Source organism: Fonsecaea multimorphosa (genome assembly GCF_000836435.1).
Source record: "Fonsecaea multimorphosa CBS 102226 unplaced genomic scaffold supercont1.9, whole genome shotgun sequence".
In the NCBI taxonomy this organism is placed as follows: Eukaryota; Fungi; Ascomycota; class Eurotiomycetes; order Chaetothyriales; family Herpotrichiellaceae; genus Fonsecaea; species Fonsecaea multimorphosa.
In genome coordinates, this window is record NW_015971643.1 from 1 (window position 1) to 1018392 (window position 1018392).

Genomic DNA, 1018392 nt, shown 5'->3' on the forward strand with positions numbered 1-1018392 from the left:
GAAGAAGAAGAAGAAGAAGAAGAAGAAGAAGAAGAAGAAGAAGAAATAATGAGGAGCTGGTCGGGTCTGGTCTTCCCAATGGGTTACTACTGACTACGCCATGCATATACCAAACGCGGAGAGAGATATCCAAGTATGATAAGGCGAAAATCATCTTACTATCTAGAAGAAGAAAACATTTGCTCTGTGCGACCTGGTATCTCTGTGCTTCGTTCAACATTTTTCATACAGTTCGTCTCTTCTCGTCACGTCTTGCTTGTTCACTCCACATCCCATATCATGAGGCATATAAGGGCACATGAAGAGTGGGATGACTCAAACCCATACATGAAATCCAATCTCAAACTCGAAACAAAAAAAACACAATAATAACGCCGTGCCAACAACAATGACCCCTGCGCAACGGAGCCGAGCACAACAGATTGACTGATGACAAATGTAGCCAATGCACATGCCACCATGAGTACGCCGCTCGGTCAACAAAACTGGATTCGCTGCAAGTTTCATTTCCCTTCCGTGATCCGCTCAAGTAAAAGGTGGAAAAGAATCAAAAAGACAAACGCGACACTTCAGTCCAGCAATCCCTGTCATGTAAACAGCAACTCTCCGGCATGACGCTCACACAGCTCATAGATAACAAACATTAGCACAAACAGGGGTATGATAAACAGTAACATGAGGAAATGCTGACATGGTCTAATTGTCGTAATCACCAGGAAAGGAGATAAAGTCTGTGTCGGGAGCGGCTAAGATACAGTTGTCGCAGAACTGGTGCTGACAAGCCAGATCCATACAGCGTTTGCTTAGGCTATAGGACTGGGTAACGCCGCACTGGCAGCAGCTGAAGAATTCGGCATGGCGTTGTTGGCGACGGCGATGTGAGTCCGAGTTCCGATCCTGACCCTGGCTCTGGCTTTGGATCGGCGTGCGCATCTCGGTTGTCTGAAACATCACCCTCGTGCCACGCATGTGGTCCGTGCTTGATAATTCCTGCTGAGTGCTGGAGGGGTTGACCGCTTGCGTCGAGAAGGGTTGGTGAGCTTCCGAGAAGCCGCTTTGCTGAGAGGGCGACGACTGAGTAGCCTCGCATGCTGTTTGCGAGGCATCAAAGACATCATCCTCTTCTTCTTGGATGCCTTCGGCCTGCTTCTTCTCCTCCTTCAATGCTCCCTTTGTCTTTCCATTGCCCGTGAGCTCAATCCAGTCGTTGCTTGATCTGTGCTCCTTCATGAAGTGATCAGCAATATGACTGAAGCGGTATGTGATGGCGTCCACGTCAGTCTTAACGTGTTTGATGATGTCTTGGCAGAAACCACACCAAAACCGGCCCTGATAATTGCGCGCGATGCGGCGGTGCTTAGCGTGTTCTTCTGGTCGCGAAACCGAATGAGCTTCCTGCATATGCTTAATGTAGTTTGACGAATCGTGGAAAAACACCATGGAGCATTTGTCACAAAGCCAACACTCTTGTTGCTCGTGTTGATTCTGTTCGTGCCTTTTCCAGTCGTCCTTACTGCCGAAAGCCTTGGTGCATCCATCGAAGACACAACCATACGGCTTCCAATGGCGTTTCATGTGCTTGTTCAGATCACTTTGCCTCTGCATCACCTTTGTACATCCCTGATACTGACATGGAAACTGCGTCGCTTTTGTCAGGGGCAATCGGAAACCGGCGGAAAGTTCGGCATCGGTAGTCCTCGAAACCGGCCCAACAGATGAGGCAGCACAACTCGTCATGCCATCGCTGCTGTGTAGAGTCAATCGGAACTGATTCAGGATTTCCTCGTCATTCCCTCCGTTGGGGCAATGGAGTTCTAAAAAAGAGCGGATCTCGTCTTCAATCGCTTTCTGGAGCCCAGACTTGGGCGTATTGTCGGGTTGGATGATGTTGACCTGGTAGCCTTGGTGAGGCGAAGGTCCCGGGCCGTTGTCGGCGATGGCCGGGTTGGTACTACTTCCAACGAAGCCAAGGTATTCTTCCTGTGAGCCTCCGAGGTCCTGGCGGTCATGGGGCAGTTCCTGCGGTGAGATGAAGTCGGCCATGCGATCCAGGTCCAGGTCTAGGACGGCAATTGTATTTGGCCTTTTTGATCTCCCGGTCGGTCCGTAGCCGAATGAAGAGTTCATCCTTGTTGCAGCGGTTGCAGCGTCAAAGGAATTCCGAGACGGACGGGACGAAATTTGGTAGTTAACTCTTTGATTGCTAAAGTCGGAAGCGAGCTGCGAGAAATCCTGAAATCTAGAGATATCGGCCTGTGACCGTGCCCTTTGCATGTGGGCTGGGGGAGATGAAAGGTTGTTGGTGTCGAGATTTGTAAGGCCTCCTCGTTGTTGCTGCAGGCTCCAGCTGTGGGTTGTCGTAGATATGAATCGACTCTGATTCTGTTGCGACATGGGGTGCGCTGGACCCAACGGCCGGCTAAGAGCTTGATCAATGACAGGATCACTGTGACTGAGCGAGCGAGACATCTGGAGGGTCTCGGGCACGTTTGGATTGAATACTGAGCTTGGATCCGGATATTTTCTGTCAGAAGCGGGAAATTGCTCTTGCGCAGGAAGCAATGAGTGGGACGATCGCGAGGGCATTGACGCCGAAACGGATGCCGTCTCATCGGCTTGTTCTTGTTGACGACGCTGTTCATACCATTCGTTGGACCGCTGAAGCAGAGTTTTCATGTTTTGATCTTCGTGCATCTTTCTGAGATGCTGCTTGAAGTTGTCCAACCGAGGCCATTCCTTTTCGCGCTTGGGGCAGCCATCGGCAAAGCATTTGAAGGATCTGCTGTTGCGGTTGTTGATCTTGTGTACGGTTTTCAGATGTCTGTCAAGGTCATTGATAGTTGCAAACCCTTTGGTGGACCGAACGCATTCCACAAATTGACATTTGTGTTCGCGTTTGTGACGAGCTGAGTGTTTCTTCAGATCGGACCTTGTCTTGCCCACATATTTACATTCGGAGCATCCTAGGTCTTTGTTTCTCTGGTGTGGTGGGTGAGCGGCCGATTGCCCGGATTCTGAAGGGACCGGCTCCAAGCTACGAGGAGCGACGGTTGTGTAGTTGGAAGGGGGATAGGAGTGAGACAGGGTCAAAGGCACGGGGGTGTTGCTCATGTCCTGTTCGTCCATTTCTGTCTGCTCTTCTGTCACTGAGTCGACTTCATGCTGCTGAGATTTCCTTGATCGGGTTTCGTAGCCCGAGTCTCCTAGAGATTTTTGTGCGCTGGCAGAAGAGTAGGCACGATTATGAACGGGGGTTCTAAGATGTTGGGGAGGCAGTCCAGGCTCGTCGGAGGCTGATATTCCAGGCAATGGTGGAGGAGTTCCCTCAGTGGCAGCGAGATGTGTCCAGGGTCCCGTAGCGGTCTGGTGACTGGGCACACCGTTGATATCAACAGAAGACGAATCCACAAAGCGAGGAGGAAGCGATGAGCCAGGGGAAGAAAAGGAATACTGGGAACCGCCTTGGATATGTTGGAATGCATAGGAGTCAAAAGAGCCAGTATAGTCCCGGAAGTGGGCATCGGAGGGCGGAAAGAACCTTCTAGGGATGTGGTCACAGGAAGAGGACATGGCAGACAGAGGGGTCTGCAGGCCTGTCAAGACAGAATCCGTCGAGTAGGCTGAGTGTAGGGCAGACGCCGACGCAGATGCACCGCCCTCGTCAGGTATCGAGACAAATGCCTGGAACAATGAGTCAGAGCCCGCGCGAGCGACAGGGCTGTGAGGCAGTGCTGGATATACATTTGATCTTGCCGGCCACATTGGTTTGGAGACCGATTGACGCGGTCGAGATTGATTTTCCGACATGGTGGGTGAGGGAGGTGGAAGGATGTAATATAACTGAATCCCCGGTGGTTAGCCCCGACATCGGCAGAAAAGATCCAATGAATGTCTTGCTACAATAACGAGAGAGAAGAAGTGAGGCAAACATTTCATTCCCTTTGGCGATCAGGGCGAGAGGGGAGAGAAATGCTTACGCTTTCGTTCGACTTGACTCGCTGAGAGTCCAGGGTATGGAAGAGGTCAAGTCCAGAAGGGGAGCAAGCGAGGCCACACGGGGAAGAGGTTAAAGGGCCAGTAATGGTCAAGGGAAGCTCAATGACGGTTTCGTCAACACCGCCTGCAATGGTTTGAGTCGAGGACTGCAAAAACGCCTATGGCAATGCTGATGAATGACTGAGGTAGGTGTAGCCAATCAAAACGAGGTAGGCGGTGGTGGGTTGGGGTTGTAGCCTAGCCTAGTCGCAGTTTCTTTTGGCCCGACTCGACAATAAATGAGGCGGAAGAAGGAGGCCAAATCTCCATGCTGGAAGGGGGGGGTGCCTTTGTCAATATATGAAGGAGCAGACAGGTGCAGCGCAGAAAAAGATGGGAGACATGAGCGATGAAGAGAGTTTGCACCGAGTTGAGACTTGGGGCTTGGGACTTGGGAGACTCGGAAAGAGAATTGGGGGCGGTGCAGCGATGAAAGAGGGACTGAGGGACTCACAGGCTGGTTGACGAGCCTGATCAACCCCAAAGGGCGGGATTAACGGAATGGCGGAAGCAGTTGAGGAGTCATTTCCAGATGAGAATGAAACAAAACCATCAAGAAGACGGGCACTTTGTAGTTGAGAACAAGGAACGAAGCAACCGGTGTAGCAGGCAGAAGGGACGCAGGTTGAATAGGTGTGTGTGAGAGCGCGAAAGTGAGTTGTATCAGTGAACGTTACTAGTAGTGTACAGACGCAGCATGTGGTGGGGGAAGAGTTGCGGGAGTTTTGGGCGCGCGCGGGTGGACGGTTCTGAGGGTCACAATCGTAAATGACGCTGGATGACGGAGGCCACTGATCAGAACTTGAAGCCCGGCCACCCAGGCGATGCCCATGACTGGCTTGGGACTTGCTCGTGACCGCGAGTAGCAGAACTACTTACTCCGAGCCTCTGACCGGTCAGACAATGCATTCATCGCCAGGGTCAGCAACTGCCAACAGCACCAATAAGCCGCCCGCAAAGTGGCCCGCGAACTGCGAGTATGCCTTGGGCTTGTGTGTTCCAGGCTAGTGGCTGCCTCTTGCTGCCAGGCACTTTGGCCACATCCAATGTATTGCCCGTGTATTGACAGTACTTGTATCCTTCCAAGGTTGGGAAGAGGAACCCGGAACACCACCAACACCGTACGTTTGTACCGTGCAGAGGGGCAGAAGTACGACAAAACTACCAGGTACCTACTAACATACCTACCTAGGTAGGTACTTACTAGACACGCCCTATCAACTACGTCTCGGTGTATACCTCCCACGTCCCTAAGTAGGTATGTACCCAGGGGGCATACCTAGTAGGTCATACCTCTCAGGCGCCATCGCTACATCTACATTTCCCACGTCCGTAACTCGCCTCGTTACCACCTCCCCCACTAACGTTTACAACGCCCTTTACAACGCCCACCAACGGCCCGCCAAGTCGGTCGCTGGTCGTCTACGCTCCCCATTGACTGGCCACACCATCTCCAACTTTCCGAAAAGTCCACGACTTTCCAAGCTCCAAAAGTTCCAGAAACCAATCCAAAGTTGCAAAACTCGAAAGTGACCCAGTTTGGGGCCATCGTCGCATTCATCACTGTCCGCTTGTCATGCCAATCATAACCCAGATTCCAATCCCTGGGACTCAGAACACCATATGGGTATCTAGAATACAACCGTAACCATTCGGGACAGAGGATTGAACTACATCCAAAGCGGTCCCGAATCCCCCAACTCCAAGGTAATCAATGTCAAATGGCAAGTCCCCTCCCGCCCTCCTGCAGCGGGACCCCTGTCCACACCCTCGCCGCCTCACTATGGGAAAAGTCTATCCGATAGCAATTTCCAACTTCTTCATGCAAAATGCATGTCCGCACTTGTCTCCCCTGCTCCTGGAGCCCCATACACATACGAGGGAGCCGTGTGTGCGTTCAACCCCGTCTGTAGGCCCAGCCCTGCTCGACCATCAAATTCCATTGGACTCGCATGTCCTCCTCGTGTTTGACTTGGTAGCATCGATGAGGCATATTGCCCCATGCTATACCCCGATATCGGTTGCGGATGCGAGTGCGCGCTCACATACATGTTTTGCATCGATGCTTGCGTGTACATCGCCCCTGTTGAGTCGTAGAACGAGTTATCATACCCTGGACCCATGGGTTGAGACCGGGGTGCCGCCATCGCATTCTGCGGCGACAGGCTGTGTTGATGCGATGCTTGCATCTGACCTGGTCCCATGAAGACGGGTGACTGATGAACATAGTTCGCCGTAGCTCCATAGCCACCCGTCATCACCTGCCCTTGGGTTGTCGGTGTCAACGCATGCGGGCTATAGTATCCCTGGTCGAGCGGAAACCCTCCATTTTGGGGATGTACATGCAGGGAAGCCGGTGACTGTCCCGCCGACGAGGTCTGGTAGGCCGATGTTGCACTGACAGGATACGGTGAGAGATTGCTCCCATCCACATTGTTCATCGTTCCGGGAATGGTGCCAAAGGACGACCCCATCATGGGCGGTTGATCAATCGGGCTCACGATGGTGTCAGGCGAGACTTCTGTCATGCTCACCAGCTGCAGGACCGGCAGCGCGATCTGCTCCATGTGCCTGCCCATATGCACCGACAACTTCTTGAATGTCGAACAATGGTTGCCACAGAAGCGACAAGCTTCGTCGCGGGCGTTTTTGTCTGTCTGGAAGCGACACTCGTCCACCATCCGCCACACGTCACTATCCTCTTGAAAGCCGTTATTGATCGCCTTGTTCTTGCTGCTCCCGGAACCCCGCTTGACCTTGGGTTCGGTCATTTTATGCTCTCGCACTAGATGCTGGACAAAATTGTCTTTGCGGTAGCAAACGTGATTGCATTCCTGAATCGAACACTGCCACCACTCCAAGTGCCGGTGCCGCTCATTCTCGTGACGTACCCAGTCTGCCTTGCGCTTGAATGACTTCGATTCGGTGCAATTGGGAAAGGTGCAGGAGAACGGCTGGATGTCCTCATGCACGTGCTTGGTCCAGTCGGACGGTTTATGAAACTTCTTGACCTTGAAGCAGAGATTACACTCAAACTCGGCCGGGAGTCGTGGAACTGGCGGCAATGGAATCCCTAGAGGAAAAAGTGCCGGTGTGACAACCCCATCGGTGAACCCAGACTCGTCCACCTCATCATCCGCAGGGTTACTGATCTGAAATTGCGTCAGTGTCGTGTCTGGATCCTTGGAGCTGACCCGTGGCGCGAGAGGTGTCGCCTGACCACCCAGATCAAAGCAAAACTTGCCCGATGCACACCTTTGCGCAACTTGGACATATCGAGTGTGTTTGATCTTGTTCTCGACAAGTTTCTTGTAGCGTCGAATCTGTTCTTGCCCAATGCGTTCAAGCAGATATGGCTCCAGCCTAGGATTGAGTTTTCGTGCATGATCTCTGAATCCTTCGATGGTCGGCCTGATGTCCTCGACGCGGATCTCAAGATCCATCTTGATAGCCACCTCATCTGTCTCGTCCTCTTCGTCGTCCGCAGGAGCGTCTTCATTGTCGATAACCTGCGCGGCCAGGATGGGTTCGCGCTCATGCATCGGGGACGCGAGAGTCGGAATGGGCGGTCCTCCGTGCTTTGTCAGTAAATCAGCCAGTCCTGGTTGGGACGACTTTGCATTCTTGGTCACGTCACTCTTGCTGCGCTGCTTCTTGAGTGTCTGCAAGGGTCGTGTCGACTTGGAGGTCTCGAGATCCTGTGCCACCGAGTTCCCACGCCCAACGGCTGCAAGCTGGCCAGTCATCGCAAGCAAGGCACTGCCCGTATTCAAAGGAGGAGACTTGGGCTTGCCAAAACTCGGCATCCTCTGCGGTTTGATGCTTCCAACAGAGCTTCGATGAGAATGTCCTCGGGGTACTGCCTCATTGTCTTCTGCCGTGGGCTCTTCTTTTATGTTACTACTACTACGCCGGGGGAATATGCCCCGAGCCTTGTTGAAGAGGCTGCTTGTTCGTTCCCGACCTCTTTTCGAAAGCGACAGATGCCGGATCTGGCTGCCTTCGACGATTGAATTGATTTCGCTCTCGCTGAGGCGGCGTCGGGTTCCCCAGGTCGCAGCCCTAGAGGCAGTCTCCCACTTTGCTGCTTCTTCGTTATACTTGTAGGCGGCTGCGTTTGATGTATCGGGTTGACCTCTTGTGCTGACAACAGGACCTCGAACAGCATCTTGCCATGGGCCTCGCCTTATGAACTGGGTAGGCAGCGGCTCCAGTTCCCCTGGCGTTTGATCTTCAAGAGGAGGGAATGCGGAGTCATCAGTCGATGTGCGGTGGGCGAGAGTATGTGGTGAAAGTGGTGGACCATCTACTCGATAGTGCTCGATGGTCTGCTCCGTGAGCTCTTGAATCACTGACGAGTGTACCGACACTTCGTCAAAATACTCGTCGTCTGATTCCTCATCGACGAGAGCGCCGGGACCGGGGATATGCTGGTCTGAGTATACGGGGCCAAGGGCGTCTAGTCGGCCCTCGGTGGTGTGAGCTCGCCGTCTTGCCCCTTGAGATGTCGGGTGCGAGGCCTTCGCTCCAGATCCGTCTTCGGGTGCATTGCTGGCTTCGCTCGTGGCAAGCCATTCCTGAACATCGGCGTTTCTTTCCTCGAGCTTGCGCTGTTCTTCAAGTTCCTTCGCCGAAGTCACCGTTTCATTGTTCCTCGACTGCGGTTCAAACCCACGGCGCTGCGATGGCGTTGCACGTAGATTATCTGTATTATTGGCGTCTGGAGGCATCAGACGAGATGGAGACACGTCAATACCCCTTGATCCTGCTCCGTCAGAACCAGCTTCGTCATCGTCATCGTCATCGTCATCGTCAGAAGATTCGCTCTCACGACCACGCTTGGCAGATGTAGGTATGAGGTTCTGTTGAGTCTCAGACTTCACGCCAGAAGTTTCATAGTCGGATATCATGACTACGGGACTTGGTGCCCGTATGCCTGAGGTGCGTTGCCAGGAGTCCACTTTGTTGTTGGGAGAAGGGGTGTGGTTTGAGGTCGTATCCACTTTGAGGGTTTGAGAGATTCCTCTTCTATGGGGAGTGCTCGAGCAGTCCATTGATTGATTTTGTTGCTGGTCCACAATTTGAGTGCGCGGAGGACGAGGAAGAGGTGATCCACTTGAGGAATTTTTGGAACTTCTTAGCTCTTCCCCAGAGACGAATCTCGGCAGCGGCTCTTCGGTGTGTTGGAAATAACTCTGCAGATCTGAGCTCCGAGAAACTCCTTGTACAGCCTCGAAATTGTTCGCTCCGTAAGAGTCAACTTTATGTGGTTGTACGGCGTCCTGAGACAAGAATTGCTGCTCCCAAATCTGTTCTTGCGGTGTAGTATGGTTGCTCAGATGGTTTTCAGAAGATCCTTCCGTCGTCAAGAAATCGTCAAAGGAGGACTCGCGGTAGGAAGTGTCTTCGTCAAGGTTGTAAATGTCAGAGGAAGGTTGCAAGGACCCGGGGCTCGACACCGCTGGGAGATCGAAATGGGCATTCACTGGCCACAAATCCGGTTCGCTTCCCACGTCCTGCGTTCCTTGCGAGGGGTTTGACGTTATACTTGCATTATGGTGATGAGTTCTGGACATAGAGGAATTCGCTCTGTGTTGCTGAGGTCGCGGTCGGTAAAATGATGGAGTTCCCAGTAACGGAGATTGCTGTCCGGGTCTTGGGACACTGTAAGGATTCGGGTAAGAGTGCGACATTTTGTCGTGAATTCACACCGTGGAAGAAGGAAAGCGAGGTGTGTCCCTCCTATTCTGCTCAGTCCCCAAGTGGGGACGATCTGATAGGGCCGAAATGATCAAGGCGTCGGAGTCATGGTACGGGGATGGTCCGCCGATTTCGAGGCTGTGAAGGATATCTTTTTGGACCGCAAGTATCTCAGTGTGCGGAAAAGGTTGGTCCAGGAAGGTGGTCCCAGACTCTTCGAATGAAGGTGCTCCGGTTAGAGAGGAGAAGATGAGCCGCAGTAAGACTGCGCCTGCTGTCGACCTTTGTGACGCTGTGGATATGGCTGCTCTGTTGGATCGCACCAGGATATGTCTCGACAAGGCAAATAGAGGAGAGTGAGTCGAGATGAAGGATACACTAGGAGGAAGAGGGAAATGCTCCAGAAGGAGTCGGGGATCTGTGGCACCCACTTGCTGTGTCTCCTGACGTGGTCGGACAAAATCTAGGGAGATGTGACTGGTCGCGCAGAGGGACAAGTAGCCAGGGCTGTGGAAGGGGCTCGAGGAGCAGCCACCGGCAAGAAGTAATGAGGGATACTGCCGTGAGGAGGCAGATCGAGGGGCAGACTTCGAACTTTTGTGGGAAGAATGGTTCGCGACCCGAGCATTGACCTGCTCCAGGACGGAAACAGCCTGATGAATACTCGTACAATCGGAGGTCGGCCGGTGCCAAAGGCGCGCTGGCGCGCAGGGGAAATGAGGGACTCGGGGTCAAAGGTGAGGTTCGAGGCAGAGTAGTCCGCAGGAGGGTTTGACCAAGGTCAAGCAGAGGAATTCTACCAAGGAAAGGTCATGGTGACGGTCGGTTGTATCGAGTAGTCGTAGAGCGGTGGTGGTGGAGGTGTTTTCCCTTGTCTCGCGCAGAGGGAGGACACAAGCCTCCTTCTTGGGCCTTGGGACTTGGGAGGGGGAACTGAGGTGGAGATGGAGATGGCAAGCCCACCAGGCCGTATCCTGGATGGCGAGCACAGGCTGCACAGCCATGCTTGTCGGCTGTTGGAGGTTTGAATGACACTACTTTTTCAGCTGGTGCATTAGAGGTGTCGAGGCGCCCAGGGTTGATTCGACCGAAGGCACCACTGGGCCACTGGCTGCTGCAAGGACCCACGATATCGTTCCACACAAGGCACGACAAGCCACAAGCTCGTTCCCCAAACCGGTGAGCTCAAAAATGGTGGGAGCCGTTGAACAATTTACTCCGACCCGATCACGAGTGATTGTTCATGCTGTCGCCGTGCGATAAGGGCAAACCATGGCCGCTATCGTCTCCTGTGCTGGCTCATACTAGCCCTATAATGACACAATTGAAGAACAACCGGAAGACAGACAGGAACATACAGAGGTACCTAGGTACCTACTGTAGGTAGGTATGACGATATTGACGATACAGTTATGATGCAAGGGACGACCCCCGAGACGCAGCAAAGCTTCAGGGAGCATGGAGCCTCGAGGCCGCAGCACAGCCCCCAATCAGCCTTACGAGCCCACAAACCAGTGAGCAGCCAGCACCAACGGCACTGCCCTTGGTATCCCACTCGCCCACTGCACTGTACAGGGATCATTACCTAGGTAGAGTCGATCCGACTAGCCCGGGGCAGACTCATGGGCAGATTCTTCTCCCTCTTCCCCCTGCAACTTGTCCAATCGCCAGCAACCACTCTCCAAGCTTCCACGAGCTCCGCCTTTCACATCGAGTATTTTGGTGGACCTCACGCAGGGGTATCCGCAAAACAACCACAATCCGCTTCGGCCCATGTGCACCACTTCATGGCACATCATGCAGCTACTTTTGTACAATGTTTCTATTGTACGATGCCTTCTGTTTTATTCTCGCCCGTCAACGCCTGCCATCAGCTCCTGACGCCTTGCAATGACCAGGGGCGAGTCATGACACAATGCAGTCCCCTGAAGGTAGATGCAACCTGTCGTCGGCGGACTCTTCAGTGGACCAGTGTTCGACCCATCATCGTCGACAGTCCTGACTCCTTCCCTGAAGATATGCGGTCGGATCCCAAGCGTGACATCAGTTAGACTCGATGTTCCCTCCATCTTGAGAACTCGTGGAGGCATGCTGCATCTCACAGCCGCCCATTCGACCCGCACTTGCCGCCACAGCTGAACTGCTGCCTTGGCAATCGACCGGACTGCCTCAATTAACGCTGGAACATGCTCGACCAGTGTCATAGATTGTAACTTGTCGACGATCTCCTTGCTGGCGGATGTGGCGACTGTGCTGGCCGCCCTGCGACCAAAGGGACTGGTATAGAGAGCCCGCATTGTGATTGCCCTCCATATTGCTTCTCGGTGGACGCTCTTTGCACTGATCATCTTCGATACCCTAGCCAAGCACATATCCAAGCCGGACCCATCGCACTCGTCATACGATGATGTGAACAAGAATGGTTGGAAGATCCTCTGATGTAGCACGCTGAATATCTGACTCTGGATGAGAAGGGAACGAAGTCCCCGAGCCGTCGTTGTGGTGCCTGTCATATCAGGAAGATTGCTCAATTGGACCGTTCGTGCCAGTGCATAAGTCAAACAAGGTTGGTCCTGAAAGAATTGCTCTGAAACTTTTTCCACCAACAGTGCTAGCGATTTGAAAGCACTTTTACTACATTCACCTGTCAGCGGCGTGCGCCCGAAGTCGACCTGGAGAATAATGAGAACGGCACGTGTCAGAAGCGCAGCAGACCACACTCACAAGAATTCGTCACTCTTTTCTTTACCGGCACTTATAACCCCCAAACTTTGAAGAATACGCTCCATTCGCTCACTTTCTCGTTGCCATTGAGCCTGCTTGTCTCTCAAACAGATTATAGATTCCGCCAATTCTGCGTGGTGCTGGTTGGTCATGTTATGCGAGGTTTGAAGCGTCTGATGAGCTTTCTGTGCCGTTGAAAGCTCACTCCTCAAGCTGTCATTGGCGATGCGCTGCTGTTCGAGATCTTCCTTAAGCTCTTCGACCGTAGATCGGAAGGTATTCAACTCAGCCTGGAGCTGCGCTTCACGTTGCTTGTGCGTGGTGATCATCTCTGATAATCGTCCTTCGGCCGCCTTTCGTATTTGTCCAAACTCTCTTTGATGACCTTCCCGCAGGGCAGTAACCTCGTCTTTGTGCTTTCCCACCGTCTGAGCTAGCTTTTGTGACAAAGCTGCAATCTCTTGCTTGTGTTGCTCTGCAATCTCCTCCACCGCCTTTCTCTTCGCGTCCAGTTCGTTTTTGTGAGCTTGTGCAGAATCAATTAGCTCCTTGGATTTCGCAGCCAAGGAATGTTCGTGCTCGGAGATGACTGCTCGCGCGGATTCCAGATCTCTCCTCTGTTGTGTATGCTTCGTTATCATTCCTGCTAGATCAAGCTGAAGTTTGGAAAGCCCAGTCTTGTGTTCATTTAGTAACTTGGTATGAGCATCCTCTCTTTCCGCCATTTGCTGCTCATGAGCTTGGATCAAGTCTGCCTGAGCGCGTTCATGCTCCGTCCGTTCGTCAGTAAGCTGCTCTTTCACGGCTTCGACCCGGTCCTCCAGGTCGATCTTTTGTGCATTCAGCTGCTCATTCGTGGCCCGACTGTTCTCGGCCTCATTCTGCAAGGACTCGCATTTTAGCGTCAGTCTAGCAATCTCCTCGTTCGCTCTAGCGAGCTCCCGAGAAGAAGCCTCAAGACTCTCAGCCTGCTCAGTCATCTCGTTCTTCAGCTTTAGATTTTCCCGAGCCTGCTCCCCAATGATGCGCTCATATTCTTCTTTGGACACGCTCAGTTCAATTCTCAGCTTCGCAACCTCTTCGTTATGTTGTGATTCGGCTTGTTTAACGAGAAGATCTTTCTCAGATAGAAGCCCTTGACTTTCTTGATAGTAGTGCAGCAAGCGATTGATATCCGGCAGGACGCTTGAGACTTTTTCAAGCAGTTTTGTCCGCTCATCATCTGGACCTGCAGAGCCAGATCGAGATACAGTATCTGGATGGGGAAATGGCGGAGCAGGGGAAGTGAAATGCGGCGGATAGAATGCGAGTTGCAGATTAGGGTTAGCTACGAACGGATGAGGATAGTGATATGGAAAGGGCGGCGGGAATGGAACACCCTGTGGAGGCGGACTAGCGGCAGGTTGCTGGAGAAATGGTGATAGAGGAGGCGATGCTAGGGGCGAGCGACCATGAGGCGGGTACCCATGAAGATAGGCTCCCTCAGTTGCCAACGTAGGGCTCGGCATGAAAGGCATGTCTCCCTCTCCCGATTCCACGAGATGTTGGCCATACGTAGGTTGAATGAAAACTACCGGGCCCTGCGGAGTTGGGGCAACCAGTGGGTCATGAGCACAGGGTACTGCTGACGTTGTACCCATGGGTCTAACTGTGGTTTCGTGCAAAGAAGACTTTGACGTTCTTGGGGATGCGAGGGCCATTTCTTCGCGCAGTGACGACTTCGACCCTTTCTTCGATGGCTCTGAAACGTCAGTAGGGTAGGGAGATGACATGGAAATTTTGGGGGACGACGATGTCTTCTGGATGGGAGTGATGTCCTGAGGCCCTTCCGAAACTGTTGGCTGCATCGCAGCAAGCGATCTCGACGACTGGCTTTTGGGACCGAGACCTTGCGAAGTTTGCAGAAGCTCCGCATTTCTTGTGAAGGATCCGATAAGCTCTCCTGCCTCCGGGACGGCGGTCATCGAGGGTTTCGTAGATGATAGAGGATGGGCGTCTGCTATAGAAGTATTCGGTATGTCATGGGGCCTTTGGATGATATGTGGTTTCACCTTAGTCGGCGAACTCGGGGCATGAACCGGGTCATCCTCCATCCTCGACGAGATACTCTTGTCGGATCTCAATGAGACGGCCGAATATCTAGATGAAGCCACGCCAGGATCCGGCCACTTTGAGTCGAGCGTCCTTGGCCGGTGGAAATATATAGCCGGTGAATTCGAACGGCTGTGTCTTGGGATCGAGACCTCTTCAAGAGTCCTCGACAACGTCTTGGATAGTTTTGCAGAAGCTGAACTCGAGGCTCGACTCCGAGTCTGCTTCTCTGAAGTATCGCTGAAGCTCCCCGGCCTACCTCGGGGCCGAGCACTGGTCTGATACGCAGACGTCGACATTTTGCTGAAATGAGAGAATAAATAGGAGAAGCAAAAAACAGAGGCTTTTACGGTCACCCTATCTTAGGAAGCGAAACCAAAGTACCCATGGCCTAAAATCCTTTTTTCTCTCTTTGCCAAATGTTCAGGGCATCCAGTAATGTACAGACAACAAATACTGGTACACTTTTATACAGAAAGGACCGGCCAAAAAAGTCTAGAATATAAAACTCAGAAGGTTACAGTAAAAGAAAGGGTCATTTGAGTCATAAACACTTAACTCTGAGGAGGAAGGTCAGCATTGGGAGCTGCGCTCGTCTCAAGACTGGCCGCCAACTTCTGCAGAATAGGAGCTTGCTGCCCGACCCAGGTGACGACAGTCGGTCTGGCGCACTCCACATAATCAATAGGACTGCATGAACCAAAGTGCCTTCGCCTCCTGGACGCGGCGTGTTGATAGGACGCTGGCCACTGAAGACAACATCGTGTCAAAGTACGATTGGTGAAGAAAGTGGGAGGATGTTGAGATTGGATGCGTGAGGGCCGGATAAATGCACGGGCCGAATGTTCTTGGCGCCATATAGCTTGGTCGTATAACCGCAGTTTGATGGCCGGTTGAACATGAAGTAAAGTACATTGCAGAACAGTTCCTCGTGACCCCTTTCCTTCGCTGCAGCATACACAATCATGTCTTTTGTCTCTCGAGGGGCGAGAGCTGCAGCTCGTCCCTTGAGGCGTGCAATCCAACAACACCCGCAACGCAGATTTGCTGGCCACGAAGCTGGCCACGGTCACGGAGATGCACATCATCACTCTGGGGAGAGCGCTCTCCACGTCGCAGCTGGATCGGGACATGAAGGATTCGGCGTGAGCAGGAAATCCCCTACAGGAGCTTGAAGGGTGGGCGATGCAAGGACTGACACTTTGATGGAGCACAGAGGGGTTTCTACATTGCCATTGGCTCCGTACCTTTCGCAATACTCGTCTACTCGATCGCCAGCTCCCCCGGAGACAATGCCCTCAGCCGTCTTGTGCGGCGATATGATGCCGGCAGAGAGGTGGAGTTGAGAAAAGATGCGATACATACGACCATGATGGAGAAGGCGGCAGCTGACAGGCAATTGTTTGCTGCGACACCGACTGATCCTGCGGGTCCTCCTCTTCGACTTCCAGAGTATGTAGACGTTGTGCCTGGACCACATCTTTGTATCAGTGTCACTGACCCGGGTTTCTAGGTCTTTCAACTTCGGCTCGCCCTGGAACGTGTCTGCTGGACAAGGCACCGCAGATCTCTCTGCGTTGGCTAAGTACTATGAGGGGAGGCATAAAGAAGTGGAGGAACAGAGGGTAGAGAGGCTCATGAAACAAAAGGGATCCGTTTACGACACGTAGACGTCCGAGACTACTGGGGAGCTTTTGGCCGTGTCACTGTACATAGGGTAAAGGCCTACTCGAGCCTGACGTGGCTGTTCTAAGGTCCATGGGTATGTAAGAGTGGCTGCAGACAATAAGCATCATCTGCTGATTGTTCCCTTTGATCTTTACATTTACTGCGGATTTCTGGCTGCTTTTCTACAGGAGCGTTTTTCATTCGAGTTTTCCATGAGGGCTTGCTCAAGAGTGAGCAACCATCAGAAGCTATTCACAGATTCTGTTTTGGCGGTTGTGTCGGGCCAGGCTCCCCAATCAGAGTCAGGAACGATTCATGGACCTGTTCCGTAAGGTCACTGGCCTGCAGACTTCTCTGGTTTTTTGCGAAAGCTCTCCGTGAACACTCTCTCGTGATAGCGCTGCCCCCAAACGCCACCAACAAGAGCGTCTCCTCTCGGCTCATCTCTTCGCCAATGTCCCAGAGTTTCTCATGATAAGCTTCCCGCCACGCAAGCAACGTGCCTAACGAACCCGTCAAGGTGTCACCCTGTCCGCCGGACCGCTTCAGCCCACCTTGGAACTCGGAGACGGTGGTGTCAATACCTTGTGATATGTAGTCGACTGGGCCCTTCTGAATAATGCAGACTCCACCGAGGATCTTGGAAAGTTCCTGGCATGCCTTCTCCGGGTCCCCAGTGTTCTGGTCCATCCCCACCGACTTGGCCAGACGGCCAAACTCAATCACGTTGGGGGTAAGAATGCATTCCTTGTGTCCTCTGATCAAGTCCGGGTCTGTCTGGACCAACAGGAGTGCATCCGCGTCTAGCACCATGGGGATAGGGGGGCTATGCTTCTTGGCTGCGGCAATGACCGCCTTGACCTGCTTTTGCGTAACAGTATCTCTTCCCAGGCCAGGCCCAATGACCAGCACATGCAACCTAGCCAACATATCGAGTATTGGTTTGGCCAGCTCTTCTCCTGAGGGATCCTGCTCTTTCTGTGCCTGAGATATGGACGCTGTTGATCTGAGGATCGGTGAGACCATCAAATTCGGCGAGTATGACTTAATCGTCGGGGCTGCCGAAGGCTCGCAGAAGACGTAGGACATATCACAGCCCAACCGTGCAGAAGCCATGGCGGAGAAGTATGGAGCACCCGTGTAGTCTGCACTGCCGCCGATGACAGCAACTCGGCCAAGCTGACCTTTGTGAAATCGCTCCAGCATCGGAGGCACCAGCTTGTGGACTTTGCCCAGCATTGCACGCGCCGCGGAGGACATATTAATCGCAGAGCTGGGATCTTCCGAGTTCGAACTCATTTGGCGGAGAGGGAGGTTAATATGAGGACAGGAACAGGAGAGCGCTTGAACTGGCTTCGAAGGTATACGAAGCACATGAATGGACTCGTTACCAGCGTGGCAGGGGGAGGCGTGTAATGCAATCAAGTAAATTTCAACTGGGATGAATTCATTGCATGTTTTCCCAATTGCTAGATGGAGTGATGTCACGGAATGGGGGCGGATGCAGTCTCCGAAGCGAGCAATGGACCAGTCCAGTTGGCCAATTCTTGTTTCTATCCACAAAGTCATTGGTAGATGGAGCAGGGACTATTCCTGATGATACTTGTTGACATCCTCACAGCGGGGGTATCCCTAGCAGTAGACGAGAAACCGCCAAACTGCATAGCATGTCCAGAACTAATCGGTGGCCTTCGGAGTAAACACCCACCGAGGACTTAAGCTATATCGCTAGCCTTGTCCCCTGGATTCAGAGGACTCTCCAAGAAGCTGTGCACACCTGGGCATCGATATGATTTCTGTCCTAGAGAAGTTGCTTTATGAAAAGATGCTCCTTTCCTGTTAACTACGGACCCTCCCTTTCACTCCTGTTCACCTAGACCCCCCCCTGCTGGTATCAAGCTGCTGTGGCTACCTCGATGTAATGACTAGCAAGGTTCACAATCTGCTCCTCAAAGGACTTGAACTTGATGCCGAAGACTTCCTCCGTCTTACTTGCATCAAATGGCATGGGCAATGGTTTCAAGCTGCCCCCGAGAGGAAACACGCCTTTCTTCAAGGCCTCAGGGAAATGTTTCTTGACAATGTCGATGGCATCGTCCCACTTAATGCCGTTCACGTCGTAGTTGATTCCAAAGTTCTGGTTGCCTTGGATCTTCGGATCCAACGAGGCAATATGAACGAAGGCAACATCATCAACGTGGCATGTGGCTCCCGGCAATCCATTGGGGTTCTGCATCCCTAGAAGCGGAATAAATGCAAGGGCATTGGAACCGGCGGTGACGGCTGCTGGAGTAGTCGCAAGCTCGTTCTTGCCAATGACGAAGGTAGGCATGATGTTGATCACGGTGAAATGAGGCTTTTCTCGGCTGATGAAATCTCGGGTGCGGTTGTAGGCGAGCTTCTTACTGGCCGCATACGCTGCGAAATCGTGAGGATATGGACCTTGGGGATCTGGTTCGACGTTGTCAGCCGTGTAGACTCGCGAATCGCTGGGATTTACAGCCACCACGGACGAAGTGATGACGACCCGTTTGATCGAGGGCTCTTTAAGAGCCGACCGGAGAATGCTCAGTGTGCCCCGAATGGCAGGCTGGATGATGTTGGCCTCAGCATCGTCGGAAGGTTTTGCTAAAGGCGATGCAACGTGGACAATGTAATCCACGCCCTTGACGGCGTCGTCAAAGGCACCGTCCTTCTCGATATCGGGCACGATAACAAAGGAAAGTTGATCAAGATATGGCTGGGTGGACTTGGCAGCCTTGATCTCGGCAATTTTGCTTTCAGAGCGAACCGCAGCCCGGACTTTGTAGCCTTTGGAAAGAGCCTCAACCAGTGTCCGATAACCAACGTGGCCGGAGCCTCCGGTCAGAAGTATGAGCTCGGCAGCCATTTGGGAGATTTTGTCTCTGCGAACGATGCGGTAACAAAAAGAATTGATGGGTGTACGGAGTGCGTTAGATCTGTCTTTGGGAGCGACTTGAGGATCAATGAAAGGATTTCAGAGCATACATATCCGGGTCTTTTATAGTCTTGCCAACATCCATCATAGAGCCCCAACTTTTCGATTGTTACTCTCCCCGATGAGTGAAAAGCCCGCACACACAAGGCATTTCCCCTTGAGCGAAGCTGCCCTGAGTAATCATAGTATTTGTCGAGATTCTAGGCAATGTGCCGCGTGTTTTACAAAGCCCGCGGCCAGGAGAAAGAGCTGTATCAGGATACGTCGCCCGATGCTCCGACAGCGAATCTTCAATTGAACCCGGTCCTTGCCCCAGCTGGTCTGGTCTGGATGATGCATATTGATGATTCCCCTTACCCTTTTGCGACGAGAGAAGGTTCGACGTAGACTTTGAATGTTTACTCATCAGCAACGAGGAGGAAGCTACTTTTAGCCAGCGAGGGAGTGCGAGGGAGTGACCAATCACATTGTCTAAAATCCCCGAGATCATGAAGCTCACCCCAAGCTCATTGCCCGCCGCGCTTTGTCAGCGGCGAGAGAAATTTCATCTTCTCAGGTACCACGCGAGCGAGGTACCTACCTACCTAGGTACTGTACCTAGGTAGTAGGTAGATACTCCGTACCAAGAACGAGGTACACGCCGCAGGCTCGTTACAAGCTGCGCTCGCTGACCCTTTTGCATCGTGCCATCTCACCCACCACCGCCAACCCGTTGCTCCTGCAACTCGCTGACCGTCGCCGCCTTTTCCTTTGCAATCTTCTCTCACTGATTGGTTTACCTCATCTTTTTTTGCAATACTCAACAAACCAAATTTCGAGAGACTCCTGCGTGCCTGTCGTTTGTGTAGCCGCTGAAAGTGGCGACACCTCCGTGCCCCTCGACGCCACGCTTGCAGTACGAGTAGGATCTGTTGTTACCCCATGTCGACCACCATTATTCAGCAGGGGGAGATAGCACGGCTGAGGGCTTTCCATGCTGCCCATTTCTCCGGTCAGCCAATCCCAGACCTGGTTAGCTGTCCACGCAACCCTGTCACCCAGACCGAGTCCAGCCATGACGTTGATATTGGCGGCGACAACAACAGTGACGACAGTGTTCTGGGTTACTACCAGGACGGCGTCAAAAGGACATTGACGGATGGGCAGATCAAGATGTTCCGCCACTCCGAAATCCAGCGGTTGCTGAATGAGAGAAGAGCAGCTAGAGCAAAGGAAGAGGCGAGAGCAAAGACGAAAGAAAGCAGCAAGTGCGACCGTGAACCGAGAAAACGGCGATTCGAAGACGAGCCAGCAACAACCCATCCCAATGTCGACACTTTGACCTACGACGAGGGGCCAGATACACCGGTAGTATCAGCATCAGTTGGAAAGACATTTCTCTGGCCAATCCTTGGACAGGACCCAAGGTGATCCACGTGCAATGTCAGGCTCTCCTCCTTCCTCCCGTCTTTGGATCACAAATTCTCGTTGAAACGTCCCTAGAACGCCAAGAAGCGCGACAAGATACTCCAGGATGTCAGTTCTGGAACACAACTGGGTATGTAAACAATACTTTTTATCTATCCTTCTCCAAGGTGATGAGCTTTGTATCATCCTTAGTCTGAATGGGAGCGCCGAAAGCAGTCTCGGCCTGGCTTGATGATCGCTTTCGACAATGACTCCCCTTTGCTGAATCAATCTTCTCTCTGATCGTGGTTTCTCTGTGCACTAATGACCATGAATATCTTCCAGTCCACCACTGACTTTCCGACTACAGGCTGCCTTCGTATCCTTCACGACGACGGACCCTCTCGGGTGACTCCGAAGACCTCGGGGCTTTGCGCTTGAGGTTCCTCCTGTTATTGCCAGTATCCCTTGGTTCCGTTTCCTCCTCGGACTCGTTTGGCTCTTCTGGCTCAGTCAACGTTGGCCCATTGCTTGTTTGGGTTCCAAAGGACAAGGATGCCTGTGTGCTTATTGACGGTGTGTCCATGCCGCCAGGAAAACATAGGCCAAGGTGGGAGTCTTGGTCCCTTGAATCAGCATGGCGACGCGGCGTGTTGCTATCTGATTTCTCGCTGCTGCCACTGCCACTGCTGCCGCTGTGGTCGCCATCGCTGTTGGGGTGCACAGGCTGCACGGTTTCGCCGGCGTCAGGGCTGCTTGGCTGGACTGAAGTGCATCTCGAGCACTCTGCAAGCAATTATCAGCCATGACGTCCGAAAGAATGGACAAAGTTTTACTCACTGCGGGACCATTCCTGAGGGCAACCCCCGTCAATGTCTGCGATAGACTGGAGTGGATCTTCTTGATCATGAGCTCTCATATTCGCTGGGTGATGGTCGGTCATGGTAGGCGTTGCAGAAAAAGGTGTATGCTGAAAGGACATCTGCTTGCTGTGAATCTGAATATTTGAAGGAGAGCCCGCTGTGGCCGGACTACTCATCTTTATGTTCACGAAAGAGCGCTTAGTTTTTCGGGCGTTCAAATCTTTCTCCACTGACAAGAAGCCCACTGGAAGGATTTCAAGAATGCAGCAACATTTTCATTTCATTTGATCACAAACCTCACCGCTACATTGCAACAAGATAAGAGGTGGCCAGTTGTGCCATCGGGCAAGGAGAAAATGGAAACAAGGCGTGGTCCCTCAGGGGCTGGAGGCACGCTACTGCATCTTCCGCAGCCTCTGGTGCCTTACACGGTGGCTCCATAACATCCCAGTCGCATCGAGGCGCCTTTAACCTCTAGGAATTTTCTGGGGTGCTTGCACCACGGGCTCCGTGAAATGAAGCCTTTTGGGCCACAAAAGAGATCCCCAGGCATTCTAGGATCCATCTTGCCGGCACGCTACCAACGGAATACGATGGGGCTGGAATCACTGCCCACCTCTTGTGGCGGCCAGAGCGGAGTGCTCCATTACAGCAGGTTTGTAGTCTCTCATCTCGGCCCTTTCAATTGTTTGGCCAGGGGCTTTGGCGTAAGGTTGTCGTTTGGGCTTATCCAGCCCACCAGGAATAACAGCGCTCCGACAGAGAGTCTCCATGTCCTCCCCGGCTGGCCAGCAACGGGACGCGTTCCGGAAGAATTTAATCCTTGCAGCAGCAGGCGTAGTGCATACGGGAAGAAGGGACGTACCACTTGGTCTGCTTTTTCTGACTAGGACATGGTGCGCTGTCTTTACTGTTCTGACACGCCTCAGGCGATCTAGCGTACGTGATCTGCAAGAGACCAGCCAGGGCCTGTTTCTAAAGGTTTGTATCATTGCAACGAGCTTGGTGGGTGTGAAGCTTCCTCTGTGGTGCCGGCGTTTTCGGCAAGGGCGCCATGGCTTTTCTCTCCTCGACAAACCTCGCCCGGCTGGCTCGAGAACTTTCTACGCTGCGTTCACTGTAATAAGCCTCCTCCGAGGCCCAATTCTTGCGAAGTTGCTCTGGCTGCGAAATAGGTCGCTGTGTGGCTGAGCGCGGGTGCTGCCTTTGACCATGGCCTTATTGGGTCATACGCCACGACCGCGTTTTCATGGTTCTTCAGTCAGCCGACTTAAGATGCAATATCATTGCCATGGAACTTGGAAGTCGGACGGTTAATGTTGCCATCACGTACCCCTGGGTCCTCGCTATCGAAGGAAACGGAAGCGGTGAATGGAAGAGTGGAACAATAAACGACCACGGCCAGCGACCAACAAGGGTCAAACCAGACTGCTGTGATGAAAAAGACATCCCTTTTCAGAACCGGTGTGACAATATCACACCCTTGCCTTCCATCCCGTATCATACCATCAAGCGACTCGACTCAGTCGGGACGACCCGTGAAGGCTCCATCCCCGAATGCGTATCTCTCTTGACGAAGAAGGGATGGACGCGCGCGGAGGAACGGCACAAGTTAGCCTCACGGCTGGGGCTGGGATGGTTGTATCCGACACTGATTGGTATTATTGTTTAGCCCTAAATGGGTCCATTGACTCCTATCTTACTTGGTACCTGCTTCGCTGTCGGCTGCTGCATGGTGTGTTAGTAATGGTGGAATGGGCGGGTGCTCCTGACATTTCATGCCTTGCAAGAAAGACCTGTGCATATTGCGCAGCGCCGGACCCAACAGGCTACATGACGAGGAATTGTTGGGACAAGGTTGTTCTTCCTTCAGCACACACTTCCCGCCACCTCAGCTCCTTGCATGGCTGGGGGAGCAGCCAGCCTGGTCTGCATATCAAGATGAACTTGCTGGCGGAAATTTGATAGCCCTCTCTGCCTCAAGGACGGATGTTCCCTCTTCGGACCGTTACCCGGAGAACCACGCATTGGATGGTTTTTCTCCGTGTCTGTCAATACTCGTGGAGTGTTGGGGCGCCACACCCTTCCAGATATTTCGCGCACAAAGATTGATGTGACCTCCTGCGACCCCTGGTGGCAGCCTAATGCAGCTCCGCAGCGTGATCGAGCCTGCATTGGCCCCTGTCGCGCCATGGAGCAGAGAGGGTGTCTTTTTCGACTCTCCTCTGTACCGGGGCTGAGGCAGACTACGCCGTAGCCCAACCCATTGTCGACCCGTTGCATTCTCCAAAGCGAACACTTTTCCTTGCGCGACCCAAGATGGTGTCTCCTTCCCAAGTATAGCGGCACCAGAGGACAACAACACGCGTTTTGGGCGGACAAACATCTCCTGGAAACCCACCAGAGTGTTTAGTTGATCTCATGCCATTGCACCGAGTACACGACTTGAGGAAGTCGGGAGCTAGAGCCCCCAAGCTGAGTCTTTTGTCATTGAGACAACTCCCCTGTGCTTGACGCGTGATTTTGAGTCCCAAATTCTTATGACGCTTGTAAACACAGTATCGAGATTGGCTTGCTCTTCGCTACAAGCATCACCATATGCTATGAGCTCTGGAGGCATGCAATCTATCCACTCTCGAACTATTCCGTCCTTTCTCCTACCGTGGATATTGCATCTTGATGCAGGTTCCACTGCCCTGGCATACACTATACTCTCAGCCTCACCACACCCTCACCACTATCCTCCCACAACTGAATCAAAGTTCCATACGACGCTATAAAAAGATCAAAAACCATGACGAGATTTGGAATCCAGGATAACGCAGCAAAAAAGAGAAGGAAAAAAAGGAGAAAAGGAGGATTGACAACACCGAGTCCCGGATTCGAACCAGGGGCGACTGTGCTTCTCACATCAGAGCTGATAAACTCTGACCATGAGAGACAGTAATGTTAACCGCTACACCAACCCGGTGTGTTGTTTTATTGAGATCTTGTGTTTCTGAATTGTGGTTAGAGAAAGTGAGATTGCTGGTGATATTTTGGAACGGGGTTGTTGTTGCTGAACGGGAGGCTTCCTGAGTTTCACTGCACCAGGAAATCTTTGTCCATGTCCTTTGTCACTGGTGGCCTTCGGTGCTTCACTGTATCTTCACATGTGGTTCGGGCTGCATTGGCAATGGTTGAGTGCAAGCATCCCTGAACAGTTTACACAGCCATGCATTCTGCTCAGATAACATATTCAGCTCATTACCGCAACTGCACTACTCTGTCGACGGAGACTGCGGTCCCCTTACAGCTGGGAGAGACAGCTCCTCTTGTTGGATGAATGGTGCCCTCTGCCTTGCTCATCTGTGCCATCTCACAACAGTCCGGTCGCCATCATTCTCCCCCTCAAATCCCCCCTGTCGAATATGACCCCTGATCTGACACACCGAGGAAGAGAAGCGACAGAAAGAGCAGGAAATGGTGACTGAGAGGCTCATTCAGAGCAGACCCTCACCACTCAACCGCGGTACAAATGGAACAGCCAAAACATCAGTGATTTCAATAGGATGCGATTTTTGCGGCCCAGAGCAACCTCCACAGATTCGTCAATCTTCCCTTCGCTGGAGACGACAAGGCTGCGATGGCAATCCGGCCGCTCCTCATTGATACAAGGTTCAAGCTAGTCACTTGAAGGCCGAACTCCACCGCCCCATACGCGCTAAATTCATATTCTCAAGGATAAGATGCATGTTAGCTAGCTGCGACAGCTGCATGCTTGATTACCAAGGTGTTTTGCTGGCCAATGGAGCGACTTCGACAGTGCAATCTCTGTGGCTAGGGTTAGTCCATAGCCTGGACTAGAAGCTCCTCAACTACGGGATATACATCATTCTCTGTACCATGTGGGGGAGGACTACGCATACCTTCAAATATGCTCTCGTCTCATATTTGAGCCAGCACGTCAATTATACGTCCAGAGTCGAGACCAGGGCCCAAGCTTCGCGCTCAAAATGCCGCGGCGGCATCCCTTTCTCGAGACAGGATCTCCAAGTCAACCCCAGGAATGGCAATTTCGGTCGGACGTTGGGCATTCACACGTCAATATCAGCCAATGAGTCAACCGGGGTCTTCCTCTAATGTGACACCTGTCGCCTGTTACTTCTGTGGAACCCAACGACCCGACAAAGCGCATGCTGAGAAGCGCGGCAAGATTCTAAGCCCTTCCTCATTGACAACGTTGAAAATCCAGGTGATGCGGCCCCCTTCATTACTGTCAAGCTTGATCCATTTCATTGGTGTGTTTGTTCATTTGTTTTCGTGCTTGGGTTTGTTTGGTCCTCACTCAATATCTCAATGTCGTGTCATTTGACGTTGGCCGATACGAGTAGTGCAAGGTTTGCTGCTCGATACGAGGCTGGATCTTCGCCCGAAAACAAGGGGTAAGGGCGGCTGGCCCTGTGCCACTTCAGGAAAGCCAGGCGAATGACTTGCAGACAATGGCTCGATACGGTAAAGCACGAAAGAGGATCAGGGACCCTTTGGTACCGAAAAGGTTCTCTCTCTGCCTCTCTGAGCTCTCAGTGGCTATTCAGCGATCTGACAGAGAGAAAGGGCCGGCTGTCAGCGGCTTGCCCTACGAACCCTCGCCTCGCTTTTCCGCTCTCCGCTCCGCTTGCCCACAGTCTTGGACCACCAGGCTCGCAGGATCTCTCGCAAGCTCCTGGGCATTTTCGCCACAAGCGTCAGATCCGTCGCGCTCCAGTCCCTTGCAGGAGGCCATAGGACCCTCAGGTGGCGAGATGTTCCTGGTTCCTGGTTCCTGGTTCCTGGGCAGAGGACGAGGAAGAGCGGAGCCTCGCACGGGATTCATTGTTCAGACTTCTCTCCATCATGATGCCCTCTTCCCCTCCTGAATGATGCCTCACCGGTGGCGCGAGACTGTATTCCTCCTGCCCTACCTCGTACTCAGTCACCCACCTTCCCGTCGCTCACTCGCGGGAGGGGCTCTCTGGGTGAAGGAATGTCCAGGGAACACTGACGGGCTTTTCGTCTTGACGAGGGCCTGCATTCGGAGATGTCGTGCTCTCACAGCTGCTCCGATGATACGTACATGCACGTCACAGTGAGTAGGAGGAGGAGAAGCGGGATCTGCGAGATCCGGTGACCAGTCCATTCCTCTCCTTCTTCCTCCCGTGTGTTGCCGGGCATGTACGTGCTTTACATACCTAGGTATGAATGGCACGGGAATCATGCTCTGACAATGCTGTCCGCTTTGCTCCTCCCGGTGTATGAAGAGGTGGTGAGTGGTGGGTTCTATAGTTCGTACTTTTCTATCCACTGCATTCGTTGCACTCGTAGCGTTTCATTCGCTCTATCACTCACTGTCCATTCACGGTCGATCACAAACGAATAGTTCTACGAGTACTTCGTACCTACAACGGATCTACTCCCACGCAGTCATCACATGGCCATGTTTACCACCCAAGTAGTCCAGCAGCGAGGACCTTTCGTCAATCGACATCGACATCGACATCGACATCGACACCGGCAGTGAAAATTAGAATATGAGAAAGGAACAAAAGAAAACGCAGGAACCGCAGAAATAAAAAAGTATGTCTAGTAATTTCAGGTTCCTGAGCCAAAAAAAGGCCATTTTCTAACAGGCAAAGGCTACAAACAAGAGGATAGAAGTCGAGAGAAAAGAGGGGACTTGCTGGGGGCGGTGAACGAGGCTGAGGCTGGCTCACTTGGCTCTCTGCTTTTTCCCAGTGTTTTTTTGAGTCTCTTTTTTCTTCTTCTTCAATGCGTGTGTGCTGTGGGAGGCATACATAGGTATGTCATGCTTTGTTCCGGTATGGATGGAGAATTTCCCTTTGTGTCCCTTTTGTTCATTCCACACAACACAATTCTCATTTATAGCTTGCACGAACCCATTAGCTCAGATTATGAAATAAACAGAGAAGATTGATTTCTTCTGTGCAGTTGCAACACCATCCTCCACCCCATTTTCAGTGCCAGACGCGAATTATCTTCATATCCCCTAAACGTCAACACTCTACATCTATTCCTCTGCGAAACAGTTAGTCATGAATCCATTGACGGCAAAAGGGGATCGGATTAGAACTCACCTTCTTCCTCTCCAGTGGCCTTGCTGCCCAACACCCATTTCGACTTGCCATGAACATCAGTTTCGTGCTCGAGAGCGACACGGCTAAGGTGGGAGATGATGTTCTCCATGGTGGTATCGGCGTGGCTGCGGGTAGCGCGGCCAAGGTTGTCAATCCATGTCAAGCTGGTCAAGACAAAGTAGACGATAGCAACCACAATGGTGACCCCGATCGAGTAACCCCAGATGACCACCGCGGTGACAACCGAAGTATCGCGGCTGTAGTGGTCCTCGGTAAAGTGGTCGTGCGGAATCGTGTTGAGCTCGCCCTTGCCACCGGCGAGCCAGCCGAAGATACAGAACAGGGTCGAGAGCACGTCGACACCAAAGATGGCGCCAACCAGCTTCCAAGATGGCCAGGTCTGTCCTCCGCGAGTGACGAAGATGAGCCAGTTCTCGACCAATGAGATCTGAAGGAAGAGCATAAGTTGGACATTGCCGAAGTTCTGCACCATACCACCAGAGGGCAGGTAGAAAGAACCTCGGATAACCCAGGTGGACACAGCCAGAAGGAAGCCAAGGAAGACCGAAATCACCCAGATCTTGGGCAACTGCCATTCGACAGGTCGCTGTTCGTAGTGGGCATTATCGTAGGCGACAGCAATGGTGGCCAAATCGGCGAACAGGGCCAAGAAGACGACCAAGTCGGTTCTGATGGTTTCGTTGATGATGATCATGGAGGTGGTCAAGTACAGCTCCAAGTGCAGGCAGAGGGCGATACGGTATTGGACGTAGGCCTTCATTCTCTGGAAAATTTGACGAGCGACCTTGATGGCATCGACAATGGTGCTGAGACCGGGAGCCAGGAAAACGATATCGGCAGCAGCTTGGGCAGCTTCCGTGGCACCTTCGACAGCGATACCGCAGTCAGACTTCTTCAGAGACGGAGCATCGTTGACACCATCGCCAGTCATGGCAGTCAAATGGCCACGTTGCTGCAGCATTTCGACGACCTGGTACTTGTGCTCAGGGAACACCTCGGCGAAACCGTCGGCTTTCTCCACAAGGTCATATTGAGTAGAACCAGCGACACCGCCAGCAATGAGACGTTGAGAGTTGTAGACCTTGGTACCGAGAGCGAGAAGCTTGCAAGTTTCCTTGGCGATGGCGATGGCGTCACCAGTCAACATCTTGACGCTGAGACCGAGGTTCTGGGCTTCCAAGATGGTGTGGGCGGTATCCTCACGGGGGGGATCGAACATGGGCAACATGCCAATGACTTTCCAGGGCTCATCTCCCCGCTTGGAGGCAACACCAAGAGATCGGAAACCACGACGGGCAAAGTCGGCCGCAGTGTCACGGTAGTGTTTGGCAGTGGCTTCATCGCATTCCGCAATGGACAGGACAGCTTTTGGAGCACCCTTGCAGAAGGACCATTTCTCACCCTTGAGCGTGCAGACGGTGGTAATACGCTTGGAGACGGGGTCGAAAGGTGTGAATTTCTCGGTCTTCCAGCCTTGTTGCAGAATCTCACGCGCCTTGGGATATCTCTTGAGGGTCAGGATGGTGATCTTGTCAATAGGATCAAGAGCCTTCAAGTTGTGCGAGGACGCAAGTGCGGCAGAGGCCATCAACCAGTTGACATCTTCACCCTCGGCGACGTAGGGTTCACGGATGGTCAGTTGGTTAGCGGTCAAAGTACCAGTCTTGTCAGAGCAGAGCACGTCGACACCCTGGAATTTGTTAGCTGCACGGAATCTGCACCATATACGGAGAGCGAACTTACAGCTAGGGACTCGATGGCAGTCAGCTTCTGCACAATAGCCTTTTGTTTGGCAAGATAAGCAGCTCCGACAGCCAGGGTGGTGGTTGTAACGACGGGCAAACCGACGGGGACACCGATGATAAGAAGGATAAGAGCGTAGTGGAGCAAGTTGACGGAGCTGTCCTCGGGGGTCGCAATGGGGATGTTGTGGAAGAAACCACCGATCCATGCAGCCAGGATGAAGAAAACGACCAAGACGAGCAGAGCAGTACCGATGGAGTCCATGACGGCCTTGAAGTGACCTTGGTCGGTAGCACCCTGAACAAGAGACGCAGTCTTGCCGACAAAAGAGCCACGAGCAGATTCAGTGACAACGGCATAGGCCTTGCCTCGCTTGCAACCAGTCGTGTAGTAGCAGATATCACCCATGTATTTGTCGACGGCCAGAGACTCTCCGGTGATGGCAGACTGGTCAGTGGCAACGATAGAATGACCAATGTGGTGCTCCTCGTCATCATCCGAGTCGGTGTGATTCTTCGAATGGTATTGTTCTGGATCGCTGACCATTTCCTTGTATTCCTCGAAACCAGCCGGGTTGTCAAAGTCGCAGATCAGTCGGCATTCACCGGCAACGACGGCACCTTCCTCCAGAATGAGCTGGACGAAAAATGTCAGTTATGATCAGTCAGAAACGAGTCACGAGAAACTCACAATGTCACCAGGAACAAGTTCGCGAGCCTTGATTTCTTGGATTTGGCCGTCACGGACGACCTCAGCCTTCATAGCGATGTCACCTTTCAAGCTGGCGACGACATCGGCAGCTTGCTTTTCTTGGTACCAACCGACGGTGGCGTTCAACATCAAGATACCGATGATGACACCGAAATCGATCCAGTCACGCAGACCAGCAGCGAGAAGGACAGCAAGCTCCATGACTAGAAATGGCGTTAGAAATCTGACGAGTTTTCACAAGGGGAAAAAAGGCTAGACTGTACCGTAGAGAATGGGGCCTCTGAAATAGCCGATGAACTTGAGAAACATGTTCTCCTTCTCTGTTGTCAACTCGTTGAAGCCAGTTTTTCTTCGTCGAGCCTCAACCTCAGCAGAGGTCAGGCCTGACTTGATGTCGGTATTCAGCCAATCCTCAGGGACCTCGTAAAGTTCGCCTGGACCACCAGTGATGCCAAACATTCTCTTGTAGAAGGGGACCTTCGTCTTTTTCGTGGCATCGGCGACATCGTCACCAGAAACTTGGGAGGGAGCTTTGGAGAAACGACGATCTCGGTAGGTAGAAATGTATCGGATGAGGTTGGCATACTCGCCCTCATCCTTGTCGGGATCCCATCCGTCGGCGAAGGAGATTCTCTCGCGCTTCGGGTCACCGTTCTCGAGGTCCTTTGCTTCCTGTTCCGCCATGGTTGACTGTATGGAGTGGAGAGGTTAGTATGCAGGAAAAGAAAACAAAGAAGGAGGAAGAAAAAGGACGACGACAACGAGGTCAGGCGTGAAGACCAAGCTGGAGGAAGGAGAGGGACAGAAACTGGAGCTTGCAGCGTGCAACCCCTCTTTAAAGGTAAAAGCAGTTCACAAGATGCGAGCGAAAAAGAAGAGCAGCTTTCGATGGACCGTAACTAACCTTCGACAGGTCCGCACGGATGTGGGTGTTGACTGGAGGTTTGCAGGGAACCAGGGCTCCACCAGCGATCCGTCAAGCCGTAAAGCTGCGATAGCTCGGACAAGGTCCTAGGCGTGGAACTTGGTTGGCTGCTTAAGCTTTCCCTGAGCTTGAGGTCAGCGAGCATGCCGTGTGAGCCATTTGATAAGGGAAAGAGGAAAAGGCGAAGAGGAGACGCGGTCGGGCGGCGGTAATGGGACCTGTATGGCTGTACCGGAAAATACGCACGGTGAAAATCTTTTTCGGCAGACGGACAATTTTGGGGCCAGCTAGCCCACCACAGGCTAAGAGACAGAGTTTGGGACGGGTTAGATCCTCACTGGTGAGTGGGTGACGCCGACCTAAGCCAACCGGGGGGTCCAGGATGGAGTTACTCAAAGGTTGCAAGGGTGTGTGGAATCAACGAAGAGGAGAGTTGAGATTGGTCCGGATGGTTGAGGACCTGAGAGAATGAACACAGAACGAATCGAGAACAGGAACCAAGGCAGAAGAATCTCCGCACTTCGAGGTCCTTATCGAAGTGAAGACAAACAGCAACAAAAACACACGAGAAAGGAATGCATACGAGTACAATTCCTGGGTGACTGGGAGCAATTCGAATGTGAAGACCTAAGTCATTTGAGCTACAATTAGGCGGGCCCTCGCCTGTATCTAGGTACCTAGGGACGAGTTACGATTAGCCTGAGGCTCGGCTTCTGCCCTTCCCCCCAAAAATGTGGTTTTGTTTTGTTGTTGCCATTATCTCAAAATTCTTAACTGTCCGAGCGCCCCTACAAGGCCCGGAAGCTTGCCTACAAGGGCATTCTTTCAACTGCGCTGGGCTGCATCCGCTTGCTGGTTAGCAAAAACCCCCCATGACGTGGGCTATGCAAGGAAGATGCAGCAGCCGCAGTCTCGTTTCTCTTGCTCATTGTTGCGTCTTCTTCCCACCACTCAGAATTGGAAGATTGGTTTCGCACACACTATTACTGCACTTCTCTCGTCAACGGCATGCAATAGCTGGGCTGCTAGTTCTCTCAACTAGGTAATAGGCGAATAGCTGCCCCAGAATCACACATCCTCCATCAGTCGGACAAAGCCATGTATGAGCATGAGTCAGGATTCAGGGCAGCTCGTCTCCAATTGACCAGCACGATTACCTGAGCTGATTGCAATCTCGCTCCTGCTGCTATTCTATCTTCTGGCGGAGACAGTGGGTTATTTGATCCCACACAGACCCCCGGGGTAGAGGCTGCAGCTTTGTTCCCGCCGAACTTGGAGGATGTAGACGCGTTCACCACCGCCGTTCCGCAGTTCGCAGTCCTCGTGCTCCGTCCTCTTTCAAAGCATCAAAACACCACATGAGTTCGAAGAAGACTTTGCGGGTTTCGTACATCCCGCAGAGGGTGACTTTCGCGGGGGAACGGCGGTGGTGCAGCCCAGTTACTCGTATTCCTCCTCGGGGCTAAACGACTCGTCCTGGGCAGTGAGGACAATACCCTACAACTACTACAAATCATTGTCTATTTGGAGCATCTTCAGGCACACATCACCCAGATTTGTAGGAGAGTGCGCGGCTGTCTCACTTTTCATAGCCACCAGTGTTTAGGCATCACGGCCCTCGCCGCCTACTACTTGGGATCCTCAGTCCTGGGAGTTTTATTTTTTGTTCTTTGCTCTTGACTGTGGTCCATGCGTCTCGACTTCACGCAGCTGCGTTGATCTTCGAATTTGCCGGACGCTTCGGCAGCGCCAGCGAGGGTAGTCGGGGATGATGGCATCTTGCAGTCAAGGTTCGCCATCTAGCATATCGCAAGCCATCGACGATGCTGCAACTGCATGGGCAAGAATCCTTCCGGCCTTCCTGAGGGGTGACTTAGTGACTGGAAAGGGCCGTGATTGTGGCTTGCCCCCAAACTTGGTCCGGTGTCACCATTGTCGCTTACCATCTCAAACAGCCCGTCTCTCCCAGGTGCCGGTCTCTCCCCCTCGCCGGGCGCAAGCTCGAAGAAGCATGCCTCAGTCCGGAAATATGGCCTGGCCCAATGGGCCCCGGTGGCCCACGCTGACCTCATTATGTCGCATCCTCTCTGTTGGTCGTCACAACTCACCGGCCCAGTAGGAAGCTGCGGCATTGGCCGGCAGCAGCATGGAGGGTCCGCCTCCCAATCTAGCTCGCAACGGCTAAGAGTGCATCGATCTCACTGTCGTGGTCATTTGAAGGCTTTGTCGCCGTTCCCACGGTACCGCCGTGTAACGCCAATTTGCCATTACGGTCAAACGACGATGCAAAACCCATTGAACGTTTTTTGGAGGGCAAACAAACATCGGCCCCAGCTCGATGGCTTTCTCCGACATGGGCACCCCCAGCTGGCGGCAGAACTTATTGACCCATGACGACTCGATCACACTCTCTTGCCTCACAAGGGCCGTTCGGCGCTTTGTGTGGCATGCCACGCAGGCCTTTGCATTGGGGGTTTCCGCTTTCCGTCATCGAAAATCTGCTCCTCGTGCTTCCTGCCGTCCCAAAGCAGCAGCCATGCCATCCATTCCACAGATATCCGGCCGTGCCTAACTCGGCGATTATTCATCGCTCTCGCAGCAGTATTGGTCTCCTGTATTGGTCTTCATGTCGCGCCTTATTTGTGCAAGCGTGGAGACTTCGCTCAACAAGATCCAGATCCAGAATAAGCCTGTTCGTTCTGCCCTGGGATGCCCTGACTCCCGCGAGATGCGCTTCCTTCTTTTGCGAGATTCAAAACAAAGTGCAGGCCCACAGTTTGATTGACAGCTTGAGGTAATGAATTTCCACTGCTGGCGCCAGGCGAGGGACAAGCGCTGGCTGCAGAGCGAGTTTTGGCCTAGTCTGTCCCCTAGATTGGATGCCGAGCTCCTCCTATCACGGGCCATCAGGCTCTTCCCATGCGAATGGGCATCACTGCTGGCCAATCCACTGGGGCCCAAAAAATTATCATCAAAATGTTTGGGGAGAATTGTAAACAACAGCAAATGACCGCAGAAATTGCGCCGACTAGGATCCTGCGAGTCGTAACCCTCAAATCCCCAAATACTGGATGCTTCCACATGCTCAGCCCGACCCTCTTCCGGCCCTGTTGCAATAAACCGCCTTGACTTTCGCGATGGTTAGTGGCTGATCACAGTAATTGATAAATACAACCTCTGGCTTCGTTTCCTCTCTGCAGGACGCGCCTGTTGGGTTGTCCCTGTCGGAGCCTCGGGGCGCGTGTTTCACTGGCACAGTGGATACAAAGACTACCAAGATTGTCTGCATCGAAATTTCCCTCACGCTTCTGCGGAATATTACCTTCACCTGGAGCCCACTAAAGCTACCCATCAATAGCGCCATGAGAGACAGAGGCTGATCGCACTCGTACAGAAGAGCTCGGTGACCATTTTTCCCCGACGCGAGCGACAACATGGAGTTCCATTTGAGGCATTTTCAGTCTCTTCCACGCTGGCAAAAAGTCGGCAGTCCCATGCAATACAACAACGAACGATTAATTGTGGCTCTCAAACCCACTGGGAAAAATTGGGTGTTGTGGAAGCTGCGTTTCAGAATTTGTTTATGGGTGCGACGTTCGGCAAACGCTTCCGACCGCCACACGCCGGGTCCCCCGGTGTCCCAAGCTACCATGCCAGCACCGACATTTTGAGGCATTTTCACAATCCGATGCAAGGCTTGGATTGAATGAAAGGGTAGGATTCGCAACACGCTGCAACTTTGTCAAGTGCCTCAAATCCGGGCGCAATGCTAGGTATTTGTCTGCGCGTCGGTTTCGTCGGTTCAGTCGTGAGACCTGAGACGGGCGCAGGCTTCGACAGGTCTCGAGGGCTCCTCAACTTGCGCTGGGCGCGAGCACTTTTCAGCACTTTAGCAGCAAATATCACGATGGCCGACCTCCGGTATGCCAAATGCTGGCGGCTACTCAACCCCGTCCCTGCAATGCGCAACTTCGTCTCCAAACCCCCTTTCGTCGCAGTTCTCAAGGCTTTTGCCATTGGGTGTCCCCGGACATGCCCGCACCCCCAAAGAAAAAAAGGAATTTTATTCTTGCATCCTCTCCGTGGGTTTGGATCGCATTACAGCGCCAATTTACAAACATAATGGTACTTTGGGCACCGGTACTACGAGAAATGCGCAGGAAAGGTAGCGTTATCGGGCGAGTCAAAACCGACATCTCCATCCAGCAAATGCACCGCGCACCGCAGTGATTGCCGCACACGACGCAATCCCAGGACACAACATGCATCTGCCTCTGGCTATCGATTAATGGTGTCACTGGCGCCAGAACTGATGCGCAATTGTCTTTCAGCTACGGGACACTTGAAATATTGAAAATCCCTTCTCGCATGACAGGATCAGCGCAGTTGATGATGCTGACGTTGTCGCCCACAGTTGTTAGCTCGAATGACGTTGTAAACGTCGGCAAGGGAGCAGGGGTAGCTTCCGCGGAAGGTTTGACTCTCTACACCATCCCTGTGAGTTAGTAGCATCAATGCTCGCCACCCTGTTGCTGGGAAGCATTGAATGTGGTAAGATTTTCCACCCCGCACCTCAATAGGCTGTGCTAGACAGCTCTAGCGGAGAAGGCCCGAAAGGATGATGATGATGCCGCCACCATTGACAGCACAGGGAAGCAAGTTGAACGGCGAGGACTGCCATTGATCTTTGTGATTAGCACTTACGGTTGCATTCGCGTGATGCATGGATGCAGGATAAGAGAGGCACGGTGGGAAAGCTCCAACGGACTGCAGGAAGCAGCTGGTGACCGAGAGTTTGGGATTTGCATCACCATGTGTCCACAGGGTACCAACGAAGAGCTGTGTCAGGGAGCGACGAGCGCGGGGCTGGTCCATCGAATCGAATGATAGTCGGGTAGAATTGCCGACAGAATCTCAACGTCGACTGATGCATTTTTGGTCAAATGCGACTATCGTTGGTGTCGGCTAAGTTGGACGATAAACGGTCCCAGTCCCAGTCCCAGTCCCTGTCGCCGAGTCCAAAGAGGAAGGCCGTCACGTGCTAGCCCGTGATTTCCGGGGGCGTCCACTTGGTATCTTGGGGCGGGCGTCCAGAGGGAAGGGAAAGGGGAATCTGACCGTAGAGACCAGCATTCATTTAATGGACTCTACTGACAGAGCCTGGGCTCTGGCTACAATATTGGCGCGGACTGCTGAAGAGGAACAAATGAGCACTGAGTGCCGCTGTCGCTGCGTGGCACAGTGTTGAATTGAGATGGTCTTGGACTGGGCACGATCAGATGCATACTGGCTGAAGACGGCTTGAGTCGCCACAGGCCATATGAGCGGGCATGAGCTACAAGGAGCGGCTGCAAATGCAGCGAACGGGAATGAGGATTTGATTATGTGGCTCTGGCCATGGTTCCATGGGGATATATCTCTTGGGCTTAACATGGCGAATGACCACCTGCTCTTCTCCTGCGAGCCAGAAGTGAGAAGACGAATGGAGCAATGGATCAGGCTGAGGCAGGGGCCGCACACAACCAAGTCCAACTCGAAGCACTGCACGTTGAGAACAGATGCCCAGATGGTATCAGACCCAATCTCCAGATCCAGTGCGTGCCTTCCTCAGATGCATTTGTTGAGCCTCGACAACGCGGTCCTTCTCCCTCAACAACTGGCGAGCGTGACGTGTCTGCCTGCTCGCTCCTTCTTCGCAACCAGACTGCTGCTCAACCTCTTCAACACCTCTTTTCTCTCACTTTTCACCTCGTTTCTTTCTTCTAACACGAGCTTCGCCTTCACTCCTCCGCTTCTTCATTTCTCCTCTCCAGACTCGCCAGCAGCAAACATCTCGCTTCTTGCTTCATCTATTCCAATCCCCAGTCCTTTCACCTCCGTGCTCTGTCTATCCAATCCTGCGTCTCACGATGTTGCTGTACGCCGTCGTCCTCCTGCTCATGGCTCTTCCCGGTCTCTCGAACCTGATTGCTCTGTCATCTTCACCCTCAATGAGCCAGTCTTCCAATTGCACTCTCACTTACATTGCTTCCCAACCTCCCCAAATGGGTCCCACCAGCACAGTCTACCAAGCAATCATGACGACCTTCCTATATGTGAGTCAGCTCTCTGTCCCTGAAGCCACGAAAGGAAAACTGACAAGAGCAGGCTGTGGATTGCAATCAGTGCACTGTCACCAATATCCCAAACGTTGATGTTCAAGTGAGACTCGGCTCATTACCCATGTTGATCTATGCTAATTTTTCCAGGGTCCCTTCACTACCAGATCAACCAGCTCAATGCTTACGGTCACTGAGATCCAATGCATCCCTGAAGGCACAGCCAGCACCAGAATGCACCATGCTGCCTCTCCTCAAACCACTAGCTGGAAACAAATGGAAGACCTCAAGAAGGCACATCTCCACCGTCGTTCTGATCAAGCCACGGAAGCGGCCATTGCGGACCTGGCAAGTACTTTCGCCAACGCTCTTCCTCCTGATGTCTCCCTGCTCTCCGGTGGTCTTCAAACCGAGTTTACCGACATTGCATCCGCCATGTTTGCATTGAACATTTGTGACTCTGGCATCGACCTTAACTCAGCGTGTGAACAATTGAACACTGATGCAGTCGCATTGCAACTGTACCAGTCATGGTATGCTCCCAACAATGTCAAGTCGATCGTCTGCTTCTGCGCTTCGTACGGCTACGACTTTGACACCACCCGTCAACAGTTGTATGCTAGTCTTTACGCTGCTCTCATTGGCATTCTGGCTGCTGCTGATATCAGCACTGATCGGGGTCAAATTTGTGACAACCTCAGTCTCTTCAATCGGACTGGTCCTTCTTTGGGTATCGACATTCAACAGTATCATGACCTGGTCTGCAGCAGCATCCCGTCACCCACGCCAACTGCACCCCCGTATTACGGACCAACTTCCATCCCTCCCTATGTGACCAACGACGTGACCACCTGGGGCACTCCAACTTCCTGGGCTCCAAATACGACTATCTCAGGAACCGGCGGCCCCAGCTGGACCGGCATCAACAACCGCACTACTTGGGGACCGCCCGTCTCCTATACCGGTACCATTGGTAGTGATTGGTCTATCACCATCAACACTCAGACCAACTGGACTGAAACGCAACCCACAGGAACTGGTGCAGCATCTGACACCGCTACAGCAGGAACCAATGACACCTTGCTTGCTGTGCGTGTGCCGCGAGGGCCTAACGCCGTGCCATTCTATCCCGCTGTCACTACCTCCACATCACATGCTGGACTTTTCAAGCGATACTAGCTACAAGGTTCTGGGCGTTGTGTTCGTATCCAAAGAGGCGTTGGCGGAACGTATTCCACAAGCGCACTAGTCAAAGAGATGAAGAAACAAATGATGGATTGAAGATGGAGTACTAGCCAAGATGGGGTTGTCACTGAGAACAACGGACACACTGAAACATTGTATGATAGAGCTTTCCCAGGGAAAATGCGCTGCACAGATCATAGCACTCAGTATGCTAGTGTTGATAATGTAACAATACAGATCTTGTTGTCAATGTCTCCTTTCCTGAAGTTTTACGTGGTCGTTGTCATCAAACTTGAAGTGGGAACGGCTATCATTTGACGACACTCTGCGTGAGATGGACGTTATTGACTGCCGAGTAATGAGAGATTCTTGCAGGGCCTCGGCTTCAACTGAGAAGCGGACTGCTTAGTGATGGTGTTGGATTACATGGCCGCAAGAAACAAGCATCTGCACGGACGCAGCGGTACAGCAATGTAGCGGCGATGGGAGTTGCTGGGCCCGTAGCAGAATGCAAAAAGAACAACAAGCCGAGAGCCAAGCAGATGGGTTTGGGGTGGTTGTTGGGTCATGAAATGGATTCTTTTCAACCTTTTCCGTAGGGTCCTGTATCTAGCTAGTTTTGACCCAGAATTCTGCCTTTGATATCTTTCGAATTGATACATATTCCATTTCCATTTCCATTCCAGTCATGTGTCTTGCGTGCAGATCTCATTCCTTCATAACCATAACCCATGTGCCTTATGCACAGGCACCGTCTCGCAAACGGAAGAAATAACAAGGGAGGTTGGAGCTGGCTATCATCAACCGCGCCGACCCTGAAGAAAAATGAAAGATGATTCATGAACAATGACTCCAGCGAAGCGACACCCAAGACACCGACGCTAGAACGCTGACAGCAACAACGATATGCTGGAGTATTGATTGGTACGTGTGACACGGAGGTGAGCTGAGGTGACCATATAGATACCAGGACTGTGATATCGATCGACGTAGAGCCTCGTGGCGACCAGGATTTGCACATGTGCTGATAAGGTGGCTCACGAATTCCAAGTCGGTCAACAGGGTTTCATGAACGGGCGAGTGGTATCCGGGTCCACGAGTACTTGTAGGTATAGATGACCCCGTGTCGCTGCCCAGATCGATGAGATGCCATGCACGACATCTTTTCGGGACTGGGCACTGCCATGCGTATCCGAGCATCCGAAAGAAAAGGCTGACCACCCAAACTGGCCACGAGGCTCGGAAAACGCAAAAGAGGGGCCACCTGCCCATTTTTTTTTCTCTCTCATCTCACCTCGGCTCTTAGAATAGAGCGAGAAGCCGCTGTCAATCGCCACAATGGGCTGATTCGTATATAGATCCTTCCTGCAGGATCGGTCCCAAGTCAGATTACATCGGCAGAACGACACTCCTCCTAGGCTGTCTCTGGATGATTGGATCGTCGGGATGAAGCGAGCTCATCGAACTGAAAGGACCGACTCCATCTCTGTCTTGGAAGACTCGGTTCAAATTCACTGCAGCCTTCGTGTACAGGACATCAATGGCCCGCTGGTCGCGGAACGGGTTTGGTGACTTGTCCCACGCATGGGGCACGCGAGGAATCGTCTTGTGGTCGATCCGCTTGCCCAGATGGTCAAGCCGTTCGGCGAACAATTGACCTTCACGCAGGAGCATGTCCCACTCACACAGCCACATCTGAATATCGCGTGGCAGGCCGTCACGGATCATTTCGTCGGGCGCCAGAGCGGGAGAGGCGTAGGGGCTACAGTGGTCACCGTGCATATCCGGCGCAGGCAGGTATGAAAAGTCGAACAAGTCGGTGAAGGTCTTGGAGAGGCATTTCTTGGGATTGAGAGACTCCCTGATCTTGCGTGACCGGGACATGGTCCAATCCAACAGCGGATACCAAGCGACGATAGAGCGGATCTGGAGCGGGGTTCCTGTCTTTGGCCGCACTAGGTTCGAAGTAGACAGGACAGAGCCTGAGGGTACAGGTGTGAGGAAATTGTGGAATTCGTGGTGATGATCGTCGTGGTCGGTCATATATGAGCCATATGTGTCGGTAGTGTCGGCGCTGTGTCCGGTCATGGGTCTGGAACGGAACTTCTCCAGCCCGTTCATCTTTCGATGATATGCCAGGCGCAAAGGAGCCGAGAAGGCCAGGTTCGCGCCCGCAGAAAACCCGGAGAGCGCAATGTTGGTTTGGTCGATATGCAGTTCCTCCGCGTTTTCGGCAATGAAGACAAGTGCTTCAACACAGTCGTCGACCGGCGTGGGGAAAGGATGCTCGGGAGCTCGTCGATAGTTGACACTGACGAAAATACAGTTTGTATGTTGAAGAACAACTCGAGCCCAGTACTGGTCATCTTGTGCATCACCCAAGCAGAAACCACCGCCGTGGAAGTTGACGACAACGGGAAAACGGTGCGAGGGATCCCTTTGCAAGATCTCGTCGTATATTGGAGGGAGATAGAAATAGAGCTCGATCGGCTCGGTATCGGTCTCAATGCCCCATTTGAAGGCAGGTTTTGCAGGACGAGGCCAGGCCCAGCTATGAAAGTACATGCCTAGCATTTCCAGGCCTCTCCACCACTTTGCCTTGATTGTCAACCATTTCCTAGATGGGATATCCTTCGCAGACAGATGGTGGGACATGGACCGAGGTCTCATAGAGAACTGACGCTCCTCCTCTTCATTGGAAAAAGTATTAGAGAACACTTCACTGAGCATGTGCCCGGGAGGCTCGAGGGTATGGCCATTCTGGGCCTCGCTGGCGTCGGTGAAAGTGATTGTGTGACTCTTTGGCGAAGCAAAGTCCTGGGCCTCAATGTCGGCTGCTGGACGTTCGGTTTCTGGTTCTGGCTCGGCTTGAGGTTTGGTTTCGGTCATTGGGATCTCTTCGCCTTGTGGCGTCATATTGGAGTGGGAAGGCGAGGGAGTTCGAGGCATGATGGCGAGGTGGGCGCGAAACAGGCTTATCGTAGAATACGAGCATCGAAGAGCGAGAGGGGACGCGGGTATGATGTAGAGGACAGACGTGTCGAGTTTGAAGTTCCAGATCCTGCACTTATCAAATATCGAGCCGGAAATTTCAAAAAGGGCTCATCAATAATGGAAGCGTAATATGGAAGGACAGGGTCTCGCAGGTACAAGAAACTCGATGGCGACGCAGTAACGTTAGCCCGGTAGATGCAATGGCATGTGATTCACGACTAAGTTGCGAGGTGTGCTTGTAAATGGCTGATTGTGGAAGTCTTTGCGATATGGTGGCAGGGCGGGTGCAAGGGAGGCTTGCAGCGTAATAGGTAGACGAATGATGAAATAATGCACCAGGTCAAGCGTAAGGCGAGTTGTTTGCGAAATCTAGAAGGTTTCATTGCTGGTCCCTGGTGGACGGTGGTGGTGCTGGGCCAATCTGCTTATCGGGGTCTATCATGCCAGCAGTGACGCGTGGTGACAGTGTGGCTGTGGGCTCAGCTTGTTGCGGAAGTCTGGCATCCTAAAACGTCTGGGGCTGGTTAGGGCCCGTGAGAGAGCCCTTGGGCATTGGGTGATCCCAGACAGGAGACAGTGGGCACCCAGTGGGCATCAGGTGTCGAATCATGGGCCGGAAGCAACCACTTAGAGGGTATCCCCCGGGACAATTCCAGGCGAATGATAGGGAGACCCTGAGCCCCAGAGCAGCCGTTTAGGCGATCTGAGGGAGTAACCTTCCCTCAACTAAAAAATTGCCTCACAACAACTCCTTGAATTCCCCGGAGACCATACACCTAGCCAGATACCGAGTAGTATAAGTACGTATTTGAGGTACGCAGCGTACCCTTACTACAGGATCGTACTCGCGACTAGACGAGGTATACAACAAGGTTTCACTCAGTCTCACATGGCTATCTGTCTCGATACTCAATACTCGATACTCACACCACTCGGGAGTCACTGGTCCCGCAAAGCTGTAGTTACAGATCCCCCTGCCACTCCGTCAGCCTCGGACTCCAGATGTTATGGATGCGTCGTATCATGTTACTTGTTTTCGTCCTGTGTGTATGGACATAATGGGCTGCCCCTTTTCCTCAAATGGGTCCTCAACAGCGGTTCCTGGCGATTGACTGACCCAGCCGCCCGTCTGCACCCCTTCGTGGTTCGGGCCACCTCACTCGGGGGCTTGTGCCTCTTGGGACCGAGTAAGCAGGGTCCTCTTATTCAATGTGATGACTCGCGAGAAGATCAGTCAACAAACGCCACATATGGGTTGCAAGGCCAACAGACCAGAGGGGACAGGGTTTGCGTACTCGCAACAGCTTTCTTGTCCCGTCTGGTAAAGTCTCGTCCCGTATGTGGTGCGATTTGCGAGGTGGCAGATTTCTGGGTAAGACACATATATCGAACGTCTCCTGCAGGCTTCGGTCCTCTTCCTCTCCCTCTCTCGCTGCTGCACCTTTTCCTAAAGCTAGGCCATCTCAGGCTCAGATGAGGACCCAACCTCCACAAGCAAGGTTTTAGGCGCCTCAGTAATCACAAAGGGGAGAGATGAGAAGGCTCGCACAATACGGTCACGTGATTGTGGCCTGGAGAGGAAGTGTCTTCGCTGTGAGGCTCGCCGTGTCTCCCACAGTCACCCAAGAGTTGTTGCTTGAGATCTCACTCGGCCCCTGTTTGCGCCGTCCAAAACAGCAGCGCCCAGAAAGCAGCGGCTCAGAGGACGCCTCTCAGTCATTGGGACTCGGGAGGCCAAGAAGGGTTGACAGTCTGGAGGGGAACTTACCTCAGCAACATCCAAATGGAGAAAATAGCTGGCCGACAGGGAAACGATGTCGCTGCAACAATTGGGTGTTTGACAACCCCGCCTTACTCATCATTGCTACAGCTGATACACGTTAAACCCGCAGGTCTCACGGTGCGAGAGAAGCAGCGAAAGGGCGACCCAATGTGACCCAGAGGTAAGAAAGAAGAAACCCCTCCGCTGGCCTCTGCTGGCCTCTGACGGCCTCTGACGCATTATTGGCACCCATGGGCCCCTCTCTTCCGGCCAACGCTTGGATTCCCGTCCAACAAGGTTCCGGTACTGCCGCTCATATTCTTGCCTACCTCTTCCTGGTGCCAGTGTTCCTGCCTCTCTCGATCTCTTGCCCGTCCCTGCTCCTGCAAGCTGCTGGCCGCTGCTAAAGGTTGAGTGCTTGCAAGATTTCCTATTCTGTGCTTATCACTGCGGCATAGCAAGCTGCTTCCAAGCAACTCCAGCAATTGGCGACGGAACTCCTGCCAATCTTATCGGCGTCCATACCCTTCACTTTTCCCCTCCTCCCTTCCTCTCTCCCGCTGCCCCTCCCGCTGCACGCCAACCTCTCCCTCTGGCGGGAAACGACAAATCGGTGAACCCCCATCAGACTGAGCATTGACATTGAAATACACATCTCGGCACACGAATCATATATCGCCGCACTCCTTCCGTCACTCAGTTGATTGTGCTGTGCCCGCAGCGTCGAGTGGTCTGCGCTGAGCGGCAAAGCCATTCGCCGGGCGCAGTTGCAGGACTGCTCACTCAAGGTCAACGTAATCAGGGCTCCATATCAAGAGCCTTGTCTCCAAACCCCGCCTGGGCCAGTCCGTCCGAATATCTCAAGACCAAATTCAGCTCGACTTTTACAGACGTCTGGACTTCATCTGCCGGGCACTCGTGTTGTAGGCAGAAAGACGTCTCCTACCCCTCGCCGCCATCATGTCGGTCCTTCGCAAAATCTCCAAACACGTCCACCCAAATGGAAGCGAGACTCCCAAAGACAAGACTGAGGGGCACATCTCCCCCATTTCCTCCCAGAGCCCTGGGCCTCACCGTCGCTCCCTTGCGCAGTTCCTTCATCTGGGCGAGAGGTCGGACTACACCTCCAGCGACAATGAATCCGAGATGAGCGATTTTGACAGCGATGGCTTGAGCAAGAACGCGCAAAAGAGAGCCCTTGCAAAACAAAGAAAACATGAACACCGTTCGAAACTGAGTCTGGACCATCGTGACGACTCTGAGGAGCGCATCAAGAAAAGACTGGAGGAGGCCGCCAAAACCGAGACGGAAGAGATGAAAGCTCGGTATGGCGAACTTCCATTGATGCAATCCACGACTAGTCACACTCAGAACCGCCTCGACCTAAGTACAATCACGGAGGAGATGGCTGGCCAAGAAGTCATCTTCCGCTGCAGATTGCACCATGTCCGGAACATGGGTGCTAAGCTCGTTTTCCTGATCTTTCGACAACAAATCTCCACCATTCAAGGCGTCCTTGTCGAGGAACCTGGTAAGGTCTCGGCTATCATGATTCACTGGGCCGAGCATCTGCGCACTGGCAACATCATGCTCGTGAAAGGAGTACTCCAAAAGCCACAGATTCCTGTCAAGTCTGCTTCTATTCACAACGTAGAGGTCAAGGTGACCGACTTGCACATCATCGTAAAACGGGCAGAGCCTGGTATGTTGCTATGTGAACCAGGTCAAATGATACTCTACTAATTGTGCTCCTAGTCCCTTTCTCTGTTCAGGAGGCAGAGTTGACCATTCTCGACGACGACCAAAAAGTCGACGGCCGTCAGAGTCAAATCCCTGACCGTGTAAGATTGGCGAACCGGATCATGGATTTGCGAACTGCCACTTCCCAGTCCATCTTCCGTATCCAGGCCGCGGTGGGAAACCTTTTCAGGTCTGCTCTGGACGAGCAACGCTTTGTGGAAATCCACACGCCCAAACTCCAGGGTGCGGCAACGGAATCCGGTGCCTCGGTGTTCAAGGTCAATTATTTCGGCCGTCCCGCCTTCCTTGCCCAGTCTCCTCAATTGGCTAAACAGATGGCTATCGCATCTGATTTTGAGCGAGTCTACGAAATTGGCGCTGTCTTCAGGGCAGAAAACTCCAACACCCACCGTCATTTGACCGAGTATACGGGGCTCGATCTGGAGATGTCCATCGAGGAAAACTATCATGAGATGATGGACATCATCGATCACACCCTCAAGGGGATTTTCAAGGGTATCTACACAAAGTACCGCACAGAAGTCGAACTCATCAAAGAACAATTCCCCAGCGAGGATCTTGTCTGGTTGGATGAAACGCCTAGAATCCCGTTTAAAGATGCCGTCCAGCTTCTCACCGACTCGGGTTGGTTGAATGAAGACGGTGAACCAGTCTCGCCTCTTGAAGATCTCGCCACTAGGGACGAGATCCGTCTTGGCGAGCTTATGAAGGAGAAGTTCAAGACCGACTATTATATCTTGGACAAGTTCCCTCGATCTGCTCGTCCTTTCTATACCATGCCTGATCCAAATGACGACCGCTATACCAACTCTTTTGATGTGTTCGTCCGCGGGCAAGAGATCATTTCTGGTGGTCAACGCATCCACGAGTCTAAGATGCTCGAAGACAATATGCGTATGGTCGGCATCGATCCTGACGATATGGCAGAGTACATGGAAGGCTTCAAATGGGGTGCTCCTCCTCACGCTGGTTGTGGTGTCGGTCTCGAGCGTATTGTCATGCTTATTCTCAAGCTTGGCAACATTCGCCTGGCCTCATTATTCCACAGAGATCCCAAGTCATTCCCTGCCAAGCCGGCTGTCGAGAAACTTCGACATCCCGAAGCAGACACTTTGAACCCTGTCTGGAAACAAGAACGTGGCCGGGAAGTGGCAGTTCAAGACCGGAAGATGCCCGACCTTTACGACCTTATTGCAAATTACGGCGATGCAACTTCTACTTCTTGGGGCGACGAGCGTTACCAGATCTGGCGTCATGCGGATACTGGTGCTGCAGTGTGCTATGTGCCCGAGGGCCATTACGCCATTCTCCCCGGTGATCCTCTGTGCCATCCAAGCCAATACTACCGCGTTGTCGTCTCTTTCCTCCAGTGGCTGAAGCGGGAGACACGTTTGAAACCCTTGTGGTTGTTGCTCAGCCCGGAGTTGGAGGAAGTCCTGGGTGAGAGGCTAGGCTGGAAAACTCTATCCTGTGTCGCTGAAGAGCGTGTTGATCCACACAAGAAAACCGCAGAATCTGATCCGGAGGTTGCAAGGAAGATTCGCAGGGCTCAGAACGACGGAGTCAAAATCATTGACCTTGATCCCAAAGAGCCAGTTCCTGAGAGCATTAAAGAACGTGCCAATGCCCGGGTCAAGGACTGGTTGTCCAACCGGAAGGGTACCCAGATTCATCTGTCGAACATCGATCTGTTCCGAGACGAAAAGCACAGGCGCTACTTCATCGCCGAAGACAAAGAGGGCGTCCTTTGCGGTATCGCCGTCATGTGTGAGATTGCCCCACGGAAAGGCTGGCAGGCCAAGTATACCTTGGACTTCCCAGGAGCACCTTCCGGAACAATTGAATACCTTACAACACATGCGCTCAGCGCTGCTGCCAACGCTGGTGTGCACAGCGTCACATTTGGTGGCGGTGCTGCGAGTCACTTGACGCCGGGCCATCATATGAGTGGTGCTAAGGTGAAGATGTTGCAGGCCACGTACGATGCCATTGTCAAACAGTTCAATCTCGCTAGAAAGTCCGAATTCCGAGAGAAGATGGGGGCTGTGGCGGATCCCCTTTGGATTGCCTATCCTCCACATGGTCTTGGTTCTAGAGGCATCAAAGCCATTATGCGGTAAGTACTCCAACCAGAAAGAAGCTACATGGTCATACAAACAAAGCTAATCAATCATGACAAACAGATTCTTCCAGGATGATCCTTAGAAAGGTGCAGGTCGTCCACGTCTAAAGTCATATCGCACGGTCCGGTTAGCTCGAGCAAAGAAATCAATAATGACACGAGTCAAATATGTTCTCTTAGGCATTCCATGCAGCTGGTACATTGGTTGACGCAGGACAGACGCAAGGACCTTTGCTACGTTTCCTTGGGACTTTGGACTTGGATACGCAGCACAAAGATGGTCGGGTGACTACAGCAAAAGAGAGGCAGGCCAGTCTTAGGAGCTGATCTGTGGACGAAATTTCGGCAGCAGTTGGGAACTAGTGATGGGTTTCAAGTGTGATGGCTGTCAGCTTTTGTTTCCCCCTTAATGTTCGTTGGATGATGCTTTCAGATACCACATAGCACAGCAAAGCAAGAACCTGGCATACAACTCCCCAACACGACCCCTTTTGGCGAAGTGGAATAGATCGACACATCTCTGGCCTTCTGAAGACTTATGCTGGCGTTGACTCGCCTATGGTTTATATTCGAATTTCCCTCCTCAGTCCACCTTGCTGTTGTTCATGTACATCAGCCATAGCCATGCACGCCATGCTCGAAAGGAAAATCCCACTCAGCGTAACTTTGCGCTCAAACAAGAAGATCGTCATCGTCATCGTAAGCTCTATGCATCTCAGCTGTACATAAGTTCATTTGTGTCGTGTCTTATCCAATCCTGTCGCGCCTCCCTTCCGTTCATCCCTGCAATGCTCCACGGATCAAGTCACACAAGTGTATATCCCCCCTTTACTCTCGCGTTGGAGATCTTTTCGGACCTCGGTGTGGGTCATGAAGTGTCCTTCATCCGGCCGCACACACTACAGGTCCACCACTGATCTTCCATCCACGTCCCGCACTGTCCACAGGTCCATCCCAGGGGTTTTGTCTGGGCTTTTTCCTTGGCGGCGGCTTCGAAGCGCGCGATGTTATCGGCCGCGCCAAGGCGGGGACCGCCAAGCGCGGAGGTGGAAGGATGGGTAGGATGAGCAGCATTGTATGCGCGGGAGCGAGGCAGGGATGTGTTGGCTTGAGAAGGTTTGGGTCGGGAGTTTGACCTCGAGGAGCTGCTGTTGGAGGGAAAGGTGGGATTGGCAGGCTGCGAGTAGATTGCCGGTCGCTCGGTTTCGCAGGCTCCGCAGAGCAGGTAGTTGATCGGGTTGATGAGGGTGCAGACTTCGCAGGTCCAGGTTTCTTCGTCTTGTGGCAACAGTGGTGGTGGGTGGTTGAGGGGTGGTGTGTTCGGTTTTGTCGCTTTCGGTTTTGTCGCTTTCGGTTTTGTCTCGGGTTCATACTCTTTACCGCCCGTCTGTGCCTGCTGTTGCTGTAGTTGCCGCTCGATCTGGAGTTGTTGTTCACGTAGAGATCTCGTGTCCACGGGTGGGAAGATGCTGTTGCCCTTCTGGATACCACCGGTGGGATTTTGTTGACTGGGAGGGACGTATCCTGGCCCAACCATCTGCGCCTCTTCTTCTTGAATCATGTCGATGTATGCCTGCATCAACGCCGCCTCGTCTTCATCCGCTTGCTCGGCCTTGGTGGTGGTGACTTTCTCCTTTTTGACAGCCTCTTCCTGCATGATCTTCCTGCCCATGTCGGGCGTGGCACTGGCACAACCGCGGCTGATGCGGTTGCGTTTCTCGGCGGCAGCGGCGATGATCTCCCGAACATTCTGACCTCGCAAGATCCCCTGCCCGCCGACTTTCCCTCCGCTGCCTTGCGAGAGGACGGATACCTGCCGACGTCTCTCCGCCGCCGCACGAGCTTGTCGTTGGAGCTCAGGCCTGGGTATGCCCCGACCACCAAGCCGGTTTCCCTTGCCGAGAAACCCTTCGCCAGTATAGCCCTTGCGGAGAAGCGTTTCGTGCTCGTCGCGAAGTTTGTCCCACAGGGCATTGAAGGCCTGATCATGCGGTCCGTGGACAATGTGACATAACTCATGCAACATGGTATCGACAACGTTCTCGAACGGCAGAAATTGCGTCTCATCTCCCGGGTAGCGCAAGCGGAGGTAGATCTTTTCGCCGCGGTTCTCGTTCAGACCCAGCAGATAGGGGTCGTCGGGGATGAATTCGCATAGCATCCCGACACGCCAGTTGCGGATCCGCATGATGGGTTTTACTATAGAGGCGGTCTTCTGAAGGATGTGTAGGGCTTCATTTGCGCGAGATTTCGTAGACAAATGTCGAAAGTGGTCGACCAGGGGGTCGAGTTCTGTTCCGCGTGTGTAGGCCATCTCTTGGGTTGGATATTGATGACTGCAAAATGAACGAGGAAACGGAACAAAAACCGGGAATTTGAAGATCGGGGTAGATTCAAAACGAGTCACTCTTCAACCCCGGCTAGGGTAATGCTTGCAACTCCGCAGTGAGAGTGTTACCCAACTTGAAGACCGCCTCTGCGCAAATTGTTCGTGACAGTGGTCTAGTGATCGCGGAAGTGGAACAGTGAAAAAAAAAGGAGACAAACAAGATAAAACTACCTGAATGTAGCACGCTGCCAGATGCTGCTCAAGACGCCGCCGGAATATGCTAGAAGGAAACCGTTTGCTGCTCAATTTTGTGAGGGAGACAAAGAAGGGATTCGTGAGGGACTCGTAATGTATCTCAGCCTGATGGCGAGAGCCCTGTCCACGTGATCTTTCATTGCATGTGTCGTCCCTCGTCTGCGATTGGGCGTCGCCAGTCTCCCATTCTTCCCCGCGCCGCCAGCGTGTCCCTCATACTCGGTACTTGTACCTGAAGGCCAACACCTACACTCGACCGTCAAGCTGTTCCCTAGCCAAAGCACCAGAAATTTCATTGACAGCTTGACGACAGAGTACCATCATCAGCTCATCATACAATGACGAGTGACGACCAGCAATTCCTGGACCTGGTAAGGCTTCCCCATCACCCAGCATCACTTTTGCGACAAGATCCCGGACTGACCACCCCTCTCCTCAGCTTGCATCCATCCCACAGGACGTGGCCCACTACGGCAGTCGCATAGCAGACTACGTCGACAAGCACGCAAATGCCATTGCCAGGGATATCCGCGACGCCATCGACCGAGCAAGCTGGATTCCCGACTCCCTCCGCCCTCCGCGCCAGCCGGGCGGCGGAGGCCACGGTCCATTTTTCGCTCGTCCACCTCCCCCACCTCAGGGTCTCCTCCAGAAGACCACCGCCTGGGTTTCCAGGAACCGGACTGTGATCGCAATAGTCGTGGCGTTCACCGGCACAACCCTGTACCTGATCCACCGCAGGAAGAAGGCACACGCGAGAAAGAGACGAGCGAAGAAACTACCCAATGGTGCCAAAAAGGAGATTGTCATCCTGGCGGGCTCGACCTTCCACGACGCATTGACCCGTTCGTTGGCTCTTGACCTTGAACGCAGAGGCTATGTCGTCTACATCACCGTCTCCTCGACCGAAGAAGATTCCCTTGTCCAACAAGAAGCAAAAGCCGATCTGCGCCCGCTCTGGATTGATTTGACTTCTACGGTCCCTAACCCAGCAGTCGACGTGCATCCGAACCTGGAATCCATCCGTGACCTCCTTACGAAGTCGTCTCGATCCTCATCGCCCAGCAGGAGCTCGCACCGCTCAGGTTCCTCCATGGGGAATATGACGTTGGCCGGCCTCATTGTCTTCCCCGGCTGCTCAGGATACAGTGAAGGACCACTGGCTTTGCTTCCACCTTCCGACATCGTAGATACAATCAACACTCGCCTTGTCTCCCCTCTTTTGACAGTTCAACAATTCCTGCCGCTCCTGGCAAACCACAGTCCCGATCCGAAATCCCCTTCATCAATTATTATTGCATACCCGTCGATTCCGCACAGTCTTTCTCCACCACGTCAAATTCCAGAATGTCTGGTCACATCATCCCTCTCAGCACTTGCAGCCTCACTGAGACGAGAGATCACGGCAGCAAACGCCCATATCACTGTCTCGGAACTGAAGTTGGGGAACTTCGACATGGGCTCCGTCTCTTCCTGGTCACGAACGACGCCGACTCAATCGACGCTCCAACCCGGTCCGTCGTCAGCGCTTACGCACAGTACCTCTCACTGGCACTCGTCGCAACGTGCCGCTCACCAACGCAAGTCACTCGGCCAAAGGAGTTTCATCCGTGGCTCCTCGGCGAGGGAGTTTCACAACGCCGTCTTCGATGCACTTGCGCCGCCGCAGACATATAGACCATTTGGATTCACTTCTCTGGAGTTCACTTCGAACACAAGACCAAACGTCATCTTTGTCGGCAGTGGTGCCAGGCTTTATGACTGTGTGGGAAAGTTGATGCCCGGTGGACTGGTGGGGTTGATGATGGGATGGAACCGAAAGAAGACAGCTTCAGCTTCACGGTCTTCTGAGGACGAAATGTACAAGTCCACGAGGGACGATGCAAGCGGCAGCAGTCCGAGCGCAAGTGGAGTGGGCACTCCTCCCCCCGGCGCTGGCAGCTCGTCGTCCACGGCAGGACATCATCCACTTTCAGCTTCTGCTTCGGCGTCTGGATGGGGCTTCCAGTCGCTAGGCAGTGAGAGCGGTATTTGGGAAAAGGTATGAACCATGCATTATGATGATGATGGTTGCTGTTTCAGTTGTGCTAGAGAGTCTAGCTGGCTGTTTGGTTGACGTTGTTTTCATATCTTCGGATTTTGGGCATTCGGTACTTACCTACCTATACTCTTGTCTATCGCCTGGGCGCGTACGAGCCACCCTCACGATGAGTCTATCTATCTATCTATCTGCCATACCCCTTGGGAAGTGCTATCGAGAATCAAGGTGGAAGAAGGAAGAAATGGCGAGACTTGACGTCTTCACTCATTCATTAGCTCGTTTCCATACCTACCTGCCTACTTATGTAGGTACTTAGGTGCTCTGGCTCTAGCACTGGCAGTCATCAAATTCCCTTCTCAGTTTTAGAATGTTAGAATTCAACTCGCTTCAAATTTTAGTCTTATTGGATGATTAGACTGAATGACTAGGAAGGATGAAGGAGAGAAAATGTCATAATCGAGAAATCACAACAGGCTATCCAAAAGGCAATACAATGACTCCCACGACCGTGACTCCTGGCCCTTTCCTTTCATAAACCCTTCAACTCCCCATTCAAGTTCCTGGCTCAACAATCTGCCACGGCACGTCATTGTCTGCTTTTAGTTGTCAATGGCACAGCCAATATCAGTATACCGTAGACTTTGTGCATCGTTATCATCGTCATCAGCGTCCGCGCCAATTGCAAAGCATTCGTAGTTATCGTCCCGTGTCCGAACCCTCTCTCTTCCCTCAAATTTCCCCCCTTTTCCTCATTCCGTCGTTGAGAAGCTCTTCGAAAAAAAATCGACCTATTGTACGCGCTCTCCTTTGCGGTAGATGGGAGACGACGACGTTCAATGGATACCCTCTTGAGGGGAGGCTCGCTGCGAGAGGATCCCCCATTCCATGTCTCTGTCCGTCGGTTTCACGGATTCCCAACCTGCGCTCCGCTTTCCTGGCACATGTGCCGCCTCGCTTGTATCAGAGTGATTTGGACGTGAAAACCCCGTCTCCCAAGAGGTATTCCACAAGAAGCTGCATGAATGGACAATCATCCAAGACCGCTGAGTTAATTTGTCCCCGCTGGAAGATCACGATCGAGTCTCCACTCGTCCAATTCCGCCCAGATGTGTTGGTGCTCAATTCGAAGCTGAGCGCGCTCTTCTGTTTTCCCGAATTGCTCAAGAACAAACTCGACTTCAAATAAAATTCCATGAACGACTGACTTGGTGAAGTAGCCCTCGTTTTGCAGAGTAGCCTCGAGTGCCAGCCGAAGGAACTTCTCGCTTTCTGCTGGCTTCTTCATACAATAATACACCCAACCCAGTAGCCTCCATTCATGGATTCTGTAGATGTCGTCAATCCGCTTGCCAGTAGGGACAGAACTTTCGCTGATTCTCTGCATGAGGAATTGCTCGGCTGCCAAGTAATCTCTCCTTTGTATTGACAAATTGACCCATGTATTCATGACTGTAGTCCACACTGGGGGTGGAACAGAAGAATCGCGTTGAACAGCTTCCCACAGAGGCCAACACAAGTTAGATGCCTTATCAAGTTGCCCGGCCTCTTCGAAAAGCGCAATTATGGATAGTTGAATTCTGGCGGAGTCCGTGGCGTCGTGGATTGTTTTCGTTTGGTCAGACAGGAGTTCTGCATACGATGTCAAGCATGAAGCAAGGTGCTCTTGGTTCATCTTAAGAAGAAGCGTTGCAATATTGGGTATAGGATGCGACATCTCCCAGCTTGTTCTCGCTAACGAAGCAAAGAATTTCAGGACTAAGTTCCGCATCTCCCAATACTCTTGGGGAATATATCGGCGGGTTGCGAAGACTTGAATCAGTAGTGTCATCAACTGGAATGGTTGGGTCTGCAGGACAGCACGAAAGTGAGAACAGCTTTGATTTATGAGGCAATACCCCGTGGAATCGCCTTTGCGAAGAAGATGAAAAGCATCTGTCAGCCCACCGAAAACTCGCCCAAGCCCCCGAGTGTACCCATATTGAACCTTGGTCCGGTCCTGTCCTAGATACCACGAATGATATCGGTCGGCGTATTTTAGTAAGGCCTCGATAGTCTGGGTTTCTTGACCTAGTTTGAGCTGAAGTCGCTGCGGAGCGGGTGTGCGGCTGAGTTGCTGGCGCCCATTTCGCCCATTTTTTCTCGAGTCTGGAGAAGGCCGAGGAGCAAGAATGACACGGTTCCTGTTTTGCATGACAGGGCGCCATAATCGACGTTCCTTGATGGGCAGGCCGTTCAGCTGCAACAGCAAGGTGTCACGGGTCTCTGTTGGCGCTTCACGCAATTGTCTGATGGCATCGAGTTTCTGCGGTTGTGTGTAGTATTTCCGTACTCCCCACTCCCGTAGACGTTTCTTGTACATTTGCTCACTATGGTTGTCAGCTATGTTCCCAACTCAGCGGGCGTTCTCTGACGTACGTGGCATCAAAATCATGCTGCTCCTTCATCCTCTTTTGCACTTCATCTAGGTGGAGCTGCTGACGAATATAGAGATCTAGGATGACTTGTTTCCTTTCCTCCCAGATGATAGATGATACAGGCTTCCTCCTCAAGCGCAGAGGGGGTGGAGATCGCCACTGCGGTTGGTTTGGCCCTGGAGCGACATTTTCCAGGCGAGTTTGCTCGTCGACGCCGGAGTCCAGTGGTTCGATGGACGAAAATGTGGGATACGCATCGGTAGCACCAAGGTCATGTTCAAAGGCTCCAAAGTCGTCGCACATGTAGACGTCGGGCTGAGAGATCAAAGCCATGTTCTCAGCCTGATGGGCCCACCCAGTCTCCGCGGAGGGTTGTAGCAGTGGGGAGATGTCCATTGTCAGGAAGATTGACAGGGAAGCGGGAAACCACAAACACCCGGAGAGTGATCGACATTAAATACATCGAATGGGCACCTGAAACGGTGTCCATTGTGTCGCTAGAGTAGAACTTTTGCTAGGGTCGTGAACGAGGTCGCCTGAGCAATGATTGAGCAATGAGCTGGAAGCTGGCAGCTGGCAGCTGCATGCACGCCACAAGAACTTTTGAAACCCGCCGAACTTGAAGCTTGCAACCAATCACGATGTTACATATGCATGCTTTGCTCCAACCTCTCCTATCTACACCGCGGGGACGGACACTGCCAGGCTCCTGCACAAGAAACATTCAGAACAAGTGCTGCCGGCGCCCATGATCCTTTCTCCTTGCTATCCTGTGTGGTTCTGGATGCAGGAACCGCCCTCCACCTCGCCACCTCTAGCAGAGGATCAACTGCCGCAGCTTCGTCCAGCCTCACCATGAAGCACAAGGCACACCATATCTTCCAGCCCGTATCAAAGAAGTCAGAATCTCCTTAATGGAAGCCATCCATGATCGCTTATCCACCGCTCAAAGCCCTCCTGCCATGACCTCTTCCTCTGTTTCCGCCGCTGTTCTTCCGATGTTCTTCCTCGTCCAGGGACACTCGGCCCGCGGCTCCTTAACTGTGGCCCATGCTGATAGTCATTGACCAAGATTCCCGTGGCTGTCATGCGTTGAAGCAAAGAGTCCACTAGGCCATGCAGTACATTGCAACAGCGATGACTGGCGTCCTTCACTGCAAGCCACTTGCAGTTCAATTGCGCTGTCTCAGGCCTCTCGATTCGGGTTAGGGATGGAGCTGCTCTTGAAGTTGCTGAGTTCTGCCGGCGCCAGTCTGTCCTCTTTTGGGAGACTTTCCGGACCAGTGATGCATGCTCGAACGAGGTTGTGACTGGTTATCTCGGCGAAGCCCAAGAAGTCGTTTGCAAGCATACACTGTGGTGAAAACCACGGCAATTACAAGCCTACAGCCCTTCATATCCTGCGCTTTCCGACCGCTCTGTGTGACTATGCGCCAGTGCAATTCTTTTCAGCATCCGGACTTTTATTCTCTTTTGTAATATGTCACCATGTTGGAGGGAGAGGGGACGGTATAAATACTGCTCTACAACTCATGCATCATCAGCCATTTGTTTGCTCCTTTTTAGCAGAGACATTCCATCAGCCATCAGCTCCCAACGCGGCTCAAGCATCTGCTAACACTTGGTGTTGTGTGGCCCTAGGCAGCGAATCATGGCGTCGAGCCATATGATGTCGCTTGTGCCCTGTGGCCCAGGTTTGTCTGTAGGAGACAAACAATGGAAAACTCCGGCCATGCAGGAGCAGCAGCCACAAACGGCCGCTTTCTTCATTCGCAGTTTAGACCACCCCCAAGGCCAGCTATTTTACATGGCCAAACCAGAGGATGTCTCGTCCGCGCCTCCCGTGGTGATTAGACGGCCTCCCTTGCCCGAAGTGCGGCAGATCTCTCTGCAGATGCTGGTTCCGTGTGTCTTCTTTGTCCAATACCCCTGCCGACAGAAATGCCGCAGTCTTGGGATCTGCGTGCACTACCAGTTCGTGATCGGGTGTCGAAAGTGTCCCGATGGCCTGAGGTGTCCGGATTGTGTACAGAGCAAAGTCGAAGAGGTATGAGATTCTCCCATGTTTGTCACTTGAACTCGGACCGGGCTGACCACCTGGGAATCTGGCACAGGCGATCCAAGCAAACCGCAAGTGCCCAATCCATCAAGACCCCGCGCAGGCGAATCCCATCAACAACCGACCCGAAGACTTTCTGGCCAACGACAGCCAGAAAGAAGTGTGCGACCAAGTATTGCAGCGATCTTTGGCCTGCCAGTGGGACGACATCCCAACGATCCCGACCACGAGGACTACCGAGGAAGATCAGTGGGAGATCCACCGTGGTGACTTTGATCGCGAAAGCACGCCCAAGGATATGCAGGATGTCAGGATGTTGGAGACACTGGATGGAGATGATGCGACGGCCGAGCAGAATCCATTCCAGATGGCCATGACCACCGACCTGTCTACATTCTTTGGTGGTCCGAACGGAGTGCAAGTCGATATGTCGCAGGTATTTCAATAGCGCCAACGTGGTGTGTACTGGAGGTCGCGGCCACGCGCTGCTATCAGTGACAAGTCCTTTCCATCATATTATCTAGGGTCCAGGTGGTTGGGTGGATGAATGGATGGATGAGACCATTTCAGGCAGAGGCATCGGTCACAAGGAAATTATGCTACTATGCAGCAGTGGTCTCTGCACTTGAATCTCCTGTACATGTAACAATCTAAGGGAATCTGCACTCTGAGCTGTGCCCCATGTTCATCGCGAAGGGCCAAAGAATAGACCATTCGCTTCTTAAACCACCACAACGTCCTCGTCCCGGAGACTGACTGCTCTTGACCACCTGCACTCTTGTGACTGATCCAAGTTCAACCGATCAACGGAACCACCGACTAACTCACCTGAGATATCAAGGCATTGACTGAAATGACGGATTGGGACTGCCAGAAGCGGGTATCCAGAAGTTGTCCAGGTCTATCACCCGTGTGCAGGACATGTCATAATCCCCATCCCCATCCGCATCCCAGTCATCTCACCTACATAGAAACGCGGTCAGGGGTGTTCTGTGAGACGAAACCACCCACCAAGGGTACGCATGTATGTCCTTGCCGCCGAACGTGACTGCGCTCGCCGCTCGTCGCTGGATCCTCCATCCTCCAAGGCCCCGATCGATACCTTTTGCATGCCCTGTTACATCCACTCGAGTCTTGTCGCAGAGACATGTCGCTTTCACCCTCGGACCCGAGAGTCCCTCAGGCGCGCTTGCCCGGCCGCCCAAATGGGTTGTGATACGGTGATTTAAAGATGGTTCGCTACGCTACGCGGGGTATTCATTCAGGACGGGGGAGGGAAGACCCCGAAGGAGAAAGAGAGGAGAGGAGAGAGAGCGGACTCAAGAGAAAGAGGAGAAGGAGGAAGAAGAGGAGATGTGTCTCTGTGTTATCCATGACAAATGTATGGATGTGTAAACAGTGAACGATCCCGGCGAGTGAACAATGCCTGATCTAGCGGGGGTGACTTGATGTTCCTGAGTCGACGGCTACCGAGGAAAGGGAGATTTCGGGGATGCTGTGTGGTCCTTTACTCTAGACCAGCAGGAATATACCTAGAAAGAGAGGGCAGTCCGTCGAAGGGATGAGTTGATCTGTATTCGGTACGAGGTACACAGGCAACAGAGATGGCTCCCCCCTGAGAAAATCCACTGTCCACCACCGACAGCAAAAGGCTTCTTGATAGACAAAACCATCCCCAGGTATCGCGCACTGTGGCATCCATCGACGACGACACTTCTCCTGACTCCCATTACCCGTGAGCCTACTCCCAGCAAAATGCCTACTGCGTCCTGGGTACTACGGCGCAATCAACACGGAGCTCACGAACGGATTATCCTCAACTCCTAGATCAGGAGCCGAGGCAATCAATTCCCTATTTTGTGTCGGATCGTCCTCTACGAATCAGTATTGCAGACAACGGCGCGTCTCGAGTGCAAAGGTTAAATGGTCGTCATGGAGTCTCTCTCGTTTCACTACTATGGCTCTATCAAGACGTGTCTGTCATACTCGTCACTCGTACCTGATGAGACTGCCACGTTCGCTGCAAGTCGTCAGGGGAATGATGTCGTCGGTGTCGGCGTACTCGCGAGCAGCTCCACGTCAATAATGCGATCTTCAAATTCGCACGTTGTGCTTTGCCCCATTCTGGGGGCGCTTCGGGTTCGGCCTGTAATACATCGGAAAGGCTATGTCATTGCACTGTTGAATTGGAGGGGATGTTGTGGAGCTTTCGCTTTGCTCGCTCCCCAATCCTCGGGACTGAACAACAAGCTGGATTCACACTCTTTGTGGTGCGGCCAGGAGCCTGTAGGACGGGGCACTGGTAGCTTTGGGGGGGGGACAGATGGACCCTGGGAGCGGTAGACTGCGATTTTTAGAGGTTCTGCTCAGATTTAGTGCATGCTGTAGGCGTAGGCCCGTTCAGCATCATGATGGCATGGTGCATCATCGGTCCACGGGTCGCAGGTGAGATTACATCGTTGCCAAGGGGGGAAGGAGTACGTAGTATGGGCTGATGCCCAATTGTGTGCGATGCAATGCCCTCTGGCGGCGTTGGACGCCAACAGGGTCAGCCTAGTCGAAAAGCCGAATGCCATCAAGGAGGACATTGTCAAGCACCAGATGCGGGAGTGGGATTGCAGCACCGAGGTGGGCAGCGGTGGGCAGCGGTGGGCAGCGGCGGACAGCTCGTCACTGGTCAGTGGTTGCCAGCGAGGTGTACCCGGTGGTCTGTGCTTTCGGAAAAGGATGAGATGGAGGGTGAGTGGAGGCGGCTGGGAGGTCAGATGTCAGGCAATCAGAGATGCCCGAGAGCGCCACTGACGCCAATGGCTGGAGCTAAATAATCCACTTGGAGGTTTGCGACCGATGCCAGTGATACCGCGGGGTTCGGGCGGTTTTCGTTGAGCCAGCAGGCGTTGTGGAATGGCACCAGCACGAGACATGATCGCGTCACAAGTCAGAGGTGAGACTGCCCAGTGTTGCGAAAACGATGGTGTGGGCTTCCTGGCGTGAGGACAGCAAACTCTGAAGAAAGATGATGTCGAGAACGAACATGACGGTCAATTGACGTCGAAACAGACTTGGGCTGCAATGATGTCATAGGCTTCCCTTGGGCGGTTCAACAGGCCCTGAAGCCCACGGCAGGCGACACGTGACACAGGGGTGCATGCCGCACAATCCAAGGATTCAGCTCCAGCATCTGGTGAGATTGTCAAAACTGTCAAAACGGCAAGAATCCGGCAAGATAATTCACGGTCAGGGGGTTGCATTCACTCAGAAGCACCTTACGTGAAAAGAAAGAGGCCGGCTTGTAATTGATAGCGTCGTCTGTATTGAATACCTAACTTCCTAATGCTCTTGCCTTGCTTCTGTCTCACTAGCCCCAACTCTTTCTGAATAGTCTGCATGCCCGCATATGCACAGAGATACGCCGACAGCCTAAGGTCCGCAATGCACACCGCTGGCGCACCCCTCCAGCAGCTCACACCACCGCGCCCCTCCAGGTAGAAGTATTCGAGCTCGTCCTTCATTCCAGAAGAGCAATCTCAAGGACGTCGCACAGACAATCTTAGTCGATTCTGACCGAGAAGAGATCCTGTTTCTCCATCAAGACCAACAACCCCCACAGATTGGTCCTTGAGCATCGAGGCGCGCTTGTAGACAACAAAAACATGAACCTTTCATGGAAAAAGCCATCATCTCTGGGTATCAGGTCATCATAATAAAAGGTGTAAGTCTCCAGTAAACGAAAGTCGTGAATCGAAAAGTCATGGCATGGTCTAGATGCCAGTTGCCACGTAGTCGCCTGCACCGGGCTTTTGAAATCCTGTCCCCTCTATCATCCGTTCCTTTTGATTGTTGTACACTGGCGTCGCACGGCTCCAACGCGTAACGCTCGATAGTAATGTACATGGAGCAAGGGAAAAAGCAATCAATGAGCATGGCCAGGCGTGCCAAGGTCATCATCGGCAAGGGGTTGCCGAATATGGCGCTTTTTGGATTTTGCTTTAGGGTCTCACATGCCGGACCTTCACCATTCACTCCTCAATGTCCGAATGGCTAGCACTCGAGAGGGAGTCACCCTTGTGCACTTTCTTGTGTCGGCGCAGATTGGAGACAACAGAGAAGTGACGCCCACATCCCTCCACGTCGCAAGCGAAGGGCTTTTCACCTGTGTGGCTGTACATGTGTGTCTGCAAGGAGCTGGGACGGGTGAACCGCTTGTCGCAAACCTTGCACTTGTGCTTCTTCTGAGTGTTGGCGGCCATCTTGGATGAAAACTGACCCATCATTGACTGCGGGGCAGGAGGTCCCATGGGAGGGCCTAACAGCTGATTCGGTCGAGGGAGTGTCCGGGAAGCCGCCATGGATTCATAGCCCCCGTCGGACGCTGCAGAGCTGTAGTCTGTGGCAGAATCGGTCACAGAGCCTACTGAACTAGGCGCGTAGTAGGCATAGCCTCGTCCTGATTCGTTCGAAATAGACGAATGCGCCGAAGATGCTTGCGGAAAGCCATAGGAATCTGTCGACGCCCTCTGGGCTCGAGCCTCATAGATGTTCCGGGGCGTCAGATCTTGTAGATTCTGGTGGCTTAGCGCCAACATGCCCCGGGAGGCGTCAAGTTCACCAAAACTGGCATTTGCAGCACGAGAACTCTCGACCCTGCTTCATACACTTAGCATCATGACGAGAAACAGAAGTATCCAGGGTAAACTTACGTATCGGAGAGTTTCCTGTGTTGCTGCTGCTGCTGTTGCTGCTGCTGCTGGTGCAGGGACTGGGCGTAGCTGAGAGAGGAATATGACGGGGCGTACGACGCCGAGGTTGCCGCTGGCGAAGAATAGGCTTGTTCTCCGTAGTTGGGGCGCGGCATGTCTTGAGCGTAACTTAGTAAATCCGTGCCAGAAAATCCAGTGCTGGAGTAGGCGCTACCTTGTGCCATTGAGCCAGTAACTGGTGGCATGTGGGAGTAGGGCATTGAGATTCCCGATCTCGCACCGTCGGTCTTGGACAGCGCCGGAAAGGAAGAACTGGAGGTGCTTGTTTGATGAGACCAAGGATCGCTAAATTGCGGCGTTGTGTGCATGTTGGGATACATATGATCGTATGTTATGCCGCCGCCGTAGTGTCGACCTTGGTTGTCAATGACCATCGTCATGGAGTCGGTATTCGCAAGAGCGAGTTGCACAAATGCAAAGCCTGTTGATTTAAGACCCAAGAGTGTCTCTGCTGTCGGTTGCTGTCGCAACAATAAATGCCTAAGTCACCAAGACAGGCCCAGTTTTGAATCTGGTTCCTGAGAGAGAAGAGGTAGAAGACGACCCAACTTTCTCAGAGGGGATCGGCGACTGTTATGTAGCTCCTTGTGTGGAGAACCTGGAGGTGGCCCGACTACCAATGGTAAGGCCCCAGTCGATCGATGTTGATCTTTTGCTGCAGTGGTCGATAGTGGCAGGGAGCAGTGCCTCCTTGATAGCGATAGCAGTCCTTACAATCGAGCAGTTCTCCAACTAATTCGGCGAGCGGCAGATCGACAGGATTGGCTGAGGTAAAAATGGTTGTGATGTCGAAAGGTAGCGACTGAGGGCCTTTCAACCACACAATTAGGTCCCGGGTTGGAAAACTGGGTATTGATAAATCTTCCTTTTCGGCGAAACAAAAGTATCGCGGTTGGTAGATTGGATATCTCCTTTTCCTTTGATGCCGACGCGGTTGTTAAGTATTTGGGAGTGCGGATGTCGTCTTGTCTCAGGTTGCGGAATGTTAAGAGTAGATGAGATCTTTTGAAGTTTCAGAGAACAAGGTTGTCTCGCGCAAAGGGTGGGGAAAAGTCAGGGTAGATAAGTTGTTTTGGAAGCACCGAAGTTGACCGTGGGTTGTGTTGAGGAAAGAGGTTACGTCGGTGGAGGTGAACCCTTCTCTTTTCCCACCGCTGGCTAGCAGTTCTAGGGCAACTGGCATCATCACAATTGTCGGTTTTGCCCTTGACCCTGTGGCCCTTCGCCCTCGCTCTCACCCTTGTGTGCTTGGGCTCGTTTCTTGAGTAATGCAGGGTTTCTTAGCTCGAAGGCTTGCTGGATGGCGTTTCCTGTGGAGAATCCGAAAGCCAGTTCGACTGGCGGAGGGAACCCTGGCAAACCAGCCCGGAGGTTGGATGAAATCAGTGGGGTGGATTGAAGGGATGGGGATGGGGGGGCACCTTGCTTGGCTACAAGGAAAGTTGAAGATGAGAAGCAAGACACTTGGAGCGGACAGGGATCCAGGGTACCGGACCAGGGTGTGGCCTAAAAGGGTGGGAATGAGGGCAATCGGCCTTTGGCTTGATCAATTGCGTGTGTCGGTCATGTTTGATTGGATCAAGTCGGCTGTCTCGAATAGGATGGATTGTGCAGGCTAGCAACCCTGGTGCTAGTGGAGGCAAAGACCCTGCCCTTGCCCTAGAGATGAGGCTTAGGACGACAACAGAGACCGGGATAATGACGATCGATGCAGGTGTGTGGGTAGCTAAGCCCAAGAAGACGAGTGGATCTCTGCTTTCATGCCAGATTGGAAGATGGTGGCTTGCTTTTTGCCAGCCCAAAATTCCTGTCGTGGAGGAAGAGACAGGGATGGGGAGTTGATGATAGGAATGCCCGTGGTGTCATCGAAGCAAGACAAAAACAAAAAAAAGCTTACAGCATGTCAGAGTTGAAAAGGAGAGGAGTCGGGCAAGACGAAGAAATTACCTGCAAAGGCTAATGGTTACCATGGTTGACGGAGATCTTTACCTCTTACCAGTATATACTCCGTACAAAGAAAACAAAACAAAACTGCAGCGTGTTGAATGCGACTGCAGTTCCTCTTTGTCTCCTGCAACGAAATGGCAGCAGTTGCTGTGGGCAGGATCCCCCTCCTCCTCCACCGGTGCATCCTCCTCCTACTCCAACCACCAGTGGAAGTCACACTCGTCAAGCCCTTACTCCAAGTGTGCGAATCGGTAGAGTGCCTGTGGTGCCAATGGTGGATATCCGGTAGGCGGCGCTACCTACCTAGAGAGGGCCTTGGAGCTTGGGAGTCAAGAGCCGGGTGGCGTCTGTGCTGCAGCCATCCCGTTGCTCTTAGTGCTCCTAGGCGGGCCCTCCCCCCTTTAGTGCTTGGGTTCTAGGGCTTGATGCCCGGAGGCAAGCCTGGGAGGCGAAAAAGATGCTGTCAATGCCAACACCCTTGTTGATTGACGGAAAGTGACCGGACTGGAGATGGCACAAAAACAGTCTAGCCGGCTGCCACTACTGCACTCCGTTGGCTCCGGAGTATTCCTTGATGCGTCGGTAGACTACTAGGGCGTGAGCAGCTGGCTGTAGCTACCGATGGTGAGGAGAGGAGAAAGGCGAGGGTAGCTCTGGGCCTGATGCTACTTGTAAGCCGAGCAGGAGCAAAAGACATGGCTGCATAGAGGTCGAGGGACGCAGCACAGGCACGAGGAGGCCGAGGACCGAGGAGTAGGACAAGAGAGAACTTCACACGGAGTAATGCGCACCGCCGATGTACTTGCAGATACTTTGCTTTTTTGCTCGTCTAGTAGTAGTTTCATGGAAATGCGGTGTGCCCAGTTCTGCCAGTCCAAAGGTGAAAAATGGATAAAAGCATCTTTCGTCAAGCCAAACCAACACAAGCTAGTACTCTAGAGGTTGTTCAGTTGTTCGAGCCTACCGTATGCGCCCTCCACTCCCCTTTCCCCCTCCTTCTCTTGCTCTTAGGCTGTCCTGCTAGGTGCCCCCCGTTCATGCAAGATGCAGCAACCCTCGCAGGGCAGCGGGAGGGCGGAACCTCATCACAGTTCTTCATCTCTAGCCGGGTGGCTTGCTCTTTGAACCAATGCCTATTCATGAAGCCAGTACTCAGAACAGATTGATAACGATAGGGAACCTCTGGGTCACCGTCAGAACTGAGAACCGCAATGGCCCCTCGAGCCCATTCCCTTCAAGCGTTAGTTAGTTCCAGGTCGCATTGGTTTTTTTGGCCAACCCCCAACAAACAGATCCCCGTTGCCAACCGTTGGTCATTCCTTTGGCCCCGTTGACAAGAGTCTAATTGACTTGACAAGTTGAGAGTGATGCGACTTCTTTGTGATGGCATTTTTCAGTCGAGTTGCCCAGCTCCATCGCCCCTCTTCCCCCCTCCTCCCCTCCCCAAAACCTTGAGTCCACCAACCCCTTTAACCGTCCAATGGACACGGTGCCCTCCAATCTTGACGCCTGCAGGGATCTGATCGCGCTGTGTCCCCTGTGCCCGTGCTCCCTCCTTTACGAGCGCCACTGACGCCATCTGTGATGCAGTTCCCTCTCTAGAGTTGACCCCCATTCCCTCGTACACCCCCTCTGTCTACTCCGTATGCTGCTAAGTGTTCGTGCAGGAGCTTGTCTAGGCACACTAAGAACCAATGAAATTGCCTGCTCACTCTTGCAGTGCGTCCCTGTAGTTCACCCAAATCCAGTTTGACGCCTGCGTTCCCCCATATTCAACACTGATATCATGTCCATTGGCAAGAAGCGCCCGTTTATCCACACCTGTCGACACCTCGAGCAAACCTGTGTGCCGATTTCCGGGTACTATTTGGAGTAATTATGTACCTCCATACTCCAAGGACACTTCGTTTGTACCGATACAATCCCAGAGGTAAGGCAGTACTCACAAGGACTGTGCATATTCAAAAATGAGGGGGGCAATTCCATATCACTAGCCTCAACTCGCCGCGGATGGATAGCCAATGCATTGCAATTCTCGGAGAATAGTCTGAACTCCAGCGTGCTGATCTGTCTCTCTGCCGAAGGGTTTCGGCGTCAAATGGACTTCACGTGAAGGGAAGTTGGGTACCTGTCCACGCTCATGCTGATCCCGGCCGCCAGCTTCACTCCTGGGTACCTAGCGAGCAGGTAGTTTTCTATAAGCAACCCTGGAACGCGTCAGTGACCCTAGCAGGCATTCTGTGTGACACTCCCGGGCGTGACTTCGTTGTCACCTCTCCAAAATTCCGCTGCGGAGTCAGAATACCCAGTTAGTGTCGCCCCAAGTGTCGCCTCAAGGCCCAAATGCTTCATTTCAAGGTATTGCGAGGGGACGCATCCCTGTATCCGAAAGGATCAAAATATTGATACGTTGCTATTTTGTAGCCAACTGGCGCGTCCAGTCGGATTTGTCGCCACCTGCTGGACCCCAGATCTGAGGTGTTGCTCAGCCTCCTCATTCTGGAATAACTGCCAAATCGCTGGCCAAGTTTCATAGATGCTGGTCCTCGTCGTAGCAGTCCCTGCAGACACGTCGACACCCTACCACCTGTCCATACGTACGACATTGGGTGAGTGCCGGCGCAGGGTCCACGCAACTGGCCTCGCGGTGGACATTCGCGAACCAAAGATGACGTCTTCCAGGGCGGTTTTCGAGTATTGCGTCCCAGTCCCTTGATTTAGCTCTTTGTTTTGGCCCAATTTCTTATGGCTCTTGCTTCGGCCAGATGCAGGTAAGGCCTCTGTAAACCCAGGCCTAGTGCTCGCTCCCTTTGCCAAAGATTGCGCTTATCCTTCGGTCTTTCCAGTGTTCACGCTCCGCAATAATGGTAGGCGCTAGAGTCTGCCCTCTCCGCTGCCGTCGCCGGAAATTTCCTGGATTCTTTTGATGAGGCGTCGGCAAGGACCAGTGGGACCAGAACCTGAAACGAAGCCATTGCATCCTAGATGGCTAGGCTGTCAGGACGCTCAGTCCACTTGCGGCAATCACGACAGCCGGACAGCGGGTGGCGCTCGTCTCTGGCCGAGTCAGTAGCCCTGCGTCCTCGACCTAGCAACTTCTTTCTCTCAACGTCATGCCGCCTATTCTGATGGTGGGCAGGAGGAGACGTGTCATTGGCTCAGGGCGGGACGAATGCCCTAGGTATCGTAAGGCATTCAGGCTTTAGTCAAGTCCCTGTAGCAGGCGAGGAAGGGTCTTTGAGATCAGTGTCATGATCAGACAGCACCAATAGCCACACTGATCTCAGGGACCATGATGCAATAAATAATACGGTCCTGCTCAGAACCTGTTTTTGACGGTCTCCCATCACGAGTACCTAGAGTACTCGTAGAAGTTATTCGGCGACAACAAACTCGACAAGCGCATGAGCCCAAGCGAGTGGTGGGGTCAAAAGTCCTCAGCAGTAGTCGGTTTAGTGGCTTGCAGTCCGACCTCCGGATGCTGAGGATTCCCGGGTTGGAAGCGGTTCAAAATGTGACTGGAATTGACATGCGGTGATGGAACCCGCAGTTGTCAGCGCCAAAAAGCCACAGTTGTTCATTTTCGGTCATAGGTTCAGAGGACGCCCCGTGTTCTGATGGCGATGTCGGGCTGCTGGCGTGATTTACAGAGTTCATCCTCGGTTTTCCTTTAGGGCTCGGATTTCTCAATTTGCACGGAATGGGGACTGCCAGAGGTCACCAACAGTAAGCCCCCCAAAGAGTCTAGAGACTTTCCAAAGGTGCAGGAACGACGCCCCTAGAGCAAGAGAGAACCCCGCCCAGTCCTTCTCCGCCCAGGAACTCGTCAAGTGGCCCCAGTTTTGATGGCCTTCCTCTCAGCACTCTGTTCCAAGCCCTCAAACTTTGAGGCTCGGGGAGGCTAGCAGACGCACCAGCTCCCCAAGGAGGCATAGCATGAGCCCGAAAGCGACTTGTTTTGAAGAGGTGCAGATGCAGCGGTCAGATGTCACCCCCTTGCGTCCTTTGCTATCTCTTCTAGGATCCGAGCTCCAAAAGCATAGCGAGATTATTTGTTGACCTCGCTGCCGCCAGTGCTCCTTTCCGCTTCCGAGTCGAGTCCTTTTGCGCCTCCAACTGGCCGGCAAGCCTTGATCTCTTCTGGATGGGCCTGGCATTTTAGAGTTGAACAATCGAGCAACCATTGCAGATCCAGCAGGCGCCACATCTAGTCTGAATTGCGCGTCCGTCAAAACCGAGCGAGTTTCAACTACAACTCGGTGCTCGTACCATCACGGGTGTTTCCTGCAGCATCAAATTTCAGTAGCACATCCTCCTTCAAATTTTACGTACTCTGCAGAGTTCATCTCGCCAACTAGCTCGATGCATTGAGCAATTGGCTTCGCATTGGCACCCTTGCTTGCAGGCTGGGGAGTTCGAGGAGGAAACAACCGAGCGTCGATGCGCTATGCTCTCGCTTTCTCTAGTGTCCCAAGCGCTTACCAGATTTATTTTCCGTGCTGTATTAGTTCTTCTGGACGTCGGAATGAATCAGAGAATCCCATTTGACCGGGGTGCCAAATTGAGCCACCCTTTTCGATCGCGTCGTGTATGGGGCATGGCTAGAGCCTTGCGGCATGTCTCATGAAGCGAGCCTGACTCGGGCATCGGCAATTGAGCGAAGAACGTCCGATGGGAGGAGATCAAGAGTAGCCCAAAGAATTCAGGTAGACGAGTTCGCCGAACACCTTCGGTCCCCTACGCAGAACTGGGTTCGGCAGAGGACCAACTTGACGGTGTGCGTCGGAAAAAGGCTTGCCACAAAGCAGGTACATACAAGGGCTGCCAGCCAGTCTGAACTTCTGCGAACACCGGCTATTCTATCCGTCAGTAGTCCACTATGACTGAACCGGCTCCTGCGTTTCCAGGCTTTCCAGTGTACCTAGGTAGGTTTGGGAGTGGCACGAGAAGTGGAAGCTGCACACGACCAAATACTCAGCAAAGAGATATCCAATCCTCCCTTTTTGGTGAGACGTCGATAGAAACAACTGATCTTCAAAGATAGGCAATCGCAACACGTGCCGTATCCTCCCATCTCTACGGGAGATAGACACTGAGCATCAATTGCAAGACTTTTGCGGACCGAGGCTGATCTGACGATCGCGATCGACGAGGCTCTAACCCATCGGCCCACAAGTATGACAAGGCTGAACGCATCAAAAGACGTCCACAAGGAGGGTACATTCGACAACGCTGGAAGAAAATCTCTACTCAATGTGATAATAAGAAAATTCCAAAAAACTCCGCATTCTAACGTATCCTCTTGAGCTTTTCGGTCTGGAAATGAAGTCGATCGTCGAAACGGTCGCTCTGCGGCAAGGTCAGCTAAGTCGCTCCAACACGTGGAATAATGGGACAAACGCACCTTCTCTGCAATGTTTGTGATTAGTGTATTCTGGGCCTCAACTTCTTCTCCTGTGGCACGAGCGAGGAGATTAAGACGTTTGGCTGCCCCAGTGAGCTCGTCGAGGTTGCGGTCAATTTCATTCTCCATGGCCTCATCCTCACTGTCGGCCTCGAACTGGTACTTGGCCCTTTCGGCCAGACTTGTTTTTGTCGCGCCACCACCTGAAGCATCGTCCAAACCCTTGAAATTTTGATTCATCCGTTGGGTGCTCTTGAAAGCTGCCTCTCGCGTAGCCTCACGCGCCTCTCTTTCGGCATGATGGCGGTCCATGATTTGTTCATCTCGGCGCGCACGTCTGTCCTTGGCAGTGAAAGGATTGTTGACGTGGACTGCGAACATGCTCCGGTTCAACGTCTTGAGCTCTTTCGTCTTGTCCTCAGCGATGTTGATGTAATTGTTTCCAAGGTCAAGATTCCGATCCGTGTTGTGCATTCTCTCTCCTTGTGCACCGAGTCTGGCTAGGGTATTCCGGCCCATCTCTTCAGCTTGAGCAGCGATTCGAAGGGCGTTTCTAGTTGATGCCACATCTTGCTGCTTCATGAACCTGATGTCTTGTTTCAGAGCGTTGATATCTTCTTCCTCCTCTTCCTCTGCAGTCAATTGACGATCGCCATATGCTCCGTAGCTCTGGTCACCAGCGTCGCCACCGGGGTTGTATTCATAATCGGGGGGCCCGCTTGTTTGATTTTGTTGATTTTGTTCAAGCCGTTCTCGTGCTCCGCCAAACAACTCGTCGCGATTGCTGTCATTCTCGTAGAGATTAGACGAACCTAATCCTCCATACCCTCCCTGCCGTGAAGTACCACTGGGCTGTTGAACGCTTGCATATGGGTTGCCGCCAGGTGCACCGCCTCCATAGCCATTCTGATTCCCGAATTTGTCTGAGCCATAACCACTACCTCCTCCAAAATTGGCTGATGATGCACTGCCGTATGCGTTGTCCCTTCCGTACGGCGGCCGCTGTTGACCCGGACCAGGCAAGCCATTAAAACTGCCGGGGCCTGGAGGGCCGCCTTGACCTTGAGGGGTTACAATTCCAGCGCTCATCTTAGCTTTTGTGTACGGGTCCGGCGGAATCGCTGGCTGTGCATAAGGGTTTGTGGATGCATAAGGATTCTGTGAAGGAGGAGCAGGAGATTTGCTTTTGTTCCTAGAGCCAAACAGAGCCAGTCTGCTGGAATCGTCGTCGTCGTCCCCTCTTCGAAGGCTGAATTTACCCATCTTTGTGGGTGAGTAGAGAGTACTCTTGCAGTGACGGCAAATGGGTGGTAAGGATATGTAGAGCTGAAATAGGGGATGAAGAAGTTTTGGTCAAAGATAAATGCGTTCAGCCTGTTTGAAGCTGATATAGGCACCCAGGTAGGATCTCGAGCTGAAACAGGTGGACGTGGCAGGATGGGCAGTGCGCCCTCACTTTGACCGCAGTCTCGACTCCCGAATCACCAGCCTGCGGTCTAGTTAGGGACTGGAATCTCACTCCGCCTCAAGAGCGTCTCGACCAATGGGATTGCGGTTTTGGGCTCCCAGTCTTGGCGTGTTTGTCCGCAGCTCAAACACCGTGACATTTGCGAGCAAAGCGAGTTTCGTGGAACTCGTTCGGTTTGATTTGAGTCTAAGGGAGCAGATTGCAACAGCTCGTAATCAACCATGAGATAAAGCCGAAATCTGAACCGAGGCCTAATGGCCCCCAACATAGACAAAGAAGCGGAGCATCTCCGAAACAAAGCGAGAAAAGAGCTCCTCGGATTGCTTGAAGGCGTGAGTAAGGAGGGGGCCGCCCAACGTTGCCTTGTCCATACTAACTCAACCTCAGGTTCGCGGCAAAAAGAACTTGGTTATTGGGAAGGATCTGACTGGACTACTCAGCCTTTTTGTCCAATTCCCGACGCTGAAGGAATATGGCGTGGACAAAGTCTTCGAACTTGAAAACAACAACACCGACTCATCACAAAGAAATGTGGTGTACCTTGTCCATGGAGAAAAGGCTAGCTTGGTCCAGGCCGTAGCAGGTGCGTCTTCAAGATGTTTTCAATTCTTCATACGGGACTTACAAGGAGACTGCGCGGATCATTTCCTCTGTGCCTTGCTGTCAGTCTAGCTCCCAATATCGACAGGATTCACACCATAATAGCGGCGTCTCCATTGAAAGACTCTCTGCATTTGATTAAGTGACGGAGGAGGAGAGCACCTGCTGACATAACATAATACAGAGCAGATCAAGAAACTGCAGAGAAATGGCTCGGTCGAGCACGAAATCTCTGTATGTTGGGTGCCCAGGAGAACTCTAGTGTCCAACAGAGTCCTGGAGGATGAGGGTATTCTGGGAGATGTCAATGTCTCCGAGCTCCCAATATATTTCCTACCTTTGGAAGACGACGTGCTCTCACTGGAGCTGGAGGAGTCATTTAATGACTTGTATCTAGTATGTTTGCCTGATCCGAGAAGAGAAGCGTTCGTTTTCCTGACAACGTCGCAGCGACGCGATCCTTCTCCGCTATTCCTTGCTTCGAAAGCCCTGATGCAGATTCAACAGCGACATGGTCTGTTTCCGCGGATATTGGGCAAGGGGGACAACGCCAGACAACTTGCAAACCTTCTACTCCGGGGAAGAAAGGAGCTCGACGCCGACGAGGCTGCGACGCAATATACCAGCATGCCGAGTACCTCGATTGAGCAAGTGATCATAATCGATCGGGACGTCGATTTTGCCACCGTCTTGTTGACCCAGTTGACATACGAGGGCCTGATTGATGAAATGGTCGGTATCAAGCACAACCGTGCCGAAGTTGATTCGGCCATCGTCGGCGCGGCTCCCCAGCAGCGATCGCAGACCAGTTCTTCCTCGACATCTCCGCCTCCAGCCGTTCGCCAAGGTCTCAAGCGCAGGATCCAGCTAGACTCATCCGACTCGCTGTATGAACAGTTGCGTTCCTCCAACTTTGCCTTGATCGGGCCACATCTGAACAAAATAGCGAGACGTCTGGAATCAGAGTACGAAGGTCGCCACACTGCTCGCGGCATCAACGAGCTACGAGATTTTGTCAATAAACTGCCAGGCTTTCAACAGGAGCACCAGTCCCTGGCCATTCACACTAATCTTGCAGACGACATGAGCAAGCACACTCGCTCTGAGACTTTTAACCGCGAACTGGAGGTACAGCAGAATATTGCAGCTGGAACAGATCCGATATACCAACACGACACTATTGAAGAGCTGATCGCCCGAGATACTCCCCTGTCTACCATCCTCCGACTCCTCTGTCTCGAATCGACAATAGCTGGGGGTCTGCGCCCCAAGGACTTGGAGTCGTTCCGGCGCCAAATCCTACACGCCTACGGCTTCCAACATCTCCTGACCCTTGATAAGTTACAGGTCATGGAATTACTCCAGCCCCGCTCATCCAGTTCAGCTTTACTCCTCCCAGTCGGCGGCGCCGGGGCTTCGCCAGAAAAGGGCACGAAAACCAACTACGGCTATCTTCGCAAAGAACTGAGGTTGATTGTAGATGAGTATAATGAACAGGACCCCGAGGACATCGCATACGTGTATTCGGGCTACGCGCCCCTAAGCATACGCATTGTGCAGTGCATTCTGCAGAAACAATATCTTCAAACCCTGCACAAGTCACCTTTGCCCCTTACGCCCTCTAGTACAGGATGGACGGGCTTCGAAGACATCCTGAAGTCTGCCAGGGGGCCAACCTTTAATATCGCACAGAAACCAGCGGATGAGAAGGCAGCCAGGGCGAAAGCCGCACTTGCGGGCAAGGGAAATTGGAAGACTCTCTTTGTCATGTTCGTGGGCGGTATTACCTTCACGGAAATTGCAGCATTGAGATTTATCGGACGGAGGTTGATTGAATCAGGACAGAGAAAGAAGATTGTCATTTGCACCACTGGCATCATTAGCGGGAGGAGCATTATGGAAGGTGTTATTGAGAAATCCAATCTGGGGTCAGGAATTGTTGCAGCCTGAATCACGCTCTTGGGCAGCGTCAAATTTTCGGAGTTGCGGCTTGGTCGACACTGAATTCGGCTTTCACGCCCAAATGGTCCGTGACCCAGCCTGCCTCCAGTCCTTCTTCCTTGATCAAGGTCTGCCTGACGTTTTCTTCTTCGGCTTCGATCCCCATGCCGAAACGCTCGAATTTCTCGCATTTCAGCTGTCCACAAAAGAACAATTTGTCCATTCGACTGCACCCGAACATGTTTCTGAGCCTGGTTGGAGCCATTTGACCCCAGGTGTATCCTTGGTCAGTGTCTTCCTTCCCGCCAAGCGACAGATAGGCGTCTTGGAGATTGTTGTCCGAATGGAGTGTCTTATCGAAGTCTTGGATGGCATTCAGATCTCCACCGAGAACACTGCCGCTTGCCTCTGGGTCATGCATCCATTTGGCGGCCGTTGCTAGTTGATGGGGCCGCTTTGGAGGATCCGCGACCAACGACTCCAGGTGCGTATTGCAGATACGGATGATCTGGCCGTTGCCAAAATGTACGTCGACGAACAGCCCGTCTCTCTCCATGACCGTCTGCTCGTAGTGGACACGGAAGACGGAAGTGATGGGCAAGGCCTTCGGGACAAGCGTACAGGTACCATAGTGCCCAGACTCCCAGTACTTGTTGTCTATGTCGGTCATGTTGTAGTTGGCTCGAATCCACGGTTGGGTTTGCAATAGTGCCAGGTCGGTTTCAAGCATTTCCTGCAGCATAATAACGCTAGGGAGTGAAGTGCCGTCCACATGAGATTGCAGGTGCTTGATGGCAGCTCGCATGCGTTCATCCGTGAAAGGCAGCATGAAGTCGATGTTCCATGACAGGAGCATAAATTTAGCCGTCCCAGGCACATCTGGAGCGCTCTTGGATGGAACAACCTGCTGCCATGGGGAGGTCTCGGGCGAGAAGGAGAAGTAGGGCTGATCGAATCTCTCCTGTCGATTCCAAGGATGCGATGATTTCTTCTTTGACTCGATGAGTTCGATGATCTTCTTCAATTTAGGGTCCATGCTTGCAGTTCGCGTGGTAGCCCGACGTCTGATATCGCGGAGCCTGGTGTAGATGCACGGTCTAGGTTGAACGATGATGACCGGGATGGTGTGCCCAGCCGCCTGTATACTCCTGTAGAAGTTTCGAAACTCGGGGAAGATGATCATCAACCCAAGGTAGAACTTACTCACCGGCAATATATAATCTTAGCAGAGCTCAGGCAATCAACACAGGATAAACTGACCAGTGTCGAGGTCAGCCATGGTCGAACCGAGGTTTGGCACGAACATGTCAGATGAATTGCTGCTCATTGGACGAATCTCCTCTGGCAGCCAGTTCAACATCTCCATCATCCATCTCCCTCCAAGGTCCAGTCCATCACCAGTTTCGCGCAGACGGAGGGAATTGACGAAGGTCGCGTCAATGACTCATCGTCAACATCAGCTCAGACCTCGTGGGACATATCCATCGTCGAGCATGACTGCCAGCAGCTTCATTCCACCTCTCGGCCATCTTAGAAAATGTCAGAGCCCAGTCCTGCTAATCCAGCCTCAGCAAAGCGACCAAGACCGGTGATCTCCTGCCTGGAGTGCCGACGGAAAAAGCTGCGTTGTTCTCGTTCGCATCCCTGCCAGCAATGTGTCAAGATCGGACGGCCCGGCAGATGCGTATACCAGGCCGGTCAAGAACCCGAGCCAAATACTGAGTACTCAGCGATTTTAAGAGTACCGAGCAAGCGGCAGCGCTTGAATCCGCCTGCTGTCATTGATGGAGGTGAAAACGCCCTGGCGCCAAACGGTGCGTCCTACCAAGGGCCACCTCTGGCGCGCCATGGTATCATTGAGGATCTCCAGGACAGGGTGTCCAGGCTAGAGCAGGCATTGCTGGCTCAAAACGCCGGTCGCAATGGCGAGCCCCTTGTTACTCGAAGTCCGCCAATCCATCCTTCTACAGACGATGTTGTTTACTCTGAAACGTTCTCGAACACGCCCGCACAGATGAGTTCGCAGGTGAGCCCTTGTACAAGACTCCGGCAAATGTCCCTCTCACTTTCCTCTGTACTGACCTGGATAGTTCAGCGATGCGTGTGCATTCATGGTCAAGCTGCGGGATGATTTAAATACTCCTGAGATGATTGCACTGCGAAGAAGGTTGAAAGACTTGCACTATTCTGTCGAGAAGAATCATATTGCACAAGATACCCAGCTGCCGTCGGCTTCCTCGATCAGTCAGACTCCTCTACAGCTGCCGCCATTGGATGTGTGCGAAAAGCTAGCGATCCTCTATTTCGACAACATGGAACACTGTTTTCGAATCTTGCATTTCCCCGAGTTCAGACATCAACTGCGCATCTACTTTTCAGAGGGCGAGCACGCTTGCAGGTTCGGTTTTGTTCAGCAGCTGGTCGGTGTCCTGGCCGTCGCCGTCATGCTCGGTACCCATGGAGAATGCGAAGCAGCTCGGTCATGCTTGGCCATCAAGCCGGACGACGCCATGCACTTCATGAAGAACTTCCTCCGAGACCTGCGGCACACCGAGAGATACCGCTTACCAGCTCTGCAAGTCAAGATGCTTCTGCTCATTTGCAGCTGGCTGAACTTGGATCCGATGGACGATCTGTTCCGACTGAATGGCGAGCTCCTTCGCGATGCCTTGTTCATGAAGATGGACCAAGACCCTGCGACCCTGCCGGGGATCAGCGTGTTCGAAGGAGAACTGCGGCGGCGCAACTGGATGACTATTGTTGAATGCGACCTCATGCTGTCAATTCTGTGCAAGATGCCATGCCTGGTTCCCGGGTACACTTCCAAGCCGCCCCGAAACGTCAATGACGACGAAATATTCGATGGCATAGAGACCCTGCCTCAATCGCGACCCACGAGTGATTGGACTGACGGCCTGTGCCAATACCTCCTCGCCCAGTCCTTTCCCCGCCGGGTCGCAGCCTGCAAGCAAATCGACGATGCGGCGGCCCATATCAAGACCGACGACGTCCTCCAGCACACGCGGTACCTGGAAAAAGTGCTCCAAGACCTCCCTCCGCCACTCCGCTTCAACTATACCGGTGACGCCGCGAGCAAGACTCCGCCCCGATTGATGGCCCGGATGGAGCTCGACATCAGCATCCGACGACCCCTGGTCCATCTGTATTCGCGTTGCATTCTTTCACCGCCCGACACGCGGGAGGGGGAGGAGCTCGAACGGGAAGTGAGGGCGGGTTACCTACAGAGCTGTCTCATGCTCGCCAACTACCAAGATCTCTTCGACCCGCAATACTCGGAGCTCAATGTGCCCCGACCGCAAGGGTACTGGGACTTCTTCTACACTTGCTACCGACAGGAACTGGGCCACGCCATCTTGGGGCTCTGTCTCGAGATCAAGAAGCTCAGCCCCGCCGCGGCCGCCGCTCGGGCCAGTACTGACGCGTCCTGCTCCCAGCCAACAATGTCGCCGCCGGGTGGGCCTAACGACGGCATCGTCAGAACACCCACATATACCCAAAGCAGTCTGATATATGCAGCCAAGGATACGTTGGAGCCAATGACCCGTCGTCTGCCATACCGCGGGTCCAAGGTCAAGGACATAATCTACTACAACATCATCCTAACATCTCTGCTCCCACCACAACGTCCGGAACAGAGCAAGGAAGGGCTGATCTTGCAAAGACTCCACGAGCTAGTGCGTGAATGCGAAGCAGCGCTGGAGCGAGCGAACGTCGAGTTGATTGCCGCTCCTCCGGCAGACGAGCGGTCGACCGCTGAGCAGCCTCTGGCCGACTACTCCACGTCCTACCAGATTGGTACCAGTTTCGATCCCGTGTGGGAGAGTTTCCCAAGGATCGATGTTTTTGAATACTTTGATTTGCATCAGTGGTTTGACAGTGCAAGTACCTGAATATAATTCCCCGTCGCCAGAGGGCGCTTGCTCTACACGCACACTCGGCCAAATGCACAATTTATGAACAGACGCCTTCAACAAGGTTATAGACAAGCAGAGGAACTTTTTTTGGATTTCGCAATCCCGAGGTATCAATGAAGGTCATGTATTGAACACCCTGCAATGCATAGAAACGCCGAGAGAGATGCAGTCATGGAACATTTATCAAATCTCAAGTGTACAGTGTACTGGACTTCGGTCACTTCTAAAACGTTGGTCTCATTTCCCAATTTCATCCAACGCCTTGAGTAATCTCTTTGCCTTCTTCTTCAAGACATCGACGCTTTTCAAGAACAGCACATCACTGGGAAACTGGCCCGTGCTCTCAATGTTGAAGATGAAATGGTCCTGTACTCTTCCCAGCTTGACTTTGCCCTTGAACTCTTCGTGCCGTAGGCATTCTCTCGACACGGTGTCGCGCATGGGGTCCTTGACGACCGCCTTCTCGTCGCCCTCGCGGTTGTGGTAGGCCGGTTCGTCCGATGCCGCATCTGAGGGAGTCACTCGTTCGAGGTCGATCACACCTGGCGGGAAGCACTTTTGGAACTTCCGGGCGTCCGCGCCGAGGATCGGCTTTGTGATGGTTATGGTCGGCAGGAGGCGGTATGTGGCTGTGGCGACGGGGGAGAATTTGGCGTGATCACCACCCGTCGACATGTGTGCGTGCATGACCAGGTCAATTTCTTGACCCGGACGTAGTTTGGCGATCAATATATCTGGACTGACTGCTTGGATCGGCTCTTTTGCATAAAGCACCGCCTGTTCGCCCGTGGGCGTGAATTCGATATGGCGCGAATATACGCTGCTATTGATGTATTTTTCTTCTGGCTCGGTGGCATTTCTATCGGCATTTGGGTTTCGCTCGCATTTGACCTTCAGGCTGAGCACGGCCGTGTTCCTGTCCGACAGACCCGTGCCTTTGGTGCCACTGTCAGGATGCTCCCCGACAAAGATTCTAAATCTTTCAAGGCCTTGCAGGCTTCCCTTCAACGGGACCAGTCCTAGCCGATGGGCGAGGACTTCATCTGCTATCACTGAAGTGTTATTCTGAATATAGACTTTCTCGATGGCTAGGGTGGGCACTTCGGCGAGGAGGATGCGGCGGAAAGCGTTGGCCACGGAGGCGTCAACCCCGACAAGAGAGAAGGTGGCTTCATGTTTTTGGTTCTGGTGGAAGAGGATTTTCAAGTTGTTCTCGAATCTGTCGAGGGACCAAGAGTTGTCTTCGCCCGCATGGTGACCGGGGAAGTCGGTTGATGTGATATTGGTGACAGTCTCGGCATTGACCCCGACGGTCTGCACGAGGAGACAGTCAGTATTGCGGTTTCATCTGTAAGGGAAAAACACAACCTACCTTTCGCCTATCAAGGCTGTCCTGTGAGGGTTGTATGGGAGCCATGAAGAGTTGGATGGTCGACTGCGCAGGGTGGCATGGTCTTCAAAGTGACAAAAAGAGAAACAAAAAGTTTCTCCAAAAATCGGCATTACATAAGCCGGTGGAGATAGCCACCCTCCACCAATCATAGACCCCGGAAAGCTCGACGTATTGTCCAAGCAGCGAAGCTACCAAGTCGCTGTCATTGACTTCTGACTTCTGTGGCCAAGGGCGCACTGCAAAGCCGACTCTACTTCGATTGATGCCGCCAACCTCAAAGCATCGTCTCGACGACAATTGCGCCTTCTTTTCTCTTGGCGTCGTGCCATAAAGGACAAGCATGACGATGGCGGCCTCGTTTGTGCGAGCTGCGAGCCGGCACGCACACACTTCCAAACGGCTTCGTCTCACACCCAGTCTTCAACTCCCCTCGAGGCAGAGACAGTCGCTCTTTTTCTCCCGTTCGATCTCGTCGACGGCTCCTCGAAATGCAGAGCCTGGTACCACCGGGCCTGTCTCCCCTGCCAACCCCGAACTTCCTGGCGGTCCCTTAGCCACCACGATCTCTCCCACCGATTCTACCTTTACCAAGCACGTCCAGCAGGACTCCAACTTGGTCAATAAAACCCCCGACATGAATTTGGGTGATGAATATGAGACGAGGAAGATCCGTCATTATACCGTCAACTTTGGCCCACAGCATCCCGCCGCACACGGTGTGCTACGTCTGATTCTCGAGCTCAATGGCGAAGAAATTGTCCGGGCAGATCCTCACGTCGGACTGCTGCACCGAGGCACGGAGAAGTTGATCGAGTACAAGACATATCTCCAGGCTCTGCCGTATTTCGACCGGTTCGACTATGTTTCAATGATGACGAACGAGCAATGCTTCTCCCTTGCCGTTGAGAAGTTGCTCAATATCGATATCCCGGAACGAGCCAAATACATTCGGACCTTGTTTGGGGAGATTACCAGGATCCTGAACCACCTGATGTCGATTCTGTCACACGCTATGGATGTTGGTGCTCTGACTCCTTTCCTGTGGGGTTTCGAGGAGCGAGAGAAGCTCATGGTATGCTAGGACGCCGCCTGTCTTGCCAGCCGCTAATTGATGATAGGAATTCTACGAGCGTGTCTCCGGTGCACGATTGCATGCTGCATATGTTCGTCCTGGTGGTGTCAAGGCTGATCTTCCGCTCGGATTACTGGACGATATCTATGCCTGGGCTACCCAGTTTGGCGATCGCATTGATGAGACTGAGGAACTCCTGACAGACAACCGTATCTGGATCGGCAGAACAAAGGGCATTGGGGTCGTTTCCGCCGCTGATGCTCTCAACTACTCGTTCTCTGGTGTCATGTTGCGAGGCTCCGGCGTCCCCTGGGACATTCGGAAAAGCCAGCCGTATGATGCCTACGATAAAGTCGAATTCGATGTGCCAGTGGGTCAGAACGGTGACTGCTATGATCGATACCTGTGCCGAATGGAAGAGTTCCGACAGTCTTTGCGCATCATTCATCAATGCTTGAATCAAATGCCTCCTGGTCCTGTTAAAGTGGAAGATTACAAGATCGCGCCACCTCCGCGAGCGGCCATGAAGGAGAACATGGAAGCTCTTATTCACCACTTTTTGCTCTTCACCAAGGGCTACACTGTTCCTCCAGGAGATACCTACAGCGCAATTGAAGCTCCCAAGGGCGAAATGGGTGTCTACCTCGTCAGCGACGGAAGTGAACGACCATACCGATGCAAAGTTCGAGCTCCTGGGTTCGCCCACCTGAGCTGTTTCGATCAGATCAGCCGTGGCCATCTACTTGCGGACGCAGTGGCTATCATTGGAACAATGGACCTTGTATTCGGTGAGGTGGACAGATAGGAGGGTCTGGAATTGAAGGATTTGAAGGATTTGGGAGGCGGAGGAAGGATTTTGAAAGCACTGGTGCGGCCAGGGGTTTGATGGTGAGACCCGAGGCTGAAAGTCCTGTCCTGAAGAGCAAAACAGGCCTTTCCACGGGGTCTGAGCAATGCATTCTGTGTATATACTGTGCTAGCCCTCACCATTCCATTTGTGTCAAGATTCTGCCATCATTGAGTGTGGCCATCGCAACAAGTATACCTGTGATATACAGTGGGCGCACAGGCTCGTATAGACCGAAAAGGGACTTTTCAGCCCTGGTTACCGGATTGGGTTAGTAGCTTGGGCCACAACCCTGCAGCGGCCGCCATAGCTTGCCTCGTAAGTGCCTAGTGAACCTCAGCTGGGAGCCTGGGAGCTTGAATCCTCCCTTCCTGCGCTTGTGTTGTGGGCTTGTGGCCCCTCGTGCAGCTCCTCCCTCTGGTGCTCCGCCACGAAATCGCCCCCAAAAGGTCCCAGCAAAGAGGAAAGAGGTGACTCCTGCCAGCGAACCTACAACTTCCACTCCTTTCCGCTACCTATTTCCTTCTGATTCTGATCAAGTGTCTGCACGAATCTTCCGTTCAGCCCTGATCATTCCTATACTTCTGTCCTACCTCTCTCGTGGTGCTGTGTTCGACCAGCCTCAATCGCTGTCAGCCCCGACAGCCCTACCCCGCAGCACTCGAAGACTTCTACGTGCGGCTGTATTCGCGTTGTGAGATAGGATTAAAGGCTGGAGGAACACCATTTTCTCTGTCCTTCAGCGCCCACTGCAATACCATACCCTCTTTCCCCGTCGCTCAAATCTTGGAGAATTTTAAGAGTGTCTGCGCAGGCCTTGGCCTGAACTATTGCAGCCATGAGTGCATGTGAGTCCCTCCAATGCCGCTGAGTTGCACTTCAACACCTTTGTTTCCAACAATTGTTGGTGATTTTGCATGGTCTGTTCTCTGTACTGTTCGCGGACTCTTGGGGCCGTCCACCTCTCCTAAAGCGCTTTCCATCACTCAAAGTGCGTCGAGGCTGATCCCGCACTGAATAGTCTCCGGTATGATGAACAAGCTGCAAGGCCAGCCCGACAGCTACGATAAGAAAGCCAAGTACCGTTTTGGAAAGACGCTGGGAGCGGGCACATATGGGATCGTTCGGGAGGCTGAAGTCGGTGGAGACAAGGTCGCAATCAAGATTATCCTCAAAAAGAGTGTCAAGGGCAACGAGCAGATGGTATACGACGAGTTGCAGATGCTGCAGACCCTCAGCCACCCTCACATCGTTCGGTTCGTGGATTGGTTTGAATCAAGAGTGAGACTTGCTTTGTCGTGGAAAAATGTGTCCAGAGACTAACAAGAGATAGGACAAATTCTACATTGTGACCCAACTAGCTACTGGCGGAGAGCTGTTTGATCGCATTTGTGACAAGGGCAAGTTTACGGAGAAGGACGCCTCGCAGACCATTAGGCAGGTCCTTGAGGCGGTCGACTATCTTCACGAACGAAACATTGTCCACCGAGGTAGGGAGAAACCACTCTTGCTTGGAATGCCGTCTGTTCTGACTTCTGCAGATCTCAAGCCAGAAAACCTTCTGTACCTCACCAAAGATCCAAACTCTCAGCTTGTTCTTGCCGACTTTGGCATCGCCAAAACATTGGAAGGCCCAGGCGCTGTCCTGACCTCAATGGCGGGATCTTTCGGCTACGCGGCCCCTGAAGTTATGCTCAAGCAAGGTCATGGCAAGGCTGTTGACATGTGGTCACTGGGAGTGATCACTTATACTTTGCTTTGCGGCTATTCACCTTTCCGTTCCGAGAACCTGGCAGATCTCGTGGATGAATGCAAGAGCGGTCGAATCATCTTCCACGAGCGCTACTGGAAGGATGTCAGCAAGGATGCCAAAGAATTCATCTTATCGCTATTGCAGCCAGAACCCAAGCGACGGGCGACGAGTAAAGAAGCACTCAAACATATCTGGTTGACTGGTGAAACGGCTTCAGATCATGATCTCTTGCCAGAAATCAGATCCTACTTGGCAAAGATGAAGTTGAAGCGCGGTATCGAGCTTGTCAAACTGGCCAACCGAATCGACGCCCTCAAGATGCAGGACGAAGAAGAACCCGGCTCGCCCGACGCAAACGATATACCTGCCAACGCACAAAATGCTGCTGGGTTGGCGGTCAAGAATCAAGCCAGGGGAGTTTCTCCTGGACGGGGTCTTGCCACGAATGAAACAGGAGAGAGGAGACCACTGAGCAATGCTGCAAAGAGTGCAATCTTCCGAGAAGTGGTTCTGGCGAAAGTCAGAGAGATGAAGGACAAGGAAAAGACGGATAAGCTGGTTGCAGATATCACCAAGGAGCATGAGAGGAGAAAGAGTTTCTCCGGTACAAGGTAGGTCTTCATGAAGACAGAGATATTGCCAGGAGATTCATGAGCCGGATGATCAGACACTTTGGCCGCAACCAGATTGGTGCTGTATCGACCGATTGGAACGACATTGTTATTCAGGGTGGCGCCACAATACCCTATTGTTTAAGGGCATGATGATGATCGCTGTCGGGATGTTATTCATGTGCAACGAGAAGTCAGCTATGTTTTCCGGTGGCCTAAGGCCGCGTTTCGAGCTGCGTGCTGAACAATCCAGAATGACTGCAGGCGCGTATGGTCAAAAATTCATAATGTGTTCACAAGGCCTAACGTCGACATCTCGTATTCGGACCGCTGGCTGTAAAAAGTATCATATCCCTCCACCTATTGAAACTAGCGACGATCTTCATCGGCCTGAGATGAACCGAAGTCTGGACAAGACATTTATTGCAACATTCTCCTCACCGCAACTCACATATGTACCTAACCTTGTACCCGTACCGGAGGTTAGAGACACAGGCTCTCTGCAGGAAACTTCCATTCTAACACTACACTTGGTGTTTCATATCAACTTCTCCGGATTTTCCGTCGTTGATACGTCCCTTGACGATCAGCAGTCCCGTTGCTGGCGTGATTGTCACTTCGCCAAATCATATTGGGCTTCGAATATTCACGGCGAGGGGCAGTTCTCGCTCTGAGATCCGTTCCTCTCATGACCCCATAATCCCCCTTTTCTCATCTGTGGCGGCTCTAATGGCAATGGAGTCATTCTTCAAAGACCGGGTTTATGCCATTTCGGGCGGTGCCAGTGGAATAGGTTTGGCGACTTCGAAACTTTTACTGAAGTACGGCGCCAAAGTCTCTGTGGGGGACATCAACATTCCTGGCAATCTCCTTGCAGACCTGACGAGAGAAATCCCTTACGCGGGGCCTAACGACCACCAGGCAGCAGAAATAGTCGCGAAGGAAACTATCCTTCTGAGAAAGGTCGACGTACGGTCTCGGAGTGACGTCGAGTCGTGGATCAACGAGACTGTCGAGAAGTTTGGGAAGCTGGACGGGGCGGCGAACCTCGCGGGAACGATTCCCAAGGATCACAACATTGGCGGCATCGAAGATGTCGACGACGAGCAGTGGCATTTTGTCTTTGATGTCAACGTGCATGGCATGATGAACTGTATGCGGGCGCAATTGAAATTTATCGGGAAAGACGCGTCAGACGGGCGAAGAGAAGGGGGAGCTGTCGTCAACGCCGGAAGTGGACTCAGTCTTCAGGGTAGGGAGTATACGACCGCATACACGGCGAGTAAACACGCTGTGTTGGGCATGACGAGGTGTGTGGCCAAGGAGGTTGGTAAAAGGGGTGTACGGGTTAATTGTGTTGCGCCGTGAGTTATGCATTCCCCCATTCCTTTGCCCCTTCTTTCACTCGATGCTACACACACACACACACACACACACACACACACGGAGGCATTACAATTACCGTTGCGTATGACCGAGGGAAGAAAGAAAGCGAGACTATGCTGACTCCGTTCACGATTTTGAACATGTGCCACAGGGGCTTCACAGATACCCCGCTAATGAAACAATCCATGGCGATATCCGAGGGTTCAGAGTCGGCGGAGGATTTCTCGTCTACCGCCCTAGGGAGAATGGCACAGCCGGTGGAGGTCGCAGACACGATCATTTATCTGTTGAGTGACAAGGCGAGTTTCGTGACGGGAGCCTGTGTTTCAGTCGACGGAGGTTGGTTTTGTTGATCCGACGAGAGTATTGAGTCGTCGAAGATATTTTTCCGTTTCCCGCCTCTGTACTTCTGCGTCGGAGGAAGTGTCGTGATTGCCATTGTAATTACAGCAGCCCCAGAGCTATCAGAGCTCTTGGATGTTCAAGGCTGTACGGAATGATAATGACAAGTGGAAGCTCTTCCAGTGGAAAAATAGGAGATCGGAATGAATCTCAGCCTTGTCCATTGTCATTGGCGGACGGTCAAGTCGCCGAGGTTGTTCGGAGGGCACAATGTCGTTCTCAGCATGAACCTCACAATAAGCTTGCTTCCCCTTCCACTCCTGTCCGGGCTACATTGTCGAATGATGCGCTGCTAACATGTCGGCACAGCGCGCGATCTGGCGTGCCTCTCGTGCCCTTGTCTCCTCCAGTCCCCCTACCTTCGCGGCCCCTAGATACTACTCCTCCTCTGCTGCGCCTCGAGCCGCGACCGCAACCGAGGAATCCAAGAATGCGATCCCTCCGCGCTGGCTCTCGGACACCAAATCCCGCATCGGACGATGCATCACCTTCGGCCTCTCTCCAAGCTTGGTCGACGAAGCCGCGCAAGTCCTGCGGATCCTGGCGCAAGACTGGCGGGAGCTCATCGCGGGGAGCGAGGGCTATCTGACGTCGAAAGCAAGAGCGGGTCTACACCGGCAGAACATCGTCTGGGGCGAGCAGGATTCCATGGGCCACGTGAATAATGTGATGTACGTCCGGTACGCGGAGAGCGGGAGGTGCAATTGGATCCGCAACTACAGCGGGCACATTGACCCGGCGCACAAGAGACAGTGGGAAGAACTATTGACCTCGAGGGGTATCGGGTTGATCCTGAAGAGCATCACGGTCGATTTCAAGTTCCCCATGACCTGGCCGGACCGGATCTCTGTCTACCACAAGCTGCGGTCCCGGCCGGACGAGTCGACAGAGTCCCTGATCCTGGACGTCTTGATCATGTCCGAAGTCCGCCAGCGTCCCGCGGCCAGATGTCTGGAAGATGTCGTCGTGTATGACTACCGCGCGGCAAAGAAGAGTACCCTCGAGCCATTCATGCTCGAACAACTAAAAAAGACGTTTGACTTGCAAGAGGCCGCAAAGAGAGAGAATCACGCAAAGATCCAATGGATTGAGGAACGTGTAAGGACCCTCGAGACCGGGTCCTGGGATAGACATGATGCGAAGGAGGACTTTGGCAGCAGCGCGGAGACCTCCAGACAATGATTATCGTGGACGACCCTCGTCCGCAAGAAGAAATAAACCACAAGCCTAAAGAGTGTACTACACAACAATGCTGAGTGCGAGCCGGTCGCCGTTCCATCGAACTCGACATTAGCACGACTTCTGTGAAAGTGGGCGGTGCAGTCAGACCCATCTCCTCCGGCGACATCACTGACACTAGATTTTGCCCCCCATCTCTCGAAGTTGATTTCTGAGCGGACTCGTTTGGGCTGATGTCGAGGGCACTCTGGGTTTCCGTTTCCTACCAGCTCAGGCCTGGGGTACGCGCCCGCTGGGTCATTTACTCCTTCCGACAACTCGCCCCCCCCCAGCCTGATACAGAGATTCAATCTGAGCCGTGTCGCTTTAATCACCCCAGACATGAAACCCACGCCCTCAGTCGTGACGCAAGGTCCCAAGGTCTCCAAGGCACCAAACCTGAAAGCGACACCGCGCTTATATGACAGAACAAAAAGAAAGACTCGTCGTGGGGAGACAAGTCCCGAAAGGGACGATCGATGCCTGCGAACTTTCGTCTTCTCTATCTAGGCGTGGATGCACCCGACTTCAACCTAGCATGGGAAGGCAGGGGCAAAGCTTTCGCTGGTTGCCATCTTGTATGGTCGCCCAACGGCCCGTGGAGGCTGTGGGTGGCCAACATTATCAGAAGGCAGATCTTATTTCCCGTGGATGAAGCTGACAGCCTTTGGGACACACGGGACATGATGTGGACATTCATTACAATCAAAGTCAGCCCTGAAATAGAATAGGTATGGGTGGAGGTAATATATGCGGTAGATATGTGACATTTCCAGCGTTATAGATGGCCAAAAGGAAGCTACGCAGTCATGACATATTGCTATTTATTTTCTGTCCAGCAATCCGCGGCCTGAGTCGTGTCCGTAATCCAACTTGATGGCTTCTGTCTACTCATTCCAAGACCGTGTGCGCCCCAAAGCAATTCGTTACCGAAACCCAGACGGTGAACATAGCAAACCCTCACCAGCATTAATCGTCGCGGTGGTGACTTCTCTTTATACTTCCGAATCTTTTCTTCAATCCTCCACTAAGCCTCTTGCCGATACTTCCACTTCTTCCGAGCCCCTCGCCGTCCCACCCCGATCGATCTACAGTGGGCGGAACGGGACCACTAGAGCTCCGGTTGCGATTCTTCATTTCGATGCCATTGCCGCCGTTGGCCTTCTGCTCCTCTTCAGAGATCTTGTGCTCTTTCAGAGCCTTCTCCAAACTGTAACTTGGTTCGCCCTTGCCTTTGACATCACGGGGGTCATATTGAACACCCGGCCATCGTTTATAGGCTCCACCTTCCGGCCCGCCTTCAATCATCATATTGTCGCCCTCTTCGTAGTTGTAGACGTTTCCGTTGCGATCCATGTTTCCTGGAGCGTACGCGGCGACGCCGTCGAGTGGTCTGTGGCCCCTGACGGAGTCAATGATTTTCTCCTTGGGCGTTGCTTTCAAAGCTTCCTGGTTGGAATCGGCTACGGCGGCCAACGGACTGTTCACTGAATTGTTACGTGCGAATAAAGTAGCGTCGTATGGGCCGCCGTGGTGATAGGCCCCGCCGCCGGTCATGTCAAGGTTGTCAATGATGTCCGGTTGAATGTGGTGTTTTCTGGTCGCGTGACGCGCCTTATCTGCCACGGCTTTCTCCTTTGTCAGAGTATCGAGAGGGCGGTGCGACATGTCTCCTGGATAGCGCTCAGACAGGGAGCTCCCTCGTCGGCGACGACCACTACCACCGTGGGGGCTGGAAGGGTTTTCACTCCCGAAGGCCTCTTGTCTATGGTTGGGGGACCGAGGCGTCTGGGGAGACCGTGGAGATTGAGGAGACTGTGAATGCTGCTTTGCGGCGGGTGGCGAGGTCGCTGAGGGCGGGGGTGAAGGATACGACTGCGGCGGGTATGGGCCCTTGTTGCTCGAAATCGGAGAATAGCCATTGCTGTTCAGTGAGGCAGACCGCTTGATCTCGGTTGTGGAAGTGTTGGAAATGGAGTTCTTGCGGTATGGGTTTGTCTTTGAGAGGCGCCTTCCAACCAGTTGCTTCGATTGAGGGGAAGGCTTGACTGGAGCGACCGTCGCACCAGGTCGGAAGGTGTTTCCTGGACCATCTTCTTGAGAAGGATCTGGGGCGTTCAATGGGTCAAGCAAGTACTTGGTAGCCTGAAGCGGAATGAGGGTCAGCCTTACGCTCTATTGATGCATTGAGGCGTATACCTGGATAGGTACCTACCCAGTTTTTGTCGCCGGTATCCATGGTCTAAGCTCATACGTGCGCAGATTCGCGGGCTGGAAAGAAGTTTCGTCGGGTAGTCGTGAGGTGAGGTAGGAAAGAATAAAGAAGTCAAGAAACAGCGATCTCAGCTTACACAAAGGTAAAAGGATAAGAGGGTTTCTTTCCACGTATGCACATGAATTAACAGCAGGTATAATTGGAGCTTTGAAGGATGCAGAACGGAGCGGGCGGGCGACCAACCCTGTTGCCGATGTCATGGTGGAGAGCACGCCTGAACAAGCCTGAGCAAGCCTGAGCAAGCCCGAAAGGAGGGCCACCCAAGGGCCACCTCCCAGCAGGGCAAGCGGGGCGAGCAGCCAACAGTTCTCGACTCCAGGCATCAAAAGCCACCCGGTCATTGGGCTTGTGCTTCAACGTCATCCACTAAATTGAGACTCCACGGGTGGTTGGTGCCTGGCATGATGTGGCATCCACCTGGGGATTGACGACTTCACTAGGTACCTACCTAAAGGCTAGTTCGGGACAGAGCAGTACTCGGCGCTCGTCGGTAGAGAACGCGGAACCAGCAAACACCATTCCACCATCACTGTATCACTACAACGTCAAATCATTGTCTGTATAGTCATATGCAGGTCCTCTGTACGAAAGCTCTGGAATAGACATCTTTATGCATGAAAGCCCGTTCCTCCGGTCATCCCGTTCCCGCCGCCCCTCGGATTCACCATTCTGAATTTGCACCTGCGATGCACTCCCCTACGGAAACGACTAGCGGACAATACGTATGCACAGCTGAGACATTGTCTTCGTCACCACCTTATCATTTCCACCTGCTTTTCAGTTACCACGCGTCAACACTGTTCGTTGGGCTGGCGCTCCTCGGCGGACCCTTTATCGTTGATCATCACTGTTTCCAAGGATCTCAACCTGCTCGAGCCCCTGCTGGACGCCAACTCTATCCACACCTGGCACCCAGGGTACATCTCATCCTCCTATCATCAAGCTTTGATGCCCGGCTTGGCAGGCACATTTACGCTCCAGCCATGTGTCTTTCTCACGGCGAGCTCTGTTGCTGAAACTTGATCATGGTCCTTGTCGACTACCCAGATTCCAGCTCTGAGAGCGAAGATCAAGACACGACGAAAAAGTCTATCAAGCAAGGAGGTGTGAAACGGAAGGCTGAGCACGTGGAAGCAGAAGGATGGGAGTCCAGCAGGCCCAAACCGCCTCCTCCACCCTTACCAACCTCGTTTCATTCGCTTTATGCAACGAACGCAAGAAGTTCGACTACCGATGACCCTTCCTTACACGCCGGTCGAACGCGTCAAGTACCCCATGCGGTAGGTAACTGGCCCACCCATATCTACCTCGAGTGGTATCCATCAAGGTGCTACCTCGCCATACTCGATACAGTGATACAGAGAGCAGGTTTGGCATTGGAACCAGCACCAAAAGACTCGAAACCCAATGTACACAGCTTTCTCCACTCTGAGTTGGGCGTCCAATTACCGCTTCACATCAGCCTATCTGCTCCTCTCGTGTTGAAGACGGAGCAAAGAGAACAGTTCCAGTCCTGCCTCGAATCAAAATTGAAGCAGGGCCGCATCAAGCCATTCACGGTCCAGGTGTCAGGCCTCGACTGGGTAGCGAACCACGATAAAACAAGGTTTTTCTTGGTTTTGAAGCTCATGAAGCCCGGCGACGATGAATTAAACAGGTTGCTATCGATATGTAATGCAGCTGCTCGGCAATTTGACCTGCCTCGACTCTACGAAGAGCGGTGCGACACTCCCACACGCAATCGGTCCCAGTCGTCGAGAAAGATAATGCGCGAAATGACTGATAAGTCGGATGCCTTTCATATCAGTATAGCATGGACTCTTGATGAGCCTGACAATCAAACCAGGCAAGAGCTCATTCGCCTTGTAGATGACAAGCTGCGAGCTTCGAAGGTGGGCTTCCCACTTCTAAAGCTCAAAATTGGGAATTCTGTGATGGATCATCCTTTCGCAACCGGCTGTGATGGAGACAAGTGATGACAACCATGTTGGTTTGACATGGGGAACGGGAGACTTCTAGCGTTTCTTTTGTCTTAACGCAAGACTTGTCCAGAACTGTCCCGCTCCATGCTCGACTTCGAACACATGCTTCCCACTCTTTCGGCTCCGAGACTTGCGGTGAGTTTGTCACTGGGTCTCTCGAGTCTGCAATTCCCTCAAACCAGCAAATCGACTGGTACGGGTGCTCGACGACACAGCATCTTGCTGGAAATCGAGCGGTCCGCTGCACGACGCCAACAAGCCGTAAGGGCGGTCCTGACTATGATGGGGATGTTTCGCCGCCCTTCCATCCACGACTTGGGAGGAGCTAGATGATAAGTAACCCCATTAACCTGGATAGATATCCATGACTGAATTGTCGATTGTAACTCCAGCTCGGAAAGAGTCCCTCAACTTTTCAGCAGCTTATTCCTCTTTTCTCTTCGCTTCCTCCTCTCGACCGATTTCTTGTGCATTTTCTCCGCCATCTTCTCATAGCGCTCCTTCTCCTCTTTGGCTTTCCGCCTGTCCTTGATTGCCTGGACACGTCGGTTTCGCTCGGCCTCTTTTTCTTCTTTCATTTCTTGTTCGCGAGCCTTGGTGGCTTGTTTGAGGATCTCTCGTTCTTTTCGTTTGGCATAGCTCGTCTGGCCGGCCGTCGGGCGGAAAGGCTTTTTGGGAGCGTGCCAGTTCTTGCCTGTTCATCTAGTGAGTTTCAGAAAATAGATTCAAACAGATGCCCCATACCATTGACTCTCATTCCAAGCTTTTGGACAGGTTCAGTCGCGGCTTTCGCTGTATGGGGTTCCGCCGCGGGCATTGTAGCCGCAGCTGGTGATAACTTGATGACTGACATATTTCCAGTCTTGTTTCTTCTGACAGCGACCACGAGCTAGTATAACTGGACTCTTTGAAGGTTGAGACTCAGAGGGTATCCCTCCCAAGGAAGGCAACACCAGAGGGGACTTAGTATGGAGTACTCCGTACAGTTGCGGCGGTGGCTGCGAAAATTGTTAATCTTATCTTATCGGGATAGGTCGGCCTTGAATCATATGTGTCTGACACAATCGATTTCCCTCATAAATCCCAGGGCTCGCGGCAATAACCTGCCTCGAATCTTGTTTTGATTCTGTCAGACATTCCTGCTTAGCATGAGGCTTTTCCCGCAAAATCTTTTTTTTCCCGGCCTTTCTCCACCTCTCAAGACAGAACTGTTGGACCCCTCGATGGTGAGGTTACAAAGATGAATGCAACACTTCATGGACCCTTTTGAACTGTTGCGGCTTCCTCCTGCTATAAATTGGCAGTGTTATGCTTGGCCCTCATGATAAAATTTCCTCGAGTCATTTCCACAGCCAGTTCATTTGTTGGTGTGTCACTTGGCTCTACACTCCGCTCCGGTTTTCGCACACGACGACACCGCTCTTCCCTCGCTTCAGCGAGCCCCTCTCTCTCACACAGCGCAATATGTTACTACGATAGCCTTTCTTGACTCCTTTCCTCACACTCACCCTCTGCATGGCAGCCTTTAAAGATGAGCTGCAGTCAGTCTCTGGCCTCGACCAGAGCAACGGTCAAACTCCTCGCACCTCCACCCCCCAACAGTCGGAGCTCCTGCTCACCCCTCCAAGCCAGAGCCTGGAAGCCCTGAAGGATATAGTCTATGGATCAACAGCTGGAATACTGGGGAAGTTCGTTGAATACCCGTTCGACACAGTGAAAGTCCGACTTCAATCCCAATCCCACGAGCCTGGCACAGTACCCCGGTTGCAAGGGCCCCTCGACGCCTTCTCCGCCGCATTTCGGTCGCCCGAGGGGCCTCTCGTGTCTCTGTATAGAGGTATCAGTGCCCCTTTACTCGGTGCCGCAATCGAAACATCCTCCTTGTTCTTCAGCTATCGAGTCGCGCAAGACATTGTTGTGGGAGCAACCCCTTCCCTGCGTGCCCAGCGAGACCGAAATCCTCAGGACAAGATTGAACTCCCCTTCTCCTACCTCATTGGCTGCGGTGCGGCCTCGGGAGCGTTCACGTCCCTCCTCCTCACACCTATCGAACTCATCAAATGCAAGATGCAAGTCCCCCTGCCCCCGTCCAACCTCGGCTCCAAGTTGGGTTACACAACGACTCGCCCGCCCGGGCCTATGCAACTCATCACCACAGTCTTCCGCACCCAAGGGCTTCTCGGTTTCTGGCATGGCCAGCTGGGCACACTCATTCGCGAAACAGGTGGTTCAGCCGCATGGTTCGGCTCTTACGAAGGTGTTAAAATGTTGTTCCTCCGCTCGGATCCCAGTCTGAACCACGTATCAGACGTCAAGGTGTGGCAGCAGATGGTTGCAGGAGCAGCGGCGGGCATGTCGTACAACTTTGTTTTTTATCCGGCTGATACGATCAAATCACGCATGCAGACGTCCAGTCCCGATGTCACCTCTGGACAAAAAAGACTGACGTTCCTTTCGACGAGCCGAGATTTGTGGCGAGAACAAGGACTCAAGGGATTCTATCGAGGCTGTGGGATCACAGTTTTCCGTGCGGCGCCAAGTTCAGCGATCATTTTCAGCATCTATGAGGCGTTGCGGAGGTACTTTGGCTGATGAAGTGGAAGTGAGCGACAGAGACCTCTGGTATCACTTCCTCTTCCACAGCGGCACATCAGCAAGGCTTAAGGAGGCGGGCAGTGAACAGGCGGCAGAAGCCTCCAGCAACGTGGGGATAGACCACCCCTTTCCATCCCGGGGCTAGGCGAAAAACTTTATGCGACCCGATATGTAATGGGTTCGTTGTCGACCTGATTCAGGTCAGTGGGGCGGTCAACACGAAGGCGTGAAATTAAACGGCCCAACAGTCATTTCTGTGTGCTGAAGCCGAGGGAGACGATTTTACATTGAAGAGACACATTGGGACTCGCCAAAGGGCGAGCTTTGGGGCCAAGGAAGCTCGACAGCACGATCAAACCCTTGCAGCATACATATTCAAAAGGTCTAAGCATGCATGAAAATGGTGGTGGCGTCGGATATCTCAATAGACATAGAACGAGCTTTGGGTTTTTGTCTCCAGAGCATATTTCCAGCATTGCATGAAGGCGGCCTTGGGGCATCTTCTGAACTAGATCCATTATCAAAGGCCTTGAATGTCCGAAGCCGTTGTCCGCTTCTAACTTGCTCCTTCAAGTATTCCGCAATCAGCCTTGGAACTCCGGGGGTTTCGTTCTGGCACTCATTGTTTCACTTCTTGAACACCAGCCGAAACTTGAAACTGATCATAAACGCCGCATCGCTGACGCCGACTTCCTCGCCGTCAGTCACCAACTCCCTCATCCGCTTGGAGAGATTGGGCCTCGTCTGCTCCTCCAAGCTCTTGGGCGCCTGGACGTACAGCGTCTTGGCCTCGGTCCGGATGCTCGGTTTCTTCAGCTGCGCTTCGGCCCTCTCGGCCAGACTGGCGAGGAAGTCTTCCAGCGTCCACTCGGGATCAATGGTCAGCGTCTGGGCCAGGTTCCCGCAAACGGGGCAATCGTCCTTCTTTTCTGCCGCGAATGTGTAGGTGTAGAGGCCCCCTTCGTTGGAGTCGCCCGTGTACATCATGTAGTTCTCCAGAAAGGGCGCACAGGACGTCGCGATCTTTAGTGCTTCGTTGCAACAACTCGCAGCGATGATGGCGTTCGTAGACGCGATTGCGGGGATGATGTTTTTCACCACGCCCTGAGTCATCGAGTACGTCACACCGGAGATATTGAACTCGTTGGCACGTTTCAGCGCGGTCGTATACAGCCAGGAGATGTGTTCCGGGTCGTCCGTGTCGAGGGTCTCGCCCTTGCGCTGTTCTTCCCACGCGATGATGTGCGCCCACTCTATGCAATGTTGAGGTTGGCGCGGGATGGTTGCCAGCGTGCACAGGGGCACCGCGGCACGGGGTGCATGCATGGATAGTTGGCACTCGATGCACGAAGTGAGGCTGGGCAGGATGACTCGCGCTTGGCCCTTGAAGCCTTCGGTGCCGCCGTCGATCAGTGGCTTGAGGGACTCCGGGTTTTCCATGTCGACCATGTCGACGAGCGTGGCGTTGATCCAGCGACGGGCTTCAATGCTGTCAAGCCCACAGATGACCAGCTTGAACTGCATGTAGTATTCTTCGTCCTTGTCCTGAATCTTACCGTTGTAAGGGGTGATTTTGACGCCCGGGACACGTTTCTCCACGAACCTTGCGGCGACTTCGGCTTTGGATTTGCCCACGTCGGAGTGGCGGAAGAGAAATTGACGGTTCAGGTTGGAGACGTCGATGGTGTCCATGTCGATGACGTGGATGTCCTTGAAGCCGGACAAGGCCAGATTCTTGAGAATCTCGCATCCTAGGCCGCCGGCGCCGATGACGAGGACTCGTGACGATTCAAGAGCGTTGATTGTCTCTTCTCCAGGCACGAATTCCTCTCCTGCGTACGGTGACGTGGTTGATAAGATGCGGTCAAGGTAGGTCCTTGGTTATTGCTGTTAGACGGGGGCACTGTGCACGGCGCACTGGCTTTGAGGAGACTTACCATCGATCGCGTGGAGGCGTGGGGGTGCCATTTGTGAGCAGGGAAGAGATGGGTATCGACATGGTGAAACTATACAAGCGTCTCTTGACAGGGATACCTCGGTGTCGAAGAAATCCTTGATCCCGTTGAAGTAGGATTTCAACGAATGACGGAGTTGCAATCTGATATGCAGTCGTCCAAATGGAGAAGCCTTCACTGCAGTCGCTCGCGTGGCTTGTTACAACGAAGAGATCGGCTGGCTACACAGAGATTGGCTGGCAGGCAACCGCATCTCAAGCCTCAACCGCCAGCCTTTATTTTCATGTATCGCATCAAGCCTTGTGGAATGGCGTCTAGGAATTTATACCTTGGGGTCTAGAGATGAGTTTCCAACTGGAGAAACTTACGAAGCTTCAACTTTTCGTGCCTTGCATCTTGGCGGTCAGATGCTGCTTTGCCTGGCTGCCCTTACAGTAATATGTAACCAAAAACCGACATCCTTTCTCACAGCGCTCTCTATCCCAACTGTTCTTGTTCCTACTGCTATGCCAACATAAAGCGAACCATCGTGTCACCCAGGGATGACCTGCTTATAAATCGCCGCTTCCTCAGACTGATCGCCTGCCAAGGGCCAATGCAGAGCTTCTTTCAGAACAAATGATCAACTGCGAGAATTCCGGTACAGCGTAACAAATCGTCTCGCGGACACTGTCAACGTCGCCCTTTTGATACCGGAGCTTTTTGACCTGTCGCACCGTCCTACCGGAGAAACAACCCTTTCCACCAAGGCATTGGTCGTGATATTTGAGTCTGGATTTCACGATGCCGCTCTAGAGACACGTGGGGGACAACTTGGGGAAGATACAAGCTTTTACGGACTTTTTCGCCACCACAGAGGAGCAAGCTGTAGCTCCACTTCTTGAGCCTGGCCTCAGTTGGACGCCGCTCGCGCGAATGTGTGCAGCTTGGGACTCTGTTTGGGGAACTAGACAATTGATGGCAAAGGTTAGTAACCCTGTGCATCCCTAGTGCAAGAAGAACTGGCCGAGGCTGGCGAGCATGCTTCGGTTGCATTTTCGCTCCTGCCATACTTGGTCCGGCAGAGACGGAACATGCTGAAATAATGAGCAAGATAGTATTCTTGAGATGGACTTTTGGGAAGAGTCAAACCAGGATGTTGAGGGTCCAGAACCACAATGGATGGCCGCGGGCTGCGCTCTACCGGTTGTGGACAAAGCTACAAAGGTACCTAGGTACGGGCATCGCTTAACGCAGGGCAGCTGGCAGGCTCGATCTTGGGATTCTTTTCGACCTCCAAGATTCAGCTGGCGCCACGAACGCCTCTGCATCCACATTCACGACACGGATGATCGAGACACGCGGTCTCTTTTTGGAGCTAGTTTGCTTTGGCCAGCGCAATGTCTTCCGGCCCAATCTTCATGTACCTGCATACCGCCCTGAATGACAGGTAGGTTTAGCACCGGCCGATCTCAGGCCTTTCGCAACCTCTCAAACACCCTCATTCTTCCCCATTCTGTCTCAAACACGCAGATCCGGTCGTCCAGATGGACGGCAAACGCATACGCGAGCAAAGACTTGCCCCAAACACGGCAGGTCGTCATTTAGACTCTGCCCTGGCGTGCAGCCAGCTCGAGGCGACCCCACGGTTCCTTCAGCTCAGCACTGTTCCTCTTGACACCGCAAGGTACTCGGTACTTCAATCATCTGTCAGGGTCTCTTGTGCAGGCCAGAACATGAAGGCGTCAAAAGGTCGAGCTGAAAGTAATGGCCTCGTCGCCTAGACTCTGTCTGGATGCAAAGGGCTTCCTTCTGAGCAGTCATGACGATCTCTCCCCTGCAATTGCCTTGTCGTCTCCAGATCTTCCGTCTCCTACAATCCAGAAGCTGGATGGTCTAGATTGTCATAGAACGGTGTTCAACATGAGGTTTGAATATAAAGCACCAGACTTTCACGACTGATTTCAGATCACAACATTCCTGTTCGACCACCACTCCAAACCACATATCCTTTGTGACCACCATCACCATGAAGTTCATCATCCTTCTTTGTGTGGCTATAGCCTCTATCTGCGGCGCCACCAGCAATGTCTGCAATTCAGGGATTTACGAGCTGTTATCACCTCTCAGCGCGTACCCTCCAGCGCAAAGCTATTGCTCAGCGCACTATCCACCAACGACAGGTAATGCTCTTTGAAGACTTCTCCGGCTGGTGAGGGAACTCATGGTAGTCTAGTGACTGTCTCAACCACCATCCTTAGCAAGAAGAGATTCAGGTTTGCGCGAGCCACGCCCGCTGCCGAATACAAAGGAGTGGTTCCCAAGAAACGCCATGCGACCACGACCACTCCTTCTCACACAACCACAACGACCGTGGACGCAAAGGCGGCCCAGTGGTCGAGCTTCCTGAAGACAGCTGGAGCCATCGTCTCCACCTTCTGCCAGTGCATTGAGAGTCATCCTACGGTATGCAGCTTTCTCTCTCGCTTCCACTGATTCCTCCTTCTTTCTGGCGCTCCATCTGCATCTCGCTCATTAGTTCGCAGGTTGGTGCCCCTCCTTCTACAACTACATCAACAATCATTCAAAGCACCTCCTCGGCTTCTTAGTCCGGGGGAATAATCTCGGTTCGGATGTCCTCAACAGCCTGAAGAACCTATGCCACCACCACGGACTAAGCATCTCGCTAATCGGCTCCCAGGTTGGTCCTCCTCCTTCTACGACAACTTCATCATCGACGACGACCACCACAGTGGGCTAAGCATCTCGCTAACCACACGCTGGTGATCCTAGGTTGGTCCTCCTCCTTCGACGACTTTCAACAACCACCACCTCGGCGGCTATCTCCACCACAACTCCTCCTTAAGACCGTGTCTCGGCTCAGATGTCCTCAACAGTCTGAAGGACCTACGTGAATAATGGGGCCCCCAGTATCCCTCTGACACTTAGTCCGCAACACATAACGATATGGATCTCGGCGGGAGGGCCTGTGCTGACCCTCGGCGGCGGAATGCTTTTGCAATGCAGGAAAATCAGGTCGCTTCTGATTTAGAAATCCCCAAGCCTAGCAAAATAGTGAATCAATTCTGTAATACTGAATGGCATCCCACTGCGATCATGTTGACAGACCTCCTCAAGGTCTGCTCATACTAATCGTTCCTTCCAAAATGCCGTAATGGAGCCGTGGTCAACGACATGGTGTTGTAGGACATCGCCTTTGAACTTCGTCCACACACTTGACAAAACACATTGTGATCGTCGTTGAGCTTGGGATTGAATGTCGGGCTCCACTACTAGGAAAATGGAAGTCAGATGGGTGGGCCAGTGTACCTGGATTCCCCAGCACTCGTGATGTTACACAAAATATCTTGGCGTATGCAAGCCTCCAGCGGACTCAGATAACTTGACTTACTCCTTCAACCCTGAGGGGTACTGCACCATTTCACCAAAATCACCACATCACTATGCGACCGCGGACATGGACGGCCTATTGGAGCCCATCAAGACCACCCGCAAAGTGCAGAGGAATATTGACAAGTTCGAGACCCTGTCATTGAAAGATCCTGCGCCAGTATCACGCCAAGTCAGTACCCAACCTAAGATATCTGTTCTCGACATCACAACAGAGGCCAGTGACAGCGCAGACGACACACTTAGTCTTCGTCCCTCGGTTGGCACGTCTACAAGTCGGATATCTACAGAGGTGCAACAGACGAAGCATAAGCGTCAAGACTCTACGGCGTTCCTCCAGAAGACTTATCTAGACAAATCGCCACCTGCATCGCTACTCGATGATGCGCTTGAGATTTTGAAGAATCAACCAAACAGCGAGGACCTGGCAGCCGTCTTACAGTATCTTCAATACGGCATTGAAGGAAGACACGACTTCAACATTCACGTGCCGGCGCCCAAGGCCTCCCAGATCATTAACATACTCGTCACTGTCACCATTCCCGACCAATGGCTTCATTTGCGACAACCCACGCTTTCGAGAGCAGATATGCAGCTCAGAACAGCCCTGCTATCCTCTCTCACTAGTGTCGCCGGACTCGGTGCACTATTGATGCAAATCAGACGCCTTTCTTCTATGAACGCCGGCCAAGATAGTTCGCTGTTGGAAGATACCGTCTTTGTTCTATCGACGATCCTTGCCGGCAACACGATCATTTCCAAATTCTTATCCCATGCTGTGAAGACTATTCCCGCAGATACGCAGCGACGTGTCTTCTGGCAAGAAGCGACTGCTCTGCTTGCAGGCAGCAAGATCCTCACAACCATGTCGCAAGTCTTTGCCACGTTTCGGGACGTGAAAGGAGCAGGAGAGAATGGCAAATGGCTTGGGGACGGAAATGAGTACTCGAGATGGCTTGCACGCAATATTTCGTCCGCCGCAGCAAGCTTCAACACGATGCCGCACTCCAATTCCCAGCAGATGAGCCTTCTCTGCCAGGTGCTGAAACGCGGGCTTAATCTTGGGTATCGCGGTATGACTCGTTCAAACATTTTGGCGTACACACCTACTAACAAAATCATAGATACGTTAGTCAGCGAGCTCTACAACTCGCTTCTTCTCGGGAAGCGAGCGTTGTGGACCATAATGCATATTTTAATCCAGGGTCTTCCAACGTATGATCAAAAAGTCCTCTTTGATACCATCCTACGAGACCTTGCACGGAGATATTTCGCCAACGGAGCAGATATCGTGGGACCGAAGGAGCTGCTGGAGATGAATACCTCCACGGTCGGTGGAGTGGCAGCCATGATCAACGGGGTCGTCCAGAACAGCCCCCTCTTGGAAGCACATGTTATTCATTGGTTGACGAGCACAAACGGAGAATACGCTGGTCTAGGTCTGAATACTCGTAGGGCTGTTATTGCAACCCTGGCGACGAATCAAGGTTCAACAACTGTCTCACATTCCTTTTGCAACCGGCTAACTTCTGCCAGACAAGCTTGAGCAAATCCTCGAGAGAAGTCTGGAGAACTTCGGGAACAAACTACAAATTCAGCGTGATGCTATTCTCCAGCAGGAGTGTAAGTGAACTCTGCAGAACGCGTCCACCCTCTCTATTCGACACTCCTACCAGATGGTAGAACCTGTGCTTACATGTGCCTGGGCTCTTATAGCGACCGCTCAAACTATCCTGCTTGCCTTCGGCTACCTAAACCGTTTGGATCACAGCTTAGTCAAAAAGTTTTCGGGTTCGAGTGCTTTCGTTCGGGCGGTCTCCAATCGACTTTCTGCATCGGTTCCTCGCGCCCGGCTTTTGGGGATGATAGTCGCGGTCGCAGTCTCGAGGCTAGTAGATCAGCCGGACAAGGTCATGAACTTCGGCGTCGAGGAGATGGAAGGTGAGGAGGCGGAGCGACTGATGGAGCTAGTCAACATACAAGACGCAGTTGGAGGTTTGGAACAGCTGCAGAAGAAAACAGTCGAGCCCTTGAAGAAGCGTCCTTTCCACAAGACCCCAAAACCTGCGAGCCGCAAACGGCGATCAACAGAGCCACGACCTCAGGGTTCTAAGATTGTGGCCATTGAGGAAGTTTTCGACTCGGACGGAGCACCCTCGGTTGAGGAGGAAGAGGAGGATCTCCATCCTTATCCACTACCAGATAGCGATCCTTCCGACTCAGACGAAGACCCTACACTGGTCAACCGAAGCAAACCAGCTCCTCCAGTCTACATCACATCCCTCATAAAGCAGCTCAACGCAAACGACGACCCCTCCGTGGTCGGGCTGGCAATCAAGACGGCACCATCTTTGATACGTCGGAAGGCAAACTTTGGCGATGAATTATCCACCAATATCTTCCAGTTGGCTTCATCTCTTGTGAATGTGCAGGAAGGCATGTCAACGGAAGACATGCAGCGATCAAGACTGGAGGCCATGATCGCATGTCTGGTTTCAATACCTAGGGTAATGGGACCCTGGATCATAAGCACGTATTTCGAAGGGGATTTCTCTCTGTCAACACGTGCGGCCCTGTTGACAGCAGTTTCTCTGGGAGCTAGAGAGCTGGCAGGAATCGACGATGGTATCGACAAACCGTCTAGGACCGAACGCCCGAACGAGCCAGCATTTCCCTCAAATCGACTACCACCGCGTCTTGAGCCATTCTATTCCTCCTCGACACCGGTTGACACCATTTCAACAACACTGTCCTATCGCACGCTTCAGCCAATGGCGCTGCAAGCGGCCGATAAGCTCACAGGGCCGGACATCCTCAAGGTCCGTACATTTTCTTCGCGGATGGAAGTCGCCGCCAAAACAGCCGCGAAGCTCGAAGCCCGCTCAAAACGCATCCCGAAGGACCTGCACAAGCTGCTTGCAGAAGCAATTTACCTACCACTTTGTTCGCGACTGACTCTTCTCCTCACTTCGCTAGCCACGTCGCCTTACCTGGCACATTCCACCCTCCTACACCCCTCCTTGGTGAAACTGAGCCTGCAGACACTCATAATCCTCCTCTCCACCATAGGTCCGAACGCTTTACAGCTCTCCACACTAACCCACGAATCCCTTTTAATGCTGACGACGCTCCATACTCTGCCTAACCTAGCACACGATGCAATCGTTCTCCCTCCCATTCTTCACTTGATCCTGACACTTCTGGACCTGAACATCGAAGCCGGGAAAACAGCCGAAGAACGCCTGGTCACAGACTTTGGGCCCATGTTTGCAGAGCTAGTCTCCTGGGCCAGCAGCCTGGGAGATGGCGTTTCAATACCCGAGGTGGATGGCGATCCCGAGTTGGGAATGGCAATGCCATGGCCTGTTCTTGTTGCAGGAATACAGGTCAAGTGGCAGGATGTTGGACGGAAGTTCCAGGGCAGGATGTTGGGTTTGATGGCAGGCACCGATTTCGACTCTTTTTGAGTGCCATGTCAGATATTAGCTCCTCGTTGGATTCTGATGGGACTGGAATTTTGGCAAAAAGGGCAACCCGCGAGGCTGCAGTGGCTCTCGACACGGAGGTGCGGAGGATGCCAAGAGACTAAACCAAATTCAACTTTTTCTCGCCAATGGTCGTAATAGCAGATGCTGCAGAAGACTTTGTATCTCTCTGCTCCCTTAGATACCATTCCCGCATAGCTGGTTTTAATTCTTTGCGTCTTTGTTATCTTGCTGGCCTTCTTCTGTCAATATGTAAGTATTTGCTACCAGTCAATGTGAAAATGGTGTGCTGATGATTGCCCAGGTATGCACTACGCCGATGCGCATCGCGCTTTCTCACCTCTCGACCTTCCATTGTCTCCTCATCGCGGACATACACTTCCATCAGCGCTCCCACGTCGCGGTTAATCGGGAGAACCACCGCATGCTATCCTCAGCAACGGCGATGGGCCACAAATGGAGCCCAAGAAAAGGAGAGCAAGCCTCCCGTCACTGAAGTAGAGCCCACGAAATCAGAAGCAGCCGAGAATGCAGCTCAAACCCAGGCTGCCAGCACAAGAGCTGCTCCCCAAGCTTCAGAGTCTGCGAACATCACCGAGGCTGCAGAAGAATCTCTTCCGGCTGCAGTGATCAATGAAAAGCTCACTGCCGAGACTGGGCCTGCGCCGACCGGCCCTGCGCCAGCAGTTGCAGAAACCGCCAATGCGACCGAAGCAACAGAGGAGGCATTACCTGCTGCTGAGACGGGCGAAAGATTGACAGCCGATTCACAAACTGCACGTTCGCAGTATCCAACCCAGGGTAATGCTGGCATGTTTGACAAAAAGCCTACACTTTACATTGGCAATTTGTTCTTCGATGTCACTGAAACCGACCTTGTCAAAGAATTCGCCCGCTTCGGCACCGTGACCACGTGCAGGATCGTTCGGGACCCCCGTGGCTTAAGCAAAGGGTCAGTATCTTCTGACCTCCAGCCCATCAAGCCCTGCTAAAATTGCTTTAGATTTGGATATGTCCACTTCTCCACGCAGGAGGCCGCAGATGCGGCTATGGAGAATCTTAACATGTCCCTCTTTGAAGGTCGTCGCATCACAGTTCAGTACGCTGCACGCCACTCCGGCATCCTCGACAAGCAGGATGCCGAGCGCAAGCCCATCAATCCTCCCTCCAAGACTCTTTTCATTGGCAACATGTCCTTCGAGATGACCGATCGCGATCTTACGAATTTGTTCCGTGGCATAAGAAATGTCATCGATGTCCGTGTCGCCATTGATCGACGCACCGGGCAACCGAGAGGGTTCGCGCATGCAGACTTCATTGACGTCAAGAGTGCCATGGAAGCGATGAAGCTGCTGCAACAGAAGGAGATCTACGGTCGAAAACTGAGAGTTGATTTCTCGTACTCCTCCGCAAATAGGGCTCCCAGGAACGACCCGCCCGTTGAAAATAACTAGGCTGGCTTCTGGAGGAAGCCTTCGGCGCTCCGTAATCCAGGTCAGCCCTTCCTCGTCGTCCTTGCCGCAGTGCATCCGCTTGTGGCAGGTAACAACAACGCTTCCTACAGGTGATCTTATGCTCCTGAAGCTCGAAACTGGAGCGAAGCTAAACCGAGACTCGATGAGTCGATGACTTCCCGGTGGAGCTGCGCTCGGCGAGTCTGGCCCCGGGGATAACATCACCGTGGCTGCGCAGGGAAGTCACTAGGCAGGCTGACTACTAAGGAGAGATGGTCAACGGTGCACATGGAACGTCCACTGGCAAGCGAGTGTACGGTTTGTGCTGGGCAGCAAATCTGAAAACGCTGTGCCTCAGTTCAACTTGCCATTGTAACAATCTAGCAAGAGCGCGGAGGGTCATGACTATTGGGCTTGGGTGTATATGTTTGAGTACGACCTGCTAAATTTTCTAGTTCTCATGACGCTGGTAGCCGGCTTTGCGGGCAAAGGCTGACAGCGTTCTGGCCACAGGCGGGAGACAGCTACAGAGGAAACGGAGATCGAGGGTGCAAACTAGGGAGTCTATCGGTCAGTGTGAGGCACTTTAATTTCTCGAAGCCTGACGCCGTGTCTCAAGATAGTCTCAATGCGCCGTGTACTACGATTGTAACATACCTAGGTAGAAAGATGAATCTCTATTCCTGAGGAACTGTCCCACCCTGAAAAGACTATGTATACAAAATACCCGGCATATATATGATGTTTGAAATAATCGAGAGGGAGCAGATGGCACGCGGGACTGTATGACATATCATTCAAGCTATTGAATTGTACAGCTGATTGCCCGTACCGCACCGATTAAGACGTAGGCGCGTACAACGCTGGTAGAAGGTGTGGGATGGGTACCTAGCTCGCTAGGTACCGAGTACTGTAGGTAGTGTTAGGCATTGAGAGTGGGTCATGCTATCGCTCCCGCTCGGCCACAACTTCTTTTGACCTGCCAATGTATGTTATTTCAACCTGATTCTCAAAACATTCGTCAAACATAACGCTGTCTTTGTGTGTCTGTGCCGGATCGCTGAAGTTATCAAAGGATGGGCTCTATCCGTATTTCCCACATTACAATGTCCAAGACAGGGCGACTCAAGCCAAGGCTGCCACGCCGTTGTAGCACACAATGCAATCCTCTGCTCTCATTTTGCATTGGCTTCTGTTACCCGCCGTCCTCTTTCGCCCACATGTGCTACCACGGCCACGTTGCGGGCTCGACTTCACATTGTCAGCACGGGATGCAAGATTGTTGATTTACGTCTGACAGCCGCTCAAACTCCTGGAGAGAGTCCAGTCAAGACATTGTCATGCTCGAAACCCCTTGCGGCCCGACTCGTGGGTTCATGCTTCCGCAGCGGAAATGAGTCTGGCGCCATGTTCGGTGCTGGGAGAAATGTCCAAGTAGTCCTTTCCGCGCGAAATCAAATCCTGGAGAAGATTGTACTCCATAACCCACTTCATCCGATCGCGAATGACTGTCGGATTGAATGTAGGAGTGACCTTGGCAACATCGTCGGCGCTTCCCAGCTTACCTGCATCATAGCTCGTCGTAGTGATTTTGTCAGTCCTAGGCTTTCGCAGCGTCTGATAGAATTTTAGGGCGCTTTGTAGGTCGTTGTCTTTCCAGGTCCTGAGAATCGTCGCCAGCGCGGCACCGGATTCAATGGCCATACAAGTCCCCTGGGCTGAGCAATGACCAGTGTCAGCATATCCAGGATCAATTCACCTCCCCCAAGAAAAGGTAGCAGGGAAAAAGTCGTACCTTGATGAGGAAGAGTAGAATGCACGGAATCGCCGACTAAAACGATCCCAGAATCCGGTCGGGTCGGCGACACCTTGAACCATGTGTCGACGGGCTTTCGCACGTACAAGGCTTGCTTCAACATTTTGCCGTCGGGAGACGCGGCCTTAAGAGCGGAAATGATGTCTTGGGCCTCGCTTGTCCAGTCTGTTATATGGGCAGCGAAGTGGTCAATTTCGTCCCGGATAACCCATTGCTGGGCTGTCCACTGCGCGAGTGGCTCCGGCATAAATGCAACCACGCAGATCCGCGCCGAACCGGACGCTTCGTTCCCGTTTGGGAGAGTGAGGATATGCTTGTGCTTGCCCCGGAAAATAACTACCCGCCTTAGCATTTCTGCGGTGGCTGGTGGGAGGTCCTTGTAGTCGATATAGGTGCGATAAACAACTTGCCCAGAGTAGACCAGCTCATCGTCCAGTCCCAGGTGTTTGCGCACCTGAGACCGAATCCCATCACATCCGACGATGATATCGGCTACGGCGACGGTTCCATCTTCGAAGATCACTCGGTATGCCGGCCCGTGTTCCTGGGGCTCGATGGCAGAGAGCTTCTTGGAAAGGTGCAGCCGGTCCGCCGGAATCCGATCCTTCAGCACGTCCAGAAGATCGGCACGGTGGAGTTGACGCGAGGCCGGCTCACCCCATTCATCGATCTGGCCCAAGTATTCGGCCGTCTTCCAATCGCGGTACTCCTGTTGTCTCAATCAGCAGTGGTTCCACGAGTGAACGCCCCCGGTCCAAGTGGGCGGGCAGACCATAAAATGAGGAGGATCACTATTGGATTTCCAGAGCATCTTCTCTTTCAACCCATACGAATCGAGGATGCGACAAGCGTTTCGCGTGATGTCGACTCCCGCACCGACTTCAGTGAACTCCGGTGCTTGCTCGTATAGATGCACGTCGGTCAATCCGGCGAACAAGGCTGCATTCATGAACGCCATGCCTCCCAGGCCCCCGCCGATTACCACGATCTTTGTGTCTGCAAAACCCATTGTGGACCCGAATTTATTCTGCGCCGGTGGGTTTACAAGTTGTTTCAATTGTCGATGGATGTCAAGTTTTTGTTATGAGGAGGCTGGCTAGCTTGACGCCCCTTACTTCGAGTATGATTTAACTTACCCCCATCCTTTCACCCAAGTGCCCCCGTGCCCCCCGCCCCTTGGACCTCCACTTGTGGCAGCAATTGGGACAGACAAGATCTGTCGTTTCACACCTTTGGCATTCGCCAACGTCCTGATAATTAACCACTGCTCTTACCGCACCTGATGAGCAGACTCCTGGACGCTACGGCTGGCTGTATGCAGGTTTGTTATCGTTCGAGATCGTTATCAGTGGTCCCAAATTTTCCTGCTACTATTCACTTATGGCAATGGGACATGACACGTACCGAGAGGAGTTCCGTATCGGTTATCGACTTTCCTCGGATCTGACCTTGTCCTCGTCAGCTAGCACTACGACTCGGCTCCGCCAAACCTGCGCTGTGACAGATTGACCGACCAGGGATATTAAGAAATGCCACCACAGGATTCTTTGGCATTGCATCAACGCACGTGATGTAGGCTTTGGGCAAGTCCTGCGTACTCTATTCTCTATAGTGGGCACAGATCTATGAGAGACTAGAGTCACGGGCATGTGTTTGTGCTAGGTCTTGCTTCGCCCTCATTGGCCTTGGTAAGTTCATTAGAAGAGATCGGCACGCGTTTCTGTCATCTCCCTACACAGTCTAGCTAACCTACACTCTTACGCTTTGGTCAAAAGTCGGCTGGAGGGATGCGTAGAGAAGGATGATGGTGGAAAACCAAGATTGAGTATCGAGATTTGGAGCAAGTACTTACCACAGGCAGTTCTACAATGAAGCCAGGGTGTCGGGTCTGTCAAGGTCCGGGATGGCGTTTCTTATCGCGCCTCTCTCGTGATAGTTCACCCCCACTCCTGGGTGAGAAACCATTCATTAACTGTCTGCTTGGCCATCACAATCCAGAGCGTAGAGCGCTATTCAAAGAGTTCCGAAGTTCCCTCGCGGAGTACAACCTCTCTCTGTGAGAGCCCACTGTTCATCCTGCATTGTTTTACAATTGTGGCACATAGTGAAACTTCGGCATTGAGAAGAAGCCAGATGGAGGACCAACCCGAGAAAGCTTGTCAGTCTGTTCCTGCCAAGGACGCAAGATTGTCTACGACCGAGCAAGGAGTCTGTATCGACTACAATGTCACGTCTGTCCTGGCGACCAATCGTCTACAACGGTTTGCTAATCGACTGGACGCCGCCGTCGGTGTGGAGGCCAGGGGTATCGAGCGTGTCGACCCGGAGGCTCGCAACCAGAAATGCACCCTCTCCGACTACCTTGCGGTCGGAGTCATGTGGTTCAGTATCAAGTACGAATGACAGAAAATTGGGCATATCTTTTGCCAGACTTGAATCGGATCGCACTGACATCTGGGGTGTCCACAGCTGCACGGCGAATCAGTTGACCTTGGGAGTCCTTGGTCCAGTTGCATTCGGTTTGGGTTTCGTGGACAGCGTACTGTAAGTGGGCTCGATTCCCTTTTCCAGGCCGGCTAGAAATGGTCTGCTTATCACCTCAGACTATGTATGTTTGGCACTATTTTCGGCTCATTGTGTCCGGGATATATCGCAGGGTTTGGACCGCTCTCAGGCAACCGGACGTTGGTTATTGCTGTAAGTTCTCTACACATGGTTCGATGCTGACAGCTTTTGGAGAATGCGCTGGCTTATGATCACAGCGCTACTCGATGGGCTGGTGGCCCTCTAGGATATGTGTCCTCTTGAATTTGGTCATCGAGGTCGGTTACGGTTTGGTCAACTGCGTGGTGGCCGGCCTGATTCTCTCTGCTGTCCATGGAGGAGGCATGTCCGTCATTGTCGGTATTGTCATCTCGGCCTTGATAACCGTGAGAAACTCTTCCTGCGGGCTTCCCCAAACCAGAGCTGACGTGCCCGGCATAGTGGGTCATCACTATCTTTGGTATCCGGTGGTTTCACATCGTTGAGAGGTAAGTAGATAACCCCTCGTTCATGGCTCCTTTACACTGACCCGATGCCATCTGAAGGTGGATTGCGATCCCAGCTGTCCTTGTACTGTTTGTCTTGATCGGATGCGCATCTCCCCATTTCAATACTGGCTCCACCTCCAAAGGGTCAGGTGCAACGTTGGCGGGCAACCGGCTCAGCTACTTTTTCTTGACCGCGAGCGGTCCTTTGGGCTGGACTCCAGCGGCGGCCGACTTCTTTGTTTACTACCCTGTCTCGACGTCGCGGCCCATGATGTGCCTGATGACTACATCGGGCATGACTTTGGGGAAGCTTCTGATCGAGTTTCTGGGCATCGGGCTCGGTACAGGGATGACGACAAATCCTCAATGGGCTGCGGCCTTTTCCAACTCCGGATTGGGTGCTCTTGTTGTGTCGGCGTACTCTCCGTTACAAGGGTTTGGTAAATTCTGTGCGGTGATCCTTGCACTCGGGATCGCAGCCAACACCATTCCAGCGACTTATGCTGCGGTAAGGCGGTTTACTTGCAGTTCGCCATTTTTCTAAACTTTACTGATTGAATCTCTCAGGGTTTAAATTTCCAGCAGTTCGGTGGCCCATTCGTGAAGGTCCCTCGGTCAATCTGGGTGACCGTTGCTTCAGCGATCTATACCGTGTGCGCAATTGCTGGTCGTCAGCACCTGCTGTCGATCTTCTTGGATTTTCTCAGCCTGATCGGATACTGGGTGATTATCTGGATCGCGATTGTCCTAGAAGATGAGTTTATATTCCGGCGCAAGACAGGGTTCAACTGGGAACACTGGGAGGACAAGAGCAAGTTACCTGTGGGTGTCGCCGCTTTCATCAGCTTCTTGATTGGCTGGGCTGGTGCTGTCCTCTGTATGAATCAGACCTACTTCCAAGGGCCGATCGCCGGTCTGGTAGGAGAGTACGGTGCAGATGTGAGTTCGTTGTGTTGGGGGTTTTAAACCCATTTGACTTGGCTAACACTTCGCTACAGCTTGGTCTTCCGGTAGCTTTTGCGTGGACGGCGATTTGCTATCCGCCTCTGAGATTACTTGAGGATAGGATCCTCGGTCAGAGAAATGAATAGGATGGAGACTTGAGTCGCATGGTAAACGAGAAAGACAGTGTGCGGCTTAGCTAGCTCCTCAGAGCAAAGTGAACTACAGAAACCCATTAAACCAGAAGACTGCAAACGTGATATTTGCAGCCTTCGGTTTGGGGTCCCTGCTAAGATTGCGTTCAAATGACGCCGCATCGTACCGCCGAGTGAGGACATACAGTATTATGCCTACATAGGCTCGCGGTCCCTAGGTATTCTTCACAGGACAGCGTCCCACCGCGATACAGCCCATTGGGGCAGCCCTAATCGGCCCAATAGGCTAGACTTCCGGCCAGTGGAGCGTTCCAAAGAGGGATCCGCAGCTACGCCCGAAAATGGGGTTAGTACAGTACATGTAAAGTGGGTCGGTCAGCCCTTCGGCATCGAGGTCCCATCCTTTCCCCCACTCTTGGTCGGCCCGGGGTCTTTCGATGCTTTGTCACAGCGTCGTCCAATTTCCGCGACGACCGGACTGACCTGTCAAACCCTGCTTGATATTCAGTACGCTCTCACACATCCTTGCCAAGGACCAACCTGGCGACTGGGGATGGGGTGTTGAACGAGACATAGAGATTAGAGTCCACAATGTCTTCCATGCCGTGGCAAGAAGTGGTCCGACAAAAGTGTGAAACGAGAAAAGATCTGGTCGAGGCCCATCTCAAGACCATCAACGGCGAACACGATAGTTCTGTTGGCATCTGTGATATTGACAACATCGAGACCTTGACTAGACTTCTGGCCAGTGGAGAGATCACGGCCCGTGATGTTGTGCAAGGTTATGTCCGAATGTGGGAGAAAATCAGTCTCGCCAAGTTTTCTCTGCTGACAGTGCGAAAAGGGCCGCAGAGACACATCAAAAGGTTGGGGTTTCTGATCTCGTATCTGGCAATAACTGATGTCTTAGACAAACTGTCTGACTGAGGTGTTTTTCGACGATGCTCTGGTCGAGGCTGATCGATTGGACGACTACTTTCGACAACACAAGAAGTTGATTGGACCCCTACACGGCGTGCCGATCACTCTCAAAGATCAATTTGACGTCCAAGGCGCCGACTCGACCATCGGGTACGTGTCGAGGGCGTACAAGCCGGCGAAAAAGGATGCCGTTGTCGTACAGGTTCTCAAACAAATGGGTGCCGTCATCCTGGCCAAGACCAATCTTCCCCAGAGTATAATGGTAGGACTGAGAACAAACACCGGTTGGTCAACTTACTTACTAATTGCCCAGTGGTGTGAAACGGAAAATCCTCTTTGGGGATTGACGACGAATCCCAAAAATCGCGACTTCACCCCCGGCGGTTCGACGGGTGGTGAAGGTGTGCTTCTCTCAACCAAGGCGTCCATGGTCGGATGGGGTACCGACATCGGCGGGTCGATACGCATTCCCAGTCACATCAACGGACTTTGGGGGTTGAAACCCACGAGTCCAAGGTTACCATATCGCCGAGTTGCGGTGTCGACAGAGGGTCAAGAACACGTTCCTTCTTCGGTCGGGCCGATGACGAGGAGCTTGTCATCGTTGTGCACGGTGATGAAGTGTGTACTCGAATCAAAACCGTGGACATTGGACCCAAAGGTCGTCCCCATTCCTTGGAGACAAGACGTTTGCGACGAGGTTCAATCTCGACCGCTGACCATAGGTGTCTTGGTCGACGATGGAGTGGTTAAGGTGCACCCACCGATAGAGAGACTACTAGGTGAACTTGTGGACAAGATTCGAGGTGCAGGACATGAAATTGTCAAATGGGATCCAACTGGCCATCGAGAATGTATTGAAATTATGGTGAGCAGCCCTGTCTCTTTGTCCACACAATTCTGACCTCGCTTAGGACCAATTCTATACGGCCGACGGTGGTGAAGATGTGCGACGTGAGGTGGAAGCCGGAGGAGAGCCTTTCATTCCACATGTCCAAGCACTCGTCAATCGCGGCAAAGCTATTTCTGTGTACGCGTATTGGCAACTGAACAAACAAAAACTGGCCGCCCAAAACGCATACAACGACAAATGGAGTTCCGTCAGAGGACCGTCGGGTCGCTCGGTCGACGTGGTGTTGATGCCGACCATGCCTCACACGGCCGTACCCCATCGAACTTGTCGATGGGTGGGATATACCAAAGTTTGGAATTTTCTGGATTATCCGGCGTTGTCATTTCCCGTGGGAAGCGTTGATGCGGCGATCGATGTCTCTCGGGAGCATCAACCCAGAAACCCGTATGACGAGTGGAATTGGAAACTGTACAACCCCAAAACGATGCACGGTCATCCGGTTGGGTTGCAAATTGTCGGACGTAGATTCGAAGAGGAAAAGGTGCTGGGGGTTGCCTCGGTGATCGAACGACTTTTGTTAGACCGTGTCACTTCTCCCATTCATGATTCCAGCTTTCCAAAAGGTGGGGGAAACTGACGATCAGCACTCTAAGACAATGTGTAAAGGATTTCCCATTTTCACTGGTGCAGTCAACCGCAGAAAGGGCGGGACAAATTTCCCGGACAGTCCCACGATGTGCACTCCTCGTCTCATATTACTTCGTATGGCCATGTAATTGGCGATACTACCTAGCCACCAAGACAAATACTTCCACACCCGGCCCCTTTTCATTTGTTAATTTGGCCGTCGATTGAGCCTCATTCACAATCTGTATTTCTGATGCATTTGGAAAGAAGATTCGAAGAATCCCCAACAATGCTTCGAAAGGTCTACTTGCGCGTCTCGTGCCTTCCAAGAATTATGTAGCGGTCAAGATCTGCCAACCGTATGTTGCCAGGTAAAGAAACTTCCTAGGCACCCCCATTTCTGAGAAGGTACTATACTTCATCCGCGTGCGCAGCCGCTCGGAAACGATCCAACTTTCGAAGAATTCATAAGGGCGAGAGGTTTGACCGTATGCCGGCTGTTGCCTGCTGAGATCCGACGGCCATTGGGATCAACGTGATTATTTTGACTCAAGCAAGGTTTGATAACCGTCACTTTTATTATCGGGGGTTTTGGAGTTGCCAAACTTTGGCCACTTCTGTACTTATGCTATTATCGTTGTGGTGTTTGTAGATTCAATAACTCGAGGTACAATCGAGGCGGTGATCACTTCAAACCACAACCACCATGGGAAAGAAACGAGTTCTCGTCAGTTATGGCGTGGACATTGATGCCGTGGCAGGATGGTTAGGGAGTTATGGGGGAGAAGATTCCACCAGCGACATCAGCCGAGGTGAGACGTCGAACTGCTCAAGGGCAGAGGTACTTACACAATCAGGTCTCTTTGCCGGTACCCATGGAACTCGAAGACTGTTGAAACTGTTTGACAAGTACAACATCAAGGCGACCTGGTTCATTCCGGGCCATTCGCTGGAGACGTTTCCTGAAGAATGTGCTATGGTCCGGGACTCCGGGCATGAAATCGGTCTTCACGGGTATTCTCATGAGAATCCATCCGAAATGACGTTTGAACAACAAAAGCACGTTCTCGATCACACGTTTCGCTTACTTACCAAATTCTGTGGTAAACCTCCACGAGGAAGTGTAGCTCCTTGGTGGGAAGTGAGTGAAGCCGGCACCGAGCTCCTACTTAGTTACGGCATCGAATACGACCATAGTATGGGACACGAAGATTGTCAACTTTACTGGTTACGAACCGGCGATCAGTGGACCAAGATCGATTACAAGAAAAAGGCCGCCGAATGGATGAAACCGTTAGTTCCTGGGAAAATGACCGGCCTGGTCGAAATTCCTGGCTCGTGGTACATCGACGACCTGCCCCCAATGATGTTTATGAAGAATTCCGCCAACAGTCATGGCTGGGTCAATCCTAGAGATATCGAAGACATATGGAAGGTGAGTCCTTTTGATTTACAATATTCCTGGTCTGACTGTCCAGGACCATTTCGATTACTACTACCGAGAGTACGACGAATTCGTTTTCCCAATGACCATTCATCCCGACGTTTCTGGAAGGCCTCATGTTCTTCTCATGCATGAAAGGTGAGTCATTATTCCTGTAAGTAACCGGAACTGATGTTGGCAGAATCATCGAATATATCAACAAACATGAAGGTGTCGAATGGGTCACCATGGAACAAATGTGTGATGATTTCAAGAGCAAATCCATCCCAGCAGAAGGTGCAATTATGCCGGCCCCGCCAGGAGAAATCCTCAAGAAACCGGCCTTGATGGACTGAGTTCTAGAGGAAAGTAACCTTTACAAGAGGTCAAGACTATGAATACACACACATGTCAATCAACCGCTGATATGTCGCCACTTGCATCTGCTTGTCTAACTTGACCAATTGTATTATCCCCTACAAACTTAACAACGTTTTGTCACAAGGCACTATTCTCATACGTAGCCCCTAAAGAGCTTTTCGACGAGGCTTCTCTTGGGCGGCCCCATCCGTCTCTTCCCATCCCATTTTTGGTATTTGGCAACGACGTCCTGGACAACCGCTGTGCCAGCTATGAAACACTAGTCAGTCGGTTCAATGTGAGAATCTGCCAGGCACAAAATCCAACGCCTGAACATCCTCAACGTCAGTATCCAGGCTATCCGCGAATGCCATATGCACCGGGTCGCTTTCTAGATAGTAGTGTTTGTCTCCCTCGTTCTCGAACTCCATGACGAACGCATGTGTATACTTTCCCTATCAAACGACCGTCAGCTTGTGACGAGATGCAAAGATGTGCTGGCCAATTTACGATGTGGGGCCCCCCAGCTGTGATGTCTCGTCCTCCGACAACTTTTTTGATATATGTCCGCTTCGTGACAGGATGAATGCACTTTCCTTTCAGCGCAAGCATGCGGCCACATATATCAAGGACTGTCTCTTCACTCGAGGTGGCTCTGAAGGCGAATAGAACCTATATCACCCCCCGTCAACTTTAGCCGGACTTTCCGTTTTGCTTGAGCTCACCAAGTGAATGACCGCCATCACGGAATGATCTTCTTCGATAACCTGGACGACTGAATTATTCACGCCTTGTCAACTACCCACGAAGGAGCATGATGTTTGTTAGAAGACGCACGCCACGCTATGACCCGTCACCAGGGCTCCCAATGAATGATTTTAACCAGTACCAACCGCTGAAACCCAGATTCAAGCGCTACGGATCTAATTACGTTATATAATCTGAGTAGCCAATGTTGGGGGCTAGGCCGCTCAATCCAAATCTAGTAAAGGTTGCTTCCACCCCTATTGTATATTCTGTCAAGGGCGACGCCAAGCTCAAGCATCTGCCTCGACGCCAGAATCTACTGCAATGACCTTTTCTGGTATCAATCTGTGATGATTGACCCGCTCGCTTTCACTGCTAAGTTATGAACATTATGTTGGTTCCTTGGAAAGGCAGCAGGAGTGATATCTTCCATATCCTGGCACTTGAGTTCCGGTTGGCACGTTGAGTCCACTCGGCGTCGGACTGGGTTTCTTTGACCAGACACCTCAATGTGGCAATATGGATCTGGCTTCACTGCGCGAGACCGCGAACGTAAGCATTTGACAGAGCCGAATCTTCGTATTGTATTAGATAAGACCGTCCGCAGATGAATTCAGATTGCAATGAACTTGAGTGATTGCCACCCTTGAATCCTTGAGACCGAACACCTCCCAGCCCACGATTGTGATGTAATTGGGTTACATCCAATTACATGGAAACAGAGGCTGTTTGATGTCTAAAGGAGTGGTCATGGTCCTACAGACTCAGAATCTGGTTCTGGGCAAACAACAGGAGTGGGGGTGACGCCGTAGAGGTCGACCAATGCAGCTGTGGGTCTGCCCAAGTAAATCCATCCGAGGTATTTCGACTGTTGCATCTCACCCCTGGAAGGAGGCTTTATGTATTATCATAAATGTATTTTCTTCCGTTGGGATGACGCCGTATTGAAAGCCGACTCTCATTTGTCCACAACACCCAAGGGAGTTCTCAAGTCTACGGCTTTCACGCCAGCGGTGCAACCATGACAATTTTCATTACTGGAGCCACAGGTCAGCTCATGGACTTCGGCAGACTATGGCATGCTTGAGAAAACCAACTGACGTCTATGACAGGCTATATCGGTGGCGATGCTCTCAAGGCGATAGCTGATAACTTCCCGGAGGTAGTCTCAACAATTACGGCCCTTGTGCGAAACGAAACGCGAGGAGCCGCTTTGCAATCCGCCTACCCAAACATTGGCATTATCTACGGCTCATTAGACAACACCTCGTTGATTGAGATGGAAGCGGCTAAAGCTGACATCGTCGTCAACCTAGCAGATGCGGATCACGTTCCCGCCACCAATGCCATTGTGGCTGGCCTCAAACGACGTGCAGCTCAGGGCAAGCAGTCATACTTGATCCACAACAGCGGGACCGGTATCTTGATGTTCAAGGACGTGGAAACAGACAGGTATGGCGAACACTCGGACAAGATTTTCGACGACTGGGAGGGCATCCAGGAGGTTACTTCTTTGCCGGATGCAGCTTTCCACCGCGAGGTCGACAAGATCGTGCTAGCTGCTGGAGAGAACACGCTTATCAAAACAGCCATTGTATGTCCACCAACCATCTACGGCATCGGAAGGGGCACCGGAAACCAGCGCAGCGCTCAGATTCCTATGCTCGCTGAGGCGATCCTGAAGAGAGGCGCAGGGTTCCAAGTAGGCGAGGGCAAAGCCAATTGGACCAATGTGCATGTTTTCGACCTGAGCAACCTATTTGCGAAGCTGGTCGGGGAAGCCTTGTCAGGCCAGAACAAGGCTACCTGGGGCGCTGAGGGTTACTATTTCGCACAAGGCGGAGAACATGCAAGTGCAAAATCCTGGCTTATTTCCATGTACACAGGGACTAATTTGAATGAGACAGGTCTGGGGTGATATTTGCCGGAGAATCACAAAGATTGCGGCGGACAAGGGCTTGATTCAGAACAATCATGTCGCCAAGCTATCTCCGGAAGAAGTCGAGAAGATCACGGCATTTGGGTCGAGGATTTGGGGCCAAAACAGCCGATGCAAGGCAATCCGGGCTCGGCACCTCCTTGGGTGGTCAAACTCACAGCACAGCCTGGTCGACGAGCTCCCGACGGCCGTTGACTACGAGGCAAAAAGACTTGTCTCGACCAAGGCCTGAATCACCAGAACGCGCTGCAGCACTACTATGGTGATAGCACGAAATCACCCCAGTCGTCAGGCGATGTAGTGTTTCCCCATAGGGGAAAGGGTTCTGATCCCAGATGAAAAAGAAAAAGAGCATTTTATGTAGCTATCCCAATCCAAGAGATATGGACCCTGTAAACTTTGGTCCTGCTCCAGGCGTTCCAGGCTTTATGCGGTATCTCGACGTGTAAAATGTGATGACTGGCTTATCTCGTTAAATTTGGTTTAGAGGTCCATAAAGCATCGACAATGGCGATATTCCTAGCTTGGTGGTCATGTTTGGATTCAAGGAAACTCGGTTCGGGCGCGCAGAGTGGTACAAAATGACCTCGCGTGGCCAAAAGTGGGTGATGTGGGTCGTAGATTTCTTTTCGAGCTCCACCCTTGCACAATCGATAAGCTTGCAGTGAGATTGGGCGCAGGTAAGGTCTGGCGTCGTATGTTATCGCTGCCGCGTCAATCAGATTATTCCTCTTCAGTAAGCGTTCTGCACATCGCCGTCGGTTTTTAATGGCCCCAAATTTGGATATTCTCTTCTTCCACCATCCTCGATTTCCAGGAACCCAATTCAAATATGCCGATGGAATCTGTCAAGCTCAGAGACGAGAACAAAATCCCAGTTGTGAGAGGGTCTTTAGTTAGTGCAAGTTTATGAAATGTAATACTTACCAATTCTTCCAGTTAGCTTTCGGAGTCGGAACAGCCCATCAAAAGAACGAAAGCGGCGAGGTCGATCGACAGCTTGTCGAGAAGATAAAAACAGCCATTTCACTAGGGTATTATCATCTCGATGGAGCCGAATGTAAGAGTTCGTGGTGTCGTGAAAGGTTTGAGTGTTAACAATCTTGCCAATCCCCAGTTTACGAAAATGAAAGAGAACTAGGCCTCGCGATCAAAGAGTGCGGAGTCTCTCGTGAGAATCTCTACATCACCACCAAAGCCTCGGTCAAAGATAACGTCGGCCCGGACGTGGTAAAGGCGATCGAAGGGTCTCTTGAGAGACTTGGTCTGACCTACGTAGACCAGTATCTGATCCATGCTCCTTTCTGGGCGAAATCGGATGAAGAATTGCAAACAAAGTGGAAGGACATGGAGACCGTGTACCGGAGCGGAAAGGCGAAGTCGATAGGTATTTCCAATTATTTGCTCAAGCATTTGAAGGCTGTTTTGGAGACGGCGACAGTTATTCCAGCGGTGCATCAGATCGAGTTCCATCCGTACTTGCAACACCAGGAGTTGGTTCAATACTGCAGGCAGAAGCAGATTGTCCTCTCAGCCTATGCGCCCTTATCAGCTGTGGTTAAGGCCAAACCAGGACCGCTGGATGATCTCTACTCGCAACTGGCTCAAAAATATAACGTGACGGAGGTCGAGATTGCGTTGCGATGGGTGATGGATCTCGGCATGGTCGCCATAACGACTAGTTCTCGGGAAACGCGCTTGAAGCAGGCTCTGAAGAGCCTTGGTTTCCGCTTGACTCCAGGCGAGGTGGAAGAGATCTCACGGCGAGGTCTTCAAAAACACTACCGCGGATTTTGGCTCGAGGAGCTTGGTCCAGACGACCCGTCATGAGTGAATAATGGTTATGTGTTGGCAGGTAGCCCCGAAGCATATGGAATGAGTCAATGGGTTGTCCAACAATAAAAAGCACATATGTGGCACAAAAGTGACTAGTGAATACTGAACAGAGTAGCCACCACATTTTGCCTTCCTATCATAGCTGTAAAGCAGCACAATTTGGGGGTTCATGCGCGACTTTCCACATGCCTCTTAACATTTTCTCACATTCTTCATTTCTTTGAAGCGGACTCGAGAACATTTTCTTCCGGCAAGTTCAGGAGCCACTCCGGATCCCTTGCAATCATGAGACAATCGTAGCTGCGAGGTACATTGACCAAGCCATAATAGTCTGAGAAATCCCGCATGTCCAGAGGTGGTTTTCTACCTCCGGGACCGGCATCTTGAATCCTAAATGCAAGGACAGTCCGAATCAACAGTCCATACATCATCCGGTTTGAGATGTTCATCTAAATGGTTTCAATCAGTATGCTTACTTTCCCATTCAACAGCAAGAATACTCACGGCAGGACATTGTCGAGCTCCAGCACCAAAGGCCAAATGTGGCAAGGCGGAGTTGTCTCCCAGGAATCTTTCCGGTTTGAACACACCAGCGTCCGGGCCAAAGGCAGCAGGGTCCAAATTGGCTTGTTGTCCGTTCATGATAATGGTGATCCCCTTGGGGATGACAAAGTCTCTGTATGGAATGTCTTTGGACACTGCACGTCCCTGGGCAAATGGAGTGGGAGCGTAGCATCTCAAAGTCTCCTTGTACATCGAAGTAACCAAGGGCACAGCTTCCTCTCGAAAAGCATTATTCCAAGCTGCTTCCTTGTCGCCACCGTAGACTTTGAGAATAGCATCGAGCAATTTGGGCTGAAACTTTTGACCTTCAGGCGTGCTGAGCCATGCGCACGCCATATACATGCCCGAGGCGACTGTTTCGGGAGCTGCCTGGAGTAATGAAACACATGTGCCCCGAATTTCCTCGAGACTCAGCTTATCTTTACCCAGCTGGGAGACAATGCAGTGGATCTCCTCACCTTTGGCCACCTTATCGAGATATTGTTGATAAAGAAAGTCCAACTGGACCCGACGACGCTTCTCGGTCTTGACCACCTTCGTCTCACCCCGTGGAATGGCTCGGAGGAGTGGCACGTAGTGAGAGAAGTCGGCGGTGGAGGACCGAATTTCGGTCAAGGCCTGAACGGATTCCAGCAACTCGGTGGCAAAGGAGTCGTCAATGTCTCCCATACGGGCGCCATAGGTCAAATGCAGAATGAGGTCGTACACCACTTGCTGGAAATACAAATAGAGATCGATCGTTTTCTGGCCATTTTCGCCTCGCTCATAGACCCGTCTCATCATCGCAACAGACGAGGGTTCCAGAAGAGAATAGTAGTCGGGCCACAAAGGTTTGCCCAAAGCTTTCATAGCTGAAATGCGGCAGCGTTTGATTTGGGGAGTCAAGGGAGAGCTGGAGATGTCGACGCCTAGTTTGTCAATGAACCCTGGGGCAATGTCAACCAATGTCATGAGTGCGCTCTTGTTGGATAAGGCCTTACCGGGCTGCCATGGTCGGTCACTCAACGACGTTGATTGACCAAGCCAAAGATCCTTGATCGGTTCCCAGCCATGCACGATAATAGCTCTTTGACTGCCCAGCCGAATCTGATAGATGTCGGTCTTGAGCTGCTCAGCCCAGCGAGAGAAGATCACTGTGTCGTTGCGTTTCTCCCTCCCTCCCAATGGGCCCAGGTGACCAATGAAGGGTTTAGCACCGGGCACTTCTGGAATTCCTTTGACTTTGGGGATATCGGTTCGATAGGCTTCCCTCTGCGGCCAAAGTCAGGTTTCCTCATTGTTTCATGAATCCAATGCCGTTCTTACCAGAAGTGCGAAGAACCCGAGGAGCAGACAGCAGGCGATGCTTAGCACAAAGGTGTCTTGTACTTGAAGTCTCTCCTGGATGGCATCGGTCTTCAAAAAATCCATGGTCAACTGTAGGGTTGGACAGTGGCTCGGGAGACGTTCTGATGGTTTCACAATCGAAATATAGGATCCATGACTGTTTCATTCCCTCGCCCTCGTGTCTGAGCCTCCGATAACAGCTCTAGCATGCGCCAGACGGATGACGGCTGATCCGCTCCAAAAGTGGGGGCAGGAGAGGGCGTGAAAGTCGTACAACACTTATGGCCCCGTCCCGCCCGCCACCGAGACAATACCGTACGTCGTCGATGGTGCAGAGACACCAGAAACCGTGGCCAACAGCCGTCTGCACCAGAAGGGATACCATGTCTAACATCTATGGTGCTTGAACAGCCTGACCGCTTGTAGAGTGATTCAGAATATGTCTGTTATCGGGGATTTCGGATACAGAACAGTCTTATTAACGCCACTCTCCTCCCATATCATAGTTATAGCTCGATATCCTGACGTCCAAATCGCCCAATTCTTGTTACCACACTCCCGCCAACCAGATCAATGTCTACGAACAACCCTCGTCGACACAGCTAGGGCGAGCCGCTTTGAATTCGCGATGGATATCGTTCTTCAAGTTGCAGATACTCTCTTGCTTGATCGTATCTACGCGGCTCTGCTTCCGATCAGCCCATCCTCATTTCCCGAGCCGAAAGTTAACGAGTCGAATTCCCTGCCTTTTGGCTCTCAAGAGGCTGCTTCGCTGTTGCCGCAGTTCAAATACACTTACGAGCCGGCGTCCAAATACCTTCATTTGGACCCAACCGAGTGGGCCTACAAAAGCTCATGGCCTCGGGATACCGTATACAGACAGTTCGTTAGCCTGTTCATGATAACGTGGTGAGTTCCTACGTTCGTGTCTCTCGTAATACTTTCACTGAACGATTCTCGAGGCTATTTGGGTCTGTCCTCTATTTCGGTTTCGCCACGCTCTCCTATTTCTTTGTCTTCGACAAGGAGACGATGAAGCATCCGAAATTCCTCAACAATCAAGTGCGCAAGGAGATTGCCCAAGCGTGCCAGGCTATGCCTGGTATGGCTTTCCTAACTGCGCTATGCATGCTGGCGGAAGTGCGTGGCTATTCTAAACTCTTCGACCAGCCTTCCGAAGCCCCATTTCCTTGGTACAACTTTCTCCAATTCCCTCTCTTTATCCTCTTTACCGATTGTGGTATATACTGGATACATCGGGGCTTGCACCACCCTCTAGTGTACAAGACCTTACACAAACCACACCACAGATGGATTATGCCAACTCCATTTGCGTCATATGCATTTCACCCCGTCGACGGCTTCTGTCAGTCTATACCATACCACCTCTTTACCTTTGTTTTACCCCTCCAAAAGGTTGCCTTTATTGCACTCTTCACCTTCATTAACTTTTGGACGATTCTGATTCACGATGGTGAATTTTACGCCAACAACCCTGTAATCAACGGCGCAGCGTGCCACAGTGCTCACCATGCATACTTCAACTACAATTACGGTCAGTTCACCACACTGTGGGATCGACTTGGCGGTAGCTATAGGAGGCCCAACATGGACTTGTTCCACAAGGAGACGAAGATGGGGAAGCGAGAGTTAGATCGCCAGACCGAGGAGACGGAGGAAATTCTCAAAGAGGTCGAGGGTCAAGATGACCGTGACTATCTCGTTGAAGAGACAGAAGAGAGCAAACCACGATGGAGGCGAACTGGACGAAGCGGGCGTTAGGCTCAAGGAGAACTGACTCAGGTGAAGAAGGGTCTCGATGTGGACGAAAAGGTACTTTTGTGTCGTGGTAATATCTGCAAGGAACGGATCGTCTTGTGGACTCACAGTCGCTCTGACGGGTCTTCACGAGGCTTTTAGAGCAATGTCGCTGCATTCTCTCCATAGCCAGCCTGATAGATTCAGGTACGATTACTCGTACAACAAGGGTTTTAGGTTAGTCCCCCATCTTCGGCCTTGACTTGCAAGGATTGGCGCAAAGTTTCCTACCCGAGCTCCAGCTCTGGCAAGTGGCAAAACGCCAGGGAATCTGTCTGAGACTCGCACCTTTTAAGCACTTCTATGTACTGCGCTGTTGTCCTTGAGCTTCCTTGGCCACGAATCTTTCCCCACATAAGTTGTATCGCGCAGGCAGTGGTGCACCTTTTAGTTCTCCAATGCATTGACCACGCCCGAGACGTTTCGAAAATCCAAAACACCAACTCTTCTGTCACTGTTGCACAATGCCTGGACTATTTCCAGGTGTAGCTCTTGTAGTCGGTGCTGCTTCTGGTAAGTCGATCAGTCTGCTCGATTTCTGCTTATTGATTGTTGTTCTAGGCATCGGCAGGGAGATTGCACTGTCCTTCGCACGGGAAGGCTGTCCGTCCATCACGTTGGCAGACCGAGATTCGCACGGCCTAGCTGAGTCGGTCAGATTGATTGAAGAGCTCGGACTTGACCATAACCCTTCGATTCTGAGTGTGATGGTTGATGTCTTAAAAGAGGAGGACATTGACCGACTGATAGCTCTCACCGTCGAGAAATCGCATAGAATTGACTATGCAGTGAATGCGGCAGGTAGGTATTGCATGCATCTCCCTGAAGACACCATCTTCTGGGTGAAAAATATTCTCATTTGCAATATCTTTAGCTCTGAACTATATTGACTTGCGTGATCCGACAGGAATTCTCGGCAATTCCAGGACCTCGACTCTGACTTCGGTTCATGATTTTGATCTCATCAGCAACGTCAATTTTCGGGGTTGCTGGCTGTGCTCGAGAGCCGAGATCTCACAAATGATGAAACAGGAAGAGCTCGAAACGCATGACGGTCGACCTGGGAATAGAGGTTCGATTGTTAACATTTCCAGTCAGCTTGGGCTGGTTGGCAGGGAGAACTCTGGTCAGCGACACGCCCTGATCCAACTCCGTCGTAGACTGTACTGACAATAAAGCTTCGCAGCGGTATATTGTGCGACCAAATCCGCTGTTATTAGTATGACGCGGGCAGATGCCGTCGATTGTTCTAAATTCAACATTCGGATCAACACCGTCTGCCCTGGGCTTGTAGCTACGCCCATGTTGAACGGTTTCGACGATAAAACTTTGCAGAGAGATATATCCGTTGCACCTCTGAAGCGAGCAGGAACTCCGCAGGAGATCGCAGATGTCGTGCTCTTCTTGGTAAGTACCAAGGCTACGTTTGTCCAAGGGGCAGCCTTTGTGGTAGACGGTGGCTATACTATTACCTGAATCAAATGTGCTTCCTGATGCAACCTCCGTCGAATGGACTATCGCACAAGATATGTGACTGTTCCGCACAATTAGAGACATGGCCTGGACGAGTAGGAACAAGTTTCCGAAGAGAGTTGTGTGATTTCTGTGCTTTCCGATTCCATACATTGTTCACAATTGGCCAGATGGTATGCTGAGAATCCCATGAGGTTATGAGATCGCCGAAAAGTGCGAGAAAATAGTGGAAGTCATACGCCGCTACGTGTCTTGACTTCTTGCTCCGTTGTGACGAGTGATCATGCAAATAGGTATTCACTTACCTAGTTTGATGTCCGACGATGGCCTAACCGTTAATAAGCCGCGACGATCCAGCCCTGCAAGGGCTCAGTCGCTGGATAATGCAAGGCATGAGCCCTAGAGATGATAGATTTGGCTTTATCGTCACCACGGTTATCAAGGGGTCGGTTTATCGGTTCTAGCTCTTCTATAAAGGTGTAGACTGCCAACGGGTTACCAGGTTTGGGCAGGATAAACACTGGGTCGTACATTCCATAATCATGTGGGTAAATCCCAATTGGTTGTCAACAGGACCGAGCCTAGATAAAGCCAAACTCGGTTTGGCCGGCTTGGTTAGACTAGCTGGGGCAGGGTTCCTTATCAGTGAATCTGGCCATGGTCAAATAGATCCGTCGCCCCCATTCTTGGTTCTTCCCCATCGATTTTTCAATCTACCAGAGGGCCAACCACTGTGACAGACAATCTAGCCAGGAACGTCCTCAACTGGACGTTGGACTCTCGCTACCATGGTTGGTGTCGGCTCTACTGCACCGTCATCGTCCGCGACACCTCAGGGGAAAAGGTTCACCTGCAGTTTTTCAGGTTGTGGAAGAAGGTGAGATCATGTCCAGCATATCGTCCACTACATTGCAGCTGCAGTTTAACTCTGCCCTTCAGCTTCACCCGAGGCGAGCATCTTCGAAGACACGCTCTCAACCACGAAAAGGACCGAGATACGTGTCCAAGGTGTGCGGTAATCTTCACCAGGCCCGACCTTCTCGCCAGACACATGTCACGTCACGCTCAGAAAGATGAAGAAGCTGGCGGGCCTGGGTTGGGGGTTCTAGAGACACGAAAGAGATCTTTTCGTGACGCAGGTGGTATCATTGTGACCCGACCACGAAAGAAGTCGCAGAAACGCGAAAGCGCGCCGGAATACCCCAGTAAGACGCGAACCCTCCAACTGGGCCAGGATGCATTTTCAGTCAGCGAGAGCGAGCCACAGCAGACTATGTCTCCGCCACCATCAGAGATTCTTGAAATCTCGCCCCAAGCTGCCTCGGTTTCGGAGGCGCATTCTGGGAACAAGCATTCAGACCAGCTCCCGGATTATGACGGATCATGGCTTCTTGACAAAGAGCATACTGAGCTGGTATTCTCTCAAGATACTGCCCAGTCGTCGCAACAAGAAAAGGTCCAGGATCCAATTTCTTTGGATGGCCTCTTTTACGAGGGCACAGGCAAGAGCTACTTTTGACCTCCTTGACGCGGACGAGTGCTGATGTCTTTAATAGCAAATTCGTTCAATCTGATGCCTTTCAGCACTAGCGTAGACTGGCTCTTGGATGAGACGATACCCGGTGCATTCGATGAGTGGATGCAGAACTCTATGCCTATGCCTGATGGCGAAGGGCACACGATTCCAGTCCAAGCCCCAAGCATGACTGACGACAGTTCTTCCACAACATATCCTCAGTTCAACAATGATCCCATCATCTCGTATGCGAGCACGTTGTCGAAGCCCGGCGCTTCGTCTCTGCAGTCTGTGAATGCAGAGATCGCAAGACCGCTCCTCAACGATTATGATCCCGCCTTGCTCAAAGACTATTTCTTTCCAGGTCAATGCACCAATGGCACTCTTCCCCTCTCATTCCATGGTGATGATAGGGACAGCATACTCAGACAGGGTGAAGTGCCGGTCGGCGCCAGGCCCAAGTCTGTTCCACCGCGCAAAAAGCTTCCCGAACTGGACGAAGGTTCAAGATCGCGTATCTTGAAGCTGATTGACGAAACTCAACCGACGACGGTTGACAACATGGTGATCACCACTTCGTCTAACCTACTCTCGGCAGCTTCTCTACAACGTTATAGCAATCTTTTCTTTACTAAATTCAACGTGTCGTACCCTCTGATCCATCTACCAACATTTGATCCCTCGCTGACCGATGCTCTACTACTCATCGCTATCCTCTCAATTGGCGCCACCTACGATGGAAAAGACTCGCACCAAATGGCAATCGATATTCATAACGTACTGCGCCCGCGAATTATCCAGCACCCCTCATTCAACGAACAACCTGAGCTCTGGCTCTTACAGACAATCTTGCTGGTAGATTGTCTCGGAACCTCGAGGGCGGATCATAAACAACATGCGATGTCCAATATGTTCCACGGCCTCCTGATCAACCTCCTCCGAAGGGCTGATTGCCAAAATATCCGTACCCCACCAATTAGCTCGAGCTGCAGCGGTAATCAGCTTGAGCATCAATGGAAACAAGCCATGCATTTGGAACAAAGAAAGCGGTTGGCACTATTGTGCTTTTGTTGGGATACTCAACACGCCGTTCTCTTTTCACAGGCTTCTTGTCTGTCTGCGATCGAACTGCGACTTTCATTACCCTGCGACTTGGAAACATGGGAGGCAGAGACTGCCGAGACGTGGCTCAACAGTGCTCGGAAGAGTTCAACGAACTTGCTATTCTTGCCTGTTTTGAGAGCATATCTTCATCCAGACACCCATGCGCGGCCCCGACAGTTGGACACATTTGCGAGATACGTGCTGCTACATGGGCTAATGTCAATATCTTCCGATTTGAAGAGACGAGCTCAGACGTCACTTGGTAGGTCCTCCATGACTCTTTTCACTGGCTGGGAGCTCACGTCATTGTGTTCAGGTATCGACAATCAAGATGGCTCACCTCAAGGCCGCATTAGACGAGCATACGACAAATGGAAGGCTGATTTCGAAATGTATTGCCTCGATCTCAAACTCTCCAATCGGTACGATGCCAAGGCCTTCACGCCACTCAAAACTGCCATCCTGGCGCTATATCGAGCCGCCCACATCGCATTGAATGTCGAAGTTCTTGACCTACAGATCTTGGCCGGAGCAGAGAATATTCTGGGTAAACCGGTCAAGCCACATGATTATGAATCGAGTCGCAAAATCATCCACGGCTGGCTGGCATCCCCGCGGACTCGGATCACGGTCAGTCGCACGGCGGAGAATGCTTGTCGTATCGTTCGAGATGCGATCAGCGACCTTGAAGAGAACGATCTCACAGACCTATTCCACTATCCATGGTGCCTCTACTTGGCCTGTTTGTCCATCTGGGTACTCCACTCGGGTGGGGGAGTCGATGCTCGGCCTCAAGTCAAGGAACCCGCTGGGCAACCCAAAGATATCGACCACAAGAACGAAATGATCGCTCTGATCGGTGGCATGTTGTCGTGTGAGAGTATGGAGGATTGGAACCACACAGCGGGAGCTTACAGGACGCAAGGGCTGATGTGTTTTATGGCCAAAAAATTAGGTACTGTCAGGTGGGCTGCCATGCGGGAAGGAACCAAGGTCCTGGAGCGACTAGGGCGTCACCCGTCCTAGAATATTCCGAATCTGCTGTACGGTCCGGTGCAGTATGAAAGAAAGTCGACGGAAGATCCGTTGACTTTCCGATCCTTTTTTTGACGTGCAAAAGTGGCTCTGGTGCATCTCGCATATGCCTTGGTTGATGAACGAAGCCAAAACAGCGCGCACAAATAGCTTACCCTAGTCATAACATGTGCTGTGCTTTGGGCCTGGATCCGAGACAAGCGCTCCCACGTACTCAGTGGTCAGCCAGGCTTCCTCGATGCTCCGTCGTGTGCCAGGTCAAAGCAGCCTCACTCCCTTTCCTGAACGAAAATGGTAAAGAATATTAAAGTATAGTTCGGGGTATTGTATAGTACATATATACCTCGTATATATATACTGATTCGCTGGCAATCTATGCAAGTCTCTCCTTTGTTGAGAATCCTCCCTGGGTAGCGCGTCTCATATGAAGCGAATGAATGACAATGTTTTTTTCCCCTCCTTTTGGTACTGTTTCCCTAAGCTGTGTCTCGGCGCAGAGAGCCATTGGTGACGATGACGAGGATGATTGGTGACGCGATTATCCTCGCGGTGTCAGCCTGACCATGAGCTCGTCCATGAAGAAAACCATCGACCGAACCACCTCGGGTTCTTTCTCGGGGTTGACCAGCTCGATGTCAAACCTATTCAACAGCTCGGGAAGGAACTTCTTCATCTCGATCCACGCAATGTGCTGCCCGATGCAGACCCTCCTGCCGGCGGAGAAGAACAGATTGGCGCGCTCCATTTTGGAGAGTTGTGCCTCGTCAGCCTCGATCCAACGCTCGGGTCTGAACTCGTCGACTCGGTCACCCCAGATGGACGGGTCGCGATTCAATGCGTGTATGTTGACAGCCACCACGGTCCCAGGGGGGACGTAGGTGCCGGAAATCTCAATGCCGGGTCCATTGGGGGGAACCTCGCGCTCGATCGGGTCGAGGATCAGCGGACGCATGCGCCCGGCTTCCTTGATGCAGGCTTCCAGATACCGGAGTTTCGAGACCGATTGCCACGAGGGCGGAGAGGAGAGCTTTGCGTCCTCGATCTCGGCTCGTAACCGCGCCATCGTGTGTGGGTTGGTCAGAAGGTGGTAGAGGGTCAGGTTGACGGCCCCCGCGGTGGTCTCGGCGCCCGCGTGGATCGTCGAGATGAGCAGGCCGATAATGGTGGATCTATCGAATGTGGCGGGATCCCGCTCGCTCGCCTGTAGGTACCGGTCGAGAAGGTCGGAATGCGTGCCCAATCCGCCCTTTTCAAGCCGAGTTTGGAGGCGTTCTACGGCGAGTCTACCAAGAAGGGACGTTCCGCTCGTGCCTCTAGCCGCAAAGCGGTTCTTGTATATGAGCTTCTCCAATTTGGGCAGGGCTTGCCAATTGTGCCAATGCTCAAAACGCTGACGGGTGCCCTCCAAGGTGTTTCCTAGATCAGACTGTTTCTCCATGAAGCCTTGGTCGTCGCTGAAGGCGATGTTGCAGATGGTGTCGAAGGCGAAGAAGATGTTCCACCTAGCAATGTTCAATTCCGAATCCGTGTTGGCGAGTAGTCGGCTGATCAGATTCTTGATATTGCGGTCGACGTGGCATTCGTAGTCGAGGATGGCCGTGGTCGTGAAGGCCCCAACAATCTGCCTTTTCATCGCCGTGACGCGGGCTTCGTTTCGCTCAGTGGCGAAGGAGCTTATCAGCTTCCCATTGACCGGCTGGAAGGCCACCTCGTATGATTCTGCCTGTGGGGATAGAAAAATGTCCTTCAGCCCAGCTCCGAACTTGTGGAATCATCGAGCCGAGACATACCTTGAGAAGTACGTTCTTGGTATTGAAGACAACGCCCACAGCCGAGAGGTCGCTGAACAAGACTTTGTTCGGCCCGTAGCTCACGACTGGGCCGTACTGCCTGTCTAGCGCCAGAGCGATGTCATCAAAGTACTCTTTGTTCCAGAACTTCCTGGCCAACCAAAACCCGGAGAATTTGGCCGCAAGGGGACCGGGGATATGTCTCAACCTCCAGTATTGTAGGATGGATTTGAGGAAGAGGGACGCAACAGCGAGTCCCACCAGGACCAGAGGAATTGTGAAGGGAAATACGACAGAATACATCATGGTGACGACGAGGGCGGTGGATGGAGATTCTTTTTGGCTGTGCCGCGATTAACAGATCGAAGTTCTGACCAGCGCACGACAACATAAGTCTCTTTTATATAGCGGACCGTGGCAACTCGTTTATCTGACCATTCCAGCTTACCTTAGTACATTTGGTTGTTGGGCTGCCTTACCTTGAGCGACCGATTAGGTTCGCACCCTTGGGAGGCCTAACACATCGTCGAGTTGGGGAGTGAGTAATAGGATAGCCATTGGGTTTTCGTTCCACACTCTCTCGCCCCGGTACGGACGTATGCGACCCATGAACTGGTGGGCGGCATAGGACCAATCATACAAAAAGCCAGATTGTTACAACCGGTTGCCCTTCCCTCATGTAGAAAATGCGTTCTGCCCTCTTGGGTAAAGCCATCGTAGTCAGCGAATGGCGCACAGCCAGCAAATAGCAGCTCCTGTTCAGCTTAAGAGGGTAGTCTCATGGAATCTGAGGCAGCACATTTTGATAGGCCTTGAGAAGTTTCTTGGAAGATGAGCTGAGATGGAGTGAGTTGATATCTGAGGGGCAAGATGTCTGGCCTTGAACATTGAACACGCTGCGTATAGGGGATATTCATGTCAGCCCAGCAAGCACAACACGGGGATGGTCACATTATTTTGTATGTATCACGGCCATTCTCTGACTGTCATTGTTGGCAAACGCATATTGGATTCAGAATATAGGAGGTCTCAACGGCGTTGGGTGAGCAGGCGTGGGAAGAGCAGGGCCACCACAGGTTCAAGTATTACTACGAGTTAGTTCCGTGCTTCGTCCGGATCTCGGCGAGTCGGCTAAGCCGTCACGTGACTGGGTGGCGGCTCGGCGTGTTCTGCCCCGGAAAATCTCTTTTATCCGCTGTGGTTCCAGACTTGCTGGCGGTGCAATGCCACGAATGCCTCGGTTGCCGCCCGCAGCAAACAAGGGACCATCCAGTGCCTCCGCCTCCGCCAAACCACCTGCATGTACATACTCGGTATTCCGTCCAGTATTATTAAACCTGTTCGTCACCATCACTGCCGTCCTTACAAAAACGTGACCTGACCTGCCTCCCAAGAAAGCAACACGCTTCCTCATTCTGTCTTTCTTTCTCAGCCTCTTTCCCTCTCATCTAGCGTCGACCATGTCTTTTCTTGGGGGTGCCGAGTGTTCGACAGCGGGCAACCCGCTTACCCAATTCAAAAACCATGTTCAGAGCGACAACACCCTCCAACGGGACCGGCTTGTCGGCCGGGCCCAACCTGGGCTGGAAGAGAGCATGCGTTCTCGAATGACGCCGAATGGCTCTGATCAGGTATTCATCTCCAGACCACGCCGGAGAAAGACGCTGCTAACTGCGGAACAGATGATGAACGACTTCATGCAACAATCCGGCATGCCCCAGCCCTTCGCCATGGAGCAACTAAGACACGACCTTCCCAATCTTCAAGGCATAACGCGGCGGTCACCTTCCCCCGGCTGGGCCGCAGAGTTTGACCCCGGTGAACAAGCAAGAATGGAGGCTGCTTTTGCAAACCCAAGACTCAATGGTCAGAGCCAACCAACCTTTTCGCCACAGGAATTTGCTCGCTTCCAACAAGCCCAAGCACAACGAACCGCAAGCCCCATCATGCAAACGCCCTCTATGATGAATAGCTATCAGAGCCCGATGGGCATGGGATATATGGGTGGCATGAACCTCGGGATGAATTTTGGATCCCTACATATGCAACAACAACCTGAACAAACCACGGACAAAGGGAAAGGTCGGATGGTGGAACTTGATGATGCAAACTGGGAGGCCCAGTTTAAAGAACTCGAGTCGCAGCACGATAACATTTCAGAACAGGCCAATGAGGCAATACAGAGAGAACTCGAGGAAATTGACAGGTCAGTGGAATCTCCCGCCGACGGATTTGAAGATTTCGAGAAAGTATGGCAATGGCATGGAGCGAAAACTGAACACGAGTGCAGAGACATGTACGAAGAAGTTGCCAAAGACGACCCTTTTACTGCAGAGGACCTTGCTGCTTGGGAAAACTTCGACTCCACAATGGGACTGAATACGCATCATCCTTTCGAACGAGAGCCAATGCTCGGAGATTACATGTTTGAATCACAAAATCCCTACCTAGAAAACAACGCGACGTCCAGGTCAGCATTCGAACAAGGGAAAGAGATCCTTGAGTCACACGGCAACCTGTCACTTGCAGCATTGGCATTTGAGGCTGCCGTGCAACAAGAACCCAACCATGTAGAAGCATGGGTCTTACTTGGCGCTGCTCAGGCCCAAAACGAAAAAGAGTCACCGGCCATCCGGGCTCTGGAGAAGGCGTTAGAGCTTGACCCCAACAATCTCGACGCTCTGATGGCCTTGGCTGTTTCATACACTAACGAGGGCTATGACAGCACGGCCTACCGGACACTTGAACGCTGGCTCAGCGTCAAATACCCTCAAATCCACCCTCCTGAGAATTTGTCGAGTCCTGCTGAGCACGGCTTCACCGACAGAGCGATTTTGCATGAGAGAGTTGTCGACCTTTTTATCAAGGCTGCTCAGTTGTCGCCTTCTGGAGAGCAAATGGATCCCGACGTGCAGGTTGGACTCGGTGTTCTCTTCTACGGCAATGAAGATTTTGAAAAGGCTGTGGACTGCTTCAAGGCTGCTCTTGCATCTACAGAGAGCGGGATGGTCAACCAAGAACGCGAAGTGCATTTGCTGTGGAATCGACTAGGCGCGACGCTGGCCAATTCTGGTCGGTCCGAGGATGCGATCACTGCATACTGCAAAGCGTTGGAGGTCAACCCCAATTTTGTTCGAGCACGATATAATCTGGGCGTTTCATGCATTAATATTGGCTGTTACCCTGAGGCAGCTGGGCATTTATTGGGGGCTTTGAATCTACATCGAGCTGTGAGTGAACAGGGTCTAGACAAAGCCAGAGAAATAGTCGGAGACGGCAGTGGCGGAATCTCAGATGCCGAGCTGGAGAGGATGATACATCAAAACGAGAGCACAAATCTCTATGACACTTTGAGAAGAGCATTTACGGGCATGGGAAGACGGGATTTGACAGAGAGGGTTGGGGTTGGCATGAACCTGGACCAGTTCAGAGGCGAGTTTGAATTCTGAGGCTGGAAAAAAGGGCTCCTATAGAATGAAGAAATGAATCCTTTCAGGCCTCTTTTCCTCCACCATGCATCGGCTTTGACGCCTTGTCCCGCTCGTCTCGGCAGCTTTGTCCGCCCTGTCAGCCTTGTCAGCCTCAGGGGCCTAGGCCTGTTCACAACACTCCGACATTCACTCGAGAAGGGCTTTGGTGCTTCCAATTTCGCATCCCGGGATGGAAACTGTCCTTCCTGTCACATTAAATATTCCAAGCTCAATGGTCGTCGTTATCCAGCCTCGTTCCCGGTTAGATGGGTGGTCCGTGAGTCGCCGCATGTATGTACTATGCCGAAACCAGCACTGTGCAGGCAGCGACGACTTCTTTCGACAGCCTCAGCCGGTCGACGCCTGATGGCCAATCCTCAAAAGCTCAGTTGCCATATGCACACGAATGAAATCATGTTTGCAGCACAGCGCCAGTCGCTCCTCCCCCTTCTCAAGTGGAAACCCGAGCATCGTGGGGGCCTCTACTTCATCGAAACAAGTGATGAACAATCAGGCCGGCTCCGACATGGAGTTCTGGAGGACGACGAAGTCCATAACTGGGTCCTAGCAAATGTGAGTCCCTCGACGGTCCCATCAAGCAGTCCGGTTGAAATCTGACTGCAGCGACAAGTCGTGTCTACCAGAGTCTCCTCCACCAAAGTCGATGTTGGGCGGCTTTCGGCTCCTACTGTGCGAGAGGTCGAGTCTGCGAGACGAAGGTTTACAGTGGCGAGAGCTGCACATGAGCAGAGACTCGTTTACCCTCGTGGAAGAAGCGTTCCTCCTTCCCAGCGCGACGGTCCCGGCATTTTTTGACATGGTCGGTGTATATTCCCGGTTCACAGAGTGCGACGCTGCCACGAGCAAGATCAAGTATCTCAAGATTCTCGTCCAGGGACGCCGGAAACTTGGGGTGGCGGATTGCGTGCTGTCTCTTTGCTACTGTCGTGACACCGGCTGGACCTACGGATTCCTCTGCGGCGAGGGGCTCATGGAGGCAGCCGAGATCATGAACACTGAACCTCTCATGCCTGTTCTACTGGGTTTGCTGAACCCATGCCTTCATCTCAAATCCGATCCCATACTTATTCCTGCCATGCTACTCAAGATCTACACTGAACGTATCCACCTCTTCTTGAGGAAGCAGATCGTTAGATTGGACGAGCTGGAGGAGGAGATTGGGGTGAGTCGTCCTGGCCGAGTCACGAAGGCGCGATCGCTTGAGAACTGGCCTAGCGACATCGATATTAAGAAGGTGACAATTGGCCTACACTCAATAGCCACGGAACTATACTATCTGAACCGAACCTGTCTCTGGACCCACGAGTGCCTTGAATTCCTCCATACGTTGGCAGTAGAGTGCCTGGACTACACCAACAGATGTCCTACCAGACATGTCGAAATGCGGCAGGGAATTGAATATGAGACCACGAGGATGAAATGGATAGCTGGCACTCTCGACACGAGCAAAGAGAGAGTGGAGACGCAGCTGAGCGTGTTGTACTCTGCAACAAGCCAGAGGGAGAACGCCATTGCCCTCAACTACAGTCGAATGGCGCAAGAGCAGAACGAAATCTCCCTTCGCGACGTTCAGATGAACACGCGCATTGCCACGTCGACCAAACAGGACAGCATCGCCATGACAACCTTCACCTTCATCGCAGCCCTCTTCCTGCCGGGGACATACGTCGCATCACTGTTCAGTATGAGCATGTTCGATTGGCTACCCTCAGACGGGAATGGTAGCGGTGGCGCACCGAGGGTATCAGCCAACTTCTACATCTACTGGTGCATCACGGTCCCGTTGACGCTGCTGGTCATGGCAGGATGGTACGTGTGGTACAGGAGGGCCGATCAAGCATGGCAGAAAGACACAGGGTACAGCCTGAATGATAACACTGGTGCAAACAGGACTGTAGAAGTAGGGGTAAAATCTGATGGGTAAATGCTGCGTCGAGACAGCCACCTAGGTAGTTGGAAGATCCGTCACAGGCGTTAAAGCTGTATACAACCACCGAAGAGGCTCTCCTGTCTCGAAGAGCAACTGATTTACGATCAACGAACGCCTTTGCCAGCATTAGTCCTAAGTACTCTTGACTTCCCTCGGGCATTGAAGTCTGAAGCATAAGAAGGTGACAAAGAGATCCTTTGAAATGAACGTATCTCTGTCTTTAAGACCAAGATGAGCGTGAGACGAAGATGAAGGTGAAGATGAAGGTGGGAGTGTGAGCAGGAGAGAGAGTCGAGAGGAGGGTTAAAAGCGGCGAGGGGTTAAGCATCCGCCTCACCTCGCCGCGTCTGCTGATCCGCCAGTGGTCGGGGATTGAACTTGGAAACAACAGCAACCCACCTCTGCATGGCCAACTGACGAAACAATCTACTAGATCAGAACCCAGTTTTATCGACGTCTACTCCGACCGCTTGTCGCGCGCGAGGCTCGAATTGTCCTCCAGATCGCTGATCGGGCGCAGTCCAAGGAACCTCAGGTGCCTGCGCTGCGGGGGATCGAACTGAGCTCAACATGGACGATCATGGCGAGTTCGACAGCGTCTCATGGCAACGAGAAGATACACCAGAGGGGGAATCATCAGCTCCGTTTCACGGCAGCCTGCCAGATAGATCCGCCACCGGGCCGCGGAGCGACAGCATATCCAGTGAACCTCAGGCAGGTGAACATGCGGACAACGTCGACTTGGGTGGCATAGGCCGCGACGGTATCTTGGAAGTGACTGTTGATACTCCACTCAAAGAGAACGACGGTACCAAAGATGCTTATGTTTCGTACTTGGTCACCACTCATGTAGGGTCGTCACTTGCTTGTCAACACGACCTTCGAGCTGACATTGTTTCCACAGACAGACTTCAAGTCCTTTCAAAAGACCGACTTTGCTGTCCGGCGACGTTTCACAGACTTTGTCTTCCTCCGACAGACATTGCACCGAGATTATCAAGCCTGCGCGATCCCTCCTTTACCTGAGAAGAACAACATGGCCTATGTTCGAGGAGACCGGTTTAGCACAGAATTCACCCAGCGCCGGGCGTGGTCGTTACATCGCTTCCTCAAAAGGTGCACTCTGCACCCGGTATTACGGAGAGCTCCCATACTTCTGTTGTTCCTAGAGACCGGAGATTGGAATGCACAGATGCGAATGAGACCATCACGCAGCAATACGCTGGGCGAAAGCGGGGCGAGCAACACATCGGCTCCGTCAGGATTCTTCGATAACGTCGCGGATACCATGTTGAACGCCTTCTCCAAAGTCCACAAACCCGACAAACGGTTTATTGAAGTGACAGAACGCGCCAACAAACTCGACGAAGACTTGTCGCATGTTGAGAAAATCATTGCCCGCGTCGCTCGAAGAGAAGGGGATCTTGAAACTGACTACGCCGACCTTGCCAACAACATGCGCAGACTGACTCCCTTAGAACCAGCAATCGAAGCTCAGCTGCAAACTTTCGCCGGGTGCGTGGAAGAGACGTCGAGAGGGTGGAAACAACTGAAGGACCACACGGATCAAAACTACCTGGGGAGTCTCCGAGATATGGAGGCATACATCAATTCCGTCAAATCGCTCCTGAAGACACGCGAGCAAAAGCAGCTCGATTTCGAAGGACTCACGGACTACCTGCAAAAGGCCACCTCAGAACGCGACCTGTTAGCTTCGAATAACCCTTACTCACATGGCAGCAATCTGAATCCGGCGACCTTCATCCGCAACAAAGTCGAAGACATGCGCGGGGTTGACCATGAGACCTCCCGCCGCGAACGCGCGCGCAAACTAGAACTCAAAATTGCAGAGCTCAACCGAGAGGTTGACAGCGCCAAATCCACCAGCGAAATGTTCGATGAGCAGGTGGTCCGCGAGGTTGCCGACTTTGAACGGATCAAGGGAGTGGAGTTTCGCGATAGCCTGGGCGCTTTGGCAACCCAACATATGGAGTTTTACCAGAATGTCATCTCGACGTGGGAAAGGTTCCTGGTTGATATGGATGCTGACAAGCACATACACAAAGATAAGGGGAGGGCAGCTGCATAGTGCCGGGAAGTGAACTGTAGGCGGGAAAGGCCTGGATCAGGTATTTTGACATGCTGAGGCGTCAATGCGCTCGCGAGCAGGTGGTAATTCTTCGATCATGAATGATAACGAAAGCGTCCCCGGTAGTGCCACCGCTCACCTCCACAAGGAACACAGTTGAGCCAGGTTCTGAGGAAGTGGTGCTTTTCCAAACAAGTCTGTCCTGTTTTCCCGTGTTCGACCTGTCTCTATAACAGCATTGGAACCCGCGTTTTTCTTTTGTCACTTGATACATTCTATGTGCGAGGTAAAAGCAGGTCATCCAACTTCCCAGAAGAGCGTTTCATCAAACACTTGGAATAAGGCGAGTCCAACGCATTGATAGATGTGCTCGACGTGCTCCCTTCGCGACGGCTCGCGGATAAACCCCGGATAAACTTCGCGTCTTCTGTACACCCAAAAGTTGCATCTCTACGAATGTAACTATTTGTTCAATGCGAAGCTCAAGGACTCCTCCAAGAACGAGTACAATGGCTGTCAGCAAGAAGTATGCTGGTTTGCCAGATCTGGTAAGATCTCTTCGATCCCCTCCCACCGACTGCCCTCTGACACCTGCTGACCGTCAAACGCTTGCAGGACGCTGCGCCCGAGGTATATGAAACGCCAGAACTAGCAGACGACGTCTCCACGGTACCGACAGGAACAGTGCGCACAATTTCCCCCTCTCCTTCCGATGATGACGAAGCCCGCCCTGGTCTCGATCGTCAACCACTCGACCGTGACGGTGCACGGCGGAGGTTTGAACCCTCCGTAGTCGACGCCCGGGATGTCGACTTTTCAGACTCGGTCGGCGGCACCAGACGCGCATATCGGACGTGCAGTTCTCGACGGAGAAGACGATGGCTTCAAGGGAGCGGGATCGATGAAGGAGGTGGCGATCCGAGTGACAGCGAGGAGGAGACGCTGGCCACAAAATTGGCGCGATTGAGGAGAGAGGCCGAGGAAGTCAGGTTGGAGCTGGAGAGGAGGGAGAGAGAAAAAGAGCAAGAGAAGGACGAGGATGGGGAGTTCAAGGACAGTCTGGAGGAACAGCAGCAACACAACCAAGGAGCTGGTGGAGCGGGTGGCGAGGACGAAGACATGGACGTGGATGGTGTGCGGGAACTCAGTCGAGTATTGGATGGTTTGAGCATGAAGGCCAAATTGAAGGCCGGCACCTCCGCGGAGGACGAATTCATGTCGAGATTAAACTCGAGTTCACTCCGACAAGGCCGGCGGCATCAGCAGCGAGAAATCGGGGCGGTCTCGTCGAAAGAAGAAGCAGCACAAGCCGCGCCGGCCACTCTCTCTGCCGTGGCAGCCTTCTCCGATCGTCTCACCGCCCTGGAATCCGCCCTGGGCGTCTCCTCTACAAGTGCAGCTTCTCAGACGGGAGCCATCCTGCCTACTCTGGCAAGCTTATCCACACAGGTCACCACGTTATCCGCCACCCTCGCACCACAATCAATCGGTGCATCAGGAGAGACTCTCCCATCCACGTCTGCGTCACAGACCAACACCGCGCTCCTGGAGACGATTTCTGCCAAACTCAAGACTCTGATCGCCGAGTCCGACCGACTGGCCGCATCCCGCAAACAAGCTCTCGCCTCGCTCGCCGACCTGCACGACAAGCGGATGCAACAACTCGTCTCCGCGACGGTGCATTCAAACACCACCCGCCCGCGCCTTCGAGGACTGTCGACCACAAGCAGTTCCGCTGCCGCCATCAATGCGCACGCCAACGACAACAAGCAGGGAGAGCTCACTGACGTCGGTCCGGGCGAGGAATCTCTCCAGATCCAGAGCCGGCTGTTCTTGGACGAGCAATCGGCCAAGATCACGGCCCTGTACAACGTCCTCCCCACGATCCAAAACCTGCAACCCTTATTACCTGTCGTGCTGGAGCGGCTCAGGACATTGAGCGTGATCCACGACGGCGCGGCACAGGCGAAAGGACTCGTTGACGAGTTGGAAAGCAGGCAGGGGGAGACGAGGGAGGAGATTGCACGGTGGAGGGAGGCGGTCGAGACGGTGGAGAAGGGCATGGAAGAGCTGGAGGGGGTGATGAAGGAGAATGTCGAGGTGATAGGTGGTAGAGTTGGCGAGATGGAGGGCCGGATTGGAAGGTTGGAGGGTGCCAGGTGAACGAGGGATGCGTGGAATGGATTTAAAAAGCCCTCAATTGAGAAGTGACCAGACTCTCGCTGTCTTTCATGGCATAATCATACCACCCTGCGCCCTCTTCAGAACATATAACCTAGTCTCCAACCCCCAATGCACCCACCACCCCCTCGTCCAACTCCCTCGCTGCCGTCCCAGCAGCCACTGCACTCCATACCCTTCCCTGAGCAAATCATGCACGACTCCGTACAAGAATTTCATCTTGTCCCCATACAAGGCCCCCACGAGCCTGGAAAGTCCATCGTCTTCCCTCCTCTCGTCCTTGGGTCCCAGCACCAACATGCCCCGACCGACTTCGGGGTTCAGGATCTGCACCCGCCCCAAAGAGGGAACCTTGTCGACGACGTCCCACAGCCCAATGACGCGGCCGGGGTCCTCGACGACGGCGTAGTCAAACTTTGCCCAGAACATGGGCGAGAGGAAGGCGGTCGCGTTGTCGGATTTGTCGTAGATCCATTTTGTGCGCGTGGTGGATACGAGCGGGGGGATGTCGCCCGAGGGTGAGCCGGGGAGGTAGAACACCGGCCTGCCGTGGCCGGAGGCGTTGGTGAATGAGGGTGTCGAGAGGAAATGCGTCACTCCGGTCTGGAGTGCGAGGTTGGTGAGGTGCACGTTCACGCTGGGTTGGGCTGGGTAGTTAAGCGAGATGGAGTGCAGGGACATCAGTGCGTGGGCGCCTGGGTACGTCTGCGCGGATAGCGGCAGGAGGACCAGGTGAGAGACAAGCGCGGCAAAGACTGTAGTCAGAGCTATGCCGCTTGTGACCATGTAGTAGATGGCAGAGCGCTCGCCCAGAACGGAGAAGTGAGCGGTGACTCTGGCAAACGCTGCCGTCAGGGGCGGGATGACCGGGAACAGAAAGCGTGTTTCTTTATGCGCGAGGAAGGAATATAAACAGACATAGCCCATAGAGGGGACTGTCAGGTCCCAATTCGAGGCTGAGGTGCTGTAAAAGAGGAAGCCGGCGGGGATCAGGCCCGCCGCCGCGAAGGGATTCATCAGAAGCCGTGGCAAGGCGCTGGTGAAGTACCAATGCCAGGGGCTCACTCCCCAGGCAGAGGCACCCAGGCTGTCCTTGTCAGGGAACACGTTAGACAAGAAGGCCGCGAGTTCGGGCCAGAGCGGTTTTGGGGTTTGCCAGAAGAAGGTGTCGAGAGAGACGGTCAATAAAAGACCCGCGAGGCTCGCGGTCAGGATGGAAGGGATCAAGACTCTGCGGGTCAGAGAGACAGCCTTGGCCACAGAGATGTCGGGCCCCGCGGCCTGGACAAGCATGTAAAGGCACTGACAGCCTAAGAGAAGGGCGATCTCGGAGCGGAAGACGACGGTCGCCAGAGTGAGAAGGTAGAGTGCCATCTTGCTGCGTGTGATAAGGGATTTGGTCGTTGACGGCGTGACGGGCAGGAGGAGGGAGAGCGCAAACGTGCCTGTAGATGTCAGCAACTTATATTTTCAGCCCAGTGTTTCCAGCTGCTGGTAACCGAGCAGAGCAGCTAGGTGCGGGCAACACGTACTCATCCCAAACGCGAACATGTTGGGTAGAGTCCGCGACGAGTAATACCAGACATGGAACTGGCTCGCTTGGTGGAAGGTGTACCTCGCCGCGGCAACTTTGCCATATGCTCGTCTCACGCCTGACGCGTAGTAGATGAGGGCAGCAGCATTGAAGAGGCCGAGGATAGAGCGGACTATCACAGTGTTACATGTCCAGAAATCAGCCCATGAAAAGGTAGCGCTTCTAAAATCCAGGAATGGATCCGTGTGTCTGTCTCACCAAGGAACTGTTGCTGAACTCCGTCAAGATTTCCAACCCACGCAATGGGCTTCGCAACGGCGGCCAGGACCACGGCGCCCACGAATGTCCGAGGCACGGCGCCGGGGAAGGTCATGTGGTCATAGAAGGTCTTGAACTTGTGATTCGCGTCGTGGGTAGGCACGCCATATTCCAAGATGTCGTGGACTGCTTGGATGTTGAAGGATTCCTCGACTTTGGTATATGGGGAGATGTACAGGTGGTACAGGACCAGAAGGGGGAATAACAGGTAGCATGAATGCCAGAGCTCGAGGCGAGTCATTTCTCTGTTCAGCACTCAGTGTGTTCAATAGTAGCAGCTACGGTGCTTGAAGGACAAAGGGGAATTTGCGTTGGGACGAAGGATATGGCTAATATTAGTTTCAGCCTTGTCCCCACAGCCTTGTGATATACAAGTATCTCAACCACACCCTTTCACAGCGTCGCACACACACAATAATACTCTGAGCAAGGTCCAAAAAAAGAGAAGAGATCCTGAACAACATTGGGAATCGAACATCATCTCAAATGGCAAAAAGTTTAGTGGACCCGATCAAGTCTGATATTACCTTTCCCAATCGAACCCGAAGTGGGTGCTGCAGCTCCTGTCCTCACCCCGGTGGTGAGCGTTTTCGAGCAATTACATCAACCAGTTCATCAGTTCTATGACCTGCTATGCAGGATTTTGACGTGGCGAGACCATACTGCTTAGCAGCGGCCACGTCTGGAAAGGCCCCTCCCACCAAACCCACTAAACTTTGGCCATTGAAGGCTCAAACTATATCCCGTGACGTTCGAAGTTCGCAGTTCTTCATAGGTCTCTTTACCGCGCTGTTGAACTTCTTTCGATTTGGGATATGTTGCACAAATTTCTGGACTTTTAATTGATATGCGAATGATTTTCTGATTGGTTTGTGGTCGCCTGGAGAGCAGTGAATCTGTGGCAGTGAGTGGAGACAGGTGAGGCAGAAACATTGATCGAGAGTGAAATGTGAAGGTTCATTTGATTGATGGGGTCATTCCCTGTTCCTCGTCACCCTGCAGGAACTCACAACTTCTCTTGTGGCTCCCGCGGAAGATGGACCTCCTCCAGCTGTTTGCCGGCAATGTCGAATGGCAGACAAGAGACAGTCGTGGCTATAAATCTCGCTGGCTCAGTCTTGGAGGCGTTGTGCCATCGATGCATGGTGCCTCGTTGGACGATATGATCTCCCGGCTTCAACAAGACCTTCTCTCCACCATCCAGCTCATGCTCAATTTCCCCGATGATACAGACCGAAAAGTCAATGGACACGGTCCGGTGCATGACGCTCGTTCCTCCAGGCGCCAGATCCACGATGAGGAGATTCACACCGCTTGGTGTGACAATGCTTGGATTCGTCCAGCTGGTTGGTCCTTCTTTGCCGAGATATGCTTTCACGTCCTCGTCGTTCTCCAGTTTGGCCGGAACCGACGACACGGAAAAGGAACGGGCAAGTCCACCCACGCCGGGAACAGGGAAGTATTGCTGTGGAGGTGAGTCAAGATAGACGCTCTTGCCGTTGGCATCGTGGGTCGCGATGTATCGCTTGACAGGGGGCAAAGTGGTGACAGATTGTTCCATTTTTGGCTAACGTTGGCTTGATATGCCGGGTGTTGTGAGGAGATCGGTTCAATGGCGCTCTGGCAAGTTTGATACCTTGGAAGATTGGAAGAGTGCGAATTGTGACATGCACACCTACGACGCCTTTTATAGACGAACCGACCACGTTGTGGTCCTTCCTGTCTGAGTCAGTTGGTAGATGTGGCAGTTCCAACCCCGCCTCTGCCCGCTATCTAGTATCGACTGGTTAATAATGGTCCGGCAATCTACCTCCCTACATGAAGATACCCTCGGTATCCCAAATAGGATATCGACCCGGAATACTGGTAGGAATATTAGTATGGAACCCATCATGCAAGAAGTTGATCACATAGGTTTTCCTATAGCAAAATCATGGACTTGAGATCACGACGGCCCCCGAGGCTGAGGTGGACCACTGCACACAGCGACATTATGAGAAGCGGGTTACCGAAAACGGTTTCCTGACAAGGCTGGGCAAAACGCTGATATGTCCTGATCAAGTCATCCCACCTCTTGAAACGCTGGCAGAAGGGCGGGCCCAGCTCCGGCGGGTCGCCTCTTGTCTCTGCTTGATCTCGTCGAGGCTTCTGGTTTGTTCTGAATACCCAGTAGATAGGCGCAAATGTACCTAGTAATGCTCGGTATGGATTTTTCTCCGTCCTCGGAACCAGACACGGGACAGCGAGTCCTGTGTTCCGAGCCTCTGGATTGGATGCCCGGCGGGATGTTATTCCGCGCCGATCTGGGCTTGGTGGCTTCAACACCAAAACACCCAGGCTTGCCAGATATCGACTTCGTCCTCGACCTTTGGTTGACGCAGGGCCCATGTTCAACCTGTGACTTTGAAGAACTTCACCTGGAGTCACTTTCTTCTTCTTCTACCTAGGGCGTCCACGCGTACCCTTTTGCGACAAAATGCTTAGTCTATTCGGCTTCGGCCCGTTCATCTATGGTGAGTGCTCCAGCAGAACCCGTGGGATATGCACTACCGATATCACACCCGTTCCTTTACAATGATGGCTGCGAGACTAACAACCCCATTTTTACATCCAGCGAGTTGCCTTCTCCTCAACGCCATTGCCATCCTCTCTGAAGACCGTTTCCTCGCTCGAAGTATGTCCTACCCAGGTCCCACCACACGTCCTGCATTCTTGTTACGTTCCACCGTTGGTTTTTGTCCCGTGCCACAAATCCTTTCCGGGATATCAAGATGAAAGGAAATCAAGTTGGGCTAACACATGACGCGGGCGGCGCGAACAGTTGGCTGGGGCAAAACCTCTCTAAATGACCCTTCTACTGGCGCTGCGTTCGGTGCTCCCACTCAGGACCCGGAAAGCTTTCGCAGCAAAGGCATCAACCTGATTTCGAGTGTCCGCACGCTATGTCGAGGTCAGTACTCCCCTCCAAATACGGCCTGTCTGGCAACGCCGTATAAGTTTGACAAGCAAAACACTTCGTGCTGGTTGTAAACAAGAAGTATGTGCTGACGGATTTTTCGACGTTGGGGGAGAAAACAGTGCCGTTGATCCTTGTGAATTCCTTGATCATTATTTATGAACTTATGCTCGGATGATATATCAACTTGCCACCACGGAATCGACGAGCACGGGTTATGATCGGATATATCCACCGCCATCAACGAACCGCAAATACGCCAGAACAGCGATGCCTTGACACTTACAAGCCGGTCGGCAATACTTGGTGATTTAAGACTCCCTTTTCCAGCGCCATGTCTGCAAACCGCTCTCCAATGACCCACGTCAAGATATCTGCACAGCCATGCACGTATCAGTCGCCAGTGAAACCGGAACTCCGGATTTCAAGAGATGGGAAGCGTTCGCATATTGTCCACTCACAGCCGATTGATGCCGGGCCCTCTTATGGCGACTTGTGGCGGCAGAGCAATTGGTGCACCATGAGCTGTTGGTGGGTTTTCTTGAATCCCCAGGACATCAATCCAATCCCTCGCGGGGTACCACGGATCAGACTCGACCCGGGCGGACTTGGTTGGTTGCAGATCGAATACGTCGTGGGACGCCCCAAAGCTCGGCGCTATACTACCGTTGTCCTCACAAGTCTCAACAGCTCTGGACAACGCCATATTGGGTCATTCTCACTCAATCCGTCTGGGCAGCAGAACGCGAACATGCCAATCAGTGGCGCAACAGGGAGGATCCTTGTCTGGAGAGGAAAGGGGAGGCGAGGCGCGTCTCCAGGACGGAGGGCAATATCAGCTTGACAGTCTCTGTAATCTCCTTGTGGGAGTTCAGGGGAATGCCACCTGCAATCGAATGTCATCCCGACCATGGCTGCCCAGCAGACATACCCTCCAGGCCAGGAAAGATGGACATGAGAGATATTCCATTGAAGCAGCCAGCCCGCAGTGCTCGAATGATCCAGAGAGCCATTAATTAGTTCTTGCAACAATGTTATATTCATGGATTGTCTTTTGTTCTCTCCTTTCACCTATGTGCGACTTTTGATATAGCTCCTCCTTCCTCTACAGGCTTGCTTGTAAATGTGTGTCATCTTCCATTACACCAGACCACTGTGCACTGTCGCTTCGCCACCAGCCGGCGAAAAATGGCAAAGAGAAATATCGCCATGGGAGGTCGGGAGGATTCCCACCTCCCAACTCGAGGCCGACCGTGCCCTTGGTCCCTCCAACATGAGTGAGGGCGGACCGTAGCATAGTCTACACAAGCCACACAAAAGCCACGCGCCCATGAGTAGTCCAGCCCAACTCGCTCTCGAATTCGAATTAGGCCCTCAGCGACCGCCGCCTCTCGATCTCTTCCATTGCACCCAATTTGCTTGGGCATCATTGAGGCCAGGACCGGCGGTTTCCAACGCGCTCATTGCGCCGTCAATGACTGTATCTGTGTCGCAGGCGACATAGACCGATGCCTCGCACGTGTCGAGGCCAACCTCCGCTCCTCTGTCGTAAGTATGTTCATGACCTGACCGTCTTGTTTGACAACTCGGCTTCCCCAGAGAGGAATGGTGAAACATGGGTGGAAGGAAGTCATGCAGGCAATAAAAGCGCCATGTAAATGCCGTCATCATCTTGTGAAGTTTCATAACACATTCGTAAAATTCGAGAGCGTGCGAATAACACGCGAAGATCGTCCGGCTGACAACGGACACATATATCGACGATTTTGTGCTGCCTCGAGTATTACTCCCATTAGACCAACCATGACAAGACTCCCAAATATCCATTTCGCTTCGTCGGCTTCCAATGATCCGTTGAACGATATATGTGCAATGCAAACTCAGGTCGAAGATAGTTCACTCGCAGATGTGCTAACGCTCGCGTCTTTGTCAAGATAACACACCGAACGACTTCTTTCGAATGCTGAAACGATTTTTCTTCTCTTTCTCCTTATCCTTTTCTGGAGGTTCCGCAGTCTCTGCTGTCACTGTTGGAACCATATTCTCCTCGGATGGATTCGACGGCGGCTTGTCCCTTTTGGTTAGAGATCCAAATCGTAGACTCTTCGATCGTTTGAATCGATCTAGTCCGGAATGGCTACTGCCGTTTGCCTGCACGGTGTGCGCTCTTTCGAGGGCGTTTCGCTTATCCTCCTCGGCCTTCGTAGCCTTACTTGCTTCCATTGCCGCCTTAAGCTCCGCTTCTTGCCTCTTGTGCGCTTCCGTGATTTTGTTGGCCAAATCTTTGCGGCGTTGTCGCTCGGATTCTTGTCTCTCTTTCTCCGCCTGTTTCTCTGCCGCTTTCCTTGCCTTCTCTTCTTTGGCCTTTTCTTTCTTGCTTTGCACGACTGGACTTGTCGGTCTGGCGGCACCGAGTGTGGGAGATTGAGGCGCTTCAACATGGCCATTGGCCTTGAATTGAGCTGGCGCAGTTACAGCATGATCGAGCACAGTGTATTGTGCGGATTCTGCGGGCGACATCGGAGAACCCATTGGACTGAAGGTTTCAACACGATGCAACTCTGCTGAGCGTTTGGCATCAGCGCCCAAAGGATTGGTCAGGTCCTGCGAAGCTCGTCTTTTTCCTTCCATCCTTTGTTCCTTTTGGACGGCCTCCAGTGTTGTCTCTTGATAAAACAGCACGTAGGCACACGCAAGCCCCGGCTTATCTCCGAAGAAGTTGCGGACGAAGTTCTTGTCGACAGGTTCAACCATCTCGTCGTCGAAAAGTAGCCAGCCCCGGTCCTGGGTCTTGATGACGGCGACGTAGTGACCATGGTAGGGGCCTCCTCCAATATGAACAACCACTGCATATAGCTCGTAAAGTCGGTCAGGATCCTCTGCATCGTCTGTGGTGTTGAAGAGTCTTAAATGGTAAGGGTACACAACCTTGTGGAACAATTTCTGCAGTCGTCCGAAATCTTCAGTATACTTGAAACGCTTTAGGTGTAAAGCCAATATTCGTGGAAGTCGCTTAATCTTCATTCGCTTCTCTGCTTCCTGAAGGCCGCCGCAATTGTCGCAATGGAACTTGTTTCGCTCGCACAACATCTCCTCCTCGGAAAACCTTCGTAAACATGCAGTGACCGAGGAATGCTGCTCCAAATCGACCGAAAGATCTAGAAAGGGTTCGTCACGCTGAGAAACGTTTTCGCAAGTCAAACATCTGGTTTCAGAAGTGAGGGTGCCTTCGAAGAGGCCATGAAGCCATTTTGTCGGTGAGTTCGCTGTCGGCATTGGTAGTATGGAAGGGAATGATACAGTCGCTGATTCTGTTCGTGACATGTCGGCTGGTTCTTCTATCGCCGGAAGCTCCTGCACTTTTTTCTGTGCAGTCAGTTTTCTGTCGTGATCTTCGATATTCTCCACCACGGTGTTGAGGAGAAGGTTGAGAAACTCGTGTGCATCCTGATGCATGGCAGACCTGAACATCTCATTCTCCTTGCGAAGAACCTCCAGGAATCTGTGCCCACTCACGACTCCCATCCTTGACTGATGCAAGACAATACCCTCAAAAATGTCCTTTAGCGATGTGAAAAGGCTCTCTGGCATGTCGTAGTCCTGCGAGTTTTCGTAAGTCACGTTCAGAATGGGCCCGTTGATTATCGCCTGTTTCTTTTTGTACTCCGGCGAGTCTTTATCCTCTGGCTTCTGTTGTTGAGGGGGGGTACCGGCGTTTCGCGCCGATGCAGGTCCAGGCGGCGGCTTCTTCGCTGCCCCATTCTGTTGATTCGGCGGTACCCGAGGAGGAGCGTGCAATTGAGCGTGGGCGACAGCGTCAGGGTTTGACCGGCGCGGATACGAAAGGACGTGTTCTCGGAAAGGGACAGAATAATAGAGACACTGCAGGATCGAGTTGCAATAGCTGCGAAAATCAGACCAAGAACCCTCGATATTGATGGTGTTTCAGCACTGACCAGCTGTTTCCGAACTGCAAGAGATCTTTTGTTAATAACGGAGTCCAAGGGGTTTCCAGGCAAGACCAAAACCTACGTTTTCCATGCCAAAGAACTTATCACTGCCATCGGTGCGAAGCGGGCCAGCATTCGCAAGCATGCGCTCGAGAGGGGTAGGTAGAGGCGCATTTGCGTCCTTTCTGGCGGGGGATGCGCCTACTGCCGGGGCAGACGCATTCTGAGGAGAGACCAGGCCGTTAGTTACCATTCCAAAGCAGTCGGACAAATAAAGACGACCAGAGATCTTGCGCGAGCCTTCACCAGGGGTCCTGGGAGATGATGGAGACTCAATCCGTCTGGTTTCTTGACTCACCTGGCTCTTGAGCTTTCCAAAGAAGGAAGTCATGGTCGACGCGCCTCATCTGCAGACACCCGAATACATGGGCAGGTTAAACTAGAGTGCAATCAGGCTGGAGAGGATGGCATCGGGAGGAGAGCAACAACAAAGCAGGCAGGAGGAGGCGAGGATGGTAGGGAGGAGACAGGACGGTGCAGGAGATAGCAGAGCGGTATTTCTCAACATCAGCTTTGAAATCGGTAGGCTTCGAGATGGTAGCAGTGGAAGTAATATGGTAGCAGTACGAGGAGTACTCCTGCTTGGTAGGCAGTAGGCAGCGAGCTAGCAACGATCAACCAGGAGTAACAGATGGGTGGGATCCTATCCCGTCTTCTGGTGACTAGGCGCAGACAGGGTCCCGACTCGTGGTTTGTGGCGGGGTGGGCATGGGTGGCATGGGCAAGCGCAGCAGCCAAAAGCGACGAAGTTCTGGCTCCTTGGGCGGTCGGCCATAGCGAGCGCGTTGGATCCTGGCTGCATGCATGGCTTCACGCCGAGGCGCCTTCAATGGTCGCCGCCTGGAATAGTGGCAATTGGTGACAACTCGGCTGCGCACCAGCAGCTAAGAACTTAGAAGAACCCGCCCCTCCACCACCGTAGCCCGTCAAAATCACCCCTCCTGGGGGCCAGTGGGTGCCAGTCACCCACAGACTCGACCCAAAGTGGTCACTCAACGAAGATCGCCATTATGAACAATGATCGCCTGCTGTGTTTCAAAGAGCCCTGCGATCCTTATTGTCGCAGCCAGGACCCTCTCTTCCCCAGCATTACTGTAAACAATGTGAACAGGATATACGCCCAGGTCAAGAGATCACGGGTCAGAGCGTACACCCTGGTCTCCACGAAGTGCTTGACTTGAGCCTTTCCTGCAACCGTGGGAAGTCTCCGTATCGCCCAAACGGAGTGCGTCTCGCTAGGCCACTTCTAGGGTCTCCAATTCAACTGCCGCATGTGCCTGGTGTCTGCAGGAGCAAACGTTCTAGCGCCCACCGTTGTCCACCTGCAGCTATTCTCCATTCTCCATTCTCCATCGACGATAGCTAACGGGGTTACAGATCGCTTGGGAGCGGAGGAGTTATGGAAAAGGTCGAACACGCGATGCCATCCACGGAAGCACCAAATGCGGTGACTTTGACCTGCCAATGTCACCTTCGTCGCCCCTCACAGCCGGGAATTTGGTATCGAGCTTTCCTCCCTCATTGACCTGTTGCGTCACTTGGGATCGCCGGCGGTTAATGTGGAAATCGGCAAAGTCGGACCACCCCATTAGCTATGTATGCTTTCAAACTTCCCACTTCCTTCTTAGAGGCTGAGCACGGGAGCCCTTGCTAGAATTTGCCTGATATCCAAAAGCGCCGATTCCTATGCGGCCCAGTCCCCTTGTCATGTTACCCCTACAATATTGTCGATAAATGCTGATCCACAAGAAGGGAGAAATGAGAAGCCTGAGTAGGTAGGTGAATTGAAAGCCTCCGCAGTGAATATTCGAAGGCTTCGCTACAGAACTCCACGTGGCGGGGCAGAGTTTATTAGGTTCAAGCCCAGGTGGACTCTGCCCCCTCGTGCCCCTTTGACCGCCGGATCTCAGATTTATTTCACCAGCACCAGCCAGGCACTCCGACGTCCAAGTCCGCCATTCTCGTAAGCTGGGATCGGCACCTTTGGCGACACTGCCCGCACGGACGCCCTCTCTGATTGGGGTCAATGTCAACTCGGCACTGCCATTCGCAGTGAGACCTCGAGGGCTGGGTCTCCTGACGGTGCTTGGGGTCGGGAACCCTTGTCGACCATTTTGCCGGCCAAACGAACTTGCATACCTAGCGAGCTAGGTAGACATCTCCGCTCAATACGAGGAGAAGCTCGTTCCCTTCCTTTGTACCTCATTCCTAGCCTTATTGGGCAATCCTCTGGGGTAATGTATATTCGCTACATGATTGATGTTCTGAAATGAGTCTGGGTCATTGCAATTGTGGCGTCGGGAAGGGAAGAAATCTGCGGCGACTTGCATACGGAAAGGCAGACTCCGGTACAAAGTACGGAGTTGTGATCGTGAACAGATCCCAATGCTTTCAAAATGACTCTTTATCCAAGGCGAATTTCCACCCCGGAAGGACAAGATGAATCAAATGCATCGCAAGACTTGATTCACTCGCAGATTAGTCCCGCAATCGCAGAATCTCGGTTAGGAACTCCTCGAAGCTCATCGTCACATAACCGTCTCGGTCATCGTCATATTTCTTGAAGACGTCGGTCATCCTTTTCAGACTGATGCACGACTGTACGAACAGATCAAAGCTCATGCCTTGATTCTGGATGGGACTCCGATCGTTGAAGGTGTTGTAGAGGATGTTTATGAAAGGCGCGGACAACCGATATCCAAACGCCGTCAGGGCCTTGGAGAACTCTGCCAGTGATATTCGGCCACTCCTATCCTCATCAAATTTCTCGAAAAGTGTGCGCCAGGCGGCAAGGAAGCGCCAGAGATTTTCAAACTCTTGGTAGGTGATGGTTGGGCCTTGCGGCTGGTTGGGAGGAGAGTTTGTGAACATGCGCATCAACGAAGAGATGGTTCGGCTGTCAAATGGGGTGAAGTCAGCATTCACCAAGGCTGATCCCAGCTCAGTGGTCGTGAGTGATCCAGTCCCCGATGCATTTGCAGCACGGAAAAGAGGCTGCAAGTCAACTGTGTCTGGGTCTTGAGGTGCCGGCGTCCTGGCTGGATATTGGTTTGTCTCCTGCGAAGTCCGTCGCGCACTGGCAGGATCAACTGGGGGCCGAGGCGCGTAGCCGTAGCTCGTTGGAGGGGGTGATTGTAAGCGGGAATAGTGGTTGTCACCGTAAGGTTGATTGTGTATAGGACGTTGCTGTGGGTTTATTTGCACAGGAGGTGGTCGATAGGAATTTTGAGGGATACCCGCAGAGGGAGGACGACGGCCAGCAGCTGACGGAGGCTGCTGAGAGATTGGATTCAAAGGAGCTTGATTTGGGCTTTGACGGAGTGGTTTACGATTTGCTTCAAGTTGACTGAGGGCTTGCGCAGCCTGCTCGGGCTCTGCGTGACTGTCATGAACAAGTGGTCAGTGAGTAGGTCCCCGTCTTCCATTTGTAAGTGAAGCGGGGGAGGGGTGTGAGGCCATACGCAGGCAAGGCATCGGGATTGAACGCTTTGTTGTATGCCATGAGAGACGTTTACGAGAAGAAGAACAGTTTCATCTCAATTTAGAAGAGGGCGAGGTTCACAATCTTTAGATAAAGGCAACAATCCATGTCTGATCATTGTGAGGCTGACCGTCGAAGAGTCGATGCCGGTAAATTGATTGTTTGTATGATGACGATTCCCGAGGGCTTAGGTGGAAAGCTGAAACAGGCGCAGGCAAACAAGGGCTTTTTCGGGGGCTGGCTTCTGGGCGCAGTTCCCTCCCCGCGAGTCTGTGTGCGAGCGCCTAGTATGTAGCCTCACCTCGGCAGCCAAAAGTAAAAACTCGGCCGGGCGGCTTATCGCAAGGCTACGGGTTTGGGCTCAGCCCGACAACATGTCTGACTTCCGAACGAACCCATTGACAAAAGTTTAGGGAATTTCACTTGTCATATCAATATGAAACGATAGACCGCCGTAGACAATTACGAGAGCTCCTTCGCTTGCCCTGCCATTAAGCCCATGACTAACTCATGACTAACATCTTCAATTGAGATAGGCGTTGTCCCGTCCTCCCGCTATCTTGCCTGGTCTTTCCGCGTCCACTCGGAATTATGACGCCTCTTCGTAGGTAGCGAGGTAGTTGGTCGGCAGCTTTCCCGTCTACTTTGTCCGAGTACAGTCACCGTTCTGATGGCACAAAGCAGGACGTAGTACGAGTAACTTAAGCTCGGGCTTTTCCATCTGCCAGGTCATTCTGCTGAGTCGAGTCTCAGCAAGCCTGAATTAGTGTGCATGAGATCTGCCTGCCGGCTTCAGGCGGCGGGAGAGATCCGTAGCCCTCTTTGCTCCTCCCAACAAATGGCCTGAAGTTTAGCCTTCTCAGGCTGTTCTTTTGTAGGCACCCAGTAGGGGGGGCTTAAGGTGCTTAACTAATTAGTGGCCGCGCTGGTGACCCGGAGCCACCTCGGGGGCGCGTGGCTCTGCGTCTTCCTCCTCGCCTGTCCCACTAAGACGGCCTCGTTAAGCAGCGGAAGCCGCCTGTGATCCTCCCGAAAGCGACCAATGCTGCAAATGAAATTCATCATCCATGGCTCTCTTTTCCATCTGCAGACGGCCTTCTCCTTAGTCGAGTTAGTCGATATATCTGCGCACCTCCTTTCTGCTGTGCTTACATATACTCCTGTTGACTACTTTATACCAACTGTCACTGTTCTTGGATCACTCTTGATCTCAAGTTTTCCGATCTTCTTTCGACCGACGCCGCGGTCATATCTCCTCCGACGCCCAATTCCAAGACGTTTCACGAGCCGCATAAGCTAGCCTTCCAGCATGAGTCCAGTTAACACGCAAGACTTCTGGCTCTTTGGCTATGGGTGAGCTAGACTGTCTTTCACCAGGTGCATCATCATGACCTTGACCACTGACTCAATGCTCTAAAACGGCAGGAGTCTGATATGGAAGCCTCCCCCACACTTTGGTAGGAGTCGAGTGCCCTCTCATCGTCAGGGAAGATCAGAACTCATGGTGAAATAGACCAGCGGATTCCAGGGTATATCAAAGGTTACGTTCGGCGCTTCTGGCAGGTAGGGGGCATGGCGGCGGCTAGGACAAGTCAACCACCAGCTAACAAACTTTGTCACCTAGGCAAGGTAGGTGTCTCTGGCAGACGCGTCAACTCACTTTGTTGAGCAAACATACCAGCGAGGACCATCGTGGGACCTCTGACGCCCCGGGAAGAGTGGTCACGTTGATTGAGAGATCCTTTTGGGAAACGCTTGACGATCCTGTACGACATTCGCCCCAAATCTCGTGTTGACGCCTGCTTTGTGTGTGACTGACACCCATCAGCAACGCCATACAGAAGGAGACGTGGTGTGGGGTGTTGCCTATCATATCATACCCTCGAAAGTGAAAGAAGTCCAAGAATACCTGGATATTCGCGAAATGTATGCAGTCTTGACCGCTTCAGAATTGCTTTGTTGACCTCGAGCAGAAATGGGTACAGCATCCAATACACTCCTTTCCACCCAGCAGACACTTCGCTTGCAGATCTTCATTGCCTGGTCTACATTGGTATGCCTGACAATCCTCAATTCTTGGGTGCTCTATCGCCGGATGAAGTTGCAGAAACGATCAACACCAGCATCGGTCCCAGTGGGGAGAACAGAGAATACCTTCTCCATCTCGAGCAGGCCCTGGAAGAATTGAGTCCAAACAGCCACGATGAACATGTCACAGACCTTGCCCGACGAGTCCGAGCTCTCACTCCACCTCTTAGAGTTTCGCGCCGCCCGTTTGCACCTGACAACGCCTTGCGAAAAGTCAACAGTACTGAGGAGCAGGAGGAGATAGAGAAGGAAGTATGATTGCTTGTGGTATGGACATTCTTGGATATCTCTGATGGTGCGGTCTCAATGCGCTCGCGTGGAAGTCAACGATGCGGTCCCAACCGACAGCTTCGTTGAATCAATGGTCGGGCTTGGTGGATATCTTTGCGCAATCAGGTCAATCTCCCCGGCCTTCTCGGTCTATTGTCGATGTGGCCCCTGCTGGCCATAGGGATTGTTGGCCCCTTGTTGTTGGCCTCCACCATACGGGCCTCCTGGTTGTTGGTATTGCGGATTGTACTGCCCATATTGAGCAGGATACGCTGCACCACGGCCGAAGCCTTGCGGGTTGGGGTTTCGCGGCTGGGTCCCGGGCTGCGGATAACCACCTGGCGCCATGGGCATTGTGTATCCACCTCTTCCAGCGAAGCCACCACCGCGACTCGGGCCCCCTGACCTGTTGTCCTGGGCATGATCTACTCGAATCAGACGACCGTCGAATCTGCTCAAGAGGTCAGCTTCTGAAGGTTTATGGATGCTGCCCTGTCGCCTCACTCGGTGTTGTTCATTCTCTGAAGGGCTTCGTCGGCTTCCTCTTTCGTCGCAAACCGCACAAACCCAAACCCTCTGCTGCGATTCGTGTCGCGGTCTTTGACGACAACCTGGACGACATCAGCCAGCCATTCACAAGTCGTCGACGCATCGATTACCGCCTCCTCCACCTTGCCGAATTTCTGGAAGCCTTCGTGTAATGTTTCGTCGGTAGTGTGCCAGGCAAGACCTCTGTTGGAAAGATCATGTCAATTTTCACCTGGAGAGCTGCATTTGTAAGACTTCAGGCACATACCCAATGAAGAGCTTCGCCATAGTGCAGTCGATTGGCCACAGCCAGAACTGATACTGTCGCAAAAGACTTCTTTCGGCCCCCTTCAGAGTAAGCCCCGGGAGCGGTCTGAGATACTCAGAACTCACCGCACAATGTCACGGATATTGAAGAAGAAACAATAGTCAGGTTTGGGTTGTCATGAAGATTTCATTGGTCGAGAATATGCAGCGGTTCATGCAATCTATCAATTAGAGCGTCTGCAGTGCGGCCCCAATCAACAACAGACTAGCATCGATATCACGATTTCCTGTGCCTTTGGACGCCGAGTGAAACGGTGACAAAAGGAAGATGAGTGGGTTCCGCAGAGTGGGCAAGATGCCCTCACTTAAGATCGGCGGGCTTCTGAGGTTCCACGTGGGAAAGGAAAGCGCTTCTCACATATGTGGTCAACAGCTGAGGAGTATAGCGGAACCCAATCTCACAAGAAGTCAGAACTTGATTCCGCGCAGACGGGATGTTGGTACCGATTCTCTGTGACGAATACAAACCGCGTACGGGCGCCTTTGACGCGGAAGTGACTTCTTGAAAGTTCGATGTACAGACCACTTCCGGATCCAAAGCAAAGACTAGAGTGGAGTGCACAAACATTCCCTCTGGTGCCCTGCAAACTCATCGTGATAGGGTGATGTCAAAAGGCGCTTGAAAGATCGTTCAATACTGTGGTGGTGTCGAGGCACCGCTGATACGATGGGCTCGACAGGTAGTGGAAGGACGGCTAAGAGTGGGCCTATCCAACAGGAGATCTCCCAGAGCCAGGGCAGCAGAAGCCCTTCGGTAAGAAAAGTCGTTGGCGCAGGATACTTTTTATTCCCTGGGACTACGATATAGCAGGTCTCTATCACTCGTCAGAGTTGCATATCAGCCCTATAGGCAGAAAGCCTATTTGCTCGGACGCTACAGTGAGAACTTCTCCAGGCCCTCCATCGACAAAGAGATCGGTGCTGGAGGTCGAAATACAATACGACAAGATCGTCCTGGGAGCCTTCATTTTCGGCTCTGGCAGAATGCAGCAGGTCCTGAAGCATGACTCGCTAGGCGGCGTTGGACTTTGGGCAACAGTCAGCAGCGATGGTGTAATGTGGGCAGCCATCTCAGAGAGGGCCAGGTGATGTTTGGGCGCCCCGAGCTTGACCGCTGATTGAACCCGGGCAAGGTAGGGCTGCAACAGGATTGATCGAGCTCGATCGATGGGAAAGCCAAGGGGGCCATGGCCCTCGTTGCACTATTGGACGCATTTTACTGGGGGACTTGGACCTCATGTCCTTATCAGAGACTCCTACTGGCAAATGCGAGCAACGAAATACCCCGCCTCCGGAATAGGTCTTCGGGCGAGGTGGCCGAGGAGAGGAAACTCGAGAACAATTTGGGTTCCGTTGTGCGACGAGCATTTGCTGGATGGGGTCGGTATGGGTCGACTCTGAGCATTTGGCGGAAGAGGTAATGGTCTAAATGTAAGTGGATGCGCCAGAGATCACAGATTGGACCGACTCAGGATGAAGAGATGAAGGTTGGTGCAAGCCTGCGAAGCTAAGGACCCAAAGTTTATAGAGGCCATCCCTCTGGGTCTGGTTGGGGAGCCAGGAGCCATGAAAAGAGATGGAGAGGCGGGCGTGCCGATTGAGGGCGGATGGATGGTTGTGTGTGGATGGGGAGTTGAATCCTCATCAGTGCCACCAGCGCCTTCATCCCGGGCGGGGTGAGAGGTTGTGTGGTGGGAGCTCGACTCGACGAAAGGCCGCCGCATGAGACTAACAGCCAACATGCTCTAGCGACCCTCGCAACGCTCCAGCAGCCTGCAGCCAAAGTCAAAAATGAGCACATCGCCGACACTAGATTACCTGAATTCAGCAAGACGAAACTCTCAAAAAGGGGAGCAGCACCTTGGCTGCCTTCTTGACACTCTGCCACCGCTGCCAGACTCCAAGTCTTCTCCGAGGCCTCGACGTGGGACAGCTCCACCATGGCGACAGGGTCACTAAGCCTAGCAAAAAGCACGAAATCCTCCGATACTGTATGGACTAACCCGCTCCCTGGAACAAACCTCTATCAACCCTCCCTAGGTACAAAGGCTCCACTAGACTCGACGCCCAGGTTTGGAGCATGAACAAACGCCCTCCAAATGCGACCGCAGACAGGAGCAGGCATGAAATCCTTCCTCACCGACTTCTCTCCTACCGTGCCGCTGTCCGATGACCTAGAATTGATTACCTGACCAAATTACTATTTTGGAGCGCATCACATTTACGCTGACCATGGCAGAGGCAGAGGCTTGGATAACAGTGCTTGCAGAAATACCAAGGAGCGATCTACCCGAGAACAAGGTGCCCGCAACCGCCCGGCTGTTCTCGGCGTCATTGCGCTGGAAACTCCATTCTTCATGACTGGCAGCGGTACCTTGGTACATTTCTTTGCGCATCAAGAACTGCAAGATGAGAAGGTTATCGCATGTAAGCTCGACTGGGGTCTTGCAGAAATGATCTGCAGTCAGCCCTATGAGTGCCTGTGATCCACATTTGGCCTCCTTTTCGCCCCAGCCTTAACTGTCGGTATGTCGCCGATCAGGTGAAAGGAACAGAATATCGACTGGGCCGTGGAGGTCTCGAAGTGAATCGCGAGCCTTTCACACCCTCAAAAGCATCCGGTGCCTTCCTCACAATTTCATTCAGAATGTAGTGGCCGTGCTTTCCTCGGACGGCCAACGTCCGCAGCGGCAACACCCTTTGCGCATTTCCATCCCTGAAGTCCAGGTTCGCATTTTCTTCTTGGGTAAATGGCGTCTATGGATGCCTCTGTTAACGGGCAAAGATGAAGGAGATTCGTCATTCTAAAAACAGATGGCTTCATTTCGACACCCAGCACTTTCAATCTCCGAACAGGTGCATCGATGGCTCTCAACTGTGGAGCGAAGCTCGGATACCTGCGACCAGGAAGAGACATATCCCAATGCAACATGTCACAGAGTGAAGCGCAAAGGCAAGGTTGAATGGAGTGAGCTGAGGTGCAACGTCGCTGACGTGGAGTGCAACAGAAACCCGATGGACTCGAGAACCAGTTTCGGAATTGTTGAATTTGAAGCAATCTGGAGCCAGTCACCAAGGTCAGCACAGAAGTCCAGGAAAGGAGGCCCAATTTAAGAGTAGGGCGAGTATTCAGGCCCAGCTCGGCCCGGCATCTGACACCCCAAGCGTCGCATGGCCGAAAGACGGGACGAACAGGCTTGAAGATACCAATGTCCTGGATGCGAGCCAAAAGTATGCCAGGAAGCAGAGGCACAAAACCAAACCAGACAGATACGAGTACAAGGATGCAAACGAAAAGACTTCGAAGAAGCGGGAGTCTAAGACAAGGGCAAAGAAAAAGTCAGCAGCTCCACTAAATCACGATTTTCAGGCCCCAAACGTGGCCAGCGAAAGACTAATCCTCCATCCCAACTCTGGACCAGGGTTTCTTGCCAAAGCAAAATCTTCGGCCAACGCAGGGAAGAGGGAATTACCAGATCTGACTTTTTCGGAAATGGCATTTCTCAAAAGAAAGAGACAGGAGGACGATACGCACCTTCTAAAATCAAAAGAACATAGTCTCAGAAGGAAATGTGACAAGTCACTAAGCCATGAGATAGCACAGTTCTTTTCTCGACCAGCAGGGATGAGACGTGAAGGACAATGTTTGCGCAAGCCGCCTTCGTCCGAATCCCGCGTCTCATGGTCAGTCTCCCCATTACAGGATCGAGCACCAACACTGCACCAACGATTGAGTTCACTTGCACAGCCATCCAAATCAGGGCGCATACATCTTCATGAAGCCCACGGTCCAGCTACTCCTTCAATGGTTCGTCCAACGAGCTCCAATGGGGATGAATTTCTGGAGAAGTTCACGACTGACGCACTCTTGCATGGAGTCGAAGAATTTTCCAAGGGAGAAAAGAGACGGTTCTCATTGAATGATTTGAAGCGGCTAGCTGCACATGCAGCCTCGGACCTGACTGGCGACGAGGGGCCTCGGCATGATGATGCTACGGCGAGCGATGTCAACGCCCTGAACAATCAATTGCACTTGTCTATGCCGCCTTTGTCGATCAAAATCCCAGACTCGCCTCAACCAATCAAGGACCAGCTACAGCAGATTCTGTATCAGACTGCAGAGGATTGCAACGATCTGAAAACTGAGTGTCCAAGCGTGCAGCCTTCGAACCAAAACCGAGGGCAACCGCACGCGGACAGTGAAAAGCAGGATGTGAATCGAACCCTTCTCCCAGCGTCTGCGGCCTCGAGACAGCTTGTTAGCCCTACCTGCCGCCCTGGCTTGTTTTGGAATGGCTTTTCGGAAATGCGAGGGCGATCCCCTCATGTCTGCCACTCAGAAAATCGACTTGGGGACGGCGAGCTCTCCCTGTGTGCAGACAGTAACCTCGAGTTCCAAGGCTGTGCCGCTGATTCTGTGCATCCCACTCGTCCGCTACCCGCAAACCCAGTTGTTGTCGGAATTTTGATGAATAGAACCGAGGCACTTGATGCTGTTGTTGGGTCACCAAGCGAGTTGGATGAGTTTGACAGAAAACTATTGGGACTAGAGACTGAGCTGGCGCTGTCGGCATCGGGAGCCATGGTCGACCGAGAGTCTCCTCTGTACGGAACCGACGTCGAAAGGTCTTTGCGAGACTCGGGTGGCTACTGGTGCGGATCGCTGCAGGACGGTGTTGCAGATGGACACCAGGCTCATGATCCCTTCGGAGGCCGCGGTTTACGCAACGTATCAATGGACAATTCCCTGTCCCATGGTCGCCAGGAATTGTCTCAACCGCACCGTCATGTGTCTCAGGGTCCCTCAGAGGGATTCTCGGGATTCTCTCGGCGACATGTTCTATATTGACCGGGGATATACAGCACGAGACTGCAGTAGGGCCAGATGAGGATGATGTAGCTGATGCTACCCCAGACGCTGCGCCCTTCCCCGGCTGACCTCGGCCTAAGTCTTCAGCGATTCGCCTTCGTGTCAGATGCTTGCCCCGTGGGTAGAGCAGGCTTGCCTCGTCGGCCTGAAGGAGTGCGGATCTTCAAGGCATAGTACCTTTGGACGTCATGGGATCGTTTTGTCGATTGCGTATTTGATAAGCCGGGGTAATTCCTGCTCGCAGATTTCTAATTGAACGTCGTACATGAGAATGCCCGCGGAACTAGGATATCCTATTCGAGAGCCATGGGTAATGGCAATGGTGGCTCGGAGTCGATGTGAGTAATCACGTCGTGGTCAGCTTGCCTCCCGCTTCGTCTGTATGTAAATGTGGGGTTTGTGGTGCACTGTGAGAGTCAAGCCTCTCGTGCCTCTCCACGTTCCCGACACATTACCGCACGATCAGATCTTCTCCCTTCCTTGTCTTTACCCCCAAGTCCTTGAAACTCCCGTGCCTTCAAATCAAACGGCCGATCTACACTTATCGTGTCCGAGCTCCGCGAGAAGATATCATTTAGCTTGAGCAGAACGACAGGCACCTGGCTGGATATTTCCGGTGAAAGCGAAGCAGCACAAAAGGACCACCCTTGGGAGAGATCCTTTGATACGACAACTTGGACAGAGACGGTTTCTGGTGGGGAGTGTATCTGTCTCATACAAATTATAACAGTGGCTGGCAGATAGCCGTGTACAGGCTCCTCTACCTGGCATCAGGAAGCGGCAGGGATAACAAAATGAAGAAAGTCATCCGCTATCTCCAAGACCAAGGTATGTCACATCGACGTGTGTATGCTTTTCTTCCGTCAAAACATCCAATGGTCCACCGTCTGGGGTCACCTTTCTGAAGACGAGTTATTAGCCCTCGAAGCTTCACAGCAGAAGTACTCTGGGGCAGCCTATCTCTCCCCCGCCACCAAAGAACCTCAACAGCGGGTCAGACACCACAGCCCGTCGTACTACAAGGAGCAGCACAATTCGCACCATCAATCGCGCTCGGCACACCCCAGCTTAGCGGCGCACAGCTTTCCGGCTCACACGACAGCCGGGACTGAAATTCCTAGATCCAGCGGACAGGAGGGACGGGCATCACCACATATTTCGGAGAGGATCCACCGCGATATCACACGGCACCAATATGCCCCGGACAACATCCTTCAATCCTACGAATTGTATGTTCCCGAACTGAATCACTCGCACCTTGCCGACCCCAGCGGGAATAAGTACTGGATTGTTTTCATCCATGGTGGTTACTTTCGTGATCCGACAGTCACATCTTCGTCCTTCTACCCAGCTCTCGACCAATTGGTCTCTGGAAAGGGGAATGACCACCACCACCACCATAATCCCTTCAAACATGACGAGAATGTACCAGCGGTTGCACCTTACATTGCAGGATACGCGTCCTTGAACTACCGTCTCTCGCCTCATCCAGAAAAAGCGCCTCAAGATCCATCCAAAACACCGACGTACGAGCTCCGGAATGCCAAATGGCCGGATCATATCCATGACATACTCACCGCCATAGCACATCTACAAAACAGATACGGCTTTGGGGAGCGGTACTTGCTCGCGGGCCACAGTGTGGGCGCCACAATGGCGGTGCTGAGCACCATTGCGGCACACCGATCGTTCTCGAAAGGAAATCCATCTGAGTTGCCAAAGATCCAGCCGCCCATGGCTGTGCTCGGTGTCTCGGGTATCTATGATTTCCCACTCCTCCATGAATCGTTCGCCGACTATATCGGGATGACGAGAAATGCCATCCCAGACGCGGCCGACGATGTGCTCGCCAGCCCTGCGAGGTATGATGTAAGGGACTATGTGGAGGCCCGGGCAGCTACTGGGGAAAAGAAGAGGGCTTTGGTTATTGCTCACTCAAAGGACGACGGGTGGGTGGATTGGAAACAGGTGGAGGCGATGGAGAAGGTCTTTGCTGCGAGTGGATCGGTCATTAAGTGCAAAGTCTGTGAATTGAAAGGCCAACATAATGATATTTGGGAGAAGGGGACAGAGTTGGCAAGGGCCATTGCTCAGACGGTGGATATAATGAGGGGCCTAGATGGAGATGGGCAGTGAAGGGCCCGAGAACGCCCCCAATTGAAACGGAAGCCATGTGTAGTGTGATACCCCTTTTGCGACGACTACGGGATTCCAGATTGAACATGCCGGAATGGACCATATGTAGTATCATAGGTAGTTAGGTAGTGAAAAGCAGCTCCTGTTAATACCAGTTGCAGATGAAAGAGAATGCCTCGTAATTACAGGGGCGGAGGTGGTGGAGGGCGTTGAGGGCGTGGCCCCCAAGGCAGCGAGGGCGTCCGGGTGGAATGACGTCTTGGTCTTGGCATGTTTACATCCAACCCGATCTGCTTGAAGTCGGCACGAAAATCAATTGGCCTTCCCTTTGACCAGGGACCTAGGCCTGGTGTTGGTTCTCCGTGTTGAGATACAATGCTGCTGAACAGTCCTCACTAGGGTCACATATCGCCGAAAGTCAACGATAAGCAAGCAAAAGCCCTCACATCTACCAGCATGGCTCTACGAGCGTCGGCCTCACCCTCGCCCGCGCCAGAAGCGCCCGTTGCAGGTGCACCAGGACCTCGCGCAGCAGCCCTCCAGAAGGTCTTTGCTGGCGCCCTGGCATCGTCTCTCAAAGCAAACTCGTACGCGAACTTCAGTTCGTGTTTCCCGACACCCGCGAAATACTGTCCGACTGCGCTCGAAGGAGTCTGGAGACAACTGAACACGCGGTTAGAGGAAGAGTGCATGCGCGATTTCGAGAAGATACTGGAAGAAAGACAGGTCATCGCGGGTCTGAACCAGTGGGATAGCATGATCGACGAGGCCAAAAGGAGGAAGCATCGCGCCGTGGAAGGCGAAATGCCACCGAGACCGTAAGCGGCCCTTTGCGCATTGGCAGTTGTCTGCAGGATACGGACTGACCAGGTTTAGATTGCACACTTTATCCGCAGACGAATTGTACACGGCTCACTTCACGCCCTACCTGCAACAAGCGACGGAGGAGCTGAATACGAGGTTACAAGCGTCGCAGCAAGAGAATGCGGCCATGAGGCAATCAATCTGTGAGCAACGTGGTGAAATTGAACAGCTGCTGACCAGCCTCGAACACGCCGTAAGTGACATTGAGGGAAGTGTCGAGGCAATGTGCACAGACGAACAGAGTGGCATCAATGACTTGAGAGAGGATTCGTGGCAAATGGAACAGGAAGTCGCTGCAACAAGATAGTATTGTATCTCGATCATGATTGGGAAGTCGGGATGGGTTTGGGACGGGGCTGATTTCTGGTCCTGGCATTTGTTGGCGTTGGAGGAGTGATCACACGCGAGCCAAGAGTACCCGGACAAACATGAAAGTCCCCCTTTGAGACTCGAGGGTTTCATGATGCGACGATTTGGGGCCTTGATAGGAGTACGGGGAATGCTGGTCATTTGGGCAGGGGAATCTCAGATTGAAGCCAGGAGTATGGAGTCCGAGTATTGAGATCTGCTTTGAAATCCCGAAACGGCTTCAATAGCCTGAGACATTGCTCAACCACCATGATCCGGACAGAGATTTGAGAGCCGATGAGTGGCCAACGTTCCAACGGGTTGTAATAGTGTCAATATCGGACAATCCCTTTTGGGCCCTTCGCCAATCGAGAGGCGCCGACCAATCACAGGCCGTGGTGGCGCCAAGACCGGCTGTGTGGTGCGGAAATCAACTTGAACTCTTCCACTGTCCTTCGATTTCACATCTGATTTGAACTCCCAAACCAAGATTCCTCTGTCCAGATTCAAAAAGCGTCGATGAGCAGGTAGGTACTCGTGGGCCAATTGGTGGAGCAGACAGCCTTTCTTGCCCCAATTTCGAAGCAAACAGGCCAGGTCAGCCCAGCTGGGCCGGCATCCCGCACCAGGTCTTCCCCTGTCGCCACGTTCGTCTCTTGCGTACGGCGAGCTCCGGTAGGCAGAGATCTGCGACTGCCCCAGGATGATTTGCAGGGCCATTCCCGTTCGCGTCTGTTTGTTTGTGGTCAGAAATTGATGCGTGGGAGGGGCCGGGCAAATTGGCCCTTCTGCCCGACCTCCAAATAAGGTTTGATACCGAGATTGCATGGCCGCCACCAACAAACCACAACAACATCGCCTACAGGCCCATCCTGGCGTCCTGCTATACTCTCGCTTCTGCGCGTCCGGAACCAATCCTTTGGTGCCCTCGCTCGCACTTGCCGCAGCTTCCGCTACGCTCTCAGGCGAGCATTTCCTGCGGATTCATTCTCCGCCCGAACCCTGGTTGCCGCATAGCCAGATACCCCCGGACTTTCCACGAACATGACGCGCCAAACGCCTTCCCGGCACAAGGCTTGGGTGCTAGTTGACACTGTGCTTTGGCGAATCGCTAGGACGCGTGCACAGAAAAATATACCGGCACACGGAACACGGTGTATCGCTGGTTTGCTGCTGCGCTGTGTCCGTTATGGCTGTTGCAGAATCGTTCTCCGTTTTTTTGTGTTTTGCCTCAGCTTACCTCCATGTTCTGTTGACGCCTTTCTCGCTCAAACCCGCATGTCTCTGCATATGATAATTTCGGATACTCCACCAAGTCTGCCATCTGCCCCGCCTTCATTGGCCTTTTCGAGAGCGTGTGTGTCGCCTCGAACCCCTCTTCTGGCTTGTTCAGCCATTTGCTCTTGTCTCACCAGCCCGGAAAAAGCTGAATGTGAACAAGGAAGATCCCAATCGCAGCTGGCTCCCCCCCGGATTGGTGTGCTGAACGAAAGGACAACAACCTCAGCTCGTCATTGTTCGCTCTCCATGTTCCTCTCAGACAACTGAAACGCGTGTCCAACCCATCTTTCTTGTCAATCACGTCTATCTGTACATTTGTTTACTCTGGCGATCTGGATGTCAGCCTCAGATTCTGCATTTGAAGAGTCTCGGGCTACAGTATTTCACTGCCAACGCCCACATCACAGTTGACACGTCAAGGTTGCTTCACTCGCAGCGTCGCGTTACACCGTCCTATGGAGAGACGGGGCAGGTTATCGGTGGTCGCGGGCCTGGCCGGGATCGTGGGCATTGCGAGCAGCGTGCTGAATATCATTTTTGCAACAAATATCACCAATGTTACGGTGGTGTCAGGCCTTCGAGATCTACTTTACATCTCCTTCGCCCTGAGCCTGGTCGACCTCGCGGCTCTGGCTTATTTTGGCACGCTGTTTCTAAGGAAACTCTGGAGTAAAGTGCAGCACTCGAAACCAAGTTCATGGGGACTCCTTTACGGCGGAGTGGTTTTGGCGGCAGTCAGTGTCATCGTTTCCGGAGTCGCCTTGGTGTGGGTGGCTGTTAAACGAAATGACCTCCCAACAGAGATATTGAACACCTCACTCGCCACATTGCTGGGGATATGGTTCGCTGTGTGGGCGATTTTTGCTCTTTTGCAACTCGCCCTATATATTCTTCTCGCTTCCTGGACCAAGACTGCCTCAATGACAACAAGAGTCAGCGAACTCGACCTGGACTTTGGCGTCAGAGGTCGGTCCATGAGCGCTGTCACGAGGCCGGGCACTCAACAGACTAACCAATCCTTCGGCTCGCAAGACTTGACTCTTCACTCACCGCCACGCACTCCTGTCTCAAGGGGAGAGCCTTCGACACGCAGATCGTCGTCGACAAAGGTGGGAACCGGATCATCGAAAACGAAACGGATGCGGCGTTCCAGTCGATCTTCGCTTGAAAGCTCGCCGTTCCCAGCGGGCGAGGCTATGTCTATAGACAGTGCCTTCGACAGCTGGGACACGTCGTCCGTCCATCATGAGATGCGGGTTGTCATCCATTCATCTCCCCCAGTCGCCCACGGAGCTCTGGCGACAATACCGGGCAGTCGACCTGACTCACCTGCCCATGCGCTAGATGGTCCATTCCTGCCTGAGCCACACTCTCCTACCTCAAGTTCGCCACCGCATGCCGCAACCTCGGACACTGCGACTGCCTACGGCTGGAGCTCGTCGCCACGGCAGCCCAAATCATCACCACCGTCCAGTCCAATCAATTTCTCCCGGCCAACATCACGACCGTCGTCGTCACATATCAGCAAGCCACTACCACAGCCACCTAAAATTGGCAAGTTAGAGTCCCCTCTGCAGGAAGAACTAATACACCCATTGTTCCGAGCGAGCAGCCCTCGACCACCTCCGATTGCTATCGCTGGCACCATGGTCACAGCGTCGCCCATGGCCAACACTACCATCACGCCTCGGACGCTCGCCAGTCTACGGAGCAATTCTCACCTCGCGCTTGAAAATGTGAAGCCTACGGCCAAAAGCGCGGACGGATCCGAGACAGAGGACGAGGAACAGTTTCTGCCGGATAGCCCTACGCTGGGCAGTCCATCGCTTGGTAGCCCCGGCCCGTCGATTGTGGATGAAGCGGACCTCCCCCCGATCCTCCCGGGATTCGTGCTGTCTGCGGGATCGCGGACCAGCTTGGTGGGGTATGGAAAGCGCAAGAGCGTCAAGAAGGATCGACCCAACTCCCAAGTGTCGACGCGCAGTCGGATGAGTCAGGTCATGGTCTGAAGCATGGCTGGGCAGTTCGATTTTGGTTCTCTTTGTGATTTTTGTCGCGGCTACTGGCACCGCGCTCTGATTGTTTTGAATGTGATGAAAGCACAGGATCTTTAGCGCGGAGTTGGCGGGATTTTGAATTGTTGATTTGGAGGACTAATGGCAAGTAGGGTTTACAGATACCATTTGCTTGACAGGGAGACATGCTCAAGGGATTGACTGATATGGGACTCACGCTCAAAATGGATGCTATTTGATGTCATTGGATGGACGGCGGGCAGAAGCAACATAATTACCTAGGTACTTAGTATTGTGTCCCCAGGTGCCCAGGTGCTTAGGTGCCCAGGTAGCCATTTGAGGCGGAATTTGGCGGCACGAACCGGCGAGCCACGGGCGGCGAATCGGGGTGCTTGGTGGGCAGAGTTTTAAGCCCCGGGTCTGACACAGCGTCCCTTCTTGCTTGTAGGCCGCGAGACAGCGCTTGAGCAGAATATATTATTGTGTCAGACATTCCGTGTCTCTTTTCGGCCAGTGGCTCGCCGGGAAAGGGAGACCAGTGCGGCTAACTATAAGAAGCTTAGTGTCAGATGCTAGTCCCACTGCGGCTAGCGCGCTGGCTGCACCTTTGAACACAGCAAAATGCTTCTCACTTCCATCTGCCAAACTCTGGTCGCTGTGTCAGGCTCACAGAACAGCAACAATACCCAGCCCTTCACTTTTCCCTCATTCACTCTCCCTATTCACCACCACCATTCACTCTCTGGCCCGACCGAGACTATGGATGTTGAATCCGGCCCTTCTATTCATTCCCTGGGCCGCAATGCCATTGTCGCCCTTTCACCTTTGTCGTGTTTTACTTCATCCCTGTCGGTGGCCACTAATACCTCACCTCCCGAATGCTTCCAGCTCCTCTCCTCTTCCATCGCGACCACCGCTTCTCAATCTCAGATCTCTGCAAAGACTACCAAACTCTACTTGCATCGCCTCTTCCAGATCCTGTCTCATCCCCCAAAGCGAGTGCCGTCCTCCCAGCAGCAGCAGCGCTCCAGTCGGAAAACTCGCCGCTCTTCTCATCCCCCTGCGATAGCAGCTGAAAAGCGCCTCTACTCTTCGACTGTCAGATCCTCTCTGCAAGCAGCTGCGTCAAGGCGATTATCTCTTCGGAACCATAGCAAGTGAGTCTCAATTCGTCAGATTCTTTTCCAGTCGCGGTGTGCTTTCCCTGTCATCCGACCAAACTTCGTCCGCTTGTGGCATACTGATAATCCACCTTTTTCTCCGTCTTCTTCATTCGTGGTGCTTCCCTCATTCTCTCGTTCCCATTAGCTTGTTCTCCAAAAGCCATTTGACAATGTAAATTGACTTCATCCTACAGCGAAATGGTTACCAAATCGCCCGCGCGTCGGCCGTCAGTCGACTTCCATATGGAGACCAGGAGTCGCAGAGCAAAAATCACCCCGGAACCAACCAAAGCTTCTACAGAACAATCATCACCATCATCTTCGTCATCTCTGTCAACCCCACCGTCCAGTCCGCCAAAGAAGACAAATTCTCGAAAGCGAAAGTTGTCCGGTTCGGGCTCAGATGACACCGAGAGTTCACCAAAGACTAAGCGCCGTGCACGGCAGGTCTCCACAGCATCATCGCTGTCGAATCCTGCCACTCCACGGAAGCGAACGTCTCGAACGCCAGCTTTGGACAGTGTTCCAGCTGTTACGAACGCCGAGAGTGCTCCTCCGGAAACCTCATCGTCAGCCACTCCGCCGGAATGCACCAAGGGCTTGAGGCGAAGCTCGCGTATAACACGATCGGACACACTCGAGGTCGTCGATGATGCTGGCCACGATGCAACGCAAACTTTGTCGCCACCTAATCAAGCAGGTTCAGGGAACGACTCATCTGGGAAATCTTCAGAAATATGTCCAAAAGACCCTGCGACGCCGCCTAAGCCTGTTCGTGCCTCCCAATTGGCCAAGGAAAGAACAACAACCAAGGCCAACATCAGCTTCTATGAGTACAAAGACAAGGAGCTCTGGCCAGAGTACGATGCGCAGAATCCGACATACTACGGCAATGATGCAACCACTCGCTACCGTCCTGCAGAGAATGGCGATACGCCAGAGTCCCGCTCTCCCAAGAAGCCGGCACGAGGAGGCGGCCGGGGTGGTCGTGGAGGTGCTCATGCAAACGGTGGCGGACGTGGTAAGGGCAAATCCAGAGGTAGAGGAGGTCGCGGCGGTGGAGAAAGCCCCGAACCACCAAACCGACGACGACCACTCACACAAGAGGAAAAACTCGAAATTTCCATCATCAAGGCGAGGCAGCTGGAACTGAAACGATTCTTCAATACTGTGGGCGCCCAACAAGTTGACATCCTTGAGCAACTCTCGGGGCGAGACATGGCCAGAATCGCCAGAAAGCCAAAGGCACACAGGCATGTTCCCGAGTACGACGGCGTTGTGGAAGAACTTGAGGCTACCATGAGGGATCTGCAGGACCTCGTCCAAACACGATTCAATCTCCAGGTCGAACATGAAAAGCAGCGCCTGCAACAAGAGAAGGAAGTAATCGAGGCGCAATTCCAGGTAATGACATGTGGAGAGTCTGTTTATCGCACCATATCTGACACGAAACAGAACCGCGTAACCGAAGCCCGCAAAGAACATCTCGCCGGCGCAGAAGGAGACATTATCCTTTTCGAACGGGCTTACCGCGCCGCTCACGACGACACCCACACCGAATCTGGCTCCGATGTGGATTATTTCCCGCATTATCACGAGCTGCCGGAGCCAGATACTCAACCCCGTGGCTACTCGTCGCGCAGAATCATGGACGAAAAGCCCTTCAAGCAACAGCTGGAGTCCTACGACGAACAAGCCCGCCAACAGGTGCTCAACGAGGACGTTATTGGCCCCTTGTTGAAGCAGATGGAACAACGAAACAATGAATGGCGCATCGAGAAGCTCCGAAAGAAATCGCAGACTCTGGATGCTCTCTCTGCGGAAGCAAGCAAGGAACTCGAGAATATCAATGGCTATCTTATCCCGCGACCGTTCAATATGGCAGAGGGCAATTCGTACGCGTTGTCAGCGCTGGCAGATGTTTCTGACTGGGTTGCCCAACAGCATCCTGAACGTCAGTACATCTACATGCCTCTTGCCCAAGGCGATGTCTACCCAAGGCAAGCTTTGGACTTCTCTCCATTGCCTGGCCAGGCGTCGTCTTCCCTGCCACCACCGCCGCCTCCGCCACCACCACCACCGGGACCATCATATCAAGTCATTCGACCAGACTCAAGGAGCCGTGGCCGACGATCAAAATTCCCGCCCCCAACCAACGCGTCGGCAGCCACCCCACCACCTGCACCATCGCAACCATTACCACCGGCTCCTCCGGGTCCTTTAGCCCCTCCCATCGGACCTTCTTCTTTCCTCCCGCCACGCTTGATTTCCAGCGGACCGGGTCAAGTGATTGCTCCTGCGCCGCCAAAACCCGCCCCTCCGCATCGCTCGTCCACCAGCGTCAATGTCTTCCGGCACAGTCCTCGACCACCTGCCGGGGTTCATCAACAACATTCCATGCCGCCTCGCCACAACTCTCTGCCCTCTCCACACCTGAATGGTCCGCAGCAATATATCTTCCAACCGCCCCAACAGCCCTACCAGCATCAATCCGCGCCTGCACCAGCACCGACTCCGCATTATGGTCCTCATCCAGCCAGTCCGCGCCCACTCGGTTCCGGAACCGGTGCTAACAGTGCCGTTACCAGTGCCGCCGCTGGTGCAGCCGCGAGTGTCACCGCAGGCGCCGGAGCCGGTGTCGGTAGTGTCGCTGCTCCCGGCAGTGCTCCTAGTGATGGTAGGGGTGGTCCAACTATGCAAGTCATCGGCCAACAGACAAAGATTCCCATGACGTTTGTGAACCAGACGATTGCGAGCCGCAACGCCGCGGCCGCGGCGGCAGCAGGAGCAGGAGGTGCAGGCGGGAGCGGGAATGGGACACCGACCGGTAACAACGGCCAGAGCCAGGGGAACGGGAAGAGGGTGTTGTTGCCAAAAGTGTAGGCAAAGATCGAGATTTTGCCGGGGGTTGTGGTGCGTGTGCGTGTGTGTTTTTGGGAACGCGTGACTGGCAAGAACGAAAAGATGCAAAACTTCCCCCATTTTTGTTTAGAAAAGGACCCCAGATCTTGGGAATGACCCAAGGTCCTTGGATGCGCAATGCAGGAGGAATGCACGACTTGATGCGAACAGAGCGGCTTTTGAGGAGGGTATGGGAGGATTGCCCGTGACTTTGCCAGAAACAGACTCTCCAGCGCTGCCCTGGCAGGGGCTATAACACACGCACACGCACACTGTATGAGAACGATACTAGAAAGGACACCATTTTTCTTTCTTCTTCATCCCTCCCTGTCTTGCGCCTACCATACCATACCATACCATTGCGACCGATCGATCGATCGCCATCCAAGCGGGAAGGGGGAAAACATGAAACACGCAAGAAAAAGAAAAACCAGAGACGAACCGGAAACGAAAATCAAAACAAAGGAATAGACAAGGGTACCTAGGTACGCAGAGATACGAATTTATTTTTTCCTTTTAAAAAAAGGTAACAAAAGAATACAAATACAAATACAAATACAAAAAGGGTTTCCCGGAAGTCTTCTCGGGTGTGAAAAGTGTGTCCCCCTTCCTCTTTGCGTTGAAAAAAACTGCCCTTTTCTCCTTTCCACTCGTTTCCTCTTCGTTAATTCGTTATCTTATAAGATTCTTGGTGTCTTTATTCCCCCCCCTCCCCCCCCTCTCTCCTCTTCTCTTCGTCAATTTCTTCCGCCCTCCTTCTGCGCGGGCTGGTTTAAAATCGAAAATAATGTGTCCCGCTCGTTCCAGTCGTTTCAGTCGTTGATTCGTTCCATTCAATTACTGATGGATAGATAGATCGAGAGATCTTTCAGGAGATAGGATGGGAAATACATAGAGATAGATGGTCGACGGAGAATAACAGCAGCAACATCAGACTTGTTCGACGTGCCTTGCCCTCTCGCCTCGCGCGCCGCCCTTCAAGTTGGGCATGGTACTCCGACGCCTCTCAACAGCGCCCTGCCGGCCGAGATTGAGCTCCTTGGCGAACTTGCTGCGGTCGCGGAACCACTCGCCCTTCCAGTAGAAGAGGTAGATCGGGGCGATGACCACCACTGACAAACAGGCCAGGATGGTCGAGGGGTATTCGAGGGCGTATTTCTTGCCGATGTTTTCGTAGACTGTTTTTTTTTAAGTTAGGGTCAAAGCATTGGAGAATCAGACGGGGAAGAAGCCGATGAATGAATGGGTGGAGTGAGGGTGCAAGGAAGGGGGAAATAAAATGCGACTTACATGGTGTACTATACAAGGCTGCTATGCCCGCAAGGAAGTCTCTGGCGAGGTCGTTGCCGCCAGTGGCAGAAGCGGCATAAGGTCCGTAGGCAGCAATCATGTAGTCGATTGAGCTCTGCAAGTGTATGCAATTAGCATTGACATTCACACCCGTGCATGTCCGCAAGTTGAACCAATAGATCAGGGGCCTAGAATTTGTGGACAGGAGCCATACCTTGTATATTGCGTAATTCGCCATGGCAATTAGGACCGTGAAGATCATGGGCGCGATCCACGGGATGCCATAGTCGGGTCCGAGAGACGTCCACGCGAAGCCAAAAAGCCCAATTGTCTCGAGAGGTGCCACTGCAAAGAAAAGAAGAGAATCGTGTCAGTGAAAGCACCAATTTGCAGTGAATAGAACTGGACATGGCAGGAAAAGAGTAGGCTGAGGAACGCAGTGAGACTTACGGAAAAGTAACCACCATAGACGAGATTCCGGAGACAACTTGTTCGGGTCGTCGGCGCGGATCTTGTTATGATGTCGAATGACGGGGAGATATGTGAGGTATGCAAGTACATATCCAACCAGTGACCTGAAATCATTTTATGGTCAGTCACTTCCTCTCCGAATTGAAACTTTAAAAGCCATTTTTCGGCCAGATAAGAAGGGAGATACTCACGAAATAAAAGCCAACCCAACCTGATATGGTTTAAATCCCCATTGCTTAAGCACGGGCGTGAACGCCTCCAAAAAGGTAAACAACAATGCATCACTAAACCCGCTGAGCAGGCTGAGGGCGAGCACGATCGGTTCCGTGACAAACATCTGGAAAGGTCTCATCCAAATGCGTGCGAATTCCTTCATCGGGAACCGTGGCTTCTTCAATTCGTCCGGTCCATAGATATTTGTTTCGCCATTCTTGCGCCGCTTCTTGGCCTCGCGGTCCAGAAGGATGGTTGCGCGTGTCTCGGGGACAAGGAAAAAGTGGATGAGTTGCACGGCGCCGCCAATGCAGAGTTGCATCCAAAAGATCCAGGGCAGAGAAAGGTATTGCCCCACGAAGCCGCCGATGACTGCGCCTACTGGGGCACCGCCCACGGACGACAGCACGACGAAGGCAACCGCATACTGGAATCCGGAATCTTCAGGTTGGTACATGTCGGCGATGACTCCCAACGTGACAGAGCCTCCTGCTGTCGAGAGGCCAGCGAGTGCTCGAGCGACAACGATAGACCCGAAGTTGGGGGCGAGCGCCGCGGGTAACTGCCAGATATTGACGAGAAACAAGGACAGCTGCTGTGTCGGCCAGCGACCTAATTCCTCAGACCATGGCGCCCACAGTTCGCAGCCCAAGGAATAGCAGACAAGGAAGATCATCTGGCCGACTCGGGCCTTTTGCTTTGAGATGTCGTATTTTTTTGCAAGGCCATCGACGCCATTAGAGTAGATACTGGCGTTGAGGTTCATCGAGGTCTGAATCAAAAGAATAATGACCAAGATCATCCATTTCTTCCATGCTGGAAAGGAGTACCCCAGTTTGTCGTAGCAGTCTTCTTCGGTCAGTTCAATCTTGCCGTCTGCACGCTTGGGACGGCCTCCTTCGAGGTTCTCTCCCGCTAACTCTGGGCCGGAGACACCCAATTGCTTTTCTGTTGGTCCTGGGGGTTGAATTTGATTGTTCTCCTTCTCGTTTTGCCCCTCCATGGCTATTGTGGATTGGTCAGACACGGACATCTTCGTCGGGCGGCAGCCTCACACGAGGAGGACAATAGGCGAGAGGTAGATGTTGCAATTCCGCAGAGGACGCTCAGAGGACAGAATTCACGAAGTTTCTTGATCACCTGCAGAATGAAGACGAAAGGATGAAGAAGGGCGAAAGTGCGTAAACAAACCTGAATGTCGTATGCCACGCCCCAAACCGTACTGTCAGTTATTATCCCTTTTGCATTTTGGGCATGGCATTCAAGGATCGACATCGGAAAGCAGGTCGCTAAACATACTCCTGGCTATGATTTCATCTTGCGTCAACCCTGGGCGCGCGGGCACCACTCAGGAAAGCTAGCAACCTAATACGACAGTCGCCTAAACCTGGGGGCGGGTCGATGTTAGGGATGTCCAGGGCCTCTGGCCGGGTGCCAGTGCGCCTCTGGACGCCTTGCAACGCGCTTGGGGCCAGAATCACTGGCAAGGAGCCGGCTCGACTGTTTGGCTGCTCTGATGTTCAGCACCAAGTCACCAGATCTGCGGTCGGCGACATCTATGAGGAATGGCGTGCTTTGATAATGATGTGCTGGATGGATGGTTCAACTCTCCGCAGCCTCTGGAGGGAGGGGACTTTGTGTGCGAAAGGGTTGCATGCCCTTGATCAGGCTTCTTGGATTCAGATCTCGATGATGTCTGTGGCTGCAACAAACCTCTTGGCCTAAGCGAATGGTATGCATGGGGGACAGCTCTTTGGCGCTTTGAGGGCCTTCCCGCTTTCTTGGCTAGAGGACGATCGTACGAAGGGCAGGACAAGGAGAGACTCATATCGCAAGACCAGGTATCTAAGCTTTTGTGCTGTTCTCGATAAGATTCTCCGGTGTCCGAGCTTCCATCGAGATCACTCGCTGGTTAGGCCAAGTGATTGACGTGAAGCTACCCAAGCAAGCGAGGGAGATGTATTTTTTCGGTTGATGGCAGATGCCAAACCTCGTAAGTGGTAGGCTGTGGAGGAGATTGAGCTTCTTCCTGCGGATAAAGGCCTAGTGAGGCCTCGCTGCCGGGGGTGTGGGTGGTACTGTACGGAGTAGGACTGCTTGACTGGCTGACTGGCTAATATGTACCTCGTACATATGTAATCAGCCTTGTGCCTGCGGTGTCTCTGAGCGGAACATATTCGGTGCCGGAGAATTTCAGATTTTGGAGACATACTCGTAATACATTTTCTATTCCATCTTCTCATGTTCTTTCCCTAGCCATGACCCTCGCATGTCCAGACCGCTTATGCGAATCCCGTACACGGGGCCTCTGCCACCACCCCTGATCATTCCCCCCTCGGCGGCCAGCAAACAAGGTGCCGTCGCCGCCCTCGCGCATTTCCTGACCTCCCCTGCGCCGTCCGCGATCCCCATCACTTCCCCAGGTCAAGATGAGCAACGTGAGCGAAACAAGACAGTCCTTCTTACAGGCGCAGGCATAAGCGTCGCCTCAGGCCTGGCCGACTATCGTGGCGTCAACGGCACCTACACCCAGAATAAGAACTACCGTCCCATCTACTACCATGAATTCATCTCGAGCCACGAATCCCGCAAGCGATACTGGGCCCGCTCCTTCTTGGGCTGGAGAGGTCTTCACCGCTCCAAACCCAACGCCGGGCACTATGCCATTCGTGATCTGGGAAAATTGGGACTGGTCGACCGTGTGGTTACGCAAAATGTCGATTCGTTCCATGGTCTTGCGCATCCGCAACTGAAGACGGTGGAACTACATGGGTTTCTCAGGGCCCTCGTCTGTCTGAGCTGTCGGAGGCTCATCGATCGCGATGTCTTCCAGAAGCAATTGGCCGAGTTGAATCCCGCCTGGGCAGAATTTTTGCAACAGCTACTTGCATCGGGGGCGTTGGATACCGAGAATCCCGTCGAAAGGAGGAGGCTCGGGTTTAGGACAAATCCCGACGGTGATGCCGATGTTCCTGGTGCCCCGTACTACACCTTTAGATACCCGGCTTGTCCGCATTGCCTGAAGCGACCACCCATCCTCAAAGATGGGAGTAAGGGCCACGTGGATGTCGATGCGGACGGTGCCTGGATACCATCAACCTCAACCACGGAGTCGTCCGTGGCGCCCAACGGCGTCGGTGTGCTCAAACCCAATGTGATCATGTTCGGTGAATCCATCTCAGCCGATGTGAAAACCGCAGCGGAGGAAGCTATTGATTCCGCGGCCAAGATCTTGGTCGTCGGCAGCTCTCTCGCGACATACTCGGCCTGGAGGCTGGTGAAGAGAGCGCATGAGCGGGGCATGGGCATCGGAATCTTGAATATGGGTGGTGTCAGGAAGGAGGAGGTATTCTTTGGGGATCTCCTCCCGCACCATCTTCCTCGTCATCAAGGGCAGGAAGATCGACATGCTGGGTGGACGGCCTTGAGGCGGGAACTCGTGCGTGCCAGTTTGCCTGCCGAAGAGATTTTGCCTGCAGTGGTCGATGCCATTCGCGCCAATGTGTCTGAACAAGAACAGTCCCCTGTGACCAGCCTTCAGACTCACGCCTGAAGCGGCCATGTACAAATAACGATCAATGATGAAAGCTGTAATGGATATTCGACGGTCTTGGGCCGACATGCGTACACGTGGATCTAGTTTCCAGGTTGACCCTATAGTACATCTATCCAACTGATGATTATGCTGGCCACCAATACCATAATGTATAAACTCACAGCAGAGAACATGGACAAACCCCCAATACAGATCTGCCCCTGAACGAGTGCTTTTTGCTGGCGAAAGAAGCGATAGGCACCGACGACCACACAGAGGATGGCGAGAATAAAACTGATGCACGCCATTGCTTTTCCCAAACGCGTGGCGTGCGGCGAGTCAATAAGTCGCCCGTTCAGAATGCCAAACTGCAGCACGACCAAGCCGAAGCTTGCCATTCCAAGTCCCAAGTCGAACCAACCGATGAATGTCTCCTCATTCGTGACATGGTCCCGAACATTGTACCCGAACTCCATTTCCACTGCCACATATTCGTCCCAAAACTTTCGGAGAGACCAGCTCTCTCCCAATTGGCCCATTTTGCCAGTTTCACTCGAGGTTTGCTCGAGGCCGTCCCAGAATTGCCTGGCCATCTCGACGTAATCGGAAGTTGTGCCAAGCGTGGAAGGGGCGGAGGAAGTCAGTCCCGGAGACACAGGATAGGACTGATGGATGCTCGTAGTGTATCTCTCGCCGTTCATTTCCAGAACTGTAGAGGAGGAGCGAAAGCGGCGTCTAATAGCCATTGCCATGCTTTTGAAATAAAGGACCTTCAAAGTTTCGTGATAAATCGAGCCGAAGGAGAAGGTAGGGTTCCTAAGAGACGCGTAAAGTATGTCGACCAGTGCTGAACCCCTCTCAAATCCCTATGCAAGTGCTGAAAGAGTATTGATCAAGTTTACGACTGAGAGAATTTGTGAACCATTGAAAACCCGCTCTTTCGGTTTGTGAGGTGCTCTGAGCAAAGACTCTCCTTCCCCAGGTGTACAACGTATATAGCAGGTCCATCCTCAATCAGGGTAACTGCCATTCCAAGAGTTGTTACTGCGTCGTTCCAGAGTATCGCAAAATGCAGTTTTCCAGATGCTTTCCGCAGAGCTCTTTCAGCTACTGGCCGCCTTAGAGATATGGGCTTCGCATTGTAGCGTGCTGGCACTGAAAAAGTTGCCAATCTTTAGTAGTGACAACTCGAAGCATGGGCATGCGAACTGGAAAGGTCAGATACTTCAAGAGGCACTGGGGGACTGAGGAGGCGACGTCCTGGTGAATTGCACACCCTTGATGATCAAATGTAGCAAGTATTGGTTCTGGGAAAATCACACCAGAGGAGATAGGAGGACCTCGAGCTTGGAATAGGCTTGTCTTCCCTAGCTGAATGGTGTCAATCTTTGCAATGACCCTGTATCGGGTTGGATCTAGCAATCTTTAACACAGAGGCAGCAGTCCCATTCGGAAATTAGTGGCAGTGGTTCACGACAAACGCACCGGCTTTGAACACCCAAATCCACTGACGCTATCCATGGGATGCTCTCGCTTGCGTACGTCGAATGGATAGACGGAAACAACTTTGCCAAAATCTCACCGACAGAGCTCAGGCATAACAGAGGAGCAAAATCATTACCTGTGTGTTCTGTCCCCCACTCCATCCGGTTGTCTCTTGCTCGCTCACAGCTCGGTTGACAAATGGAACCGCGGAGGAGTGACCCGAGATCAATAGCTTGCTACCCAATGTTCTGTGCAAGGTCACATTATGGCCAGAGCAAACTGTGTCGCATCGTCCTTTGATGCAACGAGCCTCCGCGGTCGGGAGGGAGCAGGATTTGGGAGGGCATGACCATTGATGAAGTGTGACCTGAGTGTTGCGGGTATGCAGAGAGTTGGCAATTCAAATAAGAAGACAAAGCGAGCCGATGACTTGAATCTTTACAGACACATCATTTCGAGATGGCAGAAGACAAAGAACCTGGAGAGACCAGCAGTATGGAGCTGAAACGGATTGAGCAGTCACATGACATGGCCATTATTCAGCAGCAAGAGCCACAGCCGGCGCCACAGCCGCAGCCACTGTCGCTCACCCTCTCGCTCTCGCCCTCGCCCCCGCCCTCGCCATCAGAGGTTAACTTACGGCCTCTTCCAGGTCATCCTCCGCCCGTACCGAGTCCTGCCACCCCTGCATCGTCTTGCCATTTCCTTTTTCATGACGCCTGCGGTTGCCACAAGGAGAAATCCGCGCCTGTGTCGTGGCCCCTGCCCTCGCCTAGGGCTCTTATTATCTCATCCCCTCCCCCCTCTGGTGTCTCCTCATTTTCAGCACCCACGGTCCATTCCTATCTCAATCATCCCACCGATCCTGTCCAGAAGCCTCAACAGGCATACTTTAGCCCGCATCGAGTCCCTTCGTCGTCCCGGTCCTGGGCCTCTGACCGATTCTCTCCTGCCACCGCTTCGACTGAGACAGTCAACGAGTGCTGCGTGCCACCTTGCGCGCAGCCTCCCGATACGCAAAAGAAGATGGGGTTCTCAAAGACGCAGAGGATCTGTATTCTTCTGGGCATAGATTCTGTCTTTTTCGTTGTTGAATTGGTCGTTGGTTAGTATGATCCTACATTAACTCGGTGTCGAACTGAGCAACTCACGCACCCTCCAGGTTATGCGGTGCATTCTTTGGCCCTGGTGGCCGATTCATTTCATATGTTAAACGATGTCATCTCTCTTTGCGTCGGACTGTGGGCAGTCCGTGTCGCCAATACTGGAAGCTCCAAGATGTACACTTATGGCTGGCAACGCGCCGAAACATTGGGTGCCCTTGTCAATGGAGTCTTTCTGGTCGCCCTTTGCATGTCCATCTTCCTCGAAGCAATCCAGCGATTTGTCGAACCACAGCCCGTCTCCAACCCGAAACTCGTCCTCATTGTCGGTTGTCTGGGACTTGCCTCCAACGTCCTCGGGCTTCTCCTTTTCCACGAACACAGCCATGGTCCTGGCGGCGAGGAACATTCACACGAGGAGGATCCCGTGAAGTCTGCCGAAGAAGGCCATAGCCATGCCTATGAGGACGAATCGGAGACACAGAAAGTCGTGGACGAGCATGGGAACATCGAAGATGTACTTCCCCAATTCCGAGTGGGCACTTTCAGAAGCGCCGACCGCCGTGCTTTCACAAGGTCTGATGAAGAGAACACAACCATCTCAGCTAGATCTTCGAACACGCCGACTCGTAAGTCGATCGTTAATGGCGAGATCCATCCTCGGCACCGCCGTCGCACATCCGGTTCTTTTGGTCGAGGTTTCGGCTCGGTCGACAACATCCACATCCATCCAGCCTCATTCCGCCAGGATATTATCCAAGCCGCACGGTTGGAAGAGCACTCTGAATCTGAAGCGTCAGAAGAAGACGCCCTGTTGATAGAACCGGATTCCCCAGAGCAACGTCAGGCAACCTCCGCTAACGGTGTGCAATCGTCTTCAAAGGATGACAAGCGATTTGCTGGCTATGGCAGTATAAGCAAACGAAAGAGTGTTGACTACAACCATGCAGCACACAACCACAATCATCAACATGATGGCGCCAAATCCGGCCATGGGCACGGTGGACATGGCCACTCTCATGGCGATCTGAACATGCGCGGAGTTTTCCTCCACGTCATGGGCGACGCCCTCGGGAACATTGGTGTAATAGTGACTGCCTTGATCATCTGGCTGACTACATTCCCCGGACGCTACTACTTCGATCCAGCAATATCCCTTGTCATTACCATCATCATTCTGGCCAGTGCCATCCCACTCTGTAGAGCAGCAGGGCGAATTCTTCTACAGGCAGTTCCTATGGGCATGTCCATCGACGAGATCACAGCAGACATTGAGTCACTTCCACGAGTTATTGAGGCTCACCACCTCCACGTTTGGCAGCTCAGTGATACCAAGCTCGTGGCAAGCTTGCATGTAAAGGTCGACTGCGATATCAACGGGACGGGATCTGCCAGCTACATGCATCTAGCGCGGGAAATTCGAGGCTGTCTACACGGCTACGGCATCCACAGCTCGACCATCCAGCCTGAGTTCGTGAATGAAGGGGATCCACATTCTTTCGAACCTGGATCTGATCCGAATGAGGGCGCTGGTAGTGGCCATCTGACTCCAAAGAACAACGCGAACGCCAGTAAGACTGCAAGTCTTAGGAGTGAAGGCAACCAAGCATGTTTACTCGATTGCGGTGACATGTGCGCTGGGAGCAAGATGTGCTGTCCAAACGATGGCAAGAACGCAAAGAAATGAAGGGTTTCCGCAATTGTAGCATCTGTTTGGGTCTTATTGTTGGGTGTATTATGGGTGGGCTTGCACGGACCGCAAGTGCCGGTCTGTCGTAACGAGGACGAATTGACTGAATTGATTCAGTGCAAGTCCGGAAAGGTGAATGGAAGACTTTAAGTCTAAAAGCATTGCAGGTAGAACCAGCCTTGAACTTTTTTGTCACGTTACATGAAGGCGTCATTGCCCTTGTTGGTACATCCCGTGGCTTTCTCACCGTGGTCTCTGTATCGGCCCAAGAGAGCTGGAAAGGAAATCCAATCCAACAAGCTCAACTGTTGAAGGGTCGCACCAAACGTGCGAGTAATACACACGCATCTTTTCTCCCATGGACTTTAATTTTCATCCCTATCTCGATATGGGGCCGTCAGCCGTTCCAAATCAGCCACCCGTAAATCAACAAGACGGGCCACGCGGTTCGCCACAACGAGCGACCAAAGAAGGCGAATCTCGATCGCGGCGGATGGTTCTGGCTCTTTCCCCATTGGCGCTGACGCGCTCTGGTTTTGGTCTTGGTAGATTTCGGCATGCCCCAGTCGTCACTACCGTCAAGCTCGCCTGTGTGTGGGCCACCAGGAGAAGGAGAACTGTTTCGGGCGTAGTCGATGTAGGGGTAAGGAGGTTTTGAGGGAGAAGAGTTTCGGAGCTGTCCGTACCCGTACCCGCCCATTTTGCGCGTAGACAGTTGATGATGCCCCTCCGCTTGACCGTGACCGTTTTGAATGCAGGAGCTCTTTGAGGTGTCGGGGCTGTGTGTTTCGGTGGTGGGCAGTAATGGTTCGGATTTGTCGCGGTCGCGCGATGCTTCCCCAATTGCGGCTGAAGGGTTGTACCGAATAGCACCTACCAGGAGGATGCAGATCGTCAAGCCCAGCACCTGGCCGTAGCGAATGAAGATGTTCAACTGGTCCGGGAGCAGACAAAGATGGTTTTGTACCGTGTCCCGCGGCGTGGTCAGCGGTGAATCTTGGTTGCCAGAAGTCATTGCCTTGTTGACGTCGACCGGATTCCAGAGACTGACGAGCTGCACTCCCGGTTTACGGATGCCCATGGCCCAACTCATGCTCTTCACCGTGATTTCTCGGATGCGGCCCGTGAACTCGTTGTGCTCGATCTCGCAGTAGTCATGGTCGTCGCCGGAGTAGATCATCGTGATCTCCTCTGCGGTCAGATGTTTGACTATGTCTTGTGAGATCAGCGGGGTGAGGACATTTTGGTACTGATAGCCTGCCTGCAGGGGTATCACAGTGCCTCGTTCCCGCATCGGTCCGCAACTCGTCTCGCTGGATCGGTAGAGGGGGACGTGAGAGAGGACGATTGTCGGGAATTGGGACGAGCTCACGGGATAGTGGGTTTTCTGTGTTGAATCCGAGTCTCCCACGTCGGCAGCTCGCTGTATCGAGGGAGACTGCAACTGCGGGAGCGGGCGTTTCCAGTCGAACCTGGTCTCGCATGTATGCTGTATGGCTTTGGCTCTGATGGATTTGGCTTCCACGAGGAAGTCCTCGACGGGTTTCCAGATTCTGCTGGACGAAGTCGCGGCGGCACTCCCGTCCCCTGCTCCCGAACTCCCTGTTTTGGGGTCAACCTGATCCATGGCACTCAACGAGACCGTGTCCAAATGAACAAATGAGTGATTGCCAATGATATCGATTCGGTTGAGCGGGCCGAAGTATGCGTCGAACCTCTCCTTCACGGGCAATTGGATACCTGCGGCAAACCCCAAATCATGGTTCCCCGGTAGAGATGCCAGAAGACGCCGGCCTGTCGGCTCAGCGGCACTCGCATAAGGGCCTTTGGCCCACGACCGCAAGAAGAGGTTGGAGAAGCGAATGTATTCTTTCAGCCAGAAACGCGACCCGTACTTTCTGTACCGCTTCTCGGGGGATGTCGACTCGGTAGTGCCCCATTCCCGGCCACCGTCAAACAAGTCACCGAGGAACAAGGTCGCGTCTGGTCGGAGGTACTCTTGCAGGTATTGATAGGAGCGGCGGAGGTAGCGATCGGTGTAGAGGATGGTTAAGCTGGACAGAGGCCAGGGTCTGTCAGGGTAGGTATGTGGATCGACGAGCTGGGGGTCGGCGACAAGGAGGACATGATGAGGCTGAGCATGACCTGGCTATGACAGAGTCAGCATTGTATGTCTCAGTGTAGTTAAGTGTTGGATGTGCTCAGATACCCATGATTCCCACTGTCGCCACAGACAATGAGCGACACTCTGTTGAAAGGTGTAGCGCTCACCCCAGAAGAGAAGACATATCCAAAGAAGCACCAAGGCCGATGGAAGGCTGAGGAGACGGTGTCTTATCCTGGACAAGGCATTGACTTGCATCTCTCTCAGGTTGACGGTGGTACGTTGGCGGTCACTGTCGCCAACGACCCTCCTTGGAGGTGCCTCGGTGGGAAACTACTTAGGCAGGTATGGCGTGGGCCGCAAGTCAGTGAGACTGCACCCACAAGTCACCCACAAGTCAGGGGTATACAAGGTAATAGAGAGGGTGTCAGATATGCCAGGGGTAAGGATGTTGACTAATAATATGTCAAAGCTTTTTTCTTGCGGGCAATGATGAGCAGTCCATACCTGGTACCTCACACTTCTGATGCTACCTATTATCCAGATTTCGGTGTAACTGCGCTCACTGGGCACTTCCACCATGGCCTTCCTCGACCTGGTTCAGTCGCTCATCCCGCCACCACTCTCGCCATTATGCCCTCCTTATAAATCGCCTACAGCTGCCCGCATATCACAAGTAATGCTCCTGGCTCGAGTCATGCCCTCGTCCACAATCAACCCGTCTTCATCTCCCCATGGACGGCGTCTCCGCTGCCAGCAGTATTGCTGGTCTTGTCACCCTGGCACTGCAGATCAGCGCCACAATATCAATCTACGTCAATTCTATCAAGGAACGCTCCACTACGATCAGGGAATTCCATGATGAACTACTTCTGTTGGGTGAAGTTCTTAGTGGACTGCGAGATTTTCTGGAGAGCGAAAAGGTCAAGGGTCGGGCTCTCGACACTCAGTCGGTTCTGTCAAACGCTATCAGAGACTGCCGGCAACGGATGGAGCGCATTGGCGACAGACTGAAACCCTCGGATGGTGGAAAAATCGCCCGTGCTATTGACCATTTGAGGTGGCCTTTTGAGCAGAGGGAGGTCATGCAGATGGTGGAAAACCTCCGACGATATACCCAGACCTTTCAGTTCGCTTTCACCATCGAAGGATTCAACTTGTTGTCCAAGACGTCCGAGGATGCTACAAAAGGACTGCAAGAAATGCTCCTAATATCGAAGAAGATGAGCGAACTGTCGGCTCAGATGGGTCGGTCTGCGGATGAGTCTTCCAAACTTGCAGTTCAACTCGAAGGAATCATTGCCCTTGTTCCACTCCTCGCGAGAACAGCCACCGATGTCAATGAAATATCTCAAGCCACGCGACTGGCTGAATTGAGGGAGCAAGAGAGGCGAACCACCGATATCTTGGACTGGCTGGCTCCTCTTTCCTCGCTTCACAAACATCGGGATCTGCAAGTGCGACGAGCCGCAGGCACGGGCCGATGGTTTCTTGAACATCCAGACTTCTCTCACTGGGTTGACCACAATTCCAACCACGACCTCCTCTGCGTTGGCGGCCCTGGTGCTGGCAAGTCTGTCCTATGCTCTCATGTTGTCGACTATCTGCGTGCCAAATTCAAAGATCACGACGTCGCCATAGCTTTCTACTACTACGACTACTCAGACCAACAGTCACAGAGTCCTTCCAGCTTTGCACGGTCGCTTTTGCGCCAGCTCAGTTCCCACAGCGAAATTGTCCCTTCCGCTGTTGCCGAATTTTATCAACGCACTAGGAATGCTGTCAAAGACCAAACCTGGTTCCATGACTTACTGACCATTCTCCGTCGCGTGGTGGCAACGTTTCGCCATTGTTTTATCATAGTCGATGCTCTTGACGAGGCCGATGTCCAAACCCAGCGTACAGGCTTTTTCGAGGTCATTGATGCCATAAGAAATTCTCCTGGCGGCACAGTCAAAGTGCTAGCCACTTTGAGGCCCCATGTTCTTGATCTCGTGTCCAAATTTCACGAGCCTTCAATGATCGATATCCTAGCAAACCCTGGGGACATTCGGCAGTTTCTTGTGCAGACGATAAAGGAGCAGCCAGAGTCGGAATATTTGATGGATGACAAACTCAAGGAACATGTCCTGAATACCTTATGCACCAACGCAAATGGCATGTTCTTGCTGCCCGCTCTCCAGATAAAGACAATTCTAGATCAGATCACCAGGGCAGATGTCAAGCGAGCATTACTCCATCTCTCCACTGACTTGACTCATGCCTTCCAATCAACCATCCAGCGAATCGCCACCCTGCCCGATGCAAGACGCGACCTAGCCTTCAGAACGCTAATGTGGGTATCTCACGCCAGGAGGCCGATGACTGTACAGGAGTTGCAGCATGCCATGGCACTGCGACCTGAGGATTGTGATCTCGACAGTGACAATTTCCCCTCTGTGAAGACGCTTATAGATTGCTGTTGCGGGCTGGTCGAAGTGGACTATGAAAGTTCGATTATACGTTTGGTCCATCACTCGCTCGAGGAGTATCTCCGTGACCACAACCACGGTCTTTTCACCGATGCCAACCTCGTCATCACCAAGACGTGCCTTCAATACATGATGCTGGATTCGATGAGAAACTTACCATACAAGAACCGAGAAGATTTCGGGACGGCACTGGAGGATTTCGCGTTTCTGCGGTACGCGGTGCTCGAATGGGGCCACCATGCACACAGTGTGCCCGCCGAAGAGATTAAAGACTTGGCCCTTCCACTGCTTTCCGACAGTGACTGCTTGATTACCATCGCTCGAGTCCGGGATTTTCAGTCTCCGGAGATTCGGAAGTGGGACAACAAGGCCTGGACGTGGGCTTCTTCTGGTGGTGCTGGGATCTCATTAGCAGCAGGATTCGGACTCGCCGAGCTTCTGAGAATCCTGATTGCAGAAAATCAATACAACCTGCGTCTTGACGCGCGTAACCTGTACGGAAGCACAGCACTGCACGAGGCAGCTTTGCACGGCCATCAGGAGGTAGCGGAGATTCTGATTGAGAACGGCGCCAATCTGCTGGACACGCTCTACGGTCAGAGCACTCCATTATACCTTGCGGTTTCCTACGGTCAGCTTGAGATGGTCAAACTACTGCTCCGGTACGGACGTGACCAGCTCGACTGCGCCGGCCCGAAGGGTTTTACAGCTTTGCACAAGGCTGTGGAGCAAGGAGACGAAGGAATGGTCACCACACTTCTCCAAGCAGGCGCATTGGTGGGCACCACTGACAACCAAGGGGCAACTGCTCTACACGTTGCTGCTCTTCGTGGCTTGCTCTCTATCGCCGAGTTGCTGGTGCGTTCCGGCGCAGTCGTCCATATTCGGGACAAGGAACGCCTCTGTCCTCTGGACTATGCCGCCACAGGGGGCTTCACTGACATGGTTGCTTTTCTCCTCGAGAACGGGGGAAGCATGTTCCACAAGGGCCGGGAACTATGGACTCCTCTCCACCGCGCCGCTCGAGGCGGGCACACCGAGACTGTTGCATTCTTTCTGCAGCGAGATGCGGACGTATTGGCTACCGATTTCAAGGGCAACATCCCTTTACATCTTGCAGTCCGGTCGGGCAACATCGAAACCGTAACGACGCTCCTGGAGGGGCAAAATACCACCAATAATTCAGACCTCAAACGGGCACAACTCTTCGCCCAAGACCGCAAAGGCTCAACCCCTCGAGTCGTCGCCTTCTTTACCGCCCACTTCGATATCCACAAGTTCCTCCGAGCAGCAGAGTGGCAAGTTCAGGGGGTTACTTCGCCCAGTGGCAGTGCCGCAAATCAACTCACCACTGCGATCGAGAAGGGCGATCTAGCCACAGTCCGCGCCCATTTGGACAAGAACCCGGACTCTTTGACAAGCCTCGACGAGGAGGGCCAACCACCCTTTCACGTCGCTTTGCAAGAGAATCAGAAAGAGATCGTCGAGTTCCTCCTTTCGCGCGGGGCGTCCGTGGAGGCGGAGGGCTACCACGGCTGGCGCGCGCTACACATTGCCGCCTCGCTGGGCAACCTGGAGCTGGTCAATCTGTGCCTCACACACGGCGCACTGGTCAACACTGTCACAAACACGAGACAAACACCACTGCACAAAGCCGCCAGTTCGGGATCTGTGGCCGTGGTCCGCCGCTTGTTATCCGCGGGAGCGGACCCAGTGGCCACAAATGAAAGGGGCATGACGGCTTTGCATATTGCCGCGCATCAGAACGACATAAGCATCGTGCGCTTGCTCGTTGGCTACCACAACGTGGATGTCCTGGCCCGCGATCGCCAGGGCATGACGGCGGCAATGTGGGCTGAGAGGTCGGCGCACCTCGATGTCTGGGCCTTTTTAAGGGCTGAAGAGCGTAAGTTCAAGAACCTGAAGAGCTCGGCCTCAAGGAAACGGACCTCGAGCAGCGCCGTGGCCATCGAGAACTTTGAGGATAGCGAGGCCGCGCCGCTGCCGACAACAAGACCATCGAATGAGAATGCAGAGAGTCTCGGACTCGACCTCAAGGAGGTCCGGGGCGGTCCGGCCGATGCTGATGGACTTACTCCCTACGGCGACTTAGGAGATGAAACCCATCTCGACGAAGACGGGCGCATTCCAGCAGGATCTCGAAGGAAATCTATCAGCAGGTCTCCTGCGATGTAAATAAAACGAACAAAGTGAGCACTGAAAAAGGATGAACCTTTAGGATAGTCACGGAATGAAAGCAGCTAATGCTACTCGGTACAGTTTTCTCATCCAATCTATGCGGTGGACCTGCATCTAACTTAGACCTTGTCCCCCAGTGTCCCTCTATCTCTACCTCTGACGCTCTTTCTCCGCTGTCCCACTGTTGTACAAACGTAGATCCATACAGTCGTGAAGAGAAACGTGCCTCCCAGTGTTTTGATGTTGTCGTTGATATCGAGTATCACTGTCATTTTTCATGCTCATCCAGCCCCATTGTCCCAATTCAGCCCGCCTCTCGGATGCTGCGCTCCAGTTCAACGCCTTCGCATGTGTTTTCTGGCAACCTTCCATCTGCCGGCCGCGCGAACCCATGCGGTGATTGCTCAAACACCAGTCGTAATCAAATTGCAGTGACTGTTCTGCTTTCAGGTCGAACATTTTTGTCTCGTCCAAGCCAAGAAACGAGCAAGTCTCCCCCTTCAAATGATACTCGTACAAAAAGAAAGGAAAACAAGATCATACAACACCGTACCCAGCATGTCGCTCACCATTGGGTATCTTTGGAAGTCTCTCACATTCCGCACCGAGATTCTTTTCACCAAAACCCCGCTTGTCGGTCGGTTTGCTTATACCCTATCGGCGCAGACCGCAGATGTGCCCTCGCTCCACCGGCTTGACTTGCGCTGTCATCCGGTATGACCGACTCCCCGGAGCCGGACCGTTGCGTTTCGTCGTCTTCAACAAGAGGGATCCTCGCTCCACCCAGGCCCAGCCGGTAACGATGACCTGACTCGTCAATCACCACCTGCGCCTCTGTGTTCATGCGTACCCCAGGAACGTACTGTTGCACGACCGATGCTCCGCCGGCAGCCGTGCTGTTGTTCTTAGCTACCGGAGATCGACTTGCCGCTTGAGAAGGTCCTCGAGCCACACTGGGAAGCTGCAGGATAGTTTGTGCTTTCCCGCCAAGCATTGCTTGGAGTTGCTCGACCTTTTTTTGTTTCTGATCTGCTAGACGTTGCTGTGTGCCGTAATTTCGCATACCGACGAAATCCATCTTTGAGACTATTTGGACAGCAATGTCGAGCATGGAACGGATGATGGTGGGATCAAGGAGGGATTTTCCGGTAGTTTCTGTGTCTGTAAGCTCCCCGATCTCTAGAGCCTCATTCTTTGCAAGCACATCATTGATCCCATTATGAACAAGCGACATTTCATAGTGGATGTGACCGCCGTCTGCAAAGTCTTTGTAAGCTTTTTCAGGGGCTTCGTAACCCTGCCAGAGCCTCTTATCCTCTGGGTGAACCCGGAATTGAAGATTCTTTGCCTCTGTCATCTTGAGCAGGATCTCCTGACCATCCGGACGATTGCTGCTGTGGTAACTGTCCCGTTTTACGACGAGGTTGCGAACTTCGATTTCAAGGTCATTGGGCTGTCGAAACACCAGTAAGAGCTTGTTACGTCCGGGCAAGACATATAGGGACCCGACAAAAGCGCTGACACTTTGAGCGACAGTCTCCGGGGGATCCCGCCACTTCAAAGGTCCTGTCAGCGTGGCAGAGAGGTCCCAGACCTGAGCTGGCACATGTATGTTGATATCACCGACGGTGACCAGACCTTTTCGCAGCTCGTATCTTCCATGTTGGTCTACCACAATCTGAAAGTCCTCATTGAATCGACTTTGGCAATGGAACTCGTAGCTGACAGACTGCGGACCTGGAGTAGGATTCCAAAGCTTGCCAGCGCCTTTTCCAGTGTCTCCCTTCATTTCCAGAATACGGTCGATGTCTGCACCGTTGGATGTCAAGATTCTGGTGAAATTCGAAAGCGTGTCGGTTGATGCAGGACGACAATCAAAGTATGATTTCCAGTCATCAACGCTATGATAAGTCCGGTCGCGCAGTTGCTGCCCTGGTGTGATGAGCACTTGGCCGAATCGCAGCTCAAACGTCAACTTGCCGCTGAAAGCTCTGCCATTTTCAAACACTGGCTCCAGGAGAGAGATGAGCTTTTTCGTCTGCATAGCTCGATAATCGCTTGCGACAAGGTCTGGATGTGCTTCAGCCAAGGCCGACTTTTTCTTAATCTGCTGTCTCTTCCATTTGCTCATCTCTTCTGGCTTGGGGGAGGCTGCCCGTGATCTTGGTGGGGTATTTGTCGGAGTTGGATATGCTTCTGCCAATGCCGCGGCTCTGCGCGCTTTCTTCGCCGCTTCTGTTTCCTGCTTTCCAGATGTCTTTCCAGGATTTTTGCCTTGTTGGCGCATTGTAGAATGGAGTTTGGGCGACGGATCCTCCGCTTTTTTGTTCATTGCGGCTATCGCCTCTTGAACCTGTTGTATAGCCTTTTCTCTTATAGCAGATTGATCGACTCTCGGAACGAACGTTGTAACGTAGTCAGATCCCTCTTCGCTGAACCTTAGCCGTGTCAGTCCCGAAGCCGAAGATCCAGATGCTATGCTGGAGCGAGTTTCTAGCTCAGAGGGTGCAGCACTCCGGGGAAGCGGCTCTCCGAGATCGCTTGATTGATTGAGATTGCCACGACTCGGTTTTGCAGCCAGGAGCGGTACGTTGCATTCCAAGCCTGGTGGCACAGTTGATGGATGGGCACTATTCGCAGGAGTTCCCAGGTCGACGAGAGTGTGGTGAGTGGATCCTGGTCGTTGACCTCGAAAGCCACGGGCCCTCGTTGCTCTCTCCCCGGAGTAGCCAGGACGTAGCCTCCCATTTCCTCTCTGGTGAAACTCTCCTGCAGGCCCTCGTGGGCGAAATCCGTCCGGCTGCGTCGGACGTGGGCTTTCACTGTGGTCGTAGGATTGACCAGTCCCAAGTCGACCGTCCCCACGATAACGGGCGTTTGTCCGTCCACGGTAGCCACGCTGACCTCTCTGCCCTCGGAACGGCCGGGTGTTCGAGACAATCCCGTACTCACGTTGGTGGAAAGAAGGTCTTTCAAAAGGGGGAACACTCGCGGCCTCTGGAGTTATAGACGCGATGTCTGTCGCCGAGGACGAAAGTTCGTGGACCTCTGCTGATTTTTCTGCTTGAGAATAGGACGTGGCTCCGCTACTGGGACAAGCATCGGATTGAGATGGAGATTTGTTGGCCGTTTCATTCGATCTGCCTCCATTGTCGTGATCTTCTTGGTGTCCAGACGTAGCTTCTTGATACGATGCTGTAATTATGTCAACTTCATGTCCTTCGTGCAGAAGAGCTGAATGAGATGCGGATTGTGCTTGCAGTCCTCCCTCAGCTTGGTCCAAGCTAACTTCTTCTGAAAGATCGATCAAGGCGCTCTCGTTGCCGGCCAGGAGGGGTGACACTGGAGATTCAGAGTTCTGAGTGGCTGGGCCCTCGGCTTCCATCAAATCTTCGTCCTCTGGCAGCAAAACTAACCGGGTTTCTGTACTATCTTCGGTAGTTGAGGGGACGGGTTTCGGCACCGGGGTAGATGGCTCTTCATCCTCGCTATCCGATTCTATTGCGACTCTGCGACGCGTCGGTGCTACAGGTTCTCTCGGTGTTTCTGGGGCGATTTCCGGGTTTGCTGAATGCACAACATTGTTCGTCCATGCGGCAATTCTAGCATCAGGGCGTTCTTGGGTAGGAACGGAGCCACCATTATTTGCTGAGGTGGAATTGGATGTGATGATTGGATCCATATTTCTTGGATCTCCAAAGCTTTCATAGAGCTCTGTGTCCCAGATTTTCGAGGCTTGCAACGTGACTGTGGGCTGATTCCCTACCTTTTGGAGATTTCGAGGTATGAAGAACTCCCGTGTCTTCGAGTCCCACGGACGAAGCTCCGCAATAACTTTTCTGCAGAGGGTTTGTTCCATGCTGTTGACGATGACGCGTTGGAAGCCCGGGTGATCATCGTTCATTTTCACAAACTGCATCCTGGAATCTTTTTGATTTGGAGGCCAGATGAGGAGATTGCCAGTGGCTGGGAACGATTTATTGCCGGATTGTTTCTCAAAGATTTCCTGGGAACAATGTTAGTGACCAATATAACAATTAATGAAGCGGCATACGAGTAATGGTTCGAGCTTCAAGAGCTTTTCACGGGCCAGGTTGAAGTTTCCTTGGAAGATTCGGTAGCGCTTTTCAGCTTCTTCGGCGAAGAGAGAAGAGCCTGTCAATCGTGTGATGTCTTTTGCGTACATAGGTGGAAGAATGCCGATGTTCCCGTTTGCCGGTTGCCAATACGTCGTCAGATGAAGCAGTCCGTCCGGTGCGTCCTGGTCGTCAGAATCTTCATCTGACTGGTACTGTAGTAGAACGTTTTTCTCGGCGCTCTCTTCGTCGTATTCCTCTGGGATGATGTCCGCCATCACCGTACCTTCCACGGGACGAATCCGTGGCTCATCGTCAAAACCGGGTGGGTTCAATTCGTGGTACTCGATGTACCCCCCCATACGAGTAAGAAATTGTGGCATGGTGTGCTGATCACCTTGGTCGACGTCTGCACAAAAAACCTGTGTAAGTTTCGCTGTCAGCTGCGTTTCAGTCCTACTGCAACCCCGAAAGCCAATTACCTGGTTGGCAGCATCGAAGTAGAAGAATGCGGGCGCCTCCGGGCCATCATGAGCGTCGCTATTCAGACACTCAGTTTGTTTACGACTTGAATTGTGGTCAGTTTTGGGGGCTAGGAAGGCGTACTTGTCATTCTGGATCAGCTCCGTGGACTGGAGGAAAATGTCAGTAGATCAACGAGTGTAAGTTTCCATAGAGCCAGACTCACTGCAAGCTCGCTAAAATCGTAGAGCGACCTCAGAATGACCGTCTTCTTCGTCGCCATTTCCGCAAGAGCGCCCTTGCACCGCTCCACGCACAGGGTGCTTCCGCAGCCCTGCGGGCAGGAAAGGGCGCCTCAGAAGAACAGGACGAGGGGACAAGTGACCGATAGTAAGGTAGTACTGGCCCGGAGAGGTGCAATAAGTAATTATGCTGGCAAGGGTAATGAGACCCTCTTCAGAAATGGAGATGATTTGACAATGGGTTGAAGAAGGGATCGGTAAGAGGGGAGGAGTCTCTGCGGAAAAAGCTTTCGCCGAGTTCTCCGCGAGGGGTATCTCAGCCTCGCGGTGAAGTCGTTCGTAGTGAGAATTTGTTGTCACTGGCTATTCAAGAGAAGGGCGATGAAGAGAAATATTTGGCTGGATGTGTGAAGCAGGACACTTATGACGGACGGACGCCAGCCGCCTTTGACATAGCGGGTAGCTAATATTCTTTGGTTGTTGCTGTGTGATGCATGCAGTGTCCCTTCGGACCAAGTCTCCCCTCTGTGTTTGCCTCTCAGAGGCGGTGGTTTGATAGTCCCCAAGGCAAATAAAACTGGGTTCCGTTGTCAGAAAAGGGTCCTCTAAGCACATCGCTACGATCACAGCTAAAGTTCAGAGCACGTCCTTGACTAAGGTGAGCAAACTCCTCACGGTTTTGACCGCTGGGTGGTGGGAGCATAGGCTTTCTATTAACGACCTGCTTGTATGTATGTTGCAGTCATCACTTCGTATAGTCATGTCAAATTCTGTGCAACACTTTAATCGCAGAAGAATCTTCATCTAGAGGCCTTTGCTGAATCTTTCCGCCTGTGTTTTGTGAGCACATTCTTCGTGGGGCTGCGGCTTCTCTTTGAAAGTTCTTCGTGAGCCGAAGGCGGTCTCGAGACGTGATCTCGTCGAGAGTGCTGCGGCTGTCCTTGCACAGGATCGTGATGGTTGTGATTCACAATATCATCAACTTTGATGACCCATCGCATTCTTCCAGTCACTTCAGTCATCTCGTCCAGCTTCTGAGTCAATGCTTGGTCGTTGTGGCTCGCGGCCTGGCGAAGATCGGAGATGGCGGCGTCGACTTCATATCTGTAGGCCTTGAAATTCGTCGTCAATCTCTTTGTCAACTCTTCGAGCTGGGCAATGGTCTGGCGTTGCTGCTCGGCAATGATCTCCAGTTTCTTTTGCTTTTCCAAATCATCTTGTTGGCGCCGTAACAGACCGTCAAGGCTGCCCTTGATCTTGTCCAATCCACTTTGATGTCGATCGTAATCGACCTTCCGGCAGGCCACCACGGTTTCGTATTCTACTTCTTTCTGAACGGCGAGGGCCTTGGCCTGACTGGCTTGGTCCCTCCAAATCTCCTCATTTGAAGCTGCGGCTGCGGCCTGGGCTTCCGCAGCTGCAGTCTTCAATTTCTCTTTCCTCAGCTCTTCTCGGAGCTCTTCGACTTGTCTCTCCCTCCGTGTCAGTTGCCGAATATTTGCTTCATGTGACTGTTCGTAGTTGCTCGTCCGGTCCTGCAGCGACTGGTTTCGTGTCTTCAGGGTCTCATTCTCTTTCTCTGCTTCTTCAAGCCGCGTCTTGAGTAGTTGTTTCTCGCGTCGCAGGCGGTCAATATCTCCCTGAAGTCGCTCAATTACTCTGCCTGATTTCCCAGTGCCGGCGTGACCAATGGCTGAGGACCAGGGCACGGATTCAGAGGAGGGCGAGGACTCGGAAGACGATAAAACTATTTCTTGGTCAGTGGAAAGGGCGGTAGAAATCACAGTGACTGAGTGTACCTGAACGCATCATGGAAGCACTGGATACTCGACCGGAGGCAGGGCGTACCCCATCTGGCTGACTCTGCTCCTTGAGCACTCCATTCACTTCAGGCATAGTCAATGTTGCATTCACATCAGAATATGTGGGTGACGACGCCCCTAATGGAAAAGTTGAGTCAGCTTAATTGAGGAACTGTCGAGTAGGTGTAGCTGAGACCGAGTTTGGCCAGGGTGATTCTGATGCAGGTAGCCACGTACCCAGAGCACTATCCAGCCCTGTGCTGATCGGAGTCGCGGAACTTCTCGAAAGACGTGACTTCCTCCTCATGACACGCCCTGATCGGTCAACTGCGATCTCACGACTGGCAGAAGGGCGTCCCTCGAAGATCCAAAGCGATTGCGGTGGCTGCTTCCGGACGCGGTGGACAGATGCAAGTGACTGTGGCGTTGAACTGACGCGACCACGAAACGGCAGAAGTTCTCTCAAAAATCAGCGAAAAGGTACAGATCAAGAGAGACTCCTTTCCCAGATTTGAGATGATGGCATTATTTGTTTGAGATCAGCCGTTTGGGTCGGTGGAGATGGCCGGGTAAGCAATGCCCGGGAAGTTCGGGCAGCCTAGCACTTAGCAGCCGGGGGACGTGTCGACAGGCAAACCCGGCCCGCCCACGCGTTGGAGATCGCGTCGGAGTGGCGCCTAACAAATTAGAGATGGCGCCCAGCAACTGTCCTTTCGGGGCCTGTCTCCCGACTAATTAAGCCCCTTCAGGGACTAGCATCCTTTGGAGATCCACGCTAATGCCAGGGGTAAGATGGACAGGTCCAAAAACCAAGTGACATACTATCAAAAATTTCGGAGAGCGATAGATGAAGACAGGTATCATGTACTCGATACTCTGTATTTCCTGCCAGGACGCCTTGGCCTAGTGGCTTTGCAAATTCCTTCAGCCCAAGAAGCTACACGAGGGTCTTTCTGATCAACTCAAGAACATGATAGCCGCAAACACGCCCTGCACCAATGCAGCCGAGCTGCCAGTTGTCCAGCTGCTCCCGTGGGCGCCGCCGTGGGCGCCGCCGTAGGCGCAGCCGACATCGAGCTCGGTTGGCTCTCACCGCTAAAGGAAGCGGAAGAGGAGGACATGTGTTGGTTCACGGAGGGAGTCAGATTCGTAATGGTGGTGGACGACAGAGCTGCAGAGCTAATTGTGAGGTATAACTCAGTCTCCCTTGGTAGCGGATTCACATGAAAGTCAAGTTACTTGAGAGTATAGTGCTTCTTCCCAACGATGCGATTGCAGTGCTCGTGGGGGCTGATCATACAGGCGGTGACATTGGTCGCCCTCCTTGTTGTGCTTGAACCCGAATATGAGATCGTGGACGTGCCACTTCCGCCCGCGCTCGAGAACAAGCCGCTGTGGTCGATCAAGTCTTGACCCTATGTGATCTGGAGTGTGTATTCCCTGCAAATGGGACCCCTCAGAAGATTGAACTTGTGCGACACGGCTGACCTTGTGGAGAAACCACATACGACGCAGTCGCCAGACGCTGCGAGACATCCCAGAAAAAGAAACCCTTGGTCACGCCATCTGCGAGCGTTCCACTCGTCTTGAGATCATTCGGGTCTCTTTCTCGGAGCGTTATTGTGACAGATTCAACTATCTCCGCCCTCCCAAGAAATACTAATAAGCAGCTCGGATTTCAGCAACGCTACGCGTCCCATCCTCTCTTTGCGGAACTGTATTGTACGTACTTATGGGATTGCCCAGCAAATACCAAGGCAGGAACAGAAGTGGATGTGGTCCTCGCTTGTGCAAGGGCGCAGGTAAAGAGCGACGCCCTCAGCAAGAGGAGCTTTCCTGACAGCCTCATTCTCGCAGAGATCGACGACGGGATGAAGAGCTGAGCTTGTACGGTAAAGAGCTGCACTCGCAGCTTTGATCAGCAGGATAAATGGCGGAAGAATAGTCAAAGACAAATGTCAAGCAATCGAACCGAAAGAATCCAAAAGAGCGGATGGCAGTCTCAAACACGGCTTTCGCAAAGGAGTATCTCCAAAGAACAACAGTGGAGCAAAGAATCATGAGAAGAATGCGCAATAAGCAGCAAATCAGCCCCGTTGATCCGCTAGAAATATCTTTGCTTCTGCGGAGAAAAAGTCGAGATCACAAAAGATAGCCCAGATCCTCGTCTATTTGAAAAGTGACGCGTAGAGCCAATAGCCGACAGTGCCACCAGACCGTGCTAGCACGTTTTAAATCGGGGTCAATTATGATGGTCCAACATGCCATTTCAAGCGACTCCGCTTCCCCACACGAAAGACTGAAACACAATGCCAATAATGAGACCAAAGTCGAGAGAACTGCAACAGAGCACATAAGCCGACCGTCCACCCTGTCAACGCGCGAAGAAATGGTTTGTGCAGTAGGTGAGTGGTAGACATGAATCGAAACAGTCATCGACATGTAGGCTGCAGCAAGTGGGATGAACACGGCTGTAGCATGGCAACCTACAGCCGATTTCAGAACATGTCCTGTACATGTGGCCTCGGTACGCCGCATGGTTTCCCTTCTGTAACGCCAGGAAGCCATTGCACTGCTCCGTACACCGGAAAAGCATCTTCCGTGTTACGAGGAACCACAGGCCGCGTGGAGACTGATATGGAAAGTCCAGAAAGCGCAGAAATCGGTACTTCCTCACCAGCCGGAGTTCGAGCTCTCCAACTCAAAGCTTGTCGAAGCAAGGGCGCAACCGACCGTGGTGAAAGGTCTCGAAGAACACCTCTCGACACGCCTGCGGCCAAGGTGTGGGTCACTGAGATCTCGCCACGCACTTGTCCTTCAGGGAATCCATTGGGATGGAGCATCGTGACGTTGGCGGGATTGAACTGGGCATAGGTGCCGACGAGATTTGGTGCTGCAGGCCAAGCAGACACCTCATCCGGCGGATCGCCCATGAAGAAGTCAATGCAGAAGCTCGTATTAAGCGGGAACCGATCAATAAGTACAGTGATTGACCACTGCCTGTTGAGGTTATTAACACGGAGCTGCCTGGCCAAATCAAGCGAAACATGGCCAAAACTCTCGGCTATGCTCGGTGATCTTCGCCTGGTCCTTCTTGTCGCGGTGCTGATTGTGCTGTTTGATGACGGGTTGTAGAGCGAATTGACTGCAGTCCGTACGTTGTTAGCTAGCTCATCTGGACTCATCTCCCAGTCTGGGAGTTCCGGATAACTGTAGCCAAACGTCTTGGTACTGCGGACGTCATCAGAGGTAAACAACGCGCTGCCAGCATCAGAATGAAAGGGCGCCAAAGCTATTATGCGTTAGTTTACACATCTGCTGCCATTGGGGTGACACCAACCGGTTGTTCCCGAATCGACAAACCCAACAGTCTCGTAGTACGATCCATATGCATTCACGGTCGGCTCGATGTAGCTGTCCGGATACAGCGCTTGCCACATGGCAAACAGACGATCAACGTTGGCGTGATGCAACCAGAAGACAGGATCGAAGCCTGCAACTTCTGGAAATTGCATGTGACCAAATCCTCCTATGCTGTTGTGGATGCTGTTGTGAATCGACTCAATATTGTTCGCGGTAAGCCATTGGCCCCCAGGCCAGGTGCATGAGAACGTTGTGTAATTTGCGACAGACGTGAACATCTGATACGTCAACGATTGAATGCTGGAACACCGTGCGTCAGCGATTGCTAGCTTGGGGGAGGGAATAGACTCACGCAGGAGCGTTGGCCAGCAACGCCGCCGTAGCTGCGCTTTGATTGCTAGATTGTGTGTCTGGACTCCACCACCGAACAGTTTCGGAAAAGTTGGCCATCTACACGTACGTTACGGTCAGTGGATCGTCAGAAGTCCAGAGAGGTTGTGTAAATCTTACCGGGTCGGAAAGAGGAAATCCATTGCCTGCAGCATTAGACTGAAAGACATAGGTGTAGAGAGGATTGTTCACTGTTTGTCGCCCGTTCGGAGTGTTGATGGAGATTTGAGGCTCCGCAACCACGTCAGGCAATGCTGGATAAACAGCCCAGTCCCAATAAGGAGCCCGCAAAGTGAGAGCGGCACTCGAATATTCATCACGTTGGTCATCGGGATAGTCGCTAGCAATGTCTTGGGCATGCTGCCAGATCAGTTGCTGTAGAGGGTGGGTCAGCAAAGTCGCAAAGAAGCTGACATGGAGGGTGAGAGTTACCTCGAACAATGCCACATACGGTCGATGCCAGGTGGGAAATGGAGTTGCAGCGTGCGTGCAAAATCCTGGATAGCTACCATTGCCTGAGACACCGTCCCACGGGATTCGAGGGAAGCCATGAATTCCTATGACTGGTAAGCATTGGTGCAAACACTAGCTGGCAAACAATGACCTGCGACTTGAAAGTAAGACAGCTCTTCTGACTGGTCAACTTCTTGGAGCTCGATCAAAGCGAGTATGAACAAATCGAAAGCAGGGCCTGAGTTTGCAAAATCATGGATCTCGTATCTCAGAGGTCGTGCTCCCGTGGTCGAATTGACGCCTCCCAGGGCGCCAGTGATCTGGAAAGCAATCAAGCAGTCGCTGAGGGACAGGAAGAACAGTAGAAAGGGGGCGAAGTGATGTTTGCAGAGGAAGAAGAGGGAAACCATGGTCAGGAGTAGTCGAGACGAGGGCATCTGACGAAGACAAAAGTCCCGGGTCACTTTGCTGGGCGAGCATTCTCTCATAAAGCCACTCATGTACTGGCGTCTGACCCAACAACACAGTGGGAGAGGGACTCGTTCGCAAGGATTGTTTGTTGGAAATGTTAGACATGCAGATTACCATTCTCTGGGACTGCACACCGATGCGCCGGGACCAGTGGCTCGGGCAGATGCATCCGCTTCCAGTCGGATTGTAACAGTGATGCGGACACTGTGGGCAGAGTCCATGCTCGAATGGGTCCTATCCACGATGCGCAACATACCTAGGCAGTCAGTGCAATTCCATCTGAGACCGCCTGCGTAATGGGTTCTACACGCCATTTGGATCTTTGCTGACAACAAGGAAGACACGCAGACAGAAGGCACGGTTTTCATAGCAAACGTCCACTCTTCTTGGTCCAAACCCCCCTTCCTCAACAGCGTTCCACAGTGCTCTTCCGACATAGTGAACCCCCAGCGGAGTCGGTGCAACGGGTGTCCTGCTGGTGATACCGACCACGGCAGCTGCTGGAGGCAAACATGGGGCCCTTCTCTTAAAAAGGGTGCGTTGCAAACCACCTCCTGCAGGATCTACCTGTCTACCTGTCTGATTCTGGGATTCTGCACACATTTCAGGTATGACAGAGCATTTCCATCTAGACGTGAGACGGTGCAAGGGGGTGCCACATAACACAGCGAGAGAAGAAAAATCGAAGCGTGGATGCAGAGGAAGCGAGGAAGAAGGGAAGCTGAAGCCTGCGGTGACAAGCGGCTTGGCCCGAGCCCGAGTCTGCGCCTGAGCTTGAGCCTGAGCCCCTGCAGTGGGTGTGCAGTGAGAGCCACAGCGTCATTGCCGTTCCGCAGGTTCCTAGGCTCCTGTTCTTCGGCTGGCGCGGAGCCACCAAAGTCCTCACAAAGTATCTCGTACCCAAGAAAATACCGCGTGTTGTCGATAAAGAATTGCTTTCCACATTTTTCGTCTCCTGCCTACCTTTGCTCTTCTCTGTTTGACACGTCTCCTCCAACTGTGCAGAGCCCGCACCTCACTATCGCAGAAACATTCGACGCTGCGTTTGTCTGACCCCTTCGCCATGGTCAAATACACTCCTCCCCCAGAGGACCTGTCGCGTCTCAACCCTATTCAGCGGTACATGCAGAAAGGTCAACTCGACAAGCAGGATTATGTGTACCTATGTCTCTTCGTCCTCGTTTATTTCATCTTCAGACCTAAAATCGAAGAATTCTTCAAGTGGTGGATGAGCCCCAAGGGGCTGCAAGAAGGCGAAGAGGCCCTGGCCGCGTACAAGCAGAAGGCAAAAGTTGGACCCAATGTGATACGCGGAACCGAGTCCAGGAGTCTGGAGACCATTCCTGAAATCTCTGCCGACACTGCCACGGGCACCAATATGGACAAGAAGGGCAAGGTGGTAAACCGGAAGACAAAGGAGAAGTCGGGTGAAGAAAAGCTGTTAGACTGGGAAGACGAGCCGGAGAGAAAGCCTACGGAGGGAGACAAGTCAGACATTGTTGCATGGCTCGACAAATGGTCCAACGAAGAATGATCACGACTCTGAAGCTATCGTCCTTGCATCTACTCAACGTCGAGGCTTTCCATTTCGCAGCAAGACGTCGACAGACTTGAGATTTCAGATACACAGCATATGTCAGGACATGTCAATAGAGACATCCACCTGAAGGCAGGCACCAACCAGTGTCACTCGCTCTGAGCGCAGGTGTCGGGGTGTCAGGCTGAACGACAGATGGATGATGGTTGACAGTTGGAAGCCAGAGATTGGAGGTCATCTTTGCGTTACTTGAGTACCTGCCAGGAGGACTGGATGCTACTTGATCCTCAAGAGCTCAGAACATCTAGTGCCTTCTTGATCGGCCAATCTGCCTCGTTATCATTTGTGGAGGTGCTTTGGACATAGAAGGATATATCGCTGCGGAATTTTCACGGTCAAACCCGTTGTTCCGTCCCAGCCTCATTATCGTTCAAACCCTTCCCAGTCCCTATGGACATCGAACCTCTTGCCGCCAGAGCGACTTGGCTTTTCTCGGCCACGACATATGTTCATGTATAGGGTCCATGCACGCCTATTGATGATGGCGATTTGGACGACAACTCCAGTCCCCGAGCGTGAAGCGTGAACCTCCTTGACACCAAATTCCAACCCGAGATACACCAGACAAGTCATCCCAAAAAGGATTGAACACTGGGGACTGGTTATTATGTGCGTAGTCCTCGAGTTACTCACCATTCCATGGGGTCTGCACGAAAGACGATATCTGTGACTTGGCATAGGCTTGATTGATGGGCACTCAGGCGGTACACATGTCGCAGACATTGACCCTGCACGCGAGACTGACCTGGATGTCAGGCCAAGTAATGTTTATACCTACCTAGGTATTGATTTAGCGGCACCCTGCTTCCTCTTCGTCAGCGAAGATCCAAATGGCATGTAGGACCAAGGACGCAAGCGGTCTCAGATGGGATTACGTTGACTATCTTGATAAGATAATCGTTGAAGCATGATAAGATGATCAATCCCCTCGACCGCTTTTGAATTTGAACATCTCCCCAACTGACCGTAACAGCACAGTACGGGCGGAGAGTTGGGGGAAGTGGATACTGTGCCATGCTTTGGACAACGAACAGTCCAAGGAATCTTCTCTCAACAGAGACATCTGGAGAAGAGAAATACCAGAAACAAGGGAATGTGGGAGCGAGGCGCAAATACTATCGAGTACCTCGTAATCGGTGCTCGTCCGCCAGGTTGTCGCCAAGGCGAGGCTGTTGCCCCTGAAGCCGTGGGTGGAAAACTCCATCGTCAACTCGGTTTCCTCGTTCTTTTTTTACTGCATATTGCCTGATCTCGTCTGACCCGTCTTCTCTTATATTGTAGATGCACCCCAGAACGCAATGTCCCGTGCCGCTAAGTCTGCGTGAAGCTGAAGAAAAAGGGCAACCTCGAATACACGGGCGTTTCATGATAAGATGACCCGTTGAATCATGATAAGATGATCGATGTTTGGCATGATAAGATAAATTGAAGAGACACGAGGAAAGGATAAGCAATGAGAATGGACCAGGAAACCCGGCGTTCCCTTCATTCTGCACATTTCTCTTTTCGAGGTTGCATTTTTCTTGCAGCTTTTCATGCAGGCTTTGATGGGACGACTAGATGGGACGGGGTGGGAAAAAAATACCCCGTTGGTGCTTATGACCGTGATACCCCGACCGTGGAGTGTCGAGAGCCTACAGGGAGACTCGCTCCACTCTGTCACTCTGTCCCGGTTTTCTTCCAGCGTCATAGAAGAAGGAGTCTCCTCTGACATTCGCTCTTTTCGAGGTGACATGGTTCTGCATATGTCGGGTTCAAGCCCGATTGTCCAAGAACACCGGCCGGGGCATTATCGACAACATCAGCGTAGAGTCGATGGATAACCAAAAGGGGTAATGTACAAAAGAGCCAAGTAGGACCGCTCAAGGCTCCCTCTCGTCCAATAGCAGAGGCTCCGTTTCCGGATCATGCTCCTGACTGCCTCCCGCCACGGCGGCACCCAAGCGAGCTCGGAGGCCAGACAGCTTGGGAGGCCGCGGTAGCTCCGGGAATTTCCCGTATAAGAATATCAAGCCCGCTAAGCCCGATCACAAGACGGTGCAGCCGAAGACGAGGAAGAATATTGACCAGTGCGCGAGCTACAGGGTGGAGTTACCAATATGAGAGGCAGGTATTGGGATGGAAGGGAGGCCCGGGTTTGCTTACAGAAGGCGATGGCGTCTTGACCACTGCCGAGTATGCCATGACTTCATTCGCGTGCGTCCAGCGCTGCAATCCTCACATACTTCTCGTTCTTGTAAAGCGCAAAGCTCGTCTCGAACCCGTCACGCTTCAATGCTTGAGTCGTCGCGAACTCGTGGTCCTTGGCCTCCAGCGCCCTAGTCGTCTCTAATCTCCACCCTGTGACCTCGGTCGCTCCATTCCAACTCACGTACACTTTCCTTCCCTTCACCTTCACATCCGGTATTGTCTTTGGCCTGCCCACCCACGGCTTCTTGAACACGCGGTACGATTTGACGAATCCAAATTCGATGATCTCATATAAGAGGTGGGGCGCAAAGTGTGCTTTGCAGAGAACCTTGCCATCCGCTGAATACTCGACGAAGGTGGGTGAGTTGCCGAATCCAACCAGCACGTTGCCGCTTTCTGGAATCATTTGCACAGAGCCTTGGGACACGTTGAGGATCTTGTCTGGATGGACAAAGGCCTGGAAGAGTGGCAGTCATCTTCTCCATGTCGAGTCGGATAATCATACCCTTGCTGTGTTTGGACGGGCTGTGAAAGACGTTGTTGGCGTGGTTGTCAAAGAGGGATATCGTGTTGTTGCCCTGCCACGTCACATGGTGTTGCCAGGCGAAATCGGTTGCTCCGTTGACATCTTCAAAGTTGTTGTTCTTGCCGCCGAGTTGCCACAGGATGTCGCCCGTCTTCGAACTGATGCACACTATGGCGTGCATGTAACGCGCCGAGATGATGTAGTCGCCGGTGTCAGTCTTGTCGACACTATTGACGTGGAAGAAGTCAAAGGCGTCTTTTTTGGATTTGCCGTGTCCATCCTTGCGCGAAGGACTGCTGAATACATCGCTCATCCGGATACGGTCAGTGGCGCGCCATTCGAACATCAGATTCATCGCCTGCTCGAATTTATCGTTTTCCATCCAAACCAAGTTGCCTTTCGCATCTAGGATGACTGGACCGCGTGCTGGGCCGCTTACCAAGGGCCCCTTTGAGTGAGGAAGAGATTTCCAGAGTCGAACCGAGAGTTCCATTGTGTAATCCTGGGCGCAGGCGGCTCAAAGTCGACGGAGTGGAAATGCTGGGGGGGATAGGTGCCATGGAATCCCAAATCATAGGCATTAAAGGAGAATGCAGTGACCCAAGGCAGGGGGAGAGCTGCGAACAATACAAACGAGCGCATGATAAGATTATCGCTGAAGCATGATAAGATGATGGATCAGGCATGATAAGATAATGTAGACGTTCGAGGTACCGAGTATAAGAATGAGAACGAACAGCAAACCAGCCAACAGATCGTCAGCGACAGACAAATTGGTTTCTGAGTTGTCCGGAACACTCGGAACCACATAAGCTTCGCTTGTGTGCATGCCGTCGGCCATCGTGGCATAGCTTCAGGCGAGATAGAGCCTTGTCTTGTCCACGATGTAGATCCACAGGACGTCCATCTAGCTGGATTGACCGTACCTCAGACTTACCATGATATTGCGAGTCTTCGTCAACATCGCAGCTCCCAGAAAACAGTTAAAGGCTCGCCGTGGCTCGAAAATTCTTGGTGCTTTTTCCGGGGATCGATCCCAGCACCCACTCAGATTGGATGATGGGGTGGGCCTCATTCTCGTCGCACAGTAAGGCAAGTGGCTTACTCGAAATTGTATCTCGCGGAAATACCACGTACCGACATCCGTGAAACCTTATGATATGCCAAATGCCACAGAGGGGCACGTGCCCAGGGTTCGCCTGCGCCGCTCAGTGCAAAGCTCAGCTAAGCAAGACAAGCAAAACGAAGCAAAGTCTAGAGACCCAGAGCCATGCCCTTCATAAACAAGGAACTTTAAAGCGCCTTAGTTCCGCTTCGATGGAGTAGGGATTGTAAAGCTCAAACTCGCAGCCGTACAGGACGAGCGCAATGACAGTGAGCGGCGCCGTTGTCGACCGCTAGGGAGCCACAGGGTCAGCCTGGGTGACTGAAACGAGGTCTTTTGGGGCCCGAAACCCGAGAGGCCCAGGTGATTGGTACCTGGGTAAGTTTCGATGCCTTGACACTGGGCTCAGCTGGGCAATAGAGCCACTAGAGCAGGAATTATGCAACAGTACGCAGCGTATTTGCGCGAGGTTGATCGGCCTGCGCAGATCTGTGCTAGAAGGGCGGTATGGTTTGAGGCAAATACTGACGCGCTAAAGACTTACTTGTACCACTTGTAGCAACGCCTGGGACCTTCATTCTTGGCACGCTCGTTTGTCGGGGTGTTCGGGTTCATTTGGTGCCTGGAGACTCGAGAGAGCAAAGGATTAGAGGAGAGATTTGAGAACTCCACCATATGCGGTCGATAACGGCAGCCGGACCAAGCCTGCGATCCTGCTTGAAGTCGGACGGGCGCCCACAAAAGCACATAAGCATATCCCGACCACTTTGCTGGCACGAGAGGAGTAACAGACTGATGGTCCGTAGTTCTTGTACGAGGTGCCTGATAGAGACTGGGAAGTGCTTCAGCATGAAGTCCTCTTCCCGGAAAATTGAAACTCCATTTCCGAACCCTCGGTCTACAACAGCCCGACAACGTTCGCCAGCGCCCTAGGGCGGCAACACAATGATCCGAAAAGGGCTTTTGGAGACGTATGCGCAATTGACAATCCGCAACCTCGAAGGACACTTCGTTCTGCAGCGAGAACACCTTCACAAGCACGCCTCTTTCTGTATTCATCTTGCTTTCCTTTCACCGTGGCCGTCATGGCCTCCTCCACGCCTCTCGACCCTTTTCTCCGTGGAAGCACCAGCAAAAACACCCGTGGACTCCTTCGAGTTATAATTCTACTGACCATTGCGGCCGCCGCAGTGTCCGCCCGTTTGTTCAGTGTAATTCGTACGTGCGATGCTTAGACTCTGAAGGTCACACTCCTTCGGAAGACAGCTGACTGACTACGTTGATTAGGGTTTGAAAGCATTATCCATGAGTGTCAGTAGGCCCCTGTCCGCTTCCTCAAGCATCTGCATATCCTTCCCGCCGAAGAATACAGAACGGTTTCCCCTGAGCTTGCTCCTGACACTCTTCAACAGTCGATCCCTGGTTCAATTTTCGCGCTACGAAGTACCTTGTGAAGAATGGCTTCTACAGCTTTTGGGACTGGTTCGATGACCGTGCGGCTACCACCATCTAAGAGAAGAGATTGGAGACACTAACATGTTGTAAGGAACATGGCACCCCCTCGGTCGAGTTACTGGTGGAACGCTCTATCCAGGCCTGATGGTCACATCTGGCGTCATATACCACATCCTTCGGCTTTTGTCCCTTCCTGTCGACATACGGAACATCTGCGTTCTCCTCGCCCCGGGCTTCTCTGGCCTCACAGCCCTCGCGATGTACCTCTTGACGTCCGAAATGTCTTCCTCGCCGTCTGCAGGTCTTTTGGCTGCCGCTTTCATGGGAATCAGCCCAGGCTACATTTCGAGATCAGTTGCAGGGAGTTATGACAATGAGGCAATTGCCATTTTCCTCCTTGTCTTCACATTCTTCCTCTGGATCAAGGCTGTCAAAAATGGCTCTATTATGTGGGGAGCTTTGGCTGCCTTGTTCTACGGATACATGGTGTCTGCATGGGGTGGATATGTCTTCATCACTAACCTGATCCCTCTTCATGCTTTCGTCCTCATCTTGATGGGTCGATACAGCTCCAGACTTTACATCAGCTACACCACCTGGTATGCTCTCGGAACATTGGCAAGCATGCAGGTTCCGTTTGTGGGATTCCTCCCAGTCAGGAGCAGTGATCACATGGCTGCATTGGGTATCTTTGGTTTGTTGCAATTGGTCGGGTTCTTCAATTTCCTCCGGGAGCAACTCCCTGGCAAGCAGTTTCAGACTCTGCTGGTTGCCCTGGGCGGAACAATCTTTGCTGTCATGTTCTCCGCTCTTGTCATTCTCACAGTCTCGGGGGTCATTGCCCCGTGGAGTGGCCGATTCTATTCTCTCTGGGACACGGGCTATGCGAAGATACATATTCCCATTATCGCGTCCGTCTCGGAGCATCAGCCCACCGCCTGGCCTGCATTCTTTTTCGACCTCAACATGCTCATCTGGCTATTCCCAGCGGGCGTCTACATGTGCTTCCGCAATCTCAAAGACGAGCATGTCTTTGTCGTCATCTACGCCGTTCTTGCCAGCTATTTCGCAGGAGTTATGGTTCGACTCATGCTTACACTGACACCGGTGGTGTGCTGCGCTGCTGCACTCGCCCTGTCACATATATTCGATACCTACCTCTACCTCCCAACACCCACTGAAGAGTCAACCGACGGGAGCAACGGGTCTGTCAAGGCCAGCAAAATCGCGGCAAACCCGTCGCTACGGTCAATCAGAAATCCCCTAATTGGCATCTACTCCATCGTGTCGAAGTCAATGATTACCTCAATGGCAACTGGTTTCTTGCTTCTCTTTGTCGCTCACTGTACGTGGGTTACCTCGAACGCGTATTCGTCCCCTTCAGTCGTTTTGGCTTCAAGGCTACCGGACGGATCTCAGCACATCATCGATGATTACCGAGAAGCCTACTACTGGTTAAGGCAGAACACGCCTCAAGACGCAAAGATCATGTCATGGTGGGATTATGGCTATCAGATTGGAGGTATGGCTGATCGGCCAACGTTGGTGGACAATAATACTTGGAACAACACGCATATTGCAACCGTTGGAAAGGCCATGAGCTCGCGAGAGGAAGTCAGCTACCCGATCCTTCGTCAGCATGATGTCGATTATGTCCTGATTGTATTTGGAGGCTTGTTGGGATATAGCGGTGACGATATCAACAAGTTCTTGTGGATGGTGAGGATCGCCGAGGGTATCTGGCCAGAAGAGGTGAAAGAGCGAGACTATTTCACCGCTCGCGGCGAATACAGGGTCGACGAGGAAGCTACACCGACGATGAAGAATTCTCTGATGTACGTGTCCTTCTTTGTCCTGTCAAAAATGAAACTAACTGACCCGCGTCACAGGTACAAAATGTCGTACTACAACTACAACAACCTGTTCCCAGCCGGCCAGGCACAGGACCGCGTCCGTGGCTCTTCTCTTCCCGCTCAGGGTCCGGAATTGAGCACGCTTGAGGAAGCTTTCACCAGCGAGAACTGGATCATCCGAATTTACAAGGTCAAGCCTCTTGATAATGTGGGACGAGATCACCAAAGTGCGATGGCCTTTGACAAGGGCCACAAGAAGAAGCGCAAGACTGGAGCCAGAAAGGGGGCGAGAGTCCTAAGGGTGGACTAAACTTGCAAATCTACGACCTTCCGTGGCACCCGGGGCAATGGCATTTGAGTGACAACAGGCGAATCATGTTGTGATGAATAGACACAAAATTTTCAGGAGGGAATAAAAGCGCTTGCCATGGTACTGGTTTTGTATAAACAGAGAACTAAGATCATCATTTTGTGTCTTTCCGATCGTGTACAGCCCCGAACGGCGTGGGGCACGGTTTCAAGATTGAAGTAGCGAGAACAGCTCTGGTAGAACTAGGAATTCCAGTGACAACAGAACGAATTCGCGTTCCATGTGCCATGCGCCATGCTCCCTGTGCCCGTCCTTGGGATGGATTTAAAGCGGCGCAATTTGCAACCTCTTCCCGTCAAACCTTTCGCCCTTAAAGCAGCTGCATTCTTCATTCTTTCACAATTCTTTTATTTTGCTGCCTCTCAGTTTTACCTTTAACAAGCGTGAGTGTCGTATTTGTGTGTTGCGCTCAAAAGTGAAATGACGGATGGTGGCAAACGAAAGGCCGCAGGGGCTGGCTTTTCACACGCCGATTCTGAGACCCCCAAAGCATCAAATACGCCTCATGCCTACAGCGCAGCATCTGACAATATGAACGGCGAAGGCTCAAAACCCTTGGTCTCGCAAAACTGGAACGTGGCTGAATCCAAATCGTCTCGGAAGAAAAGACGCAAAATTGAGCGAGATCCAGATGGCGATCCCAGCATCAGCTTCTACAAGTCAAGACCCGAACGTGTTGAGCTCACGGCGTTACAAGGCCTTGTCCTCTATATTCTGGCGGATGGCGTCGCACCAACTTGGCTGGCTGTGAAGAACGTTAAGCAGATCAAGAAGGTGGTAGTCTTGATGGTTCCCGCCCTCGATCAGACGATGCTGGAGGACTCTGGCCTATGGAACGACATATCAGAAGACGGCGAGACAACTGATAGAACCAAACCCGACAAGTCATCCTCGGGTCACGATTCTGCTTCTCAAGATCAAAACTCACGCTCAACCGACACTTCATCCATCCAATCACTACCAGAAGCTGCCCCCAAGCTTTCATCAGACCATCAGTCTCCAGGAGGCATGAGAGATAGTCTCCTACAACACATTGTCGAAGTGCGTGCCCCTGGAGATTCACGCATGAGCAGAGTCCACTCGCCGCTTCAGGGCATGCTCATCGCGCCCTTCTCGGAAGCTTCGAAGCAGAAAGCTCAGAACAGCAAGGACGACAAGTCTTTCTATGGGGGCCGCACTCCCATTGTGGACTTCATCCATACACTCAATCAACTTCAAGAAGCAGAATATCCGATTCACCCTGCGGTATTTACGGATCCGAAAGATGCGCAACTGGAGAAGGAGCGAAGAGAGAGGACGGGCCAATCTGCCTCGTCAGGCTGGGTCGACACCGATGTCTCTGTCTTTCGGCCCCGCGTCCTGCCTTCTTCTAATCCCCCCTTGGACTTCGACTTCTTGACGTCAAATCTGAAAATCTACGCACTGGATTGCGAGATGGTTCTTACAAGCGATGGGAAACATTCCCTTGCGCGCGTCTCTCTCCTTGATTGGACCGGCAAAACTGTGATGGACAGCTACGTCAAGCCAACGCTTGCTATCAAGGACTACTTCACAGAATTCTCTGGCATAACCGAGAAAATCCTTGAAAATGTCACGACGACGTTGGAAGACATTCAGAAAAAGTTGCTCGACATCTTAAAACGGGATACGATCCTCCTTGGCCACAGTCTCGAATCTGATCTCAACGCGCTAAAAATGACGCATCCTTTTGTGATTGACACATCGATCATCTACCCACACCCGCGTGGTCTCCCCTTACGCTCATCCTTGAAATTCCTAGCAAAACGCTATCTCAAACGGGAGATTCAAAAGGGTGGAATGAACGGGCATGACAGCGTGGAAGACGCCAGAGCCGTATTGGATCTGGTAAGGCTGAAGTGTGAGAAGGGGGCTCTGTGGGGGACTTTAGATGCCAACGGCGAGAGCATCTTCCGCAAGATTGGAGGGACGCTGAAGATGGATGCCGACGAAGAGATTGTGTTGAAGACAACAGCCATGGTGGAGTATGGGACACCGGAGAGGGGACTGGGACGAGATGCAACGTACAAGATTGGTTGTTCGAATGATGAGGAGATTGTGCAGGGCGTTTTCAGGGCTGCTTATGGAGATTCGCTTGAGGAGGCGACAGTTGCAGAAGGTGGTAGTGAAAATGGTGCTGAACTGAAGCACGCAGGCCATGATGGAGAATCAGCGCCTCAAGGACCCGATCAGGCCATTCCGGTGGGCGGCGCTGATTTCATTTGGGCTCGACTTCGCGACCTCGAAGCCGCACGAGGCTGGAATACCCTCCCCAGCGACAACCCCAGCGCACCTACGTCTTCGTCTGCTCTCGGCCCGCCCTTACCGAGCGACCAAGCAGACCATATCCGAAGCGCTATGCGGCAAACCCTCCAACGCATCCATCAAATCTATGCCAACCTCCCAAGTCGGACACTGCTCATGGTCTACAGTGGTACTGGTGACATGCGTCCCCTTTTACGGCTGCAAAATCTTCAGGCTCAATACAAACGGGAGTTCAAGGTCAAGAACTGGGATGATCTCTCGGTGAAATGGACGGATGTCGAGGAGCAGCAGATGAAGAAGGCTTGTGAGAAAGCGAGACGGGGGGTCGGGATCCTGGCACTTCGAAAATGATGCGGAGAAAAGACAGAAGGGCTGGATTTTCGACCTGGTCCTCAATGAGGATGTGCCGGCATAAGACTATCTGCTTGACTTGCTTCATTGGACTGCGCTGATCGCGTCACACGAGAAGGGGATTGAGTCTGTGGCTGGTGAATGTTCAGCTCCGCGCACCGCCGGTCGTGCTTGTACGGTTCCAGGTGCCATCGTTGTGGCCCTTCTTGACAGTTCTTGTGCACCGCCATCGCAGCAAGAATTTCCTTGGGAGAACGCATGCAAGGGTTCTCGGATCCGGCATCTCTCGCTGCACAGAAACGCCTCAGCTCGGTCTACCAATACTACGGTAACTTTTTTCAGTTCTCAAGGATGGGATGGGATTCCAAATCCATCCGCTTCAGTGGCACCCGGTTAGCTACATCACACATCGCACGCTCTCTGATCAGAGGATCTACACCCCTCGTCAATGTGCACAGATGGGGGTCAATGTCTCTTGTGCGAGAATGCTCGCGAGATGGTGGCGGTTTTGGGGGCTTGTACAATTGCGACGGGAGGCGAAGGGCTGAACTATTGCATGGGTGTGCATATTGCGGACCGGCAGAGAGCTTGCGAGCAGGCAGAGAACAAATTGTTTTGGCCGACGAGGGGCAAACGAAGCAGGCAAAAGATCTGGGAGGAAATGGATTCAACTTGACATAGTGCTCCTCCTGCTGCTGTTGCTGCCGCCGCCGCCTACCAGGTCTATGGATAGGTGGCACAATGCTCGAAAGACCCTTAGCTACCTAGGTAGTTAGAACACTGTGTAGCTGGAAGCAGAGATTGTCGAGGTCCATGCTCGTTCTTTATCGTTGGCGGATCCCTTCTTGCCCACAGGAATCTGGTAGAAGAGCCAGCCCTAGCATAATTCTCTAGCATGAAGATGGGGGAGAGGTATTGAGCACGGGTTCCAATCAAGTCTTGAATTGGGCCCCGTTTAGGGTAGTCCATAGTATCTTCATGACCGAAATATTCACTTTCCCCCCATTCATCACGAAAAAGCTGGTCCGTAACATACGTAGGTATTATGGCAGTCTCCATTCTAATTTTTGTTTCCTCGCCTTCGCCGCCCTATATTGGGCACTTCTCTGCGCAGCCTTTGAGTTTGGTGCTTTCCTCTTCCGATCGCGGTTCTTCTTTGAACTGCCGCCGCCCAACTCGCCCCCTGTAGCACGGTGGCCTTCGAAAATCAATGGCTGTTGCTGCCTCTGATCCCTCCTATCGCCAGCAGGTTTCCCTCTTGCGGAGATGGTATGAGGCTTGATCTTCATCTTCCTGGCGCGCATGACACGAAGTTTTCTGGGAAGCATGGGCGGGAACTTCTTGTCGTTCATGAGCAGGGCGGCCTCGACGCTGTTCTCGTCCTTGAATTGGACGTAGGCGAATCCCTTGCCCACGCGCGTCTCTTGGTCTCGCACCACACGCACGCTTTCGACCTCCCCGACTTTGCTGAACGTCCGCCACAGGCCTTCCTCTGCGTCTGCGGGCTCCTTGGCTCTCGGCCGCCGGTTACCTTCCTCGCCATCTGCGCCATCACCGGAAGGTGGCGCCTCTTCGTTGACGAAACTCAAGTTCCCGATGAAGACGCAACGTTTGTGGTCAATCGGCGAGGGTTTGGCGAGGTAATCGACTCTCATGTGGCGATCAAGGACAACAGTGCCATTGAGTTTCTCTGCCACGAGCTCTGCGGCAACAGCGGTAGAGAAGACTGCGTAGGCGTTTGTGCTGACCGTGGTTGCGTCCATGAGTTCCTTTTTGGCGTATGTGGCTTTCTTCGGGCCCTGGCCTGACGCATAGGCCGTAGAGCGGAAACGCACTGACAGGAGCTTCCCTGGTCTCTTTCCACTAAGGGGGTCCCTCTTCAGTACGGAGCGTAGGTATTTGAACAATGCTCTCTTTGCGGCCTTGGTCTTGATAGCTTGGGTGGATACATTCCCCAGGAATACGGTTCTGTTCAATTTGTCTTGATCCTTCAGCTTGTTGTCAAAGGTCTCGTGTTTGTGGAGAATCTCGACCGAGGAGGGTTCGCTGAGTGAACTGCCATCGTCAGAGTCGGAAGCGTATGCATCGTCTTCGCTCGAGGTTCCTTCGCCGTTGTCGTCAACCTTCTCCTTCGGTTCTCTCTTGCGGTTTTCCCTGTCCTCTTCTAACTCCAGCCGCTTGAAATATGCTTGCTCCAGATCGTCCCCATCGGCGGCACGTTTGCGCTTGCGAGGCTTCTCGGCCGCAGTCTTGGCTTCCTGCTCAGGTGTCGAAGTCTCTTCTTCAGTGGGCTCGTCTGGAACTTCCAGGTCATTCTCATCGTCATTTTCTTCGGAGGAATCAGAGCCAGAAGAGGATGTTTCGTCGTCGTCGAGTTTAGGCTGTACCTGTGAAGGAGCAGTTTTCGCTGATTTCAAAGCCCTTGGCTGTACCTTAACTGGCCCGGACTAGAATGAATGTGTTAGCCTCGATTCAAGGCACATGATCAGGCATCTTACGCTTGAAGCAAATAGAGACGCCAGCGCAGGATCGACGGCTTCATCTTTGGCTGCCAATTTGCTGGTAGCTGTAGTTGATGGCGTGGGTTGCGCTGCAACCTTGTGTTCCTTTGATTTTGGCATGTCTGTAGATTTCGTCATGCAACTCAGTTGTTCGCTCTGTGCGTTTCACTCCAGGACGCCAACTGTCGCATTTCCTGGCCGTCAGATCGAGGCCACAAAAATTTGGGCGAGGCAAGCACAATCGAGAAAAAATGGGGATAAGGAGAGGTGCAGGCTAGTTTAACTCCGACGCTAGCCTGCAGCCCTGGGCCCCAGGTTGGCCCTGATTCGTGCCTATGACATCGCGCACCCAAAGTTGAAAGCCCCATGATTCAAGGGCTGGAGAGGCACGAGCAAAGCCCAAGCCGCCCGCAGCCAGTCTTTGCTCCCTGGTGTCCCTTGCACCCACTTGCAACCCTGCCCTGCTTGTATGTAACTTTTGGGGGCTTCGCTGCGTTTCTCCACCGACGCCAACACGCCTGCTGCTCCTGCATTTTGTAACCTGCGACTTTGAGAACTTGCTCTCACAACTGTCTTCAGCAAACCAACCCTTTTGGATTTTATGACGATAGTTGCCCTCTGGATTCTCCTCCAATTGTGTTTCTACTCTGCAGGTTCACCCTACAGTCTACAGAAAAAACCCCTGCCCCGCGGGCAATCTCCTCTGACAGTTACTCACACCATCCCACCTTCACCCGCCTCGAGTGTTCGATTGTCCCTCGAAGTCATACAAGCTAGACAATCCTCTCGCAATCTTGATCTCCTGCAAAAGAGTGAGATTTGCCAAAGTCATTGCCGGACGACGAAGCCCTCAGGCCCTGCTGCTGTTGCGCCCATGATACTACCAGAACCAAGCGCAAGAGAGAAGATAAACACCATGCTATAGTGACTGCGATTCATTCACCGTTTTATCGTATGTGAACTCATCTGTCAACATGTGCTATTTTCGCATTCTTTGTACTCGCGGAAATTTACGTTTCGTGCTGACCATCGATGCTCGTTGCAGGCGACACGAGTCTACGAGTTCTCCAGCTCTAGAAAACCTCATCTACCTTTATCAAGTGCCTCTCAGTCCCTTTGTACGATCTATATCCTGCCGAAGACTTGGTTGCAACAGACATGGACTCAGCGGCAGACTCCCTCCTGGCTCTTTCCAATACCGCCGTAGCTTACGCTGCCAAAGACGGACCCCTCTCAGACGACGATCGTTCCAGCAGTCTTAGCGAGTTGGAGGATGACCTTGAAGATGGTGAAGAAGAAGACATCGAAGCTGCCCTTCCAGCTGAGGTGGATTCTGAGGCCGAGACTGAACGCCTACAGGTCACCCCAGATAACCTGGCCAGGAAAAAACCCCTTGAAATCAGCCCAAGCAAACTATCCCAGAGACAAGACATTGACATGCGACCGGAGATAGAGAGTTTCACAGAAAGTCCTGTTTCGTCCCCAATTTCCTCCCACCACGAGTCAGATCATGAAGAAGGCATAAGTGACGGGCAAGACGCAGATGAAGAGGCTCAGGATGCCGCGATCGTGAATCCTGCAGCCTCCCCGAACAAGCGCAAAAGGGAAGAAAGCGAATCTGATGTCGAAGAGGCCCCCAGATCACAGAGACGACGGACAGGCTCTGTTGAGACCGAGGATGAAAAGTCTGAACCAGAGACCGACGGCGAGGAAAACGAGAGCCACCATTCACGGGAAAATACTATCGAACCCGAAATCGAGGCGCCGGAGCATGATGAAGAGGAAGTAGCGGAGCCTCAAGAAGAGCAGAAAGAGGCCGAAAAGGTCGACAGCAGTGAGGACTCCAAAGGCAAAAGCAAAAGCAGACCCCGCAGGAGAGCAAAAGACCCGGTCATCCAGGAACTACAACATGAAGATGAGGAGGACGCTGCGCACGCGGAAGATTCCGAGGTCGTCGATGACAACGATCTCGAGGCCGCACTCAAGAGTGAAGAAGAGCAAGCAAAACGACTGGCAGCCATGGAAGCCCTGACTGCACTCGAGAGGCACTTTGCGACATTGAGAGACCGGCTCTATGATGAGCGAATCGCAGCCATAAACCATGAACTGCAGCTATTGTCAGAACCAAAGCCAGCTCACCCTGAACTTATTCGCCAGGTCGAAGTGGTGCAGAAATACAGGGATGAAAAGTATGAGATCGAGCAAAAGCTGCTAGTCTACAAGATCGGGGCTCTAAAGAACAAGGCTGTCGCTGAACGGAGTCAGATCCACAGTCAATATTTTCAAACGGTCCGAGACATTCGAGAGAGACATCTTGAACGCCTTAGCGAGCACTTTTACAGGATTCAACGAGACAGATTCAAAGCCGACTCGTCCATACCAAGTTTCAGCATACCTTTCCCAGAACGCAGGTCGCAGCAGATCTTGCAGCAAACAGCCTACAATAAAGAGGTTTCGATCCTAGCGGGTGTCGCCAAATACGTCGGCTTCCCCGCTGCACCAGAGTTGGCTGCATCAAAGCAGAAGGACATAGAGGATGACATCCAGAAGATGGGAGTACGTATACTTGGCGCCATCTCCCAGCTCGAGCAGACTAACATTGCATAGATTTCGCAGAGTCAGATTCGGGCTGGCAGACCTAGTCAACGCCCAGCAGCTCAGGCACAGATATCAGGACCCCAAGCAGAAGAGCAGTTCCTTGAACAAACACCGTGGGCTAATCCTCAACATCCCATCCATCGCCTAAGTCGGCAAAATTCCAATCGCTCTCCGATGAACGAATTCCTAACACCAGCGAATCAACAACGTAATATGACCGATGGACTTCAACCTCCAGGAGGTTCAGCATCTACCATCGTTGACCCTTCTGCTTCGGCACCGGTGTCTTCCGCAGTCAACACACCTCATGACGGACAAAGCAGCGCGACAAAAGCCGAGGCGCAAGCTGGTGGAGGGTCCTCAGGCCTGCAGAATTATCGCATGCACTCAGCAAGTCCCCTTGACATGCGGCGTCAACCCGATGTGCAGCGTCAGCAAGGGAGGGAGAAGGATATAATTGGTAATGGGCGAGATATGGCTTCCTCGCCCCTAAATTCCCGGGCCTATCTCAACACGTCGGGGCCCCGAGCTCCTGCCATTACGGCGGGAAGTGGGAGGTTCAATCATTCCAGGCTCTGATCGCTATATACTCTTGCACAGCTTAGCTTGAGAAACCATCGCGAATTTCCAAGAACCTCTGGTATCGGTTCCTTGTCCAGCGGCGAGACGTCTTGCCCCAGATCATCATTGGCAGAGTTGTCATAATGAAGACAAATGCCAAAACTCCAATTGCAATAAAGGTGTTTCGAACGCCACTCGCATCGATCCAGTCGGAAGCTGTGAAGGTGAAGATGAGGGCGATCGAGTTATTGATCGTTGCCACGCCCACCATGCCTTCTAAGACCATGTCTGGGTAGGCGTCCATCAGATAGGCCATGCTCAAGTCGCCACAGCAGCCCCATCCAAAGCCGATGAAACCCAGACCAACATACGGTGCTGGCCAACGCCATCCGTAGCTGGTTCCAATTCCAAACAGCCAGAGACCAGTAGGAAAAATGGCAGCACAGGGATACATCAGCCACAGTCGATGTTCGGCTTCGCTCACGCCCCCGTTTCTCCTGGCCATCCATAACATGAACTTGTCGCTGAGATAACCACCATAGGTGGCTCCAATGACAGCACCGATCAGACAGGGTATGTTCATCAGCTGTGCGAAGTTAGCAAAACGTGATATGTTCCTCTGAACACAAGAAGACTCACCCCATCGGCGGCATCGCTGTAATTCCAGGGCGGGCCATACCAGTTATCCTCCTCGACCGTCAGATAAAAAGTAAGCCAAGCGTCTTGGGCTCCCCACTGCAATCCAGAGTATAGGACGGCAGGGAAAGTAAAGATCCGCAGAGTGTGGAAGAGGCGCTGAAAATATTGCTTGAAGCCAAGTCCACGCAGATTCGGCGCGGGAGTGATGAGGGCAATGCGTCGCCAATATGACTTGGGCCGGTCCTCGGCCGCAAGTCGCTCTTCTGCAACAGACGGTTGACGAGGGTGCACAGCTTGTGGCTCAGTTTGGCCAGCAACCTTCTCCTTTTCCTGTTGCGCGGCATCCAGGCCTGCAGAATTGTCGCTACCAGCTCTGTTCACACCGTCGATCAGATATCTATCTCCGTCGTTGACCAAGTACCGATCGCGGTGGAATGCCGTCTCCTCCAGACCGAAAAGGAGCACCAAAAAGGTCCCGCCTGAGATGATGGCCCCAAAATATCCAATCCATCTCCAATCCAGGCTACTGTCGGCGATGTAGCTCGCAATCAGAGGTCCCAGATATGTACCAATACTGGTGGCCAGCACGTAAACACCGAGCACTGACCCGCGCTGGTGTTGAAACCACAGATCCATCAGCGACAACTGAACCGTCGCTTCAGCCACGGACTCGGACGCGCCGACAAAGAGCTGATTCCAGACAGCGTCACCGGTTGTCTGGCCCCTGGCGAACCAGATACCTCCAATGAGACCCAATATCATGCCAACCAAGTACAAAATGCGGCGACCATAAAGGTAGACGGCTGGAGAAGAAAGTAATGTCCAGTAACCGATTCCGCAGAACAGGACACCGGCGCCAGTGTTGAACGATCCATAGCTGATACCCAATTCCAGATTCTCATTGTATTCAGCGGCGCCAGCATCGTTGGAAGTGGCTGCCGTCAAAGCCGTGACAAAGCAAACGAGAAAGCTGTGCCATATTTTCCGGGTCAATGACCAGTGGAGAGGATCATTGACAGAGTCAGTTGGCTGAGGAACCAGGACAATGTCCCCGTGTCTCTTCAGACTTGCGTCGCCAGGATAGAGTGGTTTTCCTTCAGCGTCAAAAATGCGGCGCGTGCCCGGAAGTTCCTCAGTGTAATCCATACGGCCGCACTCTTGGAACGAAGCCAATGAAACTGGGGTCGCAAAATATTCTACGAAGGGGAAAAGCACTGCAGAATTGGCTGGGGAAGTAGATGTTTATGAGCTAGGCGAGAGGCGTCGCCATATCGTTACAGCGACGAGCAAAGATCAGATCCCTTATCGTGATGGTGTGTGCCCTAAGAGTCGCCATCCCTGTTCTCCATCAAGGCTCGCCTGGTCCACATAAGAACGAGGCCACAACCCCCGCAAAGAGGCGGGAGGGCCAGTCGCCGGCTTGTCGAAAGCTTATCAGTGGCAAGAGGGCCAGTAAGCGAATTGCGTGGGATCTCATCAGCATGGAGGGCAAATGACATATGCTCTGCCGGCCTCTGGGGACGAACATGGATCTATCAGGGAGCTTCTCATCTCACCTTGCTGTAGCAAATTGCCGGAGTGAAAGGAAGAGGTGGATGGCTGGGGACGGTGCCGGATAGAGCCTGAACAAATCTTGATGTTTACCAGGTAGTGACGCTGTGGGTGACGCTCCTACCCAAGGCCCATGAGAGGTCCACTACTAGGCACCTAGGTATGTGCCAGTAGTTAAAGGCTCCGGGGCCCACCAGCCCTAACCATAGGCGAGAGCCATGAGCTCGTGCGCTTCTCCGATAAGCAGGTTCTCACCATCGTCACCTAGTGACACCTACAGGGGCGATCCCACGGGTGACCCCCTAAGCCTGCAGTATCATTGGCGGGCTCCTCCCATGCCACGGCTGCACTTCCCTAAACGTGTCTAGCTCTCTGGGCCAATTTCTCATCTCCACCATCCTTCGTCCCTCTTGTTCCATCCCTTGCTTGCTCTCTCCCCAACTCCGTACATCATCATATCGCCTTTCGACCTCTCTTCCTTTCGTTCCTTCTTCCTCTCGCTTCACCATCACCTGCTCACTTCTCCGTATCGGCCCCAACGCAGCCTCGTTGCCCAGAGCACCACCCACCCCGTCGGTATCGCTAAGCTTATCAGGTAGCTGAATGTCAACTTGCCAACTCAGAATGGCTCAACATTTCCACATCGCTCAGATTACTACTACCGCCCATAAACCCAAGGAGTCCAGTAGTCCTTCGACCATCCTGCAACTCGCTCAGCGGCTTCTCCCTTCACCGGCCGCTATCAAAGAGTTGGAGGATGGTCTAAACCCGAAAGGACCTGAACGTGCAGTTCAGGATGTTGTGAGTCAAGAGAAACAAGGAACATGTGCACCAGATGGAGCACCTGTCCCAAAGAAAGTGATCGTAGTCGGTGCCGGCATCGCCGGTCTTCGTGCTGCCTCTGTCTTGCGAACCCATGGTGTCCAAGTCGTGGTCCTCGAAGCCCGTCCTGATCGGATCGGCGGACGCATTTACACGAGTAGGAAGGCTGGGCACGCTCCGAGAGACATTGGTAAATATTACCAAAAGGCAATACTGACAATCGCCGTAGGCGTTTGACATGATGTCGTTAAAAGCGCTCATTGTTCGGCCACGACCATTGTGGGGTTGTTTCCCCTGTCATCCACTTTATACTCACATTTGTTTCTAGGTGCCGCGTGGATGCACGAAACTGCCAACAACAAACTCGTCCGTCTCATCGGCCAGCTCAATATCGAGCACTATTACGATGACGGCACCCCCCTCTACTACACCAGGGATGGTCGTCTCGGCTCCCAATTCAAAGCGAAAAAGGTCGCCGATGAATTCGCCGACTTCTGTGCCTGGTACTACGAGGAAAATCCCGACGCCGAGGACAAACCTGCCTTGACCTTCATCAGGGAATGGCTTAGCAACCATCCCTTGGTCAGCGAGGATGAACGCCTCTGGGCTCCTCAAGCCGCTCGTGAGGTTGAAGCTTGGATCGGTACCAGCCTCGAACAAGCCTCTTCCAAACATCTTGCCTACTTCGCAACCGAACGCAATCTGTACATGAAAGGGGGATACGATACGATTATCGATTGGGCAGCCTCGAACCTTCGTGATCCTGGAACCATCCGACTTGGACACAAGGTCACGAAGATTGACTGGAATGATGACGACACACGCAACCCATGCGTGGTTCATACCATCACTCCTGATGGCAACCTCACTCCTTTCGTCGCCGATGCAGTCGTTTGCACCCTTCCCCTCGGTGTCTTGAAACACAAACTTGTAGACTTCAGCCCAGCTCTACCAAGGGAACTGTCACTGGGCGTCGAAAAACTCGGCTATGGAGCGCTCGGCAAGATTTTTGTCGAGTTCGAATCAGTGTTTTGGCCCAAAGACAATGACCAGTTCATCTACTATCCTGAGCCAACTACCGATGCTTTCGACGAGGACTCCATATTCTCCTACATGACCGTTACGAGCAACAACTGGATCATGAGCGGCACCAAAGAGCTGTCCGTCCAGATTGTTGAGCCACTCACTCAGCGAATCGAGGCCATGACTTCAGACGCAGAAATTTTTGCCTTTTTCGAACCACTCTTCAAGCTTTTCCGAACCGAGCCTTACAAAAAGCTTCCTCCAGTTGTGAATCTGGAAACGACACACTGGACTCAGGATCCCCTTGCTGGCTTCGGTACATATACTGCCGACAAAACCGGAGATGACCCGGACATTTGGTTCAGTGCAGTCGAGAACAACAAGGAAAGCAAGCTGCAGTTTGCCGGAGAGCACTGCACGCGGACTGGAAATGGATGTGTGCATGGTGCTTTTGCCACCGGCGAAACTGCCGCCGTCAACATTCTGACGTCGCTGGGAATTCCATACAATGGTGGGGATCTGTACAGCAGACGTCCATCGAGGAGGAAGTCACCACCCAGATACTGATCGGGCGGATATCTGCATCCACCGTGAAGGGGATCTGGGGCGGTCGTTGTTCTCCTAGTTGGTTGACGGACGGGATGGAGCGCCGAACTGAGACATGTCGGCATTAGTTGTGGTTTTCTTTTTCGTTACACAGATTGTTTTTCTTTGATTTTCTGTTACCTGGTGAATGGTTGATCTAGTCACTCTTTGCTGCGCTTCTTTCGATCTTTACTGAATTGACGGGTTGTCTTGGGAGGCTGTTGAAGAGAAGAGATGCAAGGCTAGTTGGCGTGTCCAGAATTGAGAATGTCCAAGAATGAAGAAGGCTGGGTTTTCATAATAGTCAACAGTGGTAAATTTCCATCAAAGATATCAATTACTCCACTCTTTTATATCCAGATTCCCCTTGTTGTCCGCGCTAAAGTCCCTGACGTCCGCCAACGGCATCAGCTGAAAGACACTACCACCCCGACATCTCTGCGCGACGATGCTTTCGGCCAGAGCGATGTTTTGGGGCGGAAACCCTTCGTCCCTTAGAGATTGGTAGTATGCGGCGACGAGGGCCTTTCCGAGCCTTGTCAAGTCGTAGTCCTGGCCCGGCGTGGAGGTTGGGGACGGACGGATGATCCACACGAGTGTCAGGGGCGGGTCGGAGGGCTCTAGGCCCGGCTGGACGTGGGCGCTGAGGATTTCATCATCATCATCTTCAGAATCGGGAACGTTCTGTTGGGGTCGTCGCGGGCGTCGCAGCACGAGCGCCATGCCGCCCGTCGAGGTGTGGATCTTGGACCGTTCCAAGGCGTACGCCCGGCTGGCGTGGTCGTCGCCGTGGTCGGGCGGTTCGGTCTCGAAGAGCGTAAAGGGCACGGTCCTTGCTCTTCGTCGCATGGCTGGATCCGAATCAGCGGCGGAAGAGGAAGAAGAAGAAGCAGTAGTAGGGTCAGGGTCGGGTTCGGGGCCTCGGTCGAGGTCTTCTGCTCGATCCTCGGCGTCCATCAGCGCGGCATCCGCCGCGGCAACGGCGAGCACCATCGTGTGCAGCACTTCGGACATGTCTTGCCGGCGGTTCTGCGCGCGGACGTAGATGTATTGCAGATACGGGACGGCGTATTTCGCCCCTAGCCGGGTGCCGTCGTCGCTGTCGCCATCGCCATCGCCATCGCCATCGCCATCGCCTCCATTGTCGTCGGCGGCGGCACTGCCAGTAATATCAGTCGTGCTCATCCGCGGAGGGACCGGCAGGACGCTGAACTGAGCCGCCCCAATCGCCTGCCCCTGGTGGTCCCGGATCCCCACGATCCGATAGGGCGCCAGACCTTTCCTCTGGCCCCGTGCCTGGGCCGCAAGACGCTCGACGATCAAATCGGACCGTTCCCTCTCGGCGGCGCGCGGGAAACTGTGCACGTACAGCGGGTCGTACAGCGCTTGGAAGTCGTCCGCGGAGACGAGTTCGATGAGCCCGATGTTGGGCAGCGCGGTGCGCTCGAGGCGGGCGGGCGGTGTCCGGCTCAAAGTGTCCACGGGGATGGAGGCCGGTAGGTACTCGGCTAGCAAGGCCGATAGGGAGGGGGAGAGGTAGGGTTGGAAAATGGACGTCGCGGTGGACGACATCTTTGGCAGCTGTTTTTTCCCCCCAAAAACGGTAGAGACTGGCCTGCCTGTCTATATTAATTACTTGCGAAAGGAGCCAACTCCAAAGCTGAGGGAGACTGTCTAGCCTCTGAAACTTTGGGGGTTAGTTCTTTCAAGATTGCTGTCCCTGCTTATCCTCGCAACTCCCCCCGCGACTTTGTTGGAAAAGATTGAAAAGGGGGGGAGAAAAGAGATGATATATAAAATAAGTTAGACTGGCCTTTGCAATCGGCTTTTCGTCTTCATTCTGTCCCTTTTTTATTTCCCCCTTGGACCAGATTGGTGTATAAGTCTGCATGCAGAGCCCCCAACTCCTGGGGATTTGGACACGAGGCAAGTGCACAAGCGGGAGTCCAGGAAACGCACCGTTGGGTGAAGAGGAAAGGCAGGTTAGGAATCGTCTAATGTATGTAGCAGCAGAAGCAATACAAAGTCGATGGCAATCGAGGTCAGCTTCGCAACCGTGCAATCTGTGCCGCCGTACTGAATTGCTACGGGGAGGTACATAACACAGGGATGCAGATAGAATGGAAATCACCAGGCACGATGTACACATATCTCTCCGTGCGCGACTTTGTACGATGCGGAAAAGAACTGTCCAGGAGAAATGCTCGCGGAAGGCTACATACCTGAGATCTCCCCTTGCCAGACCATGAGGCTGCAATTCTCAAGGCCAAGAAACGCCTTTGGGGAGTGTTATGACCGGTATCGGCGCGGGCGAAGTTGAGTTCTTGGAGACGGACAATGGCAAAGCTTCACTTTGACGCCTATTCTCTGCCAGGAGTATTCTCCTTACGAGAACAAATGGCTTGAGGTTGACTGACTTGTCCTCAAGAGCCTTTAGAGTTGCGTCAATACCGAGGCCCGTGTTTGCGTCAATCAACAGAACTTCTCCGCACAATGTCCTCGAAACCCCCGCCTCACCTGCAATCCAGCTCGCCAGTTGGACAGAGCCGACCCCTTGTTGCCATTGTGGCCTGGCGCAGCTCGATACGACACCTCCTGGATGAAGGCTGGACAAACGGCTCACCCCCTCACTGGGGCCTAGCGGATCCGAGGTTGCTCTATGACAGCTCTGCTTTCTTGGAAGGTTGGCTGTTGGAGCGTCGAGCATAAAGAGACGTGGATCGAAACCATCTCAACCAGCACGGCGAGCTTTTACATCCAGCTAATAAACTAAACATCCCACAAAGACTGTCTTTACACCAGGAAAATGGCTGAAGGCTTTGCATTCGGTAAGTCGTCACCTCTGTCTCCAAACATCAGTCTGTCAAATGTGTAGAGACGCTGTTGGAATTCGTACACTCTCCATACAGGCTGACACATATGGCTCGGGGGAAAACAGTGACGGGCGGAGCGAGTGGAATTGGTAAAGGGGTGGCGCAGATGCTGGTGAAGCACAAGTATGTCGGTTCCTTGTGCAGGGTCGGACACCATGGGAGAAATCTCTGACAATGTTACCCAGCATCAAAGTGTTCATTGTGGACAGAGACCTCGAAGGCGCCCAGAAAGTTGTGAATGAGCTGGGCCCCCAGATGGCAAAATGTGCCCAGGTCGACGTCGCCAGCTGGAATTCGCAAGCGAAGGCTTTTAGTCAAGCCGTGGCGGACTTTGGTCGGATCGATTACGTCTATCCCATCGCAGGCGTCGGCGAACGCCCTTGGATTCCGAATGACCCGTCCATGACTGGCTTCGAGCAGCCTGACCTGACCGTCCTCGACATTGACCTGACAGGTGTCTTTTACACCGTGGCGTTAGCAGTGCAGCAATTCAGGAAGCAGCAACCCGGCAAGGACGGGTTCCGGGGCAAGAGTGAGTAATGATGTGACCACTGTTGAGCAGGGACGTCTGTGAAGCTGATTTCTGCATCAAGTTGGATGTGTGGCAAGCGTCTGTGGGTTCTACTGCAGTCCCACCCTCCCCGTGTATACCGCGGCGAAGCACGGTGTCGTGGGCCTGGTCAGGAGCTACGGAAAGTACTTGCCCGAGGAGAAGATCACAATGAACGCCGTCTGCCCGAACGTGATCCGGACCAACATCTCCTCGAGCACCTTTTACGACCAGGTGGAGAAGGCAGGATTGTTGGTGCCCATCGAGGGGGTCATTGACACGTTTGAGAAGCTACTTGGGAGTGACGCGACGTCCGGGGAGATATTCGAGATTGGGCCCAACTACAAGGACCAAGGCGCGGTGCAGCGGAAGGGCACCGAGTTTCTGGACAAGGAGAGCGAGAAGACCTTTGAGTTGCTGTACCACAGGTCGAAACCGCTGCATCAGCCTCGTTGAGCGCGGCACATGGGCTCATTCATAGCTGATGCGGGCTTGCTGGCTTTCAGCCGGACGAACACTAGTTCATGCAATATGGCATTCTTACCACTGAGTATGATAATGAGTCGCTCTGACATAATAGCATAAATATGGGCTCGCCTTAGTCGAAGCCCGCAAGCCACGAAACCCACTGCTTCCCCGCAAAAGGCTTGCACGGGGCTATCAAGCAAGGCTGCATACCTAGGTAATACCAAAGGTGTACAGTACAAACCTGGTTAGCGTCTGCTGGAGACTGCGGCGAGCAATCCGTTCGCTGACGTCGCCGTCTTCCGTCTTCCGTCTCCTCCGCCAAACATGCCAGCGACTACCGCCATCGAGGATTTGCATTCTCGAGACTTGCGTGCCGGAAGCTCGTGTCATTCGATGTCTCCCCAGGTGGACTTTTAAGGGAAGTAAGCCTCGGCCGCTGTGACCCCCAACTACTTGTTGAGCAAAGCTGAGATCTGAACATCCCAGCAGCCTCACTTCCTCCTTGTGCTTTGAGAATCCCGTTTCCCCTCGAACTGACGTAGGTCCGTCTCTACTCGGTACTACCACTCACAACAATCCTCTCTACCTTTGTGGGTGGCCCTTTTCATCCCAGCTTCCTGCGTCCTCGCTCTCTGGTATTACATCAGAATTGCACCAAAAACCCCCCTCCTCTCTCTTCCACGGTCGAAAACGCCCTTTTACCTATTGCCCCCCACCTAATCACCTACTCTGGTTCCCTTCCTCAAATACGGTAGCCGGTAGCAATGGCCGCAATCCACCGCCCGGCGCACCTCACGCACCACGCCGCCAAACTCGCCTCGGCCGCGTGCATCCAAAAGGCCCAAGACATCGGCGTGCCCATGAACATCGCCATCGTCGACGCCTCGCTGTACCTGCTGCACTTTGAGCGCATGCCCGGCGCCAAACTCACCAGCGTCGACATCTCCATGAACAAGGCCTTCACGGCCGCGGGCCATCGCGCCCCGACCTCCGTCTACAAGGAGGCCGTGTGGCCCGGCGGTGCGGCCTTCGGGTTGAATTCCAGCAACAATGGCCGCTTCATGTACGTCGCCGGTGGCATACCCATTGTCGTCGAGGGAGAGACCGTCGGTGCGATCGGGTGCAGTACGGGGACGCCGAGCCAGGATACCAAAGTCGCGCAGGCGGGCGTGGATGCCGTCATGGAGTATGTGAGGAAAAATGAGAAGCCAAAGGCAAAGTTATGAACATACCTATCTACCTACCTATTGAAATTAATGTTGGGATGGGGAAGACGTTGGTGGGAAAGCCATATGGCACAAACTTGAAGGAGAAGGGGGGCTTTCTTTTTTGGATTGGCGTCTGCTGTTCTTGTCCCAGCAGCAGCCATGCTCAATTGTTGTAAAGATATGAATGAGACGAACCTACAACGCATGGCGATACCGACTTAGAAATGAACGTATTGAGTACGGCAACAGCCTACATACGATATTGCGAGCACGACACAGTTCAGCTCCAGGGACTCGTTTCAACTGTCCCGCACGTTGGTAGACTCTGGCCGCAATGCACAGCTTCGAACCCAGGCTATTCACTCCTAAGTAACTCTCTCCAGCTGATGGAACGCGAGTGTATCTCTCGGGCACTGAGAGTCTGAGCCATAAAGTCTAAAGTCTCTCGAACCATGGGCGTGTCCAACGCGTCCAGGTCTCTCCCCGACGGTCACTCCACAGCGGGTTCGACAGTTTTTGGCTTACACGGCAAGTGGATGAGGCGCAGGAGGATATGAAATGCTGAACCGTGGTGCCGGTGATTTCGAGGTCAGTGGTGGCCTGTGTGATTGGTTGGCCGCTCACAGCCTTGCGTGACCCAGAACATGGTGAATTCTCTTTTGTTCCCTTCCTCTCTGACTCTGAAACGCATATAGGATGAGCCAGTGGGTGAATGAAGATCAGTCGGCGTAATTGGCTGCCTGTCCTGGCTGATTCCCTATACCATCAAGGTCCGTGTTGATTCTCGCCAGTGAAAAGAGTGTCTTATTGCCCGCCAAACCCAGGCCCAGGACCAGGTGCTCAGACAGGGTCTGATTCGTAGAAAGGAGTCCTGTCCGCCATCTGAAAAACCTTGTAAGGATTAGTATAAAAGGGCAAATGTGCCTGCGTTAGTCTCTTCAAAGTGACAACTCACCACAAGTCAAGAAATTGACCCGGCTGAATAACGACAATAGCGACAACAACAAAGGAAAACAGTCACACACGAACGGAAATTCACTATCAGAGCGACAGAAACCACACCATATTCACAAATTTCACGAAGGAAAACAGTCACACACATACCAGAATTCTCCATCGATAGACAACCACACCAGGTCCACAAACATCACCATTCCTTTCGTCGACTCACCGCCACAGTTTTGGTCATCACATATCACAACATCACACAAGTCACAAATTTGCAGACCAACACACCACCATGACAGTCATAGTGGACGAATATTACAAAGGGTATTCGCGGAAAATGTCGTCTTCTGGGAAGTCGGCAGGCAAGAAGCAGGCATCTCACGAGTACGCTGACGGCACGATCCATACCCTCGTGGACCAATCTGGGCAGCCATTCGAGATCAGACTGAAGAGAAGCCTTGGAGGCGACAATGGCGAGGGCTTCTCATCAGCTTGCGTCTTTCTCGCCGAGTGCGTGTCGAGAGGGCAAGATTCGCCGCCACCTCGCTATGACGGGGCCTTTGTTGTCAAGATCTTCGATCCGCGTTATTCAACCGGGCTGCGTCAAGAGTTTGGCGTCTCCGACTTCGACCCAGACATCCTCGAGTACATCGCAGAATCCGCCCGCAGAGGCGACCAGGCTGCATTCGAACGCGACTTGACTGATCCCTATTCCCCTCCCCGCGGCCTGTCTGAGACAACCCAGGAGATCCTCAGCGAGCTCTTGCCCTCTTTGCGATTCGGCGACATTTACGGCCAGGCCCTTGCGGACGACTACGTGTTGCAGGCCCTTCTTGCAGATGGGATCCTCGCCACACCTCCCGATGATGTCGAGCGGGAGTTGTTCGTCTGGCTCATGTCACAGCATATGTTTCGACATGAGGAAAACATGTACCGTTATCTGAGTCAATTCCCTAGCGCGCCCGTTGTGCGCGCGAAGGAGATTGTCAAGATCCAGCCTAAGCTGCCAACCCACTCCCTGAATGACGACAAGTTAGCCGCTCTCTCGAATGCCATGGGCTTCGGAGCCATCCTCATGGAGTTCGTGAGTGGCCATACGATGTCGGAGCTCAGAAAACTTTGCCTCTTGTCCCCGGAGGAATTCAAAGAGAAGCCAGCCGAAGTCCGGGCATTGGTTCCGACTTGCAGGGAGTCGGCGAGGCAGTTCTTCGAAGACGTCAACAACCTGCTTCGATTCCCCCTGAGCGTTGGCATCCAAAGTCGAGACGCCAATCTGGGTAACATTATGTGCAGCGCACGGCCTGATGGCAAAGGCACGCAGCTTATCTGGATTGATGCTGGCCAATTTCAGCCTGTGCTCGACGTAGACGTCCGTGCACCGGTTACGAGATATGAGTCTCTTGCCACGTTCCAAACCAAGATCGACGAGCAACAAGAACAGGAAATCTACGGCAACTTGTCCTTCATTTTCCGCAAGGTCGGATATTCCAACAGCTTGGTGCACGACCTCAAACTCGAGCGATTTCGCCAGTGGGGACGCAAGGTTTCGATGACGTTCGCATGGCGAGCTATTATGGAGGATATTTGCTTCGAGGACTGGGAGGGTGGAAGGCCAATTGATACCCAATTGTCGATCTGCATCATTCGCATGGCCAAATCGATAATGGATCAGGAGAAGGCTTTGGCAGGAGTCGTGACAGGAATCCCACCAAGAGCAGCCCCAGAGCGACAAGACTTTTTCCACCGTGCTGTGCTCAAACTGCACTATCTGCTTTGTGCCGAGTCGGCCGACGAGCCCTATGTTACTCCGCTCAGAAGAGAAGCTGCCGCCAGATTCGACACTCTCATGGCGTCAGCTGGGTACCCCGATGGTCAAGTGGTGGTTTTCGGCGGCTCCCATGCCGAACTGATGTCAAGGGATGGAAAATGCACATATCCTTCTGTGGAGGAAGTCGCCCAGCACCTGGAAGCGACACGAATCTTCCCCACCCGGTTCTGGTCCGCGGATCAGCCCGTCGACTCAGTCATTTCTGAGCTCAAGGAACGTTATGAGAAGGTACTGAAGAGGAGGGTGATTGATCCATGCGGATTGTATCAGTGAGGTGCTCGGAATGCAGGCAAAAGGTACAAGCCAGGTTGAGAGCCTCTATTGTTATAGCGGGATGCAAGGTTGTTGCGGACAATTGGTGTTGCCGCTGGGTTGAAAGGATATGGTATCCCAAGCTTGGATTGATTTGGAGGAGATTCACAGTTATGAGAGGATATGGAGCTACCTGTGGGAATTGCGGGCAGGTATCAGGCCAGTATGCCTCGCAAGAGCCATCGGCGCAGGTATTGGAGGAGTTAACAGCTTGGTCATGGAGTGCGGGTTAATCTGAATCACGGAGTGGACAGTGTCAACTTGGACAGGGATGGAGGTGAAGCGCAATAGAGGGAGAACAAGAGAGCGACTGCGGAGGTCATGAGAGCTTGGCGCCAAGCATCCCAATCTAGCCTCGCCAGCCTGCCAGCCTCCTCGAGAGCGAGTATTAACGGACATATGAAGTACAATACTCGGTACATAGTTTTGATGGACAAATATATGGACATCTACAAACCAGTAAAATCTACCAACACCACGACAGGTCATATCGGCAAGCGCAACAGGCTTGCTAGGGATCTCGAACGTCATCAGTCGCACAGTGTTGCTGGCGAGGCCTGGCAGATGGTGCGCTTGTAGTACAAAGTCACATATAGATGGGGGAGAGTGGCGGCGGCTTTATGGCTGGCTGCGTTGTAGAGGCCCCAAGGTGCGGGAGGACTTTGGAGATGTCCATAATCTGCGCCGATGAGGTAGTGAGAATCAAAATGACCATCCACGCGCGTTGCCATCTGAGGGGGAAGTTTGGTTGATGGGATATTGTCGTTGTTATAGTGTAGGCTCGCAAAATGGGTCCCAAAACTGGGCATTTGTTGTATTCCTGGTTCCTGCCGCATATCTAATTGTATCGATGGTCGAGTCGTTCACGACAACAGCAAAGGTCGCTCCGAGATAGAGAGGCGATACAGGATTGCGTCTGCCTCGTTACCGTGAACACCCATGCCAAAGCGCAACTAGTCCACTGAGCCAGTGGCATTTGCCACGCCTCGTGAATCGAGAAATTGATCGAGTAGAGCCGAACTCGAAACGCTTGCAGTTTCTCGCAGATAAGCCTCGTCAAGGGCAGTAAGATAGTAGCCATAGAGACCAATCAGAAGCACAAACAAGGTGAACATCATGTGGCAATCTGTTTTATACAGAGGGAGATCCGCGACACGTCGTACTTCCAACATTCTCTGAGACATTGCCGGAACGATGCAAAAATTGTCGTACGCCTGAATATAAATCGGTGAACGTGGAAGCCGAACAAGTGTGTTCATGCCTCACCAAAACCAAGTACCTTGCCTTTCTCCTCAGATGTGGGAGGGCGAATTCTTGGATTCGAGTGGAAAGTTTGTGAACTTGATCAGAAAGCTCTAGACGTCCACAGGGACTTTGGAGGTTGCCGTCGGAAGTGGAGAGACCGGAACGCACTCGATGCCAGTGTTGGCAAATCAACGTAACTGGGAATTGGAGCAGCCGTAGGTCATTCGAGCTGAATTTTCTCGCACTAGTAGTTCAACTCTGGAAATCACCGATCGGCATCGGCGCCATGAAGTGGGACTTCGCCACGGCTGAATGAAGGAGGTCCACAATCGCATGCTGCAAAGATTCGAGAGAATTGTCATGACTAGCCTCCGTCTTGTGGCCCTGGTTCTGGTTGCGTCGCACGTTCCTTGCTGCTCAAAAGACTCGAGATCAAACACGCCAGCATCAGTGTTGCATTGAAAATCGCCATGATATAGAACGGGCCGGCCAAAGAGACTTTGTCAAACAGCAGACCCCCGACCTTGGTTAGAATCAGGATTGCAGCCCCTCCGTAAAGCGAATATACACCGGCAACGGAGCCTTTCAAGGCCGACAAAGGCGTTTCTGCATTCCCTTGTTGGATGGCTGTCAGAAGAGGGCTCTCCTCATCGAGACGGGCGTCAGTTCCTTGACCGTTGTGCTCGGAGGTGTTGGGCGGACGTCTTGCTTCTCTGCGAAGTACTCCTTTACTCAGTGTACCGAGGCTACAGACGATTGCGCCGATCTGGCTGATTCCGATGAGGCAAACAGCGAAGAATGCTGCGGCCCGTTGCGATGTGTTTCGATCATCAGGATCAAATTCGTTTGCGAACAAAGGGTAACCGATAATTCCTGCCATCGAAGCCACAAGGAGTGGAATTTCTTTTCTCGTCGCTCTCGCAGCCCAGTAGCCGAACACAGGGGCAAAGACAAGAGCCACCAATTCCGTAACGCCAGTGAGTTCTGCGGCAACCACATAAGCTCGAGGGCACCTTCTCTTAATATCCGGGAGACCAGTTGGATCATCGCTGGAGGATGGATCCACACAGAGACCCGATGAGAGAAATGTTGCGTTGACAAGCAGGGGAATGAAAAGAGAAATGCCGACGGAAGAAGCTCGGGCCACGAAACCTCCAAGATACCCAATGGCTATTTCGGAGCGTTGAAATCCTGCCATGATAGCGGTTTGAAAGTTGTTCAACATTTGAGTGAGTGCGTCGGTGAGGCGTGAGATTGCTCCGTTGCGGCGAGGGACGGCAGATCTTGAGGGATAGTCTTCGGCATCACTGTGTAGACGTCGAAGACCAAAGAAGCACCAGATGGCCAGCAAAAAAGCCACCGCAGCAACGATGTAAAAACTGTCTTTCAGCGCAGCCTTCTCTCCAATACCTGCATACTGAAATTTAGCCGGAAGGGGCAGGAAAAGAGTCAAGGCGATCAGGGCACCAAAACCGGTGAACATGCCCACGAATCCGGCAACTCGACTTGTCGAGCCAGCGATCTCTGAGTCGGCTGCTGTCAGATCAACTTTGCTTTTGCGTTGCGAGGATCTCGACACGAATCTTGCTGGTGTGATCGTCACCTCTGACTCAATTGACGGACTGGTAGCATGGCCATTCCCGGCAGCAGCGACGCCGGCACGTTGATTCTCGGCTGGATAATTGGTTGACGGTGTCGCGACAGCAGGTAGAATTGCCGTAACCATGGTGGAAGCCGCAGCACCTCCAAGGCTGAAGAATAACCTTGCCAGCAGCAGCTGGGGATAGACATTTTTGGCTTGGACGAACAAGACCAGGGCCAGGCAAATGATCAGGTAGCCTGCAACACAGACCTGTAATGAATCAGTTTTGCAGCTCGTGACAGTACCAAAGAGGGTCTTACCGGACGTAGGCCCATTCGATCAGAGAGTAAGCCCCATAGCGGACACGCTACCAATGCCACCAGCTCATCAGCAAACCCCAGAGTCCCAACGGCATCACCCACGGCATCCTCCTTGCCAATAAGGTCCGTAATAACAAACGAGACTGAGGAATTGAGAAAGACAAGAAACGCGATGGAAAAGGGGCAGACCCCAAGCAGGTACGTGGCAACTTGGAGCTTGGTGGCCGTGAACATTGTTGCAGCAGGTGGCAAAAGCACAAGTGATGACTTCCGAAACAACGACTGAATCAAAGACAGATCTCCAAACCCTCACGCATATTTAGCAGCCTGTATAGCAGCTGGAAATGATGTATATGAGCGACTCTGTAGAAGGGAGCAGGGAGATGTTGTGGTCATCGATCAGCGGGCCGGGTGTCCCTCTACCGGGCTTGGCACCACCTCGGCGAAGCCGGAATCTGCGATAGGCACTAGTGCAAAGTATGTTGCTTCCACGCGCAGATCTTCCTCCGCATTTTGCTGGGCGAATTTGTTTGCTTTCACCGCGTGTCAAACAGAACAAACATCTTGCAGCGGCCTGCCCACTACAATTGGACTCGCCGCATGATACCCTTTGTTCAATCTCGAACTCATACGTACCGACCTGCAGCAGGCCGGCAGGCCCCGGCTGAGCAGCCAGGAGCTGCTTTGGAACTCCAGCTCATGGCAGACGCATCAGACTATCCCGACGACATTCAATTCGCCGGTCTCGTACAAGCGGCAACTGCAGCGGCCGACGAACAGACGCGCGACCCGTCGTCGCTCGGGAAGCGCAAACGAGATGACCATGTCATCGAACACATTCCTACACTAGACGAAGACGGCGTTGGTGATGCTTCTGATCCCGCAACCGCGTCGAGTCCTCCGCACCTCCAGAGTTCTGCATCTGTCTTGTTCCGAGAACCTTCGTCGAAGAGTAGGAAACACAGCAGGCCGCCGCTTGGAAAGGTCTTTGCATCTTTGGAGCTGGCTCCAGAGAACTTCTTGCGGCTCCAAACCGCTGCCAAGGCATTCATGCTGGACGAGGCGCACCCTGAGCGGAAAGAGGTTGTGGGACCCAAGAAAAATGCAGGTGGCTCAGATTTGGCCAAGTTAAACTTGTGGAATTGCGTTGAAGAGTTCCTCTCCGTCCACGGCTATGGGGAGAGGTATTTCGCGCCAGGAGCAGGAGAGGGTATCCCTGGGGCACCTCAAAGAACCATATTCTGGCCTCAGGACAGCCAGACCATCATCAAGCTAATGATGCCGCTGATGAGGAAAATGGTCACCAATGAGCGCCAGCGGATGTACGCCGCTGCGACCAGGAAACAAGGTTCGGCTAAAGAATCGGGCGAGGAGCAGTCGCCAGCACCTGTGGACCAGTCTATCATGCCTGACCGCAAGGCTCCTGAGACAAGTTTTCCGGACCAAGAGATTGAGGTTCATCCACCTATACCGGTGCAACAAGACATCCCAAGCTTGTCGCCACATGTGTCACAGCCGAGCACAACTTTCAAGCAATCAGTCGTCCTTCATGTCAACGTGGTGTCAAATACTGGCGGAGCCCTGAGACGAGTGATACCAAGGTTTAGCTTGACACCAGAAGCAGCGCCTAGTCTGTCAGCTTTGCTTGCCGAGGTGGAGAAAAGGTACACATTGTCGGCGAGGTCGGGAGGTGCTCCTGGCGTGCAAAGCCGTCCCATCGTCAAGGTGTGGCTCACCGATGGCCTGGTCACAGTGGTTGAAGACGGAGAGTGGATGGTTGCGCTGTTGAGCGCTGGGGTCGTTGACTGGATGGACGGTGAGGTTCGAGTGCTCGTCGAAATCTGATACCGCACTGCAATCATAAGTCCCCTGGGGCTCTCGGCCGTCCGTTTCGAGAGCATCGGGTTGCCGACTTTGGCAGCCTCACAGCCTCCCTTTTAGGCGAGCTTCCCGAATCTAGACAAAAGATTCTAGGGCTGAATTCATTCCTCGGGGTTTAAAGACGGCGCCACTTGAATCCCGAAGACAGGGACAGCGAACAAGTGTCGCAGCCTAATGCAAGCCTCGTTCCTGGCGCTCATGCTTCTAGCAACTCGGCATCTTCCATGGGCTCCCAAAACGTAAAACTGCAGGTGGCCCATCACTCGACTTGTCTACAGACCATGGCCGATCGACATTCTTCTTCCCTCTTTCTGCTGTACCTCAGAGCACGAGCTGCAGCTTGTTTTGACAGAAAACGCTCCGGCAGAGGTGGCGAACACTGACCGCCGTGTCGACGGCAGGGGTCAAGCATGCCCTCCCGAGTCCCCAGCGTGAGCTCCCCCTTTCGACGACAGGGGACTCCCGTTTATCTGAGCCCGTTTACAAAGCATGTCGTGCTAAGACGGCATTTAAGCGCAATCGTCCTTGATATTAAACATGCTAATCTTTCCTTTCACTCCCAGCCAGTCAAGGCGACCAGGCACGGTCCCAGAGTCGAAGATCCAGCCATAGTCGTATCTCAGTATCCTCCTTGTCTTACGTACTGTGTCGCTCCGACAACAACTAAACCCGACAGCTCATCCACTTCAATCCTGCCGAGCACGTTTGACATAACATGATGGACACTACTCGTGTCGCTCGTACGAGTGCTCGTGGGACGTGGCACGCAACGTGTATTCCAAAACTATGTGGCTAGCACTGCAAGCAATTCCGTGGTCCGAAGCAGTGGGACCCAATTGATAAGTTCCGGGACATGGGGATAGGCTTTGGCGCTTCTGGCGGCCCTGAAATTGTAGGACTTCTCTGGGAGAGGCCCAGCAACTTCGCCTACTCGTCCGAGTATGTCGCACCACACCCCCGTCCTGGTCACCCGCAAGGATCATGTAGCGAGCAGCCATCGGAGAAAGCACGAACTGGTGGCAGACCAGAAGCAGCCATAGGGGGGAAACCCGATTTCCTGCTTCTTTACGAGGGACCGAGTACTCGTAATGCATTATTCCGGTGTCATGCTGTTCTGCAACATCCCCAAGTAGTATCAAATGCTCCTTGGCCTACCGCACGCGGATTTGGGTTACCGTTTGATTGGGGGGCAATGATTAATTACTATAATTATGCTTTTTGTGACGTTTGGCTCGCCTTTGTAATTCCTACCCAGCCGTCCGATCGGGCCCCAACACGCGAGAGACGGTGCGCGTGTCCTCTGAGTGCCGGGTTTCGGAACTTTAGGACGAGCACGAGGAAAGAGGGGAGTCAGAAGGAGTAGGACAAGAAGGGTGAGCGCTGATCGTTGTCGGAGGCGGGAGGGATGACCAGTGGCCAGGTGAGGTGGCAATTGTCGTGCTCGTCGAGGTTGAGGAGGGCTTAAAAAGGAAGTGATGCGCTGGTTGCTTGAGACCAAGCGAGAGAGCTAATCTGGATTTTGTCAAAGGTCGGCGCACCGGCCTCTCTGCAAAGAAATTGAGGCCTTTTCGAGCGTCTTGTCGTCTCGCTGGGCATCCAAGATAGGAAGCAAGGAGACTAAAAAGACAAGATAATGATGGCGGTAAAAGGACTGTCAGCAAGGGCCATGCAGTTTGCTGCAGAAGTGTTGGTAAAAGGATACCTGGGTACCTGGGGACCCTTGCTGCAAGTTGCAGTGGCAGTGGAACACCAACCTTGGGCTTCAGGGTGCATTAGGGAGGGGCACCCAAGGGGGATGGCACCCAGATGGCGCCGGGGGCGTCATGGAACCCAGTCCTTGAATTTGAGCTTGGGAAGCTGCCTGTTGGTCGGACTCTGTTAGCGAGACGCACGACGCCAACGTCAGGCAGGTGTCGCTGTGGTTGGCCAGCTGGGGGCGTTAGCAGGGAGATAGCCTAGCACACCCCCGGGCCTTCAACTAAAACCACAGGCACCCACAGGTCGGATCTACACTGAACGGACTTTGAGCTCGGGACGATCGCGACCCCCGATCCAACAGTGGAGGCTTCTTCACGTCAGAACAGCCCCCACCAAGACGCCCCCAGCGTTCCCAGTTCCCACCTGGGCATAGCACCTCCCTGAGCTCCGACAGGCACTGGCCCCTCAGTGGCTGGCCCAAGCGACAAGCCGGACAAGGCCCAAAACTCCACCTTTCACATCATGGCTGCCAGCTGCGAGTGCCTCGTAGGTAAGGGTTCAACGCCCAAAAATCAACCACCACTACGTCCTCGACTTTCCTCCCCTCCAGAAACAGGCTGGGGAGCTTGAGCATGGTCTTGTTGAAGCTCTCCAACGTCTACGGCAAGCTTATTGGGAGCTTGTGGCCCAAACAAAAAGACTTTTGGAGCTTGCTCAATGCTCATCCCGTCTCCTCCTTGCTCATCGTTGGCCGCCCTGTCGCTGTCCCACCCCACCCCGTCGCTCATTGCCCTTTACTGTCAAACTCCCAGCTCCTGCAACTCAAGCCTCATGCGCAATTGAACATCACATCCCCTCTCCATGCCAGAGGCGGGCATTGAGTCGAGACTCGTCCTCACCGCCAAGCAGCATTTTACGTGTTACTCTGGAGCAACACTATCAACTCTGCACTGCCCTCACAGCGTTGAAACATATCTCTCATCCCTACCTACCCTTTTCTCCTCGCTCCCCTTGTACATACTGCCCCTTTCATCCCTATGCTGTCGGCAGGGATGAGACATACATACGATTGCACAGTGGCCTTATAGCTCTATTCTCTTTTCATTTGTATCTGTCCACTTCCCAACCATGAGACGCATTCAGGGTCGCGTGACGCGCGACGACATTCGCTCAGCAGGGCTGAGGCGGTGGGATGGCCGAGCTCGAGTCACGACGGACTGGGTCAATCTTTTTCATGTATGTGCTCACTCACTCCAAAGCCCGCCCCTGTCGCGTTCCCTCGCGAGACACTCATGGGTCAACCTCTTTTAGGAGCCAGAGCTGTGCTGGCCGACAGGCGATTGTCTTGTCTACTTGCGTGAACCGGGCCAGTCCAGTCGTGGACCTGCCTTTCGAGTTCATACCGCCTTCCTCAAGGTCAGAGGCTTCGAGTCTTTGGTGGACCGCTGCGTGGTGCGAAACTCGATTCATGCGGCAGTGCAGTGTGTCCTCCCCAATTGCTCGGGATGTGACCCTCAGGAGTCAGTACAAGAACTGTACGTCCCAGCTCCTCATGGGGCAAGCCTTGAGGATATCTTCAACCATCACATTACCACACGGAACTTCTTTGCATGGCTCTACAACCGACCACTGGCTGGCCGGACATTGGGGTCGGCGTTGGCGGCGCTGAAGAAAAGGGTCGACGTCTATCGGCCTGATGACAGCTCCCAGAACAAGGTGGAAGTACTGTCGTTTGCGGAGAACCAGAGATATCTGGACTTTAGAGAGTGTGTTGATCATGCTTTAGCAGCTCTCTCCTTGGCCGAGGCTCTTCAGGTCGAAGATCTTTGGGTGGACGCATTTGCCCATTGCGTGGGAATGAGTCACCGTGGCCTTCGATCAAGCATCGAATATGCAGTGAGTCCATATTCCTCCTTACCGCGACTCCTTTCCACCGGCGGCCAGGACTAACCAACGATTAGGGTTTGAGCGCGAAGTCCAAGTCGCTCATCAATCGCGCCAGGTTGGAGATGGATATTCGACTGGACAGGGTCAACAAGTCCGTTGTGACCTTCTTTGAAAATGACGTGTCAGGAAGCTTTCTCGGCTTGCCTCAGCCAGCGAGAGACCATCTCAACAAATTCCGCTCCTTCCTCAAATCGTTTTACCATGATCGTTATGGTACCTGGCCCCCTAATGATTTCGAAGAAGAGGTCGTTCAACAAACCATATACACGACAATGTTCTCGGATTTCCGGAACCTCTATCAGCACCTGGTCGATCCTGAGTCCACGGTGGATATGGTGGAAAACGACATCACCAAAACTGGCGGCGTGTGTACTCTTCAGAACATCCAAGCTTTTGACAAGAAGCACTCTTATGAGCCTCTCGCTCAACCGCTACCTCTATTACCGGAGCCGGTGGAAGCTAACTCAGGCCCACGGCCCAAGCTTCAACGAAGGATGTCTTGGAATCCAATCCAAAAACGCAAGGCGCTTAGAGAATCACGCAAGGCGCATGACAAACGCGCTCTTATTGGTGCCTCCAATCGAGATTTATTGGTCATGGACTGTCCCTTGGTTCGGAAGTACTCTGAGTTCGAGGAGATGACCGTTGACGACGACCTCGAGGGACTCTCCGCCATAGAAGGTCGCAAAGTGAGATGGATCCTGGTTTATGCCGTCCTCCAAACCTTCCATTCAATTGCCCAGCCCCCAAAGGAAGTCCGAAACACTTCCAACTTGACATATTCCCTTTGTTGTCAGCCTCCGAAACAAAAGCCGTGGCAAGAAACGCCTCTACCTCAGGTCCGCACCCTGTCTAAAAAGCCGTCTCAGCTGGCTCCCGACAATCGCTATTCACATACCAATGTGTCGTCTTCCTCGCTGGGGGAGACACTGACGAGAGGGAGATCGGCGAAGATGCGTCGGCGTACCCTTCCCGCGAATCTACCCGGGACTGTGATGGCCTCTTTGTCTACCAAAACACCGCCAGCCTCCCGCTCTACCTCGCTCCGAAGATTGATCTCTCGTGGAGGCCAGACCAGCAGGGATGAGATGCCTTCCAAACGCCCTTCATTCTGTGAGATCTACGTTGAAGGCTATGGGAATGGGTTGAATGAAGTTGCCCGCGGTGTGTCTGACTCTCCTCCGGCGGAGCTTACTGCCGAACCTGAGGCAGTAATCAAAGAGGACCAGCAAGAACCCCAAGAGCTTCAGGGTGACATTGTCCATGAAATGGCCGCCAACGACAGCGAGGAGTTACCTCCACTCCCGGTATCGGAGACCTCAGCTACAACAACACCACCTAGCATGTCTCGCGAATCTTCCAATTCTTCAGTCAGCAGTGCCTCCTCCAATGGCAACGAGGACAGTGACGACGTTTCTCCAATAACACCGGCGGGCAACGTGGCATGCACACTAGAAGAGATTCTGAAGTCTACCAGCACCATCAAACGACGGAGGGATATCACATCCGCCACACTCAAGCAGCGGCCTCGGTCGCTCGTTCTCCGAGGCGCAGTTCCTCACATCAAAATCATCAACAGTGACCGGTACAATGATCCTGACCTGGAAATGCCGTACGTGCACTTCAATACACAAACCTGGGACATGATTTTGGAGCAAAGACCAATGACTGCGCCCAGCCCGGCCGCGATCACTGCCTAAGACTTGCAGAAGAGCAAGATCACCCGATCACCCATAGGGGGGAAGCTGACGATTTTCCTTACATCCTCCATCTTACAATACGTATAGACAACCTCCACACCTCCACACCACCACACTCACCAACTCTTACCTGTGGTGGTGTCACCTTAATGATACCACAAGCAAGCAAGAGCAAGGGGAAGCATTGCATGCGGGATTAATTTGCTTTTGGGAAGAGAAGGGGGTTAATCAATAATGACACGAATCTCATTCGCATACAAAGACCATGACCGTACTGGCGCCTGCAGGCGATGGGGGTGGGAATCCAACTAAATCATACCGGCGTTCTTTTTTTGCGTGTTCGATATACCCTTGGGCGAGAGCGGTTAATCGTGAGGTAGAGCGGCCATTCTGGAGAGCTTTAGTTAGCAGGGCAGATGCGTGAGCGCGGCACCATAGCGGAATGTCTTTGCCTCATGAAGTCGAGTGTGTCAATAAAGAAAAAGTTCAATGGCCCCATCTTCTCACATGTTTATTTGCCCTGGGGCGAATAGACAGGTATGCTTTGCAGGGTGGTTTTGTGCAGCCTTTTCCACTGATTTGGGTCCTAGACAGGTGTAGTTCAACTGGATACTACTGATTCATCCAGCTCCTCTCCTCTCTCGCCACGCATCGTCCAAGTCCTCCTGCGTGACCTGATACCCCCACTGCAGACAAGTCTGGTGCATGACCGGGCTGACTTTCCTGTCACCATCACCGTCGTCATCATCGTTATCGTTATCATCGTCCTCGTCATCAAAGACACTCCTAACCCCCATATCGACATATTTCTTCAACAACATCCTCTTCCACCTCCCCTTGGGCCCCACGCACCTCACCCACCTCCCGACTTGTCTCTCGTCCTCGCCATCGTCCAACCGCCTGCCCAGCCAGAAGCGGATGTACCACTCGAACCAGCCGCGGGCATCGTGCCGGAAATCGATCCAGCCCGCGTCTTCCCACTGCGCGAGCGTCTGGCCCGCAGCCACGCCGTGTCGGTTCAGCGAGGCGTCGTAGCGTGCGGATGTGATGTACTTCTCCGGCGGGGAGAGCTGCGCGAGCCACGTTGCGGGGAGTGTTGAGAGGTGGTCGTCGACAAGGGTGAGAGGCGACAGCGTGCGGCTCCGCCAGGGGGAGAAGAAACTGGCCCCAAAAGCGCCCTCCTGCAGGATTGAGAGCGGGGATTTGTTGGGCACGAAGAGAGGGTGTGATGCGAAGTGGTACCGCTGGGTTAGAGCGTCCTGGGTCGGTAGGGGCGCTGACGCGGTCCAGGAGTTGTAGTGCTGGAGGAGGGAGGGGAGGGAGGTCGGGAGTGATGATAACATGGGTTTCGAGACACGGGAGTTGGATTGGGTACCTTCTCTCCGAGGACGGTCATCATCAGAGGTTCGGGCCTTGCGGTTGCTGTTGTTGTTGCTTCTGTTCCTTGACTTTCGCGACGAGCCGCCGTCCATGGCCGATTCCACGTCGCCAACAGGCCCCTTTGTGTCCTCGGTGTACGTGTAGATTCCATGGCCTCCTCCCCTGGCAGCGATTCGGGCAGATGTCCTCGTGGACGGCGTCTTCAGGTCTGCTGGGCTGGGACTACTACTACTTGTAATTCCTCTCCGGCGCCTCTTCGCGGACGGCTTCCTTGGCTCCCCTGGCCCTGCACGACGCTTGTCTCCCGTCCTTGCATTCGAGGTGCCAAGCAGGTTGAGGGACTCGAGCAGTTTTTGTTTCTCTCGCATGTTCGCGAGGCGCGCGGCCTCTAAGTCAATGCCGGGAGCCATTCCATCCAGCTGGCGGAGCGTGGAATTTCTGTCTGACTGGTAAAAGTTATATCTGCGAGGGCAGTACTGTATGGAGGAAATACTGGTGTATTGTCGCGTCTCATCGCAAGACGCGTTGACATTGACCATGACGTCACCCGCTAGAATTCATTGCTTACATCCTTACATCCATTATTCTATTGCCATGCCGCTGGTTGTGTTGTATTGCATGGTATATAAGCCCCCTGGTATGTCTTGTCTCAAGCTCTAGGTATTTGCATACCACCCTCGTTTGAAAGCCATCTATCGAAACATCTGATTCCAAGCTTCCCAGTGGGTTTTGGCAGCCGGTTGCCGAGCAAGCCCCCATCTCTGCAGTTCTTTTGTATCGTCACTCACCGACGTATCCGTTTCACGCCAGAGTTCAAAGTCGATAATGCTGCATTTCTTCGTCTCTCGCTCCCATAGAATGTTTCGTAGCCCGCAATCCACGGGTTCTATGCCTTGAGCGTAGATCCACCTGGTCGACTGTCAGCAAGGCAGGGACAAATCTGGACGGAAGGCTCGTTGACTTGCTTGAGTGTGGCGAGGAACTTCTGTGAGATGTCGGTTCTCTCCTCGGCCGGCATCCCCCAATAGTACATGTTAAACAGTGAATCGCCTGGCATCTTTGTCATAACGAGGAATGTGAGGTAACCCCCCGGCAACGGTCCCTCGGCAGGCTGGACTGCTTTTTTGAAATTTACCAGAACCGGCGTGCATGGGCTATTAGCGTCTCTGAACTTTCCAAGAGCTTTGAGTTCATGTGCTGTCGTGGTGCTAGGGCCGATCTCCGGGCTGTTACTAGGTCGTCGCTCTCCTCCCGGTATTCTCGGTGCCTGAAGTCAGCCTGAATCCAGCCTGAATTCGTCGGCAGGACTTCAGACATACTGGATCTTGATCTTGATCACATACTCGTCCTCTGACGAAGAATTTCCGTGGCGGCGCCGGCAAGTCAGGACGATCCGTGCTTCGGCGGGAGTTCCATCGTGACATGACCGATAAGTAGCCAAAGGTTTCAATAGCTCATAGGCATTTCCATCGGCAAATTCAACAACTTTGTCGAGGTATGATGGTAATATTGGAGCAGCTTCTTCCATATTTAGCAGTATAAAATGCACCCAAGACCGGCTTCGCTGACGGACCAAAGAATAAGCAGCGGGAAAGATTTATTACTGATGAGATCGTGTTGGAACATAGATCTAGTCGGACAGACGTCCAGAGAAACGGAGGTAACGGAGGTGACTGAATTACCCTGTAGACCCTCACACAGCTCCTTCTCGTGGTGAAAGAGAAGTTCCTGGAGTTGTTTGAAGTCGAGGATGGTGGTGGAGGATCGTGGATACTCGTATCTCGATTGTGGCCCGATCAACCGACCACTTCTCCTTGGCAGAGCTTATTGATCCCGTCATCCGGGTAATTGGGGATTCACAGTAACGCTCATACGATGAACTCGGGGACCTTTACGGTGGTAAAATCCAAGTTGGACAGAGGATACGAGATCTGTGGAGATGAACGATATGAACATTGCCTGCGCAGAATGGGAGAAGGGCGTGGACTCAGTACCTAATTACTACCAGGTAGCTGGCTCGCTGTTGCATACCAGGTTACTCAAGAACCCTAGCTACCGAGTACCCTCGTACTCTCGTACTTGGCAGGCATTCATAGCGGGTTTGAGACGGGGAAGGAACTGAAGGCGTGAAACACCAGAAAACCATGTTCCCCATAAATTGGACAGTTTCTGAGTTTTGCTCGTTTCTGGAGCTCCGGGCGAGGCGGGCAGCTGCTCGATTCATGTTTCAGGCCCGCCCTCGCCGCTTGGGGGATTTCAGTGGTGCCAGTACTAGCTACCTACCTAGGTACCTAGGTAAGTACCTAGTAGTAGTGGGTGAGTGGGTGAGTGGTGCCAATGCTGCCAGTGGCTCAGTGGCCCAGTGGCCCGGTGGAAGATCATCGCGCCGGTACCTGCATGAAATATCCCAATTGAGCCCAACTGAGCCAAAAGGCCATCCACTCCATCCTCGATCCGTTCTTCCTCCACTACCGACTAATACATCTTGACGTCTGTGGTTTCGCTCTCTGGTGTCTCCTCTTCGCACAGTGGCTTGGCCGGTGAAGGCGCTACCCCAGAGAACAGAGACCAGACGAGCATGATCTCCCCTCTCGATCTTTGTCACATCTAATTCACCGCAATCTGTCTCCCTTCTACCAAGCGTTTGTACCCTTTCCAGCCGATGCCATTCAAATACAGGCCAAACCCGCGGTCGCCCCCTGCTCCATCGATCAAACCCTCCTGCCATCTCAGAAAGGCCCAGTGAAGTCGACCTAGCTGATCTCATTGGCACCGATTGGATATGATTGCCACCTCCTCCCTCAGCGCAGAAGGACCCGCTTCTGCTTCTCTCCCTCTCGTCGCTCACGATGCCACCGATCGTCCAGCCTCGAGGGCGCAGACAGCCGTTTCCGAGGCCAAAGAACTGCCCGTAACCTACTCCACCGATGCCCTTTTACGCGAACCCCTTGAAGAAAAAGAACTACGTCAAGTCAATGGTGGTCGCCGCGCCGAACAAGAGCTGCCTCGCCTACAAGCAAATGCGCAGATAACGCACGGCGACAGCTTGGAGCCCATCCTTGAAGATGATCCCGCGTCCTTCAACCTCATCGCTCCTCCTCCCCCGAACCAAGGCGATATCTTCTCATTAGAGACCCAGACACAAGCGCTCTTCTCGAGGGGACATCTACAGGTCATCTTCGCCGATCCCAGCTACCTCTTCAAGTTCACCTCTTTCCTTGGAATGTACAGACCCCAGTCGGTGCCCATGCTCGTGCACTATCTCGATTCCCTCAAATCACTGCGGGCCATCAATTATGCCGACGCCATCTGCGAGGGCCTAGACCCCATAGAAGGATATGAGTTTACACAAAGGCCAGTCAAGCCGACCATCAACACGGCATTGGAAGAGAGGGCGCACAAGGCTTTCGAGATCTTGGCCATGGAGGAACTGCCTGCTTTCATCACACATCAGTACATACAAGTCGTGAGCAATAGTATCACCGCCAGAATCACCGGCTCGCTCTCACCCCAACTCCGGGAAGCCTCGGACGGGTTGGCAGAGGTGTTTTGTTTGACGGACCCCTCCAGGCACGACAACCCAGTCGTCTTCGCCTCCGAAGGTACGCCCCCCCAAGGACGTGGAGTGACGCGTCGTGCGTTGCTAACGGGATGCAGAATTCAACCGGACCACCCAGTACGGCATGTCATATGTTCTGGGTCGGAATTGCAGGTTCTTGCAAGGGCCTATGACGAACCCGCACAGCCTGCGGAGGATCCGAGAAGCTCTCAAAGCAGGCAGGCAACATCAAGAAGTCCTTCTAAACTAGTAAGTGCAAGCGTCGCGCAATTTTGACATGTCTGACAAGAGCCAGTCGACGAGACGGCTCTCCCTTTGTGAATTTGTTTATGATGGCTCCTCTTTCCGACAGTAGAGGCGTTGTCCGATATCACATTGGGGCGCAAGTTGATGTGAGTGGCCTTGTCAAAGACTGTTCAGAAATGGAGTCCCTGCGAAAGTTGTTGGACCTGCGTGCTCGAGGCGAAGATCCACCACAGCCTGAGAAGCCTAACCCGGAGAAAAACGACGAGCTGCGGGAATTGAGCGAGATGCTCAACCAGGGCGAGTTGAATACCATCAAGCGCCATGGCGGTAAGATGCACCGCGAAATCGTCGAGGATGACATCGAGAGTGTCTCGTCCCACCATCAGCCTCGACTGTTGCTCAAGGACCCGGACACCATGGTGCCATCGATTGCCAGCATCAATGGTAGATTGAGTGGCATATATCAACATGTAGGTTGGCTGTGGAGCCTGCAGATGTGCTCGTATGACTGACCGGTTGTGCAGTATCTCCTCGTACGACCATATCCTTCTCTGCGCATTCTCTTTGCAAGCCCGTCACAACGATTGCCTGGAATCTTACAATCACCCTTCTTGAACAAAATCGGCGGCTCCAATCGAGTACGTGAGGAATTGACGACGGCGTTTGCCGAAGGACGAGGCGTGACTGCCAAAGTCCGCTGGGTGACTAAAGGCGACGATCAAGGCAAGAACAAGTGGATTCATTGCACGCCGCTACTGGGCCAGTCAGGCCAGATTGGCGTATGGATGGTGGTGGTTGTTGATGACGAAAAGAACAACGAAAGGTGGCCTCCTGCGTCGGGACGACTCCCACCCCAAGTGGCCGGCCCAGAGAGAAGCTGGACTCCGGCTCCCAGCAGCGGATACCAGATGGTCGGATCGAACCACAACGCTGTTGGCGACATCAACGGTGGATTCTCGGATCGGAATGGCGGTGGCAGCCTCGGCAGTGCCAGCGGCAGCGCAACCAGCCTGAGGATTGGATGATTGGAAGCATTTGGCCTTCTTGGATGTTGTTAATCTTGCCTTTCTTGAAGCATCTGCCGGTATATGAACTATGTAAGATGGCGAAGAGGAGAGATTTGCATTTGGGGATCTGGTGGCCCAACGGGCGGTGTTCCGGGGGCCTTTACTGACAGCTCGTAGTAATATTTGGTGAGCATCTCACACCGCCGACCCCAGATAACATTAATGACGTCAATGTCTGTCCTGTATTCATGCTTGACTACTAAGATGCTGAGCTTCTGGGAGTCTGCTTGTAGGCGCTGAAGTCGCTGGGGGTTGTCAATGGTGCTGATGAACATGGGGGCCGGCTGCGCCAGGCTGCGTTGGGGGCATAACGAGTCCTTAATTGTAGAAAGGGGGGACCGTGGCCGCCTTAATTGTGGAGTTGAACTGCAAAGGTGCCACGATTACCTCGTACTACGGTATACCGAGTAGTTACCTAGGTATGTCCATCTGATGGGTCGCAAGGAGCGGGCGGGACCTGGGGCCGCTGTCTGACCGCTGCTTCAGTGGAGGAGAAATGGTCTTCCCTTCTCCCTTCTATCCAGCCTGTCCGTTAGCATGCCTCTTCTCTAACTGCCCCACGCTTGCGTCGAGAATGTCCCCTTGTACTCGGTACACAGGCCCCCAAGTTTGTTGCAGGGGCAGTCCTGGTCGAGATCAGAATGCGCCGTCCCCAGGCAGCGGCGCATCTCGAAGCACGCTGTAATTCACCTCTGGTGCCTAGCAGGTAAGTACCTACAACCCGAAAAGTGGGCGGAATTGGGCCCTTGCAAGCATTCACAACATCACCAGCTGCAAGACTGTCCAGTGCGATTGCACTCAAAACCTACCTCCTAGGGCGGAAAGTAGGCAGTCTTGACTGAGTGCTCGTAGGTTGCGGCGCCATTCTCTGGCTTCAATCGTGGCTGTGGGCATGCTCAAGGCCGTCGTTTCAAAATGCTCGCGTCTCTGAGAAGCCATCTGCTACCTAAAAGAACTCAAATTCCTCGAAGTCGCAGTGCTCGTAAGTCAATGCTTTGGCTTTCTGTTGGGATCTAACAAGATGCATTGTGCTAGCGACATACCGTGTACCTGTCGTTCCCTCCATGAGGATTGCAATCCCGAAACCTGCCCTCAAAGGCAGCACTCAGACAAGCTCGGCAGCAATTTCAAACTGTCCGAGTTTTTCAAAAATGCGGAACGGGGATGTTCCATCTGCTCTGCCATCTGCAGCGCACTCTCCGTGGAGCCAGTGAAGAGAGTGTGGCTGGACACCATATCTCGCGAGAATGGTGTGCGGATGGCGGAGCAGGACATCCCCATCGAGTTGATGCGCACGGGGGAAAGACCTGGCCGGGTGGTCATCAGAACAGGAGCTTCTCACGGCTCCAGCTCCCAGGTGTGGAGACATTTCAACTTGTTCGTCCGGCCAGGAGGACCTGAGCCAAAGCAATGTATCGCCCTGCGGAAGCTGAAATGTGCACCCCTCGACAAGACGGATTCTGCTGAGAGCCATCGTTTTCTGAAGCAATGGTTGGACGACTGCAACAATCTTCATCAATGCGCCGCGCCTGAGCCCCCAGACTTGCCGAAACGCGTTCTCAGGCTTCACCAAGACCGAGTCCACCTGTATCTGAGCCAAGAGAACGAAAGGGCTCGTTATGCGACCTTGTCCCACCGCTGGGGAAACTCTGATGAGAGCTTCATCTTGGAGTTGACAAACCTTGAATCCCTCACGAAAGACATTGCTTGGTCTCAACTGCCCAAAACTGCCCAGGATGCTATCGAAATCTGTCGGAAACTCGACATCGAATACCTGTGGATCGACTCATTGTGCATCATTCAGCACTACCAGCCGGATTGGGCCGACCAGTCGGAGAAAATGTCCACCATCTACGGCCAGTCCTATCTCAACATTGCAGCAATGGACTCGAACGACTCCCGTGGTGGCTGTTTCCGGTCAACAGGGTCGGACAAGCGGTACCCTCCTCATACTGTGCCTGGCCACCCAACCCTCCAAATCCAGCAGCAGCCTCACTTCACTCACCTTGACTTCGGCGCAAACTACTTCACTTCTGGTGCCTCGCCCCCACTTCTCCGTCGCGGATGGGTCCTCCAAGAACGGCTCCTGTCCCCGCGCTGCGTCTACTATGGCAGGGACGAACTCCTCTGGGAATGCAAGGCGTGTGCGGACTGCTTCTGCGGCGGTACCAATGTCATTGCCCGCTTTAAGGATGTCCATCATCGCTCGCTGACCCCGAACGGCGATCCTCTGCCATTCGCTTGGATGAGAGTCACCGAGCGCTATTCTTGCTTGGATCTGACGCACGATTCCGACCGAGCAATTGCACTGTCCGGCATCGCCCAGGAGGCGGTGCAGTCCGGCCGAGGAGGGAAATACCTCGCCGGACTGTGGTGGGACAAGCTGGCATATCAGCTTGTCTGGAAGCTGTCCAGCACGTATCGCAGACCCGAGGAGTACATTGCACCCAGCTGGTCGTGGTTATCGGTGTTCGGCAGGGTCGATTACGGTACAAATCGCATGGACTACAGAGCTGCTTGGTCGACCATTGATGTCGTGATCACCGATGCTGCAGTGGTGGCATCAAGACCGGACGGTACAGGCAAGATAAGATCGGGCTATCTCTTACTTAACGGCAAGGCTTTGGGCATGGAAGTCGAGGTGACCGAGGTGCGGAAAGGAGACAGGCCAAAGATGAAGCTGACGCATTCCGAACCTCAGTTCGAGTATCCGGATTTCCTACCGGACTATGTGATGACGCCAAAGCAAGCTGTGGCGATTGAGAAGGTTGTTGTGCTCTATTGGGGCAAAGTCGTTCACCAAGAGACCTTTATGGTTCTGCGCGAAGTTCCCTACGACGGCGGTCTGGCGTTCGAACGGTTGGGACTGCTCGAGGCGGATGGCCGCTGGACTCGACATTTTCACGGTGTAGCGGAACCCAGAACGGACTTACGGATAGTTTAGAGGGGTGGTCCTACTTGAAGACTATGGCACTGTTGAACATGGCTGACTGGGTCGCGGGAACTTCCAGCAGGAATTCCTGCAGGATCCCTGGCGAAGATGAGTCCTCCGGCCTCTCTGCTCAAATGGTTCGTTTATATCACACGCCAGCAGCTTTCCAGGTCACATTAGCGTTGGCCATCTGCCAACAACCGCCACGAGACATCTTCATATCCTTTGCGTCTCTTAATGCTCACTTTCACGTCGCCCTTGGGCTTGATGACGCTCAAGGGGATCTTCTCGTTGTCCCGTGGAGGCAGCTTGATGGGTGTTGTTCCGTCTGGAGCAGAGATATCGAACGCCATCAATAGGTACGCGACGAAAGCGAGGATTTCACTCTGCGCGAAGTGGCGTCCGGGGCAGACCACGCTGCCACCGCCAAAGAGACGGAATGCAGCTGATGGGACACCTGGTGGCAGTTGTGTTGCCGCCGGCTCCCTGAGATCCAGGCCCGACGACGGCTCTGAATCAGCATCGTCGGCTACAGATGCTTGTTGACCCTTGATAAACCGTCGAGGATTGAACTGGTCGCTGTCTTGACCCCAGGTCTGGGGATCGTGATGTATGATGATTCCGGCCACTTGTATGATGGAGTCTTTTCTTAAGTAGTGTTGCCCGATCACCGTATCCCGTAACACATATCGAAGTGAGGCAAGGTTGCCGATCATGCGCAGCGACTCCCTATACGTCGACACAAATAATGGGCAGGACGACTCTATGGTCGAGAGGTTGATGTTTTTGCTTCCGTCTTCGTTGTCATCGACGGCCGACTGGATCTCTTTCCGTATCTGGGCCAGCAAATCCGGGCGGCTGATAATATTCGCGAGAATCCAGAATGTCGATGGCACAGCATTTCCGAGGATTGCAAAGTGCAAGATGATTTCCGATCGCCCGGCCTCGGCTTCGGTAAAGCCGTGACTGAGGTTTATGCTGATGCGGTTCTGGATGAGAAGAGACGCCTTGTGCCACCGCTTCTCTTTTACATAGTCAACGAGGGCTTTGGCAACCGCCTCTCGGCCCAGATATGCTTTCCTTGCCGTGACGGAAGGGAAGATGTCGATGATGAGGGCCAGCATACCAGCCTCGAAATCCCAAAAGGCGTCAACCAAACTGGGATCAAGGGCGAAGATGTTTTCGGGCCCGTAGATGGACTTTGCGTTTGCAAAGGCAAATATGGACTTGATCCACTGGAACAGATTGATGTCCAGGCATTCACCCCCGACGGCGACGTCGTTCAGCATCTCCGAGAAGATCGACATCTGCGAACGAGTGAGGTCTTTCAGGGACTCTCCTCGACCGAGCACGGTGTTGAACATGTCGTGCATGGTCGGCATCAGGCCCCAGTCGCCTTGCTCGGCGTTGACGTTGTTCATGACGATCTTCATGGTGCTTGGCTTGAGGCTGGTCAACCTGCGAGTCACTTCCAGGATGACATTGTAGAACGCAAGGTCCTTGTGCTGTCGCTGGAGCTGGGCGGCAATCTGTGGAGACGTGACGATGTACTGTCTCGTAGATAGTGTGGGTAACGTGTAGATCGGGTAGCGGGTGTTGCGGCTGAAGCGACATTAGATTGTGAGTGAGTATAATCGGAGGCAATTATAATATAGCACTCACTTGACTATCTCGAAGTATTTGGTGCCGTGTCTGATGATCCCGATTATGTGGCCGATATATGGGATCCGCGGCTTGATGATCGGAGGCTCTCCAGGACTGTGGTCAATGGCGAGCCCACGGTGGATGGTGACTGCTAACAGAGTTATGACTGTTAGGAGAAGGACAATGACGCTGGCGGGCAGTCCTGTTGGAGCAGCCATGGTTGAATCCATGCTTTGATAGCTTGCGCCCGCCATCTCAGGTACAGCCGCGTGCTCATCCATACAACATGTCGGACTGTATATGCAGGAACAGCGGTGGTGTTGGGAGCTGGAGGGCTGCTGTCCAAATCTGCCTGTGCTGCCACTCGGGCGCAATCTAATCTAATCTCACCTTGCCTCGATTATAAGGAGTATGAAGCGGTGAATGAAAGCGGATCCTTGTATGCACCATCTCTCCCGCATCCTGCATCCTGCATCCAGCATCCCTCATCGCCTCCTTCCCCATATCTTCCCAAAGCAGAGGGACACGGAACGAAAGATGGACTGGACTCTCGACGGCAGCCTGTCGCCACACAAGTCCACCACACAGCTCGTCGCCAGTCCCTTTCCTACAAACCAACCTTCCCGTCCATTGACGCACACCCTAGCTCAGCTCTCCACATCCTCTCCAACCTCAAAGGGCAAATGGCGCTCCATCTGCCGTGATACACCCACAATTTGCTGCTCGGCTCCAGGATGGACCACACGACGCCCCTCCACATTCAGCCAGCCTGCCCGCAAGGTCTTTTGGATCGTGCAGGACCAACTTGTGTCTATATAATGGAGGAGACACTGGGACTGCCCCCAGCCACGCATGTATACCTCCAAGTGGTTGCCTCACCCAGACTTACAGGATGCATTTCCCTCTGTTTCGCATCCTCGCCGCCCTCGCAGCTGTGCGTGCTGCCTCCCTGAATGACGTCTGTTCCGTCTCCTACGTCAAAGCACATCTCCCACCGCCTGGTTTCTACCAGGGTGTCACGATCAGTCCCTCCTCGGTGACGGCAAACCCGGTGACCAATGTGCAGGTGGTAGACTACGATTTCTATCCCGATGCCATCTTCGACTATTGCAACGTCAGCTTCACCTATTCCCACGATGGCCTGGACGACCAAGTCCTCTTGACCTACTGGCTTCCCGCGCCAGCCAAGTTCCAGAATCGCTTTCTGGCCACGGGCGGCGGTGGCTATGCCATCAACTCAGGCAATCAGTCCCTGCCGGGTGGGATCATCTACGGGGCTGTCGCTGGCATGACCGACGCAGGCTTTGGCGCTGCTCAGAGCAACACCATCACTCAGTGGCTCTCGGCGAACGGGACCCTGAACTGGCACAACATCTACATGTTTGGCTACCAGGGGATTCGCGAGATGACCCAGCTAGGCAAGGAGTTCACCAGGAGCTTCTTCAACCTGACCCAGTCCAACGCCACCTTGTACACATACTGGCAGGGCTGTTCCGAAGGCGGTCGCGAAGGGTGGAGTCAGGTCCAACGCTACGCAGACTCCTTCGACGGAGCTGTAATTGGCGCCCCGGCCTTTCGCTGGTCCTTCCAGCAGACCCAGCTCCTGTACCCGGATGTGGTCGAGCAGACGATGGGCTACTACCCGTCTCCATGCGAGCTGCAGAAGATCGTCAACGAGACCATAATCGCCTGCGACCCGCTCGATGGAAAAACCGATGGCGTCGTTGCACGGACCGATTTGTGCTATATGAACTACAACATATCCGCCATCGAAGGGATGCCTTACCACTGTCCGGCAACACCAGCAGTTCCCGGCGTCCCCGCGACACCTGCCCAACAAGGCAACGTCACGAAACAGGCCATCGCCGTGGTCCAGAAAATGCTCGAAGGCATCCACGACACCCAGGGGCGGCGGGTATATTTCGCGCCGACGCCGAGCGCGCAGTTCACCGAGGCGCAGACGGGCTGGAACGCGACGTCCAACCAGTGGGGACTGTCTGTCATCGCGCTGGGCGGCGTCTTCGTCGAGGTGGAAATCGACATGCTCAACGGCACCAACATCCCAAACCTGAACGGCGTCACGTATGACACGCTCAAGGACTGGATCGTCGAGGGCATGCAGCGCTTCCAGGGCGTGCTCGAGACCACGTGGCCGGATCTGACCCCTTACAAGAACGCGGGAGGGAAAGTGCTCATGTTCCACGGCGAGTCGGACTGGGGCATCCCGACGGCGTCGTCGGTCCGGTACTGGGAGTCTGTACGACGAATCATGAGCCCATCCGGCCAGGGGTACAACGCCTCGGTGGCGGCGCAGAATGACTTCTTCCGACTCTTCCTGGTCCCCGGCGCCACGCACTGCGCCGCCAACCCGGCCGAGCCCAACGGTCCCTTCCCGCAGACCAACCTCGCCGTCATGATCGACTGGGTCGAGAAGGGCGTCGTCCCCACCACCCTGAACGCCACCGTCCTCCAAGGCCCCAATAAGGGTCAGAACCAGCAGATCTGCGCCTGGCCCTTGAGGCCCGTGTGGTCTTCCTCCGCCAACGCGACTAGCCCGCAATGCCGCTATGACCAGAAGAGCGTGGATTACTGGAACTATGATCTTGATGCCTTCAACGTGCCTATATACTGAGCTCCCGGGAAGAGAGCGAGGGGGGAAAGTACTGAATGAGTCGAAAAAGGAGGGAAAGGGCGAGGGAATAGTGGAAATGGCCGGCCCCGTATATACTGGTTGAGGGTTTAAGTCCCTCGTGTGGAAGGATGTGTCGAGCTCTGGGGTTTGTCAGGAATGAAAAGGAGACACAAATGACAAAGAACACCTATACGAGTCAAATGTGCATATCCTTGGAAAGCACTTTCTGATCCCGAGCACTAATATAGGATAAGCCCCATGTGAGGATCTGAGGTTAGAGCTACAGGACTACTACTGTAGCTATCTGGAATCTCAAGCACGGTGTGAACTCTCAGGAACCCCTCTTGAGTGCTTGTATATTCGTGGCAGAGGCTAGTTTATGTTACCCTAGTGTCTTCCAACCTCCTCCCTCCGTACGTCTAGAATATAGCAACAGCATTGGGATGGCTTCCGACACCGCCTAGACGCACGCACCAGTCAGCAAGGATCCCGTTCTCTATCCATAGAAGAAGCGGATCATGGACCTCCCACAAGAGGGAAACAGGGGGAGGGAGTGGGGAGGAGTTATGATCGGGATATCAGGATATTATCCAAAAGGAACTCACCAGGCACATTCGCGGGAACACTCGAGAGGAAGAAAGCGTACTGGCCCTTCTTCTTGCACACGTCGGCGAGCCGGTCGAGATCCCACATCTCGCCGATGGGCACGCCCCAGCGCGGGAGGAGGTACTGGTGCAGCGAGAAGGTCGGGGGCATGGGCCAGGCCTCGAAGGCCGGGGCGTCGCCGACGACGGCGGCGAAATAGTTGTCGTGCAGGAAATCCAGCATCCCCTCGGTGGCCTCGACGCCCGCGAACGCGTGCTCGGCGAAACTCTGCGTGCCGAGCTTGGCCCGTTCGGAGTCGGAGAGGCTGTTGTACTTGGTCACGAAGCCCGAGCGCACGAGCAGGATGTCGCCCGGTTGGAAGGTGACGTTTTGAGACGCCGCGCAGGCTTGCAGCTCCGTGAGCGGGATTCGGTGAGTGGAGAGGGGGTCGTAGGTCGCGCCGCAGTAGCCGTAGTAGTCGAGCAGGACGCCGCGGCCGGCTGGTTTTGGGACGGAACGAGCAAGTCAGATGGGGTGGGACAAAAGAGATAGAAAAGCATAGGTGTATAGTAATGGATTCCGGGGCTTGGTGTGTATCGTTGTCAAACATTACCTATTCCGTGTTGTGCCCACGCCTGTATCCCGCACCGGGCGGTCTTGTATATTTCGTCCTTGGTGAGCTGTCGGGCGACACCTACTGTTTTAGCCCAGGCCGAAAACCTTCAAAGTGAGCTCATGAGACACACACAAACGTACCCCGTTATAAAAGACCACACCGTCATTGTGCTTGAGTCCGACCTTAAAAACCAAACGAGAGGTCAGAGTGGCGTGCGCTTCAAACATATCCCGGCTATAATCGAGCCAGGGGCAAGCCTTACATGTCGGAACCCGTCCCACTGCGGAAAAAAAAAAAGGTCAATCAGAAAAACGAACACGGATGTGACATCCCATCGGGGGATTGGGTTTCAAAACTGACTTGCGATCCACTCTGCGTGTTCATGTCGTACAGGTCGTCGAACCCGGTGTCGCCCAAGGGCGAAATGGTGTGCTTGAACTTCTGTCTTCCAAAGGCAGGAGGGCTGGGATAGTCGACTCGCCAACTTTTTGCACGGCGCGACATTGTTAGCATTTCGTCCCTCAACTCACTCACTCCCTCCAGGGGCATTATGTATTTACTTGAGATTGACAACCTCGCCACTTTTGATCAGCCCTGCAGCTTTGGAGACGCGCTCGGGCGTCAGGAGATTGAGTCGTCCGAGCTAATTTTCGTGTGAGAAATCGGCTTTCCATTCTGGAAAACAGGGAGGATCGCTTGTGTAGAGTTTGTCTTCGTACCTCGTCATCTTTTCCCCAGAACCAGGCTGCTCCGTCAGGGGCGCCGGGGATCGAGGGCAGTTCCGAGCGCTTGGGCAGCGCCGTCGAGGAAGGGTCGAAATGCATGATATGATATTTGTTTCTTACACAACCGCTATTCTTTGTGAATTGCGAGGGAGTACTGGCTTTTGTTGCGAGTGATAACTGGAATAGATGATCCCGGTATACTGGACAGTGTATTCTAGGGCACTGAAGATACCTTTTTGGGGGAGGAGGTGACCGTCCCGCTTCGGACCTCGGGTCTATCATCGGTTGTACTGTCACATCTGCCGGGCTGATATTGGACGTCTCCAAACGAACGCGGTCACTCAGCAAATCCCAAATGGCTAGCGATATTGGGAAACGTCGCCCTCGGTTCTGCTGCGTGAAGAATACGTCTAAGCCCGATTGGGTTCCCAAACCACGACACTACTGATATACCCGGCAATGGCCCCCTCCCAGTATAGGACAGATCGGGGGGGATCAGAAGAGCTGTGGGTTGGCTCTGTCGAGATCTGGCAAGCTCATCACGGTCACTCGACAAGCCCACGCACAACCACTGCCAAATCTTGTCTTATGCATTGTACCTCGACACGCCTCAGCCTGGAGTATCGTCTTGGATGGAATTTCCGCAAGAGATCAGGGCATTGCCGTGTCGTGGCTGGTTTGAAATCAAGACCCAAAGTGTTAACAAGAGACTGAGAGGCGGCCGCCGTAGTCAAGAGATATGTCTCGATTGCATATTTTTCGGGATGAGACACTAAGGAGTTGTGGTGAAAGCCAGTTGCCAGAGAAGCGAAATCGAGGTTGCCAAAGCAGTTCATTGACTTGAGACGAGACGGACAAAACAATATCAAAAGCAACCTCCCCAAGTCTCTTGGATATCCGGACCCGCACTCTTTCACTGTCTGAAGGTCCACAGAAGAGCCTTTTACCATGGCAGTTTGAGGCACATCAACCAGCAGTCTCGTAATCAAGCTCTTTGTTGGGCTAAGTGCGCCGGGCCAGCGGCTGGCCATAAAGGATGGTCGAAGAGCCTCATCACTAGCTTTCCGAGTTCCGTGTTGGAGCAAGTGTGTCATCCGTGCGCAGAGCAAATCCCGGAACATGCCCCTTTGTCGACGTCCCCATGAGACAAGTGGGAAAGTTCAGGTGCATAACACAAGTCATCACTTGTAGCAGTCCTGCACAACGCCTTTTATTTATACACACTCGAAGCATGTCCCAAGCTTTCTCTTCAATGAGTCGTTGTACGGCCGTTCCACGCCTCCTTCGACCTTATCGTACGGTCACAAGTGGCATGCTCCACGATGGAGGGAGTGTGGCGTAGTTACGAGCGGATCCCGTTCGCCTGCGCAGTGGGTGTCTTCGGCGGCTGAGTTGAAATCTGCTGTAATTGTGCAGTTTCTGCGGAGGAGGAGTTGGGCGCAGCGACTTGCGGGTCCGACGGAACAATCACGTCGTCAAAGGTCTCTTGGCCTACAGCTTTGAGAGTAAAAGCAACTGTTCATAGCAAGAAAAGCAAACAGTGTCAGTCAAGGAGTTCTTTGGAAGTGACTGGAGGCTTCGTCCTACTCGTCCGAGTCAAGAGATCGCTGAGCCAGGAAGGGCTGGGCTTGAAGAGACAGCTCAAGAGAGTAGGGAAGTGCACATACAAACGCCAATGGCAAAACCGAAGATCGCTAGGCCTGTGATGGTATTCTTGACCAGGTACGGTCGGCGGGCCCGAAGCAGGGCAGCCCCGCTGCGGTAGTCGGAGTCGTAGTAGGAGGAGCGCTTGAGACTAATCCCATAAGCATCTTCACAGAGTAGAAATCGACGAAGGGCAACGGGAGAAGGGGTAGGAGGAGGGCCGTGGGATGGTTGATTCAGAGTGTGAGGACCAGCGCACTTGGGGAGCAGGAGACGATGCTGAGGATGCGATGCTGCAAGAATGAGGCCAGGACTTACATGCCAGCTCGCAAGGGTAACGAAGAGCGCATCTTCGCTATCCGAGTCTGAGATGTCGCTGAGATAATAGACGAGGATAATGTACAGCAGTGCAAGGTTCGTCTTGGGGGGAGGCAAGCTGCACATTGGAAGTGCGAAAGCATTCTCGAGTGGAATGACTATCTGCGCTTGGAGGAATTATGATTCGCCATAAAAGATTCGGCGGGTCATATCGTAGTGTGATGAATTCACAGCCTTGCACAGCCTCGCCAACAGGCATCACGAGCACCACGGAGGTCTTCGGAAAAAGGTCTCTGTCCTCACGGTCGCCTCTCTCAGAGTTAGGAAGTGTCCTACTGCCTTCAGCGCGAGAAGCAAAGTATCGTCCCGGGACCGTGATGATACCCAAGCAAGCCTACATCAACTTCCTTCGTCCCTCCCCATACTATTGAACCCGTCCTTCGACTCCATGTGGCTTGTGAACACTGCCAACAGCTGTGGATCATGGAGATAGAGCTGACCGAATGCCGAATACCGATTACACCAGAGCACTACATAGTACATGTCTTCCAGCCTTGTGATAGCCGGACTGCAAGGCTGCAGTGGTTCCGGGCATTTCCCTCGGAAGAATATTTCTCCATCCGACAACAAGTGGAGCAGCGACACGTTGCTTCCCCCTTTCGTTCCGTCAACACCTACAAAATCTCAGCGGCATACGACTCCTGCCCGATCTTGTGAGTCTGTCCAAGGGCCATGGCGATTCTGGGCAAGTTTTCAGGCAAATGCAGAGCCTGCCCGTGAGTGATAAAGGAGTTATTCGCAAAGAGTCGGTCGAACAGAAAATCTGGGGATGAACGCGCTACATCCACACCCTGACTGAGAGCTGCTTGTTTTTCTATTTCCAATCGTTTGGCCTTCTCTAGTCCGCTTCTTCAATGATCACACGGGTCCACGTTGTCCTTACCAGCATTAAAAAGGGGAATCGGCGTTTAAACAATCGACTTTCTGCATAGCGAACGGCGGCTGCCATAATACCACATATTCTTCACAACCGAGACACGCGCGTTCTCTTCTTAGACAAGTTGTCGATCAAGTCCTCCTCCCTGTGGCTGACGCGATATGCTCCGGAGAAGACATGCCGTGATCTGTCTGGTTTTCGCAACGGTTTTGAGTTTGGTCCTCTACTATCGATCGGCGAGTGGCTCCATCACCATCAGAGCTTTACAGTCCAAGGTGCCGCAGATTGTTGGACTTGGAGACTATTTCGACCCGGAGGACCAGGATGCTCAGAACCAAATCCGACCGCTTTCTCCCCCCGAAGGAGACTCTCGTGCCTCGAATTCTGCAATAGAATCGGTGGCGACAGGGACTCCAATAGGTGGTCCGCCAGGATCGAGATATACGCGAGGTCTAGTCATGCCTCGGCTGAAGGAGGAAAATGTTACGTGGCTTGACAGGGTCGACCTTGGCCCCGAGATTAAAAAGTTCATCTATGTCGCTGACGACCCTAATGCGCCTTTACACCCACCCAAAAACAAGGGTCATGAAGCCATGACCTATCTCACATACGTTGTTGATTTCTATGACGACCTACCCGACGTCAGCATCTTTATGCATTACCATCAAGACGCATGGCACAATGATGAACTTCTGAATTGGGACGCCGCCGAAATGATCAAACGACTGAGCAGTGAGAGAGTCCTGCGTAAAGGCTACATGAATATGAGATGTCATTGGAACCCTGGATGCCCAGATTGGATCCACCCAGGTCAGATAGAGAGAGACAAGGACAAACTCGAACAGTCATACATGGCGTCGACCTGGGCAGAGTTGTTCGTGGACAAACCCATCCCAGCCGTTCTAGCTCAGCCATGTTGCTCCCAGTTCGCGGTGAGCCGCGACCAGATAAGGTTGACCCCAAGGGAGACATACAGGCACTACCGGGACTGGCTCCTACGGTCGGGCATATCGGATGTCACCAGCGGTAGGATTTTTGAGTATCTCTGGCAAGTCATCTTCGCAGACGAGAGCGTATTCTGCCCGAGTCAACGGGCTTGCTACTGTGATGGATTCGGTGTCTGCTTCGAGACCGACAAAACGTTTGACAAGTGGTTCGAACTGAGATACCAACGGCAGATGGCCGAGAAGGAGTTGCGAGAGTGGAATGAGAAGGCTGAGGCAATCGAACAATTCCGGGACGAAGACGGAAGATTGCCCGATATTGAAGCAGGAGAGCTTCAGGTGCCAGAGATTGGGAGGAAAGAACAGCTCGAAGCCTCGATTGAGGAAAAGAAGGCGGAGCTAGAACGGAGGAGACTGGAAGCTCTGGAGAGAGGCAGAGACCCGCGGAACAGAGCAGAGAGCGACGGGCGACCCTGGAAAGAAGGAGACGGATTCTGAACGACTAAACGACCTACTGTATACCTAGGTATCTCGTGGCTGGTTGGTGGGAGGGTACATATTTTCTGGCTAGATAATAGAACAACATGCGCATAGCGGAGTCGGTTATTTTCATGCTTGATGCAGAAGGAGCCTTGGAGGCCTTTTCTAACGAACAATCCCTTGTCATCCTCAATTATTGAGTAGGAGGGTGTTGACAAGTTGCAACTTGGATGATCCGCCACTTTTGGGCTTGACAGGCACGCCAGGGCATGGGCTTGCGCAATCGGGGCGCGGAGGAACTTCAGACACAGCAATCAGGAAACTGAACACCTTTCGTCTTCTTCAACCAAACCCTCGCGCCACGGCCTCTCTTCCTACCTTCCTTCCCATGTGCTGTTTCCTATCGATGACTGTCTCCTCACCGCATCGCTTGTGAGGTTTGCTTCTGTAAACCTCCGCGTTTCCCACGGTGGCTCGGATCGGCGATCGAACGAATGATGGCATCAACGAGACTGCGACCAAGTCACACTTGAAGAAGACAGTGTCTACTGGATAGCTTATCAAAGATGCCGGTGAGAATGAGAATGAGATGGACGGCGTATGCTGGGGTATGCACTACCACCCTCTACCTACCTAGGTACTCGTCTCGCAGTCGCTGACCCTTCGTCTCTCTCGCGCAGGTGTCTACCGCCCTCGCTACGGGTGTCATCCTCAAAGCCCTGGCGCAGCGACCCAACTTCTACTCCGCCGCCGTCTATCTCTCTCAGTCCTCCGCAAACTTGATGATCCTGACAAACCTCCTATTCGTCATCGCCTGCACCTTTCTGCTGGGACTCCAGAAACTCCTCTACGGGAACCTGCGACCGATCGAGATCGAACAGCTCTACGAAAAGGCATGGTTTGCCGTTACCGAGACGTGCTTGGCCATGACGGTCTTCCGCGGAGAGATCGGACTCTCCTTCCTCGCCATGTTCTTCTCTCTGCTCACGGGAAAAGTCTGGGGATGGATTGGTGAAGGCCGCGTGGAGGTGCTGGAGCAACAACCACCCCGAAACCCAAGATTGTTCCACACACGCCTGGCACTGAGCCTCGGGTTGAGTGTTGCTTTCGACTTGACCATGCTGGAGTACGTTGTCAAACAAGTCATGAGGATGGCACGGCCGGACATGATGGTCATGTTTGGCTTCGAATTCGCCGTGCTGTCCGTCATGAGCATCAGTACCGCGATGAGATATGCCATTGATCTGGTCGAGATCGGTATCGTCCGCGGGCAGAAGAGACTTCGAATAGAAGAGATCAAAAGGGAAAGAATGCAAGCAGCAGTGGCAGAATTCCAGGAGTCTCAGGGCGGACAAGCTGCTGGTGCGCCTACATCGGAAGCTTCGAGGGACACACCGACACCGACCCAGCGCACCCTCGACCAAGTATCCCAAGAAGCCTTTAACCAACCAGTCGATGAGAATGAGGTTGAAGTTGAGGGCTGGGAGGACAAAGGCCGCTACATGTTCTACCTCAACCTGGCCACGGATTTCTTCAAACTTGTGATTTACCTTGCTTTCTTCTTTATCCTTCTTGTATTCTACGGACTACCCATCCACATCTTGCGGGATGTGTTCTTGACGATGCGATCATTTTTGAAACGAATTTCGGACTTTATCAAATACCGAACGGCGACGAGGGATATGAATGCCCGCTACCCGGACGCCACGGCGGAGGATATTGGACGTGAGGATGTCTGCATAATCTGCAGAGAGGAGATGCACCCATATCAGCCAGCCGTTGTGCAGCCAGGTCAACCACAGCCCAGACCGAATCCTGTGGCGGAGAGGATGCGGCCCAAGAAGCTCCCTTGTGGACATGTCCTACACTTTTCTTGCCTGAGAAGTTGGCTGGAGAGACAGCAGATATGTCCGACATGCAGAGCAAATGTCGTCCGGACAGGTGGGACAGGGGGTGCAAACGATGGTGGCCAAGGCGAAGGTGGGCAGGGAAATGGCGGACAGCATCCACCGGGTGCGAGGCCAGGTCCACGCGTATATCACTTCGGCCCATTGAGAATCGGTGTTGGGGCAGCCCGCGGCAATAACATGTTCGAGGAACTTCAACAGCAGCTTGGAGATGGGGCAGCTCCAGCGCCAGAAGGGCAACCTGCGAACCCCGACCCCAACGCACCACGACAGATTGGAGTGGGATTGCGGTGGTCTGGGAGGAGACGTCGCCGAGCAGATCAGAACCTGACGACTCAACAACAGATTGATGCCTTGGCAGCACGTATTCGACAAGACACCGATGAGTTGGCCCGGTCGTCTGTCGAGTTGGGCGTGTTGCGGTCAATGCAAGCTGAACTCGAAAGATTGAGAACCCTTAGGCCCGGGGAAAGGCAGGCACAGACAGATGCTACGACTCAAAATCCAGCAGAAGCGGCAAGGCCCGCGCTTCCTACTTATCACCCCGTGTCCACGCTGGTTCCAGACCAGCAGCAAAACATGCTACAAGCAGGTAGTGACAGACTTCCTGCTGGCTTGACGTTGCCAGAAGGCTGGACGATGATGCCTTTACGACCGGTGCACCTTTTCCAGCAAAATCAGCATCGCGACCACAATCCAGATCCTCTGACAAATATAGGTCATCCGTGGCCACAACCGCAGGGAATGCCGGCTCCTTTCGGTATGCTTTCTCCTCTGCAGCAATTCGCTCAGCTCCAGAGGCGGCCCACACCCACTGCAACAAGCAGTGGTCAAACAGGCTCTACTGAGGCGAATGGGGTGCTGTCTCCAGCGCCTGCTCCAGGCCAACAACCATCAGCTCCGTCCGGAAGTGAGCCGATAGATGACCTGCGAACTCCGGCACCATCTCGAGGACCTTTTCAACCTCCGGAAAACTTCCACCAGCATCGGAACCCGTGGAACTTGGCGAGTATGAGGAACCAAGTCAACCAGCCACGCGCTTCAAACAGTTCGGATCCAATGGCCGGTGGTGCAAATGGCACTATGTCCCATGCCGCGCCGACCGATGCGTCCGGAGCAAGTACAGCAGCGGCGGCCAACACGAATCAAGATGTGGGGCAAGCTGCTAATTCTTTACCTTCTTGGGGATCCATGTCTTCCGAACCTACAAACAATGTTGTGAGTGACAACAACGGCAGTGCTGGAGCCTCCGCGCCGCGAGTCAACGGCAGTCATGATCACGCGGCAGAGAATGGCGAAGCAAATGGATCACCTCCAGCCACATCGCAACCAAAGGACAGGCACGCGACAGTGGAAGATGCCGTAGGAGATCTAGACCGGGATTGAAGCTTTGGATATTGTGTCTCTGACGGAAATGGAGAAAAAGCACTTGTATCTTAGTTGAATAGTTCACTGAGCCCTGCGTACCGAGAAAGGGGTTTTCAGCATAGCGATGGAGTACTTGCCTGGAAGCCTGAACTTTCAGTGAATCCTTCTCACCACAATGAACCATGTTGCAAGCTGGGACTGTTTTCTTCTTGAAACAAGATGAGGGATACTGCTCGGATGCTAGTGGAGCGTGAGAAAAGCCGCGTTTACGTGAGGCTGCAAGGGGAAAAGGGGATCCTTCGCTTCGGAGGCTTCGATTGGCTGTCAAAGTTCAATTAACAGCCGCATCTGTGGCTTTTTTTTGTACTTGTTTCATGTGCTGAGACAACAACTACGGAGCAGGGCCAACAGGGCGTCCCTGATGAAGATCGTCGACTTCAAACGCGCGATTGTCGCCAGTGTGGCCAGTTGACCCGCTCGTGCCTATCGATAGTGGACTGCTGCGCCTCCCGTTGTGGACATGGACCCCCTGGGTGCCTGGTGTCCAGTATTTGTTGGCATGCAATGTTTCGGGCACTCGAACATGCCTTGATGCGTTGTAACGCTTCGACATCAAGGCACCGAACGTCCAATCGTTCAAGTTCTTGGACTTCACACTCTCTTTAATCCGCTATTTCTTTGGAGAAGCTACGACATCTCCAGTCCTCTCCTTCCTGAATACTTTTGGTTCGAGGTGACCGTCTGCGCCAAGTGACATTTTGGCCGTGACACCCACTCTCATTCAACACCTCACATCGATTGACCGTGGTGGCACGAACCCCTTTGCCTGCTCTGAATCCAGCTCCTTCCAGAGCCCTTTAAAACACACACTCCTTTGCCACTGTCTCGGTCTCTTGATCTTCTCTCTTTCCTTACTCTTTCCCTGCCAGTCACGACCCATATCCACCTCCCTTACGACGAAGTATCGACTACTAGAATACATGGTCCAAGAACTGCGGTGCAAAAAGGAACAAGAGCAGGTTGAGGAGCAGCTGCAAGAGTAGTGACTGGGGGAAACCAACTTGGTTCAAAGGACACTGCCAGCACGATGGCGGTATCAAGGATACTTGGTCGACAAATCAGTGACAATCCCGGCAGCGACGACACCGACAGCACCGACAACGGATACTGGTGGTACTCTCCTGTAGGTTCAACTTGCTGAGGAACCCTACTTGGATTGCTTTGGGATGGGAACTCATCTCTCCTTGGGCAAGCTTGAATGTCTTGAATTCAGAACTGACATTGTTTGCCAACAGACTGCCGATGCCATCAAGTGGGCTGTGATCGCAGCTATCCTCCTCGCCTTCTCCTTGTACTTCCTCGCAGGACACTTGCATGCCAGGCGGAGGATGCAGAAGGGCTTGCCGCCTCTGGCCTATCATCGGGTACGTTTAAAGACCCTCACGTGGCAATCTCGCGCCTCCAACAACTCGGCAGACATGTTCCAAGCCCTGTTCAATGGACTAATAGATTACAGTGGCTCATCTCACGCCGTCAAAAGGCTGCCTTCCTGCAACAACACCCACAGTATGCGAGTCAATTCGCGTTCTACCGGGCACAGCAAGAACGTGTAGGCCCATATGGCTATTCGTACACTGCCGGGTCTGGACAGGCTTATCAGATGGGTGGAATGTACGGACCGCCTCCACCTGCGTATCACGAACCAGAGTACGTCCCAGCATACACTCCTCCGCAGGAAAATGCTCCGAACAAAGTCAACCAGGACCAACGCTACGACCCTCCCAGCGGACCACCTCCAGCAACTGCCAACGCAGCCGCGGAACCAACGCAGCCTGAGCCGGCAAGGGTGGCACCTTGAAGGAGAGCAACCCGACTTGCTACAAGCCGGATGGCTTCGCACCACTCGCAATCACATTCTCCGTGTTGGCAATCGATCTAAATGGGGGTATCCTTTTGCGCGTTATCTCCATTTGCTTCCGGCATGACAGGGACTTAATGGCGCATTGCGAATAACATTGTGCATGATGATTGCAACACAGCTTGCAGAATACCGCACATCCATCATGACGCCGAGGGAAATCAGACACAAATGGGGTCAGCCAGGGTGCAGAGCTCACAATTAGTTCGCACTCTCAGAAAGTACCTGGTGAGGACTAATTTGTATCACACCGTTGTGCACAGCGCCAGGGTCACCTTCAGATTGCCCGTTGCTTTTCAGACTCTGTGTTGGGGAGGGGTCGCACAATACATTGTACTGCGACAGGAGGCCAGAATGCAATACAGATAGCGTTCCAGAGACAATATGCCGGAACAATCAGCATAGGGAGTTGTTTTCTTCCCTCGCCAACTCTATTCTATTTCCATTGCATCTACATCGTCATCCACCATTCCCCCTCCATGGAAGGAATTGTCTGTCATTGCATCGTCCCATTCCACGCTCTTTTGGTCAAGTTGTAGAGCCCTGGCTTGCGCTTCCCTCCTTTCCTTTTCTCTCTGTTCCTCGGCCGTCTTCTCTCTCGCCCTCCGTCTCGCCTCAATGATGGTCTTCCTGACCACGTCATCCTCCTCCGGCACGGATATGCTACTTGGATCTCGGTATAGTACCAACGCTGTATTTAGATTCTCGGGTGGCAGCCCCGCAGGTTGAGGAAGTCGATCGTGGTTCCGGGTTTCGAGCAGCTTCTGTGGCACACGCGACACCTGTTTGTCTATATCCGAGAGGAAGATTGTGGCGTTGTGGGCGGCTTCCTCGGCTTCGATTTGGGCAATTTCTGATTCTAGGTCGTGGATGATTATCCTGTGAGGGGTGTCGTCGACGGTCATGAAGTCCGCATCCGGGAGCGTTGGTGGCTTTATAGACATCTGAGGTACGGGTGTAGGATGCGGCGGAGGAGGCGGTCCATAATCGAGTTGAATGGACGTGGGAAGAGGGAGAGCGGGTCGAGCATCGGTGTTGGCGATGTGCGGGCGGAATGAGACTGTCGAAGGGCTGGTCGGCGGACTCAGTCGGATCTGTTGGACCTGAGAAGGCGACGAAGGCGCAACTGAAGGAGTGAACGCGGAGGGTTGTGAATATTGGTGTGAGAGTGCATTACTATGGCTGTTGTTGGCTTGGTTCAGCCGGAGTTTCTTGAAATGCGACGAGATGTTGGATTGAGACTCGAGTTCGTCTTCGGCCCTTCGCTTGCCATGACTGAGCAGATTGCTGCGATGTTGGTTCGCAAGCGAAGGATGCCATTCTGCTGTGACGGGAGCATAGTGAGCCATTGGTCGTGTGAGGTTTCGCTGGTGGTCGGTGGAAGGTGAGGCGGCGTAATACGAGTAGTTCGATGGTGAGGCTGTCTTAGTGTATCATCGACGAGCACCGCAGGCAGGAGGAGGGAGGGCCCTTTTTTCTCCGAAGATTGGCCTTTTCACTTTTGAATTATTTCCCTTTTCCCTTTCACTTGTTGCTCATTTCTCTCTGGCGCGGCGGACACGGCTCGCTTCGCGGTCTGGGTCGTAATTTGACATTGTTCGAAGGGTGAGGAACTCGACTTTGCGGGAGATCTATTTGGAGCAATAAAGAATCTTACCGCGTAGGGGACGAGAAGAGGGATAGTTCGGCGGCTGGAAGGTACGAGAACCAAGGAGCCTGGAGGTGATCAGTGCCCAGGTGCCCAGTGAGTTGTGAATGCGGAGCCCTACCGCGACTTGGAGAGCTGCCGCTGGAGCTGCCGCTGGAGCTGCCGCTGCGGGCTGCACGGGCTGCCACCGAGGAGCCCCCATCACCATCTCCATCACCGCCGGCACCACTGCGAATTGCGCTACGAACTGCGCTACGAACTGCACTGCGAACTGCACCCCTCGATCCTCCAAAATTGCCCGCTTGACTCACGACTCCAATACCCGGCTCACCAAGAATTTTTTCACGTTTCCCTCGCTACACGTTGTCAGCCGGCAGCGACGTGGTTCTACAGTCGGCATTCTATTAGCAAGTCGGTCATTGAATCAGACTTCTCCCTCCTGGTGCGCTTCGTCTGCCTTGCGGCCGTCCATTGTGCGGCGGCACACGACCTCGAGAATGGCGTCCACAACCACTCACGAGTGGTCCGCTCCCAAGGTTCGAGAGACCTTTCTGAAGTACTTTGAGGACCGGGGACATACATTCGGTGAGTCAAGCCTATTCTTCTGTCTTTATGATTGTCCATTACTGACTTTACAATCCAGTCAAATCCTCTCCCGTGGTTCCACTTTCCGATCCTACCCTTCTCTTCACAAATGCAGGCATGAACCAGTTCAAACCTATCTTCCTGGGTACGGTCGATCCCACGAGCAAAGAAGGCCAGTATAAGCGCGTGGTCAACTCGCAAAAGTGCATACGTGCTGGCGGAAAACACAATGACCTCGACGATGTCGGCAAGGACAGCTATCACCATACCTTTTTTGAGATGCTGGGCAACTGGTCGTTTGGCGACTACTTCAAGAAGGAGGCCATCTTATTCTCTTGGGAGCTGTTAACAGACGTGTTCGGGCTGGAACCGGATAGATTGTATGTCACCTACTTCGAAGGAAACGAAGCCGGCGGTCTGGAGCCGGATCTGGAGGCAAAGGAGATCTGGAAGAGCGTTGGGGTGCCTGAGGACCATATACTGCCTGGTAACATGAAGGACAACTTTTGGGAAATGGGCGATCAGGGACCTTGCGGCCCATGTTCCGAAATTCACTACGATCGCATCGGCGGTCGCAATGCGGCCAGTCTCGTCAACCAGGATGACCCCAACGTGTTGGAAATATGGAACAACGTCTTCATTCAATACAACCGAGAACCGGATAGGAGCTTACGACCGCTACCGAACAAGCACGTCGATACAGGTCTGGGATTTGAGCGACTGGTCAGTGTCCTCCAGGACAAGATGTCCAACTACGATACCGATGTCTTCACTCCACTATTCTCGCGCATTCAGGAAGTCACAGGCGCCAGACCCTACTCGGGAAAGTTCGGCGAAGAGGATGTCGATGGTATCGATACTGCATACAGGGTAGTGGCAGATCACGTGCGGACGCTCACTTTCGCCATCAGTGACGGTGGCATTCCCAACAATGAGGGAAGAGGCTATGTTGTTCGACGAGTGCTGAGACGTGGTGCGCGATATGCTCGGAAATACTTTAATGTCGAAATCGGCGATTTCTTCTCCAAGATTGTACCGACCCTGGTAGAACAGATGGGCGGAATGTTCAAAGAGATTGTTGCGAAAGCAGACGAGGTCAAGGAGATCCTCAACGAGGAAGAGCTCTCTTTCGCAAAGACCTTGGATCGCGGAGAGCGGCAATTCGAGGTGTACGCCCAGAAGAGCCAGGTCCAGGGGCTAAAGAAGCTGCATGGCGCTGATGTCTGGCGATTATACGACACTTTCGGGTTCCCTGTTGATTTGACCCGGCTCATGGCTGAAGAACGAAACCTTTCCATCGACGACAACGAGTTTGAGGCTGCGAGGTTGGCTGCCAAAGAAGCCAGCAAGGGTCAGAAGAAAGCCGCCAGCGATGTCCTCAAGCTGGATGTGCATGATCTGGGCCAACTGGAGAAAATGCCCGGTGTGACGAAAACAGATGACAGCGCCAAGTACGGCAGGGAAAATATCACCAGCACAATCCAGGCAATATATCATGCGAAGAAGTTCCATTCTGACACCAAAAATATTCCAGAGGATGATCAGGTTGGTATTATTCTCGATCGAACCTGTTTCTACGCGGAACAGGGTGGTCAGGAGTACGACACCGGCCGGATCGTCATTGATGGACAAGCTGAACTTGAAGTGGAGAATGTTCAACTTTACGCCGGCTATGTATTACATACAGGTTACATGAAGTACGGTCACTTCTCGGTAGGGGACAAGGCAATCTCCGAGTACGACGAACTAAGAAGATGGCCCATACGGAACAACCATACTGGCACACACATTCTCAATTTCGCGCTGAGGGAGGTTCTGGGTGATGGTGTTGAGCAGAAAGGCTCGTTGGTGGCCCAGGAAAAGTTGAGATTCGATTTCAGTCATAAATCAGGTGTGTCGGACGATGATCTGCAGAGGATCGAGGACATATCGACAGAGTATATTAGGCAGAATTGCCCAGTATATGCCAAGAATGTGCCTTTGTCCATTGCCCGTGAGATTGCAGGTGTCAGAGCCGTGTTTGGCGAGACCTACCCTGATCCAGTCCGGGTCGTCTCGGTGGGGGTTGAGGTTGATGATATCCTAAAGAATGTCAATGATGAGAGATGGAAAACGGTCAGCATCGAATTCTGTGGTGGCACCCACGTCAGAAGCACGGGCGATATCAAGGATCTTATCATACTCGAAGAAAGCGGCATTGCTAAAGGCATCCGGAGAATCATCGCGGTCACCGGCGAGGACGCCCATGGAGTCCAACGCGTGGCGGAAGAATTCTCTGTGAAACTCGACAAGCTTGAGAAGATGCCATTCGGGCTGCCGAAGGAACATGAGGCAAAGGCCATCCAACTTGAACTTAACAACCTGTCAATATCGGCGGTGAGAAAGTCGCAATTCCGAGACCGATTCGCCAAAATCAGCAAAGAAATTCTCGATCAGCAGAAAAAGCTGCAGAAGGAGGAGACGAAGAAGGCCATCGACACAATAACGGAGTATTTTGAGAAGAACCCCAAAGCTCAAGGGGCGGTCCTGAGGCTACCAATCGGAGGAAATCCCAAAATTGTGCCAGATGTGGTCAAGCATGTCCAGACCAAGATGAAGGACAAGAGTGTGTATATCGTCGTGGCTGACGAGAAGGATCCTGAGGGCAAGGTGTACCACGGATGTTTTGTCGGTCAAGTAAGTTTTGCTTCCAGAAAGAACACAGGGGCAGATCAGCTAACAACAACCTCCACAGAGCGGCACAAAGGCCGGTATGAAATCTCCCGAGTGGTCGTCAACGGTGTCGAAGCTAGTTGGCGGCAAGGCTGGCGGAAAGGAGCCAGTCGCCATCGGTACTGGGACGGAACAATCCAAGATCGACGAGGCGTTGAAGGCTGCAACGGATTATTTGGAGAAATTCAAGCTATGATTGCATACAGCAAAACTGCAACAAAACTGCAACCCACTGAAGCTGCCTGGCTAGAGGAATACCGCTCCGGGCCTACATGGGCGCGCTTTGTGGACACTGGCTGAGCGAGTATTGATTGAGACATGTCACTTGATGGAGCACATGTAGGCATCAGATAGATACCCCTGGATGCACTGGTGATGAATGCAAAATACCGGGATACCTCGTTGGAGCGGCGTTGTGTAGTTCTGGCCAATGAGGCTACAGGACGGGCAGTGCTGCCGTGTCCAATGAGCAGCCAGGACTATGGTCCCAATCGGGAAATATGACGAACGAGGGACGAAATGACGTTGGCGTGATGTCGACGTCGAATGTCGATAGAAATGAAGGTCATAGACGCTCTCACTACCTAATTCGTTTCCTTGGAAATTGACGAACTTGTCGCTTGTATCGTGCCATTGCTTCTTGCAGTGTACTAATACAAAGGTCGAGATCCGCCGCAGGGAAATGCAAAGTCTGCCACTACGCCTCATCCCGCGTCCTAGATTGACCATCGTTGACATCACGAACGTCCGCTTCACACTGGCAATTCCGTCTCCAACCCCAACTCCATCGTCTACTCTACGACGAGCACAAGCTTTCTCGACACAACTCCAGCACCGTAGTACCTCTTCTTCTTCCCCGCAAACACCCAGGACCAGGACCTTTTCAACCTCCGCCTCCCGCCCGCTCGAGAACCTCGACATACATCCGGACACCATTCGAAAACAATCGCCCACAAGGATATCCGCCGACAAAATGCCCCACACGCTCCCCGGCGGCTGCTACTGCGGCGCGATCCGCTACGAGGTCACGCTGGACGACCCGGAAAAGGACGCCCGTACGTCCATCTGCCACTGCGGCAACTGCAAAAAGTTCACGGGCGGTAACTTTGGGATTACCAGCAAGATCCCCCGCTCGAGCTTTAAAGTGACTCAAGGCCAGGACAAGGTCACGGTCCATGAGGCGGATAATGGTACGGGGACGATTTTGCATAGGGAGTTCTGTAGGGAGTGTGGGAGTGGGTTGTTGGAGTATGGCGTGAGTATTCACCTAAATACTAACCGTCTCATGACGGAGGAGTTTTGGTCCCTTTCTATTCCAGTGTACCATTCGTGCATGGCACCTTTTCCCTTGCAAGGACATATATTTCCCCCTATCCGCCACACAGCAGCCGGCAGCTGTCCCGCTTCCCATTTCTGAGCCTGTTCGTTGTAAGTGAGTAGCGCTGTTGAACTAATACTAACGAAATCAATGCCAGGCAAACGCGGGCGACTTCGTCTACATCTTCTACGGCACGCTCGACCACCCGACAGACCTGCCGCCCAAGGGCGAGTTCTTCACCAGCAGGCGGGATTCGTGGATGCCAGAGGTTCCGGGTACGTTTTCGTCTATCTTTTCTCTGCCAAATCCCAGACCCTCATGGTCATGTAACGTGTTTTGAGACTACAAATTGAGAGGGCTAGGGAAACAAATGCTAACATGCCATCCGCGCGTGCAGGGTTGTTCCAGAAGAAGAAAATCAAGGAGTAAAGAAGAGGGATCAGAGGTGTTGATGAGAGGGTGCGCAGGCGGTCGGGAGATGGGCATGAGAGGTGGTCTTAATGGGAGACGCCAATACTGGTGTGCGAGGCAGACAAAGTTGCCTGTGCAATCAGTAAGCGAAAAGCCCAGACCACGAAATGGAGACATTTTGCGTCAAAGAGGTCTCAATCGGCATGGTATGAGACGGTACATATCTAGCTAGATATTCGAAACAAACAGTACCGCTCCGCAACTTTCATGTCGACAATACACGTAAAGAACTAATATCCCTCGTCGCTATACATGTCACACCGTCTGTGCTCAACGCTTTTCAAGATGCCTTCCAAAAATGCCAGCCTATGTCGATACCCGACTTCTAGCCAGTCAGCGCAGGCGCGGTCATAAAGTCTTGTTGATTACTACTTGCTAGTACTACGTGGTCAGGCTGCAAATTGAGATGATCGTGTCCAGTGCATGTGATTTGAGTCTGCTGCTTCTGTCCATCCCAACAAGCATACTTGATATTCACCAAACGGCTCGAATCCCTTGCTTGCTGATGTGTGATCGTGTTGCATGCAACATCTTATCACCATGTCGTCGGCTGTGTCATTTCTTCCAAATGGATGTCTCCTTATATTTGTGTTATGTAGCTAGTAAGAACACTCATATTAGGATGCTAACTGTTTAGTACGGGTAGTAAAGCACCGTGGTGGTAGTATTAGGAGTAGTGTTCTTACCCATATACGCCGGGTCAGCTCCCTAGTACATACTAGTATTTGAATATCCATAGTAGTACAAAGTAGTACATCTGTTACAACCCCTGCGATCGACCCACAGTGGCGATCAACCCGGGCACTTTTAGTCCTCTGCTAGTCATTCCAGAGGAACCTCATCATCACTCCCCTCGTCCAGAGGCCGCAAGATCCCACGGTCCCATTGGTGCACTGGCGACCTCAACCTCAACCTCGGCCATCCGCGAGCAAATCGACGACCCATACAAGGCATGTCGTCGACACGGTCGTGGTGGAGACACGATACCCCATGCATGTGACCCGGCACTTGCCACAATTGACGGATCTGGTACTGTGGCTCCCATTCAACATGGTCCCAGTGCATATGGATGACAATAGAAGCGTGCGGCAGTCGGATGTGGTGTCTGGTGAAGGGTCTGTCCTGCTTGACTTCGAGGGACATGACGTACTGCTTTCGAGGCGCGGCTGGGTTGCTCCGGGGCTCGGGCTTCATGTCGGTAACGACGATGAGGCAGAGATATCGCGCGGCGGCTGTGTAGCTGCTTAGTGCGCGGGTGCTCTCGGTTTCGGTACTACCAGTAGACCCTTCGTCGGAGGGGTTCGAGTCAACGGACCCATCATCCGTCTCAGAGTGTTCCCCTTCTTCCCAGGAAATGGTACTGCCGTCTGATACATTGGATTGACATTCTATTTCGTCGCTGCCGACGAATCTCCAGGTGGGTGCTGGTGGGGCAGCAGCATGTTCTTGAACAGAATTTGACCCGTCGGAGAAATCGACTCCTCTGAGATGGGCATCCACCGTGATATCGCCATCTTCAGTATACGATATGCCCGAGGCGGCCAGGTACGCACCTGCGTTGGCCGGGGATATGACGTCGGCCACGGTGGAGTTTGACGAAGTCTGGGACGTGCTTTCAAATTCGTCAACGTCAGGAAATGAGTAGACGCTGCTGGCGGTAAGGTTGGTCGACATTGTTCTGGAGCTTTTTTCAACAGACTGAAACTGATTGCGGTGTTGATCGAGATGTGATAGAAGATGGGAAGTTGGGCTCGAAAGTGCATGCAGTCACATTTGGAGAGTCTTGCCTTGATATTTCTATAGTATCCCCTGGTATTGAAGAAGGTTCGGGTCCCAGTGGTTCGCGTTGAGGACCTACCTCGTGAGGACCTGTTGGGAAACCTGCTCGAACAACCATTCCAGGCCGTTCTTGGGACCTCCTGGGTACGGATTCGCAGTCTGCATCAGGAAGCAAGTAGTAATTTGCTACCTTAGTACGCTCTAAGTTTTACGTGTTTTGGCTGCAGAAATTCTGTCGACGATGTGAGCGCATCTCCAGGCAGATGTGGCGACGATCCACCTTGACAAAGAGTACTCCTGTGGACACAGTGATGTGGGCGTAAGGTTTAGGAAGGGAGTCCGCCATGTGCGCCCAGGTGCGACCACGTAGGATCAGCATACCTATGCAGCGGGCGCCATATAGACGCAGAGCGTTTAGTGACGAGCGAAGGAGATACGCTGATATCAAGCGATCAAGATGTGGATAAAGCTCTGCCCCTGCCAAGACTTCCATCCGTCTTGGCACTGTGAGGTAATCGAGACGCCCGGCCGAGGCTCATCAGGCTGCGCTCCTTGCCCGACAAAATGTCTGGGGAAAGGAGGTCGAATTAGTGATCTAGATGTTCCAACTCCCCGCTGCTGCCATGGCGTGCTCGTCTTCTGCTCTTCACATACGGCCATAAGTAATGATTTATATATATGTGCTTCTCTCAACTTGCTGAGGCTCAGAAGACTCACTTGTTTTGCTTGAACGAACAGAGGGTGGTGACAAAACCAGAGCTTTCGAGATGAATCCCGACAACAAGGAGGTCTGCCTTATTATCGGCGCGTCCAGGGGCATAGGTCGGCAGGTCGCCGTTGACCTCGCGAAACACGGCTACTTCAGTAAGTCATATGATATACCCATCTCTCCTTGATAACACCGAACAAAGCAACATCATCAATCACTTATCCCCCCCTCCACTCTCCTAACCCTGAGCACCACAGTTGTCGTCGCCGCCAAAACCACGTCCGACGCCAGCGCCATCCCGGCCTCTTCGTTCCCGCCCGACCCGAACTCGTCCGCGTCGACCATCAACACCGTCGCCCGCGAGATCATCGAAGCCGGCGGCTCCGCGCTCGCCCTGCCCGTCGACGTGCGGGACGTGGACAACGTCAAGGACCTGGTCGACGAAGTCGCCCGCCGCCTGGGCCGGCTGGACGTGCTGATCTACAACTCCGGCGCGATCTGGTGGTCCGCGGTGGAGACCACCCCCGTAAAGCGCTTCATGCTGCTCCAGCAGGTCAACCCGCAGGGGCTGTACGCGGCCGTGTTGGCGGCGCTGCCTCATTTCGGGAAACGGGGCTGGAAGGGCCGCATCATCGTGGTGTCGCCGCCCATCTACTCGCGGTTCTTCCGGGGCAAGACCGCGTACGCGATCGGCAAGGTGGGCATGAGCGTCTTGACCAAGGGCCTCGCCATGGATTTTGTGAGGCAGGGACGGAAGGAAATGGCCATCACGAGTATTTGGCCTGCCGCGGTATGTCACGCCCTTTGGTTTTGCTCTTGCACATCCGAGACTAAAAGACGCGCTTGACTAACTCGTGGGCCATGATTTTTCCAGTCTATCGAATCAGCAGCGACTCAAGACTCCGTGAAACGAGACCCAGAACTCGTCAAGGATCTCAGAAAGCCTGTAAGTTTTGTTTCCTCTTCCCGACTCGTCAGTGCATATCTTGTCAAAACAAACCATAATATTAACCGAACACCCTTCCCCGTGCAATAACAGACAATCTACTCCGACGCCATCTTGGCAATGCTGCGATCCCCCGCCGAAGAAGTCAACGGCTTGCTCGACTTGGACGAAGACTTCCTGCGCAAGAAAGGCGTGACCGATTTCTCGCAGTACAGCGTCGTCCCCGGCGCGACGCCGCGCCGCATCATGCCCGCTCAGTTTCCCATCTTGGAGGTTGCCGAGCAGGACGATGAGGGGAGGAGGGTCGACAGTGTGGTTCTCCGGCAGGGCAGGGAGGAGAAGGCGAGTAGTAAATTGTAATACTAGAGTCTCTCCAGCTAGTGAACGAATGCATGTGATGTTCCGCACGACGTCCTGACTGTCGTGCAATTACATGCGATTTGATTCCTGAAGCCGAGCCGGGACCGCATCAACTTGGGCTCCGATTGAGCCGTCAGTTGAACATCATTGAGCGCTGCCCAGCCGGTCGACCTCTTAGGACCAGGAAACTCCTTCTTGAGGACTAGCTAGTAACTAGTAATGGTTTCAACACAACACCACGCCTTCTCAGCAGTGGTTTTCACACCACTCTCAACCAGGACTTGGGGCGCCTTGTCACTCTCCTACCTCATCAGGTGATCCACCTTAAGCAATCTCCGACTAAGAGACACTGGCCTTGGGGGGATTGGGAGGGCCTCCGGTTGCACAGATGCGTCGCACTGGGGAAGAAGGAGACAGGGTACCATTTGCTCATTCTCGCCGGCCCGATCCCGACGTCGGTGGCTCCTTGCTCGAGCAGGAACCCATCAGCCCTGGACTGTGTCGATTTCATGAAGTGGCTGGTCCTTTGTATTGCAGGCTCGTGGCCGAGGGTTGGGCCGTCTCCAGGATACGTTTCGCGACGTCCCCCTTAGCGGGCACCTAACTCGACCAGTAACGAGATCATCGTTGGGTTGCCGACTTGAGCCGCCAGCGTCAAAGGCGTCTTGCCGTACCGGTTCTTTACCTCGCCTTTAGTTCTCTCCAATTTTAAAACTCAACCTTCACCTTCTTGGCATGATTGACTCAGGTCTAGGAACGGAACCTTTGGTGAGGTTAAAGTCTTCTCGTGAGTACCTTTGGCATTCTAGCACAGCAGACAGCCTTGTCACTGGCCACGAAGCTATCTGTCCAACGCACTGCTTTCGCAAATCGGGAAATCTGGGCTTCTGCCAGAGAGGGGACGAGATGGTCGGTGGTTTTAGACACTACGAGGTGCAATGACAACGATGTCCCCAACCTGTGCGTGAAAGATCAAGAAAGAGTTCCTGCAAGAAAGATTGCATGTTTCCAGGAAACGGAGGATTGGTTGCTGACCTTCTGAGCGGGTATTGGAAAGAGGACTGTTTGGTATCATGTTGAAGGAACTCAGACCTCAAAAAGTCACTTGAATATCCACGTTTTCTCCAGATACGTGTGCTCATATACCCTGGAGTACTTGACGACACTCACGAGAAGAGGACCGGCCACGTCGGGTGCACCGAGACTTGGTACGCTAAGATCAACCACCTATCTGCCCCTGCTAGCCATGCAGCTTGCCCCGGACAAACCCTAGATCCCCAAGTCTGTTTTCTACTTGGCGTCCACCAGCCTGCTTAAGTCGGTGTGATACATACTCAGCATCATATTCCTTGCCTTCTCGAGACTGAGTCCATCGATCCGGCCCTGGATCTCCCTCTGACTGCGCCTGACCTGTTCCGCTATCTCGCTCCACTCCATCATCCCCACTCCAGGCCTCGTCTCGCCGCCGTGGGGGCCGCCAACATGTGTAGCTACCAACTTCCCTGCTCTCTTCCGTACCACGCCGTCCACGATGACGTACTCGATATCCGCGGCCTCGCTGAACCTCACGATCGCCACGACGGGATCATACTCCGCCGCGCTCAACATGCCCACACTGCCTCGCGCATCGAAGACGAGCAGATCGGCCCTCTTGCCTCGCTCAATGCTTCCGATGTCCTTGTCAAGACCGAGACATCGCGCGCCTCGGATCGTTGACAGGTTGAACACGTCCTCCGACGTGCCGGTGACGTCTCGGGACGGGAACTTCCCTTCAGCGAGGATGCGGGCGTTCTTCTCGACCCGCGCAAGCTGAAGCAGCATGCGGGCTTGCAGCGGGATTGAAGACGGGTCGTTCGAGTGGCAGTCTACGCCAAGCGAGACGTTTGCACTGCCCGACTGCCTCAGCGCCGAGTCCAGTGCTACAGGGTAGGACATGCCCATTTGGGCCTCGGTGCCTGGCGTGCTTGAGATTGGTGTACCCGTTGAAGCGAGGAGGGAGAGGTGCTCTTGAGGGAGACCGTTGCAGTGCGAGAGAAGCAAGAAAGGCATGCTTGATGTCGTGTCCGACGGTGGATATGGCGCGCCGAGGAGTTTGTAGGATTCGAATTTGGGTATAGGTGATTGGAGACCTGGGGGTGTCACACGTTAGCTTAGAACAGTGTCGAACAGTTGTTCACGTCGAAAGTCTACAGCAGGACTCACCCATGAACGCACTGCTACCGACGTGGGTAGTAAGGACTCTTAGTCCACTTTTCCTCAATTTCCCGAACATGCTCAGCACCATCTCCTGGGGGAGGAACCAGAAATCAAAGCCCATGCCAATTTCGACCGTTGTAGCAGGTCGGTTATACTTCTGTGCCAGTTCCGCAATTTGCGTGAGTGCCCATTCTGGGAGGAGGTCTTGGTCTGGGATGCACTGAGACTGATCCCATTTGGACATGCGCGAGGGGATGCTGTATCCGAAGATACTGCGTATACCTGAGTCGAGAGTTGCGTCGAGGGCCGAAGTGGCTGTATTAGTCAGTTTACTCGCTATCCTTGCTTTCTGGATCGATGATCAGCGTGGATACAAGACTCACCGTGGGCAGGCGTGTAAGCGCAGTGGGCATGGTCCAAGACCGTCGTGGTACCGGCGTGGATTGCCTCGAGACAGCCTGACAACTGGCCCCAGTACATGTCCTCGGGGGTATATGCATAAGACATCATGTTGCCTGTAGTTTGTCGGGTCAACAGAACTCAAATGCCCGAGGAATAGTCCCTACCACTATACATGTATGCGACCAACCCTTGTTCCGCATGTCTTCCCTTCAATTGCGTCTGCCAGAGATGATGATGCGTATCCACGAAGCCAGGGGAGACGATTTTCCCCTCGCAGTCTATCACTTCGGTGTCGTTGGTGGGCGGGGAGATGTTCTTCCCGATGTCCGCGATGACACCGTCGCGAACCAGAATGTCGGTGTCCTGGAGGGGAACAACGTGGTCATTGTCGTCATGTGTGAGCACGGTGCCACCTCGTAGGAGGATCGACGATGAAGGGCGTGTCGCAGCCATTTCCGGCCTTGGGGTTCAGGTGTCAGATTGATGAAACGCTGTGAATCCAGAGTGAGCCCGCCGTCGAAGTCGAGGCAAAAATCCTTCCAGGAAGTCATGTCATCGTGTCGGATGTATCACGTCTGTTTATATACTATATATCAGTTCTCTCTGTGCTCGAAGTCCCTCGACTGTGACGGTTGGCAAGATGAATGGATTACAAGATGGAGGGTCGCCATGGTGTGGTCAAGAAGAAGTCTCCGCATCGTCGGATGAATTCTCCATGCCGAGATCAACTACGGCGACATGCTGTCTATGCTACGGATGAACTCTTACTCTCCGCCGCGGCGACTTTTGAGGACGTCGTCGTCTCCCTGGTTGAGATGCTCCGTCTTGGGTCTTTCAAACGACGGACCCTGGGCGCCTAGTGGGAAAGGATAGCTAAGATCATTGCTACAGCGAAATTGGGGTAACGACGTCCTGCCGGCTGTCCATGCTGGCTCCCTCGTCTCCAAGGCCATTCATCTTACCAGAGGAAGAGGTGGCCAGCGGAGGGACACAGAACAGATGGCGCCCGGCCGTGAATCTTGGGCAATAAGAAAAGATGAACATCCCTCCACGGACTTCTAGGGAGGAGATCGACCGAGATGCCCTCCCAGCTTGTTCTCCTTCCTCTACCTGGGTGCTAACAGCAGGCAATGTCGCAGCATTCATGGGACGACGACTCCACCCTCTCAGATATCGGCTCTCACCACGGCCTACAAAGGTATCCTTCCTATTACTCCCTATCTCTCATACCACGTCCCTCCGCGTACCCAAGTACACAGTATCCTGTCGAACGCTTTGTCCCCTTCGAGCCAGCGCATCTAGAATCCGAACGGGCTTTCCCACACGAGAGGATTCCTGTAGTGCTTACCCTTCCTCCTGCACCAGGTACATACTCCTGTCCTGTCCCATATGTGATATGTACCCTTGGAGGTATGGAGCTACAGTGTATTCCTGACTCCTCCCCTCATCCACCCCACATCTCATCCTCTCTCGAAGGCCCCCCTCTTCCCATTTTTCGAGGTGACCGTCCCGCAGTGAATCCCGCGTGCAAACTGCGGTGTGGATATCCTCGTACGTTGTGGTACGAATTTATGCCCTACAAATCCCACAGTGCCCCGTAGCATCTCCACCCACCGCCGGGATCTTCTCTTTCGACCTAAGCCCTATATCATATACCTACCTAAGTAAGTACCCACTGCATGTCCACACGTATTGTATTCATCGTTTATTACTTCAATACCTCGCCTGGTACCCAGGTAGATGGTGCTGCAACAACGTGAACGGGTTATCCCCTGTCCCTTGTGCCGCTGTTTAACCTAAGGATCGCATATTCCCCATGTGGCATGTGCGTTCGCCTTCACCGAACCATGACAGGGGGACCCCCTGGGTACCTAGCCCGCTAGGTAGGTGACCAAACAACAGCATATACCTCGTCCTCCGACCACTAGGGGTGTGCGAACGTCCCGCCCTGCTGGTAAGGGGACGACCATCCATCCCGCTCGATCAGGTCAACCACTCCGTCAACGCCCATTGGCAGGTTTCCTTCCCAAAGCCACATGCCGGTGCCGGCACTGCTGCAGCTACATGCGCAGCCTCGCGTAGCAGCATACAACATCCAAAACGAGCCATAGTCTCCGTGTGTTTGCAGGTTTATGTCCCGCTCTAACATCCAATCTCTACACAGTATCTACCTTCCTGCACAGTAATAGTGGAAGCGTGGTGACCAGTACCAGCACAAGGGATACTTTGCTGCATCCCGCCTTACCTAGCCGGACAAGGAAAGTGATTTCTCTCAACGCACGTTCTTCCCTTTCCCCCTCCCCCTGGTCCTGCTGTGCGTGCCATCCACCCCTCTTTCGGCTATACAACTCCGAGCCCGTGTCTGCACTTAGTCAACCACTTGTCTGTATGAATACTTGACGAGTCAAGGTGCACAGTTGAGGGATGATGAGTACGTGAGAGTTAGTGAGTGGGGGCCAGCTTTCTTGTGCCGGGCGGTGGATGCCTTGTCGATCACCTCGTGCGTCAACAGCTCTTTCTACTTTACATGATCCCTGCCTGTCCTGGGCCTGAAAGCCACGGGCAGATACGAGTACTGCGGTGTACCTTAGGTACCCTTGCCGATGGGAAGTAGGAATGCCGAGTCACGCCTCTCCGAGTTTTGCACTCCTTGGCCTGCTCGACCTTGTGCCCAAGATGGGATAAATGTCACATAAAACAAGCGTGAGAGGAGTAATGATCTGAGTGCTGACTACAACCTATCTCCGGGTATCCTCTAGGGCCTTGGGCTGCCCAGACCACAATCTCCCAGGTTCTTCGGTCTATGAATGTCCGCTCCGTCGCCCTATCACACCATGCAAGTCATCTCGTTCACTGGACCCAATCCATGGTACGTGATGACTGAGTCTTCTGATTTACTAAGCATGCCTGTGGAGTTATACGGCAGTCTGGATGAGGGCCAAAGAGGGCAGCTCCTCAGGTGCACACCTGACACTTTGGCTGTAGCATTCCATACACGCCCTTGGGAAGAACCTGGGTTGGTCGGCCACAACTTATGGGTGAACAGGTTATTCACTGGATGCCGGAGGCTCATCAAGATTGCGTGCGGACATGGGCACTGAGTGGCCATGGGAGAAAACCGAAGAACAGGCGAATCCCACGTCCGGTTTGTATTGCCTAGCTTTCGGGCTTCGCAAAATCTAAATCCCCAGTCGTGATATCGTCGTCGGCAAATAGATAATCTTGGATCCTGGACCTGGTATTGTTGACACTGGTGTCATTTCGTCACCCGTTCATGCATCTCCATCGTGCGGCTCCCATGTACCGTCTCAGGCCCTCCACCAGGACCACAAACAAAAGGTCCCTCGCGAAAGGCCCCCACTTTGAGCAACCCGCCGACCTGACGCGGGCCATCTCCGTAAAAGGAATCTGCGCCTTGCCGGTTGTTCTATGTTGCGCGATCCCGTGTGGTGATTTTGTCCTCGCCGAGGTCGTCTGGTGGTGTGTTGGAATGGGGGAAGCACGCCTCAAGATTGGTGCATTTCATTTCATTGCTCTCCCTCTTCCGCTTACGTGACTGATCCTATCCGCCTTTGCGTTGAGAGGAAGTCGCTCCTTCGAAGTCGTTTCCCATAATGTCTCTTCCTCCCGGCCCTAAGAAAGATGCATCGCCTTCGTCCCAGGCGCCGTCCCCTTGTTCCATACTCCATCCTTTCTTCTTGGGGGGTGGCTTGACCTCGAGCCCGGCATTGATGACTTGCAACCGGATCAGTTTCAGGCGGGCTTCACGAACAAAGGCGTCCACCATGTCTAGCGCAGCCTGCTGGGCCTCAGCGCGTGGATTGTGCTCGACAGTTTCCAGGACTCCATGCTCCATATCTATTCGGGCACCGAGCCGGCCGTCCTGGATCAAGGAAACAATCTCACTGAGGAAGTCTCCCCCTGATGCGGCTCCGTTCGACATCGAGGGCCTCCCAAACATCCGCTCCATACTTGCCAAGGTGACCTTGCTGAAAGGCTGCAAGTATTGAACGATGCTCTTGGTTCGGATCTTGGTGTATATGTCCGCAACGAGAGGCTGTAGATAGATGTCCAGGAGATAATCCGCCCGGTGGGATTCAAGGATTTCCAAACATTGGCTGTATTTGCTTGCACAGAAGAAACTGATGGCCCGACGGATGTGAGGCTCGAGTTCAAGAAAATTGCGAAAGCTGCTGTTTTCTAAAACCTTGGTCTGCAGGTCCGAACGAGACATGGACGCCAACGCACACAGACCTCCATAAACGGCAACGTCGTTGCTCGTCAGTACATCGCTGTAAATATCTCCCAAGCTAGGGTCAGTACTGAGGAAGCTGTTGGCAGCCTCCCGATACTCAAAACTCGACATTTGCTGAAGACCCGAGGCCGCTTGGATCTTCGGTTGGTTCCTTGACATGTCCTCTGGCTTGAGTTGAATATTCTTAACCTTCTGCACCTGAGACTGAACGGCCAACCAATTGCGCTGTTCGATCGCAACAGCAATGATTCGAAACGCAGTGGATGTGATATGAGCTGTCGTGGTACAGTAGTCTCGCATGCGGGAATAGGCTTTGACTGCGTTGTTCAGGTCCCCAATGGTATAGTAGTGAGTCCCCAAGTCTTCGTTTCCCATCTGGGTGAAAAGTCAGTCGATCTCTCCCGCTGCGCAACCACCGGTGCACCCAACTCACTCGTATGCTCTCCTTGATCAGATTGTTTTTGTATCCCTTCAATTCGCTTTCCAACCGGGCGGTTTCGGCAACATTCTTCTTTTCTTGCTGAGACGCCCATGCTGGGTCCAGCAAGTGGTCTAGGTTCTTGCCCTTTGATACCTTCTCCAGCAGTGCGACAGCCTCTAGATAGTTCCGCACATCGCTGCTTCTCTTCGCCTCGAGCACGGCCATTCGAGCGGCCTCCTCTGCCAGGACCGTAGAACATGATGCAATCAGGTGAAGTCGCCGGAACACTGTGCGACCTAGGGGACGGGAAGTTAGTACAAATCAAGGCCCCTCGCCAGAGTTTCATATGACAAACCTCTGTAGTTGGAGATGTATGCGGCAAGATCGAATTTTGGCGCTTCTATGAGGGAATCCGTTAGCTTGGGCTCAGGCACATGAAGAAAAGACGTTGGTGTACCATGTACCACGACACCATAATCGAGCGGATGCGGTTGAGGATCATTCGCCATGTTGTGGATGAGCGCCGCACCTGCGGCTGAGGACAAAGGGTTCGCTCAACTATCGCTTGGGCTCTTCCCTCGGTAAGTGTTCTGCTAACGAGAAGCAAGGGAACTGATCGATGTGCAGATTGGCATATGAGGATGCTTTGGTAGATATGGACCCGTTGAGTTTGGTTCATCTGAAGCCGACATGAGGTTGGGTGCGCCTTGCCTGCTCGTATGCCAACGGCACCTCAATGACGGAAAGCTTGGCGCGGCACGGCTCTTAACTGGCTCGCCAGTGTCTAGGCGAAGTTACCGCCTGAGGCAGCCTCATAGTCCCCCTACCTAGGTAAGCACCCAACCAAAACGTTGTGGAGGGCACCCCAGGAACGCCTCCAGCAAATGTTTCACCCCTTTGCAGCCCGGACAGTTCTTTAGACACGCCGCCGAAGAAAAGAGGAATCGGACAATAGTTGAAGGTCAATGAAATCTCCTTCATTGTAATACTGTAGCGCTCAGCGCTTCCTGGTTTGCCCTTCCAAGGTATCTATGGTACACAAGCTTTTCGTCAACCTCGGGGAGCCTCAAGCGACGGGTATCTCTTGTTGACGTCCAAGACTGTCTCCTCCACATAATATCCAAACCCATTCCCATATCCACAAGGTGGTTCCCAAATCCCATGGTGTTCATCAGAAGTATTGCCAACGTTTTTTCAGGGCTGCTTCAACCTGGCCAGAAATTTCATGTCCACATTTGCATCGCTGCGTGCTCCTTGGGAGCGTCCATGATCTCCAAAAGACATTAAAAGAGTAAACAACCAGAATAAGGATCTCTCCCTAGCAAAGGATTCTCGAGATCAAATTATCCATATCAAAATCGCTCAAAACAAGCCATTAATACAGGAAAAACGTCAGCCGTGGATGACTTTAGGCCATGAGAGCATTGAGGTCGAAACCTTGACTCTCATCCTCCGTGGTCGGAATCCAGGGGCCTTTCTCTTCAGCTGTGGCGTTGTGGAAGGCCTCGGCTCGCTTCAGGGTCTCGACGTCGAGGTCGGTGACATAGCTCTTGCCGTCCGGCAGAGTCATCCGAACCTCGAATTCGTTGTGAAGCATCATGTCATCTTTCCACAGACGTCGCTGACCATCATATACACAAAGCACGCGCTTCTTCATGCGCATCTTCTCGGCGGACATGCCCCAGGACGGCGGATAGTGCCTTCTCTTCTTGCGCCCTTTCCCGACAAGAGCCACTCCGCCTTTGGACCATGTCATGCCTTTCTTCGAAAACTTGCCAGGTTTGGAGATACCGCCACCGATGATTGCTCGCGATGATCCAGAGGACTTGTTGGACTTCAGTGCGCCTTTGCCGGATCGGCTGTTGAACGACGGATCATCATCCTCGTCATCTTCGTCGTCCTCATCATCGTCCTCATCATCTTCGTCATCGAAGCTGGTTGGGGCCTCCTCCGTCTTGATCATGTGACGGTCTAGGGTTTCTTGGACCTCCTTATCGGCGCTGATTTGTGAGAGATGCTGAACATTCACCGCCTCGGAAGGCTCCTCTTGTTGCACAACGCGCAGCACGCAATCGTCAAGATGCTCATAAAAGTCTTGGGCATTGTTGAAGGTCGCTGAGCAGGTGGAGCATTTGCCAGTAGCGTCTTGACAGTAGCTGGAGAGCTTTCGGTTGTTGGCCGATGGACTGCGCTTTCGGCTATTGGGTGGTGTCTGCTCGACGCCGTGAACAGAAGTCAGGTGACGCTTAAAGACATCGGCTCGGTTGAAGCTCTTTTCGGCTGGGGAGCCTGATCCCGGGCAGAATCCGCATACCATGGTACCTTTATAATGAGTCAAAGTGTGCCGATTCTTGTCGTATTTGCGGGCGAATCCTTTCTGATTATATTCGCAAGTCAGGATCGGGCACTTCTCTGGCCGTTCGGCTTGGTGGGTCAACATATGAGCCTTCAAATCCTTGAAAACCTTGCCGCACTCTGGATGTGGGCATCGGCCCTTGTCCCGACCGTCATCATCGATTTCTGAGGTTGGGCTTGGGTGTGAAACCCCCGATACATAGGAAGCTAGCGAAGGTCGTCGGCTCATGTAATGCGGCTGGTGATAGTAGTTGGTATTGGTAAGAGGTTCGGAAAATTGGGCTGGGGGATAAACGCTGTATGGCTGCGGTGATGGAGCTGGTGAGCCAGAAGGAGATGTGGCGGTGAAAGAGTGCAAGCTGGGTGCGAAAACCCCATGTTCAGCGAACATCGTGTCGCCATACGATCTAGAAGCATGGATCAAGGACGGATCTGTGGACGAGCCTCGTTAGTTTGATTTCTCGGACATCGAAGAAGGACGATATATGCAATCATGGTCTGAAAACCACCAAGAAATAGCAAAACCAGATGAAACAAGGACATGAGCTAAAAGGCAAGGAAAGACAGGCGGAAGAGACGAACAGGATGATTCCAGTGGGGGCATGAAGTTACCACTGCTTTGGGCAAAGAAATGAGATTGAAAACGGCTCGTGTGATGTTGCTGTTGCTGTGGTGCGGTTTGCGCGTCACGGGAGAGCATGTGAGGGTGGAAAACAGGAGCTGTTTGTGAGCGCGAGGTTGAAGGAAAGTTTCTCGCCTTGACAGGAGAAATAGCGGAAAATTGCCTGGAGCATGCTGAAGCAGGTGTGGTGGGAGATTTGAAAGTCGGTGTTGCCCGAGTCTGTTCGGATGAAGGGGACGGGGTAGCAGTGGAAACCCCGGATTGGGAAGCAACTGAAGGCACAGTGGACACGCCTTGATCAAAGAAAGTATGGATAGACAGCGACTCAGGCGAAGCAATAATAGATGATGAAAGTGGCTGCACGGATTGGGCTTTGAAAATGGCACCGGTCTCTGGTCGAGGATAAGAAGAGGAAAGATCTGCGCACTCACCCACAAAACTGTCGGGAAGCTTCTCATGGCTCCCCATCGACAGCTCGGCTTCCATGGAAGTTCCCAGGACATCTTGCGAAAAGGCCTCGTGATTGACGATAGCTGGCATGACACCCAGACCAAAGGAAGAAACCGTGCGATCAAAGCCATCTTGACTTGAGACGGTGTGTGAGGGACCTGAGTATGGAGAACCGACCGTGGAGGACGTAGCGCTGGGGATCGATGGTGCGGAGCCCGACGAAATCAGAGCTGGTGGCAGATCCTGGAATGGCGGCATCTCTTGCTTGAGGGATTGCATGGGAGCCGTCGCGAACATGGACGGGTTGTCAAAGAAGGAGTATGGGAGAGGGTGGAAGTTGATCATGGGGTCGGCCGAGTCGTAGGTATCCATGGTTAGGCTGGGGAAGGGTGCTTGAATGCTTTGCTCAAAATCGTACGCTGGGTCAAACTGTTGACGACGCGAATGCTCGAGAGCGAGCATTGTATATGATTGGGGGGAAGCACTCAAGTTCACTGCATGAGCTGGGAAAGATGAGAGTATATGGTGTTGGGTGACAACTGGAAGGCTTATGCAGTGGGCCGAAGATAGGACTTTTTGTTAGGATTGCGCGACCAAGGGCCGAGGAAGGCGCGTTCTAGGTCTTGAGGCTCCGGAAGCGATATCGATAAAGCGCCGACGAATACGGGTTCCCAAGGCCTAGATGCTCTTGGGGCCGGGCGGGCGTTTTTCCACTCTTTCTGACAAACAAAGAGCGAGCTGGTGAGGCTTGCTGAGGGAGTGCCGATCAATACTGGAAGGAGTAAAGACGGTGGTGGGCGCGGCAAGGGGAGGATGGACGATGCCGAGCGGGCGCGTTCGAGGTTGTCTCGGGATGGATGCTTTGTGTCGGATGTTGGGTGTTGCCTCAGGCAGGCTGGAGACTGGAGGCCGACGACGAGGTCAGACGGTCCAAGGCAGCGAAGAGTAGAAAAGGTGTCGAGAGGATTTCTGTCAGAGTTGATATTCAGGCTGGCAGATGGGGGGCGAAATCGTGAGATATAGTCGTTTGGAATATCTGGTAACAATCATGATGAACTAGCAAAGGGAACAAGAAGGGTCTTACCGAAAGCAGGGGCCCTGTCGCTTTCAGATGTGCCAAAGTCTCTCTCAGATCAGAGATGGACCCAGTGAACTACGCATTTGAACGGTTAGCCCTATGGCTTGGGCATGGACCGGGGCCTGAGCAGGGGTGCGTATTGTGGACCAGGGCCCTCACCGTGAGTCCGTGACCCCTCGGAGGCTAAAGAAGCAGGGGTGTCGCGGTGTGGCTGTAACAGCGCAATACACCAAGGAGAGAGATGTCACTGTGACAGACTAATGCACTCTAGTAAGCTAGCTTCGGGGAGGCCTAAGCAAGAAGAAGAAACAGGAAGCAGACCCAGCAGAAAGGTCCCCACGCATCCGTCACATCTTGCTCACGGGTTTGGGTTTTGGTACGGTAAGAGATATATCGGCCAAGACAGCAAGACCAGTCCTTTGGTGATTGGCAAGGGATCTGCGGAGTCGAAGTCAATGCATTCCCACTGGGCGTGTTCAGACAACGACAGGACGCTGGGAAGAGGGGGAAAATAATGTGCGACTTGTTTTTAGCAGCAAAGATGCAACCGAAGGCGGGTAGTGACGCTCAATCAAGGGCGGAACTTTGTGTTTTTCCGGTTCCCTGCTGTTCTTCTGCGTTGCTTCGTCACTTCGTACCACCATTTTGGGGGCTCAAGAGCAAAAGTACCCATGATGCCATTGGCCGGTTCTCTCTTCTTGGGGGGTGGGAAAAAGGGTGACAGCTTGGAGTAGCAATAGATTCCTCAGATTTGACCAGGAGGATTTGACCCTCTCGGACACTTGGTAGCAATCATTAGCACCAAAAAGTAGAGTTTCCCATGCGGGCAGGGACCAAATTCCCTGCCCTCGTGTGTTGCTTCGTAGAAGGCGGGAGTGAGTTCCCGTTGATCCCGTCAAATTGTCAGTTCGTGGTGACGGCACATCCCAGGACTGCGGCACCAGGATGGACAATTGACAAGTCTAAGGGGAGGCACCAATCGAGGCCGAGGATAGCCCAAGCGTGGCCGAGTGGGTGCCAAAGTGTAGGGATTAGGCTGGAGATGCTGGATTGGGAAGGAGTGGGTTTGGGACGAAACCCCGTGGCTCGTGTCTGGGGCAGGCACCTGATTGAGTGGATGGTGCTTGGCTCTGCCGCATTGAGTGAGGGGTCGGCCAAAAGAGAGGAAGACAGAGGGAAAGTGCAGACGCTGAGTGGGGAGGGCCTTTGGGCCATGGCATTTTAGGGCGCAGGCTCTGGGGGGTTCTCCATGGAAGTTGGAACGCTTTCTTTCCAAGTCATAGCGCCCTTGGCTGCTTGTGCTGTAGGCGAGGCCGATGCGATTGGCGCCATCGTGCAGATGCGGTCTGCTGGGCCCTTGCAAAAACGTGGCCTACAAGGGCTCCCCACCGGGTCCGCGCATTTGATTGGATCCAGGGGCTCGGAGTGCCCAGTCCGTGCTCTTTGGTAATGGCGCAGGGCCCTTCTAGTGGCGGTGATGTGCGGTATGATTGGCTGTCTGGTGCCTGAGCCACACCTGCTGCTATTTTTTCACCGCCCAAAGCCTCTTGTTGTGGTCCTGGGGGGCTGTGAGACTGTGGCGGGTTGATGCACAACATCCGCATCATCCATTTCATCCATTTGGTCACCGACTTCTGATGAGGCGTTGCTGTAACTCTCCTGAATCAACTTCCATCATTGGACGAAATGATGAAGTCATTGGTCAAACGGTGCTGTTGCAACTACTGCCTACTGCGTCCTCATGCTTGCTGCAGAGGGCACACCGTGGTCGGTCAACTCCCCTTCTGTGCGTTCGGGTAGTGGTTCAGGATGACGGAAGGATTGTACCTGAACTCTGCAAAACACCTGGTACACGAGGAAGACACCACCTGTCTCTCCGTTATTGCACGTGCGATTCGACATGGCCCTCATCCCTTGTCCTGCCACGTGAAGGAATCAGACAGAGAAACACACAAGTTACTACTCGGGACAAGATACTCCATCATCAAAGACTTGACTGACTCAAGGGGCCATCTGGGTCCCTTAGCCAGACATGTGAATATCACTCCAAGGGCCAGCCAGACTCGTACAAAGTACATGGCTCCGCAGTCTCTATCATGAATCCAACTATTATTTTCCTCAGACGGAGAAGCAAATCTCGGGTTTCCATATTCACGAGTGAAATTAATCAACTATGACCTGGCTGTCACTAAACTCTTGCATTGCTGGGGGGTTTGTGGGCTGGAGACCCGTGGGCTTGGGATTGGGGAATTGCAATGGGTTGGAATTGGTGTTTGGAGCCGCCTTGAAACCAAACCACCCCCCTAGTTCCCTTGTCCCCCTTCCACTCCCCGGGATCCCGAGCAGAATTGCTCTCGTAAACACCATCGGCGACTCGTCAAAAGGACAGTCCTCCCTTTGGGGCCTCGCTTGCAGTGTTCTGGCTCTCTTTCTGCTCTGTCCTTCCTGTTCTCCTTGTATTATTACCGCCCATTAGATATGGTCTGAATCAATGACTCGAGTACATGTGGTAATTGGCCAGCATCCACATGATCCTGCACAGATGGATGACTGAGCTATCGTTCTCCTTTTTCCTTTCCCTTGCTGACTGTTCGGTGATGCATGATTTGTTTACCACCCACAACTGCCTCGTTGCCATGACCGGGTCATCGCGTGGCAGTCACTGGCCCCCAAATCTCTGCCTCCTGAGTCTGAAGCCTCTACAATGAACCCCCCCCTGATAGGGCTGAAGGCTTTGTCGGCCCCCAACCTGCTTCATTTGGGTGACGAGGGTTTATGATTATCCGTAGTACAGTATCCCTAGTAGTAGTACAGAGGTTACGGAGCACTTGGATACTTTGATACCTGCCTACAAGTCCCCGTACGAATGATGATTCGGAGCTCCCTTGGTTCTCGTGATTTCTGGAAAGCGTGATTGATAGTTCCCAAGTCTCCGTTATTGGCACATGGCAGCCGCCCCAAAGAATCGCTATGGGCGCATCGTATTTCCCTTCCCAGCGGTACCGATGGCGAACCAAAACTTGACCATCTCCTCGTGCTTTCTGCTCTAACCACCCCTCCTGCTCCGATGCTGTTCTGTAACTTTCCTGGAGGCCTCAGCTTGCAGTCCATGGCGCTGCCCAATCCTCCCATAAGGGTTGACTCACTACTTGCGTGATCTGAAGGTTCTAGCCACGCAGCTCCCGTCCGCGAGCCAACAGCGCACCCGCCTGCTTGCCTACCTACAAACCGGCCGACCTGGCTAAGGACTCGCGGTCTGTCATGGCCCTCTTCCACCAACCAAGCAACTCGCCCCACTCTTATGCGACAATCTCTGCCTCTTCATTGCTCCCTGCCTGCCTATATCTCCCAGGCAGACCGCTTCCTGGCCCCCCCCGAAAGAGTCCAGAAAACTTTTCTAGTTTTCTGGCAGATAGCGCAAGCATGCCACGCGAAAAGCACCAGCTCGTTTGCGTGTTCACCTCTCGACCTGTTTCACCCACTCCCCAGCCTTGGAACGGGGGGTGTATGCAAGGATCCGCCGCAGTCCGAAAATCTTCAAACCCTCCAGAGCTATTATTGTTTTCATTTTTTTAGTTGTGGTGATGCCCTACCAAACAAAGGCCCCAAATGACAACCAGACCAGGTTGTCAAAAACCTTGGGAATTCCCTGCCTATCATACAGCCTAACCGCGCTTTATCGAAACCTTTTGCCCCGCCAAGAATTACTTTGTTGGGAAGCCCGTAGTTCTCGCACCTTTCTCAATCTGTGTCGCTGGACACCCTCGGGGCCACGAAAATCGTCCTTACCTCTTTTTCGTCGTTGCTCACTCTGCATTCCCCTCCTCCAATGCCCCTATCGGACCTGCCAACATACTGCGGCGTCCTTCGCTCCTATCAAATTCAGAATCGCCGGCAGGGTCTAGATCCTGAGAATGTCCTGCTATTCCACATCGGGTCGTCGGGAGATGAGTGAAAAGAGAACGGGAAAATCCTACACACATACACTAGAAGCACATTGTCTTGCTTCACTGCTTGCTTGCTTGCTTGCTTGGATAGCCGAACAGAAGTCAATCTCGAGGCTGGCTGGCGTCTGCAGATCCTCCCACACCAACTGCAGCAACGTGCAGCAGCGCCGCAGCCAAACAGAGCAGACACCACCAAGGTTATAATACCGAAAGCAGACGAGGCCCGAGCTTCAACGGCGCTACGTACATGCATATTATTGAGACGAAAACGAGATGCCACAGCGGGGTTGGCGCCGAGCTGGTGGTCTGGCTCGCCTTCCGCATGTTAACACCTCGTATTCACTCAAGAGAAATTGAGCCAGACCATCAGACCCTTTGGCAGCAAGAGAAATCAACCAGAAACCCCGCCTGGTGCCGGCGCGATCGAAAAGCCGTTTGGGCTCTTCTAAAATCTGCAGCCCTATGGACAAACCCCCAAGTCGCCCAAGTCCCAACCCCCTCTTGCCTTTTTCTTGCCTTTTGTCTTGTTCGTGTACTGGTTCTGGTCCCCTTCCCCTCCTCCCTCCATTCATCACTGTCACTATACCGAGTACGGCCGGATGGTCTGCTGCCCCACGCCTGACTACTGAATACCCTTGTCTCGGCTATTCGACAAACAACACGGACAGCTAGCTACTCTCAACCGGACAACCCAGGGCTTGGAAATCCGCTCAAGTAAAGTATCAAGCATGTTTGTGGCTTGCGCAACAAGCGAGAACTTCGGGGTCTGGACTGCCCATTACACCTTCACCTCGACCCTATCGCTTTGTAGATGCGGTCAGAAAAACTCTGAAAGTTTTTCATCGCTACACAGGCCCGTGCACTTGTTCGTGTCTGGTCAGTGCTCCGCCGTGTGCGGCTGCTCGACAGCACGTTATCGTCGCAGTGAAGGTGCAGGATGACTTTGCGGCTGTAGATCCCTCACGAATAGACGTGCGCGTTTTGGGACCCAGCCCAATGCTCACTTGATGGCCAGCCTCTGCCCTTCCCGTATCGCTCCCTTGTCATGGACAATGGCTCAGCATGAACGCAGTGGGCCAATGAATTTTGTAGTCACCAACTGTCCTGGTTGCGCAGCACTCTGACAAATTTGGCACTTTCTAGCGACACGAGGCTGGACAGATTAGTGTTTGAGTCCTCATATGCTGCTTCGTAAATCTCGCTGAGCTTGGCGCCATTCTAAACCCCTCAGCTTTCAGTTCTGAGATAGCATGGTTGTCCTGAAAAGGACCCCAACTTCACCTGAACTGTTCCGGCTTGGGATGGAAGAGCATGTCTCAATCTCTAACGTAGGGTGCTTCCTCACGGCAACAGGTAGCTTTGCTTATCGTAACCTCTCTGGGCCGGGGCAAAAGTGTCTTGATTTCGCATGTGCAGTTTGCTCCCCTTTCCGCGAAACATCGCCTTGGTGCTCTGGAGTCTGTGTTTGGGCTCAGCAAGTCCCTTTTTGGGCAGTGAATGTAAGATTATTATCGTTCAGCTGATGCTTTTCTGGAGTGGTGCCGTTCGGCCAATAAGAGAGATTGTTCTCGGTCCTTGTGCCATCGACTAAAGAAGAATCGCTCTGTCGCAGCTGCTGTGTTGTCGGTCGTTCTCGAAGAATGATACTGTATGGAAAGAGAATTGCCAGTGAGACAGAGCAACGAAGACTGAAACCTCTCAGGGTGACCCGTGCCCTTTCAAGCGCCAATGCTGTGCTAGACATCAGGGGGCAATTTGGCCTCGTGCGGCAAGTACGTCTGTGCGGCTTTCCTTATGCTTTTGCTGCGCGCATATGTTGTTTCCATGATGTCAAAGAAAAGCCAATAGAAGCCAGGATTTCGTCTATGAGCGAATGAGTTTGTCGAAGGACATCCCACTCTGTTTCGTCCTTGACCATGAGAGTACCCGCGAGTATTGTGCCATTGATGGCTACAGAACTCTCTGCGCCAGCTCCGGGAATGCAAGCAGCTTCTTGACTCCTGGGGCAGATTGCCATTCGATCCGTGGTCATGGCCAGGTTGTAAGAGATGAGAGTTTTGCCGTCTTGTTCGATTGCCAAGTTTTGGTCCAGCGGCTGGCCAGGGGACTGAGTGGCACCGAGTGCGGCTCTCATGAGTAGTATATATTTGCCGTGCAAGTCGGCTGCTGAAGCGCCAGGTTCAAGGGGAGTGGAGAAATGCAAGATTGGCAACGACGGGTCTTGGAACAGTGGTAGATCTGGATGAGCTGGCACATTCATGCGGTCGATCAGAAGCCTCCATTCTCGATTGTTCGAGCCTGCCATATCCTCCACGGGCAGGAACTGTAAGTGACGATGCACCTGGCTTGCTCCACTGTGCTCACCAGAATTAAAGAAGGCAAATAGACGTGGAGAGCTTCCATCATGCCGCTGGTCTTGCCAAGCGCGCAGACAAGCATGGGTTAGGCCAATATCATCTTCCTCCAGAAGGTCCGTTTGCGGTTTGTTGGCCTCGGTGGCAATAATGAAATGGTTGTGGATAACCGGGTATTTGTTCAACACCAAGGCGTGCGATGTGTTTTGGGCCGGGATTCGAGCCACTAGCAACTCTGCAGGCGGGTTCTCGAAAGGATCGAATTTAGACCCCGTCGTCTCCTTTTTGGGGCCAGAGGTATCCCCTTGGGGTTTCTTCTTCAATGCAGGGCAGTATCGCAGTTGAAACTTGATAGAAATGAGCACCCAAGCCTCCCCACTGATGATGGCAACGCACTCACCGAAGCTCCTCCCCTAGCTTGGAGATAGGCGAGGCTAGTCTCAGAGAACAGAATATCCTTGGCCTTGAAGGCTGTCATGAACTTCTGAGATACTCTCTGGTGAAGTGGTTCTGCGAGACCAAGCATCCTCACAGACTCTGTCATGATTCGTGTGCTTCGTGATTACTTCTGGCCGCAAATACTGCCAATTGCCCCTAAATTTTCTGTCCTCTTCGCCCTCTACCACGTTTCTTCGTAAGCCAGTCCAACAATGTCGCCAAGTCGAATGTAAAATGACCTTGGGAAGAAGTATCATCTGATCAGCCTGCAAGCTACTGCGGAGTCTGATGCGAGGACAGCCATCATCACGATACTGCCCGGCAAAACCTCGGAAGCTGCTGTCTTGGCTGTGCTTATTAATGGGGTTGACGTCGTCTCTACTTCGCCAACCTGAAGTCAACCACAAATCACCCTTCTTTCTTTATTTCATCCCTCGCTACAACGACCTGACTATTGCGACCTGACTATTCACTATCTCCAGGGCTGCTATCAACTCACAATCAATACATCTCTGCCGAATCTCCTCTTGCATTTGCGACAGTGTGCAATGCCGCGCTACGAGATTGGTTCATTGACACCAAAAATAGCCGAAGAAAATCACTGCGACACATCCGTGTTCCTGGAGAAGCCTACAGACCCAAAAGCAAGGCGCAGACTGTGTGGCAAACACGTTGTTGAAGGGTGACAGCGGAGAAAAATATTCCAGACACAGTGAATTGCGAAACACTGCCTCTTGCAACCAGCTTTCTCCTCTTCTCCTATGAACATATCCCAAGAACAAGATCAGGGGGAGCCAGTCGATGTTCCGGAAATCGGCCAACCAATATCAAATGACAGGCGGTCTGCTTCCCGCTGCAATGTCCCGATATGACAGCTCCACAATCCTGGTACATTCAATCGAGCGAACAGGTACGATTCAGGGGCTGCCATGCCCAACCATAACTTCCCCTTCATTCACCCGAGAGCAGCTCGCAAGCATCACGATTTCCCTCTGCGCCCAACTTGCGCAATCTATGCCGTCCCCAAAAGGAAGCGGACCCGCAAGCTAACGCCAGAGCTGCTGCCTGAAATTGACAAGCGGCCAAACAATGTAACACAGTGCCCCTGATGTTTGCTTGCCCTTTGCCATATCTCCCGCCTGGTGAACCCCTCGGCACATCGCCTGCCTTCGCTGATCATGAATGGGCGGAGTCTGATCATATCATCGAACTCAATCTGGAATGTGGCCATTGTCGGGCCCCAAGAAATCACCAAAGAAGCACCAGAACTAATGGCCCGAACTAGTCTATTACCTAAGGCTTACCATCCACAGAAAACACGCGTTGAAATAGAGCCTTTCTGTTTGCCGTTTTCACACCCCGTGGCAACTGGCATAGACTGGCCACCGGAACACTGCCACATCGCGACCTTCTTGTATTGAACGCATTCCGTTGCCCCAAATAGGAGATGTTTTCTTTTGTGCTTACTCCCTTCGAGCCATGGCAAGGTTCTGGTGGACAGCAGCGCAGAACATGACAAGGGAGATATGGTGACAAAATGCTGCTTTCTAGGCCAGTTTGTGCTCTGGGTGGGAGCAGAGTTGTTGAGCTCAATAAAATGATGGGCAACCAAGACAGTACGCAACCAGCAGAACAGCTATCAGTGAACTATTGTGCAACAATTCTATCCATTTGATGTTCCGCAGGCTAGCAGCACCTTCTACCAATGTATCAAAGGCTGGTCCCAGAGCTTGATACGCAGCATGCACGTGTGGATGAGCTCGGGAGGTAAGTCCGTCCCTCGATAGGCGTGCTCTCGTCTTCACATTTTCGAGATTTCCAATTTGGTCCCGATGCCGCGGATGGGGTTCTGTTTGCAGTACGAACAGACTCGATCCCGTTTCCATGGATGGCCGCGCAGGTGCTGATTGTACCGTGGCCAATGATTCAGCATGAAAACGCAATCGCTTGCTCAAACTATCACAGCACGGTGTCTCTGGCCCGTTCACCAGTTGTCGGCGCCAAATTTATCACTTGGCTCTGCATTGCGCAGCCTTGCAGCTCGCAGAAATGTCTCCGAGAACAGCTGATCCAAGATACTTTGGTACCTGCACCGATGGAAAGACAATCTGTCATGGACAGACTCATCTTCCCTGTCACGTACCAAGATGGACTTCGCCGAGCATCTTCACTCCGACTGCGACTCACCATTCCCAAGCGATGTCTTCTGACACACTCCATATCTGTCACCCAGCTGGAGCCCCGTGCCCTGCTTCTCATATGAGTTCCATCGGAATGACCTGCTTTGAAGAATCTCAAAATCTCACCTACGCACGATCATCCGCGACGCAACGTCCAGTACACCAAACGATGAACCCCACAGCGCCTTACGGCGCCAACGTGCACTTCTGTCCGTCCTCGCGAAATAACAATAGCACCACGTCAAGTGGTAATCATATCGCATACACGGATCGGAGTAGAGTCGGGAACAATTTGCGTTTTGAAGGGGCGGGAATTTCTAGGGCCATACACATCCCGCGACGGCCAGCAAATCCTCAGAACCAGCCCTTCGAGACTGACATTTTCAGTGCATCCTGGAATGATGGCAGCGCAGACCAAGCCGAGGCTTTTGCCCATTACCTCCCAGCGACTGAGATGGATATCGGCACGACCATGGACCCTTCGACGGCGTGCACAAGCTATTTTCTTCCGCAGGAGCCCTCACTCGAAGAGGACGATTTTAGTTCGCTCTTCCAAAATATTCCTCCGGACGGGTTTGACATTTTCATGCCAGACAGCAGTATGTTCGATGGTCAGCCCGTCAGTGGTGACGATCTGACCACGCCAAAGACTCTGTTGGAAGCCAAGACACCTGGTTCAAGTGAGCTTTGGCCTTCTGTTGTGACGAACTACGAGTCACACGTGCTTGATGGAACTACATCGCCGCAACATTGCGCTGCTCAGGGGCATCCGGATCCTGGACTCGGTTATTCTCAAATCCACCATACCTTTACGCCACCACAATTGCCTGGATTTGATTTGAGTTCCTTGAACTATCCGCCTTTACCCGAGCTTCCCTCGTCGGGTGACGATCAGTTTGACTTTCAGAGTGGCCCTTCAGCCTTCACCACGGATCAATATCTTCCGATCGTACATTATCAGGAACTGGAATCGGCATCAGCACCTGATCAGAGCGCCCAGTATCCAGATCTCTGGGCTTCCGAAACGGCCATTCAATCACCGACGGGCCCCACGAATATTTCAACACCCCAGGGCAGACATTTAGGGGTGAAGGGCGGGCAGCGTGACACCTCGAAAGACATGCTTCTAGTACAAATGAAAGACCAAGGACTGTCATATAAGGTGATCAAGGAGCGGTTAAAGTTTGAGGAGGCAGAATCAACATTGAGAGGAAGATATCGTGCTCTGACGAAACCAAGGGAGGCAAGATTGAGGAAACCAGAATGGGGCGATCAAGACGTGAGTCACCCTTTAAGAAAAGGAAACTCCAGATGCTGACGAGCCACGTGACAGATTCGGCTCCTCTTCGAAGCAGTTTCCCATTGTTCGAAGTCGACCTCTGTCAACCTGAACACTGCGAGAGACCTCGATGCTGTTTCCATTGGTCAATTCGTCAATAAAGTACCCTGGAAGCAAGTTGCTGAATATATGGCAAGCAAAGGTGCATATCGATACGGCAACGCGACAGTGAAGAAGAAATATCTTGAGGTCCTGAAGACTCGAGGTGCTCCGGTTTGAATGGCAAAAGGCGAACATTTGTGTGTTGTGACCAGGCTTTTTGTTGTAAATCGATGGCTCTTTTGTTGTCCCTCGAATGCGTTTGTCTGCCAATTGCTACTGCTGGCTTACACTTTCCAGCAAACAGATACCTGATCAGTCTTGACTATAGATTCAGGTTAATACTGGTTACAGAAGCAAGGCCATGAACGCCAGCCAGGTTTTACGTTCCATGAAGTGCATCGCACAAATTTCAACACTCTGGCGAGCCTCCTTGTCTTTGTCCATGCTACAGGAAAGATGCCCAAGACGCGATCTATCTCCGAATATCGATGATTCTGGTTCCACCAAGATCAACCCCGCTGGACTTCTGTTTCGCCGGTATTGCCCCCAGGCAGTTCTGGAGGACGAACTTCTACTCCACTCTGCAAACCTGGATCCTTCGCAACATCTTTGGTGCATTTTATGCACGAGCCCCTCAGTGTTCCATATGCTGAGCAAAGTAGTGCTCCGGCTCTCGAGTCAACAAGATCCGGCTTCGGTCTTCCTTCAGTTGGTCTCGAGCTTTCCAAACTCGAGATGAAACTTGTCGAGTCGTCTGTGGAGACTCATTCAGCATGGTTTTGGCCGACAACTCCTTGTTCCCGTGGGCTTTTCCCGGCGCCGCAGGCTAAACATTCACTCGCATACTTTCCTGACGTCGACTCGCCACATTTGGACTTTCATTCTGACTCTAAAATTCCTGAGTCAGGTCAGATCTGCCGAGGCCCGCGAATCTAGGACGACCACCACCTTCGCCAATCAACAGTTCTACCTTGGACTGACCAAAGCCTTACTCCTTGTTCATGACCTGCCGAATGTGGGGACTTGAGGGAGACTGGGGAAGGTGAGCTGTGGAGGAACAATCACGGGTCAGGGGGCCCTTTGGTCACTGGGCCACGAGCTCGCGGCTCTTGTATCGAGTCTCGGCCCTTATGAAACTCTATTGGAAAACCAATCTGAACAGTTCATATGCCTATAATATCCTCTTCTCTTGACCTTCTGTTCTGTTGTCCTCACATTGGAAATCTGTTAGTTGTTGTCCTTGAGACTCATCTTGCGAAATGCGTCGCAACTCGGCATCGGAAGGTCTCCTTCGCAGACAAAGGCTCAATGCCCATACCTGCGCCGTGCTTGCTGTGTTGGGCTTTGGCTCTTTGACATATGGCTACACGGCCAGTATTATTGGAACTACGTTGGGTACGTAGCTTGGGGGCCACTTGGGAGTATTCAAGCTCACGTCGTCTGCAGGTCAACCATCCTTCATTGAGTACTTCGATCTCGCAACCCGATCCAATGGGACCGATTTGATATCCACCATGAATGGACTTTTTCAGACTGGGGGCGTGATTGGAACATTATTGCTACCGACTGTTGCAGACAAATGGGGCCGTAAAATGGCCTGCGCGGTGGTAAGGCCTCCTCAAAGTCCTACTGGTTCTTTGGCGGTTCTGATTTGGTTTACAGTCTGCCATTCTTGCTATTGTGTCCGGTGCTATCATGGCAGGTAGCGTGAACGTGGGCATGTTCATCGCCTTTCGCTTTGTGGCTGGTGCTTCTGCCTTCATGATCCTGGCGGCCGTGCCCATTCTGATGAACGAGATTGTGCCGGTTCACATGCGCGGCGCCCTCGTGGATGTGCATGCGGTCATGCTTGTACTTGGTTATACTATTCAAGGCTGGGTTGGCTTTGGCTTCTACTTCTGGCAGAATGGCAGCTCAAACACTTGGAGGCCGCCCATCGCCATCCAGTGCTTCTGGCCATTGTGTCTGCTGGTCGGGCTATACTTCGTCCCGGTCAGTCCTTTGCCTCTTTGATGCAATGTAGCTCCCTGTGTTTCTACCTTTCGACCATTATAGCATGATGGTGAAATGACATTTCGAAACAAGGCACTGACATTGTTGGCCTGGCAGGAGTCGCCCCGATGGTTGGTGATGCAAGGACGCGACGCTGAAGCCGAGGCAGTCCTGTTCAAGTTCCACGCCGATCCTAGCGATCCCGAGAACAGCGCCGCAAAGGCCGAGTTCTACCAGATCCAAAAGCAGCTCGCGATCGACAGGACTCTAGGCAACTCGTGGTGGCACATCATCAAGAAGCCGTCATACCGAAAACGGGCGCTTCTAGCCATCGGCATCACTGGAATTATCCAGTGCTCTGGCGTGCTGGTCATCAACAACTACGGTCCTTCACTCTATAAATCCCTCGACTTCTCGCAGGTCAAACAGCTCCTCTACCCAGCGGCGTGGCTGACGTTCGCTCTGGGCATGAACGTCATGGGCATGCTGGTGGTCGACCGCTTCCCGCGAAACAAGTTCATCTCCTTTGGCGTTCTGGGCTGCATGGCTAGTTTGATCGTGGAAGCAGCCCTGGTCGCCAACTTTGTGCCCTCCAACAACAAGTCGGCGCTGTCGGCGGCGGTGGCCATGTTCTTCATCTTCCAGGTCTTTTACGGATTGGCCCTCGATGGCACGCAGTTTTCGTACCTCGGAGAAATCTTCCCGACGCACCTGCGCGCCAAGGGCGTCTGTCTTGGTGTTGCCATGATCTCGTTGATGAACATCATTTGGCTGCAAAGGTATGTATCCTCAGGGTATCCTGAGCAAGTGGTTTCCCATCCTTCATCTCGATCGCTCCTTTTTTTTTCTTCTCTTTAACATCCATACTAATCTCCATCATTGCGGCAGCGCCCCAACCGCCTTCGAGACCATCGGCTGGAAATTCTACCTCTGCTTCATCATCCCCGGCACGCTGGGCGCCATCGCCATGTGGATCTGGTTCCCGGACACCAACGGCCTTCCCCTGGAGGAGGTCGCCGCCATCTTTGGCGACGCCGACGAGGTCGCAATTTACCAGCGCGACCTCGAGGTCGACTTTGCAACTCACACGGTCGTGGATCACCACCACCACCACCACCATGACCATGATCCTGAAAAGGAAGGGGTTGTCAAAGGGACTGACGCGACGCACTATGAAGCGGATTCACTTCCTAGCAGTGAGAAAGTGTCAGGTTGAGCTGGGGGGGAGGGGGGGAAAGGAAAGGGTTCACCCAGAAGAATAGCAAGAGCGCTCTGAGCCGCGCCAGGGCGGGGTCAGCAGTGCAGGGAGTGCAGCTTGGTGCTAGATAAATAGATAGGTAAATAGATAGGTCTATGCTTGTGTCTTGGGTGTAGACTGGATAGATATACAGCCCTGTGTCACTCGCTTGAGCAAAGCTCTGGGGGGTGGAAGGTATAGCAAAAGGGGCCCTGACATCCGTCCGAAGCTAGTGCAATAGATTGTCGCATTGCCCAGGCCTCGGAACTACCTGAATCGTTACTATCGTCCGCGCCGCACTGTGTCCTTGGACACTCGGATGCTCTGATGCTCGGACATTGGCAATCCAAATAAAACCGACGGCGACAAAGGGGGTTGAATGCTCCACCTACAGACATTCAGACAAACAAACAGACATAATCAGCCAACTACTGAAAAACTGCAACTCTTTGAGTTCCCGAACCCGCATAAAACTCCCATTCTCATCAACTTCCTCTCCGCCAATCTCCGAGATACTGATAACACCGCTCGTTCTGTGTACTCCTGTGCTGTTTCAAAAGAACATGCACTCACTCTTCCGTTGGGTTGTTCAAACCGGGGCAGCGGTGCCATCTCAACCCTGGTCGATGCAACTCCAAGTCGTATCAGATGTATTGCTGATCGTCGGGGGAGCTTTGAGATTGAACATGTTATTTTGCCACTTTCTTCCCTTAGGGATGACAAGCTGGGGAGAGACAGTGAATTCTTGCGAGACATGGTCGCATTCAAGCGCACTGCCACTCCGGATTGAGGTGTTGGTCTTTTTCGCCTTGAGCAGTAATAGGGATGGATCAAGGTCGCCGACGTGGCTTTCCACTCCCTAGATTTGTACTTTCGGGGCCTTTACCAGCAGCACAAGGGCTTAGGGTGGTCGGTTCTGCCTTCTTTGGGTCTGCCTTCTTTGGGTCTGCCTTCGTTGGGTCTGCCTTCTTTGGGTCTGCCTTCTTTGAGTCTGCCTTCTTTGGGTCTACCTTCTTTGAGTCTGCCTTCTTTGGGTCTACCTTCTTTGGGTCTGCCTTCTTTGGGCCTGCGTTGTTTGGGTCTGCCACCAAGGATGACAGATCTTCCATTCGAGAACGATCCGAGTGCGGTCTCCGGCTCATCAAGCGTGTGACCATTGCAAGTTGGTGTCGCCAAACTTCCTTCGATATCCATCTCCAGGGGCGATTCGGGAATTGAATGCGACCGAGGTTCTGCAGATCCAACGGGTCCGCATGTTTGCTCCGGGTTGGACATATTGAGCGCAAGTCCCAGGCAAGAGAGTTCCCTCTCGGCCAAATGATCAGCCCCCGATTTGAGGATATTGTATTCATGGTTCCATTTGTCTGCATCGCCATGCCTACCCAGCCTGCGTGCTAGACGCGCGAGTTGATAGTACCTCCCGACGAGAGAGTCGTCGGGGAGATCGCTTCGGTAAGCCAGCACCGCAAAGTCATTCTCGACTCTCATGACCATGTTGTGATAAGCCTTCTCGTAGTTCTCTTTTGAAAGGTAAAGGTGTATGAGGGAGCTGTATGTAAATGAAATCGCACCTCCGACAACTCCGTCGTAGCGCATTTGGTGCAATTTTGTGAGGCTGTTCAAGGCAACGGATTCTGCCTCTGTGTATTTCTGAGCGGCCATCAAAAGCGCCAATAGGGCCCTTGTAGAGCGTATATCTGTGTATGCGACAATACCGTAAGCAGGAATGGGGTCGTTGCGCCAGTTCGCGCCGTATGCAATCTGTGGTGAGCCCGTGCTAGAGTCCGCGAGGAAGATTTCGGATTCCAGTAGAAAGAATGAATTGCCGGAAAAGTGGTTGCGGAAGGCGTTGAGACAACAGTCGTTGGATGCTCCCACAAGCGCAATCAAGTTTCCTGTTTCGAGCCGACTTAAGCTTTGGATCATTGCCAGGCGCGTGTCAGAGAAGCCCTGCTCCTTCTCGACGAGGTGGCGCAAGTAGCGCAGCAACAAGGCCGCAACATCACCCTCGTATTTAGCCAAGCGAGCAAGGAGCCCGAGGAGACAAACCAGTTGTGAAGGGTTCCTGGTGCGTACAATGCTGGGTAGGCTGGAACCTGCTAGCCGCCACTGACGATAGGCTTGTGTCGTTTGTTCCCAGCTATACCTTTGGATGCCTCTTTCAATGAATGAGAAGAAGCCATCCCGCGCGCTTGCAGGATAAGCAGGGCCTCGCAAGCATGCGAATCCTCCTATGTCGCTTTCTAAATTCCATGCACCTGATTGTAAAGACTCTTGCATAAAGGCATCCAAGGATTGCAGGAAGCGTTCCATGTTTTGCAGCGGGGCGGGAGCATCCAAGGGCGAAGGTGTTGGCGGCGGAGTCAAACACACAAGGTCCCGTATCTTGATAGATTCCACTGGTGCAGGCTCTCCCAAACTCACATCGAGTCCTTTCCGTTTTGCATATCGTTCAATATCAGCCATATCGACACGGCGACCCCGAAGAACAAAGATTGACTTCTTTCCAAGAGCCCTCCGCCTTTCCCGCCGTCGAAGAATCTCCTGCGCGTTGTTCAACTTATTATACTTGGAGAGACCCCAAGCACTAAGCCTGGACTTGTACATTTTCGTACTGCAGCCATTAGCTAAGTCTAAACATATTCGATTCCATAGAGAGTACGTTGCTTTGAAGCCATATTGAGTTTCCATGATCTGCATCACTTCTCGCAAGGGCCGCTTGTCGTCCATCCAAAGACGAGTGATGAGAGGCTGATAAGGCAGCCATCCTGAGCCGGGATCGGGGTATCTGGGCGCGCCTGCCATCTCAAGTCTAGGTACACATTCCAGGTATCTGGAGGCAAGTGAGAAAGAGGGCGGTCGTAGCGCCCAGAGCGATGTTTTCGAAGGAAGAACCAAGGTGGGCGCATGACCTCTCCTATATAGATCGTAAGCAGCACGCGTAAAGAATTGCAGTCGTCCTGAAGGCCTGGCCGTTCAGGTTTCTCACCGAAGATCCGTGCATTGCATTAGCCTGCTGAGGGCCTCTATTGCCCGCCATGCCTTAGTTCCCCGAGCGCATTCATATACGAGTCAGACCCGGCACTGGCATATTACCCCAAAGAATTGTAAGCTGTCATTGGTTCGCCTTGCAGCCCGACAAGGGGCTTGACTGGTCTGCAGCTGCGAGGAACCTTGGTAGCGTCCCTCCCAGGAGAACTGCTAGGCGTCGCCTTCAATCAGGCCAATGGTTGCAGCGGGTGTTGGCTAAAATCGTCCTTCTGTGCACCAACCATTCGGTGCTGCCTTTAGTCATTCGAGTATCTAGGGCACACCGAGCGATCTGAAGTCTTTAAACATCGACCCAGCGCATCGGAGAATCGGATATTGCTGACGTCTTTATTTGTCCGGTTCAATCCAAAAAGCGGTTGTGTTCGAAAACGTCGTTGTCGGCTTTGCTGAACCCGTGGTGCACATTTGCAATCCCCGTAAATTGCTCCGCCGTGCGCAGCAGCACAAAGTTGATATTGGAAATTCTGCTGTCCACCGGTGTTGTGCTGTGACTGCATATAGGAGGAAGTACACAAGACAATGTAGCCCAAGGAAAGATCCGGATATTTGGTCAAAAGAGGCCAAACAGACTAACTTGGGGAGAAGGAAGAACGGATGTGAGGGAAACGGGGTTTAGATAGATGGGACAAGACACAGCCACGACAGATGTGTAACTCAGCGTCATTGAATAGGCCTACTGCAGTTGCAGTGTTGGTTCTTGTAATTGTGTAAAGGGCTGTATTCGTGAACTGACCGGGGAATCATCAGGGGTTTTGTGCACCTCCAGTTCTCACAACTGACCGCTCTTCTTCCCGCTCCAACAAGGTTTTCCAAAAATGCAGACCGTGAACAAGCTCTCCGAAAGATGATGCCATCAGTGAAAGCCTTCAAGTTATCCAACAGGCCCATTTCTGACAGTATCTTATCCAGCTCAATCTTCGAATGTCTTTTCATCATTGCGGAGTCGTGAACGATCTGGCAATTCAACGCTCCCCTTTCGTCCAGGGCGGGCTGTCTGGTCGTCGTCAACATGGACAAGCACTTGTTCTGGGGCTGCGGAGTGCCGCTCCGACATTTGCTTGACGGGGCTAGCAACCTCAGCCTTGAGCTGCTCGAGAGGCTCGACATCGACCTTTTTAAAGAACATCTCCTCGACAATCATCCGGCCCTCGACCTCCTTTTCTGTTTCTTCATTATCCTTCCGTGCTGGCTGTTCTTCTCCGTCACCAGCAACTTGTTCATCAAGCTTCAACTTCGTAAGACCCATGGCATAGATCTGTTCGTCCACGGTGCCTCGAGAAATCAATCTAATGACTTCAACGTCTTTCTCTTGCCCAATGCGGTGTGCTCGGTTCTCGGCCTGGATATCATCTTGCGGGTTAAAGCCACTATCGAAGATGATGACTTTATTCGCTTTTGCGAGATTGATACCAGCTCCGCCTGCTTTGGTGCTGAGCATGAAGACAGGCGTATCATTGTCATCGGCAGAGAACTCATCGATCAGGTCTTGCCGTTCTGATACTTTGGTAGCACCATCAAGTCGGAAAGAGCTGATACCCTCACGTTCCAGAGCCAACTCGAGGATATCGAGGACCATGACAAACTGGCTGAATATTAACGTCCTGTGGCCTTGGGAAATGAACATGTGCAAAAGTTCCACCATTTTCTGGATTTTACCACTTGCGCGCCACTCGTCACCGTTGAGTGCAAACCGCCGAAGCTGCGTATGCTTATCGCACAATGTATGAATTTCCATATCGCTATACTCAAGAAGTTCGGTGACAATGAGGTCCGGATTTGACTCGCGCCATTGGTCCACCTTTAAGCATTGCTTTGCAATGACAGGCAGCTGCTTGTCAGGATAGAGGCGTCGGAAGAGAAAGGGGTGAATGGCGGCGTGCCTCAGTTTCATCAGGATGTTTGTAGATTCCTGGCTCACGTTCTCACCTCTTTCTCGCCTCGCACGGATCTCGTAGGCCTTATCAAGCCACATCTGATAGAGCTCGGATTGTTCAGGGCTCAAGTCGCAGAATTCCACTCTTCGTTCTTTCTTCGGCAAATCCTTAAGGACCTGATATTTCTTCCGTCTCAAAATGAACGGGGTGAGCATGCTCTTGGCACGTTGAATTCTTTGCGCAGATAGAAGCATTTCGTGGTTGTTGTCCAGCGCCTTGAAATTGTGCGTGAAGATGTTCTTCAGCGCTTCCGCCTTCTCTCGAAAGAGAGCTGGCATGAGAAACCCAAGCAGCGAGATGAGCTCCTTCAAGTTATTCTGTAACGGGGTTCCGGTGAGCAAAAGGCGGAAATTACACTGGATTTTCACAAGTTTGCTAGCAACTTGAGAGTCGGCATTTTTGAGCACGTGTCCTTCATCATAGATTGTACAGTCAAACCCGAAGCTTTTCAACCAAGGCGCATCGTCTTTGCCCTTGGCTATGGTATAGGTGGTGACAATGACGTTGACGTTTTCGCGGTTGTCCTCAAGGGATTCTCTTAGCTGCAGACGTTCGGTGGGATTTGTCGCGTAGTACGGTTCGACGTTCAGTGCTGGGCAAAACCGTCGGAATTCCTTGAGCCAGTTTTCCAAAGTCGCTGCAGGCACCACGACAAGGTGAGGTCCCATGTTTCCTTGCTCAAAAAGATGGGCCAAGAAAGCAATGACTTGACAAGTCTTTCCCAGCCCCATGTCATCAGCTAGAATGCCACTAAGCCGCTTCTTGTAGAGCAGACTCAGCCAGTTCAGGCCAACCACTTGATAGTCCTTCATTTGTATGTCGCTGGCCATGATGGAAGGTTGGCCAATGAAGTTCTTCTGCCCGGCACGCTTTATGTCCTCCTCGTCACTTACAGGTGTTCCAATACCAGAATCATGGCTTGGACGTGGGGCTTGCAGAGAGGCTATATCCAATTCTCCCTCTTGAGAGCCGGTAAGTTTGACTCCCCAACTCTTCATCTCGTCAGATAGTGGTTTGGCAAGATTTTGACACTTCTTGACAAGGTAGTCAACAGCCTCGTAGCTCTCAAGCATACCCTCAACCTTGTCGACGATTCTGTCACCAATTGGAGCGGTCTTTCGCTTCGTCTTGGTAGGCTTTAACTTCGGGTCTTCAATTTGCCCGACGTCATCGAGATCCTTGAAAGGTCGTTTGGACAAAATATGTTCGGCGAGGTCGCGGTTGATGGAAGAAATATCAGCCAAATCCGCTGCGGAGCAAGTATTGAACAGATCCAGGACACGACCTTGGAAGGTTGTTCTATTCTCGTCGTCCGATGTGACCGCTGAACCCCCTGCATCGGACTCATCGGACTGTATGGCGACTACACGTTTTGGTTTCTGTATAACCTCTTCCGGCACCGGCTGAGGTGAAGAAGAATGTTTCCTGCCCCGAACCAAGGTTCGTTTCTTCCGCGGAGGTGGGGTTTCGAAGACATCTATTGTCTTGGACGGCTTTCTGATATTCTGAGTAGAGCTCCACTTCTCTGTGATGCTCTTCTGAGGTACCTTGGCCTGCTGCCTTCCCATACTTGCACGTTGAGGTATGGGTCTGCTAGCTGCCGGAGTCGGCGCCAGCTCGTCGTCCGAGCCAGTCAAATCCACAGTACTATTCTTGTTTTGAGATTGTCGTTTCTCGCTCCTCAGAAGCAGTACATCAACGGCATGGTCGTAGTCCCCATTTTTCGAGAGCAGGACTTCGTAACATTCTCTGACTGTCACCGCACTGAGCATCGACATTAATCGGTTCACCTTTCGCCTCGTGCTATAGTCACTGATATCATCGAGCTCCATCTCTTCTTGCTGCGTGGCCGGTGGGGAGGACGCCACGGGTAGTGCACGTGCAGGTGCATTCTGTCGAGGTCTTTTTGAAACGCTGCCGTAAGCGTTCGCATTCACATCGGCGGAGCGTTTCACTCCGTTGGAACCAGCAGATGACGTTGAGTTCGGAGAACCTCTAAACATGGACCGTGCAGTTATTTCCTTGAAGCGACTCAACCCATTGTTCTGGGTCTGCGGAGACTCAGGAATCTTTCCTGGGGACTTATTCCTCCGCACAAATGTAGATGTTTTGATATCATTTGATCGCGTGCCCCGACCATCGCTATCTGAGGACCCTCCTCGATAAGTGGGCCCGTCGTCGTCGCTGTCAATGGTTATGGGAACAGGACGAGGCTGAGGGGCAACATATGGTTTCCGGAACATCGTGCCTGCTGGTGCCATAGCGCTTGCTAGTATCCCGGTGGGTTTTCGCTGCATATTAGGGGTAGTCATTGGAGAGGAAGCAGCGACCTGGACGACGCCGGGCTTAGGAGGAGAGGAGGACATGGCTGCAGCCGTTCGATCGATGATCTGAGTGGGTTGCGTCTGTCGGCTCGAGTTCATTTGTTGAGATTTTACACTCGGGCGATGGACAGGCAGGGTCGCCAAAGTCTCAATGTCAGAGTCGGCGTCACTCATGTTGGCTCTATAGAGTGGGAGTGTCTCGACCGTCTCGTGGGCAGGCTTGTATCTTGGATTGAACAATTCATCGTCCGACTGTGACAGACAGTCGTCGGAAGACATTGTGCAGTAAAGGGAGAGGGAGGATGCGGTATTTAGATTCACCGCAGGCGAGGCCAGTGGAACTAGAGATCGGAGCACACATTAAGCAGATACATAACTCATGTCTTCTGCCACCAAGAGTGTGTTTCGTCGTGAGCAACTTCTCGTCCCTCGAACGCAGGGAGGGATTCCACCGCCAAAGGACCAGGCGTGCAGAGGGTCTGTGGAGCAAAATACCTGTGAGCCTCGTCTTTCCATTCGATGCCCAAGTCGACGCGTGAGCGCGTCATGCCAAGCCCCTTTAATTATCAGATTCCAGATTTCACTCATCGAGCCGAGTGCAAAAATGAAATGCACTGTCTGACACAGAACAGCTGCCTGATGAAGCTGCACAGCGCCGAGCAACAGCAAGGTGACCTTCATATAAGACGCAAGCGATGATAGTCTAGATGCATGACTGACTAGGCATCGCTACTTCCACAGATTTCTGGATTGCCTGTCTACACGAGCATCCCCTTGTAGCGAGCATCACATTTTTTCTTTTTTGTCAGACGATACTCCGCTAGGTACTTTTGCATTTGGCTTGTGGCTCGCCATGTCCATGCCCGCTTTCATGTTGGATCTCTCACCTGTACTTCCATCCTGCGCCAGGGCGACGAAAGGAGGCCATTCAAGACAAGCCACACGTTGGCACTTCTCTTCCGACCACAGGTGACAATGACGACTCGACGCAATGTCAGCGAGAAGACCATCTCAGAGGTCCAAGGTGGCCCGCCACCCTCTGACCAAGTCTCTGATACGACGCCAGCAGTTCCAGCGTAAGTGATATGAGTTGGGGATCATTTGGAAAGGCTTGTTTCACGTTATCAATCTAATGCAAGTCTAGCTCTGTCATCTACAAGCTTCTTGGATTTACAGTGGCCATGATCTGTGCGCCGATCGGCTCCTATTTTCTTCTACTCAATACTCTCTTTGCAGGTAGGCTATGACTGTCGTGACGACGCTGATCTGTTTGCATGGTTCGAACTAAAGCGCCTCAGGAAATGCCACATATTCTGGCGCCTTTGCTGCTATAGTGGCCAATGTCGTCTTGATAGGCTACATTATCGTCGCATGGCGAGAAGATGACAGCGAGAAGGTCGAAGTAGAAGAGAAACGCAAAAAGGCTCAATAGTAGGCCCACGGCCAGGCAGAGATGCCTTCTAAGCCCTTTCTCATTCTTGAAAAGGAGCGGGATTGTGTATTGTTCAAATCTTCTTTCGGTACCGTGGAAAGTGTATGTGACCTGCACAATTTGATTTGGAAGATCATGCGCTTCCACAGCCGGCTCTGATTCTCCCTCAAGAGGCTTCAGGACCCCTTCACACGTTTGATACATATGCTCAAGCCACCCTTGCTCACGTTACGGCCACGTTGGCTCATTTCCAACCCATCATTCAAGAATTACATCAAACATTAGTCGTGAAAATGCGCTCTTAGAGAGCTGGCCCAGCTACACAAAGGCCCCCTTCTTATGCAATTAGAACGCCAGTGATGTCAGTGGAGGTGTTTCCCAAACGCCGAAATGGAAAGACACCAGGTCTAATTTTCTGCCGTCGGGTGTGCTATCAATTATCTCGTCTGCTGAACCTCCGTTTGATCCAGCTTTGCTTTTTCGGGGAGGTAGTGTTGGTCGGGGACGTCATCTCTGTCGGAGAGGAGTTAAGCGGGATTGGTCGTTGGGGATTGTTTGCAGCCGGAGGAGTAAATCCATTGGTTGGGCCTGCCGGAGAAGAGGCATCTTGACCGTAAGGGCCATCACTCATAACATACGATGTGAGTGGCTTTGGAGGAGGAGCCTGGTTGAATTTGATCTCGGTTGCGTATGGGTTCTCTGGAGAGAAGTCTTCGGGCTTGATGCGGAGTTGATGAAGCTGATCAAAGGAGCTGTTCTGGGAGCTGGGGTTGGTGGATTTGCCATACTCTTCTGAGCCGGAGGTCATGGTCTCGTAGGACTGGTGGTACGAGTGGAAAGACATGGGACTCTCTCCGTTCTGGTATCCATTTTGATGACCATTCGGGTACCCATTCGGAGCGCCAGGGTACGGGTAGGTTTGTTGACGCATAGGTGGTCTGGCAAACATTTGAGACGATCCTGGAGATTCTTCCACGGCACTCTGTGGACCAAACCCGTATGACGAATTGCGATAGTAACCACCACCGGGTGACATTCGTGGACGTTGTGGAGAATAGCCATTGTTTGAGTAGTAGCTTGTTCTGCGGCTCATGTCGCCATTCCAGCCAACCTGGGAACCTATAGAGGTCAGATTGTGATGTCATCTTCTATGTGAAGTCCAAGCATACCTGGCCTGCTATTCATGGACGCACGACGCGAGGTGGTTCCCTCCGCAGCAGCATTGAATGCACGAATGGTGTCAAGAGGGCGCTCCAGGCGGTGACGGGTAGGGTTGGAACGGTCAGGGTCAGCTGGAGAGCCGGATTAGCACGGACGTACGCCCAGGGACCAAAATCCAGGGTACCACTCACTGATGACATTGCCCTCGCTGTCCTTGTGCAACATCGTCCGCAAATCGTCGACTGTCGATGCTTCCTGTGCTTGTTCCACTGCGGTGCAAAGTCAATATTTGTTTGTCAACCACCACCAACGACAAACGCGCGCTCACCTGGAGTAGCCTCAGTTATGGCTCTTGAGGGATCAGCCTTCGTATTCAACCTCTTCTTGTCCCGCGAAGTCTCGGTCAAGTCAATCTTGCCGGTTGAAGAGTTACTGCGACGGGAACGCTGGGAAGAAAAGCTCATGGCTGTCCCAGCCCTCGGGCGGGTCTCGGAGGGTTGCGGGGAGATTGGAGGAGACATGGTTGTCATGGTGGCGGGCGGTAAACAAGTCGAGATAAGACGAGATTGATGATTCTAGGATAGATGGGGGAAGGATAAGTTATCCGGCGCGAACGAGGGTGGATAACGACGGCAGGACTGGCAAGTCTGGTGAGATTGTGGAAGCGGGTGGTTGGTATTTCGACCCAGGTTGAAAAACCGCGATTGAAGGAGTTGTCAAAGCGACAAAAGGTACGAGGTAAACGGATGACACTGGGAGCCAGCGACTGGGCGTGAAGGAGGTGATATTATTGCTTTGTGCAACACCCGGAGGAATCCAGGAATCCGAAAATGCCTCGACGGTCAGTAGCCAGCACGACGTGACTGTTTCGTTTCTTGTTGCTCGAGGTGGTAATGGGCTGCTGAGGTGGCTGGCGGAGGAATTACTGGTGACAGGGATGATGTCGCCGGCGCGGATTTGTTTCAGGACAGAGGGTCCCCCAAGAAACCACCACAGGGCAGAGACCAAGTGGTGAGACGTGCCCAGGGTCTTCCGATAGCGTAGCGATTGACGTCCAGGGTTGGAATTATTACTCCGTACCTCCTGGCCACTTGATTGTGTATAGGGCCCAGTAGTTCCTGTGTGCAGAAAGAGGGCTGGGGATGAGGGTGTGAATCCAAGTGAGAGAAAGAAAGAGAAAAACAGAGTTTGTAGTAGAACGAGGGGATGGTTTCTAGATCGGAGAGACGAACTCAGAACTCATGGGGGAACAGTAGCACAACGACAGGCTCCAGAGCAAAGACTCGGAAACATCAAGCTCAACAGGAAAGAAGAAAGCGTTTCGGAAGCAACAGCTCAGCATGTTTCTATATCAAATGTTATGCGGATATGCATCCCACAAAGCCCATGCCTAGAGCGGGAGTGAGAAGGTTCACTCATGGGCCACGGCTCGCACTGGTGGCACTGGGCCACTGACACGCATCACCGGTGCCACTGGTGCCACCGGGCCCAACACGACCCCAAGCGCCGATTGCGCGATACTGGGCAGGGTAAGGTGTCACTAGCCTCCTGTCACCTGTGCCTGGGTTTGTGGGCTGGTGCCCCTGCCGGGCTGGTACGTGGGCCAGTGCAGTGTGGCCTGTGGACTGTGGCCGGTACCCATGGGTAGCCCCCCTGGCTGCCATCCCCTTTATCGATAGGCCATGATGTGCCTGGAAGTCGCCCGCTGTGCCCACCAAAGCACCGGCCGTTGGCTGCCACACCACCCTCCCACTTTAGGTACTCCGTACGTCGTTCCCCTCCCTCCCTCAGCATTGAGAATTTCTGCTATCTCTTCTCGACAACTTCTCTTATGTACGAGATACTCCGCACCTACTCATTCGTTCTTTGGTACCTGACTGCTCCGTGGTGGGTGGACGAGCTTGTCTACTGACAAGTTCTTACAGTGTCTCTAGCACATAGGGACGGAGAAGGGACTCCGTGCCTGTGAGATACAATCACTGCAGAGCTTTATCATCATGATGCTCGCCTGGTTCTCAATCCCCCGACCAAGCCAGGCATCCAGCCAGCATATCTGTCCACTGCATCCGACACCTGGTCTGAAAATCATCGCCAATCATGCCCACGGCCATGGCCAGTCTCACGATCTTGCCGGGTTAGGGTTCCCAACTGGCGCAGAACATGCACCACGAACCGTTGACTCTGGTTCCACCACTGGCACAAATCCCCAATTTCTCTGACAAGATGCGCCTGGATGTGACGCCAGCACGTCTTTTGCTCACAAAGAAGACAAAAAAGCCCCGAGCCCCCGATCTCCGTCTAACTAGTACTGTGTCTAGTCCCTTCGTCAACGCCTGTATCTGTGCAGAAATCAAGAACTGGCACCGCTGGCGTCTGGTTGTGACTGACTGGCATCTTGTTACCTCAACCTCCGTCTCACTCTCTGTTTCGCATTCGGCCAAACTCTTTCCTGTCCCTGGATGGACGCGCGGCCCACTACTACTCTAGAAGCAGAAACAGAAGCTCCAGAGTCTCCAGCAGAAAAAGAAGATTCAACGCGCGATGGAGCCCCGTGTCCGTCAAGCCTCTTTCCACGACGGTCTTCGGTCTCCAAGTCCTACCCCATCAGAACTCTCTGCTCCTATCGTATACGTACATTACATTCCGTACTGACTTTTGCAGCTTATCATGGAGCCGACCCGCAGCTCCAAAGCAGCTTTGCATCATGACTTCTGAGACATGCTGCATCTCCCGTGGCTGATCCGTTCAACCTTAACCTTGTTTGACCGCAAGACAAAAAATCCATCATTCTTAACTATCGCCAAAAATCCTTCGTTCGGACTCAAGAACCGAAGGCCCAGCTGCTGCTGGTTCGGGCATAAAATCGTGGCTTCTGCCACCCGGGGCTTCCGAGTGAGTGCTTTGTCCTCACGAATGGCTTTCATTAATTTTTTCTGTGCTCGGTGCGTGGAGCTCCATATCAGCCCACCCGCGGAGCCAATGACTTATGCACCCACCCACCAAGGTACGATGCTTACCCTTCCGGCCAGTACTGTAGATACAAAATGTCCAGAGCTCTTCGAACAGAGGCAGAGAGGGGCTTGATGCCTGCTAGCTAGACCGAGGAACGTCGTATAACACCCATACGTCTCCCCAAGCCACCACGCCCCTCTTCCACTACCGCAGTATTTTAGCCATGTGGCTTGTGCTCGTTACTCGGTACCGATATCGATATCGATATCACATTATGAGCAGCCACTCTGACATCATCTCCCTAACCAAACGGCATGTGACGATAGTCGGTAAGCCCCTCTAGCATAAGACGCGTCTAGCAGACGATCGTGAGCGAGTATCAAAGGCTCGTTTGAGAATTGATCTTCTGAAACAACCTTCAGACCTCCTGAAGATCTACCTGTGTACGGGGCTGCCTGTGGGCGTGGCCTCATCCCACCCATTCACCCACAAACCATGGCCACTTATGCCGTACTCGTTTTCTTCGAAAAAGGCAGCACTTTAGTATGCACAGGACTTAAAAGTACGAGAGCCCGGAAATAGCTTCCCATGGCCGAACTTGGCATTGCACGACATCTCACAAGCTCATGTTCCCAACAGTCCCTTACTGTGTATATCATATCATGGCCCAGCGCTGCTTGAGCACTTCCTCACCGGGAACAACAACTGCCTCGGACAAAACAATTATCAGACAAGAGTTTTCCTTGGCAGCAGGATAACGTGGTGTGTTGTATGTTTCATGGTCGGTCTCCAAAGTCTGACAATTCTCCACTTCGGTCTACCTGTTTCTGGGAGACGACCACTATTCACTGAGTTCGGTTGATCTCTCTCTCTCTCTTGGAGGGCGACAATGCGCCACTCAAGCCGCCCCTTCCCCTTCGTGAGAGAGGAGAGCAACGGGCGCAGACGTTGATCAAGCTCTCCCGTGAACGATATCTGCGAGCCTATTCAAGGTATGAGGGCGTCGACGTTTCATTTCCAGAGGGATCTTCGACGGAGAAAGAGACGGGCCTCGACAAATACACGAGTCCATGACACCCAGGTAGGTCCTTGGATCAAGGTCAAAGTTATAGGGAAAGTTCCCGGAAGTTGAAGTCTGTTGGGACTCCGCCAGCGCCCACGCCGGTGCTATCTTCATCTCGACAGAGGTGGATTTCTGGTGCCCCCAGGCGTGGTGTGGCGTGGAAGGGGCACATAGGGATGCGTTGGGTCGCATCAGAATCTCGAGCAAGTCCGCTGTGCATGCCGTCTTTGCCTTTCATCTCATCTGAATGGGTGACACGAAGACATATGGTGGTCGTGATTCTATATTGCCAACACCGGCGTAGAGAGGTTAGAAACGACTACCACTTGGAAGTCCAGTTTTGCTCTTCAGAGTTCCTTACGATGCACGTCCTGGGTTCCTTCATCGAGGAGGCAAAAGAAGGGAACTCCCCGACTCCACAGGATTGTCCCCTGCTGGTCCATGCAGGAAAACGACTGTATGTGTAGCTTGTGTCTATCTATCGGGTACTGACCACGTGCATCACGGTGGTGCTAGATATTGATTGGGATTCTTCCTCGTGTCAATGCCAGCCTTGCCTTGCCCATGCCACTCGCAGACGCCAATACCGAATCATACACTGTGGCGCTCGGGCATCTCTTGCATTCTGCATCATTCTCCAGCGCATTGATCTTTGAGATCTCTCGCCAATATCACGAGCTGGGCCTGAACTCAAGCTTTCACGTGCTACCCAGAAGATCGCTCTCGAATTACGCAAGCTCGCCCGCTCATTCAACAGTCACACCGGGAGGAGTGTAGATAAGGACAAATGAGACTGCAGCTCCTTATGCGAGTCTACAACTTGTTTGGGGTGCTCTGAGTGTTCCACTGGTATCCAGCGGCGTCACTGAACTTGTAGCCATAGGCGGCGATGAACTCATCTAGAACAGCCGGGCCGCGAGAGCCTGTGTTACGAGATCATGTTAGTTGCAATTCAACGGTCTTGTCTTGGAGGCTTACCATAGGGATATTCCATGGGCACAATGTCCTTCTTCGAGTCCAGGTAGTGCAACAACGGGGTGAAGATCCGCCAACTGGCATCCAACTCATCGTCACGCACGAAGTTGGAATGGTCTCCTTTCATCGCATCGAGAATCAAGCTTTCGTACGCCTCAGGAATCTTCAAGTCCGAGAAGCGGCGACGGTAGGTGAGATCCAGCTCGGTGACAACCGTCTGCATTGACAAGCCGGGGAGCTTCGAGTTCATCTTCAGGTAGACTGATTCGTTGGGTTGGATACGGATGACGAGTTCGTTGCGAGGGATATCCTTGAAAATGCCCGAAGTGACATCCTTGAATTGCACCCGAATCTCAGTCTTCTGCTCGTTGAGGGCCTTTCCAGCCTTCAGGATGAAAGGCACACCGTCCCAGCGCTCATTCTTGATGAAAGTCACCAGCGCGCAAAACGTAGGACACCGCGAGTCCTTGGGGACTGTGTCATCTTCCTTGTATGCTGGTTTGGTGCCATCCAAAGACTTGGCATACTGGCCAATGATGGTGTTCTTGGGTTCGATCGCAGGAATAGCTCTCAAGACTCTGACTTTCTCGTCACGGATGTCTTCAGCGGAGAAAGAAATGGGTCTTTCCATTGCGAGGAGAGTCAAGACTTGGAGTAAATGGTTTTGCATGACATCACGAATGATGCCAAACTCGTCGAAATAACCACCCCGTCCTTCTGTACCAAAAGGTTCCTTGAACGTGATCTGGACGTTGTCGATGTGGTTGCGATTCCAGGTAGCTCCGAGGAACTCGTTGCCGAATCTGAGGATGAGCAAGTTCTTGACCATTTCCTTTCCGAGGTAATGGTCAATACGGAAGATCTCCTCTTCTTTCCAATCGGGCTCGAGGCTGTGCAAGGCCAATGTTAGTCTGGGTGCGGTTGCTGACTAGACAAGCTTGTCACTTACGCCTTCTGCAACTGCCGTGAACTCCCCAGGTCCTTGCCGAACGGCTTCTCAATGATGATTCTGGCAATGCCCTTCTGGGGATAGCAATTCCGCTTGAGATGTTCAGAGACTGTGATGAAGACACTGGGAGGTAGGGCCATGTAGAAGACTCTGTTGCCCTCCTTGCGATCCTTCTCAATCTCTTCGATGTGCTTGTTCAAGTTCTGGAAAGGCTCATCTTGGTCGTATTGACCGGCAATGTATGTGCAGACGGAGCAAAATTGGTCGAGTTGTTCCTCAATGTCTTTTGTAGGAGTCTTTATGTAGGATCGAACTCTTCGCAGGTATTCAGTATGGTCCATCTTGGTTCGGGCATATCCGATGATCTTGATGTCTTTGGGGAGGAATTTGTTGCGAAACTGTAGTGATCATTGGGTTAATCTCACTTTGCTCAACATAATAGGATTCGATGGGAGGACTAGGTGAAACTGACCAGCCCGAAAAGTGCAGGGAATGTCTTCTTCTTCGCCAGATCACCTGAAGCTCCGAGTACAACTATGATTGTGTTCTCCTTGAGTTCGATGGTGCTGTCAAGATGTCGCCCGCGTTAGTGAGATCCCATTCAACAATTTTTGAAGGGCATCGAGGGGGTGGGGGGAGCGCGGGATCCGATGCCGCTGCGGTGCGCACAGATTGCACTCACCCTGCATTTTCAGGCTCTTCGGCATGAATGATTGTGTCGGCCATGGTGACTGAAGCTGTTGGAAGAGCTGAGGAAGGATTGGGATAGAGAGAAGAGTGAGATCAACAGAAGAGGTCGACCCAAAAATTTATTTGAGATGGGGTTCTGTCAATATGCGGTGGGATGGGCGATTAGCGGCGCAATAATGACAAAGCTGTGCTGGTAGCCGGAAATAACGATACAGAATTGGGAGATGAAAGCGGGAGCCGGACTCTGATGCTGTCAGTAGTTCCGCCGCGGTTGATTGAAAAGTGCCACTTGAGCTGCTGGCCAGAAGTTGAGTAATGTTGATTGATGGCGGATGGTGGGGCAGAAAACAGCGCAGTAGCAGGACCCTCCGTGCCTGAGCAGTTGAAGGTTGAAGCAGCTCCTTTCCCTCTTCACACCTTAACTCGGTAATCTTTTTTGCCCTTTGGTGCCCCGCGAAGGCTTCCAGACCACGTTCCGGAGTTTGACTCGGTAATAACCCGATGCTGAGGCCTAGGTGAGTTTCGTCGACGTTTCGAGTTGTACTGAACCTACGAGGTACAGAAATTGATGCAACAGAAGACACCTCACACGCAGCCTACCTGTGCGAATGTTGTCGATGTCAATATATCTCCTTGTGCAGGACCCTATTCGTGCCATGTGCTCAACCCTTTCGTCACTAATCGGTCAGCGTGCCCCAACCGCGGTGCACATTGAAATCCATTACTGAAGCACCCTCCGCTTGGTGTCCTTTCCTAGCCTATCGAGAGCGCATCTGCCATCCTGACCGGACGGAATCATCGGCTACGCCTTGAGAGCCCATCTGGGCCCTTCCTCGCGTTTGCCTGTCTGAGCAGCTTGAGTTGCTTCGTCACTGTTGCACTCTTATGTAATCACTCTCGCGTTTCCTGCTTCCGATTGCTAAGTCTGGACAATTTCTGGAAGGCCTTTGAGCTCTCTGGATTGGTTTGCGTCCATGAGTGCCTGTCCCAAGTAGCTTACCATAATCTTTGCTCACCTCTCCCAATGGAGATGTGGCAGGTGTGCAGCTAAAAAATGGATTCCTGGAAGAGAAAGCGCGCCGCTGGGTTGCCGAGGAATGCCAGTATTAGCCTGTTATTGGAGGGCTCCGACCCCGGACGGTTTTTCCCTAGAAAGGGAAATGTCGCCGGCGCAATTATTCCGACCTTTGTCACGTGAAAGAAAATCTTGGCAGGCTAAACTTGGAATAGATTAGTGGCACACACATCCAATTTTCGCAGGTAGCGACCGCAGTTACATCCACCAACTTTTCGAAGTCGACGAGACATCTGAACACTCGATTACTTCCAACCGCTCTCACCTTTCTCGTCAATCAGCTCTCACGCCGTCAAGATGGTCTCCGCCGGCGGTCACAGATGTACGTGCAACCCCCGGCCCTCACTCTTCCTCAAATCCCCTGGTTTAAAGACAACTGGGATTGGGATTGGAATCTGAAATCGTCGCACCCGGGATGGCAGCAGCAAGAATGTATAAGAACAAAAGCTGACGATTCTGGGGCTATGTAGTATACGTGAAGGGCAAACACCTCTCCTACCAGCGCGGCAAGCGCAACACGAACCCCAACACATCGCTGCTCAAGATCGAAGGCGTTGACGACACCAATGCTGCAAAGTATGTTTCCACTGCCCTCTGTTCAACCGTGCTATCTCTATCATTTCTGCTTCACGAATTCATGGACAAGGTGAAGGAACAGGGTGAGAGTGAAAGGAGAGGGATGGGCTTTCAAGAGCTTGGGAATTCCCCTTGCGCACACGCCTCGAACACGCACATGTCTCATTCTAGAGCTACAGCCACGGGGCACCACCCTGTCGTCTTCATAGCTTTGTTTTCCCATCACACTGTTCATGGAGGACCTCCAGTTTGCGGAACACCGAATACCACCCGCAAGGCTTGGAAGTGATTTTTGTATACTGATTTACGATATTGCAGATTCTACCTCGGCAAACGTGTCGCATATGTCTATCGTGCTTCCACGGAACGGCAAGGCAGCAAGATCCGCGTGATCTGGGGAAAGGTCACCCGTCCTCACGGCAACAGCGGCATCGTGCGTGCTAAATTCCGACATAACCTCCCACCCAAGAGCTTCGGCGCGAGTGTACGGATCATGCTTTACCCCAGTTCGATATGAGTTGTTTCATCTTTCGTCGACGGTGGGAGAGTGGTGGTGGATTTCGGACGCAGACGATGTCCTCGCGGGCAAAACGCATGAGTGGTGACGGGCGTTCAGGGGTGGATTTTCTGGTGAGAGAGACCGAGTAAGAGCATGATTCGATGGTCATGAAAGAGAGGCAAGCATGGAAATGTCAGTCTCGGTGGCTGCGAGGTGTGAGAAGGAGAGGCGTTGCATTCCACCTCACGCTTGTATGTGGAAGTGGTGGAATTAGACAACGATGCCTGCCCCTGGAGGTCTCTCGGGACCTCTTCGAACACAGTGCCCCCCGGCACCAGAAAATCGAGGGGAAGGCGGAGATATCCAGAAGGAAGCAATTGCTGCTGCTTTTATGGCATACATCAAAAAAAAAACGCACAGTGAGGCGCAAAATGAATACTTTCGCTGCGAGCTTCCTAAGCGCAGCCAGTGTTTTCATTCCTGCTGGCGCACGAATCACGCAAAATAAGAGAATTTTCTGAACACCATGCTCTCCGGAGAAGAGTCGACTCGCTAAATTTCTTTCTACCCTGTCTTGATCGTCCTTTTTGTAAGACACGTCCGTGCAATTTTCAGCCCTGATGCCAGGTTTTTGAGAACTCGTTAGAGAAGATGCCTTGGTTTTTCTATGCGTCTTATACATTATGTTACGTATCTTTCCATCCACCCATCCATTAAAGAATCAAATCGATTATGTATGTATAGCAAAGATCCTTGCTTGCCCAGTCCCATACAGGATTGCCGTACCCGATTAAAATTGTTCATGACACTGACGGGGGGCCTCGACGGAATCATAGATCCTGCAGGCACTGCGTGTGGAAAAGGGAGGTAATGCACGCCGTGTGTTATAAGAAAAGAAAATGTAAAAAATGCTCGTTCATCACGAAGAATCAGGTCCGCCGATGATGGGTCGGACGAGCGCGTTGACCTAGAGGGCGACGCCCCAAGCGACGCCTTCGCCGATGACGCTGCCGGGACAGAAGTCGGTCTGTGCGTTGATGACGAACGCTGTCACGAACAAAAGAGTCAGTATATGCACGCTTGAACAGGGCCCTTCCATTCCAGAGTAGGGCATGGGTGAAGGGATGAAGAAGGGGCAAGGGAAAGAACTTACTGCTCCAAATGACCCAACTGGTCGCAAACGCGCCGACCATGTTGAGCCCGGCGACAGAAAAGACGAACCTCCAGAATTTTGACAGCGATGGTTCGAGTTTGTTGGATCCGACCGCGTTATACAAGACGTCTTCGTGGCCCCTCTTCATCTTATCTCTTGAACAGGCGTGGCCCAGCATCACCACCAGGAGGAAAGCGCTGATGGCGCCGCAACCAGCGATTGCATAGAAGGAATTCCAGGAGCGCAGGTAGAAGGTGTTACTTTGTTGCGGTTAATAAGGTTTTCTACCCTTTTCACCTTGCCTACAAGTTTAATAAGGAGTAGGCACATTAGCTCGCTTAGGGACAGCATTCGTCCAGCTCGTGACCCCTGCACTGAACGGGACCTACGACGATGTCGACATGATGTTCTTCAATCTCCATCACAACAGAGAGCCTACGCGGCTGAACCAAGGCTCTAGCAGTCTTCCGCAAACACCAGTGAGGCAGGTCTCTGAAGAGATGGGCAATACGATGCTATGACCCTTTCACCCAAAAATAGTTGCGCTCTGATTTGCGGTATCGGCAAACACCTTCCCGGCGGTACTTCAGCTTGGCCGTATAGCTCGTGTATCGCATTCCTTCGCCCGCTTATGGCGGGACAGGGGCGAGTGTTTGAGGTCTCGAAGCGGCGTAACGGAGCGGAAAATTGATGGAAAATAGTCCATGAACGTCACTTGGCATGGTGAGAGTGGAAACGACCCACCCTCCCTAGTTCCCAAAGGTGTCGGTGGATCCGATTATAGTACTCGACCGGGCCTCCAGATCATATGTGGCCAATGGACGGCAGCATTCTATCTATTTGTGTGTGCAACAGCCCTCAGCAATAGATGTGGCTACCTGTCGACTTTTTAGAAGAAAACCAGACCGATCGCAGTACCTTCTCCTGTCCAATTAGACACTACTTCTCTGCATCCGTTATTACTCCAGGGTGAAACACTTTCGCGTTGTATATTGGAAGCAATTGCCTTTGCAGTGTTCGTAACGTGCATAGCTCTTGCCAAGGAGAGGCTGAGAAGGACAGACAGGGGCAACGGAAGCCACAAAAGCCAGCAGTGAGCCAAACCCATGCCTCCTTCGGATCTGCAGCCGGCTCAGGTCTAACAATTTACTCTGAAGCCTCGAGGCGATACCAGCTACCTTCCCCCCCCGCTTGACCCGTTGGTGTGCAAGACGGCCGCCAGCATTTAGCATGTCACCCGCAAGAATGACCAAGGCTCGCGGGTCTAAACATACAGCCTCTTCTACGCCTGCCGACAGGCACGTCAAGCGAGTTCACACCTTGCTGGCTCCCAAGAGCAATGTCCAATGGAGTTCCGAAGCTGAAAGAGCTGCTCTTCAAAAATCACATTCGATGTCTCGGTCGCAAAACCTTGTCACTCCCTCTTCTATATCCTCTATATCCTCCCGTTCTATGTGGAGGAAAAGAGCAAAGGCCGTCAAACGTGGCGTCATCAGCGTGCCCTCGTCGATTTTCATGATCTTCCCCATGGACGCTCTCCTGGATCGACTCCTCACGACGGAGAACGAAAAAAGCCTTCTGCTGAATTTACTGGCCGGAAGCTCGGCAAGACCGAAAGAAAAGGTGTCTCGCCCGACTGCGAGGCATACTAGTCAATGGAGGATGTGTGATCTTGATGGGATGATTTACTTGGACATGAAAAGTTCTTTGACATAGAAAGAATGCTGCAAGCTTCGAAACATGTCACATCCCCCACCCGGCTGGATCGGCGTTGAGCTACTCTTCCGGACGAAGGGAATCACAGCAGGTGCTCCAGAGAGGCAATTCTGACCATGTATACAAAATCCCAACGAGACTTTGCCTGGCCTTATGCACACCACGACATAGTCACTGGGACCGACGGCCTCATATCCAAGTGTCAAACCCCAGCAGGTCGGGACCGTCGATCAGGGACCCAAACGTGCCATCATCTAAGGTCATATCAAAGAGATCCTGATACATCACACCTGCGTCGACCGGATGGTCGAACCCCGAGGTTTGAGGCTCGTCAGGGATGTAGGCTTCCAAGGCGTTGCCCCGCATCCTCTCGATGACCTGCTCCACGGCGGAAATGATCCTGTTCAGCCTGCGTAGCGCATTCCGGGCCATGGAGAGAGACAAGGCAATGTCTCGAAGGACAACGATGCCCTTCTCAAACACCTCCACCGTCTTCTGGCCAATCTCCGGTCGCCCTTTGCTTCTCAGTATGATACACGCAACTGGAATGACGGCGCCGAGTGTGTAGGTAACAGACGAATACCGTTCTAGCTCCTGGCGGGAATGTGAAAAGTGAGCTTGGCTGATCACCTCAACCGTGTCGTTGGCGATCGCTGTACATGTCTTGGCCGCGCTCTCGGAGAAGTTGAAGCTCATCATTGATTGTCGTCTCAGCAACAGTCTCAGATGATTTATTCGCTAAGATTTTCGGTCAGAGCGGAATGGGGGGGGATGTAGCAGAAGGGGGTGGCTCGCATTGCATACCAAATGTATATTTGAGGCTTGTCGACTTATATGTCGCGGTACCAGATCTGCGTCTGGAGTTCCCACTTTCTCCGGATCCCACTTCAAGTAATCCGGCAGGCTGTCCTGGAGCAGAAATAATTTGGCGTCGGTGATGGCGGTGAATTCCTCGGTGTTCAAGTCGTTCGAGCCCTTGCCGTACATTTCGTCCCAGACCTCCGCACTCAATTGGCACCACTTCACAATGCAGCGTATATATCTCATGTCGATCGCGTCGCTGCTCCACAATGGCCAGCTCCCGTCGGCATCTAGTGGCTGTCCATCCACGACGTCGGGAAGTTCGACGCCGACTTCTGAATCTCGCACCAGGTAGGGCATTCCACAGATTTGTGCGACTGACCGGTCGATGCAGAAGATGGTCCAGAATATGCGTTGCCGCATGTGCGTCTCGAAGGGGCCGCACTGGGTCCAGGTTGATTGGCGGTTCAGTTTGATTTGAAAGCATAAACAGACGGTCTCGGACAAGGCGCTGTACGCAAGATCATGCTCCTCGATGTACAACAAGGCGAGGACCTTCACGATGCAGCACTGGAGGGTCATGAGATCGCCTTTCCCCGACCACATGACACGGGACAGGAGCCGCGTTGCCATTGTCAACTCCTGCCACCCAGGCACGTTTGCAGGGTCGTATGATTGTTCCTCGAGAGCTTTCATCAGTGCAACGATCAAGGTGACCATGATGGTGATCTGCAGAGCCTTGAGCTTGTCAGCCTCTCTGACATCGCCGCTGGAAAATTCTCGAAGTCCACGAAAGAAACCGCTTTTGTCGAGGCAGGGGTCTTTGACGTTAGCTTTCCTCCCGAAAAAAAAGGGGGCTCGTGGGTAACTTTACAATGTGGGTTGACGGAGGTGAAATATCTTTCCAGCATACTTTGAAGCTGTGGGGTATCCGCTAAGATCCATCGGCTTTTGCTCAGCAGGACCTTCAGCTCGCTCGAAGCCAGAGCGCGTTTGCTAGTGAGGATGGGGTAGCAGAAGGATTCGGGAGAGCTGGAGCTGAATTCGCCCGTCACCACAAATTTGTCGAGTATCGCTATGGTGTCGAGAGAGCTCGTCCCGCTCTGACACGCCTCCGCGCTCGGACCGTTGGACTTTCTGGATCGCCCAGCACGTAGATTAGTCTGTGGAGAGCCAGAAGTCTCGTTCTCGACCAGGAAGGCTCCTGACTTGTAGACCACGTCTTCATCTTGGCCGAGTATCAAGTTCTCATGTGGTGGCTTTTCTGAAGCCCTCAGACGAGGCTGCTCCACGGCTTGATGATCACCGAGACCGTCCGAGGATAGCGGTTCACGGAAACCATTGCTCCTCCTAGGTGAACATCGAGTTAGCGAGTCTGGGAAGTGAGCGTCTTGTGGAACACGTGTTGTGCCCCTATCCATCAAGGTTGGAGGAACATGACTTGGGGAGCGAGCCACGGGTGGACGAACGCGTAATTCCCGACAACTCCGGGTTTTCGACCTCTTCTCCGAGGCTGGGGATGGAAGTCGCAGGTCAGATTCAGCGAGATGCATCTTTGACATGAAGCCCAAGGCTCGGCGGTGCACTGGTGACTCAAATGAGCGGCTTGCCAACGACACTCCGAGGTTTCTGATCTTGCCTTGACCTTGCGCCTTCGACATTCTAAGCTGCCGGGGGTGTGCGTGTCAGCAAAAACCACGGTCAAAGACGTGGGAATTGTACCAGGCTCTCGAAGTATACGTGCCACGTTTTGGAATCTGATTTTTGGGCCGCGCTGGACCACCCGCGGACAACGCCGGAGCGTCGTGGGAAGAAAAGTTCAGACTGTCGCCAATGCGACCGCCGGGAGCTACGGTTGCGGAACTCATGTTCAAGTTCGATGTCTTCTCGACGAGAGGCATAGATCTCGTTGCTCCCTTAACAAGGGTGTGAAGTTGACACTCTCAAACCCTGGGCACTGCTGTAGAAATCGCCAGACTTACCGAGGTCAGGACGAGCAGGGCGAGGTGCACGCCACTCCGCGGGGGTTTGCTGGGCCTTGCGGGGCTATAGATTAAACTCGGACTATATGTGGACGTCCAGACCGACACCAGCCTTCACCGGGACGAAGAAATCAAAGGGGGTGCCATTTCATGGAATGGTGGGCCCTTGGGCTCGGACTGCAAGTTAAAAACACAGATACCTGCAGGAATGGTACTCTTGATTTTTCTCCGGTATCTGCGTGGGCTCGCGTATCAGCCAGTTGGATCTTCACCCTTCTTCCAATCTGTATTTGTCGAATAGTCCCAATTAAGAATGTTCCTGTCACGAGGCCCAGAGATCAGCTAGTCCCAAGTCCTTTCCAGTGCGCACGGCTGCTCATGCATAAGAGCAAAATGTGCTACTTGTACATTCTAGGCCGAAGCTTCCTACTCCCTGAGTTGATACAGGCGTCGTTGCCACCTTAAGTTTACACTCTAGCTCTATCTGTGAAAACAAAGAGATTTCTTCCTGCCTGCTGCGGATCAGGCCGGACTGTACCCCTCCGTCCGATCTGCTCTTCGGTGGCGTATGCAAGCTTGTTCAGAGTTTGGGCATTGCCGTGATTAGCAATGAATCGATGCCCGCTCGGGCTGGTAAGGCCCACGATGTAGGCTGCGGATGGAGTACCGTCTCGTTTGTAGTCCACGGTGTATGTCTGCAGCATCATTTTGTCAGTATTCTGCAATTGGCCAGCAAGCTTGAACGTACCTCGATGGCTGCTTCACCGACGGGGGCAGGCTCAATTTGAGGAACGTCAACGCGATCCAGAACTGGAGGAAGAGGGTTTTCTCGAGGATACGCCGTCTTCCTCGGGCGCTTTGACAAACACACGGCGTGGTGATATGTCATACTGACGCCGCCATTGGCCAATACCAGTGCGTGTGTCCCCTTGCCTTTCCTTAGACATCGCACAACTTCCGTGACAGCATGGATGCACTTTAGTTTTCATTGCGGTAATCCCAGGGTTATCACATACATGCAGTGAGTAGTTATTTCCAGCTCCACCGAAGGATGTCAAGCCGCCCAAAACGGTGACAGGCTTTGAACCTCCCACGATTGGTAACCCTAGATGGTGGCAGGCCAGCTTGGGAACGATAGGAAAGCAACTGCATGGCCGTCAGTGAGTAATGGCGGAGAACCGGCTACACTTACGAGTAGACGTCAAATATGTCGATTTGCTCCCTTGACAGTCCGCAAACTTCGAGAGCAGCATCCAAGGTCCTTGACAGAGATGGGCACGAGTAGAAGTTCGATCGCTGCCAGACTGCGCAGTTGAGAAGTTTTTGTGAGTATACACCTTTCAAAATGATCGACATGGCACATCTTACAGTCATCCTCATCTCGTGTGCCTGCTCCGCCCAGTGGATAAATCCACTTCTCTTCTGATATTCCAAGCGCTTTTGCTACATCGCTGGACATGAGGATGGTTGCCCCTGCGAGGTTGACGGTGTTGAAAGCGTTCATCAAGAGAGGATCTCTCACGTCAGTAATGTGGCCGTGGCTTCGAGTAAGATTTCTTCTTACAGGGTTGGCACACCATCCGATTCTTCGGGGAGACGGTAGCTATCTCCTTGCTGGACAATGCTTTCTTTCCGTAGCTCCATGCAAACGGATTCTCCGCCGCCACTTTTGCAAACTCGGCGTACAAGTCTGCCGACTCTTGCATGTTGTCGGATATGGATTGGTGTCGGTGAGCACGAAACCCGTTCTCGAAGAGGGGATAGGTCTGAATGGGTCTGCCTATGTCATGGATGGCACCAAGACTGGGTTCGAGCTCTCGTGTCGTGGGCGAAAACACGCCTTCAACTTTTCTGGTCGGCTCTGTCCACCCTGGCGGTGGTAGTTTCTTCGCCTTGGTGCACGCAATCACTACTCAGGTCTCCTGATCAGCTTTTGGCATGAGAATCTGCAGATAACAGTGATGCTTACATGACGCCAGAGCTTCTCCGCCAGTCACTACAGCAATTCGGACTTTCCCCTGTGCGATTCGACGGGCAGCTTCGTCCAGCTGAACCGCCGGTTGATTACCCCCGGGATCGCTTACCACCTTGTGCGAGGGCCTCGCCCCGAGATGTTCAGCGATAAGTCCAGGAAGATCATTATACGGCCATGTCCACGATTGAACCACTGAGATACTTCCAATATTGGACAGAAGCCATTTCTCTTTGTATGTCGGTAAGTGAGCGTCCCTTGCTGCGGCTCTGATGGCCTCAAGCATCAAGCCCAATGGCTCAACTGCATCTTCAACTTTCAAAGAGCGGTTGACCACGTCACCGACGCCGACAATAACTGGTGTACATACGGTATCGTCCATTCTGGGTGAGGCAGACCATGTCCTGCGACGAAGTAGATGGATGGTCTTCGCGTGAACACTACTTGAGATCGGGGCCCCAGGCCCGGCTGGGGACCCACTTCTCTACCCACTTTTTTGACTTGTTCTAATTTTCCGCGACGGAATAAAGGAGATCTTTCAAGCTCGGGCAACCCCAGGCCGAAATTCGAAGCGGGCCGAGATGTGTGACTGCAGTAAAAGACCTCTCTGCCTCGGACTCTTCGTTTCCAAAAGAGGCTCGCCATCAGCAGCCACAGCCTGGCCTTCCCAGACTCAGACCTGGGCCTTAGCACGACGAGGGACATCTACCAGCTATGCGCGACTAAATGATCTCGTCCACAAGACCGCGCACGAATTCTCTTACAATTTAGGCTCAAGTATGTACATCATGATCTTGGAGGGCAAGCATGTCGGCTGTGTGACTGCCTCTGAAGATCCGAAAGCCATCAGATCTTGGACGGCAGCCATTGTGGTTGTCGTTTCTCCGCAAACGCCGCCAGCCCTTCCTTTGCATTCGGCCCCGACATAAGTGCCTCCTTGAATCTTTGATCGGTGAGTTGAAAAGCCCTCTCGACGCTTCCAGTTTCCCAGCTTTCTCTGAGGGCTGCCTTCGTGACGATGGTTGCGTCCGGAGATATTTTGGCGATGGATTCTGCCAACTGCACAGCTTCGTCGACCAAGGACTCGGATGTCTGCGAGATTTTGTTGATGAGATTCCATCTCACCGCCTCTTGTGCCGTGATCCGCCGTCCGGTCATGGCGATCTCGCTACTAATTTTCAAACCGCATTCTCGTATCAGTCGGGGCAGCCCTCCCGCTCCAGCGTAGATTCCGCGCAGTGTTTCGGGCAGACCGAACGTTGCGCCGGGCGAAGCCACCGCCAGATCGCTACGAGATCAAGAGTCAATAAATGCATGGTTGCACTATTTGGGCAAACGCCCGACCATGTACGATGAACTTACCAGTTCAGAACAATTTCGAATCCCCCTCCCAGAGCATACCCGTTGACTGCGGCAATGACAGGCTTCTTTCCCAGTCGTCGACTTAGACCGGCAAACCCAGATGGGGGAGGTATGTTCAGCCAGGGTGCATCCTTGGAGCGCTCGGCACGGTCCTTTGTTTCCAGGAGATCTTGACCGGCGCAGAAAGCTTTGCATGCAGTGGAACCTGTAATCACTGCGACATACAAGTCAGGTTCAGCATCGAACCATTGGAAGAGCTGATGCAGTTGCCAGTGCATTATGTAGTTGACTGAATTCATCTGTTTCGGTCGATTTATGGTTACCAAAAGGACTTTGGGAGCAGGAAATGAGATCAGACATCCCGGGACTGTTGGTGGCGTTGATTTGGGCGCTGCAGGCGACATGTTGGGCTGGACTCAATGACCTGTTAGACAGAATGGAAGGGATTCAAGGCGATGCTGTGAAAGCTGGTTGGATCCTATACTGGCTCGATATTATCTAAATAACACTGGAATAAGACGCGCAGACCTCTGCGGGAGTGAGGACATCAAAAAAAAGAACATGGCTGGCTTTCGCGCTCTGACCAATGCACACCAGCCTAAACACAAGGGGGAGGAGTTCGGTGGATAGATCAGATCTAATTTGTCACTCCAAAACCCGGCCGGAGACACCGAATGGGGCGGCCTGCAATAAAGGAATATAGATTGCGGAGTTCTCTGCGCATCATGTGCCGATAAATACAGCCTGTATCTAGTATAATTTGTAGGACTCCACCACCCCCGGTGAAGCCAACCACTTCTGCACGTCTCCTGACCATTTTCATCTCTAGCTCAACACCATATTCAGTCATGGCAGGGAGATTGCAGGGCAAAGTCGCCATTGTCACTGGCGCAGGCCAAGGCTTTGGTAAAGGGATTGCGGCCAAGTTTGTCGAAGAGGGTGCTCGAGTGGTCATTGCAGACTTGTCACAGAAGCTCGGAGCGGCAGCCGCGCAGGAATTGAAATGCGAGTTCGCTTTGATCGATGTCACGGACAAATCTCAGTGGGAAACGTTGCTGAAGAAGACCATCGACAGCTATGGACAGTTGGACATTGTCGTCAATAACGCTGGCACCACGTACAGGAACAAGGTGTGTATCGTCCATCTGAAATCTTGTCCTACCGTACTTCTGACACTCCGACTGCAGCCTACAAGCGAGGTGACGGACGCCGACTTCGACCTCTGCGTGAATGTCAACATGCGGTCTATATACTACTCGACCAATGTCATCGTGCCCTACTTTCAGCAGCGAGGTAGAGGAGGCTGCTTCGTCAACATCGCCTCGACAGCCGCCATTCGACCTCGTCCAGGACTCACTTGGTACAACGCGTCCAAAGCCGCCGTCATAACAGCCACCAAGACCCTGGCGGTAGAGTATGCGCGGGACCAGATCCGTTTCACTTGTGTTTGTCCCGTGGTGGGCCTAGGCACCGGCTTGTAAGTGATCCTTCCATCTCACGAGCAGATTCGTTGGCTGACAGAGAAGGCAGAACGGACTTGTTTCTCGGGAAGCCAGAGAATGAGGAGGCGTTCGTCTCAACGGTTCCTCTGGGTCGTGCCGCTACACCAAAAGACATCGGGAATACTTGTGCCTACCTTGTATCAGATGAGGCGGCGTTTATCACCGGGAATGCCATAGAGGTTGACGGCGGCCGTTGCGTGTAGAAACTTCAGTGGTTCGACCGAATTCATACAGTTGACTGCTCAAACCACTCACTGCTCAGTCCAAAAGCGTTCACGACTACGTCTATAGTTGTGCACTTGTTCCGGCAAAACTTACCAGGCAGTCACTGCTCCGCAATCCGAGGATAGTCATTATTTTCTAAAAGCATTTGTCCAACCGTCAAACGCCGAGATTAGAAACCCGCTTCCTCAGTAGATGTTGTGGGTACTCGTCACGAGCGGCATTTAGGAACAAAGTAAACCAAACACCACTTGGAGATATTGCTTGAGAACATAGTTTTAGTCATTCCGAGGCTCGTCACGCCAGGTACAGGGTGTGGCGTGTTTCATAGTCTTTGCAGCGCGGAATATTATGCCGTTGGACTTGTGTACTCGGGCGTCAATTCCGTGTCGAGCTTTCAAAGTCACGAGCCCTTGTGAGCGGAAAGAACTCACGAAACAAATAGGAGTGTATCGTTTCTGTCCTCTTTGATCGTCCCCGACAAGTTCCAAGATGGACAGCGGTGCAGTGCCTGCTGAGCCAACAAGTGGCACTACCCACGGCGATTCTAGCATCCCCTTGTTACAGAATTGCGGCAGCTCGGTCAAATCAGATCAGCCGTGGACGCCCCTCCTCAACAATCCCAGTGTCAACGACGTTCCGATCCCAGAACGCCCATTGGGAACAAGAAAGAAGATGCGAATCGGCATTCTCGGGGCAGGCGTCTCAGGACTATGTCTGATGAAAGTTGCCGAAGAGAGATTAAGCAATGTCGATGTCGTCTGTTACGAAAAGAACGCCGACATCGGGGGTACCTGGCTGGAGAATCGCTATCCGGGCTGTGCGTGCGACATCCCCAGTGTCGCATACCAATTTCCCTGGAGGCCGTGGCCTTGGAAAAACTACTACTCCTCCTCCAAGGACATCTGGGCGTATCTTAAGGCCGTGGAACAAGAAAATGATTTTATCAAAAAATATATCAAGCTGAGACACCACGTTAAAGGCCTCTCGTGGAAAGACGAGGACGCCAAATGGGTAGTTGAAGTGGAGAACCTACAGAACGGCGAGCTCCTCGTCGACCAGGTCGACGTGATCGTGAACGGCACCGGGATCTTGAACCGATGGAAGTGGCCTGAGATTGCCGGCATCCACGACTTCAAAGGCAAGTTGATCCACTCTGCTAACTGGGATCCGGAGGTCGACCTGAAAGACAAAAAGGTCGCCCTGATCGGGGCAGGCAGCAGCGCAGTGCAGATCCTCCCAAGCATCTATGACCAGGTTTCCCGTGTGTACCACTGGGTCCGCAGCAAGATTTGGGTCACGGCAGGCTTTGCCCAGGAATTCGCGGGCGAAAATGGGGGGAATTTTGCTTACAGCGACACACAAACGCAGCTGTTCAACCGAAAAGACGCCTATTTGACCTACTGCAAGATGATCGAGGGCGACTTGAATCGTCGGTTCAAGTTCGTCATCAATGGCTCCGAGGCACAGCGAGAAGCACGAAGATTTGCTGAGAAGGAGATGCGGATAAATTTGGCTAATCGACCTGATCTGATCGATCAGGTTATCCCTACGGACTTCTTTGTTGGCTGCCGACGACCAACGCCTGGTCTGAAATACCTCCAGGCGCTGGCAAGTGCCAAAACCACAGTGTACAACCAGCAGCTCAATCGAATCACCGCAAACGGCTGCATCGACCCAAGTGGAAAAGAGCAGGAGGTGGACGTTATCATATGTGCTACAGGCTTCGACACATCGTACAGGCCGCGCTTTCGACTTATGGTCAACGGCCAGAATGTTCCCGACTCGTGGATCGAGGAAGTGCCCTCTTACCTCAGTCTTGCTGTGGCAGGCGTACCAAACTACTTTACATCGGGAGGCGCCTATTTTCCCTCCGCTCACGGTTCCTTCTTCCCCCTCATTCAAGGCTCATGTGAATACATCGCTGAGGTCATCGACAAGATGCAGCTTGAGAACATTACATCTCTACGACCGAAGCCCGAGGTGACTCGGCAGTTCTCAAAGTTTGCCGATTCCTTCTTGAAACGTACCGCCTGGACGGGGCCATGTTCGAGCTGGTTCAAGGGCGGCAAGGTCGACGCAAAGCCTACCATCTGGCCAGGCAGTCGTCTCCATTTCTTGCGACTTATTGAGAAGCCTCGGTATGAGGACTTTGCGATCACGTATGAAAAGGAGAACATGTTTTCGTTTCTCGGCAACGGCTTCCACGTTTGTGAGAGCGATGGGTCCGACATAACCTGGTACTTGGGAGCTACTGAAACTCACATCGACGAGCAGGAGGTCAGAGAGGTTATGGACGGGCTGAAAGGCAAACGGATGGCTGGCTTCGAGCCATGATTTGTGTCAAGTGTCCTCCTCACGACAAATCATAAACTGCAAGATAGTTGAGGTAAATAAACTTGCTGGTATAGTCAAGTCAGATCTAATAACGCATGAAACCGTCCACTGACGAACTTTGGATGCACCGTTCCTAGCGCCAGGGAAGAATATTCAGTGTGGCAGAGCGAAATTCTTTGACTCATTCTGATCTGCCACAATGTCTGGTGCCCATTCAAAGACGGATCAACATGCCAATCGAGATGCATCCCAGGCCAAAGATATCGGCTCAAACAAACGAACTTGCCGGAATGTTTAGAAATCATCGCTTCGAAGCGTACAGCTTATGGCCTTTGCGGTCTAGTTCTCAGCGGAATAATGGAATTTTTTGGGAAAAACCCTAAAACGTGGCAGTACGGCCCACATCAATTTCTCACCCCGGATGTATGAGAGGCGCGGAGCCTGGTCCAGTTTGATCTTCTCCATGGGGTACTCCAGTCGGGACCCTGGCCTATACATAGGTAGGTGGCGAGCATCTCTGGATGTGTGCTCGACATCTCCCATCTTCATCTCTCGCGCCTCCCTCTCTCAATCCAATCATCTCTCCCAAGCCACGACGCAGCCCAGCCTTTGCGAAAACAATGGCCAAAGACTACAAGCCTGGTAAGCAATGGAACTGGTATAACTTTTGGATATGCCTTGCTGTTGGGTTCTTCGGCCAAATGGCCTTTGGCACCCCTTCAGCCATCATCGGAACCACGCTGGCGCAGCCCGCCTTCCTGATCTACATGGGCCTGCTCGATCCAGAAACGGAAGAACTCACAGCAAACGCAAACTCCCTGATCGGCGCCACGAGTGGAGTTTTCCAGGTAGTTCACCATCTCCAATAGATTCGAGAATGTGACTCATGGTTACATAGGCCGGCGCTTTCTTCGGCGTCCTGGTTGGTAGCTGGGTCATGGACAAGTATGGTCGCAAGGCCGGAGTCATGTACTGTGTCATCCTCTCCATCATAGGGAGCACCCTCCTGGCCGCTGCGCAGAACATCGCTATGTTTATTACATTCCGATTCTTCTCCGGGGCTGGGAGCTGGTCGATGAATGCGTTGAGTAAGACGGCACTTTTCCCCCCATCACCCGTGCACAGAAGAAAGCCTGGAAACACTGACAGAACATCTGAATTATAGTCCCTGTCTACTCTGCCGAACTTGCGCCACCGAAGCTCCGGGGGCTCTTTGTCGGCATGAACGGTATGGGCATCACGGTGGGCTACGCCATGGCCTCCTACATGGGTCTTGCATTCTATTATTCTCCGCACCCAGCGGTGCAATGGCGCGGCCCGTTGGGTCTGGCTCTGGTCTGGCCCATCTTCATGCTCGTGACACTCCTGTTCGTTCCCGAGTCTCCCCGCTGGTTGCTGATGGTCGGCCGTGTCGAAGAGGCGCGGAAGATCACTATGAAACTTCACCATATTAAGGGCGACCCCGATCAGGAATACGCCCGTGGTGAATTTTACCAGATGCAAAAGCAGACCGAGTTTGACATGAAGCTCGATTCCAGCTGGAAAGCTGTGTTCACAAAGCCCAACTATCGCAAACGAGCGGTTCTGGCGATCGGATTCGCCTTTATCGGCCAGAGCACGGCGGTGTTGATTATCAATAACTACGGCCCCACGGTGTATAAAGCCCTCGGCTACGACACGCTCAACCAGCTGATTTTGCAATGTGGATGGATCACCATGGGTATTCCGGCCAACCTGATCGGTGAGTGCCGACGGCCATTTCAATCGTTCCAGCCACACAGGCTCCCAGTAACTAATGATTTCATCAGGCGCAATCCTCATGGACCGTGTCGGTCGGAAGCCGCTCATGCTTACCGGTGTCATTGGATGCTGCGCATGCCTGATCGTCGAAGCAGCCATGATCGCCCAGTTCGCTTCTCCCGTCCCAGCCGTGGACCCGAACCGTGCAGGCCTTAGGGCCGGCGTGGCAGCGTTCTACGTGTTTTTGCTCTTCTACGGCTGCGGCATCGACGTGGCCGGCTTCGTCTACTACGGCGAAATCTGGCCGAATCATCTGAGAGCCAAAGGAGTCGCGCTCGCTGTTGGAACCATCGCAATTTCGGATTTGGTCTACCTGCAGGCTGCTAGCACCGCCTTTGCGAACATCGGATGGAAGTTTTTCTTGGTAAAACCACCCAAACTCCCCAGCGGCCAAAAGCGTTTTTGAGATCTGCTAACGCTGACAAACACAGCTCTTTATCATCCTCTCTGGGTTGGGGGCGGTCTGGGTCTGGGTTTTCCTGCCCGAGACCAAGGGCGTGCCCCTCGAAGAGATGGCGGTGCTGTTCGGCGATTCTGAGGAGGTTGTGGTCTTTTCCGAGAATATCCATGTCGATCACACAACCCATGAACTGGTCGTCGACCCGCGCGGTGAGAGTTCGATCTCCCAGGCTGGTGAACACGAGGGCACGAAGCACCGAGTCCCGCACGTCCCAGACAATGAGAAAGCGCAGGAGTCGGTTGTTGATCATGTATCAGCTTGACAGGCCTAGTGATGATGCCCGGGGGTGCGGAAATGGGTGGCTGCAGATCAGAAACCACGTCTTGCTATTCCTGTACGTGCTGCAAGCGACTCATTTAAGAGTGGCAGTCCTAGTAGATGATCATTTTGTCCTCTGCTATGGACCAAATCCCAAAAAAAAGAAGTCTCGATGGGATTTGCTATGATAGAATACCCGAAGATGACAAAGCCAGGACAGGCGTCTTACAGGCAAAGAGCAATCTTTGGCTCTGAATTCATTGTTGGTGCTCGGAGGATCTATTCAGACCAACGTCGGGCGCGGAAACCTCGACAGTCTTTAACACCTGTTGCTCGATGCTCCTCCCAGCGTCCATTGCCAAATGCCACGTGCAAGCAGCGTTGTCATCTAGTCAGTCAGTCACTAGTCAAATTTTACTATAGTCAAATTTTACTATAGTCAAAGTGGAGTCGACAACCCATACCTATTACAGACAACGCTAAGCCATCTCAGTACAGAGTTTATACCTATCTACGAGGTACGAATGTGGTTATTAATTACTACGTTACCGGATCGGATAAGTATATCTGCGGGCCAATGAGGGTGTATCGTAGGTTGCCAAGCCCTTGGTTAGTCAGACTATAGTGAATGACTAGTGACTAGATATAGTCACGCCCTCCAGATTGACTGATTAGTGACTAGTGACAGACTAGTTGGCAACGCTGCGTGCAAGATGTAAAGAAAATTACACTCTATACATTCCTCGCTATGCGACACAAGTCACGAACAAGACTCTGCATACATGTTTCCACTAGAGCTTTGCGCTGACAAAGTATTTGTTCGTACCTCGCAGCAAGCCGCTAGCGACCTCCATCATCTCCGTCACAATCTCAGCAGCTGTCTGGTCTGCCTTGTTCACAAGCCCACTGACATATCCCATAGGTCTGTTGGAGAAAACCCACTGTCAATGGCTGCACTGGTCAAGGGAGCAAAGAGAGCCATACCTTAGAGCGGCTTGATCCTCAATATCTTCCGACAGCTCACCGCGGTTGTGCAGCTTTTCCATTTCATGGGGCATGACGACAATACCTTTTCCCTCCAATGCCTTCATCTCTTCCTTGCGCCTCGTCTCCCAGTCAAGCACATAGGGGCTAGCGAGCGCACGCAACGGACGACCGGTCCAGAATGTACTCCGGATTGTTGAGTCGAAGCCGGCTTCGATGATACTGATGCACGGGAGTGAACTTTTGTCAGCCAAAACTTCCCCGCCGTCGAATCACAAGGGTATCTCACGCTCGTTTTGAAATCTGGGGAGAGCCGGATTCGCGGGCAGTCACGAAGCGAGTGCCAACCCAAACAGCATCCGCACCCAGCATGAGCGCCGAGGCGAGACCTCGACCGTCGCCTATGCCTCCTGCCGCGACAAGGAGCACTTGTCTTCCCGTGAACTGAGACCTTTGTTTCGTGCAGATATCGGAGCACGCAGGAATCAGAACACTGGCACAGTCAGCCATTGGGCTCCTTGTTTTGAGACATAAACAAGGCGGCCTGCTCTAACCTTGTCGGGATCTCGCCCGTGTGTCCGCCTGCTTCAGCTCCTTGTGCGCAAATCATGTCTGCACCAACGCTGCATGCCCTCGGAACGTGCTGGAAAAATATCAGAGGATTGCTCCAGCAAATGAAAAAGTCTACGTACCTTCGGATGGCCGACCATGTTCTTCACGTTTTGTTAGCGATAGGTTAATGATGGGTCGGTCGCTCAGGGGTTGCTAATTACCATGTACAAAACTCCTGCTGCGTGCAGCTTGTCGACCACCCTCTTTGGGGGAATTCCGACTGCGCACACAAATAATTTGGCCCCTCCCTCGATGATGACTTGGACGAGTTCATCGAGGTTCCCTTTTGTATAGTCGACCTATTGTGACGTCTCTTAGCTGAATACTCTCATCGTGTGTTACCATTGGGAGTCGTTACATTTGTCTTGCGTGCTGAGCCGCCGACCTTTGGAATCAGGAGATCCACGCCAAATGGCAGGGAGGGATCTCGCAGTAGACTCTAGGCCCGGTTATTCTCAAGATCGTGAACGGAGCACATTTGGTCTATTACCTTGAGCTCGTCTATCGCCTCCCGAAGCTGCGCCACTGTGAAGTGAATCCCTCCTATGACACCGAGTCCGCCTAAGGCATTGTTAATGATCTCTGATGGTATGTGGATAGAACCCATGTCTTGCCTGCATTGGACACAGCTGCTGCGAGAGCAGGGCCCGAAGCTCTCCCCATCCCGGCGAGCAGGATAGGGTGCTGAATGCCCAGCAGCTGTGTGACTGGAGTTGTCAGAGACATTTTTCCTTCCTGAGTTTACCGTTTACGGCCTCTAGAGATTGCTGGGTTTCAATGAGACAAGAGAATGGACTTCAGATCGAAAAGTCCGTTCACGTTCCAGAAGCGACAGAGGAGCCCTTGACATCGAACACTATCTAAGAACCCCGACATACACGTCGTATGCATTCGTGTACCTCGGTTCAGAGTGACTCTACTCTGCCGAACTCTGGTTTTAGATTACTGCGGACACCAGATACCTGCCGTGGAATATTGATCCCGCGACTTTCTCCATCGAGGCTCCATGGCGTAGTAGCGGGACGGCGGAATTTTGGTCCACACCTGAAATTCCGCTCAATTTTCCGGATTTGGACGGCCAATGAGCTTGATTGGTGGCTGAAGCCTGGCTGGAGAGTCCGACGCACGAAGCTTGTACCGTATCGTCTTTGTCGAGACCTCGGTGTTTTGTCTGATCTGGCACAAACTACCGATTGCAGGTACAACATAGCCGAAAAAATGTTTCTGTCCAGACTGTGTCTGGGGCTGTTGGTCCAGAGCTCAGGCACGCCATCAGAAGTCATTAGTGAACGGAGACGGCAGAAGAGCAGAAGAGCTTTCAGAATTGAGTACAAGATCAGCAGATTCGATCGATGCGGGAGTATTCGCTGAGGCTTTACCACGACCCGTTGCTGCACCGTACATAGAGCATGGCATGTAAGTCTCAAGGTCTCTTTTGAACTTTCCTACAAAGTCCTTTTCATCAGCATCCGCCAAGCACGATCGACGTTGACAAAGCTAATCAAATATGTGGTCGAGCAGTACCGGTTGCTGCGACAGTCGCTTTTGTCCTCGGAGGTGCTGCGTACCTCGACGCCAAGTATCAGGTCCGCCATGACTATGCAACCGGATCCCTTGTCGGAAACGCCCGACGTGCGAGGAACTTTGTAGAGCAGCGTGCGGCTGAGAACAAGTTGCTGATCTCGCAGATTCTTCAGTCACGGGCCGAGAATCCAAAAGAAGCGGATGAGGTCTTTCTTCTCTTCGAAGACCGGAGCTTCACATGGCGTACTTTCTGGGGGGCTACCAAAAGAATAGCCAACTGGCTGATAGAGGACTCGGCGACAGGTGGAGTCGGGGTTCAGAAAGGCGACATTGTTGCCATGGATGGTGGCAACAGCCCAGAGTATGTGATGCTGTGGTTTGCCATTGAAGCTGTTGGGGCGAGCCCTGCCTTCATCAACTGCAACTTGACAGGCACTCCATTAACCCACTGTGTCAAATTGTGCGACAGCAAGGTCTTGATCGCAGACGTTGCTATTCGAGGCCTAGTGGATCCTGTCCGACAGGGGCTCGAAGGAGACGGCGTGAGAGTTCTGTGGTATCATACAGACTTCTTTGACGAACTGAAGGTTGACAAACCGCTACCCAAAGACAGACAGTGCGGCCACAAGCCGGGCGGAATCGCGGGTCTGATCTACACCAGCGGGACCACTGGCTTGCCGAAAGCGACGGTGATGACCAAAGGTCGAGAAATAAACACGGCGAGAACCATTGCACTATATTTGCGTCTCAAACCGGGCGTTCGCATGTACACCGCCTTGCCACTATACCACGGGTCGGCGCATTCTCTATGCGTCATCCCGGCCATATATGCAGGCTCGACTGTAGTGTTGGGGAGGAAATTCAGCCACAAAACCTTCTGGCCCGAGGTGAGGAGCTCCGGCGCACACATCATCCAGTATGTGGGAGAAATGTGTCGATACCTGGTCAACGCGCCGCCACATCCCGACGACCGCAACCACAATGTCCGCCGGGCGCTGGGCAATGGAATGAGGCCTGGTGCGTACTTCTGGTCTCTGGATGGCACAGGACGAACTAACTCGCAATTCAGACGTATGGGAGGCATTCCGGCAACGCTTTGGCGTCGAGACAATCAATGAGTTCTACGGAGCCACAGAAGGGGTCGGAACTTGCTTCAATGAGAACCGAGGACCCTTTGGAAGGAACGCCGTGACACGGCGAGGGCTTCTCTGGCACTTGATGAATGGGCACCGGGAAGTACGAGTTCAGATCAACATAGAGACCGAGGAAGTTGTTAGAGGCCCGGATGGTTTTGCTGTCAGGTCCAAGATTGGCGAGGCTGGTGAGCTCTTAAGCAAGCTGGATCCGGCTGCCCCGAACACGACTTTCGCCGGGTACTACAAAAACAAGCCTGCAGGAGACAAAAGAATGATTTCAGACGTCTTCCAGAAAGGAGATCTCTGGTTTCGATCGGGGGATCTGACGAGAGAGGACGCCGATGGCTGTGTTTACTTTGTTGACAGATTGGGAGACACCTTTCGCTGGAAAAGTGAAAACGTGTCAACCAACGAAGTTGCAGAGTGTCTCGTACATTTTGAACAGGTGGCCGAGGTCAATGTTTACGGTGTCGAAGTACCGAATGCAGATGGCCGAGCTGGGTGTGCTGCGATCGTGCTGGCCGAGGGACTAAGTGAAGACACATTTGACTTCGGGGGATTTGCACGACACGCTCTGGAGACGCTTCCTCGATATGCTGTCCCAATCTTCATCAGAGTGGTGAAGGAAATACAGTATACAGGTACGATGAAGATGGAAAAGGCGAAGATGAGGAAGGAAGGCATCGATCCGGATAAGATCCATGCAGCGGCCCAAGCTGGCGGGACCCCGGATTCAGTGTATTGGTTGCCACCTGGCAAACAGGCGTATGTGCCGTTTACAGTGGCGGATTGGGTATCGGTCAAGAAGGGGGGTGTCAAGCTTTGATGTGTAGTCTGCGTAGATTTGAAGAACCGTGCGGAGATTCGGAGATTGTAAGGTTACCCTGTAGAGAGCTTCTGTCGTGCCGAAAGAATGCGTCCATGTCATCCTCGTCGACAGGTGAAGTGCGGCGGACCATAGTTCTCGAAACCTCTCTTCGGCGTCTCTCCCATCATGTAAGAGCTTTTCATGCCCTGTTAACGATCGCATTCAACACCTCTTGTAAACACCGCTTGTACATACGCCCAACCCGGCGGATCCTGCAACATGTTGAGTTCCCTTGCCATGCGGCTGACTTGCTTCAGCCGGCCCCTTCCTCACATTCGCCTCTGAGCCTCTGAGCATTTACTACGTAATTTGTTCTATTCTAAGCTCTATAGAGCTATACCGCTATGTACGTATAAAGCGGTGTATATATTATTATATCCTCGGTAAACTTACTGATTTTTTGGATTTTCGCTCGCGACTGTAAATCCATATTGGCACGAGAGATAGACCTTCCAAAGAATCAAAGATCAAGGCAGAGAATGTAGCCGATGTAGCCACAGTGAGTTTAGAACCAATGACAACGACTTTGGTCCAGAATTGGAGTGGAAATGCTGAACGGAACTGGAAACCATCTTCAGGGTCTGCTTGATGCATTGGGCTGACACCGGCTGAGCAATAGGGATCGTGTACCGAGTACTCGTCGTCCAATGGTCGAGCAGATGCAAAGTCAGCCACACCCGTAGCCTCGCGTAGGCAACGCCCATTTGGGGCGAAGCGTGTTGAGGCTCTACTCCAGAGAAGCCACCTGTTGCGAGCGAGACTTGTGAGGGTCTTATCCAAGGAGGATGTTGTCCCATGTAGACTGAGAGAATGAGGGAAATAGTCCTGACAGTCTTTTCACGCAACGAAAGGCTAGTGAAAAGGAATGGCTGCAATAAACTGGTATTCCCGTAGCACCAAAGAGGCTTGTATTCATCATCAAGCCAAGTGCTTCAGCCGTCTGGCAGCTTCTGCCGAGATCAAGGAGCACAACGCCCCGATAAACATACACACGGCGATTGCATTAGGCGCATTCTTCTTTAGATTGAGCCACCGATGATGGTCGGGATCTTCGTCAGCGACATCATCATGCTGGCTCGGCTCTAGGATCGAGAAGACAATCCAACTAACAAAAGTTCCGACGAATTGCGGTAGGGTCGTGTAGACATTCAACACGCCTAGGTAGACGCCTGCAAGCTCTCCTGTGGAAGAATGAGCGTCGCCTTCATCGGGATGATTGAGTCGCAGCACACCCTCAGAAAAGGCCCTGCGATGTTGTCGTAGATCTTCTATTTCGACACCGTAGTTCTCATCGAAGCTGCCACGGACTGCCGTGTAACCAGGTACAGTCGATCCGTTGACGTTGGCACGTGATCCAGAGGACATCCTGTTGATCTCGATACCTAGCAGCCCAAACGGTGCCCAGCACGATATGGCCCAGGGTACGCCACAAGCAGCCACCAGAGTGGTTGCAGAAGACAGCGTGCGGACCCAAGGGGCAAATATCGTGATGAGCGCGAACAGAAGATTCGATAAGCTCCACGCCGAGATGAGATCAGGCTGAATGTTGTAGGCCTTGCTCAAGATCACCTTCAAAGGTTTGGGTATCGAAGCAGGAGGTCTTGGGGTAAATTTCACCTTAGGTGCATCGGGTGATTTGATGAGGGATGGGAAAACGACCGACGCACAGAAGGTGGTCAAGGAGAAAAACACCAACGCAAGGCTTCCTAGTCGCCCTACATTTCCCAGAGCATCGTGCTCATCCTTCACACCTGGTTCTGGAGCAGGATGTTCGTAGCGATAGTAGATTTCTCCCACGAATGTGCTTGAGTAGAATAGGAAGGGAAACCTAGGATTGATACCTCTCAGTGTCTCTCCCTTTGCTGCCAATCCTTGAGGGGAATTTGACTCACCATCCAACCCAGTTCCAAAATTGCACCCAACAAATGGCTCGTATGCGTGAAGGGAGGTTGGTTGTCTTCCGCCAAAGACCAAAGAGCACCTCTTTCACCGAGGTATTGTCGTCCTCGCTAGGCAACCTCACTCTCTCTGTCACAGCCCAACACGTTATGCCCACCGTGAACCACAAAGCTAACGTTGCAATGACCGTCATTTTCTTGAACTGGGAGTCACCTCCTATCCAAGGTGGCAACATCGAGACCAGATCAAAGGTGCCAATAAAGTAGCTGGCCAGATGCCCCGCTGCAACAAGCCTCGATGCCCAAGCGGATCCAGCTTGTTGCTGCGAGATGGGTAATGTGTCGACAATCAAGCTGCGACAACACGCCTGGACTGCATTGATTGAAAAGTCCAAGGCATATATGCACATGACAGCAGCCAGGATTGTCGTGCTCTTCTTCGTATCGCCCTCGGGCAAGAAGTAGCCCACTACTTCAGATGTCCAGCCCAGCAACAGCAATCCGGCACCTGTGATAATCGCTCCATAGACCATATAAGGTCTTCGCCTGCCATATCTTGACGTTGATTTGTCCGCATAAGCCCCGACTATTGGTTGCATGATCAAGCCTGACAGCGGCCCTGCGATCCATACCAGAGATGTTTTCGACTTTGTGAGACCGAGTTGGAGAAGGTAGGGAGTGCCGTATGTCACTGCCAATCGCCGTCAGCGTGTTCCAATTGACCAAGCCCAGCGAGATTGTGAAGGTCGATGAGCTTACTCTCCAAGCCCCAGCAGAATCTATTTTCAAGCAGTTGTCAGTTTCACATATTCCCCATCGAAGCCGAAATGGAAGTGGCGCCACATACTGAATGCCGACCAGAGAGGCGGCGAGCAAGCACATACGGATAGCTTCAGTTGAGCCTCTGATGGAGGGTGTGCCACTCCATGCTGTGGCTTTCTCCATCTCATAGGGGAAACGCGGAAAAGAGAGGTTCGAGATCGTGTCGCGCTGGCCGCTGCGGGACCAGGGACACCAGCGTAATGAAGCGTACAGAGAGCAGGCTCTCTGCGGTCACTATCAGCGACCACAGGAATATATTAAATTCCATCACTTAGAAAAGGGGGATTTCCTTATCGCAGCGTGGATGCCATTATCTTGGGAGGTCGCGTGCCACAGACTCCTTGAAAATTAACGACCTCGGGAGACGCGTTTCTAGTTCCAGGTGATGACGCACTTCATCCCCTTCGCAATGAGGACACTAGGTACCTACCTAGGTAGGTACTTAGTAGTACGAGGTACCTAGGTATGAATAAGGAGACAGCCACCTTACGGGTCAGCAATACTAATGTTTACCTAGGTATGTCGAGGCTCGTAGACCCTCTTCACATCCGTAACTGCGCCTGATGAGGCTTGTGGAAGGCTTATCCTGGCGCAGTCAAGCATTGATCACGAAGCCATTTTCTTTTGCAACTCTTCTCCATTCTGGCTGGATCAGCTACATGCTTGACATTTGTAAAGTTTTAGTCTATGTGAATGGGTCTTGGACACGACTACGAGTTCCACTCTCTTTTCAGGCCCGAACCTCATTTCTTCACGTAATCTTCCGAAGTTGCACCAGCTCCTGGAGGAAATCAGCCAACAACCTAGGGCGGTGCAGATCAGACGGCCGCACCAGAGATGAAGAACCACTTGTCAACGCTTCCGTCGATTGGCGCAGGAGGAAGGTTCTGTCCCGGCGGGATCTTGGAGAGTTGCGATGGGTCGACACGATCAGGAGAGCTGGTATTTGTGACATTGGCCAGGTTGATATCGCCACGTTGTTGCTTGCCGGTGATCAGGCGTTCCCAAGCGTCACTGCATTCGCGGATGATCTCCTCGGCGTACTTCTTGTTCTTGCATTCACCACTGAAGGCGAACTGGTTCTCAGGCTTGCCATCTGGGATCTTGTAGATGCGGAACCATTCGTTCGTCGCGCGGAGCAGGCCAGGAAGATGACGCTCGACGTCTTCAATATCGTTCAGCTTGGGAGCAAGAGGATCGTTGACCTACAGCGATGTTAGGGATAGATGAGCCGGTATATAGCGATGACAACTCACATCGATGACGATAATCTTCCAGTCGGTCTCTTCTTCGTCGAGGAGGGCCATGACACCGAGGACCTTGACCTGCTTGATCTGACCAGTGTAGCCGACCAGCTCGCCAATTTCGCAGACGTCCAATGGATCGTTATCACCCTTTGCCTTGGTTTCGGGGTGAACGACATTGGGATCTTCCCAGGTCTGTCAACTGTTAATCAAGTGCCATCTCTTCGCCTTTCACCGCCACTCACTCTTGGGAAAGCACCATAGTTCCAGAGGTAGCCCTTGTGAGGAAAGCAGTTGCGAACAAATCGGAGCTTCCCTTTCTTGACGTCTTGCTTGATAGGATTCAGGAATTCGTCCTTGGAAATCTAGTTGGCGGTCAGCAACTGCGGTGGTTTTTACGTCTTTGCGTTTGAGATGTCCTACCTCGAGCTTTGCGTTGGACCATCTGGGAATCTCGACGACCATGTTCAGAATTGTTTGCTGCTCATTGGCGTATAGAGGAATGTCATGGAAGGGCGAGACTGGGGTGCCATCTTTCTCAATGTAGCATCGGAACTCATTCGTGTGAAGAGCACCGATTTTTCTGGGCTGGTATTCGGAAGGTTGCTTGCTGTACGACATTGTGGAATACGCTGGACGTGATGATGAGGCAGAAGCAGAAGCAGAGAGATGTCGAGCAATAGCTTCTGAGCGTTGGGAAGCTATGGTGGTAGAGGTGGAGTGACGGAGGGGAGGAGAGATAGAATTTTCTGTCGGCTTGGTGGAAGCCAGGGCGAAAGTGCCAGTGAGAGAACGATGAGCAAACTTGTTGGAGGCAGTGGCGGGCAGGGCGCGGGGCGGGAGGCACAGTGGGAGGCACCGTGTTGACAATTGGCGGTGAAATGACGATGGACTCTGAATGGACGAGAGATCGGAGCACGAGGAGAGGCTGCTGCAGGTTCGCAAAGGGTGAATTCTGAAAAATGTGCTAGACGCCCGAGACATGTGCATGTGAAGGATGAAATAGACCAGACTAGACTACTGTTCAAGACCTTTACTTTTCTAGTCTTGCAATCTGACTGTGCAACGGCTTTCCAGATTTCCACCTCGGTATGCGAGAATGACTTGAGCTTCCCATACCCCGAAATACCATGGAATTTTGGATATGATATCAATGGGGGGACAGCACCTCAATCAATTCCGAGTTTTTAGCTATCTTCACGTGATACGGGCATCTACCTCTATCTGCACGTGATGCTAATTCTCCAAATTTGCCCGATCGCAGACTGCGCAACTGCGCTCTCCATGAACAACGTGCGGACAAATCATTTGGCTCTTCCACAATCTTGATTCACCACTGCGCTCCATATGACTGTTGGCCATGCTGCTCGGCCGCAGTCTCTGTTACGACGCTCTCTATCCCTCCTAGACTTCCTTTTGCCCTCTCATGCTCCGAGGATGGCAACTCCTCTTCCTTTTCAGGATGTTCCCCATGTCGCAATTCCCGCGAGAGGCGTTGACTACAGGGGCAAGATAGTTCTCGCTCCCATGGTGCGGTCGGGAGAACTCCCATCACGCCTTCTGGCTCTCAAGTACGGCGCAGACCTGGTATGGGGTCCTGAGACGGTCGACCGATCCATGATTGGAACCACACAAAACACAAACCCTCGAACTGGCTGCATAGAGTGGACGCGCACCTCCAACAATAACTCAACCAGTGTGATATACCGCATCGACCCACAGAGAGAGTCGGACAAACTAATCTATCAAATCGGTACCGCTTCACCCGACTACGCCGTTCAAGCTGCAACACTTGTTGCTCCTTATGTTCGTGGAATCGATGTGAATGCCGGGTGCCCAAAGCCTTTCTCCACTTCAGGAGGCATGGGCGCAGCGCTGCTTCGAACTCCGGATCATCTTTGTAACATCCTGACCGCTTTGGTCACGAAAGTGGGAACACCTTATGAAATCGGTATCAGCGTCAAGATTCGGTTGCTCGAGACCCCTGACTTGACCTCGGAGCTTGTCAATAAACTGTGTAAAACTGGTATTACTGGCTTGACTATTCATTGCAGGACGACGCCAATGAGGCCGAGAGAACGCGCTATCAGGGAGCAACTCCGGATGATCGGCGATATATGCAGAAGCCATGGGGTTGCTTGCCTAATGAATGGAGATGTGAGATCTCGTGAAGAAGGTCTGGCTCTGGCGAAGGAGTATGGTGTCGACGGAGCAATGATTGCCACGGCCGCTGAAGCTAATTCGTCGGTGTTTCGCAGCAAGGAGCAGGGTGGGTTGGCAGCTTGGCCGGAGGTTGTCAAAGAGTACTTGCAGCTTGCAATGAGCGTCGAGAACAAATGGGGTAACACAAAATTCCTGCTATCTCAGCTCATGCCAGGGAAGAATCCCGCCTATCAACCCGTTCAAAAGTCACGAAGCTACACAGAAGTACTCTCGCTTTTGGAGATTTCTGATTCAGATCTTGTGGCGAAGGCAAAAGAGATTGATCACATCCTCCGTTTGGACATGCCACAAATAACCAAAGCAGATATTAAGCGACAGCACAAACAGGAGAACCGAGAGAACCACAACAAGAAACAAGAAAAGAAGAGGGTCCTGGAACAAAGAGGTGACCAGAACGAACATATCCACCAGGAGCGGAACAAGAAGCAAAAAGCCGAGATCGCAGCAGAGAACTCCGGATTTGATGGAGTGGGCCAAGGCGCGATGGCGGTAGCAGCGTGAATCCGCAGGACATTGCTTCTTGATCCGGTACCAGTTTTCAGTCGGCTCTGGTCCTCAAAAGTCTGATTGGCTTTTAACCGAAATCAGACGACTCTGCCTAACACACCACAGCTGAACCGGCGAGCGTGCGTCGATGTGCCTGGAGGATATTCTGACGTCTCTTGGACGTGCCGGAAGGCATCGAGCGCCGTTCTGTCGGGGTTAGGAGAGATCTGAGGTCGCTTGACGGCTCCCAAGGCAGAGATTTGGAGACCGGTTGTGATCCTCTGAAGTTGCTCGGTTTGACAGACTGAGCAGAGTTTGTTCCGGAGGCGGCACTTCTAGAACGTTTGATGGCAGAAAAAGGACCAGAAGGCATTCAGAGCCTTAGCCCGTTCTCAAACAACATTACCAGAGCTGCATTCACTCGGAATCAATGGGCAGAGACAGCCGCGAAGCCTGCCATCATAGTCTTCAGAAAACATGTTGACTGTTTCGAGGCTATCACGTTCTCTATCTTCCATCGTCGCAAATATAGAAGACACAATCCGTGTCTTGCTTTCCTGCTTTTGTACACAATTTACAGATATATCTTGTGGCCGACAATAGTATCTACAACAGCAAAGGCAGGGGCACGACTGTGATTGCCCAGCTCGCTATTAATACATGCTGATTCAGTCTCCGAATTAATATCGCCAGACCTGATCCATCGAGGCTGAGGGATTTCTCTGCTGTCGTTTCCATGCAAAAAGACCATGTCCCTACACCTCCAACCCTGCATAGACCCCAGAATCAAGTGTCCCTCCGGAGTCTTTGAACGCCTAGAGCTAGGCTTGTTGTATCGACGTTCGTCTTCGTAAGAAGCAGAGTTTGTAAGCACCTGCGAGCTTTAATGCGGCCCGCAGATCCCCATCGGCTTCGCCTGGTCTGACTCTCAGACATTTGTGGTGCTTGATCCATTTCCCTCGCAGTACGCTTAACAGAGCTTGTATATTCATCGAGATTCAGGAGCCTCCTCAACCAGCCAGCTCTTCCTTTCTTGCCAATACCCTTGCGTGCCTGTCCACTTCTTCCACAATGTCGTGTAATGTCACTCTCTCCCCAGATCCTTTCTTTCCCTTGTTCACGCTTGTCGTCGGATTTCCCTCGAGGTTCTTCTGTCGCGAAGCCTCAGCTCCCCATGAGTATTTTACCACTTTGCCATCTTTGAATCCGAGTTCCAAAGTGCTGGGTTCGGTGGAGGTTCGCGGGAGAGCAATGGAGGATATCTTGAGGTTCTTGTGGGCGTCTGCAGGGAGGAGGGTGAGGAACAGGCGCGGAATTTTGGATGATGCGCTGAAGGGGTTGAATCTCGCTGTTAGCGAGGTCAAGTATGTCGTTATCATGTTTCTGTTTCGACTGACGGTCTGTCGTGTATTACTTAGAAGAAATCCATGGTCGCATTGGTTTTGTTCTCGAAAAGGCCGCCGGGTCGAGGGCTTCGGCAGACCTGCCGAGCTGCCTACGCTCCATGTCGCGTTTGCACTGTTTGCACTGTTTGCACCTACGACTGTGAATACTCTGGACATATCAACTTCCAAACAGGCACGACCTCCTAGTCCACGTCGCGTGCAAAGATGTCTCTATCCCTGTCGCAACGCCTCCAAGCACTTGCAGACTCATACAAAGAGATACTCTCCCAAATTCAAGAACTCCGCAGGTTTTCGGCCAGCTCTTATCCCTCCGGCAATCCAGATGAACGACGTCTCGAGCTCGCTACTGAAATCCATGACAATCTCAAGGAACAAGAGGATAGACTAGAAATTCTACGACAGGAATTCGAAGACGATGCTATCCCGAATCACCGACGAGACCTCTCGAGTCGAGAAAGCGAGCGGGAGAGAAACGCGGACTTGCTAGCGCGACTCTCGGAGGACCTGAAGAGCGCGCGAGCCAATTTTCGAAAAGCACAACTTCAAGCGAAGAGGACCGCAGATGCAGAAAAGCGCAAGGAGAGAGAACAGTTGTTTGCAGATCGGAAACAAGATGGCGGCAAACAGCAAGCCCGAGGACGGGCTACACATGAGAAATTGACGCAGGATGAACTAGCCCTGCGCGCTGCGGAAGACGTTACGATCGCGCTACGGAGGGTCCATAATCAACTCGAAGGAGAGCTCTCGGTCTCACAGTTCGCTCAACAGACTTTGGAAGAGAGTCAACAGGCGCTGGACAGCTTGTCGTACAGTTACGCGGGGACCACGGATTTATTGAAAGCGAGCAGGGGATTCGTGGGTCAGTTGGTCCGCAGCAACAAGTCGGATACTTGGTTCTTGAAGTCGTCCTTCTACATACTTGCTGCGACGATATGCTGGCTCTTCTACAGAAGGATCCTCTACGGGCCGATGATGTTGTTTATTTGGTGGCCCCTGCGGATCATGTGGTGGGTCACTCTGAAAAGCTTTGGAGTCGTGGGACTGGGTGGCAGGTCCGAGGTTGTGACATCGCCTGCTCCTTCAGTGCCTTCTCTCACAGTCTCAATGCCTGGCATGAATGCAAGAGGCATGCCTACGCACAAATCCAACGTTTATTTCAAAAGCATGGAGCTGCCGGCGAAAGGTGGAGGTGCGAGAGGACCGCCGCCAGAGATTCCGCAACAGCAAACTTCGCCCGAAGAGGCTGCTGACAGCATGATTGAGAGAATCGGAAGGATGATGGAAGATCAGGGGACGAACGTGGATGATATTACGGATGAAGAACGAAGGGCGCAACAAGACCAGCCCAGAAATACGAAGAAGAGGATGATGGAGGTAGACGTCGAGCAAGCGAGGGATGAGTTATGACCTGACAAAATGACGAAATTGACGTTTGCTCCGACTCCTTTGGCTTTCCTTGTATGAGTGTACCCTTGCGTGGGCTTGACGATTGGCCTCCTGACTTTGTTCAGCCTTGTGTCATTATACACAACCTTTTCTCTTGTCACGCCGCTTCAACACGTCCTCAGGAGTACATCCTATGTATTCCTTCTAAATACCTCCTGGGAAGACTCCAGGAGCATCTTCTAGGAAATCTTCTAAGACGGTTCAACACCCTATTGACTTGGGCCTGTTTGTTGGACGAAGAGTCCATCACGTGCAACGATTTTCTTGCCAAGACTGGGAGCCACTTAACGCGTCCCAGGGATTAATCCCGGGGATCAATCCCAGGGACGCGTCCCCGCGACAACTTTTGGTGCTCTGGTGGCCGTCTTTGAGCAACCAGCCTACAGACAAATTCACCATTACAGCAAAACCCGAAGATGGCCAACTTTTTCGACCGCAACCGCGCAGCAGCTTCAAGCTCGAAAAACCCTACCAACAAGTCGATTATAGAAACAGCGCCTGCGGCGCAGCCCTGGACGGAGAAGTATCGGCCGCGGAGCCTCGAAGAAGTCAAGAGCCAGGAACATGCCACCGAGACACTTCGTCGAATGGTCAACGCCTCAAACTTGCCTCATTTGCTCTGCTACGGCCCACCGGGGAATGGCAAGACATCTACGATCCTGGCGCTGTGTCGAGAACTGTTTGGTCCGGAATTGATGAAGACGAGGGTGCTTGAACTCAACGCCTCGGACGAACGAGGTCTCTCGGTAATTAGAGAGAGAGTGAAGCAGTTCGCAAGCCTGCACCTGACGCACCCTTCCTCAGAGGAATACCGCAAAAAGTATCCCTGCCCAAATTTCAAGGTGGTCCTGTTGGACGAGGCGGACCAGCTCACGCAGGATGCGCAGGGTGCGTTGAGGCGAGTCATGGAGATCCACAGCGCGACCACCAGGTTTGCACTGTGCTGCAACTACATCTCGAGGATCATCGACCCCATAGCCTCGCGGTGTTCCAAATTCCGATTCAAGGCCCTGGAAGGATCCGAGGCAGTCGCGCGTATCGAGGCCATTCTCAAGGCGGAGAATGTGAAATACGAAGAGGGCGTCATTGAAAGGACTCTGAAAGTGTCGGACGGCGATCTTCGACGTGCCATCAATCTTCTCCAGAGCGCTGCTCGACTCGTTGGCGCTTCGTCTTCGTCCTCCACTTCCACATCGAACTCTACGAACGGCCACAAAAAGAGAGTGATCGCAGACGAATCGGATGAGGAAATGGAGGATGTCGACACCGCCGCCGCCGCATCAAAACCTGCTGCACAGTCAAACAATAACAATATGATCAAGATATCAGACATAAATGAAATCGCGGGGACGTTCCCGCCGAATCTCACAGACAACCTCATCTCCGTCCTCCAAAAGGGCAACACGCGAAACTACAACAACATCGCCTCGGAAATCACCAACATCGTAGCGAGCGGGTACGCCGCCAACGAGGTCCTCTCTGCGCTGTATTCAGCCGTGGTGCTTGGCGAGGAAGACGTAACCGTCGCCGTCAACGGCAAACAAGATGCAGCCATGAGGAAAAAGTACAAGTTGACGGCCATCTTCTCCGAGTTTGACAAGAAATTGGTCGACGGGGTTGATGAGCATCTCGCATTGCTGGATATGAGTTGTCAGGTTGCGGGGGTTCTGGCTGCTTGAATTGAACGTATTGAGGGCTGGGGTTGTGGTGGTCGTCACCTTATGTGGCCACCTGACTGTATGGTGTGCATTGAAATCATGTTATGGCCTGCATCAGCGATGGGCGTTTGGCGGTTCCCCTCAACAAGAGTGAGTGGGCATGTGTTCGCGGCAGGAATGGAAAATTCACACATCTGGGCGCGCACGGGAAAAGGGATTGGTGGGACATGTGAACTATGAAGTCTCACGACGACATTGATCATCCCACCTCGAGGGATCTACAGTAGGAGGCTTCCTCGCATAGTAAGGGGACAAAAAGAGAAATCCAGCTAGTCAGTAATAGCGCGCACCTCAGGTCTCAAAAATCCGAGGTCAATTCTCTCTCTGCTGTTTCGAGATTGTTCCTGCTCCGGCCAATGCAGTATCAAGCACGATGCTGGGAAATGCCCAAAAGCCTCTTCCAGATCTCAATGGTCCTCCAGACTCGTGCGCTGTCCACCATTGCCCTCTTCAGAGCGACATTGACACTGTATGCAAAGAAAATCTCGCAAGCAAGCAAAAGCAAAGCAAAATAGACGAACGAGGCCCTTTCATCCCATCCGCGCTGGGTCGAGGGAAGCACGAGGACAAGTCGCACCACAAATCATGTCATGTCATTTCATGTCCACCTCTCATCGCCCCCTCAGTGTCCTTTAGCATGCCATCGCCAGAACCCAAGACCATAATGCCCCGTTCGCATCACATTCACCAGCCGTCGGTATTGGACATGGCTTCCATCCCTCCCTACCACTTTCCTCTGCTGCACGGGAGAACTCATCGGGTTATTTGAACTCTCATGGAAAAAACAATGACGACGCAAAGTCCGAACTTGGTGACCGAATCCGAGTGTCTGAGCGGGCACGGAGGATGGGTGGCGGATTTCGTTCCTGAAGAAAGTGTAGGGGTATGCAAGCCAATTGTTAATTTCCAGTTTTGAGGAGTACTCGGCGTAAAATTAGTTGCGATGTGTAGGCTCATGGTGGTTTCGGGCATTTGATATTGCTGATGAAAGTGCTGTTAGATACCTTGGCCAGGCGTCTATCTGAAAATCCTGGTATGTCGCCGCCGTTCGGTCGTTTCTTGGTTGCGATGGAGGCCTTGAGGAGGAAGATGGCGATCAGAAATTACTCATCTAGTATTTTGGGGGTTTGTCAAGTGACTTCAAGGCTTCCATCAGGGTTGAGCCAGTTGGGTGCGCCTTCTTGCGAGCTCTGGCCTTGTTCATCGACTGGGCTGGATGCGTCTCCTGGGGCTTTCCGATGACCGTCTGGTTCTGTGGAGGTGGTTCCTGGCCCGTCCGCCGCACTGTTGATGGAGATATGGTCCGGGCAGCTTGATCCTGCTTCGGGGATGTTGCTTTCATAATGGTTCTCTTGAAGTCTTGGGATTGGTCTTTCCTCTTCCGCGGCCTGTTCGCCGCCTCGTTCTTCCGCTGCTGGGTGGGTTGCATCGCGTGGTTCGGCCTCTGCCAACGACGACGATTCGCTCTCCGTCGCTATTGTTTTCTACGTTTTTGTCAGCTTTCTGCGCAGTCCTTTAAGACCTAGATAAACCGATGTGCCCGGGGATGGGCAGACCATCAGTGATACTTGCCTGTCTTTTTGGGGGTTGATCATCATCGACATTTTCCACCTCTTCCGTCTTATCATCAACTTTGCTGGTGGAGAATTGTCGCTTCCTAGAGCCTTGGTCTTGATCTCTTTGCTCCGATCGTGCCCCTGACGTTGGCTCTGATGCAGAAGCCGTTACCGGTGGCGAGCTAGGCGGCAACGTAGGTTGAGACGCAATTGTTTGGCTGTTCTGGGCATCGTTGATACCTTCAGAGCCAGCTTCTGCAATTCCAGGTTGACCTTCAGTTGCTCTCTCTCCCCCGTCACAGAGATTGTTTTTCTTTTGCTTGCGCTTTCGTTTACAAGGCGGTGTTTCGAACCCTTGGTCAGGATGTGTCGTGGCCGGTGGTGAAGACTGGGCTCTGTCCTTATAATCAGAGCTTGCTTCTGACTCGGAACATTCTTTCTTGGTAGTTTGCTGCGGCTGATCGACTCTCTCCTCACTCTTAGATGGGCTTCTGCTATTGGCTGAACCGAGACACACGATTTCGGGGCCCAACGGTCCCTGCAGCTGTTCGGAAACCGCTGAATTCCCTGTTGGAGGTTCCCACTTTCTTGGACTCTTGACAAGCCGTTGACCACGCTCAGAGCACTTTTGCCGTTCAGCCGTTTCTGCTTTCGCCTCAGCCGCCTTCTTCGTAGGTTGTCTGTTAGTGCGGAGACCACGACCCTTGTTTGAACCCTCTGCTGGTGATCCAGTTTCCAGGCTCTGTTGCTCGTCTTCTCTGGTCTGGAGCATGGTGTGTTCCGGCGTCTGTCGGCTCAGGTCAATCGACACTCTGCTTCCAGAGGCGTGTTCAACTCTCTCGCGGGTATCCTTCTCTGCCGAATGAAGATTGAGGGTATCCTGTGAGGCTGTACCGTCATCCCTCACTATCCACACCGATCCCCGGAACACGATATTCTCCATGTTGTAGTTTTCGCCGTCTTTATCACCGTATCGTGCGACCGCTGGGGCGACAACCATGTCAATGGGTTGGCCCACGAAATCTTGCGCTTTGGAGAGGCCATTTTCATCACTTTCGTCGATGCCGAGACCGTGGTACGGCTGAAACCAAGTGTCCTTCAGCGTGAATATCGGCTCGGTCAGGTCGTTTAGAAAAAAGAACTGAACTTTCGGATGCTGCATGCTGAGAACGCACGACAGCCGCATAGCTTTCTCCACGACAAGAAGCATTTGTGTGTGTCTCGCGTTTCGTTGCACATCTGGGACCTCTCTAAGGAGCACGCCAACTTTCTGGAAGATGCTCGAGGTGATGTCCCTGCAACGTTTCGCTTGCGCAGGGGGAATAGGTTGCTGTGCGCAAGACTCGACCAACTGACTCTTCTCCACGGGACGGTCATCGATGGCGCGGAGAATAGTAGCTCTCAGCTTATGTTGCGAATTTGGGGACTCTATTCCGCGTTAGCTGGTCGGATAAAGTATACCGGACTGTATAAACTCACTCTTTTCGGCACTTGCTATAATCCTGTTCAATGTCACTTCAGTCTTTTCATCATCTTGAGCATCGAGACTAAGTCTCAAGTGTGCGAATGGCCTTGCAAATGTTTCAGCACAGATCTCCTTGTTGATGAGTGCACTCAAGACTACCCTAGGCGGGATCTGATTGTGCTCGGCGGCCAGTAGGAGTCGTTTGGTGGCAAAGGGCATTGATTCTCCGCTTGAGAGGTTCGACAACGCCTTCTTTACCGCGATTTGGTCGACGTTCCACCAATCCGTAAAGCCCCAAGCTTTGGAAATATCATTGATCTCGTTGAAGATATCATTGAACTTGACATCCAGATCAACGTCCAATTCAGCCTGGAACTTGTCTTTGGACACAAGCTTCAGATGGTCATCTTGAAACCTGTTTACCTCCCTTTTCAGCTCGGCAATTGCGTCACGCGCTGATGACAATTTCTTCTTAGACTCTCTCATTTCCGCTCTCGCCTTGCGAAGCTCCTTTTCTCCCTGCCTTATCTTGCGGTTCAGTAGCTTTATTGTAGCATTTTCATCTCTCTCCGCGGGTATCGAAGATGGATCGTCTTTCATTCGTTGGCAATATTCAGTGTGGTTCTCTGGAGCAGCCTGTTTCATTCCTGTTTTCGTCTTTTTCGTACCGTGTATAGCTTGTTTTCCAGAATTTGTAGCCTTGTTAGCGGCTCGTGTGTTCTTGGGTCCAGAGGCCGTCTGATTTCCAGAAGAGCGGCCTCTTTGGAATTCATGATCTGGCCCATGATCATCCTGGGAATCGTCTCCATCGCAACTGATGGCGGTGTCCGTTGGTGAGGTTGATTTCTGACGAGAGGTGGGCTTGATTCGTGTGCTCCTCCGGGTGCTGGATGGTTCCGAAGGGCCTGTGCTTGTGCTGGATTTTGGTCGTCCTTCTTGTCCAGATGTTGATATCACTACCTGTATTGCATCCTGGGAGTTCACAGACGCCATGACTGATTGAAGACCGAGCTTTGCTGAACTCGTTGGTTGCAACGAGATGAGGGGATGAATGAAAACGACCTAAAAAAAACCCCATCCACAAGATAGCGTCGCAATCAGAGATGTGTCAGAGTGACTTGTAGTACTCTGCGAGAATCCAGATATACATACTGAGACATGTGCAAATTCAATTGAGGTAATCACCCAAATGTGAGGGTGCTCTGAAGCGGGGAGAGGCCTTACACAAGCAGTACCTCAACTGAGTGTGAGAGTGCTCTGAAGGGGGAAGAGCCCTTACACAAGCAATACCTCAACTGAGTGTGAGGCAAAGCTCTCGAAGCATGTGAAAGCCGCTGGTCAATACCATATAAATCACCCCAACCCCCTCCTGATCTCCTTCCTTCCTTCCTTCGCACGTCGTTCTCTTTTGCTTAACCGTGGCATCATTCCCTGACATCTTACCTCTTTAAGAGCTTCATAGTTCGATTCGCGTTGTGCCTTCTCATCAAACCTCGTCCTGGTGTCTGGCGTCAGCAAAATGGCGCCAGGACATGCAGAACACAAACCCTTGGGGCTCAGAGACCTCAAGTCAAAGGGTAGAGGGATGCTCCGGCTGTCTTCAGGCTCTTGGCAACTGACAGCGACAGGTAAAATTCAGAATTCGAACAAACCTGCTGCGCCGAAGAGGAAACGTGAAGGTGAGTCCAATACTGATGGGATCTCGAACGGTTCTCATTAGTTGTGGAGACCAAGGTGACTCCAAGGAGAAAGCAGCAAAAGTCCAGCGCAAGTCTCGAAAACCAGAACAGCCTAAAGAAGCAAAGAAGTTCTTATGCGTAGGACTGGACATTGGAACCACGGGATCAGGTATGTATCCCTTGCGCTACCCGAGTCTTCTTTTTGGTGCTGAATACCCAAGCCATTGGCTATGCGGCTAGCAACGCTGCTCCAGACGAAATCACCGTTCTTGACCATTGGGAGGGCCATGTCGAGGTGAAAGTGCCAACAAGAATAGCTTATGCTTCAGAAAACGACTTCAAGACAGACAAATGGGGGTTTCAGGTAGAGGGCGGAATGACAATTTGCAATTGGATAAAGCTTCTACTTGACGAAAACACGGTCAAAGCAGACTTTGATGATCCTCTGCTCCAGCAAGCCATAGGCCAAGGTCTCATGCACTTACCTGAGGGAAAAGACGCCTCCGAGGTCATCAAGAACTTTGTGTCCAGAGTCCGAGAGCATTTCCTCAGACACTTGAACAATACGATCCTCGAAACGGCTGTGAATAATACTCAGAAGCGAATCTGCGTACCAGTTCCGACCACCTGGTCGCTGGCGGCTCGAGAAGCCACCCGGCAAGCCGTGAGCAAGGCCGGGTTTGGAGAGGATGAGCGCGACGAGATAATCGTCATTGATGAGAGTGAGGCGGCTGCTCTGGATGTGATCAAATCGTTGGAGAAATCTTCTGATGCAGAGAGGTTAAAGGTATGTGCGGTCTCAGAGATATCGGCTTGAGTATTGACTAACAACAGCGTAGGAGGGCTCGTGTGTCATGGTGTTGGACTGTGGAGGCGGAACGATCGACAGTGTTTCGTATAAAATAACCTCTCGCGAGCCTTTACAGCTAGAGGAGGCATGTGCCGGCGAAGGTAGTGCTAGCAGCTCCCGGTTAAGGTTTTGTTGCTGACCTTGAATTCAGGCGCAAAGATAGGCGGGACAAGTATCGATCGGGCTCTTCACGCTCTGATGCAACAGCATTTCGGGGTTGCATTCAGCCAACTCCCAGTGAGCAAGATCGGAGCGGCGAGTCATTTCATGCAGGATTTCGAAAGTCATAAAAGAAAGTATGGCAGCCAGAGCGAGAGCAAGGACCACTGGCTCCGCCTCAATATGAGGAAGCTGGATGATCAGGACGAGAATATTCGGGACCGTTATGATTTCGTGGACCTGGCTGCGAAGATCACGAGGTAATTCCCCCCTATCCTCTCCAAACTCAGTTGTCATTTGGATCAAGAAGCTTGCTGACACGAGATAGTGCCGATATGCAAAACATGTTCGAGCCCGTTATCCAGAAGATGTTCCAGATCATCCGTGCACAGGTCGCTCGAATGGCAAAGACCAACCAGTCAGCCACTCTCTCGGTAAGGTATGGAATAGTTAGACAATCACGTTGGCTAATATCAGACCAGATAATTGCAATGTGTGGAGGACTTAGTTGCAACCCGCACATCTTTAACCGGGTCAAAGACTTTGTCAGCGGCTTCTTCGAGGAGGACTCCGTCAAAGTTTTGGCCCTTCGCCAACCAATGACGGCTGTGGTTCGAGGAGCAGTTCTGGCTGCCCAAGGATGCTCACCTATTGTGTGCAGACGATCTCGGGAGTTTATCGGCACGCAGGTTCACTGCCCATGGGACGAAGCCAAACACAGACGGGAAGACAGATTCGAGTGTCCCGTGGGCGGTTCTAGGGCAAAGAACCAGATGAAGTGGATAGTCAAAAAGGTGGGCAGCGATTTTTAGCCTCGGATCATGCTAACCGCAGAGCAGGGCCAGAAGCTGAAGCCTGATATGAAGGCCAAGGTGCAATGCTATTATGTCGTGGAAAACGCGCGCGCAGAGATCAAGAAGGCTGTGATCGACCAGGTTTTGTACAGGTGTGCAGAAGATACTGCCCCATCTCGGGTGGATGATCCTGGTAAGTTCCTCCCATACGATCGCGAAATAGACACCGACAGAATACAGGAGTCGAGGAGATAGGCGTGATACGAGTGGATATCACCCACATTGCACGCAAACGGCGCGCAGACGCCAGAACAGGTTGTCGAACCTATCCAGCCCATATTGCTATCGACGTTGATATCGAATTGACGGTATCAAGCAACAAAGGCGTTCTGGAAGCTGTTGCCAAGATCAAACGGACCAAGGTTGGAAGCACCACCATCACGTATACACCAGCTCCAGCGTGGGAGCATGGTCTCGTTCGAAAAGACGAGGAAGAATGAGTCGGACGCTGAGTTATGACTATTATGACGGCTAAGGTCCCAGTTGGAGCAGAAGATCTTTGATTTGACTGGGCGGTTTCAACGATGATGAGCAGGTGCTTTTGTTCTTGCAGGGAGACATTGATGGTTGCTTCAAGAGACTGGAAGGGCGTTGATTTTGGAAATAGGGTCGAAATGGAGGCGGCATGCTGGCTTCGGGTGATTGGCAGCAAATTCTTCTCAACAGTTTGAGCGACGCGTCGTGGAGCGCAAGGAGCATGGAGCTGGCATTTTTGTGATGAAGAAGGAGCTTTGCATACTGAAATTTGGGGCTGTGGTTGACCTTTGAGAGGCGATGGAACAACAATCTTCCGGCATTCCACAGATGCTTGGCAACATGCGAGGCTACCACTACTACATACCTAGGTACCTAGGTAGATATCTACACAGCAAGGACAGGTACAAAGCTAGCCTGATATGGCTCTTTCATTTCGATATTATGGCGCAATCCATCTAGACCTTTTCATGGGCTGATTGATAGAGCCTTCAACTTCATGCCTTCCCCCGGAGAACAGCCTCCACCGAATTGTGGCGGTTGGTATGTACGTTAGGTTGCGAGACCGGAAGGTCATTTTCGCACTTCCACCACAAACCAGTACATATTGTTCCACGGGCCATCATGTCTAACTCAGCAACGTCCAAACTGCTCACACCAGCATTCTCGCAAGCTGGGACAGTATACGGCATCTCGGCCGAAGATTACATGCCAGAGATACTCGAATACTCGACCACTTGTGGCATCATCGAATTTGGTGTCGAAGAGCCATTGACGATAGCGTTTGTACTCTTCTTTGTTGCGCTTCAACACTTGAGTCTTTGAAACGGCGAATTGTGAGCAACATGGTTGGGCAATTGTCTCGGGAATGTTTGACTTGTTGCCTCCGAACATGTAAGGCCAGGCCTCCCGCATTGCATGCTCAGCGGTGCGATCTTCCTCGTTTCGCAGGACCTGGATTTCATCAGGGCAGCCTGGATTGTGAAGGCATCGCATGTTCACATATCCCTGTTCTTGGAGATAATCGAGCCTCAAGGACTGAATGGATTTGAGGTTGTTGTACCCATCAGCGTCCGTATGCCAGGCTGCAGGCCAACTCTCGAGATGTGGATGTACAAAGACCATGGATGAAGGAAGGTTGTCATAGTGATCGATCAGAAAGGTGAGATACGCCATAGCCTCGCGACCTTTGTTTTTAGGTGGATGCAGGGTTCCGTTAGCTGGATCGTCCATGTAGTAGATGGCTTTTTGCCAACTGGAAGGCAGATACAGTCAGCAGGGGGAAGAAGTTCTGGAGGAGGGACCATGGAAATCGTACTCTGGCAGTTCGTTCAACACCCAGCTGACATCTTCTGTCTGGATCTTTGCCAGAATAACAGCTTTGTCTTCGGCCTCAGGACCTCTATCGATCCATGCGCTGTTGCTGCCCGATAACCTGGTCCGAAAGTCCAAGAAATTTGAATGACTGCTCCAGAAGAATAAAGTGATAGAGACCAAGGACACAGTGGCAGCCAACCAGCTATATCGGTGCCTGAGCCTTGATCCTAACATAGAGAAGCAATGAGCCCGTCATCAATATCCGTCGCTCTGCGCACTAGGCCAAGGAGATGGCGCATGGTTTAAAACAGAGAACAAATAAGCGTTCATCTTCACACAACAAGGGAGGGATCACGACGCACAAAATTCTTCTGGCCCTTCCTTGCCTTATAGGTATGTGAGACCCGTAGTACTCTCTTTCGATCCTTCTGGAACCTTTGTCATTCCCAGTCACTCGTAACAAGATTCCAGCTACTAGTTGGGCGATAGAGCACTGCCAAGGCGTATTACGACTACTGATACCACGCCTTGACGTCTTCGCATGGCTAGCCTTATTCAGCGGATACATAGAGAGTAGTGCTAATGCTGTTCAATTGTGACTAGAGATGCGAACTCGACGATAGTAGTGAGGGTGAAATTAAATCACCCAGCAAGATAATGTTAGTGGTTTCATTCTTAAGGCACGAGTAAGAAGCTGACCAAACAGTAAATTCTGATCTGATTATCTTCTCCAAATCCATCACCATGTTGACAGGAAAAGGGAAGGAGGGAAAGGTCAAGCGAGCTCTCCACTTCCTTTATGGGGTTGCGCGTTCCGCTGCGTGGCTCCTCTTGACCTCTACCGAGATTATAACCCCCTTCTGAGCGCGCATTTGTGATGACGAATGCCTTCCATCTCCAACAGAAGTCCTAGCAGCGGAAACCCGGCGCTTCGAGAGCGAAGGTATCTTCTGCGTCTGGCAGCAGCCGAATATGCCCCTTTCGCGGAAGCGTCGCCGTCATTCTTGCCTCGAATACAACTCGTCGGAGCTATCCAATGTTTCACCGACGCCACCTCATCGCCTTTGACATTTAAAGGGATGAGTCTCCGTATCAAATATCCCGATCCAAGTCGACAGCATCTGCGTTGAGGAGAGCAAGTTTCTGCAGGCTAACAGCTCTGAAGCTTCCCCATTAGTTCAAGGAGATACTCTCGATTGCCCCTTTGCGAATGTTATGGATGCACGCTGACAGCGGACAAGAATCCATTCGGCATTCTGCTATATACTGACTTTCCCCTTCCAGCATTCTTGTATCCCTGATGGGACGTACTCCGAGTTCATGTCGTATTGATAGTGTTTATGCTCCGAGGACAGGTTGGTTTCATATCAAGTGCCAAACAGGGGGGATAGCAGCAGTTAAAAGCAGCTCGCAAGTGATTCCAGATTAGGCAGAGAATCATACGCGAAATTCATTCGCCGCGGAATAAGCTCGGATAGTAATAGGGCAGCAGCACTTACGTCCAGATATGGAATTAGCGTCGACCAAAGTCGCTCTAGTAGTAGTAGGGAAGATGCGCAGTTGAACATCGACAACTAGCCAGCATCGATCATCTCGTCTCTAAGATATCAGAGCTTCTTCGTCGCAGAGAGCCCTCAAAGAAACGCAACAATGATACCTTTGCGTCCCCACAATTCTCTTCCTTAGGTTTGGGAATGAATAATACGGCCGATAATGACGGTGCCTTTGTCCCTTCGCTCACCCTGGACCGCAGGCTCGAGATTCCAGATCAAAAGAAACACTACCTTGATTCTCTCCTCCGCTTGCTGGACGCTCTGATTTTTCTCCATCTGGGTATCCTCTATATCTGCGACAATCTTACATTCCTCCTCGTCCTGCGCGCTCTGAACCAAGTGGTTCATGTCCAGCATCGGCCCGCGACTATTACACCTGTCATCGTTGTAAACCTCATCTGTGTCGTGACACATCTCCTACAGAGCAGGTCGGGGACTAAGCGACTCCATGGAGGCATTATCGTCGATTTCGTTGGGGAAATTCCAAGATCGAGGACATATGTGCTGATATTGGACCTGATACTCTTTTCACTGCAATTGGTTATGCTCGTGGCTGGTCATGAGAGGCAAATTGCTTCAGGAGAGGTCCCCGCGCTCCAAGAGTCACAGCCACAGGACCTGGAGTCCGAAGAAGCCGGGCAGTTGAGGTCACGTGCCCAAGAGCAAGTGGACGTGCCTGAGGAAGGGATCGAGCTGCAAAGTCTTTTGCCCGAAGGGTCGGGGGAAGACGGTGCAACGCATCAGAAACAAGACGAAGTGACACAAGATGACGACATGATATTGTTGGATTTGAAGAAGGGCGTCAAGGCCTTATTCAGCAGACCGATGCCAGTGGCTTCGCCTACCGCGATTGAAAATGCTCAAGCTCGTGCAAGCGTTGCTGCGTTTTTGAGACTCGCAGCCGCAAGAGCAAGGGCGGGCTGAAGGACTTTGTGCCGAATGGGCAAGATATCAACTTTGTCCGGTTCGTCCAACGCTGTTGTTGTACTCGTTAATGAACGGAAGTCATTCATTATCGAGGACATTTCGGTGCACGGTGCAGAAAAATCATCTGCACGCCCATCGCTAATCTCCTGCTCACCATTTCCTGGGACAAAGTGCGGAATGATCGCTTTGGCTGACAGAAATGACGGCTTGGTCGGGCTATGTGGAAGAGTAGGACTGTGTCAAAGCCACATCCGACCGACCATTTCCCATCCCCTAGGAGCGCCCCTCTGCTCCAAAGCGAAAAAAGGCAAAGGGGTACAGATTTGGTGATATCATTTCACCTTGAGCGGCTTCGATCGTACCGATGAAGGACTGTTGTTTGGGTTCCGTCGCTTTCGAGTCATGCAGCCGCAACCTGGGTTTTGCAGATCAGGAAGATCAGGCGCAAAATGGAGGTTATACATTCACAGTCTGACCACGAATTCGACATCAAGATAAACAGGATTGCAACAGCAAGATTCTTACTCTTCGTCTACCAGCCTCCCCTTTCGGGTACCATGTGCTCACTTACCAGGAATGAATCAGGAGCAGCAGAGAAGGTCAAAAAGGGTAGATATGACCTGTAGAACATAATGAGACCTAATAAAAGTTGGATGTATTATACTCCCTAGCACAGCACAAATGCGGAATATCAATGTACAAAAAGTATCCCTCTTCTACCTCAGCCTTGTGTGTTACTTTGTCCAGTTGCTCCGCCGTGCTCAGCCTTGCGAACTGCACCCTCTTCGAAAAATCGCTTGCTCAGAGCGCAAACTTTTCGATTCTCCCTTCCTCGACAGCGGAACGCTTTTCTCTGCGCTGTCCACATAGGTATTGAGCAAGGATGCGCCATCTCCTCCGCGCAGTACCGCAGCTGCCCGCGCGCTTACCTGTGCGGGCAGCATGCAGTGGCGCCGCGCTACAAAGCCCGCCCGCGCAGAGACGACAGTATTCGAGATCTGCGCCTCCGACATCGTCCTGGCTACCGGTTCCTTTTGTGTGAGTTCTTTCTCTCTGCCTCCCTCTGCGACGGCTTGGCCGTTCTCTCTGTTCCCGATCTCCAATGGTCTGAAAGAGAATGTGAACTGACCCGTGAGCTCTTGCTAATGATGTTTGTCCCAGCACCGAGACGATCGCGGGCCTGACGCACACGACGGACCTCTTCTCGCGACTGCTCAAGGAGCGCATCGTGGCCGTGTACGGCGAAGTCGACGACCGCATGGCCGCCACGGTGACGGCGTCCCTGCTGTACCTCGAGGCCGAATCCGACCGCCCCATCTCCATGTACATCAACTCTCCCGGCGGGAGCGTGACGGCCGGGTTGTCGATCTACGACTGCATGAACTACATCGTCCCCGAGGTTTCGACGCTGGTGCTCGGCCAGGCCGCCTCCATGGGCAGTCTGTTGCTCGCGGGCGGCGCCGCAGGGAAGCGCTACTGCCTGCCGCACTCGAGCATCATGCTGCACCAGCCCAGCGGCGGCCACTACGGCACTGCGGCCGACATCGCCATCCACGCAAAGGAGATCCTGCGCGTCCGCGAGCAGCTGAACAAGATCTACGAGCGCCACCTTACGGGCAAGAAAAAGATGACGGTCGATGAGATCGAGAAGATGATGGAGCGCGACTACTTCCTCAGCGCAGAGGAGGCGCTCGAGTTGGGCGTCGTCGATGAGATTCTGGCAAGCAGGAAGAAGAAGCCCGAGTCCACGAGTGAAGAGACGTGAAAACATTGATTGATCCATGTTCCGGGGAACCGTGGAAATCATGCTGAAGATGTCACCATCACCCCCTCTCCTTCGGTTCGTCCTCGCAGAGCGGGCAAGTCGAACCTCTGTACAACACCGTGACACTGTACTTCAAAGCAGAGGGTCTACGCTGGGTGGTCTTTTTATGTCCAAGCATCGCCTCTCAAACCTCAGCAGCGCTGTCAGGGATCGGACCACAAAGAATCACCGCTCAGAATCAGGGTACGAAAAGAGAGTCGTGGACAGCAGAATCACTCTCCTCATCTCGAAAGTGAACGGCAAGGTCTTGCTGTCCAGCAAGTCGGTGAGCAGAAGACTCAGCGAACCAACCCTCGATAGGACTTGTCAGGGGATGATGGAAGCCGAGAAAGAGTAATACCCGTTGATGAAAGAACGAAAGCGAGGTGACTACAAGGCTATATATACGGCTCCTTTCCAAATTCATAAAACCTGGAGTCCTCTCACTCAGCATGTATGTATAATTACATCAGATCCGCATCTCGGGCTTCGAAACACTGATGTCGATACTGTGGCCTGCTCGTTTCCCACTGTGCAAACATATTCACCAAATAATTTCCAGCCTTGCGTCCCCAAAGGCTCTTTCCTCCTCGTGGACAAGATAAAAACACCAAGCACAAGCCTGATAGAGAAACTGCCCAATTGAACATCTGCGAATGAAGCTCACATAATTTTCGATCCCAAACTCCTCTGCCAAATCGCTCAACTTCGGAACGGGGTAGAAATCGTCACTTCATAAATCATGGTATCGTAAACGTCTTGAGTCGCGTAAGGACGCTTTGCTTTTGCCAGTCTTTCAGCCTCAAGCTCACCAGGTACCCCGTCGAGCGGGCGTGGAACTTCGGCTAGGAGGAGATATTCGCCTCTTTTTCCCTGGAAGCCTTTCGCCTTCGGTCCCAATTCCATCTCCGCCCTTGTGTACGTCGTCAATTTCCTCGATTACATGTGCTTTGGTGTCCTGCTCCAACGACTGGAGCATCTGGGTCCAGAAGAAGACATCCTCGGTGTCTTGCATCATGTTTGCCATGCTTTGCTGTCGCTGGCATATCTCAATCAGAACGGACTTTGATAGCTCATTGTTGTTCTGCACATATTTTAGTGCCGTATTGAAACTCCGACGCGCTTCTGCAAAGCGCCCTTTGGAATACTGTGCTCGCCCCAGTCTGCGATAAGCAAGTCCTACGCGCCAGAGATCAATGCTTCCTGGAGTCTCTTTCAAGATTGATAGCCTGCGCTGGACTTGGGAACAGATGTCTTCAGCTTGTTCGTATTGGTCCTGACTGACAAGTCTGTAGGCTTGTAGAAGCAGGAAGTAGACGGACAATCCTGGAGACACAGCGTCGACTTCCGAGATCTGTGGAAGCCATTCCGTCAAATCTGTTTCCGAATCATACCATAGCAGGTCCAGAGCCCGATTGAGCCGGACTTCATATAAGAGCTTGTTGCGCTTGTCAATTCGTGTCTCAAGACCATCGTACATCGAGCGTGCTGCGCGCTTGTATAGGTCTTGTAGTTGGTCGACTTGAAGATCTCCAAAGATGCTGAAGAGGGCGTGGCGCGAATCCTTTGGATCCAGAAATGTATGCGCCCATCGCTTGACGCTTCCGAGGAGCAGCGCAGCGAGCTTCGGGTGGCCACTGACGGCCACCCGACTCACTTCGAAAAGTAAGGCCATTGGTATCTCGTAATACCAGGACTTAAATAGTTCGGGGTTCTGGAAACCTGCAAAGGCCTTTCCCCATTGTGCCCAGGCAAGGTCCTGCTTTCCATTTTCGAAAAGGTTGATCCCTGCGGTTAGACTCGAGGAGAGCATACGTGACGCCTGGCGGCCGCGGTTGTGTCGAGTAGTAGACATGGCATCCCAATCACCGTGGATAAACGCGTCGTGGGTCCATCCGCGCAGGTTGAAGAGGAATTGCTCGGCGACACTAGCAATACGAAATCCATCAGGCGACGGAACGACGAAGGCCTGGCGCATTTCTGCTGGCTGATTGTATGGTACCAGCGCTTGGGAATCTGGGAAAGCTGCAGGAGATAAGGCTGTCGGTGCTGACTCTGAAGCTAGCGGAGAAGCTTGCGGCGAAGCTTGCGGCTGGGATGACTTGCGACTTCGCTTCCGCTTCAAAGCGCGTTCGGCTTTCCTCTTCAGAACGTCCAGATCTAGATCTCTCCTGGTTGTCGGAACCTCGCCTTCTATGATCTGCTTAGCCTCGCCCTCCTTGAGGTATTTCCTCAAACCCCAGGCTTTGATTTTGTTTTTATACATCTTCTCACTGGTGAACTACAATTAGCATCAAGAATGACATCGCCTAGAGCCAGATCTCACCTTGCCCACAGTCCGTGCTGCTCCCTCATGATTTTCATAACTTCGGGCAGGGGACGGTTTTCTGTTTTGTACAGACGAGTGAAGTCAGGCCGAAGTCTCTCCCACTCGGCTCCAGAGGGAGCGCGCTTCTGATCTCTGGTGGGAGATTCCATAGCTTCAGTGAATGCTTGTCGTGCACGATTGCGGAGTCATAGAGTTGATGGGGGAGGCAAACAGTCGAGGAGGGCGGAACGAGCACTAAATCAAAAAGAATGGACCATAGGAGGCTCGGCAGGCTTAGTTTCACACAAGACTATATCCCAGACAGGAAGACGATAAACACCAAAGTGCCCTCAGCGCTCCTCTCAACGGGTAAGTAGCACGAGGCACAGTGTCACAGTTGTATGTCGACGAGGGGTTGGACGCGGGAAGAAATGAGGTTCGAGATGCGGCTGACCAAAGTTCCCTTACAAGTTCGCCAAGCCCGACTTAGCCGAGACGGCGCTAGCCGCTTGCCGCTAGGATGGCCGCGCACATGACAGAGCGGAGCCCAAAAGCAGCGGCAAGTGGCATTGTCTGACAGGGCATCATTTTTCACCCTCCACGAGAGAGTCAATCGACGAGGTCGAGTGACAGGCCACAGTTTGCTTATCCCTAGGCGTTGTGTCGATTGTGTCACGTCCTCACGCTGTCACAGTTCTCTCAATCCCTCAGACACACTCACTCAACCCTCTAAAGAGGAAAACAACCTCGTCGATCGGGCACATCGACCTCTTTTTGTACGACGGCCAATTCGCCGATGGGGAGGGGATTTTGAATGACTCCAAGGCGTCAGACAGGCAGCCGCTCGAGCTTGTCAGAATATTGACCAAAAGACCTGCAACCACCTGCAAGGAACTTCGGCGCGTCCAAAGTCAGCCGGCCAGTCACGAGCCACCGCTTCCTGAGCCTGGCCTGTCCCCTTTCAACTTTCACACCATGGGAAAGTGATGGCCCTCATGGCCCCCTTGACCCCCGTCAATCGCGTGGAGTAGTCATCCCTCCCGTTTCGTGGCTTAGCACGGCAGACTTCACTTCACCTTCACAGTTGCCGCTGTTGGACTCATCGTCCCTCTCCTCCTCGTCGCATACTAAAAGCACTTCGCATTACACTGTGGAAGCCAGCTGCATCCGAATCCTCATCTAAACTCACCGGTTTTGCATCACTTATTCTTAAATTGGTCCAATGAACGGCCATGGTACAAGCTTCCGACGATGTCGACGATGCCCTTATATCCAACCTTGCAGCTCGTCTCCAGCACCTGGTGGACGATGTAGAGCGAGTCTACACCACCGGATCTCGAAATGTGCGCACAGTTCTGCGGCGGCAACATATCAACTCCCTTCATCCAACTTCTGCTCGACCGCTATGCCGACTTCTTGGAGAAGACCAACTGATGAAAGCCCTCCGCCTTTTGTCATTGAAATTAGCTCTGTTCACGCTAGCCCGGATTTATGATGAATGTCATGTTGCTTTATGTCGAGCGATGGCGGCGGCCCGGAAAGGTGATGTTCTTTACGAGGGCTTCAGTCGAAATCCATGCGTTGATCTCCGACGCCTTGCCGATCAAATTGGTCTGCATGAGGGGATTGTGCAAGACCAAATAGTACTCGAAACAACTTTTGAGGATGCGGCGCCATTACGGGCCGTATGGACGCCTGTCCTGCCCATGTCCTTTGACAACCTGTCGCAACTGCATTCTCTTTCTGATCTTCTACCGGGTGAGCGGCGGCCTTGCCATGAGTACGCGGGTATTGGCGGGGGTGGAGGTTCCGACATCATTAGTGCAAGTCTGCTGGGTCACTTATTACGTCCACATAAGAAGCAAATGGATCTCTTAATCTCGACTCGAACATGGGCAACAGGATCCCAGGGCAAAAAGGGCTCCAAATTGGGGATCAAGCGCGAGGTGTACAATCACGGGGGTGCAGTTGAAGCGCATGGACGACCTGTTGCTGGAACATTTCGCGTGCAAAATGGCACTACCGCCGAGGGTCGCGATCTCGAAGCAATCCCGCTCCAATATCATTCCCAGATATTCATGGTGCTGGACCAGGGCGAATCTAGCTCGCAGATCTCCGAGGCCGACAAAGCCGATCTTACAGAACAATTTCATGCCGTGCTGGCTCAGGCCAAGCCACCAATAGAGACTGTTCTCATAGTAGACACAGGAGGGGATGTTTTCGGCGCTGACTCGAACGGCGCTGCGACGCCAGACCAAGATTACCGGGTGCAGAAAGCAATCACTCCCCTGTCAGACGAGTACAATCTCGTGACGGTGGTGGTGGCTCCCGGTGTCGACGCTCCAAATGATGCGCCACAAAAAGCCTCGAAAGCCGGCGGCGTGGTTTATAAACCCACGAAAGAGGAGAACCTGATGCTGCTTGATCTGCTCGCGACTAAATATAAGATGGACGGTTCAGACCCCAGCAGATTCGGGAAGACAACACTGGCTCTGCAGGCACGATTACGGGGAGTGGTTGGGTGGACTTCGGTGGATCTGCCGCCTTATGTTATTGACACATGGGAGAATCCCTGGAATAGCTTCGTGTACATCCGGGAGTGTATGAGCGATATCATTCTGATGCCAACACCGGAGTTGCTGCCGCTGATTGAGCCGGCGAAGAAAAAACGGGGCCTATAACGGTGACTGAGGAAGGTCCTGGACCTTGAAATATGCAGGAACAGCAGTTGACTGTCCCTAATGGACCCGAACGGTCAGGATCGAGATGTCGTAGCAGCTGATAGAGCGACAGACTCCCTCTGGACTCCTGCTACGCAAGGCTGCGAGATCCTCAAAACTCTTGGCAAGGCTACCATATCTAAACCTTGCACCACATTCCATCCTCCGCGTTCTGTAAAATAATAAACTGATACATTCTTGCCCCTGCGTCATTCTGTAAGTCGAACACTATACCGCATCAGCAAGTTCACCAGTGTCACCATCATGGCGAACAGAGCGCTAGAGCCCTTATCGGACGTTGAATTGACCAAGCTGGCCACTTTGGCAATTGAGGCAAAGACCAAAGCATACTGTGAGTGAACCACAGACCCGAAGCCGAGGGGAGGAGCCCGTCTTTTTTGCAAGCTGCATAGGGAGTAATTGATCTTGCCCAAAAGAAAAAGAAGAAACAGGTACCTGCTTTGGGCCGGGCAAGAGAATCCTTGTCGCCACTATCGGCTCAAAAGACCGTTGTCCAGATCATCATGCATTGACTCGGTCACCCAATCTCTCTCTAGGCCCGTACTCCAACTTCCGCGTGGGCGCCTCGGTCCTCCTCTCAGACGGGACATTCCACACGGGCGCCAACGTCGAAGTCGCTTCGACACCCGTGGGCATCTGCGCGGAGCGGTGTGCCATCGCGCCCATCGTGGCCTCGATGCCGCGCCCCGGTATGCCCGTCATCCGCGCCATCGGCGTGGCCACGGATATCTTCCCGCCGGCCTCGCCCTGTGGGATGTGTCGACAGTTTATCAACGAGTTTGCCACGTCGAGAGAGTTGCCAATCTACATGTACGGCAAGGACGGGCTTAAGGGGGAGGTCTTTCGGATGACGATTGGGGAGTTGTTGCCGATGAGTTTTGGGCCGAATGATCTAGAGAGGAACCCCGGGAAAGGGGACGGGGTGGGATTAGGGAAGATGAAGGAAGGGTAGGTGGATTAGGTAGTACCAAGGGAAGGACTTCTGAAATTAAAAGGCTTTGTCAAGCTACGGATTCCATTTTCTCATTCGCCAAGTACACAAGAGTCAGGGAGCGCACAAAGGGTCCTGATCTTGTCTCTATACACAAAGCAAAAATAAAAAGCCACGGCCTTTTGGCCAGGCGACAAAAAGATTCAAATTCCCCAGGTCATGGCGTCTATCTTACCTTCCCCCCTACAACCGGTTCCCCGTGGGTGCTGCGGCTCCTACCCTCCCCCCGTTGGGGAGTGTTTTTCGAGCAATCTTACAGCAGCCAGTGAGGGAACCGGTTGTTTTCTGATGGATGATATGGGAAGAGACCTTCTGCTACCCTTTGGCAACAGCGAAGTCCCATATCATCATGCATCAGGAGGGGGAAGGCCCCGCCCGCCAAACCCGATAGGAATGTGAACCCTTTGTGGGAACACACAACCCTGGACTCGAAGTGGTAGCAGTTATGAAGGTCTCTTTTTATCTTCGCTGTTTCGCACTCCTTTCGAATTGGGTTATGTTGAACAGATTTTTGAGATTATAAAATATATCCCCTGAATTTGTGTCAGTGGGTCTTGATGTCTGTGTGTAGAGACCTTGGCGGGAGAGAGTGAATCAGTGATACTGACCTGGGACTTGCAGGTGGGGAGATGGTGTGGCAGTACGAGAAGCATCGAATACAGGAAGCGTGATAATGGTCGTTTCGACTCATGGCTGGGAATTCAACATTCATCTCTTGTTGTCTTTGTCATTCATCATCATCATGGCAGCCCTTCAAAAGACATCCTCCGGGTCGACCAGAAAACTCTCCCCATTCTCCCTGACATGGATGCGGTCCTTGTCTCGATCAAGAGGCTTCCTCATGTCCAGCGCGTCTTCGCCCTCCTTCGAGACCCCAGTTGGATCATCCGAGTAGTACTTAACCACTGTGCGGTAGGTCGAGTAGCCCATGCTTTGATACATTTTGATGGCGTTCTTGTTGCTCGCCCGCACAAAGAGATCCACGAACCAGGCGTCCTGTTGATTACAAGCCTTCTCGAGAGACTCGCTCAAAAGTTTCCCATATCCCAGCCGCCGATATTGTGGTGCTATTGACAGAGCCGTGATGTGACCATGCCATGGTAAGTAATGTTGTGTTCCTCTGCAAAAAAATGGCTTCTTTAGGACTCTTCTTCGGATTTCAACAGAGAAGCTGGACGAACTTACTGTAAGGAAGCAGGCGACGTCTCAACTTTGCCAATGATATAGCCGACGATCTGGCCGTGCTCTTCAATGCATTGGAACAACGAGGGCCATCTCATCAAATATGTCAGATAAAAGTTCAGGTCATAGTTTTCCGTGTACGGGTCGAGGTTGCACAGATTGAGATGGAACAGGTCCGATGGCTGGACTCTGCGGATGGTGGGCATGGCAACTTCATGCCTCTCTTACAAGGAGCATTGACTATCAATGTGGCCCGCGTTGAGGTTCACAAAGGCAAGAATCAATTTCTCCAGGACCTTTGCTGATGATTGTGGGGAGGCACCTGCGACCCCGACGAAACGCGCCGTCCCGCGAGTCACTGTCGAGTCTCCAACAAGCGTCAAGCCCTGCCGGTTCGCGGGCCAAAATAATAAACGGTCGGATTTCACTTGCGTGCTCGGGCACTCTGCTGTTCGACCAGCAAACCCTTTTCACAGACGAACAGAGCATTCGAAGACATGCCTCCACTTGCATGATAAGAGGCTTCTTTGCTTAGACGAGCATAAATTACCATCAGTCACCTATTTCCCGTCACCAACCCCCTGCATACGGAAAACGCAGGATGACCGCCCCATCTCCACCAACCTCCCCGACAACGCCCTCGCGAAAGCGCAGGTCGCTGCGACTTTCTCACGTCGAACTACACTCTCAAGACGCAACGTCCCCGAGTCCTTATACCAGCGGCACCACCAATGGCACGACGTACTCGAGGAGATCATCGCGCACATCGCAGACCTCTTACCAGCCTCGGTCCCCGGTGACACCTCGCCCCATGTCCTCCAAATCGTCCAGACCTCCCTCCTTCTCCCAACAGCGCAGACCAAGTCGGACAAGCATACACAGCAACAGAAGTATAGAACAGTACGGCGACAGTAACGGGTTGGGGAACTTGGCCGACGAGCTGGGGCAAGCCTGGGACGAGGACGAGGACGAGGACGAGGGAGAAGGTCAGTCCAATTTCTTAGAGGGTTTGAGAGAAGGCGAGGTCGATCAAGACTCTTCGATGATGCGCGACTTGCGGAGTCCCTACGAGATGAACGACATGCACGATTTTGGGTTTGGGATGGTAGTGCAGAGCCCGCACGGTCAGCATGATGCGCAGTCTCCCACTTTGCATGTCCCTCAGCCTCGACGGGATTCGCGACTTCAGGAGAACAAAAAGCCAGGGCATCAGAGACAGGAATCTGCCTATGACGGCTCAGACTATGGGCGAGATTCAGAGGCAGACCAAGACGAAGATGCGTTCCCGCCGATAATGCGCAAACGAATCCGCGACCTCGAAAACCTCACACGCATGTGCGTCAACCCCGAGGACGCCGTTAGCGAGGGTGGTGGCACTGTCCGGCGAGTCATTCATGGTTTAAAGGATCTCGGACCGCAGGCAAACATTGAGTACGGGGTCACTCGGCTGATCACAGCATATACATCGATGGCGTCTCACCGGACACACAAGACCCGAGATCTGTTTACTCAGTCGCACTCCCTGATGTATGGAGGGACTCTATGGCAGCTACCTGAGGAGATGGTTGACTTACTCCTCGACGATATCACGAGCTTATCCTCGACCATACCTTTCCTCCGGCCACAGAACCCGCTGCTCTCCCTCCAAATCCTGGCGTCACAGACCGAGGAACTCACCCATACTCTCCGCTCCCTGACAGACCTTCTTCAAGAGTCACGTCTGGCCGCCAGTGCCGCAACAAGAAAGCTCAAGTCAGTCCGTGACATGGTGGAGGACATGTCGCTTGAGGAAGAGCTGGTGGAGAACAGCATTTTGTTGATACAGGCAGGGGATTGGGATCGGAGGTGTCGGGAGAGACAGGCTGCCCGAACGTGTCAGGAGGTCTGCGAGGGATTTGCGGATCGTTGGGGTCTGCAATGTGATGTGGATCTGATATCGCTGGCCGAGGGTAGGAAGCAGCCTGCCCCGGTATTGGTATCCGGATAATGCAAGACGGATTGGGAGACATGGTTCTTGAAGCGTGGAGTCCTGGTAGGTTTTGGCAAGGGAATTGCATGGGTATATTGGCACTACAGGTCTAAAGAAGGTTGATGAGAACCTTGGTTAGAACGATACATTGGGACGGATATTGATCCGTATGCTTTAATGAGTCACAAGCGGGTGTCGGAACAATGCGAGACGGTAGATGGCCATGAAAACAATATACAGAGTCGACAATCGTGCCGCATATCCCAACAAGTGGCACAGGCTGAACGATTGAGGACTTGTATGTGCTCGAAGGTGGCATCCATTTGTGAATGGTTTCCTATCCGTCATCTACAAAACCGCTCATGTCATTGTTAATGAGCAGCCTCTGGCTACAGGAGATACAGAACCTCTTGTGTATCAGACTGTGTAGTTGTTTTACTAAACTTTATTACCTTACCTTCTACTATCTCGGATAGAGAAGTTCTCGACCTGGCTTTCGCATTGATGTTGTGATGATCTTTTCCTGTTCCTGTTCCTGTTCATGTTCCTGTTCCTACTCCTCTTCCTCCTCCGCATCCTCAGAGCTGAGTTAGTCTTTTCTCCTCGCATTGTTTTTCTCCGTTCACAAACACTGAGGCTATTATTAGCTGATTCATTCAGCTCCAGGTCTCAACTGCTTTTGCCGTGGTTCCCGAGATTTATCGTTTTCACAGCTCGAGGTAGATGCCCAATCCGGGACCTCGTTGGTGGCGTGCTCTAGTCCAGCCCACCGCAGCCCACCGCAGCCCACCGCAGCCCACCGCAGCCCACCGCAGCCCACCGCAGCCCGCTCGACGCCCATCCAGATCGTTTGCTTTGTGGAGCTTTGGCTCTCGCTAACCAGAATAGAAAACCTGAATCGCAAACTGAAGGTGGAAGCTTGGCTGTGACGCCGTTTTGACCCCTTGGACCTGCAATTTGCACATCGCTAACAAGCTGCTCCTCGTGGACACAATGACTCTCCCGTCTATGGAGGTCACGGCTTTGGCCAGGGATCAAAGCTACATCCATGGGCTGAAGAGCTCTGCAATGGTGAGTCAAGAGAGCATTGATTTCCTTGAGCTTCCAGGTACGAGCACGGGCCGCAAGCACTGGGCAGCCTGGTCACTGGTGCTTGGTCCAAGTAGCGGGAAACATTCTCGCTAACCAAATTAACCGCGCGACGATCAGCTATCCACCTCTACGAATGAGACACCGTCATGAGATTCACATGGGAAAGCTAGAATATTGCTTCGCATCCACATCCGCCCTGGATTCGTCTTGTCCTGCTGCCGGATATCCAGACAACTGGGGGCTTGTTCCAGACTCAGCCACTCACGCCGCAACCTCGTTGTCGACTGACACCCACCCCGTGCCGCAGTAGGTCACATCGTGGTTGCTGAACAAGCGACGAACGGGCTAGCTTCCGTCTTCCGTGTCTCACCTAAAGAGCTTGCTGTGGGTGTTTGCTCAAAAATTGCTCAGGAATATGCTTCGATGCGAAAAGTTTGTTTGCGGTGTCACAGCTTGCAAGCTGTTTGCGACAGGCAGCAGGAGCCCACCTAGCCTCGTGTTGTCCACCCCATGGTGTCTGGGGGTTGTGACGACAGGACATGTTTGTTGTGCCTAGCGAGCCTCAATCCCCCAGGGCCTAATGGCTAGCAGCAAAAGCCAGTGGTACCAAAGGCAATTTCCCATACTGTTATATGCTCTAAAGCCCGCTTCGACCTCCCTTTCTGCTTTTCTGTTGGTTTGCTATCCTTGAATACTTACTCTTTGTTTGACATACATACCGTCGCTCGCTACAGTCATTCGCTTGATCTACCTCTCGCTCTCACAAGTTCCCGCCCCTTTTTTGAGCCTCTTGACGTCTCTTGTGTGGACGTCTTATCAACAACCCCGCAAAGAAACATAGTCGCAATTCTCTCAAGATGAAGACCGGTGCTGCTCTCGTCTTGCTGGCTGGCCTGGCCGCCGCCTACCCAGGCGAAGTCCTGCGCAAACGTGCCCTTGCGCCGCGTGAAGGCTGTCCCGCCGAACTCACGGCCGGCCAGTTCGAGTTCCCCCACTACATCACGCAGATCTCCAAGTCTCAGCCCGACAAGGCTTTCGGGCCCCAACTCAACGGCGTCTTCACCCCCAATGACATCGCCTCCATCTTCAGCTTCGACGTGCCCGCCTCTCGCGCCGACGCCAACTGCACGCTCGAGTTCATCTTCCCGCTCAAGTCCCAGCTCAAGACGTCCAACTTCGACTACGAGGGTGGTGGCTCGTTCTTCTTCACGGGCTACAACCCAGGCAGCTGCCCGGGCCCAGAGACGACGTACAACAACCAGCCTGCTCCAGGTCCATTCCCTCCGTTCCCGCCCATTCACATGGAACCGGGAAATGCCTACACCATCGACGTGGGCCCTTGCTTCGTGGGCGCGGGAACCTGCGTCGCCGGGATGACCTCGACAAACGACACCAACTTCTGGTTCTTCCAGGACCAAGATGAGTGCCCCATCGGCATCTACACTGCCTACTCATACGGTCTGCCGCCGTTGGCCAACCCGCCCGACGCATAAACGGGCACTCTGCCTCGGCATCGACAAAGTGGAGCAGAGTGAGCTTTGGAAGGGGGAAGAGACGAGTTCTTTTTTTTTTGAAGCTACCCCAATCAGTTGCCGGAGAAAATCAGAACAAAACACCATGAAAAGAATTCTCCGCTGTAGTGTGGTACAGGTACCACCACTTGAAACGGCCGCATCGAGGTGGGACAAACTATATTACCAACGGGAACCAGGACTTTTTGGGGGGAAACGCAGTACAAGGAAAAGAAGGAAAGCAGTTCGCAGGCGACTTTGTTATGACGACTAACCCCAACCTACCCACGTCGCATGTGGCGCTGGCTCGTGGCACACACACAAGGCAACAAGAAGGACCATCACCATCATACACACACGCAATAGCATCACCGTAATAAATTCCTTGTGAAAGCAAGGACATGGACCAAAAAGCATATACCCAATCGTAACATTCCGCTGTGGCTGTTTGCGATCTTTTTGTATATACATACACACAGCCTTGCTCTACCACCTTCCGCTTTTCCCCCTTTCGAGCTTTCTCGCCCTTTGAGCTTCTTTGCGTTGCGCTGCTTTATTGCGTACCTTTTAGTCATTGGAAGGAGATATATACCCACCTGTAGGGGTTTGACTAAAGCGGGTCCATGGTACCTATTTGTATCTTTTCTTCCCTTACTGTGCTGTTAGAACTTTGAAACTACCAGCTTGATAGAACGTGGGTGTTGAGGTTGAGGTTGAGGTTGAGGTTATGCGGTTGCTTTGGGTACGAAATTCCCTGTCTATCCTGGATGTCAACACGAGAGACTTCTCTACCTAGGTACGGTTGCGCTGGCTTGTACTCGACATGATTGACCACTCGTGAGTGTTTGCTACGTTTGGCTGTGAACGCTATCTGCTGAGCGAGTGGGCTAGACTGTTGATACATGGAACTCAGAAATCAAATCAGCTCGAGACCGCATGTTTTCACACTGCTCCCAGGTCCACTGACCTAAACGGCAGTGGCCGGGTGCAGGTCTGGGTTTATCATTGTTTGAGCACCCAATTCATCATAGTCCCTTCAAAAGAACAAGACGTTGCCTGACATCTATACTACAACTTTTGCTTGGAGAGAGGAATGAGTTGAGGAGGTATGGAAACCTTTGCATAAATAGTTGCAGGCGGGTACCGCTGAGCAGGGTTGACAAATCGGTAAATCTTCGGCATGTCCAGGTAAGCTTGACTGATTACTCCCATGTGGGTGCCATGGTGTTCGCGATACCTCGATAGTGGGCGCGATTGCCGCTGTAAATGATGGTCCAGTATCCAGGCATATGAAACACCTGTCGTGGTGAAAGTGTCCCGCTTCGACTTCCGCCAGGGCATGGAATCTGCACGGTACCTGACACCCGTCTGAAACAGATACCGATATCTTGCGCAGAGGCAGCTTTAGCCCCTGATTACCAGGTAGGCTCCCGCTGTGTTTGCTCAGGGAGCACTCGCTGCTCGGCCAGAGGCTCAGTTAAGGCTCAGGTCAAAGCGGCCTTCGGTCACCATCTAGGATTAAACAATACGTGGCAATTAGGTTTTTCGTTCTCGAGTAATCTAGGTAGTTGTATCGATTACATCGGTGATGCTCCGTGCTCTGTCATTGTTGATTACACCTCGTGGCCGAATGTGACCCCCAGGTGGTAGGTAGGATCATGCATTGGCAATACTCGGCGCTCGTGACTGGGTTTGTGGTTTGGCAAAGCATGAGGGATTTCATGGGGGGAAGGTTTGCAGGCCACCACAGAACTGCCTTCGGTAGTTAGAGTACAGTTACTGCGTACATTAACGTCTACAGCGAAAGAGGAAGTATGTTGTGACTTGTCATCATACTCTGGAGACGGTAAAGAGCGGGAATATTATTGCTGGAGTGCCCCAGAGGTGGTGTGAGCAGCTGCTGAGTGAGCTTCTCTTGTCCAGGCCAAGATGGAGGTACCCGTGTGACGGAGCAAATAGGGGAGCATGGCGCCTGAGCAGCAACGAGGCATTAGGGACGGCAGAGCCCGTAGCAACCCTTGGGAGGCCTTTCCAGGTCTTCCAACCCGGCCTATTCTCGCTTCGGAACTACTCGCTACTGTCGCAGCTGCTCGGAGGATTCCTGGGCGCCGGCCTCTGGGCACCGGGTACCGCAGTGGCTCAGGCTGCTGAGGGTCAGGCTGGTGGATACAAGGCCCAGGCACGGTCACTAGGGTCAGGCACAGGCACAGACCACCGCCGCTACTACTTTCCCCCTCGTGGTGTGACTGTCACCTTCTCTCCTTGTCCCTCTCTCTACGGAGTAAGCAGTAGTGCATTCTCCGTACCTCGCCCGATATCTCTCGCTAAGCCCTCATCCTGTATCATACGTACGTTGAAGCAAACGCTGGCCAAACCGCGCGTCCACGTTTGGATTCCAATCGGCCCATTGCAGACCCTCAATGGGATGGATCTACAACGTGTCATCTGCAATCATGGCTACTGGCGATGGATCTCTGTCTGGTCATGCATGGACATGCTTCGCTCGGGTCTCGCCGTTGCCGCCCTGGACGAGGCTTTACAAACGGAGGCATACATCATGTAACTCGTCAAGGTTTGTGGAATCACTTTCAGCCAGAAGTCATATAAGATAGCCCATCCACCCTTCCCCCTCCCTGTTAGGCATTTAACAATACCACAGACCAAAGCAATTCAGAACACATCACAATAACACTACCTGTCAAAGGCATCTAAGAGACCTTGACCTAGCGAAAGCTCAACATACACAACCACATCTATTCATGTCATCAACATCATCGTCATCTTCATCATCACCCAGCAGCTCAACTACCAGCAAATCTTCAACAATGACCACACAGACCATGCACGGATACGGCGACGCGTGGTTCGAGAACCTCAACAGCCAGAGGTCGCAGTACGAATTGGCGCATCAAACCCACAACTACGGCGACGCTTGGTTTGAGAACCTCAACAACCAGAGGACGCAGTACGAATTGGCACATCAACCCCACAACTACGGCGACGCGTGGTTCGAAAACCTCAACAACCAGAGGACGCAGTATGAATTGGCACATCAACCCCACAACTACGGCGACGCTTGGTTTGAGAATCTCAACACACAGAGAGTTCAGTTCGAGCAATCACACCAAAAACCCCACAACTACGGGGCCGTCTGGTTTGATGGCTTCCAGCAGATGTGGGAGCAATGGCAAAACCAAAACTCCAAGAGAGGCGGCGATGCCTGAGAGACGGGGCCAGAAGACCGACGACCGACGAACGACAAAGACCGGGATCGGAGCTCAGATGAGATGAGACGAGATCTGGTCTGATCTGATCTGGTCTAGTCGAGTTGTGTCATGTCATGTCATGTCAAACCGGATTGGGTATTCAGAGACACCGACATTAATGCTCTTCACCTGATGCGTTACCAGCGAACGAAACTGCAGATCGGGCGGATTGGGTGTTATCATTCTCATTAGGGGAGTTCGGGAAGGGAAAGGGGGTTAAGGGATTATTGGCACATTGGGGCATACATTGCCTGTATGTACGGAGCACTTACTACTTGACTACCTTGTCGGTATGAGGGCGCTGAAGATTTACCTTTTGAAGAAATAGAGCGCGGAACTCAAGACCTAATGCACGATACACAAGGCTCGAGACAGAAGATCTAATACACAATACACAAGACAGATGATGTAGGACATACACCGAGTCATATACCGAGATACAATACCAAGATCCGAGATCCAAGACACAAGATCCTGACCAACCCAACCGCGCAAACTCGAGTATGTACCAACAACCACGATGAGTATCTAGGTTCTTTTACCACATGTATATAGGTATCATATAAAACCATCCCGACTCTTAAAAACACAATATGAAGAAGCTACGTTATTTATGACTTTTATCCGCTCCCCAATGAAACACCAAATAGGTTGATGATTCGTATCCTTCGTGTGTACTGTCCTGAATACCTGTGTAGAGCACTTAACCCAACCCAATCCAACCCGAGTGTATGCTTGACCTCACCAGACACCGTAGACAATGCAATGACATGACATGAATGATCTCCCCGTCGTACCTGCCAATTAGCCCCCGGTCATGTTATCTATCCGTCCCACCTTGCTTGCCCAAGTCCTAAATTATCCCGTCTCACTTCGGGCTCCCTCACGTTCAACTGTCAAAGAACAAGGCGGCGGTGAGCATTTCCTCCAACGCCGTTTTGCGTGGCTTGCGATGCCTCTCCCAGTCATCGCTGTCCTTGCCCAAGTGGAGATCCTGGGTGCGAACTCTCTTCCTCCCGAGTTCCCCAGACGACGACCGCGTGTGGTTGGCCGTCGTCGGTGCTGCTAAGAGGGGGCTTTTCGGCCTGTCCTCCTGGCTGCCGCCAGATATCACACTGCCGGACTCAGACGTCTGCGCGGAGCTTGCCGCACTGCTCGACGTGTACCCGTGGTCCGAAGGCAGTTCTGACGACGCGTGGAGCTTGGGCGGCATCGTGCGATGATGCGAAGGCGTGATCGGAGTCATGAGCGTTTCACCGTGCACTTCGGGGAAATGCGTCGACTTTTGGTCCGACAGGTGATGCTTGTTCTCCTTCTGGAGGCGGAGCTGTTCTCGAATGCGACGCATGGCATTCATGTGCTTGCGGAACCCGGTTTCGATGCCGTCCAGGTTCAACGTCTCGGCGGAGTGCCCGAGACCATGGTGATGCTGCTCGGGCTTCTGATGTGTCGGCCAGAGGGTGGGGTATTCTTCCTGCGTTCTGGGCCACGCTGAATCCCCACGTAGTGAAGGTGTGCTGTTTTCCTTCACGGTGTCGTGGACAAAGGCGACCGTCCCGATCGATGTTGTCGCTCGGTCGGAACCGTGGGCCACAGCGATCGACGACCTGTCTTGATCCCACTTCTGAAGGACGTTCCTTGTGACTTCAGACAGGACTCTATATTCTTCGGTTTCGCTGGCAGCTCTGGCCCGAGCGAGCTCGGCATGCGTCAGACTGGACAGAAAAACATTGAGGCTCTCGACCAGCATGGACAATTTTCGCCGGAAATCCTGAACGGTGAGGCCTTCGTAGTTCATGTCTGTGTTAGTGAGCCATTGCTTCACAGCGGCGCGATCCCGGGTCGACGTGGACAAGTATAACTTGACCAGGTTGTACAAGGGCCGCAAGGCACCGTTCAACGAGGTCAATATCTTGGAGAAGGTCAATGCCCAACGCTTGTGGTCTGGTTGACGATCTATGAGCAGTGACGTGCTCCCGACGCTGTGTAATGAGTCGAGGCTGATTGCAATTGTCCACACTTCGAATCGGAGGTTCTCAAAGTCTTCGGACGCCTTCTGCATGCCGTAAAAGGTATGCCAGGCTAATTTGCACGCTTCTGCCAAGGAGGTAGGAGAGGGACTCCCGCTGAAACCAAGCGAGCGCGACATAGTGGTTAGTCGTGGAATGGGGGGAAGAATCAAATCTGATGGATCTTGCTTCGCTTTTGAGCGGGTATTCAAGAAACCGATAAACAATAAGGCCAAGGGCGATGCCAAAGGGCCGGCATTCTTGCCTCACATAATAAGCCTTGCGGTTGCGGTGGTCTTAGCCACTGCGTGACTGGACAACTTGCTGGGCCTCCCCGCAATGGGATGGGCGTTGCTGGTGAGCGAAATCAGGAAGCCCATTTGGCTGGCAAGCTGGTAAGGGAAAAGTAGTGTGAAAATGTCTCGCAGCGTTGCGCCACATGTGGCCTGACAGTGCGCCGAATTTACGCTCACCACCAAGCCAACCCGCCCCTGGGGCGACTCAGATGGCTGCGGATCGGATTTCCGTCGATCAATCAGTAACGGAGGTTCGTCTGGTACATGGAAAAGCGGATAGGGTCGATCCTAGTGTTGACTGTCAAAATGCCCGCTACTAGATGCGGTGGCAGTCCTGTTGTTAGATTTGGGGTGTCTGTCACAGAGCAGTAGGGGAATGAGGTTCCAAAGCCTAGGCTTCAGCCATCAGAGATACTGTGGAGCCACATTGCATAATCATATTGTCCTCGGAAACCTTCGACCTCACCTGGTGTCAAACTTCCTGTGGCCTGTGATCCCAGTTAGGGAAACCTATGAGGCACCTGAAGAATCTGCAAAAAGAAGCAGTACGGAGGGATAGGGGCTAAGGCATGCTGACAAGGGAACGGGCAGCAACCTAAGGCTAGTAAGGCTAGTGACTTGAAAAGGGCTTGAAATGGTCGAGCTTGCCTGGACAATTGGATCGCAGCCTGGCCTGCCTTGAGAATCCCTAGAAGAAGTTTATCGTGGATAATCTCGATCAACTTCGGTGCACAGATCAGCCTTGCCGAACGGACGAGTGTCTGACAGACATCGACCGACAGGTGCGAGAGCCTCGCCCGTCACCACCATCATCATCATCGCGGCTATCACGCAGCTGCCGTCAGTAACGCTCCTTTCTTGCACGGCGTAAAGGAATACGACTGGGTGGCCACTGCCCAGCAATATCCCCAGCCGATATGCGGGTGTGCTCAAGCGGCGAGCCAAAGGGTCTCCAAGTACTCGTAAGGCGCCTCAAAGATAGCGACAGTCGCTCTCCCAAGGAGGACCGAGCAATTGGCTTCGTCATCATGGCAATTTGCCTCGATCCCATGGGCTGGGCTGGGCTCGATCAGCAGTCAAAGGACGGAAACTCGGTAGGTACGAGGTACAGTAGTAGACACGAAGTTGGCTGCAATCCCCATGGAGACGATCTGCGCGGGCCCCAAATCCTTCAAAGGTCCAGACTCGACGCCTGATGCTGCTGCGAGGTGGCCTGCCACGCCTGCCCAGCTGACAAAGTTTTCTGCGCCGACTCCGTACTGGCCGAGCGAGGCTAGTACATACAAATACACCCTGGCACTCCACGAAGAGCTTGTCACACCACCGCTCCGTCACGCCACGACCTCCTCTCCTAGGCAATCGCTATTACCTCACAGGCCAGCATCCGAAATACATAGTAGGCTGACAAGCCTGTCCCCGAGCTAGTATCTCCGAGCTTGCCTTACTGTACTTCTAACATATATTAGCATAACCACCGACTCCGCGCTCGGTGCGTGATTGTGCAGATCCATTATGTGCAGTACGGACATGGCTGGAATCATCCGATTGGTATTGGTTTCCCTCCCCCACCTTGACCGTGGGATGACTGTGGTATATGGAAATATCATATCATACGAATACAATTGTTAGCAGCTTCAGAGAGAACAAGAAAAAAAGACTTAATATGTGAACCTGGGCCGTCCTCCTGGGGGTTGTTTTTGCTCTTGCAACATCCGTCAGTGAGCGATTTCGAGCGGGCTGTCTTTACTGCACTCTACGAGCGTTGTCTTATTGCTTTATAGCTATAGCCACAATGGACTATTCCAAGAGCCGCTATGCCTTCCAAACCACACCTTCGGCCCGGCCGTCATCTGCCTCATTGTCATCGAGATGCTCCGTCTCTGAAGCGCGCCAACTAGCATATCAAATAGGGACCATGTCGCGGTCCAAGATCCAGAAAGAAGCGGCCAAGACGGTCCCGCACCTCCATAGACTCGTCTGCCACGCCGCCGTATTTGACAATGCCGCCAAGTTCATCGTCGAGCACATGCGCGACTACAGCGAACCCTCTTCTCCGCTGGCGAGCATTGAAGAGGTAGAAGATGTGGACGACGAAGACGACTTTAGCCTGGACGACATTGTCGACATTGTGCCCGAGGATGATGACGATCTCGGGTCAGCAGCATACGATCCTTCTTTGCATACGGCCCAAGTGGCTTCTTTCAATGGCTACGCGCAGCTCAAATCCCCGAGACTGTGTGGCGTCGTGGTGACGACGACAGTGGTGGGCAGCACGCGAGACATCAGCCACTGGGATGAGGCGGAGAGCGATTCCAGCAGCAGCACCGAGTCTGAGGAGGAGGAAGAAGAAGAAGAAGACGACTCCGACTTCGACTTCCACTACGACTATGCGGATCCAGGCTGTTCTTACTTCTACCGCCAGTCCGAGAGACATGCGGACTGGGAGTATGCGCACACCACCTGCTCGAAACCAAACAATCACACCGACGACGATCAACTGCTGTGGTCCCAGCAACCGCGTGTCTGGTCGCCTCAACAAGCGGCCAATATATTCGTCGAAGCCTTTGGCTGAATCAGTCCCACTTACGACGCTCTTTCTCTCGGTGTTTTCTTCGTTTTATGAATGACCGCAAAGCTCCCGGTCTGAGTAGGGGACGACCCCACGATCGGTTGAGCCATCATGAGGCATTTTGATGGTTTTTGTCGTTTTGTAAATGCATGAATCAGGCAAGGTTCTTGTCCGCCTCGCTTATTGCAAGAGACATCGACGTGCGATGGGGTGGAGAAATGGCTCCCATCCACTACGTATAGGAGGATAGCATCGTTGTTGTATATACCTATGTATGTTTGTACGATACCCCCTTGAGTTGCAGCGTTGAAGTCAAAGCAAGAAATAAAAATGTTGAAAACTGTTCATACATCGCATACAAAAGTCATAGTATTACAGGATTACCAGCCTGGGCAGCCACAATGTGAGGGAAATGGAAATCTCTCTCCTCGCCGTCCTTGAGTTTTGTTGTCCATCAACGGCCAATACATCCTCTGCCACCCATGTGAGCGGATCACCATTCCACCACTCCGCAAAGCCGAGCCAAAAACGAGTAATGTCAAAGACCCCAAACCCTCCTTATTCATTACACGAACGGTGCGGTACTCTCAGCCGTCGAGGTCCGCTGCGGTGAGGGATTGTTCGCGTTGTGCTTGCAACAGGTGCAGTGTGTTTGTCTTCCCCGCTTGGTGAACTTGTTTACCGCTGGGGAGGCTCTCCAGTTCATAGAATATTCGAGTTCGATGAGGCGCAGGAAGAATGCGATCACTGCCGACCCCAAAAAGGATACCCTGGCATTCTGGAGTTAGTACAAAGGAGGGCGGTGGATACCGGCTGTTGTGCTCACAGATTGACAATCATGAATGCAAACATGGCCTTAACAAGCTCGCAGTCGGTTTGGAAGTGCGACTTTGAAGGCTGGCCGCCAAAGTACTTTGTTTTGAAGGCGCGGCACGAATCCGTGGCGTCGCCATCCCACAAACCGATCAAAGAGGCCCAGGCAGCCACAAAGAGGATATCAAAGGCAAACGAAACCGAGAAGAACATGGCCCCTCCGAAGAACATGGGCAGGATTGTGATGCCCGAATAGACGGTGCAGATGCAGGCTATGATCACCGTCGCAGTCGCTTTGCGCGGCACGTCTGAATCTGCATCTGAAAGGCCGCTCATAACGGCCGCGACGAAGCCGATTATGACGATGGACCAGGCGCCTTCCAGGACACGCAGGCCGATTTCGGCAATCCGGAGGAACGTCTCATCGAGAGCCCTGACCAGGTCAAGTTCCCTTGTCCTGAACTTCATTGTCGGTGTTTGTGGAGGATTTCGCTGACAAAATTGTTGTGTATCGAATTGGTATGGAGTTTGTTGTCCATAGTCTCACCCTCCCGTACCCTTGCAGCCGACGACTTTATATCGGACATGAAAAGCCCATAGTTGGCACCCATCAAGACACGTGGTTGAGGTGTAAAAGCACCGGCAATATCCGTACATTTTGTTCTCGTGGTGTTGGTGGTATCGACTATGGTGTGAGGCGCAAATCAGGTGACTGGCTGCATCTCGACATACTGTATCAACCGAGAACCAAGTCAACTCACTTGGGAAAGCCGATCTAACAATGTTAGCACGATTGAGCCATAGCGAGTGCATTTGCTGCATTGGACATCGAGCATCAACCACTGGCCCCATTGTCATCGAGGCGACTCTGTGAGATCTCGTCTTGCGGGTCGAGATGTCCGAGTTTACAGCGCCTCCGAGGTCAAATGGGGAAGGAGCCTCGTGCAGAAAGAGTTTTCCCTGCACCTGAGTCCAAGTCGGATTGGAAATATATTTCCTGCTCTGAAGACAAGTATTGCTCTGCAGGTGAGCTTCATACAGATCGTCCATTACGTACACCAGTCGTCAGCAGCCTTGCCCTGCTCATTCTGCATCAGGCTGGCCAGAGCTTGATACGAGCTGTGTCCTGTGTCCGCTGGACCGATTCGCGGTGTCTTACAACGGGATTCGAGGTGGTGCTCAAGAGAGGTATGGTACTGTCTTCTCCATCTCAGAAGCAGAAAGGACAGAAGATTGGCAAAATTCCCCGTTGAGGAGATCCCATGCTTCTCTACAGGTACGTGGTATATGGTTGTGTTTCTCGTACTTTGGACGAGTAGCTAATGTGCCTCAAGTCGTGTACATGTCTTGGCCAAGATCCACCAAGCAATCTAGGCCTCAAGGGGATTTGTAGGGGCGCCCATTATGCCCAGCGAGCCCTGGTACCTGAGACCCTGAGCCCCGAGAAAGCCCGTCACAGGGCAAAAAGGGGCCACATTTTCGCGGCTCGAGGTCCCAAGGAGGAAACCCGGAGCAAAACCCTGACCAACACCAAGCAAAGGCTGCCTGTGTCTCGCAGATAATCCGCAATGGAACTTTTTCTCCTCCTCCTCGCCAATGACAACCACCCTGCATGCTTCGGAGACTACCGTTTTCTGCTTCCCGTTGGCGTCCAGGGCGTCTCGGGCGTGTCGATGGTGGTCTGACAGCTGTTCCCGAACGCCGGGTCCTTGATTTCTATGGAAAAGTCAGCTGGCTTAGAAGGGAGCCATGCTGATTGCGACAGACCGCGTGGCTGTTGCCGACTGCCTCTTGTCCCAACCGACGCCGTAATTGAACGTTCTAATAAGCAGGTCCTTTCCATCATGAACAGACAATTGTGCCACTATGTGTGCAAATCAACCCACTATTCAACAACATCTTTCTCATCACAAAGTCAATCCACTGGTACTCGAGGCTTGAGCCTACCATGTCCTACACACAAACCTTTCCCCAATATCAAAGACCCTCATACACGGATCAAGTACGTTGGATCCTTTTCTGGCGTCTCTTGTTTGCCACATGGACTAACAGGTACAGCAACCAAGCTGGAATGGTGTCGAGTTCGCCACCTCCAACCCTTTTGGGAGCTATCCTCAATATCCCAAAGACCAATCTTATTATGATCTCAACGCTGTGCCCTCGAACGAGCAGAATGCTCCGTCGCCTGTCTACTCACAGTACCTGAACTTTGACGCTGCTGGGCAAGACTCGGGCCTGGCAGCAACCAACGATGCCATCTCCTCTCAACCCTTCTTCAACACCTCGCCTATTTCGACAGACAACTCTCAGCAGTTTGCCGAGTTCCCGATCAAGACTGAGCCCGGCTTCGACCAGAACGACTCGTCATTCTCTTGTGGCCTGAACCTGATCCAGGATGAAAACCTGTCTCCACGGACTTGTGGAACAGTGCCTGCGTGCCTGCAACTTCTCGAAAACCCGGAGATGGAGGACTTCAACCTGTTAGAGCCTACCATCTCCCCGAAGCTTTCCAACTCAGACGAAGGCCTCAGGAGGATACCATCGCGTGTCAGTTCGGGCAACGGCAGACAGCTGAGAAGGGCAAGTGACGACAGTACCGCCAAACCCCGAGGCAGACGGGCACGCAAAGGGTCTGTAAGTGACGAGGAAGCGGCACAGGCCCGAGCCAAACAAGCCCACTCGATCGTCGAACGAAGATACCGAGACAACCTCAACGGCAAAATCATGCAGTTGCACCGAACATTAAGCGCCATCGGGTCGCCCACGCGCATGGCAGGCCTGTCGACGGCCGACGAATCCCCCAGTGCAGCACACGACCCGCGCACGAGGGTGCGCAAGTCCGACGTCATGACAGACGCAGTCAACTACGTACACCAGAGTGAGGTGTCGATGCGGCACATGACGGACGAGATCAAGCGACTGAACGACCGCGTGCGGACGCTCGAGAAACTCGTCAAGTGTGAAGATTGCGCCCTGCTCAAGCAGATGGTCCGACTACAGCTCCAGGCGCAACAGAACCAGCAGGGACAACAGGCACAGATGTCGATGCAGCAACAATAACCGCAGCCGTCAGATCAACTCTGGCAACCGCCTATTATCTCAGAATGTACATTCCACATTTTGTTGTACCATTCAACAACCAACCACGGGAATCACAGGACCACACAGCCGCTCCAGTGACGGAAATTGCATCACGACTCGATCCATTATTAGTCGCAACCGCAAGCCCTGTCCCTCTTGGCTTTCTCAGTGATACGCACCACCACCGGTGAATCGATCCGGATCATGCAGATCTTCCCCATACAGGTGCTTGCGGCGACTACTCATCTCAAAAGAGAGAGAGAATTGGGAATACAAAAAAAGCAAAAATTCGCTGTGACAGCGGGGCGTAATGTGCTATACTTGTGCCAGGGCTTAGGGAAGAGGAAGACCCAAAAAAGCTACATCGCTGCAAAGGAAGAGCAAAGACGAAAAATCCAAGAGGGGTTTCTACATCATGGTTGTTTATCACCTTATTTATCAGTTTTGTCCTTTTCTGTGGTTCCGTGAAGGAAATTGTTATGATACCCAAACTACACACAGGAAAGTGTATGTATGCGTGTATGAAACGTTTTTACGGCGACTGTCGGTACTGGTGCTGCTGTTGCTGCTGCTTGCTTCTTTCTTTTTGCTTTTCAAGAACGTTTTCTTTTGTTTTTTTTGAAGATTTTCGGAGCGAGGCTGGTTGCTAGATAGACAGGGGGGTCATGATTCGCCCTTACGGGGCTTGAGTCGGCCGGCTGCTCGGACTGGCTTTTATATATATGTACAGAGTCTCTCGTATGCTAGTGGGATACGGGGGTTTGAGGCTGTGTTGGAAGCAAACGAAAGCCGCATCTCTTTGAAAATATGCACTCACGTGGAGTTCCCTCTTCTAGACTCTTCCACATCTGCTTTCTTATAGCCTTTTGCTGGGTGGAGTGCCAAATACGGAGACACCGGTCTGATGGTTCATCAAGAAACCTTCCGACTCGCCTATCTCGGGCTGGATGACAGGCAGGGTCGGGCCTGTTCCTCCGTTGTGATACTTTTCGGGGCTCTAAAAATGGGGATCTCTGCGCGGAATAGTCGCGTAGGATGAGAACGGGATGCTGAAGAGGCAAAAAACATCAGCCACTGAGCAGGAAGGCTGCTTTCTGGTCCAAATAGACTGGCGCGAGTGACACGCATTAACTGCGGATGCTCTCTTGCAAGCTCCTGCAGCTTGCCCCTTCTGCGTACCTCCGTTCAAGTCACCTTGTAGGTATGAACCCGCTGTGCCAGACAGAAACTGTCCTAATCACTGCCGAAGGCGTATCCAGCTTGACTTACAGTCCAGGTAGAGGAATCAGCGAGTCCAATAGCCAAGTGTGGCTGCCACGCTTTGACCTTATCATAGCAATTGTTTGACCCAGACGATAGAAAGCCGATCGTCACCTCGCAAGATTCCCGGATTCCTCATGTGCTTCACTTTGGGATAGGAGGCTCACCGGAGTCATAGACCAGTGACAACATACTTGTACACCGAATACGTGAAACGGCTTGTTCAAGGAGACAATCCCAATCTCGCGCTCTGTCCCCAGTACAGCTTCTCGACCGCCGTAGACACACTCGGCCTCATATGGGTCAGGAGCCCGGCTAGACTGGGTGGACACATTACCGGCTAGGGTCCCGAAAGACCATGCGTGTATCACGCACACGACGGTAGAGAAATGCCGATGAACAGGTGTGAAGATCTAGTCTGTATTGAACGTTGAATAGAAATGGCAGAGGGAGAACCAAGCCCGAACGAAGGGCTATGAATCCGAAGTCTTGGGGATACATCGCAGCCTCTGCGCTCCCAGTTTCCTTGGATGGTGCCACGGATGATCTGATGGCAAGGAGGCACGTCCTGGGTTAGTGTTTGATGCCTAGGACGAGTGTCCTTGGCTTGGAGACTCTGTATCACCAAATGCTCTACCGAGACACAGGTCCAGAGGCCAAGAGGCTGACCATTGAGCATGCGAGACGAAGACAAAGGCAATGCCGTCATCTCCGCGACCATGCTTGGGTGAGTGAGTAGCTTTGGCTTACGAAGAAAAGAGGGAAAGCTCAGCTAGGGTGAGGTAAGGTGATGGTACGCAGGGTCGGTACTCGTATTGTAAGGTGGAGTCCAACGCCCCCCTGGATCCCTCGAGCCTTATTGTTATCGTCGTCGGCGGTTTCCGCTGCCTAGCAGCCCTGGTTTGTCCCCCCTACGAGGTGCCTGGAATGATTGCCGAGTATTGTGAGTTAGGGGCAACAACGGAGCACCCACGGAGCATGCCACACTGTGCCTCGTACATTCATCCATCCAGCCAGCCATCCACTCCATAGGTATCTCCTGCGAGAAGAAAAAGTCAGCTGATGGTAGGGCAGACCACCTCCCTCGTCCCCCGATAGCGTGACAGCACACCCATACCCAGGGCACTGTGAGCATGCTCGCACGCAACTGGACCTTCATTTGCGATGATCGTTAGTGCAATGTCTCTCCGCGTTCTGGAGCCCAGCTGCATGCATGGGCCAGACACTGTTGACCAACTGCCTGGCCATACACAAATGTCTCTCTCAGGATATAAGCTGTCTGGTTCCGCGATGGGGTGGTATATTCACACAGAAGAGAGACAACACAACACAACACAACACAACAAGCCACCGCCATACACAAAAGAACCACTCAATCATCTGCTCCATACCAGATTGACCGTATACGCAGTGCTCAAGTGACCGACCGTCTTCCCCAAGGATACAAAACGAACCATCAAACCCCCGCTTGAAGGTTTACCCATCGACATATACAACACCACATCCAACCGCCCACCTATCCTCTCTACAACTTTCAAACACAGACAAAACCCATCTTCACCACACTTCAAGAAAGCTGCCATCACAAGAAAACATGCCTCCCATGCGCATCCCCCTCAACCGCCTGGCCCAGACCATCCGCACATTCTCATCCGCCAGCCCTGGCTCGATGAGAACGGCGGTGGCGCACCACCCGGCATCCTTACACTTCCACCATCAGCACATCGTCCCACACCAGGCGTCGCAGAGGATCCTCTCCAAAGCTCAGACGCACTGGTCGACCATCCCCGAGGCCGTCCGCGACGTGACCAGTTACCTCGCCCTGGGGGCGCTGACCTCCGAGGCCGCCTTCCTGGTGTATTGCTGGGTAAGCAATATCTCGTCCTACCGAACAGAGCCACTCCCCTTTCGACCCGTGCCTTGGATTGAGAGGTGCGACTTTTGATGCATGATGCATGGTGATGATTGTGAGAACGAACAAAAGCGGGTATTGGAATGAGTGAGTGGAAATCAGATTGTCACATTCATTCAATACCTTTTTTGTTGTTCTTCCTCCATCACTGCCGTCCAGGCCACCGGCGTCAAAAGGGAAGAGCTCACTCGTCCTCACCAGCGCGACTCGATGCCGAGGATGTCATCACTGCCACCACCACCATGCGACTTTGAAGACATAGCGGATGCTGACATTTCTGTGTGTCGGCAGGACCAAGAAGCAGACCTGACCGATTTCCTGGCTGTATAACAACATTTACGGTACAATCTTGAACGCCATTTTGTTTCTGGGGATCACACACCGATGTTGAAGGGGCCAGGCTTCTGCACGCTCTAACGAGTCCGGTGTCTTGGAGTTTATGGAGTTTCATCTGATGTGGTCTCAAATCCAGCAAGGTCATTCAGGGTGACCGGTCAGCTGGACCGACGCGCCCTATCATGGACTTGACCTGCAAGAAGTCTGGAGCCAGTCCGTCCAGAAACGCGGCATTGCTGTGAGGCCGCCCTTGTAATGGTTACCAGGCCTCAGGGTCAAGTCGAGTAGCGAGGGGAATCTGCCCGTTGTCTCGCTTCCTCGCCGGGGAAAAGAGGTCACGTGTATATAGATATACTCGTACGTCCAAAGAGGATATCGTGTACCTAGCTACTACCCCAAAGTAGTACAAAACCCCATTATCTCTATTAGCTCTGACAAGAAAAGGGGATCCCGAAATGGGTTTCCCGTGAAGGAGTCTCGAAACCCAGAGATAATAGTCTCACCTCCAGAACGAAAAAGAACACGAGGATCACAGGTGGCACGCACTTAGAATGAGAAAAATGAGGCAAATCCGAAAGGGAAAGAGAGGGAAGGGACAATCAGTCCAGTGCAGTCCACAGGTCCACTTTGTGGGCTTTGCGACTTCATTGGATATTCTTAACAACTAAAGAGGATGTTTGGGCACAAAGACTTACTTATGTTTCTGCGGAGGACAAGGACTTTGTGCATGTGCGAGTGTAAGTACAAATGTAAGTACAAGCACAAGTATGCTGCTCCACCAGGTTCTGGACCTTCTTGTCCAAGTCCTTGTCGTTGATTCGCGTGAAAGTGTTTATGTGGAGGGATACATACAAAACGAGTGCCTCGTAGATTTCCGAAATCGCGCTGTCTATCTGTCTATCCATCGGTCTTGTTGGGTGTCGAGAGCCGAAAATACCGAAAGGGAAGCCCGAGCCTGTCACTTATTATTCTGCATGGATACTTGCCTGCTCTTGAGCAGGACCACAAGTGAGAAACTAAAACCAGATTAGGTTACTAGACGGGATTCGGGCTCAACTTGTGTCCAGCCCGCAATTGTGTGTTTGGGAACTTTGGGCTGGATTATTTATGACTTGGCTGCGACTCTTTGCCGAGCTAGGCGAATGACTGATGCATGCCTCACTCACCAGCCTGGGTGATGACAGTGATGAACTTTAGATAAGTGGCCGAGTGCTCAATGTACTCAGACTGCCCGGGTGTAGAAAGGTGGAAGGATTAACAGGTGCCGTTGTGAGTGTGGTGTCGGTGGCGGACGAAAATTAAAAACCGCGCAGCGCGGGCACATGCTGAGTGGACTTTTTCGTTCGTCGAGGCGAGGGCAAGAGCTCGGGGCATACACCCCTATCGAACAAAAGCCTCGTAAAGAGAACTCCATTCGGAGTGAGAAGACTCCGGGTGTCATAAGAGGGGCTCGTTGCGATTGTGTAGCAGGCTCAAGCTTGAGAGGTTGCATGGACGGCTCGGAAACTCCTCCCTCTGTCCCCAGACATGTTGTCTACCCCAGACATTCTCTAGCTTGCCGTCTGTTCGCAGCAGTGACGGCACGGTGCTCCAGAGTTGAGCACAATACATCATTCCGGATGCAGCCGGCATCAGGCGCGCAGGCCAGAGGCGGGATTTGCCTGGGGTTTGAATTTCTCGGCCACTTGGAGAGCGAGCACGGGCCAGCCTTGCCACCAAATCATCAAGTCGCTACAATCGTTGGACGATCAGAGTCTGGACGACGTCAAACGAGTTTGCCCAAGGTCCATCAAACCCCTCCCAAGTCGGGGCCTAAGACCTCAGGGTCATTATTGGATTCGCTCTCTCGCTTTTTCGGGGCCCGGCGACTTTGATACGTGACTTTCTTCCCCAAAAATGCATAATGCAATGCCCTAGGCCAGCAAAGCAGAGTTGCAGCTCAGGGCCACTTCGGATTCCACGGAAAGGACCCTAGGCGGGAAGGAACAATGAGCTACCTATGAGCCTCGTGCTGAAAAATCAAGTAGTCGAATGCCCGAAGTCTGAACGAGCCCAGGCAGGATCAAGGGAAGGAGAGGAACCAAGGGAATTCTGCGCGGATACGATAACTCGCAAGCGGGTGCGGTAACGGGTGACTGTTGCGGCCTTATACTTGTCTCGTCAGATTCTTTTCCTTCTCGGCCTCCGCTCTTTTTTGCCAATCCAGCTCTCCATTGGCTATTCTGCCGTGTCAAAGCACGGGCTGGTCAGGGCATGGCAAACCCTCGATCAGGCCGGCCGGCTAGCCTTAAGTGCGTAGTACTTGCGTACGGAGGAAGTGTTGCGGTGATCACAGGTGGACGTCCGAAGTCATAGTCAGAACTGAGTGAGATGATGGGGAGCCAATCGCACCGTGGTCCCACGTTACTCGTACGTTGTCTGCGCGCTTGAGTGGTGTGGATGTATATTTGTGAGTCTGTGGAGACCACGAGTTCAAATATCATCATCGTAATCTCATCATAACGGCATCTCAACGACTTTTCGCTTGCGTGCTGTTTCCGTGGCCGAGGCCTAGTCTCCACGTCCGGAGTGGAATAGTCGAGAGAAGGAAAAGGAACGAGAACGACAGCTGCTATTGTGATCACATTACTCCCATCTTCGATCCCGCCTTCCCTTCTCCATCATTTGAATACCCGTCCATCCACCCGACATTGTCCAGGTCAGCAAGCAATCTCTCCGAAAGCTCTCAGCCTTACCCCGAGATAATATCTCGCCCACTCACGCCCGACCTACTGCACCTTTAGCTCGCATATATACACCCACATCTCGCCACCTCTCTACAACAATATAACATCTTCTCCCCAGAAGGAAAACGTGGACACAGCCTTCAAGTCCACCCAACAAACCTCTATTTCCGAAGTCTACAATCATATCTCGACTCGAAGCCGATCACAAAACCGATACCATCTACACCCGGCCTCTCTCTCCAATCCTCTAACAATGCCTATCTTAATCGCCTACGCCACCTGTCATGGTTCGACGCGAGAAGTGGCCGAGCGGATCGCTTCACGCCTTCACGCCGATGGCTTTGCTGTCGACTGTCGATCCGTGGACCACGTGTACAGCGTGGAGAACTACAGCGCCGTCATCCTGGGAAGCGCCGTGCACGGTGGAAAGTGGCTAGTGGACGCACGGAAGTTCCTCGACATCGAGGCCATGGGTCTTCAGATGAAGCCCACCTGGACTTTCAGCGTTGGGATGGCCCCGGCCGTCAGCTCGAAATGGGTCCGAGACCGAGCCGTGCGTCGCGAGTCACACCAACTCGAAGAGATCGTCCTGAGGAAGTTGCCCAAAGTCCGGGATCACCGTTTGTTCGCGGGAAAGGACGACGGCTCAGAGACCCCCGCCCCCGTTCGATGTCTCTGGAGCTGCGTCGGTGGACGATGGGGGGATTACCGCAACTGGGGTGAGATTGACGAATGGGCTGACATCATTGCAAAGGAGTTGAAACTGGAGGGAATATGAAGCCAGTAGCAAAAGTTGCTGGAATTCTGACATTATGTTTTCGATTGGCGGCCTTTGACAGTCTGCTTTTGCATTACGTTTGCCGGAGTTGCTTGGGATAACGCTGCAGCGTTCACTATGGCACGACCCTGTTATGAGGATGATTGAATACCCCAGATCCACCGGACAATTAGTCCGCATGTTGCATCTTGTGCGACCTTGGATAGCTTTGAAATACCGACTGCTTCAACTTTGAGATCAGGAATCTCTGTCCTGCCTCTTGTCGTGATAACTCACAGGAGCTCGTGAGTCTCCCCACAGTGCTCGGGAAAAACAGACAGACTGTCGGGCCTGTCTCCGCTTATTCCCGTGCTGGATTGTAAAGATGCAGCGAGTGGCGACAACCACTGCTTGGATTCTTTGGAAGCGCCTGAGGCGACAAGGCTGACCGCAGTAAAGCCTACAACCCGCAACCTTGGCCCACCGAGACTGATCACTGTGATATCTTATTACTCACCTTGGTCAGAGGAACATCAAGTTGTTGCCGAAAGATTGATGTATTGGTCTGCGTATAGTTACCGGAAGCCCAGGGGAGTGGCGTGGCTGATTGTATCCGATCTCCTTCCACCAGGCATTCTTTGTTCCAGGTGAACAACCAGAGCACGGACGACAGTTGTGGAGTGGAATATTACCAAGTCTGCAGGTCACCCGAACCAGCCAAGGTCTCTATCTTTGGTCCTCGTGAGTTTTGAGGAGCCTTCAGGCCGTCGTGTCGGGAGCGTATGGGAGGGGCGTGGACTCTTCGAAGGCATCGTATCAGTCATGCGGCAATTTGCCTGAAGGGATCTAGCATGATCGGTTCCGAGCGGATGAGCTCTGCACTGAATCGAACCTGCTAGGGTTGCACCTAGGTATGCAAGTACCTCGTGCATCGATCACTTGAGGAAGTGCCACTGCTCCAAACCACAAGGGTGTAGTTTGTCAGCTGGCATCTTAGTTAGATAAGCCAGAGACTGGCCCTTTCTGTTACAGTGCACAGATGGGCTTTTCGGAAGCAAGACGTCATCAGCACCGTCAATACAGGTGAACATGATGTGTAGGAAGCAAAAGCTGATAAACAGCAAGAAATCGCTTAACTGAAGAGCTTCGATTTCAACTGCGCTCCTTCCGCTCAGGCTTGGCTCGACCTGAACGTTCCGCGAAATGCAGGTTGAAGAAACCCTGAACACACCTTCCAACATTGCGCTTCTTGCCTGATCTACTTGTCTCCGAGCAAGTGCGACGGTGTCGTCATGAACGGTACCGCTGGTTACATTGAAGATGCTAGGCAAGAAGATGAAGTGCAATTTTGAATTCTCAGCCTTTGGTTCGGGTGGCTGTGAAATCCTCTTGTCTGACACGTAATTTTAGAGAGCGAGCACGGGTGAGTAAATATCAACTTTTCGTCAGACAAAAATACCCTCCTCCTTCACACCCTTCTCCCGTCCATCATCCCTTTCATCGCATAGTCCTCTCTCCTTGTTTCTCCGTGCTGACCTCTCCTCGTACAGCTTCATGTTCTGGGCACTTGCACATTGAGCTATACTCTTTGAATCAGTAGTTGCATCGGGTTTCTCGTGGCTACGGCGTCTCTTCAGCAGAAACCGTGGACCCTGTTCGGCCACCGTCCAGATCATGGATCGCCGAAGGAATCCCTTCTACAGCTAGCGCCTCCAGCAGATTGATTTGCAGACAACGAGAGGGATCGCTATTATTTGAGTAGCCGGCTAAGTCTACGACACCGGAGCTGCTGGTGTTGCTAGTGATTAGGGCGGATTGCAAAGCATCGAAGGAGGCGCACCGCTGTGAGTACTTTCAAGTTTGGGTTCTCCCTCCTGACGATATGGGCTGCACATCTCTGGCATCACCATATGCTCGTACCTCGTATGTGGTTGCTGATCACCAGGGCACCATTGTGTGATGATCACTCCACTCTTGCATACAACCTTGGCTCTAAAGCTTCCTTGCCAGGAACTTCCCCCACAGAGAAAGCCACGATTGTCCAGTCGCACTATGTTACTTTCCCTGGATATGCCATTAAAGTATTCTTTGTTCTTCAGAAAGCAAGCTTTCATCGGGCGATCATCTGATACTCTAGAGACTTTGAGTTCACTGCCTCTATGCTTTGCTTCGAACCCCAGATTCTGATTGCTATACAGGTAAGGGACTATAAACTATCAGAGTAGCTAATCTCTGTTACGAGTGCACATCGGTTTTATGCAAAGACTTTCAACTATGCCAATCAGGGGAGATCCATGGTGGAGAGTTTGGGGGTAGATAGTCCGCAAACCCGACCCATACTCAATGTTGATTTGCAACTCGGGTCCCACAGCACCACCATTACAATGCAGCGATTTGTTATCTCACGAGTTCCCGAGTTCACTATGCTACATTCTCAACTTGGTCAGTCCTGGAAGTGTCGCTCCATTTTCACATGATTCACAATGCTTATGACAGCAGACCTGGCGCTCTCGGCGGTACGTGACCGTCACAAAACCGGTCGGCAATGCTGGGGCTCGGTTGGAATTTCTACCGACTTGCCTACAGGTCTGAGGAGAAATGATGCAAATACCCAAAGCGTCCCTGGTTCCAATAGCGCTTCCAAGTACTTCGCGCATAATTCCGCCAGAAGCGGTTGAATGCTCGGATCAGGCGCTGCCATCATACAAAAACCTAGCCATCATTCTCCTTTCTCACAGTGAGTCTTCTTTGCAAGCAGCAAAATGAATCCGGATCAACAGACTGTACGGACGCGTCCGCGTGTTTCGCGGGCTTGTGAAAGATGCCGTGTCAAGAAGGCAAAAGTAAGTCGCATTCTTGTCATGAATGCCATTTTGTATGCTTGAAAGAGAGAAGCCCAGCAGAAGTTTGACAGAACTGACCATCTTCCCTGGACAGTGTGACGGCGAGAAGCCTTGCAAGAGGTGTAACTTGGACCAAGCACCTTGTTCGTATAAGGTACGAAGGAAGACTGAATCTGCAAGCACGAACCAAAGGTAAGCCACTAGATTATAAAATACAACTCTGAAGATCTCAAGAGTCCCATGATCAATGTTCTCCCGCTGACGGCGCCAAAGATACACCAATCTCCTCCTTCAACACCAGGAGGCTCTTACAGCGGGTGTCGTGGAACTGTACCGGCGGCTCGTCAAAGGCCAGAAATGGGATGGCGTCCTCATCGAGGAAGTCAATGGCCACCCCAGCGTGCACGGTATCCTTGAACGACTGGGAGTGCTTGACCAGGATGACGATGCCGAACACAGCAACATCGACTCCTGCTCGACCAACAATAGATCGGAGCCTGTCTCACCCATCAGCCTGGGGAGATCTGTCCCGCCGATCATTGCGCCGAAGATAAAGAAACCGGTTCGGGCAGCGATGCGAAGAGAATCGGTCCGCGACGCACCTGGCACGGCCCACGCTGAACAACGGGGCTTCGTTGTGCAATCGCCACAATCTGCCACGGCGACGACCATGAGCCGGACGTCGACCACCTGTGGACCGCCGCCTTCGACACTCGATGTGGATGAAGTCCCAATGCATTCGACGTATTTCGCCCAGCTTCACTCACCCCTGACGCCACTATCAGACACACGAAGCACCCCTCTGTCCCAGGTTTCTGGCCCACGCTTCAACAGGACCAGCACATCGACGACATCTTGGGTCGACTCACCGCCGGTGGATGAGTTTTGCGACGAGCTATTCGGCACGCCGATACCCACGCCCAGAACGGAAGGCCATCCTGGACATCAACCGCCGTCGGACCACCAAATCGACCCTCTTCCCCAACCCCAGCCGCAAGGTCATACCCCGCCATTCCATCAGAATCCGTACGCAGTAGCCCCGACGTTCGCGTCCCCGAACTCGAGCGCCACGGAAGCCTATAACGCTGGATACTTCTTCGACGCGACCCTGGGCGGCGGAGTGTCCATGTACGCCTGGGATGGTGGACCGGGCGGGCCGGGCGGGATCGAGTGTGCCGCCTGGGACACGGGGGTGTATGTCTGAAGCTGCTTTGGGAAAGGGGAGGGATCGCAGGCATTGGACCAGATTGAACTGGACGATTGGATGATTGAATGACTCAAACACTTGTGCTTTGCGCTTCCATGTGTGCCTATCTGAAACCATGGAGTATATGCATGTGATACGAATGGCAACGAGAAGTGGGATAAGAGAGCGCAATAATGTCAAGCTTATATATATATATAAGTCGCTTTCAGCGCCATCTGGCACAAGCATCTCTCAACTCGCAGAAGCGGGTCGGCAATGGTCTTGAGGCCCAAGAGTGACTACCTCGTTGGGTATCATTCCCAAACACCGATATGATCATGATGGACCCCATTACGAATATATCTATATGTACAAACACACATGCGATGATGCATACCGCATGCATGGGCTGCGCCAATCCGCGTCGTGCAATGGTCCATCATGAAAGAAAAAACCCCCTCCACCTCGAAGTCTAGAAAGCAGTGACTCACACTATGAAACGTCCCACTACTTGAGAAAGTGGCCTATATACACTCCCAGGCAGCGGGCGGTATATTTCGCCTCGCAACCATCACAGCACCGGCAAATCAATTACCCGTGCGGCAATAGTGATGGCGCACGCAATGGATGGATTTGCAGCCACACCCCGGCCAGTCCAGACGGGAACGTTTTTGTGTAATATTAATGAGACGGAGACTCTTGAGTTTGCTCTTGTTCAGGTTTTGGGAGGACTCGGTACGCTGGGTGGGATGGAGCGTTTATTTCTACTTTAGAAAGCGTGGAGGAGGTGGTGGTGGTGGTGGTGGTGGAGAAGAAGAGAGAGGATACTGCTGGCGATACGGTAGACAAAGCAGGCAAAATGAAAAGAGAGTAGCAAGTCGTGAGGTAAGTCTGTAGTTGCGAGAGCACTAGTCTGTCGTACAGCTCACTTATAACAACAGCCCATTGATGAGATATTCCGCTCAAGAGCTCGAAACTTCAATGGTGTCTCTGAGAATTGCTCACTCCATGCAAAAACCTACCTCCAAGCATAGGTATTCAACTTGCCAGCTCTGCCTCTTCCAGCCCAGAGCCGGCCTTTTCCAAGCAGGACACTGAAACATCCTCTAATATCACACTTTGGACTTCGTATATTGCGTAGACCATGAGTTGCCCAAATCTCAAAACGCCGTCTTCAAATGCAGCAACATCCAGTTCGTTCCCCTTTTCTAACTGTTGTGAATTAGGAAGTTTCGGAAACTGTCCCAATAGTCCGAATTGACATATCTGAACAAGCAGGGTCAGCATCTGGGCCAGAAGCAAATAGTGTCCAAACGTACATGTACTTCATGCTGCTTCTCAAGCTTGGCTGAATACTCTCGGGCTGCCATCGGAAGATGTACATGACAAAAGCCCAACTCAAGCTGGCAAAAACGGGCCAGGCGTTGTTTTGAATCTTTGCCTTGACCTCGGGTGATAATCTCTGGGTCCATAATGTTGGGGTGGGCGTGGTGCTCGTGGCGCTTGGTGGCTCAATGCTGAGCCTGGCGAGGGCGAGAATCACTCGTGCAAAGACATAGATGACGATTTGTTGGTTGACGCTATGGGGAAAGACAATGGTTTAGCCTGGCAAAGCCCTGCTTACGGCTATGCGATTGATTCCTTACCTGCCCTGCTTCCCTCGCCCAAAGACAACATACCCGCCCAACAGACCAGCGACAAAGGTGTCATACGGCCCTTCTTTTCCTGGGGTTGCCGGGTTCAGTAGTCTCAATAATAACATTGAGGACTTGTATACGGTCGCGAAGAATGCGAGGTTTCGCGCGTGTTGTCTGGTCGCTTTTAGAACAAGTCGGACTTTTTCTCGAATCGTCCCTGATCGGAACAAGAAAACCATGACCAAGGCATGGGGAAATCGGACTTTTGCCCCGTAGACGGCGCCATTGCGGGCGGCTTTGACGATGGCTAGGAGAGGGGCGAGGTCGGGGTTGAGGATGATGGACTCTACTGTGTCCTGGCGGGTGTCAGTTGGGAGGTTCACTGCGCAGCATCGCAAGACTGACCTTTAACACATCCATTTCGCCCTATCCGATGACAAGCGATTGTTGGAGGAACGCGAGAGTTCTTCTTCTCGAAAGCGCAAGGACGAAGGGAAGAGCAAGGTCAGCGGAGGGTTACAAGGCAGTGGGCGCGGTGATGGCAGCCAACGTCATGGGTATTGAGCAGCGTGCGGGTGGCTGGAATGAGCAATTGGCATGTGTAAACCCCAGAGCAATTGGGTGCCAGGTTCAAGATCAGAGGGAGCAATAAGAGTGTGAGAAAGAGTCCTAAGAGTCCTCGGCGAACGAGGAATACAACGACATCATCTTGACGGCTCGACGGGGACTTTGAGTCTCGGTGCATGTGAACCGCGGGCGGCTTCTCACTATTTGATTGCTGCGCTTCCCCACAGTCGAGTGAGTGCGACTTTTGTTCAACCGCCGTGCTGTGCCTCGGCAAACCAAGACTTCCCGCTGTCATTTCCCGATACTAACAAAGTCGCAAAGTCCTCTACGGGAAAACCTCGCCCATCGTAACAACAGGTACACTATGCCCTGACACATGTACTCCTCCAGCTCCGTGTCCATAGGTATTCTCTCATCAGAGACACAACCACTATGGCCCCGCCTGCGCACCGAAGACTTATCGGAGGCCTGCGTCTTCCGCCTCATGGACGGGTTCATGCCTCAAGTCTCTCCAGTTGTTGAAGAACAAACGCCGCCCAAAGATTCCGCACCAGATGCATGTAGCATGAGGAGACGCCCTTTTGGGAATTGAGGCCCACAGACCTGACCATCACAGACACCAGCTGGAATACGCGACGCTGTCCCTCAGTGGCGCGTTCTCGCTAGAACGAGGCGGATGTCGTTTTGGTGTCAGTCCTAAATTCATGGCCATCAACTGCACTCTCTACGCTCAGTCGTTCTGGAATGCGATGTCTTGCCAGCGTAGATTTGGGCGGTTGAAGATCCTCGAGTCCCGGTCCACCTCAAGAGGTTCGCTGGCGTTTCGGCTTGTCATTGTCGTCGTCTCTTATGCCGTTCATCTCCTCATCGTCATCTTCGCCGATACTAATTTCATCTCCGCTTCCTAGACCACTGCTTCCTTCCGACAAGTCGTCAATGTCCATACCGCCGTTTTCCATGTCTTCGTCTTGACTAATGATGTCTTCCTCGCCATCCACGTCTGCCATCTCTTCTTCATCCTCAAGGTCGTCACGGTTTCTTTTAAGCCCTTTCATTTTCCGTGTCTGTAGGTTCGAAAGATCCTGCTTTCCAAGGTGCACGCGGCCAATCTTGTCACCCACCAGATCCGTTTCGATGTTCTTTTTCGTCCGTGCTTCGTTTGGCCGACGGCCATGTTTTAAAGCATCCTTCATCACGGCCGCATCCGCTTCGTGGAATCGACCAACTCGAAAGTCGAAGCTGGGTCCGATAGGCTCGAGCTCGACGCGAGGAATCTTGGGGCTGTTGGATCTCATAGTTCGAATTCGATACCACCTGAGATGAAGAACAGGCTTGCTCGTGGGATCGTTCGGATCTCCCGAAGAATTAGGGCTCTCGCCCGCGGCGATCATTAGGAGATACTGTAGACCTGCCACGTCAATCGAGGACACCTCTTCACCTTGGAAAAGATCCAACATTATAGATCTGAGGGACTGATAGAGCGTAGCTTGCGCCGACGAAGAAGTGTCATCCCACTGCGACCCGGCGAATAATATTAAAGGCTTCATTTCGACTCCGATCTGCAATTTAACCTCCGACTGTGGCTCGTCCTTGGGCACAAGAAGGAGCAGCTCGACCATGTCAAGAAGCTTGCCATCGTATATCCGCAAGACTGTGATATTGTTCGGTCTTTTCTTGGAATGGGTGCCAAAGACCACCACCCCACATTCGTTCTTCCCTGCCAGAAACTCCAAGGACTCGGCGTTCTCGAAGGGGTGGATGTTCTCGTTCTTCTTGGTGAGCATCACCGAGTCCGGTTTGGTGAGAGTGTGTACGGTTTTGAGCACACTGTTGACAGGCTGTGGGCATTTTGTTCCATGTAGGAGCAAGACCCGTTTCCTCGCTTCCTGCTGTTGAGGCTCGCGTGCTTTGACAATGCGGGCGGTCCGAGCATTTCGAGGTTTTCTGCAAATGTCAGTCTGCTTCGTGTAGGGGCAGTCGAGCAACTCACATCTCACGCAACATCCTGAATCTCGCGACGGAATTAGAAAACACATACACCGCGTGCTTGAGTATGAGACGAAAGGCCCAAACCCTTGGTTAACCGCTTTCGCATCGTTGTGGCACAAAAATTTCCAGAGCGCAAGCGAGAAAAGGCTTATCGATAAGGAACGGTGGAGCATAGGCCCGTCGTGGCATTTCCCGCAATTTGTTTGCTCGCGCCTAGGCCAACCACGAGTGCCACGCCAACTACCTAGGTAAGAACCACAAGACACGGTTCGTACGTTGTGTCTGGTCAACATGTCCCATTCCCTTCTGTGATCTCGGAGATATCAAGCGGAGATAGAACCGCCTGTTGCACCTTGCAAGCAACCGGCCCTCCGGCGCTCGGCTCGCTGAGTCCTCAGAATCGAAACATGTGTCTTGAAAAGAAGAGGGAACACGCGACAGATTGCTCGCCAACAAACACCAGCTCCAATCAGGGTGGCCGGTACCTAGGTAAGCAAAGCTCGGCTCCCAAGTTCTCGTCGACGAAGTGAAGATGAAGTGTGAGGAGGGATCTTGGAAATGATCTTTGCACAGTCGTGTTAAGCAGAAAGGGGTTGGTAGCCTCATGTTAGAGAAAGCTTGTCTGAGATGCTCCATACTTGTCCTCTTTCTGCTCAGCTTCTGAAATCACCGACCTCTCCAGCGATATCCCACGCGGTGAAGGACGACCGGATGGCAGTATCCTCGGGTTTTGCTCATGTCCCTCAAAACAGTGAGCTCTAGCCATGAGATTGCAGCAAAGCCAGCCGGCGTCGGGGTACCCGAGCTACATGCTGAGGCCAACACTGTTCCATTCATGACCCATCCACATGTTGTCCGATCTTATCAAGAGTTTTGGCTACCATTCGTCATGATCGTTCAACGGAAGAAGTTAGCCTATGTTCTACGTCCTACGGCACCGGCAGTCGTCATTTACGACATTCCCTTGGAACGACGCAACGTTGTTCAGCCAGGATTAAATCTTCATTGCCTGACGGGCATCGCTTCTTGATTTCATTTCCAATCAGAGTAGCCTGGATCTTCGTGGCCACCGCCCGCTTGTTCCAGCTACGCCCACGCACGCTATAACCCTCACCGATGGCATCGTGGCCTCCCGTTAACGGCAAAATAAGTGTACCGGAAGAGCCAGCAAAGATACGTCCTACACAATCATATTACGCCGACTTGGGAGGCGCGACTCTTCAGCCGTGGCAATCTGCGCCAGGAAATAAAGCACCTTTCGGTTTATCAATGCGCGATTTATATCGTTGTCAAAGCAGGAAACAGACACACAGAAAAGGAGGCTGAATGCGACCCGAATTTCCGCATTACACTTCCGAGCCCGAGCAATGTTTGGCGATGGAGTGACGAGAGCCAAATATTGATCAAGGAGCTGGATTTAACCGATCGTCGGAAGAAGAATGACCGAGTTGTTCCCACAAAAGCCTCAAAAGCATCCCTGAGGACATGAATACACAATGGCTGGAAGGCGAACCCTCTCGAGAAACGACTACAGCTCATATAATGGCTCCGTATACCCCTGCCACGAGGAGGGCGGTCTTGGGCTGTTTTTGATTCTGTCTTGGATATCGATATTGCTTTTCTGGTCAAGCGCCTCTGCTGTAAGGAGCCCACGTCTGTTCGGCCGAAGGTTGTCTCTGTCAGATTGTCGAAACTCGAGTCTGCAGCGAGGTCAACGAGCAGGTGGCGCTCACAATTACGCCGTGGATCGTGTTCGATGCAGCGACGAGACCAGACGATCTTTTGTTACAGGATTCTGGTACCTCACGGATTTCGCCCTGACTAAAAATCTCAGGACAGATCAGGTACAGGGAAGTCTGAAAGATGCCACATATGATCTATATGCCCGAGCGCCGAGCGTGCATCTGGCCTGCTCGGAGATATTCGATTAACTTCAACGATCTCCCTGGAGGCAAGGGCTGGGGCTGCTCAGGATAGGACATCAGCACAGAGTCAGCGCCAGTTCCAAGAGATTTGTCCACTGGCCAACGGTAGGCCCCAGCATTTACCGAACTTTCTTTATTGACGGAGTTTGAACACGGGCAAGATGCTTTCTTCAAGACGTAATATAATATTAGCGTTGCGTTACGGTTTTGGGATGCATTCGGAGATGCCTGTGGTCAAGTGCATTCGTCACACGTCCACATTGTTCAAACTTCAGCTACGCGCACGATTTACTCCCGGCCGATCTCCACACTTCCTAGACGATTTACATATTCCCCACAACAATGTCAACGGAGAATAGAGAGATGCAACCTAATTATGGCCTGCATGTTAGGCCGACCATGACGGCCTGATCCAACCCTATACAGCTTATCTTCGCCTATGATGTCCAAGCCGAGCGCCCGCGTCATACGTAAGGCATCTGCTGAGTAGAGGCGTCTAGCCAATGACAGGCCGATCGTTCCAAAGAATAGGCGGCACAAAGACAGCAAAGAGTGTACGCGGCGAGGAGATTGGTTACATAGCCTAACCACCTGCACTCAATGCAGTTGATGTCTTTTAATCGCCTCGGACGAAATCCACGCAGGGCAGATTCTTGCGAATGCAGCAGAGTCCTGTGCTTTCCTCAAGAAGCTGACAGTTGGAAGATTGTTCTTTAGAAGAAAGCAGAGTCCTGCACCGCACCTTCCTCAGGACGCTGATACTTGGGAGATTGCCTAACATATATCTCTTCATGCTCTTTTCGCCTCCAAGGGTTGCAGAGTGCAAACTGTGGCTTTGCCCAGAACATCAAACCCTGCCGACTAGGGTCGAATGAAAATGACAACCAACATGCGCCAGCCGGGCATATTTGGACAATTGTGTTGGGACACATACACCATAGTAGTGCTCGGATTTCGCACAGCAGCCGACTCCACACCGGAGACGGTCACAAAAGCCCTCGACCGAGCAGCACTTCGACTCCTCGACGCCTACCCATTTCTCACAGGCCAAGTAATCAACGAAGGACGATCAAGCACAAGCTCAGGCACCTACAAGATTGTGCCCTACCCTCCACATTCAGATGGCAAATCACCTGTTCGACCAAGAGATTGTACTCAGCTGTGTCCATCTTATGATGAGATCCTTCGAGCCCACGCCCCTTTCTCAATGCTCGATGGCAGTGTCATTTGCCCCATGAGAGGGTTTGGCTATGTCTATGACCAGACTGTGCAGCAGCCGGTACTCATCATTCAGGCGAATTTTGTTCGTGGTGGACTCTTACTTTGCTTCGCCTCCATGCATAATGCACTTGATATGAACGGGCAGGGTGTGATGATCAGACAGTTTGCGACAGCAATGAGGGGTGAGGATTTTGATCCGCAGCTTGTAGCAGCTGGAAATCAAGACGCCGACAGTATCGTGCCACTGCTCAAGGAAGGGGAAAAGGCACTCACCCATGATGAGATGCGCGTTCCAATCGCCGGTCCTGCTCCCCCACCGCCTCCCCAGGAACAACCGACCCAGGCCGCCTCTTGGATTTATTGGCGTTTTCCTCAGGACAAGGTCGCCGAGCTCAAGAAGCTTGCCACGTCAGGCTCGACGAAGCCAGTCTCCACCAACGACGCCATCACTGCCTTTTACACCCAGCGCCTCACCGCCGTACGCATCGCGGGCGGTCGAGTCTCGCGAGACGAATCAATCCGCTGTCTCCGGGCCGTTGACGCAAGAGCAAAGTTGAATCCGCCTGTACCAAAGGGATATCTGGGTCATCTAGTGGGACTCGCGTATACAGAATGGCCCGTCGCCGGCACGGTCGCCGAGTCCCCGCTCTCCACGGTCGCAAGCGATATCCGCCAGTCTCTCCAAAAGGTCGACGACCATTACATCCGCAGCCTGGCAACCCTAGTCACCCACGCCCAAGACAAAAGGCCCTTTTCCTATGGTGCGCGGAAACAGCTGGCCAAGGACATCTTCATCTCTTCGTGGGCACAGCTGGATCTCGCCCAAACCTGTGACTTTGGACCGGTCCTGGGTGGGAAGCCTGATTTTGTGCGCCGCGCGAAGATGGACCTGCTGCCTGACCTGGCGTACATGATGCCAAAGGATAAGCAGGGAGACATGGCTCTTGGGGCGTGTCTGTTCAAGGCCGACATTGACGGCTTAGAGAGCGATGAGGTGTGGACTCGGTATGCGCGATACGTGGGCTAGGCTGGCCAGGGAGAAGGGTCATTTGAGAAGTGTGGAAGAACATGCAATAAAGAGCCCGAGATTGGATTTTGGTCTCACAGTTCTTCTTTGTCTCACCGGCCTCATAGCGCGCGATATCATCTCATCTCTTGAGAAAAAAAAGAGTCTGGCTCGTCTCGCCAATCTGACCAACCCTACCCTGCCCGCTTAGTCTTGTTGATTACCACCTGAGCACCTAAGGCTACGAGCAGCATACCCGTTGAAGAAACACACTCAATCCACAATAAATAATCACTAGTATTAATTATTCCCCAGTTTCCCGCCTGATCTTCCCTCTCTCCGGGTCTTTTATTTTTAACCTTTCCGTCTCGATCCGGTCCATCCACCAAGCCGATGGATGGTTATGGGAATCCTTTAGGTAGTTGTTTTTCTCAGACCCCTCTCGACCGAAGCCGCGAGCCTAAACTCTGCAAGGCAGGCTGAATTGCCCGAAGAGGGTGATGCGCTTGGACTTTCGTGACACAGCAGATCGTGTAGTGCTTATCGCTAGACCGCTTGCGTGCTCATGATGCCATCCCATGATACTATCCGCCAGGGCCGCGGCGGCGGCTGCGGATTTCGCTTGCTAGCGATATATCTCGTGCGGTGGTGGGAGGCACTCTGGGAGGAGTAGGTACCCGTGGTTAACTATGTACTTAGTAGGAGAAAGGGATGGAGGGACGCCTGGTGCCTGTCACCGTGGGACTACGGAGTATCTTCCCCCAGATACCCTACATACTGTATATACCGAGTACGCCTATCGTTCATTGAAAATGTTGCGCGTGCGTGGACTGCATACGCGGTGTGTGTGTGTGTGTGGTCTGATTCTACACGAGTTAGGTAGAGGAAGAGAGGAAGAGGAGCTATTCCGTACCAAGGAAACTCAAAGGAGAGAAAGAATCGAAGTTCAGCCTCGTCTGGCTATGCGCCCCCCCTTGTCAATCTTCCCAATCTTCCATGACCGGATATCTACTCCCCTGCTGGGGATGATCATGTGGTTCCATTCCTTGCTAGAATAGTCAAAGGGTCTGTCTCCAGGTTTGACTCTACATAACATACTAACATACTCAGGACTAATATGGACTACCTAGGTACCTACAAGTCTCGACATATCGCCGCAATAGGACATAGGTACATACATACAACAACTAACTGCCCCCCCTTTTTGCACATGTACACTCGGTGTAAGCATGATACACTGAAGAAGCTTTTCGGCAAAGTTGACTCGTAGCACCACTGTAGTATATTTACTAGGTACGGATGTGTGTTCGTGCCAGGGTGCACTTGTAGAAACTGGAGAAAAAAGGAGAGAGGGATGGGAGGAAGAAGGTGTGTATGCTGGATTGTTTTGTGATCTTCACATATGCGTATCTGCGTATTTGGGTACATGCGTATATGCGAACGTACATACATACAGTGTCCACCAGCTTGCCGATCACCACCACTATCTACCTCATATATGACACGCCAGAGAATGACCATTCCATCATCAATTAATCTAAAGTATAAAGCCCCCCCAGGGGCTATTTTTGGGTTCGGTCAGTAGAATGAACAAAACAACACCCCTCACTACCTCCCGTCTTTGGCCCAGAAACTGGGCACAACGCCGAAAAGGCTCACCAACGCCAACCACCACCATGCCCAGCCGACAACACCCTTTTCCAGCCCCTGACCGTACCAGTGTCCCGCAACGATGGGTCCAATGGTCCTGAAAGCGCTCGACGTCGCGGCGCCCATGCCGTGGATGGTGCCCAGCATCGCGGGACTGGGGCTCGAGTTGTTGATTAGCAAGACGGAGCCGGGGATCGCAAAAGTCCGCGCAGCGACTTGGAGCACCACGACGACGACGATGCCCATCCAGAGCAGGAATTGGTGGGAGATGAGAAGCGACAGGTACGGCGCTAGAGCGTAGGCGATGGGGAACACAAACAGGGACCAGCGTGTTGAGCGCAGGAGGCCGAATCGCGCATTGACGCTCGGATACAGCGTCAACTGCAGGATGATTCCAACGAAGCCCAGAATCGACATGGCCAGACCGATCGTGGGGAGGCTAAATTGCAACCCGCCCGTGAAAACAAAGGGGAGATGGATAGTAGCCTTCTCCTCGTCGGTGGCTCGGGCGGAGGACAGAAAGATGGTCCACAGAGAAGCGAAACCGCCCATCTGGAAGTCCATGATGGCGACAGTTGCCAGCACCAGCAGGACGTTGGAAGTGATGGCATGGTAGAATGGAGGAGCGGATTTGGGAGCCTCCGACGGCCTGGGAGGCGCCTTCGACGACGCTGCCGAGGGGTTGGTGCTGTCGCCTTCCTTGGGCGGCAGTGGTTCCAGCGGCGTGCTTGTGGGCATGTTCTCGTCGTCCACCGTATCCGGACCAGCTGCGGCGTCTGCTTGGCCAAGCTGGCTGTATCCGAAGCGCTGGAAGACCATGGTGCGGATGCGGTAGGTGATGTTCTCGGCTAGCTCGATACCTCGGTCACGGTTATACTTGCGGGAATTCAGCGTTTCTCGCAGACCCATCCAAACGAGCAGGGCGTCGGCGAACAGGACCAGAGCGCAAAACAGGTTGGGTGCCGCGTAAGGAAACGTCGTCAGCCACGACACCCCATGCGCGCCGCCAAAGGTCGAGTTCTCCCCAAACAGGCCAGGGTAGTTGTGTACGGGATCGGAGAGCATGCCGCCGAACAGCGGGCCAAAGATGTTGGCAATGTTCCATGCCAGAGGCAGCAGCAGGAATGTCCTCGAATGGTATTTTTTCTCGGTACTCTCTGCCAATGAGGTCCGTGCTCCTCCCACGGTTGCGTTGATGGCACCGCCCAGACACCTCCAGACCACGGCGGCCGGGAAACTTCTGGAAAATGCCACGCCTATACAGCTCAGTCCTTGTCCCGTCAGCCCGATCAGAAGGACAGTCTTTCTCCCAAACGACGGCGAATCGGCCACCCGCCCCCACAGGATGCCTGTAAACACCTGCGCGGCTGTAAAGACACCCTGCAACACGCCGGCCTCGAAGGATATCTGGCTGTCGGGCGCCGAGGGCGAAAAGGACTTGAGTTGATAAAACATGTATGCCTGCAGGGCAGCCTGTTGGAAAAAATCAACCACCCGCACAGAGCATATGATGAAGAGTTGGAATTTGTTCGGGATCGAGGCCCACGATGGGGGCGGCGGAGGCTTGCCCGGTCGGGTCTCGACGTCGTGCCGCATGATGGAAGATGGTGTATACGTAGATGCGTCACCGGGGTATGTTCTGATAGATTTTCATGTATGCTAGCATGATATGCTCGATCGAGAGGAGGTCTCCAACGCGGAGCGGTGCTCTCGAATCTCGTAGGATATCTTGTTAGAGGGTGGTGACCAGAGCGCAGGCGCAGTTGTTGGGCGGTACGAGTCAGCAACGGTGCTTTTGGGCGCGATACAAGCGACAGTCAAGTGCTCGTATGAAGTGTCTGCGATATGTGCAGACTCCAGCAGACGCTTACTCGAATGAGATGCTGGATATGGTAATATAGGTAGCCGTACCCCTACAACAAGATGGATCTGATAAAGGATATCCGAAGTCGGGCGAGCCAGATATGAGAGAAGACCTGTTTGGGTGATGCGAGGGAGAGGCTTGCAAGACGTCAACCCACAGTAGTTCGAGGTTTTCGGGTGCCTTGGTGCTACGGCACACTGCCCAGTAGGGTAGGTTAACCCCCGGGGCGCCCAGGCGCCGTTTTGAGTTGTTAGAGGACTAGAGGACTAGTTGCTCCCCTAGAGGGAGATACGAGGACAGCTACTAGGCCTGCAGAGGCCTGCAGAAGCCTGCAGAAGTCCCGTAGTACAGGCATGCACTCAGCCGAGCCAAGGGCTGCTAGGCTAAGGTAGAGTTCGTCAGTCGGGGCCCGGGAGTCGGGGGATGCGCCACCCCCCAAGCCCCCAAAGTTACGGGAAGTCTTAGTTGCTTGGCACTTATGAGTACTCGGTACTTGTGACCTATGAGGATCTCCTAGGTACTTGTGGTAGCTGCTGGCATGCCTATCGTTGGGCATTTTCCTTAGGCGAAGTGACTCTAACTGGCGCCAATCCTGGAAGGTACCTAGGTAGGTAAAGTAGGTAGTTTCGCCCGTAAAATGCGAAGGGCTCTTTGTGTACTCGGTACGAGCACTCTGTATGTAACCCGCGAGGGATTCAGACTATCGTCCAGAGGAATCAAAGGCGATACGAGCCGCTGATTGTGCGGACGAAGCGACCGGGAGAAGCAATCCTCATATACCTATCTTGATTGTAACAATTTGATCCTTTCTGCTGTCCACTCATTTCTACTAAAGAACGAGAGAAAGAGCTAGAGTAGGAGGACGACTTAGGGCGGCCTCAGCAATAGTCCTTGGGCATATCAAATCCGACTTCCACACACTCTAGTGTTTCGCAATCATATTCCAAGATTACCACAACCTGTCATTCTACTGGTACCAAGATTTGACCTACAAGCCAGGATCAAGGGCTTCCTTCGCCTCTGGATGTCTTCGCCGGTCTCCCTCCCCCCTTTTTTCATCATTTCCTTTTTCCCCTCCCCTATATATTTAGCTTGATGGAAGCGAGCCTCGTTTGACGAGAAGGCTGAAGACAAGCATTTGACTATAACCAGTCCTTTTCCTTTAGAGCTTACACGTGGAAATTTTCTTCATCTTCCCTCTCCCCTCTTCCCCCGACAGCCAGCTGCGAGTATGGGAAATCACTACGAGAGTAGTATCCTGTCTCGAGCAGATCAAATGCTGAATCTGGCAGCGGGTGATTGCCGGTACCCGGGCACCCACGTCTCTCCACGGTGCAGGACGTATGTGCTACTCGGTACTCCCGTCCTGCCCAACATGCCGTTTGATGGTGGGACAGAACGGATGCGAGCAACCCGTGCAATCTTCAATCGTATGTGCGTGTTGTGACACCCCAAGCTCCCACCGGCCTGCTGCCCGTCGTCAAACAAGGACCTGTTCTGTCCCTCGTGGGCCTGCAGGTACTCGTTGCATATCTGTGTATCTGTCCTTCCCTGTCCGGCTGTATCCTCTGCGACAGACCGGCCATCTCGGTTGTGGCACCCTAATCTTGATACCTCGATAGGTTGTTTGGGTTTTGGCTGCTTGCTTTGCCTGCCGCCACCCTCGTACGTGGATCAGGGTTCAGGCTGGTGCGGCCATGTGGCCACTTCTGCAAAGTTTGTTAGGTAGAAAAGCCCTATCATCAGCCACTTCATCAAGATGGTTGCTAAAACATGCATGGGTGGGATTTTCTTCGACCAGGGGTCCAGCACGGCTAATCGGCATGATGTCGACTCCCACACCAAATCTAATGTAAGATATCCGGTGAAATGGGCTTGTAAAGACATGGCCGGGTGCGACAGCTTTTGCCTCTCTGTCGTTCTTTTTCCGGGATCGTGGAAAAAGCTGCCCACTGGGCTTCGCCTAAAAGAGTCTTGTGTCTCGATAGAATAATGGTTTACTTGGCCCTCTCTGGAGGCAATCAAAATCTCCCCCCCCCCCCATCGCCTTCCAATCAAGCTGGTTGTTCGAGGCTGCATCTGCTCGCAACAGACAGTTTGGATTTCTGCTCTGGAGCCTCAACTTGGTTCTTCTCTCCTCTCCTCTCCTCTCCGGATCGCCGGGAGAGATGGTGGCTGCTGAGGTTGCAGTAGTGTCAAAGTCTGTAAGCGGCTTTCCCTCCCGGGAGGGTTTCGATTGGAAAGAAGAGGGCACGAAGGACACGCGACACAGGCGTTTACAAGATGGTTACCGAGGAGAGCTGACTCCCGAGGTCTTTTGGACATTTGACTCGTATTAGCTATCGTCGTGACATCATTCATTTTTATCTCTTCCTCATACTCGAAAATTATAGAACAAACAAATGCAACATGATCCACGGCACCAGTACACCCTTTCGCAAAATGCTCATGAAAGAGGGGTCGATCTTTACCGTCAAGACGGGTCCGTGATCATCGGCGCCCTGTCCCCGTCCTGCTCTTCCAGCGACAGAGCCTTGTAGCCCGCGCCGGAGCCCACTTCTCTGGCTCCTTTTCGCTTGACCGCTCTATAGACATTATTCGCCAGGACGTGGACGGGGCGGGAGACGAAGTTCCTCGTCGCCAGCACGATGATGAGGACGATGAAGAGGGCCAGACCTGCGAATGTACCCCCGTAAATTTCGGCGTTCCTGACCTTCTCGGCCCGCTGTCGTTCGGCATCCAGCTTCTCCTGTTCGTCCTGATCTTGCTTGAGTTTGTCCTCATTTTCCTTGCCCTGCTTGTCCTCTTGCTCCTTCTTCCGTTGTTCGGGCGAGGGCATGAACCGGCAGGCAATTTCGTCACAGTACTCTCGTAGTTGTTCGTTGGGGATGAAGGTCGACTCGACGGCAGAGGCTCCCAGCACCTGGTCGTTCTTGTCCAGGGCTTCCGCGTACGAGTATGTGTACGTCTCACCGTGCCTGTAAATGGTTTCGAATCCGTTCTTGGCCACCTGGCTGATTTCCTCCCACGGCCCTTCCCTGGATTCGCCGCCGTAGAATCGCCATGACCGGACTTCCGTGGCGCCATTCCACGAGGCGTATATCATCATTTCTCGACCGTCCTTGGAGTACGTCCACAGCGCAGGCTTGGTCAGCGGCATTCCCACCCAGTTGTCGAATTTGTGCACCCGGTAGTTCATCGTGTTGGTCCACGCGAGCGCCCCATAGAAGATGATCTCGTATGATTCGGGCGCGTACTCGGTCCAAAAGGCGTCGTTGCCCCATCCCATGAGGATGCCACCGTTGGGGAGTATTTGCATGTTGCCCTGGGACTTGGAGATGTGTGCGTGGCCGTCGACGAACGGTGGGTCAAGGTTCAGGATACACGTCGCCACTTTCGTCCGGTGGTCCAGGATAATGATCTGACCCGTCGAATGCGGCTGGGTCTGGTTGAAGCCATTGGTGCCGTTATCGAACAGGGAGAGCACCGTGTGCGTTTCGTTGTCGGAGATGAATCTGGCGTCATGCTGAGACGAGAACTGGAAACCGTCGAGTGCGTAATCCGATTTGGCTCCATTCAGGCGCCAGATGACGTGGCCATCGACCCCCGAAAGTTTATACACTGCTGAGGTATGGCGCGCCGAGATCAGATAGTCGCCATCCTTGTTTTTGTCTATGGAGTTGATGTGGAAATAATCCCAAGGACTGTCTGGGTGCTCGGCAGTTCCGCTGATCTCGGTGGTGCTCGGTGGAACCCAGCTCTCGCTCGGGTGGACATGATCCAGACTATGCCATTCGAACAGGACTTCTCCCGTGTCGACGTCGACCTCCTGGAACGCCCCTTGCTGGATGTAACCAAGGCCATCGCATAGATTCCAGGGGCACATGTCGTAGACGCTCCGGAGGTATTGGGTCATGAGTGCTGACTTCCCATCGTTGATGAGCCGGAATTCGTGCATGTCGGAAGAGGCCTGGTAGCTGCCCGGCTCAATGGACTTGACGATGCGATAATGTTTGTCCATGATGAGGCCATGACCGTGGCCCCAGCCAAGCATTTGCACACCCTGATAGAAGCATAGATGGATCTCGCCTTTGTACATGCATGTCTGAGGCGCGTGGGAGACACCCGGACCAGCGCTGCCAAAGCCGGAATATATCAAGTTCTCATGGGAGATTAGCAGGCCAGAAATGTTTCCAGGAGAAAGCGCCAGACTTACCGCATCGTTGTCATATATATGGACGCCTTCCTGGGCGGCTTGATATGGGGCGACGAAGTAGTAGCCCGGTGCCAGTTTCTCTTCCACTCTGTCAAAGACACTGAGGATCGGAGCAAATAAATCAGGCCTCTGTCATGCGATTTTGTTGTTAACCCAGTGCATCCGGCCAAATAAGCAAAACTTGCAGAAGGATTTGCTGCTTACCGATCGAAAGATAGCGATGGGTTGTGAAATGTTGTCGGCGGCTATTCTCCAGGCAAACAGGCATATGAGCCAGCACTGCAAAGACCGCGAGAGCCTCATGGCATTCACCTTTGCCGGTCTCGGTTCCGCAAAGAACCAAGAAACCCAGCAAAGAATGTTCTTGTGTGAGGTCAAGAGAGATCAAGTCCAAAAGCAGAATGTCCGGAAGAATCAAAGAGGCTGACCCCCCTCAAACAGAGCCTGGGACAGCCGCCCTCGCCGCTTATCCAGATCTGCACGGGCTCGACAACCGGGAAGGGACTCTGCCAAGAGGCACGCGCTTCTCTTCTGGTCCTGCGAATATCCGACGGGGCGGAGAAGGATCCGAGTTTCAGCTTTTCAGGCTTCCCTGCCGTATTGCTGAGGCGGTTGGAGAGGCCCAAACAGGTTCGAATACAGCAATTTCGCGCTGAGGGAGGCCCCCTTCGTTCGGGGTTTGCTCCAGTATAAAGTAGGGCAGGCCTGATGGAAAAAGTGACACGAGGACAAAGTGATATTATGGGACAGTCGTTAGCCACCGGCCCTAGTGGATACGGGCCTTAGGTAGGTATGTTTGGCACCCCGGCCCCAAGCGATGGCCGACGACGAGCCCTCGAACTTTGATACACTTTGTCACCTGCGTTGAAATGACAAGGTGGACAGGCAAGGCAGGGCCGCATCATTTAGCCACTGAGTGCCGAGACACTAGTCAAGCCTTGGACGGGGCGTGATAGTGTTGAAGGACGAAGGGCGAGTACCTACTCGTTAGTCCGTTGGCCACAAGCGGAACCCCCGCCCCAGCTAGCTACTACCTAGGTACCTACCTAGGTACCTACTTATGTCAATGACGGGAAGGCAGGTCGTTGATCTTTTGGGATTTATCTAGCCGCACGGTTACACTGCATCAGGTGGGTTAGGCTCAATCCTAGAGCTCGAACCCCGGCTAGCTCCCCATCTTATCAAACATCGTATCATCATCTCCAAGATATCTTTTTTTCTCTGGCTAGCGATCAAAGGCATTTGTCAAATTGCAGGTAGCATCTTGGTAGATTGATTTCTCAAGACGTACGAGGTAGTCGTAGACCTATCTGGGATAGCTCTTTCCCGCTGCAGTGCCTACTACCAAGCACTCCTGTTGAATACTCCCTCGCTCCCAATCAAAAGACGGAGAATGTCCGATAGCTACCTATGATAAAGCATGATACTGCTTGATACTACCTAGGTACCTAGAAGCTGCCATCGGCAGACGCCGACAATCTCTATCAGCACATACTACCTCACAAATGTATCCAAACTCCCCTGCCACTTTTTCGTTCCCAACTGACTGCCGAGCCTATTAATGTCTAGTAGTGAACAACAGCGCCCAGCGCCCATAGCAACAGTAGAACCAGTAATTACACGAAACCCGCCAAACACCCGGGCTATGTACAAAGGTTGCCCTGCGTGTGGGTTGAACGTAGAACGTTCGTCGTGGTCGGGTCAAGAAGCTGCTGTCCAGAGTGGAGTGTTCTGCGCAAACTTGGGCAGGTAGTGGGTGTAGGCAAATGTCGCCGACAGAGCAGTGGCGACCACAGGTACTCCCACCACCAGGGCCCGGAAGATAACGTTCATCATCTGCTTGCGGTTCTGTGTTCGGCATCGTTGCACAAAGTTCTCCGCGTCATTGGATCTCGGGAATGGCTTATCGGGAATGGGCTCGCCGAGATACTCGCACAAAGGTCGCCAGCCAGAACTGACGCGGTACTCGAGCAGTTTCCCCGGTGGCACCATTTCTCGGATCTCCTTATAATAGTCGTGGAACCTCTGCTTCCCCTGGTTTTCGAAGTCGTCGTAAAAGAAATACTTCCAGAATTTGCGCAGCATAGGGTGGTACAAGCCGGCGGCCCAGTCGAAATTGGCAACAGCCTTAAGTTCCGGGTCGTTTGCACGCCAATTGACCGTTTTCATGACCGAGTTATGCCACGAGTCCACGTCCCTTGTTGTAATGATGACTTTGGCGTCCGGGTACGCCTCGATCAATTCTTTGGCAAAGGCAACCGCAGGCCAATCGCAGACGGCCTGGCAGTGGCCGAAGAGCGCGTCCCACTCTTCACGGCCGAACTTTCCCTTGCCCTCATATTTTGCAGCAAACGCGTCCATCCAGCAGAGGCAATCAGGTGGATTCTCAACACTGGCGGACATCATGTGGTAGGTGTCTGTGTAACCCAGCTCTTTCAAAGCAGCTCTTAACGAGGCTGTCCCCGTCCTCCCCAGGCCCAGTGCCAGCACTCTCATGGGCACGATTCTCTTGCATTGCCGCCGATCGATGTCGGTCTGGTATGGGGTAAATATGTCGGTGGCAGGCTTGGGAGTATATGGAATTCCTGACGCCATTGTGCAAGGCTGTTCAACGACAGATGAGGTTGGTTCCCAGGGATTGTAAGAAATCAAGTCAATGCGCAGATGGACAAGCACGAGCTAGCGCGACAGGCTGGGTATTTGGCCGGCGCCAAAGTATAATGACAGCAGAAGAGGTTATGGAGGAGAGGCGCCGCGGTCTGACAGTCGCTGCACACCGAAAAGAAGGAGGTCTTGATAGTAGTAACGGTGTTGGAAAAGAATGGAGGGTTGAGGAAAGATATGCTTGCGCTGAAGAGCAAATCTTGGGCGGCTCTTATTTCAGAGGGGCCGAAGTCCACAGCCCTGGTAGTGCCTATCAGTATCGCAACGGAGATGCAACACGGGCCTTGGGATCTTAGCCTATTGGGGCAAAGGTTGCGGGAAGAGAGACCAAAGAGAAAAAGTTGAAGAGCGACGGGGAAACCACGCAACGGCGCCTCCTTTTTCGCCGGCCAATACTGAAGATAGGAGGATTTGAAGCGGGAAGGGGGAAGCAATTTGCCTGCCGGTCATTTCAGTGTTTGGCGAACGAAGTATCAATCGAATCGCTCAAACGAGTATCCCATTCAACCCGGTTTCTGGACAATCTTTGGGGCGATCAAAAGTCGTCCAGGTGCCAGGATGGATTCCGCGTGGTGGGCCGCCAAAAGCCAGGTGGATGAAGGGTGGATGAAGGGTGGATGATGCAGGCATTGCAGCACCGCCAATCAATCGCCGCTCTTCAAATGACCGGCGGACTCTGCCAAGAACGCCACTTACGACGCCTCCTCGCCAAACGATATTGGGGCGGACAGCATGTCGGGCTGGGCAGCCAGTCACACCGCGCCCTGGCAAAAAGGAGGTGGAGTTGGCTGGTACCCGAGTCAGACGGAGTGCGTTTGCCAAGACCAGCCGGACCCAGAAACGCGTAGGAGCAGCAAGCAGTCGTAACGTGGGAGGGGGGAAGGGGGGAAGATGGAGAGCAGAGTTTGCCACGACGATGCTTGCGTACTGCAGCGGAACACAGAGATACAGAGATACAGAGACACAGATCAAGGACTGAGGACTGCAGGACGAGCGAAAGGCAGGCTTGCAATGAGGTATCGGGAGTCGTCACACGTGTTCAAGTTCCCGTGAGGACAAGGAACATGTCGCACACGGGATTGAGGGTGGGTGGTGTGGCTCTTTTTGTCTCGCATGGCCAAGCAAATCCTGCTATGTACCGCGACAGTCTCAGTAAGTGAGGACTGCGACCTGTATGATGACGATGTGGGGGTGAGTTGGCGCCGGGTACCCAGTACACGGGGCCAGGAGGCGTGAGTGGGAGATCAACTTTTTGACGCCGACAACGGAAGGTGTCCGGATGCTTATGACTGACTGAGATTAATAGAGAGCTTATGGCAACCATATGGGGGCGGCTGAATTAGGTGGTAATACGGTAGATATTGCATACTCGGATACCTTCCTGGCGGAGAAGGCCTGGCACAATCGAGGATGACTACAAGCACACCATATCATCCCTTCGGGTGCCCTCCATACTTGTCACAGTGATCAAGTTCAAGGACGGTAAGCAGTCAGACGAAACTGCAGACAGAGGTATACTGGACATCGACCCGTGCGAGTGCAATTAATTAGCAGTATGGATTCTTCTCTTGTGACGGCAGGTAATGCTCAATGCATCAACCCTTGTTCCTCTTGCAGCTCCTCTCTTCCTCCCCCTTTGGGACTGGATCACCGACAAACCCTAGAGGTACGGAGTAGATATCATGATGGAAGTCATTGAGCCTCTCGAAACTGTCAACGTCACGAATTTGCTCCGGAATCCGGAGTGCTTTTGAAACAAGGTCCGACATTTACCGAAGGCCAACCCCTTCTCACAACTCGCGAGAGCGCCACCTTGGCAATCCAAGTTGACTACCGAAAAGTACACACTTGTGGGAGGCCACTCTTCAAGCTGAAGCCGCATGCAGCTCCTACGAGGAGGTCTAGAACGCTTCACATATTTTGCTCTTCCCGCAGGCCACGCACAACCGACCCCTTACGCGTCAACCCAGTTACTGATCCCCCGCAGACACATCATCCTCGACGGGGATCATGGAATCGTGACATTATCAGAGTGACCGTGTCACAGCCATATCCTATGCGTGTACACCACAGGTTGCGGAGTCCTGTGCCCTAGAATATGGGACTGAGGACGTGTTCCAGGCGGGCTGTGCCACGCAGACTCACCGAGACAGTACATTGGAAACGGGCGAGTTTATCCTGGAGTCAAACGCAGGTAGAGAGCGTGTTCATCGCAGGTTGTCAGATGTTTGAATTGCAGGTTTCATTCGACTCTCATTTCATGGCACGCCCACTTGCAGTTTCATTTTATGGCACGCCCACTTTTCCGTTCCTTTTCCACCAAGGCTTTTTTTATCGTCTGTCTGTTCGCCCCAACGCCATGCTCGATCAAGAACTTTTTCGTGGTCTAGCGGATTGCAATGAATCCAGTGCTAATCCTCCCTCGTGCAATAACCCCTGGAAACGCCCATGCTGTGCATTCCATCTATGTACGTGTGATGCATGTGCAAGACCTCAAAGCGCAGGATACTCGAATCTTTGGGGCCCAAGTTCCGTCTCTGGCTCGAACTGTCCAAAGAAGTCCAGGTCACTCTCGTCACAGGCACCCTGCGCACCCACACCCACCTTCTCGGCATGAACAAAGTCTTCGAAAGGAGACTCATCTTGAACGCTTGCCCGCGCGAAATCTCGTGAAAGGAGGGTTGGATATTCCCCGGATGGGTAGTGGTAGGGTGTGCCATTGTGCCAGATGTGGTCGTCACAGATGACCATGGAGCCGGAGAGGAGAGTGTTCTTCTTAGAGGTGTCTTGATCTTCGTCAATCATCCTCCGCTGATCATTCACGAAATCATGTTGATTTTGCTTTGTTTGCGCCGGACCAGCAGCCACACCAGTAAGACCAACCATGGCAGATGTCCGCTTGACGCCCTTGTCGGAGCGGGGCCTGCGCTGCTTCTTAAGCTGCACACCTCCAGCATCGCTATCATCAGCCTGTTCGTCCTCACTGCCACGGTCGGCCTTGCGCTTCTTCTCACGAAGCATTCGCTTTGATTCCAGTCCTAGATGCGCGGTACGGACGTGCTCTTCGAGACTGGCTTTGCTGGTGAAGCTGCGGTTGCAGCCATGAATAACCGCGTCTTGTTGGTCTGCGACTTCTTCGGGGAGTGAAATTTCCGTCTTGCCGCACACAAAGTCACGCTTGTTCTCATGAACGGTTTTGATATGGACATTGAGATTTCCTTTTTTGGTGAACTCCTTACCGCATCCTTCGACAGTGCATGTAAAGACGACTGGGTTTTTTGATTTCTTCTCTGGCAGAATCCCATGTTGGATCTCAAGGTGCCGCGTCAACTCCTTGTTGGTGGTGAATGAGGTCGGGCAATATTGGCAGGTTGGAGGGTGGACAAGGGTAAGATGGGCCTGGAGTTCTCCATAGGTTGCAAAAGATGCCCGAATTGGTTCCCTGTCATCATCGGGGTTGGCAAGAATGGCTGCATTTTGTGCCATACAATCAGAGCAAGAAAACCGAGTTGAATCATGCTTGGCTCGCATATGACAACGCAAGTTCTCCGCTGTGTCGTAGGCCTTCTTGCAAGGAGCACCAGTGACTGAATCCAATTCCTTGCAAGGGAAAGGTTTGATGTTGTGATGGACAGACAATATGTGTCGATCCAGGGTCTCTTGTTTGCGAAAAGTCTGGTCGCACCCAGGATACCCACGGCATCTGAACCTCTCTTTTGCTTCATGAGTCTCAATATGACGCCGCAATCTCGTCCCCGTTGTGAAACTCGACTCGCATCCTTCCCACGTGCACTTGTAATCTCTAACGTTGCTGTGTTGACTTTTCACATGGTGTTTCAGGTGGCTGTCGCGGAAGAAAGCTTTCATGCAGGGAGGATGCGGGCATTGGAAGGGGCGCTCGTTTGTATGGGAACGGATATGCTCTTCGAGCCTCACTTTGCGATTGAAAGCTTTGACGCAGTTCTCGTAGGGGCATTTTAGCGTTTTCTGGCGACAGCGAGGAAGCGTTGATGATGGGGGAGTTGAGGCTGGAGTGTCGCCAAACTGCTCTTCAAAGTCGTCGTCGTCAACGTCGGAATCGAGCATGTCATAGTCCTTGTCAAGACTGTCATCGTCGGACTCGACCCGCATCTTAGCGACGGTTTTGCGCACCCGCGCCCTGGTTGCCTTCCGTCAAAATCTTGGAAATACGTGGTCGCGACGAAAATTACGAGGGGCTTGAGACCGGTAACGAATGGGAGAGTGTGGGGTTGCCAGCCGTCGAAATCTTTTCTGCGAGGCTGAAGGTGGTTGTGGGTCGCGCCAAGTCATATCACGTGCCGTGGTGCCTCAGGACAAGGCTGCGACACCCAAAACTTTTTTGTTTTTCGCGGAAAGAGTGAAATGCAGAACAACAATCTGGCTTTAACAATTACCCTTCTCTAGAGTCAGTGATCTCTGAGTGGATCTGTGTCATTGTGTCCCTACATCGTGACTTCTGACAATGTCGGACTATGGTGATGAAGGCGGGTAGGTGACTTCTTCACGCGCCACTTTCACTCTTCCTGTCCCCTTTGCTCGTTGGCTCTAACACAATCGTTTTCAAATCAGCTACGGCCGAGACGAGCCTGACGACACCTTCTACGAGCCCGAAGAGAATGTCGAAGATGAATTGCCTCCAGATGTCGAAGTCGACGAGGAAGCCATCGAGGCGCGGGCTAGAGAGGAAGAGGGCGAGGAGAGGACCGTTGTTACAGCCGACCCGAATCAAAACGTCCAGAAACCCTCGAGCGACGCCGACAAGAAGATTCCCGATGACAAAAGAACCACTACTCCTTACATGACGAAATATGAACGTGCAAGAGTGCTTGGTACTAGGGCGCTGCAGATCAGGTAAAAAGCTGGCGCACCCTAAGATATCATTCTTGCGATGGCGCGACTAACTCTCCGACAGCATGAATGCTCCTGTCCTGGTTGATCTGGAGGGCGAGACAGATCCACTACAAATCGCAATCAAGGAATTGAATCAGAAGAAGATCCCTCTTATTGTCCGCCGTTATCTGCCTGACGGATGGTGAGTCGATCGAAACAATACCGTTAGGAACGCGAGGCTGATTTCATGGAAGGTATGAAGATTGGACGTGCGAAGAATTGCTGTGAGGTCCGACCCTCTGTTCTGTCGACTGGTTGCAGCACCAGGATCGGGACGCTGTCATCTTCCATGAACGAACAAATATGCAGGACATACAGTGATGATGGTCACAATCCTGTTTTCGACGACTCCAAGATTTGCATCAACGAGGAAGTGCACTGAACTCGCATGATATTTGCATCAGATGGCAGGAGGATCTCTAGCCATTGACCAGATCATAGTCCTCCAGGCCTGTCACTTCCCTCCGGCACAACGAACCACACAAAGTGCTCCGATTCAGTACTTTTTGCAGATGTTCTCATTCCACACCGGCCTAAGTTGCTGGTCGAAAGACAATCCTTCGAATCAGTACTTTGTTACAGTATCACCACAGCGTTCCAGCATGCCCTGGGCCGGCGAGTCATGCGAATGATAACCTGGCAGGTCGCCTGAAGCTTTCCCGATTTCCACAATGCAAAATGGAAAGCAAAGGCCCAAGATTATCTGAGATGGGTGTGCTGACATTTTGGTGGGCTCGGGAGCGGCTGCATGATCCAGAATTCCTCTTCGTATTCTGGTTGGCGGCTTATGTACACTCCAATGGCTTACGACAAATTCTTATGACTCCACAAAAGGTCGTCGATCTCGCCGAGATGGTTTATGCCTCGCCGCGATGCCGTCTGAGACTTCTAGTACAACAAACCTTCACCTCCCATTACATTTCCATCGTCTTGCTTGTATCGGAAAGCCTTTGCAACCTGCGTTCTTCACGGTGCTGCAAGGTTCTTCAGACATTAAGCTTCCAATCTGTTCCCTGATTCTCGCCAGTTCGCAGCGCCTCCATCTCTCAAAAGGATGTCATTCTCGCCTCTCGACCCAGGCAAGCACACCACAACTCTCAATAACCTGACAATCCACTACACCGTCATCGCCGACTCGCCTGATCTTCCCCCTTTGATCATCCACCCTGCTCCGTGGGGTATCGGGGCGGAGCTATACATCAAGGCTTTCTCCCGTCTCTCCTCAAAATACACAGTAATTGTGCCATCACCACGCGGTAACGATGATTCGCAACGTCCCTCTTCGGCGCAAGAAATGTCCTCCCGCCATATCGTTGACGACCTGGAGGCTCTACGGACACACCTTGGTCTCGAGAAGATCCGTGCGATGGGACACTCATCCGGCGGCACCATTGCATTAGGCTATGCAATTACGTATCCGTCGCGAGTGGAAAAGCTAGTCCTCCTCAACTCCGACCTCTTAGGCTATGCCCGCCAGGACCGGTCATTCTTCGAAGAAGCCTTCAAACTGTTCTTCGAGAATCTGCCCACGAACGATGCCGAGTTCAAACAATTTCTCCTGAAGATCCTTCCAATGTACTTCGCGCTCCCGGAACTAGGTGGGCCCGCGGAGTTTGAAAGGCTCTGGACCGGGGAACCGAGCCTGTGGGCCTACGGCTCGTATTATAGCGCAAACTCAGCTTCCAAACCCGGAGAAGGCGCCCCGGGAGATGGCAACGCCAGATGGAACCAAGCGGCGGAACTGGACAAAGTCACGGCCCCAACGCTGGTGCTCACGGGGAGGCAGGATCGCTGCACGGCGCCCGAGGTCAGTGCCGCGATTGCCAGCGGGATCAAGAGAAGCAGATTGGCGATCTTGGAGTCTTGTGGACATATCTCGTGGATGGAGCAGCCTGAAGAGTTTTGGACTGTAGTCAATGGTTTCTTGGAGGAATAAAATGGGGGATGAAATGGCCTGGTCGAGAGCAGGATTGGAATGTAAGTGAATGGCAGATCCAATTGAGCTGGAAGCCTCAACTTAGCATTACAGCATTGGTAGAGCGGATAACCCCGGCGGGGAGGGGAAGAGAGGAATGGAATCCAGTGCGTCAAAAAGGCTTGATTACTTCCCTGCACATGCACATAAGAGATATCCTAACAAGTCCATTTAAACCTCAGTAATCGCTAAGGGAAAAGTCCATATAACGCCAATGCCATTCCCACAAATCAAGAACCTGAGCCGATCTTCCCCCCGACACCGAGACCGAGTAACTCCGTTCCTCCTGTGAATACCCTCCCTGTATGCCCTCCCTGAATGCCCTCCCTGAATGCCCTCCCTGAATGCCCTCCTGAATGCCCTCCCAATCAACCATACTCGGCGCCCGTACCGGAATACGTGCTCGATGCTTCCTTTCACCCACGGAGCGTCGACAGAGAATAGTGTTCCTTTGGCTGTAGGTGGTTCGAGGTCGGAGGTTAGGGAGGTGAGAAGAAGCAGCAGCGAGCCACGCGCCGCGTTTCGAGGATTCCCAGGATGCAGATGCTCAGAAGAACTGGTTCTTTTGGGGCGCCACCCCACCACGCCGGGGTCCTCATTCGAATCTCACCCTCGGCGAGCGTCGGACAACCCACGCATTCATGTCCTCGTCCCACACGGCGTTCTCGGGTTCGGGGATGTGGTAGGGCCGCGGCTCGCGGGAGGGCAGATCGACCGGCGGGTCAAAGACTTCTTCTTCGTAGCAGTCAACGGGTTGTGGTGGACACTGTTGAAGGGGGTGGCGGTCGTCGTCGTAGGCGTGGAGGGGCCTGGCGCGACGAAGGAGTCGGCCGCGCTCGACGGGGATTTTCTGCACGATGCGATACGGAAAGCGTTCCTCGTGGGCTGTTGTGTGGAAGGTTGGAGAGGGCGGTGGGGCGGTGGCGTTGAGAGGGCGGCGGACCTCGATTCTGGGGCGTGATCCTGAATCTCCTCGCTCGTGCAACACCTCGACGAACAGCCTGTCTCCGTCTGGACGGACACGGTGGTGGCGACCGATGAGATCCAAGTCCTCTTCACGCACAATGATGACTTCTCTTTCTGGATCTCTCCCCCCTCCATTCCTCGGTGGTGTCGGTGGCGGCGGCGGTGGTGGTTGTCCCCTCTTCTTCTTCGACGACGGCCGATGGAGGCGCCACACGTCCTTCCTATTTCTCACCACGCAGAGCAAGCCGTTTCGGCGCTCCACGTAAGTCCAACCCCTCTCGTACGGCGGAGCGGTGACGTTCCTCTCGATCCGGATCGGGAAGGGGTTCACGCTCTGGGCCATCCTGGTTGCGAGACGAACAGGGGCGTCCAGGACTTTGACAAAAGGGAAGACGTCGCGCGCGGATAATTTGAGCACCTTGACCGTTTGTTGTCCCTCTGGATCCCCTGGGTGCTGCCTTTTGGTGCGTTTGCTGCTGGCACCGGTGGAACAGCTCGGGCAATGGCAATCATTATGGTGGGAAGCCATGGCTCGTCAAATGGAGTATTCACTTTTAAATGGCTGGAGATTTCTGATTGTAGAGGGAGAGAGGGAGGGGCAAACCAACGACACAGTACTCAAAACACAAACACTTTGCGGTTCTGCAACATGTCCAAGCTTGAACCAGCGAGTATAAAGGGAATTTTGAGACAAGGCAAACAACAATTCCCCATGATCGTTGCATTACTTGTTCTCACCTACCTGTTGAAAGAGTCATCCTTCAGGGAGTGCATGGGTATTCTGGATGGGCATTGTGATGTATATGCAACATGCGACATGCCCTTTGTCAAGGTCTCAAGACACCATGGCTGAGCGTTTGAATGTCTCACCGGACTGGGTAAGGGGTCAGGTGGCCGGTGTAACGGGCAAGTCAGGCAAGGCTGGGCGTGCCGCGGGGCTTTCTTTGAGGCGGGCCTGCCTGCGATGCAGTTTGTCGAAAAGGTGAAGCTGGTGCATTGGGCAGTGACTGGCGATATATATTGCGGATTGTCTAAAATGGCCTGGACCTTGACAACGAGGTTGTTTGGGATGAATAGAGGTTTGACAATCTTAACTGCAGGCAAGTAAGTCGATACGATACAACGCTAGTTCAAATAAGGAAAGGCGGCAGTATTATGTAATGCGGATGTCATGATACCGCCAATCATGCGCCAATTGGTCCATGCGCCCATGTCAGCTGCAGGAACCAGCCTTGTGAGTCGCGCAAGGCGGCACACCCTTCCCAAGTACCTAGGTAGAGTTGAGGGTGTAAGGGACTCTCAGTGAGTCCAGTCGTCTGATGAGAGCCTCCTCGGTGCAAACTCTATCATAATCTGGCCTTCTGCGTTCTATGAGCCACCGTTTGCCGTCTGTTCGGATTGTGATTGACCAACCTGAGCGACTTCTGCCTGCTTGTTGCCATGTGCCAGGATCCATTCTCCCACATCTTTCGCAAACTGCTCGCCTAGTCCGTCGGGCTCAGCATGGAGCTTGTGATATGCGTCGGGATATGCCTTGAAGGTTTTGTCCTTGTTGGGGGCTTCCAAGACGTTGAAGAGTTGCTTCGCAGCGAGATGCGACAAGATCTTGTCGCCGGTGCCGAAGGAGAACCATATAGGACAAGGGACCTTGCTCGTATAGCCGTGTACAGTGCGGCCATGAGAGAGATGGGAAAGTTCTGCTTCCCTCTGCAAGAGTCCCTTGAGTCCTTCCAACGTCCCAGTGTCGTGGCACAGCGGATCATTGACCCAGTCTTGGCAGACCTTCTCCGAACGGGACAGGTACGCTGCGTTCAGTTTGTTCTTGAGCTGCGTGCGCGGGAGTAGTATGGCGGCCAGCTTGCCCGCTTGGACCTTCAAGTAAGATGGTTGGTTCGACGGATGCATTTCGACATAAGGTGCCTCGAGGAGCAGGCCTGAGAACGAGGGTCGATTGGAAAAGTCGGAGGAAGTGGAAAGCATGTAGCACAGAGCCTCGCCTCCACCCATGCTGTGGCCCATCAGGAAGAGTGGTTTGCCTTGGGTCTCCGGCAGGGATGCTACATGGAGAACAAAGTCATGTAGATCGGAGAGTACTGTAGCGGTGGGGCCGGTGTTGCCATTGTCTGCAGGTTTATGGCACGATCGGCCCCAGCCCCGTTGATCAAACCCGTAGACTGCTATGTTGAACGGCGACGAGCTCAGAGCGGGGAAGAGATCGTAGTAGGCTAGAAGATGTAAGTCTCTCAGTCAGCCGCATGCATTGCCGGGTGTCCATATACCATTGATGTGGTCGGAGAATCCATGTAGGAAGATCAAAACAGCCTGCACTGCATCATTTCGGGGCTATATTTGGCCATAAGCAAGCGTTAGAGAGGAGCTGTCGCATATTCATCAACAACACATTAAGATGAGTTGGATGATTTGTGATAGAGAGGCGCTTCCGGCCGGGTCCGTACCTTCCATGTTTTGGTATATAGCTTCGTGCCATCCTTGGTGGCGAATTCTCCTTCGATGGTGTCCATACTGATTTGAAGGAGCTGCTCGAGGAAGCAGCAGCAGACGACCTCAGCGTCGTGAGTATTCAGACACTTTGCGGGAGACGAAATGAATGATGGAATGGTCTGCACCGGCCACGAGGGGTCCCGGCATGTGCCTGGACAACAAGGCCCCTTAAAAGATGGCCGAGGCTTCTTCTGATTAGAGGCTTGTGTTTCAAATGACTCGAATGACTCGAATGACTCAAATGACAGTACACTCGGAGTATCAGACCTCCGGCGACGCGCGTCAATATCGTCTACGAGGTCGGCTTCCAAGTTCATATTATACCTCGTATCCTTACAGGAGGTTGTCCCACCGCTCAAAGCTGCTTCATGCCAATATCAGACCTTCCAGACTTGGCGGTGGTGGCGAGGTGTGGCCACTGTCAGTGAATCCTCATCAGCTGTCGAAGAATCAGCCTTACTTGAATGCGATGTAGAGACTCTCACGGATGCCGCCATGCTCCGTGCAATTTTCCCTCACCCATATAGCCACGGGCATTGTCCTTACATTCGACGGAAGTAGGGGGTACTTCGGGTGAAAACATGGCTCACCGCCCAAGGGGAAAACAACCGCCTTTGCGCTCCATCGCCGGAGCCCCGCGGCTCGCTCTTTCAGACGGTCCAGTAAGTCACCGAACGCCGGCAAATACATGGGAGATGCAGTAGGTCGCAACGAGGATTCTGCGCTCTCGGCCTGGGCGTGAAAAACTATCGAGAGGACCGATTGAGACCATTCGAGCACCATCACTCTTCTTCGCGATTGTTTAACGCCGTGGGTTTTCCCCTGCTAGCGGTCGGGTCTGTTCTGTCCGAGTTTCAAAGACCCGATCACTCTTTCAAACGCAACATACTGACCCAGAGCGTGGGAATAACCAGCAAAGAAATCCAGCCATTCCTATCACATGTTCATTTCCGTCATTGGTCTGCTCTTTCGCTAGATCGAGTATCTATGTGTGAAGACAGCCCTTCATTCTGTCACTGTTGCACTGACTGCATATAAGCAGGTCAAAACATATAGAAGGGTAGAACTCACGTCCGGACTTGAGGACAGGGCCATGGAGCTGGTTACCCAATATCAGGTTTCCTTCTAATTCCTCCTTATATTCGCAACGATTCCGCCATCTTACAGCGTCTAAGCACTTGAACACAAACACTCGTCTAAGCCGTGCCAACCCTCCAGAAAAACACCTTCTTATCAAATCCACCACTGACAAGGACCTCCTTCTTCTCCTTCCCATGCCCGTTGGCGCCAGGCTCGGCAGCCTCCCATCCCGCCCACAATGTCCGCACTTTGCTCCCGACCTCATGCGCTTTGAGCATAGCCACGACTTTTCCACTATGCGTGTCCAGACCACGGATAACTCCATCATCCGCGTTCACGAATACTCCCTTCCCACCTGGTCGCCAAACGACCTGTGGCGTGGAGTAAGGAGTCTGAGGAGCCATGGTCGTCACGTGCAGTTTTATCGCGGCGTCTTCGCGGTCTTGCAGCGCGAGCGCGGCGCGGGCTTGGGAGGCTTGGGTTTCGTTTTCTAAGGCGATGGAGTTGGTAGAGTTGTAGGTCGACGTGGGGAAGAGAAGCCGGACAATTAGAAGCTTCATGTGTGGAAGATGAGATGTCGCAACGGCTAAGAGGGAAGTATCAGTCGGACACACGGCGAGACAGGAAGGTGTAAATGCGATCCAAGCGTTGGAGTGCGGCGCGAGATTCTGCCTGCCAGTCTCTTGAACCGAGTACGTGATTTCGCTGCTTCGAGACGACGAAGATTCATCGGATGTGGGCGTGATGCAGTAGTAGTACAGGAACGTAGAGTCGCGCCGGGAAAGGATCAGGTACAGGTCGTGCGTATCAGGATTTCGCACGAGGACCATGGATTCGGGGTTCGTGGGCACGGTGATGGTGTGGATCGGGTCGCGAAGCAGTCCGTGAATGAAAGGTTCCTCGTTGTCAGCAGCAGCAGCAATGTCCGAAGCCGTTGTGCTGGGTTGGAAATTCCCCGCGAGCTCATGCTCAGGAGCATAGATGTTGACTTTCTGATCCCACCCCGCGCTCGCCACGATCCACCGTCCCTGACGAGTATATCCCGAAACCACCTGCACGGCATATTTGAGATGATCGCGGACCTTGTCAAGCAATCGACCCCGTGAATCATGCAGCATCAGCTGTCCCGACATGGACGTTGAGAAGACATATCCTCCGTCCAGAGAGCTGATGGATAGAATGGGACTTCCGTGGGCATTCTCAATTGAGCTCGCCAGGGTAAATGGCGGTGTAGCCGAGACACTTGACCATGAGCGGTCCGCAGCAGTGACGAAGATAACCCCTGTTCCATCTTCATTCTCCCTGCTGCTGCTCGACCCGCTCACGCAGAGGACATTTGATGTGACAGGGAACCCCTCGGGCTCAAGCGCCTTGGAGGGAGCTGGGGTTGGCCAACCGACATCAGCATCGTCGCCTTTCTTTTCAAAGGCGAGACTGGCGTCGAACTGTTTCTTCTCCTCGATGATCTTCTCGATCGTCCAGTCGCCGGGATTGGTAATTGCCGCTTCCTCTGGGAGGCCCGCCTCGGCGAGGAATGCTTCGAGAGTCTGGAATTCATCAAGTTTAGACAACTATCCTTTTGTTACTCAAAAAGCTTTCTGCGGTCGGGACAAACCTTGTTGTAATGATTGGCTTTCAGGAAGCGGGCTACAATGACTGCTGGTGAGTCTGTGGCGGGCATTTCTAGAGGGAGCCTTGGTGATGGTATGAAGGCAAGATTGAGGCTAGTGAAGTCACGATAGAATTGTGACTTCAGCATGCATGATCACGTGATGCCTCTCAGCCTTCAAACAACTAATGGGTTATGAGAGGAACAAAGAAATGGTCAAGTTCAGGTTGACTGCCACAAAATTGTTCCTGACCCGATGCGATGCGCATCTCTCTCCCAGAACGCCTCGCTCAGAAAGCAGACATGGTTTTTCGTCCCCTCATCATTGCTTCGTTTCATCCGGAGGAGCTCCAGCCCCATAACGGGTCTTGTACTCTCGCGGACTTTCATAGTCTTTCCTTTTCCCAGCCCACATACCCTTTCGCCTGGTCTTCGCCCACCACTCTGCCCTTCTATACCTCTCTTCTTTTGCCCTACCAAACTCAACGCCCGACTTTGCTTCGTAGACCGTAGCAAGCCCCGCTCGAAGCATTTGCAGGCTGACGTCGCGCCGAAAGAGGCCTCTCCAGACATAGACAGTGCCCACCACTCTGCTGTACTGGTCGGCCTTGTAGACATAGGTCCGCACGCGCCTACCCATGATGTACGCAGTGAGCCAATCAAGCGCCTCCTGCGCGTATGGTTGTGCAGGTCGTCCAAAATGCGCAAGTTCGGGGGCGTCTATCCCTGCGAGACGGACGTGTATCTGGTCGCCTCGTCAGTTCCCAATTGTCTCGAGCTGTGACCTAGACCAATGTACCGTTTGGTCCTTCAAATCTTTTTTGTTCACTGGCACTTTCCGTCCTGGGAACCAACCCCAACCAGCTAGTCTGCCCCCAGGTGTATGATACATTCGGAAATTGTCTCCATCTCCCACACTCGTCACTTGACCCACGAGGCTTCTTCGTCGAAGGAATCCAGGACTGATGTTGGCCGCCTGTGGTATTCTGCGGAGATAGGACTTGTAGAACTTGTAGACGCCGACAGAAGCGGTCGTCAATACAGCTGCAGCAAGAATAGTCTCGGGTTGAGTGAAGGCTCTCGATAGTGAAGGGCTCGGGATGTGAGGTTCTCGTTGAATGGTCTCAGTTGACTCCGATTTCCATGAATCTTTACCGCTCTCAGCCAGAGACTTCTGGGAGCCAGACTCATCCTTTGTCGAGGATGACCACAGCTTGGGCCATGGCATGACTACCTAGGTACCTAGGTAGCTTGGTTGCTTTTGCGCATGTACAAAGGGGAGTTGCGCGTGAATTCAGTTGAGTGGTGCGGGAGGTGAGGCGCGGAGAATACACTCCGCCGTAGAGCAGCAGTTATTACGGTGGACTATATGAAGCCAAGCTGCGATTTGTCCAAACTGCCAGTGACTACGAGGTATATCAAGTTCTGTCTTCACACCCGACACCATCGAGCGTTCGAGGCTTGAATATCTTCGCGATTGGGACTCGCGTGGCTCGACGCCACGTTAATCCTTACAAATCTCTCGATCTAAGCGTCACCTCCGCATCCAAGGTCAATGAAAATGAAAGCACCATTATCCAACATGGCAATGGTAGCAGGGCTATACAAAATGTCTTTTTGCAACGACAAAGCGTTTAAGGTCAGGTCATTTTGTCATCTACTGCAGTGACATGTGCTACTGCAGTGATATGTGTCCGACATCAATCACCAAGTATTTCAGACTTGGCGCGAGCCTTGTCCCTTTTCGACGTCGGCTCCTGGCATTGAAGGGCAATGAAGGCTTCAAGCGTGAACAGCAGGGTTCGGCAGAATATCGACGATGTTCAAGCCCCTTGAATTCATTCATTCATTTCTATTGTCTGCTGTTGATTCATGCCGACATACTGCATGTCACATTACTCCTATTGATCCCACAGTTCTCCAACCCATCACTACCATTGAATGGACGTCAATGCATCCGATCGAGGACAATATGGCTTCTCTACGCTTCAGAGATTCTTTTCAAAGGTATAAATTGTTAATATATTGGTATCTGAGTAATGCTCTGCTTTTCTGTCTTTTGCACGCAACACCCACCGACCCCTTTGCCTTGTTTCTTGTATTCCTAGTCTCTCAAGCCGTCAAGTTTCTCAAGATGTCTTTCACCGACCCCAACGAGTCCTTCTTCTTGGACGCTGTGGCGAGCAGGTCTCGACCAGTTGTCCAAGTCCTCCCCCTCAACGACACCACAGTATTCGAATATCTCGATCCTCATCCAGACGCCCTGCTCAGATACCTGGGAGAGCGCCCTGGATTGCCAGAGTACTTCAGCAGGACTTTCGCGCAGAACCACAATACGCACGGCGGGTCCGCCGTCGAGAATGTGACAAGCCTCACTGCAGGCGAAGAAGATCTCTTTGGGGATTCAGTTGGTCCCATACAAGAGTTCGCATTGCAGCATACTGTGGAAGCTGAACAGCTCGATGATGAAGATGGCGATATATATATGTATCTGGATGACGACGAAGAAGCCAACGAAGAAGAAGAGAATCACAACGAAAACAACAATGAGGAGGTTGACGACAGCGACAGCGCCAGTGACAGCAATGGGGATGAGCACGGTTATCAGAGCAGTGCTTATAGGGACGATGAAAGCAACGTTGGCAGCGACGGTGAGGTGAATGACGACGCCATCTCCAACGAGGTGCCTTCCGAGGCTGGTCCTTGGACACCTTCGAGTAGCAACACCGCTTCCACCAGCAACACCAGTTTCAGCAGCGACACCGCAACGCCCGCCTCCCAAAACGGCGCTGAAGAAGGGGCAGACGATCAGGACGGCAACGATGAGCAGCAGGAGGGGCTGATGCCATATCCTGCCCCTGCAGATCTTGTCGCTGCCTCTCGCCTTGGACCACCGACGCGCTCCTGGGCATTGTGGGAAGAGGAGGCATGTATCCGCCACATGCTCAACATCAATGCCGAGCGACAACTCACAGGAGAGTCGCGATTCCGAGAAGCCCTGCGTCGGATGCAGGTCCACGATGGTGTCACGAGAACTGGATACTGTGCAGTCAAGAATTTCTGGAATCGCGTCGGCCGTGCTCGTTCGAGGTTTGACGAACGGAGAAATAAGAAAGCGCCACTGGCCACGTCGAAGCAAGGCAAGAGAGCGGAACGGAAGGCTTCCGCCGTGTCACGCCAACGACGTAAGACTGCTCGAGCCTCTTCCTTCAATGTGAAAGCTGGCAACACCAGACATCGACGCTCTTCTGAATCCTCCACCGACGAAAACGAGTCGGACTACTCCCTCCAGAGTGATGATGAGTGACAGTCCACCTACGCCATCGCCGCAAGAGAAAGAATCAACGCCATGACAGCGATGATGAATGGAGACCCAGGCCAACAGCAGCCAATGCTCGGTGAGGAGGACTGAGGCCGTCGATTGCAGTGTGAAAGTGGTTCAGGTTGTAACCCCTTGCATTTCTTGTATTACAACAGTGCCACGCCGCATGAAGGAAGGATGCTGAAGACATATTGCCGGAATTTGGAAGGAGCGACGTCATGGAATCTGAAGTGCAAGCAACGAATAGGCACAGATAGTTCCAGGTTGAGCGTGCTCGAGCATCAGATACGGCTGGCCCGGTCTACGATGGAAAGCTCTGCAGAATCATTGAGCAATGGACACCTTTTAACTATCAAATGAGCTTCAGCTGTATATGCCTCAATCTGTTCATGAACAGCGGCTTTCCTCTGCTCATTCATCCAATGGAGCACCCTGAAAACAGTGGGCGACGCATTGTGCTCAAACGACGCTTAAGTCCTCCATTTACACCCTGTTCCTAAGCTTTATACAGGCCGGTCTCCCTCCAAAGTGATCCTTAGCATCCTCCGTCGGAATCCATGATAGTCGTTGATCGGATTATGCTGTACACATCGATTATCCCAGAAGGCAATGCTGCCCACGTCCCAGCGGAAGCGGCATGTGAATTCCGGCTTGATTTGGTGTTGAAAGAGGTAGTGTAGCAGAGGGGCAGATTCTTCCTCTGTCCAGCCCTCAAAGTGCGATGTATGCGCCACATTGACGTAGAGGGCCTTCCTCCCCGTTTCGGGATGTGTTCGGACAACAGGGTGAACTGCTTCCAGCGAGGACTTTGCCGAGGCGTTTCCGGAGTCACGGATGCGGTCTTCGCGAGTCTTGCTCGCGTCTGCTTTGGCTGAGGTACTCACTGCCTTCAAGGTGGAGAGGGTCCGCTTGAGTCCTTCGGAGAGGGACTCGTATGCGGCGTACTGGTTCGCGAATAGCGTGTCACCACCGTAGGGCGGGACTTCCTTGGCCATCAACACCGACCCCATTGGTGGGTTCTCGAAGTAGGTGGTGTCCGCATGCCAGATTCCTCCAAAATTGATGGTCTCGTGTTCTTGTTTGAGGACTTGAATGATCTCGGGAAACCCATCGATGCCACGGACAAAGGGATATTCAACCGGCTTGCCAAAGTGGGACGTAAAGTCGAGATATTCTTTGGGTTCCAAGCTTTGATTGCGGAAGAATATGACTTGGTGTTGCAAAAGTGCTTCCCGGATCTCCCTGACAATCCCGGGGTTTTCAGAGAGATCTTTCGACAGATCAACGTCGTGGATCTCAGCGCCTATGGACCCGGCCACCCGCTGTATCGAGATGCTTCTCTTGCTCGACATGTTCAGAGAAGGAGAAATGACGTTGTGTAAGCGAGGACGAATAGAGGGAATCAGTCGCAAAGCTTTTATGGCGTTCATGAAGCAAGCTGATCAAGACGAACAAGCAAGGGGCATTGTATCTGGACAGCAGGAGAATGTCCAAGCCTTACCTGAGATACGAATGGGGGAATACGATGCCTTCATTTATGAGCCTCACCACAGACTCCAGATATATAGCCACGCATCATCCGAGGTTTGCCATCATCTTCAGCGGTTGAGCACGAAGACAAGGGGTTGATGCGGAATATATTGATCTGTCTGACGGAAAGATGTTGAGCAAATCGCAAAGGATTCTGGCTGTTTTAAAGAAGGAATCCCTGTCAGACTGAAATAATTTGTCTCTTGGAGTCGGCTCGGTGGGGAGCGAAATGCGGAGTTGGACTGGTGAGGAGACTCCATCCAAAAGCAGCGTCACCTTTATACCAAATGGGGATTATCCAAGAAATGATGTCGAAGCCTCGAGACTCGGAGCTGCTCTGCGCCTTTGCATTTCCCACCATGTAATATCAACCATTTCTCTTTTTACTCTCATCTTCATCTGACCTTCATTGCATGTGTACCTAGTATTCAATGTCACACCTATCCTCCATATCGTGCTCCGTCATTTCCGTCATTTGACAACTTGATCACCTCTCACCTCGGCCGGCAGCTTTTTCCCGATCTTCAGTCGTGACAGCCTCGCGTTGTCGCTTTCAAATATGTACAATCACTCTTAGCCTTTCTTCAAACGCCAGGTCTCTTCTTCAGACAGACTGCACCCTGATCCTGACACTCCGAACGACCCACGACCTCCTCCACTCCCAACATGGCTCTAGCTATGCAGTCTGCAATGTCCGGCGCGGCGCAGGACGCCGACCTCATGGATATTGACATTGACATGGACATGGATGATCAAGGACCGCCTCTTGATGATGAGTTCCAACTTGAAGTACGATAACTCATATATCTCCCTCACCAAGCAGGAAGGCGTATCTGCCATACTCATCAGCCATACAGGAAGGCGAAGAACCCTCATTTGTCCCCTCCGGCGCGCCCGCTGCCACCGACTCCTCCGCCCTCATCCCAGCCATCTACACCGAAGACCCGGCTCTCGAACCGCAATGGAACAAAGTCCACATTCGCGGCGTCGACGAAATGCACACGAACGACATCCTCGCCTTTGTACACGACCACTTTAGTGAAGTCGGAGACGATGTACACGTCCAATGGATCGATGACACCTCTGCCAACATTTGCTTCAATGACAGCGACACTGCCAAACGAGCACAGCTGGCATTTCTCGCGAACCCCATTACGATTGAAGAACTAACAGACAACCCGTTCGAAGTGCGCGCTGCGAAACAACTGGCTAGCAGGCCAGGAAGTATGCTTGTGGTTCGCGTTTCTCAGCAGGGTGACAGGAAGAAGAAAGGCGCCAGAGACGCGAGCAGATACTATCTCATGCACCCGGACCAAGATCCCACTGAACGAATGCGGAAAGAATTCGAAAACAGTCGTGGTGATTACCGGCGCAGGAGATTTGACGACCGCGAACTCCACAGACGGAGGAGAGACAATGACCGTGCGACCGGTGATGATGCGGGAGGGTTTTCGGCAAATATGTACGATGATGCACCCACTACGGACACAGAGGTCAATAGAGCAAGAGGGCGAGATCTGTTTTCACGCGTCACAAAGGCGAGACGACGGAGCGCTAGTCCGGGGGCACGAACACGTGGCAGCGATGAAATCGACATCTCAGATTCGGATGACGACGGACGGACTCGACGGAGAGGCTATCGCGATCGCGGTGACCGCATGCGCTCCAATGCAGGAAAAGAACTGTTTGGATCGTCCACCTCGGACCCCAAGATCGGCGGTGGTTTACGATCCGACAGACTCGAACTCTTTCCCAACAAATCTTCGGATGTAGACACCTCGATGTCGAGTCCTGCACCACCTAGACCAGCCATCGACGCCGCACAGAATCGTGCCAATACCGCCGCAGCGAAGCGCCTGAAGGCCGATCTTTTATCCGCCGCGCAAACGTCCCCACGTTCAAATCACCGCAGAAGCCATGCCATGGACGCCAAAAACGAAGAGAATCTCGCAGAGAGGTTTGCCAGAAAGAGTATTTCGATCGACAGCACCAAGTCATCGACGAGAAATGGTGGGGCGTCAAATGCAGGAGTTGAATTGTTTCCGTCGTCGAGTAGTGGCGCAGGAAATGCTGGCGGCGGTCTATCTATCAAAGGATCGTCGTCCGAGAACGGAGGAGGAGGTCCAGGGGGAGGAGGGTTCAGTATCAAAGGCGCTGGCGGGCTGAGCATCAAAGGCCGCGCTCTCGAAGTCAAAGAGCTGTTCCCCAATCAGTACAGTCGGAACAGCAACGGGAGGAATGAGGGAAAGGAGCTGTTCGACGAGCCGGTGAGGGAGAAGCGGGTGAGGAGGAGAGCAGGAGACCTGTTCGACTGAGACTGAGCCGAAACGTCTGGAGGTGCTTGCAAGTGGTTATATACCATCGAACGTCACAATGTTTTTGCTGGTTTCTGGATATGAATTTGCGGGTCGAGCACCGCAGACCCCCTGTGGTTGTGCACACACGAGAGGTTGTTCACCGCAAATCTGCTGATACTTGCTCACATTACGAATGTTAAGGCGGTACCCGACCGATCGGTCAAGGGATGGACAGGAGGTAATCACAATGCCTGGCGAGCTGGAAACTCTCAGGAAATTCCCTTTTCGTGCTCTGCGCGGCAGTGACAAAGCGATGAACTTTTTTGTTTCTGACGAGATCACGAGCGGAAAAAAGGACATGGGAAGAAATCGTGGGAAAAAAGAATGCAAAAAGGCAGATAGAATAGGATTTGAAGAAAAAGGGGCGACTACAGGTGCTCATTCTAGTCACTCCATTCCATTTCATCTCATTTCCAATTCGGTTTCGTTTCATTTCATTTCAGTCCATGTTTCAGCTCAATTCAGTTCCAGGACCATACTTGTATATATACTTCCCCATTCCGCGCCGAATCGGAGGGCAAGGTGCGTGCTGGATTTTCGCTTGGTCGTGACGGACGGGCATACGGCCGCGATGGACAGATTGACATTTGTACAGACATTGGCTGTTCTAGCGACTTTTACGGGCGACGCTTTGAGTCTCGACCTTTTAGGATTCATGATCTTTCATGCACCACTCTGCGCGCTTGTCATGGCGTGTTTGCGCTTGTAGCCCGTGCCATGCCGGCTGTGTCGGTCCTTTGGGGTTGGGGGGAGTGTTGTTCAACAAGAGAGAGCACAGCGATGGACAGGCAGGGCAGATTATCTCAGGGAAGGGCATCTCAGGACGCCTCATGGCAAGACAGGGCATGACGCCTTGGGGTCTAAGTCAGCGTCGCCGGTTGAACATGGTTTATAAATCATCGACCCTGTCGTCCGTGGGGCTCTCTTCCTGTACAGCTGATTCGCGACAGGTAGGTTCGTCGGCCAAGACGTCTCGCTATCGGATGTGCAGCGCATAGCTGCGTGGCGGGGTTTTGGTTTCGTGCTGGTTGCGATGGATAGCTCCGCAGCTGCTTCTGGTAATGACCGCGATGTCAACTCGAATACCATACTGGCGCGTCTTACAGGACCAGTTCCCGTCCAGAGCTATCCGTGGAACAACACTATACGCGATTCCAACGTGTGTTTTCTTGTGGTTTGCACATGTTGCTTCGAGGATATGGAAATTCGCTCAGTGAAATATTCCTTGTGTCAACTCGCTCGACGTCCGGTGGTTAGTGCACAATATAGCAATAAAGGAATCCTATAGTGTCTCGCAATCAAATCCCACCCAAACAGGCCAGTGCTCCCCTCAACTCCTCGATGGCAGTAGGCACATCCTCAAAATTCAAGGCGGAGATCGCCCACCTGGCATGCTTCTGGGCCTTCAAGATCGCCTCTTCGTCAACCTCAACACTAACTGGTTGAGGCTGTGCAGGTGGGACTGCTGCTACCCGCGGAGGATGAATCGGCGAAGGCGCTGCTATGGGACCTGGCGCTTGCTGCGGGTGAGGAATAGGCGGGACAGGACCACGGGCTTGTCGTATTTGTGGCGGATTGACTGGAAGCTGAGGTGGTGGGACTTGAGGTTGGAAATTGGGAGGGATCTGGGGAGTTTGATCGACCACTGGGGCTTGTTGAAGAGGTGTGCCGTGGCGGTGAGGTGGAAGTGGAGGGGATTGGTGACGAGATAGCTGGTGATTGAGAGCGGCGCCTAGCTCGCTTCGTGCGGATGTCAGAGAGGGTTCTGACGGTGCTGGAGGAATATCGGTGTCCACTTTCGCAAGACTTGAAGGCGCTGAGGGCAAGTCTGGCACAGTGCCGCCCACCGTTGCTGGAGGTGACGGGAAAGCGGGCGCTGCTGGAGCCGACGGTACTATAGGGAAATAGTTCCCTCCTATTGACGGTTTTCGCTCAGAGGGAGGCTCCAGTGGGGAGACATCAGCTGGTTCGGTCCGATTGGTGTAAAATGCAGCAGGATCTTGTTCTGGCAAAGGAGAAACGTCATTCCCCAGGGGAACAGAAGGTGTTCTTGAAGGATGCAGAGATTGGTCGATGGATGATTGAGGAGCAAGCTCGCTCTGTATCCGATCTGCTTCGTCAGGAACGTCAGTGACCGAAGGTTGCTTAGTGACCGGAGGTGGCATTGATGTGTCTCTAGAGGGATGTAAGGATTCATCAAGCAGCGACTTCTGTGCAAGACTCCTTTGAATCTTGTCGGCCTCGTCGGGTACTTCAACGACAGATGGTTGTCTTGGTCTGGTGCCTTCCCTACCTCCTTCTAACGCCTTGACCTCTGCATCGTCCGGGTCGAGAGCAGGAAGAGCTTCCTCACTTGGCGTCTGTGGTTTGGGGTTGGACAAATTTGGATCTTCTCCGGCCTTCAACGCTTTGGCTATTCTCAAGGCATGATATTTTGCAAACTTGATTTTGGCGCCAATTTCGGGTTCCACGGCACCCCAGATCTGGAGCAGGTCGAGGAACGTCGCCGAAGCTTGGAAAGTGTCTGCGGTCTGCCTTGAAGCCTTGTTGGCGCGCACTGCATTGTCTGCTCTTTCAAATGTTTCTAGACCAAACTGTTCCACGTATGCTTTTCCCACGATATCGTCGGTCACCGCAGGTTCTTGGGCATGTTCAGCTTTGAACTGTCACGGAACATCAGCAAGGGTAGGGACCACAGCAGCTCAAGGCGCACCTTTTCCAGCTTGTCCATCAAAGTTGTAGTGTATTCCAAGCTCTCTTGATCCGCATTGTGCAGGCCTTTGGACAGGATTTGGTTGACGATCCAGTATTCGCCTAGGAATGGGTTAACCGCCGTCTGAGATCTTGTGGAGGGTATTAGGGCCCGTACACCAGTATGCTATGATAGGTTTGGCTTTCTCGAGTTGGGCTGCGCGGTGGGCGAAGCGGGTAACGTCGGCTGTCTTCAAAGCAGCTGGCACTTGAGCGGCCATAACGGGAGATGGGAGTGGGAGCTGTTTCCTCCACAACAAATTCGGATCTGTGAAGGGTTGTTCAGTCAAAGGAAGTTGAGGCACAATATTCCAAGCGGGTATATGACGTCTGTCTGGCGGTGATATGGCTCGATCAGTGGGTGAGTGGTCGAGATGTTCCCTGCGCCCAAAAAGCTGGAGCCTCAAGTGCCTCTAAAGGGCAAAAGGCCCCTCAGTGGATGACTGTGTGAGTGTGCCATGAAGTAAGCCTCACACCCTCACTGGTAGCAGCTGCGCTTTTCCCCGCACCCGAGCTCCGGCAAGGCTACGAGTTTATGGAACGAGGCTGTCAAAAGTCAGGCCATTCATTATCTCCCCTTCCGTCTGTTGGGCGCCATTTTCCTCGGGGTTCCTTTAACTAAAGTTTTAGCTATATTTACCTGAAGCTCTTAACTAATTCTACCTAGGTACCTCTCAGGCATGCATAACAAATGCCAAGACCAAGACCAACTTGAAGGCAAAAGGTGTCCAACGGACGGAAGCTGACGGGAGATACGCCCGAGAACTTGAAGAGGAAGCATGGGTCTGTTGGCCTGGCCCCACGCGGCCACTAAATGTTTGCGTTGTTTGCACGCCTTCGTCCAAGCTCCCCGCTACCGTTACCAAGGAAACTAAGGTAGGTACCTAGCGAGTAGGTAGGTACCTAGCCCGCTAGGTACTAGTACCTACCTAGGTAGGTAGGTAGAGGCCCCTTAGGATCTCACTATCTCACTCTTCCAACCTCACTCCCCCTCTTAGGGACAACGACCCTCTCCTCTCTGGAGCCACCGGGTCAAAAGACTGCCACTAATCATCATGGTTAGAGAAAACCAACTCCAGGTCCTTGGTGACCAAGAAGACTACTTCTGCCGTGCCTGTGACCGACACTTCAAATTCCACATTGGCGCATTCAACCACTGCCGCCATGCCGAGATCCACGAAGGCGAGTGGTGCGAGAGGTGCGGATGGCTGTTCGTCTCACCTAGGGCGTGCCAGTCTCATGTAGACAACTCCTCGCGTCACAACGTCTGCACGCCTTGTGGAATGGACTTTGGTACTCCCGCCCTGCTCGAATCCCATGATGTCGACGTCCACAACAAGTGTACAGAATGCTGCGAATGCTTCCGCGCTCCCGACCTTCTCAAAGCCCACGACGTCCTGGTCCACAACCTGTGTATCGAATGTGGCAGGTATTTCCGCAACATCAATGATTTGATGCAGGTCAGTAGTGTCCCGGCGGCGGTGCGGTGTGGGTAGTGGTCGGTTGGAAAGGATGAGCTGACATGGATATGTGCCATTGAGCAGCACAAACGAACCCACCTCCCTTTAGACATCAAATGCCTTGGCTGCGACCGCCTGTTCTCCGAATTCTCCGCCATGATGATCCATCTCGAGTCTGGCACCTGCGAGAGCGGCATCGATAGGGACGACGTCGATAGCTATATTTTCGACACCTACGTGAGAAACCGCGCATATGTCAATCAGTGGGAAGACCATTTGAAGTATCAATGTCCCGATTGTGGATCCGACTTCCGCTTTGCGAGTGCTCTGTGCCAGCACGTGGCGAGTAACGCTTGTAATCAACAGTCCAAAAGTACCTTCTGGGACCTTGAAAAATGTATCACTTCGCGGATCTAGGCGTCCTTGTTGTACTGGGGCGGAGCTCACTGTTTTAGTGTGTTCCTCTATCAGGGTCGTGGTGCCTTTTGTTGTACGAGAGACGGTTCACTATTTGATGGGTCTTTCTACTGGGATCTTTGGCGCCAAACCCGCAAAGATCAAAACGGTGGCCATGCTAGTATTTGCTTTTTTTAATCAGACGGTGGACGTGAAAGCGCGGCGGTGGTATGCAGTTTGTTTCAGGGTGTATGAACATTTTGCGGGATCAGAATTCAAAAATGGAGGTAGGCGTGAGCGGAAGATTCGAACAACTTCTCACACTGCAACCTGGAACAGGGTCTTTGTTTGTCTGCTGATAGCAGTGGCAGGCTATCTGCATTGTGAGATTATCTCCAGAACTGTGCCTTGCTCATGGCTTTTTACGAGTCGAATCGAATTCCAATTTTTGTGATGCACTGAGCTCAAATAGGGCAACCCAACTCTTCGGAGGTCAATTCAATGAGAAATAAGTCCAACGCTGGATTGACAGTGAACGCCAAAACGGCCGTACACAATCCGCCTCACACATTGACCCAGAGAAACACTTTCCAACGTTTCACGGTCCACATCTCATGCAGCAGACTGCACCATCGTGAAGCACGCGACCAGATTTGACGCTAAGGCTCCCTGAACATCTTCCCGTATGTCTCGTCGAAAGAATCATCTTCACCAACGCAGATCTTGTACGAAATCTTCGCATATTCCGCCGCAGAAGCCTCAAGGTCCGGCGCCACCAGGCTGCAGGCCCTGGAGAGAAGCATCTAGCACTCAACATGATGATCCTGCATCAGCCCCCACCGCTTAACGACCATAGGCGTGCCCAGAGTGCGCGGCAGTCTTCCACCATGGATGACATAACCGAGAGATTCCAGAGCTCCCAGTCCCAAGTCGATGGCCTTGGCTGGTTGCTGACGCGCGAGATACATCTTTGCGAGGGCTAGCTGGACATCCGCCACACTGAGACGAGGCACCTGAGACGCCGGTCGATGGTATGTACCGGCGAGCGCAGCCACGATGGTCTCAATCCGGGCTGCATCCGTCGTTCTGTCAGAGTTGAGGTATCTCTGCGCACTAGCCCTCAGATTCTTTCTTTTCGCCCAGACACTCTCCTTTGTGGCCTGATCATCCTGGCATATAATGCAGTCGCATCGGAAGTTCCAGTGCCGGAGCTTCTTCTGCCGCTTGTCATATCCATCAGGACTGGGCGGGTAATAACAAAATGTGAGTTCTGTATCAGCCGCGAGGTCTTGCGCAGCGCGAACCACCATCATATCACCAATGAAAGCTCGTCTGCAGTTACTGTAGCAGCAGTGGTTTATGTATGATGCCATCGGCCAGATCCCGCAAGAGCTGAATGATTCCTCCGTCACGTTGGCCTTTGGATCGGCCTCGTCGTTCAGAGCACGTATATGAGACTCGCGAGACAAAATTGGGCAACCGAAGCCGTTCAGGCTTATGATCCGCTCCACGAGGAATCTGTGAGAGTAAGTCAGATGTCTTATACAGCGACAAAATAATGGGTCTCTCACGTATCAACCACTGGGGTTCCATCAACCTCAGAAACATTGACAGGTTCGTATGAGCCGTGATGAAGACTGGTGATGACTGGGGCCAAGGACGGGTTCCGATACAACTTCTGGACGATCAACTGGATGAGTTCTGGCTGAGCTCCCATGGTTATGGTGTCAGTTTCCGCGTTAATCAGCAGAGTCATATTCCCGTCCACAGCTCCCTTTTCAGGATCAACGAAGGCATGCGCGAAGGCTTTCTCACACAAAAGTAGCTCGCCAGCCTTGACTGCTTTTGTGGTAAAGAGACCGCGGCCCCGGTCACCCGATGTTCTGATACATACTGGACCCGTATATGTGGCATGATCCAAGTGTGGCGGGCGCAATTTGGCAGCTTCCGTGCGCAAGTCCTTGAATTTGTACCTGCCGCTCTCTTGCTCTGCAAGCCGCTGGATGGTGCGAGTGAATCTATCTTTGGCAGCCACATTATTTGGATAAGCCAAACGGAGAGTTTTGAGAACCTCAGAGCATTCTCGATACCTCTGAAGGTTGTACAACGCCAGTGCCTTGTTGTACAGAGCCTTCTCGGTTGGCTTTGGAGGAGGCGACTCAGATTCCAGATCAGTAAGAGCGGCATCGAATCGTCTAACCTTAAGGAAGGCTAGAGCTCGATTGACCTTGATGGTGTGAGTCTCTTCTTCTGTTGGGGAACAATCGAGGGCTTTCGTGTAGCTGTTGAACTGTTCAGTTTGAATCCAAAGAGAAGATTCAACGAAGACTCACCATTCAATGGCAGCTCTGTACTTGGCCTCTTTGAATTTGTCGTTCCCTTGGGTCTTCCAGGCATCGACTGAGGTGTTAAGCTCGGTGCTTTTTAGTTGCCAACAATCTGGAACTCTTTCATCGTACGGTGGGAGGTATATGACATCGGAGACATGGTCGACACGGAGCCCATACTCTCCATCAGACATCGTCTTGAGGTATGGATCTCGTACAATCAGGGTCGTTCCTTCTCCTACAATGTCTTCGATCGATCGGTCATTCTCCCCCTCTTGGTGGTACAGCTGCAATACAACGACATCCTTATTCTTGTCCTCCACAATGGTCATGATCGCAGTCATTTTAGTCGGCGGGGTGATTGACTTCAGTCGAAGGTAGGTGCCTCTGTGGTGTGTTTCAAGGAGAAGATCTTTGATCATGATTTCCTTCAGGTCGGAGAAGGCATTGATGCAGGGAGTATAGGCCGCCGGCACGAATGTTGACCGCAGATTGAATCCACTGCTCGGTTGAGCCCGCAGCGTCATCATACTAAACATGTGCTTCATTATGATTTCTTCCCGGGGTCGTCTCCCCTGAGGGCGCTGTCCTTTGCGAGATTTGGCATCTTGAAGTTGCTTTTTGTACTTGAGAAGGGCCTGGAAATATTCTGGAACGTCTGAGACGTCATGTGTGTCCATTATGGTCGACGATGGCGGGAGCGAGCCCTCCTCTGCTGACTCTGTTCCCTGAGATGATAAGATGGACAGTTGGCAAGTACTGGAGAAGGCTGAATCCTGGAGAAAAATGATTTCGGCAAAACTTACCTAGGCAGCAAACACGGACGCCTAAGAGATGGTTACACAAAGGAACGCATGTGGTTTGCTGCACTCCCACGTCCTCCTCCATAACATGAAGCGGAGCCTGCCAGACCCCGAACTGCCTTCATCATATTTTGGTCTTTCCGCCAGTCATGCTCATGGATTTAGCTGCTCGTCTAACGAGTGACGAGTGACGAGTGACGAGTGACGCATATTCCCCTGCCTATGAATACTGATATTCCTGAGGTCTTCAGGGAGTATGATCCTAACTAGTCGTTATCTACCTTACAGAATACTTAGTAGGCTAAGCTAGTCAAGATAGGACTAGTGAGTTTAAGGCGGATGACCAATTTTCACGCGCATCTCACGTGAAAGTAATGTGATTGGTTTAACTAGCCCTTTTGTAGTTAGCTTGGAACACTAAGCACTGACTAGGTAAGGACCAGTTGGTAAACAATCGGGATTATGATCCCTAATCCCTAGGGTGAGGATTGGGATTAGGGTTAGTGGGACAGACTAATTGGCAACGCTGTCGAAGACTGACCTCTCAAACCCTGCCTCAAATGGAAACTGATATCAGCATGACCCACACTGTCAATCCACTGGACTACATGACTGCAGAAGATGTGCCCCTAGAGCTATAAGAGTCTCTTAACTACATCTGAGCTCGGCTCGAAGCCTCTATGACGCAGGTCCTGCCCATCGCTTCGGCCTCGCACGTCCAGCCAGCACAACCCTCCGATCGGCCAGACCATAAGACTATGAACCACTTTTCTGACTCCAAAAAGCATACCGGAGCTGAAGATGAAGCCATAACGCCACTTCAACAAGAAATTGACCTCATCGAGGCGGATCGTCTTTACGAGGGGCTCGACAGTCGAGATCATGAAAGTCAAACTGCGTTTGCACGAACCAAAGCTTTTCCGGATGATGTCCCTGCAGGCCTCACCGGTTGAAAAACGCTGACACACGAGAGTCCATCCTCGACTTAAAGACAAGAGTATAACATAACCGACCGTATCAACACGAAACAAATACATGCCCGGTTATGGGTCAATCAGGTCCCACACTTGCATCGTCGCCTACCACGATCGAGGTGTTTTCAAGGATGTCCAGATCAAGGATATTCGAGCGGCTGTGGAAGATCCGGAGAATGACAACCAAGGAACTATGGAGGGTTTGAAGAAAGCAGTGACCTTGCCGAATGCCCTCGCTGTGAAGCAGGTGAACTGGAGAATCGGAATTCGCCGGGTTGCAAAAGGCAGTTTGGCAGTTTGGTCCAATCCGTCAGGAGATAATGTTCTTCCCTCAGAGCTGCGTGCTAAATGACTTGGAGAGAAGTAGCATAGATTTTACTGTATCGGGAGACATCTGTGACTCAAGTGTTGAGGCAGGAGGGTGCCATCAGGTTCCGGTCTTCGTAATTGAAACTTCTTGAATCAGAGATTGTGCTAACTTTTTCGACTCGCTGTAAACTGCAGAAACATCAGGGAAGGATACTGAGCGCCTTCTGAGCAGCAGCAACAATTGCAACATCAGAAGTATCGTACCCGTCAACTTCAACGATGACCTTCTCATCAACCAACAAGACGCACTGAAATTTCTCCGCCAGATCAACCATCTTGCTGACTCTATACTCAGTAGACTGTGCGCCTGTCTTCCAATCCACCTTCGTCCTCGGATGAACGACATCAATATTTTCGTCCAAGACGCGTCGGAGATACTTGTTGAGGCCAATGTAATCGAGCCAAGTTGCACATTTTTCGAGAGACCCCTTGGAATCTACGTATATGGCTCCTATCAGGCTTTCGATAATGTCAGAGAAGAACTTCTCAGGCCGCAACATGGACAAGTCAAGCCAGGGATATTCCGAACTGCAGTCCAGCTGCCGTCGAATGCTTGCACCTAGTTTCTCGAATCGATCGAGGCTATTCATTCGATGATCCCGGACAGCGTCACTGTGACTGCGCATGAGTTGCCAGAGCCGGACCTCGGTTATTTCTCTCTCAATCTTAAAACTCACGTCCGTCCGTTGTTGTTGTTGTTGCTGTTGCACGAAGTCAAATTCTTGGGTACGACAAAATTCCATGCAGAAGAACCCAAGCAAATGGGCATTTACCATCGCTGATTTGATGCGGGTCATCGCTCCAGGTGACCAGGATGCAGTCTTGTGCGCCATGAGCTGCGACGCGATGATTAAATCGAGCACCGCATCTCCAAGGAACTCAAGGCGCTGATATGATTGGGAGAATGGATCCCTTTCGCAGGAAGGGTGCGTCAACGCCTCGACCAACAGACAAGGATGTCTGAACTTGTATCCGATAACGATTTCCAGGCTGGTTTGATTGGCGATCACTTGCTCCTTGTTTGCCTGGACTGCGAAGGATATCTGTTCAAGGTCTAGACCAGGAAGCAGATGACGAATACAGATTTCCGCTGAGGCGAAGCCTCCGTCGACAAAAGCAGCACCAATGAGGGCTTCGACAACGTCCGCCAGGACTTTCATGCGGACCGTTCGGGCAGCAGTTGACGGTTTGGCCACCACGTCCGATATGAATATTGGCGACCACTTTCTCCAGGAAATGGGAGTCGTCCTGATAAATGCAGACAAGCCTGCTTTCAACGCGGCCTGGGCCAGATATTGGTTCGACACCAACACGGCTCTTTTCAGCGTGAGGTAGCCTTCTGGCCAATTCTTGTGGCGGCTGTACAGCTGCACAGTCACGACCATCTTCAAAATCGAATCGCCGAGAAATTCGAGCGTTTCGTAGTTGGTACACCACTGCACGCTCGGTGGAGTGATAGCGGTGATGACGAGATCTCGAGATCGGAACGGGATTTCTTTCAGAACTGTTTGGCACATCCGGTCCGCGATCCACGCGTTGGCGATCTGTTGAAGCATCGTTGGGAGCAAAAGACTGAGCCGTGCGATTCCCACGGGGAGACGGTCTATAGTGCATTCCTCGAGGGGATAGTAGTTGAGTTTCGGGGGTTCTTCGTTGTTGTCACTCATCCTCTTCAGTTTTCCCTCCGCAGAGTCCCCGGGTAGAGAAATCATGAAGTTTCTTCTGTTTGGAAGTGGAGTGCATGCAATGTGATGCGGAATTGAGGCAGCCGTATCCTTATTTACGATCCACGAGTTGAAAATCTGGGGTTGTCGTCCCTCTGTCGAGTGCCGGACGAACCCACGAGGGATCAGGTTGCGAGAGATGTTCACAAGCTCCGTTGCCTTGATCCTCCCTTTGTTGGCATTAAGCCAGATCTGTATCATCGCGTCTTCCATGACTGGCGTGAAAAGAGCCAGGAAATCAGTCCTGTTGTCCGAACTGTAGTCAGAATGAGTTGAGCGGCTGATGATATGCGTCGCTTTCCTCATGAGGTCCCTATCGGTCAGAGTGATGATTCTTCGTCTGCAATCGTGCTGAAATGTTATACAGACAGCCGCATCCGCGGCTAACTGCACCCTCAGCGGTTGTAAATTAGGCACTTCGCAGGGTAAGGTGAGCCTCATTTTGACAGGCGATCGCTCGGTGTGTTCATGGAAATTGAACTGCACCACAAGGTCGTATATATATGTCGATGACCAGGCTTCAGAGACAAGCTGCCACGGATTGTATTCCAGGTCTATGTCGACTTGGGATCCAAGCTTGTCCGAGGCGTCTAACTGCATCTCGAAATCATGGGAAAGTGGCAACAAGTTCTCGTTGAGAAGGCCGGCAGAGTACAACCCGGCGTAAGCTTGAAACGCGGCGTCTTTCGCTGCGTTTTTCTCTGTCTTCCATTTATGAAGACTTGTGGCAACGCGAACCGAGGCGTCCACACAGTTTGGGAGGGTAACGGTGGCAGCTATCTCCTCCGATCCAGGCGGCCCATGCTTGTATGAGAACATCGGTCGCATGTCGGAGAACGGTTGGACGGGCAGCTTAGCGCAGAAGTGATGTAGATGGGCCATAGTGTCGTCGGCAGTGAGCATTGCACTGTCATCTTCTCAGAGAGATATTCTCCGTTGGCTGAGTTGACTTACCTGGTCCTTTGGGATTTGAGTATGTAATTCACCCGCTCACTGTCCTCTAGGCACTGTATTTCTACCCTTAATCTTGAGGCATCCTGATACATGCGCTGTAAGTCGTCCTCGAGTTTTTTCCACTCTGCCAGCCTATCCTGGGATTCCTCTTCCGAAAACATGAGCGCGAACACGGATTTTTCCTTTCGAGCCCGGCCCCGCCGTTGAATGAAGGACTTCAAGTTTTGCGGGAGGTCAAAACAGATGACAAGGTTGCAAGCTTGTACGTCTATGCCCTCCTCCAAGGCATTGGTTGCAACAATCACATTTTTGGCTCGCGCACGGAAACTGGCGAGGGTTTGCCGCTGTTCCTTCAGGTCGAGGAGTTCTGGCAAACTGTACTTTTTACTCTGATTTTGAGACATGCCAACAAATGCCGCACACTGAAAACTCCCCTGTGTGGATGGATGGGCGGAGAGGAGCTTGCTCAGGAGACCAGTGATCACTCGCTGTTGAACGAATATTATAGCTGTGCTCTGGCTCGCGTCTCTCGAGCCAAGGAAGGATACTAGACAGGCCACTTTCTTTGAGATTTTGTCACCACTCGGTGCAATATTGTACTGAAGTTGCGAGAGCACGGGATCTTTGCAGAGGAGTTTTGTGAGAATTCGATGTTCCTGATCCGTCCAGTTGACTAAGAGGTCACCGTTATCCCAACCCGACTTGTTTAAGACTTTGATCGATTCCAGAATGAATAAGTCGGTGGCCCAAGGCCCGAGCTCGACCAGAACATGGTGTGCCTTGGTTCGAAACTTGGAAAGTTGCTCTTTCCATGGAAGTTGGTTTGGAGATCTGGATTGTAAAGTGCCAGTAGGTGCGGGAGAGACAGCGTGAGCAGAGCATATTTGTTGTAACCTCTCTAGAGCAGTACTAGCATTGGTCAGGGGGTCCATTTCGTAAACCAGAGGGACCAAGTCTGGCCGATGAACAAAGTGAAACAACTCATCACGGTGGAGTGTCGGTGTCACAGCTATGGCGTCAAGGTTGTATTCGACGGTGCTGGAAAAGGTTTAGTCAATGAGCATATGACCATGAGGGAGACAGACTTCATCTCACTGAGCTTTGAGCGCACAATGGGTGTCGCAGTGAGACCCAATATATGTGGAATTTGATCGGGGGACCCGGTTTTCTTCTTAGGATGGTAGAAATTGCTCATGATCTTGTTTGCAGGATGTTTTCGAATACAGTGATGTGCTTGTTGACGCCTCAGTAAGTCTCAGGTCAGGGCCAGGATCAAGGTGTTTCCGTACCTTCGTCGAAGACTAAGAGAGCTAAGTTCTCGATCTTTACGAATGAATGAGCAAGAGCGTCCTCAAGAATTTGGTGGGTTGACACCATCACACGGACGCCATCCAGTGCCGCATCCCAGATGCGCTGCTCACTCCACCGATCTACATTATCGTTGCCGACGAGGAGTTTGATTCTCGTTGAGGGAAGTCCGATGCGGAGGGTATCATATTGTTGCTCACACAGAGCAACATGAGGCGCAAGAAACCATACAAACAGTTTGATAGTCAGCATCTTATATTCCAACCGTCCTATCCGGCAGGCAACCGACCTTATGCAAAGGGCAGCGTTCTAGCTCAGCCATTATTCGAAGCAACGCACTGATATGTGTGAGTCGAAGTTGGACTTTTCGATAGCGCTCCTACATATGTGTTTTCCCACTTCCTGTGTCCATCTATGCACTTTGATCAGCGCGGAACTTCATGTATCTTGTGTGTTGCTTACCGCCACGATAATGTTCTCCTGCATGCTTCTTTCGAACATCTCCAGTTGGTAGCTGCGGGTGCGCGCGGTGATTTCGTTCATGATGAGGCTCGAGAGACAAAGATTGGGAAGGTGACCTACAACTTTACACTGTCATATTTGATACAGTGCCCGCTTGCGATGAGGATGGTTTAAGTGTCATAGACTAAAGCCAGGTACAGTTTCTGCTCGTCAAGCTTGTTGATTCATCCCTTGCATCTGTCGAATGAGGGTGCCTCGAACTGGTCCAATGATTCACGGAGATGAATTTTAATGAAGGTGCTTCATTCGATTGGGACGCAAAAGTGGAGTCTCCTACATCTACCAGTAATAAACTTGGCTAGATTTCTCTCAGCAGATTAGAGGAGGATCCTTGTACCCTGGACTTACAAGACCCTTATTAGCAATTCACAACGTCACAGTGGCTGGGCCGGGATCGTGTTTCTTGAAAACTCGAAACCTCAATATTTGCAACGGTTCATCCTTCCCAGGTTGAATCGTTACGACACCTTTTCTGCAAAATGTCTGGAAGAGGATCCAGAGGTGGAGGTGCGGATAGAGGACTGTCATACAACCCTCGAGGGAGTGGCAGAGGAGATCGAGGCTCAGGCAGAGGAGATCGAGGCTCAGGCAGAGGAGATCGAGGCTCAGGCAGAGGAGGTCGAGGTTCAGGCAGAGGCAGAGGATTTCCAACCCAGGTCAGCGTTTATCGGTACGGATTCAGAAATTTGACTTCTATGACAAGTACTGACAATTCTCAGCCCGGATGGAGACTCTGCGATAGTGTATGATTCAACTGTGAAGCGCATCGAGGAGGAGATACAAGCAAATATCCAACGATCAAAAGGCTCTTCTGCCGCCACAAACACATTGCCGGAACGTCCAGGTTTCGGAACCAAGGGGAAAGAGATACTTCTGTGGACAAACTACTTCGAATTGACAGGATACGGAAACCTCCTCCTCTACCGTTACTCAATCGATATCTCTCCTATTGGTACCGGTAAAGGCCCAGGTGCCGAAAAGACGAGACGTTTGGTGCAATTGTTACTCGAAGACCATTTCAGCGACCACGAGCTTGATGTCGTTACGGATTTTAAATCGAACATTCTCAGCAAGGTGGAATTGGATCTCCTGGACCACTATCGGGTGCCATATCGTCAAAAACACGAACAAGACCCGAGCCCCAATGCCCCCGTATTCCAGATCACGCTTCGCCAAACGGCTGCTCTGTCGACTTCAGAATTGCTGGATTATGTGACTTCCACGCGAAGCGCCACACTTTTCGGCTCCAAGGACGAGCTGATCCAAGCTCTCAACATTGTGATGGGATATCATCCAAAAGCGGCGTCTGACATTGCGAACATCGGAGCACACAAACACTACTCCAACGCAGCCACAACAGAGAAGTTCAACTTGGGCGCAGGGCTACAGGCAATCCGAGGGTTTTTCATGAGTACCCGAGCGGCCACAGCGCGAATTCTTGTGAACGTCCAGGTCAAGTATGGCGCGTTTTTTGAAGAAGGGCCCCTGGAAGGGCTCATCAATGTCTTCCTAACTCAGAACGGGAACAGTAAGCTGAAGCTGGAAAATTTTCTGAAGCGTTTGTCCGTGAGTGTCACACACATCCAGCGAAAGGACAGGAGAGGACGAGTCATTCCTCGCATCAAACAAATATTTGGGCTCGCATCGCAACGTGATGGTCAGCAGCAGTTACACCGGCCTGTAGTATCCAGTTTTGGGGCCGGTCCGAAGGAAGTGAAGTTCTTCCTGGCAGGTGCCGATCCTGGCCCTCAAAAACAGAGCCAGAGATCTGGAGGAGGCAGCAGCAGCAGCGGCGGCGGTGCAACTCAGGGAGAGTATATCAGCGTCTACGACTTCTTCAAGCAAAGTGAGACCCCTTAAGAAAGACGATGGTAGTCCCGCTAACTTAATACCCAACAGCATACAACCTGGTCATTCGGGACATCAGGCTCCCAGTGGTCAATGTTGGAAGCAAACAAAATCCATCCTATCTCCCAGCTCAAGTCTGTCATGTCATCGGTGGGCAGCACACATCAACGAAACTGAGCGCGTTTCAAACGCAAAACATGATTCGATTTGCAGTGCGTCCACCAGAGCAGAACGCCCGCTTCATTGCAACTTCTGGGGTCAGCTTACTGGGGCTAGTACCGACAAATGCTACGCTGGTGAGTCCCTCCATTTCCGTGAGCATTATTGTCACTCACGAAAAACGGAACAGAATAACTTTGGTCTTGAGATCAAGCCCAATTTGCTTTGCGTCCCCGGCCGTGTTTTGGACGGCCCAAGAGTCCTTTATCATGGAAGGGGCATTACCAACCCTCGTGCAGGGAGCTGGAATTTGCAAAACGTGCGTTTTTCGACGATTTCAAACTTGCCTTATTGGACTTACCTCGCAATATCGATGCGTGGATCTGCTTTATCTTGGGGCTCTGAGCAAATGCTGCAAACCGCGCTGGATGGGTTTACCCAAAAATTGAACGAGCTTGGTATTACCGCCGTCAATCACACCCCAGGATTGACTATCACTCTCGACCACCCCACAGTGGAGAGAGAGATCACCAGTTCTATCCACAAATTCATGCATAGCGAGAAGAGGAAGCCGCCAAGCTTCCTGCTTGTCATACTGCCCTCGAAGGACACCAGAATCTACAATTGCGTCAAATTTGTCTGCGACATCAAAGAAGGACTACTCAACATTTGCACTGTGGGTTCGAAGTTCGTCAAACCTCACAACGACCAATATTTCGCCAATGTCGCTCTAAAGGTCAATTTAAAGCTTGGAGGTAGGAATCATTCACTCGACAACCAGAAGCTCGGCATTGTTGCCGAAGGAAAAACTATGATTGTCGGTTTAGATGTTACACATCCTTCCCCCGGCTCTGCAAAAACGGCACCCAGTGTCAGTGGCATCGTGGCATCAGTCGACAACTGGCTCGGACAATGGCCAGCAGAGCTCCTCATTCAACGTCCTGGTGAGGAGATGATTACGGGCCTTCAGCCACTGATTAAATCACGACTTAAGCTGTGGCAAAAGCTCAACAAGTCCCTTCCTGATAATATCCTCGTCTACCGCGATGGTGTCTCCGAAGGCCAATACAATCTGGTTCTCGAGAAAGAACTTCCATCATTCCGAGCCGCTTGCAAGGAGTTATACCCCCCGGACAAGACCAAAAATGGGTTTCCTCATATTACTATCATCGTCGTTGGCAAGCGGCACAACACTCGCTTCTACCCGACCAAAGAAGCCGACGCAGACAGATCCTCGAACCCACCGAACGGAACGATTGTCGACCGCGGCGTCACCGAAGCCCGAAACTGGGACTTCTTTTTACAAGCCCACACCGCTCTCCAAGGAACCGCTCGTCCTGCGCATTACTACATTGTGCTGGACGAGATCTTTCGGCGACGACCTGTCAAACCGCCCTTCAACAACCCCGCTGATGTGCTGGAAGACCTGACGCACAATCTCTGCTACCTCTTCGGACGCGCAACAAAAGCCGTCAGCATCTGTCCACCCGCGTACTATGCCGACCTGGTGTGCGAGCGGTCGAGATGTTATCTCAGCGGCCTGTTTGATCCGGAGATTGCAGAAAGCGGCTCAACAAGCACTCAGTCGACGCAGTTACCGGATCCAAGTGCGGTCAGATTGCATCCTAATGTGCAGAATTCGATGTTCTACGTGTGAGAGGAGAGGCGCGGGAGATTCTTCAAAAATGCTGCCATGGTTAAGGATTTATTCAGGAAAATGCGAGTCCAAGCTGTGAATCCGTGACGAAATGAGATCCCCCAGCACACCTGTACCCTCCGTTTTGCTTTACCCATCTGAACCCGGCGACACAGACGCCCATCATTTTCAATTTCTTTTGTGCTTCTGCTTCACACTTCTTCCTGGCCTCTTCCGCCTCCTTGATACGTCTCAACGTCTCTTCCTTCTCCCGTTTTCGACGTTTGATGTCGAGCTGTTGCAGACGTTCCTCTTCTCGCTTGCGCTTGAGTTCGTTGACTGTCTCTTGATCTTTCTGGGAAGCACTAGTATCGTGTTCAAGCTCCGCAATCTTTGACGCGCTCTCGTTTGAAGAGGTCTCGAGTTCCATGATGGTGCGTTCATGGTCAAGGACCGTCGCTTGATAGGCGTTTTGGGCGGCTAATTGCGCTGCTATGTCCCTTTGAAGCTGGGTCCACGTTGCGTCTGATACACCTGGGTCGCGATGGTTGGCGTTGGGCGGCTCAGACTCTTCTGTCGGGGCCAAATGATCAGCACTGATGACGTTTTCTAATATCGCAGTGTTGTCTGACGCATTGATATTCGGCGATAAGCTGGGCTTAGAGGCAGAGTGGTCGTCTTGCATCTGAAAGACCGGACTTGGGTCATACATTGCCTTGTTGGCCTCACGGTCTTTCCGTATTGTAAGCAGCTCAGAAAGCTCTTTCAGGATGTCAACTTCTGTTGCCACCAGTGGCTCGAATGAATCCTCGGCTCCCTCGAAAGCTAATGCAATCAGCTTTTTAGATATCGTGATGATGTCCCGCGCATTTCCCCATGATGGCAACTTGGTTAACTCGTCAATCACTTGTACCAGTTGACTATGTGTGCGCGAGGATGCGGCTCGACAGGCCGGACTCATCATGACTCCGAGCATGCCGAGTTCTTTCTCCAGTAGCTCTAGACACGAATCTGGCTTCAGGGGCTCGAAGATCAGCTCCTCAGGAAACCGGCTCGCTAGCCCGCGATTCACATTGAGCAATCGGTCGATATCATTCGAATACCCGGCGAGGATGATGACGACTTTCCCTTTGAACTGGGGTTTTGTTACACAGTCGACCAGTTCGTCGACAGCTTCCTTGCCGAAAGGGCCGTCAGACAGACGATATGCTTCGTCAATGAAAAGAACCTTTCCGAGCGCTTTGGTGAGCACTTCTCTCGTTTTGGGGCCGCTCTGGCCGACGTATTGGGCGATGAGATCGGACGCGGAGCACTCGACGTACTCTTTCGTTGACAAGATGCCGATTTCGTAGTAGAATTCTGCCACTTTTTGTGCTACAGTGGTCTTTCCGGTTCCTGCAAATCCATCAGTGATGCGATCTTGGTACATTTGGGTTCGTTCGGTCTTTACCTGGAGGGCCCTTGAAAATCCAATTGAAGGCGATATGATCCTTTGGATCCTGGCCTCGACCTTTCATATTGAGAGCCATTCTCTGAAGTCTCTCGAACTTACCGGTCCACTCCTGGGCACCAACAAGGTTGCCGAAGATCTGGGAACAAATGCTCCCTGATCGCGATGCTCGGTTGAAGTCGGGATCAAAGTCTTGTGGCAGGAATAGCACGTCGGGATCTTCGTTGTCCATCGACGAGGATTGGGATCGCGCTTGATGATGTGCCTTTGCTCGGCCGATCAAGTTCTCAACTTCGCCTGCGTTTCCGAAATTGGGACGATCTCGGGTTTTGGATAGGATCCCGATACAGACGTCTTTCGCCTCGTCTGTGGCATCAAGGCCCTGCTTTTTTAGCTTGAAGTCGAGGATCTGTCGAAGTTCTTCGTCTCCGAAGTCGTCAAAGTGGAATGCTTCGCTGATGGGAAACCGTCTCGCGAGGCCTGGGTTCGAGTTATCCAGCATCTCCTTCATCTTGTCCTCGTACCCAAGAAGTAGCACACAGCGGTCTTCGCCAGGGGTGTTTTGAACTTCGCCAACAATTGTGTCGATGACCGCGGCCTTGTAGATATCGGCCTGTCCTTTTCCAACTCCACCGCCCGCAAAGAGGCCGTAGGCCTCATCTATGAGGAGGACCTTGCCCTCGCTGGTTCTCAGGATTGCCTTGGTGTTCTTTTCGGATTCTCCGAGATGTGCACCAACAAAATCGCTCGGAAGTTTGAGCACAACTAAACACAGATGTATGAGCGAGAATTCTTGGTGCCCTCGAACTGACTGGAATCGTGAATTGGCCATAAAACTTACCCTCATTCTTCGAAAGCAATCCCAGCTCTGCGAGAATAGCAGCATAGAGCCTTCCTACCGACGTCTTTCCAGTTCCTGGATTCCCAATGAAAATCCGGTTGAGTGACACTTGAATGGGAGGCTTTCCAGCAAGCTCTCGATGATAGTTCTTTTCCACGCCACCAACTAGAGTATTGATACTCTCCTTGACCTGCTTCAAACCAACCATGCTCTGTAGCTCTCTCCAAGCCGCACTGGTTTGAATGACTCCTTTGGGCTGCGGTCCAATGAGGTCTTCTTTCGAAAAGAAAAGGTCGTCAGGGGATAGTCCGTCTTTGCGCTCCTTCACCAGCCGTTGAGCTTGTCGTTCTGACACCCTCGACCAGGTATTGTGGAGAGATCTGGCGTTTCCAAAGCCTGGCCTGCCTCGATTTGCACCCAGACGGTCGACTAGTATTCTCGCATAGAGGCCTCGTGGCCCATCTTCAAAACTCGCACGCGCGGCGTATTTTTGGTCGACGTATTTTTCCAACATGGTCAACAGTTCGACATTCGAGTAATCCGCAAAGACTAGTCGATGGGGCAAGCGGCTATCGAGGCCAGGGTTGTGCTCAAAGAACTTCTCCATCTCTTTCGTGTAGCCTGCGAAGACGAACACAATTGAACCGATCCTCTCCTCGATTTCCGCCAGGAGAAAGTCGAGCACAGCTCCACCGCCAAAGGAATTCCCCGACGTGAGCTGATATGCTTCATCGAGGAAGAACACGCCTCCGCCCGACTTCATGAGGCTCTCAATGTGCTTTTTCGTCCCAGCCACACCTTCGTTCGCCAGGCTCGAGCCTGTAGCTTCGACAAATCCCGACCCGCGCAGTGCACCAACGCTGGTCAGAAACTTCGCATAATGTCTTGCCACAGTCGTTTTACCTTCGTTTATCAGTTAAAGTAACTCGTCCCTGGAATTCATAGTTACCTGTGCCAGGATTCCCGAGCATGACCATTCCAAGCCTCTCCTTCTTCATGTCGGTTTTCTGCCGTTTTACGATATCTGTCTTTGCCTTGATCGCCAAAATCTTTATTTTGACCTCTTTCAACCCCGCCATTGCCATGATGGCATCAATCGCGTCATTCGTTGCATTTTCGACTCGCTTCTGGCGTTGCCACTCGAATTCTGGGGAGTCTTCGGGGGTGGGCGGTGGCTCAGGCCAAGTAATGTTGGGAGGCTGTGATGGGCGTACTTGATCTTTTGGAAGCGGAGTTCGCGGAGCCCCCGGCTTCTCGCCTGTGGTTGAAGTTGTTGGCTCCGCGACATGAGATGGAGGCTCTTGAGATAGAGACTGTTGCAAATCTTCCAGGTCTCGTTGTCTCTGTTGCAGTGCCTTTTCTCGGTCCTCTTGTAGTTGTCTCTCCTCTTCCACGTCTCGAGCAGACTGGATCTGCTGGTCGATCTTCTCCATCCTGTCGGCATGCAGCGCATCAAGCCGTGTTCGCCTCTCCTGGATGTCGAGGTCGTGCTTCAGTCTTCGTTGTTCCCGCTCTTCGGCATCTTTACACTGGCTGCACTTCCCTCTGCTCAGCTGATGACATTTTCTCAGTTCAAGATGATCATTCTTGCATCTAATCTCCAAGATTTGTTGGCATGGAATTTTCGAATGATCAAACAGCTGATGGCAGCGTTGCGGACACTTGTGGACTCCGCAATTCAAAGTCGTTTCACTAGATAGAGTCAATCAACTGAGAGGTGCTCGCACCAGAGACGGACTCACCATGGTTTGTTGCAGCCACCATCTGGGCATTTCTCGTCAAATTCATCTGGCAGTTTGAGGATGGCTTTGTGAGCTGGATGCTGCTGGCACCGGACAGGCAGACCCTCGTAAATATGCATGCCCTTTTTGAATATCCCCAGAACTTTGCGCCATAGTTCTCCGCCCTTTGCAGATCCCATGAATGTCTCAGAGTTCCCAATGATGATAAGGGCGTTGCGAGCTCGAGAGAGAAGCACATTCACCCGCTCTGGGGAAAAGAGGAAGCCGATGTCATTTTTGGTATTGCTCCGAGTCAAGCAGACGATCACTATGTCACTTTCGTCGCCTTGGAAGTTGTCTGTCACTCGTTAAACCAATTGCACGGAAATGCTTGGGGAGATATTGTCTAGTTGCCACTTACCGATTGTCGACAACCTGATTTTGGGCTTTTCATAAGCCGCCGATGCTTCTGGCATTAATCCAGCGCGGACCAAATCGTAGGAGTCGAGATCGTTGAGGACAGGGTCTGTCGATTGACTCAAAAGATCCATCAGCAGTCTCAATTGGCCGAGGTACGGAGTTAAGACGACAATGTTGTCGGTTCTGTAGCCTTGCTGTCCCAGATAGCGTACACACTTCCATGTCATCTCGCCCTCGAAAAGATTCTTCTTGGAAGAAGAAGTGTAGCCGTCTCCCCACTCCCGTACATCTGCGAGTTCCACTTCTGGATGTCGATGGTCCACGAAAATCAGATTGTCTGTGCATCCGCGTAGATCAGGGCGTCCTTTGGTCTTGGGGGCGTCGCAAAGCTCGGGATACGTGAGCTCTCTGAGGATAGCAGATAACTCTGGACGCATCCGATGTTGTTCGACCAGGACCTGGTGTGGGAAGCCTTCAAGCACAAGCCTCTCGAAGAGAGATCTGTTCAAGTCGTAGCCTTCGCCCTTCTCCACCGTCAAGTTGTAGTTGCTGATCTTCGGACGAAGCTGTTTATGGTCACCGACGAGGATGAGTTGCTTCGTGTCGGGTCCAATCGCCGTGAGAATGTGGCTCTCGAGTATTTCTCCCGCCTCTTCCACCAAAACCACTCCTGGCGATACCGATTGGACATGCTTGACATATTTCGCTGCTGCTGTTGTTGTGCAAGCGATGATCCGTTTCTGCCGCATGACTTCAAGGTCTTTCTCCATGTAGATTGCACGCACCTGTGCAAGGGCTTTGTTGTAGGCCTCTCCCGCTCCACATACAAGTTCTGACACAGTCTCCATCATTTCACGCTTCCATTGCTCATAAATCTGGAATCGCTCCGCTGCCTTCAAATTCCAAACTTCGGGAAATCTGGAACCATGGCTTCGTTGAAATATTCCAGCATCCTTTCCTCGTCTCCACTGGTCCAGGAGGTAGAATTTGTCCACTGTCCGCCCACTCTTACCGACTTGGGTCATTTTCCCTTCCATTAAAGGGACTTCAAAGGCCTCAAAAAACGAGGGACCCTCTGATCGGAATTCGAGATGTTCCAAGACTTCTGACTTTGAAAAATTCGTTCCTTGCAAACGCGCAACCGCCTGTCGTAGTGCTCGGCCTTTCTGTGTCACCGCAGCTCTCGCCTTTTGCAGCATGTTGAATTGGATTGGGGTCAGCTTGCGACTTGAAGGATTTTCTTGCAATGAGAGTGGTTTTGCCCTGATGGTGGCCTTTTTGGTGCTTCCGAGACGCACGATATCAGAATCCGGTATACCAAGATCTAAAAGCTCTTCGAGAAATTGGTCCAACGCATGATGCGTGTAACAGACAACGAGAATCTTCTCATTAGAGAAGTGCAGGATTGATTTCGCGATCAGAGAACCCATGAATGACTTTCCAGTCCCTGTGCCAGATATTCAGTTCTGAGGATAGCTTCATAACCATCACCTATATTGGCGCTTACCTGGAGGGCCTTGAATGGTGCAGACCTTCTGGCGCGCTCCAGCAAGGAAGCATTGGGCTTGCGACTTGTCCAGTCTGATTTCTCGAGACAGGCTAAGAACTTTGTCGATTCGGACAACGGCGTCTTTCTCTATTTGTTCCAGGATGCTCTGGAGACTCGGATTCACTTTGTAATCGATCTCATTGACCATGCAATTTTTGTCACCCGCGAAGAGCTCCTCTGCCAGAGGTATGTTTCTGATCGCTTTCAGTTGCTTCAGGATTGGCTCGTACGAGAACAATGGTGTGTTCAACTGTATAAATGACACTGGAAGCGATGACCTCGCCTTTGATATCACGTTTTCGACACTCGACTCCGGAATTCTCAGGCAGAGAATTGGCGGTTGGTGGTTAAGAAGAGCTTCGTCGCGGCAGATGGTGGCAAGAGATAAAAACTGATCGGCTACCATGAGACAACCAACCGAGTCATCTTTGAGGTAGTTTGTGTTCTCCTTAATAAACTTCTTCTTTTTTGCAGGAGGTAAGACATCGATTTGGGGTAGGCCAATGAGGCATTCGAATTGCAGACTCCACTGCCGTTTGTCATCACACAGGGCGCCCGCAAGGCTCAGGCTAAAGACTCGTAGCCTCTTCCGAACAGTTGATTTATTAGGAGCTTTGATGTGACCGAGCTCTTCTCTCAGATCAGAAATCATGTCTTCGCGTAACAAACGGAACTGTCGATCCACTTGTGCTGCGAGGCTCGTGGCACCCTGCGGGTTGTCCATGTCCTGAACTCGGGGTAGATATGGATCTTTTGAGGCAAGTTCTTCGGCTGTGGGCATGATGTGGATGGCATGTATGTCTTCGAAATCATTGTCGTGACGCCCACCAGGTCCATTCACGGTGGCCGATTTGTAGCCTCCGATAATCTCAATGATATGAGCTATCTTTCGCGCACGGAGTCGGACGTCCATCGTCGAGTGGGCAAGCATCCGCTTTCGAATCTTCTCGTTCTGGCCAGCCTCGATGATGCGAGGGATCGCATCCTGTGATGAGAGGATCTCGACAAGGAACGAGGACAGAGCGTCTAAGGCGTCTTCGCTCAGTCTGCCGCAGGCTGCTGCTTCGACATAAGCATTCCAGGTAACTTCTACTTCAACAATCGATGAGGCGAGCTGCTGCACCAGATATCCCCCACAGATCGTCACAACTTCAGGGGTTTGCACATATCGAATGAGAGATGTGAAGATTCCATTCAGAAAGGGCAGTGATGTGTCGCTAGCCAAAGCCGTCCGGAGAGATCCTAAGCCTGTAGCGCTGGCATTCAATCTTTGGATGCACATCCCGGGATCTTCTTCAGAAATGACTGCCTCTAGGAACTGTTTTGCATTTTTGGAACCAAGTTGCTCCTTGCCCGCGAGAATCTTCGCATACAGCCCCCGCAGCTTGGATCGTCGAACGGGATCCATTGCGCCAAATGTTTCGACAAAATTTGGAAGGCCGAAGTCACAAGGGCAGAATCGTAGGGGAGACACAAACTTAAGACACTGTATTACCACTGCAAGGGGAAGCTCTGAGGGTGGCTCTCGGTGAGACAAGGAGGGGAATATGAACACACGAGGCCAAGGCCAGTGCTGGCATTGCATTTCGACACTATCCTAAACTGCTGTGACTGGCCCGGGGGCTTGTCGGAGCCCATATGAAGGTGAATATGAATGGACTAAGATGCCACGGTGTGGGATTGTGTGGATTCTTCCAATCCTGCTCTAGACCGAATCCAGAAATTCTAAACCCTTTGGTTCGTCCTGGTGCCGGATAGATTCCAGCTCTCCCACACCAGCCCGCTCAAGCTTCAATACAGTCTCACAAGGCGTCCCTTCAAACAATGGCATTATCTGTGTGACCTTTTGAGCTGCTTCCTTGATGAAGCTATGACGGCTATTCTTGGCGGGTCTGAGAAAGTCATCAAGATCCTTCTTGCTCAGTTTCTCTACCCTGGTCATCTGTGAGATTTGTTATAACTAGAGGTTGGGCACAACTTACGCAGCATTGCTGGCACAGTCTGCCTTTCCAGAGGGGATGAGTGCCAGGATTCCAATTGAAAATTCCCTATATATCGCGTCCCAGATCACGCCGGCATGAAGTCGATTCTTCACCTTGTCTCGGTCTTCCTCTTCAGCGTCCTCGGCGATCTTGTCAATCACCGACGTTCCCGGCCTTTTGCGGTTGGCTCCATTGCCAAACAAGCTTTTCAATTCATTTCTTCGTGAGTGCAATCGGACAAGACAAAGTCGATGGATGACATTATTCGTGTGGGTGTTAGATTCCAAAATATCAAGGTGTTTCCATATTTCTTTGGTTGAGGATGGTAGGCCCATGTTCGACGCCACCTGTCGTTCCCTCAGAAATCGCAGTGCTTGTTTGAGCTGAATGATTGACAGGATCCCAGCAACACTGCAGATTAGGCTGTTCACTACTGAGTTGAGCTCTGCACAACAAAGGTCTGAACCCGCAATGGTCTTGGTGCGCCCCCGTGGAGAATGGTTCGTTTGTCTTCGACTAGGACGCGTCGAGTTCACCTTAGATTTCATTTCCGTTACCGGTCCTCGAAATGCGTGTCCGCCGAGTGAATCCGGCAAGCATATGCGCTTTTCAGGATGCCGAGACGGAGATATAGGTTGATATGCGCTGGCTCTTGGTCGAATGGGATGTAGACCTGATATCAGGTGAGGACTGATGGTTGTCAACGGCAAGGAATTGTCTGAATCGCACTCTCCGTGTGATTGGAAGCACAAATTCAAGGGGCTTTCTCCTTCGAAGGATGGGCCCTGCGAAGTTGCAAGCGAAACCTGATTGTTATGATCTGCACAGGGTTCCTCTAGAAACATCTGTGGTTCCAAGTAGTCTTCTGCTTCGCGAGATGGTGAATCCAATCCCTCTAGCTCATTCTCATAAACTTCACGGCACGTGTCGTCGAAGCTCCGTACCGTGCATTCGAGTTCTTGGATGAAATCCTTCAATTCTTGGACAGCTTGGATTCCCGCTTCACGGCTGTTTGTAATCTCGTCTTTAGTTCTGCGATGGATTTTAGTCAGGAGGGGAGAAAAGAACTAGACCACTCATCAGCAAAATTCAAGTAGTCGGAACAGCTTGATCCTCACGTCGGAGTCAGTCGGACCAGGTATAGATTGTCTTTCCGGCATCGTAGACCTGACGGATCACATCCTTATAACACAAATTCCAAACAAAGTCCAAGGATATTATGAGGCTGCCATAGCCTCCATATGTAGTTAGCATACGCATTGACCAGGAACTTCCAATAGTAACGCATTGATACACCGGCTTGGCACTCCCAGGGATTCCAACGCTCCCTTCTCTGATTCGTGAGTCTTACAATGACTTGTTGGGAAATCATGCAGAAAGCTGGTGCAAAAAGGAAGGATACATCACCAGCATGCGTGTCAAAAAATGAGCAGAAGAGGTATACTGATCCTTAGACAACCACAGTTGGAAAGCTGACTTTGTACCAGAGCAAGGGTTTGGAGAGCTGGAGACTTCAATTCCCTTGAAGGCTCCTCTAGTGGACGTGGACCATGGATACCTCATCGCCCAGCGCAGAACTTCAGTATTGCAGCTGCGGCCACCGACTCCGTGTCAACCTCTCAGACCTATTTGCGCGCGACCTCAGCGCCACCCGACCTCCTTGGGAGAGAATCGAAGCAGGAACATACAACCGCAGAGAGGGCGGGTCATGTTTCTCGACAGACTGTCATGCACGTTTCTACTGAACAAGATACAGTTCGGGTCCGAAGAAACGAAAATACGGCTAGACCTCTCTCAAACAGTTTATTCCCTCCCTTGTCTACCACACAACTGGGAATCAAACAGGAAGTCGACTACGTCCATCATCCAAGCCGACCTCTTGAGTCTTCGATGGCGACAAGTATCGGACAAGAGAGGGCTCAAGCGCTAGCAAAGAGAATACATGGTTTGATTGACAAGAGAAAAGAGCACCATGGGAACATAGACACACTGAAGAAGCGGATCAGACAAAGTCAACTAACATACGCGGATCTGATGAGGAAGCGAAACAGGTTGGAGACCAGTCTTGCAGATCTGAAGGTGAAATTGGAATCCGACGAGCAGCTGTTGAAAGCGGAGGCGAGGTCTGTAGATGACATACCCGCTGAGATCGAGCAAGCCTCTGCCGAGCTGGCGGCGTTGATATCTGGATGATCAACTGGGAGTGTTAAAGTCTCCCACAACACTCCCAGTTGATCATCCAGATATCAACGCCGCCAGCTCATCAGAGGCTTGCGCGGGATCAGCCATCAACGTTCCACGCTCGCGGTACATAGTTGCTCTAATCGATGTCGTTCAAGAACTCCCAGTCAAAGAATCTGTCGATGTACGCTAGTGGATACAAGTCTTCATGAGCAGCAAAGGCACACTGACCCTAAATTTTGTATGACCCACTTCACATTATTGAGACCCCCGTTGATATTCTCGTCTGCATCAAGCCAAACTGCGCCCACTATGGCACTCAAGACCAGTTTCATGGTCGTCGGTGGAGCAGCAATGTTTTCCTGCCGCTGAGACATCGACAGGCAGGTATGCAGCGCTTTCTGCTGCGCGGCATCGGACAAGTAGTCCTTGGCCAGGAATTTCTTTCGCAGCAAGTCAAGCTCTCCTGATCTTCGTCAGTTAACCTGCTAAGTAGGGCGGTAAGATTCGGTCTTTACGCACGATGGCCCATGCCTCGTCTGAACCACTCATCTACCATCGCCAGCTCCAGGACTGCATATCCTAACTTCGCAAGACGCCGATTGCCATCGGACTCATGGATCTCGCCAGTCAGTTCGTCTCTGTCTCTGGTTGCGCTTTGCAATGCCTCATAAAGAAGCCCTCTATCACGAAACTGATAGCGAGTGATTTCTTCGGCCCGGGTCAAGTCAGATTGAATTTGCGCCATCTTGTGAGACGGAAGATTTGAAGCATACCTAGGTTCCCAGGAAAGAGGAAGGCGGAAGGCGACAGCCTGACTGCTGAACCCCATAGCGACTTGACAATGATCGGCCGTCGGCGTCTACAAGTTCCGGTTGATCAAACAATCGGAACTTCAGGAGCAAATGAAAATAAATGGTGATTGTCTGACAATATGCTTTTAATTCTGGTACTTGATGTGCTCGAAAGTGCTCCAAGGCTTTGCAGGCAGATGTCAAAAAAAGGAAGAACCTCGGGCCAAACCGGCGTGTCATTTGTTTGCCGCTACTTCAGGTGACGACTTCGAGGCACTTCATCCCAAATGAGTCCCAGAGCATTGCCCTCCATCATTGTCTTTTCCTTCCCCTTCTTGTTCTTCTTGATCTTCTTCTTGATTTTCTCCTCTAGCATGTCTGCCGGATAAAGGTTCGTGGTCGAGATAGGGACAAGTCGTGAGGTTCGGTTCCTCAACTTGAGTACCGAATGTCTCGTGATCGTGGAAGTGGCATGCGTCTCCCGTTTTGACACCTTCAACTCGTAGCCCCATGAGATCGGATCGCTTCCGTTCCTTGGCCAGTTCGGGATATGATTCTATCACAGTCATCCAGGAGTCGACGACCGTGTCCTTCTCCTCAAATGGGTTCGCGAACCGCACATAGTGTGGCACCCAGAAGTCGACGTAACCAGGATTCAGGTTGAGCCAATGCCAGTATTCTTCGGACCTCGGTTGGTCCCAGTTTCCAGAGCTTGGATGCGAGATCTTTCCTGAGTATATCGGAACGCTGATGTTGTAGAGCGGGGATGCGATATATTATGGCCACGCCGCAGAGCTCTAGTGCTTCGGAGAAGGACAACCCCACCTTACGTTGAGGTTCTTCCATATACGACCACTGCATGAATTTGCGGGAGATGTCAGTGGAGACTTCTGGCATGGCGATACCAGGATCCTCTTCCTTGTCCAGGATGATGTTCTTGTGTCATTCCCGGACAGCAGCACTCAGTTATGCTCCCAGTCACTCATCTGTCGACAAATTCCCCTCTTGCAGCCTTCACACAGTTCCTGCCGGTGTGGCAAGCCCTTTTTCGAGACGTAGTGCGGCTGTTCCACCTCAACTCCAGCCCATTTCTGGATTCTGTATGCAACCCGTTCAATATAAGATTTCTCGTCCAGAGTAAGAGAACCCAGTGTGTCGCAAGTTTTGCAGCGCTGGTTGAAAACCACAGCATTGTATCCATTGCTTGCATAGCCCCTGATCAGGATGGCCACTTTCTTGCTGGCCCAACCGCTCATATCGCAGCTTCGATTTGTGCACCGGAACCTGCCCATGACATGGGTCGAGTATTCTCGATGAGCATTTCTGTCGTCTTTGCTTCTGAAAACCCATTTGACGGTCAAATTGTGAGAGATCGCGTTTTCAATGTCCTCGTGGAGCTCTGGAAACATGAAACTTGTGTTTTTCCCCTCGTTGCTTGCCTCGCCCGCTCGACTGAGCTTGGAGTACGTCTTCTCCACCATCTCTGATCCTTCCAAAGTCGTAGTGAGTTCGGCCAAAGCTCCAGAAAACGTCAACGGCTGAGGTGCGAGTCGATGGTACCTTGCTCAGGAGGTGTTGGCAGAATTAACAATCAAGGTCAGGTTCGAGTTCCAGAACTATTGCAGCTCGCTCCCGATTCAGATCTGACACTTGAGCTGCTGGGATAACCGTTATTCTAATATGTGAACCACCGAAAGACCTTGCGTCTGCGGCAGACCCGACTTTATCGCGGCAACCAATTCCTTGAGCCTGTTCGCCACAGAAGGACGTAAATGGAATAATCAGGAAGTCAGAAAAAAGCCACGAGTATCGAGGCGCCAAATCAAATCCTGGAAAATACTTTGCCTGTCGAAAAATGCTAGAAGCTGTAATCTAGAGTGTGGCTTGGTGTTGTAAAATTACGGGGCGTGTTGTAGCTTGCGCGGTGGCTTCAAGAAATGAAATGGCAACCGCGTTCTACTATGTACGGGCGAACTTGTCACTTGTGCGATCGCCCACATGAGGACCCGATCGATCAAGTAAGTGACCGGATTGGAAAAGCTGGTCTGCTTTGCACAAAGGGGAGAGGTAACGAATGGGACAGATTTTAAGATGAGAATGCCAAGGAACGCGACACAACTCGAGGAGAGGGCTTGCAAGCTTTGGGTGAGTTCGGAGATCATCTTGACGGATCTTCGACGCCTGAGCAACTCACAACGAGGTTTCAGAAGCCGTGCGTCAGCAAACAGAGAGTGCAAGAGGCCTGCCTTTTAACACCACAGTATCGGCCGAAAGGATTGACCTCCTGACTGTTGAGTTTCTAACAAGCTGCCGAGGCTGTGAGAGCCTGGTAGACCACGCTGTCGAGCTGACTTCATCCTTGGTTAGATAGATGGACTGTTGTCTTTGAACCATCCAAGCAAAACACATCAAAATCGAGTAAATCTTGTAGACATAAGAGTAGGAAGTCCTCCCAACGTACGAGTGATCGACTACTGTTTGCCCTTGAAGCTCGTTGAGAAGTGGGCTGGATTATACTCGACGTCCACCATCCACTCCCGTAACGTCTTGTATTTGGACAACCGCGGCACCTCTGCCCACTGCTGCGAATCATCTTTCGTTTCGGGGATCCGATTGTCTCGCCAGATGCTCCACCACGCTCCAAACGATTTGCGAAATGTGAAGGCCGTCGTGTCGTCCGGCGACGCTCCACGCGGCAATCTACCTTCGGGGTCGATGTTGGCAGAAATGCGCTCCATCCAATCGGCGAGCGTGATGGGCTGAAATTTCGTCTTCTTGCCGGTATATTGCTCCAGCGCATCGGCCACTTGGTCCAATGTCAGCTGAAACGGGCCTGCCGAGACGAATTTTCCAAGGCTCTCGCGTGGGTGCTCCAGTGCCCACTTGACGGCCTCGCCATAGTTATCCAGGGGGATCAGCGGCATGATTGATTCCTTGTTCAGGGGCAATTTGAAAACGTATCCGTCGCCTTGCGGGACGGGTTTCAACAGTCGATTCAGCATCTCGGCATACACCCCGCCGGTGATGATCGACCATGGTAGACGGTCCAAGGGCTGCGCCGCGAGCCAGCCCGCCAGCCGTGCAGCCACAATATTGTGACTGTTGCGATATTCTTCGGCTAGGCCATGGGCGACAAACCTGTCGACTGAACCGGCGCCAGAGTAAATGAACCACTTGATTTTGCTCTGGACTGCAATCTCGTAGGCGCGAAAGGTCCAAAAATACTCGAACGGCTCGCCGACACTAAAGCTGTCAATGTTGAAGTAGACAACGTCTTGGTCGGCGAAAGCGGTACGAAGACCAGCCTCGGTGGTGTATGAGCCCTGAAGAAGCTTGACAGCCGGGAATTCGGCTTGCAAGGCTCGGCATGAAGACGACGAGATGTCTCGCGTCAGGACAGAGACTTGAAAATTGGATCCGTTGGCAAGAGCTAGACCACCATCAGTCTTGGAAATAAAGACCTGCCCCGGTTCGCGCAAGACTTGCCTTTGACCACCGAACGGCCCTGAGCGCCTGTGCCTCCTAAGACAACGACCCTAGCGTTCGAAAACGATGCGATGGTGGTCATGGTCAATGATGTTGGGTCTTCCTTTCAGCCTAGCTGATATCCCCCTCGAGCTTCCATCTTCGGTAGCTGTTCCTGTAATATATATATGAGCGCCATGGAGAAGCGATGCCAGTCACAGAACACGTACGACACAAATGGGTTTAATCATCCACCAAGTGTCAAAGAAGCTCGCAGCGACCAAAGGTGGATTGCAAATAACGTCGATTACTCAACCATATTGGAATCATCCTGCACCACCAAGTCGAATCTAACGGTCAGGACCTCGGATAGACACAGTTTGCTGATAGAACAGCGGTAGTCACAGGGGGCGCGCATCGGCCGAGCACGGTTACACCAGCGCGTTAATCACTTTCATTGGCCCACAATCCAAGTGAGGCATGTGATTTGCCATGTAATAGCAGCAGGGTGGGGCCGGCGCGTCAACTACTCTTATTGGCCCAATCAACTGTACGTTATGCCAGCCTTTCTTCTACGCAGTCCTGAGTACTCTGAACCAAGGATTTGTAACGGACAATGCATTGTTTTGTCACGCCGAGGAAGTCAGAGGAAACCGAGAGGTCAATTTGTCGTTGTTGGCCGCGTGTCGATCAGTAAACATGCTATCAAGACCACCGGCGAGTCTCACGCCATTTGTCTATGAATATTTGCCCTGGCAATGGCGCTACAAAAGGCCGTGTGAAGAAGGAATTTCGCTCTGTGTACAGCGTGGTCTGTCTCGTGAGAGGTTGCATGATCAAAGAAACCAACCACTTAGTCCAAGAACAAAAATCCTGGAACAGTGATACAGCCTGGTAATTATCGACTGCGATGCCAAGACGGTGGGAAGATATCGGGGCTTCAAAGCGCAAGAAGCTCCTTGAATCTATCCCAAAGGAATGGCTTATCCCAGAAGATATCAAGCCTCCAGATTCTCAACTGAATGTCGTCGACTTTCCAGAGAGGTCAGGATGGTTTACCAAGAAGGAGCTTGAAATCACCAACACTTCGGCGACAGACCTAGTGCGAAAGCTGGCGAAGGGTGAATGGAGCTCAGAAGAAGTGACGCTGGCGTTCTGTAAGAGAGCGTCAGTGGCTCACCAGCTGGTCAGGCAGTCCCGATACACAAGTCACGCGCGATAGTGATCTGACTAGGTCGCACAGGTTAATTGTCTGTCGGAAACGATGTTCGATTTCGCGCTCGAGACAGCCAGGTCCCGTGACAAACACCTCAGACAGACGGGCAAGCCCATCGGGCCTCTACACGGCCTGCCAGTATCCATAAAAGATTGCTTTGACCTTGTCGGTGTCGACTCAAGCATCGGATTTAGCTCGCGTGTCGACAAGCCTGCAAAACACAACGCCGCGGTGGTCGACATTATGCTAAATGCCGGCGCAGTGCTGTATGTGAAGACGAATGTGCCGACAGCCATGATGATGCTCGAGACAGTGAACAATGTGACTGGGCGGACGCTGAATCCGTTGAATCGCGACCTTACACCCGGTGGGTCATCCGGGGGTGAGAGTGCCCTCATCGCTTTCGCTGGCTCACCGCTCGGCATTGGCGGTGACGTCGCGGGCAGCCTCCGCATCCCTGCGGCTTGTACGGGAATCTTCACACTGAAGCCCAGCGCTGGCCGGTTCCCAATAATAGGGTGCGCGTCTGGGCTTCCCGGGCAGGAGGCCGTTCAGGCTGTGACTGGGCCTTTGGCACGGTCGCTGCAAGACTGCTTTTTGTTTTCCGAGGCCGTGGCTGCTGCAGAACCGTGGAAACTGGACACCAAGACTTTACCCATCCCATGGCATGCGGTGGAACACAAGAGGAAGCTGAAGTTGGGCGTCATGTGGACCGATGGCATCGTGACGCCGACACCGCCAATCCGACGCGCTCTAGAACAGACGGTGACGAAGCTTGAGGCTGCTGGGCATGAGATCTTGGACTGGCAGCCCGAGGGGCACCTGAAGGGTCTGCAGCTGTTTCGTCAGATAATCTCTGCCGATGGCGGGAAGAGTCTGAGGAAAGACCTGGAGCCCACTCAAGAGCCATTTCGTCCAGAACAGCAGCTCTGGGAGAACGCCTCGGAGCTTGGTGTATACGAACTTTGGCAGATCCACCAGGGGCGTGACGATCTGTGTCAGCAGTACTTCAATCGTTGGACTGCAGCTGGTATTGACGGAATTCTATGCCCGACAACGCCTTATGCGTCAGTCGGACATGGCGGCTTGAGGTACCTTGGGTATACCGCAATTTTCAACCTCCTCGACTACTCGTCCATCAGCTTCCCATGCGGACTTGCCGCGAACAAAGATCTGGACAGGGCACCTACAGATTACACTCCACTCAACGACTTTGACACACAAGTGCAAGGCTCTTACAACGCGGATTCTGTGGACGGCATGCCCTTGAGCCTGCAGATTGTGGCCCAAAAACTGGAAGACGAAAAGGTTTTCACCATGGCACGAACTATCTTGGAGGTCCTGAGACCTCGACCCACAAGCTTTATCTGAACCTGAACACGTTGACTCCAGCAGAGCCTACTCCATCAACCACAGGACTGGGTAGAGCTTTGAGTGGCCTGCCACCCTATCCAGAGCAATTTTCAAGTGGTTGGGCCTTTTGAAAAAATCCTCGCCTGATTTCTTGAACATCACGTCCTGTGGTGAAAACGTCTCATCCTGTCCATGCAAGCGCTTTACCGACTATGACGGGATATCTCAAATGCCTCCAAAGTCCCCGCTGCTTCCACAAAATCTCTGGTTATGTAGCCCCGCTCCTGATTTGGTTGGAAATTTGGAAACATAGGATGCAACGCCGGAAATACATGGCTGATATCCCCTTGGTCTGTACTCGGCCACAGGATTGTCTTTCCTCGTGATTTCCACGTCTTTACCGTCACGAATTCACATGCGAAGAAAAAAGCCTGGGCACAGTGTCACATTCGGGGGTAAAATTGGGCGTAAGGCTGCCTTGATTCAAGTTTCACAACTACATCATGTGGCGAGTTGCGCCGAGCCGGAGACAGGCATCAACTCTAGCAGTCGAGCGCTTCGGCCGCAGCGACGGTTGAGGCGCGGACTGAGTACATCGTCTTGGCATCCTACGGATTCATCGTCAAACGTCCTGGACTGAGCTTCTGTTCAAATCCTTCAGCGACCCAGTCGTAAGCTTTCTTTCCTGTTGGGTCGTCGAGAGCCATTTCGGCGAGCTTCTGCTGGACAAAGCGCGACGCTCGAGGATCTCGCACCACCTTGTCAATGATCGCCAAAGGCCAATTGAAGAAGCGCGTAACTGATTCGGCAAAATCAATTCTGGCGAGCGTACCCATGCAGTCTTCTAGCTCGTGCTGGATGAGAACGGAGTAATTTTCCGATGTTGGTGAAGGGGGCGAAGAGGCAGACAAGTGGCAATAAGCCAAGAGCTTTGCAGCCGATATGTAGAGGGTGATGTGGAGGCCGTAATTGTGGAACATCGCGTCGCTTTTCCATGTATCCAACTGAATTAGAATATCTTGAAGGCTGGAGGGGTTCCGACTGCTGAAAGCATTCGGCGAATCGTCGAGGGAGGCAACGAGGTCGGAGAAGAGCCGCACGAGGGAATAAGGCATCCCGAAAATTGGCCAATTCTCCGGCTCCGGCGACACTGAAAGCCTACAGTGCTCGAAATAAGTGTCGAACACATCACGGAGCGTCGGATCTTGAAGTGGTGAGAGACTCTTGTCCCGAACAGATACCAGCATGGAATGATATAGGAAGGACTCCGTAAAGATGCGATCAAAGACGAGAGTCGACCGCGTCAGCGCGCTCGACGGGCACCAGCCTCTGGATGTCGCATCCATTTTCCTTCTTGCTCGTTCGCGGAACACCTGGCCCGCTGCAGCGACGTGTACTGCAGCGGACGCAGGATTATAGCTCGGCTGGTGATTCTCATACAAGCAAAGGATGACCATCGTGGCAACGAGCCAATCCTCAGTACCGTCACATCCGCCATTCTGGATCGTGGCCCGAAGCACACGGATAGACCTTGCATAGAATTCGTCGGCTTTGATTCGAGCCGCCTGCACAATCCCCAGCTTGACCCCTATCGCGTGAGTCGCACATGCCAGGCAAGCATTGAAAAGTGCCGGATAACGAGGCGCCAGGTCATATGTACAGGAAAAACGAAAGAAATGTGGACGCGAGCGGGGACGAATTTGGTGGGGCAAGAAATCATGGACGAACGAGGCGAACAAGGCTGTAGATTTTGACTCCTCGGTGCTCGGAGGTGCGATACAGAGCCGAGGAGGCGTCTTGGAGCGAATATGTGCTGCGGGTGACAGTGGCCCTTTGGTTGTCAAAGTGTCGCCAAACAAGTGACTGTCGGACAAGGTACCCAATCGATGGGATACTTGTGAGGCTTGGAATCTGTTTCCATTTTCGCTTCGATCGATGGATGAACGATTGCGCGGCAAATTTCGTTTGTCTTTCTCCTGCCCCGTAGCAGGCCAGGCACATTCGAGGCCATTCCTCGTGCAATTATGGCAGCGGTCACGGATCTCGTCACACTTTTTGCGACGTTTGCGACCTTGCTCTTGTCAGCGGGATTTTGGGCATGCAAGGAGGTGATGTGCTAACAGGTCAGGCAGCCAGTCTTGGTTCTGATGAGCTTGGGCATGTGTTCCACTACCTTTCAATAGGTCTGCCGAAGTCCCCATGAAGTACGGATCTCATGTCACTCCGTTAAAATAGCAGATGCTTGATCAGGCTGAACGCCGAGGACTGGTTTGTCAGCAAACTTGGCTGCGCGCATGTCGTGGACCTTTGACAAAGCTTGCTTAATTTTGTCGCATTTGATCCGAGGCTCTCCCAGAGGCGTCCGTCCTCCATGCCCAGTCGATATGGCCTAAAAGCTTAGAAGGAGTCTCCGTATTTCTTACAATGTATGACGTTTTGAAAAAGGGAATTCGACGCCGGAATCTCGACACGAGGGCATTCCATTTCCATCTCCGGACCTGAGCGTGGCCCTGAGCCTCGCTGCTTCAACCTGAGATGCTCCTACACGTGACTGAGCATGGCGGTATTCGGCCTGAGCAACGGATCAATCGCGCCAACATTTGGGCCAGGGGCCCTGTTCCCGACACCCGCCTTAGTACCCATAACTTGGCACCCGATTCAAGTTGACATAATGCTCTCAGAGGTTCCTTTTCTCTAAATTGGTTAGTCTGGTCCAAGTTAAGATCGCCATCATCCTACTCCCGCCTTGCAGTTCCGCATCGCCCCGAGGACATCGAGTCAAAGTGCTTCATTGTTCAGGCATGTTGGCGCTTGCGCTGTTATTTTGACGGCAAGGTAGATTCAGGTAGACAGGCTTGATGAGGAGGCTCCCCGCAACATCTCAAATCTTTTGTGGTTTGTAATTGTCAGTCTCCATTGTTGAAATCTGATCGACCGATATCCTATTGTTTGGCGCAACTCACAGAACCAGAATACCATGTTCATTGCCATCATCAGTCATCGTTACTGGAGTTTCGTGTTCTAAGCAACCATCATACCTAGGGAAATATCGTTCCATCCTTCCCCTTTGCACACTTATTGATACATCGACGAATAAAACGCTTACTTGTATCGACGATGCTGGTCTCCCTGGACATAGGACGACTTGGTTGTCTTAACCACAAAACCCTCCCATTTCGGCGCTCCAGAAATTCGAGGCGGCGTTCACTTGACGACACAGGCGCTGTGCACAAATAAATTGTTGTCCAAATAGGGCATTCATGAGCAATTCTGTACCAAGCATAGCTATTGACCACTCAGTCACCAAGCCTGGGAAAAAAGGTGCCGCGGTTTTTTTGGAGTTCCTCCATCACTGCCTCGCGAAGAGCTATATTTCTCTCTGCGGACCCAGACCAGCCAGCTTTAACACCTAAAGTTGCCGCAAGCGCATCTCTGGATTTTGAATCGGAATTCCGGTGAAGTAGCTTCAGGAGATCTATGATCGATTCCTTCCATCTGAGTCCACTGCCGAAGTTATCAGCTCTCCTCTGCAGGATTTGGTTGAGCTCCGCCCTTGATAGAGCATGGTCGCTGACAATATTAGGCCACTGGACCTTCTCGGCTGCGGCTATTATGACCCCAGGAATGCTTAACAACAGCGCTTTCATGTACGCAGTGGCCATTGCCGCGGCATATGGCTGCCAGTGGTCGTTTTTGTGGGAGTCTGCATAGTCAGAGATCCCGCGAATGACCAGACCTGGAAACGATTCTTGGATACCTGCACCCTCCATCTCGACACATACCACCTTGAGATCTTCCCGCAGTCGGTCGCGGATCACGCCGTCTTTGACAACGAAATTTCCTGATCCAATTGTGCCAAAATGAACGTGAGAAAGGGGGTCGGACCGGGGCTTCCGCTGAAGGATCTCTGTCTTTGTCGTGAGGCAGGCTGAGCATGTAGAACCACCTTGATGGCGGTACGTTGCCTTGAATAGATGATCCTGGTTCTCTCCCGGAAACGAAAATGTTTCTCTCATATCCGGGCGACTTTTAATCATATCCTTCAAATGATTGGACATCTGGTTCCGAAGCCAGTGCTCTCCTTTCGAACAGAGAAAGTGACAGTATGTTGTAAGGATTCTCGGTGGCTTGTTCAGCACGCCGGTCCTTTCGAATCTTCCGTCGGGATGCATTTTGCCCAGATCATATTCAACGACACCACCAAATCCACCCTCCGGGTTGCTCACTACCACATCACCAAGTCGGATGTCCTTTTCCTCGCTAGGTATACCACCCCCGATGCCCACAAGAAAGCAAAACTTGATTCGTGGAAAGTCATTGACCAATTGCGTGGCTACCGCTGCCGCAAGGGTATTGCCGCAGCGGGTCGTGAGCGTAACCACAATATTGTGTTCTCCGATCCTGCCGAAGATGTAGGCGTTCTGGCTTCGGTCGGAAAGCTGTGGACGCCCTTCGTGCTTTTCGTCAAGCATTGCAGTGATGGCGTCTAGCTCGATTTGCAGAGTGCAAATGCAAGCAACTTGATAGTCATGGACACGCCTCACGGTAAATGAAGACATGTCTCCGGTCGACGATAGAGACCAAGGAATTCTAAGTAGCTCAAGGGAACTCCTTCACGTCGGACTCCGAGGGCAGTGCCGTGTCATTGACTACGCGGGAGGAAAAACAGCGTACTATTATTTCGAGGGTTCAATCTGATGGGCAGCCATCACCACCGTTCGACAGAGAATTCCGAGCGGTGGAGGGGAACAACCCTAGTCAAAAATGAGCCGTTGAGATGCATGCAGAAGGATTATATTGCAGAAGCCACCGAATCTTTTGTTCTTGACAGACAGCCATTCAACCCCGGACCTTTGAAAAGACAACCGGTGTGAAACGGCTTGCATAGGTCCAATCATCCTCTGGGACAGCCAAGGAATGAAACCTGTAGGATGTTCATTGGCCTAGAAGACTAGCATCGCCTCGAATGCATGCACGAATGGATCCTTCGCCCATGGCCAAGCTGAAATCTCCCGAGTCTAGATTGCACGGGTCCATCCACTGGCATCCAGGCGGAGCATTGCACAACAAGGCCAGCCCACGCTCTCTGCCAGAGCCACATTTGCGACTTGAATTGCGGCCCCGAATCACAAGCGAAGGGCAAGGCGGGGGTTCTCGGCTTTTTCACCTCAGCTTCACCGGTCACTTGGAAGTCGGGAATTTCAGCGTATTGAAGCTGAAGACCGATAATGTTTTTAAGAATTCGATGTTTGAAAAAGTGGGGGAGGGAATCAGGATTAGTCCCTTCCCCTTTTTGGAGGAACATGGACGGGTTAACGTCTGGCATTGTAGTCGGCCTGGGTTTGTTTTCTCCAACGCAGGCCTTCGGCGATGTCTCGCAAACTCAAACGGTGTATGCCTTCCAGAGGAGAACATGTAAAGTTCTTGAAGATTTCCGTCACGTTTTAAACCATGATGTAAGAAGTCGAAGCGTTCATCGATGCGAACAAAATTCAAAGTGAGATCCATTTCCCCCTTCAACAAAAACTTCCAACTCGCCTTCCCACAGAATGGTATCAACCATCTCATGCCTCTTCGCCGTCTGGACTGCATTCATCTCCTCTTAAGGTTTCGAGCTTCTGGATGACACCAAGCGGCTGTTTCGGGACCTGGAAACGTTTGAAGTCGAGGTTCGTATTCTTTCGGTCGAAGGGGTTCTTCGCTCTTCCTTCGAAAGCTCTTTGTAAAGCCCCTTGTGCAGTTCGTCCAACGAAGGAAAGTCTTCCTGGAGCCTTTTGATGTATTCTCGACATTTGTCCATGCCTTGCGTCCCGACCTCTTCCAGGCACTGTACCCCAAGGAGGATCGCAATCCAAGTGGCTGACACCACGGGAAGAAAGAATGCACCAAAAGTCATAATACCACCAATGCAAGGGAGGATAGCTCCATGTCCGATGGAAATTGCGTGCCTCACTGCTTGCAACATGTCGTTCTTCAGACGGACGAGTAACTTTGCCAGAAATCTTCTCGGGCTTTGCGGTTCATTACTTTTGTCCGAGACAATGAGATATGCAAGGCGAATAGCAAGGTCGTGACAGTTCCACCAGAGAGAGAAATACTCCCACCCGGTCATAAGCTTCCGATAGACTATGGGTCGTGCTTAGCATTTGTTTTCAAATATTGGCGATCAGTGGCGAAGTCTTACACTTTTCTGAAATCTGTGTGTCCGAGAGTTTCGTTTCGCCGACCTCTTTGATTGCGTATATATTGTGAAGATCCTCCTTGCCTAGGCAGTGGGAGTCTCCAGCTTCTATCACGTCTTGACCATCTCCTCCTACATGTTCCCATACCTTCGCATCCCGCATCTTCTTTGACATAGAGAATCTGCTATCATAGTAGACAGATTTTTCCATGACTGCGATGGCGTAGTGGACAGCAATATCTAATTTGGCAGCAGATATCCGAGGAAGGCTGCTCATATCACTTGTTTTACTCCAATCAATTGAGGATGGAGAAGGGGCAAGGTCGATACCCACAAGTGAGAGCCCCTCAGCGATCTTCTGGTACTTCTGGCCTACAGCCATTGCGATGAGGAGAATTTTGCGAGAGCCATATCTGGTTTTCGAATAGTCTTTGGTCAAATTAGCATTCAATCTCTCAGGGGGATCGTGACCTCGTATACCTCTCACAAGAACCGATTCGCCCTGAAAGAGATCTCTCAGCAAGCCCATGGCGGATTTGAGTCAGAACCTTCTCTTGTGAGACAATCATGAGGCTGAGGACCAGAATACCTAGGCTTTGTATATGGCGAGGCCCTACAACGCCACTTTGTCCCAATTGAGCCTGCTGCAGCATTATGTCATGGTCAGCGCAAGAAATTATCCAACAGAGGATGCAGAGGGTGGTAGCTCCTGGCGGTGTCTCGTGTCTCCTGCAAAGGAAAGGCAGATAGCCTGACAACGAAAAATGATGACCAATAGTATCAGTCCTACAATGTCAGGGGATACTGTTCACAGGTCTTGTGATCGAGCTAGCCTTGCGCGGACGACCAATGCATAGTGAGGATTCCAATTTTCGTTGAAGCAGTTTCACATCTCGGTTCCCTCATGCATTTGTGAAGCTCTGGTGGCAGGATTTGCGGAAGAACCCACGCTGCAGTGTGACGAACTGGTTAGCTTGCATAACAGCTGTCAAGACCGCTTTGCTGCGTCGATCCTATCAGTCCAAGAGAAGTATTCCACAGCATCAGATTCTGCGGATGACACACATCCAACCAGCCACCGATCCAGAGGGCCTGTTTTAGGTGCTCGTAAACTTGATGAAACCTAATCTTGCACCATGTGAACGAACTTTTCACCCGTTACAAGTTTGAGGCACTGTCGCAAATGCATATTGCTGCTAATCCGCAAGGGACTGAAAGCGAACACCCGACGGGCAATCATCCAAACTCCCTAGCCATGGCTGTCAGCCTCATCATTGCAAATTTGTGAAGTGCTAGCTTGGGGGCAGTAGAGGCGACTGAAACACGACCAACAATCCCCAAGAATCGGTTGATTAGGGGGTTTCGATGAATCCAGGACTTGCATCTCAGACGCAATTTGGGATTCTCTGGAACTGCAAGAGTCGACGTAGTCAAATTCGAACCCAAACGTGTGTTCGAAGCGCGGTGTAGTTTGTCAAAGAGTGGTGGGGCAGCGCAGGGTAAAGTGAACCATCTGGGTGTGGAATGAGGCTCGGGTTGAAAGGATCCGCCAAAACCTCTACTGGGCTCGGTTCCAAGGTTGTCCAGTCTAATCAGCAGCTCACCGAGACACGAGCGCAGTCCAAGCTGCCACCCACGCTTGTGTGTGCGGCTATATTGTTCTCGGCTTCGGCAGAGCACTGACATGTACATCCCTTCGAAAGACGAACTCTTATATTCTGTCGACATCGATGATAGATTCACACTGAAAGTGACCTAGTAATCGCAAACACCTTGAACGCGAGTCGAGGAATTTTACTACAGCAAACTAGCAACAAGTTTCGTGCTCGACTGTTATGTAGAGAGGGGATTGCAAAATTTTCTAGAGAAGTTTCTCCTCAAACGCGCCTGCATTCTAACGACCCAGCAAACCACAGAAACGGCCTGCGTTCGATGATTTTGCCAACATCCACAGAAGTCCCCCAGAAACCACTGCCAAACCCGACTCCACCGCAATGACCTAGTTTCCATCTTCACATTTTAGATTTCAAACCCTCAATACAACATTTCATCGACTAGAAGAATCAGATTGGTTCATCTGTGATCGCGTATTATTTTCAAACCTTTTCTGTAATACTGAAATCAATTTTCTCGACACATCCCGCTCCAGCCTGGATATTTGCCATTTTGCCATGCTTGTCCAGTAATGTCACACCGCACCCTTGACTCGTAGACTTTTCCGCCTCTGGGTGCCGTGCGTCTGGAAGAGGTTCTTCTTGGGGCACTGTGCTCGATTCGATTGGGGCTAAGGCGAAAGTCTTAGAACTTGTACCATGGCTGAATCAGCATGGGTAAAAACGGAGCTGCTTACTTGTACCTCCATGATTCCGTGGAGATCTTCTCTTTGGAATCCGTCGACCAGATGAGGCCTTCCTAATTCTGGGGCCCGGCATAATAGACACTATACAATTACAGGAGGTGATGAGTGGAGAAAACGCCGACAGTATGCAGCAAGGATGGAGAAGAGAAAATCGTTCGAAAGAGGATTCAGACGCGTCGTATCTATACTAGAAGCGAAACACACACGTGCCCACGTGATGTGTTTCTCGAGTCTTCCTCATTCACGGCACTCGTGAAACTGCCCGTGGCACCAATATTTGACCTGACAGCCAGCTGCGACAGCTCTGCGCCGAGGAAGAGTTTCAAACAACCCATTTTCTTGACCTGACACTGGCCGACAAGTTTCGCAAGAAGAAGTTGTCCACACAACCAATGGGCGAGTGGTCTAGGGGCCAATGGGCATTGAGTCAGATTTAGGGCTTGCCTTGGGCAACCGGGAAACCAACCACCACGCAGTCCAGACATTGCAGGTGAAACCCCCACGGGTTTGTGCCTACCCATCACTTGCGGACATCTTTGGCCAAGGGTCACAGGGCTGGGTGCGTGGCACCACAGGCAACTAGGCCCGTTCGAGAAGCTGAAACAATTGCTTCATGCGCGCGCTCTTTTGTCTGTGCTGCTTTCATGTTTTTGACCGTGCTTCTTGCTCTCACCCTGCGCATTTTGCTGCTGTTAGAGAATGGGAAATTGGATATCGGCCGGTGGTGGCAGTCCCTACAGTTGTTGAGTTGTCCACTGCATGTCAAGAGGACCAGCACAAGTTGACCGAGACTGGCGAGAAAATGAAGGCCCTAGGTTTCGCTTTATGCTATAGAGAGCCTTGTAAAACGGCTCCATTGATCCCGCAGTTATTAGGGAGGGTTTTGATCCAAAGGCTTCAGGCAAGGATTACACGTTTTTCAAGCCATTGATGAATTCAGTGGCTGGGCTGCTTTACCTAGTTGTCTCCTTTATATCATTCTAGTACCAAATGCTCTAATGAGCAGTCTGCCCTTGAATAGACTAGGACGTTCTCAACATCAAGATACAATATGTGTCTAGGCAAAACCCGGCACAGGCTCCCCAATCTCGAGTGTCTCGTAACCAATCATGATGAAAGCGTCCTCGCGATTCGTGAACTTCTGTTCATCGGCTGCAGAGGCACAGTGTTAGCGACAAGAAACGGTCGTGATAGAGATAAGAGGTCGTTCTTCACCAGCAAGTGCATTGACAATATTCTCCTGGCTTACGTGCTGGACATAGTTATCGACACTTTCTATCCATATCTCAACGATGCCATCGAATGGAAGGACCGGGAGGCCCATGACTTTCTCCTGGTTTTGGTATTCGGGAAGGGCGTGGAACTGCTCGATGCCCCCCAAAAAACCCAAATTAGCTGGAGCCCTTCTCTCATCCTTTTGGGGGCGCAGGAGTGAAATAATTCTTGCCTGGGTGTATCGTTTGCAGAGTTGGAGATAACCAGGAAGGCTTCGAACCACGTCGGCGTGTATCCCGGACCAATGGGCGTGAAACTCTTCGCTCGAAGTGCCAGGTTTCCTTTTGATAAAGATCGAGACCCGTATGTACGGCTGCCGTCCTGCTGACATCGTGATGTAAAGCTCCTTGTCAATGGGAGATATCTGAAACGAGTACTCGTACTTATACTAAGCAATATCACAACAGATTGCGTTTCGCTTCATGCTGCTGGAGCATGCCAGTAGAGGTGGGCTCGTCAATCCAGAGTAGGCAGGGCTCATACTTGAATATAAACCTCAGTCCTCGCCCCGCTTCTCCAGGAATTCCCAGGTCTTCAATACCCCGGAAATCGTGCCACCCACGGTCCGGAGTTCGGCATCCAGAGGACCACGAGTGGTCGTCCCGAAGTCTGCATGTTGCCCTGATTTCTGTTACCGGAGCACATCAAGAGAGTGTCGGGAGGTCAATCTCGGGGCGTCTTCGGTTGGACTGGAGAAAATATCAGATTGGGTTCGGTGTAGCTTCGGGCAATGACGGTGTCAACCTTGGTCCAGATCAATATGTGTGTGGAAGATTCTATTTCATAGCTATGCCGAGCTACCCAGGATTCTACCCTGGTGCGAAGCCCTATGCCGCAATTCGAGGTACTTTCAGACGTCTCTGGCGCAAGGCTGAAGAGAACAGGAGTCTCACAGCGACAGAACGAACAATTACAAAACAATTCCATATCCTCAGCCGAGATTTCTCTTCTCTTACGATGACATGCCTGTGGTAGTGTAGCACCAGGACAGTGTGCCATAGACTAGGTCGATGATTTGTGCTGATGCGTTTTGTCGTGCAGTGTTGCTCAGGGCGGCGCAGCCTCGTGTCCGAATTTGGCTATCAAGGCTATCTCACATTTTTTCCTCCATGGCACTTCCGAACTTCAGCCGCAGGATACGCATCGCGCGACTTCAAAGGAGAGTTTATCTTCAGAAAATAGTTTGTTGACCTCGCACGCTCCCTCTCTGCTTGCTTCTTTGACCAACTGAAATGGCCTTCATTCCAGCATTACAAGGGACCCACTGAAGATCCATCTCTCATGTATCTTCCCTCACATTCTCGAGCCCGCGGGGACATCGTTTACCTCTTCCCATAATCCTGCGGAAGAGATATCATCATGTCCGCCGCCGCTGGTACCGTTCGGGCAGCAGCACCGGCCTTTCTCACTCGTTCTCTGATATTTACTCCTTCTCACCTAAGTCACCGTGCGGGCAAATTCTCTCGTCACGATCCAGCCCTTGCTTACCGTGTCTTTCTAGACCTCCACCAAAATATCCAACGAAGCCTCGATCCTTACAGATTCAACGCCAGGAATCTGCACTCGTCGCCGCGGCGTCCAGCCACCGTCCCTGCCTCCTCCTCCGCTGATATGTCTGACTCGGCCATTCCGCACATTTCACTACACATCGCGGCGTCTTCGAGCGGGAAAGGCCGAAAATACCGTCCGGAATTGAGCACGTACGAGTACGTGCCGAGTGACGACGACGGGCTAGGCCTGCAACATGGCTCGACGCTCGAAGAGAAGAGGATCCGACGGCCCGATAGTGGACAAGATGCATACTTTGTCGCTCGTGTTGGAAAGGACCCGAACACCACAGCTTTCGCAATAGCGGACGGCGTCGGTGGCTGGACGGAGCATGGAATCGACCCAGCAGACTTCTCCCACGGCATGTGTAGCTACATGGCAGAGACGTCCCTTTCATGGTCATCAAACGAGCGGCTCAGTCCTAAACAACTCCTCGAGCTGGGCTACGAGAAAACAATAAGGGATCCAGCAATCCACGCAGGAGGAACAACCGCCTGTGTTGCGGTGACAGAAGGAGACGGCCGCATGCGAATCGCAAATCTGGGCGATTCGGGTTTCCTACAGTTGCGATTGGGGACGGTGCATCATTACTCCAACCCGCAGACACACGCTTTCAATACTCCCTACCAGATGAGCCTCACCCCGCCCGAGATTCTGGCTCAAGCGATGATCTTCGGCGGCTTGCCTCTGAACGACAAACCCGACCGTGCCGATCTAGCGGACCACATGCTCCGGCACGGCGACGTCCTTGTGCTGGCCACGGACGGTGTGTGGGACAACCTCAACTCCCAGGACATATTGTCCATCGTGTCTCTGCACATGCGCACCACGGGTGCCTGGTTGCGGTCCAAGGACCAAGGGTATATCGTCTCGCCCGTGCTCTCCGAGCTCGTGGACCACAGCCTAGCCCCTCACAAGCACAAGCTCCGAATCTCGGACACGGTCGACAGCTCTATCCAACAACTGCCGCTCGCGACGGGCACTTTGCAGAGCGTTCTGGCCGCGGCAATCGTCGGGGAAGCAAAGAACGCCAGCCTCAACACGAAGCGAGATGGTCCTTTTGCCAAGGAGATGCAGAAGCAGTTCCCCTACGACGCTTGGCACGGTGGGAAAGTAGACGACATTGCTGTCCTGGTTGTCGTGGCCGTGGATGAGAACAAGACCAAGGACGACACGCGGAAGCTGAAGCCGAAGCTATGAAACAATGTTTTCCTCTGAAAGAAAGTACGAATAAGGGACACTAGGAAGCTGAAGTCGCCGAAGCTATGAAACAAGTGTTTCCTCTGGAAGAGAGTATGACCTCCTACTGCACCGGCCAGTTTTCGAGAAAGCTCAATAACTCCCAACCCGGTCACGCAGACAGCCACACATTGCACCACCCAGCGACTCCAACATTTATTACACATTTCAGCTTACCGTCCATCCATCCACCTTTACACAAAAATTCGACCACGAACACTTCACAATCGCCGGATACCCTAACGGTCCAGACGTGACGGTATGTATAAGTAGGAAGCAGCACCATTTTGCTGTAAGGGGCACGAGTCCCCCTTCGACATTAAAATTCTTGCACTTCTTTTCCCCACCGGTTCTGCTCACGCTGATGCTGTTTACTTCAGCATCGCTTTTCTAGCCCAGACATGGTTGGTTGGTTGGTTGGTTGGTTGGTTGGTTGATTGGGAGCGAGCGAGCCAGCGGTCGGTTCAGCATGTGATATCTGTTATGTATATGTCTAACTTTGTACTTGGATAGAGATAGAGATTATTAGAAAATGATACCCGTATGTATGACTACATACACTGGAAAGTTTTGCTTTTTCAATGTATTGACAAATTTCCATTTCAGTTTTTGGAGCGTTTTGAGCGTGAACGGCTCAGGGGCGACAAGCATATAGGTATGTGTGAAGACTGCGCCTACCGACCTAACCAAACGATGCTGGTGGACAATTTGATCCAACATCCTCCCCTATGCGATGCAATCCATCCTCTGTCGCATCAGACATAGATTGTAGTAGAAATCCCCACGACTCATATCTCAATCGAATATGTTACCTCGTACCGGTTCGTGCTTCATCACTATCGTCACCACAGTCTCCCCTTATGACGATGGGCCCGGTGGGATATGGGCTCCTTGTTCCCCTCCTTGAATAAAACGGGCAATACAAACCCCTAGACCCCAAAAGTAAAAGTAGAGAAAGCCAATAATTGGGTCCAGTCTCCCAAAACACTCAAAATCCGGCATGCCGTCCTGCGCAACGGTCTCCTTTTCCTCTCCTGTTTCATTATGAGATAGCTGAGGCATCACTCCTTCAAGCATTAGCTCTGACCCGGATGCCAACATTAAATCCCAGAGGCTTTCTGAGGAAGCCCTCCCTTGTCTGCAACGGGCCCTCGTGCTCATCTCTGAACTCAAAGTTCCTGAAGATCGACGCGACCATGCACTTCAGTTCCATTTCGGCGACGTTCCTGCCGACACAGGCTCTGGGCCCGACGGAGAAGGGAATGAACGCCTCCTTTTGTCGCGGCGTCAGTCGCTTTTCAGACCAGCGCTCGGGGACGAATTCGTCGGCGTCTGCACCCCATATCTCCTTGGAGTGGTGGATCGTGTATGAGGGGACGGACAGGGCAGTGCCGGGAGGGAAAGTGTAACCAAGGATTTCGACGGGTTTGGGATTGGGGTTCTCGGGCGTTGGCATGGGAGTGAGACGGGGGAGGCCGAGCGAGGAGGTGGAGTGAATGCGCATGGTCTCGTTAATTACCCACTGCACATACTCGAGGTCCCTAACCTGCTCGTACTGGGGAACACCGGGGCCGATGTTTGCGTCAAGTTCCTTTTGCAATTTCTCAATGACACCTGGGGTGCGTACGACATAGTACAAGATTGCACAGGCCGTATTGGATGTGGTATCGGATCCAGCAATGAGTTGCGTGAGGGCCTCGGCGGTCAACTCTTCGCGCCCAAGTTTCGCGCCGTTCGCGTCTTTGCCTTCCATGAGACGGGCAAGGAGGTCCACTCGGTCGGTGTTAGGATTCTCCAATCGCTGCTGGACTCGGGCAATGGCGATGCCTGCAAGGTTCTCCACCGCTTCGACGCCTCGGCTGAAGAATGGGTCGGGGAGGTATTTTGCGTAGGGTTTCAGTTGCGGGAGGCATCCCAATGTGCCTGACACCTCACCTCGACGATTCAGGACTTCAATTGCTGGGGCCGTAGTTGGGGGAGCGTCTGGGGACTTGCGAATTTCTGCGATATCCTTTTCCTTCTCCAGCATGCCGAATGGCTGTCCAAATGCAAGGTCGCCAATGATGTCGAAGGCGAGGTAGTTGAACCAGTTCAAGGAATCAATTGACGCATAGCCGGTTTGCGGGTTGCTCTTGTTGTTAGAGAGGTTTCTCCATTTTTGGACAAACAGCTCCAAGTTGGCGTGGATGTACTGTTCGAATTGGCCAATGGACTTGGCGGAGAAGGTGTGAGAGACGACTTTGCGCTTGCGAGTGTGCTCTGCCCTGTCACGAGTGTTGAACAGGCCGCGGCGGATGGACACGAAGGCGTCGTAGTATTCACTTTGAAGTTGATGTGTTAGAATGTCATTGAAGCAAAGGCCTTGGGGCGAGTGAGGTTGTTGATCGAGAAGCAGCTACCGACTTACCTCTTCAGGAATCCATTGCCATGGCCATAGATGATATTGATGGCGCTGTCATCCGCGATCGAGACATGGTTCGGCTGAATCCGCACAACCTTGCCGTATTTCTTGTGCAGTTCGTCGACAGCCTTATATCTCCGTCCGCGCCGGCATTGATACATCAACCACAAATTTGAAAGGGCGGCCGGCAGAGGGCCAGGAACCTTCATGAGAGACCAGTTCCGGAGATATGGAAGGAGGAAGTAAAGGACTGGAAGGAGGAGAAGCGCCCATGGCGATACGAGCGACGTCACAAACATTCTGCCGGGTCTGTTCAAGTGTTGCTAACAGGTCCAAGCGTGGTCAAGGAAACAGTATCGGTGCAAACAAGACGAGGAGTGAGGGATGTTGAATCTTGTAGCCAGCAGAGGAGTGAGCACAAGGTTATATAACCCCCAGCAGTGACGTTGAGAGATCGAACAGTCTAGAGGCAAAACCCGAGACCGAAATGCATACTGCAAGCAGGATCAGTCAGGCGCAGGAGCAGTATTGGTGCCCACACAACAGGAGCGAGTCGGCCGAAGTCTGAATGGCGGCGATGGTAGACGGGTCGAAGATGTGAAGAACGGATGTTGAAGTCGGGAAGTGAAAGCTGAGAAATGCTGGCATGTGATTGGCTAAGCTGCTGGACTCGTCTTAAGTAAGGCATCATAGTGCTTAGCAGGTACCCGCGGCTCCCAGCAGCCCCCCAGGAGCCCCCCAGGAGCCCCCCAGCACCCCCCGAGCAGCGCCCAGAGCGGCCGCCTGTGCCTACTAGGTAGCGAGCAGGTACCCCGCCATTGTTCCGCCAAACCGGGGAGGGCAGGTAATAATCACCCCCACTCGTGTTGGCCTCTGTTCCCAAGTCCCTCGTACAGTGATTCTCGCCATTCGTTCTTTCGCGTCGCCGTGCTTCGTCTCCAAAAGTCCTCATCCGATGGCCAACACCCAGTCCATCCACTCCACAAATAGCTGCCTTTGTTCTAGCTTATCTGCGCCCCAATCTTTCGGATGGAGGTCCCACGGGTGATTCGGCCATGGGGCGAGGGCGTGGCGGCATCGCCGTTCAGAAAGGTTCTCCCGCTCGTGCCTCCATGCCCATAATGTACATACCGTGTTTCATACCCTTCGACTTTCTTTTGACGCAACACTGTCAAGTGTATTGATCTCCTCGGCACGAGCAATCCCCTTGAAGCACGTGAATCTCATCAAGCCGAGAACAGCCGATGGCTCACATTGTACGGCTTACGTTTAGAGCCTTGCGAGAGACATTATCATGCCATGTGCGTCCAAAGGGAGGAGCACGCGTAAGGTGTCAGATCGGGAGTATCAATGCACCATACGTTCGGCGGCAAGCTCCTGTATCATATAGTCAGCCTGCTGTTTTCGGCGGGTGAATCAGCTGTTAATAACGGGTTTGGAGCCTTGCTTACAGGAAAATTCTCACTAATTCCTGCGGCACATCGCTCCACATCTTCAACCAGACCTTGTACTCCCTGGTCCCATTCTCGAAGATCGCGTAGTGGCCCTCTCAGCGCAACACCTGGAACAGTCTCGAAATGGATGACACCAGCTATCTGATCGATTTCGCCCCTCAGCCTCCCCTGCTCCATCATTTTGGCGGCATAATCTTCGGCTTTTTCAGCGGCAGTCTCGTCCTTACCATCCTTGAGACCAAGTAACTGCGCAAGCGCTGCCGTGGTGATATTGGTGTAGAGCCGGCTGGTAGCAAGGAGATTGTGCTCAATGACAGCCTTACTCAATACGGTGCTCCCATCGGCGGTTTTGGCGAGCTGGTGAGGTGCTAGGGTTGCCGCGAATGCCTCCACTTCTGCCGCTGACAACAAACGATCCAGATACATATTCTCAAGGATGCCATACTCCTCCGTTTCCGAGGATCTCTCATCCTTGTACAACTTGGCCAGAGTCCGGCTTCTTTGGGGCCCGGCGGGAGCGAGAATGGCAGTCTTGATTGCTGCAGAGAGAGCTCGTCTTTTTTCTTCGTCATCGATCATGGTGTTGGAAGACACATTGAGATACTCGGCGGACGCATTGAGGAAATCTCGGCGAGAATCCAAGATACGAGCCTGGCATAACTGATAGTGCAGTCTCAGGTCTGGGCTGTCCTTCAAAACTTGAGCCGCAGGGGCCGAGTTCTTGATCTTGTTCAAGGCGGTTTCGGCTGCCACAGTGTCATCGTCCTCCAAATAATACCGTACAATGCGAATCCATATCTCGACCTTAGCTCGATCAGAGACCTGGCGCTGGGTAGTGTCGAGGTGAACGCCTTGTAATGCTTTTGCAGCCGCGGTGTATTCCTCTTCAGCTTCGTATCCATCTGCTAGGATCTCTCTGACTCTTGCATCCTGCTCTTCATAGGAAGCCAACTGCGGCTGTAAGGCTTCAGTGACATGTGACCCAACCTTGATCTTGACCTCGGGCGGAGCAGATGCGAGTCGGTCGATGAGCGTAGCCACAAGAGGACGGATAGTGATGATTCCGAGGGAAGAGGAGATCAACGAGTCGAAGTAGGCATTCAAGTCGGCCCCGTAGTCCTCGGGCGATGCGGACGGCGCACTCGTCAATTGGGCGAGAAGGTCACTGTACTTTTGGTTTCTGGACGCAGCAGGACTGGCCGCAATCGACTGCAGAGCAGCAGTGAGTTCTGGAGAGACCATCTTCCGAAAACGATCGCCCTCTACAGCGGGATGACGAGAGATGTCCTCAGTTATGGGAACTGAACAGCATACATAACCTGTACGAGGTACAGGAGTGACAGGGTGCATATCAAGGTGCAGCCGCCGCAGCGGGCCTTCAATTCATGGTTTCGTCACGTGGCGCTTATCGATAAGCTACATGACAGATCCCGGCAGCCTTGGCAGCGACGCAGACTTGGCAGATCAATGGCAGGCTGTCGATATTATGAGCAAGGCTTTACTTTTCCTTAGTTCTCTTCTACTTTTTAGCCAGCGGGACAACCATCGGTCCGCTTGCCTCTCACCTTGCGGCCGAGTTCCGCATTTCCTCTCATGGATTGCTTATGATTGGCCTAATCGCTCTATTCTGTGGCGCCGTTGATAGCCACCCAATCAGACGAGGGACGGAGCTGACAACGATTACAATCTCGCCCACAAAGGGCACAGGGCTGAGAATTCTTTCCATTTCCTCCGAGTCGTTTGGAGTTATGGAATTACTCTATTTTGCAGAATCTATACGGAGTACACGTCTACTAGCCCCATTTTATGCGAATGCGCTAACGCAAATGATTGGGTGCGAAAGAACTGTGCGTGTCAGGTGCAGCATAACTAGGTAAGGATGATAACGTTGAGCCACATTTTAGACAGACTGTGGCCGTTGAGAAGGCTACAAGGACCCGCATGACAACTTCCCAACTCAGAAAATCGCGGAATTGTCGCCTTCTGCAGCCCAGCTGGCCAGAATGTTACGACTTTGGCAATGCTCTTACTGGTCAGTCCGCTCCAGCACGAGGTGTTGTCTGCAACCTTGGAACCTCGGTTCTGGTGGAACGCCTCCGTTCTCAGACTCCATATGGCCAGAGACGTCGAGGCCAGAGTCCCGAGAAAACCCCCCTACCCTTTTCGATCACTTACTGTCCTTTCTCTCTCGGGAAAGACAGGCGCTGCGCAGACACTCCCACTGTGCTTGCTGGTAAAAGTTCTAGTGCTGACAGCTGGAAGAGCTATTGTGACCTTCGGTGACTACACACATCCGTGTATCTTGTCTCAGTCAAGGCATGACCCCGAAAGCGAAAGAAGATATAAAGCAGCAGATTTGCCTGCAACAAAATGCAGAAGCTCTATTCAATTCTCCTCAGATCTTTCTGCCGTATCCTAGCAGTTCGACAGCTCCTCCTTAATCAAAATGGTTCTTTCTTCTGAGGAATACAACAGCACGCTCTACATCAACGGTGCCTTTGTCCCTTCGAAAGGCTCGGACCGGCTGACTCTGACCAACCCTTGGGATGAATCTGTCGTCGCAGAAGACATCCATGTCGCCAACAGTGCGGATGTCGACGCCGCGGTCGCTGCCTCGGTTACGGCAGTGAAGAAGGGACCGTGGAAAAGCTTCACAGGCGCCCAGCGTGCAGCATGTATGCTCAAATTTGCCGACCTGGTGGAGCAAAATATCGACAAGCTTGCGCGTCTGGAGTCTCTGCCCACGGGCCGTCCGTTTTCCATGATCAAGCACTTTGACCTCCCTCACATGGTCTCTGTGTATCGCTACTATGCAGGCTGGGCAGACAAAATCCCTGGCAAAACATTCCCCGAGGACAACGGCACGTATAAGATCGTTCGCTACGAGCCTGTGGGCGTGTGTGCGGGGATCGCCTCCTGGAACGCCACCTTCCTCTATGTCGGCTGGAAGATAGCGCCGGCCCTGGCCGCGGGTTGCTCGTTCATTTTCAAGGCATCCGAGAAATCACCGTTGGGGGTCCTTGGTCTTGCCCCTCTTTACAAAGAAGCAGGCTTTCCAGATGGGGTGGTTCAATTCTTGACCGGCGAGCGAGACACTGGCGCCCTACTAGCGTCGCACATGGACATCGCGAAGATCAGCTTCACCGGCTCGATCGGGGGCGGTAAGGCTGTACAACAAGCGGCATTGAAGTCGAACATGAAGCGCGTGACCCTCGAGCTGGGCGGCAAATCGCCGGCCATTGTTTTCAACGACGCGCCGATCGAGGCTGCGGTCGGAGGCGTGGGACAAGGCTTCCTCGTCAATTCCGGGCAGATCTGCGTGGCGGCATCCCGGGTCCTCGTCCAGGAGGACATTGCGCCCAAGTTCGAAGCGGCTCTCAAGGAGCAGTTCGAGGCCGTTTCCGCCGGCATGGGCCCCAACCCGCTGGAGCCCACGACAATGCATGGTCCAGTGGTCGACAAGGCCCAATACGACCGCGTCATGGGCTATATCGATATCGGCAAGGACGATGCAAAGTTGCTCACGGGCGGGTCCCGCAAGGGCGACAAGGGATGCCTGATCGAGCCGACCATCTTTGTCAATCCCAAGTCGGGAAGTCGGATTTGGGACGAAGAGATCTTTGGACCGGTCATGAGCATCAAAACGTTCAAGACGGAAGAGGAGGCAATTGAGTTGGCAAATGAGTCGACGTACGGGTTGGCCTGTAAGTTCCGTTCTCCATATCCTTTTCCCTTTCCCTTTGACCCTTATCTCTTCCCGTCGCCGACTGTGCTCCCCGCCACGTTGTCTCGTGAGAAACTGACGCTCCGTCAACTAGCGGCAATCTACACCACCTCGCTCACCCGCGGCCTCCGCGTCGCCTCGGCGCTCGAGACCGGCGGCGTCTCCATCAACAGCCCCTTTTTGCCCGAGGTCCAGTCCCCCTTCGGCGGCGTCAAGCAATCCGGCAGCGGCCGTGAGCTGGGCGAAGAAGGCCTCAAGGCGTACCTAGAGCCCAAGCAGATTAACATCAAGTAAGTTTCTCCAACTCCGATTTCCTTTCTTCTCCCCTTTCCTCGTTTCGAATGGACACAACAAACAACGTCCATTTCCGGCTTCGAATCCGAAATTACGACGTGTTGTTACGGTTGGAGTCCCTTTCTTCCTTTCTTCTGCAGGATGGGTTTGACTGACCGTTGTGCCTGCGTGCATGAAGCATGAAAGTATAAGTGGACCCAAAACCCGAAGTCAAACGATTGATACGACTGTGAGCAAGCGTAAGCCCCAACTGAACCGTATACGATCAGAGCGCCACGACCGGATCAGTCAGCTGCAGAGCATATCAATTATCACTTAGAGACCTATAGCTTCGCCGAGAAATACGATGTTTGGGTGGCGACTACAGTGGAGCTATGGAAAGCAATTTTTCGATTCAAGGTAGCCTGTCCATTCGATCATTACAAACAACGACGCGTATTCGTTTCTGTCGCAGATGGTGTATGCCTCCCTTCAATCTGAGATTGCCTTCTCATGGGACTGGTCCGTTGTGCGTTTTACTGCAGGTTCCCATGCACGTAAGCATGCCCCCGTTCTCGCAGTGAGAAATGCATGCACGAGACCCGAATAGTATATGCAAGACCCCGGTATAGGTACCTACCTACCTACCTAGTAGGTATACCCTCTGCATCCTCGTGAAGGGCTGTCTCAGACGGGCAAAACTTTCAACCCGGACCAACCCCAATCCAACCCGACTCGACTCATACTCATCGCATCTCACCTAATCGCGTTCGTACACGTCACTCACAAAGCTGTCTCTCTCTCTCTGTCTCTCTCTCTCATAGACTGTGACTCAAACTCCCCTCAACGGCAACCCCAACTTCTCGTAGGTGGCATCAATCATCTCCATGACGCGAACACTCTCGGCCATATCGACCCAAGGGCCATGATACCCGCTCTCACCGCGGCGAACCATGCTGACAAACGCCTCGAGCTGCCAGCGGTAGGTGGTCCACCAGTCTTTGCCGGCACCACCCTCGTCGTCCCTGAATTCACGGTTATCCCAAAGCGGCCCGCCGCTGAACTGCTTGAGGATGGTCTGCTTGCCTCTTTTGACAATCCCCCGCGTGGCCGGGTCGCGCGTGACGGGCACGACGGCGATCTTGTGCGACAGCCAGGGACCCATGAAGTTCTCGTAGACGATCTCGGCGCGCTCGCACTGGATGGTGACGGTGGGCGTGCCGGCGGCCCAGAGCTTGGGGATCAGGCCGAGGAGTTTCGGCTGCGAGAGGTCCGCGGTCAGGGTTGCGTGGATTTCCGCGGGGGCCGCGGGTGATGATGCGCTGCCGGTCCCGGTGCCGGTGGCGGTAGTGGTAGCGGTAGTGGTAGTGGTACTGGTGCCAGCGGACGGGTACGGGTTCGGGTCCTTGATGCGGAGGGTAGTCGAGACGGCTTCGTCGACCAGCGGGTCGGACTGGTTCAGGCGGGCTTTGGCCTCGAGGACCTCGAATGTGAGGTCCGGGTGCGCGACGTCGCGGGCGGCAAAGTACGCGGCGGCGCTAAACACGTAGGTGAGATCCATGCAGCACCCGCCGGCAAGGCCGTATTTGAAGCGGATGTCGTCTTTCTTGATGACGCCGCCGGGGATGACGGCGCGGGCGTCGACGGACAGCACGCGGCCGTGCTCGCCGCTCAACAGCAGCTGCTTGACCACATGGGCGCTGGGGTGGAACCGCCAATGGAAGGCCTCGAGCACGACCTTGCCGGCGCGGGCGGCGGCGTCGCGGATCTCGCGCGTCTGCTGCGCGTTGGACGCGATGGGCTTCTCGACCAGCACGTGCTTGCCGCGCTGCAGCGCCTTGAGCGCCCACTCGTGGTGCAGCCCGTTCGGGAGCGGGATGTAGACGGCGTCGACGTCGTCGGCGTCCAGCAACGCCGCGTACGAGCCGTACGCCTTGCACGCCGTCTTGCTGGGGAGAAACCGACTGTTGCTGGCGATCTGGGCCTCGGCGCGCCGTTTGTCCCGCGCCGCGACCCCCGTGATCACCACGCCCGGGTGTGTCGACACTGGGTCCCAGATGGCCGTGTAGTTGATGGCCGCGGCCGAGAGGATGCCGATGCGCAGGAGAGGCGACCCCTGCTGTGCTGACGAAGAGGTCGAGGCAGATAGCGCCGCGGTTTTCTCGCGCAGGACATCCCGCTTGACCGCGTTGACCTTGTTCCACCAGTTGTGGAAGCCCAGGATGTACTAAAGAATCAGAACAGCCTCAGTCAATGTCAATGTCAATCTCCTGGTCACGCTGCCTTGGCCCCCTCTTTACCCTCTGCTTTCCGCATGATCTCCCAGAGGCGAACAAGAGTGTTCAAACACGATGGAATAAATTGAGGCGAAATGGAATGAAACATGGCATTATACGGAACAATACGATACAACACAGAATATGCCTAGGCACATACCTCGACGACCCAAGACATTGCGCAAGACCAATATCACCCTCCTCAGAAACGTTTCCTTTGCACAAACGGCTTGATGCTGGGGTGTCGAAAGCTCGACTTGCGCATGCTGTTGCGAGCTGGAAAAAAAGATGACCAGTGTTAGAATAATCACGCCAACAGGATGAAAGAAAAAAAAAAGTATCGTCTCCTATTTCTAGATATTTATTTTTCCTTGTTCAAGTGTTTTATGTAGCTGCCTGGCAGGCCTTAGGTACCTAGTAAGTGATCAAATCACCAGTAATGACTACCTCGTAATTATGTGCAACCGAGTTCCCATCGAGATCGAAAGCTTGCAGGTGGTTTGTGAGCTTAGCGGCACCAATGGGCCGCGGGAAACCTCTTGAGTCTTTCAACCGTTTGCTCCCAGGCCGGCCGGCCTGTGGCGCTTAAAGTCGCATGGACCTGTGCTGGGACTGCAGATGGATTTTCCCCGCCCTGTTCAACCATCCCCTTCTACGCTTCTGCTCCTCATACAAGTGGGAAGCATGTATCTCTAGGTTCTGCCGAAGGGGGAGTATCTCAAGCTGGGGCAATTCATATCTATCTACAGGGAGGTAATATGCGGGACCCTAACCTGTTGAGGAAAGAGGACTGGCCCCCATGGATCAGGCGGGAAGACTGTTGCCCCGAAACCATATCGGAGCCGCCGTGTCAAGAAGACCAGACAAGGGGAAGCCCGCGAGCATGGAGTCAACATCGCGTTAACTGCCTGACTCAAAATTTGCCAACAAGCAACCACTTTTGGAGAAGTCTAATGTCTAGTACAGAGAATATGAGAAGGAGAGGAGAGCCAGGGACCTCGTCCCTACGTTCAAGACCATCCCTCTTACGCCCTGTCTAGCGACTGCGCCAAACACATGTCGTAGTAACGGCCCTTCAACTGCTGCAACTCGGTGTGCGTCCCCATCTCCGCGATCTTGCCATTCGCAATCACAAATATCACGTCAGCCTCGCGGATGGTCGACAAGCGGTGCGCCACCGCAATCGTCGTCCGGGACATGGCCGCCTCGTCCAGAGCAGCCTGCACCAGCTTTTCCGACAAGGTGTCTAGAGCACTGGTGGCCTCGTCCAGCAGGAGGAGTTTGGGGTTCCGGATCAGGGCTCTCGCGATGGCAATGCGCTGTCGCTGCCCGCCCGAGAGCTGCGTGCCTCGAGACCCGCACGGCGTGTCAAACCCTTCGGGCAGCGAAATCACAAAGTCGAGAGCGTTGGCTTTCCGACATGCTTCGCGGATCTGTTCCTCCGAGGGTTCGAAGTCGAGGCCGAGAGAAACATTCTCACTCACAGACCCCTGGTACAAGGTGGGTTCCTGTTGCACGAGAGACATGTGTCCACGGTAGAGCCGGGGCGTCATGACCGCAATGTCCTTGTGGGAGAAACAGATTCGGCCCGAGGTTGGGTCATAGAATCTTTCGAGGAGCGCAACCAGCGTTGACTTGCCGCAGCCGGATGCTCCCACGAAAGCGGCAAATTGCCCCGGCTTGATGCTCATAGAGATGCCTCGAATGACCCGCGAGGTCTCTCTTTGACGGTAGCGGAACTCGACATCCTCAAGATCAACTGGTCCATCTCCTTCGGGCCCATTGGCTTGGTTGGTGTCCGTCTCCCTGATCGTCGGTTGTAAGGTCCTCAGCCACAGTATATAGTTGGCCGCGCTTCGTGCTTTAGTGATGGACGTGGTATACCCAAAGAATTCGCCCGCTGCTTGCCCTGCGAAGAGAACCCCGATGAAGATGGTATAGAACTGTCCTGTGGTATACTCCCCTGACGCCAACAGGCGACTCCCGTACCAGAAACCCAGTGCCATGGCCAGAAACACGATGGACTGCGACAGGGAGAACCAGAACATGGTCCACACTAATGCCCGGGTCGACTTCAGGACCATATTGCTGAGCATCTGCGAGTATTCCTCCAGGATATGGGTTTCAAGCGTCAAGGAAGCCACAGTTCTGATCGACGACACAGCTTCGTTGGCCAGCCCGGCACTTTCTGCAAATTTGTCCCCGACGTCCGCCTCAAGCTTCGTTTCCAGCCGTATGCGAAGATAACCAGACAGCAGCAGTGGTGGGAGTGCCCCAAATACCACAACCAGACCCAGCTTCCAACCATAAGCCAAGGCCAAAATACTGCTAGACACCACGTTAACACACACAATCAAGATGAGCATGATGTTGAACGCAATCAGCTCTTGTAGTTGGTTTGGAAGTGTAGAGAGCTTCGAGGTCAAGGCGCCTGACGTGTTGTCCGGAAGGTCGAAAAACTCAATGTCCTGCTCAAGGACACGTTTGAACATCTCCGTGCGATATCGGTGAGTGACTGTCTGTGCGATGATGTTACAGATCCACCCGATGGTAAAATAAGCTACCAGGTTTCCAATCGCGACGACGAAGAACATTAATGAATAGAAATCTGCTCGATCTCGGGCTTGCTTGCCAGTCAACTGGAAGATAGTCAGGAGCTTGGAAAAGAGAACAGCCTGGGCTGGGTAGGTGCCGCCGCCAATGAAGCAAGCCACAGTCGTCACCATGAAGCACCAGTACAACGACTTCTGCTCATAGAACATGATGAAAATGCATCGCAAGAGTGAATAGTCGAGAGTGCCGATGGATTTCGTCTGCCCTTCCGCGTCACCTCCATTAGATGTCGCTGCGGTCAAGGTCCGTTGGATCGCTAGTCGGTCCCCTTTCACATCAAGTGTCTCTTTCTCACTCAAAAGCTTGCTAGCCTCGTGCTGTTCTGCGGCACCAAGATCTTGAGCGCGCACCAGACCTGCATAGTGACCGTCCAGATCGATCAGCTGTTGATGGGTGCCTTGTTCGACTATCCGTCCATAGGACATGACGGCGATATTGTCGGCTGCCTTCACAGTGGCCAATTTGTGTGCAATGACCAACGTCGTTCGGTCCTCTGACACCCGATTCAAGGCATCCTGCACAAGTCGCTCGGCCTTCGGGTCAAGAGCGCTCGTGGCCTCGTCGAGAAGAAGGATCTTGGGGTCTGAAATGATGCTGCGAGCAATGGCAATTCGCTGTCTTTGACCTCCACTGAGTGTCCCGGCCCGTTCACCCACTTGGGTGTCGTACCCTTCGGGAAGTTCATTGATGAAGTCATCAGCATTACTGGCTTTGCAGGCTTCTCGGACCAATTCCATCTGTTTATCGTGGGGAAGGTTTCGTTGCTCGTCGAGAAACCCCTTAGCGACATTCTCAAAGACCGTTCCGCGGAATAACACTGGCTCTTGTTGCACAAGACGAATCTGGCTTCTCAACCATTTGACGTTGTATTCATCCAACTCTATTCCGTCAAGAGTAATATGACCTGCAGTGGGGAGATACCACCGTTCAAGAAGCCCGACAAGTGTGCTTTTCCCACAACCCGACGCTCCTACTAGAGCCGTGGTCTTACCGGCGGGAATACTAATGGTCAATCCACGCAGAACCTGAGCCGCTGGGCGGGATGGGTAAGCAAACTCCAAGCCCGTAATTTCGATGTGGCCTCCACATGAGGATGGCTGGACACCGGCAGGGTTGAGAGGATCCAGCAGTGATGGCTTGTCGACGACGCTGAACAGTTCTGAAGCAGCGGATGACGCGTTGGTAATAGCTTGCATTTGTGGTGCGATACTTGAAACCGCCGTTGCAGCAATTGTCACCGATAGCACAACCGTGAAGACTTCGCCAACATTTGCAATTTCCCCGCTTTGATACATTCGGAATCCTTGCCAGAATGAGAGGGCAATGGCCGAGTACACGCAGAAATACTGAGTGGAGAAAAGGACACCATAGTTGGGAGACTTCTTGTTTCCTTCTTTGTGGGCCTTTTGGAGGAAGGCGTCGTATCCCTGGACCATTTTCTTCTGTGCGTAGAAGGCGTGGACTGTTCGAATGGACGACAGCACCTCCTCAGCCAGGACAGCTGCTCGAGAGTAGACGCGGACGATTCTGGCCTCCTGCACTGCGTCGATGGCTATGCAGACAGCGGTGGCGAGAAAAATCGCAGGGATGACGGACATGGTGATCAAGGCCAATTTCCATTGCCTGGCCAAAGCCACGACGAAGGAAGACAAAAACATGGAAAGCCCTACGACGACGAAGACCAATTTCTCAGCAATGCCCGTCTGGATCCGATTTCCATTGGTGGTGACCTGAGTGGCCGTCGCTCCATTGGTCCGACTATCGAAATGCCAGATTTCCTGCCGCAGAGTGGCTTGAAGAAATGCCTTCCGAAAAGAACGGGTCGTCCGTACCGCGGAGACGCTGATTGCCCCCGTGGCGATATAGGTCGCGCCGAGTTTGCCAACGAAGAGGTAGATGAACCAAAGGACGAAATGGTCGACATCATCCCTGAATTGTTGCGGTGTTGACCTGCCACTGGCGAAATTGTTGAATTTGGTTGTAAACGTGCCAAACACCAGGGACATCAAGGGAAGTGCGGCGCCAGAGGCAATGGCGAAGGTACATGCGATAGCATTCAGGAGCCAGTCATAGCGGTCTGCGTATTGAAAGATGCGAAAATAGTCTTTGATGCCGCCTTCAGCCTGCTTCTCAGCTTGACGGGTCGCTGATTCGGAGCCATTTTGGCTTGAAGGCAGTTTTTCTGCCTCGCTCGACATCAAGGATCGTGGACGTTGAAGAGAGTCCTTCCAACTAGCGGCACTCCATGGACTATTTGCAGTATCCTGCGTGTGTGGAACAGTCGTGTAAATGTCTTATATACAGAATCATGGCGGATCAGGTCGCAATGAAATGGTATTGCCCAGACTGCTGCCTGGGCTTGAACTCTGGACACGGGGACGCGACTTTAGCGAGAAATGGTACAGCATCTTGGGACAATTTCTAGCGGTAACTTTGAGGGACTGCCTAGGTGTGATAGGGCGACAATACGCGAAAGGCGATGTCAAAGACGTCAAGACTTTGGTTTGGCCAGCTTTCATGTCGTCCGCGGGCGCCGTTCTACTTTCCGGTTCGGTCCCGGTTCCGGACGCCGGGTCCCGAGTCTCGAGTCTCTGAGAGCAACGTCTCCTTGTCAACCAAACCGACGGCGACGACACCACGAAAACGAGCGATAAATCCAGGAAAAGAGTCATTCAAATTTATTCTCCTCTCTCATCACTCAGAATCATTCCATCTACGGGTACCGTCTCCCTTTGACCGCCTATTTCGATCAGCCCAAGGTGGCTTCGCCAAAGGTAGCCTTCTCCAAATAGCAATAAATCCATTTCACATCCCTCCAACACATTGGAATCCGAAGGACGCAGCTCCTTTCCACTGAGATCTCAATCAAGTCTTCAACGTCCTAGATGTCACGCTGTGCCCAGCATAGTACTTGGTAGCCATAGCCATAAACACCGTGAGCCTGAACCATAGGCCAACTTGAACCCTCCCGGCTACACCCAAGTTTGTGTTGTGTGAGAGCACTGCTCTGAAAACCCCCAAACGCCCACCCGCTATGCCAGTACAGATTGACCACACATTCTGACATCGCTATCAAAGACTTCAAGCAACCAACAGTAAATATATTCTGCGATCAAACTGAAGGGATGGGATTCGGGAAAACATGCGGCCGTAACAAGTCGTAAAGTTGTTTTTCTTCTTTTCTTTGGTGATTTTGGGCTTTGTGGTGTTATAGAGGCCTGGGTAAGCCTGTCAAAGGCAAATTCGGTCGGAATTCCTTTGTCATATACACGTCGAGTCTGGATCAACTCGCACCGGTCTTGACTTTCTTAGCATCTCCCTCTTTTTCCGCCAGATCAACGCTCCCCTTCCTCTTTTCTCCATTCGCTTGCTCACTCGCCGCTTCTCGGGCTGCATCTCTGCTTCCAAATCCCAACCCTCTTGCATCTGCCGGTGTTGGAAACACGAGAGGGCTTGGTAAAACAGCCGACATTCGGTCCCACTCAGTAAAGAAATTGCTCGGACTCGGCAGTAGATCGTTATTCATATACCGACTTGGCAGGGCAGATATGGGCGTCTCGATATTGTTTCGATTGTCATTGTACGCATCGCGGTTTGCATTCGATGTAGGCGGTGGGGGCCGAGCAAACGGATTTGGTGGTCCAGATGCTCCCGCCGACATTACTGCAGAAGCGCTCGGCGAAGGTGGCGGCAAGACAATATGATCAGAGCCTCTGGCTGGGTTTGCTGACGGATTGGCCGACTGTGATGGCGACCCTCCGGCGGCCGACTCGTTGTCTTCTGCTTCCGAGGGTATCTGAAGGTTCAGTTTCGGTCGAGCACCAGATTTCGATCCTGACGTGTTAGTTCTAGTGGGCGGTGCAAATTCCGGAACAGTAGTTTGTGGCCGACCTCCTTGCGAACTGGGTCGAGGGATGGTTGGGGCTGTTGTACTCCGAGGTGGAGGTTTGACGTCTGGCGCCTCCTCTTCCTTCTTCAGCTGAGGTTTAGGATCGGGGGCACCAAAGAAATGCTGCATCAAGACCGAGCCTCCTTCGTCGATCGGAGTGAAAATACTTCTCGATTTGGAAGACAGGTGTTTTGGTTGAGGTGGTGTGGCTTGCTCCGGTGGCCGAAGATTTAACTGTTCCGGTTGAGGTGAGACGCGAGCTTCTGCTTGGGGTGGAGGCTGAAGACTGGGTTGAGAAGCCGGAGGCGGCTGCGAATGTCGTCTCTGTTCCTGAAGGTAAGGCTGGTGCGCTTGCTGCATCTGTTGGTGCGATTGTGGAAGTGGTGGCGGTGGTTGCGGTGGTTGCTGCTGGGGTGGAAATGGCTGAAATTGAGGCTGAGGGGAAGGCTGAGGAGGGACAGGCGGCGTCGCTTGAGGGTTGTAGATGGGTGGATTCGGAACATATGCAAATCCATTCTGTGGTGGGGGAGGAGTGGGATGAGGATGTTGCATGGGAACCAAGTTGGAACTCGTCCGGCGGATCATGTTCTGAGAGGGCGGCCTCGATATCATGTGAGGAGGTTGCGGCGTGCCGTGACGAGGCTGGAACATGCCGTTGGGCATTGGAGGTGAGACGGAAGCCATGGGTTGTTGAATGTGCGCAAAAGAGTTGTGGTGTTGTAGTTGGGGAGGAAGATGTTGGGGTGGCAGCGAGTCTTCGCGGGCGTGCGCAGGTTGATCTTCATCCTCGTCCTCATCGTCGTCGTCCTCCCCACCCTTGTTCTTGAAATCGCCAGGGCCTTTGTGTTCGTGGGGTGCACCATACTAAGGGCAACATGTCAGCAACGAAAGTCATCCTCCCTTGTTCAGGACTCTCAACCCACATATTGATATCTCCGCAATGTTTCATTGATATCGCCCGACGAAAACTCGTAAAGCTTCTTGTTGTGACCAAAGATGATGACTGCGACATCGACCGAACACAGGACGGAGAGTTCGTAGGCCTTCTTGAAGAGGCCGCCTTTGCGCTTGAGAAATGTCCTGCCCCGGAGAATCAGCGGACAGAGCAACATCAGCAATGACAATCACCACAACTCACACTGAACGATTACGATCATCCTTGATAGCTCGGATCTCAATCTTCCTCCGACCCATGGTTGTTTATATGTTTCTCGTCTCTTGCATATGCCGATGACCCAAATACACCTCCTCGTCTGCTGGGGTTGAGTTCGTCAAAGGCCAGCTGCACCAAGGCCACTTTGCGGCGAAGGGAAATTGGCTTGAAAGAAAGCCCGAATCCCGGATGAGGAATTGTGTATATTTAACAAAGAAGCACCCGAGGTGTCTTTGTTCCTTGTCGACCAAGTATCCGACCCAAGGGAGCACGGATGCGGTTCGGTGGACGTAGACTGGGACTTGGAGGCACCTGTTTGTCCCGGTCGCGACAATGACCGCAGAACAGAGAACAACGGGTGCAATGGCGGTTTGGGACAAGCAACGGCAAAAGTAATTGTAACTCAAGACTGGTGCTGTGGCTTGCTAATTGAGGCTCACACGGATTGCATCGTGGATTGGCTCGATGGCGTCTGTTAAGCGTGTAATGGAAGCGTGAACGTGCAAGGTGGATATGGGATGCTAAAGATAGAATGGAAGAAAGAAGGGTCGAAAAAAATCAGGCGAGGGAGAAGTTGGGAAGGGAAGTGCAGGCCGCAGACGCAAGGTGCAAGGTGCAAGGTGGGTGCAGCCTGCAGCTGCAGCCGAAAGCCCGTTGTAAGTTGCCGACGCCCACTCGAGTTTGGGGGGCTCGAGGGCTGGGCACTGGGCACTGGGCAGTACAGAGCAGGCGAGGAGGCCAACGACACCCACCACTGGCGGCTGTCGGCGGCAGTTTTCCTAACTGGAGGTCCCTGTAGCAGCTTAGCAGCCTGCCCAGCTAGGCAAAAACCAACAGTAATTAGGTCGAGAGACCCGGGAATGGGCAAACCTAGTGGCTTACTCGTACCTACTGCCTGGAAATCCCCGAAACTCAAGCGGCGAAGAGCCTTGCCGCCTTATTGCCCCCGTTACTCCGCTTGGATTCCTTTGGGGGTGGGTTTAGACGGGCTTATTGCGAGTATTGAGGCTGGTGCCAGGTAAACATGCCCCCCTTCCCCGAGATATGTGCGTTGATGGGCGGTAAACGGGCCAGAACATGCCTTGCAGTATCCCTTAGCTGTCTCTCTACATTAATTCTATAAACCTGAGGTACCTAGGTACCTAGGGAGGAAGAGAATCGGCCTTCCCTGTCCAAGTCATTTCGCTGTTCCCATTCCCAACTGCATCATGCCTCCAGTGTTGGACAACACATCCTTCACAATTTCCATTGCTCCGTCCCGCAGTGTCCATGTCACCCCTCGACGGCGTCTTCATCTCAACTGCGCCCGGGTCCCGATGACAGCGACGTCTCATGATTGGGAGCGAGCGAGATGAGAGGAAATCAGCAATAAGCGCCCGCACAATGGCTGGGTCGATCAACTCCAGCAGCGAATGTGGTAAGCCCCAACCACCAACCCCCTTGGGTGCCCCTCGGTGCCCCGGGTGCCCCCATCGGCCCTAGTGTTTCAAGTCTTTCGGGCTCCTTTGCCCATGCGGCTCTTACTCGCCATGCAGCGAGGACGGCAGCGATTGGCTCGCTAGAATTGCTAGATGTGCTATATTTAGAAGACCACGCGAGCGCTACCGACCTAGGTAGGTCGCTCGCTAGGTACGAGGTACTCAATATCTTCTGCATCCTGCACACCACACCACAGCTCGGTGGATGGCCAATCCTTGCTGATTCCGGACAGTTGTCTACCACGTACCAATACCGATACACAATCCCCCTCGTTTTGCGTTTTTATACGACTGCATGAACTCATTTGGAGTATACCCTGCATCCAGACACTTACCTAGGTAGTCATCGGTGTGGACCATCCGAGTGTAATACATGTGCCTAGACAGCTGGGCAGATACAATGCGTCGAGCCTCGCTGTCTCTAGGACGAGGCTGCAATTTTCCCCAGATTAGGTTCGATTGATGAATGTTTCGAAGCGCATGCGAAGCAATTGACTCGCCGGTCTAAGGCTTGAATATCCACCATGCTCTCTCCGCTGGGGAGGAACAGAGCAGCCATGAAGAATCGATCAAGAAGGAGCCGCTTGTCCGATCAGACGCCTGTACAGAATCTTCCCACGTCGTGTATACCATCTTGAAACGGGATGCCTCGTGCAATCGTGCATCCTGGCTTCTTTCCTCACCTGACCGACCTAGACTAGTTTGGCTTCAGACTCTCCTTCTCGGAGTGTATTGCCGCATATTGATCGCCTTGCTTACATGTCGAGAATTATATCTTCGGCCCCAGGGCCCCAACTTGTCGGCTCCTCAAGTTTCCGGCGGGAAAAGCTTCGCCTCAATTCCTTCAGTCAGAAATAGTCAGGACGAAGCTTTTGTCCTTGAACACGCCAACAACTGCCATAACTGGAAGAGACAACATAGTTTGGGATCCCAGAGCGATTTGAATCAGGTCGGACGTTGTCCATGCCGCCCTCCGATGTATGTATCTGCGGGTTGACGGGTCGAAATAGTATCTCCTTCCATCCCATTTTCGCAATGAATCAAGGGCGCCCTGCCGTCTATTGCTTCTACCATGACATGAAACCCATCACCAGTGCCCGCACTGTGGCCACCGCACTCTCCCCTGATGCTCCTGACTGACTTCGATCCTCCTCCGTAGCTCAATCGAGAGCATCCAAGGAAATCTTTCGACACGTTGTCCATGCCCTCAAACTCAACCCAATTTCAGAAGGCTTATTAGGTTTCCCACCTCGTGTACCCGCAACCAACGCAGTTGACAGGGCAGAACAAAGGAAAGCGTGTAAAGGGTGTATTATTAATGTGCTGCCCCGCAGCGCAGACGGATCATGCTGCCAAACGCTCACACAAATGAAAGGAAAAGATAGAAAGATAATCATCGGCGTAGAATAACGCGGAGGTGGTATCTTGGACACACATAAGCTGCAACCCCCAAAACCCAACACACACAACGCCATGCTGTCTTTTCTGTGCAAAACTCGATCGCGAATCGGAACAAAAGGGGACTGTCATCGGATATGACTGCACTGTGTGCTGCCGGAGATGTATATGCTTTACGCTGGTTGCTGGTGAATCGCACTTCGAGGCTGGAATCATCGTCGGTTGCCGTCCATGTTTCCAGTCAATTCAGCCACTCGTGCCTTGATTCGTGCAACTCGTGATTCAATCGCTACCGCACGGTTAGTCTCATCCCTCAATGATTCTGCTCCAGAACTTACTCTCTTCCCCACTGGTTTCTCCATCGTCGGTTCGGGTTTCAGTACGACTCCGTGAAGTCTGCTCCTCTGACTGTCTCGCTGCTCGCTCAGCCGCATTTCGTCGAATCTGAGCCCATCGGTCACCAGGGCTGGCCTGTTGCGTAAGAGGTGGTCCCTCCTCCTCCTCCACTGAGCTCTCCGTCTGCTGGAACGACCGGCCGGAATGAAGGCTGACAGGCCCATGGGAAGGCTCCTCGATGGGTGTCAGGAACTCTTCTCTCGGCGGCGTGTCCACAGGCGCGAAAGCTGGCTGATCAACCAAAGGCCCTTGATCAAACGTCGAGAACTCACGATCAGCATGTTCACGCTCGTTTGTGTCTACCCGCGAGAGCTGATCATATTCTTCATCGCGACGTGTCCTGGGTGGTGCGACAGCTTCGTCGTACCCTTCATGTTCCGTAGACAGTTCCGGGGTCGCTTCTCTTGGTACTGACGCCGCGGTCATTTGCGGTGGCTCCGGTACTTCATCCACACTCGGTGATTCGGGCTGGGAAGCCTTGACAGTTGCAAGACGATGGAAGTGTCCAGGACTGAGAGGAGGTGAAGTTGAACCTTCAGCGGGAAGAGCGGGTTTGCCCTCTAGGGCACGTCTAGCTGCAGCAACAGCGGGATCTTCGTCCACATTGACCGGCGACTCAGGTGGTTCTGGGATTCTTGATTCCCGTGATTTGGACCGCTTGGTCCCAAACAGACGTCGGATGCCACTAGTCTTCTGGACAGGAGGGGGCCCCGTCGGAGTCTTTCCTCTTGGCTTTTTCAGGTCGGGTGAACGACGTTGCTGGTCGAGTGACTTCCTTAATTTAGTGGGCTGAGGCCTGGTAGGCGGGGTTTCCACAATTTCCGGTGTCGCTGGAGGCAGAGGCACTTCTGCTGCTTCTGTCGTCGCTGGAGGCAGGACTAGATCGGTCGGTTCGACAGGGATTGGAGCAGGCTCGATGACGACCGGTGGCGCCATAGGAGACTCCGTAGACTGGGATCTTTCAACGACAGCGGGACGTGTCACTTTTTCGGCTGGTGATGGTGGGAGGTCCTTGTTCTTGCTGACCACAGACAGTGTCGAAGTTGATCTACTAATTCCGAGGCCGTTTTGAGGCAAGTTCAACAGCTCACGAGAGCCTTTGCCGGCAAGTGAGTCGCCCAGGTACTTAGCCCGGATCGCCTTCTTGTCGTATTGGCTTGCCCACTGTAGTGCTGGGGAAGCTTCGTCCTTGATCAACGGACCCAGTGTAAATATGCTGTTGGTCTTGGACGCCACAATGGGTTCTTGCATACGTCCACGACGAGTCGCCAAAGCGGCTTGCTCCTCCTTTTGCTCGGCCTCTTTTCTCCTAGAAAGCTCGGCCGCGGCTTTTTGGATCTTAGCCTGTTGATCTGGCGCCAGCGTCGCTCTATTGTTAGTGGAGAACTGCGCTTCGGGGGAGAGAGGGCTCTTCTTAGAACCTGACCCTCTTCGGGTCATCCGGCCACGTTTGGTTGAGAATCCCAGGAACGTTTTCTTCTTCTCTGCGATGTATGCTCCGGCTGCAGGCTCCGGAGCGGCACCTTTGACCTGCTCCTCTATCACCATCCATCTGTCCTCTGGGAAAGGGGTTTCAATTAGGGCGCATCGACCAAAGACAGCTTTTCTCGAGGTTGGCTCTTCTGAAGCGAGACTACTGATCCAGACCCACCAGAAAGAATCATCAACATTGACCTTGGTGATGCTAGCCAACTCGCCCGGGTCGAGGTTTAGCTGGGCGTCGAGATTCCTCCGGTGCGACTGCGAACTCTGCCCTCTAGGCGCAGTCATATTGATAGGAGGAAGAATCTTGTCAGGTGGAAGCAGAATAGGTGCCGGGGCTTTGTTGCCGTGCTCGTCGGCAAATCCAGAGGACAGGAAATCAGCCCATGAGGGAGTTGTTGGTCGAGCCAGATCCTGATAGCCTCCTCCCCGAGCTGAGGCGTGTATGGGTCGCTTCGAGACAACTCTACGACCAAGCAGCCCTTCATCATCTTCTTCTTCGTCCTCAAGGGAGCTGCCAAATCCGATGTCTTCAAATCGTGACCACGACGGATCTGTCAGGCTGGTGGATGTTTTGGCATTTGAGACCTGGGATTGGTTCGCAGAAGAGATCGCTTTGAGAACGCGACGACATTCGTCGGTAAGTGCTTGCACAGGGTCGTCATAACTGGCAAATTGTTGTAGCCCTCGATCATCGTCTCGATATTCAAAGTTCCTGGCGCGTCGCAATAGGGCGTATGGAGTTGGCGACACCACATCGACGATCATGACGACCTTTGTGGTGTCGTTCGACAACAGAGCATGCTTTGGAGGGTAAGCAGTCGAGTCAAGAAGCTGCTGCAATGACCTCGGAAGGCTCAGGATTCCGCTCGCTTTGCCCGCGCCTGGGGACATGGATCGTAGGTAAGCGAAGAAGAGATGAGCGGTTGCATCAGCAGCACTGTCACAGTTAGCGACAAGGTGCAGCAGAGATCGAGAACTTCATACGTCGACCAAGATTGGTATCCAGACTCAAACCCTTTTCCGGCATCGTAGTGCTCGAACGCCCACCACCCAGCATATCTCGAAACTTTATGACCCCCCAGTCCATTAGCCTTGCCATGTGCCGCGAGTGAGGCAAGGAGGTCGAAAAAGTCTTGAATGATTTTAAGGCGAGCAGGCGAGTCAACGCCAATTGGAATAAAGGTAGTGAACGCATCGCGCGCAAAGCCGGAGTCTGAATCTGTCAGTCTTTCGTGATACGGATGGTTGCAAAAATGTCTGACCCTTTTCTCCAACTCTGAACGCCTCATACACCTCCCATGTCACAACGCCCCCTGGCAGGCGGGCCCAGCACCATTTCAGAACGCTTATCAGGACCTATCCAAGCGTCAGCAGGTTATGTTTCTTTGTCTTGCCCATGCACCCTACCATGACCTCCGTCATACGAAGCTCCGTTTCCAAAAAGGAACCCCGTAAAGGTTCTCGATCGTGAGGCGGCAGAAAGAAATTGCGAACAAAGGTTCTCGCGGCAGAAGGGTCTGACGAAGGACGAAATGGTAGTAGTAAGAAGGGGATGTCGAGGGCTAGAGTAGAGTCAGCATCGGAAGTTCATAGTGACCGTGAGAGAGCTAACCTCTCGACTTCAGCTCAGCCGTGCACAAATGCAGCAGTTCAGACACCTCGTCGGGATCGACCCTCGTGCGAGCCCATGCGTCCGACCACTGAGGCTTCTTGTGTGAGTCTCCATTTGCGACAGGCGCTGCGGCCTTTTTGACCTGGCCATCCTTGCTCTTAAAGACCTTGGAGAAAAATGGCATGGTACCGAAATGTCAGAGATGGTCTAGAGTAGGTTCGTGGTTCTTTTTCATCTGTTCAACAACCGTCGACCGATCGCCCAGGCAGTGAATCGTGTTTGTACAAGTGACAAAATGCGCAGGACACAGTGAGGAGGAAGGAAAGACTGTAGGGTCGGAGGTGGAAAAGAAGGTGACGACAAGTTGACGAGGTAAGTGGTAACGCTTCGCAGTCAGGCAAGTTGCATATGCAGCACTTCAGATGCGTAATTTCAGGGGTTTATCGGCATTGGACGAATCGGTGAGCCGAAAACTCGAGGCACTTTGGCGGTTCAATAATTTGGAATCCAACAGGGCAAGCGAACGTGAAGAAGCCGGAAAAAAGGGGAGAAGATGAGTTGTCGTTGTTGCTGTGTTGTCCAGCGACCTGGCGGGCTGGAAGGTGGTGTTTGGGTGGAAAACAACGAATTGAAAAGATTGGGGACAACTTTGAAGTGCAAGAAGATGAACGGAGAATGGCCAGAGCCCGCAACAGGCTGCAGTATCCCGTGGCTTTTCCTGGGATGACTGACCACCTTTTTCGTCGTCTATGGCCGCAAACGAGAAGCGAAACAAAAAGGCAAAGAGATGTGATAACGTGGAGGATAGGAGGAACGGCTTGAAGCCTCACTGCTGGGGGGGGAGCGCGACGTGTCGAGCCGTGACTTGAAAAGGCGGTTTGGAAGCCAGAATCCGGTTTAGTTGGGTTAGTTGAGTTTGGCCTCGTTGGTGGCGCCCCAAATTCAGGGACCATCAAGACCATCAAGACCATCCACCGCCCATCGGAGCCAAACTGGGCCAATTGCTTAGCTGGATTGCCCAAACGGTTGCCGGGATGTTTTAGGCTGTGGGGGTCCCTCTGGCTGACCTCAAACTTGGGCTTTGAAGCCCTCCTGCTCAAACACCAATGAGACGCGTTCTGTCCTGCGACTGATCAACGCTGCATGTCCTAGACCTGCCTTCTAGTCCAACGCCCAGCCCAATTGTTCGGGTTAGGATCGTGCCTACCGCCACTCCCCCGAGGGCTTGAACAATTATTCTTATTGGGGGGAAAGCACCTGCCTTGTGAGGGTCGAATCCAGCAGAGAAGCAGTAGCACCAACTGCGCCTCCGAGTCCTGCATGCATTTCCTGCACCTCATGCAACCACCTATAAGATCAAGTGAGACGCGAGCCACGAGGAGGTCGATCGAGGCCACGCAAGCAGCCAAGCCCACATTGTGGAAGAGCTTTTTGTAAGTATCTCGGGCAAATTTAGACATGGCAATAGATTGACGGAGCGTCTCTTCTCTGGCATCACCATGCGACTGCCGACGCTGCAAGCCACATTATGTGCCGTCACATTTGACTTCGCGCAGGGGCCCGTTATTAGGGTAACAAGCTCGTGCCAGGCAAAGGATAGCGACAGCGCGGTCACCAAGGTGGAGACTTGGTTGATCGTTAAGATTGACTAGGTTGCCCTTTGTGTCGCAGATTGGCTCGAGATTCAACACGTTTCCAACCAGTCTCGACTCTCGATCGTCCCAAGAGAAATCTCACGTCGGCAGGCGGAGCCATACTGCAACTTCTTATATTGCTCTACATTCTGATGGGTTCATGCATTTACCCTGGATTTGTCTCTCCGTGCCTCAATTAGAGTATACGAGATGCTTGGAATGTCGCAGGTTTTCGCGTGCGGCTGGCTAACTGCATGCGGCTGGGTCTCCAATTTCTCCTTTCGATACTCGCGCGCCACAGTGTCACAAAGCCTCTGACATCCCGTTCCGACGGCGTGCTCAATTCGCAGCCTCGCAGCCAAAGTGCCGTGCTGCAAATGACTGAGTGACTAGCTCAGTGACCCGGTGCGACTGACAGAATTCCCAAGCGACATTGATCTGTGGGATACTCAAAGGTTGAGTCCGACATTGCCAAGTCATGACGTAACTAAATACCAAATATATTGGCATCATTGAACAAGGGCAAGGCATCATCATGATGGTCCTCGACTCAGGAGACCAGCAGAACAACATATCGCCAGCACAATCGATACTCAAAGACATTGCCACTCCATCTTCAACCCGAGCAGGGCTTCTTTCCCAGCTGCCAAAGCAATCCACGCAAAGAGCTTATTCCAAGATGGTCAAAAGTAATGACGATGTAATCCAGTGTGTAGCGGATACCAGATATCGTGCTTGAACCTCAAGCTCACCATGAATAGGGACTTCAACAACACGGTCAATATGACTGCCGATGAGTTGGAGGAATGGCTCAAGGGGTCTACTTCGCGCGAGTCAGGCTGGTCGAAGGGCGATGACTCCGGAGAAACCATCGGTCATGAAAGGTGAGCCGAGCCTCTTTGCTCCCGGATCAGGGGTGATGCTGCCCTCTTTCAAGTGTCAGCCCTTAAGGCAATATATGTGTGTGCCGAAGCTGACCAGCGCGTTAGCGGCAGGAAGATCGTCGAGCTCTTGAGAAAGAATCCAGAGAAGGATCCGTCCAAGTATGACGAGGAAGATATCGCGCATATGAGGAAGGTCGCGGCGTACAACAAACGCCACCTGGCGCAGGAAGAGGAAAAGGCCAAGCAAGACCCCGACTCCAAGGCTTTCCGCAGTCTGAGAAACTGGGGTCACGATGCCAAGAAGTCGTGATGTGCGCAGCTATCGCAAGCAGAAAGGTCCTTGTTCATTGCTCTTGGTCCCGGTAATAGCAGAGGATTTTTGGACATGTGGGGGATCCATTTCATGTCTCTGGTGGAAAGATAAAATCTTTCACGATGGTAGAACCCGCGTATTCCGGATTCAGCATAACACAGTTGAGGAAATAAGCCAGTCCTTCACGCCGTTTCTCGAGAAACTTGGGCCGGAATTTGTATATGGCACTCTTGGGAGGAAGAGGCGGAAGCGACGACCTGGTTGACTGAGGGTAGGCTTTGACCAACTTGGCCCGAAGCTCATCGAACTCGGAATATCGCTTTCGGATTGTCATGGGGCCTCCATCAAGGGTCTGGACGTTAATATTGTATACCACGTATGCGCCCACTCCTGTGGGATTCCCTTGGACAATGACATATTCGTCAATGGAGATGGATTTGGCCCAGAGCGCCGCTCTGCTAGGCTCTCGGGACAAGGTATGATCCTCCAGAGCGATGGGGGGTGGTCGCGCGGCGGACAGCTCGTCAAACGACGGCTCTCTGTTAGGTTGCCAGTACGGCGGAGGAGTAGGCGAAGTTGGAAGCCGATCGCCAGACCGTTCAGCACCGTCAACCCCGGGTGCGGCTACGGAGTCTCGTTTCGGTTGATCTGGACCCAATGCAGCGATTGGGACGGAACGAGGGTTCTCCATGCATGTGCACACTTGCAGACCGATCTATCTAGAGGGACACCAGGATGGATGGAGCATCGATGGAGCATCGAGGCAGAGCTGGGATGTGCAAGCAGCAGCGGGTGTAACCCAGACAAAGATAGCCCCGCCTCCAGAAAGTATTGTGAGATACAGTGTAAGGTGACGAGCTCAGCAGATGTTTCAGAAGAGAGAAAAAAAGGATAAGAAAAAGGTTACGAAAGCCCGAAAAACCCGCAGCTAGAAAGATGGCACCACTGCAGGTGACTGCATGGAGAAAAGTGTCCTGTGTAGCGCCATTCTTTGATGTTGACCACTAGCCGTGTTGAGGCAGAGAGAGACGAGGTGGGAAAGTGGAAAGGCCAGAGCAGTGATCATCTCACTGTCGATCTCTCTGTTCCTCCAGATATTGATTGATACTCGTATAACAACTACTGATACAAATATCGAAGAAACGAGCCGCAGGCAGGAGGAGTTGCTGAATGGCCATTGCTGGGGCGCAACCACGAACGCCTCTGGAACCCTGAGTTGAGGACACCAAGGGCAACAAGGGTGTGGAGATGACATGCATTCTCGCATCTTCGCAGTTAGCTGCTCCGTCCCAGGCTTGCTGGTGCCCCTACTGGTGGTGCGGGTAAGCTTCTTGGGGCACCATTGGTGGGTGATTGGCGCTGGAACTGCGCGCCGTGGAGCCCCCGGAATTCAGGACCCATCTACTATTGGGCCATCATGCACCTTTGGCCTCCAGAAGCACCACAAAGTGTTTGACAGCTCCGCAGAACACCACGGACTTTTTGTCGACGCCTGAGACAAGGTCAACCTCCTTCCGCGCCCATCTGCGGTGTGCCACAATCATGCATTGGAGACTTTTTGTTGCTGGGCCACATGCAAAAGAGAAGGTCGATGAGACGGGCTAGAATCTCTTAGCCCTGGAGAAGGACGAGACTTGCTCAGTGCAGTGGCGGGAAGAGATCCTGCCCCCCAACCCGAGGAGGTGGCTTCAACACCAACCCAAACTGGTCATGGTGATGGTTGGATAGCGGCATACCACTCTCGCCAGTCACCATGACCCTTGCCTCCTCCGCCCTTTTTATGTCCTTGTCCGCTGCTGTTGCTGCGACTGCTTGCTCATTTCACTTCTTCCTTTAAGCAACAGACCTCTGTCCTCTCGTTCCTCGAAGAAATCAGCAATATTGTTTTGGCGACATTCGTTATTTCATTCATTCTCCTTTGCACGTTCTCGAGCAACTAGTAATAAGCAGCCTGGTATTGATACAGTGAACCCTTACCACAGACGAAAAAAAGCAGCCCTGTGATTGATCATGCAACGCCTTTTCATCACCGCTGCGATGGCAGTCCTGGCTCGTTTGGCCATTACACAGACCATTGACCCCAATTCAGTGCCTCTGTCGACGAGACGTGAGTAGTGTATCCCCATCGCCAACCTACATGTTGCTGACGGTTCATGAACAGAGTCGTGGTGCGACTCGCAGATCGCCGAATGTCCTCTTATTTGCCTGCAAACGGCTGGCAATTCTGCGGCCACCGACGCCAATACCTGTGACCCGGTTGGCCTCACCTATTCTTGCATTTGCTCCAACGGGCTTTCTCCCAATGCCTCCGAATACTCTCAGACCCTCCCCTACTATATCTGCACAGAGTACAACACCCAATGTCAGACTGCTTGCGGCAACGACAACACCTGTGCAGCTGCATGCACGCAGGATCACCCATGCGGTGCACTCAACCCAACAAGAGTAAACACAAGCACAATCACAACAATGTCATCTACATCAACGGTCGTGGGGTCTGCCGCTTCCACTGCCTCTGACGGAGTTATCTACACTGGCTTTGGAGGTGGTTCAGCTGCTACGACAACCCCTGCTTCAAGCGGAAACAGTGGATCTGGAAGCTCTGCTGCATCAAGACTGGTGATCGACATTGGACAGATCTACGGGCTCGGGGTCGTCGCGGCTGGCATTTTTGTCGGCTTCAGCTGCATGCTCTGAAGCATCTTCAAGGAAAGAGACTTTACGCTAGTGCAGGTTGGTAGACGACCTGCCTGGACACCCGGACCCAGACCGATTCATTTGGACTCTTTGGTCGAAAAGTTAATTCCAAAGCTGTGAAAGCATTTTTGGCAGAGGCGCTGGTATGGACGCTCTTGGATGGAATACGCGGCACGAGTGCCAACCTTCTGAGGAAGCAGAGGTTTTTCGGAAAACGGAGAAGACAATGGCGTAACTCGAACAAGCATAATATTAATCATGATTGAAGACTTGAAAGTTGCTACTCGATACCTCGTACCCTGTAATCCTTTTGGTCCTTTGTTGCCCGGTCAACCGCACAAATGGCCGAGGTTTTACCGGCCACCGCAATGTCCACGTTCGGAGCTTCAATCCACAACTGCGGCGCGTCTTCACGGCCAAATAAAGTCCTTCGAACAATAGTGTCATCGACCATGAGCACACCCAACAATATCAATACTCAACGATAGTGCTCTCTATGGCTGCCTATATGTCACCGGCATCGGCCGTACTGACCTCCTCGCTCAGCAATCCTCGTCGGCCGCACCGAACCGCAACGCGACCCTCAACAACCCGTGCTTACCCACTACCAACTGCAGCGCCCCGTACGAAGCAACAGTTCGACCAAAGTATTACAGGAGACAGCTCAGACGATGAAGATCTTGCGCCTATCAAACTAAGTGCCGAGGCGCAAGCTATATTGGGCGAAGACAATGAACAGTTGGGGACTGAGAAGGAAAATGTGGAACCAGAACCACAGAGTGCGAAGCCGTTGAGCACAGGCTACTCTAGGAGACGAAGCAGGGGAACACCACTGGAAATACTCAGGTCTTCAAGCCCGCCTCAACAAAGAGATGGCAGTCCTGCCCCGCGGGTCATTCGAGTCACCTCGGTTTCTCGGCCGGTGCAGCCGGGTGTCTTGGGAAGAGATGGATCATTCATGTACAAGATCCATGACAAATCGACAACAGGGGCTCAAGCTGTACGTCAAGACTCAGAAACTCCGGCACCCAGAGTGCGGCGCATCCGCATTAGCGATGCTAGGCGGCTGTCGAGATCGCCTCCATCACCTGAAGAGGAAAAAGAGGAACCGGTCGAACTGCCGCTCGAAACTTCAAAAAGGTCAACCAGCCCAAAGTCAAGCATGATAAGAGGCAGCCTCGACGAGCAGAATGCTGTTGCACCGTCGACAATCAGCCGACCTCGGAAACCCGATGAAAATGGTGCGCAGAGTACCATGCGAGTCCGACGAATTGGAGGCGCGTTGCTGAACAAACCTGTGAGGAGAGGCATGATGCGTCGTCCCAGCGAAGACGAGGATGTTCATATGGACCATCAAGATCAGCCGCACCCCGATACTCCTGATATGGAAATGGGTCGGCGGGCCAAAGAGCCCGAGTTGCAAGATTTTCCAGATGACTTGCTTGCGCTGAGGGGAAGCCCCGAACAGAGCAGGCCAGCTAAGCATTCTCCCCAGAATACATCTCCCAAGCAAACGGACGGGGTTCTGTCACAAATTCGTTCGCTGTCGCGACCAGGATCGGCTCATCAGGCTCACCCTACACCTGCTGTGCAAAATTTTCAGCCCTCGTCCAAATCATCAAGCTCCCAAAGAAGACCTGTGTTTAAGATTCCACCTTTGCCAGCGCTTCCATCGTTAGAAGACCAGGAGAATGAGCCGCCTCCAACGTTTCGAAAGAGCAAACCGTCAGCTGCAATCTTGGACATTCAAGAAGACGGTGCTCCACTGGAGCAGAAGCCGGTTGAGCCTGCATCAGGGCATGCTTCTCCATCTCGCCAGCCGCTGGCTCCTCGGTCTAACAACACGCCTCACCGTCCAGCGCCCGCTCCACCGCCGAAAATGTCGATTCTTGATGCGGCAACGTCGAACGCGGGCTCTCGCAACAAGAGATCCGTTCACTACGTCTTGAATGGGAAAACCTATAGAAGGCTAGATTGCATAGGTCGAGGCGGGTCGTCAAGAGTTTTCCGAATCATGGCTGAGAATTACAAGATCTTCGCTCTCAAACGAGTCAATCTCGAGGAGGCCGACATGGCAGCAATTGTAGGCTACAAGGGCGAGATTGACCTATTGAAGAAGCTCGAGAACGTGGATCGCGTTATCAGATTGTACGACTACGAAATCAACGAGGAGAAAGGGGTGCTCAGCGTCATGATGGAGCTGGGCGAAACAGACTTCAACAAAATGCTGAACGAACAACTCAAGGCAGAAGGTGCCAAGCTGGACATCACTTTCACCAGGCACTATTGGAAAGAAATGCTAGAATGCGTCCAGGCGGTGCACGATCACGATATTGTGCATTCAGACCTCAAACCCGCCAATTTCCTGCTCGTCAAGGGTCAACTCAAACTCATCGATTTTGGCATTGCCAACGCCATCCAAGAAAACACAGTCAACGTGCATCGCGAAAATCAAATCGGCACACCCAATTATATGTCTCCAGAATCCCTGGTTTGCCACACGCCCGCTGCAGGATCACAGCAGCCTCCCGGCACGAAACTGCTTAAACTCGGAAAACCCAGTGATGTTTGGAGTCTAGGGTGTATCCTTTATCAAATGACCTACGGACAACCCCCGTTCGCCCATATCCAGAAGCAGTTCGAGCGCATCATGTCCATCCCCAACCCGAAGGTCGAGATTTCATTTCCGACAACAGGTATTGGTGGGTCTGTGGTTCCATTTGGACTAATCAAGACCTTGAAACGTTGCCTCACACGAGAACAGTCCCTGAGACCCACGATCAAAGAGCTCCTGTCCGAAACGGACCCATTTTTGAACCCTGTCGCCATTTCCCCGGAGATGCTGGGCAGAGTTATCGGGAATGTTGTAGGATACTGTCGACGAAGGGAGGAGGCGTTGAAAGCGAAGGGCGAGATTGTGTGTAAAGAGGGTGAGGAGGTCAGTTGTCTGCCGAGTGATCAGGAGATGGTGGGCTGGCCTGGGGCGTTTTACGAGAAGTTGAGGCAGGCCAATCTGGAGGGGACGGCATGGTAGTAGTAAATGATAATGCAGAGGGAAATGGGAAGAGGGAGTACGAGAGGCAGCGTTGGATATTCAGCCGCTATGCCCATGCTCGGAGGGTTCTAGGTACTTTGGCAGCCCACTGGCTATAGTCTTTTTGGAGCGGATCACTGAAGCCTTCAGACTTTGGCGAAACTAGTTTATGATGCTCAAGCGCTCCATTCTCTTTTTCTCTCTCTTTCTTTTTCTCCCTATCTTAGGTTGTCCTATCGATGTGTGCACGTTCATTGAGGGGTTGTGGGTGGATTGATAGACACTTGAATTGTACTCGGCATTGATATAGGGGTATTTCATAAGGGACAAACTAAACAATCAATCAATCGACCAAGCAGGACTATCATGTCATCACAAATCTGACATTGGTGACATGACATGACGTGACCACGACCTGATAACAAGATACAATATAACAACATGCCACAAAATGTCCTGCACGGAAACAATAGTTGCGAGCGTCGTTGGCCGGGATTTGTATCCAGCATTCACACTGCAAAGTGCTCTAGCCTCGGGAGCAATCTCCTTTCCTTGGAACAATTCCCGTTCAACACACATCGAGAAAGAGAGAGAGAGAGAGAGAGAGAGGAGGAAAGGATGGGACCTTGGACTCGTTGCATACCTGGGTAGCTAGCTAGGTATGCAAAGCTGCTCAAGCATCCGGGATTTCGATCTGGCTGCTCCGCCTGGCCAGCATGACGGAGGCGCCGTGGTCGAAGCTCCACTTGCGCCGGCGCGCGTTGGCCAGCCGGTAGTGTTTCTGGGTGACGCCCATGACCTCGAGGATGGCGCTGGCCACGTGGCCCGCAAAGGCCTCGTCGTTGATGTGCAGGTCGTGCTTCTCGACCTCGATCTCGGTGGCCTCGAGCCCTTGCTGGATGGTGTCGAAGAGCGCCTTGTCGGCGTCCTCGTCGTAGAACGGCTTGTCCGGCGGCCCGTCCAGCATGCTCACCCCCTTCTCGGGGATCAGGACGCGGATGGAGGACGGGTTCGTGGCGTTGGTGGAGAGTTTCCGGACGATGAATTCGCCGATCTTTTTGTTCTCGTCGGCGGTCGTCCGCATCAGCGTCACGGCCGGGTTGTGCACGAACAGTTTGCGGTCCTTGTACTTCTCGGGGACGGTGTCCTTGGGGCCGAAATTCACCATGTCGCACGCCCCGACCGAGACGATCATGGGGAGACCCTTTTTCGCGGCAATCTCGAGCCGGTCGGGCCCCGCGGTCAGGACGCCGCCGAAGAGTTCGTCGGGGATTTCGGTGGTGGTCAGGTCGATCACGGCGTCGATCTGGCCTTCGGCGATGAGACGTTCCATGGCGCGGCCGCCCGAGCCGGTCGCGTGGAAGACGTAGATCTCGTAGTCGGAGGCGTCGTGCGGCGCCGAGGTGAGGATGTGGCGCACCGCATCAACACACGGCGTGGTGTTGCCAAACATTGTAATGGCGATGCGCTTGCCTTTGGCGGCGTGCGCGGAAGTGTCGACGAGGGATTTGGCATACGAGACTGTCATGGCGGAGATGGCGGCCGCGGCATTGGACAAGATACGTTTGAGGATCGAGTTGACCCCGGCAATATCAACAACGCTGTACATCATGGTGATGTCTGTCTCCTCGACGTAGTGCTTGATGTCGCCGCTCGCCATGGTCGACACCATCAGCTTGGGGAACCCGACCGGACAGGCATGACGCATCAAGGCCGTGGCGAGCGACGAGCCACTGCTGCCGGCTGCAGAGACGATACCCTGAACGGCTGATTTGGAGACCAGGTCCTTGACGACCGGCGTGCATAGTTCGATGGCCTTGTCGATGTACTCGCCGCGCGAGAGCTCCTTCAAGGTGGAGCTGTGCTTTTCAAGAGGAGAAATGACCTCGCCCGACGGGAGGCTGTCCAAAGGTTGCCTCACCTTGGCTGATATGCTGTGACTTACATCGAGGATCTTGGTATTGCACGTTCCCTCGGCTAGGATCTGCTCTCTGAGGTAGAGGATTTCATCGAGCTTAGTGTCAGGTGTACCGACGATGAGCACGGTAGGTTTCACCATGGTGGAATGGGATAGAGAAGCAAGCTCAAGGGCGTCGTGAGGTCGAGAGGAGAAGCGGAAGAGGCTATCCACCAAGGGACATGATAAGAAGCTTGGGTCCGAAGAAGCTTCTGCGGGTGCTGCGAAGAGGTTGTCTTTCGACACAGAGGCTGTCGCTTGTAGTACACCAGAGTCTAATCAGCTTCCCGTGCATTGGTCGTCATGCGCTGCCCCTCCTCATGGGCTTCGGATACCATCGCCATCTGCGCCATCATTCGCTTAAAATCCCCGCCCCCTCTCCACCACCTCCGCATGGTTGGCATGGTTGAGATGGTTGGACACTGACACGACTGACCACCACCATGACGATGACGTTTTACGAGTACGAGAACGAACTCGCACTGATGAGCCCAAGCTAAGTGAATCTACCCCAGAGCACCCATACTCTCAACGATGGCACCCCCATCCTCACGAGCCGAAGTCCTCTCCCATCTCAGGAACCAGATCAAGAATGGCAAGCCGATCGTCGGGGCAGGCGCAGGCATCGGCTTATCGGCCAAGTTCATCGAGGCTGGCGGCGGCGATCTGATCATCATCTACAACTCGGGTCGCTTTCGAATGGCTGGGAGGGGCTCGCTTGCGGGCCTCATGCCATACGGAGACGCCAATGCCGTCGTCGTCGACATGGCGAGGGAGGTCCTTCCCGTAGTCAACAAAACCGGAGTCCTGGCTGGTGTCTGTGCCTCGGACCCATTCCGCATAATACCCTCATTCCTCCAGGAACTGAAAAGCATGGGATTCTGCGGTGTTCAGAACTTCCCCACCGTCGGTCTCATCGACGGCACCTTCCGAGCAAATCTCGAGGAAACGGGCATGGGGTTCGACAAGGAGGTTGCGATGATTGCGGAAGCCCACAAACTCGACCTCCTCACCACGCCCTATGCCTTCAACGTCGATGAAGCTGAACAGATGACCAAGGCCGGCGCGGACGTGTTGGTGTGCCACATGGGCTTGACCACTTCCGGAAGTATAGGTGCAAAGACTGGAAAGACCTTGGATGACTGTGTCCAGTTGATTCAGGAGATGAGGGACGCCGCGACCAAGATCAATCCCGAAATCATTATTCTCTGTCACGGGGGCCCCATAGCTGAGCCCAAGGATGCAGAATATGTGCTCAGCCGTGTCAAGGGAATTCATGGCTTCTATGGTGCAAGTAGCATGGAGAGATTACCCGTGGAAATCGCCATTACGAATACGACCCAGGAGTTCAAGAGTTTGAAGATCAGCCAGTGATATGTTAGGGATGTGCACCTCGTTCAGAACCTGGCCTGATATTGACCCTGCTGTAAGAACCGGTCTGGGCGGCGCATCACTCAATATATATCGCCCATTGTCAACAGACGCCGGAGTGATGTGGTTCACGTCTCCTGTCGCCGAAGTGGATTGCCAAATCCAAACAGCAACCCAGTCAAAAGAAAAAGGATTTCTTTCCCGTGAAGTAGAGCCCCGCTCTCCACCCGTACCTTGCAGGGTGCAGCGGCGAGGAAGAGCTGCAGTCAGCCTTATGGCAAGGTCCGCGAGGCTGGGTCAGAGGAGAGCAAAGCATACCCCTTTCTCTTACCCAATACTGATGTGCACTTGTCGAGTTGGGCCTTCATTCACTGAAAGACGCCTCTCATAGGGCTTGTTTTGAAGATATAATTATAATATATTCAGGTATATACTGAATTTCCCATTGATAATAGCCTCAGGAAAGCATCGGTCTGCAAATTGGACAAACTCGGCCCCCAACTGCCAAGCCTTGCGCCCAGAAACCTTCCCCCTTGCCATTCTCCCAGACCGGCTTCATTTCCCCTTCTCCCTCTTATTCGGTACTATGAAATGTGACACCGGCCTCTGCGCCTACAGAAGAGGCTAGCAGCGATCGTCCCTTCAAATTTTAATGCCCTCTTTTCGTTGGTTCTTTACAGGATACGGGTACGATGCGCGGAGTCTGCCCTACGGGACCCTGCTGGGCTGAATACTCGTCGGAGTTGTTTCCATTGCCCAGCCAGATGCTCTTCAGAATCCCTTCTTCTGGATCAAAGAAAGAACTACAATACTTTCGATAGCGAATCGCCTTGCACGTGAGCTGCCTTTGGCGCGCCAAAGCCACTTTCGAAGAACGTTGGTCTGAACTTGAGCGGCTCAAGAGGTAGGGAACATGGACCAGGGTGGTCCCTTCTGCGTGAAAGGGACGTATCCGTATTCGAACTTCCTGGGTGGATGAGGAGACTGCGTCTAGTCTCACCAGCTATATTTCATTAAGCGGCAGCCCTCCTCCTTCGACCTGACGAATATTTCTGGTTCAGTGCTTTTCTCTTTCCAACAAAGCCTTTGGTCTTTTCTCGTCGCTCGTTACATTCCAGTCGCTCTTTCAAGTCACTCTTTTCCTCTTGAGTTCTTTTTTCCGAGCCGCCAATATGCTTTTCTCCCAAGCCCTCTTCTTCTCTTCGCTCATACTTCTGGCAAGTGCCCAAGGGGATGCTGTCTTCAAAGGTCTCCCGGGCCAGGGCCGGAGCAGGACGCCAACATCCACCAGCAAGCTCATGTCGCGGCGAGATCTAGAGAAGCGCTGCGTAGGAACCTGCGAAGAATGCTTCGGAGCCGGTTATACACTTTGCCCCGGAAGCGACATCTTCTGCTACTTGCCTGGAGATGCGACCTATGGCTTGGATTCTTGCTCCTCCGACGGTTCCGACGGCTCCGACAGCGGGCTCGTTACGACTTCTACTGCGTCTGCATCGGCACCGACTTCAACCAGTACCAGCGGCGTCGACGACCTTTGTTACCAGACCGGAGCGACTTGTGTGTCATGCTTTGGCCCCGGTTATCTTGAATGCCCGGATGGATACCACTGCTACAATCCATCGGATCCTTCGTATGATACCTGCCCCAGCGATGGCTCAAGTTCGAGCGGCAGTGACAACGGCAACTCCACCACACCTAGCTGCAGTGATCTCTACGGTGACGGAAATATCCCTTGCGGCACAGATTCGTGCTATGATCCGGACGCCGGCGAATCTTGTTGCGCTGGAGGATGTAAGTTGCAGCCCTTTGTGACGTTCTTGGCTATAAGGCCAGCAGCTAACGTGTCGGCCCTGCCAGACTACTGTGACGCAGGATATACATGTTCGAGCACTCTCGGGAAATGCGATTATGGCAGTGGCGGCTCCTCAGAAGGCTCCTCTTATGATACTACGACATCCAACTACATCTATGCGACCCCTACCGATGGCTTGGTTTACAGCACTCCAAGCTCTGTTGCGACCACCACCAGCAGCGACTCTTCGTCTATACAAACCGGTGTCAGCCAACTCTCTGACTCGAGCGACGCCAGCTCTCTCTTGGTCGCCAAGGGTCTGTTGATCGCAGCTGGCGTTGGTGCATGGGTGCTGTAGAACAATTAATGACCTCCGTGTGCTGGAGATACACTGATGGATACATGCCAACGGCCTTTACAGGGATGTGGTTGGATGAATCAAATGGGATACCGCTTTGTGACCGGGTCAGTAGATGTAATCCAGTCGCTAGAGGACTTGGGAATAAATCTGGTTGTCGTCAAACGCTCTCCGTCTTGTAGACTGCGCTTGGATAGATCCTTGACTCCTCAGCCTCGCACTATTAGGGGTTATTCGGACTATTTGTTTTTCCGACAAGGCTGCGCTACTGCGCCCGCCTCCATCGCGCCGCTTTGATTTTCCGACTTCCATCACCAACTTGATTATCCCTTGCTTTTCAGCCTGAGGTCTCTTGTTTTTGCAGACATTTTCATTTGCCGTGCACAAAATGCCTCACGCTGCCCCTTCGCGTGTCGCGCCCACCGCAACATCCGACCTCGAAGCCGGAGCCGTGCTCAAACTCGGCGAATTCCAGAACGAAGTCACGCTCAACCTCTCCGAAGCGCGCATCATCCTGCAAAAGACTCTCGCAACCCGAGCGGCTCGAGGAGGTGGCTTCGAGGAGACCGAAGTCACCGCCAAGACACGCGACTACTTGGAGATCTTTGCAGTCTTTAAGGACCTGGCGGAGGCGCAACAGGTGGAAGGAATCATCAACTCATATGGCGAAAACTTGGAGCGCTTTGAAAAGTCTCAGTTGGGCAGCTTGGTGCCCACTTGCTCGGATGAGGCAAAGGCGCTGATTCCAAGCTTGGAGAAGAAGGTCGAGGATGGCGTCGTTACCGAGGACGAGTTGGAGGGCATCTGCAGGGAGTTGCAGCGGTTGAAGAGGCAGGCCCAGCTTTGATTCTCCCAAACGCCCATGGCTTTCTGCGAGCTTTTGGAGTATGGCTGTCCAGCCAAACCAGTTGGCAGGTGTCATCTCATATGATTACTGCGCCGCCGCAGTCGCCTGTTACAGCGTCGTACGAATGACGACGGAAGCAATGCTAAGACGCAAACGACAGTGCCCACATCACAAAAACATCCATGCAAAACCAACTTCTCCAAGAGATGCTGATGAAGCATAAAGAAAAAGTTGGCAGGCTTCTCCGATGGTTACGCTCTGGGTTATGCGACATGTGACCCGTCGCGGCTTAACAGAATGGCCTTCAATGGTGACTTGGAAGGATGTGACATTCTCGAAACACAGGATCTCTCTGAGCAACTCCCACTAACGCAAATATCATAGTCGGACAATCTGTGGAGACTACAGCGGGCCCAAACGCGCCGGCTCGCTAAACTTGGATGATACGTTTGATGAGGAAACGGACGAGCACTACCTGGAGTGGAAGGATGAGTGAGAAATCTTCAATGACAATGAAGCATTGCAAACCAGCATCCGACTATTTCTACACTCCGTTTCCCTCCATTTTCTAACCGTGTCCTTCTACATAAGCGACCACATCTTCGACCAAACGAATAAAAATATTCTATCCCACTCTAACAGCAAGAACTGCAGATATGGCCTCCATCGTGCACAAGTCGAGCTGCTCCGTGGAACCGCAAGGGACCCTCAAATCTGAGTCTTTGAGGAGCTCTTCTCGATTGCTCGAAGATTCGCAACCAGAACCCGAAGCTCTTCCTGCATGTGCAGAGCAACTTACCTACGGCTCCCTAGCCTCGGCAACGACCGAAGCAACGGAGACACCCTTGACGTCGCCTTTATCTGCAAAGACGAAGAGTTTACAGTCCTCGGTTTCCACCTGCAGTTCTGGTGCTTCTTGGAAGTCGCTCTCAACAATTCACCCTGGCTGGAATGAGCCTCCCAGGCTGCTTTGGCCGAGTGACTCCTCTTCAGCACCCAGACTGAGAGGAGGGCTTGATCCACGTTCGAAGTCCCCATTACGCAATATACAAAATCCTAGGCGGCCTTTGAGCACTTCAGTCTCTTCCGCCTCCTGGCAGTCGCTGTCGAGTATCCATCCATACTGGATCGAGCCCTACAGACCGCCCCAAGCGCCGTCGCTACTCGGCCAGGAGCGTCACTCGGCGTCTGCCATGCAGGCAACACCAGAGGCAGTGGAATGGAAGCCACTCATGCCCCCGAGACCAGTGACGCAGTTGGCATTCGACGGCCCTTGGTTATGTTGGGACCATGGCTCTCTCTGTGAGCATTTTGTCATCTTTGCCACCAAGTGGATCGATTCGTGTTTCGGTTTCTCTGCGTTAAGAGGACAATCTCAGCCAGCCGTCTTCGCGGTTTGATCCACGAAGGGAGAAGTATTGAGAATCATGTTACAGAGCAGTTAATACAAGGCCTTTTTGGTGAATACAAGTCCTCTTTTTGTCTTTTGGTTCGAAAGACTTGCGAAGATAGCGAGACATGATTCCATTCCAAGACTATCGTTCCTATCCTACGTCTTGCTGGCTGTCGTGTGTTTGCATCTTCTTTTACCTATTCTCCCCAGTCTTTCGTTTGATGCTATTGTCACAACTTGTTTTTGTCGAAGGTCACTTACAGGTGTGGGCCCCCTGGGTGTCAGACTTTGTCACTTTGCTCTCTCGCCCAGATGTGTCGACACGTACAATGTGTTCGTGATGGCGGAACGAGTCACAGCAGGACAAGTCAGTGATGATATGTCCGGCCCAGATGGGCTTAAATTACCTCTCTGTCCCCTGTCCAGGATTATTCCTCGACTTATCAACACTTTATCAAACCCAAAGAATTGGAACGCAATATACCCCGAGACCGGATTGGTTGAGCCATTTGGGACTTGAGCACCGGTCGATTCAAAGAGCATCAAGATTTCACCCCCAAAATACTCACGGGCAGGGGGGACGAGGCACAGGGATCTATTGAATGCATGAACCTGGACAAGGAGAGTGTTTTCAACATGCGCAATCCCATCAGCTCACGCGTAAGTTCTGAATACTCTGTTCTCATGTTTTGTTACACATTTTCATCTCCTCTAACAGTCGCGAACAAAACCAGGAAACGACTTATACCAGAACCACCACGCGATTGTCCGATGGACGACGACACGTGCGCGAGGAGGAAGAGACCGTGATCCGCACGCGTCGACCTCGTCCGAGATCCCCAGCTCCCTCGCCACTATCTCTTCTCCCGTCGTCGTCGTCGTCGTCGCGGATCATCGCAAGTCGAAGCCCATCGCCTCCGCCGCCGCCGACGCCGATTCTGAAGCAGTCGAGACACCCGCACAGTTTCTACGAAGACCAACCCCACCGTCGGAGGTCATATGAGCGGGATCGTTCTGCGACAGACCAGCGTCAGCGTCAGCGATCGCGGTCAAGGTCGACGGTGCGTTTCGCGCCGGACGAGGGCGTTGCGCGTGGTGGCCGGCTTCGGTCTCCGTCTCCACCACTATTGCTGATACCGCGTCGTCGAGGCCTGTTTGGCGAGCAGCCCGGATTCCGCAGCGGACTCTCGCCGCCGCCTGTGCGCCTCACAAGTATAAGTCGAAGCAGAAGCCGGAGTCGAATCCGGAGCGGTATCCGTCGAAGTCGAAGTCGAAGCCGGCATCGAAGTCAGAGCCGTCGCCGCGGCACAGCCCGCTCAATGTCAAGGACAAGGAACCCGGACAACACCAGAGCTGGACCTCGAGCCACAGACTGCAGCGGTGTGTGGGGCGGGTGGGCAGAGCGACGGCGGGGACGCAGCAGGAGCAGAGACGGTATTAGTGGGAGTATCAGCAGCAGCAGCAGAAGCAGATGCAGCCCCGGCAGGACGGATGAGCGATTCATGATGAGCGGAGCCTTGGGGTATAGAGATCCCCTGGTGCGTGGGTGGGACTTTTAGGATCTTTTTTGTGGATTGCGTGGCTGGCTAATTATTGCCTACCTACCTACCTACCTACCTACCTACCTAGGTAGGCAGGTCTATTACATCTACTAGTTACACGTATCTTAGCTACCTATGTACCCAGTGTTTAAGAGTATCTATGTATATATATCTAATAACCCCCGTCTCAGCACATTCCTTCGTGCCTCGTATGTAGATCATATGGCTATCTTGCTCGACTTGTAGACTTAACCCTGGCGATCTCACTCCTCCCCCCGTGTTTGGATTGAATGGCGCTGTCGGGGCTGGTTCTGAGTTCTCGGTAAGCCTGGAAGCTTCAAACCCTTGAAGCTGGCCCAGCAACAATTCTGTCCGTGAGTTGCTTATGTCACATAGTCAGTGAGTCGATCATTGAGTTACTTGATTAGTTAGTCAAACAGTCAAGCTATCCCGGGCCGTGTCACATATATAGGCATCCATCTACATCGTGCGTATATCACTTGGGACTTGAATCCTCGTCACGCTCCATTTTCCCAGTCATACAGAAAGGGTTCGGGAGGTCGTGGTGATGGTGGTGGTGGTGGGTCGAGGGTAGTATATATTCTCACATCTGAGTAGAGGTACGTGTGTATGTATCGTGCCCTACAAGTAGCTGGATCTCTCTCTCTGTCCTTGGTTGCTTGCCTAGCCTAATTCCCCAGATATCGCGTCCTCCGAGCCTTGTTCTACAAAGTCGGCCACAATGTCCCTTTCGAGCTGCGAAGGAGCGTGCCAGACCCTGGGCCGACACCATCACTACAGGATCGACGTTTCCGAGCCCTGTTCAATCATCATCACCATATCAATCTCAGCGTCTACTAGTACCATTACACAATGCCCAGCTGTATCCTCTACTCAAGATTCATCCAACCGTCAAGACCAAGACCCCTCGACCATATCAGCGCCGGTCGTGCCAGACTGCGAATCCCCCTCTCGGTCTGTACCGAGTCAAATCACGACGTCGTCAGTTACTCCTACTCGCGCCACCTTTTCGCCAACTTGGCCTGATTATATACCGTCTTCCCCAACATCAGATGATGAATTCTTCCCGCCAGCTTCGCCCACTGAACAGGTCGACCGATCCTGTTGGAACGAGACCGGATCCTTATTCCACAGCTTGTCTGGACCTTCTCCTCAACGCGGCACACTTATCCCGCTGTCAGAGACCTCGACTCTACCACAGCAGCCTTTAAATGGGAGGACGAGGGCCCAGCAATGAAGGAAGATGAGGATTCAACCATTGCCCTACATCGGTTCTTTTAGCAGTATGTTGATTGTGTGCACAAGTAGTGAGACAATGCAAGACCGAGATCAGAGCCTGTATTTGATATGTTTACGACGATGGTCGCCAGTGCTGAGAAAAGGCCGATGACGGATGGAGGTGAGTACGAGCCAGTAATAGCCACGAAGGACAGCTCGTAGTGTCTGAGAGTGATTCCGGTGAAATGCTGACAGAATGCATCAAGGCTGCCCAAATGCAACGCTCTCCGGTATCCGAAAGCTCGCGCAGAACATCTTCTTCTTCGGCGCGACAAGTCGGACAAATCGAACCTGCACATCCAGCTCCGGATCGTCGAGCTTGACCTCTGCGCCGATATGCTTCGAGATTCTTTCACAGATCTCTTGGGTCTCTTCGTCTTCAGCAACAAGCTTAGCTTGGAATAAGTACAGGTGAATCAACGGTAAAGCTTTTGACGTGTGGGGTTTGAATTCGGCTTCACGACCGTGATAGAGGCCTTGGAAGGCATCGAGGAATTCGATAGCACTGGCCGGTAGGTTCATGACATAGCGAGAGAACACATTTGGTTCTTTCAAAACTTGTGCTGCTGCATCGGCCTCTTTACGCAGCACTTGCATTTCTTCTTTGGTCAGTTTCCGCGATATCTTCAACTTCGAAGGCAATCGGACTTCTCGTGGCGCGTATCGCAAGTCTCTAGTTGCACTCCAAATGAAGTCCCTACCGTCTTCACAGGAAGCCGAGACAAAGTCGCTGACCTTGTTCGACTTGATGGCGTCCTGAAGACTTCGGTACGAGTCCGGGTTGAGGTCGTTGGCTCTGACAAAGACCTTGCGTTTACCGGCCGGCACGGCGAAAGGCCCTACACCCGCCATCACGTCACAGACAGCCTCGCCTTCTTCGAACTGCTCAAAAAGCCGGGCATGTTCAGTACCTAACCGAGAGTTCCAGTACACTTTGCCAAAGTTGAATTTGAACTCGCAGCCAGATTCGTGGACCGTAACATCGAGGTCGTCTGGGCCGGCGATGACTTCATAGGGAAATGTTCGAAAGACGGATTCGGTGCCCACGTCGAACGTCTTATTGATCACGGTCGTAATATTGGGATTTTTGTCGACTAAAATTTGCCCAATGATATACTTGTAGGGAAGATATGCTTCACGCAGGTTTATGTGAGCTTGCGAATGGTCAGCACAAGGCTCTAGAGTTTACGTGTAGGGAGACGCACCAACATGGCCGACCTGGGCAAACCCTGCAGGAGTTTCCTTTTCCTCGTCGGGAATCTCAGGCAGAATTGCCTCGAGAATATTATCTAGCGAGACAAGTTAGATTTCGGGTACGACATCACGGAGGTCATTCCTGACCACTCACGTACGCATAGTCCAGACGTCGTATGTGAGTGTCAGATCGTAGGGCCGTAAGCTGGCAAGTTTGTCCTCCACCAGTTTCGAGATAGTCTGTGACCATGTTTTCGGCTCTGCCCAATCCCGTCAGTCAGCAAAGTCCTTCCCCGTACCCAAGGCTACAAAGATGGGTAACGCACTTTTCGCGTCAATCTCCGGCCTGAGCAAGAGGCACTTTGCCCCTGGCACCGAGTCATCGTCCCGCAAAGGCTTGATCGGACTGATGCGGAGCAAGTCTTGAGATTTTTCGAGCTCCTTCCTGATCGCCCCGATCTGTCTGACGTCTGAGATGGTGGCAGCCGCCAGCGGCACGGTTTTGCGAAAAAAGGACTTGTCCAGCGTTTGCATGGACCGGTTCACGGGCGGAAGGAAAACTTTGGGCAGGTCTGCGGAGTTGAGGTTCATCCTTCTGGTTGTGGCATTGGACACGTCTGGCGGTGTGGTCGAGAGGAGTCGACGTAGCAGGCTTGCCATGCGATAGGGAGCCTCTTCTGTTTCGTTCTGAAGCCCAAAATCTGCAAGTAGCAGCACAGGGAGTCACTGGCAATGCTGGGTTTGCTCCAATCTGGATGCCAAGGCACTAACCTTTATTAGGAAATACGGTAGAGTGCAAAGTGTGATTGAAGCAATACGGAGAATCAAAGACCGTATCATGCAATATGGTCCAGAAGCCACGCACAGAAGCCACAACTACTACCATGTAGTCGATACAAGCACCATCATGTCTTCGTCCACAACCTCAACAACGGTCCCTCTGATCCATTGACCGGATCTTGCGCTGGCAAAGCCACGCCCTGGATCTCCTGTCTGAAGGCGTCCCCAACTTCGTCTTTGCCCAACTCGCTACGCCATTTCGGGGCTCCCTGAAAAAAACACCCATGTGAGTAAACGAAAACCAAACAAAAGATCTTCCCACCAAAATTCTTAGGATAGGGGTGGGACGGTCTCGCTTTATTACCTCTGGGTAAACGCCAATATACCTGTAATCGGCGCTGCTTTGAAGAGAGCAATGTCCCGTCCCGGCAGGGAGGACAATGACATCTCCAGCGTGCACCTCAATCTCCTTGCCGCCCGACGTGTCGTCGTTCGTGCCGCAACCGACCAAGATCCTCGATTCGCCCTGGAAGACCCCTACAGACGAGATTTCCCGAAATTTAGCTAACCCCGCGCGGAAAGAAGAGGCGTTTTGTTTTCATGGAAGGGGGAAGAAAGGCCTTTTTACCGTAGCACTCGTGCGTGTTGGGATGGAAATGCCTATATGAGATGTGACCCCAGGTGCCTTTCTTCTCCCAGGCGTGCGATTCCAGGAATTCCGTCGTCTTGGCTTCGGAGAGTGGGAGAGGGAGACAGTCGCGATAGATCAGGACGGGCATGTCGTTGTTGGGGCAGTGCTTGTTCGGTCCGAGGTAGTATGTCTCGGGCTCGAATCCCATTGTGGCAGCGAGACGGTGCTGATAGATATATATATATTCAGCTTGAGGGGGAGTGATGGCGATTGTATTCAGCGAAATTGATATTTCATATGAGCTAAGCAGTCTGAGATATCAAGAAGAAAGGGCCTCGGGAGAATTTGGGGCCTGGATGAGTTTGCTGTTCTAAGTAACGGAACCCCGCTCGATGGAACCAGCGACACCCTCTCCAGCTACATGTTCTAGATAAGTGTATACTGCTGGTCTGCCCACCAGATGCATTGCGTTGACTCTTTTGGCTATGTGGCCCTTGTCATTTCCATCTGTTGGCGATGCCTATCCCACCTGGTGGTCGTATTCTGTACGCGGCTGGAGGACGCGTCGCGTGGAGGCATCATGACGTCGTCGATACAAGAGCTACTCGTACGGAGTACATGCTCCTCCGCCACGGCCGGTCGTCTCTCTTCGCCTTGTCCAGATTCTCCTACTTGTCTGGTAGTCCACCAAGTCCACGGGGATTGGAGGTCTTGTCTTGAATCTCGGGGCTGAGAATAATTGTAAAAGCAACATTCTTAGACAATGGCGAAGCGCACTCTCGATGGGTACTTCTCCTCGACGCCGAACAAGAAACCACGCGCCGATGAGCCTCTACAAGGACCGCCAGAAAACGACTTTTCCCCGAGGTCTATAGCCAAGACGACAAACCATCCCACATACCCCTGGCCGATTCCTCACCTGCCGAGTCATGTCGCAACGGAAATCGAACTGCTAGTCACCGCCCAAGGCAAGGAGATCAGGGACCAACAACACCTGGACTTGATATATTTCCAACCGTTTATCCCCAAGTCAATCGAAAGGGAGCTCTTCAACTTCTTCCGCTCCGAGCTCTTCTTCTACCGCGTCAAATACACCATCAAGCGGTTCGGCAAAGAGACCCTCATCAACACGCCACGATTCACCACGGTCTTTGGGATCGACGAGACGAGTCGCTTCGCAGATGACGGCCTGCGCATCGTCGAGGCTTCAGACCCTTCCAAGACGGTTCGCAGGGATAAGTATAGGTGCCAACCACGGCCGATCCCGGAGTGCCTGGACCTCCTTCGCCGGGTGACTGAAGCCAACACCAACACCAAGTACAACTTCTGCTTGGTCAACTATTATGCAACAGGAAACGACAGCATCTCGTTCCATAGTGACGATGAGCGGTTTCTTGGTCCCGAGCCAGCCATCGCATCATTCACGCTAGGAGCAAAAAGAGATTTCCTGATGAAGCATAAGCCTCCCAAGGACGGCAAGCCGAAGCTGCAGACCAAGGACATCAAGCTGCCGCTGGCCAGTGGCGATATGATTCTGATGCGCGGCTCGACACAGTCAAATTGGTTACATAGTATTCCGAAGCGAAAGGGCCCCGAGGCTGACAGAGGTCGAATCAACATCACTTTGCGTCGCGCTTTGATCCCTGCTGGCACGGAAAACTACTATCGATATAATGTCGGAGAGGGGGGAGCGTATAAGTGGGATAGCGCCAAGAAAGAGATGATGCCCCTGGTTGTCAAGAATGGATGATCGTTGGTTGACAGCAAAACTTATTGCGTTTTCTTTTTCCTCTTGCCTGCAGCGGAGAAGATCGCGCTCCCGATTGTGCTTGTGATGGATCGATAGACCGTTTGGCCTTCCAATGTGTGGGTGGTGATGCCGAAGAGCACCAGGAACAGGACGGAAAGGATGCTGACGACCAGGAAACAGAGCCAGTACGTCTTGAGGGTGTAAATCTTCTCGATTTCGGGAAGCTGGATAGAGAAATATCCCGTCATCAGACTGACTGGGAGGAACAAAATGGTTGCCTTGGCCAGCAAAATCGTCGTTCTGGTGAGCCTCTCCACGGCCTGGGACTCTTTCAAGGCGACCAAGTTGAAGTTCTGCATCGCATTAGTGGAAGGTATCAAAGCGACCGCGACCTGGGGACACCTACCATAAGCACAAGAGACTCCTTCTGCTTGATGCATTCGTCAATTTCAGTCAGCGCGTACAGTCGAATCCTGCCGAGCAGTCTCTCGAAGCGGGCCACGGCCGAAAAGCTCAACTTCACGTTTGACCTTGAATCATCCGCCAAAAAGCCCTCTTCGTACGGTGCAAAATGCGAAGCGGGAGTTTGGTGACCCCCCAGCTTGACGTCTTGGTCGTGAAATGTGCCCCGGGGTGACAGGAGCAGGCTGTTGGCATCCATTACCAATCGTTGGCTGTGAAGGAGGCGAGACACGATCCACTCGTAGCTCTCGTACATGAGCTTGAGGACTGTCAGCTGGGTCCCAATTTCATGGACCTCCTTGACGTGAGATACGTCAGCCGCCTTGAACATGCGCTGTTGCATCTCTTCCAATCTCCTCCGATAGGGATGGTCAAGGCGGGCAATCAACCTGTAAGTCCCTTCCCAGTCGTCGAAGAGGTAATAAAACAAGAGGCTCGCCGCCTCTTTTGGGTCGTAGCCGGTCGTGCTGTTGTTTGAATACTCGTTCCACCTCACGCGGACCTTCATCAGGGCATCTCGCGAGCTGTCTTGGGTGTGTTGCTTGGAGAGGCACTGGAAGACATTGAGAACATTGCGTCTAGAAATGAGATGCGGCTCACTGGGATTGGGACGTTCAAACACAGAAATGACGGTTCCATCATCACATATAAGCAGAGACGACCAGATCCGTTGGCCAGGTGGTTTATTGCCTCCAGACGTCGTATTGCCAGCATCTTCGGCAGATGCACCGTCGTGTGGCGTTGCTGTGTCTTTCTTGGCCTTCGGGAGCGAGTACAAAGCATTGAAGCCGATGTAGATGTAACGGCGGCCAAAGTCGACGGAGCAGAAGTGCCACAGGTTCCTCACTACCGTGCCAAACGTCAAGCCTTCCAGATCCCGCGGGTCCATTGCTTGTTGCTGCTGTACGGCCGTGGGCTGAAGGGGCACGCCTTTCTCGACGTCCGTCGTCCGTGTTCTCGGGCTCTTGTGCAGCGGAGCAGAGGTGGAAGTCCGCGAGGTGTCGCTGCCTGTGGAAGACGTGACATGACTTTTCGTCTGGCCTGGAGAAGTAATAGCCTGGCACAGCAGGCCGGCAAGTCTCGGGGACAGATCGTATTTCTTGGCCACTTCCTCGATGATGGGCTTTTGCGATTCCGAGGCCCAGAAGTTCAACCACAAGGCTTGACTCCCGCTGCGACGGTGAGGCTGCTGCAGCCACTCCAGGGCGCCGTCCCGGCTGATGTCGACGGCGCATTTGGCCTCGGTGCTGTCGAAGCTGACGATGAAGTTTTCCGTCCCAGCCTGCTTCAGCCTCGCCTCGCACACGTTGAAGGCCGCATCATCGTCCAGATCGTATACCTCGTAGGTCTGAGGCGTCTGGGCTTGCGCCATGTGGTGACACAACTTGGTCAGGTGAAGGACGTAGAAGAGTTGCGCAAGCTTGTAGCTTCTAGAAGAAGAAATTCTGTCGAAGCGTGAAGAGGGAGAAGAGACGAGATCAGGAGACACGCCGACATCTGATCAGGCGCCTGGCGTTGGTCGGTAGGCGACCGACTCAGCCTCTCACACCTCCTCCCCCATTCGAGTCGCCTATTCACCTAATCAGCCAAACACCGGCGATTGGCCTCAGTAACCTGAGTCCTGGCTCCTGTTTCCCCGGGCGGGGGGGAAAGTGAAACCCACGACGCCACGCCCCTGACGAACGACTTGGGGTCTGGCCCCCCGAACGACCAAGGCTTGAGACACCCGGCTTCCCAAGCTCTAGCGCCCCTGAGATACCGAGGGGTGTTGCGTGTCTCGCTTCGTTCCAGGCTGGCCCTTCAGCTTCTTTGCCCTTACCAAACGACCCATGACGACTGAAAAAAATAAAAACTGGCAAAATTACTCAATGTTGAAGTCAGTACTGCATCTTTGGGGACGATGAAAAGAAAAGATGAATGCTTCCTCACAACCGCTGGCGAAAAGTTTTATCACGCTGATCATTTGCGCAACGACGTTTAACGGCAGCCGCGGGCAGCAGATTCTTAGAAGGACCTTTCCACATATGGTTCATCGGCCCTCTCATGATGGAAGGCTGTTGATCCGACAAAAGACATCATCCCAGTGAGTTTGGGCTTCCCTCCAAACATAAGAAGTATGAAGAAGTTTGTCAACCGACACTATATGCTGCTCGGAGGTATCATGGGAAGAAAGGAATAGAATTCCTCAGCACGCTCAAGTAGAGCCTCATTGTAGATGTGTGGAACAGATTCACCACAATTAGGACCAGAGACCACCACGAACTCTACTCTTTCCATCTTACAATTTCGGGATAGCAGGACCGCCGTAGGATCCCGGCGCTGCACGGATTCTTCCACGATACTTGTCCTCAATCGCATCGGCCACCTCGTCGCGTTCCAACTCTGGAAGAGCTCTGCCGTAATTGCTCGGGGTGACCAGCGCCCAAAGGCCGTCCTGGTCCCTGCCATCAAGCATGCCACAGGGCCAGTGGTGGAGATTGCGGTCGTGGATCGAGCGATGGATCCGTTCGAACGTGTTGGCCATGGGCCAGGCCTTGCGATCTTCGACGGCAATGTTTTCGACGGCGTCTTCGAGGTCGCCGACGAGACCTGCGCTGGGCTCTGGCACCAGCCTGTTTCCCAGTTGATTCCAGTGCTTGTTGGGATTCGGCTTGAGTCGGTCCGGGAGAAGGTAGAACTCTGCTGCGTCGTCCATATGCTCAGGATCCTCGTCTATAAAGGCCAATTTCTTGTCCTTGGAACATTGGGCGAGCATCCATGCCAGTGAGATGTCGGAGCCCCTCGGGTCATATCTGCCGCCACCGATGTCGCTGTGGACACCAGAGAACCAGACCTGCTTCATCACTTGAAGACCTGCACCGTCAGACGTTGGCTGGTACAATTGCGAGCCGTTGTTTGGGTCTCGCGGCCATTGCCACAGTGTTGGCATGAAGGGGACTCGACGCTCGTCCAGCGCAAGGGCGTGATATGCGTATTGGATCCTGGTCGACAACTCGGCGTTGTGAAATTCGATCTTTTCACCACCCCATCCCTCGGCATGGAACTCGACAGTGTCCCAGACCCCTAGAATCTTGATGGCGTCTTTTGCCTTTTCGTTCACGTCATTGCCGATCAGATTTTTGAGGGTTGGAGAAAAGTCGAAATCAGGTCTGCTGGTCGGATCCTTGTAGTACTCATCGTAGACTTGAGGGAACCAATCCATGCCTCGTTTTGTGAGAAGTCCAAGCTTGGCCACTAACCCAGCGATGGAGCGGGCAGTGTAGGCACCGCGCGAGAAGCCAAAGAAGAAGATCTCATCTCCAGGATCTGGATCGTAATTGTGTGCTAGGAAAGCATAAGCCGCCCGGATATTGGCAGAGAGCCCAGCCCCATAGACACCTAATGGACAGTTAGAAACCCAGCCCACCTAGATTCCCGAGAAACAGAAAGCAAGTCCTGACACCTTATTTCTCAAAGATGTGGGAGGGGGCAAGATGAGTATGATTGAGATGCCACAAGGGAAACGGAGTAATATCTCACCGCCACGGATCTGGTCGCCAATTCCTGACCCAACACCAGGTTGATAGTAGACGATTTGCTCGACCTCTCGTTCCTTACCATCCTTTTCCCTAATCACAGCGACCGGACTGATGGCTCTAGCAAAGCGGGCAATGTTGGTTGGATGGCTAGGACTGCTGACATTCAAAATGCTCTGCCACGTTCCTACAGAAAATAAAACTCAGCCTCAAATTCGATTTAGACTGTATCGTAGACAGCTTGATCACGCTAGATGCAAATCATAACGGGTGAAAAATGCCTTTTATTGAGGCAGAGATTTGCAGGGGAGGAGGCAGTACCGTCGCACAGCTGCAAACTGTTAGCCTATCCTATAATGATGAAAGCCCGGTATACATGGAGCATCCAGCCACGGAAAAATACTGCCAGGGCAATAACTTACCACAATAAGACGTTTGTAATTTGCTGGTGGACGACCAGCCATGTTGAATCTATCTGTGAGATTTCAGGCTGGGCTGACGGGCAAGGCTCGATATGGTCACACGCTCCAACGGGCCTCTGTAGCACTCCTCACTCAGCCGAGGCGAGGAAGGAGGCTTTTTATACATTCGAACCATGCTGAAAAGTGACTCGAGGCCTTGAACCGAGAAAGAGGGCGGCTTGTACGACTGGAACTCCATCAGCATTACAGGGGACCTGCCACCCATCCTGTCGAAAAGTTCAGCTTCAGCAAAATGGATGCCTTAACATGAAGGGTGTCTGTATGGCTGGCTGAAAGAGCTGCCAGCCATTGGTTGCCTCTGACACCTTACCGTGTGACTGAACGAGGGGCAGGCTCAGCTGTACACACAAATCGAGGTCGAGACCCCGCCGCGTGATTGATCCTATTCGTATGTATCAAGAGCACCTGCACGAGGCGGCCGTGTGAACTCATTAGGATGGATGATTGGCAAAGAGACCAGAACTAGAAGGAAAGCTGAGATTCATTCCGGCCAAAGACGCGATCTCGCGTCGGATAAGGCACGGACGCCCAGGCAGCCCGTATCGAAGCTTTCCCAAGTTGGTTTGTAGCAGCCCCGCTCAATGCGAGAAGCTTCCCAGCTTTGGCTAATGAAGCTTTGCAAGTAGGAAGCGGGTGGGCTCTCAGCGGGTGGCATTCTGGGAATCTCATTTGAGAAAAGCTAGACCAGACCTCCTAGTGACGAGTAGAGCTCAATAAGCCTGTGAAAGGGAGGTGACACATGTCCTCATGAATTGAATACTCTAGTGAATCTTAAACCAAGTTGATGCAGAGCTCGAACGCTAGATCCTCGAAATTTGTTAACGCTTAGACCATGGGACGAAAAGAAAATCCGCTGATAGCCTTGTGGTGCATAAATAGACCAACCCAAGCAATGTTGCAGAGGCTCCTGCAACGTGGCTTCGCACATACCTAAGCCACTCACTTATTGTGATATCCTGAACTGACATGCGATAAACAAGTCCCAGTTCGGGGTTACCGAGTAGGCCGCCAACGCCCTCAGATCTGCAGGGTAGCTTGTTTTCAAACGTATAAGCATTCAATCATATTCCTCCTCTCGAGGTCTCCCATCGAACCAATTTCGCGCTCTTTTGAGACTGAATGTCCGTCGTGGCTTTGGCTCTTTGTACGCCTCTATTCCAGAGTAGCCCCTCGGTGGAGGAGCCTCGTAATGTTCTGGCCACTCATTGGCTTGCTTGAAGTCCCTCCCGATAATGCCGTTGCCTCTCAATTGCTGTGGAGGTCCATTGGGTTGCGGTTCAGAAGGCGAAATGCCCAAGATGCGTTCCTGCTTGCTGAGACGACGTTGTATATCCCCACCTCCATAGGCGTTTGTCATGGGCATTGCTGACGACGGAGACATACGAGGTTGGCTTCTTCCCATTGCTTGGACGGAAGACAGCTGTTGGTCAGAGGAGTTGTCGCCGACATTTCCGACTGCTCTTCGTGCCCCCTCGGGCTGAATACCACGACCAGATATTGTTAAGGAGCGTCGGGCGCTTGCGTGAACACCGGGCTCGAAACTATGACTTGCTGGGGGCCGATTTTCTGTGTCATACAGCATGTCGTGGTTAGGTGGGCTAGTCATGTTGTGCGACAACTGGTAATCGGCGTCTCGGGGGTTTGACACTGGGTTACGACCCGAGGCGTCGTTGGTTGCTCGATATTGCTGAGACTGTCCCATCCCCGTGGCCTGGGCTTGAGGCTGGACTTCGCCGTCGTCTTCGTCATCACTGTGGTCATCTTCTTTCTTTTGTCGGCGGCTTCCGAAAAGACTAAATCTTCGCCGAGGTGCCGCCCCTGCTTTTGGAGCATATGTATTCTCTGCGTAATCGTCTTCGCTTTCTTCCTGATCCCAATCTTCCTCTCGGTTCCCAGGGGCTTTGGGTCTTCTCCCACCGATGCCGAACCTATTCAAGAGTGTCGGTTTCCTTTGTATCCCACTGGCTTCGTCAAGCTTCTCGCGATCAGAGCTACCGTCATACCAAAGAGCCGGGACAAGTAGCCTGTAAGGCGTCGTAATTCCGGATGGGTCTTTTTGGTTGACTTCAACATTTAGGACCACATCGAGACCTCCTTCCAGATTAACATGATCGTTGACATCAATTTCATTACCTTCAGCGTCGACGGCCGGTACGTTCCCTTTCCTAGCGGCTCTTTCGGAGAAATTGGTCGGACGGCGTTTGAATGTGCCCGGCCGCATTGGCACGCCAGAAGAAACGTGATCCAACGAAGAAGCGCGCCTCTGTGGGAGAGCCTGGAATTCACTCGAGGCTTGTCGAGAGCCGCTTGCACTACGGTTCTGAACCAATGTAGTGCCTTCGGATTGTGTTGTTCCATCGTGAGACGCTGAACGACCTTGGCCGTATATCGTGTCGCGATACGAAGTGGGAGGCGCGTTCCGAGAGCTTAGTCGGCGGAACAGAGTTCGTGGATTGACATCTGCCTTGCTGAAGGAGAATCGTCGAGGACGAGGTCCTGGACTTTCCTCCAGGTCTTCATCTTCGAAGACTGCCGAATCTTCTGATGCTGAAGGTGGAGGGGTTGAGCCTGGAATGTACTCCCGGATCGAACACCAATTGCGTCGGGGCAATAGTCGTTTATTGTTTCGTTTCTTGTCGTTCACATCATGCGTGAACATAGGAATCATGTCTTCGTCTGTGTAGTGGTCCAAATGATGCACCTTGTTCCGCCTGTTCAGGATATCGGCGAGCATGTCCGACGGAGGTGTATTCACAATCGCTGAAGAAATCACATTTGGCATGTATCGGTGATCTTTGTCCTTGGGGATCTTCAGCTTCGGGTTTGAGTGAAACTGGCCAATTGCGGCCAGGTGGACATCGCCGCTCAAAAAGGTGATGCGACAGGACTTCTCTGCCGCAAGGTCTTGCAGGTCTTTCACCAAGTCATTGCGCTCATGTTTGTGGTTTGTTGAAGTCCAATGATCATCAAGGTCATCGAGTATCTCGACGCCCCCGTCGAATTTGTTGAGAAAGCCGCCTTTTAGGATCCCGGCTCTTCCCAACGCCTTAACAGGGTCCATGAATCGACTAGTGAGAACATTTTCCAACCAAACCAGGCGAGGGTAGGCAAGGGGAATACCTAGCAATACGATGAGGTGCTTCGTCTCTCCCTCAATGAGTTCCTTGCGGCATCTGTCCAAAACGAAATCTAAGGTGGTCAAACTCAACACCTCATTGCGCCTTCTTTCCGTGCGGCAGTCAAGGCCCAGAAATGCAACATGCTTTCCCATATGCATAAACACACTTCTGCTAAGTTGTTTGATATAAGGCCCTGGCTGTCGGCCCAGAACCCAGCTAGGTTCATGCGCCATGGTTTCCTCGGGGACGCTCTGATGCTGAAATAGCATGTAGTATTTATATGCAACATTACCGATCCCAGAAAATACTGGCGTCTCCATGAAATGGTTTGGGTAGGAACCAAAGCCATCGATAATGTCATGATCGTCCCAGATATTCACCATCGGGATTTGGCTAGCAGCCATGCTGAAGAGACCCTGAGAGAACCACATGGCATATCTGTTCAGATAGAAGCTCTCGAGTTCTTCCTTCATTTCATGTGTGAACGGAGCGTGATGTTTATGAGCTGGGTTCCTCATCCTGGTCCATTCACCAAAATGTTCGGTCTCGATCATAACGCGGTCATTGTATATCTGGTCGCCGCCCCCTATCATAACGTGAAATGGGCTTGATTGATGGGTGTTGAGGACGTCTCTCCACATCGGATCAGGTCCGCTGAAGCTGTCTGGATTAACGGAGAGGCTGAACCCATTGCAAGAATGAAACATTATGTGCATGGTCTGACCTCGAGCAGGCACCCAGAAACCGACGGCCGGGCCACGATTGATGCGGTAAGCGATATGCTGTTGCTCATCGGCGAGTTCGATTTCGAGATTAAATCGCCAGAAGGTCACATCACGGTCTGGATCTGCGTAAAGTCGCGCTCCCGCTACTTCCTGATATCTGCCGAATCTCTCCCCGTCCGTATCAAGCACGCGGTTGTTGGAGAATGGAACTAGTCCCTGGGGTCCATTATGCTCCAGCGGGCTGGGAGAGCTTTCGAAGAGGCCGTCATCGTTTTCGATCTGTGACAAATCCTTGCCCTCTTCCAGATGGTCCACGGGCCGAACATACAAAGCCCTCCCAGTCCTTGAGAGCTTCGTTAAGCCAGCAATCGGATCAACATATTCAGGTTGAAGCTCATCTGCAGTGACGTGATGAGGCGGAGGTGGTAACAACTTTTGTGGCTGACAAAACAGACGTAAAGTCGGCGTCGGATCGTAGGAAGAATGAGAATTTTGAGTCACGATAAGGACACTCCCTCGCCAGAATTCACGTTCTTTCCCCTTTTCATCTTTCTGTCTTCTCATGCCCTTGTAGCGAAGTAAAGGCCCGCACCGCAGATAGAGTTGTGGCTTGAACTCAGCATTTCTATCGTCGATATGATCTCCAGCAGCAGGTTGGTCAGCTACCTTCGTCGATCTGCTGCTGCTGCGTCTGCGGGTTGACGAAGCCGCCGCCTGTTCCCACCAAGCTTTGCCCCTGTCCGCGGGGGCTACGGGTTCAGTGGAGAAGTCGATGGCTGTAAGTCTTGCTGTCCCGGCCTCTTTCCATTCATCGACAGGTCGATTGTTGAGCGGCTCTTTGAATGACACGCTAGACTTTCGTTGTCTTTGACGTATCACATCTATCGGCTTCGCTGGAGGGGATTGGGGACTGCTTGGGTGAGGTGATGATTGAAGCCCAAGGCCAATCGGTGGTGTCTGTGGTCGCTGCTGTACCTGCAACACTTCATTTCTCAAACCGGCGGCATCTTGGTTGTATTGTTCTTGTCTGCGAGCTTGGATTGTTGTTGCTGAGGTCGGCACGGGTATTCTGCTTGGCACCCTGCTAGCCGAAGCGATCCTTCCATCCACATCCCTTGCCGGAGCTTTTTGGAGTCTCGCTGAGCCTCCTCGCCCAAGTTTGACGGAATCTGACATCCCAGTGAGTTTCTCCAAGGCTGCTTTATGAGACGCGTTCCTCTGCCGCTCTAAAAAGTCGTCCCGAGCCGGAATGGAGGGTGCTTGGGCTTCGGTGGTGCGAGCCGGCGCTTGCCCATCCAAAGCTTCGACTTCGGCGCCCATCGGTGCGACTTCACGCTGTTTCCCAGATCGAACTCTGTCTGCCTTGGTAGCAACTTCCTCAGGCACTGCGCGAGGTGCGTCGAGCGGACCATCTTGACTAGGCTTACTGACTCGCCGATACTTGCTGCTTGGCTGACGGCGCTGACCGACATGAGCCGGTTGCAGTGGGCTGGAGATGGTGTACTCAAAACCTGGGTGGCCTTCCCCGGAGAGGCTTCGTACGTCAGGTCGATGATTGTCCACAGTTGTGCTATGTTGCAACCGCTGCCGCTGAGTGGTGCTGAGATTTCGAACCAAACCCGCATCTTCTAGCGTTGGTACTTCCTGATCGGTTGCTTGCTCCCTTTTCGGCGCAGACCTGCTGGCAGAAGCAGTGGGCAGGGACACCGGAGCAGTTTCTTGAGGAGATTCTACAGCCTTTCGAGCCGGTTTTGACTCGCGCTCTCGCAGTAGCATCTCAGCCTCCTGTACCCTCGCGCGCTTTTCTTCCTTGCTAATATCATTCAGAGTGACTTCCAGCTTTTGTAGAGGGGAACGATCTGGGGCCCAATCCCTTCTGTGAGCCTCATCTCGGAATGCGCTCGATCTGCTGACAGCTGATACCGGCTCGTCGACACGGCGGGAATTGTCAGACGCCCGACGAGGCTGTTGATTGGACCTTGCCTCCTTTGCGGACGGTTCGCGGGCTGACTGAATGTCTCTTCCTGGTGTTTCCGTAGCGCTCGAGCCATTGAGATCTGCAGTCTTCAGTCGCAAACCATCAGGCGGCGCTGGCTTTCGAGACACAGTGGGCATAGCTTCCCGGCGTACTGGCTCAGATACTACGCGCTGTTTAGGTTTGGCAGTTTCCTCGGGGTATTCATCCTCCACATCTGCAAATGCTTCTCTGTGGAATGGTCTGCCCTTGGCTCTCTGGGAGAAGGATCGCTGCAGGCCGGGATCCGCACCTTGGCCAAAGCCTCGATAGGAGATGGGTGGCCCGCGAGGCACTTCGGGCGCCGCAGGGAGAGGTTGTACTGTGTTTTCCAAGTTCTGAGAAAGTGGACGTCTGCCTGGGCCTCCACTGTACCGACGACTTGAGCCATTTTCTCTGCTGCGCGCGGTGTTTTGAGCGATCAGGGAATCGAGGGCCGGATCGTGGTAAAGGTCAACGGGGTTCATGGATGTAGCCATGGCGGTAGGGTCGAGATCAAGGATGAGGCTGCGAGAAGAGACAAGCTTGCGGAGGGGAGTGGCCTAGAGATGTACGCAGGTAACGGAGGCAGCCATGGACAATGACATCCAAGAGCTTGATGCGTATGATAAGTTTGTCTTCGTCGTTTGTCTTCGTCCAATGCGATGGCGGAAATGAGAGGTCCAGTTCAAGAGGATACGAAATGTCTTTTCCCGACACGTTCACATGGGGATGGAGAGGAGAGATTGTAGCACAACAACAATGGGGCACCAGAAGATGGCCTGAAGCCTCAATTGAATAATGTCATTAGGTATGTACAAGAAAAAGAGAACACGTCAAGCAAACACCATAGACTGACAGCCGCAGGAAAGTGAAGGAAGGATAAGTAACCCGTACCTTGGACCCATGATCTGTGTGGCTGGTAAAATGTGGTATTTTGGTCGACCACGTCAATCGACGAGGCGAGGAGACTCCAACTCCAAGATCTTGCGACACTGGGTCTAGGTGGAGCTTCGGATTCGTCACAGCAAGTCGGACTCTGCTAACAGGCTCCCAGGCTAGAGAGAAAGTGATCCCGGGCGCGGGCCGCATGTTTAAGCACGGCCTCTGGGGCAGCCATGGGCTTCTTAGGCTTTGTGGCAGCCACTAGTCTCAATGCACAAGTCCTGAACAGCGCCTATTGCTTTAGGTCATTTGGGGCGCGGCAAACTTACCTAGTAGGCACCGGCAGCCTTCTCCTCCGCCAATATTGCGCCGTGCATTGGATTACTGCCACCTACTGCAGGTGATGTGGTGATCCAGAACGCCAGTCTCTGGAACGGCCTGCGGCTTACTATTTTTTTTGTATCTGATTTACAGGAGAGCCACCTGTCCTCGAGGTTCGCTTTGCCTCTCGTGTTGTCTGTGATTCTGAAAGGACTATTAGACCCTTTTCAAATGTCCAGTGATCGCCATCAACCCCTGATGAAGGCATAAATACACTCCTTCGCTTTGTCTTTGCCATTCTTTGACCTTGCGCCAGTCATCGATTTGACTGTGACCGTCACAGCGTCGACGCAACAGTGTCGGACCGTCGATCTGTCCTACGATTCACATATCTTCCACCTGCGGGCACAGCCTACGTGCCTATTTCACCGGATCGACCGTACCCTCTTCTGTCTCCTCAGCCGCCGAGCGAAATCTCGGATTCACTAAGACTGCGCTACCTTGACCAAGTCGAGTCGGATTGCCCTCGCCATCACACCTGCAACATCTTCATATATTGTGCTCCTGCGATCCTTTCGAAGTCTCCCTGTGAGGCATGCCTGGCGCTCTGGGGTGACTGCGCTTTGCTCATATTATCATGCGGCTGCCAGCATGGCTTCCGCTACTCCTTCTGACCGGGTTTGCCCAAGCGAGACCGCGCGACTATGAACAGAAGGACTATCTTGCCCTCCATCTCCACCCTTCCGCAGTTCCTCAAGAGGTTGCCCTTCGACTAGGGATCCAATTTGAAGGTCCAATCGGGGAATTAGCCCATCATTATATTTTTTCATGTCCAAAGGACTCATGTCAGGAATTGGAGCATTCGTTGGAAGAGTCCCAGAAGCGGAAGAAGCGAAGGCGACGTTCTGTGGAAAGTAGGGATGCGTTGACTTCGGAAGAACAAATATACCACGATTTAACTGGTGTGCTTTGGTCAGAGAAGCAAGAGTTGCGACACCGTCATGTCAAGCGAATACCTCCGCCTCCTCCTCTTGCCCTTCGTGCACCTCAGGACGCTGCCGACTCAAATTCAGGAGAATCGGCTGACCAAGCGCAGCAAGAAGCTATTCAGCGCTTGAACACCATCGCAGAGACACTGGATATCAAAGACCCTATCTTCAAGGAGCAGTGGCATTTGTTCAACCCTTTACAGCTAGGTCACGACTTGAACGTCACTGGTGTCTGGCTGGAGGGCATCACTGGTAACGGTACCATTTCCGCCGTCATCGATGACGGCCTGGACTTGTACAGCAATGACCTCAAGGACAACTATTATGCCGAGGGTTCATGGGACTTCAATGATAACTCTCCTGAACCGAAGCCTCGACTTTTCGACGACAAACATGGTACCCGCTGTGCGGGAGAGATTGCCGCTGTGAGAAATAACGTCTGTGGGGTGGGCATGGCCTATGACAGCAAAGTCGCTGGCATTCGGATATTATCCAAACCCATCACTGACGAGGACGAGGCGATAGCCATAAACTACCACTACCAGGACAATCAGATCTACTCCTGTTCGTGGGGCCCGCCGGACGATGGCGCAACCATGGAAGCCCCGGGCCTTCTCATTCAACGAGCTATGGTTAACGGTGTCCAGAATGGCCGAAACGGCCTCGGGTCTGTTTTCGTCTTCGCGGCCGGCAACGGGGCGGCGAGTCAGGACAACTGCAACTTTGATGGTTATACAAACAGTATTTACAGCATTACGGTCGGAGGCATTGACCGCGCTGGCAACCATCCCTACTACTCCGAAGCTTGCTCAGCACAGCTAGTTGTGACTTATAGCTCCGGCCATCAGGATGCAATCCACACCACGGATGTCGGGGCCGATAAATGCTACAATGGTCATGGCGGGACATCGGCCGCAGGGCCGCTTGTCGTTGGTACTGTAGCTCTTGCACTCAGCATTCGGCCAGACCTTTCCTGGCGAGATCTGCAATACCTCTGTGTTGAGAGCGCCATCCCTATACACGAAGACGACGGGAGTTGGCAGAACACGACGATCGGAAAGAGATTCAGCCACGTCTACGGATATGGCAAGGTCGACTCGTATAGATTCGTCGAAGCTGCTAAGACATGGGAGACCGTGAAGCCACAAGCTTGGTTTCACTCGCCCTGGCTCAGCGTTCAGCACCAGATCCCAGAGGGTGACCAAGGACTGGCTGCGAGTTTCGAAGTCACAGAGGAGATGCTGAAAAAGGCCAACCTTGAAACACTCGAACACGTCACCGTGACTATGAATGTCGAGCACACCAGGAGAGGCGATCTGAGTGCAGATCTGATCAGTCCCAGTGGTTTGATCAGCCAACTCGCAACCCCCCGTGGTCCAGATAAAGCTGCAGAAGGGTACGATGACTGGACGTTCATGTCGGTTGTTCATTGGTAAGTGCGATTTCCAGTCCCATGTGTTCTGCCTCAACAGAGACTAATGTCACAATAGGGGCGAATCTGGGATTGGGAACTGGACTGTAATCGTCAAAGATACTCTGCAGAATGAATTCAATGGCACCTTCATCGACTGGCGTCTCAATTTATGGGGCGAGTGTATCGATCCCCAAATTCAATCCCTCCACCCGCTTCCTGATGAGCATGACGACGACCATGAAACAGCCACCGCGATTGTTAGCACAACCAGTGTGGAAGCTGGTACTCCAGCTACTGACCTTCCAACAACGCCCACCGATCACATCGATCGGCCTACTAAGCCCAAGCCTTCTGATACAACAGATTCTGTGGTCATTGTCACGGCGACCAACACAGTCTCTGTACCTATTGCAACCGCAACAGTGACAGGGGAACCAACCGAGGCACATTCAGACGGCTTTCTTCCCTCTTTTTTCCCTACATTTGGCGTGTCGAAGCGGACACAAATTTGGATTTACGGCTCAATCGTGTTGATCGTTCTCTTTTGTGTGGGTCTAGGGGTATATTTCCTGATTCAGCGGAGGAAAAGACTCCGAAACAATCCTCGCGACGCATACGAATTCGAGATGGTCGGCGATGCAGATGAGGATGAGCAACAGGGCCTGACCTCACGTGGAGGACGAGGCAAGGGACGAGCCCGACGAGGCGGAGAACTGTACGATGCATTTGCTGGCGAGAGCGACGACGATTTGTACAGTGATGAAGAAACATATCAAGACACCCCAAGTAACGACACAGGAACGGGATCGAGGTCTGGGAGCTCTGAAGGCAAGGAAAGGGAGAAATAAAACAAAATGTATGGGAACGGGGCGTTCAGGATCATGCATGCCATTCATTGTCTGACGGTTGCCTAGAGGCTAGAGCCAGCCTTTGCCTGTACAGATCTATCCTTATGACGCGTGCATTTACCCATCAGCATCGACCGGCCGAGTTGAAAAATACTCCAAGTCGCACAGTTCTGACACAGAATCACACAATGTATCCAAGTAGCTAAAGATTGCTCAGGGTTTAACGAGGTAGCCGCTCTATCAAACGTTGAGGGTCGGGCGGTGGGCTGAGGGGCCCTGCCACGCCTGCCTGGGTGCTCCAGCGCCTAGTTCAGCCATTATCACCTAGAATCTGCGGGCGCCGCAAGACATGAAATTCACGCGGCAGGCGCCCATTTGAGCCCTGAAACCGAGCGCAGTTTGACTTCACCCTGCAGCAGGCTCGACCAACACTCCAGGACCGATTCTCTTTCTTCTCACCGTGCATGAGCATATTCAAGGCCGTATCCATAGCAGCATCATGAGCTTCCAAACACGGTGCATACCATGGTGGCCGGCTCCAGGTCGTCGTTGAGGCGTCCTACACTACGAGGCCACAAATCATCCAGGTCCAACAGTCCCGTCAACAACGAACCACCACCTCTCCTCCCAAAATCCGGCAATGAAGGCATAGCACTCAGATCTAAACGGCTTCGAGCTGCTACTATCACCACGCCCGAGCATGACCTGAAGAGACGCCGGTTGTCGACAACCAAGAGCGATATACCACAATTACGTATCCCGCTACGCAGTCGAGGGGGTTTACCTAAAGCCCTCTCACCACCTCCCGCCACCACCACCCCGAGTGTGGTGCACCCCAAGCCTGCTACCAATGCAAATACCGCACATATCAACCTCGCACCCATCGACTTGCCTGCATCACCAGGCGAAAAGTCACAATATGATCAGATCAGAATTATTGAAGAGAAGGCGAGAGCCGCAATTCGAGGAGGCGGTCAATCCACAAACCACGAAGACCGGCGAAAATTACGCTCAGAGGATGGAGGGTCTCGGGCTAAAACGGAGCTTGCGCAGTATTTCCCTGACTTTGAGGAGATGCTGAGTTTGAAGCCGCCCGATCCAGGTATGGAATGTCGCAAATTTCAATTCGAAAGCCTTGGCTGACCTTGAGTAGAAGCATTGACTGTTAGGACGAGGGTCGTCCTAGTTGACGATACGCCTGACTTCGAGCCGCATCCCTCCAAGTCCGACCCCTTTGGAGCGCATAAGCCGCTGCATAACACACAAATAATCCGCCTGGGCCTACCGGACGGCACTGGCCACCCTCGCCCAGCCGACCCTCTGGGCGAGGATGTGTACATCAAGATCCATGCAAAGGCTGAAAGGCACGAGAAACAGATGAAGAACAGTGACAGAGAACGAGCCCAGCATGAAAAGTACCAACTGGAAAAGCTCCTTGATGACCTGCGGGGACCGGACTGGTTGAAGACTCTTGGAATAAGCGGCATCACTGACACAGAGAAGAAGCGATACGAGCCTAAACGACTGCTGTTTATCCGAGAAACTCAAGCTCTGATTGACAAGTTTAAAAGATGGAAGGAAGAAGAGAAACGCAGAAAGCTGGAGCGAGAGCAGGAGATGCTGGAAGCGGCCGTACTGGAAGGCGAGGAAGAACAGGATGAAGGCGAAGACGCGGATAACGAGGGCTCAAACAGCGCTTCAGGCGTTGAGGAAGGAAGCCTCGATAGTGCCTCGACCCATGCCCCGAATTCTAGTGAGCTCGACGCGCTTGCGTCGCAACAACTGATCGAGGAGGCCAAGATTGCCAGCAAACGCAGAAAGCCGACACCCGCACAATGGGTCGAGCTTTTGCCGCCTAAGCCGTTCACTTCCTTCTTTAACAAAAGACACCTCCGAGATGCTGCGGTTGCAGGCCGTCAGAGGGGGCGAACTCTTCTTGCTTTCGGAAGTCCCATCCCTGACTTTTCAGAGGAAGAATTTGAGCTGCCGTACGATATTCTTACGGACGAAGCGATCAAAGCAAGGCATCGGTCTCACAGGCGACTGAGGAGAGGTGCCACTTGAAGCTCCACCGGGCATCGATGGAACCAGTTCTATAGCTTGGGACTTTGTATAGGATACACAAGGCGATTGTATGACGCGGGTCAAAGCTGGGGACGGTGGTTGGGATACGGGCTACTACAGGAGGAGTTGCAATCATTTCGAGGCAGTTTTTCCTGCAATGAGTTTGTCTTGGAATGGAGGAGCGTTATTCATCTTGCTTGATCAGAACCAGTTCAACTTCGCGCAGGTTTGGCGGATCAACCGAAGGATGTGGTGACTACTACTTGTATCATGGCCCCTTCATAGGGATTGGGAAAAAGTCCTCGTACTCCGTACCTCGTATTCATAAGCTTAAAGAAGGGTTATGGAAATGTCTTCACATAGTTATGGAACTCCTAAGTCGACGCTGGAGGCTCTGTACGAGATATAATTAAAGCCTCAAATGACAATGTCAACTTTCTTCGAGTATCTCTGCATATGTTCAGTATTAATACACATAGTGCCATGGCTTGTGGAAATTACCATATGTTCGTGAGGGACTCGTGGCGGACTCGTGGCGCCCCCGTTGTGCGAGGTACAGCTTCAATCACCAGCAGGAGTTGCACAGTTGCCAGACTGGGTAATTCGAAACATACCCCATAGTCAAGTACCTGGGTGGTAGGTATCCATTGACCAGACATGGAAAGGTGGTGGCTCTGATTACAAGTCACTGATATCCCTCCTTGAAACGCTGATTTCTGTCGCGCCCGTAGCAGAGATCTATGAGTACGCGTACTGCGTAGACTCCCTGTTCAGTGAAATCCTCCGTGTCTGAAGTCTCTACTTGTAGGATCTCCCGTTTATCGTACATATTCCAACGCATTCGAGTCTCTACCTTGGGTAGTTATTGTTCTCTACAAAAGGCAAGTCTGGTGCCATATCCCCATAAAAGTCCCTGATCGTTTCCTCAGCCCCCAAAGTGCTGGGAATAACCGCGCCCTCGAGAGCTAGCCTCGGCCAATATTCTCCCTGATTTGCTGAAAGCACAAGCGAAATGGGGCTGAAAGTCTCCAAATTTGGGGGTCGGGGGTCAGGACTCAGCCGCAACATATGCGTCCGCGCACCTCGTAGCTCGAATTGCATTCCATTGTCTGGGAAATTCCGTGCTCTCGAGCTGATACGTGAATCCTTCCAGGGCTGAAAGTGCGCCCGAGAGGGAGTCTATGTCTCGCCTGTGGCCACAGATGATTTCGATCCTCTGATCCTCCCGGATCTACCAAGTGGAGCGGGTTTCCGCTGCACAGGAAAAAAAGGGCTGACAGTCTCACGCAGCAGCCTCCCTGACTCTGTATATCTCGTTGGGAGATGTTCCGTACTCTGTTATTAGACTCAAGGTTGCCCATACTTACGATGCAGGCTCCTTGAACTTCAGACACCCTAGTTCTATTCCTCTCTATTGTTGTGCGGGTAGCTGTGTCCTGAACAGCGCCCAGTCTGAGCTTGCCTTGAAGACGAGCTGCTCCCGACAGTATCTATAACAACCACAGCATCCATGGCAAAGGGCGTCTGGAAAATATGCGCTCTTGCAATCGCCTTGGTCCAAGGTGCCGCCAGCACGACCACCATCACCTCTCCTCCTAAGGCTCTCCTGCCACGAGCAACGGGGACGTCACCACCCGCATCAGCATGTGCAGCTGCGTCCAGTGCATCGAAATCATATCTAGCTGCACAGCCTGGAGCCACGCAGGCATACATAGCTGCCGAGCTCGCCTACGAATGCATGAGATCAGTCCCGAACTATGCAGAACCTGCGATCCGCCTTCTGAACTCTCTGCGGACGTTTCTCGAGTTCCAGAGCAACAAAGAATATCTGCTAAACCCGCCATCGGGTTACCTCTTTCCGAGCCTGGATTTTGATGGAGAGTTTGACACTATACAGAAAAAGGTGGAGGCAGGTGCATATGAGAGCGAATATGACATGCAGGTCGACCTTAATGCAATGCTGACGTCGGCACGTGATGGACACCTGTCGTGGAATGGTGATTTAATGAATTCCTTTCTCTTTTTGCGGACGGCTGGAGATGGTGGCCTGGCTGCCGTCTCCTCAGATGGAGTGGAGACTCCGCAAGTCTACCTGATGGGCAAGTGCAGTATCGAGCGGTGAAGATGTGAGGACTTGACTGACAGATGATAGACGATCTTATTGCGTCGGATGATACGGGCAACTTAGTTCCTGTGACTGGCTATGCTCCTTCGCCGGTTACGAGTATTGACGGCGTCGACGTCGTGACTTTCCTGTTGACTCAATCTATGGTCTTCAGATCTCAAGACCCAGACGCTCTGTGGAACATCCTGGCTCCATCGTTAACCAACAAGTGGATCCCCACATTCCAGCAGCCGATCTATTACCCAGGGCCTTCAACAAATATAACATTTGCAAATGGGACTACCTTTTCATATCCGAACCTTGCTCTAGTCAACGCGGATCTGGACGGCGTCCAGACTGGGGACGACGCCTATTCCTCGCTCTGTTCGGGCGCCTTCGAGACACAGACATTAGCTGACACAGCCACTGCCAGCAGCGCAGCTTCTACCACCTCACAAGCACCTGCGACAACGGAGGCCCCTCCAAGCTCACCAACCATCCGGAACTATCCATATCCGGTGATTAAGCACAGCGCTGGTTCAGTGGCTGGGTATTACTTGAATGATACTGGCCTTACCGATGTGGCTGTTCTTCAAATCCTGGAATTTGAGCCGTCAACTGCTGTCTCACAAGAATATATGAGGGAGTTTCAGTCAGTGGTAGAAAAGTTCCTCGATGCGTCGGTCAAGACCGGAAAGAGGAAGTTGATAGTTGACCTTCAGGGCAATGGAGGTCGGTACTTCGTCATGACTAATACACTAGAGATACTGACTCTATCCAGGTGGCTTAATCGACCTTGGGACCGACACCTTTGCCCAGCTCTTCCCATCCATCGCACCCGACACCAAGTCGAACATGCGAGACCATCTTGGTTTCTGGATCCTGGGCAATGCTGCGTCGTCATTGATCGCAGCTGACGTGAAATCCTCCGACCTCGAGGACGAGCTAGAGGATGAGAATAATTACAGCCCACTGGCGTTTCAGTCGGTCGTCAGTTATCAGTTTTACGATTTCCCTGATTTCCAGACATTCTATGGGCCCTACCCCGCGAATGCCGGAAACTTCTCTGCCTTCTTTCAGAACAACTACACGGATCCAAGTGCTTCAGACTTTGCAGGAGATGGCATAATCATTACAGGGACGAACAATCGTACCGGATTCCGACAACCCTTTGCGGCACAGGATATTGTCGTCCTTACCGATGGCTATTGTGCAAGTACTTGTACAGTGTTCTCTGAGTATCTGAAAATGGCCGGTGTACAATTTATTGCAATAGGTGGGCGACCACAAACAGGCCCCATGCAAGCGATTGGTGGCGTGAAAGGCAGTCAGGTCTTTACATTTGTTGGCTTAATGGTACCAGGCTGGGTCGATCTCTTCCACAGCCCCAACAACACATTCTTGGGCCTGGCGAACGGCACAATCTGGGAGAACTTCACCTACGAGCCGGTATTACGGACAATTGACCTCCTGGGTGGGGGAGTAAATGGACGCAACCATTTTCGGATTGGCGACCAAACGGACACCCCACTTCAATTTGTGTACGAAGCAGCGGACTGTCGCATCTGGTATACGAGGGAAATGCAATACGATCCGACCTTCACGTGGTCACGAGTGGCCACCGTTGCTTTTCAAGAACGAACGGGGACACAGTTCAACTCGAAATACTGCGTCGCAAACAGCACAGGACATCCGACCAGTATCTCTGGAGGATGGAAGGCTCCGTGGCTAGGGCCGCAAGACCCACCGGCAAATTCCAGGGCGACGGTCAGCGGCTGGAAGCTACAAGGCAAACCCCTTCAACCGTTGTCCCCGGGAAATTCGCCACCGAAATCGCAACAGACAGGGACCGGTTCACCCACGAGTTCGACTGGAGCGTCGAAGCCAACCTCGACATCGGGCAGTGGGTCGGACTTGGTCTTTGGAAATGACGGCGTGTCTGACGACATTGATATCGATGGCACCAATATCGACGGTACCAACGTCGACAGTGCTGAGTTGATCTCGATTAAGCAAGCATGTTCCACCTACACGGGGGATGCGTGGTTGATTAAGGTGATATGTGGGGCATTGAACGGGAGGAAGTGAGCCTTTGGGAAGATACAGTGAACCCTTATTCTTGTATTATTAGCCAGCGCGCATTTGGTGGAGTTTGGGCTAATGCATTCTGTTTAAAAGTGCCTGTAAAAATTGTTTTCCGTTTTGAGGATCAATACCCATGCGCGGCTAGACTTGCGTCTGTTCTGCTGATCGACTCTTTTCTTATTAGTATTTGAGGAAGTCCATCAGTCGTAATATATACATAGATAGCTCCTCTCGCCAACCGCGGGTGCCATGGACAATGGAATCGCAGTGGAGGACGAGGGAAGGCGTTGAAATGGGTCCAATCAGAGTCAAGCAAGAATATGACGGCTTAGTCAGTCTTGGCAGGCGCCGGAGTCACCAAGAGCCACGGCAAAAGCCACGGCAAAAGCCACTGGCAGCCACTGCAACTGGCAGTGCATGCAGTGCCAGTGCCAGTGCAGTGAGTCAAAAGCCTCGCCAAGAGATTCCGCGCCTAGGGATTTCAAGCTTTCCACTAGTATTGCAACACCTCTCCTTGACCCTGTGCTACGTTCCTCAGCCATCATTGCTGGACAACAAATTATCGTCGCTTGACTATGCTGCTCGAGCGACTAACCAGGGTCTCTGTGTACTCTCAGCTCTGTTTCTTGTGCGTCTAGGGAAGAAGATATAGAACTCAGTTGGCCCCATTCTCGAATGACTAGGGTGGCTACATCCAACAACACAGACTAGGACATAAAGGCCATGGATAGCCGCAGCACTGCACTACACCACGCGCAACCCGGTGATACAGCTGACTCGGACGAAGAAGCAGACGTATACGATTGGACATCGTCACGCGTGCCCGGGAACAAAGATGCCACGCATTCCCGAAAGAATTCAATGCGAAGAGGGTCCAAGCAACGGCAGGAAGAGGAGCCCGAGAACGGGGCGGATGCATTAGATGCCCCTGAGCCGGACTATTCAGACTCGTCAGAAGGAGCTCCGGAAGATGAACACCTGCCCCACCCTTTTTACCATTATGCCGCGGAAAAGCGCGACACCTACGCCGATGCCAAACTCATCTATCAGCGGCATCGATTGGACACTAAATCGGAGAAGGATCTAGGCAGTCCCTTGATGTTGGGCAAGTCCTACACCATGCCCAACTCTGCGATGGATGGAGAAGTGGGGGCTCTACAGCGGACGCCCAGCATGACATCCAGACAGTCTCGTGTCTCCCAACGTGGCACTGGCCCCAGTGGCTTCCAACTCAACCATAGCAAGGATTCACTGCCTTCGCTGCATACTCATGTAGGCAACTTGCAAGAGATCCGCCCGGATCCGACGCTGCTTGCTGATGCCGCCGCGCGGGATCACAAACGGCATCCGGGCCTCCCACACGAGTTCAAGGACCCTCTGCTTGCTCATGAAGGTATGCATGGTGCTGGCGCCGGTATGGGCCTGGGTTCTGGCCCTGGTGGACTCGCTACGAGTGATGAATCGATAATTAGCGAGGTGCAGTCGATTTGTGACAAGATCAAGACAGTGCTGGATTTGAGGCAAAAGTATCTCAAAGTCTCGTTGCAGTGTCCGGGCATGAATCCAAAGGATGAAGAAACCTGGGAGATCTATCCGCCTCCACCAAACCCTGTGTGGAACGAGCAAAAGGCTCGGGAACCCCCTCAGGACTATATCCCTCCCAACAGCACGTCGAGCAGTCTGTACATGATAGACATGAGGGCTCGAGCTGCAAGTGGAGGTGAGTTAAACATGTGGCCGACTAATGCAAGTCAAGCTGGCTCTGACCGAGGAGGCCCAGCGTCACCGACGAGCGCCAAAAAGGCGAGAAAACCCGGTCATGCTATTGGCGAAGATTTCGACTTGAGCGAATGCGTTATTCCCGGGAAGCAAACCAAGAACTTGCGCTTCGAGATGGACGCTGGAAGTGTCTATCAGGTTTACGATGAGAATGACCAGCCCATCGTCGAGGTACCGACTCTGCGAGACTATTATATGGCACTGGATACGATCCTCGACATCGCTTCAGACGGGCCAGCGAAGAGCTTTGCCTACCGCCGCCTGCAATACCTGGAAGGACGATACAACCTGTACACTCTCCTGAACGAATACGAAGAGGTGGCAGACACAAAGAAAGTGCCTCACCGAGACTTTTACAACGTAAGAAAAGTGGATACCCACGTGCATCACTCTGCGTGTATGAACCAGAAGCATCTGTTACGCTTCATCAAGAGCAAGATGAAGAAATGCCCCGACGAAGTAGTCATCGAGCGTGATGGCAAAGAGTTGACTTTGAAGGAGGTCTTTGACAGCATCAATCTCACCGCGTACGACCTGAGCATCGACACTCTTGACATGCATGCGCACACGGACTCGTTCCATCGGTTCGACAAGTTCAACTTGAAGTATAATCCGATCGGACAGTCGCGGCTTCGGGATATTTTTCTAAAGACGGACAACTTCATCAAGGGGAGATATCTTGCCGAGATTACCCGGGAGGTTATCACGGATCTGGAGTCGAGCAAGTATCAAATGGTAAGGAGAGCAATCTGGAGGAGCTGCTGCCTCGTCGGCTAACCATGCGTGAAACAGGTGGAGTGGCGGATCAGCATCTACGGGCGTAGTATCCACGAATGGGACACGCTAGCAGCGTGGGTTGTCGACAACAAGCTCTTCTCCCACAACGTCCGATGGCTCATACAGATCCCACGATTGTTCGCGCTGTACAAATCGCTAAAAACCATGGAGGATTTTGAAGAACTCCTCCGCAACATCTTCCAGCCTCTGTACGAGGTGACACAGGATCCCTCGACGCATCCCAAGCTACACGTCTTTCTCCAGCGGGTGATCGGCTTCGATAGTGTCGACGATGAGAGCAAGGTGGAACGACGACTGTACCGCAAATACCCGGCAGCGAAGGAATGGAATACCAAGCAGAATCCACCCTATGGATACTGGATCTACTACCTTTTTGCAAATCTGACGTCTCTCAATGCCTGGCGCAAACGGAGAAACTTCAACACCTTCCTCCTTCGTCCTCACTGCGGCGAAGCAGGCGATACGGATCACCTTGCCGCCGCCTTGCTATGTTGTCACAGCATTAGCCACGGGATCACCTTGCGCAAAGTCCCCTTGCTGCAGTACTGCTTTTACCTCGAGCAGATTGGCATCGCCATGTCCCCGTTGAGCAACAACGCCCTGTTTCTGACCTACGACCGCAATCCTTTCATCAGCTACTTCAAAAAGGGTCTCAACGTCTCCCTCTCGACGGACGACCCCTTACAATTCGCATTCACCAAGGAACCGCTGATCGAGGAGTACTCGGTTGCTGCACAGATTTACAAGCTCTCCGCGGTCGACATGTGCGAATTGGCCAAACACTCGGTCGATCAATGCGGCTTTGAACTCTCGCTCAAGCAGCGCTGGCTGGGCAAGTATTGCTATCTACCGGGCGTACTGGGCAATGATGTTGCAAAGTGCAATGTGCCCGACGTCCGAGAAGCATTCAGACACGAAACGCTTAAGGCCGAGCATGCGTTCATTGCCAAATACACCAAAGATTACAGTCACTTTGATCGATGTACCCCTGACTTGCCGGATCCATCTGACCCAGCGACGCCGGTCGACGAGATATACCGAGGTCTGGAGAGTCCGAAACAATACTATGCGACATTAGCGGTGGCTGATTCCATTGCCCCTGCTCAGCAAGCCAGAGAAAGAGAGAGGGAAGCAGCGCTGTCCAAGTCAAACACAAATGTACCTCCGGGTAATACTTCACCCAGCCGGCTACGAAGGACCTCGAGCGTCCTATATCCCAGTAGCTCAAACGCAGTGGACGCACACATCTCGGGCCAAGAGCCACGCGCGTTTCCCGGAATCGTGCACCAACGAGAGAGGAGACGCAGTTTACGTGTTGGTTCTGGTAATTCGGCGGAGGGCACGGGCCAGCATTCGTCGGACATGGCGAGCAGCTTGCAAATGGAGCCGGGACTCGCCAAGATTACAACGAGGGAGGACAGGGAGATGAGACAGATGGAGGAGCAGGATGACGGCTGATTTTGGGGCCAGGCGCAGTGTGTGTCTCTCGTCAATGTCTGGGTTCTTTGGCATGTGTCGTGGGCGATAGAAGGTTTGCTTCGTAGACTGACCGCCTTTGGAAATGACTGGATCAGAATATCCAAAATTCCTCCTCGTACCTATTGTGCTGAACCATGAAATATGGGGTAACATGGGCCCGTGGCTGCATAGTACCATGCCTCTGCAGCTATCCTTTGCGGTCTGCCTGAGACTATTGATGCCCGCGCGGGAAGGAAGCAAGCTGCAAGACTGAATGTAGATCTACTCGTAAGAGTCTTGTGCATGGGTAGCTGCGGAAGGGCGTATGGATCTCATGTGCGACCCCTGGACGGGGTCGGGAGAAGTCGGGTGAGGCAGCACGCGGATGAGAGAGCGGTGGACGCCGCCCAGCCAATGATGCGTGATACAACCTTCTGTTCAGGCCGAAATCCGGGGAAGTCGTAGTCTGTTAGGGTCGGGTTCTTTTGGCCCTGGCGTTCACGGCGGAAGTTGGGCAATGGAGCAGACGATTTGGGGTAATTCATGCTCAAGGATGCGCGAAGGAGGAAATGTCGACTCGGGTCAATCAGCCCGAGAGAAAGCTGAGTCAGGGCATGGCATTCCATTCTGGCAACCTGGTGGTGGCATCAGCTGGTTTGTTGGATCAAACCATATTGGCAAAAGAAGAAGTGTTGAAATGCATGTCTTGACCGACCCGACGCCAATCGCGCCCACCTGATTTGATATCGATATCGATTTTCTGCGGCAAGAGGCGGTCGGGTCTCCAAAAGTGGCGCCGCCCTTCCACAACCTGGTCTATGCCTCGCATGTTGAGTACTAGTAGTCCTGTCGATCTGGAACCTGGGAAATCAGACCGCCATATCTTGGTGAGGAGCAGAGTAGGGATACCACTACCAGGTACACAGAACATAGAAGTGACGATTACTGCACAGGATCCCAGACAACATTGCGCGCGATGACGAGTGCTGAGGTTGATTTACCCTCCGACCGGCGACCGTAACCTAGCGGTGGAGTCCAGTCCAGGCTCTGAGGGCTAGTAGTGAGGGCCTAGGGGCCCAGGGGTGCCAGGAACCGCAACTTGTAGGCTAGTCAGGCTTTCCGTTGGCACCTAAAATTGGGGAAATTTTGGGCGAGGGTTCGGGTCACCTAAAGCCCTCTACAGGTCAACCAGTGCAGATCCAGTTAAAGGCCACGCCCCCCGAGATGCGGCCCAGTGGGTTGTCCGTGGGCGCCGGTGGCTGGTTGGTTCGTGTAATTTGGTTCATTGCAGCTGCGTTCATGTACGGAGTAGCCCAACACGTCGTCATCGTCATTTCGCTTGGAACTAGGTGCAGTCCATGGGCACCAGCGTGTATCGTGTGTACCGTGTACTATTGTACTCTGGCTCATGCTCATCATCCCACCAAAAAAAGCCACTGCGCAAACCACTGGCGGTACTGTATCTTTCGCACCTCGTATCATTTCCATCTCCATCTCCATTTCCTCGATCAGTTCTCCAACAAAGCTCATCAATGCTCTTCTGAATCAGAAAAAAAACACACCATCCCACGCACGTCCTGCATGTTTGAGTTCAGACTTGTTGCGTCTCAAGTCACAGTCCCCGTGCGTCCGCCAGCTCAGAACATCACCGAGACACTTGTTGTCTGTCCGCTTTCGTTCGTTCGTTCGTTCGTTTCATTCCATCCTTCTCTCCTCCTCTCCTCCGCCTTGTCACATCTCAATCCTCGCGCCATTCTCACACAACCGCTACGTCCTCCGTATATACCCGATTACTCCTCCTCGAGTACATTGCCCCCGCATTTCCTGGCCTCTCGCATCCTTGACTCCCGCGGCATCTCCATGCTCGCGTGCTCCTAGTCAAGGCTCAGACCGTCTGTCTCCAAGAAAAGGAACCTGAGCAAAAGCATGGGATGTCAAATGAGACAAGCATCCACCACCCTCACAGCCTAGATCATGGCTTCGACTTCCCCGCCTCCGCCCAGGCGATTCAACCCCGAGCCCGTCGAGACCGCTGTCAGAAGTTCAAGATCAGCTCGCAACCAGTCAGACCACCCCTCGTCCACACCTCCTACAAACCAGTCATCTTTAAATCCCGCAGACCTCATGCCTCCTCCTCAGACCAAACCTCGCAGGTTCTCGCCTCAGCCGGTGGAGGAGACATTCAGGAGCTCTAGGAAGAAGAACATCGCGGACGGTTTAGAAGACTCGACAACGGCCAACAGGGTTGGTGGTGGTGGTCCTACAAATGAATCCAATATAAACGTCGTCTCGTCGTCGAACGATCCTGCCTCCCTTCCCGGCGTACACAGCAGCGGTGCCTCCGCAAGACCCAGACGGTTTGCACCTGAACCTGTAGAAACGAGTGCTCGATCCTCGAGACGGAAATTCACCCCGGAGCCTGTTGAGACAAGTGCGAGGAGCAGCAAGGACAGAGACAACACCCAAGAAGAAGAGAAGACGCCTAAACCCCGAAGAAGATTTGCCCCAGAACCGGTGGAGACGACGGCAAGGAGCTCCAAGGAAAAGAAACCTCGGGACGCAGAAGAGACGTCGTCGAGCCGTCCTCGCCGAAAGTTCGCCCCGGAGCCAATCGAGACCAGCACAACCACCAGAAGAAGACGGGACCCTGGTCCTGAGGACTTGGACGACGAGCCTCCCAAAACCGGTGACTCCACTACTTCCAGTAGAGCTTCGTCTGGACCCCGCAAGTTCTCTCCAGAACTAATAGAGACTGCCAAAGGCTCCTATCGACGTGTCCACCTCCCTACTCCCGAAAGTAGACCATCACCCCCACCGAGTCAACGCGAGCCCTCTCCCTGCCCGGAAGAGGAGCCAGAAGACGTCTCTGGGGTTGGAGAATCGCGCTTCTCAGCAGCGGCCCTGGCCAGAAAGAACCCTGAGGCCTTACGCCAGCATTCATTCGCTGTTCCTGATCTGCCCATAATAGAGTCGGCGACGTCAGAAGATGAAGGCTCCGAGACACCCTCGTTGAGCGACTCTCCTTCGTCCGTGGAATCACTTGTCAAGAGAGCACCACCTAGTGCAAAGGACAGTTATACTGAATATGTCCTACGCTTGGCTGCCGAGACGGTGAGCGAGAAGGAATTAGAAGAGCAGGCAATGGCCGCTTATATCAATGAACGGCCGCACGAGCCCGTGGATCACTTTGCCATCTCCCGCGAGGATGAAGAAGATGGTCCTTTACCGGTGCCAATGTTTCAAGGTGAAAAGGGAGCCGATGCCCGCACCTTTCGACGGTCGTCGGCGGCAGAGCTGAATTTGGAGATGGAGAATATGCGAAAGCATCACCAGCAGCTGGAAGCGGCGAAACGCGAGCTCAAAGCTGATACAGCCGGGCAGAGCCGGTTCAGTGCTGCTGCGTTGGCGACCCGGCATGCACTGGAGTCAAAAGGCCTGAAGAAGACGAAGAAACCTAGAGCAGAGGAGGAAGACTCAGAACTGGCTCGTATGAGGGCTGCTGCGTCACCTCCAATGCTGGGCAGCGACCTCGTCTTCCCGTTCACCATCTCCCCGAAAATGACACGCTGCGATCCTGATCAACCTCCAAGACCTAGAAGTGCAGAAAGTGACGATGAGTCGACGGAACCGACTAGTCCTGATCTTTGGAGACCACACAAGAAGCATGAGAACAATGCTGGAGAGGGGCTGTGGATGGGCATGTGTCAAGCCGGGCTGTGGCAGCCTCAGAGTCCACAGAACGGCCTGCGCAGTGGCATTCAGACACCTTCACCTGCAACTCCAGCAAGGGAAAGAAACAACCCATTTGAAGCCAGCACGCCTGGCCGAGGATATCAGACTCCTGGACGGCGCCAGCAACACTTCTCGGGTCTAGGCTTTCTTCCATTAACTCCTCCGCGCAGTCAAGACGGCGACGACCCGTTTACTAGCACCATCGACAAAAAGCTGCGGATCGAGGAACAAATCGAGGACGAATTTCCCAACCGTGTGATCACCCAAATATACAACTACCTGAGCCTGGGGTACCCCAGCCTCGCACACATGTTTGATGAAGAGCTCAGCAAGATTTCTCGCATTCCTATAGAAGAACTGCGCAAAGACGATAACAACGTGGACGCCAAAGGGTACGTGGGTGCGCCGGAAGGCGATGGCTGGGACGAGGCCGAAGTCATCGGCAAATGCAAACGGTGGGAGGCGTTGAGGCTATACGTGAGGGAATGGGCCCGGCAGAGTCCGAATTTCGCGGATGGTCGAAGGCGCGCATGTTTGGGCGCGGACGAGGACTGGGGCGCAAGGGTAAGGAAGGGGAGCTGGGCTCATTAGGCTCTGTTCCTTCTGGTCGACTTCTTAGAGAAATAAGAGTCAGACTTGCTTGATGTTGAGCGTGGAGAAGACGAGTTCGTCTTTGTGTTTGTCAGTGTTGATTTCATTTCTACCGGCAGCCTAGGCTGCGAGGCTGTCTTGCATTGTTACGGGAAAATGAGCAGGCATCTGTATAGGGATTACCCACAGGACATCAAAATAATGATTTAACGAGAAGAAGAGTGATCGAGTTTCAATCTGTGCTATACAAGGCTTTACTTGGAGGTGGCACCGACGTGGATTCGTCGACAAGGCGGCAAGGCTGGGGAGACACAGCGTTCTCCTAAGAGCAGAAGAACGTTCCATCGCATTCTATGAAGCGACGGTCTCTCCGAGAGGCCGCTTGAGCACTGTTCTGGCCAACCATGCCGGTCAGTTTGGGCAGCATTTACCTCGTACTCGTCCGCATGTACCTAACACGCCTAGGTAGTTAATCTCACCACTGTGCATTCATTCATTGGCAGGGAGCTGGTTTGTTGCCACCTGCAGAGCCATGTAGAGATCAGCCTTGCAGATTTCTGGAGATCCAGGGCCCCCCTACCGACTGGTGGACATTCAGATTCGCCGTGCGACGAGATTCTTCCTCGAGCAGGCCATATGTTTGGCTGTTGGCAGAAGGCGCGATTAAGTTGAATTTACTCTCGTCTGACAGAGACGGCGGGAACAAAATGACAGCTGCAAATAGGGAACTGATACTGTCAGACGAAAAAAGAATTCTATCGACAAATGGGGCTGTCAGCCTCGCCCAACTTTGCAGCCACCGGTTAGGCGCCGCCACTCTCTCCTTCAGCGCGACAGGGCCCTGCAACACCCCTGGCATCCTATCCCAACCGTCCCCCAACGGAAGGTTTTTTAACTCCTTGATGGTCAGTTGACGGGTTCCACTCTCAAACATGATGTTCTGCACGGGAGTTTTTGCAAGGAAAACTAGCAAAATCACCTTATCTTCGGTCGGCCCAAGCGGGGGCTGAAGGCCATAACGACGGCCACGGCGACTGAGCCAATCCGAGTCCCAGATTGACCAGATCCTTTCACTCAAGCCACAAGCCTCGAGATCACCAGGGTCGAATCGTGAGTCATGGAAGCTTGCACCGGGAACTTCAGGGGAAAGTGCTGGGAGTGCGAGTGTAATTGGCACACACCCGAAGCGCTGGCCAGTGTTGTTCAAGATTGTTGTTTCAAAAACATACGAGGGTACGCACTAAGGATTGTGTTTCCCTTGCCATTATCCTCCGGATCTAACCGAGTGATGTTAGGGAGAGCCGCCGACGAAATTTTTCTTCTCGATGACGCCAAAAGGTCAGGTCAGGCGGTGAGTGGCAGTGCAGAAGCAAGGCGACGAAGGCCATTTGATGGTTTGGTCACTAATACGAGTTATGGTCTTCTTTCTATAGGAAGCCTGATTGCCAATTGGGGGCCGCACAGCCACAGAGCCGCAACGCCGCATGTTGGTGATGAAATCCACATTCCCCCCGGAAGTGGCAGCTCTTCCCCTTCCACTTCCCCTATTACGGTTGTATCACCGGCTGGCCCCTTGCTATCATTGTGCAGAAAAAGCCCACACCAGCTAGGAATGTCTTGCCAGGGAATCACAACCCTCCCCTTGTCTGGCCGAATTCCCCAGATCGCTGACATAATTCGTCGCCACCGTCACCAGCCCGTCAGTCATGGCCGCGCATCCTGGAATCCCTGTTCCAGCCGACAGACAAAACAACTCCATAAGGGGCCGGCGAAAGATGAGAAAGAAAGATAGCCCCATGAGAGGGGGAAAACCAGGTGGGAAATGGTATCTGTGATGGCCAAGTCGGATGTACATGTTTGTCCATGACCCGGTCATACGAATACACTTCGGACCAGGCTGGCCATCCCAGCCCTTTGACCAAAGGACTCCAATGACCAAAATCCCCTCAGGCTGCCTTTTCTCCCTCATGCGAACCACCGTGCCAAAAGAAAAAGTATCCTTGCCTGAAAATGCCGTTACGCTCTTGAGCCGTTATCATCGCACACCATGCTCTCTCAGCCGTGCAGCATTGGGCCCGAAGGATCTCATCCCTTGCTTTCGACCCCAAAGGCTCCAATCAAAAACATCCAATTCTCCTTGCGGCCTGTGAGTTGCCCACCATCCATCCCATTGTTTCTATGAACCTAGCGCAAATCATAACGTCCTCACCGAATCAGCTGCTGCCTTGAACTCGGACGAGCAGTATCGCGGTGGCAATCGATCTCATCTGTGCAGCGGAACCACTATGTTGCTGACCGGTATTCGAGCTGCTTGTTTGTGACCATCGCTGGGTGTGACCAGGGATATAGCCTGACCACCCCTCACAATGTCCCATACCGGCAGCGGTATATGAACCCAGGCATCCGTCAAAGGTCTTCTCTTGATCAAGACACTCACTGTCGATCACGGCGCTCGTTCGGTATCATTGGCCATCTCAAGCTTGACATCTCTCATCATATTCAACTCATCTATCCGCGGAAACAAGTCCATCCCTTGCTGTTGATCACGGTCGTCGACCTCGTCACATCAAGTCACCAGGCAGAAACCTTCCTACCCGGCCTTGAATGTCTGATAGGCGCCGCAGGAGCCACGACGAGTACACCCGCGAACCAATATTCATTGAAAGAAGCCCCCAGGTGCGTACTTACCGCATCGTGCGAACGACCTCACCGGAGAAGAGAGAGCGGCTGACGTTGGGATCCAAGCTCTACAACCTCTTCCGGACTCGCAAGAAGAGAGTCCAAATCATTGAAGAAGTCCCCGTTCGAAGTCGACGGCCAGAGCGCCGTAGCTGGAGCCCGCCTCCACGCCGACCTCCACCTCCTTCGCCTCCTCGAGGCCCATATCACACCATGTCGTCCAACATGGTGGACGACATTTACACGCCTCTACCTCCGAAGCTGCCACCAAAGACCAACAAGCATCATCATAATCATCACGAGGACGACCCTATCAAATATGTCGTGGAGAAACGGTCTCCACGGTCCCATAAGGTCAAGATCATCCATGAGCATGTCGACGACGACGACCCGGACGCTCACCCAAAGGTGGAAAGCCCCTCCTCCCCACCACGAAAGCGCGACAGCGGCAAGTACTACATGACTGGAGCACGCATGGACGATGATCACCACGACGGCGCACGAAGGGAATATGAACGTGTGCGACCTGACCCAGAAGTCCAGAGGTTGCGAGATGATCTCGAGAGAGAAGAGCGCAAGCGACGACAGGCAGAGCTCAGCGCCGCGGCTGCCAAAGAAAAGGCTGATCGATACAAGGCCGACCTCGAGTACGAGAAACGCAAAAGGTCCCTCGAGAAACGTGAACGAGACCTTGACGAGCGCGAGACCCGTCTCAACCAGGAGGAGCGCGAGCATTTCGTGGAGGCTCGACGGCCCCGGGACCGCCAAGGAGGAGTCGTCGTCCACAACCCGCCTGCCGCGGTGGTGGCCGCTCGTGAACCCAACAATCGGTCGGCTCTGGACCGGGCTCGAGACGACTACGACCATCTACGCAGTCAGCAAGCTCGAGACGAGCGACGACCTGCAACAGGGGACAGACGTTCCCGGCGACAAAGTATTATCATCGTCGACGACGAGCATGACCGGGATCGAGACCGACGACAACAACGACGGTAGTAGGGGGTGTTGGTAGGCAACTATATAGTGGACCAAGGTCGGGGCAACCCACGGGCATCAGGACATATAAATATGGCGGGGGACATTGCTGCAAAGCAGGGAAAGGAGGTACGGCGTTTCTTGGAGGGTTTCAGAGGCATACTCGGTACATATATCATTCGTGGCTGAAGGGAAGGTCGCCGCCAGCAACACATTTTGTGCCATGAAGAGATCCCAACTCTTGTTCACTCGTTAGGACAGCCCACGGCACAGGGCTAGTGATTATTGTGGCTTTTGGACTAGGATCGTGACGGGGAAAGAAAAGGCCGCATATCATCAAATATTGGGTATATACCTAGGTAGACACACGTGTGCTCAGCCGTGTGGCACCATTGAGAATGTGAATCGTGGTCGAGGGACTGCTTTCTCATGTAGACATTCTCCTCCTTGTCATTGATAGCCCCTCAGTAATCGTGCCGCTGGAAGAAATGCGATGCAAGTCTCCACCGGCACTGTCAGGACACCTGGTGGAGCTCATGTAGCAGTCGTGGTCTGGAGAGGGTAGGCCACTTTGAACCAGTCGGGTGTGCGGGCTGCAACCCAACAAGTTCTAGAACCAGGGCGCTGATCACCAGAGATATCAGTTGATCTGTGATATGCCATTGGAGGCAGCAGGGCAAAGCACGGAGCAGGTGGTGGTGGGTTTGCTGACACCGGACGCTACCAGGTACCTAGGTCAAGCGTAAAGAGGTACCGACTGGCCGAGTACGAGGTACAGGATTCACACAGCCTCTGAGAAAGAGAGAGAATATTGATGGATCCAGTGCTAGACGCGCAGACATAGTTAATTAATTATAAGGCCAACCGGATCCTCAGGCTGCTGGCTGCTGGCTGCTGCGGCCACAAGCCTGGATCTCGCTCCATACGCACCTTTTTCCCGCCTTCGTCTGGAGGGCGCGTGACACATTGACCTTTTCTGGGGGAACATTCGATTTGGCATTGTTGATTGGTATATGTATCGAGTACCTGTTATGCAGGTTACGAGATCTCGAGCTATTCTACGTACCGAGTACTCGCATCAATCTCTTCAGGGTCCTGTTCCTCATCTTCAGATCGTCTCTTGTGGCTTCGCATTCGGTCTCCGTCCCTTAAGGGATCAGAGAAACAGCTTGCATCACAACCCACCCCAATTCGTCCCTTGCACCATAGACCGACACCCTGAGTTCACTGAAGCGCACTGTCCCTCTGCCGGCACATGCCTGAATTCCCTATGCAGTACTTAGTCCTCAACTCGCAGGGTCTTCTGTGAATGGCGACGCTTCCTTGTCCCCGAGCTCCGCGCCTTATTCATCCTGGTCCCAGCCGTGTTGCTCAGGCCGTTCAAGGGTCAAAGTCAAAGCCATAGCTGCACCACCTGTCCCGCCTTTCGCCCATTTGAATTTTTCTACCTTACGTATTGGCACTTGCTCGGCGGCCTCCTCATTACTGAGCTTCGCAAGCAAGCAGTCTCCCGGTCAAATCACCATTCTCGCAACCCGGGCGCAGGGCATCCAGCAAGACTCCTCTGGGAGCGCGGTCTTCAACCTTGGACACGAGCTTGACCATGTGGCGGAATACTCGCCGCCTGTGCCAGAAACCAGCAGCCGAACGCGTCTCTCCACCCTCGATCGAAGTGGGCTGATCAAAGAGGAAGGAAAAAAAAGGAAAATACACCATTCTGCGTGACGCATAGTATGGGTGGTTCGGAGAACCAAGGAGGGCAGAAAGAGGAGGCTGCGGGCACAACGTCGGTATCGTCGTCGTCGTCGGCGTTGCCAAAGCTACCGGCCCCTCCAGAGCCCGAGAACGACAAAGGGATTATTCCCTCGATCAAGAGTCCGTCGTTGGAAGGACTCGACGATCTTACGGCGGAGAATGTGGACGTCTTCAAGCTGGATGCTGTTGCGGCGCTGAAATTGCTATGTCGTAGTATCGATACCCTCGTGCAATTGACCGGCGACGTCCCTCCGACGCCACCAGCCCGAAGTCGAGGAGGGTCACCCTCCCGAAGCCTCTCGAGGCTGCGTGAGTCAATGACACCTGATACTGCCACGCAACAAACACCTAAGAAGGAAAATGCCAAGCTACGGCCACCGACGTCTGCATCTGCGTCGCATCACGAGCACATTGATGGAGTGCTGTTTGTGAAGACACCCATAGGCTCGCCCGAGGCACACGAGCACGAGCCGACCGCGGCGGACCACATCATCGGTGCCAATGCCCAACCTCTGTATATCCAGCACGGAGCCCTCGCGCGAAAGTTTTACTCCAAACGCCCTCCTCCCATCTCCACCGAGGACTATCTGATGCGCATGCACAAATACTGCCCCATGTCGACGGCGGTGTATCTGGCTGCCTCGCTCTATATCACCCGTCTGGCCGTACAAGAGAAGATCCTGCCGGTCACGCCCCGAAACGTGCATCGTCTGCTATTGGCCACGCTGCGAGTCGCCATGAAGGCGCTCGAAGACCTGTCATGGCCTCACGCCCGCTTTAGTAAAGTCGGCGGCGTGTCGGAGAGCGAGTTGGGCAGGCTGGAAATCACGTTCTGCTACCTGATTGACTTCAGCCTGAAAGTGGACGCCGAGATGCTGCAGGGCGAGGCGGAGAATCTGTGTCGCCACAACCGCTACGAGGGCGCCGTCCTTTTCGACTACCCTTCTCTCGGTCATCCGCTCGAGCTGCGCATGCCGGAAAACGCTGGCGATAGGAAATCGAGAGGAGGCGCAGAGAAGAGAAAGGCCAGCAGTACCTTGCCCAGCAGGCCGGTTGTCCAAGTCGGGGCGGGTATTGAGGTGTTGGGCCAGTCTTGAACGATAATTGTTTCCAACTGGAACGTTTGGGGGACAACAAAAGGTTACCTACCCCTGTATTGGGGAGCCGAGTGTACGGGGTTTTTCGACACGAAATGCGCGTGGAAAGCAAGCAAGATTGGGCGCTAGGATGGCAACATTGGATGATTTTGCTTGCGATGAATCCCATGACGCCAACATTATGGACGATATGGGACGGGCATATGGACTTGAATTGAACGTGAGCGAGCGACGCAAAACTGGCTTGGTAGTCAAATAATCTGTTGGGTCTGGCTTTATCCAGGGAATGAGTGACTTATTGTTTGATGACTTGTCTACCCGATCATTTCCCCAAGTCCAAATCCACATCCCCCGTTCTTCTGCTCCGGCAATCGTCGTGGGGGTAGCTGTGTTCTGAAAGGGGGAAACTTCCTACTCGATCTATCTACACTGGTGTAACACATTATTGGGCCTAGCCTCTTATGAGGTACACATATGAGTAAACGTACGGCCCTGGTTCGGGGTCTGGATAGCCGAGGAACGATGGGGTTTTTTTTTGTCCCTGTCAGAACTCAGAATACTATGCTGGCTGAGGAAAGTCTGGTAGCGGCCCGTTGCGTTGTCGTGTCGGCAATTGACCGGCCAAAGAGCGCAATGCCCAAAAGCCCCAAAGGCCAAAGTGGGAAAATGCGCATCTGCCCGCCACTTGGACTGCGCTTGGTCTTTTGTTTTTCCTTTGTCTTTCTCTTTGGTGTGATCGCTCTTCTCGGTCCATGTCTGTCCGAACCTGCCAAAGAAGCGATGAAAGCCACCAAAAGAGCCTGATTGGCAGACACACATAACAACAGCGTCCAATCCGGCATTTCGTCTATGACGTTTGGGATCTACGGTCGTCAACCTTGCATGCATGGGTTCTGGCCATCCTGCCTAGGTTGGCGCGTTGGATCCCATTTTTCATGCTTGTGCGATACTACCTTGCGAAAATTGTGGTGGAGCAACCCAGAGGCAAAAATGGTCGCTTGAGGCGTCTGACGGTGGCCAGCTCGCCAGATAGCTGGGGGGGATGATGGAGACTCTCCAGAGAAATTGAGGAGTTCCCTCACGTCCCATTGGAAGGAGAAATCGATTCTCTCCCGATAAATGGATGGGCCAACCAGCAAGCAGTAAGAAAGAAATATACTACTGTGCGGTGGATATGCATCTCGGGGCACCCGCGTGACTTTTTTTCGACTCCTTCTCACGGTAATTGTCCAGATGGGAGAAAATTTCCCACTTGCTACTCTCTCCTCACAAATCTGGCAGGTCGCTTCCTGGAGGGCACGCAACCTCGATCCTCTCCCTCCTCGAATGCAAAGATCCCCAGACCAGAGTGATCGGCCTTACCCCAGAAAAGCAGTGTAACGTGGGATCTTCATCCCCCCCGCACATCAAAGCTTGCACAGGTATATAAAGAGGAGCCGGTCACACGATCAGCGGTTTGTGGGGAGGTTGGGGAGTGCCTGGTGCAACTCAGCTTTTCGTCTGTTTGCTGCTACTCTCTTGTCTCGCCCTTGTCGAATCTCCCCCGCCGGCAGGGTCACCGCAGAATCGCAAGTGGCTGCTGGTGATTCACAGTTGACCACCATATCTAACCACCCTCACCACTCCATACCCCATTGGCCTTTTTTCATTCGACTTCCGAAAATCAAACCGAAGGCAAGCGCCCGCTGAGACCATCTCAAAACATGTCGGAAAAGGCGATCGAGGAGAACGTCATCTCCTCTCAGCCTTCCCACGGCGCGGCGGAGCAAGTCGCCAGCGATGAGATCGCGCACCAGAAAACCTTTGACAATGTCATCCACAATGCCCAAAGGGCGACCGAAAAGGAGCACAAGATGACCTTGTGGCAGGGCATCAAGCTCTATCCCAAGGCTGTGGGGTGGTCCATCCTGATCTCGACTTGCATCTGTATGGAAGGGTATGATGTGTGCTTGTTGAGCAACTTCTGTGAGTTTGGGTCGGTATCCCAGGGGCGCACGCCTTTTCTAATTTATTCTTTCGTCAGACGCATTTCCCCAGTTCCAAAAGAAATACGGCAAGCAACTCCCCAATGGGGACTGGCAGGTGCCTGCTCCCTGGCAAGCAGGGCTCAGCAACGGTGCGAACGTCGGCGAAATCATTGGCCTCATGATCAATGGCTGGGTCTGTGAACGCTTCGGCTATCGCTACACTCTCATCACCTGCCTCGCCCTTGTCGCCATCTATACTGCCATTTTCTTCACTGCGCAGACCGTGGTGGCTCTCCAGGTCGCCGAGATCCTCTGTGGCATACCCTGGGGGGCATTCCAAATCAGCACGTCAGTATTTCTCGTTTATTGCTTTCATCCTGAACATCTGAGATACCGTTGGATCATCTGGGGAAAACAAACTTGCGAAAACTCCATGCTAATATTCACCTGAAATAGGATCACGTATGCCTCGGAAGTGTGCCCCGTGGCACTCCGAGGATATCTTACAACCTATGTGAACTTTTGCTGGGGTTTAGGACAGGTGATTGGGATTGGCGTTATTAAATCGATGCTGTCCCGAGACGACCAGTGGTCCTACCGAATTCCCTTCGCTTTGCAGTGGATGTGGCCAGTGCCACTCATAGTTGGAATCTTCCTCGCACCGGAATCACCATGGTGGCTGGTGAGGAAAGGCCGTCTTGATAAGGCCAAAAGAGCACTCCTTCGATTGACGTCCCTCAACCGGGAAACCGACTTTGATGCCGACGAGACCATTGCAATGATGGTTCACACAACTGCACTGGAAGAAAAGATTACGAGAGGCGCCACCTACTGGGACTGCTTCAAAGGCACGGACTTGAGACGGACCGAGATTGTGTGCATGGTGTGGGCCATCCAGAACCTGTCCGGCAACTCTTTCTCGGGATACTCAACATATTTCCTCGAACAAGCAGGTCTAGCAACGAGCAAATCATATGACTTTGCCCTCGGACAATACGGGATCAACATGGCCGGAGTGTTTGGGGCGTGGTTCTTGATGACCTGGGGCATTGGACGACGATCACTTTACCTCTACGGACTCTGTGGTTTATTCTCCATGCTGCTCATCATGGGATTTCTAGGCCTGGTTCCGCGCGCTCACAGAGATGAAGCCGCCCTAGCCACAGGATCGATCATGCTGGTCTGGGCGCTCTGCTACCAGCTTACTGTTGGCACAGTCTGCTATTCCCTGGTCGCAGAGCTCTCCACCCGGCGTCTACAGATCAAGACAGTCGTATTAGGCCGCAACTTGTACAATATCGTCGGAATTATCTGCTCCGTCTTGACGCCATACATGCTCAACCCGGGTGAATGGAACTGGGGCAACTACGCGGGTTTCTTCTGGGCGGGGATCTGCTTCTGCTGCATCATTTACACTTATTTCCGTGTGCCAGAGCCCGCCGGCCGCAGTTTCGCAGAACTTGATCTCCTCTTCGAGAGAGGCGTCAGTGCACGAAAGTTCGCAAGCACGCACATCGACGTCTTCGAAGACTCCGTTGTCCGCGAAACGGTGGACGGCGCGGGCACGTTGAGGGACTACGCGCAGAAGAGGGAAAGTATTGTGCATGGAGTTACTGGAGAGGAGACAATGCCTCCTAGGCAGTTGATATGAAAGAATGATACGTCACCGATGAAGTTTGGGGGTGATGGAAGTGAAGAGGATGGTGTTCGGAGTTCAGGCGCGAGGCTACGAGGCTACGAGGATACGAGGCTGGATATATTATTGTGGAGTCTTTCCCAAATGCAGTATATACTCCACAGGCAAGCCAATCTTTACTTGGCACGCCCCAGAGGAACAATGTAAATACTTGATCACCTTCCTCCTGTATTCTCGGGGCCTTTTTCTCTGAATCCGATCCTACCTGTAACACGCCTCGGATATCGCTTTTCGGTCAGATATTTGCGCAGAAAACCTCGAACTCATGAGATTGCATGCCCCATCATGAGAACGCCAAGTGTTCAAGTGATGTGAGCGTGTTGTTCCCAAAACCCTGGAAATGGGGCGGCCCCTTCTGTCTTTTTGTCTACGGCGAGGACTTCATCTCTTATCTCATTGCTACTGGAGGCTTCCTTCAAGGTAAACATGATTGACTCGGCACGCCGCATGCCGATGACAGTTCGTATGCTACCCTCGGTGGGCTCGATGTGTTTTCGCGCAAGGGTTTCCAAGAGCATGATGTGTGGCCGGCGATGCCACGGCTTCGCCAACTAGAACTGGGGATGCAGATTTCTTGGAGACTTGTGGTGGTCACGTCTTCATTTGTATGCCCGGTCAACGTACCACTCCGGACCTTGGATTCTGGGGGCACTTCTTGTATAGCTGCCGTGTTGCCCGTCTGTCATCCAGAAAACGCCGTGGCAGACGCTCTTGCCTCCACCATCCCACTCCCTACGTTACGCCCAAAGGCTCACGCCACGGTCACGATAGGACATACCATGAGATGTTTTTGAGACTATCACTGAGAAGAATAGGAGCCCTTGGCAACCTGACAGCCGCTGGCGAGAATACTCACTGCCCAAGAGGAGAAAACGAAGGTCGCCGTCCCTGTCTCTACACTTCAGGAGAAGCCACCCCGACCATACTGGCGGTATCTCACACGATAACAAGTGAGTGGACGCGCTGATTATATTTGCAGGATCGACGACCCTTCACCGGAGCCTCCTGCGATGGCAAGTTCTCTGGCCTTCTTGCCTACCTTCTTCCACAACTCACATGCTAGCCACTATCGATATTTGCACCATGAATTCCTCGATCTGCTATGACAATGTCGTCACTGACTTGAGGCCACCATCACATCAAGCGCTAGCAAGAAGTATAGCACACCATCCAACAAGGTATATAATACCATAGAACAACATCAGCCTCTTTTTGTCTCAACGTCGTCCTTCAAAGCTGGGGATAGAGATATCCACGGGTCCCCCCAGCATTTCTTCCATTGACTGACATCGCCAGGGACGGAGGAAAGAAGATGGTGCCCAAGTTGGGGGAAGGTCCCGGTTCTGGCCTTGGCCTCGTTGGCGGTCAGCGCACGGGAAGCTTTGTGTGATGGCTTTGGTGTCCCAGGCGTGTCTGGGATGACCCTTCCCCTACCCTCATTAGGGTCGGCGAGATTAGCTTCATCCTCGTCGATGTCGTTGGCGTTGTTGTCGGTGTCATCATGCGCATTGAGGGCCTTTTCAACAAGGACGTTCAGGATGGACTGCCCTCGGTCGATGTCGATGGCTTCACTCAATGGAGTGCGCAGGGCACGAGGGGTTGACACGACCATTTGGTGTCCCAACTCCTCTACGGCGGTCACCTTAGCAGTACGGCGGAGATTCTGACTTACAGGGCGTTCTCCTGAGCTCCAGTCAAGGGCCTGCCGGTCAATGAAGTGGAGGTGGCCACGGTACACAGTATGAATCGGTTTGTATTGGCAACTGCGGCTCTCTATTCTGTCACTCGTCCCTGTTTGCTCGTCTGAACAGCGTGCACTTGGGAATGAGTAACCGTCTCCGCCGTTAGGATGCTCCGGCCATGTCATTGATGGTAAACTAACTACCTAGGAACCCACAATAGTGACAAGAACCCGCAGAAGGTGTCGTGATTGAATCGCGCCGGTCTCGTCATTTTGCAGTTGCGCTTCGGTGGGTGCTGTAAGCTGTCTTTGAGCCCCACATTACTGGTCAGTCGGGATTTATTGAGAATATTATGTACGCCACACTCTTAGACATGAGGGATGAAATTGACCCAGTTCACAGTCTCGTACGCGGCCAGTGGCAGAGCACGGAGGCTGATGAACGCTTCCACAATGATATATAGTCGTGCCAGCCCATATGACCCGATCCAGGTTACTGCGATCAAGTACTGGAGCCACAAGGGTAAAAGGAACAAAAGCCCAAGGACAGTGTTGGCCGCAGAAACGCCGAAAATTCGACACGCTGTTGGCAATTTCCATGCTATGATTATGAACAGTATCCCGTAAGACAAAAAGGATGCCAAGAGAGTCAAAGTTGCGGCGCGCCAAGGTTGTTGTTCAAGAGCCGTGGGAAAAAGCAAAGTTCCACCCGAGCAAATGGAGACCCATATACATCAAGGAGATGATAGAGATGATTGCCCAATCCAGTAGCCTCGCATCTCTTGGAGGGTTCCGTCCAGTGTTTCGGAATGACGTGATCGGACCATGCTTAGGACCTCCACCCAGCCCAAAGAGAAGATCGATACCCCATACAACGGGTCCCACGAAATTGAACCGAGTGGATCGTGGGTGAACAAAGTCGAGAGGAGTGGATCTGGAGGTTCTGCTTGCAAGGCCGCCTTTTAATCAGAGTACGTCTTGGATCTTGACTTGATCCTTTAGATAAGCAGGGATTGTGGTAGCAACGTCGAGAGGCTTGTGACAGCCACCAGAAGAATGTGGGCAAGGTACAGAAAACCAACGCCATGGTAGAAAGCTCAAAAGTTGAGAGTGGCAGATGCTGTATAGCTCGCCCCAGGCACTGAAGAGCGAACCAAAACACCTGTATCGAGGTGAGGAGGCGAGCAAAGCCCATCTGCCTTGTTCTTATCCCAGATATCCTTTTTCTCAATTTCAGGAAACTCCATAAAGTCGTTGGTAGCCAGATAACATATTTGATGGGCATTGACAGGGAATGGTATGTTGTCAGGGCATCCTAGCATGAACCCACCCATGTCCGCGAAAAACACGTGTCTGAGTGACCATTGCGGGTAGCCGGCTTGCGAGAAGGCCCGAGACTGATTGAGATGGTTAGATGTATTGCTGTTGCGCGAATACTGCCGAAACCTCGGGCAGAAAAATGGTGAAAGCGACCCACGAAAGCTTCGTCACAAGAAAGTGCCATTCATCCGGGTTTGCGAGGAACATTTAGGCATAAGACTGACCAGCTGCACAAGAATATAGTGACAACACAGCTCCATATAATGTCGATTGTACCTCGCCCGTCTGGTGAGCTAACCCAGCCGCGGGCCAATTTGGTCGTTGCATTCATTTTTGTCGAACCATGGAGAGTTATATTCCCCACCGGCACGTTGGTCGTGCGTGAAGATTAATCAATTTGCAAGAAAGCAATGCAGCAATCCCAACAATGGTTGCAAAGGAAGTAGAGTCAACTCTTTACCCGTTGACAGAAATGCTGTACCATCGGCAGAAGAGATGCAATACTGGATAGGGTTTAATAAGTCGTTGGGAGGGAAGCTAGCCTTGGTCGACCGTGTCTGCGTTTCGGGGACGGTGGCGGGCCGGAGCATAGCCCCGTCCGCAGATTTCGAGTCATGTTGTCCATGGGCACAGCCACGTCCTTATTCGACCTTACCGTGCGCATTGAGAAACAGCCCAATAACTATCGTCGCGCCTCTATCAATCCTGCAACTTGCAATGCCTTTTCCAATCACAATTTCAACCTGACCCTATTGGCCTTCGATCGCCTCCCCTTTTTGCCTACACTATCTCGTGGCTCGTGGCTGCCTTGGCTAGGTCCGCGGAAACCATCGCCGCAAGTTGCAGTTCAGCTCCACAAAAACATCAAAAGTGGTTTACTCTCTTGATTCGATTGTAGGTCAATCTCATCCTCACTGTTTTTTCATGCTTGGAATGGCAACGTTAGTTCTATCATGCGAAGTCCATTATGGTTGTCCAATCATTTCACATTGCAATCTTGGTTGCTTTCGTTCGACGGACTCAGTGAAAGCGGGCGTCGACCGGGCACCAGCCTCCGTTCAGGTTTCAGCCTCATCCTCAACACCACTCAATAAAACAGCACCGACTCTCTGCGGCTGATCGTGAACCATCTTCCTTTGAGCCCACAACTTAAACTGGCTTGTCTTTATTCGACTCATATACAGCTATGGCCGGGCTTGCCGGGCTTACCGAGCTTGCCGGGATCGTCGGGGTTGTCGGATTCGTACTCGGCGTTCCGTCCAAATTGGTCCAGATAATTTTTTCCGATCCATTTAGATATCGCTCTCGACGCTTTGGTGTCATCTGGGGCACGATGCTATACCTTAGTCTGCTCGTTGATACAGACACTTTGCAGCAGAGACACTGGGATATCAATTTGTGGACTGATGCGGAGGTAATTGCTTGGAAAAGCTCACATCTAGCGTTTTGCAACGCGGTCGCCGTGGCGGTACGTATTCACTTGTGGACGATGGCGGACTCGACCATCTAAACTGGAACGATAGGCCGCTATCTTCGCCAGCATCGGGCTCACCGCGCTCCAATTGCCCAATATGAACACCGTGCACTGGTCATCACGAGCATGCTGCGCTTCGAGCATGGTGCTGGGCGTCGCCTCAGTATTCACAGCCACGAGGCAATATTTAGCAGTGGGAATGCTAAATTCACCGTTGCAAATTCGATTGTGGCTTAGTCGAGGAAAACCTGAGGCTTATATGCTTGCTGCGACTAAGATAGCTCTTTTCAAAACCTCGGCTCCCGGTCCTTCTGCCGGTGAAGGAACTCCCGGGACGACTCAGAATAAATATGCGAACATGGAAGTCTACAAGCATATGCCCTTGGAGAGCTCAATCTCGGCTGTCAAGGCTGTTGCCCTTCCGAGCCATCTTCTGTATTTGGCGGTAATCGTGTTTCTCGTCGGATTCGGGCTATATGTTTTTTTTCAATGGCTTGAGGACGTTGGGGGAGCGGTGTCAAATCGGAACATATTCATTGTCTTTATAATCACAACCGGACTATATGCCATATACGACGTTCTCATCGAGGTCGCAAGAGTTCTAGATATGGACAAACGGGCCCGAGAATTTGACACTGATACGATAGGAGGCTCTCGAAAAAAGATACATCTTCTCGTCCTTCAGCAGCGTCTCCTCAATCTACGACAAGGTGTTGACAACGAAGGCGTCGAAGGTGACAATCAAGACCGACAATGGCACCCCTCCCGACGAACAAATCAATCAGGTATGTACCAACCCTGATCGACCATATCATAGGCTCCAGCAGATGACAGAATATTTAGCTCCAAGCACAGCTCCAAGGGCCACCTTGGGAAGACCTGCTAGCAGCGTATCAGGGCCATCACCGCCGCAACCAAGCACCACACCCCCAGCCAGACAATCACTTCACCAAAAGCCTTCTGCCACAGTGAATGGAGCAGATCCTGACCTCAACGGTGATAGACACCAAGCATGGGAGCGTTACGGTGACAAATATCAAGCATGGGACCGTTACATCTCTGCTTACGTACAACGGTACAGTCGCACAGAGCAACGACTGACCCTGATGAGGCTCATGGAGCTCAAGGGCAGCTTCGAGGCGGAGTGGGATATTATTTCGACGTCCAGGGAGACAGCGGAACCAGTAACTGGGGAGCAAGCTTCAGTGCGTGAGGTTGGTGTGGGTGAGAAAAGCGACGTGTAACAGTCGTGAATCTCTGGCACAAGGCGCACAGTTAATCACCAATTGTAGCCAGATCCATAGCCTTTGCGACTGCTGTCACTAACTGGTCTGCCTCATGCTTCCCTGGTGGCAGCTGCGGAGTTTTCATGGCACGATGCGTGAAGGATTCATACACGGCAGAACGCAATCAAGTATCAGCAGCTTTGGGTGTGCAAACCACTGTCCAATCGATGGTCCCTGATCAGCAATTGTCACAAGGTCGGACTGGAACAGACCTGCAGGAGGCCATTGAGGCAGAGAGTGCTGCGGTGCAAAGGCCCGGCGGAACAGGCAGAGCGGTGGCACGAAGGAGCAAGGCTGAATCGGATCCAATCCCCCGAACTGTTCTAGCTCCGGCGGCGGACGTTGTTCGAAACTTAAAAGTCTGCGTGGCCGTCGAGGCGGGGTAATGAGCTAGTATGTATTAGGGATAGTACTGGCGCTTGCGAACACTGGACCCCCCACTTCCCTCCCAATGTCCCGCTCGACAGCCTTGTTGGCGACCTCGAGTCCTCGACAACGACCGACCCTATCTCTCTCCTGCAGGGAAGAATATTGAGAGGGTGTATATCTCTTACATTCCCATATATAACTCCTCCCCAGCCTCTCCTTCTCTCGTCTGGCAGGATATTGTATTTGTTGAATACTTGATCTTGACTCTCAGAACCCGAGGAACAATGCACACTCGCCAAAACAACCAACGACGGAACCGCGGAGACACAAACAGAGGCAAAATGCTGAGAGACAGTTTCAAAGCCGGCCACATACTCTACCTCCCCAAAAAAGACCAGATCGATCAGACATTGCTGCGGAATTGCTTAATCGAGTTCCGATGCTTCGGTCATCCTATCGTAATGCTCCATGCCAGCGAGCATACTGATGAGGTGAAATTCCTAATAGTACTTCTTCCCCCTTTCTCTCCTCCTCCCTCCTCCTCCCTTGCTCTCCAGCTCGCAGGAGTTTGTGAATGCGCAGGTACCATATCGACAGAGCATACGTATATGTATGTGTGCATGTATTGGAGAGAGAGGCTAACCTGCAATTCATGCGGCCAAAGATCACCTCGTTTGGCGGTAGAGGTCTCCAAGGACATATCAAAGATCGCTGGAAGTACCTCCCCATCCACCCCAGCCCGGCCCACGCAGAGGCTAAGTCCATCACCCTCCACCTCTGCGATTCCTCCCAGCTGCAAAGGTTGTCATGGGTCAACACAGTCAACGAACACGTAGCCGACCGGCGGATACTCAGACCCTACATGGTCCACAGGAAGTCAGTCTATCTTACCGAGACATCCCTGGAAGCCCTGCGACAGTACAGGGTCGACCGCAACTTTGGCTCGAACACGCCGTCAGCAGCCGCGCCCTTCGGAGAGTCGGGTGCACCGCAGAATCTGGGCTTCCTTCCTACGCCTCCTTCTTCGCCTGCACCGTATCGAAGTCCACCCACGTACGCCAGGGTCGCAAACAGCTCGACAACCGTGGACCATTCTCGTCTCCCGGCCCGATCAACACTTCTTCCAACCGAATATCCATACACAACCACCACATATATACCTTCGTCTTCTCCTCCGCGGCCTCCTCTTCCCTCTCCTGCGTCCCGGCCTCAAAGCTATTTAACATCCTACACCTCTCGTATGCCAAGCTCCTTCCCTCAACTGACCGATGTCCAGCAACAACACCGTATACTCTACACAGAGAGACACCATCACCACCGGTGGGAGAGGCAACCGTTACTACCAACAATGAGAACGAGGACATCTCCTTCGGCAACCCATGCCAGAAGGTCTGGCGGCTGCTTGCGTACTTTGCTTGTCGTCATCATACTGTTCCTCCTGATATACGGCATTTACCGGTACAGCACCAAGACGCAAAGTCCGATATGATCATCGTATCTCGCTTACGCCTCCTCCACGAACACCAGCAATCCACACCTCTGTTCTGCCAAGGTGAAAAAAGTCAAGCAACTGTCCTTGAGATTTCTGTCCTTGTGAGAGAGAATGCATGAAGAAGTCTTGTGGTTTTTATTTGCTCTATATCTCTCTTTCTACACGAGTTATATAACACATATACACTTTCAACAGCGTGAGAGCAAGATGGCATTATCCCGACATCTTCGTCAAACCTGGACCGGACCTAATGCTGGAGTGCTATTGTTTCCCATTTGTAATCCGAGATGCTCCCTCTCCCCCTTTCCAATTTGCTTCGAATACAGTCACCAAATCCCTAGGCAGTGAGCCCGGGGCTGAGGGAAGCTGACAGAGGGCCCCAACATCAAGGAGATATATAGATCTTTGTTGAATTAGATCTTCATTTATATGTTTTCAGAGACGCATCTGACAGTGTTAATCCATATGTAGTATAGCGGCTCAAATGGCCAGGAGCAAGAATGGGCCAGACATTCCGTTTTCGGAATATGAAGGGTATCCTCAACCAGCTTCAACGTCGAGTCTCACCAAAGGGATGTGCCCCCGCCGTTATGCAATCAGGTTTTGAACCTAGTCTGTGGCTTGCAGATTCTGGATACTATCCGTAAAAGTAGATTGATAGAGGGGCGGGAAAGAAAGAAAGGTGAGGACCGAGGGAGAGGGTTTGGGAGTTTGGGAGCGAGGATGCCCATTGCCATCACACACAAATGCGCCGGGCTACATCAGAGAACAAGGTACGCAGTACCTCGTACCTATGCAGAATTGCACAGCCCGAGTGTGTCACTACCTAGAGGCTGGTGGGCTCAAGGGGGGGGTAATAAAGCGCCCATACCAAATCCCCGCTGGTGCGTGTGCAGTGGCTATGCCATGCAGCCTAAGGTTCACCAAGCCCGTCACGGTCCGCAGCGAGGCAGGAAGTGGGCCCTAGGGGGTGCTAGGTAAAGCTCCCTGAGGCCTACCTGTACCTATGACAGTTAAGATTCAAATGACAGCTCCAGCCAAGCCCTGTTGTAAGGGGCAATTGGTAACATATTGGATATGAATGACGTGACAGTCATGTTGATTTTCCAACTTTGAGTAAATGAGGCTCTGCAAAGGTTACTGTGTTCAACGAGGATTTGCAGCGCTCATTGTGATCTGTACAGCAGGGCTTGAAAGGTCAAAGACGAGAGGAGAGCAATGAAGAAGAAATGAACCCCTCATTTTGAACGAAAAAGGGCTTAGATGATTGAATCCTCCCACAACATGAGGAAAGGACAGAGGCGAAAGCACCATCAGCTTCTGCGGCGCCGGTCGAAACCACAGAAAAGGGCGATAAATTGGCTTATTTCTCCGTCTACGGCGTCACTGGCACCGCTAACGCTTCGCACGCTTTCTGCCAGTACGAGACTCTACCATCATCCACCGTCGTCCCGACACATCCCGTGATAAACGCCGTCTGCCAATTCTGCTGCCCGCCCTGTCTGACCTGCGCCTTCTGCGCGTCCGTGCAGTGCGTGCCATAATACCACGCCGCGGCCGCAAAGGAGTACTGGTCCGGCTGGACGAGGGCCAAGACCTGATCCGCCTGGGCGTCGGTCAAGCTCGCTCCCGTCCCTATCGCGGCGACTTTGGCCTGGAGTTCCGGGATCGAGTTGGCGTACTGCTGCACGAAAGTAGGCGACATCATGGTCCGCGTGCCCTTCCCCGGCGTGCCCGGCGCAGGGAAGTGGTTATGATTGTATTTGAATTCGCCGCTTTCGTACACCATCCAGGAGAGCAGCGCGGCTTGTTCTGCGGCGGTCGTCACGTTGTACTGGGCGAAGCTGTTGACAATGTCCTGCACGACTGAGAGGGAAGACACGGCGCATTCGCTGGGGTAGGCCGCGCCGGAGCATGTGTTTGAGGTAGGCGCGATGTACAGGAGTTGACTAACAGGGTTGGGAGGAGCAGCGGTGTTGTCGCGGCGAGGGAGACGATGGGCAGAGAAGAATCGCGAGGGTGAAGCCGCCAGTGCCGTGGACATTGTTGCGGCAAGCGAGAGGAGGCTGATCAAGGAAATCATCTTCGTTCGAGTCGTGTGTATAAAAGATCTCGTTTGTCAGTTGCCGGTAGATTCTTTATGAATGTCAGAGAATTTGGGTGAATTAGTTCAGGCGATCAAAGTTTGTTGTCGGTGGGAACATTTTCTCGGGAGATATTCTGCTGGTAAGAACACAAGAACGCAAGAAGAAAGCCGACAAATAAAGACCAAGAGTGAATAACAAAGAATCAAAGGACCATGGTCGTTGTAACGTTGCCAAAAAGCGGCAGATAAAGGGCGTCTACAATTACACTCACTGGGGGAACAAAGCGAACACAACATCTCACGTACGACTTACCAGCCTCAAAGGACCTGCACTTGAGCGGCATTGAGTGGTTGTCTCTCCACGAAGAGAAAACAAAGGACACGCTCCGTTGTCTCCATGAACGCCCAATGCCATGCAGGAGTGGATGGGAGACGACGTCGACTTTCAAACAAGGCGGCCACGGAGCGTTTCATCTTGGAACCACTCACAGATACTGACCTAGGTATTAGGTACCTAGGTAGGTGGCATCCCTTGGCGACGCTGTACAATAACCACCGCTCGCCAAAAGTGTTTTCCGAATCGATGCTCCTGTGCGAAATACAAAGGAAATCCAATTGCTTTTCTCCTTTTCCTATGACGTATGTAGGGGGTATCATTATGTCCATCACATTTGTCCTTTGACCTCAACACATTTTGCAATCCAAGTTCCCACGGTCAATGAGCCGCAAATCCCATAACGCCATCGGCCTGGCCGTTACACATTCATTGCACCAAGCAGCAAAGCCTCTTACTACCGGCAACCCTCTATTCGTCTTCGGCCTCGGCATCGGCGTCGGACCCAGCACCCTCTTCTTCATCGTCTTCGTCAGTCTTCATTGACTGCACGTCGGTGGTCTCTCTGTCGCTGGTGTCATCGTCGTCGTCATCATCCTCGTGGTCATCGTTACTGTGGCTCTCCTCGTCTTCCTGCTCGACTTTTTCCTCCTTGATCAGTCGTCTGCTCCTTCTCTGTCCTTGGGAACGCCGACTGGACTGAGCGGGCTCGAAGCCTACAAGCCAGAACTCTCCTCTCTTCTTTCCTTCTCTCACAATACCCTCATTGATGGCCCACTGCTTGAGACCCTCATCGACCTCTTCGTCCTTGATCTTCATGTGGTCCCTCTCAAAGTGTCTACCAACATGTTCCATCCTTTCATCCCAGCCACGAGACTCTTTGCCATCGACAAATTTTTTACCACAAAATCCGCATTTGGTCTTTTGAGGACCCTTACGGCGGTCAACCCAGCAGCGAGCACGGATTTCTTCGAGCTCCTTCTCGAAGTTTTCCCGCTCCTTCTTCAAGACACCCTCCTCACCCTTCTTACTTCCGGACCAGGGAGCGTGCATGCGTCGGCAGTGTTGGGTGAAAAGATCCTTGCGATTGAAGTCATTGAATCCCCTATGCTGATTACGCGCCGTTTCCGGTGAGCAAGCGCCCATGTCGCACCGGTAGTATCCAAGTTGGAGGTGTTGAGAGGAGACATGTCGCTTCCACTCGTTCTTGTTGCCAAACGTGGCGTAGCAACCGTAGTGGTGGAAAGCGCAAGGGAAGTGCTTCGCGTCCGATTCATTTTTCTTGACAGCAGGGGGCTTCTTCTTGTTCTTGGAGCGCGAGTTACCATTGTGGGATGCGCCGCAGGCGGGAGCAGGTTTCCGCACTCGGGCACTTGGGTCAATGACTGCTTTTGGATGTCGTGGTTCACGTAGAGAGTGGCGTCTGGGGGTGCCGTGCGGCCGCCGGGTGGCATTCCTTTTGGGAAGGAATTCGGCATCATTCTCGGTCTCAGTCACCTCGGAGTCCTCCTCTTCATCTTTCATTATGTCGTCGTCGTGCACTGACTGGTCCAGCCCTGAGTCGGGGGGACTAATGAGCGGTTCCGACAGCTCGAGCTCCACGGGAAAATTGATCTTGGGGTGATAAGTCTCCTTCACATCGACAGGCTCATCGTCGTGTTCCGGATCTGGCGTAACCTGGAGATGTTTCATGCTGGGGACGGTGTGGTTAGCCGACATAGGTGTGGAAGGATGATGAGGCATGAAAAGGGGTTGCGGGTTCCAGCTGTGGTCCACGAGCGATGATGTTGCCATGGCAGCGGCGCCAAATCCTGGAGGTGAGTGGGTAAAGTGAAGGTGCAGTGAGCTCCGAGCTGCTTCTGGACTGAGGGCATAGTCACTGACTGACGAGTCGCTGTTGCTGGAGAGAGCGAACCCCAAAGGGTCGGTAGGAGAGGGATGACGCAGATGGCGGAAATGGTCAATGTCGCTACGGTCGGGGTCAAAGCCATCCAGTTGAGGCAGGACTCTGTCAGCAGTCTCCCACAAAGACCGGTGGCTGAAGCCCTGAGCGATCGGGTCATAAGAGGCACAGGAAAGTTGCAAATCCCCAGGTCTCTGGTAGTGGGAACTCATATCGTGCGGCGAGAAGGATTCGAGAAGGGGATTGATGGAGTGGAAGTCTCCGTGGTTGTACCAGTATTGGGTGGGAGTGCCATGGCCATCGGGATCTCCATACACATACTCTGGGCCCTGACTCTCCAGCAAATCCTGATAGTGTGAGTGGTAATGCATGATATGCCCAGCCAAGAGACCAGTGGAGGTCAGCTGCACAATGCAGGTACAGTATACGGGAAGATGCTTGCGTGATGTTCCACCGACGGTAAAAGGTGGCACTGACAGACGGAGGGAGAGAAGGTGGGTGAGGAAGAGAGTTCATGGACCACCAGGTAGTAGGGACGAGTATTTCAAGTATATGAATAAGACCACACATGTGGGTGGGCCACCCTCGCAGTCTTCGAACTGATAAAGCAAAAGCTACCAAGCGGCCAGAAAGGGGGCCAAGCAAGAGCATCCCGGAATGGGGGAGGAGTGCATTGGCACGAGCGTGCGCCATCAAAATGATCTGGAGGGTGGAGGGCAGAAAGGAACCTTCGGTGATAGTCTTGCCAGTGAGGGCCAGGGCTCCCTCCCTCCCAGGACCCAAGCAGAGCCGCATGGATTTCCAGGTGGCTCTGGCGGCCAGGCATGCTCGAAGGCTAGTGCCTGAAATGTCACCATATCACTGGACCAGAGCACCAAGGGAGACGGGCCAGCAGCCTTGCCATTGGCTGATTCAAACCGGTCTGTCTCGGTGCCCACCCACCAAGTGTCTGCCTTCTAGACGCCTCGCATGATGCTGCCCAAATCCCAGGGAAACCGAACTTGAACAGCTCGTCGGCCACTGCCACCACCGTTTTCTGGCGGCAAGGCGCCTGCAGTCCTTGTGGTAACTTTTTACTTGTCGAGTGCGAGTCTTTGGCCCCCCCTGCATGGCCCCGTCACGGCCACAAACCTCGCGAACCACAAACGAAACACATTCAAGAGCTTCTCAGCATTTGGTTGGGCAGATTCACCGTGTTGTAGAATTGTTCTCTGACCTTTGGTGGAAGAGCTCGGTTAGTCCACAGCTGAACACCCTTGAGCGAAAATTTTGCAAAGCTCGTCCCTATTCGGGTAATCGCTTCTCGTTCAGTACGCGAAAACCAGGGGGGAGACCTCGATTGGGAAGGGACGAGACATAACCATGGTCAAGCGATAGATCTGGATTCTGAGAAGGTCGCTGGGACTAGACGAGGTAGCGAACGAAGGAAGACAGGGTGTGGCTCCGCTCGTATGGGCCAGCCATCAGAAGTCCCTCGGGCTCCAGAGAGAAGGAATGAACCTGGGGGGAAGGGTCAATGACAACCACCTGGCAGGGTCGGCACGATGGGGCAGCGGGGGTGCACGAAACGGCAAGCCGGCGGCCGACAGGGTTGGTAAGGAAACTTTTAGCGACAGTCACGGGCTCGAAAAGTCCAGAGAATAGCCCAAACCCAAACGGTGGGAGATGATGCAGGGGTGCATGCAAACTTGCTAAGAATATGCCATTGTCTTAACTGACACGAGAAGATGGCGCAACGACCCTTGACCATTGGACCATCTGTGTGAAGTTGGGGTTTGGTGGCTTTTTCGATCTCGGACATGCCAGGTCAATGGTTGATTTTACACCCTTGTTGCCAAATGTTGTAAAAATAATACGGTACTATGCGTGAAGAAGAAGGGGGTGACGACGACAAGTCATTGCCCGCTACCCGGCTCGATGCTTGAGGACGGCAGGCAAGCGAATGGAACTAGACCTAGCTGACGAGGGAGTAGGCGAGAAAACAGGCGACGGAGTGGATTTCGAGCATGGTGAGCAGGCAGGTTCGGAGGGACCCAAAGGCGCGTCGCAGGGAAACGGCGCGAACCAGAGGACCGGCGTTGCGCAGTGTGGTTTCCAGCGAGTCAAAGTGTCAGGATGGCTACCTGGGTATGCAGGGGTTGAGCGCTCAGAGGTCGAGGAGGGTAGGAACGGTATCTCGAAGAGCTAGACAGGCGGCGTGGTTACTAAGGTCAAGCAGGGTTGGTGCAGGACGTCGCTGAGGATGTCGCAGGAGCGCAGGACAGATCTTTCCTGGCAAATTGAAACTTTCAAGCATCTGACGAAAGAAGATGTGCTTTGTGGGAGATAGAATTTGCCAGGGGTCGCCGTGTGAATGCGCCATGCAGGAAAGCGAAATCTCAAAAGTGCAGTCGTCGGGTGGCAAACATCAAAAGAGGAGGGAAGTCACTGAGTTGTCGGGTTTTGGCGTGAGTCAGTAGTGGGTCGCATTGAGGGTCTGGAGATAGTCGACGGCCTGCCCACTTGCCCACCGACCTATGGGCCCTCACTCGTCGTCGTGTTGTCCTGGTGGGTTTGGACGAGCGCTAGGTACTATGGTAGACAATACCTAGAGGTGGGGATGCACTTTTTGGACGCCTGGGTGGGATGGCTTGCTGGTGTTGCAGATTAGCGGAAGCTTCGTGAGCGTCATCACAGCGAGAGGAAGAGAGAAGGCATCAGAGGGGGAAGAGAGAGGCGCCCGAGACGACGGAGCAACGGTGCCCTCGATCTTCTGCAGTTTACGAGTACTAGTACACCTGGAATCGTGAGTTCCGTTCACTTGGCTGACTACTCTCAGGTACCTAGTACCTGGTGGATAAGTTCCAGGGCGCCCAAAGCCATCGAACCAAGCCCAGGGCCCCCGGAACGGCCTTTTGCTGAGCGTTGAGTGACCGTTGCTTGGTGCTGTTCTCGTTTCTTCTCGTGGCCGCCAAAAGCCAAAGCAAACAAGGATCAAGCCCCAAAAGTTAAAGGGCGATGGCCCGTGGGTCTCGGTCCGGCTCATGGCGCCCTTCCTGCCTTCCCCTTTCCTTAGGTATACCTTCGGGCTCTGGCACCCACCGAGCCACCTGGACCGGGAAGTTTCCAGCCCGAGCTGGGGTGGCCTCGCTGGTTAGGGCACACCACCACCTTTGGGCCCTGTGCACATTCCTCCGTCCAAAATGAATTGCCTATTTGGGTAGTTTTGCCAAACAACTTGAACGCCTTGGATCGCCCACCGATCCAACTCAAACACCTAGTGGAAAAGCAAAAGCCTTTGGGGCTTGTCTGGTTCTGAGCTTTGCGCTGCCAGTGCGCGAATGCAACTAAAAATTGATTGACTGCATGACGGAGTTTGGAATCCTGGTTGACGGCGATCGACAATGCAAGCACGGAATCTGTACCTGGTACAAGCCTCTTGCCGGATTCTCTGTGCTTGTACCAGCCGCATCGAGCCATTCTGGCCCCAGAAATGGGACTTTGCTCTCTGTGGTCACTCTGCGGACACTCTGTGGACACCGTCCTTGCTGATCTTCTCCTCTTGTTGCGCTCAACCGTTCTTTTTGCTCGTCTTTCATGATTCTGAACAACCCCTGGTCTCCCGTTGTGCAGCGCCCCTCCTCCATGCTCGAATGCTCGGATGCTGCAGGACTAGCGTATCGCCTTCACGTTCGGCTGCCACAATCGCTAGCGACCCCAATCGCTCTGGCCTCATCTTTCTTGCTACCCAGTTGGCTGTGGTGGCGCCTCTCTTTCAAACCTCGGTCCAGCCATCCGCAGTTGCTATTCTCGCTCAAGCTCTCTGATTGACCAGCTCTCCTGCGAGACACTGTGCATTATTAGGAATTGCGGTGGCTTCTTTGTGTGCCAATAAAGAAAACGAGGAAGAGGTGGCGTGCTCGCCCACTTTGGCTGCGACTATCAAAGTTTTGGCGTTGCTAGTCTGGAATTCCAATTCCCCTGTTCCTGGTTCTCCAGGTGCCCTTGTCTTCAGCTCTTCCGGAGTTGGAATGGACATGGAGTACTCGGTCGTGAGTGTGGGCGTTTGGGGGTGGCTACCAGGCCGAGCCCTCGACGCCTCCACAAAGCATAGCATCGTCCGTACCTTCGCTTGTTGTTTCCCTTCCTCAAGTTGATAGTAATCGCTATTCTTGTCCCCCTTGTCGCAAGTTTGCCAGTGGAGTTAAGCCAAAGATCTCTCCATGCCCACGTGGTTGCCCTTGTCTAGTGGAAAGCCTCTTTCTCCTTCTTCTCCTCCTCCTCAAGACCCGAAGCCGCCTCCTCCTCCAGCCAGCCACCCAAGAATCCTTCGTCTCCCGCCTAGATAACACTTCTGCCCTCGAAAACCTATCATGAGACCAAACTAAAAGAAGGCGATCCTGACTGGGGTTCAACATAGGTATTCGCTGTCAGTCCAAATCCCAAAGTTTTACGTCAATTTCTTCACCTTGCCCGATGCCGAGAGCATGGACTAGGACTACTCATTGTCATCACCACACCCTGTGTGCTCGTATTGCAGTTCGGCTTGATTGTCTGCTTTGGTACAACAGCTTCCTTCGTCTTTGCCAATTCGAGACCCACGGCGTCTCGCTTTCCGCAATCGCTCTGATGCTGCTTCCTGTTTGAGCTTTGCTCTGGCTGTGTTCTGCATGCCCGCCCCTACCGGCCCAGATTCGGCTGGCCGGATCCAGATTATGTCTAGGTCTCCTCCCCGACTTTACGCTATCCGGACGAGGCAGTAGTCATTGCCGGTGGCGAGCTCAACTACTCCTCCCATCGCCCACCGCAGTGTTTGGATAGTGACCCAGAATCAACTCTGCGCAACATGATCCCTGCTTCATTCCCGAGTCGTAAAATTGCTTCGCTTCGTGATAGCTGAGCTTTTTCTTTTACCGAGAAATTTCGCGCACTCTGACCCTCATCCCACCATCGTCATACCAATCATAGTCTTCCCGGGCTTTCGGCTCGTGTCTTTCTATCACTGTCACTTCGTCTCCGGGCCTCAAGATTCTAGACCCTGACTGCTCGTCTTCCTGGGATCGGGACCGCGACCGTCGGCGTCGGCCTCTACGGGCACGACTGTGTCGACCCCCTTCCTCGCCCAACTCTGGTTCACCCATGTATCCCAAGGATGACGAACGAAGGGGCGGTGGACTAGGCGCATGTAGCCCTCGATGATCATCCTCTTCCTGGCTTTCGTCTGTATTTGACCAGTCAGCAACAGAAGCTTAGACGGAAGCGACCTGCAAGTTTATACGCTTACCGTCGTACTCATGTATCATATGTCTGCGGTGATGAGAACCACGCTGGGCAGATCTGGATCGCAAACGAACGTGTCTGTGGTGGTCACTTTCATGATCGTTTTCCGAATCGTCAACACCCTGTGAGTGGTGTGTGGCATGATGGACTGGCCCAGACTCGTATCCGCTCCGGAAAGATGTTGGTCCGCGTTGAGGAGAATACCTCTCCCGCGGGCGAGTATGCGCTGCTCCCCAATTAAAGTGCTGTCGGCTCCCTGCGTGATCTTCGATTGCAGGTATCCCAACAAAGGGATCCGAGTACTGTCTTCTGAGAATCCTCGGTCCTGGTGTTGGTTGTCTCAATCGTGATCGTGGTCGCCTAGCAGTTGCCTCTTCATATTCCCCGCCTTTCAAATTGTCTTCATAGTTGCGCCTTCGTCCTTCGCTGTCACCGTCGTAGAAGGTGCGCTCGCCGAGGGGAGAAAGGTGGAGCCGCCGAGTGTGCCGGAACAATTCTCTATCTGCAGTTTTACCGCGCCGATACCTTCCTCTCCCGCTGCCAGATGACTCTTCTTCGAGGCTCGACGAGGTCGACTCAGAATAGGACGGAGCTCTGCAGGACCTATCGTCGTAGTCGATTAGCTTCGCTCGACCTCTTGATCGAGCTCGACTTCGTGATCGATGTCTCTGCGACTTGTACATCGATGAGCTTCGCCGAGGAAGGGCACGCGACTGGTGGCGCCGTAACCTGGGCGATTGCACACCGTCTGAGCTATCGCCGTCTTCACTGTCCGTGGCCTGCTCCCTGCATTTTCGACATATTGTTTTGCCCGGAAGTTGCCCTGGTTGTATGGGGTGCTTGTAGTGATAGCGTGCCGATCGGTACCGCCCGCATATCTCACACTTGTATCTTGCATCTCCCTGGGCGGCTATCGGACCTTGAAACGGGACCTGAGGTCCGTATTGTTGCGTCTGTGCCGACACTGTATTTGTAGGTATGCACGGTGATCCACCTGGTGGGTTAGCCAGGAATGACTGAGGCGGAGGTGCAAATGGCACTGGTGGTGGGAAAAGGGTCGGTGGCTGAGGTCCCATTGGGTGAGGCGGGAATGGCCCGATTGGAAATATACCTGGTGGAAGAGGGGCTGGGATGAATTGGGCTGGTGGATTGATTGCATGTTCTTGACCATTTCCTTTATCTCGGGAGTTCGTCTGATTTTGGCCATGCTGGGGAGGGAGTAGGTACATGGTCACGGGTTGCGGTTGAGCCTGAGAGGTAGGAGCCATTGGAGGGGCCGGATGGGGACCTGAAGGTGCAGGATGGTCGGGCGAGGTGGGCGCAGGCAGAGCAAGTGGACCGTCAGTAGTAGTGACGCATTGAACGTGGTGGTTCTGACGCGAGTCCCTAGATGAGAAGAATGAGCGAGCGCTTTGGCGGAGCAATTCCAGGGAAAAGAGTTCCTTTGCAGACGGCGTATCCGACTTCTTTCTGACAAAGTAGGGACGGCCGTCTGGACCGCGTTCAATCCAAGTTGAACGGCGACTCATAGTCAGGGTAGTCAATAAGGAAAGGATTTGGGTATGTTGGTGAAAGAATGTGACTTTGAGATGAAGAGCCAGGTGCGCACTAACCTTGAATCGTTGTTGTCACCAACAAACCCAAAATAGGCATCGTAGGAAGGATAGTAGGTGCGTGAATTACCAGGCAGGCAGTGATAAGAGCCGTATGGTGCCTGCCACATGATGGTCCGGTAGAATCGAAACTCGCATAAAAATGGCGGATGTCGAGGTCGACGACGGCAGTCGGTCCTATATACTCGACAGTGTCCTTGAGGACGCCATATCAAACTGAGGAAAAGGGGTTGGGTGTTTCACGTAGAGAGCAATCATGGCCAGATAGGAGGGTTATGTTCTCACTACTAGGTAAGAATGAGAAACACAGGGGAGGGTGACGAGAAAACTACCGCTGGGTATGTCAAATGCACACATCATGGTGCACAGAACCAAAGCGACACAGATCAGAGTTCACCCTTTCCTCGCGTTGAGTTGCTGTAACAACTGTCCATGTGAGATTGCGATAGAGGCATGTGAAGTGAAGGCGGCCTGCTGCCTCAGAGCCTTTTTGTGAATTTCGAATCGACGTCCTCCTTCTTCATCACTTTCTTGGTTGCACCTTGGCGATAAAACCCAGCCTGAGTAACAGAAGCTTTCGTGACTCGATTCAAGCAAGAAAGGAGGTCATTCGGACATTAGGTTTTCTGGTTTTCCTTTTCTTCCTAAAGTTGAGTGGGTTCTCAGACGGCCAAACGCAGGCAGGGATGTTGGCTGGGCAGCTCCCCTCGAGTTTTGTCAATGGATCGAAACGAGTGACATTGACAACGATCCCGAGGGCTACCTTTTCAATGAGAACACGCACCGCGTGCAGTGCGCTTTGGATTTCCTGGCTGCTCCTTTCACGGAGAACATCGAATGTCGTCGCCTAGTGCGCCAGGCCGACTGGAGGGCATCCATGGTCGAAGTCGTTCGTTGAAACCCGGGCTTCATCCCCCCTTACACGCAAATTCGATATGTCGTTGTCCAATCGAGAAAACAAGATGGATGAGCCTGGATCTTAGGAAGGCGAAAAGGACACAGTGCCAGCTCTTGTTCAAATCCATTTCGCTTTTTCGGTTTCCCGCAACTGTGTTGCTGCAGGCTCACCGGGAGCAGCTGAGCAGATCCAAGGAGCGCCTGGGCAGGTGGACGACTTAGCATGTTTAGCTCTGTTTTGTCAGAGCCGATTGGTGATACAATCGACTAAATCACTTGCGATGGACATGGCGGCAAGGCTGCTATCTCGATATAGACCAACCTACGGTGCCCGACAATATTAATGAGGTTGGCAGCTAGACGTGCATGGGATGGCTCTGGCCACGTTACTTGTCACATCAGACATATTTAGGCATAAAGAGAGGGAAGAGGCTTTGTTAGACAAGGAGGGCAGGAAAGGAAGAGGCACATGCAATTCAGTAAACGTGTTGTTAAGGGAGCAGGCAAGGAGGACACTTTGGAACAAGGCAGGGTCGTCATCTTGCATCTGAGAGTCCGATTGCCGATTGGCCCTGGCAAGAATCCTTGTTTGTTGAGCCTCCACAGCCTGCGTAATGGTTGTAGGCAAACCACCATGCAAAACTTCCAACTGACAATCCAAAGGACGCAAAACAGCCTGATGTTCTAGTCCAGCCTGTGGAAGCTACTTGCCCCATGTCCCAGTGAAGTGTGGTGCTCACCGCAGTGCAGGCGAGGCAAATGACTTGTTCGCGTTAAAACTCCGACCATTTCGAACCTCCATCTCCGAGCCAAGTCACCATGCCGCTGTTCAGCGAGGCCGACACCAGAACCTACCGTAGGGATGTAGCTTCAGGCGGTCGATACCTCTCTGCCACAGAACGCGAGAAGCTCCTGCAACGATATCTCCCTACACCTCCCTCAGAGTCTTCGCAGAATGATTCACGACCGCCCAATTCCAATACCCCCTCCCAACGCCAAAAATCCAAAGGCCACAGGCGACGAGTGCGGCCGTTCCTCAAGTCGAAGCTGCATTTCCTCGTCTTCTTCCTCATCCAACTCGTCTTCGGCATATACATTCGCCTGCGCCAGATCTACCACGCTACAGTCTATCGGCTTCTCGGCATCAGGCACCATCACCACCGCACCCCAGAGTACATCCAGAGGGATGTCAAGAACCTCGACCGCATACCCGAGCACCTCAGTGTGATATTGAAATTCAAGTCCGAGGAGGATGGCGGACTAGAGGCATTGATGGACGAGGTCGCAGAGCTCTGCGCGTGGTCCGCAGCTGCGGGCATCCCGCTGCTGAGCGTGTACGAAAAGTCAGGGATATTGAAGACATACATGGCGACCTTGCAGGAGTTGGTGAAACAAAAGCTCCGTTCTTACTTTGGCGCTCCCCCCGCGGCGTCGGCTCTGCGAGTGTTTGCTCCCAACCATCCCTCCATGAGCCCTTGGTCGCGGACACCGTCACCGCAGATACCACCAGCACAATCAGCCACCGATGCGCGACCGCTCCACCTGGACCTTCTCCTCTTGTCCGCCACGGACGGGCGAGACACGCTGGTCGACTTGACCAGGACCCTGGCCGAGATGGCCCAAGCCCAAAAGCTTCGTCCCAAAGACATCACTTCCAATCTCATCAACGCCGAAATCAGCGCGACGACCGCGATCCCGGACTCGTCGAGACTCACGACGAATGGCGACAGCAGCAGACCCGCGGGGAAAGAGGTCGAGGCAGGAGAACCGGATCTCATCATCGTCTTTGGTCCGGTCGTAAAGTTGGACGGCTATCCACCTTGGCAGATCCGGCTGAGTGAAATCTTCTGCGTCGGTGACTCTGGTGGTGATGTTTCTGGCAGCGGCAGTACTAGGGTTGAGTATCAAGCCTTTCTCAGGGCGCTGTGGAAGTATGCCGGTGCTACATTCAATATTGGGAGATGACAAAATATATAGACAGGGCGATAGGGCAATCGATGCTCTTTGGCCGATGGGTGATCCCATGATTAAAAACATACCATGTTTCTTGAAGCTCTTCTAAGCCGACCTGTTGTACAGCGAAAATAGATACCATGTGAAGAGGAAACATGCAAACTCGTTGACCCCGTAGTAGTGACTCAAGCAAGCGGTGTCCATACTTGACCGTCCCAGAAACCCGATGATACCCGCGATAGGCCTTCATCCTCAGGCATTGCTCATGCGCCCTCTCGAACCCACAAAGGGCGGAAATGCAGCTTGATATCAACTTATTCAATCCGATTGCAGGCAGGACTCAAGGGAGAACAAGCAACGCGATCGACGGGTATATCGAAGGAACCGCAATGTCAGAAAGCGACGGTGATAACGATGGGATATGCATCTATGGGGAGTCAGCCGACGCCCGTACCATGGTTACATTGCCGCAGGTCTGCGCTTCTCAGACTCACTGTTGACTTTGTTTGTGGCAGCCACTCGGGTTTGAAAATCCCGGGCTTCGGCCTCGCCTGCTGAAAGGCTAAGAAGGTTGGGAGCTGACGGGGCGCGAGTCGCCGCGCTTATGAGGCTTCGACCTTTTCCCTCAAATACGCCCTCGCTACTTTATCTGCTTCTTTCGCTGGCTCTCTCTTTATGGTTGCGGACTCTCCTGATCGGGTCCAGAAGAAGATGCAGAAACGTCACTTTTGTGCAATCAAGCACACCCGGAGCAATCCCAAGCTTCCCAACATCAATGCTTCAATAGTAGAATGAAAAACGCCATCAGGTCCTGTAAAGATTTTAGTCATCGTAATCATCATCGTAGCCGGTATAAGTTTCCCACATCTCATCGTTTCTTCCCGAGTGAATGAGCGAATGCATCACGCGCTCATACGTCCACATTGTGACAGCGGATGCTGGCGCGGCCTGCAATATCAAAGTCAGCAACGTGAGAGGAAGGTCCTATAAGGGAAGGGAAAATAACTAGCCTTGATCAAGCTGACAGTCAGTCCTCGATACCAGCCTCGATAGCCTTCCTTCATCCAGATGATCGCTAGTGCACGGATAACGCCCGTATACTCGGGAATATTTGTATGGATGTACCTGTTCCTGTGCGGGCCTTGCACCTGCAGTCTCTTTCTGACTAGATCCAGAGGGAAAACGGCAGTCTTTGCAAAGACACTGGCAAATACGCCAGCAGTGGCATCGCCGGAACCGAATGGTAATGTCTTGGCCCCAATGTATTGATGGAGGAATTCATAGCTCATGAAGAAGAGGCCCATATAGGGGATGATCTGGCCCAACGCAGCGCTCAGGCCTCGGAAGAAGCCGCTGGGTCCCTCGTGTCGGATTATATCTTGGACGGAATTGGCGAGTCCTGTATAGATCTTCTCCGGGCCCTGTGCGGCAAATCGTGTCCGCAGAAGATCCAAAGGATAGGTGATTGAAGTTGCGGCGGCGCCTGCTCCAGCGCCGCTGATGAAAGACTCAATCGATGGCGGTGCGCGCGTCGGAAGCATGGCCTGAGCTTGGGTGATGGAGCGATAGGCCGTGAATTGGACGCCGCCATAAGTGATGTACATGAGCTCGGCAGGGATGTTCCCCTTCCACAGCGCGCGGACACCCTCATCTCTCACGATTGCGCGCAGAGTGGAAAAGACGCCCTTGTAAATTGGGCCTTTGATGCCATCGCAAGAGAGAGGGTCGGAGAGCGAATGGGGCTGAAGCTGCAGTCGAATTTTGACCACGTCTAACGGGGCGATAACAAATCTGGACACGAGGCCTGCGATGCCCCCGGCTACAACGACTTGCTGTCTCGTGCCCTAGTGCAGAAGAAAGAAGATAAGCAGGTTGATCAATGAGGAATGGCTCTTTTGAGCACAAGGACAGGGTGTCTGGACTTACCTCGTCCTTGAGACGCTCGATCTCCGCCGACATGCGCCCTGGACTGGCTACCTGCAAGCCGCTCTACAGCGGTGAGGAGATTGTGGTGACAAGACTCCCGTGGTTGTGGAACAAGATTAGAGAAAAAGGGCCGAGTACGATGACATCGTTTTCTGCGATTATCAAGACGTTTTTTCCCGCGTCCCCGGCGCTTTTCGTGTTGGGGGAGCTTTTTGCTCTGCACGTGAGTTCGCGTATCTGTTCAGCGTAGCGTGCAATATGGTCAGTTGGATTTACGACGTCGCCAGTTTTACCGGGATGGGATCCGGGAATGCGATTCTAGAGTCAAGATTGAGATGGTCCATTCATTGAGCCACAGGGAAGGACTGGTTTTTATCTGTTGACTGTCGCAGGCGATGGAAAAGGGGGGTTCCCGTTGGCTGCCAGTGTCTTGTAAATCGATTTGGAGCGCGTCATGAGTTCTTCTTGCCCGCCAAAAGGTGGTAAATTCACATTGAGCGTAGCCCGCGTCGGGCCTAGGGTGATGCCGCCCTGTGCTCACTCTACCTACGGGCGCGCTCCAATTCTCCTCGAGGAACCGAAGCTCCCGAGACTTCTGACGATCTCAACGCTATTTTCCTTGGTCAAGTATCTAGGACACCGACGATATTAACCCCTTGCTCACGAGTAAGGGCTAATATTATGATCACGACGGCCTAAAGGATAGGGATATAAAGGAGTCTCCAGTACTACAGCTAAACAATTATAGTGACGTGGCGCCGCACCTATACGAAACCTCTACCACCTATAGCAACGTACCTAATAAACAGGTTCAAGACCGGTGCATTGATGTTCCGGCGGCAGAACCCCACCCAAGCACTCCCGGGCCCCCGTTGTGCTTGACCCGGGGCATGTAGACCTTGTAGGGGGGAGCACCGCTTGAATGGGGATAAAGGAATCCGCCATAATCCGTTATTGAACTCATTTCTGAGCCAAGCAGCCACAAATCTAAACAGGTTGAAGCAAGAGCTTTGGAGTGTCTGTGGGATCGACCATCATTCGGCAATTGACCCTCTCGACCATGGAGAAGCCCAAGGCCCTGTTGCTGGGCAAGCTTGACCAGTGAGTTGCCCTATTATTGAATGCTAGAATTCGGGAAGTCGGTGCTAGCTTCTAGCCTGGTAGATTTCGAGTCGTTATCCGACATGTTAGTTCTGACGTGTTCATGTGATCTCCTGATAGCGCCTACGAAGCATGGGATGCGCTTTCTAATATCGCCCATCTGACATCTACGCAAGCTAAAAACCGAGCCGATTTCCTCGAGGAGTTGAGGAGCGGCAGGCACGATGGTGTTGTGGCCATCTGTGATCGGGCACCCACGAGCATGGCTCAAACAGGCAAATGGGACCGAGAATTACTTGACGCCCTGCCCCAAAGCGTCAAGTATATCGCTCACATGGGTGCTGGCTATGACAGCCTCGATATTCCGGCCTGCACTGCGCGTGGGATCTTCGTGTCGAATTGCCCCAAGGTAGTCGACGAAGCAACAGCAGACTGCGCCATGTTTCTGATCCTTGCCACCCTCCGGGGTTTCAATAATGGTATCATGGCCATTCGAGAAGGGACTTGGCTAGGCGCTGTTCCACCTCCGCCACTGGGACACGATCCGCAGACAAAGGTCTTGGGTATTTTGGGCCTCGGCGGGATCGGTTTGAATTTGAAGAAGAAGGCTGAGGTGTTTGGCATGACGGTGATTTATCACAACCGAAACAAGCTGAGTGACGATCAGGCTGAAGGTGCTGAGTATGTGGAGTTTGATGATCTACTTGCAAGGAGTGATGTGCTGAGCTTGAACCTTCCTCTCGACGTAAGTGCTCCATTCAGTTGAGGAACTCCTTTTGATTTGATCTCCGTAGCCGAGGACACGCAATATCATCTCCACCAGAGAGTTTGCAAAGATGAAAAAGGGCATCATCATCATTAACACCGCCAGGGGAGGGGTCATGGATGAAGAAGCGCTGGTTGACGCGTTGAACTCTGGACAAGTTCGTTCTGTCGGTCTCGATGTTTACCAGCAGGAACCGAAAATCCACCCAGGTTTGATTTCGAACCGTCATGTTTGTCTGCTCCCTCACATGGGCACATCAACGGTTGAGGTACATGATACCTGGAGATATGTAGAAGTAACAACCTCGCTAACCGTGTTGCCCCAGACCAAGACGAGGATGGAAGAGTGGACGATAGCTAACGTTCGATCGGCGCTGGAGACCGGTAGATTGAAGAGCACAGTGCCCGAGCAGGTGCATTTACTGGCGAGGCTTTAGCCAGGTTACCGAGGCTCATGAGGCGAGTGCTGAAAAGTACATTGCTTCTGCATTCGGAACAAATATTGATTTTAGAGCCAATCGCCATCACTTTCCGGCCCGAAAATCCTCATCCTCGACGTACCAAAATCGTTAAAGTCAGGAAGCGCCATATCGAGAAAGTCAAAGGAATTGAGGAACACTTCTTGGGTTCGAGGGGCGATCAAGGTACCAAGAAGGTTCTGGAGACCATACGAAGTTCGTCTTGTGTCGTTGAAAATATCGATGCCTGTGGGCCCATCGGGATTGTTTTTGGTATCTAGAATAAGCTGAATGATGTCGGCGTATCGTTGCGCGCAGGGCCATCGAGTAGCCATGTGTCTCAGCACGCTGAGAAGAGGCTCCAAATCTGGTGGTATCGACTCGTAGTTCGTTTCGTAACCCATAGTCCAGAGAATTATGAGGCTTCTTGAAGCGACCCACACGACAAAGGCAAACATTGGGTTGAGTTGGTCCAGCTCAACAGGCCCTAAGGAGCTCGCGAGTGTCGCGACTGCTTTGACGGATTGCCGACAGCGAACGCGGGCGGAGGACGACGGACGTAGGTAATTTGAAGTGGTTGACGGAAAAGCAGCTACCGTATACATTCTGATGTTGATCCTGTGCAATATTATGTCAGTGGTCGAACCAAAACGAAAACATCACGACGAGAATAATGGACCTCGTACAGTTGAAAAGTAGCATGGAGCATAATCCACATGGGATCGAACGTGGCCGGTGGTTCTCGAGCTTCAATGGGGAGATTCTCGAACCAGGTAGACATTGTGATGTCAAGGCGCCGGAAAATACTTTGCCACTCCTGGCAGTGAGCCGGAAGCGTCAGATCCAGCGGCTTGATGAGAAGTTGGTTTGATCTGTCCATCATTGCCAGCACATCGATATTATGGTGCCACAAGCTGGAAGAGCACTGGGCGTGAGTAAGTTTGGCCTGCGGTACTGCTTGAAACCATTCGGGCGTTGTATATTGGCCCCAGTCTTCGTCACTCGCAGGATAGGGGAGACGGATGTTCTTTGCGTCGATGCCACCGGGCTGCCCGTGCGACGCGCTGGAGAAACGATCGAGACTGTAGATGATCCAGAAGAGCCGCCGCTTTTCCTCCACAGCGATATTAGAAACACCTGCCCCGTCATCGTCGTCCTCGTTCCTCACAAGAGGAGTGGTTGTCTCGGGGGTTGTCGGCGAAGGACTCTTCGCAAGCCCTAGATGTCGAGAAGCTGCGACAAGCATCGACATGGCATTCCACGTTCTTGGACCCGGACCTTGGCCAAGGGAATCCAAAGCCATGAGCGCCAGAGCCTGAGTTGAGATCAAGGAACATGCGTCAATGGTCTTGAGCAATAACTGCTCACGCGAGATTTTGACGAGATCTTCTCTCTCCTTAGGTGTCGGAATGGGTTTCTTCCAGAAACGGAATGTCACTGCCACTATTGCATGGAGCAGGACCTGGCGCTCAGGCGCAAACATGTTGGTCGTGAAATTGAGCCTGCAGAAGATGGGCATCCATGGATGGACGAGTTCGAAGAACAATTCCACAAGCTCCTGCATTACACTAGCAGGTGGCAGTCCAGGTGCCATGTCCTGCAGTTGAGGCATTGAAGCAGGCATTCGATCTATCATAGGGCTAAGCGTCGCAAAAGAAGCTATGTCCGACAACTGCTGAGCTTGTTGCCATGTCTGAGAACTGGAATCGCCCGCTGTCCATGTTGTTGAGGGATTGGCAGCGCTATTAGGATCCACGTTCGAAACAGCTGTATTAGCGGTGCCGGTGAGGGTGAACTCTGGACGGATGTGAGTAAGAATGTCCTGTATCGATTGGTTCATCTTGTCCATAGTAGTTTCAACGAGGCTCAGTCGCTGCTCAATTGCCTTTCCATATCCAGGTCGCAGGCCTGGTTGGCCTTTCTCACGATACTCACACTGGCTCCCTAATGAAGAGAGGTCAGTTTGGATGCATTGAAGTCACGTAAATACTACCATACCCATGCGGCGACAGGTGCCACAGTATGGCCGAGCGCTATCACATCTCGTCTTCTTCTGCTTGCATGTCTCGCAGCTGTGCAGGCGATCACGTTAGTAATTTGATTCAGGTGGACTTATTGATTCGGACACATACGCTTTTGACAGGAGCCGGGGACGTTTGCTCGGCGGCATCCCAAGCCCATCATCAGCCACATCTAGGTGCTCAGTAGACATGACAATTGATCAATATGATGAACGATACAATGAAAGCTCTAGCAGGAAAATAGCCGAATTTGTCTAAAAGAACGGCCGAGGATCTCATCATTCGCTTATTGTCCGTGCGGAGTATGCCCGGGGGGTCTAGAAAGGAGAGTTTTAGGGGTGGGCAATGGGGAAGAAGCAGCTGATGCTGTAGGCATATCTGGCTTCTTAATTAGATGCCGAGGGGGCTTAATTAGACCTACAGGCTAGTGGGCTGACGAGGCAAACTTTCCAACCCAAGATACGTATCCCTCACAATGCGAGAATTGGAGCCACAAGCTTTACAAGAATATTTGTGCTATCTAGGCATTAATATGATTTGACACCCGCCAACTTGAGCAGTTTTTCGGTGAGCTCGGGCTTCTCGAGGGGTTCTGAACGATGTCGCGAGTCGAGCGTGCCGTCAGGATACGACGCTTGCAGGTCTCGCAGCTTGATGTTGTCGTGCGGCCAATGTGTTGTGGCACCCCAGGCATTGAATATTTTCTGTTTTTCGGTGATGGCTTCCTGTGATGCCAGCCTAGCTGGAGCGTAGGCAGCATAGATGACGGTACGGACGGTGTTACTCTTCTCTGTAGGCTCGCCTCCCCAATGGATTGTCCGCGAATCCCACAGGATGAGGTCGCCCGGCTCAGCCAGAACCTTCGTGACTTTGCAACCACGGGCAAAGAACCACTCCATATCTTTCTCGTCGAAGTAACGGTTGTCTTTCCATTCCCAACTGGAAGGATCGGTGTGCTTGTCGAAGAACTCTTCGGTGAGTTTTGAGGAGCCCGAGATAACCACGAGCGAACCATCCTCAGGTCCGGCATGGCTGAGATTGATGATGCCTTGAATGCAGTGTAAGCCTCGTTTGCGGGGAGCCTGGTCGACGTGTGGCCATGGAGCACGGGCTTTCTTCAAGTTGGGAAGAGTAACATTGAGAGAGTCGAAAGATACGAGCAGCTCATCCGTCCCCCAGATCTTCTGAAAGGCTTCGACCACGCCAGGTTCCTGACGAGCCTCCCACATGAACTTCTCATGAACGACCGAGTAGTGTTCATATGTATTTCTCACCGTCTGGAGAGGCAGATCCTCTTGCTTCCAGGTCGAAGGATCCTGTACGTCCAAATTAGGATCGAATGTTTGAAGCCATTCGATGGCTTTTTTCTGATAGTAGGCGGCGCGCTCAGAAGGGACAGCTCCTTTGACCACCGTATAGCCCTGAGTTGCAAGTTCGTCGAGCCAGTCACCCTTCTTTTCAGTCGTCAACCTGAGAGTCGTTTGTCAGTACCATAATATCAAGGCATGGAATCTTGACTGACTTGAAGGGACTGAAGACCCTGACAGAGGCAGGAGCCTCAGTGACGGTTTGAGTAACAGTAGCCATGATGTTTGATTAGAGGATATGTGCAGCGAAATTAGCCAAAGATTCGGTCAATCTCACTGACCTTTAACTGATTCGCATTCTCCGCTTCTATGAACTAATGATAGTCCATAAATAAGCCCAAAAAGCTTACAAGCATCTGTCGTCGGACGAATACTGTCTGGCTGGATCGAATAACCGACAGGGCGCCATATGAGGGGCTTCAGGCGGCCAGTTCATGTCCCGGGTGAGCTTTGCGCCGATGGTGAATGTCCTTAGTAGTCCCTGGAAAGCCCTAAGGGGCGATCTCAAACAGTCTTTCTTGGCAACAGAAGAAGAACGTGCCGGCCTCCTGAACCCAGCTCACCAGCACCGGCTCATCATCGTTGCGAACTTCCTTCTCTTGACGCCTCTGCTCTTCTTCGGCTCCACATTCTGTGACACATGATGTAGCACGGAGACTGAAAGCCGGGAGAGTACTCGGCTTATTGCATGGACAGGAAATACGCAAGGCTGTGGGACTAGGTCAAGTCGGTGCTGGAGTTTGGCACTGCAAGAGTCGACCTCAGTCTGTATCACCCCTGTGTTTTTGCTCATCTACCTACTTCCATGGAAAGAACAGAAATAGGATGCCACGCATACTTGTTACAGGAGCAGCAGGCTTCATCGGCCAGATAGTCTCCAAGGCGCTGCTAGACGACAAGTCCGTCGAGCTCACTCTCGTCGACGTGATCGAACCATCTATTCCGCGTGGTGTCAAGTATCCACAGAACGCGACGACGAGCAAAACAGATCTGATCGAATCGTCCAGCAGTGTCATTCCCAATGATCTCGACACAGCCATCCTCCTACACGGAGTCATGTCCTCTGCAGCTGAGACCGACTTAGAACTGGGGTACCGCGTGAATGTCGACGCGACGCGCGCGCTGCTGCTGAATCTCGCCAAGAAATGCCCGGGCGTGAGAGTCATCTATGCATCGAGCGAAGCGGTGTACGGGACGCCGGTGCCCAAAGAGGGCGTGTCTGAGGCCACCAACACTACGCCCGAGATGTCGTATGGATGCCAGAAACTCATCTGCGAGACTTTGATCAACGACTTCACGCGCCGCGGCATGATCAACGGCTTCTCATTGCGGTTCCCCACCATCTCGATCCGCCCTGGGAAACCCAGTCCAGCGGTGTCGGCTTTCCTATCAGGCATCATCCGCGAACCCCTGAATGGCCTGGAGTGCCGAGTGCCGCTCAAAGATCGAGCGTGGCGTCACTGGATGTGTTCGCCCAAGACACTCGTGTACAATGTCATTGTAGCGACGAAGTTGCCCCGCGACGCACTAGCTCCTCACCGAAGAGCTGTTAATGTCCCTGGCTTTGCGGTCACTGTACAAGACATGTTGGACGCTCTGGAACAGGTTGGTGGGAAGGACAAACTGGATTTGGTCAAGGAAGAGCCCGTACCGGAGATGCAGTCGCTCCTGTATTCTTGGGCCGACGACTTCGATAATAGTCTAGGTCTCTCGCTGGGCATGAAGCAGGATACGTCATTTCTACAATCATGTCAGGATTACCTGGAGACTTTGAGAGAGGAGGCTTCCATGTCTTCGCAAAAATGATAGCCCAATGCTGATTCACCATCAAAACCAAAATAATGATAGCTTGGATCAAATCGCAGATCTAGAAGCCACTGTCTTGTAACTGAATTTAGGTCGCTTATATGCCGCCTACGCCTTGCCCGTCGACATCAACCAATCCATATGATACTCTACCACCGCCTGCATCGCGTCGACTTGTTTCTCAATGACCGTGGTCAGGGGAACTTTGCCAGTCAATTCACCTTGAACCTTCGTCCACGCAGCTGCGACAGGACCGTTGACGTTGACCTTGCAAATGCCGTAAGAGATGCACTTCTTAAGCAGCTCCTCTTTGAAGTAGTCTTCATGAGCGCCGTGTAGGACTAGCCTGACACGGTCGCCGACCTGGTCATGAATGCGCTTCAGACGAGGAAAATCGAGCTGAGGACCCTGGGGGCCATAGGGACCATGGACGTTGCCAAATGCTGGAGCCAGCCAGTCGATACCTAGGGCGACGAACTCCTCGGCCTGTTCAGGCGTGGTCAAGATCTCCTCCATCCCCTCGGTGTCCTGAATGCCGTCCTCGGCGCCGTTGATGCGACCGGGCTCACACTCAGTGATGATGCCGCGAGCATTGCAGTACGCGACTAATTCCCTGCTCAGTCGCATGTTCTCTTCTTTGTCATAGTGGCTCATGTCGACCATGATGCCATCGTATCCACCTAAGTCGGCTGAGCGTCGGATCACGTCCGGCGACTGTGCGTGATCCATATGAACTCCAATAGGCACCGACGCCTTGTCTGCCGCCTCGGCCGCCGCGTGTAGCAGCAGACCGTCTGCGAACTCTATCGACCAGGGGAACAGTTGAATCAATGCTGGTGATCGCTTGGCCTCAGCTGCTCGTACTGTCGCCAGTACTGCCTCAAGATTATAGCAGCACACAGCAGCGATCGCATATTTGCCTGCATATGCCGCGTCGACAATCGATTTGGCTCTGTTGTTGTGTAACTTGGCGTAATCGCCGTTGATACCGTTGGTTGTCATATCTTAATGAATATCTGGGGTTTGGTTCATCCCGTGAAATGGGATTAAGTTGATCCGCTTACCCAAGTTGTAGTCGTTTGTCGACTTGAAGTTGAAGGTAATGGGTTGAGTGGTCAGGCGGCTTTGTTTAAAAAGCGACTCAGTCCTAGTTTATTGGCGTAGTGACTCCCTAGGTATGTCCGCGATTTTCGTGTCTCCATCAGTACATGCGACCCGAGCGTTCATTTTCCGGACTTGTCGTCCAAGGATTTCGATCATTTGCGTGGATTCGGCATATCATTCCACAGCAACTCAAGGGGGCGGAAGAGGAAACCCCCGAAGGTGGACCGCCTAAGATTCATGGGGTCCCCACAACTCGCACTGCCGTGTGCCAAATTTGATGCTCACTCTCTACCTAGGTAGTCTAGGACCGAGTAACCTCGATGATCGGGATGGTGAATGCGGTAGCATTGCTGATTTGGAATACCTCGATTATGCACGGTGCTATCTGATCAGTCCGATCTCAACTAGATTGTCTACGACTCGGACTCGAAGGAGTGGTGCCACAGCGCCATCCCCTTTTGTTGCAATTAGGAGACATGTAACCAGGTAACTTGCTTATCCTAAGATCCGTCCTCAATGTGCGCGACGTTGGTGACTTTGGCTTCGATGGCTACTTTGCCATCTAGCGTGTGCTGTGGAACATCCACCTCGACGACTTCGTCGCCAAAAGCAGCAGCGATTTCTTCCAGAGTCTTCTGTTTAGTCTCTCTGTATCAGTGTCAGTAAGGTTGGGTCCCTTGACAACGATCTTGCGCAAGGGACGCCTACGGATAATAAAAGTAGATGATAAAAAAGTATACAGCACAACAGCCGACGAACACATAGTAGTAGTTCTCATGGATATTCTGAAAGGCACTGGGGCCTGCTTCGGTGACTAACGAACGACTTATCAGCGCACAAGCATGGAACGACAGACGAGACTACCTACTTCCGACATTGACGGCGTAGTGTGCGAATGCTGCAAGACCCATGAACTTGTTTCGGAGTGCCACGGGAAGCACCTCCGCTCCGTAAAGCCAGGTCACAGGATTAATCAAGCTGTCTGCTAGAGTGTTAGCAGAGCCCAGGTAGTTGATTGATCATCTGAAATAGCTTACAATAACCAACGGTGAAGATGTAAATGCCGAGAATTGCAAATCCTTTGCCAACTCGGTTATCTGTATTTTGAAATTCACGTTGCATGACAGCAGCATAGATCTCAGTCAAGACGACCCAGACGATACCGGCGAGTAGCATCTTCCGCCTTCCAATGCGATCGGGAAGGAATGGAATGGAAAGCGCACTGGATAGGAAGGCGCACGTGCCCCAAACAGCTGTCAATGCAAGGATTGTTTTGCTCTCGATACCCAAGGATTTGTAGAGTGTCGCTGTGAAGATCGTTAGTCAACTTGCTTGAAACTCCAGATTGTCACAATTTACTTTGGTAGTACTGTGTTGGATTAAATTAGCACGCATTTTCGAGGTTACGGGAAACAAAGCTTACTGACCTGAATCACATTTACACCCGTGATTGCCGTTAGGACTTGGACCGAGATGGACCTGGTCAATCCAGTTAGCCAATCGAAACAAACATTTTGTGGGAGACCGCTGCATACACGAGTACCCGGTGGCGGTAGCGCTTGAATGCACTCAGCAAAGACGGGCTTCGTTGCTCGTGTTCGAATGCAATTTGGGATGTCATCAAGGCAAACTCTTGCTGCACCTCGTGTGATTGGAGATCTCGACGGATCTTGACGAAAGCCGTCCGGGCTTCTTCGACCTTGCCTTTCTGGAGGAGATGGCGTGGCGAGTTTGGCATGAAGGTAGCCAGACCAATGAACATGATAACTCCCCAAGGGATCTGGAGGCCGAGGGGGAGCCGCCACTGGAGCTGACCATAAGGAGCATAATTGCAGGCGAAGCCAACCCAATTTGACACCATAATCCCGCATGACAGGTTGACTCCAGAGAGACCACCTATCAAGCCACGATGCCTAGGGTCACTAATCTCAGATAGATAGACTGGCACTGTCGCCGCAAGCGAGCTGATGGTTTGGAAAGTCATGGTCAGTCACTGAGTCAGGCATCACAAGTCGGGGATGGATCTTATGCTCACCCAACAGCGATGCCCGTGAGAATGCGGCCCGCAAGCAGCATACCCATATTAACCGCAGCTGTTTGAATGATGCATCCAGCTGTCACAATCACACAGAGCAATTGCATGAAACGTAGACGACCCAGCCTGTCCGCAATGGCAATCTGAATGAGCGAGCCCACGGCTTCTCCACCAATGTAGATCGCGCCGACCTGGCATCCTTGTTAACAAGTTGCTTCTCCTGGCGTTGTAAGATGTACATACGGCTCCCACAAGAGCGGGGTTTGGATGGTGCATATATGCCACCCAACTTGGGTGCGCAATGGCTGTTTCCGCGATCAGCGATCTTTCTTATCACCAGAGATCTCGTTGGCACCGACTGGTGGTCACAATGCCCGTGTCATATCCCTGTCCAGAACGCATCCTGTTAGCTTAGAGTCCAGCAGATGTCTCATGCTTTGGTATTTCGCTCACGTAGAGAAATGTGCCCAGGCTGGCGAAAAGGGCCACACCAAAAGTATACTTGTCGACACCCATATCTACCCTATCTCGTCGTCGAATCCGTTCGAAAAGGTAGCCAGAAGGTGTAAAGGTGGAGCAAGGGTGATGCGGACAACGACACCCCAGGAATATATACCTAAGGGCACAAGCGTCTTCCTCCCAATCCCGCCTCCCTCGAGTTGTGGAGGATTACCGCTCAACATCCGCTCTAAGATGATGTCCACGTGTGCGTTAAAACTGTATGGTACCTGCAATGTGCCCGGCGAATTCATGGCCCGGATTGCGGGGAATTATGGATCTTGCGGAGAGGCCCCGGCGCTGCGGTTTATTGTGGCCCCGGAGCCCAGACCTAGTACTACCATCACCGCAGGAATTTGGGCTGCCACGAACCGCTGCTGGGTCTGATTCGGAAACGTCTGGGACTAACTGGGGGTAAATGAAGTATAATCCAGGCCTTGATACTTACCTAGTACAATGTAGCCGAGCGTTGACAAGATCCTGGCGAAGGCTGTCGTTCATAGCGCTGAGAAATCTCTTTCCCTCAAACAAGGTCTCCCCATTACCAGGCGTTTACGAGAAATCTGCGAGAAATTTCAAATACTTACCCAGGGCAGCGCAAGAAGACGCTCTCATAAAAGTGAAAGTGTAGCCCTGATGATTAGTATTGAGTTGTTGTGGACATCAAAGCTAACTGGTCTTTCCACGAGGTCTTTTGAACAATTTATACCCATCGCGCGAAAAATCGCGTCGGCGCGTTTACGTGTTTTGGCAACCCTTTCCTCCTCAACATTAAGACATCCTCCAGCCATTTCTGCCGACCCCTCTCTACAGTAGCCTGCCCTCCACTCTACTTACTAGATTTAAAGATCAGCGTCTTTCAGCTGTGAGATCCAGGACCGAAGCTCTCTATTTACCTTTACCGGGTCTTCTCGCCAAAGCTAATAACCAGCATGCGAGGAAGGGACGAGACGGGGCAGGCCAACTGGTGGGAAAGGAAGTCGAAAGTACAGCGACGGCGCACCCGACCTTAGGGCCTAAAATAGGGAACCGTTTCGGCCACCATGAGCGACACCCTAGGTGGGCGCAGGAGTAGCAATCATAATCGAGGAGGGAAGTGGGCCGTGAGTATGAGTATGAGTATGAGTAGGAGTAGGAGTTGCGCGGGTTGTAAAAGCGGCGTAGGTCGCGTGAGGCTCCGGGTGCGGATTGCAGTGACCCCCTCGCCTCCTCTTTTGCCGCCAAGAACCAAAGTGAGAACGCTCGGCTTGACACATTGCTGTAGATTCACAACTTGGTGACAAAGGCGACGCCATCTGCTTTCCACAGCTTCCGCTCGTTTGTACCAGCGATGGTTCCTGTTACTCTGGTGGCGCATTTGACTTCGCCAACATGTTTCGCAATCCTCGAGAGAATAGATCTGTCCCAATAGACGAACGGGTACTTCCTCACATTGGGAGGCCTCCTACTCCTCCCTCTTCGTACCCCTCTAAGCCGAACTCGTATTTCCTATCGCCCGCCGGATACGCAAAAGAAGTCGCAGACGGCGCCTCAAACAAGCGATCTCGAACGTCCAGAGCTTCTATGCTTGATCGCCACCCCACATCGAAGACCCCTGTGGCAAAGAAGCACGAGGCTGCTCAAGTTCAGAGCATACTCAACTTTTTTGCAAAGTCAGACAAGAAAACTCTCAACAACAAAGATACGACGACTCTGCCCCCGCTGTTCTTTAAGGACGTGCAGCCCAGTATTGAGACGCCTGAGCTGCATGAAGAAGAGTCCCGATTCCACGAGGACCGGGGGTTTGTCAAAAGGAGGCGGATCGACGATGATGAGGATGTCGAGAGCTTTGTCCGTACGCCCTCGCCTGGACTTGGGGGAGGTGCTGGCAAGGCCGGGAAGGAGCCAAGTTCACAAGATGAGAATGCAGAGCTAGACAAGCCACCCAAAAAGTACAGAGGTGGATTCCTGGACGACTCAACCGATGAGGAGGATAACGACTGGACTGCGGCCATCAATAGCACTGTCAATGTCGCCGACACCACGGAGAGATCACATGACACCGAGAATCCGGAGACTCTGAGCGGCGCCATTGAGGGCGATACAAGATCAAATACGACTAGAAATCCCGCCAAGCAGTCTGACTCAAGCTCCGCCTCTTCGACAATCAATGCCGTCGACCAAAGTCGAAATCCAGATCGAGAAATCCCTTCCATCCCTGGAAGGGATATTCCGCCTTTGACACGGGAAGCAACAAGCGTTTTCGAACCTGAGGATTTCGGTGATGCCGATTTTGAGAATGACGAATTCTATGAAGGAGGAGAAGAATACATGGAGCGCAGATGGATGGAAGAGCAACGAGAAATGGGGATGGAATTTGACGACGAGGACTTGAAGTCGGAGACTGAAGGCATCAGAATGCCACGAAGCATGGCCGAAGATGATGATCAACTCAACGCGGAAAGGACCAGTGGCATCCTTGTCTGTCCGATATGCGCCGGGAGCTTGAAAGGGCTATCCGAGAACCAGGCGTCAGCGCATGTCAATGCCTGTCTCGACGGCAATGCTGAACCACTACCAAAAGTGTTCGAAATTGAAAAAGCGACCGAAACTCCCCCGTCCGACGATGTCAGTGAAGCGGCTTCTCTGTCGAAGCGCTTTCAGCGTGCAGCAATTGCTCGTCCTGCTCAATCCAATCCCTTTTCCGTGTCGAAAGAAGGGAAAGGAAATTCAGCCTTTGCTAGGCTCATGTCTGGTCATGCTGAAGACGCTGCCTGGGCCGAGGCTGCAGCCCATGAGGTTCAATCTCGCGGCAAACCCGCATATCAACGAACCTGCCCCTTTTACAAGATCATGCCTGGCTTTTACATCTGTGTCGACGCCTTCCGGTATGGTAAAGTTGAAAATCAGAACGCCTACTTTCTCAGTCATTTCCACAGTGATCACTACATTGGTCTCACAGCCTCATGGTGCCACGGTCCGATCTACGCCAGCAAAGTCACCTGCAATCTAATAATGCAGCAGCTGAAAGTCGATCCCAAATGGCTGATTCCACTCCGATTCGAGACAAAAACCGAGGTCCCGAATACAAGGGGGGTCTTCGTTACGATGATTCCTGCCAACCACTGCCCTGGGTCGTCACTCTTCCTGTTTGAAAAGGTCACCGGTAAGAACAAAGACGGATCTCCAAAGCAAACCCGTATCCTCCATTGTGGGGACTTTCGTGCATGTCCTGCCCATGTCGCTCATCCTCTTCTACGTCCCGATGTTGTCGACAGCGTTACAGGCCTGACCAAGCAACAGGTCATTGACACCTGCTATCTGGACACGACCTATCTAACTCCAAAATACGCGTTTCCGGGTCAACATGACGTCATTGATGCTTGTGCACAGATGTGTGTCAGTCTTTCAAAGGAGATTGTGGACCAAAATGACGACTGGGAGAAAGTCAAGGCCAGCCGTGCTGGTAGTGCGATGAAGAAATTCCTCGTACAGGGCGAAGCCACTATCGACAAGCCAGGCGCAGAGAGATCAGACACAAAACCGAGACTGCGAGGACGTCTCCTCGTCGTCATTGGCACCTATTCGATTGGCAAGGAGCGGATCTGCTTAGGAATCGCCAAAGCCCTGAACTCCAAGATCTATGCTCCTCCTTCGAAGATGCGCATCTGTTTATGTCTCGAAGATCCCGAACTCGATGCCAGACTAACGAGCAACCCGCTCGAAGCACAGGTTCACATGCAAACATTAATGGAGATCCGAGCCGAGACACTTCACGACTATCTGATGACCTACAACGGCCATTTCGCTCGCGTGGTCGGTTTTCGACCGACAGGCTGGTCCTACCGCCCTCCAACATCACGCTTCACTGAGAACCCGGCCGTCAGTACCGTTCTGCATTCCGACGGCTGGAAGACACGCTACACCATGCATGACCTAGTTCCTCAGCGCGGAAGCACACGTGAGTCGAACTGTTTTGGAGTACCCTACTCAGAACACAGTTCTTTTCGGGAGCTGACCATGTTTTGCTGCGCGCTGAGGATCAATCGGATCGTACCAACGGTTAATGTGGGAAGTGCAAGGACTAGAGAGAAAATGAAGGCGTGGATTGACAAGTGGGAGGCTGAAAAGAGAAAAAATGGGTTGTTTGCAGTCCAGGCGGGGGCTGAGGGTTGGGGGAGCGGGGATGGGAAGTTGAGCTACGGAGTGTAACTGTACGCTTCATTGTACCGAATCGACGCACAGATGAGTGTCATCGGTTGTTGTGCTATAGTCACGGTCACGTTGCTAATCTGAGAAGGGCCGCAAAAGGACATGTTGTTGTATTGTTCCTCGTGTGAGCAGCCCGGCAAGGCAAAAGAGCTAGCATGTCCACTCTGCTGTTTCTGGAGGGGATGTGGGTTGCGATCAGATCAAACACCCGTATTGATCATCCGACCCTTGACTCGATCCAAAGGAATCATTTGCAAGCACATAGCCTCCCTTCCTGTAAGCGAATGGTGCACTAGAACCAGGAGCGAGGCCCCGGGCACTCCTCTGTCGTCCTCTCAGAAAGATCACCCGCGACATCCCTGAGGATATTCTTGACATTGAAATCTCCGCCATCACGCGCCCACTCAAGCATAGAAGGCACGGATTCCTGCAAAAACACCGCGGTTGCAGGCTATCTAGCCATGCCTCGAGCACATCGCAACGACTCTGTCGATGGGATTCGTCTTGATAACCCCTTTTGCTTCGATTTAGTGCCCGTGCTATCAGTGTTTGCAGCTTGTTTTGCTTTTGCCCCATTCAAGTCCCTTTTCCCTTTTGGCTCATGGCCTCTCTTCGACAAGCATCCTCCAAAAGCCCCCGGTCGACCTTATCAGGCGGCAGGTGTACATATCTTACCACCGACCCTCTTATGAAGATGTTCTTCACGGAAGACAGATGAGGGTATTTCAGTTCATCTAGCACTGTGATATCGTCCAGTTTGATGTTGAGGTATTGATCGACGGACTTCAAGGTGCCGCGGATGGAAATGTCGTTTTTCAGTTCGACCGTGACGGTCTGTTGGGTCAGGGTTTTGAAGAAACTGTTTCCTTTCGTCAGCGCAAGCACTTGATGAGCGCATTGCGGTCTGTGGCATCGCATACCTGAAGAACAGCATGGTGTGCGGCTCGTGTTGACGCACTAGCAAAGGTCGTGGTGTAGAGTGTCGTTCGATGCCGGCCTCAGCCTTTCAATTTGCGCTCCCCTCAATTGCGGGAATACGAACACTGCTCACTGCTCCCCGCTCCTTCGTCAGAGGAACTGCCCACAACTTTTGGCTTCCGCAGTCATTGACTTCCGCAGCGGAAGCGATGCCAAGAAATTCCGAAGCAGTGCGTACGTGGTCTTCTTGATCCGCCGAAATCAATGGGGCGAAACATTGGCTGTGAAAGTGCAATATCCTTCTCGCGTTGAGCTGCTATTTCCCTCCTACCTACTACACTCATCTATCATTTGCTCATGGAGGAACACCCTGGTTCTGCTACAGACCTACCAACCTTGTCCAAGTTTCCTCTACTGAGATACCCGTCGATACTTACCTCTTTCATCGATGTCTCATCTGCGATAGAGGGAGCGGCTTTGCAAGTGGCTCGGCAACGGTCCGCACGCCGGCCAGTTGTGGCGCAATCACTGGCCAAAGCTTTTCCCTGTTGGCTCAACCCAGAATCCAGCTATGATGTCGATATCCGCGTCGCAAAGCAATGACATCGATGATCTGATTCAGCGAGCCATTGCCCTGCCACCCACCTGCGATCTCGACTCGCTCTTCTCCACGATCGGCAGGTGCTTCAAAGATTGAGCCAATGATGAGTGCAGCGCAAAATTGCCTTGGAAAAACTCAGGTCTGTCGTGTTCGCGGCGACATGTGCCTTGTATTGTTTGTTGAGACAAACTTACCTTGTAACGATATACAAGCCACTCTTTCACCTTGTCTGTGTTCTCTCGTTTCTCCCAGTCTATCAATGCACGTCTACAATTTCGAGAATACTCCGTTACTAGCAAGCCCTAGCACATCGTTGGTTGGGTCCATTGCTGGGTCTCGATGACATCAACCCAAAACACGCCCACATCAAGAGACCACTTCGCGAGTTTAGAGACCCCAGATGTCGCAGACCCAGCTACGCACTCGCGCTCATGCAGCCGTCGAGTACGATCTACAGGCTCAAAAGCTCTCCCTTGAACCCTCACAGACAAACGACGATGGTGACAGGGCTGGTCATGCCGTTGAAGCCAAGTTCATCACTCCACTGGATCCAGTCATTGAGACCGTAGATGGTAACAGACTGCCAGCCGTTCCCGTCCAGGAAGCACATAAGATCAACTTGTTGAAGAATCGATCTGAGGGGCGACAATATCGGCCAGGACGACCGCGAGGATTGAGTCGGTTCGACAGGCAGAGGGCTGGGCCTGGGGCAGTTGACCGGAACGAGTTGATGAAAGATGACCACGAGAGCGAATCCAGCCGATTAGATCAAGCAATCCCAGTCTTGCATACCCACCCGCTATTTCCTCCTTTGCCTCTCTACGGACCTCCGTCATTTCTACGACACCTTCAGTGTGCAGTACTTCGAACGACATCAGCTATACTCTCGACGGGCTTTCTTGCCGTCATCGTACTGGGGGCGTTATTCACATCGATACCTCACTTTGTGAAATACGTCTGGTTGTGGCTCACCTTCCGAGATCCTGATAAGCAGAGACCTTTCTACGAGGAAGAGAGAAGACGTTCGGCTATACGCCAGGAGCAAGAGAAGGAATGGGAGAGGCGCACGACGAAACAGAAAGCAGCTGCCCAAAATGGTATAATAGACCCGGCTGCTTCGTCAGAAGAGCCACCGGTGCCGCTTGAGGGAGGACCTGACAAGCTAGTCTGCGACATCAGGTACTACGCACGTCGAGTGGGTCTAGACGCCGAAGAGTTCAAAGTGCAGACAGAAGATGGCTTCATTCTGGCTTTATGGCATATCTACAACCCTGCAGAATACACGCCCTGCTCAAGCACAGAGCGACAACCCGACGAGCCTGCCGTTTTCATAGGCTCTCAAGAGGGCCTCCAATCGCACGTTCAGAAGCAGTACTCCGACGGCAACAGAAGATACCCAGTGTTACTGGTGCATGGGCTCCTGCAGAGCGCTGGTGCTTATTGTGCAAATGATGACGACAGTTTGGCCTTTCTTCTCTGTAAGTCTGGGTACGATGTCTGGTTGGGAAACAACCGGTGCGGTTTCAGCCCTGAGCATAGTCTGCTAAAGTATCACGATCCACGGATGTGGGCTTGGAATATCCGGCAGATGGGAGTGATGGACCTTCCTGCGTTCATGTCTCGAGTTCTAGAAGAGACAGGTTTCGAGAAGCTCGGGTTGGTGTGTCACAGTCAAGGTACCACAGAGACATTCGTGGCGTTGGCGAAAGAGCAGCGACCAGATTTGGGTGACAAGATCAGTGTCTTCTGCGCTCTTGCCCCCGCAGTATATGCGGGCCCCTTGATCGGCAAGATGTACTTCAAGTTCATGCGGGTTATCTCACCGTCGATGTTCAGGGTTTTCTTCGGCATTCACAGCTTCATCCCACTCATGATGACCATGCACAGCATGCTACCTGGCAAGCTGTATGGCACCCTGGGCTACCGGGTCTTCTCGTTCTTGTTTGATTGGACCGACACGCGATGGGATCGAGGTCTCCGGGATCGACTCTTTCAATTCTCACCCGTTTACGTAAGTGCGGAGAGTATGAGGTGGTGGCTGGGTCGAGAATGCTTTGCGAAACAAAAGTGCATTCTAGCCACACGGGAAGATGGGCAAACGGAAGAGGATGATGATGGAGAGGAAAGTCCCGAACGTGCCACGTCCGACGATGACGATCGAGGGAGGACCGCATGGTATGACGAACACGTCCCTCCCCTGGCCTTGTGGGTGGCTGGAAGCGACGAACTTGTCGACGGTAGGAGACTTTTGAGACGGTTTGAACGTGGACGCGAACCTTTCGTGAAAGTGGTCCACAGCAAAGTCATTGACGAATATGAGCATCTCGATGTGCTTTGGGCAATGGATGCCGTGGAGCAGGTGGGCAACGAAGTTCGGCAGGTGCTTTGGAAGACAATGCCAGAGGAAGCAAGAAGGATATGCAGAAAGATATCCGGAGTCGTGGATGATGATCGAGGGGATAGCCAGACTAGTGACCGACCAGAGTAACTGGCAGCGAGGAGTAGCGCGTCCATGTCCGATCACAAGAAGCAATTTATAACGAGATACATCATAGGGAGATAACCCCCCAACACGTTCCATGATGATATGGAGTATACAGAAGCATATCACAATGGAGAAGCCAATGACTGTACAGCTAAACAGCGATGTAGACACCGGTTTTCCCAAACGGGCAGGGCGATGCGGCACACCCCTGAAATATACTCGGTAGCTACTGTTACTGCGAGAAGTTGACTGGGGAGCCGACCGACATGGCCCGGAGACATGGTTCAAGCAAAGGAGCAATGCAAAGGAAGGGGTTCGTTTGAGAAACATGGGAAATGGAGTAAACATGGAGAATGGATCTCGCGGAGGAAGTTTGCTTATCATTGAGGCAAAAAGGCTTCACGACAAAGATCTCACCGGGCAGTTGATCGGACACCTTGTGGCCCTTTGTCGTTGCTTGCAAGTGCCTCGTATCTGTCAGGAACTGTATCCGATATCCGCGTAGACAGCGTAAGTGGGCGAAGGATGATTATGGTGCTGAGTGTTCCAGAAGAATTCCTCGTGCAGAAGGAGGAAGGAAAGCCAGGCGTTACAAGCATGTTGGTGATATCGACTAAGCACAACACATAATCAGCGCATTGGAGAGCGCCGAGTTCACCACGAGTAGGCCTGATGATGATGATGATGATAAGAAATCCGTGATAGACACTGTCGTCAGGCCAAGATACGAGTAAGTGATGTGAAGAGGATACTGGATCAAGGCAGAGGAGGCGAGGGTGTGTGTGTGTTAGCCAAACGAGATGGTCGCGTGGCATTCGTTCAAGGGGCATTCGATTCATGATTCGAGGTGTTTACTGCTGGTGCTGCTGGTGTCGACGGCTGTTGCCCTGATAAATCTGCCCAGGCGGCCCACGCATGGCGATAATTGTTTCTAGTGGTCGAATGCAGGTTTAGGCTCGCCTATTACGGGTCCCCCTAGGGCTCGAGGGGCTCTAGCCCCTAGCAGTCATCGGAGACTCCCACCGCCGGACCCTGTGCTGCCTGTCACTGCCTGTCAGTTATGTACCCAGCCACGCCAGCGTAGGCGAAGGTACGAGTGAGTGCCCCTCCGGCCCTCCACAAGTTGCCCCTCCCCTCTCCCCCTTGTCCTCTCTTCGCACCTGGTCTTATCTCTCCCTCGCCCATCACCAGCCATTCACAGCTCTCAATAAAATCTCTCCATGGTCCATGCGATGGCCATGCCTATCACACTCCGTCATGGCCCATACTGGGCTCTGGAGAAGGACTCCACCCTCCCGATAACCAGCATCAAGTTACCCGATGAAGGCCTAGTGGGCGAGGTTTCGGAGGCCAATTCATGCCCTTCGCCTCCAAGGCCCTGCGCAATTTCACACGCTGTGAGAGGTGCGCTGCGCTGCTTTTTTCTGTTCGGCCAGCTAGCGACGGGAAGCATCGCTTGATAAAACCCTCCGTTGGCAATATGCTATGAATAAAGCCCGCTTGCCTCTCATTCCAAGGGCTATCTTCCTTGAGTGCTCTTCATCCATATTCCCATCCACACCAAGGCCGCTTGCTGAGAGCATTGATCCCTCTCGCAACCTACCCACGAAGACCATTCGAAGCACCTCGGCCTGAGTCTGGTCCGGGACGTCATAGTGCATGTATACCAATTCCACCTCATCCGTATAATACACCCACGATCCTTGCGCCGTCATGAGCGAAGACAGGAAATTCAGCGTCGTCTCACAGGGTGGGCACCGCAAGTCGGTGGCTGAAGAGCCCGTGACCTCTGTGCTCCCTGGTGGCGAGGTCCCAATATTTGATCGAGAGTTGACTGCCGACGAAGAGGTTCTCGCGGCACTTGGTTACGTGTATGTTGCCCCCAGGAGCTATCAATTCCCTTCTCTCTGCAAACTTCAATGCTAACATGCAAACAGTCCAGAGTTCAAGCGTGAATTCTCATTATGGACGTCGTTTTGTGTTTCCTTTGCCGTCCTCGGCTTGCTTCCGTCCTTCGCTTCCACTCTCTATTACGGCATGGGTTATGCTGGAACGCCTGGCATGGTCTGGGGTTGGTTGATTGCCATGGCTTTCATCCAATGCGTCGCCATGGGCATGGGTACGTCTCATGTTTGGTTCCTGGAAAAGGAAATGCTTCTGTGTTGCGACTAACAAATACATAGCTGAATTGTGCTCGTCCATGCCTACGTCGGGTGGTTTGTACTACGCCGCGGCCGTGCTCGCACCTCCAGGATATGGCCCCCTAGCTGCCTGGATCACTGGTTGGTCGAATTGGCTGGTTCAAGTCACAGGAGCCCCTTCCGTCGACTACGCATTGGCTTCCATGATTCTTGCAGCTGGATCCATTACCAATCCAGGCTTCGTCCCTCAGAACTATCAAGTGTTCCTTCTGACCACCCTGATCATGATTGTCCATGCATGTATCTCATCCATGCCGACGCGTTGGATCGCGACGTTCAATTCGTACGGCAGCACCTTCAACATCATCGCATTGGTCATCACCATCATCACGATCCCGGCCGCCACCAACCGTGAGTCACAGGGACTGCCTCGTTTCACCAAGAGCAGCACAGTTTGGGGCAACTTCTACGAGGGAACAGACTTCCCAAATGGCGTGGCTCTGCTCATGTCGTTCATCGCCGTCATCTGGACCATGTCCGGATATGATGCTCCTTTCCATCTTTCAGAGGAATGCAGCAACGCAAACATTGCCAGTCCTCGGGCCATCGTCCTGACCTCTGGCATTGGTGGAATCATGGGTTGGTTCTTGCAGTTGGTCGTGGCTTATACCGTGGTCAATATCGACGACGTCCTCGATTCTGATATTGGCCAGCCTTGGGCATCCTACCTTATGCAAATCCTACCTGAGAACACCGCTCTGGCTCTGCTTGCGATGACCATTATCTGCGGTTTCTCCATGGGCCAGGGTTGTATGATTGCGGCGTCCCGTGTCACTTTCGCTTACGCCCGTGATAATTGCTTCCCTTTCTCCGGTCTGTGGAAGCAGGTCAACCCAATAACAAAGACCCCGGTCAATGCCGTCTGGTTGAATTGCGTTGTGGGAATTCTTCTGACCCTGCTCCTCTTCGGGGGCGAGGCATCCATCGGGGCCATTTTCAGCGTCGGCGCCATTGCAGCGTTTGTGGCCTTCACCATTCCCATCACCATTCGAACTTTCTTCGTCGGCAACCGTTTCCGTCGCGGACCATGGCACCTTGGGAAATTCTCGTTCCCTATCGGTGTGGCATCGACATGCTTCACTTCGTTGATGATCCCCATTCTCTGCCTGCCCAGCGTGACAGGTTCGGATCTGAATGCGTCGCTCATGAACTGGACCTGTTTGGTGTGGGGAGGGCCGATGCTGCTCGTCATAATCTGGTGGGTGGTGGATGCCCACAAGTGGTTCACCGGACCCAAGGTGAACATTCAACATATGATGCTGGGAAGAGAGGAAAACGTTATCGATGGCAAGGAGGGCTCTGACTCGGGCAGCGGCATTTCGCCAGCCGCGGCCTCGGATGTGGACAAGGCCGTCCTTAACAAAGTGTGAGGAGATTCCGGGTCAAAAGTACGCTGGTTGATTTTCAGATGATATAACCTTTTCTCCTTTTGCGTGGAGAGTGCACGTATACCCCATGATTGGAAGTCCAGCTCGACGACTATCTAGTGTAATTTGAATGAAGAATTTCGCAGTTCTTGTCGATTTGCTTGATTGCTCGCACACGGGATTGCAATCTCAATGCGACAAATGTGCACGTGCCTGCGGGCGAAGCGGATGGGCCCGGAGGGAAGGGAGGGAAGGTTGCAGGGAAGGAGGCGAGGAGGATCAGGAACTGTGGCTGTCCCTCTTCCGGTTGGTGGTGGCCAATGTTGTAGCGTCTAACGGGGCGATACGAGTAGTGGAAGGAAAACAGGATTAGCGGAGGATTGGATACCTAGCTCGCCAGGTATGTACCTATGTACGTACCTATGTAGTGCCTGGGTGATGCCCAAATCTGCCCTCTAAGATTATCGCTGCCAGACTCCATCATCATTGGACTCCAGCACACAGGCACACAGTTGGGTCAATCAAATTGTAGGATGAAGCTGGCTTCTGCTCTTTGTTCTCGACGAATCCGAGGAGCCACATCCTTCTGGCCTTCTCGAAGCAATCAATCACTGGGACGCACGAGACTCGGATTGTTTTACGAGAACGTTATCCATCCGGGGACTTTCCGCATGATGAATCTCGATATGCACGGATCAGCGGCTATCATCGATCCATATACAATACTCGAATACGACAAGGCAACGGATGGGTCACGACCAGGGACCCATGATGTTAACTTAGACCCTCACTCGCTCCGGGGCGATAGTCCACACACTGTCTATACTCAAGTTACATCCCTCGGCACACCCGTCCAAGGCATGAGGCGTGGAATCCTTCGACCTGCTGCAAGTGGCAATGATTGCCCCTCGAGCATCCACCATCCCCCACAAACAAGCAGGAAGAAGCTTTATCAAGCATTTCGACCAAGAACCTTCGAATCCAAGCGCTATCTCGACTTAACAATGCAACCTTCCTATCTCGCTGCTGCCTCCCTGGTGTGGATGCGTCATGCGACAGCTTGCCAGTGGGAGTCGGACGATCTGCTGGTGCAAGGAAGCTCAAGGTAGGTTTTCCCTGGACGGCATGTGTCCCATAAATACTCTGCTCGGTCGCTATCTCCACGCCTCTGCTGTTGGTATTTTCTGCCTGGCATTGCAAGGATCTGGACATCATGCATTTCACTGCTCTTCTGACCGCGTCGCTGGCGGCTGGCGCGTTGGCGCAGTCGGTGTCGAACCCACACAAGATGGCTAAGCAGAAGTTGGCGAAGAGAGCTCCGGTTTCAGCTCCAGCACAAGAGCGCCGGTCACTTCCCTCACTCGCGAAACGACAACATTCGAGCTACTTGACGCCTCAGACCGAGAGTAAGTCCCCCGAACTTCAGTATCCCAGATGCGAGGGTGGAGTGGGAACTAACTAGAGCAGAGTTCGCCGTTAATGGCACCGGAGTTCCACTGGTCCCCTTTGACATTGGCGAGTCCTATGCGGGCACGCTTTCCATCGATGGAAACAGCTCGAACCAAAACCAGCTGTTCTTTTGGTTCTTCCCCTCAGATAACCCTGCGGCGTCGGATGAGATCACCATCTGGTTGAACGGCGGGCCTGGATGTAGCTCGCTTGACGGCCTTCTGCAAGAACATGGCCCATTCCTTTGGCAGAGCGGGACTTACGGTCCACAACCAAACCCGTTTTCCTTTACCAATCTTACCAACATGGTCTACGTCGACCAGCCAATTGGCACGGGCTTCTCCCCTGCAGCGCCGGGAGCCCCAGCAAAGATCACCAACGAGGTTGATGTTGGCCAACAATTTGCCGGCTTTTGGAAAAACTTCATGACCACGTTCAACATGACGGGACGGAAAGTCTACATCACTGGCGAGTCGTATGCGGGACAATACATCCCATACATTGCCAGCTATATGATCGATCAGAACAACACAGATTATTACAACGTCGCTGGCATCCAGATCAACGATCCCAGTATTGGGCTGGACTCCGTCCTTACAGAAGGTAACGACCCATGTTTATCCTGACACCAGTTTGGGCCATTGTAGCTGACGCCGAGTCACAGTGCCTGCTGCCACGCACATGAACAACTATGCCAACGTCTTCGGCCTCAATGACTCGTTCGTGTCCGCCATCAACAAAAGGGCCGAGCAGTGCGGCTACATCGAGTTCATGGAAACTGCATTGACCTTCCCACCCAAGGGCAAGTTCAAGGAGCCAGTGAATGCATCGAATCCAGGTCAGTGAGTCGCCGGAGAGCGTGCTTCGCAGCTAACCTGGACTGCCACAGATTGTGACATCTGGGATGATATCATTTTCGCCGAACTCTACGTCAACCCTTGTTTCAACTTTTACCATTTGACAGGTAGGACAAGTTTATTTGGCACCCCCTCCACGTTGTGCCGACGGACCGAACACACAACTGACACAATTTCTGATAACTGCTAGACTTCTGCCCGTTCTTGAACGACGAACTTGGCTTCCCATCTCTCGGCGACGGACCAAACAACTACTTCAATCGCAGCGACGTCCAGGCCGCTATCCACGCCCCTCCCACCGACTACGTGATCTGCGGTGATGATAGCCTATTCCCGAAAGGTGACCAATCGCCTCCTTCATCATTCACCGCGCTGCCGCATGTTATCGAGCATACCAACAACGTCATCGTCGGCAGCGGTCTCCTGGACTACTTGCTCTTGATGAATGGCACGCTGATGACCCTTAACAATATGACCTGGAATGGCGCTCAGGGCTTTTCCAAGAAACCCTCTGACAAGTTCTTCGTGCCGTACAACCCCTCTATCGGGTTCGTTATTCAGGAGACTTACAACCAGCCAATCCCTGCCACCCCCGTGGGCTTGGTCGCAGGTGGTGGATACTTGGGCACGACACACACCGAGAGAGGGTTGACCTTCGTGGTTGTCGACATGGCAGGCCATGAGATTCCCCAATATGTCCCGGGCGCCGCCTACAGACAGCTCGAGTTCTTGCTGGGTAGAATCAAGAGCCTGACCCAGATTGGAGACTTCACGACGCAACATGGTAACTACACGGGCACAACTCCATTGTAGTCGGATGAGAGATGGGCTGAAGATGCGCTACGCCCGTTGTGACGGAGCTGAGACATGACTTGCGGTCCTACGTCGTAATGCACGCGGCACGACAGAGTATATAAAAAGTTTACGATTGTGAAATGCTCTGGTGAATGAATATGTCAGTTCAAGGTCGAAAATCCCCTTGTCATGACCCCGAATATAACAAGGGCCTAGTCGTCAGCCTGGTAATTGATTGGACGGAGACTCTAAATTCAGTATGTCAGACAAAAGCATTCAGTAATTGGGGCCTCCAGAGCGAGCGCGTGACTGCGCGTCATCTCGACGCGCTGGATCCTCAATACCACGTTCCCCGGTGCTCCCCACTAAACTGCGGCCCTGAATTCACAATTCCCCTTGTCATGCCTTCTCCCTGCACCTTCTCCTCGGAAAAAGGCTTCGAGAGCATCCATGGCTCTCGAGCCCAAGTCGCCGTCCATGCACAACCGCTTGATGGGGACTCGGATCCCCCACCCTCCATCCACCCATTTTCATGATGGCGAAGAGTTCCCCGCCCCGCCTGCGAAGCGACGAAAAGCTGTCGTATACGACGGGACCGCCAGCCCGACGCGCGATTCCCCTCGAAAGTCCGCCCCGAGGAGGAGGGTCAAGGAAGAGATTCCAGACTCGGAAGAAGAGGGGGAAGAAGACGATCTCCATGGACGTGCAGATCGGATCTCTGATCCTCCCCGGGCGACACAGTTGGAGGCCACTCTACCTCCCGTGACGACGGATGAAGAAGCCATAGAGGCTTATGAGGCTTACAAGGCAAGTGAATACACGCAGCATAATGACCAAGATGGTCGCCGAGATGCAGAAAGGACGTTGTCAAGGCTGGAATCGCGCTCTTGGATCAGAGGACGCAGCTCCATCTACGTGGATGCCTTCAACCTCGCTCTGGACACGGTGCTGGACGAGGAAGAGCATCTTTTCAACGAAGCCGAGTTGGCTCTCTTTGGTATATGGAGGGAACTCAGCTACGAGGCGCAATACCTCTACGTACGCCTGTTCCTTCGTAAGACAAGTAAATGGTTCCGAGTCAGAGATCTGCAGTACTACAGCGACGTTGCGGACATGGAGGCTGCCGTCGCGGAGTTGCAGAACGAGAGATCCCTCCCTGCCGTGAACGAGGCGCCTGGTGTCCATGCGGGTGAACTGGAACCCCCGGAAGGCACGATATTGGGTAAGACGTTTACTTTTGCAGAATGTTCGTCAGAACACATTAAAACACTGGATGAGGCCAGCAGCCTCTTGCTTTTGGACGAATTGAAGACCCTCGCAAAAGAAGCAAAGGTTCACGGCAAGAACAAACGAGAACTTTTGCAGAATTTCCGGCGTACCAGCGGCAGGCAGGCTGGCCTGGGTTTCAGAGAACTTAGACGTTCGGAAACGCAGGAATCGGGTAGTGCCATGTCTGAGGACAATCACTCTATCTATGACGAAGAAGATGGAGAGGAAAGCAGTGGACCCAGCACACCGAACGCTTCGAGCACCAATCGAGACGCTCACTTTACGAAGAAGATACTCGATCGGACGGGACGTTGCATCCGACTCTCCCTGACTCCGTTGAAGCTTTTCGAACGGGTCCACCTTGTCTTCTACCGTAGCACAGAATGGACGGAGAAGAGCCTGACGACCTTGATCCTGGCCAAGATATCTCGTCGCAACTTCCCAGAGTACATCGTTAGCCGGTCGACCACCATTTTTGAGTCCCGTGCTCTCCTCCTCGAATTCGAGGCTAGTCTGCGCACACAGTTCCGGGTAGACAACATCCTAGAGTTCAACGGCACCCCGGGCCGGAAAGCTCTGGAGGAAGTGAAAGAGATCTTTCAGGCGGTGTATCCGCAGTGGAAAGCCTTGCTGGCAGAAGAACAGAGGAAGGAAGACCGCGTCTATGAGAGTGGAGAGGGTGCATATCTGCGTCGTTTCAGCCCAGCATGGGTATACACGCGTATCGTGCATAAGGCACTTCACCCTCTTGCCCGATTCAAAGAGCATCTTCGTGAGCACGGACTCTTGAACGAGCTATTGGATCAACGACTTTTTCACGCGTCGAGAAGGGGTGCATGGTACCAACGCAGAGCGCTGTTGGAAGAACACTACATGCACGCTCTCACGCCTGACGAAGGTCGATCTGTCGAGGCAAACAAGAAGCACTGGAAGCGCATCGCTTTGAAAACTTGTGAGCTGGGACTTCAAGATAAAGAGTGCCACATCATCTACCACTATGACCTGCAAAAGCGGGTTAAGAAACTGGAAAAGCAGTTACGCGTGCCACTTCGGGAACAGCATGATTTTGGGCATGTGAAGCTTGGAAAAGCTGTGGAGAGGGATGTCGTGGGCATCAAAATCGAGCACGGCCGCGAGGAAACACCATCACGGAATCTCACCTTCAGCCGGAAGAACAGCGTCAACGCGGCAGCCACGGACAGCGACCTATCGACGAACAACACCACCACCACCACCACCACCACCACCACCACCAGGCGTATCTCGCTTCCCAACCAACCAAGCAATCCAATGCTTGGTAGCAAGACAGTCTGGCTTGACCACTTGGACACAAACCTGTCTGTCTCCGTCGAATCCATGTGTCTCTCCCACTATCGCCACGTATTAGGCTACAAGGGCTACCACTCGGAAGGCGGCATCCTCCGAACCATCTTCGGGTTGCTGTTCTACGACATCCTCTTCTTCAACCCGTACATCCCCAACGTCTTTCAGACGGCGTACCAGACCTGTCCGCTCGATCTCCACACGGACAGTTTCTTCTCCGCCCGCATGCCGGAGATCCTGGGGAGGATCAACCAGATCTCCAACGGCGAGGCCGTCGAGATTGCCGAGAGGGTGTGGGACCAAGAGTATGAGAGACGGACGTGCATCGTCGGCGTGAGGTGGGATGAGTTTGAAAAGGCCGACCTCCTCGAGTTGCTGGGTTGTTGGGACGGTCAGGCTTTGGGGACGGTCATGCTCGTCATGGCGCAGGAATATCAAAGCCGGGGCGGCGGCGTGCCGGATCTCGTGCTTTGGAAGGTCCACAACCACCTGGAGGGTGATCAGGGCCGCAGTGGCAATGACGGCCATGACCACGCTCAAGCTCAAGCACACCCCCAGGATAACAGACAAGCCAAAGGAGAAATCCTCTTCGCCGAAGTCAAGTCCGCAAACGACCGACTCAGCGACACGCAGCGCCTGTGGATCAGCGTCCTGCTCTCCGCGGGCGTGAAAGTCGAGCTGTGCCACGCTGTTGCTTGCCGCGGGGACGAGATCTAGTGCAGTTCAGGTCAGGTCAGGTCAGGTCAGGTCAGGTCAGGTCAGGTCTAATAGAATGAAATGAGATGAACTGAACTGAACTGAACTGAACGAGGTGGTGCCACCCACAGGACTCTCCTCTAGCCGTAAAATGGAAGAGGTGTAGACAAGAGGACGCTCTATACCTTTGTGTCCCATGCGTGTCCTCTATGTGTCTATATGTCTAGATGTCTATAATGTCCAGTTCTATCAACCTGGGAACAAATACATGAAATGTATTATATCTCTATATAAATCTGTGTGTGTGTATATATTTATATATATATATAGAGAAGAAATTGAGTAATTACAATACCTCTCTACCTCTCTACCTAGGTACCCTAGACTCAGTATCGTTCATATCACGCTCTACTATATCTTTTGAATGCTTATCTCATTTCTAGAGTCTATCGTTACTATTCCTCTATTCTTGTTTCTCTCTTTTTTTATCTGATTTCGTTCTCGAGGTCTAAAATCTCTAGGTACTAGTGACTCCTTGTTGTTGTTGTACATAGCAGTACACTCTATTCCGACCCGCCTCTTAGGTAGGACCGGAGTTGACAGCCCATGCGCTGCGCTGCGCTATGCTCGTTTGACCAGCTGAACTGCGCCAGGAAATGGAGAAAAGGAAAAAAACCCCCTCCGGTGCGCTGGCAAACAATAAACAAGAAAAAAGTTCCCCATCACATGCATGCTATGTAAAATGACGGCGTCCCCTCGTGTACATATCCCAATCGATGCGTTGCGTGCAAGAGGAGGTGGAGGAAATGAGAAGCCTTTCCAGGGAGGGAAAAGGGTATCGCCAGCCCAATCCCCGTTTTGCTCACTTCGCGTCCCAAGGAGAGAAAGGGGAAGAGAGGAAGAAAAGGAGCATGTCTCCCCTCACTTGAATCACAGTTTCCCTCCGAACCAGCCAACGCCTTTTTCGACAGCCTCCTTGCCCGCTGCCGCTGCCATGGCATGTTGCTGCAGCTGACCCGGCTTGACCCGGCCGAAATTAACGTCCAGGTCAAGCAAGATCTTCAAAGCATTCCGGCTGCGCAGGTACGGTAACGGGGCTTTTGCCTCCCTAAGGCCAACGCCCGGTTCCACTCTGCCTGTGACTCCGCCTGCCGACTTCTTCTCGGCCTCGTCTGAACCAGGGAACGGGAGCAGCTTCGACAGCACTTCGTACGCTGCCAGCGTAAAGCCAAATTGCGGTGATGAACGCAGGATACGTGCCGGGCCGCCCTTGAAAAAGGCCTTGAACCCTTCCTCTTTGAGAATCTTGCGCGCGCAGTCTCCGAGACCGTTGTATGTTGCTTCTCCCTTACGGGCTTCTACCTGCAGTCGGGTCTTGATCACATCGCAAGGGGTCGTGAGATATGCTGCTGGCATGCCTGCAATGGCACCGGCAGTCAACAGCTGCAATACACCCAACGACTTGGTGGGTGATTCGCCGAAGAAATCTCTCTTGAGGTGACTGTACGTGGGGAAGTAGATGGCCGAAAAAGGAACGTCGCGCAACAAGCATGCTGTGACACCCTTGTACAAGCCCAGGATACCGAGATTGCGAACGATCCACATCGCACTACGTTTGGGAACCGCGTCGGATTTCTTGGCCAGTTCACCTTGGACCTGCAGGCGGATTTTGACGATTTCGAGCGGGTTGGTAAAGACCTGTTATGCGGAGCACACCGTCAGCGTCTCGCATTTCAATTCGTGAGGTCAAAAGCCCTCATAGCCTGGCACTTACCACTTGACACGCCCCTGCGGAACCTCCAGCAAGGATCTCCGCCCAGAGGGGGATCTTGCCAGTCTGCTTGTCCGTAAATCTTCCTCGCACGAGATCATTCACTGTGAGCTTGATGGCTTTTTCAGGAGCAACCCCGACCAATTGAGGCAGTACGCCCGAGTACAAGCCACGAATACCTTCATTTCGTATAACCTTGCGGGCACAGTCGATGGAGTTCTCATAAAGTCGTTCACCAGGTCGGGTGCTCCGCTGGTTTTGCATGCGTGTCTTGACCAGATCGATCGGATAGACCATGAATGCACCAAACGCGCCGGCGATGGAGCCAAGACCGAAATGGTGTGCAGATTCGAGCAAGCCGCGAAGCAACTGTTGAGATTTGGACACCGCGCGGTCGGCAGCTTCGGCCACAGCATTCAATTTCGCACCGGCTGTTTGGTAGCTGGCATCCAAAACCTTGGCGAAGTCATCTAGAGCCAACCGGCCGGAAGGGGTGTCGAGACCGGCAAAGTGAAACAAGATGTCGGCTTCCATGGGGGTGTAGAGAGAAAAGCGGGTCAACCGAGCAGCCTCGTTGAGGAAATCCGTACGATCAATCCTGCCGTCTGGAGATTTTGCGGTGGCGTTACGGATGATCAGATCGAGTAGGTCCATCTCGCGGATGACGTTCTGGAAGGCGCGGACATTTGCATACGAGATCTTGGTGCCCGACGAGATATTGCACAGAGTTGGCAGGTTCTCCAAGAGGTGGTCGGACAACTTATGTCCCGCAGTGGCTCGGATGATGCGTTCAAAATCCTCTGGGTCGATATAGCCATCTTTATCTTTGTCGTACAAATGGAATGCCTGCCGGATGCGCTCGCCCTGCAAACCACGCATCATCTGCGCAAATTGTGGGTAGGTCATCTCATGTCTCTTATTTTTCCCACCAATATATAGCGAAGCCCATTCCGAGTTGAAATCAAAGGGGATACTCTCTTGGCCTCTGTTCTGTTCGTAGATCTTTTGGAAGGTGTCTGACTTGATCGAACCAGTACCATCTTCGTCGAACAACCTGAAAGCGATCTCATACTCTGCGTCCGATTTGGCGAGGAGATTGTCAAAGGCGGCCCATTCCGACATGGTGATTTTACCGCGCTTGTGACGGTCCGCGACCCCGAAGAGGATGCCATATTGTTCCCGTTTAATTTTGTGCTGCGAACAGGGAGAGCGCGTTAACCGACATGTGCGCAAGGGATCGGACGACGAGCGACATGTGACGCGCAGGGGACGGGAGGACTCACATAATCTTCCTCTGGTGGCGCGATGGCATTGATAAAATCCTCCTCGTTCATGTAAAGCTCTCCATCTTCATCCTTGTTTGCATGTCGCAGGAAGGTCATGCGCGACTCTGTCGACAGGCTTGAGGGAGCCGATGAGCCCAGTAGGGACTCTTTTACAGCTTCTGTGACGGTCGCCATGGTCTATAATAGACTACAAGTCGGTCAAATGAGGAATCTAGGATCGATTGGTCGACAAGTTGTTGCTCTTCAAACCGCTCCAGGAGGTTCGTTCGGTCGCGGGGATGAGCGCGGACACGACGATTGAAAGTGAGAGATAAAAAATCGAAGTGGATCAGCCGTCAAAGGGAACTGCAGACCGCAGGTAGAGTGACGAGACTGAAGGACATACGAGACAAGAAGCAAGCTCGAGGCAAGAAATTGCTTATGCAAAAGGCGGTGGTGAAGGGTGTCCCTTTCTGACCCTTTCTCGCCCTACAAAACCGCAGTTTCGGGGGCACAAAATTAAACAAAAATTTGGAGCTTTGGTCTCGCTGGTCTCGCTGGTCTCGCTATCGATTTAGCCGTTGTTCTAGCCCGTACAGGCAATCCCGGTTCAGGCACAAGCTGGGCGTCTTACCATATCGGGGCTAGACCTCGGCATAAAAGTCCGCGAGCCGAATGAAGCTCCGGCGGAAGTTTTCCTATGCTTTGTATGCGTAGGGGTCCAGAGCCTCACGCGCCCACGCAGCAGTGGGATTTTCCGGACAAAGGCAAATATGAGTGTGTGAGAGAGAGAAAAAATATCATGCATTGCGATATAACCCTGTGCTGTGACCGTATGTCTTTCCTAGCAGCGCTCTTCAGAGTCCTCCCTGTTTGCCCTGGAACCTCTCGAAGTACATGTATATGATACAGTAATACAGTGCATGTACGCCGTTTCTTTGCATACGCCAAATAAAGCCCAAACTCAGGTCATTGCGTCGTTAGATATGCCCCCCAGCTGAGCAGATTTCCTCCTTTTTGCCAGTTTCAGACCATCCAGTCTTACTCACGTTCATGCTGTGTATCCATACCCAACTGTCTCAGAGAGCAGACGGTTGACAGAAGGAAGACTCTCCGTAGATAAACCAGATGTTATCTCACTGGCACGTCGACTATGTGCAGTATTCCCGAGGCTGATGCCACTGTCATCGGTATGACCATATTCTTCGTCCAGTGATGAGCCGCGTTCATAGTCGCTCACTCCCTGACCGGAACTAGCTCGTGATCTGTTTCGAGCATGGCTGGAGCGAGAAGGGTTCCTCAGGTTTCGAAGCCCCTGTTGAAACATCTGAACAGAACATCAGTTAGCTGGAGGTCAGATGGCCGGCGGCAATCAATCTCCACATACCACTTTCTCCACGTCTGACATAGACTCTCCAAGCTCCTTGCATAGAGGTTGCCATATCGAATGCCGGTGCCGGTTGTACGCGTCTGTCACCCTCTGGATTCTGGCCTCGTCCCAGTCGGTGTCGCGCATCTTGGCCAACACCCTCTCATGTCTCTTTCGACATGCGTTGGCCGACTTGTTGGGGAAATATCGTCGGTGGATCTCCTCCCACGACAATCCCCGACCCTTCGCATCCAACAGGATATTGTCCTCCTCGGCGTTCCAAGGACCACTCTGGCCCGGACGTGGGATCGTTTCCCTCTGCAGATGAGGAACAGGGGGCATGGAGTTAGGGACAGACTGTAGGTAGTTGGACATCATTTGTTGTTGGCCATATTGGAGGCTGTGATCTGCGTAGTGCAGGCTGTGCATTTGAGGAGGATTCCACGGAGTCATGGTCGGGGGCATGCTGGTGACCATGGTCGCTGGCGCTCGGAGGCTGTATGGAGCTGGTCGCTGAACTCGTCGGGCTATAGTTGGCTGCTTTGGCATTCCTTGTCATGCGCAGGCCGATGAGTCGAGGCCTTGGTCGGTGGAATGGTTGCGCGAACAAAAAGGAAATTGGTCCGAATTATGATTATGAAGGTGGAGAGGAGGAGCGAGTGTACAAGAAAAATGAAAAAGGAAACGACTGAGCTGAACCCGGTGCAGCACGTCTGAGGACTGGATGGCATGAAATGTTGTATGCCTGGATGACTCGAGCCTGACCACCCCTCTTATGAACAATTGCGTCCAGCGCAAACAGCCCTGCCAAAGAACTTCAAACACACGGGCGTCAATCTCAGATTTGAAAGAGACGCGAAACCCAAGCAGCTCAGGTCTCGAGCCACCCAGTTTCATAAGTACAAAGTGCTCGACAATCAGCCTCCCCGGCGCAAAATATGCAACGGCGCCTCGGGGAACTGCAAGAGATGGACGCCCAAGGCGAAATCCAGACGCGCTGACCACTGAAGGATCCATCTCCTACGATCAAGTGAAACTCGAGCCTCGAGAGGGGGGCCATGAGGTGGTGTGGATCATACCAATGTAGTCGCAGAAAGTATATTTGGCAGCCAGCCAGCCCTACCTCTCAGGCCCAAGCGAGCCATTCGCAACACAGCACAAAGCGGCTGTCGATCAAGCGAATCTCAGTAGCCGCTGGCAGACATGGACCGGGGCGATCAAGCCGGGCAGAACTCAAGCGGTTTCGAGAATTTTTGGATACACACAAGCACGCTGCCCAGTAGCAGAAACTTTCGATGCCCCAGAACTCTAGCATCTTGTTGGTTGCAACCATGCACATTGGCTGGGTCCGAGGCCAGGGCATGCGGTGGATTCCGAAGTCATGATAGCCGCTGAGCATCAATCTCAGGGAGGCATGGATTCACACAAACGGGACTTGGAGTGCTCGCGTCGCCCCATAGAAAGCAGTCTCCAGGACAACAGACCGTTCGGCTCTACATGCGAGCAGATAATCGCCATTCATGTCATCTTGAAAAACCGCAAGAAGACACACGGCGTGCTTCTGAGATGTTCGACTGAGGTTGGAGGATATGAAACTCGAGGTCGCTTGCCAGGCGCTTAATCTCTTAAAGACCCTATATTTAGCCATGGCAGATTGGCAGCCATGATTTGCATACCCACTTACCCCTCCACTGAATACTCTGTGCGTCCTCTGTCGCATTGGATATGCTGAGGTGGATTCGTTCCTGTGTTCTGGAAAAGGATCCCAGTAACGATATAGGGTAGACCTAGCTTTTCTCATCTAGCCGAACATTGGCTAAATTCTCTATACCGGGGTTGCGTCTCGCCACTAGAAATGGTGCGGCCACTCACCCATCTATGAGGCCGTGTGCCCAATATACAACCGAGACACTCGTGCCCGCAGTGTCGGTAAGAGAAAATCACCAAGGGCGAACAAAAGACAAGAGAAGGTCATATATTGACTATTCTTGAGAGTGTCAGGTAAAAGACTGTGGTTTTTCCCGCTTCAACTCTTTCTGTAGTTCTTGGATTATATTCTTTTTGTTGGCCCCCTTTGAAGCCCCCTGGGAGAGGAGCCGACGCGTTACATCAAAATGGTACATCATCAACAGGTCGTAGATCAGCAGCCGATCCCTCATTGCGGAAAGGTTTTACAACATATCAAATCGCTCAAAAAACCCAAACAAGAAACATGCCGGACTGGCCCGTCATCTCCGTCCCCATCGTCGCTCGTCCTTCGATATCTTGACGTGAGAGCCATAGTAGTCCTCTTCCTCGATAGGCGTTACACTGTATACGACAGGAGTGTCGGAGAAGGACAGTTGTCGCCGTTGCGTGCTGGTCTTGGAAGAAGACTTCTTCAAGATGCTTCTTGATGAGCTGGTGTTGACATATGAATATGTTGGCTGTTGCAGCGTCGAGTAGCCCCGCTGGTTGAGTCTGGTGTTTCGTGCAGTTGGGCTGGCGGGTGACGGCGAGACAGGGGATTTCAGAGGTGATCTCAATGGTGTCATGGGAGACTTGAGTGAGAGTGTTGGTCTGGTTGCTTGAGCAGTAGAGGTCGAGATGCTCAACGACAACTTTGGCTTTGCGGCTCGTGAGGCAAGCATGATTATATCTTGATTGATTGTATGAATGTGGTGATTGATATGATGTTTGACTTGTTGTATCTTGAGTCTGTTCAACAGATTGCGAAGGCCTGTTATCAAGCTTGCTGGAGTGGCGTTGTTGAAGATATAACAAAAAGATGCAGATGTGAATAGCGGGGCAGTGGAGCAGATGCAAGAATAGCAGTTGAGTATGATAGAGACAATAATAGAATTGGACCAGCCAAATCTAGATCGTAAGGAAATCGAGGAATAGGAGACGCCAGACAATCAATGTGTGGATGAAGAGAAGAAGAAGCCGGGTCGACAAAGCGGTCGGATGGGCGGTTAGATATAGTTGTTGAAACGTAGAGAGGAGTCGAGACCTGCGCTGGCACGGCTGGTCATGGCGAGTTGTCGTCCCCATTCGCCCAGCATCACCCCCATGGTCCGAGCTTCTGCCTTGCATCTCGCCCAATCATTGCACTGCTTGACGCGCTCACATTGTGATACTGCTGCTTCCTCACCTTCTCCTCCAATAGGTGATGCAGTTTCCCCATGCAAAGTCAGGTTAGTAAGTGTGTCAATGTGTGATAGATCAAATCAGGCCGGCCGGGACTGTTACCATGGCTCTCACAGAGTTCCTCGCCTTGCATGAATCCGTAGTCCGACTGGCTCATTCAGGCATCTTACCAGCTTTGCATGTCTGCCAAGCAGTTGTCATTGGAACTATCGATTTTGGACTCCTCCTTTGGTCTTTCAGCAGGGTGATAACGGTGATCAAAGAGTGTTGACGCGGGAGACCACAGAATATTCACCAATGTGGCTGGCATTGCATAAATTAATTGACGCTATTACATGAATGAACGTTTGAAGCCGCGTCCACATCTAGAGTCGCCCGCAGAAGCAGCTGGTTACCTGGAACTGCTGGAATCGGACAAAGCACATGACACCATAAGGAGGCAGAATGTGAAATCTTCATCAATCACCTTGAAAGACCTTGAGGTGATGAAGACCTTTACCCTGTGATGAAGCTAGGACCATCAAGTATGTAGCGCGTTACTTGATCTCGAGGTGCGCCCATGGTAATCCACATCAAGTCCGCCGTGGCTTGCAAACCACGCAGGAAGATCAAGAAAAAAGTAACATAATACAGATTCTGGCTGTGCTGGTCCAGGTCCAAACCCACCTGTTTGATAATCAGCTGGACCTTCTGAACTTACCATATAGACTGACATCTCCTGCTTGAGCCACTATTTGATGATCATGTGGTCCTTGAAGGCTACGCATTATCTGGCTGCGCCGAGAGCCGCTGCACTCTCCGTGAGGAGTACGGCTGCCAGCATCTTCAGTTTAACAATTTGGTCTGTCGTTCCAGGTGCAACCTGAAGCATGAGGAAATAGAGACCAAGGCATCATAATGCGCTTCGCGCAAAGCATGTCAAGTTGGAGACAGCAGTGGAAACCGACAGGCACGCAAAGGTTCGTCCCCAATCTGGAAATTCGGTTTGCGTCCAGAGTTTTGTCCGCTCTGGTAGGTGAACATAATCGACTGCCCGCCGTATAGCATAGTCTTCTCACCACGATCCGAGTGCTGCCGTATTCGACTTACCTGTTCGCAGCGATGTAAGGTTTGGGCGCGTGCAGTGAAGATGGGTGATTTTTACATGTTGAGCAAGTGCCGTTCTGGTACTTCGGTGGGTGGCGCCGTTGATCGCCTGGACAACCACAACTTCAGTGCGGCTTTGGCATGGCGAAATGACGGCGCAGAGTTGACAAAGGCGGGTTAGATCTGCTCGGTGAAACTACTGGCGTGTGAATCATGCTGTGTATGTACGGCGCAGGGCGAGTCATCTTCTTGGTTTATTTTGGATTGAGATTTGCGTAAGGCAAGCAAGTCAGTCGGGTCTTGACGCCGATTCTTTGGCGGAAAAGGCGAACTATCGAGGCTGAAGCAAGGTGCGCGGAATCAAAAGTGTGCTGGAATGACTGTCGCAACAAGATTATGATGAATCAGTCGAGTACGAGAAAAAAAGCCCCAGCCGAATTCGTTGTGATACATGTCGACACCAAAGTCGTCAATAAAGAGCAACTGTGGCTTTGCTTTTGTCGCCGTTGCCCCAGTCCATAACCGTAATCCCGCTGCGCCGAATGGAGTCGACCATTAACCATTCTGTCTCGAAACAACAGGGTGACGTTTTCGTTGCCGCAGCTAGCAGAGCGCACATTTCAGATACATGGAAGGGTTCGAATTCCATGTCTCGAAGGCTGGAATCCACAATTTGTGAAGGAGAATGGGACAACATCCAAGTCCTCTTTTGTCCGTCCGCTTACCTGCTGGCATAACGATCTTCACGGGCATAGTCTCGACCACCTGCGTACTCACGAGGGGCTTCGTCGCGGGTAGCAGGAGGGTAGCTACGGTCGTCGTTGCGTTCATAGTAGCCACGTCGATCTCCACGCGTGCCGCTGCCATAGCCCTCTTCGCGCCTACCGCCCTCGTATCGGTCGATGCCGCGGCCGCCGTAGCCTTCATCTCGGTCGCGTCTGCCACCTCCGTAGCCGCGTCTTTCATAGTCGTCATATCGAGAACCACCACGGTAGTCACCGCGATATTCACCGCGATAGTCGCCGCCCCGGTAATCGTCACGGCGACCTGAGTATCCTCCCCGACGATCGTCATAACGGTCGCGGTACCCGCCACGAGGTGGGCCACGGAAGTCACCTGTGCAAGGTCAGTATGTTACGTCTGGTGTCGGCATCCTACTCACCGCGCTTGGGAGGGCCGAAGTATTTCCCTGGAGTGGGAGTACGAGGACGGGCACGACGAGCTTTCTCGATGCTCAAGACGCGGCCTTCGATAACCTCGCCTTGCAAGCCTTCCTTGGCTGCCTCCGCTTGGTCGTTCGAGACCATTTTGACGAATCCAAACCCACGAGACTCTTTGGTATGGGGGTCCAACATGATTGAGCAGCTTTCAACATCACCATACTTCTCGAAGAGGCGGGAGACATCGGCTTCGGTGAGACGAGGGTGAATTCCAGTCACGAAGAGATTGGAGCCAGTGTTCATGGCATCCTCATCATCCCCATGAGCGTCTTTCATGCGAGTGTCAGACGGAGGCGGTGGTCTGGAGTGAAATTGGTCAGAAAGCTTTGCAAAGCGCTGGAGGGAATGAGGCTTACGCTCTGTCGCGGCCATTTGGGGATCGGCTGCGGTTTCGGTCATCACGATCTCCCCGAGGCGAGGCAGATCGATCGCGACGTTCATATGCGCGGTCATCTAGAAAATGTGAGAAAGAAAAATCTGGACAGTTGTCTTATGACTAGAAAACGTACCTTCGTAGCGAGCAGCAGAGTCCTCGAAGTCGGCCATGGTATCAGGCTGATGCAAATGTGTTGAGCCAAGGGGGCTGAAGTCAATTGACTGCGACCTCGTTTTCAAGGCCTTGGTTACAGTTTCAACAAGCTCTAGGGATTGTGGACACCCGGAGCTGATAAAGAAATGACAGAAAATCTCTTTGATGATGAAAAGAGCTGATATCTGCTGGCGATGGTGGATTGTTTGTAAGGCTACGATGAAGAGTGAGGCGAAGGCAAAAAATCGCTACAGGACACGCGCACTCAGCGCCAAGGTAAAGTTGCCCAATTAGGAACGATCTCGGGAGCGGTCAATCATTCCTCCGTTGAGGCGTGAGACCACTCAGCCTCGTCAAGCCAGCCTTACCACCGAGCCCACCTATTGTCTTTAGATTTGTGAGGTTCAACATGCCGTGACACAGTCATAGGAGAGTCGTTCTACCTTTTACCGCACCCTATGGTGGAATGTGTTCACACCTTCAATAGATTTAGTTTGCTATTGAATGCTACAGCTAGTCAGTTACACTGAGAGTGTAGCGCAAGAAAGGAGGATGGTGTAATCGAAGCCGAGGCAGACAATCCAACATCGATCCTTCGTATACTCGGTATTTCTCACCGCCGATTCCGGAGAGACCTGGTAGCCCAATTGGGGACATTGCCTGGTTTGCTCCTCAATATTCTTTTCTTGGCTGTAGCTCCCTCCGTCTTTGAGTCTGTGGCCTCGTCATCCACGGCAACACCATTAGTGTGTCCGACGATGTCATCGACTGTTCCCAGTCCTTGGAGTTCGTCTTCATCCATCTCACTAAGCTCTTCACTCATTTCGCGCAACACTTCTGGTCCTGTCCAGCGTTCTTCGAAGATGGTTGTGCCTTCTGGATCAAATTGAGTAACGTACCAAGGAATGCCACCATCGGACTGGAGACTTTGAGAATGGCCCTCCAAACTCATTGGAGGCGTCGGTGGCTCCACTTGCTGTCCTGATTCCGCCGTCCCAATCCCATTTGCATGTGATTCATGCCTGAATCCATTCGTGGAAGCGGGCGGTGTACTAGCGGAAACCAGATGAGATGCCATCTCCTGGCTGTTGTGTTTAAGCAAATCATCCTTTGCAGCAGGCATTTCGGGATCCTTGACGGTTTCCTCAATACGAGTCGGTTCTTGCACGGAAGTTGCAGCCTCAACCATTTCAACTTCGGCCTCGGCTGGACTAGCGATCCCAACCTCGTGTTTCAATTCGACAGAATCAATAACCGGAATCTCCATGGACTGTGCCAACGAGCCACGTCGAGAGAGGAGTGCTTCGTCCATCTCTCTAATCTGCTCAGCGTACGGCCGACCGTGCAATTCAGCTTCTTTCCTTGTGGCTTCTTCTAGGAGAGGTTCAATGCCTTTGGCAACTCGTCGGGCAAGTGTACGTCGATCCCGGTCTTCGGGTTTCATGTCTTCGGCTCGGCCGCTCACCAACGAAATTAATTCTGAGAAGCTTCCTGCACTGTTGCCGAATTGCGAGTTGATCACCTGCACCACATCATTGGAAAAGCTCGCGATTGAAGTGTGCTCTTTCCTGAAGACTTTGGCCTGTAATTCGAGCAATCCTGTACGGAACAGGCCTCTGTCAAGTCTGAAATTTGTTAGCATCGAAGCTGAAACATGGGGCAGCGAGACTTACTTGAGCGCTTTCTCGATAATCGGCTCTAGAAGATGTGGAACAGGGAAGTAGACGATGTCGACGACTTCCTTCAACATGCGAGCCTCTTGCAGTTTCGCCGCTTCGCGTTCTTTGATCAAGTTGCACAGCTGCACGATCTTGTCCATGTCCTTTGCCAGCCTCTCAGCGAAATCAATGCGACGTTCAAGCCTGGCACGGCCGGCTGCGCCTTGGGCCTTGTAATCGCGACGTGTGACCTCGAAGGAGCTGAATGTATCCATCTGTAATTGCAGCCGCTTCAGAAGGGCAGCGCCCCTACGAGCTTCACGTTTCAGGGTCCAGTATTTGCAGATTTCAGAGACATATTCCTTCTTCTTGTGCACGGTGAATCTTACCAGAGACTCCTCGATAGACTTGAGAATGACTTCGGGGATCACGGGAGCACCTGAAGGCAGTCGCCAGACCGTTTTCTGCTTTTGTCCCTTCTTGTTAGTCAGAGTCACCTTCAACTGACCCTTGTCCGTTGTAGGCGTATCTTGGATGTCATGAATCGCCAAGGCAGAGGCACGACTATCTGCCCAGATCTGCCCCCGGAAATGTTCTTTGAAGTACTTGACCGCCTCTTCGTAGGCTTTGTCAGTGTGATGCTGACGCTTCCAATCACCAGGAGTGTGTTTATGGCAATACGCCTTGAGCTGTGACGGCTCCATTAGGGTATTCTGGCCGCCGCCTGTTTTCATTTGCAAAAAGAGGCCAGCTTGGCGTGCACAGGTCAGATGAAAAGGCTCGTAACAGCGGCCGTCGCTGCATTGAATGCTAGCCCCCATCTCCTGTTTGCAAATGTAGCAGACGAGTCTCCAACGACTTGTGGGCACTTTTTCAACGTCGGTGATAGGTTCCATCAAGGATGGATTGCCGATAGTGACTTCTGGAATCCAGATGGCACAGAAAAGGTGCGCCCACTTCGAATTGTTGGTTTGCTTAAAGGCGCCGCCCTCATTGGGGCAGAAAATGCAGCTCGGTCGGGAATTTCCCACAAGTTGGCATTTTCTGCACAACCATTGTCCTTCGGGAATGTAAGGCACACCATAACATTCTTGATGTACAGCGAGATCACAGCCATCGCAGAACACTATGGCATTGGCATTCTCACAGTCGCCATCGTCGCAAATCGCGCATTTGCTGTCTGGCTCTTCTCCGGCAGGCTCACCATTGACGGCAGCGGCGGAACTCGATCGTGGCCGCTGCGTCTGAGGCGCCTTTGGGTTGGGTTTCGGTATTCTCTTTTCTAGTGCATGCCATTCCTTTTCGATTTTGGTCATCGTAATCTCAAATATTGCTGGCTTGATGATTTGGACACCATCCTTGGACCTCCCTTTATTGAAAGCCTCGAGCCACTTAACATCCTGTTCGTCCATGTCATACTCGACTCGTCCAACGCCCGTACTACCAATAGCAGAATTCTCTCCGTGTGTCATGAGGTCGGGACTGAGATCGAGGTCTTCCTCCGCGGAGCCTTCCATCTGTCTGATCAGCGTCCGCTCCGGCCGTAAGAATATTTCACTCTCTTGGTACCCGACATTTGCCATAGACTTGTCCACGAAGTCAACCTGGGCAATTTCCTTGTTCATTTCATACGATAAGAAAGGATCGAGTTCTCGGTATGAGGGTTTCGGTAAGGTGAGGCGTTCTCGCGGATTCGGCCCTGGCATGGGCACGAATTTGGGCGCTTCAGGTGTCAGAAGAGCGTTGACCATCGAATTCTGGGTTCGGTGGGGCCTTCCAGGTCGCCTCTTCAAAGGCGTGGAAACCCCAAGAACAGGACTTTCGCCCTCGGTCGGCGTCAGAGCGCCTTGGCTAGAGGCATCGGTTGTAGGCTTTTTGACCAGTCCGTCTACCTCTTCTGAAGGCAGAACCGCAAAATCCGCATCAAGGTCGAGATCAGGATGGAACTCTTCCCAGCCACGCTCTTCTCGAGGCTTGTACCCGTCTCCATGCGTCACTGCGGCAGAGGCCGCAGCTGCTGTGCTGTATCGTGGCCGTGCGCCACCTCTGTTTCTGCTTCTGGCCGAGTATCGCGGGGTGGATATCATTGTCTGCTTGGGGTTGCGGCTTTGTCTGGTGCGTGTACGGGGAAGCGCGTATTCTTCCTCTGCATTAGGTGTTCTCGTGGTCGAAGGGGTGCTCTCATGATCAACATGTCTGCCACCGCCTCCTCTGCCTCCCGGTGTCCACTTGACGGGGGGTTGAGCCCTGCGCGACGTGCGGATGCGTTTCGAGGGAGGCTCTGCATCTTGGAAATCTGCGAGATCTTCCTCGTCTGAATTGTTGAAGTCTTTCGACAACTGCTTGAATTCTCTGCGCGGGCGTGTTCTTGCCTGCACAGATCTCAGAGGGCCCATCCTGCCAGCACGGTGGCCGGCAGCCGACGCGACGGTTGTGATTAACCCTCGACTAGGAGGCGCAGGAGGATTTCGGATCGTTTTCTTGTACGTGGGGGGCCATTCAGTCTCGTGAGGGTGGCGCAGATTGGAGCGCAGGCAGGAAGGGCAGTAATACGGATAGACTAAGGCGATGGATGATGTTCTGGGGGACGTCCTGTAGTCACAGTGCGTTGAGGTGCTTTTTGAGTGTCGTCGCTTCAAGATGGCGATCTCGTGTCAATTCGGTTAAGCGCGACTTGCAGCCCCGACGGTGTGGATCCTCTGGGGCTTGGCACCGTGTCTGCGGGACGTGATTGCCCTGTGCATGGACAATTCGCATTCTTTTGTGACCGCTGGGCACGCACGGTTTGCTCGTTTCGTTTTCTGCCGCTACCCTCAATGAATACCAATGAAGAGTGAGTACATATACCTTTTCACAATCCCCGAATTCTCCACTGTTTTTGTTATCAGCTCATCTGCGGTTATACGCTTACAAAATGACCAACAATGTCAGGAACCGCCCCGGACGCCGAGGAAACGATCCCCGAGGTACCAACTCCAACCAGCAGCGACAGTCCACTTCCGCTTCTGCAGCATCCCGCGATGGCAGCTCCAATACGTATCAGAATAGAAGAGGTGGAAAAGCAGGGTCAAACATGAGCAGGTCCTCCGACAACATTCAGAATGGTCCCACAACCACTCCCACTACTCTCCCGCCGCCAGACGATCATGTACCCATCGCGGGGTTCAATGCCGATGTTGTCGAAGCGACGTTGAAGCGAGGATACGAGGTTAAAGCACCTCTCTACAAGCTGGACACCAAATCGCAAGCCGCAACCCCTGCGAGCCCATGGGGCGCCAAGCGTGAGTAGAATCCCGCTTGTCGCACAATAACTATTAACTCGGTTGAAGCTGGAGCTATGGCCAGTGGAAAAGATTTCTGGCTCGACTTGCGCAGACAGGTTGGGGCCTTGCAGCAAACAGGGGGCATCAGTCAGGGCGGCTAAGGCACGAATTCCGTTGCGGTGGTTCCTGTCACTTACTGTTCAGCGGCATCACGGATGGCGTTTTTCTGGAGCATTCAAGATACCCAGGGGAGCTCGGTGCATTCTATCGGCATCAACCTGAAATCCACTTGTACATTTGCGGTAAAGCAATGTCCCGGTTATTGTACTCAACTGTATGTATCGTGGCTCCGGGCCACCATGAGCGTTTCTGCATTGTAAGCATCTTGGATGGTTGGGTACCGTTCAAAATCAAACGGCATTTGGTTGGCAAAGTTGCATCTTCCTACGTGTCCATTGCCTTGATGTCCCCGTTCCTCGAATATCTGAACAACGGATATCAAAGCCCACTTCTCTCATGCCCCTTTGGCAGTTCTACGGCTATCGAAGGACTACCCTCAGGGGGTTTGGCAAGCGATAAGAGTTAAGATTTCAAAGACACAGGTGTGCAAGCATGCAATGATGCCGAGTCAAATACGCTATGGCAGATATCGGCTGGTCTGTCTATTGACGAAAAGCCCTGATACTGAACTTTTTCGCCTCGAAGCTCTTTTATGCACGTCTTGTCATAGCCTCCCACGGCCTCTTGCTTAAGGTCTCATAATGACTCCGATCCAGGCTCCTGAGCGTCGTCGCTGATACAGCGTGAGCGGTCTGAGAGATGTGTTCGCAAAACCCGGCTTCTTCGTTCCCTTCTTGGATAGATTGCACTCTGCATGTGGGATCCCCGTCCTCGCCTCAGAACGTTTATGCGACCATAGTGCTTGCCGTGGCGCTCTCATATTTCCAGTTTGGCTGCAGAACACCAACCGTCTTGTAATATCTGCTCAGGCGGTGAATCCTGGACTCGATCAAGATGAGTCGGAATTTGGAGTCCTTGTCCTTTCGGTTGCGCTCGAGGTGTTTTCGGACGGCGACAGCCTGCAGATTCCCCGGGTCAGCCAAATGAAGAGCAGAAAAAAATTGTCATCTGGAACATTTTCCGGTTGAGTTGAGGGTATGCGCACCTTCTTGATCAAGAAGTAGAGGTCTTCGGGAATTTCCGGCGCCAGACCTGTATAATGTCACTCTGTCAGTCTCATGGGACCAATACCAGAGGCCATGCTGAGAATTTTGTTCCCAGATTGGGTGTATGAAAGATTGAAGGCAGTGATTTCCTCCTTTGCACGCTTTTTCCATTTCTCACACTGGGGTTGATTGATGCGCGTGCATACCGTTCGACTTGAGGATTCTCAGAATCTTGTTACCTGCAACCAGAGAGTCAGTCAGTCACTGCTACGCCGTTGAGCGAGGACAAATGCGGTCGGGGGACTAACCAGTAACGACTTTGACTTGTGCAACACCATGGCTGTCCCTCAACACAACGCCAATTTGCGACGGAGTCGCACCCTTCCTTGCGAGTTTACAGATGTTGTCAACCACCGTCTCGGGGGTGGATTTGAACCAGGTGGGCACAGAGCGCGAGTAAGGGATCGCCGAGGCGCTGATACCTTTGCCTTTGCTGTGAAGACGACCCATGTTGGCGGTGGTGCTTCGAGAGTTGTCGCGGTGGAAAAGAGAGAACGGGCTGACCTGAAGAAAGTTGTAGGGTGCAGGTTTCCCAGATGCACTGGCTCGGAGTTGTGTGGTGGGTCCGCCAAGACCCGTGAAATCTTGGCGGCTATATGAAATTTGGGGAGCTTCCGAGTTTGCATCTGTGAATCTCGCGTCTCTCAGGATCGACTTTTCGAATTATTGATATTGTACATTCGAATCCTGTATATTGGCTGTTACTTTGAGTCACCCGTGATCCGTGTCGAGGCAGAGACACCAAAGGCGCCTTTACTCAATAGTGACCCTGAGCAACTTCAAGGTATGTCCTAAAGTCGATCTCACATCGTTTCTACAAAATTGCATGATGACAAACACTTTGAATTTTTATAATTTCTGGTACCTCTTATGTCAGAAGGGAAGCCCAGCAGGGTTCTCTTCGATGATCTAAATGGACTTCTGATTTCTCAACGCCCTCATCCCGACGATTGCATTTTCGCTCTTATGTCGAAAACGGGGACTAATGATATGCAAGCAGGTTTGGCCTATTGTTTCTCTGGGGATGCAGACTGCGATGTGAATAATAGGAGTATACGAGTGTGCGACTATGATTGTGTCGCAGTCTGTAGCTGCCCAGAGTGTATGAGCAGCCCTACGCGGCTCACACTTACACATCTCCTTTCCATGTCAACCTGACACTTTCTTACTTTTTCCACATTTGTGATTCCGAATTCCATCTTATGACTTAGAAAAATAGCTGTAGGGTATCAGATTAAGATTCCAAGACCCAAATGACCGTCCCGGCACAACGCCAACCCCAGTACAAATGCTAGTCCGCACTATGCAACCTGAGTGTAAACCCTCCTTTTCGTCATGATGTTCCTCCCATTTCAGTATCAATATCTCTTGTTGCGTCTCCCACTCTTGCCTCTCCTTCCTCCTTGACTCCGTTGACAGCAGGTTCTTCTGTTACAGGTGCGGTCTGCGGCGCAGCGTCGTCCTCTGCAGCTGGCTGCGAGGGTTGTGGCTGTCCTGAAACACCTTCGCTGGCTTCGTTCATGGTAATCTCAGGCTGTAGGACTGTAGGCTCTTGTGGTGGGATAGGCGCTGGCTCTGGTTGCGCCGACGGTGAACGATGCGGAGGTGCTGGCGCTGTCGCTGGCGCTGAAGCAGCGACTGATGCGTCTGCCGGCTCTTGCGGTTTGGGGTCTTCAAACTTGTATAGAAATCTTTCGCGAATATTCGTACGGTCTGGGTTGCCTTCGTATAGGATGGACTGGTGGATGAGGCACTCTCCCAGCCATTGGAGAGGGAATTCTGCTCTTTTGGCGCAAAAGGGAATTAGCATGGATACCTAGCATGGATGGAGAGCGCAGAAGGTGTCGCCTGTGCAGGCAGATTATTTGATTCTTGCCAGCTAGTCCACGACTGTTGAAGCACGTACTCGGCGTTTAAACTCTCCGTAATGGCCTTCTTCAGGAACGGCGCAACTCGAGCGTTTAGATAATCTCTCAGCGGTACTTGTTGTCTGTCGCTGGCAGTGTTCACCACCACCGAGGGAGGAGTAGGCGGAGCGTGCGACATCCCGACCAGTCTTCCTTGCTCAGACAGAAGGTGGTTAGTGACAGATTCTCTCCATAAATCCTTGAGCCAAATTGAATACTCCAAATGCCATACCTCAGCATCCGCCCTTCAGCCAATCGTGGCTAAGGGGGCAATAGCCGCTGCGATTGGTGCACACTATGCCAACGGAGAAACTGGTCACGTGCTGGCACCTGTGTATATGTCCAGGGTAAGAGTCTAGCAATAATACGTTCTGAGCCATTGATCGAAGTTTGCTTGCTGCTTCAGAGACAATCGTCTCCATTGCCGAGCGATTATCATTCACCAGGGCCTAGGTCACCACGAATCTCAATCAAGATTTCACGCATCGTAGAACTGCGTTACGATATCCACCAATTGTTGGCAAAGGTATTAATGATACAAAGTTCGACAACGTTCAGTCTTAGAAGTCTGGCTGTGAGCTGAACTCAAAACATAAGCAGATTCTGTTGGATATTGCAGGGAATGTTCAATGTTGCTAAGAGAACCTCGATAAGGACAAAACTATCGCTGTACCAAATGCAGTTAATCGCATACATGTGGGATGGATTCTCGTTCCAAAAGGAAAAGAAGTACCCGTCTTCAATGGATGTTACCATGGATCAAATAGTAAGTAGCACTTGCCCCTGGGAGGTGATCGAGGGAATCAAGACTATGCATAATGGAAACCCTGGATAAACAGGTTGCCGTGTCGTCGACGGCCGACCAATAACATGACAAAGAGGACAGCGAAGGAATCAGCCACTCAGCTCATGCCTTCAAGTATGCGCAATGGCCCCCTTATTATGTCTGCCGAGCACATCCTCCGACGCTCGGCATGGTGACAATGAGACACTTGAAGGATCCGAGTGTTTCAAACCCAAGAGCAAATGCTCTGGGGAGTTCCCTCTGGGCGGCAGGGCATGGAAATTTCCCAACCGAAAAGCGATGTCCCCCCTCCTCAACGAGAAAGTCACTGAGGTCTCTTGCATGTCTTCGATTCCGGACACCATCATCGTCTCCTTGCAAGGTGTTGCGGTAGGTCCGTTCTGGCCATGGACGGATGGGCATGGCATGGGAGGGGGAGGTAGGAAGAGTCGAGATGGCACGTAGCTTGCCTTCAGCTGTAAGTGTCATCGAAACGGGTAAATGAAATCCCTCTTTCTCTTAGATCAGGTCAGATCCATCGGTAGCAACGCTGCCACGTGTAAAGGCAAGATTGGAAGCAAAGCGAACCTAATTTCCCGCGATCTGCTGTTCGGTAAGAGGCATCTTCTTGTTCGTCAAGCTCAGGAGCCGGGTGTATGCCGTGAGCGGGACAAAGCACAGCACCTGACGACGATTTGATGCAGCGAGAGCTGAGATGACGAGATTAGCGCAATGATGAGTGCATGTAACTGCTCACTAAAAGTGAGGCGAATCTGTGTTTAGCTTCCCGAGGTCAGAGAAGGAGAGCTCTCGTACGGCGCAACGTGGCTCTGCACCTCTGCCCAACTTCCGTCATTGTTGCGTTGGCGTGTTTTGGCAGATCCGATACTCGCAACAAAGAGCGGTCAGAGAGACAACGGCGCGGTCTATATAAGAAGAGCCTGTTGCGCGCAAGGTTTGGGGTGAAGGTAGAAGTGGACGGAGGAGCGAAATGTAGCACGGGTGGCAAGCTCTCACCTCATGCCTCCCGCACCCGTGGAGTTGCCGACTCTGTGATCTTCGGAGAAGGCCTCTTGATTCGAAAATTCGCTTCGCAATTTCAGGGCAGGATTGTCCCCCTTCGACCTCAACTACGTTCCGCTCACACGGGTGAGTTGAGTTAATTCGGAGCCAGTCGCGATAGACAAGGCTGCGACATGGAGAAGGGTCCATTATTCGCAGAGCAATTGTTGGACGCCCAGCCACGAGGCAGTTGTGATTGAGATATGGGATTGCTGAGGATGGTTGGACGGAGGGGCGAGGATAGCCAGGCGTCACACCCGGGACGTTCGAAGCTTAGGCGGTCAATGGCTCCTGATTCGGCGGCTCGTTGAGCCCCCAACACGGCATTCGGGCTCCCTATTCGACCCTGGGCGCCCACGCCGGCAAGTTCGCTGATTTGCGGACTGCCCGGAAGAGGCCTCCACTCTCCTCTATCAAAATCCATGCGCCCAAGACGCAGGAGCAGCATCGAGGGAAGCAAGCCATTTTCCTTCTGCCACTGCGCATGCAACCCTGAGATTGACGGGCGAAAATTGATGGAATTCGGCATGCTGCAGGGGCGCGGAGGCTGCAGCTGCGGGCTGCCGACGCTGCGAACACCGACAAGCAGAAGTTGATGGGGGATTTAATCTTGTCCAGCACTGGCACCACTGGCACCACTGGCACCACTGCAGCAGGAACCCAAACACACCCAAGACATGGCTGGGCTAACCACGGCTAACCTGAACTGCACTGGAGTGCTGCACGAGAGACAGGATTCTTCCACTTGTTCCCACCCCCTACTACCCATCCATCCTGCATCTTGTCCTACCTAAGGCTACCTTTACGCCTGCATCCACCCAGGCCGCTCGACAGAGTCTAGCCTGCTGCATAGCTTGTCGAGAGTTTGCAGCTTTAGCAGGCGCTCGGCGGGGACCCAGACCTCATCAGGCGCAGCAAAGCCAGCAGCGCCAGCCAGCAGCACCACTTGACTCACTTGACCAACCCGAACTGACACTCTGACCAGCATCTACTCGGTAGAGTCGAACCTCCCCTCGCTCCCTTACCGTTTACGCCGTACGGGAACCTTCCCTCAGACATGCTACTCCGGACTCTAATTCCCTTGCTCTCACGCGCAGATGGCCACCGCCCGGCCACTCACAGCACGCCGTTGCAATGTCTTGCAGCTGCGGCCGACATTGGTCGACCCGCGGCTCCTGATTGAGTCCTGATCATCTGCCCACTGACAATCACTAGACTGCTCTATGCCCAGTTGCTCTTCCCAAATGGCTAACTTGGAATGATTCCCCTTCTGCGCCTGGCTCACTGGCCTCGAGGCAGAAGGACCACCAGACCACCAAGGCCTTCTGTCCCAGCGTCCTGGAATTTTTGTTCTGCCTTGTCGCTTGAATGGGTGGCCGATCTACGACTCTTAAAAAGGTCTCCTACAACCTCCTGGCCAAGTCACCCACTGTCCTTTCCGTCCTCTGTACACCGTCAAGTCGAGTTAAGACAAATTTCGCCGTACGCTCGGATCAGGGTGAACAGCGCTGCGGAACACACCCTTCGTATATGCCGGTCACTATTGCGCGCTTGACGACAGTCACATGCATCCCGTCCCTCCCCAAATTCACCTTGCGCTCCGCTCCCTCCCTTCCCAATGTCAAATTTGTTCAATCAACCATGGACAGTTTCGGAGCAAATCGTCTTGTTGACCAACATTATTCAGAGTACTGGGCAGGATGTGCCAGCATTTCTGGTGCGCGCCATGGACCATGGCAATATACAACCCAGATGGGACGAAGTCGCACTGCCAGCAGGTATGTAGCCCTCAGAAAGGACGGCATGGCGCCGCGAACCCCTAGGAGATAGTCGCCGGAGACTCCTCTTCCACCTTCGCGCCCACTGTCTCATTCCCGGTCGCAAAACTCCAAAGTCATGCGCTGACCCTGGTGTAGGCCGCACTCCTAGTGCCTGTCGACAAATGTACAACTTGTTGCGTAGTCAATCCCGCTTGTTCCCAGGGACGGGGATCCCAGGCTTCCCTCAGCAACAGCTTGCGCCTTATCCTGCGGAAGTGAGGGCATTGTCAGTGTCGGAGTCGGATATGCCCCAGCCAACACAACGTCCGATTCAGCCTCGTCCTCCTCGTTCGACGGACTCGCCCATTCCTCCGACGACGAACGGGGAGGGTTTCCGGATCTTGCGCCCTTTCACTCAACCCGACCCGCCAGGAGAAAAACGCAGGAAGCGAGGCCGTCCGACAAAAGAAGAAGCAGAAGAACGCGACCGGAAGCTTGCAGAGGTCGGGCAGACTTATGAGCCGAAGAGGAGGCCAACGAAGAAATCGAGACCGTCTGAGACGCCTAGCTCGCTTTCTGAAGCTCTTGCCACAACATCCCCAATCATGCAAACTCCACGCTTGCAGCAGGTTACACCGAAGGAGGAGACGTCCAGCGGGAAGAGACGGACAAGACGCCAGCGCGAGGAGGGAGAATCATCTCGCCAGGCTGTTTCCAGGTCTCCTGGAGATGAATCGGGTGATGGACGAAGTACAGACGCTGCCCAGAGTCCTTCCGACCGACTTCTTGCGAGACCAGAACGAGCTCAACCAGCTACATCCGTTGCTCGAGATGTACAGCAGATACCGAGCCCACACCTTGAGCCACAATCAGGCGCGAAGCAGAGCAATCCACCGCCAGGTCCTCCATCCGCCTAATTGTCGCATATGAGGGAGCTATATCGAAGTACGGCAGTTGACGCGCACGCCCATTTTCATGCATTTACGCCGACCCACCTTGGAGACGAACACCCGAATACTTTCACCGTATGAGCTACGACTATAGAAGGCGGGAGATACATGTGTACATGATACCCATGCGCAGCACGAACCGACAGGAGTGGCTTGATTCTATGCGTGTGCAATTTTGATTTCGGCCTTATGTTCCATACAGCCACCAGTCGCTCGATAGCGCTCGCGAACGACGGCATATCGAACAGACGCCTGGTCGCCCAAAAATCTCTGTTCATTCCTATGTATATATATAATTACGGACCGCGACAAAGGTCTGCTGGCCAGACTGAGCATACTTGGACGCGAGAAAAGACGAGGGGGTAAGAGCAGGACTAATATTGATTCACATGGATGTCCCCTGCAGGCACAAAGGAAACATAATCCATAATAACACGCTTTGATACATCTGGCGCACGAGGCACGGAATGTCGAGGACGACCACGAAACGATCACGATTGTCGGAGTTCGTCGATTTCTCATCCTCGGGAATACTATAGAGGTACCGTGGGAGCGCGTTCTGTCGACTCTTCCAGGTCGGGAAAATCCTTTTGTCGACCCTGTCATTTTATATATCGGGCGCTTCTGAGTTTATTGTCATCGAGATTTTCGAGTGACATCGGAATCAATCAACCTCGAATCCAACACATGAAGTATTTTCTGTAGGCAGCGGTGTCTGGATGGACGATTGAAAATTGCCTTCACCGTGAGATCGAGAGGGAAGTCGAACGTGGTCCCGGAGGAGGGAATCTCTACCCACCCTCCGTCAAGCTCATCCCACCTGTTGTCTCCCATTCTCCATTTCCTTCCTCGGTTTCCCCCTGGTCGAGGAGGCTATTGAGCTTTGGTTAATTTAATCCTCCGTCGACGCCTGTTTCAGCAACCGAGCATTGCGCACTCTTAGATCCCGCGGCCCTGTGGCCCACTTCTCCTGAAGGCTGCATATTCGACCTGCGGCGTGACTTTTCTAGAACCGCGCTTGAACGGTGTTAAGGCGAATCGTTTGATTAGACCTCATGCACGTTTGATAAACGCTTGTTTTCCTTCTTGCTTGTCTCGGCGCACGCGAGACGATGTGATCATTTGGACCAGGGGAAGGTCGTATCTCGGCGTCCCACTAACGGGCCACCGACGGGGTGAAAAGAATATGGAGTTAAACGCGCCCGCCCCTCCTCGTGCGTACGCGCGTGTGGACTCCATGTCTCGAACATGAATGGCTGCGTAGGGAATCGAAAAAGAAAGAGTTCAAAGACAAGACGAAGCGGAAATGAGGCGGGGACGAAGCTGTGTAGACGAGGCTCAGGCGGTAAAACGTTACCGACGCCTTGCGTTTTCCCCCTTTCCCCATTCTTGCAAGGAGAAAAGAAAAAATCAGACGGAGAAGGCGATGAAACAGGAGACTTTGACACATGTCCGTCTGAGAGAAATGCGAGCCAGCAAGTGAGAAAGCAAAGTCAGGTCATGACTTATTCCTGGCCGAGGTGTTTTTGTCCACGCGGTGGTCTGGCTGTGATCATCTCCACTGCTAAAATAATACTATACCGAGCCAGGAAGTTCCACAATAGATAGATAAGACGTTGAAGCCCCGATTGAGATTGGGAAGAAGAAAAGAAAAAAGAAAAGGCCAGTATGGCTGAATGTCGCATAGAATCGAACGCTGTACCGGGGCGACCGTTTTGAACCTCAGGTTTTCATCCCGTAGAGGATTGGATAGAGGGATGAATAGGTAGATAAGACGGAGAAAAAGAGAGAGAGAGAGAAGAAGTGCCAGTTTTGAATGATATCAAAGGGAAAGTCCCTCAATCTTTGCGAAGACGAGCGTGTTCTCTGGTTACACTATGGATGTATACCTGTAAGGATATCCTCGTATGTGTAGGTATATATAAAGGCTAGTACGACATACTTTATCCTGGATTCGGCCTTGGACTCTAGACCTATATCCCAGCTTCAATTGTATCAAATAGACAACTGGCTTTCTTGCTCTTTTTTGCCCCCCTTTCTCTTTTTACCCTCCCTATATCTCTTGTTTGGGGCCTGTAGGTCTGTTTTCTCTTCGACATCGAAGCTTATCCACAAGGGACGCAGCGGCGAATGCTTGATCACGGAAAAAGAAGGGAGGAAAAGGAACGACGGACAGGGGGGAACATATCAACCAACAACATGTATGATTAAGGAAAAAAAGGGGAGAAAGGGGGGAGAGAAGGACAAAAGAGAAGAAGAAAAAAAATGAGACTTGAGGACCCCGGTCTCTGCAATGTATGTACCTAGGTAGGCATCCATGTGTGGAGAAAGTATGACATGCTATGATACGAGCGTACGAGTAGGTAGTCTCATGCACGTTGCGAGATGAGATTGTGGCAAGGGTAGGGTAGGGATCAGCGAGGCAGGATACCGGTGATGGATGGATTACGGATCTACCTACGGACTTCGTAATTAGATTATTGCAAGGCGGAAAGACGGGCTAGGGTATGGATAATGATGTGTCATGGTATGCTTCCAGACCAGGAGTCGGACCTCTGTACCCGAGTACATACGAGTAAGCTCTGACTAGGTTATCTACACGGGCTGAGGGTTCTGTTAGGGGTAGGACGAACACAGAATACTCGGTAGAAGTATATCCAAGTGAAGATTCAATGATTAGAACTTTTCTTGCCCCAAAGACGGCGAACAAATGATCCGATGCTTGCTGTTCATTTCGTCGATATCCGGCACGATTCCTCTACATAGCCTGTCATTGTCACTGAGCTTCGGTGCGCCGCTGCATGCGGTTTCTCCTAGATGCAGGCCTATTGAACATGGACGTTATGCTTCAATCGTCGTAGAGGCCTTCATCGTCCCCCTCGACGTCATCCACAAACCCATCGGCCAACGCTTCTGGAGCCAACTCCCTCAATTTACCCTTGCCCTTGTTTTCCACGGACGTTCCTGTTCCATTGATCGCATTTCCATTCATATGTGTCGGTCTCATGCTGAAGCCAAAGTCCGAGTTATCTGCGTCTGAAGAGTTGCCAGAGTCGGGATTGCCGATCCGTGGTACCGCTATTCTGTAGTTGTTCGAGATATTGGTCGGGGAAACTGATGATGGGGTTTGACCCGAGTTCGGCGTGTTGTTGTCCTTCTGTTTGCCCTTGCCCTTGTCCTTGATTTGCGGCGGAGGAGCTTGATTCTGGTCCTTCGTGTGAGGAACCGAACCTGCCTGGGAAGCTGGCACTGGCCCCGGCGTGGGACGCAAAGGTAAAGTCGCAGGGGCACGCCCGCTTTCGCCGTTTGTGGACGGCGTCACAGTGATATCTTGCTCTTCGAACAGCTTGCGAATCCTCTCAAAGTGTTCCAGTTCTTTCTTGCTTACGCTACCGACCAACTCGTTCTGAGCTGCCATGAAATCTTCTTCACCCACCACGACCTGCACGTCCTCCTCGGTGGCCAAGTGGTCGAAGAAATAACCGGTGCTGATATCTTCACCGTGCGTCTTGCTGATCTGTTGCACCTTCTCATCCACTGCTCGCGTTTTCCGCGTAATCGCCTTGAGCATGGCGTCACTGCACAACGCGTACAGATCGGCACCAGTGTAAGTGAAAGGGAGCCGGCGTGCAACGCTCATTAGGTCGACATCTGGGGCCAATGTGAAGTTTCGTGTTAGCGCTTTCAATATCGTAACTTGCTGGTCGTGAGAGTCGGCAACACCTAGATAGAGCATCTTGTCGAACCGACCGGGTCGGAGCAGCGCAGGGTCGAGGAGGTCCGGCCGGTTCGTCGCGCCGATGACAAAGACTCCCCCCGCGTTCGACGTCGATTTGGAGTCCCCGTCGTCACCATCTCCTCCTCCGCTTGACATCCCATCGAGCTCTGCGAGAAGTTGAGACACAATTCGGTCCATAACACCGCCGCTGTCGCCCTGATTTCCACGTTTTGGTGCAACCGAGTCCAGTTCATCGAAGAAGACAACGCACGGGCGGGCGTCTCTAGCCCGTTGGAAAACCCGACGCACATTGGCTTCAGATTCACCAATATACATATTCAGCAACTCAGGGCCTTTAACGCTGAAGAAGTTAAGACTAAACTCCGTAGCAATTGCCTTCGCCAACAAAGTCTTCCCGGTTCCTGGAGGCCCGTAAAACAAGATGCCCGACCGCTTCCGGATGCCATTGGCGAAAAGTTCGGGATGCGTGAGAGGCAAGGAAATAGTCTCCATGATTGCATCCTTTTGCGATGAGAGCCCGCCAACATCCTGCCACGTGACGGTCGGGATCTTGGGAGCACCGATAGCATCCGAGAAACTCGATCGTGCAGCGGCGATTGCGCGAGTAAAGTCGCTGGGGAGCAGGTGCGTGGCTGTTTGGCCTCCAGAGATGAAGATATCGGAAACATTACAACCCTGAGACTCTGCGAGCGACAGCAGACGAGTTGACCGTGCAAGTGAAGCTCGATTCACCACGTCTAGCAAATCACCAGCCACCAGCGCCGCGGTCTGAAGAGCTATTGATTTGAGATTGACAGTGGTTGACAGAGGTGGCGAAATGGAAACGCACGCGTTGCGAAGGATGAGCTCTCTGGCTTTTTCATCAGGCGCTGTCACCTCCAATTCGTGTGAGAATAGGCTGCGGATCCCTGCAGGTATATCGTCGATCTTGGAAGTTGTAGCAATCAGAACACGGGACTCTGAAATGATCTCCTGTAACACAGGCACCATTCTATCAGCAGTCAATGCATCAATGTGCTGGATGAGCAAGGCTGTTTGTTGAGCACCTCCCGAAAGCGCCCGTTCGGCTCTGGTGCGTAATAATGCTTCTGTCTTTGTGTCACCACCTCCCGTGGTCGAGGCATTTTCCGAGAGTAGATCGTGAGCGGAGATGGGGAATACGTGCACACCTATAGCCAGGCAGGCAGATTTGGCAATGTACGTTTTGCCTACCTGTCGTTGGGAGGAGTATAACAATATGACAAGGGGCGGAAGTCCTAGGTTGACAGCACGGTTGCTGACTGCAGCGGAAATCAAACCAGACAGACGCCTCTCCAACGGAAGCTTGTCTAGGGGTGGGATATCTGTTGCCGTAGGGACATGATCGATCCGGTGGATGTTCTGCTGCGGCGGTTTGCTGATGCCAAACCAATATCGACTCCAGATTTCTGTCGAGTGAGAGACTGATTGGATGGTTGTGCCACTTTGAGAGGCTCTAGTCTGTTGACTATCGAGGGTTACAACACCGCCCCACGTGCTTTGATCCTCCTCACTTTGATTGCCCTGCTGTTCAATGTGAACCTGTTGCACCGAAAACCATGCGATGGCAAATCGCGAATTGCCCACAGTTTCAGGCGAGTTGAGTCGTTTTATGGTTTCGTCTTCGCTCGGTGCTTCATCTGAGCCACCTTGAGAGGTGAGGGCCTTTCCCAATTCCTGGTCTACTGGAACGGCAATGAGATCGCCTTTCTTCAAAATGCGCTTTTTGCTCTGGAGGTGATACTGGAGGGATGAGAATAATGTCGGCTGGAAAGCGGGGTTGGTTGTCGTTGGATCAGCAATCTTCGACAGGACGACTTCCTTTGCAGTTGGCGGAGACTTGAACGTACTGGACCGTGGCGGATGGTTCGATTTGAGGTCGTGCCGAGGAGTGGTGGGTAAAGCTCCGAGTTTGACGTATTCGCAATTTGACAGATTGGCCAAAAGGATGGGAGAGAGATAGACAACCGGTGAAAACGGTAACAGGAGGTCCCTCTGCGAGAAACTCGACCTCCGATCACCAGTCTTGTCAACCGCGTAGCGTGGCTGCAGATTTGCCAGTCCCGAAAGGCCAAACACCTTGACCGTCCGCCAGTCAGATTCTTCTTCTGTGAATCCACCGAGATTTCTCAGAGCTGCATGCGGGAACCCCTGAGAGCTCACATTTCTGGCGATCTCTATTCGAACCCAGTCACCAGAGAAGCACCCAATCTTGGCAAGCGTGCTGGTGTCAATGAAAACGAACGACTCCTCATCATCCTCGAGATTGGGCTGAGGGTGCATCAGCTCAATCGGGACCTTGCGAAGGAGGGCTTCGGTTCTGAACACTTTCCCTGGGCGACTGCCACCCCTTGCTGTCGCAGATGTGAAGCTCGAATAGAGCGAGCCTGGGGTGTGCGTGCCTGTGGCCCTTTTCCCACCAGGTCTTGGGGTCGCCGCAGTCATGGCTGACAGCGTCCCGGCCTGCTGGGGCGGCAGCCCAGGTGCACTAAGGGAAATCATGTCATCCATCGAATCCGAATCCTCATCACTTTCTCCATGAGGCGAATCAGTGCCTGACTCCTCGTCCGACATGTCATCATCATCCGAGCCTGTCTCGGTCTGTCTATCCTCGGCTGCTGAATAGAATTGGTCGTTCGAGGTGTCCTCCGCAGTATCTTCAAGGGACTCTTCGATTATTGGTTGGACAGGAGCCAATTTCGAAAGAGCTTTCTCTTGTGACGAGCCTGTCTGTATCAGAACAATCTTAGTCTTTGGAGAGACCTTCCCCTGAGACACTGGCTCGCATTCCACCACAATGGCAGGAGGCGGTCGAACGTGAGTGATGGGGTGGGCGGGGAGTGGTAGCGGAAAGACATCCCCTGAATGAACCACAGGTAACTGAGAAAGCGCTTCTCGAACAAGCGAGGCCAGTCGGCCGGTAATAGGAGGCACATTCTGCAACACGCCGTTGGGTGTAGAGGGCTTTCTGTCAACCTTCAAATGCCTCCCATATTGAAAGCCACCGCCGAACTTAGCCTGTATGTCATCTATCTTTTCCAGCATACCCTTCTCCACGGAAACATAGATGGTTTCGAGTGTAAGAGGTTTTGTGGCGATTGCCCGAATCTCAATTGATTTGGGAACATGGCCTGGATGGCGATCGCGATCGATTGCGGCATAGGTTTTCAGGATCGATTGACAAGCATAAGAATTGGGCGAAAGCTGTATGATATCGGACTGCCCCAGACCCTCTGCAGAAGACTGCGGCTCGCGGAGTTGAGCAGCCAGAATAGTCCATGTGGAATCTTGCAGCTCAGTATGGAGAGGGGACGAGGGCGTGAGGGCTATGAACAGGCTGGGGGTCGGACAACGTGCGCCTGTAGATCCTGGTCAGCATGTTCCTCGCATCAGGAGAGATTGGTCTGGAAACAAAACCGGCGTACCATCAGAAGCACCCGTCAATTTGGTCCAGAAGCCAGGAGATACTAGGGCAGCATCGGTCTTGATTGTGTCGTCAAATGCCAGACGAGCAACGAGTGGCTTCCGTTCAATTTCACGCCGCCGACGTTTCTTCGGGTGCTCGAGTTCGTGGTCGAGACTGTCCATATCCACTCAGTCGATCACAGTGGGCAATTGCATGTCCATGCGCAACGGAGGGTTTGAAGAAGGGTCGAATCCAACAAATTAATGTCGAATGTGAAAACTGCGAGAATAGGAAGAGTGTGAGGATCAAATTGACTGACTGAGCCGTGACTGGGGCGCCGGCAATGGTCATCAGCCACTGGCGGTGGATCGCATGCCGAGGTTCAACATGAGATTCCGAGATCAGAAATGTCCATCACAGCTCATGTCCTAATACTTGCCCTACGGCCGATTGATTCTCTTACCCCTAACAGTCCCTCTTGGCCAGAGTAGCAGTCGAATTTTGAGGACACGATGCTGTCTCTAGGCCGCTCCGCAGCCCAGCCAGTCCGCTGCACCTCTTCTCCGAACGGCAGTTGGCTGACTCTGGACTTAAACCAGCCTGGCCAACGAGGAGGGACATACGCTCGTCTCCAAGCCGCTTACACAAGGCATCTGCGTCTCCAGACCTGTAACCGCTTTGCGGAGGTGGCGCACATCCATCCTATGACTTTCGTGCGTTTCGGCCTCCGCCCAAGTTGTTGCCGGCTTTCATTGGACTCTCCACAACGGTAGACGTGTGCATCGGCTTCTCCGGGACTGCAGTCGGCTGAGAAGCGTCTTGCTGTGAAATAGCAAGGAAACCACCAATAGGAGACGAATTGGTTTGGAAGGCACAAGCTCCGTTCAAGAAGTTCATCAATCTACAACTAACCAAATACCCACAAACATGACCACCCGTCAGCTATAATCAATACTTCTTCAGAGGCTGCCGACCTTTCTTGCTCACCAGGGGAGAGGTATTGCACCGTTGTCGATAAGTCTCCAGGAAGGTGAAGGGCCCAAGACGAGTCCGTCCTCAGTAACCCTTGGGTTTCGAGTTGATCTCGAAGATGGAATCAACCAACTCTCCGCTACGAGTGGACAGAATGGACAGCAGAGAATCAGACAAGCCGTGAGTGACCTCATTGCATCCCTGCAGCCAGATTCCAATGCCATCTTGCACAGACGCACGATTCAGTTTCAATCCGTAATCACGCCCAGGTTGCCAGTGCCCGTCCGGCCTTGAATTGATGCCCTGACAGTCTCGGAGCATATCGACATGCGCATCTCGCCGATAACCAGTGGCCAATACGACCACATCGACTGACAATTTTTCCTCTCTCGCTGTGCTCGACGGGCTTAGGTCGGTCAAAATCAAACCGACACGTTCGTCGGATCCATTGTCGTCAACTGCCGAGATTACCCTCAGCGGCAGAATCTGATGCTGCCAAAGGCGCTTGTCTGGTTGCTTGATTCCTTGGATATAAAGGTCGTCGTAAAGTTTCTCAAGCAGTTCGAGCCGCACAACACTGTAGTTGGTGGCCTTGTTCTTCTTCACATTTTCGGCCCGGATATCTTCTGGTTGGTCGAAGAAAGTATCGACTGCTTCTGGATTGAACACTTCGTTGACAAATGGTGAATCATCACTTGGCCGAAGTGCAGAGTCTCGAATAATGAGCCTGGTAGTGGCGTTGGGATAGCGGTGATGGAGATCATTGAAGACCTCGGCAGCACTTTGGCCGCCACCCACAACAGCGATGTTGTAATTTTGGTCCCTGTTGGGCAGCACGCGGCTAATTCTTGTGTTGTATTCGGATGAGTGCAGGATACGATCATGGTAGGTCGGAAACACTGTCGGCCTCTCGGGTCGACCGCCCACCGCTATCACGACATTTCGGCTCAGAAAACTCGTGGTCCTGCCGGTGGCGAGGCTCCGTGACACAACTTCGAAGCAGTCATACTTCTCGGTCCCAGCCAGTCTTCGCGGATGTATCGAATCTACCACTTGACTATATTCGACAACATGTTCAAAGTGGCGTGCTGCCCACTGCAGATAGTCGTCGAACTCCAGCCGAGAAGGCAAGAAGGTACCCAGATTCGAAAACTGCACCAGCCGATCGTGCTCCTTCAGATAATTTAAAAAGGTGAAGTGGCTTGTGGGATCTCGGAGGGTGGCAAGGTCTTTGATGAATGAAATCTGCATCTTTGCGCCCGGGAGCAGCATTCCCGCATGCCATTTGAAGGCCGCCTGTCTTTCCAAGAAGCGTACTGTGGGCGTAGGAACACCAGGGTCAGTTTCCCTTTGGGCGCGCAGCGAGTCATGGAGGGCAACTGCAATTGCGAGAGAGGCCGGCCCAAAGCCCACGCAAACAAGGTCGTGGACGTCCCCTGGAGCTGCAGAATAGAAAACAGGTCCAACACGGTCCGTGCGCTGACTGCTGCTTAAAGATTCAGAAGGCCAGCCATTGATGCCGTTAGCGGGGCTCGCCGAATCGGGTTGATGCTCGTGTCCATTTGTCGTAGACAAAACCCCCGGAGCCATGAGAAGGGAATTCTCGCACTGCAAAGCAGTGTGATGTACCCGAGAGACTCAAGTGCCGGACGATGACAGGAGGAAGGCAACCAGTGTCCGCAACAGCGTTCTCGAGAGAAGAAGCGGTCACATTTGAAGGCGGAATAGACCAGTTTTGTTTCCACTGTTCGAGCAACAAAGGCGGGCCCTTGTATTGGCGGCACCCATCAACGCGGAATCGTCCGGTAACGATTGCCCTGGTGGTGCTGGCAGGTCTTGTCCGTCCACAACGTCTGTCTTGTCATGACACGGGCAAGAGATTAGATGGAAGATCTGGCGGCCAATTGGTGGTGCTGGGGTGAAAAGACTGCGACTTCTCCATCAGAGCCGATTGCGGAGTGAAAATTTTATCAGATAATCTCTCCGATTATCAGATAAGATTCCGTCACGACATGCATGTCGGTTTCCTGCCCGTCACCTGATCGGCGAGCCCATCAAGTTTGGGATCGTTGTAGCCGTGGCACCCAGCGTGGCGTGTTGGAGGGAATGGACCATGTGGACGAGGCCCCGCTGTTTTTCTCAAAAGCGACCGCGCCATACATCAGACGAGGCTTCGAGCGCTAAACTCAATTTTTTTTCTTCCTTCGTGACTCCAGGCGGACCAGCTTGCCCACTGAACAGCGCACTCAGGGGTGACAGGGTATTCGATTGACCGTGATTCCTGCAGGGCAGCGTGGCTAATACGCATCGGGGTGATTGGAGAATTGTGAAGATGCAAGCCACTTTGCAACGAAAGCCTGTTGTCGGCATCAATTTCAGAGGCTAACCTTCAACCCGGTGCAGTCATGTCGAGCACTGCTACACCACAAGTGATCAATTGCCAGAGAACAGGCAGGGAAACAGGAAGTACAGCAGCCTGCGGACCAGCTGCTTCACAAACGTCGTCTCATTTCTATGGCGTCGGCCTTCAGACACCAACTGGCAACTACAAACACCAGCAGAACTGACCCTCTGATGTCCCTGCCTTGGGTGTGTCATTGCCGGCTGTGACAAGTGTTGCACGACACTACCTCGCTCTTTTTCTCTTCCTCTATCTTATTGATGCTGTTCTCCCTTGGATGCTCTCATAAACCCAACGATCCTCCTCACCCTTTGACGAGGCAACATGGAGTTGAACGTCAACGGTTCCCATAGCCCCCAAAATCTCTCAATTATCAACGCGAAGCGTCAAGTACTGCCCGGGCCTCAACTGCTGCACGAATTGATAGCATCATCCTCGGAGAACATCATTCTGGACTTCCTGCTGGTGGACAACCGACGGGTTACCCTCACCTACAGCGAATTCCATCGCCTAACGGACCTGCTGTCCCAGGACATCCAGGAGTATACCTCGCAGAGACTGGATAGAAAATGCATCATCCCCGTCATCATACCTCAGTCTCCGGAATTGTATGTGGCATTGGTGGCAGTATTGAAATCTGGTTCTGCATTCTGTCCCGTCAGTCAAGATGTGCCTCCAGAAAGGCTGAAATTCATTCTCGAAGACACTCAGTCAACCTTCGTGCTGGCAACCACCACCACGGCGGCTGTTTTCCAGGATGCTCTGTCAAATATCCAATACAAGACTGTATCTTTGGGAGATCTTCAAAAAATGTCACGTCGGGCACAGGTGGATGACTCCTATCCTCAACACCGTCAGCCCACCAAACCCTCCAGTCCAGCGTACGTCATGTACACTTCAGGCTCGACAGGACTTCCAAAGGGCGTGGTAGTATCGCACTTGTCGGTATCACAATCATTACTTGCGCACGACGAGCACATTCCCACGTTTAAAAGATTTTTACAATTTGCTTCACCAACATTTGACGTCTCCATATTTGAGATATTCTTTCCATTTTTCCGGGGGGCGACATTAGTTGGCTGTGACCGTGAGCGAATGCTTACCGATCTCCCTGCCACTATTCAAATGCTAGACGCAGACGCTGCCGAACTCACCCCGACGGTTGCGGGGACGTTATTGAGAACCAGGAAGGCGGCCCCTTGCTTACAGACGCTGCTGACAATCGGAGAAATGCTCACAGCTTCAGTCGTTTCCGAATTCGGAGGGAACACGGATGAGCCGAGCATGCTGTATGCTATGTACGGTCCTACGGAGGCGGCGATCCATTGTACTGTGGCACCCCAGCTAGCTGCTCATGCTTCCGTACGCAGTATAGGGAGACCATTGGTGACAGTGACTGCGTTTGTCCTGAAAGAAGGCGAACCACTTGAGATAGCACCAATTGGCGAGTCTGGTGAACTGGCAATTGCGGGCCAGCTTGCTGATGGATACTTGAATCGGCCAGAACAGAATCAAGCTGCCTTCGTGGAGCTCGCCGGTCATGGATCAATCTATAAAACCGGCGATCGAGCAATCTGTCGTCCAGGTGGGCAGCTAGAAATCCTGGGACGTATGACATCCGGCCAAGTCAAGCTTAGGGGCCAACGAGTCGAGCTGGGAGAAATCGAAGAAGTCGCTTCAAAAACTGATGGTGTTCATCTCACCATTGCAACCATCATCGACGATGTTCTGGTCCTCTTCTGTGCTGCAAAACATGATGTTATGGCTTCTGACATCTCCGCCCAATGCAAATCATGGTTACCGCCATACATGCGTCCAGGCGAGATCGTGCTCTTGTACAATGACGTTCCTCGACTGCCTTCCGGGAAGATCGACCGCAAAGCGCTTGAACGCAAGTATCGAGAACATCAGGTACCAATCAACCACGAGACCCCTTTTGAGAGCCCGATAGAGGAAGATGTAGCTCGAGTCTTGAACGCTGAGCTGAGGTGCCAAGTCGACAGACTCACCTCCTTCTGGTCACTGGGCGTCGATTCCCTTCGAGCGATTAAGATTGCGTCTTGCTTGCGCCAACAGTACAGTTGTGTCAACGCCACGATGATTTCAGAAGCCGATAATGTGGCCACACTATCAAGTCTGGTTGCTAAGTCAAAGAACACAGAAAGTGGGAGACATGCGCCTAATTACGAGGCGACCGACGAATGGCAAGGAATCAAGGCAAAAGTGCCGCAAGATCTTAGCATCTCAAACCTCAAAACGCCTTACGCAAAGATCTTACCTTGCAGTAGCATGCAGGTTGCCATGTTGACCGAGACAGCCTCGAAGGCGGACCAGAATTTTAATCAAATCTGGCTCAGGCTCGGACCGGAGTTGACACTGAAAGACCTACATCGAGCCTTTGATCAGCTTTCCAGGAAGAATGAGATACTGCGATCCGGATTCGTCGCGACTGGGATACAGGAGATGCCCTTCGCGCAGATTGTGTGGCGGGAACTTCCATGCGATCCCGAGTTAAGTCTTCTGCATCCCCTGCAGCTGGTAAACTCGGAAACGGAGGACGAGAGAGACGTCCTTGTGTGGGTCCACCATGCTTTATATGATGGATGGTCCTGGGATTTGATCCTAGACGACTTGCACGCCATCTTGTCCGGAGAGGGTGCGCCTCTACGGACACAATTCTCCGAGTTTCGAGCCCACGAGTACAGTCGTTTGAGGACGGAGAAGGCAGGAAATCTCGAGTATTGGCGTGACCAACTCCAAGACTTCAAACCCTCTGCGTTTCCAATGATAACACCTGTCCCATCGGAAACACCGTCCAAAAACACAACTGAGTTGCTACTTTCCATAACGTATGAAGAGCTCTCTCACTTTGCGTCAGCCTCCCGCTGTAGCCGAGAGACGGTTCTAGAGGCAGCCTGGTCACTTTTGCTCTCATCATATCTCGACAACGCGGACGTCGCTGTTGGAGTGGTTGTGGCTGGCCGCCATTTCTCACTTGCAGGTATTGAGTCGATCATTGGACCTTGTTTATCATTATTTCCACTTCGCGTCGATATCAGTGCTTTAAGAACAATACACGATGTCCTCAATCACATCCAACGACAACGCAGACAGTTTCTTCGATACGGAAGCATTGCCCTACGGGACATCAATAACGCGGCAGGTCTCCGCCCGGGGGACAGGCTGTTCGATACGCTGTGCGTTTGGCAACAGGACAGCGAAGAGAATAACAGGGATCGCTCCAGTGTTGCAACCTTGAGAACACATGATGCCTTGGAATACGCCATAGTGTTAGAATTTGAGCCCCGTCAGGATCAGGTCTATTTGAAGTTGACTTTTGACACAACACTTATTCCAGAAGGTCATGCGAAGCTTTTAACTCGCCAGCTTGATAATGCTATCTCTCGAATTTTGAGCAACCTTGACCTCAGTTTGAGCTGCTTTTGGGAAAGTTTTGACAAGAATACCTTATCCATGGCCAACACCTACTTCCAGAAATTCAGTGGAGATTTCGATCTGACAACAACCATCTCAAAACTTGCAGAGTCCTGTCCAGGGAGAGCAGCCGTTGAGTTCGTGCATAGCATCGATGGGCAAACGGGTCAGATGAAAAAGGAAATCCTCACTTATGGCGACCTTTACAGACGCGCACAAATCATTGGCCGGGTATTGCGGACGGAGTACAACGTGCAGATTGACGATCTTGTCTGCCTGACAGGCCCTCGCTCGATTCACCTCTACATTGGCATCCTTGGGACCATCATGGCTGGGGCCGCATACATGTGCGTCGACCCCCGAACGCCGGCAGCTCGAGTGCGCCAAATTTTGAGCGAAGCTAGATGCAAGCTTAGCCTGTGTGCAGAGGATGTACATGAGTCAAAGAAGATTGATGCACCAACATCTATCTCCATAGCTAGCTTGTTGGAGCATCATTCCATGACAAGTACCAGCAACAACCCATCCCCGAAGGGCGATCAATTAGCATACGCGGTGTTCACCTCTGGCAGCACTGGTGTTCCCAAAGGGGTTCTCCTTAGCCGCCGCAACCTACTCAGTAACCTGGAGGAGCTGTCACGTATCTACCCATGCGATCCTGGGAGAGATCGACTACTGCAAGCCTGCTCCCCAGCATTCGACGTCTCGGTCTTCGAGATCTTCTGGGCTTGGCACAAGGGGATATCTTTGTGCACAGCATCGAATGATGTCCTGTTCAGAGACCTTGAACTATTCATTAAGCAGATGAATATAACTCATTTAAGTATGACCCCGTCGGTGGCCGCTCTTGTTCGACCCGACAACGTCCCACACGTGAAAATGTTGGTAACCGCTGGAGAGCCCATGAACTCGAAGGTCTTCAAAGATTGGGCCGACCACGGACTATACCAAGGCTATGGCCCCAGTGAGACGACAAACATATGCAACGTTCGACCCAAAGTCTCGAAATCTGATATGCCAAACAATGTTGGTCCTCCGCTACCGAACACATCCATCTTTATTTGTCGAAGGCAAGTTCTGAACCCTGCCAATGACTCATCCAATGATCAGTCCTTTCTGCAATTTCAGCCAGTATTAAAAGGTGGAGCAGGCGAGATATGGGTCGGCGGAGAACAGGTGGGACGCGGATATCTTGATCAGGAGCTGACCTCGAAGAGCTTCTTTGATCATCCCGAATACGGTCGGCTCTACCGCTCGGGTGACATCGGAAGACTTCTTTGTGATGATTCTTTAGTTATATTAGGCCGAGAAGACGATCAAGTCAAGCTCCGGGGTCAAAGGATTGAACTAGGAGAGGTGAATTCCGCGCTGATCAAGTGCAATGAAGTTGAAGATGCCGTATCTCTGGTCATCGACAAAGGAGACGATACTGCGAGCCTTGTTGCTTTCTGGACTACACGTCAATCCCCCAGGCCAACGGATCCCGGCGGCGTGAACACCGCCATTTTCGAAACGATGGCAAATAGCTTGCCAGATTACATGATACCGGACAGCCTTATACGCATTGACAAGATACCATTGACGCGCCAGGGCAAGATCAATCGCGCAGATTTGATCACCTACTATCGAAATCTTGACACAGAACAGCTCCAGGCCATGTCCAGAGGCACCAAGCCATCGGAAGATGTTAATCCCCTTACTGATTCTGAATACGTTATCGCTCGTGTCGTTGGTGATGCGCTTGGCGTCAAACTCGAGAAGATCAACCATGCTACCTCTTTCTACGCCCTTGGTTTAGACTCGATCAGCGCAATACACGTCTCGCGAGCCCTCCGAGACCATTACCCCGTTGTGGAAATATCCTCATTGATGCGAAATCCATCCGTCAGACAACTATCGAGGTACATCGAGAGACACGCTCCGGAGCATAATACATTCCACGATAAGGGAGATCTGGGTCGTCTCTTTGAAAAGTGGCAAGATCAGATCCGTGGTCTCTATTCCCGTGCAGGGCTGGAAGTAGAGAGGATCCTTCCATGTACGCCTTTGCAAGAATCTATGGTGACCAGCTCAATGAATGTCTCTTCCCGAGTTTATCGAAACACTTTACGCTTCAACGTCTCTGGCAGCACCTCGCGGCTACGCCAGGCATGGGAACACGCAGTAGAAAGGCATCAAATCCTTCGCACTGGCTTTGCGGCGATCGAGTCTGCTGAATCTCCTTTTGTGCAGGTAGTGTTGAAAAATTTTCATCTTCCTTGGCTGGAAGAAAGCACGCAAGACATCGGTTATGCTTTGGATGGCCTCATGGTCCCGCCGTGGAGTCTTGAAGTCAGAGGGAGCACAGAGCTGATCCTGAAAATACATCACGGTCTTTACGATGCAGAAGCGATGGCCGTCCTGTTAAGAGAGGTTCAATCCCTTTATCACGGGTGCCAACTACCTCCAACAATCCTGTTCGATACTTATTTGTCCTTTATGGAAGCCTCGAATGCTAACAGTACATATGATTTCTGGCGCACAAAGCTACAAGGTGCTTCTTTGCGCAAGCTAAATGAAGTCATACTGCCTGATGATAAAGCCGGTCCTGATACCCATTCTCTGGTGGAACGTAGGGCCACAATCGGTGTTTCCCAACTTCAACAGTGTGCGCGAAAGATGCTCTCGACCCCTTCAGCCCTGTTTCAAGCTCCATGGTGTCGACTTCTTTCTTGTATCTTCGAGAGCCAGGATATCTGCTTTGGCAACGTCCTTAGCGGTCGCAACCTTCCTATCGATGGCATGGAGAGGATGGTCGCTCCATGCTTCAACACGGTTCCAGCGAGAGTGCAAATGCAGCCTGACAAATCGAATCAGGAAATATGTCAATGCATTCAACAGATGAATGTCGAGACCCTACGACATCAGTCGAGCTCGCTTCGTAAAATTCAGCAAGCTGTCGGCACCCAAGGCACACCATTATTTGATACCTTGATCTTGCTCCAACAAGACGAGCTGCGGCTTGATCATCAGGTCTGGACTCTGGTTGAGGAATCAGGAGATATGCCTTTTCCTTTCATACTTGAAATCATGATGGATTCAAGGGATGGTATAATCACCCTCAAATTGCACTCTGAGGTTGCTGAAAGGAAGACATTGAGCAAATTGCTGGACGTCTACGACGCTCTCCTTATGCACACCGCCAAATATCCGCAAGCAAGAGCCTTGGACTATTCCTTCATCGCCGGGATGTTGCCAAGATTGCAGCCTTCCATTCCGTCGATGATCTTTACAAGGTCAGTTGCCACTGACCAAAACGACGGACGGGTTTCCATGGACGAACACCTGTCTCAAACGGAGATTTTGGTCAGGGATATACTCGTACAATTGAAATCCGGTGCTCTTCCAAAGATCTTTAGAGACACGACAGTTTTCAACCTGGGGTTCGACAGCATCAATGCTGTGCAGATTGCAGCAAGGCTGCGAAAAAGCGGATTCCATGTATCGACTGGGGCAATTTTGGAAGCTGCAAGTGTCAGAAATATCGCTAACATTTGCGACTCCGTGGCCCAACAAGGCAAAAAGCATTCGCCCTTCGACTTGGATTCCTATGAACAATTCTCTCGCCACTTTATCTGTCAAAATAACGGTCTCGACGAAACCAGCGTCCAGTCCGTATGGCCCTGCACACCCACTCAATCAGGTATCCTTTCGCATTTCCTCCGATCGAATTACAGGCTCTATTTAAACCACATGCATTTCAGATTGGACAAAGATGTGGATCTATCAAGGTTGAGACGTGCTTGGTCTGTTGCTTTGCAGACACACCCAATGCTAAGGACTGGTTTTGCTGAGACAGATGACGCTAGCACACCATTCGTCATGATAATCTATCGTCCAGATGCGGTACAACTGCCCTGGGTCGACCATTCAACGCAAAAAAGGCAAGAGATAGGCGAAGAGAGGTCTACAGACATGCACGGTCTCATACAACCACCATGGCTCATTCGAGTGATCAAAACAGGCTCCTTTCCGAGCCTTGAATTATCCATGCTGCACGCCCTTTATGATGCACATTCTCTTGATATCATATTGGGAGATGTTGCTCGTGCGTATGCAGGCTTACAACTGCCGATGGCTGTTCCCCTTGCACCAGTCGTTTCGAAAATCATAGGCATGAGCGGAGACGAAAGTTCCAAGAGGTTCTGGTTGGATGTATCGGCTGATATGTGCTCAACTCGCTTCCCTGACTTGGGAGTGTACAGTCAAGAGGCCGACAACTATTGCGTCGCGACACGGCAGTGCAGCACGTCTCTAAAAACAATCGAGAATGCATGCGCAAATGCAGGAGCAACAGTACAAGCCCTGGTTGCTGCAGCTTGGTCTCTGTTACTTTCGGCGTATACTGCCCAGGACCACGTTACATTTGGTGTCATACTCTCTGGTCGGGACTTTGACGAAGAGGAAAACAGGGTTGTATTTCCTTGCATCAACACTGTGCCGTTTGCGACGAGACTTCCTCAAGACCGGACCGAGCTTTTGCAATTAGCCGTGAGGCGAAGCGCTGGTGTTTTGAAATATCAGCATAGTCCACTAAGCTCGATCAAGCGTTGGGTGCATGCTGAAGGTGATCTATTCGACACTGTGATCGTTCTGCAAAAATATGACATTGAAAAAGGCCCAAAAAGGCCCTGGACGTTCATCAAAGATGATGCAACTGCTGAGTACACAATCTCCCTGGAGCTCATACCTCAAGAAAACAGTGTACTGGATCTCCGGGTAACTTTCCGTGAGAAGGTTATCCCACCAGATCAAGCTGAGTATATCCTTCGAGAGTTCGAAGAACTGATGAAGAGCCTGCTCACACAAGCGACATATACTCCGAAGCTTCCAGAATCACTTCTGTCGGTGGTGCCTGCCAAAGAAGAACGACTTCCAACTGCCGTCCGCTATCTGCACGAATTTGTGGAGCTTACAGCAAGGCAGAAACCAAACAACATTGCCCTAGAATTTGTGCAAAGCTTGAACGGGACCGCTCCCACAAAGGAAAGCTGGACTTACGCCCAGTTGGATTCAAACGGAAATAAAATAGCTCGACTGATCCAGAGTAAAGGGGTGCAAGTCGGAGACCTCGTGGCCGTCTGTTTCGATAAATGCCCTGAAGCTTCCTTTGCAATATTGGCGGTACTCAAATCAGGGTGCGGCTTCATTGCCATTGATCCTGGTGCACCAACTTCAAGGAAAGAATTCATTCTCCGTGATTCTGGCTGCGGAATTGTGCTCACAACAGATGACAAGACACCAGAGTTCAATACTATTCCTGGTGTATCTACTTTCGCCATTGACAATATCAATTGGCGGGAGCTGTCTGGCGAAAGGCCTCTCCTCTCGAGAGAGCTGCACACTCAAGACATCTGCTATTGTCTGTACACCTCAGGAACTACAGGGATACCAAAAGGCTGCTTGATCAGCCATGACAGCGCAGTCCAAGCAATGTTGTCGTTCAAGCGGATTTTCCGTGGTAGATGGAAGGAATCATCTCGCTGGCTGCAGTTCGCATCCTTCCATTTCGACGTCAGCGTGCTGGAACAATACTGGAGCTGGAGCATAGGCATTATCGTGACCTCCGCCCCGAGAGATGTCTTGTTTGAGGACCTTCCGGCTACTATCAACACTCTCAAGGTAACACATCTTGACCTGACACCCAGTCTGGCAAGGTTGCTCACGCCCGAAGAAGTGCCCAGCCTATGTGAAGGTGTCTTTATCGTTGGCGGCGAGCAAGTCAGCCAGGATATTTTGGAAACCTGGGGCGATACAGGTTGTCTTTACAATTTCTACGGACCCAGCGAAGTGACGATCGGCTGCACAGTACATCGGCAAGTACCTAAGAATGCGAAACCCACCAATATTGGTCAACAGTGGGACAATGTGGGCTCTTTCGTCTTGGAACCTTCGTCACAGAATCCAGTACTCCGCGGTGCGATTGGCGAGCTTTGTTTGTCTGGACCTCTTGTCGGAAAGGGGTATCTCAACCGACCCGACCTTACAAGAGAGAAGTTCGTAGTGCTGGCCGAATATGGTACGAGGGTCTACCGGACCGGTGATCTTGTCCGCCTCCTCCATGATGACAGCTTCGAATTTCTAGGCAGAATCGATGACCAGATTAAACTACGTGGGCAGCGTCTGGAGATTGGGGAGATTAATCATGTCGCTATGAGTGCAGATGGGAGCATCAAGGATGTTGCTACCATGGTCTTGAAACGCCCGACACAACAGAAAGATCAGCTGGTGACTTTCTTCTCTACCGCCCAAAGGCGGCCGAAGAACGAGACACCTTTGATTGTAGCAACCAGGGATTCGCAGGACCTGGCTGCAAAGATTCGGATGAACTGCTCTGATAAGCTACCGGCGTACATGGTGCCCTCATACATTCTTGCAGTCTCGTCTCTGCCCTTGTCAGTCAACAACAAAGTTGATCATAGATCGTTGAAAGCCTTGTATGAGGAAAATCTACCAGGCTCAGGGCGAGACGACTCTGGCGGAAGTCATGTGTCGCCCGCAGAAGACCTTCAGTCTTTTCATGAGGTGGCAAGTGTGCTGGCGCCTTTCTTGCGAATCCAGATATCAGACATCAAGCCGACTTCGAGCTTGTTCGAACTTGGGCTGGATTCAATCTCGGCCATTGGGCTCTCCAGGGTTCTCAAGCGGCAGGGTTTCCAGAATGCCGAAGTAGGAACGGTCCTCAAGCACTCTGTCATTCAAGATCTAGTTCGAGTCATTACTCGAAAAGCCACTTCACACCAAGTCCGAGCCGTGGAAACCGCTCGCACGAAGATTCAATCATTCCGTGATGCTCATTCTGGAGAAATAGCTCGAAGTATGGATGTTCGACCGGAAAACATCGAGCACGTCGCACCTTGTACTCCATTACAAGAAGGCATGATTTCCAGAATCATGCAAAGTGGACCCGACGACATGGTTTATTTCTCCTGCTTTCTTTTTGAACTCGATCCGGATACCGACATACAGCGACTGAAATGGGCGTGGGACGCTGCTCAGCGGTCAACTTCCATCCTGAGGACATTCTTCGTACCCACACCAGATGGTTTTGCTCAAGTTGTACTCCGCAAGTACGACAGCGCGGTCAATATGATTAGCTACGAAGCTAGGAATGGAGGCATCCGCAAAATCCAGGATTCCTCTTTCAGGAATTGGGTTGGAACTGTCAGATCCTTATCTACATCATTGCCTTGGAAAGTCGAGTTGTCAAAGTCTGGAAATGGTGGCTTCATGGCTCTCCAAATCTTTCACGGGCTCTATGATGGAAACAGCCTTCCCATTCTGTTGAAGCAAGTCAAGCAACAGTATGACCAACCCGAGGAGATCCATAAGCTCAAAATGCAGTTTTACGAGGCCTTGCCTTACGGTCCACTATGTCAGCTGCCGGATGAGAAGGAATTCTGGCGGTTACATCTTGCTCGCATCCGGCCACAGAAACTACCGTTGGCCTATGCTGAGAGTGAGACAGCTACTCATTATGTCGTCTTGAGGGAGCATCTCAAGATTGACCATCTGCAAACCTTATGCAATGAGCTGAACGTTACGGTCTCGGCTTTTTTCCAGGCCATGCTACTCTACGTGATGCAGAGGGAATTCAACTCCAGCCCCACAATAGGTGTGGTGGTGTCAGGCAGAGCCACAGCCAGAGAAGAAATCGAGCATGTTATCGGCCCGATGTTTAACACTCTTCCATGTTGCATTGATTCTCTCAACGACGGAGCAACAGTCTGCGATCTCGTCCATGCATGTCATCAATTCAATATTGATATCATTCCTTACCAACATACGCCCCTGCGGAAGGTTGGTAAATACCTTGGAATGAATGCGACCCAGGCTCTGTTTGAGACATTATTTGTGTTCCAGAAGGTATCAATGGATCTTGGTGACAGCGCGCTCTGGCGAGCAATTCCAACAGACAGCTCGCCAGACTATCCACTGAATATTGAGGTGGAGCAGGCGGGAACTGATTTCGATATCACCCTGGTCGCGAAGTCACAATATCTGAATAAAGAAAGAGCCAGCCAGTTGCTACACAAGTACCTTGATGTCGTCTGCAGACCGGAAGAGATGGATGTAATCCTGCCCACCGACTTTTGCCCAGTACAAGATTCTGTGACTCTAAATGGAGAACCTGAAACGAACTTTCTAGCCTCCAACGGCGTTCACGAAGAAAACGATGATAACCCTTTGAGCACCACAGAGACAATGATTCGATCTGAAATCGCCAAGCTCGCTTCTGTGGACGGAAAGAGGATACATCGTCACAGACCCACGATCTTTGAATTGGGTCTAGACAGCATAGAAGCTATGAAACTCGCAGCTAGGGTTAAGAAAAATGGGTTGAGAGTCGCTGTGAGCGCAATCATGAGATCGCCCACCGTTGCAGGGATTGCTGCAGCGGCCGCTTCAAGCGCAGAAACCCGAGCACGAACGGAAACTGGCGAGCCAGTGCCTTCCATTGAGGAGCGTCAGATTAGCTATAGAAATATGCTGCAAGGTCATGGAATTAACCTTGAAGACGTGCAGGCCATCTTTCCAGTCACACCGATGCAGGAAGGCCTGCTCCTGGAATCAGACAAGTATCTGAACGTCATGACTTTCAGATTAGGCCCCGACATTGATATGGAGAGACTGATCGGAGCCTGGGAAAAGGTCTCCCAGACAGAGCCAATCCTGAGGACCCACTTTGCGGTCGTCGAGACTTCAGACAGGAACACGGCTTTCCTGCAGTTTGTGATGAAAGAAGGAATTAAGGTGACGGTTTCTGATGACAAGAAACTGAATGATGTGGTCAGGAGTCTCCAAAAAACCCTGAGCGAGCAAAATTTGGCAGACCAGAAGACCAGCATCGCCATTGTCCAGGAAAAGAAGGCGTCTGTCCTTGTGCTTGCGATGCCGCATGCGTTGTACGATGCTTGGTCATTGCACCTGCTGCACCAGGAAGTCACCAGGAATTACCAGTCTACGAATGGCAAAACCCAAAGGCCGGCGCTGGATCAGTATCAAGAACACCTCGAGGAGATAATCAATCAAGCGGAAAGCTCAGAAGCTCGTGATTTCTGGGAGTCTCAACTGATGAATATTCAACCCACCATTTTTCAAGCGCACGTCGATGATCACGGCTCCTCCGGCCATGCGGTCTTACTCCGCAAGCAATCAAACACCAGCCTAATCAGTGCTCTCAAGTTCTGTAGGCAGCAAGGAGTGACGCTTCAGACCTTGGGTCTAACATGCTGGACAATCGCACTTATTCACTACACCTGTCAGTTGGATGTATGCTTCGGCCTCGTTCTCTCTGGTCGCACAACCGAGGACTCGGATGGGTTGATCTTTCCAACATTCAACACTGTCGCCTTCAGACCACTGATCGAAGAGAACATGACAAAGTCACGAGCCCTGCACAGGGTACACGATGCAGTTGTGCAAGTTTTAGAATACCAGCACTTTCCACTACGTGAGGCTCTTCAGATTGCACGAGGACAGGAGGTGTATGAAGAATTGTTCAATACTCTGTTTACTTTCCAAAAGCTTCCAACTGCCGACGGTGGGCTTCCGGTATTGTACGAGGAAGTGCCGCCTGATGGAGCATCCCTCACGCCGCCATACCCTGTCAATGTGGAATTAGAGGGCGGCGGGAGTGGTCTTATCTGGACTATTGCATTTCAAAACGGAGTAGCCAATGAAGCATTTGGACAGACCCTCCTGAGCAAGCTGGATACTATTCTGGCCGCTCTGATGAATAATCCTGACCAAGGCCTACTGCGAAAAGAAGGCGAAAAGATGTCGATTTGCGGCTTACCAGGTGTGGACGTAGTCCGCAGCAAGCGCGACAGCATAAGGACGGACTCTCAGCCTGACGAGGACCTACAGCAGTCCCAAGGCCAGGAAACTTGGACTGCGACAGAAAGTATCATCAGGGATGTCCTCGCGAAAGTCTCCAACTTGGAAAAAGAGCAGGTCAAAAAGAATATCGGGCTGTTCCATCTTGGGCTAGATAGCGTCAGCGCTATCAAAGTGGCTAGCCTGTTGAGAAAAGAGGGCGTTAAGCTTCCAGTGAGCGAGATCATCAGAGCACAGACGGCTGAGAAGATGGCAGTGGCCGCTGAAAAGATCAAAGGTGCTGTCAAGGAGACTTCCCGTACGTCAAATAGGCGCACAGCCGACACGTCGGTACCCGAAGTCGTGAAGAAGAGCCTCATCATACCGGAGGGCGACATCGAAATGGTCATACCATGTACTGCCGGTCAGACATACATGCTAGATATGTGGAGTGCAAGCAATGGCCGCCTGTTCTATCCCAATTTCTGGCTGAAAGTATCCGGCGTTCCAGTGGAAGGTTTGGAGCGGGCAATGAAGAAGCTTGTCCGAGAAACTTCGATATTGAGGACTCTCTTCATTCACAACACAGACGGGGAAAGTCCAGAAACATTCCAAGTTATCGTGAAAAGTGAGGCAGCAGAGAAGTATGACTTCCCCTGGACGATGCACTTCGATACCGCAGGGAAAGAGTTGCTTGTCGCTCTCCGCATTCACCACGCCTTATACGATGCAGTGAGTTTCCAGTTGCTCATTACACGGCTCGAGAGGATATGTGCAGGTACCGGCTCGCAAACCCGACCGAACACGGACATGAGTACTCTTGTGCTTACCAACCAAGCAGCTCGTCCAATGGCTCAAGCGTTCTGGACGCACTATCTTGGTAAAGGTCAGGGTGCATTGCAACCCATGACTCGAGGTTCATTCGCAGCACGGCGTGTTGAGAGGTTCCATCCGACGCTTTTGCCAGTTGACAGTTTGAGCAATCGACTGAAGCATCATGGACTTGGCATTCAAGCACTCTTCTTTGCCGCGTACGCCAGGGTTTATGAGAGGATTCGTCGTGAGCTGGATGCAGGGCAACTCGGGACCAAGGCTGAATCGGGTGATGTTGTGGTCGGAATCTATCTCGCAAATCGGTCCCTTGATATCGACGGAATAATGGAGTTGGCGGCTCCGACGTTCAGCATTGTCCCGCTAAGAATTCGACAGGGGCAGGAGAACCTTCTTCAATCAGCTCTACAAATACAGCAGGATCTAAGCGAAATCACTAACACAGAGAATTGTGGAGTTGCTATGAGGGACATTCATACCTGGACTGGCGTCAGACTCGACACTTTTGTCAATTTCTTGTCTCTCCCCAGTGACGACCGTCGAGATTCACTGTCATCTGGAGATCAGTCCAGCAAAGTGAAAGTCACGCATGCAGAAATGTCGCCCGAGCAGAAGAGTAGACTTCAGGAGTTTGATGCCGCGTCGCCTTTCATCAACGGTATGAAGGTTAATGCAGATACCACAAAGTGGTGCTTGGTCAGTCCATCCAATCTCCCGACTCCTTGCCTTCTGCATTTCAATTGACTAACATGTTTCCTTGCTGCAGCCTGCGATTGACATCGAAGCCAAGATTGAAGATGGCCACCTGGGTATGGGCGTCTTCGCCCCAATAGACATGCTTTCTGAAGACGAGGCTAGTGGGATTATGGATGGCGTGAGAAGCTTGATGCTGAATTTCTCGTAGACAGTATGCTTGACAAATAGACGGTCCAGAGTTTAGAGGTTTATATAACTAGAGAACTATTTCTTTGTCTTACTGTCTCCACTTTCAGGATCTTACTTACTAGGTAGAAAAGATAGGTAGTTCACAACATTTGATGCAACCCCTAACCTTTCGCCCCCAACCTGACACTGTGTCTCGCAAGTACGAGCACCACCCACTGCTGAAGTGGATAATTCCCTATTCGTCGGTCGGCTCAGGCTTTCCGGAGCCCATGTTCCAGGTAAGTCGTTCCACGTGGGTGCCTGGAGGACTCAATTGCTAGGTACTCGTGGTAACTTAATAATATTACCTGGTTCCCAATGAGGAGTTTCTGCCCACTGTCCTTTCTTTCCTTCCCACATGCTCCAAATGCTTGATATCTGCTTGCCTAGCTTTTGCGTCCCTTCTGTCCCGCACAGACCGGCGCACAGTATGAGCAAAGTACCGTAGCGACCGGGGGTTTTTGGCCCCTCTCACCATCCCCCAATGCCGCTATGGGGAATATCGATCCAGGCTTAGTCGGCAATAATCCCAGGGTTGCACTCAGCGAGTACATAGGTGAACCCAAGGAGCGCGCGAGAGAGTGTTTGTCTGATTGGGGAGTTTCAGAGCAAGGAAAGGGCTGTGTGCGTGGGAACCTGAATTATCTCCGCGAGCAACTACGGGCGGTTGTAACGAGGTAGCGACCTCATGGATCCAGGAGAAGATCTTACTCGAGGGCCAAACAAGCATCATGCAGCTAGCTATTCGGAGCTGAAGCAAGCTGGCACCTATTGGGCTGGCCTTGAAGGAGCTATTACATACTTGCACATAACCCCTATCCAATCCTACCTAATCCACTTGCCTATCCCGTCGTAGGTACATGGGTACATGGTAACCACACTCTCGCTCCCTACCTGCCCTATATAAAAACTTCTATAAAAAATATCATCTGCCCACGAACGCGGTACGCACAAGCCGTGGCGCGTTGCTTCTCTCATATCCCTTTCAACCTAAGTCTTCAATCCCATCATTCTCGGCGCGACGGGGGGGATCACATCCACACCTCTATCTCCGCGGCGTCACAGTTTGCAGAGCATCTGCAGTCAATTTCCAGAAGGCAAGAAGAAAGGGACAGAACCGGGGACCAGAAGCTGAAGCGAGGCGTGCCGGAGACGTCGACGACGGCGACAATGTCACTCCGACCAACTGCGGCGGCGGCGGCGGCGGCAGAGGAGGAAGAACCGGTCATCGCGGGCCCGTTCGCGCTGTACAATGGGTCCTTCATCTTGGAGTTTCTCCAGCCGAAGCCGGCCAGGAATGCCTCGTCAGTGATTTCATAACCCTGTCCTCTCTCTCTCATGTTCGATTCCCCCCGTTTCGTCCCCGGGCCCAGGTCGCCAGCTGTCGACTACCTACTGTCTGTGGAGGTAGTGACCTAGGTGTCTAGCCAGTCAAGGGAGATTGACAGGGTGATGGCAAGGCTGGGGCATCGGGCGGTCTCCCTTGTTGGAATGTGGATTTTGACGCTCCATCCACAGACGGGGACTTTCTTGCACCACTTACTGACCGCGTTCCTTCTTTTCACAGAGTGTTGATGCGAGCGACCTACAAACATGATCACCCGCTGTGTAAGAAAGGGAAAGGCCATCCTCAGGTTTGTCATTTTCGCGGTCCCTGTTCGTGCCTTGAAATGGCGGTACTCTTGAGAGCCCAGAGTCTGCCTGACATGGAACATCTCCCCCTTCCTCTCTCGATCACTCCGGCCGCGATGGGATGCTGATTTTGCGCCCCCTATGCGCGTCCCTCATTCTAGTCACCACCGCTGCACCTGCACTTCCAACAGTTCGAATCCTTCTACATGCTCTCAGGCGAAGTCTGCACCACCACGACCTACTCGCAGATCGACAACGTCCACACACCCCAAAACACACCCAGGGAGAGACCCCACCACATCGAGCCCTGGATGCCTCACAGGTTCTGGCCATCTCCGAACGCGAAGGAAGACACCACGTTCCTGGTCTGGGCGCATCCAAACCCGGACGACATGGACGACAAGATGGATCGGCTCTTCTTTCAGAATTTGCTGATGTACGTGAGTGATATCAGCGAAGGCAAGGAGCAAATAAGTCTGTTGCAGATCATGTTGACCCAGTAAGTTTCTATCTCCCTCACACCCTCCGCTCGCCCCCTTTTCTCTAACGGTAGGGGATCAAAAACAGACATGTCTCCGCCACAGCACTGATAATGTTGCCGAGCTGGTCGTTCCTCGGACCTCTCCGGTGGTGGATCCCGTGGCTGTTCCAGTGCATTTGCGCCTACATAGCCCTGTGGATGGGCAAGAAGCCACTCCTCAAAAAGTACATGTCCGTCGAGGACTGGGAGGATGAGGATGTCCAGGAGCGCATTGGCATGTGGAAGAAGAAGGATCTGTGATGGCACGACCGAGGTGGGTCGCTTGTACGCGGCGGCAGATTGATGGATGGAGGGGAAAGAGAGTCGTTGAACTCGCGGTGTAATTCAAGGATAGGAGACGATGGCCGTACGAGGCTGCCTCGATCCTTTCAGCCATTGACTGCGCACGGGGTTCCGCACCGCATTGAGTCCGGTTGAGATTGACGTGTTTGTGAGATCTCAGGGAGGATGCGAGGGCCGGAGGAGCAGCAACCCACAAACGTGCCACGAACGTGTCACGAACGTGTCTGGAAGGCCGAGCAACGTGCGAAAGAACAAGGTATGGATTCGAAGAGAAAGATCAAGTCGTGGGATAGACAAAGTTATTCACTGGGGCGTGCACTACCGGACTTAGTGGGAAGATAGATTGTACCACAATAGAGTACCTCGTACAAACCATTGAGCACCTCACCTAACACCTTTGATTGCTTACCTTCTTGCCTTGCACAACCCACCTCACACAGCGCACAAGGAAAGAGCAAACAGCGCAAAAAAGGCAGTGACACGTTACGCCGTCTTGCATACCTAACAGGGATACCAGTATGCCAGACCCAACTTCCCTGGCGAATGATGAAACGCAACTCAACCTCACCGCATTTCCGCGATGACAATACCTCATCGTCTATTGGACAGCCCCCTTTCACCCACCTTCCCCTCCTCGCTGTGCACGCCTACAATGATCCGAGCAAAACGAAGCTCCACAAACCACCAAACATACATTAGAAATGGATTTCCGTTCGTTGGCCAGGGGAGCTGGTACACATGGCACGGGGTATGCATGTCGCCGTCATCGATGACGCAAACGACGCAATCCCTCAAAGTTGAGAGAGAAAAGGGAGGGGGCTTCGGAAACTCTAGACGAGGGAAGTTTTATCAGATTGAGATCAATGTGGGCAGAGGATCTAATCTGATGGAGCTGAGACCTCCGGTTTCGGCGGGCCGTGGAAATTCAAGAGTCAGATCCCATCGCAAGGACCTTTGGGGGAAGGGATGGAAGGAGATATATATGTGAGGCTGGGGGAAGAGAGATGAAGGATAGAGGGACGTCGATAAAGAATAGAGGAGAGAGAGAGATTGAGAGAGCCGTAAAAGGGCAATTCGAGGCCCTTCTTCCCTACTACCTCTTTTAGAATGAGGCTAAGGGTAAAGGAAGGGATAAGGGAGGAGGGAAAGTCAGAAGAGAGAGGTCATATCTTCCTGGGCAATTACCAGGGGACGACGCTAGAATCATTGATGTATGGATGGTACTTGGACCATGTACCAAGGATGATCGTAAGTCCTGCTTCATTTCTCTCTGCCTGTCGCTGACTGTCTGTATGCTGGAGTCAATGCATCACTGAGGCCTGGGTCCTAGATACAATCCCAGAGCCTTACAACGACAATGTCCACCTCTACTGGATCATCATAATCACCCCATGAACCCTAACCCTAACCCCGAATTTTATTTTTCCAGCACCTACATGTCCCGGAAGACAAGCAACCGCAATTCTAATCCATCGTAGTGGTTTAAGAAACATTCGTTCAACGCACCCGTCTGCTGATTTAGAGGCTGTAGATGAATTCGGGATTCTCCTTGTCGGTAAGATCAAGCCACCTGCACAGATATGAGTGTCAGCCATTGGACCCTTCGAATGCCGTTGGCAAAGACCGGGTTGGCAGTGAAGGGAGCAAGAGACAAGGAGGGAGCGCGAGAAACAGAGGATTGATTCCAATCGGCCGAGAACGACCGCCCTCGCCGCTCTCGCCGCCCTCCCTTTGTCTCAACGGCCTCTTTCCACCCGTCCTGGCACGAATTGCCAAAGAATCGCAAAGTGTGGGATGACAACTTACTCCTGATTTTCCAGCTTGACATATCCGGGCTCGGCCCGTTCTACCGCTTTCTTCTTGTTCATCCTCTTGCAATACCACCAGATGAAAGCAAGATCAACGAGGCATGCGCCCCAACAAACGATGATCGTTATCTCTGCCGGGCGATACTCAGGAGCGTCTTCGGGCCTAAAGACCTGCGGGCCGATGATGTTACCGACACAGTACCCGATGAGATACAATGCTGCCACTGTGGTTTTCTTGGTGTAACCCGCGACATTGGTGGAGATCAGGGAGAGCAAAGCCACGAAGGGGGTTGGGGACGCTTGAGTGAGATAATATCCTGCAAGGCGGCCACCGTCGTTGCTCAAGGGGAGAGCAACGATGAGAATCATGCCGAGCAGTGCAACTACCAACCCACCCATGGAGACGAGGAGTCGCTGGCCGAGACGATCGCCAAGCCAGCCACAGAACATCAGGGAGACGACTTCAACGGCGCCACCGGGCGTGCCGTACAGGAGAGATTGCTCGGGCGTGTAGCCGAAGGAAACAATCTAGAGACGTAGCATTAGAATATGCGCGAAGGAGAGTTTGTATCGACCATATGAAGAAAGCGGGGCAGGAGCACGACAGGAAATACACACCAGTTGTGAAAAGAAGTTGCTGATGCCTCCGTTAGGGATATCCGCGGTCAGGGCGTAGAAAGTGAATGCCCAGGTCAGTGGGTCCAGCAGGGCCTCCTTCAACTGATACCACTTGAAGTGTTTGTTGCCGATGCCCTGCTGGTTGATTCTCACTCTCTCGACGGCCAAGACTCGATCGCGAGGCTTCAACCACCGCGCATTGAGCTGGTTGTCCGGCATGACGAAGAAAAACACAATTCCCAGTACGGCCGTCAGACAGCCGTTGACCAGGAAGACGATTTTCCAGGGCGCGATGGCGGTCCCGTGCTTGCGAGCGCCGACGGCGATGCCATACGAGACGAGACCGCCAAAGATCTGACCGAAGCCGTTGAACGAAAACCAGAAGCCCGTGCGTGTGCCTTGCTCGCGCTTGGTGTACCATTGAGAAGTGAACAGGGCGAAACCTGGAGTGACGGCAGACTCCATAACACCCAAAAAGACTATATGGTCGTCAGATGGATGCATCGACGGTTTCAAGGGGTTCGTAAGATAAAGGACAACACATACATCGTACAGCAACGGCACCGCCAAAGTTGGAGACTGTGGCGAACAATGCCAGAACCGTGCCCCAGGCCACGACGCAAAAGGCAGAGTACTTGGCAAGCGGCAGTCTCTGCAGCAGTCGGTTTGTGGGATACTCCCAAGCCAGATAGCCAAAATAGAACATGCTGGAGAGCCACTGGTAGTCATCGCCGACAAGGTTGATGTCCTTCTTGATGCCCATGATACTGGCATATGACAAGGTAGTCTTATCAAGGTAATTCAACCCGTAGATGACACAGAGCAGTGGCATCAGATGCCAGTCGATTATGCGCAGGAGACGCTTGTTAGTAGCCTCGTCAATCTCGATGACTTCGCCGGCGGCGAAAGCCTTCATCGCCTCGTCGGCATCATTGCTGTGCTCGAGGATTCTTTTTGCTGCTGCAGCAGAAGATACCGACTCCTGCCGTTTCCCTATGTCCACCGGCGAGACGGAGCGGCCGCCAGGAAGGTTGTGGACCTCGACGGACTTCTCGTTGTCTTCGATATCGCCCATGGTTGTTGTCAACGTAGGACGATGACGAAAGGACCCGTTTGAGGAAGTAATGTGACGCCAACACAAGAACAAGGAGGAGTGTCGATATTACTCAAGGCACTCGGACCGTCAAGTAGTCGACACAAGAAGTACAGACATACGACAGAGTCGTCCAGAGACCAGGCGTCAAACAAAATAGAGTGCAGTTGACCTTTTAGACTTCAATGACAGTAGGAAAGTTTATCTCCCTCGGGATCTTCACCGAGACAACACCGACCATGAGGTCGCGATATCATTGATAGGCAGAGAGGAGGGGATTCAAGAGAGGTTGCATCAGAGATGAAGCCAAAGCCGGGGTTGGATAAGCAATTCGCAGAGTCCGCCTGTCGTTGCTCCATGTCGCGTGGTGGGATTGCATCAATCACAATGGAGGCTCAGAAAAGGGTCGAGCGCAGGGGGCAAATGGGAATAGCCATGATGCGAAGCATGTATGCGCCTCCGCGTGGCTGGATAGAGATAGGAAGGAGGGAGACGATCGACACTGATAGTTTGGCGCGACGTCAATGGCGCGGCGAGTGCCAAGTGGGATCTTCATGTATACTTTAAACCGGTTCGGGAAGGTATGGACCAGCCCGCATCAAGTCAATCAATCGACCACTCGGTGGGATGGCCAGGCAGAAGATAAACTCGCCCTGAGAGCGGCAAATTCCCACGCGATATCTTGTGGCATTTGTACCCGAATTCATGCGGACATGTCCTTTCTTTGGAAAATGGTTGATCTGGGGCTTCAAGGGGAGGGTATCATAAATCATGTATATAGACCACGTCTTCAGGCACATATCACATCCCGCTCTCTACATTGACCTCTTTCCATACGGCTCGAAAGGCATGGCAATGGCCACGAGTGCCTGTCCCGCCTGTCAGTACCTGCTTTGACATGCAGCTTCGTAAAACGACATCCACTTACCATGGCGATGTAGAGGGATGCACAGATGTAGATGGGAGCACTTGTGGCGGTGTTGGAGTACTCCGCCACAAATGCACTCACGAGACCCATAACCCGATTGCAACCGACTGCGATACCATTTCCCGTAGCTCTGTGGGCGGACGGCAAACTCTAAACAAGCCGTTAGTATCTCCATGGAATCTGTCGGCCTGGACCCTGTAGGACTTACCTCGGGGGTATATGCATAGAGTGTACCATAGTAAACGTTGACGAAGAAGTAAATGGCACATGTGAAGCCGATATTCTGAGCCGGAGTGCGCACGGCAGTGTACGCGAAGAAAAAGGCCATGGAGATCAGAGCACCAATCACCATTGTATATCTTCGTCCCAGGAGCTTCCAGTTGCACATGAACCCGGCAAGGACGGGCCCGAAGATGCCAACCGTATTCGTGATCATGTAGTTTCGCCAGGTGTAGTACGCACCGCTCTGCCCAGTCTGAGCCCCACGACTGGCGAGGAACTGGGGCAGAAAAACGTAGAACAGCGGATACGCGAGTCCTAATGAGCTTGATGTTAGCCTCAAGTGTTCGGCACACTGTGGACGCCATCCTCCTGCACTTACCGATCAAGGTCCAGGAGAACCAAATCAAGCCAGTAGAGATCCCGAGTTTCTTTGTTTCGAAGAGGCCACGCAGATGAGCCACAAACTCCGAAAACCCGTATCGCGATTTTCCGTATGTGGATTTAATTGGGCCGCACGCCTCGAGCTGCTCAATGGTGAGCGAGCAAGGCCTGTTGTATTTGGCAGCAATCGAATGGAAAGTGTTGACAACTTCTTGGTCTAGGCCCTTTGCCAGGAGGTACTTTGGAGTCTCCTTGAGCCGGATGACCGTCACACGGAGGATACTAAGAACGAACACCAGTGCTCCGTTTGAGTACCAGACATAACGCCAGCCCTAATGACAAGCTATTAGCACGTATTGACTGTTTGAACAAGGACGGGGAAAGTTACCATATTGTTGTGATAGGTGCAAGTCGCGTGGCTTGAGCAATTGTACTTGCCAATCGAGAGAAATGGCCATGCGAAGGCCGCCGCGATCACCGGAGCGAGCCCCCACCAGCATGCCATTAGAGTCAGAAGCCATTGCTTGTTGCCAGGAAGGTATTCGAGGAACACAGTGGTGTCGAGGATCAAGTTGCCTCCAGAACCGAACGCTGCCAACGCCGTGAAGGCACCCAGGGCACACCAATTAGGAGAGGCACCAGCACAGACGGCAAAGATCGAACAGCTGAACAAGGAGACATTGAAAGCGAATCGACGACCAATTACATCGGCACCTTTTAATCTGTCAGTAGTGATAGACAGCTCAAAATCTGTCAGAAAAACCTACTCAAGCCCCAGAACAAGGCCCCAATCAACATGCCACAGTATGCAGCCACGGTAAGACCGTTTTTGAAAGAAGGGTTGAATTCGAGTGCGGCTTGACCGGAAGTGACTGATTGCAGCAGCAAAATCAACGAGTCGGCTGCGTAGCCAAAGCCATTGAGGAAGAAAAGCTTCAGATGCATGTTAGTCCAACCGATTTCGTCGATGGCCTATGCAAGTTTGGTCAGCGAACCGTCCACATTTAAGTTCGGTGTGCTACACTCGTGACTCCGAGGCATTGCGCATCTTTTGGGGAAGACTGACAGCGTTCACAAGACGCATTTTCTTATCAAGGACAGGATCGACATCGTTCATGGAGAAGATTTGGCCTTCGACCGTGTTCTCGTCGATTGCTTGCACAGAGATGCTGTGGCGCACCCTCTCGCTAAGAGAGTGCTGGCGATGATGGACATCTTTCGAGTCGGCATGGCTTTCAACCACCTCTTTTGTCTGATAATCGGTAGACATGACGACTAAATCTCAATCCGTCAAGAAGGGTACGTGTAGGGTAGCAATGCCGTGTATAACAACGTCGCAGGCGATTGAACCTATTGAAAGGCTCGCAACTCGAGGAACAAACTAGGCTTCCTCCTCTTTTCCTGACGGACCGTTTCTTTTTATTCTCTTGTGTCGCACGGGGGACGGGTCAGAGTCACGAAAGAGAGAAAGACCCAAGGTAGAGATGCAGGGACAGCAGCAGATTTATCAATGCGAAGAAAAATCCACAGACTCGGGCTTGACGTGGGCCCTTGCCCCATATCCTTGACAGTCGATTGGGAGCCCATACCCACGATTCGCACGAGGGAACGATCCCTAGCCGTCGCCGAGTTGACATCAAAGCTAGGTGGGTTAGCTCGAGGTGAGTGGATGCTGTATGGAGAGGAGGAGACTGCCAGCGTAACGATCAGCCAGACCTTATCGGATGGGCATACCTCGCTAGACCAACTAAGACCATTGAAAGACACGCGACAAGCAGCACAAGACACACGACAGGCGACCTTTGCTGTAACGCTGCGGTCGATTTGCCCTGCTGCAACCAATCCGAGTCGCTAAGGCTGACGACAGTAACGAACTGCAAAGCCATGACGAAAGACTGCACCAGGCGGTTTGGAGGCGGCCGTGATGTAGATCTGGTGGCACTAGAGGAAAGAAAAACCGCCTCCAAGCCCGACCGAGGCATCAAGAAGAGCGCAGGAGATTGGTAGTGATTCGGTCATCTGGCCAGGCGCGGGGCAATGGCGGGGTGCCACTGGGCTTGTGGGCTCTGGCTTTAGGCCTGGTGTGGCTTAGAGCCCCTGCAGTGAGCCTCATGAACTGCAAAAGACAGTGAGGGCTTGGGTTAAAAGGCCCTGTAACAGGCTAGACCCTTTGCCTAGAAGCCCACGCTTGGGGGGAAGCCTCGGCGGGAAAGGCAAATGCGCCGTGAAATCTTCCTCTCTGTTCAATTACCTTTTCCGCTGCCCACTATTGCTGACGGCGCCAATCGTGACCCCAGAACTAGCAACGTGCCTAGAGCGTAGGGGGAGAAAAAAGAGTCGTCATTTTCATTTCCTCTCGGACCACTGAGGCCGAGGTTTGTTCGAAAAGATTGTTGGCAACTTACCTCTTGAGGTATTGAAGGCAAATGCTCGCATGTCTTATCATCAAAAGAACACAAGCGGTAAATCCCGTTGGCTGCATGTCTTCGTGGCAGGAGACCCTTTCCTCGGTGGCACCGAAACACGGCGCAATCTGAACAGGTTTCTTCACAGATACTGCACCTCCGGCTGACACCTTGCAGTAGAGAGCGGCCAAGCGATACAACCCTTTGATGTCTCAATTGATTCGAATTGGACGCCAACCGACCACGCGTTTGCGCAAACACGATATCAGGGTATCTCAACGACGAAATCCGCAAAAAACTCCGTTTCATCTCCTTTTTGGGTGCCATCAGACTCCATCGCTAACCCAAACGTAGCCTTGCTGTTCTCTCCGAGATAACGTCAATCTCTGGGATCCTGGTATATCCAAAGTACAGTCCTGAAGAAGGGGCTCTCCCTGGTCGCCTGTGCCCTTGCTCGCCTCGAGACCCTCCAGCATCATATCTCATAGTAGTAGTCATCATCCAGACCTTCTCGGCTCGGAATCTCAGGACCATCCATTCCGTCCATCCCCTCTACAATCCCCTCCTCGTCATTGAATCGTACGTTCAGGAGCCGGACTTTCAGCCCATAGTCGCTGATCATGTGTATGAGACTGTTGGTTTCGGCTGTGATTGGCTGTTGGTCCAGGAGCATCAAAAGTCCATCGAGCCATTCTGAGGCAAGACTGTGACTGTTTGGGTGGAAGGTAAGAAGGACCGATTCTTTGGATCCATTCCGGGCTGAGGACGTCTTTGAGGAAGTTCTCGAATGCCCTTCTCGGTTGCCACGGGATTTGGGCAGATAGCCATGGATCGTGATCTTGTTTGTGGTGAACCGGTCATGCAGCAATTCTTTGAGCGTCGAGTCCGAGCCGATGGATGACCTGTCATTGGCCGTTACATTGGAAACCACAGATGATACGATCGAGAGATCGATCTTGTCCCGGAGACTCGCAGCGGACGGTGACTGCTCCTCCTTTTCATCAAAGTCACCCCAATGTAAGTGTTTGCGGTTCTCCGAGAGCCTGATGAATCGGTAGCCGTGCGCTGCATTTTGAACCAAACTATCCTCCGTTACAGGGCCCCCGCCTTCTTGATCCGTATATGTTCCGTTGGGAAACCAAGCTCCAGCCAACAGGCACCGGATCCTCTGCTCCTTGACGAATTGCAAAGCTTCGCCTTGCAACTCTTCCTTAACTCCACGGAGGTGCTGGCCCCAGACGTCTTCGTACGTCAGCTCCAGGAGCTCCATCTGCAGCTCACGAAGTTTGCCGTATTCAAAGGCAGCCATCTCTTTCTCGATATCTTCAATCCCCTTGGTGCGATCTGCTCCACCAACGACACTCTCCACCAAAATCCGGACCAGCTCGACAATCTTGGGGAAATCATCCACTTCAGCCCCCGTGGCCTTCCATAATCTGAAGAAGGCATGTAATCCGGCGACGTGTAAACGGCTCCAGTGCAGCAACAAAGGTTTGAAGACTTTGTCAAAGTTGGTCCGGCTCTCCAATGCGAGGTAGCTTTTGGAATCCTCCAGGTCCATCTTGTCTACTTCGAAATGCTCAAAGAGAATTGCCGTCAACGTCAAACTTGCCCGGGCCAACGGACACCTTTGCTGCTCCGGCAGCACTGATTGTTCCAGAAGAATATTCTGGAACTCATCTTGGTATTTCCGGACGTAGTCGGAAAGGTCCATCATCCCCAGAAAACCCATATCTGCGAAATCTGGCTCCGGGTTCTCGCTGGTGAACCCAAGCCGCCTCCATTTGAGTGGATTGTGCTTTGGCTTGGATTCTCCGTTTCGAACCTCGTATTCGGGTTGTTTTTCTGGGTTGCTGGACAGATGGACGGCTTTGATGGTCCGTCTGTGTTCTGGCTTAACTAAGTCCACGGGCACGTCTCTCCACCTCCTCAGCAATATCTTGGTCAATGCTTGGAATTCAAGCAAGGGATGCGCCAAATCTTGCAGCGCCGAACTCTGCATCAGCACGTATACTGCCTTGATGACCCCAAGATCTTGTATTCGTTTGATAAATTTAGGCCATTCGGTTTCATTGTCATTTGTGATCGCATCGCGCATAAGCGAATTGATCAATTGTAGGGCGTTGGCGCACAGAGCATGGTCAGCGGAAGACAACCTTGTCACCAGCATCTCGAGGAACTGCGGGTATACTGCAAGCGCCGGTTTCAAGGCTTGAAACCCGCCGGCATTGTTATTGGAATTGATTTGAGAGGATCGATCGGCATGATACGGTCGGGAAACGATGGAGACAAGTATTGCCATTGCGCCTCGGAGAATGTTCACTAAAGGTTGGCACACAACCAGTTGCACCACCTGGCAGTGGAAAGCGCATCAGTCAGTGGTGCACGTTCCTTGCGATAGCCTGGATGAGGGAAACCTTGCCTTCTGAACAACCTCATCATTGACGGCCTCCCACCCTTGGTCGACCTCTAACAGCCTGGCAAAGCTGGCTAGACTATATGCGAGGGTATTTCCACTACTTTCGAGGACGAGCGTGCGCAGTTGAGGCAGGCCGCCCGCAAGCACGAAATGCTCCGCAAAGGAAGGGTCGTTGATGAGCGACTGCAGCTTGAAAGCTGCCATTTTGCGGCTTGCATCTTCTGGACTCGACAGACCGGTGAGCAGATCCGCGAGGTTAGGGGTCAGAGTCGGGTTATTGGGATCCATTTTGGTCAACTCAGACCAGACATGAGCGTTCGAAGGCAGTCGAGCAGTCGAGGTCAGCGTGTCAGTAGGCAAGATGTTGACTTTGGACACCTCGCTGTCATCGCCATGCTGGAGTCTGCGCGGTCTGTCTGGTACCAATGACAAGGGGGGTTCGCGTTGTTGACGGTGCCGATTGAACTGGAGGGCGAATAGTGAGCGAGCCCAAGACGCACTGCTTGAGTGGCTGCTCAGGGACATTTTGTTTGGCGATTGAGGGCTAGTGAACCCAGGCACTGGTGGTTCCCCGCTAGGGGCAAGCCCGCGTGGCCCGTTAGGCTCGGCTTCAGCTGGTATAATAATGGAACGGGCAGGACCAGAATCAGCATCATGTGCCGCCTGCGCTCGACGGCGGAAGCGTGACCATGACGTCAACCATGGATTCTTTTTCAGTGTCGACAGCAATCCGATATGCGAATCGACCTCGACATTCACAGTCTGAGAAGAGCTGCCGTCGCAAGAAACCCAGTCAGAGGAGCTGTCTGAAGATGGACACTCGCGGCCAGACATGTTGGACCGTCAAGCACCCACGGAATTTGTGATTTGAGACACGCTGCACAATGAACAGGAAAGGGAATTGAGAAGACGTTGCTTGAGAAGTCCAGCTTTAAGCAGCGGCGGCAGAGATGAGTTGCTATTGACAGCCTGGGTGAAGCATGCTGCACTTCTGGGTACTAGGCGCGCCCCATGGTCTACCATGGTGCTTCGAAGGTCTTTTGGTTTGTGGAAGAAATTTTGAGAGCCTCACCCACGCAGCTGGATATTGCTGGGTTCCGCATGCACAGTTTCAACTGAGCATCGCTCTCTTCAGCTCGACTCCCGTCATTAGATCATGTCCTTGTGCAGGTCGGGATTTGACCTCTGGATCTCAGCACATGCTACCGGCTTGTATGCGTCGTCCTTCGACCATATTGCTCTCCAGACATAGTTGTCCAACCCTTGCCTTTCAAGCTTTCTTCTTTGTATCATCCTTCATATCCAAATTATCCTCTGGGATCTCAGGATACTTCTCTTGCAGCCAGTCATATAGATCATCACTCACATCACCTTGCACAGTGATTTCCTCCCCGCCCGCAGCCGTCTTGGTGACACTACTTCCCGTCGCGAATTTTTTGCCCAGCTCTTTGGCCACCTTTTTCAAATCCAGGCCATGGTCCTCCAAGCCCGAAACAACAGTAACGTACTTCCGCTTGTTTCGTTCCACACGCTTTATCAGGACGATGGCTTCAGCTTTTCGTTCCGCCTCGCGCTGTTCGGCTGCAGCAGCTTTGGCAGTCTTTTTGGCAGCATCTTTCTCTGCCCTTTTCTGGGCGTCGACCGACAGGGCTGATAGATTCGCGTTCAATGCTTCTGTGGAAGAGCTCTGGTTAGACCCTCGGACAGGTAGAGGTGATTGGACCGCAAACCTTCCGAGTATAACTTCTGGTGCATGTCAGGGTGGTTCTTCTGGAGCCATTCTTCGCACTTCTTGACGGTCCCGCCGAACTCGCAATACTAGATGATCGTAAAGTCGAGTCAGTTGTCCGCCAGTCGCATCAGTTGAGCTTTTGCCTCTGGAGATGTTGGCCGTACCTCGGGTGGAAGGGTGCAAACTGTAGGTATCCCGGTTTTAGCATCAGCATCAATCCTCGGTTCATTGGGTCTATCCGGAATACAATGAGTGCCCACCTCCGCAATAGACAACCTTTCTGGCAGAAGGCCCTGCAGCAGCACCAGCGCCCGGGGCTGGCTCTGTTGCGACCTCCGCCGACATCAGGATTTTAGGCTGAAAAGGACCACTGTTGAGGTAGTCAAGTCACACCTGTGGTTAATGATAGAGCCCGCCGACGGTGGTGTTGCATGTGGCTTGTCGCAAATTGTCTCGGCCACTCATCAAACAGATACGACGCTACGCAGTCGCACTCGTAATCGGCTGGTCCCTTGCGGCGGCAGTGGTGGTGGTGGTGGTGCACTGGCAGCGGGAGGATGATTGCCAAGCCATGGGCGGTAAATCTTCGGGTGGAGGCCCTGGCTCGGCTGGTGGAATGTCACATGTTTGGGCGTCCAGCATTCCGCTGAACTTACTCGGTACATCCCACGATATCTTACTTCGCGCATTGACTCGCTGACCACCGCAGCATATCTTGACCGATTTTCACGTGCAATTTGCATGGGGATGTTTGAGATGCAGCATTCCCATGAAGATGGCAGGGATCCAGCCACTTGAGTTGATGCGAAGCTGTTGCGCCATGTCTCCATATTGTTATCAATATTTCCCCAGTGTTACGCAGCTTTATCTGACCACTCCTCCCATCTCATCAAAGTCATTCCTTTTCGGTTAGGACTTGCGGATTATCCTTCGACGAGGAACCTTGTCGTGGTCCGTGTCACACGAAATGGGCCTACCAGAGCTGATATTGTCCCTCCCCCAGCGAGATGCTGCAGTCTCGTATCGAGTCTGCTGGTAATAATGAGACTTTTTGCCATGAGAATTGCCGACTGCGAGATACTCCACTGTTCCTGTCCTAAGCTACCGGCCCCTTGTGTTTGACACACAGATATGACAGCTCATCAGAAGAATCAAACGGCATGAGCATGGCATGCTTGAATGATCGACCTGGGTTCTTGCTCCTGTCTCCAGTTTTCTCATGCGAGGCCCACAACGGTCGCCATGAGCAAAGTAACGGGCGTGCATCAATCACTTGCAGATGGATCAAATTTTCTCTCTCCATTCCCCCCAACGTACAAGAATTCCCACCAGGTGCAGTGGACTCCTCCACACAATCACATCTTGGGGCTCCTCAATGTCGACTCTGGTTGCCTGAGAAATATTTTCTCGAGGTAGCTCTGGGAATGAACGATTCCCAGGGTTTGAGATACAGTTGCCACAACGCACTATCTTTGGGCTACAGCACCCGCTTCAGGAAAGCCAAGGGGTCCAGGCTTTTCGATACTACAAAACGCAGGCTAGAGGACGGAACAAGTCGGGCGAAACCTAGCTTTGTTAACTGACTCCGGTTCCGTCATGCTTGTTTAGCATATGCCAAAATTGGTACTTCCTTGGGTCATCCACCTTTTCTCCTTGTCCGAGTACGTCTCCAGCCTTGCCCCCAGAGCCCCTCACTCGTGGGTCAATTGAAGTGCTTTTGACGGTGTCCTGCCAACAGTGGACGGGCTCGACCGGACTAGAGGACATGAGAACATCTAGAGAGATGAGAAGTTAAGCCTCCACTCTCTGATCTCTTCATCGATATGCTAGGCAAAGTGGGCTACCGGAAACAACGGAGCACCAGAAGCGCCCGTGCCGGCCGTCAGTGGAGATCCAACAGCACATCAACGCTCTGAGAGCAGAGCTGGTGCTGCTTTTTTGCATAGCAGTGGTCAACAAAGAGTATGAGCGTTACACAACGTTGGAACGCCATTCTTGCCCACGGCACGGGTCTGCCAAGGTTGACAACCCCGTGGCACATTGCAGAGAAGGTAGTGGTGCCCAGAAATGTATGCCCTTGGAGGGACCGTACCTCGTAGAGTGACACCTCTTCCATTGTGCACGCCCATGCGGTAGATCCACACGTTCATCGCTGACACGCACTGAGGGCCAACTAAAGTGTCAAAGAGAGTCTCGCTCGTCTGGGCCGGCGGAGGTGCTTGCAGACACCTATCAATCAGCTTATATGGATCTGACAGGCCCAGCAGCAGGATCGACCTATCCATAATTCGAGGTCGTGATGGGCCACCCCAAGGGGTTTCGAAGTCGTCAATGGGACGAACAAAGCCCCGTCAGCACGCTTCTTCAATGCTACGAACGTTGCTTGAATGAGGCTTGAAAGCGCCTAGTTACCAGAGGATCTCTCTCGGCGCATCTAGGCCTTCCATTTGGGCATGTTCAAGACATTTGACACGTAAGTATCCCTGGTATTGACCACAGCGTCTCCTAAGAAACAACAAACTCGCGCCGGCTGCTGACCAATACGAACGGGAACAATCCTAGGATCAAAGGGATGGAGAATGCTGCACCCTGACGACTAGCCGTGCCGACGTCGAAAGATACGAACCTTCTCTGAATGGAGATGTCCTCAATTTGGTCTGCCTTCCTAGATGGGTCTTTCGTCTTAGCATCTGTTGTCTGTTGATCTCCAGTCTAGAGACCCTATTAGCAAAGCCTTATCAGCGGGCATTTCTCGCCATCATTAGCATGGATTGAGTTGACGTGACTTTTTCGTCGAATGAGACGTCAACCGAAATCCTCATTGACAGCAAGAAAAATGTGGTAGATGCTCCAAAGGTCTGTGCATATATCCCTCAGCTGTGGCGAAGGAAGCAAGCTAGTTGAGGAAATCTTCCTGGCTAAGAGCGTGGTAAGGCTTTGTACTGGCCTAATCCTCGGTCAACGGCTCTGGGTCATGGATGACAATACTGCACCACCGCCGAATCCTTGTCTTGAGCAGGTTGAGGGTCGAGGTAGGATGCAATATTCCGACCACAAGCCCGGCCAGAAGGGTGACGGGGAGACAACCAATTGGAACTGCTGCTTCTGAGGTGCGATGCGAGAATGAGCACCAGAATGGTCAGATAGTTGAAACGCAAAGAGGGCGCTCGGGCTGGCAAGAGATGCAATATCCCTGCAAGCCGCTGAAGTGGATAATGTGCATGTTCCAGGCGATGGACCTTTTTGGATTTAGCAAGCGGAGATGCCCTCGGTGTCCAATGTGTTTTGGATCTGATTTTACTGGACGGCGTTATACGACTGCCGTGAAGGAATTTTGTGCACTGGGCTGCGTTATTCCATTGAGTTCGTTGTCTGAGGTGTGTGGGCAAGGGGATTGGGTCTGGACATGGATAGGAAGAGGCTACTGTGCCGCCCTCAAGTCTTAGTGTGAGCAGTATCAGGGAAATTTCGGGTGGCGCATCCGTAGCTGTGGCTCATGGTTGCGACGCAGAGTGGGATGCATGGCTGGTGGACCGTTGATAAAATTTCATAGCTCAAGGTAGTCTGTGGTGGTCGATGGAAGAGGGCAAGATGTATCTGGCCAGGTCATTGTTTCAATTAGATGGCGTTTTCAACATGAAAAGTGGTGCGACCCCAGGCTCCATCAGCCCCAGCCAAGGTCATTGTTACCGTGGGCTCCTTTGACCGAGAAGGCAGCAGCAGTCAAGGCAAGTTCCATCTTGTAAGGACGGGTATAGGGCTTGGTTGAAATATCCGGAAGCAAGGATCCTGAAAGGTGTTGTGGCTTGCAGGTGTGCCGCGTTATCAGTGGGAGGGACGTGGGATGTTGTTGCTTGCAATGGAGGGTGAAGGAGGGGTACAGAGACCCGGATACCGAGAGACCAAGAAGCCGACATGACAGCGGGGAAAGACGAGGGCTGTGAGTCAGAGAATGAAAAGACGAGGGGGAAGAAGCCGTCAATGCATCTATCTGGTAAGTCCCGTCGTATTCAAGTTGCCAATGTTGTATCCACGGGTGGAAGTGACTGGATTGACACAACAAAGACTCGGGGATTCTTTACCATCAGGAAGGACAATGAGGAATGGCAGATTATGACAGACAAGCCATGGCAGGAGATGGGAATCGCCGCTCAGGTAATCATGCTCGATCTGATCTGCGGTGAGAACTCTACTTTAAAAATACCTCGCGCCTAAGCGAATCTTATATGGGACCAGAGGTACCGATTTCTTACTCGGGTCTCACTGCTCAATGCCCAACCGCGAACCGCACCGCATCTACTTCGGAAGATGGCTCCCCGCCAATCGCTATTGGCCACAGGTCGTTGTCATCGTCATTTCACACCTCATCTCACTCCGGCCACCTCGAGTTAATTGAGCTTGTCTGACCGCGCAATTGTAGAGAACGCTACACAGCTCTCGATGGGCAATTCTCGCCTCGGACAAAGGCTCGCTGATAGTCGCGACAGTAGCTTCCCTGGTGCCTCTAATCCTTGTCGACCAATACCTCTGAGCGACGACAGTACCTATCTGTGTCTGTGGCTGGTCAGTCACCCTTCGTTCATCTCCCGCCTGCTCGCTCACGTATGATTTGCCTCCACCAGCCCTGATCCATGATGGCATTATCTAAACCACCGGCCGGGTCATTTTAGGGGCCTCTTTCTTCCTGGCTCCCACGCGTCCAACTTTGTTTAGGCTGCTTTCCTGCCAGGAGCCCGCACCCTGCAGCATCACTGTCATATCCGACGAGTCCCAGACCACTCAAGTCGCGGCATGCCCATGCATCTTGGCTAGACAGGTGGGTGACAAGTTGGAGGGTTTGCAACTCAAATCAACTTTGTGGGCAGACCTCCAGAGTCGGGTCCCCCGGACAATCACCCAGGTCTAGGTCTGTGCACTGGAGGATTTGCTTGTAGCTGCACGGGCGTTCGGGAAGCCGAGCAACTCTCCTTCATTCTCTCCCGTAGTTGGCCTGTGGTTGGCCTTTCGGCAGACGGGCTCCACCATTCGACGCGGGCTCGGCGGGTGCAGCAACAATTATCGTCTTTGTCGCCTCCCACCCGGCCCCTAAGCACCTACGAGTAGGGACTTGCTACCTAGGTACTACTAAGAGGTCCTTTGGTGGCACCTAAGCAGGACCACCCACTCCCTGCTGCACCCCCTGGGCATGAGGTGGGCATAGCGCCCGCTAAGGGTAGTCGGTACCCCCTCGGGGTGCCTCGCTCTGATCGAATCCTTCGAGACTCAGTCCCTCCTCCAGGTCGATTCCCCCACTCCAGCCTGCAGGTCTGCCCACAGTTTCCACGCTCATTCATTTTTTCCATCCATCCACACAGCCGCGACATACATCTCGCTACAACCTTTGAAACTCCACACCTTTCTACCACACATCTTTCAACGCCTCTTTTTTCTACTCTCGCTTCCAACGTCAAACCTGCACATCCATGCCGCTTGATCCTCGATCTCTTGCCTCTCAACCCTCTCTGCGTCTGCGCAGATCATTCTAAACCGCTCGTCGTCCGCCCTAACTGCACCCCCGCGGCCGACTTACCCTCCTACCATTCACCCTTTCAACTGCCGTCATATCCTGGTTCTATACTAGGCTGTCCCTCATCTGTTGGTCTGCGTAACCGGAATATTTGTCGAAACAGTCTTCTCAGTTCAACGACCTGCCGACAGGATACAAGCACAGCAAACTCTGCCGACAAAGAAGACGCGGGACCAACTGCCATAGGACGGCCCTCCTCCTTCGGTCTTCAATTCTGCATCTATACCGACCTCATCTACGCCACTTATCTCCCAGCCAGACCGGCCTACTCAATATCAAGGAAGCCCGACCAAGAGGCTCATGAGGTGCCGCTCATGACGACCGTTCTACAGGCTCCTCTTGCTGGAGCCTCCCATTTCTCGTCCAGCGCCATACACTCTGGCTCATATCCTGATTTATCCTCTCTAGACGCCTCGATATCTTTCAATAAACCTCATTCCCAAACCTCTCCCTACTCTCGCCACGATTACGACAAAGTATATGCTGACTCCGGTCCCTCAACCGCGCCCTCTTCCCCTCAGTTGACCTATTCCTCGCGACGGGATTCTAATGCCTCAACACCGGCAAGTTGCTTATCCCTGGATCACAGGGACGTGATGGACGAAGATGACGACATGGCATTCCCTGCATTTGGGGCCTCCGACCTGGGCAGCAAAACAAGTCAGGACGCTTCCGTCTTGGTCGAGCCACATGATGATATAACAACCCAGGTACCAAGTCCCCCAACGGACGATACCTCCCTCACTGGTAGGACGACCCAGGACGACCAATCCATAGAAGCGGAACCTACGAGACACGTTGACTACCTCTCTCATGATTGGAAAGAGGAAGAGATCTGGAGGTCATGGAGCTATGTGGTTCACAGGCGGGGCAGTCTTACCAATGGCACTCGGCTAGAGAATGCTTCCTGGAGGTCGTGGATGAAGGCCAAAAATCATCTCAAGACAGTTTCGCCCGAGACTCTCAATTGGCTGAAGGATTGTGACGTGACTTGGCTGTACGGACCGCTCCAGACGAACAGGAGTATCTCTCAATCCATGACCAACACATCTCCTCCGCCCAGCAGATTATCTCACTCATCCTCATTCATCTCCAAAAAGCCCATCCTCAAAAAGAAGTCGGCGTCGGCAGTTATCTTGGAACGGTCCAGGTCACAACATTCTCTGCTCCAGCGAGCGGGAGATATCATCCGGATACAACAGTCCAGTCCAGCCAGCGGACGACCTATTCTAAGACGAGGCAATTCCGAGTTTGTTCTACCGCGCTATGACAGTTCTGTGGTCAACACCCCCGCCGAACACGAGACACCTGGTTTCAATGGGCCGAGATCATCTTTCGCTTTTGACGTACCGACCCCGTCAGAGTGTAAGCACGTTTTATTCGACGAAGAGGTCAGGCAAGTGCAGGCCATTGATTCCGAAGATGATGACAAACCCGAGGAAGAAGACGTTATTCTTGAGGATGACGAGGACGATGATTGTGGCTTGATGATGGCCCCGGCTCAAAGGTCGGGACGGGGCAGCGGTCGAACAACGCCCCGTGGCAGTTTCAGCAACGACTCGAAAACTATTGTGCCACTACCATCCACTACGTTGAAATACAGGACTGATACCCCTGAGCCTCAGGAGATGCCCAATCCTCCCGCTGGATTTTGGCCCAATGGACGAAAGCTATCACCCTCCCCTTCACAAGAGACGTTGCGGCCTCCTAGGCCGAATCAGAATTTCCTTATTGATGATGATCCGGAAGTGGTAGATGAGCCCTGGCAGCCTCATTCTTCGTTTGGGGACGAACGCTCCCCCTACGATGAAGAGGATGACAACAATGACGGCCACCCAATGATGAGACGAACCGAATCCGGCATGTTTATGCCATACGATGAAAACGAGGACGAGGTGGCCATGAACAACACGCTTTTCGGGCAGGCAATGTATGCCGTCAACACTTTCAGAGATATTGCCCATGTGGTATGGAATGTGGGCTGGAACCGACGATAAATTGCTACGCGACCATATCTGGGTGGGGGGAAAAATTCTGCGATGTTTTGTCCTAGCAGCATAGCGCGGCGTTTTTGGAAAATTTTACAACATGACGAGCCTAATGACGGTACCAAGCCGGGCGCAGACCAAGACCTCTGTCAGGAGGTTTACAGGACCACAACTTGGCCGGAAATTGAACATGGAATTTTGGAATGCTCTAAATCAGAGTCAGATGACTGCAGCAATCTGGCAGATATGCGCAGCCTTGTATATATGAAGGTGGTTGGGTGGGGAGCTTGAATCGGATGAACTCGGACAAGGCTGGGTGAATGAGATAAGATTCTGGCGAAACATATAGACGGCTAGCGGTACCAATAGAAGAGACGGTGAAAACCTATGTAAGTGGACAACGAGCAGATTTGCGGAGGAGGACTGATGTCGGGAGAAACCGCAGCACAAGGGATGAACATGTAGGGATGCTCGCGTGCGCGATTGCGCAGTGCTCACCGAGCAATGCATTGGGTGGCAACTGCTTGGGATGGAGGATGCTCGGGCCTCGGTTTCCCCAGACGATCAAGCACGTCAACATGCCACATACAGACAGGCACCCAACAGGGTCAATGAGTGATAGTCACATTGACATTCCACTTGATGGCCGCAGAACGAAACACAGGAATGCATGACGTGCCCCGACAGTTGATGTATCAGATGGAATGCCATATCCCCCGATTGCCCCCGATCTGTTGATTGCGGCTGGCCCAGACTCTTGCTCCTGCCCAATTTGGCATCTCTAGACATTTTGCTTAGGCTGTTTCCATACGCCTAGCCCCTTGGGACGCTTTTACCAGCATCGGCATATCTCCCCGCTCATTGGACGCTTTGAACACAGTAGCGCCGACGCCGTCGTCCCAGTTATTGCGGGGAAAAGGGTGCACGACGAGCGCAACAGGTTGGTCACACATTACAGATGACGGTGCTGGTTTGTGTAACCACAAGCAGATAAGAGCCACGTCGAACTCTAACTAAGCTCGTCGTAGACGGAGTAGGACGGGCGACAAGGGGTTTGCGGAGGAGGGGATCAAAAGGTATTGTCTCTAATCTAGAAGCTCGTACGTAATGAGATCAACAGGCACACGCAACACATCAGGAGATGAGGAGGAGAAGTCGGGGATCAAAAGCTTCCGCGACGACATGGAAAGCCTGGGCGTGCATAATGGGATACTGAGGCTGATGGTGGTGGTGTCACCACCTGCGCGTCTTGTGCCCCACGTATACACTTGCTATCCCTCTGGCGATAGGGACCTTCACATGCTCGATCGACGTCGACGAAGCCCAGCTCAGTCCATCTGTTAACGGCAGTGGCTTTCACCACTGGGTCGTGATTGGCGACTGCGGTAACGGGAGCAAGGTTGAAAAAGTTTGCCTGCTCAGGCAAAAAAGAACTCATGCAAGACATCGCGATGGCGAAAATATGGGCAAACCACCAACGATCGAAGCAATGACCTGGCTGTAAGTTCACTAATGAGACCTTTTGACAGCACCACCTGTGGGTGCCTGGTTGCCACCAGTTGCAAGGTTGAGGCTTGTGTCACCACCCTTCCCCCTTCTCCTCCCCGCCGGAGTATTTCTTACCTACTCGTACTGATAGGGAAGAGCTAGCACCACAGTCGAGCCATTATCTCCCAGCCACAGACGAGATGAGAACAGGGTAAGAAAAATTTCATGATGATCATGATGCCCGAAGATGTCGCGATCGACCAGTGCCCACGAGGGAAAAGAGGCGGCCGTTGTTCCCAGCTCCACTGCGACGCGAGCCAAGGTTGACTATGCCGTACACTCCGCCCACGTCTCCTCGGGGCCAAAAGCATATCGAGAGGGTTTTTTGAATCTAGAATCGAACGTTTTCGGCCATATCTTTGTCTTTTTCAGGCCGGAGGTTTATCCCAGCCACAGGCTCAGCACCCATTGGGGCGGGCACACAATCGGCGAGAAGGAGGCGACTACTTCTCCCATCTGGAAAGCTTTACCGGTGTTTCTGACGTTGCCGTAATAGATTGCAGTATGGCAGTATGGAAGAGAGCGGGCCAGTGGAACCAGACGGTTTGTTCTCTACACATCAGGCAGCTTCAGCCCAACAACAACAAAAGGCGGCAAACTACGAGTACGTAACTCACAGCTCTGGCAACGGCTTGGCCACAGGAATAGTACAACCAAGGACAAACAAGGACAGAGTTACAAGCACAGATCCCCATATCTTGCTGTCCCGCCGTTGAGGCCCCCCGTGCGACCACGAGGATTCAATGCTCTGCCGTCTGGGCGGCTACTTATACAATTAGCGGGGCATTAGCAAGCACTTGTTTCCGTGGCACGTACATATGTATGTACTCCATGTAAACTCAACCAACAAAATAGCACATGCTTTTCTTCTCTCTGCGTCTGTACTCTACCGCAAGGGCTGTGGGTACAAAGGCTGTAGATGGACGGCCTACACAGGGAACCCAGAGACCGGCGGCCTTGGTGGTGGGCGCTTGGTGTCACACGTTACACACACAATGCTCCCCCGTGGTAAAGAGACGTGCAACACGGCATCTGAGAAGTTTCGCCACCCCACATCCCTTTCGTCTCGATGGGAAGACACAAAGGAAAGAGACATGGTTGCTATCGTGGTAGTTGTGGTTGTCAGGCCAAGAAAACAAAGGAAAGAAACGGTTCGCCTCGTCTCCGGGACGGGGACCGGATGCGCAGTAGCGGATAGAAAAGGCCTCGACTTCACTCCGCAGATGGCTCGATCTGTTAGGTTGGGAAGATCCCTCGTACATAGGTACGCGGTGGATAAATCAACACAACGACGTCGACTCCTACGACGACGACCGCCGTTGTAGAATGGCAGTGTCGGTGGCACCAACGGCATTTTACCCAAGGCCCAAGTCGCACACTAAGTTCACGTCGCGTGTCGCGTACGAGTAGTAGACCTTGAATCGAGTACCTACCTATGCATCTGCCCATTTCCCTAACGACTATTAATATTAATCCATACTTGGTAGGTACAATGTACTTCTTGATTGGCTGTTTAACACAACCCATCCTTTTTTTGATACCCAGAACACTTTGCCACATGTTCACTCCCGGCCCGGCCTCGCTGGCCGTGGGACCTCGTAAGGAGGGTTCATACGAGCAGGTACGTAGGTATATGTAACAAGCCTAGGTACAAAGTGGGAGGGTGTGGATAGAGACCAGCGTTCGAGAATGGGAAGAGACTTTTTACAACACGCAGCAGGAAAACCCCCTCTGCTCTGCAAGAATGTCTGAAAGATCTCGGGCAGGTTATGCGCTTCGGGTAGTTGGTAACTTGGTAGCGGCGACGACGCTGGATGGAGCCGCATTCTGTTCCACACATCTACCCGCATTGACTTGCTATGTACGGAGTAGGAGTCGGTAGTATCGGTGCTCCGAACATGCTCGAAAATACCTAGGGTCGATAGATTAGGTAAAACACTGGATCGAGTCGATCACATACCCTAATGCTCGCTGGCCGCTCATTGTGGAGAGGGGGAAACAAGTAGTTTGGATATCGGCGGAATAGAACTTTTGCTGTGAGGGAAAAAATTTTGATAGCCGGACGGGATAGATGGATAGATGGGATGGATGGAGTGGGTAAGAGTGCGGTGTGAATTCCGATGAAGATGAGGACCAGGTTGGGTGGGGATACAGGACTTTCGGGATGGACCTTGTGTGCGGGTCGAGACAAAAAGGCAGATTAGACAAGAATGGTTTAAAAAAGGGATTTGCTCGAGGCTGGCTGAAGGCTTGAGTGTCCCCATAACTCTCGTACAGGTAGATGTGATTGCGATTGCGATTGCGATTGCGATTGCGATTGCTGAGGCACATGCGTAGCAGTGATTGCAGAGCTGAAACCCTGATAGACAGCAAACCCAAGTCTCCACATGGGATATAGCCCTATCATCTCATCAAGACTGTAGAACATGGCACATGGAAAACCCCGGTCCCCTCCTAATCTACCTAGGTATGTACAGGGTGTGCGAGTAGGAAAACGAACCGCGAAACCTGGTTTGCACCACGACCACGACCACCACAGCACAGAACAACGATGGGGCATCAAGAACAAGAAGGGGGTCCAGGAGGTGGATGCAGGGCGAGAGTCAACCCGAATGAATTCACTCTCTTTCTCTCTCGGTCTTCGCCATCGTGGTAATACCCATGTTCTAGAGTCTTTGATTGATAACACTTACTCCATCGAGACAAGTTGGTCCCCTTTTAGCATTGCGCAAACAAAATCTATCGGGCGACAAAAAGATGGAGCACGTACCTAGGTGTGTGTGTGTGTGTGTGTGTGTGTGTGTCAGAGCAAGGCCCAAGCGAATGACATGATATGCCTGCATTATTTTCCTGTCTCAGAACATGGAGATGGCGGTGAAAAGCAAACGTGGAATTCCTTGCTTGCTTGATTGGTTTGGAGCAAGGGGATTGATTATGCAGGTCACAATCTGCAAAAGACTTTTGCTGATCTGGATAGCCACCCCGAGTTTGTCGCACGTGCAAAGGCCAGAAGTCGATAGACGTTGCATTCCATAGAGGGTTTCATATCGCCACGACCACAGACGGCGAGGCTCGATGTGTTCACCTTTGCCCGTCCGTGCTCGGATGAGGGAAGGTGCTATCGGCCTGGGCACCTAAACCACAGACGAAAGCTTTGCATCCCAAGGCACTCTCTCAAAAGTCTCTCTTCCATCGTCTGCTCCTTTTATTGGCAATGTGATGCTGATTGTGTCAACACGCGGCCGTCTCACCACCATCCGACAAGACACAAGAAGCGGCCAGATGTCGAAGAGCTTGCCCAGGAGGGCCTGACTCGTTACCCGTCCGCTGCCGCAAGGCATTCCTCGCATCCTGTAGGCGCCCGCAGTCTTTGTCTGCGTCTTTGCTCTCGGGACTGCAACGCTCCAAGCGTCGACCAGCTGCGGAATTTGTTTGTTTGCTCCGTGACGTCGGGCATGCCCTGTGAGTTTGTGTTTGAGGAATCCTGGTTATTGCTGAGCAACGGTTCTCAATAATTGTATCCCCTGTCTTCAGATGCGTTGACCCTGTTTCCGTTGACTCCGTCGTCCTGACATTAGTATATGCAAAAGAGAAAGGAGAGTAAGATACAGCACCTGTGCGGTTAACACGGTTTATTATTCTTAGCGCTATGCAAAGTGCAGCATCCCGTTATCCAGGACTCAGCTCCTATCCCTCCTTTTGATCAAACAAGCGCCATGCTGGAAGTCCATGTACATGCTCCATTATGCTCCACGAAACCTGTACTGCCACCTCTCGCGTCCTTTTTGAGCAATCAAATGCCACTCCAACTCACTGAAAGATCTTCCTCTTCGTTGAGGTCAATACAGCGGTACAGGGCAAAAATCCGAGCCCGAGCCCGAGCAGAGATGCTATAAACACAAACTGCTGAAAGTGTATATCCACATGTCGGTGAAGTGGATGAAAGATTGTACAAGAGGATCGAACTCCGGTTCTAGATTTTGTTTCCAGGGACTCGCTTTACAAGACTGCAATCAACCCGATTGCCATGGCGAACAGGCTTCCCTGGACCTTGACGCTGCCAGCCCCGTTGCTGTTGGAATCCGGAGCTGATGTGGTCTCAGTTGGGAGAGCAGAGCTCGTAGACGAGGTGGTCTGCTGAGAGCTGGTGCTGCTTGCCGAACTCTCGCTGCTGCTACTGCTGCTGCTCGCAGAGCTTGTGGCGGAGGTGGTGGAGCTGTCAGTTGTGGTGATTGTTGAAGAGTCGGTGCCAGTGCTCGTGAGAGATGAGGAATCGGTACTGCTGCCAGAGGTAGTTGCGGAGACGGAGGCGGTGGAGGTAACAGAACCAGTGACAACTCCAGTGGCCGTTCCAGTAGCCCCTTGGATGCCGAAGTTGGGAGAGAAGTTAATGTTGTTCGGGTTCGAGTCATCGATGATCTCGATGGTATATACGTGAGAGTTGACGTCCTCCGCGGGAGGGATTTGAACGGTTGCCGTTAGGGCAGAGGCAGGGATACCGGCTACAGTCAGGTGAGCAGATATTCATGATAGCTACACGGCAGTCTAGGTTTTCACATACATGCCAGGACCGCACCGGAATCAGGGGTGATGGGATCTTGCTGCAGCTTGATCGTAACAGTGCTGCTTGAGGGATTGGTCCATTGGATGGTAAGGGGCTGGCCTGCGGTCACATCCAAAGTGCCCTGACCACTAGGAATGCTGATGGCATTGTTCTGCTGTGCGGATGCGACGACTGCGCAAAGCGCAGCAGCCAAGGCGTGTGCGAAACGCATTTTCTTCCGTGGGGAGATTGAGGCAAGAGGCCGAGGGATGAAGCGCGATGCCTGTAAGCGACGGCTCGAAGGAGAGAAACTCGGAGGCGCGGTGGAGATGAGTCGCACAGGTATTACACACAAGAGCGACAGGGAAGATATAAGCAAGAGGACGGACTTTGTTTTCTTCTGTGGAGGGTGAGTGTGGTGTCAGTAGACGACCAAAATAAGATCAAGGAGGGCGCAGGAGAGAAAAAAACCGCAGATGTTGATTGACTGCTCGTTTGAGACAATGACACGGGGGGTGTCTTCAGCCGCGCCGTCGCGTTGGCTGGAGGGTTGCGATGCCAATGATGCTGCGACACACCAAAAACCTTCGCCAGTACTGTTTCGGCCACTTAGCGCCCAGGCTAGAAGCTTAGCAGCGATGAAAAGCTCCAAGCGCACGAGCACGTTAAGGGAAGCCTAACGGGTTCCGGAATAGGGGCGCCCGTCTCCCTCATGTCCCCCCTGGTTGTTCAGCCTCGATTTGAGCGTCGCCCTCATCAACCGCCGCCACCCATTCCCAGAGGCCACCATTACCACCACTACCACCACTCGACTGCTGACCTTCTCCCCGCATTCGACACCATTTCTGGGACCTTGTTCCAGGCACCGCCCTGTGGTTGGCTACCGTGACCGTCCCCTTTAGAGACCTGCAGACTCCTTCCGGACTGTTTACGCAGTCTTTGCTTCTTTGCGAGCTGAATCTGTAAGCTCTTGCCTGGGTGCTTGCGGCCTTGTCAACCGCAATAATAATCCAACATGTATCCAGGAGACTAATGTCGGTATCTGTTACAGCCCGTTTCTCAGATGTATTTCGCTTCGCTTCGTCAACCTTCGCTTCCCCCAAAGACAACCACGGAGCTGCAATAGGCTTGAGCTTTTGCCCAATTCCACCAACACTCGAGCCCCCTAACCACCCCCTTCCTCGTGCCTGTTCGACTGACAGGGACTGGTTGGCTGGCTCAACTCTCCCCTTGAGAATTTTCGAATTTGCAGCCTACGGCGGTACCCCTCTGTTACTCGTGACTGGCAAACGAATGGCTCGAGTCGAGCCCCCTTTCGCCAGGGAGGACGCCGGACTAGTCTACCACCCCCCAGAATGCAGGCTGGCATGGAGTTGCCCAGAGCCAGGGATCGATGGACACTGGTGACACCGAACTCCGGAGTCTCGTCAGCATTTCGTCTGCCTGTCCTCCGTATCACTCACACCACCGGCTTACCATCCTCCCCTGTCAGATACACCTGAAATAATGCGTCCCGGATGACTTTTCACGCAATGGCCAGCTGCGACTACGCTGGTCACAATTGCTGACCAGATGTCTGCAACTCGCGCTTCAGACTCCCTCTTGCCGGTTAGCTTCTTGCGAGCTGAGACGTCCCCGGGCGAGCTCGGTACTGCACCTCGCTAACGTCTAGCGAACCACGCAAACTTTAGTTCACCAAATAAGCCAAGAAATAGTAACAACCTGAACTTGGTAGGAACCAACTGCTTCGCAATTTGAGAATGCACGTTGCGAGACTACAGTGTAGACTCGGCATTGGGTTCCGGTGTTCCCTATCATGATTCATCGCTCCCAGTCTGACCTCAGATAGGGTGGGGATGGGAAGAGCCTGTCCAACAAGAGAGCCCGAGAGCATCGAGCTTCTACGGAGAATCTCCTTAGATTCACCCTGTGGTATGACAGACCCCTTCGAGATGCTGCAGCAGAGGGTGCTTCCGAGTACGAGTAAGCCAAGATAAGGGGTGGTACGTTTAGAAACCACCAGACAGGCGCATCAACGCCGGATTCACTCGGTTCCAGGTGTCAGTCCGAGATGTAATTTCTGGCTGCCAGGAGACGGCCGTGTTCGTGAACAAGGCGTCTGGGACTTAATATCCCTTCACATGGTCGCACAATCGGCGCAGCCTTCTGTTACGGCCACTGCAGCATTTCGGAAGGAGCAGCAGCTTGAACTTGGAACTGGTCTGGCTCCAGCTTGACAGCAACTTGTTCAACCAGGTCCAGATACTCCGTAATCGCGGCCTTTACGGGCGCCTCTTTCGCGTGCTCACATCCATGGATTCCGATCTCCTGACATCTGAGACTTCTCTGCAGCCACGAATTGTATGCTGTGCATTGAATGGCAGAAGATATTCTCTGATCCCTGTCTGCCACGCGATTTCAGGCGCCAAACGTCCCACTCCAAAATCTCTTAGTCCACCTAGTGGCAGTAGCTAGAAGAAAAAATCCCCCGAATCACGAGGAACAAGAAGGCATCAAACTCTGTAAATTTGATCCCCCAGCTAGGGGTGACTTTGACAACACAGGTTCGTCGAAATATGACATGTCGATTTGCGAACCACACGATGTGTTTGTTTGGTTTGGGTTGTATGTTGATGTTCCCTGCGGTGGAGTGTCGCGTCCTCCCCTTCCACTCGCGTCATGTCGTGGTACTTTTGGTACGAAGGGACATGGTGGGAGCTGGTCAGATAAATTGGTGGCACAATATACCGTATTCCTGATGTGGAGGGGGGATTCCAGACCGTTTGAGAGCAGTTCGTTTGCTGGCTTTAGTGGGTTCGTCGGCATCTCACGTCTGCTGGTTTCGCGGAGCGGCATGAACCTGATGTCGCTTAGCAAGAACCACGAGGCCGCCTCGCGGAAGATAGCGGGCCAGTAGGAGAGTTTTGAGTGGATTGGGCGTTTCAAAAGCAGCCGATGGCGCGAGGCAGTACGTCAAAATCAGCAAGGGAAGGATGAGCAAAGACGGAGAGGAGGGCCAGCGCAGGTGCCAGTGCAGGTGCCAGCGCAGGTCTAGACGAGCCAGCAGCAGCGCCACCAAACATTCCAGACGTCGCAGGGCTTTGTATCTAAGCCGCACTCGCATCCTGAGCAGGGCTGCCATGCCCATGCACGGAGTGCGCTTTAATCTCAGCCCAGTGAGCCCAGGGCCACGCACAGCACGGGTCGAGAAATGCTCATTTCTGGATTGCCAGGCTTCAGAAAATACATATAGCTAGGGGAGACGGCAGAACCTCACCCTCCACCCCTATCGTCTTGTTGAAATTCCTCTTCACCTGCTGTTGTTACTATTATAATAGCCATTCATTCCCTTCCAATACAGTTTTATTTGTTTTTTTAATTTTATCTCAAGTCTGCATCTTTTTATTTGTCCGCCTGCCCGCCTAAGCATTCCCTTATCCTCAAGCGAGAGACTAGCTGCTGTGTGCACGACAGTACAGGTACAGGCAGCAGTTAGGGTCGATCACCGGCATACTTTCAGGCACACACTCAGCTTTCCGAAGCCAAACTGCAACCTCCGAGTTTCCAATCTTCGGACCGGACGCCCCATACTCACCCGAAGACGTCGTCCACTCTGAGGGGGTGAGGACGCGTTCAAAGACACGACAGGAATATGCAGCGAAATCCCAAAGCGGAGCAAACACTACACCTTCATTATTGCTAGCCCAAAGGTTGCCGAACAATACTGCTCCCAAGATGTGGACCTCTCGACGCCCTTCGTTTCCCAATGATGTGGCTTTCGAGACGCTGCCTCCAGTCGTGATTCGAAAAGTGAGTTTAGTTTCTGTCCAATCTCTCTTCCCCCATTTCGCTCGAGATGCACAGTTTGCCTGGCACCGCTGGTACAATCTTTACCGGCAGCCCTAGCTGCGTGCCTAGTGATTGCCTAGGTGGATGAAACGGGATCTTCGCCATGATCTTCAGGCCAAAGTTCAAGGAAGACGGGAAGGGGATGCTCATCACTGCCATCTCGGTGCACCAGACCCATCTTCCTCTGCCCCATTCCACCTATCCCACGTCATTCAGGTCAGATCATCTACCGCACCACAGAGGCCCGAATCCACGCTATTACCACTACCGCCCGCCTACAGTCTGGGCATTGGACGCTTGGAGTTTAGGCATGCAGCCCCTAGCCCAGATGGGGAGCTCCAGGCATCTTGGGCGCGGCACGGTCCTCCGACCTTGAAGCAGGGACCACCAACACGACCCAGTATCCCACAGCACCAACAGAGCCTTCGTCCACCATCGTGCACCTTGTCTCTTGCGACCGTTAGACAGAATGACAGACTCATTCGATCGCTTAGTCTGCAGGTCCACGGGCTAACATATGTGTTGCACCAGTATTTTAGTAGTTTGGAACGTCTCAGACTGGCCGAAGATGGCAGAACTCTCTCACGTCCCCCTTCCCAACTCTCAATTCATCCCCCGAACAATGCTGGCTTCACAACTCAACCCTCCGACACTTTCACCATCCTGACACACGGCATTACCCAGACCGGCCAGTTCTTCAACGGAAAGAGACTGCGGAGGAGGCGCTGTTCGGCAGCAGACATCAATCCAACCACAATTGAGTGGTTCGCCTCCTTGCCCCCTGCCGTCCAGAAGAAGTTATTCTCGAGGGAAGAGTGCTCATTCTACTCCCAAGAGAAAAATACCATCATCCTCGACTCTGCAGACGAAACACTCCGTCGCCGCAGTTGGCATCCAACCAACTTCGCCGTGTTTGAGCGTCGAGCTTCTGCTGATGACGACGCCACCATCGTTGATTTTGAAGGACTCAAAGACGAACCCCGGGTTGACTCTGCTATCGACATGGGTGACTACTCAGTAGATGGTTTTCGATGGCTAGAGGATGAAGGAGATCTCGATCTCAAGTTGGACGACTACCACGAAGCCATTGCTGAAACAAACCGGCGGACAATATCGGTATCAGCACCGATCCGGCGGCGCTCACGACGAAACCCTTCCCTCTCAAGCCTGTCTATACGTCGTGGCCGGAGCTCGACATCATCCTCACGTCCTCCGATCGAACCCCCTCCAACGCCCGCTTTGCCTTTCATCCCTCCTCACACTCGCTCCTCCTCCTTCTCATTAAAACACCTCCGTTCTCAAGCATCAATATCATCCATCGATCCTCGGGCAACCCATTACCAGGACCCTGCTGCTCGGATGAAGCTCAGGCTCTATCTTGCCTCGCCGCAAAAGTTCGATGAGGCAATCGAGTTTGGGTTTCCATCCGTGGAAGAAAGAGAACAATGGAACCATATCAGACCTATGACAAGCCCGCAACCAAGACCTGAGTTCAATCGAACTTTCTTTCATGACGACACGCCATCACTCTCAGGAGATGATGGTGAAGACGGTGACGAGCCGGATACAATATTTGACCCTCGAACCCCTGAAGAGGCGGTATTCCAAATGCATCGTCCATCCCACAAGAGCAGCATCGACGGGCTCAAAGGTCTGAGACCGTTTTCAATTCGCAGACAGCCCGAGATATATGCCCGCGGCACCACCGCAGATCGAGAGATGACACTACACATGACCTTGACGAGACCAGACCTTCGTTCACCAGAGGAACAACCATCACAACCAGACCATCAAAAGAAGGTCCATAAATCGCCACTGGAGCCACTCGACATGACCGTCGACGGAAATACAGTATCCATATGGGATACTCTACCTGCCGAAGAATCGAAAATGAAACGATTTCTTCGAAAACTAAGGCTCAAATAAGTCTGGACAACCCGATGTTTGAGTGAGATTGACTGTCTTTTTTGTATGGTATGGATGGATGAATGGAACAACAGCATGGGATATCCGCATCTATATCAATGCGTTATTTGAGCGTAGGCGTTCAGGCTGGGAATATCGCTTTTCAGCCAGCGAGTGGATTCGGAGCCCGGGAAAGGACAACTGGGATGAGCAGACTGCCACGGCTACCTGCATATCCAAAAGGGTCGGGTGGCATTCTATTTGGTAACTGGATGGGGTTGGACAAAAAGTAGCAATCTGGGAGACGGAGACAAAGGCAAGAATAGCTTGACGAAACATGAACAATAATACCCTCTTCATCAACAAGTACACTTACAGAGTGCATTAACAAGGATTCACAGGGGGCACTTCTGGGGGACAACCTTCTGCCGCCCGGCCACTGACCTAGTTAAAGGAGATAGGAGCTCCCAGCGCGCAGCTCCCGTACTCGGTACTCCGTACAAGCCGCGTTTTAAGGTGGTGACGCTTACCCGTATTCGGGCTGGGGCCCTGATCTTAGATGGTCGAAGTGCCCGTGAGCCATGAGCCTCACAGAATTGTTGATTGCAGGCAACGCCGTTTGGTTTCTCCAATCCGACAACAATCCGACAACTGTGTCCATTATTATTTCGACTCCTGCTTCGTTTTCAAGCCTTTTGTGCCGTTCTTTCTCTGTCTGTTATTCAGCCCCTTACATCCGCTCGATGCGGTAATCAAAGATGATAATAAGATCCTACTGTCGTCACGCAGTCGTCTCGTCGGTCGCCCTCCTCCTCCTACTCGCCTCCTCTCCGCAGCCTACGCAAGCAAAGAAAGATGGCCCAACCATCTCCGCCACCACATTCGATAACCCTCTAGAGAACGTCTTTTATTTCGACGACACGAATGTCGTCATTGGTTACGATGGAGAGACCGGTATCGTCTGGCGCAGTGCTGACGCAGGCGAGACCTGGAAGGAGATCGATGACCAAGGACAGTCAGGAAATGCCTTGGACGTATACCGGCATCCCTACGACAACCAGCGCGCATATATCATCGGCCTCGACTCCGATCACTGGGTGACAACAGATACCGGCGAGACATGGAGGAAATTTTCCTCCGATGGCGATGGTCTTGCAAGATTCCGCAACGCCCCATTGAGCTTCCATGGCCGGGACCCTAAACGAGTGATATGGAACGCTGAGCACTGCGTCGGCTTAGCCTGCATCGAGCGCGCGTTTTATACCGATGATGACTTTCAGACGACCAACAGATTGGGCGATATGACGCGAGGTTGTCAATGGGCTGTCAGCACCCCGGACTTTGCAGAGGAGATTGCTCCTGAAGTAAGAGATCGGATATTCTGTATCGTGGAAGGACTCTACTCCCCGTGGCCGAAGGACAACAGACTGCTCGTGTCCGATGACTTTTTCCAACAAGATCAGCTCGAGCCTGCGCTCGATGACGGCCGCGCTGTGTCTGGGATTATCAGCATGGCCGCGGTCAAAGGATTCTTGGTTGCAGCTGCAAAATCGGAGGGCACAGATGAGTTGGCTCTATACGTGACAAAAGACGCATCACAGTGGCACCGAGCGGAATTTGGACAACACAGGATAGATGAAGATGCTTATACTATCCTGGAGAGCACCAACTACAGCTTACAGGTCGACGTGCTCGGATCCCGTCCTACCAATCCCATGGGCTATCTCTTCACCTCGAACTCCAACGGCACTTATTTTACTCGAAATATCGATCACACCAATCGCAACATCTTTGGCAATGTCGACTTTGAGAAAGTCCAGTCGATTCAAGGGATCGTCTTGGTGAATGTTGTAGACAACTGGAAGGATGTTGAGGGCTCAACCATTCCTAGAAAAGAGATCGTATCTCAGATTAGTTTTGACGACGGAAGAACCTTCCAGGATCTCAAAGTTGGCGACAAGAGGCTGCATCTTCATTCAGTGACCGATGCAAGGCAAACAGGGAGGATCTTCTCCAGCCCGGCCCCAGGCATTGTCATGGGAATTGGCAACACCGGAAAATTCTTGAAGGACTACGAAGACGGCGATCTTTACGTCTCGGATGATGCTGGTGTCACTTGGTACGAGGGCTTGGACGGTGCTTACTTGTACGAGTTTGGAAATCAGGGGGCAGTTGTTGTCGCTGTCGATGATGAGGATTCCACCAGCCACATAAGATACTCGATCGACCATGGGAAGACCTGGAAGAAGGCAGACCTTCCGGAGAAAGTGCGAGCGAGGTTTCTCACTACCGTTCCAGACTCCACCACCCTCAAATTCCTCATGATGGGCGCCAAAGGGTCAGGTTCCAAGACCGAGTGGGTCATGTTCAAAATCGACTTCGAGGGTCTGCATGAACGAGCATGTGGTAAGGATGACTTTGAGCGTTGGCCCGCGCGCGTCGACAAAGACGGTAAAGCGAGTTGTCTCATGGGCCACAAGCAATTCTTCAGGAGACGTAAGGCAGATGCTGAATGCTTCATCGACGAGGAATTCAAAGATCCGGTGCCCGAGTTTGAACCGTGCGTCTGCACAATGGCTGACTTTGAGTGTGACTACAACTTTATCAGAGATCCTAACGACCGCACCAAGTGCAATCCAGCACAGCCGCTTGCGGTTCCTGAGGGCGCATGTAAGAGCGAGAAAGACACATTTAAAGGTCCCTCTGGATGGCGAATGATTCCAGGCAACGAGTGCCAGCGGAAGGGCGGCGAAGAGCTCGACAAGGAGATCGAAAGGCCATGCTCAGACTCTGTGAAGACACCTTCTTCGGGCGAAATCACCGTCGAGAAGACCAACTTCAACGCCGATCGATTTTCCGAATGGTATTATCTCGAAAGAAGCGACACTTCTAGCGGCAGTGATGAGACCATTGTCATGCGCACGAGCGAGCAAGATATCTTCTTGACACGGGATCACGGCAAAACTTGGGAACCAATCCTTAAGAATGAACCGATCACCGCCATTGCGCCGAACCCCCACCATCACGACGCAGTTTTCTTCCTGACAGGCTCAAAGACTGTCCATTACACCATCGACCGAGGAACTAGGTTTGATAAATTCACTGCTCCAGAACGACCAAGTAACCTACGGCTACCAACTTTACGGTTCCATCCCGAATACAAGGACTGGCTACTGTGGTCGGGCACCGTTGGAAACGACGACCATACAAACATCTGGTTGTCAAGAGATCGTGGCGACCACTGGGACACGTTGGTTCGCTATGCCAGAAAATGCGAATTCATCACACGAGAAGGTCAAGGTCGTGGCGATCAATTGATCTACTGTGAACAGTATCAAGATGAGAACCCGGACAAAAATCTCATGCTTTTGTCAAGCGACAACTTCTTTGCCGAATCGAAGGTGCATTTCCCTGATATTTTGGACTTTGCGACCATGTCGGAGTTCATCATCGTCGCAGCAAAAACGGACGACAGGCAGAGCTTGAAGGTGGATGCAAGTGTCGACGGACGAACCTTTGCACCTGCAGAATTTCCTCGGAACTTTCAAGTACAACATCAACAAGCCTACACGGTTTTGGATAGCTCTACTCACGCTGTATTCCTTCATGTGACCGTCAATGCTGCTCAAGACCATGAGTACGGTACAATCATCAAGTCGAACAGCAACGGTACATCCTACGTCTTCACCCTGGGTGGTGTGAATCGGGACACTGACGGCTATGTCGATTTTGAGAAAATGCAAGGTCTCGAAGGAGTGGCTATGGTCAACGTTGTGTCCAACGTAGATGAGACGAATGCCGGAGAGAGGAAGAAGCTCAAGTCGATGATTACCCACAACGATGGTGCCCAATGGGCCTATCTCCCTCCACCGAAAGAGGATGCGGTTGGAAACAACTACCCTTGCGTGGAAGAGGCTAACAAAGCGACTGGAAAATGCTCCTTGCACATTCACAGTTATACCGAACGCGCCGACAAGTCAGCCACATTCTCTAGCCCTAGTGCAGTTGGATTAATGATGGCTGTGGGCAACGTTGGCGAATACCTCGTCCGGAAAGACGACGAAGCCACAGACACCTTCATCACTCGAGATGCCGGTATCACTTGGCAGTCCGTCAAGAAGGGTAGCTATATGTGGGAGTATGGCGACCAAGGCAGCATTATCGTGATTGTTAAGGAATCCCAGCCTACCAAATCTCTCTTTTACACCCTCGACGAGGGCAAGACGTGGCGAGAGTTTGTGTTCTCTCCTGATGTGGAAATGCAGATCGATGCCATCACTACAGTACCGTCAGACAACTCTCGCAACTTCCTCCTTTGGGGTCGTGAATTGGGAACCAACGCCAAACGTGGCATTTTTACCGTCCACCTAGACTTTTCCGGCCTCGACGAACGTCAAGTCAAATGCGAACTCGACGAGAAGAACCCCGAAAAGGGCGACTACGCGCTCTGGGAACCGAAGCATCCAATGCAAGATTCTAACTGCTTGTTCGGCCATGTAGCTCAATATCACCGCAAACGAGTCGACGCCAAATGCTACAATGGCAAGATCATCAGTCACCTGCACAACATTGAAAGGAATTGTTCCTGCACGCGTCAGGACTTTGAGTGTGATTACAACTACCAGGCACAAGCAGACGGAACATGCCAATTGGTTCCAGGGCTGCAGCCGGCCGATCACGAGCAAAAATGTCGAGACAATCCGGGAGAAGTCGAGTTCTGGTATCCGACTGGATATAGGAGGATACCGCTCACGACCTGCCAAGGGGGAAGAGAGTTGGACAAGCTGGAATCGAGACCTTGCCCTGGCCATGAAGAGGAATATAAAAAGAAGCATGGCATTTCGGGCGTCGGACTGTTCTTTGCGATTGTGGTCCCAATTGCCGCCGCCCTGGGCATTGGCTATTGGGTATATACGAAGTGGCAGAGCGGGTTCGGCTCATTTGGACAAATTCGGCTGGGAGAAAGCATGGGCGCCACTGGTGCTTCCTCTGGGGCAAGCGGTGATCCGTTGTGGATCAAGGTTCCTGTGGTAGTGGTGAGTGGCATCGTCGCAGTGGCCAAAGCGACGCCGTTACTCGTGATGAGTTTGTGGAGAAGTGCAAGAGGATACATGCCTCTTGGGGGCGGAGGCGGTGGCTCAGGGGGGAGGTTCGGAGTGGGAAGAGGGGCGGATGCTGGTTATGGTGCCCCTTATCGCTCGAGAGATGCCTTTGCAAGAAGAGGACAGGACTACTCTCAAGTTGTAGAGGACGATGAGTTGTTGGGGGATGGGTTGGATGACGAGGAAGAAGTTTGAATGACACTTGGGAACGACAAAGGGCAGGAAACCTGTCTCAGGCCAGTATGAGACGATGAGGTATTGGACAAAAAAGAACGCGACCTTGACTGAGGGCTGATCGAAAGCTGGATCAGTGTTGTCCGACGGGATCATCACATTTGGCCAGCAAGCCAAGCAAGGCCAGGTCGGATATGTCAATCCCGGTGCAGGCAAGAATCTGTATCCTCAGTCATATTCTTGGCTGTCCTTAAGTGCAACAAGGTCCTGCACTCCCTTTCCATACTGGAGGAGAATGAAGGTCGACGACCCAGACGGGCGCATTCAGAGCTGTACACAAGAAATTATGTCCCTAGTATATCTGGCTTTGCTTTTGAGTATTTTACGTACTGGAAACGAAAAGCGATTTCTGCAATCTTCCAATGCTCGGGCATGGTCAAGCGCGATTCAAGAGCGGGCGTTTGCCATAATTGCCGTAGTAGGTGGAGGGTTGGCTGCTATGATCCTGGAGCGTGTGGTTGGAGTGCAACGTCGTTGCCCTCAGTCCTCGATCCTCAATCCTCCATGCCCAACCGTCTGACTGTAGGTACCTAACAACCCTACCCACCCATCTACCTACCTACCTACCTACCAACGCCCCCTGAAAAGACATTGATCCCAATGAAACCAAACCTTTTTCGAATCCTCGGGCCCTTGACCCTCTCAAACCCAACAGTGCCGTGCCACGTACATGCATACCTACCCACCTACCAACCGCATACAACTCCCGCCCGCGTCTTGGCCTGCGCGGGCCAGGTCGGTTTTTCGGATGGAATCCCCGTCGTCAAGTCCCCCGTTTTCCCAATTGCAATAACCCACCCACACCGCCGTAAAATCAGCTTCACTTTTGCGATAACGCGGGTTTGCTTGGGAGCTCACGAGATGCCCCCGCCCATTCCCCGCCACATCTCAATGGCTAGCTAGCTAGGTAGGTAGGGGGAGTCCGTCTGGCTGGTGTTTCTTCGATAAAGCTGGGTTGGAGATGGAGGACAGGTCAGGTGGGCTATCGAGGGAACAGCGTTGCATGGCGTAGGTGCTGGTGCCTGCGGTCACTCGAAGGTACTACTATGTAAGGTGGAAAGGTGGATGATGGGAGACCTAACCTGTGCGGAGTTGTCGAGTGTTGGTGCGAGCGAGCGGGCGACATTGAGGTCTTGAGTGTTTCAACCGAGTTCCGAGAGATAGCTAGCTAGCTAGCTGGGTAGCTGGTTACACGTATTTGAGACTATTCAAGTACAAGTGCAAGGGCAGAGAGAGCAATACCTCACCTTGTTGCGGCTCCGTGGCTAGGGTTACAGGATACAATTATAACATCGCGTGAGGCTGAAACAAAAAAGGGGCACAAGTTTAGTGAAAGGTCAATGGTAAGCAAAAAGGTTTGCTTGCTTTCGTCCTTGGGTCATGTGGTCGTCTAACACCGACAATCTCGTCCGAGGGAGAGCACATAGAATGAATAGAATTCTGGAAGATCAAGAAGAGGAGCTGTCGTCGTCGAAATACGCTTTGTTCCCTTTGTTCTATCAATTCTTTGGAAGGTTGTCAATGTATGATGAATTGTAGGCTGTTCTTTTCTGACTCCTTTCGCTATGGAGAATCAATCCCAGTCGATGTTGGGGACGGCATGTAACATTTCCAAACTCTTCTTTATTCCCATATTCTTCCTTTGATTCAGTGTGTAATGCTCTGCTTGCCGTCTCGTTTGGCGGAGAAAGGGTTTTGCATATATGTAGTGACTGGAGAGGAAGAGCTCCGAGAGGTTGAACCGTCGGACCAAAAGCAGTTTGCTATTTATTTGCCGGCGAAGCCGTCCTCAACTTGCTTAGCAGCCTCGTCCTTGGAGATGCCGTATTTCTCGGCGACCTTGGCAGCGAGGGCGTCCTTGTTGCCTGCAACCTCCTTGAAGTCGTCGGCGGTGAGCTTGTCGAACTTGGTGCGGAGGTGAGCCTTGGTAGCTTCGTCGGCCATGGTGATTGTGTTTGAAGGTAGAAGTAGCTGGGAGGTTCAAGTATAATCTGACTGGAAGATAGACTGGCAGGGAGACTTGGGCTTGAGAAGCTTGAAGAAGAGAAGGAAGGAGAAGAACGTGTCACCATGGATGGTGTTTATATAACCCGTCGTCACTGCGCTGTATGTTACCCCTCCACCCCTCATTTGCTTCAGAGTCGAACCCTTTCTGCCAAACTCTCAATTGGGAGCAGTGTGGATTGCACAATTTGATTGAAGCAAGCCCCACGTCTGAAAGCGAAAGAATTGTCGGCCACGTCGTGTGTTAAAGACCCAATCAGGGCAAGCACGGTCCTCACCGATTGATCCTGACACCAAATGAAAACGCGTGACAGTCGGTGACGGCCCGCTGGATCGAGCAAGGCGCCGCATGTCGCCGCATGGTGGTGCCGTTAGCTCTCAATGATGGAGGGGGTCAAGTTCGCGTGCGCGCGACCTCGACCCACGCGGGCACGGTCGAGCTTCTGGCGGTGAAGAAATCGAAGATGCTGAGATTGAGGACGGGAGCGAATGGCATGTGAGGTTGTAAGGGGCTTGAAGCCCGTCGGTCAGCAACAGGTCATCAGTCGCCCATCTCAGGGAAAAGAAGTCCCTCAACTTCGTTTCCATGATTGTCACCCATTGTTTATAGATTATATTATTTTTTTTTGTTTTGGCTTCTGGCTGCCCCTCACCGTTTCCCCTGCTTACCCCTCGATGCCTGGAATCGGGGTCTAAGCTAGTTAGCATCATCTTTCCAGGGGCCTGGATGTCAGGGCCATGAGAGGCAGCAAGGGGTGATCGAAGATCGCTCTCTGCTTAGCCAGCGCCACCCGTTGAACCCTGAGTAACCCTGAGAGCAGAAGCATCCTTTTATGGGGCTTGTTTCTTGGTATGCTACAGAGTCCGTTTGATTTAGGCAGCCGGCAAACACGGAGGCACAGAGAGCGCCTCGGGCAGTCTGGACCTCTGCAAGACCGTGATAAGAGACACACACGATTGGGCGCGTGCTCCGAGGGAGCCAGACCGCTTATCAGCCCATTGGGTACTCTGCTGGCTCGATTGAGCTGTTTGGCTCGTTTCCAGCACCGCTGCTGGATGTCGGCTTATCGTTGGGCTCTGCATACCTGCTAAAGAACGGTGTCAGTGACCAGAGGACCGTCGAGGCAGCCAATGAAGCCACGTCCGTGGTATGATATAGTCTAGAGTGCAGAGGAGAGAGAAGATAAGGGATCCAAAGACGGTGCTCAAGTTCACCGGTAGTTGCGGGTGGCATATTGAGCATCGGAAAGGGCGAAGCAAAACACGAAAAGTGGTCAAACATTTCACTACCTAAGGCAAGTGTACCTTGTGGTCACAACAATGTCACACCCTTGACGTCCATCCTGACTGCAGACACTCGCTCAGCTCCCTCGTTACGATGCGATGTTGTTAGTCTTCAAGGACCATGATTCAACGCCTGTCACGCCTTCCTCGCCTCCGCAAGGAGGAAAACCTTTAGCTCTGAACCGCGTCCACCTCTTCAATGCTGCGTAGTCTTCTTCCCAGTGGCTAGGACAAAGTTGAGCTTGTAGAAAACATGGCAATGTCGCAGGATCGCCCGTGTGCGCATTACCCACGGCTGAGTATGCCTAAAGGCTTCCATGAGCTCGTCCTTGACCTCTCCATCTTCTTTCTCAATCTCCTGAACCTCTCTCTCGACTTTCTTCAGGTGGGTAGTTATTTGATCCAACTGGTCGAGGGTAATCACGGTGGCGGTGTTCTGGTCAATGAGAAATTGGGTGCTGAAGGTATGATATTTTCGAGAGTTGATGGCGTTCTGGTAGGATTGGAGACCTCTCTGCGTCATGCCGATTCCCTCAATCTCACCTCTGATTGCATCGAGGAAGGCGCCTTTTGTCTTGGGGATGGCTGAAGGCTCGTCGAATGCCCCCGTAAACCCGAAAGCACAGACGAATCCGAACGGGTCTCGAGAAGTCGGCGCAGGCACATCGGTGGGGAGATCGGCCGCTGACTGTCCGCGGGGAGGTACTGTCTCTTCAGCCAGAACAAGGGCTTCCAGTTTCCTGTCAAGTTCATGGTGCAGTGCTGCCGTCGCTTCGCTGATCACAGAGCTGCTGGTTTCGCTTTCGGCAGGAGTAGAAGGCTGGACGTCGGTGGACGAAGTGGGAGTGAGAGCCCCAATGCTGTCACTATCAGAAAAAGCCTGAGACATGCTGGGTAAAGAGTCGACATGGTATTCGGTGGATGGGACGGACATAGTTGTGACTGAGATGGTGGCAGATAGTGGTGAAGCAATTTGTCGACACAACGGCCGAAGCCCTTATAAAGTACAACCAGCTCAAGCTTGAAGGAGTTCGTGAAGATTCTGGAAGATAGAGAGCAGGAATGAGACACAGCAACAATGGCGGCAACAGACAGACATCAAACAACAAACAGCGCAAAAGCAGCAACGCTTGGTGTCCAGGTGAATCAACGAAGCAGGTCCGGTGGCAGCGGCGGCAGCAGTGACGAAGCGATGCTGCAATCATCACAAACAGTACCTAGGTACGCAACCCACAAATCACAAAGATATTGTTCCTGCGCCGCAAAAGCTGCTATGCTGGAGGAAGACTTATACCTTTAGACCCTTTTGGATTCTCTACATTGTCTGATGATGGTTCACACGGTTTGCAACGTGCGAATGCCGTTGAGTCTGAACCAGGCATCCAGAACAACCGTTCGGACCGGAATCACCTCGCTAGGGAAGGGAGAAAAGAATAAGTTGCTACACTTTAATTCTTCTGTCAGTTCCTACCGTTGTTCTTCGTATATCCCTTCCCCGGCCTGACGCGAAGAAGACTCTGCTCCTGGGCGTATATTGAGATGCAAGGAGACAGTCGCCGTTCACCTGCATGTGTTGAAGCCAAGGGTGCCAAGCCCACCCGGAATGGCAGGGGGCTCCCATCGCTAAACCGCTAAACCGGGTTCATTGTAGGGGCTCTCCACAGGCTCAGGATGGTTGATGGGCCAATCTTAGGCGTCAGCCTAGGCTGGTGAAGCTAGCGAATGGTGCCGAATTATCAACATCAACCATATTTGTTACATGGGTTGTAGGTACTCAAGCATACGGTACAACTTCAGAAACTCCAGATGCAGCGCTGGGAGAATATCCAGCATGGCAGATCGACACAGTAAGTGCTCGATCATCAAAACCCCGATACCCGAGCTTCATGTCGTATGCATATCGTACTGATGGACGTTCCAGGGTCAATCCATCGGCGGGTATCTAAAGCGTGTGATGGATGTCGTTATCGGCGGTCCAAGTGTAATGGACTGGCACCATGTCTCCAATGTATGCAGAGGGGAGAAAAATGTAGGTACCGTTCCGTTAATCGAGTCCGACACTCGCGAGCAGGCCGGCCTCAGACAGCAACGCCTGCAACAGTTGAAGGAACGACGACTGCCGCTCCGGATGGAGACGTCTCTGGCCACCGGCTTCACGATGACTACGCAAGCTCGCTGGACGGTGAGACCGCCGAGGAAGTGTATCTGAGCGTCAACACAACGCAGAAAACGCCTCAATCTACCATCCATCTCTATTGCGGACCCTCCTCCAACTTTGCGTTTCTCCAGCAGGTGTACAAGACGTTTGCGTCAGTCGACTCGTTGAGCACGAACACAGCTTCGATAGCCGCTCCTGATCAGGGCATAGATTATTTTCGACAGCGACAAATGTTTTTCGGTGTGCGCCAGAACTTTGGTATGTCCAAAGATGTACTCGAATCAGAACTATCACTGCGTCTGCCTCTCGCATTGGCGAGGCTTTTCCTCGAGAGATTCAGCATGACAGTTCTTCATCTGGTTCCGTTCCTCAACCTCGAGATAATGGAAGAGTGGCTTGGACAGCTGTACAATGATGACAACGAAGAGATGGCCACCGACGTCAAAGCAGTCCTCCTCGCGATCCTGGCAAATGGCGCGACTCTCACAGAGCATGTCAAATGGGCTGATGCACTTTATGATAGAGCCAAGAGGGAAATGCATGTCCTCGATGAAACCGTCAACAACAGGGCTATCCAAGCGTCTCTTCTCTTGATAAGTTATCGCGCTCTGTTGAATGGAAAGTGGACTAATGTTTGTACGCTCACCACCAAGCGAGCAGCGGCCGAGCAAATCTTGCTTACCTTGAGCTCGGACAAGCATGCCGCAAGGCATATGCGGCAGGCCTGCATCGAGACGTGGAGTATACATCGACACTGCCAAAAAGTGATGCTACAACTGAGAGACGCACAACGTTTTGGGCTCTGTTGTTCTGGGAAAGGTTCTGTGTCTCATCTCAGTCATTACGAGCAACTGCCCTAATACTGCTCTAGATGGGTCTCGTTCTGGCTTGGCCGACCGACTTCAATTACAAGTGAATCTATATCAACACCATTCCCCGGAACCAGCATGTTCACCCTAGCACTGGGCGAACTGTCAAATATAATCGCCAAATCAACCAAGTACATCTACGAAGAGAGGCACTTCTCGTTGACGAAACTAAGGTTATCCCTGCAAAGTGTTCGGAATGATCTGGAATCCTTCAAACAGAGGATGGAGCCGATACTTGGATTTGCCTTGGATGGCAGCGTTGATGAAGACAAGGCCAACGTCCAGCAACTCTTCATGATGAATTGTAAGGATATACGTACCACACCAAACTCCCAGTCGTCTCATTTCCTGTGTTACAGTTCTATACCACACGTGGATGACCAGCTTTCGGCCGTGCTTAATGGTGTACAATTCTCTGAAGGGTCGGAAAGCACCCACTAACTCTTTTCCTTTTCACGCCGGGCAAACCCCTCCCTCGCCCAAGTCCGACTTATTCTGGCTGCTCGAAGCCTGTCATTGTGCGTTGGACTCGGCCCGGAGACTGATCCACTACCTTTTTGAATCGCTCAATCGACACGTGCTGCTCAGGGTCTGTCCGATTTCAATCGTCATTCAAAGTCCACTACTTACTCATCCCGCAGGACTTGAGCTTTACGTCCGCGTGTATCGAAAGCGCATGCCTGCTCCTCGCCTACCACGCGATGAAAAATCCGGAACTGATTCCTCGAGTCAAAAAGAGCCTAGAAGAGGCTCTCGGATGCGTTGGGCACATGACCAGTAAAGAACAAGTCGACAGCGTCCGATATACTATCCAGCGAATCCTTCAAAAGATCTGGGAAGCCCGCGTGTTCCACGAACGCAAAGGTCGTGCAGGATCCTCGTCGCCCGAAATCGGGTATTTCGGCGCCTACCACCAGCCAGAGGAGGACCCTCAGGCGGACGCAGCAATCGCCAGTGGTGACGCGCCGGAGCTCACCATGAATTTTCTCCGGACTGCAATCGACGAGCCTGGGTTCGATGACCCTTCCAACAACGACGGGGTTTTGGATATCGATTTCAACATCTTTGCTCCCGACCTCAGTGACTTCTTCACCCTTGACGACTCGGATTTGCTTACCGGGGCTACAGACGGCGCTTTTCGAGATCGGTGATACCGTAGGCTGTCGTGTTCCCTGGATGCAGATCACCAACCCAGGCCACGGGACGTGGAGTCTCTCCAAACGGACAAAAGAGAAAGCGCCTGGATTTGACATATTGCGTAAATCTACAGTCCATGAACGACGACTCTTTGCTCGGCGATTTATTACTGACTATCTAGACTAGCAAGGGTCCTTGGAGAAGTGCAAAAGTCCATATCTGAACTCAGGAAGCTGCCTACAGAAAGCTCAACCCTTCAAGCCTGAATATGGACCGGCAAGGCTGTGGCTTGCTTCGTGTGTGAAAGAATCAGCCGTCTCATCAGCCACTCTCTTGCCGTGATCGGCTCATACTTTTGCAATCCTGTTTCTTCCCAGGTTCCGGGCAGAGCCTGAATCACCGTGTCCAAATTCGGGTTACAGAAATATGCCACGCTGTAACGACTGGGATACAGATCCCCAACCAATGCATCGGGAGACATTGGCGGCTGGACCACGCGGTGGACAGTGGATTTGATCTTGTCGTTGGCCCAGCGAGACAGGAGGTCTCCAGCGTTGACCACGATGGTTCCCGGCACGGGTGTGGCGTCGACGAACCGGCCATTGGGAGAGCAGATTTGCAACCCGCCACGGTCGTCCTGAAACAGGAGCGTGAGAGCGCCTGGGAAGGAATCGTCATGTCAGGCCCGTACGGAGGGTGCAATAACTGGACAAAAAAGTGGAACATGTTCCTTACCATAGTCTGAATGCGCTCCGGCCCTGACAGCGTCTTTGCTTCTCTCAAAGACCTCAGCTCTGGCGGGCGGATAGTGCAGGCATCGCAAAGTATTGTCGGCCTCGTCGACCAGGGCGTCAAAATACCTTTCCTCTAGGCCTAGGCCCAGCGCAATGGCCCGCATGACGACGACCTGTGTCTGTCGGCACCTTTCGAAAAAGCCTTGGATCACAAGCTTCATCTCCACAATGCCCCGGTCAATCTCCCCGGGCCATTTGTTGTCCGCGGCGCCCTCTATTCTTTCGAGGCCCACGTCCAATGCCTCCTTCATGTCAGGGTTCGATGCCCGCAGCCGATCAATTTCCGCCTGGTCGAGGGACTGCGACAGCTTCTCGCCCCCGTAAGCCGTGTACCCGGGACTGCTGCTTCGGCCCTGCATCCCCCATGACAGCTGATTCTTCTCGTGCTGGGGTCTGTTGAAGAACGCGGCCGCGGTGGAGAACAGGCTGTCGATTTCGGATTGCGGGATACGGTGGTTTTTCAGGTACACAAAGCCAGATGTCTGGAACCCATGTGTGAGGGCTTTGGCGACTGCGAGTTTTGTCGCAGAGTCTCCCGACTCGAAGGATGAAATGTCAATGAGCTGTTTTGGAATTATATTAGCTACTGAGCAAACGCATGTGGACCGACTTTCGTAGCGTACCGGAATCTGCAGGTCGTTCTCATTTACTGCGGTCTCCATTCTGAAGGGTGTGGATTCTGGTATCTCTATCTCTCAGAGCAAAGCGAGGACAGCTACACGGCCCCTATATATACCCTGATTGGGATTTGACCAAGGACATCAACATATTGGAACTCGCCGACATCCGCCACTATCGGGATAATTTTAATTGCAATATACCCCTCTGATTGACTGTATAATGGTGGTTGATTCGTGTATCACCTAGCATGTTGGCCATGTACCTGGTATCCAGGAAATACGGCTATAGCGAGTGGATATACCGGATATATCCCGGGGTGAGGGCGTAAGCGAGGTACTGTGCACTCCCCCCTTTAATATAGTCTCTTCTTTAGTAGCCACTGGCTTTGGTACGAGCAAGTGTGAAGATGAGAGGGTGGGTGAGTGATGATCAAAGCGGCATGCTCGAGGCTGAGTCGCACGTGAGGATCGAGCAGGTTTTACCAGGCAATGACTCTTCTTTATCCGCCAAGGGTACCTACCTAGGTAGGTACCTAGCAAAGGGGAGCACAGGCCACAGGCCACAGGCACAGGCAGCACAGGCAGCACAACGGCATTGCTGGCACCTGCAGTCCCTTCAAGTTCCCCGCCAATCGACGTCAACCACTGCCCTACTTACACGACCGCAGTGACATGTCCATCTACTTCGTGATTCCCTTCTTTTCGTCAACTGTGTCCATGCCCATATTTGACTGCCTCGATATCTCTGGCACCGTGACCCTGGTCTATCCATTCCCCTTTCCATGCTCACCACCGACAGATCTTCCGCCCATGCAGCGTTACCAGCTGAGGCTGTCCACTCTAGCCTCACAAGGCTGAACTTCACACAATACACGTTGACCAAGCCAAAAGAAGAGCTACCTGCCATCCTCTGGGCATCTTCGAACTACGTCTTCGTGTCTGCCACCTGCAGACTCTGCCCTCTAGTCTTCCAAACGCCGGTATCTGCTCGACCCTCGTCTCTTCACCGTCTTTTCCTCCGATACAATACGCCATGCGTTGCGGAAATGCGCTGCTTGCAAGAAGACAGCGCACAGAGCGTCACACTGTCCAGACCTCCCGAGACCCTGGTACTGGGACAACCCTGGACAAGCAAGTCCCGGCCAGATCGACTGTCACCTTGCGCAGAACGAGACCGGCCTCTCCAGCGAGTGAGCGAAATGTCAGGCTCCGGGAGGAAGAAATGAATCAGTTTCTCAGTTTCTGGAGGGGTGAATCGGACACTTTGACTCTGTTCGACATTGAAATGGCTGAACAGACAGCAAACTCAAGCCCCAGAACAACGAGCCGGCCCTATCTTGATCTGAGCCCCGCCCGCATTGGTGCGCCATTGCCAGATACTGAGGTCGCTGTTGGAGATACGACTCTTGCAGAAGTGATGCCGGGCAGGCTTCCAGAGAATCACCAGGAAATGCTCAAACAACGCGCAAATCCTTCGCATTCCAATAGGACCAGACAGAGACGCAGATTGATGCTCAGCGAATTGTGTAGTCCTGGAGACGGCGATCCCGTGAAGTGTCGGGCATGCTTCGATGAAGTGGCGGCTCCCATATCTCTTGATTGTGGCCATAGCTATTGCCGATCATGTCTCAATCAACTTGTCAGAGCTGGCACCGCCAACAAAATGTCCTGGCCGCCAAGATGCTGCTTCTCGTGGCCACGCGTGGATATAGGCTCAATCCAACCACATCTTGACGAAGAAGTCTTCTCCCGCTATCTCAACGTTTTTGAAGAATACTCAACTCGCGACCCGGTCTATTGCTCTAACAAATTCTGCAGTCTTTGGATTCCCTCGAGTCAGATCCAGGACAACAAGGAAAAGTTTGTCTCGTGCACCAAGTGCCGTGTCCAGACCTGTGTCGAATGCAAACAAGGACACGACGACCATGTCGGGGCTGAAGGGACCACCTGCAAGAATCTTGAAGAGTTGATGGATGAAAGGGATCGCAAACTTGCCGAAACCAAGCTATGGAAACAATGCCCTAGCTGCAAAAATCTGGTCGAGAGGATTGACGGCTGCGACCAGATTCAGTGCTCGTGCGGTACGCGGTTTTGTTATAAATGTGGAACGAATACAAGCAGCGTGACTCAATGTCGCTGCTACCCGCCCGTGTATCCCTTTTGGGGGGCGAGGCAACGCCCACGCCAGCGCTTGGGAACATCGCAACGTCGAGCGTCGAGGAAATTTGCTTCGGGCTCTGGGTTTTCTGAACCAAACGCATCTTCCTCATCCGTCCCATTGTCTGGAGAGAGACTGCCTCCTGCTGAAGCATCTAGGCCCGCCAAGCTACCTCATCCTCCTCGGTGTGGTCTTAGACGTGGTTTGCACGCAAATTCTGGAGTTTCCGCCACGGATCCCCATGTAAATACACCAGGGCTACAAAAGACCACGCAACCCGAACCAACCTTATATTCTTCTCTTGCTTGGGCCCTACCCGGTTACCACGAATGGGACATGCGAGAGGCCGGAAACGATGAAGCTGCACCTCCCGAATCAACGTATGGTGACTCCAAGTCAACTTTTGGAGCTCTAGGCACCTCTGGATACGTCTCGATTCCCTCCCATCCGACTAACGCGGATTGGTTGGCAGCCCCTGCTATGTCGCCTTCGTTTGAGCAACAGCATTGGCAGTCTTCCCAAAGCCAAGGCATGCTCACTGGAACGCCCCGCCTTGTGAGTGCGATGCAACCTTTGCCTTTCACGGCCTTTCCCGGAGGATCTCAGACGTGGTCAGCATCTACCTTTCAGCACAGCGACCCATCTCTGCTGTCTGGGCATATGAATCAACCAAGAGTCGACAGGTATATGGTGAACCATTTCAGAGACGCGAATGTGGGGTGGCTACAATGAAAGCTGGATCGAGATGCACATGCTGGAAGGTAAGGGCGACGTTTAGATCCATGGGGCACAGGAGTGCTATGGGAGAATGGACAGACTATGTGCGCGCTTTACTCAAAAAACAATCGCAACGCCTGAGTGGCTGTGTGGCTAAGGAAGACCAAGGGTAATGGGGACTTACTTTTCCATTGATTTGTGTGTATGTTTGGTTCATGAATCCCAATGGATTGATTTGGGACACGCAGCATGGCGTTACGCAGCGTACATGGACATCGATCGTTATCTGGACATGACATTTCGGTAATCAAGGCTCCAGCTAGGATCATGCAAGGCTTGTCTGGATATAGGTCCGGGGTACGGGGGACAGAGTCCGGATCTCGAGGGATTGAATGGGTGTGCAATGAATCTTGAATCATGACGTCGACGACTTTGTTTGTTTTCAACATACCCGCTCTGAAGGCAGGAACTTCAAGCCAACTGGGCACGGAGTCATGGATACATTATTAGCAGCGATGGACGGAGTATATCATATATGAAAAGCTCTGGAAATCCATAGTATGTAGGTTCTGTTGCGGGCTGGGTTTATCATCTTGCATGGACCGTTGATCAACTTCCGTTACTCTGGACATCTACTACCTTAAATTTCTTGTTGCCTTTTTGGTCTTGCACTTCGTCTGGCGTCCTCAAATTAACATTGGCCTGGGTCTCGAAATATGCCCCCTAGGTACCCAGGATCTTAGGATGGTATAATGGGAGATACAGGGTTCCAGGTTCTTTCTTATATAACGGACAAAGGACGAGGAGAGAGAGAACCAGTCGAGACGAGACGAGACGAGGACAGAACAAAGCATACATAAACACAATACAACCCTGATCAGACCACGTGAAAGTTGTCATCAATGTCTCAAGCACAACAAGAAGCCCATCAGCCCAATCCTGGTGTCCGGGAAGAAATACATTCACCCTCTCCCCGACCCTCGACTGATATACCAGCGGCTGATCTCACGACGGCCACGGCGGCGCAGGCCCCCGGCAGTATGGAAGTGACCACACGCACGGATCTCTCTGTCCTGTACCGCGTGCTGCGCGCGGTGATAAAGCCGCTGCGTCCTCGTCTCGTGCGGCCAAAGGGTGCAGCGCAACCGACGGGGTCGCCGCGTCTGTCACCCCCCCGAAAACGGGACGTCGAGATTACGGAGATGCAATGTGAGGAGGGTGTGTGGATGTATCGGTTCCGCGCGGCGCCGGGAAAGGGGCCAGGGTCAAGGTCCGTCGGCAAGGACAAGGCTGCAGTGGACGGGGGTGTTGGTCGGCGTGATGGACAGACTAATACTACGAGACACCAGCACCACCGCGTCTATTACTTCTGCGGCGGTGGATTCCAATCCCCTCCTGCGCCGGAGCACTGGCGCTTCCTGGCACAACTCACGCACGATCTCGCGAGCCATCATCATTCCAATGAACCAGACGTCGACGATAGTCATGACCTGCACCATCCAGACACCGAAACCGAGATCGAGCCGGTCCTGGTGAGTTACCCGCTCGCACCCACCAACCCGGCGAGCGCGAGTCTGCGGATTCTCAGACACTGGCTGAAGAAGGTCATGGACGAGGCGGTGGAAGGTGGCGAAACGCTGAGTTTGATGGGCGACAGCAGTGGTGGGAACGTCGTGCTGAGTCTGGGGTTCTGGGCTGCGCAGGAATATGTCTTCACACCACCGTCAGAACAGCAACAGGGACAACAGAGAGCAGGCCCGCCGGTCGCCGATGACCCTACCAAGACCAACCGAGCCAACGGAACCACTACTACTACTACTCAAAGCACGAGTCCTTTCCCACTCAGATCCCTGATCAGCATCTCCCCTCCCACAGACCTAACAAACAGCAACCCAGACATCCGCAAGGCGGACAAACTCGACCCGGTCCTGACGGCCGGATTCACGCGAGAGGTCGCAGAGGTCTGGACGACGGGGAAGAAACACCCCCAGAAGAAACCCTCCGCGCACCACGAACCTCTCCCGCTTGCCGATCCCAGCGTCTCGCCCCTCCTCCAACCCGACGTCGCGTTTCACGCGCTGAAGGATCGAGGGGTGAACGTGCACGGGGTCGTGGGCACGCACGACGTGCTGGCGCCGGACGCGATCGAGTTCCTGCGCAAGTGCAAGGGACTCGGCGTCAGGGGGAGGTGGTTGGTCTGGGAGGGCCAGATGCATTGTTTCCCTCTGGCGGGCGGGGCGCCTGGGCTTGGGATCAGGGAGGGCACGGAAGCGCGGGAGTTTCTGGCGCGTGTGCTTCGGAGGGATTGTGTGCGGGAGGAATACAAATGATCTATAAAGTCGGTACAAAGATGGCCACAAGGCTGGTGAGTGCATGAAACACTTGAATTGTAGAAATATGCTAGGGTAATAAAACAAGAGTCTGGAAGCAACGTTTGCACACCTATCCAGTGCCGTCTACCTTCTGTGACGGACTCCCAAGCAGTCCCCTTTCTCCCAGGGCTACGATGGCACCTAGCAGGCGCTTCCTACTCTCTTCTCGCTCCTGATCCACCATGACCTGCCACAATCCTTTCCTCCTCACGTTGCCGGCAGCAGTGGTTGTAGGGTGTTTATGCTGACTCGTGGGTGCCACAGGGTCGCTTCTGCCGCCCTTTCGAGTCGTGTCATGCGAATAGCGACAGCTTGACCCCCATTTGCAAGTTTTGTACTTAACAAAGTGTTTGCAGAGTTGGGGTGCTTGAGGTCTTGCAGACCGTGATGCCGGCGGAAGAGACGCCTGAGCACGAGACGCCTGTTTGGCGCTCGTTACTTCAGGAATCGAATCTGAATCAGACCTAGCACCGCAATCTGTGTCGGAATCTGAACCAGAACTCGTGGACGAACCAGAGGATGAAGTGGCATCTGAGTCTGTGGCATCCGAGTTGGCCGAGACGTCGACGGCTTCGGTGGTAGGATGTGGACTGGGTATCGTGGCGCTACTCGAGGATTTCAATGTGACCTCCTTCATCTCGGCAAGCCGCAATGCTTCTTCCGCTCTTTCCAACTCCAATTGCGCTTTGAGAGCTCTCTTTCGTAGCTTGTCAGCCTTTAATTTTGCCCGAGCGGCAACATTATCTGTATTTGCGGTCTCCTCGCCACTCTGCAAGATCCGGTCTTGTTCTTGTCGCTGTTTCGCTTTTGCGATGGCTTTGAGTCTTTCGGCTCTTTCTTGCTCTCTTTTGGCCTGAACTTCTTCCCTAGCCTCCCGTTTCGCCTTCTGTTCCTCCTCCCGTTTTCGCTTCTTCTCTTCCGCCTCCTTCTTTGCCACCGCTACCCTTGCTTGTGTTGGGTAGCGCCGTTTCCTTTCCGCAAGCCAAGTCAATATCTCTTGTCGAGTCCGTAGAGCGAGAGGATTTCCGTTGTATTCGAATATGTAACCACCCACGCCCGATGACGCTTTGTTCGCCAGGCGCTGTTCTTCATCTTCGTCGTCTTCTGGATCGGAATCTCGGTCAAACTTTGCAGGAGTCAATCCGAGAACATTATGTTTCCTGGGCTCTACTTTGTGGGGCTCGGGTGGTTTCTGGCTATTTTGATCGACGGATGGTCCGCGCGCCAGCAGGTGTTCGATCGAGGCATTAAAGCTAGGTACCGCGGGCGCAGCTGTAGGACGCGGGCGATGCTGATGCCCTGGGGCAAATGCAGTACTGTGATCCCGCTTCTGGGGACCATTGAGAAAGTTCCCCCTTTGTGCACCATTATTCAACGGTTTCTGTAGCCGATTCTGACCGTACGCTGTGGACGATGGAGTCGGTCCTGGACGATTGCTTCCATATCCTCCACGGCCCCCTCTTGCATGTCCTCTGTAAGAACGACCGCCTCGAAATAAGCCTCGGCCGTTCTGAAAGGTTTGGTTCTGCTGGTAAGCGCCTTCCGATCGCTTGGGAGGAGGTGGAGGCGGAGGAGGGAAGGAAAATGGCTGGCTTGACATCCGAACGTGCAACGACAAGTGGAGGCTTCGCAGCTAAGATACTTCTTGCATCATTCAGGTACGCGATACCAGATATGAATACCTTTACCTTTGTACCCAAACAGCGAAGCTTGGAAATGGGTGGACGCCCGCCAGGTCGAGCAGTGTCGCCGATCCAAATTTTTGTCTCGCTACCGCCCGCACAAGGCTGAGTAGGAAGGCAAGGCTAGAACTGTGGCCAAATCCCTCGCCGCTCTGCTCATCCTCGGTTCACCTTCTGTTCGAGACTCGCTCTAGAGATAGCTCGACAGCTCCATTGCCCGTAATGTCTTTCGTACTTCAAAGTCTACTTCACCAAGAGGACCAATATATCGTTCATTGCTGTATCGATAGCCAATGTGACGGGCTTTGACATTGCCACAGACTCGGTTCTGTAGATGAGTATTCGTCTCTAGAGCCCGGGAAAGCGAGAAATGCATCGAACAGGATGCGCACGCAGGTACGGCCCTTATAATATCTGCCGCCTGGGACACAAAAGTCTAGGCCATCGGAGCCAGTCTGTCACGCAATGATGCACTCTAAATCATGATCAAGCGCCGAATTGGGCCAACGCTGTGGGAATCTGGCATGGAAACAGGTGAGTGTTAAACATCACCTGATTTCAATCGTGACTTGAGACCCCCCTGGGTATAAGATACGTGCGAAAACCTGCTACGTCCAGGGTGTTGAGCGATATCTCAAGAGTCAAGCCTAGCAGCAAGCCATGGAACTCAAAACCGTCCTCATCGATAACCCCGAAGGCCTCAACCTGATCCTGGGCCACTCCCATTTTATCAAAACAGTCGAAGACCTCCATGAAGCTATATTCAACGCTGTCCCGGGGGCCAAATTCGGCCTTGCATTCTGCGAAGCGTCGGACGTCTGCCTGATCCGATATTCAGGAACCGATCCAGAGCTTGTCGCTTTGGCTCAGCGAAACGCCTTGGCCATTGGGGCCGGCCACAGCTTTATCATTTTCCTGCGCGATATGTATCCTCTCAATGTCCTCGGTGCCATCCGTGCCGTTCCCGAGGTTTGCCGCATCTACTGCGCCACAGCGAATCCCGTGGAGGTCATCGTGGCACAAACAGAGCAGGGACGGGGTATCTTGGGCGTTGTGGATGGCTTCAGTCCGAAAGGTATCGAAAGTGAAGCGGACATAGCAAAGCGCAAGGCATTTTTGCGGGCGGTTGGATATAAAATGTAGGACGGCGACGGCAGTAGTGGCGATAATGGCAATGGCGGCGCTGGCAAAGTCAAGGTGGAGGAGAACTTGAAGGAGTGGAGCGGGATTCGCGCTCAAAGTTGATCTCGTGGAGGTAAAGCAGCCGCCAAGCCGATCTGGGATCTAAAAGCGGCGCCGTAATTAGTGATGCTCCATCAAAGTCGCTCAGACATCGAGAAAGATTTTCCATACAATTCACTCTCATCGTGACCGAATTTGAATACATATGCTGACTGTCTGAGTTCCGGAATATGCTACGATACCTTCTGTCTGAATCACAATCACGGAACCTTTTGCGTATACCATAGGAACATGTTCATCCTCGTACGATTACTCCACTGCTCCGACCGGCTGGAATATCTGGAATACTAATTGAGCAGACCACCTTCGACGACCTGGTCCAGATACCGCCGCATGGATTTGTGAATAACCAAATCACCCGACAAGACATTGAAGACTGCATCAACGAGAAATATTCCAACAAAGTCTGCTTCTCCCACATATCCCTACTTCAATTTCTGACCAGGTTGTCAGGTTGTGCAGAAGGTCGGGCTGTGCATTTGCATGTATGATCTGCTGAAAGCTTCTGATGGCTTGATCGGTCATGGCACGGGAAATGCCAATGTCAATGGTATATGAAGATTCGGCTTATCGCCCACTTGGAGCGAGCTGACAGGGAGAAAAAGTTCAATTCCGAGTGATAGTGTTTCGACCCTTCAAGGGCGAGATCATTACCGGTGTCATCCAGAAATGTACACCTGAAGGCATTCGGAGTACGTCCTGAACTGAACATCCTTCCTAGAGAGGTGACTAAATCTACGGCGTCCAGTCACAACACGATTCTTCGACGATATCTTTGTCCCCCCAACCATGCTTTTCGAGGGTTGTGTCTAGTGAGTCGAGCCAAGGAGAGAACATGTACGAACGCCATATTGAACCGTCAATAGCAACGAGACCGAAAAGACCTGGGTCTGGGAGACTGAAGGCGACCCAATCTATCTCGATGAAGGCACGATAGTCAACGTGAGGGTCGAAGCCGAGAAGTGGAATGACCAAGCACCAACACCCCCAAAGATCAGGAAACCCGGTGACCCTGAGCCAGACCCAGTGGTAGAGCATAGAGTGCCCTACTCTATCGAGGTATTATATCCAGATCCTGGGGAAAAGAGAGCCTTTTCTAATCTGGTTCAGGCATCAATGGGCGAGCCCGGGCTGGGCGGTGTCGACTGGTGGTGACACAAAATGCAGCCGATTGAATGGGGTTGTGCGCATTTTGCCTGCCCGAGAAAGCTATGCTTCTCGTTGACACTGTTTGATGGCTTCCAGTGGCCTCTTCACTGGGCTAACCGCGCTCGGCCACGACGATTTCCCGGCCAGCTGATGTCTCTTTGAACGTCGTCGCGCTCCCTGGGTTCTGCTTTTATTGGCTACTTAGGTAATAACAGAGCAGCGGTCAGTGTCTGTGGTTGCAGTGCCCAAGCACTCGCGGGGTTAGCCGTGGTTAAGCGGCGACTACTGCACTTGCCCCTGGAATGAGTTTGTCATCACGCCCTTTGAATGGCGTAGGCGGGCCCAGGGGCGCACAAGGGCCACTAACCTTAACTGTGGAGGACCCTTTGTTCTAGGCGTTGAGGCCTGCAGAAACTGCCCATGTTGTGCCCGGGCGGCGCCTGGGTCCCCTGCCGAGCACGTCATCTCTCGCCCTTTTGTCTGATTGATTATTTTGTAGGATGACTCGCGGTCCAAACGAGAGGATTCCATCAGATAGGATTCACTGAGAGAAAAATGTCTCTTCTTACAAACAGGATGAAATAGTGCTGAATAAATACATAGCCTCTCTCTCCTCCACCGTGTCTCTTGTAATATCTGTCCTATCTGTCCCTGTCCGTATTGTTTCTCCGTCTTTCACATCCCGCTTATCCTCGTTGAACCCCGCAATAAGAATCCAGCGTCCTCCAAAACACGCAGCCACTTTGTTGTTTGTGGTTGTCTGGAAACAAAGCAGAAAGAATCTCACTTCGCTGGTCGTCATGACTGTTCCAGTCCAAGTCCCTCTCTCGCCCCGTCCTCTCAGACCCAACGAGCGCATCTTGACCAACGAAGATGGGGGCATAGTCACACCTGCTCGAGCCCCTTCCCCCGTCTACAACTTCGGCACACTCGCAGTTCATGCTGGTGCACCCCTAGATCCTTCCACAGGCGCCGTCATCGAACCTCTATCCTTGTCTACGACCTTTGCACAAAAAGCTGTGGGTAAGCCGATTGGGCTGTACGAGTACAGTCGCAGCGCGAACCCAAATCGTGACAACTTCGAAGAAGCTGTGGCCGCACTTGAACACGCTCGATTTGCTCTGGCATTTGCCTCGGGCTCAGCGACAACGGCTACAATTCTTCAGTCGCTCGCAGCCGGCTCACATGTCATATCTGTCTCGGACGTCTACGGAGGCACCCATCGATATTTCACAAAAGTGGCCCTGGCACATGGAGTTGAGGTCACATTTTCTCCATCTATTGAACTGGACATTGAAGAGTTGATCAGGGAGCAAACGAAGCTCATCTGGATCGAGAGTCCTTCGAACCCCACACTGAGTCTCGTCGATATCAGGAATGTCGCGTCAGTCGCCCACAGGCATGGCATTTTGGTTGTGGTGGACAATACGTTCTTATCACCTTACGTGCAGAATCCATTGGATCACGGAGCCGATATTGTCGTGCATTCCGTGACAAAATACATCAACGGACACTCAGATGTCGTGATGGGCGTTGCTGCATTCAACTCGGAAGAACTGAAAGAACGACTGACATTCCTCCAAAACGCCATCGGAGCTGTGCCTTCACCATTCGACTGCTGGCTTGCCCACCGAGGGCTTAAGACGCTGCATCTCCGAGCTAGAGAGGCAAGTACGAACGCATTGGCTGTTGCTCGAGCACTCGAGGCCTCGCCGCATGTGATCGCAGTAAATTATCCTGGTCTGGATTCTCACAAGCAGAGAGCCATTGCAATCAAGCAGCATCGCGACGGTATGGGTGGCGGGATGCTCAGTTTCCGTCTCAAAGGCGGACACGCCGCCGCAGAGAGATTCTGTCAACAAACACGCATCTTCACTCTGGCCGAGAGCTTGGGAGGCGTCGAATCTCTATGCGAGGTTCCGAGTGCCATGACGCACGCGGGCATTCCCAAGGAGCAACGCGAGGCCATTGGCGTCTTTGATGATCTTGTCAGACTTTCCTGCGGTGTCGAAGATGCCGCAGATCTCAAAAAGGATGTTCTACAGGCACTGGAGAAAGCAGTTGTGGGACCGAAGATTTCGAATGGTGTCAATGGGACCAGCAGATGATCTTCTGGAGTGATACCATGATCATCCAATCCAAACCACCTTCCCCTCTTCTCTGTGAATGAGGGATGATCTTCGTGGCTCTTCTGCTGCGGTTCGCTGTTCCCCGTTGTTTATAGGTTCATATCCGATTATGCTGGAACGACGTCCAGGGCCAGCCTTGCTCTCACAACTTGTCACGGCATGAGGACAAACTTGACGACATTCCATCCATCCATCACCACTGCTATCACCGTTACCGTCATACTCCCTCCCTAAATACTCAGTGCTCACTATCCATACCCTTCAATCTGCGTTCAACAAGTCGAGCTCGGGTCTCTTACAAAAATTTCTCAGGCGGCCACCTCATCCGATATTTCACTGTACAAAGGCGCAGATGGAGAACGAGCGTTTCCCCAATAAGCGAGGGAATACTCTACGGAGCTGGAAATCGAAGGGTTAAATAATCATTAGACAGTGTTTGGATCCCAATCACTCAAGCCACGGGCGTTCCTGGTGTTTTCTTTTCTTTTCCTTTTTTTTTTTTGATCAATGGCGAATCTTCGTCCCGAAAGGGAGTGAGTGGAAGGACTTTTTGCTGATAGCTGTAGGTTTATTTACATAGGAGGTCCGCTCTGCTCATCTCTCACTCCGTACTGGAATGTGGATAGATAGACCCAGCATCCCAAGAGCCCCATCACATAAATATTACTCTCTCTCTACTCTCTCTCTCTCTCTTTGAGCTTGTCTGGCCATAACTCAGGAGCGTGGCATCTACATACCTAGTAGTAGGTAAGAAAAGTAAAAAGGGTCGATTCGACACCTAGCTAGATAATGTGAAAGATTCAAAGCAATTTGATTTTCATCGACGAGCAAAACAGATAAGGGGTATCTCCTATACAAAACATCCAATAAATTAACAAAAAATATCATCAAGAAACCAGCGGCAGGGCATCCCTAATGTCCCAGACCCGTCCCAGTCGCCATGGAGTCCAAATCCGCGATGCCATTCGACGACAAAGCCGATCAGAGCTCGTCCAAGCTGGCCAGTCTCGGGTCCTCACGACACTGGTCTTCTTCTGGACTTGTGGCCAACAACCGAGAGGAGGAGGTGCGACCATGCACCATGCTAGGAATCTCCGGGAAGGCGTCTTTTCTGATGCGATTCCTCTCGGCAATGCCCAGGAGAAGCTGCCTCACGTCGTCCGGCACGTTCAGCCTCTTCTTCCCTTCGGTGTCTGTGTCATTCTTCTCGCCACTGACGGTGCCGCTGCTGCCGCCACTGTCGCCTTCACTGAATCGAAGGAGTCTCTCATTTTCCTCGCCACCCGCTCTCCCGCCCAGTCTGAGACTCCGGTTCCAATTCCCCTCCCCGTGCTGTCTCAACCCTGCTTTCACGGGATCGCCATGGAAATACCATTCTTTGCCCAGCACCACGGCCACCACAATGACAATGACGGCAATGCTCGTCCACCACACGATCCCCCACACGCGGTCCCACGCCTTGCGGAATTTCTCTTCGCGGTTCTCCCATTCCTCGACTTTCGCTCGAGCCGTTTCCAATCGGGCGGACAGGTCCCTGGCCCTGTCACTGGCCTTCTTCCCGCGCTCGGTTAATTGTCTCGCTTTCACCTGTCTCGTCTCAAACCCACTTTGTAGAGTTTTGACCCGTCGGCGTGTATCTTCGTCGACTCTCTTACTCTCGCGCTCAAAGTTTCCTATCAACGTCCCACTCTGTCGTGCCAGTGACTGGAAACTACCAATCATGCTGACCAGGTTTCCGACTTTCTCGAGCAAGTTGTAATACCCATAGTCTAGTCGACGAGTTATTTCCACCCCCGTGGCGGTTATCTCTGCAACACGCGAGCGGAGTTCTTCTTCGCCTTCTCGGAGCTCCTGGTCACGGCGCTGGAGATCTTCGACTTTTACGTGGATGCGCCGTGCGACTCGGGCGGCGTCGCCACGATCGAGGGCTTCTTCGAACGAGGTCTTGGGGCGGAGGGGATGTGCCGGAGCTGCGTGGGGGATTCTGTCACGAGAGGCGGGATCCGAGGTCGCGCGCCGGCGTAGTTCAGGATATCCGGAAGTATTGTAGTCATAGCGGCCGCCTGCCTGGAAATCGCTGGTCATGGCAGCAGAAGGACCAAAGACATGCTGAGCCGTGCCATTGGAACCACTCCCGCCGCCAGCACTGCGATTTGTCGGATTTATCGGGTTAGGTACATTTCCCGTGTGTGCGCGCCTGTCCCGTTCGGCGTTGAGGCCTGCGACCAGGTGTGGGAGGGTCGAGAGAGCTTCCTTTGAAGCAAATCGGCGGGGAGTATGTGCGTCGGACTGGCTTGGTCGGTGGCGTCTGAAGGGAAGACTGTGCGTCGAATCATTGTTATGGTGTAATATATGCGAGTGCGATTGCGAGGGTTGATGGCCACCAGAATTGTGGTCTTTGTCCTTGTTATGGTGGTGTCGATGTGAGGTTCCTGGCAGGTGGAGGCGTGATGCCGTCTTCTCAAAGGCGCTGGTGGCAGTGGGCAGCGTGATTGCGTTCCGGGGTTTGGGGTCTGCAGGTGAGAGATAGGATCTCGACCTGATATGCGGCGGTCGAGCAGGTCGAGCACTCGGCTCTGCGGTCTGAGGTTGGCTTGAGGCGTTCTCGTTCTTGTTCGAGGGATTTGTATGTGACAGAGAACGATGGAGAGCCGGCCGTTGTTCCGGCGGGGGAGAAGGGTTTACCAGGGACATGGTGGACCCGAGCATGATGGTTATATGAAGACCGGAATAAAAGGAGCCATTGTAGGTAGGCGAGACTCTGCAAATGTCGACTAGTCGGGTCTCAGCATATGCAGGACTAACACCGGCGCAGGGAGGGGATGAATTGCAGACTTGCAATGGAGATGCCTTCATCTTAGTCACGTGCGCGGGACCTGCAAGGCTGACACTGGGAGCGTTACTCGGACGAGGCTGTGAATAAGGCAGCTACCTGGGTAGGTACTTCTCGGCATCGAGTGATGGCAGATGATCTTCATTCGCTACTTAAAGGGCACCATGAGCTTGCAGTCTTATTGAACAGCGTCACCACTCTTCAAGAATTCCCATAGCTCCCATGGTACCAATCAATATTTCAGTCTGTGCTATCGACACACCGCTGGCGTGACTCGTCTCATGCTTTCATGTCGTGGGTCTCATTCGCTCCGCGCACAATTATCAACAATTCGCTTCTCTAGTCCAAAGAGCATCGGGTATCAATCATCCTGTGAGTGAAATGACTTGAAGCTCTGTGACCTGCCAAGTGACTGTATCTGTGTGGTTGCCAATGAGGATGTTCCACCGATCTCATGTCGTCGTCATATGACTTAGGTGTGGGTTGAATCACTCAATACTCGGCGCCAGCCTCGTCTTCTGCCTCGAGACTGTCGCTAGCAACTTCCTCATAGTCTTTTTCCAATGCCGCAAGGTCTTCTCGGGCCTCGGAGAACTCGCCTTCCTCCATTCCTTCGCCGACATACCAGTGCACAAAGGCGCGCTTCGAGTACATGAGGTCGAACTTGTGATCGAGCCGGCTCCAGGCTTCGGCAATGGCGGTAGTGTTGGACAGCATGCTGACGGAGCGGTCGACTTTGGCAAGCTCTCCGCCGGGGACAGGCATGGCTAAATATAAGTGTTAGCAAAATAGAACCAACAAGCCATAATGATAAACCTACGAGGTTGGTAGTTGATGCCAACTTTGAACCCAGTAGGGCACCAATCAACCAAGTGGAAGCTTGATTTGGCCTTGAGGGAGGCAATGGCAGCATTCGCATCGCGAGGAACAACATCACCTCGGTAGAGCAATGCAACAGCCATGTACTTTCCGTTGCGAGGATCACAAACGACCATCTGGTTGTTTGGTTCGAAGCACTGGAGTGTCAGGTCGTGGACCTTGAAGCTCTCGTGGGAGGATCGCTTGGTGGAAACGACGGGAGCGTAGCTGATGAGTGGGTAGTGGATACGAGGATACGGCACCAAGTTGGTCTGGAACTCGTTCAAGTCGACGTTCAGAGCACCGTCAAAGCGGAGACTTGAAGTAACGGAGGAGACGACCTGGGCAATGAGGCGGTTCAGATGCTCGTAGTCGGGTCGAGGAATATCCAGGTTGCGACGGCAGATATCGTACACAGCTTCGTTATCCACCAAGAATGTGCAGTCTGCATGCTCAATGGTGCTGTGGGTGGAGAGAACGGCGTTGTAAGGTTCAACGACAGACGATGAGACTTGGGGTGCAGGGTAGACAGCAAATTCCAGCTTGCACTTCTTGCCATAGTCGACCGAGAGGCGTTCGAGAAGCAGGGCGCCGAAACCGGACCCAGTACCACCTCCAAAGGAGTGAAAGATCAGGAAGCCTTGAAGGGATGAACAGTTGTCTTGCAAAAGGTCAGTATTTCTCTGCACCTCGTAGTAGACCCGTGTTATTCCTCACCTGCAACGCGACGAATCTTGTCCAAAACATCGTCCACAAGTTCTTTGCCGATAGTGTAGTGACCTCGGGCATAGTTATTTGCGGCATCCTCTTTACCACTGATCAAGAGCTCTGGGTGGAAGAGCTGTCTGTATTGACCTGTTCGGATTTCATCAATAGGGGAAGGATCGAGATCGACGAAAATGGACCGAGGGACGTGTTTGTTGTTGCTGGTCTCGGTGAAGAAGGTCTCAAAGGCTCCAGCATCACCAACATTGGCATCGGGATTAGGTCGGCCATCAGCCTTCAGGCCGTGTTCGAGGAGATACCTGGGTGAGGTGATTAGCAATGGTGATTCAAAGTAGCGGTGGGCGCAGGGTGCTCGCACAATTCCCAGGCGGCATTACCAAGCTGAGTGCCAGCCTGCCCGATATGCAGGTGGCAAACCTGTTGAGAAGATCAGTATGTGCTGGGTCATAGTAGAGGACTATCAGAGATTCGATAAACAACGGGGTAGAGATAGGTATGGTGGTGTGGGTGATTTTGGGCGCAGAACAATAGAGGGGTATTAGTTACACAAAAACAAAACACAGGCAAACTTACCTCCCCGTGCATTCTGTGGACTTTCTGCGGACAGGATACAGAAAGATGTACAAAAGGGACGCGAGACTATCCAACGCAGACTCAGACTCTGTGCGAGATGTGTCGGTGCACAGGACAAGGAAGTGGACGAAGGAGAGAGTGAAGCCTAAAGTGCGCGGATGGTCAAGTGGTGTGTATCAGTTTACGATTGGCGCGTCCGATTGGGGGAAAGACGGGAACAGGATAAACAAGCCAAGAACCACCAAGTAACCAAACTCAGGCTGCCCATCAACTGCCCCATCAACTGCCCATCCATTCACTTTTCCGTTCATGCCGCCATGCACCTCGTCCCCAGTATTGTACCTGCAGCTGTCAACTGTTCCGCTCCGTCCTTTGCCGTCTGTCTTCCCTGCCTTGATACCTGCACTCTGTCACACTCCGAGTTGATGCAATGAACCCCTCGTGACGGTTGATGTTGCTGACAACGAATACCTCGTCAGTGCAAGAAAGAACTTGGTGACTTAGGTATCTGGACATGGAAAACATATTATCACAGACTTGTCCATCCGCATCTCCAATCGTATACCGTAGGTCAATGGAAGATCTGTCAGTGATCTCCAGGAACGGTGGGAATTGGCGAAGGACTGAGCCTCGGCTGCATTTTGAATTTTGACACCCTCTTGATCCCAGACCTGAAGATCTACGAGTACGAGATGCTGTTGGCGATCAAGCTGCTTCGCTCTCCCGCCTGGTCCCTCACCTATAATATAATTACATTGTACTCGAGTTGTCAGGGGGTGGTCCAGCAAGGCTGGCTGTGGACATTGTTTCAGGGACGCCGACTTTTAGTCGTATGAGGGGACCCTGGCATTGATAAGGCCACAGCAAATTAAAGCCTCTTAAGAAGCAGCACATGTCAAAGATGAAACAAGGCTTGAAAGACAATCGATGGCGGCACAACGGTGGGCGCCACATGTTGATAAGAGGCCCAGATAAAATTTTGGTTAAGAGTTCGGCGTCTGCTCATCCAAAGCGCCACAAGATGCTAAAGCAGCTGGTTCAGGTACTCTTCTGTGCGTGGCTTCATTCAAACGAAGCGTTCTATGATTGCAGTGTTTTCGCGTACCTACGGTACCTAGGTACTCGTAGATATCACTGTAAGCGAGCTCGAGACACCCGATACTGATATACCTAGCAAATTTTATATGTTGGGAAAAAAGCTGTACGAGTACTCCGTAGTCCGCAAGGTGATCTCAATAGCCGAAGTCAGCCATGCTGCTAGAGCCCTACCTAGGGGCCCTCGATTCGCTTGCAATGAGAACCAACCAATTCAATAGAACAGCCAAGTTGTCGGCATAAAAGCAAGACGTCCATCTGTACAAGGAAGAAATGGCTATGCATAATGCACAAATTAGATCTCTCGGTCATTCGCATCAGCAACTGTCCGAAAAGGCTCAGTCTCAATCTCGATCAACGTGAGAAACCGGCGAAATGACAACGCGGTTTGGCAGGATCGACATCTGAGTTTGTTTTGAGACATGGGGCGACAGATGAAAAATGATGCAACAAGGGATCCATGGATGGCAATCACCGCTCCACTGGTGCCACTGTCAGAAAAATCCCAGCAAAGACCAAGCACCAACAACTTGTCTTGACTCTTGGGCGGCTTTCCCAGGGGTTAACCGCCTTGGGAAACGGGATTAGGCGGCACCTTTGGCAGTTTGGGGCATGGCTTCTGGTGCCCTAGGGCCCATGCGAGGCGGCTATTCCTCTCTTTCGCGATGGGGATCCGCTTGTGGAGTGCTTGGGGGGCGTTTGGGGTGCCCACCTCGCCCACCAGAAACCCGTCCCCAAAAGCCAAGGCTGCCTATCCCTGTCTATCGCTCCTGTTTTCGCAGTATCTACTCGGTACCTATCTTTTTCGTGCCTGTGCTTATTTCTGCGCCCATACGTAACTACCAGCACGAGGAAGAGTTGATTTTGTACCCAGCTCGCCAAGTACCCGAATAGACCTGCAGCATGCATAAAGAGAAAGAGGGGGTCCCTTGCAGCACTTCGGCCTCCGTCACAGACGCAATCCTTTCCATCACTCCTCTTATACACCTTCGTTTCAATTCTATAGACTGGCATAGCCCCTCTTTGGTATTTTTTTCAGACATCGTTTCCCCAGTTCTGACACTTCAACGCGTGTGTGTGTGACTCCATCCACCTGCCGTCATCCCCATTTCTTTGCGTCATATACACCCACACGTTCGCTACCTGTCTCCAGAGAGCCGCTGGTTGGCTTCTAATGTATGATATTTGAGGGTGAAGAGGAGGATCTTCGGCCAGGAAAGAGTCCTGCTTCTCTCTACACCCGTACCTCTCGACCTCGAGTCTCCTCAACATGACCACCCCTGAGAAAGAACTGCCTCACTTCGAGTTCGACCCTGCCAGCAAAAGGCCCTCCGACGACGATAGCACGGCTGTTGAAAATGACAGACACGAAGGTTCTGTCGACAGCACACTGTTACACGACCGATTGAAGGTGGAAACACAGCGTCGAGATACAAGTACACGCTTTGATGACCCACGGTCCCCCAGCAGGACGCGAGAGGAGGCTCATCGTCTTGAGGATGAACTCGCCGTGCAGAGAGCTGAACGGCTCACGTCAATAGAATCCCGGCAGTCAGAGGCTGGTCGGAATTCAGCAACACTTCATCGATCTAGGTCGAGAGCACCCGAACCACTCGATGAGTTTGATACGGCTACGAACCCTATCCACGAACGTACCGCCATATACAAGCCGCCTGAAAACCCCACCACAAAGATTGCCAAATTCTTCAAATACATCCATCACTCCAGTTTCGTCATTCGCTACTTCACCTACATCTTCCCAGTCTTTGCCCTTCTCCTGATTCCCATTCTGGTTGGAGCATTCCTACCTGCTGCCGAGAACGCAAGTGTCGGTGGCGTTGAGTTGATCTGGTTTGGTGTATGGCTTGAAATCGTCTGGTTGACGCTCTGGGCTGGCCGTATCGCTGCCCGGATGATTCCTTATCCTCTCGGTCTTGTCTCAAGTCTCTTCACGAACAATTCCAAAAAGTGGCGAGATCTAGGCAAAGCCCTTGAAATCCCAGCAACAATCTTCTTCTGGTGGCTCGGTGTCGAGGTCTCTTTCTTGCCCACCATGACTAACCATCATGTTGGCCGCTCCAAACAAACCACGCATTGGGAAAAGGTGCTCAACAAGGTCATCATCTCCGTCTTCGTGGGCGCGACCTTGAATTTCATCGAGAAGATCATTATTCAACTGATCGCTATTTCCTTCCACTTGCGAACCTACGCCGACCGCATCGAAATCAATAAATTCCAGATCGGCAGTTTGACGAAACTGTACATCTTTTCCAAGGCCAAGATCGCCATGGAAGACGCAGAATTCGAAGAGAAACATGTGGAACCGGGCTCGGGGACTAAAACACCCGCCATATATGCCGCTCAGGCTCAGGAAGCTCTCACCAAGGCATTTGCCAAAGTTGGTGATGTGGCTGGTACAGTTGCAGGTGATTTTACTGGGAAGAAGATTGCAAAAAGTGGCCACCCTTCTCAGGTTGTCTTGACCCTGCTAAACAGCACCAACGGGTCGCAGGTTCTGGCTCGACGCCTGTATCGAACATTCGTGCGAGAGGGCTGTGAAACTGTGTCATCCGAAGACCTGAAGGCGGCTTTTGACAACGAAGAGGAAGCTGAAGCAGCTTTCAGCATGTTCGACAAGGACATGAACGGGGATATCTCCATGGAGGAACTTGAAGCGGTCTGTGTCGAGATTGGAAGGGAACGGAAATCAATCACTGCCTCTCTCAAGGACCTCGACTCCGTCGTCAGCAAGCTTGACGATGTTCTGTTTTTCGTTGTGGGCGTCATCACTGTCCTGGTCCTCATCTCTCTGATTTCCACTTCGGCAGCCGGAGTCCTGACTTCTGCTGGCTCAGCAGTCCTCGCTTTGTCCTGGCTGTTCTCCGCTACCGCTCAAGAATTCCTTCAGTCTTGCATCTTTGTCTTCGTCAAGCATCCTTTCGACGTTGGAGACCGAGTTTCAATCTACGGCAACACCGGGTCGTCCCTGAAAGGGGATGACTATTTCGTTAAGGAAATCTCGTTGTTGTACACGGAGTTCAAGAAAATGGAAGGCCATATCGTTCAAGCGCCAAACTCCTATCTCAACACGTTATTCATCCTGAACATGCGGCGATCTGGAGGTCTCGCCGAAGCTGTTCCTATCGTCATTAGATTCGGCACCACTCTGGAGCAAATCGAGGCTTTGCGCAACTCGCTACTCGAATTTGTCAAATCTGAAAAGCGCGAGTACCAGGGAAATATCTTGACCGAACTGAGGGACGTGACCGAAGCGTATTCTCTCACTTTGAATGTCGTGTTCTTCTACAAGTCGAACTGGCAAAACGAACTGCTTCGCCTTCAGCGACGGAACAAATTCATCTGTGCTCTGATGGTGGCTATGCAAGATATTGGTATCGAAGGACCTCGTCGTAATAACGCTGGTTGGAGACCAGATGTGCCCTACTTTATGCAGCTGCCTCCGGGCGCTCCACCTCTCATCGGCGGGGACACCAACGGTCTGCAGCATGGCCATGCTTCCGGAAGTATCACTGGGGATCCGATCCATCATACGCCGGCAGTTGGAGCGCCTCCGCTTCATTACCCTTCGATCATGCGACGGCGGCCTAGTACGGGCCAACTGGGACGGCCCAGAGGCGAGTCTCTGTCGGCCATGGCCAGGAGAGTGGACTTTTCGTTGGGTATGAAAGATGTCAGCTCAGGAGAGCAACTCTCGGATGTGTACGAAGACCGAAATCGCCCTCACTTCGAAGAGGTGATACGAGAATCCAACAGGATTGAAGAGGAACGAAGGATGTCAGAGTCCCAAGAACGCGAAGACCACGGAAGGTCAACGTCTCGCGAAGGGCACATGATGAGCGGAATTCTGCGGCGCTCAACCACTCAAAGTTTTGCTGGTAATAGCAGAGCGTCCGTCGGAGGCCATCATCGGGCTTCGATCAGCAGCACCGAGACACATCGCAATCGGTTCCTGAGCCGCTTTAATCGCACTGGTCGAAGCATTGATCTTCCGCGCGACTCACTGGCGGAAGAGGGCCAGGCTCCTCCCATCCCACACGTTGGCCCTCTAGATGCGAGATCTGGTAAAGTCAGCTCACAGGCAGTTCGTGCCGACTCGATTGCATCTCGCTCCAATGAACCTGAGCCATTCCCGCCCATGGCCCCAGTGAGCAGCAACACACAGGACTTTGAACTGAAAAGGCTAGGCGGAGAGACTTCCTCTGGCCGACAGCATTAAAAATCACACGCGTACTTTGACTCTCTCTTCTGGATTTTGGTCCGACGGTATACGCGGATCCTTGGGTGTCAAATGGTTGGACAACTTTGGAAACAAAAGTTCGATTGTTGGTGGCCGTTGCGACGGGGCCGGCCTTTTCATTGAGCCCGAGCTGGCCTCGATTCGAAGATTGTAATTTCTTCACAATCTGCAATATGTATAGACAAGGATATGAAGTGGTCTGATTCGACTACGTGGCCATGATTATAGAGATAGAGCTTATGAACGGACGAAATATTTGACTTCTGACAAATTCAAAAGGCCACAACAGATCCTTCTCTTGCTCTTTCTAGATCTTTTGGGTCTTTGGTCAGATCGCTGACAAAAGAAACAGGTGGTTGGTTCAGCGAGTACCTCGTATAGGTCCCTCGGACGAATATGAGAACCGTGCACTGCCAGCTATCGACCTTGTGCAGCTGGCCTGACTAAAAGACTAGGACAGACGGCGAGTTGTTTGGATCCGGCTTAGTTAATCTAGGTAAGCATTCTGTAGAGCCTAGTACCTTGTAGAGTAATGTCCGTGCGACTTTGCTCGGCAAACAACTAATACCTCAGACCGCGGTGTCGGACTCCGCTTTTTCGGCTTCGGGCTTGGACTTCCCCAACTGCTAGATCTGACACTCAACGTCAAGCATGGACACATTCTCTACGGCCGCTTTTCTCGTGTTTGGGCTGGGGCTCAGCCCTGGTGCCGCTGTCCAAAAGAGCCGTACCCACACACAGACACAACACGCGCAGTGCTTGCTCACACTCGTTGTTCCCTTACATGTCTAGCTACATACAGGAGGGGGTTGCGAGCTTTCAAGCCAACACGGGCCACCCATTCAGACCGATCGTGAAAGCGGGCGAATTTGCGATTTCGTCAGCTTTGGCCTTCATTTCGTCCGTGTCCCAGTTCGCCCAGACAAACTTGTTCTTCAGGAACTTGGCTTCGGGGCTGCATGCCCAGACTGAGAATGAAGCTGGCAAGTCCGCTAATATTGCAGAATGATAGCAGAAAGTGTTAGCCAATGTGGATCTCAGACGAGGTAGGGAGCCAGAGCGGGAGCGGGGATGACTTCAGCTCCTTGCGCCGTTCACTCAATTCGAAAGAGCTGAGAGGGGAGAGGAACTTACGCGTATCCATTGGTGGCATGGCCCCATGCTTGCGATTGATATCGCTCGAAATGACGCCCGGCTGAATATTGACAACGTGCAAGTCCGGGTTCTCGGCCTGGACGAACTCGAAGACTTTGAGAGCACCTATTTTGGAGGCCGCGTACGCTGACAAATTGGCTACAAAGTCTGTTGGGGCATGGACCGCCCCCGTCGAGATGTTGACGATGGTCGCTGTAGGAGATCCCACAGGGATGAAGGCTCGCACCGAGTGGAAAGCCCCTAGGATGTTCACTTCGAAAGACGTCCACCACTCCTTGGGATCCGAGGACATGATTGTCGCGGGTTCGGCGAGATGGCCGGCATTGTGGACAAGAATGTCGACCGGCTTGTTGGCCTGCTGTTGTATAGATCTGAATGCAGCTTCGACGCTTGAGAGAGAAGCCGTATCTGCTGTCACGGCGAGGAACTTTGTATTTGGATACTGAGACTCGAATTTGGCCTTGGTGGCGTCCAAGGTCTTCTGTGTACGTCCCACGATGCCAATGAGACTGACACCTGCCTTTGCGAAGGCATTGACGAGCGCAGAGCCGATTGCACCAGCGCCTCCAGTCACGATTGCCGTCTTCCCACTGAGCGAAAGCTCAGGGCGTGAAGGGTCAATGGCCGGATAAGTATCATTGTGCCAGGTCTTGAAGGGAGATGGAAGGGGAGCAGCACCAGCGTCGCCCATTTTTTCTGAGAAAGGTTAATAGAACTGGGATACAGGTACAGAATTCCGAGATTTGGTCCGAAGATTGAAGAAGGCTTTGGGGGAATACACTGGACTCAGGTGAGAATATGGACGCAATATATATAGAGCCTTAGCCTCGAGCATGCTGACCAAACCATACCAGACTTTGATGGATTAGGTAACCAGTCTCATTTCTCGCTGCTCCTGGAGTCCTGGGTGGCTCCGGCCGGCCTTTGTGAACGGAAAGAATCCGGCCATCAGGTGGCGCCTTTGGGTGTGTTTCTAACCTGTTTTGTATATTGCTTACAAGGCTGTCATCGTCATTGTCGTGGGCCATCAGTCGTTGTCCAAGAGGACAAGGCTGCAGCCTTGCAGGCTTTGGCTCAAGAGTACCTAGGTAGGTAGGGGCAATGGACTGTTCACATCTGGCCTTGGGGTAAACAGAATACAGACACGTCTGGTGGATGGACTGTGCTCGGCAGCAAGTTATATCACTCATATGCTGGAACACATCGCGAGTCGAATCTGCAAGATGGCGGTGCAGCTGACAAGGCATTGAAGACAACGACACTTGGATAAGAGAGTCGTTACAGAGATCAGCGGTGGCCATGGGTGGGCATGATTTCGGCTTCACACCTGCGGGCGCAGGGAGTTGTTCGAAAGTGACAACAGACAGCGCGGTGAAGGGCAGTGGTTGACCTAAGTTTTGATCTGTTTTCACTTTGATGCCGCTGCCGCACCCAAAGGTGACAGACTGGTGAATTTGGGCGAAGTGAATGTCGACCTGGTGACTCTTTCGCCAAGTGACAGTCGTTGTCGCTTGATATTTCATCGCACAAAAGGCTTCTTGTCTCATCTTCATTCCCTTCCTCTTCCTCATCACCCTCGCTGTTTTCTTCCTCATCAATCGCTTCTTCTACATCAAGTCGTTCTTTCGCACAACCCCTCTTCCTGCTCTTTCTCGGTGCCGCTGGTGCTGATTGATATCCCTCGCCACTGAGCTCAGCAGCTTCTTGGCCACCGTCATGGAGGTCAAGATGAAAGGTGCGTTTGGGGTCAACACCCGATCATGATACAGAGGAAGTGAACTAACTTGACACTTTTCCAGGCTGGCCTCAAGCTACACTCCTCTATCTCACGGTCATTCTCTGCTTCTTTGCTGGCTTCCTCAATGCTGGTCCTCTTCAAGGCACTCACCGCACCAAAGGCCACCACTCTGTTGTCAGCAGCTGGCATCACACACCCACCTCTCACCATGGCTATCACGCTCCCACCCTGACTGCTTCCAAGGAGGTGTCAGTTCGTCCCTCACATGACATAGTCCCCTCTCACTCATCGGTCAACACTTTGTCCACTCTCGAGCGTCGAGACTCAGACCCAGAAAAGATCCATCACAACTATGCAATAGTCTGCGGTGACAAAGATTACACCGGCTTGTGCCGATCCTTTGGTTACTCTTGCAACTCCAAGGGCAAGGTTACGTACACAGAGAAGATCTCATTCTGCGACATCTGCAGATGCCAGAATCTCCTACCTGCGCCCAACAACTGTATACTTCACAAAGCGATCAAACAGTGTTCAGGTAAAACCAACATGGTTGTGAATGCCACAACCGGTGGGCTCCCTGGCAATGGTTCCGATCTCACAACCGGTGGTCTCCCTGGCAATGGCTCCGATCTCACAACCGGTGGGCTCCCTGGCAATGTTTCCGATCTAGAGCGTCGAGACGTAGACCCAGACAAGGTCCATCACAACTATGCACTAGTCTGCGATGACAAAGATTGGACCAGCTTGTGCCGATCTATCGGTTACTCTTGCAGCTCCTCGGGCAGGGTTACGTACACACAGAAGGCCTCTTTCTGCGACGACATCTGCAGATGCCAGAATCTCCTACCTGCGCCAAAGAACTGTATAGTTCACAACGCCATCAAACAATGTTCAGGTGTAACCAACATGGTTGTGAATGCCACAACCGGTGGGCTCCCTGGCAATGGCTCCGGTCTAGCGCGTCGAGACGCAGATGCAGACAAGGCCCACCACAACTATGCCCTGGTCTGCGATGACAGAGAATGGACCACTATGTGTCAATCTATCGGTTACTCTTGCAGCTCCTCGGGTAAGGTTATGTACAAATCGAAGGATATTTTGTGCGACGACATTTGCAAATGCCAGAATCTCCTACCTGGGCCACAGTCCTGTCTGGTCAACAAAGCTATCAAACAGTGTTCAGTTGTTGATAACATGGTTTTGAATGCCACAACCGGTGGGCTCCTTGGTAATGTCTCCGACGCGAGCATTCTTCCCAATGGCACCCTGGACCTTACCACAGCAATTGCAAAGCGTGATACGGGACTCAGCCATGACCAAGCACTAGTCTGTTACGACCGTACTCTTACAGGGTTGTGTCAGGCCTCAGCACATGGCTATTACTGCAATGCATTAGGAAAGGTGCAGCACAAAGGCCAGGCTGAAACAGCTTGCGAGGACCACTGCACTTGTGTCAACATCAACCCGAAACCGTGCATCCTTCTTGAAGTCAAGTATGTACCTTGCGGAGTCAAACATGATACGGTCTTTGACACGGTCAATGGTACTGTCATCGGCAACCTCTCGGACGCCCAAGTCCTCGCCAATGGCAGTCTGAGTTTTACGTCCACCAAAGCACTTGCGAAGCGTCACAACTACGGGCTGATATGCCAAGACCGCGAGAACACCGCTCGGTGCGGTTCGAAGGCCCAGTATTACTGCACTTCGAAGGGTGCTTTGAACAACAAAGGCGCCATTAATGCCTGGTGCGAAGAAAACTGTTTCTGTTGGGATATCGCGCCATCAATTCAGTGCTTTCCAAATGCAGCCCTTCTCACTACATGCCTGACCAAAGGCAAGATGGTCTACACTGAGAATGGAACCTTCCTGGGAGAGGTTAGCGATGCATATACCTACCCTAATGGTACATTGGACTTCCGCAAAGTGGTTACGAGAGATTTGGCCGCGGTATCAGCCGACCCATACCATATCATATGCAAGTCGCCGCAGCAGCCCACTCAAGTATATCCTGCTGGCGGACTGCTGTTTGACAAGAACCTGACCACATTCTGCGCGACCCATGGCTACTCATGCACTAGCGATCCAGGACGCGCATCTTCGACCTTGACCTTACAGCCTGGCTCGGAGGACATCAAGGCATGCGATAACGCTTGTGAGTGCCCCTCGCCAACTTGGAAGCGTCAAGGAAGCGAGTTTGATGTAGCACCGACTCCACCGAAGAAGCCCTCCCCAACACCCAGCTTGACCATTCAGGACATTCTACTTTACTGCGATTCGAACGATGGGATTGTCAAAGGTAAATGGTCATTCAATTGGACTTTGACCGAGTACTGCAAGAATCAGGGCTATAGTTGTGCCATTGAGCCTGGGCCGGCTTATGTCTTGCAGCGTCCCAAGGATGTCGTTGCTATTTGCCAAGCTGGTTGCGCTTGTCCGCCATCAAAACCCCTTGTGTCTGCTATTCCATTGCGGCAGAAGCCAAGAGCCCGTGCAGAGCGCAGAAGTAATGGCATCGCGACTGTCCCATCTCCCTTTGGGATGACCTGTTCTTCGTCGCCCGGCAGCTCCGATGAATCACTTACCGACCACTGCCGAGAGGAAGGCTATTCATGCGTTGCACAGACGGATACTGTTCTACGAACTCTTGTTCACAGTGGTACCGACGTTCCTGAATGCACTCACAGCTGCCGATGCCCAAGTCCTTTCGAGCAACATTCAAGACAAATGGAAATGTCTGCGACTGAAGATGAGAGTCCAGACTCTACAGCCGTTGCCCCTCCAAGTGGTGTTCCAAGCCAATCCTCCAGTCCTTTCGCTCTCAACTGCGGCAATGTCCCGGACGGTCCTAGCTTCTGCCAGCAATCGGATCTGGGATATTTCTGTGGTTACAACATGACGGTTATGCGGACTTCCACCGTACAAAATCAAGGTGTGACTTGGTGCGACTATTACTGCAGCTGTATCTTCAAGCATCCTGTCCCTTGCGTCAACGAATGGAACATTCCTCTATGTCGTGAGCTGCCGGATGGAACTATTCGGGATGCCTCGAACACAACGGTTGTCCTTGGATATATTGAGGATGCGGTCATACTGCCCAACAATTCCATCTTGCTGGATCGTGGCCAGGCTGGAGGCTTTCCGTTTGTCGCTGCCTCTGCGTCGCATCATGGACATTGGCATGGCTCCAACGATACCAGTCAAGGACATAGGCCTGGCCACAATGGTACCAGCCAAGGACATAGGCCCGGCCACAATGGTACCAGCCAAGGACATAGGCCCGGCCACAATGGTACCGGTCATGATTCAGGAGATTCGCCACGTTGGACGGACTGGCCTATGAATGGCACTGCAAACGGGCGGTGGAATAGAACTGGCCGAGCTGATGAGTGAAGTCGTCTTGCATTCCCGATATGGTGCTCGACTTCCTCGAAGACATATCCAGATGTTTGTGTCAATACGGACCAAGCGCATTCGAACTCATTACTCTTGAACCATGAATAGCGAGTTCTACGATACCATTCACCTCTCTATGCCGATGTCGTATGAAAGCTCTGAGGATTCCACATCAATACCGCCATGGACAAGGAAACAATATCTTGAGGTCTGGTTTGAGGACTGGAGATATTGCAGGTCATTTAGACCTCGGATACATGCAAGATTGGTATGAGGACTGATGGCTGACAATTATGGTAGAGATTGGAAGACTCTGGTAGATATGACATTAGGATGGTAGCTTGATGCTTCCTACCGCATGGTGAAACAGAAGATCCAGCCTGAGAGACCATCCAGGTAGCATGAATGAGAATTCAAAAGTAGATATCCAACCTTCTCAGCCTCAATCGCGACGCAGCGATTCCCTTTCATCCCCTAATGCAAATGTCTAGATGTTTCAACATGCGATATCGTGCTGAAAGGAAGAGCTTCTTAAGAAGCGGACTGCTTAACAGCGACACAGCCGGATTGAATGCGGAGGACGAACGCGCTCTGCAAATACCAGGTTGCACCGGTACTTCCACACATATGTAGTTTTTGTCTTGATCCACAGACTGGCCGTCTCCTTCACGAGCTGCTCTTCTTTTTGAGAACGGATCACTTGGTTGGTACCACCGCATCGAGCATACTTATCACATGCCTCCACCTCTCCCCCTCCTTCATTCCCCGTCCCATTTTGCCACGGAGGAACCTCTCGCCTCGAGGTCCCCCTTACCCGTGCCGGTTGTCGTGCCATACATCGATCCATCGATCCATCCCCCTGACCATCCATCTTGTGGCTGAATGGCTGGCTGGCTGGCTGGCTGGCTGCGCTCGTTGCTTGCGCTGAAGCCCGCCTCCCCTCCTTCTCCAGCTTTTCCTCCCCATAGGTCGATCGGGTAAATGTCGATGGTGAAATAAACCCCTCTTTCCCCCCCAAATCCGGCATTTTTGCTTTCCCGGCTGAATTGGTCATGCTTTTGGATGCATGCACGCATGCGATGAAAGGGCTCGGCCCTCGCTCACCTCGCCTCGATGGTCAAGTGTGACTGGGCTGGTAAGGGTTGACGGGAAAAGAGGGTGAAAGCATCCGTGTAACATTTTCTGTTCTATCTTACTTATCCGCCCTATTCTTTCCCTGGTCTTTTCGGATCACGACTGCGTTTAATCAAGCAAGCCAATTGAAGAAGCTCTAGCGCAAGGCTGTGTGTGTATCTTGTCTGCCTCGAAGCCGATTCACAATAACCCGTCGAAGAAGCTTGCACGAGTTCTTTCGTCGTATATCCGGCAGCGTCTACGAGAAACGACGACGACGACAACAACAACAACAAAGGTGGTAACAAGCCATGTCGTCCAGACCCTGCAAAGTCTTGACGCCAGAGGACGTCTCGCACTTCATGGAGCACGGCTACGTCGTGATCCCGGGGTGTTTCAGCCGGGCGGCGTCGGCCGAGTGGACGCGAGACGTGTGGACGCGACTGGGGATGGACCCGCACGATAAGACGACGTGGACGCGCGAGCGCACCAACATGCCGGAGCACCGACGGCTGACGGTGGCCGAGTTCGCGCCCAAGGCGTGGGACGCCATCTGCGACCTCGTGGGCGGCGAGGAGCGCGTCACGGACAAGAGCAAGACCTGGAGCGACTCGTTTATTGTGAACCTGGGCACGCCCGAGGGCGAGGGCAAGGAGGTCGGTCCCAAGGAGCTGGAGGGGTGGCATGTCGATGGTAAGTCATGATGACAATGTGATTCTCCCAGTATAAGAATCCAGTGGGGTAGAAGTGTTCTGAAGTGCTGGCTGGCTGGCTTGCTGGCTAGCTGTCCTGCTCGCCTCAAGGTTGAAATTCAGCCTGACGCAGATTCCTGGAGGTGGCCACGAGTTGGGCGAGATGTTTCAAAAGGGAAATATGTGGCAGTGGCGAAGGGGGAAACGCAGAGGAGAAGAGAAGGGAGGATTCTGCATCATCATCTCTCCTATCCTAATCTGAATCTGACTGACCACGGGACGCACACAGGCGACTTCTTCATCCACTTCCTCGACTCTCCGGAGCAGGCTCTGTTGGTGATTCCCTTGTTCACCGACATCCTCCCCAACGGCGGCGGCACATGGATCTGCACTGAAGGACCGGCGCGAATCGGCAAGTGGCTTGTAAGTCCCTACCAGGAGAAGGAACATGGAGACCCCCCAAAATGGACACAGAAACTCACACCGGTATCGTAAACGTACAGTATGACCACCCCGAAGGCGTCACGCCGCACATGTAAGTTCAACCGCAGTTGTCGAGTCCCTGTAACACCCAACATCTCAAAGAGAGAAACGCTCCAAAAACGCTCCCCCTTTTCGATAAAAGAAGGAAGGGACAGCTTTTGTTCTTATCAGGGTTATAAAAACTAATAATTAAAAATAATCCAAAGGATGCCCGTCGACTCTCCAGAACCGACCGCCGACCCAGGCCTGAAATTCTTCAACTCGGTCGTCCAGGAATGCGCCCCGTCGTCCTTCCACGAAATGACCGGCCAAGTGGGCGACGTGATCCTGCTGCATCCCCTGATGCTGCACTCGGCGTCCAAGAACGGCCGCCGGCTCGCGCGCATCATCACCAACCCGCCCGTGAGCCTGAGGGAGCCGTTCAGATTTGACCGTGGCGGCGAGAGCGAGAGCGAGAGCGTAAGGTCGAGCGCCAACGCCAACGCCAATACCAACGCCAGCAAAGGAGACGACGACGACGACGACTACTACTACTACTCGCTCGTCGAGCTCAAGACGATCCGCGACCTGGGCGGGCGCGAGAAACTGCGCGGCTGGAAAGTCACGGGCGAGCGGAGAGCCGTCGTGCCCGAGAGGTTGCGCGTGCAGGCCCGGTGGATGGAGGAGGAGAACCGGCGGCTGAGGGAGCAGGGTGTCGACTATGCGGATCGCACACTGACAGAGGACATGGTCCGCGAGCAGGCCAAGGGCTTGTTGGCCGTGGCTTGAATTACACCACCCTTTTCCCCGGCCCATCCTGAATTGAATCCATGGGGCTCTACGAGCAGGCGAATGGGGCTAAAGTACTAGGTCACTGTAGATTGGCGGTAGTCGGGGAGCTACAGGCAGATGAAGGGGCCTTCTCTTGTCGTTCTAGAGGGAGGAATATACAAGGGCGACATGCGCAGATCAACGCTGAATGCCATAGGCACCTTGAGCACGGGGCAGGGAGACACCAGGGACCTTCAAGCCTCGAGCAATTCCCCCGTCAAAAACGAGTCCTGTGGTCTGGCCTTGTTCATTTCATGTCTCATATTCATTCTTGCATGAGTTGCACGCTTGCATCGACAACCTGCCAGGCCCAACAATGCCAATCTTCTGCGCACTCATTCTTCCAAAATGACCGACATCCCAATCAGTCTTGAATCGTCATGTTTTTTCATTCATGGCACACTTCTCATCATCCCCCAAGCAACCATCTACCAGTCGTCATCTTCCTCTCGATCCTTGTCTCTGCCACTCATCGCGCTCTGCCTGGCTCTCAGCGCCTCCGCCAATCCACCAGCTAGACTGCCACCTCCAATACTGCTCGGCGTGGCACGGCCAGAATTTGTCCCGCTGTTCGTGCCCAAGCCCACTGCACTATCTCTGGCAGGTGACGCGTCCGGTTTCCTTGCCCCAGGAACCGGTCGTTTGGCCGGTGGCGCCGGAGGCGTGGGTTTAGCTCTGCCACCAACCGGTGGCGTCCCGGGCTTAGGACCTCCATTGACCATGACCGATGGTGTTGGAACAGGACGGTGTGCAACTGGGGGTGGCGGAGGAGGCGGAGGTGCGGCGCGTGCCTGCTCAATCTCTTCTACGTAGGCAGACGGTGTCCAACCTTGTGCCTCGGTGTGAGGGTTCTTGCAGAGCCACCAGCCTAAGCGGTTCACGTCAGTTCCGACACCAAATGTGGTCAAGAAGTTCGATCGAGCTTACCATTGTTTTCCTTCTGTACAATCTCCACAATGTCGCCTGCCTTGATAGACAGCTCGTTTGCATTAGGTGAATTAAAGTCGTACTTCACTTTAGCTTGAGGCTTGGATGGTACTGCCGCAGGAGCAGCGGCCGGGGGAGGCGGTGGGGGCGGTGGAGGTGCGGTTCTACCATACGATGATGCTGAATCGTTTCGAGCATGCGAAGAAGCGCCGTTTGGCTGTTGAGGGAGGGCATGAGCAGCAGCAGGTGTTGGAACAGGACGCTGAGTTTGCGGGGTGGGTCTAGGCGCGGGAACAGCTCGTCTGGCGGCCGTCTTCGAAGGCTGACCCCCTGGTCCGCCCGGTCTGAGCAGTTTACCGGTGGTGATGGGTCTGGCAACTGCCTTAGCACGTGGAGTGGGCTTCGAAACCGAATTTGGAGACTCTCCTTGCGGAACGTGGATCGTCCCTGACTTGTATACGTCGTCTCGAGTGACTCCGGGATCTTTCTGGACTTTGACCACAGCAGGTTTTCCCGGCTTCTTGTTGTACTCAATCTGGGGCCCGATTTTGAGGTTCATGCCACCGACCGCGACTGTCCTGAATTGCAGGAAGAATTCAGTCTTGAAAACACAGTTGAGGAGGGGATCCGGCTCCTGAGCAGACCCAACACCAAGGGCAAACCAGTCATCCCGCAGGTTCGAGCACGAGATATATTTCACCGCGCCAATGGGTATTGTTCTTTCTGCGGAGATTTGAAGTTGGTTGTTCACAACGGCTTGCACAATGATGTAGACCGATTTGGGAGTCAGGACAAGGATCCTGGGCATCCGCTGTGAGGATCGCCCGAACTTGGTGACCAACAGCTCGCAACGCGCGGAAAACACACAACGTTCTTGAGGATTGAGGTGGACCGCATCCCTGAGGACACGGCCTTGACCACCCGGCATGTTGAGACCAAGGTAATCGCCGAAGAATCGTCTGGAACCGAGCAAGCTGTATCTGCGACGTTCCTTCCGGCCAGCCAGGAGTTTGTGTCCTTGATCTCGGAATTCAATCTCTTTAACACCAACCTTGGATTTGCGCCAGAACCTTTGAATCCTCGTGGCGGCTTCGGCCCGATATCGCAGGTAGTTTCTCCAAGCTCTTTGAATGCGGACGGCCATGTTATGCCAATACCGGTCTCTCATATGCTCAAGCCCAAACAAGGTCTCAGGAGTCTTAATGAAGGCTTTAGTCACACCCATCTGATATTCCTCTTTTGGAATGCTTGTGTCTTTGAAAATAATTTCCGACGCAGTCCTGACGTCTCCTGTGTAGGTGTATTCTCCGGCGTATGAAAGTTTGGGTGACAGCAGGGCGAATCTTTCCACAAATTTATCAAAGGTCTGACGGTAGGCGAAACCAGCTCGCCGAATGCGAACGTTCTCTTGGAGACCGAGATATTTGATCTGGTGGAGCACATTAGGTTCGTTGTATTCTTTGGGCGATTTGTTCTCATTAGGTTTGATGGTTCGGATGTAAGACGGCTGAGCTTGCATAAGGGTATCAACCAGTTCATTCGCAGATATCTTGATCTTGTCCCCGGCGGTTGGAGGTCGTCGCTTGTCGTCCTGGTCAACTTGGTTGGGGAATAGCTCGTGGACAAATGCATTTGAGCTTTCGCTGACCAGATTGAGAAGATCTTTTAGCAGTTGATCCTTGTTCTTGTCCGTCATTCCCGCCACCTGGTAGCTCACATCACCAGCATAATGCTTGATGATGAATTGGCCTTGTCTGTTCTCAAAGTTGGGATTATTGGAGAGGAAGTTCAGTCGGCCGACAAAGGTCTGGTCGGCAGCTCCAGAGTCTGCATGAGCTGTTGCGCAAGCGTCGTTGAGAGCAGCGAAGACACCCGGGGGTCTCTTGTCCTCGATCAAAGAGCAGACGACTTTGTTGTCGAAATACTTGATCGGAGTCCATTGGATTTGTTCACGGGCGTACTCCTCCTGCTCGGCTTTCAATGTCAATTGAATGAAGATTTGCTGCAATTTTTCGTTGACGTAGTTGATACACAGCTGCTCGAACGAGTTCTTCTCAAAGATTTCGAACCCGTAAATGTCGAGAATACCAATCGTGTTTTTCACCGCTCCCTGGGATCTCAGTGAGACATTGGTGCGCGCCACAATCCAATCGAAGAGATTGAAGTATATGGCTTTGGCTAGAGCGTCTCGAACAGCGCTCGCCTGGACCGGATTCAAGGGCGACTCGTAGATGGACCCTCTCCGTCCGCCACCACGGGCTGTTTCGACTATTCTGATGGTCATAGCCTTGTGCACATGAGACGACTCAACTTCTAGAAGGTAGGCGACAAAATCCACCACAGATTCATCTGCGATGTCGACACCTCCTTGATCATTCTCCCTGAATGTGATGTTGCCAATCCACAAAATGGCCGCCAGAAGACGGAAGATATTATCCTGCTCGGCCTTGGTGAGGCCAATGATCTGCATGGCGTTCAGGGTCTCTCGGAAGTCGCTCGCATCGTCTATTCCCGGTACATCGAAGCATTTCGACTTGCTCGTGTACACATACGACTGAGGTTGCTGCACACCGTAGGTATCTCTATACTCCTTTGGGGCAGCTTTGGTGAACTGATAGAATATGTGGAAATTCCTCTCGTTTGTGATCTGTCCCACCACCCGGCTCTTCTCCAGCAGGTAGTTTGTGACTTTGGCCCCCACAGGCTCACCTTGTTCATTAAACTCGAGCTCGAGGTATTTTCCGAAACGGGAGGAATTGTTGTTTCGCAGTGTTTTGGCGTTGCCGAAGGACTCGAGGAGCGGATTCGTAGCTAGGACCATGTCCTTGGTCCTCTGGATTCTGGAGTCGGTCCCGCCAGAGACGCTCGCAATGTACTGCATCAAGCGCTTGGCAGCTTCCGTCTTGCCTGCGCCCGACTCACCCGAGATGATGACACATTGGTTGTCTTTGTATGCCTTCATGTTATAGTAGGCAGACTCTGCGACGGCAAAAACGTGCGGTGGGACTTCGAGACGGTTTCGGCCACGGTAGCTCTGGACAATCTGGTCTGTGTAGATTCCCAAGTCCCGGAAAGGGTTGACCGAGACCAGCACATGGCCGATATAGGTGTAGATCTCGCCATGTTCAAAACGCTTCTTGAGGTTGTCGTTGATTGATTCATTGGAGACTTTGCTCAACAGGGTGAGATCTGAGACGCCCACTTCCTTCTTTTTTGTGATCTCAAAGGTCGCCTTTTTGATCTGGGGCTGCCCGGAATCGGCCTGCGCGGACCTGCCGCCGCCAAAGAGAGAAGATTTAGGTGCGCGAGATGTCTTGGCCTCGCGGCGCTTTGTTTGACCCTATGGATTGAGAGTGAGTATATTTGTATGGCGGACTGATGGCGGGGACACTGACCATGGTGGAGGCTCGGATTGATTAGGACATACGCGCGGGGAGGGAAGACGGGATTGGAAAGAGACGGACAGTCAGTTTGCACGAGGGACATATACTGAAGATGGGTATGGACACGAGAACTGCCAAAGCAAAGAATTACGGAAGAAGGACGATTGGAAAAAAGCTGGGGTGGCCTTGTCCTTGTCACGATGAGATTGGCAGTAAGTGTGAGTGCGGCGGTGCTTTGGTGCTTTGTCGATGCTTGCGACAGTCAGGCACCGAACAGGCGCCGGAGTGACTATGACATACCAACAGGCCACTGACACCAACACTGAGGCTAACAAGCTGAACAGCGCTATAGCGGAAGCTGCGGTTAGTCAGTCACCATGGTCTCTACAATCGCTACCATCCAGCAGCCTGCGACAATAATATCTCCCGAGACAGGCACTCGTACCCTCCAATCTCCATCGCCACCATTAGCTGTGGCTGTGAGGCTACGACACGCAATCCGCGTTGATGGATGATCCGTCATCTTCTTGGCTTCAACGACTCGTACTCCACACGCACAGGCTCCTCGCCCCAGATCGACCCAACCGTACCTCGTACACCTAGCCTCTCCTTTAAAAGAGCCCTAGGTACCCGACGAGCCGATATTTGCCTCAACAGCGAGACAATTAAGTGTGCAACTCGCATAGGCAGACGCCAAGGTAAGAGATTGAGCCTCTTGCGGCGTCCTCTGATTTCTCCTCTGCATCCATCTTAGGACCTGAACAGTGGCATCCCGGGCCTTGTCTGATCTATATTGAAGGCTAGGTGAACAGAAATCAGACTTTCATCCGCGCTTGCGCCAGGCATGACTTGTGTATCGTGTTGAGGTTATCCGAAATCGGTTTCACAATCTGGGTTACGTTGTGTTCAGCCTAGATGAGCATATTGCCATCTCTTGACCTGTGAAATTTACTGTTCAATCGCCTTCCCTATTCCTTTTTTTCATGAGCTACTACCTAGGTATCCTCCCATCACCTCATTCGAGCCAGCGTGATTGACATAGGCCGGGTACGCCTCAACGATCTCCTCGCCGTCAAGCCCTGCAAGATACTCGGTGGTGAAAAAGCGCTTAGCCAAATACTGTGCTCCGTGGATGACGTCTGCTGAGTCGACGGCCTCGAAATTTGCCGGGTACACTTCCATCCCAACTGCTCTGTGGGCGACCTCAGCATATTTTGCGGCGGAGACACGCTTTGAGGGGGTTGCTGTCAAGTCGCTGGCTTTTTCAACTGGCAGTGCCAGGACTGAAAGTGCTGAGAAGAGTAAGGGGCAGAGTTTTGAGAGCAACATGGTGTAGCAGATGTTGTTTGATCTTCAGACGGTCTAAAATTCTGTCTGAGAAGCGTGCCTGGATTTTGACCATGGGAGCCATCGGAACTCTTATACTTGGTTTGCGCTCCCTCGAAGGCTACGGTGAGGTGAGACCTCCCGCCTCTGATCTCACGTGCCATCTAGGGGTACAGCATCTCTGGAATGCCCTCGGAGTCAACCATAAGCAGGTATCCATTGATCATTGCACCATCAACGTACCTACCCTCCTGAAAATCAAATTTACTGACCAGCAGTCGTCCGACTCATCCACTCATCAGGCGCCATGACCGCAAGGAGCACGGATCGATGCAGTGAAGAGCTCACAGCCAGAGTTCCTGTGCATTGGCAGACTCTTATGGACCTCAAGAGCCGGCTGCCGGATATGTAACACAAGGACAGGCTGAATCGGTCTGTCGACAGCGCTCAGTCCACAGTCAAATGATCCATTCATCCTCCCAGAAATCAACAAGATTCTTTGTAACAGCGGGTCCCAGGTGCTCGGCTAATTGCTCCCTGCCACTGCTTGTCCTCGTAGCTTCCTCCAAATCGCGAATAGAATGACAAAGATCGGTCAAGACATTGGCCTCGTGCTGTGAGAGCGGCTGAGCGGGGGCAGAAATGGTGGCATGAGCGATCAAAGTTTCAGGCATCGGCACTGGCGGTATCTTGATCTCGTAATTTTTGTGCAGCTCTTGGATGTATCGCTCAATTGTCGGTAGGATACCTTCCACCGACAGCGCAATGAGAATAGGGACCAGTGAAACATCCAGCATTCTGGGCTGGACAGTCAGAGATAGTGGGACAAGATTTCCAGTGGACTCTCCAGAACACCTTACCGGCTTTGCAGAGATGAGAGGATCCCAAGGGCGTGCATGGGGTTGCCCTTGTTATCAATCACGACGGTGACATAGTGATCGCTCCCCTGCTCCGCCTTGAACAGGAATGGACGCATTCGTTCTTCGGTAGAGGCCACGGGATCGGAGGACCACAGTAAGAGAACGTTGAGGGTGGCCCGTTGATTGAATCCCCCAAGTGGAATGACAAGATCGCAAACGATCGCCTGGTCTTCTGCGGTGTATCGTCAGCTCTGCTCTTGGCTCTTTTTGTGTGGACCTCATTTGATGACCTTGGAAGTCGATGGATGTCGAGGCACCCAGGGTAGGTCCTAACGTGCGCCATTCAGGTCGAGAGCGGAGCGACTTGGAAAACATCGCGTGGATCATATCGGACTTCTTTTTCCAATTGGGGGTATCTCTATATTCAAGGTAAATGTACAAAATGGTTGGGAGTCGGGAGTTGCTGGTCAACAACCTCCTGGTGCTGGTGCCAAGGGGGCTGAGAACGTTGTAAAGGCCATGCCTTTTTTTTGAGAAAAAATCTCCTCGTCTCTCTTACTGTTTTAGTTTCTGCTCAGCAGTGGCCGCCTTTCCTGCGTCTTCAAGGGCCTTTTGTTGTTTATGCTTCTCCTCTAACGCCTTATCAGACTGCACGAGGATCCGTTCTGCAGGTCCTGGCTCGTTCTCTGCGAGAGCCTCCTTTGCTTCCTTCTTGTCACCCTTATTGAAAGATATGAGAGATGTCAGGCGTGACCAGTAACCAGTAGGTTCCGCCGGTTTCTCGTCCTCTTTATCTTGGTATATCTCCTTGGGCAGTAATCTTATTGTAGCTGTTGGCTTTCCATTGTTCTCTTGTGCCCGCAGGCGGAGGACCTCCCTCTCCAGCTCCACCAATGCGGTGCGAGCAGCCTTCTCAGACTCCTCCAGGTCGTTCAGTCTCTCGGCGATATCATCTCTCCGTTGGGTCGCTTTCCTGCCGGACCGCCACGACTCCAGCAGAATCAGACCGGCCGCAACACTGAAAAGAAATGCCTCGCTTATAAAGTTGGCGCCCGACTCGATTGCCTTGGCTTCGGAGAGAGGTCGGATCTTGGGCTTTGCACGCGGCTTTGGAGGCTCCTGTGCGTCTTTGGCGGCCCTTGCGGCGGCCTCCTCTTCAGCTTTGGTCTGTGCTTCTGTCTTGACTGTTGGGATGTTGTTGTGTTTATGCTTCTTCGCAGCGTCCGCCGCCTGCTCTTTTGCAATCTGTCTTTCGAGACTCGCGGCATCTTGCAGTAGACCTATCCGCCATCGCATATCTATTCGGTGGAGAGTCTGGGCGAAAGAGATGCAGGTCCGGCGGAAGCCTTCATGCTCGCGTGCTTGTTTCTTGATGAAATTCTTCGGTTGTCAGAGGAGGTTTCGGGACAAAAGCTTTTGCAGTAACTTACAGCTATTGGCTTGGAAAGGGTACGAATAGCAAGAGAAGTGAATTTGAGGGCCAGCGACATGTTGACCGCGGTAGCGAAGAAGTGATGGGCATTCAGCGGGCGCCATAAACAACAGTCACGCGTCAACCAGTCGTTAACTGTGGCTCATCATCTTGCAGCACTTTCACATTGCCAGCTACGCAGACAAGCACTGAGCCATTCAAACGAGTAAAGTGGTGAGCCTCGCGTTCTGAGCGACTTTTCGCTCGGCCTCGTTATGGCCGGGCTCGGGGCCGTTCATCATCGAGCTCCAGTTGGGTGCCTGAGGCTGTGGGGAGCTTGGAAGCCCCTCGCCGGATAAATAAAATTTCCGAAGCGTCGCCAAGGGCGCCAAGCAACAGCTGATTCTTGCCTCCTATGGTTAGTCAATGTTTATTTTCCATCCCTTTTCGTCACCAATGAATTCGTGCACCACCTCCGACTTGTTCCCATAGTTCAAGCTGCAACAGCGGCTATCTTTGTCTCTTCGAACCATTGGCAGTTGCGACAAGTACACCGCTGTCTGGCAAAGCCGTCGCATCTGACATGGAGGTTCTTTCGCCACGATCAGCAAATCTCCCCATGGCCCCTCCCAAAGCCTCGAGGAAGCCCAAAGTCGACTCTAAACCAAAGCCAGACGTCAAACTTACCAATCCCGATCGCATCGACGACAGATGGAGACCTCCGCCGTCAATATTAGAGCCTGGTCCGTCGCCAGAAACCTATATAATGGGCAGGAAACTAGGAAAAGGAGGATTCGCAGTTTGTTTCGAGGGAAAGTCAAAAACAACATCCCAAGTATTTGCCCTCAAGGTGGTCAAAGCCAAGGTTGAGCAGAAGAAGATGATGGAAAAGTTCCGAACAGAGCTTCAAATCCATGCCAAAATGCACCATCCAAACATTGTCGAATTCCTTCGTGCGTTCACCATCGACGAATACACCTACGTGGTCCTGGAGATGTGCCCCAATGGGAGTCTTACCGAAATGGTCAAGGTCCGCTCCTGCCTCAGTCTACCGGAAGTGCGCCGGTACATGATTCAGATTTGTGGAGGGGTAAAATACATGCACAAGCGATCTGTCATTCATCGAGATCTGAAGATGGGCAATATTTTCCTGGACGCCCGAATGAATATCAAGATCGGAGACTTTGGCTTGGCTGCAGTCATGGCAGACGAGCATGATCGTCGGACAACACTGTGTGGCACCCCAAACTACATCGCTCCAGAGATTTTGAGCAAGTCCGGCACCCGTGGACACGACAACAAGGTTGATACCTGGGCCGTGGGGGTGATATGTTATGCCATGCTCATGGGCACTCCTCCCTTCCAGTCAAAGACCCAACAGGAGATTTACTCGAAACTGAGGACGCTGGAGTACGAGTGGAGGATTGACAGCAAGAATTACATTCCTCAACAGGCCAAAGACTTTGTGGCTTCGTGTCTCAACCTCAACTCTGTCGAGAGACCAGAGATGGATGAACTTGTTGAGCACGAGTTCTTCACCATGGGAGCGATTGCCGACGAGCTGGACACTTCTTGTTTAAGAGCGACCCCAACATGGCTGGAAAATGCTGACCCACGCGGAGACAAAGTACAAGCGGGCTATGGAATCAGTCACGGCAGAATATGCCGCGAATGTGGCATTGGCATTGGCTCTGATGGCCGGCCTCGCGCCGGAGTCGGTACTGGATTGAACATCTCAACTCTGGTGGAAATTGAGGCCGAAAATAGAGAAGGGTGTGCACCAGTGGTTCCTTTGCCACCAGGGACTCTGTATAAACAATTCTCAGACGCCTACGCTGAATGGACAGCACGCCAGAAGCATCCACTCCTAACATCGCGCGTCCGGAGTCGAAAGCCTATCTTGGAACAGCCGGAATCGCTCTCTTCGAGAACCTCTAAAGCCGAAACAGAAGGATTACCAGCTGGGGCGTCCAAGGCTCCTTTACCGCCGGCGAATGCCACAACCAGACCGTTTCAAAGCTTTGCAGCCCAGCAAAGGCAGCAAGCACTCCCTTCAGGAGCAGCCCGACGGGGTCCTATTGCTCCTCAAGAGGACGTCCCCAGGCCACAGCAACCGCAAATTGTTGAGCCTCTTCTTCAGCCACTTTTGAGAGAACGGCCCGTACGAGCTGCTACTATCCGCACAACGAGAAACGCGGCCTCGCGTGGTGATCTGGTACCCCAGTTATCGAGGACATTACCGAGATCGACGACTGCACCTGATGGATTAAATGAGATCGTCAAACAAGAACTGAGCCAGAACAGGCCGGAGGGCCGCAGAATCAAAAGTGGGATTTCCACTGTCACCCCAGTCCCTGAAAACCAGCCAGCAAAGAGTACTTCGCAATCGGTGGTTGTAGCAGAAGGTGCAACTCCGAAGTCCTCTTCTCCTGGCTCATCAGGGTCAACGGGAGACGCGTCTTGTCATGTGCTACAGCCTACCAGTGGAAATGACAGGCAAACGATTTCCGGGTTGAGAGAAAAGCAGAGACCAGCCAGCGCCGAAGAGAGACAACGGGCGCCATCAACAGCAGATCCCGTTCACACAATGTCTTTCTCAAAACATCAACCTAGAATTATCGCGAGGACAGACCGTGCCACCTTGGTTCCTCAGACTTCCAATCGCGATGTTCTCCAGTCCCTGCAAAGTCTACACAAAGCCCTTGATCCGCGAAGGTTTGACGAGGCAGGGAGGCGGCCAAGGTCAGCATACGGCACAAGGAAGGTCCGGACACGTTCCACATACCCTCGCGTCGACAAATGGGTAGACTATTCCACCCGGCATGGTATAGCTTATATCCTCTCCGATGGCACGGTTGGCATGATTCTTAAATCCTCGGAAGACAACTCTTTGCCCAGTAGCTGCGTGGTCGTGCGCCATGCCAGCAGCCACACCATCAGACGAGCCAAGGGGCTTGAGTATCAATTTGTGCCACAAGGGCCCGATGCCGCAGACGTCGAATTTTATGAACAGAGCGACTATGAAGCCGGGATGAAGCGGCTCGACGTCCCTGCGCGAAGATTCCTCCTCGACCTTGAAGCACACCCAAACCAAGTCGCTGCAGCCAATGCGATCCAAAGCCGCTTGGAGGGCAGTGAGGCTGAGCGGATGAAGGAGGTGGCGCTTTTGGACAAGTTCGGGAAATATATGAACAAGCAAGGAAGGCATGACGACTCGACCAGTGGTAGGGCGGCGGACAAGAGCCAACATTTTGTGCACTTCTATCAACGAGTGGGAAACGTTGGGGTCTGGAGATTCGCAGATGGCGGATTGCAATTCAACTTTCCAGACCATACCAAGATTACCATCCACGGGCCGGCTGTGGAGGAGGATGGTGAGCATGGGCAGTACCGAGTCAATTGCGTGTATCTCATGCCAACTGACGCCATTGGCCTTGCAAGCCACGGCGGTCTAAGCGGGGAGGCCATGGAACGTCGCGATGAATTGAGCTTGCCATTGGAAGATATCATGAACGACACGCTGCGTCGGTCGGAGATGGAGATTGTGCGCACAAACGAGATCAAAGAGAAGCTGTGCTGGGCTCGCGCCGTCATCGGGTGCTGGATCAAAGAAGGTGGACTGGGCAAGATGGGGGAAGAGAGGCTGGGCTGGAGCGGGTTGCAAGAACGACGAGATGATAAAAGGATCAAGCTGCAGTGGGTGACAGTTGGGAGATTTGGTGGTGATGGCGACGGCCATTGGGGGAACAAGGTGGGCAGTAAGCATTGACCTGGGGCTTTTGGTGTTTGGACATGCTGTTTCGCTGTTTACGGGCTCATCAAGCAAGCGTCGGTATTTGAGCATCAGCAGTTGCGCATTGAGCAGTCGGACTTACGATGACATGGAATAGATTATTACATGCCACATGGCTAAACGGCTGAAGACTCGCTGAAGACTCGCTGAAGACTCGCTTATTGATCGGTGCATGTGGCCGTTTTCGGAGATAAACGGTTGAATTCCCATGTCGCCATCATTATCATTGTCCCCGCCATGGATGATGGATGCCATTGCTGACCTTTCCTCTGAGCTTTCCCTGTCTATAGCCATCTCGTTCCCATCGCCGCCATTCTAGATTGATATATTCCTGATCCCTCTCACCTTCGACATTGCAGCCGCAACCAGCAACATGGGAGGAGGCCCCGACAAGGAACATCTCCTCATCGTCCTGTGGGAACCGGAGCCCAAACCTTTGGTGGAGGAGATCAAGCGACGATTCCCCCATTTCGACATTACATATTTCCAACTGGGTAGAGGGAAGAAGGGCGAAGATAAGTCCGGGTTGGTGCCAAAAGGTGAGTGAGTGCGGGTGGAGGAGTGTTGGATCAATCAACCCTGCGAATCTCACGAGGTTGAATTTATGACAAGGACAAGATGAAGATGGGGATTGTGTGTACGTGTAAGAGCAAGAGAAGAGAAGAGAAATTTGAAGAGATGGAGAGATGGAGATGCCGGTTGTTTGACGACTATCTTGATCTCCTTCCATCGACCCAACCCACCGTATCGTCTCATCCACTAACTGATGCTCCTCTCATCGACGAAATGCAGAACTATGGCAATCGGTCACCATCCTCATCACCATCGCCGTCCTCCCTGCCCGACCGGAAGATGCTCCAAAGTACGTCTCATGCCCCCTGTCTGTCCATATCACTGAACCCGCCCTCTCCCCTTTCTTTCTGGCTTCTAGCTTTCTTGGCCCCTAACATGTCCCCCTTCTCTACGTTTCCTCTTTATAGTCTGAAACTCATCCACCTCTTCTCCGCCGGCGTCGACGCCCACCTAACCCACCCAATCGTCACTGACACCGACATCCCCATCACCACGTCCTCGGGCATCCATGGGCCACCCATCACCGAGTGGATCGTCATGACCACCCTGATTGCGAGTCGGTACTATGCGATCGAGTACGAGTGGCAGAAGCAGCACCACTGGGGTACGGAGAGAAAGATGCTGACCCACGGCACGGACTGGGTGGGTAAGACGGTCGGGATTGCTGGGTATGGGAGTATCGGGCGTCAAGGTACCGCAACTGTATTTTCTTTTGGGATTCTTACCTGGTTCATGATTCTCTGTCCTGAAGTAGGGCCTCCGCTGATATGTATTATGTACTCTTGAAAGCCGCCCGCGTCTTTTCCGCCTTGGGGGCCCATGTTCACGCCTACACTGCCAGCCCGCGCCCAACGCCTGGTGAGTCCTGTCCTTTCCCCCACCCTTCTCTTTTCCTTCCTTATGAGCCAACTCCAAGCTGACATAAAAACAGCCTCAAGAACCGACACCGGCTACATCATCCCCGGGACAGGCGACCCAGACGGCACGATCCCACGGGCATGGTACTCAGGGACATCCAAGGCGTCGCTACACACGTTCCTCGCCTCGGGACTTGACGCGCTGATCATCGCACTGCCCCTAACGCCTTCGACGCGCCACATGTTCTCAACACCCGAATTCGAAATCCTGGGCAGCAGTGGCGGCGCCTCCCTTCCCACCACCACCACCACGGCCACCTCATCCTCATCCTCACCGGCGAGGAAGTCCAAATCGTGCTTCCTCATCAACATCGCGCGCGGTCCCCTAATCGACCAACCGGCCCTCGTCACCGCGCTCAACAACGACGTCCTCCTGGGCGCCGCGTTGGACGTCACAGACCCGGAACCGCTACCCAAGGACGACCCTCTCTGGGACGCCAAAAACGTCATCATTACTCCGCACGTCAGCGGGCTGGGGACCGAGTACGCGCAGCGCGCGTATGATGTCTTCATGACCAATTGGGACAGGAGGGAGAGGGGGGACAAGATGTTCAACTTGGTGGATCGGAGGAAGGGGTATTGATTGAACCCAGAGACAGGAAAGGGCGTTGCTAAGAAGGCGGTGGGCTTGGACGTGTGTTTGCTTACTCCGTCACCTACTTTGGGTGCCATGCGTGTGCGCAAGCGATAGAGAAAGAACGGGAATGCGGCCAGACGTATAGCGGGAAAGAACGCCGGGGAGGAATCAAGAGAGAGAGGGTGAGAGGGTGAGAGAGAGACAGCAAAGGCGAGGAAAGATAAAGGATGGAAATTAGAACAAAGACCCCAGCCCCGAATAAAAATGAGTCCATGAGGTACAACAACACGTTACACCGCACAGATAGAGGCTGCCTTAGACCCGACCATCTTACTGGGAAGACTGTTCCGATTCTTATTAAATGACTCAAGATGTTGATTCTCAGTTCCTGATGTTCAAACACAGAAGTAGTACTATATACTCGACAACTAGCCCAAAAAACACAAACACAACAACAACAACAAACATATCTTCGTGAGATTCATTTCCTCCATTACTAGATTACATCCGTCATTCATTGGTCATTCATTTTCGTGGCCGTGATATGGTTCTCGGTCTCGGTCTCGGTCGTGGTAGGGACCGTTTTGACCGTGGGGTGTCGTCGATATGATATGTATGTATGTGTGCATAAAGTCAACGAGCCGTGGAAGCGTAACGTCGTGCATAGGGTAGCCGCGAGGCTGTCGGTGTTTGGTGTTAGGTATTGGTTTTGGTAATATCGATCAGTGGCCGGGCGCTCGTGGTATCGATGCTGGTCTCCATCTCCCTCAAATGCGATCGAGCAGGCAAGTAAGCAAGCATTACATCCATCCCGTGTTTTCGCCGTTCCCCCTCAAGTTCACTTCCCAAAACAACTCTTCACTACTCTCTTCGCAATCCCCGGCTTCTTCTCACCGGTTGCATCATTGACAACAACTCCGTTCGGGGCAGCGGTCGTCTTCACCGACCCATCCTGCCAAAACAACCAGTCGAGAACCTCGTTCCCAAATCTCCTCCTCGCATCCTCGGTCCTCCAACCATCCCTGGCCGCCAACCTCCCCACGGAGCGCCTCCACTCGGCGATCTCCTTCTTGAACCCACCGTTCTGGCTCTCTTCTTCCTTGAAGATCTCCTCCCACCGTCTCCCGTGGACAGTGTACCCGTACCACTCTTTCGCCCAGTGGGCACGCACAGGCACCATCTTGCCCTCATGGTCTTTGTAACTCGTCCATTTGTCCAAGACTTTCTGGGCGTAGGCGGGCCAGATGTCTGCGACGTTGTGGAGACTGAGGATCTCGATCGCGCAGGTCCCCAGCTTATGACCTCGTTGCGGCGCCAGAGTCACCTGCGATCCAGACATGATGCGCATCTCCAGGGGCATGCGTTGAGGACACGTTTTGATCGCGGCGTAGCAGGAGAGAATGGCGTCCCACCACGCCTGTTGTACGAGAGTCAAATCAATGTCCTTGGTTTTGGTGGCTGCTGCCGTTGATACTCCACCAGTGACAGCACCATCCGCGGCACCATTGACGGCACCATTGACAGCACCATTGGCGGTACCATTGGCAGCACCGTTGACGTGCCCATTAACGTTTCCGTCCGCCGCTCCATTGACCTCTGGTTCCACTTTTGGTTGGAGCGGGAATTCAACCTCCAGATCTCTCACCCGGAGGTTCTGGACGCCCCTCTGAAAGTGTAATGCATCGGGAACCCATGTCTTGATGATCTTTCCATGCGGACCGACGTCATCCAAATTCTTCATCGACAGCCAGGTGAGCAGCTTTGTCTGTGTCTCCGGAAGTGCCTCGGTCAGTTTCAGCAGGATAGTCGCATCTTGTGCAATTTGAACCATAAAAGTGCCAAACACCTGCAAGATTGTCTTCGCGTTACTCGGATAGTTTACTGCGTGCGACGTATCGAGTGTCTTGTGCCAGGTATTCACCCAGACTTCGCTCGAATAGGGGAACCAGAACCACTCGGCGTAATCGGTTGTCGTCGCGCGCGTCTCAAAGTCTCGCTGGATCTCGGCTTTTCGCTCCGCGCTCAAAGGATGCTTTGGCCGCAAAGGAGCAGGAATCGCCGAATCTGGCATGCCTGGTGGTGGAGGAATCGCTTCGATAACGGGAACCTTGCGTGGTTCCATGAGCGCACACGACAACGGGTCCAGCTCGAGCACCAGATGCGTGACGATTCCTATGAGGCCGAAACAGCCCGCAGCGGCTCTGAGGATGTCAGGGGTAGACATGTCGATCTTGCGGAGCATGCCATTGGCGTCAACATACTCCATACAACGGACGAGATCAGAGATTGTAGGATTCTGGATTCCACCACCGTGGCTGCAAATGGTCAACATAGCTCCTTCATGAAAACTTTGGCAAGGTAACAAACCAGATTGTGGCATTACTTCCGCCCATCGTAATCTCAACCTCAACGATGTTCATCGGCATCGTGACTTTCCCGGTGTTGATGCACCATCTTCGTAGCTGCTCGTTGGTGGTCGAAGTTCCAACCCGAACATACTTCTTTCCGCCTGTGAGCTGAGGCCCTTTGACGTACGTGTGGTTGACGACCACTATCGAATTCAGATCCTTTGCACGAGGTTGGAAGATATCAGTCGGTAGGGACGTGAGATTTGGCAGTATTGAAGCGTCGATAAGCCCCAGGGTCGAGATAAGAATATCTCCGTTATTTTGACTACCCTTCTTGTTGGAGCGACCAAAGACCGGGGACCACGAATGACCTAGGACAACTCAGTAAGCAGACACACGACTTGCCGAAGCCCACGCTCGGAGGTGGTGGGTGTCTTACGGAACCCAGAGGCTCGAACACCCATGTTCTGCTTCTTCGCAAATTTGATGATATCACAGACATCTTGAGAAGTGTTTGGCACACACGTCAATGCCGGAGTATTTTCCACCGTCCGGCCGTGGTTGAGAAACTCGAGGTTCTTGTAGGTCTACAGAGACTTCAGTGAGTGGTGATTGTAGAGATGGACCAGGGGTTAAGACCCTACCGGAACATAAAGCGCACGTTTAGGGTCTTTCAGAGATGGAAAGATCTTTGCAAATAGCCCCCGAATGCGTGAAGGGATGCTTGTTGGAGCTGCCCTCAGAAGATTGATAGGTTCTGAAAAGATGTTTGGCTCGCCAGGAATGGCACCAGCAGAGCCCCCTCTACGTATATCCCGTTTGAGTCGGGGACCTTTATCGGTGGTAGCTTGACTGTATCGCTGACCAGCTTCTTTGGCGTCGATCTTGCCGTCGACAAAGTCGTTGAAGATCTCCTGCACATCGTCGTCGTAGTCGCCAATGATTTTCTCATATGTAAAATCTTTGTCGGTCTGTTTGAAGGTATGCAGGAACCGGCGGACGAACTGCTCTTCGTCCACGTCGACGTTCGGATCAAACCAGTCGTCAATCAGCTCCGCGAAGCCTGGGAGCTCGTTGCTGTCGACCTTCTTCCTGAGGTCCAAGATACTGTCGGTGATAGACGCGACAGAATCGTGTTGGTGACTGCCATGGTCGGTTTCTAGATTATCAGCCATTGGGGCATTTTCTCGAACTCTATCAAAGAACAGCAAAACAAAAAGAATGAAGGCAGTAAGACAGCACGAAAGGAAAATTCTTCGACAAGATGAGCTGGGCCATGATGAAACAGGCGGTCACGATCAGCTTGCCTTTTTTTTTCTTGTGGCGGGGCTTGCGTCTGCCTTGCCGGGAAATGCTACGGCGACTAGAGGTCCGGAGACGACGCAGAGCCGTTCATGCGGGAAGCGGAGGCAGAGGCTGAGAGGTTGGCGGGTAGACGACGCCAGTCAGAGGCGGCCATATGTAAGAACGGCGGGTTCTGCGTTGTCACTCTGGCTTGGAAACGGATGCTGAGGTTGACGATCGCTTAGTGAGGATCCGGGAAATTAACCAGAGATTGACAAGGAGACAACGTGGTCGGCTGTCGCTTGTGTATCTCCCTTTAGACGAGGACAGCGTATCGCCGATGGCTTGATGGCCTAAATGATACGGGGAGTAAGACAGAGTTTAGTTAGTCGACAGAATGAGGTGGCTTCATGTACGTCTCATGTCGGTTGTGCGTTGGCTTCTGCAACAGACTCCCGAGATGCGTCTGACCCGCGTCAACCCCAATGGCCATTGTCGGCGCCATGGCGGATGAAGACAGGACCGACAGGGTCCAATGCGTAATGGTGCAGGACGAGTCCGCAGAGCTGAGAATAAGTTTGCCATGGCGCCCGCTGGTCAATGGATTTGAAATACGAAAAGGCGGAAGGTAGAAGGTGGAAAGTGAAGTGAAGTCGAAAAGCGAGCTGAAGGGAAGTTGGATGAATCTTGGCTCGTCCACATTGAGGGCATCGATTAATATTGTGTGCGACTAGTAATAGGGAGAATCAAGTGTCTTTAGGGGAGATGGGGGCGCAACCGAGGACTTGGTGATGCTTAGAGCCAGACTAACTAGAGGCCCCTAAGCCCCTAGGCAGCCGCCGAACCTTCCCTAACTACTTGGCGCCTACCAACTACCTAAGTAACTACCTAGTCACCATTCCTGCGGCAGAGAATTATGGACGAACCGGGGCACCATCTACATAAGAGTACCTATGTACCTAGGTAAGGTATGCAGCTCTTGTCAGGTTCGGAGTCGTCTCTATACTAGGCAGTGATGACCTGACCACTCTGTGTTATTCCTCGCAAGTTGGCAAACAAAGCGCATCGATTGTATTCTCTCGTCAAATCTGTAATAAGACTCCCCCTTGGATACATAGTCTAGCTCTCCCAGCTGTTTTATGCTCACAGCCAAGCATCCTCAAATGCAGCATAGCAGCGTGGCCTCCGTTGTGTGAAATTCGTCTATCGTAAGTCTCTTACCACATGTTACAGTGAGTTCTCGAGCTCCACAACCTCTTTCAACATCTCCTCCCACTTGGCTACCTCATCCTTGGTCGGCTTAGGCAGTGGCCGTCGGGCGTAACCACCATATCCAAAATACGACTGCATCGCACTTTTGGTGCCTGTGATTCCGCCCGCAATCACTCCCCAGTCGCCCCGCGCCACAATCGCTTGCAGCTTCTGAGCTTCCTCCACCTTGCCCTGTGCATAGAGGTTGAAGACCTTGACACAAGCCTTAGGCACAACATTACCCAAGCCGGTAATAATCCCTGAGCCGCCAGCAATCAGGGTTTGCAGGGTGAAATCCGCCGAGCCACCCATGCACATCCAGCCTGATCCAAGGTCGCTGGGTGTGGCGGCATTGACTGCATGAGCAATCCGGTTCAATTTGCCAGTGTTGCCGCAGGTGAGCTTGCAACCACGGATGTTGGGATGCTTGGCCAATTTGATAATGGTGTCCGAGTCAAGATCCACCCCAGCAACCGCTCCGGGGTAGTTGTAGATGACAATGGGGATCGGCGAGCCATCTGCAACAGCTTGGAAGTACTCAACAAACGACTCAGGCTTGTATGCCGACTTGTAGTATGAAGGGGGCAAAACCAGAGCAGCATCACCACCGGCCTGGTACGCATCCCGGCAAAAGTCGATCGTCTCTCGCACCGACTGTGCTCCACAACCAACGACAACCGGCATGTCTGAGAATCCAGCTTCATCCAGTGCTTTGCGGGTGGTACTCGTTACCAGTATCCGTTCCTCCTTGGTGAGATGTACTGCTTCGCCATTCGATCCTTGGCAGGTAATAGATGACAGACCAGCCTTAGCAAGTCTGACGGCGTGCTTTGCGATCGCATTGACATCGACATCTTCAGTTTCCGGGTCAAAGATGGTGACCATAGGCACGTTGATGCCCGGTCTCAGGGGTCTAGCCGTATGATGTCCGTTCATCTTGCAAGATCCTCTGGTGGCGTTGGTTGTCCTTTGCAGGCCAAGGGAGTAGAGGAGACCTAAATGGGGAGAACGAGCGATTTAAAATGCTTTTGTTTGACTCGTGACTAGCCCGCCTCACTGCCCTTCAAAGTTAGACAAGGGTCGAAATCAGCCTCAGAGCGAAAACGAGCAGCCGTCGCTGTTTATAAGGTGGACGACCTCGCCCGGCATTATGCCGACAACTGAGCCTGAATTCACTTTCACAAGACACATTGCTCACGCCCCGCACAATCTGGAGGCGTGGGGTGGGGAATCCATTGCGACCGTGGGTGAGCGGCGATGGCCGCAGAACGTGGACCATAAAAGCATCCCATGGCATTGAGACACGAGTGCGAGCGACTGCCCAATATGAGCGGCATTTCCAGACGGGAAGTGCCAATCAAGCACCAAATACAAGGTGATGAATGATGGGATCACCATGTGGCAAAATTGCGTGAAGGGGAGGGTGTCGACCTAGAGGAACAGCTCAAAGCTCGTCATCCGGATCATTATTATTCCAGACCGCACGTCGTGCCTGCAGTGGGGTGAGGGACTGTTCCCCCACGTCCGACGGCAAACCCTCCCTTCGAGGCGGGAAGCCTTCAGGTCAATGTGCCGACCAAGTCATGGTGCCCTTGTCAGGATGGAAAGAGGTTTTGGCTTTGAACCTCTGCTGTGCCGATCCATAATTGTGGCAACATGGAGTTCACGACGGCTGTGGGCTTCCTCCAAGAACGCGGGTCAACGCCCTCCGTCGGAGTAGGCGTGGGGTAACTACCGCCAGAATATATCAGGTCTGGCCTTGCCGCCCTTCTCTCCGCCGGCTCAACAGTTCTGCAATGGGGATACTGTCCTCATCATAGAACTCGACGTCTTCGTCGACACCGTAGTCTTTCAGTCGGTTCCCCCCAGAATCTTGCCAACCTTCCTCTCCGCTGAGAGAATCCTCATCGTCCGGATTGATATAGTCGTTCTCGATCGGCACGAGATTCGCCTCTTCGAAACGGTCGTGGAATGGTTTCCGTCGTTGAACCCCATAGTAATCCGGACGTCGTTCAAAGTCAGCCTGCTGTCGCTGTTTGAACGCCTCCATCTCATCATCTGGGGCGAGATTGCTGTGGTCATGAACAAATGCATTGTGTGCGGCCTCGAGCGGCCGATCAAGTCGAGGCATCCGATCGGGGTCTGGTGGCGGCCAAGTTGTGCCTGGGTCCTCGAAGCCATTGGTCTCGAAGACCAATCCGCTCGTTGTTGGAGTCGCGGAGAATGGCCAGAACCAGGCCAGCACGTTTGCTGTTCCCATCCCCTGAACAATATTGCTCCAAATTCCAATATCGTAAGGGAATTCTTGCTTCACAATCTTGACTCGAATGCCATCTGGGCCATCCAAGTATCCCCCGAGAGCACGAGCTCGACGGAGTAGCTGTTCGTGGCGCTCGATCTCCCAGCTCTCGATAGTGGTGACATTAGCCCCAAGGCCCCAGATGGAGCGAAAGAAGGTGATTGAGACAAGAAAGAGAGTCAGAGTATTGACAATGATTAAAATCAAGAGATGGACGAGCTGGGAAGCAGAAGGACCTAGATACTGGGAGTTGGGTTAATTTTTGCTTATGCCAAAGGTGGGCAGCCGTACACTAGGCAAATTGCGGTCCTCCCAGACGACACCCGCTCGTACGAACAGGAAGTATTCGAGGTATCCCATGGCAGCCACCGCATACCAGAGAAACCGCATGAAATGAGGGAAGGTGAAGTGAGATACACAGTTGACAGTCCAAGGGCAATGGTGGTCCATTTTTGGAATGCATCTGATGTGGTCAGCATGACTTCCGGGAATAGTAGAGATTGCTAACCTTTTGCATACTCTGCAATGATGGGACCTTGGCGGTTTGACGGCTTCGCATTTGCGGCAGTACCTATGCCTTGAAGCGACTCTGTCTCCACTCGAGACCGTTTCGATCTCTTCGTCCTGATCAGGTTTCCAGCCAGCCGGCACCCGGCCGGGATTGGTCGTGCAGGCACGAGCGTAGCATATCCAGATGCATCCCACCAACGTGTTGAAAACGATCTTGTCCCAGGAAGAGAGCGGACCGGGCTGAAGACTGTAAAACAGATACTGAGACGAGTATGAGAGAAAGGCCACCAAGATCACCACTACCGGCACCGCGAATCTTGCCAGCTGCTGAGCGTCCATGGCTGACGCCAACGGGCGAGCGTGGTAGGTGATTGGTATCGTAGGCCGTCTGTCAAATCCAACTGCATCGCTTTTTCTTCTTCGTATTGGCGGTGAGCTTACGAACGAAGTGGGCTCTCGGCCTCCATGGCAGCAGATATCGTCAAGTCGAAGGCAGAAAACAACGGAAGCGACAGTAAGCGCCAGAAGAAGACCTTCAAGATGCAACCTTGACACACTGCTGAAGCCTCGTTGCCATGCCAAGGCGCTAGTGATAAATGCGCACTGGCACCGACGCGTCTCGGTGCCGCAGCAAGTCAACGACGCGTTGTTCGATTGTCTTCAACCACCACTGCCACTTCATCCATGGCGGCGACATGCCGATCCAAGCTTTGCCAGAAAACACCGCTCGGGCTCTCGGCTCTTCACTCGTCTTGACTGATGCCAGATCTGTTGTCAAAGAGCTCGTTGACAATGCGCTCGACGCCCGTGCTACAGCAATCAGCGTGGAGATAGCCAACAACACTCTAGATGTCATCCAGGTCAAAGACAATGGCACCGGCATTGGTGTCGAAGATCGACAGCTCCTCTGCAAGCGAGGCTGTACTTCCAAGATCCGGTCTCTGGAGGATCTCGAGCGACTTGGCGGCTCATCTCTGGGGTTCCGAGGTGAAGCACTAGCCAGCCTCGTGGAACTAAGTCAGGCGGTACTTGTTACTACCCGAGTGGATGGTGAGGTTGTAGGGACAACTGTCAAGTATGCTGTCTCGGGGATGCTCAGGTAGGTACAATGGTCAGTTCTTTCTCAGACTTGCTGTATCATGACCGTCTCAGTTCTTCTTCGGCCTCTCACCCCGTTGGGACGACGATTCGTGTGCAGGATTTCCTCTCCAAAATACCAGTTAGGAAACAGACGGCGCTCAAGGAAAGTACGAAGACCTTGCAAGCTATAAGAAAGCTCTTTTTCTCGTTCGCGTTCGCCAGACCGGAAGTGCGGCTCTCGTTCAAAGTGCTGAAAGGAAAGAATGACAAGTTCAATTGGACTTATGCACCCACCTTGACAGCTTCAGTTACTGAGGTGGCAACGAAGATCGTGGGCAAAGATATTGTTTCTGAATGTACCGCACACAGTATCTGTTCGGACGATTGTGATGTCGACCTTGACAGTGGCTGGAAATTCAATGCTCTTTTGCTATCGGCTACTTCAGGTTTGTGTGATCATTTCCAATCCCATAATAGTGTGCTGAATATACCAGCTTCTGCCAATGCTCGCAATGCTGGGCAATACATGTCTATCGACGGCCGACCTATGAATTCGGATAGAGGCACAATGCGGGAGGTGGCCAAGTCTTACAAGCGTCACCTGCGGAAGACTCTCTCATCCTCAGAGAGCGCTTCGGGCTCGAGACCCTTCCTCTTACTGCAGATCCAATGCCCTGCCCAGAGCTACGACGTCAATGTGGAGCCCACCAAGGATGAAGTCCTTTTCAATCGGCCCGATCAGTTGCTGTCTCTAGCGGAATGCTTGTTTAACCGGGCATATCCTGGGCTTGAGAGAAGCGCTATTGATGTACCGGAGGATGACCGGGCAGCAGGATCTCCAGCGATTGTGTCCACGTCGACCCAACATACCAGTCGTCTAGGCCTTGCCGAAGTTCAAGAGGAGAACAATTCATTACAGCATGAAGACCCCCTTATCGCAGCCGACATGGAGGAAACACTGACCAGCAGATCAAGCGTGCGCAACCCCTTTACAATTGCTGCAATGAATGCACAAGTCAAGCCCGGAAGGATGGACATGAGCCAAGCCAGAGCAATGTCTGATGCGGACCGAAATACGCTGGCAGATAGAGAAAAGGCCGTGACGGCTGACGATGTTTGCGCAACCGCGGCAGCCTCGCGAAACCCTTCAGAATCCCCGTCAGGCGCTGTTGAAACCAGTCCCTCGCCATCTCCCAGACCAGGCCCGCCCATGAGACGACGAGTCAACACTACGACACGGGTAGAAAACGAGGAAGCAGACACGCAAATCTCAGATGACGGCAATAGTGTTACCATGCCACAGAGGTTGAACTTGCAGGAATGGCTGACCCCAGACCCTCTATCACATCTACCCTCTGGCTCGAACGTCATCTCTCGGAATATAAAAGGCTCAGATCCACGCAATAAAAATATCGGTGCCTCGGACACGAGGTCAAGATCTGATATTGACTTGTCATCGTCCTCGTCCACCTCTCAGACGCGTCGGGGATGGGGACCGGGCCAGAAACTTTTCAAGGTGCCTTTCAAACGTCAAGATCTAACTGCACCCTCTGGAATCGAGCCTCTCACGCCACCTTCAACTGTCCGCAGTCATCACCAGCTGTCATTACTGCAGGATCTTCGAGATGTTCCTGCGGTATCTGAGCCGAGCGAAGCTGACAGTGAAGATGTCCATTCTGATCAGTGGGTTCAACCGAGGAGGGCCAGCGCTAGTCTTGCCACATCTCCAGAAACCGGGCCTCGACAGCAGAACTCCGAACTGGAAGAGATTATGGATTTCGAGCACAGAAAGAAAGCCGCAATAGCTCATCAGAGAAGAGCTATGAGGGGTCTCACATCTGCTTCTCTCGGGGGGCTGGGTAGATCGAGCCAGCCCGTGTCAAGTTCTGCATCGGCGTCAGCATCGGTTTCCGGCGAGTCAACACAGAGTGCAAGCATTGAGGATTATGGTACGAAATTTGGACCCTCGGACTCTCGAGTCACGATACCGTCAAGCTCGAACCCACATCGCAACCGCTACCTAAAGGCGCTGCAGGACTTGTTGCATGCTCATCCACAGCCAGGGGGTGAGCTGCAACTCGAGTCCGAGGAGCAGAGCTACACATCAGAGACACATATACGAGACCACGATCTGGGTGAATCCGAGCTCCCTCCCGACGACCCACGAGCTTATTTAATCAGACAAAGACAAGGGCAGAGAAGCGCCGCCGCCAACGGAAAGATCTACCGCACAAAATCATCCAAATTACCCCTCGAGACAATCCCACCGGGCTCGACGACGGTCAATCTTGTTCTCACCACGAATGCCTTGGACCTCAAGGACAACTCCAAAGGCGTATTATATCGACGCCAAGTCCAGACCCTGGCCAGGACTGATCCGTACATTACCCGTGGCCAAACACATTACATAGATTTCGACGACTGCCACGACGCATCATCGATCGACACAACATGGGCATCTATTTTATGAGAAATGGTCAAGACAGGGTTTCGCTCCAAAGCACATGATGGGAGGGAAGTCATTCCGGCGGATCTGAGGATCGCGGTGTCGAAAGTCTTTGGAAGCTAGATCAATTCGGAATACATGGCTTGTTTTGCTTTGCTTTGCTTTTTTTTGGCGGTTGTCGAGCGGTGTAAGACGGTTTTCTGGCTCGGATATGTACTCAGATTTGACCAGTGGACGGGAAGTTCTGTTTCTGATATCGCTGACCAGCTATACAGCTATGTCCTGTGGTTTGTATCTGAAAATTTGGTCCCTGGCGGTGGTGGAATGGAGGTATGTGGTCTGTTTCTATTCTGTGGCGTTTTAAGATTGCTCGAAAAAAGTGCACGCAGGACGGAGTAGCTATGTAGGTTAGATATTCCAATCCACGACATAGTTCAAAAGTTACTTGTCCGGAACATGAATCGCTATCACCATACTATGTCCCCCTTCTCGACCCCATCCTATGCAAAATTCTCTCATGTCTCTTTCCTCCCTAAATCCCTTATAGCCTCCTCCCTCACAGAACCCAACACCGCCACAGCCTCGTCCGCCCGCTCGACCGGCACGAAGAGGTGATCGTGATAGAACCCGCTGACGGGGTTGACGCTGATGCCTTCACGGGCCAACCGCGTCGCCAGCACGGCCATGAAGCCCACGGCCGCGAGCGACGAGTGTACGGCGCACGTGATCATCCGGCACGGGTACGTATACTGGTGGTCTTGGAGGTTGTGCTTGCGGGCTGTCTCGAGGGGGAGGATTAGTGTGGTGGTTGATACTGATCCTGATCCTGATGATGATGATGATGGCAACGATGTCACGGCCTCTGTACGCTCGCGCGGCTCGCGGAAGAACAGACAGATCTCCTCGAGCGGGACGGGGAGGTGCGTGCCGGTGATACTCGCGAAGACATATGTTTCTGGATGCAGTGTGGTGCGTAGGCTGGAGAGGAGATGCGGGAGGGACGTCTCGCCGCCGCCAGAGTCGATGTTGACGTCGGACATTCCTTGATGCGTTGTCTGCTCGCCTGAATAGCTGGTGGTTGATAACTTTGTTTCTTTTTTCCTTTCTAGGTCGAGATTGAAAATGCAATAAGAGACGAGACGAGCTATGTATACCTCGTATGTGTATATAGAGACACTCTAGAGTTTTCTGTCCTTCCAATCCAGCTCTTGTCCTTTCCCACGCTCTCTGCTTATTTTCTTTTCCCTTCTCACTTCTTTTCCCCCCTCTACGGCCTCTTTTTCGTGAGCACCTTGACGGTTTTGTATAGATTAGTCATGGTCACATGGAGAAGCATAGGCAGGAGAAGATGCTCTGGCTGGACTCGGGTGGGTCGAAAGGGCGCGCCCTTGTTTTCTATCTGGGTGGGGGCTCCATGTCGCTTACTTGCTGTGTACCTGCATCCCCCACAGGGACTGCGGATCCTGTTCATCCACTTGAGAACAGATCGCGAGGCTGCTTCACGTGGTGCGAAATATATGTACCCTGGTTGGATTTTCTTCAAGATGCTGCTGGGATTTCTTGCCATCTCCAGTGCAGGCGATCGGATACTGCAGCTATTCACCTCGCCCACACTAACGCACCCTGAGAATCCGCGGGCTCACCTCATAACCTCACAGCAATAGGGAAGCTGCACATGGGAACAAAAACAGGCAAAGAGTACTCGTTCTTCATACATTTCCGTGGTAACCTTGAAATAACTTTTCCCAGTGTCACAAGTGCCGAAACGCCTCATCAGCTCGTAGCGAAATAGGTGGCCAGCTGCCTATACCTACGTCTCAAAGTTGAACCTCGTCTGGTTGCACCGTCAACCACGGCAGAGTTTGGTCAGCCACAGCAGAGCAATGATCAATATCCAAAAATCCCTGAACACTGACACTCGTAATCGTCGGGCATTGGTCTCTGGCCCATGCCATAGCCGCCGCCGTACACGTTCTCGGCCGCCATGCGCAGCGTCATCGGCATCATGTTGTCCTTGTAGTGCTCCTGGATATCGTGTTTCTCCACGGCGAACTCGATGTTGAAGTGTTCGTCCTCGACGGCCATGCGCACACACTCCCTCTCCTTGTCCTCGTTCCACCATGCGGGCAGCATCCCATGTTCCTTTGCGCGGGCCAGGAAATCACGGAACACCGGCAGTGGGGGGTTCTGGCCATAGATGCCGTGGTGATGTCCGCCGTGGGCGTAGTCATCGTCGCAGCGCAGGCGGAAGGAGTCGATGAGCATCTCGTACGTCTTGGATTCGCTGTCAAACTCGCTGAAGAAGTGGGCCATGTGTGGGTGAGGCGGGCGAAGAGGTCTGCGGGGGCGGTGGGTGTTGGTGGCGCCCGGTCGTCGACACGCGGTTTTGTGTTGTCGCCAGTCAGTCGTCTGACATTCTGTGCAGGCTTCCTGGTAAGTGATGCAGGGGGGTGAAGAGAAGAGGTCTACAGTTAGTGTTGACCGACCTTTGGAGCAGTAAGTCGTCTTCTGGCAGCGGCCACATCGTTTCAGGCTCGTGCCAGCAGGCAATTCAGCCTCAGGCTTGTTGCAAACGACGCACACTCGCGGTTCAGTCGTTGGGTTTGCAGGGTCTGCCATGGTATGGTTTTGAGCGTGATAGGTGGTGATGGTAATACTCTGAGGAAGGCCGGGAAATGTGAGAAGCCTCTCACGTTATGTCTTGCTCAGGACAAGTAGCTAGAGAGGTGCGGTGTACGAGGTGCTGTCACATTGGTACCTACCTAGGTACCTAGTAACCTAAGGTACCTAGAGTATGTGTTCCTCTAGCCTCAGCTACGCGTGTTTGGAATGACACGGGCACGCGCATCACGCCAAACCAACGAGAAGAGCTGCCCTAGCCCTGTTGGGAAAGTTAGGCGAGTGCCCGTGGAGGTATCTACCTACCTAGAGTCTAGAGTCTGGACAGCTCAATCAACAACGTTGGTCCCACCCATCCTACAATATCAGGCGCTACTACTACTTGGAATCTAGTCCCATCGAAAGATGTTTGTTCCCCAAGGCTGGAGCTTCAGACTGTCGACTCACCATCGGAGTGCTGTATGGTAAGTTCGGACTCGGCGTACGTTGCTACCTATTTACCTACCTACAGGTAGTAACCCGTGTCGCTTTCAAAGCCAGACCCTAAGCATGCGCTGAGGGGATGCTGCAGCAGCGGGCTCGCTTAGAGAACAGATGAAAGCGCATACCTCTGGCCCTGTCCCGACCATGTTCAATGCCGTTACATTCGCCTACCTACGGACATAGACCCTCTGAAGGACCAATGGGTGTTCACGCCGCTTCACCAACTTTGGCTGGTGGCTGGCCTGGCAACGCAGCTTCCACCCGCTCGCCGCTTCTGATCGACGGCATCGGCTGTGCCGGCTCAGCCTGACCATCCAAATGAAAGCCGACCACAGTCGATGCTCGTACCTACCCTTGTCTGGCGCGGGGTCTGGCTCGTACTTATGGGAAGACACTCCCCCAAGCTCCAAACCGACTCAGCCTGATTTCATCAAGTCATGAATCTCCCAGCTCGTTGAAGGTTGACACACTCTGATCCTAGTCAAGATGAAGCTCATGCAGATGGCGACCTCTACGGTTGCCAGCTTGCTTTTAAAACGACAGTCTGTTGGCACTTGCGCATCTCCATGCTACGCGGTCTGCGGTACGGTTTCTCAGATTGCTTCTCACAACTAAACAAGCTAAATTCTGCAGACGCAGCTTTAGAGCTTGCGCAGGCCATAGGCTTCGTTTATACAACCTTGTGCTCAACGGGCTCAGCATTCCAAAATGCGACCGCACAGGTTCTAGCGTGCAATCAGGAGTATGCGGGCAGCAACTCGAGCTACAGTTCCTTCCCAGAATTGCAAACCTATGAAGATTGGTGTGCAGCACACTCTCCGACTGCCACTCAGACAGTAGCCCCCTCAATCTCACCAGGTTCCCCGACCTTTGGTGTGCCTTCATCGTCGGTCGACATATCCTCCTTCAGTTCAGCCGCATCAAGTATCCTTTCTGAAGCATAATACCAGTCTTCACTGTCCCGGAGCGAAGCTTCGGTCCTCGCATCTTAAAAATCGGCATTCTCCCTGAGCGAATCTTCTTCCTCCTGGTGCTTCTACCATACGTACACTGGTGGCCAAATGGCCATGAACTGCACAAGCTGTAAGGAAGGTGACATTTTAAAGTGCTGGCTGACAAGGCGTAGCTCCGGCTGTCACAACTCCTCCCTCTGGGCCCACGAACCCCAGCCCTCATTCGCCCGATACAGTGGCCTCTACACACGAAAGTCACACGGGTGCCATTGCTGGTGGAGTGGTAGGAGGGGTCCTAGGACTGGCCTCGCTTGTTCTCGTGGTGTTTCTCTTCTGGAGACGACAGCGCAGAAGGCGGGCACGAACCAACCAGACGAGTACTGCCACAGAAAAGGCACAGCTTCACGCTGACGATGTCAAGCCGGACCGTAAAGAGCTTCCAGGCACAGAGGGTTCGCAGGACTTGTTGCAGAAGAAACCTACAGAAGTAGCCGAAATGGCGGCGAATGAAGAGGTGGTGGCGAGAGACAAGCTGCGAGAATTGCCTTCGAATGAGACACCGAGTCATGAGATGGAGACGACCGAGAATGAGATGGCAGCTCTTGACCGAATGGCGCGATTGACGGGCTCGACCCAAGCGACAACCCTCGTTAGCAGTAGGTCCAAGACTGACGATACGCCCGAAGCTTGAGCTATCACGAGTCTCATAGCACTGGATGCTCCGGTCGGAAACTTCACATTCAGTATTCGCCGAATCGAGGGGGATGCCTCCGGACAGCAACTCATAAGCAAGTTCGGAAGAAATAATCGACAGTCCCGCCCTATCCGGATTGACTGCCTTGATTGTCTAAGAATGCTCGAGCACACGCATCCACACGCCCTTGCTTCACCTGGCTCGGAACACCACCACAAAAGAAAACACACACGCCATAATCTCACACGGCATTCCCCTTTCGACACTGGTCCGTCCGTCCTGTCCTGGCTGGACACACACTCTCTACTTGGCCAGGTCCTCGGGCTTAAGCATACCGCGCTTAATCATCTCCGCCACGACGGGCGTACCATCACCATACAGAGTCATAGCCTTGACCTTGAACCCCTTTGGGCCACTGGGGTCTTTGACGCACTTGAAGAGAAACGCGCCGGGGACAACCACATCCCACAACTTCCCCGACAAATCCGGCTTAGTCTTCTCCCCCGGCGCCGCGAGATTGGCGAACATGTTGGCGACGCCCATCATCTCCCACTCTCCGTTCCTCTCATACACGTTACAGTACCGCGCCTCGTGCAGGTGTTCAGTGAAAGGCGCATAGCCGGCCAACCAGCCTTGCCACGACGCCTCGCCGGGCGGGAATACGGTGCCGTCGGCTTTGGTGAAGACAAAGTCGTCCGTCTGGTATGTCGTGTAGGGTCCGCGTTTCATGTCCCGCTGGTCAAATGCCTCGGCGTGGTCGAAGAGGAAGTCGAGGATTGGGAGGTGCTTGCGGAAGCTTTGGGCTTTGTCGGAGCCGTCGATGTGGACGACGTAGGCTGAGACGGACGACATGGCTACTGATTGGGTAGACTGGAAGAAAGAGTGCCCTTTCTAGGGATGTTTTTAGGGGGTTAGAAATCGAATATAGGTACGTGATTGTACGCGACGAAATTGATGGAGACAGATACGTGGTCCTGTCCTTGTCTTGTACTCGGTAGGTGGGAGGGGAGATGTATCTCTTTGATCGATTGATTGACTGACAGACAGACAGACAAGGGCAACACCCATGACACAATATATATATCTATAGTGTCACGTAAATGTAAAGAGTCCATCGGTGTCTACATCCTTTCCTCAGCTACGCCATCGTTCCTTTTCAGCTGTACACATTGTGTCCATTGACAGCTCTTCAGCCGCACCTCTTCTGAGGGCCAATGTTTGGACAAGCTTTGAACAAGCCATTACGCTTTTTGCGTGTATACCCGAGTTGCCGACAAATCTCGTATTCCAAACGTGTGAGGCGCGCGCGGGCGTGGGGATTAAGGGACCGCTTGAGGGGCCAGACGATCGCACACTCGCCCTCAGATACGTACGCATAGCGCATGTCCAGCGTTTAGGGCGCTTGTGGCTTGCGGGCTCGCCGCTGATATACGAGGGAGGTCACCGTAGTCATTCCCCGAGGGTCAGCTACCGGGTAGTCTGGAGTTAGAAAAGGGAATCCAGTTCCGAGTCCCCGAGGATGCTTGGGGAAGTCAATTCACGAAACAAGCGAACAAGCGAGGCTAAGGAAGCCTTTTCCCAGCGGACCATCATGGTTTCTTTCATTCGGGTCTTGATTCGTTGATTTCGTTGATTTCGTGGCACATGTGTCCTCACTCGTAGGGTACTCGGTACATCACACCACACCACACCAGACCAAACCACATAACAATCACATCCCTAGTGTGTCTCTGTCTGTGCGTGTCTGCTCAAATGTCCTTCGGAAACCCCTCCACGTCCTGCACGTCCTTGGGCAGCACCCTCTGCCGTTCTTCCCGTACACCACCCACACCATCGCCAGCCCCCTCTTCCGCAATGGCGTCCCATTTGGCCTGGTACTCAGCCATGACCTCCTTGCTAGACGCAGGACTGACCACAAAGTCCTTGACGCTGGGCGCGGGGAAGAAATGATGCAACAGGACAAAAACCACGGCCGCGATGGAAAAGCCCACCAGGAAGGAAATGTAGTACAGGTGCGTCCAGCCCAAGGACACATGCACGCTATTGTTGACGTTTGAAATAAAGCCCGGCATCGAGGGGAAGACGCCGCATGCCCACTATGCAGTAAGAATCTTTGTTAGCTTTTCAGCGATGGCAGGGGCGGAGACTTGGGTCAAAGGTGAGAAAACGCCGGCTGTACGTACCGCTACTGGCGCTCGCCAATTGATCCCATAGGTGTACCAGTAGATGCTGGTCCTGTCCCCTCGGAAAAGATCATCCACCTTGATCTTTTCACGATGCACAATGTAGTACGACGAGATCATGAGCCCGATCATCGGACCCAGGAAGACGCCATAGCTCGACAAAACGGCCAGAAACGTCGAGGCCGTGGCGAGCAATTGCCACGGGTTGACCGCCATGGAGAGCACCGCGGTAATATATGCTCCTCTGCGAATGTTGATGTACCGGGGAAAAGTCGCGGCGAAGTCGAACCCACCGGACAGTGCGTTCCCGGGCACATTGATCCCCCATTGCGAGATGACGAGCGCAGCGCCGCCGAAGAAGCCCGCGGCTCGAGACCTGGAACCCCCCGCGTGCATCATGGCAATCAGCAAATCCGGAAGACTCCACAGCGCAGCGCCGTATCGCCTTTGCGTGGCCGCCGTGACAAGAATCCCCACGACGGAGCTGATGATCGAGTACGTCGCGGCGCTGGCAATCTGGCCCCAAATGGCATCCCTGGGCCGACGAGCGAAGCGCGCGTAATCGTTCTGGTTCAGGATCCCCGCCGCGATCCCTCCGATGGCACTGATGATGCCGTATAAGACCGCCCAGCCGATCGAAGTGTCTTGAGTTTGCGGGTGGCCGGTGATTGTGTCGCCAAAACCATCCATGGTCGCCAGAGCCCAGATCAAGAGCACAATCTCAAAGGTGAAGATGGACGCCACGGCAACGTAGAAAAACACCTTCAATTTATGCGGCCGGATCCAGATCAGGGGCAGAGATATGAGGCAGAAGATCCAGTAGGTCAGAAACGATGCAGACGTCAGTCCCGTGGCGTGAAGGTGGTTGGGGATGCGTTGTTCGAGATTGGGCCATATGGCCTCCAGGCAGACGTAGACACATTGCCCGCCGATCCAGGCTTGCACGGCATACCACACCAGCGACAAGAGGATTCGGTTGTAGATGACGAAGGAGCTGCCATACATGCCCCAAACGTAGCGATTGGCAATCGGGAATCCGAGGTGATAGAAAGCGCCCGGCATGCTGTTCAACACTATCTGTATTCATCACGATTGCCGGAATGGTTAGTATTGTCCAAATCTCTGACCGTCGTACTCAGAAGACTGCGACAGTGTACGACTTACAAAGACGGTCGACAGGACTGCCCCGAAAATTATGGCAATGATGGCCTGCCACCAGTTCAACCCTAGTGCAATCAGCGAGCTTCCGGTCATGTAAGTCGAGATATTTGTGTTGGTCAACACCCCTAAAGAGATATTAGCTGGGCCGTTTCAATGGAGAACTCGCTTACAGAGGTTGTGAAAGGTCCAAAACGTCCATGTTCGCCGGCCCTTCTCGATGGGCTTGATGTCATTGTTGATCCAGCGATTTGGGATCGTGCCGCCTTCGTACGGTACCTCAAGCTTCCTCAGGAAGCCCTCAAGGCGCCCCATATCGACGGTGATAGTTCCAGTGGGATAGAGGGAGAGCAGGAGCCGCCCACCATTGTTGAGTATGTGCAGGATAAAGCCACAATTTATAAACGAAAGTTTCCCGTCGCCGGTCACCCTCGTAACCATTGATTAATCATGTAGCGCGACTGATAACGACACAGGCGAAGATCAATTCACCATGGTTTGTGCTCGTTAGTCCCCGGAGGATCATTGCTGAATCATCTCCGTTTCGCCCATGAGGATGCGTTTGGGACCAATTGAGCTCAATGCAAACAAACAGGCGAGCTTCGTCGAGCTGGGATTTGCTTGAAGTTTTACTGGCCAGGGCGCCGGCCAAGAAGATAGATGATAGGCATTGATAGGTATTCGAATTTGGGCCAAAGACACAACCGGGGCTAGAAGATCACCTCCAAAGTTGGCCTATGAGGTTTCCCAATTAATTAATAACACTGTCGATAAGCCCATGTTCGGCCCTGTCACCTGCCTGTTCTTGATATTTCCTCCGCTCTAGGCGAGGTGGGCCCGTAGAACACCTTTGGAAACACCATTTGAACCCGCAGATCTCCGTTCGGCATCGGGCGTTGGGGGTTCTGGTGCATTTGGAACCAGAGATCATCCCAAAGTGGTGGAGACGAAACAAACTCAACCGTGTCTCGAGTCCTCTCAGTGTTCCACTGCTCGTTGCGGCTTATAGTAGAGCGACTGCGCTGGCTGCTCGATCGATATGGAACCCATATCTCAATCTTTGAGACGAATGGCCTGGGGCAGAAATATCTTGCCTTCGATCCAGTAGGCAGTGAAAGGCAACCAAGCGAGCTCTCGCTGATCACTTCGACCATGTACCGAATTGGAGTCGATGTCGGTGGAACGAACACCGACGCCGCCATTGTTGATATCAACGCACTCGATACCGATTCGCGTGGCGTGCTCGCTACATGCAAGACTTCCACGACAGCACAAGTGACGCTAGGGATCCAGAACGCAGTCAGAGAAGTTCTCGCTCGCTCGAAGGTCGACAGAAGTAAAGTGTTGAATGTCGCTATCGGGACAACGCACTTCGTAAATGCGGTTGTCGAAAATGATGCCCGGAGGCTTAGTCGAGTAGCTGTGATAAGGCTTTGTGGCCCCTATACCAGGAAGGTCGGTGCATTATTTTCCGATTTCACCAGCGATAGCTCACCATATCCAGATTCCCCCTTTTGCGGACTTCCCATATGCATTGAAGAATATCATTGAAGGACCCGCGTTCTACCTCGATGGAGGACTTGAGATTGACGGCCGGGAGATATCTCCGCTGAACCATGGCCAAATCAAAGCCACAGCTGCAGCAATCGTGGAAGCAGGCATCGAGCACGTTGCCGTTGTCGGAGTCTTCTCTGCGCTCGATCACAACGGTCTCCATGAAGAGCGATGTCGAGAGCTTTTACAACAGTTTGCACCAGGGCTATCTGTCGTCTGCTCCGGCCAGATCGGTGGAACCGGACTCTTGACCCGCGAGAATGCCACCATCTTGAACGCGGCGATTTTGGGATTCGCCCGCAGGACCATCCGAGGTTTCAGACTTGCCATGCACAAGCTTGACCTCTCGTGTCCACTGTACCTGACCCAGAATGATGGAACCCTCACTGATGCTGCGGTGGCTGCTGAACTGCCCATCAAGACATTCGCCAGTGGTCCAACCAACAGTCTGATGGGTGCCGCTTTTCTTCAGGGACTAGATCACGGTGACCAAAGACTAGCCGATAAGCAAGTCGTGGTAGTCGATATCGGAGGGACAACGACCGACATCTGCTCGCTCTTGCCTTCAGGATTTCCTCGGCAGGCGCCCAACTTCGTCGAGGTGGGCGGGGTACGCACTGCCTTCTCCATGCCAGAGGTGCTCTCCATCGGCCTTGGAGGAGGGAGTCGCGTGCGTCAATCCGCGGATGATGAGAAAGTCACTGTCGGTCCGGACTCGGTTGCGCATCGTCTCACGACTGACGCCATGGTGTTTGGAGGAAGTGTCATGACTGCGACGGATATCGTGGTAGCCTCGGGAGCAGCCCATATCGGAGACTATGAAAGAGTCGAGGCCATTTCTGAACAGGTGATTGCCGGAGGAAAAGCCGACATTAAACGACAGCTGGAACGGGCCATCGACAAGATGAAGGTCTCTTCTGCTCCCGTATCTGTCCTTCTCGTCGGAGGAGGCTCAATCATCATCACGGAGGACCTCGACGGAGTGGAAGAGTGTCTTCGACCTCCTCATCACGACTCTGCGAATGCTGTGGGAGCAGCTATTGCGAAAGTGGCAGGGGAAGTTGATGTGATTGAGATATTGGCTGGCCGAGACGAGAACGCCGCGATCGAGGCAGTCAAGAAAGCTGCAATCGCGGCCGCTGTGTCGAACGGAGCAGACGAAAAGGATGTCAAAATCGTGGAGATCAAGAAAATCCCGCTACAGTATGTCACTAACAAAGCCACAAGATTCGTGATGAAGGCAGTCGGAAGTCTTCGAGCCAGAGACTACGCTACGGTCCAGAATGGCTTCTCTAACGGCACAATCTACCACGAGCAAGAACTGGATGCTGACACGACACAAGAGGCGACCAAGGCCGAGGCGACGAATGTGCAGACGGGCAGTCTTGCGAAGCCGACATTGGGTGTCGACATTGCAAAGTATCGTCCCAACGTCAAGGACGGCGTCTGGTACATCTCTCCCGTCGACGTGGAACTGATCGCTTCAGGCGCCGGCATACTCGGGACCGGAGGCGGTGGCTCGCCGTATCTGATGGCCTTGTACATACTGGACATCCTGCGCAAAGCCGGTCCGGGAGCCATCCGCGTCGTTGCTCTCGAATCTCTCAGAGACGACGACACGTGTGTGTTCGGCGCGGGATACGGCGCGCCTTCAGTGAGCGACGAACGCATCAGCGCAGGCACGGACGTGTTCGCCGCCATCGACGCCGTCAACAGCATCATGCACATCAAAGACTTTGATGGCATCGTGGCAGATGAGATCGGAGGAGGCAACGGACTGGTGACTTTTCCCACCAGTGCACGCTATGGTCGACCCGTGGTTGACTGCGACTTGATGGGTCGTGCTTATCCCACCCTCGAGCATGGAACCCCTTATATCTATGGACAGCCAGTCCTGCCGTTTGCCACCGCAGACTGTAAAGGTAACGCGTCTGTGGTTGTGGCCGCCGAATCCAACAAGCGAGTAGAATCGCTGATACGCACGACCTGTATCGAAATGGGCAATTCGACTGCGGCGGCGGGACGTCCTCTCTCTGGAAAAGCCATCAAAGATTACGCTGTGCCCAACACGGTCTCCCAATCATGGTACCTGGGCCGCGCCGTCCACCTCGCCCGCGAATCAAAAATCGATTTCATAGAAGCCATCGTGAGCCTGTGCCCAACCCTCATGAACCCTTTTTCCTGAAGCTACCCACTGACAAAAGGCCTTTCTCATTAGTCGAGCATCACCCCAGTCAAAGAGCTCTACGTGGGCAAAATCGTCGACGTAACCCGCGACGTCTCCCGCGGGTATACAGTCGGTCGCTGCGTGATCGCCCCTTTGTCGGCCGAGGAACAAGACGACGTCGACGACCGCTCAAACCCACCATCCACTCGCCAGGAGAACGGTCACGAAACCCGCTACCTCGTCATCCCATTCCAGAACGAATACCTCTCGGCGGGTTTCATCCGCCAGTTCCCACCCACCACACCACCCGCCTCGTCGTCCTCACCGCTCGAGCTTGAGGAGGACATAATATGCACAGTCCCGGACCTGATCTCCATCCTCGGCAGTGATGGCGAAGCCCTCGGTTCTCCCGAGCTGCGCTACGGTCTCAAGGTCCGCGTGATAGGCATGCCGGCCTCGCCATTGTGGACCGGTAGCGCAGAGGGCCTGAGAGTCGGTGGACCAGAGTTCTTTGGTCTGAAGTGTAGGTGGGAGGAGGTTAGAGAACGGGGCAGGGTCAATGGGATGGGTGTGGGAGAGTATCAGAGGCCGAGAAGTGTGATTGAGGAATTCAATGTGAGCTCTTCCTGAGGAGCTTAAGAGATTTTAGTTGGCGCGGATGTGAGAAGGCCAGTATATATATATATTCGCCATGAATGACCATAGATGATATACCATCTTCGGTGTGTGTGTGCAATATTGCAAGGAGGAAGACATTGATCAGCCGATCGATTTCTATTTGACATCTGCCCTCATCTTTACCTAGGTATGTAACCATGGTTGGTTGCTCATTCACACCGTCTCCTTGTGATATGGTGGTACAATTCAAACTACCGGCGCGAATTCCCTGTCTGTATACCTAGGTAGGTAGGTAGCTAGCTATCACCCATTTGCGGCTGCAAGGGCTTTTCTCTTTCTAGGATCCATGCTCATGGCCTCGGCGGCATCCACAGCAGCTGCGTCTGGAGCGGTATCAGGCGAAGGACTCGCGGCAACCCCATTCGTCTTCGTCTCCGTCTCCTGTTTAACATTCATCTTAGAGTCAACTTCCTCTTCCTTGACAGCCTGTTCCAAAAAGCCCGGTCTCCATTTCGCGAGCACCTTACTCGTCGCCGCCCTAGCCTGATCATCTCCTTCTCTCCAGATGACTTCGATCGTATCCAAGACCATGTCTCTGACCGGCGGCCGCATCAACAAGAGGTATTGCATTGCAAGAATACACATATTGATCCTTTCGGGATCTCTCGCCAAGGTCTTGACTCGACTCAAAATCTCGCGATCGATGGTAGGGATTTCAGAAAGGAAGCGGATCAGGAGGTTCTTGTCTCGGGCGTCGAGGTAAGGGAGAAGGCGATCCATGAGGCGATTCGCCCATCGAGTGTAGTTGGGTAGATTGTGGAGCTCCGGATGCGTCTTTGCCGTCATTTTGTCCGCATACCACTCTTCCGTCAACCAGGAGATGGCCATATTGAGGCGCGGTCGGAAGTCTTCCAGGACGTACATGAATAAGGTCTGGCGGATGCGGTTTGCGACATTGGGTTTTTCTTCGGCGTTTTCTGATTTAATGAGCTGCCCGAGTCCATCCGCATCGTCTTCGTTCAGGGCATTGGCCACGTCATCGAGGCCGGTCGGGGCTCTGGTGGCCAAGCGCATGAGAATTGTTGCCCAGGAATCTCGGTCGTTACCGCTGGCTGCTATTCGATTCAAACCTAGCTGCTGCTTCGTGTGAGAGTGGCCCGCGGCCTCGAGCGAAGCAACGAGTTGAAAGACATGTCCAACAGTCTGATCCGATAATGTCGCCACTTCTGGCCCAGTCAGCGGTGGGGGCTTAGGTAGCTCGAATGGGCCCAAATCAATGGCCGGCTGGGCGAGCTCCTCCAGAGCTCTCTCTGTGGTTGATTCAACGATTGGCTCTGTACCAGTAACAAATTCAGGATCGTAGTCATCCTCATCATCAATCCCTGTTGGGCCAAGCATAGGAACATCCGGGACAGGAGTAGGTTGATTGACTTTCTGTAAGTGAGTGTATCTGGATCGGACTGCGTCGATGGCACCATCCAGAGAGTTCGAATCGACGTGTTGTAAGAAAACCGCAGTTACAGTACTGACGATGTCAGCGGGGAGCAGAGTAACATCAAATTGCTGAAGGCTGGTATCTTCGGTGAGTGTGAATAGGTGGGTATAAGTGTTCGGTGGTGGAGGCATCGGCGGAAACTTGCGAATTCCTGCGGCGATTCTCTGTCTCTTTGCATCATCCAGCCCGTCGGTAGGTTCTGCTGGTCGTTTCTGGGCTGTAGGTTCTGCAAACAACGCAGACCGTGACTGCTGAAGGCGCATGAGATATGCCTGGATCTTCTGTTCCAGCGGATGGTTTGGGACAGCTCTCAAAGCCCATCGTAACAGGGCTCTCGTTGTTCTCTCCATTGATCTTGCAATGACCATCAGTCGCGGGGTCATTGGGCCATTTGCCTGTTTCAGTGGATTGAAGTTGAGAATTGCAGAGACAATCTTGGTGGAAATCGAGGGCCGTGTTCGGATCAGAACGGCCAGGCAGTTCAGCGTCGCATCAACAAGAATAGGATCCATCGGGGTTTCCTGGAATACACTCAATAGTCTGTCCAGCAGACCGGATGCCTCAGCTTCAAGATTGGGGAGTGGCAGGAGAGGATGTGTTCGCGGGACCAAGGCGATGGAGATCTCGTTTTGCTCGGGACGCTGCATCGCGTTAGCATGGATATCGCAAGACAGAGGGCGTCGCAGGCAGACTAACTCGAGGGTCTGAGATCAAACCAGGGGTCTCTACTTGGACGACCTTTTGCACAAATTTGATGCAACAAACTCTGACTGCGATGGGAGCAGAATCCATACGCTGCAGAATGTTCAACTTCATCCGACTCATTTCCTGCCACAACGCAGTCTCTGTGGGATGCGAAATTCTAGACGCTCTTGTTAGAATCGGTCCTTTCTAGTCTTGATGCTATCTGTCCGACCACGTACACTCGTCTGAACACCAGAGGGTATAGACTAGCAGCTGCTTGTATCACACTCTTGACCACCGCAGGATCTTCTCCCGGCGGTTCCAACATGGCTCGTAGGGTGGGTAACACGTCTGAAGAGAGCTGTTCTTTTTGTGCAGTTGGGAGGGAAGGGCTCGCGAACGCCTCTGCCAGGAAATCCGCGCCCCATCTTCGAACTTCGACATGCGCAGTGGGACCGACGATGGGCAGGATCCCTGGGAGGACCTGGTTGTACACTTGAGGGTCTGACAAGGCGAGTTTACGCGCCGCTTCCAGCTGGGAGATCATCTCCACAGCCGAAGAAGTCGATCCAGCCATGTCGAAGGTACAGAGAGTGAAGATCAACCGGGCGCAGCTATCGAAGGGATGAGGTTCACGAGTCTACGAGAAAATGAGGTTGGGAATCGGCCAGGGCTGGGAAGATGCTCTCGAGTGAGGCGGCATCGAGTCGAAGATAAAGGTCCCTGTAACAGAATAGAATAACTTGTTAAAGACAATAACTCGAAGTTGAATGCGAAAGGAGAAGGTCGAATCCAAGAATGATGTTATGGAGGTTGATGATGGAGGTGACAGTTTGCGGCTCCAACTGCGGAGCGCGGAGCCTTGCCCGCCAAAACTTGGGAAATCTGCAGGCGACGCACCCTCGATCGGGCCAAGGGTGATGCCGCCCTGTGCTCACCTGTCATGGGGGCCACGACGCTAGGCGTCTTTGGTGCGGTGGGGCGGACTCTGGTGCCGACTCACCCTGGTGGAGAGCCACTGGACCTCGGTGATTGGTCAACCATTGCTCTCTCTTGCGTCCTCAGTGGTGGTGGTGACCTGATCCAATCAAGTTGTATGACTCGTTCAAAGCAGCATCACTGGCGTACGCTTGTGGTTTGAGTCGGGAAGGCCATTGATCCCCTTCGAAGTACCGCACGACCTCTTTTAACGGAGGCTTTACGGGAGATTTATTATGAGACGTCGTCCTTGCCGCTCTCACCAGCTGCACGCACTTCCAAGTTTCCTTCGACGGTGCCGCCCACCCCTTCGCAGGTTCCGCGGGACCACTAAACAGCCCAACCCTCGGGCGGCAGGCTGCGCTCCATCCGAGGCCTGCGCAACCTGGCAAGAGCGTTCGTGGCGACGAAAACGCGTGCCTCTTCTCCAACCTCCATCGGTCCTCTACCCGGCGAGGCGAAGGTCTCCAAGCTCGAGCGAGCTGGCGGTCCTCATCCGACATGCCCTTGGGCGTCACTTGAGCCCCCGACCCGACACAATATCTAACCAGTACAAGTCGAGTCGGAGATGCGCTTAAGGCTCGCGCCCATTTCTGCCTGTGTTGCTCGTCGGGATGTAGCCCCGGGGCCTTGGAGATTTCCGGCGCAGTGATGGCAATGATTTCGTCTTCGCACGGATCATACCTTGGCCGTCTCCGACGCTATTGCACATGGAACACATGGTTGAGACTGCACAGGTTGCGGAGCGGTAGGGCAAGAAGCCTGGTTGCCGTCCAATGGCGGAAATGCCTCGGGGGACTAGCGCACAAACAATCAAGACAGTAGGAGTCCGAAGACCGGCAAACTCTTCAAGAACGCCTCGACAGAATCCACAGCATTGTGAGGGAGACCAACCTGGAAGCGGTAGAGATTGCACTGAGGCTGAGTCAATGGGGAGCACGAGGAGCCACGTCCGCACGGCACTTTCACCGGACAGATTCCCTGAACAGAGACGGAATGCGAACGCCGTAGAGGGGGCGAGGGCCTAAATCCGTGTGATCCAACCGCGACTTTAGGTTCTTGTCTACAACAATATGACTGACTGTCCGAACCACGCGACCTTGAATCCCTCATGATCCAAATCTGAAATCACATCCGGCCTGGACGCTGAACCGGCTCGTTCCTCGAAGGGCCGGCAATCAGAGAACCCACAGCGCGGAACAGAAGATTCAACCTTTACTCGGCTCAAAGCGAGGAGGAAAGGGAGTGGCGGGCTGACAGAATACCGGACTGCAAACATCGCTCGGTGAGGAAGTTGGGCGCGACGCATATAACAGCTCCAGAATTGGGGCTCAGTGGGCAAGGAAGATCTGCAGTTGAACTGCGCTAGCATTACGGCTTCCTGACGGGCGAAAAACACTTCCTTGTGAGCGCAGAGGAGAAACAGACCTCACCGAGGCCGACCCAAGTGATTCTCATATGGTCGATCTTTGTCCTCATCTTCTGAGCCTTACTGCCTCTCTCGCTCGGTATGCAATTCGATCCTCGAAGCACTGTTACCACCTCTTCTGTCTGCCTTCACCTCTCCAGCATGGCGGGCAAGCGACTTTCCTTTCCGTCTGCTGGACCGTGTGATTGTGGAGAGCAGCGACGCCTTGAAGACCAGTAAAAGCCTGTTACCGCGCCATATCCTTGACACCGGTTTGTACGCAACCAATCAGAGCGCCGGGTTTCTCATTCTCCGCAGAGCAAGATTTAAGGCGCCGTTGCTATCACGATCCCGTATTTAAAGTCACAGAAGGTGTTCATGTTTCCGGCCGTGTGATCGCGTGAAACCCACCTTGGAAGGAGCGGCATTGCAAGCGAATTTGATCCTAGTGAGAACAAAACGATTAGAGCACGGACACGATGAACAGTATGTCGGGCCGGAATGTCCTGTCTAGAAACTAACGCCAACTCTTTCGCACCCAAGGCTACCAACTTACAGAGCGCAACCCAAGAGGCACCTCTCGGACTCAGCAGCCATCCAAAGCCGGCCGTCCAAGAATTCACCAAACAGATCCAAAATCTGCAGAGAAAGTCGTAATCGACCGAGACTAGCTGTATAGGTGTAGGCGAAGTGTATGGACTCTATCGACTTACGAACAAAGCGGGCAGTTGAAATCGCGCCACATAGGTGATGGGCGACCTCGACTTATGTGCCCGCAAACCTGACAGCATTGTATTGGTCTCTTTATCTGAACATTCACTGAATGGGGAATGGACTGCACCAACGAGGATAGCGTCATTGTATACAGGCACCTTAAATCCTGCTCCATCTCCGGTGGAATGGAAGTCGAGATCACTCAGCCGTGGTTTCGGGTCCCGCTTCTTCGCCGCCAGCTTCTTCCAATTCTGAAACGCTTAGATTCAAGAGCTTTATATGCTCTCCCAAACTCTGGGGAGACAATCTGTTTATGCGCCGGTGTCAAATCGAGCGCTTCCAGCAACAGGCCCATTTCGCCAGAGAGCTCGTTCAATTTGCTGAACTGGGACCGATGATCTGTCGCCGACTTCTTCGTCCTCTTGGTGTCAGGTCGTTCTTCCGAGTATACGCAACGGCCGCAACGATTCATGGGAGCAGACCCTGCATTGTGGCCAACTCATAATCAACCCGCACGCGTCGCAATCACAGCAACGAGCCCGCGTCGACTGCTCCTTTTCCCCTGGTCGATGGGGTTTCCGGAAATTTCTGCGCTTTTTGCTCAAGTCTTCGATTTGTTGGAATGCAGTGTGATCATCCGGATCTGGGGATATTGGAAGGTCTCGCGGTCGACTGTCGGCAGGCACGGATGAAGGCCCTGTGTGCGAAGTCCATTTGCCCACGTTTCTTTTTTTTTAAGTCTTGTTCCCGGATGGCTTCATCGCTTGGCTTTTTTTGATTGTGTCCTTTGGCGTGAGGTAGTCCTTGGATTTCGGTGGAAAGTCCATCTTGCAGAGCGCCCTGGACCATGAGGAGAGAGAGGCAGAGAGGGCAGAGTAAGCTGGTGATACAAAGGTTCTATATACCTCGTCTTTCTTGTTGTTCAATTTCCACGAAGACCATTCTGATGGACATCAAGTCGGACCCTCGGCGAGACGGTCCAGAGCGTGCGAACGATCAAAGTCTTGGTTTTCAGAGGAAGCCACCAAGATCATCCGACTCCAGCAGGATGGCATGAAGTGGAAAGACACCCAGCAAGCACTTATCCGGTCGCAGCGCCCTCAGCTGCAGACCGCACTATCAAAATTATCTCGGAAAAGATGTGAACTGGGATGAAGACCGCGAAAGCAGCCGAAATTGCTATACGAAAGGTACGTTGTATGTGCCGTACAAGCAGCTTTCGGCATCGGGTCACCGCATGGTTCAATGAAAAGACTCACCTACTTACACATATTTAAGGAGGAGATGTGGTCGAATATTGCAAGGGAAATGCGTATGGCCTGGAAGACGGTTGAAGCGAGCCCGTAGCGAAGGGGCACGTGGTGTCAATTGACTGAAACTGCACAGCGGGCGCGATGGCATTATCGACTCCCCTGGCAGCAATGAGAGTCTGTGTGGTGGCACTGCCATTTTTCCACCAACACGTCGATTGCGCTCACGAAAGAAACGGCCTGACAGAGACCTTGACCGTCTGGGCCTTGGAGATCGGATCATTGAATCAAACAGTCCTGGAGACTTTGTCCATTGCTGCTCTGAATGTCGAATCCGAGAATTTTGGAGTTGCAGAACACGTCGTAGGAAAGACCGATTGAGGCCGTGTACGTGCCATTGCTGCAGGCGCGCACTATTTTCTTCTCAGACTCTCAGGTCACGACTTGAGAGGTATCAGAACTCATTTTGGCGCTCTGACAATGCAATCGTCGTGCCAGCGCGAAGAACCAGGCTGGCCCACAACAGCGCATCATGAAGGTCGGACGAGGACTATATCAGGCCGGGCTTAAGAAAGAAGTTGCTGGAACCCAAATCTCTGGAGGAGAGGCAATTTCAAGATGCAGCTCGACATCTCGTATTTTTATGCCCGCGGGCGAGACGAGAATTGGAAAAGAATCCCCCAAAGCTTTTCGCAAGCCTTGAGCAAAATCCGATGTGGTGAAGATCGATCCTCGCAGTAAAGACCATGTTGATCAATCTGGTTCATTGGGCCCAACCCTCTATGAGCTAGGTGCTGAAGCGATCTGTTCGCGAGGTCATATCGTTCGAACTCTCCGTAATATATCCAAAGAGTACTTGCCATTCTGTGGTGCACCGCTCCCACTGCTCTGTGACTTCAAGTTGGTCCATATTGTCAAGTGATATATCCCATTGAGAAAGCCATCTCGATTCCAGCGGGGAAACCTTACCTAGACCCCGCAGGGTTTTGCTGGTACATTCAGGCGACTGTGTTGGGGGCCAGGCGTTGATTGCATGGCGCTACGCGCCCGAAGAGCAAATCATCTTCGCTGGTGCAGCATGTTTCTGGCTCCAGACTGCAAAGACGACCAGGGATCTGTCTGCTTGTCCTCCTATGAGGAATGATAGAGCCGGGCCGGGCGTTCTCTTTACCCAGGCGAGAAAGCCTATTGTGGCGCAAGGAGGAGGTGTTTCGAATCCGGGGTCTCGAACATGGACCCAAAAGATATGCGCACAGCGGCTGGCCAAGTTGTCGATCTTGTTTTTGCACTTATCGTCAGTGTCTGTGGCAAATGCTGGACATTGATGATCGCAAAGAACGCCACTCACACTGTTATCCGCGATGGAGAACGAATCCTATTCACAGCTCGAAGTGGCGCCGTCCGAAAGAATCTCGCACCCTCCACCTCAGTCCCTACAGCCTGATCGCGGAGGTCGATTCCAAGAAGCCACTACGGATAAGCAGGCGCTCATTTTCGATCCCTCTCCCGAGAAGCAAGCGCTCATCTTCAATCATGGAAGCTCCGATCCCATTGCCCTTCCTGCGAAAGAGCCTGAGTCGACAGCGTATCGCACAGAGCTGCCCACATGGCGGGATAGAACAGAGAGCATAAGAGGTTGGAAACGCAATCGAAAGAGATGGATGATTGCTGGTATCGTTGCTCTGGTGGCAATCGCCGCTCTTGCTGGTGGCTTGGGAGGCGGACTTACATCCAAGCACAGCAAGTCGAAACCCTCCGCGACGAGCACACCCTCTCCCACCATGTCGGGCACGGCGGCCGCGTTAGAATCATACGCCTTCCCTACGGCCGTGTCATGGGGCTATCCTCATCTGGAAGTCTTTGCTCTGAACTCGTCCATATTCCCAGAGTGGAAGTACAGAACATCTTCCGGTCAAAGCTCCGGTACCACAGGCTGGCAGCCGGCAACTGATGGCACTGGGGCATTCGAGTCAATAGGAGGCCAGACATCACCTCACGAGCTGGCCGTCGCCGCACTTGCACGCAACGGAACAAATGTGAACGTCTTCGTGTCAGGCGAAGCCCTGAATTTGGACACCAAGCATCACGATACTAGCATGGTTTGGGGCCCGTCGGATATCCTGTGGACAAACCTTGCAGGAATTCTGACCAGCCCGCCGACAGCGGCCTCTTGGGGAGCCGACAGAATGGATGTGTTTGTGATCAATACCGGAGACTCCTTGTCTCAGTTAGTGTGGACCTCGGATGACGGTTGGTCTGACTGGGTCTTCGGGGTCTCGGGGCCGGTTTACTTCAATTCGTACGCTCCGACCGTCGTGTCATGGGCGGAGAACCGCTACGATATCTTCCTCGTCGGGGGTCCAGATCAGGCTTTGTATCATCGATATTGGGACGGCTCGAATTGGGAACCGTCGACGACCGACTATGAGAACTTGGGCGGCTTCTGTACGTCGAGACCTGTGGCTGCATCTCGAAAGGCAGGCTCCCTCGACATACTCGTCCGGGGCGGAGACGCCGGGCTCTGGCACATGTCGTTTTCGCAAGATCAGCCCACCCCCGAGCAATGGTCGAACTGGACACAGATCAGTGGTAACCAGACTGTCCAGGCAGAGCCGGAGGCAGTCAGATGGGACGCAAACAATCTGCATGTCTTTGCCTGGGGGAGTGATGGGACTTTGTTGCACAAGACCTTTCATGCTGGGAACAGTTCATGGACACCCGAGATTGGCTTTGACGTACTTGGACAGGACCTTTCTGGCCCACCGAAAGCTGTCAATGACGGGCAATCCATACATGTCTTTGCCTATCTGAAGGATGGGCAGCTGGGACACAAGACATGGGATGCGGCGTCAACTCAATGGAGTCCTCAGGGGTCGTTTGAGCTGCTTGGAGCCGTATGATAGACTGTAATCATTTGAAGGAAACGGCTCCCTTTATTCACGTTCAAACCATAACAGTGTCTGCAAGCGTCATTGAATGAAATATATCTCAGGGTGCTGAGTAGAAAAGGAGGGAGCGACAGGAGAGGGAGGACATCGCGATGAGATGGTATTCCGACAATCTAATCTCTTGGCCTTCATGACTCGCTTCACGTCCGCCGCCGCCTCGCATCCTTCTCTGCGCCAACTTCTATAGTGTCCCACGCTCTTCACAGTGAGGGATCCCGACCCTGCCAATGCCTAGATGATATCGAGGACCGGAAGCAGGGCGCGGCGATGGCGCCGATTCGACGTTATCTGCGCATAAGCAAATACTCTGTCCTCGAATGTCGCATCTTCCTCGAGAACCCCGCGGACGAATCGAGGTGGCTACTGAATGAAAAAGAGCCTGCGCTTCCCCGGATCTTCGAAGCAGTCAGACCATTCGTCTTGCCTAAGCTGCGCGAAGAAAACGAGCGGGCCAAAGGCAGAGGGAAGAAGAAAAAGAGCATCAAGGATGTCGTGAAACAGGGCGAGTGACAATCTACACAGTTGAACATTCAAGCTAACTTATGAGCAGACGACTTCGAGGTCTCGATATTCCTCACTGAAATCAACACCCGCCACTCGCTCCTCGTCAAGAACAAGACGTTCAAGATTGATTGATTGATTCATAGACTGTCCCAATCGCCCTAGGGCATGTGGATCATAGACAGATCGCAGGGAGACCGTCCTACCACAACAGTGGCCCTTAGGCACACCGATGTCCTGGGACGCCAGCGTTACCCAGGACGCTTTTCAGTCACAGGAGGACACCGATCGCAGGACATTGGTCATGGGCCAATGTATGTGGGACCATTGTCCTGTCACCCGCAAACGCCCTGGAGTTGCTGCCAGTTCTAGGTCGATTGTCCTAGGGATCGCTCCGTCCTAGGACAACCGACCTGGGACTGAAATTGAGCCTGGAGCGGCGTGCTTAGGCACAACCGCGGTCCCAGGACTTCTTCGCTACCAGGAACTGGTTCCTATCCCCACACAGGCCCGGGCATGTCTGGCATAGGCGATCACCAAGGGATCCCCCATACCCAAGGTAAGCCTTTATACAGCGTGCACCTCCGCGATCTAAAATTGGTACGGTTCAGCGCCCGCCTTTGCTTAGCTGCAACGGGTGTACGCGTCTAGTATTGACAACGTAGCTAATTTGTGCGAGTACTCGATGTTGAATTCAACCATGACCTCAATATTACCGTCCGATCCGAGAATATGTTCATCCGCCAACCGTGGCAAAGCCTGCGCCTTCTGTAAATAGGCGACTTCAACGACCACCCCAGCATACTGTGCATCCGGGTCCTGAAAAGAGGCGTCGGGATCGTGTCGTCCGTATTCGGGATCATCAAATGTGATCGTGGTCGATCCACCATCGCGGACACCTTCAGCAAAACGACCCGAAGGCGAGAAGGCCTGGGCAATTTCGCGAAGTTGCTCACCGATCCTTCCTTTGATTTTGGCAACGAATTCCTCGTGTATGGCGTCGGCATTCGAAGCACCAATTGCTCGGTCGACTGGAAATAGTCGTATCTATTCGTATGTTTACTACCCGTTGGGTCGGGGGAAGGAAGCCCTTCTCTTTAATGATCGTCTCGTAGTTATCTTATTTACTATCTTCTCCATCTTATTAGAGAAGAGTACGTAAAGGACAATTACGGGAAGCGGGAAATCTACGTTTCTTACCGAAGATAATATTCTAGAGTACGATCGTAGTGCTCTTTAGTCTTAGGGATATACTTATCTATATCGCGAACTTAATCTTCCTCGACGTAGGCCCCTTTCTTATAATCGTTAGCTTTAGCTCGAGCCTATCGTTCGTTGTCCGTCTCCTTTCGCCCGCCTGTAGCTCTACGAGGGTGGGGTTCTCAAAGGCCACGGAAAAGTAGGGGGAGGGCACGACTGGCGATTGGCGAGAGGAAGAAGAGGGAAGGGTAAACAAGAGGGAATTTTTGAAGCCGGGAGGCCAGAAGCGGAATCGGGGCCTTATTTTGTACCCAGCGCGAGGAAAGGTCGAGCGTGGGAAACTTGACAGGTAGCGCACCACAAACGGGGTCCCCGTTTCCAAGTCCAGGGGAGGAGAGAATCGAGGCACGGTAGGCGCTAGCACAGGATCCATTTTCGGAGCATGAGTCGACGGGCGCGCAGCGACGGTGAGCGGAGGTGAGAAGTGGTGAGAAAGAAGGTGAGGGAGGGTGACTCGCGGGCGACGGGTTTTTGAAAAAGCGGCGCGGCCGAGGTGAGCCCAATGTGAGCGGTCTGCGGTTTTCCGTCCTTTATCTCTGTTCAATAACCAGCGCGCCAGCCTTGGCAGCAATTGAGGAACGTGGCCTGGAGCCTCGCGCCCATGGTTCCCACAAGAACCTCCTCTTATGTGCTAGAGCCTAGAGTCAGATAAGTCTTGACGCAAAGGGCCCGCGCGGAACGGTACGTGAACAAAGCAAGCAAGATTTACAATCAAAATTACATATATCAGTCCTTGAGTCGGTTGGAATAAGGCTGGGAAACATGACCGGAATAGAAGGCCATGCTTGTCTAACGTCTTTGATATTGAATTTGTTGGCCAGCAACTATCTGAAAGTGCCTCGAATGAGGAGCAACTGCCGCCATTTTCGAGTGGTAAGCGTGTATTCTCAGAGATCAAAGAAACCACTGGCACCCAACTGGGTCTTGTTCCCAGCCATTTTCAGCCCGGAGTGCGCAACCAACACGCATTCACCGCGACCTGGACTTGCCGCGAAACCGGCACGCTCCCGCCAACTCCTGACGGGACCGGCAAACCTCGCAAACGGTGCGGTCAAGCGCCTCTCACCCATCTTGAGTGTAGGATGGATGCATTTGGAGGTCTTAGTTTGCTGCGAATACGAGGGTGTGACTCGCCAAAGATCCTGTTGACTTCCGCGCTCTTCCCTCAGACAGCAGAATTGATCCTTTGTTTCTCCAGGTGCTCCATCAAAGCACTGGCGGTACGGCACCCTGGAACACAGTGATCAGAGAAAGACCACTGCAATTCAGTTTGGGCCTTTTTGGATAATGAATGCATCTTTTGTAGTTTTCCTCCGGAATATGTTGAGGGTCTGATGTTACATATCAACGTTCCTCCAGTCGAATTCGTGTGGAAAGGAGGGGACCTGAAAAATTCCTACATGGCAGCCAAGTCCCTTGTGGTATGTGTCGAAGAGGAGATTCAGCGGCGTCCCCGTTCTGTTGGATTTCTATCTCCGTCAAATCCTCCAAATCCTCCAAACAACATGCTGAGAAGGGATTTCGCTCGATAACAGAATGCGGTTATTGTACAATGCGCCGTTAAATCAAAGTTTGTGTTGAACTGCGGCGAGTCATGGAAGATCATTCTGCCTTGGCTTCTTCCTTGATTTCGGGTACGCTTTCTTTGTCCTTCTTGGCTTTATCCTTTTTCAAAGTCTTCCACTCCATGCCAATGCCTCCCAGGATTGCCGCACAAGAAAATGCAAGCGCGATGTAGAACACAATCACTAAGGCGTGGTTGTAGACTCGCAAAACCTCCGGTAGTTGTGCAGGACTGAAAGCCGACCTCAGCTCTGTGGCTCCAGTGTTGACAATATCATGTGGGCTGATGTTGCCGATCCCCTTAAGACCTGATATGAGCTTATTGTCCAAAACGTTCTGGGCAACCGCAACAGAGATGGTACCACCGAGACCTTGGCAGAAAAATACCAATGAGACTCCAGTTGGGGCATCCTTCTTATCCAGAACAGCTTGAGCAGCGATATTAGTCTGTTGCAGCCCCAGCCCAACGCCGAAACCGTACAGGACCTGGGCACCGATCCACATAGGATGTGCTGTGTGAGTGGTGAACAGTGTAAAGAGGCCAGCACCAATAGGTGTTAGGATGCCACCTGCCAATATTGACGGGTTGTAGTACCCTAACCTCGAGACAAAGGCTCCTGACATAATGGATGCCACGACGAGGGCGAGGATAAATGGTAATGTCGAGTATCCGGACCGGATTGCTGAATCGCCTTTGATCGCTTGGAACCATATCGACAGGTAATAAACAGCAATCATGAAGGATGACCCGAGACAGAAGGCGTAGAATCCACCAGTCGCAATTGTGCGGTTTTTAGCGATTCGAGGCGGTACCGTACCGGCCTCCTTTCGCCAGAATTGGATGATGATGAAGATGATGAGGAGGACGCCGAAGAGGACCAAAAGAGCGATGATGCGGCCGTTAGACCAGTCATACTTTTGACCACCCCATTGCAAGGCCAGAAGCAGGCAAACAATGCAGGGAATGAAAACCGCCGTTCCAGGAATGTCAATTCGTGAGATCTTTTCTTTCAGTGGCAAATCACCCAGTGCTGGCGCAGTGTTGTCGATAACCAAGAAGAGGAACGCCAGCACTACCGCGCCGATTGGGAGATTGATATAGAAACACCACCTGTACGCGATTTAGCTTCAAATGGTCGTAGCGCTCATCAGAACGAAGACTTACCTCCAAGAGACTTTGGTCGTAAACACACCACCCAGCAGCGGACCGGCGACAGAAGCGACACCAAAGACAGCTCCGAGAAGACCCATGTAGAGAGGCCTCTTGTCGAGAGGCGAAGCGTACATCATCAGGATCATGGCACCGTTGAAAAGTCCTGCGGCACCCAAGCCAGCAACCGCTCGACCCCAGATGAAAGCGACCGAGTTCGGGGCGGCGCCACATATCGCAGAGCCGATTTCAAACACAAACACTTCAGTGAGGAAGATCCACTTAGGCGAGTAAAAGGTATAGAGTCGGCCGAAAAGGAGTTGGAGGGCTGTCGTAGGAAACAGGAATCCGGCATTGTACTGTCTAGAGTGTTAGTTGGCTCCTTTTTCTGCATACCGTGAGGCTCTCTCCACATACCCAACCAACGTCTCCGAAACTTTGGAATTTGTCTGTGATTTTGGGAAGCGCGGTGGCAATAATTGTTCTGTCCAGCGCGACCAGGAAGACGGACAAGTAGATGCTCAGCAGGATCATGCCCAATTTGACGCCAGTCGGATAGTTTTCGATGCGGCTCGTGGTTTGCTCCAGGGGATTTTCGTCTGCATTGTCTGTCTTCTGCACCGCTGGGAGCGAAGACGTGCTGCTAGCATCGTTCGCCGAGGCCACGGTCTGCTCTACGCCTGGGTCAGTCGACGACTCCGTCATCTTTTGGATACTGTTATGCCTTCAAGGACTATTGGCGACTGAACAGTGAGCGCGAATGATACGATATAAAAGGAGAAAACACGTATTTTCCAGAATGCGATGAAAATATTGATTCATGCTAGATGTAACTTTATGCACATTCCATGGTGTTAAAGGCATGGGGCGTCATATCTCCGAAATGGGGCTCCAGACGATTTGTTTTCGGGTCTAGAATCCGATTTGGCCAATTAAAGCGAAGCAACTATACCCATCTTGGTAGTGGCGCCCCACTCGGGATCATGACCCTCCGTCCCACCGAATCTGGAGACCAACCAATCAAATCGCCGTAAAATCAGGCAGCCTTATGAATGACCACCAGATCATCTCCTTATTGACTCCCAAAATACGAGTACGAGTTACTCCGTGTTTCTTTCTCTGTGTAGGATCTCTCCCTGACATTGCTCTACTTCCTTGTCAACCTATACAATCGGTCGGCAGAAGATACAGCCCCTTACACTGGTGACTACGAAAGGCTATCACAAGGCACCTAAGTAGGTACCGGTACGTTGCAGCACCACCTCGGATAACGTCATTTCCACTCCTTGCATAGGTAGGCGAACATTCTGGAAAGGTCTCGCCTGTTGCCTGTTTGGTGATCAAACGCCTCAACCTGTACCGAATACGCGCTGAAACCTTCCAAAATAGCCTGCGGCAGAAAACACCCACTGCGACACAAATCCTAGGCTGCAGCCGTGAAAATCCATCCGTGGTGGCAATCCACCCGCTTCACGATCTTCCCCAATCTCAATCTCATCTGAGTGGGGCTGTTGTTAGATTGCACGCCTAGACCACGTAAAGGGAAGGTCGAATTCCCTCCACACTTGGACTGAAACGGTAAGCGTCTACGACTGCACAAGGAATTGTCTGGGACTGTTATCATCTTCAAATGCAGCCATGAATCCGCAAGATGCATCCCGCTGACGCAGACTGCAATATCTCTCGCCAGTGAGAATAAAATTGAGGCTGCGATATCAAAATGGCATCTAAGCTCCGGAGACTGTACGCGTCCCCAACCCTCTGCCGCTGAGTCTCATCACAGATCATATAGTTTTTCGAACGACAACCTGACCGGATGCCCTTTTCCCGTGAGCTGCACGCAGAATGATGGCTTCAGCCTGTCGCAGATTTTTGTTTCTTTCCCATTCTATAACTTTAATATGATTGCTTCGGTGATTGGTTCATGCCATGCAAACCCACGACGATCTAGCCTTCCATGAGAACTTGTTCCGAACATGAGAAAATGGAGTTCCTCTTTGAGGTTTGACACGATGACAATTCGAATGTGCGTCATTTGTTATCCGAGGGTCTCAAATCTGTTCGTTCACAAACAACCCCGCCATACCCATCCCAGTCCCCAGGCACATGCTGGTGAGTAACACCTTTTTCTTTCTCCGCCTGCATTCACTGAGACCCGTCACTATCTGTCGAACTCCTGTGCACCCGAAGGGATCTTTTTTCACGTTTGTTAGTGCTTGAGAACTAGTATGTCGGGAGGGAGATATAAAAAGCAAGCTGGAAGGAAACCTCTGGTCCTCTGTTGATCTCGTACAGGTTCATAATGGGAGTACTTACGGCCGAGTCTAGGGGGATTTGTTAGCATGAAACCACCATTGACAGAAGGTGACAATGGAAAAAATATCTCGAGGAGGAAGAAAAGGAAGAAGACTCACGCAATAGCGCCACCTCTGGGATTCATCTTCGTCCAATCGAGGTTGAGATAATCTCGACAGTAGACGGCCATGGAAGCGAACGCTTCGTTGATTTCCACCACGTCGATATCCTTTTCCAGGGACAGGTTATACCGGGCGAGCAGTTTGGGAATGGCGAAGACGGGCCCAATACCCATGATGCGTGGCGGGAGCCCTGCAAGGGCTGTGCCTACGTACTTTGCAAGGATAGGCTGGTTCAGCTCTAGGGCTTTTGAGCGCTTCATCAGAAGCAAAGCGCCGGCTCCTGTGGACAAAGCCGTGATATCAGTCCTGCGGGCATGCTGACGTCTGATTTCCTCTTCTGAACTTACCGTCGGTAACTTGACTAGCATTGCCGGCATGGGTGGTGTCCCCATACTCTGGGAAGGCCGGCTTGAGGGTCTTGATTCCGTCGTACGTGGTGCCCCATCGTATCTCGTCGCGGCTGACCGTGATGTCCTTGCCGTCCTTCTTGACGGTGATGGGCACAATCTCGTCCTCGAACCAGCCGTTCTTCTGCGCCAGCTCGGCGCGCCGGTACGACTCGACGGCGTACTCGTCCTGCCGCTGCCGACTGACGTTGAACTCTCTGGCCACATTCTCGGATGTTGCGCCTAGTTGTCAAACATCAGATCTCCATGCTTCTGTCCAAAGGACGTGATGGACTTACCCATCGGGAGCATGCAGTCCTTTGCATCATCGCTGCCGTTCAGAATCTCGTCTATGAAGGGCCGACTGAGGCGCTCCCAGCCTTCGCTCAGGGTCTCGGCGCCGACCGCGACGCCAACCTCAATGGTGCCGGTGATGATCTCATTGGCGATGAATTGCGTCGCCGTCAGACCCGAGGAGCAAAAGCGCGCCACACTCGACGCCGCGGATGTGTTGGGGAAGCCTGCCGCCAGAGAAGCGGCCCGGACATAATACGCAGCTCTGCCGTCGCGGACCTGCCCATGAGATGAGATGAGACTCAATCGATCAATCGATCAATCACCGGAAAAGTTCCACCAACAAGCGGGGGGCGTCCTCTTACATTCCCAAGACAGACATCGTCGACAAGACGCGGGTCGACCTTGCTGCGGAGTCGGACCTGCTCGAGAATCTTGAAGACCAGGCCGTCGAGCGTCGTGTCCTTGAACCCGCCTTTCTTGGCCTTGCACATGGGCGTCCTGATCGCGAGCGTAATCACGACATCGTCGGGGCTTTGCTTTGCGCTAGTTTTCATCACATTCATATGTCAGACACTCGAGCGACACACGAAACGAAGGTCAGAAGTGCGAGGCGCCATACATATTGTCTACCGCGCTGGAGGTGCCGGGTATGTGGGAGAGAACGGCGGAAAGACGCTGGGTAGCCATGGGCATTTCAGGTACCAGGAACAGCCAAAGACGGGTCACCCCAAGTCTTGCAAATACGAATTGGTAGCGAGCGATGTTCAATATTAAATTGCTTGATTAATCCTGCTTTTTTTTATCTTGTCTCGCTGCGTCGATGCGAGTCTCCTAGGCTCCGAATCGGCTGTTGGCCCAGGTCGAACCTCGGATGTGCCGCGGGGTAAAACGAATGGGGAAAACGCCGAACGCATTTTGCCATCGAGGTGAGGCTCTGGCTGCTCTGAACAAAATGTCGACCTCCGTTAGCTGCGGCCGTCTCGCCGTTCGGGCCGAATACTGTTCGGCCGTCCTTTGTCTTGCCATTATCGGGAGCTTATCGAAATCCGCTGGTGGCCCATCTTGGGTCTGGGTGGAAGATTCGGCAGCGAGGCTCTAGAAGTGGGGCTTGAATAGGGGATATGTTGGAGAGCCAGGCTTTCTACTCTGAACGGAGCATTCACACGGCGAACGAGACAGGATCAAGAAGTCATATCAGCATATTGCCTCTCATATTTTCTGACGCAATCGATCTGCAATCAAAGACATATCTCTGCTTGAACAATCCCCCAAACGAGAAGTAAAGGGAATGTTGTCTCTCCACCTCGGCCATCAGTAAACCTGTCCTACTGTGTTCTGGTCCAAAACTTCTCGCAGCCCCAAGAAGTTTCATCATGTGGCTTTTGCTTTGACCGTGCACAGTTTTTCTCCCATCAGGTGATGTGGACTGGGATGTTCCTTTGTATTTGTAGGGGGGAAATCGCCGACCTGGGCCTGTGCCTCAAACACCAGAACTAGGTCCGAGCCGCCAAATTCGAACCACGAAATTTCATCGCCCTTCCGGACAATGTTTCCGACTTTTGATCCCTCCGACAGGTTTACGGAAGAGACTTGAGCCATGCCCATGGGGAGGACCGCAACCATACCGATGTTGGCAAAGCCCGCCGTATCAATCACGATGCAGCCTCGCTGTTGAATAAATTGGTACCCGGCGCCATCGGGGGCAGACGGCTGGGCGGCGACTGCATCTCCCGCCTTTACAGCCGACGTGTAGCCTCGTCGGGGTTGTAGCCTTTTCTTGCCGTCATCTCCAACCTGGGCCTCTACTTGCAGGTATGCACAGCCCTCGACGAGGAATGCTTCCCGCACTGTCCCGGACACTGGAGCGTGCTGTCGATGGTAGTCAAAGGTGTTGAGAAAGACGTGAGCCCATGTGCCGCCCTTGAATGTCTCTGTAAACGCAGAACCTGCTAGCAAAGCTGAGAGAGGCCATTTGACAAGCTTGACCTCAACCACATTGTCATGGTCCAAGGATGATGCAGGTGCATCTGGGTCTTGAATGTCCACATAAAGATCGTTGTCAATCGGCCATGCGTTGTCGAACGTCGAATCCGCAGGAAAAACAACAGTATTTATGTCTTCATCAATAGGTCGGACACTGGAATGAGGTTCTTTGAGGAAACGACAGAAAAATTGGTTGAAGCTTTGGAAGCCGCCGGTATCTGAATGAGGGTCTGGGATCTTATAGTCGCCCGGGTCACTCATTCTGTATTCCTTGGCGGTGAGGAATGTCTGGTACGAGTCCTTTGTGATGGAAGCAGAAGTGCTCAACCATGACCCCATCCGCTTAGCGTAGCCAACGACCCAGTCAGATAGTGGTGTCATCTTGGGCATGTCACCCTCAATCGAGTCAGGAGAGATTTGCGTTTGAAGATCGCAGAGGGCTGGTCGGTCAAATATGTAGTAGAAGACGGTGAGGACTTGGTAGATGAAACGACTGTTATGTGTCTCGCTTGGAATCCAGCTGGTGAGTAAGTAGTTGGCGTAATACATGAAGTTATCGGCACTGGTGATATTCCAGAACTTCAACTCCACGACACCTTCATCGAGACCTTCTTGGATGGCTTTGGCTAGAGATTGATCACCTTGGTCGTAGCGGCCGAGCTTTGTAAGGTAACCTTTCAAGTAATTGACGTACGGGTCCAAAGGTCCCGACACGGGGAAAGGGAATGGAGGAGTCAGGTCCAAAGACATTGTAACGGAAAGTAGCACAAGCAAACAGCTGGAACGTCAGTCAGTATTGGGAGTATGACAAAATTCAGTGCGCGGCGTTCAATGAACGGACATGCAGGGGAAAGCTTCCGTGATCTAGAGTAGATATTTATATGTGCTCTTTACCTCCGCATGCTCGCATGCTAGGTGCTCAGATGACGAACACGAACAGGCCTTCGTTGTGGTAGCGAGCTGAGTTGAGCTGAGCTGAGGTGCTGAGGCAAGTTTCGTCACGCTAGAAGTTGTGATGGAAGTCGCAGGACACCATTGAAGAGTACCTCTCCGTCGTCGTCGAATGACACCCGTTCCCTGCTTCATTGAACATGGCTGGCTCCATGAATGGATAGTAGATGAAGACTTGTGCTGGCAGCTCAACGTCGACTAGCTTCTTTCCACATATCCTATGTGAAAATGACGAAGGCCCGACCATGTCAACGGTATTAAATCCTGTGGTCATGTGAGTGTAGTTAGCTGCCCATAACCGGTACACAGCGTTTAGAAAGAGTGTAGGTATCTAGAATATGTGGACAAGGCGCGTCCTCAGCTGATCAAGAAGGAAGAAGCGCAGCTCCGCTGGCTGCACAGAGACGTTTTGGTAGCCAACATCAGGCAGCCACGTTCAGCCTGGGACGAATCAATCTCTTCCTTATGGATTGGTAAAACATTTCTCGCGCTATTTACCAAGTCGCATGTCACGGTTCGATGCTGCACCATCCGGTGGATATTTTTCATCGTGGAGAGAACTTGTCTCTTTGCCACTGGGTCACATGTGCGATGTGGAACGCGGATGCTGTGCTGTTACTGAAACCATTAGCCAGCGACGCAGAAGTGACGGGTGCATCTACCACCTGTTCGCATGGCCGCCCAGGGAAACCTGACCATCTGCACAAGCTGTTGCATGATCGAGACCGCACCAGGTCACTCTAGAAGTTCAGCCGCAAATGGCCAATCTGAAGCTGGCTGAGAGCAAGTGCCTTGCACCTCAGCTTTGAAGAGACAGTGTCGACTCAAACCTTATATGTGCAAGCATTTGATTTCCTCGACGTAATAGGAAGGGGTTCCAAATCGTCGACCACCGCCAAGACTCTCGAGAGCTGACAATGGCGTGAAGAAAGCTGACTCCCTGATAGGATGCGTCAAGCTTGTCCCCTCAGCTCGGCACAAGGTCTGTGGTCGCGAGGGGCTGAATGCTTGTACTACCCATGCCATGCAAAGAGCATGGGTAAATTGTGCATTCGAGAAGAATAGCGATTGCACCGCGGTGGGGTGGAAGGGTTCTTCAAAGCGAATCTCATAGTTCGGACGAATGTTCTTCACAGGGCCGGACATTGAAATAGAGCCATACTGCATGGCAGAAGACCAGATCCAGCAACACTGATCAGCAATATCGGGCGCGGCGAGGAAGCTCATGCCCTCAGTGTCCATGACTCTCCATGACCGTCCGGGGCCTGTGCAGAGACAGACCTTACTCTGCCATAATGTTGACTGAAGCGACCGCTGGTTGGCGGCCTCCAGTCTGTCGCTAGAATCTGAACAACAAGCATGAAGATCCCTTCAGCCGAGTGAGCGACAATGTTGTTTTGGAGAAAGGCTTCCTGGAGCTTCAAAGAAGCAGAGTCGGCTGGTACATAGCGAGTAGATAACTCGAAAATTCATCTCTTGGATTGAATGCTTCCCCGTACCGTAGCAACTCCTAAGGCGGCGTCATTCTCTGCCCAAAGCGGGGCGTGCTGCTCGACTGGTCCTGAAGTTTTGTTTCCGTACAGTTACAACTCGGATTTGCGGAAACCTATTGCGTCTGGGAAAATTGACGGTTCAAGTTCCAAGAGAGCCACCGCATTCGCCCATAATCTGGACACCATCTCTCTGTGTCCAGCCTCCAAGATGATGCACCCAGCGCGTCAGGCGTATGTGGAGGAGGAGCGCCAGGTAAGATACTCCGCCGCAAAGCATATTATTCTGTGTCTCTTTATTTACATTTGCCTTTAAGGCTCTATGTGCCCTAGCGATGAATCAAAAGGCGGAGGAACGCAAGACTGACGGAAATGGCTGAGACGCAGGATACCGAGATGGGCGTGGATTTGGCAAGCATCCGTAAGTATGTCTACTCAGTATCCTCAAAGATCTGGACTCACTTTCCTGCCAGCTATCGATCGAAATTATGACCTTCCTACCGGTGCCGGCGGGGTTGCACCCGAAAAAGCATCTGCTATCCTCTCTCAATTCGACCGGAAAAGACGACTGGCCATGCTGGCCGTCCCCACGGATGACGGAAAAGTAAGGGCAAGGTTGCGCGAACTTGGCGAGCCTGTCACACTTTTTGGAGAAGACGCTGCGGACAGACGAGCTCGCTTGCGGGAATTGTTGTTGGACCAAGAGGATGCTGCTGGTGCAGATGGAGCTGTTGCCGACGTACAGATGCGTGAAGCGGAGGAAGATCCCGATCAAGAAGAAGAATTCTACACCGAGGGTCTACCACAACTGCTCGAAGCGAGAAGAGCGATGGCTAGATACTCCCTACCAAGGGCAAAGGCGCGGATACAGAGGCAGCGAGAAGACTCGACCATTCCGCTGCGCACACACATCAAGCACCGCAAGGAAATCAAAGAGAAGCTACAAGGGTTCGAACTGTTCGGAACACAAATTGCTGGAGAGCGACCCGTTAGCATCACCCGATTTGCTCCAAATGGCGAGATAATTGCCGCCGGCAATTGGGGAGGTGGCATTAAGTTGCTCGACGTCCCGAACCTGGACGAAAAGGTGACCCTGAGAGGTCATACAGGCATTGTGGGTGGGATTGCGTGGTATCCTGGTGCAACACTCCAAGAGTCCAACGTGTCGCCAGATTCCCTGAATATTGCAAGTGGTGCTGGCGGGCAAGGAGGAGAAAGTGACATTCATCTGTGGTCTTTAAACAAGGAGACTCCAATTGGCACTTTGCAGGGACATACGGATCGTGTTTGCAGGGTCGAGTTTCATCCCTCGGGGAAATATCTTGCATCAGCCTCGTTTGACACAACGTGGCGATTATGGGATGTGGAAACGACAACTGAGCTCTTTTTACAAGAAGGACACTCGAGGCAAGTCTTCGCTGTCAGTTTTAACACCGACGGCTCATTGCTGGCAAGCGGAGGATTTGACAGTATAGGAAGAATCTGGGATCTGAGGACAGGGCGCACGGTCATGATCTTGGAAGGCCACATCCGTGAGATCTTCTGCCTGGATTGGGGTATTGACGGATATCGCATCCTCTCAGGCTCTGGGGACGGATGGGTCAAATGCTGGGATCTCCGTCAAGTGCGCAATGTGGGAGGAATTGGTGCGCATAATGGCAACGTGTCCGACCTGAAATGGTTCAAAGGCCTCGATGGCGACAGATCATCCTTGGTGGAGAGCAGTGGCGTCAGACAGGAGCACAATCCTCGAAAAGCCGGCACATTCTTTGTGACGAGTGGCTTTGACAAGAACGTCAACATCTATTCGGCGGATGATTGGTCGTTTGTGAAGCAGCTCAGCGGACACGCAGGCAACGTGCTCAGCGTCGATGTTACCAACGACGCCAAGTGGATTGCCAGCAGTGGTCATGACAGAACTGTGAAGCTCTGGGGGCGTGATGATGGCCAAGGCATATGAAGATGCTTTTGCCCACAAGCACGAACAACTCTGCGATGTATGCACAGGGAGAAGGGATCGTCAGGACTTGCTTGAGGTTGGTTGGTAAGAGACCTTCCTCCCTCACCCATGGATAGGTAGCTATGTCTCTGCAGCTAGTAATTGCCCTTTCCAGTTGTACCACCAGTGGATATCTACCTAGGTACCTGAGTATAGATATAATCTCAGATTCCAGCAGAGAAAACCGGCGCGAGGCTGCGCAAGGCTGCGTATAATTCATGACTCATCACTGCACCCGTGCACTGCGATTTGCTGAATCGTCCACTCGGAGGTAAGTTCCTGCCGGCTCCGAAGGCAACTCCCCGAGTCCCTTAACAGCAAGACCGAAAACTTTCTCGGATCAACGAGATGCCACCTCGTTCCTGATTTCTAATTATGCCACTGTAGTTGCTGTCATTATCCTTTGTGTTTTTCATTCCCATGTCCATTATTTTGCTATCCAGGTGGAGGCTATCCATCGTGGGCTCCCTGCTCCCCCGCAAACAATCTCAGCCTAGTCAGAAATCCTGTTTGTCATCGCGGGAGATGCCTAACTGAGCCGGTCTGATATGACGGGTTCTCCGATCAGGCACACATTTACATCATGGCGACAGAGAAACCACTTCCTTTGGAAAGCCTACTGCCCTTCAAACAGAACCACTCCCCGGAAACACGTGCCATCCTCCAAGATGGCCAGCTTCAAGACCCGAACAGCCATAGTCAGTCCCCGGAAAGTCTGGAGGAAGAAGAAGGGTCAGGCAATGAGAAGCCCAAGCGCCAAAAGCGGTCACGCGCTTGTCTGGCTTGCCGTTCTATGAAAATCCGCTGCCTTCCCGTCGAGGGCCAGGATGCCTGCAATGCATGCGCCAAAGTCAATCGAGAATGTATTATGCCTGGTCCTCCGCGGAAGAGACAGAAAACCGTCCACAAGGTCGCCGAATTGGAGAAGAAAATCAATGCCCTAACCAACGCTTTACTGGCCAAACAGCAGACAGCAGATAGTGGCAAGCCCGAAGATGAATCCCCTCCCAAAGATGCTCCGACCAGTGGAAGCTCAGAACCAGCCAAGACTGATGACACTGCCAATAGCAGCTTGGACAGCTATCAGCAGAACTTGATAGAAAGGGCATTCCCGCCGACCACTGAACCAGAATTTGCCAGAGGCTGTCCTCCGATGAACGTCGAGCCTATGGCTAAAGACGACTACATAGATGTCATTGACCGTGGTGATTTGAGCATGGAGAGTGCGACGGCAATGTTCAACCACTGGACAAAGAACATGTGCTCTTCTTGCCCATACGTCGTCTTTGCCCCCGGGACAGACCCCAACGAACTTCGAAGGACTCGTCCCATAACGTTCCTAGCCATTTTGACAATTGCAAGCCCTATCGTACAACCCTCCGCCCAGCCAGCGCTTACCATTGAGATCAATCGGCAGATCGCAGAACGGGTGCTCTTCCATGGCGACAAATCATTGGATATGGTCCAGGCACTGCTGGTGAACTCTCAGTACTACGTACGGCCGCGCACGGCGAGGGATCTTGCCTTTAATCAAAACATCCAATCTGCCATTTCCATGTCTCTGGAACTAGGGATCGGCAAGAGATCAAAATTGAAAAGGACCCCAGCCGAGGAAGTTGAACTGGCCCGCACATGGCTGGCCTGCTACCAAGCCAACATAAAGTAGGTTTGCTAACCTCTAGCTTTGTTACTCCGATTGTGCTGATTTGTTCCCCAATCACAGTGTCACCACTATCCTTCGTCTCCCTACCCTGATCAGGTTTAGTCCACGCATAGAAGAGTGTCTGGAGCTACTCAGAACCAGCCCTCATGCAACCCCGAGTGACAAATGGCTGTGTGCCACCGTGGAACTGGCGCGCCTCGCGGAGGAAGTTGCAGCAGCGTTCAACATGGACGATCCTGGTGCCGAACTGAACTTTTCGGAGCCCAGGGTGCAGTATCAGTTGAAGTGCTTTCAACGACAATTGCAACAGTGGGAGAAGAATGTCGATGTCTCGGTGGATCATCGTAAGTCTCATGAACGTGTTTCAGTTGCGAAGGCTAACTGACTGGTATGAAGGACTTGTGCAACACCAAGCAGCATGCCTCAATCTATATATCCACGAGATCGCTGTTCACTACGACCACAACGTAGATGACTTCCGACCAGGAATCGCCGCTTTAGACCAGCGCAGAGCGCCCGATTTTGTTACATCTGCTCACGTCGAGGCTTTATCGACTCTTCTAGAGAGCAGTCACCGAGTTCTTGACACCTACCTCTCACTCGAGGTCAACTGTGCTCGAAATCTGACCAATCTATACATTGTGTGGAATGCATATGCCATTGTGGTATTGATCAAACTCCAATGGATCTTCACCTCGCCAGAGTCCAAATTCGGCTCGGTCTTTGTGCCTGATCTAAAGACCGGGTATTATTTGGATGCAATTCTTCACCGACTGGGCGAAGTGTCCGCTGGCGGCATGAATCCCTGCGCGGAAGCCTTCGGATTCGTTTTCATGAAGCTCAAAATCTGGCATATGCATAGATCAGGACAGCTCTCGGATGACGAAGGCCAAGATGAGCAGACACGACGGCAACAAACGTCCAGTATCCTGCGGCAAGATCCGGCATCCATCATTGCTGATGCGAAAAGGATGGAATGTCCTTCGTCTGGGACACCCGCGAACCTGCTACCGACAAAGCTGTATACGCCGGCTCTACTCCCGGGGGGAGCTTGGTCGAATGTGGACAAATTTGGCTCGAACTTGAACGCTGCATATGACGCTGCCAGTTACGGAAACACCAACTGGGACCAGTTCAACTTTAGTACCGAAGAATTGGACATGTTTGATATATACATGAACAACAGCGGCTGGATGGGGTATCTGCTCTAGAGCCGGATTCTCAGCCGCTCACACGCAATGACGAATCGTCTAGGCTGCGGCTCAAGACCAATGTGTCTTCCCGCCAGGTGGATGAAGCAAAAGCAACAAAATTTACAACCATAGTCTGTGCAAAAGACTCAACTCCATCCGATAACTCCCTCGCCCAGAAGCTTTCTCCTCCGACCATCAACTATCGATACAGTCCGCCCAACAACACCATCTCCGCCGACACCGAGATTGAGCCTTACGTCACCAGTCCTTGAGCCGCTGACGGTATCGACGAAGAATGAATACAATACGGGGTTGGACGGGTCACAATCGTCCTCCGAATCTGAATCGACTGTGGAATGTGATGATGTTGATAAAGGTTGCCCGTATTTGCTGAGGACACTCGTCAGGAACCTGAATGCAACACACAGGGACGAGGGGAATGTTTCACGTACTGTATTCTCACGTGCAAGAGCGCGTCCGGTCCACAAAGGTCTGAACGGTTACCTACACATTGAAGAGTGGTTGTGGTTGCTCCTGGCGCCCGATTTGACAGTTTTAGTCGTCCTTGAAATGATGAGTGCGGATTTGGGTGGATGATGGCGATCAGGTCACCGGACTCGGGAGCCGGAGGAAGATGGGAATCGCCACACATGACTTTTACTGCTTCGCGGGTTCAGAATGGGTTTGGGCGGTGATGTTTTCAGATCTATTGTATGAATATGACGGGCAAAACTTGAGGCGGGAATGTCTAAAAGCCGTAAGATATGGGACGGGCCCATGTCTTCATATACCCTTCCCCCGAGGATGTTGGGCGGAGACATACCTGATGCTATTGTTTAGGAGGAATATCTGCTCACGATCTCCAATCAATCAAATCCAAAACGAACAAGCACAGGCAGGCTAGCATCCCAATTCCAACACTCACTCACATAGCACAGAGTACGAGGGTATTGAGCAAGATATCGCTGACCCCTCCCAGCCTCGCTCTCATCTCTATATGCTCCGCTATTGGGCCGGCGGTGCCAATGGGCGTGAGCATTTTCGATAGATACCTAGTGAATGTACATCGTTCGTTTATGACAAGGTGAGCAGGTTTTTTTGTTTCATTTTGTTTTCACATTGTGGCTGGGGAGAGATGAATGTGAGGGTGACACAGAGAGACAGGGAGATGATGAGGCTGAGGCGGATTTCGTGAGCAGGTTTTTTTATTTGCTTGTTTTGTTGCGGGCTCTAAAATTAAATTGCGAGGCTGAATGAAGGGGCCGGCGGGCGGAGTCTTCAAGCACCGAGGAGTTACTTGTAGCTCGGCAGTTAGGGACCTTGGGAGCCCATAAGGAGCCCTTAAGGTCATGCGTCCGCAAGGTAGGCGCAGCCTAAAGCCATTGTTACTTTCTGTAAGCTTGAACTCGTAGGCGACTTCAGCATCCTCCTCAGCCTTGTCCTCTGCCGTGAATTTTACCAGCTGCTGCCCGGAGAATCTCATCCAAGCAGCGCCGCCATCCATACCTATGTAGCCAAGGCCGCTTTCCTGATACTAACGAGACTCTCGCACTAATAGAGGCGGACATAGACCTGATTCACACGGTGACCACGAGTGGCACACCGTATAGTCCCTGTGCTACATACGCCATACACGACTTCCCGAAAGGTAAGCAGGCAAGAACAACCCAGGACAGCGCTCGTCATCGCTTGGCTCTCAAATACTTGTACACGATTCCAAGGACGGACGACTCCTTAAACACAATGCATCACAAGCAGAGTGTCACGGCTCACCCAAACAACAACACCATCACAGACGAATAACTCTTGCCTCGACGAGACCATCAGTCCATAGCCACAGCCCAGGCCCCAGCGACCACACCCAGCACCAAGACCCAAGTCCTCACGTAATTGTGCCATTGCCACCGCTTAATGGCCTCCTCGGTGCTCATCTTCCTATCTCTCTCGATGCTGCGCTCCTCGTTGAAAGCATACGTTAACGCCATCTCTCCACCGCCAGGCCCTGCCAAACGATCGGCCTTTCGAGACAGGGCACCATTGGTTCGACGCAGAAAGGTCAACGCGTAAGGCACGCCTGACGCGGTCGCTGAAGCGGCGAGGATGTATAGATAGCGAAGAAGGGATCCTCCCGGGGCTAAAAATGGATCCCCCGACTCAGTAACTCCAGAAACACGAGTGTAGGTGCAAAATCTCGAAACCTACCGTGATATGCCAGATACCCAAACGATAAGCCATTGATGACGCACATGGGCCTAGAAATCTGCAGGTTTCGCCAGGCGTGTGAGAATCGAGAGAACACATTCTCTAAGGAGCAGTCAACCACTAACATGAAACCCCATCAGATACTGGTAGCGCCATTCTCGCGCAGCCAGCGCGTCCGGAGCAAACAGGATCGCCGGTACGGCCGCATGAGAAAGAGCCCATGTGTATCCTGCATCAGACGATAGAAGAAGTCAGCTTCATCATACCAGACAGTCATGTGCGAGTGCATTCGCAGGCTTGGTCCAGGGAGTGAGAGAAAGGGGGCGAGGGAAGGAAGGACAGGAAAAGCAAAGGTGGTAAGGACAAACCTGCAAATATGCCTGACGAAGCCAATCCACAGACCTTTGCAAGCACAAAGGTGTCCATGATGTCGTCCCTCGGTCGGAATTCTGCCTTTTGTTTCTTCTTTTGAATATTCAAAGCAATGTCTCGCTTGGACGGTTTACGATTCCTCCCACACGCTCACTCCGCTAACAAGAAAGGACGCGAGAAGGATTTTATCACCGAACAGCCAGGCAGGCCGGTTCAGTCGCAACACATTCAATATTTTCGTTTTGAACAAAAGATCACGGACGAGCACGGTTGAAAATAGGGAAAGGGCAAACGCCCACCCCCTGGTAGGTGCCTAGGACATTTTAATTATCTTTGAGGCAGCGCCTACCCACATGTGCACTTTACCACCGTTACGACGAACATCCATCCGCGGACCCGGATAGGGCCCCAGATCAGCGCTAGTCGGAACCAGCTACGAGGGCTCAGTTTAGGTAAATACACGGCGATTATTAGGCGAGACGGCAGGGCATCTGGCCCCTTTCAAGTTTCCATGCTCCCCTCCTCAGCCCTAATGGAATTGGTCAATGAGCTGTCTACTGGTGTGTACGGAGAGCAGGGTGCCTACAGAAATAAAGGACAGTGAGCCAGCATAACGGAGGACTGCAAACCGTTAGTTGGGCTGAGGAAGAGAGAAAAACACTGGAAACAGTCGGTAGCCAGGGCGCAAAAGTAGGGGATCAAGTTGCGACGCGCAAGATAGGTACGTGTTTACTTTTTCTTTTTGATGTAGGGTTCGCTCGTATTGGCATCTGAGGTGGGTGGGTGGGTGGATGGGTGGGTGGATCGCCTGTCCACAAGGAGCATGTCGAACTTGCGCGCCTATCATTATTCACGCTACTACCAGCACGAGCACCAACACTACCACCGTCCTCATCATCGATCAGCACCGGGTCGTCGTCCTCGAAAGAATAACTACATAGGGTCTGACGTAGAGCAAGCGAACTACTGCTACTACTACTTGATCCACGCTCCGAGGTTAGCGAGCATCGGCATGTCACGAAGAAGCCAGACAAGGTAGTGACACGCGCGGGTGGAAATACTATGTATTAGGTGCTGCGCAAGAAAGCACCTAGTTTGGCTTTGACTTTGGAGTCTCAACTGTGTCTACGTACCAACTCTACGAATATGGAGCACATAATATACGGAGCACATATATACCGAGTTACTCTATTCGCTATTAGTTACGAGTAGGTAAGTCTTACAGCATCTGATGGGCGGTGAAGGCCTTACCCGTGTTCCCCTCAGCTACCTATCTAGGTAGGTAACATACGTACTACATGTACTGCGCGTAACGCATGCCACCGGCTCCAGTATCTCGCTTCAATAACATCTTGGTGATAATGGCCCAACACCCCGCTACCGCGACATGTACTGTACGAGCGAGAGCACGAGGACCGACAGCCCCCGGATTGGCTAGGGTAGTAATAGTAACAGATAGCAAGTATCAGAGGCGGCGCGGTAAGTTTCACTATTTTTTTTTCATATGAGCGTCCACACACACACTCCCCCCGTCCTAATCATTCGGTCGGTTTGGTCGGATACTACGGAGAAAGTGGTCTTGATTATCACTATCGCTCGTTCTTGTTCTGGGATGAGAAATCGGCATGACGACGTAATGTCGGCCACAATGACCTGGTTGAGGATCTGCACCCCCGTCTGCCCGATGCTGTAGACGATGTATCCCCCAGTATACTGCCCGAACCCGCGCGCCGCGACGCACAGATGATGTAGGACACGACGTGGCAGACAACGACCACGGCGTACGTCTCGGCACGGCCCATCACGTCGGAGATCTTGGCCAGAGGCGGCTTGAGCACGGCGGCTGACGATGGTGCCGACCGTCATCAAGGCTCCCGGGAGGGCGATCTCGCCAAAGTCCGAGGCCGCGTAATTTTGGTAGTTGTAGATTGTCGTGTAGTCGAGCTCACTTGCAAACCGAGTCCTTGGGCATCAGCATAAATTCACGAGACCGTGCGTGGTGGTTTTGGTTCGCACTTACAAATCGTCCACATGAGACCGATGCTGTATTATAGCCTCATCTGTCAGCAAGAAGAGCCAGAGGTCGTTTTGAAAATTCCCCCGGTTTCAGGAGGTGCGTCGTACATATCCTGTCCACATCCAACATCTCCCGTGCTTTCCCCAAGCGGCATTGAGAATCTTCTGGTTCTCGTCTTCATCTTCCGAGTCCGATCGGACGTTGTCGTGCGTCGAGTCGTCCTTCTCTTCGTCCACAATGGCAGTTTCACTGCTTGCAGTGGACGTGCTGTCGTGGGACGCCATGCATTTTTGGGCCGACGTCTGGTTTTGACTTGAGGGTATCACTTTGGACAGCGGTGATTCTGGAGGAGCAGAAAAGCAGGAAGGGTATGCAACGACAATAGAGCAGACTGTTGACAGGAGAAATGAACAAGAAAAGGAAATCAACCCAGCGACACAGCCGGGCTGCCTAAGAAAAATCTCCGATCAAATCCATCCGGTCTGCTCACATGCGAACCAACTGAAGCATCAGCATACGAAATTCTGTCGCACCTAGGTCGACAGACAGCATTCGAAGGCCTGCAAGCCAACCTGCCAAGACGGCCTCTCATTAGGCCAGTCTTTGGCCATGCCAGGGAGACATAATAAGAGGGACAATCCACAGGTTCAGCGATGTCGGAAAGGAGTTTATTATGCTCGAGCTTCTGGCTGTCTCTGCTGTGGATTCGGCATTGTAACCATAGGGGAAGAAAAGGGGTGTCAATGCATGGGCCGGGTCGTTTCTTGATAATCTGATCAGATAATTTTCATCTAATCATGATAAGATGATCGTTAAGAGATTCTTCATCGAAGTTGCTGATCTGTCGTCAGAGCTGGCAGCTTGGCATTCAAAAGGCCCCCAGACAAAGTGAGCGGGTGCTGGTGGTTGAGCAGAGGCATTCATCATTCGTGCAGTAGGCCAAGTCTGCTGTGGGCCACCAAGCCTCCAAAAAGAGAAACGGACCATCGATCATTCGGAGAGAACTAAACGTCGTGGCTGGAGCGAGACATGCAAAACCACTTCGGAAGAGAACCGTTTGGTGGTACAAGAGCAAAAAGTCGCCACACCTTCTATTCATTCCGGCTTCGATGCGACGACATTAGAGGAGGAACGTGGAAGACGAGAAGAGGGTAAGGAAGACAAAAAGGCGAAGGAAGCAAAGGGCCGAGGACTCGATCAGAAGGCTCGTCGATCCACGAATTCCACAAGGACGCTATTCCATGGCTCATCTTTGGTGAGCGATCAGATGTCGCATCGGCTTTCGTGATGCGTGAAGTTGATTCATTGTCGACCCGGAGAACTAGTGTTAGAGGGTGTTCGTAGGTTGTCTAGTCTCTTGGGAGACGGTAGATGTGGGGGAGGGAAGCTTTGAAGGAGATCATCGAGCATCAAAGTTGACGATGATTGTAGTGCCAAGACCTTGGCAGCTATAATCACGTGATTGAGAACACACTCTCTCCCTCATTGGCCTCCGAACCAATCGTTGTCTTCAGCTTCGTCTGTGAGTATTGACAGAATGTTGTTCTCACAGTCAGACGTGACGGACATCAATACCCTCTCGCGCTATCTCTCATGCCTGCAAGTCCCTTCTCTCCACACATGTCCTGCGGTCGATGTCATTGCCTTGTGTGGCAATGCAATCCTTTCAATTGCCGATAATGTCTTCTCAGCTTTGGAGGCGCGCCCAGATCTCACAAAAGTCCTAGTCATCTGTGGCGGCATTGGTCATTCTACTCGGTTCCTCTACGAAGCCGTTCGAGCCCACCCTAAATACTGTCGTCTGGCCGACACGATCGACGGACTACCAGAGGCTGCCGTCTACGAACTGATTCTCACCGGGTATTACCCCAAACTCGTTGAACGAATCCAGTCGGGCCAGATGAAATGCATCATTGAAGCCAATTCGACGAATTGCGGCGCCAATGCCATTGAGACGCGCCGAGTCCTCGAGTTACATTCTGTCTCGACACCTAGATCTTGTATCGTTGTCCAGGATCCTACAATGTCGCTTCGCACACTAGCTGCTTTTCGGCACACCTATCAAGATGTCGAGCCTTCTCCAGAGTTCCTCGCTTGTCCAACTTTCATCCCAGTGGTCTTTCTTGATGAAACAAACATGATGCACATCAAGGCAGATGACAATAACTCAACATCAGATATCGAGTCTTCCGGTCTCTGGGGAAGCCATCGTTTCTTTGACCTATTGATGGGTGAAATTCCTCGGATACGTGACGACAAAGATGGATATGGCCCGAAAGGAAAAGACTTCATTGTTCACGTCGATGTTCCTGAAGACGTGGAAGCTGCCTGGGAACGGCTCAGAAAAGTCCTGTACTTCAAGCGGTGACAACTTTATATTGGGGCTTCACTTGGCCACAAACCGGAGGCAGCTTCGCTACCTCCATTGTAGCTCACCAAAACTTTTCTCAGGAACAGGCATCCGCCCTTCACAATATCCAGCACATGGCAACCTTCCTGATCAATTGGCCTTGTTCCGATTGTTGACGTGCAATTTTGTGTCCTTCGGGTGGCCGAGCCTTGCAACATAATCCTTCAGCACCACCTCATACCGGAATCAACGTATACCGCAGACTACAAGTCTGCTGGCTACATTCCTGATCTCATACTTCATCCCACCAGCTTGGGTTGCCTCGTCCGCTTTGCCCTTCGTACTTTTGCCGGCGATGGGAAGCACAATCTTTGGTTTGTCCGGCCACCGTGCGGTGTCTGTGACCCTTGCATGGTTTGTTCCTCTTCGCGTGGTTACATAAATTGTCCTTGGTGACCATCGCGCCTTTACAGCCTGCATTCGGACAGTGATGGTGGATTCGGATGGTTTCGCACATTTTGAGTTTGGGCAAGTGGTTTAAGGCTGCTATTACGGCTTGAGAGGCGGACACACTGGAATGCTGATGCTTGTAGTACTGCTTTCTGGGCTCGATATTTGCTGGAATCGATGTGATGGAGGCTGGAGGACCTGGAAAGGGAAAATCATAACGGGACATTCTGCCTCATTTATGTCTTTCAGGTTGAGACCCTCTGCATCTGTCATGACACCACCATTGCGATGTTTGTCTACGCACAGCCGAACGCGCATTTCCGCCACAATGGTCGTTGGAGAGCCGCAACGTCTGCAAAGGCACGACCGTTGCGGGTTGTTTCGCCCCAGTTTCCAGCACCTTGAATCTTCTCGCTCTCGTATGGGTACCTGTGGGTGACACGAACCGACTTTTCAAATTCCGGGCAGCGGGTGTTTGCTTCTCTCGTTTCGGCCGCAGACCACAAGAGCAAACTCGGTAACGGATCGGTGGCGGTGAGGGAGCCAGTAACATTGGCCGGAACACAGATCTGGTCCGACCAAGATCTGGTCCGACCAAGTTTGAAGGTGAGGAGATCTTTTCCGTGTTTGCCTAAGAGGAGCTACAAATCCCTGCTGATTGCGACAAAACAGGAACCCGAGTTTCAGGATTCATAATCATATCTCATTTCGTCATCTCATAAAGCGATAATTACATGCGGTTGTAAGAGATAGAACAAGGGTATCTGCATGTGGAAGAACAAGCATTAGAAGGGGAACCGCACGCATCTCCATCCATGCAATTCGGCAAATGAGGTTTCCCACCGTCCCTCACTTCAACCAAGCCTCTTTCATCCTTGCCAAGGGAATGCAGAATCAAGTTGATCAAAGTCTCCACCAATGGTAAGGAAAGAGTGGACGGGAACTCCGTGCCTTGCCCGCCTCTTTTCAATCATGAAACGCCAACGTCAATCCTCGCACAGTTGGCGATGGTTGATCGCACTCGTTGGTGAAACCCGCCATCTGCAGCGGTGTCATACATTTCGCTAATCTGTCGGGGTAACATGCCTACGCGGCCGATTCGCTGCTGGACAGCCTCCTTGGCAGGGCCCAACGCATTGGCAATCCCATCCGCCCCAATCCGCAGATTGTAGCAGATGAGCTTGTCGTGCTTGACGCCAGGATAGTTCTCGGACGAGGCTGCCACCGAAAACTTCAGCTTGGAATTGGCGAATGCAATGGCGGCAGAAGGCGTGAAGCAGTACTGTTCCAGGACTTCGGCTTGAATGGCTGACATGTCGAGCTCGGGTTCGGGCTCTGAGTCCCAGCAGGGAGAAGAGCACACGCTCGACGGCGTTGAGATAGGTGAGGAGCTGCCACTGGATATGGAGCCTCGAGGAGAGCCACGAGGCGACCGAGGCGACCGAGGCGAACGTGGTGAGCGAGGGGAAGGAGGGGCATTCATATCGGCATCGAGACCGTCAAAGGCGAGCGCCAAGGTACGGAAATGTGAAGATGAGCAAGCGTCCAGAGTTCGGGCGTAGAAGCGGGTCTCCATGGCCTTCAGACGGGGCAGACTGCCTACACAGGTGTCGACGAGATTGATGTGGTCCTTGAGAATTGCATCGGCGTCGGTGCTGTCGCCAAAATCGACCGCTATGTGAGTCAATGACGATTTGATCAGAGGATGGATATCTGGGTCGGACAAGAATGCCAGGGCGTCTGCCGACGACCGGAAGACCAAGGCATTGAGACTGTAAAACAACGTGATGGCCTCTGAACGGATCAACTGGCAGGTATCCAAGAATCCCCGAGGGTCGTCTTTGGCCGGCCGCGATGGTCGGAGCCGTCGTTGGGATGGACACCTCAGCCTCAGTGGTTTCGGCTGTTGGAAAGCGAATTTATAGATGAGATTCCTGACCTCGGGAGGAAGGTTCAAAAGCGTGGATGACATGGCTGGAGCTGGAGAAGACGCCATGGTTGTGCGTCGTTGCTGTTGCTGTTACTGTTACTGCTGTATTGCTTCTGGATCCAAGGAATCGTTTTGGGGTTCAACCAGTTGAACCGAAGCTGAGAAAAAGGTGAGAAGAAGGGAAAAAAGATATCTTAACGACGTCTGGCTGCTGAAAGGGGTCCAGGTATTCAGGGCGACCAGCCGGTCTCTCTGGACTACAACAATAACAAATGTCGTTCGAGAAATAATGGAATCCACCGGGGTCTGTGCTATCGGGTTGGTGGCGGTCTTGGGGCGCGGGCGCCTTTGAACGGCGGTTCAATTATTGAGCCCCAACACAGCACAAGGCGTAGGAAGGGCAAGCCCGGGGCCAAATTGTACTCGAACTCGGGTACAAGGGCTACTAAATTAAGAAGTCGAGTCGATCCCGCAATCTCGTCCAGAGCATTTGAAGCGAAACTTCTGTGTGTGTGTGTGTGTTCTCAATGTCAAGAAACGACGGGCGGGCTTTTTCGACCATGAAAATCCGGGGAAAAAGTGATGGGGTGGGAGAAAAAACGATGGAATTGTTTCCAAGCTTAGAAAGGTACCGTAGGGGGGTTTGAGAGCGAGAGTATGTCCAGAAGAGAGTACCGAGTATAGTTGACGTTGTGGAGAGCGAGAGACTCAAGTTTGAAGCGGGAGATGGTTTCGAGTCAAAGGGGGAAAAAAAGGGAGAGGTTGGTTTTTTCTTCGCTGGCGTAGGTAGGTAGGTAGGTACTCGGCAAGTTCTTTTACATGAGACAACCACCTTCTTTTCTCTCTCTCTCTCTCTGATGGTGACGCTTGCTAGCGGTGGAGGTTGCCGTCGGTACTAGTTCGCTTTTTTGGGGTGGTTGGTTGGTTTGGTTGGTGACACTGTCTGTCTTTTCTCTGTCCCCTCTCTCTCCTCTCGCGTTGGTTAAAGGCCTTTAGGTAGGTACCTTCGTCCTTCGATAGAATTTTGCCAGTTTAATTGAAGACGGGAGACTCTGGCTCAGTGGACATGGCGCAATGTCTCAGTTCTGGTGGCCCCCCCTTGGGCCCTTGTACCCGTTGGCCGTCGAGGAGGCAGGGCAAATCTGGGTGCTATAGCCAGGTTTTTTAGCCCCCGGGAAATTGGATTGAAAGGTACCTGCGCGGTGGAGCCCGGGGTGGCTACGGAGTCTGGGCGAATGGCGAGGGGAGGATGGCGGAGCCTCGATGGCATGGGCGGCTGTGAGTGGCGGATGTGGTCGGGGGGGGGGCTTGTGGCCGCTAGTGTCTGCTGTCTTGCTAGCGGCTCTTAGCGAAGATATTAATATCCGTCCCCTAATGCACGCCACACACTTAGCTACAAGGCACTGTTGGCTCCCAGCCAATTGACCCCGATTGACCCCCCCTGATCCCCCAGCCACGGCCTTGCCAGCATCCCTGATCCAGCACTGATCCAAGCACTTGATCCAGCAGAGGTCCAGGTCTTCTAGGTCCTCCAGGTCCCTGTTCCTTCGTTCCTCAGGCTTCCGCTGGCTGGGCCCCTGTTCATGCATGCTGCTGTCACTGTGCTTCGGACTCTCTTGCTAGGTACGTCACTCGTGACCACATTCCGATAAGATACTCACTATCGTCACACCCTCTCCCTTCCCAGCCGGGCAGATCCAGATTCCCAAAGTGTGTTTGTCCGCTGCGCATCATCCGACGGATGATGACGATGATGATGATGGTGATACTCGCTATGTCTGGGGGTGCTACTGGAGGTACCGAGCTCCAGGTACTCCGTAATCATGTTACCTTTACTGTACGAGGTATGTATGAACGTGCCCACAGAGGAGAGCTTGCCCTCTGACAAGTCGCCCGGGCTAACGCCTACATACCCTCGCAATCATTGATTATTGAGAAACATCTCATGCCATCATTGACCAGCGGAGCTCCTCTCCCTCGCCATCTCAAAGATATTCGTGTGTGTCACCACAAACCCTACCCACCCGTGTTCCATTTTAGACTTTCAACGCCGTCATTGTACTCGACCCCTCCACCATCTGCCCCCCACCCGAGGCATACTCGTACTCGTGTTTTTCATCTTGTGCCAATACCTTGGCGGCTAACTCGTGCCGTTGTTTCTCAGTCGCATCCGTGAAATGCACCACAACCTCGTCGCCAAACAAGGCATTGATCTCTTCAAGCGACTTGCCTCGAGTCTTGGAGGGAGGGATGGGGTCAGTGACAACTCACGACTTTTGAGAGAGGAAGAGTATCCTTCTTACCTCGGGACACCAAAAGTAGAAGATCCAAATGTTGACAAAGGTCAGGCAGATGAAGACGATATAGTACTTCCACTTGATATTTGCCAAGGCGGTCGGCGCAGCCTCAACGTACACCAACGTGGAGAGAAACGTCCCGGCGAGCGACCAGGCCACACCCTGAGATCGGATGGTGGTCGGGAAGATCTCGGCTACATGCATGTCAGCGTAATCCGGGGTGCGACCTTCTGCGCAAATTCCGACATGGCTCGCGTGGCCAGAGAACCCTGACAAAGAATGCATGGCCCGGCAACCGGGCACAGTTCTTACTCCGTATATGCTTAGAGAGCCCGCCTTACGGACCAGCACGCTGGGATCCCGAGGGGAGCGTCACGGCCCCTCTCCGTTCAGGCTCCTTGTTCCACCACGTTTCTATTGCTGGCAGCGGGCGGTGGAGGGGCTCATACATGGAAGGTGCGAGGGAAAAAATCGACGGAGACACAAACCACTTACAGCAATAAACATAGCCAACCACATCGATGCCGCCCCCGTAGAAGCTGATAAAGCAGAAGGAGAAGAAGACCCCCATCGAAAGTCCGGCCTTGTTGGTGGTCCCAGCGAACTCGGCTATCATGGCGGTCTCAAGGCACACCGAGAGCATGCATCCGGTGAGGCCGGCGACTATATTCAAGCGACAACCGTCCTTTTTAGCATTTTTTCCCCATCGCCGTGTCACATGGAGAGGGAAATTCCCGATGCGAAATGGGCGTGTTGGGACACTTACGCAGAAGTGGTTTTCGTCCTACTTTGTCCAGGAGCAGCGCCCCGGTGAAGTTGGAGATGGTTGCGACGGTGACATAGGCTGCTCCCAGAATCAAGGGAACTCCGCCGGTGAGTCCAAGGTTCTGGTACAAGGACACAATGTATACTGACAAAACAAACCCGACAGACGGTCAGTGACACCTGATATTCTGACGCTGTGTAGCCATGTGTTTTTCAATCCCTTGGGGCTTACCGTAAATGACCTGAGCACCCGTCGATTGCGCTGCATACTGGATGAAGAAGCCCATCCAGAAGCGCTTCCGGTACGTCTTGTTGGTGAACATTCCGCGCCAACCCCCTTGTTTCCATGCAGCCGCGTCTACTCGGACCTGCTCGGTCATTTGGTAGAATTCTTCTCGCGCGTATTGGAGGCCTGCCTCGTCCTCGGCTGCGCCACCATGCAGCCGCTTGACGATCTTCCAGGCCTCCTCGCGTCGGTCTCGCGTGAGCACTGGGCCACTGTAAGTGTTTTGGGGCTGGGGACTGGGGCGGGCGGATGGTGCCCAAAAATGGTGACTTACACCAACGGGGAGATTCTGGGATCCAGGGAGCACACATGGCCAATGCAAGGGGAGGTATGATCGACAAGGCAATGGGGAACCGCCACTGGAAGGACAGGTTCGACGAGTAATACGTCCCTGCGCCCACCCAGCCAGCAATGGCGTATCCCAAGACAATCCAAGTCCCGTGTTGCCCGACGAGAAAGCCTCGAGCGTTGGGAGGCGCTGGACTCCAACGTCAGCAAAAACAAGACTCCTCTCCAACTGCTGCAAAGCGGCCAGAAAAGGGGACGCACAGATTTCAGCTTGGTAAATGGGGATCAAGGTCACCATCATGCCAATTCCCCAACCTGAAATGAACCGCGAAACGAGGAACATGGCTATGTCGACAGAGCCTGTCTCAAGAGCTCCGCCCACGACATTGACGGCCGACGCCAGGTACATGGTCTCTTTTCTGCCACGGGCCTCGCACATCCAGCCCACATGGAGCGCCCCGAACAGTGCTCCTGCACAGTACAAGCCATTGATGGTGCCCGTGATGGCGTTGGTGTAGGCCGAGTTGGCTTTGAGATTGAAGTATTGGATGAATCCGGGCTGCCCTATGGTGTTGGAGATGACCGAAAAGCCGTACCCAAAGGTGAGACTACCCAAGGTCAGGACCAAGATGATCCGCAAGTTGTAGAGGGTGTACGTTCTGGCCATGTTGTTGCAGGCACCGGCAAGAGGACAGAAGCGAGTCCGGACGAGATGGGCTGATCCTGCAGCTGGAGGACTGTGGGGTCTCCACGCATTGATATATATATGTCAAGTCATGTTCCCATTTACTGCGGGTCTGCGCGTAACCACAATATTGTCGTGGAGGGACCTTTTGCTCAGAGGTCTTAGGCACATTACGCCAGCTATGTCTTAGCCTATACCGGGCTTACTCGGTTATCCACGCCAGAAGACGACCATCTCGTACGGTGCGGGACGTGCCATAATATGGCCTTTTTGTGCAGAGATGCCTCTCTACAAGCTGCATCTTTCAATATGATCTTGGTCAATGTACAGCTGATTTGTCACGCAGGCTGCGGGTCATAAGAAACTGCTGTGCAGGTGTGAAATGTTGCGTCTTGCGTGTGAGATGCGCCTTACAGGGTTCATTGGAGAGACAATCCAACAGACCTTGGCGACCGGGCGAAGGTTTTGTCGCCGTCGATCTTCTCTCCATCTTTTCTCCAACTTTGACCTCGAAAGTCATTGCCGATCCAATACCAGACGGAATGTCGCAAGCAGTATTCCTAGTGGTGCTGAGGTGCCGTGTAGGCGGGAAACACGGCGTATTCTAGCTCCATCCTTGTCAAAACGCCTGCTCGGTGGAAGTCGGGGTCGCTGGCGATTGCCCTGAACCAGAAGGCAAGGTGAGTGTCCCCTGCAAGAGCCATGCATACAGGCGGAGGCGGGGAAGCCCCGACCGAGGGCGGACAGTAGCCAGAAAAGAGGGGGAATGGCCGTCAGCTCTAGCTACTCGTGAAGGCAGAGCGAAACGACATGAAGTTCTAGATATGCCTCTTTGCTTCGACTTGTGGGATGGGGATGGCTACACACGCCTCCATGCAGAGAACCCCAAGGGCCATCCTTGACAACGACGCCATGGACTTGACGTGCTCTAACCAACAACAACAAGACGGGAGATGAATATCAAACCCACCCCCTCGGTCTACTCCCTAGCCTTAATTATGGGAATCCTCGGCCTCGATTCCGCGGTGCGTTTACCCCGACCTTCGATCGCCCACAATCATTCAAAAGGGACAGCGTCTGGCCAAATTCCGGGGGCCATACATAGCCTATGACTCTTCTCCCACACTCGCGTACCGCCTTTGAGAGTGTTGCCGAAGATGACTCCACCCGTGATGGATCAACCGCACCAGACCTCCTCGACGCAGCGAGGGCGCCCTCGACAGCGCTCGGCAGTCGCCTGTACCTGGTGTCATTCCCGGCGCGTGAAGTGCAATGCTGCGGCCAAAGGGACGCCATGTTCCAATTGCGAGGCCGCCGGGCGCAGCTGCATCCTTATCGAGAGCAAAAGAGGCAAGAAGAGGAAAGTGTCGACCTCTCCCTCCTTTGCCGCTCAACGCGACCTGTCAAGCATCGCACGGGCTTCCCCGGTAGAGGAGACGAGCCCGGCGCAGCATGGCAATGTCTACGATCCTCTCAAGGGTGTGAGGAAGAACCAGCCCAAGAGTCTGCGGGAGAGCCGTCCTCGAACGGCGTCCACCTCCACGACGTGTGTCCCTGACAAACCTGATCTGGCAGCCCAGGACTCGCAAGAAACACTCTATGCTCAAGTGCTCGACAAGGCCACAAACACGGGCATAGCCCCGGACGTCAAAGAAGGAGTTGTCCATGTCATGTACATGGGGGAGACGTTCAATTTGACGCATCTCTTGCGGCAGACCAATCCTGACTCTGCTCGGTCTACACGCAAGAGGCACTACGTGGTCCGGTTCAATCCCAAGAATCGAACGGCCAGTTCTGTCGAGGAAGAGGACCATGTGCTCACGTCGTTCCTGCAGCATCAAGGCTGCTTCACCCTCCCGTCTGTCCATACTTGCTACCAGCTGTTCCAGACCTATTTCGAATATGTCCATCCTCACTATCCCATCATTGATCGCGAGGATTTTGCTGCCCAGTACACTGATCTCAAAACCCCAGCTTCGTACCTGCTGCTACAGAGTGTCTTATTCATGGCCTCGGGACACTGCGAGCTATCTGTCCTGGTCGACGCGGGGTTCGAATCAAGATACCACGCTCGGAAGACGTTCTTCCAGCGAGCAAAGGCCCTGTACGACAATGACCATGAACCGAACAAGGTCACCGTCGTCCAAGCCGTATTCCTGATCAGCTTCTGGTGGAATGGACCGACGGATCAAAAGGACACATGGCACTGGCTGGGCATCGCAATCAGCCTCGCGCTGACGCTGGGCATGCACCGATCGACGCAACATTCCGACATGAAACCAAGAGATCGGTGCCTGTGGAAGAAGATTTGGTGGTCACTCTTCGCCGAAGACAAGCATGCCGCGACCGCGCTGGGCCGACCGGTCCATACCCGACGAAGAGACTGCGATGTTGAACCCCTCGCTATCACGGATTTCGACGAGCTTCCCGTCTCCAGATCAGACATCTTCGGCAGCCCTGAACGTGTCGACGGGCTCTATGTCATTGCACTGGTCGAGCTTTCTATGATTGCCGAGAGCATCGTCGAGAGATCCTTTACCGCCTTCAATGCTACGACCTCGGACAATGCTGACATGTTCCAGTCTTGCTCCCAAGCATTGGAGCAATGGAAGTCGGGGCTCCCGCTCGAACTGCGGATCGAATACACCAGCAGCTGTCTCTGGACGAGCATGCTGCATATTGCACACAGGTAAATGCCCCCTCCCGAATGATTCCATCCTTTCGACTGACGTTGTGCATGGCAGTTGGTTCGAGATCGTCACCCACCGGTCCATCTCACCGCAGAACTTGTCTCCACCGTCGATGAAGACGGCGCACTTTCTCGCCATGGACGCGGCGAACCGCATGGTGCGCATTGTCGAAGAGCTTCTGTCGCAGTCGCACATCTTGCACTGCCCGATCCACATAGTCCCCGCGCTGTTCGCCGCCATGGGCATGCAAGCTGTCGACATCTGCTCGGGCCAGTCGATCCTGGAACAACTGGGCGTTGTGAAAGTGAGACTGGCCATGATCGCCCTGCGCGAGCTGCAGAGCACCTGGCCCGTGAGCGGCTGGATCTTTCGCCTGTTTGCAAAGATTGTGCGCCGAATCCGCAATGGCGACGAGCTGCTCCCCAACGAGCCAGTTAATGCCTCACCGCCGGTGCAGATGAAGAGCCACCAACTCACCACCGAGGATACGAGTCCTGCGATGGCACAGAGCGAGGTGATGGAGCAGCCAGCACTAGTCAACGGCAAGTCTCAATACGGAGGACAAGACCCGAGCCTCACGGCGCCCATGTACGCGATGTCCACGACCCAACCCGCCGGCGCAGGCCGATACTTGTTTCCCGACGCGTCGAACCTGGCTATGCCGGTGAGTTATCCGGCAGACTGGGGCACGATACTCGACGATGGCGCATGGGGTGACTTGGAGTACGAATTTTAGCGATACTCGAGACTCGAGATACTTGCTCCAAAGGGGAGGACCAAAAAGTAAAAGAATGAATGGTGTTGGACCTCGTACTTGTATAACGTTCTGGAAAACAACGAGCTAAGAATAACATAAGCGTTAAAGTGCTAGAACAGGGGATCCTGATCACCTAACCTGCCTAGCAGTCCGTCCAACCTCTGCTCCTTCAATGAGACCGAAGACTCAGGCTGGCGGCTATGAAGAATGACAACGTCATACTTGATGCCCAAGTAAGAACCAGTCGGCTTTGACCATATCCACGGCCCATGGCTTGTACAGTACCTCGTAGGAGTAGCCATCACAGCAACGGGTCGGGAGGGGTATGCGATTCCTGCCTAGGTACCTAATCTCTCGAACGCGGACGCCGAAATGCACCTCAGGACCTGACCTCGTATTACAAGAAAGAGTCCCAAAAAGGAATGACCCAACTCCGAAGGTCACCCGTCCGTTACCTTACGCAGTGTAATCCATACCTTATCTACCTAGGTACTTCAGCCTTGCGCAGCTGCATCGTCCCCATTTTCTCATCCATCCATCCATCCATACATACAGTACATATCGAGATACCTTAACGATGCCCAAACCCACCAACATGCATTGCAACAACGGACCCAAGACCAGAACTTTTCCCATTCCCATTCCCGTGGCCACCGACCACCTGCAGTAACCCGCTAAATGATACCCCCGATTGATCGTATCCGTACATAGGTGGATAGAACGTCTGATTTGCAAATCATAACAAGCAAAAACCATGTAAACTGTAACCATCTGTTGACTTTTTTGTATCCTGCATTTCCTGGCGTAATATTTTTGGCTCGTAAACTCTAGATTCTAAAGGGTCAAACTCCTTCCGATGCATTTTTGCGTATGGCGTGCTAGCTTGCATCATTAAACATATCTCGTGGGCCTCGATAAGTATCTGACTCAGTGTATGATCGGAAAAAGTGATTTCGGCATCGATTCCTGACGCTTGTTGATGAGCGAGTAGTGCTATTCGAGTAGGAGGTCAATACGACCGTCGAATGTCGGCAAGTTGCGAAGTTTATCGATCCAACAATGGAACCCTGTCCTTCAGTGGCATTTTTGTGGCCTCATCTTCAATATCGCCTTCAGTCGTTACGCAACGGAAGGATAGCACCTCCATTGGATTTGGGCTCCCGTGGCTCCGTCTCGACCTTTCCTGTGACGATTCCTTCAAGCTTGGCCGTGATTCTCGCAAAGACTGGCTCCAGTTTCAAGTTCCAGAAGTGGCTTGCCACACCCACACAGGCTCCCATGATGACAGTCGCAAGAGCACATTGGAAATTACCCGGCAATGGGTACCGGTCCACATGATACTCTTCGCCATTTGGGTCGTGTTCGGTCATTGTCTGTTTCGAATGGCCGAGGTGTAGCGCCCACGCGAAGACTGTCCTCAAGAACATGCCGTGAATGAGGTAGATTGCAAAGCTGACTTTCCCAAGCCACAGAAGAGGTGGGCGGCTCAACGCCCAACGGGCGTGAGGGGAGATGAGAATACCAATAACAAGGAGAACCCCGCCCAGAGCGCCGTACATCCGTTCAAGGGCAAAGGTCGCATGGGAAGGGAAGTACTGTGTCGCAAGTTCACGAAGCCACAGGGACCAGGACGCCGCTTCAGCATAGGAACTAGGATATGACATGAAGATGAGAGAAATCAAAATGACAGGTGGCGAAATATAAGGCGAGTAAGGAGCTAGAACCTTGGGAATATCCGAGAGACTGAGTTCGCTCAGGGCAATGCCTAGGAAGCAGCAGAGGCCGACCCAGGCTGCTGATGGTTAACGTGTGCGTCCTCAGGAACAGTGCTAGCGGGCAACTTACGATCTGCAGTCATGTGGCTCCAGTTAAGAGACCAATATGCGAGGAAAAGCAAGGTAATCGTGCGCCAGGTAGGGGTCATGGTCACCACAAGCGACAAAGCGCTGATGATCATGATGCTGCCTTGGAGCAGGTATACAAGAGCCCATTGCGGTTGATCATATTCGTTTTCGTCGCCGTAAGTCCACGTCGCCCGAAGAGCGCCGAATAGGTCCAGGACTGCGTCGGCCCAGGTAGGGCTGGGTTCGGGAGTGTTGGTGTACAACCAGTATGCATCGCTCTGTGCCGACATGGAATACAGATCCAAATTGCAAATGAACCAAGAGATGATGGTGGCAGTGGTCGCCGGAAGCACGAGCCGGAAGATGCGACTGAACGACGAAGAGGCCAGTTTCTGCAGGGCTTTATCGACTTGTTGGGTTCTGGCGAGTTGAATAGGCTTCAACGCATTGACGAAGCCCATGAGAATGAAAAAGATGGCAACCCATGAATGACCGCTGGCCACAAGACGAAAAACAGGTCGTTGAAAAAGGTAGGGTTGGGTGCTGAAAAAGGCACAACATGGCGGCACCAGAGCTCTTGCATAACATATAACGACATGAGACGAAACAACAAATACTGCTGCGATGCCTCGGAGACCCTGGTTCTGGTGTGTTAATAAAGCTTTGTTGCTCTGATTTTTCTCAAACACCACCTACATCGGCCCAGCCGGTATCTTTCATAGCATGCTCTTTAACATCGGGATGTAGTCGAAAAGAGACGAATTGCTGGAGAGCACGACTGGCTCTGTCCATCATGACACTCATGACGATAGCCGACGATGGTGAACATGGCAGAGAATGAGAACTGCAGAGGTGTTGTTCTTCTGCAAAAATCCGGCCTGGAAAGGTGGTCGTTCAGCCTCAGGCGTTGGGGGTGTCAGATGTCTGACCCTACAGTGGACGACAAGGGTGGCTTGCAAGGGTTTCTGTGGGTATCGACTGGCTGGGTTCCTGTGTCCCCTGTCTCGTACCGCGCCGAACGAAGGGCGAGCAGGGCGCGAGATGGTGGAGGTGTTGGCGCAGACGGTGTTTGGGCTCCTCGCTTAGTCAGAGCTGCACACTTGGTAACCTGCGGCCTGTTCCTGGCAGCAAGTCCAAGGCAGAGCCAGTCTTGTCCCATTTGTTTCAACTTATATGATCCTTCTCTTCATTAAACGCTATCTGTTGTTTGTCTTGACTGTGCCGTACCTACCCAGTGACTGCCTCGAGCACCCACTCATCCTTCGACGCGTCATCGTCTCCCCTGGGTGATGAAAATCGCCAACGCGACTTCTCTCCGAGACTGGAATTTGAAACACGGAAGTGAAAGACCCTTGCAGATGCCAGGGGCCCAAGGGCCCCAGCACTCACGCATACAACCACACACGTACACAGACAGAGCACATACACGCCATATTGTAAGAATTGGGAGGGAAAATAATTCAAACTGGTAGCTTCGTGGTGGTACAAACTCTATTGAACCTTCCAAATTTGTAGATTCCCGTGTCCATGGGCGTCCCTTGTACCACCACTGCAAAAAGCCATCAACAACCTCTCAAGTGTGACAGTAACACCCTGCCATTCCCAGCACAATGGATCAACTATCTTTGTTCCCCTGAATCTTTATAGCTAGCACAAAATCAAAAGAAGATGACGCTAAACAGACAGACGGCGTATCCGCTGCCCTCAAGGACAGCTACCATTACGTGAAAATCGCCTTCTCAAATGCCGCCACATCTCCTCCTGCAACTCGGACAGCCTTCAATGCCGCTTCACTCAGTTTCTTCCTCTTTTCTCTCGCTTCTTGCTCTCTCCGCGCCCTTGTCTTGGAGCTTCCGCTCGGTGCTACATCACTCAACAATTTGGCAGAGTCCTTAGGCGTGAAGTTCACAAAATCAATCACAGCCCCTCCGCCAGTAGGCGTCTTGGGTGCTTTGGGCGTCCGAGGTGGTCGAGATGATGATCTCGCCCGTGGCGCGGGAAGAGGATCTTGACCAGCACTGTCCTTGATTGGTCCTGACTTGTGGATCGACTTCCTTCGGCTTTGGCTGTAGTCGGTGACGCTGCGGGTCGGCGATCGCGCAGGGTTGCGTCGCGGACTGACGTTGGTGGGCGACACTGACGGCGTCGGTGATCGGGATGGTGACCGTCGTTGTTTCCGAGGCGTGTTGAAGGGAGAGAGGTCCGGAAAGACGTGAGACGGAGGTGGTGGGAGAGGTGGATAAGCATACATCGGATTGGGTGCCGTTGTCGCAGCAGGGTAAGGCAGCGCAACACCAATGGGAGCAGATACTTCCGGGAGATAACCCTGTGGCTCATAGAGCACAGCTTGACTCATCTGTTCCAGCTCCGGATAGCGGATTCCGAGTCCCGCCAATGAGCTGTCATTCGGCTGATGCAGAATCGGATGAGGCACACGTTTCGGAGTGGGAGCAGCCAATGCAGGGTAAGACTCCTCTGGTGCCAATGTCGGCAGCGGAGGATGTGCAGTCACTGTTGGGGGCGAGAAGACAGCTTTTGAGTGCATGGTGAGGGTAGTATTCGAGGTATGCGTTCTGGCACCCTGCGACTGGGTTGAGCTACCTGATGACGGCAGGCTTGTGCTAATTGGAGATTGCATCGAATTCGGCTCATGCATACCATTCAGGTCATGCAGAAAAAAGGAATCGCCTCCGTAGGCCTGCTGGCCGTCTCGAGACCTCTCATACTGCGGGCTGAGTAGCGCGGGATCAATGGCACTGGTCTCTGGGTGGGTCGGGCTCTTGTACTCGTCAAAATACGGATTGACTCGGCTTGATAGGCCCTGATTTTGGGTCATTATAGCTGCATTCATGTCGCGGGCTAAACAGCCTTGTTGACTCTGCTTGTTTGAGAGGGGATGAGGCTGCAACGGCCGTTCGTACGGCATGCGCAGGTGGAAGTTTTGAAAGTCTTGTTGCCAGTTGCTCGTGTCGCCATGGCCGGCGAGCGGCGATATCGGGAGTTGTGCATACATCGGGCTCGGTGATAAGGTGGTTTCGCAAGAGAAGGGAGGCCGGATGTATGTCGTGGGATCAAATCCTCCAGCAGCGGGTGAGGTGACAAATCTCTTTGTTCGGCTGGGCGAAGTGATCTCAAGCGGCGACACGGGACCTGGCGCATGATGGAAGTTGGGGTTGATGGCATCCATTGTCTCAACTGGGTCTGTCCGCTTTGTTTCTGGTCTGCGCGTTTTTTCTACCGCAAGCCTTGGAGGCTGTTGTCTTTGCTTCAAACACCACACGCCTCTGCGCCATGGTTGAGGAGGTGAATGCCCGATCTTTACCGTTGAGGAATCAAGAGACGGAAGTCTGTATTCGTCTTGGTTGAAGGCGTCGGCGAAAAGAGCTTCGAATTGGTCTGGATGGGCTTTATTTTCCTCATCGCTGCCGTCCAGCCTGTACATGTCCTCGTTGAAGAAGTCGTCAAAGGAATTTCCCTCGTCGGGAACATTGGGGAACAGCATCTTGAAGGCTCGGTCTTCTGTTTGGATTAGGCAGTCAGGAGAGCTTGTTAGGGACATGGTCAATATTGGTGGACATCATGAATGCTCGAGTTTTGTCCAAGGGATGACAGGGACGGGAGCCAAATGTAGGCCACATGAGGAAAGTAAACAACATTTTGCAAGTACCCCGGAAACCCAGTGAGAGGGCCAGAATACTGAGGAATGCGAGAATGGAATTCGTTATATAGGGTCCAAGCGTGGGCGGCATCAAATCATTACCTGGGAGAGAAATTCGTCGAGGCTCTCGGCTCATTGCGAAGGCCTCAATATGAAATTCCCCAGGGCACAACCCGTTCTCGAGAACGCGCTTTTCAATGCATGAAAACACCGTGATCGGCCGAAGATGCTTCCAGCTACTCGCCCGCGACATGTAATCCTGGTTTGCGGATGGAAGTTGCATCTCGACGACTTTCCTGGACAGCCGTCGGAGCATTTCAGGTATCTCAAAGTCGTGTGCCCTTATTCCCTTACCGTTGTTTGGAACAAGCAGACTTCGTGCTTGCGCTTTGGTGAGCACACCTCTGGTCAGGAAATATTCGAATGCCCAATGTGAAAGAATGTCCGCCTCTTGACCTTGCCACCAACGGGCTTCCCTGGCTTTTTGTATGCAACAAGACTCTAGAACGAAGCCATGGTAATTCGACGGCATCAACGAAGGTGAGATTGCAACAGTCGCTGTGCATATCACGCCATAACGCAGCAGTTGGTGGTGGCAGCGTGCTTGCGCTGAGTCATGCATTGATTGGGCCGGCACGGCGTCTGATGGCGTCGGCCACCAACGTCATTGGGCGCCCCTCAGGCTGACTTTGTGGGGGAGGCAAACAACTGAGCGAGAAGGCGAGGTCGACGCTGGGCTGCACCTGGTGATTTATCAGCGCAGGGCATGAAGAGAATTTTCTCCGATGGCAGATGCTTTGAAAATCTCTTACTGGGCCCTTGAGCAGAAACACAGTAGATTGCACCAGAGAGAGAGCTGCCAGCAGAGGGCAAGGTGGGGGGATGAGAGGACGGGAAGGAGATAACCGCCTTTCCAGGTTTGCTATCTGGCTGTGGCAACTGCTCACGTGGACAATCAAAGCGCGAGAGAGAAAGAGACAGAGTTTGATACGGCGGCGATGGTGAATTGAGGACAACTGACACCTGTGCACTACTAGTACTGTCACCCACTGTCACTGCTGCGGTGAATACCTACCTCTCGCTAGGTACCTAGTAGTAAATAGTAATGAGTAATGCCCGTGGTTCTAGTCCCAGTGAGACACTTCCGTTGCCTTCTGGGGGCTGCCACCCACGCGCCTTGCCCCTCTGTGATTGGCCCGGCCCCTGCGGCCCACCGCCTTCCCCCACCTGCCACTTCAATTGCAGTGCCTATTGCCACTTGCTCTCTGCCTGCGCCTGCCGCCTGCCGCTTGCTACTTAAGCCGCTCTTCTCTCACTTCTCCCCATCTTCTCTTCCTTCTTACCACTCCATCCCAACTCTCTACACTTCAACCACCAACACCCTTTTGATCTCTTCATCATCTCATCACCTTACAACATCATCTGCTTCATCCCAGGTCACCGCCGCCATGCAAATTTTTGTCAAAACCCTTACTGGCAAGACCATCACGCTTGAGGTCGAGTCCAGCGACACCATCGACAATGTCAAATCCAAGATCCAGGACAAGGAGGGCATTCCGCCTGACCAACAGCGCCTGATCTTCGCCGGCAAACAACTCGAAGATGGCCGCACCCTCTCCGACTACAACATCCAGAAGGAGAGCACCCTTCACCTGGTCCTCAGACTCCGCGGGGGTATGCAAATATTTGTCAAAACCTTGACGGGAAAGACGATTACTCTCGAGGTTGAGTCGAGCGACACGATCGACAACGTCAAGAGCAAGATCCAGGACAAGGAAGGCATCCCGCCTGACCAGCAACGTCTGATTTTCGCCGGAAAGCAGCTGGAGGACGGCCGGACGCTGTCGGACTACAACATCCAGAAGGAATCAACCCTCCATCTCGTCCTCCGGCTTCGCGGCGGTATGCAAATTTTTGTCAAAACCTTGACGGGAAAGACGATTACGCTGGAAGTTGAGAGCTCGGATACGATTGACAACGTCAAGTCGAAGATCCAGGACAAGGAGGGGATTCCGCCGGACCAGCAGAGACTGATTTTCGCGGGCAAGCAGTTGGAAGACGGGCGCACTCTGTCGGATTACAACATTCAGAAGGAGAGTACGCTGCACTTGGTGCTGAGATTGCGCGGTGGCCAGTAGATGGTCAGTGGCGATTCGATGGCAACGAGATGACCAACTCAGGATGCGGCGTTGTGACTTTGTGTGTGGCGGGATTGATTGCCTGCGGGTGCGGGTTCTATGACATGACAGCGGACTACATACAGATCCAGTATTGCTAGGAGAATCATCAAGTTGCAGCGAGGAAAGACGACCTCGGACTGCATTCAAGCTTGCTTCGGATTTTGCAATGAGTGAAGAATGGTTGCGCCGCCTCCACACTGCGTTGGAATGATGAGCGCTGTGCTGGCGTGAGCTCAAAGTTCAGACAATACGTAGTAGAATTCTCAGGCTTGATGATCCGTTAATGCCGATGATTAGTTTCCTTTTGTCATTACAAACATATTGCTCATTGCTTAATTTGCTAGTCTGATTCTTTTTCTGCCACTCCCTGACAATAGTCCTGACCCTGTTCTCCAACCCCTTACTCGGTACAAGCACAATCGTGCGAATTCTGTGGTAAGTGACTGAGGTGCTGAAGGTGCAAGGGCAACTTTCAATGTTATTCATGTCAGGAACAATCTGTGATCCATTCGTGGCTGGAAACATGAGCATTATTGTATATATCAAAAAGAGACAGGACTGGTTCCAGCCACACTCTGATGCTAGTGATAAATGAGTGACAGTGGCGAGCCTTCTTCACCAGTCTTGATGAGACACAGGTGACAGGCTCGACCAGCCAGCGTGCCCGCTCAGCATTGGTCCACCACCTCATGTCTTCCAACGTTCAAGCCCCAAACTTACCAGGTGCCAATGGGTTCCAACAATGGCCCAACCCAGTGATTTCCTCCTGTGGCATCTTCGTGGCCTTGCCAATGCATGTAGGATGCAGAGTACCAGAGGACTTGATCCTGATGTTGAACAGATGACTCCTCCTGGCTCATCTTGATGGCGTTGAAGTTTGCTTGGGTACAGTCAGTCGATTCGGGCGGCCATTGTCCTCGAATTGTAGTGCAGCCGTCGTCTCTCAGAGCATCCGCCTTGACAAGCCACAAATCGCCCACGAAATACTTAGAAGTATCTTCAGGGTCACTGGCCTTCCGATCTGTCTTGCCAGGCGTCAACCTGTACCCCCGGTTTGAGGCGGTGTTGACAATGTCCCAATATCTGTTGTCTGCCTTCTCCATCCGCCCCGTGAACTTCTGCGCGGTACATTTGTTGCCGTCGCATTGGCGCACCTCGTTGTTCTTGGAGGTTTCAATGTCGAAGTCCAGTCGCCAAAACGCGTGGTGATGATGCTTGACACACACGCAATGAAGATCGGCCTGGTTCACGCCGCCAAACCCCCACCGCGGCGCAATCGTGCCATTGGCGCTCAAAGTCCATTGAGAAACATATCGGTACCAGTCCGCCTTCAGTTGCGACCTGATGACCACATTGTCATCGTAGACATCAAAAGAAACGCCTCGAAAACCCTCTGCATCAGGTCTGCCGTCGACGAACGTTTTCGATCTGCCTCCCGTACACTCGCGAAAGCCTGGCAAGGTGTCTTTACCAGGACAGTCAAATGGATACTCTTCGTTCTGCCAGTCTCGGAAAGTAGGCCCACAGTCTTTAACTACTTCCAGATAGTTCACGTTGAGCATCGGCAAATGTGCTTGCTTCAGCACCAGCCTGTTCTTATATCGTACCTCGGTCAAGTCCACTCCGGAACCCATGTTGCCTGATGACGATCTAGGCCTAGTCACATCGAGCTCCCAAAGTGCATTGTTGGCAGAATCTGTAATTTTCACGTGTGCCGTCCTCCCTGCTGCCTCAAGTACCTTACCCTTCACTCCCTGGACGCTTTTGTTCTCCCATACTGCTTGACAGCTTTGCAGCGCTTGTGGGCGCTGGACTGGAGTTGCCGTTCTTGTATACATATTGACGTCGAACAAGCGGAGTACCTCCTTGCTGCTATTGCCAGCCTCGATGCGAAGGATTCGAGGCGTCGACCCGTCGGGATTCGTTTCATGTACGATGACAGGCATTCTACTGAAGACGGTCGCATTTGGCCCAAACCCCGCAATGGAGGCTGCATCGAGAAGTTCTTCCTCGTTCGGAAGAGGCTGATGGTTCGTTATCTCGACCGACGCCTCTGATAGAGGTCCAAGTGCATCATCGACGTTCACGTAAACTGTTCTGCCGTTCTCGTAATCTGCCACAACGGCTCGAAAGCTGTTGCGCTCATACTTCTCGTTGGGCTCACGCAGATTGTCAACATGGAGGAGCCGATGGCTCGGTTTTCCGTTCAGAACCTCGTCAGCCTCCGCAGCCAACACGTCGCGAACTTGTCCGGAGTTGAGGACTTGAGACACCGCAGTCGCGAGAGCTGTGTGACTGACCAGCGAGGATGGAGTCTGTATGTATAGTTTAAGAGACGGTGTGGTCGTAGAAGCCAAGACCGATTGCTCCTCCCACGCATAGGCAAGTGGAAGGAGCACCAACAAGGAGGAAAAGGCGCTACACTTCTGTAACAATGTCAGGAAGGCTCTAGATACCAGTTACTTCATCTCACTTACCATGGCTGAAAACTGCTTTGCGCATGTGGTCCGTTTTACTCGAGGCCCCGGGCTGAGAGCGCCATTCAATACCTATATGCATCGGCCTACAGCCTGATGCTGTCCGCGGGGACCAAGTTGAGGTCAAAGAGCAACTCAATGCCACTCGGCCCAGCGGAGGCGATCAGACTGCAGCTGCAGTCAAGTATCACACACCACGGCATGAGCGCTTTCCAATCAGCTCTGGAGTGTCCAGCATCCAAGCTGTGACTTACCACTTGAGAATCAATGGACGAAGCCCCAAGCAATGGGATTCGCTGATCCCCATGCAACTCGAATACCTTACATGAAGTGTGGCGATCAAGGGTCTGGTCATTGTGTTCCAAGCACTTGTCGATGCACGTTTATCTACCTTTTCCCTAAAGACATCAGCTGAATGTACACGTGGTAATACACATCTGGCTGCAATTCCCCCTCAAGTTTCCCAAAAAGAAATGGCCGGCGAAATGAGGCATCTTATGTTGATATTTTTCGCGACGGGTTACAAACCTTCTAACCGAACGAATTGTATCGACAAACCAGCCCATGCTGCATTCAATTGCGCAGAAAATGGTCGTGGATTCCAGCTCTTCTCAACCCTGCTACAGCCTGAGAGTGTGCGCACGAGGCCTTGTGGATGTGTGAGAGCCGGATGCTGCTCGTAACAATCACCCTAGTACCTCCAATGACACAAATCTTCCTGAAACATTCTGGTCTCGACAGGTGCGGCCCCATGTTTCCTGATCGATATAGGTTGAAAAATGACGATCAGTAGTGACAAAGCATTGTGGTGGCGAGCTGAACAGAGAGTCTGGAACAACGCAGGAGGGATAATGGACCCTTGGAGGGAGTGCGAGAGTAGTCGATGTGCGCTTTGGGTACTCCCTACTTAGGACTTCCGGAGGTCTTCCAGCCTTCTTCCAATCCGGACTTTGTGGAGGCGAGCTGAGTATTAGAACCTCATAGGAGGAAACACGGGGCTTGGTCTTCGCTTTGGGAACTTGCAGATCAAGCTTGTCCCAATTCAAGCCCCTCAGCCAGCCACTCGAGTTGTCCGGGGACAACATCGCTTTTCATCCTTGTCAATCCCTAATCTGTCCAGAATTCCATGACAGCTCCTTGTCTCTTGTCTGACTGCGAAGGACCCCTTATTTGTAGGTGAGCTCCCTTGGCACTCCAGACCCGACAAAAGTTGCCGAAGAGAGCATGTGCGCGCTGACGTGGAAAACGTGAGGGTGGCTTAAGATAAGGCTGTCACTTGCCGCAGGATCGGTGCGCGGGCTAAGGGTGATGTCGTGTAAAGAGTGTGGATGTCTAGCGACGCATGGTCCAGGTTCACAGAGGAATCGTGGTAGAGCATGTGATAATAGTAGCAGCTTCGTGGTAACCACCAACGCAGGCTGGCATATTGAGCCCTATGAAGAGCTTCTTAGGGAATACTTTCCACGACGAGGCTAGTGAGAGTTCGAACAGACCAGGCCATCATGATGATGAAGCGGCAGCAAGCTTTCGGGGCGTAGACGCTAACCATCCTCTGGTGCTAAAGGTACCTTCACGACCCTTCTAATCCGCCTTCGTCCCTTGTTATATACCCTCGACTTATGTGGGCGGTCACAAACTACGAACAAGTTGACACTGCTATCAAGCAGATGAGAAGGCCGTGGGGCACCAGCCATCGCTGTTGTTGCCACGCGCACTCTCGCTCTACCGTGAAAAGCGAGACTGAAACGGCCGCTGAGATGTTAACATCAGTCGCCCCGGAATTGAAAGATTTCCCTTTGGTCAATTAGGCTTCTAACTTAGCAATATAGGCCTCTTTGGCGGCCAAACTACCAGCAACCCCGATGATCATGAATTCCAGCAATTCGTCACCAGTGTTCTTGATCAAGGCACTCTCGCCTAGCCGGAGAGGAACGACACCCCCGATACCGATCACCGCCGCTGTCGCATCGTGAATCGTTCCCTCTGCACCTCTGGGCGCCACCGTCCCAGAACCCGCCAGCACATAGTACACCTCGCTCATGTCTACCTGCTGCTGGTTTGCGCCCACCACTGTCCCCGGCGGCAAGACCAGGTGATCGATGTAGGACCACGCTGTGTTGAAGACGCTGTGATTGAGCACGCGCCGGTACTGAGCTGTCCCCGATCCGCCATTGGAATTCTGCACTGGTTTCAGTAAAGCCCGATTCAGATGCATCGACATGAAAGTCGGACGGGGATCGAGCGGTACATCCACCCGCGGATCGCCGAGATCAAAGGCGTCGTAGGTCTTGGTCAGACCGACGTTAATGTTCATCCACTGGACCGGCTTTTCCGTGGCGTTGAAGATGCCGTGCGAGTGTCCAAGCCGGCAGGGTACGCCAACGGGTCCTTTCAAAAGCGCCGTCCTGCCATCAATGGTGAACTGCGCCTCGCCATCCAGGATGACGAACATTTCTTCGCAACGGTTGTGGAAGTGAGCTCCAATCCCGCTCTTGGGCTGGATGACCCCACGATGGAGAAAGATCAGGTTTGAGTCCAACGCGTCCGCACCCAGCAACCCAAAGTAATTCAGCGTCCCCGCACCATCATGGGCCGCAGCGCGACTTTCGTATTTCGAAGGATCTGTGTGAACAATGCGCTGGGCCAGCGAGACAGGATTCGCTTCCGACATGGCAGCAGGGTAGGCGCAATGTAGCGGTCATGTACCAGGCTTTTTGAATGGCTGTTCCTCGAAGGGAGATGTGCTATGTTGGAGAAAGCCACAGGTACGAGGTATATATCTCCATGTTGTCTATTAGCCTATTTTCCAACCGTGTATAGACCGGATATCGTCGACTTCAGAGGGTGAGTGCCCGAGGGGGTTTGAGAGGCGGCACGGCCTGGGTGAGTCGCACGTGAGCTCGGCGCAATTGTCCCACCTAGAACTCTTCGCGTAGTGGCACAATGCCATCCTGCTTCTCCCTCTGTTCCAATATTTTCCATGAAGATTCGCAGTCATGGTACTTCTCGTGCATTCTGCCCTGGTTTTCAAGGACGACTCGTGACTGTCGTCAATGTCCGAGAATGACGGCGTGCGGTTCGCCACTTCTGGAATCTTGTATGAACACGGTCCAGAAATGAAATGACCTCGCCTTCTGATGACCGGCCGCAATTTTGATTCTCTTCATGTCTCTTTCACTCTCGCTTTACGCTTTACGCAGTGATCTTTGTGCCGACGCGTGTGCGACATGCCTGATTACTTCTTTCATGTCGCGGTTGAATTGTTTCCAGATCCAACCCTCAAAGCGAAGCAAACTGACCGGCAGCAGCCTCTGAGCCTCTCAACCTTTTTCAGAGCCTTGAAGCCGTTTACCAGTTCTGGAGGAAGACGAGAGTCGCGAGATCACCTTTTTGACCGCAAGAAAGACCATCTCTCTACGAGCCCTGCTCGTCCATATCAATCAGCGCAGTCGGAACAGATCCCTCGTGACCTCTGCCACTCTGACCCCGAGGATCATCGTTTAGATACCATCGTCCTAGAAAGTACAGATATGTCGGCCCATTCGGGCGGGAATGAGGAGGGCCTGGTGGCAAAGGAAAACATCATCGGAAAAGGGATTGGTAGCGCGATATCGGGCCACCACATGAAAGGACGGTACGAACCCTTGGAGAGCCACGACAGCGCTGAAGGTTGGGGGATTGTTCACCTTTACAGAGATGCGGAAGAGACGGCTGGGCTATACAAAGACTCAGTCTACCGTTCAAGTGATTTCTGGAGCGATGGATTGCGCAATCCGCCGTCAGGAAAGCCACACCCTCCGCCCAAGGATGAAGACTGTACAACCCTGTGCATCCTGGCGGTTCCATCGTATATGACGCCTTCGGACTTTCTCTCCTGGGTGGGCGAGGATACACGGGGCGAAGTCAGCCATTTCAGAATGGTGCGCACCTCAAGGGCAAACCGCTACATGGTCCTCATGAAGTTTAGACATGGCAAAAAGGCAAGAGAGTGGCAGCACGAATGGAACGGCAAGGTTTTCAATAGCATGGAGGTGAGTGCCCCCAATCGGCTACTTTCGAGACATACTGACAATCCTGCAGCCGGAGACCTGCCACGTTGTGTTTCTCAAGTCAGTGGAACTGGTCCAGACTCCATCGTCCGTGGATCAAAGCACAGGGCCGAGCTCGCCCACAACAAGCTACCCTCGCATGTCGAATGATCCTTTTGTTCCAGCCTCTGCGACGACAAAACCACTCGCACCGCGAACCCCATCCCTGGTCGAACTGCCTACTTGTCCGGTCTGCCTTGAGCGCATGGACGAGACCACAGGCCTTTTGACCATACCTTGCCAACACGTTTTCCATTGTACGTGCTTAGAGAAATGGTCTGGCGGCGGATGTCCCGTCTGTCGGTATACTCATGACGACTTCTCCTCACGACTGGCTTCATCCAAATTCAAGAGCAAAACATCCACAGGAGAATATGAACCATACGATGGCCCGCTAGAGTGTGAGGTCTGCCACGTGGATACAAGCTTATGGCAATGTCTCATATGTGGGAAGATTGGTTGCGGCAGGTATGAAGGCAAACATGCATACGCCCATTTTGAAGAGAGTGGACATACATTCAGCATGGACCTGGAGAGTAAGCGAGTCTGGGACTACGCAGGCGACGGTTATGTGCATCGAATCATCCAAGACGCTGCGAAACCGGGCGAGAAATTGGTCGAACTACCGGGCAGACGACGTGAGCCGACCGCTCTCCAGGGAGAGGAGGACCTCGACGTTGCCAAAATGGACAATATCGCCTTGGAGTATACGCACCTGCTCACAAGCCAGCTAGAAAGTCAGCGGGTGTATTTTGAGGAAGTTGTCCAGAGAGCCGTGGACAAAGCCTCGGAGGCAACCAAGAAAGCAGAACGGGCGATGGAGGAGAGTCGCCTCGCCACAGAGAGACTCTCGACTCTAGAAAGCGAACATGATTTGGTCGCCAAAGGTCTCGTTCCAGAGCTGGAAAAGGAAAAAGCACGACTTGAAAAACGAAGCGCAAAGTTTGAAGAGATGGCCAGGACCATTAACCAAAAGTACCAAGAAGAGAAGGCACTGACAAAGTCTCTGATGCAGAGGATTGAGCATTACGAATCTTCCCAGGAGACACAAGTGGACAAGCTGAAGCAGACGATACAGAGACTCGAGGAAGAAAACGCCACCAAGGACCTATTAATGGAGGGCCTGAGGGACGAACATCGTGATGCTATGATGCAGATCTCCGCCCAGAGAAAGTTACAGGAGATGGTGGAGAAGGGCGAGCTGGAGCAAGAGGATCTAGAGGGCGCCGTCATTGAAGCTGGGCCTGCTCCGGCCCCGAAGAGGACATTGCGCGGAGGGAGAGGCAGGAGAGGCCTCAACAATCAGAGCCGCAATCCTGAAGCAATGAAAAATCCTTCGCAGCAGCAGCAGCAGCGAGTAATTTCGGGCGGCCCAACACCGTCTGCTTCCAAAAGCATACCCGAAGAAGCCCAATCTATCTACGAGGACATCTTCGGCGAGAGCTCACGGAGCCAGGACTGGGACGAGGAGAAAGCGAAGAAGATCCTCGACGAGTGTAGGGCCAAGCTGCTTGGGGAAGGTCTACTCGTCCCGTCGGCGCCGCACGTCGAGACCGAAGGCAGTAGTGATATCGAGCTTGACGGCGAAGAAGAGGGTGGTGGCGAAGCGAAGGCAAAAGCAACCGCCGCGAGGAAGAGGAAGGGGAAGAAGAAAGCGAAAAAGTGAGAGCAAAGATCTCTAGAGGCTACCCTGCCCAGGCTGGACTGTCGTGCACCGACGGTATGCATTTTTTTTATCCAGGATACAGAATATTCTGGTGGTGTCTCCGAACTGGATACCCTAGGTACCTACCTAGGTACCTTTGCGGCCGCTGAGCGTCAACATCATCTTGGTTAATCACTTGCTTAGGGAAGAGATTCCTTGCGCTGATCTCAAGAAAGGGAGGATTTGGACTCGAATCAATGATTTGATACCCTCTCCTGCCACCGCCGCCAGTCTTCCTCTTCATCTTCTTCATGGACAAATATATGTACACGGAATGAAGCCGTAGAAAAGACATTCGAGCCCGTCTCCTGTGATCTTTCCCCTCTCCGCGCGCTTCAACCTCGAGGGACTTTGATCCCATTATCAAGTAGTGGTGATATTAATAATAATAATAATTGTACAGGGTATGAACTGCAATTTGCTTTTGGGTAGATTTGGACATACATGAACGTGAGACGAGGGGGTTAGCAGGTTAAGACCGACATTTTTCAGTCGATGGATACTTATGGGATATGTCCCGGTTGTCGACCAAGGCGGGCCTTCCGATCATTCCAGCTTCTGCACCCCGAAGAAGTAGTTCCCGAACTCCTCACTTCCCCTTACGAACCGCCACCCCAAACCGGGGACATACACAACTCCCCTGGTGACGAACTCTCCCCACCGTCCTCCCGCATTGCCGGACTCGAAATAGTCCCGAAGCTCGCCCGGGTTGATGTATTTGGAGAAGTCGTGCGTGCCCCTGGGGACCACGCCGATCAGGGGTGCTTCGGCGATGAGTTTTGTAGTCAGGTAGGCGATAGGGGAGCGGCTGATGGTCGATCCCACGAGCCAGCCGCCGGGTCTTAGGTGCGTGGTTGCGGTGGAGAGGAAGGATGAGGGCGTGTCGATATGTTCGAGGACTTCGAAGACGGTTAGTATGTCGTATTTGGAGCCGTGAGTGGGAGAGAGGGGGAGGTCTTCGATCGCGCAGTTGAGATACGAGAGCTTGCCCGGGGAGGAGAGGAGAGGGTCACAGCGTTGGTGCTCTCGGGCGACCTGGATGACGCTCTCGGTGGGATCGATGGCTGTAACGTGAGATGTTGTGGGGAGCCGGGCCGCGGAAGAGGCGAAGATGCCTCCGCCGCAGCCGACGTCTAGGTATGAATAATGTCTCTTCTCTTTCTCGTTGTCGTTCTCGACGTCGGATTCGGAGGTGTAGGTGTCGAAGGTGTCGGGAGAAGGCCTTTCCAAGCACGAGCGGATGAAGTCGTGGCGGAGAGGGTTCATCAGATGGAGCAGGCGAGAGGGGCCGTGAGGATCCCACCACGAGGAAGCGAGGCGGGAGAAATGTGTGACTTCGGAGGCGGAGACGGAGGAGGGTGATCCTGTTCTCGTGTCTGCTGCGGTGGTGGATGAGTGATACCGGCGGCAACGTTGTGAGATTGTATTATGCCACGTCCTTGCTCTTTGCCGTGTCCTACACTCCCGTAGACATAGTCTTGCTGTCCGAGGTGACCTCCGCAGCACATTGATAGAGTATTGCTCAGCGATATTCGTCGCATGGCGGAGGGGTCGCACAGCGGGCGCAGCCATTTTCTTCCCGCAAAGAAGGTGTTTTATGGTGACGGAGATCCGCAGTCACGACACTGAGGGTGTTGCAAAGCGGGTGTCGACGCTACCGAAGCTCGACATCGTCTATGAGTGTAGGCATTGTATAGACTAGAGTGGTGCAGACGGTGTCTGCAGTGGTGGTCGGACTCGAAAACCCATTTCAATGGCCTCGGTCAAGTTTCTCGATGTTCGATGCGGGAAAACACTTGTGGAGCCGGGTGGGTGACGGGCGCCAATCAGAGCAATAGGGCCCAGGTACCTACAGTAATATATATATGGCCTGTGAGCAACGAGCTCTTTCTCTCACCACTTCGACCCAGACTGGGAAGCCAACTCGGAAGAGCTCTTTTTGACAGAGTAAGAACATCCTGCCATCTGAAAGCTGTCGCACGCCAGGTGCAGGTCGCCTCTACTGGAGCATCTCAGCTGGCTTTCCATCCACCACCCTGAACATTCCTCAGTCGGTCGGTTGACGACAGAGGGCGCCCCTACGATACTTGGATCTTCTGCTCATACAGGCTCTGACTGTCGAAGAGATCTCTGCTACCAAGTGACAGCACGGAGAAGTAGGTGTTCGGAATGCCGTATTCTGCATGGATCCTCTCCTTGACTCGGTGATGAGGTATTAAGAAAGTAGGTAAAGATCAGGTCAATCTCTGATATTCCACGAACGCTGCCACAAAGACTCACGTGGACTGAATCCCTTACTAGAGGCAGGGAAGTTCCTAATAGTATATATATATATATACGACGTTGCAGGAGGATTTGACACATACCTCGAGATTCAAGATCTTGAATTTCTTCTGTATCCGACGTCGCTCTTACATAAGTCATCTGGGCTCGAGGACGAGCTTGAATCGTCAGAGGCGTCGCGAAACTCGAGGCCTTGCCTCTACCCATCTCATCGGCGAGAAAGCCATCTCTAAGGTCATGCTGAAGATGTAGGAAGCCGTCTTACTCGGTGACCTACCCTGGCGTTAATTGGGCGTTCCTATATCGTCAGTTCACACCGGGCTTCTATCGAGCGTACACCTGAGATAAATGACCTATTGAAGTAAAGAAAATGTCGCCCGTCACTTTCATTGTCAGTTCACGGTTTTGATTGATGAAACACTATATCATGGTCAAATTGGATGGTCCGAGCCTTGTACCAACATAATATGTGCTAGAGCCGCCTCACTTTGGCCAACCCCTCATACAGGAGGTCGGTAGACCGCAATTAACCGGACGGGTTCGGCATTTTGGCTGATGCCGAATCTCCAACTGCACGGCGCGCCCATATAAAAGGTGACTGCCGGAGTGGGCCGGCAACCTCTCCTCTCTTCCTGAACAAGGTATCTCGGCTGCCGTATTATGGCTGAGATAACCGCGCAGACGACCCGCCAGATCAGGCGAAGAGCTAACCTGGTCTGTGTGCGATGCCACCAGAAGAAGGTAAATTCGCCGCCGAGCTATTCAATGTCAGCACGATCCATGTCTGACCACGGGTGACCGGGCATCAGATCAAGTGCGACCTCAGCTCGCTCACGACCGACCGCCAATGCAGCAATTGCCGGGCAACCAATTCCAGTTGCACGTAAGTGGGAAGGCATGTTTGGTCGCTCTCCAGAGCACATGGCTCAGAACGATGCAGTGCTCGACAATCCAGACGCCGTGGTGCTCCCCATCGTATGAGCACCAGCTCCACCGGCCTTCCACCTTCGAATCTCGAAAGCACTGTTTCGGGCACCCCGTTGAATCGAGACAGCTATACCCCGACCAACCCACCCGACACTGTGACCAGAGACAATGACACAGGACAGATCAGAGCAGGACAGCCTTTCACGAGCACGACAGGTGATGATGTTGGTGAGCGGTACGGTACAGGGCATATTGGCTCTAGGCCGACTACATTGCCCGAAGGACACCAAGGGCACCGGGAACGGGCCTATCTGGGACAGTCTGGGTTCATGGCCATGTTCGACCATCCATCCCGAGAAGAACCTGATCAGGGCATCAGCCCGTTGATGACACCGAGCCATCCAATGCCTGAATTGCCTCTAATTCTGCGACAGAGTTATGCCGAGACGTTTGTGGAATTCTGCTACCCGTGGTGTCCCGTCATACACCGGGAGGACCTTCTTGACGACCGCTCCCCCTTTGCACGGTCCCAGCTGCTGCAACAAGCCATAGGACTCTTAGGCACGACAATCAATCCCCCAAGACTTTCCCACCAAGCCCGTCGTGTACACTACGAGAGGTTCAAAGTTCTGTTTCATGGCAGCATGGAGCGAAACCCGTTGGTGAGAATCGTCTCAATCATCCTCATCTATTGGTGGAGCGCTGGCCCCCCTAGTGTGGTCAGTATGGATAGCCAATACTGGTGGACATCCATTGCGATCCGGCTCGCCCAGGAGATTGGTCTCCATCGTGAGGCAACTCCCGGACAGACGATGAGACTCGGCGAGACAACAACCTTGAGACGTTGCATTTGGTGGACATTATTTGTGAGTTCTTGATTTTCCCCTGTCCTGGCAATGCTGATTCCCTTGTGGGCGAGAGAACGCTTGACGTCGGTGTGTCAAGGACGCCCGTGCATCATCCACCCCGAGGACACCAACGTCAAACTTCCGAGCCTGGATGAGTTTCCCCGTGACCGACGGGACCAGGCCGAGATCTTCATCTCCTGGGTCCAGGTCTGCGAGATCATCGGGGACTTGTCCAAGCACCTGCGCAATCGAAGCGATGCAACCGGATCTACTTTTGAGCTCGCACAGAGGCTTATCAAATGGGCCAATGCACTGCCACAGCGCTTGTGGTTGCCATTCAGCACCGCGACGACCTCCCACTTCGACCGCCATGTCCACCAGCTCCACCTGCCGTATCTGTCCGCCATCACCCTCCTCTACATGAGTGCCTCGACGCAGCCGCTGCCCAAGGCATACGGCGCGGCCGTCCTTTCAGCTTCGTGCGTCGCGCGCATCTTCGAAGACCTCTTGGCTCGGGGATCGGTTGCATTCCTTCCCGGCGTGGCGGGCTGGTACATCAGCATCGCCATCCTTGCCCTCCTGCATGCGCGCCGGATCGAATCCTTGAAGGCCGCCGCCAACGCGCAAATCGACATTCTCTTCCTTGCGCTGAGGGAGATGTCCCATCTCTGGCACTCGTCACGGATGTTCTTGTTGGGCTTTGAGAAGCTGCTCAGCGGCCTCAACCCTGACACGTCATCTGCCTCGCCCCAGGTGGCGGGCGGCGGCAATCCACCTCAGGCGCTCGACTTGAACGAGTTGGATATCGCGGATGGCATCGATTACCACGACTTCTTCCCCAGCGCCACACCCGAGACGACCCAGCTATTCTCGGTTCTCTTTACCCATCACCCACCCTCGATCTTCGTCGAGGCCGAATGGACCAACGACCTCAGCCTGCAACTCCAAACCATGTTTGGTCATCCGTACGACGAGCTGGATCTCGGACTTGCTGTGAATGACATTTGATTCTCCCAATGGTCATCTAATCTTCTCGTCAAAGGTCACTGGGTACCTTGATAATTGGGACAAAGCAGTATGGGCTGGGAAGTGGACCTGCACGAGGATTTGAGGGCGTATTGAACAACTAATTTCCAGCGTCTGCTTTCTCATAACGTAGACCCTCGGAGTCCTTTTTAGGCTTGCAGGCTCGAACTACCCTTTTCTTGATAAATCAAACAGGGCGTCAACTCTGGAGGTTCAAACGTGCGACTTCTTGCGAAACGTCCATCTGTGCCCGGTTCAAGCGGTCGGCTGCGGTATCAAGAAAGTGGCCCGCATCTCCACCTTTGAATTACCGAGTTGCGGGGAGGGAAACCCAAGGGGCATTAGCTATAACCGATATTATACCTCATCGCGAGGGAGAATATCCTTTCCCTTAGCCAAAATACTCGAACTCTCACAAATTCGAGCCTTCCTCTAAAAGCAAAGTGAGACGAAATCTTTTCGTCCTACGAATCGTGAGAAAGATCCTCCCCCAAAAGCATGGCTGTGGATCTCAAGGGCAAAGGAGCCATAGTCACAGGAGGCGGCTCCGGTGAGAATAAATACACTACCCTACCGTACCCATGGTATCCGAGTATCATCCAGCTGACCCTTGTTCCAAAACGAGAACAGGCATCTGTCTATCCTTTGTCCAGCACTTGTACCGCGCGGGCTGTAATGTCCTGATCTGTGATCTCGCCCTGCATCGCGAGGCGGTGGCGTGGCTTGATACGATCCAACCAAAAAGCAGCACTGATACTAATGGCCCTACTACTGCTAGTAGTAGTACTACTGTCGACAAACCGCCAGGACCACCACGGATATCCTTCCTCAAGACGGACGTCTCGGACTGGAAACAGCTAGAGGCCGCCTTCGAATGCTACACCCGCGAGTTCGGGGCCCCAGTGCCGGACATCCTGTGCCCCGGTGCAGGCGTGTACGAGCCGTCGTGGAACAACTTCTGGAACGACCGTGACGACAGTTCGTACTCGCTCCTGCGGATCAACCTGGAGCATCCGCTGAAGATGTCGCGCATCGCGATCCGGAAATGGGTCCAGCACGGCGCGCCGGGCATCATCGTGCACGTGTCCAGCACGGGCGCGCAGAAACCCAGCATGCTGACACCCCTCTACGGCGCGGCAAAACAGGGCATTAGCAACTTCACGCGCGGCATGGCGCGGTTGCAGGATATGGAGAATATTCGCGTCGTCGCGGTCGCTCCTGGGCCGACCATGTCGCCGCTCATGTACGACCACCCGGAGGCGATGCGGTTCGTGGACCCGGACAGGGATAAGCTGGCGATGCCGGACGAGATCGCGCGCGGCATGATGGCTGTGGCGTTTGATCGCGGACGGTTCCGGCCTGGGACGGTGCTGGAGGTCACGCACCCGGATCGCTGGAGGGAGGTCAGCCTGTTGAATGACCCCGGTCCCGGGCCACATGCGTTTACGAGTAGGAAGGAGGAGGGCATGGCGGATGTGTACGCCGCGCTGGATGCTGATAGGAAGAGTGGCCCCGCGTCCGTCTAGAGCTAAGGAGGGTTCACATGAGATGTAGATGGCGATGGCGATATCGGCTGAAATTTCAATGGCGTGGGGAAACACCTACCAGACTTTCCAAGTCGTGAAACAGAGAACAAGGACGAGAGATTGTCCTCACTGCCCAGCGCATGCGTGATCTCCAGTAGGGCAATGAGGGTCTACATAGCAGCCTCGATGAACGGCGAACTCTGACCCATCACGTCTCCGCATGTAATGGATCTGCTGCTCCACAGGGCTTCTCGCACCCCTCTAGCACAGCCTACAGGCTACAGCGTATACCTGAACGAGGGGCTCTTGTCGCCCAGATCCGCGAGCTGTTCGTCCGTCAACTCCTCCGCGGCTCCACCGCGCTCTCTCTTCCTGTTGGTGACGCCGTACGAGATCCTCAAGATAATGACCGCGGCCAGACCAAGCACGACAAACATGATCTCCAGGCCGTGACCCAGCAAGTACTTGGGCGCGTCGACGCTGCGGTAGAAATTGCTCGCCATGGCTCCGCCCAGGTTGCCGAGACCGATCTGCAGGGCCATCCCGGCGCTGCGTTTGTAGCTGCCCGCAAGGTTGTTGGCGATCCAGGTGACGTTGCCCGGAAACGCAGGGTAGATTCCGCACGTGGCGATGAAGACGCCGGCATACACGACGCCGGGGATGTCGCCCGCGGCGGACCCCGCGATGGCCATGATGAAGCCGACCAGGATGGCGCACATGGGGAAGAAAATGTAGGGCCAGCGTGAGCGGCCTCGCTTCGTGGCTCTGTCGGACGCCCAGCCGACGATAATGGCCAGGATGGCGGCTGTGATGTAGATCGGAACGGTCAGGAGCTGTGCGGTTGTTGACTTGTACCCGAGCGCCTTGATGATGGTTGGGAGGAAGAACGATATCGCGTACAGCGGACAAACTACCCTAGGAGTTAGTTTGGAGTAGGGCAGATAGGCACCCGGGTTTCAACATTACCTATTCCCCAGTACATGAAGAGTGAGAGGTGAAGTTGCCAATCAGTGAGTGCTTTAAGGGAGGTTAGCCGTATTTCTCCAGAAAGGGTAGTCGAGCGCACGAGGCTGAAGAAAGAAAAGGGGGATGGCTTGGGGATGACTTGCCTCTGACAACGTATTCCCATTCAAAGTGATCACTTTCAGCGACCAGCCTTCCACTCTTCTTGCTCCCTTGGTATTTCAATCGGTGCACCACCCAAGCCTTCTCCTCGGGGCTCAAGAAGCTTGCAGTGTCTGGGAAGTCGTGCAAGAGAAAGAAGGCCGCACAAGCAACGACCACGGTCACAATGCCCTCTAGGATGAAGATCCATCGCCAGCCGGCTTCACCGGCGACTCCGTCCATTTTGGTGATAGCATAAGCGAGTAAGCCTGAAAAAGCACCGGCCACGCTAGCTGCGCTGAAGAAGAGAGCTTGGCGGAATGCAAGTTCTTCGGTGCAGTACCCTAGACGAAGGTCCTGTCAGCGTTCGAAGTCACGAACGACCACAGTCACATGCGAGCAGCCGAAGTGGTCACTCACACATTGTCAAATAGTATGCAACGCCCGGGTAAAGGCCTGCTTCGGCGACACCAAGGAAGATACGGGCGATGAGAAGGCCGTGGTAGCTCTGGACGAGACCCATCAAGGTCATGACCGTTCCTTACAATTTTCAGCTGCCAGTCCGTGTTCGCCAATGCTTCAAACACTAACCCCATGCTACCATGATAGATGGTAGCCATACGGAAGGCCTGAGGCGCTTCAAAAGCAAATTTGATGGGATCTCAAAAGCGCAGTATGTGAAGAACTGAAGACGATTGACATTAGCACGCGGCTGAACTGAAAAAGAAACTCCTGTAATTGAGAAGCCGAAGAGGATTCAGGCCGAGCGCACCAAATCCCAGTGCTTTGCAAAAGATGGTGGAGAAGATGGTCGGAGACACCGCACTTAACGTTATGGGGCGGAAACTCACAAAGACAGTCGCGCAAAGACTGTATTCCGTGCCGGAAAGATCCAGGTCTGTTTCCATGCCTTGGATCTTCGCGTTGCCGATGTTGCCTCGGTCGAGGAAAGAGAGCAGGTACAGGATCGCCAGCATGGGTATTAGGCGCAGATCCATTTTGCGCAGGACCTTCTTGGGGTCCACATTCGAGGTGTCCACCCCTTCGCCCGTCCAGTTCGGGTCATGGTGCTTCGATTTCTGCAGCGGCAAGGGGCTGTTAGCGACAACAGGCACTGAGACCAAAGCTTAAAGTGTTCAAGCTCAAGGTCGACAATCACATACAGCGTGTTCATACACCACATCCTTCTCGTAGACGGTGGGCTTCTCCACACGCTCTTCAGCCCATCTCGGGAGTCCCAGACATGGTTGATGGCAGTGCTAGGGGTGTGAGATTTAGAGCAGCCCCAAGAATATGCTGGGATGAGTGTATGACTGGAGAGACTGGTGGAGGAAGTGCTGATGTCGAGGAAAATGCAGCAGCAATATAGATACGTCAACAGTATTCGAAATCAGAGCGTTGAGCATTAGCCTCTGACATGTGCCCAGTCCCCAGAGGCGAAAGTCCTGCCAACTCCACGTTTCTCCGCGTGCTGGTAACATATTCCCCGGTTGAAGATAGCCCTAGCGCGGAGTGAATCTCTTGGCGGAAGACACTCACTGGCGGAGAATGGAGCCCAAGACGCCGGATCCGGAGACCTTTGCTACTGAAGCAGATCTCATTGGCCGGGCAGCTCGTTTCTGACGCCCCAACGTGTCCTATTGCCCTGCGGAGGCTCTTGGAAATGTTGTTTCGGATCCGGATGCAACATCAATCCAAAAAGTAGCCATTCTCCCCATCGCAATCCATAGATAGACTGCTTTTGTGTGTTACCACCGACGACCAAGCCGTCGAGCGAAAGGCTGGAGAACACGATTTTGCAGTCGGACATATGGCTGTGTAACGAAAGATTGCCGTTTTGGTCCAGCGGGAAATGCTCCAGACATGGGATTGCCCATGTTAATGCGTTGTCACATCCGGGCCCAGTTGATCCACTTGCCATGTCTGAATTGAACAACGCGAGCCGAAGCGTCCAAGCCTATGTCAGCGTGTGCCAGTCTCAGCAAGATGTGGTCGACGGCGATAGACTTGAAAGTGGTGTGATCCTGTCGGTTGTTACTTCGAGGCTCCAGCAATCTTGACTCGGTTGTTGCTCCATTGCCGGGAAAACGGATGGGGCGAGTCAGTAGACATTCAAAGAATCGCTCATGCAACCGCTTCCGGTTTTATGTATATATTGGCTGGGGTGGAAATTCAGCCATCTCAAACTCGGCCCTGGTTGTCTGGACGGATTTAGAGACCTGCGGCAGTTGTTCCAAGGTCTGCTTCAGAGTTGAGCGCAGGTTACTGTAAGCATCCGTGCTAATCTTGTCAGCTCCAAAGTCCCGGTCTATGGCTTGTTGCATCAGCTTTACTGCCGCGACAACGTGGTGTGGATACGGATCAATCGCAATTAATGGAACCGTCAAGCTTGCCGACTGATTAGATGCGATATCTTGCTCGGACAAGGCGGGCTCAGGTTGTAGCTTTAAGGTGTATTTGTTGTTTAAGCCGAAGACGAGGCAGTTCATGACCCAGGTTTCTGCATCAACTCTCTTCGCCGAGAAGAGGGAGAGGAGATCCTCGCGTAGAGTCGCAGTGGCAATGTCTGTGACCATCAAAATCCCCAGGTTATAGTGCAGCATGAGTGCATCTGTAGGCAGCTTAAGTAACATGACTTTGTAGAGACTTGAGGGACGGGAAAGGCTTACACCAGCGAAGTCTCGTTTCTTGGTTGAAGAACTGTATCCGCCTCTGACAGGCGATGAGCAACTCCCTGTAGGTTATGTTGAACTGGTCGATCGTGTTGGACACGGAATTGAACGCCCTAAGAACCTCTGCCTCATCATGGCCGTCCCTCAGAGATTCTTTCAGATTCGCGGTTAGTTTCCAGACCAACAATTTCCATGCCGCTCCGGCCGCTATAACCTGATTTGCTTTCTCGTCTGTTAGGTCGACGTCAAGATTGCTCCAGTCTCTTGTCGTTTCGCGGAAGATGCCGATACAGGTCCGGACCATGCGCCACGATGGCTCAGACTCGAACCCGAAGAGCCCAGAGGAAAGTAAAGGGCGGCAATTTAGCGTTAAAGAGGCGGACGTGTCGAACGTCAGGGCAGCCCAGTACGCAGTGCTTTCGGCAATAATAAAATTGGCTGTGGCAAGTGAGGCGGGACTAGCTCCGATAGGGTGGTTCGAGTTGGTGAGGTTGACTCGTGTCCCGTTGAATTGGAGGCTCTTTTGCCGTGCACGAAGAGTCTGGATCTGCTGCAGCGCAGCGTGGACGCAAACCTGTCCCGATACTCCCTCAAGCTCTTCTTCGTCGGATATGCCCACTGGGATGGGTGTCAGAGCAAACAAAAGCAACGTCAGCATAGATCGGTAGGACGGCCTGTTGATGACCTTGAGCATGTCGGTATGTGCACGCCGCCATAGGCGACAGATGATGTCTGCCTGGGAGAGCGCCGGCAAAATTGGTTGCTGAGTTAGAGGTAGCCATCGGGCGGCGAAGGATTGGATGGCATGCTCAAGAAACTGGTTGAGCTGTGCATCTTTCTCATGTCTGACAAGGTCTGGCGAAGGTCCAGAGTCGGATAGTCTGCCTGCCACAGCCTCCTCTTCGTCGATGTGTCTGTCGAGTTCGCTACAAACTCGGCGTATACTGACCACATCCGATAGGCTCTGTTCTCCAAAACTAGTGTCGTCAGCAATGCCGCGAGCTCGAAGACGGTGGTGCCCTTACGCGAAAGGGTTGCTGTGGCGGCCCATCCAAGATCCAAATATGGTTTCAAAGGCCCCGTCGTATATGGCATGGAGCCACTGGGCTTCAATATCACTGATGGACTCTGGGGTCAAATGATGTTGTATGATTAGAGGTTGTGATAGCTGATCCGACGACCAGCCCCACTCATAGTTTGTCCTGTCATCATTTAGGAAAGCATTTCAATAGATGTTCGAGCATACCTTGTGGAGGGTTCGCTTGTGGCACTCTCGGAGCGCTGGTGGACGAGGCTGGGCAGCGATTCGCCAACTATGCCACTCTGGTTCTCTTCGTAAATCACCGTTTCTGGCGTAGGTATTTTAGACCGTCTCCTCTTAGGTTTTCCGTCCTGGCTCTTGCGACTAGTTGCAGAGGTGCCTGTGCCCAGCTTCATCCACTATAGGGAAATCAAGGCTTCGGTCAGCAAGTCTTGTCAGCCAGTACCGTCAAAGGATCACGCGAACCTCAAATGTACACTGCAGCTGCCGATTTAGGCACCTCGTGCAGGATAGAAGCTCCTGTTGATCCTCTCGGTTCCGGCGGGCTCTACCGGCATCACAAGCGACTCTCGCTCGACGACAATCATCGCAGCTAGAAAATTGGACCCGGCGCGGGACCATGTCTGCTTGCGACATGATGGCGCGTATGGCAGCGTGTGCCCACGATGATAACGTCGACGCATGAAAATGTTGAGAAAGAGAATCTGAGAGTTGAAATTGAGGCAAACGAGTTGAAGAGACGGCTTTGCTGCCAAACTCTCGAGGCATTTCGGGACGCTAAACTATGTTGGTTGTTGGCGCATGCCTCGGACTAACCGCCTAGGTCGATAGGCAGCTCTCTAACCCCGCCTAGAGAATAGTAGATAGGAAAAACCCGGGGGAGATATCGGGGCAGCCTTGCGGGGACAGTAAGCGCCCAGGAGCCCCTCAGCTTAGGCGGCATAGGTGCCTAAAGTACGGTCGAAGGGGGAGGCTTCATTCGACATTCTCTGCTCATGGCTTTTGATACTCATAAAATCCCTTGCCACTCTTGACACCGAGAAGGCCGTCTTGAATGAATCGCTGAAGGTACTCGCGAGGCTCCTGGGGGACATCTTTCCGCTTTTCTGCATAGTGCTCCTCGATGTTGAGCACAACGTCGAGCCCAACAACGTCCATCTGTTCAAAGGGGCCCTTCGGCGTCTTCAAAACATCCTTGAAAATCGCATCAATCTCAGACGGAGTAGCCACGCCCTCTGCTGCTGTGAGCAATGCTTCCCTTTTGATGGCAGCCCAAATCCTGTTTCCAAGAAAACTCCGTCAGTGCTTCTGGGTGGGGTCATTTGAAGGCGGGGAGAGTCGAGCGAACCTGTTGTATATGTAGCCCATGGAATCCTTTTTAACGTGAAAAGGACTGAATCCATGCTCCCGACATTGTTCCATGAGAAGTGGGATAATTGCAGGATCGGTATTCGCGTGACCCATGAGTTCGATCGCTTGACCAGATGTCAATGGGGTATTAGGGTGACTGCGTGCTTGACTTACCAGAAGTCTCTGGGGGCCAGTCTTGATCATGGACCTTGTCAGTATTTGGCACTTTTTGTGGAAACCATAAGGTGTGTACCTACAACAATGAGCGCTGAGAATCCGCCGCTCATGGGACAGTTTCAAGCCGTCGATGATCTCGGATATGCTGTAACTGCTGGAGTTGGATGCGATGATAGTGTTGGGGTCCGCCAGCTCGTCGACCTGTGTGATCATTTGCCGCTTGAGCTCCAGCCTCTCTGGAACACACTGTCCTCGACACAACGATCAGCTCGATTTCAACGTCTCGACCCATCGTTTCGACAGGGTTCGCGTACCTCAACGATCAACCACGTATCTCTCAGTCCCTCGGGTAACGCGTCCGAGGTGAACGTCTTGATCTCGCCCCATCGTGCGTTCGGCCGTTCAGACGAAGACCGAAGTTGGTCGATATACTTGAGACTATCAGAAAGTTGCTTCGCCTGGGCGTCAATGAGATGAACAGCTCGGCCCTGACTTGACCACTTTGTGCAGGAGTTGGTCAGTCTCGATCTAAACTCGGCCGAGGGTCAAACAGATAGTCACCATGTATGCCAGTCGTCGCCCCTGCGTCCCTGCACCGACGAGAGCGGTTGCCCTTCCTGTCAACATGTCGTCTGTGATGACTGAGTTTGGACAGATCTAATGGGACTTTTCAACATCGACGAGTCGAAGGAAAAGTCGCTTCAGTAGCCATTAATATGCAAAGCACTCAATGGCTTCCGGATCCGAAGCATCTCGGCAATGAAGGCCGTGGAGGGGCGGGGAAATGTTGGGGGAAAGTGGGCGCTGGCCCTTGACCAAGGCAACGGTTAATAATTGTATATATCCCACATTCTACAGATCGTATGGCAGTGCCTCTGTTTTGACCGCACAGGAGCCTTTTCACGCGATACCCAAGGGGTTGTAGACGGTGGGTACCATGAAACAGACCCATTCATCGAGTGTAGAGGTGCAGGTGAGCAATGGCCAGAGCAGGCATTTAAAGGCCCCCCAACCCGAGATCCATCCAAGTTACCTAGGTACCGTTATCAGATCGCTTTGCCGCTTACAGACCCAGAAGAAATGAAAGAAAGTGGCTCGTTGACGTGGTCTATTCGTGATCTATCCAAGTATATGGGTCATCATAAGCATGGTATTCCAGATTACGATTGGGCACAAATCGGACCTCAAACATCCTCTCTGACCCTGGGCAACACAGGTGTCCGCCCTCTTCTTGTAACCCGATCACCCAGCTCCTCCACTGTTGGTGCCCTCTGCTTCTCTCCGGATTTGCTCTTGGTGAAACTCCTGGTCATGGTGAAGAAGCCCTGTCTTAGCGACAACGCGGAGCTAGCATGGTGTCTGCCCTTGGTGCCCTCGGTCTCTTCGTCCTCGAACCAACCGGCGGCCCGCTTGACGTACTTCCAAGCCTCGATGCCGCTCACAAAGACAAAGACGCAGACTACGGCCGGGGCCCACTCCCAGCTGATGCCCTTGTGCTTGAATACGGACGTGTTCAAGCCGGGGATGTACACGGCGGGAAATACCGAGAGGGCGCCGATGACGACGGACCAGAACAGGAACTGGTTCTCCCAGACGTCTTGAAAGAAGGGAAAGGAGCGCGAGTCGTGCGGGTTGATCCGGAACATGCTCCGCCGCAAGGCCTTGAATTCCCACGCCGAGATCAGGATCAGCCAGGTCAGCTCGGCGAACACGGCCGCTCGGGCACGGAACACAACGTCGCAAGTGTCGTTGAACTCGCGGTTGCAGTCTTGGCCCAGCCCGTCCGGGCCGGGCCCGTAGACGATGAAGACGAACGTCATCAGACAGCACGTGCCCTGGATGGTGCCGTACACGAGCATGTCCGTGATGAGTTCCCAGGTGAAGATGCCTTTTTTGTGGTTGCGCGGCGGCCGCGCCATCACGTCCGGCGACGCCTTTTCGCGCCCAAGCCCGAACGCTGGGAATGACGAAGTGAGCATGTTGATCCACAGGATTTGCAAGGGCGAGAGCGGAAACACCGAAAATCCTGCGTCGTCCTGAAATCCCAGGCCGCAGATCAGCAGGATCACCTCGCCCACGTTGGCCACGAGGAGGTGCAGCACAAAGCGCTGGATGTTGTCGAACATCCGCCGACCTTCCTCGACCGCGCTGACGATGGACGCGAAGTTGTCGTCGGTTAGGACAATGTCCGCTGCCGATTTCGCCACGTCGCTTCCGTTGAGGCCCATGGCGATGCCGACGTCGGCGAGCTTGAGGGATGGCGAATCGTTCACGCCGTCGCCGGTCATGGCAGCGAATTTGTTCCGTCGGTGCAGCGCTTCGATCATGCGGACTTTGGTCTCGGGCGCGCAGCGCGCAACCACGAGAGGCAGGGTTGGAAGGGCGTCAATCTCGGTGTCACTCATCCTGTCGAACTCAGTCGCTGTCTTCACGATGGCGGCCGCCACAACTGCCGGGAGAGTGCCCATGTTCTTTGGAATGATGCCGACTTCCTTCGCGATGGCGGTCGCCGTTGACGGGTGATCGCCTGTCAGCATGGACACGGTGATGCCGGCGGTCGTGCAGGCCTGCACCGCGGCTTTGGTTTCCAGGCGCGGTGGGTCATACAGGCCGGCGAGACCAAGCAGACAGAGATCTTTCTCGACAAGGCTGCGATCCACATCTGAGTGCTCCTCGATTTCCATGGTCGTGAATTTCCTCGCGACCGCTAACACGCGCAGACCTTGTTCGGCAAGAAACATCATTTGCTCCAAGATGCCTTCCTTGAGTGAAGCAGTCATGGCTTGTTCATATTCGCCTACGCCCACGGCCGTGCACAGGTCGATGATGCGTTCCACTGCGCCTTTGGTGAAGATGATGGAGTGGTCAAGTCCAGGTTTGGTGTACACGACCGACATGCGCTTGATAGAGCTGTCGAAGGGATACTCCATCCTCTGAGTCCAACCGTTTCCCTCGAGGGTCCTCTTGCCGTAGTTGAAGCGGTGCGAGAAGACTTGCAGCGCAATCTCTGTTGGGTCGCCGGTTGTTTTCCACTTCTGTTCCTGGCCGTCCTCGGCGATTTTGCGAACAGAGGCCAAATTGCAAAGGGCCGCAGCTTCCAGGAACGCTTGGAGTTCTATCGTAACCTCTGGGTTCGACTTGACGTCGTTGTATGCTTTCGCCATAGCCTTTTCAGTGTCATTCTGTACTTTCTCGCTCGGAAGATCGAACGAGATACCGGCGGTGCTTCGTTTGCGGTCAAAAGCATCTTCTCTAGCTAGTTTCTCTGCTTCGACTTCCTGCCGAGATCTGGGTGCCTTCCCTAGCGTGATGGTCCCTTCTGTGGGGTCGGAAGCATTGTTTGAATTTTCCACACTGTAGATGCCGACACCGGGGATCCATGCTTTCCGCGTCACCATTTTGCCCTGTGTGAGAGTGCCGGTTTTATCTGAGCAGATGTTGGTGACACCGCCGAGGGCTTCGAGTGCGCTGAGCTGTCGAACGACGACCTTGCGTTTCCGCATCTGCGTCATGCCCACGACCATGGTGATGGTGAGGACTGCAATCAGAGACTCTGGAATAATGGCAATTCCGGTCGAGATGGCGTAAATGGCGACCTCATTTGTGACGTTGAATCGATTGACGCCAAACACGATGATGGCAAGGAGGATGGCACAACCAAAGAGGACGTACGCCAGCTTGCTGAGCTTGATCTGGAGAGGCGTGCCCCCGGTGAGGCCTAGGAACTTGCGCACACCGTCGTATGTGCGAAGGGCACCGCCCTTGACGGGCTGCATGGGTCCGTACTTCTTCCTTGACATGGATCGATTGGGCTTGCGACGCTTGCCCTGCAGCGAGGCAGCTATTCCCCCGATAGCGGTCGACATACCAGTGTAGACCACCACCCCGCGACCTCGTCCCTTGGTGACCGTAGACGATGAGTACGCTATGTTGAGTCGATCGCCCAGTCCCAGATCTTCTTTCGCAATGCCGTGCTTTGCCGCCTCAAATTCGACTTCTTTGGCAACTGGTAGCGCCTCGCCGGTCAGGATGGCCTCGTCACATTCGAGGTTCATGACCTCGAACAGCCGCAAATCAGCCGGAACAGTATCCCCAGTCTTGATAGATACGATGTCGCCGGGAACCACTTCCGCGGATGGAATGGTCAACTCATTCCCGTCCCTAAGCACGGCAGCTGAAGGGGAGGATAGCGACCGTAGAGCATCCATTTTCTTTTCAGCCTGAAACTCCTGGTAGAAGCCAATAAGGACGTTGAGGACAATGACGGCTGTGATGACAGCGCCTTCCACAAAATCTTCCACACCGTAGGAGAGCGCCATGGCGAGCACCAATACCTGCCAGTAACGGTCAGCTTTGCCTTGGGGGGAAAGAAACCCGCCTGATTGAGGTTGTCAAGGGAAAACATACCAGTATCATGGCATTGGAGATTTGCTTGCCCAAAATTGCATACCAAGAGACGCCTCCATCTCCTTCGAGTCTGTTGGGTCCATATTTCTGTTGGTACTGCTGGACTTGAGCTTCGCTCAGGCCCGAGTCGAGCCTTGTCTCGAGCTGGCCAACGATTTCATGCGGAGAGAGCAGGAAAGGTTGCTTAGGATAGTTTTGTTCGGCCCTTGCGCCCCTTTTGCCCATATCAGGCGGTGATCCGGGGTTGAGCAAGGGGTGCGTCTAGATCAGCTTTCAGGTAAGCGAAAACAATTCTGAAGCTTCTGCAGTCAGCTTGATCGAAGATGTCTAATAGGATTCTAGCGGAGAAATAGAGAGAGAGAGAGTCAAGCAAAGTGCAAGTCTTGCTGAAGCTTGGAAAGAGAGTGTGGATTCCTCAGATCAGGGGATGAGTCCCTCGTTATATAGAGCTGAAGCAGCGTCATCTTGCCGGAGGTATTGCCCCGAAGGCATGTATCCGCTCGATGGTATCCATGACTTCCTCCGCGTGCCCATCCTTGAAGCCAAGAGCCATCACAGCGATAGCTGGTCTCAACATGCGCTCGTCTTGTTCTTGGCGTGAAGGGTATCCGCAGGCTTCGCGGCGGAAAGGTGGAATGGTGGCGAGACACATGGCCAGCTCTCCCAGATGTGCGGAAGCGGCCAAGCCTGGGCGTAGGTGGAGGCGATTGACAAGGTTGCACGGAACGGAATATCCCAAGAAATCTCAAGAAATCCCAAGAGACAGGAAAACCCTCAACATGCTCGAAGATATTGTAGGTCGACGCAATTGCAGGTCTTACAAGCCTGGAGGCGAGCGGAGTTCAAGAGTCTCGAGTGCTTGGCGCCAAGATCATCGCCCCCTTGTTCGGTTTTCGCCGAGCCCGGAATAGAAAGTTGGCCGCCAGTCCCAATGGTATCCGGCGAACTGGCCACCAGGTACTCCGCAGATCTTGGCACATGGCAGGTCCATCGGATACACGGAACATATCTCAGCGGTAAGTCTTGGTGTCTTGAGGTTTATAAGTACCGTTCCCGTATATGTGCGTGGTTACGGGGGAGGACGAGACCGAAATATCCGGGGATACGTAGATCGTGCGTAGTCTGCCTTGCCCACGAGCACAGGCTTTTGCATTCGTATTGACGACGAGATGCCCTGGTTGTCAGTTACGGTCGTGCTAGCTCCCAGTTTCAGGTAATTCCTTGGGCCATTTCCGTCTTCGCGGCTGCAATCATCTCCTCCAGCTCACGAACATCAAGCTCATATGAATCGTGTGACGCCAGTGCATCTGAAGAACGCTGCACTGCAGCGCTTCGCATGGCAGCCGCTTGGTCTGACAGCTGAAGGAACCGCAGCACGTTCCCTGCTGACTGACAGTCCAATCTCAAAGTGAGGTCGTGGAGTTGGGCCATAGCAGCTGCGATATCAGATCTCTTTCGATCAACGCTTTCCGAGGTGAGGCCGAAATGATGGCATAGAGCTTTTGCTGCCGGGTTGACGGTGTCTTTTAGCTCGGCATCTGCCTGCCCAATGACCGGTTTTGTATGAGAGCGAGCAGTAGTTTCGAGATGCTGAAGGTGTGCGTCCAGTTCGTGTAAGCCCAGTCGTCGAGATCGGAGGCTTTCTAGCCCCTTAGAGAGATTGACAACGACTTCAGTGAGAGTGGAAAGTTGTCCGTGGACCTAAATAAAGCTATCGTGTGAATAATCTCTTGGTCAGACGAATCAAAGATATAGGTCTTACCTTTTCATTGAGTCTTCTGTCGTCCTGCTTCCGCGCCCGATGAACACTCCGGAGAGCTTCATGAAGTGCATTTCCATGTTGCTGAGCCACAACCATTCCCACAACATCATCGATCTCCGTGTAGAGGGAGTTTAGGTCTTCTTGAACAGCGTCAATCGTACCGTCAGACACGTCCTGAGCATTAGTGCTATTGTCGGTGGCGCTGAGTGTTTCCAGATATGCACAGTCAAGACGATCCTTGAGTGTCTTTGCGCGAAAATACCGCAAGGCATGTGTAAGTTTGTTCACTCGATCAGCCAACGCATCGAGGTCGATTTGACATCGATCCGGGGCGCCGGAGGACGAGAGGTCATTGAGCTCGGAAAGCACGCGGTCGTCTGAATTAAGGAGCTCCCTAACAATCGCGGGAGTCAAGCTGACGTCTTTGGTAGTGCGATCAAATTCGGCTCGAAGCGTCAAACCCAGCGTCTCGAAAAGTTGTTCATTCTTGTTCACCAGTCAGCAATTGACGAATTTGTCGATCGCAGTCAGAAAATAGGGATGATTTACGACAAACTTGACATGCTGCACCTCAGCGGCCTGTTTCTGATGGAGGTACTGTTCTTGTCTGGCCTTCCCAGCTTTGATAGCGTCTTCAGCTTCTTCAAGCTGCGCTAGCTGAACATCTTGTGCGTGGAGAACCCGCGTCCGGCGCTCAATGGCCTTGGTAGAAGTTTTCAGCGCTTTGATTGCCGACTGAAGCTCTTCATTGGTCGAGGGAATTGTCATCGACCTGCTTCCTCCGCAGGCTGGATCCCTCCATTCTGGTCCTTCTAGCAAGTTCCATCTGTCTAGGTGTCAATTGTGGCTCGAAGAGAGGAAAGGGTCAACGAACGTTGCACTTCCGTCCTCTGACAAAGGATTCGCAGTACTGGGCTTGTTGTGAACATATCCCTGCAACAGCAGATGGTTGCCGGCTCGTGTGACTTCTTCAATGTCGTGTATGTGAAAGGGAGTATCCGGCTTCAGAGGCGCTTCGAGCGGAGTGTCGACCCATGCTTCCGGGGACATCATCATACCGAGGAAGCAAGATTTTGCTAGGTCATTCTGCAGGGATGAAGGTACATGGCGAAAGCTTGGCAATTGCTGTCTACTGCCGGCCGAAAGGCGGCGAGGAGGGAGAAACAATAATATAACCCGTACGTGATATAGAACGAGTGCGAAATGACAAGTGTACTTTTTGAAAATTATCTAGGATTGAACTCTACGTTTTTCGGTGGCACCCTGATTCTGCATGTACGGGCAAGGGGCAACCAGCGACCGCACCAAATGGATCAGCAATTTTTGTGAAGGGTCATCAGTTGAATTGTTCGAAGGGGATAAATGTTGCCCAGCCGCATATACACAGCCAAAATAACTCCGCCAGAATAGCATCGCCGCTCATCACGGAAAAGTGCCGGAGGGGAATCAACCGATAGCGTTTGTCGTATATCTTGAATGCGCTCAGTAAATTGAATATCATTATAGAGGTCGTCAACCTCGAGGTGCCACCGCTCGCCAGCCTTCTCATTGTCGTCTCCCGTGCCAGCTGGTGTGCTGGTTATGATTGTTTGGTGTGGCCGTTGGCAGCAGTCCCGTTCGCCTGCCCATTCGCCTTCTGGCCCTTCGACTCGCGGTATTTGGCAATGTCTTGCTCCACCATCTTGTCCACCCGGCTCTTCAATTCTGGCCGATACCCCAGCGCGAACAGGATCTCCAGCCAGACAAAGAGCGGGGCCAAGAAAAACGCCTGGAAGATGTTGTCCAGCAAAGCAGGAGCACGCCCTTCAAACACTCCATGGCCCAGGAATTGTGCGATCCACGACGCGACGAATGCCGCCGCCGCCCAAAAGTTGGCAGTCATCCCGTGGACAGTGACGAGGTGGTGTGCGTAGGCGGTCCCGGCGAGGAGCAACGCGGCGAACGCCGTCCCGGCTACTGGCTCGAGTAATATGTATAATCCGCAATAAGACAGGCAGAAGAGGGTGCCGGCGTTCAGTTCGAGGTTGGGGATCGTCATGGATTGGGGCAACTTGATCAGTGTACCGGAATTCGTGAACTACTCAGAAGGTAAGTTGTCATGCTCGTCCGGCGCATAGTTCTGTCTTCATACCAGGAGGAACGTGGTCCATAGGATAATGGGAACTCCGACCATGTGTATGCCAATATTGACCTGAAAATCTGCGTCAGCGACTTCTCTTCCAATCCGACATTTTGAACCGTACTGCGTCATGGTGGTATGCGCCATACTGCGAGAAAATGGTCAGCGGGATCGATGGCGGAGGGGTCGCAAGGTGCTCACGAAGCGCAGCTGTTTCTCCAGATTGAGAGCCATCTCCGACTATGGTCACAGACGCTGGGTCGTGGGATGTTCAAGGGCAGAATTCAGCTCATTGAAGAGAGGCGCAGGCAAGGCGTTTGGTGGGCGCAGCTGGATGTGCAAATGGCAGTGAATTATCGAAACGCACATGGCCGTTTAAATGGGGGCGGAACTGAAGCCTCTCGAGTCTCCAGCGTCTCACCACCTCGGCGTCATCGGTCATCGCCTTCCCTCACAATCCGATTCACTCCGCACGCCAAATCGATTTCACGAAATTTCTTGCATCACAAGTTACTGAGATAGAAATCGCCAAATAACAATGTGGCTATTCAGATATATGCGTACTATCAGATGAGAACTCTGCCACTTTTTGAACAACAAACCGTACAATGCGGTGAGCGGATGTCTTTCCCCAGATTTTGTGTTTGCCGTCCGGCATTTATCATAGTTCTAGTCTTTTCAGTGGGTTTCGCGTGGAACCTCGTATTGGACCGTTGTGAATCGTGGGCATGTTCGCTGTTCGGCGGATGAGCCGGACTATCAGGGTGCCTTCTTGTCGGAGGGAAAAGGACCATTAAATCCTGCAATGCGACCCGTCCTTCGCCCTCAACCGACATCCACGAGCTTTCACAATCCAAGCTTGTGCTTTTTGATTCGCGGTATGATACCCACGAGCACCAGAACGCTTGCCACTATGACAGCCCACAGCTTGATGTGCAGAATTCCCGTGTTGTATGGTGTCTGAGTGGCTGCTGCAACGACAGCTAGCAAATAGACAGCGAGGATATAGCCCGATATTCTGCCTCATCGTTAAGCCACATGGGCGAGAGCAATCCCGGATCACGTACCTGTGGTATTTATACAACGACTTGGCCCGATCGACGGTGCCGAAGATTGTCTCGGGCAGGTAGAATGCAGCAGCTCCAATGATCCACTGTAGGAAGATGAGGATATAAGCCACCAATGCCATCTTCCCGTGCACACTCTGGAACCGTGTTTTTGGGTGTGAGGCTTTGTTCATCTCGATGATGACCAAGCCGGCAATGAGCAGAGCCACTGCCGATGTGTTGATTGCAGAGTGTACATATGTGCCCGTAACTTTGTCCTTTTGAGTAGCGGTGGGCTGAAGCACCAGCACACCTTGAACGAGCAGGAGGATAGCCAAGGAATTGAGCAAAGGGTGATAGGAAAAGAAGATAAAGTCGTTCTTGAAGACCGCAGCCCAGACCAGGGCTGTCAGGATCACGACGCCCACTTGGGCGAGGATGGCTGTCCCTCGTCAGCAACAAAGCGGGAAACCACGTTGACTTGTAGGTAGGAGTAGAAACGCAGCCTCCCTTACCTGTTCCCGTCACAAAATTGAACTGCATCCCCTGGCCTGGCCGTTGTGTAACATCTCCTGGTCGTCCCAAAAGGGGCTCCTCCTCTTCAACGGCGGGGTTCCGCTCTGGAATACCCGTTGCAGAAGCCATGATTGACGTTGGCTGAAATACCGAGTACAAAAGAATAGGTTTGGATCGAGCACTCGAAGGGTTGGGTTGAGCAAAGCTTGGGGAGGGATTTGGTTCGGTTCTGTCTGATGGAGGAGGGGAGATGAGTAGAGGTCGTCTCAAATATCATGGATCATCACTCCATCTTGCGGAGCACCATCAGCCACCATGGTGCAGCTAGGCACTTGGGTTTCGTATGTAAACACCGTGGGTGCACCGTTAGAGGCGGTCGCGCTGACCAATTTGACCTCTGGATTGGACGCCGTGCACGCCTCTCCGCGCAATAACCAAAGTGAATGACGCTATCGGAATCTGATAATCCGATGATCTGATTTCTGATGAAGCTCCGGCATCCACCCCGGGGCATTGTTTATCCACCCACAGACGGAGAAGTAATTGTGGCATCGCTCATTCACGTCGACGCAGCCTACAGAGTACATCATCAACTTGTTTGCAATGCAATGAATTGACGTTTGACCAGGATCGCGTTGCCTCGCCACCATGTCACTCAAATTACCCAAGAACGAAGGCTTCTCACCAGAGCGTACAGGTTTCATGTGTTCATGCCGTCTCATTCCCTGAGAAGCTGTTCGAACCACGCCCAGGTTCATGTCCAAATGTACTCTTCCCTCCTCCTTCCATGGTCCACGAGCCCCTCGGATCGCGAAAAGACATACCGCGCTGCCGGTCTGGTGAAAACAAAAGGGACACTCTTCCTCCTGCCTCCGCCAACATCCACTCTGCGCGATTCATTTAAAGCACCACCACGTCCCAAAACCCGTATGTCCTCGGGGGCAGTCGCGCTTTGCAAACATTTTGAACGCGGTGGTGCATCGTCGGAGCATGGCCGACCACATTCTTTTTGGACGCTGCCCGCAGGGAGCAATGAGAACAAGACGGAAATTGCAAGAGGGATATTGGAGAACATGCTTGTGCACGCGGTTTGGCGGAATGTGATGCTTTTGCACCACGGGGTAGCAGTGTACGAGATCAGGAACGCATGGGGATATGGGATGAGATGGACGCTGGATATCGAGGAGAAGAAAGAAGACAAACAGGCTGATGTCGGTATACCAATAGACATTCAGACGACGACAGCCAGTCTAGACACCCCCAACCAAGGGGAAGATGAGGATGATTTCCACAAGGATTGGATCATCACCAGGACGACATTTCGTGGCTTCTTGGAACCGATTGCTGGGATGGACCACGAGCTGCCGGGTCAAGGAGTGAGCGCCGGTGAATCTTCACAGCCTCTTGAGCAGACAAGCGATAGATTGATTGCATGATTCGTAAAGATACCTGTGACAGTGAGACAATCTTGCTCGGCTTGATGGATTACCCTCTCTTGCAGGTTAGCAGGAGCGAGAAAGGCAAAAGGATATACTCGGGCATCTCGCCAGGAGGTGGTATATCACCTACCTAGCTCGCTAGGTACCTAGGTAGGGTTTGTAGAGGTCATGGTTGTCATTTGGTGAGGGCCATTATGTGCTTCTGCATAACTCGTCCACCGTGTCATCCCCCTCCTCCACATTCGACTCCCACCCCGCCTGCTCCACCCCCACGGGCGGCTCTCGTACAATGCCCCTCCAACCGCTTGCTTCGAGCGACGACCCAACCCCTACCACGAGGGCAGTCAATGCAACCCAGGCACGCACCGAGACACCTTCAGACACAAGCTCCAAGCTTTTGGAATTCCTGGATACGCCTAGCCGTCATGTGCCCGTTTCTTCCTCGGCATTCTGCATCGGTTCCTTACAGGTGCCGCTGGCCGCTGGCCGCTAACTTGACTGCTGGCTGGTGAGTCGTCTTCATCACCAGCCTGCCACGTTTATCTCCTCATCCTGCTCTCCAATTCTCCTGTTCATTCGCATGTTTGTCTACACTGCAAGCTCGCAAGACTCCTTCGGTTGAAAATCATGTCATAGAATTGTGACTTTTTCTTGACGGGTGCCTCCGGGCTTGACATGCAGGTCATCGCGGTTATCTGCAGCTCCAGATCCGAGTTTACAAGGTTCTTATCGAGCTTGTTTGTGGCGGTGAGACAGCACGATGGCTCACGCTTCTGTTCCCGCCCTGTTTGCGCCCCTATCGGTAAAACTATCAACCAAGAGCTGCTTCAGCTTTAGAGACTCAGGTACCGCTGGAATTCCTTTGCATTGAAGGCCGCTCCGGGACCATGAGATCCAGGCTGACAATGTGCTTCAGTATCAGGGATAGGCGCCATCTATGGTTGTGTGCGGCAGAGCCGTCACGCGAGGCGATATGTGCACTCCCTCGGTTGCGGGCTGGTTCCGCTCACCTCAAACAATCAACATCAACATAAAAGTCTGATAAAATTACCACCGAGAGCCGTCACGGTATGGTCGAGACTCAAGTCAGACCTGCCGGCTGAACCAGTTCTTTATTCGCAACTAACCATTGGCGTTCCGAAAGAGACCCTCGCGGGTGAACGTCGCGTCGCTGTCGCGCCACAGAACATCCCTTTGCTGCTGAAGAAGGGTTTCGCGAGGGTCCTTGTTGAGCGGGGTGCTGGCATCGAAGCCGAATATGCCGACGAGGTCTATGAGCATGTTGGTGCTACTGTGGTCGACCGCGAGACTGTGTATGCGGAGAGCAATATCCTGCTCAAGGTTCGTCCACCAAACTTGGAGTCGGAAGTTCCCAGTATTCGAGAGGGGACCGCCTTGATCTCGTTTTTGCAGCCCATGCAAAACAGGCCCCTTGTTGAGGCACTTGCTTCCCAGCGGGTGACTGCCTTCGCCATGGACATGATTCCGAGGATTTCGCGTGCTCAGGCATTTGATGCCTTAAGTTCCATGGCCAACATAGCGGGTTACAAAGCTGTGCTTGAGGCATCTAATCACTACGGTCGCTTCCTGACTGGTCAGGTCACTGCTGCAGGGAAGATTCCTCCCTCCAAAGTCTTGGTCATTGGAGCTGGTGTCGCTGGGTTGAGTGCCATCACCACCGCCCGCCGACTGGGTGCAATCGTCCGCGGATTTGACACTCGTTCTGCCGCTCGAGAACAAGTCCAGTCACTGGGAGCCGACTTTCTGGAAGTCAGCGTCAAAGAAGAGGGCTCGGCAGCGGGCGGTTACAGTAAGGAAATGTCAAAGGAGTTCATCGAGGCAGAAATGAAACTGTTCATGGAACAGTGCAAAGAGGTCGATATCGTCATTACCACTGCCGCAATCCCAGGAAAGCCTTCTCCTAAATTGATTACAGAGAAAATGGTCAGTGCTATGAAGCCCGGCTCCGTCATCGTCGACCTTGCATCAGAGGGTGGCGGGAACTGCGAGGTCACACAGCCTGGTAAATTGATTGTGTATAACCATGTTACCATCATTGGATACACGGATTTCCCGTCTCGACTACCTACACAGTCTACGAGTTTGTATTCCAACAACATCACAAAGTTTCTTCTGGCGATTTCTCCCAAGGACAACCACTTCGGCATTGACTTGGAAGATGAAGTCGTGCGAGGCGCCATCGTCACGCACAATGGCAGAATCATTCCCCCAGCTCCACGACCAGCTCCACCCCCGGCTCCTGCACAGCAGCACCAGGAACCTGAATCCAAGCCGGTTGAATTAACACCTTGGCAAAGTCAAGCCCGCAATGTAGCAGCCGTGACCGGAGGAATGAGTGCTGCTCTCGCCTTGGGGAAATTGACATCCCCATTGTTCATGGGTAGCGCATTTACTGCTGGTCTGGCGGGCCTGATCGGCTATCGCTCGGTCTGGGGTGTGATTCCTGCGCTTCACTCTCCTTTGATGAGCGTTACCAATGCCATTTCTGGCATCGTGGGTGTTGGTGGCTTCTTTATCATGGGCGGCGGATATTTGCCGGAAACGCTCCCACAAGTACTCGGTGCGCTGTCGGTTCTGCTTGCGTTTGTCAATGTATCGGGCGGATTTGTCATTACGAAGCGAATGTTGGATATGTTCAAACGCCCAACGGATCCTCCGGAATATCCATGGCTGTACGCGATACCTGGCGTGCTCTTCGCTGGTGGGTTCATCGCAGCGGCAAGCACAGGTATGGCTGGGCTCGTGCAGGCTGGATACCTCGTGAGCAGTCTGCTGTGTATCGGTAAGTGCTTAGGCTCTTCTGTCAGCAATGCGTGCCTGGTATCTGATGCTTGATATTCTAGGATCTATCCAAGGACTTGCATCGCAAGCAACAGCCCGAACAGGGAACCTGCTCGGAATCTTGGGTGTCTTAGCTGGTATCATCGCGTCACTCGGCGCAGTAGGATTCTCTCCAGAAGTGTTGACACAGTTCGGTGGGATTGCAGCCATTGGCGGTATTGTTGGTACGTTCCTCTGTTAATCTGGCCGCCGCTGCACACGAAAGAAGTGCTCATGGCGACGAATAGGTGCCCTCATCGGCCGACGTATTACTCCTACCGAGCTACCTCAGACAGTTGCTGCATTGCATTCCGTTGTCGGTCTCGCCGCCGTGCTCACCAGTATAGGCAGTGTACTGGCTGACGTCTCGGAAATCTCGACCTTACACATGGTGACGGCATACTTGGGCGTTCTCATTGGTATGTTGTCAACTGCGATGATCGACTTCCCCGGGTTACTATTTTGGCTCGAGATCCCCGCTAATGACCTTCAGGTGGCGTAACGTTCACTGGGTCTCTTGTTGCTTTCCTGAAACTTGCCGGACGAATGTCGTCTCGGCCCACCATTCTTCCTGGCCGTCATCTCATTAATTCCAGTCTGTTGGCCGCCAACGCAGGCACGATGGGTGCGTTCTTGACCATGGCGCCTGGTGCGCCTGCTGTGGCTGCAGTGTGCCTGTCTGCAAACACGGCGCTCAGTTTTGCCAAGGGATTTACGACGACCGCAGCCATAGGAGGAGCGGATATGCGTACGTTCCTGCTCATCCTTCAATCTGGTTGGCCTCCGACTGACTGCTCGTGTTAGCTGTGGTCATTACTGTCTTGAATGCTTATTCAGGCTTTGCTCTCGTCGCGGAGGGCTTCATGCTTGACAACCCCTTACTACTAACCGTAGGCTCTTTGATCGGTGTCAGCGGTTCCATCCTATCGTACATCATGGTAAAACCCACCCTGCCCGGCAGATCCGTCTTTTTAAGCTTATGAGAGAGCATATGCTAACCCGTCATTCTCGTTTTAAACCAGTGCGTCGCGATGAACCGTTCCCTCACCAACGTCCTCTTCGGCGGCATCGCCCCGATCGCCCAAACCTCGCAGGAAATCAAAGGGCAAATCACCAAAACCAGCGTGGAAGAAACAGTCGAGGCTCTCGCCAACGCCGAGTCCGTCATCATCGTGGTAGGGTACGGCATGGCCGTGGCGAAAGCCCAATATGCCATCGCGGAAATCGTCTCCTTGTTGCGCTCCAAGGGCGTCAACGTCCGCTTCGCAATCCACCCTGTCGCGGGACGCATGCCGGGACAGTGCAACGTGTTGCTGGCCGAGGCCAGCGTGCCGTATGATATTGTGCTGGAGATGGACGAGATCAATGACGATTTCCCGGAGACGGACCTCACCTTGGTGATTGGCGCGAACGACACAGTCAATCCAATCGCGTTAGAGCCCGGGAGTCCCATTGCGGGCATGCCCGTGTTGCACGCGTGGAAGAGTAAAGGGGTGGTGGTTATGAAGCGAGGCATGAGCAGCGGTTATGGTGAGTATATAACCACTCTTTCCCCTCGTTTGTCCCCTTTTGATCTCATATCTCGCGATCTTTCCCACCTCCTACGAGCAACCCATTTCGCTAATGATCTCACCCAGCCGACGTCCCGAACCCCATGTTCTACATGCCCGGCACGAGAATGCTGTTCGGCGACGCCAAGCAGACCTGCGATGCTCTCAAGGCCGCCTTGGAGACCAGGTACAAGGCGCAATTCCACGTCTAAAATTGCCATGGTCTCATCTACACTGCGCTGCTTGCATCCGTGCCAGACAGACAGGCGTTTGTGGGAGGGATGTGTGGGAGTGGAGGCCCCCTTGGGCTTTAGGAGAATTTAACGTATTAGATTGTCAGACAAATCGAAAAAAACGTTGGAGGGTCGTTACGAGATCATGGGAAAAAGACGAGCATTGGTGGCGGAAAATCAGAAACGGAGAGAAAGGACCAAGACCGGTTCCGTTTAGACGTCAATGAAATTGGATGAACCAGCCAAAACAGCCACGACACGACCCGCTCGCTCGTCGCCGTTCTTTGCTGGATGAATTCAAGGCTGAAGGATGACTGATGTGGTGGAAGCAATCCAATTTTCTCCACCCGTGTTTCGAAGTTGAAGGGTGAGCATTTTCACCGACCAGTGACATACATATCGTCATCTATGGGCGAGGGATCGGTGCGCGCCCTCGTATCCGCGTTCTGACTCGGGCATTTTACGAGATCTACGTGGCGCGGAGGAGGAAGAGGGAAGTTTGAGTCGAGCTGGATATGTTTGGTTGGAAACTGGGCAAACTGTGCCGATAGATAGATGAGTTGACCGAAACATTGAGAGCTTATTTTAGGAGATTGCGAGGGGCAAAAGGATCTAATAAACCGGTTTGTACAGTCTTATGTTGTGAATGAAATAGAATCTAATGCAGAACACTGACTGACTGACTGATTGCATTGCATTGTAACCAACCGAAAAAACGTTCGCCACAGAGAAGAAGAATGATACAGGGACAGGAGGAAGCCGTAGGGAAGAAAAAGCGCTGAATACGTGACCGAACTATTGCCCAAGCACACACGCAGGGACCATGCTGAGGTCACTTCTGCCGAACATCAACAGTCAACCCATCCAAACACCGCCCCATCCCGGGCTGCACGAAAGCCTTGCCTTGCTTGACCACGGCATCATCCAGCAACACCGTAACCTCCCCTCCGTCCACGAACCCGATCTTCCTTGCGACCCTCTGACTGACCACATTCGTATCAAATGCTGCCGCCCAGATATTTTCTACACCCATCTCGTCCGACCACCAACGCAACGCGGCCTTGGCTGCCTCGGTCGCGTAGCCTCTGTTCACGTACGGCTCCATAACGGTATACCCTAGATCCGGGTAGGGCAGTGGGTGGCGGTGGGCCAGGGAGATGCAGCCGACGGCCTGTCCCTGTCCCTGTCCCTGAGGAGCATCCGTGTCGATATCCGTCCCGTCGCGGAGGTAGATGAAGTGCCAGGCGTGCGAGGGGAAGGGGCCCCTCTTCTCAGAATCCCAGTCCTTGGGACGAGGGTGGAATCTCTTGGCGCGCAAATCGATGTCCTCCCGCGTGTACACGCCCGGGTTGCCCAGCGTGCGCTTGACGATGTCGCTGTCGTAGAGGGCCAAGAGGGCGTCGTAGTCGGAAGGGCGAGCTGGGTCGAAGAGCCGCAGCGAGAGTCTTTCCGTGGAGATTGTCGGGAAGGCTGGCTCTGGCCCTGGCTCTCGTGAAGACATGTTTTTGGGTGGGGAGGATGTGGAAAAAAAAGAAGAGACTCGTCAATTCAGGCACCGCAGACTCTACCACTCTCCCTTTCTGTGTCGTTGGGTAGGAAAGGATTGTCCATGACTGACCACGTTGCGCAACAGCAACATCGTATATCAATCGCGGCGCAGCTGTGGTGGGAAAACAATATTCGGTAAAAAGAAACCCACCGTGAGCACTATGCAGCAAAAAGGATCTCTGGTTACATTCGGTTCCCGCCAACCTGATACCCTGTATTGGAATTATCGAATGATATATGGTCGATTAGCGCATCAAGAGCGCTCCCCGACTAGGCCGATTTGGGAGGCCTGACAACTGCTGTACAAGGAAATTCGACGGAGCCGAACCATATGAGGAAATGTTCGGCCCTGTCGATGGAATCATCATTATTCGGAGCGCGAAGGGCGTCGGAGGGATAAGCGGCTTGATTGCGGTTGCATCGACGTGAGGGGACGAGGTGGCACTTGGGTTGTTGTTTGCGCGTCGCGCATGTGATGCCAAGAACCCACGTAGAGTCACGTGATGTCAACGCCAAGAGGCGCGGCAAGGCGACGCGAGGCTGCCGCGCCTTTTATCTTTGCCGGACGATTTCGCTGACACACCCAAGGTTTGTGCTTATCGGGCGCCGATGTCGTTGTCTTTCTCCATCAGAACGGGTCCATGAATCATCCCTAGAATAGAGCGGCAAAAAATTTGTTGACCGTCTGATATGATGGTGTAATGATGATGGAAGAGTGCGGAAGCCCACGGCACCCGTCGGGGTTTCCCAGCCAGACCTAGGTATGCAACCAGCAGCGCTTCACCATCGGCCACAGGACTGCCACATACAGCCACCAGCTAGATAGTGCGCAGGTCAGGATCTGTTTCTGTGGGTTGTCACGAAAGGTAGATGTCGACAGTGAGCGTCCTCCTCCCATTCTTGTCTTCTCTGGCCTCCTGGGCCGGCTGGATCGAGACTTCGCGCCCCTGATCATACTTGTTCAAGGTGCCGGCCACATACCTCCTCGCCCAGCGGTGCATCTGGCACAGAAACCAGTCGTCCTGGTTGTCGTTGCCCCAGCCGACGAACAGATCGACCCTCAGATGTTTGACCCACTTCCAGTCCCTCGGGTCCAGGGACTTGAAGAAATTGTCGAGGCAGAGATTGTTGCACAGCACGAAGAGTCGCGCTTGCTCCGCCCGCTTGGCGACGGGCTGGACTTCTTCGAAGATCTGACGACTGACCCGGAGGATGCGGTTGTCACAGTGCTGGTACGTGGAGGTGTTGTGGCAGCAGGTGCCCAGGCGATGGGCTTGACATTGCTCGTCTCTCGTGGCGCACTCGCAAGGGTAGATCGTCGTCGGTCGGACAAGGTAGGACCATATCTGCAGCCGGATCTCGGGTGGCAGGGTGACAAGTGACACCTCGGCCATTATGAGAAGGAGCTTGAGCGTATGCCTACCGAAATCTAAGCAGCAAAAGTTGGGCTTCTCCGAAGCTGGTGAAGGCGAAGAGATTGACAATGTATCAGCAGTGATTTTAGAGAGAAGAACTAGGAGGCTGGCAAAGTCAGAGCAGGACTTCGGGAACAGCGGTGAGGTGCGGACAGAGTTCTGAGATATAGAGTAAAGGGGAGCTGAACACCCAGTACAGTAGTAGTAGTAGTAGTGTCCACGCGACGCAATGGCTACGGATACGATAGTCGTGGGGCAACGATAGGGTAGACAAGGCTCCAAGTACGAGGAACCGTAGTCCGGGCTGAAGTTGGGCTGGAACAACACCACACCAAATTCCAATAATAATGCCTATGGCCGTAAGGGGGGTCAAGGGTCCCTGTCCCCTGTCCAGCCCATCTGGTCAATGGTCATATCATCAAGTACGCCAACTTGTTCTAGCGTGAGCAGAGAAACCCTCGGATATCTTGACCGCTCTGGACACAAGTGATAGAAGCAACCCTTGTTGGTCACTTCCAGGGCAAAGCCCCAGCTCTGGCGCAGGCCGTGGGCTGTCGGATTCCGATAAGAGGCTGAACTTTCGCAAATGGACAGCTGCACGGTGACGGCCCTGACCCGGGATTTCGCGATTGCGATTGGGCCGGGGCCCACAGCTGAAACGGTTGCCGAATCCGGCTGATTCCGTCCAGGGGGAGGAATCATTCAGCGAGGATGCCCGGTGATGCATTCCGAAGTGAATGCCGTTAGCGGAACACTCTAATTAATAAAGGGCTGAGCTGGCAAGAAAAAGGCAAGAGGTCACTTCCATCGCACAGTCTCCATCCGTTGCTCTGCATGGATCAATGTAACCACTGTGCTTGCGGGCCCTGGCCCCCCCATCGTCTCGCCAGAGCAATCGGTGTGTAATAGTGTAACCCACGTGGAACCAACAGACAAAGAGCTTTTCTCAATGTGTCCCCGGAACCATCAAAGCTTTTTACACCCCCGACTGATACCAGTACTTTGTGCGGATGCTATGATGCAAGCAGCAAACACAACCGCCCCCCATTCCTCGAAGGGGCATATCATCCACTGGATCCCCGTTCAGCGCTGGGGACCGCGCCTTTCCACATTCGTTGCTTATAATTACATCCTTTGTCTTTCAACGAGGCAGCCGTCGGTCACTCGTGCCATTTGGCGACGCTTACTTATGAAGGCTTAACCCAAATGCAACGCGCTTGGAAGCTTGCTTACAGCCTCCCTCAACTCCGCCGCTGTATCACAAGCCGCAAAGACAAAGCGATCGGGCCTAAGAATCACGTACTTCCTTCCCCGGACTTCCCTACGAAGCCGCAGCTCCTCGTAACCGATTGGGGGAGGTCGGTTCTTGCATAGACGCGGGTCTGTCGCGAACTCCTCGGCGGATGCAATACGGGCCACGTGTTGGGTGGGCATATCTTCGGCCGAGATGGATGCCTCTGTGGACTGAATGAGGATCGTGGCTTCCTCACCCCGGATGAAGTTGCCCGAGAAGTGGCCGATGTTCTCCATGTTTCTTGTAAGTGACTGGATCTCATTGGCTTTGTCCGGTAAGACGAGCAGCTGGAACAACCCCGTTTTCTCGGAAGAGAAGATCAAGTCGTCGGTGAATTCGACCACGTTCTTCCTGAAGTTGAAAGCATAGATTTGTGGGAGGAGCAGGCCGCCTCCCATCTCCCCCACAAATGCAAGTCCGGGGCTATATCGATATCTCGTCATCCCTAGCGCTCGGGCGCCCTTTTGGAGCTCTTTCCTCCAGCTGGGTACAAGTTGGATGGCCCACATGTACCATTCGCGAATGAAGACCTTGATGGGGTCCGATTCTGTTACATACGCCCCGTTCTGGATGGTGGCCGCTAGGGAGCGTTCGAGTTGTTGCTTGCGTTCGGTATACCATGCTGTCAACACTGCTTCATGGTTTGTTGTCGGATGCCGGTGTAGCAACGCCAGTCTCCACGCCAGGGCGGAAGCATCGCGAAATCCAGAAGCAATACCTTGCCCGCCTATCTGCCAGTTAGAGGGGTCAAACTGACGCAAGCATCCGCGAAAGCGATGGTTCTTTCTTACCAAAAGGAGGGAAGACATGAGCCGCATCGCCGGCTAAGATGACCCTTCCCAGGGACCACTTGTTACAACTCCGCGCCACAAAAGAAAATGGCCGAGATCTCAAGGTCTTGATGCAGTCCTCGGGGAATCTGACTGGATGCTGAAGACCATACCAGCTGCCGGGATGGGTGAGATAAGGATAGATGATTTTGCTGGTCTCCTCGGGCGTGGCCATTTTGTCGCCGTCTTCGCCTTCCAGAACAACGAATTCGAACCTCCACAGCCGATCCGCCTGCAGACCGAATCTCCCGCACACCGAAGCTCGCTTAGGATTGCAGAGGAACCGGAATTGTTTCGGAAAGAAGCGATCATAGACTTGTTCGGGCGTGTACCCGAGCCGCCACAGGGGGAAATCTGGGTGAGTCTTCTCGGTGGGCAAAGAAATTTGCCAGTTCAATGCAACCCAGGTTTCCTCGTAGTCCGACCTAAATCCCCCGGTCAGCACGAACCTCCCGGTAATGAAGGCTAAGACCTCACTCTTTGCATCGTTGCATGATGACGCCTTTCGGCTCAAGGTAGCATTTCCTGACGTAGCCCGTCTTCCCGTCTGCTCCCACCAAGAATGGAGCTGCTAGTTTTCGAACCTCTCCGTGTGCGTCCTTGTATTCGACGGTCACCCGTTGGAAATCCTCAGATACCCCAGTCACGGTAGACTCGGTCCGGATTTCCGAGAAGGGGATTTTGTGGATCTGGTCTCGAATCGCCTTTTCCATTGCTGGCTGCTTGTGACATATAAACCCAACATGACCGGTGCCTCCTTCCGTAGTCGTATAATCCATAGTGAGCAGTGGTTTCTTGTATAGATTCGACTCACTGCCAGTGACGAAGTTGAATATCTCCATACCTTTTTCCCCCAGTGATATCAGCCCAAGCACATATTCTGACAACAAGGCTCCAGAGCGGGGGATTACTCACACGTCCCAATCTCTGTGTATATCTTATCGTAGATTCCAATCGACTGTAGTATTCGAATTCCATCTTCGTCCAAGGCGATGCCTCTAGGATCGGTGGTGATGTCCTTTTCCCTTTCCAGGACGATGTTTGGCACTTTCATTGCCCCGAGCAGCGCCGACAGCACCGTTCCCGTCGGGCCACCGCCGCATATAATGACACCAGTATCCTCAACATCAGGTGTCCTTTGAGACATGATGCCAAATGTAGGTCGATGAGAGATCACGGGTCCCTCTATTCAAGTAGTGCCTCTCGTTCTGATCTATAGATCGATGACAGGATAGGTTGCTGAGGCACGAACCACACCTTTTTTCTTGGACCAAGTCGCTTGCTCCATTATATTGGGAACATACAGACACCAGCTCCTTCTTGTCGGCAGCTTTGAAAGACTGAAAATCTGATGGTCGCTCCAGGCACGGGAAGGGACTGACGTGGGACGTTATTTGTGGGGTCATTCACGAGGCCTGTGGAATGTTGGTACTTTCCCTCGACCAACCCATCAGTCTGACTGAGCTTCAGGCGGCTATGCAAGGAAACACCGAGGGCAATGGCCGTATGGGTGTGATGTTCGTTCCCATGCTGTTTCTGAAATGACGAACCCCTACACACCTATGAGTGAAACGTCCCACATTTTTGTAGCTGACCTTCCCCACAATCCACCAACAGAAGACGAGGTGGGGGAAATGCACCGTTGAGTCTTTGACGGTGTTATGAGAGTGTTTGTGAGCTCGTTTGCCCAGAATTATTGAACTTTGCGAACCTAGGAAACTGGAGCTGCTGGCATGACAGACATAATCGGTGAGCCCTTGAAGAGTCCCGGCTGACTGGAATGGTTCCCGGTGCATTGGGATTCGGCCAAGCACCAGAGCGCCGACATCTACTTGAGGTGGACATCAAATGCGTGTCCTCAATGGCCATGTGAAATGGATAGGATAAGAATGCAGTCGAAAATCATGATCAAGAGCTAGATAATGCACCGTGTTCAATCGCAACGACAAGGCTGCCAGGATCCATCAGGCTTGCGTATCCAGGGCCGCGGCTTCCCCTCCTCGGGCGGGACTGTGCCAAGCCCCCAATTCCCCCCAGATTTGCTCGACCAGGCCGCTTCTTCTTCCCCGTGTCCCCCACAAGTCAAGGGAATTTCTTCCTCCCTCTATCACGTTATGAGCAGACAGTCTGTGGTTCAATCTCCCGGCCACATTGATATGGAGGCGCTCTCGTTCCCCAATCTGCTCCATCCCGGCAATGCCTGATCCCGTTACGGTACCAGCTCCTAAACATGGTCCGCGGGGCCGCCGGGGCGCCAAAATCAGACAATGTTCGACCTGCGGGCGGACATTTGCCAAAACCGACCACCTAGAGAGGCATGTCCGATCTCACACCAAGGAGAAACCTTTCGTCTGCGCAAAGTGTGGTAGGAAATATGGTCGGCAGTAAGTGGTGACTGCAAATCAAGCGCATTTGCTTGTGCTTAGATCATTTTTAGCGATACACTGCTGCGGCATCAGAAGGACCACTCAGCAGAAGATATCGCTCTAATCATCGCAGAAGACAAACGACGGACTAGTAATCTATTTGGACCAGAGGATGACCAGAGTGCGTTTGCCGGCAACCCAATACCGCTTGATGGCTCTGCAATCTTGCCAGAACAGCATGACCCGATACTCATTTCCAACATTAACTCGTCTCTGGACGTGCCGGCCGCGGACTATCTCAAGAATAAGAAGGACTATCAAGAGGGTCAAATGGCCAGGAACGCCGCCACTGACGTCTACTCAAATGCCGTCCACTCCGACCAGCCAGGGAGCGGGTTTGACACTTCGATCGACGTCTTCAACTTTGATTTCGAGGCCCAGTTTCCTTCTTGGCTGGTAGACAGCGACCTGCACGGTGGGATTTTGGACACTCCTCTGGTCGCTACCATGGCAGAGTTGCGCCCTGCTTGGCCGGAAAGCCCGTACACTACGTTTGGTTGGAGCAATTACAAACCCGTCTCCAATACGAAGAGGCTCTGGTTTATGGCCAACGATGACGCGCAGGATGAAGTGACGCGATCGCGCCCTGCAACACCTCCTGGATCCCGGGACGAAGTCGACGACACATATCGTCAGACGTTGACGCAAAGTCTCCAAATCCGCCCGATTCAGGAACAGACCCTTCCATCGGCGGACTTTCTGAATCTTTGTGTCAGGTCGTATTTTTCACGATTCCATCCAGTATTCCCAGTGGTGCATGCACCCACGTTTCGTCCTTCCAAGGCCAACTCCATGGTCTTGCTGTCAATATGCTCAGTTGGCAGCCTCTTCACGGGCAGCGTCCATGCCATTCGTCAGGGGGTACATATATTCGAGAGATTACACAAGGCCGTCCTTGCAAATTGGGATCGGCTTGTTGCCCAAGGTGTGGACCAACGAATCTCTCTCATACAGACGGCTATAATTGGACAAACCTTTGGTTTACTGTCTGGAGAGCCGAAACATCTTGCAATTGTCGACGCATTCAACGGGACGCTAATCTCTTGGGCACGACGCTGGTCGACCTTCAAAACCAAGAAGATGGTGGGACTAGACCTCAACGTCAGTTCCGCCGAATTGGACAAGAAGTGGAGGGAATGGGCGAAGAACGAAGAACTTATCCGAATTGCGCTCAGTGTGCATATACACGACGCTGAACTTGCTGCCATGTTCCATCACGAACCATTCCTCCGCCACAATTCCCGGCAACTACCAGTTGCCGCATCAAATCAGACGTTCATGGCTACTCGGCCTGAAGACTGGCGCCAATCGTATCTTAATGACCCCAGCAATTTCGAAACCCTCAATTCTACTCCAGCTTCTATCGATGCTCACCTGGATTTTGACCTTGCTGCAATCCCCGGCAACAGCTATTTCACAGCATATACAGTACTGGAGGGCATATGTGCAAACATTGTCGAAAATCGAATCAATGCTCGCTCAACTCCATCAAGGACAGAAGAGATATTGGACATCTTGACGTCGTTTTATCGGAACTTCTTGCAAGAATCGGCTGTTTGGGAAGCAGATCACATGGACATGAGCATTCTCTGGCATTTGGCCTTTATGATCATGTTCGCTGATTTTGATCTTCTAGAGAGAGCAATTGGGCGAAATGGGCCAGACTTGTCACCTGAGGATCAACTTGCAGTTACAGCTTGGGCGAACTCAGACCAAGCCAAAAGATGTGTGATTCACGGACTGATCGTGCAAAAGAAATTGGAAAGTCTCCCACTTGGCTTTGAGCCGGCAATCCATGTACCCAGGGCGATGTTCCGAGCGGGTATCGCCTGGTTTTGCTATACTCGGTTTGGATCCCAAGCCGGTGGTCAGCGAACAGCCGGAGCCGCCGAGGCCCTGGAGTTTCCAGAATTCAAAACCATTGGCGTCAACCCTGCAAAATTGCTTTTCCAAGCAAGTGGCTATAAGCACGGAAAGCCTACCACAACCGAGACCAATGCGGCCCTTAGTGGACTGACAGATCTCTTAAGGCGGATAGGGCATTGGGAAATTGCGAGAAGATTTGCCGCCATTCTTGGGGCTCTCTTACACAATGAGGCCGACTAAAGACCGATTTATTTGGGACCGTTTGAGCTTTTTTCACTAATCTAAGTACTATTACTCGAGCCTCGCCTTCAGGGTGGCTAGCCCTCAGGGTGTCGGTGGTCGCCTCGTCGCCGACCCAGGATTCTCTTGCCACAGGAAGTCATCGTATGACTTCGATCAGCCAGTACCAACAAGATGGTCTTCGAATCAAACAACTCGACCACCCTTACCTGCATGATGGCCACAGTTTGGTTGCAAATTCGTAAGATTTGAGCTGACATGTCCCATGGTACTATGAAGTCAAGGTGGATTTTTGCAACCCTGCCCGCCAACCACATGGCAATAGTGGAACAAGAACAAACGGAACACAGCCGAGCGATGGCGAAAGAGATAGTAGAATCGTGAAAAAGAACGAAAGGTCGCTGGATTGAGGTAAGGTCCTCGATTTCACTGGCGAAAGCGCGAGGATCAACGATCCCCGAGTGCAACCTCCCGTGGGGGTTCCTGCGTCAAAAGCGTTCCCCATCCGGCATAATACAATGGCTCCAGTTCATCAGCCAAACGTTCACTCTGACCCAGTCGCTTCGGTTATTGTGGAGGCAAGGCTGTATCTCGCTTTTGTTAATGCGGAAAATCGAGATGTACCTACTGCATCGGGTTTAGTGAGCTGCCGGTACTCTTAAGGTCCTCACTTTTTGCTCGGGCAATCCTTGACACTGGCAAGGCACCCTGACCTCACCGCGAGGCCTTGCAGTCGGCTATCCTCATCCGTGTCGAACAGGTTAAAAGGCCGGTACGCGCTTCCTGCGTGAATCTGTTGGCCAGTTCATGTTTCAATAATCCTGAAATTCCAACACCATGTCGTCCAATTCTTCCACAGACTTTGGTGGAAGCACCTTCAACCCAGAGAACGTCAACCTGACCTCTGCTGACCCTCGAGATGTCATTTGTGCCCTTGCGGCGTCGGGGAATGATTACAATGGACAACTTGGTGCCAGAATCTCGGCACTGTTCGTCATCCTCATCGTCTCATCCGCTGCGACATTCTTCCCCGTCTTCGCAAAGAGGATTCCGCGTCTTCACATTCCGCTTTATGTATACCTGTTTGCGCGGTATTTCGGTGCAGGAGTCATTGTCGCCACGGCCTTCATCCATCTCCTTGATCCGGCATATGGCGAGATCGGTCCCCAAACTTGTGTGGGTATGACAGGAGGCTGGGCCGTTTATTCGTAAGTCTTGGATTGTATGATCATGTCGATACACGAAACTGACCATCGATGCTGTAGATGGTGCCCGGCCATTGTCCTCACGTCGGTGGTTGTCATCTTCCTCTTCGACTTTGGCGCCGAACGATATGTTGAAGTGAAATACGGTATCGACAGTGAAGCAGACCTGCAAGAAGCGGTGACTGGATACACCGACCGACCAGCAACCGAGGCACAACAGGATCGAGCGGCGAGTATTGCGTCCATGCGGCGCGAACATGACGAGCGACGGAAGTCATCCGCGTACGAGAAGAGATTCATGGAGGATTTCGCTGTGGACGGCGACGAAGATGACAATGAATTGCGCAAGAACTCGTTCCGACAGCAAATCGCCGCATTCCTGATACTGGAGTTTGGCGTCATCTTCCATTCGGTCGTCATCGGTCTCAATTTGGGTGTCGTGGGCGACGAATTCAGCACATTGTACCCGGTCTTGGTCTTCCACCAATCCTTCGAAGGGCTTGGTATCGGTGCCAGAATGTCGGCCATCCCATTCAAGCCTGGGAGCTGGCTGCCCTGGGTCCTCTGTGCGGCCTACGGGTTGACGACGCCCATTGCCATTGCCATCGGTCTCGGCGTGCGCACAACGTACAACCCCAACTCCTTTACCGCCAACGTGGTCAGCGGCGTTTTGGACGCCATGTCGGCTGGTATCCTGATCTATACCGGGCTTGTCGAGTTGTTGGCGCGGGACTTTTTGTTCAACCCCTTGCGGACAAAGGACAACAAAAGATTGACGTTCATGATCCTCTGTGTGCTGTTGGGTGCCGGTCTGATGGCGTTGCTTGGAAAATGGGCTTGATTCGGTTTTGGAAATGGTCGTCAACCATAGACTGCGATCGAGTCTATCCGGCCTCGTCTTTCCCCTTACTTTTTAGAATTTCACCAGACCTCGCCAGAGGTTTTGTCGTCCGTGTACGATAGTTGCCTTAGACATCCAGCGCGTCAGTGCAGACAAAAAGAGAAGAGACAATCACAGACCGCCTTCAACCCATGATGAACTCTGTTTGAGATGATCCACGTGCATACGAGCGAAGTGTTCCCCCATGTATAGAGTCCCTCCTGACCCGCGCTAGAAGAGCCTCACTTTGCCCTTGACGAGGCTTCCCAAAGCTTTGTTACTAGGGGCCATCGTCGGGTCTTAGATATAAGAGTGTCACGCGACAGTCCAGAACTCCATTCATTGACCTAACTAGCTGTTAAGGGAACATTGTTCACCTGGTTAATTATCGGCGTCTGCTCGTCAGAGCTAAGCCTAGCCAGCCTTGTATTTTGGTAGGAGGAAGTTTATACCTCGGCTGCGGGGGGCTCTGGGCCTAACATGGCGGTTTTCAACGGCCTGTCGAACAGCCTCGTGCCTGTCCTTGGGCTTCTGGGGGATTTGGTTTGAGATGGGCGCACAGACGGGTGTGCGTTGGTGAGTAATATAGAGTTAGAGAGACGATGGAAAGGGTTACGGACTTGATCATATGGTGTGAGGTGGCGTGAAGGGACTTGAGAGGTTTCTAAGGGAGGGCAAGGAGCAGGCCTTAGGCCAAAATACCCCTAGATCCTATTGTTATTAGATAGACATCCCGTTGCGGCCGTCAGGTCTTAACCCATTTTCCCTATTGCTCTTCAACTCGTTGCCCTTTTTATCGCCCCAATCCGAGTTTCGCGGTAGAGTGCATTGACTGAGAGATGCTAATGCACGAGGTAACAGCGCGTTCGCTCTGCTACCAAGATAACCCCCTTCATCCTCCTCCACAACCCATATACGGGAAACTAAAGGGAACCCCTAACCCCAAGGGGTTCCTTTATCAATGCCCCTCACAACCTAAGCGGCCAGTACCCGATTATCTGGATAACGTTTTGCCTTTTTGATATCTGCCACAAGCTCAACCCATAAACAGATAATACCTGGTACACATTATCGGTGTACGGACCGAACCCCACGCAAACCATACTGGTTTAGGGAGGTGGATAGGCGGCTGTGGTACTGATAAGCTGCGATCGCGGCGGCTTGGGTTAATATTCCTTGGGTGTGGTCCTTATCAAAGTGAGGGGGCCATGTCCGAATACTCATCTCTTTCGGTCTAGAATCTTTTGAGGGTCTGTTGCCCTGATGTGATCGCCCCGTTGAATTGATAAGTGGAGCAAATATTAATGAAATGCCATGTGGGATCGAACCGCCACTCTGGAGATGTGGGATTTTCTTCTTCCCTCTCTATTCTCCTGTTCCCTCCACCGCGCCTCCTCCTTCGGGGTTGTTCTTGAAAATCTGTGGCCTTGTTGTCCTCAGAGGTGTCGTTAGACAAAACGTCGAGGGCGCGAGAGCGGCCGAAGAAAAGAAACGAAAAAAAAAGAAGACAAAAGACACGCCAGCAATATGGCTATCTACGAGAAGAAGACGGCGGCTGAGATCCACAGCGACGCCATCACCGGCTCTCCCCAGTCCGATGTCTCTTTACAGGGCGGTGACAAAGAAGCGACGCTGGAGGCGCGCGAGATCTTCAAGGATGACCACGAGGGCGTCAAGTTCCGCACCGTCAGCTGGCAGCGGGCCACCATCATCTTCCTCAAGATCCAGTTCGCCATGAGCATCCTGGCCGTGCCGGGGGCATTGGCCACGTTGGGAGCCGTTGGGGGAGCTCTGTCCATCGTCGGCTGGGAGGTGCTGAATACGTGTGAGTTTTTATCTTCGCCCCAGGGGTCACTGAGTATGGCTATCAGGAAAACTAATCCGGCAATAGACACGGCCGTCATCTTGGGCGACTTTCGTAACCGCCATCCTGAATGCCACACACTGGCCGACATGTGTGGCCTCATCTGGGGCCGCGTGGGCAAGGAGCTGGTCGGGTTGCAAATCCTAGTTGCTCAGGTTTTGATCACTGCGGCGGGGATCGTGTCGTGCTCGACGGCTTTCAACGCCCTGTCGGAGCACGGCGCGTGCACGGTGGTATTTAGCTTCGTCTCGGCCGTGTTGATCACGAGCTTTTCGTCGGTGCGGACCTTCTCACGTCTGGGTTGGTTGACGTGGGTTGGGTTCACGACCTTCTTCATCGCGGTCTTCATCTTCGTCGTCGCCGTGACGCAGCAGAACCGACCCGCCGCAGCGCCGCAAACAGGGGACTTCGACCTCGGGTGGGTGGCGATCGCGCATCCGGGGTTCGTGGCGGGCATCACGGCCAGCGCCAACATCTTCATCTCCGGCAGCGGCTCGCAGATGTATCTACCGGTCATCTCGGAGATGCGCCGGCCCCGCGACTACCGCAAGGCGGCCATCGTGGCCGGCATCCTCGTCGGCGCCATGTACCTGACCTTCTCGCTGGTCATCTACCGGTGGTGCGGGCAGTGGCTGGCGACCCCGGCGTTCGGCAGCGCAGGCACGCTGTTCAAGAAGATCTCGTACGGCATCGCTCTCCCGGGCCTGGTCATCGGCGTGGGCATCTACCAGCACGTCGCGGCGAAATTGATCTTCGTGCGTCTCCTCCGCGACTCCCGCCACCTGCAGGCCAACACGGTCGCCCACTGGGCCACCTGGCTGGGCAGCAACCTGGTTCTGGGAGTCCTGGGGTTCATCATCGCCGAGGCCGTTCCCATCCTCAACTATCTTTTGGGATTGGCGGGGTCTCTGTGCTTCGCCCCCTTCAGCTTGATCTTCCCGGCCATGCTGTGGATGTACGACTACAAGACCTACGCTCGAGGCAGCGCCTCCCAGAAGGCCTTTTACGGATTCCATATCCTCATTGTGCTGGTCGGGCTCTTCATGGTCGTTGGCGGAACGTAAGTTGAACCCCCCCAAAGTTTCCCGTTGATTCTCAAAAGAGCATGACTTCCTATCTATCTTTTCCCCTCTGTCTTTTCTTCTTCATTCTCTTCTTCGTCCCTTTTTCTCCAGAGAACATCAATTAACACGGATCCACAGGTACGGGGTTGCCGTGTCGATCAAGCAGGCCTTTGACGATGGATTGATTTCCAAAGTCTTCGACTGCGCCGATAACTCAGGGACCATTTCTTGATTGCTCTGAAACCGGTGTATCACACGGTGCAGGAGACGCTCAGGTTGGTCACAAGTTGAGCTGATGACGATAACAACGATGATGGAAACGTAGATTCTTGGGAGGCTTTCTAGACGATCATGAAGAAATCAGAGGTTCCTGCTCAAACTTCCTGTCTCGTTGTACATCGTCATGGCCGTGATTCCGTCCCCGGCAGTTCATACACTTCTAAGCCACGCTGCCATGAACTTCCCACCCAAGCAGACCATCCGAGTCAAGCCGTCATGAGCTTGCGCAGTAGCCAGGACTGACCAACCTGGCTTCCGCCGGTTGTGTGTAGATTTAACCTTTACCCATAAAATGGAAATTTGCGTAACATCCGATGTCAAATTCAAATCGCAAAAGGAGAAGTCTCGCGCACCACGAGAGACACAGGAAGGGGCACAAAAAGGGGAGCTCCAGCCTTGTCACGTGGATTGCCAGCATTCGAGATCAGCTCTCCCCCTCTAGCCCGCTTCACATCTTCAGCTCAGAAATTTGAGATTGACAGTCTCACATATCATAGTGTGTTGCAGGTCTCATGACTATGGAGTGCCAGATGCGAAGGATCTAACCAGGCATATGCAATTCATGTCCTGTTATGGTTGGGGTATTTCACCCTCTCCGCCTTTGACGAATGTTGACCTCGTTCGCCAACGATTTGGATGGAGGGAATCGCCTCTCATTCGAACTCCGGCACTGGGCAAGAGCATATTTACCGTCACGTCTTTTGGAAGCAAATGATCACATAACCCTGCCAATCTCAGACAATAGGTTGTCCAGTTGAGGCATCAAGCATCTCAGCGTGGTGCAGAGGTGCGCCGAGTCCGGCCCGCAGCCATAGCACCAGTGTATCGACTTCCAAATTTCGGACTGATACCGGTAGAGAGTGCAGGGATGTTTTTGAGCTCATTGCGGCATAAGGCAAATCCCATGGTCAAAGGGCGACGTCCCTCATAGGTCACACGGAACGAGAATTTTTGCAATTTTAACATCGAGCCAACAATCAGGGACAACCGCGGCATAGCGCTCCTGAGCGCCGTGTTTCACTGACACTGAGGACAGACCCATGCTAGTAATAGGCTGGTTCGATTCCGATTGTCACGGTCTTCGTCCATTTTGTAGCATGGTTTGGCCATTTACAGAATTTGACAAGCTGGGCGTCGATCAACGAGACATTGGAGTATAAGATCGATTCTCCAATAAGGCGCCACAGCGAACAGGTCAAAAGGCAGTTGATGACGGCCCTGTCACTAGCTATAGGAGAATAAGACATTCTGTTGAGCATTTCCTGGAAGACGTCGGAGGGGAGGTCCTTGATCGACTCAGGCATGTTGACATGAGAATAGAACGGTTGTCCATATTGAGACAAGACTCGTGGCTAATACAGAGGGTTATGTGGTGAATGAGGTCGACAAAGGAAGAGTGTCTGGTACACAATGACTGGCAGGAAAACGGAAATTCTGCGTTGCAGTTGCCGCCGAGATAAAGGTTTCTCTCATAGCAGTCCTGGAGTGGCAAGTGGATTTGCTGGCAAAAGCCATCCACTGGCAAGTACGAATCATGGCATTTGTGCGGCTGGCATGAAGCGTAGCCGTGTGTGGTAAATTGATCCTTCCCAGCCAGGACAAGGCAGGTATCTTGGTTTTGATCGCTTGCTGTGGCAGCTAAAATCTTCGACTAAGACACCGACGTATCAGACTGACTGTACAAATGTTTCTCCTGCATGTCGCATAATCTTCCGGAAAAATGCATCCAGGAGAGCCCACAGGTCCTCCTTGTAAATATGCCTGAATCCATTGTTGACCTTGTTGCTAAAGGCGGAGCAACGTCTGAATGTTTGACTTTGGGGCGAGCCCAAAACATCTCAGAATTCTCCAGTTTCACACCTGGGCCTAGCAGAGTTGGCTGTTCTAGGTGGCGGGGGCGGCCGAACAAGGTTCTGTTGCATTGTAGATAATGTGCTCGAAAGGCGGGCGTCCACATACACATTGGCATTTGGTCCTGCCGATGGTCGACCCATTAACCAGCCTCAAGGTTGCTGGCAAGAGAACTCACAAGTACCTTCCACGCAACCCAGGAAGGACATCATGGATTTCGAGTTGCGGCAGAAAAGTGGAGCATTGCAAACAGCACCGGTTGCGTTTGCAGGGGTATCTAGAGGTATGCACGGAGGTTCGAATTGAGATATTCGCTTGCTCCTAGGGCGTCTGGGTCAAGGCTCTCAACATGTCATGGCCTCTGGAGGTCAGGCCGGCCTTCTCTTCACAAACTCCTCCAGATCACCCCTCGTGACGACTCCTAGGACGAACTTTCTACCACCGTCGGTGACGACGGCAAAATCTTGTTTTTCACCTGTCGCCAGCGGTCCAATGTCCTCGAAAAACCCTTCAAGTTCCCATAGCTCGGTCTCCATTGTGATTACTTGGTATTTCTTTCCTCCGCGCCGCTGAAATTTCACCATGGCTTTTGATACTGGGTCAGAGGGCTGCAGGCGTCCAGACTCGAAAAGTTGCTTCAATTGCGAAATGGGCAGGTAGCCGAGGAGGGAGCGAGTAGTGTCAGAGAGGACCGTCAAGTGCGAATAGTCATGAGATGAAGCCGAGAGCATGGCAGAAGCAAGTGACGTGCTTGGCGAAGTTGAGAGTGCAGGTGGTAGATCTAGGTCCGCCACAGTGGCACCGCGATACTTGTCTGCCCATGTCGACAATCTGGCAGCTCGTTCGTCTTCGCCAGGAGGGAGTCCGTTGGGCTGCGGGACGAGCGTCGGGCCCAAGGGCACGCCCTGCTCGAGAAGGGACTGAGAATGATCCATGGGTTGCGTTCGTGTCGCGTCAGAGCGATAGAGGTTTGAAGTTCATAGACCGCTATTGTCTGAACATGCTATCACTGGTATATTGTAGAGTCGAGATGTTGTTGCTGGCTGGAATGGGCCAACCACAAAAGCTATGCCTCAATTTTACGATCGACTCGGACCTCGTGATAATTGCGGCTGATTGCTTTTATGCGCGGCCGTAGCTGTGACGTACTGCTGGTACTAGCACCAGCTGGAAAAGCACGGACCAGCACCTGCTGGAGCAACGGGAGGGAGGTCAAAACCCACCGAGCCACCTTCCCCAGGCCCGCAGCGGCCAACCAGTAGGTAGTGGACGTTGGGGTCGGCGAGCTGTGACGATAGCACTACTGGCACCCACTGACGCCCACTGACGCCCACAGCTTGGTCCCCCTCGGTCCCGCGCATGCTGTTGCTCGCTTCCTTGAACTGACTTGCTCCCTCTTCACCTCTCAACTTTTTATCGTCACTCGTCGCTCATTTCCACAATACCTAGCATCCATCTGCCGCAGTCTGTTCATCCATCAAGACTTGAGGTATTTCTCCAGCTCACGCACCATCCCTCCGCCTTCTCCTGTCAATAGCTTGTTCAACCTACTCAATTGGACTCCCGGAGATAAGCTGATCAGGATACAGCACAATGGTCGGGCTCTTCCCCAACTCGGCGGCTTTGTGCCAGGCATTCACACCCACCTCCCCATACTACAAGCCTGCTCCCAAACCTACCGAAAACCTTGAAAAGCGTCGATTCTTCTCCTCATGGAGTGCGGCCGATGCTGCCAAAGACAAGGCGCTTGAACTGAGCGAAGCTGCCCAAAAAGAATATGAGAAGGCCAGCGCAAAGGCCCAAGCCAAAGCTGGAGCAATCGAGCTCTATTCTGCCAAGTACTATGCCGCATGTACCGTTGGAGGTATCTTAGCATGCGTATGTCGATGGTTTTGCTCCTCCGCTATGTTTCCGGAGTTAACCAACAACACAGGGTACCACCCACGCAGCCGTCACACCTCTCGATCTCGTCAAATGCCGTCGTCAGGTCGACCCCAACCTCTACAAGGGTAACTTTCAGGCCTGGAGCACCATCGCCAGGACTGAAGGTTTCCGGGGTATCTTTACCGGTTTTGGGCCGACCTTCGTTGGCTACTCGGTGCAAGGAGCTGGCAAATATGGCTTCTATGAATACTTCAAACACTTGTACTCCGAGTTGGCTGGTGAGGAGAACGCTCAGAAATACAAGACCACTCTCTACTTGACTGCCTCTGCTTCGGCCGAATTCATTGCCGACGTTGGACTCTGCCCGTTCGAAGCCGTCAAGGTCCGCATGCAGACCACCATGCCGCCCGCGTTTTCCGGTACCTTGAATGGACTGTCTACAATCTCGGCCAAAGAAGGGATTGGCGGGTAAGTCCAATCTGCAGGATCCAGATGTCAAGTAATACTGACAGCTTGAAGCTTGTACAAGGGTCTCTATCCTCTATGGGGCCGGCAGATCCCCTATACCATGATGAAGTTTGCCTCCTTTGAAAACATTGTTGCCGCCATCTACGCCTACCTCCCGGGCAGCAAGTCTGATTACGGCAAGGGCGCTCAAACTGGTGTGGCCTTTGTTGGTGGTTATCTTGCTGGTATTCTCTGCGCGATTGTGTCACATCCTGCGGATGTCATGGTCAGCAAACTCAACGCGGATCGTGCTCCTGGTGAGAGCTTCGGTGGTGCCATGAGCCGCATCTATTCCAAGATTGGATTCGCGGGTCTCTGGAACGGTCTTCCCGTCAGAATTGTGAGTTTGCAGCTCCTGACAGCGGAAGTGAATGCGCCTGCTAATGCTCAAAACTCTCTAGGTCATGATTGGAACCTTGACCGGCTTGCAATGGATGATCTACGACTCTTTCAAGATCTTCATGGGCCTGCCCACAACTGGAGGCCCCCAGGAGAAGAAGGAGACTGCGAAGATGTAGACCGTGCTCACCAAGTCAAGAGAACGCGAAAAAGATGGAGGATAACTAGCCAGCGCTGGACGGGCGGTTAAATGAATTACTGTACATGACACCGGGCACTGGCTTGAAAGAATGGGATATTTGATAGCTCCACTATGAATTTACGCTGCGTAGGACCACCATGCGATGACCAAGTAGGTACGTTGACAAGTCTTACCTAAAGAAAGCGCTCGGTGCTCTCGTAATTCGGACTCGGTACTGGCTTGGTACCTAGCAGGAGGATGAATGGGTGGATGGGCGACTGGGATTGGCCATTGATAGCGCAAGGCTGGGCATGAGAGCTTAGCGAATCTTGGCTCACGTCAAAAAGCAAGCCTGGCAAGCCCGTTGTCTGCTATTTACGCAGTAGTCTCCATCTAGCTGTCAGTCGCTGGACGTCATTTTGAGCAAACTGACAATGGCGGTCGCTGGGCGCTGAGCGCTGGGCGCTGGGCGCTGGACGGAAGTCACGCCATTATTATTTGCTCCGACCTCAATTGCAGTTTGTCAGTTGCAATTGTCATGGCATTCAAGTTTCTTGGTCTGCTCGGATAGCCCCGAGTACCTCTGCCCATATCAACACCCGCCGACTCACTCTCGTTCACCTTCTGCTTCTTCCAGAATCTCCAAACAAGCGGCCTCGGCCCTCCTCAACTTCCACAACTTGAAAATCTAACCAATTTACACCTCGAAAACATCGACATCACTGCGTAACACCGCGGTAAGTGACTTCTCCGACTTTTCCCACGCAGCCTTGCCCTAGGCTTGTGGGGCCGTCTCCCTGTTCCTCTGGCACCTTGACATATTAAATAACCACGCCACTCACCAAAACTGCGCTCTGTGCAATCAGAATTTGCACAGTTTGGCTGATCCGGATAGATCCCCAGATTCCACTGTACAAGTATGGCCAACGTCTCTCACGGTCGCGGAGGTAGGCTCAGCACCCCTCGTTACCCAGTCCGACTTACTAACACCCTTCAGGTGCCGCGAACATAGGCCCCGACGACCACACCTACGTCGATGGAGGGATAGTGCGCGAGGGACCTGTCGGGAACCAAGGTGACGGACCATACTCGGCAGGTCGCGGTGGTGCAGGGAACATTGAGCATGAGGTGAAGCCAACATCAGACGTGCCGCACGATGCAGAAGTTGTTCCCGAGACTGCCACGCGTGTTGCCAAGGTAGAGTCTCACCACGTTGGACGAGGGGGCGCGGGAAATGAACAACATATCCACGAGAAGAAGCAAAGCGGTTGGATGGACAAGGTCAAGGGATTCTTCGGGTCTCCGTCTGTCAAGAAGTAAAATGACACAGGTCTCACGGACAGGAGTTGGCAGAAATGAACGGTGCTTCGACCAATGATGATACCCTAATATGGTGGTTGCTCCGGGTGTTGGCGATCTAGAAAGCAAAGCTCTGGGGGTGACATATGAGTAGACAGAAACTCAACCAGAGTGTATTAGAGAAGTTACTGCACACATACTGCATGGATCAGTCACATGTTATCTTATCCTGCTGGATAATACCACAATGATGAATCACCCTGCCAGATGCTCCCTAACCGCTTGGATGATCAGCAAGTGGTTGGCTCAGAGCGCGTGCCGCAAAACTCAGGGTAGCGATTGGGAGGAGCATCGCTGTCTCGGGCAATTTCGACACGTCGACAACAAGACGTCCTCGGGCTCCAACTGGTGTGGCATGCAAGCATCATGCGGCAGACGCAGCACTGGTGACACTACGACTGTTCACCCAAGTGAGGGGTTGCTTCTGCCACCAACAAGTCGTATTGGTTGGCCGTGACTTTAGGGGAAGCCGGCGACAAGTGGGCTGGAACGCGCTGGACAGCTTAGGCGGCATTAGGCGACCGGGAGAACGCCAGAGCCGTCGCCAGCACAGCTCGTGGTGAACCTTCACACGCTGGTCACTACCCCCATGCGCCCAACAATCTTGACCTCGCACTTCTCTCATCCACCATCCATCTCACACAGACCTGCCAACCGCGCTCCAAAGTTTTTTTTTTTGTTTCGCGTCGCTAAATGCGGTGTCAGGGTGACGACTCATTGTGGTAACTTTGCAGACGCCGTCGTTGCTGTATTCATATCTGCTGTAACCGAGTCGAATCCGAAGCAAATTCAACCTCAACTGCGCCTTCCTTTGCGACGCGTCGAACGTGAACTTCTCATCGCTTTTGGATCGATCCAAACCTCTTTGATCCTCGCAATCCTCGCTCCTTCTGAAAGATTCCTAGCTGTCACGACATCGGACTTGACGAGTCCCCAACCCATCGCTTCTACTTCCGCTACACGCGCCTTCATTGCTGTTCCTGATGGCCTCTTCGACTGAGTGGGAAGAATATCTTTCTCCCGCAACCCATAATGAAAGCGAGTCAGAGGAGGAGGATGAAAGTAGTAAAAGCACCCCCGAAACGGAGGAGACAAGGAATAGCGAGCAGGAGCAGACCAAGAAGCAGGAGATCGTGAAGTCGGACCAGGTGATCGGGCGCAAGCGAAGCGCCAGCGAAATGGAAGATGGACCCAGACCAGGTGCAGCCCCCTCTGGATATCAGGGAGCAAGTCGCACTCCCGACGTCCAGTATACTGTCGAAAGCGAGCCTTGCGAGTTTACTGTCATCTGCCCTGTTACGCCCAAGCGCTGGAGGACTCTAGGGGAAGACGCCGACGTCTCACTCTTCCAGGACTTTCCTCTGCGCCTGTCTCAACTCTCCATTGACTTTGCGCTGATCCCGGGGTCGAAATGGGACCAATTGACAAGATTCAAGAATGCAAGGTGTGAGTATCACCCACTCCTGAAGCCATGTCCTGTTCTGACGCGACGCGTACGCACACAGTCAAGGAGACTCATGAAGTCACGTACACGGCTGGCCAGTTTGTCTATGTCAATCGGCATATGCCGCCGCCACCTGCACCTCCGGAGAATGCTTCATCGGCCGAGAAACTAAAATATGACAAGGAAAATCTCTGGGTTGGGGTTGTATCAGAATTTAAAGCTCTGGACCGAGAGACGGTCTACGTCCGGCTGTTCTGGCTGTACTGGCCTGAGGAATTGCCCATGGGGCGACAACCATACCATGGCAGAAAAGAACTAGTGATGAGCAATCAAGTCGACATTATCGAGGCGCAGGCACTTACGTGGGGTGCCGAAGTCAGCTATTGGGACGAGAGTGACGACTCCAACAAAACGGAACTTGGAGAGAGATACTGGCGCCAAACTTACGACATCAATAAGGGGAGGACGAACCCTCGTGCGCTCAGCAAGCTTCGCAAGTTTTGCGTTTGCGGAGGCTACGACAATCCCGAGCGGGACATGTACCAGTGCCGGGAGGCGGACTGCCTCATGTGGAACCACGAAGATTGCTTGATCACCGTCATGGAACAGAGGGCGTGGGAGCAGTTCAAAAAGGGGACGCTGACACACGAGACTCCAGTGTCTGGAGAAAACGAAGCCTCGAGGAAAAATCGATCGAAGATGATCCGCCAGGCAATCAAGCGGAAATCGAAGGCCGAGAAGCCATGGGTAGGCAAACTGGAGGGCAAGATCTCCCCAGTGAAGAAGCTCGGAGAAGATGAGTACATTCATTCTGCAACCCTCTGGCAGCTGGTGCCTCAGGGGAAGCACAAGACCAAAGGTCCATTTGAACCCGTGGTATGGAAGATGCAGATGGATTGTCTGCGATGCCACAAACCGTTGAATTGAAGATTGGGATGAAAATGGCTGGATATGAGCACGCATTTCTTTGACGTCGTTGGAGGGGTACTAGCACTTGCTCAATATACCTCGCAGGATACATCGATGGGTGGCATCTTGAATTTCACGGCACGCAATTTGAGCGGAATTAGAGTATCAGGGGGTGACAACAGTGGAGGGAGGGTTGCTTGAAGTTGCCACAAAGTTTGAGCTTGGACCGGAAGATCTTCTTGTTGTCGTTTTAAAAGGAGGGGGAAGGATGACTTTGTCGCACAGGGAACAGCAGCAGCGCAGTTATGTATCAAAGCGGTGATTTCTTTGTATCGGCCAGCGACCTTGGGATCTTGGCAAGCAAGACATCCAACATACCTGGTATTCCCTGCAGTCCCAGAAATAAGGCCGTAATAGTGGTTGCAATGATGGTGGTCAGTACTTAATTGCCCGAATGAGTAGCTGCTGGCACCCATTGTGTCGGTGATGGTCAAACGGTGGTCACATGCAAGCCACGTGACGCGGCACCGGCACCACGAGGAGCCGAATAGATTTCGTTGACCCTCAAGTTCTTTTTCTGGTTCGTTTCTGTGCTAGGCGATTGTGCGAAGACCAGTCAACGAAGAAATTCCCTTGTCTTCCCTGCTCTTCTCCACATGATCCGGCAGCTTTGATTCGACTCTATCGATGATTCGAAAAGGAGCGGGCACTCGGTACATTCCCCCTGCTGCCCCCTCCGCATTTCTCTTTACTAATAGACTTTTGACGAACAGAATTCCGTACACGGCGCTCCCCACGACCCTCCCATAGGTACGTGCAGCGAGTACGCAGCATCCTCATTGCAGCTCAAGCTATCGTCACGACTTTTTCTCTCCTCGTCATTGATTCGCTCTTGCCCTGGTGACCCCTTCGAACATCATCCCCCCCAGATCTCGTAATCGGCTCGGCATCGACATTCGGGTCCGTCTGTTTCTTTGTTCGAGGCCAAAGGGTCGACCTTTTTGGCTGTTGTCCTCCATGGCGAATTTTCACCACCGTCGCCCGCATTCTTTGATTGCAAACCCAACATTCTATTATCCTTCCGGCTGCCTGTTCACCATGCGCAATTTCTAGCCACTCGGAAACCCCTGGTATTGTTTGTCGGCCTGAAAAGGCTCCTCTCTTTTTTCTCGATTGGATCGGACTTAAGGCGGTGGCCGTCACTTTCAAACTCTCGCCTCATACTTCGTACAAGAATATCGCATACAAAATAGGTCCTAACCTGTTACTCACCACTGTCTTTGCGCCTTCGTCAATATATCTTCACGGGTCGACAAATCTGCATTCATTGCTTTTCGTGAAAACTGCAGACCTCATATCCAATATCGTTACCCTTGATTCAATATGACGTCGGACCCCGAAAAGAGAGTCGAGGCGGCGGCCGAATACCTCAAGCCTGGAGGTGCTGCTCCGCCGGGAGCCATCCACCCTCCAGAGACAGGCACCGCACAGGATGATACCACTTCACCTGCATCGTCCAGCAACCCAGCATCAGAGAAGTTTCCTGACGATGCAAATGATGTCGTCGTGGAAACGCCACGAGATAATGCATCACCGCCCCAAGAGCCGGCTCTCGAAAAGCCCGCGCTGGACAGAACACAATCCAGAGCCTCCCAATTTTCAAAGAGCCGCACTATCATTATCATGTTCTCCTTGTGTGTGGCCTTGTTCCTGGCCGCCTTGGACGTCACCATCATCACCACAGCTTTACCTACCATCGCCCAGCATTTTCACGCCTCGGCTTCAGATTACACCTGGGTCGGTTCTGCATACCTACTTGCAAACGCTGCAAGTGTCCCTCTATGGGGCAAACTCTCAGACATCTGGGGCCGCAAGCCTATCATCACGTTCGCCAATGGAATTTTCATGGCCGGAAGTCTGGTCGCGGCCCTGAGTAACTCGATCGGTCTCCTTATTGGGGGACGGGTGATTCAGGGCATTGGCGGAGGTGGTCTCATAACACTGGTCTACATCTGCATAAGCGACCTATTCAGCATGAGAGAAAGACCCAAGTACTTTGGTATCTTGGGCATGGTCTGGGCCATTGCCTCTGGAGTCGGTCCCGTTGTGGGTGGCGCTTTCACCGAGGGCGTCTCCTGGAGATGGTGCTTTTACATCAATTTGCCGCTGGATGGTCTTTCCTTGATCCTGCTCACGTTCTTCCTTAAGCTGGACACTCCCAAGACACCCTTTTGGGATGGGGTCAAGGCTATCGATTGGCTTGGTGTCGTCACGATTGTCGGTGGAGTGGTCATGTTCCTGTTTGGCATGACCTCAGGAGGCACGACGAAACCCTGGGACAGTGCCTACACCTTATGCCTGATCATTTTTGGGGTCTTCACCATCGTCTTGTTCTTCCTAAACGAGTGGAAGCTGGCGAAATATCCAGTCATCCCCCTTCGGCTATTCAAGAACCGCTCCAACCTCGCAGCGTTGGGAGTCTGCTTCATCCACGGCTTTGTCTTCATTGCTGGGAGCTACTATCTCCCGTTCTACTTTCAGACCGTGCTTGGCGCTAGTCCTATTCTCTCTGGAGTGTATCTTCTCACAATGGTCCTCACGTTGTCCTTTGTCTCGACAGCCACGGGCCTATACGTGAAGAAGACAGGTCGATTCCGGGACCCCATCTGGTTTGGCCTCTGCGTCATGACTCTCGGTTACGGATTGTTCATCGACTTGCCAGCCGACAAGGATTGGACCAAGATTATCATATACCAGATCATTGCAGGTATCGGTGTTGGGCCCAATTTCCAGTCTCCATTGATTGCATTGCAAGCGCACATCAAGGGTCACGATATGGCTGTCGCAACAGCGACATTCGGCTTCACTCGCAACCTCTCCACTTCCATCTCGGTCGTGCTGGGCGGCGTCGTCTTCACTAATGAACTTTCCAAGAAGTACGCTAGCCTTGTCCCCGTCCTCGGATCACAGCGCGCGAGACTTCTGACCTCCTCCTCCTTCGGCGCCACCACGTCCATCGTCCGCACTCTCCACGGCCCCGCCCGCGCCGCCGTCGACAAGGCATACACCGACTCGCTGAGGACAATGTGGATCTTCTACACGTGTTTTGCGGCGTTTGGGATCTTCGTGAGCTTGTTCATCAGGAAGAAGGAGCTGAGCAACACGCATGAGAAGGCGAGGACGGGCATTGAGGAGCAAGAGCGGGTCCGACAAGAGATTTTGCGCGAGAGGGAGGAGAAGCAGAGGAGTAGGCGGGCCACTTTGGAAAAGGATGTCGAAAAAGCTGCGACTTCTCCTCCAGCAACTGCTGCGCCTACAGGCGAAGGGCAGCACAGATGAGAAATACGCCATCGTATAAAGCCGCGGGCACGAAATTGGTTTGGAAAAAGATTGGCATAGGAACAGCGCAGCGGAAACCTTGGGCTATACTTCTTTTTTTGTTTTTTTTTGTTTTTTGTCGTCGGGCTTGCTCTTGGAAAAACTGTAGACGCACATAGCGGGCGGCGTTGTCTTTTTGCATGGATGGTTGGGTGGGTGGCATATCACACAATTACCTACCTCTACTCCTTTCATACCAGGGTCCGTAGCATACTACCTGCATGTGGTTTGTCGATTGACAGTGACTCCTTACCTACCTAGGTAGCGTAACGGGAATTATCTACGGGAGCAAGGCCACAATAAGTTAACCAGCTTTTGTTCCTTCTCCATGGCTTTCCTTTTAATTAAGATCTCAAGAACAGACGGAAAGAGCGAGACATTATCTACCTGGTAGGTAGGTAGGTACCTAGGTAGGTTTACTGGGATGGAAATCACATATACTACAGTAGGTGACACTGAGAAAGGACGAGTGAAAGGCCTAATATGGAGAAGAGGATGATGCATAATATAGACCGGAATAAATATAGGGTACATTTCTGGGTATCGATGTAACTTTCATTCTCTTATCTATTCATCCGTTTTGATGTTGTCTTTCTTGTATATACCCGGAAATCGAGTACTAGAGGACAGTCCGAGTAGCTGGCTTGTCAATGAAGATGACAACAACTACCCCACGATATGTAGAACCACCTAGGGACCGTGTACGAGGTGCCTTGCTCCTACCTCTGTCCTCCTTTCGGCCCTCCCATCCTGGCTGCCGAGAATCAGTGCTCGGCGCCGAATCTTCTTCGGGTCCTTCAGCAGGCATAGCCGGCCGATGATGTTTATGGGCATTTGGCATCCATTCGAGTCCTTCATTTGCATGCTCGTTCGCTGTCTTATTGGCGAAGAGGAATGGTAGAGACTCCGATGAAATGTCTTCGGCTTCGCTGTGCAGAATATGGCATGCGGGTATGTCATCGCCTTGAACAATATCCGGGAGCTGCTTGAATATCTGCAATACCCTTCTTCAGGCGTCGAAGAGTCGGATAGAGGGCTCACTCTGCTGACTGGTCTCGTTAGCTGTACGCTGGGTGTGTTAATGACTTGGCGCAGCTCTTCCAGCTATGGAGAATTTCGTGACTCGCATGCTGGACCAGGTAATGCCGACAGCGTTGGCGCCACTCTCCGGTAACAGTGAGAAAGGATCGACGTAGAACCGTGGCAGGAATTGCCAATTCTCCTGTCGAGTATGGCAGATTCTCTTCCTGTTCATCTCCTGTCCCGTTTGCTTCTCCATCTCCCTGCTTTCCCACCTCTGCCACCCTTCCAACCGTAGTCTTTGCGCGATTCTTCCTCCCTCTTTTCCAAGTCTGCGACTCTGTCTCTTCTCTGCGCATCCGCGTCTTTCTCTGCGGCAGCCGCCGCCGCCGCTGCCGGGCCGCTTTTGAGATGGACCCCATGTTTACACTCTTTCCCGTCCGGACAGAATCCCGCCAGATAGAATTCGCACAACTTCCTCCTCACGTGTCGATTGGGACATCTAGGTCCCTTCTCGCAGAAGCCTTTGTTATAGTCTTCACACATGGGCAGCTTCGAGCCCTCTTTGACGTGGACGTAGAGACACTCGTCGCCGTTTTGGCAGTATCCGTTTTGGTTGTAGAACTGGCACTCGCTCATCTTCCGGAGGTTATATTCGTGCAGGTAATCGCAGGCGTCCCCCTTCTTGCAGAGGCCCTTGAGCCAGTGTTTGCAGACATAGTTGTCATTGGCGTGGCGACCGTAGTGATGTTGCTGGGAGTGCGGTGCCTGCGGTTGGGTGGGTGTGGGATGGCGGTCGGGACAGCGACGCCCGCGCGGACAGTGGCCTGTACTGGCGAAATCGGGACAGACTGGGATGGTGGAAGCAAGCGCAGCAAGGCCATTGCTGCGGAGGAAGGGCGTGAAGCTGAAGTTGTAGGTCGGTTGAGACGAGGCGGGATGCTTGGGAAGGGTCGCTTCTTGCACAGAGGGTGTGGATGAGGCGACCGACGCCATGGCTGACTGGGAGGGTTCACTAGATGAAGAGGGAGTGAAGTGGGGGAGAACGGATCTCCTTGGCCGTTGATATAAAAGCACGAGTAAATTAGCTGCAGGTGGTCACGGAGAGAGCAGCGTCTGAATAATGCAAGTACACTGTCTTGACAGTGACGGTGGTGGTGGCATCTTCTGGCAGCCTCGCAGGCAGTTCCGAAGTATTGCCGATCTTCCTTGCCGCGCAACCTTGCACCTAGATTCCATCATTCGCTGGTGTTTTAGACGGTTGAGTGTGTATCATTGTGCTCCCAGCCTTGACAGTGACCTTGCCTTTTGTGCTTGACGGTGTTAATCTGACTTCTGTACGATTATCAGCTCAGGACCCAGACTCCGGCACTTGAACACCTCTACAGGGCGCAGGCAGCCAACACTTTCTATCTACCAGGAACCCTCTAGCTCACAGTCGGGACTCAGAACTCGGAAGGGAAATTGTCTTGTCGGCGGAAAACGTATCCCAATTCATCCTCATACCACTGCCGATAGACTGATTGGAGAGCTTCACATCGGCCCCTCTTCCCTGATCCATCTGTTTCTTCTCTTCCATTTACTGGTGCCTCTTCCGGTGAGATTGCACACTCCCGAGTTGTCCCCATTCTAAGAGATGGTCCTCACTGACTGCTGTTCCGCATCTGCCACTGCCACGGCCACCTGCGGGGCAGTTGATCCTCTTCTCCAATGCGGCCTCCCCCTCCCTGGGCCTGCGCTGTCCCCACGTCATTTTCTCATATGCAAAAACATGCTCTACCAAAACATTTCCTCACAGTCCATTGTTGTTTTCTCATTCTCTCCAAAACGAAATCCCCGAAGCCAAAAGGTACAACATGTCCGTCACCACTCAAGCCACCATCGCCAGCTTCGGCGGCAAGCTTCTGAAGCTCGCTCACAATGCCTCCACCACTGGCTGCGAGATGAAGTTCAACCTGTACCTTCCTCCTCAAGCTGCAAGCAACAAAGTCCCTCTGTTTATATGGCTCTCTGGTCTCACATGTACCGGTGACAATTGTTCTGAAAAGGGCTTCTTTCAACACGGTGCCAGTAAGAAGGGCATCGCTGTATTGTACCCTGACACAAGCCCAAGTAGGTCCCCTCCGGATTTTCACGATCGATGCGTGGACTGACGGCATGCAGGGGGTATTGGTATCAAAGGTGAAGACGATGCCTACGACTTCGGTACCGGTGCAGGTTTCTACGTCGATGCGAGTGCCGACCCATGGTCCAAGAACTACAAGATGTACTCATATATCACCGATGAACTCCCCAAAACCGTCTTCGAAGCCTTTAAAGATCAGATTGATTCTAGCAGGGTTAGTATCAGTGGACACAGTATGGGAGGTCATGGCGCCCTCTCCCTGTACCTGAAGAATCCGGGAAAATACAAGAGTGTCAGCGCCTTTGCTCCCATTGCCAATCCCCTCAAGTGTCCCTGGGGTGAGAAGGCGTTCAAAGGCTATTTCGGTGACGACTGGCAAAAGCTGGGAGCCCAGCATGATTCGACAGAACTGATCAAGCAGTGGAAAGGCGGGCCCCTGGACATTTTGATTGATGTGGTATGTTGCCGTCCTTGACTGTGCTCGTACACTGCTGACCTCCGCAGGGAACCGGTGACAATTTCTACAAACAAGGACAGCTTCTCCCTGAAAACTTCATTGCAGCCGCGAAGGAAATTGGGCAGGAGAAAGGAGTCCACGTCAGATTCCAGCCAGACTATGACCACAGCTACTACACAATGGCAACCTTTGCGGATGATCACATTGACCACGCCGCGAAGTACTTGTTTGCATAGTACGTTGATCGATACACAGACACAATAGAGGCTGACAGGGATAGAAGCGGAATGAAAAAGAACCAGAAGCTTTGATTGTACCGATTCATTCACTGTTCATTGTGAAGTTTAGTCCTGTATTCATTGCTTTCCCAGTCGCGCCTCGCCGCGCCGTTTGCTTCCCTCACTGCTCTTCCTATTTATCCTTCTCACGTCCTCATCTCCCCTTGCATCTATCTTTCGCTCATCTTCAAATTGCTCAGATAATTGCCCTGGCTTCCCCTACCACCTGATTATCTGATACGAAAGACCTGTCTTGGATCACAAGCTTCTTGCATTCTCTCACTTGGCGCCCATCTCGCTCGCTTGTGTTGCCCCTCAAAGCTTCACTCAGCTTTCCTGCGATTGTTCTGGATCTGCTCGCTCTCACGGCCAAGATGCCCTTGGACTTGGCCTATCTAGGCGCAACTGATGGCGTGTGGGCCGCTTTCGACAACAATCACCAACAATTTTTCGAACAAAAGATCGCATTTGAATCATTGCCCAATGTCAAACTGTCTCGGTCGCTGGACCATGATGGTCGCCCCATCAATGTTGCTCAAGCAAGTTCTCTGCATTCTGATCATGTGACGAGGCTGAGTCGGGACTGACTGATGGTAGTCCCAGTCAACGCCTCAACGACAGGCGCGACAGCAAGCGCTAAACGCAGTGCAAAACGCGCTTCAAAAGAGGCAGGAAGCATAGGGAAAAGATGGTGAATCTGCTCGCCAAGCCAACTTCGTGAATATTGAACGCCACATTGTCACTTGCCTATACCGTGTCTTGGACAGACCGATATGTCAAACGTCTACCACGACAGAGAACCACGAGACTATGGATTGCTCACCTTTGCGACCTTTCTGCCTGTCATTATATGATCTGGGGTCAGCTCAGCCAACAAGTCCGGGTTTCTAAACCACAAGATCATCTCAGCACCCCAATAAATGCCTTCGGAGAAAGATGTGGGAAACTAAGCGTGGACATCATATCCGACAGCCAACTCTTCGGCTCGACGATTCTTGACGAGTCTGGCAACAGGATTGTCGACGATCAGTCCACGGCGGTGAGCGGCTCAGGACGATAGTTTCAGTGGATCAAAGTGGATGGCGAGAAACATGGAGCAGTATGAGGCTGGTAAGGGGAAGAAAGAAGGTGGTGACTCCCACAGGCAAACGATCATTCAAGGGACTTGCGCTTATCCTCGTCGTCGTCGCGAGGACATCGTGTGCCATGCTCAGTCTGGCGAGCTCAAGGGTCTTGACCAGCACGAAGGTCTTAAATTCTCCCGAAGTCTTCATCAAGACATTCTCGAAAAAGCGGCAGAGCTCCAACAAGCCGGATATGAAACCAGACTTATCCATTCAACGACGTTTCTCCATCTTCGTCTCGTGGCTTCCCGCATGGCACCAAACGGTGACACCCGTTTACATGGCGAAGCATACCTAGGTATCTATATATCCATGTATGGAGACGAAGGCAGACGGTTTAATGGTAAGACCGTCTTCATGATGAACTGGGCTCACACGCAGTGGGGACCGGACTGCTTCCTGCACAATTTTGGCATCAAATATCTTGCGATCTGGCCCGGCACCACGGCTGCCGAACGCAGCTGTATCCTGGCGCGCTGGAACGACCCGGACGACGATGCCCGTTTCTTACTCCTCAACAGCCGCCCCTCGGCGCTGGGACTGAACATTCAGGGTGCGTGTCACAAAATCGTTATCTTTGACATGCCAGACAACATTCCACCCTTGGCCAGATCATCAGCCGTGTGCACCGTCTCGGCCCGGAACACGTCCAGTTCGTCTGGATCGTCGGTGTCCTGAATACGTACGACCAGTGGCTCGTTGCCAATGCCACAGCGAAAATGCTGAGTCAGATCGCGGGTGAGGCGCATATGGAGCAGGCACTGAGCTCGGTTGACCGGGAGCGTATGTACGCAGCCTCTACCCAGAGGGTCAGTGATAAGCGGATGGGAATTTGAGACACATGTGAAGGTGCTTTGACTGGATGCCACAAGAATTGGAGGCATAATACCCAAGCAGCCACAGACTCAATAGGGAAGAATTCGTTCGTTCGTGCTGTTTATATTCCACGGAATATGTTTTCGTGGACAGGATCCCTCGACCCTGGGAGGAATGATCGGCGTCCTCCTCGCTCCTCCTCTATTGCGCTTATGGTCTGGTATATCCCGGATGAAATCCAGCGCCAGTAACGCAAGCCCATCCACCCCAATACTTTTGGAAGACAGACAATAGCGGGTTTTCAGGAAGCATGTCGCCATCGCACATAGTGGCAATCGAGATAGATGGAGCGGGGAAGGGGGCGCTCTCACTTGCTTCACAAACCATTAGCACATTATCTATTTGGACCCCCCCATCCGAAGTCGAAGTCCAAGATTGACTCACTGGGACCTTCACATGGGACGATCTGGATTGTGTCCATGAACCCCCTTCCTTCACTCAGCGATCAAAACGAATTCTGGGCTTCGTCTTTTCGAACCTCCCGGAACGAAGGGCCGTCCTGCAAAGCCGGGCAGGGGTTTGTTTTTTGGGGGAAGAATGTGTAACACAGGCTGGCGGTGTGTTGAAAGTTCTCTGCCTGTCTACATGAGTTTATCTATCCGTGAAAAGACCCCATGGATGGAGTAAACAGCCCGTCTCGTTGAGGGAGTAGCGAGACTTTTCCCATGTCCAAACCGGCTCAAGCTGAAGATGCGCTACACATACCTCGAACAGTATACTCCAAAACACCATGCAGTCTATTCATTGGCTTTTGCCTGGTCCAGTGAAGTAGCAGCCGAATGGCCTTCACATGACCATTCATTCATCCGTCTTTTTTTTTCTTTTTTAGTTCTCCGGTTCCGTATAGGGACACATTCTCCTCCACTTTGCACCATAACGGTAGATGAAGACGGGGATCGGCGCGGTCAGAAGACTCAGCGCACACAAGATGCTGAAACCCCAACCGTATCCCATGGCCTTGACGAGCGGCTCGACGCCAAGCGGCAAAAACGTGCCCATCAGGCACCTCGTGACAATCAGCGCGGTCATGGCGCTGGCGGAATACAGCTTGAACGCGTCGACCACGTAGGCCATGAGCGGGATGAAGCCCAGCATCAACGCGTTTCCGAGCAGCACGAGGACGAGGATCAGGACGGGCAGCGGGAGGCGGAGTTCGGCCGCCCAGCCGTACAGGGCGACCATGAAGGGGAGCGTGAAGCCGCCGATGATGGCGAGCGGGAGCCGGTACTCTGGTTGTCCTTCGGATGATGACGACGAGAAGCCCTTCTTGGCGGCGGCGGCGTCGCGCAGTCGGATGTAGATTCGGTCGAGGAAGAGGTTGCAGATGATGACGCTGATGACGGATCCGACACCTGGAGGGAAGGACGTTGTTAGCATTTTTCTTTTTTGGATGGAATATAGAGTTGCACACAAATTCAGAAGAGACAGTTTTGCTTGAGGAAAAAGGCGGGGAAAGGAGAAACATACTGAAACTGATGAACGTGAATCCAGTCAATGCGGGTGAAAGACCGTAAATCCCCTCCAAGATATCCGGCAGCGTCGTCGACATGACGTAGAAATAGGTGAAGACCAAAGATCCAAATAAGGACATGGCCTGCAGCACGCCCGAGTCGAAGAAGACGACAAAGGGCCGCAAGACCGAGTCCCACAGCTTGGTGGTTCGCTTCACGTCCGCTTCGGCGTCGTCCACGTCGACCGCCGTGCGCAACGCGAGATTGCCCGTCTCTTTCCTCAGCCGGGCGACTCTCCGGTTGAGGATGGCGACTTTGTACGTCTCGCGGAAACACGTGAGGAATGCGACTTCGCACGCGCTGGCCAAGGCAACGCCCACCCAGAGGACCTGGCGCCAGCCCAACGTCTCGGCAATGGCGCCGGCAATGGCAGGGCCGATGGCGCCTCCCAACAGGGGCGCCAGCATGATGAAACTCATGGCCGAGCCGCGCTGTTCCGACACGAACATGTCGCCCACGATGGCCGGGTTGAGCACGTTCGAAGCGACCGCGACACCGGTCAGTGCCCGCGCGGCGATGAAGAGCGGCGTGCTTTGGCACAACGCCGCCAGCACCGTGGCGGAGATGAAGAGGACGTTGGCGACGTTGAAGACTGGGTATCTCCCAAGCGACTCAGACAGCGGCGCGAGCACGAGGGGCCCGAATGCCTCGCCAAACTCCCATATCGTCACCAGGAGGACGCTGGCCGACTTGCTGTTTGTGCCGTCGAGGTCGTACACGATCCGGTTTGCAACCGGCACGACAGATATGCATGTGAAAGTCCTGTAGCTGAGGTTAGCTCAACTGCCCAGCCAAAGGTATTCGAAAAGGGTCAAAAAGAATTTGAACGTAAAAATCTTACACTGTGAAGGCCATGAAAGCCAGTAAAGCCACAATCCCCCATTTGTAGGCAGTCGGCCAATCTCTGGGATTTTCCGGGTCGCCGTTGGGGTCGAAATCGACAATGTCTGTTGGGTGAGCGGCCTTGTCCGGGCCTTGCTGGGCCTGGATGGTACTTCTTAGCAAAGGTTGGGTTTCGTCCATGGCCATTTCTCAGGCACTTGAGAATGTCGTTCCTGTTGTTAAAGTTGGGGGTAGAGCAAAATGGGGCGTGTTGTATCTTAATTTAAAGAAAAGACTTGTGCAGGCACCGTATATGTAATACGTGCATGCAGGCAAATGGAGAAGACAAGTGCGCCCTTGACCAAGCGAAGAGGCAATTTTTTCTTTCGTATAAAAACCCGCGGCGGCGGCTGCGGCAAAAAGTGGCAGCGATAAATCAGCAGAAGTTTATGTAAGGCCAATCCTTGAGGGGTAGCATCAGGCACCCACAGGCGTACCCAGATAGATTCATGGATCGCAAGGATTCTATTTGATCCTGTAAGCCTAGAAGGGTCCTTGTAGTGTAGGCAGAAGGGCGTAGATATGGCCTTAGAATGGAATATGGGGCGAGCGCCGATGGTCCCGGCTCGCCGTCAATAGCCGAAATACAATCGTTGATAAGAACCATGGACCAATGAGTCGATCTAGTTCATGGTCTTTTCGTCAATCCCAAATGGGTCCAAGCTTGGGTCTTCATGCCTGGTGTACTCCATCCATGTTGAAATGTTGCTCGCAATCTTTTCTCCATAGATGTCTTTCACAAACCCAAACATCAGGTCAGTGCCCGAACAGACCCCAGAAGATGTCCAGATATTCCCATCAACCACCCATCTTGCCTTCGAAACCCATTGGACTGTTGGCCGCCACAGAGGTATCACTTTCCACGCTCCCTTGAACGTGGTGGCCTTCTTCCCGTCAAGGAGACCGGTCTGAGCCGCGATTCCCGACCCAGTGCAGACTGTGATCAGATATTTCAGCTTGGGATATTGAGACAGGATGAATTTGGCGATGGGGTCCACCACCTTTGCATCGGGCTGCCCAACATTGTCTGGATTGGGATCGAATACGCCCATGCCTCCTGGAATAATGAGAACATCCATCTGAGGGGCGTCTCCAAAGTCGTGCGTTGGCTGCAGTGTTTGCGATGTACAGAAAGGCGGCATGCCCATCTTCGCAGGCCACTCCCTAGGGAAGGTCGATACTGGAGATTTGTCCTCGGCAATGAACGAGAGACTAATACCGTTGACATGCGTCGTGAGGACGTTGAGGACGTCAACAGGTCCACAGACATCGGTAAGCTGGAATCCGTGATACAGCACCACGCCATATTTCTTGGGATAGACCACCATGCTGGGTATATTCCCGTGCTGGTCGCGGTCGCAGGAAAAAGATTGTGACCGTCTTTTTCTTCTCAGAGAACTTGAAAGTAGAGTCCCCTCAGTGTCAGCTTAGACGTGGAGGAGGCTCTTCGCATTTTAAATACCAAGAATGCTCACGGAACCACGGCTGCTCGACGAAGTCGCGGGCGCCCGTGTTTTCCTGGCTTCCATGGCATCCCTCTCAGGGCCCATTACTCGTGCTTGATATTTGCTGGCTCCTCTTATTTGAAAACATACCACTTAGGACTTCCGCTCAGCCGGAAAGAAGGTTCAACATGCTGAAGAAACGAGAGAGTCCAGAAAGAGTCAGGCGCTGGAGGAAACGCAATGCCCCTCGACGTTGGACGGAAGGAGGAACTATCTGCTCTCGGGAAGTAATTGCCCGCGTGCTGACATTACATTGTATATTTAAGTGGGCGCCCAAAAGGAGCAGCCTACCTGGCACTACGGTATTGAATCGAAGGAAGCTTAGCTGACATTTCATGCGATTACCGGAACATTTCAGTATCCGTGTTTTCCTTGCTCATGAACCTTTTGTCCTCACACACTCCCGCTCGACACGCGAGGGTAGGGTTACCTCCTTCTCAGCATGCAATCTCGCCAGTCGAGGGAAACGTGTACTTCCCCGGGATCCCGTCGTCCTTGCCGGAGAGGCAGCCATCGGGGACAATAAAATACCTCCCGCGAACAATGAATAACAACAGCAACAACCGGAGTTGCAGGGCGGAGCGTGCATGCAAGCCTTGCCGCGATCTCAAGGTGCGGTGTAGACCCTGCGCCGAGAGAGATGACATTTGCCAGAAGTGTCAGAGATCGGGTGCCAAATGTATCTTTGAAGAGCCCCGGCCGCGGAAGAAGCGCGAAACCACGGCTGGCAGCGACAGCCACCACGATGCGATTGTGACAGCCTTGGCCGCCCAGGTCTCTGAATTGACCTCAAAGCTCGAGAGGAGTCAACAGGGACGTTCTAGCGATCTAGGTCATGACCTAAATGGCTCTGATTCAGCCACCATCCCGATGCTAGAGTCGGCTTCCCATGTGCCATCATCGAGATCAGCTAAACCAAGTGACGCTAGACTGGCGTTCAATGGGCCTGACGAACCCGTTCTCAATCGATTGCTACGATCCGGCCTTCTGACCATCGATGCTGCTAGTGGATATCTTTCCAAATACGGCCAAATGTGCCCTTACTCTCCCTTCGCGATAATCTCTCCAGACTCGACAATCCAATCCTTGTCTCAAGATCACCCGTTCTTCTTGCATGCCATACTCTGCGTCTCCTCTGGCTCGGATAGACCTCTCCAGAAACTGCTCGAGCAGGACTTTCACGAGCGACTACTCCGAACGACCACCATCGAGGGCGAAAAGAGTATCGACCTCCTGCAAGCCTTTGTCGTCTACCTGGCATGGTACCACTTCTTCTACATACCGATGAAGCAGCAGTTCAATCAGATGCTGCAGATCGCCATCAGCATGTGCGTGGACATGGGCCTGGACCACGGCCCCAGCGAGGCTGCCGCCCGGAAGATCGGGCTCCAGCTGGATCACCACTACTCAGTGGGTGGAGCGCGGAATGATCGATTTTTCAGCAAAGCAGCCAGGAGAGCCTATATCGGTTGCTATTATCTTTCGGCAACATCGGCTTGGATATGGCGCAAACCGAACAATGTCCCCTTCAGCAGTTATATGTTGGAATGTGCTCAATCGCTTGCGGACAACCCAGAATATGACACCGATGTCCTGATTCTCCCACTTCTCCGCATGCAAGTTCTGGGAGACGAGTACCATAATATACTTCTGTCAGGAAACTTTGCATACTCCGGGCCCTTGAGTTCCGTCAGACTGGAAGCAACGCTGAGTACATTCCGGACGAAGATGGACGAAATTCTGCAATTGTCGACAGAGGAGTATAATCTGATAACAACGCTCGCATCTCACTTCTCATCTTCGCACGCCCACGAAATGGATCTTCTCAACCCCTGTCTGTCTAACAAATGTCCCGAGACAGGATCTGGAGGATCCCACGGGCAAAGGTCATCCACGGCGTCCAGCCAGAACGACATCCTAAGCGTCTGCCTCCACGCCGCAGTCTCATTCCTCGAGACATTCCTCTCCCTCCCTCCGACAGAGTATGAGAAGCTCTCCGTGCTTCAATGGTGGGGGCTCATTTGCAATACCGCATTCTTGTATCGCTTGTCCCTAGGGACTCCTCAGCTACGGGCTTGGAATGTATCCGCAGCCCGTAGTGTTGCCAAACTCGAGATATACATTGACCTGCTCTGCTACCGTCTGCAGAGCGTCACCAGGTCACCAACAACCGAGGCGCCTATGGGTCGGGATCTCTTCTCTCTGATGGGGCCTATCTTCGCCAACGTCAAAGCGACTTACGAGCGATTAAAACGGCTGCCTCATTTGTCCAGTGATCTTCACGAACAGCCCGCTCATGCAAATGTCTTCGGCCTGGAGGGCAGGGATCCTAGTCTTATTCCCGTGACTCCAGCAACAGCACCAAAGATAGCGTCGGCAGAAACAGCAACCAAAAGACTACCCAAGAGCGACACGCATCCAAGTCGTTGTCCAGCGTTTAAATTCTGGTCGCGTGCCGAGGACATCTCTCTCGGCATCAACAGTAACAACGACGGTGCAGGTCAATGGGGTCTGCCTGAGTCAATGGACATCAGCAGTGCATTGTCCGATCTAGATTCGTTGGAGGCTGACAATCTTTCGTGCTGGCTCCAAGACATCCCCGAACTACCTCCGGAGATCGAAATGTCAGACTTTGCGCATAGTTCCGACCTCTGAATGTACCATGGGACAGTTTAGTGCTTGTGCCGTGAGTGGAAAAGTGTTTCCCAAGGGAACGAGCGAGGCAGAACCCTTAAGGGAATTGCTTGAAAGGGTCGGTGGTGGACTCGTTGCTGGCGGGTTTTGGCTGATGCCGGGGGATGGCTAGACGCCGAAGATACAACCAGGGGCGGTTGGTAGTTTCTCACGTTTGCTCGAGGTGTTGGACTTGCACACAGGCCAGCGAAGATGGGGGCAAAGAGCGTCCGATGAACCCACTTTTTGCAATTAATCAGCTTCTGCGTCCGCTAACGGAGCCATGGTGGTATGGGGGAGCTGGCGATGATTGAAAGCTGGATCACAAAGAGAAGGAAGCCTGGCGTGGGGGACGCGTATAGAACCAGTTTCTCAACCTGAAGTGGACTACGGTTGCGCACTGATGCCAAATACGAGTAGACTTCGGGATGCGATCCCGAGCACTCTTGGTCATAGACAAGCAGATTAGAAATGCGTCCACCTGCGCCTTGCAAATCTTTTTGCAAGGCGATTGTGTATAACAACCTGATGAGACCTGGACTCATAATGCAGGTCACTTCCAAGTCAAGAACTTTACTCACATCACAGAGACAGCTCGCAATAAGTATCCCAGAATGTCGTCGACACATCAAAGCAAGAGTCGAGACCAGATCCAGACCTGGCTTGAAGGTGTAAGAGGCCCAGCTGAGTCTTTATAACAAGCCACCAAGAACTGAGGGATGCTGACAATTTCCTTGTTCTCTCGTGCAATCCAGTTCCATCGTGGAAGCGCCGAGCTGGACGCAGAAAAGTGGTGCAGCACGTTCATGACCGACGACATCGAACTCCAATACGCCAACAACCCGGTCCTCAAGGGCGCCGAAGTGAGAGCTATGTTCGCCTCGGTCTTCAGGCAGCTTTCCCTGATGAAGCACAAGGTGGTCTACTTTGACTTTGTGCCGCCGAGAATCTACCAGGCTGCACGGATTCGATACCGCGTCGTGGGAGATCCGGCCGACGGGAGCCAGGACATTGAGATCCCGGGGTTTGCCACTTTCTTTGTCCGCGAAGGAGAGGATGGGGAGCTCAAGTGCTATCGGGCAGAGACTTTCTTGGACCCGTCGCAGGTTTTTGCGAGGATTGCGCAGAAGACGGCGGGAGACAGGCCATAGACTTGAACGGTGGACTTGGGAGGAGGCCAAGGTAGAGGATTCCAGTCCAGCATCGCTCTTTTGGACGACATGGGATAGCGAATTCTTGTCGAAAACGCTGCCCGGAGGCGTTCCCGACTCGCCGATTACCCCTTGTGGCAAAAATGCCAATCTCAGTCAGCCGAGCGTTGGTTCGGGTGAGACCAACTTTTGTATACCTAGGTACCATTCATTGCAAACACAGACTTTTGGAGTCTGTCTTTCCCAATGAATCAGACGTCGATCGAGTATTTCTAGCTCTCTGTCTTGCTCCATTCAGGGTACAGGCCTTCTTCTTGCACCAGCGAAGCCAGAATCATGTATTAGAAGTATTCCTAGGTGCCATCTAGCAATGCATGTGCACAATCAGACGCGTTGATGGAGAAGCATAGATCTGAAGGTGAAGACAATCTGCCTTTTGAGAGGCTGGAGAGTCTCAAGTTATGTTCTTCAGCTCAAGTCTTCTGAATCTGTGAGACGGCGGGGACTCCATGCGCAGGTCTATCCCGTTCGACATCTAGTTCACGGAAGACAAGCAAATACAACATACTCTGAAGGTTGTATGACCGCCAAGGAGGAGAAACCGGACTTGGGTCCCGAGTCCGAGTGAACTCGGGATTGATCCCGGGAGCAAGATTCCGTCTTCCGGCTGGTCGTCTATGTACGATCGGGGTATCAACAAAACTGCTTTCTTGGGAGACCACGTTGATGAAGGGAAGGTCATCTTAGTCGTTGCACTGCCGGGAAGACATAATAAGGAGTTACCCTTGGTAATTAGGATCGATAGCCCAATTTCTTCGGGAAAACCGTTGTTCATTCAACATTTTCTCCTAAATTTCCAATTCGGGGTAGCATCCACAGTTTCGCTGTCGTCGATAACCATGCCGATGGCAACCAGCGAAGTACCGCAGATAGAAGAATATGAAGTAGTCATTGCTGGTGGTGGGGCGGCCGGCATCGGAGCAGCAGTTGGGGCGAGACAGGCTGTCCCAGAAGCGCGCATACTACTCGTTGAGTCTGAAGGCTGTCTTGGTGGTGCAGCGACTCATCGTGGAGTTGTTTCATACTGTGGGTTGTCTACGATCGAAGATAACCCCAGACAAGCGGTTGGAGCGATATGGGAAGAGATCAGAGACAAGCTATTGCCCATGGCAGGCACCTCAGAAAGGCCTGTTCGGCATCGCGGAATCTTCCAGGTATGTCAGTCCTATTTGTCGAATGGATTTTGGCTGATGGAGTCCTCACAAGGTGATTGAGCCTGAATGTCTGAAATTAGTCCTCGATGATATGATGGCCAAGTACAATATCCAAGTTCTGTTGCACACAACCATCGTGGGGGCGACGCGGTTGCCGAGCGGCAAAGTCGGGAAAATACAGATTCAAGAAAGAAGAGGAAGACGAGACATCTTTGCCAAAGCCTTCGTCGACTGCTCAGGAGATGCGGATCTTGCCTTCCACTGCGGTGCCTCGACACGCTATGGAAATCATGGGACCGTCAACCTTGGGTCTTTGGCTACTCGTTTCGGAGGCATTCCGTCCAGCACCACATGCTCTGCTTCCATGTGGCGAGATGCGATTTTGACAGCTAAATCAAAGAACCCCGAGCTTCAGAAGCTAGTCAGGAAAAATCAGTCGGTTCTCATACGTCTTCCACTGTCGGGGGATATCGTAGCCTTCCTGGCGTCTGCTTCTTATGATGCAAGGGACTCTTCCAGTATCACCACAGCCGAGGTTTCTGGACGACGGCAAGCTCAGGCATATCTGGAAATACTGCGGAAACTGCCTGGTCATGAGAACATGTACCTCGTTTCAACTGGCCCGAATTTTGGGACAAGAGAATCCCGCCACATCAATTCGATGTACCGATTGACCGAAGAGGATATCATGTCGAATCGACATTTTCCTGATTGCATTGCATTAGGCGCCTGGGGAATGGAGTTCCATGATCCTGACCAGCGTGATTGGGAGAGCTCTTTCAAATTACCTCCCAAAGCGACTTTCGAAATTCCACTACGGTCACTCCGGTCTGAGGACACGCCGAATCTGTTTGTTGCGGGCCGGTGCGTGGATTGCGACCGTGGCGCAGGAAGTGCAGTCCGTGTAATGGGAACTGCTCTAGCTACAGGTCAGGCGGCTGGAGTTGCTGCTAGCTTTGCAGCCTTGAGGGGCGTTGAAGGCAACTGGGACAGTAGAGAGGTTCAGAATTGTCTGAGATCTAATGGTGCCTTGCTGGACACTGCATTTTTACCCAAACTTGGTTATCTTGTTTAGGACACCCAGATATATCTAGAGTCTTCGTAAACACGAAGTCGTAGTGACAATCGGCCAATATAGACAACTGCCTCAGAGCTCAAAAGGTTCGCCGTATTTTCGCCAAGGGATTCTCCGCGGAGACTACGTTACAGCATATATTCAACCAGAAGTTCCGGTTCCTCTACCTTTAGTTTAACGGTCGGTACTATTATCCCACCACTCACCCTTTATTTTGCTAGGTATACATCGATTTTGCGTGGTTACGTGTCGAAACCTGCTGCAGCAATTCGGCTCCAGGAGTGACGCATGGCGCATATCGTTTGCACCTCCTGGTCTACATCACTAGCAAGAATCAACTGACTCCAATCTACAAATCCTACGCCCCACCCGTCATTGAGGGCATGGCACCCAGCTCAAGCATGGGCGATAATCCTACGCGGGCACGTCGGCGCAAGACTCCTTTGGCGTGTCAGCACTGCCGCGTCAAAAAGATCAAATGTGATGGTGTCCACCCAGGTAGGTGATCCCTGTGCGAGTGAGAAAACTGTCGCATGCACTGACCTCTCTGTCAGTATGTGGTGCATGTTCCAGGAGGGGCTGGGGCACCGACAGATGTCTATACAGGCATATTGAGAGGGAGGGCGAGAGCGTGTCAGAAAGGTAAGCCACAAAACAACAAGCCAGTCTCTGGGCTTAGTTCTTGCTGCCATCCACGAATACTTTGGCATTTTCAGCATCGCCCTCGAGCTGGCGCTGATGTAATGGTGTGTTGCAAGCGTTCTGCGCGAATTACAGAATCGCATTCAAGCGCTTGAACAGAGCCAGAACCATTTGGCTTCATCTGGTCCGCGGAGCTCGACATCTCCAGCACAGCAAAGTCGGAGGAATATGGACCTTGATGCCCCTTCTCTCCCAGTCATGCACAGCCCAGAAAATCCCAGCACCGGCGCTGGAGTGAATGCTATCACTGGTGCCGCCACAGGTGAGCTTCAAAACGAAGGATTCCATGGAATGTCCTCAGCCGCATCTTTCATGGATTCCGTCCGACAAGCTATTGAGGGTCAAGTCTCGACCGAATTTGCTGGTAGCATTGTGTATCCATCTTCAACGACTATTCCACCTATTAAACGACGACTTGAATATGTCCTCCCACCTCGTACAACATCCGAAGAGCTTCAGGAGAGCTATTGGCGTTTTGTCTATCCCCTCTATCCTTTCATCGACCGAGAAAGCTTTACTCAAGTGTACAGGTCTCTCTGGGACGGTACTCCTCTGCCAAGCAGTGGCTCTCATCTCATGCGTCTTGAAGAAACGACGTCTGTTGCGATCTTCAATCTTGTTCTAGCACTCGGCTGTCAGTATCGTGCTCAAAGCGAGGCGGGAGAAGCCCACGATGCAGCTGAAGTATTCTTCAATCGAGCACATTCTCTGGTCCGATTTGATCCGACAGACACAAGCCTGCTGTCATTACAATATGTTCAAGTAATGTTGGTCATGTCACAGTACTTGACCGGAACAGGGAATACGCACAAGGCCTGGGGCGTCATCGGGACCGCGATCCGGGGATGTCATCATCTGGGTCTGCATCGCAGTGCCTTTTACGACCATAGTTCCTTGAGTTACCAAGACAAGGATTTCGTGAGGAGGGTCTATCATGGCTGTGTAATGTTGGAGAGGTATATTTTAGTATCCACTGTGGAATATGCCTTAGTGCTGATAGCTCTAGAATGGTCTGTATGAATCTCGGTCGACCCGTGATGATATCGACATCGAAAGAAGATCCGATTCCCCTGCCTTCCGAAATCCACCATGAAGATGCCTCTGCGGTCGAGATGTCCAGTTCTACTCCAAAGCAGTCGGTTTTGACCTTTTTCATAATATCTACGAAATTGTATACAATTGCTCAGCAGATCCTGTCTTCTTTCTACTCGGAAGAAAATGAAAGATCAACGCAAGGCTATGAGAAGTACTTTGAAGGGGAGGCATCCATCTTTCGGTTTGACAGAGCTCTCCAAGGATGGTACGACGAGGTTGTTCCACATCTGGACTTCCAAAATGGTCCGGTCTTAGGAGAGACTGAGAACGACTGGCAGATGACTTTTCGCAGACAGGCGGTTGTTCTGCGGCTCAGGTGCGTCACCGATAATATCGAGAGAAGAATGTTGACTACCATTTAATTAGGTTTCTGCAAGTCAGAATTTATCTCTTCCGTCCTGTGTTCGTCAGATTTTGCGTCTCGCAACCAGCACCTGACGTATCCGCCGAAACGGCGAAAAGACCCTGTGGCGATGACTTGAATCACCGCGTTGCACTGCAATGCTGCATTCTCTGTGTCAAAACCGCGAGAGAGCTTATTGAGATCATACATGACAACTTAGCAACGTCAAGAAGCTGGGGCAGAAAGCCCGCATGGCTCTACGGAGTCTTGCGTATGTATTTCATTCTGGCGTGCATCGGCCTTCTTTTTGGCTCTTTGGAAGGCTAGAGCTAATTGTTGATTCACATACAGACGTCTACCTCTCTGCCACCGTCTTGCTGGCGGCACGATCCAAGCCAGTCGTCACTCTCGGTGCTATATCAGACGCTGAACTTCACAATTCCTGGAAAAAGGCGATGCACATACTTCGCTGTTTCCAGAATGACAGTACTTCTGCGAAAAGATGTGTGACTGCACTTGGCAGTCTCTATGAGAGGCTGTCGTTACCCGATGGCACAATTTTCGCCAGCGGCGTCGAATCCACTTCGATACCACCTCATCCCCTGGCCACAGACTCGATTCAACCTGCTCAGGTGCGGACCCATGGTGTCATGGGAGACACTCTCACCGACTCTGCAGATTTGGACACGCAAGAAGTGGCTCAAGTATTCGGTTGGTTTGATGCATTTGAACCGTTCGATCCGTCGGATCTCTCCTGGCTCAATGTTATTCCCGGTGACTTCCTGTCTTGAAACGTATCGTCCCATCTTTTCTTCAATGGGAGTGCACTACTTTCGGACCAAGGAAAAATGTGTTCGTTGACATTGCTTGCAGAATGTCGCGGGGAAACAATGGCAGTGCGATTTCAACATAGGTCCCAAGCTCCGAAAGACCGATCGTCATCCGAAACCCGGGATGCAATCCCGAGAGCTATAGTGGCCAAATTCAAAGCAACTGAAGCTCTCACCTTTCGACAAGTTGATGGCGAGGTCAAATCTATGCTACGCCAATCTCGGCAAAATCACAACTAACCAGCAACATCATGAATACAGGCTCATGCAAAAGTGTCGACTTCCGCGGAGCAAATTTATGCTGCCAGATCTACGGAGAGGGAAGAAAGGCTCTGGTATTCATCCACGGTTGGACCTGTAACAGCTCCCTCTGGCGGCTTCAAGCACCGCTTTTCCAAAGACATTGCTCAATCTTGATTGATCTTCCTGGCCATGGAAAGAGCGATGCGCCAAACTGGGATTATACACTAGACCTCTTCGCTCATGCTGTCAAACAAGTCTTGAATCAAGAAGACATCGAGTCGGCAGTCTTGATCGGCCACAGCCTCGGCGGACCCGTGTCAACTATGGTCCTGCGGCTGTTTCCAGATTCAGTGCTCGCCATCATCTATGTGGATTCGTTCTTCAACCCCCCGGAGTACTATTTTACACGGCTGCAACGCAAAGAGTTGGCCGAAGCACTGTCGGACGAAGCCAGATTTGAAGCGTTGGTCAGAACCATCACTGGAAACAGAGCGACGGACGAGCAGAGGGGCGAGATCTTGGGGGTCATGAAGAACACAGCAAAACACGTCCGGATCAATGTCAGGACAACAGATGCTCAGCCAGAGCCCATGTCCGTCGAGCAGGTCTACCACATCCCAGCCGTGCTTTTGGTCACGCCGAGGTATGCCGATGTCGATGAAGAGTGGGTACATCATCTCCCCCAACTTGAAACGAAGCTTTGGGAGGGTTATGGCCATTTCCCGTTCTTAGAAGATGCGACTCGATTCAACCACGAGGTCGACTTGTTTTTGAAGAAGAATGCACTCTGCGCTGAAGTGGCGATGTCGTCGGACTAACAGCAAGTACTTGTGTCTGCATCCTCCAAAGTTGGCGAGCTTCTGCCTTTGCACATAGAAACTGCTTGCAGTGGGAGGGGTTCTTTCCAAGGCAGAAGCATCTCCTCCTCTACCTGACATTTTTTGGTGTACCCAGTGTTAGTCTCCTTGCATTGAAGAACTCATAGTCTGGCATTGCAGCTGCCACCCACCTTTCCAGTTTCTGCGCTTCCTCCGCCATGAACTCCTCTTTCCATTGCTGCTTTTCTTCCTCCATGATCAACTCTGCTGCCACCATACTTTTCTGCATAACGCCCGTCGAGGACAGCAGGCTCGACTTCATTCTCCTCTCTACAAAATTCATTTCCTTTCCTCTGCGGTACTGGTAGGCCCCCAAACGTACTGGCACTTCTTCGGATCTAGTCCTACCAGCGTGCGGTACTTGGTGATGAGCTCCGGGATGGAGAATAATATCGTCCGCGTCAATATAGCCTTGAAATGTAATATGAGGCATGTGGGGAAGGTCCCGTCAAACAGAGCCCTCGAGGTCATTGATGATGAGCTCTCACTAGAGATCTTGGTGGGAACAACCCAATCTCTAGTCTGCTCTGAGATGACGCTGGTTCCAACATTGGCCTATGAGGAGCATTAGTAGGCTGGCAGCAGGAATATTGCCTCAGAATGGGAATTCCATGGCCACCATCTTAGTCAAGGGGGAAGAAACAAAGGATGAATATGTGCGTCATCGGGTGGTGAGCGAGGGTGCTTTGATGCCAAGACCGGAAACTTTTCGGGGGAGGTTTCTCCGCCCTCGAGGATGTAGAATGAGGCCTTTGAAATGATGCCCGACGCTGCAACATTTTCTGCCTTGCAGTAACCAAGATTCAGAGACATCTACTGTAACCGCAGTTGATACGATTGATGCCTGCACCCATTCTTCACTGCCAATTTACCTTCAACCTGGGCGTTTCTCATGGACTAACTCCGGAAGCACGTGCTTCCACTTTTGTCACGCCCAAATGCGGTGACTATCTTTCTTGCCCAGTGTTCCTGAAGTCATAGCGCGGTGGGTGAGGAACACTGGCATTACCTGATGGACGAACAGGTTCGTCATCTATCAGAACAGGTCCACCGTTCCTGCTAACATGTCCTCCCAGATAATCTCGGCGATTCAAATCGCTTACGACCCCTCCGCCGACCCAGCCCTCAAACGACAGGCCTTTGACTATGTCAACCAGTTGAGGCAAGAGCCTTCAGCATGGCAACCATGTCTGGCCATCTCCCTCCAAGTCCCTCGTCAGCCCATGGTCATTCGAGTCTACTGCCTCGAGATCGTCAATAATGCAGTCCAGGGTGGTCTGGTGGATCAACAAGGCTTAAAAACCATTGAAGATCAGCTCATGACATATCTGCGGAAATTCTACGGGGAACCAGGCCAGACAGACACGCCAGACCCTGGAACGATCGTCAACAAGTTTGCTCAGACTGTGACTTTCCTGTTCTCAACCTTCTACGGATCCGGGTGGGAGACTTGCTTCGATGATTTGTTGGCCCTGACCTCGACAGGAACCGGGCCCAAAGACAATTATCCGGGACTAATCTTCTATCTTACGGTCCTCAATGCCATCCACGACGAGATTGGGGATCAATTGCTTTCCAGATCTCGGGCTGAACAGGACAGAGCAAATACCTTGAAAGATCTGATTCGAGCCCGAGATGTTCAGAAAATCGCGCGGTCCTGGGAGGAGATCCTGTCCCATTGGGGGACTTCCAATGATGTGGTGGCCGAGCTGTGCCTGAAAGCTGTTGGGAAGTGGGTTAGCTGGATCGATATATCCTTTGTGGTAAACCAGTCGATGCTCGAACTCCTATTTCAGCAGCTGGAACGGGCCCAGAAAGTCGATCCTCGCAAGAGTGAGGAGCAAGCAAGAGACGCAGCCATCGATGTCTTCACAGAGACGGTCGCAAAGAAGATGCCATCTGCGGACAAGGTCAACATGATCACCTTCCTTAATCTCGAAACAGTCGTCTCGCGACTCGTGACTTGTCCGCCTCTGAGCGACAGCAGAGCGTCAAACTACGATGTCGATCTTGCTGAAACGGTTGCAAAACTCGTCAACACTACAACCATGGATATTGTCAAAGTGCTGGAGACTGAGACCCAAGGCTCACCGACTTGGGCAAAGGCTGAACAGCTCCTGGCCGCGTTTCTGCCACACTTACTTAGATTTTTCTCCGACATATTCGACGAAGTCTGTTCGACGGTTCTCAATGCTATGAACGATGTTCTCACTTTCTTGAGACGCGCTAGCCAGGGAGAGGCCGCCTCTGCCCAAAGGGCAGCAATGCTTTTGCCCATCCTCAAGGCAATATTCTTGAAGATGAGGTATGATGACACTGCCGACTGGGGTCAAGAGGATGAGCAGACAGACGAAGCAGAGTTTCAAGAGTTGAGAAAACGGTTGGCAGGCTTGCAGTCAGCAATTGCCGCCGCGGATGAGCAGCTCTACATTGATGCGATCTCAGCACTCGTTCACGACACCTTTGAACGACTACGATCGGAAGGATCGCAGCTCAATTGGCGCGACTTGGATCTTGCGTTGCACGAAGTCTATCTGATAGGGGATTTGGCTGTGAAGGGAGGTGGGCTTTACCAGAAGAACAAGCCAAACTCGCCTGCCGCAGAAAAGCTAGTGCGGATGATGCTGGAAATGGTGCAGTCGAGTAAGTGAGAGTGTCTCAATATCTACAAAATTCTGCTAACTTGTTAGCAGACACAGGCTCCTTCGCGCACCCTGCCATACAGCTTCAATATATGGAGATCAGCGTCAGATACAGCTCCTTCTTCGAAAAGCACTCAGAATACATTCAGCCAGTTCTGCAAAACTTCCTCGAGCTCGCCCACCATCCGAGCTTGAAAGTCAAGGCACGCGCATGGTATCTTACTCAGCGTCTCGTCCGTCAACTTCGTGCTTTTGTGGGCAATGCGGCGGAGGCGGTTGTACAGAGCCTCCAGGATCTGCTAGCCATACGAGCGGAGTTGCCCAGTGAAGAAGACGGAGATGATATGTCCTCCGATGGTGATTCAGCCTCCGATTCTACGTTTACCAGTCAGCTATATCTGTTCGAAGCTGTTGGTTGCATCTGTGGTGCAAGTACTGTCCCTGCAGAGAAACAGGTACAATATCTATCTGCTGTCATGCAGCCGCTCTTCGCCGATATCGAGCGTAACTTGGAGGCCGCTAGATCGGGAAATGAGCTTGCCGGTCTCCAAGTGCATCATGGTATCATGGCGCTCGGTACAATTGCTCGAGGTTTCTCCGATTTCAATCCTGGAGTTGCTACGCAAGGAAGCGGAGTTGAGCCATCGCCCCAGGCAAAGCAGACATTTGCACAGGTCGCTGAGGTGACGCTTGTCTCTTTGACGGCGCTCAACTCGTCCTTCCAAATAAGGACCGCCGCAAGGTTCGCCTTCTCACGCTTGATCGGCATGGTCGGAACCCAGATGATGCAGCAACTGCCCCAATGGGTTGACGGTCTACTGACTGACTCTTCGACGAGGGATGAGATGGCGCTATTCCTCCGACTACTGGACCAAGTCATTTTCGGATTCAAGAACGACATACAGGATTTTCTCGACCGGCTCTTCTCAGGACTTCTTCAAAGAGTCTTTGTTGGCATATCTGCAGCCACTGCAGGGACTGACGACGAAATCGAGTTAGCAGAGCTGAAGAGAGAGTATCTCAATTTCCTCATGGTGATCCTGGGCAACGATCTGGGCGCTATTTTGGTCAGCGCCAGAAACCAGCCGATCTTTGAGTCTGTGATCGGCTCCATCGAGCACCTTGCGAGAGACGTGGAAGACTTCCCCACTGCGAAGATGGCATTTTTACTGCTTTCAAGGATGTGCACAGTATGGGGAGGACCTGATGTGGTTTCCGCAACAGGCCAGGAGAATGTCAATGTCCCCGGCCCGCAACCTGTCCTTCCTGGCTTTGATCAATTCATGATGACTCGATTCTCACCACTATGCTGGGCTCTGCCAACTAATCCTTCGTTTAATAGCAAGGATGCACAGGCGCGGCAAGCTCTTTCCGAGGCCGCTGGCCTCCAGAAGACCATCTATTCAAAAACAGGTCAGCAATACCTGACTTGGTTGCAAGAAAAGGAGTTGAGAACAATGGGCATGAACGATACCCTGATCAATGAATATTTGCAGAAATTGGCGACCATGGAACCGAAGGCGTTCAAGGTCTTTTTTGCGAAGTTTATCGCACAAGGGGGCCAGATGTGAAGAGTGAAAAGCATGATTACGCTGTGGCTGTGAACGACCCTGCATATGATACCAAAAGACTCGTTATTCAAGATGCATATGTACCTGCATGAACGATGGTCTCTGGACTTAGATAATGAAAAAACTGAGCTACAATAGACCAGTCAAATATGTCGTGTTTCAATACGCTGCACTGCGCTGGGCTCCGTTTGGGATAGTCTGTCGCACGGCACCTAGCGATGCCTTCGACAAGTCACCCATCACCTGGATTAATCTCGCATTACTATACAGCAATCATTACCTCGCCTTCAATTTAGACGAAGAAGGATTGTAGACTTCCAATCTGTTAAAGAGCTTCGAGGATGTAAAGGTCCGCTAGAAGGTCGGGATGGCGAGGCTGGTACGAGGTTCCAACCGCAGCCTTGTACCTCGTACAGCACACCTCTGCGCCAAGACCTCGGCTGACTTTCCAAATGGCATTCCCACATTCGACATTTTGGCCGAACTTTTGGACGACCGAGTTTGATCGATCCGTCAATTCAGCCTGCAAAACCTTACGATTAGTGTGTCGTTGAGAGCCTCAAGATGGCCAGTAAGTCTACGCGCGCGCCTTGTTGAGGAGAGTGAGGCGCCGGTCTAACTTCTGTATAGAATCCAAGAACTCGTCTCAACACAACCAAGCCAAGAAGGCTCACAAGAACGGGTATGAATTTCGGCCTCAGCAAGCGCAGCCGCCCTGCTCCTTGCGAACGTTTGCTCACAGGACTGTCGGGATGGACTGACACGGCTGCTCAAAATAACAGGATCAAGAAGCCCAAGACCTTCAGATACCCATCCCTCAAAGGCACGGACCCTAAGTTTCGAAGAAACCACAAACACGCCCTGCACGGAACGATGAAGGCGCTCAAGGAGGTGCGGGAAGGGAAGAGGGACACTGCATAAATTAGGGAATGGGACGTAAAATTTCTGAAGAGGGCCTTGAGTTGCGGTATGCGATGAGCAAGGAAAAGCGAAATGACACTTTCCACGGCGTCTATGAAAGAATGTCTCTGTTTGCGATGGAATGGTCCAAGGTGGTGGCAGTCCTCCAGTTTCGATGACCGCGGCAGTTTCAAAACCTTGAATAGGCTTGCTCTCGGACGGTCGGGTCTCTTGACTTGAATGGAAGATGGACAATGCGAAGAAAAGACTGAACCTCAAGAATACCTCGTTGCAAGGCTGTCTCAACTCCTTTTCCCTCCCGGTTTGAAGACGACTTTATGATGATTCACAGAACCTCTGGTCATTGGCATTTGTGTGTACAGCGTCGTGTCTATTTTCTTCAATGCGCGATGTCTGAAGGAGAACAATCTATCGTGCCTATATGGAGAGTCTGACCTTCCAATTACCAAACACGGTCCTCTATGTCGGTGGAGGACTGTGCATGGACGGGAGGTGACAATTTCCTATACCTTGTTCTGTGCCTTTGTCGAGGCTCAGGAGCAAGTCTTTTGGCAGAGTTATTTGTGACCACTCGATTGTTACGAAAGGTGCTCGGAACAGGACTATTCTCGTGTCCAGCCAAGGTCCATGCCTACCTAGGTAATGAATATTGGAGCAACAAGCCCCTTTTCGTTGGAAAGCTCGCCCAACTCGACCTCAAAGATTAAGGCCTGCAGGCCGCCCGTGCCGCATGAACGAGTGATTCACGAGGATCCTCGTCTGCTTCAAATCGGTAAGGATTCAGGAACCATAACATCATTGCTGCTGGTTGGTTGGTGGTCATCACAACAAGACTACCCAGTATGTGTCTACCTACCTTGGTAGTCGCATCCATGCCATGCCCTGTCACAACCCCAGCTTAGCCTGGAGAGGAATGCACATGTTGACTATTACTCGTTTGAATCCCTCCGCCCAATCCTGCAGTTGAGACTGCCCACTGACAGGACGTGATCAGCCTTCTCATTGGTCGCAACAGTGAACAGGACGACTTTTCATGCGTGACCAAGGACTCGGCCAAAGGGGGGAAAAGCATCCCCATCTGTGTAAGATCGTTCCCGTCAGGTTTCGAGATGCAGGCGTTCGAGGCAAGAGCTTCTGGTCTTTCTGGAGATGTGACATCAACGGAGGTGGAAAGAGAGATGAGCAGAGGTGCTACACTCATGGAATCGGCTTGCTGCTAACTAGTACTCGCCAGTCTTGTTCACTGAGAGGTCAAGAAAGCATTTGGGTCAGGACCGCGAGACCACACTTTTCCCGTTCGCTGAAGCCCTCCTATTCTCCCAGAATTTTCGTTCAGTCTGACGCGGGGTACTCCGTACCCCGGCCCATTCTCGAGTTCTTTAAGCAATCAGAAGCAAGCCTCTTATGTTGGGGGATTTCTGTTCAGCCCTCGTCATGGCCATTAAAGCATATTCTGCTGGGGCACGCAGACTGACGACCCCTCCATGCACGACTACGATGTCATATTCGTACTACGCAGAGAGAACTCTTCCCGATCCAGGCAGCGGTTCGTCATGACGTTGGGAGGGTCATGGCCAAAGACCCCAGGGCAGGAGGGAGGGGGTTGGCTCTGGCCTGGCAGAAATCTGAAACGACCGTCTGGGTCAACCACCACACTGAGGCCAGGCATCATCGCAGAAATCCACCAGAGGAACGCTTCTCGAAGAGCCATTGCACTGGGGCTTCATGCAAGGCCCAAGGTCCGAGGGAGAGAGCTTGGTTCCTGCATCCGCCTTGAAGAATTGCGGTACAGGAGGACGAGGTGCGAGTAAGCGCTACTGCGCTAGGGGATCCTTCCTATTGCGGTATAATGGTAGTGGAGCCGTGGGACCACACCACAGGTGGGTTCTCACAGCATCATCCGGTGTTTCTTCAACGCTTCTCCTCTGCAATTTTTCGGGAGGGTTGCCTCACTCTGAAGAAAGCAAGACAGATGCATGGGGTTCCATGTATCCTCGAGAAATACCTACGCCATACCCGGACGCGGAATCTACGAGCAACGTTAATGTGTTTCACGCCTGGTGCATCCGCCACACAGTGCAGTTCTGGATGAGCTTTGTGAGTACCTCGTAGCTGTTCTTCAAAAGGGAATTTGGAGGCCCAAGGTGCAGGTCTATCCGGGAGACGGCATGACTGACTGAGAGGAGTTTACGTTTATGGAAAAGTCTCTCGTTGCAGTGGGTCTGGAATTCGCCCAAAGGCCCATGAGAGTTTCTCGGTGCTTTTCGAGCAGCAATGGAATCTTCTACCGCAGTTGCTTGAGACTTGAGCAGCATCTTCCTTTCCACACAATCGTCTTGAGTCGACCGACTCCATAGGTGCGACTTGCTCCACATCTGCTCCGTGCCGGCCGGGACCGTTTCCTAGGTCCAAGTCCATGTGGAATTTTCTGCATCTGGCAGCTGGATCCCATCCACTACCCACAGCACCAGCATTGGCCCAGAGCTCATGCAGAGTGAGAACCTCCTGAGTCCTGACGAACTTGCCTGCTCCAACATTCCTTTGCAACAACTTTGTGGGGTCGTGGACTTCGGCTGTCAAGAAACAGTCAGGGAGAGGTCTACAAACACCGAAACCCTCGACAAGGAGTCGCTGTGGAAAAGTTACGGAGAGCTTCCACAAGTTTCCACCACAAAGGTTCTGCATACCTGTAGGATCCTTGCAAGGGAGATCCAAAAGAGACATACAAACGAGCTTTGGTGAGGTCGACAGGTATGCATGAATGATACTCGCCGATCCACAGGACAGTCAGTTTCCCAGACGGAGTCCGCCAGTCTCAGACGGCTGGATCTGCAGACCTGCAACAGGAGCACGAGCCGGATATTTTCGGGAACATGACTCACAGACATAGGAGAAACAGCACCTGCACTGTGACCTCCACAGTCCCAGAGATCCCCACCCACGAAACAAAGCTTTGACGGCTTTGTGAAGCCGAATCTTGGAGGTAAAGACTGGTGCTGAGGCGACGATCTTCAGGATAGCACCATCTCCTGCAAAAGACGTCAGCACACACGGAATCTCGCTGTACAGATATCAGGGACAGCAGATTGACCTTCAATGCAACGCTGCTATTCTACCGTTGCGGTCTTGATACCGAACAGCGTTTCGGATTCCACAAGGCTCCTGATATGGATTGCTTGCATCGCACAAAGTGGTGAGCGCGGCATTGATGATCTGTGTCCACAGCAGATAGAAATTTTGTCACCGGAGCGTCCTCGCCAGTGTTTCCAGCCTATTTTTTTTTCGTGAGTGTTTCATACATCGATACTTACCATCGTCAAGTTCGAAACATCGTCTGAAGAGACCATGGCGAGCCTCCAACGACCTTACCTCATGAGCAATCCTTACCACTTCAGGAATGTAGACCCTCTGCATTGACCTCAAACCGGCATGCCAGTTGATCAAGTGGCACACGGTGTGAGGCGCGCACAGGCTCTTTTTCTGGGATTTGGCTTGCTGTAGGACAATAACTCGTCTGTATGGGCCTCAAATGGAGGGTGTACCGGGCTCTGGACATTTCAGTGTGAGTTCGGGGCGATTGAATGCCGCCCTCCAGCTATTGAATGCAACCTGGCAATGAGGTTCTCAAACACCATCATGCAGCCTACCCCTTGTGGCTCCTGCGCCACACAATAGTGAGAGCGCCAAATGATTCAGTCTTCTGGGAGTTGCTTGAAAGGGAACATGCTGCGAAGCAATCGAGCGCGGCTGGAGGCGACCATCGGGTTCATTGTGTCAAATTCTGAAGCAAAGCTGCGGAAACCAACAATTCGACTGACGAGCGCTCAGTGTGGTGGCTCTGGCGACGAGCAGGAATACACGTTGCTCCACGGTACGAAGGCATGATCTTGCCCAACGCTCAGGCAAGCTATCCCTGTGACGCAGACCTTGCTGCTGTCCCCCATAATTTCGCACGTGGCATGCCGCGTGGTGTGGGATCATGGGATCCCTGGATCTGGAAAACTCTCTTTTCATTGTTGGTTTCAGCTCGGCGACCGGGCGCTTCTTGAAAGACGCACCCCGATTGAATTTGAAATTGAGCCTTCGAGTCTTGGGAAACAACTTAGAAGCAGGCCTTTGGCAGGTAAATTTGCTTGCTCCCAGCACACAGATCCTGCCAAGTCCTCGTGCTGATATTCTAATCAACAGACTTCGCCACTGCGCTTGAAGAAGATAAAGAATTCGGATGCGAGGAGTCCCTCGATTGTTCGCAAAGTCCAGGCTCCTTGATCTGGGCATCCTCGTGGCTGTCAACCTGCCCAATCGGCACGTGGATGGCGTTATGCAAGCTTAAATTGGCCGGCCTCAGCCTCGTCAGCCTCCAATTTACAACCCCGGAGCAACGCCATGCAAAGGTTGTTGCACACTCCCAATCTGTCCGTCCGCAACTTCCCTCAGGAAAGGTGTGGTCAGGGTTTGTAGCTGTCCAACGCGCGAAGACTGTAGCTGCTGGGCGTGGTCGAGTTGAACTGACGTGACGCATACATGCATCCTAGCATATAGCCTCGCAGCCTTTGCGCGCCATCTGATCTCGCTTGTCTCAGAACGCCATTATTTTCCGACTTGGCCATCGTAATCGCTGTCATCGTCGAACACTATTTTTGAACAACGGAACCCCATTTCCTTCAGAGTTTTCTTGGCCTTCTCGGAGGCTGTTATTTAGGTTAAAAAAAAAAGCCAGATCCGTCGCGCGCGCCTTCAAGCCACGGCCACAACAATCCGAAATCAGCATTTATGTCAAAACATCCGCGAGGATCAAACACGCGTATCGACGACTGCGATGGTGTGACAGCGCGACAGTGCAAAGGAGACAAGCCAAAAACGCGAGGCCCGACAAGGCAGTCAATTACTCATGATAGTAGTCAAGCAGTCCCTCCCCCGGTAAGTGTGCCCCTGATAACCAATCTCGTGTTCCATCTCTTGGGCGATTATGACGAATTTTACCCCATGCATACCGAGTATTATTCGTACGAACGTACCAGTGTTCTTGTCAGAATGGCTGTGTGCCTGCCTTCATGGGGGCTCGGTTATCTCAAAATCTCACCACAAGAGGGCTTGCAAGGCACGCGCGCGAAGGAACAATCGCCTGCCCACCCACGTACGAGCACGAGCACTAGTCGCAAACAAGGCATCGAAGGATTGCTTGGACCTGCTCATGTACAAACATAACGAAGCGTCCACATTAACTTCGAAGTGGTACCTAGCAAGCCAACTAACTAACTACTCCGTACAAATATTTACCGAGAACGTACAGACGATAGATTACGCGAGCCGAAGTTCGCTCGCCCACAAAACCTGCGAGTAAGTCAAGGCGCTCGCTCGGGACCTGTGTCTGTCCTTCGCCGGAAGCACGGGATTACGGAGCTTCGGGGGCTCTCTTCCTCATGCCGCAGTAGGTTGTGGGAGAGTAAGATTATACCTTCAATCCGAGGGAGAAGACGGGGACGGGGGTTTGAATCACTCAATGTTCCGCGAGCAAGGACAAATATGATCCAACCTCAAGCAAGAGATCGTCATAAGTAGTACCTAGCACCGGGCACATAGGTAGGTACATGTCGTAGGCTCGAAGCTACGGTAGCATGGAAAGAAACAGGCTACACACGAACGCAAAGCAAAGCTAGGGATTCAGATTCTGGAACAAAAGCCACCTCGGAGTCCGTGCACAGACCAAAAAACCTTTGGAAAGATACGGTAGGTAGAGCTACCTAGGTATGCCACCGCCCCTAACGAGTGCCACAATTTCTTGCAAATCGAGATCCCCGAGACGCCCGAGAAATGTAGATTAGCTCTGGTACTTACAAACCTACTGCGTACTGTAACTGACCTAGGTACGCATAGGGTAGCTCCTTGGAAGGGGCACAGACCCTGTTCAAAACTCCTGGTCATTGATTGTTAGGACCGTTGAAGCTAATTACTCAAGGCTCACGGCTTCCCTTTGGGTATTATTTGGAAAGGTTTCAAGAACTACCGGTTAGGCGTCGGGGAATAAAAATCCACACGAATCCCGGAAGAGAAGGTCCTTAGGTATCAAATGGTAGGAGAACGGTTTCCTTCCCCCCTCCTTGAGATAAGCTTCGTCGCAGCGAGCACCATGGGCGGCCAGGAGAGAGAGTGGTGTGTGTGGTAGCGCACGGAGATATCTTCACGTTCAGATCTAGCTGCACCGGCTAGTTGGGACACTTGGGCACAAATCTAGTCCTAATGAAGATTTCGTTTTGGCAGCTAGCCAGGGCAATACCTAGGTATGTGGTGGGGCCCCCAACGCCAGTACCTAGTTAGCTCGTGGTTAGCGAGCAGATATGAAGAGGGGCAAACCAGGGGTGAAGGGGAGATAGAAACCCAAGGACAAGCCAGAAAGTTACTAGTGACGGCGGTGCCAGAAACACAGAGATACCTACGGTACCTACCTAGGTAGGTTACATACCCTGCCCTGGAAAGACCCAACTGGTACGAGATATTTCTTGTTAATTTCTTGAATCGGATCGATCGATCTAGAAATGTGATTAACCTGCGTGAGTGAGTGAGTGAGCACTCACAAGTGTTACTCGGTAGAATGTGTGTGTGGGCTCGCTCGGACCTCCGGATGACTTCGTCTGCCAAAGAGTGATAAGTGGGTGAGTGAGGCGGCACGAAACGCGTCCAACACTAAGGTACCCAGGGAACTTAGTCGTAGGTAGGTACTCGCAGATTGCGAAATCCGGGGGCGGGATTCGCCCAAAAGCCTGCACCTGTGTCCCTAGGTACTGTATTACCGGTACTCACGCAGTAGTCAGGGGAGCCGCGGCGAACAGGTTGCTGGGAGGAAGCCTATGACGAGGGACACAAATGATCTGGAAGCACCACGGAGCATGGTAGTGAACAGGGAAGACAGGAAGTAGACACTTGGACAGTGCACGTTGGCCGTTGAAATGAAAGCTTCAAGACTTTCTGATCAACTCTATACATACATAGATATATACACAAATCTTCTCTCACATCGACCTGCTCACAACCCCAGACGTCAGGCTGCCACTGCACACGATGCCCCGACTTCTCACACGGTCTCAGTACTGATCTCCTCTCCCTCCTCCCTCCTCTTTCTCTTTCGAAAGGAAAATAACAGGCAATTCTAGTAGGATCCAGCCCCCTCTTGCCGTATATTACAAAACGACAAGGGGGAATTTCTTTTCCTCTTTGTACAGTATTGTGGAATCCAGCTGCTCCCACTGGTGTTCCAATCCAATTCTTCACCTCTTCGGCGCACTCGCCGTCAACGTGGCTTTTCTCGCTGTGAAGCGACCGGCTCTCTGTATTGACAATGTCGAAGAAAGCAAAGAAAATATGTCGACTCGAAAGGGTATCCCCTGAATGTTGAACCACAGTCATGGTGGCTCAAGGAAAACGTCCTGTCACCGGCGATCCTGTACACATTCGGTCGCCTCCCTATGCTTTCGTTTTCCCATTTGTACATCACAATGCTGCACCCACACATTGTGCTTTCTCTTCTTCCCTTTGTTCCAACATAGAAGCCGCGTAAACTCATAATGCATTGAAAACACTGCGGGACTTTGGACCATGGAAGATATGGTCAAAACAGCCACTTTCGGGCCATATGAAACTGTAGCAAAATTCTGTTCAGATCACAATCAATCCTTGGCGCCGCTCGCTGAAATGTGCAGGAAGTATATTGTTGGATAAAGAGGTTGAGGTTGGGTGATATGTCGACACGTTTCATCCCGAATATATGTTCAATTCGAAGCCCTTCCCGGATGGATCCATTGGTTTGGCGTGCGTCGACTTCGGATCCCAGTCTTTGTGTTGACTCGGGGGAGTGGGATGGGAATAACTCGACACCGGGGTGACATACGCTCGAGCCGAGCCATAGAGGTTTTCCTTCGTGTCCGTGGGCGAGAATTCCGTCCGCATTCGGGGGCTTGTCAACGCTCGATCTGGGGTTTGGATGTTCAGTTGAGGCGTCGCTCCGCTCAGCATTTCGTACGTACGAGGGTCGTTCGAGAATCGTCTGGCATCAGCCGAGACAAATTCACTCTTTCGAAGCAATTTTGTTTTGAAAAATTCGGCCCAGCCATGTGTCATAGACCAGCGGCCCATGAACATCAAGCACCAGAACCCGCTCAACTGTAACAGTCATTAGAACATGTTGGGAACGGATGGGATCGAGGAACTTACCCCAAGGACAATAAGCACTGCCAAAACGACCCCCTCTGGTTTGACCAAGCTGCCCGCGAGCGACAGGCATTGGTTTTTGTCGCCTTTGTGCGCAACGAGACAGGTGATCCAAGGCTCGGACTTCTGCAAAAGCGCCGCGTCAACTTTGGTACTGTTGTCCATAGAGACAAAGACCACCGAAAAGAACACGACTTCTGCAATGATGACAAGCACAATGCTGGCCCCGCGCCATTGAAGCTCGACAACCCTCTTGACTCGGCGATAAGTCTGTCGTGCGGTCACCGTTTTCAGACTCCCTTGGTATGTCGGAGGCTGAGAGCTGGAATTTGTGGTTTGCTTGTCATCGAGAAGGCTCTTGACGTAGACTTGAACGCAATAACCTATGGTGACGAATTGCAGCACCAACGCCAGTGCGGCGAAAGCCAAAAGGGGTCCCCAGTAATCTTGAAGAGCATCTTTGTGGTTGATGTGGCAGACGTTGCCAAATCGGAATGACACTCCTGTCAGGCTTAGGGTCAATGCAATGCCAATAATGGGGATCAGCCATCCTAGAACCAGTGCTGTGTAGAATGATCTGACCCCAAGCACCACCTCCCAGCAAATCTGGAGGTGGAGGGCGAGAGCTCTGCAGAAAACCCAAATAACAATGGCCCAACCCCCAAATAACAAGAAGGCGCCACTGACTGCGCAAGAGCCGCTGGATTTCATGTCATTCGGGGTAATTTCATTGAAGCACTGCGCTGGTTTCGTGGCCAGCGGGATAATGAAAGCAAGCTTGATACGAAAAATATCAGCCATCAGGCCCAGTACGAACATCACATTTGAACATACCTCCACAAAAACCACTCCCACGGTCAGACAGACACTCAAATAGTGTCTATGAGTATACTTGACGGGAAGAACAGCAAATGACAGCAGAAGATATACAGACAGCACAAAAGCTGCCACGTTCACCCAGTTGGCGATTTCGGTACGGGATTCAAATCCTGGCGAAGTTCAGCACGTCGATACCTGACAGTGTTTTCTGATCTCCGCTTACCATCCGAATATGTCCAGTCGGTCATCGGACAGGGTAAACAGCAGGTCAGGTTAGGCTGAATGTTGGACAAGGGCATGCAAAACCGTCCCTCGATGACTGAGGACTATTAGCGACAGCCTTGAATAGTCGAGGTCGTTGAATGAGTACGTACATCCCCCTGCATCTGGGAAGAGGGTCTCTTGCAGGAACGGGGATGGGCAAGCGCCCGCCAGACTAGACGTTGAAGACATTTCGAGCGGTATGCGAGGCAGTCAAGCCGGATTGGTCAATTCTATATTCTCATGACCGCGGTATAGGCCGTCGAGACTGGTGGCGATCCGAGAGGTATTTGTGAGTCCAAGTCGCGTGAGTGGTAGCGGAACAGGTAGGTGTGGGAGAGTTGGAATGGAGGGTAGGGTGGCACTGGGGAGGATATGAAGAAACGGACGCTGGTCTGTCAGATTTCTCCTGGTGCTCTATGGAAAGATGAGGGGTGGAGGAGAAAAGTCGTCCAGACGGATTCTCAGACGCGCAACTGGGTCGTCTTTTTGTCTTGAGAAGCAAAGTCGTCAGTCAGGGCTGCCCCATGTCCAGAAGGCGAGCGAGGATTCGGCGGGGTGGGTGGCTTGTTGGAATTCGGAAAAGTGGAGAGAGCAAAGAGGCCCTGGTCAAGTAGGAAGCGGTTGAGTGGTAGCACGGGTTCCTGGAGGACCTGGACCTGCAGCTGACTGTGAATTTGTTCGGCCTGTTGGCGTCTTGGGTTGAGCAAGGTACAGACGTCGTAGCAGCTCCGTTCCACATGGGGGGAGGATGTATTTGATCGTGGCGGATGGTAGTGGGGAGTGGATCCTATACTTGGCAGAGTTGGTGGAGATAGCTGTCAGGCACCTCTGGATGACTGGCACACGGTAAACCCATGAAAGCCGCCGTCAGCCCAATCGTTGGGCAGAGATCCAGAGGCTGGGATAGGAAGGAGGCAAGAGCAAAACATCAAAAGGTACTCCGTACAATGGGGGGACGCCTCAACTCGCCGAATGTGCCAGTGGTGCGATGCATTTTCCACCGCCTTTCGCCAATGGAAGCTGTGGATAGAATTGCAGACAACGGTGCCTGGAGTAGCCCTGGTCTCAGGGAGCGAATGGGGAAACAATGCGTAGTATGGAGCAATTTGAGCACACAAAGAAAAAGCCGATGGATGGTGCATGGAGGGATTGGGCGTTGGGCCCGAGAATACGACTCTCTGGGTTTGACGCGGTCTGAGAAGGTTTGAGAGTGGGAGAGTTTGGGACCAGGGTCATCGACCAGGGCCGCTCAAGTGGAAAAGAAATAGGAGCTAGCCAGCGAGGCTAGGGGACTCCAGGGAACCGCAAACGGTCCAGGGTGTGTGTGCGCGTTGGTCTCCTTCTCTTTCGTGATGAACCAGGATGGAGGAGTCAGTGGGAGTCCTAGGCTTCATCTGCCGCCCCCCTGCTGTGGTCGTACTCGGAGGAGCAGTAGGTACACCAGCTACTCGCGCCAGGGGTTGCTCGAGGGTTGCCCACTCCTTTTTCGTCATGGCTGGCTTTCGTCTGACTTTTTAATTTGAACACGAGGAGGAAATGGTGATGGCTGTGAAGGGAAATGGAGAAGGGAGCCAGGCCCGAAGACGATTCTAGGATCAGCGACAAGTCTCACACAACCTCGGATTGTCTCAATGAATTTTCAGCTGGTGTGTTAGGAGGTGCATAGCGTGTGGATTCCTCGTGTGGTCCATTGCTAGAGTTGATGAAGAATCAGTACGAGGTCATAAAGTGGAGGTGGAATCTTGATGGACACATGGTTACCTGTAGATGGGCGAGTGACGAAAAGGCCAAGGCGCACAATGCAAGACACAAGCGGGCGTGGGCATTGACTTCTGGTGCCTGGGCTGGGCTCTGGGCCCAAATTACGGAGCTCGGGATAATAATAGGCACCTAAGCTGGGCTCTAGGCCCTGAAGTCCCAAGCGTCTAGGCTATAGACAGAGGTGTCTTGGAGGCAGTCCTCGCCCCCAAAATACCAAGGCGGCCGCTGCCGAATCGTTAAAAGGCACAGAACACGGGATATTCTGCTTCTTCAGATTCGAGCAGTGTCAATTCAAGCTATTGCCTGGCTTCATATTGATGCAATCTCCCCTAGCCATCAGTGTTTACAAAAGCACATTGATCAGACGCCTGGCACAAACCAGGAATTGCTCCCTCCTATTCACAGTGGACCAAGCGTGTTGCTTCGCTTTGCTCGGGCTATCCGAAGGTGACTCTTAACTCGTCGACCTCAGCCTCATGTGTCTTTGGCGAACATACCCACAGATCCCCAGACGATCTATCAGAAAAGCAGGATGGTGTTGCAGCTACTCCGTGCTCCGTACCTAGTACACACTGTCAGCTGGCCACTTCTGCGGCCATTCTGACAGCCTTGAGTTGACAAAGTGACAGCCTGGTCTATGCGGCCAGCCACCGCCATCACCGCGCTGCCTCACCGATCTTTCCTGCAACCAGCATCGCTCTATTTGCCAGCTTTGGCGTTAGTTTTCCTCTCTGCTATTCTTTCGCTCTATTCTCAATGAGAAATATTCTCAAACACGAAATTTCGCTGAAGGTGATAGGGGGGGTTGAGTAGGATAGTCCCCCCAAACACAGCACCTCAGCTCCTCATTCGCCACTCCAAGGGCAAACAAAGGTTTCACTCGGTGTATCACCTTCAGTATGCACGGTGAGAGCCGCACTGTCCTGCCTTTACACCAGCATCTACCTGTCATTGGACATTTCCTCCACGTCAACTTCCAAAGTGCTCTGCAAGGATGCATACTAAGACAAATCTATGCAGATTGGGTGCATCTCTCTGGCTCTGTCCGGCCCAGAAAGTATTCCTGTATCGATTCCAAATCCTGATTTTGACATTGACAACCTTACTGACCGCTCATTCGACTCATGATGTCTTTCCCTGATCCACGCAAAGGAGAAGAGTCTCCCGCCCATGTCAAGCCAGTCCAGCCCCGTCCACTTACTCGTACGGACTATTTCCTGGTGAGGCTGCGCCATCTTTGGCACGTGGATGGCCGGGCCAACACATGACATGCCGATCAGAGAGATCTCCATGCAAAGGACAGAGGATTTTGCCTCGAGATTGGGGAAGAGCACTTGCTCTTTCGTATATGCAGATACTTGGGATCTCCGGACGACTTTTTCCGTGTGAATTTTATGATTCGTCGGACTTTTCTGCAAGGCCATTTCTAGCTCGGCACCAAGGATTTTTCGCACGTGTCCAATCAACGGCGAGATCTTCAATTTCGTCTTCACATTGGTCGTCTGCTTTGCCTCGACCAATTTATTTCTCAGACATGTGAGCCCCAGATCGTTTACGCGCTGACCCTTGGGTCATCCGTCCAGCCGGAGCCGCCCTCGCGGTTTGCTTTTAAGAAACTACTCGTAGCCGACGTGCCACAGCGCTAGGATTGTCATGATTCTAGAATTCACCAAAACCGTTGCTGCACGCACGTTGGAGATCCTGGCGCTCGCTTCTCACAGTACCGAGTACTCGTACTCGTACAAGAATCTTGGTCTGGTGGATATCGACGTTCGTCTCGCCCTTGCGACCGCTGCCTGGGGCGAAAAGTGATACATTGTTTGATTGTGATTGTCGTGACTGGCAGCCAAGCAGCCCGCAGACCTTCAGCAGAGAATGGGATATCTCGATAGCTGATGGAGTCGTTCCGAGCCGACATATCAAGTTAACCGGCCTGCCGCACCGTTGTTGGATTCCAAGACGCTAAGGAAGTCGAAAGGGAATGTCAGGTAATATGGTCTGCAAGACCACGGAAACGTGAAACCAGTCCCTCTGTCGGCACATTGACTTCATCAAGGGGCGTTCAGGACTCGATCCTGGATTACTTGGTCAGCACAAGGCTTTGTTCAGCATGCAGAATCGACCTTACCACAAATTGTTCCAAACTTGCTTCAAACAATTCATTGTTGACACCAATACCGCCAGGATGCTCGACCGGTGACAATGGGTTTTTCACTACATACTCGACATAACAGTTGACGTAGATTTGCTGCAGCGCTATCCTCATCGAGCCGGACTTGGTGTCTGTGAGCATGACAAACTTAGTATTGGTTGGTGTCTCGTAATAGTGCAGTTTGTACTGGGAGGTCCGGTAGGAGAGGAAGCTGTGTTCTTCATCAGCAGATCGGTCTACCGAAATTCATGGCCGACCGACCTGTCATCTTCCCCTCCCAGCTTTCGTACCATGTTTCGCAAGGAGAACACGGTCCCGAATATGAGCTTGGCGTCGTCCTCTGCGCTTAAGGTAGAGCGTGCTTGCGGCCCGCCATTGACGTATGTCTGGGAAGATGGCCTTGAAGTTTTGCCGGTGGTCGAGATCGATGGAGGTAGCCATCGCTTCTTGTATATACATTCAGCTACGGCAATCAACAAATATCAAAATCTTCGGTTCGACCCAAGCTTTAATTCGTCTCTTACCATGTCTATCAAATATATAAAAGGAATAGACCACCATTGTGACAGTGAGTGTGCTGGTTGGGAACGGTCAAGAATTGGCGGCGACAGGCGCACGTGTAGGGCGAAACACTCAGCCGGCTGATGAGACGAAAACAGTGGTGATTCAACAGCTCCTAGGAGATCAATCGTCTCTTTGAACTTCGACAAAACGTCCGTTTGTCATAGCATGTCGCTCAGTGCGTATGACTGGATGGTTACTTGCGGGTAGGCATCTCGACACCTCAGCAATGTGAGCCTCTGGCGGACCAAGAACGGGCAAGTGCGGCGGAGAATTTCTCCACCTGCCACGGTTCTTGACCTCCGGCGTCCAGCGTCATTCTTTGTTGGCGACAGTACCGAGCGAGAGCTGAGCTCGTCCCAGGGCTCCCGATCCAGATATCTAACGACCATCGTGGGAGGCTTTCAACTCAAATGTCGAGGGCCTCATGGATATCGTTGCGTCGCCTACGTCCACGTCGGCGGAGGAAGCTCGTCGCTTTCCCGTAAGCGATACATCAGACCAGCCCCGCGATCGACCACAATCACATGTGAATGCCCTCCACGAAGGGGCCAACACCAACGACTCGTCCACCCTCAATAAGCCTCCTGTGGTCAAACACTTGTGAGTAGTGGGCAGCTACGAATCCGCGGCTGATCCAATGTGTCTGACCATCTCTGCAGGTCCAGTCCTGAGTACAACACACCCTCCCGCCATCACCGTCGGACCCCTTCAGCACACAGGCCGGTCAAGGTAGACCACCTCCAGAACGACTTTATGAGCCTTCTGATCTAGCCTCTGCAGGAATCTCTCAACGCACGATCCGAATATGTCACCAGTAAAGACGACGGCGTCGCAGAACACCGCATCAATCAATATATCATCAAGCAAGAGATTGGCCGCGGTTCCTTTGGAGCAGTTCATCTAGCCATCGATCAGTATGGGAAAGAATACGTGCGGGCTCTTGACGGACCAGGAGGTCGAGTAAATGCTGATCTGTATATATAGGCCGTCAAAGAATTCTCCAAAGCGCGACTGCGCAAGCGAGCGCAGTCTCACATCCTCCGGAAACCTCTGTCCCAAAGGCGCCGGGGTGCATTGCAAGGCTTCAATTCCCCTTTGCACCGAAACGTCGTCGGAGAGGGCGAAGCGCAGGTCAATTCAATAGACCTGATAAAAGAGGAGATTGCCATCATGAAGAAATTGAACCACCCAAACCTGGTCTCGTTGATCGAGGTCTTGGATGATCCGTCAGAAGATTCGCTATACATGGTGTTGGAGATGTGCAAGAAAGGCGTGGTTATGAAGGTAGGGCTGGAAGAAAGAGCAGATCCATACCCCGACCATGTCTGTCGATACTGGTTTCGAGATTTGATTCTAGGAATCGAATATTTGCATGCTCAAGGCGTAGTGCATCGTGATATCAAACCCGACAACTGCTTGGTCACGGAAGACGATGTGCTCAAGGTGGTCGACTTTGGTGTCTCGGAGATGTTTGAAAAGGACTCCGAAATGCTCACTGCAAAGTCCGCTGGCAGCCCTGCGTTCCTTCCCCCGGAGCTGTGTATTGCTCGACATGGAGATGTGTCAGGGCGCGCGGCGGACATCTGGTCAATGGGGGTGACTTTGTACTGCTTGAAGTACGGCAGAATCCCATTTGAGAAGACGGGCATTTTTGAACTCTACGAAGCCATCAAGGCCGAAGAGCCAGACCTAGGCGATGAAAAAGACGAAGATTTTCGCGATCTAATGAACCGCATACTGGAGAAGGATCCGCAGAAACGTATCAAAATGCCGGAGCTGAGAGTAAATACTCCCGTTGAGTCGTGTCACGCATGCTGACCTGGTCCAGGAACATCCGTGGGTCACGAACAAGGGCACTGACAAGCTGCTTCCAGAGGAAGAGAACACCTCTGATCTTGTTGAGCCCCCAACAGAGGCCGAGATGAACGCGGCGATTACCAAGAATATGAGAAACCTCATGACAGTCGTAAGCTTCTGAGACTGAACTTGGCATGGGCTCTGCTGACACAGTCTTTGCAGGTCAAAGCTGTCAACAAGTTCAAGTCCCTCGTAGCAAAAGATAAACCTAAGGGCATGACTTCAATCCTGGGTGATCAAGAAGGCTCACATTTCTCTCAGCCCCCGGCAGCTATGCTCAAAGAATCCGAATCTTTCCCCCCAAAATCACATAGTTTCAATGCTTTCGGCCAAGACCACACAGATGCGGAACCACGGATTGAAGAGCTTGCTCAAGACGTGAAGAAGCTGGATGTCCGACCGGTGCCTACGCTCAGTATAGACGATACGACGAAGAGCGAAGAGCGAAAAGGAGTCGAAAGAGGCAGAGACGTTGCCAGTCCTTCTAACACGGATGACTCGCTGTCGAGAATCCAAAGCATGGTAGACATCGAGAAGCTCGACCCAATGACGCTGCCTCCTTTCCGATCGCTGAGACCACACGCAAACACTACTGACGATTTAGGCCACCGAGGTCACGCGCACGACCCCTTGGAAGACCAACTATACCTTTACATTGGTCCGTCCACTTTTTCGGGGGTCAGTTCCAGCACCGACGAGGACGGGACCTTTGTTCCAGCAGACGACGATGTGCCCATCGTCAGTGAAAGCCCTGGGGCGGCGGACGTGGACATTTATGAAACCGCGTACCGCGACGAGATTGAGCGAATAATGGCTCGAGCCCGGGAGGAGAAGAAGGAGCCCAACGTTTACCTCACAAGACGCGTGGATGCGAGATTGATGGCCATCAGCGGACTCGCAGGCAAATGGGCGGCGAAGGGCGAAGAAGCCAAGAATCAAATCAAGGACTATACGCAGTTCTCTGCTCGAAAGGCCCGGGTGACCGAAGTCAGCCGCGCACTGCGGCAAGCCGCAAGAGAAGAGTATGAGAAAAGGAGGCAAGAACACCGGGAATGGATCGCGGCCGACAAAGCAGAACGAGCCCGAGCCAAAGAAGCAGAGGCCTCCAAAGCAAGCACCCCGCCGCCAGCGGGGGCTGGAGCCGAGGGAGCAGAGAACTCGCCAACCAGCCCTCAATCGCCTGGGAAGCAATCTTCGGTATGGAAAGGTAAGGCAGTAGATGCTGGACGACAAGCAAGAACCTCTCTGATGGGATTCATGGACTTGGTTAAGAGCAAGAGCCGAACACGAACTAAAGACGAGGCCAGCTGATTCAGGCGCTGGTGGGAGCCTTGACAGGCCATGTCTGCTGTACTGGTACCGCCTAGGGGAATTTGCGCTTGGGGTTGACTCGATGCTATACTGGCCAGGAGCCCAGGCCTGGGACGAGAAGACATTGCATGCTGCGATGCGTCGTTTGTCGCATATTGATTGCTCAATATTCCAGCCACCTCGACGATCACGGGACAAACAGGCCGAAATTGTGTGGTTCGGTGTCTGGTTATGCACGAATACCACCACCGGCGACTTTTGTTTCGGGAATAAACGGCACTGGTGGATTAATAGACATAGGGAGGATTCACAGATAGTATGGGATAGACAGGAAAGAACGGTGAAATTTTCAACGATGCAGGGGATTGTGTTTTGAAGAGGAGCCAGCCTTGGTCAGTGAGATATTGCAGATTGGAGGCAAAGTGGGATGAGGGTGGTGATGGCAGTGCCTTTGGACCTTGGGGAGGGCATAGTGAATATAAGAGGACAAGAGGGTAGACAAAGGGTGACTGTTGATGCAGAGGATGCAGAGGATGCAGGGCTGAAAGGCGGAATGTCGGAGGCTGGTCTTGGCATGGGCTTATCCGGGGCAAAGAGAGAGAAAGAGAAAGCGAGACAAGAGCGACACCTTGACAAGGAAAATCATCTTCAGCCTTTGATCATCCTCCCTTCTCTCAGCCGCCCCTTGCCCTTTCTTGGACGCAAACTCACCCATCATCGTTATCCCTATTGTGTCGGATCACTTTTCGTGAGGAACTACTGCCGGGGATTCTTGATTCATTGGTTCCATATTTCGCTGCCTTGTGCCTTGTGCCTGTGCCTGTGGCGCGGAGATGATGGGAGGGAGCCGCCACGCTATCCTGCCCTCTTGAATGTCACTCACTCACCGCCGCTCTATTGCTCTTGCTTCGTCACTTTGTCCACGGTCGCTGCAGAGACAACTCATGTCCTTCACTTCTTGAAAGGAGAAAAAAAGAAGTCCATCGTGCGACTGCGAATTTCTGGGACGGTAGTCACTCTACCCCTCGTTCTTTGATAGACCAGTCGGCCACCTCTCTACTGTCTCATTCCCACCCTGGGGCTCAGACAATCTACGCAATTGGCAAGCGCAGTTGATATAAGGGCACCCTGTTCATCGCGACTCGGATTCTGGATTGTCCAGCGCTGAATTATTGCCTCTGTTGGAGCTCCATGGTTGTCTGGCCCGAAACGCCCAGATGCACATGAGGTCCCGTGAAATTTCTGCACCACCTCACTCCTGCGTTGGTTTGGCGCCAAACCATCCTTCGGGTCTGCAGATTCATCACAATCATCGTCAAGATGGGTCGATTAAGCAGAGATTCATCCAGACGTGCGTCTGTAGATGAGCAAGAGACGGTTGAGGTCAAGCGTGAAGAGTCGGTGGACGGTGAGGGCGAGCTTGCCCACGAGCTCAGCACCAGTCGCGTAGCCGCCATCAAGCATCAAAGCTCGGCGAGCCCCTCGGCATCACCTTCTCTGAAACCAGGGCGATTAAAGTCATCCCGCTCATCCTCTGTATCGACTTCTTCTTCAAATCGGCCTCCCGCCGCTGATCCTGACACGTCAACTGCCAAGAAAGAGCCGAGCGAGGCAAATGGTCACCACCACTCGACCTCCACCTCGCCCATCAAGCCTGAACCCAAGGAACCCTCAAAGCCCGCAAAGACCTCCCGAGCCGCATCTAAGCTTCCCCCTCGCGTCGCTCCTCTATTCGACCACCTCCCAGATGCAACCAAAGAAGCCACCTCGACATTCACCGTCATTGATGCCTGCACCTATCAAAATAAATATCTGGGTTTCAGCGAACATGCTCTCGACTGTGATTGCAGCGAAGAATGGAGTGAGTCTGCCGTCCATTTTGATCATTGATAATTCTCGCAAAGACTGACCATGTATGTCCAGATCCGGCCACCCGGCAGAACCTTGCCTGTGGGGAGGATTCCGACTGTATCAACCGCGCGTGTAAAATGGAATGTGCCAATGACTGTGGTTGCGGTGTCTCATGCCAAAACCAGAGATTTCTCAGGCGCCTCTACGCAAAAGTGTCAATCATCAAAACAGAAAAGAAGGGCTATGGTCTTCGCGCCGATGTTGATTTGCGACCGCACGACTTCATCTTTGAATACATCGGCGAGACAATTCCCGAAGGGACTTTCCGGAAGCGCATGCGACAGTATGATGAAGAAGGAATCAAACACTTTTATTTCATGTCCCTGAGCAAGGGTGAATTTATCGATGCGACGAAGAAGGGGAACCTCGGTCGTTTCTGCAACCACTCTTGCAACCCCAACTGCTATGTCGACAAATGGGTGGTCGGTGACAAATTGCGGATGGGTATCTTCGCTGAGCGCTATATCAAAGCTGGGGAAGAACTGGTCTTCAATTACAATGTCGATCGATATGGCGCTAATCCGCAGCCCTGCTATTGTGGTGAGGCCAACTGCACAGGTTTTATCGGAGGTAAGACTCAGACCGAACGCGCCACTAAGCTGTCAGCTGCGACCATCGAGGCCTTGGGTATCGAGGATGCCGATTCCTGGGACACCGTGGTTGCGAAACGGCCGCGCAAGAAGAAGACGGCGGAAGACGACGAGGACTACGTTGATAGTGTCGAAGCGAAGTCTTTGGACGTCGACGGCGTGACCAAGGTCATGGCCGCACTAATGCAGTGTAAAGAGAAATGGATTGCCGTCAAGCTCCTGCAACGCATCCAACGATGTACCGATGATCAAGCCTGGCACCGAGTCGTCAGGTTTCACGGTTACCAGATCCTCAATTCACAGCTCTCGGCATGGCGAGACGATGAGAATATTATCCTTCAGATTCTCGACGTCCTGGACCGATTACCACGGCTGACGAGGAATAAAATCGTCGATGCAAAGATTGACAAGACGATGGAATCCTTAACTAGCCATTCTGACGAGAGGGTGGCAACCCAAGCCTCAGCGCTCCAGGATGCTTGGTCGAAGCTCGAATTAGCCTACAGAATCCCCCGGAAGAAGAGGGAAGACGCTTCCACACCCGTCAAGACGGAGACAACGCCGTTTGAGCGACGAGAGTCTGCCCAGGGACGAAAAAGATCCAAGTCGAGATCGCGATCTCCGCCGAGAGGGCCTGCTGGGCTAAATGCGCCATCGGGTCCCCGATCACTCCAGCGACCGGGATCTCTCTACCCACGTCCTCCTATACCTTTTCATCGTGGGCCGCCTCCACTACCGCGCGGCTGGTTCACAGCCCAAGACAAAGGTAGGACATACTATTATTCGGTTAACGGGCAGACGACGTGGGCTCGACCCACGAAGCCCGCAGAAGAGGCCCCTCCCCCACCGCCACCGAAACAACCATCGGAACGAGATGTGCTGAAAAGTATCATTGAGAACATCGTCACGTCTCACGACAAAGATACAAAAAACAGCACGCCGGACACGCCGGAACCATCCAAAGTGAAGAAGGAAGAGAAGTGGAAGGCGTACGACTTAGAGAAACAGAAGAAGCTTTACGAGAACACTGTAAGTATTGCCTTGGCTTCCGCATAATGCGCATCATGGGATTCATCTGACAAGTGGTCCAGCTCTTCCCTCATATCTCTCACGTAATGAACAAATACAAGCACAAAATCCCCCGGGACGACCTGAAACGATTCGCCAAAGAGATCGCCAAAAAGCTGGTGGCATCAGACTACAAGGCGGGTCGCGTAAAGGATCCCACGAAGATTGACGAGCGGCAACAGAAGAAAGTCAAAGAGTTCTGCAAGCAATTCTTCGAAAAGGCTTACCAAAAGCACAAGAAGCACGAAGCCGAAAAGGCGGCAAGGGAGAAAGGGAAGAAAGACCCACGAGGTGGTGAAGGATCTGCTGCGTCACCTGCTCAGTCTCCCGCCAAATCGCCTCCCGAGGCAGACACCACCCTGGATCAGGAAGACATCAAAATGTCGGATAATGAAGATGAGGACGCGGAAGCCACGCCCAATCTCAACACACCATCAGAAACCAATGGGGCCGGCACGTTAAAGCGGAAGCGCATCGAGACAGACGAATCCACCGCTGCGGAAGGAGATGACGAGCGAGAACCAATAGGATCGCCAGTAAAGAGACTCAACATGGAGGTTGACACACCGCCGCCGCCTCCACCACCACCACCTGCGCCGCCGGTAGAGACACCGCCTGACAGTACACCCCGTGAAGGGGAACATGAAGGCGCAGACGTGGAGATGGGCGGAGAAACAGACATCTACGCCGACACCAGTTTTAAGGGAAGGAGCATGGCAGACGTGCTGGCCCAGGCGCAGGCGGAAGATGCAGACGAAGGGGATGACACGGAAGACGTAGTCATGAGGAATGGAACAGCAGCGGAAACAGAAGGGGAGACCAGAAATCCCATGGTGGACAATCAGCCTGTTGGCCCAACAGAGGCAGGCCGATAACAGCTGTTACCACGGAGTCGGGGCTTCGGCGTACATGCATTTTGCTTCACGAAGCTTGACAATTACCAGGCTGGAGGGAATCCTCCTTGGAGCAAACTTGGGAGTCAATTTTGTGTACATCAACCTGGACCTGGTAACTCGGTTGTCGAGGGTATCGAATCGGTTGGGCGAGGTCTTACCAAAGCGCACGCAGAGTGCACTCACTAGGTACATTAGGATTGACTTGAGACTTGGGGGACACGGCACGGCCATCTTTCATCCCGTGGATTTTTTGGGAGTCAACACAGTCAAGTGGCATACTTTGCTGAGAACAAACCATCTTAGCCGCCTAGAAAGGGCCGATTGGCGCAAGATCTTTTGTCTCTTCGTTGATTTTTTTTATATATTATTGCCTTTGACCAAGGGCGTGTGAAATGCCGGCCCATGTTGTTGTGTCACTAAGTAGCTGGTAGCCAGCAGACCCAACGGCCCTGACATAATAGCTAACAAAGAGGAGTGCCTCGTAGTTCATGAAAAAAAACCAAGACGGTGAAAGTCTTCCGGTCCTATCCTTTTCCTTCGTTCTTTTCCTCTCTTTCTGTTCCTCCATCGTCGCGGACTTTGGCACGCCACCGACGAAGCATCCACTCACCGTCCCTGGGAAGCGCTAAAGCTAGGACTCATCACCACACGCGCTGTCGTGAGGCAGTTCACAGATCCGGGACGCAGGCCGTTGGTGTTTGGGACCGCGGCTTGGCTGACTTTTGACTCTGCATTCCTGCCTCTTGCTCATGCTCGTGTTCGAGTTCAAACTCAAGCTCCGACGCAGTAATCCAGCAAATTTCTGTACTTCTCTCTGCCGCGCGTGTGGCGTCTCTCTCAGATGGTCTGCACCATTTCTTTTCTGGTCTTTCTGCTGTCTTCTCATCCAATACCTTGCATCCGCTGCGATGCGGGTCTCATCAGAGGGTGGGGAAATGCGAGATAGAAGAACCCGTCGAGGATGTTTTTTCCTTAGCCGCCAAAGGTGCGTCCACGTCCCCTCGTCTTCTGCGATTGATTCTTGCAAACCATTCTGTCAATCAGGGACGTATTGTTATCCGTGAGCCAAGTTTGTTGATGGTGTGCCAATGTCCAGGGTCAAATAAGGATATGTTCCACGGGTCACAAAACGATGCTCAATAGAAGCTCTCGACGATGCTCTCCTTGTTTGCTTTCATTCTGGCGTCCAGTCCGCCGGGACCACCCTCGCCCAATCTGAAGACACTCTCGATGACGCTCAGCTCTGTCGCTGTGGTGTCCATCCCCGTCACTGCCAGCCAGTCGTTGACGACCATGCCAGCACCAACGACGGGGCTTCCTCGGTTGACACTGCCCGCCACAAGAGGCACTTGTAGTAACGAACTCAGTTCATCTTGGTCTTGAATGCTCGTTTTCGGGTGGACGATGCCGCCTTGATTCGAGAGGGACATGTAGGAGCCGGTCAGTACGTTGCCGGCGATCGTTTGACGAAAGACTTCGACGCCGAGGGTATCTGCGATGATTTCTTCGGTTTCTCGTTCGAGGTCCGGGTGGACGAGAGCGACGTGGTCATCTGCAGAGAAACGCTCTTGTTAGAAAATTGGATCGAGCATGCGCCACTTCGCAAGGCAAAAACAACGCCACTCACTGCAACACACGACATTCCCCAGCGCTGATAATCTCTCTTCTATCCTTTCGACCTTGACGCTATCCGGCAGAGTATTCCGTATGTGTTGTAACTCCTGGTCGGTGGTGGACGTGGGGACCAGCAGACCGTTCTTGTTTCCTGAGGTCAGGCGGCCAACGATGCGGGTGCCGGCGATGGTGCAGTGAGCGATGGGGACGAGGTCGGCAAGTTCGGATTCGAAGATGGAGTAGAAGTTCTCAGAGGCCCCGACGGCGACGAGGCAGTAACTGTTTGTAAGATTGGCGAAGACGCCAACTTCGTTGGAGTTTTCGAACTGCACCAGGAGAAGAATTAGAGACTGGCTTGTTGCAGTGACGAAGAAAAACAGAGACAAGATCAATTTACCTGTGCTCGTACAGCCATTTTCACTCAATAGCCCGCGATGGATTTGTAGGTTCGTCTAGAAGGGAGAGAAGAAAAAAAGGCGGAATGGAGATGTGAAAGGAGGGGTCGAGCGCAGTTGTTTCGAGGCGAAAGTGGATTGTGGGGAGGATGGTTGTTTGAACAGCACCTGGGTGGCCCTTTATATTCTCTCTTCGGACGTTCTCGACGACAATGGTCATTCAAGAGAAAGGGTAGAGACTGATTGAGGCAAAAGGGTCAAGGTTACAAAAGTGCCCACTGCCCGCAGAAGGACGAGGTTGTCAAGGTGGTGAATGAATCACTCACTAATTGTGTAATCGTGCATGGGCCCCCGTGTGCGACGCTGGTTTTTCTTCCAATCAAATCAACAACGACCTTCGCCCAACTCAAACGCCACGGACGAAGGAGTCATCACTCATCAGGAAACTCGGCATCAAGCACAACAACTTCCAGTTGCCGTTTACGTCTCCTGCGCCACCACCAGGATTGGATTCAGAGTCACCATGGCAAGGTCCAGACTAGGTGCTATCCCCCGAGCCTCGAGCTAGAGACACTCTGGGATGTAACGAGATGCTTTGCGCCTGGCGTCAACGGTGGGTTTTCAGGACTGCAATTCAATTCGCTATTCAAGACATTCGAGGTACGAGGTACTCCCAGATGGCATTCCAGGGGGGGGTCCGGTCTCTATCATATCACTTGGCTTGCTTCGTGCGCCATGGTCTTCTCACTCCAATCGTGCTGTGAGACCTCAGATACTCCGTCCCGTCGCATTCAGCCTCTCTCCTCGAGGGTGCGTATATGTACTCGGTACATCAAGAGCCCAGTTTCAGGTCAGTCGATAGGTATAACCCAAACTTCCTCGCTCTAATCCCATGTCAAGTCAATTTCAACCACCGCTCACTTGCTATGTCTGAGACCTTTGAGGTTATGCGAGCTCTGCAATTGAATCATCCCAGCAACGATGTCAAGGACGAAAAATTTCCGAAAGGAAACCTAGCACATTCTTGCCCTTTGGAATTACAGCAAGTTGTGGTCCCATCCATTCTCGCCTGTCATGGGCATCCGCTCACCCAGAGCACAAGGTCAACTTGATATTGACCGAGTCCGAGCAGGTTCTCATGCCCTGGAAGTCGTCATTGGACTTCTCGTACATATCGTTGCAGTTGGTGTCTCCGGGGCCACAATAGGCGCCGTGACAACTCGGGAGCGTCAGATTAGGATCCTCAGGATCGTCGACATCCATTCTGAAACCCTCATCGACGAAGGGCGCACCCGCAACGTTGCTGACGTCGAAATAGGTCTGGTTCTCGGACTGCTCCCAGGCGTACTCGAGCTGGGTGACCAGCGGCGTCGTCGCAGTGGGATCTCGCGTACACATCATCGCGATGCCCGTGTCCTGTGGATAGTCGCCGAAATAGCTGGTCAGGAGTTGTCCCGCTGCTTGGTTCACCCAAGCGACTGCTGGACGGTCGGACTGGGGCGTAGGGTCGTCGGGCTGGTATCCCTCGACGATGGCGCACCAGACTTGATATGGACAGTTGTGCACGACGTCGGCACGAGCAGCCACAAGCTCAAACAGACCCAGACCAGCGAGGAGAATGAGAGACATCGCAAAGCTCAGAATACCGAACGACTGCATGCTGACTGACAGAATCCGAAACTTCCAGTCGTCGATCTGCTTATGTCCTTGGTCTGGTCAGAATGGCATTTCGACCTTCCATCTCCACTGTCCACTTACAAAGTCTGGTTGTACCTCTATGTAGCTTGGGCTTTGTTGATATCGCACAAGCTCTCCTGTTGGTGGTGTTGTCGTTGTTGTTGCTGCTCCCCCAGCGAGCGACACACAGGTGATTATAACTGTATAGCTATAATATACTGCTGTAAGTCGTCCCCTTTCTTTCCTCCCCTGTTTCAATCGAATGGAATTTCGAGGCAAGTCAAGCTCGTTGTTGTTATTGTCGTTGTCTCCGTACGCAGAGGAACAGAGAACTCTCCTCGACGCCCTCATGGTCTATTTATACAAGTCGGCATTCACTGCCCCCTCCTCCCCCCAAGGAGTCGGCATGACCATCCCGGCACCAGGAAACTGGCACCAGCACCGCCTGAGCAGCTCACATGTCCCCAGAGCCAGCTGCCCGGGACTGTTTGCAAGGTCATGAAGGTCATGTTGCTGGGGACGTGCCAACCGCATCTTGCCGCACGGAAATGGACCAATACCTTGAGGATATCCATATCCATGTTTTACCGCAATGGACCCACGGGGTGCACGTGGTATATGTGCTCATGTCTTCGTGTGAAAGGGAAAGTGTGTGAGTGAAAAGAGGGATTTTGTCACAGATTTACCAGCCGGGCAAAGAAAGAGTGAGTGAGTGAGTGATCCATTGAAAGATCTCACACGTACACGTGGGACATGGAGCACTCTTGGGAAATGAGGAAGGTTGGGAAAAAAAAGGAGAGAAAAGAAGAAACCAAGGCTGCTTGTTGTGAGCGCTAGATAGACCTGCAAACCTCTGGTCTTTATATAATAGTCCTTTGGTCGGTCGATAAGGGGGCTTGGACGTATATACATACATACATGCATGCAAGGCGCTATCTGGTGCAGTCCAAGAGAAGAAAAGCACAAACAACCAAACAAATCAATCAATCAAAATGTCTTTCTTCCCCTCTCCTTCCTCCGACGTTGGATCGGGGGATGTGTGTTCGGAACTCAAGGCGGCAAACACACAGAGGGAAAAGACAGGGTCTAGCAACGCGTACCAATGGTCCAACCAGAACATATGAGCATATATAGGATTACACGGTGTATATATATCTGAACCATCTCGCTTTTTCCAAGGGAATCTCTGAATCTGGAACAGTCTGATAATAGAAATCGTAGCAGTCATTAAATCGCCATACAACTCACTCTTCACAAATTCCCCGATCCAACGCCGCCAGACTGGCCTCGTAGCTGCCGGGACTGTGATCGCCAAACATATCTCTACCAAATCTCAATTCCCCAAATCGCCTCTCCACATCCCGCACCAATTTGAACTGCACCCTCGTGGCCGGTCTCCCGAGCGCTCGATAAAGCTTTTCCGTACGGTCGTCCTTGGAGTCATCGGGTCCAAAGACAGCCTCGCGGGCCACGTCCGGGTCCAGTCGGTCAAAGACGCGGGTCGTTTCCACCACGAACACCTCACCAGGCGGGACCAGTTTGTCATTCACCATTGCTGCGCGTAGGGTTTTCAGTGCCGCCCATGCCCACGTGTCTTCACCAAGGCCGTCGCCTGCCATGTTTTCTGGCGGAGGCGGTCCTTTCGGGTTGTTGTAGAATGCCGACTTTACGGCGGTTTTGAGACGGCTCCACACCCGGGTCTTGAGAGCACCGAGAGCGTCCGTCGTGTCGTGTTTGAGGTGCAGTGCTACGGTGCGGAAGTCGTGCAGGATGCCCAGGGAGAGACAGGGCACAATATCGGCGTGGTTGACAACGGTGGTAATGAGGCCACGGGTGGCGACGCGGAGAAGCTCGGACATGCAGGCGGGTGTACCGTAGGCGTATACATGGATTGGACGCCCGGGGGGAAGACTGATGGGAGGGACGTAGGCAGTAAACGGTTGGCTGGTGGGTTGATGGGTAAGGAGTTTAGGCTTGCTGCCTGTAACGAAGGACGTCTTGGATTCGTCGAACGATGGCTCTGCGATCAAGATGGCGAGAATGGCCGCAACTGCACCTCCCAGGGAATGTCCACAAAGAACGAGGCCGTAATCGGGATATTGTTCCAGTGTTGCTCTGATGGTGGCCATAATGCGGCTTCCACTACCACCTAACAGTCGTCTTGCCGAGGCATGAATGCCTTTATGCACTTTGTATCGCTGGCCTTGCCACAGCAAATCGTCGTAATCGCAAGTCATGTCCGTCAGAACGTCTTCGAAGCCAAGCGTCCCGCGACAGGTCAGAACCACGGCTTTGGAATCATCGTCGATCGAAATGAAATGAATCAATGGAGAGATGGCCGAAGGGGACCAGTCGGTATTGCCAGTAACTCCTTGTGGGTCAAAGAAGGATGACAACAAAATAGTGTCCGGAGGTAGACCTGTGTGGGTTGAAAACGAGCTGTGCTCGTGGTGAACGTCGAGGGTCATGAGCTCTGTCGACTTGCTAAGCTCATCTTCCGCTGTTGTGAGGCCCATAATCCGCAGGAAATTCGCGCCATATGAAGCTGAGGCGAATCTTGCGAATCGTCGAACCGTCTTGACAAGATGACGATCAGGGAAGATACCTGGCACCTTTCCATTCGTGATGAGAGCAGCCAATATACTGTGGTCCTCATATATTGACTTTCGAGGCACAGGGGTCTTGGGCGCTAAAAGAATGGCTTCCGTTGAATCCTTGGTTCCCATCGAATACAGACTCGGAACAAAAGACCTAGACCGTCTATGATGGGCTGTGCCTGTGGCTGGGTCGACTCTGGTTTCGGTCTCGTCCAGTGCCAGTCCGAGCTCCGATCTCGTCTGAGTCAACCCATTCACAACTCGAGTACGAGTCCTAGTAAACGTGGGAGATCCGGGGCGACTCTCATGCGAATGTATAGAATATGTTTCCGTCGTCTGCGAGACGATCGAGTCTCTTCTCCGGTCGTGCAACGCAAAATAGCTTGTAGAAGATTCGGCGGCCCGATGCAGACTCGGACTTGTCAGGGGCGTATGCCCATGGCTCAACGAAGCATAAGTTCTCCTCGGCGTCGCCTCCTCACGATTCGTCGAAGGCGCCCTAGACCTGGGCGGCTGTACTGCAAGCGCGGTTGATGGTTTTCGTTGCTGCGGTGGTGCTTTGGGGAGGTCCTTTACCGCTCCTGACGACTGACTCGGGCTGAGCGTTTTCAGTGCTTTCTTTATCACGCTTCCCTTGTCACTCTTGGCGACTGGAGGTGATTTGTCCTTTTTACCTTTGACAAGGGGTATTCGACTAGCACCGCTTGTATTGGGGGAGGACTTGGTTGAGCTAAGAACTGGCCGGCGGCTCTTTTTCTGATTTGCAATAGGGCCTAACAGCTTTGGGGGGAAAGAAGTTGGTGGTGAAGATGATTCGATTGCCGACTCATCGCGATCCGAACTGGAGAAGGTGCCGTTATCTATCTGAATGGGTTCATCCACGATAGAGATTCGTTTTGGGGCAGTCTTCATCATGAGCAAGTCGTCTGTGTCAGGGTGATCTTGAGTCAGCCCGTCATGGCCTGTTAATCGCAGTTGCTCAGCTGAAGACGGTTTCTCTCTACTGCTCGATCTCTTCAAGGCCGTTCGGAATATGACAGTTTGATGAGGTCCGACTTGGCTGCCGTTTGTCGAGCTTTCATGGTTCAACCTTTCTGCAACCATAACGGTTCCTGGCGGAGGGTCAATATGAGTCGTTTCGGTATCGTAGATGTCGACTCGGATTGTTTTGGCAGTGATCGTCTCCGAGGTAATGACGGCTCGAGCTCCAGACGGTATTTGGCTCATGATCCGCTCACGAATTTCTTCTTCAGTCAGCTTGGTCTGATCCTCGGCTGCCTGTGCAACTGCTTGAGCATCAAACGTGGTGCCCCCTTCCAAGGCCTCAAAGTCATCATCGCCATCTGGAGAAGTAAATGTCATTGACGGCCCACCAGCATTGGCGTGTATGCTGATCAAGCCTTTTTTCCTTGTCCCAACGACGTCAGCCCGGAAACCCTTGTCATCAATGACAGCGTCCCAAATTGTTTCTTCACCGCCAGCATCGCGAAAGTCCAGTTCCGTCTTGCGCCTCCCCCACCTCTGTAGCATCACGAATCCGATGGTGGCGATGATGAGGTCCAAGTATGTCACCACCTCGCCAGTTCCACCAACCTCGGGCTTGTTCAATTCATCTCTAATCAGCGTGATAATTGCGGCGACGGCACGGGAGGATTCGGTGGAGCCGAGGATAGCATTGAGCGTAGCCAGTCCTTGGATGGATAGACCAGATATGGAGTTCATGAGCGCTTCGGTGAGGTGAAAGCCCGTCGAGGCGAAAAAGGAGGTCGTTGAGATGGTCGAGTGCAGCGCGGAGATCTGTGAGACCATTAGTCCAATGCCCTTCAACCCCGATGCCTCAGACGCACACTCCTCTCCAGCAGATTCTCGGCTTCCACCCGTCCCAGCTCGCCGTTACTTCGCGTAGACACATCCCGTCCTGCGGCGACCAGGATAGACTCCAGTGCACTGCGACTGACTGCCAATGTCTTGAGTGTAGCTTCCCTACCAGCATAAAGTCCCCAACCCCCGACTTTTGTTGCTCCACGAACATAGAAGGAAGTCAGGCCAGTGACGCCGCTCACGACAGCGGCGGCTGGCCTAGGCAGAAGCGTCCTTCCTTGCTGCGGCTGCGCAAGAGTAATTGCCTTTGGGGCATCGTCATCTGAATCCCCAACAGTTTTTTCATCGTCGGAAGCAGATCCATTCTCTTTATTTGAACTCCAAAGCATCTCGCAGGGCAGCCGGAGGGACAGGCCGAGAAGGCGGTGTACAGGAAACGACGGGTGACGGCCTTACGTCGTGCTCCATGAAGGGTCGAGGGCACAAGTCAAACACAGTCAGAAGGGAAAAACGCGATCAAGGAGCTGAGGAGCTGGGAATCAGGCAGGATGGAACGGGTTGGGAAGGGATGCAGGTACGCGTTCGGGTTCCTGGATTAAGGCGGGCGTTTGCCAATGACGGAAAATGATGTGGTGGACGTGGCTCTGGATGGTGAGCTGGCCAGCGACACTGAATTGCCCACCATGACCGTTTTTCACATGTGAAACTCTTGATTCATCGTGCCCAACGCTTCATATCAAGGCTATATGTTCCTTTGCAGCAAGTCCAGACCACGTTCTTCCAGACGATTGGAGTTCGGGATGGGACGCCGGCCAATCTGGGATAGGGCTCCATTGGCAAGGGCGTTGATACCCCTGTCAGCACGACGGACGGTCTTTTCACATGCTCACAAACAAAAAGGTAATGATGCAGATATCCAATATCAATTTGATTCGCCCTTCTAGGGGCGTGCTCCTAGGAACACAGGAATGCTAAAAATGCTATCCAATCGAGCGCCATGCTCAAAGTGCCATTCTGTATAATAATAACATTGTTTTTAAAACCCCTCCAGGTCCAACATGACCATGTCGCCTTCATTGTCCCACCGGGTTTCCTAAACACCCGGTATAAACTTCTCCGCCGGGATTGCGCCTTGCGCTTTGAGGTCCATGAAGTTTTTCATGGCCAAGGCGTAATCCCAGTTGTTGGCCGCCAGGCACTCCTCGACGGCTGCCAGCCGCAGTTTCGTCTCGAAACTGAACTGCAGGCCCATCTTCTCGCGTTCAAGGATTTCTGCAGGCTTGTCTGCTTGGGGAACGCCGAATAGAGAGTCTGCCGGTATTTCGGGATGCGGCAGGCGGCCGGCTGCTACCGGTACCGCTTGCGCCGGTACAGGCGGTTGTGCATTTGGCGCCGTGGATTGATTGTCGGCGACGGGAAGGTTGTTGAACAATTTGAGATTTGGATACCACTGACGTAAAGTCGACAATGTCTCCGGGAGATCGTTGACAGGGTTGCCTTGTAAGATCAAATGCTCCAGATCACGGAACTGGTTCTTCCAAAACTTCAGCGAATCCATACTGGCAAATTTATTGTGGCCAAGGTCGAGATTTCGGAGGCGTGGAAAGGTTCTTGACAGAGACATGATCTGTTCGACGGATTCAAAGCCGTTGTTGCTCAGTGTGATGCTCTGGACGGACTCGTCACGTTTGCTGGGGGTTTCGAAAATTTTGGTTTTGCAGATAGTAAAGATGGCTTCAAAGACTTTGGCAGGGTCTGATCCGAGTATGCCAGGAATTTGTAGGAGTTCTTCGTCGGCGCCGAGAGCATTGAGACTTAGGAGTTTCAGGGAAGGATCGTAGCGTTTGCGTAGGACTGAGATCATGGTATTTTCAACTTCGTTTGTAAGAGGGTCGTTTCTGTTGTTGTCTTGCGCACCAAAGCGGGGATTGTTTCGAGGTTGGTTGTAGTGAGCATTCCCACCCCCTCGAGGTCCGCTGGGTGGTTGGTGACGGCCGTGGGGTGTCGTGCCATTTTGGCCAAAAGTAGACCTAGGTGGTTGAGATTGTTGAGCTGAGGGTAGGTGATTTTGAGACCGATCATGGGCCTGATTTTGCTGGAATCTATTGATACTGTTGGGAGGAGGTTTCGAATCTTCGACGATAAGAGTACTGCCAGCCCACTGGAAATTGTTTAAATGATAAAATCGATCTTTGTCGTTTTCATAGACGGTAATAATGAGGACATTGTTGGCGCGGCCGACGACCTTGTTTGACAATATTTGGCGATCCCCGGATTTCTTGCGGAGAAATACCAGTAGTGAGGCAACTCCCTGGTCTGGTGTGGATGCGAGTTTCGAATTTGTCCATCCCTTGATCGCCAAGTCGCGTGTGGCTGCAGATGAATTGCCTTGTGACGGATCTCCGGATCGACCGAATGCCATCGTGAACGCCGTGACCCGAGATGCCCCGGCGAACGGCTGTCAAGTGGTTGGTGCTGTAGGTGATTCAGATGGCGTATGTAAATGGTCCGTGTCGTGAAGACAAATTTCGAATTTTGGTCGTTGAAATGCGCCGTGAGTCAAACGAATGAGCTGATTGTGCACGTGAAGCGATGCTTTCAGCAACGACTCGAAACCTCCTCGGCAAGCAGGATCCCTCAACGGCGGACTTGAAAGCAGTGTCTGCTCATGTGGCTGATCGAGTGATTGTGATATTGTTCGGGGCGGTATTTGGTGGGATGTGGCTTGAAGATTTGTATGTGGCGGCTTATTTGACAAGGGTATGTTTTGTATGTCCAAGTGACACAGCCAAATGGTTGATGTTGCAAGAAATCAAGCAGTGACAGCGAGAGCGAGTGAGTGAAGAAGATTGTATAACAAAGAAGATATCTAGAGAACAATCGAGTAGATAAAAGTGCTGGCGCTGTTGCTGGTGAAGGAACAAGGGAACTTTTTGCAGGCAGACTCGAGCAAAAGGCGAGACCCACTCGATCGGTCAGGCAGCCAAGCGGCCTCACGTGCAATACAGCTAGCCTATATTAGGAAAGGTCAGTGGTAAATGCTTGGCAAGCTTGGCAAGACCCTTTTGTTGGCTGCCGTCGCCATTGGCCATTATTCCCCCTTTCCACAAAGCCCTCGAGGTGAAAACAATGGGTCGACAGCCTTATCCTTTGTCACATTGACCCATTCGTATTGATCTCACAAAGGGATTGTATTTAATGAACCCATTGAAACCCGTCAACTAGCTTTTCAATTCATTTCGGTGCTTCGTTTCCTGGTATCCCCGGTAATCTATCGGCCGTTTGATCGGTCTTCAGGAGGGGCGGGGCTCGTGGTTTTATTACTTCCAAATCGACCTATACCCCCAAACCCGCCCAGGTCCCTCTTGAAGAATTTTCCTATGTTTTTCAAATTCTCATTCAGCTTCGCCCCAGCATCTGCGCCGGGAAATCCCCCATCACCTGCAGCATGCGTGCCTGTGGTAGGACCACCGGGTGGTGGACTTGTGGCTCCGTCCCGAGGTGTTCCAAGACCAGGGCTACTGAATCGGTCAATTATCGCGTTTCCCAGTCCAGAAGCATCAAACTTCATGTTTGCGGGAAGGTTTGCCGTGCTCAGGGACGCTGCCGCAGAATTTCCCAATGCAGAAAGATTGTGGAGGGCACCAGCTGAGGTTGCCGCAGTCCCAGTGGACGAGCCGGATGCTGAAATATTCAATGGAGTGAGCAAGGGCGACTTCTCTACCAATGTGTCCTTGTACCGTGGGCTGAACTTGTGCATTTGAAATAATTCAACCAAGTGGTTTTGTTCTGACTTTGCGCGGATCCCTTTCAATTCGAGGATTTTGCGAAAGTTGACTTCCGACAGGTCCGCGATGTGGATCAGGTAAGCTTGGACGAGGGCCTCTGGGGGGGACGGTCGCACTTGCAGAGTCTTCAACAACGGCTCAATCTTGCCAAAGGCAGCAGCAACGCGTTTGAGGAAAAGTGGCGGCGGAGTTCCGGGAAGTATCTGGTTCAGGGTGTTCTTGATCTCGTGAGTGTCGAGCAACATCTGCTCAGCTCCGCCTTCCGAAATGGGCTTGCATTGAACGATATTAGCAATGTAAGTTGACGCGAACAGCTCAACAAGATTGTCGGCGAATGCACGCGCATACTGCTGCTTGTGAAGCATGCCCAGGATCTCACTGGAACGGTCTCTGATTCGGTTCTCCAGACCTGTGATGTAGGGACTTTGATGTTCACCGATGTCAATCTTTGACCAGGACGTGTTTCGCATCTCACGCCAACTGGGTTCCAAGTCAACTTCCACACGACGGACCAAGCCTCGGACTGCCGCGCTCGCTATCCCCATGAAGGCATCTGCTTGGCTCTGCAAGTCGACTTTGTCCTTCAGCCCCTCGTCTATCCGGCTTTTGATCTTCTCTTCAAGAGAAGTCGAGGTTTGGAAACAGTAATCCGCCGTGTTGAGAACCAAGATCACGTCTTCGACTGTGGGTATTCGAGAAGGTGTGCCCCCTGTCGGCTTCTCGGAAATATAGAACAGGAGTACTTGCTGCGCATATTGATCAAGATAGCGGCCAAACACCCTAGACAGGTCCAGCAAAGGCTGTCCAGTGGAAAGCTTCGCACATTGCGCGAGGGAGTGTCGGTAGAAGTTGAATAACTCAGTCGACGAAGCAATGACGTGTTGCGAGGAGAACTCCTCGTCCGCAGGTTTGGTCGGTCGCTGCCTGTATTGCGGTATCAGGCCCGCGAGTTCCTTATCCTGTGCTTCCACCCATAGACTCAGATACGGCTCGAAAGCGTCCGAGATCGGCTGGCCAAAAACTGGAGTGTCACTGGCCGACGCCATTGTATCAATCGACGCTCTCGAGGATTGGTTGAATCTCCTTTCCAGGCTGTGCTCAAAATCCAGAGTTTGCTGCAAACATGACAATAACAGCTGGACATCAATGGTCTGCCCATTGCGGGTGGTTCTTGCTAGGATGCCCTTGTAGTCTTCCCGCGTCCCTTCGGCAAAGACGTTGGCGAGGATTTCATTGACTCGCCAGTGTGAGGGGAAGATGGCGGCGTGTTCCTCGTCGTATATCTTCAACGTCTTTTTGAACCATGCGTACCTGCGATCGATGTTGTCGAGCGATCCTGCCTCCTGATCCCCCTTAAAGATGTGCCGATACTGCCGAAGCTGCGTATTGCAATACCAGGTGGTCAACCTGGACCGGGCGGCATCGCCGAGGGCGTCGACTACCAGACACGCCTCATGGAGCAAGCCTCGTTTCTGAGCCACCTCTTCCTTGCTGAAGGTAATCTCAAAGTCCTCGCACACCTGTTCCAGCAACTCTCTCTGTATATCTGCCACGTTCCTGCTCAACGTCGCAATCTGATCTATCGAACGGTAGGATTTGAAATGGGCCATGAGCTGGATCACCGCCTGCAGGAGCTGCGCACATTCTCTGTATTGTCTCGTCTTGCTCATTGCTCGCAGCTGTTCGTAGGCGGTAGTCAACATCTGCAGCCTCTTCAGCGCAGTCATGGAGAGCGTGAGATTCTTCTTGGTGTTGTCCAGCTGCTTGATGTCCGCTGTCATCTCGGTGATGTTTTGTTCCGTCCGCAGTGCGCGCTCCCGGACACTCTCGATGCGCTGGAAGAGCTCCGCCAGCTCGGCCTTTGAGGCTTCCATGCGCCGCAGGCATTCTGCATTCGACTGGATCTGCTCATCTTCGAGAGCCTCAATCTCGTCGTCGAGGTCATCTTGATATGCCTGGAGGATTTCGAAGGTCCGGCTGACAGACGAGAGGGTCGACGGGTGTGAAAAGATTTGATCGAGGTGTTCTATAGGGTCATAATCGTCTTTTCGCAGTCAGTACAAGACCATCTTAGCCGCCGAAATTGGGTTACCGGAATCTAGCAAATCCTCCTCGTGCTGGACGCCATTGACAGGCATATGGGCTGTGAGAATGCGGAGCCGGTCCGTCGAAAGTTGTTCGACTGGCCGTCGACCTTGCGCCTGATTTCAAAACTCAAGAATTCAGACGGAACAAGGGCTATACCCAAAATACAAGGCGCTCAAATTGCGAGGTACAGAAAATGTGTCGACACCAGATGTCGCATGTGGAAATGCCACATTAGAAGACGCGTTGCTTGATTTACCCGGATTTTGCCCGCCGTCATCGCCGTCCTGCGGACAAGAACCGATCCTTCGAAGTGGACCACGATATTTGAACACAGTTCTTCCCCCTACGTACTCAAGTCTCCTGTATCACGACATGATGCAGTCATCATTTATCTGCTGATCGAGCTCTCGCAAACACCTCGCTACTCCAGCTGATGAGAGTCCGACATCATGGACATTGGTTAGAGGAGGCCATTTTTGACGCGAAAGAGAACCAGTATGTGGACGGAGAGCACTAAGAGGCCTTCTTCAGCTCTTGGGGAATACGCTACGCTGCTGCCCCTAATTCCATGTGTTCATTCGAGCTGTCTCTGGCTCTCACAGCATGTCGCCCTTTGACCTCTGGATCTTCCATTGCTCCCTCAGATGATCTCCTGCCCAGCCCCCCGCCTCGTCCTCTCCCATATCAAAGTAGCCCTCTGGCCAAATCCCCCAAGCCTTACCGCCGACACTTGGGTCAGTGGCGGATCTAACCATGGCGTCCACCACATGATCGATGCTGGCCCATGTCAATCCATGACCTGGCTTCACCCCCTTCGCCTCCAACGCTGGCAAAACAGATTGAACGAGGGGTGTGTTGATCCAGTAAGGTGCGAGCAGGTTCACGTGGACATTAAGCGCAGCAGTTGTGTGTCGGAGCCCTCGGAAGAGGCCTCGGACGGCAACTAAGTCTTGGAGTCAGTCACAAAGTTCTCATGAGATCATAGGGCACGGGTTCAGGTTTGTATAGCGCGTCATTCGGGTTTGCTGATCAGAAGAATCTTGTCTTCTCACGGACCAGCAAACCAGCGATGACCCCCATTTCATTCAGCAATATTTCAATCTCAAACATTTGTGCTGCACTGATGCAAAAGAGACGTATACTAACACTTTGAAGAATTATAATCTGAAGAGGCGGGCATGTCAGCATAAGCTGCCAGAGAAGCAGTGAGGATGATTGATTTGTGCTGTGTGTTCGATGATTCAACTTTCGACGGCAAACGCATATAGTGCAATGCCAACCAGCAATTGTCGTATACCCCCAAGAAGTTCACAGCCGCTGCTTTGCGCCTTGGACGTGTTGGGATCACTTCGGGATCCAAGGAAGGCTCGGGAGCTGCCAGGACCTGGTCTGTCAGGCTGCCCCTGTCGCCTTCTATGCCGGCGTTCAGAACTGCGACATCCAGGGATTTGCTTGGGCCGAAGGAAGCGGCATGTTTGAACGCAGCTACACTCGACTCCCAGTCGGTTGTGTCACAGTGGACTAAGGAGACGTGGTAGCCCTTGGCATTGAGATCAGCAGCCGCCTTGTTCCCGGCAGCATCTTGAACGTCTGCGATGGTGACATAGGCACCCCCTTCTGCAAACCGTCTGACGGCTGCAAGACCTATGCCTGAAGCACCTCCTAGTGGGTGCTGTCAGGGTTTGAAACATCAAAATACATCGGCGTGGACGTACCTGTGACAATGATCGACCTGTCCTTCAAGCCGGACGCATCTAAATGGCCGTTCATCTTGACAGTGTCCTGCTTCAAGGCGAAGTTGTTCTCGGTGTGGACAGCAATTCTGGTCGACTCAGCACACCCAGGATCAATGAAGCGACTTTATATTCTGCCTGACCGGGTCACTTTGCTGTCAGCTCAGGCCCCCTTGGATTCGCAAGGTATTCTTCTTTTGACACGCGAATCCTTGGGCGGTACTTATGCAAATGGTCTAGCACCTGTAGACTAAGATGTACCTCGCTTCTTGAGTCCATGGGGGATCTTCTCTCCGTTGCCGGCTGGTAGCTCGGTTGGACCTAGGCAACTCACAAGCCATCCCCAGGCATTGGCCTGACCTTGGGGCGGGGTTGCTTGTCGAAAGTGCAATAGTATGGACATGCACAGGATTGGTGCAACCATAGCCGCTTCATTAGCGACAAGAGTTGGGATGACGACGTATGCTGGCATCTCTCGCGCATGTTGCGTCCTGCCCCCCCTGGTCTTAATCACCTCCATCTTTGGAATGCGACTGCGCAGAGTAATAAGACTCGGCTAAGCTCTTGCGGGGCTTGTCCCGCAATTGCACATGGGGAACGGGGATAACTTATTACCATGCTGGTCCAAACTTTGGGGCTTTCTCACTGTTAATTCCACCAACCCCGTCAAGTGGACGGAGGGCGAGGGTCATCATGCCCGACATATTGCCAAGTCAGCTTCTCTTCATTTCGCCATCCTTGTGAGACAGCCCTCCTTCTTTGGCAAGCCCAGTCGGATAAACGCCTGGAGAATCAGTGCTTGAATCCTAGAATGATTCATATACTGCAAGCTTTGCTGACGCAATCAAGTGAAAGACGGAGCTCCCTTTTGCCGGAGCTCAGAGAGTTCACTCTGCTCGGCACCACAGTCTTGGTTTTGAGACTCGGCACCTATGGGGACACACGATGAGAATTCTTTCTTCAGGGGCCTCCTGATGACATGGTGGGTGCAGCGCGGTTTGACCCAGGTTGTAATACTAGCATGCTTGGTCCATACCTAGGTATCAGAGCAAATAATAATCAGAGAGCAGCGAGGTATCCCTCAAAATAAGAACTTGGGGGGTTAACACGCACCGGACCATGTGTTGACAGAAGCCCGAAACAGGCTAAGCCCATCCCCAGAACCAGCCTTTCCTAAACAGGCAAGTTATATTTTCACCACCAAAAAAAAATAAATTCAACTCTTACGGCACGGCTTTGACAAACCTACACTACACTGCTCCTTGGTGGCGCCGAGTCTTTTGACGCCAGATGTCTAGCTGGCCCACGACTCACTACCTGAGTGAACTGTACTTACTCTCTCCCGCATCTCACCAACCGGTTGGCCGATGCCCCATGTACGAGGAGGTACAACACCCACAACTCCAGACACGACGACACGCGCAGTTATAAGGTAAGGTACGTACCTACGTCTGTCTCTCTTCTGTTCTTTCCTCTCATTTATCCTCCCCCTCCCCACATTACTTCCTCCATATGATGAACAAAAAGAACCCTCAGGGCATTAGGAAGAGCCGGAAAAGGATGCCCGCAAGTTATTTTTTTTTTTTAAAAAAAACCCCCATGCCGCAACATCGTCAAATGTTTGTGGTCCTTGCCGGGCGTCGGTGCTTAGAAATTGGTTCTTCTGAAATAAAGGGGAAAAACGAAAACAAAAAAAAAAGAGGATCGGAAAAGATCTTCTTTTGTTTTGTTTTTCTACCTACGTGCTTTGCTTTTCACTCCAAGATTGTTGGAAGATATGGTCGCTGACAATTGTTCGCATAATTCCAGGTTACCTATGCTGATTGATTGTGGACGGAGACAGCACCAGAGCTTGTGGACACCGAGACTGACTGCTCGACCACCTTTTCGTCTGAAGGTCGGCAGCAAACAAAAAGCCAATGTCATTCTCCTTGGATACCTATAGAAAGACGTTCTATCACGTCCGCCTCCCAAGTGATTTTACCGTACAACGCCCATGCTAGATGCAAAATGAATCCTCATCATATTTCCATCACTCTCCAAAGTTTCCTTCCCCTTTCACCCCTGATGAACCTTCTTCAACCTCGTACTGCCCTCGTACAACCCCCTATCGATCGCCGCCGCCACCGTCAACGTCCCCCCGACCACCGCACAAACCCCCGTCAAGAAATTGGCAAAGGTCTTGGGCCTCGCCTCCCGGTTGATCACCTTCATCGGCGAGATGTCGTAGCTGAAAAACACGCCGGGAATGCCTCCGTGCGCGTGGAGTCTCTCCTTGTGTCCCTCGGCGGCATCATTGCCACCACTCAAAGACCTCTTGTGCGATGTGACAGAGTACTGATGTGTCTCGATCGACCCCTGACTTCCCGCACCCTTGCCCTGCATGCCCAGCGGGATCAAATCCGCGAGGGACGAGTGCTGTTTCACGCTCCGATCCTCATCCCAACCCAGAGGTAGATAACTCGTGCTCACCACCTTGATGAAATACATGAAATTGAACCCGGGTTCTTCCGTCTCCTGCTTCACGCCGTCCAAGGGATTCGAATGGTGATGATCACTCCATTTCGCCGTCACCCCGACGTCGTCGTCACTCAACTGCGGGCCAAACCTCAGGGAATGTATCTCGTGTGTAAACGTGTGTCCGCCCTCGACAGGTGTATCAAAGTAATTGTTCAAGTCGTGCACGTGCATGTTCCCGTTCGAGAAGCTGCGACCGGGCGCGATGTGGAAATTACCCACGACTTTGTTCACGCGAATGACGCCCTCGATGCGACACCCTTCCTTGCGTTGGGCGTCGAGTCTCTCACCATACCCTTCCCGCTCGCACTGTTCCACACCCTCGCCTCGTCCGAACGCCCAGCTGTTGCTGGCATATGCCTCGCGCACTTCGTCACAGGTATTGCAGCAGCCCGGTTTCGTGGCATTGGGTGGCGAAGGGGCGGAGTAGCAGGAGCCGCAGTACTCCGGGTCCAGGTGCGCGGCATTGTCCTGTTGACTGTGCAGGATCAGGGCGGTCGTGTCGATGATGCTAGAACCCTCGGCGACGGAGGAAAGGCGCACTTTGTTGACCCCGTGGACGACGCCCGTCTGCTGCTCGCCCGAGACGTCCATGACATCGAGAGTGAGCAATTCGCAAGGGATGCGGGGGAACGAGATGTTGAGGTGGATTTCCATCTTCTCGCCTATCCACCACAATCAGTATCAAGTATCTCCACGTTTGTCTAAATCTTCCTCTTGCAAGCAGCGCCCAGATCAGATTCCTCTTACCTCGCCCCTTGTCCACAATCAACTCCGGCATCACCAAAATCTTCCTGTAATCGCTCCATTCCCCCCACACCAGGTATAAAATAATAAGGATGGAGGCGATCGTCACGATGCCGCCGGAGGTCGTCCGCACCCGCGCATCTTCGACCGTCTTTGTGAATGCGTCCAGTCGGTGAAACCGCGATTTGAGGGCCATGTCTATCGCTTTTGGGTCTCTCCAGAAGAGGCTGAGTAGGAAGGCAGGCAAGCTCCTTCTGCCAGAAAGCGTGGAATTGGGTCGAAGTATAGAGGAGGCTGAAAGGGAGCGGTGCGCACAGCGCCTGCGGAGAAGGGAAACCGAGAAGGGGTGCTCTGGAAGACAAGACGGATAGACGATTACTTTTGTGTAAAGTTTGCCATATTAGCTAGCAGACAGCGACATTATTCTCGTGAGTTGCCGATCTCTTAAAATTGGTGAGAGCGAGGTCGAGGCAGCATCAGAGTGGACAGCATGTTCCATTGCGGCTTGCGGATTTCCTCTTTGGAGAAGGAGGGTGACAGGGGTCCAGAAAACGGTCGCTTGGCAGCACAAGCAATACCCAGTACTGAGTAATGGTCGAACTGCTCCAAGCTCTCGGCTGGCTCACGGAGACGGCGCCGCTTTTAAGACGATCAGCTCGCGACTCCTTCTTCTCACCCTCCTACGAGGTACTCACGCTCTCATGCTCTTACACGTCCTCGCAGCGATAATCTACCTGGTAATTTCTGCCGCAGTCTCTTTGGTATGCCGTGTGTCAAGATAAGTTTCATAATTGACAATACCTAGGAACAAAGGGGACTATATTTTCAAGTCTTTACAAAGAGGACTTGAAAGATCTCCCATCACGCTGCTGGCGAATATTCTCCCTGCGATGGAAACCCTAGCTCGAATAAGTGCCTTGAACTCCGTGTGGCGAAGATACAGTACCTAGGTATGTCTCCTGGTGATTTCGAGTACTCGACTCGAGCTTCAGACACCTTCTTTCACGACCTGACTCGGATCAATCACCGTCACAACTTTTCTCCGTAACTCACGCTCCTGTAACTGTTGAAGCCCTTGCATTTCCTCCCCAGCCGCTCCTCGCCGTCGTTCTGATCTCGTGGCACTCCCTCCACATCCTGTACCATGTCCCCTCCCCCACCCATGCAGGAGTTGGAGAGCCCGAGATGCGCGAGATGCGTTTCCCCGATCTCCTGACCTACCTAAACACAGGCCTTCAGCCCCGCAGCTCCACATGATGGAGGACTTGTTGATGTGCGATCGCGGCTCGCGAGTGTCGTCGAAGTGCCTTTAAGAACCCTCGGTGGGTTCAAGCGAGTAAGACATGAGGCAACTCTTGCCCGGCCTGCGAGCCCCCTGCTTTACCTCACATTTGGATCTGGCCGAGACTTTGTCGTGACTATGGCCGAAGATAGTGCTGTACACGGAGAGCCTCACACAAATGGGGTGAATGGCATAGCCAACGACGAGGGCGTTATTAATACGGACGGTGTCATTGTAGTATGTGGAATGATCTCAAATCTTTCTGGTTTCCTCGCTGAACTGACATTCAGGTCGGCGCCGGTCCAGTCGGGCTCCTCGTCGCCCTGCGGTTGGCCACAGCGGGCATTCCTACCACCGTCCTCGAAATGCTACCCTACGTCGAGCAGTCCCCACGAGCCGCCGTCTACCACACCGTCGCTGTCCGGGAGCTCGACCGTGCAGGGGTCCTCGAAGACTGCCTTAAAAGAGGGAGCACAGGGTCAGATGTGCGTTGGATGAAAGTGAATGGAGAGACCATTGCAGAAGTCGACCGCAGACCGTTGCCCGGGGAGTATTCGGTACTGGTACTTGGACAGCACGAGCTTGCCGAAGTCATCTTCACGCACTACAAGCGCTGCTCAGGCAGCAAGGTCTTGTTCAACCACAAAGTCACCGGAGTCCAGCAATCTGGGGACGCGAACGGCGCAGACCTCACGGTGGAGACCCCCGAGGGTATCAAACGCTTTCACTCACGATACGTGATCGGGGCGGATGGAGGCCGCAGCAGTGTCCGGCGGCTCTGCGACATCCCCTTTGAAGGTTTCACATGGGATTTTAACCTCGTGGCGTGCAACGTCATCTATCCCTTCGAGAAGTACGGCTTCCGTGGAGGCAACTTCATCGTCGACCGCGAGCACTGGGCCCTGATTGCCAAGCTGGCCGAGCCGGGCCTCTGGCGATGTTCCTACGGCGAGCTACCAGGGTTGACGCACGACCAACTGCTCGAGAGACTGCCCTGGAAATTTGAATGCATGTTCCCGGGCCCCAAGCCGCTAAACTATGAACTGAAGATGGCGTCCCCATACAAAATCAACCAGCGATGTGCAACCACATTCCGCAAAGGCGCGGTCCTGCTGGCGGGAGACGCTGCCCATCTGTGCAATCCTTTTGGCGGCATGGGACTCACGGGTGGTATTCTCGATGCGGGAGCGCTGGGTGACGTCCTGGTGGCGGTGATAAAGGAACGCAAATCCGAAGCACTCTTGGACCGTTATTCGGACCTGCGAAGGAAGGTGTTCCTCGAGGTAGTCGACCCCAGGTCACAGGCCAACGTGCGGCGGCTATCAGAGACAGACCCGGACACCGTCGGCCAGACAGACCCGTTCTTGAAGATGCTGAACGACCCAGCAATTGACAAGACCAACCTGCGAGGACTAGATGACCTGTACGTTGACGTTATGGCTGGGATCGAATGAATGTGCGGTAATCCGCCATCTGTTCAAGAAAGCTGGGAATAAAGAAACTTCGGATGGCTCACCTGATGGTTTCTCCCAGAGCCGATCCTAGTCCACCAAGACATGTCATGACCCCTCGGAGCTTTAAAGGCCTCCGTGCGCGGGTACGAAGGCCTCGAACTATATCCAAGCGTCTCAGAGGCCAGGGAATAAGTGCCGGGAGCCATTAACGAACAGGAGTAATCCATTATTACCAGGGACCTATGATATATATATCCATAGGAGACAGTACAGTTTACAGCTTCCATGACGGCCTGAATATTCTCCGTAATATCGATAATCAGATCCACTCACCGGGTCAAACCTCAGAGCTGGGCCCGCAAAGTCAAGACTCCACGACGAATCCAGGTACGGAGGAGTGATGAATACAACTTGGTCTTGAACAACTGGCAGTGGCCTCTGTTTAGGCCAGTTCGAAATACATTATGAAATCTTTCGGTTTGCTGGTGCGTATTGGATTTTGCTCAGCGGGTTCGAAGGGACCAAGAACAACAAAGTAGGCGTCGATCGAGACATTCAGTATATCATGAACGAGTATAGTTTGGGTAAGTAGCTTACCCTATTGCTATATAGACTACCTAAGTTTTCGCAGCACCGATGTAGATGGATGTGGCATTGTTTGCGGCGTTTTGCATACCATCAGAGAAAGGGGGGGGGGAAATCCCGCGGAATACCAAACACAGATCAAATGTCTCCTAGACTAGTCTTGCTTCAACGACTTCTTCGGTTTTTTTGGACTGCAAATTCTGCTCGGACGTCGCATTTGAAGCCGGAGGCAGACCCATGATAATGCCGAACGGTGGCTTTTCGCTTGGGGTAAATGTCTGGTAATAGTCATACTCATCCACTTTGCCCAATTCATCAGGTGGAAAGAAATGGTTCAGGGTGTAGTACACGGCCGCCGTTCCTAAATATCCTACCGGATAGCTCTGGGAGGATTTTCATTAGTCAGGAATAGCCTCTCATTACAGGGGATCTTACCAGATAGAAGATATGGGACCAGCCTGCCGAGACCTTGATAGACGGGGTGACGGTATGCACAAAGCCTGGGACGAACGAGAAGAAGCCAATGCAGAAGCTGACTGCTGCTCGCCTGCGTATGATTAGCATATAGACTGGCTGGTAACTAGCTTTCAACTCCAACCTACCAGTTTACCCCGTGGAAGAACCAGTAGGAGGAAGTTGCGCTCGGAGTGTACAAGTCTCTCAAGGACAACCGCTGCTTTCGTACGAGGTAATAGTCGCAATGGAGAATACCAGCTAAACGGATGTCAGCCCAGCCCAGAAGACTTGGTCTTGAACAAACTCACTAAGCGGAGCCAGGAAAATGGAGTATGACCCCATTACCGCAACATATTTGGTACTGGTATTAGCGCTGCATTACTTTGTGAGTTCACGTCCAGAAATACATCAGGCAAACTACCTACAGCTGCCATGGCTGCGCCACTAATTCTTCATTAGTACATGAATAAATTCAGAGGTGCTCGACTCACAGATTCCAACAATGCAGACAACCCATGCTCCGCGTCGAAGGTCGAGGAATTTTGGCACAATGCCAGCCAGGTCAACTAAAGTCCCGTTAGAGGTGTAATCTCGCTCCTCGTGGCTGGGGGGATGTACTTCCACCTGCCACCGCCGCGCCAGTCACCGTGATTAGAAACTGAGATGCCAAGAGAGGAATCGAGGCAAAGAAGACAGCAGCCCGGGTGGAAGGAGGCCCGTGTTGTTGAATTTGAGTCAGCAAGACTGCGGGATTCCAGAGGAGGCCTGCTTCCGGGTAGAGGGCGGCGCCACAAGATGCACAGATGATTCCGATAATAGCCTAGAAGACTGGTCAGCTCCGGAGCGTTGTCGAGGTGTAGAGCATACTAACCACGTATGAGTCCGCCAGCGCCATACCAAGAGCCTGAGGAAATCGCTGAGCGTTGGTTGTCTTTGCAAAGCGACCCCAGTCTGCGTAGCCGATCACTCCGGTGGCTTGACTGGCGATAACAGTGCTGAAACCCCGGACAGCCATCCAAGCCAAGTGCGGTCCGGTGCTCGGTTCAACACCAGTCAGAGCCGTCGTGGACTTGAAGAGGGGCCCGGGGCCTCCGACTTTGTTCACAAACCACGCCATCATGGCGAGCGAAGTGATGAACATGGAGCAAGATGTTACAACTGCAGGCCAGTGGAACACCTCAGGTCGAACCAGGACGCCAAACATACAAAAGAAGGTGAATATGAACCATGCAACAAAGTCGTTGGTCTCCATTGGCAGGGACGTCGAGAAGGTGTTTTTCATGTTGTAAAAGGATGGCCACAGTGCACCGATGGTTACCTTGACACCTACCGCGGAGTCAGCCGGGTTGAGAGCCTCTTGTTCGAGCCCCGTCTTTTGAACCTACACATGCTACCAAACCACGATTCGATGGAGAACCAAGTGATATTGAGGACCGTGCGGTTGAGGACTGGGAACACTGAACCTCGTATGCCCCAGCTTGCCCTGCTCGCGACAGGGAAGTTGATGTGCCATCGGCCTCCACTGTATGCGTTTTAGTATCACCGCGTCGTCGGACTGATCAAGGGTAGTACATACACTTCAGACCCGACTGCAGTAAGAACGCCAACGACCGCATATCCGCAGATGACCAGGATGATACATTGCCATGCATTCTTTGCCCATGTGTGAACAGTGTCGCTCATTTATTAAAGTTAGGTCCAAACTCACCAGTCCAAAGGCGAGAAGGCTTGAACCAAGTGACCAGAGAGCAATGATGACGCCCACACTGCACTGGTAGGAGAAGTATGTGAGGCCGGTCCATGTGCGACGACTTGGTGGTAGAGGTCGAATCTGTCCGTTGTCAGTGCGCCGACCACCATGTTTTGATCAAGCTACCAACATCCTCATTGTAAAAGGCAGAGACTATCTGGCCATGTTCATCTCTCAACGACAATTTGTCGACCAGTGCTGAGAGTCTCCCCATGCTTCTTTGACGCCAGCCCCAACAAGTAGGCCTCTTGAGACACAGGTCGTTAACGGTCTGGGCTGGTACGTTTTAGAGACTCGCGCTGTCGGTCTTCACAAGCTCCCCCGTCATGATGCTATTCTACACGCGGACCAATATATATATCTGAAGTCTGGTGCTTCGGTTTTAGGTTTTGCATACCTGGGTATTCTGGACCGCTTGCAAAGGCATGGCTCAAAGCGAACACAGCACATGATTGGTTGGCTCCTATCAGGCTCTCCTATCAGGCTTCTTATGTACTCCACTCAAGTTCCCACGGCTTCGGCGAGCTGATCGGGTAGCGGACCGAGCAGGCCTATCTGTCGTCCGACCAAGTCCTGATTCGATTGGCTATGGCCACCGACATTCAAATCCGCTTGTCAATAGATTCTGAATCTCTTCGTTCTCCTCACTCCTGAGAGGTTCGTCCGTTGACTGTCTGGCTGTGTTCACCGACGCCGTCCTCCACGGGTTCAATCACCTAGAAGCAAATCGTTGGCGGAAAATGTCTGAATCAATGGGGTCACCTGCTGTATTTTCAGTGGATATGGATCAACCGCCGCTAGGTTCGTTTGCGGCTTTTAGCAGTGTGTCCTTGAGCAGGAGGAAGAATGCGTAAGTCAGAACTGGTGTGCTTCCAGCAGGGAAGTCGCCCGGACAAACTGCTGACCTGCTCACTGCATAGCTGTCGTCGATGTCACGCCAAAAAGATAAAGTGTGAGGGTAGTGAGTCTAACCGGTCGCAATTCATCAGTTCATGATGTCCCAATTGACCTTTCTAGATCGCCCGTGTCGGAACTGCGCCTTGAGTTCGTCAGTTTGCGTTTTCCCATCCAAGGCACTTCTTTCGTGCCCCGACAGACTCTTGTCGGTGGAAGATGCGGTCATCGCCACGTCCGCAAATCAATCCAGAAAAAGACACTTGGAAGACGAGTTGGATTCACCAATGGCAAAACGCCGTCTCAACGCAGTTAGTGGCCACATCGCCCGACGACGAGGAGAATATCTGGGAGACCCGTCGTACCAATCATTCGCTGAGACGATCATCGCTCACATTGAAATCCGGAAGTCTTCGATTCGGATGCGCAAGGGCATCACGGCGACTTCTGATTTCCAACATGGTGAATACCCAGCTGTCTCAGTTGTAAAGCTGGCCAGGCAGGTCTCTCCGCACGTCTTTGATACCACGAGGAAGTACACCTACGTGCCGATAGCACCAACACAACGTTCAAACCAAATGACTTTGAGGCTACCACCGAAGGACTACGCCCTGCGACTCCTCGCCCTGCTGGAAGCATGCCTTGACTTTCTGGCATATTCCTTTGTCCGGCAGTCCTTGCGGCAAAGAATCATGGATATGTACGAGCATCCTCACAAACCAGAACATAAGAACCGGAATTGGCTCTGTAAAGTTCTGTCTCTGCTCGCAATTGGAGAACTTTACGGATCAGAGGCAGGACATCATGGCGTTGGCTCTTCAAAGCGCCCTGAAGTTTGGACCACCTCCGATACAAGTGCTCAACCCAACAGCGTGGATCCTCCAGGCGTTGAATACTTCCGAGATGCCGTCGAACTGCTTCCAAAGCTGGACGAAGAGCCTTCTCTGGAGTTTATCGAAGCTCTCTGCCTTTTGGCGTATTACTCACACTCTTTGAACCGCCAGAACGAAGCGTACAGGTATATCGGCCTGGCACTTCGCACATCTCTAATCATGGGAATTCATAAAAGTCCGTCCGGAGAAGCAGCTACATTTCTGCATCCAACCGCCAAAGCTCCAACCACCGGCATCGGACGTGAGGGAGTCAATCGCCTTTGGTGGACGGTGTATTTTTTGAATCAGTATGGCATTGCAACTTGAGCTTTTTGTCAGCACGATTGAGACTGACCTATTTGACATGGCAGACTCTTGAGCTCCAAAGTGGGCCTTCCTCTGGGAATCTCGGATTCCGACATAACAGCAGAGCCTCCGGGGAGTATCTCCCTTAGCGAGGAAGAAGAACTCGAGTTCTACCCAGCACGCACTTTTGTGATTAATTTGGAACTGCTGAAGCTTCGACACCAGATGACAACATCGTTGTACGAGTACATGAAAACACAGAACATTACTTACGACGAGCTGGTCGACCCAAAAGGTGGGCCTCTGGTTTGTCAGGTTCTGGAATATCATTCCAAGCTCGTGTACTGGGAACATAATCTCCCGGAAGATCTGAAAATATGCATTCATCGCGACGGCACTGTCTCAGGACTGACAAGGTCAATCGCTACGCTCTATCTATGCTACTATCAGGTGCGGCTGGATCTCCTTTCTCACTGTACGGGACGAGACTTTTTGTTAATACGTGTGCTGCCATTTAGGTCGCCACCGTCGTCCTCCGGCCCATTCTTGACCTCGTGTTCAATCACCTTCTGGCTCGACTCAGCGAACAGACTGGGCAGAGCCTTGGGATGGGAGCGGCTGATCTGTGTTTGCCATTGTCCCAGCAAGTACAAAAGGTTTGCGAACAGACGGTCGCCGACGCGTGCAACATGATCAAAGTATTGACCTGGCTGTTCAACGAGAATTTGATCGGTATGCTTCTCCACGACTTGTTCACGGGGCCTTTCAAACACTGACACGTCGAGTTCCGCAAAGCACCCTACAACTACTGGGACTGTAACCACACATTCTCATCTGCGGTCACCATCTTGATGGCCGAGCTGATGGAGAGTATTGTAAATGCCACGAGGTCCCGGTCGATTCCGCTGTTCTTCAACAAGCAAGCCAAACGAGGGGCGTTGGACCAAGCGACCAAGCTTCTCGAGTTTCAGGAAGAGCTGGGCAACGTCCCAGCAACCGAGTGTATGCAGCTGTTGCGCAGCCTGCGGGTCAAAGTGGATGGGTTTTTGCAGGTGTTGCAAGCGACGCAGAACATTGCCCACATGAGGTCAGCCCCGGAAAAGCACAATACTAGTCAACTTGACGCCTCTGGAGCCAGCTCCTCGCAGAGTCCGCCTCCGTTTGAGGATCGCCAACGACCTCTGATAATTCAGCTCTCCGACAATTTCCATGGGCCCGAGAGCTCCGTCACAGCGGCAGCTACTCTAGAATGTGATAGTGATCTCGGCGACTCGTCCTTGTCCTCGGCGCTCATGCATACTAAGGATGTCAACACTGCGTCGGATGTACACCCTCTGGAGAATGTGTCTTTTGATGTTACAAGTGGCCTCTGCGAGAGTCAATTGGACCACTACGGGACATGGAATGGGTTTGAGTACCTGTTCAGCGACCAATAGATAACCACCCAGCCGCCAAACGGACCAAGTGTTTCGGAAAGACTTTAGGTATCAGAATTGTTGATCTTTTCTTCCCGCAAAGCTCTCGGCTAGCATTGATTCTGAGCTCACACGTGTCCAGCCTTCCTCGCATACTCGAGGACCACGCTCTCGGGCTCCACGTAGTCCCCCAACGGTGTGTACGCAAAATCGTACCCAAATGCCGAAGGGCCGCCACATCTCAAGGACTGTTCAGTATCAGTCCATTTCGGGGAACATGCAATTCCCAAGACCGTGACGAGAATTCCATATCTGTACTCGGGAACCCCGAGTGCTCGTCCAGACTGCGCGTCAAGTACCGCTATAAGGTCAGGCACCGAGGCGATGTACCGTCTGCTCCCGTCACAGGCGGTATGTTGGGCGTAGATGTTTTCGTTCTTGAAAGCAATTTTGAGAGACCCACCGGTAGCAACGGGGTTGGTGGTGGGGGAAAGTTCTTGTTCTTCGTCGGGGATCTGCTGCATGACGAGCTCGCCATAAGTATGACCCTTGTGCAACCGCCGCTCAACAGAAACTATTTTCCCCCGAAAAAGCACCTTCGCGGCGCCGGATCCTCCGGCCTCTTCGATGATGTCTTCGGCAACACTAGCGACAGTATTGTTTGCTTGAGCACGCGCTATACATCGTCCAATTCGCCAGGCAAAGGACAGTGTGTTTGGAATGCCGTATTTCACGATTCGGTCCGCTGTCGTGGGTTTCACGGCCAGTCCAGCCCACGAGCCCATTTCGGAGCAAGAAGCTCTCAACGCCCGGTCGACGATTTCATCGTCAATTGATTTGGTCATGACGATATTGTTCCCAGATCCCGATACCAAGCAGCAGGGCACTAATTCGCCCGGTTCATAAACAGAGATAGATGTTTGCCAAATGGTGGGATATGCTCGACCTACGGGTGCTCTAGGGTCAGCAACTCGACATTGGAAGTGGACAAGGGAACAGGGAAGCTCAATACCCATCCAGTCAGCATCCACGACGGGTCGATCGTAGTACTTAGAAGATCCAACCAACAATTGTTGCAAACCATTTGCGCCTCCAATTTCTAGAGACATGACTGCGTCGAAGGAGTCCAACCGAAGATACTGCATTAGTTCTGCGACAGCCTGCACGGTTTCTGTTCCAGCCAGCCGTTCAATCGACACTGCTGGCGAACCTAAGTAGCCTCCCCCTAAAGAGAATATCAGTAGCAATTTCAATCTGCGCGTTGGGACTTACAGCTGATAAGAGCGTCGGGTGCCAACGCTCTTGGATCGATGATCCGGACAGTGTGGCCGAGTCTCAACAGGTTCCGGACTTGCAAGCAGTGGCTTGAAGGAGAGCCTCCTCCGGCACAGCCCAAGACATAGCATCCATCAGCAAGAAAACAAACATCGACTTCTGTCAGCTCCCATTCGAGCTGACCGTTTCGTTCGTTTTTCGCAATTTTTGGTGAATACGAATCGATATCCACAGATACGGGGTCTTCACCATGGGCGCTTTCTTGCCGCCAAGAACGTCCAACGTCCATATCCTCTTGTTCAAGAAATCTTTCTTCGTGCTCTAAAGATTGGTGGTTCGACAAATCCGGTCTCCGCAGATCGCCAACGACTCTCACAATTATTCGAGCTTGGTTTGCCGCGTACTGTACGGGGATTGCTTCCATTTCAGCAATAGTGACAGTATGTATATCTGCTCCGGCTTCCACCGCACGCTTGACAGCCTCAAGCCGCGCGCTTTCCATCAATTCATTGACGCTTTGAGTCGATATATCCTGAATGATGTCCACGTAACCGCTGACTTTGGAGACTGCGGCGCCCACTGCGTTCGCCACTGAGGAATAGGGGAGCGAGATGAGTTCGGATACACCTTCTAGACTGTCGGGGACAATGATGGACCCGCCTCCCACCACCAAAACCGGCAAAGGGTCTGGAGATGTTTTCATCAAGTCGATGACTCTTTCCAACTGAGCCTTGATTCTGGTACGGCACTCTGCGATCGTTGACTGAGTGATGTCTGTAACCAAAAGAGGATCACCAATATTGGCTCCATGCGCTACCGCGATGTCGGTCGCTGTCACTGTATCACCTCCAAATGCTCGAGCCTTTGAGGTGAGGAGATGGCCAACGGACTCTGGGCCTATCGTAGCTTTGCCACCGTCGGTGTACTTGATGATCGATCCACCGCCTAGACCGATAGATTCGACGTGTGGCATACTGAAATTGACTTTGATCCCTGCGACCGTCACATACGCCGATGATTGACGCGGGAATCCCGAAGGTAGGAGCACTCCGACATCACTCGTCGTTCCTCCAACGTCCAAAACTATCATCGATGTCTCATTCCCCTCCCCCTTGAGTTGGTGTGAGCCGAGATATGCGGCCCCTCTGATCGAATTGGTTGCACCTGAAGAGAAAGTGCGGATGGGAACTTGTGCTGCAGAGGAAGCGCTGATGACAGTGCCGTCGTTCTGGGTAAGGAACAGAGCGCAATTCAAGCCTAATTGCCGAATCGATGCTCGGAATGCTTGAATCGTGCGCCTAGCAAATCGGAGGATGGACGCGTTGAGGATGGCTGCGTTTTCGCGCTCCAGAAACCCCAAGGTCGATATGTCTGATGAGCAGACAACGTCAACACCAGGGAGATATTCAAGAATAATGTCTCGGACAGTGTGCTCCTGCCTAAAATGTTGGTCAAGTGGAGAGAAAACGCCCGAAAGTACAATTGATCTAATCCCCAGCTGTCTGATCTTTTCACATTCTCGGTGGACTTGGGCTTCCACGATATGCGCTTCTTGAGAGCCGTCAATGTGAAGCCCCCCATCAATGAAACCATAATAACCATTCATGATCCTCGCTAGCGCGGGAGGGAAGTCGGAAAACGGTGAAACTTCCTTGGTGAAGCTTTTGGAAAGGCGGATAACCGCGACCATGGCGAGTCGACTAGCATCTTGTTCGACGACAGCGTTAATGAAGTGTGTCGTGCCAATCGTAACACAAGCGACTTGTGACTTGTCCACGTTGGACTGCTCGAGAACGTTCCGGAGAGCCGATTGAATGCCCTCACTAACATTTGGGCCGGTGGTTGGAGTTTTGCAAAATGCGAGGACCCCCCTGTTGGGAGACTTTGCCGCATTGACATCCAGAACGACAGCATCAGTGTTGGTTCCACCAACATCGACTCCAATGCGAAGAGGCTTGTCATGGAGAGGGTTAGTCATGTCTTCGTCACCTGCTCGACCTTCTAACGTCGAAAATGATGGCGGAGCTACCACATAGAGCGCGAGGGGGGATGTGGCGCGTATCAGAGGCCGATATCTACTACATGTGCATTGTCTTTTAAACTCAGAGAGGATAAGCTTTGGCAATTGAGTTCGACTTACGAATTCAATGCAGTACGGTTAAGTTCTCGTCGAGAGGACTATTTGAAGTGTACCCAACCGAGACACAGTTCGGAGACACATTCTCGGGCCGCACGCCGAACCACCGAGTGGGCGACAACATACAATTCAGGTCAGGCTTATCGTAGTTTCTATTAGGGGTCGTGCATACTTAATGTCTGTTTCTCGGGTTTGTTCTGTCTGCCTAGACCCGTGCGGTGTTTCGTGAAAGATAGGCATCTCGGGCAACAGCCGATCAGTCCCAGACTTCCATATCTACAGAAAGTGGGACAACCAATCCAACAGTCGCTAAGCGGCTCTTCAAAAGGGGCGTTCGATTGATTGATTTCCTGGTAGACTCTGGGTAGTAAATTTGTCTACCCTCCAGGAGTGAGATAGCAGGTTCTCTTGGCCACTCTCTACTCATCCCCATTCATCCTTGAGATATCAAGATCAACGCTGGGAGCACTTCAAGAGACGGGATGGATTTCAAGGGTAAGGGATAGCGTTCTCTCCAGAATTGTCGACTGATGCGTCATCTTTTAGCCTCTTCCATCGGCCTCGGAGCACTTGTATGCCTCATCGTCTATACCCTCTTCCGGCCGCTTGTTGTTTTCTTCTGGGACTCCAAAGACTTGCGACGGTTTCCATCCCCCTCGCTATGGGGCATTCCTGCTTTGGCAGGTTGGTCGAACATTTGGCTTGCTGCTGTGATAGCCAGACAAGCCAGATCAAGTTTTGTTGAACGTGCTCACGAAACCTACGGCCCCGTTGTTCGCATCCAACCGGACCATCTTTCTTTCAATGATGGAGAGGCAGCAAAGACCATTTACGGATTTCAGTCGAAGATGCCGAAAGGCAGGTTTTACGAGACCTTCTGGGGGCCTGACGATCATGGCCGTGTCTACAAGAATGTCGTGTCGACAGAGAACAAAGAAGAGCATGCCCGGAAAAGGAAATATATTTCCAATGCCTTTTCTCAAAAGAATATTGTCACTCTCGAACCTGTCATTCGTCGGCGGCTGAGCCATCTCGTCAAGCATCTTGACAGATTGGTCGAGAAACGGACTATCGCCGAGGGAGACCAATCTCGTGACAGGCAGGTTGATCTATACAAATGGATCAACTACCTTTTGTACGACACCTCTTCAGAGCTAACCTTCGGCGAAGCTCTTGGTCTGTGCGACAAAGGGAGTGCTGTTCTCGATGCCCTTCCTTTCGATGGCTCGCCCGTCTACCAAGTAGAAGGCGTGGACGCCTTTCAGTCATCTGGCGCATACAGTGCTTTCTTTGGGCCATGGCCGTCACTCCACACCACCCTCAAAAAGCTCACAAGCTGGCATTGGAATGCCAAAAAGGGCCAAAAGTATGGCGAAGCCGTGCATCTCTACCTGCAACAGCGTCTCCGCCGCGGGCAGACGCAAGACTTTCGTGACTTTGTGTCCTATCTCCTGCAGGATAGCCAGCAGAAGGATAGGAATCTCGAGTACGGCGAGCTGTTGGCTGAGACGGTCGTCATCTTCGCTTCCGCGATCGACCTTCTGGCTTCCGTAACCACAAACGCAATGTACCACCTGATCAAGAACCCAGCTTGCTTGCACAAATTACGCGTGGAACTGGATACCTCCTTGGGGGATGCACTCGTCCCCACATACGAGCAAATCGCTCAACTACCCTACCTGAAGGCAGTATTTGAGGAAGCGCTAAGGGATCGACCGCCAATCCCTCAAGGTCTTCCCAGGATCGTCCCCGAGGGCGGAGCCATCATATCAGGACATTTTGTCAAAGGTTTGTTTGTGCCATAAGATGTTAGACCGTCTTTCTCACAGAGCAAATAGGTGGTACCACCGTATCAGTTCCACTTTTCTCGCTGCACCACAACCCCTCGATCTTCCCTGATCCATGGACCTTTCGTCCCGAGCGATGGCTGGACGAAAATGCAGACACCTCCAAGAGAGAATACCTGCTGCCATTTTCTCTGGGCCCACGTGCCTGTACAGGACGAAATCTAGCGTACCTCCAGATTCCTCTCATCATTGCAACTCTTGTTCGGCGGTACGACTTTGAATTGCCTTCACCAGACTGGGAAATGCAGTGGAGAGAACCTCTGAATATGAACCCCATCTCTTTGCCCGTGAGACTTGTGAAAAGAGAAGTCGGGGGCTTAGAAGGCTTATAGAGCTACTGGGAATATTTGGCCAGATGAAGAAGTGAGCCACTGCTCTCTCCACCGTTAAGCACAAAACATAACTTATCGTCTCAGATTCGTTCCAACGGGGTGTTACGTACCGTAAGTTTTAAAGTACTATAAATTACTGGAGTACCTAGGTACGCTAAAGTAGCGTATCGCTATTACGTATCTACCCAAGGGCAAGAGTATAGGAATATATTAGATACGTAAGAAACCCTAAATGTCAGAGACTCAAAGTATCGGGTGGGATCGAGCAGCGTACTAGGAGCCTGCTAACTAGGTATATCCGGGCTATCTAGATAGTCCTATACACTATAACTACTCGCACTGTCGAGCAGAGGAAAAGGAGGCAGCTCGAGACCTCTCCAGAGTCCTGCGCAGTCGAGCCGACGATCGCCTTCCGGGTTCTTTAAGCCAACCTTCAGTCCCTATCCCGGTAGGTGCGCTCTACTCCGACTGTTCAGTATCGCACCATCCACGCCATCGCCGCGTTGGCCTACGGCCTCGACTGAAGGTAAGTCAGGGGAGAGATCACTCCCAGCTCGCGCGAGCCGAGGGTAGAATAGGGCGGCGTCACCCTAGTCCCAAGGCAGAGTACGAGGTAAGCTACGAGTAGTTTTCCCCTTGACGCAGGCTCCTACGCTCCGAGTCTGACATTTTGCTTCCATACACTCGCACACTTCTAAGATCAATGCTTTAAGGAATCAATGGCTACTTGTGCAAAACTACACGGCGAAAGAAGCTCGTTTTGGTGAAACGTTCTCAACTAATCATGCAATCGATTGGAACTATGGAATACGAGAAGCTGGACCACAACCATGAAGACATGTTCAATGCCGGGCCGGCTCTTCTTCCATTATCGCCCCGTCCGCTTTTTGGTGGTCGTTGCAAGCCTTCCCACCACTACCTAGTCTTTCCCAAACCATTTCACTCATTGCCGGGATATCGCTGAAGAAAACACATGGCAACGGGAACCACGTCTGACTGACACCGGAACGCCAATAGGGATGACACAAAGACTGTCGCTCAAGAATTGAGCCCTCGTCGATGGGCATCTATGCCGTGGTCGAAATTGTCTAGTCAACCTCTTCCATGGCGCTCTCGCCAGCACCCTCAGCAGCAGGGGCCTCTTCGGCCGCCTTCTCCTCAGCAGTCTCTGCCTCCTCATCGACATTCAGACCGAGGGACACGAGCTTGTGAATGCGCTCCGCGAAGCTGGCTGGCTCTTCGATGGTGAAGCCAGAGACGAGCAGAGAGGTCTCGAAGAGGAGCTGGGTGATGCTCTTGACAGTGCGGTCGTTCTCGCCATCGGTCTCAACCTTCTTCTTGAGCTCGCGGATGATGGGCGACTTTGGTGAGATCTCGAATGTCTTCTTCGAGGACATGTACGAAGACATGGAGGTATCGCGGAGTGCCTGGGCCTTCATGATACGCTCCATGTTGGCAGACCAACCGAATTGGCCAGTTCGGATGGCGCAAGGAGAGCCGACGAGCTTGTGAGAGACGACGACCTTCTCAACCTTGTCACCGAGGATGTTCTTCAGGCTCTTAGCGAGACCTTCGAACTCCTTCTCTTCCTTTTCGCGCTCCTTCTTCTCCTCGTCGGTCTCTTCCATCTCGAAGTCCTTGGTGATATCGACAAGCTTCTTGCCATCAAACTCTTTGAGTTGGGTCATGGCATACTCGTCAATTGGGTCAACCAAGAACAAGACCTCGAAGTTCTTCTCCTTGAGAGAGTCGAGGAAGGGGGACTTCTGCACGGCCTTGATGGATTCACCGGTGATGTAGTAGATCTGCTTCTGGTGCTCTTGCATGCGGGTGACATAGTCGGTGAGCGAGGTGGCCTCTTCGCCAGACTTGGTGGACTGGAATCGGAGGAGCTTGGCAAGGGACTGGCGGTTCTGCGAGTCTTCGTGAATGCCAAGCTTAATGTTCTTGCTGAAGGCGGAGTAGAACTTGTCGAATTGCTCACGGTCCTCGGCAATCTCATTGAAGAGTTCGAGGCACTTCTTGACAATGTTCTTCTTGATGACCTTCATGATCTTGTTCTGTTGAAGGGTTTCACGTGACAAGTTGAGAGGCAGATCCTCAGAATCGACAACACCCTTGATGAAGCCGAGCCATTCTGGAATCAAGTCGGTGGCGTCGTCGGTGATGAAAACACGTCGGACATAGAGCTTGATGTTGTTCTTGGTCTTCTTGGTTTCGAAGAGATCGAATGGAGCACGCTTGGGAACGAAGAGAATGGCTCGGAATTCGAGCTGACCCTCGACGGAGAAGTGCTTCACCGCCAAGTGGTCTTCCCAGTCGTTGGACAGAGACTTGTAGAAGGAAGCATACTCTTCTTGGGTGATGTCGGAGGGGTTGCGAGTCCAGATTGGCTTGGTCTTGTTGAGCTCTTCCTCTTCGATCTTGGACTCCTTGACCTTCTTGGTCTTGGGTTTCTTCTCTTTCTCCTCGTCATCGTCGACCTCTTCAATCTTGGGCTTCTTCTCCTCATCCTCCTCAACTTCTTCGGCCTCCTCGTCGGGGACCTCCTTCTCAGTCTCCTTCAGGACGTGGAGGTAGATGGGGTAAGAGATGAATTCAGAGTGCTTCTTAACGACTTCCTTGATCTTGGACTCGTTCAGGTAGTCGGTCTGCTCGTCCTTGAGGTGGAGAATGATTTTGGTACCACGGCCAAGAGGCTCGCCATTCTCATCCTGGGTGATGGTGAAGGTACCACCTGCGCTGGACTCCCAGATGTATTGTTCGTCGTCGTTGTTCTTTGAAACGACGGTGACCTTGTCGGCGACCAAGTAGGCCGAGTAGAAACCGACACCGAATTGACCGATCATGGAGATATCGGCACCGGCAGTCAGGGCTTCCATGAACTGCTTAGTACCGGACCGGGCAATGGTACCGAGGTTGTTGACGAGATCCTGTTGGAGAAGTCAGTCATCACGGTCCAGTCCACGATCACAGGTGAGCAAACTTACAGCTTTGGTCATGCCAATACCGGTATCGCGGATGGTGAGGGTCTTGGACTCCTTGTCTGGGATGATGTCGATCCGGAGGTCCTTACCAGAGTCCAATTTGCTGGGATCTGAGAGGGCCTCATATCGAATCTTGTCAAGGGCATCCGAGGCATTGGAGATCAGTTCTCGAAGGAAGATCTCTTTGTTGGAGTAGACGGTGTTGATGATGAGGGAGAGGAGCTGGGAGATCTCAGCCTGAAACTCGAAGCTTTCAGAGGCCATGGCTGCGGTCTTGTGTGTGTGAAGGAGGTGGTCTGGAAGGGAGGAGAAGTCAGTACAAATGAAACGAAGATGATGCTGAGCTGACCAAGTCGATGCTTGCAAACACAGTCTCCTTTGCAGCTGGCGACGGCGCAATTGGAGAAGCCAGAGAAAAGTGAGGCAGGCAACACTGGGTCAATGCGGGCAGGTTCAATTGGGGGTTGGACTTACAGAAGTAGTGTGGTCGTGGTAAAGAGACAGATGTACAGACTGTCCTTTTGAGATGGGAGTCAGAGTAGAAGAAAATTTCTGCGTGATGGTCTGGGTGAAGAGATGGGAAGGCTGGAGAGTGTTTATGCCTTATAAACTTAGCCGCAGTCAACGCTGGGGAGCTTCCATATGGTTCTTTTTTCCTCTGCAGTGCTGCCCCCACAGCTGCCTTTGCCAAGACCCGGACCCACCTGTGAATAAGCACCGCCAGACCAAAAAGATGCTGTCTGACAGAAAGGCTTCTAACACTGGCGAGCTGGATGCTGGGAGCTTGGGAGGGCCTGTTTGTTCTGCTCGAGGAGTGGCATGAGGTTTTCAGTATCGTCTTCTCCTAGAGTGCTCAAAAGCACTGATCCCAGGGTTCCATATCTACCTGTTTGTTTCGTCACTAACTGATATCTCCTGCGGCGACTCAAAGCGGACGACTGCAAGCTATTTCTGTCAGACGAAACCCCAATCAATAGGCTCACAGCCAGGCGTTGCCTGGCCACCATACCTTAGGTAGGCTGGTGAGGCTGCTTGACGAGGCTTCTCGAAACTTGCAGCCTTGAGGAGCCACCCGTCCACCCTGGTACCTTCCACAGCGTTCGGCGCTCAAACAGCTCTGCATCAAGCGGAGACTTCCAGTCCTCTATCTCAAGTAACTCTGAAGACGCAACAAAACCAGGATATGTAGGGATAATGCCCATAGAGTTATGATGAATGTTCACATTTCCTTTTTAATCAGCATCTCACAACGCTGTTATCAATGCATGTATCGAACAATGCAGCCAAACAACCTCCCTCCCAACCCTCATGGTGATGTGCAAGATGGTTTGGTAGAATCACAGCTATCTATCGAGTCTGAATATGTCACAAGATTAGCAATTCCTATACTTCCGTTTCTCGTCTTCCTGATAAACATTCAACTCCTGCGGCCCTGTGGGTGGATTTTATTCTTCGTTGCGGTCTGAAACTCATAAACCCATCACGCCATTAAGCCATAAACCAAAACTCTTGGGTCGTTGTCTAAACGCCCTACGCATCCGAGGTGCCTTGGCACTCTGTGCTGCTCTCCCTGTTGCCCACTTCGGCAGCTTTCTTCTCAGCCGCTTCCAGTCTTTCTTTGGTCTCTTTCAATTCGCTTTGCAAGCTCTTAATGTAGACAATGGCCATTTCAACCGTGCTTGCCTTGCTCGCACCCTGTCCGGGCGCGGGGGGTTTGCCTGTCGTTGCAGTCGCCGATGTGTCTCCATCCTCGTTCTCGTCTTTGGGCGGTCTGTCTTTCTTGCTGTTGGCCACGAGGATAGACGCCGGGAGGAGAGCTTCGATCTCTTTCAGTGCGAGGTTGATTCTATTTCGTCGGCCCTGCTCCGCGATTTTGTGTGATGTTCGCTTCGACGTCAGATTCTCAGCCAGAGTCTCAGGGTACGAAACTCCTGGAAGATGTGTGCCTTCTAGGATATTCTGATAGTTCGACTTGGACGCGAGATACAAAGCACTCGTCTCCGCCGAAAGATGTGACATGCCCGCACCTAGAACGGTCAGCTTACCAAGCATCTGTCTGCGTCTGAGTTGAGACTTACCAGTCGCAGGAGCCAGTGGGCTGATACTCGGGGAAATTTTGGGTCGCAACGCTGGAGAAATTGTGGCAGAGGAGGTGCTCTGGCGTTTCTTGCTGGCACGACCTCCTCCCCGGCTTTCAATTTTTCCAGGTTTGGCAAATGTCTCTTGCGACGTCGCCCTTGTCAGCGCACTTCGAGGCGTGCTGGCGGCGCTAATCTTGGCGGATTTGGCTGAAAGAGTCGGAGTGTTCTCGCCGGAAACAGAGGTCTTGCCAGCGTCAACATTTTGCAAGCCCTGGGACCCGGTTGCTGAAGCCGCTGCCGCAGGTAACATAATATCCTCCATAGGCTCATCCGCGCTCTGGACAGGGCCGGGGTGCTCCATCTGCCTCATGGGCACTGATTGGTTACTGGGCATCCTCATCAAGGTGGCAGGAGTGACCGGATTGGCCGACTGCGCATTCTGACTGCTGCTTGTCGACTGCGGCGATTTGCCCGGATGAGGCACAGGAGGAGGCCTCATCGCAGCTTCGGACAAAGGTTCTGGAGAAACCGAGTCATCGCTCCCCTGAAGCACGGCGCTATTGGGCGCCGATGGATGTAGTGTTGAGCCTGGCACTCCCTGAGGAAGCATGGCTCGAATTTTGTCCATAGGCAAGGATGTCAGCGAGGGATGTCGCCGGCGCGGTTGAGGTTTCATCGCAGGAGATTGCTTTACGCTTCGAGCAGGTGTACGAGCAGTATTGCTACCTTTGCGTCGAGGGCGCTTCGTACCAGCCGCGATCGGTTTTCCCGAAGCATTCAAATCGTTGAGGTCGACAGGCGAGGCTGTTGTCCCGGTCGAGCTAAAGGCAGCCTGCGCTTCAATCGCAGGAGACGTCAGGGGACTGAAAAATTCGTCTGCCAGCCCATAATCAGACATGGCAAACCCGCCGTCCATTGGCGTTTGTGCGGGAGAGACCAGCGGGGTGAACGACACCTGGAAAAACCATCAGCAAGATGAGGGCTTCGACTCTGTGTGCCGCTGCCACGTTACCTGTTGGTGGTCGAACAGAATCTGTCCATTGTTTCCCATCTGTTGCGCATATTTCCCCGGGTGCATCTCGGCGCTCACAGGCGTAGGAGGCACATGGTACTGCGTCGGCATCTGCATCTGCTGATATTGCGGGTATTGGGCGTATGGCTGGGTCGTCGATAGCTGGTTGCGATAATCGACTGCGTCGCTGGTCGACGTCACATGGACGTTCATCTGTTCGGGCCCCGAGAAACCTAGATCGGCAGCGTTGTTCCCAAATCCCAGACGACCCATGGGGGTGTCGAGGCCCGAGTGGCCATTGTTCATCGCGGCATAGTGTTGGAAGTCGCTGTCGAGGTCGAGGAACTTGGTGAAGTCCTCGTCGCCAACCCCGGACACCATGCCGTCATCTTGCATATCTTGAGTCCATACGACATTCTGCTCGCGATCTTGTTGAGTCATCCTCGAGGTTGAGGATAGTGAGGGTAAAGCCCGCAGGTGGGCTGCGGGAGGTGGTTGATGGAAGACACGACGGGGTCAAAGTAGGTTCATTTCTGAGGTCGGCAGGACGAGAGCAGCCCACTTGAACTTGGCCGCAACAGCGATCGCAGTGCCGAATAGATTCCAGCTGGCGACAATGACTGAGATTCGGCGAAACAGACACGGCGCAGCCTCGTTCGTGAAGGGACGAATGGAAAAAGAGGCGAGGCCGTGGGACGTTGGACGAAATGCGCTGAAAAGGCAAAATTCGAGGTCGGCGATGGTGGCAGTCAAATGCCCACTACGGGTACCACTCACTGCCAGTCGCAGGTGAAAGGTCAAGGAAGGCTTTGGGATGGGACGGGCTCCACCCAGCGGGGTTGTGCGGTTTGGGGGGAGGGATGGCGTGGGTAGGTTCTTCCTTTGACTTGCAGTTGAGCGTGCAGTAGGCGGACAATGGCGTGGGTATCGACCCGGGTCTTGCCCCGAGGATAGCGCTGAGTCGCTGGTCGGGCGCAGCAGAGTGGGTGTAGTACGAGAAGGAGTCGGCTGGGAGGTCCTGGGCAGTTTTTTAGGGCTCGGGATGATCGCAGATGAGGTGGACGGAGGGTCGAGGGTCGAAGTTCGGGGGGGCCACTGATGGGCCACTGACGGGCCACTGAGGTCAGTGCGAGCAAACTCGAGATGGAGGGTAAGATGTCATGGCGAGAGGGATCAGACAGCAATCATGTGCAGATGTGCAGAGTCATGAGTGTGTCATGCCCTGTACCTGTTCTGATTCCATGTCATATGAGCAACTCTGAGCAACAGCGTGATTGAGAAGACAGCACTAACCAGGTGCGAGGTGCGAGGTGCCAGGTGCCAGAAGCAAGGGGTGAGATATAGGTATCGCGCTGAGTGCTTCCAACAGTCGAAGCTGGAGGTTGGCATGAAATCGAGAAGCATCATTGGTCGGACCTTGGCTTCGAGGCGAGAGTGGGATAAATTTTAGTTACAGAGGCACCATTTCTTTTGGGTATCGTGGGTACCAGAAGGGAACTGATTCAATATTTCTGCATCAGCCTTTACATGATCCCGACGGCAGCTCAATCTACCGAATGTATCGTGCTCTCCAGGCATCAGTCATCTCCAATTGATTTATGTTCATCCAGGTACCTAGACATCTATTGTGCGAAGCTCCCGCAGCTCAAGAGGCTCCCAGCCAGGAACAAGGTCTTATCAGCAGCGCCTGACATGAACTAGAGGATGAGGCCCGGCACGAAGTTGGAAGGGGGCAGGTGGAAAGTCATCTTCCCGGGCTAGTAAGGTCTTGCTACAGGCACCGGTCATATACCTAGGTAGGCCTGGGCACCGAGGAAGTGGTTGCAACCGCAGGCGGCAACCGGCACCTGGCCAGTGGCCAGTAGTGAGTAGTGGCCCCCCTGTAACCCAGCTTGTCACTCAAAGGGGGGTTACGAATAGAAGGGGCGGGGCGCACCCGATGGGCAATAGTGGGCAGCACCCAAACAGACTGCGAACACGAACATCTGACCACTGGAATCCTCTCGCGCTGCGCTTCCCGTCTCGCCGCCAGCCCGACGTTCATCTCTCTTTCCCTTCACAGTCATCCAAGGCTTCACCATGAGCTGATCATACTGCATCCATCCTTCATGTCTCTCCTTCTCAGTATGGCAGTCATGTCGCCGTCCACGACGGAAGAGATAGCTGGGTCTCTACCTAGCGCCTGAAATTTCGTATTTTGTATTTTCTTTCTTCATTGTGTTTCGGCTTCCACACTGGATTCAGCCCACTTCACTCCACCAAATCAAAGTTTTCAGGCCCATCTGGATCTCGAATACGCCATTCACACCCCAAGGCTAGCTTGACGCCCTCTATTTGATTGGCCTTGCCCTCGTCTACCACTCAAGCAGGTTGATTGGACTTGCGACACCACGTCGGTAGATTCATACGACACTTCGGTCGAAGGAGTTTGCAAACTTCATAACTTTGTCCACCTTTCGCCTTAGTCGATCAATTGCCAGCCGACGACAATTACGAGTACTCGGACAGAACCCTGCCCGGTACCAGACCTTTCCCAAAGTAGCTACAGGTATAGCCTTAGTTGCCTGCGGCACGCCGTGCCTGACCCCAAATGTCACGATGTCTAAGCCCAAGGCGTTCCTCAAACAATCAAAGTCAAAGAAGAAAGCAGAACAAGTGAGATGGAGCACACTCTGACTGGCTGATATTAATACATCACATAGGTTCTAGAAACCGCGGATGACTTTCAGGCAGGTTAGTGATCGCATGAGCAGCCACCCCCGGCCAAGCCGCAATGGCTGATCCTTTGTTAGCTGGAGTGGACTTTGAAGAAGCTGCAGGAAAATGGAGAGCCGGAGATGCCGTCAAGTCCATGCGTTTCTTTTCCAGAGCCGTCGAGGTATATGACCAGGGGTTACAAATCTACCCAACGAGCATTGATCTCGCCTACAATAAGTCTGTCGGCCAATCGCACCCTTGCTTCTGCCACAAGGCTGACCTTCAACTAGAGCCAGAGTCTTGTTGGAAATTGCAACGCATCCTCTGCTCGTGCCACATCTGCACCGGCCGCTTCTGGAGGTTTTGCAGCAGGCATTGGAGGCGCATCGTTACGCTCTTACTCTGGACCAGGACAACCCAGACACTTTGTTCAACACGGCCCAAGTTCTGACGGCTATCGCCGAAGTCTATGCCAAAGATGCCAATCACGCTGATCGGGATGTGCTGCAACTGCTCGAGGAAGCTTTGGAACTCCAAAATCGTTGCTTAAGCATACAAGAGCTCAAACTCGATGAATACATGCAACAACAGGATGAGGCGGCCGCCCAAATTGCTTCAGAGAACTCCATGGAACCCATCACCAGCTCGAACGATGACGGCGACACCGGTCCCGCTGCAGCTGGCACTGAAAACCAGTGGTTCTCCGTCGTGGAGCCAGTGACAAAAGATACTCTTATCGACACTATCCTTACCCAGCTGGGGACCCTCACTACACTCAGCAGCATTCTGAGCTCTTCAGACTCCGTCCCGACCTCCAGCTTAGGTTACATCGAAGAATATTCTTCCAAATTGGTCAAGATAAAACTGCCACCGCTTCTGCAAGATGCCGAGCCAGAGAGACTGCAAGAAGTTGCACTTGCTCGGGCGAATCTGGTATCCGAATTGCTCAAGGCAGGCTACCTCTTGGGCTCAATCGACCCAGCCACATACAAGCGGGAGCGGGATGAAGCATTTCAAGTGCCTGAATTAGACCTGGAAAGGAACTTTCCTGCCTTGCTAGCTAACGCGAACAGTCTAATTGCTTTCAACTCTGCTCTTGCGGACGGCGAGCCCTCTAACGCCGTCTCCTATGCATCTATGCGGTGGAGTGCTTTAGCTGCAGCAATGGCCAACATGGCTACAGCTTCAAAGATTTCTGGTCCGCTGCCTGAGGACATTGCTGAAACGCATTTCATCCGTGGAAATTGCTCTCTTCTGCAACATCAACTAGGTCAGTCGCCGATATCCTTTAACGCTGCCATTGCGAACGGGCCTCAGCTCCTGAAGAATGCGGAGACCTTTTATCGCAATGCTAGCAAACTCTATCAGGACACCGAACAGAAAGCCGCATCGCAGCTGAGAGCCGTGGTTGCTCAGGCTATTCAAACGCGAAATGATGTGGCCTCCGTTGCTGTCCAGCATGACCAAGGGAGAGGCCAGGAATGGGTTAGAGTCCAACTCGATGACATGGTCGATGATGGGCTCATCACGCCATTGGCTCATTCTCTTTGAGATGTCCGATGTGCTCCTCGCTCTTTGGTTGAAAAATCGTAACGAGCGGATTCGGACACCATCTGCAGCGACAAGAATTCCCGACTCGGTGAAAGATTCAAAAGGTTGATAAGATACGTTGTGCCAATATCGGAGACGAAGATGATCCTGACCTTTCAAAGTCCTTTTCTGTCTGCAATGTTCACGCTTTGATACGGACATTGGCGACTGTCTCCATTCCCTTCTTTCCCTACTAGCATGAACCGCCACAACTCATACAAGGCTGGGAGCTGAGTTCTTCAAGTCCCCTGCGACAACTGCATTTTGACTCCCGTTAATGAGAATGGCGTTTCTTCGCCACCTGGGTCGGGTGTGCTCCCCGTGTACATGCGAAACGGGGTCCGGTACTATTCACGCAGGCAGATTTTCCGCACCTTCCTACCACCTCCGTGGCTTCTTTTCGCAGTAAGTTTTAAGTGCTATAGTCAGCCAGTCCTTCAGAGATGGAGATGTGCATGCCGCGTGTCCAGTGGCCTGACGGCGCGAATACGAGAATATCTCACCACAAAGCCGAGCTTGTAAAGGTGCAGAGCCTCTTTTACGCACGGCGCTACAAGGAGTGCATTGCGCTATGTGAACAACTGCAAACCTCGGAGGTACGTCGCTTTCTCTAGCATGTGACTGCAAAGGATCCCGGTTCTCTGACGATTTTGAAGATTCACGCCTTACACCAAGCCTTCCTCTGGTTTTATCATGCAACCTGCTACGAGTCGACGGGACTGATTGCGCACAACTTTTCGGGAAACAAACTCCAGTTTCTGGAATCCGCAAGGGAGAGCTTCAATCTGGCTCTGAAATGTGTTCCTTTGCCATACGTGTCAACTGAAGGAGGGTCTTACGAGCAGCCGGAGGAGTCTCCTGTCATAACCAATTTCGGATCCCCGTCCATCATGAGAGCCCAGCAAGCAGGTCGAAAAGAAGTGTCGGTGTCAGCCTGTGTTACAGAGATATCTCCGTCGGGTTCGCCCACCAGCTTGTATTCGATTGGAACCCCCAGCTCAGAAGGAAAGTCTGTCGCGGATTGCAATGGGTCATCGTCGCTAAAGCATGCATATCAAGGGAAGTCGGCACACGACAATTCAAAAGAAGGAAGTTCGAAATGTAACCCAATGAAACACCCGGCCACTCCAGTCACTTCAAACACGGAGGAGTCTCGACTCGAGCGCTGGCCTAGCTCCACCCGAATACTGCAAGACGATCTGGTACCGTCGCCTCTCTTCAGCCGGAATCCCAAGCGCCCTGGAATGGGGCTGCTCGAAAGCGATGTCGATACCCGACCACTTCCTCCTTTGCCATTTAACCACAAGGCCGATTTCAAAATTCAAGGCACTCGAATCATCCAAGACCCACTGATGCGCAAAACCGCAGTCCAGACCCTCATTGCCCGCTTCGAAGGAACTCTACCTTTGCTTCCGTCGGCTCTCTTCACGGCGGCACGATCCCCCTTGCGGGAGCAGGTCCACGAACTCGAGACCCCTGCCGCTTCCCCTGGCGTCACATCCATGAGATTCAGAATGATTCGCGATGCGTTCAGTCCGGATCCACACAACGAACACCTCGAAGCGTATCTCACCAACTGCACCTCTGCCGCGCTAGGGCGCTACAATGCTCATCTCGCGGACTTTCGTGCTCAGCTGAGAAAGCACATTGCTTATGTAGATGGGGAAATTGTTCGCGTGCAGAAAATCCAAGGCGAGAGGAGCGCCACTAAAGCTTTAGGTTCGAAGCAGCGGTTTGCAAGTTTCTGGTCTTTCGACGTCGCTTCTACTGGTTCAGCGTCGAAAGTGGCTCCGGGGTCCACAAGAGTAGGTCGAAGTACTGACCTTGTGGGAGAGGACCATGATCATGACACTCCTAGCGGAGAGAGCTCCCGGCATAGATTCAAGAAGAAGATCGACGAATTGAAACGCCAAGGTTGGAAAGTATGCAAGGAAAGGCACGGCTTCAAAGGCGTGGAGTTCTACGAGGATTTGAGGAGGCGTGTCGAAGCGGAACTGGAGGATGGCTGTTGATTTGGATCAAAAGTTACGGACAGAGGGAACTCACGATGATTGTTCTTGCCCGTCCAACAGGCTTCGCAGTTGATCTGTTGCATGGTGAAAAGGTGTTACGACGCGCGCGAGCGAGTCATGACTGGGATTGAGCGAGTACCTTGGTTGTTTGGCCGCCTGACATGGAATATGGAACTCAGCAAAACAAGGCAGAGCCAGGGCTGAATGCGTTCTTGCCCCGACCAGTACGCACGGAGTAGCCTAGAAGAAAAAGTAACCAGTTCCACTTCCACTACAATCCTACTGACGTACAATACCAGGCTCCTTTCTGGTGGCGGCGTACCATGTTCCACGCACTATGGACCTCGTGCATCGCATGCTCACTCGTAAGAAAGAGAATAAGCCCGCTCGACCCCCCATACTTACCTACTCTGGTTTCTTCTGCGGAGAGGGACCGGACCGGACCAGTTCCAGCCCCAGCCCCAGCCCCAGAACCCGGACTCTCCTCCTCGTCCTGGAGTAATAGTAGTAGTGGTGGTGGTGGTGGGGGCGTCTCCCGGGAAAGTAATCAAAGCAGCAGCCTCGAGGAACTCGGTACCTTAGTTCTAAGGTGAGCGCGACCTAGGTAACCCAGGTAATCCAGCTAGCTAGGTAATTAGGTATTACCTACCTATGTGCATCGTGCATAAGGGCAGAGTTGCTTTTTCTGAGACCAAGACCACGCCACCATACCCATACCGATACCGATACCCATACACCCCGGTCCCCTGGGGCGGCGGGTGGGGAGGGGAGAGAAGGGGAAGGGGGCTGGAAGGCCGAGTCCACGGCCACCAGCCTCTGGTCTCCCACAAGGCTGTAATAACTTAGGTACTCGGTATTCCGTGTACAGATATAATACAGGTTACGGAAGACGGAGGACGGAGGGGGGAAAGGTACTTAAATTTTTCTTTCCGTAGGTTAACTTATTATTCGTTATCTTACTCCTATACGACGGGGTCCAAGATAGGGGAAGTATGGGAGTGTATTAAGAGTTACAAAAGTCATCCGGCCCATATATAGACGGACGAAGAAGAAGGAAAGAAGGGGAGTGGAATCGAGGGGCGAGTCGAGTCGAGTCCGGCGGTGGGAGCGTCGACGGTAAAGCAGGGCGGACACTACGTCGAACAGAAGTCGATGTGGAAAAAACAAGAACTGCCATGAAGTCATCATAGACGACAGATCCAAGACAAGATACAGTGTGAGTCATCCATCCCATCATCGGATCGAACAAAGTATCGGCGCGCAGCTGAGGACAACATGCCGCCTGCTAATCACCAACGAGGCTTGGGCTCCAGAAGCGAGATGTACATGTCCCCAGAACTAAAGTGTGGAAGAGAGAACACAAGTTAGAAGAAGCAGGGAAGATGGGTTGAAGGAGATGATTTTGTATTTCTGTCTCTATCAATGTCATTGCTGACCGATTCTCCATTCTCCATAGCCAAAGAGCTATTGAATCATAATCTGAAACCAGCACAAAATGTGGATTGATTGATTGATTGAAGCAGTCTTTCCCTTCTGACCTCCTGCTCGCAATTGCCAATGTTGGCTTCTCCAGGGGCGAATCTGGTTGTTTCGCCTCGACTTCAAAGTCTAGTTCCTCCTCGTTCTACAGTAATAGAATTGAGTTAGGAAATGAACTCGACCAATATCATCATGTCATCATCAATTATTCAAGTCATCAATCTTCACCCGCCTCACTCTTGTCTCAACACCTGCATCTTTTTTTGTTGTTTGTTGATGGGTGGAGTAGGTAGTGGAAGTAAGAGGTCTTCCAGAATAGAACAGAACTTCGCTTCACGAAACCATTGCTAAAGTGTACATGGCGGCATGCAGTGCCTCTTTGCCGCCTTCTCCCCTGTGAATCCTCCAAGGATTCTTCCCGGTGACGTCTAGTTGATCATGTCGTAGTCGATGAAATCGCTATCGTTCCACGGCTGGTCGAACATGGGATCATTGTCGAGTGTAGCAAAGGCCTCCGGTCCACCAGGGAACAAAGTCGCCGTGGCGGCAGCCGGGTTGGAAAAGGCATTGCTCCCTTCACCTCCGAAGAGGGAGAAGTCATTCTGAAGGAACTCCGGGTCCGAGCCAATCAATGGGGCGTCATTGAATGACTGTCCTGAAGGACCAGCAATCATAGGAGAATGCTCGGAGATGGATGGGTTGCGCGAGTTGGGCTGGAAATAAGAGCTCGGCGTCGGTAACCCCTGATTCCAAGAAGTCTGGTTGTTGCAATCCAATGTGATGTCCATTGCCGTGTTGTATGGAGACGGTTCGGTGATGTTGCTGTATGTCGGTGTGATAGGCGTAGTCATCATGTTGGGATACTGAGCAGGCTGGTAAGTGCTCTGGAAGGGGGCATTGAAGTCGAAATCATCACCCGCTGGGTTGTATGGTGCTGCTGGGGGATTTCGTGGGAAGATCGGGTTGGAGTAGGTGACCGGCGTGGAATTGAAATTGTCGAAAGCGTTGACGGGCTGCTCGAATGGAGTCATGGAAGAGCTGCCTGGCATGCTTCCAGCAATGCTGCCTGCAACCGAGCTTGCGTCGTCCCAAGTTCTGATGGAGACCGCTGGGCTTGGGGAGTAATCCATGCTGGGAGTCCGTGGGGTCTGCGCCGGCGTCATTTTGGTGACAGCCTTGTCTTTGCCCTTGGCACGCTCATAGTGCCAACCATGCTTCTTCTCCTGATGCTGCTTGCAGTTGCTCTCACGCTTGGTTCGGAACTCACAGAAATCGCACTTATAGAAGACAGGATTCTTGGAATGACGGTCGTTGATATGCCGTTCACGTTCCTTCTCAGTTGGAAGGCCAAGCTCGTGGTACTTGCAGCTCGTCTCAGGACATTTGAAAGGACGAGAATGAGTCTTCTCGTGCTTAGCCAGATCACACTTCCTGTTGAAGATCTTGTCACAGGTAGGGTCGGAGCATTTCATCTCGACAATCTCCGGGATGTAGCCCTTCTTTCTGCGAGCCATGGAGCGTGCCACATCTTCATCGAGAGCCTCACTGCTTGCTCTCTTGACTCCAGGAGTGGGCACATAGGGCAAACCAGTCCGGAGAGAGTACCCCTTGCCGTTCTTCCAGCGAACGAGCTCAGCCTCATTGCCAGTCTCACCAAGGCCACCCTCAAGGGTGACCTCGTCATCGATGGAGGGAGCCATGTCGTCGTCTTCCTCAGCAGTGCCCGCCTGCTGAGCGCGACTGGAAGAGCCGATATGCGCAGCTAGTCGGTTGACTTGTTGGACCAGGTCAAGGAAGTAACCGTTGTCGTACGGGCGGTCGGCAGCACGACGTTGTTCAGACTCAGCAAGATGCTGATAGGTATCGACAACAAGTTGGATCGTGAACTCGCCAAAGATGCGATACAATTGCCTGGAGATGGCAAGTGTCTTGTGGTCGATGTCAGACTGTGTCAGGCACTCGACAGTGAGGGTGCTTACCAGTGGTTGGAAGATGAGGCTTTGTTCAAGGTCACGCAAGCATCTGACAGCCTTGTTGTTTTTGGATCCAAGAGCAGTGACCAGAGGATGGAAGTCCTCGAATCGGTCTTCTCGAAGGATAGGGGTGATTATATAGTCCTTGATCTTCTTCCGTGCGGAAGGACTCAATGCGGGGTGACGCAAGGCAGGTCGAAAGGTAGGCGGAGCGATGCTCTGCGTGACAGCGGATCGGGTAACTGTGCTGGAAGTCCTAGATGAGGGGAGACTGCCTCGCTGCCTAGTGCGTCGAGTTGTCGCGTCTGGAGAGTCAGCTACTGCAGGAGGTTGGTTAACACTGTCTTCACACATCAACATGCAGCGGGCAATCCAACCTTGAATTGCTTGTGCAAGACCGTCGTCTTCGGCGGCGGTTCCCACGACTTTCTCGGCTGAGTCACTGATGGAAGTACCCAGCCCACTGTCCTTATTCGACAACAAATCCAAAGCTCTTTCGAATGTCTTGGCTAGGCCTTTGTCACTTGCGGGGCTGATGGATGAGCCCAACCCTTCGTCTGAAGGTAGCGTGACGCGGCGGACCCAGACCTGTTGATCAAGCGGTTGGGTGGAGCGACGACGGCTGGATGTCTTTCGGCCCCGGGCGCCAGAGAAGGTTTGTTCGAAGTCTGCGATAGACTGGGCAACGTCTTCCTTTTCGGAGAGCCAGCTAGTGAGAGTCGACTGAGAGCATGTTGGAGAGCGACGAGTCAGGTGTGGAATGCTGAGCACTGGGTCATCCTCAGTGGCCGGCGAGGACGAGTAGTGGAAAGTGGCGCCCTTGGACAGGGACATCTTATGCAAGATGCATGCTGATGACTCTGACGAAGTGGGAGAAGACGCAGAGAGACCCTTGGTGATGAGTCGAGGAGTACGGCGATGAGCAAAAGGAGTGGGAGGAGGAGGCATGGTGGTAGAGGACGCCATGGTTGGTATATGTAAAAGGTTGGATGAACCAAGGCTGCGAGAAGACGCAGATGACACGCCCAAAGCGCTAGCCCGAAGTTTAGCACGCGGTCGATTGGTCGATTTGGATCATTCCCCGTCGCATATGACTCACCCGTGCCAATAACCCCTCAAAAAGATATAAACCGAAGACTGAAGATGTATGGAAACCAAAGTCGTCTTTTACTCACAGTTGCCGCGTCGTTGATCCTTCTTTTCCAGTTGGTACCAATGAGATCCAGTCGGGAGGACGCCGGTCCCGTCTATTTTGTAGAGTTGGTCTGAATACAATGTGGCCTCTCGAATCGGGCGCAGGTCGAGCGTGGTACACGGCGGGCTGGGTATATACCGGTCGTTGGAAGGCCTCGGAAGCAGCGGACGGGTGATATACAGCGACACCAGTACGTGGGGAACTTGTTGGGCTCACAGCCTAATAAGGAGGAGGTTCCTAGGCGTGCACAAGTGTTCCTTTACAAAAACGCAGCCGTACAATTTGTGCCAAATGGAGGTGAAGTGAGGTTCGGGTGGCAGTGAGATAGAGGGTCTCGGTAGATGGAGAAGACAACCTGAGGCCAAAGTGGCGAGTTCAGGAGGTCTCTCTCGGTGGTGTAGCCGAGTCGGCAGGATTGGGTTGGGAGGGAGGGAGAATGGAGGGATTCAGGCAAAAGAGGTCGCGATCGAGAGGAAGAAGTGTGAGTCGAATGTGAAGCCCGTTGCGCTGATGATGTTTGAATCCAAGTTCGCTGTTGCCTGCTTGGCACGACCAGGGGGGCATCCACCGCTGAGATGTTATTGGGTGAGAGGAAGGGGGCTCTATTCGCTTCCCTGCCCTTCCAGTGTGGCGCGGGCAAGCGCTGTGCCCCAGTGCCCCAGTGGTGTGCTTGGGCGGCCACTTGGGAGGCCACTTGGGCGGCTTTTACACTGGCAGTCTGGCACCCCGCTGGTAAACTACTGGGTTGACGGGCCCTGGAGATGCCCCGGTGGTGCCCTGGTGCCCTGGTGCCCTGATCATCCACGACTCGGTCTTTAACATCCCTGTTCGTCGGCCGTAACTCTTGCCCATCATCCGCGGGTGCGTCCAATCCATATTTCTGGTCCTCACGAGTCTGTTTCTATCTCATGCATGATGAGCCGGGACTCTTGTTTCTCTCATGCTCAAGAGCCTCAGGAGGAGACAATCCACCATGTCTCTGACCCCTACCCAGTCTGGAAGTCTCATCGATGACGGATGACATATTGGCAGCTCACGCTATGGCTTATCTAATCAATTTGAGGACAAGTCCGAGTCAGCCCTGCCAAGAGACGGAGCCGGCACGAAATCAGCCCGTTGCACCTCTTCGCCCTGGATGATTTGTGATCTTATCATGCCATCGGTTCCCCTTCTTCCACTGATGGTCAAGTCGGGATCTCAATGATGCTCCCACATGCCAACCCGTGAATTCATCGGGTCCGCGGACAGTCCTTGCTCTCCTAATTGTACAGTCCTCGTCCAAAGAAACTCGTCCTGCCGAGAGATCCGGCATACGAGTAGTGTAGGATGAGACAGTCCGCAAGCCAGGTATGTACCTCGTAGTGGCCGTGGCAGTGCATACAGACAAGCTTCGACGCGAGCTTTCAATGGGTCTCTGGCCTGTATTCCCCTCATGGACTGATGCATGAATTCCTTATGGACTTTTGGTAAAAGTCGCCACTCTGTCCACTTTTGGGTGATGGATATCCATTCGTGCCTGGATCACAAGTCCACAGGACTCGACTAGACACGAAGCGAAGCAAACCGGTGAATGCAGCAAAACCGCGTCCTCGACTCGGGCGATTGGCTGATATGCACCGGATGCAAGGAACTTCAGGCGTCCCATGTGTTCATGACGCATGCCTCTGCAAAACAAGACTCTGGCATCTTTTGTGACCCTGCATAAGTCCTGGTTATCTCGGGAGGCCCTATGAGAAACATCGAGTCGAAAAAGAGTGGCGTCTTCTGCACTATTGTTGCAACAATCCCCGACTCCACAAGGAGAGTGCCCGTCCAAAGGACCGAATGCAGCATTTCCTTCTTCAGCAAAGTGACTCATGGGGTGATCGATTGTCACCATCCTTGCTGCAAGGCCTCGTATTCTGGGCCAATCATGCACCCCGCTCTCCGAAGTTGGAGCCTCTATCTACGCGTCTCGGCGTGTGTCACTGCCACGCAATCACCTGATCAATGCAGATGACCATGACCCTCGGGAAGTTTTGGATTTTGGACGAGAGTAAGGAGAACATTGGTGCACGGATAGTGTTGTTCTCGCGGGGAGACAGAACGTCAGGCTCGTTTTGTCGATATGGCAATCTCTTCGGATGTTCATTCGCTACAAAGGACTACGGGGCCTTTATCCAGCCTCCAATACCCAGGATTCCTCCATCTCGCCCTTGGCTGTCCATGGTCCATTTCTTCACCGGGGCACAGCTAAGGTCCGTTGTATACCCAGCCTCGAACATCTCCATACCCGCCCAACCAATCATAGCAGCATTGTCCGTGCAAAGCTCGACGGGTGGAAAGATCAGGCTCATCCGCTCAAAAGAACGCAAATCCAAAAGTCTCCGCAGATAGTGGCGCAGGAAATCGTTGGCCGCAACGCCTCCACTCACCACGAGCGTGGAGATTTCGACACCCTCTGCTCGGAGGGATTCCAATGCAATGATGGTTCGCGAGCCCAGATGTTCGAACGCTGTGCCGAGGGCTGACTGGGCTAATAAGATGCGCTCCTGTTCCTCCATAGGACCAGTTTCGGCTCCACGTGCAAGTATAAGCCTCTTGATCTGGCTCGCAATGCCCGAGAAACTAAAGGCCAGGTCTCTGTTTTGAGACATGGGAGTAGTCAACCTCCATCCGAACTCGTTCGTTGGCTGATTGACCTCTTCAACGCGCGTTCGAGGCACATGCCAGGACTTGAACTCTTCCGGGGCCTTGAAGGCGTATGTTGAGAGGTACTTTCCGAACGCGGTATCCGGGGTGCTCTGCTGCAGTTCTTGAGGGAGGATGAGGCGTCCGCACTTGTCCAACTCATCGCCAATGGCTGTGTCGGTAGTTGTAGCCAAGATCTTGTGGTCTACCAGACCTTTTGAGTAGAGTAGCATTGTGTGTCCGCCACTAACCAACAGTGTCAAGAATGGAAACGATGGTTTGAGAGCTGCGTGTACGGGGCGATGCTTTTCTGCCATCGCATTGACAAGCCTTGGGGTGAGAGCGTGGGCTTGCATATGGTGGACCCCGACCATTGGTATCTGCCACGCAGTCGCAAGGCCCTTGGCCGTGGCCAACCCAACACCAAGATTAGCTGACATTCCGGGTCCCCTCGTCACCGATATGAAGTCAGGCTTTCGCTTCGGCGCGCCATCCCGGAGCCATATTTTCTTTGCGTTGGGGAGCGAGTCGCTGGCGGCCGGTAAAGATGGGAGCGCATTCTCCAGCACTTTCGAGAGGTTCGCTTGGTGACTCTCTAGCGCCTCTGTAGGGAGGATGCCGCCTTTGCCGGTGTTTTTGGCGGTGATCTTCTCATTAAAAAGCAGCCGTGCCTTCACTTGATGCGGCTCATTCGTCGTTGTACATTTTGAAAGGATGGCAACGCAGGTGTCGTCGCAGGAGGACTCAATCGCAAGGGTAAGGAGGCTGCGCCGTGGCGCGAAGCTGCAGACAGTTCGTCGACATAGTTTGTACAGGACTCTCGAGTGGCCAGGACCATAAAGCATCGACGTGGACGGGTGAGTCCAAGGGCAAGACTTACACAGTTGTACAAGAGAGCCGTTGAAAAATTGTTGCTTCGGGGAAATTGGAGAGTTGACCCACCGACGTTTACCCGAACATCCATCATCCAAGGCTTTACATTCCGAGTCTTACAGTGTGAGTCCTGTACACACGCTGGATGTTCCTTCCGCACGACTTCATCGTTCCCGGGTTGTGCAACCAAGGTAAGTGCTTTCTCTCAGTGCAGTAGCGGCGGCATCCTGTGGTTCCGAACACGATTGAGGAGTGAAACCCTCATCGTGCGACCCTCTCGAGTGGTGACAAGCTTCAGTTCCTCGAATGTCCCCCACAACATGGAAAAGTCACCAATAGTCATCTCCCTATGTACCAATACCTTGAGGACCAATTTGAATTCGTCCGTCACTCGTCAGAAGGATTTCGCAGTCGATCTATTCATCGAGATTCGATGCGCTCGGGGCAGATGGCCGAAATGTGAATTAGGTTTGATGAATCACCACTTAACAGGTTGATGTCATGACTTTGCTTTCAGGCACAGACCCCAGATTATATCAAGCTCCTGGATTCGGATGAGTAGGGGTGGCCAACGAGTCTCTTTTCCAAGTTTGTACTCTATATCGCACACGAACAGCAAAAATGCAGCGAATCCACGTTCTCCAACGCGTCATTCCTCGTGTCGGTGGAACCAGGACACTGAGCCGGACATTCATGGCTAGCGGTCAACGTCAAGCCAACAATCCAGGTACCGACCGACCTTCTATGTGGTTGTTGACGCAAAACCCAGGGCTGACAGGACGGATGCAGTGGATGGCAAGAGCCACGCCACGGACGAGAGCGTGGTGCCCGAACCCGTACAGAAAGCGGCTCCGGAGACACTAGAAAAGGCCCTTCCTGAGGGCGTGCATCCCACCAAAGGCAGCGACATCGACCCCCACAACAAAGAGACCAGTTGGAAGAGCCACGCCACGGGTCCCAGTATCGTTCCCGAATTCGTCCAGAAAGCCGCCCCAGAGGCCCTGGAAAAGGCCCTCCCCGAGAGCGTCCACCCGACCAAAGGAAGCGACATTGACCCTCACCCGGGCCAGAAAACGGGCATGCAAAAGAACACCAAGTCATAGGACAGTTGCTGGACCGGTTAAGACGGGGTCTATCTTACTACGAAGATGTTCTTAACTGGTATCAACGGCCACCAAAACATATGTCGTGGTCAGCAGGCCCTGGTAGATCTGATCATGCATGGGTCGTGCTGTTTCTAGCTCTCCTCTCCTGGTGGCACTGGACTGGAATCTAGATCACGTCACTACTTTCGATGTTATGTACATACAGCTGCGCCAAAGGAATCCCTCTTGAAGTGGCGGACTATTCTCAATACTGCCATTGGGCTAGACATGGTAGAATAGCATTTCGGAAAAGCGATGCTATTGAAATCCGATCAAGTACACGTCGAACAGCTCCACCGTAACACGTCCACGTATCTCCGGCGTAGTAATTACAGCATAGGTTATCTTTGCAGTAGTTTGCTCGGTCTTGTAACACTTGCCCAATATTCATTACTCCCCATGTTGCTTTCTTGCTTGCCCCTCCGCCCGCTTGGCTACCCTGCGCTGCAATATCTATACATATCCACCCCCAGACGAGTCCGTCAACCAGTGCAGAATGACGTAGCATCCAAGAAACGGCGGAAGTTCACGCTATACGTCTCCATACCGGACCGGAGAACCAGTTGCCAAACGGCTTCTAGAAGCGCAATGGCGTAAAAACAAAAAAGAATTATCAATCGAACTTGTCTTTCTTTTCCACGTTTTCTCCAATTCTCGAAAAAAGATTTCAAAAGTCTGGAATCATATCGTATCCTATCAAATACACCCATACCAGCCTGTCTAATCTCTACATACACACAGAGGTAGTTTTCTATACCTTTGACGCCCTGCGCGCCTCCATTATGTTGGCCTGGACCATCTTGCCCACGTTGGGGCCCTCGTACTTGCGGATGGCGTGGACGAACCACCAAAAGGTCGTGAGGGCGACCACGCCCGCCAAAATGACCGAGTTGTAGTTCATGGTGGCCACGGTGGTGGGGAGAGCGTACTATTTTGACGGGAGAAAAAGAGTTAAAAAATCTTCAGGGTAAAAAAAAAGTAATGATATTGGGGGGGGGGAGGGGAGGGAAGGAAGGAGAGAAGAAAAACATGTTTTGGAAAGAAGGGGGAGAGAAAAAGAGACTGGAAAAAAAGGGATTGGGGATAATGTTGGTGGGACAGACAAACAAACAAGACTTACCGGAAAGCAGTAAAAGGTGTCAAATAAGATGATGAACAGCACGGCCAACCCGTTTATCAGATACCCGAATTTGCCCAGGTGGAAGGGCCCCACGGGCATGTACTGCCGCCGGGTGATCATGTTGGGGAGGATGGTGACGACGTACGAGACGCTGCTGAGCACGACGAAGGAGCCCGCCAGGTCGTTGAAGGCCGTCTTGCTGCCGAGCGTGATGGCGCAGAGGCCGACGGTCAACAACCCCGTCAAGAGGGTGGCTTCGATGGGACAGCTCAGCCGTTCGTTGACGTGCGAGAAGAAGCCCGAAAACGGGGTCGCGTTGTCGCGGGCCAGAGCCCACCAGGTGCGTCCGACGGTCAAAAAGGTCCCGATCAGACAGGGCACGAGGGACAGGAAGATGATGAAGAGCAGGCCGAAGGTCGCCGCGCGGCTGCCGGTCGCTTGCGAGTAGGCCTGCGCGAGCGGGAAGGACCCGTTGCTGTTCTGCACCGCGGCGAGGTCGTTGACGCCGTAGAACAGGGCGATGGCGAAGCACCAGGCGTAGAGAAACCCGAGGCCGATCTGCGCGAAGATGGCCTTGGGCAAGTCGCGTTTGGGGTTGGGGAGCTCTTCAGCCATGTGCGTCACGCCGTCGGCCGTTCCGATGGTGAACGCCCCGTTGAGGACGCCGGTCAAGAAAGCCACTCCGCCGCTCCAACCCGTGTTGTTCTGGAAGTCCGTCCAGACGAATCGGTTGGAGGCATGGGTCGACGGCATCCCCGCGAGGACAATGATGGTGATGATGCCGCCCACCGTGACGATGAACAAGCCGAAATGCTGAAGGTATGCCAGGGTGTTGTTGAAAAAGATGGTGACCGTCAGACACAGGACGATGATGCACAGCAGGCCCACGAAGAGATTCCACGGCTGAATGACATAGTCCGGGTGGTACAAAAAGTACATTTGCACGCACAGCTCCGACATGATGTACGCGATGGACGCCAGGTCAAAGAGCCAGCCGAAATAGTTCAGGGAACCGGCGAAGAACCCTACGGGACGTCCCCATTTGGGTCCCGCCGTGATGGTCGCCCAGTGATAGACGCCCCCCGAGGACGGCACCGAGGACGCGAACTCGGCGATGGACGCGTTGATGAAGCTGTAGTAGAAGGCTGCAATCCACAGTTCCCAAATCACCCCGGGAGCGCCTCCGTTGTAGATGGAGACGGCGAGCGATGTCCCCAGAGCGACCCAAGCATTGTCGACCGTCAATGCGAGACCCAGAATACTCAAGAAACCATACTGGCGATGCAGCTGGTCGACGTGGCCAGAGGCGTTGACAATCTCTCCGTCCATGGATATCACAATTCGTTGCTCGCCGGAAGCAAGAGGCCCCTCGGGGTTTTCTGTCGGCTTCTCATCTTTCACTTCGTCCATTTTCCTGTAGACGTCGAGTACAATGTCGTGGCCCCGAAAGACATGTATCACACAAAATTCAGTCCCGGTTGCACCGCGTCAGAAAGAATAGGAGGATATACAGGGAAGAAGTATGTAAAAGGCGAAGAGAGACAAGTAATAATACAGGGGATTGAAGCCATAATATGTGAGAAACACAATGCATCATCACGCGAAACGAGGAGGTGGTCGATAAGGGCCTGGGGGAGCCACCAGCCACCAGGCTGGAACCAAAGCTCGCGTCCGCGAGTCCGATTCAGGAAGCTGGAGATAGACCTGGATCTTACGAATGTCATGACACGTATCTTTCATGAAGCGGATATCAAATATAAACAGTCAGAACTGTGCAGAGACCGACAGGAAGATAGGGTGATGATTGGTGATTGGTTGTAGATAGGCTTTTCACCCACTTGTGGCTTTCGTCGACGTCTTGGATCTCGTTTGCCTCGTGTCTGTGGTAAGGGCTAAGGGTTAAGCTTAAGTTAGCATCCCAGATATCCCGAGCTTGTAGTACGCGAAAGGTGAAAAGATAGAATCCTTGTATAACCTCATGCGTTGAGTCAATTGGGTGACAGGAATAGAAATGTCGTGGTTGTGCGCAACGTGCAGCAAAATAGCAGCCAAGGCTTTTGGCCGTTGTCATGCCCAGGGTTGGCCTTGTTGTTGTCTGCACTCCCTATTAGTATTGCATACCTAGGTACCCAGCGAGCTAGGTACTCACGTCAACATCCATGGACCACCTTCCTACTGTACTGGTACATCTGCTCCTTTCATCTGCTTTAAAACGGCTTGGAGACACACCCGGCTGCCATTTCGAGTCAGTGTCGCATTGAACAGAAGCGGATGACGGAGTCGAAGGCCTGAGGCGTCCAAGAGAATTCCCGGATCCTACGAGCTCAGAAACGCCCTCGGGCTGTCGCCGCGCAGAGCTCGATCGTGGGGACAATCGCCACCATCCCAGCAGGATCGTACGACCTCTTCTCTCACAGCTCACGCCCTCTTTGATCTGTCATCAGATTTCGGCGGGTGGCACCGGAGGTAGGGAGGAATGACACTATTGAGGACAGCATACACGATAGGGTAATGCATAAGCTCGCCATTTTCGGTAGCAGTATGTGAGCAAACCTTCTCAGGGACATCTAACGACTGATCTTTTGGCCTCTTTCATGCATAGCAAGAGCGCAAAGTGTACGGTAGTCACCGTGGAAGAGGATTCTGGAGACGGCCCGAAATGACTTTTATAATTCCAAGACTCGTAGTAAGCCTAGGCCGCGATAAATGATCACACCAACCCAATTTCAACCTTCCCTGATCAGAGCAGCAGACCAAGATATCCGATTCCGCCAAGCAGCATCAAGACTTGCTCTGTCTTCCCACCCGTTTCAGAATATCTTGTCAGGGGATTTAGTCGAGGCGCTGCAGCCGACGAGGGGGAACTGGAAGATGACGCCGAGGTAGAGGCTGCGGAGGCGCTCGCGCTCGCAGAAGCTGTTCCAGATGCCGATGAAGGCGCTGCAGACGCCGCAGACGGTGAGACAGCTGGAGATGGCGAAGGCTGCAACTCCAAGTTCCCGGTAATGGCGCCCCCTTTAGTTACAACGGGATAGACATAGCTTCCATTCGAAAGCCCCGGTGCAGGCACATACCACCGCAGCAAGAGGACGAAAGGACCTGGTTCTGAAGGAGAGGGCAGCCAGTTGGACGTCCAATTGCTTGGTGGCTGCTCCGCCTGGACGAGGATATCGAATGGCTTGTCCACCGCGGTGTCACTGCCTGGCCCATACACAGGAGTGCCATCCGAATAAGTCAGGTTGTCGCGGTCGCCTAGAGAGTATCTGTTGATGGAATTGTCCACGAGATAGCCAGCGGCATTGTACATGGTAACACTCCAAAACCCGAGCTTCGTCAGAGGTGGCTTGCCGGAGAATCTTAGAACATAGGATTCGTTGGCCATTAGGCTGAGGTTTCCTGCGAAGGAAGGGTAGATCGCTTGCGAAGGCTGAAGCATCAGATACCCGAATTGAGCAATATAGGCGCGAGCCACAATGTTGGCGCCGTATATCCCAGAGAATTCCGGGTTGTTGATAGCCCACCCATTACCCATATTCAGCACGCTCCCATTCACGCGAGGGAACGACTGTACCGCGGCTTGGGCTGCCATCCATGCCGAGGTCATATTGACGCATTGTGGTGCCGTGTACGTGCCGCCTGAGATACCGGCCTGAGTGAAGTTGGATGTGGTGAGAGGGGACTTGCCGCCGGTAGCATTGTAAGGAGAGACGGGCTCGAAACGTGCGTCTAGCTCCATCACGCTCTGCGCCGTCGAATTTGGTAGGTTTGCGAATATGGCACTGTCGAGCGCTGGGCCGACCATCGATGCATTGCGAGATATCGGCGTAATGGTGTAGCTTTTTAGGATTTCGCTCACGACAGATACGTCGCTGGTTGCATTCCTGACGAGAATTCGATACAGAACGATACCAAAAGTGGTGGGAGAGTTCACGGTACCCATATAGCCATCATTGCCACTGGAATTCGAGAAAGTCCCCATGGCACTGCTGGAAGGCGCCAGGGTTAGGAGATACTTGCCAGCCGGATTACCGCCAACTGGACCCAGGTTGATATAATTGTCCCCGTACCTGAGAGAACATGATTAGCAGGAATAGCAATGCAGATGAATGCTGGCATACGGTGTGTAAAAAGAGACAGCATAATAGCGGTCGTTGACTTCCGGAACATCCACCACAAGGTCCTGGCTCGATAGGTCGTAAAAGACGCTGGCATAGAGGGTATCTCGGTTCGGTTTGACAACTGCTGTAGACTGGGGAGTCGCCAATGTAGAGCTTGGAGCGAGTTGGTTTGCTCCCAGGCCTGCTTTCAACAGTCCTCCGAACCCTTTTTCATAGGCGAGAAGGGGGATGCCGTACTATTATTGAGGATGTCAATGTATTCAACATCGCGCGGGATCGACAGGAGAGCAGGATCGTACCTCTAAGCTCCATTCTGTGGCACCTTCTGAGGGGCACGATGATCCAGAGGACTGTGCTCGTCCCAGCAGGGCACACAGGAGTAGGCAGATCGAGAAGACCGTAAGAGTGTTTGCGAACATTTTTGTACCTCTCCGTAACTCTTCACGGATGCACCTGTAGAAGCATAATGAGTTGCACTCTCGAGCATTCCTGTAGTCTTTATACCACCCACAAATACCAAACAGACCACCAGACGTCTTCTCCGCAGTTCCAAGCTGTTCGGTCTTTCTCGCACGGCAGGCGGCATACACTAGCATCGTCATGTTCAACTCCTCACGCTAACATACCTTGGTAGTCCCTAGGTAGCGAGATCGCGAATCAACTGTAGCCGTGAGGTGGCACCAGCGGGGTACTGGTTGGTATCCATCGCTCGCCATCAGGAACCCCGGTGGGCTCTCTTCACGGGGAGGCTCTGGATTGGGAACTTCTCCTCCCACTCGTGCAGGCTCTTTGACGTTGAGCAGGGGTTTATGCCCACTACCCGCATCAGGCTCCTTGCACACAAACAACCTCGGCAGGGCTAGACAGCCAGACGAAAGCTGTAGATGATATGAGAGGAGGTGCTGCTCAGGGCACGGCAACGAAACCTCGGCAGAACCCGAGTGGGTGCCGAGCATAAAAGCAGCGTAACTTACCAAGAGACTTGCTCAGGTCTAACTTCGTACGTTCATGCCTTCGATGCAAATACCTAGGTAGGTAGGTACCAGTGTGGAATTGATTAGCAGTAATTATTGCATCGAAGCGTACGACACTATGGAAGCCACCACCACGCGGATGGACCAAGACACCTTTTGCTTAGCACATAACTGGCCTCCCCAAACGAGATCCCAGTCCTAGCAACCACAACACATTCCTCTCAACAACGGGGAACCCTTCATTTACGAGAAGATGATGCGAGACAGTAGACCCATCGGCGGCGTCCTTCGTACCAAAACAACAAGCCACACATCACATAACAGGTGTATCGAAGATGTCGTTCCTCCAGCCACCACCTCTCTCTTCCCCATCCTGTACAGCCTCTTCTGCCCTTAAGGCCTCCTCGTGCCACAATTTGACAATACTTCCCGGTGTATACACTCCTCTGAAAACACCCTGCTTCGGAGCGTCCACGCCGATTCTCGTATACAGATCTGGGTCCTCTTCTGGCGTCAACCTCGCCATCACGGCCTTCAAGAACGTAACGACGTCTTGTGGATCTGCAATGCGAGTGGCACGAAGTCGCTCTCGGGCAAAAACAAGCTCACGGTTTGCGGCTCGCAAGGCCTTGACTATGTTCTCGGCAAGTGCCTTTTCCAGCGAGCGTCTGACCAGGTGTTTTAGCAAGGGTTTGAACAGCCAGCCTAGCCAGGATAATTTGGACTGGCGGAGGTTATAATCAAGCTTGTGAATGTGAACTCTCACGCCCCGCAGAGTGAGAATTTGTTCAAGCTTCTCGCGACCGATCTCCATGTCAAGAGAGACGTCGATGCCGCGTTCATCAAGGAAGAAGCTAGCAATGCCTTCATCGGCAAAATGAACGAGACCGGCATGGCCCCGGATCCAAAAGCCGAGGTCTTGAGCTGCGACGCTGAGCCCATTGATGGAGATGGTGACGACGGACTTGGTGCTGGAAATCGTCTTTTTGGAGTGCGTCTTGCGGATTTCGAGGTCATTCTTGGTTGAAACGAGGAGACGGTAGGGAAGAAAAGAGGTCGAGTTGACGTTTCGGCCGGGCTCAAGAACAAGATTTTCGAGAAGAAGATCCATTTCCGGAACGCTGACCTCCACTCGAGGGATTGGGATATATTGAATGCTCCGGATGAGCAGAGGCAGGAAAATATGAATAGCGTCGGTGATGAGGTCAGGATTAGTGACCATGTTCGGAGGCGTCAGAATGGTATAAATTCGCTTTGTCGCCAGCAACAGCCCGTTGACATCCTTGTCTTCCATCACAGAGGTTATGGTGACCTGTGCTTGTCTCAGCATTTTGTCGAAATCCGTCCTGAATTCGCCTTCGTTGCCCAACTTAGCAGACTTCTCTTTGAGCTCGTCGAGCTTCTGGTCCACATTGTCGAAGAATTCCGGATCAGTGAGCATTCGTTGCACCGCGTTGCCCACTTCGACCATGAAGTTCTCGAATTGAGGGTCTGCCTTTGCGTGGCTCATGACCTTGTTGAAGTCCTGCTCCAACTGCTTCCATGCGTTGGGGTCGCCGAAGCTGCTAACAAAGCTCCAGAAATTGTGCACGGCACGGTCCAACGCTGGATTGGTGTGGATGTCCTCTTGTGCCGCAGCGACGGCGGTATCTGCTATCCGAGAGTACGCCACAGCATAGCGCTGAATCAATTTTGAGATGGTCGACACCGAGTCATGGTAGTCGGTCCGGCTTCTCAGTCGAAGAATTGCCTGCTTTAGACGGTAAAGCAGGGTGTCTTTTTGAGAACCGGCAAAATTCTCCTTGGCACTTTCGACCGCGTCCTTTCCAACTTTTGCTAGCTCCGAGCCGATCACCTTTGATGTCTCTTCTGCATTCTCTTCCAATTCCTGCTTGGACGGCAAGGCGTCTTCATCGGCTCCAGGTTTCGCTACGGTCTGTTGTTCCTCTTCTGAGAGCTCGAGTTGTTTGCCGGCCTTCTCGGCTGCGGAAGACAGGGAAAACGCAGTATCTGCCAGGACCTCCCTTCCAATTGTGGCAACATCATTGACAAACAGTCTGAAATCGGCATTCGTCAGAAGCAAACTGCCAACCGTGCGGAAGCTTTCGTAAGCAGCACGAGCATCTGCCCTGGCTTTGACTTTGGAGGCTGAATGAGAAATGTCATCAACGTCCAACGAGATTCGAGATTTTGTTGTGTACCAGATGAAGTCCTGAATCTGGTCCTGATCATTCTTGTTCTTCAGAATTTCAATGAACAGCTTGATCCAAGTTCGACAATTCCGGATGAGTGCTCGGCCTGACTCGCTCAATTCCTTGTTGTTTGGGTTGAGGATGTCTGCAGCAAGGAGGGTGCGCAGGTTGACGATGGTCTGCTCGGTGGAGGGCATGTAACCTTTGGAGAGGGCTCTCAGCATCTGATAGGTGTGCAGCTTCTGGTGAAGAGCTCGCTGGCGAGCCGTGTCGTCTTCATAGCGAGGCAGCAGGGGGTCAGTATCTTCCCCTCGTTTGCGGCCGAAGCCACAGCATCGGGCAAGGAAGGCCATGATAGCTGCTGCGGTTTGAGGAGGACGCAGTTGTGGCTGAAGGCTTGATCACTCAACGTCGCGGAGAGGGAGCTGCGTGAAGGTGGGAGAAAACCTGGGAGGCAGCCATTTCCCTTGGAAAAGCTTGTACAATGCACGATGCAATGGTGATGTGAGGTTCAAGTTCCAAACTGCGGAGTTGCAGCCTGCAGCTCCATCGTCATCGTCCAAGTTCACTCCCAAGGTTGCCAAGCTCGCGGAAAGCTGTGCCGCCTTCCCACCAATCGCAGTTGCTGGGCATGTCGGGGTCCCTCAGCCCTACAACTGGGTGCGAAGGGTGACAAAGTAGTAAAGGGTTTCAGGGTACCTACCTAGGTACCTAAGTAAGTAGAAGAATGCTACAAGAGTTCTGCATCAACCACAGCTACAACACCCGTCGTCGAGGAGATGTGTGCTTATCCGCTTATCCACTTATCCGCAGCTCAATGTCACCTCTCCTGGTGCTCTCTGCTTCGAGCTGTCACAAGGAGAAACGCGCCATCCGCGTTCGAGGCATTTTCTTCAACGCGCTCTTTTAAGAATCATTCACTCGGTGTCGAAGTATTCGGGCCCGGCTACGGCTAACTCGAGCCGCTCGATCTGAACCCACCTACTTATTCCCGGTCCTTTTCAAGTACTAACAGAGTCGAACATCAAAGCTCGCCGTCGGCAGTGCTCGCCGTCGGTAGTGCTCGGTAAGGCCTTCGGGAAGTGGCATTGCATGCAGAGGGAGCTAGAGAGTCGCAAACTGGTTAGATCCAAGCTCCATATTCAACGTCAATGTGGGGAAACCTGGAGAGATACAGCACGCTGGACAACGGGGTAAGTCGGTGGCTCAGGGCCTCTAGTCCTACCAGTGGCTCAAATCCGTACATATGAAAGGGCGACGCACCTCCCTGGTGCTTCCAAGGAGCTCTTCCATATTAAGGCGACCTAACTCAAATTTGGCAGAGAAATGCATTTCTTCAAGTCAGTGATACTGGGTGGGGTGGCGACATGGGCGACTGCTTCTGCTGCAGCATCAGCTAGTAAGCCCAATATACTCTTCATCTTGACTGATGATCAAGACTGGCACATGGAATCAATTGTAGGACCACAGCATATGGGAATCATCATCATGAAGAAGAGTATCGCGGACTAATGAGGGAGATAGCAACACATGCCTCTTCTACAAAAGTATATACTCAATGAAGGAACTCTCTACAGCAATCACTTCTGCACTGTGGCACTCTGTTGTCCATCCCGCGTCACTCTGTGGACGGGCAGAGCAGCCCATAACACAAATGTGACAGATGTGTTTCCTCCATACGGTACGTCAAGGACAAGATTCATTTTTTTGTTTTGACGCGATCCCCAAAAGCTTACACCGTTACAAACTTAGGCGGATGGCCAAAGATCTTGAGAGAGGGCATCAACGATGACTACCTGCCGCTGTGGATGCAGAATGCAGGCTATAATACTTACTATACCGGAAAACTCTGGAACCACCATCATATCGACAACTACGACAAGCCTCGCGCCAGAGGCTTCAATGGCAGCGATTTCCTGCTTGACCCGTATACGTACGAATACTACCACTCCCGAATGACACGGAACAACGAGCCCCCTGTCAACTACGAAGGACAGTATAGCCCGGACGTTATAGCACAGAAAGCATACGGGTTCCTGAACGAAGCCATGCAGCACAAAGAGCCCTGGATGTTGACCGTTGCTCCCGTTGCGTCGCATGGCAACGTCCGCTTAGAGGGTGGGTGGGAGATCAGCGCTCCCAGATATGCTAAACGGCACGCACACCTCTTCAAGGATTACAAAATACCACGCGACAAGAATTTCAATCCTGAGAAGGTAAGTGGATGATGAGGCACAGTGAATACCTGTCATGCTAACGGCCTGGGCACCAGCAAGGAGGGGTCTCTTGGGTCAAGAACTTGCCGCTCTTGAACGATACCGTGATCGCTTACAACGATGAGTATCAGCGTGCACGCCTGCGGTCTCTGCAGCCCGTGGACGAGATGATTGAGAACTTGGTCAAGATGCTGGAGGAGAAAGGAGTTCTGGACAATACCTACATCTTTTATACAACCGACAACGGATATCACATCTCGCAACATCGTAGGTTGCGTCTTTAGCCTGAATTCGATAACAAAGCAATGGCTAATTGAAGCCAAAAAAAACAGGTCTGCACCCCGGGAAAGAATGTGGCTACGACACCGACATCCATATCCCGCTGGCTGTCAGAGGACCAGGCGTCGCAGCTGGCCGGGTGACCAAGGCCGTGACATCGCACACAGACTTGTCTCCAACCATTCTCCAACTAGCAGGACAGTCGCGTGAAGACTTCGACGGACGTCCGATCCCCCTTTCTGCAGAGGAGACTGTACAGGACACCTCGAATTGGGAACATGTCAACATCGAATTCTGGGGTCGGGCTGTCCCAGAGGGGACTATGGGCAAGTACACCGACGACTACAATCCCGAGTGGGGCTTTGAAGGGGCGGTTAGGAACAACACATACAAAGGCCTCCGCTTGATAGGTGACGGGTATAGTCTTTACTATTCCGTCCATTGTACTGGGGAACGCGAGTTCTATGACTCGATCGTAAGGCTCCCAGTTTTCTCCTCGCTCTCCCTCTCTGGTTCACTGACCCCCAACAACCACATTATTACAGATACTGACACCAGATTTATAGCATGACCCCGGTCAACTGGTGAACCTGTTCGACGATCAAGCCGTATCTTCGGCCTACAGTCTTAGAGGTCGTCCGTTCGACCAGATCGTTCATCGCCTGGACGCCTTGATGATGGTGCTCAAATCGTGCAAGACCGAGAGCTGCCTCAAGCCCTGGGACGCGCTGCACTCCCGCGGAGATGTCGCGACCTTGAAGGATGCGTTGCACCCTGACTTCGACGCCTTCTACAAGAACCAGCCGAAGGTTGCCTTCACATCTTGCGAGCTAGGATATATTCGCGAGGCCGAGGGTCCACAGGATGCCAATGTCTTCGGCGCAGCAGAACCACGGCTCGAGTTGAGAGAGCAACAAGGCACGGACCAAAGCTTCGGTTACAGAGGCCACTGGAGCCATTGGACCTAAGGTGCATTCGGACCACTCCACGGTCAACACAGTGGAAGTGCTCTGACACTCGGCAGAAGGACTTGTAAAAGTCGTTGTGCTCATCATTGCGAAATTTAAGCTTCTGAGAGCGACACTGAGGCCGGCTATACTCGGAGTGGGAGGAATTGTCGGAGCTATTGAGTTGTCAGAACATGATAGTTTGTCAGTTCTCTGGACAAGTTGGGAAATGATGGCTATCGGTAATTAATAAAAAGTACGAATAGGGAACCTGCGTTGGGTAAAGATTTCTGCGATTTACTCAACCTGGACCCCCATTCTTAATCTGAGGTTTAATCTAGAGGAGAAGAACCACCGCACTCCTGGTCTTCGCATACTCCCATGATGATGTTACGTACAGCTTTTCCATTGACACAGCTCAGAGAAGCAACAGACCGCAAAATCTGTGCCGACCAAACCTCAGTAAGTACGCAGATTAGTTGGATTCCTCGAAAAGATTACCCAGCGCGGGAAGCACCTTTTTGCCGTTGGAATCCGGCCCGCGTCTTCGGTATGCTTGTTACTGTCGTGGCGACAATGTGCCGTACTTCCCAGGCAGTAATTCTTTGCCTTTCCTACCTTCGAATAGTGTGGGACAATTGGCGTTTGCTCAAGATGGCAATGGAGTGGAAAGCATTGAGGATGATCTCCGCACACACGTAGTTAGAATACCTTCGGAAACCGGCACAGGCACCGAGTGGCCTACCGAAGGGCTTACCGAGCTGCAAAACCCCAAATGAATCTATTCTCTAGCTCTGCAGACTATTGCCCTTCTTGGTATCTTTCGCGATCTTGCCATGCCTTGCGGAAGGTTTAATTCCATGGTGCAAGATTCATCGGGAGTAAATTGAAGGTGGTAAGTGTCGCGACAAAACAGCTCCCTCATTTGAGGCTCGAGGTGACGAGATCCCAAGCACGGAGGGGCGTGTCAACGAGTGGCATCAATTCCCTTATCTCTTAAGGCTCTACTTGGGCACTCTGGGAACTGCGTCTCTTTCCACTAGCCATCCACCCACTCCGTTCCTCTTGCTGATAAGGTATAATGTGCATCGGTGCTTCCTCTGTCGAAAAAGAAATTGAAAAATAGTGTGCAATTTCGCCCTCCATTCTCTTGCTCTGTGCCGATGGGGAAACACACTCGGTTTGTCCAGATTCGTCATAAATCTCAAGGTTTATCCCATCGCGCTCGTCAATATCAGAAGGCCAGACCTTTGCCAAAATTTTGCATGCTTGATGAGGGCACGTATCCGTCTGTAAGACTGTCCGGATCGAATAAGAGATTCAAGGTCCAGTCGAATTGATAGTCTTCGTCCCAGGCGGCAGGAACCGTGGTCTCCGTAGCTCCCTCGGGGCCCGATATGATTGGCTCTATCGCTTCAAAGATGTCCATCCTGGGAGAAATGGACGTGGGGAAAGGGAACAAATCACAGACCAATCTGTTCAGGACACTGCTGCTGTTGTCGACGACGACGCCGTCGTGAGTGCATTCCGAGCGACCGTCCGGATCCCTATCGTCAGACACTCGGGTTTGATTTTGATAGCTGTTGGGTTGGAAATTCGACACCCTCCTCTCGTAGAGACGATCTATACTGGTTCGCAAATTGTTTGCTTGCGGCCACTTGATTGCCATGGTTTGCAGTCCTCTGCGCAGGATGCCCAATTCTTCTTCAGATGTGGCGTCTGCGTGGCGACTTCCGGACAGTGCATGGATCTGTGGCAGACATGCTATCGATAAGTACCAATTGTGGATGGGTAGGAAGAGTCCGAGCTCCTCACGGTAAAGGACTTCTTCGTAGAGCCTGGCCATGCAGGAGGAAGCGACCAGTGCAGCAGGGTTGGCGATGGAAGCTCGCACAGCGTAGCCGCAGAGGTGGAAAAACGTGGCGATGACCACAAAGTAGTGGATGTGGAGCTCGTAGACTGCTCGTCGATAGTGTCGTTTGGGATCGTTGCCGCGGTACAGACGGAATTGGTCCGGGAGCTGATCAATCCATTCTCGCAGTGAGCGCAGAATATCATACGCGGCCTGCACTCGTATACATCAACATACGTCCATGTACAATGAGGTAGGAAACGGAGTCTCTGATTCGCACCAACCCACCTCGGCACAGTCATTTTCACCTTTTCGCCAGTGTACCTCGAGCATTCTCGCCCTAAGGGAGTTGACCTTGTTCAACTCAACAAAGAGCTGGGATTTCTCGTCGAAATTATCGAAGTCCTCGGGCGCCAGCGGCCGAACATGAAAATCGCAGGGTCTGATCATGCAGGGCAATCCGAGGCCGCATGAGTACGACTTTTCCATGGTCTGCATGTGATGGGATGGTCAGCCTGGGCTTTGACATGATACTCCAAACAGAAAACGAGAAAAAAGAAATGAAGCAGATGGAGCGCCCGTTACGAGCTTCATCTGGTCTAAGTACTTACATAGATATACCATGCTATCCGGCGCAACACCCTTGGTTCTTTAGCAGTCACATAAGTTTCTTCGCGATGGAGACCGGCTTGAAATAACAATCTGATGGCGATGCTGAGCCAGTGATAGGCGCTCTCCATGCTGACGACCTGCATGGGCGTCGTGTTCCAACAGGAGACCAGACATAGAGACTGCAGGATGGTGCGCAGATCCTTCTCGTGGTTGGTTATGAGCAGAGTCTTCACCTTGATGTAGAGGAGTTCGCAGGTTGAAAAGTATTCGGGACCCATTTGCCGCATTGAGGACCCGGTCAAGCAGACAGCTTGAAGCAGGAGAACCGAAGGCTTCTGTGATAGATGGATCCGGTCAACCACCGCACAACGTCGATAGACATGTTCAAAGTAATTATCTTGGAGTGCTTCTTCCATGAGTGGCGACGGTAAATCCAGCGCTCCGCATAGATTTAGGTAATCGGCCTGCAACGTACGTGAGACTGTGGTCCGGTATGGGTCGGTCAGCGATGAACGCGAAGCATAAGGAACGATGGATTCTCTCATGTCGGCCAGGTTGGTGGGTGTCAAGGCGCCTTCGCCTCCGCCGCCACCGTCATCATCATAATCATCATCACCTGGTTCTTGCTCTTCGCCTCCTCTGCTGACACGGCGGTTTCGGTGAAGGGCGTCGTTTGGCGATTCTCGAATCTCAGGCCATCGACGACGAGGCGAGAATGACCCTTTGAGATTTGCCGCCGAGAAAGGCGCTGAAGCCCTTGGAATGGGACGGCTGAGCTCGCGAGTTCTATTGACGATTCAATCACAACGGTCAGGCCGATCGTCAAATATGGCAGACAGCTCTCCCACCACTTGGGTGCTTACCGGCATCGTTGACCCAGACGCTGGCAGTTACCACAGGTCCCTCCAGGCTGCTGTTGTAGGTCACATTTCACCTTGATGGCGAAAATGTCAATGGAATTTTCCCTCCCTCGAACGGACCTGCCGCTTACCTTGCGAGAGTGGCATGCCACGCAGACGACCCGGGCGCGAGTGCGAGGCCGTCGGCGAGAGATGCTGCCTAGGTCCATGAACGGGCTTGTCTGTCTCGGTACTGGTACTTGGCCTGGTCTCTCTTGCTGCTGAGATAACATCTCTTGTGGCTCGTCCGCAAGAATATCGCATGTTCTTTGTCCATGGAGTTGTGAAGAGGGGTGGGTTGTGCGTCTGGACTTGCTTCATCTGGGGAGTGGGGATTCGATGCCGAGGTCCAGAAGGGCTGCGAATTGCGACGGCATCTTCAAGCAGCGTAAACCTCTGGGACTTTCTCAAGTGCGAGGGATTACGAGAAGACAAGACTAATCGCGTTTCGAGGCCGCTTGCAACGAGGAAAAGGTTTGAGAGGCTCAAATAGAAGGGTTTGTATGATTGTTACTGCATCTACATTTGTCGAACGAGACTGCATCTACATTTGTCGAACGAGACTGCATCTACATTTGTCGAA

The 1018392-nt window shown here is 52.7% G+C and overlaps 367 protein-coding genes and 1 non-coding gene across 368 annotated transcripts; 177 read left to right on the forward strand and 191 right to left on the reverse strand.

Moving 5' to 3' along the window:
• Positions 1-696: 696 nt before the first annotated feature.
• On the reverse strand, positions 697-3807 carry Z520_05159 (uncharacterized protein; the record flags this gene model as incomplete). The annotated part of the gene is made up of 1 exon (XM_016775663.1): positions 697-3807. One exon carries the CDS (start codon positions 3805-3807, stop codon positions 697-699), a length of 3111 nt encoding a protein of 1036 aa, XP_016632822.1.
• Positions 3808-5855: 2048 nt separating this feature from the next.
• On the reverse strand, positions 5856-9728 carry Z520_05160 (uncharacterized protein; the record flags this gene model as incomplete). Its single annotated transcript, XM_016775664.1, has 1 exon — positions 5856-9728. The coding sequence occupies one exon, from the start codon at positions 9726-9728 to the stop codon at positions 5856-5858; it is 3873 nt and encodes a 1290-aa protein (XP_016632823.1).
• Positions 9729-11579: 1851 nt separating this feature from the next.
• Z520_05161 (uncharacterized protein) lies at positions 11580-14849 on the reverse strand (the record flags this gene model as incomplete). Its single annotated transcript, XM_016775665.1, has 2 exons — positions 11580-12369; positions 12460-14849. The coding sequence occupies 2 exons, from the start codon at positions 14847-14849 to the stop codon at positions 11580-11582; spliced, it is 3180 nt and encodes a 1059-aa protein (XP_016632824.1).
• A 666-nt stretch (positions 14850-15515) lies between these two features.
• Positions 15516-16220, forward strand: Z520_05162 (uncharacterized protein; the record flags this gene model as incomplete). The annotated part of the gene is made up of 3 exons (XM_016775666.1): positions 15516-15695; positions 15767-16002; positions 16064-16220. 3 exons carry the CDS (start codon positions 15516-15518, stop codon positions 16218-16220), a joined length of 573 nt encoding a protein of 190 aa, XP_016632825.1.
• A 250-nt stretch (positions 16221-16470) lies between these two features.
• On the reverse strand, positions 16471-17517 carry Z520_05163 (uncharacterized protein; the record flags this gene model as incomplete). Its single annotated transcript, XM_016775667.1, has 1 exon — positions 16471-17517. The coding sequence occupies one exon, from the start codon at positions 17515-17517 to the stop codon at positions 16471-16473; it is 1047 nt and encodes a 348-aa protein (XP_016632826.1).
• A 595-nt stretch (positions 17518-18112) lies between these two features.
• Positions 18113-19108, reverse strand: Z520_05164 (uncharacterized protein; the record flags this gene model as incomplete). The annotated part of the gene is made up of 1 exon (XM_016775668.1): positions 18113-19108. One exon carries the CDS (start codon positions 19106-19108, stop codon positions 18113-18115), a length of 996 nt encoding a protein of 331 aa, XP_016632827.1.
• Positions 19109-20098: 990 nt separating this feature from the next.
• Positions 20099-20587, forward strand: Z520_05165 (uncharacterized protein; the record flags this gene model as incomplete). The annotated part of the gene is made up of 1 exon (XM_016775669.1): positions 20099-20587. The coding sequence occupies one exon, from the start codon at positions 20099-20101 to the stop codon at positions 20585-20587; it is 489 nt and encodes a 162-aa protein (XP_016632828.1).
• A 340-nt stretch (positions 20588-20927) lies between these two features.
• Positions 20928-21506, reverse strand: Z520_05166 (uncharacterized protein; the record flags this gene model as incomplete). The annotated part of the gene is made up of 2 exons (XM_016775670.1): positions 20928-21349; positions 21404-21506. 2 exons carry the CDS (start codon positions 21504-21506, stop codon positions 20928-20930), a joined length of 525 nt encoding a protein of 174 aa, XP_016632829.1.
• Positions 21507-24293: 2787 nt separating this feature from the next.
• On the reverse strand, positions 24294-24397 carry Z520_05167. The gene has a single exon. It is a non-coding gene; the product is annotated as a tRNA-Glu (tRNA).
• A 3131-nt stretch (positions 24398-27528) lies between these two features.
• On the reverse strand, positions 27529-30698 carry Z520_05168 (uncharacterized protein; the record flags this gene model as incomplete). Its single annotated transcript, XM_016775671.1, has 4 exons — positions 27529-29250; positions 29304-29939; positions 29994-30217; positions 30278-30698. 4 exons carry the CDS (start codon positions 30696-30698, stop codon positions 27529-27531), a joined length of 3003 nt encoding a protein of 1000 aa, XP_016632830.1.
• A 6150-nt stretch (positions 30699-36848) lies between these two features.
• On the forward strand, positions 36849-38216 carry Z520_05169 (uncharacterized protein; the record flags this gene model as incomplete). Its single annotated transcript, XM_016775672.1, has 3 exons — positions 36849-37034; positions 37087-37140; positions 37188-38216. 3 exons carry the CDS (start codon positions 36849-36851, stop codon positions 38214-38216), a joined length of 1269 nt encoding a protein of 422 aa, XP_016632831.1.
• Positions 38217-39611: 1395 nt separating this feature from the next.
• On the reverse strand, positions 39612-41171 carry Z520_05170 (uncharacterized protein; the record flags this gene model as incomplete). Its single annotated transcript, XM_016775673.1, has 1 exon — positions 39612-41171. One exon carries the CDS (start codon positions 41169-41171, stop codon positions 39612-39614), a length of 1560 nt encoding a protein of 519 aa, XP_016632832.1.
• Positions 41172-43938: 2767 nt separating this feature from the next.
• On the forward strand, positions 43939-46859 carry Z520_05171 (uncharacterized protein; the record flags this gene model as incomplete). Its single annotated transcript, XM_016775674.1, has 2 exons — positions 43939-44680; positions 44734-46859. 2 exons carry the CDS (start codon positions 43939-43941, stop codon positions 46857-46859), a joined length of 2868 nt encoding a protein of 955 aa, XP_016632833.1.
• Positions 46860-47729: 870 nt separating this feature from the next.
• Z520_05172 (uncharacterized protein) lies at positions 47730-49175 on the reverse strand (the record flags this gene model as incomplete). Its single annotated transcript, XM_016775675.1, has 1 exon — positions 47730-49175. The coding sequence occupies one exon, from the start codon at positions 49173-49175 to the stop codon at positions 47730-47732; it is 1446 nt and encodes a 481-aa protein (XP_016632834.1).
• Positions 49176-49783: 608 nt separating this feature from the next.
• Z520_05173 (uncharacterized protein) lies at positions 49784-51492 on the forward strand (the record flags this gene model as incomplete). The annotated part of the gene is made up of 2 exons (XM_016775676.1): positions 49784-49816; positions 49885-51492. The coding sequence occupies 2 exons, from the start codon at positions 49784-49786 to the stop codon at positions 51490-51492; spliced, it is 1641 nt and encodes a 546-aa protein (XP_016632835.1).
• Positions 51493-52534: 1042 nt separating this feature from the next.
• Positions 52535-54233, reverse strand: Z520_05174 (uncharacterized protein; the record flags this gene model as incomplete). The annotated part of the gene is made up of 2 exons (XM_016775677.1): positions 52535-53852; positions 53902-54233. The coding sequence occupies 2 exons, from the start codon at positions 54231-54233 to the stop codon at positions 52535-52537; spliced, it is 1650 nt and encodes a 549-aa protein (XP_016632836.1).
• A 1399-nt stretch (positions 54234-55632) lies between these two features.
• On the forward strand, positions 55633-56407 carry Z520_05175 (uncharacterized protein; the record flags this gene model as incomplete). Its single annotated transcript, XM_016775678.1, has 2 exons — positions 55633-55947; positions 56015-56407. The coding sequence occupies 2 exons, from the start codon at positions 55633-55635 to the stop codon at positions 56405-56407; spliced, it is 708 nt and encodes a 235-aa protein (XP_016632837.1).
• A 3571-nt stretch (positions 56408-59978) lies between these two features.
• On the reverse strand, positions 59979-61099 carry Z520_05176 (uncharacterized protein; the record flags this gene model as incomplete). The annotated part of the gene is made up of 2 exons (XM_016775679.1): positions 59979-60603; positions 60660-61099. The coding sequence occupies 2 exons, from the start codon at positions 61097-61099 to the stop codon at positions 59979-59981; spliced, it is 1065 nt and encodes a 354-aa protein (XP_016632838.1).
• A 6856-nt stretch (positions 61100-67955) lies between these two features.
• On the reverse strand, positions 67956-69333 carry Z520_05177 (uncharacterized protein; the record flags this gene model as incomplete). Its single annotated transcript, XM_016775680.1, has 2 exons — positions 67956-68015; positions 68071-69333. 2 exons carry the CDS (start codon positions 69331-69333, stop codon positions 67956-67958), a joined length of 1323 nt encoding a protein of 440 aa, XP_016632839.1.
• Positions 69334-69792: 459 nt separating this feature from the next.
• Z520_05178 (uncharacterized protein) lies at positions 69793-72088 on the forward strand (the record flags this gene model as incomplete). Its single annotated transcript, XM_016775681.1, has 4 exons — positions 69793-69870; positions 69926-70121; positions 70323-70534; positions 70589-72088. The coding sequence occupies 4 exons, from the start codon at positions 69793-69795 to the stop codon at positions 72086-72088; spliced, it is 1986 nt and encodes a 661-aa protein (XP_016632840.1).
• Positions 72089-72107: 19 nt separating this feature from the next.
• On the reverse strand, positions 72108-73115 carry Z520_05179 (uncharacterized protein; the record flags this gene model as incomplete). The annotated part of the gene is made up of 1 exon (XM_016775682.1): positions 72108-73115. The coding sequence occupies one exon, from the start codon at positions 73113-73115 to the stop codon at positions 72108-72110; it is 1008 nt and encodes a 335-aa protein (XP_016632841.1).
• A 501-nt stretch (positions 73116-73616) lies between these two features.
• Z520_05180 (uncharacterized protein) lies at positions 73617-75990 on the forward strand (the record flags this gene model as incomplete). Its single annotated transcript, XM_016775683.1, has 2 exons — positions 73617-74105; positions 74170-75990. The coding sequence occupies 2 exons, from the start codon at positions 73617-73619 to the stop codon at positions 75988-75990; spliced, it is 2310 nt and encodes a 769-aa protein (XP_016632842.1).
• Positions 75991-76251: 261 nt separating this feature from the next.
• Z520_05181 (uncharacterized protein) lies at positions 76252-77431 on the reverse strand (the record flags this gene model as incomplete). The annotated part of the gene is made up of 2 exons (XM_016775684.1): positions 76252-77328; positions 77387-77431. The coding sequence occupies 2 exons, from the start codon at positions 77429-77431 to the stop codon at positions 76252-76254; spliced, it is 1122 nt and encodes a 373-aa protein (XP_016632843.1).
• A 322-nt stretch (positions 77432-77753) lies between these two features.
• Z520_05182 (NADH-ubiquinone oxidoreductase 49 kDa subunit, mitochondrial) lies at positions 77754-79284 on the forward strand (the record flags this gene model as incomplete). Its single annotated transcript, XM_016775685.1, has 2 exons — positions 77754-78479; positions 78526-79284. The coding sequence occupies 2 exons, from the start codon at positions 77754-77756 to the stop codon at positions 79282-79284; spliced, it is 1485 nt and encodes a 494-aa protein (XP_016632844.1).
• A 1074-nt stretch (positions 79285-80358) lies between these two features.
• On the forward strand, positions 80359-81694 carry Z520_05183 (calcium/calmodulin-dependent protein kinase; the record flags this gene model as incomplete). Its single annotated transcript, XM_016775686.1, has 3 exons — positions 80359-80607; positions 80660-80816; positions 80868-81694. The coding sequence occupies 3 exons, from the start codon at positions 80359-80361 to the stop codon at positions 81692-81694; spliced, it is 1233 nt and encodes a 410-aa protein (XP_016632845.1).
• A 731-nt stretch (positions 81695-82425) lies between these two features.
• On the forward strand, positions 82426-83058 carry Z520_05184 (uncharacterized protein; the record flags this gene model as incomplete). The annotated part of the gene is made up of 1 exon (XM_016775687.1): positions 82426-83058. The coding sequence occupies one exon, from the start codon at positions 82426-82428 to the stop codon at positions 83056-83058; it is 633 nt and encodes a 210-aa protein (XP_016632846.1).
• A 717-nt stretch (positions 83059-83775) lies between these two features.
• Positions 83776-84660, forward strand: Z520_05185 (uncharacterized protein; the record flags this gene model as incomplete). The annotated part of the gene is made up of 1 exon (XM_016775688.1): positions 83776-84660. One exon carries the CDS (start codon positions 83776-83778, stop codon positions 84658-84660), a length of 885 nt encoding a protein of 294 aa, XP_016632847.1.
• Positions 84661-85665: 1005 nt separating this feature from the next.
• Z520_05186 (uncharacterized protein) lies at positions 85666-86935 on the reverse strand (the record flags this gene model as incomplete). Its single annotated transcript, XM_016775689.1, has 2 exons — positions 85666-86841; positions 86912-86935. 2 exons carry the CDS (start codon positions 86933-86935, stop codon positions 85666-85668), a joined length of 1200 nt encoding a protein of 399 aa, XP_016632848.1.
• A 1061-nt stretch (positions 86936-87996) lies between these two features.
• Z520_05187 (uncharacterized protein) lies at positions 87997-88947 on the forward strand (the record flags this gene model as incomplete). The annotated part of the gene is made up of 2 exons (XM_016775690.1): positions 87997-88251; positions 88333-88947. The coding sequence occupies 2 exons, from the start codon at positions 87997-87999 to the stop codon at positions 88945-88947; spliced, it is 870 nt and encodes a 289-aa protein (XP_016632849.1).
• Positions 88948-89360: 413 nt separating this feature from the next.
• Z520_05188 (rRNA-processing protein cgrA) lies at positions 89361-89806 on the reverse strand (the record flags this gene model as incomplete). Its single annotated transcript, XM_016775691.1, has 2 exons — positions 89361-89647; positions 89698-89806. 2 exons carry the CDS (start codon positions 89804-89806, stop codon positions 89361-89363), a joined length of 396 nt encoding a protein of 131 aa, XP_016632850.1.
• A 662-nt stretch (positions 89807-90468) lies between these two features.
• On the forward strand, positions 90469-91545 carry Z520_05189 (uncharacterized protein; the record flags this gene model as incomplete). The annotated part of the gene is made up of 1 exon (XM_016775692.1): positions 90469-91545. One exon carries the CDS (start codon positions 90469-90471, stop codon positions 91543-91545), a length of 1077 nt encoding a protein of 358 aa, XP_016632851.1.
• Positions 91546-92175: 630 nt separating this feature from the next.
• Z520_05190 (uncharacterized protein) lies at positions 92176-93547 on the reverse strand (the record flags this gene model as incomplete). The annotated part of the gene is made up of 2 exons (XM_016775693.1): positions 92176-93424; positions 93486-93547. 2 exons carry the CDS (start codon positions 93545-93547, stop codon positions 92176-92178), a joined length of 1311 nt encoding a protein of 436 aa, XP_016632852.1.
• Positions 93548-95511: 1964 nt separating this feature from the next.
• Positions 95512-96091, forward strand: Z520_05191 (uncharacterized protein; the record flags this gene model as incomplete). The annotated part of the gene is made up of 3 exons (XM_016775694.1): positions 95512-95665; positions 95719-95948; positions 96029-96091. 3 exons carry the CDS (start codon positions 95512-95514, stop codon positions 96089-96091), a joined length of 447 nt encoding a protein of 148 aa, XP_016632853.1.
• An 869-nt stretch (positions 96092-96960) lies between these two features.
• Z520_05192 (uncharacterized protein) lies at positions 96961-100360 on the forward strand (the record flags this gene model as incomplete). The annotated part of the gene is made up of 4 exons (XM_016775695.1): positions 96961-97966; positions 98018-98380; positions 98430-98516; positions 98610-100360. The coding sequence occupies 4 exons, from the start codon at positions 96961-96963 to the stop codon at positions 100358-100360; spliced, it is 3207 nt and encodes a 1068-aa protein (XP_016632854.1).
• Positions 100361-100522: 162 nt separating this feature from the next.
• Z520_05193 (uncharacterized protein) lies at positions 100523-101832 on the forward strand (the record flags this gene model as incomplete). Its single annotated transcript, XM_016775696.1, has 3 exons — positions 100523-100539; positions 100683-101330; positions 101382-101832. The coding sequence occupies 3 exons, from the start codon at positions 100523-100525 to the stop codon at positions 101830-101832; spliced, it is 1116 nt and encodes a 371-aa protein (XP_016632855.1).
• A 1374-nt stretch (positions 101833-103206) lies between these two features.
• Z520_05194 (uncharacterized protein) lies at positions 103207-104657 on the reverse strand (the record flags this gene model as incomplete). The annotated part of the gene is made up of 3 exons (XM_016775697.1): positions 103207-103550; positions 103628-104357; positions 104421-104657. The coding sequence occupies 3 exons, from the start codon at positions 104655-104657 to the stop codon at positions 103207-103209; spliced, it is 1311 nt and encodes a 436-aa protein (XP_016632856.1).
• Positions 104658-105781: 1124 nt separating this feature from the next.
• Positions 105782-107771, forward strand: Z520_05195 (uncharacterized protein; the record flags this gene model as incomplete). Its single annotated transcript, XM_016775698.1, has 8 exons — positions 105782-106041; positions 106118-106192; positions 106252-106345; positions 106411-106578; positions 106634-106680; positions 106738-107188; positions 107248-107619; positions 107679-107771. 8 exons carry the CDS (start codon positions 105782-105784, stop codon positions 107769-107771), a joined length of 1560 nt encoding a protein of 519 aa, XP_016632857.1.
• A 597-nt stretch (positions 107772-108368) lies between these two features.
• Z520_05196 (uncharacterized protein) lies at positions 108369-110188 on the forward strand (the record flags this gene model as incomplete). The annotated part of the gene is made up of 4 exons (XM_016775699.1): positions 108369-108611; positions 108688-108960; positions 109012-109566; positions 109613-110188. The coding sequence occupies 4 exons, from the start codon at positions 108369-108371 to the stop codon at positions 110186-110188; spliced, it is 1647 nt and encodes a 548-aa protein (XP_016632858.1).
• Positions 110189-110884: 696 nt separating this feature from the next.
• Positions 110885-111957, forward strand: Z520_05197 (uncharacterized protein; the record flags this gene model as incomplete). Its single annotated transcript, XM_016775700.1, has 4 exons — positions 110885-110990; positions 111036-111613; positions 111657-111760; positions 111804-111957. 4 exons carry the CDS (start codon positions 110885-110887, stop codon positions 111955-111957), a joined length of 942 nt encoding a protein of 313 aa, XP_016632859.1.
• A 1772-nt stretch (positions 111958-113729) lies between these two features.
• Positions 113730-114879, forward strand: Z520_05198 (uncharacterized protein; the record flags this gene model as incomplete). Its single annotated transcript, XM_016775701.1, has 3 exons — positions 113730-113757; positions 113821-114586; positions 114639-114879. 3 exons carry the CDS (start codon positions 113730-113732, stop codon positions 114877-114879), a joined length of 1035 nt encoding a protein of 344 aa, XP_016632860.1.
• Positions 114880-115479: 600 nt separating this feature from the next.
• On the forward strand, positions 115480-116477 carry Z520_05199 (uncharacterized protein; the record flags this gene model as incomplete). The annotated part of the gene is made up of 3 exons (XM_016775702.1): positions 115480-115527; positions 115587-115707; positions 115765-116477. The coding sequence occupies 3 exons, from the start codon at positions 115480-115482 to the stop codon at positions 116475-116477; spliced, it is 882 nt and encodes a 293-aa protein (XP_016632861.1).
• A 218-nt stretch (positions 116478-116695) lies between these two features.
• Z520_05200 (uncharacterized protein) lies at positions 116696-118457 on the reverse strand (the record flags this gene model as incomplete). Its single annotated transcript, XM_016775703.1, has 3 exons — positions 116696-116932; positions 116988-118298; positions 118353-118457. 3 exons carry the CDS (start codon positions 118455-118457, stop codon positions 116696-116698), a joined length of 1653 nt encoding a protein of 550 aa, XP_016632862.1.
• A 544-nt stretch (positions 118458-119001) lies between these two features.
• Positions 119002-120155, forward strand: Z520_05201 (uncharacterized protein; the record flags this gene model as incomplete). The annotated part of the gene is made up of 2 exons (XM_016775704.1): positions 119002-119282; positions 119336-120155. The coding sequence occupies 2 exons, from the start codon at positions 119002-119004 to the stop codon at positions 120153-120155; spliced, it is 1101 nt and encodes a 366-aa protein (XP_016632863.1).
• A 500-nt stretch (positions 120156-120655) lies between these two features.
• Positions 120656-121667, forward strand: Z520_05202 (uncharacterized protein; the record flags this gene model as incomplete). Its single annotated transcript, XM_016775705.1, has 4 exons — positions 120656-120704; positions 120753-120992; positions 121099-121317; positions 121378-121667. 4 exons carry the CDS (start codon positions 120656-120658, stop codon positions 121665-121667), a joined length of 798 nt encoding a protein of 265 aa, XP_016632864.1.
• A 1048-nt stretch (positions 121668-122715) lies between these two features.
• Z520_05203 (uncharacterized protein) lies at positions 122716-123183 on the forward strand (the record flags this gene model as incomplete). Its single annotated transcript, XM_016775706.1, has 1 exon — positions 122716-123183. One exon carries the CDS (start codon positions 122716-122718, stop codon positions 123181-123183), a length of 468 nt encoding a protein of 155 aa, XP_016632865.1.
• Positions 123184-123207: 24 nt separating this feature from the next.
• Positions 123208-125310, forward strand: Z520_05204 (uncharacterized protein; the record flags this gene model as incomplete). Its single annotated transcript, XM_016775707.1, has 1 exon — positions 123208-125310. One exon carries the CDS (start codon positions 123208-123210, stop codon positions 125308-125310), a length of 2103 nt encoding a protein of 700 aa, XP_016632866.1.
• Positions 125311-125857: 547 nt separating this feature from the next.
• Positions 125858-127415, reverse strand: Z520_05205 (uncharacterized protein; the record flags this gene model as incomplete). Its single annotated transcript, XM_016775708.1, has 2 exons — positions 125858-127042; positions 127110-127415. 2 exons carry the CDS (start codon positions 127413-127415, stop codon positions 125858-125860), a joined length of 1491 nt encoding a protein of 496 aa, XP_016632867.1.
• Positions 127416-128569: 1154 nt separating this feature from the next.
• Z520_05206 (uncharacterized protein) lies at positions 128570-130558 on the forward strand (the record flags this gene model as incomplete). The annotated part of the gene is made up of 2 exons (XM_016775709.1): positions 128570-128740; positions 128792-130558. The coding sequence occupies 2 exons, from the start codon at positions 128570-128572 to the stop codon at positions 130556-130558; spliced, it is 1938 nt and encodes a 645-aa protein (XP_016632868.1).
• Positions 130559-130993: 435 nt separating this feature from the next.
• Positions 130994-132524, forward strand: Z520_05207 (uncharacterized protein; the record flags this gene model as incomplete). The annotated part of the gene is made up of 2 exons (XM_016775710.1): positions 130994-131152; positions 131211-132524. 2 exons carry the CDS (start codon positions 130994-130996, stop codon positions 132522-132524), a joined length of 1473 nt encoding a protein of 490 aa, XP_016632869.1.
• Positions 132525-133100: 576 nt separating this feature from the next.
• Positions 133101-134619, forward strand: Z520_05208 (uncharacterized protein; the record flags this gene model as incomplete). Its single annotated transcript, XM_016775711.1, has 2 exons — positions 133101-133379; positions 133435-134619. 2 exons carry the CDS (start codon positions 133101-133103, stop codon positions 134617-134619), a joined length of 1464 nt encoding a protein of 487 aa, XP_016632870.1.
• Positions 134620-135128: 509 nt separating this feature from the next.
• Positions 135129-136782, forward strand: Z520_05209 (uncharacterized protein; the record flags this gene model as incomplete). Its single annotated transcript, XM_016775712.1, has 2 exons — positions 135129-135167; positions 135235-136782. 2 exons carry the CDS (start codon positions 135129-135131, stop codon positions 136780-136782), a joined length of 1587 nt encoding a protein of 528 aa, XP_016632871.1.
• A 66-nt stretch (positions 136783-136848) lies between these two features.
• Z520_05210 (uncharacterized protein) lies at positions 136849-138893 on the reverse strand (the record flags this gene model as incomplete). The annotated part of the gene is made up of 3 exons (XM_016775713.1): positions 136849-138245; positions 138333-138506; positions 138593-138893. The coding sequence occupies 3 exons, from the start codon at positions 138891-138893 to the stop codon at positions 136849-136851; spliced, it is 1872 nt and encodes a 623-aa protein (XP_016632872.1).
• A 765-nt stretch (positions 138894-139658) lies between these two features.
• On the reverse strand, positions 139659-140213 carry Z520_05211 (uncharacterized protein; the record flags this gene model as incomplete). The annotated part of the gene is made up of 1 exon (XM_016775714.1): positions 139659-140213. The coding sequence occupies one exon, from the start codon at positions 140211-140213 to the stop codon at positions 139659-139661; it is 555 nt and encodes a 184-aa protein (XP_016632873.1).
• Positions 140214-143537: 3324 nt separating this feature from the next.
• On the reverse strand, positions 143538-145949 carry Z520_05212 (uncharacterized protein; the record flags this gene model as incomplete). Its single annotated transcript, XM_016775715.1, has 3 exons — positions 143538-145512; positions 145565-145578; positions 145641-145949. The coding sequence occupies 3 exons, from the start codon at positions 145947-145949 to the stop codon at positions 143538-143540; spliced, it is 2298 nt and encodes a 765-aa protein (XP_016632874.1).
• A 2147-nt stretch (positions 145950-148096) lies between these two features.
• On the reverse strand, positions 148097-149120 carry Z520_05213 (uncharacterized protein; the record flags this gene model as incomplete). The annotated part of the gene is made up of 2 exons (XM_016775716.1): positions 148097-149000; positions 149080-149120. The coding sequence occupies 2 exons, from the start codon at positions 149118-149120 to the stop codon at positions 148097-148099; spliced, it is 945 nt and encodes a 314-aa protein (XP_016632875.1).
• A 1288-nt stretch (positions 149121-150408) lies between these two features.
• Positions 150409-151445, forward strand: Z520_05214 (uncharacterized protein; the record flags this gene model as incomplete). The annotated part of the gene is made up of 6 exons (XM_016775717.1): positions 150409-150452; positions 150525-150556; positions 150613-150662; positions 150746-150865; positions 150928-151025; positions 151073-151445. The coding sequence occupies 6 exons, from the start codon at positions 150409-150411 to the stop codon at positions 151443-151445; spliced, it is 717 nt and encodes a 238-aa protein (XP_016632876.1).
• Positions 151446-151607: 162 nt separating this feature from the next.
• Positions 151608-152273, reverse strand: Z520_05215 (uncharacterized protein; the record flags this gene model as incomplete). Its single annotated transcript, XM_016775718.1, has 4 exons — positions 151608-151908; positions 151962-152068; positions 152117-152189; positions 152254-152273. The coding sequence occupies 4 exons, from the start codon at positions 152271-152273 to the stop codon at positions 151608-151610; spliced, it is 501 nt and encodes a 166-aa protein (XP_016632877.1).
• A 2396-nt stretch (positions 152274-154669) lies between these two features.
• On the forward strand, positions 154670-157161 carry Z520_05216 (uncharacterized protein; the record flags this gene model as incomplete). The annotated part of the gene is made up of 2 exons (XM_016775719.1): positions 154670-154775; positions 155321-157161. The coding sequence occupies 2 exons, from the start codon at positions 154670-154672 to the stop codon at positions 157159-157161; spliced, it is 1947 nt and encodes a 648-aa protein (XP_016632878.1).
• An 815-nt stretch (positions 157162-157976) lies between these two features.
• Positions 157977-159318, forward strand: Z520_05217 (uncharacterized protein; the record flags this gene model as incomplete). Its single annotated transcript, XM_016775720.1, has 2 exons — positions 157977-158010; positions 158102-159318. 2 exons carry the CDS (start codon positions 157977-157979, stop codon positions 159316-159318), a joined length of 1251 nt encoding a protein of 416 aa, XP_016632879.1.
• A 456-nt stretch (positions 159319-159774) lies between these two features.
• Z520_05218 (uncharacterized protein) lies at positions 159775-160489 on the forward strand (the record flags this gene model as incomplete). The annotated part of the gene is made up of 2 exons (XM_016775721.1): positions 159775-160136; positions 160195-160489. 2 exons carry the CDS (start codon positions 159775-159777, stop codon positions 160487-160489), a joined length of 657 nt encoding a protein of 218 aa, XP_016632880.1.
• Positions 160490-162266: 1777 nt separating this feature from the next.
• On the forward strand, positions 162267-163820 carry Z520_05219 (uncharacterized protein; the record flags this gene model as incomplete). The annotated part of the gene is made up of 1 exon (XM_016775722.1): positions 162267-163820. The coding sequence occupies one exon, from the start codon at positions 162267-162269 to the stop codon at positions 163818-163820; it is 1554 nt and encodes a 517-aa protein (XP_016632881.1).
• Positions 163821-165187: 1367 nt separating this feature from the next.
• Positions 165188-167872, forward strand: Z520_05220 (uncharacterized protein; the record flags this gene model as incomplete). Its single annotated transcript, XM_016775723.1, has 1 exon — positions 165188-167872. One exon carries the CDS (start codon positions 165188-165190, stop codon positions 167870-167872), a length of 2685 nt encoding a protein of 894 aa, XP_016632882.1.
• Positions 167873-168820: 948 nt separating this feature from the next.
• Z520_05221 (uncharacterized protein) lies at positions 168821-170867 on the reverse strand (the record flags this gene model as incomplete). The annotated part of the gene is made up of 5 exons (XM_016775724.1): positions 168821-169068; positions 169181-169295; positions 169395-169525; positions 169631-169755; positions 169843-170867. 5 exons carry the CDS (start codon positions 170865-170867, stop codon positions 168821-168823), a joined length of 1644 nt encoding a protein of 547 aa, XP_016632883.1.
• A 1266-nt stretch (positions 170868-172133) lies between these two features.
• Z520_05222 (uncharacterized protein) lies at positions 172134-173417 on the forward strand (the record flags this gene model as incomplete). Its single annotated transcript, XM_016775725.1, has 1 exon — positions 172134-173417. The coding sequence occupies one exon, from the start codon at positions 172134-172136 to the stop codon at positions 173415-173417; it is 1284 nt and encodes a 427-aa protein (XP_016632884.1).
• A 101-nt stretch (positions 173418-173518) lies between these two features.
• Z520_05223 (uncharacterized protein) lies at positions 173519-174151 on the reverse strand (the record flags this gene model as incomplete). The annotated part of the gene is made up of 1 exon (XM_016775726.1): positions 173519-174151. One exon carries the CDS (start codon positions 174149-174151, stop codon positions 173519-173521), a length of 633 nt encoding a protein of 210 aa, XP_016632885.1.
• Positions 174152-175343: 1192 nt separating this feature from the next.
• Z520_05224 (uncharacterized protein) lies at positions 175344-177674 on the forward strand (the record flags this gene model as incomplete). Its single annotated transcript, XM_016775727.1, has 2 exons — positions 175344-175989; positions 176047-177674. The coding sequence occupies 2 exons, from the start codon at positions 175344-175346 to the stop codon at positions 177672-177674; spliced, it is 2274 nt and encodes a 757-aa protein (XP_016632886.1).
• A 400-nt stretch (positions 177675-178074) lies between these two features.
• Z520_05225 (uncharacterized protein) lies at positions 178075-180039 on the reverse strand (the record flags this gene model as incomplete). The annotated part of the gene is made up of 2 exons (XM_016775728.1): positions 178075-179826; positions 179887-180039. 2 exons carry the CDS (start codon positions 180037-180039, stop codon positions 178075-178077), a joined length of 1905 nt encoding a protein of 634 aa, XP_016632887.1.
• Positions 180040-180515: 476 nt separating this feature from the next.
• Z520_05226 (uncharacterized protein) lies at positions 180516-184448 on the forward strand (the record flags this gene model as incomplete). Its single annotated transcript, XM_016775729.1, has 1 exon — positions 180516-184448. One exon carries the CDS (start codon positions 180516-180518, stop codon positions 184446-184448), a length of 3933 nt encoding a protein of 1310 aa, XP_016632888.1.
• A 619-nt stretch (positions 184449-185067) lies between these two features.
• Z520_05227 (uncharacterized protein) lies at positions 185068-189272 on the reverse strand (the record flags this gene model as incomplete). The annotated part of the gene is made up of 4 exons (XM_016775730.1): positions 185068-188457; positions 188506-188949; positions 189010-189159; positions 189216-189272. The coding sequence occupies 4 exons, from the start codon at positions 189270-189272 to the stop codon at positions 185068-185070; spliced, it is 4041 nt and encodes a 1346-aa protein (XP_016632889.1).
• A 759-nt stretch (positions 189273-190031) lies between these two features.
• On the reverse strand, positions 190032-191127 carry Z520_05228 (uncharacterized protein; the record flags this gene model as incomplete). The annotated part of the gene is made up of 2 exons (XM_016775731.1): positions 190032-190978; positions 191031-191127. 2 exons carry the CDS (start codon positions 191125-191127, stop codon positions 190032-190034), a joined length of 1044 nt encoding a protein of 347 aa, XP_016632890.1.
• Positions 191128-193531: 2404 nt separating this feature from the next.
• On the reverse strand, positions 193532-195649 carry Z520_05229 (uncharacterized protein; the record flags this gene model as incomplete). Its single annotated transcript, XM_016775732.1, has 6 exons — positions 193532-194325; positions 194374-194696; positions 194749-194846; positions 194907-195161; positions 195219-195343; positions 195391-195649. The coding sequence occupies 6 exons, from the start codon at positions 195647-195649 to the stop codon at positions 193532-193534; spliced, it is 1854 nt and encodes a 617-aa protein (XP_016632891.1).
• Positions 195650-196773: 1124 nt separating this feature from the next.
• Positions 196774-197244, forward strand: Z520_05230 (uncharacterized protein; the record flags this gene model as incomplete). The annotated part of the gene is made up of 1 exon (XM_016775733.1): positions 196774-197244. The coding sequence occupies one exon, from the start codon at positions 196774-196776 to the stop codon at positions 197242-197244; it is 471 nt and encodes a 156-aa protein (XP_016632892.1).
• Positions 197245-199495: 2251 nt separating this feature from the next.
• On the reverse strand, positions 199496-200516 carry Z520_05231 (uncharacterized protein; the record flags this gene model as incomplete). Its single annotated transcript, XM_016775734.1, has 2 exons — positions 199496-199938; positions 200003-200516. The coding sequence occupies 2 exons, from the start codon at positions 200514-200516 to the stop codon at positions 199496-199498; spliced, it is 957 nt and encodes a 318-aa protein (XP_016632893.1).
• A 1697-nt stretch (positions 200517-202213) lies between these two features.
• Z520_05232 (uncharacterized protein) lies at positions 202214-204746 on the forward strand (the record flags this gene model as incomplete). Its single annotated transcript, XM_016775735.1, has 5 exons — positions 202214-202346; positions 202416-202439; positions 202541-202621; positions 202675-204418; positions 204473-204746. 5 exons carry the CDS (start codon positions 202214-202216, stop codon positions 204744-204746), a joined length of 2256 nt encoding a protein of 751 aa, XP_016632894.1.
• Positions 204747-205226: 480 nt separating this feature from the next.
• Positions 205227-207440, forward strand: Z520_05233 (uncharacterized protein; the record flags this gene model as incomplete). Its single annotated transcript, XM_016775736.1, has 1 exon — positions 205227-207440. The coding sequence occupies one exon, from the start codon at positions 205227-205229 to the stop codon at positions 207438-207440; it is 2214 nt and encodes a 737-aa protein (XP_016632895.1).
• Positions 207441-208483: 1043 nt separating this feature from the next.
• On the reverse strand, positions 208484-210061 carry Z520_05234 (uncharacterized protein; the record flags this gene model as incomplete). Its single annotated transcript, XM_016775737.1, has 2 exons — positions 208484-209887; positions 209939-210061. The coding sequence occupies 2 exons, from the start codon at positions 210059-210061 to the stop codon at positions 208484-208486; spliced, it is 1527 nt and encodes a 508-aa protein (XP_016632896.1).
• A 1038-nt stretch (positions 210062-211099) lies between these two features.
• Positions 211100-213118, forward strand: Z520_05235 (uncharacterized protein; the record flags this gene model as incomplete). Its single annotated transcript, XM_016775738.1, has 2 exons — positions 211100-212497; positions 212549-213118. 2 exons carry the CDS (start codon positions 211100-211102, stop codon positions 213116-213118), a joined length of 1968 nt encoding a protein of 655 aa, XP_016632897.1.
• A 22-nt stretch (positions 213119-213140) lies between these two features.
• On the reverse strand, positions 213141-214885 carry Z520_05236 (uncharacterized protein; the record flags this gene model as incomplete). The annotated part of the gene is made up of 2 exons (XM_016775739.1): positions 213141-213686; positions 213740-214885. 2 exons carry the CDS (start codon positions 214883-214885, stop codon positions 213141-213143), a joined length of 1692 nt encoding a protein of 563 aa, XP_016632898.1.
• Positions 214886-215914: 1029 nt separating this feature from the next.
• Z520_05237 (uncharacterized protein) lies at positions 215915-217702 on the forward strand (the record flags this gene model as incomplete). The annotated part of the gene is made up of 2 exons (XM_016775740.1): positions 215915-216302; positions 216441-217702. 2 exons carry the CDS (start codon positions 215915-215917, stop codon positions 217700-217702), a joined length of 1650 nt encoding a protein of 549 aa, XP_016632899.1.
• A 351-nt stretch (positions 217703-218053) lies between these two features.
• On the reverse strand, positions 218054-219292 carry Z520_05238 (uncharacterized protein; the record flags this gene model as incomplete). The annotated part of the gene is made up of 1 exon (XM_016775741.1): positions 218054-219292. One exon carries the CDS (start codon positions 219290-219292, stop codon positions 218054-218056), a length of 1239 nt encoding a protein of 412 aa, XP_016632900.1.
• A 1234-nt stretch (positions 219293-220526) lies between these two features.
• Positions 220527-221599, forward strand: Z520_05239 (uncharacterized protein; the record flags this gene model as incomplete). The annotated part of the gene is made up of 4 exons (XM_016775742.1): positions 220527-220548; positions 220659-220716; positions 220779-221125; positions 221187-221599. 4 exons carry the CDS (start codon positions 220527-220529, stop codon positions 221597-221599), a joined length of 840 nt encoding a protein of 279 aa, XP_016632901.1.
• A 776-nt stretch (positions 221600-222375) lies between these two features.
• Z520_05240 (uncharacterized protein) lies at positions 222376-222837 on the forward strand (the record flags this gene model as incomplete). Its single annotated transcript, XM_016775743.1, has 1 exon — positions 222376-222837. One exon carries the CDS (start codon positions 222376-222378, stop codon positions 222835-222837), a length of 462 nt encoding a protein of 153 aa, XP_016632902.1.
• Positions 222838-224059: 1222 nt separating this feature from the next.
• Positions 224060-225868, forward strand: Z520_05241 (uncharacterized protein; the record flags this gene model as incomplete). Its single annotated transcript, XM_016775744.1, has 1 exon — positions 224060-225868. The coding sequence occupies one exon, from the start codon at positions 224060-224062 to the stop codon at positions 225866-225868; it is 1809 nt and encodes a 602-aa protein (XP_016632903.1).
• A 1648-nt stretch (positions 225869-227516) lies between these two features.
• Z520_05242 (uncharacterized protein) lies at positions 227517-229288 on the reverse strand (the record flags this gene model as incomplete). The annotated part of the gene is made up of 2 exons (XM_016775745.1): positions 227517-229004; positions 229055-229288. The coding sequence occupies 2 exons, from the start codon at positions 229286-229288 to the stop codon at positions 227517-227519; spliced, it is 1722 nt and encodes a 573-aa protein (XP_016632904.1).
• Positions 229289-229753: 465 nt separating this feature from the next.
• Positions 229754-230899, forward strand: Z520_05243 (uncharacterized protein; the record flags this gene model as incomplete). The annotated part of the gene is made up of 1 exon (XM_016775746.1): positions 229754-230899. One exon carries the CDS (start codon positions 229754-229756, stop codon positions 230897-230899), a length of 1146 nt encoding a protein of 381 aa, XP_016632905.1.
• A 2862-nt stretch (positions 230900-233761) lies between these two features.
• Positions 233762-236280, forward strand: Z520_05244 (uncharacterized protein; the record flags this gene model as incomplete). Its single annotated transcript, XM_016775747.1, has 3 exons — positions 233762-233869; positions 233945-234529; positions 234595-236280. 3 exons carry the CDS (start codon positions 233762-233764, stop codon positions 236278-236280), a joined length of 2379 nt encoding a protein of 792 aa, XP_016632906.1.
• A 620-nt stretch (positions 236281-236900) lies between these two features.
• Z520_05245 (uncharacterized protein) lies at positions 236901-238028 on the reverse strand (the record flags this gene model as incomplete). The annotated part of the gene is made up of 1 exon (XM_016775748.1): positions 236901-238028. The coding sequence occupies one exon, from the start codon at positions 238026-238028 to the stop codon at positions 236901-236903; it is 1128 nt and encodes a 375-aa protein (XP_016632907.1).
• A 518-nt stretch (positions 238029-238546) lies between these two features.
• Z520_05246 (uncharacterized protein) lies at positions 238547-239188 on the reverse strand (the record flags this gene model as incomplete). Its single annotated transcript, XM_016775749.1, has 2 exons — positions 238547-238919; positions 238980-239188. The coding sequence occupies 2 exons, from the start codon at positions 239186-239188 to the stop codon at positions 238547-238549; spliced, it is 582 nt and encodes a 193-aa protein (XP_016632908.1).
• Positions 239189-240442: 1254 nt separating this feature from the next.
• On the forward strand, positions 240443-242490 carry Z520_05247 (uncharacterized protein; the record flags this gene model as incomplete). Its single annotated transcript, XM_016775750.1, has 4 exons — positions 240443-241262; positions 241318-241468; positions 241515-241935; positions 241990-242490. The coding sequence occupies 4 exons, from the start codon at positions 240443-240445 to the stop codon at positions 242488-242490; spliced, it is 1893 nt and encodes a 630-aa protein (XP_016632909.1).
• Positions 242491-243790: 1300 nt separating this feature from the next.
• On the forward strand, positions 243791-245476 carry Z520_05248 (uncharacterized protein; the record flags this gene model as incomplete). Its single annotated transcript, XM_016775751.1, has 1 exon — positions 243791-245476. One exon carries the CDS (start codon positions 243791-243793, stop codon positions 245474-245476), a length of 1686 nt encoding a protein of 561 aa, XP_016632910.1.
• Positions 245477-245640: 164 nt separating this feature from the next.
• Positions 245641-247326, reverse strand: Z520_05249 (uncharacterized protein; the record flags this gene model as incomplete). Its single annotated transcript, XM_016775752.1, has 2 exons — positions 245641-247066; positions 247127-247326. 2 exons carry the CDS (start codon positions 247324-247326, stop codon positions 245641-245643), a joined length of 1626 nt encoding a protein of 541 aa, XP_016632911.1.
• A 674-nt stretch (positions 247327-248000) lies between these two features.
• On the forward strand, positions 248001-249740 carry Z520_05250 (uncharacterized protein; the record flags this gene model as incomplete). Its single annotated transcript, XM_016775753.1, has 1 exon — positions 248001-249740. One exon carries the CDS (start codon positions 248001-248003, stop codon positions 249738-249740), a length of 1740 nt encoding a protein of 579 aa, XP_016632912.1.
• A 564-nt stretch (positions 249741-250304) lies between these two features.
• Positions 250305-251765, reverse strand: Z520_05251 (uncharacterized protein; the record flags this gene model as incomplete). Its single annotated transcript, XM_016775754.1, has 6 exons — positions 250305-250825; positions 250939-251022; positions 251167-251221; positions 251302-251425; positions 251502-251584; positions 251661-251765. The coding sequence occupies 6 exons, from the start codon at positions 251763-251765 to the stop codon at positions 250305-250307; spliced, it is 972 nt and encodes a 323-aa protein (XP_016632913.1).
• Positions 251766-253008: 1243 nt separating this feature from the next.
• On the reverse strand, positions 253009-253754 carry Z520_05252 (uncharacterized protein; the record flags this gene model as incomplete). Its single annotated transcript, XM_016775755.1, has 2 exons — positions 253009-253157; positions 253334-253754. 2 exons carry the CDS (start codon positions 253752-253754, stop codon positions 253009-253011), a joined length of 570 nt encoding a protein of 189 aa, XP_016632914.1.
• A 972-nt stretch (positions 253755-254726) lies between these two features.
• Z520_05253 (uncharacterized protein) lies at positions 254727-256007 on the forward strand (the record flags this gene model as incomplete). Its single annotated transcript, XM_016775756.1, has 1 exon — positions 254727-256007. One exon carries the CDS (start codon positions 254727-254729, stop codon positions 256005-256007), a length of 1281 nt encoding a protein of 426 aa, XP_016632915.1.
• A 548-nt stretch (positions 256008-256555) lies between these two features.
• Positions 256556-259282, forward strand: Z520_05254 (uncharacterized protein; the record flags this gene model as incomplete). The annotated part of the gene is made up of 2 exons (XM_016775757.1): positions 256556-256597; positions 256670-259282. 2 exons carry the CDS (start codon positions 256556-256558, stop codon positions 259280-259282), a joined length of 2655 nt encoding a protein of 884 aa, XP_016632916.1.
• A 1069-nt stretch (positions 259283-260351) lies between these two features.
• Positions 260352-261122, forward strand: Z520_05255 (uncharacterized protein; the record flags this gene model as incomplete). Its single annotated transcript, XM_016775758.1, has 3 exons — positions 260352-260447; positions 260560-260688; positions 260781-261122. 3 exons carry the CDS (start codon positions 260352-260354, stop codon positions 261120-261122), a joined length of 567 nt encoding a protein of 188 aa, XP_016632917.1.
• Positions 261123-261613: 491 nt separating this feature from the next.
• Positions 261614-262531, reverse strand: Z520_05256 (uncharacterized protein; the record flags this gene model as incomplete). Its single annotated transcript, XM_016775759.1, has 1 exon — positions 261614-262531. The coding sequence occupies one exon, from the start codon at positions 262529-262531 to the stop codon at positions 261614-261616; it is 918 nt and encodes a 305-aa protein (XP_016632918.1).
• A 796-nt stretch (positions 262532-263327) lies between these two features.
• On the forward strand, positions 263328-266323 carry Z520_05257 (alanine-tRNA ligase; the record flags this gene model as incomplete). Its single annotated transcript, XM_016775760.1, has 3 exons — positions 263328-263415; positions 263474-266091; positions 266150-266323. The coding sequence occupies 3 exons, from the start codon at positions 263328-263330 to the stop codon at positions 266321-266323; spliced, it is 2880 nt and encodes a 959-aa protein (XP_016632919.1).
• A 777-nt stretch (positions 266324-267100) lies between these two features.
• Positions 267101-267785, forward strand: Z520_05258 (uncharacterized protein; the record flags this gene model as incomplete). The annotated part of the gene is made up of 2 exons (XM_016775761.1): positions 267101-267382; positions 267603-267785. 2 exons carry the CDS (start codon positions 267101-267103, stop codon positions 267783-267785), a joined length of 465 nt encoding a protein of 154 aa, XP_016632920.1.
• A 953-nt stretch (positions 267786-268738) lies between these two features.
• Positions 268739-269590, reverse strand: Z520_05259 (uncharacterized protein; the record flags this gene model as incomplete). The annotated part of the gene is made up of 1 exon (XM_016775762.1): positions 268739-269590. One exon carries the CDS (start codon positions 269588-269590, stop codon positions 268739-268741), a length of 852 nt encoding a protein of 283 aa, XP_016632921.1.
• Positions 269591-270462: 872 nt separating this feature from the next.
• On the forward strand, positions 270463-271710 carry Z520_05260 (uncharacterized protein; the record flags this gene model as incomplete). Its single annotated transcript, XM_016775763.1, has 4 exons — positions 270463-270559; positions 270662-271194; positions 271279-271350; positions 271444-271710. 4 exons carry the CDS (start codon positions 270463-270465, stop codon positions 271708-271710), a joined length of 969 nt encoding a protein of 322 aa, XP_016632922.1.
• A 1290-nt stretch (positions 271711-273000) lies between these two features.
• On the reverse strand, positions 273001-274761 carry Z520_05261 (uncharacterized protein; the record flags this gene model as incomplete). Its single annotated transcript, XM_016775764.1, has 4 exons — positions 273001-273839; positions 273913-274221; positions 274290-274421; positions 274473-274761. 4 exons carry the CDS (start codon positions 274759-274761, stop codon positions 273001-273003), a joined length of 1569 nt encoding a protein of 522 aa, XP_016632923.1.
• A 3109-nt stretch (positions 274762-277870) lies between these two features.
• Z520_05262 (uncharacterized protein) lies at positions 277871-279493 on the reverse strand (the record flags this gene model as incomplete). The annotated part of the gene is made up of 4 exons (XM_016775765.1): positions 277871-278938; positions 278997-279280; positions 279340-279384; positions 279442-279493. The coding sequence occupies 4 exons, from the start codon at positions 279491-279493 to the stop codon at positions 277871-277873; spliced, it is 1449 nt and encodes a 482-aa protein (XP_016632924.1).
• An 899-nt stretch (positions 279494-280392) lies between these two features.
• Positions 280393-282783, reverse strand: Z520_05263 (uncharacterized protein; the record flags this gene model as incomplete). The annotated part of the gene is made up of 2 exons (XM_016775766.1): positions 280393-281771; positions 281922-282783. The coding sequence occupies 2 exons, from the start codon at positions 282781-282783 to the stop codon at positions 280393-280395; spliced, it is 2241 nt and encodes a 746-aa protein (XP_016632925.1).
• Positions 282784-289228: 6445 nt separating this feature from the next.
• Z520_05264 (uncharacterized protein) lies at positions 289229-290334 on the reverse strand (the record flags this gene model as incomplete). Its single annotated transcript, XM_016775767.1, has 2 exons — positions 289229-290137; positions 290191-290334. The coding sequence occupies 2 exons, from the start codon at positions 290332-290334 to the stop codon at positions 289229-289231; spliced, it is 1053 nt and encodes a 350-aa protein (XP_016632926.1).
• Positions 290335-292487: 2153 nt separating this feature from the next.
• On the forward strand, positions 292488-293966 carry Z520_05265 (uncharacterized protein; the record flags this gene model as incomplete). Its single annotated transcript, XM_016775768.1, has 2 exons — positions 292488-293687; positions 293742-293966. 2 exons carry the CDS (start codon positions 292488-292490, stop codon positions 293964-293966), a joined length of 1425 nt encoding a protein of 474 aa, XP_016632927.1.
• Positions 293967-295048: 1082 nt separating this feature from the next.
• Positions 295049-296997, forward strand: Z520_05266 (uncharacterized protein; the record flags this gene model as incomplete). Its single annotated transcript, XM_016775769.1, has 5 exons — positions 295049-295184; positions 295236-295396; positions 295452-295781; positions 295899-296560; positions 296670-296997. The coding sequence occupies 5 exons, from the start codon at positions 295049-295051 to the stop codon at positions 296995-296997; spliced, it is 1617 nt and encodes a 538-aa protein (XP_016632928.1).
• Positions 296998-297900: 903 nt separating this feature from the next.
• On the reverse strand, positions 297901-299823 carry Z520_05267 (uncharacterized protein; the record flags this gene model as incomplete). Its single annotated transcript, XM_016775770.1, has 1 exon — positions 297901-299823. One exon carries the CDS (start codon positions 299821-299823, stop codon positions 297901-297903), a length of 1923 nt encoding a protein of 640 aa, XP_016632929.1.
• Positions 299824-300979: 1156 nt separating this feature from the next.
• On the reverse strand, positions 300980-304606 carry Z520_05268 (uncharacterized protein; the record flags this gene model as incomplete). Its single annotated transcript, XM_016775771.1, has 1 exon — positions 300980-304606. One exon carries the CDS (start codon positions 304604-304606, stop codon positions 300980-300982), a length of 3627 nt encoding a protein of 1208 aa, XP_016632930.1.
• A 696-nt stretch (positions 304607-305302) lies between these two features.
• Z520_05269 (uncharacterized protein) lies at positions 305303-305759 on the forward strand (the record flags this gene model as incomplete). Its single annotated transcript, XM_016775772.1, has 3 exons — positions 305303-305403; positions 305472-305563; positions 305626-305759. 3 exons carry the CDS (start codon positions 305303-305305, stop codon positions 305757-305759), a joined length of 327 nt encoding a protein of 108 aa, XP_016632931.1.
• A 433-nt stretch (positions 305760-306192) lies between these two features.
• Positions 306193-307450, reverse strand: Z520_05270 (uncharacterized protein; the record flags this gene model as incomplete). Its single annotated transcript, XM_016775773.1, has 4 exons — positions 306193-306878; positions 306929-307051; positions 307112-307189; positions 307249-307450. 4 exons carry the CDS (start codon positions 307448-307450, stop codon positions 306193-306195), a joined length of 1089 nt encoding a protein of 362 aa, XP_016632932.1.
• A 4298-nt stretch (positions 307451-311748) lies between these two features.
• Z520_05271 (glucose-6-phosphate 1-dehydrogenase) lies at positions 311749-313585 on the reverse strand (the record flags this gene model as incomplete). Its single annotated transcript, XM_016775774.1, has 5 exons — positions 311749-311858; positions 311914-312800; positions 312860-313257; positions 313332-313425; positions 313542-313585. 5 exons carry the CDS (start codon positions 313583-313585, stop codon positions 311749-311751), a joined length of 1533 nt encoding a protein of 510 aa, XP_016632933.1.
• A 1336-nt stretch (positions 313586-314921) lies between these two features.
• Positions 314922-315717, forward strand: Z520_05272 (60S ribosomal protein L33-A; the record flags this gene model as incomplete). Its single annotated transcript, XM_016775775.1, has 3 exons — positions 314922-314946; positions 315095-315200; positions 315519-315717. The coding sequence occupies 3 exons, from the start codon at positions 314922-314924 to the stop codon at positions 315715-315717; spliced, it is 330 nt and encodes a 109-aa protein (XP_016632934.1).
• Positions 315718-316666: 949 nt separating this feature from the next.
• On the reverse strand, positions 316667-317000 carry Z520_05273 (uncharacterized protein; the record flags this gene model as incomplete). Its single annotated transcript, XM_016775776.1, has 2 exons — positions 316667-316746; positions 316853-317000. 2 exons carry the CDS (start codon positions 316998-317000, stop codon positions 316667-316669), a joined length of 228 nt encoding a protein of 75 aa, XP_016632935.1.
• Positions 317001-318757: 1757 nt separating this feature from the next.
• Positions 318758-321030, reverse strand: Z520_05274 (uncharacterized protein; the record flags this gene model as incomplete). The annotated part of the gene is made up of 3 exons (XM_016775777.1): positions 318758-319306; positions 319373-320190; positions 320283-321030. 3 exons carry the CDS (start codon positions 321028-321030, stop codon positions 318758-318760), a joined length of 2115 nt encoding a protein of 704 aa, XP_016632936.1.
• A 788-nt stretch (positions 321031-321818) lies between these two features.
• Z520_05275 (uncharacterized protein) lies at positions 321819-323705 on the reverse strand (the record flags this gene model as incomplete). Its single annotated transcript, XM_016775778.1, has 7 exons — positions 321819-322046; positions 322100-322327; positions 322368-322497; positions 322544-322655; positions 322720-322866; positions 322916-323260; positions 323321-323705. 7 exons carry the CDS (start codon positions 323703-323705, stop codon positions 321819-321821), a joined length of 1575 nt encoding a protein of 524 aa, XP_016632937.1.
• A 464-nt stretch (positions 323706-324169) lies between these two features.
• Z520_05276 (uncharacterized protein) lies at positions 324170-325089 on the reverse strand (the record flags this gene model as incomplete). Its single annotated transcript, XM_016775779.1, has 2 exons — positions 324170-324611; positions 324686-325089. The coding sequence occupies 2 exons, from the start codon at positions 325087-325089 to the stop codon at positions 324170-324172; spliced, it is 846 nt and encodes a 281-aa protein (XP_016632938.1).
• A 444-nt stretch (positions 325090-325533) lies between these two features.
• Positions 325534-326390, forward strand: Z520_05277 (uncharacterized protein; the record flags this gene model as incomplete). The annotated part of the gene is made up of 3 exons (XM_016775780.1): positions 325534-325815; positions 325873-326162; positions 326216-326390. The coding sequence occupies 3 exons, from the start codon at positions 325534-325536 to the stop codon at positions 326388-326390; spliced, it is 747 nt and encodes a 248-aa protein (XP_016632939.1).
• A 511-nt stretch (positions 326391-326901) lies between these two features.
• Z520_05278 (uncharacterized protein) lies at positions 326902-328746 on the forward strand (the record flags this gene model as incomplete). The annotated part of the gene is made up of 1 exon (XM_016775781.1): positions 326902-328746. One exon carries the CDS (start codon positions 326902-326904, stop codon positions 328744-328746), a length of 1845 nt encoding a protein of 614 aa, XP_016632940.1.
• A 620-nt stretch (positions 328747-329366) lies between these two features.
• Z520_05279 (uncharacterized protein) lies at positions 329367-331268 on the forward strand (the record flags this gene model as incomplete). The annotated part of the gene is made up of 5 exons (XM_016775782.1): positions 329367-329594; positions 329645-329834; positions 329912-330487; positions 330555-330910; positions 330978-331268. The coding sequence occupies 5 exons, from the start codon at positions 329367-329369 to the stop codon at positions 331266-331268; spliced, it is 1641 nt and encodes a 546-aa protein (XP_016632941.1).
• Positions 331269-332055: 787 nt separating this feature from the next.
• Positions 332056-333467, reverse strand: Z520_05280 (uncharacterized protein; the record flags this gene model as incomplete). Its single annotated transcript, XM_016775783.1, has 8 exons — positions 332056-332188; positions 332249-332470; positions 332538-332741; positions 332803-332891; positions 332941-332961; positions 333022-333159; positions 333219-333299; positions 333351-333467. 8 exons carry the CDS (start codon positions 333465-333467, stop codon positions 332056-332058), a joined length of 1005 nt encoding a protein of 334 aa, XP_016632942.1.
• An 802-nt stretch (positions 333468-334269) lies between these two features.
• On the forward strand, positions 334270-336346 carry Z520_05281 (uncharacterized protein; the record flags this gene model as incomplete). Its single annotated transcript, XM_016775784.1, has 3 exons — positions 334270-334276; positions 334382-335401; positions 335454-336346. The coding sequence occupies 3 exons, from the start codon at positions 334270-334272 to the stop codon at positions 336344-336346; spliced, it is 1920 nt and encodes a 639-aa protein (XP_016632943.1).
• A 960-nt stretch (positions 336347-337306) lies between these two features.
• On the reverse strand, positions 337307-339231 carry Z520_05282 (uncharacterized protein; the record flags this gene model as incomplete). The annotated part of the gene is made up of 4 exons (XM_016775785.1): positions 337307-338216; positions 338281-338977; positions 339046-339065; positions 339134-339231. 4 exons carry the CDS (start codon positions 339229-339231, stop codon positions 337307-337309), a joined length of 1725 nt encoding a protein of 574 aa, XP_016632944.1.
• A 620-nt stretch (positions 339232-339851) lies between these two features.
• On the reverse strand, positions 339852-340973 carry Z520_05283 (inorganic pyrophosphatase; the record flags this gene model as incomplete). Its single annotated transcript, XM_016775786.1, has 5 exons — positions 339852-339889; positions 339941-340313; positions 340365-340547; positions 340598-340717; positions 340776-340973. 5 exons carry the CDS (start codon positions 340971-340973, stop codon positions 339852-339854), a joined length of 912 nt encoding a protein of 303 aa, XP_016632945.1.
• An 816-nt stretch (positions 340974-341789) lies between these two features.
• Z520_05284 (uncharacterized protein) lies at positions 341790-343076 on the forward strand (the record flags this gene model as incomplete). Its single annotated transcript, XM_016775787.1, has 1 exon — positions 341790-343076. One exon carries the CDS (start codon positions 341790-341792, stop codon positions 343074-343076), a length of 1287 nt encoding a protein of 428 aa, XP_016632946.1.
• A 995-nt stretch (positions 343077-344071) lies between these two features.
• Positions 344072-344440, reverse strand: Z520_05285 (uncharacterized protein; the record flags this gene model as incomplete). The annotated part of the gene is made up of 1 exon (XM_016775788.1): positions 344072-344440. One exon carries the CDS (start codon positions 344438-344440, stop codon positions 344072-344074), a length of 369 nt encoding a protein of 122 aa, XP_016632947.1.
• Positions 344441-344671: 231 nt separating this feature from the next.
• On the forward strand, positions 344672-345874 carry Z520_05286 (uncharacterized protein; the record flags this gene model as incomplete). The annotated part of the gene is made up of 1 exon (XM_016775789.1): positions 344672-345874. The coding sequence occupies one exon, from the start codon at positions 344672-344674 to the stop codon at positions 345872-345874; it is 1203 nt and encodes a 400-aa protein (XP_016632948.1).
• A 455-nt stretch (positions 345875-346329) lies between these two features.
• On the forward strand, positions 346330-347592 carry Z520_05287 (uncharacterized protein; the record flags this gene model as incomplete). The annotated part of the gene is made up of 1 exon (XM_016775790.1): positions 346330-347592. One exon carries the CDS (start codon positions 346330-346332, stop codon positions 347590-347592), a length of 1263 nt encoding a protein of 420 aa, XP_016632949.1.
• Positions 347593-348761: 1169 nt separating this feature from the next.
• On the reverse strand, positions 348762-351645 carry Z520_05288 (uncharacterized protein; the record flags this gene model as incomplete). Its single annotated transcript, XM_016775791.1, has 3 exons — positions 348762-349105; positions 349164-350615; positions 350667-351645. 3 exons carry the CDS (start codon positions 351643-351645, stop codon positions 348762-348764), a joined length of 2775 nt encoding a protein of 924 aa, XP_016632950.1.
• Positions 351646-352171: 526 nt separating this feature from the next.
• Z520_05289 (uncharacterized protein) lies at positions 352172-354634 on the forward strand (the record flags this gene model as incomplete). The annotated part of the gene is made up of 9 exons (XM_016775792.1): positions 352172-352331; positions 352387-352500; positions 352553-353118; positions 353171-353282; positions 353333-353600; positions 353669-353774; positions 353823-354134; positions 354180-354327; positions 354375-354634. 9 exons carry the CDS (start codon positions 352172-352174, stop codon positions 354632-354634), a joined length of 2046 nt encoding a protein of 681 aa, XP_016632951.1.
• A 667-nt stretch (positions 354635-355301) lies between these two features.
• On the reverse strand, positions 355302-356219 carry Z520_05290 (uncharacterized protein; the record flags this gene model as incomplete). The annotated part of the gene is made up of 2 exons (XM_016775793.1): positions 355302-355923; positions 355987-356219. 2 exons carry the CDS (start codon positions 356217-356219, stop codon positions 355302-355304), a joined length of 855 nt encoding a protein of 284 aa, XP_016632952.1.
• Positions 356220-357679: 1460 nt separating this feature from the next.
• Positions 357680-358462, forward strand: Z520_05291 (uncharacterized protein; the record flags this gene model as incomplete). Its single annotated transcript, XM_016775794.1, has 1 exon — positions 357680-358462. One exon carries the CDS (start codon positions 357680-357682, stop codon positions 358460-358462), a length of 783 nt encoding a protein of 260 aa, XP_016632953.1.
• An 886-nt stretch (positions 358463-359348) lies between these two features.
• Positions 359349-360230, forward strand: Z520_05292 (uncharacterized protein; the record flags this gene model as incomplete). The annotated part of the gene is made up of 2 exons (XM_016775795.1): positions 359349-359503; positions 359627-360230. 2 exons carry the CDS (start codon positions 359349-359351, stop codon positions 360228-360230), a joined length of 759 nt encoding a protein of 252 aa, XP_016632954.1.
• Positions 360231-361077: 847 nt separating this feature from the next.
• On the reverse strand, positions 361078-362747 carry Z520_05293 (uncharacterized protein; the record flags this gene model as incomplete). The annotated part of the gene is made up of 2 exons (XM_016775796.1): positions 361078-362542; positions 362596-362747. The coding sequence occupies 2 exons, from the start codon at positions 362745-362747 to the stop codon at positions 361078-361080; spliced, it is 1617 nt and encodes a 538-aa protein (XP_016632955.1).
• A 1062-nt stretch (positions 362748-363809) lies between these two features.
• Positions 363810-365258, forward strand: Z520_05294 (uncharacterized protein; the record flags this gene model as incomplete). The annotated part of the gene is made up of 1 exon (XM_016775797.1): positions 363810-365258. The coding sequence occupies one exon, from the start codon at positions 363810-363812 to the stop codon at positions 365256-365258; it is 1449 nt and encodes a 482-aa protein (XP_016632956.1).
• A 303-nt stretch (positions 365259-365561) lies between these two features.
• On the forward strand, positions 365562-366270 carry Z520_05295 (uncharacterized protein; the record flags this gene model as incomplete). The annotated part of the gene is made up of 2 exons (XM_016775798.1): positions 365562-365649; positions 365855-366270. The coding sequence occupies 2 exons, from the start codon at positions 365562-365564 to the stop codon at positions 366268-366270; spliced, it is 504 nt and encodes a 167-aa protein (XP_016632957.1).
• Positions 366271-367062: 792 nt separating this feature from the next.
• Z520_05296 (uncharacterized protein) lies at positions 367063-367697 on the reverse strand (the record flags this gene model as incomplete). Its single annotated transcript, XM_016775799.1, has 2 exons — positions 367063-367429; positions 367495-367697. 2 exons carry the CDS (start codon positions 367695-367697, stop codon positions 367063-367065), a joined length of 570 nt encoding a protein of 189 aa, XP_016632958.1.
• A 395-nt stretch (positions 367698-368092) lies between these two features.
• On the forward strand, positions 368093-369478 carry Z520_05297 (uncharacterized protein; the record flags this gene model as incomplete). The annotated part of the gene is made up of 1 exon (XM_016775800.1): positions 368093-369478. One exon carries the CDS (start codon positions 368093-368095, stop codon positions 369476-369478), a length of 1386 nt encoding a protein of 461 aa, XP_016632959.1.
• Positions 369479-371409: 1931 nt separating this feature from the next.
• On the forward strand, positions 371410-372045 carry Z520_05298 (uncharacterized protein; the record flags this gene model as incomplete). Its single annotated transcript, XM_016775801.1, has 1 exon — positions 371410-372045. The coding sequence occupies one exon, from the start codon at positions 371410-371412 to the stop codon at positions 372043-372045; it is 636 nt and encodes a 211-aa protein (XP_016632960.1).
• A 2843-nt stretch (positions 372046-374888) lies between these two features.
• Z520_05299 (uncharacterized protein) lies at positions 374889-375287 on the forward strand (the record flags this gene model as incomplete). The annotated part of the gene is made up of 1 exon (XM_016775802.1): positions 374889-375287. The coding sequence occupies one exon, from the start codon at positions 374889-374891 to the stop codon at positions 375285-375287; it is 399 nt and encodes a 132-aa protein (XP_016632961.1).
• A 931-nt stretch (positions 375288-376218) lies between these two features.
• Z520_05300 (uncharacterized protein) lies at positions 376219-377478 on the reverse strand (the record flags this gene model as incomplete). Its single annotated transcript, XM_016775803.1, has 1 exon — positions 376219-377478. One exon carries the CDS (start codon positions 377476-377478, stop codon positions 376219-376221), a length of 1260 nt encoding a protein of 419 aa, XP_016632962.1.
• Positions 377479-379426: 1948 nt separating this feature from the next.
• Z520_05301 (uncharacterized protein) lies at positions 379427-380206 on the forward strand (the record flags this gene model as incomplete). The annotated part of the gene is made up of 1 exon (XM_016775804.1): positions 379427-380206. The coding sequence occupies one exon, from the start codon at positions 379427-379429 to the stop codon at positions 380204-380206; it is 780 nt and encodes a 259-aa protein (XP_016632963.1).
• Positions 380207-380768: 562 nt separating this feature from the next.
• Positions 380769-381484, reverse strand: Z520_05302 (uncharacterized protein; the record flags this gene model as incomplete). The annotated part of the gene is made up of 2 exons (XM_016775805.1): positions 380769-380973; positions 381030-381484. The coding sequence occupies 2 exons, from the start codon at positions 381482-381484 to the stop codon at positions 380769-380771; spliced, it is 660 nt and encodes a 219-aa protein (XP_016632964.1).
• A 1480-nt stretch (positions 381485-382964) lies between these two features.
• On the forward strand, positions 382965-384076 carry Z520_05303 (uncharacterized protein; the record flags this gene model as incomplete). Its single annotated transcript, XM_016775806.1, has 2 exons — positions 382965-383018; positions 383075-384076. The coding sequence occupies 2 exons, from the start codon at positions 382965-382967 to the stop codon at positions 384074-384076; spliced, it is 1056 nt and encodes a 351-aa protein (XP_016632965.1).
• Positions 384077-386951: 2875 nt separating this feature from the next.
• Z520_05304 (uncharacterized protein) lies at positions 386952-387599 on the forward strand (the record flags this gene model as incomplete). The annotated part of the gene is made up of 2 exons (XM_016775807.1): positions 386952-387224; positions 387561-387599. 2 exons carry the CDS (start codon positions 386952-386954, stop codon positions 387597-387599), a joined length of 312 nt encoding a protein of 103 aa, XP_016632966.1.
• Positions 387600-390584: 2985 nt separating this feature from the next.
• On the forward strand, positions 390585-391109 carry Z520_05305 (uncharacterized protein; the record flags this gene model as incomplete). Its single annotated transcript, XM_016775808.1, has 1 exon — positions 390585-391109. One exon carries the CDS (start codon positions 390585-390587, stop codon positions 391107-391109), a length of 525 nt encoding a protein of 174 aa, XP_016632967.1.
• A 2741-nt stretch (positions 391110-393850) lies between these two features.
• Z520_05306 (uncharacterized protein) lies at positions 393851-395135 on the forward strand (the record flags this gene model as incomplete). The annotated part of the gene is made up of 3 exons (XM_016775809.1): positions 393851-393931; positions 394026-394123; positions 394205-395135. The coding sequence occupies 3 exons, from the start codon at positions 393851-393853 to the stop codon at positions 395133-395135; spliced, it is 1110 nt and encodes a 369-aa protein (XP_016632968.1).
• A 1190-nt stretch (positions 395136-396325) lies between these two features.
• On the reverse strand, positions 396326-397174 carry Z520_05307 (uncharacterized protein; the record flags this gene model as incomplete). The annotated part of the gene is made up of 4 exons (XM_016775810.1): positions 396326-396383; positions 396437-396697; positions 396764-397110; positions 397160-397174. 4 exons carry the CDS (start codon positions 397172-397174, stop codon positions 396326-396328), a joined length of 681 nt encoding a protein of 226 aa, XP_016632969.1.
• Positions 397175-398124: 950 nt separating this feature from the next.
• Z520_05308 (uncharacterized protein) lies at positions 398125-399325 on the reverse strand (the record flags this gene model as incomplete). Its single annotated transcript, XM_016775811.1, has 2 exons — positions 398125-399265; positions 399312-399325. The coding sequence occupies 2 exons, from the start codon at positions 399323-399325 to the stop codon at positions 398125-398127; spliced, it is 1155 nt and encodes a 384-aa protein (XP_016632970.1).
• A 2799-nt stretch (positions 399326-402124) lies between these two features.
• Z520_05309 (uncharacterized protein) lies at positions 402125-403483 on the forward strand (the record flags this gene model as incomplete). Its single annotated transcript, XM_016775812.1, has 1 exon — positions 402125-403483. The coding sequence occupies one exon, from the start codon at positions 402125-402127 to the stop codon at positions 403481-403483; it is 1359 nt and encodes a 452-aa protein (XP_016632971.1).
• A 1587-nt stretch (positions 403484-405070) lies between these two features.
• Positions 405071-406708, reverse strand: Z520_05310 (uncharacterized protein; the record flags this gene model as incomplete). The annotated part of the gene is made up of 1 exon (XM_016775813.1): positions 405071-406708. The coding sequence occupies one exon, from the start codon at positions 406706-406708 to the stop codon at positions 405071-405073; it is 1638 nt and encodes a 545-aa protein (XP_016632972.1).
• A 2741-nt stretch (positions 406709-409449) lies between these two features.
• Z520_05311 (uncharacterized protein) lies at positions 409450-411495 on the reverse strand (the record flags this gene model as incomplete). Its single annotated transcript, XM_016775814.1, has 3 exons — positions 409450-411138; positions 411193-411321; positions 411397-411495. 3 exons carry the CDS (start codon positions 411493-411495, stop codon positions 409450-409452), a joined length of 1917 nt encoding a protein of 638 aa, XP_016632973.1.
• A 1398-nt stretch (positions 411496-412893) lies between these two features.
• Z520_05312 (uncharacterized protein) lies at positions 412894-413787 on the reverse strand (the record flags this gene model as incomplete). Its single annotated transcript, XM_016775815.1, has 1 exon — positions 412894-413787. One exon carries the CDS (start codon positions 413785-413787, stop codon positions 412894-412896), a length of 894 nt encoding a protein of 297 aa, XP_016632974.1.
• A 2562-nt stretch (positions 413788-416349) lies between these two features.
• Z520_05313 (uncharacterized protein) lies at positions 416350-417987 on the reverse strand (the record flags this gene model as incomplete). The annotated part of the gene is made up of 1 exon (XM_016775816.1): positions 416350-417987. One exon carries the CDS (start codon positions 417985-417987, stop codon positions 416350-416352), a length of 1638 nt encoding a protein of 545 aa, XP_016632975.1.
• Positions 417988-418339: 352 nt separating this feature from the next.
• Positions 418340-418995, forward strand: Z520_05314 (uncharacterized protein; the record flags this gene model as incomplete). The annotated part of the gene is made up of 4 exons (XM_016775817.1): positions 418340-418365; positions 418447-418728; positions 418790-418909; positions 418962-418995. 4 exons carry the CDS (start codon positions 418340-418342, stop codon positions 418993-418995), a joined length of 462 nt encoding a protein of 153 aa, XP_016632976.1.
• Positions 418996-419821: 826 nt separating this feature from the next.
• Z520_05315 (uncharacterized protein) lies at positions 419822-420703 on the forward strand (the record flags this gene model as incomplete). Its single annotated transcript, XM_016775818.1, has 1 exon — positions 419822-420703. The coding sequence occupies one exon, from the start codon at positions 419822-419824 to the stop codon at positions 420701-420703; it is 882 nt and encodes a 293-aa protein (XP_016632977.1).
• Positions 420704-421337: 634 nt separating this feature from the next.
• On the reverse strand, positions 421338-422237 carry Z520_05316 (uncharacterized protein; the record flags this gene model as incomplete). The annotated part of the gene is made up of 1 exon (XM_016775819.1): positions 421338-422237. The coding sequence occupies one exon, from the start codon at positions 422235-422237 to the stop codon at positions 421338-421340; it is 900 nt and encodes a 299-aa protein (XP_016632978.1).
• Positions 422238-423076: 839 nt separating this feature from the next.
• On the reverse strand, positions 423077-424230 carry Z520_05317 (uncharacterized protein; the record flags this gene model as incomplete). Its single annotated transcript, XM_016775820.1, has 3 exons — positions 423077-423933; positions 423988-424051; positions 424165-424230. The coding sequence occupies 3 exons, from the start codon at positions 424228-424230 to the stop codon at positions 423077-423079; spliced, it is 987 nt and encodes a 328-aa protein (XP_016632979.1).
• A 1176-nt stretch (positions 424231-425406) lies between these two features.
• On the reverse strand, positions 425407-426971 carry Z520_05318 (uncharacterized protein; the record flags this gene model as incomplete). Its single annotated transcript, XM_016775821.1, has 2 exons — positions 425407-426837; positions 426906-426971. The coding sequence occupies 2 exons, from the start codon at positions 426969-426971 to the stop codon at positions 425407-425409; spliced, it is 1497 nt and encodes a 498-aa protein (XP_016632980.1).
• A 250-nt stretch (positions 426972-427221) lies between these two features.
• On the reverse strand, positions 427222-428127 carry Z520_05319 (uncharacterized protein; the record flags this gene model as incomplete). The annotated part of the gene is made up of 2 exons (XM_016775822.1): positions 427222-427644; positions 427699-428127. The coding sequence occupies 2 exons, from the start codon at positions 428125-428127 to the stop codon at positions 427222-427224; spliced, it is 852 nt and encodes a 283-aa protein (XP_016632981.1).
• Positions 428128-429033: 906 nt separating this feature from the next.
• Z520_05320 (uncharacterized protein) lies at positions 429034-430206 on the forward strand (the record flags this gene model as incomplete). The annotated part of the gene is made up of 1 exon (XM_016775823.1): positions 429034-430206. One exon carries the CDS (start codon positions 429034-429036, stop codon positions 430204-430206), a length of 1173 nt encoding a protein of 390 aa, XP_016632982.1.
• A 518-nt stretch (positions 430207-430724) lies between these two features.
• On the reverse strand, positions 430725-431573 carry Z520_05321 (uncharacterized protein; the record flags this gene model as incomplete). Its single annotated transcript, XM_016775824.1, has 1 exon — positions 430725-431573. The coding sequence occupies one exon, from the start codon at positions 431571-431573 to the stop codon at positions 430725-430727; it is 849 nt and encodes a 282-aa protein (XP_016632983.1).
• Positions 431574-432417: 844 nt separating this feature from the next.
• Z520_05322 (uncharacterized protein) lies at positions 432418-434066 on the forward strand (the record flags this gene model as incomplete). The annotated part of the gene is made up of 2 exons (XM_016775825.1): positions 432418-432540; positions 432609-434066. The coding sequence occupies 2 exons, from the start codon at positions 432418-432420 to the stop codon at positions 434064-434066; spliced, it is 1581 nt and encodes a 526-aa protein (XP_016632984.1).
• Positions 434067-435406: 1340 nt separating this feature from the next.
• Z520_05323 (uncharacterized protein) lies at positions 435407-437080 on the reverse strand (the record flags this gene model as incomplete). Its single annotated transcript, XM_016775826.1, has 3 exons — positions 435407-436771; positions 436822-436922; positions 436978-437080. The coding sequence occupies 3 exons, from the start codon at positions 437078-437080 to the stop codon at positions 435407-435409; spliced, it is 1569 nt and encodes a 522-aa protein (XP_016632985.1).
• Positions 437081-437914: 834 nt separating this feature from the next.
• Positions 437915-438736, forward strand: Z520_05324 (uncharacterized protein; the record flags this gene model as incomplete). Its single annotated transcript, XM_016775827.1, has 2 exons — positions 437915-438319; positions 438404-438736. The coding sequence occupies 2 exons, from the start codon at positions 437915-437917 to the stop codon at positions 438734-438736; spliced, it is 738 nt and encodes a 245-aa protein (XP_016632986.1).
• A 782-nt stretch (positions 438737-439518) lies between these two features.
• Positions 439519-441722, reverse strand: Z520_05325 (uncharacterized protein; the record flags this gene model as incomplete). Its single annotated transcript, XM_016775828.1, has 3 exons — positions 439519-440233; positions 440287-440997; positions 441049-441722. 3 exons carry the CDS (start codon positions 441720-441722, stop codon positions 439519-439521), a joined length of 2100 nt encoding a protein of 699 aa, XP_016632987.1.
• An 803-nt stretch (positions 441723-442525) lies between these two features.
• Positions 442526-443171, forward strand: Z520_05326 (uncharacterized protein; the record flags this gene model as incomplete). Its single annotated transcript, XM_016775829.1, has 2 exons — positions 442526-442743; positions 442904-443171. The coding sequence occupies 2 exons, from the start codon at positions 442526-442528 to the stop codon at positions 443169-443171; spliced, it is 486 nt and encodes a 161-aa protein (XP_016632988.1).
• A 157-nt stretch (positions 443172-443328) lies between these two features.
• On the reverse strand, positions 443329-447061 carry Z520_05327 (uncharacterized protein; the record flags this gene model as incomplete). Its single annotated transcript, XM_016775830.1, has 3 exons — positions 443329-445819; positions 445867-446904; positions 446952-447061. 3 exons carry the CDS (start codon positions 447059-447061, stop codon positions 443329-443331), a joined length of 3639 nt encoding a protein of 1212 aa, XP_016632989.1.
• Positions 447062-448175: 1114 nt separating this feature from the next.
• Z520_05328 (uncharacterized protein) lies at positions 448176-451360 on the forward strand (the record flags this gene model as incomplete). Its single annotated transcript, XM_016775831.1, has 4 exons — positions 448176-448366; positions 448416-449542; positions 449596-449840; positions 449894-451360. The coding sequence occupies 4 exons, from the start codon at positions 448176-448178 to the stop codon at positions 451358-451360; spliced, it is 3030 nt and encodes a 1009-aa protein (XP_016632990.1).
• A 52-nt stretch (positions 451361-451412) lies between these two features.
• Z520_05329 (uncharacterized protein) lies at positions 451413-458728 on the reverse strand (the record flags this gene model as incomplete). Its single annotated transcript, XM_016775832.1, has 7 exons — positions 451413-452734; positions 452790-453554; positions 453631-454533; positions 454580-455322; positions 455373-455715; positions 455773-457218; positions 457279-458728. 7 exons carry the CDS (start codon positions 458726-458728, stop codon positions 451413-451415), a joined length of 6972 nt encoding a protein of 2323 aa, XP_016632991.1.
• Positions 458729-459025: 297 nt separating this feature from the next.
• Z520_05330 (uncharacterized protein) lies at positions 459026-462231 on the reverse strand (the record flags this gene model as incomplete). Its single annotated transcript, XM_016775833.1, has 4 exons — positions 459026-459254; positions 459303-460334; positions 461736-461949; positions 462006-462231. 4 exons carry the CDS (start codon positions 462229-462231, stop codon positions 459026-459028), a joined length of 1701 nt encoding a protein of 566 aa, XP_016632992.1.
• A 296-nt stretch (positions 462232-462527) lies between these two features.
• Z520_05331 (uncharacterized protein) lies at positions 462528-463174 on the reverse strand (the record flags this gene model as incomplete). Its single annotated transcript, XM_016775834.1, has 2 exons — positions 462528-462833; positions 462893-463174. The coding sequence occupies 2 exons, from the start codon at positions 463172-463174 to the stop codon at positions 462528-462530; spliced, it is 588 nt and encodes a 195-aa protein (XP_016632993.1).
• A 65-nt stretch (positions 463175-463239) lies between these two features.
• Positions 463240-463758, reverse strand: Z520_05332 (uncharacterized protein; the record flags this gene model as incomplete). The annotated part of the gene is made up of 1 exon (XM_016775835.1): positions 463240-463758. One exon carries the CDS (start codon positions 463756-463758, stop codon positions 463240-463242), a length of 519 nt encoding a protein of 172 aa, XP_016632994.1.
• Positions 463759-464748: 990 nt separating this feature from the next.
• Positions 464749-465845, reverse strand: Z520_05333 (uncharacterized protein; the record flags this gene model as incomplete). The annotated part of the gene is made up of 2 exons (XM_016775836.1): positions 464749-465738; positions 465774-465845. 2 exons carry the CDS (start codon positions 465843-465845, stop codon positions 464749-464751), a joined length of 1062 nt encoding a protein of 353 aa, XP_016632995.1.
• An 807-nt stretch (positions 465846-466652) lies between these two features.
• Positions 466653-468329, forward strand: Z520_05334 (uncharacterized protein; the record flags this gene model as incomplete). Its single annotated transcript, XM_016775837.1, has 2 exons — positions 466653-466928; positions 466986-468329. The coding sequence occupies 2 exons, from the start codon at positions 466653-466655 to the stop codon at positions 468327-468329; spliced, it is 1620 nt and encodes a 539-aa protein (XP_016632996.1).
• A 590-nt stretch (positions 468330-468919) lies between these two features.
• On the reverse strand, positions 468920-470232 carry Z520_05335 (uncharacterized protein; the record flags this gene model as incomplete). The annotated part of the gene is made up of 2 exons (XM_016775838.1): positions 468920-469899; positions 470169-470232. 2 exons carry the CDS (start codon positions 470230-470232, stop codon positions 468920-468922), a joined length of 1044 nt encoding a protein of 347 aa, XP_016632997.1.
• A 1375-nt stretch (positions 470233-471607) lies between these two features.
• On the reverse strand, positions 471608-472870 carry Z520_05336 (uncharacterized protein; the record flags this gene model as incomplete). Its single annotated transcript, XM_016775839.1, has 1 exon — positions 471608-472870. The coding sequence occupies one exon, from the start codon at positions 472868-472870 to the stop codon at positions 471608-471610; it is 1263 nt and encodes a 420-aa protein (XP_016632998.1).
• A 1043-nt stretch (positions 472871-473913) lies between these two features.
• Positions 473914-475021, reverse strand: Z520_05337 (uncharacterized protein; the record flags this gene model as incomplete). The annotated part of the gene is made up of 3 exons (XM_016775840.1): positions 473914-474437; positions 474496-474921; positions 474973-475021. The coding sequence occupies 3 exons, from the start codon at positions 475019-475021 to the stop codon at positions 473914-473916; spliced, it is 999 nt and encodes a 332-aa protein (XP_016632999.1).
• Positions 475022-477908: 2887 nt separating this feature from the next.
• On the reverse strand, positions 477909-478457 carry Z520_05338 (uncharacterized protein; the record flags this gene model as incomplete). Its single annotated transcript, XM_016775841.1, has 2 exons — positions 477909-478003; positions 478067-478457. 2 exons carry the CDS (start codon positions 478455-478457, stop codon positions 477909-477911), a joined length of 486 nt encoding a protein of 161 aa, XP_016633000.1.
• Positions 478458-479485: 1028 nt separating this feature from the next.
• Positions 479486-480874, forward strand: Z520_05339 (uncharacterized protein; the record flags this gene model as incomplete). Its single annotated transcript, XM_016775842.1, has 2 exons — positions 479486-479573; positions 479628-480874. 2 exons carry the CDS (start codon positions 479486-479488, stop codon positions 480872-480874), a joined length of 1335 nt encoding a protein of 444 aa, XP_016633001.1.
• A 1108-nt stretch (positions 480875-481982) lies between these two features.
• Z520_05340 (uncharacterized protein) lies at positions 481983-483613 on the reverse strand (the record flags this gene model as incomplete). Its single annotated transcript, XM_016775843.1, has 2 exons — positions 481983-483234; positions 483321-483613. The coding sequence occupies 2 exons, from the start codon at positions 483611-483613 to the stop codon at positions 481983-481985; spliced, it is 1545 nt and encodes a 514-aa protein (XP_016633002.1).
• Positions 483614-484696: 1083 nt separating this feature from the next.
• Positions 484697-486010, reverse strand: Z520_05341 (uncharacterized protein; the record flags this gene model as incomplete). The annotated part of the gene is made up of 1 exon (XM_016775844.1): positions 484697-486010. The coding sequence occupies one exon, from the start codon at positions 486008-486010 to the stop codon at positions 484697-484699; it is 1314 nt and encodes a 437-aa protein (XP_016633003.1).
• Positions 486011-487214: 1204 nt separating this feature from the next.
• Positions 487215-488786, forward strand: Z520_05342 (uncharacterized protein; the record flags this gene model as incomplete). Its single annotated transcript, XM_016775845.1, has 2 exons — positions 487215-488472; positions 488587-488786. 2 exons carry the CDS (start codon positions 487215-487217, stop codon positions 488784-488786), a joined length of 1458 nt encoding a protein of 485 aa, XP_016633004.1.
• Positions 488787-489597: 811 nt separating this feature from the next.
• Positions 489598-491219, reverse strand: Z520_05343 (uncharacterized protein; the record flags this gene model as incomplete). The annotated part of the gene is made up of 2 exons (XM_016775846.1): positions 489598-490992; positions 491202-491219. 2 exons carry the CDS (start codon positions 491217-491219, stop codon positions 489598-489600), a joined length of 1413 nt encoding a protein of 470 aa, XP_016633005.1.
• An 847-nt stretch (positions 491220-492066) lies between these two features.
• On the reverse strand, positions 492067-495852 carry Z520_05344 (uncharacterized protein; the record flags this gene model as incomplete). The annotated part of the gene is made up of 1 exon (XM_016775847.1): positions 492067-495852. One exon carries the CDS (start codon positions 495850-495852, stop codon positions 492067-492069), a length of 3786 nt encoding a protein of 1261 aa, XP_016633006.1.
• A 1085-nt stretch (positions 495853-496937) lies between these two features.
• Positions 496938-498737, reverse strand: Z520_05345 (uncharacterized protein; the record flags this gene model as incomplete). Its single annotated transcript, XM_016775848.1, has 3 exons — positions 496938-498407; positions 498467-498623; positions 498682-498737. 3 exons carry the CDS (start codon positions 498735-498737, stop codon positions 496938-496940), a joined length of 1683 nt encoding a protein of 560 aa, XP_016633007.1.
• A 3047-nt stretch (positions 498738-501784) lies between these two features.
• Z520_05346 (uncharacterized protein) lies at positions 501785-505249 on the reverse strand (the record flags this gene model as incomplete). Its single annotated transcript, XM_016775849.1, has 6 exons — positions 501785-501861; positions 501911-504390; positions 504438-504672; positions 504716-504809; positions 504861-505015; positions 505066-505249. The coding sequence occupies 6 exons, from the start codon at positions 505247-505249 to the stop codon at positions 501785-501787; spliced, it is 3225 nt and encodes a 1074-aa protein (XP_016633008.1).
• Positions 505250-507452: 2203 nt separating this feature from the next.
• Positions 507453-507893, forward strand: Z520_05347 (uncharacterized protein; the record flags this gene model as incomplete). Its single annotated transcript, XM_016775850.1, has 2 exons — positions 507453-507583; positions 507689-507893. 2 exons carry the CDS (start codon positions 507453-507455, stop codon positions 507891-507893), a joined length of 336 nt encoding a protein of 111 aa, XP_016633009.1.
• Positions 507894-507984: 91 nt separating this feature from the next.
• Z520_05348 (uncharacterized protein) lies at positions 507985-508587 on the reverse strand (the record flags this gene model as incomplete). The annotated part of the gene is made up of 1 exon (XM_016775851.1): positions 507985-508587. One exon carries the CDS (start codon positions 508585-508587, stop codon positions 507985-507987), a length of 603 nt encoding a protein of 200 aa, XP_016633010.1.
• Positions 508588-509906: 1319 nt separating this feature from the next.
• Positions 509907-513627, forward strand: Z520_05349 (uncharacterized protein; the record flags this gene model as incomplete). The annotated part of the gene is made up of 3 exons (XM_016775852.1): positions 509907-510003; positions 510058-510258; positions 511211-513627. The coding sequence occupies 3 exons, from the start codon at positions 509907-509909 to the stop codon at positions 513625-513627; spliced, it is 2715 nt and encodes a 904-aa protein (XP_016633011.1).
• Positions 513628-514300: 673 nt separating this feature from the next.
• Positions 514301-515686, reverse strand: Z520_05350 (uncharacterized protein; the record flags this gene model as incomplete). The annotated part of the gene is made up of 1 exon (XM_016775853.1): positions 514301-515686. The coding sequence occupies one exon, from the start codon at positions 515684-515686 to the stop codon at positions 514301-514303; it is 1386 nt and encodes a 461-aa protein (XP_016633012.1).
• A 432-nt stretch (positions 515687-516118) lies between these two features.
• On the forward strand, positions 516119-516958 carry Z520_05351 (uncharacterized protein; the record flags this gene model as incomplete). The annotated part of the gene is made up of 1 exon (XM_016775854.1): positions 516119-516958. One exon carries the CDS (start codon positions 516119-516121, stop codon positions 516956-516958), a length of 840 nt encoding a protein of 279 aa, XP_016633013.1.
• Positions 516959-518127: 1169 nt separating this feature from the next.
• Z520_05352 (uncharacterized protein) lies at positions 518128-519105 on the forward strand (the record flags this gene model as incomplete). Its single annotated transcript, XM_016775855.1, has 2 exons — positions 518128-518746; positions 518813-519105. The coding sequence occupies 2 exons, from the start codon at positions 518128-518130 to the stop codon at positions 519103-519105; spliced, it is 912 nt and encodes a 303-aa protein (XP_016633014.1).
• A 388-nt stretch (positions 519106-519493) lies between these two features.
• Z520_05353 (uncharacterized protein) lies at positions 519494-519952 on the forward strand (the record flags this gene model as incomplete). Its single annotated transcript, XM_016775856.1, has 1 exon — positions 519494-519952. The coding sequence occupies one exon, from the start codon at positions 519494-519496 to the stop codon at positions 519950-519952; it is 459 nt and encodes a 152-aa protein (XP_016633015.1).
• A 2029-nt stretch (positions 519953-521981) lies between these two features.
• Z520_05354 (uncharacterized protein) lies at positions 521982-522348 on the forward strand (the record flags this gene model as incomplete). The annotated part of the gene is made up of 2 exons (XM_016775857.1): positions 521982-522005; positions 522064-522348. 2 exons carry the CDS (start codon positions 521982-521984, stop codon positions 522346-522348), a joined length of 309 nt encoding a protein of 102 aa, XP_016633016.1.
• Positions 522349-524386: 2038 nt separating this feature from the next.
• Positions 524387-526039, reverse strand: Z520_05355 (uncharacterized protein; the record flags this gene model as incomplete). Its single annotated transcript, XM_016775858.1, has 4 exons — positions 524387-525339; positions 525391-525474; positions 525538-525639; positions 525706-526039. The coding sequence occupies 4 exons, from the start codon at positions 526037-526039 to the stop codon at positions 524387-524389; spliced, it is 1473 nt and encodes a 490-aa protein (XP_016633017.1).
• Positions 526040-526284: 245 nt separating this feature from the next.
• Positions 526285-526998, reverse strand: Z520_05356 (uncharacterized protein; the record flags this gene model as incomplete). Its single annotated transcript, XM_016775859.1, has 3 exons — positions 526285-526428; positions 526524-526696; positions 526788-526998. 3 exons carry the CDS (start codon positions 526996-526998, stop codon positions 526285-526287), a joined length of 528 nt encoding a protein of 175 aa, XP_016633018.1.
• A 555-nt stretch (positions 526999-527553) lies between these two features.
• Z520_05357 (uncharacterized protein) lies at positions 527554-528540 on the forward strand (the record flags this gene model as incomplete). The annotated part of the gene is made up of 1 exon (XM_016775860.1): positions 527554-528540. The coding sequence occupies one exon, from the start codon at positions 527554-527556 to the stop codon at positions 528538-528540; it is 987 nt and encodes a 328-aa protein (XP_016633019.1).
• A 20-nt stretch (positions 528541-528560) lies between these two features.
• Positions 528561-530374, reverse strand: Z520_05358 (uncharacterized protein; the record flags this gene model as incomplete). Its single annotated transcript, XM_016775861.1, has 2 exons — positions 528561-528893; positions 528947-530374. 2 exons carry the CDS (start codon positions 530372-530374, stop codon positions 528561-528563), a joined length of 1761 nt encoding a protein of 586 aa, XP_016633020.1.
• A 906-nt stretch (positions 530375-531280) lies between these two features.
• On the reverse strand, positions 531281-532981 carry Z520_05359 (uncharacterized protein; the record flags this gene model as incomplete). Its single annotated transcript, XM_016775862.1, has 4 exons — positions 531281-532380; positions 532522-532704; positions 532839-532848; positions 532940-532981. 4 exons carry the CDS (start codon positions 532979-532981, stop codon positions 531281-531283), a joined length of 1335 nt encoding a protein of 444 aa, XP_016633021.1.
• A 1075-nt stretch (positions 532982-534056) lies between these two features.
• Z520_05360 (uncharacterized protein) lies at positions 534057-539336 on the reverse strand (the record flags this gene model as incomplete). Its single annotated transcript, XM_016775863.1, has 1 exon — positions 534057-539336. The coding sequence occupies one exon, from the start codon at positions 539334-539336 to the stop codon at positions 534057-534059; it is 5280 nt and encodes a 1759-aa protein (XP_016633022.1).
• Positions 539337-540679: 1343 nt separating this feature from the next.
• Positions 540680-543293, forward strand: Z520_05361 (uncharacterized protein; the record flags this gene model as incomplete). Its single annotated transcript, XM_016775864.1, has 2 exons — positions 540680-542463; positions 542522-543293. 2 exons carry the CDS (start codon positions 540680-540682, stop codon positions 543291-543293), a joined length of 2556 nt encoding a protein of 851 aa, XP_016633023.1.
• Positions 543294-543818: 525 nt separating this feature from the next.
• Positions 543819-545357, forward strand: Z520_05362 (uncharacterized protein; the record flags this gene model as incomplete). Its single annotated transcript, XM_016775865.1, has 2 exons — positions 543819-544395; positions 544447-545357. The coding sequence occupies 2 exons, from the start codon at positions 543819-543821 to the stop codon at positions 545355-545357; spliced, it is 1488 nt and encodes a 495-aa protein (XP_016633024.1).
• A 1510-nt stretch (positions 545358-546867) lies between these two features.
• Z520_05363 (uncharacterized protein) lies at positions 546868-549549 on the forward strand (the record flags this gene model as incomplete). Its single annotated transcript, XM_016775866.1, has 3 exons — positions 546868-547465; positions 547546-548193; positions 548243-549549. The coding sequence occupies 3 exons, from the start codon at positions 546868-546870 to the stop codon at positions 549547-549549; spliced, it is 2553 nt and encodes an 850-aa protein (XP_016633025.1).
• A 720-nt stretch (positions 549550-550269) lies between these two features.
• On the forward strand, positions 550270-553581 carry Z520_05364 (uncharacterized protein; the record flags this gene model as incomplete). Its single annotated transcript, XM_016775867.1, has 2 exons — positions 550270-552060; positions 552118-553581. The coding sequence occupies 2 exons, from the start codon at positions 550270-550272 to the stop codon at positions 553579-553581; spliced, it is 3255 nt and encodes a 1084-aa protein (XP_016633026.1).
• Positions 553582-555555: 1974 nt separating this feature from the next.
• Z520_05365 (uncharacterized protein) lies at positions 555556-557904 on the forward strand (the record flags this gene model as incomplete). Its single annotated transcript, XM_016775868.1, has 1 exon — positions 555556-557904. One exon carries the CDS (start codon positions 555556-555558, stop codon positions 557902-557904), a length of 2349 nt encoding a protein of 782 aa, XP_016633027.1.
• A 2604-nt stretch (positions 557905-560508) lies between these two features.
• Z520_05366 (uncharacterized protein) lies at positions 560509-561579 on the forward strand (the record flags this gene model as incomplete). The annotated part of the gene is made up of 1 exon (XM_016775869.1): positions 560509-561579. The coding sequence occupies one exon, from the start codon at positions 560509-560511 to the stop codon at positions 561577-561579; it is 1071 nt and encodes a 356-aa protein (XP_016633028.1).
• A 1712-nt stretch (positions 561580-563291) lies between these two features.
• On the forward strand, positions 563292-564410 carry Z520_05367 (uncharacterized protein; the record flags this gene model as incomplete). The annotated part of the gene is made up of 1 exon (XM_016775870.1): positions 563292-564410. The coding sequence occupies one exon, from the start codon at positions 563292-563294 to the stop codon at positions 564408-564410; it is 1119 nt and encodes a 372-aa protein (XP_016633029.1).
• Positions 564411-566113: 1703 nt separating this feature from the next.
• Positions 566114-568028, forward strand: Z520_05368 (uncharacterized protein; the record flags this gene model as incomplete). The annotated part of the gene is made up of 3 exons (XM_016775871.1): positions 566114-566375; positions 566434-566725; positions 566834-568028. The coding sequence occupies 3 exons, from the start codon at positions 566114-566116 to the stop codon at positions 568026-568028; spliced, it is 1749 nt and encodes a 582-aa protein (XP_016633030.1).
• Positions 568029-569274: 1246 nt separating this feature from the next.
• Z520_05369 (uncharacterized protein) lies at positions 569275-569940 on the reverse strand (the record flags this gene model as incomplete). The annotated part of the gene is made up of 1 exon (XM_016775872.1): positions 569275-569940. One exon carries the CDS (start codon positions 569938-569940, stop codon positions 569275-569277), a length of 666 nt encoding a protein of 221 aa, XP_016633031.1.
• Positions 569941-570851: 911 nt separating this feature from the next.
• Z520_05370 (uncharacterized protein) lies at positions 570852-571088 on the reverse strand (the record flags this gene model as incomplete). The annotated part of the gene is made up of 1 exon (XM_016775873.1): positions 570852-571088. The coding sequence occupies one exon, from the start codon at positions 571086-571088 to the stop codon at positions 570852-570854; it is 237 nt and encodes a 78-aa protein (XP_016633032.1).
• Positions 571089-572260: 1172 nt separating this feature from the next.
• Z520_05371 (uncharacterized protein) lies at positions 572261-573792 on the forward strand (the record flags this gene model as incomplete). The annotated part of the gene is made up of 3 exons (XM_016775874.1): positions 572261-572542; positions 572598-573333; positions 573392-573792. 3 exons carry the CDS (start codon positions 572261-572263, stop codon positions 573790-573792), a joined length of 1419 nt encoding a protein of 472 aa, XP_016633033.1.
• A 125-nt stretch (positions 573793-573917) lies between these two features.
• Z520_05372 (uncharacterized protein) lies at positions 573918-574220 on the forward strand (the record flags this gene model as incomplete). Its single annotated transcript, XM_016775875.1, has 1 exon — positions 573918-574220. The coding sequence occupies one exon, from the start codon at positions 573918-573920 to the stop codon at positions 574218-574220; it is 303 nt and encodes a 100-aa protein (XP_016633034.1).
• Positions 574221-577070: 2850 nt separating this feature from the next.
• On the reverse strand, positions 577071-577739 carry Z520_05373 (uncharacterized protein; the record flags this gene model as incomplete). Its single annotated transcript, XM_016775876.1, has 1 exon — positions 577071-577739. The coding sequence occupies one exon, from the start codon at positions 577737-577739 to the stop codon at positions 577071-577073; it is 669 nt and encodes a 222-aa protein (XP_016633035.1).
• An 847-nt stretch (positions 577740-578586) lies between these two features.
• On the reverse strand, positions 578587-580389 carry Z520_05374 (uncharacterized protein; the record flags this gene model as incomplete). The annotated part of the gene is made up of 1 exon (XM_016775877.1): positions 578587-580389. One exon carries the CDS (start codon positions 580387-580389, stop codon positions 578587-578589), a length of 1803 nt encoding a protein of 600 aa, XP_016633036.1.
• A 4518-nt stretch (positions 580390-584907) lies between these two features.
• Positions 584908-586806, reverse strand: Z520_05375 (uncharacterized protein; the record flags this gene model as incomplete). The annotated part of the gene is made up of 2 exons (XM_016775878.1): positions 584908-585218; positions 585282-586806. The coding sequence occupies 2 exons, from the start codon at positions 586804-586806 to the stop codon at positions 584908-584910; spliced, it is 1836 nt and encodes a 611-aa protein (XP_016633037.1).
• Positions 586807-588606: 1800 nt separating this feature from the next.
• Z520_05376 (uncharacterized protein) lies at positions 588607-589752 on the forward strand (the record flags this gene model as incomplete). Its single annotated transcript, XM_016775879.1, has 1 exon — positions 588607-589752. One exon carries the CDS (start codon positions 588607-588609, stop codon positions 589750-589752), a length of 1146 nt encoding a protein of 381 aa, XP_016633038.1.
• Positions 589753-590562: 810 nt separating this feature from the next.
• Positions 590563-591699, reverse strand: Z520_05377 (mitochondrial thiamine pyrophosphate carrier 1; the record flags this gene model as incomplete). The annotated part of the gene is made up of 3 exons (XM_016775880.1): positions 590563-590688; positions 590766-591584; positions 591667-591699. The coding sequence occupies 3 exons, from the start codon at positions 591697-591699 to the stop codon at positions 590563-590565; spliced, it is 978 nt and encodes a 325-aa protein (XP_016633039.1).
• A 1027-nt stretch (positions 591700-592726) lies between these two features.
• Z520_05378 (uncharacterized protein) lies at positions 592727-593969 on the forward strand (the record flags this gene model as incomplete). The annotated part of the gene is made up of 4 exons (XM_016775881.1): positions 592727-592767; positions 592888-593512; positions 593562-593801; positions 593859-593969. The coding sequence occupies 4 exons, from the start codon at positions 592727-592729 to the stop codon at positions 593967-593969; spliced, it is 1017 nt and encodes a 338-aa protein (XP_016633040.1).
• A 71-nt stretch (positions 593970-594040) lies between these two features.
• Z520_05379 (uncharacterized protein) lies at positions 594041-596202 on the reverse strand (the record flags this gene model as incomplete). The annotated part of the gene is made up of 4 exons (XM_016775882.1): positions 594041-594608; positions 594677-595934; positions 595989-596062; positions 596123-596202. 4 exons carry the CDS (start codon positions 596200-596202, stop codon positions 594041-594043), a joined length of 1980 nt encoding a protein of 659 aa, XP_016633041.1.
• Positions 596203-596538: 336 nt separating this feature from the next.
• Z520_05380 (uncharacterized protein) lies at positions 596539-597598 on the reverse strand (the record flags this gene model as incomplete). Its single annotated transcript, XM_016775883.1, has 2 exons — positions 596539-597481; positions 597534-597598. 2 exons carry the CDS (start codon positions 597596-597598, stop codon positions 596539-596541), a joined length of 1008 nt encoding a protein of 335 aa, XP_016633042.1.
• Positions 597599-598203: 605 nt separating this feature from the next.
• Z520_05381 (uncharacterized protein) lies at positions 598204-599184 on the forward strand (the record flags this gene model as incomplete). Its single annotated transcript, XM_016775884.1, has 1 exon — positions 598204-599184. One exon carries the CDS (start codon positions 598204-598206, stop codon positions 599182-599184), a length of 981 nt encoding a protein of 326 aa, XP_016633043.1.
• A 108-nt stretch (positions 599185-599292) lies between these two features.
• Positions 599293-600186, reverse strand: Z520_05382 (uncharacterized protein; the record flags this gene model as incomplete). The annotated part of the gene is made up of 1 exon (XM_016775885.1): positions 599293-600186. One exon carries the CDS (start codon positions 600184-600186, stop codon positions 599293-599295), a length of 894 nt encoding a protein of 297 aa, XP_016633044.1.
• A 602-nt stretch (positions 600187-600788) lies between these two features.
• Z520_05383 (uncharacterized protein) lies at positions 600789-602839 on the reverse strand (the record flags this gene model as incomplete). Its single annotated transcript, XM_016775886.1, has 10 exons — positions 600789-600936; positions 600997-601102; positions 601157-601270; positions 601326-601595; positions 601703-601767; positions 601824-602252; positions 602324-602514; positions 602567-602628; positions 602683-602710; positions 602777-602839. 10 exons carry the CDS (start codon positions 602837-602839, stop codon positions 600789-600791), a joined length of 1476 nt encoding a protein of 491 aa, XP_016633045.1.
• A 1353-nt stretch (positions 602840-604192) lies between these two features.
• Positions 604193-607012, forward strand: Z520_05384 (uncharacterized protein; the record flags this gene model as incomplete). Its single annotated transcript, XM_016775887.1, has 1 exon — positions 604193-607012. One exon carries the CDS (start codon positions 604193-604195, stop codon positions 607010-607012), a length of 2820 nt encoding a protein of 939 aa, XP_016633046.1.
• A 576-nt stretch (positions 607013-607588) lies between these two features.
• Z520_05385 (U6 snRNA-associated Sm-like protein LSm2) lies at positions 607589-607946 on the reverse strand (the record flags this gene model as incomplete). Its single annotated transcript, XM_016775888.1, has 2 exons — positions 607589-607871; positions 607933-607946. 2 exons carry the CDS (start codon positions 607944-607946, stop codon positions 607589-607591), a joined length of 297 nt encoding a protein of 98 aa, XP_016633047.1.
• Positions 607947-608931: 985 nt separating this feature from the next.
• Z520_05386 (uncharacterized protein) lies at positions 608932-611019 on the forward strand (the record flags this gene model as incomplete). The annotated part of the gene is made up of 1 exon (XM_016775889.1): positions 608932-611019. One exon carries the CDS (start codon positions 608932-608934, stop codon positions 611017-611019), a length of 2088 nt encoding a protein of 695 aa, XP_016633048.1.
• Positions 611020-612729: 1710 nt separating this feature from the next.
• Positions 612730-614587, forward strand: Z520_05387 (uncharacterized protein; the record flags this gene model as incomplete). Its single annotated transcript, XM_016775890.1, has 3 exons — positions 612730-612887; positions 612954-613135; positions 613200-614587. 3 exons carry the CDS (start codon positions 612730-612732, stop codon positions 614585-614587), a joined length of 1728 nt encoding a protein of 575 aa, XP_016633049.1.
• Positions 614588-615797: 1210 nt separating this feature from the next.
• Positions 615798-617703, forward strand: Z520_05388 (uncharacterized protein; the record flags this gene model as incomplete). Its single annotated transcript, XM_016775891.1, has 5 exons — positions 615798-615990; positions 616052-616636; positions 616698-616871; positions 616923-616997; positions 617081-617703. The coding sequence occupies 5 exons, from the start codon at positions 615798-615800 to the stop codon at positions 617701-617703; spliced, it is 1650 nt and encodes a 549-aa protein (XP_016633050.1).
• A 432-nt stretch (positions 617704-618135) lies between these two features.
• On the forward strand, positions 618136-620994 carry Z520_05389 (uncharacterized protein; the record flags this gene model as incomplete). Its single annotated transcript, XM_016775892.1, has 1 exon — positions 618136-620994. One exon carries the CDS (start codon positions 618136-618138, stop codon positions 620992-620994), a length of 2859 nt encoding a protein of 952 aa, XP_016633051.1.
• Positions 620995-621903: 909 nt separating this feature from the next.
• Positions 621904-624204, reverse strand: Z520_05390 (uncharacterized protein; the record flags this gene model as incomplete). Its single annotated transcript, XM_016775893.1, has 3 exons — positions 621904-622671; positions 622748-623938; positions 624028-624204. The coding sequence occupies 3 exons, from the start codon at positions 624202-624204 to the stop codon at positions 621904-621906; spliced, it is 2136 nt and encodes a 711-aa protein (XP_016633052.1).
• An 856-nt stretch (positions 624205-625060) lies between these two features.
• Positions 625061-625855, reverse strand: Z520_05391 (uncharacterized protein; the record flags this gene model as incomplete). The annotated part of the gene is made up of 2 exons (XM_016775894.1): positions 625061-625336; positions 625397-625855. 2 exons carry the CDS (start codon positions 625853-625855, stop codon positions 625061-625063), a joined length of 735 nt encoding a protein of 244 aa, XP_016633053.1.
• A 1751-nt stretch (positions 625856-627606) lies between these two features.
• On the reverse strand, positions 627607-628008 carry Z520_05392 (uncharacterized protein; the record flags this gene model as incomplete). The annotated part of the gene is made up of 1 exon (XM_016775895.1): positions 627607-628008. The coding sequence occupies one exon, from the start codon at positions 628006-628008 to the stop codon at positions 627607-627609; it is 402 nt and encodes a 133-aa protein (XP_016633054.1).
• A 2306-nt stretch (positions 628009-630314) lies between these two features.
• On the reverse strand, positions 630315-631359 carry Z520_05393 (uncharacterized protein; the record flags this gene model as incomplete). Its single annotated transcript, XM_016775896.1, has 4 exons — positions 630315-630709; positions 630756-631114; positions 631170-631266; positions 631323-631359. The coding sequence occupies 4 exons, from the start codon at positions 631357-631359 to the stop codon at positions 630315-630317; spliced, it is 888 nt and encodes a 295-aa protein (XP_016633055.1).
• A 596-nt stretch (positions 631360-631955) lies between these two features.
• On the reverse strand, positions 631956-635396 carry Z520_05394 (uncharacterized protein; the record flags this gene model as incomplete). Its single annotated transcript, XM_016775897.1, has 2 exons — positions 631956-632967; positions 633016-635396. The coding sequence occupies 2 exons, from the start codon at positions 635394-635396 to the stop codon at positions 631956-631958; spliced, it is 3393 nt and encodes a 1130-aa protein (XP_016633056.1).
• Positions 635397-635914: 518 nt separating this feature from the next.
• On the forward strand, positions 635915-636424 carry Z520_05395 (uncharacterized protein; the record flags this gene model as incomplete). Its single annotated transcript, XM_016775898.1, has 2 exons — positions 635915-636281; positions 636330-636424. 2 exons carry the CDS (start codon positions 635915-635917, stop codon positions 636422-636424), a joined length of 462 nt encoding a protein of 153 aa, XP_016633057.1.
• A 744-nt stretch (positions 636425-637168) lies between these two features.
• Positions 637169-637939, reverse strand: Z520_05396 (40S ribosomal protein S13; the record flags this gene model as incomplete). Its single annotated transcript, XM_016775899.1, has 4 exons — positions 637169-637342; positions 637429-637475; positions 637636-637668; positions 637738-637939. The coding sequence occupies 4 exons, from the start codon at positions 637937-637939 to the stop codon at positions 637169-637171; spliced, it is 456 nt and encodes a 151-aa protein (XP_016633058.1).
• Positions 637940-638822: 883 nt separating this feature from the next.
• Z520_05397 (uncharacterized protein) lies at positions 638823-639535 on the reverse strand (the record flags this gene model as incomplete). The annotated part of the gene is made up of 2 exons (XM_016775900.1): positions 638823-639273; positions 639396-639535. 2 exons carry the CDS (start codon positions 639533-639535, stop codon positions 638823-638825), a joined length of 591 nt encoding a protein of 196 aa, XP_016633059.1.
• A 3325-nt stretch (positions 639536-642860) lies between these two features.
• Positions 642861-643919, forward strand: Z520_05398 (uncharacterized protein; the record flags this gene model as incomplete). The annotated part of the gene is made up of 2 exons (XM_016775901.1): positions 642861-643020; positions 643159-643919. The coding sequence occupies 2 exons, from the start codon at positions 642861-642863 to the stop codon at positions 643917-643919; spliced, it is 921 nt and encodes a 306-aa protein (XP_016633060.1).
• Positions 643920-646800: 2881 nt separating this feature from the next.
• Positions 646801-651297, reverse strand: Z520_05399 (uncharacterized protein; the record flags this gene model as incomplete). The annotated part of the gene is made up of 2 exons (XM_016775902.1): positions 646801-651068; positions 651135-651297. 2 exons carry the CDS (start codon positions 651295-651297, stop codon positions 646801-646803), a joined length of 4431 nt encoding a protein of 1476 aa, XP_016633061.1.
• An 874-nt stretch (positions 651298-652171) lies between these two features.
• Z520_05400 (uncharacterized protein) lies at positions 652172-653677 on the reverse strand (the record flags this gene model as incomplete). The annotated part of the gene is made up of 1 exon (XM_016775903.1): positions 652172-653677. One exon carries the CDS (start codon positions 653675-653677, stop codon positions 652172-652174), a length of 1506 nt encoding a protein of 501 aa, XP_016633062.1.
• Positions 653678-654812: 1135 nt separating this feature from the next.
• Positions 654813-669356, forward strand: Z520_05401 (uncharacterized protein; the record flags this gene model as incomplete). The annotated part of the gene is made up of 1 exon (XM_016775904.1): positions 654813-669356. The coding sequence occupies one exon, from the start codon at positions 654813-654815 to the stop codon at positions 669354-669356; it is 14544 nt and encodes a 4847-aa protein (XP_016633063.1).
• Positions 669357-671374: 2018 nt separating this feature from the next.
• On the forward strand, positions 671375-671949 carry Z520_05402 (uncharacterized protein; the record flags this gene model as incomplete). The annotated part of the gene is made up of 2 exons (XM_016775905.1): positions 671375-671667; positions 671736-671949. 2 exons carry the CDS (start codon positions 671375-671377, stop codon positions 671947-671949), a joined length of 507 nt encoding a protein of 168 aa, XP_016633064.1.
• Positions 671950-673793: 1844 nt separating this feature from the next.
• Positions 673794-675492, reverse strand: Z520_05403 (uncharacterized protein; the record flags this gene model as incomplete). Its single annotated transcript, XM_016775906.1, has 3 exons — positions 673794-674327; positions 674418-674896; positions 674964-675492. The coding sequence occupies 3 exons, from the start codon at positions 675490-675492 to the stop codon at positions 673794-673796; spliced, it is 1542 nt and encodes a 513-aa protein (XP_016633065.1).
• An 833-nt stretch (positions 675493-676325) lies between these two features.
• On the reverse strand, positions 676326-678311 carry Z520_05404 (uncharacterized protein; the record flags this gene model as incomplete). The annotated part of the gene is made up of 7 exons (XM_016775907.1): positions 676326-676379; positions 676439-676588; positions 676647-676975; positions 677040-677373; positions 677430-677755; positions 677809-678013; positions 678108-678311. 7 exons carry the CDS (start codon positions 678309-678311, stop codon positions 676326-676328), a joined length of 1602 nt encoding a protein of 533 aa, XP_016633066.1.
• Positions 678312-679921: 1610 nt separating this feature from the next.
• On the reverse strand, positions 679922-682699 carry Z520_05405 (uncharacterized protein; the record flags this gene model as incomplete). Its single annotated transcript, XM_016775908.1, has 2 exons — positions 679922-681799; positions 681881-682699. 2 exons carry the CDS (start codon positions 682697-682699, stop codon positions 679922-679924), a joined length of 2697 nt encoding a protein of 898 aa, XP_016633067.1.
• A 436-nt stretch (positions 682700-683135) lies between these two features.
• Positions 683136-683942, reverse strand: Z520_05406 (translation machinery-associated protein 22; the record flags this gene model as incomplete). Its single annotated transcript, XM_016775909.1, has 4 exons — positions 683136-683539; positions 683596-683683; positions 683762-683781; positions 683858-683942. 4 exons carry the CDS (start codon positions 683940-683942, stop codon positions 683136-683138), a joined length of 597 nt encoding a protein of 198 aa, XP_016633068.1.
• Positions 683943-689477: 5535 nt separating this feature from the next.
• On the forward strand, positions 689478-691160 carry Z520_05407 (uncharacterized protein; the record flags this gene model as incomplete). The annotated part of the gene is made up of 1 exon (XM_016775910.1): positions 689478-691160. One exon carries the CDS (start codon positions 689478-689480, stop codon positions 691158-691160), a length of 1683 nt encoding a protein of 560 aa, XP_016633069.1.
• A 5538-nt stretch (positions 691161-696698) lies between these two features.
• Positions 696699-697474, reverse strand: Z520_05408 (uncharacterized protein; the record flags this gene model as incomplete). Its single annotated transcript, XM_016775911.1, has 2 exons — positions 696699-697201; positions 697261-697474. The coding sequence occupies 2 exons, from the start codon at positions 697472-697474 to the stop codon at positions 696699-696701; spliced, it is 717 nt and encodes a 238-aa protein (XP_016633070.1).
• A 3701-nt stretch (positions 697475-701175) lies between these two features.
• Z520_05409 (uncharacterized protein) lies at positions 701176-703017 on the forward strand (the record flags this gene model as incomplete). The annotated part of the gene is made up of 1 exon (XM_016775912.1): positions 701176-703017. The coding sequence occupies one exon, from the start codon at positions 701176-701178 to the stop codon at positions 703015-703017; it is 1842 nt and encodes a 613-aa protein (XP_016633071.1).
• A 737-nt stretch (positions 703018-703754) lies between these two features.
• Z520_05410 (uncharacterized protein) lies at positions 703755-708293 on the forward strand (the record flags this gene model as incomplete). The annotated part of the gene is made up of 1 exon (XM_016775913.1): positions 703755-708293. The coding sequence occupies one exon, from the start codon at positions 703755-703757 to the stop codon at positions 708291-708293; it is 4539 nt and encodes a 1512-aa protein (XP_016633072.1).
• A 1806-nt stretch (positions 708294-710099) lies between these two features.
• Positions 710100-710276, reverse strand: Z520_05411 (uncharacterized protein; the record flags this gene model as incomplete). The annotated part of the gene is made up of 1 exon (XM_016775914.1): positions 710100-710276. One exon carries the CDS (start codon positions 710274-710276, stop codon positions 710100-710102), a length of 177 nt encoding a protein of 58 aa, XP_016633073.1.
• Positions 710277-711816: 1540 nt separating this feature from the next.
• Z520_05412 (uncharacterized protein) lies at positions 711817-712554 on the reverse strand (the record flags this gene model as incomplete). The annotated part of the gene is made up of 1 exon (XM_016775915.1): positions 711817-712554. One exon carries the CDS (start codon positions 712552-712554, stop codon positions 711817-711819), a length of 738 nt encoding a protein of 245 aa, XP_016633074.1.
• Positions 712555-713451: 897 nt separating this feature from the next.
• Z520_05413 (uncharacterized protein) lies at positions 713452-715798 on the forward strand (the record flags this gene model as incomplete). Its single annotated transcript, XM_016775916.1, has 6 exons — positions 713452-713511; positions 713542-713649; positions 713703-714514; positions 714650-714951; positions 715007-715236; positions 715289-715798. 6 exons carry the CDS (start codon positions 713452-713454, stop codon positions 715796-715798), a joined length of 2022 nt encoding a protein of 673 aa, XP_016633075.1.
• A 242-nt stretch (positions 715799-716040) lies between these two features.
• Z520_05414 (uncharacterized protein) lies at positions 716041-717240 on the reverse strand (the record flags this gene model as incomplete). Its single annotated transcript, XM_016775917.1, has 2 exons — positions 716041-716444; positions 716520-717240. The coding sequence occupies 2 exons, from the start codon at positions 717238-717240 to the stop codon at positions 716041-716043; spliced, it is 1125 nt and encodes a 374-aa protein (XP_016633076.1).
• Positions 717241-718231: 991 nt separating this feature from the next.
• Positions 718232-720088, forward strand: Z520_05415 (uncharacterized protein; the record flags this gene model as incomplete). The annotated part of the gene is made up of 1 exon (XM_016775918.1): positions 718232-720088. One exon carries the CDS (start codon positions 718232-718234, stop codon positions 720086-720088), a length of 1857 nt encoding a protein of 618 aa, XP_016633077.1.
• An 887-nt stretch (positions 720089-720975) lies between these two features.
• On the forward strand, positions 720976-722403 carry Z520_05416 (uncharacterized protein; the record flags this gene model as incomplete). The annotated part of the gene is made up of 1 exon (XM_016775919.1): positions 720976-722403. The coding sequence occupies one exon, from the start codon at positions 720976-720978 to the stop codon at positions 722401-722403; it is 1428 nt and encodes a 475-aa protein (XP_016633078.1).
• A 112-nt stretch (positions 722404-722515) lies between these two features.
• On the reverse strand, positions 722516-724045 carry Z520_05417 (uncharacterized protein; the record flags this gene model as incomplete). The annotated part of the gene is made up of 1 exon (XM_016775920.1): positions 722516-724045. One exon carries the CDS (start codon positions 724043-724045, stop codon positions 722516-722518), a length of 1530 nt encoding a protein of 509 aa, XP_016633079.1.
• Positions 724046-724787: 742 nt separating this feature from the next.
• Z520_05418 (uncharacterized protein) lies at positions 724788-726524 on the forward strand (the record flags this gene model as incomplete). Its single annotated transcript, XM_016775921.1, has 8 exons — positions 724788-725266; positions 725597-725612; positions 725669-725773; positions 725823-725919; positions 725975-726061; positions 726118-726181; positions 726236-726428; positions 726480-726524. The coding sequence occupies 8 exons, from the start codon at positions 724788-724790 to the stop codon at positions 726522-726524; spliced, it is 1086 nt and encodes a 361-aa protein (XP_016633080.1).
• A 794-nt stretch (positions 726525-727318) lies between these two features.
• On the forward strand, positions 727319-728626 carry Z520_05419 (uncharacterized protein; the record flags this gene model as incomplete). Its single annotated transcript, XM_016775922.1, has 1 exon — positions 727319-728626. The coding sequence occupies one exon, from the start codon at positions 727319-727321 to the stop codon at positions 728624-728626; it is 1308 nt and encodes a 435-aa protein (XP_016633081.1).
• A 1002-nt stretch (positions 728627-729628) lies between these two features.
• On the reverse strand, positions 729629-731341 carry Z520_05420 (uncharacterized protein; the record flags this gene model as incomplete). The annotated part of the gene is made up of 1 exon (XM_016775923.1): positions 729629-731341. The coding sequence occupies one exon, from the start codon at positions 731339-731341 to the stop codon at positions 729629-729631; it is 1713 nt and encodes a 570-aa protein (XP_016633082.1).
• Positions 731342-731972: 631 nt separating this feature from the next.
• Positions 731973-733649, reverse strand: Z520_05421 (tubulin alpha chain; the record flags this gene model as incomplete). Its single annotated transcript, XM_016775924.1, has 5 exons — positions 731973-732247; positions 732301-732999; positions 733056-733363; positions 733423-733481; positions 733638-733649. The coding sequence occupies 5 exons, from the start codon at positions 733647-733649 to the stop codon at positions 731973-731975; spliced, it is 1353 nt and encodes a 450-aa protein (XP_016633083.1).
• Positions 733650-736002: 2353 nt separating this feature from the next.
• Z520_05422 (uncharacterized protein) lies at positions 736003-738969 on the forward strand (the record flags this gene model as incomplete). Its single annotated transcript, XM_016775925.1, has 1 exon — positions 736003-738969. One exon carries the CDS (start codon positions 736003-736005, stop codon positions 738967-738969), a length of 2967 nt encoding a protein of 988 aa, XP_016633084.1.
• Positions 738970-739809: 840 nt separating this feature from the next.
• On the reverse strand, positions 739810-740836 carry Z520_05423 (uncharacterized protein; the record flags this gene model as incomplete). Its single annotated transcript, XM_016775926.1, has 2 exons — positions 739810-739982; positions 740125-740836. The coding sequence occupies 2 exons, from the start codon at positions 740834-740836 to the stop codon at positions 739810-739812; spliced, it is 885 nt and encodes a 294-aa protein (XP_016633085.1).
• A 1025-nt stretch (positions 740837-741861) lies between these two features.
• Positions 741862-745273, forward strand: Z520_05424 (uncharacterized protein; the record flags this gene model as incomplete). The annotated part of the gene is made up of 2 exons (XM_016775927.1): positions 741862-741880; positions 741945-745273. 2 exons carry the CDS (start codon positions 741862-741864, stop codon positions 745271-745273), a joined length of 3348 nt encoding a protein of 1115 aa, XP_016633086.1.
• A 1427-nt stretch (positions 745274-746700) lies between these two features.
• On the forward strand, positions 746701-748332 carry Z520_05425 (uncharacterized protein; the record flags this gene model as incomplete). Its single annotated transcript, XM_016775928.1, has 4 exons — positions 746701-747082; positions 747371-747504; positions 747585-747616; positions 747771-748332. 4 exons carry the CDS (start codon positions 746701-746703, stop codon positions 748330-748332), a joined length of 1110 nt encoding a protein of 369 aa, XP_016633087.1.
• Positions 748333-748802: 470 nt separating this feature from the next.
• Z520_05426 (myosin-1) lies at positions 748803-752699 on the reverse strand (the record flags this gene model as incomplete). The annotated part of the gene is made up of 3 exons (XM_016775929.1): positions 748803-749242; positions 749302-752641; positions 752697-752699. 3 exons carry the CDS (start codon positions 752697-752699, stop codon positions 748803-748805), a joined length of 3783 nt encoding a protein of 1260 aa, XP_016633088.1.
• Positions 752700-753665: 966 nt separating this feature from the next.
• Z520_05427 (uncharacterized protein) lies at positions 753666-754013 on the reverse strand (the record flags this gene model as incomplete). Its single annotated transcript, XM_016775930.1, has 1 exon — positions 753666-754013. One exon carries the CDS (start codon positions 754011-754013, stop codon positions 753666-753668), a length of 348 nt encoding a protein of 115 aa, XP_016633089.1.
• Positions 754014-754468: 455 nt separating this feature from the next.
• Positions 754469-756360, reverse strand: Z520_05428 (uncharacterized protein; the record flags this gene model as incomplete). Its single annotated transcript, XM_016775931.1, has 5 exons — positions 754469-754808; positions 754871-755102; positions 755161-755288; positions 755430-756250; positions 756301-756360. 5 exons carry the CDS (start codon positions 756358-756360, stop codon positions 754469-754471), a joined length of 1581 nt encoding a protein of 526 aa, XP_016633090.1.
• A 504-nt stretch (positions 756361-756864) lies between these two features.
• Z520_05429 (uncharacterized protein) lies at positions 756865-760050 on the forward strand (the record flags this gene model as incomplete). The annotated part of the gene is made up of 1 exon (XM_016775932.1): positions 756865-760050. The coding sequence occupies one exon, from the start codon at positions 756865-756867 to the stop codon at positions 760048-760050; it is 3186 nt and encodes a 1061-aa protein (XP_016633091.1).
• Positions 760051-760447: 397 nt separating this feature from the next.
• On the forward strand, positions 760448-762147 carry Z520_05430 (uncharacterized protein; the record flags this gene model as incomplete). Its single annotated transcript, XM_016775933.1, has 5 exons — positions 760448-760613; positions 760867-760936; positions 761055-761338; positions 761437-761505; positions 761579-762147. 5 exons carry the CDS (start codon positions 760448-760450, stop codon positions 762145-762147), a joined length of 1158 nt encoding a protein of 385 aa, XP_016633092.1.
• An 832-nt stretch (positions 762148-762979) lies between these two features.
• Positions 762980-765664, reverse strand: Z520_05431 (uncharacterized protein; the record flags this gene model as incomplete). The annotated part of the gene is made up of 4 exons (XM_016775934.1): positions 762980-764456; positions 764509-764860; positions 764929-765076; positions 765134-765664. 4 exons carry the CDS (start codon positions 765662-765664, stop codon positions 762980-762982), a joined length of 2508 nt encoding a protein of 835 aa, XP_016633093.1.
• A 1336-nt stretch (positions 765665-767000) lies between these two features.
• On the reverse strand, positions 767001-767960 carry Z520_05432 (uncharacterized protein; the record flags this gene model as incomplete). Its single annotated transcript, XM_016775935.1, has 1 exon — positions 767001-767960. One exon carries the CDS (start codon positions 767958-767960, stop codon positions 767001-767003), a length of 960 nt encoding a protein of 319 aa, XP_016633094.1.
• An 811-nt stretch (positions 767961-768771) lies between these two features.
• On the reverse strand, positions 768772-770172 carry Z520_05433 (uncharacterized protein; the record flags this gene model as incomplete). Its single annotated transcript, XM_016775936.1, has 3 exons — positions 768772-769566; positions 769615-769786; positions 769832-770172. The coding sequence occupies 3 exons, from the start codon at positions 770170-770172 to the stop codon at positions 768772-768774; spliced, it is 1308 nt and encodes a 435-aa protein (XP_016633095.1).
• Positions 770173-770528: 356 nt separating this feature from the next.
• Positions 770529-773383, forward strand: Z520_05434 (uncharacterized protein; the record flags this gene model as incomplete). Its single annotated transcript, XM_016775937.1, has 3 exons — positions 770529-770932; positions 770986-771359; positions 771408-773383. The coding sequence occupies 3 exons, from the start codon at positions 770529-770531 to the stop codon at positions 773381-773383; spliced, it is 2754 nt and encodes a 917-aa protein (XP_016633096.1).
• A 491-nt stretch (positions 773384-773874) lies between these two features.
• Z520_05435 (uncharacterized protein) lies at positions 773875-774399 on the reverse strand (the record flags this gene model as incomplete). Its single annotated transcript, XM_016775938.1, has 1 exon — positions 773875-774399. One exon carries the CDS (start codon positions 774397-774399, stop codon positions 773875-773877), a length of 525 nt encoding a protein of 174 aa, XP_016633097.1.
• An 847-nt stretch (positions 774400-775246) lies between these two features.
• Z520_05436 (uncharacterized protein) lies at positions 775247-775672 on the reverse strand (the record flags this gene model as incomplete). Its single annotated transcript, XM_016775939.1, has 1 exon — positions 775247-775672. The coding sequence occupies one exon, from the start codon at positions 775670-775672 to the stop codon at positions 775247-775249; it is 426 nt and encodes a 141-aa protein (XP_016633098.1).
• Positions 775673-776947: 1275 nt separating this feature from the next.
• Z520_05437 (uncharacterized protein) lies at positions 776948-778105 on the forward strand (the record flags this gene model as incomplete). The annotated part of the gene is made up of 3 exons (XM_016775940.1): positions 776948-777044; positions 777095-777385; positions 777588-778105. The coding sequence occupies 3 exons, from the start codon at positions 776948-776950 to the stop codon at positions 778103-778105; spliced, it is 906 nt and encodes a 301-aa protein (XP_016633099.1).
• Positions 778106-778411: 306 nt separating this feature from the next.
• Positions 778412-778960, reverse strand: Z520_05438 (uncharacterized protein; the record flags this gene model as incomplete). The annotated part of the gene is made up of 1 exon (XM_016775941.1): positions 778412-778960. One exon carries the CDS (start codon positions 778958-778960, stop codon positions 778412-778414), a length of 549 nt encoding a protein of 182 aa, XP_016633100.1.
• Positions 778961-779856: 896 nt separating this feature from the next.
• Positions 779857-781764, reverse strand: Z520_05439 (uncharacterized protein; the record flags this gene model as incomplete). The annotated part of the gene is made up of 4 exons (XM_016775942.1): positions 779857-780204; positions 780292-781368; positions 781456-781577; positions 781623-781764. 4 exons carry the CDS (start codon positions 781762-781764, stop codon positions 779857-779859), a joined length of 1689 nt encoding a protein of 562 aa, XP_016633101.1.
• An 837-nt stretch (positions 781765-782601) lies between these two features.
• On the forward strand, positions 782602-785800 carry Z520_05440 (uncharacterized protein; the record flags this gene model as incomplete). Its single annotated transcript, XM_016775943.1, has 3 exons — positions 782602-782904; positions 782954-785149; positions 785222-785800. 3 exons carry the CDS (start codon positions 782602-782604, stop codon positions 785798-785800), a joined length of 3078 nt encoding a protein of 1025 aa, XP_016633102.1.
• A 291-nt stretch (positions 785801-786091) lies between these two features.
• Z520_05441 (uncharacterized protein) lies at positions 786092-788544 on the reverse strand (the record flags this gene model as incomplete). Its single annotated transcript, XM_016775944.1, has 3 exons — positions 786092-787924; positions 787980-788145; positions 788207-788544. 3 exons carry the CDS (start codon positions 788542-788544, stop codon positions 786092-786094), a joined length of 2337 nt encoding a protein of 778 aa, XP_016633103.1.
• Positions 788545-793678: 5134 nt separating this feature from the next.
• Z520_05442 (uncharacterized protein) lies at positions 793679-795217 on the forward strand (the record flags this gene model as incomplete). Its single annotated transcript, XM_016775945.1, has 1 exon — positions 793679-795217. One exon carries the CDS (start codon positions 793679-793681, stop codon positions 795215-795217), a length of 1539 nt encoding a protein of 512 aa, XP_016633104.1.
• Positions 795218-795532: 315 nt separating this feature from the next.
• On the forward strand, positions 795533-795775 carry Z520_05443 (uncharacterized protein; the record flags this gene model as incomplete). The annotated part of the gene is made up of 1 exon (XM_016775946.1): positions 795533-795775. One exon carries the CDS (start codon positions 795533-795535, stop codon positions 795773-795775), a length of 243 nt encoding a protein of 80 aa, XP_016633105.1.
• Positions 795776-796390: 615 nt separating this feature from the next.
• On the reverse strand, positions 796391-796906 carry Z520_05444 (uncharacterized protein; the record flags this gene model as incomplete). The annotated part of the gene is made up of 2 exons (XM_016775947.1): positions 796391-796813; positions 796895-796906. 2 exons carry the CDS (start codon positions 796904-796906, stop codon positions 796391-796393), a joined length of 435 nt encoding a protein of 144 aa, XP_016633106.1.
• Positions 796907-798628: 1722 nt separating this feature from the next.
• Z520_05445 (uncharacterized protein) lies at positions 798629-800444 on the reverse strand (the record flags this gene model as incomplete). Its single annotated transcript, XM_016775948.1, has 3 exons — positions 798629-799700; positions 799755-800098; positions 800157-800444. 3 exons carry the CDS (start codon positions 800442-800444, stop codon positions 798629-798631), a joined length of 1704 nt encoding a protein of 567 aa, XP_016633107.1.
• Positions 800445-801900: 1456 nt separating this feature from the next.
• On the reverse strand, positions 801901-803393 carry Z520_05446 (uncharacterized protein; the record flags this gene model as incomplete). Its single annotated transcript, XM_016775949.1, has 6 exons — positions 801901-801933; positions 802033-802063; positions 802154-802436; positions 802504-802785; positions 802842-803115; positions 803202-803393. 6 exons carry the CDS (start codon positions 803391-803393, stop codon positions 801901-801903), a joined length of 1095 nt encoding a protein of 364 aa, XP_016633108.1.
• Positions 803394-804210: 817 nt separating this feature from the next.
• Z520_05447 (uncharacterized protein) lies at positions 804211-805572 on the reverse strand (the record flags this gene model as incomplete). The annotated part of the gene is made up of 1 exon (XM_016775950.1): positions 804211-805572. The coding sequence occupies one exon, from the start codon at positions 805570-805572 to the stop codon at positions 804211-804213; it is 1362 nt and encodes a 453-aa protein (XP_016633109.1).
• A 2063-nt stretch (positions 805573-807635) lies between these two features.
• On the forward strand, positions 807636-809223 carry Z520_05448 (uncharacterized protein; the record flags this gene model as incomplete). Its single annotated transcript, XM_016775951.1, has 2 exons — positions 807636-807684; positions 807737-809223. The coding sequence occupies 2 exons, from the start codon at positions 807636-807638 to the stop codon at positions 809221-809223; spliced, it is 1536 nt and encodes a 511-aa protein (XP_016633110.1).
• A 622-nt stretch (positions 809224-809845) lies between these two features.
• Positions 809846-812136, forward strand: Z520_05449 (uncharacterized protein; the record flags this gene model as incomplete). The annotated part of the gene is made up of 3 exons (XM_016775952.1): positions 809846-810924; positions 810986-811269; positions 811322-812136. 3 exons carry the CDS (start codon positions 809846-809848, stop codon positions 812134-812136), a joined length of 2178 nt encoding a protein of 725 aa, XP_016633111.1.
• A 1805-nt stretch (positions 812137-813941) lies between these two features.
• On the reverse strand, positions 813942-814366 carry Z520_05450 (uncharacterized protein; the record flags this gene model as incomplete). The annotated part of the gene is made up of 2 exons (XM_016775953.1): positions 813942-814252; positions 814321-814366. The coding sequence occupies 2 exons, from the start codon at positions 814364-814366 to the stop codon at positions 813942-813944; spliced, it is 357 nt and encodes a 118-aa protein (XP_016633112.1).
• Positions 814367-816192: 1826 nt separating this feature from the next.
• On the reverse strand, positions 816193-816993 carry Z520_05451 (uncharacterized protein; the record flags this gene model as incomplete). The annotated part of the gene is made up of 3 exons (XM_016775954.1): positions 816193-816655; positions 816713-816735; positions 816817-816993. 3 exons carry the CDS (start codon positions 816991-816993, stop codon positions 816193-816195), a joined length of 663 nt encoding a protein of 220 aa, XP_016633113.1.
• A 1253-nt stretch (positions 816994-818246) lies between these two features.
• Z520_05452 (uncharacterized protein) lies at positions 818247-819077 on the forward strand (the record flags this gene model as incomplete). The annotated part of the gene is made up of 1 exon (XM_016775955.1): positions 818247-819077. The coding sequence occupies one exon, from the start codon at positions 818247-818249 to the stop codon at positions 819075-819077; it is 831 nt and encodes a 276-aa protein (XP_016633114.1).
• A 1402-nt stretch (positions 819078-820479) lies between these two features.
• Z520_05453 (uncharacterized protein) lies at positions 820480-821505 on the reverse strand (the record flags this gene model as incomplete). The annotated part of the gene is made up of 1 exon (XM_016775956.1): positions 820480-821505. The coding sequence occupies one exon, from the start codon at positions 821503-821505 to the stop codon at positions 820480-820482; it is 1026 nt and encodes a 341-aa protein (XP_016633115.1).
• Positions 821506-823475: 1970 nt separating this feature from the next.
• Positions 823476-825742, reverse strand: Z520_05454 (uncharacterized protein; the record flags this gene model as incomplete). Its single annotated transcript, XM_016775957.1, has 7 exons — positions 823476-823676; positions 823743-823930; positions 824232-824399; positions 824503-824646; positions 824734-824991; positions 825062-825265; positions 825337-825742. 7 exons carry the CDS (start codon positions 825740-825742, stop codon positions 823476-823478), a joined length of 1569 nt encoding a protein of 522 aa, XP_016633116.1.
• Positions 825743-826917: 1175 nt separating this feature from the next.
• Positions 826918-829186, forward strand: Z520_05455 (uncharacterized protein; the record flags this gene model as incomplete). The annotated part of the gene is made up of 2 exons (XM_016775958.1): positions 826918-828449; positions 828505-829186. The coding sequence occupies 2 exons, from the start codon at positions 826918-826920 to the stop codon at positions 829184-829186; spliced, it is 2214 nt and encodes a 737-aa protein (XP_016633117.1).
• A 1133-nt stretch (positions 829187-830319) lies between these two features.
• On the reverse strand, positions 830320-831855 carry Z520_05456 (uncharacterized protein; the record flags this gene model as incomplete). Its single annotated transcript, XM_016775959.1, has 3 exons — positions 830320-830999; positions 831053-831689; positions 831748-831855. 3 exons carry the CDS (start codon positions 831853-831855, stop codon positions 830320-830322), a joined length of 1425 nt encoding a protein of 474 aa, XP_016633118.1.
• A 916-nt stretch (positions 831856-832771) lies between these two features.
• Positions 832772-834610, reverse strand: Z520_05457 (uncharacterized protein; the record flags this gene model as incomplete). The annotated part of the gene is made up of 1 exon (XM_016775960.1): positions 832772-834610. The coding sequence occupies one exon, from the start codon at positions 834608-834610 to the stop codon at positions 832772-832774; it is 1839 nt and encodes a 612-aa protein (XP_016633119.1).
• A 1547-nt stretch (positions 834611-836157) lies between these two features.
• On the forward strand, positions 836158-836847 carry Z520_05458 (polyubiquitin; the record flags this gene model as incomplete). Its single annotated transcript, XM_016775961.1, has 1 exon — positions 836158-836847. One exon carries the CDS (start codon positions 836158-836160, stop codon positions 836845-836847), a length of 690 nt encoding a protein of 229 aa, XP_016633120.1.
• A 758-nt stretch (positions 836848-837605) lies between these two features.
• Positions 837606-839369, reverse strand: Z520_05459 (uncharacterized protein; the record flags this gene model as incomplete). Its single annotated transcript, XM_016775962.1, has 2 exons — positions 837606-839315; positions 839367-839369. The coding sequence occupies 2 exons, from the start codon at positions 839367-839369 to the stop codon at positions 837606-837608; spliced, it is 1713 nt and encodes a 570-aa protein (XP_016633121.1).
• Positions 839370-841170: 1801 nt separating this feature from the next.
• On the reverse strand, positions 841171-842037 carry Z520_05460 (uncharacterized protein; the record flags this gene model as incomplete). Its single annotated transcript, XM_016775963.1, has 1 exon — positions 841171-842037. The coding sequence occupies one exon, from the start codon at positions 842035-842037 to the stop codon at positions 841171-841173; it is 867 nt and encodes a 288-aa protein (XP_016633122.1).
• A 556-nt stretch (positions 842038-842593) lies between these two features.
• Z520_05461 (uncharacterized protein) lies at positions 842594-845120 on the forward strand (the record flags this gene model as incomplete). The annotated part of the gene is made up of 2 exons (XM_016775964.1): positions 842594-843397; positions 843447-845120. The coding sequence occupies 2 exons, from the start codon at positions 842594-842596 to the stop codon at positions 845118-845120; spliced, it is 2478 nt and encodes an 825-aa protein (XP_016633123.1).
• A 585-nt stretch (positions 845121-845705) lies between these two features.
• Z520_05462 (uncharacterized protein) lies at positions 845706-846731 on the reverse strand (the record flags this gene model as incomplete). The annotated part of the gene is made up of 1 exon (XM_016775965.1): positions 845706-846731. The coding sequence occupies one exon, from the start codon at positions 846729-846731 to the stop codon at positions 845706-845708; it is 1026 nt and encodes a 341-aa protein (XP_016633124.1).
• Positions 846732-848419: 1688 nt separating this feature from the next.
• Z520_05463 (uncharacterized protein) lies at positions 848420-850225 on the forward strand (the record flags this gene model as incomplete). The annotated part of the gene is made up of 2 exons (XM_016775966.1): positions 848420-849158; positions 849315-850225. The coding sequence occupies 2 exons, from the start codon at positions 848420-848422 to the stop codon at positions 850223-850225; spliced, it is 1650 nt and encodes a 549-aa protein (XP_016633125.1).
• A 516-nt stretch (positions 850226-850741) lies between these two features.
• Positions 850742-851769, forward strand: Z520_05464 (uncharacterized protein; the record flags this gene model as incomplete). The annotated part of the gene is made up of 2 exons (XM_016775967.1): positions 850742-850793; positions 850874-851769. The coding sequence occupies 2 exons, from the start codon at positions 850742-850744 to the stop codon at positions 851767-851769; spliced, it is 948 nt and encodes a 315-aa protein (XP_016633126.1).
• A 278-nt stretch (positions 851770-852047) lies between these two features.
• On the reverse strand, positions 852048-856982 carry Z520_05465 (uncharacterized protein; the record flags this gene model as incomplete). The annotated part of the gene is made up of 11 exons (XM_016775968.1): positions 852048-852679; positions 852736-852786; positions 852912-853217; positions 853294-853413; positions 853465-853558; positions 853725-853952; positions 854037-854132; positions 855093-855484; positions 855543-856522; positions 856571-856747; positions 856792-856982. The coding sequence occupies 11 exons, from the start codon at positions 856980-856982 to the stop codon at positions 852048-852050; spliced, it is 3267 nt and encodes a 1088-aa protein (XP_016633127.1).
• A 598-nt stretch (positions 856983-857580) lies between these two features.
• Z520_05466 (uncharacterized protein) lies at positions 857581-858741 on the reverse strand (the record flags this gene model as incomplete). Its single annotated transcript, XM_016775969.1, has 6 exons — positions 857581-857866; positions 857936-858062; positions 858112-858132; positions 858195-858360; positions 858429-858614; positions 858676-858741. The coding sequence occupies 6 exons, from the start codon at positions 858739-858741 to the stop codon at positions 857581-857583; spliced, it is 852 nt and encodes a 283-aa protein (XP_016633128.1).
• Positions 858742-859298: 557 nt separating this feature from the next.
• On the reverse strand, positions 859299-862746 carry Z520_05467 (uncharacterized protein; the record flags this gene model as incomplete). Its single annotated transcript, XM_016775970.1, has 2 exons — positions 859299-862448; positions 862522-862746. The coding sequence occupies 2 exons, from the start codon at positions 862744-862746 to the stop codon at positions 859299-859301; spliced, it is 3375 nt and encodes a 1124-aa protein (XP_016633129.1).
• A 984-nt stretch (positions 862747-863730) lies between these two features.
• On the reverse strand, positions 863731-865051 carry Z520_05468 (uncharacterized protein; the record flags this gene model as incomplete). Its single annotated transcript, XM_016775971.1, has 3 exons — positions 863731-864222; positions 864284-864769; positions 864833-865051. 3 exons carry the CDS (start codon positions 865049-865051, stop codon positions 863731-863733), a joined length of 1197 nt encoding a protein of 398 aa, XP_016633130.1.
• Positions 865052-865862: 811 nt separating this feature from the next.
• On the reverse strand, positions 865863-866636 carry Z520_05469 (uncharacterized protein; the record flags this gene model as incomplete). The annotated part of the gene is made up of 4 exons (XM_016775972.1): positions 865863-866360; positions 866415-866474; positions 866527-866550; positions 866604-866636. The coding sequence occupies 4 exons, from the start codon at positions 866634-866636 to the stop codon at positions 865863-865865; spliced, it is 615 nt and encodes a 204-aa protein (XP_016633131.1).
• Positions 866637-867248: 612 nt separating this feature from the next.
• On the reverse strand, positions 867249-868093 carry Z520_05470 (uncharacterized protein; the record flags this gene model as incomplete). Its single annotated transcript, XM_016775973.1, has 3 exons — positions 867249-867420; positions 867470-867890; positions 867964-868093. The coding sequence occupies 3 exons, from the start codon at positions 868091-868093 to the stop codon at positions 867249-867251; spliced, it is 723 nt and encodes a 240-aa protein (XP_016633132.1).
• A 635-nt stretch (positions 868094-868728) lies between these two features.
• Positions 868729-869400, forward strand: Z520_05471 (uncharacterized protein; the record flags this gene model as incomplete). The annotated part of the gene is made up of 1 exon (XM_016775974.1): positions 868729-869400. The coding sequence occupies one exon, from the start codon at positions 868729-868731 to the stop codon at positions 869398-869400; it is 672 nt and encodes a 223-aa protein (XP_016633133.1).
• A 763-nt stretch (positions 869401-870163) lies between these two features.
• Z520_05472 (uncharacterized protein) lies at positions 870164-874006 on the forward strand (the record flags this gene model as incomplete). The annotated part of the gene is made up of 8 exons (XM_016775975.1): positions 870164-870248; positions 870320-872206; positions 872268-872429; positions 872493-872663; positions 872738-872992; positions 873049-873182; positions 873267-873774; positions 873882-874006. The coding sequence occupies 8 exons, from the start codon at positions 870164-870166 to the stop codon at positions 874004-874006; spliced, it is 3327 nt and encodes a 1108-aa protein (XP_016633134.1).
• An 853-nt stretch (positions 874007-874859) lies between these two features.
• Z520_05473 (uncharacterized protein) lies at positions 874860-875528 on the reverse strand (the record flags this gene model as incomplete). Its single annotated transcript, XM_016775976.1, has 1 exon — positions 874860-875528. One exon carries the CDS (start codon positions 875526-875528, stop codon positions 874860-874862), a length of 669 nt encoding a protein of 222 aa, XP_016633135.1.
• Positions 875529-876432: 904 nt separating this feature from the next.
• On the reverse strand, positions 876433-876969 carry Z520_05474 (uncharacterized protein; the record flags this gene model as incomplete). Its single annotated transcript, XM_016775977.1, has 1 exon — positions 876433-876969. The coding sequence occupies one exon, from the start codon at positions 876967-876969 to the stop codon at positions 876433-876435; it is 537 nt and encodes a 178-aa protein (XP_016633136.1).
• Positions 876970-878187: 1218 nt separating this feature from the next.
• Z520_05475 (uncharacterized protein) lies at positions 878188-880261 on the reverse strand (the record flags this gene model as incomplete). The annotated part of the gene is made up of 4 exons (XM_016775978.1): positions 878188-879011; positions 879076-879539; positions 879592-879958; positions 880030-880261. 4 exons carry the CDS (start codon positions 880259-880261, stop codon positions 878188-878190), a joined length of 1887 nt encoding a protein of 628 aa, XP_016633137.1.
• Positions 880262-881310: 1049 nt separating this feature from the next.
• On the forward strand, positions 881311-883646 carry Z520_05476 (uncharacterized protein; the record flags this gene model as incomplete). Its single annotated transcript, XM_016775979.1, has 2 exons — positions 881311-881498; positions 881552-883646. The coding sequence occupies 2 exons, from the start codon at positions 881311-881313 to the stop codon at positions 883644-883646; spliced, it is 2283 nt and encodes a 760-aa protein (XP_016633138.1).
• An 837-nt stretch (positions 883647-884483) lies between these two features.
• Positions 884484-885692, forward strand: Z520_05477 (uncharacterized protein; the record flags this gene model as incomplete). The annotated part of the gene is made up of 2 exons (XM_016775980.1): positions 884484-884854; positions 884912-885692. The coding sequence occupies 2 exons, from the start codon at positions 884484-884486 to the stop codon at positions 885690-885692; spliced, it is 1152 nt and encodes a 383-aa protein (XP_016633139.1).
• Positions 885693-887258: 1566 nt separating this feature from the next.
• On the forward strand, positions 887259-888891 carry Z520_05478 (uncharacterized protein; the record flags this gene model as incomplete). The annotated part of the gene is made up of 3 exons (XM_016775981.1): positions 887259-887556; positions 887623-888655; positions 888798-888891. 3 exons carry the CDS (start codon positions 887259-887261, stop codon positions 888889-888891), a joined length of 1425 nt encoding a protein of 474 aa, XP_016633140.1.
• Positions 888892-889981: 1090 nt separating this feature from the next.
• On the reverse strand, positions 889982-890242 carry Z520_05479 (uncharacterized protein; the record flags this gene model as incomplete). Its single annotated transcript, XM_016775982.1, has 1 exon — positions 889982-890242. One exon carries the CDS (start codon positions 890240-890242, stop codon positions 889982-889984), a length of 261 nt encoding a protein of 86 aa, XP_016633141.1.
• Positions 890243-891157: 915 nt separating this feature from the next.
• Positions 891158-891724, reverse strand: Z520_05480 (uncharacterized protein; the record flags this gene model as incomplete). The annotated part of the gene is made up of 1 exon (XM_016775983.1): positions 891158-891724. One exon carries the CDS (start codon positions 891722-891724, stop codon positions 891158-891160), a length of 567 nt encoding a protein of 188 aa, XP_016633142.1.
• Positions 891725-892382: 658 nt separating this feature from the next.
• Z520_05481 (uncharacterized protein) lies at positions 892383-893698 on the forward strand (the record flags this gene model as incomplete). The annotated part of the gene is made up of 4 exons (XM_016775984.1): positions 892383-892667; positions 892723-893141; positions 893193-893520; positions 893582-893698. The coding sequence occupies 4 exons, from the start codon at positions 892383-892385 to the stop codon at positions 893696-893698; spliced, it is 1149 nt and encodes a 382-aa protein (XP_016633143.1).
• Positions 893699-894619: 921 nt separating this feature from the next.
• Positions 894620-895020, forward strand: Z520_05482 (uncharacterized protein; the record flags this gene model as incomplete). The annotated part of the gene is made up of 2 exons (XM_016775985.1): positions 894620-894647; positions 894698-895020. 2 exons carry the CDS (start codon positions 894620-894622, stop codon positions 895018-895020), a joined length of 351 nt encoding a protein of 116 aa, XP_016633144.1.
• A 1022-nt stretch (positions 895021-896042) lies between these two features.
• Z520_05483 (uncharacterized protein) lies at positions 896043-897430 on the forward strand (the record flags this gene model as incomplete). The annotated part of the gene is made up of 2 exons (XM_016775986.1): positions 896043-896505; positions 896565-897430. The coding sequence occupies 2 exons, from the start codon at positions 896043-896045 to the stop codon at positions 897428-897430; spliced, it is 1329 nt and encodes a 442-aa protein (XP_016633145.1).
• A 1365-nt stretch (positions 897431-898795) lies between these two features.
• Z520_05484 (uncharacterized protein) lies at positions 898796-900751 on the forward strand (the record flags this gene model as incomplete). Its single annotated transcript, XM_016775987.1, has 1 exon — positions 898796-900751. The coding sequence occupies one exon, from the start codon at positions 898796-898798 to the stop codon at positions 900749-900751; it is 1956 nt and encodes a 651-aa protein (XP_016633146.1).
• A 1290-nt stretch (positions 900752-902041) lies between these two features.
• Z520_05485 (uncharacterized protein) lies at positions 902042-902806 on the reverse strand (the record flags this gene model as incomplete). The annotated part of the gene is made up of 1 exon (XM_016775988.1): positions 902042-902806. The coding sequence occupies one exon, from the start codon at positions 902804-902806 to the stop codon at positions 902042-902044; it is 765 nt and encodes a 254-aa protein (XP_016633147.1).
• An 860-nt stretch (positions 902807-903666) lies between these two features.
• Z520_05486 (uncharacterized protein) lies at positions 903667-904628 on the forward strand (the record flags this gene model as incomplete). The annotated part of the gene is made up of 3 exons (XM_016775989.1): positions 903667-903922; positions 903974-904392; positions 904440-904628. 3 exons carry the CDS (start codon positions 903667-903669, stop codon positions 904626-904628), a joined length of 864 nt encoding a protein of 287 aa, XP_016633148.1.
• A 416-nt stretch (positions 904629-905044) lies between these two features.
• Positions 905045-905257, forward strand: Z520_05487 (uncharacterized protein; the record flags this gene model as incomplete). Its single annotated transcript, XM_016775990.1, has 1 exon — positions 905045-905257. One exon carries the CDS (start codon positions 905045-905047, stop codon positions 905255-905257), a length of 213 nt encoding a protein of 70 aa, XP_016633149.1.
• Positions 905258-905761: 504 nt separating this feature from the next.
• Z520_05488 (uncharacterized protein) lies at positions 905762-906472 on the forward strand (the record flags this gene model as incomplete). The annotated part of the gene is made up of 1 exon (XM_016775991.1): positions 905762-906472. One exon carries the CDS (start codon positions 905762-905764, stop codon positions 906470-906472), a length of 711 nt encoding a protein of 236 aa, XP_016633150.1.
• Positions 906473-907495: 1023 nt separating this feature from the next.
• Positions 907496-909210, reverse strand: Z520_05489 (uncharacterized protein; the record flags this gene model as incomplete). The annotated part of the gene is made up of 3 exons (XM_016775992.1): positions 907496-908022; positions 908138-908943; positions 909023-909210. The coding sequence occupies 3 exons, from the start codon at positions 909208-909210 to the stop codon at positions 907496-907498; spliced, it is 1521 nt and encodes a 506-aa protein (XP_016633151.1).
• Positions 909211-909686: 476 nt separating this feature from the next.
• Positions 909687-910391, reverse strand: Z520_05490 (uncharacterized protein; the record flags this gene model as incomplete). The annotated part of the gene is made up of 1 exon (XM_016775993.1): positions 909687-910391. One exon carries the CDS (start codon positions 910389-910391, stop codon positions 909687-909689), a length of 705 nt encoding a protein of 234 aa, XP_016633152.1.
• Positions 910392-911111: 720 nt separating this feature from the next.
• Z520_05491 (uncharacterized protein) lies at positions 911112-913223 on the forward strand (the record flags this gene model as incomplete). Its single annotated transcript, XM_016775994.1, has 1 exon — positions 911112-913223. The coding sequence occupies one exon, from the start codon at positions 911112-911114 to the stop codon at positions 913221-913223; it is 2112 nt and encodes a 703-aa protein (XP_016633153.1).
• Positions 913224-913855: 632 nt separating this feature from the next.
• On the forward strand, positions 913856-914392 carry Z520_05492 (uncharacterized protein; the record flags this gene model as incomplete). The annotated part of the gene is made up of 2 exons (XM_016775995.1): positions 913856-913912; positions 913997-914392. The coding sequence occupies 2 exons, from the start codon at positions 913856-913858 to the stop codon at positions 914390-914392; spliced, it is 453 nt and encodes a 150-aa protein (XP_016633154.1).
• Positions 914393-915291: 899 nt separating this feature from the next.
• On the forward strand, positions 915292-916681 carry Z520_05493 (uncharacterized protein; the record flags this gene model as incomplete). Its single annotated transcript, XM_016775996.1, has 2 exons — positions 915292-915606; positions 915659-916681. The coding sequence occupies 2 exons, from the start codon at positions 915292-915294 to the stop codon at positions 916679-916681; spliced, it is 1338 nt and encodes a 445-aa protein (XP_016633155.1).
• Positions 916682-917581: 900 nt separating this feature from the next.
• On the forward strand, positions 917582-919612 carry Z520_05494 (uncharacterized protein; the record flags this gene model as incomplete). The annotated part of the gene is made up of 4 exons (XM_016775997.1): positions 917582-918339; positions 918390-918794; positions 918845-919092; positions 919173-919612. 4 exons carry the CDS (start codon positions 917582-917584, stop codon positions 919610-919612), a joined length of 1851 nt encoding a protein of 616 aa, XP_016633156.1.
• Positions 919613-919902: 290 nt separating this feature from the next.
• On the forward strand, positions 919903-920712 carry Z520_05495 (uncharacterized protein; the record flags this gene model as incomplete). Its single annotated transcript, XM_016775998.1, has 1 exon — positions 919903-920712. The coding sequence occupies one exon, from the start codon at positions 919903-919905 to the stop codon at positions 920710-920712; it is 810 nt and encodes a 269-aa protein (XP_016633157.1).
• A 1124-nt stretch (positions 920713-921836) lies between these two features.
• Z520_05496 (uncharacterized protein) lies at positions 921837-924985 on the forward strand (the record flags this gene model as incomplete). Its single annotated transcript, XM_016775999.1, has 2 exons — positions 921837-923415; positions 923466-924985. 2 exons carry the CDS (start codon positions 921837-921839, stop codon positions 924983-924985), a joined length of 3099 nt encoding a protein of 1032 aa, XP_016633158.1.
• A 564-nt stretch (positions 924986-925549) lies between these two features.
• On the forward strand, positions 925550-925906 carry Z520_05497 (60S ribosomal protein L29; the record flags this gene model as incomplete). The annotated part of the gene is made up of 3 exons (XM_016776000.1): positions 925550-925556; positions 925616-925667; positions 925768-925906. The coding sequence occupies 3 exons, from the start codon at positions 925550-925552 to the stop codon at positions 925904-925906; spliced, it is 198 nt and encodes a 65-aa protein (XP_016633159.1).
• A 7749-nt stretch (positions 925907-933655) lies between these two features.
• On the reverse strand, positions 933656-935383 carry Z520_05498 (uncharacterized protein; the record flags this gene model as incomplete). Its single annotated transcript, XM_016776001.1, has 5 exons — positions 933656-934063; positions 934115-934888; positions 934946-935100; positions 935154-935249; positions 935305-935383. The coding sequence occupies 5 exons, from the start codon at positions 935381-935383 to the stop codon at positions 933656-933658; spliced, it is 1512 nt and encodes a 503-aa protein (XP_016633160.1).
• A 3652-nt stretch (positions 935384-939035) lies between these two features.
• On the reverse strand, positions 939036-939548 carry Z520_05499 (transporter particle subunit bet5; the record flags this gene model as incomplete). Its single annotated transcript, XM_016776002.1, has 2 exons — positions 939036-939343; positions 939398-939548. 2 exons carry the CDS (start codon positions 939546-939548, stop codon positions 939036-939038), a joined length of 459 nt encoding a protein of 152 aa, XP_016633161.1.
• A 547-nt stretch (positions 939549-940095) lies between these two features.
• Z520_05500 (uncharacterized protein) lies at positions 940096-942839 on the forward strand (the record flags this gene model as incomplete). Its single annotated transcript, XM_016776003.1, has 6 exons — positions 940096-940271; positions 940331-940400; positions 940452-940601; positions 940656-941453; positions 941500-941637; positions 941691-942839. 6 exons carry the CDS (start codon positions 940096-940098, stop codon positions 942837-942839), a joined length of 2481 nt encoding a protein of 826 aa, XP_016633162.1.
• A 1320-nt stretch (positions 942840-944159) lies between these two features.
• Z520_05501 (uncharacterized protein) lies at positions 944160-947283 on the forward strand (the record flags this gene model as incomplete). Its single annotated transcript, XM_016776004.1, has 3 exons — positions 944160-944700; positions 944763-946369; positions 946432-947283. The coding sequence occupies 3 exons, from the start codon at positions 944160-944162 to the stop codon at positions 947281-947283; spliced, it is 3000 nt and encodes a 999-aa protein (XP_016633163.1).
• A 1157-nt stretch (positions 947284-948440) lies between these two features.
• Positions 948441-949333, reverse strand: Z520_05502 (eukaryotic translation initiation factor 6; the record flags this gene model as incomplete). Its single annotated transcript, XM_016776005.1, has 3 exons — positions 948441-948856; positions 948932-949244; positions 949316-949333. The coding sequence occupies 3 exons, from the start codon at positions 949331-949333 to the stop codon at positions 948441-948443; spliced, it is 747 nt and encodes a 248-aa protein (XP_016633164.1).
• Positions 949334-950399: 1066 nt separating this feature from the next.
• On the reverse strand, positions 950400-950972 carry Z520_05503 (uncharacterized protein; the record flags this gene model as incomplete). The annotated part of the gene is made up of 1 exon (XM_016776006.1): positions 950400-950972. One exon carries the CDS (start codon positions 950970-950972, stop codon positions 950400-950402), a length of 573 nt encoding a protein of 190 aa, XP_016633165.1.
• A 1262-nt stretch (positions 950973-952234) lies between these two features.
• Z520_05504 (uncharacterized protein) lies at positions 952235-955797 on the reverse strand (the record flags this gene model as incomplete). The annotated part of the gene is made up of 2 exons (XM_016776007.1): positions 952235-955384; positions 955435-955797. The coding sequence occupies 2 exons, from the start codon at positions 955795-955797 to the stop codon at positions 952235-952237; spliced, it is 3513 nt and encodes a 1170-aa protein (XP_016633166.1).
• A 704-nt stretch (positions 955798-956501) lies between these two features.
• On the reverse strand, positions 956502-957830 carry Z520_05505 (uncharacterized protein; the record flags this gene model as incomplete). Its single annotated transcript, XM_016776008.1, has 1 exon — positions 956502-957830. The coding sequence occupies one exon, from the start codon at positions 957828-957830 to the stop codon at positions 956502-956504; it is 1329 nt and encodes a 442-aa protein (XP_016633167.1).
• An 849-nt stretch (positions 957831-958679) lies between these two features.
• On the reverse strand, positions 958680-961334 carry Z520_05506 (uncharacterized protein; the record flags this gene model as incomplete). The annotated part of the gene is made up of 2 exons (XM_016776009.1): positions 958680-961240; positions 961289-961334. The coding sequence occupies 2 exons, from the start codon at positions 961332-961334 to the stop codon at positions 958680-958682; spliced, it is 2607 nt and encodes an 868-aa protein (XP_016633168.1).
• Positions 961335-961880: 546 nt separating this feature from the next.
• Positions 961881-963054, reverse strand: Z520_05507 (uncharacterized protein; the record flags this gene model as incomplete). Its single annotated transcript, XM_016776010.1, has 3 exons — positions 961881-962227; positions 962431-962946; positions 963000-963054. 3 exons carry the CDS (start codon positions 963052-963054, stop codon positions 961881-961883), a joined length of 918 nt encoding a protein of 305 aa, XP_016633169.1.
• Positions 963055-965075: 2021 nt separating this feature from the next.
• On the reverse strand, positions 965076-966477 carry Z520_05508 (uncharacterized protein; the record flags this gene model as incomplete). The annotated part of the gene is made up of 2 exons (XM_016776011.1): positions 965076-966199; positions 966285-966477. The coding sequence occupies 2 exons, from the start codon at positions 966475-966477 to the stop codon at positions 965076-965078; spliced, it is 1317 nt and encodes a 438-aa protein (XP_016633170.1).
• Positions 966478-967701: 1224 nt separating this feature from the next.
• Z520_05509 (uncharacterized protein) lies at positions 967702-969017 on the forward strand (the record flags this gene model as incomplete). The annotated part of the gene is made up of 2 exons (XM_016776012.1): positions 967702-967800; positions 967854-969017. 2 exons carry the CDS (start codon positions 967702-967704, stop codon positions 969015-969017), a joined length of 1263 nt encoding a protein of 420 aa, XP_016633171.1.
• A 734-nt stretch (positions 969018-969751) lies between these two features.
• Z520_05510 (uncharacterized protein) lies at positions 969752-972022 on the reverse strand (the record flags this gene model as incomplete). The annotated part of the gene is made up of 12 exons (XM_016776013.1): positions 969752-969985; positions 970038-970149; positions 970205-970316; positions 970367-970431; positions 970484-970502; positions 970550-970624; positions 970677-970878; positions 970930-971384; positions 971444-971580; positions 971635-971711; positions 971767-971889; positions 971939-972022. 12 exons carry the CDS (start codon positions 972020-972022, stop codon positions 969752-969754), a joined length of 1695 nt encoding a protein of 564 aa, XP_016633172.1.
• A 967-nt stretch (positions 972023-972989) lies between these two features.
• Positions 972990-974656, forward strand: Z520_05511 (uncharacterized protein; the record flags this gene model as incomplete). The annotated part of the gene is made up of 3 exons (XM_016776014.1): positions 972990-973882; positions 973946-974330; positions 974399-974656. The coding sequence occupies 3 exons, from the start codon at positions 972990-972992 to the stop codon at positions 974654-974656; spliced, it is 1536 nt and encodes a 511-aa protein (XP_016633173.1).
• Positions 974657-974731: 75 nt separating this feature from the next.
• Z520_05512 (uncharacterized protein) lies at positions 974732-975316 on the forward strand (the record flags this gene model as incomplete). Its single annotated transcript, XM_016776015.1, has 1 exon — positions 974732-975316. The coding sequence occupies one exon, from the start codon at positions 974732-974734 to the stop codon at positions 975314-975316; it is 585 nt and encodes a 194-aa protein (XP_016633174.1).
• Positions 975317-975423: 107 nt separating this feature from the next.
• On the reverse strand, positions 975424-978548 carry Z520_05513 (uncharacterized protein; the record flags this gene model as incomplete). The annotated part of the gene is made up of 3 exons (XM_016776016.1): positions 975424-976241; positions 976308-976520; positions 976568-978548. 3 exons carry the CDS (start codon positions 978546-978548, stop codon positions 975424-975426), a joined length of 3012 nt encoding a protein of 1003 aa, XP_016633175.1.
• A 1007-nt stretch (positions 978549-979555) lies between these two features.
• Positions 979556-980886, forward strand: Z520_05514 (uncharacterized protein; the record flags this gene model as incomplete). The annotated part of the gene is made up of 2 exons (XM_016776017.1): positions 979556-980495; positions 980546-980886. 2 exons carry the CDS (start codon positions 979556-979558, stop codon positions 980884-980886), a joined length of 1281 nt encoding a protein of 426 aa, XP_016633176.1.
• Positions 980887-981974: 1088 nt separating this feature from the next.
• Z520_05515 (hsp90-like protein) lies at positions 981975-984137 on the reverse strand (the record flags this gene model as incomplete). Its single annotated transcript, XM_016776018.1, has 2 exons — positions 981975-983819; positions 983877-984137. 2 exons carry the CDS (start codon positions 984135-984137, stop codon positions 981975-981977), a joined length of 2106 nt encoding a protein of 701 aa, XP_016633177.1.
• A 1266-nt stretch (positions 984138-985403) lies between these two features.
• On the reverse strand, positions 985404-987407 carry Z520_05516 (uncharacterized protein; the record flags this gene model as incomplete). Its single annotated transcript, XM_016776019.1, has 3 exons — positions 985404-985900; positions 985952-986909; positions 986967-987407. 3 exons carry the CDS (start codon positions 987405-987407, stop codon positions 985404-985406), a joined length of 1896 nt encoding a protein of 631 aa, XP_016633178.1.
• A 2332-nt stretch (positions 987408-989739) lies between these two features.
• Z520_05517 (uncharacterized protein) lies at positions 989740-991214 on the forward strand (the record flags this gene model as incomplete). The annotated part of the gene is made up of 2 exons (XM_016776020.1): positions 989740-989900; positions 989954-991214. The coding sequence occupies 2 exons, from the start codon at positions 989740-989742 to the stop codon at positions 991212-991214; spliced, it is 1422 nt and encodes a 473-aa protein (XP_016633179.1).
• A 488-nt stretch (positions 991215-991702) lies between these two features.
• Z520_05518 (uncharacterized protein) lies at positions 991703-993265 on the forward strand (the record flags this gene model as incomplete). The annotated part of the gene is made up of 2 exons (XM_016776021.1): positions 991703-991849; positions 991910-993265. The coding sequence occupies 2 exons, from the start codon at positions 991703-991705 to the stop codon at positions 993263-993265; spliced, it is 1503 nt and encodes a 500-aa protein (XP_016633180.1).
• A 1907-nt stretch (positions 993266-995172) lies between these two features.
• Positions 995173-997683, reverse strand: Z520_05519 (uncharacterized protein; the record flags this gene model as incomplete). The annotated part of the gene is made up of 1 exon (XM_016776022.1): positions 995173-997683. One exon carries the CDS (start codon positions 997681-997683, stop codon positions 995173-995175), a length of 2511 nt encoding a protein of 836 aa, XP_016633181.1.
• Positions 997684-1000056: 2373 nt separating this feature from the next.
• Positions 1000057-1001427, reverse strand: Z520_05520 (uncharacterized protein; the record flags this gene model as incomplete). The annotated part of the gene is made up of 1 exon (XM_016776023.1): positions 1000057-1001427. The coding sequence occupies one exon, from the start codon at positions 1001425-1001427 to the stop codon at positions 1000057-1000059; it is 1371 nt and encodes a 456-aa protein (XP_016633182.1).
• Positions 1001428-1002076: 649 nt separating this feature from the next.
• Z520_05521 (uncharacterized protein) lies at positions 1002077-1002558 on the forward strand (the record flags this gene model as incomplete). Its single annotated transcript, XM_016776024.1, has 2 exons — positions 1002077-1002182; positions 1002245-1002558. The coding sequence occupies 2 exons, from the start codon at positions 1002077-1002079 to the stop codon at positions 1002556-1002558; spliced, it is 420 nt and encodes a 139-aa protein (XP_016633183.1).
• Positions 1002559-1003351: 793 nt separating this feature from the next.
• Z520_05522 (uncharacterized protein) lies at positions 1003352-1005130 on the reverse strand (the record flags this gene model as incomplete). Its single annotated transcript, XM_016776025.1, has 2 exons — positions 1003352-1003528; positions 1003721-1005130. 2 exons carry the CDS (start codon positions 1005128-1005130, stop codon positions 1003352-1003354), a joined length of 1587 nt encoding a protein of 528 aa, XP_016633184.1.
• Positions 1005131-1006460: 1330 nt separating this feature from the next.
• On the reverse strand, positions 1006461-1008257 carry Z520_05523 (uncharacterized protein; the record flags this gene model as incomplete). The annotated part of the gene is made up of 3 exons (XM_016776026.1): positions 1006461-1007787; positions 1007839-1008074; positions 1008138-1008257. 3 exons carry the CDS (start codon positions 1008255-1008257, stop codon positions 1006461-1006463), a joined length of 1683 nt encoding a protein of 560 aa, XP_016633185.1.
• An 868-nt stretch (positions 1008258-1009125) lies between these two features.
• Positions 1009126-1011357, reverse strand: Z520_05524 (uncharacterized protein; the record flags this gene model as incomplete). The annotated part of the gene is made up of 1 exon (XM_016776027.1): positions 1009126-1011357. The coding sequence occupies one exon, from the start codon at positions 1011355-1011357 to the stop codon at positions 1009126-1009128; it is 2232 nt and encodes a 743-aa protein (XP_016633186.1).
• A 1177-nt stretch (positions 1011358-1012534) lies between these two features.
• Positions 1012535-1014467, forward strand: Z520_05525 (uncharacterized protein; the record flags this gene model as incomplete). Its single annotated transcript, XM_016776028.1, has 5 exons — positions 1012535-1012685; positions 1012757-1013220; positions 1013277-1013487; positions 1013553-1013974; positions 1014066-1014467. The coding sequence occupies 5 exons, from the start codon at positions 1012535-1012537 to the stop codon at positions 1014465-1014467; spliced, it is 1650 nt and encodes a 549-aa protein (XP_016633187.1).
• Positions 1014468-1015680: 1213 nt separating this feature from the next.
• Z520_05526 (uncharacterized protein) lies at positions 1015681-1017979 on the reverse strand (the record flags this gene model as incomplete). The annotated part of the gene is made up of 4 exons (XM_016776029.1): positions 1015681-1016511; positions 1016587-1016790; positions 1016910-1017696; positions 1017774-1017979. The coding sequence occupies 4 exons, from the start codon at positions 1017977-1017979 to the stop codon at positions 1015681-1015683; spliced, it is 2028 nt and encodes a 675-aa protein (XP_016633188.1).
• Positions 1017980-1018392: the final 413 nt, after the last annotated feature.